Source organism: Lissotriton vulgaris, chromosome 3_1, assembly GCF_964263255.1.
Source record: "Lissotriton vulgaris chromosome 3_1, aLisVul1.2, whole genome shotgun sequence".
In the NCBI taxonomy this organism is placed as follows: Eukaryota; Metazoa; Chordata; class Amphibia; order Caudata; family Salamandridae; genus Lissotriton; species Lissotriton vulgaris.
Genome location: NC_141689.1, coordinates 560,650,553 through 561,803,985, shown reverse-complemented (window position 1 = coordinate 561,803,985; position 1,153,433 = coordinate 560,650,553). Strand labels below are relative to the sequence as shown.

The following is a 1,153,433-nucleotide window of genomic DNA, read 5'->3' as shown; positions in this document are numbered from 1 at the left end:
TCCCATGCTTACTGTTTCCCCCACGCGCCAGGACACTCTCGAGTAGCAGTGCGCGATATATAAATACTTTGTTTTTCATAACATAACACGCTGAAGCCACAGGTAATAGAAATGGTTAAAAGAGTTTTTGAAGGTTTTGTCATCCTACCGATCCTCACAATCTAGCCCGCAATTAACTAATTTCTACCGGTCTAGCATTAGCTACTTACAGGTTCCCCCTTTAAGAGCAACCAGTGAAACAACAGGGCTATGGAGGGCAAGTCAAAGGTCAATACAAGACCCTCATAGGAAGGAATTTTCCACACCCCTCCAAAGATTAATGGCCCTGCAGGTGTTCATGTGGGCAGGCACACACTGAAATCAGGTAGAGGGGCCTGGCGGGGTAACCACTTGGCTGGAGCATGGATGGCCAAACAATTCTCTGATTCCGGTTTGGTCGTATTTTTCCATTTTTATTTATAAATACGGACGGAAAAAAAATAATTTTCCTCTTGTATTTATGTGTAAAATCCGTTTAAATAGAAAACCGGGAGCCTTAATTATAATCTACCCCACCCATAAAATAGCCCTCTCCCCATAACAACTTTAAACATCAATAACATACTTGCAACAGAGCTGATGAGCTGTAACTGGGTCCTCTAAAACCCCTTCCCTTTTTCCCACCACTAATAACCTTTGAACCCATTCAACTTCCTACCTAACCTTGATCTTCCTATGTCATCAAGGCGTGAACTTGGCTACCATTCCCTTTCAGCCTGAACTGCTGCTGCCCAAAAATATATTTCTGTAAATCATGGCAACTTCTCAGCCAACCGCCATCCAGAAAAATGGAGGAGGAGTGGAGGAAGGCTAATTCCACCCCCCTTTTCTGCCCCCCCACCTCTTATCATCCTGTAAGCTCCTTAGAGAAATGTCCCCTAATGCTAAATACCCAGAACCTTTGCTAACACCAATTTTATCTGGAGTAAGTATAGCTCCAGTCCTTTAAAGAGCAGATGAACCCCCATCCCCTCTAAAAAAAAAAACAACATCTTCGAACCGGAGGACCGGGTGATCCACCCTACCTATTGGAGCAAGGGCGAATGGGTTTGGATATGTGCAAGGAAGTGATGGCGCTCTGCGTGTTCCTTTGGTTCTGGTAGTTGCTATGACAGTGCAAAGTCCGGTGCAAGCAGGTCAGGGGAACAAACCCAATGGAAAACCAGCCCCTCCAAAGGTAAGGAGATGCCACTCCTGTACCGAATAACATGAACAAAATCCTGTGCACACGAAAGATTTGAGTTGTGTCCAGGTGGAGACTTAAATTTGAGCAATGTTAATGAAAAGATACACACAATTCGTCTGGTGAAAATTGTAGAATTTAATCGTGGAATTAATGTTCAGTACACCCAAGTAGCAAGTAGTAGAAAAATTAGATGAAGCCGACACGTGTTTCGTCACAGCGTGTAGCGGCTGTGACTCATCAGGGCTCAAACGCACAGTGTGCGAAAAGGAGGGGTCAATGGCGTGCGCGGTAATCGCAAACGCCTCGAGGGTACAAGTAGAGATGGGTAGATCTCTAACTTAGAGAAATGAAACGGGTCACACGGGTCCGTGCAGGCGTTACCGTCGGCATCCGGGTTGTGGCTAATTCCACCCCCCCTTTTCTGCCCCCCCACCTCTTTTCATCCTGTAAGCTCCTTAGGGAAATGTCCCCTAATGCTAAATACCCAGAACCTTTGCTAACACCAATTTTATCTGGAGTAAGTATAGCTCCAGTCCTTTAAAGAACAGATGAACCCCCATCCCCTCTAAAAAAAACTCAACATCTTTGAACCGGAGGTCCGGGTGATCCACCCTACCTATCCCAGTGTTTCTGCAAAAATACCTGTGTCTCTTTATTTAATTTTCTCTGTGCCTTGTCTATGGCTGAGGGCTTGACAGCCCCACACCAAACTCTTCTGGGAATGAAATTGGTCCAAAGTATGTGACAGCCCACCCATAACCTGTGGATCATCCTCAGATCTTCCTTCATGGCTTTAATAAGTGCCAGGCCCTTTGGCAACACCAGGTAATTTCCCCCAAATGAAGAAGAAGCACTTCAGGACATTTCTCTCCCAATAGAAGCCTTTTCAGACAGGGGAGGAGATCCATATAACGCATCCCCCCTTTACCCACTGAAGTAATGCATTACAATGCCTTGTTAAACCCCAGGTTCTCACAGTGGCTGCTGGCCCTAGCATGATGCTCTGCCCACTTCACAAAGGAATGACACACAATCCAGATGTTTAGCCTAGCCACCTGGGGTCCGCGAACAGAGATATATACGAAGTTGGAAACCTGTACACTCACTTATTTTCATTAACTGCCCTTGACATTTCTCCTAAAACAATTTGACGGCCATCTATCCAGCTCCATGATGCTACCTTGACCCCAGTCCCATCAGCCCGCTTCTGTGGTTACCCCAATCCTAAATGAGTGCAATACCCACTGGGGTCGGCAATGTCATTGTCCACGCCGGACACATGTCAGGCCCTAAAAATTATGTCTAATCTCGAGCAGTGCAAGACAATCACTCTTAGAAGCGGCCACTACTGTGGTCTCCTGGCGGACTACCTGTTCACCACATGCATGACCGACATATTGTCGACTCGTAACAGGAGTCTCCTGTGTGCCAGCTGATCTCCCCATAGCACCACCGCCAACGCCTATCCTCTTTCCATGTCTCAGGCCAATTTTCGGCACACCAGTGACCTTGCCAGTAGACACCAAATAAGCAACCTCCTGCTGCGTCTGAAAAGATTTGGACATCCCATCCCATGTCTGTCAATGTTGCCACTGGAATTCCATTGGAGGATTGTAAGAAGGCCCTCTGCATTCTCAGGTCCTCCTTAAGCCCTTCCGACAACCTGATATGGCGATGAGGTAAGGGCAGTCCTGATATAGACAAACTTAGCTATCTACAAAAAGTTCTCCCTGCCCTCACTACCCTGCAGGTTAAGTTCAGATAACATTACAAGACCTGCATCTCCTTAACCATCATCTTTTTGCTTTCCCAGAATTAAGAATTATGTTCAGCAAGTCCTACATTTGAAGCTTTTTGTCCACTGGTGACTGGGCCTCCACAGCCTTTAAATGGATCTTAATTCCCTGAAGAGACAGGACCGTATTGGGGCGCACTGTCTTTGCCAGGACCGACGGAATACCCAAGTCATCCATGAGTTCCTGTAAGCTGACCGGCCCCAGACTTGGGAGCACCTACAAAGAAGAAACCATCGAAGTAATGTATGCTATAGTCGTGCCCTGTGTGCCAAATGAATAGTCACTGCACAAATGTGCTAAAGCACTATAATACGGCACACAAAATGGAGTAATCGATTGGGAGCGCTTTATCCACATAACATTGTCCGAATTGGTTGCCCAGCAGTTGAAAGACGGCAGGGTGTACTGGCAACAAACAGAAGGCAGACTTAATGTCACTCTTAAGCATCAGCGCCCCTTGTCCCATCTTCTTCACTAATGCCAAGACCACGTTCACAGATTAATATATGTCACTGAGACCTGTTCAGATGAAATGAAATCATTCACAGCCTGACCCTCGGGCCATGAAAGATGTCGGGTCAACCTAAACTGTCCTTGTTTCTTTTTGGGGACCACTCCAATAGGTGATACAATGAGGTATTCCATTGGCCAATCCTCAAAGAGACCTACCATCCTACCGTCTAGGATCCCCTTCTTTAGCTTCTCCCACATTAATTGGGAATTCTCCTTTGCTGACTTCAAATTGGGCGCCCAGTAGCACCTCCTCGGGGCATCATAAGCAAGTCTAAAACCGTCTCTGGAGCCTGTTAGCAGTAACCTAGGGTCTTCAGTCTTGTCATAGTGTGAGAGCCAAAATGTGAGTCTGTGCAATTTAATGGTTGTATGAGCCCTTTCCTCCAGCTCCCTGACCTGAAACCCATGCCCAGTCCGTGTTGCTGTCCTGGTGGGACCCCTTGTTGTCCACCCATGGTCCTGTGTTGCAGTTCATAGCTAGTTGTATAACAGGTCCCCCTGCCCAAAGCATGTGACTAATGGGTGTCTACCTCCGTACTTCGAGGACTCATGTAGGAACTTACAAGTTTCCCTTGTACACAGCCCTTTATTGGAGTCGCAACATGCCCTGCCTTGGCTATTCCGACATTTGCATGCGCCCCCCTCCAGGAGGGTCACCCCTGAAATGGCTTATAAACTATCAGCAAACCACTAGCCATAAAAATGGTTTTGCTGAATTTCGCCGGGTCCATGGTGTGCTGCAATAAGCCGGTGTCCAATTCCCCTCATTGTGCATCTGAGTCAACAGCCATGCAAACCCGGAATTCCTCATCATACTAGGCCCAAGCATAGCCCCCGTTATTCAACTGTGCCTTCCTTATCACGTCTATGTATTTAAAGAGTGTGACTGACCTCTCCGGGTACTTTTCACATTACCCACTTGCATAAATGAGGAATGCTGCCATCCAGTTTTCTATTGTTGCCGGCACTCTTGGCCGTTTTGGCAATTCTAGTTCTTCTTCCTTGGAACCATCCTTGGACTTCAATTCGCTAAGGAGCAGTTTTAGTATTTCAACATACTCCCCCTTTCAAATCCTCTCCTTGGTTGATTGTATGCGGTGTGTCCCCAAAGGTTTGGACATTCCTATTAATGGTAACTGCCTGAACCTCACCTCTTTACTCTCTAGTCTAAGGCCTGAGTCCATTGTTGTGTCACCTTTCAGCCCCCCCCCCCCAGATTGAGTGGATTGTGTTCCTGCCCCCGAGTTTGTTACCTTACCTGATGTACTCACCTGGTCTAAGTTCCCCTTACCCTGTTCTTTGACATCCTGCTTACCTTCCACCGGTTTCTGTGTAGCATCGTCCATGCGCACTGTGGTAGCCTCAGTGCCTGCCCGGTGTCCCGCACATATAATTATTTCTGTAAGCAGGCCTCCCCGCTGTCTTGCTGCACTCTAACCTCAACCCCAATGGACACCATCCTTAAGTGGGCCTCCCACTGTCTAGAGGCTCTCTGGCCTAGACCCACCTGGGCATCCTCCTTGTGCGGGCCTCCCCACTTCCTTGATAAACACCAGCATTAACCCCCATCGTTCCTAAATGATGTGTATGCATCCCATAATTTGGCATCTTACCTGGCGCCAAGGTCGGTGCCGGCTCATAAGCCTGCGGCTTCGCCACCATCTGTTTCCACCAGGTTTTGTCCAGCTGGGCCCTTGAGTCCTGAAACATCCTAGGTACAAGTGGATTAGAAGACCCCCCCACCACACCTTACTGCCACCAGTTCAGAACGTCTAGCTGCCCCAATTATCCTTCCTCTGTTCCTCTTCCTCCAGACTTTTTTCATCGTAATCAAGTAGTAATGGCTTAGTCAGCACCCCTAAATTTCTGCGCGCCACACTCGGATTCCGCGGCAGCTACTGTGCTTGTAAAATATACTCACATATTAACTTACTAGGGAGGCATACCTTGTTCTCACCAACTGCCCAGTGATGCAGTCGTTATTATATACGGGGTGACCCAAAGAAAGTCCTAGGACCTGGGTATTGAGCGTTACAGATATGGTGGTCCTAGACGTTAACTCCACACACAATTCTTGATATTATTTCAAGTAAACTTTGTTCAACTCTTATTCCACATGCGAAATTAATCCTGCAATGAAGAAATGGAAACAAAAAAGGAAAAACAATAGCCCAAAATAAACAAGTGTCCAACTCACACAAAAAAGGTTTTTCAATCGTTTTAAAAGTAGAGGAGAGAAGACTCTACTGTTTATTCTCAATAAAATTCCTCCTCATGGTACAATACAAAAATATGCAGTTTAGGAAAACAGGGGGTTACCAAAGGGTAAAGTGCATAGAGTGAGAAATTGGTGCTTGTGTAAGATAGAAAAGGACCAAGATGGTCAGGGGATGGTGAATTTCAAATGTTTTTTGAGTCCAAGGTTAAATAATCCTTGGCAGGATTCTGGAGGAGCCTGCCCTCAATGATTATTACGCAAAAAATGTCAATCTTTCTTGCTGTCTTACGGCGAACAGTTCATCCGTTGCTTCGTAATTTCAAAGGGGTGAGTGGGCAGGGGCACAAAAGATGCAGGCTCCAGGGAGGGGGAAGATCGTCGACATTTCGACCCAAGGATACGAAGGGCGATTGATATCCTCATGAACGGGTCTTCATGAGGACGGGAAAGTGAAGAGAGGGAGCTACGTAACATTGCATTCATGTAACCCCAGTGGTGTGGGCGGACACCTGTAACAACAAATGTAAGGGCTAAGTATTTCAAACCAACAACATGAAGGTCAGAGCTGAAAACCAGTATTCCAAAAGGCACTCACCCTTAATGGTGTGCCATGTGCGAAAAATCAAATGGGTTTTTTGGAAAGCCGTCCAAACGTGCTCTCGAGTACTGGAGAGAAAAGGAAAACACATTGCCATCAGTGCTGTGTTTCCTAGGGTACAAATGGACATAAAAAACATTGACTGGACTAAGACATTACTACACACAGTGACATTACATAAAAAGCGCTTGGAAACGCTGGTTACACTCACCCTCGCTGTCAATGGCGACGGATGGGTATTGATTGGTTTTGAACAGTATACACGCTGTGTCTGCGGGCGAGAGTGTATAGTTAGCTAACTAGATTCACAGTCCAAAACAGAGGATAAGTTTGAAGTTAAAGGATGCGTGTTTCCATAACATACCTCCTATGTCGGACTGCGCGGCCTATCAGTGGGGCTCTGTCTGCTGGCGACTGCTGAGGGATACTCAGTCGGCGCCGATTAAATAGTAGACGTGACGGCAACGTGCACGCCTCTAAGGCTCACGCTAGAGCCGGGGCTGTTGCCTAGCAACGTGTTTTGTTTGGAGTGAAGACAGACTCCAGGCGGATCAAGAATTTTAGAGAAACAGAGTAAACATAGATTAAAAAACTGTATGCAATTAGAACAATTTACAAGGTATATATTATACAGTACATCAATGTAGGATGCAAAAAGAAATATATACAAGCCGGTCATATAGCTACATACAGTTTCATATGAGTGTCGACTGATCACATGCCCCGCATCATAGACTAAAAAATGAGAATTAAAGTCAACCATTGCACAGGGTAGCCATTTGCCTTGTTGTCTCCTCATACTCATGTAAACCCCGGTTAACCGTGTCAAATATATGCATCCATTTGCATTCTCTGATGTTTAGGGTGCTGGCAAAGTTCCCACCCCTTACATTCACCTGAACTTTCTCCAAAACCCACCATCTGATGCTCTCTGGTGGGTGATCAAAAGTCAAAAAATGTTCCACCAGGGGGGCGCCCTGTACCTTACAGCGTATCCTGCTTACGTGCTGCAAAATACAAGCTTTTCCCAGTGATGCAGGGCGCATAGTCTCATAGTCTGTCATGATTGAGGGTACTCCCACTATTATCACACTTCGTACCACCGTGGTCCCTCCAGACCTTCTTGTGGTTGTGCTCTCCCAAAGTGTTCCAGCTGACCAAACAAGGCCGCATCTTCTCTTCACCTCAGGCCCATTGAGCCGCATGTGGCTTTCCCAAGACTGGCCCCCCCAGCTAATGCACTGACCTGAAAAATGGATACATGGTCTGGTGTGCTCGTAAACCACTACTGCTCTGCCTAGTGCTGTCCTCTGCCACGCCTCTGTTTCCACTACCCTCCCATATACTCTGCTCGGGGTCTCACTACCATGGCACTGGATACACTCCCCGGTCAGTGACTCCCTGACTCTTGTAACGCCCTACCCTGCCTCTCTTCCTCCCCCTTACTCCATACCAGGTTAGCCTCAATCTCAGCAGAGCGCGGTGGGCTCCCCCTGTGGCCCCTCATTGCCTCCCTTTTTCTCCTGGCCCCATGCTGCCCTGACCCCCATGGATGCCTGCTCTAGCCATGACATCCTTACTCCATTCAATACTGTTGCAGCCCAGCGCCTGAATCTTCTCCTTGTCCCCACTCTACTGTGTCAGCTTCTATTAATAGCAGGTCTTCATACACCTGCCTAAAGCCTACCTGCACCTGGCAGGCCGAAGAGCTACTGAGCAACTCCCTTATCTGGTCTTCGAATACCCCCTCTCAGTATCCCCAGCCGGGGACTCCCTTGCAGAGTCCATGTTCTACCCAGCCCCCGCCTTCTCCCACTGCTCGAAGGTGCCCACGCATCTGCAGCAGCCCGCCCAATTTTCTACCCGCGAGCCCTCACTAGGCCCTAACGGGGCATAGCGTAACAGCTCGCTCTCACCCACAGCCTTGCAGGCCAAATACTTGACCTGGGGAGCTTCATACTGCAGCCCCCTACTTGCAGGTCCCTTTACTTCTCTCCTTCCAAGTACGGGAGTGGCCCCTTCTCTCTACCTGCACAGTGTGAGCCTGTAGCCAGCATAGCGAGCTGCAGGCCAGCACCACGGTCGCAACCCCCTAGTGATCTTTGGGCTGGATGCCCACAGCATAATTGGGCCCCGTCACCCAGCATATGAAGACGGCCAGCCTCAGCAAGGAATTTTCCTGCCTGGGCCACCTTGTCGTCCTGAGCTCCTATGCATGCTATTCTGAGATTATGTGCAGCGTGCCACAGGAAAAACAAGAACTAACAAGGGGCTGGTACCTTAACCCGTTTCTTGCGTCGAACATTCAGCGCCAGTGCTGAGCGTTCTAAGAAACGGGTGGGGCCGCGTCGGCCGTTGGACGTGCGCAGCGCTACAGAGGTAGTGCTCGCAATGTCCAACTGCCGACGGCAGCACTAAAGGGGTTAAAATGGCCATATATATATATAGTTTGGGCTACAAAAGTAAGCCAAAAAAGCACAAAAACCCCCAGTGCATTGACCGAGAGGGGGGCCACCTACACCTTATTAGTTATACTGATTGTGCCCTGGGCCTGATCTCCACATACCTTGGCAGCTATGACGAGGGGCGGCAATAGCAGACACACCTCCAAGCAGGGCACCATAGAAAAATTCACGGGGCCGCCGGGGGGTGCCGGCGCGGCTGGGGGACCTCCTGCATCTGTCCCTGATAATGCTGCCCTCATGGCGGCGATAACACAGTCCCGGGACATGTTAGACGCAAAAATTGGGGCAGTTGGAGCAGATGTGGCATTACTGCGCCAAGACCTACGCAATGCAGTGGCACGCATAACGGAAGCCGAAACAAGGATTACTGGAATGGAGGATGACGTTGCAACGCTTAAGAAGAAGGTGGCCAACATGGAGGGCATCCAGAGAGGCCTTGCCCTGAGGGCAGAAGATGCTGAAGGGCGCGCCCGACAGAACAACCTACGGTTTGTGGGATTTCCGGAAGATTGTGAGAAGGGTGACATGGAGGCCTTCCTGACCACTTGGTTGGAAAGTTGGATGCCACCGGAGTCCCTATCGCGCTGCTTTATAGTCGAACGGGCACACCAGGTGCTGACCCAGAAGCCGCCAGTGGGAGAACGCCCTAGATCTGTGATAGCCAATCTCCTCAATTATCACGACCGCGACACGATCCTACGACAAGCCCGTATGAAGGACCCTCTGCTGTATGACAATCATAAGATCCTAATTTTTCCGGACTACACTAAGTTGGTGCAGAAGCAGCGCCAATCCTTCACTGAGGCCAAAGCGAGACTGCGGGGTCTGAAAATTCAATATGCCCTGCTCTACCCGGCCCGCCTGCGGGTGGTGTTTCAATCCAGGACCTTATTCTTTAACACCCCAGAGGAAGTCTTCGGCTGGACGGACGAGACAGTCTGTATTAGAGTGCACACCCCCCCCGGGTCTGGATTCAGACTCCTCCACGACTGGGCCCCCTCGGACTCCACGGCCGTCGCGCAGCAGAAGCAATTGGAGGTCCCGCTCTAAGAAGAACTCCTCCACGGAGAATGGGGCGGCGGGAGCTACTGGGGCTCCAGACTCTCAGGATCCGGTGTCCTAGTTACCGCAGCGAAAAGAGATTGCTCCATCTGGATTTGAGGGGAGATGGTTCGCTCCCCCCCTGATGTGGACAGCCTTGGCGGATCGTAGCAGAGAACTTCATTTGTACAAGTAACTTAGTGGTTTTGGGACTCGGTGGGGGGACAGCATAGGGAGGGCGGACTCGACCCCTATGTTAGGTCTAGTTTGTTAGAGGGTTTTGGGTAGCGATGGGGGTCCATTGGTGGGGTGGGCGGTCTGTCTCATGTTGGGGGCAGGAGCCACGCTACACCGCGACAGATACTTCATTGTTCATTGAGGTATGGGGTGGGGGTGGAGGGGAGTTGTGGGAAGTTGATTGCAGTTGGCGAGGGGTGGTTGGGGCCTGAGGGAGGTGGGGGGGAGGGCTGTCCTACACACGATTGTCTCGAATGATGCTTTTGTGGCGTCCACGCTTGTTGAGCCTACTACCTGCTGTACGAATTTATCTGCGCTTAGATGGGGGCTGAAAACCCTAGGCGGGCGCAATTTGGTGCCCTAATGAGAGTGATGAGCTGGAATGTGAGGGGTATGCTAGACAAGATCAAACGCGGAGCGGTGTTGAGACAAGGGAAGAAGGAGAATGTAGATGTCCTGATGCTGCAAGAAACACACCTCATGGGTAACAAAGCACTGAGCTTACAGAGATATGGCTATGATCAGGTCTACCACGCGGGCTTTGGGAGAGGTTCCAGGGGGTGGCCTTACTGATACATCGTAGACTGGCCTACACACACACTAAACACTGGATAGACCCCCTGGGCCGTTATGTCTTTGTGCAGGGGACGGTGGGCTCAGAATCAGTGGTTCTTGGGAGTGTATATGCTCCACCCCCACTGCAATGGGCCCTGATTGAAAAACTCTTCACAGTGTGGGCAAGATCCCAGAGAGCCTTGCGGTGATAGGGGGGGACTGGAACGATGTCATGCAGTGTAGACTTGATCGCCTCAGACTCAGGGGGGACCCCGCTGTAGATACCCCCACTAGATTACATGGCATGGTGAGTGGCCTGAACTGGGTAGACGCTTAGCGATATTTGCATACACATGAGAGGGAGTTCACGTACGTCTCGGCGGTCCACCGCTCGTTTTCGAGACTAGACTACATTTTTGTTCCTGCCGCGGTCATTACCAGAGTGGTCTCGGCGGCTATGCTGCCGCGGGGACTTTCGGATCACTCCCCCGTAGTTGTGGAGGTTGCCCTAGACAGGGAGAGACGCCCATTCAGGTGGCGCCTCTCCACCTGGCATTTGCAGCAGGAGGCGTATCAGCAACACCTAGAAGGTGGCTATCGCCCAGTACTGGGAAGAAAACTCAGGTACGGTCTCTGATACACGGACAGTTTGGGAGGCTATGAAACCTACGCTGCGCGGGGTAGATATAGCGTGGTGCGCGGCGGCGCGGCGCAGACGACGGGAAGAACTGGTGCGGGCCGCAGGGGAGGTGGTGCAGCTGGAAACTCAATGTGGGGTGGCGAATCGCCTAGAGGACGTAGGGCAACCTTTGCTGGCGCAGCAGACGTACGCTTCTCTCCAATTGGACGAGGCCCGCCAGATCTGGCTAGCGACCAGAAGTAGGATTTATCAATGGGGCGACAAGTCCAGCACCATGCTTCATAGACTCTGCCAAAAAGTGTTCCAGGCACAGGACCTGCCGGGCCTTAGAGACGATACCGGGGCCTCCATTTCAGCTCCAAGGGAACTGGCGAACAGGTTCGCTGGCTACTTTGCAATGCAATGCGCCCCGCGGGACTCTCTCTTGGCACTTGACATTGATAAGTTTATAACTGATCTCCCGCCCCACGCGCTTCCGGATGATGTGCGCGAGCGCCTTGAGGCCTCACTTTCGGCCGATGAATTGGGCACGGCACTGGGGGAACTCAATACGGGTAAGGCCCCCGGGCCCAACGGTTTCCCGAGTGAATTTTTTAAGCGCTATCACCTACAACTAGGGCCACACTACAAAGCCGCCCTGGAGGCGGCACGAGAAGAGGGCCTTCTGCCGGCAGACTGGAGACATGCACAAATAGTTGTATTTTGCAAACCCGGTCGGCCTCCGGACCGCCACGAGTCCTATCGGCCAATTTCTTTTCTGAACATTAAGGCCAAAATACTTGCTAAAGAGCTTGCGAATCGCCTTCTCCCCTACATATCAGATTTGGTCCATCCGGATCAAGCCGGATTTATGCCCCGCAGGGTGACGCGGCATAATATTAGACGAGCCCACGTGACTGTGGAGGCGATGAGTAAAACCGGGGATCAGGCGGCACTACTACTAGCTAATATTGACAGGGCCTTTGATTCCCTGAGTTGGACCTACTTGTTTGCCCTCCTTCCGCGCCTTAACCTAGGGCCCCACTTTATGTCCTATATCTGACTTCTATATACCGGTCTGACGGCCTCGGTGAGGGTGGCGGGGGAGGTGTCGGCAACCTTCCCGATAGGACTTGGCACTTGGCAGGGGTGCCCCCTCTCGCCTTACTTGTTCGCTCTAGCTATGGAGCCGGTGGCGGCGTGGGTCCGGATGGATGCACAGCTGAAGGGATTTGAGTGGCAGGAGGGACCGTCGGTCAGAATCGCACTATATGCGGATGATGTCCTGTTCTTTCTTACAGACGTGAACCGGTCCGGGCCGCGGGTCCTAGACATCATGAGAATCTTCGGCGAAGTCTCCGGACTCTGCCTGAAACCGCAGAAATCCACCCTATGGACTTTGGGAGACCACTTCGTAGTCGGGCCGTGGGCCTCGTCACTGCAGAGAGCGATCGGGGGCCTTAAATATTTGGGAGTGTTCCTGACGACCATGCCGACGATAGCCTGGGAGCGCAACGTGGTTCCTGTATGGGACAAAGTGCAGCAGGAAATGAAGTGCTGGTCCCGCATGCCTCTCAATATTTACGGTAGATCAGCCATTTTTAAGATGGTTGTCCTTCCCAGATTACTGTATCAACTACAAAACCACCCATTCCCAATCCCGCCGCCTTGGTTCCGACTGGTCAATTAGGCTCTCGGTCGTTTTTTGTGGGCCGGTGGCGCGGCGAGAGTAGCGCTGCGGACCTGCTTTCTGTCCACATACTGTGGGGGACTGGCGACCTCAGATCTTCTGTCGTATTACCAGGCCTCACATCTGGTGGTCCTAAATGACTGGTGGTATTGTGGCGGGGGGGACCCGGCATATGCCCTAGAACGATACCTGATGGAACCTGACTCCCTACACACGGTATTATACTCACCGCAGCTGCGGAAGAGACTGCCTAGAGCAACGCAAGGGGTGTTCCAGGTATGGCGGCAGGCACTGCGCCGCATGGGATGGTGGGGAAAGCTGACGGGGGCGACCCCGCTCTGGCATAACGGGCAACTCCCGGCCCTGATGTCCCTTCCGGGATTTAGGAGCTGGGATTTGATAGGTATTTCAACTTTGGGCCAGGTCCTCAGAGGCACCACGCTTAAAACCTTTCAAGACCTCAGTGCAGAGTATAATATGCCCCGCACCCAGTTCTTTCGCAATCTACAGTTTAGGCACGCTATGGCACCCGCGCTAGTGGGCTTGACTACGCTACCCGAATTCAGCCCGATAGAGGCAAAGGTTTTTATGGGGGACTTAGAGGATCGAAAGATATCCAAAATATACCAAACATTAGTGACACACTGTTCCTCGGATCTACAGCCCTTGAGAGATCGCTGGGAGCGGGATGTGGGAGAGCTGGAAGAGGAGGACTGGCGGTAGGCTCTTGAGTCCCCCAGGGGAGCAGCAATAGCAGTCCGTTTACGCCTAATACAATTCAAATACCTGCACCGTGCTTATTATACCAGAGAGAGATTGTGGAAGGCAGGGCTGATTGAGTCCCCGGCGAGCTTGCGATGTGGTCATGAGTTGGGCACCCTTTTGCATACAGTGTGGGAATGTAGTGACCTGGCGAGATTCTAGAAGGGTGTGTGGGACTGTTTGTCGGAGGTGCTGGGGTGGGAGCTCCCTCGCACGGCGAAATTGGGCCTGCTTCATGTGCTTGAAGGGGTGGGCGGGAATGCTTACAAGCGACACTTACTGCTGCTGGGACTAACACTGGCCAAACGTGATGTGGCTCAGGCCTGGAAGGACCCTGGGGCTCCCAAAGTAGTTGGGTGGAGGAAAGGACTGGACTTTTGCATGGGACTGGAGCGGCCGGTGTTCGAGGCCAGAGGCTGTCCCACAAAACACTATAAAATATGGAAGAGATGGGCAGACTACAGGGGATTGTGGCTGGAGCCCCCACCGCCGCCAAGGGGCGAGGAAGGGCAGATGTAGTGGGCATATTCAGACACAGTTATATCCACAGATGATTGTATACTTACCCATAACAGTGGTGGAGAGACGGAGTGTTGCAGGAAGGGGGTGGGGGGGAGGTTAGGTAGTTGGGGGGGGGTGGAGAGTAGGGGGTATTTTCAGTAAATGTATCGCACAACATGAACCGTGATTGTAGTCACAGCCCCTCCGGGGTTCGGAGCACTGTGGATGTTTATTTCTGCGATTCAATAAAACCAGTTTTGAAAAAAAAACCAGTGCAGTCGCTGGACTGCCCCACTTCCCAAAAAACTCTGGGGGACAGACCTCCCTGTTGTCGACTGGCCCCAAGTCCCCATTATGCGAGGGGAAGTCAGATATACAAGATTGAACCATTCTTCACCTTTGTTAAATATTAGGCACTCACGTTTTTAGGTTTGGCCACTGGCAGCTTAAGCTTTCTGGCAAGACCTCTTGTCAGCATAGCTTATAAAATATAACACACAACGGGCTTTGGGTCAGCTGTCTTCAATCATTGGCTTTATGGGGAAAGTCCCTGTCAGGCTTTGGTTTTGCTAGGTTGTACGTCACACATTAAGCAAATGAAACTGTAGAGTAGTTCCTATTTTCCCAATAGGCTCTGCGCATTGGAATAACATACACAGCAGTTTAGACATAGGACTGAGGTCATCTAGGTCTCTACTGACTATGTTAGACTTAATTTAGGTTTGCGCCAGCTAGCTCAGAGGTCACTAGAAACTTTCTTGAATGAATAGGGAGGGATGAACTTCCCTGATTCAGACGAGAAGGGATTCAGTTTCTGACAACCGCATAAACATGACAACTTTACTCCCTCAGAATAAGAGTGTATCTCTAGAGTCGTGTGAAAGCAATAGGCAGCTATTTCACTCAGTCAACCGTGCATACTTAGTTTCACCAGAGTGCAGAGAAATAGAGAGACGGGCGTTTTCAATAAAAGGTGTTATTTATTGAGCAGTCTTCTTTCTCATGCAAGAGAAATGAATTGCCACAATTGCAATACTTATCATAAAGTAAAGTGCGTACAGTAAAAGTAGTATTATGAAATAATACTGTAAAAGCATTGATATGGTTTCTTAGCCATATGGTACTTTAAAATGGATAAAATATATACATACATAAAAACATTGACTAACGTACTCAACTGGTGCTTCTAACTACGCCTACCCCGGTGTACCTGACCTAAGCCTAATACTGGGAAGGAGTAAGTAAGTAACAGTTTAAGCAAGGGTGGCTGGAAACACCGGAGCTGGATTTTCTCGGCTGGAGAAAAAGACAGCGTCTCTCTCAGTGCGTCAAAACGGGAGGGGCGGCTTCCGTGGGCTCTCGCATCAGCTGGGCTCTCGGGCAAGTAGATAGCCGCTCTGCTCCAAACCACTGTGTGTTTGCTTAAGGCAACTGTTGGTATATTTATACCTGAAAGGTGCCGAGTTTGACGTAAGGTTGGACATAAGACGTCACTAAGAACTAACAGTTCTTTCTGGACTTTAGGAGTTCTTGTTCAAATCAAAACAAAAGCAGGGGGGATTTCCCGGGCTGCTGGAGGCTTGGTTTGTTTAAAGAACGTGTTGTGCTTTCTAGGAGTCGATTGCAGTAGCTGTGCTGTGCTTTGGACTGCATGGGCTATTACTGAATATGGATATGATTCTTATGCTTTTATAAGGATATTATTGATTATAACCACATAAGGGCTTGAATCGGGAATATCGAATTAGGGTCCTAGATAGAAACACGACACCCACTCCACGGATTAATGTCCATCATTACTAAAAAACTAAGCAATAGTAAACATATAACGATGCATGTGTGTTTTCCAACCCACCCCAAAATACATATTTCGCATTTGAAATGGTATATGATAAATACACGAAAATGAGTGTTGGTACTGTACGTTTTTCAAGCAGTGTCATCATTCAGTTAAGTGCATATTTATATCAGCTGAATGAATTGCGAAAATTACACATGAAATGGCTCTTAATACAGAAAAGAAGGTCGAGACCATTCCATCACATATTTATACAAACTGCTGTATATGTGCTAGAGGCTAAGATAAAATATTGTCTCTAGTATCCTAAAAATAGAAGCTCTGTTCTCTAAGAATAGTTCTACTTTAAGCAGAGTATCATGTGCCAAAAAAAGGTAAATATTTTTGGAAAATGGACAAAAATAATTTCGCTTTCATGGGAAAAAAATAGTTCCAAATATTTTCGGTAGCTTTGTTTATCAAAACTGAAGGCCGAATTCAGAGTTCAGGGAACGCTGTGTGCTTGTTAAAAATTTTCATTCTCGTTGCTCAGGGGAAAACATCTTGCCAGATCGGTCTGAATGAAAGAAACCAGGGTGTATTCAGATCTCTTAGCCGGGCCAATCCGAGGACATTAGTGATACGGTCTTGGTATCGTATTGCTAGGATCGTCTCTTCCATCGTTGCTGGAGTCTTATCTGTGGATTGGCTTGCCATATCGGAGCAGAAGGAACAAAAATAAAATTCCTGCAACGAGTCCCAAGATTAAGGGTAGGCCGCCAAAGTCAGAATGGACAAAATTCGGGAAGATGCCGAGAACTGTTTCAAAGGGTGCTAACAATCCCGAAAAAAACTGTCTTAAATACATGTGCGATGCCACTGGTATCAGACATGTTTAAGATTTGGCTTAACATTTCTACGAAATGCATGGGGCAATTTGTTGATAAAAGGGAATGTATCTCTGCCGATGTCCTTGCCACTTGCAGATCATACATTTCTTTGGATGACGTTAAAGGCACAGTTGTCTGTAAAAGAATAGACTTCATTCTGCTTAAAGTATCAATTCGAATAGAAGAGATATTCAAGGAAGGTCATAACGCAGCCCCCATATCTGGATTGCTGTGTGGATACAATACTTGCATACAGCAAACGGCCCTGGAAGTTGCGGTCGTCAGATAGGCTTTTCCTGGCAGCATGCCACAACAGCTGTGGTCACTTATTAAAACGTAACTGCCGTTAGAAAGTGGTCTAAAAAATGGCTCTATCTGTTTTGCAGGCGTGCCATGCAGGTGACATGAAAGGTTATTCGAAGACCCTTCGCAGGCTCCATGCAAATTAATACCTTGACACAGAAGTGTACCGCTTAGGGATTTTTTCAAATTGTTACCACTAAGAAATACCTCCTTTTTCCCTTCACTATAACATCTGTGTGTATTAGGTAAATCCCAGGTTGATTTGATGTATTCTTTACCCAACCTTTCATACTGGCCCGCAGGTATATACTCTTGGCAGTTTTTAAACTGGAAAGTTGTTATCGGAATTGTAATCGATCCGTGTATTATCCATTCAATGACAGGTCTCTCTGACATTGTCAATGGTAATCTCTCAAGTTTTTCAATGCTTAGAATCGTATAGTCTGCTCCTTTTTGTGCCAAACTGATTTGTTTATCAGTAAGGTTAAAGATACAGAATAATGACATTGTGTTGATTAAACGTCATGGTACATAGCCTGAACGCAGATTTTGCAACGTCCAACCAAGCTGTACAATAGAACGTAATTGAGACTGACCATGTTGTAACATTAGTAAGTCTTGCTCTATTATTTCAAAAGCAGATGATACAATGCTGTCCAGTGAATATATTCTGGAGGACAGAGTCGTTAACCCATTGTCCACTACAGAAAGTGATTTTTCCAAATTGATACAATCAATTTCTCGTATTTTTTCTGCTGTTTCAATTTGCATTACTTTCCAAGCTTCGTTGTACTCAGCGTATATACCGGCCGCTAGAAAACGTTTTTGATGCTGTTTGCGTGGTCCCAGTATGAAATCACGTAAGTCAGCACCGTCTTTAAGTAAAGTCAAGTGGTGCTTAATTTCAGCAGGTGTGGATTTCTCTAGCCACTCAAGGCATAGCTTCCCTACACTGTATGTTGTAACTATCCCTGGATGTTGTCTCTGGGAGTATCTTGGGTCTGGCCTGGTCATTTTGAACCCCTGTGTTTTATTCAGGAATCTATCTTGACAGTTATTTGTGTCTGTTGGCCAGATCAACCACCTTTTCCAATCCGGATGTGTTCTGTTTTGGTGTAAAATATGGGATACGTCTATCTCCACATCTGTAGTGCTATCACTATCAGTTATGGGTTTCGGAATAGACGGTGTATTTAAGTCTTTTATCTTAGCTAGGCCAAGACAAGTAGTTTGTTGAATTGTGTCATTCAAGAATATCATTTGTTCTGGGATCATGCAGGCCCTAAATAATGCCTCTAGGCCTTGTACTTGCCAATCTTTGGAACCCCAGATCGTTTTTATTTCAATGGTGTTTTTCCAAAATTCGAAACCAAATGTAGACATTTTGTCATAAACTTTTTCAGAATAAATCAATTTAGTATTTGTCAACATTGTTTTCATTCCTGTCCTAATTAACATTTTAAAATAAAACGTTTCTGGATCACTGTTATTAAACTCTGAGAAGTACTGGAATTTCTCATAAAATATTTTCGAACTGCCTTTTGGCGGAGTTGGACAGTGTTCCCATTGGTTATAAGATAAAACATTTCTAGGCTGAGCAGTTTTATGCAAATAGTGATCACCATAATGATTATAACAGTATAACTCTTCATAATTCGATGAACCCTGTAAGTAATCATGTACTGTAAATTTGGCTGACATTACTAAATCTGACATCATATTATTAATGTTTTCAAAGTCCCAATCATCAGAGAAGGTACTTGGTGTCACAAAGTCACTTAATGAAACCTTAAACTGGTGTGGATATTTCAAGAGCTCAACCGGGCCAAAAATGTCATAATCAGTTCTGTCCCATGCAACCCCACCGGGTATTGGATTGGCTGAGATGTTTACTGATGACAGTTCTCTTTTCTCGATGTGGGAGGATTTGTGAGGCTTTAGGACCAAGTTGATGTTCTGACTTGCTGTGTCCATTGTACTATATTTTCCATCTATGAATTTTCCCAAACATAGAACCATGATGAGCCAAAGCAGGAGAGTAAGTACACCTAACACAATCCAAAATTCAATCCATGGTGAAATCAGATATGTTTCTTTTAGTTGGTGAAAAAGTTCAATTACTTTGTCTTTGAAAGTTTTTGTTGGAGGCGTTTCTTCATGCTCGCTTGGATCTTTAGAGAAGTCGTCGAAGTTGATGAAGTAGCCAGATGCAGTTCTGTCAATTGTTGGAATTATTTCCGGATTTTCATTTGCTTTTGCATTTTTCTTTGTTTCATTAGCATAGTCAGAGGCTACATCATTGTAGACTGGTGTTTCTTGACGAACTTGTGCAATTTGGGTTTCAAGAGGCACAAGTTCCATGGCATTATTGCATAGTCCTTTTTTATTCACTGCAGGTTTATCAAATATGATTAGTCGCTCAGTATGAGCCTCTTGGATTGTAGCAAATTTCGGTATTCTGATATTTCTTGGGAGTCCACTGGGCCTACTACTTATTATTGGCCACATGATTGTGGTTTTACCAGGTCGATGGATACAACTCTGTTCTCCTTTTTACCAGCAAGGGGCGGTAGTACAACTGATCTTGTACCGCTAACAGATAAGACAGGTACTGGTTTTCTGTAAGAAGGCCCAAATTCCTTCTTCAGCGTGATCTTCTCTCTGACCAGATCCCCAATCTTTGGAATCTAGACAGGTCTTGCTGGGACAGGTGGTTTTTCTTCAGTGGCTGTCGGCTGTTGTTTCAACTTTATGTTACTCAGGTTTTTTCTTGTTTCGTTTAAATCCTGTAAAATCAAAGGATTTTTCTTCTACCACTGAAGTGTGACAATCAAGATCCTGAATGTGCATTCTAGTGCCGAACAATAGTTCGTATGGAGTGAGACCTTTTAGAGAATTTCTTGGCAGATTATTAAGACTACGTTGGACACTTGTTAAATGTTTGACCCACCCAACACCCGAACCTAATACCCTCGCCGTTATAGATTGCTTTATGTCCCGGTTTTTTCTTTCCACTACCGCATTTCCCTCAGGATGGAAGGGAGAAGAGTACTACAATGCAATACCCATGCTGTTCATGGCCTCTTTGTAAGCTCGAGAGCTAAACGCAGGACCCTGATCAGAATGTAGCATGCCAATTGCGTATGTGCCGATAAAGACTCGCAAATCTTTTATAACAGTTCTGGCATCAGCCGAGCGCTGGGGTCTACATTTTAAGTGAATTCAATCTTAATAATTATGGGGACGCATTTCTCCGGCTGGATTTCTACGCTATATATAGCCTGATGCTCTCTAATAGTGGTATCTGGGCTGTTGTCTGGTCCGGTTCACAACTGCGATCTCTGTTGCAGTCCTCACAATTTCTTGCAAAATAGTAGATATCTACGCTCATTCCCGGCCACCAGTACTTTGATTGTAATTCTATCAGAGATTTTAGGATCTCTTGGTGCCTCAGACCCAATCCCCTGTGTACGTCTTAAATCAAGAAAACTCTCCGGTTCGTGTTTGGAATTACTCTGTCCCCCACTCCAGGGATTTGAGCAAAAGGAACAGAGTTTGCATCAATTATGTATGTATTTCTGAGTGGATAGTTGAGAGGTAATGCTGCATAATCACCTTTTAATGAGGCTTTTACCGCCAGCATGGTTTCCCCATCTATTTGTTTTTCTGAACGCTTTTTTGTGGCTAAGGAAGCCGGTTGAACCGCTTCCTCTGTGGCTGTGTTAGCCAATGAATTCCCTGCAACGTGAACGCCATCACGTTGATGACTCAGTGCGTGTATCACGTGAGTCTTTTGTAGTTCTTTCCTTAAAAGAACTACTTGTTCCCAAAGCGTTTTATGCTTGATTGTGGCACCTGTGTCATCTTTGTAACCGTTTTTACTCCATGTCTGCATGTCACTGTTGTATGACTTGACGCAGAAATACGAATCACACACTATTAGTGTGGGGAATTTGCGATCGGCATTTTCAAGCGCCATCTTTAAAGATCTTATTTCAGCTCGCTGAGCTGAACAGTTTCTGAGTGATTCAGTTTTGGTGATCATCGGTTTGAATTTACCAGAGCGCCAGCGACCTTTAACAATCGCGCACGCTGCATTGTAGGATTTTTTATCTACATCGTAGTGTTGTGCGAATCTGTCCATATAGATTACTCAGGTGTATTGTTCCAGAGACAGAATTTCGATTGGCAGAGGATATTCTTGTTCATATTCTAGATCATCTAGTTTTTGCAGTTTCGGGTCAAAATAGTATTTCACGTCTTCTGTAGCAAAATAATTTTCCCATTGTATCCATTTTGGATCTAATGCCACTGTATTCAGATTACGTGGACTTGTTAATGCCTCAAGGGCTGATTCTGCTGTATAAACAGATATTCTTTTGCCTTGGGCTAGGGCTCTTTATTTTGCTACAACAGTTTGAACCGCTGTCAGAATTTTTTCTGTAGAGCTGAATTTCATTTCAGCTTGAGTGTACAAATGTGATTTGTAAGCTATAGGTACTGTTTCTCCTTCATTAGAGGTCAGGTATGTAAATCCGCATCTTCCTGAGATGGCTCGGATTACAAGGTTGCCTATGTTTTCGCGAGTTTGTAATTTTGTTTTAGTATCAGGATTGGCTGTAGCTCAAGAATAAAAATATAGCCACTAACCTTTACCAAACGCCAAGCGGAGACGATGGGTGATGTAAGTCCCCTAATCCCCAGAAACACGACCTCCAAAAAAGGGCAAATAACTACCTCTGCGTGAATTCGTGCCCCCAGGGAAGAAGGGAAAAAGGATAAAATAATAAAGCAGCTGTGGTCTCGGTGTATCACTTGTAGTCCTAGCCAACCTTCAGCGAAGACCCCAAAGTTGTGCAAACTACAGTAGGATGACAAAGAATGGGTATAAGTAATGCGAAGGAAAATACCTGGATTTCTATTTCTCCTCTCACTACTCACCCATAGCTCACAAACTGTCTCTTGAATAATGTTCTCTTGCTCTATATATTTTTTAAATCAGGAACAGAATACTTTCACAGCTGAATTCAACTTTAGACATGTACTCCTCGGATAAGTCACAAACATGAACAGTCATTTATCTGCATAATAGGCTAGCAGCATTCCTTTCTTCATGAATGGTATTTCTTCATACCACACTAAACAGTTTACGGTTTTGCGGAAGCCTTTCTTAATTCACAATTTTCTTCTTTCCGGAATAGAAGTTTAGTTAACTAAACAAACAAAGTCTGCCACGGTACTAATTGCCTTGCAATTCTGTATCTATTTTTTGCCACTAAGGAAAGCGTTACAACAGAAGGCGTCTTTAGCTCAGACGCGCCTCGAATAAACACTTTCACTATTTTCTCGCATGCCCTTTAAAAACGCGTCTCTTGCGTTCAAAGCACAGCGGCTGCTTGAAACAGTTTTCAGTCGCAAGACTAATTAAAAAATGACTGCTTCTTCATGAAGCTTCCTCCGACTCGAATACCTGGCAATATAAACAAGTTCTACGAAGTCCTCCAGGAAACACAGTTCAACAAGGTGACATTCAATGGAACAGAGCTTTTCTTCCTTCTTCAAGCTGAACTCCGGCGGGGAGCACCATCCGCCATTCCAAAACCTCGAGGGAAAATTGACAAGCACTCTCCTGGTCTCTGGGCGGCCCTTAAGTGTGCACCGCCTTCATTTTTTGCCGGTGTGAAGCCTAGGGATGCTGGGACATGTAGTTGTGTGCGCTTTTTCCCCAATATTGTGTTTTTCACTGAATAACAGTGATGATGATTCTTACAGTGCCAGGAAATCGCTACATTTAGTTAATATGTCTGTTTGCAATGATCTCAAAATCTCTGTGTGTTTCTGAGTCCAATTGATTTGTTTGAAATCTGGTCTTATCAATTCATAGAGAGGTTTAATCCTCTCTGCATAATTTAGAATGTATGTTCTTCCGAAATTCAGGAAACCTAGTATTGATTGTAAATTCTTCAGAGTTTTTGGTGCTTGGAGTACAGCACATTTCTCTAAGAAATTGTCTGCCAGGCTTTTGCCTTCACTTGATAAATCATATCCTAAAAATAGGACAGTTAGATGGGCAATTTGTGAATTTTTCAAGTTGAATTTGTAACCCTCTGATGCGAACCCAAGTATTATGGTGTTCACTCTTTTTAAGTAAGTCTCCAGGTCATCATCTGTGAGATAAATGTCATCGACATAGGATAATGCCTCATCATCATATATTTGTAGTAACTCTGTTACTTTTGCTGAGAATAATCCTGGGCTATTCTTGAATCCCCGTGGGAGTCGGCAAAATTGTTTTTGCGATCCCATTATTGAGAAAGCGGTCAAATACCTGCTTTCAGGTGCAATGTTTTGACAGAAGAATCCATTTGAGATATCTAATGTTGTTTTATATTTTTTGCACACGATGTTATTCACTAGTGCTGCACTATGTGAGTTTTGTACTGCAAATGTTTTACAACAGGAGTTAAGGTGTCTGTAGTCCAAAACTAGACGATATGACTTTTAACTGGATTTTGTGGTGAGGAGAGTCCTCATCCCATCCTACATGATTTTTGTATAAAGCAGGAGCTTGGGCCACTGCCCATTTTCTTGCCAATGTGTATTTTTAATGAATCGGAATATGATTCGAGAAGGCAGGCATAATCATTTCTTCGCCATGAGGGTACTCCCTGACAAACTCTGGTGGCCAGTCTTTCTCAGCTAACAGGATGTCATAGCCTTTAGAAAGTTTTTCCCAAAAGAGACCTTTTATTTTCCTTGTTTTATCTCCCTCTATACGTAATGTTATTTCATATAGCTAACTCGTGTGTCTGCAGTTTCCACCTGAATGTATTTGAATTTGTGTCCACTGTCTCCAGAAGATTCATCAGGATCTTGCAAGCTATTGTCACTTCTGCTGCGCTGTCTAGCATTGTCTGTGCCCACGCTCCGTTTTTCAGTTGTGTCCTCAGAATTCTCGGCATGTTTAATTTTAATACTTGCTACCTTCTTTCTGGGAAATTGTAATTTTTTTACTTTGATGCGCAGGTTCCTTGTCTTTGGACTTGACGTGCTGTGGGCGTGGAAGTAGGGATGACCGTGACACCAAGTAGAGGGGTAAAGAAGGTTTTATTTTTATAGCTCTAGGGGGTTTTGACATCAACGTCTTTCTATTTCGAAGGGTCAGGCTCTCTCTGGCAAACACGCTGGGGTCCGTAGCAGTGGTCTTCTCCTTCCTTAGTTGGGGGTTGATAGGACGTTCTTACAGCTGTCTCTGGCTCCGGTGCATGCAAGAGACCAACAGAGAGGAAAGCCGTTAGTTTCCAGTCCTCAATGGGGGTTGCACCAAGGGGTCCGGGGTAGGTGAGGGCAACCCAGTGAGACGTGACTTCTCTACGTACAGTGCTCGGTGAACAAGGGGGGGGTTTGGTTGTGAGGAACTGGGAAGGAAAAAGGAGTATGGATGGGAAGGGAGAACTACAAAGGTTAGGAACAAACAGGGATTAGTCTACACTATTTACACGCTATCGCTTCGCCCCCCCACCCAGGCTGCCCAACACCGCCGTACCTGTGACAGCCACACTCATCCCTCGGGGGTGTGGCCCGGCGGTCCGCAGGGCCATTGGCCTCCTGGCTTTCCTCCGTCCTCCATCTCTCCTTCCCCTCCGGGATGTTCCTCCGGGCTGACTCTCTCCTCGTTCTCTCCGCTTTCGCCTCTGTCCTCCGTTCCGCTTGCTTCCGCCTGTCTCTCCTCCTCCGGGGTGCTCGCACACCCGGCGTACATCACTTCCTTGCTTTTGTCCAATCCGGTCACTCTGACGTCCTTCGGGGGCGTGTCCTCCTCTTCTGTGGAAAACGCCCAGTTAAAGGAGCCGCTGTCGTTGTCCTCGTCATCTGGCTCGCTCCGACCTTCCTTCCACCGTTCGGACTGCAAAGAAGGAGTCGGGGAATGATCAGCAGGGTAAGGGTTCCACCAGTCACGCGAGGCAGGTATCCCTACCTCGTTACACTCCTCCCCCCCTGGGTTCACCCGCTCGGGGAGAACGGGCATCCTAGAAAGGAAGTCTGCATTCCCGTTGTCCTTTCCCTTCCTGTGTATCACTTTGAAGGAAAAAGGTTGCAGGAAGAGAAACCAACGTAGGATTCTCGCATTCTGGGATAGGTTTCTCTGCATCCATTGCAGTGGGGCATGATCCGAAAAGAGAACGAAGGCCTTACCCTCCAAGTAGTAGCACAATTTGTCTACTGCCCAGCGGATTGCCAGGCACTCTTTTTCCACCGTGGGATACTTACTGTCATGGGTTCCTTGGCAATCGCCAGTTAATCCCCTTTAATGGCAACCCAGAACACTGTGTTAGGAATTGTTGTTGATTTTAGCAATGCTTGTTGAGTACAGAACATAACATGCTCACACCTTGTTGGTAGCAATGCTTGTTAATTTCGAAGGGTTCTCTGTTTCTGTTGTGCCACGATCCAAGAGAACCTTCTCGCTCTCACGTTCAAACTGCTGATGTTGTTACACGTGAGAGCTGAGCATACGCCCAAACCCCAGGCTATAAATAAAGCACAGCCCTTTCAGGAGACGCTTCGCTTCCTAGTTGGTTTCACGACGAGCGTTCCTGAGCCCAGCAGACTTCGTGAGCCCAGCAGACTTCGTAAGCCCTCCCTTCATCTACCTCCAGTTCAAAACCTCCTCCAGTTTTCCTCCCGTTTCCTTCTCCTTACCTGGAGTCCGTCTTGTTCCTCGCGCTGTGGACAGCATTCATCAGCAGGGACTGCAGAGTTTCCGGTGCGGTCCGTCAGGCAAGATCTTCCCTGCACTTCCGGAGGAGTTACAGGTCTTTGATACCGATGCCCTGCAAAAGCCAAGTAAGAGATATCGAGATTGAACAATGAAAGGACAAACAAGCTCTGGCAAAAGCAATCTGTGTTTTCTTATTTTCTAAAGACTAGAGACTTCATCATTAGACAACAAACATTGGTACCTGCAATTCGTTTCTTTTTATGTTATTAATATATGTTTAAAGAGAAGACCAGAGAAAGGCTGACTTGAATTACATGTGTTTTGAAGAACAGTACAATTCAGAAGAATGCTAACTACGTATTTCAAAAAGCATTGGCAAAAACAACACTGTATGGATCCAAGGTTGAATTGTGACGATATTTCAGTGTAATTGTTTGTTAAAGTCAAAGTGCATTTTAGAGTGAACTATAGAAAAGGGTTCATAGTTCCGGTGATTTAGAACCTCAAGATTGAGGAGAATCTTGTTGCTTTCTTTTCTGTTTCATTATTATTTTTCAGAATCCCATCTGAAGGAATCAACGAGTCTTTGCCAGGTAGGCAAGGTGTTAAGGTGTTATGTAAATTATTGTGTGACTAAAAAACCCCTCACTAACCTTGTTAACTAATTCAAGTTCAATATGAATGTTGTTCTGAGATTTGATTAATTGATTTTTCGAGTAAGTAATTTTAGAAATTGCCTTTCAAGGTTTGAACCCAACTCAGTCAATCCAGGCAAAGGAGTGTAGGAAAGGACTTCTTTAATTTTTGGTATGTACAAGAGAAATCCGTTCTAAGTTTATTGCTGAAGGAGATCAATGTGTATTTAAACTGATTGTTGTATCAACTCTTGAAGGTGATACCAAAGAAGTCCTGAACACTCAAAGAGAAGCAGAAGTAGACACTGACACGAAGGAAGACTCCAGTGTTTTGTTTGTCTTGTTTCTCAATCCACTTCCACTTCCCCTTTCCCTTGTGATTTAACCAGTCACGTAATTGTTTACTACCTTGCGGGTTGGTTGAGTCATAGGGGAGTTGGGAGCGTGCATCATCAAGAAGGAAACCTCAGGAACCTCGTGTGCGAACGCTGACAGAAAGCGAAGCCACACTTCCTTCTTTCCTTCTTGATAGTGCAACAAGGGTTCCTCCATACACCATGGATGTCCAACAGTTAACAGAGGTAGTTCAGAAGTTAAGTGGTGAGATGGAGGAGTTACGCATGGAAAATCAGTCCCTGAGACAGGAGTTAGACCAAACGAGGGCAGGAAATCAGACCCTTAGACGGGAACTTGAGCAAACCAGATCAGGCTTCACTACATGGCGAGATTCTACTGAATTTAAGAAACCAGTTTTAATGCCACCCAAGTTCGGGGTAGGTGCTTATTCATCACAAACCAACCAGAGCGATGTTTCTGATCAGCCAGTACAGGTTACTGTGGTGACGCCTACTCCCATTCCACTAGCTAACCCAGAAAGATTCACAGGAGATAGTAATAGATTTAACACGTTCATGAGTCAATGCCAACTGCACTTCTTATGTAAACCACAAATCTTTACAACTGATACTTCAAAGGTTGCTTTCATCATTTCCTATTTAGGAGGAGTGGCAGCTAATTGGGCTATGCCCTTGGTTGATAAAAACGACCCTTTGCTAAATAATTTAAATAACTTTAAAACAGCCATGTCAAATCTATTCGCCAAACACGTATTTCTTCAGGCATCAGATAATGAACTATTGAACCTTCGTCAAGGTTCAAAGGATTTAATCTCATATGTCACAAATTTTAACAGGGTACTAGCAGAGACCCAGTGGCCTGACGAGAAAAGAGTTTCACTTTTTTACCGAGGTCTCAAAGATGACTTAAAATATTCACTAGCGCACATTGTAAACCTACCTGAAGATTTTGCTGAATTCCAGGATTTAGTTATTAAACTTGATCATAGGTTAGGCGAAAGGAAAGGTGAGAGGTCCAAAGGCGACATTAAAAATTTGCACTTTAAAACCGATCATAAAAGTTCTGATGAGAAATCAGCTCAGGTTGAACCTATGCAAATAGGAGGTATTAAAGGGCCTTTATCTCAAGATGAGAAGGATCGAAGACGTAAAAACAATTTGTGTCTTTATTGTGGGAAATCGGGCCATTTCGCTAGAGATTGTCCAATCAAACCCGTAAAAAAAAAGGCTTCGGTGGTGGAGAAGGAATCTCCACAGGGTTCGGAAAACTAAACTCCTCGAGGAATGAAGGGATCGATTCCTCGAGTGGACTGAATCAGAAGATCTCACGATATGCACCTAGTATTTACAATCATGTACCTAGACACTTCACTATTAGAATGGTTCTGATCTTAACTAACCAACAAAGACACAGTATTCCTGTCCTGATTGATTCTGGAGCCACGGGCAATTTCTTTGACTTAGAACTAGCTAGAAAATTAAACCTGACCCAAGTATCTAAGAAAGAACCAGAACCAGTTCGCGCTGTAGATGGCTCGGCTCTCTCTTCTGGTTTGATTCGTTTTCACACAACTCCATTAGTTTTAGTCACTGACAATGGTCATACTGAATGCGTAACATTCGATCTTATTGATACACCGACATTTGGGGTGATTCTAGGAATTCCTTGGCTGGAATTACATAATCCCAGGATCGACTGGGTCAAACGAACTGTTACCCTAGATTCGTCCTTTTGCAAAGTGCATTGCTACCAGGAAACTAAGGATCCAGTAATGCCTCTGTTTTGTCCAGTCACTAAATCAAATCACTTTGATATTCCCAGGGAATATCAGGATTTTGCAGATGTATTTGATCCAGTCAAAGCTACCAAGCTTCCACCACATCGTATATACGATTGTAGAATTGACCTTATTCCAGGAGCGGCATTACCCTGTAGTCGTATTTACGCTTTGACTGAGCCTGAAGATCAGTATTTGCGTTCTTATTTGGACGAATTATTAGACTTAGGATTCATACGTCATTCCACATCTCCTGCTTCCTCTCCTCTTTTCTTCGTGGCGAAAAAGTCAGGAGATCTGAGGGCTTGCACAGACTATCGCGCGGTAAACAAGGCAACAATTAAGAACCGATATCCGTTACCCTTGATTCCGGTACTTTTAAATCAAGTCAAAGGATCCACCATCTATACCAAACTGGATCTACGTGGTGCTTATCACCTGATCCGCGTAAAAGAAGGTGATGAGTGGAAAACAGCATTTCGCACTAAATTCGGCCTATTTGAATATACAGTGATGCCTTTTGGTCTTTGCAACGCTCCGGCAGCTTTCCAATACTTCATTAATGAAGTATTGCATGACCTGTTAGACATTTGCGTCATTGTATATATCGATGACATACTGATTTACTCTAGGACTCCTGAGGAACATGTCATGCAAGTAAGATCTGTTCTCCAGAAACTTAGAGATAACTCTCTATTCGTGAAACTGGAAAAATGTGTTTTCAACTCCTCAAAGGTAGAATTTTTGGGCTATTGGTTGTCCCCAGAAGGAATTACGATGGACCCTAAAAAAGTAGAAGCAATTTTAAATTGGCCTGCTCCTACTTCTGTAAAGGAATTTCTACAGACGACTCATCTCTAAGTTTTCTGAGATTGTTGTCCCAATCACGCAACTCTTGAAAAAAGGAAAGGAGTTTCATTGGAGTGATGAGGCGGAAGCAGCTTTTACTTTATTGAAGAAAGCTTTCACTTCAGCACCCATCTTGATACACCCTGATCCTGACAGACCGTTCTTTGTTGAAGCGGATGCTTCACAAAATGCGGTGGGTGGTGTCTTAATGCAAAAAGACAGTAACACTGGTCATTTGCACCCAGTTGCCTTCTTTTCCCGAAAACTTTTGCCAGCTGAACAGAACTACACGATAGCTGAGCGAGAGCTTTTAGCAATAAAAGCTGTTTTACAAGAATGGAGACACCATCTTCTTGGGGCTAAGCACACTATTACTATTTTCTCCGATCATAAAAATTTACAGTTTTACTCGACTGTCAAGGCATTTACTCCAAGACAAATGCGTTGGCTGCAGTTCTTTAGTGAATTTAATTTTGTAATCACTTATCGGCCAGGCGAGAAACAATTATTGTCTGACACACTGTCACGCTTAGTGTGTGACAAAGATAGGAGTATTAAGCCAAAATTACAAAGCATCATTCCTACTGAAAAAGTTTGTGGAGAAATCTCCGCTGATACCTTTTTGTCTTTATTGAAGAATGAAACTGAGAAGTTAAATCCCCAACAGTGGCTGTCATTAAAACACAAGTCTATTCAAGATTGTTTTTTCTTCCATAAGAATAAAATATACATTCCAGATCAAGGATTAAAAGAACAGATCTTGAAATGGAATCATGATTTAGCAACAGCTGCTCATCCAGGGGTAAACAAAACACTTGATTTATGTCAAAGAAATTTCTGGTGGAAAAATATGAGTGAAGAGGTACGTAACTATGTTCGAGCTTGTCCGGTATGTGCGCGACAGAAATCCCTTCACACTCCACCTATGGGCCTGTTACAACCATTGGCCATCCCTCCCTTTCCTTGGCATACTATCAGCTTAGATTTTGTTACAGATTTACCCAAGTCCCACGGTTTCACTACTATCCTAGTAGTTGTGGATTTGTTATCTAAAATGAGTCATTTCATTCCCTTGACAAAATTACCGTCTGCAATGGAATTTAGTACTATTTTTCTGGCCAATGTTGTGAAACTCCACGGATTTCCACATAAGATTGTCTCTGACAGGGGTCCTCAATTCCTTTCAAAATTTTGGAAACAACTCTGTAAACAATTGGACATTGAGATAGCTTTATCATCAGCTTTCCATCCTCAAACTGATGGCCAAACTGAAAAAGTTAACCAATATTTAGAACAAAGTCTACGCTGTTTATCTAGTACTTTATTTTCAAATTGGGATGAAGCTTTGCCCCTAGCAGAGTTCACTTATAAAAACACTGAGCATTCAGCGTTGGGATGTTCACCCTTTTATTTTCTCACAGGTCAACACCCCAGAATGCTTCCAATAGTCTTTCCTGGAAAAACTCAAGACTTGCCTGCAGTCACAGAAAGAATTAAAAGTCTAATTACGTATCAAAATCAGGTTAGGAAAAGTCTAGAGAAAAACAAAAGTAAAATGAAAAAGGCAGCAGATGCACACAGGATTCCCTCTCCACAGTATAAACCAGGAGATTTGATTTGGCTTTCCACAAAAAACATTCAAATCGCAGGACCTAAAAAATTAAAACCAAGATTCATTGGTCCATTCCCAATTGACAAAATTATAAATCCTGTTTCTGTAAAAATTAACCTTCCCCAGGATTATGCTATTCATCCAGTTTTTCATGTGTCACTATTGAAACCTCATGATCCTAAAACACGACCAGATAATCCACCGCCCCCTGTAGTGGTAGGAGATCATATGGAATATGAGGTTAAAAAGATATTAGATGCCAAAAGAATAAGAGGTCGTTTATTCTACCTGATCGACTGGAAAGGATATGATTCCTCAGAAAGATCTTGGGAACCAGAAAATAATGTCCATGCACCACGACTTGTCAGATCTTTCCATGCACTCAACCCAAACAAGCCACGACCTGTGAAACGGCCTTTGGGGGGGAGAACTGTCATGGGTTCCTTGGCAATCGCCAGTTAATCCCCTGTAATGGCAACCCAGAACACTGTGTTAGGAATTGTTGTTGATTTTAGCAATGCTTGTTGAGTACAGAACATAACATGCTCACACCTTGTTGGTAGCAATGCTTGTTAATTTCGAAGGGTTCTCTGTTTCTGTTGTGCCACGATCCAAGAGAACCTTCTCGCTCTCACATTCAAACTGCTGATGTTGTTACACGTGAGAGCTGAGCATACGCCCAAACCCCAGGCTATAAATAAAGCACAGCCCTTTCAGGAGACGCTTCGCTTCCTAGTTGGTTTCGCAACGAGCGTTCCTGAGCCCAGCAGTGTTCGGAAGCCCTCCCTTCATCTACCTCCAGTTCAAAACCTCCTCCAGTTTTCCTCCCGTTTCCTTCTCCTTACCTGGAGTCCGTCTTGTTCCTCGCGCTGTGGACAGCATTCATCAGCAGGGACTGCAGAGTTTCCGGTGCGGTCCGTCAGGCAAGATCTTCCCTGCACTTCCGGAGGAGTTACAGGTCTTTGATACCGATGCCCTGCAAAAGCCAAGTAAGAGATATCGAGATTGAACAATGAAAGGACAAACAAGCTCTGGCAAAAGCAATCCGTGTTTTCTTATTTTCTAAAGACTAGAGACTTCATAATTAGACAACAAACATTGGTACCTGCAATTCGTTTCTTTTTATGTTATTAATATATGTTTAAAGAGAAGACCAGAGAAAGGCTGACTTGAATTACATGTGTTTTGAAGAACAGTACAATTCAGAAGAATGCTAACTACGTATTTCAAAAAGCATTGGCAAAAACAACACTGTATTGATCCAAGGTTGAATTGTGACGATATTTCAGTGTAATTGTTTGTTAAAGTCAAAGTGCATTTTAGAGTGAACTATAGAAAAGGGTTCATAGTTTCGGTGATTTAGAACCTCAAGATTGAGGAGAATCTTGTTGCTTTCTTTTCTGTTTCATTATTATTTTTCAGAATCCCATCTGAAGGAATCAACGAGTCTTTGCCAGGTAGGCAAGGTGTTAAGGTGTTATGTAAATTATTGTGTGACTAAAAAACCCCTCACTAACCTTGTTAACTAATTCAAGTTCAATATGAATGTTGTTCTGAGATTTGATTGATTGATTTTTCGAGTAAGTAATTTTAGAAATTGCCTTTCAAGGTTTGAACCCAACTCAGTCAATCCAGGCAAAGGAGTGTAGGAAAGGACTTCTTTAATTTTTGGTATGTACAAGAGAAATCCGTTCTAAGTTTATTGCTGAAGGAGATCAATGTGTATTTAAACTGATTGTTGTACCAACTCTTGAAGGTGATACCAAAGAAGTCCTGAACACTCAAAGAGAAGCAGAAGTAGACACTGACACAAAGGAAGACTCCAGTGTTTTGTTTGTCTTGTTTCTCAATCCACTTCCCCTTTCCCTTGTGATTTAACCAGTCACGTAAGTGTTTACTACCTTGCGGGTTGGTTGAGTCATAGGGGAGTTGGGAGCGTACATCATCAAGAAGGAAACCTCAGGAACCTCGTGTGCGAACGCTGACACTTACGTTCCCTCGGGTGGAGTTTCCTGCTCACGTAGAGTATAGGATGTTCGACACCATCCTCTCCTTCCTGGGATAATACCGCACCAATACCAGTGTCAGAGGCATCAGTAGCCAGGGAAAAAGGTTTCTCAAAGTTTGGAGGGATGAGGACCGGACTCGTAGTGATTGCTGTCTTTAGAGCCTGAAAGGCGGTATGGGCCTTTTCGGAGGGAGGCATTGGAAGGGTGTTTTTAATTTTTTTCTGGAGTAGGTCGGTAAGGGGACTGGAAAGATCAGAAAAATTCTTAACGAAGCGCCTGTAATAACCTATGAGGCCTAGAAAAGCCCTCAGTTCCCTCTTAGTCGATGGAAATGGCATCTGCGTGATGGCTCTGATTTTCTCCTCTTGCGGGGCTATCACACCCTCCCCTAGCATGAACCCCAGGTACTTTACTTTTGGGAAAGCAACTCTTGATTTCTTCGCGTTCACATGCAACCCTGCTTCCTGTAAAGCGGTTAAGACATTGGCCAAGTGTTCCATGTGTTCCTCCCATGTGGTACTGAAGATGACTATATCGTCCATATACACCGAACTGTATTGGGTATGGGGAGCTAACACAGTGTTCATTAGTCTTTGGAAAGTGGCCGGGGCTCCGTGGAGGCCAAAAGGAAGTACATTAAACTCAAAGAGCCCATCTTCTGTTGCGAAGGCGGTTTTGTGTCGGTCCCCCTCCCTCAGGGGGACCTGCCAATAACCCTTAGTTAGGTCGAGGGTAGTAATGTAACGAGCCTCCCCAATCCGTTCTATCAATTCATCCACCCGGGGTATGGGGAAAGCATCAAAGGATGAAATGGCGTTCAGGGCACGGAAGTCCATACAAAAACGGTTAGACCCGTCGGGCTTCGGAACCATGACTATGGGCGATGCCCAGTCACTCTTGGAAGGTCTTATCACCCCTAACCTGAGCATGTCCGGTATCTCCTTCCTCACATCGGCCCTTTTTGCTGCTGGAATGCGATAGGCCCTCTGTTTCACCACCTGTTCTTCCTTTGTTTTAATCTGGTGCTCCGCCAAATGGGTACACCCCGGGGTGTCCGAAAATATCGTGGCGAAAGGGTGTAGTGTTTTTATCAACTCCATTCTTTCGGTGTCAGTCAGCTCGGTATTCACTGGAAGCTCCTCCAGGGTGGAGGTGGTGCAGCGGGATGGTAACACTAGATTGGCTGAGCGCGGGGGCTGTCCTATCCACCGTTTGAGGGGATTAATGTGGAAGGTTTGCCTCCGGGTGGGAGACATTTGTAACCGGTATGTTGTTCTCCCAAATGGGTCTATAACCTTGTAGGGCCCCTTCCACTCACACTTGAACTTTTGGGAAGAAGATGGTAGGAGCACCAGGGCCCAATCCCCTTTTTCAAAAGTCCTCCACTTCTTGCCCTTATCGTAGCATTGTTTCTGGATACGTTGAGTTTTTTCCAAGTTCGAGTACGCCAAGTCCCTTAGCTTTCCCAGTCTAGATCGTAACTGTTGGGTGTATTCTAGTAGGTTTCTTTGTTCCGCTGCCTCCTCCCTCTCCCAGGTTTCCCTTGTGATCTCAAGAAGAGATCTTGGTTGCCGGCCGTATAGGAGCTCAAACGGTGAAAACCCTAAACTGCTCTGTACTTGGGCTCTTACTACATATAGGGCCAGGGGTAACATCTTGTCCCAATCCTTATTTTCAGCGCTCAACAATTTTTTTAGCGTTGTTTTTAACGTCCGGTTGTACCTCTCTAGGAGGCCGTCCGTTTGGGGATGGTATGCGGACGTTCGGATGTGGCGGAGGTCCAGCAACTTACATACCTCTACAATCATCCGAGAAACAAAGGGAGTTCCCTGATCCGTTAGGATCTCCCGTGGAAACCCCACCCGTGAAAACAGCTCCACCAGTTTTTCCGCTACATTCTTCGTAGTCGGTGCGCTGAGGGCGAAGGCCTCCGGGAACGTAGTGTTGTAATCAACCACCACTAGGGCGTATGTATGTCCTCTTGAGGTTCGTGGTAGGGGACCGATGAGATCCATCCCCACCCTATCCCATGGGTTGCCTATGATTGGTAGAGGTTGTAGGGGAACTGCAGGGGGTCGTGTCAGGTTCTTTTTTTGGCACACTTCGCATTGTCGACAATAAGTCTCTGCCTCCTTGTAAATACCAGGCCAGAAAAATAGCCGCAATATGTTTTGAGTCGTTTTCTCGGTCCCACTGTGTCCAGCGGTGAGGTGGGTGTGGGCGTAGAAAAGTATCTGCTCCCTGAAATCTTTCGGTACCACTAGTTGGGTTGGATCCCCTGCTTTCCCTTCCCTATACAGTAATTCGTTTACGATACTGAATCTGGGGTACCCCTGTGCAGGTGAGGTTTGCGCGAGGTGAGCGGCTTCCCAAGCATTCATGAGGGACGGGTCATTGGATTGAGCGAATTTAAAACCCCTATCAAACACCCAGGGTTCGACGGACAGGTATGCCCCTGCAGGGAGGTCCTTTAGTTCTCTTTTAAACAGGGACAGAAAATCAGGGTTATCCACTCCTATTATAAGCTCCTCTGGTAAGGACTCCACCACCCCCACTTTCACCAAACACGGCTCTCTACCTATTGGGTGCAAGGTTATGCGGGCTAGAGGGTAGGGTTTAACGTCACCGTGAACGCATCTAATGTGAACGGTGCCATCATGGCCTATCTGGGAGGGGTGCAACAGTCTTTCCTGTATGACAGATTGCCTACATCCGGAATCTAAGAGGGCTTTTACAGGTTTACAATTTACCCGTACCCTTACATAGAATGAAGGGCCCATTTCTGCAGTGTACATCACGGCTTTGGGGATGTAGCCAACCTCCATTGGTTCCTCGGTGGGTCTTTGGTGGGGGCACATTCTGGCTATGTGTCCCCACTCTCCGCACTCAAAGCATTGGGGCCCCTTCATGATGGGGGTCCTTCCGGTCGATAGGGTCGGGGTTTGTGAGGTTCGGGGACAGGTTTCTTTTTATCAAGTTTGGTAGGAGTCGGGTTGGGCTTGCCACTCTTGTCTGTATCCCAAGGGAAAGTCCTGGGAGCTGCCCTGTTATAATTAGAGGCCATATCAATGGCTTGTGCTGCCGTTAGTCCAGGATGTTGCCTCAACCATCTCTGAGTACCATATGGTAAGACATCCATGAACTGTTCCAAGATGATGCTGGACATGATGTCCTCTTTGCTACGTATGTCAGGTCTTGGCCATTTTTCGGCGGCCATCTTGACTCTTAGGTACATGGTTTTGGGGTTCTCACCCGTGATACCCTTCTCCTTTCGGAAACGGAGTCTATATGCCTCCGCATCCATTCCCAGGTGGTCCAGAATCACAGCTTTTATGTCTGAGTAGGAGGACGTGCCAGAATGGTTGGCCACCTGATAGGCAGCCTGGGCTTCTCCAGTAAATAAGAGAGCTAGGAAGAAGGGCCATTTGTCCTCGGGCCATCCACAAGCCCTAGCCGCCCGTTCAAAGTTCAACAGAAATGCGTCGGGATCTTCCCCTACCACATATTTCTGCAGGGCCACTCCCGAGGGGTGTGGACCGGCTAGTCTTGGGGTTGTTGCACCTGGTGACTGCACGACTTTGTGGAGATTGTCCATCTGCTGGGTCATGGAGGTTCAAAATAGTTCTCTGTCGGCATCCGCAGTGTTGATCTGCTGACTGATCGCCCATTCTAACTTTTGTTGTCCTTCTATGAGTGTCTGGGTCACTTGTTCCATGGCCATGGTCGTTTCCGAAGGGGTAGATCCCACTTCTGACACCAGTGTGGGCGTGGGAGTAGGGACGACCGTGACACCAAGTAGAGGGGTTAAAGAAGGTTTTATTTTTATAGCTCTACGGGGTTTTGACATCAACGTCTTTCTATTTCGAAGGGTCAGTCTCTCTCTGGCAAACACGCTGGGGTCCGTGGCAGTGGTCTTCTCCTTCCTTAGTTGGGGGTTGATAGGACGTTCTTACAGCTGTCTCCGGCTCCGGTGCATGCAAGAGACCAACAGAGAGGAAAGCCGTTAGTTTCCAGTCCTCAATGGGGGTTGCACCAAGGGGTCCGGGGTAGGTGAGGGCAACCCAGTGAGACGTGACTTCTCTACGTACAGTGCTCAGTGAACAAAGGGGGGGGTGTTGGTTGTGAGGAACTGGGAAGGAAAAAGGAGTATGGATGGGAAGGGAGAACTACAAAGGTTAGGAACAAACAGGGACTAGTCTACACTATTTACACGCTATCGCTTCGCCTCCCCACCCAGGCTGCCCAACGCCGCCGTACCTGTGACAGCCACACTCCTCCCTCGGGGGTGTGGTATGGTGGTCCGCAGGGTTGTTGGCCTCCTGGCTTTCCTCCGTCCCTCCGTCCCCTCCGGGATGTTCGTCCGGGCTGACTCTCTCCTCGTTCTCTCCGCTTTCGCCTCTGTCCTCCGTTCCGCTTGCTTCCGCCAGTCTCTCCTCCTCCGGTGTGCTCGCACACCCGGCGTACATCACTTCCTTGCTTTTGTCCAATCCGGTCACTCTGACGTCCTTCGGGGGCGTGTCCTCCTCTTCTGTGGAAAACGCCCAGTTAAAGGAGCCGCTGTTGTTGTCCTCGTCGTCTGGCTCGCTCCGACCTTCCTTCCACTGTTCGGACTGCAAAGAAGGAGTCGGGGAATGATCAGCAGGGTAAGGGTTCCACCAGTCACGCGAGGCAGGTATCCCTACCTCGTTACACGTGCTCTTCTCTGTGTTCTGACCGTCCTCTTCTTTCCGATTTCTGTGAGGAAGTCTGAAAAGATCGAGAGGGACGTGCATCACATCTTGATATCTATCAGGTTTTTTCAAATTATCCCTATTTCTAAGGTTGTATCTTTTTTCAGAGGGCTCCCTTTGGGGAGACTTGTCTTCTCGGCCTGGAGATCTTTCTCTCCGCTGAGGAGACCTTCCTCTGGACTGGAAATGTTTTTCCCTGGGAGTGGATTGTTTATTACCATCCCAACTCTTTTTTGGAGTATTAAGATTATTTTTAATAAATGTTTTTTCAGGATTTTCAGTTAGTTGGGGTTTTACCGGTTTCCCACCCAAACTATCTCTTCCTAGTTCTTCATAGGATTTTTCTATGATTCTGGCGAGTTCAAATGGTTGGTCTGCTATATCTGTTTCCTTCAATTTCTGGCGGATCGCCACAGATGCTGCTTCTCCTTTTATGTTGGCTAATAATATAGCCGAGACCTGCTTGAAGTCTTTCAGTAATTTCATACCCAGAGTTAAAGCAGGTTCTGGACCGTATTCATTTTGAATCTGTCTTAGTACATCTGGTATGACACCATGTGTTTTTGTGTAGATGGAAACAAAGACTGTGCCCTAAGTGTCACAGTCTTCCACATGTGGTGTGATCCCTATTGGAAGACAGATAGTCAGAATTCTGTGTTTCTCAGTGGGACTAGTATCTGGAAATACTGCCTTTATTTGAGTAATTTTTTGTTCTAACCAGAATGGAATTTGTTCCCGTTTTATGGGTACTTTACCAAGACATGATTGTATGTTCTGTGGTGTGATTTTGTTTGTGTTCCCCTGATGAGGGGTCAGCTGTGGAATATTATCTGTAGGTTAGACTGTTGAAGTCCGCATGACATATTGGACCAATTGTCTATGTATTTTAATTAAGAGTTTTAGCTGAGCTAAAAGTTCCACGTTCGACATTTTTTCAATGTCTGTATGTGGTGTGTAGCTGGCTAGAACCGGCCACGTTGGTCCTGGTCTACCTAGTGGACCGAGCCTGGTGATGTGATTTTTATGTTTTAGGGCGCCATTAAACCAGAGCAGGTGCTCTTGGTAATTTAGTGGGAGTTCAACGTCCTCGAAAGGAGTGTATTCATCCAGAGGTTCCTCTATTTTGTAATAGTGGAAGTCTTTTGTCACAGCATTTGCTGCTGGAAAATGTATCCATGAATAGAATACCTCTGTCTACCGATATTCATGTGTCTCTACCACGAATATGACTGTACCACCTGGTGATGTCAGTCCATTTTCTATAAGTTTAAGAGTTATAGTTCTCCTTATATTGACCTGAATGAGTATAGCACTCGGGTCAGATTTTTGGAGACTTGTGTCTTCCTCTAAGAGTCGAGTTGCTAAGGCTTCTCTTTCTCTCTCTTCTTCACTTTCTGTCATTTTACTGACTGAAAGTTTTTTGTTGCAGATCGAGTTTCAAGGAAACAAAGATTAGGTGCACAATATTTTGGAACACTGTATCCTTCAACGTTGACTAAACCAAAAACTAATATATAGGATTCTCATCCTACTAAGTTCCGAGGGATATTAACCTTTCACCCACTCCAGACGTCTTTTGGAGTTTTTACGGGAAAAAGGGGTTCTGTGTGAAAAAGCACAACTGAGTTACTCTAGTGTCTTGTGTTAGATTATCGCCTTAGCAAACGTTGGGCACCATGTAGTGTAGTTCCTATTTTCCCAATAGGCCCTGCGTATTGGAATAACATAAACAGCAGAGTAGACGTAGGACTGAGGTCATCTAGGTCTCTACTGACTATGTTAAACTTAATTTAGATTTGCGCCAGCTAGCTCAGAGGTCACTGGAAACTTTCTTGAATGAATAGGGAGGGATGAACTTCCCTGATTCAGACGAAAAGGAATTCAGTTTCTGACAACCGCATAAACATGACAACTTTGCTCCCTCAGATTAAGAGTGTATCTCTAGAGTCGTGTGAAAACAATAGGCAGCTATTTCACTCAGTCAACCATGCATACTTAGTTTCACCAGAATGCAGAAAAATAGAGAGACGGGCGTTTTCAATAAAAGGTGTTATTTATTGAGCAGTCTTCTTGCTCATGCAAGAGAAATGAATTGCCACAATTGCAATACTTATCGTAAAGTAAAGTGCGTACAGTAAAAGTAGTATTATGAAATAATACTGTAAAAGCATTGATATGGTTTCTTAGCCATATGATACTTTAAAATGGATAAAATATATACATACATAAATGCATTGACTAACGTACTCAACTGGTGCTTCTAAGTAAGCCTACCCCGGTGTACCTGACCTAAGCCTAATACTTGGGAAGGGATGAGTAAGTAGCAGTTTAGGTTAAGTTGGGTAAGATTATTTTGCCAAGAATCTGCATCAAGAATTCTCTTAAGGGTTTAGTCAGCTCCGTACCTTGGTAATAGAATGTGGGAGGTCTGGTATCTCTTTCCTCAGGACTCAATATCCCAGCAACCCGCAAGGGTAGGCTGGAAACACCGGAGCTGGATTTTCTCGGTTGGAGAATAAGACAGCGTCTCTCTCAGTGCATCAAACGGGAGGGGCAGCTTCCGTGGGCTCTCGCATCAGTTGGGCTCTCGGGCAAGTAGATGGACGCTCTGCTCCAAACCACTGTGTGTTTGCTTAAGGCAACTGTTGGTATTTTATACCTGGAAGGTGCCGGGTTTGACGTAAGGTTGGACATAAGACGTCACTAAGAACTAACAGTTCTTTCTGGACTTCAGGAGTTCTTGTTCAAATCAAAACAAAAGCAGGGGGGATTTCCCGGGCTGCTGGAGGCTTGGTTTGTTTAAAGAACGCGTTGTGCTTTCTAGGAGTCGATGGGAGTAGCCGTGCTGTGCTTTGGACTGCATGGGTTATCACTGAATATGGATTTGATTCCTATGCCTTTATCAGGATATTATTGATTATAACCTCACAAGGGCATAAATCGGGAATATCGAATTAGGGTCCTAGATATAAACACAACACCCACTTCACGGATTGATGTCCATCACTACTAAAAAACTAAGCAATAGTAAACATTCAACGATGCATGTGTGTTTTTCGACCCACCCCAAAATACATATTTCGCATTTGAAATGGTATAAGGTAAATACACGAACATTAGTGCTGGTACTGTACGCTTTTCAAGCAGTGTCATCATTCAGATAAATGCTTATATATATCAGCTAAATGAATTGCGAAAATTTCACATGAAATGGCTCTAAATACAGAAAAGAAGGTCGAGACCATTTCATCACATATTTATACAAAAATGCAGTATATGTGCTAGAGGCTGAGGTAAAATATTGTCTCTAGTATCCTAAAAATAGAAGCTCTGTTCTCTAAGAATAGTTCTACTTTAAGCAGAGTACCATGTGCCAAAAAAAAGTAAATATTTTGAAAAATGGGCAAAAATAATTTCGCTTTCAGGGGAAAATGAGTTCCAAATATTTTCTGTAGCTTTGTTTATCAAAAACTGAAGGCCGAATTCAGAGTTCAGGGAACGCTGTCTGCTCATTGTTTTTATTAAGAGTTATTCTCGTTGATTGGAGAGAACATTATTTCAGAGAGACCCGCAAAAAATGTGTCTACCACATCAGGTGAAAGTTCGACCAAGTTCGAAAATACTGCAACTGTACAGTTCTCTGCGTGATTGCTATCATTGATGGTTGGATCAGCAATGCTCACAAAAGGCTGTACCTGTTTGGTTCTGCTTTCCTCTCGTACTTCACCGCCACCTATTCGTAGTGGTGAAGTCTCAACGAATGCCGTCATTAGAATCGGTAGCCGCTGGGGACAACACTATGCATGAGTCGTTACAGGACCTAGCAAAGTATCGATATCCATTGGTACTGCTGATTGTAGTGTAAGACAGACGTCCAACACGCATTCTTCTCCGCATAGCAGACATCGAAGCACAGGTATGATGCCATCTTGCCAGATCAGTCTGAATGAAAGAAACCAGGTTGTACTCAGATCTCTTACCCGGGCCAATCCGAGGACCTTAGTGATACAGTCTCGGTATCGTATTGTTAGGATCGTTTCTTCCATCGTTGCTAGAGTCTTGTCTGTTGATTGGCTTGCCATTTCGGTGCAGAAGGAGCAAAAATAAAATTCCTGCCACGAGTCCCAAGATTAAGGGTAGGCCGCAAAAGACAGAATGGACAAAATTCGGGAAGAAGCCCAGAACTGTTTAAAAGGGTGCTAACAGTCCCGAAAAAATTGTCTTAAATACATGTGCGATGCCACTGGTATCAGACATGTTTAAGATTTGGCTTAGTATTTCTACGAATTGCACTGGCTATTTGTCGATAAAAGGGAATGTATCTCTGCCAATGTCCTTGCCACTTGCAGATCATACATTTCTTTTGATGACGCTAAAGGCACAGTTGTCTGTAAAAGAATAGACTTCATTCTGCTTAAAGTATCAATTCGAATAGAAGAGATATTGAACCGAGACCATAACGCAGTCCCCATATCTGGATTGCTGTGTGGATACAATACTTGCATACAGCAAACAGCCCTGGAAGTTACAGTTGTCAGATAGGCTTTTCCTGGCAGCATGCCACAACAGCTGTGGTCACTTATTAAAACGTAACTGCCGTTAGAAAGTGGTCTAAAAAATGGCTCTATGCGTTTTGCAGGCGTGCCATGCAGGTGACATGAAAGGTTATTTGAAGACCCTTCGCAGGCTCCATGCAAATTAATACCTTGACACAGAAGTGTACCGCTTAGTGATTTTTTACAATTTTTACCACTAAGAAATACCTCCTTGTTCCCTTCACTATAACATCTGTGTGTATAGGGTAAATCCCAGGTTGATTTGATGTATTCTTTACCCAACCTTTCATACTGGCCTACAGGTCTATACTCTTGACAGTATTTAAACTGGAAAGTTGTTATCGGAATTGTAATTGTTCCATGTTTTATCCATTCAATGACAGGTCTCTCTGACATTGTCAATGGTAATGTCTCAAGTTTTTCAATGCTCAGAATCGTATAGTCTGCTCCTTTTTGTGCCAAACTGATTTGTTTATCAGTAAGGTTAAAGATACTGAATAATGACGTTGTGTTGATTAAACGCCATGGTAGCCTGAACTCAGATTTTGCAACGTCCAACCAAGCTGTACAATAGAACGTAATTGAGACTGACCATGTTGTAACATTAGTAAGTCCTGCTCTATTATATCAAAAGCAGATGATACAATGCTGTCCAGTGAATATATTCTGGAGGACAGAGTCGTTAACCCATTGTCCACAACAGAAAGTGATTTTTCCAAATTTGACAATCAATTTCTCGTATTTTTGACGCTGTTTGCGTGCTCCCATTATGAAATCACGCAAGTCAGCACCGTCTTTAAGTAAAGTCAAGTGTTGCTTGATTTCAGCCAGTGTGGATTTCTCTAGCCACTCAAGGCATAGTTTCCCTACACTGTATGTTGTAACTATACCTGGATGTTGTCTCTGGGAGTATCTAGGGTCTGGTCTGGTCATTTTGAACCCCTGTGTTTTGTTCAGGAATCTATCTTGACAGTTATTCGTGTCTGTTGGCCAGATCAACCACTTTTTCCAATCAGGATGTGTTCTGTTTTGGTGTAAAATATGGGATACGTCTATCTCCACATCTGTAGTGCTGTCACTATCAGTTATGGGTTTCAGAATAGACGGTGTATTTAAGTCTTTTATCTTAGCTAGGCCAAGACAAGTAGTTTGTTGAATTGTGTCATTCAAGAATATCATTTGTTCTGGGATTATGCAGGGCCTAGATAATGCTTCTAGGCCTTGTACTTGCCAATCTTTGAAGCCCCATATCATTTTTGTTTCAATGGTATTTTTCCAAAATTCGAAACCAAATGTAGACATTTTGTCATAAAAGTTTTCAGAATAAATCAGTTTATTATTTGTCAACATTGTTTTCATTCCTGTCCTACTTAACATTTTGAAATAAAACGTTTCCGGATCACTGTTATTAAACCCTGAGAAGTATTGGAATTTCTCATAAAATGTTTTTGAACTGTCTTTTGGTGGAGTTGGACAGTGTTCCCACTGGTTATAAGATAAAACCTTTCTAGGCTGAGCAGTTTTATGCAAATAGTGATCACCATAATGGTTGTAACGGTATAACTCTTCATAATTCGATGAACCCTGTAAGTAATCATGTTCTGTAAATTTTGCTGACATTACTAAATCTGACATCATATTATTAATGTTTTCAAAGTCCCAATCATCTGAGAATGTACTTGGTGTCACAAAGTCACTTAATGAAACCTTGAACTGATGTGGATATTTCAAGAGCTCAATGGGGCCAAATATGTCATAATCAGTTCTGTCCCATGCTACCCCACCGGGTATTGGATTGGCTGAGATGTTCACAGATGACAATTCTCTTTTCTCGACATGGGAGGATGTGTGAGGCTTTAGGACCAAGTTGATGTTCTGACTTGCTGTGTCCATTGTACTATATTTTCCATCAATGAATTTTCCCAAACAGAGGACCATGATGAGCCAAAGCAGGAGAGTAAGTACACCTAACACAATCCAAAATTCAATCCATGGTGAAATCAGATATGTTTCTTTTAGTTGGTGGAAAAGTTCAATTACTTTGTCTTTGAAAGTTTTTGTTAGAGACATTTCTTCATGCTCGCTTGGATCTTCAGAGAAGTAGTCGAAATTGATGAAGTAGCCAGATGCAGTTCTGTCAATTGTTGGAATTTTTTCTAGATTTTCATTTGCTTTTGCATTTTTCTTTGTTTTTTTAGCATAGTCAGAAGCTACATCATTGTAGACTGGTGTTTCTTGACGAACTGTCGTTATTTGGGTTTCAAGAGGCACTAGTTCCATGGCATTATTGCATATTCCTTTTTTATTTACTGCAGGTTTATCAAATGTGATTAGTCTCTCAGTATGAGCCTCTTGTATTGTAGCAAATTTCGGTACTCTGCTATTTCTTGGGAGTCCACTTGGCCTACTACTTATTATTGTCCACATGATTTTGGTTTTACCAGGTCGATGGATACAATTCTGTTCTCCCTTTTACCAGCAAGGGGCGGTAGTACAACTGATCTTGTTCCGCTGATAGCTAAGACAGGTACTGCTTTTTTGTAAGAAGGCCCAAATTCCTTCTTTACCGCGATCTTTTCTCTGACCAGATCCCCAATCTTTGAAATCCAGACAGGCCTTGCTGGGACAGGTGGTTTTTCTTCAGTGGCTGTCGGCTGTTGTTTCAACGTTATGTTACTCAGGTTTTTTCTTGTTTCATTTAAATCCTGTAAAACAGCCAAACGTTCTTTGATATCAAAGGATTTTTCTTCTACCACTGAAGTGTGACTATCAAGATCCTGAATAAGCATTCTAGTTCCGAACAATAGTTCGTATGGAGTGAGAACTTTTAGAGAATTTCCTTGCAGATTATTAAGACTACGTTGGACACTTGTTAAATGTTTGACCTACCCATCACCAGAACCTAATACCCTCGCCGTTACAGATTGCTTTATGTCCCGGTTTTTTCTTTCCTCAACCGCATTTCCCTCAGGATGGAAGGGAGAAGAGTACCGCAATGCGATGCCCATGCTGTTCATGGCCTCTTTGTAAGCTCGAGAGCTAAACGCAGGACCCTGATCAGAATGTAGCATGCCAATTGCGTATGTGCCGATGTAGACTCGCAAATCTTTTATAACAGTTCTGGCGTCAGCCAAGTGCTGGGGCCACATTTGTAAGTGGATTAAGTCTTTTTTAATTATGGGACGCATATCTCCGACTGGATTTCTGCGCAATAGACAGCCTGATGCTATCTAATAGTGTTATCTGGGCTACAGGCTGGTCCGGTTCACAACTGTGATCTCTGTTGCAGTTTTCACAATTTTTTGCAAATTTGTAGATATCTATGCTCATTCCCGGCCACCAGTACTCTGATTGTAGTTCCATCAGAGATTTCAGGATCTCTTGGTGCCTCAGACACCATCCCATGTGTTCGTCTTCAATCAAGAAAACTCTCCGGTTTGTGTTTGGAATTACTCTATCCCCCACTCCAGGGATTCGAGCAAACGGAACGGAGTTTGCATCAATTATGTATGTATTACTGAGTGGATAGTTGAGAGGTAATGCTGCATAATCGCCTTTTGACGAGGCTTTTACTGCCAGCATGGTTTCCCCATCTATGTATTTTTTCTGAATGCTTTTCAGTGGCTACGGAAGCCTGTTGATCCGCATCCGCTGTGGCTGTGTTAGCCAATGAATTCCCTGCAACGTGAACGCCATCACGTCGATGACTCAGTGCGTGTATCACGTAAGCCTTTCATAGTTCCTTCTTTACAAGAACTACTTGTTCCCAAAGCGTTTTATGCTTTATTGTGGCACCTGTGTCATCTTTATAACCGTTTTCTTTCCATGTCTGCATGTCACTGTTGTATAATTTGACGCAGAAATACGAATCGCACACTATTAGTGTGGGGAATTCACGATCGGCATTTTCAAGCGCCATCTTTAAAGTTCTTATTTCAGCTCGCTGAGCTGAACATATCCTGAGTGATTCAGTTTTTGTAATCATTGGTTTGAATTTACCAGAGCGCCAGCGACCTTTAACAATTGCGCACGCTGCATCGTGGGATTTATTTTCTACATCGTAGTGTTGTGCGAATCTGTCCATATAGATTACGCAGGTATATTGTTCTAGAGGCAGAATTTCAGCTAGCAGAGGATATTCTCGTTCATATACTAGATCATCTAGTTTTTTCAGTTTTGGGTCAAAATAGTATTTCACGTCTTCTGTAGCAAAAGAATTTTCCCATTCTATCCATTTTGGATCCAAGGCCACTTTAATCAGATTACATGGACTTGATAATGCCTCAAGGGCTGATTCTGCTGAGAAAACAGCTATTCTTCTGCCTTGGGCTAGGGCTCTTTCTTTTGCTACAGCAGTTTGAACCGCAGTCAGAATTTTTTCTGTAGAGCTGAATTTCATTTCAGCTTCAGTGTACAAATGTGATTTGTAAGCCATAGGTACTGTTTCTCCCTCATTAGAGGTCAGGTATGTGAATCCGCATCTTCCTGGGATGACTCGGATTACAAGATTGCGTATGTTTTCGCGAGTTTGTAATTTTGTTTTAGTTAACATGTCTGTTTGCAATGACCTCAAAATCTCTGTGTGTTTCTGAGTCCAATTGGTTTATTTGAAATCTGGTCTTATTAATTCATAGAGAGGTTTAACCCTCTCGGCATAATTTAGAATGTATGTTCTTCAGAAATTCAGGAAACCTAGTATTGATTGTAAATTCTTCAGCGTTTTTGGTGCTTGGAGTACAGCACATTTCTCTAAGAAATTGTCTGCCAGGCTTTTGCCTTCACTTGATAATTCATATCCTACAAATAGGACAGTTAGATGGGCAATTCGTGACCCTCTGATGCGAACCCAAGTATTATGGTGTTCACCCTTTTTAAGTGAGTCTCCAGGTCATCGTCTGTGAGATAGATGTCATCGACATATGATAATGCTTCATCATCATATATTTGTAGTAACTCTGTTACCCTTGCTGAGAATAATCCTGGGCTATTCTTGAATCCCTGTGAGAGTCGGCAAAATTGTTTTTGCAATCCAATTATTGAGAAAGCTGTCAAATACCTTCTTTCAGGTGCAATGTTTTGACAGAAGAATCCATTAGAGATATCTAATGTTGTTTTATATTTTTTTCGCACACTGTTATTCATTAGTGCAGCACTATGTGAGTTTTGTACTGCAAATGTTTTACAACAGGAGTTAAGGTGTCTGTAGTCCAAAACTAGATGATATGAATTGTCTGGCTTGGAGACAGGAAACAAAGGATTGTTCATTTGAGAGGTGCATGTTTCGATCCCCCCTTGATATTCAAGTTGATCTACGATCTCCCTGACTTGCTTTTTAGCTTCTTGCTTAGCCGGATACTGCCTTTGTGCAGTGGGCTGATTTTTTAACTGGATTTTGTGGTGAACGTGAATCCTAATCCCATCCTACATGATTTTTATATAAGGCAGGAGCTTGGGCCACTGCCCATTTTCTTGCCAATGTGTATTTTTTATGAATCGGGATATGATTCGAGAAGGCAGGCATAATCATTTCTTCACCATGAGGGCACTCCCTGACAAACTCTGGTGGCCAGTCTTTCTCAGCTAACAGAATATCATAGCCTTTTGAAAGTTTTTCCCAAAAGAGACCTTTTATTTCCCTAGTTTTATCTCCCTCTATACGTAATGTTATTTCATATAGTTTATGGGGCACACTAACTTGTGTGTCTGCAGTTTCCACCTGAATGTACTCATTCATGTCCACTGTCTCCAGAAGATTCATCAGGTTCTTGCGAGCTATAGTCACTTCTGCTGCGCTGTCTAGCATTGTCTGTACCCACTCTCCGTTTTTCAGTTGTGTCCTCAGAATTCTTGGCATGTTTAATCTTAATACTTGCTACCTTCTTTCTGGGAAATTGTAATTTTTTACTTTGATGAGCAGGTTCCTTGTCTTTGGACTTGACGTGCTCTTCTCTGTGTTCTGACCGTCCTCTTCGTTCCGATTTCTGTGAGGAAGATCGAGAAAGATTGAGTGAGAAGGATCGAGAGGGACGTGTATCAACATCTTGATATCTGTCTGGTTTTCTTATTTTATCCCTATCTCTAAGGTTGTATCTTTTTTCAGAGGGCTCCCTTTGGGGAGACTTGTCTTCTCGGCCTGGAGATCTCTCTCTACGCTGAGGAGACTTTCCTCTGGACTGGAAATGTTTTTCCCTGGGAGTGGATTGTCAATTACCATCCCAACTCTTTTTTGGAGTTTTAAATTATTTTTAATAAATGTTTTTTCAGGATTTTCAGTTAGGTGGGGTTTTACCGGTTTCCCACCCAAACAATCTCTTCCTAGCTCTTCATAGGATTTTTCTATGACTCTGGCAAGTTCAAGTGGTTGTTCTGCTATATCTGTTTCCTTCCATTTCTGGAGGTTCTTTATATCATCCCTTGCCAATTGAACTAATTCTCTATATGCCTTCGTTAATTCTTTTAGTTTAACTAGAAGTTCTTCGCTTGACATTATTTCGTAGTCTGGGTGTGTTGCATAGTTGCATAGGACCGGCCCTGTTGCTTCTGGTCTACCTAGTGGACCGAGCCTGGTGATGTGATTATTATGTTTTAGGGCGCCATTAAACCAGAGCAGGTGCTCTTGGTAATTTAGTGGGATTTCAACGTCCTCGAAAGGAGTGTATTCATCCGGAGGTTCCTCTATTTTTTAATAGTGGAAGTCTTTTGTTACAGCGTGTGCTGCTGGAAAATGTATCCATGAATAGAATACCTCTGTCTGCCGATATTCATGTGCCTCTACCACGAATGTGACTGTACCACCTCGTGGTGTCAGTCCATTTTCTATAAGTTTAAGAGTTATAGTTCTTCTTATATTGACCGGAACGATTATAACACTCGGGTCATTTTCTTGGAGGGTTGTGTCTTCCTCTAAGAGTCGAGCTGCTAAGGCTTCTCTTTCTTTCTCTTTGTCACTTTCTGACATTTTACTGACTGAAAGTTTTCTGTTGCAGATCGAGTTTCAAGGAAACAAAGATTAGGTGCACAATATTTTGGAACACTGTATCCTTCAACGTTGATCAAACCAAAAACTAATACATAGGATTCTCATCCTACTAAGTTCCGGCGGATATTAACCTTTCACCCACTCCAGACGTCTATTGGAGTTTTTACGGGAAAAAGGGGTCTGTGTGAAAAAGCACGACTGAGTTACTCTAGTGTCTTGCGTTAGATTATCGCCTTACCAAACGTTGGGCGCCATGTAGTGTAGTTCCTATTTTCCCAATAGGCTCTGCGCATTGGAATAACATAAACAGCAGTGTAGACGTAGGACTGAGGTCATCTAGGTCTCTACTGACTATGTTAAACTTAATTTAGGTTTGCGCCAGCTAGCTCAGAGGTCACTGGAAAATTTCTTGAATGAATAGGGAGGGATAAGCTTCCCTGGCTCAGACAAGAAGGGATTCAGTTTCCGACAACCGCATAAACATGACAACTTTGCTCCCTCAGAATAAGAGTGTATCTCTAGAGTTGTGTGAAAACAATAGACAGCTATTTCACTCAGTCAGCAGTGCATACTTAGGTTCACCAGAATGCAGAGAAATAGAGAGACGGGCGTTTTCAATAAAAGGTGTTATTTATTGAGCAGTCTTCTTTCTCATGCAAGAGAAATGAATTGCCACAATTGCAATACTTAAAGTAAAGTAAAGTGTGTACAGTAAAAGTAGTATTAGGAAATAATACTGTAAAAGCATTGATATGGTTTCTTAGCCATATGATACTTTAAAATGGATAAAATATATACATACATAAATACATTGACTAACGTACTCAACTGGTGCTTCTAACTAAGCCTACCCCGGTGTACCTGACCTAAGCCTAATACTTGGGAAGGGATGAGTAAGTAGCAGTTTAAGTTAAATTGGTTAAGATTATTTTGCCAAGAATCTGCATCAAGAATTCTCTTAAGGGTTTAGTCAGCTCCGTACCTTGGTAATAGAATGTGGGAGGTCTGGTATCTCTTTCCTCAGGACTCGATATCCCAGCAACCCACAAGGGTAGGCTGGAAAAACCGGAGCTGGATTTTCTCGGCTGGAGAAAAAGACAGCGTCTCTCTCAGTGCATCAAACGGGAGGGGCGGCTTCCGTGGGCTCTCGGGCAAGTAGATGGCCGCTCTGCTCCAAACCACTGTGTGTTTGCTTAAGGCAACTGTTGGTATTTTATACCTGGAAGGTGCCGGGTTTGACGTAAGGTTGGACATAAGACGTCACTAAGAACTAACAGTTCTTTCTGGACTACAGGAGTTCTTGTTCAAATCAAAACAAAAGCAGGGGGGATTTCCCGGGCTGCTGGAGGCTTGGTTTGTTTAAAGAACGCGTTGTATTGTATTGTATTGTATTGTATGGCATACTTGTATAGCGCAAAACTGTCACCCGGAGGGTATCCTGGCGCTTGACTTGATCAGCCATACGCAAATTAACACTGCTTCAATCTTTATACTATCCTGGGAAAAAGGTGTGTTTTTAGTCCCTTTTTAAAGGATGAAAGATCCTCCTTGCTTCTTAAGGGCAAGGGTAAAGCATTCCACAGCTTGGTTGTGGTGAACCTAAAGGAGCGTCCACCCATCCGGGTCCTCATAATTTTAGGAATTATCACCAAGCAGGCTGATGAGGAACGGAGGGGTCTAGTGGGAATATACCAGGAAAACATTGTCTGCAGCTAGACCGGTCCCTGACCATGAAGGGCCCTAAAAACAAGACAAAGTGCTTTAAAATCAATGCGCTGGGCAATTGGCAGCCAATGGAGATCCATGAGCGCCAGGGAAGTTGAATCAAGACATCGTCTGGAGAGAGCTAATTTAGCAGCCATATTCTGCACTCGCTGCAATTTACCCACTAGAGTAGCTGGCGCACCCAGAAGTAGCGCGTTGCAGTAATCAAGCCTGCTTAAGATGATACTACGCACTACCCTTGTGGTACGCCCTGCCCCACTTTCTTGATGTCCGGACGGTAGGGGGCAAGGCTACCACCTGGTGTTTATTACCAAGGTAGGAGATCAACCAGTCCAGGGCCAGGCCGGATACCCCAATATCCTCTAGTCTCCTGATCAGAATGGCGTGGCTGACCGTGTCGAACGCGGCCAACATGTCGAGCAGCACTAGAAAGGCTGCTCGACCAGAGTCGACACGCGAACGAAGGTCATCCAAGGCGGTCACCAATGCAGACTCAGTACCATGGGCTGGCCTGAAACCAAACTGAGCCTCATCCAAGCAGGTGTTGGTCTCAAGAAAACTGGACAGATGTTTTGTCGCCAGTTTCTCCAAGATCTTAATTGGGAAAGGAAGCAGTGAGATAGGCCTATAGTTTGCTGAGCAAGTAGGGTCCAGTGTGTCCTTTTTCAGAAGCGGCGATACTACAGCCAGCTTCCAACAGTCCGGCACCCGAGCAGTACTAAAGGACTGACAGCAAATGGCATGAAGGGGGGAAGAGCTCCTCATGGAACAATTTCCAATATTTAGATGGCAATGGGTCGAAGGGGGAGCCCGAAGAGATCCCATCCACCACGGAACAGAAATCCTCGAAGGACGGAATGGGGAAGCTGTTCAGCCGGGCTTGCCTAGCGTCCGACTCCAAGATCATGGGAGTAGCTGTGCTGTGCTTTGGACTGCATGGGCTATCACTGAATATGGATCTGATTCTTATGCCTTTATCAGGATATTATTGATTATAACCTCACAAGGGCATAAATCGGGAATATCGAATTAGGGGCCTAGATATAAACACGACAGGCTCTCGGGCAAGTAGATACCCCTGTGTGTTATGCTTAAGGCAACTATTGGTATATTTATACCTGAAAGGTGCCGAGTTTGACGTAAGGTTGGACATAAGACGTCACTAAGAACTAACAGTTCTTTCTGGACTTCAGGAGTTCTTGTTCAAATCAAATGAAAAGCAGTGGGGATTTCCCGGGCTGCTGGAGGCTTGGTTTGTTTAAAGAACGCTTTGTGCTTTCTAGGAGTCGATGGGAGTAGCCGTGCTGTGCTTTGGACTGCATGGGCTATTACTGAATATAAATATGATTCTTACGCCTTTATAAGGATATTATTGAGCATAACCACATAAGGGCTTGAATCGGGAATATTGAATTAGGGTCCTAGATAGAAACACAACAAAACATTTGTTGAGAAGTTCAACAAACTAAGAGGAAAGTGGAAGACCCTATCAAGTGAAAAAGGAATTTGGTGTCACTATCTTTAACTTGGTATGGTACCCTTTCCTATTATGAAGTATACATAAACAATATCTAGACTCGTAAATATATTATGAGGGTTCTAAATCAGTGGCTCAATTAGATTATATATTATTGAACCAAGAGGTCCTTTCAGGCTAACGATGAGCCTTGATAAATTTCTACCAAATCCACAAAACAGATGTCAGGTGTTACTGAGAATATTGTGATTGACCACTGTCAGATGGGTGTTAAGAGGAAGAAAATAAAAGCAGAACCATAATAACATTAAAACTTGCATTTGGATTTTTAAAGAAATATTTATTTTTACATTGCTGCCTCCAGACAGTCCATATTTTGTAACTTGTATCAATGGAGCATTTCTGAACAGCATCAAGTGTCATGCCTTATATCTGGTAGAAATACCCTGAACATTGTATATTACAGTTGAAATAGATGATGAGACATTGATTTTAGAAATTGAGGTTAGTTTTAAGGAAATTCCCCAATTTTGATAATTTTGATACCTCACAGAATTTCATTTATATTACCTGCAAACGAACGGGTTTGTGCATGATTTTGGCATGGCATTTATAAATAGTGGTCTAAAAATAGAAAAGTAGGGTACATGCATTTCTTTATTTATTACTTTCCAGAAAAAAATAGCTGAGACATTGAATGAATGGTGAACTTGGCACAGACCTTCTGCATTGATGTAACTTACTAGACAAGTGATTAGCTGTAGTGAGCCAGCTATCCCGTGTCAATGCTAAAAATAATTAACTCCGCAGAACTGATACCTGCAGGACACGTGTATACCACACTCTCCTTTTCTAGTGAGCTGATCTGTGTGATTTATTCTGCTCTTTGCTGTAAGGCGGGGTTTTGTCCTAAAAAGTGTTACTCTAACACGTGATGCGTGGTACTTGGCAGAGCTGAGAGCAAGTTTGTCAGTTGATTTTAGGATGCTCTACTCTATGCTCACCACGCTGTACAAACACAGCAGTCATAGTTGGCAGTATGCATGGATGGGAAGGAAGAACCCTTGTGCCTAAAGTGCCAGAATGAAGCCATGGAACTTCCAATACTCGGTCTCCTCTCTTTACCTATTCTTCGGACTCAGCCGAATATCTCTAAGCCACTGAAGAGGGTATGCATAGTCTCCAGTCTACCAAGCTGAAAACAGGTTCTGTTATTGCAGGAGCAATGCAGGCTATATCAAGTTTACAGGCCCATTCATCAATCATTCAATGTATAGATCGCATGGTTACCTCAATGGGTTTTCCCAGCGCTGGCGAAGAAGAGAAGAACCAAAACTCAAAGGCTTAGAAAAGCCAGGTCTTAAACATCTTCCTGAATGTTTCAAAAGAGTTGCAGAGGCAAAGATGCATGGGTAGAGAATTACAATGGTTGGGAACAGCCTAAAGGACCTTCCGTCCTGTCTAGACAGTCTGACTTTAGGAATGAAGGTGAGATTCAGTTTACTAGATCGCTGGACCCGCTTAGGACTATAAAGGAAAATCAAAGAGCGAATACATACAAGCCTGGCTAGGTGCAAAGGTTTATAAACATAACATAAAGCTTTACATTTAATAAGTTTTGTTATTGGAAGACAGTTCTTTAACCACTTGAATGTGGATTATGTGACTTTCACAACCTGTGTACTAACCCTGAAATGTGTAGGATTTGGAGAATATATAGTCACACTGTGCACTCTACAGCTCTCCCAACACACGTTATCTCATCTTAAAGCAGAATCTCTCTCACTCGCCCACCCCCTTCCCCCATCGGCCAGGCAAAAAAATAAATCAGAATGATTGATAGCATGCACAGCAGGTTGACACCATTAAAGGGGAGCAGAGGTGTTGCCAAAACCATAGGATTTCAGAGGAAGTTGGAGAATCAGTGCAGAGTTAGGACATGTACTTATGTTTCACATGTCCAGAACGTTTTTCACTGCAGCAAGGCTAGCTCTCTCATAGACTAACACTGGGCTGCCTTATTACATTTAATAAGTGATAAACTCATTTCGCTAGAGAAATACTTCTTCCACTCATTTCAGTTTCGATTCAAAATCCTCTTTATTGCAAACATCGGATTTTAAATTACTAACCTGACAATGCTACTATTAGAAAGTGTCATTTTTCCTGCCTACACAAAATGTGTCTTTCTTCCAAGGTCCAGTATCACAACTGATAATGGCTGTCCCGTGGTGCAATGTATATTCCTTCCAGATAAAAGAGCCTTGGTTGTGGGAAGGTTGTTTCTCTCCTGGACAGGATGAGCTGCAGGTTTGTACTCAGCCCCTCTTAAGCTTCAAAGAGTAGCACAAGAGCTGTACCCACTCCCTTCATGGCTTCCTAAGATTCCTGCCATGCCACTGGCAAATGCAGCCTAAACTTGAGCCTGCCTGCACTTTGACTATACAGATTGGAGCCAAACCCAGGGAAAAGGAAAGAACTGACCAGAAGCTGTTTAGGGTTAGACAAGGCTGGCACTGGGCATAAAAGAAACACCTTCAGAAGTGCTCATCAGAACACTCCTGGACCTGTGGAGACTCAGAAGAAGGAATGCCCAGCTGTTGGAAACTTGAAGGAAGATCAGAAGTGCTGAGTCTTCACGTCAGAATGAAGTGTCCCTGGTCTCCTCGTGAACGTGAGCAGACTTCACTGAGGCCAACGCCAGACCTGAATCGACTGCAGAAGTGACCTTCCCAGACACAGACTTCAGACTTAACACCCAGAACAACAATTGCCCCAAGTTTCTCACCATCACAAAGTACTCATACCCGACCAGCTCTTCGCGCCATCAAAGACTGCACTGCGAACACGAAGTTCTGACCAATACCTGGGACTGCAGCAACTCGCCATCGACGAGCCCTCACTGGATCCAGTGTATAGCCTGGCCACAGATCGCCTCGTTGTCAAAAGCTTCTTGTGTGAAAAGTGATCTCAGTTAGAAAGTAAGCCTTTCACCACGATAAGCCTGGTCCCTTTATCCAACCCTTAATCTATCGAATTAGGCTGAACTTTGACTTTGACCCAGTCCAGAGCGACCAGGTAACCGCAAATGGCACTTTGTGCTTCTTGGTGTTATTTAATACTGAAAAGGATAAAAAAAATCATAACTCTGGTTCAATTGATTTCATTTTTGTCATGTTGGTATTATTTTAATTTTTAAATTTTACTCTAATTTATTAAATTAATTTGGGATTTTTTATGTGTTGGATTTTCACTTTAATACTGTTTGAGTGTTGTATAAATACTTCACAAATTGCATCTAAATTAAGCCTGACTACTTTTTTGCCAAGCTACCAGAGGGTTAATCACAGGTTTATTTAGTGACTTTTTCGGTTCTCCCTGACAAGGATTGTGTTCATTATTTGAGTGTAGCTCTAACCCCTCTCAACTAATAGCCCAATTTCTTACAAGGAGATTGAGTAGTTTAATCTCAATCTAAACCCGCCTTGTGACCTGTTTGTTCGGTGGGGAGTGGCTCTTTCAGCATAGGCCATGGCTCCCTTCACACTTGGTGGCAACTTGAAACCCTTGGGGTGCCGAGAGTGGTTGGGGAAGGAGAATATTATTAGGAAGCGTACATCCCAAATTTCCCCACCCAAGTTGAGCTAAGAGATCCACTAAACAGATTTGTGTTTAGATGTAAAAAAAAAAGTAAATTAACTAGGGTCCATGTCCTCCTGTCTTATGGTCACAACCCATCTCCTTCTGAGAATCCATACTTAGGTTCCCTTCAGGGGTAGATTAGGAAGTTCACCCCTAATCAGACCCCACCCACAACTGACACAGCCCTTAATCACCAGAGACGGTATTACAAACAGTGCTTTGAGGGCGCAACAGATGTGTGCGCCCATTTTCGGTGTCCCCAGGGCACTGTAGTATTAAAGAATAAGGCACAGACACTTCTGCGCCCATTTCTGTAATACAGATAGCGATGGTACACATACAGCACCAGTACTGTATTCAGGGGGGGCTACTTCATTAGCATGGGGCCAGGGCCCCATGATGAGTGAATCTCTTTGCCACTATGCCCACACCCTATTACAGGCACAGAGGCAAACAGACTCTTAGGAGGCGCACAGTGTGCCATGCCACAAGAAGGTAGCACACTGTCAGTGCCCCATCCTCGAGGGCACAACTCTGGAGCAGTGAAAGGGGGTCCCCACAATCACCCTTCAGGTGAGTACAGTCACTCACTGCATGGCACTACCCATCCATCTAGGCTACCCAGGCACCTAGCCCCCATGGGGGGGGACATATTATTGGACTGAGATGCCCATTAGACACCAGGAATTTATTTTGAATGCCTTTAAAAGTAAATGAAGTGGAGGTCAGCCTTTCTTAGCGTGGGGCGGTATCCCTATATCCGCTTTACAGCACACCTTTCAGCACTCCTGGGGGGCGGTTTACCCTCATTTATCCCTACCAGAAACACGAAAAGACATACAAGACCCGGGATATATGTTTGTATAAAAATGTGTGGAGCAGGGAATCAGCCCTTCCTGGCATTTATATATCCAACCCTGTCTACCAAACACTCAAGCCCTTCCTGCTCTCCTGGCCTGCTGTGGAGCTTGGAAAACGTAGATGTAGCTGTTTCTGGGACGCTGCAGCACCCCAAGACGCTGACATGTAGTGCCAACAGTAAAGAGAAACAGGAGGTGCACTTTTCAGACTACATCACGGTACCTGCGCTGGGGGGGAGGGGAGTGGGAGGGAGTTGCATGTGTGTATGTCTCTGTATGACTGCTTTCCCTTGGCATCTGGTGACTGCCACCCACTGAATCTAGCAACTACAGCCTACTACCCTTCCATGAAATAATGAAATACCAGCATTTGTAATGCACACAGCTACCTCCGGAGAGGTGTTCGGGTGCTGGGGGCCGTCGGGAAGATTAAGCGAGCTATTGCCCAGAGTCACATGATGCTGCTTAACCTACCGCTGGCGATTGAACAGTGAACCCGTTGTCTGGAGTCAGGCACCCTGGCCGCTCCGCCACACCTCTTCCAATACGCTGATGCTCCTTGTGGGCATTCCATTCCTAAGCATAGTACTACTCTAAGCACATTATGACTATCCGTGGCTTCTAATAGGAATCTAGATGTAAGGTGTGCCTCTCTCTGACCTGTGCCCACCATCCGAATTCCAGCTGCCTTGGAGGAAGAATTCACTGGTGTTATCTCTCAATCTGGCCTACTAGTCAACATCTGGGCACCTTGACCTCTACCCACCATTTAAATGTCAGCCAAATACAGGAGAAACAAACTCAGGGGAGTAGCCCTTGATCTGCCCCTTTGGTGAACTAGAAAAAGCCCAGTACTCCAGGTTTTGTTTTTACATCAAGTGAATAAACAGAAACCGAGTAAGGGGTCGAGTGTCCAGGAAGAAGACATGCCTTTGTCGTGCCTCTTCCCACCATCTACATTGATCAGATCCCCTGGGGGAGCAGTATATCTGTGGGCACCAAAGTGCATGACAGCTTGGTGTAAAAGACAATGTGAAAGAAGATATCAAATGAGGATGATAAGCATAAGAATCACTGCAGCAGAATTTGGTAACGTCATACCAATGATGATAATAACTTCACTTTTTATGTAGTTCATCATGACACCCTTAATCTGTGTCCCAACAACTGGTGTCAGTAATACCCAGTTTAATGGACTCCTTTTCCAGACCTCTGTGCCACGTGCTGTAAAAAAAAACAGCGTTATCTTTAGAAAAAATAGGCTCGTCTATGTCTGTATCGGAGTTTGGTGCATATGTGCAGTAGATTAGCATGTACGAAACAATAAATACAGGCCATTACTATTCAGTATGAATAAAGTCGCATGCAAGTATTGCACTTGCTAGTCCGCAGCTGAAAGTCAACCTATACCTTGTAATTTATTGCAATACATTCACATAAATTCAATGAGGATTCCAAAAGTTATGTGCAACTTGAAAACACGTAGAAAAAAATGTTCTCAACTAGAGTGCCTACTTCTGTAATCCCTAACTCGAATGCAAGCTATACGGCAGAGCCACAAGTGCCTCAACGTCTCGTCAGGAGTAGTAAGTGATTTACAGGGTTTCCCTGGGTTTCTACCTATGGAAAGTGCCTTAGGTTGGTAGGTGTAACGGTCTAGTCGTTCCTACCAAGTATGGGTGGTGACCCGGAAACACCCCCACACATTGTTGCAACCTTTGGCCAGGTGTGGCCAAAGGGTATAAATAAATTGGCCGGGGTCGCTCGTAACTTCTGGCTCGGACCTGCCATGCTGAGTGTCTGTCTAGTCATTATTTAGTGCAGGCGTGAGACGATGTGCATGGTGCCTGGTGTCCTATATGCAGGAGGCCCCCCTTACACTGGCAACAAGGGTGGTATCTCAGCCAAAACACACCCACCGTAAAGCGACAACACCTACCGCACGAACAGTTCCAGCAGTAACAACGTGTGCAGTCCTGCGGAGCCCAGCGGCTGAGTGAGCGGCGAGACGACGTCAGAGATGAGGTGAGCTGACAGTGTGTACAAGCGGCCCGCTCACCGCTCCATACCGCTCAGCCCCAACAGTACGGGCCTTGATAGCCATTGTTATAAACGATTGTCTTTATTATTAATTGCTGGTTGTTTTCTTGTACTATTATTCCTTTTAGAAACCTTGTATGTCACTTCTGTTCTTATTGTTTTTGTATAATTGTTGTACCTCCTTGGTTCTCACACTACACGTTGGGTCACTTTGCACTTAATTTTGTAACACTACAAATATTTATTGATTGTTGAAAAATAATGAAAAAATGAAACAAAGAAACATAAATTCAATGATGATATGAAATCTTCTGTGTAGAATCGTTTTCTCTGTCGGACACCCTCCTTTAACCCTTTAATTGTTTAATTGTTACTAATTAACACAGATTGTATTGACTATCAGTCATACATTTATTGTGCCACTGGAACCATTGTTTTTCGATATATAGTACTGACCCTGGTTCCTCAGTGGGTAGGGTTCCCTTGTTTTCTTTGTAACAAGTGGAAGGATGGCATGTCGAACACAGGGGCACCAGCAGATCAACAGATGGTGGCACCACCTACACAACAATATCCTATACACTCTCAAATTGCTGCACTTCCGCCGTTCAGCAAACTCCCTTCAGCAAACTCATTGACCCAGCTACCGCGTCACCAAGATGGAAGGTGTGGGTCAGCCGCCTCGACAATTATTTCATGGCAACGAGAGAAACCGACGGAGGCGTCAAGAGATCGTTGCTCCTACACTTCGCTGGTGATGAAATATACAAGCTGTTTGAACATCTTCCAAACACTGGCGCACCCTCTGACTACGATGCTGCTGTCAGAGCTTTAAACGCACACTTCAATCCCCAGCTTAACCCTCACTACGAGCGGTTCAAACTCAGACAAGCTAGGCAAAGAGAAGGCGAGTCAATGGACGCTTATCATGCACGCCTCAGAGAATTAGCAAGCACTTGCACTGAAGACGATCAAACCAAGGAGGTGACAGCGCAACTTATTCAAGGCTGCCGCAACGGAAGTGGACGGAAGTGGAAGACAAATCTTTCAAGCAAGTACAGTCCGCATTGTTAGCTAGCACGACCATGGCGTACTTCGACACCACCCGCTCAACAGAGCTATTAGTGGATGTGAGCCCAGTGGGCCTGGGAGCCCTACTCACTCAAGAGACGGAACCAGGCACCTGGGTCCCATTGGCCTTTGCAAGTAAGGCCCTGACAGCAACAGAAAGCCCGTTACTCACAGATAGAACGAGAAGCGCTGGCCATCAATGGGCAGCAATTATTTTCCCTTATATGTGAGTGGACAACCCTTCAAAGTCGTAACAGATCACCAGCCACTTCTCCCACTCTTCAAAGGGACAGCGCCTCATCCACCCCCAAGGATTGAGAGATGGGCCATCCAATTACAGTACCAGATGGATCTGGTGTATCGACCAGGTGCCTAGAATCCTGCCGACTTCCTGTCACGCCACCCCCCATCCTCTGTAGCGACAGACGACGATCAGGCAACGCAGACAGAAGAGTTCGTCAATATGGTCTCACAGTGGTCATGCCCGCAAGCACTTTCGATAGACGAGATAAAGTCTCACATGGATACAGACACGATCATTAAGCGAGTGTCTGACGCTCTAAAGAATGGTTCATGGGAAGGATTCCTCAAGAACATCCAAGGGTGGAGTGAGCTGGACAGAACCTGCCTGGGAACATTTTGGAAAGTTCGAGACGAGCTAAGTTCCACGGAAAATGGAGTCATCCTAAAGGGGTGACGCATCGTCATAACGCAAGGCCTACAAGAAAGAGCAACAATCCTAGCGCATGAAGGCCATCAAGGTATCGGACGGATGAACTCAAGGATGAGGGAAAAGGTGTGGTTCCCGGGTCTCCAAGACGGCGTGGATGACGTTGTGCGCAACTGCAGAGCTTGCCAAATCACAGGCAATTCTGAACCTCCTGCACCAGTGATCACTGAAGACCCCGCTCCGTCCCCATGGTCATGGGTAAATCTGGACTTTGGGAGTTTCCCCGATGGGAGAGTCACAGCCGTCTTAATTGACAGCTACACCAAGTATCCAATAGTTAAAATCCTGTCATCGAAAGCTTTCACCAATCTGCAACCAGTTCTGGGAAAGGCATTTGCGTTATTGGGCCTGCCCCAGGTCATCAAAACCGATAACGGACCTCCTTTTCAAGGCAGCGAGTTCAAAGACTTCCTGACCCGGTTAGGAATCAAGCACCGCCGAATCACACCTCAGTGGCCGCAAGCCAACGGCGAGGTCGAGCGATTCATGCGCACCACCAACAAGATATTGTGCATAGCGATGGCTGAACACACTGACCCAGAGATCGCTCTGCAACGGTTCCTTAGAGAGTACCGAGGTACGCCTCACTGTACGACTCAACGATCTCCATTGTCGCTCATGCTGACCGGACCTCAGCGAGACATGTTGCCCATGGCCGACAACTGGAGACAAGAACCTTATGACCCAGGAGGCGCCCAAGCGCGAAGACAGCAAACAAATGACAAAGCAAGTTATCGCCGGAGAGCGCAAGCCAGAATTGTGACGCCTGGGTGCTCAGTGCTGCTACAAAACAGGTGGAGCGGAGGAAAGTTCCGTACTCCCTAGGAGCCAGGGCTGTGGACTGTGAAGTCAACCAACGGCACGGCCGTTACTGTGGAACGAGACAGAGAAGTAATTACGCAGAACATTTCATGGTTCAAGCAAGTTCCTTTGCCGGGTGAGACCCCACCAACCACGGATCAGTCCGAGACTGTTGAACTTCACCATGACCTCAGTGAGGAAAGTCCAGATGAAGCTATGTCTCAAAGCCCAGAGAAGCAGCCATCACCAAAGAATCCACGACAAGAGCAGGGAGACCGCCATCGTCCATACAACCTCAAGACTGGCTGATTTTGTATGCTAAAGTATGTTTTATTATTATTGGTTGAAGAACCAACTTGGGATGGGATGTAACGCTCTAGTCGTCCTTCCCAAGTATGGGTGGTGCCCCGGAAACACCCCCACACATTGTTGCAACCTTTGGCCATGCGTGGCCAAAGGGTATAAATAAATGGGCTGAGGTCGCTCGTGACTTCCGACTCTGACCTGCCATGCTGAGTGTCTGTCTAGTCATTATTTAGTGCAGCCGTGAGCCGATGTGCATGGTGCCTGGTGTCCTATATGCAGGAGGCCCCCCTTACAGTAGGGTTGCATGGGTGCCGGACAACTTCTGTCCCAAATACTGCATCCAACCTTCGCAAGAATTGAGAGAAAATTGAGGGTTTTTTTATCTACATTTTCAGGTTTGTAAGGACTTCTGGGTCAGAAACAATATGAGCATCCATGCCAATCACACACCTCGAAATTCCCTTGGGGCTTTAGGTTTTAGAAATACCAATGTTAATAGAGACCTGCCAATCGTGAGGCCAAATACTGCACCCAACCCGATGGAACTTTTAAGGAAATTTTGTTTATTGACCATATTTTGCCATTTGCAGGAACTTCTGAGTACAAAAGACAAGTTGCATCAAAACAAGACATACAACCATGGATTCCCCTGGATATCTACTTTGAAGATAATATACATTCTTATGATAAGGTTCCATAGGGCGCCCAAATACTGCAGTAGCGCCCATGAGAACTCTGAGGAAATTGTGTCTGTTAATCATGTTTTCATGATCATAGGGATTTCTTTGTAAGACGGACAACTGGCATTAACCCAAGCCACATGTTACCTGGATTACCCAGGGTTTCAAATGATCAGAAATGCCTGGGGTTTGAAGGTTAACAACTGGGAGCCTGGGAGCTAGCTGCCCCTGGGCCCAAACAACGCAGCCACCCCCATGTGCAGTTTGCTCTACATGGCTGCAATTTTGGCCACGCAGTTCCTGTCCCTTACAACAGACTTACCCGCACACATGAGATGCCATTTCTATCTGTAGAAATTTGGCAACAATGAAAGCTAGGAATTTTGCTAATGGTGATATATTCCAGTATCCTCCACTGCATAAATGTGAGATATGACTATTTTCCCCAATAACTGATTTTTGCAGGGCATTATGGGTAAGGAGAACTTGTGCAATGCAAGTATGTCACAAGTACTTAGGTTCTTCAGCGTTCTCTCCTCTAGGTGCTAAACAAACCTTGTGATAAAAGCTGTGGAGATTACACTTTTCCCATCTGAATGAAAAACCACCCGTTCATATTTCACATGGATACCTTTTTGTCTGTTCACCTGCTCTGTGGTATGGTCAATCACATATGGACGTTTTATAGAGTAATGTGCCATATTGTGGATGGGGGGGCACAAAGGAACCAGACTCTAGACTATGGTGCACAGGTTCGGTAAAATCCACAGTTATAGACAATGAATGATCTCTTGTAGTTGATGAGTCTCACCTCCATTAGGGTACCAGCTATGAAGTGGCATCCAATTATATGCTCCTCCATGGGAGCTCATATTCAGGTCTTGGCAAAAGCCAGAGAGAGGCATGCCTTGAAACAGGAATCCCAGCTCCCCGTCCATTTCCATTTTTTTTCCATCAGATCGCAAGGTGGTATATTAGGTCTTCCAAATGAGGCAGATTGGGGAGAGGAAAACAGGTGTCCTCAGAGGACCTGAAATGAAGATGAGAGTCACTAAATGCCAGTGAAAGGTATTGAAGGTGTCAAGAAACAGTGCTTCTTTTTCTAGGTCTACACTTCCTTATAAATAACCCACAGTTTCCTGGGGAAATTTCAGGTCCCTCGAGAGGGGCAGATCAAGGGCTAACACCACCAAGGTGCTTCTGCAGGACTTTAAAAATGCAGATGGTGAGTGGAGGCCATTGAGAGACCCATCTTTTGCCAGGAAGCCTGGTTCCCAATGCCACTTACCTTTTTTTTCATTCAATAAACAATGAACTAAGGTAAAATCTCAAATGCATGACCAGGAGAAATTATTGTTAAATCCATAAGGTCACAGTTTGGGTTTTTTCTTGGCCCATACAACAGGTCCACCCGTATATGTGGGGTAGCATTTTATCAGCAGGGGCACAGGATGGCACAACTTTGCATTGGACGCACATTTCAGAGTTTTTCATCATATAGCTTTGTGGCAAAACATTTTTTTAACCCATAGTTTGACACTCTAAGTAAGATAAACTGGTAAGAGCCACACAAGTCACACCACCCTGAAAAGACCTGGGTGTCTACATTTCAAAAGTGTTAGGAGTTTGCATAGTTCCCTGTGTGCTAGCCACCCACTGCACAAATACAGAGGCCATCCGCCATCTCCAACATATCTGAATCCATTGATGTAGTTGTGGGTTTGGGGGGCTTACTGAAAAGTCCTCTGCAACACAAGAAGTAAGGTGAAATATTGCAACGACTAATAATGCTTTGTTTTTACTTCGAAGGTTGCAGCTCAGGTAACAAGGTGGTAATCTGTATGCAGGATAACATGGGACTGGCTGTTAAGAAATTTATATGTAAGATAAATTAGGTTGAAGTCAATGGCAACCAATGCACGGCTCTGAAAGCAGAGGACATACAATCCTACCCTCTTAGGCCAGTGATAGCTCTCTATGTTGCGTTTTGAACTCTTTACAACTGATTTTGAGGGATACAAGAACGCAGAGTATTAGAATAGAGAGTACTCTGTGGCCACACCCCCACCCAAATCTAGCAGTGATATATCTCTGACAAGCTGAGCTATTTGACATCTGTCTGATGATACACCACAATGTCAGAAAAAAACACATGTAAAACCACCAATTAATAACACAATTGAGACAGTTCTTCTCACCACATGACCCAAAACCTGCTTATGTCATCCCATTTACATTCATTTTATTTATTTATTTATTTATTTAAAGAGTTTTATATAGCGCTGGCTAGACCCGAAGGTATCAGAGCGCTTTACATGAGAATCAACAATGTAACAGAAAAAGTTCAACAATTACATAATACATCAAAAAATAGGCAATACAATTAGGAGAGGAGAGAAAGGAGAGAGAAAAGTAGTGGAGGGGGCAGGGGAGGTGAGAAAGGGAGGATAAGGGAAGCGACAACAAGGAGAGACGAAAGGAAGTCTGCCTAAAGCCCGACTGGGTATGTGACGACCAAGGAGGGAATCCACGGCCCATCTCCCCTATAGCTAAACCAGGTAGCTCCATCGGGCATCAGACAAAATAGTTCAGTTTCAATACATTGAGAGAGGAGAGAAGGAGAGACATAAATAGAGGGAGGATGCGGGAGGAGATGACAGGAGAGACGAGAGGAAGTGCAACAATGTGGTTCAACAATATAACAGAAAAAGATCTACAATTACACATTACATCGAACAATCAGCAATACATTAGGAGAGGAGAGAAAGGAGAGAGAAAAGTAGTGGGGCAGCAGGGGAGGTGAGAAAGTGAGGATAAGGGAAGAACAACAGTAAAGATGAAAGGAAGTCTGTCTAAAGACCGACTGGGTAGGTGACGACCAAGGAGGGAATCCACGGCCCATCTCCCCTATAGCTAAACCAGGAAGCACCATCGGGCATCAGACAAAATAGTCCGGTCTCAAGTGGCGAGGAAAGAGGATCACAGAAAAACAGGGTGGGGACTAAGGGCAAGGGCAGGTGAGGGCAGAGGACAGAAGCTGGAAAGAGTAGGAGCGGAGAGGGATGAGGGTTGGGGAAGGGAGAGGTGATGACCTCAACTTCTAATGAGAAGGTATCAGACGCATTACATGAACACCAGTTACATTACAAAAGGAAAAATTAATTTAAATGTTTCATAATGCAACATGCAGCTTCTTACCCTCTTCAACCATTGCCAACTGGCCACTTACCAACTAACTGCTGGGCAAATCATGTTGGACCTCAGCTGTAGTGGTCTCTAAGCCGCAACAGTGGTGGACTCATTGCTGACACCTGCACTCTCTTCCCTGCTCTGCGGGAGTCGGACTCCCTGTGCAGGTGTCCCTCACAATGGTAGCAGGCTAAGTGCTCTGTTCCAGGCTCTTCAGTTGGGGAGGGGGGGCACAGGCAGTCTAGTGCTGCTGCTGCAGTCACTATGGGATGAGACCGTGCCTGCACGCCTGGACAGCCAGTCTGTGCCTTCTGAAAAGAGCAGCTGTGGCACAGTGATACTGGTGTGGAGGGCAACAGGTGAGTTGAAAGGTATCTTGGGCCACACCCGGCTGGCACTGATGTCTTACTGGTGGCCGGGGCTCAGCTGCTCAGGTGGTGGTTGGCTAGTAGGACCTTCCAATACATCTTGACTGGCCCACAGTGGTCAAAGTGGGCAGGATCAGAGGGGCATGACATGCCCATACTATTTGGATTTATGAAAAAATGTTCCCCTACTTTGTGTAAAAAGACAAACATCCTGGGACGGATAATTCCGATACTTTAAATGCTTCAGCTGAAGTGGCATTGACAAATTGCTTTTTCTGCGTACTTACTGCCATTTGTAGCCAGCGCTTTCTTTATTTGCACACTGTGTAGTATATTTTTGCTGCTAATATCACAGTTTTTTAAATTTCAACTTAATTGGAGCAGGTGTGGCTTTGCTTGAAACACTCCAGTCTCCATTTTGATTAACTGATGGGTGTATAGAGTGACTACGACATGCAGGTATGTGTGTATATCATTTATTGAAGCAAGCAAGACAGCGTCCTTTCTCGGCCAGTCCTCCTCCAACTGTTGCCCTCGCTTTCCACTCCCCTTCTATTCTAGAATCAATCAATCAATCATTTGTAGAGTGCACTACTCACCCGTGAGGGTCTCAAGGCACTAGGAGAGGGAGGAGGCAGCTACTGGTTGAACTGTCAGGTCTTTAGGATTCTCCTGAAGATCAGCAGGTCCTGGGTCCACCGCAGGTGGGCGCGGAGGGTGTTCCATGTCTTTGTGGCGAGGTAGGAGAATGATCTGCCGCCGGTGGTTGTTCGACAGATGCGTGGGACAGTGGCGAGGGCGAGGTCGGTGGAGCAGAGTTGGCGGTTCGGGTGTAGAAGGACAGTCTTTAGTTGAGGTATGCTGGTCAGGTGTTGTGGAGTAATTTGTGAGCGTGGTTGAGGGGTTTAAAGGTGATCCTCTTGTTGACTGGAAGCCAGTGTAGATCTCTTAGGTGGGTGGTGATGTGGCTGTGGCGAGGGAGTCCAAACATGAGGTGTGTGGAGGTATTTTGTATGCATTGGAGTCTCTTCTGGAGTGTAGTCATGGTTCCTGCGTAGAGGCCATTGACATAGTCCAGTCTGCTGCTGACGAGTGCTTTGGTGACCATTCTACTGGTTTCGGCTGGGATCCATCTGTAGATCTTGCGGAGCATTCGGAGGGTGTTGAAGCAGGAGGAAGAAACACTGTTGACTTACTGGGTCATAGCGAGCATTGGGTCCAGGATGAACCCCAGATTGTGTGCGTGGTTTGTGGGTGTCGCGGCAGCAAACTGGCGTGGTCGGCCACCAGGATTCGTCCCATGCGGAGGGGGTGGAGCAGAGGATGAGGACCTCCGTTTTGTCTGAGTTCAGCTTCAGCCGGCTGGTCCCAATCCAATCTGCGACGGCCTTCATTCCCTCGTGGAGGTTGGATTTGGCGGTGGCCAGATCTTTGGTGAGGGAGAGGATCAGCTGTGTGTCGCCAGCGAACGAGACGATGTTGAGGTGGTATGTTCGTATGATGTATGCAAGTGGTGCCATGTAGATGTTGAAAAGGGTAGGGCTGAGGGATGATCCTTGGGGTACGCCGCAGGTGATCGTGGTGGCTTCGGATCGGAACGGAGGGAGGCGGACTCTTTGGTTTCTGCCGGTGAGGAAGGAGGTGAACCAGTCGAGGGTTTGCCTCGAATTTCTGTGTCGTAGAGGCGTGTGCGCAGGGTGAGGTGGCAGACAGTGTCGAAGGCGGCCGAGTGGTCTAGGAAGATGAGGGCAGCAGTTTCGCCCTTGTCCAGTGTCATGTTCTAATCTAGGACCCCGATCAATACTGTGACCTTATGCCCCTATTCGGCTATAATCCACTTATACCCCTATAATGGCATAAACGATCAAGAGCGATATTTCAGAAACTCGTCTCTGGCCTAACACGATCAGAGCCACATTTCAGAATCTCTTCCTCTGCAGCTCATTAGAGCAAATGACACAGCAGAAGCCACTATCTAAGATTCCTAGATTACACTCCCAGTTCTTCAACAAGATAAAACTCAGCAACCTGGGAAAACCCCGCTTGCTATGTTTTGATTAGTAATAGAACTCTAATGAGCACTGAGAGACAATCACTTCCTAGTGACATCTTTATTGACGTCTTATGTCCAAAAACTTACGTCAAACCAGGCACCTTTCAGGTATAAATATTACCAACGTTGCCTTAAGCAAACGCTGCCTCAACGACATCGATGATAGCAATGGTGTGGTGAACATAGGAGCAGAACAGCTGTCCCTTACAGAGCCCAGCAGATGCAAGCTGCCCACGGACGCTGCCCCTCCTCCTCCTCAACGCACTGAGAGAGACGCTGTCTTTTCTCCTGCCGAGAAAATCCAGCTCCGGCGTTTCCAGCCTACTCTTGCGAGTAACTGGGATATTGAGTCCTGGAAGGAGATACAAGACCTCCAACATTCTATTTCAGAGGTATGGTGTTGACTAAACCCTTAGAGAGAATTCTTGAAGCAAACCTTGGCAAAACCAACTTAACTAAAACTACTACTTACTTACTCTGTCCCAAGTATTAGGCTTAGGTCAGGTACACTGGGGTAGGCGTAGTTAGAAGCACCAGTTGAGTACGTTAGCTGAATGTATATATGAATGTATATATTTTATTCATTTTAACCATTGTATAGCTAAGAAACCATATCAATGCTTTTACAGTATTATTTCGCAATCCTCATTTTACTGTACGCACTTTTTATAATAACAAGTCTTGCAATTGTGGCAATTCATTTCTCTTGCACGAGAAGAAAGACTGTTCAATAAATAATACTTTTTATTGAAAATGCCAGTCTCTCTATTCTCTGCATCTTGGTGAAAGTAATCTGCACAACTGACTGAGTAAAATAACTGTCTATTGTTTCACACGACTCTAGAGATTGACTCTTATTCTAAGGAGCAAATCTGTCATGTTTATGCGGTTGTTGGAAAACTGAATCCCTTCTTGTCTGTACCAGGGAAGCTGATCACTTCCTATTCAGTCAAAAAAGTTTCCAGTGACCTCTGAGCTAGTTGGTAACAAACCCAATTAAGTTTAGCATAGTCAGTAAAGACCTGGAAGACCGCACTTCTACGTCCATACTATTGTTTATGTTATTCCAATGCGCAGGGCCTATTGGGAAAATAGGAACTACACTACATGGCGCCCAACGTTTGGTAAGGCGATAAAACTAACGCAAGACGTTAGAGTAACTCAGTCGTGCATTTTTCACACAGACCCCTTTCTACCGTAAATACTCCAATAGACGTCTGGAGTGGGTGAAAGGTTAAAATCCGCCCGAACTTAGTAGGAAGAGATTCCTATGTAACGCTCTGGTTTATTCAACGTTGAAGGATACAGTGTTCCAAAATATTGTGCACCTAATCTTTGTCTCCTTGGAGACCTGCTCTGCAAAAACCTGCATTTCATAGAATGTCAGACTTAGAGAACGGAACCACTGGGGGCGCAGTAAATGCGACTCAGCAGGGTCCCGACGAAACTAATGAACCGGGTGCGATAATCATCCCGGTCAACATAAGAAAATCTATAACGTCAAAACTTATAGAAAATGGACTGACCACACAAGGTGGCACAGTCGTCTTCGTGATAGAGGCACACGAATATCGGCAGACAGAGGTATTCTATTCTTGGACAAAATTTCCAGCAGCAAACGCTGCAACACACGAGTTCCACTATTATAAAATAGGGGATCCACCGGAAGAGTACGCTCCTTTCGAGGAGATTGAAATCCCATTAAAATACCAAGAGCACCTGCTCTGGTTTAAAGGCGCCCTAAAACATAATGATCATATTACCAGGCTCGGTCCACTAGGTAGACCAGGAGCAACGTGGCCAGTTCTAGCCAGCTACACACCACATCCAGACATTGATAAAATGTCAAGTGAAGAACTCTTAGTTAAAATAAGAGAATTAACAAAGGCATATAGAGAGTTAGTTCAATTGGCAACAGAGGATAAAACGATCCGCCAGAAGTTGAAGGAAACAGATATAACAGATCAACCAATTGAGCTTGCCAGAATTATAGAAAAATGTTATGAAGAACTAGGTAGAGACAGCTTGGGTGGAAAACCAGTAAAGCCCCAACTGCTCGAAAATCCTGAAAAATTATTTATTAAAAATAATTCAAATACTCCTAAAAAGAGCTGGGATGGAAATAAACAATCCACTCCCAAAGAAAAAGTTTTCCAGTCCAGAGGAAGGTCTCCTCGACGGAGGGAAAGAACTCCAGCTCGAGAACACCAGTCTCCCCAGAGGGAGCCCTCTGAGAAAAGATATAACCTTAGAAATAGGGATAATTTGAAGAAGCCTGATAGATATCAAAGTATTGATACACGTCTCTCTCGATCTTTTTCGCAGAAATCGGAAAGAAGAGGACGGTCAGACCCAGGAGAGCACACCAAGTCCAAAGACAAGGAACCTGCTCAAAGTAAAAAATCTCAATTTCCAAGAAAGAAGGTAGCCAGTATTAGAGTAATCGAACATGCCGAGAATACTGAGGACACAGTTGAAAAACGGGGAGTGGGCACAGACAATGCTAGACAGTGCAGCAGAAATCACCATAGCTCGCAAGATCCTGATGAGTCATCTGGAGACAGTGGACAAGAATGAATACATTCAAGTAGAAACTGCCGACACCAGACTTAGCGAGCCCCATAAGATATACGAAATAACACTGCGTATAGAGGGTGATAAGACTAGGAAAATAAAGGGTTTATTTTGGGATAAACTCTCAAAAGGCTATGACATTCTGTTAGCTGAAAAAGATTGGCCCCCGGAGTTTGTCAGGGAGTGCCCTCGTGGTGAAGAAATGATTATGCCTGCCTTCTCAAATCACCTTCCGATTCACACTAAATATACTTATGCAAGGAAATGGGCAGTAGCCCAGGCACCAGCATTATATAAAAATCATGTAGGATGGGATGAGGACTCTCCTCCTCACAAAATCCAATTAAAAAGTCAACCGACTGCCCAAAGGCAGTATCCCATTAATCAAGAAGCTAAAAAACAAGTCAGGGAGATTTTAGATCAACTTGAATACCAGGGGGTGATTGAAACATGCACCTCTCAAATGAACAATACTTTGTTTCCTGTCTCCAAGCCAGACAATTCATATAGTCTAGTTTTGGATTACAGACACCTTAATGCATGTTGCAAAACATTTGCAGTACAGAATTCGCATAGTGCTGCACTAATGAATAACATAGTTAGGAAAAAATATAAAACGACATTAGACATATCAAATGGTTTCTTTTGTCAAAACATTGCACCAGAAAGCAGATACTTGACCGCTTTCTCAGTAATGGGGTCTCAGAAAAAGTTCTGTAGCTCCCATAGGGATTCAAGAACAGCCCAGGACTATTTTCAGCCAGAGTAACAGAGTTACTACAAATGTATGATGATGAGGCATTATCTTACGTAGATGATATCTATCTCACAGATGACGACTTGGAGACTCACTTGAAAAGAGTGAACACCATTATACTTGGGTTCGCAGCAGAGGGTTACAAATTCAACTGTAAAAAGTCCCGAATTGCCCATCTGACAGTATTATTTTTAGGATATGAATTATCAAGTGAAGGAAAAAGTCTAGCGGACAACTTATTAGAGAAGTGCGCTGTGCTCCAAGCACCAAAAACGCTGAAGAACTTACAATCGATTCTAGGTTTTCTGAATTTCGGAAGAACTTACATTCTAAATTATGCGGAGAGGGTTAAACCTCTCTATGAACTAATTAAACCTGATTTTAAACCAATCACTTGGACTCAAAAACACACAGAAATTTTGAGATCACTGCAAACAGACATGTTAGCAAAAACAAAATTAGATACACGTGACAACACACAAAATCTTGTAATCCGAGTCATCCCAGGAAGATGCGGATTCACGTACCTGACCTCTAATGAGGGAGAAAAGGTACCAATAGCTTACAAATCTCACTTGTACACACAAGCAGAAAAAACATTCAGTCCTACAGAAAATACTGTGAAAGCAGTAGAAACTGCATTAGCGAATGAACGAGAACTAGCACATGGCAAAAGGATTAATGTCCTCACAGCGGAATCCGCCTTCGAGGCGCTATTCAGCCCAGTAAGCCTGCCTACAGTGTCACTGGATCCGAAATGAATACAGTGTGTAAATTCTCTTGGAGCGGAAGATGTGAAATACTATTTCGCTCCGCAATTCGAAAAACTGAATGATTTGACTTATGAAGAAGAATATCCTCTGCCAATCGAACTTCTGCCTCTCCCACAGTACACCTGTATAATCTATACAGACAGATTTGTACAGCATTTCAACATAGAGAACAAATCTTACGATGCAGCCTGCGCGATTGTTAAAGGTCGCTGGCTGTGCGGTAAATTCAGACCGAAAATAACAAAAACTGAATCAGTTAGAAACTGTTCGGCTCAAAGAGCTGAAATCAGATGTTTAAAGATGGCGCTTGAAAATGCAGAACGTGAATTCCCGACACTAATCGTGTGCGATTCGCATTTTTGCGTCAACTCTTACAATAATAAGTTGCAGAGCTGGATTCAAAATGATTACAAAGATGACACAGGTGCCACAATAAAGCATAAAATGCTTTGGAAACAGGTAGCTCTTTTACAGAAAGAACTACAAAAGACTCACGTGATACACACTCTGAGTCATCAACGTGATGGCGTTCACGTTGCAGGGAATTCATTGGCTAATACAGCCACAGCGGAAGCAACTAAACCGGCTTCCGTAGCCACAAAAAAGCGTTCAGAAAAATACATAGACGGGGAAACCATGCTGGAAGTAAAAACGTCCTTAAAAGGCGACTGTGCAGCACTAACGTGAACTATCCACTCAATTATGTATACGTAATTGATGCAAACTCCGTTCCTTTTGCTCGAATCCCTGGAGTGGGGGATAGGGTAATTCCAAACATGAACCGGAGAAAATTATTAATAGCAGACGCACACATGGGTGAAGGTCCAAGGCACAAAAAGATCAAGGAATCTCTGAATGAATTACAATCAGTATATTGGTGGCCGGGGATGAGCGTGCAACATCAAATATATGTGAAGAACTGTCCCAATTGTGACAGGGATCGCAGTAGTGAACTGGTCCAGTCTGTTGCCCGGCTACCAATTAGAAACAGTGTAATGCTGTCTACATGCCATCCAGTGTCCTATTAATCATTTAAGACTAAAACTCTCTTGAAAAATGTGGCCCCAGCGCTCGGCTGACGCCAGAACGGTTATAAAAGATCTGCGAGTCTTTATCGGCACATACGCAATTGCCATGTTCCATTCTGACCAGGGTCCTGCTTTTAGCTCTCGAGCTTATAAGGAGGCCATGGCCAGCATGGGCGTTGGCTTGCGGTATTCTTGTCCGTCACACCCCGAAGGGAACAGTGTGGTAGAAAGAAAAAACCGGGACATAAAGCAATCTATAACAGCGAAGGTATTAGGTTCGGGTGATGGGTGGGTCAAACATTTAGTAAGTGTCCGGATCAGTCTTAACAATTTGCCAAGAAATTCTCTAAAAGGTTTCAGCCCATATGAACTATTGTTCGGAACTAGAATGTACATTCAGGACTTAGATAGTCAGGTATCAGTGGTAAAAGATAAGAATACAGACTTTGACATCAAAGACCGTTTGGCTGTCTTACAGGACTTGAATGAAACAAGAAAATCCTTAAGCAACATAAAGTTAAAGCAACAGCCAGCTACCACTGACGAGGCACCACCAGCCCCAGCAAGGCCTGTCTGGATTCCAACGATTGGGGATCTAGTCAGAGAAAAAATAGCGGTGAAGAAGGAATTTGGGCCTTCTTACAGAAAAGCAGTACCTGTCTTAGCAATCAACGGAACAAGATCAGTAGTACTACAGCCCCTTGCTGGTAAAAAGGAGAACAGAGTTGTATCAATCGACCTGGTAAAACCACAAGCATGTGGCCTATAATTAACAGTAGGCCCAGTGGATTCCCGAGAAACAACAGAATACCCAAACTTGCAACAATCCAAGAGGTTCAAACTGAAAGACTAATCACATTCGATAAGCCTGCAGTGCACAGAGAGGGACTATGCAATAATGCCATGGAACTCGTGCCACTTGGAACACAGATTGAAACAGTTCGTCAAGAAACACCAGTAAGCATTGGCGAATTTTGCGAATTCGCGATCCGCGGATTTGCGAATTCGCGATCCGCAAAATTCGCGAATTTGTGCGAATTTGCAGATTTTTGTTTTTTTTTAGTGTTCGCTGGGTTTTTTTGCGTCTTCGCCAGCCGCTTGCATATCGAAGTTACCCATGTAGTCGTTTATGGGAGAGGGAGATAGATAGATAGATAGATAGATAGATAGATAGATAGATAGATAGATAGATAGATAGATAGATAGATAGATAGATAGATAGATAGATAGAGAAAGAGAGGGAAAGAGAGAGGGAGAGAGAGAATCAGAGAAAGAAAGAGAGGCCGGATCTCTGAAGGGCCAGATTCCTGAGTTGCCCCTACAGAACATACAGCTTTTTATTTTTAGCAAAATGCATATGAAAATTGTGCTGTAAAGGTCTCTTTTAGTTTAACCCCTCCTGACAACTCAAAATAGGTGTATTTGCCATCCTCTCCCTTCTTCCTGTTTTTTATATCTGTAAGTGCTTCCTGATGAGGTTTAATTCCTTGGACAGGTGCCTCGTTGCCTACTTGTAACTATTCTCTGACCCTGCTTCAAGGGTCAGAGCAGGGTCAGAGAATAGTTGCAAGTAGGCAACGAGGCTCCAGGAAGAAATTAGCAGCAGGTGTCCAAGTTGAAGTTAATTTGTTTGCAACCCTTTTGTAAAAGGTTACAAAGAAATTAGGTTCAACTTTTGCACCTGCTGCTGTAACCCTTGTTCGGCTGAAAATTCGTCCCCGTTGATTTGCGGATTTTACTGCGATTTCGCGATATTCGCGGATCGCAAAATCGCGGAAAATCCGCAAATTCGCCTGCGAAACGGATTTTACGGCCACCCTTAAACACCAGTCTACAATGACGTGGCATCAGAATGTGCTACCGAAAGACAAATTGAAAGAACAATTCCAACAATTGACAGAACTGCCTCTGGCTACTTCATTAATTTCGACACCTTTTCTGGAGATCAAAACGACCCTGAAGTGATGCCAGAAACAAAAACTTTAAAAGAAAAAGCAACAGAACTCTTTCATCAACTCAAGGAAATTTACCTTATCTCTCCATGGTTAGAGTTCTGGTTTGGACTAGGTGTATTTTTCCTCCTGCTTTGGCTCATCATGGTACTTTGTTTTGGAAAATTCATTGAAGGAAAATACAGTTCAATGGACACAGCAAGTCAGAACATCAACTTAGTCCTCAAACCACACAAATCATCCCACGTGAAGAAAAGAGAACTGTCAACAGTAAATGTCACAGCCATTCCAATACCCGGGGGGGTAGTATGGGACAAAACTGACTATGAAATCTATGGTCCGGTCAAAATTCTGAAATATCCTCACCAGTTCAAGGTTTCCTTAAGTGACTTTGTAAAACCGAGCACGTTTTCTGATGATTGGGATTTTGAAAGTATTAATAATATGATGTCTGATTTAGTGTTGTCAGCAAGATTTACAGATCATGATTATTTGCAAGGTTCTTCTAGTTATGAACAGATGTATTGTTTCTCACATTATGGGGACCATTACTTACATAAATCTGCACAACCTAGAAATGTTTTTAAATATAACCAATGGGAACATTGTGCTACTCCACCTAAAAGCAGTTCGAAAACATTCTATGAGAAATTTCAGTACTTCTCAGGGTTTAACACCAGTGATGCAGAAACGTTTTATTGTAAGCTGTTAGATAAAACAGGGTTGAAAACAATGCTGACAAATACTAAATTGATATATTCAGAAGCATTTTATGAAAAAATTATGACATTTGGTTTTGATTATTGGAAAAATAACTTTGAAACAAAAACCATCTGGGGTACGAAAGATTGGCAGGTACAAGGCCTAGAAGCTTTATTTCGAGCCTGCATGATCCCAGAACAAATAATGTTCTTAAATGACACAATTCACCAAACAACCTGTCTTGGCCTAGCTAAGATTAAAGACCTTAATAAACCGTCTATTCCAAAGCCAATACCTGATAATGCAACAACAGATATTGAAATAGACATATCAAAAATTTTACATCTAAACAGAACACATCCTGATTGGAAAAAGTGGTTAATCTGGCCTATTGACACGAATAACTGTCAAGATAGATTCCTGAATAAAACACAGGGGTTAACAATGACCAGACAAGACCCTAGATACTCCCAGAGACAACATCCAGGGATAGTAACAACATACAGTGTAGGGAAACTGTGCCTTAAATGGCTAGAATCATCCACACTGGCTGAAATTAAGCAACACTTATCTTTACTTAAAGATGGTGCTGATTTGTGCGATTTCATTCTGGGACCTCGCAAACAGCGTCAAAAACGTTTCATAGCGACCAGTATATATGCGGCTTACAACGAGGCTTGGAAAGTCACACAAATTGAAACAGCTGAAAAAATACGAGAAATTGATCGTATTAATTTGGAAAAATCACTTTCTGTTGTGGATAATGGGTTAATGACTCTGTCCTCCAGAATATATTCACTGGACAGTATTGTATCATCTGCCATAGATATAATAGATAAAGACTCGCTAATGTTACAGCATGGCCAGTCGCAATTGCGTTCTATTGTACAGTTAGGCTGGACGCTGCAAAATCTTCGTTCAGGCTATGTGCCTTGGCGTTTAATCAACACAACGTCATTGTTTTCCATCTTTAACCTTACTGATAAACAAATCAGCTTGGCACAGAAAGGAGCAGACTATACAATCCTGAGCATCGAAAAACTTGAGAGATTACCTTTGACAATGTCAGAAAGTCCTGTCATTTAATGGATAATACACGGGATTATCACAATTCCGATAACAACTTTCCGATTTAAAAATTGCCTTTAATACATACCTACTGGCCAGTATGAACGATTGGGTAAAGGATACATTAAGTCAGCATGGAAATTACCATACACACACACATGCTATAGTGACAGCAACAAAAATGTATTTCTTAGTGGTGAAAACTGCAAACATTCACTAAGTGGTATACTTTTGTGCCAGGGTATTAATTTACACGGAGCCTGTGAAGGAAATTCTAACAACCTTTCATGCCACCAACATGTCACACCTGCAACGCAGATAGATCCTTTCTTTAAACAGCTCTCGAATGGGAGTTACATTCTAATAACGGATCACAGCTGTTGTGGCCTTTTGCCAGGGAAAGCATATCTCGTAAGCGTAACTTCCATGGTCAAATGCTGTATGCAAGCATTTTTTCCAAACGGCCCTGGAGACACTGAGACTCCCATGTACGCTCGTTTGAATTTCTCTTCTATAGGAATTGATACTTTAAGCAGAATGAAGTCTGTGCTTTTGCAGACAACAGTGCCCATCACGTCATCAAAAGAGACGTATGATCTCCTAGTTGCAAGGACAACATCAGAGATTCATGACCTTTTATCAACAAATTGCCCCGTGCATTTCACAGAAATGCTTAGCCAAATTCTTAACATGTCGAGTGCCATAGGCATCCCAGGCGTATTTAAGACCATTTTTACAGGACTGTTAACACCATTCAAAGCAATTCTGGGAATCATTCCCAATTTTGTCCATTCAGTCTTTGGCGGCATACCCCTGATTTTGGGACTTGTAGCAGGCATTTTATTTTTGACCCTCCTGCTCCGATATGGCAAGCCAAAACTCAGACATGACTCCGGCAGGGATGGAAGAAACGATCCTAGCAATACGCTACCGGGACCGAATAACTAGAGTCCTTGGATTGGCAAGGCTGAGAGATCTGAACATGACCTGGTTTCTTTCATTCAGACCTATATGGCAGACCTGCATCTTACCTGTGCTTCGATGTATGCTATGCGGAGATGAGTGCGTGTTGGACACCTGTCTTGCACTTCCATCAGCAGTACCAATGGATATCAATACTTTGCTAAGTCCTGTAACGGCTCACGCATTGTGTTGTCCCCAGTGGCTACCAATCCTGATGACGGCATTCGTTGAGACTCCTGTGCTACGACTAGGTGGTGACAGTGGAGCAAGAAATAAAAGCAACATCACCCAGGTAGGACCTTCTGTGAGCATTGCTGATCCAGACTTTGATGATAGCAATCATTCTCACCCCTGCCAAGTTACAGTGTTATCGAACTTGGTCGAACTGTCACCTGATTTTGTAGATCAATTCTTTGAGAGCCTGTCTGATATGATGTTCTCCCCTGAACAGAAACAATAATTTTTGAAAAGCATTCCGACACACAGCGTTCCCATGAACTCTGAATTCGGCCTTCAGTTTTGATCAACAAAAACAGCTGAAAAGCGTTGGAACTCTATTCCCCCGTTCAACAAGACGTTTTTTTTTATTTGAACACTTTTAAAAAAAATATTTACCTTTTTCTGGCACGAAATTCTTTGCTTAACATAGACCTATTCATAAAGAACAGAAGCTTCTATTTTTAGGTAAATCTAGAGACATAATAACTTTACATCAGCCTCTAGCACATTTTACAGCAATGCATTTATATGTGATGAAATTATCTCGCACTTCTTTTCTGTATAAAGAGAGATTTCATGTGTAATTTTTTCGCAAAATCGTTCACTGATTACATATGCTATAATTTTGAATGATTTCTATGCTTAAAGACGTACAGTACATCCATGTATTTCAAATACGCCATTTCAAATGCGAATATGTATTTTGGGGTGGGTAATGTTACACATGCATCTTATTGCTATAGTTTTTAGTAATTTGATGGACATAAATTCGTGGAGTGGGTGTCATGTTCTAATCTAGGACCCCGATCAATACTGTGACCTTATGCCCCTATTCGGCTATAATCCACTTATACCCCTATAATGGCATAAACGATCAAGAGCGATATTTCAGAAACTCGTCTCTGGCCTAACACGATCAGAGCCACATTTCAGAATCTCTTCCTCTGCAGCTCATTTGAGCAAATGACACAGCAGAAGCCACTATCTAAGATTCCTAGATTACACTCCGAGTTCTTCAACAAGATAAAACTCAGCAACCTGGGAAAGCCCCGCTTGCTATGTTTTGATTAGTAATAGAACTCTAATGAGCACTGAGAGACGATCACTTCCTAGTGACATCTTTATTGACGTCTTATGTCCAAAAACTTACGTCAAACCAGGCACCTTTCAGGTATAAATATTACCAACGTTGCCTTAAGGAAACGCTGCCTCAACGACATCGATGATAGCGATGGTGTGGTGAACATAGGAGCAGAACAGCTGTCCCTTACAGAGCCCAGCAGATGCAAGCTACCCACGGACGCTGCCCCTCCTCCTCCTCGACGCGCTGAGAGAGACGCTGTCTTTTCTCCTGCCGAGAAAATCCAGCTCCGGCGTTTCCAGCCTACTCTTGCGAGTAACTGGGATATCGAGTCCTGGAAGGAGATACAAGACCTCCAACATTCTATTTCAGAGGTATGGTGTTGACTAAACCCTTAGAGAGAATTCTTGAAGCAAACCTTGGCAAAACCAACTTATCTAAAACTACTACTTACTTACTCCCTCCTCAGTATTTGGCTTAGGTCAGGTACACGGGGGTAGGCGTAGTTAGAAGCACCAGTTGAGTACGTTAGCTGAATGTATATATGAATGTATATATGTTATTCATTTTGACCATTGTATGGCTAAGAAACCATATTGATGCTTTTACAGTATTATTTCGCAATCCTCATTTTACTGTACGCACTTTTTATAATAACAAGTCTTGCAATTGTGGCAATTCATTTCTCTTGCACGAGAAGAAAGACTGTTCAATAAATAATACTTTTTATTGAAAACACCTGTCTCTCTATTCTCTGCATCTTGGTGAAAGTAATCTGCACAACTGACTGAGTAAAATAACTGTCTATTGTTTCACACGACTCTAGAGATTGACTCTTATTCTAAGGAGCAAAGTTGTCATGTTTATGCGGTTGTTGGAAAACTGAATCCCTTCTTGTCTGTACCAGGGAAGCTGATCACTTCCTATTCAGTCAAGAAAGTTTCCAGTGACCTCTGAGCTAGTTGGTAACAAACCCAATTAAGTTTAGCATAGTCAGTAGAGACCTGGAAGACCGCACTTCTACGTCCATACTATTGTTTATGTTATTCCAATGCGCTGGGCCTATTGGGAAAATAGGAACTACACTACACCAGTATGGCCCTGATGTTGTCAGTGGCGGCGATGAGGGTGGTTTCGGTGCTGTGGTTGCCACGGAAGCCAGATTGTGAGGAGTCCAGGACATTGTTCTCCTTCAGGAAGTGGGTAAGTTGTCTGTTGGCGGTCTTCTCAATGGCTTTTGCAGGGAAATGAGTCAGAAGTTCTTAACGTTCTTTGGGTCCGCCTTGGGTTTCTTGAGGAGGGTGTTGATCCGGGCATGTTTCCAGCTCTCTGGGAAGTTGGCAGTTTGGAAGGAGCTATTGATGATCTTTCCGAGTTGGGGTGCGATGATGGAGCTTGCCTTGTTGAAGATGTGGTGGGGGCAGGGGTCGGAAGGTGAGCCGGAGTGGACGGTGTTCATGATTTTGATGGTGTCTTAGTCTTTGACGTTGTTCCAGGAGAGCAGAAGGTCGGTGTGTTTGGTGGGTGTTGAGTCGGGGGTGTCGGCGTCTGTCATCGGCGACTGGGTGTCGAAGCTGTTGTGGATGTCTGCGAGCTTGCAGTGGAAGAAGGGAGACAGGGAGTCGCAGAGTTCTTGTGACGGCGGTATGTAGTTGGAGCTGGAGCTGGGGGTGGCGAGTTCTTTCACAATGTTGAAAAGCTCTTTGCTGTTGTGTGCGTTGTTGTAGATGCGTTCCTTGAAGGAGGTTCTTTTGGCGGACGCATGAGCTGGTGGTGTTTGCGCCTGGCGTTGATGAGGGCTGGTGGTTGTCTGGTGGCTGGTCATTGCGCTATTGTTTCTCAATTCTTCTGGAGGTGTGCTTGGAGTTCTGGAGGTCGGCGTTGAACCAGAAGTTGCGGGCTGCTGAGTTGGTCTTGGAGGGCTTGGGTGGAGGGTCACAAGCAAGTGTGGTGATGAGCTGGTCTTCAATGACTTTTTTCCAGTTCCAGGAGAAGTGAATGCAGTTCGGTTGGTCCAGTGGTGTTCGGTGGTGTGGCTGAAGGTGACGTAGTCGCTGGCGGAGAAGATGGGGTTGAACGTGTGTCCAGCGGAGTGGGTGGGTGTCGTGACGGGTTGTTTGAGCCCGAGGTTGGCGAGGTTGGCGATCAGTGTTGTGGAGTTGTTGTCGTTGGCGTTCTCGAGGTGGAAATTCAGGTCTCCGAGGAGGATGTAGTCTGTGGAGTCGAGGGCGTGTGTGCTGATGAGGTCGGTGATGGATTCGCTGCACTGTGGTCGGGGTCCCGGGGGTCTGTAGATGAGGGTTCCTCTGAGGGTGGTGTTGTGATTGATGTGGACCTGGAAGTGTAGGTGTTCGGCTGTGCTGAGGGAGTCTTCGTTGTTGATTGAGATTCTGATGGTGTACCTGTGGACGATGACTATTACTCCTACTTTTTTCTTGCTGTTCTGTTCCCTGCGTGTGATCTTGTAGCTGTCTGGGATGGCTATGGCTATGTCCAGTGCCGAGGAGATGTTCCTCCAGATCTCCGTCAGGAAGGCGATGTCCGGGGCGGAGGAGTCGAGCAGGTCCCAGAGTTCGACGGCATGCTTGTGGATTGAGCGGGTGTTAAGTAGAATGCAGCTGAAATGTTTGTGGCCTGCAGGGTTAGGATGGGCAGGACGTGCTGATGTGCGATGGCTGGTGTAGCTGCAGTTTCGGTAGGTGAAGGGTCCGTGGGTGAGCTTCGGGGTGGCCTGGAAGCAGGTGGAATTCCGGCCGACGTTGAGTGCGTGGAGGTTTTTTGCATTGTAGCAGCGTTGGGTCATGTAGAGGTCGCGGGGGCTGGGGGGTCTGTCCCTGGGCGCGGTACAGGCATGGACTGGCGCAGACGGGTTTGCCTTAGGCACGCCAGCGGTGCGACCGCGCAGCAGTCGGCATTTGTAGGGGAGGGGGAAGGGACAAGCAGCTGGGAGGCGGGAGTGGGGCGGAAGGGAGGGGTTAGTGGTTAGTGACGGGAGCAGGCACAATTCTATTGAAAACTAACGGAGACAGTACCAGACAAAAGTACAGTAAGCAATCACTCAGGAAGTGGAGTCAGGGTAGGCTTGAAGCCTGCAACGGAGGTTGGTTGGAGACAAGGCGACGCAGAGCACCGCTGAGCTGCCGGGGACAGCGAGGTCCTGAAGCCAAGGTCTGAGGACTCACGCACGCTTCCCCAGTGTCGGCATTTGTAGGGGAGGGGGGAGGGACGAGCAGCTAGGAGGCGGGAGCGGGCGGAAGGGGAGGGGTTAGTGGTTAGCGGCGGGAACGGAGGGAAAACGGAGGGAAGCAAGAATACACAGCGAGGGGGGACAGAAAAAACTAGAGTTATACAGTACCAGGCACAATTCAATTGAAAACTAACGGAGACAGTACCAGACAAAAGTACAGTAAGCAATCACTCAGGAAGTGGAGTCAGGGCAAGCTCCAACGCTGAAACGGAGGCTGGTTGGAGACAAGGCAATGCAGAGCACCGCTGAGCTGCCGGGAAGAGTGAGGTCCTGGGACCAAGGTCTGAGGACTCCCATGTGCTCCCCCGCAGCAGTCGGCATTTTTAGGGGAAGGGGGAGGGACGAGCAGCTGGGAGGCGGGAGTAAGGCGGAAGGGGAGGGGTTAGTGGATAACGGTGGGAACGGAGGGAAAACAGAGGGAAGCAAGACTACACAGCGAGGGGGGACAGAAAAAACTAAAGTTATACAGTGGCAGTCACAATTCTATTGAAAACTAACGGAGACAGTCCAGACAAAAGTATAGTAAGCAACCACTCAGGAAGTGGAGTCAGGGTAGGCTCGAACCCGACAACGGAGGCTGGTTGGACACAAGGCGATGTAGAGCACCGCTGAGCTCCCGGGGAGAGTGAGGTCCTGGGATCAAGGTCTGACGACTCACCCTCAACACATAGTCACCTGTCTCCAGGATACATTGACCATGTACCAAGACACACAAATATAGTCTAAATAACACAATAAATAGGAATAAAATTAATAATAAAATACTTACTACCAACACATATGTCTAGTATGAAATATAACAAATAAGCAGTATAACTGGCCAACAATAGTCTTAACAAACATGCCTATGATTATTACAACACCGTAAATCCACATGCTTTGCCATAAATATAAGCATGTAGTGACAAGTATAATCTGTCAGGGATGATTGCAACCTGTGAAACAGGATAGTTACAACCCCCATTCCTTCTCATCATATAAATTACATTGCAAAATCAGCATATTGTGTGGTAACATCACTGTTCTACAAGCCAGTGTTGCAGTGGACGTAGATCTACTACTTCTATCCACCACATCAATAAGTGTAGAATGTGTGTTGGTTGCTGTAGGATTTGCTAATGAGGCATGAGTTTCTCTCTGTTCTTCCGCCACACCCATGTCCTCCCACAACCACCCCATAGATTTGGATTTATTTTATAGTTTTTTACCTTTCTATTTGAAAATTCAAAATTTTGTTACACTTTTTAATTTTGCTAAAGAGACATTTTATTTTTATTTTCCAACAAGCCAGATTTAGCAGACACTTCTTTAACTCTCATTGGTTCTGAAAATGTGCTACCTCCTTTCCTTGTCTTTTGACCCAACTTCCCTCTCTCCCAATCACCTTTCATTAACTTCACATCCCTCACACCATGTTTTTTGTTGCAATATGTCTTGTAAAAATCTTGTATTTTTGTTAGGTTGCTTTTCACAATTGAGAGAGACCATTTACAACAATTGTTTAACTTCATCCAAGCTTTGTTATCTTTGGTAAAAGGATCTTGTTGTATATAATTACTTCTCACTAGATGGCTATTCTTTCTTAATATACCTTTCTTTATGTTTCCACTCTTTCACCCTTCCAGAATACCTCCATGTATTCTTGACTCTATGTTTGAGACTCAGTTGGTAGTTTGGTCAGAAGGCGTTGTGTCTGCTTTATCGCACGGGGCGCTGACATCTACTTCAACTTCAGCCGCAGTTAAAAAGCAACACTTCGCCAAACGAATCCATGATATTCTGTGATCTTTATTCAGAGATCGAGCAACTTTCAAGGGCACAAAACAAAGAAATAAAAGGAAACGTTGAAAAGCCCAAAAAGAAAAGACGAAAAAACCTTGCTGATGTCATTCAACTCAACCGTGAGTCGAACGCTGTGTGAGTCTAACGCCATTGAGCGTCTCTTTATTCAAGCACATTTCCTGGGTTACCTCAACGGGTCATCAAGTAACACTACCACGTTGCTAGCTGCGGCGTCATATCAAGGTTGCCAGGACACTGTGTAATCAATGGGCACTATTACGTTCTCTAATGCGAAGTCAGTAAGCGGCCAAAGAATCTAAACGCTCCATTTCATGCCTTGTTTCTTCCTACGCAGCGCACCGTGTCACGATGCAAGTGGCCATCTTAAGTGTAAAGTGTACACTTCACTGCATTGCCACTCAACCACAATGATCCGTTTTGGCAAGTTTCCTGATATTTTTGCAATGTTGGGCATGAGAGTTTAACACTTCTTCAATCAACACATTGCAGCCTGTCACACAACTTATCTGCGGTGAGGCGCACACCTGTTTATTGATTTCGGTGATACGCGCACCTTTAGCCTGCTGCAGTTGCCATTCATTGTTGTGCAGTGCTTATCTCAGATGATACGCACATCTTAACTCGCTTAACTCGTATTATTACTTAACAACTGTTGATCTACACTCTATATGCATTAATATTTTGGTGTTTTCACTATATATATATATATATATATATATATATATATATATATATATATATATATATATATATATATATATATATACATATATATATATATATATATATATATATATATATATATATATATATATTTACTGTCATTTGGGTTATCAAATATACAACCTTTCATTCTAGATTCTTTGCATTATCTACAGCCATGTCTCAACAGATAAGTCACTCTTCCACCACCATTTTTAAATGAACCTGGTACTCCTTCCATACCATGGGAGGATTGGATCATTATATTTGATCATTATCTAGATGCTTTGGATGGTCAGGAATTCTCAGGAAAACGGAAAAAAGCATTGCTTCTCAGCACGCTAGGAAAGGAAGGTTAGCGCATATTTTCAGATTTCTTCCTCAGGCACTACAGGCTAATGGGCAGTCCATGCCTGATGAATACAAGGAAGCTATATGTAGACTAGAAGTAGGATTTTCCAAAGAGGAAAACTGAGCCGATATAAATTTTACACTCATCGCCAGAGGAGTGATGAATCAATTGATAACTTTGTTGCTCGACTAAGAGAATTATCTGTGAAGTGTAAGTTTGGGACCAAGAATGATAAACTTATTGGAGATCAGTTAATAGTTCAATGTAGTAATAAAAAGATTCAGGAAAGGTTATGGGCCGCGAGAAGTCCTACATTGAAAGTAGCCATTGATCTGGCCAAAACAATTGTAGAATCGGAGAGTTGTATGAAGGAAATACTGAAAAAAACAGCACTAAGCAAGAAGTGTCTGAAGTTTCAGAGAAAAATTCAGGTAATGAAAGCGATTTAGGCAATGCTGAATCAGTTTCCTTAGTAAGGAATAAAAATAGACCAAGCAACAAAAAAAATTAATTTACAAAGTTTACAGCAAATTTTTGTTCACGATGTGGCAGCAATGGACACAAGTCTGAATCTAGGTTCTGCTTTGCATCAAACAAAGAATGCTTAAAATGTGTCCGGCTTGGTCATTTCTCCAAAATATGCAAATCAAAGAGTCTTCCGAAAGTAGCAGTCATCCAAGATTCCGCAGGAGAAATCATAAAAGAGAGAGAAAGATTATTAGCAGTTGGTGACATTGCTGTTGTTACTGATGATGAAAGACCAAAAGCTCTTTTTAGGTCTTGCATGGCGTTGCAGGGCAGAGACCTGCTCCACCTCCGCAAGAGATTTAGTAAGAGAGGACTTTCAGAAGAGGGCTTTAAGCCCCGCCCCTCATTTCCATTGGGTAGTGTCAGAGTTTATGGTAAACGCTAGCTTCCCATTGGAAAGGAGGGTTTTTCGTTGCCTCCCTTTCGCTTTTCGCCGGACTAGCTCGCCTGATTCACGGCTGTCGTGAAGACTTTTCTTATCTGCTTGTTTATGTAACAAGTAGTAAAGACAAGTCTTCACAACGGCTCTCCCTCTTGCTGCCTGCATGCGCCAGTCTGGCTCTGTGATTGGGCATGTATTATCAATCACGCTGCCTTCACGCTGCATTCTCTCCATAGAGACGCCACTGTCCCTCGCTTTTACTTTAACCTTACCACTCTTCTTTCAGCTCAGCTGTTCCAGTCGCCCTTACCCTCTGTTACCGTTTAAAAGAGAGCAGACCCATCCAAGTCAGGGTCAAAGCCATGGAATGCAGAGAGGAATTGGGGGGGGGGGGGCGTAGGAGATGCGTACAGCTTACAGTATTTGTTAATGGACTGACGGTTCACTTCACGACTATTCCCCGAAACCACCCAAATATCACCCGGTAACAGAGATTCTTGGTTTACATAGCATAAGAAGTTATAAGGCTCTAGCATAATGGCCCTCCCCTCCTAAAAAATGAGGATATCGGTGTGCTCAAAGGCGGGCGCAGACATTTCCCCTCCCGCTGCCCGTCGAAGAGGCGGAGGGGTTGCTTTTCTCAGCTCACATATGTATTCCATAAGAGCGGTTGGACAGGCAAAGGGCCGAACTTAAGAGGAATGCGGGCCAACCAGGGGGGTATTCCTTTCATCCTGACAGAACCCCATTATGTTCTACTATGAAGGACAGTCAAATGAGGCGCACAGGACACTAATAATGGCTTACATTTATATGGCGATTCATACCGCACTTCTGCCATTTCTAAGTGCTGTTAATCGCAGGTGTTACTGTTACACACCTCAACAATACTAAATTTACCCACATCGGGAGGATGAAAGACCTTGCAGGGATTCAAACTGGTGACCTGCACAGCACTGCATTTGCAGCAGCAAACAACACCTTAATGAGCCTTCCAGCCAGCTGTGCAGAAGGCTAGTGAAGCAGAGCTGATTAATCAGCCATTTTTAGGTTTGCAGGTCGGGTGTTCTGGGCCGGCTGGTAGGTTGCGGTGTAATGTAACTATTACTCATGTACATGTAAAGCGCTCCAATACCTTCAGGTCGAGTTTGTGCTATTTAAAGCTGCAAAAAATATATATAATAATCCTGCCCGTGTTTCACATAAGAGTTCAGAGCTACAGTATGTCCTCGTGTCCGGACCCAAACCTCAAGGGATGTCTGAAAAACATGGGTCCGATTCTGCTTGGTGGTCACACCGGGGCTTGTGGGAGGTGTGGTTTGGACACCTACTAGCTTATGCTCCCAGGGGTGTGCAAGGACAGGGCACTCAAACTCAGCAACACCACGCCAAGCCCTCAGCCTCCTTCTGTCAGAGTATCTGCAGAGGTTTCCAAAACTGGCAGAAAGGGAGACCCCGCCATAGGTAGGAACATGGAAGTGTAGAGTAATCACATCCGATGAGATAGCCTAGTTGTTTTTTTTTTGCATCTGCTGCGGCGATCAGCTTCCAGCCCAAATGTCACGTGTCAGTAAATGCACTAAGCAGGAACACTGTTGGGGCTGGTTAAGTGACAGCTGTCACTCAAAGTACTGTAGAAATACTTGTCACCTTCTCGTAAACGATGAGGGACCTGTCAGAGGAGACCTAAGCACTGTCTCTTTAAAATGTGCATTTACGTCCCTGTGGCCTATGTCTTGTTTAAATCCCACACCTGTTAATGTCTCTTTCAGACCGCATTTGTTTCCTGTGTGTCTCTTTCCGGGGTGGGGCCTATATTTAGTGTGGATGTGTCTCTTTCAGCCTTCAGTTATCTGTGATGACTCTAGTGTCTTGCCCTGTCTATTCTTTTGGGGTGTGTGGTTCATAGTGTCTGTTTCTCTCTCACATGTTGTGCTATCTATTGCTGTTTGTAATTGCCATTGTCAGTCTCTTGTTCTCACCCATGCACCGTCTCCAGTGGGATATTTTGTGGGCCTCCTTGTGTGTCTCTTGCAGTACGCAATCACTGGCTATCTCTTCTTCTCTCACTTGCATGGTCTCTTGGTGTCTGTGTGTTTATTTTATGTATATGTCCTCTCTCACAATTTGAGCAGTCGCTTGCACTTTGTGATTGTACTTGTCTATCTCTCTTTTACTCTTGCACGTCTCTTTGGAACATGCAATAGTTAATTTTTTTGAATTAATATTTTTCTATAGATTTCTCTCAGGCCTTCAGTGTCCTTTCCAGCTTGTTTAATGTTCTAGCTACAATTGGCACCAACCGTATCACCTAGAAACAAGTAGTGATGTTCAGACCTTGGAGTACACTTAACTCAAAAAAATGGACTGTCATATTAGATGACTTCTGCCCTATGTTTGAATATCTAAAGTCAAAGGTAGTAGATTTGTGCATTTCCACTTCCCTCAATACCAGCACTTCCCTAGGAGGACAAATACCTAAACAAGCATTCGCTATGCAATAGGTCTCGCATTTACGTGAGTTTCAGCTATTGACATTGCAAATAACAATGCCTTTTTTTTGTTTTTGTTTTTAAAACATAAATAAAAGGCATTGTCATTTACAATGCCAATAGCTTAAACTCTTGTAAATGTGAGACCTATTGCATTGAAAATGCTTGTTATTATTGATGGTCATGAAGTGTCTCTCATGGTAGATACAGGTTCCAGATACACTATTATTCCAAAATCCTTGCTGGAAAATCAACGGGGAATCAAATTCCTATGTAAAAGCGACATATCTCCAACATGGTATCAAGGGGACACTATTGATATTTTAGGCTATTTTGAATCTGATATTTTCTTTAAAAACAGATTTAATGGTAAAATGTATGTCTCTGTTGATGGACCTCCTATACTGGAATGGCTTCATCAATTTGATCTCCATATCTTTATCAACCCAAGGGCACCCTCTCAAGTCATGGTGGTGGATGATCATTCCTTAGACGATATACTACAAGGAGCTAGTGCTGTATTCAAAGACGAGCTAGGTGAATTGAAAGGTTAATCTCATTTGATTCAATTGAAAAAAATAGTGAACCCATTCAACATAAGTTAATAAGAATTCCTTTATGAGTTAGAGATGAAGTCAAATCCTTGTTGAATGAAATGCTGCAAAGTGATGTAATTGAGCCTGTTGAGGCATCCTCATGGGTGTCTCCAAAGAAATCGGACGAAAAATTGAGGTTCTCTGTGGACTTAAGGTCACTAAATAAATGTATTGTTACTGACACCATTCCCCTACCAAATATTGGAGAATTGGTATCTACCTTGCAGGGAGTTAAGTTCTTCTCGAAATTAGACCTTAAGAGCGCGTACCATCAGATAAGGCTTCATGATGATTCTAAGCGTCTTACCGCGTTCATAACTACGGAGGGTACATTTTCAGTTCACGCGACTTCCTTTTGGTCTAATTTCAGCAGCCAGCGTGTTTCAATGCATGGTTATGGAGATTTTCAAAGGAATTCAGAAAGCAGTGTTCTTCCAAGATGATATTCTTGTGTTTGGAGACTCTATTGCTGATCACAATCTTATACTCAAGGATGTTTCGCACAGAATTTTGGAAGCCGGCCTTACTCTTCGTAAGGAGAAATGTTCCTTTCTTGTGCAACAGATAAAGTATCTTGGTTATGAAATATCAGCTCTAGGAGTTAAATCCAAGAAGAATCTTTTGGAAGAATTCATTCGGCTCCATGTCCTTCTGATAAGGACCAGCTCAGATCTTTCATGGTGTTGTCAGAATACTACTCTAAATTTGTGAAGAACTTCTCTAACAAGACATTGCCATTGAGTCTCTTGCTTAAAAAAGGTGTAAAATTTGTGTGGGGCAATGATCAAAATACTTGTCTTAGTCTCATCAAAAAAGAAATATGTGAAGCCAATATTTTAGCTCCGTTTCACAAGCTGATTGTCTGTCTAGACTGTCTATCAAGTGGGAGGATCTTAATGATATCTTTTAATGTTGAGAATGAAGAGGGGGCTGGTCCTTCGGTTCAAGATGTTCTTACCGTCAGTGAAGGCACTTTTACGCATGACGAATGGTGCAAAGCAATGGCCAATGACCATGTTCATAAAGAGGTTATCCTTCTTATTAAATTGGGTTCCAGATGAGAGAGTTGTGTACATATTTATGCCCGTCCTTTTCTCAAAGTACTGGATGAGTTATCAACTTGCGGAGATAATATTCCTATGAAGGTGACAAATTCATTCGCCCTTCTAACTTAAGATCAAAATTACTTAATATTGCCCATGAAGGACATTTGGGACAAACTTTGGCCCAGCGTAGGCTTAAAGCCAATTTTTGGTGGCTGGGCATGGATTTTTAAGTGTCTTCATGGATTGAGAAATGTTCATCATATAAAGAGGGTGAGAAAAGACTTAAAGTTGCGTTGTTTTATCTATGGGTCAGCTAGCAAGTCCTAGTGGTCCATGGCACAGCATTTGTCTGGATTTTATTGGACCAATGGAGGAGTTACCTTTGTGTCAACGTTTTGCCATTGTATACATTGATGTTTTCTCCAAATGGCTTACAGTTAGTTTTGTCAAGGATATTACCACTGAGAGCACCATTAATTTTTTGAAAACACTCTTTCAAAAAGAGGGCTATCCTAATATTCTTATCACAGATAATGGTACACAGCTTGTTTCCCACAACATGTGTTCTTTCTTATCTCGTTGTGGTGTCACAAATCATCGCACATCTTTGTATAACCCACAGGTAATGGTTTATGTGAAAGGTCTAACAGACCGGTCAAAGGTATAATTCATATGGCTTGCTCCAGTGGAGCTTTTGCTCATGATATGGTTCAAGATATGGTCTGGGCCTATTGCATTACAATACATGGTTCTAATTAAAAGTCACCTTTTGAACTTAAGCGTGGCAGATTTCCTGGTACAAAGCTAACTCCTTTCTGGACTAAAGAATGGGTTTCTAAAGGTGGGTATTTTGAATCCACACCTATCATGTGTTCCAAAAGTACATCTGCTTCTCACATTTCCAAAGGTGACCTTGTCAAAGTAAAACCTGGAAGAATTTCCAAAGGTTTATCTATGTTTAAAGGTCCTTTCAGTGTCAAAGAAGTGTTTCCTCATTATGTTGTTTCGACCAATGGTGAAAAATGGAATCTTCATCGAGTTGCTCTGTATCAAAAACATTCTCCTGTTTTTAATGATATAGTTGGTCAAGACAATCATGTCTCTTCAGGTAACAGTGGTTACATGTTGCCTACAATGGAAGACGCTTTTTTGTTTTCTATTCCTGTTAATAGAAGGAGTGATGGTGGAGGTGATGCTTGTGACTCAAGTAATATTTCTAACAACTCTCTTAACCTTCAAGATACTTCTTTGTCTGTGAACACCAGAATCACAAGGTGTCGTGGACAACCGGCTTCCCTGAATGATTATTGTTGTTAACTGTATAAACAGTAATGTGTTTTTTTGTTGCATTAATTTTTCTTTTTCCTATAAAGGAGGAAGGTGTGTTGTATATTATTACTTCTCACAACATGGCTATTCTTCCTTATTATGCCTTTCTTTATGTTTCCTCTCTTTCACCCTTCCAGAATACCTGCGTGTATTCTTGATTCTATGTTTGTGTTCTATGTGAGTCAGTTGGTAGTTTGGTAGGCAGGCGTTGTGTCTGCTTTAGCTGTGCTCTGCAATAAACCTAATCAACTCACCTTATGAAGTGTCCGATGCTTTTTTCAACAGATCCCAACCACTGAGAATCTTGAAGGCACTGTAGCCAGTTTCTGTGGGTGTAATTCTGTACGCCAGGATTGTGCTGTTTAATTCCTTCACCCAATCCAAACCTGTATTGACGGCCGCCTGAATACTACCCATCACCACAATATTAAAAGGTTCCACAACGCCATTTCCTGCAGGATGATATAAAGGAGTCTTTTTCTCCACAATTCCATTCCTGCCTAAAAATTTAACAAACTTTTCAAACATGAACTGAGGATGAATGTCTGTGGGATGCAATTGATCACCCAGCACTTTCAAAACTTTTTCCTCCACATAGACTTTTGAATTATGGTGCACGGGGACCCCGAATCATCTACAATTTGTACACAAATTCCTCCTATGGATACATCACACAGAGGTTTTTTCCTGATGTTTCCACTCACATCCAACACCACATCTTCTATGTTAAGAACTCCATCTCCGCCAGATGACTCATCCTTCTCTTCTATTCCTTCTTCATTGTCCATCACACATCTAACTGTGTTTCTTTCTCTGTTAGTGTTTCTCCTTCTGCTCACTTAAGCAAAATGTCCCATTATCCCACAAAATACACATTTGGACTTAGAAGCAGGACAATTCCTATCTCTGTCCATGTGACCCTTATTACAACATCTGAAACATGCAAGATATTTGTCCTCCGCATCATCTTTCACCCCTAGTGCTCTTTTCTATCCTGCATTTTTTGCACTACATTTCTCTTTTTTTTTCTTCAACGTTTGGATTCAAAATTTTGCATACCGACTCGTTCTCACCACCATTTTTCTCCACACTTCCATTCCTGCTTACAGATTTCACAACCTTTTCAGACATGAACTGAGGATCTTTGTCGCTTTGAATGGTCTTAGGCATACCTTTTCTCAAAAAAAAATTTTTGTAAAAAAGAGACAACCTCATTAGCCTCGATAGTCTCTGACATTCCATTTTCTGGCCAATTAGAATAATTATCCACAATGACCATAACGTAGTTGGAGACCCCCAATCACCTAAGATAGGTCCCAAAATGTCCACACTGAGATCTTCCTAAGGTCCTTCTATTCCCTTTCGATCCCCCAGGGATGGTCAAAGTAAGGTCTGGGTTTTATCTGAATTTGTGCATATTTGACAATGCTTCACACATTTTTCAGTGTCCACATCTACTCCCAGCCACGAATAGAATGATTGGACTCTTCATATAAGTTTAATTACGCCTAGGTGTCCCTCATGGTTTATCTTTAATAGCCTAGATCCGAGACTGACTATCAATCGATCTCCTCTTAAAACATAGCCTGTGTCACTACTGGATAATTCCTTGCTGATCTCCCATAATTTCCAGCATTCGTCATTCAAAAAACTTTTGTTTTACTCATCCTTCTATGATTTGTTTTAGACTTTTATCTTGCTCATTCTTGGTCTTCCATTCCTCCTCTAGGATAGCTGCATTGCTCTCCTCTAAAATGGCTACACTGTAGTCATCCCACTCTTCACTCTTCAGTCCTGTACAGGGTAAAGGGGAACGGGCATGATAATGTGCTACTAGGTTATTTTGCCTGATTGGTACTCCACATCATATAAGTAGTCCAGTAACCTTAATGTCATTCTGGTTATACGAGGTGTAGCTTTAATGAAGCCCATGTATGTAAAAATGTTTATCAATGGTTTGTGATCCATACGAAGCACAAATCACGACCCCACACATACTGCCTAAATTTCTCCATTGCCCAGACTGCAGCCAACATTTCCTTCTCTATTAATGAGAATCTCTCCTCCGAATGAGACAAAGACTTGGATGCATACGCTACTGTGCGTCCATCACCCGAACCCGAATCTTGGGTTAAAACTGCCCCAGTCCTTTACCATTGGCATCTGCGGTAACTATGCTGCTTTACCCCACTTAAATCCTTGCAAAGGAACAGCTAAAACAATATCTGATTTCATTTTATTAAATTGTGCCTGTAATTCTTAATACCAACTAAATCGTAATCTGTGAATCTTCATGGCAAAGTTCTGTACAAATTTTGCATTCAATTCTGCCAGTCCTAGAAATGACCTGATGTCATCTTAAGATGTAGATGATGGAGCATTCTTAACCGCCTCAATTATGTCCTTCTTCAGAGCTATGCCCTACCCACCTCGTGGCCCAGGTATGTCACTGAATCCAATGCAAACTTGCATTTCCTTAACTCTGCCGTAAGATCTTGTTCTAACAATTTCTTTAATACTATCTTCAATCTAATATCGTGTTCACATCTGTAATGGCCTATCACCAGTATATCATCCTGGAAGTATGTCACTCCCTCAACCCCTCTAAATAGCTTATACGTAAGGCATTGAAACACTGCAGCCGTTGATGCAAGGTCAAACGGTATGCGTAAAAATCAGTAACACCCAAAGGGAGTGACAAACGCAGTCTTCATGCTGGAAGGATGTAACTGGATCTGGTGAAACGCTGAGGTTAAGTCAATAGTTAAAAAAACACTTTACTCCTTTTGTTTTAGACAACAGTTCATCTATTCCTTTTAATGGAAATTTGTCTGTTATTATATTTTTATTTAACTCTCGTAGAGGCGTAAACGGCCATCTGGTTTACGAGCTACCACTAAGGGTGCCATTATACCCTTGTTTTCAAGTAGATCCAATTCCTTCATCACACTTTCTCTTACATTCAATGGTATTGTACGAACCCTATGAATTACTGGTATTGTACCTTCTTTCAGTACTACTTTGTGAACAAACCCGCCGAGTCTTCCTATTTCCCCAGAAAACACCTTTGGAAATTGATTTTTGATAGCTTCCACTATATGTTCCTTTTGTTCTTCCAACAGCATCACATGTTCACCACTGTTAGGGTCTAAGGTGATTCCCAAGTTCCCTTGATCAACCCATCCTAGTACTGATGGGCCTTTCTCCACCATATACAGCTTAGCTTAAGTGGTCCTACCTTTGAATTCAAATTTAAGCCCTCTAAAACCCACTATAGGATTTTTTTCATCTGTAAAGGTAACAGGATGAATGTCGGGGTGATGTAATTGGTCAGAGTCCCACGCCCCCAGTATATCAGGTATGCTTTCACAATCAAGCGGATTCCAATCTAGGTAATAATTTAGCCTTGCTCTTGGGGTGCGGTTACTAAGCTGTCTCTCTTAATGATTTATAGAAAGCGGACTCTGTCTACTGAAACGTCACTGTACAGCAATCGTCCCAGGCCAGTGATCTGATATCGCACTTCCTTTTCTTGCTCAGCCTCTTTTTTGATATATCATTTGTGATTCTGTTTCTATGAGGCATGGGTTTATTGGAGTAATTGTTTTATGAATTGTTATATTTAGTTTACTTCAATTAATTATTAGCATATTTTTTATTGAGGTCATAATGACCAGTGTTTCATCGTTTGTATAGTTTCCTCACTTCTCATTCACTACCTTCCCTTCCCTGTCGGGATTGGAAGCAGCACAAGAACACACATGCGCCACTAACCTTAATCCGATGGCCAGCAGAGATGATGGATGATAGTCCTCCCGACTCCCCTCTCGGCACAATACCCAACAATGGACCTATCACCCCTGCCTGAGTATGTACGGAAGGGCGTCGTGAGGAGGAATGGTAATGGGGTGTATGATGCTCCCTTTAAACTCTGGTCAAGGTTTACCCACGAAGTCACCGGTATTGGTATACTGCAAGGGGAGGAGAAGACAGAGAGCAGAAGATAAGTACCACAAGCTATGATTGTCTGATCTCCCTTCCCCTCTGCCACTAGACTCACCGACTTCTCCACACTTGGTGTAGTGGATGAATAAAGATGGCGTAAGTAATACGGTTATGGGAATCTTGCCAAAAGTATGGAGAAGTTATCTCCACTTCTCTGTCTTCGTAAACCTCTGTTTGCTAACAGCAGGATCAGTTGTACTTTTCGTACGAGGTGTTATAAAGACACATCTTGTCGTACCCACAATGCTTCTTGTGGAAAAGGATAGATTTCTGGGACTGAGCTGTTCTGTCCATATAGTACTGCTAGTAGGAAGACCATGTAACCCCAAAGGAAACAAAAGAAAACGTGGGAGTAGTCAAACAACTGGACAACAGCAAGACGCGGCTTGTCTTTCACTAACCCACAGAAGCTCTGACCCCGGAGGCTCTTCGTCGGCGATGCGGGAAACACTCTGACCTCGCAGGCTCTTCGTCGGCGATGCGGGAAACACTCTGACCTCGCAGGCTCTTCGTCGGCGATGCGGGAAACACTCTGACCTCGCAGGCTCTTCGTGGGCGATGCGTAAGGGAACGACGAAAAACAGCTGTAACACACTATCCGTCTCGATGGAGAACCAGGAAACGAATTGACAAGCACTGTACCGGCCTCTGGGAGGAGTCTAAATAGAGTCCACCCATTGTCCCGTTCTCCAGCGCCGCATGGCCTTCTGGGACATGTAGTTTCTCCTTAAAGGACGCTTATCACGGAGTCTCTTTCTCCCCGCTGCCCCGGCATTGGTGATCGCTACATTCCCATTCCCTCAGGGGCATTTATTGTGTTGAATTGTTGATGTATTTTATGAATTTTGTTCTACTGTACACGTTGTGATTAAAAACAATGCTGTGATACTCTTCTTTTGAAATCATTGAAGCTAATATCTATCGATAGTACTTGGGACCACTTTGTTTATATCACTTACTCACCCAGGTCCCAGTGACTTATTGGGTAAACCTGTGTTTTTATAGCACAGTAATTGATCACCCAGCACTTTCACAAATTTTTCCTCCAAATGTACTTTTGAATAATGGTGTACAGGGACACTGAGTCATCTACAATTCGTACACAAATTCCTCCTATAGATACATCACACATAGGTTTTTTCCTGGTTTTCCCACTCACATCCAACACCACATCCTCTATGTTAAGAACTCCATCTTCACCTCATGACTCATTCTCCTCCTCTATTCCTTCTTCATTGTCCATCACACATCTAACTGTGTGTCTTTCTCTGTTAGTGTTTCTACTTCTGCTCACGTAAGCAAAATGTCCCATTATCCCACAATATACACATTTGGACTTAGAAGCAGGACAATTTCTATCTCTGGCCATGTGACCCTTAATACAACATCTGAAACATGCAAGACATTTCTCCTCCACATCACGTTTCACCTATATTGCTCTTCACCATCCTGGATTTTTTGCACTACATTTCTCTTTTTTTTTCCTTCAACGTTTGGATTCAAAATTTTGCATACCTACTCGTTCTCACCACCATTCTTCACTGCTGCTTTCGCACATCTCTTAGACAATTCAGCTTTTGAACTAAAACCACAATCTATTTTAAGGATGAATTGCCACACAGCCACAGTTTCTCCTGAATGCCCTCATTGATATAAAGTATAACTACTTGATCTCTAATAAGATTGTCATGAAAGACGCCGAATTTACAAGTTATTAACAGTTTCTTAAGTGCCCTACTGATTCTGTTTTTGTCTGCTTCCTCTGAAACAAAGTGTACCTAATGATGGCTACGCACACCACAGGATGATAATAATTTGCATCCAGATCCTCTACTGCATCCTTGAACACATCTGCACTGTCAGCCGGTCTGAACTTCTTTTCCATCCAACTTTACACCCTCAATCCTTCAGGTCCAAGACTATATAACAGAATGTTTCTTTCTGGATGATGGAAATTCTTCGTCATTCTCCTCTTCTAGGGCTGAGATATAGTTAATAAAATACTCTTTTCAGTTTGGCCATTTCTATAAAGGTTCACTATGATGTGGAAGAAATGGTACAGGTGGAGTAAGACCACTGTTTTGGGCACACATGTTTAAAATACTACAGAACTTGAAAATTGTAAATACCCTGCACAATGGTGTTCACTAGAATAGCTATCCCTATCCTTAATTAAATGTTTCCAATAATCAGTGTGTATGATGAACCTAGGATACACTTCTATTCCTCTTGCAAAGACTCTTAAATTAGTTCCATGGTGTGCGAATTACCAAGACACGCACAATATGTCCTTTTCTCAGTGTTCAAATTATTGAAGACACACACAGTTATGAACTTAAAAGTACTAATAGTGTGCGACTCATTGATGGCACGCACCGTTAATTACAACCATTTGCAATGACTATTTGATTAATCTAATGGTGTGCAGAACACCATGACACACACAATATGCCATATTTCCAGTGTGCAAATCACTGCAGACACGCACTGTCATGTAAATGAAACAATTGTAGTGTGTGAATTACTGATGGTGCGCACATTTGACTATTCCCATACAAAGTCTGAAAATACTGTGGATGTACACTATAAACTACAAGTGCTCTGTACAGGTCGACACCGGACAAACGGTGACTCTGATTCTGCTGGACCTTAGCGCTGCTTTCGATACTGTGGCCCACCCCATACTCCTTCAGCGCCTTAGGGAAAGTGGTCTGACTAACCAGGCTCTGAAATGGCTAACCTCTATCCTACAGGAACTTTCAAGAATTCCAAGGGCCGTACTACTCCAGGAATATCAGGTTCGGTCAGGGGGTCCCCCAGGGCTCTATACTTAGCCCTACACTTTTTAATCTGAATATGGCCCCTCTGTCTAAAATCATTGAAAAACTCAGCATTAACATTGTGTCATATGCGGATGACACGCAGCTTGTAGTATCTCTGTCCCAATCTCAGGAAAAAGCTGCCGCAAACTTCTCCACTTGTCTACAAGAGCTTGCAGTCTGGATGGCGAACAACTGCTTAAAGCTGAATGGCGGTAAGACCGAGGTCCTAATTGTGGGTAAGGCTCCCTCGATATGGTCACCAAGATGGTGGCCACAGACTCTGGGTACCACCCCCGCCCCAAAGGAGCAGGTAAAGAACCTGGGATATGGCTTGACTCTAATCTCTCTTTTGACCACCACACAAGGACTGTGGCAGGAAAGTGCTTTGGCATAATGAAAGACCTTCGGAAGACTTTAGATGTGCTCCCGGTAGCTGCCAGGAAAAAAAACCCAGTCCACGCACTTGTCACCTCTAGCTTGGACTACGGGAATGCACTCTATATAGGCGCCAGTAATAAAAGCGTTCAAAGATTACAATTCATTAAAAACGCAGCTGCCCGTCTAGTCTTGATGCTTCCAAGGAGAGCCTCGTCCAAAAATGCCTGAACTGCTCTACACTGGCTTCCAGTAAAGGAAATAATTTTATTCAAGGCCCTTTGCATTCAACGGATCCTGATGAGGAAAGGCCCGAATTACCTTCACAGCCTACTGTCCCCCTACACTCCTACCAGGGGCCTTGCGTTCTTGGGGCTCAGGCTGGTCCAAGTCCCAGTAATTGAAAGAACGAGAATGGGGGGTGGATCCTTTCGCTACCTGGCCGCCAAACAGTGGAACGCACTCTCCCTGGATTTTAGGATCGAACAATCGGAAAACATTTTTCGGAAAAAACTGAAGACGTGGCTCTTTCAGCAGCTTGTTTTCAAGTAGATCCAATTCCTTCATCACACTTTCTCTTACATTCAATGGTATTGTACGAACCCTATGAATTACTGGTATTGTACCTTCTTTCAGTACTACTTTGTGAACAAACCCGCCGAGTCTTCCTATTTCCCCAGAAAACACCTTTGGAAATTGATTTTTGATAGCTTCCACTATATGTTCCTTTTGTTCTTCCAACAGCATCACATGTTCACCACTGTTAGGGTCTAAGGTGATTCCCAAGTTCCCTTGATCAACCCATCCTAGTACTGATGGGCCTTTCTCCACCATATACAGCTTAGCTTAAGTGGTCCTACCTTTGAATTCAAATTTAAGCCCTCTAAAACCCACTATAGGATTTTTTTCATCTGTAAAGGTAACAGGATGAATGTCGGGGTGATGTAATTGGTCAGAGTCCCACGCCCCCAGTATATCAGGTATGCTTTCACAATCAAGCGGATTCCAATCTAGGTAATAATTTAGCCTTGCTCTTGGGGTGCGGTTACTAAGCTGTCTCTCTTAATGATTTATAGAAAGCGGACTCTGTCTACTGAAACGTCACTGTACAGCAATCGTCCCAGGCCAGTGATCTGATATCGCACTTCCTTTTCTTGCTCAGCCTCTTTTTTGATATATCATTTGTGATTCTGTTTCTATGAGGCATGGGTTTATTGGAGTAATTGTTTTATGAATTGTTATATTTAGTTTACTTCAATTAATTATTAGCATATTTTTTATTGAGGTCATAATGACCAGTGTTTCATCGTTTGTATAGTTTCCTCACTTCTCATTCACTACCTTCCCTTCCCTGTCGGGATTGGAAGCAGCACAAGAACACACATGCGCCACTAACCTTAATCCGATGGCCAGCAGAGATGATGGATGATAGTCCTCCCGACTCCCCTCTCGGCACAATACCCAACAATGGACCTATCACCCCTGCCTGAGTATGTACGGAAGGGCGTCGTGAGGAGGAATGGTAATGGGGTGTATGATGCTCCCTTTAAACTCTGGTCAAGGTTTACCCACGAAGTCACCGGTATTGGTATACTGCAAGGGGAGGAGAAGACAGAGAGCAGAAGATAAGTACCACAAGCTATGATTGTCTGATCTCCCTTCCCCTCTGCCACTAGACTCACCGACTTCTCCACACTTGGTGTAGTGGATGAATAAAGATGGCGTAAGTAATACGGTTATGGGAATCTTGCCAAAAGTATGGAGAAGTTATCTCCACTTCTCTGTCTTCGTAAACCTCTGTTTGCTAACAGCAGGATCAGTTGTACTTTTCGTACGAGGTGTTATAAAGACACATCTTGTCGTACCCACAATGCTTCTTGTGGAAAAGGATAGATTTCTGGGACTGAGCTGTTCTGTCCATATAGTACTGCTAGTAGGAAGACCATGTAACCCCAAAGGAAACAAAAGAAAACGTGGGAGTAGTCAAACAACTGGACAACAGCAAGACGCGGCTTGTCTTTCACTAACCCACAGAAGCTCTGACCCCGGAGGCTCTTCGTCGGCGATGCGGGAAACACTCTGACCTCGCAGGCTCTTCGTCGGCGATGCGGGAAACACTCTGACCTCGCAGGCTCTTCGTCGGCGATGCGGGAAACACTCTGACCTCGCAGGCTCTTCGTGGGCGATGCGTAAGGGAACGACGAAAAACAGCTGTAACACACTATCCGTCTCGATGGAGAACCAGGAAACGAATTGACAAGCACTGTACCGGCCTCTGGGAGGAGTCTAAATAGAGTCCACCCATTGTCCCGTTCTCCAGCGCCGCATGGCCTTCTGGGACATGTAGTTTCTCCTTAAAGGACGCTTATCACGGAGTCTCTTTCTCCCCGCTGCCCCGGCATTGGTGATCGCTACATTCCCATTCCCTCAGGGGCATTTATTGTGTTGAATTGTTGATGTATTTTATGAATTTTGTTCTACTGTACACGTTGTGATTAAAAACAATGCTGTGATACTCTTCTTTTGAAATCATTGAAGCTAATATCTATCGATAGTACTTGGGACCACTTTGTTTATATCACTTACTCACCCAGGTCCCAGTGACTTATTGGGTAAACCTGTGTTTTTATAGCACAGTAATTGATCACCCAGCACTTTCACAAATTTTTCCTCCAAATGTACTTTTGAATAATGGTGTACAGGGACACTGAGTCATCTACAATTCGTACACAAATTCCTCCTATAGATACATCACACATAGGTTTTTTCCTGGTTTTCCCACTCACATCCAACACCACATCCTCTATGTTAAGAACTCCATCTTCACCTCATGACTCATTCTCCTCCTCTATTCCTTCTTCATTGTCCATCACACATCTAACTGTGTGTCTTTCTCTGTTAGTGTTTCTACTTCTGCTCACGTAAGCAAAATGTCCCATTATCCCACAATATACACATTTGGACTTAGAAGCAGGACAATTTCTATCTCTGGCCATGTGACCCTTAATACAACATCTGAAACATGCAAGACATTTCTCCTCCACATCACGTTTCACCTATATTGCTCTTCACCATCCTGGATTTTTTGCACTACATTTCTCTTTTTTTTTCCTTCAACGTTTGGATTCAAAATTTTGCATACCTACTCGTTCTCACCACCATTCTTCACTGCTGCTTTCGCACATCTCTTAGACAATTCAGCTTTTGAACTAAAACCACAATCTATTTTAAGGATGAATTGCCACACAGCCACAGTTTCTCCTGAATGCCCTCATTGATATAAAGTATAACTACTTGATCTCTAATAAGATTGTCATGAAAGACGCCGAATTTACAAGTTATTAACAGTTTCTTAAGTGCCCTACTGATTCTGTTTTTGTCTGCTTCCTCTGAAACAAAGTGTACCTATTGATGGCTACGCACACCACAGGATGATAATAATTTGCATCCAGATCCTCTACTGCATCCTTGAACACATCTGCACTGTCAGCCGGTCTGAACTTCTTTTCCATCCAACTTTACACCCTCAATCCTTCAGGTCCAAGACTATATAACAGAATGTTTCTTTCTGGATGATGGAAATTCTTCGTCATTCTCCTCTTCTAGGGCTGAGATATAGTTAATAAAATACTCTTTTCAGTTTGGCCATTTCTATAAAGGTTCACTATGATGTGGAAGAAATGGTACAGGTGGAGTAAGACCACTGTTTTGGGCACACATGTTTAAAATACTACAGAACTTGAAAATTGTAAATACCCTGCACAATGGTGTTCACTAGAATAGCTATCCCTATCCTTAATTAAATGTTTCCAATAATCAGTGTGTATGATGAACCTAGGATACACTTCTATTCCTCTTGCAAAGACTCTTAAATTAGTTCCATGGTGTGCGAATTACCAAGACACGCACAATATGTCCTTTTCTCAGTGTTCAAATTATTGAAGACACACACAGTTATGAACTTAAAAGTACTAATAGTGTGCGACTCATTGATGGCACGCACCGTTAATTACAACCATTTGCAATGACTATTTGATTAATCTAATGGTGTGCAGAACACCATGACACACACAATATGCCATATTTCCAGTGTGCAAATCACTGCAGACACGCACTGTCATGTAAATGAAACAATTGTAGTGTGTGAATTACTGATGGTGCGCACATTTGACTATTCCCATACAAAGTCTGAAAATACTGTGGATGTACACTATAAACTACAAGTGCTCTGTACAGGTCGACACCGGACAAACGGTGACTCTGATTCTGCTGGACCTTAGCGCTGCTTTCGATACTGTGGCCCACCCCATACTCCTTCAGCGCCTTAGGGAAAGTGGTCTGACTAACCAGGCTCTGAAATGGCTAACCTCTATCCTACAGGAACTTTCAAGAATTCCAAGGGCCGTACTACTCCAGGAATATCAGGTTCGGTCAGGGGGTCCCCCAGGGCTCTATACTTAGCCCTACACTTTTTAATCTGAATATGGCCCCTCTGTCTAAAATCATTGAAAAACTCAGCATTAACATTGTGTCATATGCGGATGACACGCAGCTTGTAGTATCTCTGTCCCAATCTCAGGAAAAAGCTGCCGCAAACTTCTCCACTTGTCTACAAGAGCTTGCAGTCTGGATGGCGAACAACTGCTTAAAGCTGAATGGCGGTAAGACCGAGGTCCTAATTGTGGGTAAGGCTCCCTCGATATGGTCACCAAGATGGTGGCCACAGACTCTGGGTACCACCCCCGCCCCAAAGGAGCAGGTAAAGAACCTGGGATATGGCTTGACTCTAATCTCTCTTTTGACCACCACACAAGGACTGTGGCAGGAAAGTGCTTTGGCATAATGAAAGACCTTCGGAAGACTTTAGATGTGCTCCCGGTAGCTGCCAGGAAAAAAAACCCAGTCCACGCACTTGTCACCTCTAGCTTGGACTACGGGAATGCACTCTATATAGGCGCCAGTAATAAAAGCGTTCAAAGATTACAATTCATTAAAAACGCAGCTGCCCGTCTAGTCTTGATGCTTCCAAGGAGAGCCTCGTCCAAAAATGCCTGAACTGCTCTACACTGGCTTCCAGTAAAGGAAATAATTTTATTCAAGGCCCTTTGCATTCAACGGATCCTGATGAGGAAAGGCCCGAATTACCTTCACAGCCTACTGTCCCCCTACACTCCTACCAGGGGCCTTGCGTTCTTGGGGCTCAGGCTGGTCCAAGTCCCAGTAATTGAAAGAACGAGAATGGGGGGTTGATCCTTTCGCTACCTGGCCGCCAAACAGTGGAACGCACTCTCCCTGGATTTTAGGATCGAACAATCGGAAAACATTTTTCGGAAAAAACTGAAGACGTGGCTCTTTCAGCCATAGAACTCTTATGTTTTCAGCCTGCTTTCTTTTATTTCGTATCATGTAGCATCTGCTGGCCGCAGCTCGAGGACACACTGGCGAGTGTAACTAGGCGCTTTACAAACTCCTTATCATTTATTATTATTATTATTACTTATAGTCGGTATCTTCGTATCCCCCGGAGAATGCCTTCACCTCTACTTCCAAGATGATCAACACGTACATCCTGACGGACGTAGTACAATGTCACTGCTTAACAGCCTGGAGACATGGCGTGTCCATTAAGGCTTCACATACGTTGCTAGGAAACAAACTGTTATGACATGCAGAAATCTTGTTGGTGCACACAGGCACAGCTATGCACGAGACATTGCAGCGTAGCTTGCCCTCACTGCTCGCGATAATCTGTGGTTCCTCCAAATTTCCCAATTAGAGCCGCACAATACCAGATCCCTACTTCGATCTTCTCTTCTTCAACTCATGTCACGTACAGGACACCAGAATCAACGTACAATGATTCCTTCCAGAAAGTACCCCTTTGCCTGCTCCAACTCATTTAAATGACATCGAGGCCGATGTAGAATCGTACACGCAACTCCTCTGCATCACTTGTCACCAATTTGTAGAGAGTGACTACGACACGCAGGTATTTCTGTATATCATTTATTGGAGCAAGCAAGACAGCGTCCTTTCTTGTGAAGCCTTCCTCCAACTGCTGCCCTCACTCCCCACTCACATTCCATTCTAGAACATATGGTCACCTGTCTACAGGAAGTTTGAAAAAGGTCTATAGCTAAGTAAAAAAGCAGCGAACTAAATAAATAACCAAAGAGCCAATGAAAAAGCCCACATTGAAAGGACTAATCACCAAATTGATAGAAAGATTCTTATATTTTTATTAGTCAAAGTACTTATTTTGTAATTATTTAGTTAAATTTCATAAGGTTAGATTTTTTTTGAATAATAAATTATTTATACAATAGCATCATAAAAATTCATAAAAAACATGACAGACATGGACAATGCATTAGCCAAGAACGACGATAGAGGCAATGCAGTAGATAGGAACACTAACCGCGTTTCAGCTTGACAGCCTTCATCAGGTGACTGTCTATTGCAAGGCAAGGGACAAAGTTAAGAAAAAGGATTAACCAACCAATCGTCGACGGTAGGTGCTCTAAGAATTTGATAAAATAGGAGAAGCGATGATAAATTAATAAGTTGTAGCAATTCCTGGGATATGAAAAGGATCAAACAGATACTCTCTCACAGGTATAAAGACGGCCGAAGAATGGGAAAGGAGCACAGTAAGATACAACGAGAAACCAATCAGATGAAGGATGGCAGTAATCTGAACGTCATGACTAGGCACTGATCAATGGCAGAGAAGGAATATTGATTCACTCATGGTGGCGATATCTGTACATGGCGGCAGATTGAAGAATAAAATCTTCCAACTCCAGCGAGAGTAGCCAAATAGGGCGTCCGAATGAGGTGAAAGGTGCGGCCAGTACTGCCATTGATCAACTGTGTGCTTAGGGGCAGAGTCAGTGAGAGCTTCAACCCTGTAAATGTGGACTGCAGCAGGGTCACTTAGTGGGCTTAAGCAGCGGATGAGCCCAAGGCAAGCCTGACTGAACCTGCCCGCAGCCAGCCGGGACCAGAGGCCAGACACCCTGCACCTTTTCAGGTAATTCAGTACACCTCAGACCAGCTTAAGGCACTTAGACCCCCTCTCCCAGGTAACTGTCAGTCTCTCGATGCAGGAGCGAGTCTACTCATTTGTAATTCGTGCAATCTCTTTATTCAAGTGGATATAACAAATGCTAACCTAACAACCAATAATGGTACAACACTTACACACCCTACTTGCAGGAATGCATTTTTTTTTTCAGTATAAACTGTCGTTCTTTTCCTAAGCACCAGCAACACCTGTTCACCTTTGTGTGCGAATACAATCCTGCAACCCTGTTCTTAACAGAGAGCTGCCTACACCATGGCTCACTTCATGATTTGATTGCCGCCCAACTACTTCCCCCCAAATACTCTATTGCCAGGCAGTACAGATCAGATAGGATGGATGAAGAATGGATGGAGGGCGTGCAGTTGTGTTCAAAATGATATAAAAATGTAAAATAAATGATCTCCTTCTTCCTGCTTGTGAGGATTTGCTTTTTTACACTACTCTTACCCCCACAATTTAATTTGTCTGTCGCTCTGATTTACCGACCTCCAAACTATGCTGTAAAATGGTGCACCACCGTCCAAGACCTACTGGTTTCTCACATTCTGAAATCTGCTAATTTCACACTGCTCAGGGATTTGAACATCCATTTTAAAGACCACGGGGCATATTACCAACAACTAGCGATGATTATCGCTATGTTGGTTTAGCGGCAATAATAATATCGCCGAGCTCTGCCGATTATTATCGCTTAGGAGCCTTGCTATTATCAAGGTTTAATCTCCTAAGCGATAAAAATTGGCCGAAATGCATGAATATCGCTGTAAAGTCAGCGATATTCATGCATTACCGAGCAAATGCTCTTAGCCATGTTATCCACCTACCATTGTATAACATGGCTAAGAACAGCTCTGGGCAGGCGTTAGCTTTTGGAGATAATCGCGCTTAGCGCGATTATTTCCAAAAGTTGGTAATAGGAGATAGAGATGTTAGCGACTGTTTCCAGTCGCTAACATCTTGGCACGCCCACTTTGCATGTCATTAGCGATAATTATCGCTGACATGCAAAGTGGGCACCTAAATACCCGCTATCTCCTACTAGCTGTCGCTAACTGGTGTTAGCGACAGCTAGGTAATAGGGCGATACAATTGTCGCCGCTTTAGCGGGAAAAATTCCTGCTAAAGCGGCGATAATGCCCTTGGTAATATGCCCCCAGAAGTGCAGCTTTGGTGCTACTTTTGTTGAGGAATACCGAATTTTGAGCCTGGCCCTGCTTAACTCGGTTCCTACTTATGAGGCTGGCCACCTTCTAGATCCAATCTTCTCAAATGTGAATTATCCGACAACAGAGTCTCCTATACCTTTGATCTGGCCAGATCACTTACCTGTTCCCTCTGCTAATCGGATCCCGGCTAACCCTTTGAGAGAGATGAACAAAACTGTCACTAAGTTCAGGGTCTGGTCTAAATTGGATGTCCTGGCATTAAATTCAGAGCTCCTGCATACCAAACCTGCTTTAAAGATGAATACTGATTATGATCCGTAATTTAATGACAACTGATTTGCTAAATCTTTGGATATCATTTCTCACCTTCCTCACTTCATTCAGCTAGAGCTCTCCTGCCAGCTCCCTGGTTCCATGAATCACTCCAACTAGAAAAAATTTTTGTAAACAAATAGAAAGCCTGTGGAGAAAGTCCTACGTTGAAGATGCCAAAAAGAATGATAAATTAGCTATTAAAAACTTCCATAGACTGTGTAGACCAGCTCATGTCTCTTTCTATTCCGATAAAATCATGAATGCCCACAACTGTCTCAAGACGCTCTTTAAGGTGGTCAAATAACTCTCTGACCCCTGTAATGTGTCTCCAGCTCACTCGCTCTCTCAGACTCGGTGCAACGAGCTTGCCCAGTTCTTCATTAAAAAGGTGACAGACATCCATCTTCATCTTTTAAAAAATGTTAAAGGCTATCCTCTACTTAGGGACACAGTCACTGCTAACCACCCATCAAATCACTCACAAGAGCTTAATGACAGTTTGAGGAGATCTGGTCCTGTTATTTCATCCCGTCCTCCCCTGGACTTTCCCACTTTCTCCACTAACCTACTATCAATCCATGAAGGCAGGCTCTCTATTTGACCCTTACCACCCTCCAAACTATGCCCGTTGGATTCCACCCTACTACAGGTGATGTTGAATTTTTTTAACAACTGTCTATGTAAGGACCATGCTCCACAGAGCTAGAAGCATGCTATAGTTCATCCGCTCTTAAAAAAAACTAACCTTGACTAGTCAACTTGGTCGAACTTTTGACCAATCTCTCTGCTAGCCAGGCTCTCCAAAATTTTGGAGAAGCATGTAAATGCACTGCTTACATCTTACATAGATGCAAAGAGTTTTTTTCATCCTTCACAGTCGGGTTTTAGGGGCAAACATAACACTGAATCCACCCTCGTTGGAGTCACCGAACATCTCAGACGACTCCTGGATGAGGGTGGTACAGTTGCTCTTATTCTGTTAGACCATAGTGCAGCCTTGGTACTGTGTCTGTCTCCATCTTGTTCGTACATCTGTCATCTCTGGGTCTAGAAGGAAAAGCCTTAGCCTGGCTAACATCTTTTCTTAAGGACCGAACATTTCAAGTATTTTCAGCCAACGCTAGATCCGAAATGCTGGCCATAATTTCTTGTGTCCCCCAGGATTCTGTGCTAAGCCCTGTGCTATTTAATATCTAAATCCGCCCTTTGGCAGACGTAGTGGAGAGGTACTGTTGGACCCTTTTTTCTTACGCAGATGACACCCAAATTATCATTTCCTTGTCATCTGTGAGGGATCATGGACCTTCTGATCCTAACCTGGGCTGGAGTCAAGGGGCCACTTAGATGAGTGCTAACTCTTTCAAGCTTAATAGCGATATGACAGAGGCCATGGTCCTGGGTAAGCACTCTCAACTCTAGAGCCCCCTACTGACCGGTCTCTTTAGGACCTCTCCCATTCTGTTTCCCAAGGTTAGGAACCTAGTTTTTTTTCTTGATGAAAACTCTCAATGAGACCTCGGGTGTCTAAGGACACATCCACTTGTTTAGTTGTGCTGCAATGGGTGAGGAGGATCATCTGAATTATTCCCCAATCTGTCCAATGGACTGTAATTCAGACACTGATTATATCTTGATTGAATTATGGCAACATTCCATATTTGGAAATAGAGCAGGCATCTATAAGGTGTCTCCAGATGGTCCAGAATTCGGTGTCCAGATTGGTGTTTCGGCTTCCTAAGCATGCGTCAGTCTAATATCTCTTCCTTGAGCTGCATTTGCTGACATTCTCTAAACAGATTCAATGTAAGCAATGTAAGGGCCATTCCTGGGCACTGTAAGTGCAGTGATGCCATTTAAGAGGATATGGTGCTGGGAGGTTGTCATTACAAACTCCACAGCACCATAATGGCTACACTGAAGACTGACAAGTTTGGTACCAAACTTCTCAGCACATTAAACCCGCACTGATGCCAGTGTGGGATTTAATGTAAGATGCACGAGAGGGCATCTTAGAGATGCCTTCCAAAACCCGAATCTACAATCCAAATCTGGGCCGAGTGGCTGCAGAGGCTGCCACACCGCAGAAATGTTGCTGGACCCCTGGGTGGAGAGCCCCCCGCTCTCCTGGGCCTGCAACAATGCACATCCTGGGCGAGGTGCTATGTCTCCTCCCCCAGGATGGACAGGAGGAAGCTTCAAAGGTATACTGCCTCTGAGAGCTTCTCCAGACCATTTGCTGTACCCAGCAACTGGCCCCCCACCCGTTATACCCCCACTCTGGAAGGTATACTGGCGGGAAAAACTACGTCAGGAAGGAGGGTGTGCCAACCTATGCCAACTCCACCCCTCAGGTGGAGGAGGCGAGGGGAAGCACGGCCCCGGCTCCGGTCATCTTGTCGATGAGGAGCCCTGCCCAATCCCAGCTAGGCTTCTACCCCCCCTCCCACAGGAGAGGAGCAGGCTAGGGGGTGTCCTCACCCCAGGACAGGGACCCATTGGTCCCTGCCCTTGCCCTACCTGTAACGCCCCTAAATTTAGTAATTAGGGGCTCCCTGAACCTTTCTTTCTCTGATCCCGATATCACAAAGAAAGAAGATCAAGAAGAAGAAGATCCGCCGCGCAGATGCTAACAACAGGACAGCAACAACTGACTTGGCCCCATCCCTACCGGCCTGTTGATCCTGGAACCTACTCCTGCCTAATCCCGGCAACCTCCGCAGACAGCAACCTTGGGACACCCAGAGGACCTGCCTGCCTTGACCCTCTCGAAGATTGGGACTCCCATCAGCAAAGGCTCTGCTGCAACAACCCACCTGGTGCCCACCAGGAAGCTCCGGACCAGCCCACTCTGCACCAGCCGAGCCCGGGCCGGGCCAACCCAAACCACAACCACGAGGACGTCCCCCTGGCGACTGGGACCCGAAGTCCAGTGCCCAAAGACACTCCTCGACGAACCAGCCGACGCCTGCAGACTCAGAACCATAGGCCCCCTCCACCTGCGACCAGCTGAGGGTAAGTTTTTCTGACACCCAAAGACACCCCTGCACCTGGCGCCCTACAGCCCCCTGTGCCTCCCTTTTCGGGTACCTACCTGTGCTCCAAGATCCCAACTTACCTCTCGACGTGCTGGTCGCCCCTGGAGAGTCTTCGTCCCCGAGCCTGCAGCCTTTGTTCCCTTTCCAAGATCCTCGTTGGATAACATTGTGCGCCCGATGGCTCAAAAGCACCCTGTACCCAGCCGCCCGAGTGCCGCTGGCTGTGACATATTTGTCCTATCCTACTTCCCCCCTTGCTCTGAGCAAGTGACCAGGAGCCCAGCTCCCAGAGCCGCGTGGCCTGCTAGCCAGCAGCCACCAACCGAAGGCTCTCTTTCCCTCATTGGATATCATTGGGCCTACCTACCTCTGCACCCGGCCGCCCCTGTACCGCTAGGACGGATCTAACTGTACTTACCTGACCCTGGGGACCCCTGAGTCTATGCCCAGAACCTCACCCTCAACTACCAACTACTAACCTGGAAACCGGTAATTCACTTACCTGCCATTGGATGACATTGACTCATTTTGACTCGAAAATTTTTAAAGTGTGAGGTTTTGAAAACTGAAAATATTCCTATAAAATCAGCCGAATTCTGAAGTACTCACCTGGGTTCAGGGGAGAAGCCAGTACTGTACCTTTCAGCCCAGTACTGAACCGCAAAAGTAATCCCGAGCGGGGTTACAAGTAATCTGTATTTTCTCTATAGGAACCCATTGTCTGCTTTTCTATGAAATTTCTAGTGTCTACTTTTGAAAACTGCAAATATTCATTAAAAATCATACGAAATACTGAAACGCAATTACCTACCTGTTTTGAGTTAAGACCCCAGCGCTGGCCCTAGGAGACCAGTGCTGGGTTACAAAAGTAACGCGATCGTACTTTACCTGCAACCTGAATTTCCTCCCTTTGAATAACATTGTGAGATTTACATTGAAAAGTTTCTAAGTGTGAACTTTTAAAACAGCTTTATATTCATGAAAATTCACTACAGTAATTAAAACGTTTTTGCTAATCTGGTTTCAGTTTAGACTCTAGGACTGAATCTAAGACCTAGTCCTGGAACTCCCAAAGTAATCGATAAACTATGTAATCAACTGTACTTATATGTAGAAACCCCATTGAGCTCAATGCTAAAGTGTGTTTCAGGACTGTGTTGCTTACTATCAATAATGTAATCATTGTGTGCACAACCTTTATTGCCCCTTGGCAAAGTATTTACATGAGAGTACTCATAACCAGAAAAGTTTATTTTTATAACTGTTGGTTCTAAAAATAAAACAACTATATCTGTGGATATAAAAACAATTGGCCTGGAGTTCAGTCCTTGAGTGTGTGAAACCTTTTGCTGACTGAGTGTGTACAACAAATGCTTTACACTGTCCTCTGGTACTGCCTTACTGCTCGACCAAGCTACCACTTTGGAGAGTAAGGTCAGTTCTGACTTTAACCTCTGTTATACCTCTGGGGTTGGTGGACTCTATACACACTGTACTTCATTCTAGTCCAGTATATATAGAGCCACTTTCTCACACTTCCCAAATCCCTCAGGGACTGTACTTCTCTGCTTACATTCCGCAAAGGCTTGAAGACATGGCTATACTAAGATGAGAATCTTTTTTTTTTTTAATGCTTATTGCCGGGAAACACTTTTTGGGTAGGTGTGCACTTTGTAAGACTATACAATTTATAAAAATAGATAAAATTCATTGAGTCTCCTGTGGTGTGAAACTGAGCTAGGTACAGACAGCTAAACAAGCCTTGCCAGGGCTCCTGCCTGAAAGAAATGCAAATATGCACAACGAATTAATCTGAACATGTAAACGGTAATATTGAAATGCAAAGCATGGTTGGGAGCCAGTACTAGCTTTAATTGGTCAAATCACTTCAAGCTTTGGGGTGACAAAGATTTATTCTTTTTGAGTGGTAGTGCAAAGAGGTAATAATAGAGCTGTGAAGTGCATGCTTTTAATTGTAATTGTATTTCAATATTGCTTCCTACCCCAGACGAGCTGTCGAAGTGACAGTTATGTAAAAAATTGCATTATGTACAGCCTGGGTATTACAAAAATCTACATTTTGGAAGCACCATTTTATCGTAAACCTTTTTGCATATTTTGTAGCTGTCTATCCTATACTGTGTGCCATGGAAGTTAAAAATAATGACTTACATATTCCCAGTGCTTTCTGCCACAGACTGTGACCTAGTAGTAGTACTAAAAATACACAAGTCACTATTCTTCTCTGCACCAGCCAAGATTTAATTCTGTGGCTGGCTGGTTAGACACAGATCCCTGCAGTGCATTGACTAATGAAGGTTTCATAAAGTACTATATATAGTGCACTGCATTTTCCACTAAGTAACATCTTGTTTTATTTTTCATTTCAGCTGTGTGTTATTTTATATGTAGCTACTTGACGGCGAAAGACCAAAAACCTGACATCCTCATGCCATACATCCGACACCCATGAACAATCTTCATACATGACACTCTATAAGAGTGTGTTAGTGTGTGCGCGTCCGCAAGTGTGGGTGCGCGACTGCACGTGAGTGCGCGTGCACACATTCTCTCTGCTCTGCCCACGCGTGCCTCACTGCAGATCTGCCAATACATCTGGTCCACAGTGTTCTCTTCAATGGTGGAAGTGAAGGGATCAACATTTAAAAACGCCAGCGAGCGGGGGTGCCTGTTCGATGCTGAAATGCCAGCTCATGCCATCATTAATTTCTCAGTCCCTGCTCACCGTTGTGAACCGCACACATACCTTCCCACAGTTCCTTGGGAGATTAAAACAGCAAAAGAGCTCAGCATGATCTTTTAAAACGCCTGCAGATTCAAGGCAGGGTAAACGAGGGTAGGGCCTGAGGATGTGGGCAGTGCTGGCTGTGATGTGAAAAATTATTCGATGCTGCCTTTATATGACCAGCAAGGGGTTTTGTTTATATGAAATTTCAGCACTGGTTAGGACTTGTTTAGGGGCAATCAAAGTACCAAAACCTGAAATCAATCAGCGGCTGTTCAGTTAAATTTAAAAAAGAAAACGTTCTTGAAACAAGAAACACAAGATGTTACCACACTAACATCATAGATACAGTAAATGAGTAATAAAACATGAAACCAGGATTTTTTGTTTGTCTGAAAAATTATTATTTTAAATTCAAGGCAAAAAATATTTCTGTACAGAAAATGAACATTAACATAGGGCAGGGTACATACATAGATATATTTCGGATATTTAAGGTATCGGTTGCTTTTCCTATAACATATCCAAAAGTAAAGTCCAGACTGCTGGGACACAGTATTGGATTGATTTCCACTATCAATCAGGAGAAAATCAAAGGTCGATATGAAACAAACTATGCAGAATTGGACTAAGCAAGTCGACGTTTCGGTCTTATCTCGATCATTCACAAGACCATCATCAGGACGAAGTGATAATGTATACAGTTGATGACCCTCTGTAAGGAAAATAACATAACATTATGGTGTGTTCAGTTATATTTAGGTACCTGGTTAACTAGCTATAAAACTTAGAGTTACATGTTTATTGGACAATTTTATTCACATTATAAAAACAGTCGGTGTGGCGACTGGGACAATATAAGCAAATATAAGAAGACAGTAACCAATCCCAGGAATCCAGATAGTTATTATGATGGTTCCTGCGTGCTAATCAATTTATGTTAGCTTACACTCCCTTTTAGAATCAGATTCACGTCAATTTGAAGTTTGTGACGGCATCCGCATCATCATTTATGGCGGGCAATGAGCTGACTCAATATTGGATAGCAAGCACTATTGGGAGAAGAAAAGTAATTCTAAGCTTTTATCTTTTATTAAAGTATGGAGCATACATGTTGGCGTTTTTTTAAAAATAGGTCAGCCTAGTTTGCAGGGATTTACCTTATGAAGAAAACAGTGCTGCAGTGAACAGGTTCTGGCAATTAGTCCAATTTGTATCACTGTTCCAAGGCGCTCACATTTGTCTAGATAAAAACAATGCATCCTTGTTTTAATGGACTATTTCTTAATCGTCAATTCTTGATACAAAGCACGTTTATTTAGACTAACAACTTTTAATCATCTGCCTACATTACTATATTCATAATAATGCGGGGTGATCAGTATTCATAGTGGTGTGGGCTGATCAATTTAGAGCAATATCAAAGTTTAACACTGGTGCAAAACGATTTAGACACCCAGTGTTTAGCATCAGTGGTGCTGACAGTACAGTTTAAACACCAATGCCCACATGCATCAAACTCCCGTTTTGCATACCAAATTTGCGATTTTCACCGAATCGCAAATAAGGAATCGCAAAACGGGATGCATTATTGAAAGTGCAAAATATTTGCGATTCGGTAAAAATCACAATTTTTACCGAATCGCAAATATTATGCGAATTCCAATTTGCGATTTCGCAATTACCATTGATTCCTATGGGCCAAAAGGCCCATAGGAATCAATGGTAATTGCGAAATCGCAAATTGGAATTCGCAAAATGTTGATGCATTCCATGGGTGCAGGGGGGGTCCAAAGGACCCCCCCTGCACCCCTGAAATGTATTTTAAAATGGATGTTTCACACACACATGTCCTAAGGACATGTGTGTCTGTAACATGACAGTGTTTAAAATGCTAATTTGAGCATTTTAAACATTTTTCGCAAATTACCACGAGGTTCAACCTCGTGGTAATTTGCACTTGCAATCTTCAAGATCGCAATTTTTTAAAGAATGATATATTGCATTTAAGGAATCGCAAAATTGTGATTCCTTAAATGCAATCACATTTTAGAAAATCGCAAAATTCGCGATTTTCAACAAAAACCAATGATGCATCTCAAAAAGCATTTTTGGAATCGTAAACGGCCGATTTTAAGGAATCGCACCGTTTGCGACTCCAAAAATGCTTGATGCATGTGGGCACAAATCTTTTGGCATCAATGATGCTGGTTACTTTTCGTTTTGAGCATAGTTTTTTGTGGTTGCATTACGTGCAGTGCGTGAAACGAGTGTTTGGGGTAGAGATTTAAAACCCAACACAAGTGCAACCACAAAATACTATGCTCAAAACGAAAAGTAACCAGCATCATTGATGCCAAAAGATTTGGTGTTTAAACTGTACTGTCAGCACCACTGATGCTAAACACTGGGTGTCTAAATCGTTTTGCACCAGTGTTAAACTTTGATATTGCTCTAAATTGATCAGCCCACACCACTATGAATACTGATCACCCCGCATTATTATGAATATAGTAATGTAGGCAGATGATTAAAAGCTGTTAGTCTAAATAAACGTGCTTTGTATCAAGAATTGACGATTAAGAAATAGTCTATTAAAACAAGGATGCATTGTTTTTATCTAGACAAACGTGAGCGCCTTGGAACAGTGATACAAATTGGACTAATTGCCAGAACCTGTTCACTGCAGCACTGTTTTCTTCATAAGGTAAATCCCTGCAAACTAGGCTGACCTATTTTTAAAAAAACGCCAACATGTATGATCCATACTTTAATAAAAGATAAAAGCTTAGAATGTCTTTTCTTCTCCCAATAGTGCTTGCTATCCAATATTGAGTCAGCTCATTGCCCGCCATAAATGATGATGCGGATGCCGTCACAAACTTCAAATTGACGTGAATCTGATTCTAAAAGTGAGTGTAAGCTAACATAAATTGATTAGCACTCAGGAACCATCATAATAACTATCTGGATTCCTGGGATTGGTTACTGTCTTCTTATATTTGCTTATATTGTCCCAGTCGCCACACCGACTGTTTTTATAATGTGAATAAAATTGTCCAATAAACATGTAACTCTAAGTTTTATAGCTAGTTAACCAGGTACCTAAATATAACTGAACACACCATAATGTTATGTTATTTTCCTTACAGAGGGTCATCAACTGTATATATTATCACTTCGTCCTGATGATGGTCTTGTGAATGATCGAGATAAGACCGAAACGTCGACTTGCTTAGTCCAATTCTGCATAGTTTGTTTCATATCGACCTTTGATTTTCTCCTGATTGATAGTGGAAATCAATCCAATACTGTGTCCCAGCAGTCTGGACTTTACTTTTGGATATGTTATAGGAAAAGCAACCGATACCTTAAATATCCGAAATATATCTATGTATGGACCCTGCCCTATGTTAATGTTCATTTTCTGTACAGAAATATTTTTTGCCTTGAATTTAAAATAATAATTTTTCAGACAAACAAAAAATCCTGGTTTCATGTTTTATTACTCATTTACTGTATCTATGATGTTAGTGTGGTAACATCTTGTGTTTCTTGTTTCAAGAACGTTTTCTTTTTTAAATTTAACTGAACAGCCGCTGATTGATTTCAGGTTTTGGTACTTTGATTGCCCCTAAACAAGTCCTAACCAGTGCTGAAATTTCATATAAACAAAACCCCTTGCTGGCCATTCTATATTACAATAAACTCTGCCCGAGCCCGCAAGGGTATATTGGGTTACTCACCTTCTTATACACAGCCTTTATATGACGTCAAAGGAGCCATTGCTTCAAAACAAAGTCATACACCTGCAGGCTGCTGATTCGAAAGCGAAGCTAAAATAATCAGAAAGATAAGTGGCATGTTTCTAAATTGTCCTAACGAATACGCTGCTTCAGCTAGTTTTGTAAAATTAGCACAATTGCATTTTGTGAGAGTTTATAATTCATGACAAATAAAAAGATTTGTTTAAAATGAAGTTAATTTACCAAGTGCTGTAAAGTGACTTTTAAATTGAGTTGTACTATTTAATTTAAATGATTAAAATTAGAACTTATTGCCTTGGGATCATGGACGCCAATTCACCAATATGCCAGGGATACCTGAAGTGACATCACATGCCTTTTGACTCTAGTGACTTCGCAGGAAGTGACATCACTTGACCTTCAACTATGGCGATTTCACCAAAGGTAATCAATCATTGACTTTGGTGTAGTTAATAAAAGTGACATCACAGAAATTGATAAAAATAAAACCTACGTTATGTGGTATTTTTATTTATTTTTTATTTATTTTTTTTCCTCATATTGCGAATATGTAGATAGGAAGGTGTTTGGGAGTTTGACGGTCTTTTTGCGACAGTTGTACCTTCACTGCCCCAAAGTGTCTATGGATGGTTCAAGGGGGGTTTCCCCGAAATGTTACTTATGACCAGTCAGTTTGCTCCTGTTTACCTTTATCATACACAATAATTCCGTTGTTTCTGGAAGTAACTAGCCTGAAAGGCTACTCGGCAGATTTCAGATCCTGCCTGGAATTATTGTCCCGCTTTAATCATTGGAAAATTATCAAAAAAGAAAAAAGAAAAGGAGAAGTTCTAGGTTATCATCTAGAGGTGACAATATGTGGTATTGAAAAACAACAAAAATATATCAAAGTAGATAAAATTGTGCTTTAGTTTTCAGCTACATCCACTAGGCTGTTGTGATGATGTTGCGCTAGCTCTTTCACTAAAATCCAATAGCACAGAGTAGGAGAACAGCCATCATAGACCAGGAGAACAACCATCATTGACCAGGAAAACAACCATCATTGACCAGGAGAACAACCACTATTGACCAGGAGAACAGCTATCATAGACCAAGAAAACAGCCATCTTAGACCAAGAAAACAGCCATCAAAGACCAAGTATAGGCATCTTTCTCTTAACAGCTTTAAATGCTCAGACACAGGTTCATATCCTGGTCCCCGCCTTCATATGTTGACCATAATGTACCTATGAAAACCATAACAAGCCTTGACATAGCCTTAAAGACCAAAATACAGCTTCAAATGCCCCGACAGATTCTCCACTTGTCTTAGCAAAACCAGTAGATGCCAATCAGAAACCAATATGCCTGTGCTGACTCATAGATTAATAACATAACCTTAATCAAAGGCTGACCCTGATTGATACAAATGTTTAAGCTCTCCTTATAGGAGCTAATCTGCACACAGAATGCATCTTCTGAACCCAAAGGGCAAATATACCCACCACAAAATGCAGTCACTCTGTTCACACACAATTTTCAATCTGTTTTTCTCCAGTGAAACCTGGCTGCGAGCACAGGAAATCTCAGTGCCTATGCTGGGATAAGCTTTTTAGCTTAAATACTTATTTGTGCAGAATGTACCTACCTTTGACACACTCATGATACACATGAATCATGTTAGCCTTATATACAGTTGATCTTTCAAATTGAAACGTCTCTTGAATTTTTTTTTAATTGGTGGTATCTGAAAGATCCCATTTTTTTCAGTTTAAACCTGTGACACCACCATGTGTGCATGTAGAGATGTCTTGCTGTAATGCAGCTAGTGCTTTAGCACTTTTCTTCATTAAGTCACATCCCACCTAAGTGCATGTTCTGGCTACATCTCTTTTGTGTGTTAGCATAGGACCCACTCACCTGTGTGCACATGGGCACATCTCTCCTTTGCACATCTTGCCGTTTTACCTGTATGTAAACATTCATATCACCTGCATTCAGATAGCATCCATCTGTGAGCAGTCAGGAGCCTCTCATTTCTGTGCACCCGTATCACTTTCAGCGGTGTTCAACAAAACCACCCTAGCAACTCAGACTTAAACTGGGCATCTTGAGATTTCCGAGGTAACCCTGTATGCCTGCAGTTCCCTTTCACATCTGTGCACATAACCACCTCTCATATGTGGGCTCTAACCATTCTTATAGAGGGGGGGAGCGAAGGGCGAAAAGTCCCAACACAGGCCACTATTTTACTATCTACCCGGGAATCAAAAGACATTGGAGTGAAAGCCTTACTCACTTATCACTTATCATGACATGTACCGAGATGAATGTCAAAGGCTCCATTGTGACATGAGGAATTACAAAAAACTTGAGAGAGACCCCACAAACAGGATGTCAGAAGACTTACAGTACATGGTAAATGAGGCAAAGGAAAATAACTGGATAACTACTCAAGAAGCTGACTTCCTCATTGAACAACACCAGAGAACAACTCCTGAGAGTACTATACTTCTACATACTTCCAAAGATCCATAAGGGGAGAATCTCTCCCCCAGGCAGACCAACTGTTTCAGGTATTGGTTCATTATTAAAATCTCTGTTAAAATTCACAAAACAATTTCTAAGACCCCTGATGAGTAAGATGCCTTCTTACATCAAAGACACCACAGATATCTTGCAGAGGATACAAGACCTACCATGTGACCAAGGGACTGATTTATTCATTACGCTTGACATAGAGGCGTTATACACAAATATACCTCAAGAAGCCTCCCTCGAGGTTTTGAATGCCCTGTTAAGCGAGGCAGAGTGGAATTTCATCACACCTAAGGATTTGGTCCTAGACTGTGCACACATGGCACTTACACAGAATTACTTTCAATTCGAGGAGACATTTTATTTACAGGCACATGGGACACCTACGGGCAGTACCTTTGCCCCACTATGACCATGATTTTGAACAGAAAAAACATCTATAGTAACTCCAACCCATTTTTCACCAACATTAAATTGTGGAAGCGATTCATTGATGACATATCGGTTATATGGAAAGGCGGCGAACATATGGCCATGGAATTTGCTGACTGACTCAACATAAGGCACAGTTTCCTCAAATTTACCATCACAACGAGCATGGAGTCCATCACATTCCTTGACCCTAATGACTTGGTCAGACAATAACCATCTAAAAACAGAGCTCTATTATAAAATTCACTGATGTGAATAACCGGCTTTGATACAACAGCTTCCATCCTAAAGCCCTAAGGTATAACTTACTAGTTGGTCAGTTTGTAAGACTATGCAGAAACTGCACAGAAAGAACTACATATGAGGCACATGCAGTACGACCATCCAATAAACTCCAAACCAAACTCTATCATCAACCTTTAATAAAAAAATTAAGAAAGTGATCGAGGAATAACCAGAGAGAAACACTACTGCATGACCTCACCAAACCAAAAACGATCATCTAGTGTGTGTAACCACCTAGGGCATCCACTCTTATCAATTGAAGAAATTGATTCTAAAACATGGAGGACCTTGACATCAGGCTCCTTGGATTTCCCTCCACCAATGTTCGCCTTCAAAAGAGGAAGATCACTGAGGGAACTCCTGGTACACACGAGGCCAAAGAAAAAAGGCACTTCATTCCAGACCATATCCACAATGTGGAATCTCCCCAGTGTAAGGGGTCATTACCCATGTGGACAATGCAACATCTGTTTTAGCGCCATGAAACCGCCAGGTGAACGTGAGCTTTATAACTGTTATAAACTCAAACTCAAACACAAACTCAAACTCAAACTGTTCCCACACTGAAGTCACAAAGAAACTTGATCTAGGTCAATGAGTTCTATGGATCTTAACTACACACACAAACTGTAACAGCTCTAATGTGTTTTACATTCTAATTTGCAAATGTGACTTGAAATACGTGGACATGACTGCATGGTAAGTAAAAACTTGCATCAACGAACACAGCAGTACATTCTGGTGCAGAAAACCATCACAAAACTGATGCACCATTTTGAGCCCTGGCATGTCCTGGAGAAATTATCTCCATCTGCCAATGAACATGCCCTACTGAGATATGAGCAAAGATGGGTCTACCGGTTGGGCAGCGCAACCGGGGTCTTGAATGAGGACATTCCTTGGACTCAATTGTCATCTAGGTAAAAGTTCCACCCAGAAAATAAGCCACAGCATCCAGGATTTTGAAGGTAGCGAATTATTTCTTTGATGATGTTGCGAAATAACATTCCAGATATAACCGCAGTTTAATTACAACAGGCAAACTAATATTACACTTTAAAGTGGGCATAGTACCATAATAAAGGGAGTATACTCTGCCTTGAACACTCAACAGTGTAATGTAATAAATTGCTATCACAGAAAACTCCACGATTACTCCTTAAAACATCCCCATTATAACTAATGGAACACACACCACTGAGTAACACTCCCAGAAAACAAAAGTGAACACCATAATCTATCTTTTGCTTATGGGAAAACACTGTTGAAAAAATAAAAGTGAACACCAAAAAAAACTCTTTTTTATGTTTATGCAAGGACAACATGTGTGTTTTCACATATATATGAATTTCCAGGGGATCAAAAACACACACATAAGCTCAGGAACTGCAACACCCAGCATTCCAAAGTACTGGGACCGGCTCATCACCGCACATCACTGCTGAGGGTCTCAGCTCTCCCGTAACATTGAAAACAGCGCGCTCAGATCAGCCGAGAGTTCAGCAGCGATCTGAGCAGCACAAAACCTGTAGGTACACAAGCGGTTTCAGTTCCTTGACACAGTGAGTACTGCCACGCCTGCATGCCTGAAACTCTTCACACATATGTGTAGACGCTTTTTCCCTCATCTTCACTAAAATAGGGGCGGGCCTGAAGCAAAGCGGGTGTACACTTAAAAACTGTGCATAATTGTTTTTACTTCCATAACCAAGTACCAAACGGGCTTGGTTTGGCATTGCAAGACAGGCTATACAACACAATTACAGATTTTAAAGACCTATGAAAAATCAAAGACATTATGCCGTCAACGGGACTCTACTGTGAATGGAAGATCCGGATTTTACAAATAACAAGCCATTGGAAGGGAGGGGTGAGGAGGGGGGGGTTAAAGCAGACCAATGAAACTTGAATGTGGAACAGGCCACTTTATTTGGAACAGGTGCGCATCACAATTTAATAATCCTCGGCAAAAGCCTTCCAAAACGAAACCTCACTAAATAAATAAATAACCTTAAACCCCGCCCCCAACCCTCGCCTAAACTTTCATGACCCCTCCCCCACCCATACAATACAACATTTCAAAACATTACAACAACATTAGAAAACATTACATCATCATTATAAAACATTACATCATCATATCAACCCTATAACTTATAAATACCAGGCCCTCCGATAACCAACTCACATGCCTGCCCCTTCACCTCTGTCAAACCCCCCAAAACGTGTAATCAGAAAACTAATGACCAACTTATCCTTTCCTTGCCGATAACCCAACCTAACCATTAATAAACAACAATCTGCCACAAACTGCCCTGAAACAACTAGACCCCGCACGGCACCTGCTCCAAGCGACAAATTACAACTGAAAAACCCCTTGCACCACTGCTCCAAACAACCGCCGAATAAAAACCAGAAACCAAATAAAGAGAAAAAGAGGGGAAATGAAAGGAAAACAATAATATAACTGAAGGAAAAATCAGTAACTAAGCTAATGATAAAAATGTTGGGAGGGAGGGAGGGACAAAAATTCCTAGCTAACCTCCCAGCCACCAGGTCACCAAACCTAAAATGGTGGCTGGGAGGCAGGGACAAGGGACTACATAAGTTGGGCTACAAACTCCTACTAGGAAAAATACCTTCCAGAAAGTTCTGCATAACAAACCTCCCCCCCCCACAGCCCTCCCAAATCGCCCAGGGGGGCCTCCCTTTGATCGGCAGCCCCCCAAGCCCCCCTTGGGTGGGAGGGGTGAGGTGGGGGTTAAAGCAGACCAATGAAACTTGAATGTGGAAAAGACCGCTTTATTTGGAACAGGTGCGCATCACAATTTAATAAACCTTGGCAAAAGCTTTCCAAAACTAAACCTCGCTAAATAAATAAACAACCTTAAACCCCTCCCCTAAACTTTCATGACCCCTCCCCCTCCCATACAATACAACATTTCAAAACATTACAACAACATTATGAAACATTACATCATCATGGAACACACACCACTGAGTAACACTCCCAGAAAACAAAAGTGAACACCATAATCTATCTTTTGCTTATGGGAAAACACTGTTGAAAAAATAAAAGTGAACACCAAAAAAACTCTTTTTTATGTTTATGCAAGGACAACATGTGTGTTTTCACATATATATGAATTTCCAGGGGATCAAAAACACACACATAAGCTCAGGAACTGCAACACCCAGCATTCCAAAGTACTGGGAGCGGCTCATCACCGCACATCACTGCTGAGGGTCTCAGCTCTCCCGTAACATTGAAAACAGCGCGCTCAGATCAGCCGAGAGTTCAGCAGCGATCTGAGCAGCACAAAACCTGTAGGTACACAAGCGGTTTCAGTTCCTTGACACAGTGAGTACTGCCACGCCTGCATGCCTGAAACTCTTCACACATATGTGTAGACGCTTTTTCCCTCATCTTCACTAAAATAGGGGCGGGCCTGAAGCAAAGCGGGTGTACACTTAAAAACTGTGCATAATTGTTTTTACTTTACATTACATCATCATATCAACCCCATAACTTATAAATACCAGGCCCTCCGATAACCAACTCACATGCCTGCCCCTTCACCTCTGTCAAACCCCCCAAAACGTGTAATCAGAAAACCAAGGACCAACTTATCCTTTCCTTGCCGATAATCCAACCTGACCATTAATAAACAAAAATCTGCCACAAACTGCCCTGAAACAACTAGACCCCGCCACCCAGGAAGGTGGGGGGGGGGGGCGCAACACTACCCCCCCCTTTCTGCCCCCCCAGTGGGAAAAAAGGTAGCGCCCGACAATCATTCACCGCTGCACATTCAAAGATCTAGCTAAAGCCTCTCTCAATTCCAACAAATACAGGTCCATTCCTACTCTAGATAAATGGACTCCGTCATCCCTGAAAAATTCCACGGACTCAAAACGTACCTCTCTATGAGACACCCTTCCAAAACCCAATGGACGCAAAAATCTGGAAACTTCAGCGTTCATCTTCTTCCTCGCCCTGTCAATCGCTCTAGGATTCACCACTCCTCTACAAATCCTACGCGGGACCAATTCTGTCCATAAAACATGACAACCAGACCATCGTTCTTTAATGACAGCTAAATCTCTCTTAATCGCCCGCAACAATACCACTCCTTTAGTTGCGCAAAGATCGTTCTCTCCCAAGTGAATAACTAATATATCCGGGCAGCAAATCCCAACCACTCCTTTATTGAGACATGGAACAAGTTCCCTCCAAAGCATACCCCCTTTTCCTTTCCAAACAATGTTAAACATTTTATCATTGAAATCTAACATTTCTCCAAAATAGCTTTGAGCCGCCTGAACCCGGGCCCATTTGATGAACGAATGCCCCACAATCCAAACTGTCACCACTCGAAACCGGGGCCCAGCTACCGAACCTGTAAAGGAAAAAACAGTGAATACTCAAGGCAAAGAAGACGACGCATGCGCCTCCCCCGCGTTGCCCCGCACATATCGTTTAAAGCACTGAGAAGACCAGCGTCCCAACCGCATGATGTCCCTCTGAGACCACCCTCTATTGTATGCTTCTGCCGCAGCGCCAATCCTAAAAGAATGCGTTCCATAGTGATCCCCCTCCAAGCCAATCTTCTGTAAAGCTTTACACAAAACAATGCACAATTAATAAACTGTAACAGGCGCCTTATTAATGTGCTGAAAAACAAGATCACAATCCAGACCCCAGAAAGCGTGCGCCAACGGAGAGCCAAACTCAATGGACAAGTAATTTGTTGGGAACTAGCCTCCAACCACACTCCTTTCCCCACCTTCTTCTGATCAGTCTTAGAGCTAGCAAGCCACACATGCACACCCTCTTCCGAGCAAAAAACATCCCTCCAGTAAACCCCTCCCTTAGATTTAGAAACCAGCAACTCCGAAACTCGGAAGGCCCCAAAAAAACATGAAAGCCATCAACATGGCAAACAAACAAGCCTCAAAGTCATCTCTGCAAACAGAAGGCAAAATCTCTAACAGCCGAGCCAGCGTCTGCCAGGATAAAGGGGCACGAAGCATTTTTGCACCTCCACGCTCCCTGGCCCAACCTTCAAGCATTCTCTTACCAATCTCACCAGCCGAAGGAGAATAACCCCAAAAACGCTTACCCATGAAGGAAATTCCTGCCAACTTCCCTGCAATAGTCACCCTAGACAAACCCTTATCCATAAGATCCAAGATGAACTGAATCACATCTTCGGAACGACGCCAAGTCTCCTCTCGCCTGCATGCCCCTGATTCCAAGAACTCTTTCCATGCAAGAGAATATGCAGCACGCGTGGACACAGACAAAGAACCTACCACCAGCTGTAATACCCGACGTTGCCTACGTGCCACAGATGTATTGGCATTGGGGTCGGTGATCTGTCCGCCTCCCTGGCCAGTCCACGGAATCTCCCCCACTGTGAACGAGACAAAGCATCCGCTATGTCATTGTCCACACCGGGTATGTGCAAGGCTCGAAAAGTAATGTCATGTTTCAAACCGCCAAGTACAACAAGCACTGGCGTTGCCAATAGGTCTCGCAGTAGGAAAGTTGGAGCTATTGGTTTTGTACATGACAAAGCCCTTTATGTTTTTAAAATGAAAACAAAAAAAAAGGCATTGTTATTTGCAATTGTAATAGCTCCAACTTTCCTACTGCGAGACCTATTGGCAACGCCAGTGCTTGTTTAAAGGGGGCCTCAAAATGGGGCTCTATCTGGCTCTGTTTTGTGCCTGCTGTCACTGCAGTCCGGTTTTTTCCAGACTGCTGTGACAGCAGGCACATCGATGTGCGTGTGCTCACACTGCTCTCTTCTCACTAGTGAAGAAGTTATGGCATGACGTCATGCCAGGTGAGCATTCTAGGGGAAGAGAAATCCTTTTAAAGAGACTAATTTTCTCTCTGGATTTCTCTTCTCTTTTTAAAACTCGGGAGCAGCAACACTGCCCTGGTGTCACTAAGGCTCTAAGTGGAAACTTTTTCAATATTATATACAAGCCATAGTTGTTGCTGTTTATCTTATGTAACTAACAACAAATGACAAAGCCAATAGTCCTGAATTGTTGTAGGTATGATGTTACTTGTTGTATCATATATATGGATGCAATGACAAACAGCAAAATACACGTTGGGCGGCACACTATGCTAAGCACAGATTTTTTACCTTAAGTGTTTTAAGCCACGCCCTTAATTCTATTGGCCACGCCTTTTTGACAGACCCACCAGTTTTGTCATCCCACTTAAAGCCCTGGGGGATGGAGAGCAGAGTGTGGGGTGGAGGAGCCAGGGAAATACACAACATAGAAAGTGAAAGTGAAAGCAGTGAAGCTGATAAAGCTGCTTGTATTTTTCATCAGAGGGCATATTTATTTTACAGCATATAATAGTGTAGGGACTCTGCGCTTCATTTTAATGGGTTATTACCAACATAGAAAAGACAGTACATTAAATACTTCTGAGGTTGTTACCCGCTTGCGACCGAAGTCAGCTTCACTTTCATATCATATTCCCAATCCATGTCTGCAGGGGTTGGGGACCCCCTCGCTCTACCTAGGGACTCCTCTGTTGTACCAGAATGAAACTGCAGGAGATACTCGGGGGGCGGGGGAGGAAAGTCTGCACTGTGCCTGGCTCAGCCCGCAGCATACAAATATATAGCTGGTAAATTGGGGTGCACCACTGACGTAAAGCGCTTGCTTTACTTGTCTGTTTCTAAGGCGTTTCTAAAACCTTCAGTGTCAGAGCGAATCCAACAGGCAGAAAACAGATCGACGTTAGAGACGTCCAAACACAACAAACATGCAGGCCTGCATGTTACAATGCACCCTATCAATGAATGTTTGGTTCATTTTCAGATAGTATACTGGAGGTGAGCAAGAACCTTCCCGAAATTGCATGTTAGTTTAGCGACGTCCTAAACGGGTGATATTATCAATTTACTGCCAATAAGGACAACGTAATTTTGATGTAAATAATAGGACAAACAGCTGCACTAAAAACATTGAGGTAGGTGACGTGTCTTTTTTTTTTGTTTGGCACGGCGCGGCCACCATACATGAAAATACAGTTCTACATGCCTCTCTGCAACCATTATAACAAGGTCAAACAAAACGAATGCAGCATACAACGGAGGAGGGCGTGACCAAAGCAGGTAACCCTGGGGGCAATGACAGCCACTCAGATGAAAGAAGCGTGGACCGCTTCTAATCAGCAACGCCGATTGTTTGAGGAGAGCGCCGCCGTTTTGCTTTAAAAAAAAAATCTTATTTACATAAGGTATTTTAGCAGTCAAGTTCTCCAACGATAGTCGGTTTGATTTAAACAAGATCCCCTGCATCACCTCCCGTGCAAAAAACATTGTGCAAAAGTACGCTAACAAGCAGATTTATAAATTGCGGTACCTACCAACCTGAAATATGCACGAGTTATGTCTGCGAGGTTTATCTCGGTTACCAAATAAACACTATCTGAAACAAGGGGAAATGCAGAGCGGCCGGGAAACTGAAAGTACGGCCGGCCTGCGGCCGGCCATGAATGATTAGGGGAGGAGAAGCCCTTTGGGAAACTGAAAGTACGGCCAGCCTACGGCCGGCCATGAATAATTTGGGGAGGAGAAGCCCTTTGATGTGCTGTGCGGCCGTGAATGCGCGTGCTTGTTTGGTCACGTGATTCACGTGAACTTAAGCAAAACCGCACGAACGAAACCCTTGGTTTCACGAGCGTTTTGAGGAAATGAATTCTCGCTACGCTCAATGCGCTTGCGCGCATTGATAGGTCGCGAGACCTAAAAACTCTCAGTAATTTCAATATCTGCTCATCCCTGGCTGACTGTCGATTAACAATCTCCACCACAGCATTGTTATCAACTTGAAACAGAACTTTTTTATGTGCCAGCTCCTCCCCCCAAAGTGTCAATGCCACTAGTAACGGAAAAAGCTCAGGAAATGTGATGCTCCTTCCGCCATTCAACCATTCTTCTGGCCATTTCTCTGCACACCATCTCCCATTCTAATACAAACCAAAGCCCTCGCTGCCCGCAGCATCCGAGAACATTTGCACATCCCGTTGAAAATCCACATCTCTGACCAGTGGCACACCATTGAATGAAGTGAGGAAAAATGACCACATTCGCAAATCCTCCTTGACACCTGCTGATAAGCGTACACGATGATGAGGCAAATGCTGACCAGCCAGAGCCCTGCCCAATCTTCGACAAAAAGTCCTCCCTGCTCTCACCACTCTGCATGCAAAATTGAGATGTCCCAATAACACTTGAATCTCCTTCACCTTCACTTTCTGTTTTGATAACATAGTGCCCAACAATTCCAGCATCTTTACTTTTTTGTCAGCTGGCAAACGAGCCCGCATTGCCACTGAATCAATTTCAATGCCCAGAAATGAAAGGACTGTAACAGGACCAATCGTTTTCTCTGGAGCTAAAGGCACACCCAGCTCTTCCATGAGCCCATGGAAAGTGTCCAGAGCTGTGTGGCACTCCACGGAGCCCGGGGAACCAACAAAAAAGAAATCATCTAAGTAGTGCGTCACAAGTGTATGACCTGAAAGGTGCGTAAAATGCCACTGCAAGAAAGTAGTGAAGCATTCAAAAAGAGCACATGACATGGAGCAACCCATCGGTAATGCTTTGTCCACGTACCATTTTTTCTCAAAATGGATGCCCAGAAGACACCAGTCATCTGGATGAACTGGAAGCAACCGAAATGCAGACTTAATATCACACTTAGCCATCCCTGCAGTTGCGCCCGCGATCACTACAAGTGACATGGCCACGTCAACTGAGGAATATGAAACCGAAGCAGCCTCCTCATCAATGAAATCATTCCCGGAGGATCCCTCCGGCCATGAAAAATGCTGAATAAGCCTGAACTGCCCTTGCTCTTTCTTAGGCACTACGCCAATAGGCGAAATTATCAAGTTGTGGATCGGCCAGTCATCAAAAAGGCCTGCCATCCGACCTTCACGCACTTCTTTGCTCAGCTTTTCCCGCACTACTGCTCTATGCTCATAGGCTGATTTCAAATTGTCCGCCCAACGCCTCTGCCTTGGCCCCAGATAACCTAGATGAAAACCAAATTGAAAACCTTCCAATAGCTTCCGCTTAACTCCAGCATCCTCATAGTCCTGCAAAGCCCATTGTAATTGCTGCAGCTTAACTGGCGTATGAGCCCTTTGGCCCAGAACCCTGCGCACCTCTACCTCCCCAACCCCCTTGCAACTGCTGTGATTGTCCTGAAGCACCTGCACCTGTCTGGTTCCCCTGTTGATTACCTGGAGGTTTGGGCCCCCAACATTTAACATGTCGCCTACCGCAGCCAGAGCATTCATGTCTAAATTTGCAGTATTCCCTAGTGCACAACCCCTTATTGAAGTCCCAGCAAGTACCATTTCCTGATTGTGTAGCTGAACTGCTCCCCACCCCACCCCGGGTGGGCATAGCCTGAAAGGGCCGATAAATTAAAGGTAAACCACTGGCTGTAAATATGGTTTTACCCCCTGCAGCTGCCCCCAACGTTTGCTGCCACAAATCCGTATCTAACTCCCCTCACTTAGCCTCTGGATACCATGCCATCCTGGCCCTAAATTCCTCATCATATTGGGCCCATGCATACCCACCTCCCGTAAGCTGTGCTTTTCTAATCACATCCATATATTTGAATATCAAAACGCTGCACTCTGGAAATTTCTCGCAGTAAACGCTGGCGTATATTAGAAAAGCCGCCGTCCAATTCTATATAGTCAATGGAACTTTAGGGCGTTTCGCTAATTCATACTCCTCCTCCTTAGAACCTTCTTTAGACCTGACCTCACGGTGGAGAAGCTTCAATATCTCCACATACTCACCCTTCCAAATGCGCTCCTTTGTTGCCAACATTAAATGAGCTCCCAAAGGTTTAGTGACTCCCATGTAGGGAAGTGTTTTAATTTTCAACTCTTTACTGTCAAGTGGCTCTTTAACCCCCCCCCCCCGCAGCCTCAGTGTTTGTACTGCTTTCCACCTTACCTCCCGCCGACCCAAGAATGTCATCCATGCCCACGCCTGTGTCTTTTACGTACTTTCCTTTCAGCAACCTCCCTTCAACAACCCTCCCAAATTTCACTGCCGTCCCCACAGATACCATTTTAGGCTTGGCCTGTGTAACTGCCTTCTCACCTAGCTCCAAAGACGTTGCCCTCGCAGACTCCACCCATGGCGCTGAAAAGTCCAATATATTTCCTTCCTCGAGGAACCCTGACTGTTGGGCCGCGCTCTTGTCTCTCCCTTGACGGCCGTGCCACTGACGGAACCTGAAAAACACTATGTGACAAATGAGAGGGCTCCCCCCTCACCATCTCGTAATTCAACCTCCTCAGGACTCTCCTGGTAATAATCCAGCAACACCGGCTCCATCTCTAGCAGCCCCATAGTCTGAAAAGCAACACCTCGGGTCTTACCCAACCCGTCATCAGCAACATTACACTTAAACTGATTAGAACGTCCTTCTGGAGGGGGAGCAGACTGTACCCACCTGTACCTCCCCATGCGCTGACTCTGTAGCTCCATAGCCGACGGTAAGGTAAACCACCTAGACCTGCTATTCGTTGGGGCCAGCGAGGTCGTGCCAGACCTCCGTGCGCTGACCGCGACGGGCTCCCTCGGTGGTACGGTTTGTGCCACGCTAGGCTCTATCCTCACTTCACCTGGGCTGAACCACGCCCTACCGAGTTCGGACCGCCGCGCCGAACCACATCCTGAAAAGAAAAAGTTTGGACTGGTGTGCTGGGATCCCTAATAAAAGCATCCGTCCCAGTACCTGGCCGTTGAGAAACTACTGAACCAACTGACCTCCCTTGCCACCTATCCAAAGACAACACCCTGCCTGCACTCCCCAAAGGCACCCCCCCTCATAGGTGAATCACCCACCACATCGTCCTCATCACTCCAATCCAATCTTGTTGCTGCCAACTCCGAGGGAGAACCCCTACCCAAAACCCTCTCTGCCACACCCTGCTCGTCACCCTCCCTCTGTACCTCACCCTTATCCATACCGCTCCCAAAACGCTCCCAACCAGACGGCCGCACCTCAAAAGGTCGGCCACGCACACCTTCTGACCAATGAGGAACAAAACTAGAAGACCCCTTCACTGCAAAACTACTTACCTGCCCCAAACCCCCACCATACTGTGAGATTGTACAAGGAACATAATTTTTCACACCACCCTCTGGTACATTTGGCCAAGCCTCAGACATATTCACAACTGACCCCCCAGCCCCTGACCGTCCCACACCCAGATCAGAAAAACAGGATTTGGCGGCACTCGCCTCACCCATTTGAGCCCACTCCCCCTCTCCCCTCGAGCTTCCTAAAACAGATAAAACCTCCTCATGTTCTGACGGTGGTCCAGAAAACAATAAAGGACTACCCAAAAATTCACCACCTCCATAAGTACCCTCAACCACTTCCCTATCCAAACCAGCCTGTGCTAATTGCCCAACAGCAGTTTCAGCCTCATACAAACGACCAGATTCTAACATTCTTTCAGATGACACACCCCCATCCTGGCGTTCCCAATTCACAGGCCCAGGCGCCTCACGAGCAAAAGACGAAACCTCCCCCCCCGCTTCCCAACCTCCCCTCCCCTCTCCCAATGCGATAGAGCCTCTGCGCAACACACGCGGTGAAGCGCTGGCTCCCAGCCCCTCCCGCCGCTCAGGCGCCGTACATGAAGCGGAGCACTTCTTCGACCTTTTCTTGCCCCCGCGACCCACAGCAGCCAAAGAGGAAGCCTCAAAAACGCCAGCATGCTCAAGCAGCCTGCAGATGCGCTCCCGGTTGACCTCAAAACACCCGCAGCCTCCGACAGCAACACAGGAGGGTCGCGCAAGGAAACTACAGCTTCACTTCCTTTCGCACTCGTTTTACCAGACGGGGCCGGTTTCCTCATGCGGGAGCGGCCCCGATCACTTACCCCCTGCGCTCAACGCTTCTTAGGAGACGAGCATGCCACCACAGCTGCAGCAACACCAGCGGAGGACTGTCGCGAGGGACGCGCCGGCCCCCCACCGACCACCAGATCCATCCTCTGACAGCAAACGAAGAGCCTCAAGCACCCGATAATCCTCCATGTCCACAAGAAATAACTAAAGTAAGAATTACCTAAATCTTATTAATAACACTAAATTGTCTCACTAATTGCACCACAGAAATATCCACAAAAATTCCTAGCTAACCTCCCAGCCACCAGGTCACCAAACCTAAAATGGTGGCTGGGAGGCGGGGACAAGGGACTATATAAGTTGGGCTACAAACTCCTACTAGGAAGTAGCCCAAAATGCCTTCCAGAAAGTTCTGCATAACAAACCTCCCCCCCCCACAGCCCTCCCAAATCGCTCGGGGGGGCCTCCCTTCGGTCGACAGACCCCCCCTCACAAGCCCCCCTTGACACTCGCACCCAGATGCTGACCTGCTTCAGGAGACGTTGCACAACCACGGCCATATCTGACGCACTCCAAAACAAGTGTGCAACTGCACTGTAACAGTAAATTATATTGTGCAAATACCAGAGTCCCAGCGACCTTCAGCAGAGTGTCCCAAGGCCTGGAATTACGAAATAAAAACAGAGCTAATAAAAGCAGGCACAAGGGCGGCATGCGGGTAACTTAAAAAATGAGCAAGTGCTGAAAAACAAGTGTGGCACACTTCAGTTAGCCTGTTTTGCCGTATCCCCCGATAATTTCACGTGTTTAATTAATAAAGAACTGGCAGTGACTCGTTAATTGTGTTTAAGTCGTATCTTACTTCCGCAAAGCTATCCGAATCAAACAATGGCGGATGCTGGTTCTGATGTGAAGGGAGAAAGACTGGTGCTGCCTTTGTTCAGTGCAGCCTGCATGAAGTTCTTTTATGCGAGCGGACACTGCTGCAATTATCCTGCGAGCCTGAACAAATGTCAAGAGATCATACATGCCTACATTTTGAAAGAGGAAAGTGAGAGATTTAAAAGAAAGAATCAGGAGAATGTATTTCTTCCTTTTTGCGGCCTGCATCGGGTCTATTGGTATGTATGGCACTTGAAAGTGTGCTGCTGCAAGAACGGATGTCAGAACTACAAATATAAATATTTTCTATACCTGTCAGGATTACAGAGAAATTGCTCTGGCAGGCAGAGAAAGCATGACAAAACTGTTGTAGCAGGTTACTGGTAGTGCATAATCCGAGTCACACAAAACCAGTCCCTGTCAGCTGATTCCCACCAAGGAATCAGGTTTCTGCATGTAGGAATCGGGAGGCGGGAGACTAGCCTTGAAATCGGTAGCCTCCCACCTGAATCGGGAGGGTTGGCATGTATGAGAGATAAAGAGATGAGAAAGGCAGAAGGCAGATGGCAGCTGCGCACGTGCACACGATCGTGCACGCAAGCTTCAGGCCAGTAAAAGCTTGTTGGTAGCACTTTGAAAAACCCCTTACTAAAAGTCGAGCAGCAGCGCATGCACTGCTCTAGGCTCGACCTAAAATATAGCTGAGGTAGGTCTTGCGGTGGACGCCATTTCGCATACTTGTAAGTATCTATCAAAGAGACCGGAGCATTTCCCTGTTTCTTTGGTAAGACAAGCCTATTTTAAAACTTATACTCTCTTCGCTAATAGGCGTACTATCTGCTTTTGTCTCATGAGGCTTGAACTAATACCCTTATTGGGTGAGTTGGAGTTATACTCAGCTCACCATGTACAGCAATTGTATTTCAGTCACAATGTTATGAATGTTCGGCAGTGTCAATTTCAAGTTATTTTTTTTGTATTTGTCACCTAAGGCATGCTTTTGACAGTTGCTTCGCATGCCTTGTCAAATAACTGTTTATTTGTGATTTACTGGTTATCTGGGTCAGAGTATTTAAACTTACTGAAACCAGACACTGTGTAGTTTAGGGTAGTTTCTAGGTCCTGAAGAATCGCCACCTGATCATTCCAGACATAACTAGGCAAGAAACATGTTGCCCATTTAATCCAGCAGGCTATCTAGGATCATTATATCCCAGGGTAGCTCACGCATTTTTAATTTGACTAGTGAGCTAATTCATTAAATTGACTTGTCCTGATAATCACCACACCTATGGAAAATTACCCGTGCACCGTTCTACACTACACTTTTTTAGCCAACACACCCTTACTTCACCATACGGCTAATTAAAAGATCTCCGGCAAAGAGCCCCCTTGTGGGTGCTCTCGGGCCGTGCCGCTCCGGTCCTAGCAATTCAACTGCAGAAACCTCAGGGTTGAGGGTGTCTATTGTTCAGGAGGTGATTGAGGAGCATTAAAGAGGTAATGCGCACCAGGCAGTTGTGAGTGCATGAAAAAAACCTTGGATTTAGGTTGTGCTAGGTGTATGAAGATAATGGATACCAAAGGGAATAGTAGCAGTGTTTGCTAGATGAGTATTTTACAGCAGATTTTGTAATTAATTCAAGATATGAACAGACAGGGTGGATAATTTTTATTTATTGCAAATAACTGTGCAACAGTGAACAAACTGTAGTATAGTGTACTGCAGGTAACAATGACTCCCCATATCACCCAAAAATAAAATAAGTATACATTCTGTAGTGGCATGAATGTGGGGTATTTTATTGCTGGTACTTACAATGGAGTATTCACAGCACAGATGTGCACAGGTTCATTTCTTGTGTGTATATTCGCTTTCTTGGTATCAGAACTGTTCCTATTGTTGAGGCTGATCTCTTCTTTCCAAGGAAGTAACTAAAGGATGGCAACTGTCTTATAAATGAACCCAACAGGGATAAACAGGAAGATTGCCTTTAGACTGGCATCCAGGTAAGAATGCTCTGAATGAGCAGATATAAGGAAATGGAGGGGGAATCAGGGCAGCACTACTTGTTTAGCATTATGAGCTAGTAGCGGGGTCTGGCCTTAAAGTGGCGGCCCACACTGGGCAATGCCTTACTTTACTCAGCTAGGCATGGAGGGCCTAGCCAGTGGATGCTGTAAGAATCACTGCCAGTAGGGGATCCTCTCCTTCACCCCTGTCCTCACTGCCTTCGGTTTGGCTGAGCCGCTGGAGATGTGATGAGAAAGGCATCCTATTGCTTGAGTAAGCAAGGTTTTTTAGAACTGGACTGTTGATTTGTTTTCAGTGCCTGTAAGGTATGATATCTCTAGCACAAAACTAAATGTACCCCTTCATTTACAAATATATTATTAATGTAATGTGATTTAAATTGAGCCTGAGAAGTTTAGATTGAGCATGTATACAAATAAATTGCTTAATCTCACCTAGGTAATTTTCCTTTTCACATGACCAGATAAGGCACAGGATAAGGCACAGTGATATTAGAATGTCAAACAATATATGTATGTGCCAAAGTAGTGATAGTTAGGGCGCTAATGTTATAGACTGCACATGGTAACAAAACAAGGGTCTAATTTAGTTTAATTAACAAATGTTCAGAGCAACTTCAAAAAATTTACTGTTTGTTGCAGAAGTTAGTGGCTTGATCTGGCATGACAATCTTTTCACTAGTGCTAGGTTGAAAAAGTAAGAAGACTGACATGTACCAAGTGTGCATTTCAGCTCTGCACTGTATTCAGTGCATTTGGATGCTACTTTTTGACAAGAGACATGTATAAGGGTAGACAGCCAATTCATGACATTGTTATCCAATACAATAGCTCCACATGCACTAGCTTTCTAGTCACATTTCAGGGCTGCAACTTTTATATGTATATCTGTTAACGCGATGGACTAGGGGAGACAATGGGGCTTACACACAAACTGCATTTTGAAGTACGTGCAGTAGTACTACAGTGGTACTTCTAAAGTGCTATAAAATGTGGATATATGATTTTACAACTCCTACTTTAAAAACAAATTCCTAAACCACGAATCCTAAACCACAAGCATTTCCAAACCACTACATTCTTAACAACGACTTCCTAAACAACGAAAAATATTCAATTGGCTCATTTCCTGAATATACCATTCTGCTCTAAAATAAAACGCATGTTTCAAACACGGAACAAAAACATGTAATTAAATTAAACATGTATTTTATATTAAGGCTGTTTCCCGGTGTAATGATGTGTGCATTCTAGTAGTTGGGCGTGGGCGGAGCTAGGGGGTTAGAGGAAGAGGAGGAGCGAGGACAGCAAGGGGTTAGTTAGAGTAGGGACTGGGATGAAGCAACAAGCAGAGAATAAAGCTCCTTGATAAAAATATATAGTGTCTGTCATCATTCCTATCAAAAAGAGAGTGACGGAGTGCACACCGATTTATCACATTTTATCACATTTTTAGTTGTCAATTTTTTGTTTGTCCGCGTGCTTGGCCCAGAATCGTGGTCTGCCCTAAACCACGTGCTTGTGAGAACATTAGGAACAATGGGGCAAACTCTCGCCCCATTACCGGACGCACAGCGATCATAGAAGCATTCCAATAATGCAACGTTGTAAACCAAGTTCATTCCAACCATAGTTCAAAGTTTATTCAAGTTGTTCGCAATTTCCAAGGTTTATCCAAAGTCAAGAGCGAGGCATTTTGCTAGCATCACTGAAACCTCAAACGCTACAGACATGCCGAGGCCTTAATCGGTAGCTAGGAGTGTATGCCAGTAATCTTCATAAATTCTTCACGATAACCCAATGCATTTCGGGCCTAATCTTGGCCCTTCGTCAGGGGTATTTCTGCAATTAAAAAACAAAGTTTCAATACAAAAAAGATGTATCTAAGTACATATTTAAACATATTGATGAGCAATTATGTCATAACCTTTTCAACGTTTTCCCGCTAACCGTGACTATAAGCTGCCACTGAATTCTTAGTTGATGTCTAGGTCTCCCTCCCTTATAATTCACATGTATAGTTAAATTTATGCGTCCCTTTATGGTGATCTTAAAAATGGCGAATGTGATGTACTACCTCCATTTAATTTCTACACTGGTAATAACTGTTCTTAATGAAAATACTGTTCTTCAAATTCATCTACAAACGGAATCTCTTCTATCAAATTCCTTACCCTTTCAAACGTCCTTCTCCTTCACTTCCAGGTGGTTCACTAACTGTGTTTTACCCGCCATTCGTTATTTAAACACCTTCGTGCAAACTCCGCCCAGCGATGGCTTTCATTAACTCTGTGTTACCCACTGGTCTCTATTTCCGATATCTTAACCCTCAACTGACAAAGTAACCATCCCCATTACTGCGTGTGTTTAGCTATTAGCACTAATTCCGTGTAAACGGTAATAATCCTGTGGTGTATTCAGACTTTGTGGTCTTCCTCGTGTTATTGCACTACATCTCCCACCGACCATTGCGCATGCTATACTAAAATGTCTGGGTCGTCACTGAACATCAAACTAGATTTCTCCGCCCACCCTGTTGATCTAAACAACGTTGATTATAAGGTATCATATGTAGCGTATTTCACATAGTAAAACTCGGTTATTTGCAATGTAACATAATCATTATTCTGAACGTTTATAAGTACAAGAGCATGGCTTCAGAAAACATCAAAATGTATTATACAATAGTCTTAAAGCGTAGTACGAGAATCCTTTAGTGAAAATATGTTCTTCCAATAGTCTCGCAAGTGACTTCCTCGTGTTAATCCGTTGGTGACTTTATCAAAGTGGGTGCTACTCGTCGGAAGGCAGACATACGGTTATCCAAAAGAGAGTGACGGAGTGCACACCGATTTATCACATTTTATCACATTTTTAGTTGTCAATTTTTTGTTTGTCCGCGTGCTTGGCCCAGAATCGTGGTCTGCCCTAAACCACGTGCTTGTGAGAACATTAGGAACAATGGGGCAAACTCTCGCCCCATTACCGGACGCACAGCGATCATAGAAGCATTCCAATAATGCAACGTTGTAAACCAAGTTCATTCCAACCATAGTTCAAAGTTTATTCAAGTTGTTCGCAATTTCCAAGGTTTATCCAAAGTCAAGAGCGAGGCATTTTGCTAGCATCACTGAAACCTCAAACGCTACAGACATGCCGAGGCCTTAATCGGTAGCTAGGAGTGTATGCCAGTAATCTTCATAAATTCTTCACGATAACCAAATGCATTTCGGGCCTAATCTTGGCCCTTCGTCAGGGGTATTTCTATAATTAAAAAACAAAGTTTCAATACAAAAAAGATGTATCTAAGTACATATTTAAACATATTGATGAGCAATTATGTCATAACCTTTTCAACGTTTTCCCGCTAACCGTGACTATAAGCTGCCACTGAATTCTTAGTTGATGTCTAGGTCTCCCTCCCTTATAATTCACATGTATAGTTCAATTTATGCGTCCCTTTATGGTGATCTTAAAAATGGCGAATGTGATGTACTACCTCCATTTAACCAGTGTAGAAATTAAATGGAGGTAGTACATCACATTCGCCATTTTTAAGATCACCATAAAGGGACGCATAAATTGAACTATACATGTGAATTATAAGGGAGGGAGACCTAGACATCAACTAAGAATTCAGTGGCAGCTTATAGTCACGGTTAGCGGGAAAACGTTGAAAAGGTTATGACATAATTGCTCATCAATATGTTTAAATATGTACTTAGATACATCTTTTTTGTATTGAAACTTTGTTTTTTAATTGTAGAAATACCCCTGACGAAGGGCCAAGATTAGGCCCGAAATGCATTGGGTTATCGTGAAGAATTTATGAAGATTACTGGCATACACTCCTAGCTACCGATTAAGGCCTCGGCATGTCTGTAGCGTTTGAGGTTTCAGTGATGCTAGCAAAATGCCTCGCTCTTGACTTTGGATAAACCTTGGAAATTGCGAACAACTTGAATAAACTTTGAACTATGGTTGGAATGAACTTGGTTTACAACGTTGCATTATTGGAATGCTTCTATGATCGCTGTGCGTCCGGTAATGGGGCGAGAGTTTGCCCCATTGTTCCTAATGTTCTCACAAGCATGTGGTTTAGGGCAGACCACGATTCTGGGCCAAGCACGCGGACAAACAAAAAATTGACAACTAAAAATGTGATAAAATGTGATAAATCGGTGTGCACTCCGTCACTCTCTTTTGGATTACTGTATGTCTGCCTTCCGACGAGTAGCACCCACTTTGATAAAGTCACCAACGGATTAACACGAGGAAGTCACTTGCGAGACTATTGGAAGAACATATTTTCACTAAAGGATTCTCGTACTACGTTTTAAGACTATTGTATAATACATTTTTGATGTTTTCTGAAGCCATGCTCTTGTACTTATAAACGTTCAGAATAATGATTATGTTACATTGCAAATAACCGAGTTTTACTATGTGAAATACGCTACATATGATACCTTATAATCAACGTTGTTTAGATCAACAGGGTGGGCGGAGAAATCTAGTTTGATGTTCAGTGACGACCCAGACATTTTAGTATAGCATGCGCAATGGTCGGTGGGAGATGTAGTGCAATAACACGAGGAAGACCACAAAGTCTGAATACACCACAGGATTATTACCGTTTACACGGAATTAGTGCTAATAGCTAAACACACGCAGTAATGGGGATGGTTACTTTGTCAGTTGAGGGTTAAGATATCGGAAATAGAGACCAGTGGGTAACACAGAGTTAATGAAAGCCATCGCTGGGCGGAGTTTGCACGAAGGTGTTTAAATAACGAATGGCGGGTAAAACACAGTTAGTGAACCACCTGGAAGTGAAGGAGAAGGACGTTTGAAAGGGTAAGGAATTTGATAGAAGAGATTCCGTTTGTAGATGAATTTGAAGAACAGTATTTTCATTAAGAACAGTTATTACCAGTGTAGAAATTAAATGGAGGTAGTACATCACATTCGCCATTTTTAAGATCACCATAAAGGGACGCATAAATTGAACTATACATGTGAATTATAAGGGAGGGAGACCTAGACATCAACTTAGAATTCAGTGGCAGCTTATAGTCACGGTTAGCGGGAAAACGTTGAAAAGGTTATGACATAATTGCTCATCAATATGTTTAAATATGTACTTAGATACATCTTTTTTGTATTGAAACTTTGTTTTTTAATTGTAGAAATACCCCTGACGAAGGGCCAAGATTAGGCCCGAAATGCATTGGGTTATCGTGAAGAATTTATGAAGATTACTGGCATACACTCCTAGCTACCGATTAAGGCCTCGGCATGTCTGTAGCGTTTGAGGTTTCAGTGATGCTAGCAAAATGCCTCGCTCTTGACTTTGGATAAACCTTGGAAATTGCGAACAACTTGAATAAACTTTGAACTATGGTTGGAATGAACTTGGTTTACAACGTTGCATTATTGGAATGCTTCTATGATCGCTGTGTGTCCGGTAATGGGGCGAGAGTTTGCCCCATTGTTACTATCATTCCTATCAACACACTACAGCTGGCGACGAGGGTGGGATGGTGCAGTCTGCCACCCATAAAACCCCAAGAAGAAGCGTTCCGTCCCGTGCAGCACAAAAGGATAAAACGCTGCTGTGACACGTGTGTCTGCATTGAGGCTGCCGCCTAGACCAAGAGGCCAGCGGTATTTGCCCCTGCTCCGTGATCGGCTGGTCGCGTAGAGTCCCGAGGGAGAAGAGTCATCGAGCGCTGAAAGCGTTTGAAGTGAAACGCTGGTGCACGCAAAAACAATTGCTCACCCCCGATGCGTGTAAAATGGCACGCGCTCAGTGAGAGGAAATCGGGAGCCTACCCCGATCCTGCCTGCTGCTCCAGTGACCAAGGAGCGTATGAGCCAAGGCTAAAGCCTCGTGGAAGTGCCCCGAAGAAGAGCGCCGGTACGCGCCAAAAGTGAAAGCTCACCCCGATGCATGAGGAATGGCATGCGAACAAAAGCTCACCCCCGATGTGTGAGGAATAGCACGCGAACAAAGAAACGAAATCGGTAGCCTACCCCGATCTTACCCGGACGCTCCTGGGACCAAAGAGCGTGTGAGGTGTTGATGAAACACTGCTGCCTGCAAACGACTGGCTTCTGGTGAGTGCCGAGTGAATCCCTGTGAGTCTGCAGTTTTGACTGAGGCTGAAATCTCGAGAGGAATGAGATTTCCAGGCGAGCGGCCATCTTTGGGTCAGGCAGCCTTGAGAGACATCCCCTGTGTGACCCATGAGCGGCCATCTTGGAGTCAGGCAGAGTTAAATTCAACAAGCATTGATTGAGCCAAGAGGATTAATGCAACAAGCACTGGCTAATACAAGTGGAGTCACTGTTCAGCAAACTACCCCCTGACTGAGCGCACATCTAAGAAGATAACATACAAAGAGGTGTCAGAAAGTCGAAAGCTTGTATGCATGCAGCTTAAATTTTATGAAATCAGCAGAGCCCTGAACACGATGGGGGTAGTCTATATTGTAAACTACAGAGGAAATCGGGTGGAGGGTAAGTGGAGACACAGCACGTGGGGCAGTGGGTTTACAGAGGAGAGATTAAAGGTGAGGCTTACAGGCATGCTCAGAGAAATGGGGGGAGTGTCAGAGCTCTGGATAATAAAATAGGCGGACTGGGGTCTCTTCAGACAATCGAGTACTAGTTTAAAGGGTCTGCTCGTATCTCTAAGTCACTCTCGAAGGTTCACCATGTGAGTCGTGGTATTAATCATTAAACACGTTGTTTTGCTCTACTTTGGTGCAGAACCATTTTCATAATTGAAAACACTGACGTGTATCGTGTCCTATTTAGCTGAACTGGGTCCTCTACTTGACATTCTTTTAGACCATGTTTAAAAAGGCAGAACATAGTAGGCCACAAGGAACTTGTACTTATTCATTTTGTAAATTACACAGTTAGCCAAAACAGCAATTTTATTATCATTTAAATCCTCCGTCACCACAGTTTTTAGATTCTACACAACACATGGAACCTTTAATTTTTGTGAGGTAGGTACAGTGTAAACCATTCTTATTTGGGCAACCCTTACTGAACACAAACTCTCCCTCCTTGTCGCAAGGCCACCGTCACCGCAGCTGCTGCTCTTGCTGTAATAGTGCCATCTATTGGCCAGTTAGGAGGTCGTTTTATTCGTGGTTTAGGGAAGTCGTTGTTCGTGTCAAGTCTTAGTTAATGATGTCGTTGTTCATAGAATTTTCGTTGTTCGGGTCAGTTGTTGTAAAGGCTTCGTTATTAAGGCTGTTTCCCATAAAATGTTATTCACAAACTTATGAGCATAAAACTCCATCTCCATCTCTACTATTCTTTTTATGGGGCGATCAGCCCTCACTTTACTACTGAGGTTGCATATGTGGGTAGGACCATGTGGAGTGGCTGGAAAAAGGGCATACCTACTACTAAATGGGAGGAGATTAAGGAAGAATAGGGAGGGGTTTAGGAGTCACATGCACCCACTCACAAAAGAGTGAAAGAGATATTCACAAACTGCCCTTCTAAAGTTATTATGACCAAAAAAGGACCTAAAACAGAATTAAATTATTCCTGCTCAGAGCTGGGAGAACTTCAGCATCATGCATGGCCACCTGCTGGTACTACAACACCTTTCCACAGAAAATAAGGGCGGCAGACACTTACAATAGTAATCTAACAAAACATATTTATTATTTAATTATAAAATAACAACATGATTTTATAAACTAATGTAACATTACTTTTTATTACGAATATAGTGAAATAACTTTTAGTTCATTCTATTCCTTACTCAGAATAATTATTACTGCATTATAGAAACTTTTTTTACTTAAGAAGAAAATTAATTGTTTTGTTCAAACTTTAGAAAAAAATACTTTCTTTAATATATTTAAATTAATAGAAGTTAGAAATAAAAATTAATGTAATAAAGCTGTAGATTTTTTTATTTAGTTTTGTATTTAAAATAGATATATAAAATATACATCAATATTTAACATATAAATATGTTTTCTGTTTTCTTTAGTTAAATAAACGTTTTACTTTTCCACACTTTACCATTGTGAGACTCCACGAATTAGGGTGGAAAACTCCTTGTGGTAAAGTATAGGTAACATTTAAAAAGTTTACCAAACTTTAAAATAAATTAGTAAAAATATTTGTTTTTGAAAAACAAAGAAACTAATGACCCCCACAGCTAGGGAGCTTTTCCTAAGGGAGTGGGGGTCATATTGGATGTGTTCCTTTTGCTCACCACCAGGTGTTTTCTGGCAGTGACGGACTGGAAAAAAGGCATTACACTGTACCTCTTAAATAGCTCAGATGGTGTAATGCCCTTCCTCTGACAGCCCCTTCTCCGTCAGACTAATTATTCCATCAACAGAGCCAACAGTGGCTCTGTCAACAGAATACAAAGGTCCAACTATCTCTAAATGACAGCAAATGTCCATGCTGCTCTATGGCGCCATAGAGCAGCATGGATATTTGCTGCCGACTCGAAGGAGGGGGACGTTTTGGTGGAAGAACGTCATGACTCAATCATACAGATATTGGAGACTTTCGGATGATATAGCCCTCCAGATCCACCATAATAGTACTTAGGAATAATATTCTACATTGTGAATTGATGAATTGATTGAGGACAATATCTGAGTGTTACATATACTCGCATATGTACTCCGAACACAATTGAAACCAGCTATTGTGATATTGTTAAGGAGAGATTGGATTCAGTGTGAAGATTTTTGACTCGTGCTTTTGTTTATACTGAGGTTAACCTGGAAAAAGACAAGGAAGTTTTATATTCCAGGATACAAGATTTAGTTCGAGCCCTGAGGAAGTCTAAGTGTTGTATAAATACACGACGAAACACGTGTTGGCTGATGTACCATCTATACACTGGACTGTTGTACTGAATGTACAGAAACATTGGATTGGAATACATTTTGAAGACACAAGTGACTACAACTACTGATGAATGGACTTGAATTCATTGGATACAGTGTGGCTTGCCAGTCATTTATAATTTGTGAAACTACAATACTGTTGAGACTTACATTGATATTACTATTTGTGTGCTCAGGGGGAGTTGACACCCTTGCGGAAGCCGATGGGTCAGATAGGAGGGACTCCAGACGGGAGCTGAGTCGAAGCTGGTGAGCCGGAGGAAGAAACACCATCCCCAACGGGGTATTGAAGTGAGCGCCAATGAACTGGAGTTTCTGAGATGGGATGAGGTGGGACTTGCTGAGATTCACTAGGTACCCATGAGACTTCAGACAATTCCGTGCCAATGTCACATCCTCCTGGGACTTAAAGAATGATGAGGAAGAAATTAACCAGCCATCAAGGTGAGGAAACAAAAGCACCCCCGAGCATGCAACAGACCCACCAGGGCAGCTAGGACCTAGTAAACACCCGAGGGGCAGAGGCCAAACCAAAGGGAAGGACATTAAATTGGAAGTGTTGTCCCAGGGCAAAGAACCGTAAATACCTCTGGAAGAAAGGATGCACAGGAATAGGGGAGCATCCAAAAGGTCCAAAGATGTCAGAAGGGCCCCAGGGGAAACAAGGGGCAGAATCTTCTGAAAACTTACCATTTTGAGTCTCTGGTAAGGCACATAGGAGTTCACGGTCTTGAGATCCAGAAGAGGGCGGAAACCCCCTGACACCTTCTGCACCAGGAACATCAGAGAGTAGCAACCCTGTCCCAACTCGGCCCCAGGAACAGGAACTATGCCACCCTTCTGGAGACGATCCAAGATCCCCTGTTTTAACCCCAGCAACTTCAGAGGATTCCGAGAAGTTGGGGTGGAGACAAAAGGATCTGGAGGCTGAGTAGAAAAGTAAATAGAATAACCTTCGACCACTATGCGAAGAACCCAGGAATTGGTGACGTTGCGAGCCCAAGCGGAAGGAAACTGTCCAATTCAGCTGCCCACCCTGAGATAGTCAGGACTTTGGAGAGGCATCAGTAAGGGCAGCACCTGTGGGCTGTTGCCAGGACTTTACAGAGAAGGAGGAGGCCACGGCCACGATCCCTCCCACGAAAGGGCTGGGAGGGACCCTTCCCAGCCGAAGGGGGAATCACAAATGCAAGCCTATAACCAAACCCCGAGCTCTCAGATCAAGTCGCAGAGGCATCAGGAACTTACAATCCTCCAACGATTTCTTCAGTAGATCCTCAAGTTGAGACCCAAACAACTTAGCAACATCAAAAGGCAAGCGTGACAGGAGGGACTTCTGGGATGCCTCTGCCTTCCAAGACCTCATCCAGTTGTTACGACGAGCAGAAACAATGGAACCAGAAATGGCTGCACAAGCTGACAGATTCAAATGCAATGTCCAACAATAAAGTGAAACCTGCAATTCCATAAAGGACAGATAATAATTAACGCCCTCCCCTTGCTGGAGGTCCTCAGACAAGGTCTGAAAATCATGCAGAAGAGATTGAACCACATATGAGGCGCAAGCACCCGCCCTGATGGAAACGTTAGCAGCGGAGTAAGCCCTTTTAGCAGCACTCCGAGATGATGGAACCACTGGAGGCCAGACCCACCATCAGAGAGTCCATTTTCACATGGGGAAACTCCGTCAGGAAGTTCTGAAGAGGGTACTCGATATCAGACCATTCCCTGGACAGAAGCCGCCGGATGGACTTATGGATGGGAAGAGCATCGGGCTCCTTCCGGCGGAACTGGAAGAAAACATCCTCCTCCTCATCCAGAGGAACAATAGTCTGAAATGCCAAATTATCCTTCAAGTGAGTCATGACCTCCTTCAATGTGGCGGCTTTAACATAGTGTCCCTGCTGGTCCTCATCCGAACCATCAGAGTCCGGGTCAGGCTGAGAAGAAACCCTGGGGATCATAGGCATTAGCCCATCCCGAGCCGCAAAAGCAGAATCCACCGTCTTATTAATTATTGTCTGAAGGACATCAAAATCCATGCCCACAGGCTGCTGGGCAGAAGCAGGTTCAGACTCTGACCCAGAAGACTGGTGTTTACGCTTCTCAGATCATTTACCCTTCATGTCTGCAAAACACAACTGCTGACAAGACCTCATCCAGTTGTTACGACGAGCAGAAACAATGGAACCAGAAATGGCTGCACAAGCTGACAGATTCAAATGCAATGTCCGACAATAAAGTGAAACCTGCAATTCCATAAGGGACAGATAATAATTAACGCCCTCCCCTTGCTGAAGGTCCTCAGACAAAATCTGAAAATCATGCAGAAGAGACTGAACCACATATGAGGCGTAAGCACCCGCCCTGATGGAAACGTTAGCAGGGGAGTAAGCCCTTTTAGCAGCACTCCGAGATGATGGAACCACGGGAGGCCAGACCCACCATCAGAGAGTCCATTTTCACATGGGGGAAACTCCGTCAGGAAGTTCTGAAGAGGGTACTTTTTAACAAGGAACCAAGGGAACCCAGCTTTCTCGACATCAGACCATTCCCTGGACAGAAGCCCCCGGATGGCCTTATGGATGGGAAGAGCATCGGGCTCCCTCCGGCGGAACTGGAAGAAAACATCCTCCTCCTCATCCAGAGGAACAATAGTCTGAAATGCCAAATTGTCCTTCAAGTGAGTCATGACCTCCTTCAATTCGGCACCTTTAACATAGTGTCCCTGCTGGTCCTCATCCGAACCATCAGAGTCCGGGTCAGGCTGAGAAGAAACCCTGGGGATCATAGGCACCGGCCCATCCCGAGCCGCAAAAGCAGAATCCACCGTCTTATTAATTATTGCCTGAAGGACATCAAAATCCATGCCCACAGGCTGCTGGGCAGAAGCAGGTTCAGACTCTGACCCAGAAGACTGGTGTTTACGCTTCTCAGAGCATTTACCCTTCATGTCTGCAAAACACAACTGCTGACAAGACCTCATCCAGTTGTTACGACGAGCAGAAACAATGGAACCAGAAATGGCTGCACAAGCTGACAGATTCAAATGCAATGTCCGACAATAAAGTGAAACCTGCAATTCCATAAGGGACAGATAATAATTAACATCCTCCCCTTGCTGGAGGTCCTCAGACAAGGTCTGATAATCATGCATAAGAGATTAAACCACATATTAGGCGTAAGCACCCGCTCTGATGGAAACGTTAGCAGCGGAGTAAGCCCTTTTAGCAGCACTCCGAGATGATGGAACCACTGAAGGCCAGACCCACCATCAGAGAGTCCATTTTCACATGAGGGGGAAACTCCATCAGGAAGTTTGAAGAGGGTACTTTTTAACAAGGAACCAAGGGAACCCAGTTTTCTCGACATCAGACCATTCCCTGAACAGAAGCCCCCGGATGGCCTTATGGATGGAAAGAGCGTCGGGCTCCTTCCGGCGGAACTGGGAGAAAACATCCTCCTCCTCATCCAAAGGAACAATAGTCTGAAATGCCAAATTGTCCTTCAAGTGAGTCATGACCTCCTTCAATTCGGCGCCTTTAACATAGTGTCCCTGCTGGTCCTCATCCGAACCATCATAGTCCGGGTCAAGCTGAGAAGAAACCCTGGGGATCATAGGCACTTCATAAGGGGACGAGACCCACCGTTGCTAAGCAACCGGCACTGCCACCCATGACGCGGTACGCTGAAGACGATCATCCCATGACCATAAACATCCCTGCGCATCGCACCACATGGAGACAGGACAGCGCGCATCAAAGATATGTTAAAAAAGTCAATGAGGTCGTTGCACGTCATAAATTTCTCAGCAGAGGTCAATTAGTCAATTAATCTATCAAGTTTTTTGTCAATGACTTGAGAATTTTGGCATCCAAATGAAATTATTCCACGTTTCATGATCAAATGGTACGTGACCAACTTGTACACAAAGTTGCTGATGTCAAGCTTCAAGAAAAGCTATTAGCTGCTGAAGACTTAACGTTGAACAAAGCTATAGACAAAGCTCATCATTTTGAGGATATGAAACTTAAATTAAAAGAAATTGCTTAACGGAAGGTCTCCGAGGTTAATTTAATCAAAAAGTCTAATCCTGATGAGGGCACTTCCAGCAAATCCATGTCTAAAACTAATTTCAACCAAGAAAGAAAATACTATGTTTGTTTTAAATGTGGCATTCCTGGTCATTTGGCCAATGACAAAAGGTGTGCTGAATGCAGATACTGTAAATTAAAAGAACATTACACTAGGATGTGTAGAAACAAGAAAAAATTCAAGAAGAGAAATATTGACTATAAGAACCAAAATACTGAGCAAGTGAAAGAGGTTAATTGTGACATCGAGGATGATGAATTTGTATTAGCTGTTCATGAAATTAACAGTAATGTGAAAGATGCTCCTTTTTGTACTGTTATTATTGGTGATAAGAATGTAAGAGTTATGGCTGACTCTGGTTCTAGACATACTCTCATTGGTGACGAATGGTTAAAGGAATTTCCCAATATATGTTTATCTCCTCCAGATATCAAGCTGGTTGGTTACGGAAGAAAACCCATCGATGTATTAGGATTCTTCACAACTGATATTAGCTTTAAAGGGAAGTCCATTTCTTCCAAAGTATATGTTGTAAGAGAGGTTTTAAACCTTTTAGGATGGCCCCAACAAAGAGATCATATGATCTCCCTGGATCCCAACCACCCTGACCAGGTACTTAGGTACTCAGATTTAAATCTTCATATGGAAATCGATCCTGCATCCAAGTGGGACAAAAACGGTTTCCCAGTGTATTCTCTTCTTCTAGTTTAGGTCTTCTTAAAAATGTTGTTCACAAAATAATTTTGAAACATAATGCTGTACCCAAAGGTCACATGGTTAGGAATGTTCCATTACATTTAAGAGAAGTTGTGTAGAAAGATTATGTAATCTTGATATTATTGAGGAGATTGAAACCTCATAGTAGTTGTCTCCAGTTGTTGTCGCACACAAACCTAATGGCCCAGTCAGATTGTGTGTGGACTTAAGAGAGCTTAACAACAGTGTATGGGTAGACATCCCTTGCCCAATCTTGGTGAGATGTTTACGAAACTCAAGGATGCTTCCATATTTTCGACTCTTGATTTGTCTAACGCATATCATCAAATAGTACTTCATGAGGATAGCAAACATCTCACCTCATTTATAACATCTGAGGGGGCTTTCAGGTACAAGAGAATGCCTTTTGGTTTAATATCTGCATCATCTGTTTTCCAAAGATTAATGCATAAATTGTTTAAGGACATCAAAAATGTAATATATTTTCAAGACGATATTCTGGTTTTTGCATGCAATTCACAGGAACATACCGATATTCTCCATAAAGTCTTGTGTATATTACAGGACAATGGTCTGACTTTAACTAAGGATAAATGTAAGTTCGGTGTAACATCTGTTGATTACTTGGATCATTCCATCAACAAACACGGTATTTCTCCCAAGCAGAATCTTATCAGAGCCATTGAACAAACACCAGAAACTCAGAATAAGGACCAACTTATACCTTTTTTAGTTCTTGCAGAATATTATACTAAATGAATTCCTTTGTTTTCTGACAAAACCTTGCATATGAGAACTTTAATGAAAAAGAACCAGTCATTTTTGTGGGATGACAATTGTGCTAGGGATTGCCGCCGCAGCGAAGGGGTTAATCTGGAAGCTCTTGCTTTTTCTATGAAGAGCCTTTGGGAACAAAGAGACGGCATACTAAACTCTTTTCACCTGCCGGGACTTTGAACTCTGGTTGCTGTTTGTGTGCTCTAGTCCATGCGCAGCACCTTGCGGTACCCGCTTCGCAGGTCCCGCTTCGTTGTGTGCGCCACTCCTGGACTGTGGACCAAAGGAGGGTTGGCCCCATGGAGATTGCTGTGGGCGCGTGGTTTGGAGCAGGGCTGCGAGCGGCGGGACCGGGACTCCATCTCCCAGGAGTCTTCGCTAGCCCGAACCCGTGTCACCTGGGCCGCTCTCCCTGCTTGCCCCGCCCCACCAACGACCTTAAAAACCTTTGCCCCCAGAACGTACTTGGGACGCCATACTAAACTCTTTTCACCTGCCGGGACTTTGAACTCTGGTTGCTGTTTGTGTGCTCTAGTCCCTGCGCAGCACCTCGCGGTACCCGCTTCGTGGGTCCCGCTTCGTTGTGTGCGCCACTCCTGGACTGTGGACCAAAGGAGGGTTGGCCCCTTGGAGATTGCTGTGGGCGCGTGGTTTGGAGCAGGGCTGCGAGCGGCGGGACCGGGACTCCATCTCCCAGGAGTCCTCGCTAGCCCGAACCCGTGTCACCAGGGCCGCTCTCCCTGCTTGCCCCGCCCCACTAACTAACCAACTCCCCTATATCAACCAATCATCGTCCCCGCTGCGCAGGAGCGGGCGGGAGCAGCCTGGGACAAGGGCGGGCCGTCTGTGGCCTTCAGGGGCTGCAGGAGGCTGGGCTGGGCCCACTTTCTGACATCCAGCGTCAAACTATCGGACTAGACTGTGTAAAGGTATAGTGACCTGTTATCTTGAGGACCTTTACACACAGATATTATTACAAGTATCTATATGTTCCGCGTGTGCTCCAGTTGCGGTATAGAGTAAGCATGAGCGAATTTTGCGGATCTCGCGTTCGCGAATTTTGCGGATTTGCGGATTCGCAATCCGCAAAATCCGCGAATTCCCGCGAATTTGCGGAATTTTTTTTTTTTTGTGTTCGCCCGTGTTTCTGCCAGTTCGCGAGGGTTTTGTACACTTTCGCAAATTGCGAACTTACCTGTCGGGTCGCAAGTTTCGCGAACTTGTTGTTTCTACGTGTCCAGCCTGTTTGGGACACTCTTCTTCATCACTGCCACTCTCTGTCACCACTGCCACTCTCTGACTACTCATGCCACCCTCTGGCCCACCCATGCCACCCTCTGTTTCATCACCACACCCTCTGGTTGTCCAGTGTACATTATTTTCGGCAAAGCAAAGCACACCTTCCCTGCCTCAAGTGACCTGAATTAATTTGGGGCTGATTCATGTGTCACAGAATATTTTTTTAGCTGGCACCTGCTTCCTTAGTGCGCCCTGATTAGTGATCTTTTGCACTTGCTAAGTGCTTTCATTGTTGCAAAATTAGTTACAACACCTGCCCTGCCCCAACTGACAATAATGAATTAGGGGCTGATTAATGGATTTTAACTTCCAGCCTGGCTCCTGCTTGTCTCCCTTAGCTGTAATTCAGGACCTTTGTGGCATATGTGTAACTATTCTGAGGTTCAGAGCAGGGTCACATAATAGTTTCAACTGGCAACTGAACTCTGGAGGGGCCCCTCAGGAAGCACTCCAGGAAATGGCTACTAATGATGAGCCTGAACTTTTGAACCTGGTAAGTAGTTACTTTCAGTTTTGCTAAGATCGTATTTCTGCAATTTTGCACTTATTCGCGGGGCGCGAACTCACGCGAACAGTGCGAGCAGTGCGAGCAAAATCCGCTGCTCGCGGATTTGCGGATTTTGCGGGAAATTCGCAAATCTCGCGGATTGCGGATTTCCCGAAAATCCGCAAAATCCGCGAGCGGAACGGATTTTCCGCCCACGCCTAGTATAGAGCTACCTTGCCCTATCCTCGTGAACTAAGAACGTCGAAATATGTCTTCACACCAATCTACTCCCTCACTGAATCCCCTTCCGCCTACGATAGGGGTTGCAATTTTGGGTCCTCTAGACAAGTACTTTTCTAGGGCTACTCGTGAGATCGACAGAGAGATTGCCTTAGCTGAGCGACGTGCTGAGCGCAGGCAATCTATTGAACTTCTCAAACTCCCCTTAGAGAAGCGGGCATCCCTAGGCTCCCTGGTGTCGGTTCCCTCTTCCCCACCCTTAACCGACCCTGACTTGATTGTTTGTACACCTTTGGAAAAGCCCTACGAAAGATCCCTGTCGCCCAGTCCTGTCAGGGGGGTGAGTACGTTAGATCCAGTTCCCCCGACCGGAAATGAGCTCTTGGTTCTAGACTCTACAAACATTTCTCCCGTCATGCTTACCCAAAATACCACTTCTACTAACAAGGAACTTACTGCTATACCAGTCGTGTTATCCCTAGAAGTCTCTAAAAAAAACCACACTAAAAGGAAAAGGATTACTAGTCCCCGCAAAGGCTGTCATCCTAAACCCCTCAAGAAAATTAGGAAACTTGGGTTAAGAGTGGGAGCTTCTCAAAAGTCCAAAAGGGCGGGTTCAGGTTGTGTTCAGGCTGACACGGGGGGTGTCTCCTGGAGAGTCACTAGTTAAACCATGCGACACTCCGACGACGGCTCCTGCCGTGATCATATTCCCAGATATACCATTAATCGCCCAGATAGAGAAATTGATGAAATCTCTACTGACCCCTATTGTGGAACGAGTCAAAAAGCTAGCGGATCGTCTGGACAGCTTTGAACAAGCAACATTAGATAACTTTTTCTCAACCAAATCCTTAATCAAATTACACTCTAGGACTGGGGCTAGCGATTTAGGGGGGATCAAGTGGCTAGGGCGACCTCTACCATTCCTCAAGATCCATCCAATGTAAGTGGAATGGTAAGTGGGGTGCCTGTGCCAGAGTGCCTTCCTCCTTCTGTTGCTACTGCTAAAGGGGGGCCTCGTAACCCAGGACAAATCCACAAGAACATATCCCGTCTATCAGACCAACCAAGGGCTAACAAAACACAACATGTAGGCGCTGAGGCAACTGGTACAAATGATACTGCTAAGCCGAGGAACTCTAGAACTAGTAATTGTCATGAGTTAGCCCAATCTAGAATGACCAGCCCTATTCCTCCCCTCACTATCCAGCCTGATACATTTCCTACCAAAGTGGCCCGTAGAATACCTCCAATGAATCTGCCCCCAGACTGCCATCCCTTTGTTGCCATCCTTACCAACGTACCACCTTTGTTGGTTGGGCAGCAAGAATCCTACCAGACGCTAAAAAATAAAACCATGCACTGGTTAAGGATTAATAGACCACTGCCCAGGGAACTAGATGGGCTGATTCTGGGTGTCAGAAGGGTAGGATGGGTAGGTTGTGGTCATAAGCGTTTTGAGGGGGACTGTGTGGTGGTTAACTTGAAGGACCCCAGGGTAGCTCAGCTAATTTCTAACCAAAATCTAGGTACTAGTAGTGCAGGCATTGATTTGACATTTTTCTACCCGAGATCAGTTGGCAATCATCTTGGTACCATCCCGGATGACAGAGGTTGGCAAAGTTCTCCCCGGATATGACCCTTTCTCTGTACCCTTTCAGCAACCTCCATGGCTGGGGACATACGAAAGGATCCCAGGATATTGAAACGATACCTCTTGTGGGGTAGCTCCTCCGCCCCCGGGCCTGAGTCCTCGGTTGGATCCCTGTGTTTTGGAGACCACTAACACTAGTTGGATATCTTTCCCTATTGAGTGTGGTCCCCTGACACAGGGTGACAATCCTGGCTGTGGGTCTAAGCAGGGAAACAGTGGCCCTTGTTCGCTCCCCCAGGGGGAGCGGGCTTCTATCCTTGAACCCCAAGTAGAGCCACCTCTGGTTGTTCCTGTCATAAAGATTCTCAGCTGGAACGTTGCAGGGATTACAAGGAAGCTGGCAGTTCCGGATTGGAACACCCTTGTGGAGGGTTACTCCATTTGTATCTTCCAAGAAACCTGGAGTAGGGAGCCTTGCCACAAGGTAGGATACTCATCCTTTTTCCTGCCAGCAGTACTATCCCCTTCCGGGAAAGGCCGCGCTTCTGGAGGTCTTCTCATATGGGTCCCCATCTCACTCGGCTGTCAGGTCATCCAGCGTGTGACTGATTCACTCGATCTTTTGAGCATATCCCTCAAAGGACCCTAGACATTTTCAATATCTATGTTAGGGGCACAAAGGGAGGTCTACTCTCGCCTATAGTCTCAGAGTTAGAATCCCTGTTAAAGAGGGGCTCCGATAGTTCTCATGTTTTAGTCGCAGGAGATTTTAACTGCACGTTTGAGCCTCTTGGACTGGAGGACTCTTTGGGGACTGTTGACGATGACAACAGGAGAGGTATACCAGCTCTGACCTTACCTCCGATTAGAAGGTGGTCTCAAGAGGCGGTCCAAATTTACTCCTTAAACTTGGAATTCGATCTTAGGGCAGTGAATGGTAGGACGTCCCTGGATCCGTCTGGAGCGCATACCTATAACAGGGTCGACCATACGTCTAGAATAGACTACATCCTCCTCGACGTAAAATCCTGGGGCCACTTGCTGGATATGGAGGTACTCCCCACAGTAGAGAGTGACCACAACCCGCTCTCCCTTGCTCTTCGTCCTTTTTGGATGGAGTACTCGGGGTACATACGTCCCCTTCAAAGCTTGCCCACCAGGAGCTTCATCCCTCCAATTGCGGTAGGCGTTTAAAATGGAGTAATATTATTATGGACGAAGAGAAAGTCCTATCCATTTCAACAGTTCTGGCTACAGGCCAGTCTAAGTTAGTTGTACCTACGTTACATCCTGAGGAGGTATCATCGGTTTTTTTGTGCCACCACCAAGGCCCTGAGCGAACTTTTTTATCTTCCAAACAAGGCCTCTCGCGCTGATAAGCGTAAATATAGGCCGAACCCTTATGGTTGGTTTACGAAAAAGTGTAGGGAGATGAAAAGCTCCTTGATTTACGCTGTGAAGAGCAAGTCCTTGGACGATATACGATTGGCAAGGAAAAACTATTCGCAGACTGTGCTTGCAGCAAAGAGAGAATGGGAGGACAGCTTCTGGGCGGATCTGAGGAAAGCAAGTTTGGAAAGGGATGCTAGAGGTTTCTGGAACCTTATAAGATCTAGGGACAGGCCAGACAGCACATTGATGACGTGCAACATCCCTGCCCAGAGCTGGTTCAATCACTTCTCATCCCTCTATGTTGCAATCGAGCCACTTATCAATACTGCTCCTTTATTGGGAGTTTGCCTAACGGGATTAGAGTACGTTCCCTTTACTGCTAAAGAGGTGATGGATGTAATTAAAACCCTGGTGCCGCTGAAAGCAGCAGGGCCTGACAGGATTCCGGGAGATCAATTACGGACAAGCCCAATGGAGTGGGGGAATCTTGTATCATCACTGTTAAATGCCATTAGTGAGGGTGCGCCCGTTCCCGAATCCTGGAAGGGGGCAGAGGTTGTCCCAATATTCAAGAAGGGGTGTCGGGACAACCCTGCCAACTATAGGCCAATAAGTCTTATTGACTCCTCCCAAAAAGTGACAGGGAAGGTGATCCTGAGAAGGATGCTCCAGTGGATGGACGACAATAGCATCTTGTCGGACCTCCAAGCTGGGTTCCGCTCTGGCATGGGACCATCGAGCAGGCCTTTAGATTGACTCTTCTCCACTGGAAGGTGGTGGTGCTGGGAGGGGGCAGTCTATATTTGGCTTTTATAGACCAAAAGACTGCCTTCGACCTGGTTCCAAGGGAGAAGTTATGGAAGGTCTTGCTAGACCTAGGGCTGCCCCCGTACATTCTTTCCCTACTGGTAAAACTACACGATGGCAATTTTGCACAGGTGCGTTGGGGTATGAAGGGTGAAAAAACTGAAAGGATCCCCGTGGGAAGGGGCGTCCGTCAGGGATATGTCCTGGCGCCCACCCTGTTTTCGCTTTATGTAAACGGTCTGGTTGATCATCTGCTTAGAAATCCCTCGGACGCTCCTTCCTTGGCGGGTAAACGGATCCCTACACTGCTTTTTGCAGATGACACTCTGCTTATCTCAAAGTCCCCCATGGGTCTCCAGAGCCTTTTAAATAGTTTTCAGGAGTTTTGTCTGTTGAGAGGACTGGTAATTGACACCGACAAAACTAAGTTCCTGGTCATGAACCCCCCCAAGAAACTTGGCAGACTCCCGACTTTGAATTCCGAGCCATTGGAGAGAGTTTCTGAATTTGACTACCTGGGTATCCGCCTCAATGATTCCCTTTCCTGGAATTCACACATCCATAAAATGCTACTGGGCCACAAAAGGGTAGGAGGCACCTTACTTAAGAAACAACGCTCCTCATCCAGCAAAACCCTTGCCCCAGTTGTGGAAATATATAAAGCGAGAGGGGTCAGCGCCGCTCTATACGGGGCGGAGCTGTGGGGCACCTGCAACCTGGATCCACTAGCCAAATCAGAGAACAAATTCTTGAAAGATCTGATGGCTCTTCCATGGAGCACACCAACAGTGCTACTGGATTTAGGTTGCAGACCTATCAGGGACCAAGCACAACTTTGTCCCCTGCTCCTTTGGGCACGGTTATGGCGGGTGCCAGAATTAGTTTCTTATGCGGAAGCACTATCTGAGGTTATGGCCATGGCAGGGTGGTCCAGGATTAAATGGCTGAGGGATGTCAAAAGACTTTTAATGGAGATAGGGTTACCTGATGCATGGTCTTCGAAAACTGCCCCACCAAAGGCTACTATCAAAAAGTTGTATTGGAACTGGGTCTCTGCAAAACTACATCTTGACTCACGCCTCTGCAACGCAACTGTAGCTTTTGTGAGGATCAAGGATGTGGTGGCATATGAACCCTATTTAGACATTATCTCCATTCCGTTTGACCGCACCCTGTATTTCAAGTTTTATGTGGGGATTCTACCCGTAGGTGAGGTAGTCGCCCGCTGGAAGCGGCCTCATCAACATCAACTTTCACCTTTTGTGCATCTTGTTCCTCTCGAATAGAGTCTGTAGCCCACATCTTCTTTGAATGCCCGGACTATCATGCCCCGAGGACTCGTTGGCTAAAACCACTTTGCAGACTCTTAGGTTTCCGCCAGTGTATAGTGGCAATGCGTATTTTAATGACTGACACATCCCCTGTGATTGTATGTGCTGTGTCAAAAAATTTTAAATGGGCTTGGTTGATTCGTAATAGAAGGCTTTCCTTGTCAATTTAATCTTTGTTTTAACCTTCTTTAATCAACTTTTTGCATGCTTTTATCCATTGTGTGTAAATAGATTGTATATGATATTTATTGTAAACTGTATTTCTGTAAAGCTTTTATGGTATTTCTTACAGAAATAAAGCCTATCAATCAATCAACAAAGAGATCGAGTTACTGGAGTTGTTGGCTCTGCTGTGGAGATTTTAGTAAGGATTGTGTGTACAAAAGTATTTGTGGCCGTCAGTGGTAGGGATTTAGTGGGATGGATGAATTTAGCTAAGTTGGGGATCCATTTAAAATCTGGAAACAAAAATCCTGTTCTTGGTGAAATGCCCATTTGCTCCACTGTTTCTGATATAATTTATAAATCTTTCAATGTTTGTAGAGAAAATGTTGTGTGCAACTTGTTACTTGGTGTTCGCAGGGTAAGAACAGTATCTCTCACCCATGCTCCTTTGTTGCTCTGCATTTTCTCGGCCTGTTTGAATTGCAACCTTTCTGCAACAAATTTCTGTTGCTATTGATCAATTACCACTCAAACTGGATTTAAAATTCCTTTGTCTAATCTATTTCCACTCAGTCAGTCCGTCTTTCTTTTTCTTCAGGATGTTTTTAGTATAGAAAGAACTCCTAAAAAAATATTGACAGACCATACCACTCATCTTGTTTCTGATGTGATGACGAAGTTTCTCTCCAAACATAAAATTAAACATCTTCAGTTTGGCCTGTATGATCATTCCTTTAATGGCTTGGTAGAGAGAGTGAACAGTTTTCTCAAGGATGGGATTCAGTTTGCTCTTTCTGCTGGTGTTGATATAAAAGTATTTTTGAGCGACAGGGTAACAGCCTATCACTATACCCCCGATCTAAGCCTGAATTCACTCCTTTTGAGCTGTTAAGAAGGAAGAAATGTTGATCTGGTGGATTCCAAGGTCCGTCATTTAGAATCTGAATCTTCATTACAGGGTGTGCAGTTAAAGCAGAGTGAACAACAGCTGTATTTTGGAGGCTCAAGATGTTTTGTTGAAGGAAATTTTGCCGATGGAAACTGGGTCTCCATTAAGAAGCCTTTGCGTGTTAGGAAAGAGGCGTCTGTGCTCAGAATTGAACGTGTTGGCAGAAATGCTATTTTGTTACATGGTAATGGTTGATGGAATAAGAACAGGCTGGTTCCGATACCTGATGCGCAGATACAATTTAACAATAGACCACAACCTGTGTTTGAGGAAAAATGTAATCCTTGTGAGTCACACGTTCACAAAGTCTATGACATGGCTAGGCCGTGTTTTCCCAACTATGTTATTCCCTCTGATTTCCCCAGGGCACACGATTCTGAAGGCCCACAAGGTGTACTACTTGAAGGCTCTCAGGTTGCTACTCAGGATTTTGTTGTTAAATTTGATGATGTAACAAAGCAATGTTATTCTAACAGTGATATCTTCTCAAATGTTTTCGGGTCACAGGAACCTCAATGCACTCCGGAGGTACTATGTTTTTTTAACAATGCTTGTTTCTCTGATGTAGGATGGTATAGGATACTGAAAAGAGTAATGCAAGTTTTTGATGGAGGGATTGGCAATTATAACACGGATTTTTAGCACAATATTCCCAAAGTACAGGTTAATGAATGCTTTCAGGGAAAACAACAGGATGTTGTAGAAAAGGTTTTTGATTCGGACATTGAAAATTATTCCAGTGCTCCCAGTGTACAAGTTATGGAATATTCTCTAGGAGTGCAGAAGGTTGTTGCTGAAAGTATTATTGATTCAAATTTCTCTGCAAGTTCATCCAGTGTTCCCAGGGTACAGGATCGTACTCAAGTTGTGTAGCAGGTTATTGTTTCTCGTTCTAACTTTTATTTCAGGAACCTGCTTCTTGAAAACAAAATGTATACAAGTTATCTGTTCAATTTAGACATTTTTTTATTTGATTTTGTTTTGCCTTTATGGGGGGGGAAGATGATATAGTATCTGGGTAGGTTTTAGGTCTCTGTGTCTCCTTGAGGAATCATTAGTATGTGTATGGTTCATTGTAGGTTCTGGTTCTTTTAGAACTTTCCTTATGGTTGCTAGGTCAGGGGTAGTTTTCCTGGTCCGTTGCCTGAGCAGCTGGTCCTAAGTCGTGGGTCCCACCATTTAGATTTAAGCCAATAACTTCACTTAAATCTTTACGGATGTGTCTGCCTTGGTAATTTCAGCTACACCCAGTGCTTTAAATGGGCCGGCCCCTTGCTCACTTTGCCACTGGATTCAAGCAAGCCTGGCTGAAGACGGCTGGAATGCCAGAAACCGGTCCTAGGAAGCTTGTTTCGGGTCCAGGGAAGGCATGGCTTGGCAGTTCGGGATGGACTGTTCCCATGAAGCACAGGGTCAGACTGATTTGCATGTGGCCATGTCTGAACTGAGGTGGCAGAGTGGGCTAAAGAACGATGATGGATTAAACCCAGATCTGTTGACTTGGTGTGAGTGTTTGATTGGTTCAGATGCTCCGTCCATCACCACCCCCTTTTGAACCTATACTCATGGGGCAGCAGCCCAACTTAGGGGGTCATTAGCCGAGGAAGAGGGACCGTCCGCATGGGCAGCGGCCGTCCCTCCTGGCGGTCACATCCTGGATCTTTAACCTTGCGGCGGGTGCTGCTTGAAGCAGCACCCGCCGCAAAGTTAAAAAAGCATGTTTTACATTTACATGCACAAAGCGGCAGGCACCGTGCGGTGCCTGCCGCTAGGTATCCCCCATGTGCACCACCCACCTCCCCCCCCATCACCCTTGGGGCCCGTTAAAGACCGTATGCCTTATCGTGGCGGCATTGCCGCCGCGGAAAGGCATATCCCAATGCAAATCCTAATATGGCTGGCGGTGTCTGATAGACACAGCCACCATATTAGAGCTTTTCCGCCGCGGTCGGAAGGCGACTGCGGCGGAAAAGCGGCGGACAGTCTTCCCGTCCGCCGATGACCCCCCAGCCATCCTAATCGGGCGGGGGGTCTTTTGAATCACCGCAGCGGTGAATCCACATCCTCCGGGCCGGCGGTGGCTTCTGCCGGCCCAGAGGATACGGATTCACCGCAATCCTAATGACCCCCTTAATTTGGAATCTAAAAAAAGAAGCACAACACACAGCTAACGAGTCTGTCCGCTTTTGTGAAGCACTCAAGTGCTAATCTCCCCTTAACATCTCCTAATGGAGCAATGCCCATCCTTCTGTTGTGCTGCTGCAGCCTCCTGGACACACGAGATTCTTTCCTGCACGCTGGGCTATTGTGCTCTGTTGGCCATCCCAACACCTTCGAAAAGTGGAGGAAGCTGTTTTTTTTTGTTTACATTTCTTCATGTGCCCCCTGCAGTCCAGCTCATTTCTCCATGTGCCCCCTGCAGTCCAGCTCCCTTCAACCCATTTGCAAGGCGTAAAAGACTTGGTGCAGGACAGATGGAAGGCCCAATTTGCATCTCCCCCCTTTCCCTACTGACACACTGCAGCCGTAGCTTGTCAGAGCTTTACTTATAAAAAGGAGAAATAATATACATGCCTTTCCTTTAAAATGTAATTGAACAAGAAAGTTTGTGATATTGTTTTATGTATGTTTGATTTCTATAGCACGTTCCCTCCCAGTGCTTGTGAGACCCAAGGCGCTATTACACTGGAAACAATTTAAGAAGGGGTTTACACTCAATTAAAAGTAAAATATTTATGACATTAGAAAATAATTGTTAGTGAACTTTTTTCTTTGTGCCTTTGAAACAATTTCTAACATAAAGCGCCAATGAAACGAAATCTTAAATGAAGAGTTGCATATGGTCATGAGGTTTTAGCCATGATATTAATTAATGGCTCCTTAGCACAATCCGTAGCCCCGCCCCCATGGCTCCACCCCCATAGCCCTGCCTGCCCCTATCTCAATTTGGTGAGTACCTGCACTTATTTTTTTTCCATTTAAAGCACTGGCTACACCCGATACTACACCTTGTCTTCCACAATAACACATAAACACATGGCAAACGTGTGTTGACAAGCAAACTGAAAACGTAGCCCCTCTGGTTCGATGCTGTCCAATGTCGCTTACAGATCCTACCGCTCTGCCTCTCCCTATTTCCTCAGTGCCTCGATGCTTCAAGGAAACACTCCCAATACTCAGAAGAAAAAAAAATCTGGACACACGGGTATCTAGGACAGATGAACCAATGTACGGATGGTCCTAAGGTGAAACGACATCCCTTTCGTTTGGGACGCATGTTTTATAGTTTCTCGGTGAACAATTTCTACATATTACCGCGGTACAGCAATTTTGAAGCCATTTGCTAAAAGCAGTTAACATTCATAAGGATAGCGACAACGTGTGTGATGACTCCGCCAACACCTAACATGACCGCCATTCGATAGAGTATTGAAAAAAATGAATTATAAATTAAAAAAAAGCTGCCCCTGCGCCGCGAGGAATTGTGGGTCATATTTCCAGACAGGCAAGGCTGCCCGGAGGTTGGGGTCCTTGCTAGCCTTCCTTTCGCGCGGTGAATTGTGGGCCTCTTCCTTTCCGCTCCGGAACCTGAAGCTGACACGATGGGTGAGTCCGGGCTCTCGGTGGTTTTCTAATTGTTCAAACGTATGCGGACAAGTATTGTATGGTGTTTCTCAGAGGAGTGGACATTGGGTTTTTCTGGGGGCATGGACGCCGGCGGGGGCACGTGCTAATGGCCCTCACCAAGGGTGTTCAGCTCTGAGCCGTCATGAGGCTGTGGTGTGACTGGTGGTGGTGTATCTCACAACGGAGGTCGCCCGTAAGCCCACTCTGTATCGCGAGGATGGGGAGAGGGGTTGTACAGATGTTCAATTAAACAAGATGGTTTCATTTACAGTTTCGTAAGCTTTTTTTTCTACCAAAGAGCGTGTGCATTTCATTCATTGCCGACTTTGGAATTGGGTTCGAGTCTTGGCGTCGGAGCAACATCCTCTGATCTCCATGTGCCTAAAAAATAAATGTGTCCTTGTAACTGGTGCTTATGTAAAATGCCCCAATGCCTTGCTGTCGAGATCGCTCTAAAAAAACTGCAAAAATGTGTCCTAACTATTCAGTCCTTCGCGCAGATTACTGTAAAAGACGACGGACTTATTTTGCTGTTTAACTTCCTACATGTGTATATTTTTTTTATCGATGAACGGCAGTACGTAAACGTTCTCATTTAATGTTCCATTTCTCAAGCGTTAAAATCTTAAAGGTTTACATCCTGCTATTCAAGGGTGCCATCTGCCTTGTTGGAAGCACGGAGAAAAGAACCCACCTACATTCGCGCTGAAGTGTAAAACACTTCAGACTAAAGGTGCACAGAGATCCGGATAATTCACGTCCCTGGACGGGAACCTAAAATCACTTTTTTTTTGTTTACGGGTTAATTTTATCGCTTTGATGACCATAACCCTCTCAAATTAAGCATCTTTGAAAAGCATACCTCTTACTACAGCTACACTTGAGGTGTATAGGAATCCTGTTCTTTGAGGATTGTCTACTTGTGCACTTAACCATTTCTTAGCATTTCAATTGTTGTACAAATAGTCCATATAGGGGCGACTTAGCTTGTGCTTAGGGGTCACAACAGATAACAGCAGTAAGTGGTTAACATTAAAGTGTATTTCGATCTTTACATTCCGCGTTTTCTAAAAGTCTGAGTGCAGACATATTTCCCGTGTGCAAAGTTCACTCTGTATTTAACCCCATAGATTTGCTTTTGATTCCACGATAAGAAGTGCCCATTTATCCAACATGGCATTCATAATGCTAATGTCTCCCTTGCGAGCAGAAATCAATAACACTGGGCGCAAGAAAAGAATACACGCCGTACTAATATTTTATTCAACAAATTAGGCAGCACACGTGTAAAATAATGCACACAGCTGGTTTATCGTATATTTTCTGACAGCATCAAAACAAAATCTCTGGTAGATTCAATGCAGTCATGATTTGCTATGTTGTATATGCACCAAGAAATGATGGCTCACGTTTTTCATTTATAGCTAGATACTTATTTTTCCTGCCCCTACTTCCTTGATATCTGAACTTATAATCGTGGTTATCTTTTGTTTTGCCTAACCATTTATTAGTTTGTAATAAACAAATTCTTTTTTCAACTTCTATCCCTCTCGTTTCCCATTTTAGCCTTCCTAAAGTTAGTTTGATTCTTTCTGGATCACTTTGCTGTCTGGTGGTGATTCCACTTTAATTGCAGGCTTGCTACCACTGTCCCCTACTTTCTTTGTAGATTTGTGAGACCTATCCTCCACGCTTTGTACGTCTCTACTTTAACCATGTTTAGTGTTTTTAGCCCTCCTTCCTCTGTACTGTCACTGGCTCCATCATTCTGACCAACTACTGCAGCCCATGTGTAGGAAATTTTAATTTGGCACCCTGACTACCTTCCTTGATCCACGTGTATCTCCTTCAGAGACATGCTATAACTTCACGAAGCATATTTATTCTCACTGAACACCCCCAACATGCTCTTGAATCACCCTGTCTAGCTAAACGTAATCTTTTAGAGGTAGCAGGCAGATCTATATTTCTTAGCCATTTGTAATATTGATGATGTGCCATTTAATTATAGCTACTGTTTATAGTTGACATGCATGTCAAGAAAAAAAACGTAATATTGGAAAAAAGGGAACCTTCTAATAATACAACCATGCTCTTGATTTCTATTGCATGAAATGGTAACAGGAGTGTTGAGCTCTGAACATACGTTTTATGCGTTATTAATGTACAGGATTGAGGGACTATTATACAGAATGTCAGGTGTGGAATTCATATAGCCCGGCTCCCAGGACATATTGTTTAGGGTCAAAGACAATACAAATTCATGTTTTTGTCCTTGGGACAAGTAGGCTCAGTCTCTGTAGCACACACCCTTTGGCTGCCAGTTTACAGTACTACATTATGGATCAGAGATGAGCATTGCAGTTAAGGTAATTAGTGTCCATATGTTAACGCTGTTAGAACTTGTTTTTATGGTTCAGTAGTACAAAGCCTTAGCGCTGTAAGGGGTTTTGTAAGCTTGTACTAATTTTGTATTTCATTACTGACAGATGGTCCCCTGTAAAAATGTGTACTTGCATTTGCAAATGAATTTTAGGCAACATGCAATGCTCTCTAATGAAATGCAAATATCTGAAGAAGCTGAAAGTAAGATTGATGTTCCTTTGGTTTCAAAATATAATGTGAACAAGAAAATGCAACTAGGAAAACAAAATATTTGCTAAACTATTGTAGGTAATATTTCTTTAAAGCATCGTTTAGTAAAATGTGTTGATGCATGCTAGTATTTCCCTAAAATAATATTCATAATGGAAAATCGGTACAACAGTTTTCAACAGATAATGGTAAACATGAAAATAAACTAGCATTGGCATAGTCAAGGGGTGTATAATTAACCCCTTAGCCGCGGCTGCGATTTCGCAGCAGTTCAGCGAAATGGGCGGTGCCGCGTTGGACGTTGGCGGCGCCAGCGAGGTAGTGCTCGCAATGGCCGACAGCAGCAGGGAAAGAGTTAATAATTCCAGATTTGTATAGCTCGATTTACCAATCCAGGCGCTGGGGAGATTAAGTGAGCTATTGCCCTGAGTCACACAATGCTGAGCTGCTGCTTGCCAATGGAACAGCGATCCCTGCGCTCCATAGTCAGCCGCTCTGGCTGCTGCGGCACATCTCTTCCTGATATTTGTGGTCAGCTTTTTTGTTGGATATGTTTTTTTAAATTTTGTGACCTGCCAGGTTCTCACCATTAAAACCAGTATTAAAAATCAATAGTATTTTTTTGATATCAACACACATCGTCACAGTAGTCCCTGGCACTGGCCAAACTATTTTGTTTGCTTATCTGCTTGTGAAAGAGCAGAAGCCAGTCCATGGATAGAGGAAGAATTTTAATTAAAAAAACAAATAGTCTTCGTTAACTCTAAACCTAATTAGGAGCCCAATTCTTAGTCGCACCCATGGTGTGTATATATATGTCCGTGCGTTAGTGCAGATTCATGGCTTTCATAAATCCGCAAGAATTTGCAGAAGTAGGCAGGAAATTGTACTGCTAGGAAGTGTTTGTGAGAAGTTTTTGTGAGCTAATTTGCAGGTGTAGATTTGCTCATTCAAAATCTGAGCCTTTCCAAGTTCATTTTTTCCTCCTCCCAATGACCCCCGCCCTGTAAAGTTTTGCTTCATAATTTGTTGCTGCACTATTTGGCACCAAAGGGACAAGTGTTTTTTTTTTTACAGGACAAGTAGGTTTATGAAGCCACCTCACCTATGTACCATCTGAGTTTCATCCAATTTCACACTATTAAGAATGTTCTTATTATCTTTATTTTAGGGAAGTGCCGTGGACTTCGTACAGCTAGGAAGCTTCGCATTCACCGTCGTGAACAGAAATGGCATGACAAGCAATACAAGAAGGCTCATCTGGGTACTGCTCTGAAGGCCAACCCATTTGGAGGAGCATCTCACGCCAAGGGAATTGTCTTAGAAAAAGTGTGAGTATATCAGAGGTACATTGGCCCGTCAATACTGGCAGTCTGTTTTGCTGTTGCCTTTTCCAAAGCATAATTTGCCAGTTTGGTCTCCTTGTTTCCTAATGTTAAATTTCAGCTGCCCTTGGATTGTTAAATTAAGGTTTAAGCTCCAACACTTTTTTTTTATAGTCGATAAAAAAAGAATACTTCCCTAATGTCATTTGAATAAACTGATATGATTCTGAGCAGCAAGTAATTCCTCCTTTGTCCCAAAACTGTAACTTGATGCACTTATTATTATTATTATTATTACTGAATTTTATATAGCGCCTGGTTACCCTTGGGCATCCCCGCGCTTACCAGAACGATACACTACCACATTAGTGCAGAAACTAGACAGAAAATAAAAGTTTTCAAAAGCTTGTGGAACCGCAGAAGACTCGCTTCGGAGCGTAAGTGTAGAGGGAGGGAATTCCACAGGGTGGCCACATTTATAGAGAACCTTCTGCCACCGGTTCTTGCCTTCCTCACCCTCCCAACCTGCAACAGGTGTTGATGGTCAGAACGGAGAGAGCGGGAGGCCTTGTAGGGCTGAACCATATCCCTCAGGATGGGTGGGCCAGCCCCCTGCAGGATTTTGTGGGCGATACAGAGCGACTTAAATTTCACCCTGTCCCTGACAGGGAGCCAATGCAGCGCCTTCAGCGCAGGGCGAGCGGACTGACGCCTGGAAAGGCCCGTCAGGAGCCTGGCGGCCGCGTTCTGCACTTGCTGCAGTTTATTCAGGGTGGATTCTGGAGCACCCAGAAACAACGCGTTGCTGAAGTCCAACCGCGAGATAAGCCCCTGAACAAGTAACCTCCTGGACTCCACTGGGAGAAGAGGTAGAATCTTCCGAGCTGATCGGAGCAGGCCAAAACACACGCCTGCTGTCTTTTTAGCGTGTGTTTTAAAAGAAAGGTCCTGCTCGAGCCACACCCCCAGGCTCTTCATCTCCTGTTTGGGGGTAGGTACCGGTCCCAGGCAGTCGGGCCAGCTGCTAGGAGAAAGAGATGGAGAGGAATTCCCCAGCAGCATCAGTTCCGTTTTGGAGCCGTTAAGCTTGAGAGCTGAGCTGCACATCCACGTGTAGATCTTATCCAGACACGAGTGCAGCCGGTCGGGTTGGTAAACCGACTGGGAAAGGCCTACCACCAGCTGAGTATCATCAGCTATGCTGATGATCTTGATACCCAGAGGCAGTACCACACTCTCCAGAGGGGCCATATAAACGTTAAATAGGGTAGGGCTGTCCCCTCTGGTGTACTTTTCTCATCTGTATTATTCTTTAGTAATTTGTTCATGGTCTGTTAGATTGAAAAAGCCAAGGTTCTGCGCTCAAACATGACCAACTATAGTATAGTTCTCAATTAGTTGTATGAGTAATGTGTACAATAAAGCAAGTATTAGCAATCATACCATTTTGTGTTTATTCCTGCGGAATGAGTGCAGTGCAGAAATATCATTAAAGCATGCCAGCTTGTGATTGTAAAGACTGCATGCTATTGAGGCTGAAGCAAGGGAATAAACATTTTACCTCGGCCCCTAACCACATTAACTTTTGAGTTCTTTGAACTGTAGCTGCATATGTATGAACTATCATACTTTATATAGAGTGAGATGTAATCCAAAAGACAAAACGTCTTAAATGTAACCTGTTCGGTTAAACGCTTCACAGATATGGACACTTGCTTCCCACTGGATTGTGTATTGATTATCGTGTCAGGATCTGTTGCCCTGATTTTTCCCGCCTCAAAAACTCTGGTTAATATTTGAGGTGACATTTCCGCAAAAATGTCCTTAATTTGTGGTTTAATAACCTATTTAGACCTATAAAACGAAAGGCAAATAAGTTTGGCAGTAATAATAATAAGGAAGCTTATAAAGCGTCTAATTACGCCCACCTGCGTGGCCCCGCGCTGTAGTGAGAGATCCTAGAGCCCCATGCCCAGACTAGGAACGTCCAGGCCTATCCATGAAGGAACAAGTATGTTTTAAGCTCTCTTCTAACCCTGGTCTCAGAGGGTTCCAACCGAAGCTCAAGAGGGAGTTTATTCCAGCTCCTGGCCGCCAAGAACCAGAAGGATCTGCCACCCATCCTGGCCCTCTTGACTTTAGGGACAACCAGAAGGCCAGTCCCAGAAGATCTAAGGGACCGTACGGGCCTGTAGACATTAATGAGATTCTGCAGGTACCTAGGACCAATACCTTGGGTGATGCGGTGGCAAGTTCAAAGGGCCTTAAACACAATTCTCTTCCTGACGGGGAGCCAGTGAAGAGCATCCAAGGCCCTTTTGGAAACAGCCCTTCTCGGTTGCCTAATAAATGTAGTTTATAATCTTCTCCTGATGAGAATCCAAGATGATATGGAGAAGATTGAATCTGCTTTGGCAAACAAACTGTCTAACCCTGATGTAGTTTTGGATATGGCCCTAAATTTGAATAAAAAAATCTTTCGGTCTTAAAACCTGAGAGCCCAGCTCTATAAAACATTATTTAATTTATACTATACGCCAGCAAAATTATTTTCTTGGGGGGGTCAGGGAGAACGACTTTTGCTGTTGTCCCAGATGTAATGAGGGACAAGCTGATTTTTTTACATGTTCTCCCATTGTAGCGCATTAGCCCCAATAAGGGATGAAAGAGAAACATTTATGGAGGGGCTGATAGGTCATAAGATCGATCTATCCCCAACTCTGATGTTACTGGGCATAGATGAGAAGTTAAGGCTCGAGAAAGATGAGGAAGCCCTAGTTTTTATCTCAGTAGCGGTATTGCGGATCCTAATCTCTTCAGGCTGGAAAGATGCCTCCGCCCCTTCATTCCAAATGTGGCTTAACATATTACTGGGTATACATAATATAGAGGCATGCCTTTATGAACAAAAGGGGGGAAAATGTGAGAGCTGGGAAGCCGCATCTGGGCCCCACTTACAGAATGGAGGAAGCAAAGATTGTAACTTTTTTTAATTTTTGATATAGCCTCTCATGGTCAAAATGTTATCACTAGTAGAGCCTCGTCTTTATTAACATTGTTTTATCCTGTGATTAATATTCTAATTGTGCTGAACCCACAACTGTATATCTTTTTTAAATTTTGGACATAGGTTGACATAGTGTTATGAATAATGAATTGTATATATCTTTTTTACTCTTTTGTAATGCACCAGAAATACTTAATAAAAAATATTTTAAAGACAAGAGCCACTGCATTTTGCATCACCTGAAGCCGGTTAAGACTTTTGATCGTGGCACCAGATACAGTATATTACCATAATCTAAACGTGAGGTAACAAGTGCATGCACTAGCGTCTTTCTGGCTTCTGTCGGAAGGAGGTTGATAGTTTTGCGTAGACCTTTCAGGACACCAAAGCAAGTCCCCACCACACGTCTGATATGAGGTTCAAATGTGAGATCAGAATCCACCCATACGCCCAGGTTCTTAGCCTGGGAGCACGGCATAGGGGCTGGACCTAAGCAGGACGGCCACCATGCCGATTACAACACAGACGGGGCCCCCACCACGAGCACCTCTGTCTTGCTACTGTTCAACTTCAGGCAGGAGGCAAGCTCCTGCAAGCACGCTCAAGTTGAATTCTGTCAGACCCGGTGCCCGCGATAGCAAGATAACCAGCTGCGTGTCATCGGCATATGACACAATCCTGATTCCAAAACCCTCCACTGTACTCGCCACTGGAGATACATGTGGGTTAAATAGGGTGGGGGTCAGGGCAGAGCCCTGAGGCACACCCTGATCCAGTTTCATAGCTTTGGAGTAGTAGTAGTAGTAAGCTCAGTCCAGTCAGAAATGATTGTATCCATATTAGTGCCGCGCCTGAGACACCGCCCTTGTTCAGACACTGCAGCATGGTGTAGTGTGCCACAGTGTCAAAGGTGGCGCTCGGGTCCAGAAGGGTGAGAGCCATTGTTTGCCCCTAATCTGCTGCCTGCCTAATGGCCTCTGGCCATTAGTAGAGCTGACTCCTTAGAGTGAAGTGACCGAAATCCAAATTGCGTGGGGTGGAGAAGATAGGCTTCTTCCACATGAGATTTACAGCCTTCTCTGCCACTTTCGCCAGATACGATAACAGCAAGATAGGGCGGAGAATATCCAATTTCTCAGCGCTAATATTAGGTTTCTTCTGAAGTGGAAGAACTACAGCCTTTTTCCGGTTATCGGGCACGGTGTGCATACTAAATGATACATCTAGAAGATGCCTGATATAAGGCTCAAGAATGGCAATACTCTCCCCAGGCAATTTTGGTGAGGCAGGTTCCCTGGGTGAGCCAGACTTTATAGAACTGCAAATTTTGCAGAGCGACTCAGGGGGGAGGGGTGATAAAACTATCCAGCCTCTGATTTTCCCCAACTCCTCAGATTGGTTCCACAAACTCTGCACCCGGTTTTTTTGGCTCCCGGAAAGGAAGAGTATATTTTCATCACTTTCTCTGAGAAGAAAACCGTGATACGGTCGCAAGATTCCACTGAGCCTTCTGTGGGAATAGCAGATGCTGTTAGTGAGAATCTCCTTGTAGATCCTAAATAATTCCGTAGTGGAGTTTCCTGCTGCTCCATTTCTCTCTGCATAGTAAGTGGCCTTGGCCCGTCTGATCAACCCATGGTAATTTCTCCGCTTTTTTGATATTCCAACTTGGCCTGACTAAGAGAGCCTTTCCTCCATTGTCTCTCCAGACGTTTACTTATTCTGACGTAGCAGGGCTACACTGTCTAGGACTTCTCTTATGCGTCTTTCTAGATTAAAGCAGGCTGTTTCGGCGTCTGTACCAACCTCCCCCCCCCCCCCCCCGTGACCCTCTTCGGACCAGAGCTTCATTAAACTTCGTCTGTGAGAAGCCTGCCCATTTGCGACACGGGTGGTTTAGCACAGGCTGCTCGGGGGCTCTAGGTTCTGGGATCTTTACCACAAAGGGAACAAAAGTGGTTGGACCAGGGGATAGGGATGGGAGTGGTCACTTACACTCCCTCCCTATTAGCGTATACTGGATCCAATAGATGGCCATGCTGATTGGTAGGGGCATTGTAATTCCGACCTAATTGCAGTGACTGTAGTTCCTGACACAAGTCTACAGCCCCCCTATTGAGGGAATTCTCCAGATGAATATTAAGGTCCCCCAACAATAGGAATTTGTCATTCCGTAGAGCTGAGTCTGTGATTCCTTCCAACAGGCTAGAGTGGACCAGGAGGTCTATAGACCAGGAGTCCTTTAACCGTAAGGTGCAAGCTGACCCCAATTATAAATGAGCCTGCCTCACTGTCAGCTATGGTCGTAGGTTCCAGTGAGCAGCTTAATGGATGTTTAAAAACTGGTTATCCCACTGCCTCTACCAGACGTCCTGACTATCATGTACCCAGGGAGGAGAGCCTCGATAATTTCTGGCTCGGAATCAGAGTTCAGCCATGTCTCCGTGAGTAATAAAAGGTCAAGTTTTCTATCTGCGAGTAAGTCAAATATGTCCAATTTATGTTTACACATAGATCTACAATTCAGCAGACTGCAAGACCGCCCTGTCGCCCCTTGCTTTATCTTGCCTACAGTGCTGTAGCTAAACAGGCAGAGATCACATCCAACATCCCAATAGACCTTCATACTGTGGCTACAAGAGCTAGGTATCCTGGGGCAGAGATCGTTAAGTTGTCCAAAACTCCACTGAACTCGAGCATTAATTTATGGCCCCAGTCCCCCAACGTGCGCAGACTGGCTTATCTTTGGTGCGCCTGCTGCGCGTGGCAGCTCACGTACCCTTTATCCTGTTCTGCAACCACTAGAGCGCTGACCGCAACCTGAAGTGCCTGAGCTCTCCTTTCCACGCCCTCCGCGCAACTGCGCTATTCGCTGCGTCTGACCCGGGCGGGAAGGAGCGACAGACGAGCAAAGGCCCCGAAGCGTCCTGTCGGCCCCACCCTCCCACTGGCAAGCTTCTGTTCCCCGTAAAGACCTAGCACCTGACCCGCTATCCCTAATTAGTGTGAATAGGATTTCTTCTCTGGTTGTGTGCACACCGTTAATGCTCCTCACTAATACAAAGCGGGCCAACACTAGGAAACTGGCCATCTCCCAGTTCAGCCTTGATATGGCTACAATACGACCTCGAGCAACCTCCTGCAACACTAATACGGTGCGTCCAATAGGAAGTAATTTTTCTGACTTTATTAATGCACAGCGGATATGAGCTTTGTATAAATCTTGCTTGTAACCTATAAAACGAGGTTTGTTTTTCGGTCTTTTATTCAAGTTGCTTCCATGCCGTTTTGAAAACTGTTTTCTCGAGTGGATGGTGAGAGAATTTCTGCATCTTTCCTCTTGTCCGCCTTACAAATAGTTTCTGTTCTTGGGCTCGTGTTGACCAGTTTTCATACAAAGGTCGCATTGAATAAATGATTGGAGTAGTGTTGATCTTTACTGCTGGTTGTGGGGGTGGATACTGTACAGTTAGGTGGCCATGGTCAGCAGTTGTAAAATAGAGTATATGGCTAAAATAACTAGCCTGTAGTGTAACTATGGCTCCGATTAGGATCGTTGGAAGACGATTGCTCAGAAAAATACCAGTTTGACAAACCACAAGACATAAACCCTCCATTAACGCTAAATACTCTTTCTATACTGTTACTGCGTTAAGTGCCCCCCCTTACGTTTGTTATACAAAACAAATGGGTGATATAGGGATGCAGAAATTGATGGCATGAGGGGGATGTTCTCCACATGATAGCAGATCGAAAGATATGTACATTATTTTACATCCATTATTAGCAGGCAGTGAAATATCTGCTGCTGTATCATCTCATGTTAATAAGTTGAAATCACTGGAGTACAATCTACCAGTTTTTTTTCTCAAAGCGTCTACCAGTTGAACTTCATTCTGAGACTGATCATTTAAATTAGTTGATGTGGAAATCACATTAGACATCTCTTAACTTTTCAGAGATAATGAAAGGTTTGTCCAGAATTGTTTGGGCAGGTATGTGGAATTGAGTCTGTGGAACCGAATGCCAGGGTTTCTTTTTTACGTCGAGACTAAAGAGCGCAAGCTGACTGGTGATCTGTTGTATGTACTTTGTGGTGTCTGCCCCATCCCACCAGTTTGAATTGGTTTAGGTCTTTAATTCCAAAATTATAACCTGCTAATGATAGGAGCATTTTCCACTTTTTTTCGAGAAGTTAAATCCCATGGAGTATTGCCACGGGAACGAGCAGTGAGGCATGTTCTCTTTTGTTTAATTTGTTAGGCTTGTCTCCCTGTTTGCCCGACCCCACCACCCCTTTGAGTTCTATGGTTTTTGATTCCCCAGCGCATGCACACCATTCGTGGGACGCTTTTTAAAAATAAAATCGTTAGGGTTGTCTCCTTGTGCCTTATTTATTTGTACCCTCGAGTCAAGGGCGTGTTACAAACAAAAGCAGGTAGACTAACTATCCTCTATAGATGACTTTGCAAATAAATAATACGCAAAGGTTGCCCTTTGTGTTCATCATTGTAGTGTTGTTTTCACATGCAGTCTCTCGCATTTCCTAACCCGCTCGCAGCCTTATTACGAGTTGACCAATAAAATGTCTCACCAACAAAGTGACGAACTAGCGCGCTTATTTCTTATTCGCCACCCTGACTCAGTCGCCTACTCACTTGCCACCTACTGACACAGCCACTCGATTCGGGAGCAGAGTAACTTCCTAATGACCACCACGCTTGTCCTCTCTAGACAGACTTGACCTCAGGCCCAGTGAGCGCGTGACTGGGTTGCTGGAAGTGCACGGCCACCCATCGCATACGTGCTTTCACTACACCGATGGCGGGAATAAGGACCTTGTGAAAGAGATCTGGTTTTCTCCTGGTGTCATTTGCATTCATTGATTTCCTAGAGCTTTCATGTGACGTGGTTAGCATTCATAGCAACAAGTATTTCATTTTTACAAATTTTGTTATTTACCTGCGGGGGCTCTAGTTCCTGACCGCTCAGCAGGTCCATGCTGAAGGGCCAGCATTGTTGCTCCTTCTGTCGTACTTGCTGCAAACACAAACATTTTCTGCAATAGTAATATGCGTCCCCTGTTGCCCGTTATGCCTTCTATAGTCTCTGTACTTAGTATGGACTTGATGGAGCGCAAATTGTAAACAAACTGCGCCGTGTGCACAAAGGTGAGCACGCAAACGTGTAAACTAAGTCGCCCAATTAGGGTCACCCAGGTCATCACGACCACTTCTCCGCCTTCCCAATAAATGAAGTCGGTCAGACAGAGAATACAAACTAGTTAGTATTATTACTAATACGCTGCAATGGAGCCCAGTCTGACCAGTCTTATGAGATGACTGCCGAGGGACTGGCCCCCGTCCACGCGGTAACACAAAATATACATTTCCAACACCTCTAGAGTCCCGCCCAAACTAGAATTTTCCAGCTCAGGCCATGGTGAACAAAGAAAGCAAACCAGGATGAGTGTAATAAAATGGATGAAGCAGAAGATTTAGGTAAGAGGATTTATTCTTCATAAAGATGACTCCACCCGTCATGGACGTCTGGTCTCCGTGAAGCCGGTGGTTACAATGGCAAACGGAAAGACTCAGCCGTCCATGCGCGAGGGAAGTAATTCAAAATACAACAGGAGTATACACGGCCGTGGCTCGTGTATACATGTACTTAAAAGTAAACACACTAGGCTCGGGCTTTGGCTCGTGAGGTGGACAGGGATCGAACCCACGAGCCAAACCCACGAGAAGACGGCAACGCGAGCGGAGTCCGCCATTACACCACCTTCCCCCTTACAACAGCCAAAAACAATGGAAAGAGGAAACATGTGCAGAAAAATGGATCTAAATACAGGAAATATAAATGCTTAAAATTTAATGAACTCGTTATATCTCTCAGGGACCCTGATGTGTCTGCCGAAAGAAGAAACTTTTGTGTGAGTAGGGACATCCTGAGTAACAACAACGTTTGGAGGATCCCGAGAAGTCTCCCCTGAAGACTGCTCTGAAGACTGAGGGGCTTGTTGGAAGGAATGGCTAGGAACGCCAGAAACAGGAGGGGTACTCATCCAAAAACTCCAATCCAAATTACCGGAGTTGCCATCATGTTTCTTTCCTTTGATAATCTCTGCTTGGTGATCAGAGACTTTCACAAGCTGGCGTTTGTTCCACCAACCCTTTTTCCCCAAAAAGGCTGCCCCCTTACTCACTTTAATTACCTGGATGGGTGCAAAATATTTTGAGCGTCCTTTGACCACCCTACCTGGATTCTTGATTAAAACCCAATCACCAACTAGCAGGTCCACCAATTTACCATCTGAGGTACCATCAAACTGTAATTTCATTTGGCTCTGTTTTTCCAGAACAGATTTTCTAACAGAATCCAAATCAATGGATTTACCAGCGGAGTCCTGATGCAGCCAGGAAGGAAATAGGACTGAACGATTCTCTCTACCTCTCAGTAAGGAAAACGGGGAGACTCCAGTCACGCAATGAGGGGAAGTATTATAGTGCCATACTTTTTGTTTTAAAAATTCAACCACATTGTAACCACAAGAGATCGCTGTCTGAACACCTTCTTTGACCACTTTATTCCCCCTCTCGACAAGACCATTCGAAGCTGGTGAATAAAGGGATACTTTGAGTTGTTTGATGTCTAATTGTTTCAAAAACTTGGACATTTTATCCGAAACGAAATGAGTTCCGTTGTCTGTGACAACGAACTTGGGAGAACCTTCCAAATCAAACACCTTCTTGAGAAAGGTTATTGTGGAATCTGTATCAGGGGTCTTAACGAAATCAAAGTACATCCACTTTGAAAAATAGTCCACCAAAAGAATAATGTACTTATTCTCTTGCTGGAGAATGGAATAAGGTCCCGAAAAGTCTACCCCGACTTTTTCCCAGGGAGAGCTAGGAAAATCCGTGGGGTGTAGGGGAACTTTCAGTGTGCGCCAATGTTTATCGGATAATAAACACTCCGGGCACGAGTCAATCAAATTTTTAACTTGGACATCAATTGAGGGCCACCAATAGTGTTGCTTAATGCGCATAGAGGTTTTAGTTGACCCCAGATGTCCTTGATGAGCCTTATTAATAATAGACTCCCTCAGTTTAAAAGGAGGGACAAATTTCTCACCTCTTCGTACTACATTGTTCTCAACGGATAGTTCCTCAGAAATTTGAGCAAAACTGCGTAGATCGCCATTCAGACTTCTTGGTTCAGGCCAACACCGTGTAGTAAATTCTATCACCTTTAACAACACATTATCTGAAGCAGTGGCTTCCTTCCAATCGCCTTCAGAAATCACGTCACTAATCTCATCTACAGCATCCACAAAGGTAACACATTCGACGTCCTCTACAAGAAAATCCTCCTCATCGTCCTTCTCCATAGCCATTCTAGATAGGCAATCAGCCCGAAAATTCTTGCCACCAACTATATGCTTAACAGAAAAATTGAACTCTTGTAATTTAGAGACTAACCTCATCAGACGAGCTGACATAGACGCTGAGCTGGGTTTGTCAAAAATGTAAATTAGTGGCTTGTGATCAGTGACCAATTCAAATTTCCTCCCCCAAATGTACATTTTAAACTTGTGGACCGCCCAAGCGCAAGCTAAGGCTTCCCTTTCAATAGTGCTGTACCTCTGTTCGAACTCTTTAAGTGCTCTAGACGCAAACGCCACAGTTTGTTCCTGACCATTCACCTTTTGTGTAAGGATTGCCCCTAGACCAGAGATACTCGCATCTACCGTGATAACTGAAATGGCATCTTCTCTGAAGGCATGTATGGCTTTAGCAGAAACAATCATCTTCTTGATCTCACAAAAAACCTTGTCCAACTCTTGCGTCCAAATGAAACTAGACCCTTTCCTCAAAAGTTTTCTCAAAGGTTCCACTATTTGGGAATACGACTGGACAAACCTTGCATAATATTCTGCAAGTCCTAGGAAGGATCGCAAAGCATCCTTATCAGGAGGAGGCTTTGCGTCTTCTATGGCTCTAACGACTGAAAATTTGGGAGTGATACCTTGGTCCGATACTGTATGCCCTAGATAATCAATCTTGTTAACAGCAAACTTACATTTGTCTGCGCGAACAGTCATGTTTCTTGACATTAAAATTGAAAGTACATTCCTAAGAATAACATCGTGTTCGTTTAATGATTTGGCAAAAATCAGGATGTCATCAAGGTATGCCTGCACACCCGCTATGCCTTGAAACATCACATCCATCAGTTTCTGGAAAACACTTCCAGCAGACGCTAACCCAAAGGGGAGGCGAAGGAATTTAAAAGCTCCGAAAGGAGTAATAAAAGAGGTAAGTTCTTGAGATTCCTTCGCTAAAGACACCTGATGGTACGCTGACCTCAGATCGATCAAGGAGAACCATTTAGCGTCGCCTATGTTAGCCAGAAGCTCATGGATTCTTGGTAGTGGGTGGCAGTCCACAATAATGTTCTTATTTAATGAGCGTAAGTCCGCACATAATCTAATTTCCCCAGTCTTTTTGCGTGCGACTACAACTGGTGCGACCCATTGTGAAGAATTGATGGGGGAAATGATACCTTGTTTACACAAACCATCCAACATTATTTTTAATTCAGATCTGACACTCAGTGGGACAGCTCTAACTTTATGACTAACTGGTTGTGCCCCGGGTAACAGTCTGATCTTATGCTCAAATCCCTTGACACTCCCTACCGTTTCTATGAACACTGGTTTAAATTCTGCCAAAATTTCCTGAATCTTTGTGTTATGATCATCAATTACAGCAACAGGTGAATTAGTTTTAAAAGTAGGTAACTTTCCAACTTTAATGGGGTTCTCATCACCTGGAACTAAATAAAGACCCATCAAAGCTAAGTCTTTCCAGCCCACGATGTCTTTGCCTTTTTCTGCTACATAAATTTTAGTGACGGTTTCCCTCCCCAAGCATTGGACTAATCCTTCAAAATATCCTAGCATGTTAATATTCTTTTCCCCAAATGCTAGTGGATTAACATCAGATCCAATCAATTCGACTGTTTTGTCCCATTTATCGTAAAAAGTTGAATCTCTAAGGATAGTGTATGGGGAGCCTGAATCCGCCATGACTTGAAGGTGTACATTATCAATAATAGCTGCACATAGTGGACCCTTAATAGAATCAATGTCACCATTAGCATCAAGAGTTACAATAATGTTTTTAAAAGATTCAGTACATGTATCAAAGTCCACCATATTAACATTGGAGGGTTTCTTCGCGAATCTGCAAACCCCCTGAAAATGTCCAATTTTTTTACAAATAGAACACCGCTTTTTGAGAGCAGGGCAATTTGGGGCGTTCCCAATGTGATCCTTTGAACCGCACCTATAACAAAAGTAAGTTTTTTTCCTTTGGTTAAATTTATTAGGTTGAACTCTGCCTTTATTAGCAATGGCGCAGAGTGTTTCACCTTCATCAGAGTCATAGCAGTCTATAGCGTTAATGCCTTGTTTAGGTTGTTCCATAACAACTTTGCTGGTTAATGTTGACCGTTCAATGCTAAGAGCCAGGTCTATGACTTCACTTAAAGAAGGATTCTTGCATCCCAAAATTCTTTGTTTAATCTTTCTTGATGCACAATTAAAAACAAACTGGTCTCTAATAAATTTATCAGGAGAAGGTTCGAAATTGCAAGAAATTGCTAAAACTCTGAGTGCAGCGATGTACTCTTCCACCTTCTCATCATCCTTTTGTTTCCTGGCATAGAAGTTGTGTCTCTCTAACATAATGTTAGGTTCATCACAAAATTGTTTTTTTAACCTTGCAATAGCTTCAATGTAAACGTTCCAAAGATTATCCCCACTTTCATCTAGGGAAATGGGTGGTGCAATAGGAACGATACTTTTAAATATTCGTTGACCAGCTTGCCCTAGACAACCAAAAAGAATAGCGAACTTTCTTTTATCAGAATAATCAGCAGCGTCTATAGCCACTAAATGGTTCTCAAATAACCCAAACCACTCAGACCAAATTATGTCTGGAGTGCCAGGTTTGTCTAAGAACGGTGGGGGTTGAGTAATCTGGTGCCACTGATTGTTAGCCATGTTGGTTGCTTATGATAAAGTGAAAAGGTTAACAACTCTGACAGAAATATAGGTATACTAAAGCTTAGCAAAGAAGATTAAAACCTTAAACACGAACGTTTTGTTGTAAATATGCAACTTTAAACATGAATGCTTTGCTGTAGTTATGCGATTTCTGAGATGAAAAAGCGTGCGTATCGCTGTGGTACGCGGTGCACAACTGTGTGATTAAATGCTGAAAGCATATGTGTCGTTGTTGTAAGACACAATAGTTAAATGAGTAATAAACAACGTGCGTATCGTTGAAGACGACACGCAATGAAAATATTTAATTCCATCAATAACGTGCGTGTCGTTGGGTGAGATACGTGAAGATTAACTGTTTGAGTAATTAAATGTTAAAATCGTTGAATGTCGAAAGCGTGCGTGTCGCTGTAGTGACACGCAATGTTTTCGATGACAACGAGCGTATCGTTAGGGTTGCGCTCAATAAATAACAACTTTCAGCCAACACAGTACCTTGTCGTGTCTTCAGTTTTCTCGCCGATACCTCAATAAAGTTGTTGTTTTAGGAACATCCAATGAGGCTCGTGATTGTAATCCAATAGGAGTCGCTTATAGACGAAATTAGGAAAGGCGACTCCGTTGATTGGTAGTTTCATTCGACCAATGACATCACACGAAAATTGACGAAGTGCTGAATCCGAAAGAAAAGGTCAGCGTGGGTGGGGTGGAGTCTCCCGATCGTCGCCAAAATATGTAATAAAATGGATGAAGCAGAAGATTTAGGTAAGAGGATTTATTCTTCATAAAGATGACTCCACCCGTCATGGACGTCTGGTCTCCGTGAAGCCGGTGGTTACAATGGCAAACGGAAAGACTCAGCCGTCCATGCGCGAGGGAAGTAATTCAAAATACAACAGGAGTATACACGGCCGTGGCTCGTGTATACATGTACTTAAAAGTAAACACACTAGGCTCGGGCTTTGGCTCGTGAGGTGGACAGGGATCGAACCCACGAGCCAAACCCACGAGAAGACGGCAACGCGAGCGGAGTCCGCCATTACAATGAGCCACGGCTCAGGGCTTGGTACATGCTACCTCGACCCCAAGGCCGGTGTTTACCATACCAAGATGTGGGAATGGGTCTATCTAACAGCATAGTGTTGGGTGCTGTTTTGTACACGAGCTGTCACGAGCGTGGTGATTGTCTGTCACAGTTCGTGACGGTCTCGTGTTATTGTAGAATGTTATCTTTTAAAATGGTGGAGGTTTGTGTTTGTAATGCGGTTATGTGATTTAGTCATTCCCTGACTGGAGCTCGACCTGTACACTTGCTCTCAATAAAGCTCGTCACTCCTCAATCTGTTTCCTGCTGTTCCCTTGCATCTTCCTACACATAGGTATGCGACAATAGATGGTACATGCATTAGTGCAGCGAAGCTTCAACCTTAGTACAAGCTGGAGGCAGTGGGGGCCTTTCTGCTGAGGAAAGCATTGAGACGGAAGCTCGGTCTTAGCTACAGAACAAGATGGCGCCAATAAAGATGGCACGATGAATGCTAACTTAACACGGAATAGTTTAAGCATTTCGATTCTGTGCATCACGGAAATAACATTTCAAATCTAACACGTGAAGGGGTCATCGTCCTCTATATTGTTAGTCTGCTGGGGTGTGCTGTGCAGAAATTTCATTCAGTGTGCACCAACCTGTCCTAAATACCACTTACCAAAATATCGTCCAATTGAGTAGCATTTCTATTATTTAACTCCAGTGTGGCAATATTTTTGTAAAGATTTCTACATTTAAACGTGAATAATTCCTCTTGCTTCAAGTAGCCTGTGGCTGGGAGAGGCTGGCTCTTTGCTCCGGAACTGGGATGAGACCGGGCCCAACTCACCTCCACTCACGCACCCCCTCCCCGATTCTAAATGCATTATAATGTACTGCAGCCAAGGCTACATATTTTTTCAACTCGCGCCACACACTCCCGGCGCTTTCCAGGCTCTTGCAGCGCCCGTTATATGTGCGCCACGCTTAAGCAACTTGTGTTCTATTTTTTAGTAACAGCTGGAAAAGATCATTGCAGGTTTGCCCAAATTTTTTTTTGCGCCAGTCTCCTACATCGCTAAGGGCGGCCCTGGCAGTATTTTCAGGTTGGACAATAGGTTTTGTATGTGGCACTTCATGCTTCTGTTTGTAAGTGCTGGCCAGCAGAGGTGTAAGCACTGTAGCCGGTGGATGAGCATTACTGCGAGGTGAAGAATCTTGATCGGGATAGATACGTGAGAACTGAAAGAGCTGGGAAGCCTGAAGCAGCTATGAGCTGTGAGTCTTGCAAAAGCAGAGACACGATGGGGTTAGCAACAGCACAGAGGAATGAGAAGCCAGCTGTGAAATGGAGGGTTGACTGCGACACAGAGGTTATTTTAACGTTAGCGTGCATGGAATAAAGGAGTGGCGCCATTTGTAGAGAACGTGTACACATAGGCTTGTTTTTACTATTTTGTTTTTTCACTGATTTGGCTTAACAGACTGTCAGCTACGCAAAAAGACTATAAAAGTCCTCCCTTCATTGCTCCTCCTATGCTGTTGCTGTCCCCACCCTGTTCAAGTAGGAAAACCTTGAATACGTAGCCTGAGCCCACAGCATGCTAAACGCAGGACAGTGGCAGTGTAGCGGGGCAGCAACTTCCGGAGCCACACAAATTTCGGGTAACCGTGTACGTGCATCTTTGTCACTAATTCCCGACCTTCCGTGCAAGTCCTGTAGTGGCAGACTAGCGGTGTTTTCCTAATTCCCTAACTGAATTATTCCTAATATTAAGACTGTTATGGCTTCAGTTTGCTTTTGTTGCACACTTATACTGTCTCAGCTTGCTGATGTGGTTTTCCGTGTATTTTAAGGTGCATATTTCATCAGCAGCTAAAAGCAGCTAAAGACCTATTGCTGAATTAAACATGTTTATCCTATTGCAACTTGAATATCTAAAATAAGCCCAGAAATATTGCTAAATTTAGGAGTAATGTTATCCCTAGCTATACAGGAGGAGGGGGGAGGGGGCGGTGGCTGTAGACAGAACTGCAGACTTTGAAACTGGGGAACGAGGTTAGAGTCCCGTCCGTGTACTTCTTCGGTGGGCAAATCTGTCCCTATGTAATAGCAACCACATCATTTAAAGTGCTCTAATACCTTTACTCTGGCATAATCTTTATTACAAAGCGCACTCCAGAGGTTACAGATTTTTTCTTTTTTACTTCCTGTATTTTGCGTGCTGTCAGTCTTTTTTCAAAAAATATTTTCACACGTCCAACCTGCGCTCAAGTCATTGCCCATAAACCTATATCACCTGCGTTTCTTTTTCGAAGGCACGTTATGTTCCTTAAGCGTCCACTGTTTCAGTCTCCATTCCTGCATTTCATTGGTAAATCCGGTTTGCTTTGCAACCTCTGTTAACCCAGTTAGTACACTAGCACTTAGGTTAATACTTTTCTTGTTTTCCAGATACATCCACAAAACAAAATTGGCATTCCACATAGTTGCACTCTATAACACACAATCCCACTCCACATAATTCCAGTATTCTCAATACCACATAATTACAATCCACATATTTCTACTGCGCACCGTGCCACATAATTTCACTATACAAATCCACACCACATACATCCACTCCAGTCAAAACACATGGGCAAAAGACATTGTCAGTTACAACTCCAATACCTCGAACTCACAAATGCAAGACCAATTTGCATTGCAAATGCTTGTTTGGGGTGTTTTGGGTCAATTTGTGGTGTATGTGTGTTTTCATTAACTTTAGTTTTCTATTTCAGTGGTGTAGAAGCTAAGCAGCCTAACTCTGCCATCAGGAAGTGTGTCCGAGTACAGCTGATCAAGAACGGCAAGAAAATCACAGCTTTCGTTCCCAACGATGGTTGCTTGAACTTTATTGAGGTATAAATCACCATTGTAATATGCAAACTTATTATCCTTGTGAACTGTATTGAGATGTCTGCTTAGCTATATTGTGGGGGGCGGGGTAGAGGTTGGGGCTGTATGACCAATATTTCACTACCGTCCTGTTTTTCTTCAGTCTCTTGAAAGATGATTGAAAAATATTGTCATCTTGAATTGTAGAGGATTGAGCGCCAGGGCTGCCTTTCATATATCAGTTGCACTTCAGTGTATTTTGTGAGCTTTTTGGGGTGGGAGGGTGGGGGCTATAGTAGTTCATTTTTGGAGCTCCCAACTGGAGTTGTCACAGTTGGGTTTCATCCGGGTAGGTTTCATAGCTCATTAGTCTGATACCATTCTTTAGCGTGGCAGGTAATGAATGGATAAGGGCAAACGAGACCCAATGGTTGGGTGCTGCTGCTCGGTGCAACTAAAACCATTATCATTTCTCAGTGCCAACATGTACACCCTCCTTGAACTGGACATCTATCTTTCCTTCACCTGCACCCTCTTCAGAAAGCGGTTTCATTTTCAACTTGCACTAATTGACAGAATTGAAGTGCAAGAAGAAAGGTCCACAGCACGAGTGCTTGTAAATTGATAGCTCGACTACTGTGACCATTGTATCGGACTCTTCAAAAATTGTAACTGTTGAAACATTCTTGTTACCAAAAGTGATATAGAAGTTAATCTCTTGGCAGGCCTTAGATGAAGATTGCCCATGCTTTTAGAAAGCTGGATTAGATTTCAAATCACTCGCCTTATCCATAAAAATCTGTAGTTCCTCTGGGATAAACTCCTAAGAAAATCCAGCGTTGCATTTCCAACACAGTATGCATTTTTTACCCCCCAGGGAGTGTTGGCAATTCAAAGCTTTCCAATAAACAATCTTCGATATTTGAGCATGTGCATCGATGTGCTAAAGTTGCTATCTGATAGTATTCTGGTCCAAAGATAGTACCTTAATTTCCCTGTGCTAGTCACAAGATTGCTTCATATCAATTTATACCAAATATTCCTCGGGTATTCAGTATAGTTTAATCTATAATTTGTTAGGAACTTTTATGAACGCTTTTTAATGGTAAGCCCCAACTCTCCTAGTCTGAATTTAGTCTGCTGCTATATACACATGCTTTCCATTGACTAAGTGTTCCCTCCTTGTTAGTTTTAAAGACCTGTGATTTATCCTCTTATTTCCAGATGTTGGCTTGATTACTTAAGTCGAATTTTATTTATTTATTCAAAGTTTTATGTAGCGCGAACAAGATCTTAACAGATATCAGAGCGCTTCACAGTAGGGTGAGTAGACATAGTAATTGGGTACAGTATAGTGCACGGTAGCATAATAGGATAACAATCATGTGCAATAAGATACAGGTAAACATTCAACTAGACAGTAAAATAAGGCGGTGTAGAGTCTTTGATCTAACTAAAATAGAGATCATGAGGTAGCAGAGAACACTCAAGTAGACAAAAATATAAGACGGTACTGAGTCTGAGCTAGCTACAATACAGGTCTAGCGATAATAATAAACATTCAAATAGACATTAGGATAGGGTGGTGCAGAGAGACTCTGATCCAGCTGCCATAGAGATCAGTAGATACCAGTAAACCCTCAAAAGACAATACTATGGTACGGTACATGAACAGAAAGTTAATGGATCGCTAATTACCACTTGTTTTATTGGAGATACTTGTTTAACACATTCTTAACCTGGCTATTGCTAGGTGTTAGTGTCCATGTAAGCTGATTTTCTCTACCCAATTTAAATTTATATCCGTACTGGTAGATGACATTTTTTAATGTGAATATAGGTCACTAGGCATTTGATTGAAGGTATCTTAGACATGGTATGATCCATGTACTTAACAAATCAGAAGTCTGTGGCTTGAGAATTAAATGCAGTGGTACTAAACCTTTTAATGTCTTGTACCTCCAACAGACTCATTACTGGACTTAAGTGGACCCCCCCTGAGTCCCTATTATGTAACTCGCAAACCAATATAAAAATCGAAAGTTTAATTTTAATGAGGGAGCTTTTCTAAACTCAATTGAGGACACATCTATACTATAATGTTTGATGTACTTGCACTGCTCACGACCCAATCTTGAGGATACCAACTTAATCTTTAGCCTCCAATTTTAAATTCCTCAATTTTACATTTTCTGTTAAAATATTTAATATTCTAAGCACTCAGTTCCACCATTCTCCCCCACTGTCCAAACTGGCACTGCAGTACAAAGAAACTGCTGTAAAAATGTAAAGTCCTTGGCCGCCCAATCTTTCACTGTACTTACTGTATACTGTTTCAGTTAACTTCAATTTAAATAGCTCTGAATGACGTTAAGGTATTTGGACTAAAATCTGGAGAGACTGGTCTTCCAACCTAGATAATATTTACTAGTGTAAGTAGTAGACCAGAATGTCCTAGAGGAGTCTGGTTGTTGGCAAGATAAAACTACTTAAACTTTAACTCTTGCCGCTACTGATACCAGTTCTATTTGATTAGTACAACTCGGACTTTAGAAGCATTGCCTTACGCTTTGCTGTTAATGCACGGTGGAGGGAGTGGTTTTCACATTGCATCTTTTCTAACTTGAAACTTTTGTTTTGGATCCTTTGTGGAACGTATGAACGTCTTAATGCTGGTTAGTTGTTTGGTGCTGTCTTGTGCGGAAATTAAGAATCCACATGTAAAACAAGTTTAATTAATATTTTTGTATCTTTCTAGGAAAACGATGAAGTTCTTGTGGCTGGATTTGGTCGTGCTGGTCATGCTGTTGGTGATATCCCTGGAGTCCGTTTCAAGGTTGTTAAAGTAGCCAACGTTTCCCTGTTAGCCCTGTACAAAGGCAAAAAGGAGAGGCCAAGATCTTAAATTTGTTGGATTGTGACCAGTAGCACAATAAATATTTTCAATAACACTGCGGTCTGTTTAATTTAATTTGTATCGTGATGTGCCCTTTATTTCTTGTTCAACATATTTAAATGGTCTGTTTAGAAATACATCATAATTTGATAAAATATTTAATTAAATTCGCTGGTGACTGTATGTAATATAAACTTCTACAATTGGTTCAGCAAGAGATTGGCGAAATGCTTAAACACTAGGCTTGGGCTGAAAGTGTAGACCGTATACAGTTTGTTTTTATCAGAGGACAAAGTTATAGTTGGGTGTATATGAAGGCATAACCTCTTGACAAATTTGTGACTGCAGATGAGTGTGTTCCTGATCTGACTGGGAATACTCTGAGCCCACCCTAAAGTTAGGATATTTATCAAATGTAATTGTGTAATGAGATTTGAGCATTAGGCCTCATGATCGCTGCATGGAGTGAATGTATAGATAGGAAGCATAAGAGCGCTGAAAAAGGCGATAGAACCGTACAGCATTTTTAAATGGCTGAAAACACATTGGCATAGATTTGATTAAATGAGTCATTGGGTCTCATTGTATGCCTGATATATTTTTTTAATCCTACCAAATGCAACCAATAAAGGAAATTCCTTGGATTTTCTTCAAGGTATTTTTGTTTATCTGCATCTCTGAAATTAATCCAGCATTAATATAGGAACTCAGCGATGGTTGAGTCCATCGATGTGGTATTTACCTAGAAGTGTGGGGAACGATCAATGATGAAGCATGCCACAAAGTTGTAGTCGAGGTGCTGTCCCATGAAAAAAATTGGATTCCTGTAGGTTCCCTAGAATGTCTTTTTCAAATAACCATGGCATCTTTAGTGACACTAGGTGGTTATGCTTGGTTTGTTCTCTGGTGTGATTATATGCATCAGGCAGTCCTCTGATTAATGTAGGCTTACTGCTGTGAGGTCTACTGCAAAGCACTTGCGGTCATCGGAGGCTTCCCTGGTGACAAGCTTTAAGTAATGGGTTGATGCTTATTTGCATTTGCACTTGGACGTCTATACTAAAATGTGGCTCCCTGAAGGAATAACGTTCGGATTATTTTCTGTTTATAGCTGTTTTACTGCTTCAAATGTTGCTACCGCTCTTTGCCATATTGAGATAACTGATCGATACTGCAGATAGTTGGCTTCCTTAATTGTTTGCGATGTTAAAATTGCCAATTAAGTTTGTTATAACTAGTAGGTCCCTTGCAATACAATCACATATGAAAACTACTTGCTGTACTGCGTTTGCTATCGCCTTGCTCCTTTCAGAGCATATGTTCAGCAGTAGCTCATGTCTTTAACTGTATCCTTGATTGCTGTAGACGAGCGTTTCTGCCTTAAATTCTCTGATAAATGCTCTATAGCATCACAGGCCCTTGGTGGCATTCAACGTTGTTACAGGATTTATAAAGCGCATGGCTGCCCCAGCGACGGGGCGTACCAGTGCTGGATTCGCAGAGATGAATACTGAAAGACGAGACCAGTTACATGGAGAGATCAAGGGAAGAGCCAGGCCTTGACTGCCTTCCTGAAAACCCTATGGTCTTGTATGTTCCTGACTGTGCTCGGGAGGGCGTTTCAACGAGATGCAGCCAGAGCTCGAAAAGAGCAAACGCCTGCCCAGACTCTTCTGACACGGGGGTGCACACCCAAAATTTGTGTGAGAGCATGTTCAGGTAAATAGGACGTGAGAAGATTGGTTAGAGTGGAAGGGGCCTGGCCATAAAAAAAAATTCTGTGAGCGGTGCACAGAGATTTGATCTTAATTCTTTTTACCACCGGGAGCCAGTGTAATTGTTATATGTATTTGGCCGTAGAGCAGGACAGCGGAAGGGCAAAGATGGAACGGGCAGCAGCTTTTTGAACCCTCTATAGTTTAGTGATGCCTGCCTTATTGGCACCCAGATACAGCGAGTTGCAGTATTTTAGTCTGGAGAGGATAGTGGACTGGATGGTGAGTTGGAGAGTATGGAGGTTAAAGAACCTGAGCAACGGCCTCCGGCTGCGTAAAAAGCCGAAACAGCTGCCCACCACTAGTTTAGTCTGTGCTGTCCAGCCACACACCCAGATTTTTTAGGTCGAGCCTGTCAATGCGCTTGCACATTTAGCTTGTGAGATATTGGGGCTTAACCAGAGCTTAACCATTTGATGCTGTGCTCGTGAAAAAAGCGCGTGCACAATGCACATCAAAGCCACAAGCTTCCCCCAGCGTGCGCTCTGCCTCAGGCATTTCTCCTCCCCTAATTGATTCACTGCCCAAGGCCGGGCGGACGTACTTTCACGGCCGCCGGGCCGTGTTTAGCGTTTCCACTTCTTTCTTTCCATCTTTTCTCGCACCCTCTTTCTTCCTCTCAACTTCTCTTGCCTTCACCCTTTTCACTCCATGTCTTCGTTCTCCCTTCTCTTCCTTTCTCTACCCTTTTTCTCACTCTGTTCCTGCTTACACCGTGCCTCTTCTGTTGTCCGCGCTTTAAGTACTTGTTTTTCCAGGAGATGTACGGGTAATAATCTGAGGTGTTGCTTAAGTATTTTAACAGAAGAATGATCTGCGCCTGCGTGGATTTAAAGCTTAAATGCACATAGTGCCTGGTGAAGCTGAAGTCTGTTAATTTATGTTGAAATGTGACCCTTTTCCTGTGTTTTTTCAGAACTGTGCTGATTACGTTTAAAAATGGACTAGTGGTTTGATTGCTATCTAGGTGCGTTTTATTTAATAACCTCCAAACGTTAATTTACATTTCTTATTAGACGAGTAGCCCATTTCAATGCTGTCTTGGGTAGAATAATGATGCTTCGTCGTCGTGACACGTAGGTCGCGCTTCTCATTCTGCCTGGGCTTTGTATGTCCCTGTGCTGCTCCACACCTGTACGCTATGCCTCTTTATATTTTCGAGGTTTCCCTGCTCTTCTCGTTAACAGCTGGTTTTGAATTGCACAGAGTTTTAGGCAGAAACCGAAAAATCCCAAGCCCAGTCGACAACCGTGCATTACTGTCTTCTCATGGTTAGAACTGTTCTCTTTCTTTCTTCCGCTTGACTAACTTTTCTTTGATTGCTTGGCTAAAGCAATTGCTTCGGTTTAAAGATGTGCTGTTCACGGCTGGCTCCCAGCATCTTAGCATGATGTAAACCATTCTCAGCATTTGACACATTCATAGTTTGTGCGGTCTAGCATTTGACATGGATTTTGTGTGAAGTGTTTCCTTTTAATTGTGAAGATTGGCTGGTACAAGAAATGCTTTACTCGATTGGCGGACAAACTGAAGCTGTCAGCTGGAGTGGTGATTATCCCGGCTCCGGTGACATCACTCCACAAAAACCGGACCGACTATGGAATCTCTTCAGGAACCTAAACTCCAGTCAGTGGCTTTAATAAAAGTGTTTGATGGAAAACTGAGCCTCCACACAGCAATGCCAAGAGCTTTGTGCCCCTTGCCCCCACTGGAGCCTCAGCATCACCCCTCAAAGTAATCCCTTCCGCTCCCCCGCCACGTCTTATTAGTAGGCAGCCCAACCCCTCTCCATATGGTCGCTAGAGCTGCAGGCAGCCCACCCCCTCCCTCTCCAGCGCCTGCCTCCTCTCTGCCCACGATTCGCGTGGCATGCCTTTTCTATTCATTTATGCCTCGCATCATCAGACTTGTTTCTCTGTTGTTCCAGTGTTCTTTCTCGTTTTCCCGACTCTGCCCTTCCCACAGTTTGTGGCCCCAGGCGACGTGCTAAATGCAGACCTGCTGGCTCTAAAGAGGTTAACTAGTCCGTCTGGAAGAAAGTGTTCCATTGCGCCATCATTAAATCCTGATTAAAAATGCGATTTCTCTAGAGACCTTTCCCACCAAACATTTATCTAACCTCGCTAAGGCTCACGGCTGACACACTTTTTATGAATATGGCAGTTCGAGCCATTGTGAAATATTTAACGTGTGAAATATTCTGTCACAGGTTCTCCCGAAGTCCCAGTTCTCAGCAAAAATGCAATGTATCAATGTGTAAAACTTTATTACAACAGTACAATAAAATTATGACACTTTTAATGTTCTTTTTTTTTTTTAAATTACAATACGCTACACATAATCTCACAATTATTTTTTTAAGGTAGTGCCATTAAACATTACAAAATTATCATGTAATTATTCTTTATAAAATTTAAAAGCCATTAGGATTTGTCATATCAATACATGTACGTCAGTGAAAAAATAAACATGTAGCTTTAATAATGCTATAGGTGTCACATTTGCAAATTCTATAAATATTTGCATTTACAATAACAAAATTAATACATTTGCTATTAAACAAGTTAAATTATAACATTTACAAGACCAATAGCTCCAACTTTTCTAATGCGAGACCTATTGCATTTCCAATGCTTGTTTCTACTGTATCCTTGGGAACAGGAGGGATTCCCAAGACCCTGGGCCACCATTGGTCGTTCCAGAGGAGAGTATCCCTGCCCACCAGGAGGATCTCTGATTTTCTTACGTTAAGCTGCAAACAATTGGTGGTTGTCTATTTTGAGATGGCGACCATGTCATCGCGTAACTTGGTGACATGTTGATCAGAGGTGCTGGACACAGGTTTCTTTGTTTTCTCACCAGTCACGAAGGTGTTGTACTTTGCCTGCTTTGGTAAGACATTCAAGAGTTCGGCTTTCCTTTGTGTTTTTTTTTTTAGTTTTGCTACCAAATTAACAAGGAGGTATGCCTGGCATCTTCAACAAATCCAACAATAGTGGCTATATGATTGGTTTTTGAAGCCTGTGAAATGTGTTTTCCCGCCCGGATATACGAGGTTTTACTGTAGATATACAGACTGGTGTAAAGTTGATGGCCTATCTTTCCCAGTACCTGTTCTGGATGGGGGTTTTAATTTTGGTCTGTCTGTTGCTATACTGGGTGCACCTACGCAGGAGGGATGCAGATTATTGAGAACCTGTGTTTATCATGTATTTCAAAGGAGAGAAAAAATTGTGACATTTGTGCGCAATACAGCTCGTTGCCAATCCCTGTACCGGTTGTTAAGTCTCAGAACACCCGTTAAGACTCGATATAGCCAAAGCTGCAAAGGAGAGGCCTTAGGGCAACCAGTATAGCTAAAGCAGAAGAACAGTAAAGCTAAACATTCAGAATACTGCGGGTTGAATGTACTAAATACAAAAGGGGGAAACTGGCCAATATTGTCATGTAGTGGAAGCTTATTCCAGCCGTTCTCCTTGAGCCACTTCATTGCCTTCAATGGAGCTCCAGCATTCCAATGTTCTAATAGTGCTTACTTCGCTACTCAATCGGGATCAAGATGTAATGCATAACACGGAACCCTCTGAACGAGAATTTAATGGATGATTTCCTGCCAAGGACATAATGGTATTACAGCTGCTTTGTCATTTTTCACGATAGGTTACGTCTCAAACACTGCCGACTGATGTTGACTTTCTTAATTGCCTTTGTAACCTAATACAATAACAAGAGTGCACGTATGGGAAATACACCATTGCTGATTGGTACTATAAAATTACATTAAGATGCCCTTAAACTGATTTGTAACGTTTGTGTGGTACATGGCATGTTAAACATGTGCAGCGCTATTTTCCCTCCCGTGCGATGTCAGCTCTAATCTTACCCAGGACCCTCTCGCCCCCTAACTTGTTTCATTCTTTGCACATGTTTTGGAACAGTCATCGGTTTTATAACTGTAGGAGATTAGGTAGGTATAATGATACAAATTAGGACTGGGCTAGCAATTTACACATATGTAAAGCCAATTTGGGCATTTGTTTGGATTTTTATAATTTGTTTATTTTGTATAAATATCCATAAAACCACAAATGTGGCAGACGTTATTTTGCAAAAAATACCTCTAAACATTTCTGAACATAAATACATTTTAAGATCATTATTTCTTTAAAATGCAAGTTTCAATGACCTATGAATTCTCCAAAGTGCCAAATAACGAAGGTAATATAGATGGAAGTGTTTGATTTACACATTCTCAATATATTCTCGTGATTGCCCTCACTGTATTTTAACAATTTGTGACCTCAAATATTCGATTGGGTATATCCTGTATGGGACAGAACCATAAGCACGTTTGTGTGTCATTGAGGTCATGACAATTAAAACTGATGGAGCGACTGCTCCCATGACGCCTTAGTCAAGGCTAAAGGGAGAATGTCTAAAAAAGTTAAAGGTGCTTTTGTCATTGGATGCTTAATATTAACCATATAATATTCAAACCTACGCATACTCTTGAATGTCTGGAAATACTAATCTGTTTTGGCTCCAACAGGTCGATTTTACAAATAACATTTCTAGTCGGGTGTAATCTAAATTCTGACCCAGTCCATAAACTGTCATAGGGTTTCGATATCTTTCAGTCTCGGACCAGATGCAGAGGGGCATTCACGGCGGTGCTAATTGGAAACATTAACAGTTTTTAAAGATGCAGTTTTCATGAATGGTCAGCAAAGAGGTATTTAATAACTCCAATTGTGCCCCATACAAGGCAGTATTTCGTCTTAGCACTTCCCAGGCCAGTGACTCGGAACATTCATCCAATATTTGCGAAATGCAGAAGGGCACCCTGCTCTGGGTAGAACCATACTACTGCAAATTTGATTTGTCCACTTTACATCACATTTTAGTATTTACCCCAGATAGTTAATCTCATCTAGGATCGCATCATCCAACTTTGTACATGATTTATAGAGTTTTATATAGAGCTGACATCAACCGAGGATGTGAGCGCAGTACACACATTTCATTGTCGAAGGGAGTGTTGGATAACAATAGGTTACAAAATCGTCTATTCTTGGGTGGTCTGTCCACTGTTTAAGAGGAAGATTTCCGTCTTGTTTTGGTTCAGATTCAGGTGGTTGTGTTAACCAGTTTTGGATTTTAATGAGCGTAATAGTAACCTACTTGCAGGATTTAAATGCTCAGCGTTTGGTTTTAGTGGTTTTCACCAAGTCTCCTGATGCTGCTAAAATCGGAGATCTTATTCAGCAGCACTTACAGGCCTGCTGGATAATAAGTGCATTTCCTTCCAGAAGGGTTGCCATTTTAACACCATATATTGGAGAATCATCTAGAGGATTCCCTACTTGGATAATATGCTAAGAGAACAGGCTTGGTGCCAGAGAAAAGCCTCTTGCCGCCCTTGTGCTTATTGGGGGTGGTCCCTTTGACCTCTTCTTTTGGTTCCCCCATCTAACTGAAAATAATTCCCATCGTGCAGGGTCATCAAAACCCTTAACAGTACTTGCATGACGATGGTGCTAACTAGTGTGTTTCGGAGTGGGGTGCAGGTGGGGTTGAAATTACGAGTTTGTCAGAGAATCTGGATGGTCTTGGCTCCCAGCCAAGACGATGGAATACGAGCGTTTATAATATTTACTAACGGTCAGATTATTTGCCCCCAAAACCACTGTTCAGATTTGGAATGGTTTAGTTTTTCATACCCTTGTGCTCTCGTCCCTTGCATCCATTTCTAATGTAACCTAGTTTATATTCATGTGATGCAGAGAACAGACAATGCTGCTTTCCAAAATATACACACCCTGTTAACAGGGATATGGCTTTTTGGAAGGGGCCTTGCCTCCCTTTGCAGTTAGGGGCCGCAGCGCACATGTTATTGGCCCTGGTTGTTTCTGCAAGATCTGACCATAAACTTAGTTACCAGGCCTGTTTCCTTTCTTTTGTGAGCTTATAAAATGTCCTATATTGCCCATAGCTTGCACAGATGTCCGGATCCACATCTTGCTTTGGATATCCAGGTTTGCTTTGGATATCCAGGTTATCAGATTCCCCTTTGCTATGATGATTATTTAAACAACTGTACAAAGGGAGTGACCTATTGCTTCCCATGGACATGTTTAGACATTAGTGGAGAAATCTGCTCTGCTAATGGAGTGTGACCTAATGTGTATTAATAATTTACTGTTGAAGCAGTCCCAGATGGAAAAAGTGAGCCTATATGCTATTTGGAGTACAGTCACGATATCTGTGTAAAACCAGTTTGGTCCTTTTTGTTTTACTATCAAATTGGGCTGCTTCCAAACTTTTTTTCTTGCTACATATTAAAACAAGCATTGGCAAACCCATTAGGTCCAGCCTTTGCAAGAGCTATTGGCTTTGGCAATGTGTCTTAGCCATGTTGTATCCCAGTGTGGCTGCTATGCTGCATAATTAGATATTAGTGGGGTAGAGTGGAGGCTGGATAAATTAGAGGGCCGTGGGGTAAAATAAGGAGTGAATTTGGGTAGAGTGGAGTGCAGTAGATTGTGCTGGACTGGGTTACATTGGGGTTGTTTGGTATAGACTGGATTGAAGCGAAGTAGATTGGAGTGGAGTGTGGTAGATTTAGGTAGTGGAGTGTGGTGGAGTGTGATCTATTGGGGTGGATTGGTGTAGATTGGAGTGAACTGGGGTTAGAGTTGAGTGGGGTAGATTTGGATAGAGTGGGGTAGGTTGGAGCAGAGTAGATTGAAGTGGAGCTGTGCCTATTGGGCTACATCTCTTGAGCCTTAGTTCATATGAATATAGGGTGCCTGAAATAATTTTTGGTTGACTATGTAAGAGAATGAGGACTTGGGCACAGGTTTTAAGGAGAATAGTAGTAGTTGCTGCACAAAACTGAAGCGCTTTAAACGGATACATACAGTGTATGCCCAGAGAAGAAGTATAATACATACAAGACTGAGGACACCGGTTTTAATGATAAACTGATTACCTGTAGCGCTGCCACTAATCGGGGCAGTTTAAAAAGCCACTATTCCATGCCATTCATTTGGTGCTACTAAAGGAAGCACCGAACTATAAAACAAAAGCACTAGTATCCGAATCTGTGCTACTAGTACATGACTGAAGCTTTTGTTCTAACTGACATAATCTTTTGGAGCATTTGTGAATGTTTGGGAACAGAGGGTGTTGCGATTTAATCATCCGAGTCTGCAGCTAGAACACGGGTACTCTTAGTACAGGCTGCCAGCGGCCCGGCATGCCTTCCACAGCGGCCCGCGGACCTTTCAGACATCACCTGTGTTTTAAAAAACAAAACATTTAATAGTGTCTTAAAACACTGCTGGTTGCAGCAGCGTGACTCAGACTCTGCTGCTCTGTGGGGGCTGGGCGACCAGTAATAGTCAGAGTGGAGCTCTAGAGGTGAAACAAAACAAAGCCTCATTACCATGCACATGGTCTTTTAAAGACCTGTGAAATGCTCAGGGGTGTGGCAGTGTGTACGCATTGGGGAAGCCATCTGAACCCGGGCACACACAGGCAGGGTGAGATGGCAGAGCGAGGTAGAGGGAGTGGGACAGAGGAAGGGAAATGGAGGGAGACTGAGGGAGGGAAGGTGATCCAGCGCCCTTACAGAAAATCTGTCTCACCACCACCACCCAACACCATGATACTCACCATTAATCATAAACTTTCGCAAGGCCCATAAGTAATCGAGACAAATATTGGGCAACTGAATCATGTGACCTAATTAACCGGAACTATCCACAATCTATTTACACATTATGTACAACTGCAGTTTGTCATCATAATCATGAAAATATAACGGAAACCTCTAATTAAGCCACTTGGTAAATGTATCAACTGATGGTAACTAGACTAAGAATAAACAAGACCAGCTTGTCATTTAAAATCTAATTTATTAATTTTATTATCAAACAAAGAGCATTTTTAGAATTTAGAAATCTTATTTGCAAATGAAAACCTCATTTATTCAATGTAAAGGCATATTAGACTGACATTTGAAAACTGATCAGCTTTGCAAAGAATTTAAGCAGTAAAGGTCTCATCCCCTAATTTCTATTTCCCTGACTAAACTCATTTAACCTAAAAGAAAAAGTCAATAAATCGGCTATCCTTACGTGTGTGTCAAAAGTCTGACAGCACTTCACGCCCTTCAGGAATCTGGAACGAGCCAGGTGACCTCCTCTCAGGAGGTCAGGTTTTATACCCTTTCTCTATCTAAAACTTATTAATTCTGCATTCCTTCAACAAAATCCATGCTTCTAATTGGCTGTTTCACGTCAGTCCACTGTTAGGTCATTCATTTCTGACCAAGTCCGGGGCACATCATAAGCCCTTATTGTTCTTATATTTACCATCCTTCTAGCTTCCTAAAAAGAGCAACATTCGTCCGAATGCAAAGTTCACTTCCTACTCTTGGCAGGCTTTCCAGGCTTTTTGTCCTTGGTCCTTACAACAAGAACACATTAGTCTTGACCATAACGCTTCTGATTTATTTTGTGTTTAATCAGCAAAAGAGAATTCGAATTCCTCTTCCTGCACGTGAGTGAAGGCTTCACTCTGGTCAAGTTTCATATTTTCTTTCAGCACTGCCAGCCATTTTCTTTTGGGCCTGTTAAAGAACTAATATCCAAACAAACACAAAACTTTAATTTGAGTAATGAAAATTATTCTGTTACCCACCCCCTTTGCTAAAGTTAACCCATTAGTTTGTTAACTAGCTTTAAGCACAAATAAGCAGCATTTTTATTTACCATCTTCTTTTTAGGCCAACAGGATTCTCCACGAGCCTTTGCCACATATAAGACACGACATAGACAAGCACATTTAAAATAGGCACATGCCATTAATTAAACAGCCTCAATTAATGTTGACAAAATCAATAGACAAGGTTAGTTCATTATTTTTCAACATACTTGCAAATGCAACATAGAGCATATGAATTAGTCCCGAGTGTCATGAATGTATTTTAATCTAGATTGATTAGTACATTTTCGTGCATAAACTCATTAATACGAAGTTTAACTTCGCAAGTCAAAATATAATTAATTTCTGAACCTCGCTTCATCAACCCTCATCTGGTGATTTCAAAATCACCAAACAATACCCAAAATTTTACAAAAATTTTAACTTTTGAAGACATGTTTTGAACACCCTCTTAGTTTTTCTAAACTCCTGACTCAGCAGTTTGTCTACAACTCTCATATTGTGCATTCTGAAACTCTTCCAATTCGATCTCCTTCTCCCGTTCCTTTCTGAGTTTATAAATCCTTCTCTTTTCCCTTGCATATTTCTTTCTCTTGTGTATCATGCAACTAATTTTTAACAAAAGTATCATTATGACTATGATTATTACAGGATAAAGTATTTTGCCAATGATTGAACTGCTAATCTCTCGAAACCAGTTTCCAATTGCGGCAAATCTTTTGCTCAAACGTTCTGAAAAATTGTCATCTTTTAGGGGTTCTATTTCTGAATGAAATTCAGTGATGTTTTTAATAAGCATTTCTATATTCTGGCTCTTAACTGGAATATAAGTACAGCAATGCTGGACATGTAAAATCCCACTAACTCCTTTTGCTAGCAGAATGTCTAATGCAAGACGGTTCTGCATTACCATACTTCTCATGGCAACAATTTCTGTGTTCACTAATTGGAAACCACTTGCGGTGTCCGTGGACAATCTATCTACAATTGTAGAAACTTTTCTGATTTTGATTGCATTCAGGGATATTCCTACCATAGGAATTATTGCATCAAATATGTCACCCATGATTTCTGAAAAACTTTCCCTCCTGTACCTGTTCAGATGTTTGCCAATTTCGAATGAACCTTCTGCATTTCTGTCCACATGATACATTATTGGAAAAACCAAGATAGCACATCCCATACCAATGGTCTGGGAGGCTAAAGTAAGCTTTGTTCCCACAGACAAAATAAATTCCAGGAAAAATTGGGTCTTTGCCACCTTTAAATCCCCATCCCCCTATGATACGATAAGTATCCTCACATTGACTTGCACCCACAAAGAAATTATCATACAAAGTATTCTCTCCTAATACAGAATTTTCCACTAACAGGTTCATCTATGTGAATAGCAGCGTACCCATTTCCACCATTGAGCTTTTCATCCTCAATTTGCCAAAACTTTGATTTAGTTTTTCAGCATCTAAATTCTCTTGTAAATCGCCCTTCTCAACCAAATTTAGAAATTATTTTTCTTCAGCTCTCATTTTGCATGTTAAATCGTTTTTAAAAGCGTACTCATAGGTAAGTTCATTAATCATTAAAAAGAATTCCCTCATCTGTTTAGCAGGTCTTACTTTGTTCAAGCTATTTACAACTTTCAAATTTTCAAAAATCATAATCTGAGTAATAGTACTCCAGACGACCTGTTTGCTAGAACAAACTAGCTATAACACTGCATGTAATGCCATAAGTAAGGGGAAGCATGTTATAAGTAACCCCCTCTGAAACAGAAGCAGGAAGCTTCACACAGACATCAGTCCTTCACATCCATAACTTTTACATATTCTGACAAGTCTTGAAAAAGAATTACTAGAAAAATCACCAACAGATCTATCTTGGTGGATCTCTGGTTTGTGCTCAATAACTCTATTAGTTTTGCCTGCTACATCATGAACAGCTTGTTTAGTCTCCGCTTTACTAAGCACTTTTTATTAACATGCGAATTGTATAAGGAACTACGGAAATTCTACCTAAAGCCAATGTTAAAAAGATTTGGAGTAAGAACAATTATGGACGCTATGAAACTGCTTTTTAATTTACACCATCCGGACATTTGCTTTTTTACTGCTACATTTTTGCTTAAAGCTATTAGCGCCAGGAAAAGCATGTGTTTTTAAATATTTTAAATATTTATTCCACCCCCCTCTGGATAATATATGTATTGTGTTTTCTTTAAATGAAATGTTGATTGTTTAAATGAAATGTCTGTATTTGTAACTGTATGTGCTTTTATGGACATGTTTTTAAATGTTCCGAATAAAGCTTTATGAATTGAATACTAGTCATGTTAGCTTTGTAATTTTCTTTGTCAATTCCAAAAGGAAAGATGACTGCCAAAATCAACCAAACCAAAATTATTAGGATCGCACAAATAGAAGACATTTTACAGCATCTTCTAAAAATAGTACACCTTGAATTGTCAGTATTAGGCATCTTTTTTTTTTTTAAAAACGAGTTTTTTACTGAAATCAAAAACAAAAATTCTAAAACAAAAATTTAAAGTACTTACTTTTTTTTATACACACCTCCCCTTTAATTTTTTTTTTAACTTGGTAACCCTCCAACAGCTTTTCTTCGACCTTGCGTCTTAAATCAATGTGTTTTTCCAGCTAACACAATTTCTTCGACCTTATGTCACCTAACCCAATTTCTTCAACCTTATGCCAAAAATAAACCTCAACCTGAAAAGAAAACAACTTCAATCATTGTCACTGGTTTCTTCTAAATCCTCCTGGCTACTGCTACTAATTTCTACTACTGGTGGAATTATTATATATGTCCATTCAGGGGATTTGTACTTTTGGTTGGGCTTCAACACTCTTTTTGCTCTACTGCTAATCACTTCTATTTTCTTTACTATCTGATTTTTGTTATCAGTCACCCTTTTGACTTGATATCTCATTAATTTGCTCTTTTGACTTGTTCACCAATTTAAATTTAAAATTTTCTTTTGGCCAATTATCTCCTTTTCTTATGAATTTCTTCATTGGCTGTGTTTCGTTACATTCAGCTCTCCAAGCTCTTTTTTTCTGAATTTTCTTATTTCAGAATCTTCATCACTTTAATCTGAATCAGTCTCCGAGACTTCGAATTTATATCTAGGATCTTCTTTACTCGGCAGTTTCACTCCGTTAGGAACATCATCCTTATAGCTGGTACTCGGTAATTCGTCTTCTTCTTCTACTGGAATTACTTCCAACTTCCCAGTTTCAGAATTCTTGTTCCTGCTTTCAGAGCTTTTAATCTGCTTTTCAATACTCTCCTGATCTTGATTTTCTTCTGACTCAGATTCTTTTTCTGCTTCTTTTTCTAGCAAATCTTAATCATTTTCTGAATCTAGAATCACAATCTCTAGATCTTTTTCATTCAATACCTGATTCACATCTGAATCTTCCAGATGTCGACCCTCTTGTCGATTTTCAGAATCTGGATTCTCTTCAGGTTCTTCAGGTTCTTCAGAGTCTGAATCAGTTGTTGTGTCACTATCCTCATCAGGATTATCAGGAGGTGGTACACGAATGGTGTGACTCGCATGAACCCACCTTTTCAAACCTTTGCATTTAACTGCATTTGTTGTGACTAATATCACCTGTCTTGCTTTTTGCCACCTGGGTACTAAACAGTTTCTTCTCCGATGTACTTTTGTTCTTACCCAGTCTCCTGGTAACCGATCATGAGCTTGCTCTTTTTCTTTTGAAATCACATTAGTTCCCACCTGATGGAATACAGAAGTCACCACATCAGACAAGTTCTTGCACTATTCCATAATTGCACTTTCATAAATACGTAATAGCTTATTAACTGGAACAAATGCTTGCCTCATGACTCTGCCCATAAGGATCTCATGAGGGCTTAGACCTGTCTTTTTATCTGGTGTACTTCTCAAAGACATTAGAACAAGTGGAAGTGCATCTGTTCACTTCATTACTGTAGCCAGACACATCTTGGCAATTCTATTTTTTATTGTCCCATTAATTTGTTCAGCAACACCTGACGCTTCCGGTCTGTATGCAGTGTAGATTTTGTTTTATATTCAGGGCTTCACAAATCATTTGTAGCAATCTGTTTTCAAAATGTGTGCCACGATCAATTTCAACTGTAACTGGAAATCCATACCTAGGTATGATTTTTCTCAAAAGCAATTTTGCCACAGTAACTGAGTCATTGTGATGTGTTGGGAACGCTTCCACCCATCTTGAAAACAGACAGACAATCACTAGGACATATCTTAATCTGTTGTGGGGTGGCATGTCAATGAAATCAATTTGCAATCTGGTAAAAGGACCACCCTCCCGTCCTATGGTTCCCATGCTCACGACTGTTTTTCTGTTTGGATTAATTTGCTGGCAGATCAAACATCTCTGGCAAAGTGATTCTGCAATAATCCTAAATTTTGGATTAAACCATGTTTGCCTAAACAACCTGATCATAGTCTCTTCCTAAATGTCCTGGACCATGGTACATCCGTGCCATGTCCGCAATCATGCAATTTGGCATTACTGGTCTGTCATCTTTATAAACCCAAACCTCATCTTCTTCCCGCTGTCTGCAACCTGCTTTTAACCATGTGTCTTTTTCTTCATCTGCCTCATCTTGTAGATCTTTTACTCCTTGCCATGTCTCAACTACAGATGTTAGCATAAGTGAGTTCAAAACATGTTTATTGTCTTTTTCCCGATTAATTGAAAAATTGTTTTTCACACATTATCTTGCAATTTCATCAGCAAAGGAATTACCTTTAGTAATAAAGTCCTTGCCCTTTTTATGTACTGCACATTTTACAACCGCAATTTTCTCTGGTAACTAAATGCCATCAATCAATCTCTTGATCAATTTTGCATTCCTGATCGGTGTTCCCACAGAAGTCAAATAACCTCTTTGAGACCAAAGCTGGCCATAGTCATGGGTCATGGACTACGCCATATCCATACTGACTATCAGTCACTATGGTAATCTTTTTTCCTTTTGCTCTTTCACATGCACGAATTAAAGCAATTAATTCTGCCACTTGAGCTGAACGAATTCCTTCAAGAGAGGAACCCTCAACTACTCCTGCAACTGTACAGACAGAATATGCTGCTCTCAGAATGCCCTCATCTGTTGAGGCTTTCACCCGTGATTGAGCAATTAGAAATATTTAAAGAAGCGCTTGGAGCGCGAGCTGAGTAAGTTCGTTCCCCATCCATTTAGAAAGCTTGGTTGGAACCGTGAGCCAAATGGTTGTTTTACTTTTACTTATAGTGGTCTCTTTCCCCAGATGCTGAAGTCGTGAGGTTTACCGACATAGCAATATTACCATTATTTGGATTGCCGAGTGAGCAGAGAGTGTTTACACATATAAAAAGAGCCCATGAAAAAGTTGTAAAGGGCTTTCGACTCTAATATCCGGTAAATACCACTCCATTTTGATAACGCTAACTGAGTTAGAGAGTCTTTTGTAAAATATATGTGACCAGTAACAGAGAGTATCTATAAGAAATCAGCGAGATCAAGATACCAGGCTCTGACTTGTTCAATGAATTTAATTGTACTAACAAATGGCAGGTTACAAGGGTCAGTCTGCTCACAGAAGGAATATTTTATAAACTATGTTTGATTGAATGTCCACATGTAAATATGTAGATAGGTATTTTGGTTATTAATTTTTGGACCTTAAAAATGATGTCTGTTTCCCTTCTTTTTAATTGTTGTTTGTATAGATGGATTGTGAATAGCCCTAGTCCTGAAGAGGCCAGAATTGATTGGCTGAAACGCGTCGACCATAAAGAGACAGCAGATACATATAAATAATTTTGATTAATTTGAATAGTGTGTTGAGGGATCTTTAAGACATTAGGTTTAATTAGTTCCACCTAATTGTTTTCCTCATATGAGTCTGCGTGATCTCAATAGGAATGTCTGTTTAAGGGTTTGGTGAGACATCCTAACTCGAAACGAAGGGCTTCTATTCTGTTGTATATATGTAAAAACTATTTGTATATACAAACGTGTTTGGAAATCAGAAATGAGAGATATATAAATTTTCTTACTTGATAAAAATAAAAATCATTTGGTAATAACCGCTAACGTGTCTGTGGGTCATGATGAGATAGGAGGCTATATAAAAGAGATAAATATACTTAGTGTGGTCACAGTGATATAAACACTACTATAGGGAGTACTTCATTTTTATTCCTTATTATTTCAAATTATAATACATACCGTATAACCAAGGTACCAATTTCTTATTTGACTCATCTGTTGTTAGGCAGGAGCCATCAACAAAGTAAACAAAGTCTGATTCTGGCAAGGGTACATCTTTTATGTCTTGCCTGGGTTTAGTGCAGTAATCTAAAACATCCAAGCACTCGTGGTCAACATCAGTCTCGTTTTTGATTTCAGTAACAGTACCATCAGGCAACAATGTGGTAGGATTTAAATTCACACATCTTTCTATTGAGACATTATCTGATCCCAGAATAGTTTTCTCATATTTGGTCAACCTGTTACTTGTCAAATGTTGTGTTTTGCTTCAGGTAAGAAGAATTTCAACCGAATGAGGTACATACTTTTACAGGAAACCCCATTATGATTCCTTCAATCTGCTGAAGGCTTACACTTGTTGCAGCCACTGCTTTTAAGCAGCCTGGTAATGCTTTTGCAACAGGATCAAGAACAGCTGAGAAAGCTATTGGCTTTCTCAGTTTTCCATGTCTCCGAATCAGAACTGATAATGCACAACCTTCTCTTTCACTGCAGTACAGCTCAAATTCTTTGTCATAGTCTGGCATCCCCAATGCTGGAGCTTCACACAAACTTTTTTAGCTGCTCAAAAGCTTCTAACTCAGTTTTTGTTAGGGTAATCAGGTCTTTTATGTCTGCTTTTGTCAGTCTCTGCAGTGGTTTTGCAATTACTGAAAATCCACTAATCCATTGACGACAATAGCCTACCATTCCTAGAAACATTCTGACTTGTCTCTGTGCTGTTGGAGGTTGTATTGCTCGAATCATTTTTATTCTCTCAACTGTCACTTGTCTAATTCCTTTTGCAATCCTGTGACCAAGATATTTTACTTCTTGTTTGCAAAACTGTAATTTTGCTGGTGACACTTTGTCCCTCATCTGCCAAACGGTTCAAAAGCATAATGGTGTCTGTTACACAATTTTCTCGTGTTTTCGCAGCCACCAGAAGATCGTCAATATACTGCACCAATGTTGATCTATCAGGTAAATCTAGATCTTCCAAAGATTTCTTTAACAACTGATTAAAAATAGATGGACTCTCAGTATACCCTTGAGGGATACGACACCATGCTAGAGTGCGATCTTGGAACCCTAACGCAAAAATGTGTTGGCTCTCTGGATGCAGTGGAACTGTAAAGAGAGAATTACATAGGTCTATGACCGTGTACCATTCTGCATCATGCGGAATCTGATATAGAATTACCGCTGGGTTTGGTACAACTGGGCAACATGGAACAACTATTTGATTAACCTTTCTCAGGTCCTGAACTATTCTGTAAGTTCCATTTGGCTTTTTGATCCCGATAATCGGTGAATTACATGGGCTGCTCTCAATTTCTATTCAAACACCTTGTTTTATAATTTTCTCAATCACAGGAATGACACCCTCAATAGTTTCAGCTTTCATTTCATACTCCGGAATGAAATCTACTCCTTGTTTTACAGTAATCTTTACTGGGTCCACATGTTTCATTAAACCCATTTCATCTCCAGTTAAATCCCAGATATTTGCATTAACTATCTCTTTCAGTTCTTCAGGTAAATTATTTTTATCAAAAGCAGGAAATAGTTTATTTTCTTATTCAACCATTAGCATTGTAAGCTTGTACAGACCATCTTCTTTCAAAGTTTGGAGCTCAATACCATCTGGTGAGCAATATATGTTGCAATTCATTTTACATAAAATGTCCCTCCCTAATAGGTTTACAGGACTGCTGTTACAGACTACAAATCTGTGTTTATCTTTAAATTTTACAATTTCGACTTTAACTGGATCAGTTAAATCTGTTTTAATCTGTTGATTTGCTATGCCAACTACTTGGATTGTATCACCAGAGAGAGGAAGGTTTTCTATTTCCACTGATCTAACAGTAGAACGGGTAGCACCTGTATCCACTAGAAAAGTGATTTCTACATCATTCACTTTACCATTTACAAATGGACCAGCCTGATCTACCTCAAGAGTGGCTCCAAGCACACACTCTTCCTCCTCTCTCAGGCACCGTCATGAGTAATCCTCTGAATCACTTCCTTCATTTTCTTTTAACCAAAATTGTTGAGAAACATTTGACACATTCACTCTTGGCGATCTGTTTACCTGTTCACCTCCGCAGAATCCTGTTTCAGGACTGTATCTTTGCCCATTCACACAGTTTGGAAGTGGCGGTTGTGGAATTTTGCTCTGCTGATTCACTAACTGTTGCTGCTGACTTATTTCATTTAGCTGTAGCTGTTGCTGCTGATTTATCTCACCCTGCATCTGTGGATTTAATGATGTATTTTTTAAATTTGTGGGCGGATTCTTACATTCACGCTTCCAGTGTCCAATTTCGCCGCAATTAAAACATGGGAGCTTCTGCTTGAGCTCTTCAATATTCACATACAATTTTGGTTTATTGAAATTTCCTTTAAATTTGCCATGATTCTGGTGAACATTTTTATTTTCTAAGGTCGCTATTTGCTGTTCAGCTACCTTCATCTGTGCCCACATTGCTTTTTCCTTCAGCTTCTTTGCTTAGCATCTATCTCGTCACTGCAGTATTTTGCTTTTCTCAGAATGTCGTCAACTGTGAGTGATTGCCAGCCGACAATTCCATTTCTAATCATTTCACCAATTTAAGGTCTCAAGCCATAAACAACCCTGTATATGAAGTGGCTCATGTCTTTCTCACTTAATTTTTCGTAGCCACTGTATTGTTTAAATACCAGCAGTAATCTTTCATAAAATGAATGTACTGACTCTTTTGGTTCTTGATTTGTTCTGTCAATTTTAACCCAATCTACTTCTTTTGGGGCAATTTTGTTTTTCAACCACACAATCACTTTATCATATAAATCCATGACATCTGCTGAAGGAGCACCTGTTATTTTATCTCGAGCTGGTTCTTCTTTGGGCCAACTTACAGAAATTTTACATTCTGTCCAAAGATCTGATGGGACCACAATGTCAAAGAATCCATCAAGATCAATCCACAGAACTTTTGAAACTTTAATGAATGTGTCTACCTGGCGATACCATTCTACTGGCTTTTCTCTCAGCCTAGGAAAATCATTTGTAAACAGTAGAATGTCCTGTCTTGTCCAAGGGACATGGACGTACCCTCCACCAGCTATTTCTCTCATAGGAAACTCATTTGCAACTTCCCCTCTTTCTCTTCTTCTCTTTGTCTATTTCACTCTCCATTTACTTAATTCACCTAATCTTTTCAGAAACACAATTAATTCTTTTACATGAGTTATCCTACCTGTGGTGTTCAAATTTTCAATCTTTTTCAGAAAAATCCACTCTGTAATGTTTTTGCAAATGTTTTCTGTCTACTCAAATCTATTTCTAATTCAGCAGCCATTTCCTCTAATTGATCATACTTGTTTTTTGTTTTCCATTGTATGCTTTTGCAAATAAACAATAATTCATCATCCTGATATAATTTTAAATTATCAGTTCCAATTGTGCCAATAATTAATTCTTCTAAATCTTTTTCAATTTTGCAACATCAAGTAGTTTAAATTCAGGGGTCTGTTGAGTCTGTGTTAAATCTATTTTATTCATGCTCATTCATTCATTCATACAACAAGAACACATTCGTCTTGACCATAACGCTTCTGATTTATTCTTTGTTTACTCAGCAAAAGAGAATTCCTCTTCCTGCACGTGAGTGAAGCCTTCACTCTGGTCAAGTTTCATATTTTCTTTCAGCACTGCCAGCCATTTTCTTTTGGGCCCGTTCGAGAAATAATATTCAAACAAACACAAAACTTTAATTAATTCGAGTAATGAAAAATATTCTGTTACCCACCCCCTTTGCTAAAGTTAACCCATTAGTTTATGTGAACTAGCTTTAAGCACAAATAAGAAGCATTTTTATTTACCATCTTCTTTTTAGGCCAACAGGATTCTCCACGAGCCTTTGCCACATATAAGACAAGACAGACAAAAGCACATTTAAAACAGGCACATGCCACTAATTAAACAGCCACAATTAATGTTGACAAAATCAATAGACAAGGTTAGTTCATTATTTTTCAACGTACTTGCAAATGCAACATAGAGCATATGAATTAGTCCCGTGTTTCATGAATGTATTTTAATCTAGATTGATTAGAACATTTTCGTGCATAAACTCATTAATACGATTATTTATTATGGAAGTTTAACTTCGCGAGTCAAAATATAATTCATTTCTTAACCTCGCTTCATCAAAGGAAATAGAGGGAGGGAAGGAAATGTAGGGAAATGGAGGGAGACAGCGAGGGAAAGGGAGGGAAAAATGGGGAGGGAAATGGAGGGAGACAGAAGGAGGAAGACAGAAGGACGAGGGAGACAGGGTGCCAGACGGGGAGGAGGGAGACAGGGAAACAGAGGGAGGAGGGAGACGGAGGGAGAAGGGAGTCAGAGGGGAGAGGGAGGGAGACAGAGGGGGGAGGGAGGGAGACAGACAGAGGGAGGAGGGAGACAGACAGAGGGAGGAAGACCGAGGGAGAGAGAGGGAAGGAGTCAGAGGGAAGGAGACAGAGAGGGAGGGAGAGAGAGAGAGAGATGTGTGTGTATGCCAGGTTTGGTGGCTGTGGACGAAGGCGCCCGCTGCAGGGACCTGTGTTCAACTTCTAGCCAGCCCCCTCCCCCACTGACCCCGCCCCCACCGGTGTGGCACTCGGACACAAACCCCACTGTAAATTGGCCCCTGAGAGAAAGTTTGTGAGTACCCATGAGCTAGAACAATACGTTTATGTATTGTTTCAAAATAGGTATTCAAATCACTGGTCAAAATTGTATGCTCAGTGCATGAGCTGTGTTATATCTGGCTGCTGGACAACAAATTGTTGACTATCACCATATACGTCCCTATTGTGTGAGATAGGCAAGAGGGGCACACGTGTTCCGTTTAACTGCTCTAGCCTGTCCTTTTCAAGGTAATGTTTAGATACTACCTTTGTATCTACCCAGTTAATGGCCTACCTAGAGCAATTGATATAAAGTTATAGAGCAGGGGGTCTCCAACATTTCCAATAATAAGAACTAGTTATGTTTAATGCAAATCATCCCAAGCTACTAATAGCAGTGCTATACACATTAGAAAAGATTATATTAGTGGCCACCCTATGTAAGATTACCAGCAATGATCACCTTGGTACATGATTATCCGCAGGAGTGTAAAAAAAGCCTTTTTAAATTTTGAATGCCTCTACAAAGGTAATACATACCAACCACAATGCTCCTAGTACCACGGTGATAATACCAAGGAGTTAGACCTGGCATCCTTGGGGTGGTTTTTCCCATAAAAGTCTTGATATTTACCTTCATGTTTTGTGGTATCTTTTGGTTGGCCTTTATTTATATATTACATTTATACAGCGCAACAGCTACTCGAAGGTTTCCCGGTGCTAGGGGATGCAGAAAAACTAAAGGAAACTAGACCAATGAAGAGAGAGACTATTGATCAAAAAGCCATGTTTTTACGTCTTTGCGGAATTTTAAATAGTGTTGTTCAATGCGTAGGTGGTAGGTAAGAGAGTTCCAGAGTGAGGGAGCCAAACAGGAGTAGGAATGTCCACCAATTCTGACTCGTCTGATCCTGGGGGGTTCCGAAATTGTGCTGGTTAGAAGAGCGAAGTAGGCGAGGGGGGCAATATTGATGTTCCAAGGCCTTTAGGTACTGAGGTGCTTTACCAGAATTAATCTTATGCATAAAGCATAATGCTTTAAATTTGGCACAATTGTTGATCCGAAGCCAGTGAAGATCACGTAATGAGGCTGAAATGGAAGTTCTGTTAGGGAGTTTGCAGAGCAGTAGGGCAGCTGAGTTTTGTACAACCTGTAGCCTGTGTAATACTTCTTTGCTTGCGCCCAGATATAACACATTTCCATAATCCAATCTTGATGTTATGAGAGCATGGATTACAGTTTTTAGGGTAGGCAGCGGAAGCATCCACAGGATTTTACTCAGCCATTTTAAAATGACAAAGCAGGTGGAAGCTACTTTGACCGCTTGTTGCCTCATTTTCAGTTGGTCATCGACAATGAAGCCCAAGGTTGCGAGCCGATTGCACAGGAAACAGGAGGGATCCCATCTGGGATGGTCAATGTTGAGGCCCCCAGAGGGATTTGTTGTTACCGAAAAGGAGGAGTTTGGTTTTCCCACCATTTAGTTTTAATTTATTGGCGTGCATCCAATCGGCAATGTTTGTTAGCCCAGAACGGAGCATAGAGCTGTCGTGCTTAGTTTTGGCCGAAAGTGAAAAAATAATCTGGGTATCATCGGCATAAGAGTATACCATGAGCCCAGCTGGCTCCGCTATTCTGGCCAAAGGACTTACATAAATATTAAAGAGCAGAGGACTCAGTATGGAGCCCTGAGGGACTCCATACTGAGAAACACGGACTTTGGAACTGGAAGTAGGGGAGAAAACTTGGAAGGTCCTATTCGATAGGAAGCTGGATAGCCACTTGAGTGCAAGGCCAGTAATACCACAAGATTTAAGGGTGGTTAGGAGGATGGTAAGGAAAACATTGTAGAACGCGGCACTTAAATCAAGAAGAATAAGTGCCACGGTTTCTCAGTTATCTTCCTGTAGGAAAATATTTCCGTAACACCCAACAGTGTTGATTCCGTGGGAAAGCCTACCCTAAAACCGGACTGGGAGGTATGAAGGACATTGTGCGTCTCCACAAAGTTGGTAAGCTGGATGTTAATATGATTCTCCAGGATTTTCGAGAAAGTAGGGAGAAGAGAGATAGGACGGAAGTTGGATGGTTCCACAGGGTCAGAGTTTGCTTTTTTCAGCAGGGCCACAATCATGGCATGTTTCCAGGCTGCCGGGACTTTGGCTTCAGATAAAGAAGTGTTCAGTAACTCCATAATTAAATTAAGTGTGGACTGATTCAGAGTTTGAAAAACTGAGGTGGGAAATGGATCATTTGGGGACCCCGATTTGATGCCACTCAAGATGTTGCGAAATATAGTGGCATCAAATGGAGTCCATTTGTTTAGACCAATACTATTATCAGTTAATGTGGTTTCCTGAGGAGATGTTTATTTGGAAAGCCATCGGCTGAAGGAATTGTTAAAGTGACAGCCTGCTTATCAAAATCAGCATAAATAGTAGCAATTTTGTTGACAAAGAATTCCGCAAGATCATACTGCTTGGATTCAAGGCAGGGAGTTTAGGCTGACAGGCGACTCCGGAGAGTTCTTTGACAACTTTAAAAAGTACTTTGGGGCAATTTTGAACTTCAAGGATAGTTAAATTGACGTGCTCTGCCCGAGCGTTGTTACAGAGTAGATGGTAATTACTAAGGGCTGATTTGTACAATGATTTGATTTTAGGGTCATCATATTTGTGCCATTGTCTTTCTAGATTTTTACATTTATTTTTTTCTTGTTTGTGAGCTTCAGAGAACCACGGAGCCAGGAGGGTAGTGGTTATTGTATTTCTTCGTAGACGGGTGTTGGCAGGAGTCTATAGATGAACTAAGCCAGTGATGGATGGCCGCTTCTTCATCCAGAGTAGTAATAGAAGCTACTGGTCTGGTGTTTTCAAGGCAAAGATTCAATGTATTAACGTCCAAGTTTTTCCACTTTCTGACGTTTCTGGACCCGGGTGGAAATAACGAATTTTTCAGAGGTTGCTCATATTTAATTTGGAATTCGACCAAGAAATGATCGGACCAGAGAATGGGGACGGCAGGTTTACATAACACGGTGGCAAGGTTAGAGAAAATCGGATCAAGCAGATTGCCTGCTTTATGAGTAGAACCAGAGTTATGGAGGGTGTATTAAGCGCCGCTAAATCCGCAATGAGATTGACAATAGTGGGTTGAGAGGTATCGTTAAGGTGTATATTAAGGTCACCCATGATCAGAAAGTTGGGAGCCTGAAGTAAGAGCTGGGCAATGCGATCAGGAAATGAGGCAGCCCAGGTACTGACTGGTCCTGGGGGGGCGATAAATAAGAGTTCCAGAAATGGTAAAATTAGGTGAAAGCAGCAATTTGAAAAAAATAGCTTCACATTCAGGGAGATCAAGATCATCCCATTTACATTTATAGTTTTTTTTTTTAATTGCTATCCCTCTTCCTTCTTTGCCAACACGATTTCTCCCCATAAAGGTGTAGTTTGGAGGGAGCAGTTGCAATATTTGGGCCGGAACTATCACTTAGCCATGTCTCGGTAAGAAAGACAGCATTTGGCTGAGAGCCAGAGAGTAGGTCATGGATGTCTCTTTTATGCTTTTGAAGTGACCTCCAATTGAGGCTAAAGAAGGTAAATTCTAAGAGATTTACCACATTGTTATTCAAATGGGAGGTCTGTACTAGATCTACAATGCCTTTTTTTTACGTTGGATATGGAGGGTGATAGTGGGAAGCCACATCCATGACAGTGTAGAGGGCTCAGATCACAATTTATGGGAGCCTCGTAAGTACAGTGACTGTACCGGAGGGACAGAAGGGCCTCACAAGTGTATTTGAGGGGACCGTGCTGAGATTGAACAGGGGTTATGGCCCCAGGCCCCATCCAGCCTCTGATGGGCGCAGACGGGCTTGCCTCTGGCGCGCCATCGGTGAACCCGCTGCGCGTGCGTGTTGAGGAAGTCATTAAATACTCTATGGCCAGTATAGCCCGCAGCACTAGCCCGCCGACCTGCACTCCCCCAAGATGGCGCCCGCGAAAAATGCGCTCGTGAAGAGAGAGATCCCACGTCCCCAGTCAGCCCTCAATCGGCCACATAGAGAACGCAAGACCTGCAGGGGAAGCAAGTGCAGCAGGTGAGATGGCAACACACGATAGTTTAAAAATGTGCAAAAAAAATTACAATTTACGTTTTAAAATGCGTCGCTATGATTCCCGGCTTTCCGCCTCAAGAATCACTCTAGCAATAAGCGCTGGCGATCTGGGCTCACTAAATACTCTATGGCCAGTATAGCCCGCAGCACTAGCCAGCCGACCTGCACTCCCCCCAAGATGCCGACCGCGAAAAATGCGGTCATGAAGAAAGAGATCCCACGTCCCCAGTCAGCCCTCAGTCGGCCACATGGAGAACGCGAGACCTGCAGGGGAAGCAAGTTTAGCAGGTGAGATGGCAACACACAATAGTTCAAAAATGTGCAAAGAAATTACAATTTACGTTTTAAAATGCGTCCCTATGATTCCCGGCTTTTCGTCTCAAGAATCACTCTAGCAATCTTGGGACTCTGAACACTTAACCACTGCTAAAGTGCATATGCTTCTTCCCTACATGTGTGTAATTGTTATATACTTGTGTAGTGTAGTTCCTATTTTCCCTATAGGCCCTGCGCATTGAAATAACAAACAGCAGTGTAGACGTAGGACTGCGGTCTTCTAGGTCTCTTCTGACTATGTTGGACTTAATTTAGGTTTGCGCCAGCTAGCTCAGAGGTCACTGGAAACTTTCTTGACTGAATAGGAAGTGATCAGCTTCCCTGGTTCAGACAAGAAGGGATTCAGCTTCCGACAACCGCATAAACATGACAACTTTGCTCCTCAGAATAAGAGTCAATCTCTAGAGTCGTGTGAAACAATAGACAGCTATTTCACTCAGTCAGTTGTGCAGATTTACTTTCACCAGAGTGCAGAGAATGGAGAGACGGGCGTTTTCAATAAAAGATATTATTTATTGAGCAGTCTTCCTTCTCATGCAAGAGAAATGAATTGCCACAATTGCAAGACTTGTTATTATGAAAAGCGCGTACAGTAAAAGGAGTATTACGAAATAATACTGTAAAAGCATTGATATGGTTTATTAGCCATAAGATGGTTAAAATGAATAAAATATATACATTCATATATACATTGGCTAACGACCTCAACTGGTGCTTCTAACTACGCCTACCCTGGTGTACCTGACCTAAGCCTAATACATGGGAGGGAGTAAGTAAGTAGCAGTTTAAGTTAAGTTGGTTTTGCCAAGAGTTTGATTCAAGAATTCTCTCTAAGGGTTTAGTCAGCACCGTACCTCTGGAATAGAATGTAGGAGGTCTGGTATCTCCTTCTTAGGACCCGATATCCCAGTCACCCGCAAGGGTAGGCTGGAAACGCCAGAGCTGAATTTTCTCGGCAGGAGAAAAGAGTGTCTTTCTCAGCGCGTCAAGGAGGAGGAGCAGCGTCCGTGGGCTTCTCGCATCTGCTGGGCTCTCTGCAAGGGGACAGCTGTTCTGCTCCAGTATTCACCACCACCGTGTGTTTGCTTAAGGCAACGTTGGTATATTTATAACTGAAAGGTGCCAAGTTTGACGTACGTTTTTGGACATAAGACGTCAATAAAGATGTCACTAAGAACTGGTCGTTCTTACAGTGCTCGCAGGAGTTCTATTACTAATCAAAACAAAGCAAGCGGGGCTTTCCCAGGTTGCTGGGGGTTTGGTATGTCGAAAGAACTCGGTGTGCTATCTAGGAATCTAAGGAAGTGGCTTCTGCTGTGTCATGGGCTGCAGAGGCGAGTTGCAGAAATTTCGCTCTGATTATTATGCCATTATAGGGATATGTATTGATTATAGCCGTATAGGGGCATGAGGTCACAATATTGATCAGGGTCCTAGATAAAACACATCACTTGGTTGACCTATTTAGTTTACTTGTAAGTCCCTTGTAAAATGGTATACCATATACCCAGGGCCTGTAATCTAAATGCTACTAGTGGGCTGCAACACTGATTGTGCCACCCACAGAAGTAGCCTGTCAAACCTGTTGCAGGCCTGCCACTGCAGTACCTGTGTGGGCAGTTAACCCACAAGGTAGGCCTCAAGTAGCCCTACGAACAGGGTGCTATGTAAGTAAAAGATAGGACATGTAGTGTTGTGGTTTGCATGTCCTGACAGTGACAAATGGCATATTTGGTTTTGTCACTACTGTGAGGCCTACCTCTCTCATAGGTTAGCAGTGGGAATTCCCTTATACCTTTTTAAGTGGTAATTCTTGGTCAGAGAGGAGTAGCTGTTTCACGTTTATATCTTTTGATCGGTAATGATAAATCATCCTTACAGGTGAAGTTGGATTTGACCGCACTGTTTATAAATTACACTTTTCAAACATGGACATTTCTCTGCACCTACTGCTCTATATACTTGAAGCTTGTCTCCAATACAGATCTGATCTAGGTGACAGCTACATTTGTGCTTTCCCTTTAGGCAGCCACAATACAGGACACTGAACTGCTTTCTGATGGGTCTTCCTGGGATGGAGGGGCTCACGCTCCACTTGAAATAGGTAGTGTTCTGCCCACTAGCAAAGTGATTATACCCCCTTACCCTGAGATAACCTGGCAGACAGGACTGGGTTGAAAGGGATCCTTGTGTACTTCAGAGGGCTCTGTTGAAGTCACTCCCTATCAGTGGCGGCTCGCCCCACTGCTTTCTCGCAGTGCGAGAAGGCAGAAACAAATGGTAGTTATTACCGTAATAACTACCATTTGTTTCTGCCTTCTTGCACGGCGAGAAGGCAGAAGTTTCTTGTTGAGAGAGTGGGCGGTGTTACTCGAGGACAGGGGGGAGCGGCTTGCCCACTATTGTTAGTACTGTCTGTTTGGGTGGCCTGAGAGGCTGCCGAAACAGACAGTATTAAGAACAGTGGGCAAGCCGCTCCCCCCTGCCCTCGAGTAACACCTCCCACTCTCCGTGTTCTCTGTATGCTGCAGCATACAGAGCAAAATGACATGGTTGGGGCAGCCGGCTGCACCAATCAAAGACGCAGCTGTGGAGGGGAGAGAGGCTGCCTGCAGCCTTCCTGTTGGCGAGCAGCACCCTGGGAATTCGAAAGGCAAACGGCGGGACGGAGTCGGGAGTCTCGGAACCAATTTAAAGGCGGGAAGGTAAGTTAAGTTTTACAATTACTTTTTACTTTTGTCCTGTGATTTTAACCCCTTCGATGCTGATGATGAGCTCAGCTCGTCATCACCCACGGGTGGCGTGTGCTGATGACGAGCTGAGCTCGTCATGTATCGCGGTAATTTTAAAATTGCCGCATAGCGCAAAAATCGCCGCAGCAGCGATGCGGTTAAGACAAGGCTAGGTCTGTAAACCCAGCGGAACTCATTTATTTGTTATTGCAGCTACTGTTCTGACTGATTTTGGGGTGTTTTACAAGGTGTGACAAATAAATACAAGTGCGCAGCTAGTTTCTTTTGCGTCCAATCGTGACCGTATGGTTACGTGAACACATGACGAACTGTTACAGAAAAATAATTCTCATTTTAACGGACTTTTAGACACGTTGATAGTGTCTGTTTGTTTACATTGGTATAGTTTGCCAGTGGTGGTTTCTTCGCTTTGTTCCTATTGGACTCCATCGCTACAATTCCCAAAAGGCACATGTGACGACGGCTGGATCCAGCAGAAACCATTTTGAAGTTGTTAACTGGCATTTCTGTCAGAGGTATGGCTGCACCGCATACTAACTCTAGTCGGTTGATGTCAGAGAGAACCCTCTAGAGACTTGCGTTTCACGTCATTCTGGCATGTCAGCGCCTTGAAGTGCTAATTTGCATGCCAGCGATATAGCGCCAAGAAGGGGGTGGAGGTGTGTGTGTGTGGGGGTGGGGGGGTACAGAACGCTACCACACCTACTTCAGGTCACCGTAGTTTGAGTAACAGCAGTCATCAAACAGTTTGTGCTCGTACTGGGGTACGCCCTACTGCTTTCAAATGTCACAAGCCGCCACTGCTCCCTATATCAAAGGCACTTTTGGATACAAGTACTGGGGCACTGACGCTCAGCATATCTGACTTTTTGGACTTGCAACCAGACACTGCCGGCTCTACATTTGCTCATTGCCAGAACGACTGCTGTGCTTTCAGGAGGCACTGCCACTCTTCTAACTGATCTGCTGTGTTGGCCTGCTGCTTGTTGAGCTGCAGGAGGGACTGTCACTTTAATACCTGACTTGTGCTGCCCTGATACCTATGTGCTGGCCAAAATCGTGCTCCAAGGGCTTCCCCCTGTTCTTGATGTCTCCAGGCTATCAATTACTTTGTTTCAGAAAAACGTAGCTCTTCGCTCTACAAAGGTCCAGCGTTTGCTTTTGACCTGCACTTACCAACCAGACCGAACCCTTCACTTTACAAAGGCACAGCTTTTGACCTGCAATTTCAAGAGTACACCAATCCGTGCCGATCAAGAGCGCCCTTCAGAGCGGACCCCAGCATTGCTATTGTGACCAGAGATTACCCCATGACGTTGCATCAGAATAGCCTGGCTTTGTCAGTAGAGCCCCTGCTGCATGCCAACATTCATCACATCCCAGAAGAGAGGGCCCTGCTGTGAGCAAGATCGCTGCATTTGGTCCTCCTGTGTTTATAATAGTCATAAATCTCACAATACTGCATGATTCAACAATTAGTTTTAAATGTGGTATGGAAATTACAGGTTTTGAAAATACTCACATTTTCATCTTGAACACTCACTTTTGAATTTTGATATATATTAATTCAACCAAGCACAAGCTTCTAGTTTAGTAGGCTAGGCTGCACACAGGAGAGCTACTCACAGGTAGTTGGAGAACCTCTTGTTGGAGAAGCCTGGTATAGTCTCCCTCAAAATTTATGTTTCTGGACCATTAGAATTAATGAGACATTCTTCAAATCTACTTCTCCCTTCCCGGAATGCTATTGCCTGATGGTTTTAGAAGAACAGGATATCTCTGAAAAGGAGTTTTCTTTATAATGGTATCCTGGTCTACCAGAAGGCATCTTTCTTCCCACATGGCCCTACAATGCTTCTGATAATCCTTGGTCATCCATGTGATGTCTGAACATGACAGGGAAAGCCCTTTAATTGAGGCAATATCTCTTGGCCCTAAAAACAACATATGTTTTTCGGAAGGTGTGAAATATTACCCCTTTTTAAACTGTCAAGGGGGCTTCTAGCAAATATGTTAGTAGTACCAATTGTTTTCTTCTGCTCTTTGGCTTATTAATACACAGTCAGTTTAATCTTCAGTTTCTTTATTCTGTAAGGATGTGGTACATCTTGTTCTATAGCCTAGTATGAGTAATGTAATAGTGCAACAAGTGACATTCGATACGGTCTCACACGCAATCTTGATTGACTGTTTACTCAGTTCAGGGATAGGAGGAGTAGTGTTGGACTGGTTTAAAAACTTCCTTAGCCAAAGACGGCAAATCACGGTATTGGGCGAATTCATCTCCGAAGAAAAATCCATCAGCACAGGGGTACCTCAGGGCTCTAGCCTGAGCCCTGTACTTTTCAATCTTTATATGGTACCCCTGATTGAGCTTATCTCTTCTTATCCGATCAGCACAATATCCTATGCTGATGGCACACAGCTTATCCTGGTACTCGACAGGGAGCTGCCCGGAGCTGAGGAAAACCTTAAAAAATGCCTGACTGCCACATTTGAGTGGATGAAGACCAACCACCTAAAATGCAACTCTGGGAAAACGGAAATCTTACCGTTTGGCCCCCATAATCTGTTTTCCTCTAAGCAGTGGTGGCCTGAAGATGCTGAAGCTCCCCCAAACACCATCTCTTCTACCCGTAACTTAGGTATTAAGTTTGATGACTCATTGTCATTTAAGCAACAAGCAACAGGTGTGGCCAGCACATGCTTCTACATCATCAGAATGCTCAGGAAATTCTTTGACCTCCTCTCACTGTCGACAAGGAAAACGGTAGCGGTGGCACTCGTAACATCAAGACTGGACTACTGTAACAGCCTGTATGCGGGAGCAAATAAAGCTGTGCTCCACAGGCTGCAGATGGTCCAGCATGCCACCGCTCGCCTGGTTCTTGGTTGGCCCAGGAAATCATCCGCTTCAGCTGCACTTAACGCCCTTCACTGGCTTCCAATCCATAAACGCATCTTATTTAAAATTTTGGTTATCACTTTTAGAGCTTATCACTCACAAGGACCTAGGTATCTCTCTAAAAACTTCAAACCCATCTCCCCATTCGGAGTCTAAGATCCTCCAACCAGAATCTTTTAGTTGTCCCAAAATTCAGACTTGCCACCAAAGGTGGAAAATCCCTTGCTGTTCTGGGTTCTAGAGCATGGAATAAACTGCCACCTCCGCTACGGCAAATTTCATCAGAATCCCTTTTTAGGAAAGCCCTGAAGACCTGGGTTTTCACGCTTACCGATGCTGTCTGTAGAGCCTTAGTGTAAAGGATGTAATCTCTTGGGAATTGCTTCAGCTAACCACCTTTTCCATTCTGGGTTGGTATCCAGCACCAAGATGCTCCTTGGAGTGATAGAATGCACTATAGAAAAACTTTTTTACATTACATTACATGGTGCTTTTAAACGTTCATGTTCCTTTTTATAGCAAACATGTAAAAGAGCCAAATATAGGTAAAAAATAATGCGGGCATACACCATAAAGTTGAGTGCTTCTGCTGTTGTGGGTATCCGCTACTATACTATCACCCTGCCGCAGCGTATCATTGTTTAGAAATTTGGACAGTAGGCGCAGCTAGGTCCAAAATCCAGACACTTTTTGAAGAGGACCACCAAGGTCAGTGGGCACGCTGTATCGGTTGCAAACCATCTCAACTCACTGGCATTCACCCCCTCCCAGTCAATAATAGTAGGGTGGGTTGCAAGCTGCACCAGCAGTGGCCTTCTCTTCAGTGAGTTTGGATTACTCCAATCTGCCACGGACCTCCGTGAACCTTCATGCTAGGAAGATTCAACCCTTTTTTTTGTCCCCGACTTCCATTAGGGTGTGGCGAGAGAAAAGTTAGCAGTTGCCGCTCCTCCTATGGCGGAGGAGCATCACCCCACTGCTTTGAACAGTGCAAAGGAAATATAAAATGATCATAACAAAAAGCGAGGCTGCTCTGCTCAAGCGGAGCAGGACACGAGAGGAGTGGTTTTCCCACTCCTAAGTGCTCAATGACTGTTTGGTCGGCCCTCTAGAACCGCTTAAACCAGTCATGTGCACTTTCCCCTTTTCTCCATGCAGGCTCCATTACAGCCTGCATTGAGAACAAGCCCAGGTTCCCATTCCCTGGTTTAGCGTCCCACCAGGATGCTCAAAACCAATCACAACGCTGCATTGCAGATTAGTGAGTGGTCAGGGGTGCCTGGCTTCCTGTCCCACGACGAGAGCTGGAACAAGGAGGAGAGACTCGTGTCATGAAGGCCAAAATTGATGAGGGAACCAGCATGACCTCATCCTTGGCCAGTAAATGTGCCTCTTGGAGTAGGCAGATGTCACTTCTGCTACGTTCCAGGAAAGACAGAACACCAGCCCTCTTGATTTGGTTATTTAGGCCTCTAACATTGAGGTTGGTGATCTTAACCTCCATAGTATTGGCTCATAGTGCAAGCAATGGTGGTTCTCCAGGCTAGGGCGCCAGTGAAGGGATTATAACTAGGGCTTCAGAGCTGGGACTCCAGAGCCCGGCTGTCTTCATATGCAGCCATTCTGGAGACCGAGCAAGATCTGTACAACCAGATAGATGCTGTGACAGTTGATGTGAACCTACTTCGGGAGGACCAAAAGAAGCTTACTAGGAGGGTAGCTCAGACGGAGTGTGCCCTCAGGGTGCTATAACAACAAGTGAAGGATCTTGAAGGCCAAGTCCACTCTCTGATGGCCAAGGTGCCGGATTTGGAGGTTAGAGCAGAAGATTCTGAAGGATGCTCCTGCCACAACAACCTATGGGCTATGGGATTCTCTGAGGGAGTGGAAGGCTGAGACCCAGTCACCTTCTTTGAGTAGTGGCTTGCACAGGTCTTGTCCCCCAATACCAAGTGGAACAAGCTCATAGGGGCCAGATGTGGCTGCCCCCTCCAGGATCATCGAGCTGTAGTGCTGCGCCTGCTGAACTTTAAAGACAACAAAACTATCCTGAGGGTGGTCCATGGCGCTGGTCCATTGCAATATGAAAACACCTGTCGCTTCCTTTTCCCATCCTATACCTTATTGGTGCAGCACCAGGGAGCATCCTTTCTGGGGGTTAAGAAGCATCTGAGGGTGGCGGGTCTCGCATACTCACTATTATACCCAGAGAAGCTCAAAGTGATAGCTAACCAGACCAGCTATTTTTTCACAGAGACCGCGGTTGCATGGTACTAGGTGGAGCAGCGCTGGAACGAATTCTCTGCCATGGGCACACCAAATCCGCAACCTGGACTAGAGAGGTAACAACGATCGGGGCATTGGTGGTATGGGGGACAGGTGAGATTATGTGAGGAATGGGCCCACTCCCCCGCACAAGTGTGAGACCAGTAACAGTGAACATTATCTGATGTGTCACTTCTGGCAATGGAGTGCTGCTCCCCCCCCAGCTCACTGATGGCTCCAACTCTGGTTCCGTCGCCTCACGAGTAGTACTGCCCCAACTGATTTGTCGAACGTTACCCTGCAAACAGCAGTTCTTTTCATTTGAAAAAGTACCCTACGTGATTTGATTGTGGCATGTGGAGAGGTGTGGCTCACTGGTTAGAGGCGGCAGACCCGAGTGCAGAGAACGGCCCGGGACCAGGGTTCGATTCCCGACGCGGCAGGGTCTTGGACCAGGATCAGCGGACTGATAATTCTCGCATCGGTGCCTACTCCGACCAGGGAGCACACTCGGCAACTCTGGGCATTAGCTTGCCTCATCTCCACAACGGCCCCACACAAACGCCGGGGATGCCTGGTTTCACCTTGGAGACCCCCAGGAGGGACTATCTCACAGGGAAAGCCAGGACGGGTTCCCCAGCGGTCTATAGCGCTACGAGGCCTCCGGGTAGCAGTGCGCTTTACAAGACACAACAATTTACAATTTACAATCACTGCGGACACAGGACTGATTAATTCCTCCTAGCCAGACCCTTAATCCTGACACATTTATTAACATGTTGTATTACCTTTACAAATTATTGTGTAAGTATTAGGTCAGACAGACCTGGAGGGACAACCAACTCTGAGTAGGGAACCAAAAAGTACTAAACAATAGGTGTTTGGCTACTGGCTCCATTTGCCAGTCGACTTCCCCCACCCCTGCAACTGCCCCCTTCCTCCTTCACTTTCTCGTAGTTAGTTGGTGATTACCTCGGGAGGGGAGTGGGGGAATCAGTTCTTATTGTTTATGCAGGACACACACCCTACCATTTCCAAGCACAGGGCTGACTTCAGGCACCACTTCTCATTACACCATGACGAATCTCCATATACTTTCCCGGAAGGTCCGGGGAATGGGGTCAGTGCACAAGCGGCATCTGATACACCAATATTTATGCAGACCCCGAGGGGCACTATGCATTTGTGAAGGGTCACCTTAATGGGTGTCCGCTACTGCTTAGTAGCATATATGCAGCAAACGTAGTGCAACATGCCTTTTTAGCCCATCTAACTGTTCTGTTAGCTAAATGAGAAGTGGTTGTCACCTGTCAGAGCTGAACTTCAGTGTCACAGTCTGACATACAGAAGCACATACCCTATTACTTTAAATCACATTTTACTGGAATATTGCCTCAATGTTTATTCAAGTCCCATATTTAGAGAAGCCACGGCACGCCTTTGGGTGTTGGGTGCGGTTGGGACATGGGTTAAGGGATTTGAGTTTGCAGTTTATGTTGATTGTGGTCCATGATTATCAGTGGGTAATTTGATGGGGCTGGGGTCATTACAGCCGACTTTTGATTCTATTGTTCCCCTCAGTGGTTTACTGCTGTGCATTACAGAATTGCATTTAATGTTTCAATGACCAAGGGAGAAGGGAGCTAATGATAAACTCAGATTAGATACACTGTAGAGGTATACAAATCTGATGTACCTGCATCCTGTAGCTTGTTTTATTACAAAATGCAATAAACTTTGGTAAAAGAAAAAAATTGCAACGTATCCTCTGGCTTATCCGAGGGTATTTTAACAGCGTGTTGGACTCTGACCTGGATGGCTCCCACCCCGCTACCGAATTCCCCTGTGATGACATTTGTGATGGGATTTCCACAACGGATCGCACATTGGTCCCTCTTATATTCCTGGCAAACGCTGCACCCGTGCAAGACTGATTATTTATATTATTCTCCTCCCCATGATCTACATGTCCAACTGGATGGGATTCTTTGTCATCCAGCTATTCATGCACAAGTAGCGGCTGGAGAGTACTTATGTCAGAACTTCACAGACCACAATCCACTGTTAGTACACATAAATTGGGGTGCTTCCGTCTGCCTGTCCTCACCTGGTGAATGCAGTCTGCAACATTGGAGGCCAGCGCATTTCGAGACAGGACACACAAAATGTTGACCTGCTATATTGAGGAAAACTGGGGCACAGTGACATGAATGGGAGACACTGGAGGTGGTCTTGAGGGGCATTGCATCAATACAGTAGTGGGGTACGGATGGACCTGCTCAAGGATCTAGTCACATTAGAGGTGTGCCTAGGCGCCCTGGAGGCGGAGTCATGGAGGACTCCAGTTGAACGATGCGACCTCGCAGATGCCAGGGAGCGCATTCACAGTTGATGGCACAGTTGCAAAGATTTGACTTCAGAGCATACTAGGCCAGGATGCAGGCTGAGGGAGACGAGGTCGGCAACCTGTTGGTCTGGTTCCTGCGCAGTACGAACCTGCCGGTACCAATTACTGTGATCAGACAATCCCTGATTAGTATGGTCACTGACCAATTGGGCATATAAGACACATTCATGTCCAACTACAAGAGTTATATGACCTGTTGCTAGGGAGCTACATATGCACACTTTCTTTGAGGCTCTTGAGCTGCCCTCCTAGATCGAGCAGGCCCAGGAGGAGCTACAGCAACCCATAATGGAACATGAAATAAGAGTAGGTATACAAGGCCTTGCTACCTCTCTTGGATGGTCTCCCAGCCGAGCTTTATAAAGGTTATGAGGGCATCCTGGCGACCAGATTTTTGGAGTTATATCGGTTGGCCTTGCAGGAGGGGAGACTACCGCAGATGCTCCGTGAGTCCCTTATAATCTCATTACTGAAACCTGACAAAGATCCGCTTGAGGTGACAACATATCTCCCCCTACTAATGTTAGTCACGGATTATAAAATTCTCAGTAAAATCAAAGCTAGCCGCCTATTGGAACATATGCCACACCTATTACACACTGCAGAATTGCTTTATTCCCAATCGCTCGACCACCCTCAACATACGTAGACTTCACAGAATACTGGACTGACCCTATTCCACTGGGCCTTTGCCATTTGTTTGGTAATAGAACTTTAATGGGCATTTTGTACAGTGGACTGGGCTAAATTGTTTTCAGCACTTTTGCAGTTTGGGCTTCCGGCGCAATTGCTTTATCTCATCTGCCTATTTTATAATCCCCCACTTCCACAGTTAAGAGAGGTCAACTCATCTCGCCCCCCCCCCTCTTTGAGATCAGCTGTGAAACACACCAGGGGTGTCCGCTGTCACCCCTCCTCTGGAGGAGTGGGGTATTCTACTGGGAGATGAGCAGCATTGCAGTCTTCCTGTACGCAGACGATGTCCTCATTTACTTACAGGACAAGGGCTTTGAGCTGATACTGGAGGAGTTCAGGAGAGCCTCGGGCCTCGAAGTGAATTTGGACAAGACCTGCCTGTTCCCTGTAAGCCCATCTTGCCTCCAGCAGTGCCTCATGGTGGGATAGCATCAAGTGCAATGGAAGCCATCCACATTCCGTTATCTTGGGTTCAGAATGTACCACAACATGCGAGACTTAATAGATGATAATCTAACTATGGTGATTGTCTCTCTGCGGCCACAGATTGCCTTCTGGGGCACGTTGCCACTTACGGCACAGAGACGTGTCTCTCTTGCTAAGATGGTGATGCTTCCTTGACATCTTTACTGTTTCATAAACTGCCAGCCCATACACCACGCTCCACATTCCGTACCATGCATGGCATGCTGGGGTCCTTTATTTGGAATAAGGGACGCAGATGAGTTGCCTTACGAAACTTCAACTCCCAGTTGATAAGGGGGGACTGAAGCTCCCAATTTTGAATATTACTATCTGGCGGCTCAGTTGCAGTGGCCGTCATGCAGGCTGGTTGAACTTGGTTGTCCTGCACAGGATCTAGCTGCACAAGGGATTCATGAGCTACTACTACCATCCGATAAACTCGCACCACATTCTAATAAGCTGCTGACCATTGCCTCTAACTGAACCCAGCTCTTATAGCTTACGCGCCGGAGATCAGTGTTAGATCCCTTCGACCATTCAGGGAACTACTTGGGAGGGAGGGGGTGGAGCTTTCGGAGATGGGGGGTGGACACTCTGGGTTCCGGGATGGTGACTCATGCCATTTGAACAACTCTGGAAAGATTGTGGCCTGCCCCTGGGTAATTTCATAGCAGACTGAAAGCTGATGGAAGAACTACAATGACTTTGGCATATAACAGACACAGAGCTGAACACCCTTCCACTATTACATGGACTTCACATATTGGGTGATGGTAGACATCTTATTACGTGGTTCACTCATGCAATGGCTTCTGCCCTGCAGGACTTGATGCATTCCACCAGACAGAACTGGGAACAGGATATCGGCGGCAAACTCATGCAGAAACAGTGTGGGGGCGGAGGGGGGCTGCTCATATATCCACACAGAGTTTCCCGCAATGCAAAATTCTAATACATTGAATACATTTTACAATAAGCGTACCTTACGCCAGAGCGAATACAGGAGATATATGGGATTGAGTCCACATGCCCTAGATGTGGTGTGTATTCTGCCAATATGGTGCATATGTTTTGGAACCTCCCGGAGGCACAGTTACTGTGGGGGGTGGTTGCAGATGCCTTGCTGGCAGGCATGGGAAGGGGGACCTACAGACTCTAGAAGCGGGCCAGTTGGGGCTGTATGGGCGCAGGAGGAACGGAGGTGCAACTAATCGGTTTATTGACTTATCCCTGATTATAACCAAGAGAATAATAGCCATGAACTGGAAGGCTGCTTGCCTTCCCAGCATGCCCTATTGGTATGCGGCAATGCTGACGTGGGGCATGGCTGAATTGGTGGCACTCCACAGAGAGGTCAGAAGATTGCGCAGGGTTCGCATGGCATTGGAAGGATGCCCTTACACATGACCAGCAGGTCCTCTCCGAGGGGCCCGAAGCGTAGGGATCCGGGTGAGAGTTTGATGCTTGCTAAGAACCGCACATATACCCCAAGCTGTCCCCCCCATCCACTTTCCCTTCCTCATTCCTCCTTCTCCTCATGTCCTCCTCTTCTCTTCTCTCTTCTCCCACCCCTCCCCATTGTTACTACGGCCCTGAGCCTATGATCTCTTTTGTACTGTAGCGTGCCCTCGCCTGCCTTGATGCTTGAGTGATGTTCCCCTGTATGCTGTCTGCACCCAGAGTGGCGCTATGGGTGCTTCCCAGCCTGTGCCACCGACATCAGCTCTTTTGGATGCATTGCTCTGGATGGAAAACCGTTAGGGTCCTGCTAATTACTTGTGTTGCATTTGTTGCACATAGGACAATAAACCAATATCTCCAGTAACAAATGTGTAGTAATGTAATAATGTGTAGAATGTTTTATATGTCATCTTCAGAACTTTGCTGTTGCTTAATGTAGTAGAATGTTTATATTGACTGTTAGTCTTGGGCTGCTGACCCTGGTGGGGCCTCTGTCTACTGGCTCCACGACCATGTAGTTACAAATAAACCAATTTAAACCTGTTCCAGTTTCTGGCTCAATTACTACAAAAACTGTCATTGATATATATGCTACTCTGAACCATTGGGAAACTGTGATCTCTGTCTGTACACAACGTCATAGTGAAATGCCAGTATTTTGTACAAATGGCTCTTAAACTCAATAAAATTGGTTTTAAAAAATGGCATAGGCCAATTTCCATACCAACATCAGCTTATTGGCCTCAGCTCACACTCCACGTCCCAGCTTGAGAATGGCATGTTTTGCAGTCATTATTATGAAAGAGATTGTTTTCCTTTTAGTACTTTGTGGTATTATAATTCCTACTCGAGTAAAATTAGTTCTTGTATCTAGCAAGCTCAGACCCTATACCAGAGGTCTTCAAACTTTTTGATGCCGAGACCCCCTTGTAAAACCTTTTTAGGGGTAAGGACCCCCTTCCGACAAATGTTTCTAGAAACTGGTACTCCTCATCATCATCTTTTGACAACCATAAATGCGCCTGTTAGACCTCATCACATCCATCCATCATTCATCCACCCACACTTTCACACATACATCCATGCTTTCATCCTTCCATCATTCATCCACCCTTTCATCTTTCCATCCATACATCCATCCTTTACCCATCCACCCTTCCACCCTTCCATCCATCCATCCATCCATCCACCCATCATTCATCCATGCAACCTTTTATCCATCCATACATCCATCCACCCTTTCGTCCTCCCATCCATACATCCATCCACCCTTTCATCCATACATCCATCCACCCACCCTTTCATCCACCCATCCTTCCACCCATCATTCATCCCCCCACCTTTCCACACATCCATCCATGCATCATTCATCCATGGAACCTTTTATCCATCCATACATCCATCCATCCATCCTTCCTTCAACCGTCCACCCTTTCATCCTTCCATCCATCCACCCTTTCATCCATTCATCTTTCATCAGTCCACCCTTTCATCCTTACATCCATACATCTATCCTTCATCCATCTATCCTTCACCCATCCACCCTTTCATCCTTACATCCATAATTCTATCCTTCATCCGTCCACCCTTTCATCCTTACATCCATACATCTATCCTTCATCCATCTATCCTTCACCCATCCACCCTTTCATCCTTCCCTCCATACATCCATCCTTCATCCATCCACCCTTTCATCCATCCATTCACCCATCATTCATCTACCCATCTTTTCACACATCCATCCATCCATCCATGCAACCTTTTATCCATCCATACATCCTGCCTCCATCTACCCTTTCATCCTTTCATCCATCCATCCATCCTTTCATCCATCCATCCATCCTTTCATCCATCCATCCATTCATCATTCATCCACCCACCTTTTCACATATCCATCCAGCCATCATCCTTACATCCATCCATCCACTCATGATTCATCCACCCACCTTTTCTGTGCCTCTCTCATGGAGGGAGTTGGGGGGGGTCAGTATCTCTCTGTCTTCTTCCTTCTGGGGGACGTGTCACGGGACCCACAGCTCCAGGCGCGCAATATCCATTGACCTCAAAGGGCTACACTACAGCCTGCTGCCCCAGCCCCCCTCCGCCCCTCCCCCCACTTCCCCTCCGCCCCAGTTCGAAATGGCTTCAGGGACACACACTCACAGCCACACCCGAGTACTTGACAGGTCTTTAAAAGACCTTTTACTTGTTAATGAGGCTTTGATGTTTTTCACACCTCGGTGTGAATTAGGCCTCCACCATGAGCACCCTCGATCAGCCTAAGCCAGGAACTGCACTCTGACAGAATCTGTGACCCCCTTACAAGGACTCCACGACCCCCCTGGGGGTCGCGCCCCACAGATTGAAGACCTCTGCCCTATACAAATGTATGTACACCCTGCAACACTTAATTCCAGTGAGTCTTCAATCGGGGGTAGACCTACGGACTTGGTAATGTACCTTGCTCTCCAGCAAACATCTGTGCGAGTAATATCAAATATTTGTACCAGAGCTGGTGAGTAATACCAATACTGCTGAATAATATTTGAAGAGTTTTTCCTCTTACTTGTGCTTGTTTGGCAAAATGGTTATGTCTTCGTACCATAAATTCCTCTCCCGCAGTCTTTGAAATGGGTGCAGCACGTGGGCAGTTGGCTTTGGTAGAATCTGTTACATAAGTGAGATTGCATGTAGATAGGGTTTTCAACCAAAGTTTCAAATGGTCTCAGTGGTGTTCTCACTCCCCATCTCTAAACTGTAAATGCATGACTAAGTGCTTTGCAAATGGGAATCAGAACCTCTCACTCTCTTGAAAACGTAGACATTTCTTTAAGCGCTTGGCAGATTAATTAATAATAGTAGTATTTTTTTGCCTTTACTTCATGAATCGCTTTCAGTGCATTTCTTGTTAGGGTCCTATGGATTGTTTTAGAAACGTAGAAACGTGCTGCGTTGATCAACACGCCCTACAATTTAGGCTTGTTTTAAAGACCCAAACTGCCTAAAAACATGCCTGTTCCACTACCTGTGCTACTCCTAGTGAGTATTATATTATTGGAAATTGCAATAACCTTGAAAATATTTCCCCCAGCTTTACTACCCTACCAAAAGCATGGGTGATAAGGAGCACTGCTCACCATTCTCTGCAGATGGTGCCTATGTAGGAGATGATGGACGGAGCGCTGAAACTTTTCAGACACTCAACCCCAGTCACAGATCTGGGTTTAATCCATCATGTTCTTTAGCTCATTTTGCCACCCCAGTTCAGACACAGCTATATGCAAATCAGTCTTTACCCTGCGCCTCATGGGAACAGTCCAGACCGAAATGCCAAGCCATGTCTTCCCTGGACTGGAAACAAGCATCCTGGGACTGGTTTCAGGCTAACAGCCGTAATCAGCCAGAATAGCTTGAATCCAGTGGCAAATTGAGCAAGGGAGCCATTGTCTGGGCATACTCTGCCAACTTAGGGCAAACAAAGCAAACACAAGGAGATGATGGACGGAGTGCTGAAACTTTTCAGACACTCACCCCCAGTCACAGATGTGGGTTGAACCCATCATCAATTTTTAGCTCACTTCGCCACCTCAGTTCAGACACAGCTATATGCAAATCAGTCTTGACCCTATGCCTCATGGGAACAGTCCAGACCGAACTGCAAAGCCATGTGTTTCCTGGACTGGAAACAAGCAGTGGGACCGGTGTCAGGTTAACAGCCCTCATCAGCCAGGATAGCTTGAATCCAGTGGCAAAGTGAGCAAGGGACCCACGTCTGGGCATATCCTGCCAATTTAGGATGAACAAAGCAAACACACTTTTTGTTAGGGTCCCGTGGATTGTTTTAGAAACGTGCTGCGTTGATCAACAAGCCCTCCAGTGTAGACTTGTTTTAAAGACCCAAACGACCTGAAAATATGCCTTTTTCCGTACCTGTGCTAGTCCTAGTGAGTATTGCATCATTGGAAAATGCAATAACCTTGAAAATATTTCCCCCCAGCTTTACTACCCTACGCAAAAGCATGGGTGATTGTACCTATGTGCCCAAGTTTGACACCCACACGCCTGGGTTTCGTTTTTTGCCATGATCCCCAGCACAGGCCTTTTTTGCATCCCTCCCGTTGCCTGATATCCAGCACAAATGTCTAATCAACATGGTTGAAAGTTTGTTTGCGAACTGAATGACCTTTTCCTTGGCGCCTGGCTTAATCGTGTCTTTAATATGCATCATCTCTTATGTATGGTTACCCGAAACCCAGCCTTTAATACATCTTGACAGGTAGTAGTTCAAGTAACTACCTGTCTAGTCCCGCTCCCAATATATTAGTGAGTAGCTTAATAGCTAAATTAAAGAGGGGGGGTAGGCTTGTAGGACGGGCCAAGCTTGTAAATTAAAGAAATGTAGGCCTCGGTCGTGGTCGAGGCAAGAGCCACCGTAAAGAAAATATAAATCATTAACTTTGTAAGGGTTTCCATTATAAAGTGCAAAGGTTTTATAGAAAGGGGTATGTGGATTTGTACACCAAAATAGTCCCTTAGTTAACGGCGCAATTAAGGTGGGTTCCTCCTTTCCGACACTATTGGTAATAGATGAGGAGGAGCTGGAAGCACCTGTATCCAAAGAGGAGGGCTGCATGGCGATATAAATTTAAAAGTTATCAAAGGCCCCAGAAGTGTATGCCTGCTTAGTTGGCTCTTACTTGTTTCCTTTCTTATCCCGATTCTTTGCAATAGTGAAAACTAAACCAAACCCCAAAAATAATAGAAAAACAGTTCCCTCCGAAACTTAAGCCCGACCAGTCTACTCTTCCTGTCAATATCCATCACCACCCTAACACAACTCATTTCCAAGAGTAAGCTGTTATATATTCCAGCACTGTTATCTTCCCCAACACCTGTGTAAAATACTGATGAGAGAGATTGATTCAGATATGTGCAACAGAAGGTAAAGCAAAGTAAGTAACCATCTTCAAATACTTAGGATTACTGATTAGTTGTATTATTGTGTGTATATTTCGCTTAACTGTACCAGTACCTTGATTCACACCTGCAGAAGTTAAAGCACATCTTTAAGGCATACGTGCGTTCTGAATACATGCCTGATAAGACAAGTGCTTTCAATCAATCAATCAATTAATCAATCAAGATTTATAGAGCCCTGCAAATCATCCATGAGGGTCTACGCGGAATTCCACGGAGTTGCCTACAAACTCAGTGGAATTTCATTCCGCTCCGCATGCAGGCAGCAGACCTGAAGGGTTCCTGACCCCCAGACTGCCACCTGCTTGGCTTACCTGGATCTGGCGTTCTCCGCCGTGCCCGAGCTGTCCTCCTACTCCTGTCTCCTCGTCGGTGCAAAATCCCTATGCTGTATGTCTCGGGAGGACAGCCTGGATGAGGAGGATAGCCAGGGCACGGCGGAGAAGGTCAAATCCACGACCAGGTAAGCCACTGCGGCCTTCATTTGGGGTGGGTGGCAGGGACAAACTCCACCACGCTGCGGAATCAGAGTTTTTGCCGAACTCTGCATTCCAGCAGAGAGCAGTTGGCAAAACTCCGTTGGCAGAGCGGAGTTCGCCACCCACCCTTAGTTGCTAGTTGCTTTGCAGTGCCCTGTTCATTCGAACAGCCAGGTCTTGAGTCCTTTCCTGAATTCCTGGAGTGATGAGCCAGTCATAAAGTGCAGGGGAAGTTAATTCCAGGCTTTGGCCGCCATGTAAGAGAAGAAGCGTCCTCCGCTGTTGCCTTGGTGGATGCAGAGGTGTCTGCGAGGAAGAGAGCGGTAAATCCCAAGTGTTTGGTTGGTTGGTGGAAGGTCATTTGTTTGATGATGTATGCTGGTCCTCTGCTGTGCAGGGCTTTGTATGCATGGGTCACCATCTTTGACTGGTATTTCTTCTGGATCGGAAGTCAGTGTAGCTTCTTGAGGTGCAGTGTGATGTGGCTCTATCTGTCGAGGATGTGTCTTGCTGCTGAGTTTTGTATTGTCTTTAGTCTCTTCATGAGGCATGCGGTGATTCCTACATAGAGTGTGTACCCGTAGTCCAGCCTGCTGTTGACAAGGGCATAGGTGACTGTCCTTCTGGTGTTGGCTGGGAGCCACCTGAAGATCTTGCAGAGCATATACGTAGTGTGTGGAAGCAGGCGGGTCAGACTGCGTTTACCTATTTTTTTCTTAGATAGCTTGCCTTCCATGATGATGCTGAGGTTGCAGGCATGGTGAGTCGGGGTGGGGGATGGGCGAGTTCATAAAGCCAAATTGCATGCCCCTTAATTGGGTTGTTAATTTTTAACAAACAATTTCCAAAAACAAAACAATATCTTTTCTGTACTCCAGATATCTTTAATATTTCATTCCATTAGGTATAAACCTGTATTCATGGTTCATGATTCTTCAAAAGAAAGCGAATAAATCCATTTCTATCCCCAGGGCATTATCCAATGCATTTCGGCTATTGAATAGCCTTCATCAGGGACTGGGTTCTGCAAATCAAACAGGTGTATCGTACATGAGGATAGGTGGAAAATATTCAAGAATCAACAATAAATATACTAACTCATTCGTGTCTGTCATTCCTTTAATGTCTGTGATATATCAGTGTAAACACCATTCAATCTCTCTAAAAGAGTGCAGCATGCGTCCCTCTTGAAAAACTAAAATAAATAAGTGAAGTGTGGTCCTGTCATGTAATATATAGTATATTAATTGTAAGTATAATTATAGCATATTAAAATCAAAAATCTTCAATATAATTATATAATAATACAAATTTAAAAAACATTGAGTCATATTACCTCAAAAACGTTGAAACATAAAACATACAATTTAAATATTTAAAATGTAGCTAAACTAAAACCAATAAAATACAAAACTAAAACAAATAGTAACTAAAATAATACTACAAAAGTAATCCTACAAACTTAATAAAAATGACACTTTAAAAAAAATTACTTTTTAAAAAACATATACATTTCGAATAAAAACACAAATAAAATCCAGTAATAGAAGAAAATGAAAAAATACATAAAATAGTTAACATTTCAATTTTCACTTACAAAAGTTTAGAAAAGTGTTGCAATTTGAAGTAATGCAAGCTTCAATTTACACTCCATTACAATTCCCACCCTGATCTAAACAATTGCAAGGAAAGTATTGGACTTTGTGGAGGCCAGATTTACTGTTCTCTTCTATATGTACACCACTCAGTATTAATAGTAATATCCATATTCTCAAGATTCTCAGGAGCATAACACAATGGCTTGAACAGATTATACAGTGAATGCAAAAGGAAGACTTGTTCCTTGTATAAAAATATTTCCAAAGGTAAAATTGCTGCAGAAGTTGAAACCGAACTTAGGCACAGTTTGTCCCCCCTTCAATGCACTCATGAGTAAGCATCTTTGATCAGGTAAACATAAGGAAGATTCTGGAACTTCTAAAAATGATTGTTCATGATTTTCAAATCTTGTTGACCATCTTGGTTCTAAAAGGTATAAATACACGAGCCAAGCCACCATACCTTGCTAGACAATTTGGATTTTGATGAGAAGGGACTTACATGTCAACTGGGAGCATCGTGGGGCTTTTACGCTATGGAGCAGCTCAGCCATTCATTACATGCAAAGAAAGAAAAACGTGCTTGTAACAAGATAGTAGACTAAAATCTTCAGAATAGTTCAATGAGTCAAGACAATTGAGCCCATGCAAGTTAACTGGTGACGTGTAATCGGTAAATGATATCATCAACAATGAAGAGACAGTTTAAAGTAACTTTGTGTGCAAGATGCTAACAAAGTGAAGAAGCAAACCTTTTTTCTTTTTATAAAGAGACTTATTACAAAATTAATCTAATTAACTTACTAAAATAAAAAATGAACAGTTAATCAAATAAAGTATTTATCAATTATATAATTTATGTAATTAATAATCTAATTAACCAATTAGTTTAATTATTAGACATACATTTTTTTTATAAAATATCCACTTCCAATCCTACTCCTCTATAAAGCCAACAAACCACCTACAATTAAAAAAAATTAAAACAAAATCTAATGTATTTCTTTTAAAATATTACCAAAGCAAAAACACATTTTTCTATACTGAAAAATTACAAATAATTCACAATAATTGAACACAAACTAATAAAACATTACAATATAATTAAAAACAATATTATTCTTGGGATTAAACTACATTTTAGACAATATTCCTGTTCAATTAAATTTTTGCAACAATATTATGGTAGTACATCTTACACAGATATCACTCGGGACGATTTGATGTTCGGTCGCACTCGTATACTTCGCAATGGGAGCATTCATATCGAACGGAATGCATGCTCGCATTGTGAAATTCAGGGGTGCAGTTCATCCCTGCACTCTGTGGCAGGCACCCCAAGGTGCCTGCCAGAGGGCGCAGGTATCAACCTGCACCCTGTGGCACCGCGGTGCACCACATATTAAAAGGCCAAGCCCATGTTTACAAACCCTTTGGTCCTGACAAATGTTATGTACCTTGTGGGACACCTAAGCAGAAACATGTTGACCACATCTAGCACGGTGAAGGGACAATAAAGTCCCAGATCACCGCTCACTTTTTTTCATACCATGCATTTGCTCCTTGAATAAAATTAGTTTGTTGACAAATGTAATGGATTTTAGATCACCTCTCACTAATTCACGGGCCACCACTTTCTTTTAGAAGTGCATCCCTGTCTCCAGCTGTATGCCCGCCCTCTATCAAACAAAGTTTTTAGAGGGCGAGGACGGCCTATGATGAAGCATGATACCAGGCGGTGTGTGAGGCCAGTCCGTCACTTTTTGTGAGATGCCCTCACTGGTTTTGCATCTCTCGAGACCCTGTAGGAACCCATAGGAATCCCAACTAGGGACAGCCCCATTTGTGTATACATGTCGTATTGGAGGCTGGATAGTCCCTAGGCCCCGCGCCTCTAGTTCCCATCCCCAGCAAGGTCTGGGCTAGTATGTGTGACATCAATAGGGAGGCACCATAGGTGCCCCCAGAACGCCTCTCAGCGGTCTCGCACATATGGGGGCTCTACTGGGGGCCCCCAAAGACAGTTTGCGACTGCCTTTTTGTGCCGGAAAGACCGGCACGCAAAGCAGTGGGAAACTGCCATCGTACTCCCTCGGATGGAAATAGACAGCCGGGGAGTACTGAAGGGTTTCCGGATGGAGGACGGGCTCTACGAGCCCTTTATAAGCCATCCAGAAATCAGACTCGGATTGCTTTCCGACAGAGCCCATCGGAATGATTTGGTTGGAAAGGAATCCGAACAGTATGTTCCAATGCAAGCTGAAGGGCTCCGACCATCTGTTGGAGCCTTTCTGTCTGACATCGGAATCGGCCCCTCAGTAGTGCACAACCTGTCATCAGCTAGCCCATGTGGCAGTAATATTCCCTGCTCCAGGGTATACCAAAAGGCTACAAATTCTTTCAGTAGAGTAGGAATAATAGCTCCTGGGTATAGCCCATGGTCACATAGGGCCTAATTATGAGTTTGGTGGTCTGATGGACCGCCGAACCCATGGTGGCAGTGCGGCTATTGCCCCACCAGCGGTCCGACCGCCATATTCTGAATTGGGCAGTCGGACCACCATGGAACTGCTGCTACTGCCAGGGATCTGTGATCCCTGGCGGTCTTGCAGTAATCTGAAGCATGTAATATGCAGCTGCAGCTTCCGTTTTCATGATGGTGAGCCCGCCATGAAAAGTGTAGTGCTGAGGAAACTAAGGGGACCCTTCAGGGCCCTTTGTTAAATAAGGGCCAGGGGAAGCATGCAGGGGGACACATGTTGTACCCCCCCTGTCTGCATGCACCCCAAGTTCCTGCATGGCATGGACTTCACTGTCCATGCCACGCAAGAATGTACTTTGGTTGTCCCAAGACGATTTCTTACTAAGTCTCACATATGAGCCTTAGCACAGCAACAATGTGGGACCACCGAAGCAGGACCACTGGGCTTGGATTCCAGTCGGAATCCTGGTTGCAGTCTCAGTAAGGGTTTGGCAGTGTGGCAGAGGGGTGCTGGCTTGGCAGCTCGCTGCCACCCCCCCCCCCCCAAATTTGTAATCAGGCCCACAGTCATCATCAGAGTGGGGATTGCTGCTTTCAGATAAACAGCCACATGCTTTCTCAGCACTAGGCCAATTTGCCCTTAGGCAACCACCCAAACCACACTTGCATCCATACTCAAAATACACTTCCAAAGCACTCTTTATGGCCACTACCTCCTTTTTCACTTCATAACTACTCCACAGCCTATCACCCTCCCCACTCAATCTTCCCATACCTACCAATCTCTTTCATCCTCTATTTTCTTCCTCTTTTACCTCTGTCCACCTTCCCTACTCCCCGTAGGCCTTGGTACCTTTCACGGAATTTATAAGCTGTTCTAACTACATCCAATTTTTTAACACTCTTCTACTCTATTTCAATCTATTGCTTCAGCTACCTCCCTTCTCTCGTTCCTCGCTTCACACTCACATCCTGGCACAAATGTTATCTCCAGCACACCTACCTCCTTCCCTAATCATTTTTCCAAATCATACCCCACCACCTGCATTAACTCTACTCAAATATCCTATCCCTATGCTTCACCCAAACACAATTTTCACAGGTGGTAACCTCGAACTAGAAACCACCCCTAATTTTCCTCATTTGCACCCCTCAACTCCTACCAACCACCAATGAATTCTCAGACACATCCACCCACACTGTCACCATCCAACAAACAAAATCACATCACCACACCGATCCTCAACTTTGAACACCACACATGGTGCTCATTATCTCAGACAGAAGAAATAACTGTCAGCCGGAGAAGCCACTTAAGATGAACACTCCAGAAAGAAACACCTTCTCTATCCTCCTCCTCTGAATTAACGATCAGAGAAGTTGATAATCGTAAGAAAGCCAGCAGGCCTGCAGGCTGTGCTTCTGGTTCGGAAAATCCTAAATCAATATCACCAGCTATGCCCGCAATGAACATAATAATAAATGTATCCACAGGAATTAAGAAAAAGAATAAATACACTGTCTAAATAACAGGAAGAACACAAAGCTAAAGGAACCTAATAATGACAGTCCAATCTCTAATACACCATTATTTTGTGAAATATTTGAAAGAGCAGCATTTATCCAGATCTCCTACTTCGTAGAAGACAATCTACTATTGTCAGACTACCAAACAGGACTCCTCCCTGGATGAGGCACACATTAAGCTATAATTGCTAATCAAGATAATTGAAAATATACAGTTGACAAAAACAGTGTAGTTGCGCTACTTCATCTGGACCTATCAGCAGCTTTTGAAACTGTTCATCTTTAAACTTGACACCTAAGACTAAAATTAACTGGTATCAATGATAATTCTTGATTGGATATCCTTCTTTCCCCAAGAGACATCTAACATAATATCTGTTCCCACTTTTATCACCATACGCTACATACGTGTATTGTAACATGTGGTTTGTGGACCCCTGGGGGTCCACAACTCCGAGTAGGGGGATCCACAACTGTTTAAAAAAATAAACAATATTAGCAGGTTAATAAAGCATATGTAAATAAGAAAATTCAACATAGAATTTTTTTTATTGTGAAATCTGATACCCTTAAAAGCCTGCCTTAATGCTGCCGCCAGATTTCTTACAAGCTCAAAAAAATTCGACCATATTTCTCCACACCTGAAAGCTTTGAACTGGCTTCCCCTCAAGGACAGAATACAACTCAAACTGGCCTGCATCACACACAAGGCTTCATACTCAAAGTCCCTTGCTTACCTCGCACAGAAACTTGTGGTATCCGGCGGAATCAGAAACTCCCGGTCGGCCAGAGACCTCTTACTCTAACCTGCACGGTTCTGAAAAAAAAAACACTTTCAATCGGGCTTTCTCTGGAGCCGCTCCAAGAATATGGAACTCTCTCCGGCCCGCCAAAACTTTCCTGATGGGTAAATTCCTCTCCTAAATGTTGCCTCCTACCAACACAGAGACCCTGACCAACCTCCTACTAGCGCCTCCTTTCGGAGTATCGAGCTACCTCACCAAGAAACCTGGGGCCTTATTTTGAGGAACTTAATTGTAATCTGTACACAAGTGTCCTCTATCCATTATGTATCCAGCACCCCAGAACCCTCTTACCATATGTATACGTTGGGATTCCATGCCTATTGTTCCTGTAAAGCACTCTGATACCCTAACGGGTCAAGTTCGCTCTCTATATAACACTAAACATAAATAAATAAAAATAAGTGAATGGATTTGAGATTGGAAGCTAAAAATTAAGTTAGTATCCTTTGCTGGATTTGCAAGAGCAGCCCAAATAAAGCAAACAGAATATATTATAGATGAAGAGTGGCCTCAATTGAAGCACCAACAAAGAGAGATCACACGTTGGGAGCTAAGAAGACAACGTGATATGCTGAAGTCTAGCATATTTCTCCATATTTTAGAATTAAAAAACACATTTAGAAAAGTTTCACTCTTCCCGTTATAATTACAAAATTTCTATATTTGTTTGTGAATTGAATTAACTATTTCTTTATTTGTGAATTTGTTTGATGTATATTCGTTTCTGTATTTTTGTGTGTTTTTTTGACGTTCAAATCATGGATATTACTTAGGCTGGACTCCTTGGCTTCCAACAATGCCAGAGTGGGAGTCCCATGGATTCCACTAATGATACAGTGGGGGGGGGGGGGGGGGGGGCTCAGTTCCAGTAATGAATCAGTGGGGGTTCACAGAAATCAAAAGGTTGAGAATTGCTCCCCTATATCATCAAACTTGGAGTACCTCAAGGACCAGTCATCTCTCGCCTCGTGTTCAACGCATTCATAAAACCATTGTTAGAGTGAATCAAAAGTTTCAATCTTAGCTGCTACAACTATGCTGATAACACTCAGGTAATACTTAACTTGGAGAACCCTAACGACATAGGAAATTCAAAACTCAACAATAGTAGGAAATCTGAAAACCAGTGAATGACAAACCATCTTAAACTAAATTCTTCCAAAAAGGAAATACGTGTTGAGACTGGAAAAAGTATGACCCATTAACATTCCGAATGGAAGAATTAAGGCCGCTGTGAAAAATAGCATAAGAAATATGAAATCTAGTACTCATCAAAGACTTTGCACTCTCCATGAAACTCAATCAGGAGAGGAATTGGTGTAACAACCAGAGCTGAACCTTTTCTGGGAATTCAAGGTGGGGAAAGATGTGTTGAGATATGCCATGGTGTGAAATGTCGACTTGGTTAGTTTGTCCACCCTTTTTTTTATACAGAGAAAACTTGACCCAAAGGAATTGGAGTGCTTTATAGGGGCACCAGTTACACTACACAGACACACTTTTTTTTTTAGGCATGGGGACATTAAGTGATTTGCCCAGAAACACTGGATGTTGAGCAGATGCCAAGACTCTAACCTGGTTCCGCAGTTCCAAAGCCAAAAGTTTAATTTTTCTGGTGCTAACTCATCCATTTAAGAATACTTTGTATGCTGCCTTTTCAATCCAGAATATTTTGAGCTAGTGCCTTTTTTAAAAATACATTTTGTTTTTCATCCTGAATATATTCACAATGCCATCATAGAGTTCACACATATCAAGTTACAGTGTTTCTTTCACTCAAGTCCTGAACCATGGAAAAAATCTCCAACATCAGCTCATGCTCATCCGCCTGCCGATGTTGGACCTATCTCACCTATCGCGGAAAGGATAAAAAATAATACAATTCACCATCAGACTCTTCTGAATAGTGGGTCAGATTCTCAAACTGCATTTTGGAGTACAAGAAGTATTACTACAGAAGTACTACAAAATCCTATTCTCTAACCTACATCCTTAGACATCCACCTATCCTATATTTTCTATGCAGAGATCTCTGCCACACATGGCAGAGATCTCCACACATGTAGGCATACTTTTTGTAGTAAATGTGGGATAGACCAAGTAGGAAATTGGGAATACTTACTACCAAATGGTAGTGTTTTAGAGAGTAGTAAGGAACGGTTGAGGGAGAGGTAAAGAGCAGTTTAGGGAGGAACATGCTAATAAAAATACCTGCTCACACCAGAGTGATCCCATTGCTATTCATAAACTACACTTCAAAAATTCATACAACCCAAAAGCTCACAGTGGTGGGTGTTCTTCAGCCCTGCTATCGAGTACTTCTAGCACCACAGATGGCCACCCACAGGCACTGCAACTCACTCCTATTGAAGACAATTGAAGCAGGGACTTCATGTGTAACATCCTTAGAAAATAATTATAAATACATTTAATTATTTTGTTGTTTGAATTAAAAATATTTAAAAACATTTTTGTTCTAAGATTAAATGTCAAATTGTTTTATAACTTTAAAAAATATTAATTAACTTACTTGTTAAAACTTGTAAACTTTTAATAAAAATTTAAAATTATTTTAGTTAGGGTGGGGTTTTAATTCTGATTTCAAATTTTACTTATAAATGACTATATAATGTGTTGTAGCATTTTATTTCATTAGATCTAGGTTAATAATAATTATTTTAAATTATTTTACATGAATATATTTTTAATAGTTTCTTAGAATTAAAAAAACATTATTTTTCCCTATACTCTACCATTGGGAGATATCCGTCACGCTGAAGGAGATCTCTGCCTATGTGTGAAAAGTTACTATTAGTAACTTTACACTTATAAATTCTGTCTTAGATGTCTCTACTACCTTCTTTCGTAGTGTAGATATCTACTTCTACACTCAGAAATGGTGAATAGTAAAAAGAGAAAGTTTACATCTAAGTGAAAGAGAAAATCTGCAAGTGTAAATTTACCTTTGTGAATCAGGCCCAATGTGTTCCATATGTGGACTAGGCTGAAACGTCAGAGATCACCAAACAAATATAGGGCTCTCAGTCTGGATGCAGTCTCTGTAATCTTTCTTCATATAGTGTAATGTTGGAAGCCAGCATTATGATATATATAGATGCTGCTTTATGAAATGCTGCAATAGTCTTTCAACGGTCATTGTTTCAGAGATCATACACATTCACATCTGCAGAAGGGGCATTGTTTTCTGCTTTCTGTGCCTCACAATGACCATTTTAGCTATTACTAGTAATTCAAAACCCAGATGCGCCTTGTTAAAATTAGTCTTATTAATTCTGGACCAAGATCAGCCTCAAACTATAAATTAGAGGCAGGAATAGACTTACTTGGCCAACATACAAATGGTACATAAAAGTGGGCAATCCAGGGAATCTGCACACCTAGTCAGGCTTCTACCTCCTCAAAAGAGGCAACAATGGCATCGAGTGTGATTGGCCGAAGTGTTCGGCTGACTACTAATTGTTTAAGGCCAAGGACAGTACAGCTCTCAAGCAAATCCAAGCTTCTACTGAAGTGTTACCCACCATCTTTATGTTCACTTCACCTAGCAAGATGAATTTCTATTTTACATTTTCTTATTTACATATGCTTTATTAATCTGCTAATATTGTTAATTTTTTTAAACTGTTGAGGATCCCACGAGTAGAAGTCGTGGAACCCCCTAATTTTCCATTGCACTTTTGTAGATGGAAGAACAAAGAAGCCCACACTGCACCTGGTCAGGACACTGATGGGCACAGGCAATCCTGCCAAAGGCTTTCCCGTTCCACATAGATGTGCAGCTCACTGGGTTTAGCATGCTCTGCATTTGTGTGGGGGCGGCACCGTCTAGCAACATTATGCTGCTAGAGAAGAAAGATTTCAGGGCAAAGAAAGTAGTTAAATAACAAGTCAATGCAACAAAAGCAAAAGTAAGCTAAGCAAACCAAACATCCACAGAACACAACAAGAACACAGCCAACTAAAAAGTTGCATACTTAAATGCTGTAGTGCAATGTGCTGAATTTTTTTCTCATACATATTCCCATATTGGCCTTACTTTTCAGGTATGGCATTAGCCAAGACCTTTTTATTTTACTAAGATGATATGTATAATTTACCTACGTAAGGGGCTTTCTGCCAGTTGTCTTCATTCATTGGTCTGTTGTTGTCTCATTCACATTTTGCTTCCACCCAGTGGGTCAGCCTACTTAAGCTACTGGCTAACTTCAGTTTCAGTGGCTGAATTTTGCTCTTTCACAAGAAGCACATCCCCACACAAGGTAGTTCCCTTCAGTGCCAGCGTTTTTGTTTTTACTAAATATTAACTCAGTGTTGCCTTGTGTTTAGAGCCTGGTGTGATAGCTGGACGATTTTGACGTAACCGAGGCACATCCCAGTCTTATGAGTTCTTGGCGCATGCCTGTGTTGTTGTAAATTTATTTTGGAGTGGCCTTGTTTATCTAACTACTGCTATTTCCCAGAAATACATGTGTGTCCATTTGAAGCTGTTCTATATTAAGTTATGCTTTTGTCTTTATTTCTTTCTTGCCTTCCTTTTTTCGTTAATGCCTCCGTTCTCAAAGGCAAGAGGCTAGCAGCTAATGCCAGATGGATTTTATTTTTTACATCTGTGTTAGTGTAGTGAACTGTTTTTTTTTAAGTTGTCCCCCCACTTTTACCCCCTTTTTAGCTACCGGATACAGGTTTTTGACTCTGACAGTGCGCTGAGGCCTGCTCAGTGCCAGTGTTCCTTCCTTAAAACAAAGTGATGTAGGATTGCTTCACAATTGCCTATGGACTATAGCCCCCTGTAAGTCCATAGTAAATGATACCCCCCCCCCCAGTAACTAGGCCATGGGTACTAAAGAGAGTATCTCTGGGCTGCAGCATATCTTATGCCACCCTACTGGACCCACACACAAACACCACACAGACTGCCATTGTGGACTGCAGGACATGGTGCAAAGCATGTGGGAAAACTTAGCCAGGCACTCTCCTGTGTGTTATGTCAAAGACACTGCATGTGCTATATATGAGCCACCCCTACAGCAGCCCTAGGGCAGGGTGCATTATAGCACAATATTTCTCTTTACAAAATCGGTCCCAATGATGATCGAAGTGCAAGGACATATCTGTTCTTGCACATAGCACATGTGAGGACATATCTGTATGGGCAGATACGCTCCTGTAATGTCTAGTTCCTTTGTTAGATATTATAAGTGAGACAGAGTATCGTTCGTCGTGGCGTAGTCTCACGAGACTACGCCACGACGAACGATACTCTGCTAGAGGTTCTGCCGAACCAGGAAACTCTAATTTTGGATGCGGATTAATTACACCGACTCAACCTCTTCAAGAATTAATTTCTACACAGCAGACAGGCAAACCTTGAACTGAGGGTCCTATACGAACCACGTGGTCAACAACGATCAAGTGGAGACCAAGGAAGGGGTCACATTTTATAAAAGATTGTAAGTCCTGAGGATGGCCTTGAGGATTGGTCAACAATAAGGCCGAAACGTCGACACATGAGTCCACATCTTTTGTTATTTTGATCAAGTCGTCACAGCGCTACCTTTGTATCCATTGATCAATATCGGCTGTGATTTAACTATAAAGAGTGGACTACAACGCTAGTGGATTTCAAGAGCAACTAATCTATTTCTTGTCCACTTGTATTTTTGCTGATTAATTTTCACAGATTTTAATGTAATTGTACCCTATGAATTTATATTTTGATATAAATTGATATTCTACAAATTCCACTTCCCGTGTAGCTTATTCTATTTTGAGTTATTACCACTTACTTAATTCTTTAATGTCATCATGAATCACTACTGTTTTTGAAATTTATAAGTTCTTAATTAGACACAAACAGGCACAAATTTAATGAAGGTGGTACAAAGAATCTTTTTCAGACCAACCTCCTGTTTCAGAATATAACTAAATAACAATTCCCTTGTAAGCAATTTTGTCTACAACATATTTCAGCCCAAGCTCGCAAGGGTTTATTGGGTCACCCACCCTCTCTCTAACTCTGGCTCCGATGCAGCAGTGGAGCCGGTGATTGCCGGCTCAATGAGCCCGGAGTGCTGGAGCCATAGACCCGGGACAGCGTGTGATTTGGAGTGCTCCTAGGACCATCGCGCCGACCTCTCCGCCCCGGAGGTTGGTGTGACTGTGTGGCGGCCCTGGTCTCGGAGATGCAATCTCGCCGGCCCGCTGATCCTGGTGCGGGCCTGTTGGGCGCTGAGAGGACGGGGGCCACAGTGGAGGCGGGCCTTGTGTTGCCGGCGGGTTCTGCTCGTGGAAGACTCCCCCGCCTTGGAGGACTTGGAGCTGCGTGCCCGGATTTCGCTGGTGCCCCGGGCCCCTGCTGTGAGTGTGGAGTGTGGGCCGGGACGCGTGGCTTCCTCCTGCGCTGGGGTAGCGTGCCAGAGGTGGCCTGCCTTGCGATAGGGGGCCCGGTGAAATGAAAGGGGGCCCCCCAACTGCCATGTGTCCTGGACCGGTGGCGCTGACGGTCGTGGATCTCAGTGGAGGCCTGGTGGACTACTGGATCCTTTGAGACGCCCGTGAACCCTGCAGCAGCGATGAGGGGCCCGCAGGGGATAGAGGGGAGATCTCCTGAGCGGCGCGGGATCTGCCCTGGACCCGCGGCGCCGATCTGGCGCCCCACAGATGCTGAGAGTGGTAAGGGAGAGACATGGTGACCGGAGTGCCCCCATGGCGGGGAGGATATACTAGCAGAGGGCCAGGTGAGCAGGCTGCATCGCCTGGATGTGTGAGGAGTGAGGCCCGGCAGCGGAGGGAGTGTGGATCCTGGCCAAGGGGGCCTGTGGACAGATAACGGCTGGAGCTAAGCTTTGGGGAGCCTCAGTTGTAACGTGTGCCCTGGTGGAGGAGGTGCCTGGGATCTGGCCGGACTGGTGGATACCCAGAGATTGGCGACCATGACGAGGGGCAAAGGTGGTGGTGGCTCTGCGACCCATGGGCCCAGAGACACATTTACTGAGCCTAGTGGAGGGGCCGGAGCAACTGGGGGGCAGCAGGAACCCGGACCAGACAATGCGGCATTGCTGGCGGCGATTATGCAGTCCCGGGACATGTTGCATGTTGAGATTGGCGCGCTGTGTGCTGATGTCACGCTCCTGCGGCAAGATTTCCGGAACGCTGTGTCTCGCATAATGAGGCGGAGACTAGGATTTTGGGGGTGGAAGACGATGTCGCAGCCCTGAAGCTTCAGGTGACAAAGCTGGAAGGTATCCAAAAGGGTCTGGCACTGCGGGCTGAAGATGCGGAGGGATGGGCGATACGCAATAACTTGCGCTTTGTTGGCCTTCCGGAGGGTTGCGAGAAGGTTGATATGGAGAAGTTTCTGATTAATGGCTGGAAAGCTGGCTCCCCCCTGAAGCCCTGTCCCGCTGCTTTGTGATAGAGCGGGCCCATCGGGCCCTGATCCAGAAACCACCCGTAGGGGCCCGGCCGTGGCCAGTGATTGCGAAACTCCTGAACTATCATGATCGCAACATCATTCTGAAGCAACCAGGGCCAAAGAACCATTGCTGTTTGAAAACAGTCGCATTATGGTTTTCCCGGATTACACACACCTCGTGCAGCAGCAACGTCAGTCCTTCCAGGTGGCCAATGCCCGTATTCGAGACCTCAAGCTTCCATAAGCCCTCCTGTTTCCTGCCCGGTAGAGGGTTGTGTTTCAGGGGTGCACACACCAGTAGTCCAACCTGGCGCAGAGATCCAACACCAGACAACATGACCACCCTCAAGCTCGCCACTCGAAAACACCACCAACTGATCCACACCACCAAGAAAACCGCATTCAAGGAATGACTGGACAACAACGCACACAACAGCAAGGAACTCTTCAACATCGTAAAAGAGCTCTCCAACCCCAACCCCGGAAACAACGACATCACCCCATCACAAGACCTCTGCAACTCCCTCGCCTCCTACTTCCACAACAAGATCGCAGACATACACAACAGCTTCAGCACACAGCCAACGCACCCCACGACCGCACCTGCACCCCCCACCACCACCCTCCGCGCCAGGACCCCGATCAACACCGAAGAAACCCGACGCACGATGAACTCCATCCACTCCGGATCTCCAACCGACCCCTGCCCTCACCACGTCTTCAACAAGGCCGACGCTGTCATCGCACCCCACCTGCAGGACATCATCAACACCTCCTTCGACACCGCTACCTTCCTGGAGAGCTGGAAGCACGCCGAACTCAGCGCTCTACTGAAGAAACCATCAGCGGACCCCACCGAACTCAAAAACTACCGCCCCATCTCGCTCCTCCCGTTTCCGGCCAAAGTCATCGAGAAGACCGTCAACAAGCAGCTGGTCGCCTTCCTCGAGACGAACGGATCCCTCGACCTCTCGCAGTCTAGCTTCCGGGCCAACCACAGCACCGAGACCGCCCTCATCGCAGCCACCGATGACATCTGAGCCCTGCTCGACAACGGGGAAACTGCGGCCCTCATCCTCCTGGACCTCTCCGCGGAATTCGACACTGTCTGCCACCGCACCCTAGTGCAGCGCCTCAGCAACGTCGGAATCCAAGAGAAGGCACTAGAATGGATCAGCTCCTTCCTCGCCGGAAGGACACAGAGAGTCCGCCTCCCCCCCTTCAGATCAGAAGCCACCGAACTCATCTGCGGCGTTCCTCAAGGCTCCTCGATCAGCCCCACCCTCTTCAATGTCTACTTGAGCCCCCTTGCGGCCATCGCACGCCAACACAACCTCAACATCATCTCTTACGCCGACGACACCCAGCTGATCCTCTCCCTCACCAACGACCCCGCCACCGCCAGAGCCAACCTACACGAAGGGATGACAGACGTAGCCGAGTGGATGATGAACAGCCGCCTGAAACTGAACTCAGACAAGACGGAAGTCCTGATCCTGGGCTCATCGCCCTCCGCCTGGGACGACTCCAGGTGGCCCCCCGCCCTGGGCAGCGCACCCAAACCAACAGACCACGCACGCAACCTGGGCTTCATCCTGGACTCCTCCCTCTCCATGACCAGACAAGTCAACGCTGTCTCCTCGTCGTGCTTCAACATCCTGCGCATGCTACGTAAGATCTTCCGGTGGATCCCCACCGAGACCAGGAAAACGGTCACCCAGGCCCTTGTCACCAGCCGACTGGACTACGGCAACTCCCTCTACGCCGGAACCACTGCCAAACTCCAGAAGAGACTCCAGCGCATCCAGAACGCCTCAGCAAGACTCATCCTCGACATCCCCCGACACAGCCACATCTCCGGACACCTTAGAGACCTGCACTGGCTCCCGGTCAAAAAGAGTATCTCGTTCCGACTCCTCACCCACGCACACAAAGCCCTACACAACCAAGGCCCAAGATACCTCAACAACCGCCTCAAGTTCTACACTCCCACACGCCAGCTTCGATCGACCAACCACGCCCTCGCCGCCGTCCCCAACATCCGAAGAGCCACCACAGGAGGAAGGTCCTTCTCCTACCTGGCCGCCAAGACGTGGAACTCCCTCCCGACCCACCTCCGCCTGACTCAAGACCACCTCGCTTTCAGGAAGCAGCTCAAGACCTGGCTGTTCGAGCAGTAGTGGACCCCCTCCCCAAGCGCCTTGAGACCCTCCGGGTGAGTAGCGCGCTATATAAATGCATTGATTGATTGATTGATTGACCACACACCCCCCAGGGACGGGACTCGGATTCTTCAGCAAGTGAGGCCCAGTCGAAGTCCTCCAGGGGGTCTCGCCGGGAAGGAAACTGGTGATCTCGATCCCGACAGCGTTCGGCCTCCGGTGGGGCCTTGGACCCGGGACACCCGGCCCATGGACGATGAGCAGCGGACCTTTGGCCGGTGCTTTGTGTGTGGTACTTAATACTTATTGGCTTCTTCTAGGGGACTTATTGCCATGTTTTGTGTTCCTTTTGCGTGAGGGAAGGGAGATAAGGGCCGGTTTTTCTAACCTTACAGTTGGTTGGGTGTTGGGTGGGGGCAGGTTCGGATGCCATGGGTTGTTGGGCGGGGATTTATTGGTGGGAAGACCCTGGGGCCCACGTTCGGATTCAAGGGATCACCTTGCCGCGACAGGTACTTCAACTGTTTTGAGGTATAAGGGGAAGGGGATGGGGGGTCAGTTGCCTGGGGCGGGGTTTGTTTTGGTTGGGGTTGGGGTTGGGTCGCACAGCCATGTGGGGTCCCATACATTCAGCCTATACATGTCCCTGTGCTCTAGTATCCTCGCGTCGATCAGGGCAGCTCCCGGATGACGCATTGCGTTGATAAAGCATTGGGGTCTCACAGTACCCTTCGCATACTTAGTTAGAATATCCGCGGGGTCTTGGACAAAATTAAGAAGGGAGCGGTGCTCCGGCAAGCGAATCGTACAGGGGCTGACATACTTCTCCTACAGGAAATGCATTTATTGGGCACTAAAGTCCTGTGTTTGCAGCGCTTCGGGTTCCAGCAGGTTTTCCATGCAGGTTTTGTAAGAGGGTCCGGGGGGTGGCCATCCTTATACACCGTAGAATCCCCTTCACTCACACGAAGCTATGGGTGGACACACAGGGACGATATCTGTTCGCTAGGGGGACGGTGGGGGTGGATCCTCTGGTCTTGGGTTGTGTCTACACCCCGCCGCCATTGCAGAGGTCACTAATCGAGAAGCTATACACAATCTGGGCAGATATCCCGGATGTGCCTGCAGCGGTTGGGGGCGATTGGAACGATGTTCTGGATGCTACTAAAGATAGGTTTATGCCGGGGGGGGGGTTCACGTGTGGGTACCTCCACGAACTTGCGAAACATGGTGGTGGGGTTGGATTGGGTAGGCACGTGGCGACATCTCCATGGGGAACAACGAGAGTACACATTTCTTTCTGCTGTCCACAAGTCCTTCTCCAGGATCGATTATATTTTTGTACCTCGAATTGCAGTTGGCCGAGTTGAGTCGGCAGCGATTATCCCGCGGGGCCTCTCAAATCATTCGCCGGTGTACGTGGAGCTTCGGCTGGGCATGGGGAGGCGCCTGTCGGTGTGGCACCTTCAACAAGAAGACTATAGACGGCGTATGCGTGAGGCGATTTCCGATTATTTGGCCGGAAATGTTGGCTCGGTCTCTAGTGCAGGGAGGCTATGGGAAGCATTGAAGCCTACATTGCATAGGATGGATATTGCCTGGTGCGCGGCGGCGCGGAAGCGGCGATGGGCGGCATTGGTGCGCGCAGAGGTAGAGGTGGGGGAATTGGAGCGTCGGGGACGGTCGACCGGGGGGACAGGTGAAGTGGGTCAACTCCTACTGGCGCAACAGTCCTTCGCGGCTCTCCTCTTAGATGAGGCAAGGCAGGTGTGGTTAGCCACACACAGCAGAATTTGCCAGTGGGATGATAAGTCCAGCAAAATGCTCCACAGGCTCTGTCAGGAGACTTTCCATGCGCAGAAGTTGCCCGGGATTCTGGATGGGACAGAGAATCCGCTGACGGACCCCCGGGAATTAGCAGAGAGCTTTGCCGTGTACTATGTGGATTTATACGCCCAGCAGGGAGTGCCTGCCTGAGTATATGGTCGACAAGTTCATAGCTGATTTGCCCCCGAGAACAGTGTCAGATGAGGTGCGGGATAAGTTGGAGCTTCCCCTAACTGACGAGGAGCTGGGTACGGCCCTAGGCGAGCTGAACCCCGGGAAAGCTCCCGGCCCAAATGATTTCCCCAGTGAATTCTTCAAGAAATACAATACGCAGTTAGACCCCCACTACAGGGCGGCGCTGGAGGAGGCCAGGGACCGAGTGACGCTCCCCCCAGATTGGAAACATGCTGAGATGGTGGTATTTCACAAGCCGGGTCGGCCCCCGGAGCAGCACGCCTCCTACCGTCCGATTTCGCTCCTCAACGTGGAGGCCAAGGTCTTGGCCAAGGCATTGGCCAATCGGCTTCTCCCCTACATTTCGGGGCTGGTCCACCTGGACCAGGCCGGCTTCATGCCTCAGAGGCCAACCAGACACAATATCAGACGGGCGCATGTGGCAATGGAAGCTATCAGGGGCACCGGACAGCAGGCTGTGCTTCTCCTTGCGGACATGGATAGAGCGTTCGACTCGTTAAGCTGGGTGTATCTGTTCTCGCTGCTACCGCGGCTTCATTCAGGACCTCGCTTCCTGTCCTACCTGCGTTTACTCTATACTGATTTAACGGCGTTGGTTCGAGTCGCGGGAGCGATATCGTCTAAATTTCAGATTCGGTGTGGGACCTGGCAGGGGTGCCCCCTGTCGCATTATTTGTTTGCCTTGGCTATGGAGCCCCTGGCGGCGTGGGTGCGCATTGATGAACAGCTGAGTGGGTTTGATTGGATGCGGGGCCCGTCCGACAGAATTGCACTATATGCAGATGACATCCTCTTCTTTCTAACAGACCTTCCTAGGTCGGGGCTGCACCTTCTGCAGATTTTGCAGATCTTTGGGGAGACATCGGGGCTCTATATGAACCCACACAAGTCCACATTATGGGTACTGGGGGAGAGGACATGCGCGGTGGGTGATTGGGCCGCCCCGCTCCAGGTGGCGGTAGGAGGCCTTACATATTTGGGGGTCTTCCTGTCGGATGTATCAGCCGTATCTTGGGAGTGGAATCTGGTGCCGGTTTGGGACCGGGTGCAGGCCGACCTTAAGACCTGGTCGCGTATGCCGCTTACCATCTATGGCAGGTCGGCGATTTTTAAAATGGTGGCGCTCCATCGCCTGCTCTATCAACTGCAACATCACCCGTATCCGATATCTCCGGGCTGGTTCCGCCAGGTGAACTCTGTGTTGGGGCAGTTCCTATGGGGGGGGGAGGAGCGGTGCGCGTGGCGCTGCGCACGTGTTTCCTTTCCACTTACTGTGGGGGTCTGGCGTCCTCCGATATCCTCTCCTGCTATCAAGCCTCCCAGATCTTAGTACTAAATGAGTGGTTGTACGGGGATAGGAGCGACCCGGCTTATGCCATGGAGCGTCATTTGATGGGTTCACATATGCTACACACTATCCTTTACTCAGCATCGTTACGGAGTGTGCTGCCGGCGGCCACTCGAGTGGTGTTCCACGTCGGGCGGCAGGTTCTGCGCCGGATGGGGTGATGGAATACCCTAACGGCAGAGACCCCCCTGTGGCATAATGGGTGGCTTCCTGCCCCAGCAGCACTGCAGGGCTTTAGGGGATGGGGATAGCATTGGTATCTCGACTCTAGGGGACGTGATGCAGGGGGTGACGCTTAAGTCCTTTCAATACCTTCGGGAGGAGTTTGAGATGCCCCGCTCCCAGTTCTTTAGGTACCTCCAGTGTCGCCACGCCTTGTCCCCGAGCCTGCAGGGTTTGGAAACCCTCCCGGATTTCAGCCGCTGGAGGCGAAAGTGTTTAAGGGGGATCTGGAAACGAAGAAAATATCCAGCATTTACCAGATACTGGTTACACACAGTGCACCTACACTACAGAGGTTCAGGGAGCATTGGGATGAAGATGTGGGCGAGCTGGAAGAGGAAGATTGGAGGGAGGTGCTGGCCTCTCCCAGGGGTGCCGCCATAGCTAGGTGTCTTCGCCTTGTTCAATTCAAATACTTACATAGGGTCTACTTCACCAGGGTTCGTCTCTGGCGGGCGGGATTGATTGCCTCACCAGACTGTCTCCGCTGCCACAGGGAGGACGGGACGTTCCTACACATGGTCTGGAGCTGCGGAGTCCTGGGTCGTTTCTGGAGTAGGGTCCTGGCCTGCTTATCGGAGGTATTGGGGTGGGAGCTCCCCCATACACCACAGTTTGCCTTACTACATGTCATGGATGGGATTGGGGGCAACCGGTACAAACGACACCTGATGCTGCCTGGCCTCACGACAGCCAAGAGAGATATAGCTAAGGGGTGGAAGGAACACCGAGCCCCGTCAGTGGACGTTTGGAAGAGAGGACTAGATTTTTACATGGGGCTGGAGCAACCGATCTTTGTGGCCAGGGGGTTCCCGCAGAAGCATTATAAAATTTGGAAGCGTTGGGCTGATTATAGGGGTGTGTGGTTGGAACCCCCTGTGGAGCAGGATGATCTTCCTCAGGAAGGGTGAAAGGGAGAGTGCATGGGTGAGGTGGGGCAGGGTGCTGGGGGGACGGGTGGGCTGGCATATGTTTCTTCTTCGTGTTATATATTGCTCCAACCTCTGAGAGGTCATTTACAAGGAGACAAACAAAGAAGAGGTCTGTACTGACTATGACCCTCTGCCAACTAAGGGAGCCAGCGGTCTCTAAGGGTACTAAAGCCACAAGCCTAACAGTAACCTCACCCGGGTCAGCCCTTGCACTTCTAGTCTCTCATGCTAAATAATAGCCTGGGGATATAAACCTGTCATGAACAAGGGTATGACTGGCACAAGTATCCCTCAGGACACTTTTTAACTACTAGAGGCTGGTTTTTGACCCTGACAATACACTGAGGTCTGCTAACCAGACCTCAGTTCCAGTACTCCTTCCTTAAAAATATGTGATATCGGATTGTTTTCCAACTGGCTAAGGACTTTAGCCCCCTATAAATCCCTAGTAAATGGTACCACTGGTAATCAATCAATCAATCAATCCATTTGTAAAGCGCACTACTTACCCGTGAGGGTCTCAAGGCGCTGGGGGAGGGGGTGCTGCTACTGCTCAAAGAGCCAGGTCTTGAGTAGTCTTCTGAAGGTGAGCAGGTCCTGGGTCTGCCGTAGGAGGATGGGGAGGGTGTTCCAGGTATTGGCGGCTAGGTGGGAGAACGATCTGCCACCGGAGGTCGCTCTTCGGATGCGGGGGATGGTGGCCAGGGCGAGGTCAGCGGAGCAGAGCTGGCGGTTCGGGATGTTTGAAGGTGAGTCATGTGTTGAGGTATGCTGGTCCGGTGTTGTGGAGTTCCTTGTGTGCATGGGTAAGGAGCTTGAAGGTGATCCTTTTGTTGATGGGAAGTCAGTGCAGGTCTCTCAGGTGGGGTGTGATGTGGCTGCGGCAAGGGATGTCGACGATCGGGCGAGCGGAAGCGTTCTGGATGCTTTGTAGTCGTTTCAGGAGTTTGGCTGGGGCTCCAGTGTAGAGGGCGTTTCCGTAGTCCAACCTGTTGCTGACGAGGGCTTGTGTGACCGTTCTTCTAGTACCTAGGGCATGGGAGCTAAAGAGGGTTCCTAAGGGCTGCATCATATATTATGCCACCTTAAGGGACCCACACACAAATTCCAAAAAGACTGCCAATGCAGGCTACGTGACATGGTGTACACCATGTTTGAAAACACGACATGGCACACTATTGTGTGCCATTCTAAAGACACTGCATGAGACATATGTAGGTCACCGTAAGTCACCCCTATAGCAGGCCGTGGAGCCCTAGGGTAGGGTGTATTATAGCACATTTGAGTACATATCTGCATGAACAGAAATGCTCCTGTAATGTCTAGTTTCATTGCTTGATATTACAAGTGAGCAGGGAAGCCATCTTAAGATATGTTCAAGGCACTGGTCAAAACGAGTTTCCCAGCTACATAATAGCTTCACTGAAACCTATGGTGTTTGGTATCAAACACCTCATAATAATAAACCCACATTGATTCCAGTGATTGATTTATTAATACATGCACCCAGAGGGTACCTTAGAGGTACCCCCTGAACCATACTAGTCCTCTAGTGTGCTGGCTGACTGGTCCTCTCCAGCCAGCCACTATAGGCAAGTTTCTGACCCCCTAGGAGGTGAGAGCCCCACTCTTAGAGATCAAAAACAATGCCTGTTTACACCTCCTCCAGTAGGATGGCTATCAAATAATCATTTCAAGGCAGGGAGCTTCAAAGAGCCCACTGCCTTTAATAAGCAAGTCTGGCTTCTCCTAAACCTGGAAGATACCTCCCTGAGGCCCAGTTGGCACCAGGACAGGTGGGAAATTAGCTATGCAGGAGATGTGTTTCACTGCCAGGCTGGACACACATGTAGGGTGGGCAGCCTTAAGTGAACACAAAAATTAGGATCCCACCATCTTGTGTGAATTAAGAACTCTGGGACAGGGTTATGCCCACTCCCATAGGAAGTGGTCATCTAGGGGGTGTAGCAAACCCAGTGGTAAGTAGCACATTGTCTACTACTCTTCACTCCCCTTAACACCCCTAAATTGAGTATTTAGGTGGCACCCTGACACCAGAATATCAGATTCGACTACTGGGAACCGAGGAAGAAAGTAGAAGGACCAATGAGAACAAGAACTCAAGACGTGCTTATTTTAACATCAGAGGTCACCACTGCTCTCCCGGCTATCTTGAAATTGGCCCATGCCTTTGGACAAGTGTCGGGATATGAGATTAATGCAGCCAAGACTGAAATGCTTGTATGGAATGATGAGGACTCCGTAACAGAACTTCAAGCAGGCATTTCAATGCGATACCTAGGTTTGACGATAGTGAAGGACATTAATAAACTTGTCCAAGTCAACTTATCTACAGTTGTCCAAGATTGTGGTAAGCTTCTCCAATCATGGTCGCATTTGCCCCTTTCATTACTAGGTAGAGCCAATCTCATTAAAATGTCTATCCTTCCTAAAATTTCTTTTTTTATTTAATACCATTCCTTTATACTTTGATCAAACTACTTTAGACAAGTTCCAATCTAATATCTCATCCTTTATCTGGAATAACCATCTTCCACGGATCGCTTGGAAAAAACTTAGACGGCGACGTGATAAAGGTGGCCTGGCGGCTCCAGACCTAAAGATCTATGCTTGGGCCTTTCAACTATCCCATTCACGAATGCTGTTGAAGGGTCCCTTAGTCTCGGGGGTGGGTCCTATGTATGCAGCTATGCTGGATGGGGAAAGAATGAATCGTTCGGGTTTTCTTTTTAAATTTGGTAATCCTAAGATTTAAAAAAAAATTAAACTGAAGACTCTACAAGGTCTTGCCAGAACTTGGTCTGAAGTCATGAAATCCATAAAATTAAATTACTTTTGCGAAAAAACTACGCTGTGGGTGTTGCCTGAAAATCCTGCCTGGCTTGAAGACAGTCTAGCTATCCCTTTGAGAGAGGCAGGCCTGGAATTTTGGGGAGACCTCTTTTATCAGGGGGATTTACTCTCGTGGGAACTTCTGCAAGCTAAGGTTGGCCCCAATCTTTCACGATTTAAATACTTACAGATTCTTAGTTGGACTGTAGCCTATAAATCCTCTCCTGCTAACAGGAATAAATTCAAACTTGGAGGGCATAGCCCATTTGTCTCTGATTTAGTAATCTTGGGTCCAGTTAAAAAAGAAGTGTCCAAGTGGTATAATCTTATTCTGGAGGAGTCGGATGGGGACTTTGTTCTGCCGGAGTCGTTATGGGGCTCTGTTTTGATGGACCAGAATCTACAAGATCTTTGGATGACTTCTTTTGAACTTTTGTGGAACATTGTTGAGCCGGCCAGGCTCCGCAGAAATCATATCTTTACCCTGCATAGGGCATACTATTCCCCTCTTAGGTTATCCAAATTTGCAGGAGGAGAGTCAGTGTCTTGTGCTAAATGTGGGTTGATTGCTGCATCAGATACACATATGTTTTTTGAATGCCCACTGTTAGCCACATTTTGGGAGGATATCAGTAATTCCCTCACAGAGTCATTGGGAAGACTTGTCATCATAGATCTGCCCCTTGTAGTATTTGGTGTTCTAGAAGGCGTACAAAATCCAGCCAAGTGTCTAGTCTTTTACGCAATCCTGCTTGCAAGAAGGGAGATCTGCAGGAAATGGAAAGACTCTTCACCTCCTACTTTTAGAGATAGGCAAACTTCAGTCTTGCAGACGTCATGTACGGATCTGGCTAGATCTGGTAATCATAGTAAAAGGGCGTTCTGGTATCTACTTTCTTAGCTTCATTAATTCATCCGGGGGTTTTTTTTTTTTTCCCCCCGGGTCCAATGATTGATCTCCTACGGTGCTTCTAAATCTTGCACCTGTGGAACAGCCGTTATCCGGTTCATGCCCGGCCCCATTTGGCTGCTAAACTACCCCAAAGTTTGCCGCAGATTGGAAAATCACGGACTCTGTGCCTTCCTGGAATACAGTTGACAGCTGAGGGATAGAAGGCCCCCACAAGATTCGTGTCCCTTCCAGTTTTCCAGATAAACAGACAGCTGCTCTCTGTAAATTCCTTTTGGTACTTTGTCTATATGGTGGTTAAGAGGACAAAAAAAAAAGAACTCAAGACCTGCACCAAAGATTGGTGCAAAACACTGCCAGGCTGCTTGCACTTTGACCATCGCTGGGACTGAATTTGCTAAGAGCTGGACATCCTCCCAGAACCCTAGGAGGACTGCCCAGCACCTCAACAACCAGGAAAGATCTCCCTTGGAGCACTGCTCGGGACCCTGACAAGGACGGGGGCTGGGGGCCCCAGAGAGAGAGCAGGAGGCAGCACAGACCACTGCTCGAGACCCTGACAAGGACGGGGCTGGGGGCCCCAGAGAGAGAGAGGAGGCAGCACAGAGCACTGCTCGGGACCCAGACAAGAACAGGGGGGCTGGGGGCCCAATAGAGAGAGGAGGCAGCACAGAGCACTGCTCGGGACCCTGACAAGGGCGGGACTGGGGGCCCCAGAGAAAGAGGAGGCAGCACCGAGCACTGCTCGGGACCCTGACAAGGACGGGGGCCCCAGAGAGAGAGCAGGAGGCAGCACCGAGCACTGCTCGGACCCTGACAAAGACTTGGGCTGGGGGCCCCAGAGAGAGAGGAGGCAGCACCGAGCACTGCTCAGGACCATGACAAGGACCGGGACTGGGGGCCCCAGAGAGAGAGGAGGCAGCACAGACCACTGCTCGGGACCCTGACAAGGACGGGGGCTGGGGGCCCCAGAGAGAGAGCAGGAGGCAGCACTGAGCACTGCTCGAGATCCTGACAAAGACGGGGCTGGGGGCCCCAGAGAGAGAGGAGGCAGCACAGAGGACTGCTCAGGACCCTGACAAGGACGGGGTGGGCCTGGGGGCCCCAGAGAGAGAGGAAGCAGCACAGAGCACTGCTCGGGACCCTGACAAGGACGGGGGTGTGGCGGGGGTGGGGGGGATAGCCCCAGAGAGAGAGCAGGAGGCAGCACAGAGCACTGCTCGGGACCCTGACAAGGGTGGGAGTGGTGGTCCCCAGAAAGAGAGTAGGCAGCACAGAGCACTGGTCGGGACCCTGACAAGGACAGGGGTGGGGGCCCCAGCAAGAGAGCAGAGGCAGCACAGAGCACTGCTCGGGATCCTGACAAGGTTGGGAGTGGGGGCCCCCAGAGAGAGCATTCTCCAGGCAAAGGCAAAGCTCATATGAGAAGGGATGAGGCAGCAAAATGGTGCTCTCAGGGAAGCACTCTTGTTAGAAGCACCATGTGGGCGTCCGCAGGGGGGGCAAGGGGGGGCCGAGAAGGGTGCAAGGCATAGGGGAGAAGGGTGCAAGGTAGTGAGGAGAAGGGTGCAAGGCAGAGAGGAGATGGGTGCAAGGCATAGAGGAGATGGGTGCAAGGCAGAGGGCAGAAGGGAGCAAGGCAGAGAGGAGAAGGGTGAAAGGCAGAGGGGAGAAGGGTGCAAGGCAGAGAGGAGAAGGGTGCAAGGCAGAGAGGAGAAGGGTGCAAGGCAGAGGGGAGAAGAGTGCAAGGCAGAGAGGAGAAGGGTGCAAGGTAGACAGAAGGGTGCAAGGTAGAAAGGAGAAGGGTGCAAGGCGGAAAGGAGATGGGTGCATGGCAGAGGGTAGAAGGGTGCAAGGTAGAGAGGAGAAGGGTTCAAGGCGGAGAGGAGATGGGTGCAAGGCGGAGGGGAGAAGGGTGCAAGGTAGAGACGAGAAGGGTGAAAGGCAGAGGGGAGAGGGGTGCAAGGCAGAGGGGAGAGGGGTGCAAGGCAGAGGGGAGAAGGTGCAAGGCAGAGGGGAGAAGGGTGCAAGGTAGAGAGGAGAAGGGTGCAAGGTAATAATAATAATAATACTGACATTTCTAAAAGCGCGAACAGCTACCTCACACGGAGGTGTCCCGGCGCTATGTGAGCAGCTGGATGTAAATGGAGTGGTTTAGATTTTTTGATTAAAGAGCCAAGTCTTTAAGTGCTTCCTAAAGCAGATCGCTGAAGTGGCAGAACAAATAGACAGGGGCAAAGCATTCCACAATTTTACCGTCCCAGCGGAGCCTTCAAGGCTCGGGGAGCATGCAGCAGATTCAATGTATTTGAGCGAAGAGACCTCGTCTGCTGGTATCGGGGAAGTCTCAGTTTAAGATAGTTAGGGTAGTTACCCTGAAGTGCCCTGAAAGCCAGGGTCAAAGCCTTAAATTTGATCCTATTGGCCACTGGCAGCCAGTGCAGATCGCGCAGATGCAGAGAGACATGATGTCTAAACGGGATATGTTTAATAAGCCTCGCCGCCGCATTCTGCACGGTCTGTAATTGCTGGGTCAAATACTTTGGGAAACCAAGATAGAGGCTGTTGGCGTAGTCCAGCCTCGATGTAACAGTCGCATGGACTACAACTTTACGGCAGTCTTCTGGCAGCAAGTCAAGAAATTTACGAAGGTTTCTAGGTTTATTTAGGCACCCAGCTGACACCTGCTGGATGTGAGCAGAAAAGGATAAACTGTCATCCCATCTCACCCCCAGATTTTTCGCACTATTGCTGGGGAGAGGTCCATTTCAGACTGCCACCGCAGATCTGGCGGGGGTCGCAGGCCTTTCCCAAAGAAAACCACCTCGGTCTTGCCTGCATTCAATTTTAGCTTGTTGGTGTTCATCCATATTGCAATATCGCAAAGGCAGCCCTTAAAGTTACTAAAAGCTTCCACCGATAATTCTGAATAAGGAAATAACCAGCTGTGTGTCGTCTGCGTAAGAAATTACTTTGACACCCCAATTTGCAATCAGAGTGAACAGAGGAGCTAAATAAACGTTAAAAAGTACGGGACTAAGCACTGATCCCTGGGGAACATCGCACCAGAGCTGTTTTGGTTTAGAAGAAAAAGGACCTAAAGCAACTTTCTGGGAGCGGTCGCTTAAGTCAGAGTGTAGCCAGGCCAGTGCCTTGTCTTTCAAGCAAACACCCTCCAGTCTCTGCATGAGGTAGAGGGGAGAAGGGTGCAAGGTAGAGGGGAGAAGGGTGCAAGGTGGAGGGGAGAAGGGTGCAAGGTGGAGGGGAGAAGGGTGCAAGGCGGAGGGGAGAAGGGTGCAAGGCGGAGGGGAGAAGGGGGCAAGGCGGAGGGGAGAAGGGGGCAAGACGGAGAGGAGAAGGGTGCAAGGCAGAGGGGAGAAGGGTGCAAGGCAAAGGGGAGAAGGGTGCAAGGGCGAGGGGAGAAGGGTGCAGGGCAGAGGGGAGATGGGTGCAAGGCAGAGGGGAGAAGGATGCAAGGTAGAGAGGAGAAGGGTGCAAGGCAGAGAGGAGAAGGGTGCAAGGCAGAGGGGAGAATGGTGCAAGGCGGAGGGGGATAAGGGTGCAAGGTGGAGGGGGAGAAGGGTGCAAGGGGGAAGGGGAGAATGGTGCAAGGCAGAGGGGAGAATGGTGCAAGGCAGAGGGGAGAAGGGTGCAAGGCAGAGGGGAGAAGGTTGCAAGGCAGAGGGGAGAGGGGTGCAAGACATAGGGGAGAAGGGTGCAAGGCAGAGGGGAGAAGGGTGCAAGGCAAAAGGGAGAATGGTGCAAGGTAGAAAAGGGTGGAAGGCAGAGGGGGAGAAGGGTGCAAGGGGGAGGGGGGAAATGGTGCAAGGGAGTGGGCAAGAAGGGTGCAAGCCAGAGGGTAGAAGAGTGCAAGGGGGATGGTGATGAAGTAAAAAATGTGCCCCGCCTGGAAACATTTCTGCGGACGCCCATGGCAACGCACACTACTTTGTGAGAAAGAGTGGAGTGAGAGAGAGAGGGGAGTGAGAGAGAGAGTGGAGTGAGAGAGAGAGTGGAGTGAGAGAGAGAGTGGAGTGAGAGAGAGTGGAGTGAGAGAGAGAGTGGAGCAAGAGAGTGAGTGGAGCAAGAGAGTGAGCGGATCAAGAGAGAGAGCGGAGCAAGAGAGAGAGCGGAGCAAGAGAGAGAGCGGAGCAAGAGAGAGAGTGGAGCAAGAGAGTGAGTGGAGCAAGAGAGAGAGTGGAGCAAGAGAGAGCGGAGCAAGAGAGAGTGGAGCAAGAGAGAGAGTGGAGCAAGAGAGAGAGTAGAGAGCGAGAGAGTGGAGAGAGAGAGTGGAAAGAGAGTGGAGAGAGACAGTGGAGAGAGAGAGAGAGAGGAGCAAGAGAGAGAGTGGAGAGAGAGTGGAAAGAGAGTGGAGAGAGCAGTGGAGAGAGAGAGAGAGCGAGAGAGAGAGTAGAGAGAGAGTAGAGAGGGAGAGTGGAGAGAGAGACAGTGGAGAGAGACAGTGAAGAGAGAGACAGTGGAGAGAGAGTGGAGAGAGAGTAGAGAGAGACAGTGGAGAGAGAGGAGAGAGAGTGAAGATAGAGTGAAGGGAGAGTGGTGAGAGAGAAGAGAGAGTAGAGAGAGTAGAGAGAGAGTAGAGAAAAAGAGTAGAGAGAGAGAGTGTAGAGAGAGAGTGGAGAGAGTGGAGAGAGAGAGAGAGTGGAGAGTGGAGAGTGGAGAGAGAGTGGAGAGAGAGAGTGGAGAGAGAGAGAGTGAGAGTGGAGGGAGAGAGAGAGTGGAGAGAGAGAGTGGAGAGAGATAGTGGAGAGAGATAGTGGAGAGAGAGAGATTGGAGAGAGAGAGAGTGGAGAGAGAGAGGAGAGAGAGAGACAGCAAAGAGAGAGAGGGAGAGTGGAGATAGAGAGAGTAGAGAGAGAGAGTGGAGCGAGAGAGGGAGAGGGGAGAGAGAGCGTGGAGAGAGAGAGAGAAAGTGGAGGGAGAGAGAGAGTGGAGAGAGAGAGAGAGTTGAGAGAGAGTTGATAGAGCGTGGAGAGAGAGTGGAGAGAGAGTGGAGAGAGAGTAGAGAGAGTGGAGAGAGAGTAGAGAGAGGGAAGGGAGCGTAGAGAGAGCGAAGGGAGTGAGTGAGAGGCAGTGGAGAGACAGCGGAGAGAGAGTGGAGAAGGGAGAGTAGAGAGAGAAGGGAGTGAGTGAGAGGCAGTGGAGAGACAGCGGAGAGAGAGTGGAGAGAGACTGGAGAGAGAGTAGAGAGAGTGAGCGAGTGGAGAGTGAGAGAGTGGAAAGAGAGACAGTGGAGGGAAAGACAGTGGCGAGAGAGAGACAGTGGAGATAGAGTGGACAGAGTTGAGAGAGAGAATGGAGAGAGAGAGCTAGAGTGGAGAGAGAGTAGAGACTGACTGACTCAGAGTCTGAATACTGACTGACGGAGAGACTGACTGGCTGAGAAACTGACAGAGAGAGCGAGAGAGACTGACTGACTGAGAGAGACCGACTGACTGACTGACTGAGAGAGAGACCGAATGACAGACAGAATGACAGAGAGAGAGAGAGAGAGAGAGAGACTGACAGACTGACAGACTGACTGACTGACGGAGAGAGACTGAATGGCAGAAAGAGAGAGACTGACAGAGAGAGAGACTGACTCATTGAGAGAGAGAGAGACGGTGATGGAATTGGAGTCACAGTGTGTATGAAGCTATGCAATGCCTCTTAAGATTGCTATTGTTTACTAATAAAAATGTATTATCAAAATGTGCTCTTTGTAGTTACATCTGCTTTTGAAATACTTCATTGTCGCTTTGTCTAATGTTTTAAAACGGACACGAGAAGGAGCAGTGGATGCACTTTTGTGAAAACTGAATGATGAGTGGGCCCGATGTTGTATATCATGACAGGAGTCTGCATCAGGAAAACCACCTAAAATTGGGCAAACTTCCCTGGCGCACTGATGGCAGGGACCCTGTAATGAATGGACCACCACCTATGATAGCCTCCCGGCAGACTAATCCCAACCTTTAACTCCACCATCCAGTTTTACTTATAACGGCTGGATTGGTGACAGTGGCGTAACAATCGCCCCGCAACCCCTGCAGTATGGCGGGTCGCTGGCCTGAGAGCTCTAGACTGGCACGAAGGATGGAAGGGGGTCTCCTCCATGTAGTTTGCAGGTGGGCCCCCTCAAGTTTCGTTATGCCACTGAGAATAATGTCTTTGTTTTATTAGTCAGGCAAGGAGAGAAAATGTTACATTGTACTGTCTGAATTGATAAAGGAAGGCTGTTGTCCTTCGCACAGGAGAAGGCTTGGGAACGAAGAACAAATGTGGTGAGAAGAAGAACACTGCTGTCCCATGGAAATTTACCTTTAGGAAGGTACCCAGAGCGGATGGCATAACCAGTAAAGGATCTTGGGAAAGCGCCCACTTCTCCTTCTGCCTTTGGATAAAGAGCTCCTTAGAACAAGCTCTGTCTCAATAGCTTTATGCTATACAACCCATCAATGGTTGAGGGACTTCTTAGGAAGACTCCAAATGCTGAACCTTTTATTTCTTTTCCTTAAAGATGCTCAAGTAGAGATGTAATTTTAGCGTTAGTGTAGGGATAGAATAATGCTTTATATTCATCAACCCTCAATGCAGGGAAACTGTGACTCGTGCTTTCTGATCCTCTGTATCCTGCTTCTTGAGCTAATTGTTTTGTTTATGCTGCACCATTCAAACTGGATGCGCAGGTTTGGCTTTATGCTGTTCCACTGTATTTCTACACTCTCATCTTGAAGTGTCTTTATGTCCAGTTATTTTTGGCTTTGTAATAAATTAACTAACCTAACATGGTTGTCTATGGTTACTATGCGTCATGTTGAATTGATTGGCAATAATAATGACTTTCTTCCCACTACGCTCACCTGCTGCAATAAAGAACCATCAGCTTGTGATTCTAGAAAAGGTCCAGAAAATATGGGTCAGGCCCTTACATATCCTTCAACTGTGCCGTTTATAATATAGTCTTTTGATAGATACCATTTTAAGGTCTGGATCCTCTACAAGCTTTTCATTTTACAGTGATATCACTGTCCGCTTTGTCCTTTCCACCTATTTAACGTAACTTTTAAACCTGCAAGAATATTCTTTTCTTTTTCACTGGTAACTTTGGGGCAGATTTACAAGCCCCTTTCGACACTTTTACGCCACCGTTGCGTCACTTTTGTGATGCAGCGGCAGCGTAAACCATGAGCCATGTTGCGACTTATTTACAACGTGACGCATCTCGGCAGATGCGTCACGTTGTAAAGCCCTGCACCACATGAAACCTGGGTCAGGTTTCATGTGGACGTTCTGTCGCAGGGTGGGCGTTCCCTCGCAGGAAAGCCACGTAAAGCTGATGCAGTGAAATCTACAAGATTTCACTGAGTCAGTTTTACGACGCTGCTGCGTCAAATCCTTACACCTGCTTGAAGCAGGCGTAAGGAGTGAGGCACCATGTTGAGTATGGGCGGCCCCTGTGCATTGCAGGAGTTGCGTCACGCTTGCGACGCGACTCCAGCAATGCGCCGCCTGTGCGCCTCAAGATGCGTCAGCCATCTGCCCCTCCTTGCACCATGGTGTACCGCATTGTAAATGCAACGCATCTGTGGTGGCGCAAGGGGGGGGGTTACGTGACACATCTGTTCTGGCGCATCCCTGCTGATTTGCAGAGATGCGCCAGAAGACGTAAATATGCCCTATAATTTCCAAAAATGTCTGAGTTGTCAGGTTCATCAGTTCTCTTATTGTACTCCCTGTTTCCACTTGTGTGGCTCTCTCCTGGTAAAGACTGTTTTTAGATAGGCTACACCTAATGGCTTTCTGAGGGGTGGACAGTGGAGCTTTGAATGGATCACTTACCATGGGCTGCACTTAAAGAGAGGCCCACTTTGTATTAAACTCAGATGTGCAAGCTGGAGCCAGAGGTGGGCAGGATGTAGGTTGGATGGACAACACCAAGGGCCTGATTCACAGAACTAACTTAAGACAAAATCCTAAACGTACTACTTTTGGTATTCACAGAATGCAATTACTACTTTTGGTATTCACAGAATGCACTTACTACTTTTGGTATTCACAGAATGGATTTACGATTACTAACTTTATGTCCGCACTCAGGCCGGAGCTTCCGAGCTTCCGGGCCAGAGGCGGAGCTTCCAGCCCGAAGGTGGAGATTTCAGCCATGGCTAAATCTCTGCCACCGTCTGGAAGCTCCGCCTCCGGCCTGGAATCTCCGCCCCTGGGCAGGAAACTCCTCCTCCGGGCCAGAATCTCCGGGCCGAGTGCGGACGTAAAGTTAGTAGTCGTAAATCCATTCTGTGAATACCAAAATTAGTAAGTGCATTCTGTGAATACCAAAAGTAGTAAGTGCATTCTGTGAATACCAAAAGTAGTAAGTTTAGGATTTTGTCTTAAGTTAAATCTTTGAATTGGGCCCCAAGTGTCCTCTTTCTTCCTACTCCCTCTTGTTTTTACCCACCAACTGTATGTATATGGCAGTGAAAATATTGTGATCCCTCACATGAGTTTATCCCCTGTTACTTCCCTCCTCAATCTAGCTAATAACTAGAATATTTCTTTTCCTTTGGTCTGTATGGGCATTTTACATTTTCGTATATCTTTACCAGGCTTTGTGGCATTGAATTGCTTTCACTTTCCGTGCAAGTTTCATCCAGGTATTTGACCACTGTTAAAGCTGGTGTATTAAATCCACCGATTTCACCTGCTTACTGCATTTGCAGAGTAGCATTTCTTAAATCGTCTGAAATCAAGTTTTTAGACCAGTGATTTGATTGATTCTAGTGGTATAGATCATCAATGAGCTCTTAAGAGCTTGGTTTTAGTTAAGGTAGGCTAAAAAACAAGTAGTGATTGATGCATGAGTGGTTTGATGAATGGGTAATAGGTCCAGAGGAGCAAAAAACAACAGGTTACTTACCTTCGGTGATGCTATTTCTAGCATCACCATCATCTAGTGGATACTCTTTTATTATGCAGATTCCTCACTCCTTGAATCTCCTTCAGTACCAAATAATATCCAGAAAAGCTTAAATAGCTCTCTTGCACAAATAAGTAGCATCACTGCTCCAACTCTAATCTGGTGTCTGCTGCAGATGCAACATCACAAACCAACTAAGATCTTACCCGACAAGATGTTATTAGTTGTTCTTCCCTTTTCCAGAGATGAGCCTGATGAAATAGGTAGGAATGCAGTGCATAAAACGACCTTGGGACCTTATTAATCTTGTAATAGTGTTCCTCAGAATGGGGAGACGTGGGGTCAGCGGGTAATCTGCGTGTAGCTATAGTATCCTCCAAATTTTTTTTTTTATTATTTTACCAAAGATAAGTAGCAAGTTCTTCTGAAGGATATTTCTATCTGCAGATGTCTCATCTTTAGGTTCAGTATCCAAGTGGTATTTTCAAGGAGGTAGATTTGAGATGATTAAGCTATAAATTCTTGCAGCACAGACCTGGCAAATTGGTCATCACTTCGGACAGCAGAGTCATGGTAGAAAGCTCTAGTGAAAGTGTGGACATGAGCCCACATTGCAGACTGACCAATGTCTATTTCTTGAACACCCCTGGACAGTGCAGAAGAGATGGTCTTCTCTCCAATGGAATGGACACTGATACCCTCAGTGGCTCTTTTTGGGAAGGGCATTGAAGATACTGATGCACAGAACAATCCAGTGGGAATTACTGTGCCCTTCCTGGAGCTACTGCAGCCAATGAAGGACTGTGTCATTCGGGTTATCTTGTAGAATCCTATCAATCTAAAAACTGAAAGCCCTGCAAGGATCCAAACATTGCAACCTCTCTTCTTCCTTGGCAGTGTGTAGCAGAGAATTTAACAATGGCGTGGCAATGGATTGGCCATCATGGAAAACGGAGATCCCTATTGGAAGAAAACTTTATACGGAGCACTAGATTGTCATGAAAGAATTATGTGAAGAGTGGATGCACCAATAAAGCTTGAAGCTCGTTAATCTGTTGAGCAGAAGGATGGGTAAACGTTGTTTACAATGCGGTGTTTACACCGCACGACCTTTACCACGCTGCCATTACAACACATGTCGTTACTACGACTTGCGCTGGATGGCGCTGTTGGTTAAGGAATATTGTAATTTTATATTCCAACACCTTCCTTACTGTTATGTGAACTGGTGTTGGAATATAAAATTATAATATTCCTCAATCCGCGCCCTCCAACGCAAGTCGTTGTAACGACTTGCGTTGTAATAACCGCGTTGTAAAGTACCGCGATCTAAAAGATCGCGTTGTACTGACATACATCCGAAGGATGGCAGTCAGAAATACATACTTAAGACAGTTTGAAGGGACATCAGTGCATGGGCTTGGATGCTGAACTAGTCAGAGAAGTGAGCCCCAATTTAACGTCCCTCTGAGGAAAAACATACTACGAAGAAGGGATGAGGTCAACCCTTTCATAAATGCATTACATGACTGAACCAGAACATTAAGAAAAGCTAGCAGGGCGAATAAATAAACTTTCACTGTGCCTAGAGCAAAGCCTTGCCAGGCCAAAGACAGTGCAAAGTGCAAAACAACTGATAATAAATAAAAATGCCTCAGACAGACCTAGGTTACCCTTTAGTAATGGTCTTAGTGGGTATGGATTCAAATTATCTTGAAGGGGGGTAAGGTTATGGTTCTATGACTCTCAAGTCATCACTAAGAATGACTAACCCACAGGACCAGAGTCTGAATTTCACCTGGGCATATAGCCACAACACTGCTATTTACCTGGACCTGGTCATTGAAGCCAAGGATGACGGTCTCAGTACACGTGTCCATCAAAAATTGACTGACAGGAATTCTCTCCTTTTGTACAATTCATACCATCTCAGAGCCCTCCGGGATAACCTCCCGGTGGGTCAGTTCCTTCGGTATAGAAGGAACTGCTCTTCTACTGAGGTCTTTGTGGAACAATCTCATCAATTGACAACAAAGCTTGAACACCTTAATTACCCACGGAGGGTTGTAAGAAAAGAGTGTTAAATACTCCACGGAGTGTCCTTTTGGAAAATCATACTAAAGAAAAACAGGACTGTGTACCAGTGGTGATGACTTTTGACCCTTTTGCCACCAAAATCAGGCAATCAATACGAAAACACTGGTCACTTCTATCAAATAAGGACTTCTTGATGCCCCCGCCAAGGTTTGCTTTTAAGAGATCGAGTAATCTCAAGGACAGGCTTGTCCACACTCGCGAACCTATGGGGTCCAATAAAGATCCAAACACTGTCCCCAACCGGCATTATCCGTGTGTGTGTTCACTCACTAAGAAATGCAACAGTGTGATCTTGGCATCAGGTAAGTAGTGGTTTTTGAACCACTTCAGTAATTGTAACACAACTAATGTGGTGTATCGATTACTGTGTGACTGCGGCCTCCAATACATTGGGTTAACATCGCAAAAAATAAAGGTCAGAGTACAAGATCATCTCAGTACTATCAGGGCAGGCAAATTGACAACCAAATTGGTACAACATTGCTTTAAAGAGAAGCACAGTTTCACATGGACTGTACTTGAAAAGGTGAAAGGATATCCCAACAACATAGAAGGTGTGCTACTATCAAAAGAATCCCGTTGGATTTTTAGAGAAAAGAGTGACACACAGGGACCTGATGAGATGATAGAATGGAATACAGTTAAGTAAGGCACTATATCCATTTCCAATTAAGATGAATGAATTTCATCTGTGCTCTTCTGTATCCTCCAAAAAATCAAAAAATCCTGTGTTAGGAGTATGATTGGATTAGAGGTATTATGGCATATTTGGTGGCACGAAGTTGCTTCCAGTGTCCGTGTCAGGCTATGATGCTTTGTGACCACATTGGGGTATCATCCAATTGGGTCTTTCCTTACAGGTGTTTAGCAATATATTGAATACCTGTTATAGGGGCGGCGGGGTTCACTTGTAAACCATAAACTAATGCATATGAACTTGATTCCCTATCATTTTGATGTCACAGATGCCCGCATGTGAGCAGTAGTAATTCACTGTCTTTGCGGCGTTTTTCTGGTCTTATCTGATCTCTCTTATAAAGACCTATGTTTTCAATTTCAATTTAAAAGTAAAAATTTCCATTGTTATATTGCTCCCTGCTTTGAAGTTTTTTTTTTTATCTCAATGTAAACAACTTTATTAGATCATACACCAGTCCGACATCGGCGTTTCTCATAAATAGATATGGCGGCCGAAGCCGGTCACACAGTCACATGACTGACCCAGGTCACGTGACTGTAATAGAGACGGAATCAGCCGGGAAGTCTCTTTAAATAATGAGGAACTGCGAAGCCGCGCTGTTCCTGGGATGAGACACAGCGCTCTGCAAACCCCCGTATGGTGAGGAGTGGGGGAGCGGGGTATTGAGGTGTGCGCATTCGCACTATCGGCATTGTAGATTTTAAAATTGGGCAGTCCCTGGCCCGTGTATGGTTGGAGAAGTACGCTAATGATATGGCATATCAAAGGGATTTCATAATGGCGGGTGATTACTATTTCACCGTAAGATTTTCAACCCATGCTTGGTGAGAATAGTGACACAGAGGAATGAGTGGAACATGTGTACTTGCAATCAAAAATGTGTCTTTTTCAAACAGTTGTTGTGACTATTGAAAGTATATTGGTTATAGCGGTTTTAAAGATTTGTGCCAGTCCAGACCTGTGTTAGAAAACAAACAGACCGCTTTGATAGTTGCGAAGCAGCTAACGGCATGTGTGTATTTGCCCCCTGTACGAGTGAAGCTGCAAATAACAACGGACTATGAAAAACATTACAATTGGGGTGGGGTCGCACACTGCTCACGCACCAGCGGGATCGCCCCTAAGGACTGTGGTAAATGTAGTTTGTGTTCCGCGATGCATCTTCTTTCGATTCTCTGCTATCTTCGCTATCTTCGCCATCCCTGTACACGTGTTTCGGGGTATTTACCCCTCATCAGCAGGGATTAGGCCATCTTCTGGGGTTGCCGGTGGCTGCCAAATATTACCAGGTTTAGTACCACTCCAGGCGCGCAGGTGCGGGGTCCCAGGCTCGTCAGCCCGCTACTCGAGGGAGCATTTAACATTACAATTGGGGTGGGGTCACACACTGCTCACACACCAGCGGGATCGCCCCTAAGGACTGTGGTAAATGTAGTTTGTGTTCCGCGATGCATCTTCTTTCGATTCTGTGCTATCTTCGCCATCCCTGTACACGTGTTTCGGGGTATTTACCCCTCATCAGCAGGGATTAAGCCATCTTCTGGTGTGTGAGTAGTGTGCGACCCCACCCCAAATTGTAATGTTAAAGCTCACTCGAGCAGCTGGCTGACGAGCCTGGGACCCCGTACCTGCGCGCCTGAGTGGTACTAAACCTGGCAATATTTGGCAGCCACCGGCAACCCCAGAAGATGGCCTAATCCCTGCTGATGAGGGGTAAATAAATGTTAAATGTCGTATACTTGTAAAGCGCACAGCTGCACCAGCAAAGGGGCGTCCCGGCGCTGTATACCGCTGGGGAACCCTTCCTGGCTTTCCCTGTGAGATGGTCCCTCCTGGGCATCTCCAAGGTGAAGACAAGCATCCCCGGCGCTGATGGGGCCGTTAGTAGAGATTAAGCAAGCTATTGCCCAGAGTTGCTGAGTGGGACCCATGGTTGGAGTAGGCTCCGAGGCGAGAATTATCGAGTCCGCTGACCATGGCCCAAGACCCTGCCGCGTCGGGAATCGAACCTTGGTCCCGGGCCGACTTCTGCTTACCGGTCTGTCGCCTCTAACCAGTGAGCCACACCACTCTATATACCCTACTCTATATAAATACCCCGAAACACGTGTACAGGGATGGCGAAGAGAGCGAAGATAGCAGAGAATCGAAAGAAGATGCATCGCGGAACACGAACTACATTTACCACAGTCCTTAGGGGCGATCCCGCTGGTGTGTGAGTAGTGTGCGACCCCACCCCAAATTATGACTATGAAAAACAGACTGGCAAAGGTAGTTTTGGGAAGGAAGTTGACATCACCCATTGCTTAAATTTATGTGTCAACTCGTTTTTTTACAGACTGATGACAAAATTGCCAGGAAGTGCGTTACATTATTAGAAACAGGCTTGCATTAAGAGCCTTTTTACCCCTCCCGCTGGTATGAGAAGACGTGGCTGGATGAGGGTAAGAAATTTTGGGTGAATACTCTTCACATATTGAACATGTCCGGAGAGGTGTCTCTAAGGGGTGTTTTTAATTATGGTGTGTTTTTCAATTTGAAAGTCCCAGAGTTAAGGTGTCCAACATTGGTGCAGTGACTAAATGGTGAGCCCTGACGAATCTGCCAGAAGTTGTGAAGGCAGTGAAACATGTTGGCTGTAGGTATTGGTATGCAAAATTAAGCTACCAGCCTTTTTAGTTCATCAGAACACACCTCATTTAAGAATAAAAGTGCATGACAGGTGTGTCAGTTGATTTTAATCACGTTGTGTGTCACTTAAGGGAGTGAATGTTATTGCTCCTGGTTGCACTTTATACTTTATACTTTACACTCCTAGTTGGGTTATTTTTGGACACTCCTTGCTTTCTCCTATTTTCCTGAATTGAAGGACTACCAATGATGAGAAAGGGGGCATCATTTGGTAACATCTGCTATTTGCCCCGAGGGTGGTGCGCCCGTGAGGTGTCATTCTTTTCTTCACACTTTTTTTCACAGATATCAAGTGTGGGTGGATGTACTGTCGCAGTGAAGCAGAGCAGTGCTATGTGCGACTGTCTTTTTGAATTCCACCAGGAAATTCCTTATTTTTACAATTTGGACGAAACACATATAACACGCCCAGCTCTACATAGAAGGGGTGTGGTACTGGATTGTGACACCGCACCTTTCCAGTGCATGTAAAGAAAAAGAGTGATATTAATGTTATTAAACGTCCTGGGTACAGGGCTCTTCTTATTGATATCACCAAGAATGACACCTGTCCATCAGCTGCCATACATAGCTTTAGTGGCAATAAGGTGTGCAGCCATGATATCCCCCACCATAACAGGATATAGATTCAAGGAGCCTAGATTGACCCGTTCAACCTCCAGACCTGAAGGTGTTGCCTCTGGACGCTCACATGAAGGACCTTTCTCTCATAGGGAGAGGAGCGCCACTTTGAATTGATGTGGGAGGGGAGGACATACAAAAAGGCATTTTAGCAGGTCCGAGTACTGCACCCTTCCCAGCCAATTCAGTATAATCGAGATAACCTGCACTTAGTCCCAATGAACGAAGACTGGCATAAACCGGCAGTGAGCTCTATATTCTAGTTCCTAGCTGATAGTCCGAAGGGAGATCGAGGTAAAGAAGAACGAATGGTGCACGTCCAGGGGGCTCCGACTGCATTCATGTGATTCTTCTCCGCTCATAAGGTGATTGATTCATGCAGCTCTCCAGGTATATCAGGAAGTGGCGGAATGTTGGATCGTAAAGTATGGCGCTTCTTTCAATAAAACATTTCAGCCTTTCACTGTACATGGTCCAACAGCATTCAAATGAGGCACAGACGCACACCAACATTTTGTAGTATATTATGTGGTACTCCTGTAATAGTCATTTATGTATTCTGAGAGGCCTTTGTGAATTAGACTCAAAACATCTAAAATAGGAATATTCAGGGGAAATTAATATACATGTAGAACAAATAGAAAAGACAGTGTTCACTCTTTGCACGTTTACTAATAGGGAGTTGGATGTTTCAGGACCGGTTCACAAAGTCCCAGAGTGTAAAAGAGTACTCCTGTAGTATACTTCCTGTACTCATAAATGCTTTTGTGACTCAGCCCGACACTCTACCCATGGCCACGTCTATTACATAGATAAGTTCCTGAAATAAGATCCTTACTCTGGATATTCACTTTTTTATTTGGCTTCTTAATCTACTCAGAGTGTTAAATAGTCAATCAGAGATTATGCTATTCTTAGAAAAGACATTTCCAGGAGTTTTAATCAGGTTTCGCATCTGCATCTTTTCATGACTCATTATTCAGCGGCCGTGGCTTTAGTGATAATTCTTAATCTCCAGATGTCCTCATAAACTGGAAACTTGGTAAAGAATAAAGGGGCTTATTTACAATCCTAGTGCGCCGCCGGTGCGTCACTTTTTTTTAATACGGCGGCGCAATGTGCTTGCCCATATTTACAAGACCACGTAAAGCCACCCTGCTTGACTTTTCAAGGCCATGTGAATATGGGCCTCTTTCACGCATTACTCTGCGTGAAAGGGCCATTCCGTGGGTGTTGCTGTGGATGTTCCCATGCAACATCCATGGAACTGGACGCATTCCCATATTTACAAGGTTTTGTGAAGCTGGTAATGCGTCGGATTCCTAGGTGTCCCTTCCTGCACAAAACGAATCATCCCGCAGGCACAGGCACACTTACAAAATGACGGATGGATGCCTGTGCTGACACATGGCAGCCAATTGTGTGCCAGCGCAGGGGAAAGCACGGGGATACGTCGTATTGTTGTTAATACGATGCATCCCTGTGCTTTGAAAATGACGCAGCAAGGCACAGCTAAATGGTTTGCGGTGCCATGCTGCTTTATTTTCTTGTAGACGAGGTCCAAAGTGCTTTGCGTAAGTAGGGACTAGGGGCAGATGTTATTTCTTGAATAACCTTTTTACAGTGAGTGGCACTTAATGGGAAACTCGTCCTGCTAGACCTCCTGAAGTTGGCATTTTACAATGTATGTATGTGAATGGCTTGAGGATGTTTGTAATACATGCGTTTATGGTCCTGGCCAAAGGGAAATATTTTAAAACGTGCTTATGAAAGGTCTCCCAGAAAGGAAGAAGTGCTAATCACAAGAGGAGCTGTAACATGTTTGAATAGCTGCTTACACCAAAGCAGGATAAATTGAAAGTGAAAACAGTTAAAGACCAATAGATATACAACTTCATATTGGACTGTGACTTACACGAACATTAATTACATTACTTCATAATGCCAACCATCAGTTTCCAAGCAAAGCTTTTATACATATTCTGAAAAGATCTTTATGTACAATTATTTCCTTATTCAACAGTTTTTAAGATATATATAAATGCAGACACAAAATGCACAAGACAAACACCGAATACATATTAACAATATAGTTCCTTTCTGGTCTCTCACTGTTCTATTCTGTGTCAAAATGTGTGTATGGTCCAGGTCAATAGGAAATATCAGAAAAAGTCGAAGATCCAGAGTTTCGTGTCAAGCTCCTACCTTTATACAACTAAAAGGGGCTGGATTACTTTTCAGATCCCTCCTATGGGTGGGACCAGGAAGGGGGGAGGTTACACCCCCTTTCCTTTGTCCAGTGCCCCAGCAACCGGTTTGAACTCGGGTATGCATGGAGCACCTAGTGTGCCCCAGGCAGTGTCTCAATCTATTCAGCCCTCCCTGTCCCAATACACAAAGTCCTGTCTGGGGTGGTGCTCGCACCTCTCCAGGCAGGAAACCTATTGTCCAAACCTCCGTCACTGGAAGGACACCCAGCAGCAGGAGGTCAGACTTGTGTCGGTGGCAGCAGCGTCCATTTTGTGACGCTGGGGCTCTGGTTAACTTTAACCGGGATAGTCAACAATAACATGTCTTCTCTCTCTAAAAGGGTGGAATGCTACCCCCGTCGCCAGAATTGGCAAGGGGGTAGTATTCCAAAGCATATGACATCTTACACGACATGTTTGGATAAAGCCAAACCAAAGTTAGCATCTAACCGCGAGGATTATAATGCACTTAAGAGTATATGGTATTGCGATATCATAGAACAGCTATAAGGACATGGTTCCGAAGCTGCAGACAGGCTCAGCTCATGCTAGAGCACCATCTCACACATAACCAAGCACTCTGCCTCCAGGATTGTTAAGGCCTGCCATAGGAGTGACTTATAGGTTACTGTGTGTCTATATATAAGTAGGTATAGGAATACTATACCTAAGCAAGGGGTGATTACACGACCATGCCCCAGCTGAGTGTTCAGCCAGTTGTGTCGATTTGAGTGGCCAGCCAGGGGTGGCATAATACATGCTGCAGCCCTGGTAGGCCTTGGTTACACCTATGCCCCGACTACCTAGGGTACACTTCTACAGGGGCTGACAAGGTGAACCAATTCCCAATTGTGTATGTACCTAGAGTACATGGTGTGAATTTAGAGAGAGTGCAGCTGGGCTGTGGGTCTGATTAGCAGGCCCACAGCCACATCTAAGTCAAAAACCAGTAAAGCAAAAGCAAAAAGTGGGGGTGACCATAGGAAGCAGACCCTACTCTCCTACAGCGGGGGCGGGCATTCTGACTGGAGGACCGCTCTCCCCTGTACAAAGCATACATAAATAAAGTATAACAGCATTTCACCCCTATAGTCTCTACCATTCATTCCGAGGGGCATTACTTCGATATCCCACAGTTTCTAGAGACACTGACTTCAATATCTCCATCTACTGTTACATTTACTGTATGTCATCATTTGCAAGAGGATCAATCATTTCTCACTCGAAATGCAGTCTATGACAGAAGCTACGATTCCCTTTAAAAAAAAAAAATTCTACAGGGGTGTTTTCAAACAAATATACTTTATGCCTGATTTGGATAATTTCCTGCATTTCAACAAATGTCCTAAGCAAATGTTTTCTCTATTAAGAATGTTTCCTTCTGTGGGGGGCGTGGCTAACCAGCCTAAGATGGCAGACAAGTAATCATATCGCTACAATCCGGCCTTTTCAATTATCCTGTGCCATCACTGATTAGAGGGCTCATCTGACATCCAAAATGCACCACTTGTCTTGCGTTGCCCCAGGCTGCCCTGCTGTGTGCCTGCGGATGGTTTGGAAGCGAAGCGCGAAGACTCAAGAGAGTCATTTCAACTGGGCCTGGGCCTAGGCCATGGCCAAGCCGCTCTACACGAAAGGGTGGACACCCACGAAACCAGCGGCCCGCAAACCAAGAGGTGAGCTACAGACTCCGGGACCCTGGAGGAAGCCTCCCCACTGACCACGTAATACCACCTGCTGAGCTGACCCTCCAGCCCCGGCGGATCGAACTTCCTACCTGCACAGTGTCTGGCGTGGAAAGAATCGGCGGGCAGCACTGCAGGTGAAACCGCGTCTGCAGCCTGATGAACAGGACCGCATTCACTGGCCCGCCTCTCCCCGTGGCAATTGAGCGCACCTGTTTCTGCATCACCCAGGACTGGCGAGGACACGGACTGTCCCCAGTTAGAACCCGACCACGCCCGGCTCCATCCCTGAATACTCAGCCCTGCCTAGGGGAGATGAGACTGTACACCATAGGCAATATAGAAACTTAGCCTGATAACCCCTGAAGCTCCGTACAGTAAGGACTGGCCCCGGGAATTAAATCATAAAATAGACATAATCTTGGAGAGCTGGGTAGTCCAGATGGAAAGAGGGCTCATTACACAATCTCCACACCCTGCAACGGACTGCTGCTGTCCTACCCGCTTTTTTGGCAATCTCACTACAACCTTCGGGACTCCACCCATCCCCAGATAGCATGTGGGGTGCACTGTCTACTGTGGACCCGGGTGTGCCAGGAGGGAACACCTGCGAAAATGTGCAACGAGTCCAAGGGTGGGCTCTGTCACCGTTGCCCTAAGTATTAGGCCAAGAAGGGCTGCCATGGGATTGAGGACAACCACCCCCAGGGATGAACCAAGGGACACATTACAGGCAATAAACAACAAGGCTGACCAACGGGGTCCCCAACGCTGACTGGGTGGGGTGGACAAGTGCAGGCTGGCTCACACATCCAGCATCCACACCGGACTAGTGCTAACCCCTGAAAGACCCTGGAAGGCTGGATTTCACACCCCACTCAGCGAGGGAATCCCCCACACTGTATGCCCTATGTGGGGAAAGAATGGATACTGAGCACCTGGGGGTCTAGCCGACTCATTTAGGGCATGGTACCAGCATCAGACTGGTAACACGGGCACTCGGGCAATGCCCGAGGGGCCGGGTCTCAGTTCCAGCTGTGGGCTAATTTTTTTAGTAGCCTGGGGGCCGATTTGGGCGGTTTCTGCGTTGTTTGGATGCCGCCAGCGGCCCAGTGGATCCCTGAGTGGCCTTTCTGGAGGCAGATGGGTGTCCATTACCTCCTTTTTATCTACAGGCAGAAGTGTCACTCCCATCTTCTTGCTGGGCCGGCCCATTAATTTATGTATATTGAGCAGGAGCAGGGGGCCTGAGCAGAAGTGGCCTCACTTGTTTTCAGGTGTGTTTCACCAGTGTAAACTAATCCATGCATTTTTTTACCCCCCCCCCTTTTTAGGTCTCGCCTATTAATCCCGCAAGGGATAATAGGCGAGAGTATAGAGGCCAAACCAAGGTCTGAAACAATCGCGGATTTCGACAGTTCATGTGGTGCACTCGTGCGGAAAGCACGTCCACATCAAAGCCATCAGCCTCCCTCCCACAGGCATCTGAAGCTTCCCCCAGTGTGCGCTCAGCCTCAGGCATTTCTCCTCCCCCCTAATTATTCACCTCTGCTGTTGCGTCCTACTCCCGGTCACACTTGCACCTCTTCCAGCCCTATCTGCATTCACCCTGCTACCATCTCAAACGCTCTGTATCTCTCACTCCAACCAACCCCTATACACCCCTCATATCATTCCACTTTACCACACAAATTCACCCCCCTTTCTTCCTCTGAACGGAGTACAACGTCATCCCTATTTTACCCCCAAACATTCCTCAAGCAACACATACCTGCTGTAATCGATTCACGCCTCCACTCGCTCTTAGATTTTCCCAAAAAGTTACCTCCACCCCTGCAACCGATCGATTTTAAACCATTCGTACTTGAGACTCACCCCCATTGGGGCTGCTTGATTGCCACGCCAGTAATCCTCTACCACCTGAACGCTATCGTTCTTTGACCAAAGTGTATCTAAACTACAGCTCCCATAATGCAACACGGATATTCAACTGAACAAAATGCTACTCTTACATTTTGTACTTTATCAACACTTTAACACGTATTAGTGCAACATGTTTAAAGGGATTCAACAGTAAATGCCTTCATGCTCATTTACATTTACATGCAGCGAGTCGCGTTGCCTCCCATGTTGCATCTGTGCGGCAAAACACAGCTCTCCAACTTAAATGTCCTTCATTATCATGCTGCTTTTTCTTCTGCTTTATTTATCATAGAATATTTCATGCCCTCTCCTGCTTATATGATTAGCTTAAAACATAAGCCTCCCAGTGTTGAGGAGAGGATGTGGTCCGACGGCTAGAGCTGCCGCCTTTGGTGCTGGAGACCAAGGTTCGAACCTTGAGGTCCCGCCACAGCAATGCCGAGAGAGCTTCACACTTCAAAGGTTCCCTCCCACCCTTCCTTTGATGTCGGCCGCGCGTGGCCTCTGCCTGTCGCCTCTCCGTCCTTCACAGCCCCTCTCTGTTGTGAATCTTAGCTTAGTAGAGAGGTCTCTGGGTCCTAGCGTGCTCTCGATTTTCTCCTCCAAGATGTCTCCTTTTCAGTTTCTACGTTTGCATCTCTCTCGCACGCCGCTATGTCAAGTTTTCAATGCATCTTACTCCCTTTGCTTGTCTTACTCATTTCGTTTTTCCAGAACTTTCATTGTATTGTATTGTATTGAACTTGTCGTCAGCCCCTCCCCACCTTTGTGCCTAGTCTCCTAATTCTCATCTGTCCCCACACCCCTGTCTGTCCGCTACGTATTTGAAATTGTGTAAACAGGCATTTGCCTCCACCAGTGCATCCCTAGAGTCCCCCCCCCTATCAGTCATTTGCATCAAACCATTCCTCCGTGGCAGCAAAGGCCGCACTAGACCTTTCCCTACTTGCAGTTGAGGAGGCCCAACTAGACTTTCCCCCCCGGGCTGTCGCTTCTGTCCATCACTGTCTTCCAACCAGCGTCACTGGTCCCTGCAATATCTTTTGAAGGTTGACGAGCCTCACTGGACTCTCCCGAGTCCACATCCTCCGTTCTGTCTTAAGTTGAAAGGCCTGATTGCCTGCCGGGAAGTGCTAAACTCCCAGACGAAACTTCTTTGTCCGTTGGCACGCATATCCACCTCCCACTAGCTCCCTCCAAGACACCCCAGTGTCCGAATTACTGGTAGCCACTGCCCTGCACTGCCGTGGTGCACTCCCCGTTCTCTTCCTGTTGAATACCTTCGTAGGCTTCTTCTCTCGACTCATACCTGCAGTGACCTCTCCCTTTAGCCCCATACTTCTACCTGCCGCATTCTCCTTCTGATCTTCCCTCCATTGGCCCTGCTGAAATGCCTCACATGCCCTTTCACGTGATGGGACCCTTAAGCCCCACCCCTGAATCTCTAATGCATCGTTTGCCGCGGCCCTGCTGACCTGCAAAGCTGCTGGGCACCCCGCCTCCTCCGCGCCTGTCTCGTGCACCACAGGAGCACTCATCGCATGCTTCCCATGCCGCACGCATCCCTCCTGACTTGAATGTACCGCTGCTGCCATGACAGCCTGCAGATGCTGGCGATCACCCATGGCACCAGGTAAGGAAACTGATCCGGCTACTTAATGGGCCTCATGTCCCAGTGCCACTTCTTTCTTGCTCCGCAACGTTTTGGGGTGCCGCAGCGAACATGCAAATAACACAACTGTCATTCCCTCTAGTGCCCTCCAAAGTGGCCGACTTCTTACTGCAACCACGCCAGCCTGAGGTTAGGGCTCACTCACCACCACAACAGCACCACTCAGCACCACCACAGCATCACTCAGCACCACCACAGCATCACTCAGCACCACCACAGCATCACTCAGCGCAACCCCAGCATCACTCATCACCACCACAGCATCACTCATCACCACCACAGCATCACTCAGCACCACAACAGCATCACTCATCACCACCACAGCATCACTCAGCACCACCACAGCATCACTCAGCACCACAACAGCATCACTCAGCACCACAACAGCATCACTCAGCACCACCACAGCATCACTCAGCACCACCACAGCATCACCCAGCACCACCACAGCATCACTCAGTGCAATCCCAGCATCACTCATCACCACCACAGCATCACTCAGCACCACCAAAGCACCACCACAGCATCACTCAGCATCACCACAGCATCGTTCAGCTCCACCACAGCACCACTCAGCATCACCCCAGCATCACTCAGCACCACCACAGCACCACTCAGCACCACCACAGCACCACTCAGCACCACCACAGCACCACTCAGCACCACCACATTATCACTCAGCATCACCACAGCACCACTCAGCATCACCGCAGCACCACTCAGCATCACCGCAGCACCACTCAGCACCACCGCAGCACCACTCAGCACCACTGCAGCACCACTCAGCACCACTGCAGCACCACTCAGCGCCACCACAGCACCACTCAGCGCCACCACAGCATCACTCAGCGCCACCCCAGCATCACTCAGCGCCACCCCAGCATCACTCAGCACCACTACAGCATTACTCAGCACCACTCAGCACCACCACAGCATCACTCATCACCACCACAACACCACTCAGCATCACATCATCACTCAGCACCACCACATTATCACTCAGCACCACGACAGCACGACTCAGCACCACATAGCATCACTCAGCACCACCACGGCACCACTCAGCACCACCACAGTACCACCCAGCACTACCACAGCACCACAGCACCACTCTGCACCACCACAGCATCACTCAGCACCACTACATTATCACTCAGCACCACCACAGCACCACTACAGCATCACTCATCACCACCACAGCATCACTCAGCACCACCACAGCATCACTCAGCGCAATCCCAGCATCACTCAGCACCACCACAGCACCACCACAGCATCACTCAGCACCACCACAGCATCATTCAGCACCACCACAGCATCACTCAGCATCACCACAGCATTGTTCAGCTCCACCACAGCACCACTTAGCATCACCACAGCATCACTCAGCAGCACCACTCAGCACCACCACAGCACCACTCAGCACCACCACAGCACCACTCAGCACCACCACATTATCACTCAGCACCACCACAACATCACTCTGGAACACCACACCATCACTCTGGAACACCACACCTTCACTATGCGCTACCACAGCACTATTATGCACCACCACAGCATCACTCAGGGCCTCCACAGCATCATTCAGGGCCTCCACAGCATCACTCAGGGCCTCCACAGCATCACTCAGGGCCTCCACAGCATAACTCAGGGCATCCACATCAGCACTCAGGGCATCCACATCAGCACTCAGAGCCTCCACAGCATCACTCACAGCCTCCACAACATCACTGACGTCCTCCACAGCATCATTCACGGCCTCCACAGCATCACTCACAGCCTCCACAGCATCACTCCCGGCCTCCACAGCATCACTCACGGCCTCCACAGCATCACTCAGGGCCACCACAGCATCACTCAGGGGCAACACAACATCACTATGCGCTACCACAGTATCACTGAACGCAACAGCATCACTCGTCGCCAACACAACATCACTCCGCGCCATCACAGCATCGATCTGTGCAACTATTCAACAACAACTGGTTCAAATATGTTCTCTCAATGTTTCAAGCTTCATTACAAATGTCACAATTTTTTTTAATATTTCACTTCTGTTCTTGCATTTTTGTCACAATAAAATACACTGAACATAATCTTCACAAACGTTATTTACAAAAGTTTAAGCTATTGCCATTATAAACTACTATCACCTTTAAGTATTAATTATTTAAAAAAATTAAAAGCCATTGTTATTTGTAATAACAATACATCTAAGTCACGTAAATACAAAACATGCTGCATTACAAATGCTATAGGTGTCACATTTGCAAAAGTTATAACTATTGGCATTGTAAATGACAAAGCTATTAATTTAACTATTTTCAAAACCAACACATAAATAAAAAAATTGTCATTTACAAGACCAGTAGCTCAAACTTTCCTAATGCGAGACCTATTGCATTGCAAATGCTTGTTTTAAATTACATCTTGACGAAGCAGTGTTTTGCAGAAAAGAAATATGCAAATGTGGGCCACGTTTTCTTGGACAACCTGCCAACGGGGAGTTATAATAGACAGCCATTAGGCCCAAGCAAAAAGACTTGAACAGTCTCATCCACCCCTCTGTGGAATTAGCTCTTTGGCACCGGAACACCAGATGGCCATGGAGAAGCCCACGGTCAAATGATCTAGTGCTCATCCACGCACAACTGAGCCAACAATAATTACGCCCCAGGAGGATGAAGGATCCGATAGTATGGCACCCCCAATGCAAGTATAGTTTGACAAAATATTAGCGACTATAGCAGACACTAAGTACACACTCCAAAAGGACATTAGCACAGTCTCTGAAGGACTGGGATTGCTGAGAGCAAAATACCATAAACTTGCATACAAGCTGTAAAAAGTGGCATCAAGGATTAAAGAAATACGCCCTGCCAATTGAACTTGGCCCGACAGGTAATAGTACTGTTTGAAAAGCTGCATTAGAATATCGAGCCGAAGACGAGAAGGCCGCAATTAGTGGAACAACGTTCATATAGTATGCCTCTTGGAGGGCACAAAAGGGAATGACATGGTGTACTATCTCAAGCACTGGAGGCGGACGGTGGTAGCCCCAAATCAACTGATGCCCTTTTTACCCACAAACATGCACAGAGTGCCCGCTCGACCACCCCACTCGGTGGTGGCCAGGCAGCTTCACTTTAGGGACAGAGATGCCCTGCTACAGGGGGCTCAAACTAACAGGCCATGAGGTTCCGTGATTCTGAACCCGTTCAATAAAGGTCGTCGTACCGTGGCGATTTTGGTATCAGCGAACCACAAATGACGAGTGCGGTATGTATGAGTGTTTTCATCATGTTCGATTGATGGATACACTGCGTATTCAGGGATTTCGTTCAAACCTTCGGGTTCTATTTTGTGTACGGCAGCCATTTTGTGGTTGCCCTCACATAGGCTGAATACTACGGCCGAACGAGTCTTTGGGACACGTACACCTTCAGCTGACTTCTGTGTGACCTGAGCGAACTGACTCCATTGCCCGAAGCTAACCTTGTTGAGCCAGTTCCTTGTTCAGCAGCTGGTCAAGATAGAGATCAAAGAGCAGGACATTGCTGAGTTTATGGTACACGCACACACCCTTCTATCTTGCTTCTCATCTGTTTCTGTTCCTTCTTTTATGGCCTATTAAGGGTTTGGGTTGAGGTCCTTTTATTATGGGTTCGTCCGGCCTGTCCGAGCAAGAATGTTGGGTTTTCCCTTGTAATTGATGATGGGCTGGACAACTGAAAAGTGGGCTTATCGTTGTTCGATACCTTATGAAATGTCACTTTGTGATTGGACAGTTTGTAAGTAATTGATGCTAGTCAGGAATGTGATTTTTGGCATAAAAGACGATGTCTCGCAATACTAAAGTTGTACAGTCTCTGACGAACCACCAGTGTCGTGCTTCGTAGACTTCTGTTCCTGGTTGCAGCCAATAAATTTGATCTTTGACGTCACCAAGAAGTATCCCGTGTCTCTGTATTCTAAGACAGGTGGACCCGAAGACATTGGGCGTGCCCCTGGCGCCGCTGGGTTCTAAAACCCGGTTCTTCAGTTGGCGCCCAACGTCAGGCGACTTCAGTGGTACCGGTCCAAGCCTGAAGATCGTGAGGAGCTTCGTGTGAAAATTCTGGAGGAAGGCCTGCCACGTCATCGACCCCTGTATGTCGTCGTGGTCCAAAAGTCTTTGCTGCGACGTTCCCCGCTTTCCGGCGGCTATGAAGGACTGCTGCCCTGACTGTCGCCCTGTCTAGGAGCCCTTTGCTGATTTGTAAAGCGAGATGATAGACGGGTCTTCTGGCGACGTCATCGATACCTCAGTTAAGTATGAGTGGAGCGTATCCCAGTCCTTCGTTTTTGGGTATCCCCTTGGGATCTTTGATTTGGAACTTGCAAGCTCCAAAGCCGAGGGACTTGTGTATTCCCGAGGCTATCGTATTCGATATTCAATTGAAGTTTGAAGCTAGACTAGTGAGCGAATATGCCTGGTCTTAGCAGACTTGGAAAGATATTTTGTTGTGGTTGTAATAGGGATTCCCGATTAGAGGATTCGTGTCCGGTGCTTCCGATTGGAACTCCAACCTATGAGCTCTATTTAAAACATGGCGTGGGCCCCATCACGTATAATGAAGTATGGGTTCGCTACACTAGAAAGGATGGTGTCTTAAAATGGCCCCAATATGGTAGCTATGACAAGGAGATTTTAGATAATCTAGAAGTTAAACTCTTCAAGAAGAAAGCCCGGCCGGCAATGTTTGACTCTTTCCGCCTTTGGCGAAAGGAAGCCAAACAGAAAGAAATTAAATTAGCGAAGAGAAATAAAAGAGAGAAAGGTATGTCAATAATGCAAGCTGCTATACAGTTTAAAGATAACGAAGAAGAACAAGCAAGTGAGCAGTTGCACAGGCAACGTAAAATGGCGATTGATAAATGTTATCCAGCTTTGCCACCTCATCAGCAAGGTGCAACGAAGGACCTTGAGAAAGATCCTTTGATGTCACATTTGTTGAATTCGCCACCCCCTTATGTGCAGAGTGCTAAAGCGCCTCCGCAACCTTTAGTTGCGCAACCTCCAGTTGCTTTACCTCCTGTTGTTCTACAACCGCCATCTCCTCTTCAGTTGGCTCCTTTTTCTCTGGCGCAGCCTTCTCAAGGGCCGCCGACTTTGCTACCTGCTCCGTCTCCAATTCCTATGACTTTGTCTCCTGTTCTTGCTACTTCTTCTGCTATTGCTCCTACATTGGTTTCCTCTCAGTCTGCTTTGTCTCCTGTCCTTTTGTCAACTTCTCCTTCTGTTCGACAGAGGATGACCGATACTGTTACTGGTCTTTTGTCTCTTTCTTTGGGTCATTGAGTATGACCCCTGTTTCAGCGCGTAAACAGTTGTGTAGCCAAATGCCTGGTCCCGATGAGCGGGAAGTATTGGATAATTTAGCGCATAAATGGGTTACTAATTTCTTAAGATATACTTTCGAGTCTGTTATGGATGTTTTCCGTCAATGGGAAGCACCGAAGCAAAGGTATGTTTTCGATAAAATGTGTACTTTCCTTTGTGAGAAATGGTAAGATGGTGATTTGGGACAGACTCCTGAGTGGTTCCGTGTACAGTCTGAGTTTGCGAAGGGAACTATAGTGGGTTTTGAAGTTAAGAGAGCAGTTGCGACATTGTTGTCATTTAGGAGCGAGTCTCCTTCTCAGTCTTTGTTTGAGCCTGATCCTTCTGTTAGGAGAAAAGTGCGACAATATCCAATGAGAGAGGTTCCTCCGGTGTGGAAAGATGCAGTTCAGGGCGATGCCGTTGCGGGTATTGCAGCTGTACCGGCTCATTTTCAGCATGTTTGGGTACATGTTCTGTGGAAGCGAGCTGAAGTTTTGGCCCTTAAGCAGACTTTGCCTGATCCTCGTAAAAATCCTGCAGGGTACTATAAGGAATTATCACAGACTGCAGACTCATGTGTTATGAATCTAGCCAATATAGACATGTTGTTTGGAAATGTAGTTCCACAGCCTTTATGGGGATTGATTCGTCATACGGATCATGCGCAAGAGTTAGGCGATACATTGAATAATATTGGTGCCGCAGATGGCCGACAAGTTGGTGGTGCCAACCTGAGCCTTTAGTTGCAGAACTTTCGGGTAGGATTATTAATTGCATGAAAACGTTGATGCCTGCTATGCGAGTAAACTGGGACAAATTGTCTGCATGTAAGCAGAAGAAAGACGAAAGTGTGTCTGATTTCTTCACTAGGTTTGAAGAGACGTTTATTGACCATAGTGGTCAGGACATGAGTACGGAAGGTGGTCAACGGTTGTTTGTTGATAAGTTTGTGCATAACTTGCTTCCAGATTTGTGTACTAAGTTGAAGGATTCTGAGAGTTCTTGGGCTGTTTCTTCATCAGCGCAGATATTGGCTACTGCACAGTACTATGAGAATAGAGATAAGGATGAGAAAGATAGAGCCGACAAGAAGACTAAAGAGTTAAGACGAAGGTTCTTTTGCAGCAAGCGTATCCGCCTCGTAATAATCAGCGCGATTATCAGCAACCTCAGCAGTTTCAGAGAAACTCGCAAAGGTTCGAGTTTTCTCAACAGCGTTTTCCTGTAGGCCCTAATCAGTGTGCGTATTGGAAAGAAGAGGGTCATTTTAAAAATAGTTGTCCAGTTCTGTTGAAGCGCACGAATGGTGCTTCTGGTGTGAGAGGTCGAGGTGTTCAGCAAACTCCTGGAGGTAGAGGACGACGAGGGTTCCCCCAGAACGCGCATTCTTTGCCTCCACAGAATTCAATGAATAGTTTTGATCAGCAGAATGGTGCGTCTAGTAGGACGACTCAGTACTATGCTGACGACTACTATGTCGAAAATGAGAATATGGGCGGTAATGATTGCTAGGACAGCCATAGACAAAGAGAGGGAGTTGTTTCAGTTCCAGTAGATCAGAGTGAACCTTATGTTGAAGTGATTACATCAGGTGTGTCAGAGCCTTTTCTGTTGGATACTGGTGCTGCAAAGAGTTCTATCATGTACTCTAAACTCCCTGGCGCACCTTTGTCTGGCTTGATGAATGTTTCGGTAGGTTTTTCTTGCGCCCCAGTTAGTAATCCGATTTCTAGTCCTTTGTCTCTTTCTGTTGGGCCTTGTGAATTTGAAGCTCCCCATATTCTGACGACGGGTTGTGGTGAGAACTTGTTGGGATTAGACTTGTTGGAAAGATTGTATGCGACACTACATTGTTCTCCTTCAGGAGTACAGCTTACATTGGTTAAGAGAGTGATCTCTCCGATGTATTTATCTAAAGATAGACTTCCAGCAGAATTGTCTTCTCTCCCTGATACTCTTTGGGCTACTGGTCCTAATGATGTGGGTCTTTTGGAGATCCCACCATATGTTGTGACGCTGAAAGCGAATGCTAAATTGCCACGTATTCCCCAATATCGGATTTCTAGTTATGGTGAAAGAGCGCTTCTAGCGATCATCTATGATCTGATTAAGAAAGGTGTGATTGAAGAAACAAGAGGTAATGTGTGCAATAGTCCGGTTTTGCCTGTTCTGAAACGTACTGATTCTTCTCAACCGCCTGTGTATAGGTTTGTGATCGATCTTCGCGAGGTGAATAAGATTGTAGTTCCGCAATTTCCTGTTGTTCCAGATATTACTGCTTTACTGACTCTGATTCCGGCTTCTTCTACCTGGTTTTCGGTGATTGACTTGAAGAATGCTTTCTTCAGCATCCCGATTGCCGAGGAGAGTAGAGATATTTTTGGCTTCTCTTTAGGAGGCCGAAGTTTCCGGTTCAAGCGCGCTCCTCAAGGCTATTGTGAGAGTCCATCCATCTATAGTCAAGCTTTGAAAACACAGCTTGATACGATTGTTTTACCTGATGGTGCTGCTCTTATTCAGTATGTCGACCATTTGTTAGTTGCTGCTGATACTAAAGAGATTTGTAAAGAGGCTACTTTGTCATGCCGTTGTCATGCGCCATTTGTCTGACTTCCATCATAAGGTGTCTCTTTCGAAGTTGCAGTATTGTCGACAAGAAGTGACCTACTTAGGTCATCTCTGATCGAAGGAGGGAAGAAGATTGACCCCAGAAAGAATTCAAGCAATTGCGAAAATGAGTGTGCCAACGACACAGAGAGAAGTGCGTGCTTTCTTGGGTATTACATCGTATTGTAGACAGTGGATTCCGAATTTTTCGCTTCTTGCGAAACCTTTGATAGCACTTACTGTTAAGGATACTCCGAATCCTATTCCCTGGACTGACGAATGTCAAAAGAGTTTCTCAGAATTGCGTAATGCGTTGTATTTGGCTCCTGTGTTGGGTACTCACGACTACAGTAAGCCTTTTACACTCTATGACCACGAGAGAGAGGGATGTGCATTGTCAGTTTTGACACAGCAGTTTGGTGATAAGCAACGTCCATGTGCGTATTTCTCGTCGACTTTGGATCCGGTAGCTAGAGCGTTGCCGAGTTGTTTGAGAGCAGTAGCGGCTGTCTCTATTCGACAGTCTGCTGGTTTGGTGATGGATAATACGTTGATTGTAATGGTTCCACATGCAGTGGATACCTTGTTAAACAGGACAAAGACACAGCACTTAACTAGTGCTCGATTGTCAGGTTACGAGTTGACACTCTTAGCGAGTCATGTGCACATAAAGAGATGCAATACGTTTTATCCAGCTACGTTGTTGCCGATTTCAGTAGAGACAGATGTTTCTGAACAGCATGATTGCTTTCTTAGGACAGGGGAGGAAACAAAAGGTAGAATTGACCTTAGGGACAGTCCTCTTGCAAAGTGTGATGGTACCTTATGGGTTGATGGTTCGTGCTTCAAGCTTCCGAATGTTGATACGACTGCGGCATATGCTGTTACGACTTTGCATACGATTGTTGAAGCTCCACGTATCCCACATAATTCAGCGCAAGCAGCAGAGTTGATTGCATTGACAAGAGCGTGTGTGTTGTCAAAAAGGAAACGAGTGACTGTGTACACTGACAGCCAGTATGCGTTTGGTGTGGCTCATAGTTTTGGACGTTTGTGGAAAGAGCGTGGGTTCCTGACTTCGCATGGAACTAAGATTCAGCATGGTCAGTTGGTGAATGAACTTCTTGAATCACTTACTTTGCCGTTGCAAGTTGCGATCGTGAAATGCAGTGCACATAAGAAAGTTACTGATGATGTTGGCCGTGGTAATGCGTTTGCGGATGAAGTTGCGAAAGAAACGGCGAGAGATATAATAAGTCGAATGTATGTTGCGGGTTCGGCGAGATGGGTTCCGGATAGAAGTATGTGTGAAGATACGATAGAGAGTGTGAAGTCAATTCAAGCTGAAGGTGCAGAGAAAGAGTTGAATGAATGGAGAGAAAGTAAGGGTAAGTTGGATTCGAATGGTTGTTGGGTTGAGTTGTCAGTGCATCAGCGATGGTTGTTACCCGATGCGTACGTGCTTGCAGTGGTTACGATGGCGCATGGAATGGCTCACATTAGTGCGAAAGGGATTGGTAAGTTGTTGGCTCCAGTATGGCAAAATGCTGGAATTACTAAGTGTGCAGAAAACTTGGTCAAGAATTGTATGGTTTGTCTGATGTACAATCCTGGTAAGGGAACTCCAACTCCAGCTGGTCATTTTTCACCTCTGACGTATCCGTTTGAGGCTTTGCAATTAGATTTCATCCATATGGAGAGGTGCAACAACTTGAAATATGTACTCGTGGTTGTTTGTGCCTTTTCGAGATGGGTAGAAGCATATACCCTGAAAGATAACACTGCTTTGTCCACAGCTAAAGCCCTTATTAAGGAATTTTTTCCTAGGTTTGGTTTGCCGAGAATGGTTTGGAGTGACAATGGGAGTGAATTTGTGGGTCAAGGGATGAAGAGAGTGTGTGATGGTTTAGGAATCCGACAGAAATTTCACGCTGCAAATCACCCCCAATCTGCTGGTCTGGTAGAATGCTATAATGGCACCCTTAAGTTAAAACTGACCAAGATTCAGGCGAGCTCTGGTCTACAATGGCCCGATGCTTTGCCGTTAGCACTTTTGTCAACAAGGATGACTGTACATTCACGAGTGGGACTTAGTCCATATGAAATAGTTTTTGGTCGCCCGGCAAACATATGAGGAGTGCCGAGGCCGACCAAATTCAGCTAAATTGAGCATCCTGTATTGCTTGACTATCTGTATGAATTGACGGCTAAATTGCGTGTTTTACACCAACAGGTTCATGATACATTGCCTCAGGCTTCTGAAGATTCAGGACACGTCATCGATCGTGGTTCCTGGGTTCTGGTCAAGAATTTTCTGCGGACCAAGAACGATCAGCCCCGCTGGACCGGACCCTACTTGGTGCTATTATCTACGCGATCTGCAGTGCGAGTGCGCAGTAAAAAGAACTGGATCCACGGCGTACATTGTAAGAGAGCTCCTTTGCCTCTGCCGTACGACCAGTGGGTCCAGAAAGGTATTCCAGACTCTGAAAGTGAAACCGTGCCTCGTTTTCTGCCATTTAGTGATGCACGTTTAGTTGGGACAAACTCTGAGCGTGAAAGCGACGATCTTCTGCAAGAAGCTGTGCCACCGTCAGTTCGACTGGATACAACTGAACCTGAACTTTTGTTCCATGATCAGACATTGCCTGGCAAAGGCCGTTATAATTTGCGACCAAGAGTCGTGGGACTAATAAAGTGAAAATCTTTTTTTTGCTATTTTTGAATCTATGCTCTCTCCTCCGAGAAACTGTTTTGAACGATTTCTGTTTTTCGAACCGCCATCCGGGTTCAGCTGTAGGGTCGCGGTATGAAGACTTAGAGCGTACTGCTGTGTAGACACAAGGTCGACGGTTCTGGTTTGTTCTAGGGCGTTCCCTGGGACATTCAGAGGTACACTGAGCGCATCGAACCAACCGCCGCGAACAGCACGGTTAGAGGATGGAGTTTTTCGAGATGGAGAGGCCTGTTGAAAGAATGAGCTTTAAGAGCAAAATGTGCAAAATAAGGAGCAGAAAGTGTTTTTTAATATTATGTCTTTTTATGCTACTTAGTTTAATGATGTTTCTGATGGGATATATTATATTCTCTTTTCAAGTGGCGTTTGCACCCACTACACAACCTATGCCTCCTCCTACTGTTTCCTCGCATTCTTTTCACCCTCTGCCCGAACATGAGTCCATTAGGAGATTGGAATTCGTCAATAATTCCTTTGTTCAGCTTCTGCACCAACACCAGCTAGTAGTGAACACGACTAATTGTTGGGTGTGTGGTCTTATGCCTCATACTACTGATAAAGGTATTCCTTACCTGGTCCTGCCATTCAGCTACAATGGTTCTGTGTGGGCATACAGAACGATGTTAATCTATGCTCGTGAAGTTTACCCCCTACGCTCTTTTTCAGGACAATCCACAGAATAGTGCTTTAGTCAAGGGTATAGTAGACATGATTAGAGGAGTTAGCTCTTATGAGACTATCCGAGATATGAGACACTAGCGTATATTGGATGGAACGTTACTGGATATGGAGTTAGTCTGAGTGAGAACAAGCGAGCGAAAAGATCCTCTCCGATTTGGATTGTACCCCATCAGGGTCATTACTGTCTGCAAGGTAATGGAAAGAATCCGAGAGCTCAGTTAGGGAAGAGTGTTTGCACTGAGACGTATGTTTTTGCGTCCCAGACTTCCCCATCGTTTTTAGCAGCTAAGGGTACCTATTTTGTCTGCCACGATAGAGCGTACACATGGTTGCCCTCTGATTTCTCGGGCACATGTGTCGTCTCGTTCCTGTTGCCTCCTACGTATACAGCTGCAGCAGATTACCACAAGACGAGAGTTGTTAGAGGTGTCTTCAGTAAGGAAGATACTGCAGGACAAGAATTAGGAGATTTCTTGAAGGGTTTTTTGCCGTTTTGGGGACCTATGGCTAACAGCAGGAACATTCGACAACTGACGAGAGTGGTTGAGTCCACCATATTTGAGACTGCTGGTGCCCTTAGTAACTTGACTGCTGAGCTCCAGTCAGATCGCCTTAGGACTCTTCAGAACAGAGTTGCGTTAGATGTCATACTTGCAGATAGAGGAGGGGTATGTAAATTGATTCAATCGAGCTGCTGCGTTTTCATTCCAGACAACGCTCCGACAGTCTACCAAGCCATTTCCAGGCTACATAAGATCTCCGAGTCTGTACATGTGGACAAAGGAGATTGGTCGTTAATGGGATGGTTTTGGGGATTGTTATCCACTTGGGGATGGAAGATTCTGATGATCATTGGGATGGTTTTAGCTATCCTTTTCCTGTTCTGTCTTTGTGTACAGTGTGCTCCTGCTATATGTGGCCTGTGTGCTACTTCATGTGCGAGGAGACCTGTCCAGAGAGAGTTGCTAAGTACTAGGATGATGCTACAGCAACATCTTGATGATCCGATGAATATAGACCTGGATTCAGACTGATGTGAGTTTGGGTTTGTTGCCTATGTAAGGGCAAAAGGAGGGTCTGAGGTTCCGTGATTCTGAACCCGTTCAATAAAGGTCGTCGTACCGTGACGATTTTGCTATCAGCGAACTGCAAATGACGAGTGCGGTATGTACGAGTGTTTTTATCATGTTCGATTGATGGATACACTGCGTATTCAGGGATTTCGTTCGAACCTTCGGGTTCCATTTTGTGTACGGCAGCCATTTTGTGGTTCCCCTCAAATAGGCCGATGACTACCGCCGAACGAGTCTTTGGGACACGTACACCTTTAGCTGACTTCTTTGTGACCTGAGCGAACTGACTCCATTGCCCGAAGCTAACCTTGTTGAGCCAGTTCCTTGTTCTGCAGCTGGTCAAGATAGAGATCAAAGAGCAGGACATTGCTGAGTTTATGGTACACACACACACCCTTCTATCTTGCTTCTCATCTGTTTCTGTTCCTTCTTTTATGGCCTATTTATGGTTTGGGTTGAGGTCCTTTTTATTATGGGTTCGTCCGGCCTGTCCGAGCAAGAATGTTGGGTTTTCCCTTGTAATTGATGATGGGCTGGACAACTGAAAAGTGGGCTTATCGTTGTGCGATACCTTCTGAAATGTCACTTTGTGATTGGACAGTTTGTAAGTAATTGATGCTAGTCAGGAATGTGATTTTCGACATAAAAGACGATGTCTCGCAATACTAAAGTTGTACAGTCTCTGACGAACCACCCGTGCCGTGCTTCGTAGACTTCTGTTCCTGGTTGCAGCCAATAAATTTGATCTTTGACGTCACCGAGAAGTATCCCGTGTTTCTGTATTCTAGACAGGGGAACCCGAAGACATTGGGCGTGCCCCTGGCGCCGCTGGGTTCTAAAACCCGGTTCTTCAGCCATACCTTATTGGCTGAGGGTAAGTGTTGTGTTTCCAGACTATTTAGCCGCAATACAAAATAAGAGAGCCTCCTTCGTAGAAGTCAAAAGAGCACTGAGAGAAGAAGGCCTGCAATATTCTTTGATGTTTCCAGCCAAGCTGAAGATTATACTGGATACTAATATCAACAAAAGGAGGGAGAGAGAGAAAGTATTCCTTTGAAATGGATTCGTTCTCCCTAAGTTATACACATTTAACAAGAGGAATCCATTGGGAAGTGGGAAAGAGGTGTCCCTACTGTGGTTGGGAACACACTTGTTGTTTTTGGGTACCCCTCACACACCAACAGGCCCCTTGGTGTTATGCTTCATCATCGGGGTCGTTGAATCCCTCTACGGGATGCGGCGTGCTGCGACCGACGGTTGCGTGGGAGCACTGATTTGACTATGTGTGGTGTTAGTGAGGGAGAGTGTAAGTGAGTGTTGTGGTGGGGTTTAAATAGTGAGTGAGATTAAAAAGTGCCTGGCTCGTGGGGTAGCAAGAAAACTTTAATTGGCCCCCGGGCTGGTACTATTAAAAAGGGTGGAAGTATTGGCGTTACCTATGTGAGCCACCTCCTATGTGTGTGTCAACATGTTTCGATGTAAAAACATCTTCTTCAGGACTGGGGTACACAAATCCCCACCTTACTCACGTTTTTCTATTTCTGCTTTTTTTATTTCTAAAAAAGTGAAATTTACGAGTGCAGGTATATCAATGTACCTACAGAACAACCGCTATTTAGCTGACCTGGGAGGAAAAGGACCAAAAATTTTTTTCAGGTGGTCCATCCCTTCAGACCCCATAGGTATGCTTACCCGTGGATATAGTCACAAAAAAGTGCGGTTAAAATATAGTCTAGACACGTTTGTGTCATTCTACACATGATGAACGTGCCTATGGTGAAAAATCATTTAATTTAAAATAAACACATACTAGACAGACACACATGTAACATAAAACACACACTCTAATGATCATGGTATAACCGGGTTGGAGTCAGCCCATGTGGTACTTGTTAAGTCTTAAAATTATTGTGAATAATAAGAAGATTAAGCGAAGCTCACAGTGGGCATAACATACTGTTTTGTTTAGTGTTTGTTACTCCATGAGTCCGTGACAATGTAGGGGTTACTCGTGCTTCCTTGCTGCCTGTGAGGAAAAAATGCGCATACTGGTATTTATCATGCTACTTACATTTTGGTAGAGGGGGTAAATTCTTTCATTTTGCACTTGTATTACTCACGAGTCTATCAGGAGAGTCCCTCTTCGCTGCCCCTTACGCCGGCTCCGTTGGTTGTGCCGGTGTGTCTGAGAAAGGGGCCCTATATATACTATCCTTGTCACGCCCTTAATTGAGTTATTGGTAGAGTTTCTAACCGGGATCACCATATTTGGTTCGCCGGTATCTCACCCTTAATTAGGTTATTCGTAAGGTTTGTAACCGGGGTGTGAGAAGTTGGCCTGATATGTGGTGTTTCCAATTCTGGAACCACCTTGTATCAGTCCAAACAATCCCTTATGGTGTCTGGTTGTAAGTCAACCTTATTAGACAAGCTATCCTAGGGGTAGCATGGACTAAGCAGCCTTAAAGGCTTAACTTAAGAGGTCGTGTTAAGCGAGCTGTTTTACCACATACAATCCTGTAATACCAAATGAAAGGACACCACACAAGTATATATTATAAAAATATATGTGTTTATTTCTAAATTAATCCCCAGTACTCTTTATGAGCAAAGGGGCACAAGCGTTAAATCAAAAGCACAGTATAACATATAAAGTTGCACAATTATGGATGAGGGCGGGTGGCCACTCAAACCATATACTAAAAAAATGGTATAAGAGATACCAATCGAACAGTGGTTAGGCCTAGGGCCTAGAGAATCGCTGGGAGCAGTCAGGACTAGCAATGCTGAAGTCGGGAGAAGCCCGCAGAATTCGGGTGCAGCACGTAAAGTGCGGCTTGCACCAATGCAATGTCAATGGTGCGTAAAAGTTACACAAAGTTAGTTTAAAGATACTTCCGCTGAACCTAGAGGAGGAAAACTTAAGACACAGACCCTAGAGGTGTGTACCAACGTGGGCACACCGGCGTTGCAATGTTACCTCACCCACAGGAAGTGGGTGCACAGGGTCGAAGTGGCGTCGGGTTTTGACACGCAGGTTCTTGGTGCTTGGAGCTGAAGATGCTGCAGGCGATGGGAAGCAGAAGTGTCCGGTGTGATCCAAGGGTGGATCGAAGTCGAGATGAATCTGAAAGCAGAGAGAACAGAGTCTGGGTCACTCAGCAGTGACCAGGGTGGAACCAGGACGGAACCAGGCAATGTCGGGCGCAATCAGATTGTTGTCCAGAGGCTTCTCTCCGCTGTCACGTGGGCTCTGGGGCATCTGCGACGTCCAGGAGCAGGTCACGATCTGCCCCACGCAGGCTCTCGCCGTCAGCACCGTCGGCTTCAAGATTGCAGCAAACAGCACTTGGCAAAAGCAATCCACACGGAACCGGGAGATTGCTTCTCACTCAGACCAGGAGGGTCAGAGTGGGGGCTCCTTTTCACAGGAGCTGGTGCAGATCTGGAGCAACCAGAAAAGCAAGTCAGTTTTAGGTTTTCGTCGGCACAGGGGCCACAAGCCAGCTGGCAAGTGACCGGGCCAACGCGTCGAGCCAACACAAGCAGAAGGGCCCCACGCAGCACTCGTCGAGTGTGGAGGGGGTAGCTTTGGTGCAAGTGTAGCTCAGGGTTGGGGCTTCTCAAACCCCGGTGTACAGCTTCGAGGGTCACTCGTGGGCTGCACGGTCAGCGTCTCATGGCCTTTTCAAGATGGCGTGCCCCCCGCTTCCGGTCGCCTCCATGGGTCTCAGCTCTGCAGGGACTGTGGATCGGGCTAGAGGAAGGCAGGCAAGCTTGATCTCGTCGATCTCTGTCGCTCGTGTTCCGGCGGGAACTGCAACAAAGCAAGGGTCGAGGTGCTGGATGGTACCTGTTTGCACAGGGTGGTCACTCCTTGACCACAAGGGAGATTCTTCAGTCTTCTACGTTGAGTAGGATGTCGAAGGGTCCAGAGTTTCATTTCTTATTTTTCTTCAGGATAATCTGAGTTGCATTGGCACTGCTCCCACTCTTATTCGAATCTGGTGAGCTGGACATCCTGCTAGGTCCCCTCCTATGGGTGGGACCCAGGAAGGGGGTGGATACACCCCTTTCCTTTGATCCAGGCCGCGCTGGGACTGGGGCTGGTGTGCCCCAGAACCGGTTTGGCTGGATTATGCAAGGGGCAGCCTTGTGCTCCTCAGGCAGTGTCTGGTTTCTTTGAAACCTCCCTGCTACAATCCACTATCTCCTGTCTGGGGTGGTTTGACACCGCCCTGCGACAGTAAACCCTTTGTCCAGGCCACCATTTGCTGAGTTTCTGTCAGCAGCAGGAGGCCAGACCCGTGTCTGTGGCAGAGGCGTCCATTTTGTGGATCTGAGGTTTTTTTAAAATCAACTGCGTTTCAGTAAAGCAACATGTCTTCTCCCTCTAGAAGGGTGGAATGCTACCCCCGTCGCCAGAACTGGCGAGGGGGTAGTATTCCAATTCGTATGACACCTTACACAACATGTTTTGATAAAGCCAAACTAAAGTTGCTATATAACCGCGAGGATTATAAGGTACTTAATAGTATATGGTATGGCATTATCCCGGATCAGCTTAGGGAGTTGTTCCCGACAGCTGCAGACAGGCACAGCTCATGCCAGAGCTCCATCTCACATAAAACCACGCACTCTGCCTCCAGGATTGATAAGGCCTTCCATAGGAGTGACTCACAGGTTTATATGTGTCCAGATATAGGTTTAGATATAGGTATACTATATCTAAGCAAGGGGTGATTACACCCACTTGCCCCAGCTGAGTGATCAGCCAGTTGTGTCAATTTAAGAACCCGCCAGGGGTGGCAAAAGCTATGCTTCAGCCCCTGGTAGGCCTTGGTGGCACCTATGCCCTGAGCACCTATAGTGCATGGTACAGGGGCTGACAAGGAGTCCATTTTCCAATTGTGGTATGTACCTATAGCACATGTATTACAAATTTAGAGAGAGAACAGCAGGCTGGGGGTCTGATTAGCAGGCCCACAGCCTCAGTAAGTCGAAAACCAGTGAAGCAAAAAGCAAAAATTGGGGTGACCATAGGATAGCAGACCCTACTCTCCTACACAACCCCCCCCCCCCCAAACGCAGGGACATTAAACTTAACCTTGACCAGATAAGTCTTCATGTTCTAAGTGGAAGTACCTGGAGAGACCATCTGCATTACCATCGTCAGTCCCTGGGCAGCGCTCCACTGTAAAATCCATCCCCTGTAGGGAAATGGACCACCTGAGCAGTTTGGGATTTTCACCTTTCATCTGATTTAGCCACAAGAGGGGCTTATGGTCTGTCTGAATTAGGAAGTGAGTACCAAACAAGTATGGCCTCAACTTCTTCAGGGCCCAAACCACAGCAAAGGCCTCCCTCTCAATAGCTGACCAACGTTTCTCCCTGGGGTTCAGCCTTCTGCTAATAAAAGCAACGGGCTGGTCTTGACCATCTTGATTAAGTTGTGAAAGCACAGCTCCCACCCCCAACTCAGAAGCATCTGTCTGTACAATGAACTGTTTGGAGTAGTCAGGACTCTTCAGGATAGGTGCAGAGCACATGGCCTTCTTCAGGTCATCAAATGCCTTTTGACAGCTAAGTGTCCACTGAACCTTTTTGGGCATCTTCTTGGATGTCAAGTCATTCAATGGTGTCACAATGGACCCATAGTTCTTTACAAATTTTCTGTAATACCCAGTCAGGCCCAAGAAGGCTCTGACTTGTGTCTGGGTAGTTGGAGGAGCCCAGTCCCGTATGGTCTGGATCTTGCTCTCCAATGGTTGAACCTGACCCCCACCTACTAGGTGGCCCAGGTACACAACCTTGCTCTGCCCTATCGGGCACTTGGTAGCCTTGATAGTCAGGCCTGCCTTTTGCAGGGCCTCCAGAACCTTCTTCAGGTGGATCAGGTGATCCTCCCAGGTGGAGCTAAAGACAGCAATATCATCTAGATATGCTGCGCAAAAGTCATCCAACCCAGCAAGGACTTGATTCACCAACCTTTGGAAGGTGGCAGGTGCATTCTTCAAACCAAAGGGCATTACCACAAACTTATAATGTCCACTAGGGGTAGAGAATGATGCTGTTTTGGCCTTTGACTCTTCAGCTAGTCTGATTTGCCAGTAGCCAGCTGTCAAATCAAATGTGCTCAGAAACTTGGCAGAAGCCAATTTATCAATGAGCTCATCTGCTCTTGGAATGGGATGTGCATCTGTCCTAGTGACAGCATTGAGACCTCTGTAGTCCACACAAAACCTCATTTCTCTCTTTCCATCTTTGGTATGAGGTTTTGGCACAAGGACCACTGGGCTAGCCTATGGGCTCTCTGATGGCTCAATCACTCCAAGCTCCAACATCTTTTGCACCTCAGCCTTTATACAATCCCTGACATGGTCAGGTTGCCTGTAGATCTTATTCTTCACAGGCAGACTGTCACCAGTGTCCACCTCATGGGTGCACCAGTTAGTCTGGCTGGGTGTGAGTGAAAACATATGCCTGTGGGCCTGCAACACCTGTCTGCAGTCCACCTGTTGCTGCTCAGTGAGGCTGCCTGCCAAGGCTACTCCATCAACTGAACCATCATCAGGGTTCTGGGAAAGCAGGTCTGGGAGAGGGTCACTCTCTTCCTCCTGATCCCCATCTGTGGCCATGAGGAGACTCATGTCCTCCTTGTCAACAAATGCTTTCAAACGGTTCACATGGAGCACCCTGTGGGGGCTCCTAGGGGTGCCAAAGTCAACCACATAGGTGACTTCTCCCTTTTTCTCAATGATAGGGTAGGGTCCAGTCCATTTGTCCTGGAGTGCTGCTGGGCCCACTGGGTCTAACACCCACACCTTCTGCCCTGGCTGGTACTCAACCAGAACAGCCTTTTGGTCATGCCAAGCTTTCTGTAATTCTTGGCTGGCCTCCAGGTTTTTGGATGCTCTCTCCATGTATTCAGCCATCCTGGAGCGGAGACCAAGTACATAATCCACAATATCTAGCTTAGGCTTTTTGAGAGGTAACTCCCATCCTTCCTTCACCAAACACAGTGGACCCCTCACAGGGTGGCCAAACAAAAGTTCAAAAGGCTTGTAGCCAACCCCCTTCTGTGGGACCTCTCTGTAAGCAAAGAGCAAGCAGGGTAAAAGGATGTCCCATTTCCGCCTAAGCTTCTCTGATAGACCTTTTATCATTCCCTTTAGGGTTTTGTTGAACCTTTCAACAAGCCCATTGCACTGTGGATGGTAGGGTGTGGTAAACTTATAGTTTACTCCACACTCTTTCCACATTGCTTTTAAGTATCCAGACATAAAGTTGGTACCTCTGTCTGAAAGAACCTCCTTTGGAAAGCGCACTCTTGAGAAAACTGCAATGAGGGCTTTTGCCACCACAGGTGCTGTGGTGGTCCTCAGGGGAATTGCCTCTGGGTACCTGGTGGCATGATCCACTACCACCAGTATAAATCTGTGCCCAGATGCTGTTTGAGGATCCATGGGACCCACAATATCTATTCCAACTCTTTCAAAGGGTACCCCCACCACAGGTAGTGGTATCAGGGGGGCCTTTGTTGTGCCACCTGACTTACCACTGGCTTGGCAAGTGACACAGGAGCGACAAAACTCCTTGACATTTTCTGACATGTGAGGCCAGTGAAAGTGTGGAACAAGCCTGTCCCAAGTCTTATTCTGGCCTAAGTGTCCTGCAAGGGGAATATCATGGGCCAAGGTGAGAAGGAAACCCCTAAACTTCAAAGGTATAACCAACCTCCTGGTGGCACCAGGCTTGGGGTCTCTAGCCTCTGAATAAAGGAGTCCATCATCCCAATAAACTTTATGGGCACCTTGAGCATTCCCTGCAGCCTCAGCAGCAGCTTGCTGTCTGAGGGGTTCAAGTGAAGGGCAATCTAATTGGGCCTGCCCCAGGTCTGCCCTTGAGGGTCCCCCTGTCCCCAGAAACTCAACCTGGTCAGGTTCAAGCTCCTCAGAGACAGTCTCCTCTTGGACTGCAGAATCAGTTTCCTGTGAAACCTGATCCTCAACCTGGGGCAAGTGGGAAGGCACAGCCTTAACCCTCTTGCTCCTTCTCTTGGGTTGTGGTTGGTCTAATGTTTCAAGATCCACCACTGGTTCAGGAAGGCACTTCTTAGCCTGAGACCTTGTCACTGCAAGGACAAGAGCTGGAATCCCTAGCATTTCTGCATGAGTCCTGTACTCCACTTCTGACCAAACTGAGCTTTCAAGATCATTGCCTAACAGACAGTCTACTGGGAGGTCTGCACTCACAACAACTTTTTTTAGGCCATCTACCCCTCCCCAGGAGAAGCTCACAACAGCCACACTATGTGAAGTAGTGGAGTTGCTTGCATTGGTCACTAGGTAACTTTCACCTAGTACAATCTGACCAGGGTCCACAAAGTCTGGTGTCACCATAGTGACACTGGTACACGTGTCCCTGTAGGCCTGAGCCAGTTTCTCATTGATTAAGGGAGTCTGCCTATATTTGCCCAGGTTACTGGGGCTTACTGCAGTGGTCAAAGATAAGTCCACATCATATAGGAGAACTGCCTGTGTGGGGATTCCGACTAGGCCAGATTCCACCTCAGTACCCAAGGTTAACCCTACTATCCCCTTAGGTTGTGCACTACCACTGCTGACTGTACTAGGGGGTGCAGTTGCTTTAGCAGCCGCAGTGGCAGGAACTGGATTTTTCTTAGTGCATTCACTGCCCCAGTGTGAAACTGATTTGCAGGTATTACACCAAGGTTTCTTTGGGCCATCATTCTTCTTTTTCTTTTTGTCATTTTGGGAACCACCCTCCTTATTACTAGTTTGGGGGCCTGAAGACTTCTGGTCCTTTTCTTTATCTTTCTGATTCCCACCCTTCTGGTCTGTTTTCTTCTGGTCACCATGGTTCTGGGGTTTCTGCTTAATCCTTGTTCTGACCCATTTGTCCGCCTTCTTTCCCAATTCTTGGGGAGAGGTCAGATCAGAGTCAATAAGGTATTGATGCAACAGCTGGTTCTGACAGTTATTAAGGATCTGCTCTCTCATTATAAGATTGTACAATCCTGTATAGTCTGAGACTTTACTTCCCTGCAGCCAACCCTCCAAAGCCTTAGTGGCACAATCAACAAAATCAGTCCAGTCCTGAGTCTGTGCTTTTTGGGTGTCTCTGAACAACAACCTGTATTGCTCAGTGGTTAGGCCAAACTCTTCAATAATAGCACTCTTCAGGACAGAGTAGTTTTTGGCATCCTCAGGTCTAACTGTGAGGAGCCTATCCCTCCCTTTCTCAGAAAAGGAGTACCATAAAATTGCTGCCCACTGATCCTCAGGAACCTGCTGTACCATGCAGGCTCTCTCAAGAGCAGTCATCCATTTGTGGATGTCATCCCCTTCCTTGTAGGGGGCACAATTATTGTCAGGTTTCTATTATCATAGCTCCTGTCTTTGTCTTTAGGAATTTTGCTGCCACCAGTGGCATCTAAGCCACACAATTTTCTTTCTCTTGCTAAAGCAAGTTTAGCTTGAGCCAAGGCTATCTCTTCCCTCTCTATTTGGAGTTGGACAGCCATCATCCTGGCCCTATACTCTTTCCTCTGGGGGGAAGTCATTCCCCTTTGAGATTCTCTTGAGACACTAGAAACATGAGAGTCCCCTGATGGAGATCTCACCCTCCTGTTGCCTGGGAGAATTAAGTTATGGGATCTGGGGAGGTGCTGGCCCTCTCCACTCCCATGTAGGTCTAGATTGGCAAGGTTAAGCCTGCCAATCTGTACCTGGGTCACCCTTTGATCCTGATCTTCAGGCTCCTCTATCTCTGAGCCTTCTTCTTCCTCTTCCTCCTCCTCCTTCTTCTTCTGGAAGATTCTCATTCTCAGGAGAGTTCACCCCCTCACCTGAATCTAAGGGAGCCTGACTCACCTTATCTAAGTCATCCTTTTCCAGGATAGCTATCAGGGAAGGAATGGTAGGGCCTCTGCCCTTCTTTAGCCCCCTTGCTGTGCACAAGGCACCCAAGTCTTTGTGGCTAAGGTTGTCATATCTGGAAGTTGCCTTGGTAGGGTCAGACATGACTGCTAGTGAGGTGTAAGTGGTGCACTTACCTACACTAAGTGTTTTCCTACTGTACCGTGCTAGTGAGTTGTAATCAGGGTGTGCTAATCCCTTTAATCTACAAATACTAAGTTCAGTAGAACTTAATATGCTAAGCTTTTGATTTATATGTACCTAAGGTACTTGATGTGATCTTTCAATTTGATATAAAGATTGCAATGGTAAAACAAACAGCAAGCTAAAATCCGCACCGCTGCGCACCAATGTGAGAAGTTGGCCTGATATGTGGTGTTTCCAATTCTGGAACCACCTTGTATCAGTCCAAACAATCCCTTATGGTGTCTGGTTGTAAATCAACCTTATTGGACAAGCTATCCTAGGGGTAGCATGGACTAAGCAGCCTTAAAGGCTTAACTTAAGAGGTCGTGTTAAGCGAGCTGTTTTACCACATACAATCCTGTAATACTAAATGAAAGGACACCACACAAGTATATATTATAAAAATATATGTGTTTATTTCTAAATTAATCCCCAGTACTCTTTATGAGCAAAGGGGCACAAGCGTTAAATCAAAAGCACAGTATAACATAAAGTTGCACAATTATGGATGAGGGCGGGTGGCCACTCAAACCATATACTAAAAAAATGGTATAAGAGATACCAATCGAACAGTGGTTAGGCCTAGGGCCTAGAGAATCGCTGGGAGCAGTCAGGACTAGCAATGCTGAAGTCGAGAGAAGCCCGCAGAATTCGGGTGCAGCACGTAAAGTGCGGCTTGCACCAATGCAATGTCAATGGTGTGTAAAAGTTGCACAAAGTTAGTTTAAAGATACTTCCGCTGAACCTAGAGGAACAAAACTTAAGACACAGACCCTAGAGGTGTGTACCAACGTGGGCACACCGGCTTTGCAATGTTACCTCACCCACAGGAAGTGGGTGCACAGGGTCGAAGTGGCGTCGGGTTTTGACACGCAGGTTCTTGGTGCTTGGAGCTGAAGATGCTGCAGGCGATGGGAAGCAAAAGTGTCCGGTGTGATCCAAGGGTGGATCGAAGTCGAGATGAATCTGAAAGCAGAGGGGACAGAGTCTGGGTCACTCAGCAGTGACCAGGGTGGAACCAGGACGGAACCAGGCAATGTCGGGCGCAATCAGATGGTTGTCCAGAGGCTTCTCTCCGCTGTCACGTGGGCTCTGGGGCATCTGCGACGTCCAGGAGCAGGTCACGATCTGTCCCACGCAGGCTCTCGCCGTCAGCACCATCGGCTTCAAGATTGCAGCAAACAGCACTTGGCAAAAGCAATCCACGCGGTACCGGGAGATTGCTTCTCACTCAGACCAGGAGGGTCAGAGTGGGGGCTCCTTTTCACAGGAGCTGGTACAGATCTGGAGCAACCAGAAAAGCAAGTCGGTTTTGGGTTTTCGTCGGCACAGGGGCCACAAGCCAGCTGGCAAGTGACCGAGCCAACGCGTCGAGCCAACACAAGCAGAAGGGCCCCACGCAGCACTCGTCGAGTGTGGAGGGGGTAGCTTTGGTGCAAGTGTAGCTCAGGGTTGGGGCTTCTCAAACCCTGGTGTACAGCTTCGAGGGTTACTCGTGGGCTGCACGGTCAGCGTCTCGTGGCCTTTTCAAGATGGCGTGCCCCACCCTTCCAGTCGCCTCCGCGGGTCTCAGCTCTGCAGGGACTGTGGATCGGGCTGGGGGAAGGCAGTAGGCATGAGCGGATTTTGCGGATTGGCAATCCGCGAATTTGCGGATTTGCGAACTCGCAATCCGCAAAATCCGCGAATTCCCGCGAATTTGCGGATTTTTTTTTTTTTTTGTGTTCGCCCGTGTTTCTGCCAGTTCGCGAGGGTTTTTACAATTTCGCAATTTGCGAACTTACCTGTCGGGTCGCAAGTTTTGCGAACTTGTTGTTTCTACGTGTCCAACCTGTTTGGGACACTCTTCTTCATCACTGCCACTCTCTGTCACCACTGCCACTCTCTGACTACTCATGCCACCCTCTGGCCCACCCATGCCACCCTCTGTTTCATCACCACACCCTCTGGTTGTCCAGTGTACATTATTTTCGGCAAAGCAAAGCACACCTTCCCTGCCTCAAGTGACCTGAATTAATTTGGGGCTGATTAATGTGTCACAGAATATTTTTTTAGCTGGCACCTGCTTCCTTAGTGCGCCCTGATTAGTGATCTTTTGCACTTGCTAAGTGCTTTCATTGTTGCAAAATTAGTTACAACACCTGCCCTGCCCCAACTGACAATAATGAATTAGGGGCTGATTAATGGATTTTAACTTCCAGCCTGGCTCCTGCTTGTCTCCCTTAGCTGTAATTCATGACCTTTGTGGCATATGTGTAACTATTCTGAGGTTCAGAGCAGGGTCACATAATAGTTTCAACTGGCAACTGAACTCTGGAGGGGCCCCTCAGGAAGCACTACAGGAAATGGCTACTAATGATGTGCCTGAACTTTTGAACCTGGTAAGTAGTTACTTTCAGTTTTGCTTAGATCATATTTCTGCAATTTCGCACTTATTCGCGGGGCGCGAACTCACGCGAACAGTGCGAGCAGTGCGAGCAAAATCCGCTGCTCGCGGATTTGCGGATTTTGCAGGAAATTCGCAAATCTCGCGGATTGCGGATTTCCCGAAAATCCGCAAAATCCGCGAGCGGAACGGATTTTCCGCCCATGCCTAGAAGGCAGGCAAGCTTGATCTTGTTGATCTCTGTTGCTCGAGTTCCGGCGGGAACTGCAACAATGCAAGGGTCGAGGTGCTGGATGGTACCTGTTTGCACAGGGTGGTCACTCCTTGACCACAAGGGAGATTCTTCAGACTTCTACGTTGAGTAGGATGTCGAAGGGTCCAGAGTTTTGTTTCTTATGTTTCTTCAGGATAATCTGAGTTGCATTGGCACTGCTCCCACTCTTATTCGAATCTGGTGGGCTGGACATCCTGCTAGGTCCCCTCCTATGGGTGGGACCCAGGAAGGGGTTGGATACACCCCTTTCCTTTGATCCAGGCCGCGCTGGGACTGGGGCTGGTGTGCCCCAGAACCGGTTTGGCCGGATTATGCAAGGGGCAGCCTTGTGCTCCCCAGGCAGTGTCTGGTTTCTTTGAAACCTCCCTGCTACAATCCACTATCTCCTGTCTGGGGTGGTTTGACACCGCCCTGCGACAGGAAACCCTTTGTCCAGGCCACCATTTGCTGAGTTTCGGTCAGCAGCAGGAGGCCAGACCCGTGTCTGTGGCAGAGGCATCCATTTTGTGGATCTGAGGCTCTTTTAAAATCAACCGCGTTTCTGTAAAGCAACATGTCTTCTCCCTCTAGAAGGGTGTAATGCTACCCCCGTCGCCAGAACTGGCGAGGGGGTAGTATTCCAATTCGTATGACACCTTACACGACATGTTTTGATAAAGCCAAACCAAAGTTGCTATATAACCGTGAGGATGATAAGGTACTTAATAGTATATGGTATGGCATTATCCCGGATCAGCTTAGGGAGTTGTTCCCGACAGCTGCAGACAGGCTCAGCTCATGCCAGAGCTCCATCTCACATAAAACCACGCACTCTGCCTCCAGGATTGATAAGGGCTTCCATAGGAGTGACTCACAGGTTTATATGTGTCCATATATAGGTTTAGATATAGGTATACTATATCTAAGCAAGGGGTGATTACACCCACTTGCCCCAGCTGAGTGATCAGCCAGTTGTGTCAATTTAAGAACCCGCCAGGGGTGGCAAAAGCTATGCTTCAGCCCCTGGTAGGCCTTGGTGGCACCTATGCCCTGAGCACCTATAGTGCATGGTACAGGGGCTGACAAGGAGTCCATTTTCCAATTGTGGTATGTACCTATAGCACATGTATTACAAATTTAGAGAGAGAACAGCAGGCTGGGGGTCTGATTAGCAGGCCCACAGCCTCAGTAAGTCGAAAACCAGTGAAGCAAAAAGCAAAAATTGGGGTGACCATAGGATAGCAGACCCTACTCTCCTACACGGGGATACCCATATTTGGATCACCGGAAATTGGGTTGGCTTTTAGCTTCTTGATCGAACCGTGCTAGGCTATCAGGACCTCCTGTCCTCGTGTCTATAGCGCATGCCCGGAAAGAGGTTTCTACTCGTTTCTAGACTTATCCTCAAGGACTCTGGTTTGCGCCTGCAGTGAGCGAGTGTTTGTTTTTATTTTGGCAATCGTTAATTATATTTACACATGTTTAGATGACGCAAGGATTTTGCGAACAATTCTAAGGTTCAGATATTAGTGTAAATAGTCAGTTTGGAGGGGGATGAGAGAGGGGTAAGGATAATCAATATATCCCATGGAGTTTTGTTCATCTTTTCGTTTAACCCATATGCCCTACGGGTTGTTCAGAATTTGGCACATTTTAAGTGTTTACATGGAAAATGTTCATATGGGATATTCATTCGGACATTAAAACTAGGCAGAGTTACTTTTGTGTAGAGTGGGAGAAAGACTCTTAATTCAGGATCTATTTTTCTTTTGGGGTTTTAGTTGGCCCCAGGGGATGGCATCATTCAAACCAGATATGTGGGTACCTAAGCGGAAAACCCAACATTGCTCTTTTTCAAAGAGTCCTTGTTCTGTGGGTAATTGCTCAAATACAGTCCAGTAGATGTCATTGACACAGTGTTCCATCTCAAGGAAATGTGCCGCCATTTTCGTTGTACTCTTTTTGCAGCGGATATTGCTCTTCTGCTCACTGAGTCGTGTCTTCACTGCTCTGGTGGTCATGCCAATATATTCCAAATGGCAGGGGCACACAATCATGTAAATGACATTCTTGCTGTTGCAGTTTGTCATTTTTCGTTGGTCCCACTTCGTGCCATTGGCGAAGGTCAATTGCTTACTCTTTTTGGTTAGGTGGCAGCTAGCACAGTTTCCACAAAGAAAATGTCCCTATATTCCTTGTATTGAGGGTTGATGTTGGGGAGTAGGTTAGGGCGTGTGTGCACTAGGATGTCCCTGAGGTTTTTCCCACGTCTATGGGAAAACATTGGTTTCTCAATCTCCACAGTCCCACATGTCAAAATGCGCCAATGTTTGTTCACTATTTTGGCACCTCATTTGACTGAGGGCTATATGTAGTGACGCAAATTGGTCTTGTTTGTTTAGAGACTGGTTCAATGTTGTCCTCCAGGAGGGCGTCTCTATTGTTGTTCCTGGCCCTTTTCATGGCGGCATTGATTATTCCGTCTGGGTAATGTCTAGCTTGTAGCTTGGTTTTGAGATCTTGGGCCTGTGATTTATAGTTATCTACTTGGGCACAGTTTCTCCTGAGTCGCAGAAATTGGCCATATGGAAGGTTCATCCTGAGGTGAAGTGGATGAAAGCTGTTGTATCTGAGTAGACAGTTCCTTGCTGTCGGTTTGAAATGTGTGGTGGTTTCTAATTTTCCATCTTGGTGGTAAATATTAAGACCTCTAACAAAAGAGAGGGACCCAAAAAAACCAAAGGAGTAGGGTACCAAAAGACAGATCTGTCAACAAAGTTTTCCCCTTTGGGTGAACTTAAGAGTAAACCACAGTTTTATACTAAACATACAAAAACATAGTAAGGAGCAGTAAATGATTAACATGAATCAGTCATACAGAAAACCTTGTACATTTTATTTGGGTAGATTAAAAACAATTTAGGAAACAGTACATTGTATACAATCAAGATTAAAAACTCATTACATAAAAAATGGGACAGTACATAAGAAAAATAATTCCAATTAAAAGGGGAGAAGAGACCACAAGTGTTTCAATGATTTGATTAGATTACTCCAGGTTGTAAATTCCACAATTTGTAGGAATTTATTACTCTTGTTACTTAGTGCTTCTCCACCAAAATAGAGCATCGACGCGTTTCGGTTTATGGCACATACATTTCCAAAGCCAAAAAACCTTCCTCAGGAAATAAAATAATAATATCCCACTTAACCACAATGTCTGCAAATAAAAATATAAATACACAAAGTAAGATATACAAAATTATGACTGTATGATTGCAGCATACCAACATGTAATGCAGTACTACTCCTTTAACAGACAAATTATTATAAACAATACAAACATCTGTGGATCTACGTCACATATACTTAATTATTCAGATTTTAAATATGCCTTCAAAGTATTCCCAAGTGCATATGTGAGCAGTATATCATGTATTGAGGAGGACAGATGTACCATGAACTGATGAACAAATGTGACATAATGTTATAATATTTGTGAAGACTAATGTATTACTAAAAGGCTTTTTCTATAATAGAGCCAATATGGCTACACTATTGTATGTGATCTCTTGAATTAGTTGCTTTCCAAGTATTACCATATGATTAATAACCAGTAACGATCTAAACACTATATACAGCCGAAGATGCGGGCATGTGTTCGGCCAGAAAATAAAAGGTATAGGAGTAGAGGTTATTTTCTTTTATATGTCTAATTTAGAGTCTCTGGCTTGTAAAGATATATGATAAATGGAGTTTAAATTTGTGTCAATGGAATCTCAATGCATTATTATATCCATGAACATATTTGTCATTCAATGTTATATTTACAGCATGAATATGTAATTGCACATGTATAGGGGGTTATGGATAATGATATATTTGCATTTTCCTTTATACTGTAATAGAATCAATGCATTATTATATCCATGTACATATTTGTCATTTAATGTTACATCTACAGCATGAATATGAAATTGCACATGTATAGATGGTTATGTATAATTATATACCTGCATTCTCGTTTATGCATGAATATTATGAATATCTGTTGAAAATTAGACAACTGTTCGGAATATCCGTAATCACTATACAGGGACGCAGCGATGTCTTAAAATACTGTTTAAAACACTCACTGAGCACTTTTGTTTACGAGGTGCTTTGTCTGCCATAAACACTGTGAGGGGCGTTTTTTGTAAAAATCGCCGTGATAAACAAATCGGACATTGGTTAGTCCGTCATCGATTACCCCTGTAGCTGACTGACCCGGAAGCTATGTGCTTAACCGGATATCTTTCACTTTGACGCGCAAGGTTTTTCACAATATAAGCCGTAGTCCTATATGCGTCCCTTAATAGTGGAGGTCACACCACGCAGTACCCCACGTTGCTATTATAGACCGTTTGACCAGCAGGTATGTGTCATTTGAGGGAGAGCGTAATAATACATATTTGTTTTGGGAGAGGCTAAAATTACCTTCGTGGTAACTAACCCTGAGTCTCTTTTGGCATCCCATAGACTGCGGGCGGTCTGACTAGGAAGGAGGTCATCCCTGTAATACGAGACGTGACTGTGCCGTCTCATAATTATTGTTGCAGTATATTTTTATACGCACACTACTATCTCAAAGGTAATTTACTATTGGAAATCCGGCTATTACCTTAGCTTTTGGCTGAAATGTACAATGTCGTAATCTAGTACAGGAACCACTATCAGCTGTGTGCTATTTCTGTCAGACAAAGCAGTTGCATTTTTTGAACATACTATAAGGTATTCAGCATCTATGATTCAGCCCTACATATAAATTGCTCCATATTATTAATTTGCTAACGTTCAATCTCTTAATATGCCTTTTTATAAAGTCCATAAATCGAGAGAGCCTTGAGATAGTGTGTTAGAAAGGGTTCTACTTGTTAGACCCATTAATACCTGTGCACCCAAACTAGACGCTCGCTCGTAACTACGAAATTGGGAGATATGCCAGTATTGTACGCTAGAACATGACTCGATATCTGTTTTTTAAAAAATGGTAGATAGAGACTCTTTATGTGCATTCATATTATGCGCACATAGTCTAATTATTCGTCAACCATTATAGATATATCCAGGAGGTGGCGGAGTATTAGAAGCGGTTGAATATATAGCAACATTCGCTTGAAAACCATCAAGGTAATTGACCAAAATTTATGTACATTTGTGTACACCTACATTGGTGGATTCTTGGCACCTAGTGTTACCTACTGTTTTTGGACTCAATGAACAATGGTCTTGTTAGGCGGAGGTATCTGAATGGAATCACCGTTTCATTTATTAATAATGTATATAGTTTCGGTGACCACTGCTCACATATGCACTTGGGAATACTTTAAAGGCATATTTAAAATCTGAATAATTAAGTATATGTGACGTAGATCCACAGATGTTTGTATTGTTTATAATAATTTGTCTGTTAAAGGAGTAGTACTGCATTACATGTTGTTATGCTGCAATCATACAGTCATAATTTTGTATATCTTACTTTGTGTATTTATATTTTTATTTGCAGACATTGTGGTTAAGTGGGATATTATTATTTTATTTCCTGAGGAAGGTTTTTTGGCTTTGGAAATGTATGTGCCATAAACCGAAACGCGTCGATGCTCTATTTTGGTGGAGAAGCACTAAGTAACAAGAGATAAGAAACTCCTAAAAATTGTGGAATTTACAACTTGGAGTAATCTAATCAAATCATTGAAACACTGGTGGTCCTCTTCTCCCCTTTTAATTGGAATTTTTTTCCTTATGTACTGTCCCATTTTTTATGTAATGAGTTTTTAATCTTGATTGTATACAATGTACTGTTCCCTAAATTGTTTTTAATCTACCCAAATAAAATGTACAAGGTTTTCTGTATGACTGATTCATGTTAATCATTTACTGCTCCTTACTATGTTTTTGTATGTTTTTGTATGTTTAGTATAAAACTGTGGTTTACTCTTAAGTTCACCCAAAGGGGAAAACTTTGTTGACAGTTCGGTAAATATTAAGATCCAGAAAAACTAGTATTTCATTTGAAACTGAATGCGTGAATTTGAGGAAGCGGTCTTGAGTATTTAGCCACTCCATGAAGTGGATGACCGTCTCGTGGTCCCCCTACCAGATCACAAAGATATTGTCAATGTATCTTTTCCACGTTAGTATGTGTTGTCTGTAGGGGTTGTCAGGGCTGAGAATTTTATTAGATTCCAAATGGTGTACATATAGTCCAGCTAAGCACGGCGCGAATGTGCTCCCCATGCTAGTGCCATGGCTCTGTAAATAAATGGTCTTATCAAATTCAAAAAAATGTTTTGTCAAGGCTAAAGCAATACATTCCATCACTACCTCTCTTGGAGTTTGGTATCGCCAGTTCGTGCTATACAATACTTCTTCAATTATTGCCAGAGTTTCATAGTGAGTGAGGCTTGTATATAAGCTCTCGACGCCCAAACTGAGCAGGAGTTGGTTCTCAGGATCAAAGGTGAGACCTTTTAGCATTTGTAGAACTGATTTTGTGTCCTTCAGATACGTATCCGTTGCTTGGATAAGGGGGCGCAGGAAAGCATCAGAGAATTTAGAGAGGGGTTCTAGGATGGAACCTATCCCAGAGACGATGGGTCTCCCTGGTGGATTGTCCAGATTTCTTGTGGATTTTCGGGATGCAGTAGAAATATGGTATTCGTGGTTTTTTTTGTATCAAGAACACAGACTCTTTTTTAGAGAGCCAGTTATGTGCCAGACCTTCCTCCACCATCCCTCCTATGGTTATCCTCAGGGATTCGGTCGGGTCGTCGGGCAATACCGTGTAATTTCGTCTATCTGACAATAGTCTTAGACATTCCTGGATGTATGCTGTTGTAGTTTATATAACCGTAGCTCCGCCTTTGTCGGCGGGTTTAATGGTGATATCATGGTTGCTGGTCAATTCTAGAATGGCCGTTTGTTCCACCTTGCTTGTGTTGTGGAAAACTGTGCGCTCCGACGATTTTAATTTGTCGAGATCTGTCATAACTGCGTTCTCGAAGGACAGAACCTCTATGAGTAGTAGGGCATCTTGTGGTGTGAAGGTCGACTTAGGTCTCAATCCCGTGTCCGTCGCTGGGACACTCTCTTTGTCCTTGAAAAAAACTTGTAACTTAATCTTTCTCAGGAATTCCTGCATTTCTGTGTGGAGTTTGAATGAGTCCAACTTATTAGTTGGGACGAAACTCAGGCCTTTGTTTAGTACATCCTTCTGGGTAGGTGTAAGTTCCCATGGTGTGATGTTTACCACTAGGTCCCCCTGCGGCTGGTTGATGGGTTGCTCTGCAGGGCTCCCGTCATGCTTCTCGTGTTCACTCTGGGGTCTCCCTGGTTGGGATCTTGCCACATCACAGTGTTGCCTTTTCTGTTCCGTCCCCTGTTTGTTCCTTGGCGGGTGCCTAAAAAAGGCTGGTTGTTGTAAAAGCTCGGGTCGAACTCAGAGCTCCATGGTTGATACATGGGTCCTGTTGGTCCTTGTCCAAAGTTGAAAGGTGTGAACGGTGTTGGACCTGCGAAGTGTGGAAAGTATGGTTGCGGTTGGTACCCTCGCCATCCTCTTTATCTCGGATATGATTGTCCTTGGCGTCTCTGGTAGCCCCTCTGTCGTTGGTTGCTGCAGGTACTGGAATCAGAGGAACCGCTGTCAGAACCATCACTTTCATTGTCATTGTTCACATTCCCTGAGGTGTAATCATCCTTAGTACAAGGATATGCTGTCTCAGGAGTGAAGCAGTCCTTATCCTTGCCCAATTTTTTTAATTTGCTTTGTTTCAGTGTGGCTTCAAAATCAGCCAATATCTGAACCTTAGAATTGTTCGCAAAATCCTTGCGTCATCTAAACATGTGTAAATATAATTAACGATTGCCAAAATAAAAGCAAACACTCGGCTCACTGCAGGCGCGAACCCGAGTCCTTGAGGATAAGTCTAGAAACGAGTAGAAACCTCTTTCCGGGCATGCGCTATAGACACGAGGTCTCGATAGCCTAGCACGCATGCGCAACTGCGGGTAACTACCTATCGCGCAAGCACGGTTCGATAGAGAAGCTATAAGCAAACCCAATTACCGGCGATCTAAATATGGGTATCCCCTGTTACAAACCTTACGAATAACCTAATTAAGGGTGAGATACCGGCGAACCAAATATGGTGATCCCAGTTAGAAACTCTACCAATAATTCAATTAAGGGCGTGACAAGGATAGTATATATAGGGCCCCTTTCTCAGACACACCGGCACAACCAACGGAGCCGGCTTAAGGGGCAGCGAAGAGGCACTCTTCTGATAGACTCGTGAGTAGTACAAGTGCAAAATGAAAGAACTTACCACCTCTACCAAAATGTAAGTAGCATGATAAATAGCAGTATGGGCATTTTTTCCTCACAGGCAGCAAGGAAGCACGAGTTACCCCTACGTTATCACGGACTCATGGAGCAACAAACTCTAAACAAAACAGTATGTTATGCCCACTGTGAGCTTCGCTTAATCTTCTTATTATTCACAATAATTTTAAGACTTAACAAGTACCACATGGGCTGACTACAACCCGGTTATACCATGATCATTAGAGTGTGTGTTTTATGTTATATGTGTGTCTGTCTAGTTTGTGTTTATTTTAAACTAGCAGCCCGCCCCGGCGTTGTCCGGGGGCAGAAGGGGGCTGCATTTTGAGCATGTTTTGTCCCTCCCGGTCGGGCCCCCCGCCCCACCCACCCCGACATTGCCTATACCGCTGCCTGCCCGCCTGCCTCCCGCCTCCCGCCTCGGCCTTACCTCAGCCGCGCTCCGGACTTAGCCCCCACTCCCGGGCCCCCGCCCGCCTCGACATTGCCCGGACCGCCTCCCGCCTCGCCTTACCTGAGGCGCCACTCCTCACTGCACGTCACTCCTCACCGCACGTCACCGCTCCTCCCCGCCTGTCGTCATCATGCAGGTGTAGGTCGCGGTCAGCGCTACGTCGCGGCCAGCGCTTGTTTTAGGGGAATACTTTGTTTTTAAACTTTAATTTTTTAATTTACGTTTATTTTTATTTTTTTGCACCCTATGTCCATCTACACACCCTGAGGATTACAACAATGTATTGGGTGTGTGGATTGGCGCTGTGGTTCCCGAGTTTACCTTGCCAAAAGGTGCCTGTTCTCTCTTTATAATAGTAGTATAGATTAAATGATTTTTCACCATAGGCACGTTCATCATGTGTAGAATGACACAAACGTGTCTAGACTATTTTTTAACCACACTTTTTTGTGACTATATCCACGGGTAAGCATACCTATGGTGTCTCAAGGGATGGACCACCTGAAAAAATGTTTTTGTCCTTTTCCTTCCAGGTCAGCTAAATAGCGGTTGTTCTGTAGGTACATTGATATACCTGCACTCGTAAATTTCACTTTTTTAGAAATAAAAAAAGCTGAAATAGAAAAAGGTGAGTAAGGTGGGGATTTGTGTACCCCAGTCCTGAAGAAGATGTTTTACATCGAAACATGTGACACACACATAGGAGGTGGCGCACATAGGTAACGCCAATACCTCCACCCTTTTTAATAGTACCAGCCCGGGGGCCAATTAAAGTTTTGTTGCTACCCCACGAGCCAGGCACTTTGTAATGTCACTCACTATTTAAACCCCACCACAACACTCACTTACACTCTCCCTCACTAACACCACACATAGTCAAATCAGTGCTCCCACGCAACCATCGGTCGCAGCACGCCGCATCCCGTAGAGGGATGCGAGGACCCCTATGATGAAGCATGACACCAAGGGGCCTATTGGTGTGTGAGGGGTACCCAAAAACAACAAGTGTGTTCCCAACCACAGTAGGGACACCTCTTTCCCACTTCCCAATGGATTTCTCTTGTTAAATGATTATACTGGATAGCCAGGCCCACTTTTGTGATGACCTTCAAGTAGCCTGGGAGTGGCTCGACACGTACCGGGCACCATTGACTCCAGCGGACCGCAGCGGGAGGCAAGAGAGAATAAACGCAGACCCAGGAATAGACCTTGAAGGGCCAGGAGAAGAGGCATTGCGCAGAAACCAACAGAGCAAGAGAGAGCAGCGGTTCTTCAAGCCGCGGCAGAAATCACAGCACAGACTGAATCAGAATCAGAGACCAGCTCCTCACCATAGAGACAATCAGCAGACTCAGAAGGATCCGTTTTGAATAGGGGAGATCTCTCTGTGGTGACCCCCCAGTCTGTTGAAGAGTAAGTCTAAGGGATCATGGACTATTGTTATAATGTTTTTTGGCATTTGTCCCGTTGCCGGGAGACAACTGGGGGGATATAAGAGTCATCTGCAAACAGCGCCTGCCAAATAAGAAAGGGCTGCACATATTTCAGGACACTGCATACAAGAGATGAGGTAACTGCTTAAACCTAAGTCTCCTGATCAGTTAAAATCCAGACTTACTGTCCACTTTGATGGCGGCCTTGACTTACCCCTGGTAAGTGCATCACACTGGGGCTAGAGCAGACACCCGAACATTGGACTACATTTGCGAGCACCCTACCACTTGACCCCTCCTATGAGGCTTGAGGTGCCTAGCCAATGACTCTGTTTACTAGTTAACGTAGGTTTGAACGGCTGGCCATTGCAGAGCTGTCCTGGGGATTGGAAGTTCATTGTTGGGACACCTATTGCTTTTTGTCCCAGGAAGGACTCTGCTGGGTTGACTGGGAGGTGAGGGCCTAAAACTATCTTAAGGGTGATTCGATCACCTTACTGACAATTCTAATTAAATGGCTGCTATGACTCCAGGAATTGTTTGTATGACCAGGAATATTCATGGGATGGGATCTGCAGCTAAACGACATAATATTCATAGTTACCTTCGACACAGAGGTGTACAAATAGCCATGCCTGAGGAGACCCATCTCAGGGGGGGTTGAGGTGGAATGTCTATGCCGTAGATGGCATGCCAATTAAATGCCAATTCCTACTCTGCCTAAGCATAGGGGAATTTGGATCAGAGCTGGGACCCCTTTGAACTTATACAATCATCAGTTGATGTGGAGGGGGGTATGTACTGGTGAAGGGCAGGTTACTGGGAAAGGTAGCAACATTGGGGAGCATTTACATGCCTAACCAAGACCAGTTGACCTTTCTGCACTTACTAACATCACCCCTGGGGGCAACCAGCAGGCAGTGACGATTTTTTCATGGGTGGGGACTTTAACTATGTTACAGATGAGCTACTAGACCGCTCTACACCCCCTCCACACAGTGCACCAATCCATAGGAAAGCAACAGGCTTTAGGGATTGGTTGCAACGCTGGGAATTGGTGGACGTGTGGCACGCTCAACATGGTTCAGAACGAGACTACTCATGCTACTCCCACATTTATGCCCTCCATACTAGACTGGACAGATTCCTGTGCTCAGAGAGACTGAATCAATATGCTACCTTTATGGAATATCTGAGGCACACTCTCTTCGACCATGGTCCTCTAATTCTATGGGTTCCGACTGATAGATGATAGGCCAATGATTCCCACATGGGGACTCCAACCGGCGGCACTGGAAGACACTTGCTATAGGTAATCACTACACACAGCCATTACTGACACCTTTGATAACAATCGGGGCCCACTGTCGTCTAACCTTACAGAATGGGAGGCCTTAAAGTTCGTTGTTCGTGGCCACTGCATGGGGCAATATGTAGGTATACGGCTTGGTCCTATGGCGGTAATTCTCAATTTGTGAGCTTACACAGTCTGTACCTCTCTTGATTATGTTTTTGTTTGCTCCTCTGGTACCCTCATAGGTCATGTTCGCGCTATATAAAACTTTATAAATAAATAAATAAATAGATAAAGAACTTAATGAAGAAGTACACACACTAGATGCCACACTTCATACACTGGACAATAACTTAGGAACTGACCTGGTTAACCATCGAGAGCTACTCAACATAAAGGAACACTGCAACACCATTTTAGAACGACTCAGAAACCATGATTATAAAAATGACGGCTAGAGGACAAATCACAGCAGGCAATCTATTGGTGCACAAACTGCAAGCGCTGCTTGAGGTGTGACGCATGACTTTCTGCATCTTTGTAGCTCTCTACACCTACTCCTCTTGTGAGAAGGCTTGAATTACTGATTACTTCCTGTCCAGTACCTAGTTTGTGAAGGTGACTTGCCTGCTGCTATATATATATTGCAATGTGAGTGCAGCTTGTACTGCTGCTTGCTCCCAGTGCTGTGCCTGTTTTGAGACGGACATGGATGTCATTTGGAGGTCACTCTAGGCTTTCTTTGGTTTCTGACCCCGTCTAGGTTGTTTGTGGCCAATGTGCATCCTAGAGGCACCATTGGCTTGCTCTTAGAGAGGAATATTTAAAGAAATCTGCTTTCATGGCTGAGAGGACTATCAATCACAGCCATGGAAGCAGCCGAGTACAATGGGCCAGACAAACCCTGCCCTGTGGAGTACTTTTGGATGTGTGCAGCAGAACCCCATACTGCAATGCCGCAGCTCTGAGGCCATGTAACCAGCTCTAAGTGTACCGGAGCGTGATGCATAGAACAGGCCTGCTGGCTCCTTTCAGGTCTTTTAAATAACGGGGAATATAATGCACTGGAAAAAGAGTCCCTTACTGGTTACAGAAACATCTTCGAAGGAAAAACAGTTTTGGTATTTCTTACAGGTGATCTCCCGTGATCTAACTGGTTACTGGGAGGTGCTTTGTGATTACACATTGATGTTGCTAGATTGCTTAATGTCATTACGGGTCTCCCTTTTCAGTCATGAATTTTTATAACAATAGAACGCATTCTGTGAGATGGAGTCCCTTTAAACACTGTATTACAAAATTTATAAATTACAATGCTTTGTAAAAGTGAAGGATAGACCTGAATAGGGTGTCCCCGATGACATGGCCTATTTGGTAACCTTACCAGACATTAATACATGTCTATGGGGCTGATGAAGAGGAGATTGCACATCAGATAGATATTATGAACATAGGCAAACTTTGCAATTACAAAAACATTTTTCATAATTTATTAAACACTCCACCAAGGAACTTAACTACTAAGTCAGCTATGCCATGTTTGACAATTCCAGACAGTCCTGACCTTTGAGCTAGTAGCACATTGCATTGTTGGAGAGGTTTCTCGCCTCCCTCATATGTATGAGGTTAAAACTCCAAGCACTCAATGTGCTTAGCTGAAGAGCTAGAAGTAGCTAAGGGTGTCACACTTGCTATGTACAAATCTCACAAAGTTGCACATTTTCACTGCCTCTCCCTAGACTGCCCACAAGCACAGCCTGGCTATTAGAACAGCATGATTCAGATGGTGCTGAGTCAAGGGCTGCCTCCCTGGGTTTAGGACTGTGCTACTATGCTTCGGAAGTAGGACGAGAAAATGGAAAGACAGTGAGGCAAGGGAGAGGACAAAAGAGTTGAAGCAAATAAAGCTCTCAGGGGATAAACTGATTGAGACAGAGACGGAAGGGTAGACCAAAAAATGTGATAGACAAACAAAGGATTCAAGGAGATTTTTATATAAGTATTAAGGAGAACAGAGGAAGCGGAAGAGAAAAAAGTCAAGCGGCTGCAAAAAGAGCCAGAGGGTGTATGAGAGAGCTATAAATAGCGGAATATATAAAAAGAAACAGAAAGGACAAAGCAGGACAAGAGAGCAAGATTGAGATAAAGAACAAGCAAGTGAAAAAGATAGAAAAAGAACACAAGAATGAGACAAGAGAGAGGGGGGGGGGTAAGAAAGACATGTAGCTTAAGACGTAAAGAGCTAATGAATAATAGCATACGTCTGAAACTGCCCTCCAGGCAATATTGAAGTCCTCCTAGAACACACAATCTTTGCTTGCCTTCTTCCCATCTTTGAGTGCTCTTCAACTTTATGACGCGCACGAACAGATGGCCCATTACCCCCGGGCTTTCATCTTCTCTTTTCCTTGAAAAAATGGTACAGGGATATTTTTGTTATATCCCAGTTAACTTTGAATGGGTAATATAAACAATTAACACTGGTGACATAATGTTTACATTGCGCTTACTGGTAAAAAGATGCAGTTTTCTAAGCATAGTTATTGAGGTGCCAACTCAATGCTTGCATTGTTACTGTAGTTGCATGATTTGTTAAAACACCTTGCAAACACTGCAGATAAAAATGTTACAATAGTTACATTTGATTTAAAAAAAAAAACTAGGTTCCTGTAGATAAAAGCACCCGACAACCCAATTTATAAAAATCTCTTGTAAGTGCACTGTCCAAGAATCCTTTAATGGTGTTCCCTTAAAGAAAAACTGTAGTCCTAGTTTGAGATAGCGTTTGAAACCCGGATTAGCTAACCTATAGGCTGCTCCCCTTCTGCTGACCATTCATTTTTTTTTTTTTAAAACTGTCCATGTGCCCGACTGCTCGCAAAAGGAGTTTGTCCAAAAGCTATTAAGATAAGCAAGGGGTCCGAGTCTCAGGCCGAGGAAGCGTTGAGCAGTTCCCCTCCGCTAGTTTTTGTGCAGCGCGATCCATGAACCTAACCAGTGCACAGTTTAGGATGGTGGGCTAAAGAACGGTGATGGATTAATCCCAGATCTGTTGACTGGGTGCGAGTGTTTGATTGGTTCAGATGCTCCGTCCATCACCACCCCCCTTTTGTAACACTTTGCTCGCCATAAGTTGGCAGGTATGCTCAGACGTGAGCCCCTTGCTCACTTTGCCACTTGATTCAAGCAAGCCGGCTGAAGACGGCTGAAATGCCAGAAACTGGTCCTCGGAAGCTTGTTTCCGGTCCAGGGAAGGCATGGCTTGGCAGTTCGGGCTGGACTGTTCCCATGAGGCACAGGGTCAAACTGATTTGCATATGGCCATGTCTGAACTGGGGTGGCAGAGTGGGCTAAAGAACGGTGCTGGATTAAACCCAGATCTGTTGACTGGATGTGAGTGTTTGATTGGTTCAGATGCTCCATCCGTCACCACCCCCCTTTTGTACCACTTTGCTCGCTTAAGTTGGCAGGGTATGCTCAGACGTGAGTCCCTTGCTCACTTTGCCACTGGATTCAAGCAAGCCGGGCTGAAGACAGCTGAAATGCCAGAAACCAGTCCTCGGAAGCTTGTTTCCGGTCCAGGGAAGGCATGGCTTGGAAGTTCGGGCTGGACTGTTCCCATGAGGCACAGGGTCAGACTGATTTGCATATGACCATGTCTGAACTGGGGTGGCAGAGTGGGCTAAAGAACGGTGATGGATTAAACCCAGATCTGTTGACTGGGTGTGAGTGTTTGATTGGTTCAGATGCTCCGTCCATCACCACCCCCCTTTTGTACCACTTTGCTCACCATAAGTTGGCAGGGTATGCTCAGGCGTGAGTCCCTTGCTCACTTTGCCACTGGATTCAAGCAAGCTGGGCTGAAGACGGCTGAAATGCCAGAAACCGGTCCTCGGAAGCTTGTTTCCAGTCCAGGGAAGGCATGGCTTGGCAGTTCGGGCTGGACTGTTCCCATGAGGCACAGGGTCAGACTGATTTGCATATGGCCATGTCTGAACTGGGGTGGCAGAGTGGGCTAAAGAACGGTGAGGGTTTAAACCCAGATCTGTTGACTGGGTGTGAGTGTTTGATTGGTTCAGATGCTCCGTCCGTCATCATCCCCCTTTTGTACCACTTTTTAGGATGCCAGAATAGAATGGAGATAGCTGAGAAGCCCAGAAAGCAGGATCCTCCTTAAAGAGGGCTGAAGGGATGCCTCCTGGTCCTGGGGCACCATCTTTTCATCCATTTTCAATCTGCTTTAGAATTTGGACCTCCGAGGCTTTGCTGCCCTCTGTACCAGTAACCTGATTGTCACTTTCAGTTTGCTTTTTTATTACTCGCGCTTTATGGAAGTGCTCTAGAGGTGGATTAGCCTCAATCCAAGGTTGAGCCTCTGAAGCTTTTCTGCCCTCTGTACCAGTAGCCTGGTTGTAGATGCAGTCTTGGGGGTCATTGAAATGACTGTACAGGAAAAGGTACCACTCAGATTCCAATATATTAGACGAGGCAACCTTGGGGACTCTGCCCCTGAACTATTTATAGTGCGCCAAAACCTCGCAGAATTGCTTGACCTTATGTCATGGTATAGTCTGGCCAGAAGGAATTCTAATAAGCCCTTGGTTGTTCCCGTTTGGCAGCCTTCAAGTAGCTTCGGGCATCTCTTAATTTGTTTTTTATTAGTGGGTCCATTGGCTTCCTTTTAAGTTCCCGCCATAGCCGGTTCATGCTGCGTTTGGCGGATCGTATCACAGGGTCCCAGGGGGTCGGCTGTTGGGACCCAGTCACTTCTGTGTGCTTTGTCGGTTTTGCATGCCTGGCTATCATGTTTCTTGAGAAACTTATCCAGTTTGCGATTGGGTCCCTCTTTTTCCTGCTGGTATTCACAATCATGTGCTTTGCTTCTGTCGCTAGGAGCTGAAGATGATTAACTGAACACTTAATGCATTTTAAGTTAATAGTGGAGCTTTCAAAGGCTTGTGCCACTGCCTGATCGTGTTACATCAGCCAAATGCTGAGGGAAATTTCTTGAGGGCTGTGATCACTTTCTAATCTATTGCTAAACCCAAAGCCAGAGACAAGGTTCAAGAGGGAAAGGCTGACAAAAGAGTAGTCGATCAGAGATGCACCAGTTTTAGATAGAAATGAGATACCAGGTGGCATATGAAGAACAAAATGCCTGTTGAGGACTCTAAGGCCAAGATGTTCCAAATTGCATTGGAGGTTGCGGCCCTTTGGGTCCTCCTTGCTCCATCCAGGGCGATCCTGCGGTGGTATGGCCCAGTCGCTTTCCTGCAACCTAATTACCTCGTTCTTTTGTAGGTCAGATATCAGCCATGTTGAAATCTCCAGATAATATGATGTCTGCATTCGGGAATCCAGATCTCATCTTTAATACTGTCGCAGGGACAAGCTAGACGCCGAGGTAGGACGGCTATACACGTTCAATAAAATTACGGTCCTAAGCTGACCTTTGAAAGTTCTGAGTAAAATGCCCACTAACTGAAGAACCTGAGAGCAGCATGCTAGATCCCATGAAGTAATTGCACTGTTAGCTGATATATAGATAGCTATATCCTTCCGGGGGATTTCAATTTGATTGCTGGAAGGTGATGAATTGTAAACCCTTGAGATGCTGTGGCTCCGCATGCCATGTCTCTTGTGATAGGATAATCTAGAAGGACCGTAAGAAGGAGACCGTGGGCTCAACCCCCGTTTTTTTTACTAGCCATTTATGTTCCAAGAACATATCTTTAGTGGGTTGCCTTCATCAAATCAAATCAAATCATGGGATATTTGTTAAGCACACATATCACTCGAAAGTCTCATGGCGCTGGTGGATGACTCAGAGATGAAATAGATTTGGTGCAGTTAGATGTTAAACAGACATGTTTTGAACTTAAACTGTTATGATCATTTATGGTGCATAGATGTAGGGGTAATTTGTTCCAGAACGCCGGAGCCAGGAATGAAAAAGATCTCCCTCCACTTGTAGCAGTGCGAATTCTGGGAGATGAGAGGAGTGCTTGGTTACTGGATCTCAAAGTTCTGCCTGGTTGATACCAGCCTAATGTTTTGGCCCAAAATCCAGGACCTTTTATGTACATATTCTTATGCGTTAAGCAGAGAATCTTGAAGCGTATGTGTTTTCTTACAGGCAGCCAGTGTAGGAGTTTTCAAGCTGGGTGCCGATGGAGATCTTGGTGGAAGATTTAGTACCAGCCTCGCAGCGGTGTTCTGCAGAACCTGCATCTTAGAAAAAAGATTTTAGTGGATGCTAGCAGGGTTTTCCCATAGTAAATACAACTGATAATTAGTCCCTGGACTAGGGATTTTCTCGCCTCCGTCGGAATCCACTTGAAAATTTTACGTAAGTTGCGCATAATATCAAAGCAGGAACCAACGGTCTTGTTAATGTGGTCTTTCATTGACAATTTATTGTCCATTTGAAAGCCCAGATTTCGCACTGACTGTGTTGGAGAAGGACAAGGGCCAAGGCTAGAAGGCCACCAAATGGGTGACCAGTGCTCATGAGACTTGCCATAGAGCATTTTCTGTTTTTCCTCCATTCAGCTGCAGGTGGTTAGTACATATCCACTTATCGATGTGAGACATACAATCTTTCAAACGGGACTTAGTTTCCAAAGGGTCTGGTCAAGAGTGACCAGAATCTGAGTGTCCTCAGCATAAGACACAAGATCAAACCCGTAGGATCTAACCACTTGGGCCAAAGGGGGCACATAGAGATTGAAAAGTGTCTGGCCCAAAATCGAGCCCTGAAGTTCTCCCATCCTAACTGATCTACTACAAGAGATGGTTTTTCCCACCTGCACAATCGTAGTGCAATCGGTTAGATAGTTCATGAGCTTTTTGGCCGTTATATCGTCATCGTAGCAGACTGATTGAGTTTAGTGACCCTGCCAACCATGACCATGTACTGGCCTGTTACGGTCCTCTATTTTGTATGTGCTGACCCTCGCTTGCTTTTTTTGAGCTAGAGGTGGGGTTTGGCCAGGGCACTCCTCAGGACCGAATAGACCGGTTTTGGTCCTGCGCAATGGCGCTACGCGGCCCAGATGTTAAGAAGAACGCGTGGGTAGCCTGGTTCCTTTCCAGGGGTTATAGAAATGCCCCACTCTTTAAAGGTTTCCATATGTCTCTAGATTTTTGTTTGATGCCTCTGCAGAGCGCCAGGTGACCTTGGTGAGTTTGTTTATTTGTCCCTGGCCTGGTGCAATAAATTCTATAGAGATAATAGCTTATGATAAAACTTCGTTTGACAGGCCTATGGCTTCTATCAGTTTCATAATGTTCCCACAATTTAGTATGTCACAGCTGCCTTTGGACTTGTACTCTGGATAAAATAGAGTGAAAGTTGTAATTGCTTGAGATGACCTAGTAGTCTGAAGGCCTTCATATTTGATTGCAGGGTGGATGATCTCTGGATCACAGTAAGTAATGTTTATTTGGCTTAGTTCCCTGAAGAGAGATCCCTGCCCAAGGGGTGCCTCAGGATGCCCAGCAAGAATCTCTGTCCCCAGCATGCAGTGCATAGAGTAGTTTCCTGCGGAGGTTCCGGGGGCTGCATCCTTGGTTGCTTTTTGAACTGATGGAGGAACAGACCTGTTCGGTACTCTAGGGCTCTTTTGAGCTGCACAGCGGCCGATTTGCGCCTCGCTATCTTGATCATGATTGGGTGAATAGATGCCACCCAAGTGTTCTATTTGCCAGCTGCTGGCTTGAGCCTGATTGGGTGATTCGATGATGCCCAAATATTCTGTATGCTAAGTGCACTTTGAGCCCTCTACACAAGGCAAGGATGTGGGGTCCGAGAGTTGCCGTTGGTAGTTGTCAGATGGCCCTGTTTTTCCCATTTTCCGCCAGGCTCAAGGTCTTCCCTGGCGGCAGCCTTCTCCTCTTTAAGTGGTAGAGAACCAGTCTATTGCTTTTTAACGTTGCCAGATGAAGTCATGGTTTCTCCGCTTCTTTAACTACCTCTTCGGTTCTTTTTGACCCTATGTTCGGTTGAAGCTGCTCGTGCGTGAGAGTTAAACAGTGGGTAAAGACTCGAGTTGTGCGTAATACGGCGGATCTTGTTTCGGCCCTTTCGCTTTCTTTGCCTTTTTCCCATGCTTGCATTGTTGACCTTTAGTTTTTCTATACTCTTTTTGTGACAGCGTGGTTATGTTTAGGCTAAATAAGTGTATAACCTTTAGATGGGCAATAAGAACAGGCACACTGATATATATGTATATATGTATGTATGTATATATATATATATAGATATGCCAGAAAGGGTTTCCTGCACGATGAAGCCACAGGAAACACAGAAGACTCGCACACCAGGGTCCGTGTTTAGAAAATGTTTATTGGCGACGCTTTTCGACCAGGCGGTCTTTTTGGTTAGCCAGCCACATAAACAAACAGTCACCATTTTAAAGTGCACGAAAGGGGTAGTAGAAAGTGAGAAAGGACCATAACCCATTCTGAACTACAATAGTTACAAAAACTACAATTGAAATGAAAAACAGACCCAGTGGTGTCGTCGAGATGTGCAGTCTCATTCTGAAAATTACATTGCAGAAATTGTGCTTTCGTTTTAACACTTAAATATACAAATTCATTACATATTCACATTGAATTAGTGGTATCAGTTCAAATATAATCATCTGGCCCATAATTTTAAGCACTGAGAAAATGATTATTAATTGATAATTACAGTTGTGCACCACATCGGGTCATAAATGTAAAACAAAATTCAAACATAAAGGCCAAGTGGCCATGTCTTGTCTCTCGGCATTTGCAACGTATCAGTACATACAATATGGAGAAATTTGGAAAAGGGGAAAAGGAGATTAGGGTTAGACAACAAACACTCTCTACCGTGCTGGCCCTGTGGCCAAGTTCGAAGTTGCTGAACCAAAGTAACTATACTTCTCTCCATGTGTATGACAGCATTGCCAAGAGAATATCCAACTTTGTAAGTCCTATGGGAAAGGGGGCTAGTTCCTGGGTGCTGGGGGGGTTAAAAAGCCGATCCAAAGGGTGGGCGAAACTAGAAAAAGGTGCTAAAATCAATCTTTTAGACCTGTGAGTAGTGCATAGAGTGAGCCCTATCCTATCCGTGGAGAACCTAACAGGACCTACAACAGAAGGATACATCCGGGTGTGATTGTGCATTTACAGAAGTGGGATGGGGAGGTGTGCCAGGGGGGGAGTGGGGGAATTCGTAACCTAAGTGATACGGTGAAGGGTTGTCCTCAAAGGGGAGTCAGCCCATGTGTCTGATTGGGCAGATTTATGGCGAGGCCATCTAATCTAAGCTTTAGTGTGAAGGCTCCTAATCCCACATTGCGACAGAGAGGGCCCTCTCTGAGGGAGGGTGGGAGTCGGATTGATGCGGACACAACAGCAAGGAACAGCAGGGGGGGTCGGAGAAGATGAGATTCAGGTGCGAGGGTTCAGGCAAGTACAATTACGGCCTCACATAAGGGTCTTAGCCAATGTGCACGTGTAATTCCTCATCCTCATCAAGGCCAAAGGGGCTTCTTGAATCCAGACCAATGATGTACTGGGATTCCATGACACGTAGTTGTTTTAGTCTGTTGCCCCCTCTTGGGTTCGTTGGAATTCTGTCAATGCCAAAGAAGGAAAATTGATTAACATCGCTGTCATGAAAGCGTAACCAGTGGCGCGCAGTCGCATAGCTCATGTCAACATTCTTTATTGCCCTAATGTGCTCCAACACACGTTTTTTTTTGGGGGGAAGATGGTACTCCCAACATAGAACTTCGCACAAGGGCAAACAATCACATAAACACAATAATCAGTATTGCAATTCATAAATTTGCTAATCCCTGTGCTTTTACCCGTGGGAAGAGGATATGACTTGACATTCTTGCTACTGGCACAGGCCTTGCATTTGCCACATTTGTAAAAGCCTTTCTGCTCAGAGAGCCAATTTTTCTTTTTCTTAGGTGTCTCAAAGTAGCTTCTTACTAGCATATCCTTAAGAGAACGTGCCTTTCTGTATGTCACCTGTGGTTGTCTGTTGATCATTTTACCAATGACCGGATCGCTCTTTACGATATGCCAGTGTTTCCTCAGTATCTCACGTATCCTGCCTGCCTCTGTGCTGTATGTTGTTATCATCCTGACATCGTTGGAGCCTAGGTTCTCTTCAGTTCTATTTTTCTTCTGGGTCAAAAGGGTCCCCCTATTCCTAGCTCTCGCTTTCTCTGTCGCCACCAGGAGTACCCGGTCCGAATAGCCCCTGGCTTTGAATCTCTGTGTCATATTGGTCTGCTCTTTCAAGAAAGCAGCTTCTGAGCTGCAGTTACGCTTAGCCCTTAAGTACTCTCCATATGGGATGCTGTCCTTAAGGTTGTTGGGATGGTGGCTTCTAGCGTGAAGGATGCTATTGCCTGAGGTCGGTTTTCTGTATAGGCTGGTTTCGAAAGCTCCCTGCACAACTTTTACCATGACATCCAGGAAGTCCATTTCTGTTCGGTCAACCTTGTTGGTGAATTTTAGATTAATCTTAATCCTGTTTATACTAGCAAGGAATTTATTCAATTCAATTTTGGGACCATCCCAGATCAGGAAAATGTCGTCGATGTATCTGGTGTAAAAGGCAATGTGACTTGTGAGGTTGGTGTTGTCCTCAGACCAAAGAACCTGTTCCTCCCACCAACCCATCAGCATGCAGGCAAAGCTAGGAGCAAAGCAACTTCCCATCGCAGTTCCCACCTCTTGTTTATACCACGTATTGTCAAACATAAAGAAATTGGTCGTTAAGCAAAATTCCAACATTTCAAGAAGCATTTCAGTTTGTTGCAGGAAGAAAACAGACCTATCCCTCAGGAAATGTCTACATGCTTTTAAACCATCACTGTGTTTGATACACGTGTAGAGTGAAACCACATCTACTGTCACCAACCAGAAACTCTCCTCCCATCTGATCCCCTCCACTTTGGATATAAAATCCGTCAGATACGATGGGCCTACCCAGGGGATTCCTCTCGTCCTTGTGGACCTTTGGGAGCATGTAGAAACAGGGTGAGACTGGCTGTTTCACACACAAGAACCTAAACTCTGACTCTGCTAGTAAGTCCCTTTCTCTCCAAGCCTTGAGTTTGTCATGATACATGGTAATGCTAGCTGTGTACTCCTCTCTATTTGATCTCCTGTAATCGCCTGACAGCTCTAGCTGTCTCTTAGCCTCCTGTTTGTACAAACTCACATCCCACAAGACAACATTTCCACCTTTGTCTGATGGCTTAATTATACAGCAGGGGTCGGCATTGAGCGTGCCGAGGGCATTTCGCTGGTCAATAGAGAGATTATGCGCATGTCTATTTTTACTGGTCTCCCAAAGAGAGAGGAGATCTCTTGTGACCACATCATGAAAGGATTCTAGGTTATTAAAGGGGTTTGTATTATTAAAGGGGTTTGTAAAGCGCCTGGTGACGCCTCCCGGCGTGTCCCCGCGCTGTGGAGAGAGAGTTTTAGGAGGGCGGAGATAGAAAACAGGCAGCTAGAGAGTGAAAAGATAGGTTTTCAACAATTTTCTGAAGGAAGCCTCATTTTTATCTAGTCTGATGTTAATGGGTAGGGTATTCCACCTCTTAGCTGCAAGAGTGCGGAAGAACCTACCTCCCATTCTAGCTTTTTTTGGGAGCGATGGTTTAAGCAGACCCATTCCCTTGGATCTAAGGGATCTGTTAGGCTCATACGGTAAAGCTAGATCAGACATGTAGGAGGGGGCTTTTTGATGGATAATCCTGTGGCACCAGAGGAGAGCTTTGAATAGTATCCTCTTACCGATAGGCAACCAGTGGAGGGTAGCCAGGGAAGGTCTCGAAGGAGCTCTTCGGGGGAGTCTTAGCAGTAGGCGTGCGGCTGAGTTTTGCAAAACTTGTAATTTCCTGATGTTTTTTTCAGAGGTGCCCAGCAGCAGCACATTGCCATAGTCTATTCGGGATGTGATAAGTGCCTGAGTCATGGTGCGCCTGGAGTTCAATGGAAGCAAGTCCAGGGTGCGATTAAGAGTTTTCATGACTCCAAAGCACTTACCTACTGTTTTTTTTGACATGGCTGTCATAGGAGAGTTTGTTGTCTATCCAGACACCCAAGTTCTTAGCTTCCTGACTGGGAGTTGGTAAGGGTCCCAGACAGGTAGGCCACCAGTCTTTAGTCCATTTTGTGTCTTTTCCTCCTATTATGAGTACCTCAGTTTTTGTGCCATTTAATTTGAGGCAGTGTTCGGTCATCCAAGCTGCAAGCTTGCTCATGCAGGATTTGAAATTGTCGGCCTCGGAGGAGGGAGCTTGGGATAGGGAGATCAGAAGTTGAGTATCGTCGGCGTAATAGACAAGCTCTACGCCGAACGATTGGACCACCTCTGCCAACGGCGCCATGTACAGGTTGAACAGGGTGGGACTCAGGGCAGAGCCCTGAGGTACCCCCTGTTCTAATGTCATGCTGTCCGAGAGGAAAGTCCCTCTCTGGACCTGAAAACTCATGTTGGTAAGGAAGGCCTTCAGCCATCCCAGAGCCTCTTTAGTGACCCCCGCTCTGTTTAGACACTGTAGCAAGATGGAGTGTGCTACAGTGTCAAACGCGGCGCTGAGGTCCAGCATGATGAGAGCCATGGTCTTGCCCTCGTCGGCTCCTTCCCGCAGAGTTTCAGTTGCTCTCAGGAGTGCTGTCTCTGTGGAGAAGCTCGATCTGAAGCCCGACTGCGATGTGTGAAAGGCATTTTGGGCTTCAAGATGGGCCATAAGTTGGACATTGGCTACTTTCTCTGCTAGTTTTGCTAGATAGGGTAGCAGGGAGATTGGGCGTAGGTTCTCCAATATGTCCTGACTCATATTGTTTTTTTTTTATGGGGAGCACTATAGCTTTCTTCCATTCTGCAGGTAAACAGGCAGTGGAGAAAGATATTTGGAGCATATGTCTGAAGTGGGGCTCTAAGACCGAAAGGCTGGCTGCTAGAATTTTAGGTGGGGCGGGGTCTCGTGGAGAACCGGATTTGATGCTTTTACACGTTGTCATTAGGATTTCAGCAGGAGGAACGGAAAAAACACATAGGCAGGATTGTGCACGTATATGGTCTTCACTCTCTGCAAAGTCAGTACCAGGTTTTATGTTGCTAGAGAAATTAGCATATATGTTCGTGATTTTGCCAGAGAAATACTTAGCAATTTTATTACAGGTTTCCACTGAGTCATTATGGGAAGTAGAATTGGAGTCGATTATTGAGATTTCCTTGAAAATCTGGAAGAGCTCCTTCGAGGAGTTTTCAGCTTCCAAGATCCGGTTATTATAGTGAGATGCTTTGGACACGCGTATCTTTTTGTTATATTCTTTTTGCGCAGCTTTATACCGAGCTTTGATTTCAGGGCAGAAATTGTGACGCCATTCTCTTTCGAGCTTTTTACAGGCAGTTTTGGCAAGCTGGAGCTCCTGACTAAACCACGGGGCAGTTTTTTTAGTCCTCGTGGCGTTAGTTACAGTGCGGTTAGGGGCAGTAATGTCCAGAGCTTTCATAATGCAATCTTGTAGATGTTCATATGCTGTCTCACAGTCGGATCCTCTAGGAGGCCCCGCGTCTTGGAGGATTTTTGTGAAAGAGTCTATAGAGAAATTTTTCCATTTCCTGCGTTTATATCGCTGTGAGCTTTGTTTGTGATGCTCAGTTCCATCAAGTTGGAGTTGTATAGGGATAATGAAATGATCAGACCAGGGTACTGGCTGGGGAGATAGGGTCTGAACTCCCTTCCAGTTCCCAAATACAGGGTCCAGTAAATGTCCTTGTTGGTGTGACGGATCGTTATTTTTTAACTCTAGTTGTAGGGAGAGTAACTCGGATTTGATGTCTACCGCCTCTTTATCGTGGGGGTCATCAAAATGGACATTTAAGTCACCTAGTACTAATATACGTGATTTCCTAAGTGCTAAATGGGTTAAGGCTTCCATGAGAGTAGGAGTAAAATCATAGAGCCTTCCAGGGGGGCGGTACACGAGGATACCTGAGAGAGAGTGATTCGGTCCAGTGGTGATGGTAAAAGAGCCAGCTTCACTATGGTCAACCGAGATAGGAGAGAGGGTGCATTCTAGAGGAGCTTTGGTAGCAATGGCAATACCCCCGCCTCTGCCATCCTTCCTATCCAATCTGGAGAGGGAGTAGCCGGGAGGAAGGGCCTGAATGATATCGGGGTCTGAGTATTCATCCAGCCATGTTTCCGTGAGAAACAGGATATTAATATTGTCATCTTCGAGTAGGTGAAAGATTTCAGTGCGGTGTTTTCGAAGGGATCTATAGTTAAGCAGGGCTGCTTTTATTGTGTTTATCGCACTGTTAGTTATTACATTCTTATCTGGGGCAAATGTGCATACAGTACAGTTCTTTAACGCTAGAGCGTTCATGGAATGTTTGCAGCATGAGGGAGTATTGGGCTGAATATCTAACAGTTCTTCTCTGCCATACCTTATGATGGAGGATGTAGGAGAGCCAAGGTTTAAGGCCCCGCGCCCCGTCCGGCAGCGGACGGGCGCAGACGGGCTTGACTTTGGCTCGACTTCGGCGCGCTTCCGGCGCGCCCGCTGCATGCGTCTGCTGCGCGGTTGCTGACCAAAGCACATTTATAGCGTAGGGAGGGGTCGCTAGAGCGCTGACCTGTGATCCCTGAGCCCGGAAGTGCAAGGCTCCTCCTCACCCTCCGCATCAAACGGCCATGATTGGACGCGGCGGACCAGGGCGGGAGTGGGCGGAATACAAACAGCCTGAAGGTGTGGTGCAGTGATACAAGTGCAATCAGGTAAACATACACTGAACGTTTTTAAAATAGCCTTAATCGCTAATTAAAACAAACCGCTATAAGAACAGCGCGAGCAGTGTAGCTGACAGCAGTTAAGCGCTAAGTGGATAGAGCCCGCCTCTGCCACCGGCAACACTCTTCTCCACAGCGCAAGATAACACAGCTGACCTTTAAGTAGACTTCCACTCACAGCGTCGCTAGAGCGCTGACCTGTGATCCCTGAGCCCGGAAGTGCAAGGCTCCTCCTCACCCTCCGCATCAAACGCCCATGATTGGACGCGGCGGACCGGGGCGGGAGTGGGCGGAATACAAACAGCCTGAATGTGTGGTGCAGTGATACAAGTGCAATCAGGTAAACATACACTGAACGTTTTTAAAATAGCCTTAATCGCTAATTAAAACAAACCGCTATAAGAACAGCGCGAGCAGTGTAGCTGACAGCAGTTAAGCGCTAAGTGGATAGAGCCCGCCTCTGCCACCGGCAACACTCTTCTCCACAGCGCAAGATAACACAGCTGACCTTTAAGTAGACTTCCACTCTCAGCGTCGCTAGAGCGCTGACCTGTGATCCCTGAGCCCGGAAGTGCAAGGCTCCTCCTCACCCTCCGCATCAAACAACCATGATTGGACGCGGCGGACCGGGGCGGGAGTGGGCGGAATACAAACAGCCTGAAGGTGTGGTGCAGTGATACAAGTGCAATCAGGTAAACATACACTGAACGTTTTTAAAATAGCCTTAATCGCTAATTAAAACAAACCGCTATAAGAACAGCGCGAGCAGTGTAGCTGACAGCAGTTAAGCGCTAAGTGGATAGAGCCCGCCTCTGCCACCGGCAACACTCTTCTCCACAGCGCGAGATAACACAGCTGACCTTTAAGTAGACTTCCACTCACAGCGTCGCTAGAGCGCTGACCTGTGATCCCTGAGCCCGGAAGTGCAAGGCTCCTCCTCACCCTCCGCATCAAACGCCCATGATTGGACGCGGCGGACCGGGGCGGGAGTGGGCGGAATACAAACAGCCTGAAGGTGTGGTGCAGTGATACAAGTGCAATCAGGTAAACATACACTGAACGTTTTTAAAATAGCCTTAATCGCTAATTAAAACAAACCGCTATAAGAACAGCGCGAGCAGTGTAGCTGACAGCAGTTAAGCGCTAAGTGGATAGAGCGGTGTGATTGGATTAAAGGTGGATTTGGGTCTATGGTTTGGCGCATTCCGTCCTCCTAAACACAAGCCGTTCTTGTCTAGTATTTCAGAGTCACTCAAACCACTCACATCTTCACCACACAATTCCAGTGCGCTTGCCAGACTCAACATCCTGTATCTGCAAAGCTTTTGACACCTGTGTGCTACCATCAGTATCATGGCTCCCTTGCTCTAAAGCACGTTTTTTCTTTAATGTAAACATTTTCATTAGCTTCAGTTTACGGACAAAAAGAAATGTATCAATTCTAGTTTGGCTGTAGTCGAAATTGGCCATCGGGCAAAAGCTCAGGCCCAACTCCAATACCGATCTCTCAGCCATAGTCAAGATGTGGGAGGAAATGTTAATGATAGTCAAATTGGGCTCACCCATCATTGTTGCTTGGTCTGTCGTGTTGTTCTCCCATGCGACATTGCTGTTCCTCTTGTGCTTCTTTCCTCCGCGCCTTGTGACCTTCCTCTTGTGTTTCTGCCTCTTCCTCTTCCGTATGTCCTTTCTGGTGGTCTTGCCCTGAGTGTCATTGCCGATTGTAAAAAATCATACTCCTCCAAAGGTTTAAAAGAAAGCAGACTCCTCCCGCTTGTGTCCAATACCTCATCCATATCTGAATAGTTTTCTGATCCGGATTCCGATACTGTGACGTTGCGCTGTTGTGCACCTGCTCCAAGCTGCTTGAACTGTTTTATTGCTCCATCGTGTATATATATATATATATTTGTGACGCTTAAGCACCGAAAATAAAGAAAAGCACTGAATTGAGGTCCGTGTCCGTATCTTTCTTGACTACTGGGATTGTAGTTTTGTGTCTGCTGATACGGAAACTGCGATATATATATATATTTCCAATAATTTCCAAGTTTTAAACGCACGCTCAGAAGCAGAATGGTACACAGTGTAGCTTTATTGCTGTTACGCGTTTCGGAAGCTTTTGCTCCCTTGCTCACACAACAATCCATCAGCTCTCCACCATTTACATACACAGTTCGTGCTAGCCATAGAAACAGGAATGCACATTTCATTTTGGCTGACATCTTGGAGTGTACTTGTATTACATTTTTGTTTTACCCCTGATGTCTCACTTTACAAAAACAACTTAGATCATTGTTGCAGTTAAGTACATTCACTTTACTTTCTTTTCGTGTTCCTGTCGCCACAGTGGCTATTTGTGCTAGTACTATTTCATTACCCTTCTTCTTTCGCCTAGTGGCTTAGTCAGGGTCCAATGTCTCTGGGGAGAGCATATTTAAAAACATATAGTGAGAAAAACGTGAACTTAAGTGAATAAATCTTTACATTACTAAGTGACGAGGTCTTCTACTCTATTCTCTCGTGAAATCCTCTGGGTGACAGGTTCAATTGCTCGTGAAGTGCACGTGCTCCCTAATCTGAGCATCTTGATTCTACCTGTTAGAGTAAAACAAACAATTAATTACAATTGTGCTGCGGTTTTGATTAAAAACATATATACACTTTCAAGCTTTGGTTTTCATAGGACAGAACCTCTTAAACATGATAAACATATATTAGTTCAAATATCATACATTTCAATTGATACAGTGTTCTTACTCCCTGGTCAGGTATTTAGGAATCGTACAGGTGAACTGCTAGCTCTTCATGGTCATTATGTCCATTCGGCTGTCGTGTTTCTAATTCCAGGATCAATTTGGATTCCTTCTTTCTCAACTGTATCTCTCTGCTACCCCCTCTTTGGTTTTGCCTCACCTGTTCTATTGCAAAATAAGTTAGCAAATTGCAATTTGATCTATGATGTTGGGCAAAATGTCTCGCAACGGGGTATTGGGGATCCCTGTTAGTAATTTCCCTTAAGTGTTGCATCACTCTGTTTTTGGCAATGACTGTCGTGCTGCCTACATATCTTTTCTTGCACGGACATTCAAGTACGTATATCACATGTGTTGAGCTACACGTCAGAAACTGACTTATCTTCCTATTGGTCTTGCCATGAGGAATATCAAAGTCTTTTCTCATTGGGCTATATTTGCAGGCTCTAAAGTGCCCGCATGGGAAAAAGCCTACAAGGTTATGTTGGTTCCTATCCTTGTAGTCTGTGATATCTCCCTTCGTGATTACATCCCTCAGGCTGCGACTTTTTCTATATGTGATTGCTGGTCTGGTGCTCAATTCAGGGCCAATGATGGGATCACTTTTCAAGATATTACAATTTTTTGCAATTATTTTCTTTACCTTTTGAGACCCCCTATTGTAGGTTAGGATTACTCTGGTGGTCTCATTCTCTTTGCCTTCGTTCTCTCTTGATGTCAAAGTGTTCTCTCTTGTTATATTTTCCATTTTGGATAAGGCCCTATCTAGGACCCACTTGGGGTAACCCCTTTCCTTGAATCTCTGTATCATATTTTCACTTTCTTGTTTGTACTCTTCTGTGTTAGAACAATTTCTCCTTGCTCTTAGCAGTTCCCCGTAGGGGATGCTCCATTTCAGAGTGTCTGGGTGGCTACTAAGGGCACGGAGTACACTGTTGCCTGCGGTTTCCTTTCTGAACAATTTTGTTGCCAAGCAATCACCTTCCGCCCTTACTTCAACATCTAGATATTCCACCTTGTATCTGTTTCTCTTGAAGGGAGCACGTGCACTTCACGAGCAATTGAACCTGTCACCCAGAGGATTTCACGAGAGAATAGAGTAGAAGACCTCGTCACTTAGTAATGTAAAGATTTATTCACTTAAGTTCACGTTTTTCTCACTATATGTTTTTAAATAAGCTCTCCCCAGAGACATTGGACCCTGACTAAGCCACTAGGCGAAAGAAGAAGGGTAATGAAATAGTACTAGCACAAATAGCCACTGTGGCGAAAGGAACACGAAAAAGAAAGTAAAGTGAATGTACTTAACTGCAACAATGATCTAAGTTGTTTTTGTAAAGTGAGACATCAGGGGTAAAACAAAAATGTAATACAAGTAGACTCCAAGATGTCAGCCAAAATGAAATGTGCAGTCCTGTGTCTATGGCTAGCACGAACTGTGTATGTAAATGGTGGAGAGCTGATGGATTGTTGTGTGAGCAAGGGAGCAAAAGCGTGCTGCCCTTGGGGAACCTATATACGACTGGCCCCGTGGTGGAGACGTGGCCTGGACACTGGGGGGAGCCTTAGCTCCCGGGATAGGCATATCTGGCAACTGAATGTCGAGGCCGCAGGCTTGGTGGTGGTGCCTGAAGCAGTGAGGGCCCGCGTCTGAGGTGGGGCAGCTGATATGCATGGCCTGTTTTGAGGAGCACCAGTAGCGCAAGGGGAAGCGCTGTGGGACGCCTGATCTGGAGTTAGCCCTGCAGCGCTCGCCTGTGCTCCCTAAGGCCTTGAACACATGGAGCCCTCGCGCTGGCTGTTGCGGGGGAGGTGGAGTGAGCAGGCCTCTTGCAACCTTGGGCAGACACCCCGAACCCACGCAGCGGTCCCGGTTGGTGGGTGAAGGGCCCAGAACTTGGCAGTGGTGACAGTCCTTACCGCCTCTCTTGGTGGCCAGTCAGGGGGGCATCAGGAGTCATAGGGAATCAGCAACATTGCCTGTGAAGGGGCTCGACGACAGCCGTAGGACCACTGGGCGCCCCTCTGCGAGCTGCGTGCCATGGCTAACCAGCAAGCCAAAAAGGAACTCCAGTGTGGGAAAAAGACTGGAGGACTCGGCACTGACTCTCATTGGCCGCACACTGGGGATGCCACGACTGACTCAATCACAGGGCATGCTGCTGAACCTGTCACAAAGGAATTCATGGAACAGCTCTTTGGCGAGTTGCGGGATGACTTCGCTGGGCTTTGACAAGAACTGGCCTCTGACATTAAGCAGTGACCTCGGCGAGGTGGGAGATAGAGTGGACACTCTGGAGCGCAATGGAGACAGGCAAGAAGAAGAGCTCGCTGAACAGGCCCAGGAACTTATTGACCTCCGGGAGCGACACGAGGAGCTATATCTTAAGGCGGAAGAATTGGAGAACCGTTTGATGGGCTCCAACATTCCCATCAAGGGCGTACCACTCCAAGCGGACAGCGGCAAACTAGAAGATAGGGTTCTCCGCCTCTTTAAACACATGGCTCCGGAACTGAGGGACCAAGAGGTCACGCTGGATCGCACGCACTGCGCCAGGCGCCCTGCCTTGTGCCCCGGCCAGCCACAGGACATCCTGACCTGACTACACTCCTATCGGCAGAAGGAGATTAATATGGCTGCCACACATGAACATCCAACAGTGGAGTTCGAGGGCCTTCCAGGTGGGGGTGTACCAAGACCTCTCGCCCATCACCCTTCAGAGGCATAAGGAGTTGCAGCCAGTCACGACATTCCTCCGCGAACAGGGGATACACTATAGATGGGGGCATCCGTTTTGCCTTTCCTTCGTCTAGAATAAAGAAACCCACGGGGTGCATAACTTGCAGGAAGCGAAGGCTGTCCTTGGGAACACCCTGACTGTGGCCGAAGAATCAGACGCGACGGAGAGAGACCCAGCTTCGGGAAGGCTGTGGAGATCGGGCAGGAGTTCGGGCCCCTGGGAAGGGGGCCCAGAAGAAGCCTTCCGAAGAGGAACGCCGAGCGGAACCTACTGCGACAGATGTTGGACCGGGAGGGTTCTGCTGCCCCAGCTGGTGATTGACCCGCTCAGTTCCCGTCTTGAGATCAAGTGATGGGAAGAATGGTCCGAGCCTGGCATCCTGAGATACCGGTTGGGGGGGGGGGGACCCACCCTCGGAGTGAAGATGACCGACCGTCGGACTCTTGGACCCCTGCACGTTGGTGCGACTTCTTATGGTTGGAAGATGACATTGAAGTCTCCTTATGTTCTCTATCCCTTTTCTTTTTCCTTTCTCCCTCTTTCCTCTTTTCTCTACTTTCTACCCACGAGCGAGCTGCAATCCTCCTGCAGAATGAGCGAACTGATGCCATCTGGCGGGCAGGTAGGGTGACTCATCGCCTTTGGTGGCGGGAGGAAATGGGGTGAACGGAGTGACATAGGGTGGGATGGTGCGCTTGCTGTGCATGCCAGGGGAACGCTGCATGCGTGCTCTATTTGCTCTTCCTCCTCTGGGGTGCGCTGGCTGCTTGCGTCGATGCCCTGAGCCTGCCTTCCCTAATGCACAATGGGTCCGCCCAGTTAGACTAGGGAGACACCACGATGAGCCACTGTTGGTTGGGGGACTGTCGAGGTTGAGGCTCCATGGCTGGGTGAGTGGGATGGGATGCAGGTGCCCCGCTGCCGCTATTTTCCTCTGCGATAAATTAGGTCAATGTGCGCTTGAACTCCTTCTCACTCCAGGACACGTCTTAAAGTAGTTATCATGAGCTTCAATGTGCGGGGCCTTACCTCTCCCGCAAAGCGGCGTGCGCTTCTTGCCTTGTTGAATTAGGCTAAGTGCGATATTTGTCTCCTACAGGAGACCCACCTCATGCTGGCGGACTGGAAGCGGCTAAGAATCGCATTGGTTTGACAGACAACATTTTTCATCAGGCCAGGAAAGAAGGCCGGAGTAGTGATTCTTTTGGCTTTGCTTTTCAGGGGAAAGTAGTGGGCCTTCATGCAGAGGTCGCGGGCCGCCTCCTAGCCTTAAGAGTGCTACTGGGAGAGAGGGTACATACTATTGATTCGGTATATAGCCACAACGAACACCAAGAGGCTTTCTTACGAGACACTATAAGCTTGATTCTGGAGTCTCCGGATGAGGATCTCATCATTGGGGGAGATTTCAACATGGTTCCTGCTGCGGAGCAGGATAGGCTGACGCTATGGGTGGGACACGCTAGCTCGATCTCCGACATGATGCTTCAGAGACTGAAGGAGGCGAGCCTCACAGACGCCTGGCATCACCACGTTCGGACGGCATGGGAATACACCTTTTTCTCCGCAGCCCACCAAACGTACGCCCGCATTGTCCTCTTTTGGACTTCACCTAGGGTCACGGTGTCCATTGACGATGTATCCATCGGGGTGGCGGTGCTCTCTGATCCTTCACCGGTCGCCTTGACGTTGCTTCTTCCAGGCGCACCACAAGGCAGGGTATGTGGCTCTTAAACCGTAAACTACTCACCTACGACGCTAATATCGCTGAGCTACGAGGTACTATCAAAACCTAACTGGAAGTCAATGACGTGGGTTCGGTGAAAGTCGACATGCTTTGGGACACCTTGAAGGCCGTCATCCGCGCCCGCTGTATGGCTATTGCAGCGGGCCTGCACGAAGACCGCAGGGCCAGGAGGGGGAATTGGAGGACCAAATCCGAGAGCTGGAGGGGGTGCATCGCCAGACAGGGGCTGTCCAAACCCGGTGCCTTCCCACACAGGCGAGGAAGCAACTGCAAGCCTTAGACTTCGACAGTGCTGAATACGCCTTGCTCTGTACCAAACAACGCTATTACAAAGGAAGGAACAAGGCGGGGAAGTTCTTGGCGCATGCTCTGCGGGCCGGAGCGGCATTGTGTCGGGTTGCGGAACTGGCAACCGAACGGGGTGAGCTCCTGCGTGAGGATGGAGACAAAGCGTCCGAGTTTGAGGCCTTCTATAAGGCTCTCTGCTCGGCCGATACTCTGTACCCAATAGTGGCCAGGGAGTATGCGCAAGAGGCTCCGGTGACCCCGCTTGTGGAATCGGTTGTGGCCAGTTTGGAAGCGGACATCAGTCCTGATGAAGTGTTGCAGGCTATCTAGGGACTTTCGGTGGGCAAGGCCCCGGGAGAAGATGGCTTCTCAGTCGACTTTTGCTTTGGACCTCTCCCCTCTTTTGGCGCGGTTGTTCAACACCTTTAGCGCCTCTGGGAAACTCACCCCCTTGATGTACATGGTGGAGGTAGTGGTCATTCCCAAGCCGGGAAAGGACCCACATAAGTGTGCCTCACAACGCCAGATTTCTCTGCTCAAAGTGGACCTGAAGATCTTCACCAGTATTTTGGCCTCCAGACTCGCACCACACATGCAAGGCCTGGTGGACCCTGACCAATCGGGCTTCATCCCGGACCACAATTGTGGCGACGTGACTCGTCAACTCTGCCACTTACTGGACAAGACGCAACAAACCAAGCTTCCGGCAATAGATCTCTCGGTGGATGCCGAAAAGGCATTTGACCGGGTCCACTGGACTTATTTTCAACAGGTCATCTGTCGATTCGGACTTGGGGACAGATTACAGAGATTGGTAAATTGTGTATACCACAGTCCACAAGCCTGCATCTGGTCAATGGGGCGGTCTCTCGTCCCTTCCAAATCGGATGCCGCACGCAGCAGGGGTGCCCTCTTCCCCCCCCCCCCCTTTTCGCGCTCTATATGGAGCCATTCGCCAAAAGGGTCCGCCAACTCCCTACGGTCACTGGGATCAGGATGAGGACAGGGAATATAAGATCTCTCTTTACAGGGATGATGTGCTCCTAGTTTTAACACACCCGTTGCTCTCTCTTCCCCCTCTGCTGGCAGAGGTGGAGGCTTCAGTACGGCATCAAGTTTTAAAGTCAACTCACAAAAGACTCAGGCTTTGAGCCTCACGCTACCAGCGGTAGATCGACACTTACTATCGCTTCACTTCCCTTTTTCTTGGGCTGCTACCCATATCACATACCTAGGGCTCAGGGTTTTTTCAACCACCACGAAGACGGTTCAGGTGAACTACACGGAGGCACTAAACAAAGTGCCCCTTGAACGGAGCAGTTGGAAGAAGCACACAATCTCCTGGCTGGGCGCGATTGAGGCCGTCAAAATGATGATTTTGCCCCGTCTGCTTTACATCATGCAGACGATCCCCTTATGCCCGCCACCCGCGACGTTGGCTCAAATGCAGCAACTCATCAACAACTTCATTTGGGGGGGGGGGGGGGAACACCACGCATGGCCCATTATTCCAAGTATTTGAGGCAGGAAGAAGGCGTCCTCGGGGTCCTACATCTCAGGTGCTACTACGAAGCTGTGCAATTACGATGGATTATCGAATGGTATCCATTAGAGTCAGAGAAACATTGATGTTTCATGGACAGGAGGTTGCTGGGATCCACATTTGGAAAGTTCCCTGGCTACCCAGACGTCATCGGCCGGTGGCATATATCTTTCCCCAGATCCTTCGAGCAACTATGGGGGTGTGGGACAGGATCCAGGAGAGGTGTCAACTGTCCTCGGCTGTCTCACCCTTGACCCCCTTTATAGGAAACCCAGATTTCCCCCGGCCCTCGTGCGGAACAACTACTAGAAATGGCAAGACGAAAACTGTAAGCGTAATGGCGACCTCTTTGATGAGCAGGGAATCCTGGATATCCTCAGGTTAGTGGCTCACTATGGGATCCCCAAGGATGTGCATTGGCAGTAGTTGGTGCTACACCACTGGGTCACACAGCCCCAGATCTGTTTGCATGCAGGTAGGCTCCTCACAAAATTTGAGATTTGGCTCATTACTCGCACTTCCAACAAATGCCTTCTTTTAGACATTTATGGCTTTCTCAACAAGGCAGGAACCCAGGCCAAATCCCCGGCGCAGCGTAGATGGGAGGCGGAACTGAGTCAGGAGTTCTCCCCAAGGAGTGGTTGGACATTATTTACAGGGCTCGGGCGTCCTCGTGCAGCACCTCAGGGATGGAAACATTTCTGAAAATTGCACACTATTGGTATTACACCCCAGTGAGGGTTGCTAAATGGAAGCCCCGAAGCAGCGACATCTGCTAAACCAATTGCGGACAAGAGGGTACACTATAGCATTGCCCTAAGAAACAGACATTTTGGGAGGCAGTTCTGCCCATAGTCGATCACATATATCAGACAGAACTCCCCAGATTTCCTAGTTATATCCTGCTGGGGCTACCCAATCCTCTTACATACCCTCTCCGGTCCTGTAGGGCGATCACTTTAGCACTGGGGGCAGCTAAGCAGGTTCTCCTGGAAAAGTGGGGCACAACCGCCATCCCATCCAAGTTAGACTGGCTACACAAACTGTGGGAGGTGGTGGGAATGGAACGGATTAAGGTGGGGGATCAACCACACACTGCCTAAATTCGATAAGACCTGGGGGTCCACAGTGGCTTACTTATCCTCAGAGTTCGTAGAGCTCACCTGCCCTCGCTATCTACTAGTCTTGCGATTCCCCACAACTCCCTAACGGACCCACCGCCTCCTCCGAAGGACACTCAGCCCTGGACCCCCACCGAGTCACATCATATGCTGTGGGTGGATACCTCCTTCTGTTTCTCTCAGCCTTTCCTTTGTCCTCTCTCATCCTCTCTTTGCTTCCCCCCCCCCTTTTTTCTTTAATAAAGGTTGCTTTTGAATAAGATTGCAACAAACTCAATAAAAACACCTTAAACCATAAAACCACATTTATGCTGCTCCATAAGTTTTCACAGGAATTGAAAGGAGTGAATGTTTGAGGCTGTAAATGAGTCTGCCTTTATGTCACCTTGTGTTACAGAGTGGGTTTTGGACAGCATACATTCATATTGAAGGTAGCCAGGCTGACAGTTGACTTTATTTGGTGGTAATATGATGTCAACAGATCAGCTATCTGAGCCGAATGATCACACCATTTCTCAATGTAATGAAATCGATGTAAATCAAATATCTTCAGAACTTTTATTTTCATGGGTATGGATGCAGTTTGTAATGGTATATTCCATTTCCATCAGGTCCCATCAGTTTAACCTCTTATGATGCCTCTGCTTGTGTCTAATATGACCTAAATCCAGCTTTGTCAACTTATGTAGTTTCTTTCTCACCTTTCGTGTTCTAGGGCTTCACCATTTGCTTACCACTTGTTAAAAGATCAAGTGGTTTACGATTACTGCCACCTTACACATTTATTTACCCCGTACAGTGCTTCACTGCCTTCTGGCTGGGTTTGCGAATCAAAATACCACATACGCTTCCATCCTTAGTACACAAACCAAGAGCTCTCTGAGGCTACCTTTATGGCCTTCAGGCTTTCCTTCAGGCTTTAAAAGAACCCTAAATGAATACATGAATCTGCATAAAATAGGAAGGAGTATCAAGATATATGCCTTGGAAACAATGTAATGTAATGTAATGTAATGTAATTGGTGTTTATATAGCGCGGGTTACACTCCAGGAAGCATCTTAGCGCTTCAGAGTGTAAGAGGAGCATGGTGGCTTATTTGTTCTTGTGGTGAAACCCTTGGTTAAAATGCTAGATCATATTTTTGCATTTTGTATTGGTTAAGGTGTAAATCCAGGTCTTAAGGGTTTTTCTAAAAATTGTTTCTGTGGAGATTTGCCGGAAAGGGGGTGGTAGTGAGTTCCATGCTCAGGACCCCAAGACAGCCAGGGCTTTACCTCCTCTGGTTTTAAGTCTGAACTTGGAATTGTCAGGAGATTGTCACCTTGGTACCTCCGACACCTGGAGGGAACGTAGCGTTGGAACATGCTTTCGATGTATTTGGGTCCTGTTTTGTTTACTGCCCTAAAAGTGATTAGCAAGATTTTAAAGAGCACCCTTTTATGTTTAGGCAGCCAGTGCAGGGTGTTCATGGAGATTGTGGCTGAGGTTCTTCTTTTCCAACCCAGCACTAGTCTGGCCGCTGCATGCTGCACCATTTGTAGTTTATGCCAGACTATCCTGTTAGTTCCTGCGTATATACTGTTGCAGTAGTCTATGCGAGATGTAATAAGGGCTACTGCCACCGTCTTTCTTGCGTCGAAAGGGATTAGATCGAAAAATGCTACTAGGAACAACAAATTGTGGTTTTAGGCAGCTACTGGTAATCTTGCGCCGATAAAAAGTAAAATTAGAATATGGAGGAAGGATTACAGTTTAACCTAGAAAGAAAATTACAAACAATGCAATGTCAAATACAACGCTCTTATTATAGCCACCAAATCAAAATTCTTTAGAAGAAAAAATAGAACAGTCAAACAACTTCTCTAAGGAGCTCTTTCGCACGATCACTAATTTAACTACTATTCCTAATCCCAATTTCACTGTAATCAGTAGTAATTATTTTAATGCCCCGGCACTTTTTTTTCAGAAGAACGTTCATGAGAGAACTTTCTGAGCTATCTGAGGAAAGAATTAGACAGTTGATCTTGACTACTAATTCAGGTTCCCACTTTTGAGCCCTGTCCCCCTTCCATAATTCAAATGGTCTTGGGTATAGTGACAAAACAACTTGCTACTATTTTTAACATCATGTTTCAATCAGGTATTTTTCCTGAAGATTGGAAGAAAGTCTTCGTTTTGCCACTTTAAAAAAATCTAATCTTGGTCCCCTAGACACTAACAATTATCGCCCCAATGCTGGGTTGCCATTTCCAGCCAAACTTGTGGATAAAACCACGAATGAACAGTTGACATCTTTCATTCAACAAAACAATCTATTAGACTGCTTTCAATTTGGATTCTATAGTGGACATGGCATAGAGACAGCCCTTATAGTTGCTACTAAGGAGATTCGTGCAACTCTGGATAGTGGCGGAAGAGCGGCCCTGGTCTTACTTGACCTCTACGTTTCATTTGATATGGTCGACCACATTCACGTGGTCGACGGATTAAACGCTTTAGAAGTTAAGGACAAAGCGATTGCATTACCTAAATCCTCCTCACCTCTAGAGTTCATTTAGTTCAGCTCGACGGACACACCTCTGAATCATATGTTTTACCATCCAGGGTTCCTCAGGGCTTCTCATTGAGCCCTTCGCTGATCAACATCTATGTTACTAGGCTGGCAGCACTCATCAGATCCTTTGGGTTCTCATTGGTTTCATATGCCGATGACACCCAGCTAATAGTATCCCTTTCCAATTCTTATCAAGGTATTGACTAATCCTTTCACAACTGTATGTCTGAAGTTAACGACTGGTTGGGAAAATATTGTCTCAAATTAAACTCGGCCAAGACAGAGGTGATGTTATTTGGCCATAACACCTCCTTATAGACCCCATCATGCAGGCCCAAAGATATGGGGACTCTTCCCGTCCCCAAGAATAAAGTCAGGAACCTAGGAGTCCTTTTGGACAATAAATTAACATACAAAAACCAGGTCAATGGAGTTATCTCTTCTTTTTTCATTCTAAAAACCTTGAAGAAAATTATAAATTTGATCCCTCATGACCTTCTTAACTCCTTGCGGGACTTAGCTGATCGTTACCCCTTCTGAGGTTTGTGCCATTCGTTTTCCCACTTTGACAGCAATTCGTGGCCAGCTAGTTAGTGTGTACTTTGCCTTTTATTAGGTTTGTTCGTAATTGTGTGCTGCTCCAAACCCACTCGACCGCAAGTTAACATTCTGGCTACAGTATTATCGCATTACCCCACACTTGTTAAACCAGGTTTCCCCACTTTGATTCACAACACCTTTAACGCGCCCTTTGCTCTTTAGTAGTTAAGCCTGCTCAGCTATTCTCGCGGACTCGTTTGTGCTTTCACGACCAAACTATAGAACTCTGGCAGGTGTATTATCTTATTTCTTCCGCACTCGAGATCCCTTTTTTGCATGGCACTCATTATAGACTGTGTGAGTCTATCTATTTGTTATCTATTAGTAATTTGTTTACTTTTTAACGTTTGGGCTCACCTTTATTTTTTTTTATTTGAGCTCACTATTGTTTTTCATTATTGCTTGGTCACCTCGTCTAAGGTATTTGATCAGCAAGGTTTGCGCACCATTTTGTTTTGCACTCTTTTCCCACTATCCTATCACCTTGCGTGGTTGTATAATCCATTTCATACTATGTTGGTTTGATTACCTTGTAGGATGCATTCCCTTGACGATGGGTCAGTCCCGAAAAGCATTGGGTTGATTGATTTACGTGATGATTGATCTACATAGTGTGATGGCTTATCACTGTATGTTATTTGAAGAATTTACTTCAATAAATGAAGATATAAATATGTCAAGGCTTGGTGATTGATTACTTGGCCAGAACAAGTTGAAGCATTACCCATAAATACAGGTGGATTTGGATATATACGCCTAAAATAATTCAGAGGAGTGCACAGTGGGGTTGTTTCTCCTCTTTGGAAAAACACATTTCTTTTCAATTTGTGTTGCGTCCTTGGTCAGTGGGCGATACCCAAGTGCACCCAACTAACAGTGAGTGTGAAAGTTTGTTCATTTTTCATTATACGTTATAGTACACTTACAGGAGTGCGATTGTCTACTTATTGGTAAAGTCGACACTTCCTATGATATCACGTGACAGGGTCAACGGGCATGCAATGTCACTTTCGCTACTCCTAGCATTTTGGTGAATCGATGTCTATGCTTATTGTGACATTTCAATGCCTTCTGTGTGGCACTTTGTGGGACACTATCAAGGGTTGAACAAAGTAGTCATGTCCGTATAGTGAGAAACATTTCAGGTATTGCCACCTTGTGCGATTGTATGTTTAAGAAATGAAGCATTTATTCATGCTCAGTTAACTAGGCCTCTTTTTCATGCATTATGTTGTCAATCTTAGTTTAGAACTAGAAGAATCTGTAGTGGACGGAGATGATATGCGCGACACAATGGATACAAATTTGGTGGCCACTTTAGGAGCTTGCCACGCCAACCTCTGACCCATCTCACAGGTTAAGCATTTTTTATAAACATCTATTTTAAGAGAAAGATCTCCTCCGCCTTCCTCGGACAAAATTAATTTCAAATACATATTTTTTCTAATGTTTTGTAAAGAATCAGTTGTGATTCGCACTCCAGATACTGTGAGTCATACCCATATGTCTTCTTTGTTGTACTGCAGAATCCCCAGTTTACATATGGAAGACGCAGTAGTGAGAGTAAAAGCAAAGTGCGCGACTTGGTTGAATCTCCCGGGTGCCCGTGGTCCTGGTATGATCCGTTACCAGGACCACGGGCACCCGGGTTCACGCTTATATACTAAGCATCCGAAGTTTAACTTCCTTAAAGCTCCCGAAATTCCTGTCCGATTCTACTCAGTCTGCAGTGATCATCCTAAATATCTTGCTATCACTTATATCGGTCAAGGGCCCCACCGGGTCGGAAGTATCACCGGCAGAGCGACCTCCAATATGTATACAGTAGCATCTGAGCCCTGAAGATTCGCGCAAGCGATGAAACACGTGTCGGCTGGCTGCTGTTTTACTGTCATGGGAATAAAGAACTGAAGATTTCAGTCCACACAAGATTTTGTCGTCCCTTTGCCACCTTACCTTTTATGACTTTTTGTTTATCCTACGATATAATTACAGAGTGAACTCTCAATTGTGTGTGCATAGAGTATTTGTTACAATAAAGTCTAAGTGTATTTGTTTTTCTGTGTGCTAGGGATTGCATGCGTATGTATGTATGGAATGTATTTGTGTGTGTGACTGAAACTGTGTGTGTACGTATGCATGTCTGCTTGTGTGTCAAGTAAATGTTTGTCCCGGGGAATGGCAAGGCCCAACGCACAGTGCTGGATTTAGTAGTTGGGCCTTACCACTTTCATAGTGAACCAGCCGCCCCTGCCTCTGAGGCCGTCCTCGGCACAAGGCCTCGCCCCTGTTAAGGCTCCGTCCCCTCCTCACATGGTGAAATATGTTTTTAGTTGACAGGTCTGCGCCTGTCATTTGTAAACAGAGCAAGCTGCTCGCGGTCTATTTTATTGAACTTGTTCAGTTGACTGTGACAGCCATTTGCACGATAGTTTCCAGTGGGAACAAGGTGATTTTATCAGAACGCGTTGGTCTATCATTATATGCAGGACCCTTGGCAAGTCTGTGTGTGCCGGCCAGCAGAAATTATTCTTTCTGAAGAGTAAAGGCATTTTGTTTCAAAGTGAAACAGTTTCTAGAGCACACACAGGTCGACCCAGGACACCGGAAGCACTGATGTTGGCAGCAGTCCATTGTAGTCGAGGATCTAGTCACAGCAGAGATGATCAACCACTGTGATCACTTCATGTACCTAAAGAAGAAAATATAACCACAAAATTGATATGAAGAAAGCAAAAAAAAATCAAAATACAATCATAGTACATCAAGGAAAAACTTGTTATATAGAATACAGTACTACCCTCTTTATCCATGTAGCGAAATGGATTGCTAAGTTGTGGTCAGAAGTGATAGAGTCGTTAAGGGAGTTATGGCTGAGCTCGCACAAGTGCAAAAACAACAATTGATGGTCAGAATGTTGCACAATGGCAAAACATTCACCCCAAGTCACAGATCTAGGTTTAATCCATCTTTATTTTGCTCACCACACCACCCCAGTACAGACATGACCATGTGCAAATCAGTCTTGACCCTGTGCCCCATGGGAACAGTCCAGCCCGAACTGCCAAGCCATGTCTTCCCTGGACCGGAATCAAGCATCCTAGGACCGGTTTCTGGCTGTCAGCCGTCATCAGCCAGGATAGCTTGATTCCAGTGGCATGGAGAGCATGGGACTCACGTCTGAGCATTCTGTCCATCAACTGTTGTTTTTGCATTTGTCACCCCGAGTGGGGATGGGTATGCTCAGACGTGAGTCCCGTGCTCTCCATGCCACTGGAATCAAGCTACCGGTCCTTGGATGCTTGTTTCCAGTCCAGAGAGGACCTGGCTTGGCAGTTCGGGCTGGACTGTTCCCATGGGGCACAGGGTCAAGACTGATTTGCATACGGCTGGATTCAAACTGGAATGGCATGGTGAGCAAAAAACTAAGGATTTAGGCCCAGATCTCTGTATTGGGGTGAATGTATGACATTGTTCTGCATTCTGTCCATCACCTGTTGTTTTTGCATGAGCTCTCACAAGGCCAAAACTATTACACTTCTATCTGGTAACCTTGTTTCTTTAAGACATGGCAGGCTCCCCATTGGCAGCTTGGTACAGGCAGTACGACTTTCCTCAGAGAAAAATGTATGTGGTACGTGTGCAACTACATCATATTAAACAACAGAGTACAGTAAAATTATGTTTACTAGTATTAAGCTCAGCCTAAGGTAAATAGTCTAGGCTACATTTCAATTCATCAACATTTTGCTCACCGTGCCATGACAGACTGGGGCCCACCATATGCAAATAAGTCTTGACGGACAGTGCAGCTCATAGTGGTAGGCCATATCCCCTCTGGACGTAAGTAAGCACATTTGTGTTCCAGCTTTGCCAGCCATAAACTGCTTTTTTTAGGGTGCACCTACACTGATATGCATAAAGATGACCCTGTTTACACTGGCATAGTGAGCAAAAATGCAATGAACTGCAATAAGGCCGAGGGTAATTACCAGGGGCTGATGCTAATGCAAGCATTCTAACCCATCACTTTTCGTTCTTAGCAAGAAAGATAAAAGTGTTAGACTAATTTAATATCCCTAGGCCATTTATCTGCAAAATATTGATAAAACAAGAGTTCATCTATACCAATGCTTTGCCACGCCTACTGCTAATCTCATATTAAAACTCAGTTTGTGTTTTCGTATTCATGAAAGTCATTAATAAATCTACAGTTTTATATAAAATGATGTATTCATACCACTTTAAGTCTCCCCGGAACATGTTTCATGGTCGGATATAGCCAGGGCGTAGTTCACAGGTAGGTTTATCCCCACAACAGGTCCTACTATACTCAGCCACGAGGTGATGTAGTTTACATATCTAAAAAAAGGTAGACAGTGCGAAGTGTTACAAACTGAGCGGGATGTTTCGATTAGCAAACACTGGGCTCAGCCAGTTTGGTGTCACATTACTACCTTCCCTACTTAAGAAAAACTAAATGTTATTTGCATAGCATACGATGTTCTTAAATCCACGTTTACAGTTCTGTTGTTTGAGCTCAAATGCTCTAAAAAATAAATCTACGATGTTTACAACCATTGATAGATTTGTCCACCAATGGGCAAACAATTCTATTGAAATATTCCGATCACTGCAGTTCTCGCCACCCCTGCACTAAAAACCACCTTCAATGCTATCAGCTGCCCAAGCACATCCCCAAGAAATTTCAGCACATCTTCCCATCCTTAGCGAACCGTGGTGGCCAGTGAGGCTGGAACAATTTTTAGAGCAGGGGTGCTGCCATCAATGTTACGTCACTCAAGTCACAGGGCCTGTGAAACATCAAAGCGCTATATGAAGGACAAGAGTAGCAAATGCGCCATGTCCAGTCAGCAGGAGTAGGAAGAGTTGTAGTATCTGTCCAGTGGTGCATGTTGAAGCACACAGTCCCACATATCTGAGTAAAACATCGGGTTGTAGGGTACTGCCATCAACAGTCAGCATATTTTCAACTGAAATGACCTTTTAATCTGCATCAGGCATGCAGTGTTACTGTCAAACCTACATGCCGCACAAACTACACTTGCAAAAACTTGATTTCTGCGCATATTTATCACATACCCATAGTGCCTTGGTTTCTTTTGATCCTTTAAAAAATATTTGTTTGCATCACACAGCAGAGTTAGGAAAAACACAACATATGCCTCATGTTCTCTTTACTTGTTGCTGATATATTTCGAAATATTCGCAAACGTTCATTGTGAGAAGTTGGCCTGGTATATAATGCTCACTAATTCTTAGTGATCACTTTGTACCATGCCAAGCAACCCTTATGATGATGGTTGTAATTCAACCTTGTAGACCAGTTATCCTAGTGGTAACGTGGACAAAGCAGTCTTAGGCTAAACTCTGAAAGGCATGTGAAGCCAGCTGTTATACCATACACAACCCCCTTGAATACCAAATGAAAGGGACACCACACAGATATATATTGAAAATATATATTGATTTATTAACTATAAAATCCCCTGGACTCTTTATGAGCACAGAAGCACAAGCGTTAAATCACAAGACAGTTTAAAATACACAAAAGTTGCACAATATGGATGAGCCCTAGGGGCCACCTAAACCATATACTAAGAAAGTGGTATAAGAGATACCAAAAGGAAAGGGAACAGGCCTAGGGCCTTGGGAATCGCTGGAGCTATTCGAGACTAGCAGTGACTAAGTCGGGAAAGGCCCGCGGGACTCGGGTGCAGTGTTCAAAGTGCACGCACTTTCCAATGTAAAGTCTATGGTGCGTAAAAAGTACAAAGTTAAAGAATTAGGAACCTTCCGAGTGACCTATGGAGCTGAAACTTAAGACACAGGCCCTTGAGATGTGTACCAGTGTAGGAACACCGGCGGAGCTGAGTTACCTCACCCACAGGAAGCGGGTGCACAGGGTCGAAGTAGTGTCGGGTTTCGTCACGCTGGTCGATGGTGCTTAGAGCTGAAGATGCTGCAGGCGGCTCGATGTGAAGAGTTCCGGTGGATCCAAGGGTGGATCTGAAGTTGTGAAGACCTGAAAACAGAGGGGACAATGTTCAAAGTCACTAGCCAGTGACTACCGTGGAACCAGATTGGAACCAGGCGATGTCGGGTGCAAACAGGCGTTGTCGTGTAGCTTCTCTCTGCAGCCACGTGGACACCGGGGGTCGAGGACGTCCAGGAGTCGGTCACGAGCTGTCCCACGCAGACTTCTCGCTGTTGGCGGTGTCGGCGACCTGATCGAAGCAAACAGGCCTTGGCTAATGCAAGCCACGCAGGAATCGAAAGATGCTTAACACTCGGACCAGCAAGGTCAGAGCGAGTGCTCCTTTTCACAGGAGCTTGGGTAGGTCTGGAGCAACCAGATCTGCTGTGTAGTTCGTCGGTTTCGTCGCCAAGATGGCCGCTGACCATGTGGCTAGTGGCCGGGATGGCGCGTCGAGTGGCACAATGCAAAAGGGCCCCACGCAGATCGTGGAGATGCTGGGGGGCTGATCTTCGGGGCAAGGGCTGCTCGATGGTGGGGGTTCTCAGTCCCCAAAGCACAACGTCGAGGATACCTCAGAAGCTGCGCAGTCAGCTTTTCGTGTGTCTTCCAAGAGGTCCGGTCCCACGTCACTCGGTGCCTCCACGGGTCCCTTCTTTGCAAGGACTGTGGATCGGGCTCTGAGAGGTCTGGGAGTCTGGTTCTTGTCAGGCTCTGGGCTCGGGCTCCGGCGGGAGGCGGCGGCAAAGCAGACGTCGAGTTGCTGGTTGGTGCCTGTGTTCACAGGGTGGCCACTCCTAGGCCACAAGGGAGATTCTCTTCAGTCTTCTGAGCAGCAGAATGTCGAAGTCCAGTCTTCTTCTGTATTTCAAGTTGATTCAGGATGATCTGCTGTGCAATGGCACTGCTCCCACTCTTATTCCCAATCTGAGGGGTGGATCACCTACTAGGTCCCTCCTCTGGGAGGAACCAGGAAGGGGGGCGGTTACACCCCCTTTCCTTTGTCCAGTTCCGCACCAAGCCTGGGTCTGGAAAGTCCCAGGACCGGTTTGGACTGGCCTATGCACGGGGACACCTTGTGTGCCCCGGGCATGTCTGATTCTATTCAGCCCTGTCCTACCCAATACACAAAACCCTGTCTGGGGTGGTGCTCGCACCTCCCAAGGCAGGAAACCCTTTGTCCAGGCCACCATCTGCCGAGTTTCGGTCAGCAGCAGGAGGCCAGACTCGTGTCTGTGGTGGCAGCATCCATTTTGTGATGCTGAGGCTCTGGTTAACTTTAACCGGGGTTAAGGCTACACACATGTCGTGTCCCTCTAGAAGGGTGGAATGCTATCCCCGTCGACAGAACTGTCGAGGGGATAGTATTCCAATTCGTATGACACCTTACTCGACATGTTTTGATAAAGCCAAACCAAAGATAGCATTTAACCGTGAGGATTATAATGCACTTAAGAGTATATGGTATGGCAATATCCCGGAACAGCTTAGGGAGTGGTTCCCGACAGCTGCAGACAGGCTCAGCTCATGCTAGAGCACCATCTCACATATTTCCAAGCACTCTGCCTCCAGGATTGATGAGGCCTTCCATAGGAGTGGCTGATAGGAACATATGTGTCCAGTTTAGGGTTAGGCACAGACATACTGTACCTAAGTAAGAGGTGATTACACCAACTTACCCCAGATGAGTGATCAGCCAGTTGTGTCAAATATGGACGCCAGGCCAGGGGTGGCACAATACATGCTGCAGCCCCTGGTAGGCCTTGGATACACCTATGCCCTGGGTACCTATGGTACACTGTTACAGGGGCCTATAAGGTGAACCAGTTCCAATTCGTAATGCACCTAAAGTGCATTGGCAGTAATTTAGAGAGAGAACAGCAGGCTGTGGGTCTGATTAGCAGGCCCGCAGCCACATTAAGTCATAAACCAGTGAAGCAAAAAGCAAACATTTGGGGTGACCATAGGATAGCAGACCCTACTCTCCTACATAACCCCCCCCCCCCAAACGCAGGGACATTAGACTAAACTTGACCAGTTGTGTCTTCATGTTCTAAGTGGAAGTACCTGGAGAGACCATCTGCGTTGCCATGGTCAGTCCCTGGGCAGTGCTCCACTGTAAAGTCCATCCCCTGTAGGGAAATGGACCACCTGAGTAGTTTGGGGTTTTCACCCTTCATCTGATTAAGCCATAAGAGGGGCTTATGGTCGGTCTGAATCTTGAAGTGAGTGCCAAACAAGTATGGTCTCAACTTCTTCAGGGCCCACACCACAGCAAAGGCCTCCCTCTCTATAGCTGACCAACGTTTCTCTCTGGGGGTCAGCCTTCTGCTAATGAAAGCAATGGGCTGGTCCTGGCCATCTACATTAAGCTGTGAAAGCACTGCTCCCACTCCCAACTCAGAAGCATCTGTTTGGACAATGCACTCTCTTGAGTAGTCAGGACTCTTCAGGATAGGTGCAGAGCACATGGCCTTCTTCAAGTCATCAAATGCCTTTTGACAGACTTCTGTCCACTGAACCTTTTGGGGCATCTTCTTAGATGTCAGATCATTAAGAGGAGTCACAATGGACCCATAGTTCTTAACAAACTTCCTGTAGTACCCAGTCAGGCCCAAGAAAGCTCTGACCTGTGTCTGGGTAGTTGGAGGGGACCAGTCCTTTATGGTCTGGATCTTACTCTCCAGTGGTTGAACTTGGCCTCCACCTACAAGGTGGCCCAGGTATACAACCTTGCTCTGCCCTATCTGGCACTTTGTTGCCTTGATAGTGAGGCCTGCCTTTTGCAGAGCCTCAAGCACTTCCTTCAGGTGGACCAGGTGATCCTCCCAGGTGGAGCTAAAGACAGCAATATCATCCAGATAAGCTGCGCAAAAGTCATCCAACCCAGTAAGGACTTGATTCACCAACCTTTGGAAGGTGGCAGGTGCATTTTTCAAACCAAAGGGCATCACCACAAATTGATAATGCCCACTAGGGGTAGAAAATGCTGTCTTGGCTTTAGACTCCTCAGCTAACCTGATTTGCCAGTAGCCAGCTGTCAAGTCAAATGTGCTCAAATATTTGGCAGAAGCCAACTTGTCAATGAGCTCATCTGCCCTTGGAATAGGGTGTGCATCTGTCCTGGTGACAGCATTGAGTCCTCTGTAGTCCACACAGAACCTCATCTCTCTCTTGCCATCTTTGGTGTGAGGTTTGGGGACCAGAACCACTGGGCTAGCCCAGGGGCTCTCTGAAGGCTCAATAACACCTAATTCCAGCATCTTTTGCACCTCAGTCTTTATACAGTCCCTGACGTGGTCAGGTTGCCTGTAAATCTTGCTCTTTACAGGAAGACTGTCACCAGTGTCCACCACATGTGTACACCAGTTAGTCTGACTGGGTGTCAATGAGAACATATGCCTGTATGCCTGTAGAACTTGTCTGCAGTCATGTTGCTGATGTTCAGTGAGGCTGCCACCTAAGGCCACACCATCAACTGAGCCATCCTCAGGGTTCTGAGTGAGCAGGTCTGGGAGAGGGTCACTCTCTTCCTCCTGTCCCTCATCTGTAGCCATGAGCAAGCCCATGTCTTCCCTGTTGACATATGCCTTCAATCTGTTAACATGGAGCACCCTGTGGGGGCTCCTGGGAGTTCCTAGGTCCACCAAGTAGGTAACCTCTCCCTTCTTCTCCAGAATTGTATGGGGTCCAGACCACTTGTCTTGGAGTGCTGCTGGGGCCACTGGCTCCAACACCCATACCTTCTGTCCAGGCTGAAACTCAACAAGGACAGCCTTTTGGTCATGCCAAGCTTTCTGTAATTCTTGGCTATCCTCAAGGTTTTTGGATGCCTTTTCCATGTACTCTGCCATCCTGGAGCGGAGACCAAGTACATAGTCCACTATGTCTTGCTTAGGCTTTTTGAGAGGTAACTCCCATCCTTCCTTCACCAGACACAGGGGTCCTCTTACAGGGTGCCCAAACAACAATTCAAAGGGGCTGAAGCCAACCCCCTTTTGAGGGACCTCTCTGTAAGCAAACAAAAGGCAGGGCAGTAGGATGTCCCATCTTCGCCTGAGCTTTTCAGGTAATCCTTTAATCATGCCCTTTAGGGTCTTGTTAAATCTCTCAACAAGCCCATTACATTGTGGATGATAAGGAGTGGTGAACTTGTAGTTGACACCACATTCCTTCCACATAGCTGTCAAATATCCTGACATGAAGTTGGCACCTCTATCAGATCCTCCTTAGGAAACCCCACTCTGGAGAAAACTCCAAGTAAGGCCCTGGCCACAACAGGAGCTGTTGTGGTCCTAAGTGGAATTGCCTCTGGGTACCTGGTGGCATGATCCACTACCACCAGTATGAATCTGTGCCCAGATGCTGTAGGGGGATCCATTGGACCTACAATATCAATCCCCACTCTTTCAAAGGGAACCCCCACCAGAGGTAGTGGTACTAGGGGGCCTTTGTTGTTCCACCTGCTTTACCACTGGCTTGGCAGGTTTCACAGAAGCGACAAAACTCCTTGGTGTATTCAGACATGTGAGGCCAGTGAAAATGAGGGACAAGCCTGTCCCAGGTCTTATTCTGGCCTAAGTGTCCTGCTAGAGGAATATCATGGGCTAAGGTGAGAAGGAAACCCCTAAATTGCAGAGGTATAACCAACCTCCTGGTTGCACCAGGCTTGGGGTCTCTACCCTCTGTATAAAGGAGTCCTTCATCCCAATAAACTTTATGGGCACCTTGAGCATTCCCAGCAGCCTCAGCAGCAGCCTGCTGTCTGAGGGGTTCAAGAGAAGGACAGGTTAACTGAGCCTGCCCCAAGTCTGCCCTAGAAGGTCCCCCTGTCCCCAGAAACTCAACTTGGTCAGGTTCGAGTTCTTCAGAGACAGTTCCTTCAGGGGTCTCAAGACCAGCTTCCTGTGAAGATTGATCCTCACTTGCAGGCAGTTGGGAAGGCACCGCCTTAACCCTCCTGTTCTTCTTCTTGGAAGGTGCTTGGTCCATTGTTCCAGGATCCAAGACCTGAGGTTCAGAGAGGCACTTTTTGGCCTGTGACCTGGTCACAGCAAGGACATGTGATGATATCCCTAACATCTCTGCATGAGTCCTGTACTCAACTTCTGAACATAGAGAGTTCTCCAGGTCATTGCCCAACAAACATTCTACTGGGAGATCAGCACTAACCACAACTCTTTTTAGGCCAGTTACCCCTCCCCAGGAAAAGTTAACAAGTGCCACACTATGTGTAGTAGTGACATTGCTGGCATTGGTCACCAGGTAATTATCACCTGGCATGTATTGCCCAGGGTCCACAAAGTTAGGCGTCACCATAGTGACACTGGCACATGTGTCCCTGTAAGCTTGAGCCACTTTGTTGTTAATCAAAGGCGTCTGTCTGTATTTGCCCAGGTTACTGGGGCTTATGTCAGGGGTCAAATCTGTGTCCCCTTCACAAATCAGAACAGCCTGAGTAAGGGTTCTGACTAGGTCAGAATCTCCTTCAGTTCCCAAGGTGATACCCACTACCCCCTTGGTTTGAGGACCAGCACTGCTAGCTGTACTAGTGGGTGCAGTTGCCTTAGGGGCTGCAGTGCTGAGGGCTCCACCCTTTTTACACTCACTTGTCCAGTGAGAGGTGTTCTTACAAGTTTTACACCAGGGTTTCTTCTGACCTTTCTTCTTCTTCTTGGGAGTTTGGGACCCACCCTCTGTATCATTTTGGGGCCCTGTTGAAGACTTCTGGTCTTTAGCTTTCTGCTCCCCACCCTTCTGGTCTGTTTTCCTCTGGTCACCACCCTGGTTCTGGTTCTGGTTCTTTTGCTTAACTCTGGTTCTTACCCATTTATCTGCCCTCTTTCCCAATTCTTGGGGAGAGGTCAAATCTGAGTCAACCAAATGTTGATGCAACTGCTGGTTCTGACAATTATTTAAAATATGTTCTCTCATCAGCAAATTATACAATCCTTCATAGTCTGTAACCTTGCTTCCCAGCAACCATCCCTCCAGAGCCTTAGTGGCACACTCAACAAATTCAGACCAGTCCTGAGTCTGTGTCTTCTGGGTATGTCTGAACATTAACCTGTACTGTTCAGTGGTTAAGCCTAACCCATCAATCAGAGCACTCTTCAGGACCAGGTAGTTTCTAGAATCCCCATCACTAAATGTGAGGAGTCTGTCTCGGCCTCTACCTTCAAAGGAGAGCCACAAGATTGCTGCCCACTGCTCTTGAGGGATCTGCTGTACTCTGCAGGCTCTCTCCATTGCAGTAATCCATTTATGGATGTCATCCCCAGCTTTATAGGGGGGCACAATCTTACTCAGGTTTCTATTATCAAAAGACCTGTCTTTATCCTTGTGGATATTGCTGCCACCAGTGGGTTCTATTACCCCACTCTCTCTAGGCTGTCTTGCTCTAGCAAGTCTCTCTTGGACCAGGGCAACCTCTAGTTCTCGCTTCTGGATCCTAAGCTCAGCCTCTCTCATTTTGGCCTCATGTTCCCTTCTCTGAGGGCTAGTCATCTCCCTTCTGGAGTGACCATGAGAGCCTCTAGAAGCATGGGAGTTGTCAGAGTCACCTGAGTGAGTCCTTCTCCTCCTAGGCTTCTGGTTAAGTCCACCTGGGGGTCTGGATGGGTTGTTACCTGATTCATTCCCAAGTAAGCTTAAGTTAGCCTGGTTCAGTCTACTGACCAGTACCTGACTATTTCTGTCATCATCTGACTCACTGCTTCCCCCCTCCTCCTCTTCTTCTTCTTCCTCTTCCTCTTCCTCCTCATCTACCTGAGGAGCTCCAGTGATGGGGCTTCCTCATCTACCAGGATGGTAGGACCAGGGGTGTCTACAGTGTCATCCTCTGAAGGATGGCCTCCTTCAGCATTCCCTGTGGGGTTTGCCTTAGAGGGCTTTAGAGTCTCAGACTGGTCTAAGAGCTCTCTTAGGTGGTCTGTAGTAGGGGAAGGCCCTGTCTTCAGACCCCTTAGTACACAAAGCTGTCTTAATTCCTTAAAGGAGAAAATAGCAAATTTGGATGGTGCCCTTGGAGGGTCACTCTCAACAGGGGTGTTCCCAGTGGATCCCTCTGCTCCAGACATTGCTCTAGTGTGGGTGGATGTGTTGCAATCTACCTACACTGGTGTTTACCTACTAAACCTATCTAGTAGTTGTAGCTAGGGTGTGCTACTCCCTTTGCTCTACAACAACTAAGTTCAGTAGAACTTATGTATACTAGTCTTGTTTTATATGTACCTAGCAGGTACCTGTATGATCTTTCAAATGATAATCTCAAAGATTGTAATGGTAAAACAACAGCAAGCTCAGATCCCACCGCTGCCACCAATGTGAGAAGTTGGCCTGGTATATAATGCTCACTAATTCTTAGTGATCACTTTGTACCATGCCAAGCAACCCTTATGATGATGGTTGTAATTCAACCTTGTAGACCAGTTATCCTAGTGGTAACGTGGACAAAGCAGTCTTAGGCTAAACTCTGAAAGGCATGTGAAGCCAGCTGTTATACCATACACAACCCCCTTGAATACCAAATGAAAGGGACACCACACAGATATATATTGAAAATATATATTGATTTATTAACTATAAAATCCCCTGGACTCTTTATGAGCACAGAAGCACAAGCGTTAAATCACAAGACAGTTTAAAATACACAAAAGTTGCACAATATGGATGAGCCCTAGGGGCCACCTAAACCATATACTAAGAAAGTGGTATAAGAGATACCAAAAGGAAAGGGAACAGGCCTAGGGCCTTGGGAATCGCTGGAGCTATTCGAGACTAGCAGTGACTAAGTCGGGAAAGGCCCGCGGGACTCGGGTGCAGTGTTCAAAGTGCACGCACTTTCCAATGTAAAGTCTATGGTGCGTAAAAAGTACAAAGTTAAAGAATTAGGAACCTTCCGAGTGACCTATGGAGCTGAAACTTAAGACACAGGCCCTTGAGATGTGTACCAGTGTAGGAGCACCGGCGGAGCTGAGTTACCTCACCCACAGGAAGCGGGTGCACAGGGTCGAAGTAGTGTCGGGTTTCGTCACGCTGGTCGATGGTGCTTGGAGCTGAAGATGCTGCAGGCGGCTCGATGTGAAGAGTTCCGGTGGATCCAAGGGTGGATCTGAAGTTGTGAAGACCTGAAAACAGAGGGGACAATGTTCAAAGTCACTAGCCAGTGACTACCGTGGAACCAGATTGGAACCAGGCGATGTCGGGTGCAAACATGCGTTGTCGTGTAGCTTCTCTCTGCAGCCACGTGGACACCGGGGGTCGAGGACGTCCAGGAGTCGGTCACGAGCTGTCCCACGCAGACTTCTCGCTGTTGGCGGTGTCGGCGACCTGATCGGAGCAAACAGGCCTTGGCTAATGCAAGCCACGCAGGAATCGAAAGATGCTTAACACTCGGACCAGCAAGGTCAGAGCGAGTGCTCCTTTTCACAGGAGCTTGGGTAGGTCTGGAGCAACCAGATCTGCTGTGTAGTTTGTCGGTTTCGTCGCCAAGATGGCCGCTGACCAAGTGGCTAGTGGCCGGGATGGCGCGTCGAGTGGCACAATGCAAAAGGGCCCCACGCAGATCGTGGAGAAGCTGGGGGGCTGATCTTCGGGGCAAGTGCTGCTCGATGGTGGGGGTTCTCAGTCCTCAAAGCACAACGTCGAGGATACCTCAGAAGCTGCGCAGTCAGCTTTTCGTGTGTCTTCCAAGAGGTCCGGTCCCACGTCACTCGGTGCCTCCACGGGTCCCTTCTTTGCAAGGACTGTGGATCGGGCTCTGAGAGGTCTGGGAGTCTGGTTCTTGTCGGGCTCTGGGCTCGGGCTCTGGCGGGAGGCGGCGGCAAAGCAGACGTCGAGTTGCTGGTTGGTGCCTGTGTTCACAGGGTGGCCACTCCTAGGCCACAAGGGAGATTCTCTTCAGTCTTCTGAGCAGCAGAATGTCGAAGTCCAGTCTTCTTCTGTATTTCAAGTTGATTCAGGATGATCTGCTGTGCAATGGCACTGCTCCCACTCTTATTCCCAATCTGAGGGGTGGATCACCTACTAGGTCCCTCCTCTGGGAGGAACCAGGAAGGGGGGCGGTTACACCCCCTTTCCTTTGTCCAGTTCCGCGCCAAGCCTGGGTCTGGAAAGTCCCAGGACCGGTTTGGACTGGCCTATGCACGGGGACACCTTGTGTGCCCCGGGCATGTCTGATTCTATTCAGCCCTGTCCTACCCAATACACAAAACCCTGTCTGGGGTGGTGCTCGCACCTCCCAAGGCAGAAAACCCTTTGTCCAGGCCACCATCTGCCGAGTTTCGGTCAGCAGCAGGAGGCCAGACTCGTGTCTGTGGTGGCAGCATCCATTTTGTGATGCTGAGGCTCTGGTTAACTTTAACCGGGGTTAAGGCTACACACATGTCGTGTCCCTCTAGAAGGGTGGAATGCTATCCCCGTCGACAGAACTGTCGAGGGGATAGTATTCCAATTCGTATGACACCTTACTCGACATGTTTTGATAAAGCCAAACCAAAGATAGCATTTAACCGCGAGGATTATAATGCACTTAAGAGTATATGGTATGGCAATATCCCGGAACAGCTTAGGGAGTGGTTCCCGACAGCTGCAGACAGGCTCAGCTCATGCTAGAGCACCATCTCACATATTTCCAAGCACTCTGCCTCCAGGATTGATGAGGCCTTCCATAGGAGTGGCTGATAGGAACATATGTGTCCAGTTTAGGGTTAGGCACAGACATACTGTACCTAAGTAAGAGGTGATTACACCAACTTACCCCAGATGAGTGATCAGCCAGTTGTGTCAAATATGGACGCCAGGCCAGGGGTGGCACAATACATGCTGCAGCCCCTGGTAGGCCTTGGATACACCTATGCCCTGGGTACCTATGGTACACTGTTACAGGGGCCTATAAGGTGAACCAGTTCCAATTCGTAATGCACCTAAAGTGCATTGGCAGTAATTTAGAGAGAGAACAGCAGGCTGTGGGTCTGATTAGCAGGCCCGCAGCCACATTAAGTCATAAACCAGTGAAGCAAAAAGCAAACATTTGGGGTGACCATAGGATAGCAGACCCTACTCTCCTACATTCATTTACAAATCTTTCAAGTTTTTGTATGTTAGAAACATATTTGTTATACTGTATTTTATTGATTTCAAGCAAATTAAAAAGAACATTCAGTGCGAGTTCACAGTGCCATTCACGACATTTACATATCAAAGTCAGTGACAGACAAACATTATTCAGTATTCTCAAGCGGGAACATCTACCATCCCAACAACAATCAAAGCAGTTTGTGTATGGAACCAAGATTACAAGTCGGTCATTATACAAGGAAGCAACATTACTCGCTTGGTCGTCAGAAAATGGTCATGAGTATTAACCCTGTACACAACCAGCCCCCTGGTTCAGAACTACTCTAAGAGCTTGAATCACTGTCATCCTGCAAAATACCTATCAATTGAGCCCACACATTATTACATCAGCTGCCCCTTCCCATGTACGCGACATTCTCATGTGGTGGTCTTCTGCCACTCTCCATTCCAATAGGTCTCAGAACCAAAGATCCAGCAGCGGGACCCTCTTCCCATCCACCCAATAGCCACCCGTCGCTTTGCCAATAATAGGGCCAACTGGGCAAGTCTGTAAGGGATTTTACACCCCTTGGGTGGGGACGGTACTACTAACAAGCAGGCTAGCAGCTATGCGCGGTACTACTTGTCCTGAATAATCCTGTACCTTCACGCATTTCCCTGCTAGGTGTATGAGAGTGGAACCGATCTCGCCACAGCGCGCACTTAGCTCCTTTAGTGGGATGCATGTTAGAAAACATTTGACATAATATAGCCATCTCTTTTCACATTCTCTGTACTACATGATGATGATTATTTAGTTGCTAAAATCCACTCATTTTGCAGTAAGCAAAGGGGAAATAAACACCAATCTCCATTTTAAATAACAGAATAGGCAGCAATTTGTCACAAGACAATGCCTCACGTTTGACCTCTGTCTCTGAATGCACAACAAATGCGCAATAAAAGAAAAACTGAATGGCCTCTTTATCAATGAAACAATCATTTATAAAGCACAGTGATTCACCGGTGAGGGTCTCAAGGCGCTGGAGTTCATAGATGCTGCGTGGTGATCTGTTCATTGAAGCAGCCAGGTCTTGAAACCTTTCCTCAATTGATTTAAAAAAATATATATTTTTATAGTTTTTTTGCATTTAAACATTAACAAAATTCGACTGAAGTCGCATGGTACCACACAATGCCATAATAGAGAAGAGCATCAATCCTATGATGCCATCTAAATGTCTTCCTCTATAGCCAGAAACACTTAAAGCGCATTTTATGCATTTTTCCCCCTTCTCTTTTTCACAAAGTCTGACTTTGCCGTCCCCAACATTCAAAGTAAGAGTTCCCCTCTATATCCTTTGCACTCCCTTGTGGATTATATTTCACAAGGAACATTTCTGGTCTATATCCACTGTTACATCCAGCCCATAATATTTCCTCCACTTGCCCCATACATTGTGAAGAAGAGAGATTGGACGGTAGTTGCTAGGTACCTTAGGATCAGCAGAGGTTTTTTTTATAGACTTGGCTTAACTTGGACTGCTTTGCATCGAATGGGGACCATTGTTTGTGCTAATGACGTGTTGAATCAATCCGTGAGTTTGCCTGTGAGCAAAGGAGCAATAGTTCAAAAGAAGCGGGGTGAAAGCGGGTTTACAGGGGGAACCCGATTTAATCATAGCCAGAGCAGTTGAGACTTCATCTGAAGTAAACGCAGTGAACTCCAGTAAAAGAGGAAAGGTGGAATCAAGGTTAGTGACTGGAATATTATCAGGATTTTTGATATAGTGGTGTGAAAAGGACCTATGAATTGATTTAATCTTTTCATCAAACAAAGTTGACAGCGTGTCAACCCATTGTTGCAAAGATGTATTTATTACCAGGCTGGTCGGAAAGAGGAGTAGTAAACTCCTTTAATATTTTGTAAAGCTCCTTGTTGGAATTGGCAGCTTTGTTAATCCTATTAATAAGATATAACTTTTTGGCAATTCTGATGTCATCTAAGTAGCCTCCATGGATCTGTTTATATTTGTGATGATCTTCACTGGTCTTAGTTTTTCTCCATTTATGCTCGGCATTCCTACTAGACAGTTTTCAGCTTTCACTGCTTCTGTGTACCAGGGTGATAACCCAGGCATGATCTTGACCCTTGACAGAGGTGCCACGGTGTGGGTTAGGGACGGGGGGTTAAAATGAGCCAAAAAGGTTGCTGAAGTGACTTCACATCAAGGCCTTCTTCAAGTGGTTTCTCTACTGGGATAGTTTTTGGTGGTGCCTATTGGTAAGGAGAATTTTAGCAGGTTATGGTCAGACCAGAGCAGAGGGAGGGGGAACTCAACTCTAACATTGGTTGAGTTGGTAAACAAAAGATCAAACATATGGCCAGCCAGGTGACAGGGTCCCACCACCATCTGGACTAGTCCCAATGTGTTCAGATTTGTCACCAGTTGACTTGTGTTGGGGTCTGATGGCAATTAAAATCTCCAATGAGGAGAAAATTATCAGAAGCTAATACCTGTGGGGCAATTATCTCAAGTAGATGGTGTATAAAATTAGTTTTTTGGCATGGAGGTCGTATTTAATAATTTGAGCTCTTGGCTTGAGTAGTAAAGTTTTACCATATCTGCACTGGGAAAGGTTGGATTACCTGTCATTTCAGAGAAAACGAGAAGGGGTCCTGGCGGCAGGTGGCAGTCTGGCGTGGACGGGCGCAGACGGGCTTGCCTTTGGCAACTTGTTGCAGCAAGATTTGTATAATCTAAGCAATCAACCCACCTTAGAAAACGAAAAAACTTTGGATAGGCCCTATGCAATATTTTGTATTTGATAAAGCGGAGATTGGATTTGATTGCAACCTCCCTGGGATGCATCAGGGCTGCCACCTAGTCTACATTCGTCCTTTTCCTGTGCGACTCTCAATTTTCTGAGTCTGTCTGGAGCATTGTTGTTTAGAGTCTTATACCTGGCCGATACTGCCTTTGTAATGAGCTGTTCTTGGAGTAATCTTCCCTCTAGTGTTCTTTCCTCAATTGTTGGAGCGAAGAGGCAGTCCTAAGGTGCAGGCAAAGATTGTTCCAAGCTTTGGCCGCCAGGTGTGCGAAAGAGAGCCCTCTGCTGTTGCCCTGGCAGATCCGAGGTGTGTCTGCAAGAAAGAGGGGGGCAGATCGTAGGTCTGGTTGGTTGGTGGAAGGTCATGTGTTTGTTGAGGTGTTCTGGTCATTCGTTGTGCAGCACTTTGTATGCGTGAGTCAACATCTTGAACTGGCATCTGTTCTGGATCGGGAGCCACTGTAGCCTCTTGAGGTGAGTTGTGATGTGGGTCCTTCTGGGGAGCTGACGAAGATAAGTCTTGCCACTGAGTTTTGTATATTCTGTAGCCTCTTCAGAAGGCGTGCGGTGATTGATATGTAGTGTGTTCTCATAGTCCAGTCTGCTGGTGTTGAGGGTCTGCATGATGTTCCTTCTGGTGTTGACTGGGAGCCACAAGAAGATCTTGCGGAGCATGCATAGGGTGTGGAAGTAGGCAGATGAGACTGTGTTTAGCCATTTCTTTATAGCTGGCTTGCTGTCCAAGACGATGTGGAGGTTGCGGGCGTGGTCTGACCGGGTGGGGGATGGGCCAAGTTCAACAGGTGTTGAACAGTCTCCTTTTTAACTCCTGCAAGGTTATTTGGTCGGTGCTGCAGTACCCCCGCACCCCTGATTCCAACACCCCTGTTGTTGGCTCTCTCGCAACACTCACACATAGCTGGAAACATGTTGCTTTATCCACAGGGTAATCAACTCCAGGAAAGTAGGCTAACTTGTTGAACTATTATCCATCTTCATCCTCCGCTAGACAGCTCACAGGCCCAACCTGCAACAGTCTACTCTTGCTATTTATTCCGTATACAACTGTTTTCTCACTCATTGTTATGTTCACTCCTTTTTTACCCTGTGTTCCGGCTCGAATACTGTTAATATATCTCATACCATGTCTCTTGGGATCAGGTATAAAATTCATACAATTTTCTTCCTTCCTGCACAGTCTCCTCTGCCTCTCCTTTTCATTTTAATATATATTTGTATTGATTTTTCATAAATATAAGATTTCCAGCTGAAAAAAACAGTTACACATCCATTTTAGTTTCTCCTAAACCCCATTAGCATACATAGCATAATGGATATCAATGTTAAGTATTGGTATATTACAGACCACGTTAATAAGGGATTACCATATTCCAAATACCACATTCCAATCCAACAGAGACAGTTACGTTGAGTCAGAGCAGTCACAAAGACTTTAAAGACCTCAGACATTTCTGGTGACTCTTTCGGTAGAATTTCAAGTACTGGTTGCCACATATTGTCAAAGTATTTTGTGTGTCTTTGGTGAAATTAGTCAAGAGTTTGATCCGAGTTATGTGGCAGAACCATGCCTAGACGTCGGTCCCTTGCTCACTTTGCCACTGGATTCAAGCTAGCCTGGCTGATGAGGGCTGTTAGCCCGAAACCGGTCCCAGGATGCTTGTTTCCAGTCCAGGGAAGACATGGCTTGGCAGTTCTAGCTGGACTGTCCCATGACGCACAGGGTCAAGTCTGATTTGCATATAGCTGTGTCTGCACTGGGGTGGCAAAGTGAGCTAAAGAACGATGATGGATTCAACACAGATCTGTGACTAGGGGTGAGTGTCTGAAAAGTTTCAGCGCTCCGTCCATCATCTCCTTGTGTTTGCAGAGGCATTCTGCCCACCACCTTCTGATGAGAGAGGTGGGGTTTTCCATCTAGTGAACACAACTGGCATTGCTGCCAGTAAGCAAAATTTGTGACATAGGTATTCCATATTGTTTCATGATAATCTCCATAAATGGCCCCTCAAATCCAACAGAGCCATCTCAGATTATTACGGAACCAAATAAGCCAGCACATTTTTTAATTTTGCCAATACCTCTTCCAGAAGTAGTGTCATTTGGGGCATGCCCTGCAGATGTGTAGTTAATCCCCATCCATACTGTTCAGGATCTGAAGTTGTTTAATCAAGCCTATAAGTTTGTCAATGCTTATTCCCACTCCAACTTCAGTTGTATCAAATCGCATATACATTGCTTATCTTCACCTACAGCTATACATTTACCTCAAACTACTGCTGGGAAGGCATCCCATAAGATAGCTCCCCCATCATTAATTACAAAGCATTTCTGGAGCTATTATTTTAATTAGGCTGTGCAAATCAGATCTCTTATGGGATTTGTATCAAACTTTTATCAGCCCCTAGATTTATGGTCTGATTTAGATTTCGGCAGACGAGTTACTCTGTCACAAAATATAAATCCTATAATATCCTCTGAGATTTATATTTCAGCGGATGGGACATCCTCACTGTTGTGATGGAGTAACCATCCACCAAAATCTAAATCCGGCTCTTAGTTATTGCCAGTAATATTTATTAGTTCAAAATCTACAGTTGTGTGTCACACGAAAGAAGGACTTCTCTAGTACAAAAAGAATTTCAGAGTTGGAACTTTGTACATGTGAAAAAGTAGACCCTAGAAGAACCTTCACCCCCACATATGTTTTACATGCAAACACTTAAATAACTATCTATTGGGTTTTTGCCTTTAGTGCTAACACTAGGGTAAATAACCTAACCAAAAAATGGCTCCTTCTACACTGTCTGTAACTGATCTAAAATTATGAATAGAAATGTCTCCTGATTGGCATTAGATGCATAAGGTGTCAATAATATCACCATCACTCCACCAAGATGCCCTTTAATAAGAATGTATATCCCTTTTTAGGTTTCGCTTGCACAGTGCTTGTGAAATCTCTTGTATTTAACATATCTTAAATGGGGGCTCTCATCAGTTCCCATTGCGAAATTACTATGTTCATTCGCTTTTGTGTGGAACTTTTTTTTGTTAGCTTTCCCTGGCTGCACGCCTTTACGATACTTCTACTAAAGCTGTTCCCACTGTTTAAGTGACATTCACTGTCAAGATAAGATCTCTTCCCACGGAAAAGGCAGACAGCTTCTAACAGAATGCTGGAAATTGTTTGCTTTTTATTATTTAGTTGTGTAAAGCAGATGCTTTCCTATTCATGCCTCAGTATCTTTCTCTGCACCTCGTAGGCATTATCAGATTGATTTTTTCAACTTAATCTATTTGGTCATTATGATCAAATTCTAAATGTTGAAATAAACATTGCACATTAAAAATATAATTAATATGCAAGATCTATGCTGTTTTACTACTGAACAGGCAGCCACAAGTGCAGTTACCTTGCGGATAACAGGGTCATGATTTGAATGGTGCAGCAGGTGCAGTAGCACCAGGCCCACCAAATGTAAGAACTCATCTAAACACATAATATTGCATATATGACTACTAAACAGGAAGTCACAATTTCAGTTACCTTGCAGTTAAATGAGACTTATGGTGCAGTAGATGAAATAGCTCCGGGGCCAAAATCTCTATGGACCCCCACTTAACCCACATTATTGCTAAAATTGAAAACTAAACAGGCAGTCACAAGGGCAGTTACCTTGCAGACAACAAGGTGATCATCTAAATGGTGCATCAGGTGCAGTGGCACTGGGCACAAAAGTTGTAATAACTCCTCTAAACACCTAATATTGCTATATTTTACTGCTATACAGGCAGTCACAGTTGCAGTTACCCTGCAATTGATTTAAATGGTGAAGCAGGTGCAGTGACACTGGGGCCAATTGTTGTCATAACTCAACTAAACACCAAATATTGCTATATTTTACTACTAAACAGGCAGTCACAAGTGCAGTTATCTTGCAGGCATGATAAAGGATGCATCCTTTTTTTTATATCTGATTCACACCCAATATGCCCACTACCAGGGTATTGAGGACCCTGCAGTCCAGATAGGAGGCAGTTCCTTTTATCGGTTCTACACCGTGAATTACAGGTCTTTAATGATTCCAGTGAAGCTGCAACATACTCCTCGGGGGACTGAAGAGTTCACATGCTGGAATAATCATATCTTTGGGTTTCTTCACCGATCTTGTAATGACAGTCAATAGTGGAGCGATCTTTAATTAAAGAAAGTAAATTCTGTGTCAGTACATTTACGTCAGCTGAACCGGCTTCCTGTGAAGAAGTATACTGTCTTTAAGTTGTTTTTTTTAAATCTTGGGTGTGGCCGCGATTCTGCGCCTGTGCAGCGTTTTTCAAAGTGGGCGGGTTCATGACGGCCCCCAGTCGTCATCAGCACACGAGCCCTGTGATGCATGACAGCTGGGGGCCGTCATCAGCATCGAAGGGGTTAATGTTGAAAATCTTCCAGGATTCTGCTCCAAATTCCTTATCCTGTAAATTTAAAATACACATCCCTGCAAGAAACCTTGATCCCCCATACAAACCACTTTGTTCTCTTCAGAAACATAAACTGGGGTGGCACAGCGTTTAGAACTCAAGGAGCTAATCTGTGGAACCTGATTCCCTCAGGAATAAGATACTAGACCCAGCTCCTAAAGAGGTTCTTTATCCAGTATTGCGGCTTAGTCTATTCTTCTCCAAAGAAAGCAAAAAAAGAAGCAACAAGAGTTTCCTTCGGAGTGATAGTTGTGCTATATAAGCTCCCATAAATTAATAAACAAAATAAATAAATGCAACAACCAGTGTTCTAAGTTTAAATGAAAAACTTACCTTTGTTCCTTCCGTGAAGTGGACAATATCGGAGTCATGAATTCATTAGTACGGCAGGGATGAAGAACAAAGAAAGGCTGCCCAAGAAGAGGATGCTCCTGTAATAATAATCATAAACTGTATTATGTTAGCTGAAGGTAACCTTATTTCATAAAATTGCGACACAGCCTTATATTGAACCATATCTGCTGAATAATGCAGACATATAGACATAAATGGCAATGCTTATGGAAGGCATATTATAGGATTTGATGTTTTGTGCAGCGTTCCAACTTTTACATGTACGTTTTGTTAGAAGGATTTATAAAAGTACAACTTGTCGAATAGAAGAAACTGCAGCTTTTTGTGAAAGGCATGAAGACTGGCTCCTTGCTGCAGTACCAAGGGTAGATCTTTATACAGTTTTTTGCTCCTAGCACAACAAAGGAGGCCCCTCCCACAAGTGCCTTACTGAATTTAAGAATTGGCAGTAATTCAAGGGCATGGAATGAACATTTCGACTTACAACATCAATGTATTGAATGTTTTTATATAGCACAGAAAACACTCGTTGCACTTTCAGTATATTGAATAAAGAGCCTTTGAAGTGGATTGGAGTTTTCACAAGGGCAGCAGTCTCTGGACTGGAAACACAACATGGGTGCTATATGGCAGCATTTGTAATATGGTCACCATTCTAGCATTTTTAAACGTTAAACGGCCAATACATAATGCACTGGAGTAATTCAGTCTGAATCCAGTGACTGCACTAGCTTGGGAGCACTTTCTTATTTCTAACTCAATGGTAATACTTTGCATAACAATGAACAATTACAATTAACATTTTTGTCGGGCTGTTGTGTTGGATGTGAAGGGCAGGGCTTCATACAAACTTCAGGAGCCGTTCAAGTAGGAAGCAGGGTTTTATTCCATGTTAGGCCCTTGGGTTAGCCCTCTTGGGTTCTATTCTGCCTCCAACAGTCCCTATCTCCTAGCTTCCACTCCACACCACATACCAGCATTCGAAGGCATCATTCACTCTCAGCATTCCAGACACCAGACATACAGGGAATGGGGACATACAGAAACTACAGTCCTCCCTTTGTTACAAATATAAAAAAGGAACAGCTATTCCCTTGCACATACAGTACAGGGACAATCATGCAATCTTTAACAAGTCTATGTTATACTCACCTACACATACACACAAAGACAACAAACAGCAGTCACAGAAACGTTGAGACAAGTGAAGACATAAGGCGTCCCTCAATTCATGCCATATAAATAAACAAGACAACAACTAAGTTGTGACTACCACTACACAACTCGCACAAACGTGCAAGTCTTGCAACCTCCTCGGACAGGAGACCTTACCACCATAAGCCTGCACACTCCTAATACCACCATATAGCATGCATACACAGAGGATAGTTTACCCATATATCACTTCAACTCAAAATGTAATTTCCAGACTCCAACACAAAACCTATCATCACAATTACACTTATACATAATGTCTTCAGGCATCCACATCACATTAATAAACTACATAGCACAAAAAAACTCTCACACCTTCTCCATCTTCCAAACGCAACATACACAGCCCCCCAACACTCACACACAATGGAATGGAGAACAGCACTCCATCACGCCCAACACCCAGTCACACTAGCTGTCCAGACCAATATGACCAAGTTATCTTGCAGGCATGATAAAGGATGCATCCTTTTTTTTATATCTGATTCACACCCAATATGCCCACTACCAGGGTATTGAGGACCCTGCAGTCCAGATAGGAGGCAGTTCCTTTTATCGGTTCTACACCGTGAATTACAGGTCTTTAATGATTCCAGTGAAGCTGCAACATACTCCTCGGGGGACTGAAGAGTTCACATGCTGGAATAATCATATCTTTGGGTTTCTTCACCGATCTTGTAATGACAGTCAATAGTGGAGCGATCTTTAATTAAAGAAAGTAAATTCTGTGTCAGTACATTTACGTCAGCTGAACCGGCTTCCTGTGAAGAAGTATACTGTCTTTAAGTTGTTTTTTTTAAATCTTGGGTGTGGCCGCGATTCTGCGCCTGTGCAGCGTTTTTCAAAGTGGGCGGGTTCATGACGGCCCCCAGTCGTCATCAGCACACGAGCCCTGTGATGCATGTAATATGGTCACCATTCTAGCATTTTTAAACGTTAAACGGCCAATACTCCTCCCTTTGTTACAAATATAAAAAAGGAACAGCTATTCCCTTGCACATACAGTACAGGGACAATCATGCAATCTTTAACAAGTCTATGTTATACTCACCTACACATACACACAAAGACAACAAACAGCAGTCACAGAAACGTTGAGACAAGTGAAGACATAAGGCGTCCCTCAATTCATGCCATATAAATAAACAAGACAACAACTAAGTTGTGACTACCACTACACAACTCGCACAAACGTGCAAGTCTTGCAACCTCCTCGGACAGGAGACCTTACCACCATAAGCCTCCACACTCCTAATACCACCATATAGCATGCATACACAGAGGATAGTTTACCCATATATCACTTCAACTCAAAATGTAATTTCCAGACTCCAACACAAAACCTATCATCACAATTACACTTATACATAATGTCTTCAGGCATCCACATCACATTAATAAACTACATAGCACAAAAAAACTCTCACACCTTCTCCATCTTCCAAACGCAACATACACAGCCCCCCAACACTCACACACAATGGAATATGACCAAGACCCAGGCTGAAGAAAGTACTTAATCTGCACCCAGAACAATGCTCTCTAGAAACTGCACTAGAAAACGTCAGGATGTCCTCTGATCAACATGATGACAGCCTCCAATAAATGCATACTAACAAAATGATTGCCCCAACACAGCAGTCCAGTAATACAACCATTTACTCTGGACCGCGTCGGCAGTAAAAAAAAAAAAAAAAGAAGTACGCATCTACACTAGAGCTACATCAAACACTACAATTCAAATACAACAGTGACCAACTCCACTGCATGCTAACTGAATACAACACACCACAAAGCAAACACAAACATACTACACCTCCTGTACAGCACACCAGACAACCCTTCTCATTTGTACAGAAAGCTGACTGGCACCAGCTCACACTCAGGCAAAACTAGTGACTATCATCACAGGGTACTACACGTCCCCACATTTTCAATCCATGGTGTACTTTCCCTTGCAACCGCTCACAACATGGTACTTCCCTTCTCCTACGTTACCGCCATGGGGTACTTGCCCTTGCAACTTCTTATAGTACGGTACAACTCTTTCCTTACATAGCATACTGCAGTGTACTCTCCCATGCAACTTCTCACGTCAGGGTACTACACGTCACCAACTTTGCGCACTACGGAGTATTCTCTTAAACACCCTCAAGCGACAGGGTATTACTCTTCCTCAACTTCGCATATCATGGAGTACCCCCCCATAAATCTCTAGAAACAAGGTATTGCTCTTTACACATGTTGCACCAACACACACGTTCACTTCACTTGTATCTCTTGCCATGCACAACAAGCACATATCTACACAACACGCATATGGGTATTCCACTCTCTTAGCCAAACTGCTAATTAGATTCCATATGGAATTGAGAAAAAATGCCCCGACTGGACTCTACAAACAACCTACAGGTGGGTAATTTAAACTTTCCACCTTGTCTTGAAATACAAGCATTCAGCACACCAGCACCATTAGTTCCCAAACAACAGAAGTCAACTTACATGGAAACGTGCTACTCTGCCACATGAATTCCCAATAAAATGTAAATGGCTAGACTTGCCACCTTTCCAAGAGGACAATACCGGCTATTTCATGTTGTTTTAATGTCTGCAAAGGTCCGGACATGACACTAAAGAGGACTTTAAACGAAATCATATGTACTCATTTGTAACATGACTTTTCTGCCTTTGCTTACTTCAATTATTAGTCTGGAATCGTTGACACAGCACTTGAAGACATTTAAAGGTGCTTTCTATGTATATCTGCTCTTCAAAATATGTACAGATAAGAGCTAAAAATTTCAGTTTGAATGATTTTGCTTATTTTTGTACCAGGTGGGACATTAAAATACTGGTAGTGCCGGTAGTAAACCATTGGCAAACCACCATATGGCACATGTCAATAAGCAAAAAATTGCCAACCAAACTGTTCCCCAACCTAATGAACCTTGCAGCTAGTGAGAAATAGGACACATTTCTTAACAGAAGTACATAGAATGCAAACGTCATGACCGCCAAATAACACTGCAGATTAATTAACTGAATGTCATATCTTAATATCGTAATAAAAAGCCAGCCTGCCGAGGTTTCAACTTCCCATGACTTCAGGACACAGTATAGCCTTGAGCAACACAGTCTCATTTATATTTGGGAGCTAGTCCTAGTGTTTTTTCTGTGTTAACCAGAAGACCTTTGGTAGTCTTTCTTCAACACCTCCAGACATGCGTCGCTCAAACATCAGCTTGCTACCCTCCTTTATGATGTTAAAGTCTACATAGTAAGCTCCTCCTCTCCGACACCAAGGTCTAGAATCCAAGACATTGATCACGCTCTCTCCCTAGACAGTTGCTCTACTATGCAGCTAAACACCACACCCTCTTCTTCCCTCTACCGACTCACACCAGAGAGGAAAGTTCCCCTTTCCCTTGTGCTGCGCATTCTGCCAAGACTGTTGTCCAGCGCCTTACCCACAGTGCTAGTAGAAGCTTTGTCATCTCCTCTGGTCACTTTGCACTGTGTATCATCAAATATGCTGAATGCACACTGGCACTCCATAGGCATGGCATAGCCTGTGTCACAGTCAACCTAACTGAGAATTCATACTGCACACTCACCTACGCCTCTCTTTGTGTCACTGTTGAACATATTACTGCCTGCCTGAAGCTCCAGGAGTCATTTCAGAGTTATGCTTACTGAAAAGGAGATTTCCTTCCTCTTCCCTCTGTCTCCACAGCGCTTTCCTTATAATATTGTCTCTGTAGCACTGTCCTAAAGCTTAAAACTATTCACTGGGACACATCCCCTCAGTTTATACCTCTCCTTAGCTGTCTCATTGTCTTCGCCAGAATCTTGCCCAGGCTCCTAACTGGGCTTCTCCTGCCCAGCACAAGTGCTGACACCACATGGTGGTGGCCGCACACTAGTCCTCCATGGCCACAGGGCCGTCTTCCTTCGAACAAAAGCCCTCCTCCTCGGTCAGAAATGGCTCCCAACTACCACCAGAGTATTGCTGTATTTTTAGGCAGGTCCTCTAAGAACCTGTTGTCAAAATGTTGAAGTAAGAGTGCAGGGTTTTCATGCAAGAGTCTGCAGCCAGTCAGGGAGGAGGAACGTTCTTTGCTCGATGTTAGATTCTTAGGTTACAGTCACAACATTTAGGTCCTGTTAAACTTCCACTTTCCCTTCGACTGTCCCCATCTCCTAGCTTCCACTCCACCCACACACACCATCATTCACTCAGCACCAGCTCAGACTTACAGAGAACGGGTACACACAGCACGACGCCATATTAGCCTGACATTCCATCAAGAGATTCGGATCTAGTGCTATTGTCAATATTATTACCATTTTTAACTGTACTTTTGGAAGGGCCAAAATAATGCAACAGTACACCATTAGCTGATAGGATTGCACAATGAGTCAACCGGGAAATCTGCAGGCCACGAGTTCGAATCTCAGTAAGGCCAGCTAAGCCTACAGTGGACTGTAAATAAAGTATAATTAGAGTGTAAAATAAGACTTGTATAAAAAACCAATTTATTTATAAAGGTTTTATAGAGGAGGCAGGTGGATAAGAACCTGTTTGGACCCACAACCGTATATTTAGTTGTATCTTCCCAGAGGGACAGATAGATCATTCGTGTTCACCCAATATTATAAGACATTAAAATCTCACGACTGAGTATATTAATCCTTTTCCTGATAGCAAAACAGCTTACAGCGGAGTCTCCAGTCGTAACTGTGATAATAAACTCCCCTGGAGTTCAATTTATTTTACATGCATTCATAAAACAAATCAGGTAAGGTAGTGTTAGTGGACTAAGAAGAGTCTAAGTTAAAAAGAGGCGATATTTAGAATAGAAGTTAAAAACATACCAAAGAGAGTGGTACAATGAGAGTTTTGTTGGTACTCTGACTTGCATTGCAATGTAACTTGTTTACTCAGTTAATAATCTGACCTATTCCTCTAACCAGTTGAGTTAGACGTCATTGTTTCCTGTGTCTTTAGACCTATGGTGTACTTCTATGCATTTTGCTCTTCTTTAAGTCTCCACTCAGCGGGGCTGCTGCTAGTACGGGATGGAAGGATGAACAATGGAGGCCAATGAATAAACCTGGTTTAGAACCCCAGTAAATAGCACAAAGCCACAGAAGACTTAGGCCTTCTGGCACTGCTCCCTGTTACAGTAGCACATGACACTCGGGTTCATGTCATACAGAAGTAATAGATAATTACTGATCAACTCTACAGTACTCCTTGTACTGTAGAGTTGTTCACAAACATGAGTATTTGGAAACAACAGCTTAGTTGGTGTTTAATATAATAAAGAGTACGTATGTTTTTTTTTTAATGGTGCTGTCGTATTATTTGGAAAATGTTGTTTATGCCCTCGAAACATGTATTGCAGCTTCGGATATTTTAAGATCCAAAGATCAGTGAAACATCATCATCTGCGTTTTTCGTTTTTTTTAACTCCTAAACGCAATTCAATTAAAGGCCGATTTTTAAAGGAATGCTGCCATCTTCTGTTGTACTGAAGAACTGTTGTACGTTTGTAAAGAATGCAATTGTAAATGTACGAAGCCATTTTGCTGTTGCAAAATCAAACTATTTGCCACTGCAAAATAGCTAGCTGTTAGTTACTGAACTCATTTTGCTATTCGGTAACAACATTAACAAATCCCAAAATGGGCTTATAAATGCATACCAAATCGTTATTTGGAAGAGGCGTGTTTAGGCGTTCCTTACAAATAGCGATTCGTTGAGGGATGCATTCAAGTTTTGTAATGGTAATCCAGTCGCAAAACATTCAAAAGTTTCTGGCTCCTAAATTGGGTTGGTAACAGGGGAAGGAGTCCCACTTCTCCTTTGTGAATGTAAAAATAAAAGTTTTTTTTTTTTGTAACCATGTACCTGCTCGATAGACATCATTTAATCATATGTCAATAAGAACCCTATGAGTAAGTGGCCCTTGATAAATGTAAAAATAGGCCATAAGCTTCTGTAGTATGGTATATAATTCCATGCTCTTTTCATTATAGAAGTCAATGATTCAAAAAGACCTCATAGTGAAAGAACCTATCCGCAACTACACAAGGAGATACAGCTGTCCTGGAAATCAATAGAAGGACCTTAATCCCTATACTTCAAGTAAGGGTAGCTAACACACAAGAAGTAAACTTGAATAGACCTATCCACAACTAGAATAAACTCTCTGTAGGAACAGTATATTAATCATATGTATTCTCTTTTTTAGAAAGAAGTAAAATTATCTTGTGGTTTTAAACTCGTCCGTCCTGAGGAAGGTGCCATAATTATAACCTACGCACCGAAACGCGTCGACAGTGGGACTCTTAAATGTATATGTTGTATATGTATTTCGTATTTATTTTGTGAGCAATAAAATGCATGATCTTTTTTTAATGGGGAGTGACTCTGAGGTAGATACCGTAACTCAGAATTGTTAGATAGTATCGAAGATTGTACCAGAGCACCCAAATTATAACATTAATTGTCTGCAATTTTAAAATAATGGCTTTTAACATAAATGTTTCTGCATAATAAACTTTTGAGAGTAAAAAAATGATTTTCTAGTGTGGAGTACGATTATCTATTGAAATATTTCTGTCAATACCACAATTATAAAACTGGTAATGATTTGTATGTGTAGGCCTTTTGGTCACCAAAGGAAAGATTAATACACAGAAAGGATTCCCTTTTGATAAATACTTGATACCCAGTCCTTTCTGGTCTTTGGGAAACTCTCTATTTTTTGGAGATTAACCAATAGTGAGCCTGCATGCATGTTGCAACATCCCAGGTGCCTGAATCATATCAGTAATCATGCACTCATCCACATTACAGGTGCTGCGGATACTGATACGTCCGACAGTGACATTCTCCACATCGCAGAGACACCTGAAGAGACAGAGGGGGAGAGGCAGCCTGCACCTGCACCGAGACCCAGGACCACCCCTGCAGCTACAGGCGGAGCACAACATCACGTCTCAGCACATATGGCAGTGGAGCAGACCCCACTCCCACCCAGGAGGCAGACGCGAATCACAGCAAGTGTGCGGGCCCACGCCAGCAGCAGGTCAAGGCAGCAGCGCTCCGTGCCCACCACAGCAGCCATGGAGCAACACGCACACATCGTGGGCCTGGACATTGAGGCTCAGATGCTGCGTGTGTACCGCAAACAGGCACAGCACATGGCAGCAATGCAGCTGTAGCTATACAAAACAGCACGCAACATCAGTCTCCTCGCAGAGAGTGTGCAGGAACTGGCCACGGCGGTGAAGGAGAGCAACCAGCTGATGGTAGCGCAGCAGGACGTCACCCGCAGACGCCACAGGCAGCTGCTCACACGGCTGTCAGCCTACACCCGTTCCAATCACCTGATCTGGAACGCCACATCCCAACTCTCGCGAAGAACATTGGCCATGCAAATCCAGATGGTCCAATGCTGTGCTGACGTAGCAAGGGCCCTGGAGCAGGTCACCAACGCTGTGGAGCACCAACAGGCGGCAGACCATAGCAATGCAAGGGGGGGGTGATGCCACCGAAGGGGCATTTAGCCTCAGCAGCCTGTCTGTGCCGGTGCAAACAGACAGGGGGTGCAGTGCCCGGCCCAATACTGCATCCAGACAGAACCAGCCTAACGTGGAGGTTGAGAGGCGACAGGGTGCGTGCGGCAGGAGGAGCTAGTTGCATTACATTTCAGGCTGTGCCGTGGTGAGGCAACCATGCACGCCAGCTCAGGTTACATGACCTTGGATGTTTAAAAGCTGTACCCTTATTTGTTTCCGATGGAATCACATTGAGACCTTGTGAAATAAACAAAAGCTTTATTTTGACAACAAATCTTCCTCATGTCAATCATTGATGTGGCTTGCATGAGTGCAGTGTTGTGTGAGGGGTATGGATGCACTAGAAATAGTTCTGTGTCATGTACGCGCAGCGCCTGTGACCTTCAGCAGGATTCTACCCGTGTGCATGATGCACATGTGCAGGTGGCAGGTCGCCCCCCTCCGACTCACTACCAGACACCTCAACAGGTATCCTCCGTTTGGTGGCAATATTGTGCAGCATGGCGCACACGGCCATGATGCGGCAGCAGATCTCGGGCCGGTATTTGAGGGCCCCGCCAGTCTTTTGGAGGATGCGGAATCTGCTCTTTAAAATGCCAAATGTTCGCTCAATCACATTTCTGGTGTGTATATGCGCACCATTGTACCTCCGTTCCTGTGGTGTTGCTGGGTTGAGGAATGGGGTGAGGAGGTATTCACGGAGGGCGTAGGCGCTGTCACCTGAAGGTAGGAGCAGAGGGTCAGTGCCGGTTATGCGCGGCAACATGGTCTTAACATACTGTATGTGGGCATGTGTACTTACCTAGGAGACATCCCTCACCAAATTCACCCCTGACCAAGCGGGTGTGTATGCCGCTGTGCCGGAAGATACATGAATCATGTGTGCTCCCTGGTTATTGTGCCACAATATCTGTAATGATGGTCTTCCCATTGCAGACCACCTGATTGTTGAGGGAGTGATATGACTTGCGGTTCAGGTACATGTATTTGGTCTCTGCGGGAGGACAGATGTGTATGTGGGTGCAGTCGATGCAGCCAATTACATGGGGGAAATGGGCGGTTTGATAGAAGCCCTGTTTAGTTTGCATTAAGTCCTGTTGGGAAGGTGATGTGGAGATGGATTCGACTCAGCATGGCGTCCAGGAAACTCTGTAGGCATCATGAAAGTGTACCATGGGATACACCCCCTGCAACTGCGACTATACCCTGGAAGCTGCCGGAGGCCAGGAGGTGCAGGCAGCACAGGACCTGGACATGGGGGGGCACGGCATTGGTCCTCCGTGTTGGGTGCTGCATCAGGGGCTCAAGGTCTCTGATGAGCTTCAGGATCATTGCCCCATTGAGCCTGTATTTGGAGTAGATCTCATCTTCAGTCTGTCCCAGTAGTGTAATCCGCAGCCGGAAGATGCGTTCATGGATCCTACGTCTGTTCTGGGCTGCAGCCTGGAGCCTCAGACGCATGCCACGATGTATAGATCTGCCATTGTGACTTTCCTCATGCTCCTAATGAGTGTCCTTAAGTGTGTTTGATTTAGCCAACACCGGTTTGTTTTTTCCCCAAAATGTTTTTTTGCCACTTTGATTTCATGGTTACCACCTGGTTTAGCTTCTCCTTAAATTGCGACTCGTATTTTGCGAATTATGGTGTTTTTGCTATTTGCGATTGCTGATGCATGTGGATAGCAATTTGTTTGCTAATTCGCTATTTGACTATGTGGAGAATCGCTTTTAAGGAATCACAGTGGGGGTTTCTACGGGTTTAGCGATTCTTTGTTTTGCGAATTCGCAAATTGTTGCTTTTCCACTTGATGCATTGCGGAAGTGGAATTTGCGATCGCTGTTTCGCAGCGATTGCGATCGCAGATTCGCTTGATGCATCTATGCCTATATGTTTTGAAGAGGAAGAGATTAGAGAGCAGTCGGCGAAGTAATGGACCAGACTGATATTGTTGAAACATGACTCCATTTTGGCAAAAAAATGATCTAATTTGGGACCTTTTTAAATTGAAAAGTCAATTTCAGAGAATGGGGAAGGCGATGAGGATTCAACAGTTAGATGCAGTATTCACCAGTATGAATTTTACCTAAGATAAATAATTTATTCTTCTGATGGATATTTATAACTGCAGATTCATCACCTTTGGACAAGATACCAAAGCAGTATCTTCCCTGGTGGTGGGTCTGCGGTAATCTATAACTTTGGCTGCTCGTCTAATAATCATAGCAAACTAAGCAGACTCCTCGGGGAGGGGTGACGGCAGGGGCTGGGGTGAGTGGCGGAGGGGCGTTATCAGTGGAGGGAGCTGCCCTGTGTCATGGAAAGTGTTCTTGTAGATAAATATAAAAACTGCCATCATTTTATTTTGGGTAGAATTCATCCTCACCATCACCATGGTCACCAAAAGTTGGTTGGATCTGGTCAGATCTGAACAGCTGTAGGAGAAGGGGGGTGGGTCTCCTAGACAATTATACTGTCTTATTGCAGAGTTTATGGGGCCTGGGCGCGTAGGAACTAAGTTCTAGCACAGCTTTGGTCGAGATGGCTTTGGTTCAAATTCGGACAGAACAATGGGATTGATGTCCTCCTCATGCATCTGTGCCAGTATCAACGGTGCAGGATGGCTTGACTTTGTGCATTACTGGTATTTAATTGAGCTTTGTGATTATTTAACTCTGCCCCCGTTTCACTTTCCATTCTCCATTTTGTTTGTTGTGCATTCCCCTGGCCCGCCTACCCTCCCCGCTACCGCCCCCCAGCTGCCCCTCCCACCCACGAATAGAGAGCTCACCTCCTCGTCGAAGTTGTGACCGCCTGGATCTCATCCAAAGCGGTCGCTCCCCCCACGCTCCCTGGCCTCAGACTTGGTCGTGATCCTCGTGTGAAGCTCCTCAGCTGAACCGCACTGGTGTGCTGAGTCCGGTATCGTAGCTTTTAAACCTAGCGCTTTGACCATATTATAGCGCCGAGCCTCGCCTTCTGCTCTGCATTTTAGCGCGACTTTGTATGATTGTAGCTGCTGCCGATTGCATATTTTGTATAGCGTGCTGGCTTGACTTTGTGCATTACTGGTATTTAATTGAGCTTTGTGATTATTGAACTCTGCCCCCGTTTCACTTTCCATTCTCCATTTTGTTTGTTGTGCATTCCCCTGGCCCGCCTACCCTCCCCGCTAACGCCTCCCAGCTGCCCCTCCCACGCTCCGCCCCCTCCACTATCCATTTATGACAGATGCCTCAACGCGCAGCGGCCACGCGCTGCGGCCACGCCGAAGGTGCGCCAAAGGTAAGCCCGTCTACGCCCGTCCGCGCCTGGACCGCTCCCAGCGCCGGACCCCCTGGTCCCCGCAATGCCCAGCCCACCCGCATTACATACGACTCATCCACCCTCCTAGCACTTAACCCGGGCATACTCCCTAACTGTGCCCAAGCTTCATCGGGACACACCCATGGACCCTTCACATGCCACTCCTGCAAGTTTGACTGCACCAAGACCCACACCAATTCCTCAAACACCAAACAGAGATCCGACACTAACCACCTAAAATGCATCCTGCTCAACACCCGCTCGGTCCACAGACACGCCATCGACCTTTGGAATCTACTAGACACCATCTCTCCAGACGTCGCCTTCCTAACAGAAACATGGATGAACGCCTCTTCAGCTCCAGACATCACAATAGCCATCCCGGACGGCTACAAGATCATCCGAAAAGACCGCACCAACCAAACAGGAGGAGGCATCGCCATCGTCCATAAGAACACCATCCGCATCACGACCAGCTCCGACGATCACCTCGCAGCCGCCGAACACCTTCACTTCCAGATCCACACCAACCCCAAGACCACACTCAGAGGCACACTCCTCTACAGGCCACCAGGACCCCGTGCACAATTCAGTGAAGACATCACTGACTTCATCACCCCACATGCCCTCCCCTCCGAGGACTACATTCTACTGGGGACCTCAATTTTCACCTGGGAAAGAACAACGACAGCAACACCACCACCCTTCTGGACAATCTCGCCAACCTCGGACTCAAACAACTAGTAAACACCCCCACCCACCACGCAGGACACACACTCGACTCTATCTTCACCTCCAGCAAACACATCTCCTTCAGTCACACCACAGCTCTCCATTGGACGGACCACAGCTGCGTTCACTTTGTCTACAAAAAGACCACTACCCACAATCACCCTCAACCTACTCTGCGAAGAAACTGGAACAAAACCACCATCGACCAGATCTCCACATCGCTTCTTCAAAACCCCCCTGCCTATTCATCGAACCCTAACCAAGCAGCCATTAACCTCACACAATGGCTTACCAACAGCGCCGACAACCTAGCACCCTTGAAAAAACGTCAAATCAAACTAGGCAGCAAAAACGCCCCCTGGTTCAACGATGATCTTAAGAAATCCAAGAAACTCTGTCGCTCCCTTGAGAAGGCCTGGAAAAAAGACCCAAACACTAGCACCAAGGACGCCTTCAAAAACGCCACCCGTATACACCACCAACTGATCCGGACAGCCAAGAAAGCCGCATTCAAAGACAGACTAAACAACAACGCCCACAACAGCAAGGAATTATTCAACATCGTCAAAGAGTGTACCAACCCCACTGCCAACTCCAACGACATCACTCCCTCTCAAACCCTTTGCGACTCCTTAGCTTTGTTCTTCCACGACAAAATCGCAAACATCCACAACAGCTTCGACAACCAACCCGGAGACCAACCCACCCAACCTTCTGCCGAACCTTCACCCCCCTTGAACATCCTTTATGACTGGAACCCAATCTCCACTGAGGACACCATCCGCCTGATGAACTCCATCCACTCAGGATCCCCCACAGACCCATGTCCTCACCACATCTTCAACAAAGCAGACTCCTTCATAGCACCACACCTCCGAGACATCATCAACTCCTCCTTCAACTCCGCCACCTTCCCGGAAAGCTGGAAACACGCCGAACTCAGCGCCCTCCTGAAAAAACCCACAGCTGACCCCACCGAACTCAAAAACTACCGCCCCATCTCGCTCCTACCATTCCCGGCCAAAGTCATCGAGAAAGCCGTCAACAACCAGCTCGCCGCCTTCCTCGAAACCAACAAATCCCTCGACTCCTCACAGTCCGGCTTCCGAGCCAAACACAGCACTGAGACCGCCCTTATTGCAGCAACAGATGACATTCGAACACTACTGGACAACGGAGACACAGTCGCCCTCATCCTCCTCGACCTCTCTGCAGCCTTCGACACAGTCTGCCACAGCACCCTTATACAACGCCTCAACAACATCGGAATCCAAGGAATAGCACTGGACTGGATCACCTAGTTCCTTGCCGGAAGAACTCAGAGAGTCCGCCTCACACCGTTCAAGTCAGAAGCCACCGAAGTCATTTGCGGCGTGCCACAAGGATCCTCTCTTAGCCCCACCCTCTTCAACGTATACATGAGCCCCCTCGCGACTATCGCACGCCAACACAACCTCAACATCATCTCCTACGCCGATGACACTCAACTGATCCTCTCACTCACCAAAGACCCTAACACCGCCAAAACCAACCTACATGAAGGAATGAAAGAAGTAGCAGAGTGGATGAAGCACAGCCGTCTTAAACTGAATTCAGACAAAACAGAAGTCCTCATCTTAGGTACTTCCCCTTCTGCCTGGGACGACTCTTGGTGGCCAGCGGCCCTAGGAAAAGCACCCATCCCAACGGACCACGCACGGAACCTGGGCGTCTTCCTGGACTCCTCACTCTCGATGACCAGACAAGATAACGCCGTTTCATCATCTTGCGTCAACATTCTTCGCATGCTCAAAAAAACATTTTGCTGGATCCCCACCGAAACTAGAAAAACGGTCACCCACGCACTGGTTACAAGTCGCCTGGACTACGGAAACACCCTGTACGCCGGTACCCCCGCAAAACTTCAGAAAAAACTCCATCACATCCAAAACGCTTCAGCCAGACTCATACTAGACATCCCGCGTAAAGACCACATTTCTGGTCACCTGAAAGACCTCCACTGGCTCCCTGTCAATAAGAGGATAACATTCCGCCTCCTCACCCACGCACACAAAGCACTTTACGAACTTGGACCTGATTGCCTCAACACGCGACTTTCCTTCTACACCCCCTCCCACCCTCTACCAAGCCCTTGCTGCTGTTCCACGCATCAATAAAACCACCATGGGAGGAAGATCCTTCTCCTACCTGGCGGCTAAAACCTGGAACTCCCTTCCCATTCACCTCCGCCTCACTCAAAACCACCTAGCCTTCAGAAAGCAACTTAAAACCTGGATATTCGACAAGTAATTCCCCACCCTTCCTCAAGCGCCTTGAGACCCTCTGGGTATGTAGCGCGCTATATAAATTATTTGACTTGACTTGACTTGACTAACTCAACTGGAGGCACCAGCGTATCCAATGGGCCCTAAGGCCCGCCAGTGGGAGCCAGCAGGGTGGCAAAATTGCGGAGCATGCCCTCCCTAAATGCAATAATCTGTTGTGGCGTTGCAGACACACCTGGAATTTCAAGATGGGGATTAGAAGCAAGAAGGTGGAGAACCTTGACGTCTGCGCAGCTTTTCTGAAGGAGAGTGGTGAGGATGATATGAGGCCCGCTCTCACTTCTTGTATTTCCTTGTAGCCTTTGACTTACCTGAAGATTTGGGCCGTGATGATGACTTTTCACAGGAACAGTCCAGAGAAAGGGAACAAGTCCATGTTCTTGACTGTGAGGTCTTGAGATGAACAGCCTGAAGGAGCGTTCCGGTTTCGCCTTTTGTTGCATCAGGGCACATATCTTGCACGACTTGGAGTTGTGGCCTGAACCCAAATATCAGAGAAACAGCTTGTGGGGATCTGTTACAGACATTTGTTTGCAACAGTCCCTACAAGACTTACAAATACCATAGGACATAATGAACTTGTAATAAGCGGATAGAATATGCATTATGTTTGTGACTGAGTAACCCATCAGCCAGACTCTAAATCAGGTGCAATGTATTTTTTAATAGTGGCATTTCAAAGAAAGATTCTGACCACCTGCGATGGTCACTTTTGGAAGGAGGATGTGTGGGTGGCTTCTGTAAACTGCTTTATGGATAATGTATACTAGTTTCCAAATGCTCCTCAAGGTACCAAGATTAGGACTGCAGAGAAATGATTACTTTGCTGTGTAATTAGCTAGCATAGCTCCTTCATGTAATGCCGCTTTGAGAGGCGCTTGGTGTAGTTACGTAATTCCATTAGTTAAATTAGTTAGTCCAGCGCAAGACTTGATTCACTTGCTTAAAATGATTTTCTAATAAGAAAGTACTAATTGTCCCATAAGAGCCTGACATAATAGCATACCCCTTTACCCAAAGAGTTAATGTATGCTTGCATACTAGTCAACTTTTCAGGACATAAATAGGGGTGATATTTGCACGGTGCTAAAAATACCGTTAGCAGTCTCCAGGATAAAGGGTACTTGGGTAGTTTTTCTCCAGGTGAAAATTTAGGAACAGAGTCTCGTTTAAAAGCAATAAAGACCATAACATTGGTCGGAACTGGATGTAGCAAAGCCATTAAGCAATGGGGTCGAGAGATCTGCATCAGTGATTTATTCATAAACAGTAATTAATGGAAGTCCGAAGAGAGATCGCCATAACTTTTCTTCATCCTTTACCCCTGTGGTATCTTCTACAATAAAAGGTACCTGGTGCTAACAAGGACATAGCCTTAGCAGCCTTATGGTAGGGTAATAAAATACAGTCATGTGTAGGTGCAGTGAGCTACTCTCAAACCTGGGACCCATCACTGCAATTGCTGCACTAATGATTGCTAAACCCTAGAAAAGAGGGAGAAGTGGGGAAATAGTACAATGGCTAATTTGCAGACTATGGATTGCTGTCTCAATGTGACTGAAATGTGTGATCTTGGACAAATTACTCACTGTTTCTGTGTCAGATACCTTACCTACCACCTGTGGATCCCCTAGGTGTTTTGCAATGTCTGGGGAATTTACTGTTGAAGTGGTTGTAAATCATTGGCTCTGCTAGAGCTGTCCATTTTGTTAATTTTAGGTTGTGCAAGTTATTAGTGTCATTTCTATCACAATCCCCGAACTTTCACTTTTCTAGCAAACCGTGGGATTGGATTAATTGTTTACTCCCATGTATTCTTCTGTCACTGGCTGTTTGAGGGCTGTTTAGGTGCAGAGGCCTCTTCTTTAGCCTTGTTAGCTCAGCTGTGCTTGTAAACCAGTAATGCAGTGCAGTCTCTCTTGCATGGAGGATTAGGAGGGCAGCCAACCGCCAAGAGGTTTTCCCATCGGGCAGATTGGGAGGGCGGTGCAGTCCTAGAACTGCCATTTTGTATTGGGCTATATGTGTAGCCCAGTATGGCCCATCACTATATAGGGAGTTAAATCGGGCTCCCTACCACCATCTTAGGTTCAGGTGACCTGGTGGCTGGTCACAGGGAGATATCTGAGGCAATATTCTTGTCTTGGGTGTTTTTCACTCTAAGTGAGAGCTTTATGAACATATAGGAATCGCCTTACTGTTCTTGGAGCAATGTTGTTTGATGCGCAAGTTGCAGAAGCGATGCAGCTTCTTCAGGAGGCTTGACCTCGTGGTTAGAGGGGAGACCGGAGTGTCGGTGGCCCGCCCAGCAGGGCAGGCATCGTCGGTGTGACTGCGACGGTGGTAGCATGCTCACTGCTGCAAAAGTGGCAGGCAGCGGTGTGTGAGGCAGCAGGGGTAAGTGGGAGGAGCCGCTCTGTGTCCAGGAGAGCAGTCACTAGGAGTACAGCTAAGAAGGGAGCAGGCCCGTCTGGCGTGGGCTGAGCCTCGGCTCTAGTAGGCCCGCCCACATCTAAGGTGTTTGGTGGGTGGGGTGCAGCAGCGGCAAGAGGTTGTGGTCTGCGCATCAGTGTTGTGGCGGCTAGGGCCGCAGAGACACCCGGCGCCAAGGAGGGAAGCACAGCTGCCCTTCCGAGCACACCGCATGTATATGGGGCCAGTAGGAACAGGAATGGGCAGAAGCATGTGGCGTCAGCTGAGTCGCCCACTCGCCCTGACGTGGGAGAGAGTCAGCAAAAGAAAAAGCAAGTGGTGTCAGCTGAGCAGTCCGCATTGGGAATGTAATCGCCAGGACAGAGGCAGTGGGAGGAAGGGTTGGGGAGGGGCCATGAGGGCAGTTTCAGGGCTGAATTAGAACCTGTTTGTAAACATCAGGCGGTGAGGTTTGTGCCTCCTGATGAGACACCACATATGGCAGATGAGTGTCCAGAGTACAAAAGAGGTACAGATGAGCCCTAGTCCAGAGAGCAGAATGGGGGGGCCTTGACATATTTGGCCACTGGGAGGAGGAAGTGAGGAGAGGAAGTATGGATTGGGTGGCACAGCTGGATGCCTATTTGGGAAAAAGTGGGTCCCTGCAGTAGGACCACTCGGGGTTCCAGTCACGCAGAGCTGCAGTAGAGCTATGGAGGTAGGGGTACCGGACCCTATAGAGGTGAGAGGGGATACCTTAGTGTCAGGGATGGGCCCTGCATCCGCTTCAGTGGCAGCCATGCTAGAAAGGAGCAGGGACTAGGATGAAAGGGACGAGAGGCTCATGAATGGCGAGGATTTTTATTGGTGCGGCCATGAGACAATCTGGGGGTTGGGGGGACGGACATCCTTCTGCAGGAGAGAGTTACCATGATTGTTTGGAGGGCATGGAGGAACAATTGAAATGTGGGGGCAGTACATGATGGATGCTGATGTTGGCACCGACGAACAAGACAGTGCCCATGGTAAGAAAGTGGAGCGAGTAAGACGGAGGTTGGTACTGTCACAAGGGCAGGTGGTGGGGGAGGGGGGGGGGTGGTGGTAAACGGCAGAAGAGACAGGAGAAAAGAAAGATGGTCCAGAAAGCAAAGAAATCAAGATAAAGAGATTGCCCTACATGGGCATTACTAAGCCATTGGAGGCTCATCTCATGTTAGCCATGAAGGAGCATATTTGGAATGGGGAATATGTGGAGATGCTTAAACTTCTTCATAGAGAGGAGCACTCCAAGGAGGGTTCGAAAGAGGAAGAATATGAGTTGGCGAAGTGGCCAAAGGTACCTGTCACAATAGAGAATATGGACCACAGCATTTTTAATTTATGCCAGAGTCTATTGCGAAAAATATCAGGAGCGCTGGGTGGCCATGTTTAAGTCAAACAACAAAAAAAGAGAGAGGTCTAAACTGGTCAAGCCCACGGCTACCAGAAACGTGGAGCAAAAAGATAAGCGAGATATTATTGATCACAGTCACTCTAGTTGAGTGGGATCACAGTCACTCTATTTGAGTAGGAAAGCCCTCACACACCGACCTAGTCAGTGTCATGCTTCATCATCGGGCCCCACCGAAGAGACCGAGTGTCTCTTCGGTGTGCTGCGACGCCAGAAAGACTGCGGAGCTGGTTGTGTGGGGAGGATGTGTTGTGAAGATTCTCAAATTAAAAGTGACTAACAGGGTATCAAAAAAACTTTAATAAGTGATCCCTAAGACACGTGTAAGTGGTATATGTGTCTGAATTTAATAGCCAAGGTTATTAGGATCTAGTTTAAATTCAGCTAAATACCACAAATTTGTTAAAATCAGTCAACATGTTTCTAATAGTCCACCCTGACCTGAAAAAAGTGCTTAAAAATGGGAGAGCAATTTGCTCAATCCAAAAAACCCCAAAATTAGGGGTGTATCAGCACTTTAAAAATGGGCGCTACTTGCACCATGGGTCTCGTCGGGGTCCGGTCTAGAGGGTCGCAACAGGTTTAAAAGCGGGCTGTGAACGCTGAGGGCGATGTGCCAATCGCGCTCCAACCCCCCTCCCGAGACCCATGGTGCAAGTAGCGCCCATTTTTAAAGTGCTGATACACCCCTAATTTTGGGGTTTTTTGGATTGAGCAAATTGCTCTCCCATTTTTAAGCACTTTTTTCACTTTTCCTTTTCACTTTCACGCCCCCAGGTCAGGGTGGACTATTAGAGTGTCCATACCGCCGGGGTTATAGTCCTGAAGAATGCCATGGTGAATATATACCACATTGAAGGCAGAAACATGTTGACTGATTTTAACAAATTTGTGGTATTTAGCTGAATTTAAACTAGATCCTAATAACCTTGGCTATTAAATTCAGACACATATACCACTTACACGTGTCTTAGGGATCACTTATTAAAGTTTTTTTGATACCCTGTTAGTCACTTTTAATTTGAGAATCTTCACAACACATCCTCCCCACACAACCAGCTCCGCAGTCTTTCTGGCGTCGCAGCACACCGAAGAGACACTCGGTCTCTTCGGTGGGGCCCGATGATGAAGCATGACACTGACTAGGTCGGTGTGTGAGGGCTTTCCTACTCAAATAGAGTGACTGTGATCCCACTCAACTAGAGTGACTGTGATCAATAATATCTCGCTTATCTTTTTGCTCCACGTTTCTGGTAGCCGTGGGCTTGACCAGTTTAGACCTCTCTCTTTTTTTGTTGTTTGACATTTAACCGGGGACTAAGAGAGTGTCTTTGAAATCTCCCTACCTCTCTCTTTGTTGATACACAATGGCCATGTTTAAGTACATGGCCGCACTCCAGAAGGCCCAAATCATGGGGGGAGGATACGCTTAAGTCCAGTACGATGAGGAATTCAGGGCCCGCTTGGCCTGGGATCATAAGGCTAAATGGGGGGAAATGGATTCCGATCTCTGGCTGCATGGGGCTCGTGAAGCTGAGCAAGACGATTTTTACACAAAGCGGACTTCCAATATTATATTACCCCTTTCAGGTCCGTCCCCAGGTGGGGGTTGCAGCAAAGACACAACCAGGGGAAGGGGGCAGCTTCTGGGATTCTAACAAAGAAATGTGTATGCAGGAATACTGTAAATACTTCCATATGTGCGGGCCGACATCCACTTATCAACTGTTTTGGAGCAGGTAGTGGCTACTGATGGCAGGATGGTGGCAACAAAATGAGGGCGGTTAAGGGGTGCTTCAGCAGCAGTAATTCTCGGGTTCCCGAGGTGGGAGGGAAGCTCCGGGATCAGGGGCAAAAGGCTTGTACTTTGACAGGTTAGAGTATTAGCTGGGGTTTTACGGGCATACGGAAGAGGCAAAGATGTTAAGGAAGGGGTTCTATTGGGGCTTTCGTTTGGGGTAGGAGGGTCGTTGGGTGCAATGGTGGGTAGATAATTTGAGCTCAGCAAAAGAGCATAGACAAGCGGTACAGGAAAATTGGAGAAAAAGGACTCAGAGGGCAGGATGGTGGAACCCTTTCATTATTGGCTGATGGAGGGCCTGATCATTTCACCAATTGGAGTGGTGCACAAAAAAGAGAAAGGCCAGTTTTGTTTGATCCAGCATTTGTCCTGACCAGAAGGAGGGTCAGTGAATGATTTAATTGCAGAGGAAGTGACAGCGGTGTCATACTCCTTGGTCGATGTAGCATGTCACTGGTGGTGACGGCGGGCCTGGGGGAATTGATGGCAAAGTAGATGTGAAGTCAGCTTTTTGGCTGCTTCCAGTGCACCCTGATGATTTTCAGATCTTGCGCATGCAATTTGAAGGCAAGTCGTATGTGGACAAAGCCTTAACAATGGGATACTCCATATCATGCGCCCTAATTGAATACTTCAGTTTGTTTTTGCATTGCCTGTTTACATGGCGTACGGGCCATCAGCTGGTAACCCACTACTTAGATGATTTCTTTTTCATGGGGGTACCCGGTTCGGCAGACTGCCAGGCTCTCCTGATAAGTTTCCAAGTACTCATGGATGACGTAGGGATGCTTTTGGCACTGGAGAAAACAGTGAGTCCGCAAACAGAGTGATTGTTCCTGTGCATTGAAACTGATTATAAAAGAATGGAGGCCCGGTTGCCGCAATAGAAAAAAAAAGGAAGATGCTATTGTTGTTGACTGGCATGCTAGCAATGGAGATGGTGAAGGTGAGGGAGGTTCAGGTACTGTTGGGTAACCTAAACTTTGCATGCAGGGTGGTAAGTGCAGGGGGACATTCTGCAGGAGGTTGTGGCGTAAACTCTCTCGCTTTTCCCTACCTCATCACCATGGCAGCAGGGGTCAATGAGGCCCTTTGAATGCAGTGCTTTTTCTTGCACTCATTCAATGGCATTCCTTTGGCAAGGCACGATGACTTGGACTGGGATGTCAAGATTTTCTCAGTTGCCGCTAGGGGCTAGGTTTCATACGGATTTGCCATTCAGATACAAAATTTGAGGCCAGAGAGTTCTTTCTGGAAGACTGGGTACACCTGTCCTGAATGCCGAACAAATCAAAACATTCACCCCAGTCAAGATATCTGTGCTGACACTATGCTGACATGAGCCCTGTCCCACTGCTGACCTGTTAGCAAGGAGAGGGAGATGCAGTAAATTATGCTGAGTCGGCAGAGTCAATTGCCCGTGCTCACTCCTCGGTAAGTACTACACTTCTAAAGTCATTTAGCTGTGATCAGCCCCTTTCCGAAAACCCACAATGAAAGCCAGGCCATCTGCGGAAAATGACACATTTTTGGGCTTGTAACCCTGAATGCGCATGACACTCACATATGACAAAGTATGTGCTTGCAGGTTCCTTTTATTGTCCAAGAAGAAGCCTAGTGATTGGCATCTTCCACATTGATAATGTGGCAGTTCGACGCCTGCCATGCATTGAGCAGGCTTGGACAAGGATGAAGTTGTTTAGGGGAGAGATGGTAACAAAGCAAGTTCAGTGCGAGTTGGTGTGATGACATCCAGAACTCAAAATTAGCTAGAACTTGACCTGCGATTTCAATATCTTTGAAGGAGGAACTTTTCAAACAGAGACAGGACTGGTCAGTCTAAAAGTTTGAGTGTTTTAGAGAGGAGGTAACAGTTACACATAAACACTGACCAGAGAAGGATAAAGAACAGAACCTTGAGGAACACCTTGTCGGACCTTTGATGGGTTGGAGGTAGGAAGTTTTAAGCATTGACTGCACTTTTTGATATATGATGAGAACCATCTATGGGCTGTTACCCATAGCCCCATTCTATCCATAAGAATTGTGAGTTGATTTATTGTGTTGAAGGGTGCCAACAAGTTCAGGAGGTTGAGGAGACATTAGTCACCTTACTCTAAGATGCATAGAGCACCTTCAACTCTTACTTAGGTACTGCGGCATGATCTGAAGCCAGACTGAAGATGGTTAAGAAGGTACATTTATGATATGGAAAATAGCAGCTGAGCCACAACACAGCCCATTAAAGACTTTTGAAACGTGTGTTGGAACTGGAGAGTAAAGAGTTTAAGTCTTCTGTGTCTTAGCCTGACTTTTTGTACAATGCGAGACCAGACCACTCATCTATTTGAAAAATGAGTCTGAGCTCAAGAAATGGAAAATTAGAGGATTGGTTTTGGCAATATTGATGAACAATTCTGATTGGGACATTTCTGATTGGTGAACAATGCCCGAGTGTCCTTGGGTTGCTGGACGGTGTTACCACATTCAAAGGTAGGGGGGTAGGGAGCATTTAAGTATTTTATTGCTTTCACCTTAAACTCAAAGAAGGCAGAGTACTCACAATTTTCTCTGGAGTGCTAAATGTTTCTCCCTAAAAGAGACAGTGATGTTTTCTCAGTGTGTCAAAAGATTTTCCTAGAGCTATGTTTTGTTTAATGGAGTCTCCCTTCTGATAAAAGTAGACTTGGCATTGAAAATTTGATATTTGTGTTGCTGTCTCTCATTCTTCAGTTTTGATGCAAGATTTCTGAATCACAAGTGCTCTGTAGTGTGGAGAATTTTCCTTTCAAGCCCTCGCCGCAGTCCCGCGCATCCGAAAATCCACCATGGGCGGCAGATCCTTCTCCTTCCTTGCTGCCAAGACCTGGAACTCACTCCCCAGTCACCTCCGCCTTACTCAAAACCACATCTCCTTCAGAAAAAAACTTAAAACCTGGCTATTCGACAAATAATGAACCCCTTCCCCAAGCGCCTTGAGACCCTCTGGGTGAGTAGTGCGCTATATAAATGCTCGAACTTGAACTTTCTTCATTCTGGTCTTTTGAATACCACAGTGCTAAATTTTTATACTTTTTTCTTTACTTACTTTTTCTCGGGGCGGCTGTGTCCGTGATTCCTGTCAAAGGAGGAGCGGTTCCTGTCAGGGAAAGGAGGCAAGGCAGGGGACCAGGTAAAGAAACACACAAAAAATGAACTTACCTGCAGCTGCCACCCTTAAGCATTGCGTCGCGCTCTTCTACTCCTCTCCTCTCCACCGCAAGCAGGCACAGGCTCCCAGACAGCGGCAAATCCTGAAGCTGCTCTCATGAATGAGAGCAGCGGGGATTGGCTTGAGCGCCGATGATTAGCGATCCAGGACAGACTGGGAGCCTGTGCCTACTCTCCCCAACCCCAGCAATGCAGCTGGGATTGGAGAGAGCTTCACTGTGCATGTGGGTTTGGCTGGCCTCAGACAGCAAACCCACTGCCCAGTGAAGGCAGTGCACTACCACTCCCCCACAGCGCCTGTCATCACACTGGCCCCGCCCCCAAGACTCAGCACAAGAAAAATAAAACAATAATAAAACGGGTTTTAAACTCATTTTATTATTGTTTTACTTTTCATGTTTTTGAGGGTGCTGGTGGGGGCAGGGGAGCAGGGATGTGACGCTCATCCGCCATAGCGCAGCAGCTGCCACATGTCAAAGATTTCTGACTGTTATTTTGCGATCCTATTAATTTCCTGGTTTGGTTGCATAGATTTGAGAATATGAGGATATGGATATGAGGCTATATTATCAGCTAGATTGAAGGGAAAAATGTTACTAAGATTTCTGTTTCACATTATCTTATATTTGCATGATCTCCACACACCTATGGACGCTATGGTGACGATGTTCGTTCGCTTCGAACAACTGTCAGGTCTCGCTATCAACCCACTGAAATCAACTGTATTCTTCTTTAAAGAACAGGCGCCCTTGCTGGACTTTCAGTTTGGCCCAATGCAATTCAAGGTTGCACCTCACACGTTTAAATATCTGGGCATTCACATATATCGGACACATGCAGACATGTTGGCGGGGAACCTGAATAGAGCCCTTAGAGCCCTACGATCCAGCATTGCTTTTTGGACCACTCTGCAATTTTCAGTAGCGGGTAGGGCGCCAATCGCAAAAATGGACTACTCTATTATTTTACAAATTTGCCACTTATGCTCCCGACCACCACATTTAAATTAATGAATACATTACTAATTGAACTCATTTGGGGATCGGGTAGACAGAGAATAAGTCTCAAAAAGGCTAAAGTGCAGCACGTCCGGAGGGGGCTTGGGAGTACCTGACCTCAGAGTATATTTTTAAGCTTGTCAACTGCAGTGGCTGTCCTTCTGGACAGCGGGCGTAATTTACAGGAAATAGGGATGACAAAACAGGACATAGGACAAGGGGCTCTGCCACCCTCTTACTGCCCAATAGCAATCCCACAGGATCTTCCCCCTCTATTGCGAACGGCATTACAGTGCTGGAGGGCAGCACTGCAGTATACCAGCGCCCCCCCTACATATGCCGGGAATATACCCCTGCTTGGTATACCTCTGCAGAGTGGACGCCTAACGACACAAAGACTCACACTGTGGTTAGATGCAGGGATCACTACGGTGGCAGACCTCTTTGGCGATGGGATGTTACTGGACCATGATAATTTTGTGAGAGAGACAGGAGCGCTCACCCACTTATATTTACTACACGCAGCACTATTGCGATATGTTAGGGTGCATTGGGCCCCACAAAGACAAGAACACCCCCCCCCCCCCCCACATGATTTAGTAAAAACACTGTATTACCTGGGAAGGGGCCGGCACCTCATCAAGTGGCTGTACGTGGTGCTACGTCCCCACACACAGTTTGACCTGACGCCGCTGCGTACTGCCTGGGAGGGAGACATAGGCAGGGCCCTTGAGGGTAAGGAGTGGGAGAGAGTGGTGGAACACCCCCAAAAAGTATTGAGGAATGCAAGGTTCAAGTTTATCCAAACCATGCTCCTACATAGGGCTTATCTTACCCCATGCAAACTAGACAAAATGTTCCTACAAACACCACACCACTGCCCCAGATGTAGAGCAGAAGGAGCTGACCTCGTGCACACGATATGGTCATGCCCACGTATTGGAGGGTATTGGGACTCGATTAGACGCCATACAGCGGAGATCACACAAAGGGAGATAAATGCTACCATAGAGGACTGCATCCTGGGAGTAAGGAAAAGAACGGGCAAATTCAAAGTACAATATAAGTTTGTAAATCTGGCACTACAGTTGGCAGTGAGGGCCATCACCATGCGGCGGAAATCAAAAACGCCACCCACCACCTATACTTGGCACAGTGAATTGATACGATGGGGGGGAGCAGAGAGTGCTGCATTGAGGCGGGAGGAGGCGAGAGGACTGCGGAAACCCCCCACAGAGCTGGAATGGGACATCATGTTGGAAGCATGTAGGTCCTGGGACATAGCCTTTGATAATAATGTTGGCAGCACGCAATGAGGTGAATAAAACTGGGATTCAAAGTGGATCGTCCTAGGCGACTAGTAGGGTGCAATGTAGCCGGTATAGTTGGGTCGACGACCAGGATTTGAAGTTAGTACGCATTTCGGACTAGAGGGTGGGAGGAGGGAATACGTAAAGTTGTGGGATTGTTCAGTATTTGTTTCTGTAAGACAATGATGCGATCATACGCTGGAATGTACACCAGATACAGATAGTTGCAATGGTACTGATTTGATGACAATCAGAGACGACAGTCGTTGAGCTATGTACGGACTGAAATCTAATTTATGTAGAGAAATTTCACCTGTATCATGGAGTGTAAGCGACTACGGACCGGCACAGAAATATTTATGCCATAGTGTAAGATGCCTGTAGTAAATATTATGCAATACTGCATTCCTGTATGTACCATGAAAAATTATAAAATCAATAAAACTCTGTTTAAAAAAAAAAAGATTTCTGATTCACATTTCACGTCTCTTTGGTGGACCTAAGCTCCTGGCTTTAAATGCTAGGATAAGGAAGTGATCCGATCGATCAGCAGGCAATTAGGAGGTCTAGGAGTGAACCTTTACTGTGTTTTGTGTGTGTGGGTAGAGCTTGTAGTACATAGTTGTGAGTAGTTGTAATAAAATCGCAGAAAGCATGATCTATTTGCTCACCCCAGTATAGTTAGAAGCCTCTGAGGCAGCTCCTGTTCTCCAAGTAGATCTCGTGGTCAGTTATGATTTCGGTAATCTGATCTACAAAACATTCTGGTGTCACCCACTAGGAGGTTGATAACAAGTAATTAAGTGGTGATTGAGGCAGACGTAAGTTCTATTAACCCCTTCGCTGCTGATGACGAGCTCAGCTCGTCATCAGCCACGGTGGTCGCGTGCGGATGACGAGCTGAGCTCGTCAGGTAAAGCTGCTTTTCAAAATTTGCCGCACACAGCGGGAAAAGCTGCCGCAGCAATGCGGTTAAAAGGCATCTGAATAGTGTACTTTCCTTCCTCACAAGTCGGGTTAGTAAAAGAAGGCAATTACCAAATACCAGATGCCAAAGCATTTCCAATCCACTAACAGCACAGAGCCGCAGGTCAGTAATGAATAGGAAAGCAAGAAGACCTTGAAAGAATACGGTACAACCACAGTACAACCACACCACGGTTTATAACTAGACTACACCCATCCAATAGAATGACGAGAAAACAACTCCCCACAATAAAAACCCCTCAATAGAGAGATGGTGCAGGCCAACATGATCAAAATCTCAAGAAACTTGTCTGGATAAGAAGATGACTGATCCTCTAGTACTATTTAAGAGCAGAAATTTCAGGTCTACATGCCTACACGGCCACCTAGTTAGGGCAGTACCATCAAAGTCATATATTGCCAAAGCCAGTAGGTCTGGTGCTGGTTGATATTTGGCTTTGCCAATATTTGTGAACATTTTTTGCAAACCTGTAAAAGGCTACCACTCACATCAAGGTAAGCGCATGGCGGAAGTAGGCCACAGTGGGAAAGTGTCCCATGTTGTATACTGTGCTTGGTGGACCAAAAACGAGACTGGGACACTGACAGATCAATGGATGAAGAAAGCTGTCTGAAAGCCCCTACGGGTAATCATAATATATAGATATCCTTATTAAAATCCAAAGCAATGGATAATACCAGTCCTAATAAAGGAGAGGCTCAGCAAGACAAAGTGGATAATGCCAACAAAAGCAAGCTCCCTAATTCCACAAAACGTGCACAATAAAAGTCAGAGTCGAAGTGGGAGAAACCCACAAAACAAGAATCACACTGGCAAACTAACCCACCATGAAACAACACTATCACATAACCAAAGGCAAAAGCGCAGTTGGAATACCAGAACAAACAGGTAGCATCCCACCAGGGCACACAAGCAAGCATTGCTGACAAAAACATTTGGTGGCATTCAAAGAATGGGCCGAAAGCAACAGAGAAAGCAAATAGGGCCCCAAACACCCAACCCCTTCAAGATCAGGTTAATCAACGCTGATTCTGACATTAAACAGATCATCAACATTTACAACCTCATTGAGACCAACAATAACCTGGTTTGAAGACATCTTCCATGTGGATGTCCCAATCAGAATATAGAAATATGAAAAAAAGGGGGAAACAAAGTGGTGAGTGTATCGGTTGTTGATATGTTAAGTACTGGGATCAATGCTGAATTAACCTGAATATGTTCTGAAATCCTTCCTTGAGGCTCTTGATAAAGCAATGGGTTTACAAATTTCAGTAAAGAACATCATATTGTTAAGATGATTTTGTCTGTGGGTGAACAGATTAAGGTAGATGTGGTCATTAGACTCCACAAAGTACCAGTACTGAAATTACATATAAACTGATATACATCCCTGAATGTGATCAAAACTTTCAGGTATGAAAGATTACACAAGGCTACAGTGTGGCAACGAACCAAGCCACTAACCTAGACAAAGGTAGCATCCATGACACACACAAAGGATAAGATAGACACATGAGGGAGTGCAAAAGTGACTATTTATAGGTTTTATATAGCGCTAGCGAGACCCGAAGGTATCAGAGAGCGTTACATCAAAATGAGCATAAAAAATAAGAAAATAGGTTTACATAAAATACGAGACATATAGGTTAGGTACGAGCATAAATAGAAACAAAGAGAATCGTTAGGCAAATGAGGGCGGTTACAGTAGCGTACAATTAGAGCAGCAAAAGTTAACATAGTAAATTACATATTAGACAGCTGAAACAATCAGACAGCCGACTGTCACGCAGGGTCTAGTCTTAGGGAGAGTGAGATATTGGAACACAATTCATATATTGTGTGTGTTAAAGTACTTGTTGAGGAGAAGGAGTTTCATGTCCCTTTTGAAGCAGTAGAAGGAGGGGTTGGATTGGAGATCTCTGGCAAGTGAGTTCCATACCCTAGGTGCATTTCCAGAAAAAGAGCGAGTCAAGGTAGATTTTCTTTTTAGTTTTGGAGGTATGAGAAGAAGTTAGTTTGACCTTCTCAGAGTTCTCATTCTGTCTGCTTTCCAAATTTTGCCGCCAAACAATGTCCTCTGAAAGCAGCCTGGTTCACCACAGAGCTGCAAGAAGCCAGCTGCTCCTGCAGACGCCTAGAGAAATCTTGGCGAAACCTGGAATCTCGGAACAACCACAAGAGCGCCCTGAAGGAATACCACTAGCGCATAAGAGACACCAAACGGATCTTCATAGGAGACAAAGTCCAGACCAATGTGACGAACGCCAAGGAACTGTTTAACGTCCTACAGCACTTCGCCAAACCCATCTGCGAAGCCACAGACGTCACTCCCTCCCAGGAACTCTGCGCCAAGCTCAGCTCCTACTTCCATCTGAAGATCAAGGCCCTGTACGACAACTTTAACAAACCTACGGCCAACACTATCCCCCCACCCACCACCGCAGACAAGCCTACAATCATGTCCTGGGATCCCTCTACCATCAAACTCATCACCGTGACCGTGAAGAAAACCACTCAGGAGCCCCAACGGATCCCTGCTCTCCGCACATATTCCACAGAGATGCCTCCGTCATCGCACCCGAACTAGGACGCACTGTCAACGCCTACCTTAGCTCAGGCAGCTGCACAGACAACTAGAAACGGGCGGAGGTTAAACCTCTCCTCAAGAAACCAACAGCCGGCCCTACGGACCGGAAAAAACTACTGACCCATCTCTCTCCTCACCTTTGAGGCCAAAGTCACCGAGAAACTCGTAAACACCCAGCTGACAGCCTTCATAGAACTGAAGTCCATCCTGGACGCCTCCCAGTCTGGATTCTGCGGCAACCACAGCACTGAGACAGCCCTCCTCGCTGCCACCGACGACATCCGCATGCTATTGGATCAGGGACACACCGCAGCCCTCATCCTTCTAGACCTCTCCGCAGCCTTCGACACCGTCTCACATCACACCCTTGCGGCCAGACTTCACGATGCTGTAATACAAGGAGAAGCCCTCGACTGGATCCACTCCTTCCTCTCAGGCAGAACCCAGAGGATCTGACATCCCCCTTCCTCTCCAAACCCACGGAAATCAGCTGAGGAGTACCACAGGGATCATCATTCAGCCCCACGATCTTCAACATCTACATGGCCCCCCTCGCAGCCATCGTCAGACAGCATAGGCTCAGCATCGTATCCTATGCAGAAGACACTCAGCTCAACAAGAATCTCAAAGACACCAGATTCTGCTTCCAGGAAGGAATGAAGAATGTGGCAGCCTGGATGAAGGACAGCTGCCTGAAGCTAAACTCAGAGAAACCCGAGGTCCTCGTCCTCGGACCCCACACCTCCGCCTGAGACAACACCTGGTGGCCCTCCGCCCTCGGGAGCCCCCCACCCCTACAGACCACGCTCGAAACCTCGGCATCATCCTGGACTCCTCCCTCTCCATGAACCGCCAGATCACTGCCGTCGCCTCCACCAGCTTCCACTGCCTTTGCATCCTTTGTAAGACCTTCAAATGGATCCTCCCGACTGCATAAGGACCGTCACCTACGCACTCATAACCAGCAGACTGGACTACGGAAACGCCCTCTATGCCGGAATCAACAAAACCCTTCTACACAAGCTCCAAACCATCCAGAACGCTGCAGCCAGACTCGTCATCGAGACACCGCGCTACAAGCACAAGACCCGACACCTACAAGGCCTCCACTGGCTCCCCGTCAAAAAGAGGATCACCTTCAAACTCCTCGCCTACAAATCCCTCAACAACGTCGGACCCAAATACCTCAACGAGAGATTATCCTTCCATGTACCCAAGAGGAACCTCCGCTCCGTCGACCTCACCCTGGCAGATGTCCCTGGCATTCGCAGAAACAAGACCAGCGGAAGAGGTTTCTCCTACATTACAGCGAAAACCTGGAAGGAGCTCCCTGTGAACATCAGACAATCACTGACCCTGCACACATTCAGGAGAGACCTCAAGACCTGGTTCTTCGACTGACCTGGGGCAGCCGCCCCCACAGCCACACAGCGCCTTGAGACCTACACAGGTGAGTAGCGCGCTATATAAACCCCTGTTTAATCAATAGTATGGGGTTTGTGTGTGAAGGGCTTTGTGGGTGATGCAAGCAGTCTTGTAAATACAACTTCCTTCGATGGGAAGCCAGCTGAGGGTCTTGAGGGCCGGTGTGATGTGTTCAAACTGCTTAACAACGGTTATGAGTCAGACTACCATGTTTAGAAATGATCTGATCTTAGGGGGGGGGCAAGGTGAATTTTCAGCGTCCCTGTGAGGATGGTGCTCCAATAGTCCAGTTTAAAGAGGACTAGCGATTTTGCTACTGTCTTAAAATTATCGGGGGAATGAATGGTTTAATTTTCTTGAGGTGTTTTAATGTTTGAAGTGCTCCTTTGGCTGGGTTTTTGATGTGATCTTTCATTTACATGTTTTAGTCCAGGGTGATGCCTAGGGATTTTACAGAGTTGGAAAGAGTGAGGAAGCAATTTAGGGCATCCAGGTTCTTGAGCCAGTCTGGATTGGTTGAAAGTTATATTTAGGGGAGAACAGAATTAGTTCAGTCTTGTTGGGGTTCAACTTTAGGTGGTGGGAATTAAACCAGGTTTGTATCTTGAATGGTGTGTTGTTGAGAATTAGAATGTCACTGGGTTATTTGATTTTGTAGTAGAGTTGAGTATCTGCATATAGGTGATATTTAACCCCTGCTTGCTTCAGGATGATAGTAAAGGGTTCCATGAAGACACTGAAAAGAAGAGAACTGAAGCTTTGGGTACACCAAGAGTAACTGGTATGGGTTTGGAGAGAAAGGAATTGATTTTAATTTGTAGCGATCAGTGTTGAAGGTAAGATGTGAACTATTTTAGGACTGTGCCATTGATACCAGAGTGGATTCTCAGTGTCTCAAGTAATGCTGGGTGATTTACGGTATCAAAAGCTGCTGATAAGTCAAGTAGGATAAGAAGGCATGCGTCACCTTTTTCTAAGAATCTGTGGATGTCATCTGAGACATTGAGCGAGGCAGTTTCTGTGCTACAGCTATGCCTAAATCCTAATTGGAAGGTCATGGAGGTTGAGTTCATATGCTGGATAAGTTGTTGTAGGATGCATTTCTCCAAAGCTTTAGCTATGAACAGAAGGCTGGAGATAGGTCTGAGGTTGTTGAGATCAGTAGGGTCGGTCCCTGGTTTTTTGAGTATGGGTGTGATTTGTCCTAGTTAGAGGGAGTCAGGCACACAGCCAGAGGCTGTTGATGATTTTGTCCAGAATGAAGAAATGATGTGGTTGAGATTTTGGACTATTGTGGATGGGAGGGGATCCATAGAGTGGAAAGTGGGCTTTATATGCACAATTATATAGAAGACTTCATTTTCAGTCATGAGTATGAAGTCAGACCAATTTCCCATGTTTTTCAGTTGAGTGAGATCATGGGTGACATTTGTTTTATTTGAGGCCAGCTGGGCAATAGTTAGCTCTGGAGGTGGGGCTACTATGGAGGGAAGTGTGCTAGTGGGGAAGGTTAGGGGAGATGGCAGAGTTGAGGCTTGGATGAAGGATTGCTCAATTTTTGCGACTTTGTCAGTGAAGCAGCTTGCAATTTCTTCATTTCGTTCTTTGGAGGCTGTTACATAGTGTGGGAATGTTTGGGTGGTCTGACATTTAACAATGTTGAAGAGCTCCCTGGGTCTATTCTTAGCACAGTTAAGCTGGTTGCGAAAGAAAGAGGCTTTTGATTTGAAATTGCTTCAGCCCATTTTAGCCCTCACTTGCGGTTTGCCTATGAGCTACCATAAGAAATTAGCTGGTGCCAACTGCATGATTAAATAGTGGAAATGCTCTATACTGTACACAAAATGGGAGCAATTGCTATTCTGCAAGAAATTCTACATTATTTTGCATTGAGCACAAAAATCAGTGCATGCACCTGGTGAAACAACATACAATGTGTGTACAATAACCATTACAAAAAGTGTGAAACCTAAAGCTGCTCTAGAGGCATTCCAAATTTATATCAGTAAAACTCTTCATATAATCACTCCTGTCAAAATTAAATACCAAACCAAGGAGGCAAAGCAACCAACAGATAGAATAATCTAGTACCGGCCACTTGAAAAGAATGGACCTAATCTGGAATACCTGTGGTGGTAAACGACCTGAACCAAATTCTTCTAAGTCGTATGGACAAGTGACAGTATAATAAGCTTTGTTCCCTGTTTATTTTGCTCGGCAACCCTAGTATTGCTCAATGTGTTCGCTGCAACATTATTTTGCACATCGCCTTTCTCTGCTTTACTTTTTCTATTTACCACTCAGGCATTAATTATGCAGTTTTGTGTCACCCGTCTGGCCTTCCATCTGAGTCCAGAGAGTTTCTCTTATCCTTGTTGTCATCCTGAGCCTACCTGCTTCCTTTTTGACTCATGTGCAGGTCTACAGCTACGTAGCAGCCTACTTTTCACAGTATCTAGGACTCTTCTACGTGCCTTCAAGTCAATATATTTTTGTCAGGTAAAACCAGGATTTTGCTGAGTTTGGTGCTAACTTGCCCCACTGCAGAGTCAAAATCCTATGCTCCCCAAACAACCCTCGAAGGATAGAAAAAGTCACATACTGGTAATGGACTAAGAATGTCACAAAAGAAAAACAGAAGAGAACACGACTGGACTCCTTCAATTTAATCAGGTGAATAGACAGGGAATCTGGCTGGCAGTGAAGGGAGGAGTTCAATTCGAGACAGGCTTGGTTCAGAGCTAAATATTTAAGCACATTACCAAAAGAGCAACTCACAATTCAGAAAAGCATATCATACCATTTGTATTTTTGTTTCAAAGACGCATGACCAGGAGTCTTTTATGAGAGCCGTGGCCTATCTTATTAAGGGCATGGATCATGTGGACCGCAAATCCTGTACCATCATAATGTCTTACTCAGAAAACGATTACTGAAATTAGTAAACAACAAGGCAGCTATTTATCAGAAGCAGTAAAATAGTTCACAAGGTACACGTGATTTTCTGTGGGGTAATGCAAATCACTTACATTTATTGTAAGCAAAAAAACATCATTAGACATTAATTCAGAACTTCCCAAAATCCCACAAGATATGAGGCTTCCCAGAACATCATTCATCAGCTCCCTCCCCTTTGCTATCCAAATCTTTACCTATGGCTTTGCTTCAGGAGTTTCAACTGGCGGACCACTGAGTTACACTCACAACTGTACCTATACACTGCTGCTGTTAATACACAATACATTGTGACTCTTGTGCTCTTGATCAGCATTAGGTAATTGTTCCCACATGCCTCCTTCCACATCACAATGTGAAATCCTACACCAATATGATGTAAACTTCACCAAACGCAGCGCATAGTATCATAAAGTAATTGTTGACTTTCAGAGTGTTGGTTGAGTTCCATGCCTATAAGAATGCTAACCCAGTAGGACATTTTCATTAAAAATACATCAAAAATACATTGAGTAAATAAATGTTCTGGAGGGTTATAGGAAAGACCAGGGAGACATTTCAGTGCCTTCAACCAAACTAAGCTCTAAATAAATGGCAATGCAATACACTAGATTATCGGGAGCTCAGGTGTGGATAAAGAGGTTTCATCAGAGAAGAAACACTGCAACATCTGCTTTTGCTGCCACATAAAAGACTCTGTTGTTGCCCACTCTCATATCCAGCCTCCGGTTCCACACAAAGGTCAAAAAGGAAGTGCAGAACACTTGCCATCTTCTGTTAGTAGTGATCTACTGAATATGAAAAAACATGCAGTCTGAGACACTGGAAGTTGAAAAGGTACCACACCACAAACCAGCTACGTCCACCCCTGTTTTGCAGGTTTTTTCTTCATATAGCGCACATTTGACCAGAAGGTATTGGGTCGCTTTACATTAAGCACCTGTTACATTACACACGGTCACATTCAATTTTTAGGCACAGGGATATTAAGTGGTTTGCTCAGAATCAAAGAATATTTAGCCAACGCCAAGACTCGAACCCCAGTTTCAAAGGTGGCAGCTCTGGTCATAACACCACATCCTTACCAGTTACGGCATCTCCCTATGGGGCCAATGTAGGACATTTAATGACACAGTTCTCAGAATGGGAGGAGGGAACTAGGGCCGTCTGCCTCCAGGAGTGGCAAACAAAGAAAGGAAAATTCAGCGGCCAGAAGCCCTATGGCTCTCCAGTTACTGATTTCACACACCAAGACCTTGCTTTCTTTTTGCTGTTACTCTTCCACTGCAGACTCAGGAGGTGCTGGGGGCTGTGGGAAGTGTATGGTGGGCCAGGTAACCCCCTACCTGTTAATCACTTAGGGAATGATGTTGTTTCTCCAATCTACTGCGTCTGCGTTTTCCTGCTGTAGAAATTGAGGGGGTTGAATATAGGGACAAAAAGATCTATTTCAATCACCTTTTTTAATTTCTGCCAGTACCCAGACTTGGTAGGACCCAAACCCAATTAAAGCCCTGCGCACTTCTACCCCTGCATACATGACTGCAGTAAATAAACCCTGCTTGCAGGCGTTTGCAAGTTCTAGGTTTAAAAATCCGCCAATCCTGATTCAATGAATCACTCAGTATGTGTTATTTGTAGATGCAATACTTTTTGTGCATTAGTTTGAAAGTTACATGACCAAAAGAATTTGCTAGTTGGGGTGCATATATGGCAGTCAGTACTCACAATATTGAATATCTGAACAGGAACATTGTAAATCAGGTGAAAGTAGTGTTCCTATGTCAGGACTGTAAGCGAGGATTATGCCTTCTTTCTTCACTTTTATTTTACAGCAGCCATCATATTTAAAACAAATAAACTACGTTTTCCCATGAAACCTTGGGGGAATGTAGTACAAGAAAACATCCAATTAGGAAACAGTCTGAACGTCCAATCAGGGGCCTCAACAGCCCAACATAGTCCTTCTCCACTGGCCCTTCGTCCTCTTCCTTCGCTGCTGCGCCGCCGAGGTAAGTACCTCTCCTTGTTTGAATGGTGCTCTTTACATACGTTTGTTAGCATATTTGAATGCAATATTGTTTTCTGACTTGTTTTACTTTGCTAGCGCACGTCGTTATGCAGCGCTGCCACGTCTTGAGGCGAATTGTCCTGGACGACGTTCTTTGAACTTTATCAACTTTGTTTCTTTGATTAGTTTAATTAATTGGTTTTTAATTTTCGCGCGGCGCCGCAGTGTCTGCTGCCACTGTTGTTCCCCTTAGTGAGCAGCTTTGGGCTGCAAGGGCGATCTCCGCTCTTACGCGTCCCGTCCTGGTGCAAGCCTCCGACCGCCCACCGCTAGAGGGACGATGATTTTTATGATGCGTTGGATGCCTCGATTTATCGGGCAGTAAAGGAGGACATTGAAGGACTGGGTTCTTTAAGACCCAGCGGTGCCAGGGGACAACACCTGAAACCTTCGTGGGTTACCTGTTCCGGCGTACGAATGACAGAGACACGGGACACTTCCTTCGGCGTCAAAGATTCAAGGTTTATTTACTGCAGGGAACACAGAAGTCACGACAAGTACAACACGTGCAACTTGGGGAGACTGCTTCAAATTGGTTCTGTGGATCGCTCCTTTTATACAGAATTTACCCATAGGACAACATGATACACAAAGGTTTACAACCCGGTTCCCACAATTATCCCCCAGAGGGGTCGCTTTGGTCACTTTGATACACACAAGGTCCGGAACATAAGTGCGGAAACATTTGGCGGTTCCCAACTGTAAAAACCCATCTTCCCAACATTAGTGCATTCCAATCGGCAGTAAAACAGATCGAAATAGGAACAAAAACAGGTGCAGAGGAAGATGGAGACAGTGGGGAGATCGGAAAGGGTGTAAAAGGGGAGGTATCGGGAAACACGAGATACGGGCATCAAAGGGACGTGCCTAATGAGATGCACGGCTAAGACAATAAACCGGCACGGCGAGATGAGCCTCGAGCGGGGCCATCTGCCTTACAGTATCATCCCCCTCATCATAAAGACACTTACAAAGAACATGTGTCTTCGGCAAATATCGTGGGAGTCCCAGGGTCACGAAGCGGACAGCGTCCGTTCGCTGGCTACTTGAGGGCAAGAGACAAAATGGATGCCGTATCTAAGATGGAACCCGTGGGTACAGATGAAAAACCCACATAACAAACGAACGGTTTAAGTTAGCACAGCGAAACTGCGCACACTTACTAAACTCGTCATTTGCGGTTCATAGATACCAGACTCGACCATATTCGTGCGAGTCGAAAAACACCACTTACAATTGTCACGGAACCTCAGACGCTCCTTTTGCCCTCATGTAGGCAAGCACTAGTCGGAATCATACTCGATATTCATTAGACCATCGAGATGTTGTTGTAGCATAGCTCTGTCCAACCGAGTCCCCTTGGTAACAGGTGGCTGTCTCATACACGTTGTAGCACAGAGGCCACATAAGGCAGGACCGCACTGCACACAAAGGCAACACGTGAACAGGAACGCCACAACGACTCCGATGATCATCAGAATCTTCCAACCCCAGGTCGACATCAGGCCCCAAAACCATCCAAGTAGCGTCCAATCCCCTACATCCACGTGTATGGATTCGGAGATCTTATGCAACTTAGAGATGGCTTGATAGACAGTCGGAGCGTTATCAGGAATGAAAATACAGCAGCTCGAATGGATCACCTTACATACCCCACCTCGATCTGCTAAGATCACGTCTAAAACCATACGGTTTTGTAACGTCATAAGTCTATCCGCCTGAAGTTCAGTGGTGATATTACCAAGGGCACTGGCAGTAATATTAGCTGTCGATTCTACCACTCGAGTCAACTGTCTTAGGTTCCTACTATTAACCATAGGTCCCCAAAACGGGAGGAAACCCTTGAAAAAGTCTCCTGCCTCTTGACCGGCAGTATCCTCTTCGCTAATTACGCCTCTCACAACTCTAGTTTTGTGATAATCTGCATCTACAGTAAACGTCGGAGGCAACAAGTTTGCGATAAAACATGAGCCCATGAAGTCAGAGGGCAACCATGCATACGCACGATCATGACAGATAAAGTATGTACCCTTGGCAGCCAAAAACACAGGGGACGAGACCATCGGCAGAATGTAATTTTCAGTGCAAGCACTCTCTCCAAGTCGGGCTTTCGATCTACGGCCACGACCTATTAGACAAAAATTACCAATGTGGGGTACGACCCATATCGGAGGCGAGCTTTTAAGCTGTTTTTCACTAGTGAACACACTATATTCGCCTCTGCTTAGGACCCTATAGGCTTGTACCTCTTCTTCAGGAATAAGCGAGGGATCATAGATATCGCTATCTAAGTCTTCAATTGCTATAGACAAAGGTTTTTGGTACGAGGTAGGACCAGAGTAGGGGGAACGTGGTTCTCGAATGGGGTGGAAACCCAGTGCGCTTCGAAACATTGTTTGAAATGCTCGAGCAGACCCTTGGGAACTATACGGTAACACCAGATATGGAATTCCCTTATCCGTAGTGTGTGGCATCAACCCACACACCCAACAATTAGTAGTGTTAACCACTAACTGATGCTGATGAAGGAGCTGAATAAAGGAATTGTTACGGAATTCTGCACGTCTAGCCTGCTCATGTTCAGGTAAGATGTGAAAAGAATGAGGAGAAGCAGTGGAGGTGAGTTTAGGGTCAGGGGTAGGAGTAGGTATAGCAGAAGGTAAGAAGTAAAAGTAAAATATCGTGTAATACACCCCACCCGCCAATAATGCAGAAACAGTCACAAACAATACGAATATTTGGAACATAAAACATTTGGTACGACTGAGTCGCTGCAGCTTGAATCTTTGTGCTTGAGCTCCTTCCAAGTCCGTCAGCTTCGAAAATGCCATTCCCTACGACCGTCCGCAACGTTTCTTGACGCACTTCGTTCTGTGTAGCAGTAGTCAATCCCTAGGAGTTCCCAGGAACCGACGGTCTTTAACCTAGTGTCAAGACCTACTAACCAGAAGGAAGTACGCGCGCGGCCCACGGTCTTTATTTCACAAATATATATATATGCGAAAACAACGTTTCTCAGCTGTGGAAACAAAAAGTATAAGGAACGAAACTCAATGAATATATACAAAAATAATCACAATGATATGAGTGTTCAAACTGATCGTGGAAAACGGGATAATGCACTTGTCAAGGGACAGAACGGGATCTTTTATTAGTCTTTAGTGCTGGATCGCAAAAAGTATCGGGTTTTCCCAGGACGTGTCTGTTCGTCAAACAAAGGATCCGTCGAAGGGACAGCGCCCTGTTGATCAGCTGAATGTTCTGGTCTTGAGTCTTCTGATGACAAATGTTCAACAATGTCTTTTTGCTGCACTGAGGATTCTCCGACAGGTTGTGCGTCACTCAAAGGTACAAACGCCGGCAATCCTTCAGTTTCAGTTGATGCAATGCCTCTCCTCACCCACGAGTCTGCCGGTAACGGAATAGGGACCTTCTTAGTGTGGGTGGCGTGCACCCAATTCTTCCGTCCCTCAAGACGAACTGCAGTTCTCGTGGCAAGGAGGACCTGGTAGGGTCCAGTGAACCTGGGATCCAAATTGTTCTTGCGCGAAAAGTTTCGCGTTACCACCTAATCTCCGGGCTGGAGCTGGTGGCCTGGACCCTCCGTCTGCGTCGGCAATGCTTCGTGAACCTGTTGGTGAATTAACCTCAGTTTAGCAGTCAAGTCATGAAGATAATCAATCAACATTGGATACTCAAGATCACAAAAAGCACCCGGTCTAGGGACCCCCCAAACATTAGCAGGACGACCGAACACTATTTCATAGGGACTGAGCCCTACTCGGGAGTGTACAGTTGCCCTTGTTGACAGTAATGCTAAGGGTAAAGCGTCAGGCCATGAGAGACCAGTCGTAGCCTGAATCTTTGCTAGTTTTAGTTTAAGGGTGCCACTGTACCCTTCAACCAAACCAGCTGACTGGGGATGATTGGCACTATGGAATTTCTGATTAATTCCAAGGCCCTTACACACACTCTTCATCACACTCCCCACAAACTCACTTCCGTTATCTGACCACACAATTCTAGGCATTCCATACCGAGGAAAGTATTCCTTCAGTAGGATTTTCGCAGTGGACAAAGCAGTATTGTCCTTGAGAGGATAGGCCTCGATCCATCGGGAGAATGCGCAAACCACAACTAAAACGTATTTCAGGTTATTGCATCGCTCCATATGGATGAAGTCCAATTGGATCACCTCAAAGGGACATGAAGGGGGAGCAAAACTACCAGGGGGAGTTGGGGTTCCCTTACCAGGATTGTACAATATACATACCATACAATTCTTGACCAATCGTTCAGCACATTTCGTAATACCATCATTCTTCCACACAGGAGACAGCAATTTACAAATACCTTTCGCGCTAATATGTGCTAACCCATGCGCCATAGTCACAACAGCCAGCACATACGCATCAGGCAACATCCATCTTTTCTGATCCGATAAGTCAATCCAACAACCATTCGCATCCAACTTTCCCGTACTTTCTTTCCACTTCGTCTTTTCAGTATCGGTGGCCTCATTCTGAATTGCTTTCACACTCTCGATAGTGTCCTCACACATACTCAATTCTGTAGGCCACCTAACCGAACTCGTCACATACATTCGAGTGCTAAGGTTTCGCGCAGTCTCCTTAGCAGTCTCATCCGCAAAAGCATTACCACGACCAACATCATCCGTCACCTTACGATGCGCACTACAATTAACAATCGCCACTTGCTTAGGCAACGTAAGTGCATCTAAAAGATCATTCACAAGCTGGCCATGCTGAATCTTCGTACCATGCGATGTTAGAAAACCTCTCTCTCTCCACAACCGTCCAAAACTATGTGCGACGCCAAAGGCATATTGGCTGTCGGTAAACACATTCACACGTTTCCCTTTCGCTAACACACACGCTCTAGTGAGAGCGATCAGCTCTGCAGCTTGGGCAGAATTCTGATTTAATCTCGCAGTCTCAACAACAGTATTCAATGTTACAACAGCATAAGCAGTAGTCACATCGCCATTCGGCAACTTAAAACATGAACCATCCACATACAGTGTTCCATCTGGGTCTTCCAATGGGGTGTTTTTAAGGTCCACTCGACCTTTTGTTTCCTCCTCTGTCCTCAAATAACAGTCGTGTTCTGTTATTTCATCTGACTCTGAGCTAATTGGTAACAAAGTTGCCGGGTTCAGAACATTACAACGTTTTATTTGAATGTGGCTTGCCAACAGCGTCAACTCGTACCCAGACAACCTCGCACTCGTCAAGTGCTGAGTTTTCGTACGATTCAAAAGAGTATCGACTGCATGCGGAACCATCACCGTAAGCATATTATCCATGACCAATCCTGCTGATTGTCGGATGGAGACCGCAGCTGCCGCCGTTGCTCGTAAACAACTCGGCAATGCTCTAGCTACCGGGTCCAAGGTCGAGGAAAAATATGCACATGGACGTTGCTTACCACCAAAAGGTTGCGTTAAGACACTCAACGCACACCTTCCCTCTCGTGAACATATAATGTAAACGGCTTGCTATAGTCAGGAGTACCTAACACAGGAGCCGAACACAATGAGTCACGCAATTCAGAAAAACTTTTCTGACATTCTTCCGTCCATGGTAAAGGAGTTGAAACATCCTTGCACGTAAGAGCCACTAATGGTTTCGCTAGCAATGAAAAATTTGGAATCCATTGCCTGCAGTACGACGTGATACCTAGAAAGGCACGCACATCTCTTTGGGTTGTTGGCACAGCCATTCGCGCAATTGCTGCAATTCTCTCTGGGGTCAACCGTCTTCCCTCCTTTGACAATAAGTGGCCTAGATAGGTTACTTCTTGACAACAATATTGGAGTTTAGAAGGTGACACCTTGTGATTTAATTCGCAGAGATGTTGCAGCAGCGACACCGTAGCAATTTTGCAAATGTCCTGAGTATCCGCAGCCACCAATAGGTCATCGACGTATTGGATTAAGGCCGCACCAGCCGGCAACTTAAATGCATCCAGTTGACCCTTCAAGGCTTGACTGTAAATCGATGGACTTTCACAGTAGCCCTGAGGAGCGCGTTTAAACCGGAAGCTGCGACCACCAAGAGAGAAACCAAAAAGGTCTCTGCTCTCCTCTGCAATCGGGATGCTGAAGAACGCATTCTTCAAATCAATCACCGAAAACCATGATGCAGAAGCTGGAATCAGAGTCAGTAGTGCCGTGATATCAGGCACAACGGGGAACTGAGGAATCACAATTTTATTTACCTCCCGTAAATCGATAACAAAACGATAAACAGGTGGTTTCGAAGGATCAGTACGTTTTAGAATGGGCAGTACAGGGCTGTTGCACACGTTTCCCCGTGTTTCCTCAATAACGTCTTTCTCGATCAAATCATAGATGATCGCTAACAATGCTCGTTCACCATCAAGAGAGATACGATACTGGGGAATACGTGGCAATCGCACATTTGATTTCAACTGGACAACATAAGGGGAGATGTCAAGCAGGCCCACATCATTGGGACCTGTTGCCCACAAAGATGCAGGAAGAGAACTCAATTCCGGTGGAAGCTTATCGAGAGACAAGTACATAGGAGAGACAACCCTCTCTCCCAACGTAAGCTTTACACCCGCAGGAGAACAATACAAAGTTGCATACAAACGTTTAAGCAAATCCAGACCCAAAAGATTTTCACCACAACCCGTGGTCAAAATCAACGGAGCTTCCAGCTCACGAGGCCCAATTGTAAGGGGCAAAGGGCGCGAAACTGGATTGCTAACGGGGGCGCCAGAAAATCCAACGGAAACATTTGTTAAGCCAGACAAAGGTGCGCCAGGGAGTTTCGAATGCTTTATGGAACTTTTCGCTGCACCAGTGTCCAACAGAAAAGGCCCAACGACGCCCGATGTAGCAACTGCGACGTAAGGCCCTCTCTGATCAACCGGAACTGATACTACTCCCTCTCCTTGTCTTCGGCTGTCCTAGTAATTACTGTTGTCAGTTCCCTGATCGACGTAATAATCGTCTACATTGTATTGCGCAGATCGTCCTTGCGATGATCCACGTTGATCAAAACAATTATCGGAATTTGATGAGTTATCTGAACGATCGTTCTGAGCACCACGACCTCTACCACGTGCTGCCTGCTGTGAACCACCACGACCTCCTCTAGATGGATTACCACTATTACGTTCGTTTAGAACAGGACAATTGAATTTGATATGTCCCTCCTGTCTACAATAAGCACATTGATTGTACCCTAACGAGGATCTTTGGGAAGAGGAGTCATTGCGAGATTGTGATCGGTTCGATTGCGGCTGCGATCTATTTTGTTGCGAAGCATTCTGATTCGAACGTGGAGGATACGCTTGTTGAAGCAACACTTTAGTTTTAAGCTCTTTCGTCTTCTTATCAGCACGATCGTTTTCTTCTTTCTCTCTATTCTCATAATATTGTGCCGTGGCCAATATCTGAGCTGAAGTAGAAACGGCCCACGCACTTTCTGAATTCTTCAATTTATTGCTCAAATCGGGCAATAAGTTCGAAACAAATTTATCCACGAACAACCTTTGACCACCCTCAGTGCTCATATCCTGACCACTATGATCAATGAATGCCTCCTCAAACCTCGTAAAGAAGTCGGAGACACTCTCGTCCTTTTTCTGTTTACAAGCTGACAATTTGTCCCAATTGACCCTCATAGCTGGCATAAGAGTTTTCATTAACGTTATTATTCTTTGAGGAAGATCAGCAACCAGCTGGTCGGGTTTAGCACCACCAGTCTGTCGGGCATCCGCCACTACTATGGCAGCCCAAGCACCACCTAATTCATTCGGATGGTTTTCCTGACGAATCTTAGCCCATACCGGTTGCGGTACAACATTACCAAACAGCATGTCAATATCGGCAAGATTCATTACCGTAGCGTCTACGAGCTGCGATAATTCTTTATAATACCCTGCAGGATTTTTGCGAGGGTCAGGCAAGGATTGCTTCACCTGCAACACTTCTGAGCGTTTCCATGGGAGATGTATCCATACTCTCTGGAAGAATGGCAAAATCGGGGGGTTTGCCCCAGGGTTACCAGGCATCCATACTGGTGGAACTTCCCGCATAGGAAACTGACCAGACTCATCTGGCTGTCTTTCAATATCCTCAACAAACAAGGCTTGAGGTATTGGAGTGGGACGAAAAGATAGCAACCGTTCAACAGCACGTCGGACATTGGTATCCACTATCAGTCCAGTCGAGAACTGAAGCTGTAGATCAGACAAAGCGGTCAGCACCTCGTCAGGTGCGTCGGCCGATATCTGATCACGAAGGACCTTACACATTTCCTCGAACACGAATCTTTGGGTTGGTATATTAAATTGACAGAACGTGTCGAGTACAATACGCGGTGGATTTCTAAGTGGATGCGTCATCCAACCCATCGCCATATTGTATAGTGAAGCGCGTTCCCTGTTACCAGGAAGCTGACTACGTCTCTGAGGACCATCAGAACCAGCGGACCCAAGAACAGGTCCGAGCGAATGAAAGAAACTAGCCGCAAGAGGAGAATTACGACTACGAGTAGAGGGAGAAGTATAGGACACAGGACTAACAAGTGAAGGAGTAGAAACAGAAGCAACAGCAGGAGTTAACAGAGCAGGAGCAGTAGCGGGAGCAGGAGTATGTGGAAGCGGAGGAGCAGTAGGGACAGCAACAGGCAAAGGAGCAGGAACAGTCGGAAGAACGGGTGCAGGTTGAGGAACAGGCAAAGGAAGAATAGGTGCAGGAACAGGTACAGGGGGAATCACAGGAGCTGCGACACCCTGCACATACGGAGGTGGCGATTTCATAAGATAGGACATTAAAGGATCCTCAACTGCTTCTTCCTTCCTTTCCGACTCCGTAGGCAAAGTAGGATAACATTTATCTATGGTCATACGCTGCAATCTATCAAACACTTCCTTTTCCTTGACCTCCTTATCATGCTGAAACTGCTCTGCTTTCTTTACGATAGTAGCAACATTATCTCTCTGGTTTCGTTTAGTCTGTCTGATTTCTTTCTGTCGGGCTTCTTTACGCCACAACCGAAAGGCATCAAACATGGCCGGCCTTGACTTTTTCTCGAACAATTTAGCCTCTAGGTTATCTAGAATCGGGGTCTCAAAGCTACCATGAGGTGGCCAACTAAGGACACCATCCTTCTTTGTGTAGCGAATCCAATAATCATTAAAGGTAATAGGGCCTAGCCCATGTTTACTGTACAGTTCATAAGTCGGAGTTCCAACCGGAGGTATCGGACACGAGTCCTCCAGTCGGGAATCCGCACCACAAGGTCTGAAACAACTAAACAAAGTACTACGACCAGGCATCTTGCACACTAGCCGAGTTTCACAAACTTCAAGGGTTACGGGATTTACCAAGTCCCAGCAAAGAGCAAAAACCCTCGGTTTTTGGCGGCTGCAGTCGTCAAATAACACAACAAAGCACGCTAGCAAAGTGTCACCGACAAAAACACTCACACAGCGTCAACAACAAAAACACTCGCTAAAGTGTCAACAACTAAGGACTCTGGGAGCGACCCACAAATACTTAACTCAAAGATCGATGGCGTCACCAGGAAGGCCCGTCAATCGTCTCGCTATACCAAGGTCTACGCCAGGCGCCAAAACAGGTCTACAGTCAGGGCAGCAGTCCGTCTCAGCCGTCAGGAGGCGGGAATCTTCGCGGGAAAAGTCTTCGGGCCACTTATTTCGACAACAGGATCGATGAAGCGGAGTGCACCTTCCCTCGGAGATTTCACACGAAGTTCCTCACGATCGTCGGGCTTGGACCGGTACCACTGATGCAGCCCCACGTTGGGCGCCAACTGAAGGACTGGGTTCTTTAAGACCCAGCGGTGCCAGGGGACAACACCTGAAACCTTCGTGGGTTACCTGTTCCGGCGTACGAATGACAGAGACACGGGACACTTCCTTCGGCGTCAAAGATTCAAGGTTTATTTACTGCAGGGAACACAGAAGTCACGACAAGTACAACACGTGCAACTTGGGGAGACTGCTTCAAATTGGTTCTGTGGATCGCTCCTTTTATACAGAATTTACCCATAGGACAACATGATACACAAAGGTTTACAACCCGGTTCCCACAATTATCCCCCAGAGGGGTCGCTTTGGTCACTTTGATACACACAAGGTCCGGAACATAAGTGCGGAAACATTTGGCGGTTCCCAACTGTAAAAACCCATCTTCCCAACATTAGTGCATTCCAATCGGCAGTAAAACAGATCGAAATAGGAACAAAAACAGGTGCAGAGGAAGATGGAGACAGTGGGGAGATCGGAAAGGGTGTAAAAGGGGAGGTATCGGGAAACACGAGATACGGGCATCAAAGGGACGTGCCTAATGAGATGCACGGCTAAGACAATAAACCGGCACGGCGAGATGAGCCTCGAGCGGGGCCATCTGCCTTACAGTATCATCCCCCTCATCATAAAGACACTTACAAAGAACATGTGTCTTCGGCAAATATCGTGGGAGTCCCAGGGTCACGAAGCGGACAGCGTCCGTTCGCTGGCTACTTGAGGGCAAGAGACAAAATGGATGCCGTATCTAAGATGGAACCCGTGGGTACAGATGAAAAACCCACATAACAAACGAACGGTTTAAGTTAGCACAGCGAAACTGCGCACACTTACTAAACTCGTCATTTGCGGTTCATAGATACCAGACTCGACCATATTCGTGCGAGTCGAAAAACACCACTTACAATTGTCACGGAACCTCAACATAACCCCTTTGGAGGAGAGACTCTCCAGTCAAATTGCCCAGGCATTTGCGAACCTAATCCCATCCACCACGACCCCCTCTAGGATAACTCAGGAACTCGCCCTCTTCACTAGCGCACACAGCGCCACCCCCGACCAAGCATAATCGTGATAGCAAGTGGACCAAAACGCCTTTGACAGGCTCCAACAAGGTTTCTTGGCCAGTCAGCCTTCTTTAACGGTAGGGGATGGGAGTTTACCTCCTAAAGTTTCTTCCCCCCTCCCAACGGTTCACGGGATCCAGACAACAAACCTGGACCATCCAGACCGTGGCTCCCCTTTCGCCCCTTCCACACCTCCCAGGGCACCTCAGACATGCTAGATCCTGATGACATAGTTCATTCCCGGTCTTCTGAATGGGCCCCGGCCGACAAGGTTGCATGTTACGTGATGGGACGTATTTGCAGACCACTAGAGAAAGAAGCCCATAACTACCTCTGGGCTGAGTGCCCTTGTCTCTCTTTGGAGGGGAAGGTGGCTCTCACCACCGAAATTGACCACCTTTCTACAAACGTTTATGAAAAACCCTAAGAAGGGAATTGATCAGTCTTGGCGTGCATGCCAGGACAAGCTCCTGGATGCCCGGGACCCCCACACCAATATCATTGACATGGCTGAGGAAGCAAAACTAACAGGCTCCCTCATCTCCCCAGAGACCCTTTCAGGGTGGCTCAAAGAGCTATTATTTTTTGGGGCAATGCAAATTGCGCCCTGTCCATAGAGCGTCGCCGCTCCCTCCTTATAAAGGTGGATCCTAAGATGGGGGACCTAGTAGATTCTGAAGCACAGATTACTGCACAGCGAGGGCTCTTTGGTAAGCCGTTCGTCAAGGAACTAGGGAAATTCGTGAATACCTTCACCTCCCTAGATAAAGCCCAGACATCCATCAGAAAGGTGTTCCCTCTGGTTTTCCACGGGGCCAGTCGAGGTAGGGTCCACACGACTGGCTGCGCTTCCAACCAGTGACCTCAAAAAGGGCAGGGCTCCAGGCAAGGCCAGTAACAGGACCAATCCAGGTTCTGAAACGTCTACCTCACGAGGGGGCGACGAGGCAAAGGCAGAGGATACCAAGAAGCGGCAACTTCCTCAAGCACCCGGTGACCGGTCTCCCCCTTCATTCCACTTAAAGGTAAGGGGGGCGGCTGGTGAATTTTTTCCAGGTTTGGACTTCCATCACGGGGATATGTGGGTCCTTCAAACTATTTGGGGATTCCACAGAGTTTTACAGGGAACCCTCCCAATGAGGCTGCCCTCGCCCTATTCAATTCTCACAATAGAATGCCGCTCTGGTGGAACAAGAAGTTGCATCCCTCCTCTCCAAGGGCGCTATTTCCCTCTCCTTACCCCACCCCCAAGGGTTCATCAGCAATATTTATCTGATCGGCAAGACCAAAGGGGGCCAAAGACCGATTATAAACCTCAGCGAGTTCAACGAGTGGGTGGTTGGCCTACCACCACTTCAAAATGGAGGGGATTAATCTCCTCAGGCATGTCCTGAGACCTTTAGATTGGATAGTTTGATTGGACCTCAAGAACGCCTACCTGGTCGTTTTGATTTTCCCGCCTCACCGCAGGGTCTTTCAGTTCATCTGGAAACATCAGACGCTCGAGTTTGCGTTCCTTCCCTCTACTCTAGCGTCAGACCCATGGTGTTTCACCAAGGTTCTCAAGTCAGTGGTGGAATACCTCAGGTCTTGGGGTATACGAATGATGGTTTACATAGATGATTGCTCCTAACGGACCTATGCCCTCGTCAACTGCTTTCTCACCTCATCTACTTCGCTCCAGAAAGGTAGCGAATATTAGACACGAGTTAAGACGTACTCTGTCTAAACGGCAGGTGTCTCTCAGACAACTAGCACGAGTAGTGGAACTTCGCTCTGCATCGATCCAGGCCATCTTCCCGGGCCTCTCCACTACCAGGCTCATAAAGCGTCTAAAGGCGGCTCACCTATGCAGAGGTTACCCATACTATCAAAAGGTGTCGCTTTCCGAGGAGGCTCAAGAGAAAATCCAATGGTGGTTAGTCCATATGGGGGCCTGGAATGGCCGAGCAATCTTCGGGTCGGAACCAGACTTGGTTATTGAATCAAACGCCAGCAAAACAGGCTGAGGGGCCAAGTGCGGCGCTATTTCTACAGGAGGTTTGTGGTTTCAAGACGAACGGCTGTTACATATCAACTGCTTAGAACTTCTAGCAGGCTAGTTCGCGGTCCATTGTTGGACAAAAGATTCTATCCAATCACGTGTCCTTCTAAAGATGGACAACATTTCGGCGGTCCGTTATATCAATCACTTAGGGCACACTCGGTCCAAAGCCCTCTCGGACTTGGCGGCAAGGTTTTGGCAGTATTGCCTGGACCATCAGATGTCGGTCACAGCGAGTACTTGCCGGGCCGGGAGAACCAAGCGGCGGACTTCCAGTCCCACAACTTCAGGGATTCCAACCTTTGGAAGCTTGACCCAGAGGTGTTCTCAACTTTGAAAGACCATTGGGATCCTTTCTCAGTGGACCAGTTTGCCTAGAGACTGGACCACCAGCTTCCCTGCTTCTTCAGCTAGAGGCCGGACCCACTGGCAGTGGCCACAGATGCCTTTCTCCAGAACTGGAGTCAAGAGAAGGGGTATGATTTTCCTCCCTTTGCAATGATCACAAGGGTGACAGTGCAGGTCAGGAGACAACGGGTAGAAGTGATTCTGATTACCCCCTTTTGGAGATCACAAGTCTGGTTTCCGGTTCTTCTGGAACATTCTTGGGATTCTCCAATCCTACTCCCCCAGTTTCCGACTCTCCTCACGAATCCCGACCAAGTTCCCCATCCACTGATTCAGAATTTGTTTTGGCTCATGGCGTGGCGGATTACCGGAGATGATGGGAGGTCATGGGCCTTTCGTAAAAGGCTGAAATCTTCATGTTAAAGGCTTGGGCAGACAGTACTGTCGAAAGGTATAAATCCGAATGGGGCAGATGGTCCCATTGGTACATGCGAAGGGACCTTAATCCCCTGGATGCAGATGTAGTGCACATCCTCAATTTTCTAGCTCACTTAGCTCATAGGGGTTTGGCTTATAGATCAATTAACACCTTCCGGTCAGCCATTTCAGCAAGGCATATCCCGATCAAGTAGGCGACAGTGGGGGAATACCCACTGGTATGCAGACTGTTATCAGGTATGAGGCTTTCCCTTCCTACGGAGCCCAGCTACTCTGCTCTTTGGGACGTTAACCAGGTCCACAATCTGTTCCATTCCTGGCAAACGAATCGTTTTCTTTTTAGAAAAGAGTTGTCTGCCATGCTGGCTATGTTGCTTTGCCTCATCTCTTGCCGCCATGTCTCTGACATGAGGGAGTTAGATATCAGAGGCAGGATGTTTTCCCCAACCGGAGTAACTTTCACTCTCCACAGAAGAACAAAGTGACACATAACAGTTCCCAGACTCTCCCAAACTGTGTGTTGTCCGATGCTTAAAAGCGTATGAGGAAATGACTGAAGAGATACATCGTCCCGGGGAGCAACATCTTCTTATTGCCTTACAAAAACCCTTTAAAGCGGTTTCTTACCCCACCATAGTTAGGTGGATTAGGTGGGTAATGCAGGAAACTGGTATCGACCTTTGGATTTTTGGAGCAACCTCGGCTCAAGGTGCTATAGCTTCTAAAGCATTTGGCTTAGGTGCCCGTTTGGAGGATAGCCTCAACGCGGCCGATTGGTCTTCGGACTCGACCTTTAAAAGGTTCTACTTCAAGCTGGTGCTTAACATGGCTCACTCGTGGTGAGCAAGCTTTAATCTAGCATATTCTGCGGCTCCAGTCATGACATAGAATGAAAAATGTCCTAGCTATCGTAACAGAAAGTTTATATTCTATTAAGGACTCGGATGCGAGGATTAGCTCACTCTAGAGATTCCTTCAAGGAGAGCGCCCTCCCGTATTTGAGTAATTAATTCAATTGAGTTTACAATGGTCTATTTGAAAGCTTTTGTCTTGATTGCACAGAATTTGCTTTCGCTGTAGTTTTCTCCCACAAGCTTTAGTGGTTAAAGGCCTAGGTGGTGACAATGTTCCTAGTCTTTGCAGGGTCTGATGCAAATAAACAGGATTCATGAGGATGATCCAGCAGCTGACTACGCGTGACGAAAGAGGACGAAGGGCCAGTGAAGAAGGCCTATGTTGGGCTGTGAGGCCCCTGATTGGACGTTCAGACTGTTTCCTAATTGGATGCTTTCTTGTACTACATTTTCCCAAGGTTTCATGGGAAAACTTAGTTTATTTGTTTTAAATATGATGGCTGCTGTATAATAAAAGTGAAGAAAAAAGGCATAATCCTCGCCTTCGAGTCCTTAATAGAATTGAAACTTTCTGTTACGGTAGCTAGGCAATTTTTCATTCTTGCTAAAATGTTTCAGTGCTTCTTGAACGTACATCTATATCTTAATGAATGCTTTACTAAACCAGCAAGCACAGTGAAAATAAAAGCTTGAATCAGGTAGATGTGCTGGAATAAAAATAAACTTTACCAACAGTAGCGGCAGGTGTAGGTAAAAGCGGTGAGGCGGGGCGAAGGGGACTCAACAGACAACAAAAGAAAATGATTTATTTATTTAATTTTTCCTTGTCGTCGTCTGTCGAGTCCCCCCCGCCCCTGACCCACTTACATGCTGCCCTACCGCTCTTACCTGCACAGGCTGTTCCTGTTTACCAATGTCTATAAAAAGGTTGCAATGGCAGCATTTATTATACATTACCTCTTCAACATTATTCAGGTACCAATACTTGATAAATGATGTGTCCCACCTTTCAGTCAGGAACCACATAGACCAGCATGAAAACAAATGTAATACATTTTGATCCCCTCCCTCCGCCTTCCTCTATATCAGAGGTCTTCCATCTGTGGGGCGCGACGCATAGGGGGCCATGGAGACCTGGGAAGGGGGCTGCGCATTCTCCAGCTTCATGTATGCCTGGATTCCAAAAACATTTGTTTTCGTTTTGGAAAAAGACAGCCCTCCTCGGACGGCTAATTTAGCTTGTTAAAGTGCTTCAACTGAGTCTCCTGTGTTGTGAAAAGCTTTCGTACCAGGGTACCTGGTAGCCTGAAAGAAATGCAAATGTGCCCTATTAACCTGCAAGTACAAAGGGAGCTTGGGACCTCGTGAATCACTCCAACCTTTGTGATGACAAAGTTTTTTTTGTGGTAGTGCAAATAGTTCACAACATGGCTGTGAAGTGCTTGCTTTTAATCCTAACTGTATTTACACAGCTGTTGGTACCCCTAAGGATGTGTTGAAGGTACAGTTATGTAAAAAACAAATGTGTTACACACACCCTTGTATTACTACAATCTACGTTTTGGAAGCACCATTTTATCATAAAGCTATTTACACATTTTGTATCAGTCTATCTTATGCTGTGTGTAATGCAATGCCAGTATAAACTAATGACATACATATTACAAATGCTTTCAGTCACAGGCTGTGACCTCATAGCACTAAAAATACACAAGTCTGGGCATGGCTAGCAGCCGAGCATGGCGGCAGCCTAAAAGAAGAGCTCCGTAGATCGGACGGCCCCTCCTAATATCCGACCACTTATCCGTGCAGGAAAGATGCTCTACCGGAGGGTTCCGAAGCCTAGGACCGGGCGGGACCCAGGGCAGCAACTTTGGAGACTGTCCGACATTGGAGACGGAACTTATGTCGAGACGACCCTGAGGCCTGGACGACCATAACAAGCCGGGATCTATCCTGAATTATTGGCCGAGAAGGGACGAGGGCAGCTCGGTTCGACCCCACCGGAAACGCACGACCACGGTCCAAAAAGTTGGTCACGAGCTCGACAACAGCGAGACTTGCTCAAACAGTCTTGATTAGACACTGCCACATATAAGAAGACAAACTACAGGCGATCAGGAAAAAAAAAGAATTCTTCCAGACGGCAGACAGGTGAAACCGAAACCAAAGAAGAACAAACGGTCGGTCCGCCATCTTAACACGTAGTACTCAATGCATCGGCCGCCTTTGAACACCATCGCCACAACACCAAGATCGACCTTCTGAAAGTGGGACCTCTGGCCTTATAGTACCGGCTCCCGACTCGCTTGGAGACTTGCAGGATTCCACACTGCGTGAACCTGTGCGTATCGGGAAGTACTGGCCTACTATCCACGCAAAGAGAAAGGTGACGACCAGTTACACGCCAGACCCCACGGAACCCCGGACGACTGGGAGATACACCCTGCAAGACTTTTAGGGTGCGAAGGGGTAAGGATGGCTGGAAAAAACACGAGAGGAGGCACTACGCAGACCCGAATTGATAGATTCGCCAGTGGTGGGGCGTCATCCTCCCCGTCGGCCCCAGCCGGCAAGATGGCGGAAGGGGCGAACACGCAGAAAACAACACTGGACGACATCATGGGAGCACTAACTCAAGTACAGGCCACGGTGGGCTCAATATCCACTGAAATCACATTGATCCGCGCCGACTTTCAAAAAATGTCCGAAAAAGTGAAATCGGTGGAGGTGGTCACGAAGTCCCTAGTGGAAGACATCTCCGAGCGTCAAACGGCGATGCAACAATTGGCGGTAGAGAACAAAACACTGCGTGAAAAGCTGGACGATCAGGAAGGTCGCTCGAGAAGGAACAACATAAGAATTCTTGGTGTACCAGAATCCGAAGGAAATAGAGCAACCGACCTATATGTGGAGGACCTGATTAAAAAAGAGCTCCAACCAAAGGGACTATCTGCCTTTTTCTCTGTGGAAAGAGAGCATCGAGTACCGGGGGGTAAACCTAAGCAAGGCGGGACACCAAGACCCATCTTGGCCCGTCTCTTCAACTTCCGGGACAGGGACGCCATTTTGCAGGCGGCTAGAGTGTCCCCTCCGGTGAAGATCCTCAATTCCACACTGGCCTTTTTCCCGGATTATACGGCAGAAGTTGCGCGCCGTAGGAGGACATTTCTGGAGGTCAAGAAGGAACTAAGAGCGAGAGAGATCCCTTACTCCATGCTTTTTCCGGCAAGGCTGAGAGTGGTATCGGACAATAAGACTTGGTTATTTGACACTCCTGAACTTACGAGAGACTGGCTCGATGGATGGAGACCGGCAACACAGCCCCGCAGATCCAACAGATCGAAAAAGGACAAACACACGGGAATTCCGGAGGGCTCGCAAACGTCTCACAGGACGGAGGAAGAAATCTCACAAGACGGAGATGTGATGGAGGAGGGTGCCAGCAAGGAACACTAATCTCCAAGAGGACAATCAGAAACTTGACCTTGTACTTTGCGTTCTGCCTGAAGGTCGGCTATAGGACACTGGGCTGAGGGCTTCCGAGGAGTGTATGGGGGCCGCCGGCTCCGGAGAATCTTCACCCCCGCGAGCAAGTATTTGGTGTGGGGAATGGGACAGGCACTCTGCTAAATTGGGGGGGTGGGCGGTTTTGTGTCCGTATAGCAGGGGGGCAGGGAGGGGGGTTGTTCAGGGTATCGGGGGGTTTCTGTTTTTTTGTTTTGTTTGACTCAAGGAAATAATGTGCAGCACGACAAACTGAATACTCAGATGGGTATATACCGAACACTATGGCAAGCAGATGTTGAAATGTACAAGCTAGACCTGATAGATATGCAATGGCACACAACTGTGGCTCACTGGTTAGAGCAGGCAGACCCTGAAGCAGAGGTCAGACCAGACCAGATCAGACCAGGGTTCAATTCCCGACACGGCAGGGTCTTGAGCTCAAAATGTCCACGGACTCGATAATTCTCGCTTCGGTGCCTGACCTAATCATGGGTTCACACTCTGCAACTCTGGGCATTAAGCTTGCTTAATCTCCACAACGGCCCCCCGCGGCGGGATGCCTGGCTTTCACCTTGGGGATGCCCTGTAGGGGCTATCTCACATGGAAAAGCCAGGACGGGTTCCCAAGGCAAGCGCTTAGAGACCCCTGGGTGATAAGCGCTATATAAATCCAATATACAATACAATACAATACAACTCACAATCAGCTACTCTAAATGATAGCACATGCATGGGTCCGGTAACTCCATTACAATTGATGTCCTGGAATGTGAGGGGCCTAGGAGACAAGATAAAGAGGGGGCTGGTCCTGCAGGGTATTAAGAGACTAAATCCGGATCTAATTCTTCTTCAGGAGACACATCTAGTGGGGACGGCGAGCAAAGCACTGGACAGACGTGGATATAGTATGATAGTGCACTCGGACTTTACCTCCGGGTCTCGTGGAATGGGTATTCTAATGAAAAAGGCGTCCCGCTTTATACTGCATTCCACGAGAGCCGATGAGTATGGCCGTTTTACAGTGGCGATTGGGCAATGGGAAGGCAAACCACTCAACGTTGTCTCTGTATATATTCCACCAGCACTGCACGCGACCACTCTACCCGAGCTGGGGAGATTACTGTTAGATCTTTCGGAATGCGACCTAGTAGTGGGAGGAGATTTCAACGCAATGGCACATCACACAGGATAGGTTCCCGACCCGAACGCACACACCTGGTCCGTCCCGTTTTCAAGACTTTATCGAGGCGCAAGGGCTGCTGGATGTCTGGCGGCACCTCAATCCCGAGGGCCGACAATACACTTACTACTCTGCAACTCATAATAGTCTGTCCCGCATAGATTACTTTCTCACACTAGGGGACGGTCACCTTACAATTAGTGATGTGCAGATTAGACCCAGGGGTATCTCTGACCATTCCCCCCTAACACTAAACATCTCATGTTCGGGAAGAGTTCGCAAAAGGTTATATCCAATTTATCCGGGTTATATTAAGGTACCATATGTCCGAAAGGAATTAAAAAAGGCGACCCGGCATTACTTTGCGGAGAATACTGGTTCGGTGTCGTCCCCCACTACCCTATGGGAAGCATACAAAACAGTTTTGAGAGGTCATGCCATTACAACAATAACAGGGCATAAGCGCACGCAACAACGGGAGTTGAGGGATCTGGAACTGAACCTTGAAGCAGCAAACACGGCACACATGGAGCACCAGACAGAGGACACACTACACACACTTAATCTATGCCAACAAGCACATACTGATCATATACGACAACAAACGATGGAGAATATAACAGCGACGGCGACTAGAGTATACGATATAGGAGACAAGGCCAGTAAACTATTGGCGTGGCTAGATAAAAGAAAAGAGGGTAGCAGGGCCATACTGCAATTGACAGACCCGAGTGGGAAGCTGCACTCACACCCATCAGAAATAATAAATATCCTCGCGGACCATTTTCAGGGAGTATATACTCTGGAAAGGGAAGTCACGGCGAGTGCTGCGACGCTGGCCCTTCAAACGGTGCACACCCCGACTTTACCCCAAGATGCGGTGGATGAACTGGAGGCGGACCTGACGGTACAAGAGATTCAGGCAGCAATCAATACACTACACACAGGGAAAGTGGTAGGCCCCAACGGTATCCCGATTGAATGGTACCAAACGATGACGGACACACTAAGCGAGCCGTTGCTGGCTATGCTCAAGGACAGCTTGGAGCGGGGGGTCCTGCCCTTGGATCAACGGATGGCCACTGTTGTTGCCATCCCGAAACCGGGTAGGCCTCCCGCCGAGTGTACATCATACCGGCCAATCTCGCTACTCAATGCGGAAGCCAAGATATTGGCGAAAACATTGGCTACCAGATTGATGCCTCACCTATCACTCCTGATCCATCCAGACCAATCCGGCTTTATGCCCCATAGGAGCACGGCACTGAACCTCCGACGAGTACATGGCGCACTGGCGCGGGCCCCCTTATTGACGGATCCAGCAGTCATTCTCTCGTTAGACGCCAGGATGGCGTTCGACTTAGTGGAGTGGCCATACCTTTTCGCAGTCCTGGCACACATGGGCTTCGGCCCTACATTTATTGCATGGATAAAACTCTTATTCACAGAACCTGTCGCGCATGTGACAGCCAATGGACACATTTCACGAGAAATACCGTTGGCTAGAGGAACGAGACAGGGCTGCCTGCTCTCCCCCTTGCTGTTTGCGTTAGTTCTGGAGCCACTAACAACTGTCATTAGAGATACTCCATTACTGAAAGGGGTGAGTTGGGGGGAGCACTGGGAGGATAGAGTCTCCCTTTACGCTGATGACATGTTGATATACCTGTCCGACCCAGCAGCTGGTATCCCTATATTGCTTGACTTATGCAATACACATGGTATCCACTCTGGTTACACCATAAATTGGTCGAAATCGATTATTTATGAACTGAAGGGTCCTCTGCCACATCTACCCAGCGAATGCCAATTGACTATTGCAGACTCCTCGTTTAAATACTTAGGAATTTACGTCACCCGAGACGCCTCGATCCATTTTACTCAGAACCTGATACCTCCACTCACTCGCTTAAAGGTAGATGCGAGATACTGGACAAATTTACCATTGACACTTCTGGGTAGAGTGGCTTTATTTAAAATGAAAGCCCTTCCACGTTTTTTGTACGTATTGGAAAATACACTGACCCTAGTCCCAGCCTCGTATTTTAAAAAGGTGACAGCAGTCCATTCAGGTTTGTTATGGGGAGAACGCCCGGCTCGGGTGGCACACATAAAACTCAACCGCGGATGGTATGACGGTGGGATAGCACTGCCAAATATACATCTGTATTACTGGGCGTCCCAACTCAAGGTGATAAACCAGTGGTTCCACGCACCACAAGAAGACCCAGCTTATTTGGCGGACAGAACGCAGCTAGGCACACACAGTCTACTGGCGCCATTATATAACAAAAGTCTAATGGCAAAACTGATAGACCCGACGAAGCATACGATAATACTTTGGCACAAGGCGCAGACTAGACTGAAATGGGTGGACGTAATAACTAAACTTACACCTCTGTGGGATACTAAATCACTGGGGTGTCTGAGATATAGTAAGGGATTCACCCAATGGGACAATATAGGAATTTCTACAGTGGGAGACTTATGGACGAGTACTGGTATAATCCCATTCTCACTCTTACAACAGCAATATGACTTAGGACCTACTGAGACCTATAGGTACATACAGATAAGACATGCATTAATGACAGCCATAAAGCCAGGGACAAAGGTCCCCGAATCATCACAGTTGGAGGACCGCCTGCTCACTGATTATATACAAACGGGGGCTACATCACTCACTTATCAAAAGCTGCTAAACAATCTACTTGATCCATTAACTAAATTACGGGATAAATGGGAGGAGGAGTTGGGGGAAATGGATGAAACGGACTGGAATGCCGCATTGGCATCCCCGAGAGAGGCAGGAGTGTCGGCCCGCTTCCGATTGGTACAATTACTGCAAAATACTGCACAGAGTGTATTACACCAGAACTACTCTATACAAAATACACAGGACTGATCACCCAAACTGCTTGAGAGGCTGTAGAGAGGAAGGAACACTTCTGCACACACTTTGGGGATGCCCGATCATTAGCGAATACTGGAAGCGAATCATGAGGACCATTTCACAAACACTGGAAGTATCACTCACACCGGACCCGAGGGTCTGTCTATTGAATATATGGGGGAAGACAGATCTAACACGACAGGGGCAACAGTGGGTAGTGATAGGAGCGATGGCAGCCAAGCGCGACATAGCGCAGAAATGGGGGGCGGCGGACGCACCGACGTCAGCACAATGGTGCAAACACATGGATAGATTGATGGTAACCGAGCGAGCGGTTTATAAGACAAGAGCCAACCCTCGCAAATGTAACAGGATATGGTTACCCTGGAATAAGTATAGGGGTGACCTATGTGAACCTTTACCGGAAGAAGGAGATGACAGCTCTGATGAAGAGGATGAGTTGGAAAACTGATACATACCCGTTGACGGGATACTGGGAGGGATACGGGTGTGGAAGAAGGAGATATTTTGAGAAACTCACAAGCAAAGATACGGAATAGTACATCGGTAAAACCCACTGATATGATTGATTGACCGTATATAGATGTCCTGATATATTGTTTATTGCTCCTAATGAGTCTATGGTTATGTTCAGAAAAAAAAGTTAACAAAAGTAAGACTATTAATTTCGTTATTCATTGAAGGAATGTCTCAAGCACAACGTTCTTAACTGCTGCCGGACCGGAAGGTTGTCGGCTAAATAGCTGTGCATCGAAATGAATATGGCGTTGAAAATGTCATCTACACACGCAAATGTTGTAATGTGCAATTGACAACTGCTAATAAAGTCTTACAAAAAAAAATAAAAAATACACAAGTCACTAGTCTCCACTGCACCAACCAAGATTACATTTTGCGGCTCCCTGGTTACTCACAGACCTTTGCAGTGCATTAACTAATAGAGGTTTTATAATGTACTACAGAGATTTTCCCACTATGTAACAACTTTTTAAATTTATTTTTCATTTATGCTGCCCATTATTCTGTATGTAGGTACCTGATGGTGAAAGACCTAAAAAGCGCACAAAATGTTTTCAAATGTATTTATGAGAGGCTTGCGCCTCCAGAGCTTCACTTTTTTTGATGCTCCAGTGGCGCAAATGTTTCAACCATACCTATGAGGCAGCGCAAAGTCACCCTGCATGGCTTTGCATGGCCTCCTAGATATGTAGTAAAACAAAGCATCATAAGTCACTGCGTTGCCTTACTCTGCGTCAAGGAGGTGTTCCATAGGCGTTGCTTGGGGGTTCCCACGCAACACCCATGGATTTTGATGCTGCCCCGTGAGAGCAGCAGCACATTTTGATGCTGCCCATATTTACAAAATCACGTAAACTTGGTGCAGCGCTAAACATGTACGCCTCCCCAGCGGAGGTGTAAAGAGGAGAAATGTTTTAATTTCTCCTTGTTTTTCCTCTTTCAATGTGTGCTACATTCTGCAGCTCACATAGAAAGAGGAAAACACCTCTTAGGATTGTTTTACTGAAGGAAGGTGCCCCTTCCTGCACAAAAACAATCCTTTCTATGTTGGTGCTAAGCAGCAGTTAGTGTGCCAATGCAAGGGAAAAGGGCTGGAATGCACTGTATTTCATAAATATGGTGCATTCCTGCCCTTTGCACATCGATGTAGGGCAAACCTGGGTAGAAAGAGGGATCATTGTATCTCTACCCCCTCTACTAATTTTGACGCTAGCAAAAATGGTATAAAGGCATCTGAGAGAATCAGGGAAAATGGTTTCCACAAAAGATGTCCCATTCATCAAACTGGAGAGAAATTAGGGCATTGTACTGTAATCTTCTACACTGTTCTCATCTTCTGCAGAATCAAGTACTTCTCGTAAGACAGACAAAATAGCTGCCAAATCTTACCTCAACAAGCCATCAGGGACGGGTTCACATCCACCAGAGGCCTTGATATATGAGATAATCAGTTGAGCAGAAATTCTTCTGATCTTTCTCTTTCTGTCGGCACTTACATTTGGGGAATGAATAATGTAATAGCAGACAGATTAAGAAGCTTCCCATATATTTGAGGGAACATGTCAAAGGTTTGTAACTGCACATGTAGATCTTTTGCCATTTAAAAAAAACTCTTCTGCCAAACCTTTTGTTCCCTATTCTACATGAAAGGCCTTCGGAAACGAGTTAACATGTCCACGGCCTCCTCTTCTCCTTTATCCATTTTCTTCTTTCCTGTTAATAGCCAAGCATCTGGCTCATCTTCGGAGAATGGATCTTGTTTTGTGGCACCTCTGTCACGGAGGATGAACTGGTTCCCTTTACTTAGGAGGATGTCCGGGATGCAGGAAAGAATTTATCCAGCGGATCAATTGCCGCTTCATTACCACCTTCTTCCTCTAGTAACATATCAGAGGATATATCTGGTGATCTGGCAGTTAAGAGGAGGAGTTGCTAAAGGTCTCTCTTACCCAGCAGTGATGTCAGTATAACAATCTCAGTGCTTATCTATTAGATGCTCTTACAATGACCAGTAGGAATCCTTTTCAGCTGGCGTGCAGAGTAATCAATCTAAAAATCTCTGAATCCATCTACCTGTGAATCCAAGTAGGTATTACAATTCCTTCAAGCTGGGGTTGGTTTTGATAAGACATTGCCAGTATCCACCTTGAAAGTACAATGGTAAGAAACAAAAGCAATTACATCTCCTTGAGGGAATATTGCCTAAATAAAATCCTTGGCCAATAGACTTCTAAAAGGTTTCTATTGGCTCAGGGCTTTCGGTAAACTCCATGATTTCATCCTAGGCCATTTCATTAGTTCATAGAGCCTCAGAGTCACCTCCTTTCAACGCTTTTTCAGATGTAGACCTTCAACATCTGACACTTAAGAATTTATTTTTAGTGCCCATAAGATTAGCACGCAGATTGGGATAACTGGGTTCTTTATCCATTAGACCTCTTTTTTGAGGACTTTACTGGACTTTCAAATTAGGACAAAGATGTTCTCCTAAAGTAATGTCTGCTTTTAATAAGGAACAAGGGATAACACAGTCCGAGCGGCCAGCTTTTAAGCTGGGGAACCATGCTCGGGGCTGGTAGGAGGCTCAAATATCCTGTGATTCTGGGCAAATCACTTAATTTCCTTGTGCCTAAAAATGAATGTGTCCGTCTGTAATGTAACTGGTGCTCATGTAACACGCTCCGATAACTACGGGTCGAGTTTGCACTATATAAAATTACAAAAAAACAAAAATCCTACTATTTTTCCCATTTTTTCTACTCCTGAAGAGGAAGCTTTATAAACACTGGACGTTATGAGAGTGGTTAAGATTTACCTACCATGTCCTCAGGATGACCCACAATGTGAGAAAGTTTTTGTCAAATTATGGTGTCATCCGAAGTAATTTTAAAGTTTCTGCCTCAACTTTAAGCAGATAGATTTAAGACTTTGATTTCCATGGCATATATGTTTAAAAATGTTGTTTACCGGATACAATATAGGGCTGGTCTACTTGGGGTGACACTGTAAAGCAGATATGTGAGCTATGCCATCTACATTTGTCTCATATTACAGCATGGATGTAAGTGACTTTAACTAACTGAAGTTTGGATCTAGAGTAATACTCTGAATACACTTCTTGTATCAACCAAAACTTACGACCCTCCCTCCCCTTCCACTTACAACCTCGATTCATGTAAGCTTTAAGACATGGGTACTCACAAACTTTCTCTCGGGGGCCAAATTTACAGTGTGGTTTGTGTCCGAGGGCTGCACTGGTGGCGGCGGGGTCAGTGGGGGAGGGGGCGGGGCTAGAGGGGAAAAAAACTGACCATGAGGTTGATCACAGGTCCCTGCAGCGGATGCCTTCGTCCACTGAGCCACCAGACCCGGCATACACACATTTCTCTCTCTCTCTCTAATTCTTTCTCTGTCACTCTCTCTCTCTCTGTCTCCCTCCCTCCCTCTCACTCTCCCTCCATCTCTCTCTCCCTCTCTGTCTCACTCACTCTGACTGTCTCACTCTCTCTCTGTCTCCCTCTCTCTCTCTGTTTCCCTCTCCCTGTTTCCCTCTACCTTCCTCTATTTCTCTCTCCCTCTCTATACTTCCCTCTTCCTCCTTCCCTCTCTTTCCCTCACCCTCCTTCCCTCTCCCTCCCTCCCTCTCCTTCCCTCTCTGTCTCCCTCTCTCTCCTTCCCCCTCCCTCACTACGAGGTCTCCCTCACTTTGATGTCTCCCTCACTCTGATGTCTCCCTCACTCTGAGGTCTCCCTCACTCACTCTGAGGTCTCCCTAACTCGCTCTGTCTCCCTCCCTCGCTCTTTCTTTACCTCGCTCTCCCTCTGTCTGCCTGTCTCCCTCCCTCGCTCTCCCTCTGTCTGCCTCTGTCTCCCTCGGTCTCCCTCTCTCTCCCTCTGTCTGCCTCTGTCTCCCTCCCTCGCTCTCCCTCTGTCTGCCTGTCTCCCTCCCTCGCTCTCCCTCTGTCTGCCTGACTCCCTCCCTCGCTCTCTCTCTGTCTGCCTCTGTCTCCCTCGCTCTCCCTATGTCTCCCTCGCTATGCCTCCCTCGCTCTCCCTCTGTCTCCCTCGCTCTCCCTCGCTCTCCTTCACTCTGCCTCCCTCGCTCTCCCTCTGTCTCCCTCGCTCTCCCTCTGTCTGCCTCTGTCTCCCTCCCTCGCTCTCCCTCTGTCTGCCTGTCTCCCTCCCTCGCTCTCCCTCTGTCTGCCTGTCTCCCTCCCTTGCTCTCCCTTTAGCTGCCTCTGTCTCCCTCGCTCTCCCTATGTCGCCCTCGCTATGCCTCCCTCGCTCTCCCTCTGTCTCCCTCGCTCTCCCTCTGTCTCCCTCGCTCTCTCTCACTCTGCCTCCCTCGCTCTCCCTCTGTCTCCCTCGCTCTCCCTCACTCCGCCTCCCTCGCTCTCCCTCTGTCTGCCTGTCTCCCTCCCTCGCTCTCCCTCTGTCTGCCTGTCTCCCTCCCTCGCTCTCCCTCTGTCTGCATGTCTCCCTCCCTCACTCTCCCTCGCTCTCCCTGTCTGCCTCAGTCTCCCTCGCGCTCGTCCCTCGCACTCCCTCTGTCAGCCTCTGTCTCCCTCCCTCGCTCCCCCTCTGTTTGTCTCCCTCCCTCGCTCTCCCTCTGTCTGTCTGCCTCTGTCTCCTTCCTCCCTCCCTCTCCCTCTTCATCTCACCATGCCTGTGTGTGCCCGGGCTGACACAGCTTCTGGGCACACACACACTCAGCCAGCCAGCCGCACCCGAGCACTTCACACCTCTTTAAGAGACCATTTGCATGCTAATGAGGCTTTGTTCAGCTCTTAAGCCCCTGCAGCCCCACTCTGACGGAAACCACCCGGCCCTCACAGAGAGTCTCTGCATCGCGCTGCCGCAGGGGTGTTTGCTGAGATTCTTTAAAAAAAAAAAAAAAAACACGGGTACGATGTCTGCACGGTCCGCGGGCCGCCAGGGAAGGCTTACCGGGCCGCCCCTGGTCCTGCGGGCCGTACTATGAGTACCCGTGCTTTAAGATGACAGGAAGTGTGTGTGGGGGTATTTCCCTCATTTAAAGGACAGGTAAGAGAAGGAGCAATATGGGGCAGGCAAAGAGTAGGGGGACAAAATGGAGTCTGTTTTCATGCTGGGTCCCATGGTGACTGGATGGGAGGTGGGACAATTCATTTAGTACTGATACAAGAAAATGCATTTCAAGTACTGGAGCTCACCAGTAAGAAATCGAGTCATTTTTTAAAATAATTTGTAGCAACATCTTTCTATTTATTGTATTGAGATAATCAAATCTACAAAAGTAAAAAAAAAAACTACAATAAAAGAGATGATTTTAAAGAACAGCGAAAATAAACAGGCTGCTGGACAATGGGATAAGGCAGAGATAGAAATGATGTATGTGAGCAGTAAAGCTTCTTTTATAACAGAAATGATCTGTTATTATGCATCCGTTGTGATTAAACTACTGTACGTTCACTAGAAAAGGGGTTTTATGCAGTGTGATGGTGGTTTTAATTAAACCACTGATGCCGCAGAAACATCATTACTTAAACAAAACTAATTTCAGGACGGGCAACTATGCTGGAGGATGGGGTTTGCTTCAGTGATCAGACATTACAAAGTTGAATTAGCTTGTATATCTAGTAAACCATAAATCAGATTAAAAAACAAAGGCAAAGTTGCATATTTCATGTACAGATTGCTTTTTTTGCGACGGACAGCATGGTGTCTGCTCACAAATGCTTTGTTAGATTAAGTAAAAAGTGAACAAAAAGAAATAAAAAGCAAAAAATAAATGAACATTTGATAGAGTTCAGCGTGCCTCGTTATCATCCCTGACCCTGCAAAGGTACAATGTTGACATATTTTACAACCGGCGAGCCAAATTCATCAAAATATCGTGGTGCGCACGCATAATGGGGTCTGAAGCAAAGTCGCAGATCTGCATAGATTCACGAAATAGATTTGTGCGCACACACGTGTTTTGTGCTGCCATCTCACTGCTCTATACACTGGAGCACAAGAGAGAAACTTGCGTCACGTTGATTCACAAGGAGTCGAAGGGGTGCAGTCTAGTATTTCGTTCCCACAACTCCTTTCACTTTGGGCACCTTACAGTGCAGGGGCTCACAAGCAAATAATGATTAATGCTTCAAATGGTTTGATACGTTGGAGCAGAGGTCCGCCAATTTGTATAATGTTATACCCTACTTAGTTGTATTTGCATGTACTCCAGCCCTGATGCCTCTAGCTGCTCAGCCAGAGTGTGAGTTGGACATGGAATGTTGGTGTGCCTGTGATGCGGAAAATACCTGGGTGTCTGAGTGGATGAGTGTTGGCAGTTAGAGATGGGTTGAGCAGCTAGGTAGGTACCACACCAGTGCTGGCTGGATTCAAGACTGATGTAACTTGGACTGAAGGTTGAATAAAGAAGACTTGAATATACATCCAGGCGTCTACCTTCCTAGAACACAACACATAGGCCACGAGATAAACGTTAACTATACAAGAGCGCGATGTATGGTGCCTCCCTTGTGAAGTTGGGGCCTTTTTTCCCCGAATATCTGTTTAAAATATGCAAGCCCAAATGGCCACTCACTCGTGCACCGTCAGTTGAGAATCACCAAAAAGGCCCTCGGGTGAATAACAAGAGGATGTGGAGAGTTGCTGTGGGGTACTGCTTTTATTTGAACAAGTGTCTGTTTTCATTAGTTAGAAGATCTGAAGTTTTCTGTCACAGAAAATTGATAAAATGTGTTTCTTTGTCTAAACATTAATATTTGCACTGGATATAAAACGTAATGTGAAGCCAACAAGCCACTCCATCCTAGGTTCAACTGGATCTCTCGTTTTCAGAAACTTTCAGGGTTCATAGGGTTTCCTACAGGCTCCCGGCTCAAATACTGCAGCTGAACCCCATGCAAAGTGAAAGGAAATCGGGTTAATTTACTTATGGCTTGAAGTTTGCACAGCATTTTGGGTAAGAAAACAAGCTGCATACAAGCAAATCACACCACCCCGACACCCAGATTTTTAGAAATGCCTGGGGTTGGTTGAACTCTGGGAGCCTGCTCCAGTGCTGCAGATAGATATCCAGCCCGTATGAGGGACCACACTGGCATCAGGTAGCTGCAGTTTTGGCCCTTTCCTGTTCCGCACAATAGGCCTTACTAAACATGTTAAATATTGTTTACAACACAGAAGTGGTACAACGGTGTACAGTAGGGCGTTTGCCTTTGGCAGTGAAACCCATGTTTACCATTACATAAATATTCATTTTAAGCAATATTTGACATTTTCAGTGCAGTATGTATAAGGGGGGCTCGTACAGAACATCCAACTCAGATCTCCTGGGCTTGTGCTAGGTCTTTCTTTTCTAAAACATGTAGGCTTAGTAGACTTTTCTGTGTGCTGTGCAAACTAGGCAATGCACTGGAGATATGCCTCTTTTCAAATCTCAGTGACATCGAAAATGCAAAATTCTTAACACACAGATTCAGCTTTTGAGTCTTCAATTCTACTGTGCTATGGACATGGACACATGTTGTCTTATTTTGAAAAGATGTATGGGATAGTTGGGTGGGGCACAACAGAGTCAGACAGTAGACCACAAGTCTTGTAAATTCCCTATTTATGGCAAATACAGGATCTTTTGTAATTTGGAGGCCACAACTCTCTAGGGTGCAGGTTGAGGGTGGCACACCTATTGTGAATTCCACCCTTTGGTGGTGGGGAGGCACAGCCAGGTAGTACGCTTACATCCCAAGAGGATTTATATGTAATATAGTCCCTTTGAAGAACATCTTATGTATAAGAATGATGGCAACTAACAATAGCTGTACACATGGAGAACCTCCCCCAAGAAAATTGCCTACCACACACTCTTCTCGGGTTCTTACTTCCAAAAAGCAACTACCGCTCCAAATTTGGATAAATATTAGAACCTTTCTTATAAAATGTTATACTTGGCCACTAAGTATGTACTGAATGCAAATGAGCATTCTTCTTTTTCAAAGAGATAGAAATGCGGCTAATATTTTTTTTTACTTTAGTTACTGAAAGGGTAGAGGTGAGTATTACGGGTTTAACAACTATGGGTCAGATGTAAGAATCTGTGAATGATCTCCAGTATTATCTTGATGAATATAAAGAAAGGTTCCTTGACACTATACTTGATAAGCAGTAAATCAGTAGTTTTAGGGTAGCACACTTTCTTTAAAATGTATATGTTTTTTTCTCGTTAATTTTCAGTTACATCTTTGCTGCATTGTATAGCACCAATGGGATTAGAAAGTATTCTGTAATTATGAATACAGGCCTCCCCCATCGAAACCATGATAGCATATGTATTCGTGAATATATAATTTTGAGTAAGAGAGAAGAAAAATAAAGAGAACATCAAGTTGGTTAATAAATCATATGTTATTTGCAAGTGTGTTTTTTCATCAGGTCATGGATTAATAGTGTGTATTGATCAAATTGTTTTGAACCCTCTTTTAGCACTAGAATTCACAAATTGTTCAACACGTATAATTGGATATAAAAAAATTGTAAATAGAAAATGCTTTTTATTAAGTTGTTTTTAATTGTACATATGTTTGTAAATATTATTGTAAATATAATCCTTATCCCTCCACTGCCAAATGGCTTCTGCAATTTCACAAAATGGAGCACGGGCCACAGTTCAGTGCACATAATCTTCTTTTTTGATTCCAAACTTTGCCGGCCATTATGCGTTTCGGCACCAAGGTGCCTTGATCATATCATGTATACTTATTTGTAGCCCTGAAGAAGTCCTTAGGGACAAAACGCGTTGGCTACGGTTGTGCGTTTTAAGAAGATTATGAATAAAGAAAATGTATACAAGACCTGCGGAATGAATCTGAAATCTTGTTATACTAGACCTGTTTTGATATTGAGTGGAGTGCTGGATCATTTTGTTCTTGTTAAAAATTGTGGGATTTTACCTAGGAGGCTTAAGGGTATTGAGCCTCAGGTCCCTGGCACCGTGAGAAAAGACTAATTATAACCCGATTGTATGATAGGTGCAGTCATTATTGCCCCAAACCCTGTTTCTTTTTGTGTTCAGAGCTTATAACATTTACTTAGAGCGCTCACTCTACTAATAAAGGCTTTCAATGAATGAATCATAAATATAAGTTTGAACAGCAGTAACATATGGGCAACAAATAATACCTTAACTGCAGACAGTGCCCTTCCCTGATCTATAATGTGGATCTGCAAATGGGCAGCCAAAAGGATTGTGCTGCAGGGGTTTGGGCCTACTAGTAGCAAGGACACAATTCACATGAAAACTTGTTGCCCTTGACCCCAAACAATATGTCCTGGGGTCGGGCTTTAGGAATTCCACATCCCTGAATCATTTTATGTTATCAAGTGTTTTGATGTTTGGCAGCTGAGAGATTAAAGGCTAAATTCTCATTTCAGGTGGTAAAAGTATTGAGTCACTGTTGAGTGTACTGTTTGAAATTGGTAATAAAGTAATAAGAGGACCAGAAATGTTTATGAAGTGATTCGGAAGTACACCTAATGTCTTTCAACCATTCAACCCAAAACAGTGGAGTGGTGAAATGTGTAATTGACAATTCCAAGGCCTAGTTGACTTCAAAACAGACATGTACAGAACTTGGATGGCTGTTTGGATTCAGTCCTCATGTGAACAGCGCAGAGTCAATTATTTCAATTACAACTCATATTCAGCATAGTAATTTTCATACTTTAGAATGTTTGGGTCAACACAGTTTGATTTGTGAAAGTCATAACATCAATTAAATTGGTTGAGAAGAACAGGACAACATTCAAAAAACAACACAAACCATTTTCAGAAGAGAGCATTTAATAGGGATTGATCCTACATGACACTTTACCATATGTGGAAATATGTTAGACAAGAGAGAGTGAACAATATGACATAGCAATATTCTTTGACACAAGAGAAACAGGGCATCATGGTAGTTGTAGTCATTTCAAAGACAACTTCTCAAACCTTGCAAAATGGTTAATGGAACATACCGGTGGAAAATATGCAGTTCAAATGGGGCAGGCACTTAGAATATAACACATATATGGGTAATGGGTCATTTGGTGTTCTAACACTTACTGGCACCATACAATCATGTGACATGTAATGGAGATTGACACCTGTAATCTTAGATGCAACACATTACATTCACACAAACAATTCAAAGTATCTGCTACTAATACTTTGAGGTGTCTATGGTACAATATGTGCAGAACACATTGGCAACAGCTGAATTGAGAACAAACAGGACATTGAGGTTTAGCGAGACTTTGTAATGTGCAACTTACCAGACTCCACTCCATCAGGTATTCCTGTCAAGCCTTCAGGATGTAGGATCTGCAAGACTGTCTCTAAGGGAGCCTGGGAGAACCATCACCAGACCTATGGGCCTCTAGGTGACTCTTGGAGGCCGGGGAATGCAGCCTTCCCCACAGGTTGTTTCACCTATCCCGAATTTCCTCCTGTGTGCGCAGGTGGTTTGCTACAGCTTTCACTCTGTCGACTATTCTGGCCCACATTTGCCTTTTCTGACATAGGGGTGAATTTTGGACTTGGACAAAAATCTCACTTGAAGTTAATATCTTTTTGGGAAATTATGGATTGCTGCAAAGATTTTCTTCTTTCTTTGATATATGTCAAGAGAGTGCTTTTCTTTCTTTTCTAGAACTAAATATTGAACATAATACATTATCTACTGAATATTTTACATATGAAAGGCTTTGTGATACTATATTAAATGCTCTCCCCATGCTTTACTAGTGGCTAAGATACCAACCTCCATTCTGTTCATGTTTGAAATTGTAAATAATTAGGGTAGTATCCTCAATACCATTGAAAGTTACAATCATAATAATCTCTGCCTTTTTTTCTTCTAGGTCTCTACTTTGTTTGTCTGAAAAGATTTGGATGCATAATTAAAACTTTTACAAAAAATGTTTTTCTCAATTTCCCAATAGGTCCAACAGCCATACCACGTGGCCAGGAATCTGCCACTGAAGAAACCTTCACTCCAGCTTAGGATCAAGCCTTCACTGAGGACAACACCCCATGTAATCTAGATGACGATCAGGATCCTGGTTCATCTGGTCAGACAGGGCAGACGGCTCCAGTGAGCCTGACTGGGCCCACACTGACACCTCCCACACCAGCTGTAACATCCTAGGCAACCAAAGCCTCCACTTGCTATGTTACTACCATTGTAACACCGATCCTGTGCCCCCCAGGCCTGGCTACTGTTGAGACTACAGCACCACAAGCTCCAGCTCAGCTAGGAACGAGTGGGTTGGGGCATACTGGGACAAGGGCACAGGGTCCTGGGGGTAGGGGTCCTGGGAAAGATTCTGTGGGCCATCATAGTGTGGCCACTGGGGTCACTCTCACCCAGACCAACATCAACCAAGTTTTGGGAGCCTATCATCAGTCCCCAGACATGATGGGCTAGCTACTCACCGAGCTCCGGGAGATGAAGCAGTTGTAGAGGGAGCGCAACTATCAGATAGAGGCTCACAACTCCCATATGGGGACATCTACACCCATATATGCAGGTCTTTCCCAGCACCATCTACCCCCTTCTATGGTCCTACAACATATGGCCCATCTGCATCTGCTAGAGATTTATAAGTATTTTAGTGGATGTTGTCACCAGGAAATACCAGAATTATGTATCATACCAGAAATAAAATATTCACTGGTGTGAACAGTTTAGAATCAGTAATGTTTAGTGTATATCCAGAAAAAATACAGTAAATATCTAAAATCTTTAAACTATGCGATAAAGTAATCAATAGTTCTTCAATAAATAACAAGACATCCTTAATATATGCTGTTTGTTTTCAATTACATCTGATACAGTGATGCCCTTATGTATCTCTTATATAAAAATAAATCATTAGAAAGGTATACCAAATTGATTTAAAAATGATTTGCAGATTAATTTATCAAAAGATTCTTTTAGCATCCAAAGACAAATCAACCAAGGGGGAAGCAGTAATGATCACAAATGAATAAGACATGACAAATGTTTCTTGTGTTGTATGAGGAGAATCGTCTTTTCATACATATCGGTTTGGTTGTGATGAATCAAGGAGGGCAGACATTTGGAAAGTCTGTTAGCTAAAACTTTCCAAATATTTTACAGACTTGACTTTAAAGAGATATAGGTCAATAGTTGATCTTGAAAGAGGAGCTTTATCTGGTTTGGGAATGATGACAATCAGTGCATCTTTAGAAAATTCTTCCACTGAAACGTTTTTCTTAACTTCTTAATATAAGGGTAATAAATGTGGCATCAATTGATAAACAAATAGTTTATAAAACTTTGAATGAAGACCATCATCACCAGAAGGTGTACTAGAGCTTTTTTGGTGTTATGAATCTCTTTCAGGGGATGTTCTAAAATAATCTCTGTCATGTGACGAGATTGCAGGTATTTCAAAGGATAGCAACATTTCATCTACGAGTACAATTTAGACTTGTGTAGGTTTTTCATATAGTTTTGTGTAAAAAGCTAACAATTAATTATCTATGTCTTTCAAAATTGTCAATAGATTACCTTGTGATTTTTTTAAAGTGCAAGTAATGTTTACCTGACGTGTTAACACACTATCTGTCTTTTTCATTTAACAGTTATAATCCTGCTCTTCTACTAAGCATTCTATAAAACTAATAACATCATTTTTGTAGTTGGAGTTTATATTTCTTATCACTGGAAAACATTAATAATCTTTCATGTTTAGCTATTTGTTTGACAAACCCAGAGAATGTAATCTCAAAATTCCTATAGCATGTGAATTAATAGATAAGGAAATACGGCAAACAAGTGTTTTAAAGGTATCCCAATTAATTTTCTCAAAGGTGTCTGCAGACATATTGTCAATAAAATAGTTATGGATATGTTTTAGTAATGTGATACTATTATCCTCATTTAGAATAACTTCAGTATTCATTCTCTATTTGGAAGCATGAATTGTAAGGTCTTCCAAAGGGATATAAATACAAATAAAGGCGTACTTTAAATGATCAATGTTTTACATTTTTGAGTTAGAAATTATGTGACGAATTTTGGGAGGATAAAATGTAATCAATACTTTGGATATGGAGCATGAGAATTTGAATAAAAACTAAATACTTTATTTGAAAGAAAATGGAATCAATGAATGTCTACTAGTTTGGTGCTTAAAAAAAAGGCTTAAATAGTATGATAGAGGGTTTGAATTTGACAGTCGATAATCTAACAACCAGGGGTCACTTATCAATTTAAACAAAAACAACTATTAGGGGTGCATTGCTAAAATAAAATATTTCCTTAGTATATTTCTCCAAAAGACAAGGTCATCATTTGTTGGTGCATATGTATATATATTAACAATAGAAGAACATGTTGTCCAATTCTAACATTAACATATAAACACCTACTGTCTGCATCACTATGCTACTTCACAAACTGAACATTCAGTTAATTTGCAAAAAACAATGCAACACCATTTTTTCGTCTCATGTCACTGAAAGAAACAATATATCCTATCTAATTTTTATTCATTGTAGATTGCAATTTGTCATCTATATGTATTTCTCAAAGAAAACCTATATTAGTCTTATAGTGATGCAATTAAATAACAACTGTTTTTCTTTTTTAAGATTCTAAGAAGCCATTTTTATAGTTAGATAAGCACCAATTTCTCCTCGATCATAAAACAAAAATAGAATTTGTTTGGAGTATATAAGGATCCCATAAAACATATGGAACCCACATAACGAATGTACCCATGAAATATGGAGTATTTCATCAAGAAAGGACTATAACAGTAATAATATATATAGGAATTCGCAAATTTATTTACATCCCTGGAATGCGAGCGTAAGTCAGCAGCTTCTACATGGGAGGCCTCTCAACCAAATAGTCCACCAATGTCCAACGATTCATTACCCAAAAACGAAGCTCATTGGTCCACTTTTGAGCTATATGACCAAAACGACATCCTGAAAACCTTATCAGCCATTAAGCCTAACAATCACTTCAATGACCCACTCCCTGCAAAATGTATGCCGTACATAGACAAGGAGATCATCCCCAGCTGGACATCGATAGTAAATGCATCTCTGTCTCAAGGATCCTTCCCAGACTGTCTAAAAATGGGACAAGTCAGATCCTTCCCAGACTGTCTAAAAATAGGACAAGTCATTCCCATCATTAAAAAAAACGACAGAGAATCCCACTGAACCTAGCAACTTTCGGCCAGTGTCCTTCATTCCCCTAATAGCTAAAGTGATTGGAAAATGTGTTCAGCAACAACTAAGTCAGCACATATCTAAATTCCAACTACTAGACGATTGCCAATCAGGATTTAGACCAAACCATAGTACGGAAACGGCAATTCAGCACATAGTAGATGTTGCATTACTCGCTCTAGACCAAAACAAAGCATGTCTGTTAATCTTGCTTAATTTTATCATCCACGTTCGACACAGTTAACCATGAAATGTTGCTAGAACATCTGAAAAACAGGATGAGTTTGTCCAGGAATGTTCTTGAATGGTTCAAGTCCTACTTGAGGAACAGATCACAAAGATTTCTGGTGAATAATAACTTGTCAACATCATTCACCATCCAGATAGGGGTTCCACAAGGATCAACCCTCTCCCTGTCACTATTCAACTTGTATGTGGAACCGCTAACGGACATACTCTTCCGTGTCAACATCCTTTTCCACATGTACGCCAATGACACTCAGATTTACATTACACTGAATTCCTCCTAATTTGCCCCACCAAAACCCGCCCATTATAAAAGAATGGAGCAATTTGATTACCGCACTCAATTGTACCCTGATCATTGTAGATTCAACCAAATCTTTAGGAATAACGCTAGACCAAAGCCTAAACATGCAGTCACACATTAAAACACTCGCTAAAAGTGCTAGATTTCACCTGAGCTACATTAAGAAATTGAAACCTTTCATCGAAATGGCGGACCTCAAAATGGCAGTTCAAGCATTAGTAATCTCGAGCATCGAATACAGATGCACAACACTTTCTGGGCTCTCCAAATTTCAACAACACCGCTAAAAGCCTGCCTCAACGCAGCAACCAGACTCATGACAGGGCCAAAAAAATTCGACCACATCTCTTCTCACCTGAAAGCACTGAACTGGCTACCTTATGAAGACAGAATTCAGCTCAAACTGGCGCGCATTACACACAAAGCTCTACACTTCAGGTCACCAAAATACCTAGCGCAAAAAATTGGTGATCTCTGGGGGAAACAGACAATCAAGGAGCACCAGGGACCTAGTGCTGAAACCACAGATTTTCTGCAAAAAAAACTTACAACAGAGCGTTCTCAGGTGCGGCACCAAGAATATGGAACTCTCTACCTCCAGAAATCAGAAGGCTAAGCAACCACGCAAAATTCAAGAAAGAAACCAAGATCTTCTTAAGGAGTAAATTTCTACCGTAAACATTACAGAGCACCCACACATGGCTCGCTCAAATACTCTTGCTCAAGGATACAAGACTTGCTTCCCTTGAGATCATGGTCCCTCTAGCCTTACAATCTGCAAACATACTAAAGCAGTTATCAAAAAGAAATAAATGTGTCAACTTTGAACTGGACTTGAATATATTAACCCCTTCCACGCTGATGACGAGCTGGGCTCGTCATGGCGTAGCCTCCTCGCACGCTGATGACGAGCCCAGCTCGTCACGTAACATGCGATTTAAAAAATCTCAGCGTGCGAGCGGAATTCCGCTAGCGCGCATGAGGTTAAATACTACACAGGACTCTGTACTGGAAAAGTTACCATGCCTGAACTGTGAAGCGCTCCGATACCCTACGGGGTCAAGTTCGCGCTATACAAAACACTGAATAAATAAATAGTACAGAGAAAGGTATGTATAAAGTATTCTCTAAGAAGAGTACATATAAGTATAGTGAGATTATTAGTCATTAGAATCTTGAGAGTCCATAAACGATGGCACATCTAAGTAGGCAACCAACAAGTGAAGAAAATGACTTTGGTCAAAGAAGACACAATCATCATCAAGTTTCTACTGTCTCTTTAGCAAAGTCTTGATAGACATGAATCTACCTGCCCTCTACCATTAACAAGGGAATCGGTTTGATTGCTTTGCATATTAAAACCAGATAATGGTGGCATAACATTTTAAATATATCTTGCCTGGGTTAGGGAAGATTAGATTTACGCTAGGATGGTACATGATCGGTCTTTATCTATTTTTTTATTATTCTATGAATCCAACAGCGCAGGCAGAAGGTTCTGCAAGTATAACTTACAACTTTGACCTTCCATATTTTCTGACAGACTTAAAAATACAAACGTTATACTGACCATTTCTATTTTTGATGTCACTTAGCATTTTCTTCTTAGAAATGATTGAATTTAATATAGGAGTAAACTAGTCCAATCTTTTTTATTGTCAATTATTTTACTCTAATTGTCAGACACTTTCATAAACAAACCAGCCAGCCCCTTATGTATATTTGTAACGTAATTGCAGATGCTATACATATTAACATGTATTGACTAAGTTGCCCAGGATTTTTCGAAGCCACATTTCCTGTGATTCTATAGACTGTGACTTGAATGGAGGTGATGAGGAGGTTTGTTTATGTTTTTTTGCTTGAAAGGCTTCGGGATCAGCCATAGAAACAGCTATTTTCGCTGTGAAATACACTGCAATTAAAACAGTAATCACATAAATCTCTCCCATGGCCATAATGATGATTAGGAAGACACATCCTGAATGGCATGCTATGTAACATGCTTTAATGTCATTTTTGTTGTTTCCAAGAGAAACAATTAAGTGGAATTATGTTGGCAAGGATAATATTGCATCAGTTAACAGAATTGCACAGAAAAACAGTTTTCTTTAAAATATAGCCCAAATACTAGCAGCAGCTAAAATGAGCAGCAGAGTGGTACTTCAAGCAAGCTTGCTCTCTTTATGTGACGCATGGTAATTAATGATGTGTGTCTGCACCAGTTAGCCCCATGCAAATACCTCAGAGCAGCAGGTGTTGAGAACAGCTCCCACTCCTCCACAACAGTCCATCAACAAAGGAAACAAGCAGTTCATAAACCTCCCAACCCGGACCAGTGCTAATCCATATTGTCAACAAAGAGGTATGAAGGAGCTCAAAGGGCAGTGGCCGTCTTAGAGTGCTCGAACCGCAGAGTCCCAGTAACCACTTCTGATATCCTTTAAGTTCCTAAAACGATGTTATGCATGTTCTAAACAACTGCCCGTCCCTCAGTGACAGCCACGAGGCATATCATTTACCAACTATTTCCAGAAGGATACTGTAATGGGACTTCTTATGCATGCGGGTCTCCTACTAACCTTTCCAAAGTTCTAACATCTGTACAGATTACAGCTAACGGCTTAGAGCCCCAATACCATTTCTCACCGCAATGCTACAAACTTACCTTAAATTGTAACATTTATAGTATCTTATCCACAAGCTGTATCATATACTCCGCTATCTCCTCTCTCCTAACCAACCCATCAATGGAACTCACTCTACAGATTGTACAATTGCACAGAACTCACTTCCATACCTACTAAAAGCTTTCCTTTGTAACATAGTCAATGACCTCTCTAGCCGCTATATATCCTTTAATCTCATATTACCCAATGATCTGCAGGAAATCGCATTCGTTCTCCAATCCACTTCTCGTGCCAGCCCATAAAACCTCTGCCAATGTTGACAAGACACTACATCAGCAATGTTACCTCTGCACACAGTACATCCCTAGCCATGAAAGGAAAATGCTACTTACCAGTATGCATCTGCTCTTGGCATGTAGAGCTATAGATTCATATACTTGTGCATAGATCACCAACTGGTGTTGGGCTCGGATGTTTGCACTTTGTTGTTGTTTTGGAAGAAGTCTTTGTAGTCACAAGATAGGTGACTCCTCCTTAGGGTGACAGTGCACAATGGCATCGACTCCATCTTCAGATTGTTTTTCGCCATAAAGGGTGAAGATGGAGTTAGTAAGAAATAGAAAAGAGATGTCCATGTGTAATGTATCCAAGTAAGATAGTACTGCAACAGATAGGCATATCCGGGGAGGCAGGTGGGTATATATGAATCTACCGCTCTACATGCCAGGAACAGATGCATACTGGTAAGTAGCATTTTCCATTCGAGGCATGTGCGCCGTAGATCATATACTTGTGCGCAGGCTATACAACAGGTGTCTCCTCAGCGGTGGATACCTGTATCTGTTGGAGTGGTTTGAAAAAAATGTTCTCAATACAGCCTGGCCCACACACTAGCTTGTTGTTTTGCTTGCACATCTACACAATAGTGTTTTGTAAAAGTGTGCAGTGTAGACCAAGTTGCTGCTTTGCAGATGTCATCTAAGGGAATGTTCCCTAAAAATACCATAGAAGTTTGCATGTGGAATGAGCTCTAGGGAGAATGGTTAATGTGCGTTTGGCTTTAAGATAGCATATTTGGATGCATTTAACAATCCACCTTGCAATCTCTGCTTTTGAAATCGGAATGACCTTATGAGGTGGGGAGAAAGCCACAAAGAGTTGTTTAGTATTTCTAAAAGATTTTGTTCTTTCAATATTTATTTATTTATAAAGTTTTATATAGTAGAGTATTGCCCTTTTAACGTCTAGCATGTGAAGAACCCATTCTACCACTGAGTATGGTAGAGGGAAAAAAAGTGGGAGTTCAGCAGACTGGTTTAGGTAGAAATTTAGGGTTATTTCTAAGAACTACTTTGTTATGTTTTTGCAAAAATGGTTCTTGTATGGTTAATGCCTGGAGTTCACTAACTCTTTTAAGAGATGTGATAGTGACTAGGAAGACTACTTTACAAGTAAGGAACTGTAATTCGTATTTGTGTAGCGGTTCAAATGGGGGACCCATGAGTCTGGTAAGGACACTTAGATTCCACACCGGAGAAGGTGGAACTCCTGGTGGAATTATTCTCTTAAGTCCCTCCATAAATTCTTTGATAGTGGGCACCCAACACAAAGACAAGTGTTGTCTGTTTTGGAGATAAGTTGCTATTGCAGTGAGATGTAGTGTTATAGATGTAGATGCTAGGTTACATTGTTGTAGATGCAAGAGATAACAGATAATGTTATAAATAGAAACATCTAGTTGATTAATTTTGTTATTTGTGCAGTATATCACAAATCGTTTCCACTTTCCATGGTTGTTGGGCCCATGTTGGAGCAACCAGGATCATTGTGTGGGAATGCTGTTTGAGTTTCTGAACCACTAACAGAATGAGTGGGAGAGGCGGAAAAGCGTAATCAAATTTGCCTGACCAGTTCATCCATAGCGCATTGCCTTTGGACAATGGGTGTAGATACCTGGGTGTATAGCTTGGGCATTTTGAGTTTTGGTGTGTGGCTAACAGATCTATATCTGGGTGGCCCCACATGTGAAAGAATAGAAGAAGAACTTGATGATGAAGTTACCATTCGTGGATCTGCTGTGTTTGATGACTGAGCAGATCTGCAATTTGATTGTGTAGTCCTGGAAGGTGTTCAGCAAGGAGATATATGTTTTGCGGAATGGCCAATCTCCATATGCTTTGAGCTAGGTGTGAAAGCTGTTTCTGTATGTAATATATTGTTGTCATGTTATCCGTACGGAGCAGGACAGCTTTGCCTACCAGATGGAGTTGAAAGGATTTTAACGCTAGAAAAATTGCCAACAATTCCAGGTAATTTATGTGGATTTTTTTTTTGCTAAGGGGTCCACATGCCCTGAATGGTATGGTTCTGAAGATGAGCTCCCCAGCCGGAGAACGATGCGTCTGTTAGCACTATCTGTGGAACCGGGTGGAGGAACGGCCGCCCTTTGGAAAGGTTTTGTGTGTTCCACCACTGCAGAGAGTGATGTGTGCGGCCGTCCACCAACACCAGATCTGTTAGCTGACCCTGAGCCTGGTTCAACTGACTTGCCAAACACTCCTGTAAGAGACGCATTTGGAGTCTTGCATAAGGGAAGATGAGAATGCAAGAGCTCATCATCCCGATTAGCAGCATGAACACTCGAGCTGGTAATGAGTGTTGAGGCTGAAATGTTGCTAGTAGATCTTGCATAGTGCTTATCCTGAGAGGGTTGGGGTATGCTAAAGCTTATGAAGTGTTTATAGTAGCTCCTAGATATTGTTGTGTGCTGGATGGTTGGAGGTGGGATTTGGTGAGATTCACTGTGAATCCCAAGTCGTGAGCAGCTGGATTGTTTTGTGTCTGTGTTGCACACAGCTGCTGCGTGACTTGGCTTTTATGAGCCAGTCATACAGATAAGGGAACACGTGAATGTGTTGTCTTTGTAAGTGAGTTGTCACTACTGCGAGGCACTTGGTGAAGACTCTGGGTGCTGTAGTCACTCCGAACGGGAGGACTGGTAGTGTTGACAGTCCACCAGGAACCTGAGATATTTCCTGTGAGCCGGGTAAATGGGAATATGAAAGTAGGCGTCCTTTAGATCTAGAGGGGAGAGAAAGTCGCCTTGTTGAAGCAGTGGGAGCACCTGTTGGAGAGTGACCATGTGGAAATGGTCTGCCTGAATGTAGAGGTTGAGTCAGTCACAATATTGACTAAAGCAGAACCAGGGCAATGTAGAAATGTCTAATTATCAGCCCATAACAGTATCGAAATTTGAATATACAAATAAAGGTCTATGACCAAGATAGTAAAAGAATTGATATTCATTTATTTGATAAATTTTCCTTCACTTTTTTTCAATTTTATCATTTTATATAGATATTTGCATGATTTGTAATATTGTTTTCATTAAAGACATTTAGAGAGAACAGTACAACCAAAACTTAGACAGAAGGATGGAGGCAAGGCGGTAGAATAGACTACGCGCGTTTCGGCGTTATCGCCTTCATCAAAGCACTGTAAACTAAACAGAAATAAACAAACATTATGATTCGTTATTTTATAAACCTGTTGTATAGGGCAATTATATTTACAACTATAGAAGACCTGGAGCTGCTCAGCTATATACTCTTACCTAATATGTCTCTCCCCTATATATATAGCGAGTCTATTTCCAAATATAGGGGTCCCTTTCTTCCATAACAATGAATGTAGAGGTTTAACAGTCTGAGGTCCAGTATTGGCCTGAGGGATCCATCCTTTTTTTGGATTAGAACCAGGGATGTGGAATCCTATAGCCCGACGCCCAGGACATATTGTTTGGGGTCAAGGGCAACAAGTTTTAATGTGCATTTTGTCCTTGGGACAAGCAGGCCCAACCCCCTGCTGCACAGACCCTTTGGCTGCCAGTTTGCAGTACCACATTAAGGATCAGGGAAGGGCACTGCCGACAGTTAAGTTAATATGTGTGTGCATATGTTAATGCTGTTCAAACTTGTATTTATGGTTCATTAATTGAGAGCCTTTATTATTAGGCTGAGCGCTCTCAGTAAATGTAAGTTCGGACTGCCCTACTGACAGTGGTTCCAGTATAAAAATGTGGACACACGGTTTAAAAGTTTAGCAATATGAGGCCATGCATAATGCTTCCAGAATGCTCTCTGATTAGATGCAAATATTTGCAGAAGCTTGAAAGCAAGATTAATGATTATTTGCTTTCAATATAAAATGCCCCTAAAAATGAAAGTAGGAAAACATTTTTTTTGCTAAACTACTGTAAAATTTCAGGTTCCATTTCTTTGCCGCATCATTTAGTAAAATGTGTTGATGCATGCTAGTATTTCCCCAAAATATTCATATTAGAAAATCAGTGTAACCAGTTTCAATAAAATTTTGAGAAACAAAAATAAACCAGCATTGGTAAAGCCAGTAGGTCTGAAATGGTGGTCAGCTTTTTTGGCAATGCGTGACTTGTTGTGGCATGGGTTTTTGTAAAACCTTATTGATGTGAGAGCTGCCGGACCCTCACCATTATAACAAACAATGGCAAAAGCAAAAATTGTTTTTGGTCTCAAAAAAGCACACACTGCCACATTAGTTATTGGCACTGAACAGAACTACTTGGTGTGCCGATAAGCTCCTTATGAAAGAGCCGAATGCTGTCACTCACTTGAAGCCAGCCGATACAGAGAGAGAGTTTTAATAAACACTAAAGGTCATGGTTAACACCAGACCTAATTAGGGGCCCAATTATTAAAGAAAGTTTCAAAAATGCACCCTTGGTTTATGTCCTTGCATTAAGGGCAGATATATGGCTTTCGTGAATTCACAAGAATTTACAGCAGTAGGGCAAGAAATAGTACTCCTAGAAAATGTTTGTGAACTGCATTTTAGAATGAGCAAATATGCATATGTAGATTTGCTCATGCAAAAACCTGAGTGTTTGCAAGTTTATTTTCCCTCCAATCATTTTTTTCCCAACTCTGGAAGAAGGTTTATGTCTGCCATTGTCAGGAGTAAATTTCCAACATTTCTCAGTATTGGAAAAGATTAAAGAAGAGATGTTGAAAACCCTTAAATCATGAAAGGTAGTAGGTTTGCACAGACTCAAAAGGACATTCCACCCTGGAACTATTGTTTACCACTTCCTTTAGTCCCAGTATGTAGATCTGCGGAAATGTAGCAACATAAAGGGATTACTAGTATTCAAACACTACTATGGTATGAGCCCTGGCATAATCAGAGAAGCTATACAAGAGCTCTTTTATAATGAGATTGCTGCCATAATTTGTCGCCGCACAACATGGCACCAAAGGGACAAGTGGATTTTGCTACAGGACAAGTAGATTTATGAAGCAACCTGCCCCATGGACAAGTAGATATTTTAATAAATTTCACACCCCTGTAGAACGTAGAGGGAGTAAACCCCTCGACCTTGATGAGGTAAGCGGACTGGTTCTATTGCATGTTTTTGTAATAGAGAGAGAACCTCTTGTTTGAGAAGAGTCAAATGTTGCGAGGACCTTGGACGTTGTCTGGGAGGGATATTGGGGGGGGGGTGGAGATGAGTTCCGAGCAATAAACATACTGGATACTTTGGCTTACCCACTTGTCTGTTGTGATAGAATTCCAGACAGGTAGGAACTGTGAGAGACGTCCCCCAACAGGAGTGGGATGATCCGGGGGAAGTGAAGGGAAGTCACTGCTTAGTGGTAGGGGAGTTGCGGGTATTGTTACTGCAACCTCTTCCTTTACCGTTGTTGCCTCTGTACCCTCCACAAAAGTATCCTCTGGAGAAATTAGCTTGATAGAGGCTTTTCTAGTAAGAAGAGGGATGTTCTGAGCCAATAGTTTTGTAGCCAGCCCTGTAAAAAGAGCGACAAAATGAACTTCTAGGGGAAGGTAACTGCAAGGCCCCATGGACTTGGCAGTGTCTGCATCCTTTTTAATCTTCTCTAAAGATGTATCGACTGTGGGTCCAAAAAGTTGCTCTTGGTCAAAAGGCTGATTAAGAATAGCGGATTGCACCTCCTGCCTGAATCCGGAGATTTGGAGCCAAGCAAAACGCTGGTATAGCACGAGAAGCTGTATCAGCCGAATCGAGCGCACATTTGATAGATGTATTTGTTATTCATTTTCCCTCCTGTATAAGGTCATTAGTTTTGTCTTTATATTGATCAGGAAGATGTTGCATAAGCTTTTCAAGCTCATCATAGCATGCTCTGTCATATCTGGTCAACGAAGCTTGGGCAATGGTAATCAACCAATGATTTGCAGCCTGTAACACGATACGTTTTCCAGATGCGTTTATGAGTTGGAATTCCTTATCAGGAGGAGGGGTGTTGCCTGTGCTTTGTGAATTTGCCCTCTTGCGTGCATTATACACCACAAGAGAATCTAAAGGGACCTGACCTTTAATGTACACTGGGTCATTGGGAGCTGCCTTATATTTTTTGTCCACCCTGGTGTTGAGAATCCCTGCTCTGATGGGGTCCTTAAAAACTTCTGCTGCATGTTTTAGCATGCCTTTTAACATTGGCAGGGTGTGTGTGGACTTTTGTGTGGGTGTAAATGTTTCCAATAAAAAGTCTTCCTCTAAGGGATCAGAGTGTAATTGTACCCCGTGGTATTGAGCAGCTCCATTAATTAGTTGCGCAAACCCAATATTGTCATCTGATGGTGATGGCCTAGAGGAATAGAGGTCGGGCTCATTGTGTGGGTCGGGATCTGTGTTGTAATCATCCCATGGATCTGTATTGTGTGGGATGGTATGTGTGTCATCATCCCTATCTGGATCTCCGTCCCCACCCTCATCAGTATAATCATCTTCATCATCATCCTGTGGTTGAGGTGAAAATGTATGTTATGGGGAGTGTGCTGGAGAAATTTGCAGATTTGGATCAGCTGGAAAAAGAGAGAGAGGTGGTGAAGTATTAGTGCCTATCTCCTTCCGTTTCATGGGTATTCAAAGTCTTCTGAAGTGTACAGTTTTCTCTTCTTAGGAGGCTTTGCAAAAACTTTACCAGTTTCTGGGTCACTGTAGAGAGTTTTTTGCTTTGGATCCGAAAAATCCGGTACAGACTGTTGTGTGGGTACAATGTCCTTTTTCGTTGCCGAAGACTTAGGGTCAGAATGTTCTTTAGACCGCGTCTCTGAAACTTTCTGTGGGGTCTTGGACTCCTTAGCTTTTGGTATAGGAGTTTGTGGCTCCGAGACCTTTTTCAGCTCTGAGACCTTTTTCGGCTCCGAAGATTTTTTCGGCTCCCAATGCTTATACTTGGTTTGTTTCAATGCCGAGGGTTTCTCCGTCGAGGCTGTTTTCGGTGCAGACGAAGGGAGTGGCACATCTTTGGATTTCAGCTTCGGTGTTGAAGGTGATTTTTCGGAACTGGAATGAGGCTGGCTCTAGGCCGAGCCAGAAGGCTTTTCTTTTGGTTTCATAGCCAGGCCCGAGGGCGGGGAGTCTGAAATGTGTTGCCGGTGTCAACCTGAGCCCAAGGGTGAAGGTGTTACCAGAGCCTTAGGTTTGGTTTTGGTTGGGAGAGGGGTTTCGATACTCACGGACTGCTGAGCCGGGGTGACTGTCTCGTCTTCGACATCAGAGGCGGAGATGTCTCCTTCATCAGCTTTTTGCTTCGGATGGAGATTGGGATCTGCTCCGAAGATGTCCGGAATCGAGCTGCTTCTGCGAGACATTTCGTGACATCGAGGCCGATGGTCAAGGATGGTTTTCTTCGACCTGAAAGATGCACAGGCCTCGCAGTTCTTGTCTTCGTGCTCCGGGGAGAGGCAGAGATTACAGACCTCGTGTAAGTCTGTGTGTGGGAACTTAGCACCACACACGAGGCATTTTCTGAAAGGAGTACTTTCCATTGACTGCTGGCATGGTCTGAGTGGATAGGCCTAACGGCCTGTGTCGAAGATCTAGGTCCAGGAGTTTATTTTTGAAGATGCACGTCCAAAGGGGAACACGATTGAGACAATACCGTTGAGTGGAAAGGGATTGCACGTCGAATGGGGGTTCAAAAACTACAACGACCCAGAACGCAGCAAATCACATACGAACCCGATGACGGAAAAAAACAATATGAAGATGGAGTCGATGCCGATGTGCACTCTCACCCTAAGGAGGAGTAAGCTATCTCATGAACACAAAGACTTGTTCCAAGACAAAAACAAAGTCCAAACATCCGAGCCCAACACCAGATGGCGATCTATGCACAAGTATATGATCTACAGCTCATATGCCTCAAACATAATGTTACACCATATGCAAACTCCCAAAAATTATTTCATCCACTTCAAAACATGCTTGATCCTGTCCGGAATCGAGCTGCTTCTGCGAGACATTTCGTGACATCGAGGCCGATGGTCAAGGATGGTTTTCTTCGACCTGAAAGATGCACAGGCCTCGCAGTTCTTGTCTTCGTGCTCCGGGGAGAGGCAGAGATTACAAACCTTGTGTAAGTCTGTGTGTGGGAACTTAGCACCACACCCGAAGCATTTTCTGAAAGGAGTACTTTCCATTGACTGCTGGCATGGTCTGAGTGGATAGGCCTAACGGCCTGTGTCGAAGATCTAGGTGTCTATTTACAAATCATGCACTAGTACCTACTGTGAAATTCAACTTCTTATAGGCCACTTCACCGCCCCCACAAAACCAATGTCACAACTGTAGGTAAGAATTAACAAAAACACAATGCTGTAGTATCTTGCTCCTCCACATACTTCCATCCATTTCAATATAGCCGAAAGCACACTCACTCCTGCTGCTTCTTAAAACATTATTGGCTCTCCTCCAAACCACATTCACAGCACATTAACCTGTACGCTTTGGAGAGGCAGCTGTGCTCCTGACAAGGTAATTCTCATCTGAAAAAACCTGCAGGAAACAATAAGATGGCCTAAATGTTGCAAGCAGAAACGAGATAGCAAACAGCCGTCACACCTACATGTCACCTTTTCCTTTGTCAGTGCTTCCCCAAAAAATGTCATCATTTTCAAAACTCTATCTGTACAGCCTCAGCTTCAGCCCCACCAATTCTATCTCAAAAAATGTGATTTGCTGTATTGGGCTTTTTTGTCTTTTCTGACACTAATGGCACCCCATCTCTGAACAATCCAACCAGAAACTATTAACACCTTTCACTGCCCCACACATTAGGACAAAAAGGAAATTGCTCAAATAGTGCATCATCTTCTCAAAGCCTGTCTCTAAGGTAAGGGCATGCGGCACAAAAGTGCTAAAATGTTGAAAGAACAGGATGGATATGAGGCATCCTAGTGTCAGTGCCTAATCACAGAGATCCCTCATTCACACTGCATGGCCAGAAGCGAGGCATCTGCTAGGAGAAGGCACAATGCTAACTTAACATTGAATTTTGCCTGTTCTGCCAACTTCACACTATAGCCTCACCACAGTTGCCTGTAGCACTTCACAATCCTTCTAAAATATGTAATAATTTGCTGATTGATCTTCACACCATGATAAATGGTAAATCAACCAGAATTTACTCCAGGACTTCATCAGACCTATCACCAGAGGCAAATTATGAAAATGCTTATAGTACAGATCTCAAATGGCCTTACCACTCCTGATGCACCTCTGTACAACTGAGTTGAGCCGGGCCTGAGTCAGTCACATGTGAGGCACACTTCTCACAACTCAGTACCTCTGAAGAAAAGTTAATCACCTGCTAGGCACACATCTAAAGGGGTGGTAGGGCTTAGGTTAATATCAATCACAGGCAAAGTGCACCTCTGAAAGACTAGCAGGCCTGAGGTTGTGTCAGCCACAAGTTGAGCACACCTCTGAAAAGCCAGAAAGTTTGAGAAAAAGTCAGCCATATATCAGGTGTGACTCTAACAGCTCGGAATGTTTGGACAAAGCCAATCAAACATGCCAACGAGTACTTTAAAAGCTGACAAGACTGAAGAGCCAGTGACATTCCAGGGGCACCTTTGAGAAGCAGGTAGGGTTAGGAAAGAGTTTGACCCACATCAGCTGCAATACAGAAAGACCAGCATGGCAGAGCCAGTAATTGACACATTATTTGTAGCAGTTAGGGCTGGAGCTCTCAAAAGTGTACCTACCATTGGCCCAAGGAGGGCTAGCAGTACCTAACTTTGAGCATTATTATTTAGCGTCTCAGACTCAGTGGGGGGCACGCTGGATGGCGGGGTTGCACCTTTCCCACACAGCTATGGATGGTGCTCCCTGTTGACTAGAAGCAATTCTTCATCTGTTTCACTCCTGCTCTAAAACGTTCCGGCCCGTCCTCTACTACTACAGGTAGCCTATTGTTGCTTCTGCCACTGCTTGTTCCTCACCAAACATATTATGCCTTAACCTCTCCCCTCTCTCCCCCCCAAACCCATTGTTTGGTATGCCCTGGGGCGGCAGGATGACAACGTAATCTGAGCTCTCTACATGGCATGCTGCAGGTTAGCATACACTGGGGGATCTGTATCGTGACTGAGCATTGTACCATGAGGTAATGACAAGGGAGGAGGGGTTGCTCCAGAGACATTTCATTTGTCACGCCTCTTGGATGGATACCCTGCAACGCCAATGGGGAGAGGTCAGGCAGGAACCACCAACTCACCTCACACTTCAATATTTACACATTATGGGAGAAGGGCGGCACCTCACTCGGTGGCTGGCGGACACACTGCAGCTACACACTGCAACACCACTGACCTCACTGCAAAACTGCTGGGAGAAGGACCTGTCCTGATTTTTGCGGGACCCACATAGTCCTTCGGAACGCTAAATTCCGGGAGATAAAATTCTTCATTACACATACTTCAGCGAAAATCAATTGTTATTTCCACAGGCTGGATGCGGCATGCCCCCGCTGCAGTCACCCTGACGCGGACATTTTACATATGTTGTGGTCATACTTATCACTACAGCAGTACTGGGCAGGGGTAACTCACCACTTAGTGACCTGCACTGACTGACGGATTGCATGCATGTGGGAGGTCTGTATACTAGGTATTATTCCGAGGACGAGAGGCAGAGGGCCACTACATGTTTTTTGGACATCGGTTTTATAGTAGCCAAATGCCTCATTAGGAGGTCTTGGAAGGCTAGTGAGCCACCGTCTATAAAAGCTTGGACACACTCCATCCTCACCTGGACCAGAGAGGAGGGGACCTCTCTCAGACGGGAGGACACACTAGGGTTATGCTAATACCCCACCTCATCTAAATGGTACATAATCTTGACCACCTTCCAAACTGCATTATACCCTGAGACGGATGTTGAAGTTGATGCTACAGCTTAGCTTATACCCGTACAGCCATGACCACATACACTATGAAGACATTACCAAAAATGCTTCATTGTATATATATAACATGACGTGTACTACTTGATACTGATTTTGAATTGAGAAGATAGTAACTTGCCCAAATATATATTAGGAGCTGTATTGAGAGACGGCGAACCCTACCTGTTTACCCCTTGTCCCCACACCTGTTACCCCACTTACCTACCTGTGATGTTCCTTTTTGGTTTTTTCGAGCTCATTGGTTGCTCCCAGTTCAATGGTTTAAATATGTTTGAGACCACTGTCATGGGATGTTATGGAAAACGTGACCGCATGGTCCCTACTTACCTAGGGAGACACCTCTAACCCTTGAGCTGTGTTGTGCACGGCACTACTCTCTGGACCTGTAGATGTGCATGTACTGGACTGGGTATGACGGATTCTTCTAAGTGCCTTAGGTATACAGCAAAATGTAGACACACCAATGTTTTTACTGTGCTAACATTTGATTTATAACCATATTATTAAAAATTGAATAAACAGATCAAACAAAGGAAAGCGGGACATGGGTATCAGTATCACAGAGGGCCACTTCCTAGTTAAATACCCCGTATGCCCACTTGTGACATAGTCTCCAATCTTTATGCGTCCGTGGGCAGGCTGACCCCCTCAGATTCCGGGGTCAATGTTTACAGTTTTAATCCTCTGCTGGAGCACCTGCCCCATCCCTCTGGTCTGCAAGCGCCCTAGTACTGACCTCAGTCTCCTTCTCAGATTACAGTGACCCCACCTTCTCCTGCAAATCTTGCTTCTTTCCCAGGATACGTATTTGGACAGTAGTGCACTCACTTAATACTTGAACACATAAGGGGAAATACAGCTTTACATTCACGTTCTGCAAAAAAGCATGCAAACGTAGAAAAAGTCATATCCCCAGATGCATCAAGCACCCACTCTGCAGATTCTAAATAGCGAAAAATACCGAATCGCTAACTAGAATTCCCAGAATGGGATGCATCATCAAAATCGCTAATCAAGTGCGAATCGCAATCGCCCGCAATCGCCGTATGCGAATTTCCCAAAATCGTTATTAAATCGCAGAATCGGCTGTTTCCCAACCCCAAATTGCGATTTCGCAAATACCGAAATCGCAAATAGCGATCTCGCAGATTGCAAGATCGCAAAAATGGGAAGTTGCATTTTGAGCAGAATGATGACATCACAACCAGGAAGTAGGCAGCTCCATGACTCATTTGGAACACAGAGCTGGATAGAGGAGGAGGAACAGCACTGAGCTCCAGGAGACACACCCTGCAGTCCCAAGATAGGACACACATTGAAACCACAATGTCCCAGGATGCAACAGGATCCAGTGAAATTGGCAGGAAGAGGAAAATCAAGTTCTCCGAACAAGAGCTGGATAACTTGATTGAGGGAGTCAGCAGGGACCATGACAAGCTTTTGGAAAGCTTTCCAGGAAGGTGCCCGAGGCTGACAAAAGGCGCATCTGGCTGCGCATCAGGGCGAAGGTCAACGCCGTAGAAGTGACACATCGGTCAATCGATGACCTCAAGAAGAGGTGGTATGACCTCAGAGGCCATGCCAAAGAACGCATTGCGGAGAGGCTGGGGGGAGACTGGCTACGGGAGAAGGAGACTCCACAGTTCCCGCTAACACCACTGGAGGACTTGGTTGAGGACACCATCAACCATGCAGCCTGCATGGGGGTCACTCAGCTGGACACCTCCCGAGCCACACACCAATCACAAGGTAAGAGCGATGCAACTGCCGTCCCCTCACAAAGCCCATGCCCCCATAGCTAGCCATTTGGTAAACCCAGTAATGCAGTCCCTGCCCATCAGAAACGCCCAATTGCATTGTGGGACCTGTAGTGTGACAATGTGCCCTGATAGCCACACACAGCCAGAACAGTCAAGTGAAACATACCCCTAAAGCCATTCAGTGAATGCAAGCCTGCATGCATGTTGCTGCATCCCAGGTGCCAGAATCATATCATTAATCATGTACTCATTCACATCACAGGTGCTGCAGATGATGAGACCTCAGATAGCGAGGCACTCCATATCGTGGAGACTCCAGATGAGACGGAGGGAGAGAGCCATACAGCCCCAGCACCTGGACCGTCACCTGCACCTGCACCAGTACCAGCACCTTCCCAAACGCACAGGGCCACCCCTGCAGCCACAGGAGGAGTTCAACTACCCCAGGCGTCACGCATGGCAGTGGATCAGACCCCACCACCACCCAGGAGGCAGACACGCCGCACAGCCACTGTGCGGTCCCAGGCAAGCGGCCGGTTGAGGCAGCAGCGCACCCTGGCCACACGACCAGACAGGGAGCAACAGGCCCAAAATCTAGGGCTAGGTATTGAAGCCGGATGCTAGCTGTGCACCGCAAGCAGGCACAGCACATGGCAGCCATGCAGCTGCAGCTGTACAAAACTGCACGCAATATAAACCAGCTGACAGAAAGTGTGCAGGAGATAACGGCTGCAGTGAAAGAAAGCAACCAACTGATGGTGGCGCAGCAGGACATCACCCGCCGACGCCACCGCCAGCTGCTGACCCGGCTATCTGCCTATTCCCGGTCGAACCACCTGATTGGGAACGCAACATCACAACTGTTGCGCAGGTCACTGGCCATGCAGCTACAGATGGTACAGTACTGCCAAGATGTAGCAAGGGCCTTGGAGGAGGTTACCACCGCCGTTGAGAATCAACAGGTGTGCGGCCATGGTCATGCAAGCGGGGGGTGGGGTGATGATGCCAGTGATGGCACATCGAGCCTGAGCAGCCTGTCTGTGCAGGTGCTACCAGAAAGGCGCCGCAGTTCCAGGCCCAATGCTGCATCACGGCCGGACACTGCCAACGTGGAGTCGGAGAGGCATCATGGTGCGTCCGGCAGGAGGCGCCAGTGACTGACTGAACATTACCGGCAGTGCCATGGTGATGTACCCACGCACGCCTGCTCTGGGTACAACAGCCTGTATGATGCAATACAGTTGTAATATTTGTTTGAAATTTAAGCACATCTAGAGCTTGTTGAACATAAAAATAAGATTTTATTTTGAACACAAAACTTCCTCATGTCATTAATTAATGTGGCATGCATGAGTGCAGTGTTGTGTGAGGAGTATGGGTGCACTAGAAGTAATTCAGTGTGATGTTGTTACGGCGCCTGGGTCCTTCAGCAGGATTCTCCCCGCGTGCATGATGCACATGTGCAGGTGGCAGGTCGACCCCCCCCGACTCACTACCAGACACCTCCACAGGTATCCTCCGCTTGGTGGCAATATTTGAGGGCCCCGCTAGACTTGTGGAGGATGGGGAATCGACTCTTTAACATACCAAATGTCCGCTCAATGACATTTCTTGTGTGTATGTGCGCAGCATTGTAACGCCGTTCCTGTGGTGTAGCAGGGTTGAGGTATGGGGTGAGGAGGTATTCACGAAGGCCTTAGGCGCTGTCACCTGAAGGACAGGAGCATAGGATCAGTGCTTGTTATGCGCAGCTACATGATCTTGACATACTGTATGTGGGCATGTGTACTTACCTAGGAGATGTCCTTCGCCAAAGTCACCCCTGGCCAAGTGTGTGTATGCCGCTGTGCCGGAAGATGAACAAATCATGCGTGCTCCCCGGGTATTGTGCCACAATGTCTGTGATGATGGTTTTCGCATTGCAGACCATCTGGATGTTGAGGGAGTGGTGTGACTTGCGGTTCCGGTACATGTATTCGGTCTCAGCGGGTGGACAGATGTGAATGTGGGTGCAGCCAATTACTTGGGGGAAATAGGCGGTGTGATAGAAGTCCAGTTTAGTTTGCATTAAGTCCTGTTGGGTTAATGGGAAGGTTATGTAGTGATGGATCTGGCTCAGCATGGCGTCCAGGAAACTCCCTAGGCAGCGTGACAGGGTACTCTGTGATATACCCCCTGCATATGCAACTATCCCCTGGAAGCTTCCGGAGGGCAGGAGGTGCAGTCAGCACAGGACCTGGCAATGGGTGGGCACGGCATTGGTCCTCCGTGTTGGGTGCTGCATCAGGGGGTCAAGGTCTCTGATGAGCTTAGTTATCATTGCCCCATTGAGCCTGTATTTTGAGTAGATCTCCTCTTCAGTCTGTCCCAGGAGTGTAATCTGCAGCCGGAAGATGCGCTCCTGGATCCTGTGTCGGTTCTGGGCTGCAGCCTGGAGCCTCAGCCGCCTTGCCACAATGTAGTGACCTGGCATTGTGACTTTCCTCCTTAAGTGTGTTTGCTTTACCCAACACCTGTTTCTTGATTGCAAATTATTTTTTTCTCACAATTGGACTTCATGGTTACCACCTGGTTTAGCTTCTCCTTAAATTGCGACTTTTTTTTGCGATTTTGGTGTTTTTCGCTATTTGCGATTTATGATGACCTAAATTTGCGATTTATTTGCGAATTCGCAATATATTTGCGAATTCGCATTTGAATTCGCAGAAATGGGGATAATCGCTGTTAAGGAATCGCAATGGGGGTTCCACATGGGTTTTGCGATTTTTTGTTTTGCGAATTCGCTATTTGATGCTTTTGTTGTTGATGAATTGCGGAAGCGGAAATTGCAATCGTAATCGGTTTCGCAGCTATTGCGATCGCAATTTCGCATGATGAATCTATGCCATAGTGCATTAAATGCTGCACCTCTTAGCATCGAACATAGCCCCCGCCCGCACCCCCCGTCCCCCCCACCCCCTCCTCGGCATCTCTAACCCCCTCAGTCTGTCAAATACCTGCCCTTCGGTTTTCCCTGCTTATGTCGCAATGTGGCAAACCCTGGCCTTCACCTGATCGGATGATCAGACGTTATAGAGGATTCCTAGCTTTCTTTTCAACGAGTGGCGTTGTCAAGTTGTGTGACGAAGGTGCTAGCAAACCAGTAACCACTAGGAGCTAGCTTTTCCTTCTGCGGGAGATAGACTTAAAACAAAAGAAAAATGTGAAGAAAAGTATTATCTCCATGTTGTGAAACCCACTTGTTTTAGTGCGTCATCATCTGTGGCTTCACGACGACAGCTGAGGGTACAGACTGGTGAAAAAGAGGAAATGGATACACAAATTTCTCAGCCATGAAGGACAAGTATTCAATTTCTTTTCTGGGAAAAGTACGCCAGATCGCCGGGGCTCTTTTTCCGAAGGAAACCGCTTGCTGTTGTTTTTCACAGGTAAACTAATCTCTCGGAGATGGATTTCAATCTCCCTGAAATGTTTCCTGAAGTTCTTGTAGGGGCGAGACAAAAGCAATGAGCGAGAATATTTGACGTGCTACTCGTGTAGTGTAATGTGTTTGTCTCGCATCCTTGTAGGTATTCGCTGTGACATGCTGTGCTTGGCACCCCAATTACTGTCAACATCAACGGGCTTAAAAACATAGTCGCATTCCGGAGAGGCATGTCATCAGTAATTCAGTTTTAAATAAAACATAAAATCTAACAATGCAAGTTAAATTATCATAGTTCCGAAGAATACATCGAACGAATCCAGACTTCATGCCTGCAAATTCATAACTGGGACAGCAAACTTTGAAGAAAAAAACAGTAAATGACAGCTCTATTCTGGTGGGCAGAAATGTTGCTAAACATTTCTGTTAGAAACACTTTTCTGGCGTTATCACACAATTCTTGAGTGAACGAATGGTACATTTATCATTTCTGGGTGGATTCATGAGCTCTTTGTGTATCCAAATTATTATTGTGTAGAATTCTGGCTAAAATAACACATGCTTTTTTATCACTGCTTATAGCAGCCATTATAGCCGCCCTATGCAGGAAATAATACAGGTAGCATACCGAGTTAACTAATGCCTTCTGCCCTTCTTCTCCAACTGCTGGCCAAGATGCTTCAGAACTAACAGTTCACGAGATCACCAGGGATTCACATGCTTCGGTTGATTAAAAACTTTTATCTACAGAATGCTATAAATTAATTTATCATTAAAGTGAGCTAAAATCTAAATTGGATTATCAATTACTTTTATCAAAATATCCAGCACAGAATATGCTTAATTGGTTTCCAACTTAAAGTTCCTAACAGATTTGTAGAACATTCACACATGTTATACTAGAGAAGTGTGGCTCACTGGTTAGAGCGGCAGACCCTGATGCAGAGATCTGACCCGGGACCAGGGTTCAATTCCCGTCGCGGCAGGGTCTTGGGCTCAATGTCCGCGAACCCGATAATTCTCGCCACGGTGCCTACTCTAATCATGGGTCCCACTCTGCAACTCTGGGCAATAGCTTGCTTAATCTCCACACCGCCCCTAATCGCGAAGGATGCCTCGCTTCACCTTGGGGTGTCCAGGAGTGGGCGCCTCATAGGAACAGGCCACGATGGGTTCCTCAGCGGTACAGCGCGGGGACACACTGGCTAGTGTAACCAGGCGCTTTATAAGCTCAGTTACTTTACTTTACTACCTTACATGATTAGACGTCATGTGATCAGTGGAGTGGTCATTTTAGAAAAATGCATTGTAGCATGGTTCAAACAAGTTAACAAAGTATTTGCTCGAGTAAAGAGTAGAAGATTAAAATTGAGTATATGATCTAGCAGATGCTCATCCATACGTGTGGTCTATCTGCCTTTCGGATAACCTAGTGTTATGAATAAAGCTGAGAAATCCTTTGGTTAATGAATAATCCTTGTTGGACTTGGCCCTCTATGCAGGGTCACCCCAAACTTTTTGCCTTCAAGTCTACTGTTTTCTGAACCCGTTTTTGCTGGTATTTATTATTAGACTTTGCATCTTTGGCATGGTTTCCCCTGACTTTTCGCCTCTACCTCCTGTATTTTTGATGCTGTGCTGGATTTCGTTTTGGCTGGCCATCAGATGCTTTGGGCACTTTGCCACTGCTGATCAGTGTCACAGTGCATGTGCTCCCTGTGTAAATTGTTACTACAGTTGGTTCTCCACGATTGGCATATTTGATTTACGGTTAAGTCCTTAGTAAATTGCGCTGAGTGTGCCAGGGCCTGTAAATCAAATGCTATTAGTGTGCCTGCAGCACTGATTGTGCCACTCACATGAGTAGCCCTGAAAAGGTATCTCAGACCTGCCAATGCAGAAGCTGCATGCAGTTTTAAACTTCCATGTTGACCTGGCAAGTGCACCCACTTCCAAAGCCCTTACCTTCCCTTTCCTTACATGTAAGGCACCCCCATGGTAAGCCCAAGGTACCCCCCTGGACAGGGTGCAGAGTCTGTAAAAGGTAGGAAATGTACTGGTGTGTGTGTGTGTGTGTGTAACATGTCCTGATAGTGAAATACTACTAATTTCCTTTTTTCACTATTGAAAGGCTATCTGCCCCACAGGATAGAATGGAAGAAACTTTGCAACATCTTACTAGTATAATTTTCAATTGGTACAAGATGCAGATATAAAGTTTAGGCTCTCTAAACTCAGAATTCGGGTCTCTTGGCAATTCCTATGGGTCATCATGCGGCGGATTGGCTTTGGCCCTAGGATATTGCAGGCACTGCGTGCATTATGTCAGAACCCTACAGCCAGAATGTCAATTAATGGACACTTGACAGAACAGATAGGGATATCACGAGGGACGAGACAAGGGTGCCCTTGTTCCCCGCTGCTCTTCGCCCTGTATATCACGATCCCTTGATCAAAAAATTGAACTCAATTCTGAAATAATGGCAGTGAGTAGGTTTGTCACCAAAGCAAAGATCATGGCCTATGCCAATGACCTTGCCATAATAACCCCGGAACCCGAGACAGCCAGCAAGGCTTTGGAGCAAGAGGCCCGAGAATTTGGGAAGAAATATGGATATGCCCTTAATAAAGCAAAAAGGCAGATTGTCTTAAATGGGAAAATAAACTGGGCTGACGATAGAGTAACTCAGAAGGCCAAACAAATACCTAGGGCTTAATATAGTTGCAGACTTGGATTCATTAGTAAAAGAAAATCTGACCTCGTTAGCAGATGATATGAAGAAGTCACTCAAATAAATTAACAACTTACATTTGACAATAGTAGGGAGGTGCAGTGTTTTAAAGATGACCTTTTTCCCCAAATTACTTTTTTTTTTAGGACAATCCCGTTAGAGTTTAAAAACTATATGCTGCATATATTTGAACAAGTTTTCTTCCAATTCATTTGGGCCTACTAACAGCTGAGAAGGGCTTTTATATTACTGTCACTACCTAGAGATAGAGGAGGGTGGGCTCTTCCTAATATAAAACTGTGTTATTGGGCTGCCGTTTTGCAATATAGCTCTGAGTTAATGCACAATCATCCCGCTGAGAACCCCTCAGGATTGCCATCTCCCTATATATCACTATTAGGTGAAAGTGTAAGGAGTTGTCTCTGGTGTCAGCTAGAATTCGGTTACTACAAGCGGGTCAGATTCAAGACTTAGACTAACGCTTATAGGGTCCTTTCTAATGTACGCAAGCTGCTTGGACTTGGTAAATTAAATCACTATACCCCCATCAGAAACAATAATAACCTACCACTTATTTTTGAAAAAACAGAACTTCAACAGTGGTATCAACTGGTATTTCTAAAATGGGAGATGTTATTACCTTTGACGGCATCTGGTCCTTTGTTGCCCAGAATATAGCAGGTTTTAAAAGCACCAATCAGGTATTTCAGTACCACACTATTACAGGTTATTTAACAAACAAGACCGGTGGACCAGTAGGGTCTGCAAAGATCGACCTTATAGATAAATTACTTGGGCTAAGCCTACCACGGATTGAAAGTATTTATTCCATGTTAAATAAACGAATGCCCAATGATAGAAGTAAAATAGACAAACAGAGGCAGCTGAATCTGAATGTCCCCCCTAACACCTTCTGTCATGCCCTAAGTCTTGCACAACCCCATCTGCTGTCATCTAAATTGCAAGCACAATTTTATGAAGCATGTTACTTTTTATACATAACTCCTAGCAGAATCGCTAAATGGGAAACTAGCAGAGAAACAACGTGCCCGAGATGCGCAGAGCACAGCGCAGACTCGATACATATGTTTGCCACGTGTTCAAAGCTAGGACCTTTATTGGATAAAGTGTAGCGGTTTTTGTGTGGAGTTTTACTACTAGGCATCCAACTCACACCAACCACTATTATGCTAGAGCTGTATGACACAATTGATACGAAAAAGGGGGGAGCTTTACTGTTCGTGGCAATGACTGTTCTCAGGATGTGTATTGCCTCGTATTGGAAAGATTTGAACACTCCTTCGTTTGCCCAATGGCAGGCTCGATTGTTGGCTACTTACAAACTGGAGATGGCTATATATGCCAAAAAAGGCAGTCTTGCAAAAAAAAAAAGGGCTAGAGATATGGGACCCCCTAACTATACAGTGAATGTACAGGAATTATAGTAATGTCTGATGTCCTTATGTCTTCCTTTCTTTGCCTTTCTTTCCACAGCTCTCCCTGCCTCTCTGCCACCCGCTCACTCCTCGCCCCTCTAGCCTCCCCTCCCTCCCTTGCCCTCTCTTACATTCTCAGTTCTGCTTCCGTTCTTCTCCTGCTATTTCAGGTGTTTTTTATACAGGATTTATTGTAAATCGAGCTTCCATTATTCTGTCGACTCTCACTGCTTGTAATACTCACTGATAATGTCGAAGAACCCGGGGAGGGCGTAGGGGGTAGGGGGATTTTGTCAAGAAACGAATGAATTGACTTTGTTATCTATTGTAAGGTTTAAATAAAAAACTTTTTTTAAAATGAACTCCGAATCCAATAACATATCTTTTAGTAAAGATGGTTTTAAATTGTGTGTTTGAAAATGCCACGTTTAGAAAGTGGGCATTTTCTTGTTTAACCATTCTATGTGCCTCTGCCTATGTGTGTATTGACTGACTGGGTTTGGAGTGACAGGGGCTGGGGATGTGTATTCGCTGTAGACAGCCACTGGGTGGGGGGGGGGGGGGGGTTAGGTGTGCCTGGCCCTTCCTGGATGACTCAAAACTGAGCTGAATGGGGCTTGGCTGCACTTAAAGAGTAGTGGGAGAAGATTTCCTTGCACCTAAATAGGACCGTTTTCCCTTGCACAATGAGGTCTCCTCCCCCTGTTGTTATACTTCACCAGTGTGTACAAAACCGGTTTGGATTGGGCTCAGAGACCCTTTCACAAAGAGAACAAAGACAAAATGGGGTTTAAGTAAAACCTTATACCACTTCTGGAACCAAGAGGAACCTTTGCTGAGGAGAAGAGCTGCGGAGCTGTGAGGAGGAGTATTGCCACTTTGCTGTGTGGAGTTGGCCTGCAGTTGCTGTTTCTACCAAGGAAAAGACAAAGACTGGACCTTTGCAGTGAACCTGCTTGAAGAAGAATCTCCAATGGCCTGTGTGTGCTGGCCTCCTGTTCTGAAGTCTCGGGGACATAAAGACTTCACCACCAGCTCCCCTGAACTCTATTGCTGAGAGTTCTGACCTGCCAGGAGGTGCCTATTCCAGTTTTGGGCCTCTGGAGGTTGTTCTGCTGTTGGGAGCTGAAGAAACCTAAGAGAAGTACGAAAATCTGTCTCTGACGCCGCCAGTGACGCCGCTGTGATGCCGCGAACGGTACTGACGCCTAGGGCACCACTAGTAAAGTGTATTACACACCGCCCGGCCTGCACCGCAGTTTCGAAGCCTGCAGTTATTGGCATTTCCTGAAGCCAGCGCAAGAACCTACTCCGTCATTACCAGCGCCTGCATCCTGTTTTCGCAGCGCCGATAACCGCTGAGGGGGACACAAAGAAACTCACCCACATTGCACCGTCACCAGAACGACCCCTCACCACCGACGCAAGTGTCTTCCCCTGTCCTGGACTCAACATGGTGCCTCCTCACGGACACAGTACCTCACATCCTGGTGGCAGCCAGGGATTCGGCCACAACCTCGGTACCAACGCCTCACCTCCACGACGTCATGCATCATCATAGACTTCGTTTCCAAAGGTGTGGCTAAGGCGCCGATGTAGGTGGAAGCGGGACTCCGGAGCTCCTCCGTGCCCGCCTCGCACCACCGCATATCCTGAACCCCGGCTCGCACCCAGACCCCTCAAAAGCACATCGGAGGGCAACGGGGGCACGCAGCGTGAGTTTAGAGGACTGGGGGCCCCTGTGTGCACCCCCGCTGGACTTAATGATTCGAGCGCGGCTCCCGGAGAGGAGAGCGCCCAAAATGGCGGCCGCCGTCCTGCCCTGAAGTGCCTGGCGGCTGACCCCAGGAGGCGAGGAAGGTCCCCCTGACGCGGTGACGACTGACCGCTGGCCGGCGGAGAACCCCCGGAGACCGGACAAAGGTGAGGGGACCTGGCTGGCACACTCGCGGGTGACGCTGTAGGACGGGAGTCGGCGGCCATGCCTGACCCTAAAATGGCGGAGACCGAGTGACCGCGTTGGCGGCCGGCGACAGAGCCCCTGGTGCTGCGTGGACCGCTGGACCAGCGCACAACACACGACCCGACCTCCTGGTGGTGGCGTTGGGGGGTGCGCGAGGACACTGGCCGTCGGGGAGAGCGGGGTTTGAGGGACTGACTGCCCTTCCCCCCCCCCCCTGCCACGAGGCGCCTACCTGGGCTGGGTGGCTGTCTGCGGAGCTGTGGGGGCCGAGAGGAGGCCTGGACCTACGAGGGGCACCTGTCCTGATATCCCGGTGACGGCCTTGCCAGGGAGCCTGTGCCACTGTGGATTGGCAGCACGCGCACAAGGGGGACGAAGAGGGGAACAGGAGACGAGGCGCTGACTCCCCACCCCCATGAGTCCCTGAAGCTCCGGGCGGGAAGAGGTGCCTGCCTGACCGGGGGCGTCCGAGCACAGCGGACCAGGTTCTCATCGGTGACTACCCTGCCTTAGCCTTCTAGGTGCCCGGACCAGGGGCACTGGTGCCACACGACGCCGGCGGAGACTGGCCCTTGAACTGGACCCCACGAGACGCAGGCCCAGTGGTCGGAAGGCACGGCGGACCGGAGGCGGACCAAGGACGGAGAGAGGGGGAACATCGGTGGCCACCGCAGGGGCGCTTGACGATCACTGACCGCCAGGATGGTGCGGGGCAACAGCAGGAAGAAAGGCTTCGAGGCCCTGAGGCAGGATGACCCGGGACACCTCGCCGAGGACGACCCGCCGAGGGAAGGGGCCGGGAGCTCGACCCACCCGCGGGATCCCTCTCTGGGGGACATAATGCAGGCGATTGTGGCGTCGCGGGAGGCACTTGAGAAGCGCATGGACACCATAGGGTCGGACCTAAGCCTGTTGAAGGACGACCACAGGAAACTGAAGGAGCGGGTGACGACCTCAGAGGTGGCCCTGAAAACCTTGCCAGGGGACGTGGCGGAGCTCAAAACGTCATTGGCGGTAATGGCCCAGAAGGTGCGGGTCCTGGAGCTCCGAGCAGAGGACAGTGAAGGACGCTCTCGGCGCAATAACCTCCGCCTGGTGGGGGTCCCTGAGAACGCAGAGGGGCGGGATGCGGTCACCTACCTGGAGGGCTGGCTACGATCCGAGGTGGCCCCGGAGGGACTCTCGCCGTTCTTTGCCATTGAGCGCGCACACAGGGTCCCTGCGCGTCCCCCCAAACCGGGGGTGCCTCCGCGCCCGATTGTGCTGCGGCTGCTGCACTTCAGAGACAGAGACCATATACTGCGGAGGGTGAGGGAAATCCCGGACCTGAGAATAGACAACAGCAGGGTCATGGTCTTTCCGGACTTCACCAGAGAGGTGCAGAAGCAGCGTGCCTCCTTCCTGGCGCTCAAACGAAAATTGAGATCACTGCACCTGCCCTACGCTATGCTGTTCCCGGCGCGGCTGCGGGTGGTCGATGGGGATCGCACTCACTTTTTCCTGACGCCGCAGGAAGCTTGGAGTTGGTTGGACGCGAGAGGGGAACCGGGCGCAGGCCCCACGCCGCAGACCCCCCCCAGGAGACACTCCGCGGAAGGGACACCGACGCGACGATCTGGCTCCCCAACGGGCTGGCAGCAGGAGCGAGCCAAGGCGGTGCAAGCGGTGGCGGCCATCAGCCAGGGGGACGCCAGCCCCTCCAGCAGCGCATCTGAGCAGTCGAAGGACAGCACTCTCAGCCCTGGCTCCAGCAGTGGGCACGAACATTCTGAGACGGACCTGCCGGTGGTGACCCCCCAGACTGCGGAAGGTATCCTTGGCTGAGACGGATCGTGAGACCTTGGCCGCACAAGTAAGATAATGGGACATGCAGGTGGGGGGGGGGGGACCGCTTCTGGACGCTCTGCAGTGGGATGCGGATGCCCCCCCGGGACTTCGCACTGGCACCGTGGGGGACGGGGTGAGTCGGGGGGCCTCTCCTGATTGTTGTTAGGGGTAGTGGGGCGGGGGCGGGGGGCTTCGGACCTGTCTGGAGCCGGCATCGCTGCCACTCCAGCCCTACTATGTAGTGATACGCTCTTTGATTCTTGAGTTTGGATGGGGTTTCCACGTTGGTTGTCTGTCCGGGGGTGTGGGAGTTGGGGTAGTTTGATTGTGCAGGTTGGGGGGGGGACGGGGGGGGGACCTAGGCGTGCTGGGGGGGTTGCCGGGAGAGTGAGTGGAGTGGATGGGGCTTGGCAGACTTCGCCATGGGATCCGACTTAGGCTATAGATGTCTCACATGGAACGTAAGGGGGATGCACTCGATGCACAGGCGTCATAAGATCCACTCATATCTGGTCAGGCGGGGCATACACATTGCCTTCCTTCAGGAAACCCATCTGCTGGACAAAGAAGGGAGGGCACTGCAGCGGCGCTGGAGGGGGCAGGTCTTTCACACCGGCTACTCCGCTTATGCTAGGGGGGTGGCCATCTGGGTGCGGGCGGGGATTCCCTACCAATGCACACAACAGGTGATTGACCCAGAGGGGAGATACATAATGGTGCGCGGCAAGCTGGACGGGAGGGACCTTAACCTGGGTTGCATATACGCCCCAAATGTGGACCAACCTGCATTCCTCGCACAACTGTCCAATAAACTAGCTCAGTTCCTGGTGGAACCCTTGCTCCTGGGCGGCGATTTTAACAGCGTGGCAGACGTTAACCTGGATAGATCCCACCCTCCCCTTCCGAATGCACCAGCTGGTAAACTTGCACTCGCGCGCTCGGCCTGGCAGCGCCGGTGGGGACTGGTTGACTCCTGGAGGGCTAACCATCCGTCTGACAGGGACTACTCCTTCTTCTCCGCTCTCCACGAACTACATGTCCGCATTGACGCCTTCCTATGCTCGCAAGATGTGTACGCGGAGGTGTGCCACAGTGAGTATCTCACGCGCTCGATCTCGGACCACAACCCGCTCCTCATGCGGCTACGCTGGTCGCAGCTCCGCCCGAGGATCCCGGCCTGGAAGCTCCGCCCTGAGGCACTGGACGATCAGCTCTTCCGTGCCACGATTGCCTCGGGCATTGAGGCATATTTCCAGGAGAACGCGGGTACGGCGGGGTCAGCCGCGACGGAATGAGACGCCTTCAAATCGGTACTTCGGGGCCAGTGCATTGCAACGGCTTCGGGAGTGCGGAGAACGCTACTGGAAGACATCGAGAAAGAGGACGAGACCCTGCGGAGACTAGAGAGGGCGAGACCGGAGCGGCCGGACACTCACGAGGCCCTGCTAGGGGCACGAGAGGCGGTGGCGGCGACAGTGGAGCGTCTCCGATGCTTTGACTACAAGGCCTACCTCACGCGAGCGCACTCGGAACGCGACAAATCGGGGGCTCTCCTGGCCTGGCTGGCCAACCCGTCCCGTCGAAGCTCGGTCATTCTTGAGCTCCGAGACCAGGCGGGGGCGGCGAGGTTCGATCAACAGGGAATTAACGCATTGTTTTATGACTACTACACAGAGCTCTACCGCAGCAGGGTCCTCCCGTCGGCGGAGGAGTTTAGGGCCTTTCTGGAGGGTCTTGACCTACCGGTGCTGGAGGAGGAGATCGCAAAGCGACTTGGGGACAAGATTGAGGAGAGGGAGGTACGGGTTGCCATCAAAAGCATGGCAAGAAATAAGACGCCGGGCACCGATGGATTCCCGACGGAATTCTACCTCACCTACACGGATCTCCTAGCGCCCCGGCTGACGTGGGTTTACAACGAGTCGAGGCGGCTAGGCTGCCTCCCGGCGTCCACGAGAGAGGCGCTGATAGTCCCCCTACTGAAGCCGGGTAAGCAGCCATGGGACAGGTCAGCGTATCGCCCACTGTCCATGCTCAACCTGGACTATAAGATTCTGAGCAAGATCTTGGCGACGCGTTTGCTCCCCCACATGCCCATGCTGGTACATGCGGACCAATCGGGCTTCATCCCGGCCCGCAATACAGCGCTTAACGTGCGGCGACTCCTGCACATACTAGAGGCCGACACTTACGACGGGGATGAGGCAGTGGTGTTTGCTGTCGACATGGAGAAGGCCTTTGACAGCCTGGAATGGCCGTACCTCTTCCATGTGTTGCGAGCGATGGGCCTGGGCGAAGGCTTCGTAGATTGGACGAGGCTGCTCTATACGAACGCGACGGCAAGGGTCAGGACGGGGAGGATCATCTCTGAGATGTGCGGAGTGGGCAGGGGCACCCGTCAGGGTTGCCCTCTTTCCCCCCTGCTGTTTGCCTTGGCCGTCGAGCCGCTGGCGGCTCGGGCCCGGCTGGGGCAGGCGTATCGGGGCCTGGACGTCTATGGTCAAGACCACCACATCGCACTATACGCAGATGATCTGCTGATGTTCCTGGCGGATTCGACGGACTCCCTGCGAGGAGCTAAGGCCCTCCTGCAATCGCTGGGTAGAATCTCGGGCCTCCGAGTGAACTGGGAGAAGTCCCACCTATTCCCGGCCCGCCCACGGAGGACATGCCCGCAAACTACAGAGGGAGTGACCTGGGAAGAGAGGAGCCTGCGATACCTTGGCACCTCGATCTTCCATGACAGAGCCGATATCCTTGAGGGTAATATCGGTACGGCGATACGGCACACTAGAGAGAATTTCGACTTTTGGGGCACGCTCCCACTGTCACTCATGGGCAGGGTGGCGTTGCTCAAGATGGTAACCCTCCCGCGGCTGCTTTACTTCTTCGGGACCCTCCCGATCTGGATCCCGGCGAGCTACTTTCGGCGGCTGCGATCGATGGTCATCGGCTTCCTGTGGGGGACGGGAAGGCGCAGGGTGGCCCATGCCACGCTTCTCCGCCCTAGGGCGGAAGGAGGTCTAGCGCTGCCGGACTACGAGCTCTACTACTTAGCGGCGCAGCTGCAATGGCTGACACAATGGGTGGCTCGGGCCAGGAGGGGGGAGGATGGAGCAGGAGAACCGGCGGGTCCGGTCCAGGTGTTGTCCCGGATTGTCCTGGGACTTCCGATGGGGGATTTCCACCTCACCCTGGAGTTTGCGACGGCCCGGAAATGCTGGAACAGATATCGCCGGAGATGCGGTGTTACGGTTCCTTACGCACCAGAGATCCCGCTTAGACTCTGCGGGGCGCTTCCGCATGGAGGCTCGTGGCGCGGGCTGAGCGGCTGGGACCAGCTGGGGCTGTCATCCATAGGTGACCTGTACGAAAATGGAGTGATGTTGCCCTTTGACCTCCTGCAGGACCGCTTCGAACTGGCGGGTGGGGACTTCCTTCTTCATGCGGCTTTAACGGCGGCGATCCGCAAACACTGGGGGGCGGGCATTTCGGAGCCACCATTGTCCCTGGGATGTCAGTACGTCGTGATGATGGCAGGGACGGTCAAAGCGGTCACATGCCTGACTCGACGCATGGTCTCGGAATCCACCGCTCCGCTGCTGACCCTGAAGACGAAATGGGAGGCCGATCTGGCGACTGAGATCCCCGAAGAGGCCTGGAATGGTATACTGGAGGGGGCCCGGAACGGCACGCGCAACGCAAGGTTCCAGCTGGTGCACTTTTACGTCCTACATAGGGCGTATCTGACCCCTGATAAATTACATAAGTACTTCCCGGCGCACCCGGCGTCCTGCCCGCGCTGCCCGGCGGATCCCGCAGATTTCCGACACATGTTCTGGTCCTGTCCCGAGCTGGGGCCCTTCTGGGGGGAGGTGGTGGAGGTCCTGAGGGAGGTGACGGAGAGGGACCTGCAACTCACCATGGCACATTGCATACTACATTGGTTCCCACACACATCAAAGAACAAAGTCACTAGCAAGTTCCTGGACTTGGGGCTTCTCCTGGCGAAGCGGGCCATTACGTCCCAGTGGAAGGCGTCCCGGGGCCCCGTAGTAGAGCGCTGGAAGGCTGAACTGCTTAAATGGGCTAAATGTGAGGGTGAGCTTCGCCTGCGAGCTGCGCTCAGGATAGACAATGACTTGGCACTGGAGAGAGCCAGGGCGTGGGAGGGGCTGGTCCTAGATCTCACGCTCCTGGACGAGGAGGAGGGGGAATCCCCGGTACATAGCCCGGCTCCAGAGGGACGCCCGCCTGACGGGGGGGCGGCATAGACCCGCTCGGCTATTGCACTGCCCTTGCGTTCCATCGAGATGTTTTACGGATGATTGCAGACGAATCCTGGTACCATGCTTCGGGTCTGATCTTGGTGACAAGGTTGAGAGTTCAATTAGGTGATACTCTGGCACGCCTGGGGGGGTGGGAGGGCTGGGTAGGGGGCAGGGAGAGTTGGGGGGGGAATCCTGGGTGGGGATGGCGGGGTAGGAAAAGTTGAGGGGGTTTAGGGGAAGGGGAGGGGGGTATGTTCACGGGAGTTGCACAGAAACTCTTGGCTTCAACTGTACTTGGGACAGGGGAGAGGGAGTGTTAGGTCCGAAAAGCAGCGTTGCTGTTTCCCATCCACCTGTTGGCTGTAGCCACGCACAGAATGATCCAGCGCAGTTTCCTGTGTACCTGCGACTTTGCCGCTCGACCTCCGGGGTGCGAGCTGAATGGCTGTGTGATACTGGGGAGTGGGAGCGGAGCTCACACTGAGCATCAAGGGGAATGGCATAAATTGTACTGTATACTTATCTATCATTGCTGCAATAAAAAGATATTTACAAAAAAATAGACTTCGTTTCCAAAGTACAGTTTGATTGGGGGTCCGTGTGACTCCGTGCCCGACGCTGTGCTCCTGGCAGTCGGCGCTGTATTTTGGATGTATTGGTGTCATCGCAATAGCCCCCAGGTGGAGCTATATCTACAAGCTTCATTTTTGCAATAACTGTTATAACGTCATATCTTATTACCTGTATGTTTGATTTTTGTCCTTTTGGTCTTGTTGAGTTTAGATAAAGAACTGGTGTGGTGTCAATTTGCGGTGGTATCACTGTATTACTGTGTATTTTGAGTACAAATACTTTATACATTGCCTTTGGGATAAGCCTGTCTGCTCGTGCCTAGCTACCCAGGGGGTGAGCAGGGGTTATCTAAAGTGTGTATCCCCCTTACCCTGACTGGACACAAGAGTCCCTATTTGGAGAAAGGTACCTACTTCTGCCAACTAGAGACCCCCATTTCTAACACTTATGACTCTGTGCACTTCACTACAGCTAACCAAAGCTAAAGTGCTTGTGCTCGCCCCCGAAACATGAAACAATTGGCTTGCACCTGATTATTATATTTAATTTACTTATAAGTCCCTCATATATGTACAACTGGCATGCAAAGCCTGTAAATTAAATGCAACTAGTGGGCAGCAGCACTCATTGTGTCATGTACTAAAAGCAGCCTGTTAAAACATGTCTCAGGCCTGCCATTGCAATATACTTTCTTAGGTCTTCTAGGAGATTCCACCTATCTGAGACTTGTTAAATGCTCCCCCTTCAGGAATGCATACAAGGCCCAGACAGTGACCAATAGGACCTGGGTATAGCTGGGAGAGGGCCATCCTGCTAGAATGGCAGGGGTGGAGCTGTACCCTATCTCACATTTCAAAGGGCTGCCTCCAGCACACTCACAACTGAGATTGACACCAGTCTATTGTCAACCTAGACCACCTGGAGCGAGGCAGGGGAAGGAAGGAAGTTTCCGGAACTGGATGTGAGGAGGGACTATAGATGTTCCCACTTTAAAGGGTGACAACAGGTATACATATTGGACCCTCAGATAAACTCTTCAGTATACCCCTGGATCTCTGGACATTATAGAAGAAGGACTGCCTTGTTTCCCAGAGTACTGCCCTGCTGCTTGAAGCCTGCCTTGTCCACATAGGACTGCCCTGTTGCTTAAGGCCTGACCTGCTCTCTGAGAAAGGTGACTAGACCAGCTACCTTCACCCCTACCTACATCCTGGGTGACACAGTGAACCACTTCCCTTGCCGAATGTGGAGGAAACTTCTGCCCAGTTGTTCTGTGATTTTGCAGGCTGTTTCAAAGCAGAGTATGGAAGTTTTCTTCATCTATTTTCTATTAAGTCAGATTTGCAACAATTTGACAGGACTTGACGACCTGATCCTTACTCAATGACCTACAGCATTTCATAAGCAAAATTAGGTTCCTCATTAGGGATACTTGAGAATGGTCAGGTGCTCAGCTTCTCAACAATATGAGACGGTTTAAGGAGATACAAACTTTAAATCGAGTCTGTATTTATATTTATTGGAATAAAGTAAGTATGCATTTGTCTGGAAGGCCTGGGAATAAGAGGTCAAAGGGATGACCCAAATAAAGATAACAAATAGGCAGGAAAGGGAGCGAGTCCAGGATACCACAAAGTCCAATTTGAGGGCCACCCAAGAAAAGAGTGGGTGGCTGAGGAAAGACAGAGCATATGTCTATCTAGTCAGTATAGAAATGAATGCTACTGTCTGCTAGAAACGGGTTCAGCTGCTCTGGGCACTCTGCGAATTCCACTGGGTTGTGAAAGGAGAGTTTGCAAATACAATAAACATGCGCCAGAGGTACAAATCTACACTTTCTACGCTCTTTTCAAGGGCATGAAGTTTCATTACCTGGGAGTACTTTTAGTTCTCAATCTAGGACAGTAACGGTCAGTAGTTAACAGGCGATCTAAACCCATTTTCCTAATGTGATTGAGGGTAAAGTAGGTTAAAGTGGGGATCATAAGCTCTACTTTCATAACAATTACCAATTAGAGGCCTTCGATGCACTTCATGTATCAACAGCCTGGTAAGAGCACGTGCAGGTATTCAAAGAATAGGGAAAGTGAACTAACACAGACAGGGGCAACTACTTTTCTGGAGATGGTACATTCACATGGATAGAATTGAACTAAAATTGAAATTGGAAAAAATCTAAAACAAAAGCCTCCCCCAATAAATAGAAGACATTGCTAAATTGACATGAGGAAGCCCTAAAACGCCAGCAAGAATCTCAAATAAGGCGTTGAAAAGATTCTTAGGAAATCAGTAACACGGAAAATGATCAGAACCTGCAACCACGTGACCTGCATCCTCCTTACCTTTCCATCCAGGTTAGTGAGGAGGAGACTCATGGAGCTAATAGTGATGATCTCTTTGATATGTTACTCCTAACACCCCCATGAAATTGGAGATGGTGCACCGACAACCCAGATAGATGTGCAGGTAAGTGCAGCAAGAAGTGGCACAAGCATGATGAAACAAAGAGAAGCGGATGCTAAAACTCCTCATTTACAGATTCTTGCTAGAGTGCAGCTAGCACCTCAGTATCATAAAACGAGCCATAAAAGCAGGCTGGCACCTAGCTTTATTGTCACTCTGCCTCATAGCTTTGAACCTGGCCCTTTTTGCAGGGGCACCCCCAAACTTTTTGCCTTCCTCCACCTATTTTCTGACCTTTCTGTTGGCATAAGAACTCTGGGCACCTTACCACTGCTAATCAGTGCTAAAGTGCATGTGCTCTCTCCTCTAAACAAGGTGTGAGTTGTTTACACATGTTTGACATATTTGATTTAATTGCAAGTCCCTCGTAAAGTGGTATCCCATATTCCTATGGCCTGTAAATTAAATGCTACTAGTGCAGCACTGCTTGTGCCACCCACAGAAGTATCCTTTCAAACCTGGCTCAGGCCCGTCATGCAGGGCCTGTGTGAGCAGTTTGCTGCCACCTTAACGTGGCATTCAAAACTACATGCCAAGCCTTAAACTCCTGTTTCATTACACATTGGTCACCCCTAAGGTAGGCCCTGGGTAACCCTATGTGTAGGGTGCTGTGCAAGTAAAAAGTAAGACATTTTCCTTTATGAGTGACATATCCTGGTAATTGCAAACATCCTATTTCGTTTCTCACTGCAGTGAGGCCTACTCCTCTCATAGGCTAGCATCAGGAATTCCCTTATATATTTTGAAGTGGTAATTCTTGATCTGAAAGGAGTGGCATTGCCATGTTTGGTATGTTTAGAAGAGTGTTGATAAATCAGGCTTACTGGTGTAGCTGGATTTTACATTACTATTTTAGAAATGCCACTTTTAGAAAGTCAGCATTTCTCTGTGCTGATGACTTTTAGTGCTTTGCAGCCTGCCTCAAATACACGCCTGGGCTAGGGTGACAGCCACACTTGGGTAATACGTTCCAGAGAGACAAAACACAGGAAGAGCTGGGTGACAGGGATACATCTGCATACTGACAGCCTTCTTGGGCTGGGAGAGGTCATTCACACTTTACATTTGTATAGGTTGTATTCTGCCCTCACATAAAGGGCTGATTTACCACTTACTGATCGTCTGGATCCAGGGCTGGGTTCAAAGGGATTGCCGGACACTTCAAAGGATTCCTTTCAAGTCATCCCTTCATCATAGATATTTTTGAGTATAAGTCCACAGGCTCTGATCCCGTGTTTTTAGACACTGCATGTAACTTTTAGCCAGACACTGCTAGCTCTACAAACTAACTGCACCTTGCCAGAGGACTGCTGTGCTTCCAGGAGGAACCGCCCTTGGGACTGCTTGCTTTGCTGTGTTGGCCTACTTACTGCTGGGCTGCAGGAAGGACTGCCTGTTGTCATCTTCCCTTATGTGATGGCCTGCTGCCTGCCCACTTGCTCTGCATGCCCCAGTGCTCTCCAGGAACTGGTTGGCGTCCTCACTCCGTATTCTTGTGGGATTTAGGAGGATTAAACCACCTACAAATTGAGTCCAGCCATCATAATATTTTCAATCAGCGCGTGTCGAGCGCTTTTTGCAGAGAAGCGCCTGTTAAGCATGTCATCCTGTCTACATACTGGACGCCCTAAAGCTGTGAGTCCTGCACCGGAAGGGAAAGGCCTACCCTGGGATCAACATGCTTATGGGACCACTTGCGCTACACAGGCAGGGCAGATGAGCCATCTTTATTTCTGCTACAATGCCTGGCAAACCCGTGCTAACGCAACTCCAGAGGTTGCGTCACCGCCTACAGGGAAAAAAACAGAGGGCTCACCAGCAGCTCCCACCGCCAAGGGTGCTTTTGCACGGCCCGGGGCTCTGCTGAGTAACGGATGAACCGCTCTGATTGGTGAAGGTACTGGGCCTCAGAGTGGAGTCCCACGGGGTCCTCTTTGAGTGCTGGACCCAGCACAGCGGCTTCTAGCTGCTAGCACCTTCAGCAGCTGTGCCATGCGTACGCGGGCAGCTACCCTTTTGAATACAGCATGTGGGGGACCCAGTGAGGTGTCCCTGCTATTGTTTACAGTGTGTGTCCCTCCCCCCCTCTCTTGGGCTGTATCTGGTGGGCACAGTTCTGCTGCAGTCTGCTGGGGTGAAACCTTCGAAGGCAGCCCCAGCTTTGCTGACTTAGGGATACATTGGTAGAAAGGAGAAATTACCGTAATACGGGGGGGGCGCTAGAGGGCGCACTGCGAGATGGCTGACTTCTAAGTCGGCTCCGCCGGACGGGCACGTCTCCTCGGAACCCCTGGCCCTAAACCTGTCCCGATTCCAGCGAAAAACGGCGGAATGGACGGCTGATAGACTCGCCTTCACTCTGTGGCGATCTCGGCCGGGAAACGGACCGCACGCCGAAGAAAACCGGCATGAACTCTCATGGAGCGGACCGGCTGCCCAAAATGGCGGCGCGCGACTGCAGTGACCGCGGATGAAACCACACGATGCCGCCCTTAGACGACCACTGGACAAACCCCCCCTCAACGCGCTAGCTGTGGAGCGCTAATGTCGGCGGCTTGCAGGTACGGTGTGCCTGTACAACCTGCAGGAATAGCGGCGGACTGTATGCGTTCCACGGCGGCCAAAATGGCGGCGGCGGTGACACGCACGCTCGGCGACCCTGCGCCGGACGCTGCCAGCTCCCTATCGTGACACATCAGCGTGCCACCGGCGTGGAGACCTCACTTTGTGCGGCTACTACGGCGCCTTGGGAGGAGTATCGACCGGAGGTGAGCTGGAAGGAGCGTGCACGTCGGAAGCTGCTCGCTGTTGCTGACCGCTGCCCTGACGGCGCGAACTAGACCCGCCATCACCAGCGAGTCCGCCCCACACGGCCTGGGAGATACAGGGACACGGCCAGCGCTCTGCACCGTATGCACTGGCACATGACACTCCTGCACAGCGCGCTGAGCTGACCTGCACCTCCGTAGAGCCCGCCACATGGCCCAATGAGCAGGGCCTCGACGAGGAGGACGTCTGGAACACGGCTGCGACGCGCACGGACAGCGACTGCAACAGCATTACCTGCGAGCCCGCAAGTCACTAGCCCAGTTGGCCCCCCGAGCGCGATGGGCAAGCCGGACAAGCAGCAGTCAAAGCTGCCCTTTGAAGCAAGGAAGCAAGCGACGAAAACAGGCGCTGCTCAGGACGCTGATGGAGACCAGGTACTGGAAGAGAGCGCCGGCATGGAGGCGGTACTGAGGGCTATCCAGCAGAGTCTACATGACATGAATGGCAAGATGGACAGTGTCGTGGCGCGGGTGGACTCCCTATCTAACAAGCTGGAAAACCACGAGGGGAGGCTGGTGGAGGCGGAGCGCAGGATCTCCTCGGTGGAGGATCACTCCAGAGACATCGCAAAAACACACAGCGCCCTTGAGAGGACCCTGGAAAACCTGAAGGCGAAGGTGGAGGACCAGGAAGCGAGGTCCCGCCGCAACAACGTGCGCATCTCGGGCCTGCCGGAATCCACCAACACGGGCAAGATGGAGACATACGTGGAAAGTATGCTGAAGGACATCTTCGGGGCTGACAGCTTCTCTGAAGTCTTCTTGATTGAGCGCGCTCATCGCTCTCTGGCCCCCGTTCCGAAACCAGGGGCTCCGCCTCGTATAATCATCGCCCGGGTACTCAACTACAGGGACAGAGACACTATACTCCGGCTGGCGAGGGAAAAGGGCGCCATTACCCATCAGGGCAACTCACTGGAGTTCTACCCAGACCACACCATGGCGGTGCAACAAGCCAGGAAGGAATTTGCTACAGTCAAGAAGAAGCTTCGTGAGCTAGACATTGGGTACGCGATGCTGTACCCTGCAAAACTCAAAATCCTGACGGATGGTAAGCCGGTGGTCCTCACGACGGTGCAAGCCGCACAGGAGTACGTCAAGACCCTCACCAAACGTCGGAAAAATCAGGAGAATGCGAGCAGAATGAGCGACAACGACTGAAAGCGAGATGGCTCAACGTGTGCCTCTTTGGACTGCTTCAGCACTGTGGGCGACGCACGACGGACACTACAAGCTGGGTGAAGCTTCGCGTGGCGCGCCACGAGACTGAGACACCCACTGCTGGCGGACCCTGGATGGGAGTCGTACATGGCGGTAACGCAGTGAGTACTATGGGGAACTGTTCATGCAGAACCAGCACAGGAGCATTGGGCCTCCATTAACTATTGACAGAAACCTAACGAGGTACGCTACCTGGCTTTCACTGTGCAGCCCTGAGACACTAACATTGAGGGTGCTCGATACTACCAACGAGTGGTCTTGTACTTTGGGGGGGGGGGGTTGGAAGAATGTTGTTGGTCACTAAGTGCCTGCGGGGGATCGGGGATGGGGTGGGGGGACTAGGATGTTAATATTGATGATGTAATAGCACGCTATTCGCGCCCGTCCACATCCACTATGTGGATGGAGATGTGTGCTTCGGGCGGCACCCCCAGGAGGGTGTTCCCCACAAAAAGTTTACTCACTGTTCTGAAGTTCGGGGGGGAATGGCTTTGGCGAAGTTTGGGTGCTAAAGTGGGTGGTGGGGGGATAGGGAAGCTGTTTGAAGTTACTGTACTTGCACTGTGTCTGAGAAGCATTGCGACCTCTGTTGTTGCCTTCATAGCGAATGTTAGGATTGTGCTGTTTCATAGGTGGCCACACAGATCACGCGGCGCACATTTCCACCTGACCGCACGCTAATGGCGCGCTTTGACACACTCAACCTCATCACGTGGAATGTCAGGGGGCTGGGGAACCCGAAAAAGAAACGGCAAATGTTTGCGTACTTTGACAGGCTCAGGGTCGATGTGGCCTTCCTACAAGAAACTCACTTGGCACCCACTTCTGCGCACGGGCTGGGAAACAAATGGGCAGAATCCACAACTGGCTCATACTACTCATCATACTCCCGTGGCGTTAGTATACTGGTAAAAAAAGGCACTCACTTCAAAATCACAGACACGCACACTGACCCAGGGGGTCGATATGTAATAGTAGTAGGCGAGACGAGGCATCATAGACTGGCTCTTGTGAATGTGTATGGTCCGAACGTGGACGATGCAGACTTCTTTGAAAGGCTATGGCATATTGTAGCTGATGTACGAGCGGACAATGTTCTCTGGGGAGGGGACTTCAACGTCACACTCAGGGACGGGCTTGACAGGGCAGCACACACGCTTGAGCACCATACCAAGGCGAGGGAAATGCTGCTTGACGCAATGTCTGATCTGCACGTCGGTGACCTGTGGAGGTTACTGCATCCGGGGAAACAGGTAGCCACACACATCAATGCAGCAAATAGGAGCTGGTCCAGACTAGACTTTTGGCTAGCCACACAGGACGTCCTTGCCTGGGTGGAGCAGATTACACATCTCCCTAGAACACTGTCAGATCACAGTCCCGTGCTCCTACGGTTACGGATCCCACACTATGTCCCACCGCCCTACACATGGCGCTTCAACGCACAGGCCTTGCGCGACCCGCTTTATGTAGATACACTCCAAACAGCGATCACTGACTACTTCGAACTAAATGCCCCTACCACAGAGGACCCGTGCCTTCTATGGGAAGCATTCAAATCGACAATATGGGGCGTGTGCATTAACACGTCTGCTGGTATACTAAAAGATATTCACCACCAACTTATCAGGAGGGAGGAGATGCTCCGAGATCTGGAACAGCGCTACACAAACACTGGGGACACGGCGCTACTAAGCGACATACAATCCATACTGTTGGAGTACAACACGTTTGCTGATGACGAACTCAAATACATATTTAAGAGAACAACGGCCAGGAGATATGGGGAAGGGGGTAGGCCGGGCAGGGCACTAGCAGAAAAGATTTGCTCGGGAAGGGCACCACCACATATAGCATCTATACGCACCAAACAAGGCACACGCGCGCACGACATACCGACCATTATGGGCGAATTCAGGGAAACCTACGGGGCTCTATACGAGGCCAGACCACAGGTGCCACGGGAGGAGATACTGGAGTACATGGCTGACGTAGAGATTGCCTGGCTGGCAGACGGGCACAGGGAATACCTAGCTAGGCCCCTCACGACACAAGAAATCATTGACACCATCAAAAGGCTCCCTAATGGCAAGGCACCGGGCCCGGATGGCTTCGTCATAGAATTCTATAAAACATACGCTAGCTCGTTAGCACCACATCTGGTGAATCTGTACGAGGCCGCTCATGAAGTCCAGACTCTGCCACCGTCTATGAGAGAGGCGTTGATCATCGCCATTCTGAAACCTGGTAAGGATGAAGAACAGTGCGACTCCTACCGTCCTCTCTCATTGATAAACGTTGACACCAAGATCCTAGCCAGCATACTGGCGGACCGACTAAAGCCATTAATGCCGATGTTAATAAGACCAGACCAGGCGGGGTTCATCCCAGACCGGTCGACCGCACACAACACTCGCACCCTCTTTGCTTTGGCGCACTACTTGGCCCCGGATATCAAGGCGGTTGCTGTCTTGCTGGACGCGGCTAAGGCATTCGATACGATTGACAGGCCGTTCCTGCACGCAGTTCTGCTCCGGATGGGATTCCCCCCCTTATTCATTGGCTGGATCACGATGCTGTACTCGGGCCTGACGGCCCGCATACGGGTAAACAAACATCTCTCATCCCCGATTGACATCCGACGTGGCACCAGACAAGGGTGCCCCCTATCGCCTATGCTTTTTGCCCTTATATTGGAACCCTTGGCGTGTAAAATAAGACAGCACCACCACTACTCAGCCATTCAATTACCCACGCGGCCCATACACATTGCCCTGTATGCGGACGACATGGTCTTATATGTGAAAAACCCGGAGTCAAACCTCAACCCCCTAATGCGGGAATACATTAAATTCGGCCAATATGCAGGGCTCCACATTAACTGGAACAAATCCCTCATACTCCCACTGACGGATAGCACCCAACCCACGCCTCTGGACTATCCCCTGGAATGGCAGGAGGAGCCGACGAAATACCTAGGCATCTGGTTCCACAGAGATCCAGAGCTAGTCATCTGCACCAACTACGGGAGGGCTGTCTCTGCTTTGGAGGACAAGGTCAAGAGATGGATAAGACTACCGCTCTCACTGGCGGACAGGCTTGCCATTGTGAAGATGGTGCTCCTGCCCAAATTCTTATATCTTTTTAATAATATCCCTATTAAGCCCCCGGCGGAGGTGTTCCGTAACATTAAATCTCTCATGCTCTCCTTAATCTGGGCGGGTAAGCAGGCTAGACTGGACCTGCAGACTCTAACGCTCCCATACACTAGAGGGGGATTCAAGGTGCCAGACATCTATCTATACTATCAGTGTGCTCAGGCGCAATACGCGCATTACTGGTTTCACGAGATTCCTTTCCTCACGCATGTGGCTGTTGAGCATGGAGATGCTGACCCCATCCCACTAACGAGTATATTGACACACAAACGTCCCAGATTACACGCCCACGACATTAACCCAGTGAACACCACGGTGGAAGCATGGAGGACACTCAGTAGGATGGCGCGTTGCACACCACTCTATGCACCGACACTCCCGTTGGCTCACCACCCGGCGCTGTCTGTCACGCAAGAACAGGTAGGGATGGACCTCCTTAAACGGGCTGGCATAGACACCCTTGGGGATTTGTACAGGGAAGGGCACTTTGTGCAGCTGAACCAACTCACATATATCCAGAATCCAACTCTGTTGTTTAGCTTCAACTATTATAGGCTTCAGAGGGCGGTGAAGGAACACTTTGTGTCTTTCCCTGCAGAACCGCAAGCACTAGCGCCACTGACACTCATGATCAACACCCCCTCAGCTGCACACCTGGTATCCCGACTGTACCGCTGCGCACAAACTAGCAATGGTGGTAACACTGCAAGAGCCAGGGAGAAATGGCAGGCGGTACTGGGGGAGGATCTCACGGAAGAGGACTGGGAGGCCTCCTGCATGCTCACGGGGATGCTAACACCTAACGGGAACCTTAGGCTGATCCATTACAAATATTTGCACCAGATGTACCACACCCCTGCACGACTGCACAGATATGGGCTGAGAGACAACTCTAATTGCACTAGGTGTGGGCGGGAACACGCGGACTTCATACACTTGGCGTGGCACTGTGATGCTGTAACACAATACTGGGACCAGGTGATACGGACACTCAACGCTATGTTGGGAGCCCAATTGCCGTGTACTGCTAAAGTTTGTCTCCTGGGATTGGTGCCGCACTTGCGAGCGAGACGGCGTAAACTTTGTGTGATTGCGCTATTAATGGCGAAGAGACGAATATCTCTACACTGGAACAGTAGGCGAAAGCCTAAAGTGAGAACTTGGCTGGAAGATCTGACCTATTGTAGAGACACCTTAGTCACGTATGAGGAAGAGTTGCCTATGGGATCCCGCCCTAGAGACTTTTGGGAGCCCTTTCAACAATATATGGTGTCAATGGCATCTGATGATAATGAGGGCTGAGCGCTCCATTGATTAAAGACTTGTTGCCACTATGAGCTACACTTGATAGGCAAATGAGGGGGGGAGAATGCTGTGACACAGTGCTTTAAGGTTTACAGGGGGTTATTGCTTTGTTGTTTGTATTGTCCCCACTAGGTTATGGGGGCTTTTGTAAAAAATACCACAAAATGTAAGACTGATCAGGCAAATTTACCATGCGGATGCACTGTTGAAACCACCGCCTACGCTATTACCGAACACGCGCCGCCGGACCTATGGTTGTCGGCTGATGGGCTGTGTATGGGTGAACTGTTCATTTATTCTTGCGTACTTTGCAAAGCCGGCCTTTTAAGGTTGTAGGCGAGATTGACTGTAATTTTTTTTCTATGACAATGCACAATAAATGTCTTACCCAAAAAAAACAAAAAAAAAGAAATTACCGTAATACAATTAGTAGGCGTACAGATGCTCGTGTGCCCTACATGGGAGGCCTGATGACCATATGAAGTACACAAGAGTGCAGGTACGCTGCCCACTATGCTTATGGTGAAATGTTGTGATCCATGTACTTATGGCAATATTTGATCATTCATGTGCTTCTCCCTCACCTAAAATGGCATTACATGCACTGATGTTATGTATGTGGTTTTGATACTTGCATTTTCCAGGATAACGAGTACTATCTCAGTAGTAGTATAGTATGCACAGTAGTTATGAATCATGTTATTTTGGTTGTGTTGTTGTATAATCATTTAAGCCTGTTCCTGACAACTGCAATGTTTTTACAAACAAGTTACTTACCTTCAGTATCTCAACTTAAACATTGAATGTTAATTCAAACATTGCTTCAAACATCTAAATTAATAGTATATTGGCTCAATATCAACAATACGATAACAGGTCTTGACGTTTAATTTCATGAGTTCAAATTATATGTGTGATCATCTGATGACCTATGGCCATAAGGTGAAAGCTAATATGACCACATGTGTAACCAACGTACATGTTCAAAATGTTATCGTAGTCATGTTATGTAAAACTGGCTGTACATCATTACAACTGACTGCTTACAAACACATGCTACTAGATATCATGACGGAATTCTAAAGAGTGATCAAGAAGAAATGTTCGCTCGTGTTGTAAACTGCTTCTTAAAATCGTGGCGGTCCGATTTTAACCAGCTATACATACTCAAATCAAAAACTGCATAAAATGTATCCCACAAACCTCATTAATTTCAAAAACGCACTTACAAACATCCAAACGCGAAGACGCGTAGATTAGAATTCCGAAGAAACCAGCTTCTAGGAACAAAATCACGTGACAATCTATCACCTATGGGGGCGATCCCTAAAAACAAGAACGTAATGCGGAACAACCTATCTGCTGTTCGTTTTTACTCCACGTGATACATGAAAGGACACAAACCTCTCTATAATATTTTACAATCATGCCTGTTACTAAGATTGTAATACTGTGATTTATCAAAAGGTTTACACCCAAGCTAGGCAGTATTCGGTGAATAATTAGAACGATGTTGGAAACACGTGAACAGATAGCGGCGGCCATGTTAGTAAAGTGCTGACGGCTGCACATATGCACAAAATTTGGTCGCGACCATATTAATATTGTAACGACTGACTCTGAAAGAGCTGACACGATCATTACAGAAGCCCCTCAGTGATAATAAAGCATTGTTCACTTTATAAATAAATAAATAAAGGTGTAAGCTCTCACAATATGCCTTATCTGGAAACACAAGACAATGTGGTTATATTATAATTTGGACATGACATTCAATTGCTAAAACTTCACCTTGTTCATCACGAATGGTCACATGGTGTAGAATAAAAATTTACAAATTTAACAAGTTGCAGAGAAACAATAAAGCATTGTCCAAAATTCAAAATATTAACAGAAAGCAAGTAAGTTCGATCCTATCATTCATTCCATGTGGGTGCATTGAGTCCAATTTTCTTATCCAATAATACTCGGTTCTCAAGCATTGCTTGTGTGGATATACATCACCACTTAGTTCTATGCTTTCCAAAATAGTAAATCTAACTTGAGCTATGGTGTGACCTGCCTCTATCCAGTGCAAGGCCACTGTAGATTTTAGATTCTTCAGACGTATGTTGCTTTTGTGTTCTGTCAATCTTACTTTCACCTTTCTCTCTGTTTGACCAACATACATTTTCCACAAGGACATTTAATCGCGTGTATAACGTTCTTAGTATCACATGTACTTGACAGTAATAAAGGTATTTTAGTACCCATCCTAGGGTGTGTAAATACGTTACCTACAATGACGTTATTACAATATGAGCAGTTCTCACATCTTTGCATCCCCTTGTACAACTGCTGTATGCTCTTTTTACATTGGCTCAATAGCAATTCTATAAGATTTTTGGATCTGCTGAAGGCAAAGGTAATTTTCCCCGAAAACAACAGTTTTAAGTCTGGTTCTTGGGTGTTTTTCATGATTTTGGTGATTTTATTAGCTTGTGTAGAATATTTCAATACACACACCGTGAGATTCTTATCAGATTTAATTTTACTTTCCAGTACAGATTCTCTGCTTAGATTAGCCACTTTTGTTTTGGATTAATCTAGAATGTTTCTTGGGAAGCCTCTTTTCAAGTATTTCAGGATCTGTCTATCGATTATGGTGGATACTTCCTCTGGATCTGAAGTGATACGTTTTAATCGGATAAATTGAGACAAAGGAAGATGTCTTTTTAAAGAGTTTTGGTGAAAGCTGTTGAAATGTAAACAACTGTTACGATCTGTGCTTTTTGTATAAACATTGGTTTTAATGACATTGTTCTCCATGGTGATAAGAACATCCAGAAATCCTAACTGTCGTTTATCTATCTGATAATTGAATTTTATGCGTTCGTGACATGAGTTCAGCTGGGTAATATTGTCGAGTAACATTTGTTTCTCGCCTCTCCATAGTATAAATATATCATCAATATGTTGTTTAAAAAGAATCAGTCCTTGTTGCCAGTTTGGATTTTCTAGAATGTAATCAGATTCGAATTTATCCATGAAAATATTTGCGTAGGTCGGCGCCCCCGCAAATCCCATTGATGTACCGTTACATTGTACACATCTTCCATTGAAGTAACCATGATAAAGTGCAAAGTGTAAAAGTTGTAACAAAAACACTTTATTAGAGTCTTCCATATCGTTTTTCAGAAGGCACCATTCCATGGCTTCCAACCCTTCATTGTGTGGGATTGAGGTATACAACGCAGTGACATCAACTGAACATAACCAGATCTCTTCGTTTATGTCAATGTTCACCATTTTTAACAGGTTTAAAAATGCAGTGGTGTCCTTTATATAAGTTTTTGCACTAAAGGCTATAAAAAACAATCTAGATATTGTCCTAAGGGTTCTGATATAAAACCACAGGCTGACACGATAGGTCTGAATAGGGGTGTAACAGCATTTTATGCATCTTTGGGAGCATGTAAAATTGTGGTCTACGTGGATACTTCATGTATAGAAATTTTTAGGTTTTTTCACTGATTCATTCCATTTGCAACGCATGATCCAGAATTGTTTTCAACGTTATTTGGAATGCATTTGTGGGATCTAGTGCTAATTTCCTGTAAGTATTTTCATCTTGCAAGTGACTCAAAACGCTCTTTTCATAAAACTCAGTGTTCATAACCACAAGGGCTCCAACCTTTCAGTCTTTTGAAAAGTGAGATCCGGATTGTTTGTCAAGCTTATTAATGTACTCCATTCTTTCATGGAGAAGTTACCACGAAATTAATGATGTTCGTGGGATACATTTTATGCAGTTTTTGATTCGAGTACGTATAGCTGGTTAAAATCACATCACCACGGTTTTAAGAAGATGTTTGCTACACGAGCGAACGTTTCTTCTTGATCACTCATTCTCTTTAGAATTCAGTCATGATATCTAGTAGCATTTATTTGTAAGCAGTCAGTTGTAATGACGTACAGCCAATTTTACATAACATGACTACGATAAAATTTTGAACATGTACGTTTGTTACACATGTGGTCATATTGGCTTTCACCTCATGGCCATAGGCCATCAGATGGTCACACATATAATTTGAGCTAATGAAATTAAACGTCAAGACCTGTTACCATATTGTTGCTATTGAGCCAATTTACTATTAATTTAGATGCTTGAAGCAATGTTTTAATTAACATTCAATGTTTAAGTTAAGATTTGCTCATTAGGTCTTTCTCTGTATCTTTCCCTTTAGACCCCTGATAAAGGGTCATAGTATGACCCGAAATTCATTAGGCACAGCATAAACTGTTGTTGGATTAAACTATCAACCATGAAATTCATGATTCAATGATTGCGAATTGAAATATGAAAGTGATTGATCAATAAATTCTTGAAATAATTAACACAGGAGTATTTGGAGGAATCTTTAATTAATCAAGTATAAACGAGTGAAGAAACGTTTTTGTTATTTTGGAAAACTGCACACATCCTAAGGAACAGATTTGTCTGCCCTATGTAGCTTGAATTTATAGGAGCATTGGTAGACACAGTGCTAGGATGATGTAGCACAAAAAGAATTGAGAAGAAGTATATTGAAAAAACTGATTAACTGAGTGCACTGAAGAACTTAAAAATCAGTAATGAGCTTTTGCCATGGACACATGTCGAACATACGGTCCCAGTATATGGTCCCTTCAGAGCACTTAAGTGTCCTATCTTCGCATGGTGTCAAAGTCCTGTTGGTTACGGCTTCTTCTTTGTACCTCTTCTCAGATTCAAAGTCAGAACTGAGGTTCTGGTGCCAGGGAGTCCCTTAAATTCTGGTTTAAGGGGCATTAAGGGAGTGAGGACCATGGGTCAATGGGATATGGGTCCCTGCGACTAACCTGACCCTGAGGTGACAACGTCCTGTGGGTGTACGTCACCTTTCTACCCAGAGTCCTCAATTTCAGGGTCTGCCAACATGGAAGAACCCTTTCTTGGCTGTACAGACCTCATAGTCCACCCTAAAGGTGAGGTTAACCTTTTAAGGGTTACGGCTCCTGGCTACCTAACTTTCCCACCTGTTAGGCTGGACAGGGCAATAAGGGCTTTGTCCTCTATTGGGGACAAGTTAATGACATATCAAGGGCAGTGAAGCCTTTAAAGCTCACCGTCTGGATCACTCTTTCATTAGCCATCCTGGGGTGGAGGAGGTTGAACTCCGTCCTGCCCAGGTCCTTTGTCCTTTGTGAAGGTGCTAGAATGATGAGCAGGAGGGCAGATTCTTGTCTTAGCAGCAACTGGCTCTGGGAGCCCGCCAAGGCACTGGGTCACGGAATCCTAGGGGGGCACCCATTCAGGTGGCAGCCCTGTGTATGGCAGCTCCCCCTCGACACAAGAATCGTATTGGGGTGAAAAAGCACGCTGTTTGACACCAAACATCACACAATTTGGTTGTTCCATAATGGAGCTGGTTACCTCGAGTTTTCTCGGTAGCCAGCTCATATCACTCTAGAAACCGCCTTGCTTTACAGGATTACTGTAGGGATATACAAGTATAAACATATATATCCACACCTTAAATATAAGGCACTCTACCTCCTGGGCCTCACACAAGCTTCAGCGTGACTTACTTACATTAAGGCAGTGGTGCGGTTCTGCATCACATGGTGATTGTCGAGTCACTCTCGAGCAGACAGGCTGCTCATGCAGGTCTGCAATAGCAGACCTTCAGACACACTTTTACTTGGGTCAACCAGGGTGGCACAATATAGTGCTGCAGCCCTGGAGACTCCTTACTGCCCTTGCCATCACTGCTACCATATACTAGGGTCTTAAAAGGGGGCAAAGTGCCTTTCCAATTGAGTGTACTAATACACATGACTTTTTACGGGAAAGAGCACAAGCACAGGGGCCTGATTAGCAGGTCTCAGTGTGCTATCAGCATAAAAAACCAGCATCTAGCAGTTCTAATCTGGGCATAAAGAGGGGGGCATCTGCAAAGCAGCCACATTTCTAACACTGTCTCAACAACCTTTGTTCTAGAGTCAAAATCTAAAACACAAGCCTGAGTGCATGTAAGGATGCATCAGCGGAAGTCACTACCCTGGCTCGTGTGGTGTAGTGTGACCCCTTCCAAGTGCTGCTCATCACCAGCACAGTGGTAAAGTGCAGATGACTGCATTGCCAGACATACACGTCATGCTGCACACGACAAACAGAACCTCTAGAGGAGCGGCCTGCTGAGCAGGGAAGTTTCATCTTTGCTGCACAATTAAGCAGCAAGATCGCTAAACTACAGCCAGTTCACTGTCTACATCTACACCTTCTATGCTAGTAAGTTATACACTGTCCACTTCATTCCTCTGTGGGTATATCCTGCAGTATGCTTGCTGGGCAGTTTAATCATGTGGCTGTGCGCTGAAGTAAGGGTGGTTGGTGAGCCAGAAGAGCACAATTACGGATAGATGATGGGTCTATCGGTAACTAACACATTTCGGTAAAATGTTAAACTAGTAGAAGTAGGATTTATATTTGTCCTCATGCTAGCTCTGTTTCCATGTACCCACTGATTCCAATAGGGCATACCCATGAATCTGATTACGTTTAGCCTTGATGAACAGTTCACTGACATTTGCATGATCACTGCATTGCAGAGCGTGAAAGAAATGTACCCTGTGTCACTCTTGAACTGTCCATTTCTGAAGGAACGGAACAAAAATATCATAGCCAAATTACTCTCGGACCACATTATTTTGTCCTAACTATCATTTGCAAAAATATCACTGCATTGGAATTAATAAAAATAAATCTCTTGGAGTGCCGATGGGGAGTGAATCTGAGAGCCCAGAACGTATCATCCTAGACAGTGGCACGGAAGTCCCACCACGAACAATTCAGCTAAGAGCCAGAACAACATATCCCACCTGGAAGGCAGTGCTGTTGAGACCCGGCTGCACTTTCAGATGGCGACTAAGCCGGAGGGAGAAAGGCACCAGCTGAGGACATCTAAAGGGGTGAGGCAGGTACAGTCTAATAAGTTGGACAGGTACACGATACCCAAGGGATCCCCTACAGACTCAAGACTTGCTCAGTTGCCTGGGGTTGACTCCTTGTGCTCTTCACCTGAATTGACGCTGCATGACATCAGGCAGCGATAGATGGGGTCAAGTCGTCACTGGGACAGAAAATGGAGTCTCTTGAGAATAAACTGGACACGGTTACCATTGAGGTCAATCTCATCTGTGCGGACCTCACTAAAGTTAATGAGAAGGTCAAATCGCTGGGCATCAAGACCGTCAGCCTGACCGATGATGTGGCGCTGCTCCAGCAGGAAATGCGGGAGCTCAAAACCTCTTGCGATCTGACTGAGCGCAAACTGGACGAATACGAAGGACGCGCTCTCTGCAATAACGTATGTATCTTGGGGGTGCCTGAGAGATCTGAAGGCCCTGCACCAGACCTGTTTGTCGAAGACCTTATTCTTGCGCACCTCAAGCCCAAAGGACTGAGTAACTTCTTCACCATCGAGCGGGCCCACAGGCTCCCGGGAGGGCACCCCAGGCCTGGTGAACCCCCACTTCCGATGATCGCCAGGATGTTGAATTTCCGAGATAGGGACGCCATCCTGCAGGCGGCATGCCTGGGCCCCCCGCTGCGGTACGAGAACTCTACCCTCACTTTCTTCCCTGACTTCACGCAGATGGTCCAGAAACAGCGCCGGAATTACCTTGCAGTTAAGAAAAAACTTAGAGACAAAGGAGTGAAATATGCTATGATGTTACCGGCGCGCTTGAGGGTGTAGGTCGAGGGAAAGCCTGGTTTTTCGATAATCCGGAGGTGGCGTCGGACTGGATTCATGCTCGTCTCCTTGGTGGCACGGGTGAATGTGAGAGGGGCAGTGAGAACGTATCGCAGGAACAGGAATGAGGGCGGGAGCGCAGCACTTGGGACTGATGTACTGTGTCAGACCTTCTACCTCAGAACTGTAGCCTATGGATACGAAATACATGTACCCGTTGGCCCAACCTGCGGAATGTCAGCTGGTCGGCTCATTCGTTTGTTCCTTAAATCCTATGAACAGAGTACTTTGTCGAGATGGTTGAGAATTGCACATGCAGAGTTCACAACAGGGGCGGAGAGGATCCATCGCTGGAGCAGGAATGTGAGCAGTGGCGCAGCACAAGGGACCTATGTACATAGTTAGGTATTGGGGGCTTGACCCTCGGATCAAGGGCCCATCCGGCTACGGTGAAAGGCACGATTGACTGGGCAAAGTTGGCTTCAGAGTGATCATTTGATCGGGGTTGGGGGGGGGGGGAGACGGAGCACTGGCCCTCCTTCCTTTTTCTACCTTTAGTTAACCAGTAGTTTGGTGTGTGGGGCAACAGGCACTCTGCCAGTTGGGGATGGGCAAATGCCATGAGCAAGGGTGCAGGGAGGGGGGGTGGTGGGTGGAGTTGGCTGCGATCATTGTTTTTGGGGTCGCATTGTTTGTGAGATTGTTTGTAGGTTTTTTTTATAACATCCGGAGACAATGGTGTGTTAGCGACACTTCCATACCAGTTTAATGTCGAACTGTAGGCAGGGATCAGGGATAAGTGTGCTTAGCTGCAATGTGAACGTGCTTGGTGACGGAATAAAGAGGGAGATGGTTAACCAGTTTATTAGAAGATACTCACCAGACATTGTGCTCTTGCAGGAGACGCATCTCATTGGAAATAGGTGCATGGCCCTACATTAAGGGGGTTACAAGCTGGAAGCACATGCAGGGTTTACTACAGGGTCGAGGGCGGTCGGCATAATGGTAAACAAATCATTTCCCCTGACCATTCAGGCCACGTGGTCTGACCAGAGAGGCAGGTATATTGGTATATCGGGCCAGTGGGAAGGGAAGACAGCCACCTTTGTCTCCGTTTATGTCCCGCCTGGCTTACAGTCAGATACGTTTCACGATCTAGGGTCTATTTTCTTGACCTTGCCCTTGGGACTCCTGGTGTTGGGGGGCGACTTTAACGCGGTAGTAGATGGTGAATCAGACCGACATCCCGCCCAGATGCAGAGACCGGCGCAGTGGTGGCTCCCCGACTATTTGGACACAACAGAGCTAATGGACGGCTGGCGGGCGCGTAACCCAGGCAGCGTGCAGTATACACATGTATCCTGCGCACACAATAGCCTGTCCAGGATAGACTACGTACTGGTCCCAGCCGCGTAGGCGATTGCCCTCTGGGAGGTGCGACATCTGGGTAGGGGCATTTCGGATCACTCTCCAGTTTGGCTCTGAATGGATTTTGATCAGATCAACGCAGGCAGGATAGCCTCTATTAATCCATGGCACTTGATGGACCCCACTACGAAGAAAAATATAGTTAAAGCCACGGACAGGTACTTTCAAGAAAATCAGGGCACAGTAGATTCGGCGCAGACCCTGTGGGAGGCGTATAAAGATGTCATTCAGGTGGAGGCGGTATCTCAGATTGCAGGTCAAAAGAAGGAACTACAGGCTGACTTGGCAAAAGCAGAAGAGGAAGTGATAAAACTAGAAAGGGAGGTATCTCAAGCGGTAAACCCTGAGGGTCTACACCGTCTGAAACTACGGCAAGATGAGCTTGGTGGCCTCGCCAAAGATAGTGCTAGGGCACATAACGGAGAGGTTCAGAGCAGAATCTATGACCATGGTGACAAGGCGGGAAAGCTGATCGCATGGCTCGAAGGAGGGAGTGGGCGTCAGGGCTGGTGCCAGAGTTACAGGGGGATAACTCCAGTACTATTGTAGACCCGCAGGCCATCGCCAACGAGTTTGCAGACTATTATCATGGAGTGTATAGTTTGATGGGTGTATATACTGAAGAGGACAACAGGGAGATGATCAGGGATATTCAACTGCCCATGCTATCAGGTGATAATTTGGAATATCTGGAATCCCCGCTCACGGATGACAAGGTGGCACAAGTCATCAGAGGAGTGCATTCTGGGAAGGCCTCGGGACCGAACGGCATTCCCATGGAGCTTTACAAATTAAGATCCAATAGAATCGCTCCATATCTTCGCACTATGTTTGAAGAAAGCAAGGACAAGGAGCAGCTTCCATACGACCAGCGGGTGGCCAATATAGCGGTCATCCTCAAGGAGGGCAAGCCTAAGACTTGCTGCTCATCCTATAGGCTCATCTCGTTGCTGAACGTGGAGCCCAATGTCTTGGCAAAGTTGCTGGCAACGATGCTGGACAAAGTCATTACTACTTTGATACACCCAGATCAGTCGGGCTTTATGCCACATCGAAATACGGCCCTCAAACTACGTTGGATGCACTGGGTTCTTGGCAGGACCCCGACGATCCAGGAGCCGGCGGTGTTAGTGTCACTGGACGCCACTATAGCATTCGACAGAGTTGAGTGGCCCTATCTTTTTGCCGTATTGTACAAAATGGGTTTTGGCCCGGAATTCACGAGTTGGATACGCCTTCTGTATTCTGCTCCGTTGGCCCGGGTGGTAGTGAACAACCGCAGATCCCCTGACTTTCATTTGGGCAGGGGCACCATACAGGGGTGTCCCCTGTCCCCCCTCCTCCTCACCCTGGCCTTGGAGCCGTTGGCGGCTTGGGTCAGATGGGACCGCTCGATACGTGGAATGCGATGGACAATGGAGTGGGAGGACAAAAACTCTTTGTACGCAGACGATGTTCTGCTTTATCTTACAAACCCGAGGGGATCCCTAATTTGTTTTTGGGATGTATTGGCGATTTTTGAGAGGTACTCAGGATTCGCGATCAACTGGTCCAAATCGGTGCTCTATGTCCGTAGGGGAGACCCACCAGCCATTCCGGACACTTGTCCAATGCAAGTTGCCCCAGAGGGATTCAGGTACCTCAGTATTTATATCACATTAGACCCGAAGCTCCGCTACACCAACAACCTGAACCCCCCTCTGAAGCGATTTAGAGGTGATGTGGCGCGTTGGAAGGCTCTCCTGCTCGCCCTGCTGGGTAGAGCGGTGCTTTTCAAAATGATGGCTCTGCCCCGATTTTTGTACGTGCTCCAGAATACGATGGATCTGGTTCCCGCGTCCTATTTAAGTGAAATAGAGGCCCTCCAGAGGCAGCTACTCTGGGACCGTAAAACCCGTATAGCATTCTCCAAACTTACCCTTCCCTGGTATGACGGGGGAGAAGGATTGCAGGACCTGAAGAAATATTACTGGGCCTCCCAATTGACGGGGGGTGAATCACGGGATATATGGACCCCAGATGACCCTGGGTATGCAATGGACCATTGGCAACTTCCGGGGGGTGACTATACGAGGGCGCTGTAAGCCGGGCCCACAGGTTCCCACTCACAGGACCCACGGCACATGCCGTCCAGGTGTGGCACGCGGCCAACAGACACCTCAAATGGGAAGGGAAACTCACACTCGCTACCCTGCTTTGGAATTCAGAGGATTTGGAAAGTGTATGGAAGTCCAAGGGGTTTGACAAGTGGGACCTTATTGGGATCACACACATAAAAGACGTTTGGGGGGAGGGAACAATACACACATATGATTTCCTCAAACTGCAGTATTAATTGAATGACTGTGAGTACTTCCGCTATCTCCAGATCAGACATGCGTTGCTCACCCACATTCCCAAGGGCACGACACTCCCTGATGCTTCCCCCCTCGAGGATAGAGTCTTGGATGGGCATCTTCCCTAGAAAACCATCTCTCTGATATATAAGAAACTCATAAATAATATGGAAGACCCGTTAGTTATAATAAGAAGAGATTGGAATGAAGATGGTTTGGAGCTATATGATGAGGACTGGCAGGAGGCGATTTCCTTCCCACAGGTGGTGGCAATCCAGATGAGGCTTAGACTGGTGCAATTTAAGATACTGCACAGGTCATATATCACTGGGCTCTGTCTGGTCCATATGGACTGCGTGGAGAGCGGAGAAGGCAAGAGGGGATGTGGGGAATTGGGGGTCCACTGTGGAGTCTAGGAGGCAGTAGATGATGCTCCCCATCTGGATGCGAGAGGACAAGGGCTTGAATAGCAGTTCATAAGTCACTTTCTGGAAGGAATGGCGTTACTCTCCTATTAAGAAAGAACATGTAGCAGGCCACCTTGATTTTTGTCGGCTAGATCCAAAAAACGCTTTTTTATGTGGTCAGGAACACGGATGATGTTAATTTTCAGCAGCTCTCATTACACATGGATGTGAAGGCCAAGAAAGAACGGGGCATTCACAAGCCAGAAAGCTATGCTGCCAGAAGCAAACACTTTTTAGCCAATAGTCAAGCTTCCTGGAGTCTCAGTTTGTAATGACCGGAGAATTAGGGTTCAGTTTAGTGGAAGAGGCTGGGCTCAAGAAGGGTTTTCCAGGGCAAGAGGGACTGAGGTGAGTGTTGGGGCTCCTCGGGCTGAGTCAGAGAGATGGGCATGGTCTTGTCTGTTGGTGGCCCTGTGCTCTGGAGATCCGGTGCCCAAGGCGAAGCTGAGGTCATGGAGAGGCTGCATCCTGCTGCAGGGGAGGGCAAACTTCAGTGTACCTACACTGGATTGCCTATGGCAAGATCTTTCCTCTCCGGTGGACTTGCTGCGGGCCTTGGGTCATCAAACAGCTATGTTCCTGCTGCACGGGCTGCCAGACCAAGAGCTGACATAATTGAGGCGGCTGGTGGACCCTAGAAAGACGGCCTCACTGTAGGGAGGTTCACAGGGGACTATATTCTTACCCTGGTGGCTTCTGGACACATTGCTTTTGGGAGGTCCTGACTGCCTACTGAAGGCACACTCATCATGGTTTAGGACATGCAGACCCATAAATCACAGGCCAAAATGGTTTGATATGCCAAGACCCCTTCTGAGGGAGCCCAGACAACAGTGGCTACAATACTCCAGGGCTCAACCAACACCACAGTCTCTGGAGAAACAATACTGAAGGCTACACTGGACTCGAAGTCCTCCCTGAAGCACAAAATGGAGACAACCAAAATTAACGTTTCCCTCAGAGCGAGGACAAAGATGGCGGTGGGGCCCTGAGGAGACATATCCCTATGGGAGGAAGCTGAAACAACTGATACTGATGTTGGACCCAACGTTAGGCTCTCAAACTCTAGATATACACAGTGCTGGTGGAAACCAGGTGGTCTTCTAAATTCTAAATGTCACAGCAACTGCTTTGAGCACACTATGATCTTTGGTGGAAGAGGAGCCACTGGATATGCCAGACCACATAACTCCATTAAGCTTACTTTAGTGTGCGCGGACGCCACTGATACAAAATGGAGTCCTTGTTTCTATTTGCATTCAAGGAAAGTAAGGGGCGAGTTGGGGGAACGGAAAAGCGTTTTGTTTTGTACTCAACACCTAATAGACATGGCCTGTACTAGGTGAAGTATGACAAGCTTTCACTTGACTGACTAAGGGAGACGACTTGGCAGGGTAGAGCGCAGCTGGATTCTATTAGCCTCCCTGTCCCTCCCCTCCTTCCACTGAGCAATGGACAATATAGTTCATTTGACATCACAGGGGTTTAAATCAAACTGATATACACTGAGAAATGGAGATCATGGACAAGCGCACAGATCAAACAAACACTGGAGACTGATGTTGTTGAATTTTAATGGTTTAAACAACAAGATTAAGAGGTGGTGGTGATGCAATATGTTAAGAATAGGCACCAGTTATCTGGTTCCTTCACGAGGCACACCTTCAGGGCACTAATGGTAATTCTTGGATGGCCAAAGATATATGAGGGTGTTCCATTTTGGGAGCTGTCTGGACAGACATCATAGGTAGATACAAAATGGTTTTAGGAGCGATGGAAGGAAAGACATGATCGCAGCTCAATGTTTTTATCTCGCCGGGTATGGTTGAGAGCATTTTGACCAAAGTTATTAAGCTGCTTATAGACTTTACAGAAAGTCTAAATTTGATGGGAGGCAACTGTAATGAACTTTACCTTGGATGTCATGTCTTCTGCTACTGATCCTAAGGCAGAAGACCCTTGAGAAATGGGCTTTGGCAACGGGTATGGTGGATACTTGGCCTAGATGGAGTGGAGAGACACTATAGTTTACTTACTACTTGGCACAATACCATTCTGCAGCAAGAATAGATTACTTTTTTATCTCGGTCATTGAAGCTTAATAGATAATGGGAGTTTGGGATACTCCCTAGGGGTCTATCGGACCATTCCCCAGTAGAACTGACCCTCTGATCCAGGGAAAGCGAATGTCTTACCCCCGGGGGAAGGAGAGGGACCGGTGCCAGGTAATTTCAGACTAGGAGCAGGAGATCAGCACACTGGAATCACGAATGTCAGGTGCACACCCCCGAAGAGCTAAATCAAAGCTTTGGTCAGGCTCAGCTCGAGCTTCACCAAAGCCTGCTTGTTACATCACAGAAGGCTTGGGTCCTTTACCAAAATAATATATACAAAAGAGGATCCTACGCTGGAAAGTTGATATACTGGTTGACACCCCGAGACGCAGCAATTAGTTGGGAGCTGGCAATATGCGAACAGCTGATATCCAAGACAACTACTGGGCCTCCCAGCTGGTCCTTCTGAACGACTGAATTTCTGGAGCTAGAGACGGACTGGTGACAAGGTTGGAACAGAAACTTCTCAAATCTTATGGTCATTTGTCAATCCTAAATGGATCCCTACTGCTACACACTCTCCCACGTCATGAAGTTGCCATTTTAATGTTGGAGGGAAGCCCTGAAACAAATTGATTGATGGGGAAGCTGATATCAGAGACCCCGCTGCGGGACAGGACTCTGCTACAACAGGAGTTGCGACTGGTGGGCTTTCAGACATGGCATCAAAATGGTATTTCCAGCCTGGGTGACTTATGGGCGATCAGGTGATGGTGGAATTCGATATCCAAATGATTGCAGTTCTTCCGGTACATCCAGATTTGCCACGCTTTGGAACCACAGAGAGATTCACTATGAAAAAGTTGGTGATTTCAGTCAGACTTCAATTAATCCAATTTAAGTACCTACAACAAATCTATTTCCATCCCTCCAAACCTCCTGTGTGTGGAGGACGCTCAGCCCCTCCACTTTAGGTGCACTCATGAACGTGCATCCCTGATTTATGTTATCTGGGAATGCCGTAAGATAGTACATTACAGGAAGGTGGTGCGTAGGGTCATAGGCGAGATCCTGAGCTTCACTGTTCATCTAGATCTAAAGGTAGTAATCTTGGAAATTATGGATGGATAGCGAAATTCCACGGCACAGCACACGTTGATGGGGATGGGATTCCTAGCAGATAAATGGGATATTACCCATAAATAGAAAAAAGCAGAGCCCCAACCATGACGGAACGGATCTTGGGTATAGGCCACTGCACCATTGCGGAAGAGACGGTGTACAAGCAATGGGATGCTCCACCAAACAAACCTGAATCTGGGGACATTGGAACCAGTGCCAAGGTGGGACCGCAGCAGTGCTCTTCCCTTCTGATCCCTTGGATGTTACACATGTTTAGAGAGTGCATGTCCTTTATACTCCTTGCTGAACCCCTCACAGCACATTTACTGTACTTCTTGTTATACAGCGCACCCTTGTCTCTCTCTTGTTGTTTTTTCATTTGTTAGTATTTGCTTAGCATAAAAACAATAAAAACATTTTTAAGTGTTTTTCTGGTCAGCAAACACGAGCTCCAATATGGCAGTAGAGGTTCAAAGTGTGAAGAGGATGGTTGCATGACTTCAGTGAAAATGTTAGACTTTCACTCAGTAATGGGCAAGGATAATCCCAAGACCTCTGCAGTTTTTCATACCACTGAAGTGAACAGAGACTTCCTCTAAAGGAGGCCCAGAGCAATACCGGATATCCCCTTTTGGAAATCACCAGCATTTTGTAAATCATGGTAAAGGGCAGCATCAATATTGTAAGGGGGAAGAGGTTGGTAGCTTCAAAAGTCATCATCCTCTGTGTGGTCATAGTTTTTGTCAGACACAGCACTGGCATTTAATCAGAAAAGGTCCTCCATCAGGGAATAGCTTTGGTTCTTGGCCTGCTGATCTCCCAGGGGTTCATTATTGAAACAGGCACAAACCTTCCTATCCCACTATCCACGTGTCTGCCAACTTTAAAGTTGGAAGCAATACTGACATAGGATCCAACAGCGCCCAATTAACAGCACAGATCTGGCACTCTCCTCAGCATCTTGGAAGACATTGGCTTCCTAAGGAGTAGTACCAAGGTTGGAGCCTGTGGGAATGCAAAGCAGGGTGGTGCCAGGCCACCAGAATAAGCAAGCCTGTAGAGAGGGGCTCACCTTTTGGAGCACATAGGGTAGAGGGGACCCTCCTGAAAATGTCCTGCATAGCTTAATGAAAGGCCTTGATCTGTACAGGGATGACAGATGGAATTAGGAATTCAAGATTCATCTTCTAAAATATTAGAACCAGCTCTGATGGAGAGGATGATACTGATGTCAGAAATGGCAATAAGTCTTCAAAAAGTCCGTATTGAGAACATTTCCTTGAGGAATAAGACAACCGCTCTTCTGATGGTATTGTTTGTGTTTTCCATGAGGAGACAACTTGAGAAAGTGTTCCTTTTCAGTAGACTTGCCTAACGGGGATCGAGACCAGATTGGGGTGTCGTTGCGGGGCTGTGGTCAAAACTGATTAACCTCCCATTCTCTGATGACTGTAAGATCCCTTAAGGTGTAGGAGTTACAAGTCAATGGATTGTTGTTGAATCCAAGAAGATGCATGTTAATCTGACAAAAAGACATCTTTATATAGCATCTACAGAAGGGTTTACCTCTTGAGAACACTTGATCTAATCACTGTCAAAAGCTGTGGAATTTCATTTCAGGAACTCCAAGAGAGCTTGATAAGGCATGTAAAAACAAGAACTGATACCAGGGAGCCAGTCAGCGCCTTATGTCTTTTGATGTCGTCTGGAGAGATGGGTAACACAGAATGGCACCACCTGGCAATTCTAGAGTACTATTGTTGGAGGAAAAGTTTCATGATCCAGGCTGGCACCTGAAGGATATTCATAATATGAAGAATCCGTGGGAAGAAGTATCCATCAGAATATCCTTTCCATCTTTTCATCCACTTGGGAGACCCCTTCACCCAAAGAACCATATCAGCTCAAACTGGGACGCATTACAAGTGTGGTGACACTTAGTGAGAAATAGCCAAAGATTTGGTCAGGATTTAGTTATCCTAGATAGGTGGTCACTGCTATCTGGTAGGCTGCATCACCAGCCCTCAGACCACAGAGGAAATTGAAAATCAGAAGGGAGTTTTCGGAGACTGCTTGGTTCTTTGCAATTCTGTTTCTGGACAATGGGATTGGCTTCTCAATATAGGAGATTCAGAGGGTGGCAAAGGTCTTTGAGGTGGTGGCTCACACCACCGCTGATGCTCTTGAACGTATTAACATTGAACTGACAGTCACCTTACAGAACAGGATGGCCATAGACTCTGTGCGGTGTCTGTACTGCTGTGTGATCCAAATGTTTCCTCAATATACCTAGTCATTTATAGGCCATTCATCAGCAAACTGAGAACATTCTTAGCCAAGCCAAGAAACTGCATACTATCAATAAAACCCTGAATTGTGTGGTTTGTGATCAAGACTGCTACGCTAATATGTAAGTTAGAGAATGAAATTACTGACACTTGCTGTTATGATTCTTGCTATTCACTTATCTCTTTATTTGCCACATCAGGAATCAAGGGCCCAACAAAGGTTTCTGCTCAGTTTGGGTCCTCAGCTGCTCTTTCTCTATCCCTTTCATACTATTCTAAGGAAGAAGGAATGAACGTATGCATTAAACCAAAAGAAAGGGAGCAAGAAGGACAAAAAATAATGAGCATGATGAACATATAATACTTAAAAAAATAATTAGGGGAGATTTGTTAAAGTGCAATCATGCTAACTTTTTGGTGTATAATTTGTTTTAGCATCTTTGTTAACCTATTAATTGCCAGCTGTCACCCCACAGATAGACAGGGTGTAAGTTTCAAAACACTGGTGTGGTTGTAAGATCCTTTGTCCCGTGTAGATATTTGAGAAGGCCACTTGCTCCAAATTTCTTAGTTACCTATCACAAAACACTTGCACCTGCTCATTAAAATATAGAAATTTACCCCACATGATATGGAAACAGTATTCTACATTAGTGGATTTAGAATAATTAATATCTCTCAATTGAGACAAAACTTTACTTAGTCTAGTGTTCCCACGAATGTAGGTTTAGCAGTAATACTAAGCTCATGTACTAAATACAAATGGTATTATCGTAAAAACTTCTCTAATTGAGTTTTAAGTTAGGTCTAAATGTGTGTGGTAATTCCTCTTAGGAAGCTCCTGTCCCTGGTGAATGTTGAGCAGACTTCGCCCTAACTGTTTTGAGATCACTAGTGTTTTTTAATATTTACAATTTGTAAAGTCATTCCAAAGTAAAGTACTGCAGTTTTCTCCCACAGTCCAGGAAAGAAAACAGTAAACAGTAAAGGAGGATTACTCTGCGCTCTAAAGGGACCAGGAGAACAAGCCTGAGTGAGGCTGGAGCGAGTTTCTCTAGTAAAAAACTGCGAAATCTTGAAGGTGCAGATTACTTCAAGCAGCACTGGAAACAGAATGCCCACATTGGGAGGAGTCGTAGAGGACATTATGGGCCACATATCTACCACGGAACAGGATATAAGCACCCTGAACACTTGGGTACAAGTAATTGAGGGCACCATACAAAAGCAGGGTAACAGAGTGAACAGATACCGGAGATGATCCAATGGCAACAAAGGTCAATATGCTGGGTTTGCCTGTCCCCAAGCAAACCCGATAATTTGAAAACTAAAGTGCATACTTTTCTATCTAGTGAAGTTTTGGACAATGTCCTATTATCTGAAGAGCCCATGTGGTACGTTTCCTGCCTGCCCACCACTTTTGGGGAGAAGAAAAGAGGTTTGACCACAATTCTGGTACAGCTGGTTAACTGAAGGTAGTGAGCATTGGTGACAAAGTCAGCAGGCTAATGTTGACGCACATCGTACCTGATCTGAGCCTGGCAGACCTATAAAGGAGGCAAGGACTGTAGGCCATCGAAAGTGAAGTTATCATGAATGCATACATGCTAATCCTCCCAAATCAGGCAGGAGACGACCGATTTCAAGGTTGGTCTCACGCGCCTCCGGATTCGGCCTTTAGTAAAACAGCCAAAAATAAAATGTTGATGCCTGTCACGCAGGCTTCAATCTCCCCTCCAAGAATTACCTCTGACATCAGAAGTTAACACTGTGTCCTTAATTCTTGGAGGGGGAGATCAGAACATGAGACAGGCTTCAGCATGATATCTTTTGGCAGTTTTACATAGCGCAAGCAAAAACAGAGTTTAAAACCCTGCCTTTGTCTGGACTATGTTATTAGACTGACAATAATGAAATACTGATTGTCTGTCGCCATACATACCCGATTCAGGCAGACTGCTTCTCCGTCAATATAAGTCAGTGGGTAAAATACACTTGTCTGCTCTAAACTTTTGCCCCGTATGTGAATGAGATGTGTAACTTTCTGTGGTTCCCAATGAAAATCAGAGTGCGCTTGGCTGTACACCAACCTTGTAGATACACATTAATATCTCTGTTTACTATCCTACTTCGTAGATACACATGAATATCTTACTTCAAAGGGTACTCCCAATCCGAGGACTAAATAAAAGGCTACTGACTTGTTGCTTCTTGGGTGATGTCTGTGGAGGGTTCGAGTCCTGCAACTGTTTTATGTTTTTCTCTGGAAATAGGCAGGGAAGTGCAGTGTTTTGAGACAATTTCCATGGCGTGTAAATTGTGAAAGGTTTTCTCCACAAAAAGGGTTGGATGCTTTGTAAGATTTTCAAATCAGCCCCTTTCTCTGCCAGGCCCCACAAGGTAGTATTGCACCATCTATTGTATGTACTGCGTTATTCAATTATCTGCCTTGCGTGATGAACAGTGACTAAGAAAACGATTACAAAATAAAATCACCTACAATTACAATGTTCTTAGACAGGGCTTGGAGGTCTTCGCGATAGCCCTGAAATTCTGGTTGAAACAATTTATTACATTGCGAGAAATGATAATTTAAATCCATTATGCAGTAGAAATCCGCCTCAGAACTGCATTTTCCCATTAACTGCTCAAAGGCGATGAAAGCGCAAGCCAGATTGAATTATAAACATCACAAACAAATTAGTAGGTGTACATTATAGACATGTTTCACCCCCAAATACCATGGAGCTTAGTATGCATGTCAATAAATGACTGGGTTTGATCATGTCATAGGATTAGCTTATCGTGAGTAAGTAATAAAAACGTTTTACCTCTCTGCCCACAGCATTACAAACTCACCAGGACAAGACACACAAGGAAACACTGTGAAGAATGTACAATATTCTGTATGAAAATCTTTTTATTAGAAGCTCCACAACTGAAGCCTTATACAACTGCCAAGAGGCAGTATAAGTAGATGGTGCTATTTAATTTTACAATCCTCTTTAAACACACACTCGCGTTTTTTCTGATAGAATTGGCGGTAAGCCTATTAAGGAGCTGGTCCAGATCTATCGGGCTAAATGCGTTTCAACAGCTACCTATGGTGCGGGCTTATGGGGTATTGAGAAAGACCACTCCCTGCAGGGTTGTGAAAACCAATTTATTTGTTATGTATTGGGAGTGGCCAAAAGTACCTCCACGTACATGTCACATATCGAGGTAGGAGTTAAATATCTCAGTGACATCATTAAGATGTCCCCAATCTTGCTCTGGCATAAAGTGTGGGTTACACATGAAGCTAGGTTTAATAGAGATCTCATTGAAGACTGTTTGGCCTTAGATGGGGTAGCCAATGTTAGATGGTTATCGTATGTGAGATCTACGTTTACTGATCTGGGTCACCCAGAGTACTTTGATAACCCTAGAATCCTGGATGGCATCTCAAGATCAGTCTTAAAAAAAATGATAACCACCCATCTAGAAACTGTTAGAGGGACCCATGAAAAATCAAGGCACACAGTTTTAAATTATCAGGAAATTACACCTAATGAGGGTCTGCAAACTTACCTGGTTGTGGTACATAGCCCATATCTTCGAATGCTTTTGTCCCGTTTGCGCCTGGGGATTTTTTTTCGCATGGTTACCCTACCTAACATCAATGACTAGTCTTCTAACAAATTAATCTGCCCCTGTGATAACATCTCGGTGCAATCTAACATACAAATAATGTTTTTTTGCAAACTATACACAAACCCCAGACAACAATTTCTGAAGCCGTTTCTAAAACGATGGGGGCTACATAAATGCAGACCAGCTTACCTAAAAATGTTACAGTTAGAAGGTGACCATGTTATTTATGCCGTCTCATGTTTCTTAAAATCGGTAATAAGGTACAGAAAATCTTTGTGTTAAAACTTTTTCACCTCTTGGCACATCGCTGTCTGTTAATATTGAATTTCTTGTAAACATGGTGTTTTATTCTGTTTTCCAAACGATCCTTTTCCAAATGTTAAAGTAAGCGCCTATTGTATCAATCATGCACATGATACTTTTAATCGTTGTATATATAAATCTTTTCGTAGTGCTTTTATGATTTTATCTGAAAAATCGAATAAAGCTTACTTTACTTACTTACTTACACACTCACTACAGTGTGTAGGTGGTAGCTAGATTAGTTCTGAATACAAGGCATTGCAAACATACACTAATTATGCTATTGGAAACTAATATAATATAATATATATTCTTTAAATAAAAAATCCTCCACCCTGCACTTGAAGTAGTGCTCGAGCGGCAAAACCAGTAACCCTGATCAGGATCATGTGCAATTTATGAACAAACAGAAATGTCACCTCTGAGATATACAAATCTCCAACTAAGACCTACAAAATATCACTAATAGGTATGCGTTCTCTGAGATGTTCCAAATATCCTGTTTGCAGCCAATCACAGGCTGAAAGTGTCTGATTCCCAATGTAGTGTGCCCTTCGCTGCCTGACCAGAGCTGAGAGCCTAGAGAAGAGGAAACACAAAACTCTTCACCTGTGGTGGCTGGCAGGAGACAGGGGTGGCGGAGGAAGAAGGGGGGGAACGGGGAGGGGAGACACTTACCTTTGGCTGCCGGGCCAGCCATCTCTCCTTCCGGTCCCTTCATCCGCTTTCTCCTTTGCTTCCATAGCGGAAGGAAGCAGGAAGCACACAGGCTCCCTCCCCTAAGCCAATCACAACACTGAAATGCAGCATTGTAATTGGTCTGAAAACCCTGGTTCGGCGCTCAAACAGGGACTGTGAGGCTTTGCATGTTCCTCACCAGGCTGTGTAAAGCAAGCCTGGTGGGGAAGATGCAAAGTGCGCAGGACTGTTTGGCCGGCCCCAACCCGCCCTAACCCAGCCCATAGTAAAAAGATTTTCCGCTGCACTGCTCTTAAAGCAGTGGGGCGTTGATTCTCCGCCTTAGCGGAGGAGCCGCCACTGCTCTTCACTAGCAATGGAATGACACCATGCCAAACAAAGCACAGGTCAGATGCTGCTGATGTTAAACAATAATAGAATGTGACAGAGCAGGAGCTTTAGGCCTTGTGTATGATCTGCTTGCACTGCTGGTAGCAACACTCCACTGTGCTCTAGCTTGTTAAGACATCAACCATGAATTTCCAACGATAGGCACATGTCTTGTGCTCTATACCTAGAGCTGACGTGATTAACCAAATTCCACAAGCATAAGATCCGCTTACAGCTTAATCCCCACCACAAGATCCAACCAATACAGCATGAGCCACACCACAGTAATGGATTACTGAAGCGAAAACACGTTATCTGTACTTTAACCAGAATCCAGTTTTCTCCTTTGAGGATAAAAAGATCTGCATCAGATGGACAGCCTAAAGTGTGGCTCAATGGTTAGAGCGGCAGACCCTGATGCAGAGGTCTAGCCCGGGACCAGGGTTCAATTCCCCGCCTTGGCGGGTCTTAGGCTCAAAAACTCCACAGACCTGATAATTCTCACCTCGGTGCCTATTCCAATCATGGAGTCCCACTCTGCAACTCTGGGCAATAGCTTGCTTAATCTCCACAACGACCCCCACAACGCTAAGGATGCCTGGCCTCCACCTTGGGGGTGCCCAGGAGTGGACGCCTCACAGGGAAAGCCAGGATGGGTTCCACAGCGGTATTCGTACAAGCGCCTTGAGACCCTTGCGGGTGAGTAGTGCGCTATACAAGTATCAATTTACATTTCAATTTACATTTTAAAACATCACTGGTTTAACAATATTAAATACATTGTTCAAAAAGTGGGAAGTTCTCTTTTCTTCCAAGACTGTTATCATCCTTCCAGCCCACAGCATTTGCCACAATATAATTCTTTATCTGTCACGCAAACGTATTCTAGTTCCGGATGGAGTAACCCTAACAAGTTCACCCCTAGGTGCACTGTTATTGAGAAACCCAACATATTAAGGAATATGAATCAGGATTTCCTTCCAGAATGCCTCAATTACTGGACATTCCTACCATTTGTGCAAATAGTTACATTTTTCCTCTGAGCATCTACAACATCTGTTTAAGGCCAGAATATATATCTAGTACAGCCTTTCAGGAGCCATGTACCAATGGTATAGTACCTTACAAACTGATCCATTATACACTGCTTCCCTTGCAACAGTGTTTCCGACCCACGATTTCCTGGTTTAGGATCCGGACCCATCTTTTTTTGATAACCCTAATTATTCCTAAATGCACTGTCACACAAACTTTTGCATGTATGGGAGACCATTTCCTAGGACCCAAGATCTGCTCTAGTATATTTTTTCACATGGGTCAGCTCTCTGATCGCTCCCTCTTTATTCTAGGGGTGCAATACTCAATGTCTAAGTTGTAGATACTGTAGTCTACAGTTTCCTTCACTCAAAAGTTTTTCTTACAGTCTTCCTACGTTTTTACTTCTCCCAGTCTGAATATATCAGATAGGGTTTTGCATTTTCTCTCCCGCCTTTGTTTAAAAGCTTCTTCCTGGAGCTTTGGAGTAAACTGTGTGTTAAAATTGATTTGAGTATTTGGTGTGGGGGATGATGTGAGTCTGCCCCTCGTGACACTATATCCCATACCTCCAGGACAACAGCTATGTACGTATTATGGGCCCTCTGTAGTTTTGCTAGTAGCTCTATAACATGTGATGCTTTCGTGGTGCTTTGAGTACTTTTTTGTTGATCCTAGGCTTTCTCCCCAAACATATGAATGCCATATAGTCCTTCCGAAGGGCTTTCAATCCACTCTCTGCTATTTCCACAGGGGGCAATTGAAAAAAGTACAGAAGATGAGGCTCTATGTGTTTTTAAACAAAATAAATGGGACATAATATTCTTTACCATGTGCTCTACATGGACATGCAGTGTTAAACTCGTGTACAGATGGGACCTCAGTTTGCCACCTTAGCATCAGGTGCAATATTTGGACGAAACAGCAATGCAACAAAAAGATGTTTTTTATTATAAAGAAGTCTTGACTCTGGGGTGATTGGATGAGAACGAAATAAATAGTTTCCTTATGGGTTTCTTGTATAATAACCGTAATCTCAGTGGTGGCGTGTGCCTCTGAAATAATGTTCTCAGTTCTTCCTTGAAAGCAGAGTAGTCATACAAAACAATGTGTCCTCAGGTTATGCAACTGGTGCTATGTAAAGCCTCTGATACCCGATTCAGGTCAAGTTTGCGCTATATAAAACTCTGTAAAATAAAAACGAGAATGGGTTGTTTTGCTCTATTAGAGGAATAGACCAACTTGCTGCTGTTCCACCAAACCGGAAAGTACAAATGCCACTTTAGCTTCTTCTGTCGGAAAACAATACGCCTTACACATAAAATGAAGTTTGCATTGGCTAATAAAGGTAGGAAATTTGGTTGCATCTCCCATGAATTTCTCAGGAGGGGCCAACAGAATGGAGGGGGTGGGAACATGGTTTATTGGGGTACTTGAACTGGAAGAAGGCGTCTGAGGTGAGAACTGAGCTCCTACACCATTCGCCAAATTCCCTACACTGGAAACTGGTCTTACATTATGTTGCAGAGAATCCACCCATAATGCAAGAGCTGGGCCTCTTTCAAGCTGATCATGTGTGCTAAGTCTGTGAGTGACACCTGACTTTCGTTCATGTCACTCGGGCGGAGAAAAAAAAAAACGTGGGCTTCGCGTTCTGTCAAAACCTCTTACCTATGTCTCCGTAGGAACGACATGCACGATGAGATCCCAACTCCTCCCATTCACCCACCGTGCCCAACTACATCAAACAATAAATGGTAAATCTGTGAAGAGGGGAATGGGAAAAATCAGAGATAGAATAGCATCCCACAATGACTCCTACTCAAGAACACAGCCAGGCAGTCAGGAGGAACTCCTACATCGGAAAATAAAATAGAAAAGTAGGTGAAAAGATATGAGCAATCGCTTATAGCAATAATATTGATGTGAGAGGTAACTATTTGGACTAATCCCCTCTTCTTCTAGGTGACAAAACCATTTGAGTGGCTTAGAGGCTCCTATCGAAGAAAAGAAAACTAACAATAACATAATACTCAACACCATGTGTAAGTAAAACAATGAAGAAGTGTACATAACACCCACCTTTGGTAAGTAAAATGTGCCTCAATGTAAAATGGGAACTGAGGAAATCTGCTCATTTTGGGCCCCTTAAAATTGTCTTGTACTACCTTTACATCAGGGAGGAAATAATAATTCTATGTCATTTGTCTCTCTTATAGGAATTTTCAAAATAAATAGAGGAGAAGGCAGATCCACATAGACGGAAGTCTCTTTTCAGATAAGTATTTACATTACTGTCAGTGGGAAGGAGCAATAATTCACATTACCATACTTGGTAAAGTGCTGTGTTTCTTGTCATTACAGGAATGAGTACTGGGAACCGCCAAAAGAAGCCCTGGAGCGAGGCCACAGGAAACCTAGCACTGGAGCGAGGCCACAGGCAGAATGCACCAGAGCGAGTCCTCGGGAGAAGGAGCCCAGGAGAGAGACAGCGGGAGAGGGAGCACCGGAGCAAATCTGCAGGAGGAGGAGCCCAGGAGAGAGATGCGGGAGACGGAGCACCGGAGCAAGTCTGCGGGAGACGGAGCACCGGAGCGAGTCTGCGGCAGACGGAGCACCGGAGCGAGTCTGCGGGAGAAGGAGCACCGGAGCGAGTCTGCGGGAGAAGGAGCACCGGAGTGAGTCTGCGGGAGAAGGAGCCCAGGAGAGAGACGCGGGAGACTTAGCACCAGAGCAAGTCTGCGGGAGAAGGAGCCCAGGAGAGAGACGCGGGAGACGGAGCACCAGAGCGAGTCTGTGGGAGAAGGAGCCCAGGAGAGAGACGCGGGAGACGGAGCACCGGAGCGAGTCTGCGGGAGAAGGAGCACCAGAGCAAGTCTGCGGGAGAAGGAGCCCAGGAGAGAGACGCAGGAGATGGAGCACCGGAGCGAGTCTGCGGGAGACGGAGCACCAGAGTGAGTCTGCGGGAGAAGGAGCCCAGGAGAGAGACGCGGGAGATGGAGCACCGGAGCGAGTCTGCGGGAGAAGGAGCCCAGGAGAGAGACGCGGGAGACGGAGCACCAGAGCGAGTCTGTGGGAGAAGGAGCCCAGGAGAGAGACGCGGGAGACGGAGCACCGGAGCGAGTCTGCTGGAGAAGGAGCACCAGAGCAAGTCTGCGGGAGAAGGAGCCCAGGAGAGAGACGCAGGAGACGGAGCACCGGAGCGAGTCTGCGGAAGATGGAGCACCAGAGCGAGTCTGCGGGAGAAAGAGCACCCGATTGAGTCTGCTGGAGAAGGAGCCCAGGAGAGAGACGCGGGAGACGGAGCACCGGAGTAAATCTGCGGGAGACGGAGCACCAGAGTGAGTCTGCGGGAGAAGGAGCACCATAGTGAGTCTGCGGGAGAAGGAGCCCAGGAGAGAGACGAGGGAGACGGAGCACCGGAGCAAGTCTGCGGGAGACGGAGCACCGGAGCAAGTCTGCGGGAGACAGACAGACAGACAGACAGGGGACAGGGGAGACGGAGCACCTGAGCTAGTCTGCGGAAGAAGGAGTACCAGAGTGAGTCTGTGGGAGAAGGAGCCCAGGAGAGAGACACGGGAGATGGAGCACCGGAGCGAGTCTGCGCGAGACGGAGCACCAGAGTGAGTCTGCGGGAGAAGGAGCACCAGAGTGAGTCTGCGGGAGAAGGAGCACCATAGTGAGTCTACGGGAGAAGGAGCCCAGGAGAGTGACAGCAGGAGACGGAGCACCGGAGCGAGTCTGCGGGAGAAGGAGCACCATAGTGAGTCTACGGGAGAAGGAGCCCAGAAGAGAGATGTGGGAGATGGAGCACGGGAGCGAGTCTACGGGAGAAGGAGCACCATAGTGAGTCTGCCAGAGAAGGAGCACCATAGTGAGTCTGCAGGAGAAGGAGCCTAGGAGAGAGACGCGGGAGACGGAGCACCGGAGCGAATCTGCGGGAGACGGAGCACCGGAGCGAGTATGCGGGAGAAGGAGCACCATAGTGAGTCTGCAGGAGAAGGAGCCCAGGAGAGAGACGTGGCAGACGGAGCACAGGAGCGGGAGAAGGAGAACCATAGTTAGTCTTCAGGAGAAGGGGCACCATAGTGAGTCTGCGGGAGAAGGAGCCCAGGAGAGAAACAGCAGGAGACGGAGCCCAGGAGAGAGACAGCAGGAGACGGAGCCCAGGAGAGAGACAGCAGGAGACGGAGCCCAGGAGAGAGACGTGGGAGACGGAGCACCAGAGCGAATCTGCGGGAGAAGGAGCACCATAGTGAGTCTGCAGGAGAAGGAGCCCAGGAGAGAGACATGGGAAACGGAGCACCGGATCAAATCCAAAGAGACTGGAGAGACGTTGCGACGCCCACGAGAGACCAGAAATGCCAATGTGAGTAACCCAAAAGGCAAACCAATTCCGGAACACCAGAATGCGAAGCGTTCTATTATGGGAGTGTAGGAGTTTTTTACTTCGATTCCCGAGCCTGCTTGTTTAGCCGTAGCGGGCTCCGCAGGCATGACACGCTCGGGCCCAGCCAATGAATTGCAATGCGTCACTTAGCCATTAGCAACTCCAGGTGTGCAAATTTGGAGTTTACGGCTTCTAGCTTTGAATATGAGCCCCAGTAAACAGTGCATTACTATACTTCCTGCACCATGGTGCACACTCTCCTCCATTCTCCATCTGACAGAGGTCTCTCTGGGTCTATTTCAAAGGCTTGCCTAGCATGTACTGGAATTTTAACTTTATCTACCTTCAAGGCTTTATAAAGTTTCAAAACCACCCTGCAACCACTTCCCAGTGTTAACAGAGCCTATAGTGTGACTGAGGCAACAGGAATTCCTAGAAAACCCACTCATATCTCCATGGCTGTTCTTGACAGTCATGAATATTGGAGGAACTGACCCGGGCTCATGCTAAATGCCTCATGCACTGCTGCAAAAGTGAAGGTTTTACCTGGGACCTGGAGTATTTGGTATCCCCTCCTCTCTCCACTGACCCATACTCGTCAGTGCTATTTTGTCTAAAAGGTTGTAGCCACTAGATTCCTAAGTTTCTTTAGAAGGGTGGGTGACTCAAACCTTTTTCACAGTTGTTTCCCAGTCATATTGCCTATGTGTTGGGAGTTATCTTCCAAGCTGCTGTCCCTCAGCAGCATCTGAGGCATAGTATCTATCTCCGACATGTCATCCACCAGCTTCTTCTCCCAGTTGTGGGCTTTGTCACACAATTTTGCAGCAGTTGCAAGTATGCGACCAAGTAGCATTGGTCTACATCCAGCAGATCAAGGCCACCTTCTACTCCACTTCCCTCCCCTCCCCATCCTAGGGATGTCAGTAGGTGGTCTAAATCCTTAAAGGTATCTATACGGAGGGAGGACAATGTATTCTGTGGAACATACATACAGGCAGTGGGGAAAAAATACTGTTGGTGCCACAGCGATTCTACCAGCCACCAACAGGGAAGGTAATCTAGAGTCACACTCCTTTATCTAGGCTTTTCAGTACTCCACCCATATTATAGTTGTATTGTCTTTCCTCAGAGTATGTCATTTGCACACTCAGATAACAGAAGTCATCGGTTTTCCAATTCAAGCTCTTGTTAGGCAAATGAGCTTTCTCTATTGTTGACAACCGACCCAATGGGAACAGTGCTGTATTGTTTCTATTTATATGTAACCCTGGTATTTTGGCGAAGAGGTCCAATTCTCGTAGGATGTGGATAAGTCATCTGCAGATTTGGACTCGACGTATGCTGTAACCCCAGTATATATATCCCCTACTCCAGCAGTGCTCCACGCAGCCTAATTGCAAGGGTTCCATTGCTAAGGCAAAGAGCAAAGGAACTAGGAGGCAGCCTCCACAATTTCCCATTTAGTGAATATCACTCCCCCAACTTAATTCTTGCCAACAGGGCAGTGCACATTAGTTTCTAATGTCTGCCTGGAATGTTCTATGGCAGCTAAGATCTGAAGCTTCACAGGCTCCTACATTAACACACAGACAAATCCGGGTTCCTCTGACATCTTTCCACCGCAACTCCCCCCAGTGTAATTCTTGATCCTTGTCTGCTGCATTGACTTCGGTGCCCTGTCTCACTCTTTTGTGGTTCACTGCGGCAAATGTCTGATACAAGCGGCTCTAGAAGAACATCGTCACTCCCGCAGATTCCAGTGGTACCGCAGACACTTAGCAGTAGCAACCATCCACGTATTTTGTCTAGTCATGATGAAACCCCCAGGCTTATGACTGCTGATAGTAGCACCCTGTAATTCATTTGCTGTGGCGTCCGTCAGTATAGGTGCACGCCAATTTCCGAGCGGTCTAGGCTTGATGCCCCTGTAAAACATTCCTTAGCCTCCTGGCTGTCATGCTTACATCAGTGCCTGTCCAGGTCCCCCACTCCTGTTGGTTCTCAGTGTTCAGGCCACCCTCTGCTGTATGGTGGTAAGTTACATTGAGAGGGCCACTTGTCATCAGTCATGAGAGGAAAGTTCCCACGTTAAAGCACCCAGGACAGACAGAAGCTTCCATCCACCAACGAGGGTGGGGAAGTTGGGACTGCTTCCTCAGCCATCCTAGTGTCCCCTCTTGAGGGTGAGGTCAACACTAACATTGCTCAGGGGATATCACTTCTAGGGGAAAGAGAGGGTCTGGCCAGTCACCCCCTGTCCCTGCTGGCCTTCCTCGTTGCCAGGCCTGCTGTCACCATTGTGCAGCCCAGATCCAGGCACACATGCCTTCTGCTCTGATTTCCTCAAGACGTCGCCCCAGTAGCAGACCTACAGATCATGAGCGCTGATCCGCCAACATTTATCTGCAGTTCGCATCATCTAGGATGCAGACGCATCCCGGGATGTTGGCCTTAGCCTGCTTCCTCCTCAGGCATTAAGGTCTGCCTGTCTCCCCAGAACTGCTTGTCCCCTGGCTGCGACCACACTCTGCAGCCACGGGTCAGCCTCCTAACACTGCACCAATTGCTCCAGCACAGGCCACAGTCAGCCGCCATCTTAGGTGCAGGCGGACCTAGGGAGCGGCGAGGCCCGGCCTTTCCTCTCAGCAGGCCACTGGCTCCATTAATGGAAGCCATGGCATTCCTCCGGTATTTCTCTGTAGCTAGCCAGGTCTACTTCTGGGGAATTGGCCTCTGGGGAGCAGGATTCCTCCGTAAAATAGTTGGGGTTTTGGGAGCCTAGTATCAACATTTCTATTATCACTTCACAGGAAAATGCCGTCTGGGAGGCACTTTGCATTCGCAGCTGCACCAGAAGAGGCCCATTGGGGTGCGCGGGGACTGAGACGTGGCATTTTCAACATTCCTTCTCCAAAACAAGGCCTTATTAAAAGATATAACTTAGTCAGACATTGAGCTTATTGAATGTGATTATTGTGTCATACTGCATTGAGTACCAAGGAATGACTGTTATGCAAATGTAATGAATTAGTCTTCATTGAAACACCAATGGTAAACAACGGTATCCACCATGGATACTGTCCAGAAACCACCTATTGCCCTACGTCCCAACGAAAAGGTCTCACAATCTACTTCTGCCTTTTGCGCATTATAATATATTGGGATACCTAAGAAATAGGCTCAATACAGGTAGAGAGTGCGATACAAACACACTGACAGGACCTCTAACAAGGCGGGAAATTCAGTATGAGATAGCAGACACCACCACAACATGTGGTCCAGAGGAGCACATTTCAGCCATGAAGCTATGAGATCTGGCACCTAATCCCAGCTTTACTACGTTACCTTAAAGGGCTGTAAATAAGAACTTCTTTTCCCTGGGAAGGGTAGTCCCTTGGTTTTGCCATCAGAATCACTGCCACTCCAGTCGTGGTATAATGGACCAGTGGGAAAAGGTGGAACAAGGGGACTTGTTGTTTTTTTTTAATCCTGTCTTCTCAATTTGCAAATTGTGCTCTTTTTTTCCAAACACTTTTCAGACTAATTATCCGGCTCTTATGTTTGCTATACATGGGAGTCGTTAGAATTAGACTAAAAGCTCATGTTAACTGTGTGGGTACAAACAAGATTTGAATGGATATAACCTCCATCTGAGCAAGACAGCTACTGTGCTGCAGATTTTCCCTTCCATTCATGCTGTAAACTCATGCACGTGGTGCCTTGGTGCAGACAGACATCTCCTACTACCTCTTATTGGGCTGAAAGAAAAGAAAGCGATACCCTGAAAGGCAGCTTCCTGTGTCCCACCTGGTAGGTAGCTCTTATGCTCTGGACCAGTTTTTGTCTTACTGGTCCTTAAAGTGGCAAAATCTGGGATATTTGGCGTCCGGCACCAGCTTATAGCAACAGGAGAATCATCCTAAGGCAGTTCAAACCCTGAGAAAAGCTAACAGCTGGTCACCCTAACTTGAAGTAATTCTACTGCAAGCGCCACCCACGGAGCCCACTGGGAAAAAACAACTGATTATTGTATGGTTAGGTCTCTCACATTGGGGGCAAGCCATACCAACCATGCCGCCCATTCAGCTGCACTGGAAACAGCCTTCCAACAACACCAAAACAAAGAACAGAGGCAACAGGAGATTTGGAACAGTGACACTTTATCTGTATAACAACCTCACTGTAATCTGAACATCTCGATAGCTTACACTCCTCGGGTAAAAATGAAAAACACATCCTCCACCTGACCACCTCCTACAGAGCCAGCCTTACCTGGGCCAGGCCTTCTCCCACCTCTCCAGGTCCAATACTCTAGGTTACTGCATCTCCTATCCTTCCACTCCGGCCATGTGGGACATTGCTGTATCTTTGGAACCATGAATCTGCTAGCATCGCGCACCTGAGACCAATCAAATGCTATCGATAGAGACTCCTGAGGCGGAAGCCGGGAGGGCGAAAGACATTCTTTTAAAATACTCTGTGATACTATGTACCTTTTAAATATTGCTTGACTCTTGCTTCTCCTGAACAGCGCGCCTCGCGCTGCAACGCTTGTTTACATCTAGGTCGCCATTCCTGACGGCGAGGCGAGCCACGAGACACGCCCACCTCGGTTGGCCACGCCCCCTCACCAGACCTATAAATAGTGCGCGCAGATCTCTAAGCGCGACACTGATAGAGACTCCTGAGGCGGAAGCCGGGAGGGCGAAAGACATTCTTTTAAAATACTCTGTGATACTATGTACCTTTTAAATATTGCTTGACTCTTGCTTCTCCTGAACAGCGCGCCTCGCGCTGCAACGCTTGTTTACATCTAGGTCGCCATTCCTGACGGCGAGGCGAGCCACGAGACACGCCCACCTCGGTTGGCCACACCCCCTCCAACGCCCCGACCAACCAACATAAATTATGTGCCTTGGCAGGAAGCGCAGCGGACGAGCGCAGCGGGCGCGACGATTGCGCGCCGAAGGCGCGCTTAAGGCAAGCTCGTCTGCGCTCATCCGCGACCGTCCGGGGCAAGGGGCATGTCACTCTGCTCGCTCTACCACCTACTCACCTGCCCAACTGCGCTGCCTTCGGGGCCCATGGCCGTTATCTGCCTCCATCTGCTCCCACATCTCGTCTCTTGGCTTAGCTCCTCCTGCCCCTCTGACAATACCTTGGCCACAACCTGTGCCCCCGACTCCCTCTAGCGGTAGCGCTTCTCCAGCTGCTTCTAGATCTCTTACGGCTTTCTATCTGAACACTAGGTCTGCAGTTGCCCACGCCCATGAACTGTCGGTCCTGCTGGATCTCCATGCCCCCGACCTTCTTTTCTTAACAGAAACTTGGTTCCGCGACGACTCCCTCCCCACCTTATTGGCTACTCTACCAGCTCCATATTACGCTATCCGTGCCGACCGGCCTAATGGTAAAGCTGGAGGCGGGGTGGCGGTCATCGCTCGAACCGACCTCCCTTTTCAGCCCCTGTCCCTTCCAGATATCGCCACTACGGAGTATTTAGCCGTCCGTACCACTTCCATCACGCCCCCTCTCACCTGTATTCTCATCTATCGTCCCCCCCAATCTCCCTTATTGTTCCTTCCGGATTTCTTGGAAGTTCTGGCTACTATTACAGTCAACAACTCCTCCATTTTACTTTTGGGTGATTTTAATTTTTGGCCTTCTGACCAAGCCGAATGCCCATCTTCTAAGGAGTTCTCAGACACCCTTTCCTCTCTTAATTTCACTTCCCATATTCACTCTCCCACCCACGTCAAAGGTCACACTCTCGACCAGATCTGGTCCTCTAACTGCCCCGTTGAATCCCTTTCAATCTTACCCTGTACCTGGTCTGACCATCACTTGATTTCCTTTTCTCTTCCCATTCACCCCCCGATCAAGCCCCCACTCCCTAAAAACACCTGGGTTCGAGCATGGGGCCGAGTAGACCCAGATAGCCTATCCTCCATACTCACTTCCTCCGCTCCCCTCCTCCAAGACCTATCTACCAGCTCCCAGGTCATGGCCATTGACCAATGGCTCTCTGCAGGCTGTGATACCATTGCTCCTCTGAAGCGGGTCTCAACCAAACGAGAGAAGGACGCCAACCAGTGGTTTAATCAAGATCTTAAAGCCACTAAACTGGCGGTGCGGCGTGCGGAGCGGGCCTGGAGGAAAAACTACTGCCCCTCCTTACGTTTAGAGTTTATAAACATCCTGACCCTATATAAGAAAAACATCCTTGAGGCAAAAACCATCTACTTTTCCTCCAAAATCCTCGCAGCCGAAAGCAAATCGAAGGAAATCTTTTCGATTGTTCACAATCTAGCGTTTTCGGATAGAACCTCTCTCAAACCCACCCCTTCTCTGGAACTCTGTCACTCCCTAAATAATTTCTTCATTCAAAAAATTGTAACCATTAAAACCAACATTCCCCCTCCTTCCCCTACCTTTGTGGACCCTCAGTGTCCTCTTTCCAAGGACTATCTCACCACCCTCCCACCTCTAACTAAGGATTCAATAACTGCCATAATTCCACTTGTTAAATCTGGGTCCCCGCTAGATCCCTGCCCAGCTCATATCCTCCGTCATATCTTCTCTAGCTGCCCAGATCCCCCCCTCCACCTTCTCAACAGTTCTTTATCCCAGGGTGTGGTACCCAACTCACTTAAATCTGCTGTAATCGTCCCTATATTGAAAAAACCTGGTGCCGATCCCTCAATCCCAGCCAATTTCCGCCCCATCTCTCTCCTACCGTTCCTGGCGAAAGTACTCGAGCGTCACGTCACCTACGCCCTGAGCTCTTTCGTGGAGAAGAACGGGGCTCTTGCCCCCCGCCAGGCCGGGTTTCGCCCCGCACACTCCACGGAGTCCGTAGTGCTTTCGGTCCTTGATAACCTCAGGGAGGGAATGGATACCAACCAACCTCAGGCCCTGGTTCTCCTCGACCTCTCAGCCGCCTTTGACACGGTGGACCACTCCATCTTACTTTCCCGTGTCAGGGCGGCGGGGATCGGGGGTACCGCGTTGGTCTGGTTATCCTCCTTCCTGAGGGACCGCACCCAGGCAGTTCGCCTGGGTGACTTCACTGCGGACTTCCGCGACGTTCAGTGCGGGGTTCCCCAAGGTTCCTCCCTTTCCCCCCTCTTATTCAATCTCTACATCTCCCCTCTTATCTTTTCACTGCAACAAATGGAGGTCACCGTATTTAATTATGCGGATGACCTCCAGCTTGTGTTCAACCTTTCCTCTTCCCCCGACTCTGTCTCCAACTTTCAAACTATCATGATTCACATCCGAGACTGGATGAACCACAACCATCTTAAACTCAACCCAGACAAGACCGAGCTGGTGTTGACGGGTGGTTCATCCAGCCCCTGGTCCCCCATCTTCTGGCCCCCTTCCCTTGGTGCCCCACCTGTTCCCTCTACCTCAGTTAAAACTCTAGGCATCAAGCTCAATTCACAACTCACCCTTCACTCCCAGGTTAGTTCTGTGGTTTCTTCCTCCTTTTTGGCTCTTCGCACTATTCGCAAGGTGTCCCGTTTTTTTTCATTTGATGCCCTAAAACTTATCACTCTTGCCATGGTCGTTTCCCGCCTGGATTATGGCAACGCCCTATATGCAGGTATCCCTGCATATAGTCTTCGGCGTTTGCAGCAGATCCAAAACCAGGCGGCGCGCCTGGTGTTCAAACTCCCAAAATCCTCCCATACCACTCCCCTCCGGAAATCTTTACATTGGCTTCCTGTCTGGGCCTGTGTCCAGTTTAAGCTTGCATCTATCACCTTCCAAGCACGACTGGGCACGGCGCCAGCTTTCATCTCCTCGGAGATCATTCCCTATGTTCCATCTAGGGAACTGAGGTCATCTTCCCAATTCCTTCTTACTGTCCCACGGTTTCGAAGAAAGAAATGGGGAGGCTCGAAGTTTGCGACCCTCGCCCCGACTTTTTGGAACTCTCTGCCTGCAGAGCTCAGAGCTTCAACCTCATACCTGTTATTTCAGAAACAACTCAAGGCATACCTTTTCGCCAAATCTTTTAATTAATACTTTAGTTTCTCATTTTTCCCCTACCCCGGGATTTCTGCTCTGACCTCTTTCAGTTTTTAGCGCCAAGAAACCGCTGGTGTACGTGCGCTGTATAAATAATTTTAAATAGAAATAGAAATAGAAATATCGATACCACTGCGGCTCCTTGACACCAAGGCCTGGACAACCGCACCCACAGCCTGGACGGCGGCTCCCGCCGTCACCTAGAAGCAGTTAGGTTATGTTGTGTGCGCTCTGCAAACACACATAGAGGAGGGGGACTTTCAATTGCAAACTGCCACAAAATCCCTCTAACAGAGAGGTGGATGGAAAGCAGGCCTGCTATGGGCAACCCATAAGATCAGGGAAAAGAAGACTGCCCCGGGCACCACGTGGATCTGAGCACGCACTGATACAGCGGCAGACCCGAAAGAATCGGCTAGGTGTGTTTTTATGCACACAACATTTTGGAAACAGTAACTTAATAAGGATAGGATAGGATAGGATAGGATATGTGTTTGTAAAGCACTCGATTGCCGTGGTGTCTTGGCGCTAATGTATGTAGGAGGAAATACGGCCTGTATACCAGGAGGACTAGGTGGAGGTGAACAGCCATGTTCTCAAATCCTTCCTAAAGAGCTGCCGATTTGCTTGAAATCTCATGGCCATTGGCATTTTGTTCCATAGTTTTGCCGCGCCGTTCAATAATGTCCTTCCACCCCATCTTGCCTAAACCAAACGTATACATTAACACACTGTCAATACCTTAATGTCAGCCTGATGTTGCTGCACATGTACGGCTTGGGCAGGCCAGGTTGTGATCCACTAATAGCTTGCATTGTTTCCACGTTTAAGCTGCTTCAGATGGGGCACCGATAGCACCGCCCTACAGTAGGGGAGCTAAAGCGACGCCATTAGGAGCCACCAGAAGATAACAATCAAGATTAGCAAACACTGCAAAGTTTGTTAAACATCTGTGTCTTGTAATTGATTTTTCCTATTTAACAGAGAACCCGTTAAAACGAGATATTGGCTGTTAATTTGTAAAGGGTTGAATAGTCTCGGGAAGCTTTCATTGCTGTAACTTAATTTGGGCACTTGGAGATTGCCGCCAATAAAAGGGCTGTTAAATCTCACTTTTAATCGGCGAGGTTTGCAAATCGCCATATAACTTATTAAGCGACGTGAGTGCTGCGCAGTTCTAACTTCTCATTGTTTACAGAAAATTACAAACTGTAAACTGAGCGGCCGTAAAAGAACCCAAAATAAAAGGCGTTAGATAGGGGTTAAAACGTCTGAAATCCATCGCCTTTGCTCTTCATAACCGTCGGAAACAGTCGAGGCATTGATGATTGCTCACGTATGCTTGAGTAGCAAAACGCATTGCAAACGGAGATTTAGCTGAACATGGCATGCACTAAAAGTATCAATGCACCATGCACGACTACCCTACCATAAAGGCCGTCCTTGTTTTTAACCTGGAGGAGTGCTGGTGGTTCAGTCAATGCCTTTGACCAGGACGCTGTGTAAAAAGAAGCTCAAATGAAGGACACGCGGTCCAGCAGGGACAGGTTGGAGCCTGGTAGGTCAGAAACCAGGTATGCAGTCATGTTAGAACACAAGGCCTGTGAGCTAACTCAGTGAGTTACCACATGCATTGCAGAGCTCTATTTGTCCCTTGAAAGTCGTATGCTCAATTCTTTACAAGTCCATTCAGGGTTTCATCCTTCTCGGGTCGATAAGTAAGCACAGCTGTTTTGAGTAACAGTAGCACTTGTTACAGTGCTTTGCAGCGTCGGTGACAAAGTGCTATAATTGTGCTAACTGTGATTACATTCTCCAGGAAGCTCTGACAGCAGGGCTGCTAGAGGCAAAGAAGGGGAAGACAAAGCACATCATGTTGGCTATAGGCACTGTGAGAGCAGAGGCATTGAATGAGTGGCTGAAGAAAGTGTTGGATGTTATCATCCCAATGAAACAGAAACCTAGATTTACCCCTAGACGTAACTCGGCCAAATGGTTTACCCCAGAACTGAGCCAGGAAAAATCTGCATGCAAGAAACTCGAAAGACAATGGAGATGCAATAAATAAGTCCAATTAAAACAACAATATAAAGCTGCCCTGGCAGCATACCATCGAAATCTTAAAGTTGCACGGTGTGTGTTCATCGCAAATCAAATCGAGCACTCCGCCAAGGCCCTCTTTGACATAGTACACAGCAGCTGCTTCTTGTGCCCCGTATCAGACGCCAGAGATCCGGGGGCATGGCTTTCTCTTATATCGCCCCCAAATACTGGAATAATCTTCCACTTTCCTAACGAGAAATTCCCTCCTACCTCGTTTTTAGGAAACATTTAAAAGCTCTCCTGTATTAAATTTGTCCTCTCACTGTCCTACCTCAGAGGTGAGTTAGAGTAAAGCGCCGAGATGCCCCCAGGTGATTCGAGCGCGATACAAAAGCGAATAACATAACATAACATAACATAACATAGCAGTGGGGCTCAGACGTGTGCTTAGATGACCTCAAATAATGTACTGTTCCACTGTAAGTTAATAGGACCACTTTCAAAACCTTTATTATTCTGAACCCGCAGAACAGGAAAGCATTGGATGCTCACTGCACTAGTCTTACTTTATCTTTTCACTCCCCTTGGTGTGTGGTGGTGTGTTATGTCCAGGTAACAAGCAACTTTTAACTAAAATACAAGACATTTCACCTGTACGTACTGTCTCTAAAAAATCCCAAGCAAAACCACAATGGTCGAAGGCAACGCACACAAGAGGGAAGGAAACCAGGGCCATGATGAGGAAAGGAGGACTCAGTGTAATGCGGATCATCAAAAGCAAATGGAGCATACTTCACCGCGTCACCTCCTCTGCCACAGTCCTTACAGTACGAGAATATACCAAGCAGGGAACGTTTTCAATTAGTGTCCACAACTGATGCCTCTCTGGAGAGGGATGTATGTCGTTACAACGCATACTTTTACTCCGCGTACCATTACAACGCGGTATTTACAACGCATACCGCTACAACGCATAGCGCTTTGGGGTGCTGGATAGTGGTAAGTATAATTTACTATTCTAACTCCAGTCCCCGTGGACCCTAGGGAAGGTGTTGGATAGTAAATTAAACTTACCTCTTATCCTAGAGCGCCCCCCAGCGCAATGCGTTGTAACGGTATGCGTTGTAATGCCCGCGTTGTAGTGGTAGTGCGGAGTAAAAGATGCGTTGTAACGGGTGAATACCCTGGAGAGTACTGCCTTCAATACACCACCCAGGAAGGAAACTTAGTAACAGATCGAAGAACCGTGCATGAAATCAAAAGCCATATAAGGCTGTCAATGGATCATTTTCACGCCATCCCCTCTTCTTTGCCACAGTTCTTACAGTATGATAATTTAATTTTCCAATCACTGGCCCCTAACAGTGGACCACAAACCATGCATAACTTTCTGGAAAGTACTGCTTTTAATACACCACTCAGGACAGAAACTAAGAGACATATCCAAGAACAGTGCATGAAATCAAAAGCCAAAGAAGGCTGTCACCACTATAGGGCTATATTCAGGGGCCATAAGCCATCCACCAGCAGGACCAAGGATAAGAACATAAAAGTGTAAGGGGCAACCCGGTATTACTGGGAACATGGGTATATCAACAGGACAGACAACAATGTCTCTCTCAGATTTGAACAGCATATAGTTAAGAATATATCGATATAGCAGAGTGATTTATACTGATTGTACTGTATTTAATTACTACTGTACCAGTAATGAATATAAGGAAATCATGGAGGTACTCCAAAACACAGCCCTGTGCAGAGTGCTTAGTGTCATAGGTGAAAGGTGTGCGTAGTAGTGAGACAAGAATCCAGGGTTGACTGTGGTGCGATTAATTAGCGAAAGCACAGACTTTTACTTGAGTTCAGCTTTGAATTGGTGCATTCATTTGCACAGTCAACCCTTAAATACATCGACTTTTGACCCCAAAGACAATGACTTAGGCGTGGTCTTCATCACAGGTTACCCTGTTGAAAGTTCATCTACAGTCAAAGTAGTATGGACGAGGACCAGTAACATCTGGTTTGTTGCAATTAATGGCCCAAAACCGTCAATATCTGAAACAATCAATCAAAACATCATCGGAAACAACATCAGAGGCAAATCAAGTGTGCCGCAACTGGACCTCCGTTGGTCGATCACTCCCTGCACCAAAAGCATGAGAAGGATCTCTTCAGACGGCGGTGGTTGAACATGTTACTCCCAACCAAAAGAGCCAGCAATTGTGCTGGTTTAATTACCAGGCAAGAGCTCAAGTGGATAGACTGTGTTGATGCAGTTGATTATAGATTCATTTCAAGTGATCACTGGAGATAGGCTGCTTAGTTCTAACTGTGTCAATACAGCCCACTTTGCTCAAACTACTCTAGGGAGGGGACTTGGGACTGTGACAAGGAAGACATGGACTCTGAGTAATGAATATTACCAGTAAGTAACCAGGCATTACCTCCTTGTCCGTCTTCATCTCACAGTCCTCACATCGGATTACATACACAAGCCCAACACTGACTTCCCTTCCTCCCTTCCGCTCTGCGGCCACCGAGATCATCTGTGGCGTACCCCAAGGCTCCTCACTCAGCCCTACCCTCTTCAATATCTACATGAGCCCCCTCGCCACCATCGCACACAAACACAACCTCAACATCATCTCCTACGCCGACGACACCCAGCTGATACTCTCCCTCACCAAGACCCGGGTACTGCTAGTATCAGCTTCCATGAAGGAATGAAAGACGTCGCGGAATGGATGAAGCTCAGCCGGCTGAAACTGAACTCAGACAAGACGGAGGTCCTCATCCTAGGACCATTCACATCCGCCTGGGATGACTCCTGGTGGCCCACAGCGCTGGGCACCGCACCGACACGGATATATGACGTTACCACGCGTACTTTTAGCACGCATACCATTACCACGGATTTTTTACAACGCAGGTCATGTTACAACGGATACCCTTACAACGCAATACACTACAACGCACATACTATTACAACGCATACCATTACAACGTAAGTATAGGTAAGTATATATATATTTTTTAAAAATATTTTGGTAATATTTAATTTAATTATTCATTATTATATTTTAATAATTATTTTTAAAATATTTAATTTAATTATTCATTATTTAATCATTAAATAATTATATTAATGAAATTATTTTTAATTGTATTTTTTTAAATATATATTAAAAATACCCCTGTACCCCAAAACCCAAACCCAGCCCTAAAACCTAAAAATACCCCTATACCCCAAAACCCAAACCCAGCCCTGAAAACTAAAAATACCCCTGTACCCCAAAACCCAAACCCAGCCCTAAAACCTAAAAATACCCCTGTACCCCAAAACCCAAACCCAGCCCTAAAACCTAAAAATACCCCTGTACCCCAAAACCCAAACCCAGCCCTAAAACCTAAAAATACCCCTGTACCCCAAAACCCAAACCCAGCCCTGAAACCTAAAAATACCCCTGTACCCCAAAACCCAAACCCAGCCCTAAAACCTAATACCCCTGTACCCCAAAACCCAAACCCAGCCCTAAAACCTAAAAATACCCCTGTACCCCAAAACCCAAACCCAGCCCTAAAACCTAAAAATACCCCTGTACCCCAAAACCCAAACCCAGCCCTGAAACCTAAAAATACCCCTGTACCCCAAAACCCAAACCCAATACCCCAAAACTTACCTTTAAACTTACCTAAACTTACGATGTAATGGTATGCGTTGTAATAGTACCTGCGTTGTAAAAAAATGCGTGGTAAAGGTATCCGTGGTAATGGATCCTGCGTGGTAATGGATCCGTGGTAACGGTACTGCGTGCTAAAAAATCTGTGGTAACAGTTACATACCCACCGACACCCACGGACCACGCACGTAACCTGGGATTCATCCTAGACTCATCCCTCACGATGACCAAGCAAGTCAACGCCATCTCATCCACATGCTTCAACACCCTGCGCATGCTCCGAAAACTCTTCCGGTGGATCCCCACCGGAACCAGAAAGGCGGTCACCCAGGCCTCGTCACCAGCCGACTGGACTACGGGAACGCCCTCCACGCTGGAACCACGGCCAAACTGCAGAAAAGACTCCAGCGCATACAGAATGCATCCGCACGACTCATCCTCGACATCCTTCGCCACAGCCACATCTCCGCCCACCTGAGAGACCTGCACTGGCCCCCGTCAACAAGAGGATCACGTTCAGGCTCCTCACCCACGCACACAAAGCTCTCCACGACATGTGTCCCGAATACCTCAACAACCGCCTCACGTTCTACCCGCCAACTTCGCTCCACCAGCCTCGCCCTCACCACCGTCCCACGGATTCGCAGAGCCACCACCGGAGGAAGATCATTCTCCTACCTGGCAGCCAAGACATGGAACTCTCTCCCCGCCCACTTACGACTGGCCCAGGACCACCTCACCTTCAGGAAACACCTCAAGACCTGGCTGTTCGAGTAGTAGCAGCAACCCCCCTCCCTAAGTGTCTTGAGACCCTCATGGGTGAGTAGCAAGCTCTATAAATGTACTGATTGATAAATTGATTGAACAAACCACACCAAGAGAATGCAAAACAGGTGAAGTTTAATGAAACCAAGGACACAAAAGCATAAAGAAATCTCACCGCAGGAGAATCAACAGAACTCAAGACAGTGGTTCCAAAATTTGAAGAAACATCCCCACCCACGTGTAAACGGTAGTGGGACATGAACGTGTGGAGCCGGGACCAAGTGTCAGCAAAACAAATTTCCTCAATGGAAGCCCCTTTAACAAATGCAGAAAAGGCAATAAAAGCCGCTGGCGACCTCCAAGGGAAAGACTCTGGGTAAGGCTAACCACCCAAGGAACAGTAATGGGAAATGCTCAACTTCATCCAGTGAGACAAGGTAGAGAGGGATGGCTTGCAACCAGCCGGGCAAAACCGTTGGAGACAAAGAAGAAACAAGGTATCAGACTTGCGGATCGCGGCAGTGCACCACAAATAAACAGAAAGAGCCCAATGAAAGTCTATAGAATGCAAACACACTTCCTAAGCAAAAATAGTTGAAGGACAAAAATTGAGCAAGACAATATATGAATCCAAATGAAAAGAAGACACCACCTTAGGAAGAAACGGCGGACTAGGCCGAAGCACCACCCTGTTCGGAAAAAAGCAAAGGAAAGGAGGGGAGGACAGCAAAGTCCCAATTTCCCTAACCCACCTCCCCGACGAGATATCTACCAGAAAGACCACCTTGGCAGAGAGAAACTTGAAGTCCACAGACTCCAACGGCTCAAATGGAGCACCCTGCAAACTGTGCAGAACCAAAGGCAAGTCCTAAAGTGGCACTGAGGAATGCACCACCAGCCGCTAAAGAGAACAATTCCACACCACCTGAACAGCAGCCCACTGACTACAGAGAGTAGAGATAGCCAAACTTAGCTGAAGAACATCTAGAAGGAATCCAAAACCGAGGTAGACTCACAGGAAGAAGACAACCCCAATCCTGACACCAGACGAAAAGATTCCGCCAGTGGGCGTCATAAGCCTTAAGGGTAGACAGCCGTCGAGACTGCGGGATGAGCTCAGTAACATCCACAGAGCAACCCTGTTCTCAGAGGGACTGTCTTTCAAGTGCCAATCTACCAGTTTCAACCTACGAAGAGAGTCCAGGAGCTTTTGTACAGGAGACAGAAGGAACAGTAACAGACGGTGAACATAAGGGAACCAAGGGTGCCTCTACCAAGCCAGAGCAATCAGCAGAAGCTCCTCCTGGTCCTGAGCCACCTTCTGAACCACCTGAGGCAGGAGACAGATGGGCAGAAAACAATAAAGGTGGCCTGGAGGCCAGGGGAACAGCCAGTGCATCCTCTGCCCAAGTGCTCGCGGAGGGAACCAGACAACAAAAGCAAGGAAGAATGGCATTCTCCTCAGTTACAAACAGATCCAGGCAAGGGCAACCATACTGACACAGAATGGATCGAAAGATCCCAGATCTAGACACATCATCACAGAGGATGTAAACCTCTGACTCAGAGCATTGTCAGGCCCATTCTCCCTCCTCAGAAGATGACCTCATGACAGAGCCAGGAGATGGGGCTTGGCCCAAAGACAAATACTGCGGGCAAGGAGAAAGACAGAAGGACACATGCCGCCCTGGTGGTTCAGGTAAGAGCAGATGACTTGGTTGTCTGTGTGTACACACACCGCAGAACTGACCGGCAGGGGATGGAAAAACCAAAAGGCTTTCAGGACAGGAGCCAGCTCCTTCCAATTCGAAGACTGAAGAGTCTCCATCTGATCCCATTGCCTCTGAGCCGCTGCATCCCAAAGAGTGGCACCCCAGCCTCTCCTACTGGCATCGGTTGTGAGAGTCAGGACAGGAAGAGGAACCATAGAAAAACGTTTTCTCAGATGAATGGGGTCCAGCCACCACTGGAGATCCCGGTGGATCTGAGGCGTCACTGAAACCACAGTATCGTACATCAGAGACAATAGGTCCAAATACCCCAGGCGATGGTGAACAAGGGGATACAGGTGTAACCTCCCCCAACGAGCCAGAGCCAAAGTAGACATCTCTCCTGACTGCGACACCAAGTCCGGGCAGATGTCAAGGGGCAAAGGAGAGAAGAGAGGTGAGAGCGGAGACGATACAACGTTCTTCAGACACCACAACCGCCCCAAAGTCCACCCGAAATGTGCACAGAAGAAAAGGACAGCCTGTAAGGCTCTACCTGGGACTTCTTCTAGTTGATCAAGAAGCCGTAGTACTGCAACAGCAAGGTCACCCTGCAAACCTCTGTCTGGGCCTTGGAAAAAGAACAAGAGACAATCATCCAGTCTTCCAGATATGGAAAAAGCTGGATAACTACAGAATCCAAAATATCCAACAAAGGAGCTAAGAGCTTGGTGCACACCCTCGGAGTTGAGGCCAACCTGAATGCCAGGACCCGGAACTGGAAGTGTGCCCAGGACCACAAACTGGAGTAACCGCTGCTGAGATGGATGCACCAGGTCACGAAAGTACGCATCCAAGAGATCAATGGAAGTCAGGAACCTCCCTTCCGTAAAAGTATCAGAATAAGCCGCAGAGACACCATCTTGAAGGAAACATGAGGGATATACTGATTCATTCCTTTGAGGTCCAGCACAGGCAGAACTCCCCGGAAGCTTTCTGGAGCAGAAAAAGCAGGGAATAATAACAGTGGAAACGCCCCCCGGAAGAACGGGAACAATAGAAGCCTTTTGGAGAAGTGTGGCTCAGTGGTTAGAGGAGGCAGACCTGGAAGCAGAGGTCAGCCCGGGACCAGGGTTCAATTCCTGGCTCGGCGGGGTCTTGAGTCCTAAAATGTCCATGGACTCGACAATTCTCGCTCCAGTGCCTACTCAATTCACGGGTTCACACTGTGCGACTCTGGGCAATAGCTTGCTTAATCTCCACAACGGCCCCTCGCGGCGGGATGCCTGGCTTTCACCTTGCGGATACCCTGCCGGGGTTATGTCACAGGGGAATACCAGGACTGGTTCCCTAAGCAAGCGCTTAGAAACCGGTTGGTGATTTGCGCTATATAAATTCCTGTACATTTACATTTACATTTACAGCAGTAACTGAAACCCCTGGAGAAGAGCAGACAACTTCGCTGGCGAACGAGGAGCATGAGTCTCGAAAAAATGATGAGGTGCAGTCTCACAAAAATGTATCCTGTAACCTCGGGAGACCACTGGAACGGTCCAGGTATCGAAAATGGAGCGAGCCCAATTGTACTAAAAGAACTGAAGATGCCCCCCCCCCCCCAGGACGGAACTTTGAACCATCATGCCTTGGGAGGGGCGGGAGAGGAGGTAGCAGCGGAGTACTGGGATTTGTCTGCATGAGGGGTGCCTTGGCCACAAGCCCTGCCTTGAAAGGGCTGGAGGTGCAGGACTTTAGCTCTAGCACAAAAAGCTCTCATGAACCCAAAACCGCTGCCTCTGGAAACAGGATGAACGGGTGTAAGTAGCTTCCTATTCACTGCAGACCTCTTAATCATGTGCTCGAAATCACTGCCAAAAACCTTAGACCTCGTAAAAGGCAGTTTTAGAAGGACCGCTTTCTGAACAGCATCGGCCTCACATGACTGCATCCAAATGTTGCGCTGGGCAGCAATCGCCACACTAGAAACTGCTGCTGAAGCACAGAAATTGTCAAAGGTGACACCCAAGAAGAAACGCACCTATTGTTCCATCAAGGCAAAAAAAAGCAGAAAAATCTGCACCTTTTCGGCCAAAGAATGGAAGCCTTTCAGGAGGGACTGAATTGCTTAAGTGGAGTAGGCATTGGAACTAATAGCAAGGTTCGAAGCTGAATAGGCCCGCTTCAGAGAACCATCTGGTCCACAGAATCCGAAGGCAAAGCATCCTCGGACACCACCCCCCTCTGAGAGGATAACCCAGCCATAATGTTACCAATCTTGACTAAGGATGGAAACTCCTACCCAAAGTTAAACAAACGGATAACGCTTCAATAAACACCTGGAAAAGGACTGCTTCCCCATGTCCTTCCATTCATCAGCCAGCTCACTGTGAATGGAAGTGTGTAAGGGCAAAGAGTCTGGCTCAGACTGCTGATACTGTTAAAAGAAGTCTTCCACTGTCGGAACATGAGTGGTAACTGCAAAGCCTAAATTCTCCTGCACATGTTGCAGAACTTCAGCCAGGTCAATGCCCAGCACAAAATGGCCCTTAACATCTTCCTCCACCCTTGAGTAAAGGATCCATCCTAGCACCTTGGCAGGAAAAGCCCAGTCACGAGCACGAAGAGGCCTCTGATAAGTCCCTAGTATATTGTACAAGTGGTACCCAGGGCAAGTGTTTTAAAGGGGCCACCAGGGCTGCAGCACTGTATTGTGCCACCCTGGGTGACCCAAGTAGAAGTGTGTCTGAAGGTCTGCCATTGCAGCCTTGCATGAGCAGCCTGTCTGCTCAAGAGTGACTCGACAATCAACATGTGCTGCAGAGCCACACCACTGCCTTAATGTAAGTAAGTCACCCTTAAGGCTGTCCTCCTAGCCCCAGGAGGTAGAGTGCATTATATTAAAGGTGTGGATATCTATGTCCATACATATATATCCCTACAGTAACTCTGCAAAGCAAGGTTTTACTGTAAGTGACCGGCGGTCCGTAGACTAACATGGGATGGCAACTGAGAAAATTCGAGGTAGCTAGCTTCATTATGGAACAACCAAATTGTGTTGTGTTTGGTGTTTAACACCGTGCTTTTTCACCCTCAACACGATTCTCGAGTCGAGGGGGAGCTGGCATGCACAGGGGTACCACCCTGAGTGCTCGCTCCCTAGGATACAGTGCCCCAGTGCCTTGGTGGGCTCTGAAAGCCGGCTGCCGCCAAGGCAAGATTCAGTCCTCTTGCTAGTCGTTCTGGCACATCCTAAGCATGGGAGACAAACGACCTGGACAGGATGGAGGTCATACCTCCGGCCTCCTAGGATGGCTAGTGAAAGAGTAATAAAGGATGTGAGCCTCAAAAGGTTCACTGCCCTTGCAAAGTAATTGACTAGTGCCCCACTGGAGGACAAATCCCTTCCCGTCCTGTCCAGCCCAACAGCTGGGAATATTAAGAGGTTAGGAGGCACAGACCCCCAAAAAGGCTAGGCACACCTTTAGGGTGGGCTAGGAGGTTTGTATAGCCAAGGAAGGGTTCTGCCACGTTGGCAGGTTCTGAAATAGAGGACTTTGGGTAGCAAGGTGACGTACACCGACTTGAGGTTGTCTACTCAGTTGCAAGTTAGCCGCAGGGACCAATAGCCCCTTGGCCGCTGGCCCTCCTGTCCTTAACGCCCCCTAAATTTGGATTCAAGGGGCAACAGAACCTCATTTCTGACTTTGAATCTGAGCAAAAGCACAAAGAATATGCGGTCACCGATAACAGGACCGTGGACTATGTTGCCATGCGAAGATAGGACACTTAAGTGCCCTGAAGAGACCATCTACTGGAACGGTGTGTTCGACATGTGTCCATACAAAAGCTTGTTGCTCCCAGCAAGAGGGACTCCAGTGGATGCCAGAAACCGAAGCAGACTCCCTTGAATTGGTAGGACAGTCCCCTGCATGGTGCAGGAAAATCGACATGCTATGTGACAAGAACTGCGACCCGCTGGGCCTGTCGAGAGTGAGCCCAAAGAGAAGTGGTGTTCTGCATCCCCGGAGGGGTAGCTAAACTTTATCCAAGTTTAAGCGGCTACTCCACTCCTGTTGACCTCCAGCCGCCGAAGTAACCATGGACTACATTAGCCGCAGCCAAGGCTTGGTGATTACCAGTCAGGTGATTTACCCCTTGAGCGACATTTCTAGCCCAACAGCAGCTCACACCAACGTCAACAACGATCCCGCTGCTGTGTTCCTGCATCCTGAAGTTGGAGTCGTCGATTGTCTGGCAAAGCATCTTTGGCTCGACCTTCCCCATGCATCTGACAACTGCCAGCTACTTCTGCAACTGGAGCCACTGCGCAAGGTAGAAGAAATTCAGCTGTTGAACCTGGGTCCTAGGACCTCAAAGGCCTCTACTCTCCGTGGTTAGGATGGAACTCCATCTCCGAGTGCGGGTTTGTCAAGTGCTACAAGTTTGACAGCTCCAGTGGATCACGTTCAGTACCAAAGAAAGCCATGTCATCTCTACACCCAGACTCCCTGGTAACGAAGTTACAACTGTAGGAACTTGGTCTAGGGACCTGCATGACCTTTTCAACAAGAGGGTTTGTTTGAACTCACCCTGCAAGTGACTAAGTGTCACCTATGTTTTCCCCCATTGACTTCAATGGGACTAGTTTGAAAGACTTACTGCATTCATTTTTAAACACTACCAAAATCCACAACTCCGGTTGCATGTATGATATAAAGTACATTTTGGTCCCTATATTTAAATAAAAATACAGTCTATTTTCATAAATTGGTGTCAAGGTTTCTTTCGAGTCGTGTCACCTACTTAATGTCAATGCTGGTAATGTGAAATGCTTAACACATGTTCCTCTGGGTGTGCCTGAGTGCTCTGTGCCACACTACCAGGACCGAGATAAGGCTGCTAAGAGTGAATCTGAGGTCCACACTTGCAGATTGTGTTATTATTACATGATATGGCCCACTAGCCATTTCACACAATACTTCCACCTTGCAACACATCCATTACTCATTTCCACTTTGAGGGTTGGTAAATGGCCCTATTTAGTTCCCACTCTGCAATCCACTGAGTACCATACCCAAGAGATCTCTCCAAATTGCTGTTAGTAATATACCATAACGCTCCAATTCCTCCTTCGTATCCAAAAGAAGACAACAGCACTCGAGGGGTACTTTCTAGCGTGCAGGTTTATTTTTCACAGGCACTCTCCACAGACGCGTTTCGGCGTGTTGCCTTCGTCAGTGTGGTAACAGTGATTTACATTTTCAGGTGGATTAAATACGACATTTTCGCTTTCTTCCTCTATACATAGAGATAGACAGAGGACAACCCCACTATAGTCGCTATGGGCGCCATCTTGGAATGTCAATATGTACAACCTAGGAATGATCACAGATTGTGCAATAGAGCCCATGAATGGGCGAATCCATACATAAAGTGGGTATAAACATTAAATCTTATGTTTCTGGTGTAAACACATAAAATAAAGCCGTGGATCGGCTAGGGTCCTCTATCTAATGTGGTCACATAATAGTCCACCAATATCTGCAGGCATTTAACATCTCATGTTACCGTATAGGTCGCAAAACAGTACCTTGCAACACATCCATTACTCATTTCCACTTTGAGGGTTGGTAAATGGCCCTATTTAGTTCCCACTCTGCAATCCACTGAGTACCATACCCAAGAGATCTCTCCAAATTGCTGTTAGTATTATACCACTGTCGTTCTTTTGGCAAGTTTCAATATTAGATCAACAACCAACATTGATCTATTTCACACGCATTACCTAAACACACTACGCCGTCATTAGCAGTAGTAGCTTCAGAGTCATACTTGCCTTCCCGTTTTGTTACAACGATGGCAGGCATTTGGGTCACATCATAGTGGTGGCATCATTGGTTTTTCAATTGAGTGAGCTTTTTGTACTCCGGCTTAGTCTCTTTGATTGATTTTTTCCAGACATTGATGGTCTTGCGCCACTGGTTGTAACAAATCAGATGTTACTGAGGTAGGAGGTTCTCCTCATCTATACCACTTTGACCATAGGCAAATCTTTCAACAGAGTAACATGATTTTTCCCTTGCAGGATGCTATCTTTTGTTTTTGTCCTGATAACGACCATGCCTAAGTCATGGTCTTTGGGGTTGAAACCTCAAAGTATTCATGAGTTGACTGTGTAAACGAATGTACCCATTTCAAACCGGATCTCAAATAATAGCCTGTGCTTTAACTAATTATTTGTTCCACAGTAAACCATGTATCCGTGGCTCCTTACTGAGCCCTCCTTTCACCTATGTCACTAAGCAATCAGCACTGCACCGTTCTTTGCAACACCTCCATGTTTTCTTTACATTCATTGCTGATACAATATTAAGTACTGTACGATCAGTATAGATTATTCAAATAGATCGTTAATTTCTTAACTATATACTGTTCAAATATGAGGGGACCATTGTTGCCTTTCTAACGGTGCTGGGATAGGAGACACCTCTTAACAGCCTGTGCTGGAAGTGCTCTGCCGCTGACACAGGAGGGATTTCTGCCCCCAAAAAAGTGTTGCAACGCATGGACTTGGAAACAGGCCACATTCTGATGCCTGGAAAAAAGTATGAATAAGTAAAAAAGAGTATTAATAATTACCATAACACGGGATCCACATGACCCGAACACAGGTAACGTAGCAAGGCACTGCCGGGGCCACTAAGGTAGGATTGCTGAGTAGTCTGAATAAGAGTGCTCTGTACGGCATGTAATTTACATGGGTGGAATCGTTTTGATGTTTGGAGGTCACAGCACGTGAATATATGCAGGAATACTCCTATTCTCATCCGCACAACATGCATACCCGATTGGATCACTTTCTCTGTACACCAGATTTATTCCCGACCATTAACCAGAGTACCTATTTGGGCAAAACCATTCCTGATCACAATCCCATAGAACTGACATTAAATTGGGGCTGAGTCCCCATGCCTATCCCACCGTGGCGACTACAGCCATTGCACTTAGAGGATCAAGTGTTCCGCACCACATTAGCCACAACCATTACCACATATTTCGAAGACAATTAAGGCACAGCCACGACCAGGTGTTTAGAGTGGGAGGCTTTTAAAGTGACAATACGGTGAGTTTCCATGGGGTCCTTGGTAGGAGCTAGAAGGGAGGTTGTTCGAGATATAAAAACATTAGAGGATACTTTGCAAGCACTGGAAGTAGCAGCTCAAGCAGACGACACAGGAGCAGTAAGACTGCAAGAAGCTAGGATAAAGTATGCTGAATTATTGGAGCGGTTAAGAACGATTGACTTGAATGCTTCTACACTAAGCACACACGCTGAAGCAAACAGGGCTAGCAGATTACTAGCGCAACTTCCACCCCCACGCTAGCGATATATAATTCCCAGCACATGTTGAGTACTTCTCAAGCCGAAATAAATGGAAAATGCTACTTGCCAGTATGCATCCGTTCTTGGCATGTAGAGCTGCAGAATTCATACTTGTTGATAGATCGCCATCTGATGTTGGGCTCGGATGTTTGCAGTTTGTTGTTGGCTTGGAAGAAGTCTTTGTGGTCACAAAATAGGTGACTCCTCCTTTGGACGATAGTGCGCATGGGCATCGACTCAATCTCAGATTGTTTTTCACCATGAAGGGAAATGATGGAATTTCTAAGAAAACAGAATAGATGTCCATGTGTAATGTATCTAAGTAAGATAACATTGGAACAGATAGAGGCACCAGGGAGGTGGGTGGGCGTATGAATTCTGCAGCTTTACATGCCAAGAACAGATGCATATTGGTAAGTAGCATTTTCCGTTCGAGGCATATGAGCTGCAGAATACATACTTGTGAATAGCCTATATAGCAGTGATCTCCCTTAGCGGTGGTGACCTGTATCTGTTGAAGTGGTTTGGAAAAGTGTTTTAAGAACAGCCTGGCCCACAGAAGCTTGTTGTTTTGCCTGCACATCTACACAATAGTGTTTGGTGAAGGTGTGTGGCTTAGACAATGTTGCTGCCTTACAGATGTAATCTAAGGGAATGTTTCCTAAGACTGCCATAGAAGCCCCTAGTTTGAGTGTTGTGTGCGCTCCAGGGGGAATTGTTAATGTGAGTTTTGCTTTGTGATAACATATTTGAATATATTTGACTATCCACCTGGCAATTTCAGCTTTGGACATAGGGTTACACTTATTAGGTGGAGAGAAAGCTACAAACAGTGGTTTTGTCTTTCTAAAAGGTTTAGTTCTGTCAATTTAATAAAGTATAGCTCTTTTGACATCAAGTGTGTGAAGAGCTCTCTCTGCTACAGAATCTGGTTATGGGAAGAAAACTGGTAGATCCACAGACTGATTAAGATGGAAAGTGGAGATTAGTTTGGGAAGGAATTTTGGATTTGTTCTGAGAACCACCTTGTTTTCTACTTTTGTTTTCATTTTTTTTTGTGGTATTTTGTATTTCATTACATCAATCATAGTATCGGTAAAAAACATTTCATCATGAATTACATTAACACATGTCTATTATCAGTCGAGAAATCACTTTAAGAAGAATAGCTTACATCACTCAATACGTGCTCTGACTGTACAGATATGGTACGATGCCCATTCCGAGTGTTACCCTGTGCCCGGCCTCTAATTTGATGTAATGTAATGTAATGTAATGTAATGTATGTGGTCTTGTAAAGCGCACTGCTGCCCTGAGGCGTCGTGGCGCTGTAGACCGCTGAGGAACCCGTCCTGGCTATCCCTGTGAGATGGTCCCTACTGGGTATCTCCAAGGTGAAACCAGGCATCCCCGGCGAATGTGGGGGGCCGTTGTAGAGATGAGGCAAGCTAATGCCCAGAGTTGCCGAGTGTGATCCCTGGTTAGAGTAGGCACTGAGGCGAGAATTATTGAGTCTGCTGACCCTGGTCCACGACCCTGCCGCGTCGGGAATTGAACCCTGGTCCCGGGCTGTTCTCTGCTTCCGGGTCTGCCGCCCCTAACCAGTGAGCCACACCACTCCACAAGGTAGTGTGTGTATCAGCCTTCGGCTTGGTATGTCAATTTTGATCAAGGACCATTGGGTATTCCTTTCATGTTCCTTTGTGGTGTGTTCTCGCTCGGCGTTGGACTTGTGTGTTCCCATTAATATACCATCGGATTCAGAACCACCGATGTAGGGAAGAAAAAAATTCCCATTAAACTCGGGGGTGAACTGGGGGAACTGTTGCGGAGCTACTAGTGTAGTAAGGTTATGTGTTTGGTTGTGGGTGCAGTCCATGTTTCAATATCAGATACATGCAGGGATCCGTGAGGATTTGAGTTTGAGTTTAAAACATTTATAGAGCGCGCGTTCACCTGGCGGTTTCATGGCGCTGTAGTGTGCAGAACCCAGAGAACAAAGAGATCAGGGGAGAAGCAGAACAAAACAATTACAGTGGATAGGCTTGGGCAAAGAGAAAAGTTTTTAACGCCTTTCGGAAATGTAAATATTGAGTGGAAGATCTGAGATGGGCATGGAGAGAGTTCCAGAAAGCGGGGGCAAGTGTGGAAAATTTCGTGCCCCCCCACTTTTTACGCCTAAAGCGGGGAACTGCCAACAGACATTGGGAGGAAGAGCGCAGCTCCCTGACAGGGGCATAGACTTTGATTTCCGAAGAAATGAAAGCAGGGGCTTCGCCAACCCGTGCCTGAAAAGTAATGCAGCCCATCATGAACTGAGCTCGTTCTCGGATAGGCAGCCAGTGCAAAGACTTAAGGAGAGGGGTGACATGGTGGGACTTAGCCAGATTGTAAACCAGGCGAGCGGCCTGGTTTTGAACCAGCTGTAATCGCCGCAAACTGTAAGCGGGCATGCCACAATATAGTGCATTGCCATAATCGAGGCGAGAAATTACCATCGCCAGGACTATGAGTTTTAAAGCAGAAAATGAAAAGAAACGGGAAACTTTACGGATAGTGCGGAGTGAAAGAAAGGAGGAGGACACCACTAGACTGACCTGGGAGTGCAAAGTGAGTTGATCATTCAACTTAATCCCAAGGGTTTTTACAGAAGAGGATGGAGAAGGGGAGGGACCCAGGGAGGGGGGGCCAAAAAAAGAAGGTCCAGGGACTGGAGCAACCACCTGTCAAAACCAGCTCAGTTTTGTCTGGGTTTAACTTCAGGTGGTTGTAATTCATCCAGTCTCGGATAAAAATCCTAACAGACTGGAACTTAAGCATGGAGTCAGGGGATGGGGACAAATTAGAAATAAGCTGAAGGTCGTCCGCATAATTGTAGACGGAGACCTCCATTTGCTGAAGGGCAAAAATAAGAGGGGCGATATACAAGTTGAATAAAAGGGGGGAAAGGGAAGAGCCCTGAGAAACCCCGCATTGTACCTTCCGGAAGTACGCCAAAAAGTCACCCAGGCACACTGCCTGGGTGCGGTCCCTCAGGAAGGAGGATAGCCAGACCAGGGCCGAACCTCCAACCCCCGCCGCCCTGACACGGGAGAGTAAGATGGAATAGTCAACCGTGTCAAAGGCGGCGGAGAGATCAAGGAGGACCAGGGCCTGGAGATGGTTAGTGTCCATACCCTCCCTTAGGTTGTCAAGGACCGATAACACCACGGACTCCGTAGAGTGTGCGGGGCGAAAGCCAGCCTGACGGGAGGCTAAAACGCCGTTCTCCTCCACAAAAGTACTGAGCGCTCTGGTCACGTGGCGCTCCAGTACCTTCCCCAGAAAAGGCAACAAAGAAATGGGGTGGTAGTTGACAAGAGCGGAGGGGTCCGCGCCAGGCTTTTTAAGGATGGGGACAATGATGGCCGATTTAAGTGGTTGAATAACAATGCCCTGAGACAGTGAGCTGTTAAGAAGATTGAGAGGGGGCTGAACACAAACCGAGTAAATGTGCTTGAGGATGTGGGCAGGACAGATGTCTAAAGGGGAACCTGATTTGACCATAGGGAGGAGGGAGAGAAAAGACTCTTCCGTCAAGAGGGGGAACGAATCCAGGCGTGCCCCGACTGACGGACACTGGGGGTCAACAAAGGAAAGAGGGGGGGAGGGATATTGGCTTTAATGTTGGAAATTTTGTCCAGAAAATAAGTATTGGGGGAGTCACATAGGTCCTGGGAAGGGGAGGGTTTTAGGGTGACTCTGTCGGAAAAGGCGAGATTGTGTACAATAGAAAAAATTTCTCTAGGCTGATTTTCGGCTGTCAGGATTTTTGAGGAGAAATAAGCAGTCTTAGCAGCCAAAATAGATTTTTTGTACTGAGAAAGGAGGATGACATACTGGGTTTTGAGGTTAGGGCAGTAATCTCGCCTCCAAGCCCGCTCAGCGTGGCGCACAGTTAATTTTATGGCCTTCAATTCCTCATTGAACCAACGGTTCGCGTCGTTCTCACGCCTGGAGGACACCCGCCTGAGGGGAGCGACCAAATCGCAGCCTGTCAGGAGCCAGGAGTTAATGGAATCAGCTTGTGCGGAGGACGACAGACCGTGTAAATTAGGACTAGATGCAGAGAGTGTGGCAGACAGAGAGGCCACATCCACCCGGTTCCAAGAGCGCGCCCAGATGTTTTTAAGAAGGGGGGGCTTGGTGACTGGACTAAGGTGAAGGGAAAACGAGATCAAGAAGTGATCGGACCATGTGCAGGGGGAAATGGACAGGGAAGCTACTGGACAATTAAGGGACCAAACCTGATCAAGGATGTGACCCTGAATGTGAGTGGGGGAGTGAACGTGGGAGTCAAAATTGAGGGAACGAAGAGTATCCGAGAATTCTTTGGAAGTCGAGCATTCTGGGGGTCTGAAGGCCAAAAGTTAAAATCTCCCAATACCAGGATAGAGGAGTTGTTGACCGCTAAAGTGGCCAGCAAATCTTGGAATTCAGAGAGAAAATGTTGAGAAGGTTGAGGGGGCCGATACATAAGCAAGCAGGTGAGTGGAACTCTGAAGGACGGTGAGTGGACAACTAAAGTCTGACAATCCAATAGAAGAGAAAGTTAGAGGCTGAAAGGAAAAGTCTGTACGGGCAATCAAAGCACCGCCGCCGCCAGACTTGCCGGAGGGTCGGTCGGCACGCAGAGCATAATATGAGGCAGGAAGGGCAGCCAAAAGGGAAAGGAGGGAGTTGTCACAGAACCAGGTCTCCGTAAGAAATAGGAGATCCAGCTTGTGGGAGTCCAATAAGACGAAAAGTTTGTGACAGTGCTTTACTGCTGATCTAGTATTAAGATAGTAGATGGATAGGGCAGCAGGCAAGGGGGAAACAGGGACATCGCAAGACGGACCAGGGGGGGGGAGAAGGAGCTGTCAATCCCAGCCTACCGATGTGCGAAATCACAGAGTCGGCCAAAGGCCACGGACCTTGAAGGTTGCGGAGCTGCACGGAAGGATATTGTACAATCTGGGCACGGTGGGGTGCCCCTAGGCCCGGCCGGCCGCAGACGGGCGCAGACGGGCTTGACTTAGGCGCAACTTCGGCGCGCCTTCGTCGTGCCCGCTGCGCACGTCCGCTGCGCTGCCGGAAGGGCATCCGCCTTAAGTAGCCTGCAGCCCGTCTGCCTCACAACCACTGGACCACTAACCGGCCCCCTCGCGCACCGGAAGTGGCTGTCTCCACCTTCACGCCCTCTGCACAACGGTGCTAGCCACCTCGTCGGACCGGGACGTGAAGGAAGGAAGACGAGAGCAGAGTGTGTGTCCACTGAGGTAAGGTCTGTCAAGTGCGGGGAGATTGCACGAGCCGCGCTTTGGGGTCGCAGGATGAGAAGCCTAGATCGCTATCTCACCGGCAGCCCAGCAAGCGCAGTTTAAAAAATAGAACAATGCAGCAGTTAAAAGATTACACAGTGCAACAGTAAAAAACATTAAACAGTGCAGCGGTAAATGGATGTCAATGCACGCTGGCGCCACACACAGCAGCAATGGGCCCTGCTACTGCCCTCTCACCACAACGCGGACGAAGCTCCAGTGCCTTAAGTAGCCCGCAGCCCGTCTGCCTCACAACCACTGGACCGCTAACCGGCCCCCTCGCGCACCGGAAGTGGCTGTCTCCACCTCCACGCCCTCCGCACAACGGTGCTAGCCACCTCGTCAGACCGGGACGTGAAGGAAGGAAGACGAGAGCAGCCCCCCGTGTGCGTCCACTGAGGTAAGGTCTGTCAAGTGCGGGGAGATTGCACGAGCCGCGCTCTGGGGTCGCAGGATGAGAAGCCTAGATCGCTATCTCACCGGCAGCCCAGCAAGCGCAGTTTAAAAAATAGAACAATGCAGCAGTTAAAAGATTACACAGTGCAACAGTAAAAAACATTAAACAGTGCAGCGGGAAATGGATGTCAACGCACGCTGGCGCCACACACAGCAGCAATGGGCCCTGCCACTGCCCTCTCACCACAACGCGGGCGAAGCTCCAGTGCCTTAAGTAGCCTGCAGCCCGTCTGCCCCACAACCACTGGACCGCTAACCGGCCCCCTCGCGCACCGGAAGTGGCTGTCTCCACCTCCACGCCCTCCGCACAATGGTGCTAGCCACCTCGTCGGCCTGGTACGTGAAGGAAGGAAGACGAGAGCAGCCCCCCGTGTGCGTCCACTGAGGTAAGGTCTGTCAAGTGCGGGGAGATTGCACGAGCCGTGCTCTGGGGTCGCAGGATGAGAAGCCTAGATCGCTATCTCACCGTCAGCCCAGCAAGCGCAGTTTAAAAAATAGAACAATGCAGCAGTTAAAAGATAACACGGTGCAACAGTAAAAAACATTAAACAGTGCAGCGGTAAATGGATGTCAATGCACGCTGGCGCCACACACAGCAGCAATGGGCCCTGCCACTGCCCTCTCACTGCTCTATGTGTCCTTCAGAGGCCTGAGATCGTCTCATTGCAATGTCTGTTCTAGGTGGCTGTGTCTGGTAGTATGTTATCTTCTATAGGTCTCTGGGGGGATAGAGGTGGAATCTGTAATTGGGTGGCTGTCTGTGAGGGCGGTTGTGTTGTTTCTTAAATAAATTGTTGCATCAGTTGTGCCCACTCTAGGGAGATTGGGTGCTTCCGCATTCCCCTCACCTCCTCGTCCTGCAGTACTTCTTCCTCTGCCGTGCCCCATTTCTTCAAGGCTCCTATCCAGACTGCCTCGGGGGTCCTCTTTTTGCTAAGAGAATGGCAAAGGAGGCGATGTGGCACTGTACCTTCTCGGTTTTTCACCTGCGGGAAATGCCGAGGGCATTGGCTTTCCAGGAAGACATGGTCAGAATGTTGGTCGTTTCACGGAGTGTTTGGTGTATTTTGTCCCAGTATTGGTGTATAGTAGGGCAGTCCCAAAACTAATGTTTAAAGTCCGCCTCGGGAGTCTGGCATCGAGGGCATGCAAAGTGTGTATCAGGATAAAAACGGTGGAGGCGTTGTGGGGTGAGGTAAGCCCTATGGAGTATATTGAACCGAATGTTCCTAAAACGTGCGTTCCTGGAAACCTTTTTGAGATATTCCAGTGCTTTTTCCCACTCTTTATCGTTGAATACCCAACCCACTTCATCTTCCCACGTCTGTCGTAGTGAGTCCAATGGGCGGAGAATCAGTTCGCGGACGGCTTTGTATAGCCAGGTCACTAAATGTCTGCCTACTCCCATGTAAAATATAGTGTGTTTTACAGAGTGTGTCGGGGGCTCCCCCGCGTTTAGGTCCCAATATTGACGGCCGCTGTTTAGTAGTTGCTGATGTGGTAGGAACTGCCCTGGGGAAAGGTCATATTGGGCAACCAATTGGGCATATGTCATTAACTGTCCATCCTCGAATAGGGACTCTATCTCCGCAATTGAGTGAATGGTCCATACTTGGAGAGCGCAGGTTGTATAATATTTGTTGTTGCCGGGGAATCCCACTAACGGGAGTAAGGGTGAGGAGGGGGGTTTTCCCTTGGACATGCGATGTATTTTCAGCATACAAGTGCGTGCTATGGTCACTTGCAGAGGGTAAGTGCGAAGGTGTTTGGAACCTGGCATCAGCAGTCTCCATATGGCTGGCAGGGGTATCCGCCCCTCTTCTGTGATTGTTTCCCCTACATAACGTTCCAGTGTCCGGTACGATAACCACTGGAGTTGCGCCGCCAGAAAGTATGCTTCGAATGACGGGGCTCCCAGCCCTCCTGAGTTGAGGGTAAGTAAAGTGTGGTTAAGGCCACTCTTTGTCTTCGTCCCCCCCCCAAATCAAAGTGGTCAGGAGCATGTCTAATTCTCGAAAAAATGAACGTGGTGGTGTCATTGGAAGGTTGGTGAAATGGTAAAGGAGTCTGGGACCATTATCATCTTTGCAAGGGCACCTCTTCCAATGGGGGCGAAAGGTAATGCCTTCCAGAAACCCACTTACCCGTGTAATCCCGCTAACACCTTGCGATGATTTCCCTCGTACAAATCTGTGGGGGAGTGAAACAGTCTCACCCCCAGGTATCTGGGTGCAGCCGTGCTCCAAGTGAGTGTGTGGGTTCCCACCGATATGTCGAGTGGGGCTAAGTGTGGGTTCAGTGGGAATATCGTGGATTTGGCCCAATTGACCGTGAGGCCAGAGGCCGTCCCAAAGTCGCTCAGCGCCGTCCAGATGGGGGTGAGGTCACCTGTAACATCCCTGACATAAATCAGGAGATCATCTGCATATAGTGATACGCAGTGCAGTGTGTCTGCTATCGGTATGCCTCAAGCTTCACCTCCCTGTCATAACCTGATGGCTGGGGGTTCTACTGCTAGGGCGAACAGGAGGAGGGACAAGGGGCACCCCAGCCTAGTCCCTCTTTCAATCGCGAAGGTTACCTATCCTAACTCGTGACGTTAGGCCCTTGTATAGAAGTTTTGTGTACTTTATTAGGACCATGTCCCACATTGAACCTGCGAAAAGCAGCAAATAAGTACGGCCACAGCAGAGTATCAAAGGCGTTTTCGAGATCAAGTATTAGACACACCGGAATAGGGAAATGTATTTTTGCCCTGTCTTGGACATTGAACAGTCTGTGTATGTTCTGCGAGTGTTGCGCCTCGGAACGAATCCACTTTGGTCGGGGTGAACCAGCGGCACCAGAATCTGGGTGTGTCAATCCGCCAGGACTTTTCCTATTATTTTACAGTCCGCATTTAGCAGCGTTAATGGTCTGTATGAGGCAGGGCTGGTGGGGTCCTTATGGGGTTTGGGAAACGTGACCAGAATGGATTCTCAGAGTGAACTTGGGAACTTTCCTCTATCTAGTACGTCCTCATACATGGCTCCTATGCTGGGGATCAGGTGAGCAGAAAATGTACTGGAATATTCAAGCGGAAACCCGTCCATTCCCGGGGCTTTGTTCCTCGCCAGCTCTCTGACAGCGGGGGTGACATCTGGGGCTTTGATCTTTGTCTCTAACTCTTTTTTGTTGGCGCGTGTTATATGGAGAATTTTCAGCGGGCGAAGGAACTGAGTGATTACTTGCGGATTTGTGTGTGTCGGGGCCCGGTAAATATTAGAATAATAGTCTTGAAAAATATGCAATATCTCTACTTGCGAACGTCGCGGGGTTCCCGTATTGTCGAGCAGCTCCGTGACCGGTTTGACGTCTACGTACTGCTTTGCTAGCCACGCTAATAGGGTGCCCATTCTGTTACCCTCTTTATGTACTCTAGCTGCATAAGCTCGGAAACTGTATTTACGTAGGTCTTTCATTGCTTCCGCATGGGAGGTCTTGGCTGCTGCTATTTGGTTGGGGGGGCACTGGCAGTATCCTTCTGTTTCCTGAGATCCGCTAATGCCATCTCTGAGTTTTCTTTTGAGTGTCTTGCGTACTCCCACTATTTGTTGTATGCAATGCCCCCTAGCCGCAACTTTAAATGCCCCCTAGCCGCAACTTTAAATGCTTCCCATTCTATTAGCCTAGATGCTGCCGTACCTGAGTTGAGGGTGAAGTGTTCCTGAATATAATCCTCATGTTCGTGACAAAATACCTGGTCTGTGAGGCAGTCGCAGGGTAGTTTCCAGGTGGGTAATGGGGGGTGTGGGAGCCTCCATCTGAGAGTCATTATGTGTGCGTCATGGTCTGAGAGTACCCTTCCCAGATAATCGGAATTCTGTACTCCCGGGAGTATTGTGGTGGAGCAGCGGAATCTATCAAGGCGTGCTCGTAAGTTGTGTAGGATGGAGTGGAAGGAGTAAATTCTAGTGTCTGGGTTCCGTTCACGCCATGGGTCTGCCAGTGTCCAGTGTTTCACCCATGTTTGATATTGGGTTGTCTGCTTATGTGCTGGTGAGTGCAACAGTGGGGGATGGGGCCTATTGAGATGATTGTCTAGAACGCAATTGTAATCACCCCCTAGGAGCCAGGGTAGTGAGGTGTACTGAGTGAGTACCCCTGTGAGGCGCTTCCAGTACTGGTCCTTGTCTACGTTTGGAGCGTGTATGCTTCCTAGAAGAATAGACTGGCCCTCCATTATCCCCTCAATCAGGGAGTATCAGCCTTCTTTATCTACGGTACGTGCCTGTTCCTTGCAGGGGATCCCTGGCCTAATCCAGAATACGGTGCCCCTGGCAAATGCTGAGTATGTGGTGGCGCAGACAGTACCCTGACACTTCCTATGCAGCCGATCCACCTCGATCGCCAATAATAGTGTCTCCCGTAGGAGAGCTATCTGTGCTTGTAGTGTATTTATATATGCATAAACGTCGTAGCGCTTGTTAGCTGTATGCATGCCCCTAACGTTTAACGTAATGATTTTTATATCTGTGTTGGGGACTTTAGTGGTCATTGCGTTCGGTGACAACAGGCAATTTGTGCTTTTTGTGTTGCCCCGCCGCCCCTTCCCGGATTCCTCCCCCACCAGTTGTCGACTGCCCACTTATGGCTTGTTGTCTCCAGAGTTTGCTCCGCTAAGGTTTTTTGGGGAACCTGAAACAAGGGAAAACTAAACTTACACAATAGGGAGTATTCCCAACTGAGGGGACATGTCATAGGACAACAGGCAATTTGTGCTTTTTGTGTTGCCCCGCCGCCCCTTCCCGGATTCCTCCCCCACCAGTTGTCGACTGCCCACTTATGGCTTGTTGTCTCCAGAGTTTGCTCCGCTAAGGTTTTTTGGGGAACCTGAAACAAGGGAAAACTAAACTTACACAATAGGGAGTATTCCCAACTGAGGGGACATGTCATAGGGGACGATATGTCCAAACTGTACTTCATGTACTGTCTTTAAATTGCTCTTCGTGGGGGGTGGTTGTGCGGTATTGCCCGTCTCTGGCATCCCGGCTGCCCGCTTTGTGATACTGAGTCAGAATTGCCAAAAGAGCTCCCTGTACCGCAGTAATCTGGGAACATTACTTGTTTGTCCTCCACTTGAAGTGGTCCTTTCTGTCTAGCCACTCTAAGAATAGTGTCTCTCTCCTGGTAGTGGAGCAATTTAAGAAGGAATGGTCGGGGCAGTGAACCCGGTAGTTGTCTTCGGGCCGGTACTCGATGTGCCCTCTCTATGGAGAAATATGGGGTCAGGTCCATCGGGGCGGTACTCGATGTGCCCTCTCTATGGAGAAATATAGGGTCAGGTCCATCCTTCGGGTGAATGTCTTGATCCACGTTTCCATATATCGGACGGGGTTGGATCCTTCCGATCCCTCCGGCAGGTTTACAATGCGGATATTACTTCTTCGAGAGCGGCCTTCCAAATCGTCCGTTTTGCTTTCTAGGGACTTTACTCTCAGTTGGAGATCTTTTATGGCATCTTGGTGTGTCTGTATTTTAGGTTCTATAGCTTGGAGTGTCGTCTCGCCCTGTTTGACTTTGTCCGCTAGTTTCCGATGGTCATCCCGGAGAAGGTTGAGGTCAGTGGCCAGTTCTCCAAATTTGTTTTCCATGGTCACCCTGGAATGTTGAATTGCCATTAGGACCTTGTTCAGTTTGTCAGACATGATGTCTGAGCGGGAGAGTTCTCCTTCTGAGTGGGTGATCGTGGGATCTGGGGAGTTCTGCCTTCGATTCGGCGCTTGCGGTGTTCCCGTGATGCGTTGGCGCCCCATATCGCTAGGAAATGTCTAGATTCAGTCCAGCCCCAGGTGGGGGGCTGTAGCGACAGGGTAATTTTAGTCTATTTTCAGACTAGTGGTGACTATAACTTACTACCATTTCAGTCCTAGTTGCATTTGCGTTCATTTGTAGGGCTTAACTATGTGCTTTGACAGGGTTTAGTGCCTTTTTCCGTTTTCTCGGGCCTACAGGCCCGAAAGCTAGAGAGAAGCCATTTTGTATCTCTGCCTCGGCTGTCCGAGGCGCTTGCAGGGTAAAGGTAATGTTTAGAATTCATCCTTTTGTTCGCTAGAGAGCAACCGGTCAAGACTGGCCCTTATCGAAGGAATGTGTTTGTCTCACTGGCTCTAGACGCAATACGCAGGTGGCCACTGCGGAGGGCGAAGGGGGCCGGGGACTGGTACAGGAATTCGGTGGGAGTCGGCCTAATGCCGGAATTTTCCATAGAGAAAGTGAGCTCTATATTATCAAGGAACGAGTAGAGTAGAGAGAGAGAGCAACGTGTGGAGAAGACAGAAGAAGTTGGTCTGAAGGCTGGTGCATAGAGATTGATACCATCAGCTAATCGAAATTCTGAAGTGAAGAAGGAGAGTGATTGAAAGTCCTGTAGTAACATCATACAGGAGTGGCAGAGACCAAGACCAGAAGAGGGTCGAGTGTTCTGGAACCATGGCAGCGTAGACGAGGCATAGCGGTGCAGACGTGTTTTCGTGAGCCATAGAGGGAGAGCAGAGTCCCAAGCGCATAGAAGAGAATGAGAGAGAGAGGGATCATCTCCGCTGCTGAGATGGAAAGACACGTCTAAGGTGAGGCGTTGTGAGCTTAGTGTAGAATACATTCAACTATTCACCTTTATTCCCCTTTTTAGGTCATAGGTATCGACTGATTTAGTTTATTTGTCTTTTGCTCATTCTGTCATGTTTGATTGTAGGATAAAGATTTAATGACCAATATCTTTGAATGTTGTTTTCATGAATGAGATTAACCTTTCCTTTTAACCAGGTGCTGATATACAGAAGGATGGGATATGCCCTTCTGCAAAGGTAACTGATGATTGGGGGAGAGTGTGAACTTCATTTGGGAAATAACTCTTAAAGGTGAACCCCTATTAGTTATCCCCATTAGTGTAGATCGTCGGGTGACGTTAAAGAGATCGTCGGGTGACGTTAAAGATATCGTCGGTTGACATTAAAGAGATCGTCGGTTGACGTTAAAGAGATCGTCGGGTGACGTTAAAGATATCGTCGGGTGACGTTAAAGAGATCGCCGGGTGACGTTAAAGATACAGTCTTACAGGACTATAAAGATAGATGTAAAATGACGTAAATATAGGATAAGATATGGAATCCATTAGGTGTTAGTGGTATGTTTGACTATACAGGCATGTAAATAGCTTCTTTTCACTTTCTCAGGTGAGTATTCTAGATGTCTTGTAAATAGTGGCCTGAGAAGAGTGTCGTTACGTGACGACTGGGTTAGCCACGGATGGTGAGCTGCCTGTTCTGAGAATCTGGTAGTTACATTTGGCGTCACGAACCGTTTTCGATTGAAGGGTGCGGGTATTCCTTCGTGATTCTGTATGAGGGTCTGTTGGTGCTCGCCGTGAAAGGTTTTGTATATATGTTTTGTTGATTGTATATTTCTTGTTTGTTGTTGTGTGTCTATTGAGATTATGTTTTTGAAGAGATCGAAATCGACCTTTCAATTGCCTTTGGAGATTCCAGGTTGGGAGTCAACTGCTTATGAAGTGCTTGCTCATGAATGGGCTAATTCTACTGGTTTGAGTGAGAACTGGAATTCATGTTTGGAAGATGCTGAGCCAGCTCAAGTGGTTGCCTGTCAGAATAAATTGCTTGCTGACAAGTTAGAAACATATCAGGCTGTGGCCGAAAGGGCTGCTGTGCGCATTGCGAAATACAAGTATCGACATAGGCGTGGTAGAGTTAACACCAGGAAAGTGCGTATGGTTGTTGCGAAGACAGGGCTCGATTGGAACCCTGACGAATGGGATGGTGATATTTGGAATTCATCTGACTCATTTTCTTCGGCTGAAGAGAATGCTGCGCGTGCGCCGTCTCGCACTAGACGTCATTGTACTTCTAAAGAACGTACTGAAATTTCTGCTCAACCGATTTATCGACGTAAATTACAGGGCAACCCTAACGCTCCCCAGGGAATTCCTCATGACAGCTTAGAGGATTATACTCAACAAGAATTGAATGACATTTTCTACAGGTTCCGGCAGAAGTCGGGTGAATCTTTACTTACTTGGATGGTCCGCCTTTTTGAATTAGGTGCTTCTGGTATCTCGTTGGATAAAGGCGATGCTGTGAAATTTTGTACTTTGAGTTCTGATCCCATGATTCAGGAATCTTTTCGTAATTACAATAGTGATGATCAGACTAATTTGTTGCAGTTAGCCGTACAAGGTTGTAATCACAAATACCCTACTGAATCTGATTGGCCTATTAATGAGAAGCCGTGGTACACTTTGAGAGATGCTTCTCAGCGATTAAAGGAGGAGGTTATGAAAACCGCAATCTTTCTAGGTACAGCGAACACGTTGATGGATGGTTTGCTCAATGCATCTGTGAGGAACAGAATCATTCGTACTTCTCCTCCTGCGTACAAACAAGTGATCATGACTTTATTAATAAATCAGACTGGTAACACTTTGGCTGAAGTGATTGAGGCTGTGCGTGAACTTGGTGAGTTGGTGAGTGGATTAAACCTGAACGACAGTCTCGACCGGAAGGTCGCACTAATGATTTCCAATTTTCTAGACGTGACATGTTTCAAGCTCTTGTGAAGGATGGTGTGAAAGCTGATGACATTCATGATATGCCAAATAATATTCTATGGGCTATGTTTCGCAGGCGTGGCCTGGACAGGAAGGAAGGAGCTAGAAAGGTCCGTAAACAAGACTTTGACGTTAACCGTTCTGATGGTAGTGGCGATGATTCGATGCCACATAGAGAGAGAGGCAGAGAGAGAGGAGGTGAGAGAGAGTGGAGCAGGACATGAGATGACTCTTCCCATTCCAGAAGGGAGAGGGATGAGAGAGATAGAGACGAGAGAAGAGATCAGTCTTCACGCAGGGATGAGAGAGAGAGAGAGAGAGAGAGAGAGATCCCAGAGGTGAGATTGAGAGACAAAAGATCACGATCCCTTGAACGGAGATCACAATATTTTTCAAATGACAAAAATCCTTTTCTTGAAGAGAAAGGGTATGAACGAGAGGTGACATTACCCAAACGATATGAGAGTCTTTATCCTGATTTGTCTTGGGCGACAGAACACAGTAAACGAGACTAGGAAGTAGGTCAAGCTCCAGTTCAAAATTGGGCTCATAGAGATTACAGGCCTTATGTAGACATTGAGATTTATTGGAGACATCGAAATATACAGAGGGCCCGAGCATTAGTGGATACTGGTGCGGAGGCCACTCTAATTTCTGGAAATCCTAAAAAGTTTAAAGGACAGGGTTACACGATTACTGGATTAGGTGGTAAAGAAACCCCCGCAGTACAAACTAAACTTGAAATGAGAATAGGTAGGAACCCCCGAAAAGAGTATCATGTATTGGTGGTACCCCTGGATGAATATATAATTGGAATTGACATTTTGAAAGGTATGACATTGCATTTAGATGACGGATGTTACAAATTTGGACACAAGCATTATATATCAACAAAACCCGTGAGAGTCGGACGCTTAAAAATGCCACCGATTAAAATTCCCCAAGCCACGAAGGTGGTTTCAATGAAACAATATCGTATTCCCGGCGGGCCCGATGAAATCAGTGCTACCATTCAAGATCTGATGGACGCAGGAGTGGTAATTCCTATTACTTCGGCCTGGAACAATCCTGTTTGGCCGGTGCGCAAAAGTGATCATTCTTGGCGCATGACTGTTGATTATCGAGAACTGAACAAACATACCCCTTCTTTGACTGTTGCAGTCCCTGATGTTATTACTTTAATTGAAAGAATTCAGAAACATTCAGGCACATGGTATTCATCCATTGACATTGCTAATGCTTTCTTTTCTATTCCAATTGCTCCAGAATGTCAAGAACAATTCAGTTTTACATGGAATGGCCGTCAAATGACGTTTAGAAGTCTTCCCCAGGGCTATGTATAAAGTCCGACAATATGTCACAGAAGAGTAGCAGAGCATTTAGATGAGGTGACAGTAGATCCAAAAATTCAGGTGTGTCATTACATTGATGATATACTAATCCAAGGCGAGACACAAGATCAGGTGTGAATACAGTTAGAACGAATTGTTGCACATTTACAAAGCAAAGGCTGGAAAATCAATCCTGATAAATTGCAGGGTCCAGCACAACATGTAAAGTTCTTAGGTATTCATTGGCATGAAGGGAATCGTGAAGTAATTCCACAAGTAAAACAGAAAATTGCAGAATTTGCAGTCCCTAAAAACAGAAAAGAAGCCCAAAGATTCATTGGTCTATTTGGCTTTTGGCGCCAACACATTCCACATTTGAGTCAGATTCTGGCCCCTTTGTACAAAGTTACACGTAAAAAGAATGCAGTTGAATGGAACAGAGCACAACAAGATGCGTTTGATTTGGCGAAAGAAGCGATTCAGCATGCTTTGGATTTGTGGCCAGTGCGTGATGGTGATGTGGATTTGAATGTATCTGTACAAGATATGTATGCAAATTGGAGTCTATGGCAAAAGCAAGGTAAAACTAGAGTGCATCTAGGTTTTTGGACTAAAAAGTTACCTGACGCTGGTGAGCGTTATACACCTTTTGAGAAACAGTTGCTTGCATGCTATTGGACTCTGGTGGATACTGAGCAATTAACACTAGGACATGACGTGATTTTGAGACCAGAAATTCCAATAATGCAGTGGGTTTTGAGTTCGCCAAAAACTCATAGAATTGGTCATGCTCAGGAGGTGAGCATCATAAAATGGAAGTGGTACATACAAGACCGGGCTCGCGTGGGCCCGAAAGGAGTTGCGATGTTGCATGAGAAAGTGGCGCAGGCGCAGATGGAAGAGAAAGACAAAGAGTTCTCAGTACCTATAGTACAGGAATCTCCTGTTAAGTGGGGTATGCCGTTCGATGATCTGTCCGTGGAGGATAGAACACACGTATGGTTTACGGATGGTTCAGCTAGGTACATAGGAGAGAAGAGACATTGGAAAGCAGTCTCGTATAATCCCACAACTCAGAAATGGTTGAGCACTACTGATGAAGGGCAAGGTAGTCAATGTGCAGAATTATATGCTGTATAACAAGTTCTAAAACAAGAATTGCCAGGAACATGTCATATTTTTACTGATTCATGGTCAACTGCGAATGGGTTAGTAGTCTGGTTACCTACATGGCAGTCCTACAATTGGATGGTTCACAACAAGACTATTTGGGGTAAGGAACTGTGGCAAGAGATTTTTGAGTTACTTCCTCAGAGCAATGTAACTGTGTTTCATGTTGATGCTCATATGCCTATTGATTCACTTGACAAGTTATTTAATAACATTGCAGATGAGAAATCTAAAATTTCTGAGGCAGTGGTGGACCGACACAATTCTGATATGGCGGGATTGGCGAAATGGGCCCACCAAAAAGCAGGACATTTTGGAGAGAAAATTACTAGCAGGTGGGCTACTGATAGAGGCATTCATATTCCTCTTGATTTGATTAAAACATCAATACTTCAATGCCCTATATGCCAACATTCCCGACAAAGAGAAGTCCCTAGAATAGTGAAAGGCCATCTACATCGAGGTAAATCCCCCGCACAAATTTGGCAGATCGATTATATCGGTCCTTTACCTATGAGTAAAAATTGCCAATATGTCTGTACTGTTGTTGATACTTATAGCGGTTTTCTAATCGCTTTTCCATGCAAGAGAGCAACCCAGCTAAATACAATGAAAACATTGGATTTGATTACATTATATTATGGTACTCCACTTCAGGTGCAGTCTGACAATGCCTCCCATTTCAAAGGACGCCTAGTACAAGATTATTGTGCAGAAAACAATATTGATTGGGTATTTCATATTTCATATTCCTTATTACCCACAGGCCGCAGGTCTGATTGAGAGGATGAATGGGCTGTTAAAAGACCAGCTATGCAAACTGTCAGATGGTACCTTAAAGAACTGGAGAGATCATTTATCAGATGCTTTAAGGATTTTGAATAACAGACCGTATTTGTATGCAAATTCTCCTTTAATGCGTTTATTTCCTCCTCACATTGATGTTCAACCGAATTCAGTTAAAAGCACAGTTTCTTATTGGGAAATTACCCCCGGAGCTTTGGCTCCACATAGAGCTACCCCTGGATCTGGAGGCTTAGACCTGCATTCTCTGAAAATGATTGTTCTGAAAATTAACAATATTGTGATAATTGAAACAGGAATTGGTGTTCAAATACCAGCTGAACATTTTGGGTTGATTGCCCCGAGATCTGGTTTAGCTTTAAAAGGCATCCAGGTGCTTGGTGGAATAATTGACAGTGATTACCAAGGAGAAATAAAAGTCATTCTGTTGAACAGTGGCGATTCTGAGACCACAATTCAGAAAAATGATCGAATCGCTCATTTGGTCATTATGCCTGTTTTCAGTGGTGTGATTCAAAAGGGCACTGCTCCAACTCTGTAAACAATTTGTGGAACCGGCGGATTTGGTTCAACTGACAATCCTGGAGCTAGATTGTGGGTGCAGTCGCCAAATAATCCCCCTGCACAGGCCGAAATTATAGCAACAGGATCTGACAACACTATCCTTGTCATGAGGCCAGGGCAGGAAAGCTGGGATGTAGTCCCGGCTGATAAATGTTATCTGCGAGAATGAGTAATGCCTATCCTTTTGTTGCAGATCATTGCCTGGATTGTTGCTGCCGGATATGTCGTTGTTGGACTCCCTTTGGATGCCTATCCTTTTGTTGCAGATCATTGCCTGGATTGTTGCTGCCGGATATGTCGTTGTTGGACTCCCTTTGGTCTGCTGCGACGAGAGTCAAGAGAGCGCGCAGGACCGGATCAATGACAGAACACATCATTCTATTGCTTCGTGGGATATCACTACTAACTTTTGGACGCATTTATCTAAAGTCATCACTAACTCTTCCATTTTTGTCTAGCATCTATGAGATCAGTTAATGATCTCCTCACAATGTGTCTTGTAGCTGTCCCAATTTCAACAGCCTCCTTATTGCATTTCTTCAATGTATCTGAAGTCTATCCCACATTTATCCATTCTGACTTTTCTGCATACGATTACTGCATTTCCTGCACTGTTCTGAGTGAACCGGAGCCCCCATTGACTTTTCAAATTTCAACATATATCATCACTGAAAGTGATGTTTGCTATTCAATGACCTGTGATCCTAAATATATAGGCAAATGTGCTCAATTACGTTTAGAACATTCTAGTCCATCTTCCTCTCATGCAAGAATTTTATGTATCACCAGGACTCCTGCTGCGTGTGTTTCAATCCACAATTCTATGAGCTGCAAACGTTTTATAGTGACTGCTAGTCATTATTATCATGTGTTATTGCCGTCTGGATGGCTCTTTTCCTGTGGCAATGTGTCCTGGTCCTATATTCCTGCAAACATTTCTGGAGGTCCATGCGCTTTAACGCGCTTAAGTCTTTTAATGTTTTCTTCTGATGAAGTTGCGTCCTCCCGCATAGTGCGTGATGCACCTCCACTTTCAAGAGACTGTGATTCTTCTTTACATTTGTTTTCTTAAAGGTTGAAAGCTTTTATTCGATATGCAAGATATCTTGAAAGCATACATACAGGTAAAATACATTTTTAAAACAGTGATATGCATGTCAACATTTAAGTACTAAGACAGATAAAATGGGAATGAACCAATAAATTAACTAAAAGTGAATTAAATTGAAACTGACAGTCTCTTGCAGCGAATCAACCATGAATGTTTTAAAAATTTAGAAACACCACAAACTATTAAAGGGGCGGTATCAGTCAAGTCAAGTCAAGTCAGTCATTTATATAGCGCGCTACATACCCAGAGGGTCTCAAGGCGCTTGAAGAAGGGTGGGGAATTACTTGTCAAATATCCACGTTTTAAGTTGCTTTCTGAATGCTAGGTGGTTCTGAGTAAGGCGAAGGTGAGTGGGAAGTGAGTTCCAGGTTTTAGCTGCCAGGTAGGAGAAGGATCTACCTCCCATGGTGGTTTTGTTGATGCGAGGTACAGTGGCAAGGGCTTGGTTAGAGGATCGTAGCTGGCGGGAGGGGGTGTAGAAGGAGAGTCGTGTGTTGAGGCATTCGGGTCCGATTTCGTAGAGTGCTTTGTGTGCGTGAGTTAGGAGCCGGAAAGTAATCCTCTTATTGACGGGGAGCCAGTGGAGGTTTTTCAGGTGGCCAGAGATGTGTTCTTTACGCGGGATGTCTAATATGAGCCTGGCTGAAGCGTTCTGGATGCGTTGGAGTTTTTTCTGGAGTTTTGCGGTGGTACCGGCGTAGAGGGTGTTTCCGTAGTCCAGTCGGCTCGTGACCAGGGCGTGGGTGACTGTTTTTCTAGTTTCGGTGGGGATCCAGCGAAATGTTTTTTTGAGCATGCGAAGGATGTTGAAGCAAGATGAAGAAACGGCGTTGACTTGTCTGTTCATCGAGAGTGAGGAATGAAGGATGACCCCCAGGTTCCGTGCGTGGTCTGTCGGGATGGGTGCTTTTCCAAGGGCCTCTGGCCACCAGGAGTCATCCCAGGCGGAGGGGGAGGTGCCTAGGATGAGGACTTCTGTTTTGTCTGAGTTCAGTTTCAGACGGCTGTGTTTCATCCATTCGGCTACTTCTTTCATTCCTTCATGCAGGTTGGTTTTGGCAGTGTTAGGGTCTCTCGTGAGTGATAGGATCAGTTGAGTGTCGTCGGCGTAGGAGATGATGTTAAGGTTGTGTTGGCGTGCGATGGCCGCGAGGGGGCTCATGTATACGTTGAAGAGGGTGGGGCTGAGTGAGGATCCTTGTGGTACGCCGCAGATGACTTCAGTGGCCTCTGACTTGAATGGTGGAAGGCGGACTCTCTGGGTTCTTCCGGTGAGGAACGAGGTGATCCATTCCAGTGCTTTTCCTTGGATTCCGGCGTTTCTGAGGCGTTGTAAAAGGGTGCTATGACAGACTGTGTCGAAGGCTGCGGAGAGGTCGAGGAGGATGAGGGCGACTGTGTCACCATTGTCCAGTAGAGTTCGAATGTCGTCTGTTGCTGCGATGAGGGCGGTTTCAGTGCTGTGTTTGGCTCGGAAGCCGGATTGTGAGGAGTCGAGGGATTTGTTGGTTTCGAGGAATGCAGCGAGCTGGTTGTTGACCGCTTTCTCGATGACTTTGGCCGGGAATGGAAGGAGTGAGATAGGGCGGTAGTTTTTGAGTTCGGTGGGGTCAGCTGTGGGTTTCTTCAAGAGGGCGCTGAGTTCGGCATGTTTCCAGCTTTCCGGGAAGGTTGCAGAGTTGAGGGAGCAGTTGATGACGTCTCGGAGGTGCGGTGCTATAATGGAGTCTGCTTTGTTAAAGATGTGGTGAGGGCATGGGTCTGTGGGGGATCCTGAGTGGATAGAGTTCATCAGACGGATGGTGTCCTCAGTGGAGATTGGCTTCCAGTCATTGAGGATGTTCAGGGGGGGTGGGGGTCCTGCAGGGGGTTGGGTGGGTTGGTCTTCGGGTCGGTTGTCGAAGCTGTTGTGGATGTCTGCAATTTTGTTGTGGAAGAATGAGGCTAGGGAGTCACAGAGGGCTTGGGAGGGGGTGATGTCGTTGGAGTTGGACGAGGGGTTGGTAAATTCCTTGACGATGTTGAATAATTCCTTGCTGTTGTGGGCGTTGTTATCTAGTCGTTCCTTAAAAGCGGCTTTCTTGGCATTCCGGATTAGTTGGTGGTGTGTGCGGGTGGCGTTTTTGAAAGCGTCCTTGGTGCTGGTGGTTGGGTCTTTTTTCCAGGCCTTATCAAGGGAGCGACAGAGTTTCTTGGATTTCTTAAGCTCATCGTTGAACCAGGAGGCCTTCTTGCTGCCTAGTTTGATTTGTCGTTTTTTCAGTGGTGCTAGGATGTCGGCGCTGTTGGATAACCATTGGGTGAGGTTGGTGGCTGCTTGGTCTGGGTTTGAGGAGTGGGCTGGGGGGTTTTGAAGAAGCGATGAGGAGATCTGGTCGATGGTGATTTTGTTCCAGTTTCTTTGCAGAGTGGGTTGGGGGTGATTGTTGGATGTGGGCTTGTTGTAGGTAAAGTGAACGCAGCTGTGGTCAGTCCAAAGGAGAGCTGTGGTGTGGCTGAAGGAGACATGTTTGCTGGAGGTGAAGATAGGGTCGAGTGTGTGACCTGCGATGTGGGTGGGGGTAGTGACAAGTTGTTTAAGTCCGAGGTTGGCGAGGTTGTCCAGAAGGGTGGTGGTGTTGCGGTCGTTGTTCTTTTCAAGGTGAAAGTTGAGGTCTCCCAAAAGGATGTAATCCTCGGAGGGGAGCGCGTGTGGAGTGATGAAGTCCGTGATGTCTTCACTAAATTGTGCGCGGGGTCCTGGTGGCCTGTAAAGGAGGGTGCCTCTTAGTGTGGTCTTGGGGTCGATGTGGATCTGGAAGTGAAGGTGTTCAGAGTTGGCGAGATTGACGTCTGAGCTGGTTGAGATGCGGATGGATTTCTTATGGACGATAGCGATGCCTCCTCCTGTGTGGCCGGTACGGTCCTTGCGAATGATCTGATAGCCTTCCGGGATGGCAATGGTGATGTCTGGGGCTGAAGAGGCATTCATCCATGTTTCTGTTAGGAAGGCAACGTCGGGAGAGATGGTGTCTAGTAGGTTCCAGAGGTCGATGGCGTGTCTGTGGACCGAGCGGTGTTGAGCAGGATGCATTTTAGGTGGTTGGTGTCAGGTCTCTGAGTGGTGTTGGTGGATGAGGAGCTGGATTTGGTGCCGTCGAACCTGCAGGAGTTGCAGGAAAAGGGTCCATGGGTGTGTCCAGGAGCGGCTTGGACGCAGTTGGGGGAACGGCCGGGGTTAAGGGCTAGGAGGGTGGTGGCATCGTAAGTAATGCGAGAGGGGTGGACATTACGAGGACCAGGGGCTCTGGCGCTGGGCGCGGTCCAGGCGCGGACGGGCGTAGACGGGCTTACCTTTGGCGCACCTTCGGCGCGGCCGTAGCGCGTGGACGCTGCGCGTGGGCGCATCTGTCATTAAAACACTTTGAGGGGGGAGGGGCGTGGGAGGGGCAGCAGGGAGGCGGGAGCGGTGCGAGGAGGAAGGGCTCAGGGAAACAACAACAAACAAAATGGAGGTGGAGAAAAGTCGAGTGAGGCTGGGGCACAGGTAAAAGTTCACAAGCGCTTTAAACATGCAGAAGACACGTAGTGCAACCAAGTGCCTACGTGTTCCCAGGCGTTTAAAAAGAGGTTTAAGCCAATGCCTCCTAGGTTTAATATAGTCCGGGCACTCAAAAAGTATGTGTGCTAACGTTTCTGGCCTAGATGGACGAAATATTTAACAACAAGGGGTGGTGATGGACAGAGTTTCTGAATTAAGCAGAATACTCTCACCCAGTCAAGAGATCAGGGCTAGATCCAACACCGTTTTTTAGCTCACTGCACCATCCCAGTTCAGAACCTGGCTATATGCAAATTAGTCTGTTCCTGTCCCAGTGCATGATGGGAACAGGGCAAACCAAACTACCAAGCCAATTCTTACACTGGGAAGGAAACAAGCTTCCGGGGACCGGTTTCTGGCATTTCAGCCGTCGTCGGCCCGGCTTGCTTGAATCCTGATGGTGCAATGAGCAAGGGACTCACATCTGAGTATACCCTTCCACGCTTAGGGTGGACAAAATATTTAACAACAAGGGGTGGTGATGGACAGAGTTTCTGAATTAAGCAGAATACTCTCACCCAGTCAAGAGATCAGGGCTAGATCCAACACCGTTTTTTAGCTCACTGCACCATCCCAGTTCAGAACCTGGCTATATGCAAATTAGTCTGTTCCTGTCCCAGTGCATGATGGGAACAGGGCAAACCAAACTACCAAGCCAATTCTTACACTGGGAAGGAAACAAGCTTCCGGGGACCGGTTTCTGGCATTTCAGCCGTCGTCGGCCCGGCTTGCTTGAATCCTGATGGTGCAATGAGCAAGGGACTCACATCTGAGTATACCCTTCCACGCAATTAGGTGATGGATCAAGCCCTGATCTTTGGACTGGGTAAGAGTGGTCTGCTTAATTCAGACACTCTGTTCATCACCACCCCCTTTTCTGAATCCTAGATGGACAAAAGGCCCAGAAGGGGGATCGATGAGCACCATTCCATTTTGATACAAAGGCCCCGATCGGAAGTGTGCCTACCCTGAGTTTAAAATACAGGGCCCTATCGGCTGGCAAGGTGATTAAGTCCAGGAAGGGTTCGAAAACAGCCACATCCTTTAATTCCAAAAATGATGCGGTCAGATTACAATGGTGTTGGTACCTGATGAGTTTTCCAGAGACCCAGTCCCAATAAAGTTTTTTGAGGACCGCCTTTGGTGGAGCAGATTTTGAAGACCAGCAGTCCCCCAGGCCCAACTCCCCCAAAAGATTTTTAGTGTCCTTCAGCCACTTGATCTTGGCCCAGGCTCCCATGTTCGTTACCTCTGCCAGGCCGTCGGCATAGGAATTTAGCTCCGGGACCCTCCATATGCGGGACCAAAGAAGCAGTGGTCGAAGGCGAGCCTGATCTTTGATACTCTTACAACCAACGTCCAGAAGCACCGGGACTGTCGGGTACTCGAGGGAAGGCCTATGAGATCTTTCAGAAATTTATTTTCAGCCTTAGATAGGGACTCCAGGTTGCAGTGGCCCCACAACTCTGCCCCATACAAAGCTGATGTTACGCCTCTGGCCTTATAGATCTCAATTGCAGGACTCACCACTTGCCTCGGTGATGCTCGAAATTCCCTAAGCAGAGCACCTCCTACCTTTTTGTGGTTACATACCATTTTATCAATATGGGCGGACCAGTTCATATTGTCCGTTATGCGAAGCCCTAGGTAGTCAAATTCGGAGACTTTCTCCAAGGGGACGGTGTTCAAAACAGGGCGGCTTCCTAATTTCCTTGGGGGGTGCAAAATCAAATATTTGGGTTTGTCCACGTTGATAACCAGACCTCTGGATGCACAAAAGTCCTGGAAGCGAGTCAATGGCTTCTGTAGGCCCTGGGGAGTTTTTGAAATAAGCAAAGTATCATCTGCGAACAGCAGAGTAGGGATCTTTACTCCCCCCAGACAGGGTGCGTCCGCTGGTTATGCTGGAGATGCTCAACCACACCATTAACGTACAACGAAAAGAGTGTAGGAGCTAGCACGCAACCCTGTCTGACTCCCCTACAGACCGGTATCCTGTCCGTTGTTTCCCCATTTTTCCCCCATCGGACCTGGGCATAATTACTGGTGTGGAGTTTAATAAGTAGGGATAGAATGTATGGGGGCAGCCCCAATCCCTGAAGCACCCTCCAAAGTTCCTCCCTAGGGACCAGGTCAAAGGCAGTCTTCAGGTCAATGAAGGCCAGGTAAAGACTGCCTTTGCCTAGTTCCACGAATTTCCAGTTTAAGAGTGCTAATCTGAAGGCCTGCTCAATGGTCCCCGTTCCTGAACGGAACCCAGCCTGGAAGTCAGATAGCACTCTATTTTCCTCCACCCAGTTGAGGATCCTTCCCAAAATTACCTTTCCTGCCACCTTTTGCGTGGAATCGATCAGGCTTATTGGCCTATAGTTCCCTGGGCTATTTCTACAACCCTTTTTATAAATGGGGACAACCACTGCCCCTCTCCATGAATCCGGTACAGGGCCACCCTTCAAGATGTTGTTTAGGAGGGCAGCAATTACTATGCCCCAGTCAGATGGATATGCACGCAGGAGGTCACCCGGAAGCCCATCCGGTCCTGCTGCTTTCCGTGGTGCCACCCACTTTATAACCTCCTCTACCTCCCTACCTGTAAACAGATCAAAAGTAACTTCCCCTAACAAGACGGGGGCGGGGGCTGGGTCATTTAAGGGGCCTTCTACAGGAGCATAAAGGGACCCAAAGTGTTTCGACCAGTTCTGGGGAGGGATGTTACATGTCCTCAGAGTGTCGTCGGGTCTATTGCGGGCACCCACCAGATTCCAAAACCCTCTTGCGTCCTTGCTTTTACTGGCGGCCAATAGATCCGTCCAGAATTTTTCATCCCAATCCTTCGCAATTTGGAGGGTCCTAGAGTAAACCTTTCTAGCCTCTCTGATCTTAATTTGAGATTTAGATTTGACTGCCTCTACCAGTCTAGTTTTTGTCACCCTGCATGTGTGGGTATACCATCCCTTAGTTCTTACCTGTCTATCTTTGGTCCCTCGTCTACTTGGTGGAGCAGTGAACAGATTATTTAGGGCCTTGGTAAGCGTACAGAAAACCCCACAAGCCATCCCCAACCCTCCCGTCGTGGTCCCCAAATTACATTGTGCTTGGGCTAACAATTGCGTTATTACTGCAACCTTCTCCTCCGAGAGGATCAGTTTTGTCCACTTTATTCTCCTCCCACACAATGCTACTTGCGACTCACCCAATTCCGCTAAGGAGGAGGGGACCAAGCTTCCCCTATCGGCTAGCCACCAAAAGTCTAAGGTGAGGGAGAGCAAGTTGTGATCACTCTCTACTGAGGGGACCACAACCATGTCCTTCACCGAGTTCCACAAGCACACATCAAGCAAGATGTAGTCAATTCTTGATGTGTGATTGGGCCTATTATAGGTATGGGCCCTCCCTTATCTGACTCAGACCTCCCATTAAGAGCCCTCAAGTTAAACTCCATACTGATGGTGTACACCTGCAGGGCCACCTCAGTCCACCTCTTTATGGGGGCTATTTCTAGAGCGGGAATTCCCCTCCTAGCGTCCTCCTCGTCCTGGTCCAGGGAGACATCCGAGCCTAAGGGCTCGAATGTACAATTAATGTCACCGGCAACCAGGGTGCAAGCCTTATATGGGGTTGATCTTAAAAGACCCTCCAGAAGGGCAATTGTAGGGGACTGTCTTCCCCCCTTGGTGCCTCGTACATAAATGTTATAGATATTTAAAATGGCACGACCCCTGGAGTCCTTCAAGGTAATATTTAGGAGGTCCGGACAACCAGTCTGATGCTCCACTATCCTACAATTCAATGAGGCAGCAACCCAGATAAGGAGGCCGCCAGAGGGGCGTCCCCTCCCTGATTCTGAGCAAACTGCTGGGATAGAGAAGGCAGAGTAACCCGCCCTATAAGTGGGATCCATGCTCCAGGTCCCCTGAAAAATGCATATGGAGTGCTCGTCCACCAATGCATTCCAGTTGGGCAATGTCAACTTCCTTGTAATTCCAGCTACGTTCCAGCTGAGAACCTTAAAGACTGGGTCCGTCACAGTTGGGACGCTACCGGACACAAGGTGGTGACAAGGGGACACCTCCTGTAAGTCCACCGGTGTTCCAGTTATGTCTAAGGTCTCAATCATTCCCGGTGCATCTAATAATGTAGAATGGATTTCAGTTGGGGGCGGTGATAAGGGCTGCACCATGGGGGGGGGCAAAAACTCTCTCAACTCCCCTACCATAGTCCCACCTCCACCCTCGAGTCAGTGTCCCCTGGAGCCCCAGATCATCTCCGGCCATCCAGCTTGGGGAAAGAAGAGGGGCGCCACAGGATGTCGCGGGGCTCCCCCAGGGCCCACACAAGTTTCCACATTAACAGGCCTAAGAGGATTGCCAGCAGGCCTAGGGTAGAAATAAGTCAAATCCACTGCTCTGACACCAGGACCATCCACCTCATGTTTTTGGCCACAGATTATCTCTGCCACTCTGCTATCCTGGAAATTAATAATAATACAGTCACCCTCCAACCGCTTTTTGCCCTGGCCCACCCAACCAACCCTTTGAACACCAAGAATTAATCCATCCATACCTATTGGGAGTGGTTTGTTTGCTTTTAACCAATGGAGACACTTGTTTTTTAGACCCTGGTGAGTCTCAGGCTGGTTTACCTTCAATGGTGGGACATTAACCAGGACTACTACATAGGGATGGCAATCAGGGGGGAGGTTAACCGGGGGAATCCGAGTGGTAACCTTTGGGGGAACTATTGCGGCAGCATTAGGTGCCAAGTTGGAACTAGGAACCTTAGCTGACGATGCTGTCCCAGCCCCCTTGGTGTTAGCATTCGGCTGAGCAGATTGACTACTCTTAACCAGCCCCACAGCAGCCGATGTTTTTACTTGAGATGGTTTATTGGACTGGTTTTTAGAGACCATTTTTTTGTGTGAGAAGTCCAAGGGGCAGGGCCTGGCTTAGGAGGGGGAGGGACCAGAGGGACTAAGGGAGAATCCCTGCCGGGAGTTACCTCGGGAAGAAGGGTTGAACTCGGAGCGGCCTGCACTTGAACAGGATTTGGAGGCAGTCCTTTTCCCGTGTTCCTACCCACTGGATCCTCACTCGCTCTAGACTGGTGTTTAATAAGAGTCTTAAGTGAGTAAAAATTATCTAGGGTGGATTGTTCGAATTTGTCTACTCTCGCCCCCAAACCCTTAAGTTGGTCAATCACCGGGACAATTAGAGTTTTAATTAGGTCCATAATTGGTTTAAGGGAATCAGATTCAAGGGTGACGGCTGTACTATCATGGGGTTTAGAAAGTGCTCTAGGCATGTCAGAGGATGTTCCCGCACCCGGAGACTCCCCTACCCTCCCATTGTGAGTTGGAGCTAAGACATTTTCTACTTTTGACCCAAATCCCATTAGCCCCTACTTTCTTGGGCGCTTATAAAGTGCGGTGTGACTACCTTTGCGGGAGCTCATGACCCTTTTCCTTTTCGCCTGTTTGGAAGTGCCTTGGGGCTGGCTGGGCAGTAACGGCTCCGTAACGGGAGCCTGATGTAACAAAGGGGAGGTCTTCCCAGTAGCGGGACACGATGGGATTTGAGAAATCGTGACCTCCCCTGTCTCAGTGCCAGCCACCACAGGCAATAGGCCGGCAAGATTCTCTAGTCTATCTATGCTTGCTCCTATAGCCGACAACCGTGGCTGAACAGTGGCATCTATGGGGTCAGCTGATGGGGCCCTTTCCGACGTTGGAGTCAAGGCCTGAGCCACAGCACCAAGGGAGGAGCGTCTGGAAGGTAAATAGACCTCGGAGAGGCGACGTTCAGTCATCACGATCTCCTTCTCGATGACTGCAGCTACTCTGGTAATAAAACGGTCCATAGTTCCTATTGTGGAACTCCCAGCTGCTCCTCCCTCAGACCTTAGCAGTTTCCCAGAGCGGGTAGACATCGTAGGGTATACTCCCTCTTCCACAGTCACACACCCTACCAGAAGCGTAGGCAAGATGTTAGGGACGTGGCCCAGCCCAGCCTCTGTCAGCCCCAGACGGTCCCGCCCTTGTCCCGGGCTTCTCCCGGCGCCGCCCGCGCGCGTCCCGCGAGGCGGAAGTTCGGGCTGGTTTTTAAATCGCCACCTGGCGCAAAGGGGGCGTGTCCACGATGGTTGCGCAGGGGCTGCTGGACCAGGTAGTCTCCCCGCACAGCGGCCGCGCCTTAGTTGTTGACAGGCAGCGGGGGAGACAGCAGGAAACACCATGCACACCAAACAGTGGGGCAGAGTGAAGCAAATACGGCAGCCCTGGACACCAGCAGGCAGGTGAAGTGCGTCCCTCCTCCGTGGGCGCCGCCAAGAAGGTTTGTTTTCTAAAACTGAATATCTCAGCTTAGCGGCTTCTATTATTGGTGTTCCTGCACTATCTGTTTACAATGCTAAAACTATAGGCAAACTTGCTTGCTGGATGGTGAAATCCCTAAATAATACTTCTGCTATTTTAACTGACTTATTATCAGACACTCAAGGCGAGCGCCGTGCTATTTTACAGAATAGAGCTGTGTTAGATTATTTGCTATTAAAACATGACCATGGCTGTTCAGATTTTGAGGGCCTATGTTGCTTCAATCTATCAGATCATTCTAAATCCATTAGATCTCATCTTAACAAGTTACATGAGCTGGCACAAGAGGTTAGGGAACATTTAGATGTAGGGTGGTTCGATTGGCTTTTCAGTTGGCTGCCAGATTTCCACTCTTTACGCCAGATATTGGGCGGCATTTTTCTAGTAATTAGTTTTTTGATTATTATTTGCTGTGGTATTCAATGCATCCCATCCTTTTTCTGGATGTCCCGCCCCCAAGTTATGGCTAGGTCTTTTAGTATTGTTTCCTATTATTCCTCAACTGACATACGTCCTGTTTGAGTTCCCCTTTTATTTTTTGACTTTCAATGCTAGTACATTTAGTCAGGAGTGGAATGTAGCGACAGAGTAATTTTAGTCTATTTTCAGACTAGTGGTGACTATAATTTACTGTTAATCAAAAAAAGGAAGTGTAGAGGAAGCAATAGAATCACCCTCCTGGAAGATTCATATAAACAAAGAGATTCTATCAAAAAAAAAGTGCAAGTGTTTATTTTTAAGGGTTTTCATATATATATTTTTGAAAGGGAGGTTGGCTCTTCATCGGACCAGTGGGATGAAGGCACTATGTGCTTTTAAAATACCCCTCACACACTAAGAGTCCCTTAGTGTCATGCTTCATCATGGGGGTCTTCCCGTCCCTCTACGGGGCGGGGCGTGCTACGACCTACGAGCTACGCGGGAGCACTTTAATTTTGTGGTGAAAGACTATGTGTTTGTGCAGTGACAGTGGAGGTGGTGAGGTGTAGGGACCTAATGATGTGATTAAAAAAGTTAAAAATTCCCTGGCTAGTGGAAAAAATAATTTTATTCGCTTCCCTGGCTGGGAATATTAAAAAGGGGTTGTGGGGTAGGGCTGTTTAGCAACTACCGGGTCGACATGTTTCACAGACAGTCCCCTACTGTCTGATCATCAGGACCAGTGGTGGTCCCTACTTGGAGGTACTCAGTTCTAAGTAGTATAGCCTAGAGTCCTACAAACTGATAACAAAAATCGGCTAACAGTTTGTGCTTCAGCGCATGAGTTGGCCCAATGTGAAGCGTGAAAATGAAAAAAGACGCAGTGGTCTCTGCAAGAGAAAGGAAAAATAACAGGATGAAGTAAATACATTCATAGCACATGGTTAGACTCGAACTTGTCATTGAATTTTTGAACATATGCATATCTAGCAAAAATTTGAAGATAGCTATTACCAAATATACTCCTGATTGCAGAGCTTTGTTTTTCGGTAAGACAAACATACATAAAGTCTCAACACACATATAACAATGACTCACAGAGAAGGACTGACACCCATTTCTACCAATGTCTCTGTTCTTTTGTTGATAGAAAATTGTGCGATCGGTTTACTCGTTTTTGAGTTGCGATTGCAAATAAATAGACGAAGGCGAGGTGAAGCTGATGTTCTCCTCGGAGCGGCACGGGGGTAGGAATAAGGCACTGTCGAGCAACGGTTACGTAAGTAAAATCAACTGCGAACTAACAGCCGAGGGTGACAGACCTTCAGAAACAAAAAGGTAAAACAAGCTCCCGTAAACAAAGACATCTAACGAGAGTATGCGGCTCTATCTATCCCCCTTTTTAGTTGACCGCATCGAAAAACCCTCGTATCTGCCGGCTCATGAGGCACGTTTTCAGAACCGGGAAAGTATGTATACCATCTATATATATCTCTGTGCCTTCCCTATCATTTGCAATCACAACTCAAAAACGAGTAAACCGATCGCACAATTTTCTATCAACAAAAGAACAGAGACATTGGTAGAAATGGGTGTCAGTCCTTCTCTGTGAGTCATTGTTATATGTGTGTTGAGACTTTATGTATGTTTGTCTTACCGAAAAACAAAGCTCTGCAATCAGGAGTATATTTGGTAATAGCTATCTTCAAATTTTTGCTAGATATGCATATGTTCAAAAATTCAATGACAAGTTCGAGTCTAACCATGTGCTATGAATGTATTTACTTCATCCTGTTATTTTTCCTTTCTCTTGCAGAGACCACTGCGTCTTTTTTCATTTTCACGCTTCACATTGGGCCAACTCATGCCCTGAAGCACAAACTGTTAGCCGATTTTTGTTATCAGTTTGTAGGACTCTAGGCTATACTACTTAGAACTGAGTACCTCCAAGTAGGGACCACCACTGGTCCTGATGATCAGACAGTAGGGGACTGTCTGTGAAACATGTCGACCCGGTAGTTGCTAAACAGCCCTACCCCACAACCCCTTTTTAATATTCCCAGCCAGGGAAGCGAATAAAATTATTTTTTCCACTAGCCAGGGAATTTTTAACTTTTTTAATCACATCATTAGGTCCCTACACCTCACCACCTCCACTGTCACTGCACAAACACATAGTCTTTCACCACAAAATTAAAGTGCTCCCGCGTAGCTCGTAGGTCGTAGCACGCCCCGCCCCGTAGAGGGACGGGAAGACCCCCATGATGAAGCATGACACTAAGGGACTCTTAGTGTGTGAGGGGTATTTTAAAAGCACATAGTGCCTTCATCCCACTGGTCCGATGAAGAGCCAACCTCCCTTTCAAAAATATATATATGAAAACCCTTAAAAATAAACACTTGCACTTTTTTTTGATAGAATCTCTTTGTTTATATGACTATAATTTACTACCATTTCAGTCCTAGTTGCATTTGCGTTCATTTGTAGGGCTTAACTATGTGCTTTGACAGGATTTAGTGCCTTTTTCCGTTTTCTCGGGCCTACAGGCCCGAAAGATAGAGAGAAGCCATTTTGTATCTCTGCCTCTGCTGTCCGAGGCGCTTGCAGGGTAAAGGTAATGTTTAGAATTCATCCTGTTGTTCGCTAGAGAGGAACCTGTCAAGACTGGCCCTTATCGAAGGAATGTGTTTGCCTCCCCGGCTCTAGACGCAATACGCAGGTGGCCACTGCGGAGGGCGAAGGGGGCCAGGGACTGGTACAGGTATTCGGTGGGAGTCGGCCTAATGCCGGAATTTTCCATAGAGAAAGTGAGCTCTATATTATCAAGGAGCGAGTAGAGTAGAGAGAGAGAGCAACGTGTGGAGAAGACCGAAGAAGTTGGTCTGAAGGCTGGTGCATAGAGAATGATACCATCAGCTAATCGAAATTCTGAAGTGAAGAAAGAGAGTGATTGAAAGTCCTGTAGTAACATCATACAGGAGTGGCAGAGACCAAGACCAGAAGAGGGTTCGAGTGTTCTGGAACCATGGCAGCGTAGACGAGGCATAGCGGTGCAGACGTGCATTCGTGAGCCATAGAGGGAGAGCAGAGTCCCAAGCGCATAGAAGAGAACGAGAGAGAGAGGGATCAGCTCCACTGCTGAGATGGAAAGACACACGTCTAAGGTGAGGCGTTCTGAGCTTAGTGTAGAATACATTTAACTATTCACCTTTATTCCCCTTTTTAGGTCATAGGTATCGACTGATTTAGTTTATTTGTCTTTTGCTCATTCTGTCATGTTTGATTGTAGAATAAAGATTTAATGACCAATATCTTTGAATGTTGTTTTCATGAATGAGATTAACCTTTCCTTTTAACCAGGTGCTGATATACAGAAGGATGGGATATGCCCTTCTGCAAAGGTAACTGATGATTGGGGGAGAGTGTCAACTTCATTTGGGAAATAACTATTAAAGGTGAACCCATATTAGTTATCCCCATTAGTGTAGATCGTTGGGTGACGTTAAAGATATCGTCGGGTGACGTTAAAGAGATCGTCGGGTGACGTTAAAGAGATCGTCGGGTGACGTTAAAGAGATCGTCGGGTGACGTTAAAGAGATCGTCGGGTGACGTTAAAGAGGTCGTCGGGTGACGTTAAAGATACAGTCTTACGGGACTATAAAGATAGATGTAAAATGAGGTAAATATAGGATAAGATATGGAATCCATTAGGTGTTAGTGGTATGTTTGACAATACATGCATGTAAATAGCTTCTTTTCACTTTCTCAGGTGAGTATTCTAGATGTCTTGTAAATAGTGGATTGAGAAGAGTGTCGTTACGTGACGACTGGGTTAGCCACGGATGGTGAGCTGCCTGTTCTGAGAATCTGGTCGTTACAGGGGCCTAGGTACACGACTTGCAGTCAGCTTCCGATGTTAACCTCGGATCTCGATGAGCGGGCAGCAGGCGTTAGCGCAGTTTCTGAGTCATATTGGGGAGTCCCGGATCGAGGAGCGCTCTGTCTGGGTGTCGCCTGTTGCTCTCTAACCCCCAAGCCCCCCCAAGCCCCCACCTCGGGTTTCAGCTCCGTGTGGGGAGGGGGGAGGGGGTGGGGGGTTGTTTTGGGCGGATGTTTTGGGCGTGTTGTTTTTGGGAATTTCAGCCTGGCCGTGACTGTCGTGGGCCTCAGGCCTGGTGCAGCCCCCGCCGATTTCTGCTAAGGTGGTAGGTGGTTGCCGAGAAGCACCTCCGTTTTAGGCCTCTTGCTGCACGCCTCCAGAGCGTGGGGTTTTCCTACTGCACTGCGGTGTAGACTAGTGGCGAGTTTGGCGCTTTGCAGTGGGGAGTGGTGATCGCTGTCAGCCGCGTTTCTCACTGCAGATTGAGACTATGGCTTTATTGTAACTGAGCACTTTCTTGCGGGCGCGAAGCTCTGGCACTGGCACTCACTTCACGAATGCCTCTGATACTTTCCCTCATCGCGGACCCTGCGACCCAGCGCCGAGCAGTGATAGTGAGATCGCTCGTTTCGGGCTGGTGGTGAGCGTTCCGGCTTCACCGTGGCTGAGCACCTTTCCACCAATGCGGAGCATCGGTGTAGGCGGCCTCTCCCTTGATGCTCCCGTGTGTGGGCCCCTCGCCGCGCACCCCGAATTCCAGCACCGAGTAGAGGGGAGGCCGCTGCACTGGAGTCGGGATGGATGGCGAATCTCCCACCGTGGGGGGTTTGGTGCTCACAGCTGGCTGGGATTTGTGGTTGGAGCTGGTGTTGGGTACCTTGGTCGCTTTGGTTGGGTGCGCCTGGGTACGCGTAAAGCTCTGATGCCAGTAGCCGCACCATTGGCACTATTGGCGTGTTTCACCTCCCTCCTCGCGCCCCGATTCCTGGAGCCGAGCAGAGGAGATGGTGTTGTGCTGGGGCGCTGGTAAGAGGCGAGTTTGGCACTTTGTTGCAGGCGGTTCGATGGTCGCGGCTAGTCGTGCCTCATGTGTGGAGCGGCCTTCAACTTTATGGCCTCCCAGGGCCGCGCTATTACGGGGTGGCGCTCTCACCTTCGGTCCCCGCAGTTGTGTGGGTGTCTAGATGGACACCCACGATCGCCCCTTCTCTCACCAGATCAGGAATACCAGGAAGAATCCCTGGACCCCGCAGTGGGTCTCAGGTTCCGTCTCGTCTCCGCCTCTCGTCCTCGCCTCAGGGCACCCAATGTTTGGTGGACACCGCCATCTTGGCCTCGCTGCGGGATCAAGAGAGGCTGCACTCACGATGGGGTGCGCCGCTCAGTCTCCCGTTTCAGGATCAGCAGGGGGTTCGGGAGGTGTTGTCCATATGGGCATTGGGGTGGGTGTGCTTAGGGAGGGTTATGGAAGAGATGAGCGCGGATTGCGCGGGCAGCCGGACGGAGTTCTAGAGAGGCAGCGTCCGCCATCTTAGCTGGCCAGGCCACGCCTCCCCCGAGAACCACCTTGTTATGGTATATTTGCAAGAATGGTTCTTGTATAGTTAAAGCCTGGATCTCACCTACTCTCCTGAGAGAGGTGATAGCGACTAGAAAGGCTACTTTCCATGTAAGGAATTGCAATACGCATTTGTGTAAAGATTCGAATGGAGGGCCCATGAGCCAAGAAAGGACAATATTTAAATTCCACACTGGAGAGGGTGGGATTGTAGGCGGAATTATTTTTTTAAGTCCTTCTATGAACGCTTTGATAGCGGCACTCTAAACAGTGACAAATGTTGTCTGTTTTGCAGGTCAGTGGCGAGGGCAGCCAGATGTAGTCTTATTGATGTATATGCTAGATAACATCTTTGTAGATGCAGTAAGTAGCAAATAATGTTTTGAATTGAAGCATCTAGTGGGTTGATATTATTGTGATTGCAGTAAATAACAAATCTTTTCCATTTGGCTGCATAGCAAGCTCTGGTGGTAGGGCTTGTTACTTCTTTAAGGATGTTCATACAATCTGGTGGGAGGTTAAGGTAACCGAACTTTAGGACTTAAGGAGCCAGATTGCCAGGTTCAGTTGAGCTGGATCTGGATGCCTTATCTCTCCATGGTTCTGTGTGAGAAGCTTTAGAAAGAGGTGTGGTTTTTGGTGTGGTACAACTGAGAGTTCCAGGAGTGTTGTGAACCACGGTTGCCGGGCCCATTTTGGAGCAACTAGGATCATTTTGAGAGACTGTTGTTTCAGCTTGCGTACTACTAATTGAATGAATGGGAGTGGCGGAAAAGCATATGCAAATCTGCCTGACCAATTCATCCATATCGCATTGCCTTTGGACAATGGGTGTGGATACCTGGCTGCGAAGGTTGGGCATTTTGCGTTTGTGTGTGTGGCAAACAGATCTATGTCTGGGTGGCCCCACATTTGAAAAAATGGATGAAGAACTTAAGGATGAAGTTCCCATTCGTTTATCTGCTATGTCTGACAACTGAGCAGATCCGCAATTTGATAGTGTACGCCTGGAAGATGTTCTGCTAGGAAGTGTATCCTTTGTTGGGTGGCCCATCTCCAAATGTTCTGCGCTAGTTGAGAAAGCTGCATAGAATGTGTCCCCCCTTGTTTTTGTATATAATACATTGCTGTCATATTGTCCGTACAGACAAGGACAGTTTTGTTGATAAGATGTGTCTGGAATGATTTTAATGCCAGAAAATTGAGAGTAATTCGAGGTGATTGATGTGGAGCAGGTTTTGTTGAGGGGTCCACCTGCCTTGAATTGTATGGTTTAAGAGATGGGCTCCCGGCCGGTGAGTGATGCATTCGCTGTTAGCACCATCTGTGGAACTGGCTCTAGGAACGGCCGCCCTCTGGAAAGGTTTTGTGTGTTCCACCACTGCAGAGAGCGATGTGTGCTGATGTCTCCCAAAACCAGATCTGAAAGTTGACCTTGAACCTGGCTCCAGTGATGTGCTAAGCATTCTTGTAAAGGAAGCATTTGAAGTCTTGCATAAGGGACTATGAAAATGCAAGAAGCCATCATCCTTCTGAGCTGCATAAATACTCGAGCTGGTAGTGAATGTTGGGGCTGAAATTTTGTGATGAGGTTTTGTATACTGGCTATCCTGACTGGACTGGGGTATGCCAGGGCTTTGGAAGTGTCTATTGTGGTTCCTAGATGCTGATGTTTGTGGAATGGATGGGGATGGGATTTAGTGAGGTTTATTGTGAGCCCCAGGTCGTGGAGCAGCTAAATTGTTTGGTGAGAGTGGTGAACACACTGGCTGTATGAGTTGGCTTTTATGAGCCAGTCGGCTAGGTATGGAAACACATGAATTTTTTGTCTTCTGAAGTGGTCGGCTACTACTGCCAGACATTTTGTGAAGACTGGGTGCTGTGGTCACTCCGAACGGGAGTATTTTGAATTGATAGTGTTGACCGTCCACTACAAACATTAAATATTTCCTGTGTGCAAGATGTATGGGAATATGAAAGTAGGCGTCTTTAAGGTCTAGAGTGGCAAGGAAGTTGCCTTGTTGGAGTGGTGAGAGGACCTGTTAAAGAGTGATCATGTGAAAATGATCTGATTGTATGTAGAGGTTGAGTGGTCTGAGGTCCAGTACTGGTCTGAGAGTACCGTCCTTTTTTGGAAAGTAAAGGGAATAAGCCCCTGTGCCTTGATGTTGGAGGGGAACTGGTTCTATTGCATACTTTTGAAGAAGTAATAGAACTTCTTGTTTGAGAAGCGTTAGATGTTCTTTGGACATTGGACGTTGTCTGGGTGGTATAGTTGGGGGAGTTGCAGTGAGTTCCAGGCAGTACCCATACTGGATAATTTGTCTTACTCACTTGTCTGTAGTGATTGAGTTCCAGATAGGTAGGAACTGTGATATTATTCCTCCGACTGGAGTGGAATGGTCTGGAGGGAAGTCATTGTTTGGTAGTAGGGGAGGTTCCGTTGTTGTTACTACGACCTCTTCCTTTGTTATTATTTCCTCTGTACCTCCCTAAAATATCCCCTGTTGGGGGATGTTTGTGTAGGAGTTTTGCAGGCGGAGGAAGTAGTGTCTGTGCCAATGTTTTTGGATCCGTCCCTATAGAAGGAGATACGAAAGGAACCTTGTGTAGGCTGAAACAGTAATGCTCCCAAAGATTTTGCAGTGTATGTATCTTTTTTTCATTTTCTATAGAGTAGCGTCCACAGCTGGGCCATACAGGTGTTCTTGATCAAATGGCTGATTTAAAATAGTTGTTTGGACTTCCTGTTTAAAGCCGGAAATGCATAATCATGCATGTCAGCTGAGTTATTCCTGGTGTTAATAGATCTAGATGAAGTGTTTGCTGCATCAAGGGCACATTTGATGGATGCATTTGTAATTAACTTGCCCTCCTGGACCAGCTCGTTGGCTTTGGTCTTGTACTGGTCAGGTAAGTGTTTGATAAGATCTTCAAGCTCGTCATAGTGAGCCCTGTCATATCTGGCAAGTAGTGCTTGCGCGTTAGCTATCCTCCAGTGATTGGCTGCGTGTGAGGCAACTCGTTTGCCTGATGCATCCAGCAGTTTTGACTCCTTATCTGGGGGTGGTGCATCCCCAGAGGTTTGGGAATTTGCACGTTTTCTTGCATTGGATAGAACTAGAGAATCTAAGGGGAGTTGTCCCTTGATGTATACTGGATCTTTAGGGGCAGGCTTATATGTTAATCAATCCGGGGATTTAGAATTCTGGTCCTGACAGGGTGTTTAAATATGTCTGGTGCATGTTTAATGACACCTTTGAGTATTGGCAATGTGTGTATTGCTTTTTGTGACTGGGCAAAAGTGTCCAGTAAGAAGTCTTCTTCCATGGGGTCGGAATGTAGTTCCATGCCATTATATTGCGCAGCTCTATTAATGAGCTGACTAAAAGCTATACTATCATCTGGGGGTGATGGCTTAGATGGGTATGGGTCTGGATCCGGAAGGTTGGAGGACCTGTGGGATCATCGTAATTGTCCCATGTGTCCTGTGGTGGGGCAATGTTGTCATCATCAGGGTCATCTAAGGGATCCTTATTGTGTCCACCCCATCCCCCAAATCATCCTCATCCTGTGGTGGTAAGGGTGAGCATGGAGAAAATCTAGGAGAGGGTTTAGGAGAGTTTATAGGAGATAAAGGTTTAGTAGGAAGGATAGGAGAAGAGTCTTATGGGTGAGGTTGCAAAGTCTCTCTTCTTTACAGGTACCTCAGGTGTGGGTGAGGTATCAGATTTCCGCTTTTTTGTTGGAAGACTGACAATATGGCCTGTTTTAGGGTCCACATGTAATGTTTTTTGTTTCGAATCAAAAGGATCTGGCCGAAACAGTTCTTCCTGCTTGTCTTTTTTCTGTGCCGATTTATTCGGTTCCGAGCGTTGCTTTGATTTGGTGTCTATAGCTGTAGGAGGAGCTTTGTGCTCCTTTGGCTTGAAAGTCGGAGCCGATTCAGAACTTTTCTTCAGATCCAAAGATTTTTGGTGCTTTTCCAGTTTTGAGGCCTTATGGTGTTTCGGTGCCGAAGGGTTCGGCGTTGAGACCTTTTTGGACTTAATGTAGATGTGTATCCCCGATTTCAATACCAAAGGTTTTTTTTGGGTACTGATATGCAGCTTGCTCGGTCCCGAGCTGCCGGAAGGCTTTTCTTTTGTTTTTGGTGCCGGGCCCATAGGCGGGGCTTCTAAAGCTTTCTTTCGGTCTCGACTAAGGCCTTGAGGCGAAGTTTTGACTGAAGCCTTCAGATTTTTGGGTGGGGCAGGGATATTTGTACTCACTTGTTGCCCTGGAGTGATGTGGTCATCGGAGTCAACGTCGTCAGCTTCAGAGACGATCTCGAGCTCTTCCGAATACTCTATCTCTGGAACGTCGGGTCTTCATCGAAAATGTTGTCTGCTACTGGTGCAGCTTGTTGCGCCATAACGTGTTGTCGAGCCCGGCGATCACAGATGGTTTTCTTGGATCGAAAAGAGGCGCAGGCTTAGCAATCCTTTTCTTTGCGCTCTGGTGATAGACAAAGGTTGCAGACCTTGTGATGGTCAGTTTGTGGAAATTTAGCTCCATACTGGGGGCATTTTTTAAATGGAGTCCTTTCCATTAGCCGTAGGCCAAATGGCACCGATAAGCCCAACAGCCCGCGTCGTCGACCGGAATCGAGGGTTTCGGAGTGTGTGCGTCAAAAAGGCACGCAAACGAAAAAATACCATTGAGTAAGATAGGTTGCACTTCGAAAGAGGTTTGGAACACTGTACCGAACCAGGAGTGCAGCAAGTCACATCCGAACCCGATGGCGGAAAAAAACAATCTGAGGATGGAGTCGATGCCCATGCGCACTATCGTCCAAGGGAGGAGTCACAATCTTGTGACCACAAAGACTTCTTCCAAGACAACAACAAACTGCAAACATCCGAGCCCAACACCAGATGGCTATCTATGCACAAGTATGTATTCTGCAGCTCATATGCCTTGAACGGGACTTTTCAGGAACATTATATAAACCTTTACACCGCTCCCCACCTAGATATAACAGATGCAACCACGCACTTTCTCTGGGAGATTGAACTCCCCTCTACAACAGATTTGAACGCTGAGGAATTGGCAGCCCGCTTACATCGGCAGAGATCCGCACTGCAATAAAGGTGTTGGCCCGTAATAAGACTCCGGGCTCAGATGGCCTACCTATTTAATTTTATTCAACTTTTGCGGCGTCATTGACCCCAACACTATTGCAACTTTAGACCACCTCACTTACAGAAAGTAGAACTGCCCTTCACTACTAGAGAGGCATTAGTTACGTCTTTATTGAAACCAGATAAGGCCCCAACTGATTTCACATCAAGTAGACCTTTATCAATACTTAACACCGAATACAAAATAATTTGTAAAGTCTTAGCGCCAAGACTACTTCCCTTACTTCCCAAATTAATACACTCAGACCAACGTGGATTCATACCCAAACGCAGCACTTCACTAAATCTTCGCCGTCTACATGCCCTGATATATGCAATGGGTGAGACAGTACCACTAGCGGGATGCTTGTCACTAGATGTATGTCAAGCGTTCGATACTTTGAGTTGGCCATATATGCTTGCCGTGTTGGCTAAGTTTGGGCTACCCCCAGAATATTGCAATTGGGTAAAATTGCTATACACCAATTCCACAGCCTGTGCGAAGACGGGTGCAACTATCTTTCCTGCATATCATATTTATTGTGGAACTCGTCAGGGATGCCCCTTATCAACCCTATTGTTTGGATTGGCGTTAGAACCCCTAGCGCAACATTTACGTTGTATTATGGCCCCCTATGGCATCTCAACGGGTGCAACAACCCACTCAGTATCACTCTACGCTGTCGATATGTTACTGTATTTTAAAGACCTGAACATGGACATGCAGCCCATAGCAACCGTGTTTTTACAGTTTGGAAACATTTCTGGTCTTTGCCTTAATGGCTCAAAGTTGGTGGCGTACTCCTTGTATGACAATTACAATAGACCCCATTTGCAGTTTGGCCAATTACAGATCAAAGAACAACCTACGAACTTCAAGTTTCTAGGGATACAAATCAACAGGACCAGTGCAGACACTATAGATGTGAATGTGGTCAGGGCTATTAATAATCGTCGGTCACAGGTGTAATTTTGGACCACCTTGCCGTTATCATTGGCAGGCCAATTGGCTGTGTCTAAAGTGGTCATGCTGCCCAGACTCCTATATCACTTTGTGAACCTTCCTGTTGTCCTCCCGACTTGGATTTGTAAAACACTGGATACCTGGTTGTCATCTTTATTATGGGGAAGGGGGAGGCATAGATTAGCCCTGGTCAAAATGCAACTTCCAAGCACTGCAGGCGGTATAGGGGGTCCTGATTTTAAGGAATATTGTATTGTGGAGCAATTGCAATGGGTGGCATGTTGGTTAGCTAACCATAAGTTGTTTGAAATTGATTATTCTCCTGAACGATTACAGCGCGGAACACTACATGCATTGCTGTGCCATGGAGGCGACAGAATGCGAGATCCCCCTTTCTCTTGCATATTGCATTACACTATTGGAAACAGGCGTTAAAATATGCAAAAGTGCCTACCCCATATGCCACTAAATATTCCTCTTTGTGGCCTAACCATCCGGTGTGGAATATTGTGAAATACTCCGTTGCGGAGCTGGACACAGGCAGGAACAGAATCAGTGGGGGACTTCTTTTTAGATGGTAATTTGATGCCCCACGCCGAGTTTGTGCATACTAAAGCAGTGCCAGACACTTTATTTCTCCTACACATGGTGATCACACAATTCATGCGGAGATACTGGGTGGCCGACCAGAAGGAACCCCCTACATTGCAATTATTGCGTGCCATCCACATAATGGGGCACAGACGCCACCTTGTTAGATGGCTGTACCGAGGACTGAGGGGGCATAAGAATACGCACTTAATATCTCTTCGGCAGAAATGGGAAGTGGTACTGGCAAGGGAATTGGATGATAGAGAAGTGAATTTAGCCCTAGAGCATTCCAGGCGGGTGTCCTAAAAAGTCAGGTTAAAACATACAACTACTAATATTACACAGGGCCTACCTCACACCGCTGGCAATTCAGAGGATGTACCCCACTGCCTCTACTGAATGCCCCAGATGTTTTCATCAACCCGCTGACTTTGCTCACGTTATGGACTTGCCCCACATTAGAGAAGTTTTGGTGGGAGGTCACATGGGTCTATCTCAACTGACTTGGCACTCTCCTTGGATTACTATAGAGGCTTGTTTGCTGGGCTTTCTCCCTCTCCCGAAGAAGGCGACTTTACTGCGCCACTTTGCGGGGTTAGCTCTGATGCTTGCTAAAAGACTAATTACACAGTGCTGGAAATCCCGCACAGCGCCGAGGGAGGAGGTCATTAGATGGGCCGTGGCTGAAGTGGAAGCACTTCGGCATGAGGAATATAGAGGATTAAGGAAGAAGCCGTTCTCCCTTGATTGGGCCCAGCTATTAGAACAGTTTAAAGCAGAAATGGGTGAGGAAATGGAAGTGCCCACAACACACTGAATGACCATACAGACAGTGCCAGATTCTCAACTGTATTAGGACTTGGACACATATGTTTATTCCCCTCTTTTCTCCCCTTTCCTCTTCCCTCCCCCTCCGTCCTTCTCCTCCCCCTTCCTATGTCCTCTCCTCCAGTATCAGAGTATTTGCCCCAAAGGGCAACCAACCTGGAAGGGGCGATTGGATAACTGCAGCAAATTTTTAAGGAACGTTTTTTTCTTGGGTGGGATGTATTGAGGGAGGGATTAAAGGGGTTTGTTTGTGGGGAGGGTAAAAATGTATTAAAAGACAAAGCCATGTATACTGTGCCACAAGAACTGGTTTGTAGGTACATATCTAACCTAGCTGAGAACAAATACGATATCATTGATTATAGGATTAATATATCTGTATGGAAATATATATGTCAATGTATACCGGTTATGTAAAAAGCTTTTAAAAGTCATACAGAAATGTATATACTGCTTGCAAACCCGTGAATTTATTAACATTTGTGTTAAAAATATAAATTAAAAAAAACTAGAGACAAATCTACTGTATTAACATTTAAGCTCACCTCTTATTGCCCAGTCACGTTTTCCCTTTTACAGAGGTGTGCTGGGTGATATCCATGGTTTCCTTAAGGGCAATCTACAACTTATTGTGATTTTTAGTGCCACCTGTTTGTCTATACCAAAAATGCTTACAGTCCTTTTTCATGCTCCCTTTAGTACTTAAATATTCTTTGCGTTGCATTACCACTATCTTCCTCCCACGTCATCCAGGGACTTGTAACCTCTCTCCCTTTAGCCACTGGGTTTAGCACACATGAGTAGATCTGGAACTCCTGGATTCCCATTTTCTCGGTTACCTCTTTTTCCTCTCATCCTCTTCCACCATGCTCCTTATGGACTGTCCTCTGCTGGTCCACTCTATCTCTGTCTCTCCTTCATCTAACATCCTGGATTCTCCTTCACTGCTTAACCCCTCTGTCTACCTTCTCTCGTGCTTCTGTGTCAAATACCTTTGTTTCTCCTATCAGACTCATACTATAGCCTTATATACCAATGACCGAGGGCTATACCATTTTTTAAATGCCCTGAAGGGGGAGGGCCTTTAACCACCGGTATAGCCCAAGGCAGGAGGACTAGAAGGCTATTAGAACATTCCACCCAATAAGGGTAGAATATTCTAAATTACAAAGGGGGAAACGTGAACACAAACATCGGATTTATGGAGCTCTGGTCTTATACCAGACATTATAAGCCTGGAGCTACTCCATTATCATCGATGGAGCTCTCATTGTTTTCAATGGATCTACCAACATTCCAATGTTCTAACATTCCTTAGAAAATGTTCCTTAAATGGAATTGTACTGTCAGCTATCTTCCAATATCACTTCCAGTTCACTCCATGAGGTAGCTTCTTTTGTTACCCTGAGTTGTGCCTTGTTGGTGAGGATACTCTACTCAATATGTTTAGCTCAGGAAGACTTCTGAATCCTCACTAGACCTGGCAAGGGAAGCATTATGTGCCCTTGCAGTTTGAGAATAATGGAAAATAGCTTATCTGAGCTAACCAGGAAACAAGACCTGAAACAGTAGGGACTCCCAAAGCCTAAAGAAAACAGTTAAAGATGTGGACATCCACAGAGTGATCTGCCCTATTTTGTGAGGCAGAACCATGCTACAGAGATTTTGAAAGGGGGTTGCCTTCACCAATGCCCATGATAAACAGCCCTATTTCATAAGACTGGAAAAGCAGAAGGCAAGACTTATATGGACAGGAACAACAATTAAAGAGAGAAGGTCAATCCATAGCAAAAAAGAAAATTAGCATGCTTGAACATTAAATCATCATGTGATTCATTATTATAATTAGTAAGGCTGGTGGTCCACTAGATTTGAGATCTAGTGGAGGTGAAAAAAACTTGTGAGAAATTGGTGACAATTTTAGACCAACCAAATATAAATGACCGACTACATCTGGAAGTGAAATCAAGTACTCCTATTTGCTATAAACTGAATATAGAACAGATAGCTAAATTGTCAATCACATGATGGTTCATTGTCAAAACATGCTGGCTCAATAGAAAATTATAATTGTTTGTCAATTAATGTAAACTGATGTAATTCTGACAATCTCAACACTTCCGTTGATGGTGAATATTGCTTCACTGCAGACAATTGACCACAGGAAGCCTGGATTAATTCCGGAAAGGGTCAAATTAAGAATGAGATACCAGAGACATAAGAATAAAAAAGCATCACTTATATCGATCGAAAAGTAACAAAATATACTTTATATGTTTACAGGCACATTACAAACAAACAAGAGAATGAAAATGTTATCAACCAGGACTCAGACTATGTATTCCTTTTTTTTTTTTTATTGAATATTTAATGTTTTTATACAAGCAAGTACATGAGACAAAGCAGTTCACTATATTACATTATACAATGAAAAAAGAAACAATAGAGCATTCGAACATTGGCGGATAAAACAGCCTATAAAACTCATTCATTGAAATTATCTGGAATCATAACTAAATATCTAAATATTTTTACTCTTTACACCACTCCATCAGAGGTGACCATATTTTCAGCCCTATTCTCTTTTTCCTCCGCCATTTAGTCCTATATATCGCCAACTCAGGATTAAATTTAGCAAGTAAACCTGCTCGCCAAGTCTCAAAGGCAGGAGGGGCAGTACTAATCCATTCTCGCATGACGCAAGACCGAATAACCACCATGCAGATACATAAAAATTGTTTTCTTTCTAACGGCATTAGTTCGGATGTAACTCCAAACAAAACTAATTCCCCCGTAATGGATACTACCGAGTGAAGAACTATAGTCAAAAAAAATTCAATGGAAGAGAACAGTCCCTTCAGTTTTACACATGAAAAAATCATATGTGTTGACTCTGCAGCGACCTCCCCACATCTGCTACACGCTGTTCCCACCGAATTCTGCCATTTCGATATCTTACTGGGAGTATAGTAGAGGTCAAAAATTGCCATGTAATGTTGTGCTCTGGAACGCCCTGTAATTAAGACTTCTTTGGCTAATTTGATTGATTCCTCTAGGTGAACTGATTCCAATTCCAATTTTACTGCCCATTTTCCTTGAGTTGACTCCAAATCATCGGGACAGGTTTTCTAACAACAATTTATAATACACGCCGATTGGCGTTTTCTTGTGTAGGCTGTCCATAATAGCTATTCTATCTAAAGGTGAGTTTAGTTTAGTAATATAGCTGTGAATTTGCAGGTACTTAAAGTAATCAGAACCAGATAGGTTAAATTGTAGGGCCATGAAAGGTAAAAGAGACCCATTGGAGATTATATCGCCCAGCCAGCAAATGCCCTTTGATCGCCATCTAGACATCACATTATCTTGCCAAATCGATGGCAAGATGTACGAAGCATCAAGAGGGGTATATAGTGTTATATTCGGTATTCCGCTTTGACCCTTGATTAGTCTCCATACCTTGTGAGCAGTTGAATCACATCTTTTTAAAATAGCTGGGTTCAATTGTTTTTGTTAGAGCTGCTCTGTACTCCTTCCCCGGAGCAAATTCATAAATGGATGGGGAATGACAAGGAGCTAATCTAGCTTTATCGTCAATCACCAATGGACCTATATACTGTATAACAGCAGCCAAATAATAATACAAGAAGTGAGGAATACCCCACCCTCCTCTTTCTTTGTATAGAATCATTTTTTTATACTCTCGTCTATAACTCCATACGAATCTGGTCGACATTCTCTCTAGCTCTTTAAAGCAGCTAGGAGGGAATTCTAAGGGTACAGCACAAAACATTTATAACAACTTTGGGAGGACCACCATTTTTAAGATATTGGCCCGACCAGTTAATGAGAAATGAAGGTGATCTATTCTTTCCAGCATTGAATTAGTTTTTTTTAAGACTGCTTCAAAATTTGTACGCGGGATATCAGACAATGGGGTGCCAATTTTGATGCCTAAATAGGTAGCCTCTGATACTGTTTTGAAATGCGTAAGAGGCAAAGGATCTTCTGCTAAATATAGTATTTGAGTTTTAGAAATGTTCAATTTGTAACGAGAAAAGGAGCCGAATTGACATGCCAAATTTTCTATAACTGGAGTTGTTTTTTGATTATTTGTTGTGATTACTACGATGTCGTCTGCATGTGCTAATGCTCTGTAATTCATCCTAGAAATTTTAACAGGTTCTATATCTTTAGCAGAATTCAGTTTATTTAAAAAAACATCAATATAAAAGGCAAATAAAAGCGGGGAACATGGGAACCCTTGTCGGGTTCCTCTGGATATCGGAAGAGGAGCGGATTCACTTCCTGCTATTTTAATGGAGGCAGTTGGCATAATATATAAAGCTTTCAAAGCCTGCAACATTCTAGGTCCAAAGCCCTTTTGGCTCACCACATCCCACAAATTCGACAATGTTACCCTGTCGAATGCCTTTTCGGCATCCAACAGGGTAATTCCTATGGGCGTCTTTGTCGCCTGAGCCCAGTCCATTACAGCAATAAGACGTCGAATATGGTCTGTGGTATCCCTATTAGGGATAAAACGATGTTGGAAGTTTGAAACTATAGGAGATATTATCTTGGAAATTCTGGTGGCCAGAATCTTCAAGCAGATCTTACTATCAGCATTGACTATGTATTCTGGTGAAGGCTGGTTTTGACAAACCAAAACGTTGTATGCAAAGTCAATAAGTGGATAAGAAGGGGCTATTAAGAAGGGGAAATATAGAATTAAAAACCACAGTGGAATAAATAAATTTTGAATACATTAAATTGCCATGTAATGTGCAAACCTCCATTCACTGTATGAATGAATGAATGAATAGGTGCCACTGCATAGGTATGACTGGTGTGGTTACGTTTTAATATCATTAAGAAAATGGCATTTTAGATGTGTAGTGTGATTCAGAAATTTAGAATAGTTAGTGGGAGTATGAAGCTGTATATTAGAGACCCAAAATACTTCCCTTAAAATAAGGGCGACCCTTTTGGTAATAACCTACCAAGGTAATAACTTAAGGAACAATGCATGAATCACTATATATACTCTCTGCTCTAGAAGATTCACTGGCTATACCCATACGCCTTGAGAGCCTAGGAAAATATACCAGATAGGCTAAAATATAGGTATAAATCTGTTGTTATTGAGCTCATACTCACAACATTAAAAGCAACATTAAAAGTTTCAGAATACAAGGTGTGGTTGGCAAAATAGCCTAGTTTGGCTAATGGCATCCTACACAAGGGTTTTTATTACATTTACTTGCATAGAACTGTAATATTGGAGTTTCTTGTATTATTGTTAATATATTGTATTGTAAGCAATTTTGTCCAAAGGAAACTATGGATTTTACACAAAGTACTTTCAGATGCGTCACAATTCACAAGGCAAAACAGCCACAGAGAAGGGACATGTAGGAAAACACAGTCATGCGTCGGTTCCTGCGTCCACAGGGAGGTGATGCGTCAGTTCTGCTGCACACAGGAAAAGTATTGCGGCAAATTCGGACTGTAGGGGGAAGCGAGGCATCGAAATCCAAGACGTTTCTCTTTTGCAGGTGATATGTTGTAAAAACTTGGTGCACAGGTGCGATGCATAGAAATCCGGAAGTGCGGGGGGGTCGATGCAGCGATAGCAAACAAACGCTGCATCAATTTATTCAGCCGCTGTCCCATGATACATTGTTCTTTTGAGCCGCACAGCAGTGCCTGCGTTGGAGTCAGTGTGGGGGTCTCAGACTTCACAGACACGGTGCACTGAACTCAGGTTGTTGTGGTTTCGTTGGCCACGGGCAGGAGCTGCATCGCTTTCTTCCTTTCTTCCGCGCTCGGTGGCGATGCGTGGAAATTTCTCCCACATGGCAGTGCTGCGTTGAGTCGATTTTTATGTCTTCTTGATGCTTTTTGCAGCAGGAAAAACCTCCAAGGGCCCATAATTGGAATTGGCACCACATGGCAGGTCTAAACTTCCAGCAGTGGAGTTCAGGGATGCTGCAGATGAAGTCTTTGTGTCACTGAGACTTCTTAACAGGAGGCAATCTCTACTTCAAGTTCTTGGAGAATCTTCTCAAGCAAGATACAGCAAAGTAAAAGTCCAGTCCTTTCCACTGCCCACAGACAGAAGCACCAACTTCAGGCCAACTCAGCAAAGCAACACACAGTTAATGGGGCCATACTCCTGACAGCTCTTCTTCTTGGCAGGGTCCTCTTGATCCAGAAGTGTTCTAAAAGTCTGGGGTGTTAGGTCCAATACTTATATCTCTTTTAGACTTTTAAGTCTTTGTAGTTTACAAGTTCCTGCCTTTCCTGGCCTTGGCTCCAGACACATTAAAGGGTGGGTGGGGGCACAGCATTATGAGAGGACAGGCACAGCCCTATTCAGGTGCCGGAGACAGTTCCTCCCACCACTCTAGCTCAGGAAGGCCCATCAGCCTGCTGATGGGCCATCAGCATAAGCAGGGCACACCTCAACTCTCTATGTGTGACTGTCTAGAGTGAAGGCACAAACAGGACCCTGTCAGTCTAAACCAGACATTGATTTCACAGGCAGGAAGACACACAAGATGGTTAAACAAGAAAATGAACACTTTCTAAAAGTGGCATTTAAAAAAAAAAAAAAAAAACTTTAAAACCACCTTAACTTTATTTGGCTAAGGCAGTCTTGGAGAAGGAACATCTATTCTTAGATGCTACATGGTGAATAAGGCTGTTCTGAAATAGAAATGCTCAGGTAAGCTCTTAATTGTCTACAGGTAAGTTCTTAATTGTCTATGGGGAGAGTTCGGAAGTGGGGTAACCTACAAGGGGATAATGGCATTGTCCCACAAATTAGTAACTCTAGATGTGATAACAAAGTCCTCACAGAAGCAGGTCGCAGGTAAGTATTACTTAGTAAATTACATATAAAATAAAGAGGCCACAAGCCACCAGAAGTCAGCCTCCAACACCATTACCTTTTTTCTTCTACTCCGCATTCCACCTTCAATCTTGTCTAAATAACCAACACGCTAGACATTTAGGGGCCGATTATGATCGCGGACGGACTTGCGTCCGTCCGCGATCATTGAGGAGGAGGGGACGTCCGCATGGGCTGCGGAGTCCCCTCCTGTGCGATTAGGATGTGACCGCCAGAGTGGCGGTCACATCCTCTATTTTTAACATTGCGGCGGGTGCGGCTTCAAGCTGTACCCGCGGCAATGTTAAAAATGCACGCATTGCATTTGCATGCAGAAAGAGGCAGGCACCGCGCGGTGCCTGCCGCTTTCTGCATACAAATGCAGGGGGGTACCATAGGTACCCCCATGTGCACCCCCCACCCCCCCCCTTCACCTAGGGGGCCCGCAACGGGCCCCCGCAGTGAAGTTACACATGCTTTTCCACGGCGGAAAAGCCGCCGCGGAAAAGCATGTTTGCAGGAACATACTAATCTGGCGGACGGTGTCTGAGAGACACCGTCACCAGATTAGTGCTTTTCCTCCGCGGTTGTAAGCCAACCGCGGAGGAAAGGCTGCGGACGGAAACCGGGACCCACCAGCCATCCTAATGTGGCGGTGGGTCTTTGGTGGGTCCGCTGCGGATTTTCCGCATCCTCCGGGCCGGCGGTGGCTTCCGCCGGCCCGGAGGATGCGGAAAATCCGCAATCATAATGAGCCCCTTAGTCTGAAACTAAAATGGCCTCTCTACATGCACAACTTCTCTTACAGCTTCCTCTAGTAGAGCAGCACCAATGTAATAAGTTTACGTCACTAAATAAAGGATCTTTTTCAAAATCCTTTTAAAGGCCAGCCCATCATGGTCTCATCAGTCCATGTAAATATACAGGGCCGGACTGGCCGTAGTGCTCATCAGGCGTTTCCCCAGTAGGTTGCAAGGGTGGGGCTGTTTTTACAGCTGTGGGGTAAATATCGGACCCCCGGAACAAAAGCAGCAATGCTTCACATTTGCCAACTCCCCCTGGGAGTTCCTCTGACAAAACTGGCAGGGCTGCTTTGGGTTCCCAGTCCGGCCATATAAATATATCAATTAAATGATTCAAAATACAACAAAAGCAAATGTCAGCAGGACACTTTAGACACAGTCACTGAGAATTCCAGAACAAAAAAGGGCACCCAGATTCCAAAGGTTCTACAGGGCCGAAGAAAAGGTACCATGATTTTTCTCACCTGTTGAGTAATAGTATCCCAAGGTCCTTGCAAAAGGCGAGGTCTGTAGCATTCATGAACTCCCATCCATATTTCATCCAGTGTTAAGGGTCTTCCATCTAATATGAAAAAACAGACAACCTATTATTTATAATACACACTGACATGAGAGTGTGCTGAGTTCAGAAGCATTCTGTGTTTCATTTAACCACCAAGATTGACTTCACTTTGAAATACAACTGTATGTGCAATTAGGTTTCACCGCCATAGATGAATCTTGCACAAACGTCTATAATGAGAGTAAATTCGTTATATGCAATTAAATAACACTTAAGCTCATTAACAGAAGAGAATTTTATATTGGGAGCAGACCAGTTTATCGCTGGTAGACATCAAATCACTATCAGATCACACCCCGATATGGTTGATGGTGGGTCTCACTGACCCACAGAGGTCATTCCCAAAACCGTGGGTAGTGAATGAGGTGGCGTTAATGGACCCAACTTTGAGGGACCGTATTAAAGACACAATAGAAAGTTACTTTGCCAAAAAAGACAATGGCGAAGAGTCTCCCTCAACCTTTCGGGTCGCGATAAGGTAGTCTTTCGTGAGGAACTCATTTTCCACACTGCATTGTTTGAGCGCTTGGCCAAACAACACAAAAGTGAGCTAGAAAACCAGATATATCAAGGAGACACAACATAAAAGGGGGAGTACAATCAGAACCTTAAGAAAACTCCACAGGTGTTGGGGGGAAATATTAATCAAAGAGTCAGCCAGGAAATTGCTCAATGTTAATCAAACCTATTACGAATGGGACGACATGGCAGACAGGCTCTTGGCCCACAAGTTGTAAATGATCGTGACACAAAAGTCAATAATGAATGAAGAGGGAAAGCTGCAAAAGGAAATGGTGGAGATTCTCGCCACCTTCCAAAAATACTATGCCATTTTGTTTCATGCCCAAGATCTAGGTGGGCGAGTATCTCCAGCATTTTACGCACTCAAAAAGGGAGGCAGACTTGCACCTTTTAGAGGAGGATAGCTTGCATGATGAGGTTCGTACAGCAATCAACAGCTTGCCACCCTAGAAGGTTATGGGCCGATGGGTTTTCTGCCACCTTCTACAAAACATATGCTTCCCTGTTGAAGGAGCCCCTCGCGTTGGTCTTCAGCTATTTCTTACCCTCCAAAATAATGACAAACACAATTCTGGCATCTCACCGTACTCTTCTCCTTAAACCTGATAAATCTTTGATGCTCTGCTCAACTTATAGGTCAACTGCACTATTGAACAGCGATGTTAAAATCTTCACATCGATACTGGTAGCCTGGATCCAAAATATTTGGCCAAGCCTTGTCACTCCCCAGCAATCAGGCTTTATGAAAAATAGGCAGGCGAATGACAGCACAAGACTGGCAGTGGTGCTCATGGAAGTGGGGGAGCACCAACACCAGCCAATGGCCCTTCTCTCCCTGGATGCTAAGAAAGCTTTCAACAGGATGGATTGGGCATACCTGTCGAGAGTGCTGGACAAAGCCCACTAGGGTCCCAAGATGAAAACCTACATCCAGGCAAACTACCGGAAGCCGACAGCTAAACTTAAAATTAATGGAGCCTTCACATCGGACATACCTCTAACACGAGGCACAAGACAGGCATGCCCCCTGCCCCTCTAATCGTTGCCTTGGTCCTGGAATCATTATTGGGCAAGATCCAGAATAATCCAGAAAAACATGGCATGAAGGTAGAGGGCAAACAGCACAAACTAGCCCTCTTCATGGATGCTATCTTATGCTTCGTGACTGAACCAGAAACAACAATACCGGCATTGTTTGCAAAATTAGACCGCTTTGCTCAAGTATCGGGCTTTAAAATGAACAACTCCAAATCCCAAGGACAAGAAGTAGCAAACTTGTGTGGCCTGTTACATGAACCCATTCAACGAGGTGGATTCACATGGGCCCAATTGGCCATAAAGTACCTGGGGGTCCATCTACCAACTCAATAGAGAGCCTTAAACGATAGCAACAACCCCTGCTGATCACGGCCCTATTCAAGTATCTGTACAGGTAGGGCAAATTAGAAATATCTTGGCTTGGCCAACTAAATAGCCTCAATAGTCTTCTATATGTCCTGCAACTCTCCCACTCACAATCCCTAAAGCAAAACAATCCCTAATCTGTAGAAAAATGCAAAATGTTGTATACAAGGGCAAATTCCCACGTGTGGTGAAATCTTCCTTCTCCTGCTCCACAGATGAAAGGGAACTGGGCTTCCCACAAATAACGACGTACAAGCTGCCGGCTCATCTGCACCCTTCTCTAGACTGGAACCATGACCCTGGGGGAAATCATGGGTACAGGCGGACCAGGTTTTTTCTCGTCTGTTCCCCTTAGGGATCTCTTATAGCTGCCTACCAAGGCCTGGGCATGCTTTTCTCCTCCCCTGCCTAGGAAGAAAAAACTCTTGGCTCATTGGCAAACCGTATGACATAAACTGTTTCCGACCTACCCATTTCTGCTAACCCCTCCCATTAATAAGAAGGACTCCCCCGGGCATGTCAGAACCTGGCTTCTCTAGATGAAATCAGGACCATCTGTCACATTTGAAAGACTTCTATAGGGGCAATGGACTCTGGACGAGAAGGGAACTCATCAAGAAATTCACATTGACTAGACATGACACATATAGACTCACACAGGTGTTACACTGGCAAGGAAGGAATCCTGTTCGTAGAGCATTGCAAAGCAGGAAATCAGAGATCGAATTCTTGTACACCAACAACATTAGAAACAAAGGTATATCATGGCTCTATCACTACATTTTAAATCTAACTCCTCCTATGAAACATGCATACATGGCGCAGTGGGAAATGGAATTGGATATGGATATTACCGTGGAGGCTTGAAAAGCTATATGGCAAAGGGCTTCTAAAATCTCAATATGTTTACGCTACAAGAAGAATGCTTACAAAATACTGACACTTGGTACCTCACTCCTGTGCATCTGCACAAGATGTTTCGTGGTCCAGAATTGTGCTGGAAGGGTACAAATTAGTTCTATTTTCTCCTACATTCTATTCTTTTTCTCTTGTCAACAAAAAAGGATTTCCCTCTCATCCTCTGGTGTTGGCACATATTTTCCCAATTTTTCCCAGCTTTCTTTATAGTCTTACCTCAGGCATCTTTGATGTATAACTCAGTACAAGTCGCTATGGCCACTTGTACTGAGTTATACATTACAGTCCTGTTTAGCTGTATGTTTCATAACCTATATCATAGGATATGGAGCTGTAAAAATGTATTTTTTTTTACATTTCTTTATTGATTTAAATTAATCAACAATAACAATTAGATACAAACCGCATCATTATTTGAGCTGAAAATTCATTGCTTGTACAGTGTAAACATCTTATCCCAACACTCCCTACTCGCTCGTCCTCCCGGAGTAAAAAAATACTTATAAAACATAACAACAGAGAAAGACCCTCTACACAAAGTATAACCACAGGGTCAAAAAGTGTGTGTCCTTGTTCCTGATAAAATTCTAAATAAAGTGGCAATAGGGGTACTTCCCTACATACATGGTGGACGTGCTCACAGATCCGGGACTTCTGGGACGAAGTTCTCCTCATGATCGGTTCCATAACAAATGTCTCCTTGCTTCATGACCCACTCCCAATTCTCCTGAGAGACTCGGGGTCGAATACAGATTCTACCCCACGATGCCCCACTGGGGAAGCTTTTCTCCCACCTTCCCATTGGCCGCACACTTGAGTTTGCCTCAGTGGTGGAAGCAGCAACAGGCACCGTCACTTAATATGTGTGGAGAAAGATATGGTCAATCAAGCCATGGAAAACTACCAGCAAAAATCCGAGATAGTTACAAAATTGGATAAAATTTGGCGCCCCTTTACTACATATTTAAAAAAAGAGCACAGAACCGGTGGGATGCACATGGCAATGTCCAGGTCTCTATGAGTTTCAGGTGTCTGTGAGAATTCCTCATCCGAAGCTGAAAGTCTGACACCTCCAGCAGGGCACTCATGCTAATTATTCCCAAGGCAATCAGAAACCCACAATACAAACGAACAGAGAAACCTCCCATGGGCCTGAGCCCAAGTCGAATGACACTATGGCCACTTGTACTGAGTTATACATCACAGCCCTGTTTAGCTGTATGTTTCATAACCTATATTCATAGGGTATTGAGCTGTCAAACTGTCTTTTTTTTACATTTCCTTATTGATTTAAATTAATCAAATATTACAATTAGATACAAACCGCATCATTATTTGAGCTGAAAATTCATTGCATGTACAGTGTAAATATCTTATCCCAACACTCCCTACTCGCTCGTCCTACCTACCCGAGTAAATACTTATAAAACATAACAGGAGAGAAAGACCCTCTACACAAAGTATAACCACAGGGTCAAAAAGTGTGTGTTCTTGTACCCGATAAAATTCTAAAATAAAGTTGTTAAAAAAAAGATCTTGCATATCTCTGCTTTTACTGATTGGATTTGTGTCGTTTTGGTGCCAAAGTATTTATTAAACTTTACTCTATTTTTCTAAATTGGTGTGGGATTTTTTTTGTGTTGTGTTTCGACTTTGTTGCTGTTTTTGTACTGCATACATAATATACTAATTGCCTCCACGTTAAGCCTGACAGTTTTTGTGCCAAGCAACCAGAAGGTTAAGCACAGATTAATTTCCTGATTTTTTGCGTTTCACCCTGACAAGGATTGTGACTGTTGCTTGAGTAGGGGTTCGTCCCCCTCAAACAACAACCTAATTTCTAAAAGCTGTTTCCTGTAGTCATACACAAAGGAGTGTTTACAGAGCTCTTGTTTGAGTCGGGTCCACCTGGTTGGGGCTAAGTAACAGAATAAGTTCCTTGCTGACGATCTGAAGAGGGATGATTTGATGAAGGGCCACTTGCAAAAATAGCAACATATGCCCGCACCAACAGATATTATACTAAATACAGCTGCATAACCCCGCTCCTTATTCAGTCAAAGATCTCCTAACAAAACATTTCAAGCATTAAACAAACAGAGGGGAACGATCCTATTACATATGCAAGGATATAGCTGAAGATTACACAGCATCTCCAATGGTAGAGGTGGTAGGAAAATCAGAATATTGCGTATCTGTTTACAGTCATAAAGGGTGCCTGCCAGGAAGCACAGGAGTTTCTAAACATAAAATCATATCCTGATCAACAGAATCGGGACAGGTCAAATTTTTCTCTCAGAAGCTGTATGTACGAATGCTGAAATGACATGAAAGTAGCAGATTTGCAGCACTCACAAGTATAAGGTTTGGGCGCAATTGTAGGAGTTTCTGCGTGGGCAGCATACAAAAGCAGGTAAACATTTACAAACTCAAATTTTTTGCGGATATATATATATATATATATATATATATATATATATATCATGCAGGCAGGTCCCCCCTAAGAAAACTAACAGAAACGTGATCCTGTAAAAGGCAAGAAAAAGTAGGTTTAGGAGAACGGTAAGATGCATATTTAATGGGCTCTAGGAGGAGTGTTCATTTGAAAATATTACATGTGCGAAGGCACATTCAAATCACATTTACACATGCCGAATTTTTAATCTGCCAGAAAATCCGCATGAATAAATATTATACCCAGGAGTACTTCACAAATCTTCGACTGTCAGATTTTCCAGAGTACTGCTGGGGCTCTTTATAAATCTCTAAAAAGGCGCACTTTTGTTACAAGTGTTGCAGTGACCATACAGGTCCAGATTTCTAGCTTTCTTGTATACATGTTGCTATCCTATTCACTCAGATTGGCAGAGCAAGGATTTCCCTTTGCTGGATTCAGAACGGGATTCCCAGGTTTGGAAACGTCAGTCACAGTCAGTTTAATATTGTTTAAAAGGAACTGCAGTAAGGCCTGGCCACCAGTCAAGGTACTTAGATCCTCTAGCACACTGGGCTCTGTGTTATATAGCAGAGCTGGGAAATTTGACCAGCTATTAGAAGTTATGACTAATCCTCAAAAGGAGGGAAGTTGGGTCCAATGCTGACGGGTACTGCGGGCTAGGATTCCTCCTAGGACATATCTGCACAGCAGGAGAGAAAATACAGAATTTTTCACCACAGCTATTGATTCGAAACAATGAAGATGGGACGCTATTAATTATTCAAACAGGGGGGGAGCTCAGCACAGCCTGACAGCAGATGCATAAACATGTGATCTATGCATGCGGCCAGTGGCGGCTGGCAAGTAGGCAGAGTAGGAGGGCGGGCAAATGCGTGTTTGGTGCTTGCGTCCATGTCTGAGACAGCTAGGTTAAAGAAATTTAAAATATGCATGTCTGTCTGGCCATCACAAGACAGCCAGCCAAAAAAAACACATGCAGACTTTAATCTGAAGTGCACAGCTCACTGCTGCCACTCAACAGCAAGGGCCCAGGACATCTGCATGAAAAAATAAATGGTAATAAATTAACTTTATGACAATTTTATTTTTCATCTCTAGGGCTTTCCTGGGGTGCTTTTTTGGCAGTGGGTGATGCTCGTCATCCCAATGGAGGAGACGCTTCTCATGCCGCAAGAAAAATCATGACCTTTCACTCCCTTCCACTTCTGGCTCGGATATGACCACCTCTCCTCAATGAGGAAACCGGAACATCCTGAAGAGACCTCAGCCTGAAAGAAACAAGGCGTCAGGTCACGGACACCGAGGGGAAGACAGCCTTCAATTAAAATGGAGCTAGAAGTGCTAGGTTTAAGATGAGGCTGGTGATACTTTGATACCAGTAAAGCACCTAAAATGAACAGTGAGGGCTGAAGGGATCCTGAGGCACCATGGGTTAAGAAATACTGTCAGGATACATAGTGTCTGGAAGGACGTCCCAGCCGCATAAAAAGGCTAGTGTGAAGCCACCTGTGGTACCTGACCTGACCTGACCTGACCACCAAAGGTGTGCTGCCACCACCGCCATCACTTTTAAGAACACCTGGGGGGCACTGCTGAGGCTAATGTGGAGCACAGCGAACTGAAAATTCTCCTGTACCACCACAAATCGCAGGTAGCACAGATTGGCTAGCAGGACACGTACATGAAATAGGCATCCTGCAGGCACAGGCACCAGGTTTGAGGGCGTTTGGAATTTCTTCTTTCAGAGGAAGGCTTTGAGACCAAGGCCTCTGTCCTTCTTGACCACCAGAAAGTAGTGGGAATAACAACCACATCCTACTTCGGGCATAGACACCCTCTAAAAAGCCCCTTTGACCAAAAAGGCGTGAACTTTCCGCCACAAAATGGAAAGATAGTACTTCATCAGTCACTGGGGGGGATGACAAAAGGTGAGGCGGGGAACATAGGAAATGAAGGGAGAGTGTGTTGATGACTGAGGATGATCAAGGAGCGCAAGATCGATGGGGGGAGGCGCATGGTTGGAATAGGACATGGTTTTGTAGAAGGTCAGACTGATGTAGTAAAGTACAATCATATCTGCCTGTTCAGGTGGCGAAGTTGTCATCAACTTGCGGAGGGCCGCCGTAGGTTGCTGGGTCGGAAGCAGGGTCAGAAGAGGAGCCGGAGCTATAATAAGCTCGGAGGACTCTGCTGGCGCTCAGGGCGAAGGCACAGGCCCTATCCCAGGTGGAGGGCTTCTCGGCTCAAGGTGGCCAAAGGTGCGCCAGAGGGAGCTCGCACTGGAGAATCCTCCACAGGGACGACCCAGAACCTGCATATGAAACAGCCATACTTCCAACACCACCAACAAGGAAAGAAACTGGTGAACACTGCATGAATACAACATAACACCTCTTGTAGTAATGTACAGCAAGCATGTTCCGTCATCTACGTCGCATTTCTTTTTCTCCAGTTCACTCATCTCCGTTTTGAAATGTATGTATGCTTATGAGAGAGAATAGGACTGAACTGGAACAATACATGCCAAGATATCGAATCCTCAGAAAACTAATTCTTCCAATAAAAAGTATCCAAGCAGCAGAAAAAACAATTCTAAATGTAAATACATAAGAACAATTTCTTCAGCTAACGTCGAGTGGAGCTCTCGGCATGCAGCGAAAGCGACTTTAAAATTTTCCACACTCGGTGATAAACTTGTGCAGCTAAAAGAGTTCATGTTACAACACCTCAGATTCCCTGACAGGTTACACAACTTGTTTTGTCCCTTGAAGCCCTTTTCTGACGACTAAGTGCTAAGAGTGAATAACAATTAGATGACAGATGTCGCACCTACAGCAGGAAACAGTGGAGATTCAGCTGCATACAGGGTTCAAGTCACGCGGCGTGGCCGTTTACCGCCCAAAACACAGTCCTGTCAGCCAGCTCTAGTGGTAGGCATGCAACAGGTAAAGTGGGCTAAGGATGCAATTTAAAAATGAGTAAATGAAGGTTGGGAAGTTGCAGGGAAAAGGAGAGTCCACCCCAACTCCCTTTAGCACATTTAATAATGAGCGAAAAATAAGTCACTCTAGCAAGACAAAGCGGCTCCGATATCAATAAATGTTGCTAAAAAATGCCCATCACCAGAAGTGAGTATAAATTGTAACACTTGTTTCATTCTATAGCATTTTCCAAATGTGCATGCTTGTGGGAGACCAAAAGGACTCCAACAGGGCAAAAGTCCTAAAAAAAAAAAAAGAAGTGGGGGGACTCACCTAGTTAATCAATACGCAAGTGGTATCACAGCGCTTGACATCACAGCGCTTGACATCACAGCACGTGACATCACAGCGCGTGACATCACAGCACGTGACATCGCAGCGCGTGACATCACAGCACGTGACATCGTAGGAAGTGGCATCATAAGAAGTGACATCAGATCTTAAGCCCTTACATATATGTTAGCAGTTGTAACTTGAATACATTTGAGCACATTTCGAGTATACTTGCAAACCCTCCTGATTTAGGCAGAAGATTCACACTTTCATACGCTACAGATAAACCAATGTTGCCTTTGGTCAGCGTAAAGCTTCCTCTAGCCATAGTGCTTTAAAAGAAAAAATAGTGATATTTCAATTATTACAACTCCTCCCCAGGGGTAGTGAGCGCTATATAAATGCTATTTATTTTGTGCAAATACTGGGAAAAACAAACACATCTGACATTCTTATGGTGCATGCATATCTCCAAAACAGAGCCTGAATAAGGTGAAAAGCTACCTCTCAAGTATGTGTGAAGTGTGAGCCTTTGTTTCCCCTCTGCTGCATTTGCTTCTAGGTGTGAAGCTCCTGACTGCTCCCAGCCAAGAGACTCGAACAAAAGGAGACCTTATGTCCCCTTAGATTCGGCCTTTGTTATGGGCTCAGCAGGAGTTAGAAATAAGAAAGCCTTGTTCCGTCCCCGCCTGCACGTTGTTACGGATGGAAAGCAGGCAACATGCAGGCGCTGCTGAAAGTGTCCCGTTGTTTGGAAATTACACCGGGACAAGTTCAGCATCTTCTTGGCAGGGTGGATGGTGTCCACCCCGTGAAAAAAGCGGATGGACGCCGTCCACCCGCGTGTAACCCTGACTCGTGCCCTGGACTCCAACGGATTCACGCGCGAGACTCATATGTAGAACTAAATGTGCTTAGTCTGTCTTCATTGACATTCTGCAACTGAACCCAAACCCAGGCAACGTGCATCCCGCACACGTGCCATAATACAAAATGGAAGACACCGTAATGCCGTAGCCATTTTGACAGATTTTCGTACTCATACAATGACGCTAAAGTGTATAGCAGAGATTGAATAAGCATGGGCAAAGCCAATAGGCCGCGCCTATGTAAGAGCTATTGGAATTGCAAATTTCTTTTAGCCATGTTGTCCAGCAGAGTGGAAGCTATGCAGCATGACTATAAGTTAGGAAAAAAGCTCTATCATATGGCCAGCGACTAAGAGAGGGTAAAATGGAAGAAGCAACACAGACTAACCGTGGGTGGGAGGGAAGAAGGAAGAAGCAAGACGGACAACGATGAACGACAAGGAAAGAACAAAGAGAAAATAGTACATAAATTACAGCACAAGCAGCGGAAAGACACTAATCAAAATGAAGTCATAAGCAATTAGTCCATGCTCCATAGGGAGGAAGAGGGAGTGAAACTGGAACATGCTGACCAATTAGGAGGCAGAAAATTAAAGTAACAATGAAGCCAACAAATAGTAAACAATGGCCTGGCTTCATGACCCTTTTTGCAAACAAAATCTATTGTAAGCAACTCCTAATAAGAGGCTCAGGTTTGCAAATTGGGACAGTTTTGAATATACACCATATTCAAGTCTTTTCCTAGATATGAAAGACTGCATGGATGTGAGCTTTACTGCAGGCAATGTTTGATTTTATGTCAGGGTAATCAACAGTAAAAACCGGCACAGCAGACCATAAACTAGGCCCACGAACAGCTAAATAAACCAGGCCACACACTGTCCAGTAATACTATCCTGCCAGGCACTGCCTGAATGCCCTATAAGCCAATCTGAACCTGGGAAACAATGGTGGTTCTACTACAGAGGCAGGATATTCTATTTTCACCTGTGCTATGCCAACTGATGCTTTGAGAGACTCACTTGTGTGGCTTGTACCACTGCCAATCCAATGATGTGATATTGTTATTCATTCCTGCCTTAGGTTGAACTCAAACCTCAGTGGAGAGGTCTGGTGCAGCGGCCAGGGCAGCTGACTTAGGAGCACAGGGTTCACGGTTCGATCCCTGGCTCCGGCGGCAGCTCAGCTCAGCACCATGTGACTCTGGGCAATAGCTCACTTAATTTCCACAACGGCCCCCAGCGCCCGGGCAGCTGACTTAGGAGCACAGGGTTCACGGTTCGATCCCTAGCTCCGGCGGCAGCTCAGCTCAGCTCAGCTCAGCACCATGTGACTCTGGGCAATAGCTCACTTAATTTTCACAACGGCCCCCAGCGCCTTGAGACCCGTATGGCTGAGTGGTTTGCGCTTTACAAATACGGATTTACAATTACATTTTTTTAATGCATTGCATTTCCACCCCCAAGTTACATTTGACTGCAAATAACGGAAGGAGGACAAGTAATTATCCACCCACCAAGACCCCTATTATTGCCAAGCGTTTTCAAGGAGTGCATTCCAATGGACAAATAAGCGGATTAAATTACTGACTGTGTGCCGCAGGCGACTACAGTCATGATGGCTGGGACTGTAGTTTCCACCCTCCCCATTTATCATCTCCCACTCATTAGTAGTCACAGCAGGAAACACCTTTACTTCTGCCCAATATCATTACAGCATCCAAAAATGCCTTTGGGCTCACGAGATTTTATCTAGTGCTGTCTCATCTTTTATATTGGCCCTACCTTACTTTTATATATGACGTGTTGTAGGGAGAGTGATAAATGATTGGAAGCAAACATGGTATGATACAGTCCTCAAAGATGGCATGAAACAGCTGCCTTGTCCCATGAGATGCCTGTAATAAGTCTTGGCTTTTTAGCCACTGACACTTTGCATTCTGAGTTGAGTTTCAATGTTATTTGCAAAGTGCAAGAGTGTCTAAATTGTCAGATGAAAAAGTGAGCTTGGAGGCTACAGAATATTCGGTATGCATTCAAATTAAAAGTATCTTCAAAAACTTATCGCACAAGTTTAAATGGTCAGGAACCCCGTCTGTCATGAGTTTGAATTTCCGAAATAGCAAACTCAGCTATTAAACTATCCGAGCATGAAAAAATTGCCACCATTCAGTTAAATATTAAAGAGCCCAATCGCCTAAAGACACTGTCTTGTGAGGTGTGGGCTAATAAAGTGTTTGAAACCCAACTACAGGAACAGCACCACACGCGAAAAAGCATTGGCAAAGCTATTGGAAGCCGAAGAAAACAAGCATTTGCAATGCAATAGGTCTCGCATTAGGAAAGTTTGAGCTATTGGTATTATAAATGACACATTTTTTGTTTATGTGTTGTTTTTGAAAATAGCTAAATTAATAGCTTAGTCATTTACAATGCTAATAGTTTTAACTTTCGCAAATGTGACACCTATAGCATTTGTAATGCAATATGTGTTGTATTTACGTGACTTAGATGTATTGATATTACAAATAACAATGGCTTTTATTTTATTTTAATAATTAATACTTAAATAAAAGCTATTGTAATTTATAATAACAACAGCTTAAACTTTTGTTATAAACTTTTGTGAAGATTATGTTCAGTGTATTTTATTGTGACGAAAATACAAGAACAGAAGTGAAACATTAACAACTTTTTGTGACATTTGTAATAAAGCTTGAAACATTGAGAGAGCATATTTGAACGATTTTTTGTTGAATGGTTGCACAGATTGATGCTGTAGTGGCGCTGAGTGATGTTGTGGTGGCGACGAGTGATGCTGTGGCGTTCAGTGATCCTGTGGTAGCGCATAGTGATGTTGTAGTGCCCCTGAGTGATGCTGTGGTGGTGCTGAGTGATGCTGTGGTGATGCGATAGATAGAGGGAGGGCGATAGATAGATAGAGGGAGGGCGATAGATAGATAGAGGAAGGGTGATAGATAGAGTGAGGGCGATATATAGATAGATAGAGTGAAGGCGATCGATAGATAGATAGAGTGATGGCGATAGAGTGAGTGCGATAGATAGACAGATAGATAGAGTGAGGGCGATAGAGTGAGGGTATTAGATAGAGTGAGGGCAATAGATAGATAGAGTGAGGGCAATAGATAGATAGAGTGAGGGCGATAGATAGATAGAGTGAGGGCGATAGATAGAGTGAGGGCGATAGATAGATAGAGTGAGGGCGATAGATAGATAGAGTGAGGGCGATAGATAGATAGAGTGAGGCCGATAGAGTGAGGGCGATAGATAGATAGAGTGAGGGCGATAGATAGATAGATAGATAGAGTGAGGGCGCTAGATAGATAGAGTGAGGGCAATAGATAGATAGAGTGAGGGAGATAGATAGATAGAGTGAGGGCGATAGATAGAGTGAGGGCGATAGATAGATAGAGTGAGGGCGATAGATAGATAGAGTGAGGCCGATAGAGTGAGGGCGATAGATAGATAGATAGATAGAGTGAGGGCGCTAGATAGATAGAGTGAGGGCAATAGATAGACAGAGTAAGGGCAATAGATAGATAGAGTGAGGTGGCCTCGTGGTGGATGTGGTGGTGGTGGTGGACGTGGTGGTGGTGGACGTGGTGGTGGTGGAGGTGGGTGTGGTGGAGGTGGGTGTGGTGGTGGACGTGGTGGTGGTGGACATGCTGGTGGTAGACCTAGTGGTGGTGGACGTAGTGGTGGTGGATGTGGTGGTGGACGTGCTGGGGGTTGTGGAGGTGGTGGTGGGTGTGGTGGTGGACATGGTGATGTGGACGCGATGGTGGTGGATGTGGTGGACGAGGTGGTAGTGGACGAGTTGGTGATGGACGTGATGGTGGTGGACGTGGTGAATGTTGTGGTGGTGGACATGGTGGTGGTGGTAGAAGTGGTGGTGGTGGTAAAGTGGTGGTGGTGGATGTAGTGGTGGATGTGGTGGTGGACGTAGTGGTGGTGGACGTAGTGGTGTTGGAGGTAGTGGTGGTGGATGTGCTGGTGGTTATGGAGGTGGTGGTGGATGAGGTGGTGGTGGACGCGGTGGTGGTGGACGTGGTGGTGGACGTGGTGGTGGTGGACATGGTGGTGGTGGACATGGTGGTGGTGGACGTGAAGGTGGACGTGGTGGTGGTGGACATGGTGGTGGACGTGGTGGTGGAAGACTTGGTGGTGGTGGATGTGGTGGTGGACTTGGTGGACGTGGTGGTGAACGTGGTGGTGGTGGTAGTGGATGTGGAGGAGGTGGAGGTAGACATGGTGGTGGTGTACGTTGTAGTGGCCTCGTGTTGGCCGTGGTGGTGGCCGTGGTGGTGGCCGTGGTGGTGGCCGTGGTGGTGGACATGGTGGTGGACATGGTGGTGGACATGGTGGTGGTGGACGTGGTGGTGGATGTTGTGGTGGAGGTTGGGGACGTGGTGGTGGTGGAGGTGGGTGTGGTGGTATTGGACATGGTGTTGGTGGACGTAGTGGTGGTGGATGTGGTGGTGGTGGATGTGGTGGACGTGGTGGTGGTGGACATGGAGTTGGTGGACGTAGTGGTGGTGGACTTGGTGGTGGTGGACTTGGTGGTGGTGGACATGGTGTTGGTGGACGTAGTGGTGGTGGATGTGGTGGTGGATGTGGTGGTGGTGGATGTGGTGGTGTTGGTGGTGGGTGTGGTGGTGGTGGACGTGGTGGTGGTGGACGTGGTTGTTGTGGACATGGAGGTGATGGACGTGGTGGTGGATGTGGTGGTGGTGGGTGTGGTGGTATGGGTGGCTGAATACGAGAGGCAGTGAGAGAAAAAAAGGAGACAGACAAGGGAGAGAGACACCAAGCGGGAAGTAGAGAGGAAGAGAGCGGCAGATAGTGAAGTTGTGGAAAGCAGGGGGTGGCGCAGAGGGCAGGCGGAGAAGACAAGATGAATGGGGGCGGATACAGTAAATGCGAGAGAGTCATGATGAGAGTAAAGTGGACAGGGTGGGGAGAGGTGGCATGGTCGTAGAAGGGAGACGGCAAAGCAGAGGAGGGATGAGAGAATAAAGGTGTATAAGAGAGGGGGCTAGTCGGAAACTAGACAAAGAGCAAGAGTGCATACACAAGAGCGTGCGTTACTTTGACGTCCTTACGTTTTCAAGATACAAAGACGTTTAAGAGGGCTCGTGCGCAGTGCCCATTAGGTGACTAGGGGACTGTAAACAATCAAGTAGACTCCTTGTAGTTACTTTATGTCCTTACTGCTATTGTTTCATTGGCTTTCATGAATTCAGACAGACCCGTTAACCTTAGCTTCAGGCAGAAAATGGTGAGAAAAAAGTGAAAATTATAAAAAGGGGAAAGTCTGGCTAAAACGAGTGGGAGTAAAAAGAGATAAAGAGGAAGAGAAACGAGAGATACGAAAGGAGGGACGGTGTGTAAAATATGGGGCAGAATGAAAGAAAGAACTGAAGACAAGAGAGAACAAAAAATATGAGAGGGACAGGAGTGAAAGTACAGCAAGAGGAGAAGAATGGAAAAGTAAGAATGAAGATAAGGAAGAGGGAAATATGGAAAGTGATAAGGGAAGAGAAGGGACAGTGGAGGGAAAAACGTGTGAGCTTAAGGGTGGAGAAAGGGGAGAACAAGAAATAGGAACACAAATAATAATAAAGAGGAAGGGCAAACATGAAGCTTGCAAGAAATATGATAGTGGAGATGAAGAATGGTTGAGAAGAAAGTGAGCAAAGTGATTTGATACAAAGGGAAGAGTGGCTGAAGTTAGTAATTGTATTTACAAAGCGCGTTCTACCACTGACGAAGCGATGTGTGAGAGGGAAACGTAAAAGAGAGTCAGAGAGGTATGCGAGGAAAAAGAAGAGTGCGACGAGGTGGGCAAGGGGAAAGAATGAAACATTGAAGGGTGGGAGAGACGGGGAGAACGGAAAGGGGTGGGTGAGTAAGAGCTATGAAAGAGAATAAAACGAGGAGTGACGAGAAAGCTGCGAAAGGAAAGTGAATGAAAAGTGCGCTACGTAGCTATGGCGGGGAAAAAGAGCAGGGAGTGGGGGATACAACGAAAAGAAAGAAGGAACATTGTGATATGTAAGAAGGGATGTAGAAGGGCCAGAGAAAGATCTGAGGAAGGAAAATTATAAACGGATAGAAGGGGAGACTGACAGAGACTAAGATACAGAGAAGAGGGAGAAGATGAGATGAGTGGAGAACAGGAAGGATGAAAGGAGAAAAAAAGGAGTGAAGAACGAAACGAGAGGTAAAGAGGAATAAAGTTTATTTTAAAACGCTGCAATCGCTGCATTACATTTGAGAGAAAGTTTATTTAAGAACTCTGCCATAGATTTCAGAAAACATTTAATTTAAAATGTTGCAATACCTGAGAAAGTTTATTTAAGAATGCTGCAATACATTTGAGCGAACATTTTTTGAAGAAAGCTGCAATGCATTTAGGAGAACATTTATTTAAAAACACTGCAGTACCTATGAAGAAAGCTGCAATGCATTTAAGAGAACGTTTATTTAACAAGCTCTCGGCATTGCTGTGGCAGGGGCGGGGGAGCGCATTCCTTTGAAGTCTGATGTGGGGGGCGGGGGAGCAGATTCATTTATAGTCTGATGCCGAGGCTCAGACAAATGGTGTGCGATGTAGCTGGCGATGTGCACGCGCCTGGCTCACATGCACTGTACCTAATCCGCTGTTTGGGTAGACTTTTGAAAGCCTTACTATAATCTCGCCAAACAAGCATTGCTAAAGCAATGCTGTAGGCGAGACCTAAAAACTGTCCAAATCCCAAATTATAGAAAGGACGTGATTTACAGTGAGCCGAAGGGGCACTGGTTTCTTTCCTGAGAAACTGTTTTTGCGTCAAGGTCAGACTTTCCAGGAAAACATCTGCTAATTCACAATCACTGCACTGCGTCCTATCTATTGTATATGTGCCACCAACTCGCCGAAATACTCTGTATTTTTTAAAATAACCTCACTCACCCGTTTTCCTCTCTGGAGCGGGCTCAGAGTCACCAAAACAGCGACCCCTTCGCTGCAACGCTAAGCACCCAACAAACTTCTCCGCCGCCATTCTCGGCGAGGGAGAGAGGCCACGCCCACTTTAGGCCACGCCCACCCGCCGCCCTCGGTACTTAAACGCTGCCTTCAGCGCAACTTTATCAGAATCTTGAAAGCTCCTGAGGCGGAAGCCGGGAGACGAACCACCCATTTTTAAAATTGTATATGTGCCACCAACTCGCCGAAATACTCTGTATTTTTTAAAATAACCTCACTCACCCGTTTTCCTCTCTGGAGCGGGCTCAGAGTCACCAAAACAGCGACCCCTTCGCTGCAACGCTAAGCACCCAACAAACTTCTCCGCCGCCATTCTCGGCGAGGGAGAGAGGCCACGCCCACTTTAGGCCACGCCCACCCGCCCTTTTTCCTGCACATTTAGGATGTGCAACTACCGGACGCGCAGCGGACGGGCGCAGCGGGCGCGCCGTCAGCGCGCCGAAGGCGCGCCAAAGGCAAGCCCGTCTGGGCCCGTCCGGGCCCAGAAGGCCCTAGGCCCCGTTACTATGCCGGGTACCCCTCAGGTTCGAGTAACGTATACAGCGGATACCTTATACGACTTACGACCTAAGAATACCCTAGCCTGCCACCACTCGTTTATTGCAGGTAAGGTATTCTCGACCTGCTCACAATGCAATCTGACCCCCACCTCGAAATCACCCACCCCTGCTTTGAAACTAGGACTTCTGAATTGCCGCTCCCTCCCCAAACATGCCACCGAAATGAACCTCCTGATTCAGAACCAGGAGCTTGACCTACTGTTCATAACGGAAACATGGCTCTCTGACAATACCGACTCGGATGTTGTCACGGCCCTTCCCACCGGGTACATCTGTCAAGCACTTAATAGACCGAGAGGGAGAGGAGGCGGGATAGCTATAATCCACAGGGAACAATTTACCTGCCGCATGACCAACGCTGGTATTGAGGATTGTGAGAGCGGCCAATTCTCCATCCAAGTCGCCCCAGCTCTTACCCTGGCAGGGCTTCTAATTTACCGCCCACCAGGGGCCCCGGGTAATTTCATCAACGCTGTTTTCGAATCCAGTTCACAACTAGCTTCTTCCACCCCCAATTTCCTCATACTAGGTGACCTGAACGTCCATTTTTTGGACCCTACGGATCGAGCAGCATCGGACATTAGATACGATTTAACATCTCTAGACATTCGTCTAGTGAATAATGAACCTACCCATGACAAAGGCCATCTATTGGACCCGATCCTCACCAACATAGCAACAATGACCACTGACCCACCGGTGATCTTACCATGGACGGACCATTTTCTGGTCCCCTTTTCTTGGGAAATCCCCACTCCCACTTATTCAATCCCAAAAACCCAAGTTACCGACCGACAATGGCGCAAACTATCACCTGAGATATGGGCCGCCTCTCTTGCAGAGTCCACCCCTGCGCTCTCATCTGATCCCAATATAGCTGACAAACAATTCAGCGATTGGATCACTTCCTCTCTGGATACGTTGCTCCCGATAACTACCACCCTGAAACAACCTAAAAGAATACATCCCGCTTTATGGTACACTCCTGAGCTTAAAACTCTGCGTCAAGAGTGTAAAAAAACCGAACGCTCCTGGAGGCGCGACAAAACAGCGACTAACAAGAACCTCTACTCTATTTCTCTTCTAACATACAAAACTGCTATTCATAAAACCAAAAGCTTGTTTTTTCAGGAGAGAATAGAGAAAGCAGGATGCTCCAGTAAGGAAGCGTACGCCATCCTTAAAGAGCTGTCTAAACCCCAAGGACAAGGACCAGGACCCATTTCCGATCCTAAAGTCGATCTGGAGAAATGCCAACAACTGGCCAATTTCTTCCACGATAAAATCAGACTAATTCTGGAATCTATCCCCCCCTCCAGTCCTGAGGAAAATATCGCTTGCCCACACACCTCCACTTGCCTGTCCACGTGGGGCCAGGTCACGGTAGACGAGGTGAGAAATACGTTCAACTCCATGAAGAGCGGCTCCCCTAGTGACCCTGCTCCTCTCCGTATCCTTAAAGAGGTAGCCCCCACTATCATCCCTTCCCTTACCCATTTGATTAATACCTCACTCCAACAAGGAGCTGTACCCTCAAGCTGGAAGAAGGCGGTGGTAAAAGCCCTGCTGAAGAAACCTACGCTTGACCCCGAGAACCTGGCTAACTACAGGCCCATCTCCCTACTGCCTGGAGTGAGCAAGGTCGCAGAAAAATTGGTCAATAGGAGACTTTCTCAGTTCCTAGAGACCAATAATAAATTAAAAAGCTCCCAGACGGGTTTTCGACCCGGACAGGGCACGGATATCGCCCTTCTGGCTGCTGTAGAGGAGGCAAGAGCACTATTGGATGGGGGAGGATCAGTGGCAGTGATCCTCCTCGACCTTAGTGCGGCGTTCGATACAGTAGACCACCAACTTCTTATCGAAAGATTGGCTAGGGTAGGAGTGGAAGGTATAGCCCTATCTTGGCTTTCATCTTTCCTGGCCCAACGGTCTTACCAGATCTGGGAAAAGAACGCCCGCTCCTCCGAAATGCCCCTCCAATGTGGTGTTCCTCAGGGCTCTTCCCTGAGCCCTACTTTATTTAATATCTATATGTCCACATTGGAGGAGGTTATCATCCCTTTCGGAGTGAGCGTCGTCAGCTACGCCGACGACACTCAACTAGTGGTGTCTCTGTCCCATCCCAAGCAACAGAAAGCTGATCTGTTCAATTGCCTTACGCAGGTCCATCACTGGATGAACAGATCAGCCCTAAAACTCAATGGGACAAAAACCGAGGTCCTTATACTTGGCCCGAAAGGAGCCTCACTTCCCCTGGACAGCTGGCCAGCCTGTTTGGGTCCGCCCCCTGACCCTAAAAAAGAGGTGAAAAGTCTGGGTGTGTGGATCGATTCCGATCTCTCTTTCGCCTCACAAGCTAAGAAGGTGGCAGGGACCTGCTTTGGCCTCTTAAAATCTCTGAGGAAAGTCCTGCCCCTTCTCCCCCCTAAATCCCAAAAACTATTAGTCCAAGGTCTCATAATATCGAGGTTGGACTATAGTAATGTGATTTACCTGGGTGCCCCCGAAGCGACCCTTACTAAACTACAGACAATTCAGAACACGGCCGCCCGGATCATCACTAACACCCCGGCTAGATCATCTGCCAAGCCCGCTCTTAAACTCCTCCACTGGCTCCCCATAAGGGAGAGAGTCAAATTTAAAGCCCTATGTCTCGTCCACAAAACGCTGCAGAACCAAGGCCCTCCTGTTCTCAGTAATTTTGTCACTCCCTATAGAAACTCTAGGTCCCTCCGCTCCAATGCAGAAAACTTTACTAACATCCCTAGATTCAGGAAAACCCGAGCAGGAGGAAGACGTTTCTCGGTACAAGCCTCCCGCCTTTGGAATTCACTTCCCCGTAACCTACGTCTTGAACCTCAATACCTGCGCTTCAGGAAACTGTTAAAAACTCATCTTTTTCCCTAACCTGTACACCCCCTCCCCCCCTTTTCTGCTTCTGTTCCCCCATTCTTCCTTCTTCCTTCTCAGTCTCTTGCTCCGCTGACTTGGTGAATTCAGGGTTCCTCAGCGCTGGGATACCTCCGGGTGACTATCGCGCTTTATAAAAATAAATAATAATAATAATAATAATAATAATATTGAGTGAGTTCGCGTCTTTCTATTTTTCACTGTAGAAAGACGTCTTTTGAGAAAAACTGGCGAGCTGCTATTGTTTGTAGTTGGTGTAAATGTGTGATTGATTTAGCAGAGATTGGAGGGCCTTACTACAGTAGCATCAAGCTATCAGACTGGAATTGCGGCTGCCAGCGGCGCATGCAGTGGGCCCCTTAAGAGGGTGGCCCCCTAGTGCCGCTTCAGGCACCTCACTGCCCCTTGTCGCAGGGACCCCTGCCTCAGGGAGTCCTGTCCCCTCCCTCCCCCTTGTGTCTGGCGCATCTACGGCATCATTTCAGGTGCTCTGGGAACATGAATTTAGACCTGCCCCACCCACTGGCCACCCTCTTTGTCCCCACTGGACACGCTTTCTGGAGGTGTTGTGTCGGGTCTGGCGTCAGCTTTCGGTGTGTTAGTGGTGAGTTGTTCCCTCAGCCCCCTCCTCTGGGGGGCCGTTGTTCCTGCGCCGGGCACCCCTCCTTTCCTACATTGTCGGAACTGTCCACCTATAATCTGCTTGTGGGCTAGGCAGGTATGGGCAGTGCCAATACACGAGACCGGGATGGGGCGCAATTGGTGAGCTGGCAGCCCGTGGTGTTAAATGCCTGGTGCCTTGCGTCTGCCGATGCATCTTTTCGTGGGGCGGGCCCCCATTTAGTTGGGACGGGTAGGGAGACCAACTGGCATGGGTGCAAATTCAGGACGGTAAGTGTTAAAATTCAGGACAGAGGGTCAAAATTCAGACAAAAATTCAGGACAGGAGGTCAAAATTCAGGACAAAAGGTACATTTTACAGACACATCAGTGGAAGTTGTCCAATAGTATAAATGTATGAAAATGGACAACCAATTAAGTACAAGTCAAAATAAGTTTTATATTAGGTTGAGACTATTGGACACTTCACGTTCTTTTCGGTATGCGTGCAGCTTGGAGCAACTGTGTGGGTCTATTTGTGGTACTTCATATGATAATAATCTATTTATATGGTTACTGCACTGGGTTGTCCAGTCTGATATTTTGTTTACAACTCATGGTCCTGAGAAGGCATGTTTGGTGAGAGAAGTGGTCAGGAAGATCTTCTTGGATAGACTTTGTTACTAGCATCTCATATCTGAATGCCATTGGGAGATGTAAAGCGGCATGCATAGGTGAACTAAAATGAGGATTGCTGTGATGAACCCACTATAGGGAATGCATTATGTGTGGTTCATCAAGTGTAACTTAAAATATGGAATCTGACTTTGCTTATGGGGACTTCGCAGAGAGTTGCACAAGCTGACGGAAGTCACAAAGGTGCTTTTCCCTGCAGCTTTCTTAGAGAATGCACTGTAAATACACTTTTACAGAGTTTATTTTTGATGCCTTGCCTATTGCTACAAACACAATATACATCTCAAGCACAGCTCATGGCACCATGAGACTCTCCCTATGATCTTACACCTAAAACAAAACATGCAAACATTTACAATTACTAGTGTAACATTCAAGTAGCAGTTGGGTGTCACTCAAAATGTCATCTATTAATTCTTGTATCCATCATTTAGTCTTTGACCATTCATTCTGTCCTTCCATCTGTGTGCCCATCCATATCCAAAGTTTTTAAACCATTTGCACACATATCCATCATCTATTATATCCTTTCATCTATCATTTCACTCATCCTTCCATCCATCATCTACCCTTTCACCCAATCCATCCTTTTACTAATCCATCCACTCTTCCACCCATCCATCCGATTACTCATCCATCCAACCATTTACCCATACACCCAAGCCATCCTTTCACTCATCCATCCACTCTTCCACCCATCCACTCATCCACCCAATCATGTACCCTTTCACCCATCAAGCCATCCTTTCACTTACTCATCCATGCACCCAGTCACTCATCCGTCCACCCGTTCACTTATCCATCCATCTTTTCTTCCAGCACTCCACCCTCCCTTTCACTCACATATGCATTTTTCACTCATCCATCTTCACATTATTCTTTTCACTCATCCATGCACCCATTCACCCATCCATTCTGTCAATCATTCATCCATGCTATCATGCATCCATCCTCCCTTTCTCTCTTCTATCCCCTTTCAATTAGCCACCCATTCAGTTGCAAACAGAAGCGGCCCATCTAGAACTTCACTCACACTGTAGTTCCTAAAGCAAGGGGTGGGGTGTGGGAGAGTTCACTATGCCCCTGCACATAGGCAATCTGAAAACTTGATAGTGATGAGTCATGCATGATGCACAGTGCCAGGACACTACGTGACTGTGACATGGTGTTGTTTTCAGGGCTTTAAGTGGGATGAATAATCTGGGGGTCTCTCCAAGGGGCGTGTCTGATGTAATTAAGTGTGTGATTTAAAACACCCCACCTTAAAATATATGGTGAGCATAATGTGCCGCCCGACTGGTATTTTGCTGTTTCTATCATTGCATCCAGTAACATTAGACCACACAAAGCCAGGACTATTGGCTTTGTCAATGGATGTTAGTTGCATAAAATAAATAAAAAAACAGCATCTATGTCTTCGTTTTATATAATAATAAAAATGCTTCAGATCTCATTCGGCAAGAGACGTAGAGTCAACCCAGACTCTTTGGACGAGGCCAGGGTCCTAGAACCTGAAATCTAGAGGCGGAACAAATAGAGTTTCAATTGAAATCGGGAAGAAATAGCAGGTTGGGAGAGTGGAGCCTGACAACCCTGAAATCGAGCCCTGGATTAGGGCTGCAGAGAGCAGCCTATGAATGTCCTCCTCTGACAGCCCCACTATGAGGATGCCCCTGGTTCGCACCCTGATGCTAGCCGCGAACGGGGCAGTGGGAGCCCCGAAGCAGATCGACCATTTCTCTATGTTTTCTCCCTCCCCGCTCTCCATGAAGCAATTCCTGGACTTCGTATCTAGCAATGTCTGTGAAAAAACCTCCTGCGCTAGGAGCTACCAGTGCACCTCACCAACAACATGAAAGAGATTAACTTGCTACCAGATCGACTGCTGGGATCCCCTTCCGTTCAGCTGGTGCAGAGCTGGTATGTTCAGAGTTTGTTGGACATCCTGGAGTTTCTTCATAAGAGTTAGAAAAACAGAGAGGGGGACCCAATAAAACCACAAGGGTAGGGTACCTGAAGACAGTGTCAAAGAAAGATCCCATTGGGTACTGTTATCACACAGCCTCACTTAACAGCCTGCCTGGTACATATATACCTCACTCACCGACATCCATACTGTGAACCAGAAACATAAATCAGTGCAAAATGAATTAAAAAGTTGCTTACAATTTATTAAAATATTATAGCAATCACATTGTACAGTTTAACAAATCAATTAAAAAGTTATTTAATACATCTGCTAAAAACAGTGGGACAAGAAAACAGCAAGAAAAAATACTTTCAGATCAAGGAACACCACGGTAGTTGGACATGTAGATAGACAATTTCTATGCACAAAGCTTTAGGCATAATAGATTCTTGCTAGATAATCAAAAAGCAGTTGTTTGCATATGTCAAGTATCCGTAGTGAATCCCATAGGCTAAAGCATTGACGTGTTTCGGTGGGTTGAATGGGAATAAATGCCTACCTTCATCAGGAAATAACAATATCTTCCCACTTCATGTTATACATTTCTCATATATTCATATGATTTTCTTTGAAAAAAACACTTTTATAGAAGGGATAACCTGCCACCACTCATGGCTTTGTATGTTTACGTAAACGAGGTATACCACCCCGTGTCAGACTCCCAGTGACGGATTCACTACATCTAAATTTCAGTGAATCATTTCGATCCATCGTAGGAGCGAGGATTACAATTTTTTAAATTGTGCAGGAAACAGGATTTGGGTTTCTGCCCTCCCAGCTTGGTGTTATTCATGCATCTCTCTTATCTGTCGACATGAGGAAGGAGTTGTGGCCTATTTTTAACTAAGAAGAAACTTCTCGCCTGCCACAGTATTAACTTCAGGAACATACAAAGCCGTGAGTGGCGGCAGGTTATCCCTTCTATGAAATGTGCAATACTTTATGGACAGCTTTTACCTGAGCCGCATCTGTATCCGCATGCTGATCAACCAGCACACTTTGATTTTTGATGCAACGACAAACCCTGCACATCCTAAACACATTGGAAGTATTGATCTGAATTGTGATGTGACTGACGTAGTGAGAGATGCCTATGAAATGGCGAAAATCTGTGTGATAAATAATATGTGGCTTTGCCTAATCTGGAAATCCAGGCAGTCAATGCTAATGATCCAAAGCACCCCATTCACATCGTATATGCCCCATCTCATCTTTATCACATGCTCTTTGAGCTCTTCAAGAATGCCATGCAAGCCACAGTGGAACACCACAGCTCCAGTCCCTAACTTCCACCCATCAAGGTGATGGTGGCTCTGGGCAGCGAAGATGTTGCTATTAAGATGAGTGACAGAGGAGGTGGTGTCCCACTACGCAAGATTGAAAGGCTCTTCAGCTATATGTCTTCTACTGCACCCATGCCACAGCTAGGTGCAGGTGGAACACCTCTGGCTGGTTTTGGATAGGGTCTTCCTATTTCTACACTCTATGCCAAGTACTTCCAGGGCGACCTGCAGCTTTGCTCCATGGAGGGCATTGGATCTGATGTAGTAATTTATCTAAAGGCACTGTTGACGGACTCAGTGGAAGGCCTTCCTGTCTACAACAAATCTGCCTGGAAGCACTATCAGTCACCTCCAGAAACAGATGACTGGTGCATCCCCAGCATGGAACCTAAACACCTCTCCGCATATCGGCTCAGCCAGCTGGCAGCATTTTTCACACCGGCCTGCCACTATGTCAAGGACTAGCTTCTACACCCTCAAAAGACTAAGTCATGAACTAATTCCCACACCTGCTGCAATATAGAGAGTGATGTATGCAAGTGGCATGGGGAACCTGACAGCGTGAGATTTTGTGCAGTGTTTATCTGTTTTTTGTGTCTAAATCCTTCACAGTGTGTCCGATTATCGCACATCACGAGTGCTGTGGCACTTTAAAGAACATGCCTCAAACCTTCATTTGAACAATATCCAGCACTTTGAACACGCCAAGTATTTTGACCTACCTTTTGACTGATGGAGAGCAATCGAGAGAATAGACAAACAAGAAGTGGGATTTCATCTCTCCAGACAGGGACAATCCGATTTTAATTTTGTTGGAAAATAATCTTTCTTCATTAAAAAAAATATATATATGCTTCAGCTCTGAAATGATGAGACTATGTAAGAACTTTAACGTCTTCTTTTTAACTTTATACATTTGTTTTGTACATTTTAACACTAACATAATGACCTGCCCTAGACGGAGGTCACCTCATCCTGGAAGAGCCTAAACTGGCCCATTGTCCTTCTGTATGTGGCAATCAGCCGCAGACAGAATGATAATGGGTGGGGTGGGGCTGCACTTATGCTTCTACGATAAGAGCGAGGCACACCAGCAGGGAGCAGAAGCCTCTCGCAGGGGAACAGCTCTGTTCCCCTGCAAGGCCCAAAATTAGGGACAAAAGGCGTCAGTTAAAAGGATTCTCACGGACAACGGACGTGAGGTCCAAATTACGGACCGTACGTGAAATTTACGGACGGTTGGTCACCCTAGGGAAGGGGGCATCTTGCATGTCCCGGGCCCGGGTTGGGTTTGCCTTTGCTCTCAAGCAGTAGGCCAAGCGAACATGCTTGTCTCGGGGGCCTTCCTGAGTGGCCCGAGGGGGCCACATGCTTACCTCTGCCCTTCAACTGGGGGTTGACGCATCAGGCAGACAATCAGGCCCTGGGGCCTACGGGCGGTGGTCAGATGGGGCTGCCTGTGTCCTCCAGCTGAGGTTCCGAGGCTTCCTGTTGTTGCTGGCGACGCACTTGTCTGGTGGGCCTGCTTGTGCGCCCAGAGGGGGTGTGTTTCTTGTGATGGGCTGTGCATGCTTGCTGCCTTGCTCTTAGTATATATTTTGGTTAGCTTGTCGCTGGGAGCAGGACAGGTATGATGCCCTAGTTCAGTGGTTCCCAAACTTTTTTGACCTGGGGCTCCCTTGACCTAATTGGCAGTTGGTCGTGGCTCCCCACCATTTTTTTACCAGTGGGGGGATGTAAGCCCGACCAAGGGAAGACCGAGGCCCGTATAAATTTGAAACCGTGTCTAATAAATCGGGTTATTGTGAAGTAAACTCTTGCAAGCTCAACTGTGTCCCTGTGAATGCCAAGCTTCGAGAGCACAAGAAGATACACACACTATCCAGGGGAGACAGTAACGATGGAGTGTTGGATTATCACACGCCATCTCCCCTTGTGCACCAGAAAGAAATACCTTTTACAAGGCACACAGTATTCCCCTATTCTCGTTCCCTGGGCTTCTAAACTTTTCCCAAAGATCTGCACGCCCACAGTCCTTTGCAAAGTTATCCTCATATTCTAGAAGACAGAAACAGGAGCAATTGCAGTGGTAATGGTTTGGGGGCAAAGGCATGCTGCAGCCAGAGAGTTTTAGCACAGCACTGTTTAATACAAATGTGAGCTCTTCTCAGATTTTAACCTCCTGCATCTCTCAAATTCTGCTTGCAGCCCCAAGGAATGATGATGTGTTGAGGAAAAAGAATGATGAGGCAATTTGAAGCTGTTTTCAATAACATAAGAAGCAACCTTTTGTTAAATGCATACCATTGTATAATGAGACCGAATGCTTTATGTAATGTTGTCATATTTAAACTGGGACTGGAGCCAGAATGGAGCAACGTAAGCCAGTGGGAGCTGTGCTCTGCTCCAAGCTGAGACACTGACACGACCAGGAGATCCCGTACAGATTTTGATCAACTTACCCAGGTGGAATTTGAAACATGATAACCAAGAGCAACCATGACGTTATGCCTCTAAAAATCTACACTCTACTTGGCAAACAGCGAATATTGTCAGTCTTGCTGCGGATTTCAATTCCCGCTAATGGCACGGATGCTGCCCAACAAACATGTGGTAAAGAAATCCCAAGCTCTCATTTTAGCTCTAATATGAAATTATCCTGTTTCTAATTCGACCCATCTTGTCAAGTTGCTGTTTGGAATTTCCAACAGTTCTTTAATTGGGTCGGCACTTCATTTTTTCGTTTGAGTACCAGAACTTCTCCTCTGCTGTGGACAGCACCAGCACTCATACAGGCTGCAGGGTAGCTGAAGTGGTGGTCTGTGCTGCAGCGCAGGTGCTGCTCAACTACTACTGATGATAGCGACAGAGTGGAGCATTTATGTGCGCCTCCCTAAGAGCTGGACGCCAGTGCAGAATTACCGACTCCATGGCGCACACATCTTATCTCTCTCTCACCATCTTGTCATTAGTGGTGCCAAAAGTTCCAAGCAACTTGCATTTCCTGCTGCCAATAAGTACAACTGCTCAAGAAAACAAACTACACATTTTCCTTTTTGACTCACAAGTTTACGTGCAAAACACATTTTCTGCTAACATGCCTTTACAACCTCTCTGGTAGCCCCCTGTCTTTTGTTCTTAATTAGAGAGGCTTGTGTCCTTCAATTCTGGGTCACAGGCTGCTCCGGTACATACCTGTTAAGCATGAGTGAGCCGTGATTCTGTCCTCTTACCTATGTAACTGGAGAAGAGGGTCCCACGAGGCACGGCAGAACACGGCAGGCAGCAGTAATGCTGAACAATCTGCTGTGTATGCCGGCGTATGCGGAGGCTAAGTCTGTAAAGGAACGTAGGTATGCACGTATGGCGGCAGTGCGCTCTTACTGGGCAAAACCATATTCCTGGATTGTGCAGGCGGCATTTCTAACTCCCCCTTAGGTCGCGCTGCGGGTACAATAACCTTCATTTGCTAATGCATTCAGGCCCTGGTAGACAGTCTTGCTCAGCACACGGCCAGACACTATTTTCCCACACCATGCGCGGCGCCCCTGGCAACTCATAACGGCGCACCGGGGCGCCGCGGCGCACAGTTTGGGAACCGCTGCCCTAGTTCCTGACACGCTCGCCGCCTATGTGCTGGTCTGGGGCAGGGAGCTGTTTCTTCCATGTCAGGGATCTGGCCCTGTAGGGTGGTATCTCAGCCAGCAGGTGAAGGGAGTTTCTCTTTCAGCTTTCGTAAGGCAGCAATTATTATTATTATTTTTTTGGGCAGGTCTCGCAATAGCAACACAATATCTGGTGTCTTTGTAACCTTTTAAGAACAGCAAATTAACACTGCCGTAGCACGTTGCTGTTACTATTCAGACCATTATGGAGGTCAGAAAGCTTATGCAATGAGCATAGTGCTGAGTTGTTAGGCCACTGTGTTGTATATTTGTGCTTCTTGCAACATGGCCATCTGTGGTCATTAGGCTTTTCTTTGTGTCCCCACTTCCCCGGCCTTCCAGAATACCTGTGAGTATTCTAGCTTGTACTTGAATCTTCCACTCTTGTCAGTAGATGGTCTGCTCAGCTGGCGAGGTGTCCGCTCAGCTGTGCTCTTAAATAAAACTACTCTTGTAACTTAATGGAAGTTTCCTGTTCCTGCTTAACCCAACTTACAACACACTGCCGATCCGGCCTCACTGTGCAGGTTGCGCTTGCGGGGCGTGACAACATCTTCCCCGCCCTCCTCTCCCCCAGCCTGCATTTGGAGGCATTGTGTTTACACTGACATAGGTCCACGGCCAGCCCTTCACCCTCCAGTCTGGTGGGTCATTAGTTGATTCAGGGCGCAGGGTCAATTGAGCAGCACGGTGGGTGTATTCCCCGTTTTTTTTTTTAGTGAGTGGACGTGGGCATGGCAGTTGAGTTTCAGACCGATCGTCTCGTTGAGGGTATATTGCCTACATTTCAGTGCTTTCGACAGGGTGAGGGGTTTGACAATGCAGGCCTGGAGGTGCCTCAAAAGCAGGGTCAGCAGAGAGCAGAAGACGAGCATGGCAACGGAGTCACCTCGTGGAAGGTGGTATCATGGTTCTACCTGGATAGGCCTGTGACTGGCCTCAGCTACAGTAACCAGTGTAGAGGGCCTAGGGTTCTTGTCCCAGTTAGGACCATATAATTTTGTTCGTTGGGTTGTATCGGGGTTTTCATGGAATACACAGTTTGAGTTCTGCTTTTGATGAAGGCAGACTGTTCAGTTATAAAGGACTAAGCTTGTTTCCTTTAGCACGACTCCCATGAGTTGCTTTACTTACTCTCCATTGATTGGTTGTTTCTTTATTATGATGCAATTGTTTCGAAGGTCTGGAATGTTATTTAAATGAAGTGTTGGAAGGTTTGTAACATTGCTGATTATTAGCGTGCTTGGTAGCGCCCGGAACCTGCATTCACGTGTGGGTGGGCCTTTAACTGTTATTTTCTTAATAAACATCTGTTGATCACCTTGTGAGTTCTATCATAACAGTAGTGTTCCAGATTTATGGGAGTGGAACAGCTGCGAGAGGGCGGCCAATCAAGTATCTGGGTCACACATTAATAGAAAGACTCAGTGCAGTTATGTCAACTTCCATGTCGGGTGCAAAGATTTTGGGGAATGCTGCTTCTTTTTCACAAAGGTTGGGGAGGTTTGAGAGCATTAGAATATGTCTGATGGCATACATTTGCACCGGAAAGGACATTGGATCGATTACCCCCTCTCATCTTCAGCACGGTAATAATTTAAAATGCGCCTCAGGTTTTAAGTGTCGTAGCCAGGGGCTATGTTCTGTGGTGCAGATGTGTTTCCGAATCAAGTATATATGAGGTAATAAGAGCGGGAGAGAAGATATTATGCTGCCCTCTTCTACTTAGAAATGACAGATGTTGACTGGAGGATTTGACATTTGTTCCAAAAAACGTGGTATGTGGTCAAAATTAGGAAAAGGGTTGGGATACCAGGACAGTCCTCTGAAAGCCAGGACTGTCCGGGGTAATCTGGGACGTCCGTTTACCAAAAGCAGAGGTGACCAGATGACATCTATATAGCTATGCATGCCAGTAACAGTGGTGGTTCAGCAACACACTTGAGAATTTACAACACAACTGGGAATTAGTTAGTGCTGTGGCGTTTCCCGGACACTCTTGACTTCCTGCAATGGGGGCGGAGGGGGGGGGATTAAGTTGCCATGGCAACCACAAAACCACGGTTTGGCTTAATATCTCCAGCGTGAGGTTATTCCAGAGGACAGGCATGAGGAAGAGCATCTGTATCTAAATTTGCTTCTGATTGACTTTAACAAAATGTTGACTCAACCCGAGTAGCAAAATGTTTGTAAATAATTTAGAAGATGGTAATAAGGCACAATAGGTACAATGTCCGTAAGGGAAGGTATTTCACGCTCATGTTTTCCCATTCGGGCATAAAAGTTTGGAGGCCACAAGGTGGCACTGCCCTATTGTTCCTTAACCTGTTTGAATCTATTAGGTAAAGTAATTTAGGCACGGTTAAATGTCACAGCCCAGGCTCTGGTAACGCGACACCATAATGCAGTGTAGCAAGCGTGCGTAGCGAGCGAGCCTGAAACAACTATGGAGGGTTCGGGGGGGGTTCTCCCCCCGAGAACATTTTGAAAAAAGAGTGGGCAAACTGTGCATTTTCAAGCAAATTTGAGAACGCAGGAAGGTTAATAAAGCAATTGTGAATCTGTTCTAACAAAGATAGTGACTGGAAAACTGTCTATCCATCGCTTGCTCTGCTGAAATCCTAGGTGCGCAAAAAGAAACCTACATTGGGTGTAAGTAAGGTTAGGTTTGTGATGAAACAATAATATATCCCTGGAAACATTGCCACATGCCCCAGTGATTGCGGCACAAAAAGAGCGGGTGCACGAACTGCCAACCATGCACAAAGTCTGCCTGCTGCCTTGCAGAATAGGAGTTATACATAAATCAGTTCAAGAGATAATCACATAAACAACCACACATTGCTCTGCTATGACACTGAAGCCTTTTTGACTGGATCAGAGACAGGCAACCTAGATGAGGTAGTAGTGCGGCACGTGAAAAACATGACATTGAAGGTGGAAGAGCCACACCAACATTGCCCATGGGAAATTCTAATTAAATTGAAGGACCACATTTCTGAAACCTCTAAAATGATTGGGAAATCAAACTGTTGCCCAAGCTGTGTTGAAAATATTGGCTGCCATATTTCAAGAATCTAGTTCTAATCTAGTCAATAGTATCACAGGACTTAAGTTTGGTCTATAAAACAATGAAGCAAACACAAGGAGATGATGGACGGAGCGCTGAAACTTTACATACACTCACCCCAGTTACAGATCTGGGTTGAATCCATCATCATTCTTCAGCTCACTTGGCCACCTCAGTTCAGACCCAACTGTATGACTATGAATCCCTAAATGATATTAATATACATTGGAAGAGTAAGGCAGTAAACACAGAGCTGGAATCTAAACCAATTTTGAAAGTCCGAAATATAAACAAAGCATTTACTTACAGCAACAAAAAAACAGCTTGCTTGAAACGTGACTTTCGAAATGTACAAACAACCAGAGTGCAACACTACCTTGATGGCTAACTGAGCAACTCTAGTTTTAGGTATATTCACAAATATCTCAATCCAGCATACAGTAAGGCTCACTTAAAGTTTAGCGCACAAGTCACTAAGCAGTCATAGGATGGTTAGCATGTAACACAGGTTATTTGAACATGGTGTTTCAAGGGTGCAGCTTTAAAAATGAAAATGCTTAATAATTTTTTTACATTCATGACCCCTTTGCTTCTGTTTTTGTTCTTGATATTTGCTCTTTGCAGTTAGATTTTCGTTCGATTTCCTCTAGAATGATTTTCCTGGACTCTTTTGCTCTCTGTGATTTTCCCTTGAAGCTTAGATAGGAGCACCAAATACAGAACCTTTCACTGGAAGCCCAAACTACCTGGAACTGGCAAGAAATTATTCTGTAAAAGCCATTCCTAGTTCTTGCCTTCAAAATACCCATGTAAAGACCCATGAATTGGTCCCTAACAGAGTGTTAGAAGGTGTTTTCTAAGATTGGAATCTTCCTCAAACAGGTGAAGGTGACAGACCTGCACGACATTTGTCTGAGGTGCATTGGGCCCAAGCATGACTCTAGTCGTGCATCAAGAGTTCTTTGCATACGGAGGCCACAAAGAAAAGGAGACCAAACGTTGTTTTGGCTCGCAGGCCTGCGAGTCACGTAAAAGTATGCATTCGACATCCATTAACGAGAGGGTAGCTAAACTCTTTATGACCCGAGCCAAGGATGAAAGAAGGGGCGCACGCAAGTCAAAGCCAAAATCTAAACTTAAAGGTTACTGGTTGCTGATGTACCAGATGCTGCTTGGTTACTTCGCAGGTTGCTGGATCATACTCTTGAAGCACATGTGCGGTGTCTTGTGATATCGTTTGGGACATCATCAGTGTGAGTAAGGCTTATGGCTGCTCCCAAGGATGGTTCCAGAACTTCTGTTGCCGTATGAGTTGTTGCCTGCACTGCCGTCTACCTTTTGTGTCACATGCCGCCGCTGTACAAGCCAAATCCATATATCCCCTTACTGCCTGCAGTTTGCAGTTTTCTGAGGGCGCAGTCTGCCAAAATGGCGACGGAAAGTGAGGCCTCTATGGTCCTTGACAAAAACCCTAGAAACAGTTCTCCAAGACTACAATGGGTTTCTTTCACAGTAGAAACCAGCAAGCGTGCAGGTAGATTAAAATAGATTCCACTTCAGGCATTGTGCCACCGCGGCCCTTTAGAAGTGGGCCTGTATATGTTCCAAAAGTCGTGCATGCCATTTTGCTCTGTCGAAGCAGTTCCAATATCCTCAGCTCCTTTGGAAGTCAAGCACAAAGGAAGAAATGTGGGCCAGGGACAGCAGTGTAGTGTGGGTCTGGGGAACTTTTATTTTCGTGCTTGGAAATATTTTCTGTCCCAGTCCCACCCTGCAATGTTGCACAAGACGTGAAACCTAATGAACAGATTCCCCTGCCCAGCAAAAAAGTTCACATTATTCACTGTGATCAAAATCGTTTTATTATTCAAGATTCTCGGAAAGAGAAAATAAACGCTTTCAGTGCGAGAATATTTTGTTGAAGTTCTTTACGGTTTGGACAATACAGGATTTCTTTTTAATGGCATACCTTATATAGGTCTGGAGCTCATGGTGGCGGGTGCACCCGGGCTTCTCCGCGCTCCGCATGCACAAACAGTGTAGCCCGGCTCCCCTCAGCATCCTCCGGGCAGTGCTTCCCGCCTTTACTCCTCTCAAAAGTGCACTGTACCGAGCGCCTTGAATGGGGAGCAGAGGTGGCTCCGTGGAGGATTGACTGCGCAATCAACGCGCGTGGCATAGAGAACGAGGCCGCACGCACACGCTTGCCGCCCTAACGCCTCTCCTTCCTCTACGTACTCCTGCGTCACTGACATGCGCAGACCCATAAAATGAAATAACTAAAAGCAAACACCAAGAGAGTATTCACCCTAATCTGCCTGCAGACTTTATCATCGCGCGACACACTCACACATGGCAAGCGACACAGTACTGTGTCGTGACACAGAGTTTGGAAAGCTCTGTCCTAGGGGGTACTAGGAGGTGTGTGAAACAAGTGCTTAGTTAACCATGCCAGAGAATAGGTAGATGTTGGGAGTAGGTCCACAGCACTCCACCAGTTTACCCCTAGTAGTGGTAGTAAATGTTCCCAATTTTATTACGAGGATGAACAACATATTAGAGCAATATTCAAACACAATGGTATGATTCATACAGAGGATATCTTGACCACAGGTATGTCAAGGTGCCCTTATTTCCTTGCTGTGATATTGTTTTTTGGGGGTGGCTGCTGGGTGGTGAGTTTTGTTACTAGGGAGGTGTTGTGTCCCTATTATGCTTAGCTTGTGGAGTGGTGAGTGCTATAGTTATGGCTTCACTGGGTGCTGTGTTCCATGTTGTGTAGAGGTTGTGGGTGGTGTAGCTGAGTGCCCCGATTTCGTTTTTGGGGTGGTGTGTGAAGTTGTGGAAGCTGTGTGCCCCATTTCAGGTTTTTTTTTAAAAAGAGGTGTTGGGAGCTAAGTGCCCTAGTTCAATCTGTAGAGGTTTTGGGAGCTAGGTGCCCCAGTTATTGGTGAGGTTTTGGGAGCTAAGGGCCCCAGTTATAGGCCATAGGGAGGTGTGTTTCCTACCCCTATTACGTGGAGGTTGTGGGAGCTGTGTGCCCAAGTTCAATTTTGAGAGGTTTTGGGAGCTAGCTGCCCCAGTCAGTCATGGATCATAGGGAGGTGGGTTTCCCTATTAAGTGGACATTGTGGGAGCTAAGGGCCAGATGCATCAAGCATCCATTTTGCGATTCCTTATTAGCGAAAAATAAGGAATCGCTAATAAGGAATAGCAAAATGGAATGCATCAAGCAATCACTATAAAAATAGCGATTCCTTAGAATTCCTTAATTGCGACTCGCAAATTGCGAGTCGCAATTAATGAATACCTCCCCATTAATTCCTATGGGCCTAGAGGCCCATAGGAATATATGGGAAGACAATCTCAATTTGGGAATCGCAATTAGCGATTCGCAAATTGAGATTGCGAGTTCAAGGGTGCAGGGGTGTCCAAAGGACACCCTGTTACACCCCTGAATGTGATCTGTGCACATATGTTGCGCACACACATGCCCTTAGGGCATGTGTGTGCGCAACATGAAACTTTGAAAAATGCACAAAAGTGCATTTTTCAAAGTTTTTGCAAATTACCATGAAGTTGTACTTCGTGGTAATTTGCGTGCCCTATTAGCGAATTCGCTATTTTTGATACTTTCATGCATTGCATTTAAGGAATCTCAATTTGAGATTCCTTTAATGCAAACAATCGCAATTTAGCGAATTCTCTATTTGCGATTTTTGCATTTGGGATGATGCATCCCAAATGCAAAAATTGCACTCGCAAAGGGCCAGATTCTGAGAATCTGGCCCTTTTGCGAGCGCATTTCGCTTGATGCATCTGGCCCTAAGTGCCCAGTACTAGCTTATAGGGTGATGTTGCCCTATTATGTGGAGGTTGTAGTAGCAGTGTGCCTCAATTAAATTTTAAGAGGTTTTGGGACCCAAGTGTCCCAGTGTTGAATGATAGGAACATGTGTTTCCTATTACATGGAGGTTTGGGAGTTTAGTACCTTTTTTTTTTCTTCCAAGTTTTGAGTAATATGCCAATGAGTGGCATCAATGTTCAACTTAATTTTCCCCAAGGGAGGGGGATGGGGCTAATCTTAATGTTGTTATATTTGAGAATGTAATGTAAATACTTTCCTTTGCAATGTAAATGTTTTAATTTCAGAATGCTTTGTGTATATTGATGTTCATGTTTCTTTCCTTAAGTTCTGTATTGTTGTTTCCCTAAGGAATATGTTATAATTGACTTGTGTATTTACTTGCTCTAGCTGTTTCTTCCCTGTTGCTCAGCTAGTATGAGTGTTAGAATGCCTGATGACCTCATGGAATTTTGGGTGCCTGGCTTGAGTGTAGAGTGTCAGTTGATGGCAGGTAGGCTAATTTCCATTTACATACCTTATTCTAATGAACTTAAGCTGGAACTAAGCTTTAATAAATCCAACCTGTTTTATACACCTGGCTCCAAGGACTTTCAATTACCCCAGTATCGTATCACCAAGTAGATGGGTACTGGGAGGCAAACCAGTGAATAGGCAGGCTAGCATACCTCAAAGGTGTATCTGTGGAATTAAGCTATGTGTATCTCTGGTCTTATGGCTGTGTAGAGCCATTCCCTTTTGGCACACTGCCTGTGTCTTGTGTTCTTCGGCCACCCCACCTCTGAGACATTTAGAGGTATGTCCATGGTAAATTTTGCGCTTATCAAGGTCCTCTTGATTAAAGCGGTTAGTTGTATTTTTTGAAGGGGAAGAGATTATTAGGTACCTAATTGCTTACAACGTAGCACATTGAGGTGGGCAGTAAAAAATTTCACGTCGCAACCTGGAGATGCTCCCTTTAATGTCAGCAACTATTCACATTGCTAGCAGTTAAGCAGCCTAGGAAGTTGGGGGTCAAACACCACAGATTAAAAATTCCTGTAGAAAGGAGGGATACAATGGCAAGTACATGAGGACACCCTTGCTTAATGTCACATATTTCTAAGCTCATCGGATAGTTTAGCCTTTACACATCAGAGTAGGATAGTCACCAATGTGGAACAGGCTATTGGGTACGTCTTGCCAGGACATTGACACCTACTTCATACGGACTGGAGCCTCTAGAAAGGTAAATGCTGTAAACACAGACTGGGGTACGTTTGGCTCAAAAAACTACCTTCACCAAGCAACAGTGTGTATTGTTGTTGCCAGGTGTCTTTCAGTGACAGGCAAGTGCATTATGGGAGCGGCATTAGGTAGCAAGGTTACTTGCAGTAAGGCAGAGGGATCCCAACGGACCCACAAAAGGTGAGCTGCGGCAAAAAATGAAAATTATAATCTTAGATTCCAACATATTCATTGGTTTAGTAATACGCAAGACTCTCTGGCTATGTGGAGTATAAATGTTCCAGCATGAATTACAAGGTGACTAGAAGGTAAGCCAAACACAGCTTTGATTCAGTGGAGGGCAATCAATTCCGGGGATAACGAAGTAAACTAGGTCTATAGCTCGTTAAGCACCAAGTAAGTGCACTCTGGAACCAAAGGCATGTGATAGGTTGCTTCAGTTCCCCGCTCTGATAGCAATAGTAGCTAGGCTAGTTGCCAATGCTGTCATCTAACAAGTGTGCTACTGTCCAAAAAGTTGGGGAAACAAGGTGTTAAAGCACAAAAAGGCTACAATGTATTAAGAACATCTGGCATGTCCATTATTCAAGAAAAGGCAGGTATCAGTTACTAGAACGCAGAGTACATCCAGATCTGGAGGGAGAAGGAGAATTTTCACTGCTGGTGCGGTGCACGGTTATCAGTTTGAACCCCCATTTTGGGAATAATAATGTATGGGGTAAGCAAGGGCTTAGTCAACCCTAAATGTAAGGCACATATTGCACGCAGTGCACAATGGATTAAATAAGACATAACCATGGTTACGAAGAGCAGTAGTCTTGCATTCCCGTTTGGGTAAGAATCCTGGCCGATGTGATACTACTACACAGGAGGAGGCCAGGCGGCAGAGATAAGGGTATGTTGTTGGCCATAAATAATAACTTGTTAACAAATACACTGTTGGCCTGGGAGGCGAACGCCAATACATTTTCCAGCGTATTCTGAAATCAGTGACTGGGCGGTGATGGGTAATGGACAACCCGGCAACACCTTACAAGTAGGCCCATATTGGCACAGTGCACCATAGGGATTTCACCCTAAAATGCAGGTAAAGTAGAGAGCAGTTGTTACAATTCCAGGCAGGCCATCAAATATGCCTATGGATGTGTTTCTAAAACTGTGGTTAAAACAGAGGACAGTAGTTCCCATATTAAGTGGAGGCCATCAAACTTGGCTACTATGGAGTACATAAGCCATGCACAAGCCCACCAAGCAGAAGGGCTTGATTCTGTTTATTCAAAAGCAAATAAGCGGCCTTGTTAAATAAGGTGTGGTCTCTTGAGTGCATACGCCGCAAGGTTCCCCAAATAGGGACGGGATACACCTGCAGACTGTTAACCTGTCAGACGTAGATGGGAATTGTCTAGCTAAAGGGACTGGTAACCTTTCAGAGGCAGAACGGAATTGTCCAGCTAGAAGGACTGGTACCCACACATTGGAGGAGGTTATGGAGCCTGCCATGGTGGGGTGCCCCGGATATGACGGTGGCCACAACCAGGGCTTTGGTGGCGTTTCAGGGCGATCCGTATGCTGATTGGTATGAGGGGTACCCTATCAGGAGTACAATAAGGGTGCATTATGCTAAAATCCCAGGAGTCTTTACAGCAGGACTCTGGTTAAAAGCAACGGTGCCCCGCTAATCCTTTGGGCGGTTGTGAGCCTGACCAACCGGGGGCTTGCCTGGTTACACTCCGCCCCTAAAAAGGCGTGAGTAAAAGGTATGGACTGGTGGTCCATGATATGTAAAGGGGATAACCCCCACATAAAAGGTAGCACCGACTGGAATAGCCACTGTGCAGTTTGGCTCATCAGGTGGGCAGGGCAGCTTAGGTTAGTCAACGCTGCCTGCCTTTGGATAGCCCTAAGTTAACCTATCAAGTTGGCATATTCCTTGTATGCAGAAAACTTTCTCCAATAAACTCTTGTGTGGACTGTGTATTTTGCGCAGCACGACTAATTACTGTTGAGCGGGCTGTTGCCGATATCGGCACTAGGCGGCTGCCTGCGGCGCACGTAGTGGGCCCCTTAAGAAGGCATCCGCTAGTGCCGCTTCAGGCACCTCACCACCCCTTGTCGCTGGGACCTCTTCCTCAGGGAGTCCCCCCACACCCCCTGTGTCTGGCGCCTCTATGGTGCTGGGGAGAGGTATTTTGACCTGACCCCACCCACTGGCCACCCTCTTTGTCCCCCGCTGGTCAAGCTATCACCCTCCCAACCGCTTACCCTGCGTGAGGGCCGTGTTAGTGAAGTGAATGTATCAATGTATTAATTTGTGTTGCAGGCAGATTACAGGGCGATACGGAGGCTGATTGGTACGAGGGGTACCCTTTCAAGAGAACAATAAGGGTGCATTATGCCAAAATCCCATGAGTCTTTACGGTAGGACCCTGGTTGAAAGCGGTGGTGCCCCGCTAGTCCTTCGGGCGGTTGTAAGCCTGAGGAACCGGGGGCTTGCCCAGTTACGCTCTGCCCCTAAAAAGGCGTGAATAGAAGGTATGGACTGGTGGTCCATGATTTGTAAAGGGGATAAGCCCCACATAAAAGGCAGCACCGATTGGATTGGCAATGGTGCAGTTTGGCTCATCAGGTGGGCAGAGCAGATTAGGTTAGTCACCTTTGTCTGCCCTTGGATCGCCCGTAAGTTAACCCACCAAGTTGGCATACTCCTTGTATGTAATAAATCTGCAGCAAACTTTCTCCAACAAAATCTTGGGTGGACTTAAGATTTTACGCAGTGTGACTAATTACTGTTGAGCAGGGGGATTGCCGATATCCGCACTATGCGTGGTGTAGTTCAAAATAGATGGTCCCTTTAATTGCTACAATTTTCGATTGCTATCCTGGAGAGAGCAAGCAATAATGGGGGCTATGAGAACAGGGGGAAGTAGCAGTAACACTGGGCAAGGAAGGACAGAGGAGGGAGAAGGGTGAATCAACTACTGGGGAATAAGGAATTATTACGATGAAGGAAGAGACAAGGAAGCAAGGAGATCGGCAAAACCACCAAAGAAAAACCAAGCAAGGCGACGGTCAGCAGGAGGGTAGAGTAAACAACACCGCATGACGGTGAGAGAGATACGGGGCAAAGAGCTACAGGGGTGCAGGAACGCATGCAAGCACTATGGATGTAGTGAGAGTGGAAGGAGGCAATACGTTGTACCTCAATCACATCTGGAGCAGTGGACAAAAACTGTTTAAGCTGAATCAATCTGTGCTTCGTCCCTGCTCCATGGCACGCATAGGAAGGGAAGTTTCGGCTGCACTGGCCAATGAAGGGGCTGCAAAGAGGAAGGATGATGAAGCAGACAAAGAGTAAACCATAGGTGGGCTCCAAGCCTTTCTTTGAATACAACAGCGTCTTGCAAACATGACACATGCGCTAGCACATGCTGTTGCAGGCTTGACCCTAAAAAGGAGGGCGGGAAAATAACAAACTCAATGCAAGAAAGATAACATTTCAGCAAGTTGTCGATAGTTCATGGAGTGTTATGGTTAGAAATAGAAAACATTCATGTTTCAAAATCCATTCTGAGGAAACACATCCTCGTGAGATGTACCACTAATCACTGTGTTTTAACTTTGCGTCCACCATAGATCCACAGAAGAAGGTCTTTGAATAAAGGTCCTGACTTCTGATTGCATGTGTGGCAAATTTATTGAAAAATGCTTATAGTAAGCAGTGGTATGCCAAGCATCATTAAGTTAAAAATTAGAAAAATAATGGGGACATCTCCTCATTTTTATCGAACTGACACAGACAATATCCCAGTTAGCATTGTTAAGATAGTGTGGAGAAAAGACATATACATCCGATGTATCGATATGTTTTTATACAGATGCAAAATTTTTTAGCTAGTAATTCAACCAGTCCCAGAATAAACAGTGCTTTGCCGAACTCATTCATAACATGCACTCTATAGGTAGCCAAAAAGCGAGTGAGAGTCTGTACAAGACCGGATGACAGCTTATGCATCGGAAAAGATGGTCGACCTTAGAGGTTTCATTTCCTTTCCAATATTGAACACTGTGGCCAACTAAAGGGATGATTTGTATTTAAGATGCACATTATGACCTTATTTGCACATAAAAATAATGATTCTAGGTTACACGCCACTGCTCACATATGCATTGTTGAGTAAATGCCACATACAACAAAGGACCTCTTGTCAACCTTAAATGTATATCATTAGCGGGGAAAAAAATTATTCGGAGCAAACTCGATCACTCAGAGAGAAACGGTGCAAAAACGACAGAAAAATCTAACCTAACAGGCTTCCCTGGGTCTGCACACATGCTGAAGGACCTTCTGAGGAGACTTCTACCTAGACAACATCTTATGTTTGATATACCTACTGGTAAAACGCCTCCTAGAACCTGCTTGCTCCTGGCCCGTTGCGTTCCTCTTGTAAAAGAGGCATGATGGCTTAAATCTGAATGAAATAGTCAGTTGAGTTGTCAGATAACTTCCCTACGTTGAAGAGGAGACCCAGGATCACCCTAGAACAGTGCTTCCCAAACGTTTTATAACCTAGACCCAATTTTTAGAATGACAAGATTTTGCGGCACACCTAGCTTTAACGGACATGAAGCAGAGACGGTTTTTAATGTAATAGTAGACATGTTTTCCAAACACTGCGAATTACTAAAACAATACAATCTTTAAAAAAAATTGCATTCCTCTCCAACAGCAATTGTCGGTAAATGTCACAACCTTGTCCACGCCATTAGATAGGTCTTCATCTGACTATGCCAGTCTATTGATCAGCCCACAAAAGTGGCAGATGGTGAACTGCAGGGAGCTGAAACTTTTCAGAGTGTGGTGCTGGCGTGTGGCATCTGTTCACTTAAATCAAGCCCGGTGGTAAATTATGGACTCCATCTATGTATTGCAGTTTTATATAGCGCAAGCACTGCCCAAGGGTACTGGAGCACTTTACAAGAGCACCACATCACATTACATAAGGTCAGATTCATTTTATTTTAATAACAGGAGAATATGTGTTTTGCCCAGAGCCAACAGTGGGACCCGAACCTCGTTCTCCAGATCCAATGTCAGCAACTCTGGCTGTTATTCCACATCCATATTTCTCAATATATGTGTAAAATTCATACACAAGTTGGAAGATTGTGTAGGATTCTCTATGGTGAGCACATTCGCAGTTGAAATGGCTTTGTGAAGTAAAACAAAACACCAGCAACAAATACTGAAGGATCACTCAGAGTCTTGCTTAGGAATACTTGCAAGGGTTTGTTTTAAAACTGGACTCGAACATCGTTTAGCACCTTTGCACCATGGTGCAAGTACATTTTTCTGAGCAGGGGTGCGAACATCAATGTTACATCACTGTAGTCAAAGGGATGGTGAATTTCCCAAGCTTTACACATTGTGTGGCAAATGTTTTTACCAGGAAAGTGGTAAGGGTGTTTATTTATGCAGCTGGTGGTGCCTTTTGGAGCATACTGTTGCAAATATATTACTAAAGGATCATGTGGTAGTTTACTGTCCGCTACAAATAGCACATTTTCCATTGAAATGGCCTCTACATTTACACAGACAAATAGTTTTACTGATTAAACTATATAGCACACAAATTATAATATGTGGAAACCTGGTTTCAGTGAATATTTATTATTTGCCCATCACCAAGTAAAAGTGTTATGATTTTGATCCTATTAAAATCTTTTTTTCCATTACACTTCAAAATTACAAAAAAAATTCTTCATTTTTGCTTTCCTAACTTCTGATAAATTGTGAAATATATGTACAGTTTTTTTTACAGGTATTTGCGTTTTGTTGAATGTACAAAAAATTACATCCTACAGCCTTTCCTTTAAACCCAGAAAAATTGTCAGCTTCTTCTCTTAAAAAACTCGTCTTATTTTGCAGTCAGAGACAGAAAACTAAACACCAATTTCTATGTTAAAAGAGTAAGCAGCAATTTGTCATAAGACATATCCCAAGATTTGACCTCGATCTTTGAAGCACAGCCAATGTGACCAGATAAATACAAAATGTAAAGGCGTCTTTATTGCTCTTTAGGATCCCCCAGAACTACGCTGGTGATCCACCAGTGGGTCTCGACACCCAGTTTTGGAAACCCTGTCTTTGAAGCTTTCTTTAGCAAACACATCGAGTTCAGGCACTTTTCCACACAACCTCAGATGCCCAGGGGATTATACCTGGTTGTTGTTTCAAAGTAATCCAGGGGATATCCGAGCTGTAAAGGCTGATCCCTGTTGACTCAAACACTTCATCACAATACATATAATGTGATACTTTTGGGATCGGCATCTACTAATTTTTCATAGATAGTCTCTGATGGTGGTAGGAAACAAAATAGCCTCATCCATTAACTTAAAGAAAGAAATTCTGATACTGCAATTTTGCCTAGAACACATCAGCGTCTGTTAGAGGGGAGATCACTGAGGCATTTGCTTCACCTAACCCCTGGTATAGCAATTATGAGGTAGCTGGGGAAGAAGGGAGGAATGAGGGGATGTAAATTATTATACCCTGAGCCCCTCAAAACATGAAATCCACCCAGTCACTCACCAAAAGACCCAACAAAGACTTCCAGGGTTTCTGTGCTGTCCAATAAACCTCCTTCTAAATATGTATACACTATTTATCAATCTAAAAAATCGCTGTGGGCACTACAAGGACGGGTAGTTATACCAAGTATCCTCGAGAGTCAGAAGCTTAAAAAATAATGTGAATCTCTGACTAAGGAGATCCCAAAAGAGGATGTTTCAGTAAACCTCTCAGTTCAGTACCTATGGCACAAATAGGAACAACTGAGGGAATGGGCTGTTAAATTGCTAGGGTGTGTTCAGATAAGCCTGCTACTAGCTGAAAGGCTTTCAACTCACAAACAACCTTGGACAAATGAAGGTTCTTATAGCAGGCTCGGAACAGCAGACAGAACATTTGGTCTAGAAGGACTCGAGGGCCCTATGCTACATGCTCATGTGGTTAACCGCAGGGACTACTACCATGCAGAAGAAGTCTACAACGGTTCGTTTTTAGGTCTCGCCTGTCGATGCGCATGCGCATCGACCAAGCGAGACTATGGGGGCTTATCCACTCTTTATCCACTGCAAGGAATCGTGGCGATTCCTTGCAGTGCCCGTGACTTTTAAGCTCAATGCGCATGCGCATTGAGCTTAAAAGCGCGTGCACGTCCGTCTTGTTTTACCCGCTCCGCCCCCTCCCCTTCCCGCCGTGTCGCATTTCTCCTCCCCCCTCCCCTCTCTTCCCTCCGTCTTGTTTGTTTATTTTACCCGCTCCGCCCCCTCCCCTTCCCGCCGTGTCGCATTTCAACATACTACGCAATTTGAAACAGCACTTTTCGCAAATGGAATAATAGTACTTGAGGCCCGTACTTGGGTGACCAGAGTTTTCTAAAAAAAATATATTCGTTGATTCCTTCTCTCGTGAGACCTCCGCCTTTCTACTGCCACCGTTTCACCGCCATTTTAGGGGAAATTTCCATTTCCATCGCTACTTATACTTATTCCACGCTGTCACTAAATCGATAGATGTGATACAAAATCGCACTGACTGCCATTGTGTTAAAAAGCCACCCATGCACTCTATAATACAGCATTCACCTTGTTCACTCTTTTCAGCCGCTGATACTTTCTCAAAGCCGAAATAGGTTTCATCCTCCGCTCGGCTGCAGTGGACATCGCACACGGAGACCTGAACCACTCTCCTGAATCGGCAAAGACAAGCTAGACGCCTCCAGAGAGTGCTATTCATGCAAGTCGCCATGTTGTTTATTTTACCCGCTCCGCCCCCTCCCCTTCCCGCCGTGTCGCATTTCAACATACTACGCAATTTGAAACAGCACTTTTCGCAAATGGAATAATAGTACTTGAGGCCCGTACTTGGGTGACCAGAGTTTTCTAAAAAAAATGTATTCGTTGATTCCTTCTCTCGTGAGACCTCCGCCTTTCTACTGCCACCGTTTCACCGCCATTTTAGGGGAAATTTCCATTTCCATCGCTACTTATACTTATTCCACGCTGTCACTAAATCGATAGATGTGATAGAAAATCGCACTGACTGCCATTGTGTTAAAAAGCCACCCATGCACTCTATAATACAGCATTCACCTTGTTCACTCTTTTCAGCCGCTGATACTTTCTCAAAGCCGAAATAGGTTTCATCCTCCGCTCGGCTGCAGTGGACATCGCACACGGAGACCTGAACCACTCTCCTGAATCGGCAAAGACAAGCTAGACGCCTCCAGAGAGTGCTATTCATGCAAGTCGCCATGTTGCACAACCCCTCACCCTCACTCACCCTCAACCCCTCACCCTCACCCTCAACCCCTCACCCTCAACCCCTCACTCACCCTCACTCTCACTCACCCTCACTCACCCTCAACCCCTCACCCTCACTCACCCTCAACCCCTCACCCTCACTCACCCTCAACCCCTCACCCTCCCTCACCCTCAACCCCTCACACTCAACCCCTCACCCTCACTCACCCTCAACCCCTCACCCTCACTCACCATCAACCACTCACCCTCACTCACCCTCAACCCCTCACCCTCACTCACCCTCACTCACCCTCACCCTCACTCACCCTCACCCTCACTCACCCTCACTCACCCTCAACCCCCCACCCTCACTCACCCTCACTCACCCTCACCCACCCTCACTCACCCTCAACCCCTCACCCTCACTCACACTCAACCCCTCACCCTCAACCCCTCACACTCACTCATCCTCACTCACCCTCAACCCCTCACCCTCACTCACCCTCACCCACCCTCACCCTCACCCACCCTCAACCCCTCACCCTCACTCACCCTCAAACCCTCACCCTCACTCACCCTCAACCCCTCACCCTCACCCTCACTCACCCTCACTCACACTCACCCTCACTCACCCTCACTCACCCTCACCCTCACCCACCCTCAACACCTCATCCTCACTCACCCTCACTCACCCTCAACCCCTCACCCTCACACTCACTCACCCTCACTCACCCTCAACCCCTCACCCTCAATCCCTCACCCTCACTCACCCTCACTCACCCTCAACCCCTCACCCTCACTCACCCTCAACCCCTCACCCTCACTCACCCTCACCCACCCTCACCCTCACTCACCCTCAACCCCTCACCATCACTCACCCTCACTCACCCTCACTCACCCTTACTCACCCTCACCCACCCTCACTCACCCTCAACCCCTCACCCTCACTCACCATCAACCACTCACCCTCACTCACCCTCAACCCCTCACCCTCACTCACCCTCACTCACCCTCACCCTCACTCACCCTCACTCACCCTCACCCTCACTCACCCTCACTCACCCTCAACCCCCCACCCTCACTCACCCTCACCCTCACTCACCCTCACTCACCCTCAACCCCTCACCCTCACTCACCCTCAACCCCTCACCCTCAACCCCTCACTCTCACTCATCCTCACTCACCCTCAACCCCTCACCCTCACTCACCCTCACCCACCCTCAACCCCTCACCCTCACTCACCCTCACTCACCCTCACTCACCCTCAACCCCTCACCCTCACCCTCACTCACCCTCACTCACCCTCACCCTCACTCACCCTCACCCTCACTCACCCTCACCCTCACTCACCCACCCTCACCCACCCTCAACACCTCATCCTCACTCACCCTCACCCTCACTCACCCTCAACCCCTCACCCTCACTCACACTCACTCACCCTCACTCACCCTCAACCCCTCACCCTCAACCCCTCACCCTCACTCACCCTCAACCCCTCACCCTCACTCACCCTCAACCCCTCACCCTCACTCACCCTCAACCCCTCACCCTCACTCACCCTCAACCCCTCACCCTCACTCACCCTCACCCACCCTCACTCACCCTCAACCCCTCACCATCACTCACCATCACTCACCCTCACTCACCCTCACTCACCCTCACTCACCCTTACTCACCCTCACCCACCCTCACTCACCCTCAACCCCTCACCCACCCTCACTCACCCTCAACCCCTCACCCTCACTCACCCTCACCCTCACTCACCCTCACTCACACTCACCCTCACTCACCCTCACTCACCCTCACCCTCACCCACCCTCAACACCTCATCCTCACTCACCCTCACTCACCCTCAACCCCTCACCCTCACTCACACTCACTCACCCTCACTCACCCTCAACCCCTCACCCTCAATCCCTCACCCTCACTCACCCTCACTCACCCTCAACCCCTCACCCTCACTCACCCTCAACCCCTCACCCTCACTCACCCTCACCCACCCTCACCCTCACTCACCCTCAACCCCTCACCATCACTCACCCTCACTCACCCTCACTCACCCTCACTCACCCTTACTCACCCTCACCCACCCTCACTCACCCTCAACCCCTCACCCTCACTCACCATCAACCCCTCACCCTCACTCACCCTCAACCCCTCACCCTCACTCACCCTCACTCACCCTCACTCACCCTCACCCTCACTCACCCTCACTCACCCTCACCCTCACTCACCCTCACTCACCCTCAACCCCCCACCCTCACTCACCCTCACCCTCACTCACCCTCACTCACCCTCAACCCCTCACCCTCACTCACCCTCAACCCCTCACCCTCAACCCCTCACTCTCACTCATCCTCACTCACCCTCAACCCCTCACCCTCACTCACCCTCACCCACCCTCAACCCCTCACCCTCACTCACCCTCACTCACCCTCAACCCCTCACCCTCACCCTCACTCACCCTCACTCACCCTCACCCTCACTCACCCTCACCCTCACTCACCCTCACCCACCCTCACCCACCCTCAACACCTCATCCTCACTCACCCTCACCCTCACTCACCCTCAACCCCTCACCCTCACTCACACTCACTCACCCTCACTCACCCTCAACCCCTCACCCTCAACCCCTCACCCTCACTCACCCTCAACCCCTCACCTTCACTCACCCTCAACCCCTCACCCTCACTCACCCTCAACCCCTCACCCTCACTCACCCTCAACCCCTCACCCTCACTCACCCTCACCCACCCTCACCCTCACTCACCCTCAACCCCTCACCATCACTCACCATCACTCACCCTCACTCACCCTCACTCACCCTCACTCACCCTTACTCACCCTCACCCACCCTCAACCCCTCACCCACCCTCACTCACCCTCAACCCCTCACCCTCACTCACCCTCAACCCCTCACTCACCCTCACCCTCACTCACCCTCACCCTCACTCACCCTTACTCAGCGCAACCACAGCATCTTAAACTAAATATATTTAATAAACTTTAAGCTATTGGCAATATAAAATAAAATCCATTTTATTTACGTATTAATTATTAATTTTTTTTTAAAGACATTGATTTTTTTTATTTCAATACATATAAGTCACATATAAGTCCCGTTAATACAAAACATGTTGCTTTACAAATGCTAGAGGTGTCACATTTACAAAAATGATAACTATTGGCTTACCCTCAACCCCTCACCCTCCCTCACCCTCAACCCCTCACACTCAACCCCTCACCCTCACTCACCCTCAACCCCTCACCCTCACTCACCATCAACCACTCACCCTCACTCACCCTCAACCCCTCACCCTCACTCACCCACCCTCTCACTCACCCTCACCCTCACTCACCCTCACTCACCCTCAACCCCCCACCCTCACTCACCCTCACTCACCCTCAACCCCTCACCCTCACTCACCCACCCTCTCACTCACCCTCACCCTCACTCACCCTCACTCACACTCAACCCCTCACCCTCAACCCCTCACACTCACTCATCCTCACTCACCCTCAACCCCTCACCCTCACTCACCCTCACCCACCCTCAACCCCTCACCCTCACTCACCCTCAAACCCTCACCCTCACTCACCCTCAACCCCTCACCCTCACCCTCACTCACCCTCACTCACACTCACCCTCACTCACCCTCACCCTCACCCACCCTCAACACCTCATCCTCACTCACCCTCACTCACCCTCAACCCCTCACCCTCACTCACACTCACTCACCCTCACTCACCCTCAACCCCTCACCCTCAATCCCTCACCCTCACTCACCCTCAACCCCTCACCCTCACTCACCCTCAACCCCTCACCCTCACTCACCCTCACCCACCCTCACCCTCACCCACCCTCACCCTCACTCACCCTCAACCCCTCACCATCACTCACCCTCACTCACCCTCACTCACCCTCACTCACCCTTACTCACCCTCACCCACCCTCACTCACCCTCAACCCCTCACCCTCACTCACCATCAACCACTCACCCTCACTCACCCTCACTCACCCACCCTCTCACTCACCCTCACCCTCACTCACCCTCACTCACACTCAACCCCTCACCCTCAACCCCTCACCCTCACTCACCCTCACTCACCCTCACTCACCCTCACTCACCCTCACCCTCACTCACCCTCACCCTCACTCACCCTCACTCACCCTCACCCTCACTCACCCTCACTCACCCTCAACACCCCACCCTCACTCACCCTCACCCTCACTCACCCTCACTCACCCTCAACCCCTCACCCTCACTCACCCTCAACCCCTCACCCTCAACCCCTCACTCTCACTCATCCTCACTCACCCTCAACCCCTCACCCTCACTCACCCTCACCCACCCTCAACCCCTCACCCTCACTCACCCTCAACCCCTCACCCTCACTCACCCTCAACCCCTCACCCTCACTCACCCTCAACCCCTCACCCTCACTCACCCTCAACCCCTCACCCTCACTCACCCTCACCCACCCTCACCCTCACTCACCCTCAACCCCTCACCATCACTCACCCTCACTCACCCTCACTCACCCTCACTCACCCTTACTCACCCTCACCCACCCTCACTCACTCACCCTCAACCCCTCACCCACCCTCACTCACCCTCAACCCCTCACCCTCACTCACCCTCAACCCCTCACTCACCCTCACCCTCACTCACCCTCACCCTCACTCACCCTTACTCAGCGCAACCACAGCATCTTAAACTAAATATATTTAATAAACTTTAAGCTATTGGCAATATAAAATAAAATCCATTTTATTTACGTATTAATTATTAATTTTTTTTAAAGACATTGATTTTTTTTATTTCAATACATATAAGTCACATATAAGTCCCGTTAATACAAAACATGTTGCTTTACAAATGCTAGAGGTGTCACATTTACAAAAATGATAACTATTGGCTTTGTAAAGAAGAAAGCTATTAATTTCGCTATTTAGAAAAAACAACACATAAATAAAAACAAAAAAAATAAATAACACCTATAGCTCAAACTTTACTACTGCGAGACCTATTGCATTTCCAATGCTTGTTTATGCAGGGTCTGAAAATAAGGAAAAAACAGCTATGGGGGAGAGGAGGCCTCAGGGTATGCTTCTAACCCACACCAAGTTAGAAGATTATCCTGTCAAAATTGACTCTCTTTCTTTCTCTTTCTCTCTCTCTCTATTTCTCTCTGTCAACAAATAAATAGCAAGTGCCACTAGTGCCAACACTCCAAAGGGAGAAAAAAGTGTAAATGCGGGCAGCTGAAGAGTGAGCTCAAAGACACAAAAAGTTCCTTAGAGCCTTAAAGAACAAGTTACTTGCCTTCAGTAACACTCTTTCTAGTTGATACTCTAGCTAACTACAGATTTAGAATATTCCCTGGGCACCAGGCAAGATCAGGAAGCTTCCTCAGCAATAATTCCGCGTGTGGCTAGGCGAATCCATGCAGCTTGCGATGGCTTCGTACCACCCCACAAATGATGGAGCAGAGCCACATATAAGCACCACCCTTGCATGCTGATGTCAGTTTCTTGCCAGACTCTTTACGTGCCCTCAGACATGGAGCATAAAACATTTGTGTATACCAGTGTGCAGATCTCTAAATTGGAACCTTTTAAATAGTAAAAAACTGGCTACTTCACAAAATGGGAAAATGGGAGGGCAGTAATGAATCTGCAGTTAGAAAGAGTTTCCACCAGAAAAAGCATTACAGAAAGCAAGTAACTTATTCTTCTGAGTCATATTTCTAACCACATATTGTTCACCTTTAGAATTGAAACAAAGCAGTACCTCCCAAACGTGAAGGAATCTGACCTAGAAGTCCTGCTGGACCAAATGGGCAAAATGTTTGTTACAAAGAAGAAGCGCACAGGTAAGGTTCTTTATTCAGTCTTCACACCATCCACAGGTTCCAGTCAGCTGGAGTCAGCTGTGGAATCTTCGCACATACTTGCCAGGGCTATACCAAGGGGGAGAAAGGGGGGGACGGACAGACCAAGTGACAACACATCTCCTTACCAAGGGAAGGGAAGGGAAAAGCAGGGAGAGGGGGTACACAACAGTTGCATTGCTAGGTTAGGAGCAATTTGACACAGAACCTGCTCCGATGACCATTTATAAAGTTTAAAATTGCAGAGACAATTATGACATAAAAATCATGCTGTAACAATACAGAAAAGGTCATCATGTGACACAGTAATCCTTAGTCCACCTGGGTGCGATTGTGGGCCTCGATGACCTCCTAAGGGCCACATCATTCATACTACACATTTGTGTCTCTGCCTGGGGGACATGTATAACTCTGTGAGGGACAATCCTGTCCATACTCCAAGTTTGTCCGTTGGCCAGCTGAACCACATTCCTACCTACATTGGTTACCCGCATAGGTTCAGAGAACCTGGTGACATCCTTCCTCCTTGGCTTGGGAAGGTCTATGCAGACCCAATCCCCTTCCATTACCCGGCTAGCTTTCACATGTTTGTCAGAGTTATACCTTGCTACATACTTATCTTGGTGATCCTTAAAACGCTGTCCAATTTCATTCACGGTTAATGTGACAATTGGTCTGCCTTTTTACTGGAGGTGAAAGCCCGGTTTTAGGAATTCTCCCTTTCAATGAGGTGAAAGGAGACACCCCTGTGACTAGGTTAGGGGTGGTGCGAAAGGCCCAGAGAGATTCCTGCAGAGTCTGTGCCGCCGATGTGCTTGATATCTCAGCACGTTGTAGACATTCTTTTATCAGGTGGTTCATGCGCTCCACCAACCCGTTAGCATGGGGACAATAAAGGGCAGTTTTCTGGTGGACTATGCCCATGTCAGTAAGGAATTCCCTCATCGTTTCTGAGGTAAACTGTACCCCATTATCGGTGATTAAAGATATCTGGGATGCCTTCCTCAAAGAAGATATCTTTCAGGAAGCTTATAAGCACCTTGGTATCAATTTGGTGGACACACCTGTAAGCCACCCACTTAGTGTGGTAATCTACCAGGACCAGTATAAATCTTTCCTTCAAACTCTTGAGGTTTAGGGGGCCAATTATGTCAAGAGCTAGTTTGGACCAAGGACAATCTGGTATCAAAACTGGGGATAGGGGTGGTTTCCTTGTCTGTTGGGTCTTGTCAGCCTTGCTACATTCGAGGCAGTCCCTCACTGTGTGTTCTGCCATGGCATCCATCCCCGGCCACCAGTGGTCCAGTCAAATTTTGTTTTTAGTTAGGCTACGCCCCAAGTGACCAACGTGTACTAAGTCTACAATTTTTTTCCTGAGTGAGATAGGTGGAACCATTTTTTCCCTTCTAAACACCATACCATCGTGAATGTTAAGTTCCAGCCTCACCCCTCAAAACCCACTCAACACAGATGCCACCTTATGTTTCTCATTGGGCCATCCTTTTAATATATGGTCTTTTAGTGCTTGCAAATACTAATCATCGTTCAAACCCTGCTCCCATTCCTCTTTGCATAGGCATGTCAACTTCAAAATCCTCTCCTCGTCTTCAGCTACTACATCACAACCGTTGGTATCATTAGGTGAGCGGGACAAGAAGTCTGCCACCACATTTTGTGAGCCTGGCATGTATTTCCACCGAGAAATTGTACCCCTCCAAACCCCAAATCCACCTTGATATACGTGGTGTGGTTTTTATCAGACCCTTTGGTTGTAAAGGCGTACATGAGGGGTTTGTGTTCGGTACTCACAGTGAAGGGAATGCCCCAGAGGAAGAAACAGAAATGTTTGATGGCTCATGTGTATGCCAACGCCTCCATCTCCACTACAGAGTAGTTTACTTCCACTCCTTTAAGGGGGCGAGAAGCAAATGCCACCACTTGTTCCTTGTTTTTCTCCATCTGGGTGAGACTAGCCCCCAATGCTTTATTACTTGCATCAGTGTTCAGAATAGTGGGTTTGGTAGGGTCAAACCTACCCAACGATGGGGCTGAGGCAATGCTATCCTTCACTGTGGTGAACGCCACTTGACAGCTTTCATTCCATGTAAAGGGAGTTCTGGTCTTCAGCAACAATCTCAGAGGTTCTACAATGCTAGCATAATTTTTCACAAACTTAGCATAATACTCTGATAATCCTAAGAATGATTTCAGATCATCTATGTTCGTTGGTGGCTTAGTTCATTGAATGGCTTCAACCAAGTCTACCTTGGGCTTTATACCGTCCTCAGAAATTGTGTGGCCCAGGTATTCGACTGACCCAACCTCTATACGACACTTCTCCTTCTTTAGTGTCAACCCTGCTGCTTCCAGTTTAGTCAATGCCTTCCTTAAAATGGAATTGTGCTCCTCCAAGTCCTTCCCATAAATGAGAATGTCATCCTGGAAGCACATGGTATTAGGGGCACCCTCCAGTACATGTTGCATGATCCTCTGGAAGGCAGCGGCTGCCGAAGCCAATCCAAAGGGCATGCGAATGTACTGGAAGGCTCCCAACGGGGTAATGAAGGAAGTTAAGTGACATGAATCAGGGTGCAATTCCACCTGGTGGTATGCAGACGAGAGGTCTAGGATGCTGAAACAACTGGCACCCTTGATTAATGTGAGGACCTCATGTATGCGTGGCAATGGGTGCCTGTTCACCCATATACTATTGTTTAGGTTTCTAAGGTCCACACACAATCTAATATCCTTGCTAGAGGATTTGGTCGTAAGAACGATTGGTGCCAAACCTTCTGAGCTGTCTATGGGTTCAATAACCCCTTGAGCTAAAAGTCTGTCCAATTCGGCTTGAAGGGGTGCCTGCATCAAATGAGGTATGGGTCTCACCCTATGAGCCACAGGCTTAGCCTTGCTTTTAAGTTTGATAGAATGCTGGTAATTCTTAAGTAAACCCAGCTTCTCTGTAAACACTTTGGGGAACTCCTCACAAACGTCCTTGCCTCCCACCGGCTGGTCCACTAGGAGTACCTGGTCAGGGCTATTGGTGTCTAGCTTGATGCCTAGTTCCCTTTAGTGCTTCCACCCCAAAAGACTAGACCCTTTCTGTGTGACATAGATTTTACCCACCGTGTTCCTTCCTTTGAACCCTATGTTCATGGTCGTCATGCCTACTAATGGTATGGGGTCCCCTGGGTGTATGTCAGCCGGTTGTATTTCTTATTGCCACATGGGAAACATTCTTGAGAAAGTGTCTGCTTCTACTAAAGTATAGGGCGAGCATGAGTCAGCAAAAACAGTAACCTCCCTTTGGTCTATTGTAATGGTACAAGACGGGAAGCCACCTGCCTAGTCCTCTTCCTGTACCTTAAATACCAACTTAACCTCTTGGGGAGGCTCATGTTCAATGGAGTGATCCGTTTTAGATTGGTGATCTTTACAGAGTCTGACTAAATGGCCCCTCCTCCCACATCTGTGGCATGTGACTGATCTTGCTTGGCATCCAATGCGATTGGCAAGGTGATTGGGGCTGCCACATCTGAAACACTTTAGTCTGGTACCTGGGGGAACGATACTGGGACCCTTACTCTTACTTTCTTTATGGGTCTCCTGCTTGTTTATGGCATTTACTTCTGTGTTTTTCTCCCCTTCTCCCTTCATGGCTATCATACAATCTGCAGTGTGTTCAATACCAACAGCGATGTCTATAGCTTGTTTCAAGTCAGGATTGGCAACCAGGAGCCTTTCTTGAATTTTTGCGTTGTACATCTCACTAGTTGGTCCCTAATTAGGGAGTCTTGTAGGGTCTCAAATTCACACGTATTGGCTAAACCTTTAAGGGCAGCAATGTTTGTTTTGACATTTTCATTCTTCCCCTGTACCCTTGAAAAGAATTTGTGCCTTTCTAACACCATGTTGATAGTTTTACCAAAATGTTTTTCCAGCCTATTTACCGCTGCTAGATATACATTTTCGTCATCATCACTGTCTTCTTCTGCCTCCGCTCATATGTTGTCGTATGTTTTACGTCCTTCAATACCTAAATTATGCAGTAAGGTATGTAACTTTCTTAATGTTGAAAACTTTCCACCCCCAATAGCGATGATGTAAGACTCTAAAAGTCCAAACCATTGCTTCAAAGGTAACTGTGGTTCTCCCACTTCATTAAGAAAAGGTGGCTGCTGCGACATATTTGTACGCGCCATTATGAAAGAACGATACAATGCTCCTAGTAAGTTTTATATAGCTGGGTATGGAGTCTGCCCCGTTCCAAGTGAAGACTAAGGAAAGTACAAATACAATGAGGCAAAAGTCCAGCTGTGCCCGTCAGCGCATGAAATTGACAGGCAAGTAGGGAAGCCTTGGCTGGAAACTATGAAAGTTCCTTGGAAGGCAGTTAACAGGAGAACCTGGGCAATAATTATTTAGCCTTGAACAGAGTAACTGTAAGCTGTGCCTAGCAGCGTTAACATTTGACAGGCAACTAACCATCTGACCCAGTACATAAAATTCAATAATATGTTGTACCTATCAGTGTAATGAATTGGCAGGCAAACCTCCGACTGCTCCAGTCACAACGCAGTATCCAAAGTTAGCTGTGCCTTTCAGCGAACGATGCGACAGGCTGCAGAAGCAAGCTCCAGCGAGGCAAAGGCCAATAAATTCCTTTCTCTTTTGAAACGCCACGGAAAGTCAGCTGTGCCTGTCAACGAAGGATACAACAGGCTGACGCAACCACATCGGCGAGGCAGGGGTTATCGTGTTCACAGTGGTTGATCTTTGCCAAGCATTTTTTTCAATCCCACTGCTTGAGGATAGTCAGTTTTTGTTTTCCTTTAGGTTTCAAAATAGATTTTTGGCATGGTCCTGAGTTCCTCAAGGGTATACAGAAAGCCCATAGATCTTAAATCAGATCTTGAAATAAAAATCTTCAGATTTTACAATTGTTGCAGAACTTCCCCCTCTCCATCCCTCAATGCATGGTTTATGGTAGTGACGGTGCTCATCCGAGCTTTTCCATGGAAAAGCCGGCCACCACGTATTACCATTGACGAATTGTATACAAAGGTGGCACGAGGGGCGCAGATGGGCGGGCATACTATTGAGCCTCCCAGCTTCTAGTGCTCAATGATTGGCTGAATGGGGGTTGGAGCAAGCCAGCGTACCAGATGGAGTTGGACATTCTAGAGTTGGACTTGGTGATGAATGTACTATATGGAAGGTCCATCGCATTCCAGGTGCCAGAGAGCGTGAGGGCTATCATTGTAGCCTGGCGCGATGCTAATAGATTAATGGCTGGAACAAAAAGCCGATACACCAGGATCCCCCATGGCGTGGCCAGTGGCTAAGTCATCCACCCAGTTAGCAGGTTTCGGGAAATGGAACAGAACAGGAATCTCCACAGTGGGGGATGTATGGAGTGGATCCTGCATGAAATCCTTTCAAGAGCTGCAGCACGACTATAGCCTGGCACGCGCTCAATTCCACAAATACTTACAACTTTGACATGTCTTAGCGAGTCACCACACAGAACTCCCAGATGTCCCAGAATTTCGCCAGATTTTGATTGGCAAACTGGGCAAAGTTGGGATATCCCAGATCTACTGTTCTCTTATCTGTAATGCCCCCAATACCCGAGACCACCTTAGACACAAGTGGAAAAACTTGGTTGGGCTGTTAAGAGACACAGAATGGCTTGCATGGTTTGCCAAGCAAGAATAACCTATTTATGTGGCAGGAGGCTATCCCAAAAAATTTCATAGGATTTGGGGTAAATGGTGGGAAAACTATGGACTGATGAACTATTAATTGAGATATGCGGTACAGAGGGCAGTCGGGGATCTAGAAATGTGTTAGAAAGTGGGAAGTACAATGTATGCTATGTTGTTTTATTGCACAATGTTGCTTTGCGTATAACATCAATAAAATGTGTTTCTTAAAAAAAGAAAAGTTTGGAAAAGGATATGTGGTCGGGGAGCTGAAAGCTGATAGATTGAATACGCTCTTAGATGAGCCCTTTGTGATACGAATTCTGATCCAAGAAGGGCTCTAAGGGAGTAATGGAGTCACAGAAGTGGTAGCAGCATGGAAAGACTGTGGGAGACGATGATGGAAAGCAAGAAATATGAGAACACTGGGAGTATGCGTGAGTGGGGAAACTTGTTATATAAACTGCTGTGTGAGTTTGTACTGCAAAAACAACAGTTGATGGACAGAATGCAGAACAATGTCATACATTCACCCCAGTACAGAGATCTGGGCCTAAATCCATCGTTTTGTTGCTCACTATGCCGTTCCAGTTTGAACCCAGCCATATGCAAATCAGTCTTACCCTGTGCCTCATGGGAACAGTCCAGCCCGAACTGCCAAGCCAGGTCCTTCCTGGACTGGAAACAAGCGTCTTAGGACCGGTTTTGGGGTGTCACTCCTCTTCAGCCAGGGTAGCTTGATTCCAGTGGCATGGAGAGCACAGGACTCACGTCTCAGCATACCTGTCCCACTCGGGGTGACAAATGCAAAAACAACAGTTGATGGACAGAATGCAGAACAATGTCATACATTCACCCCAGTATAGAGATCTGGGCCTAAATCCATCGTTTATTTTTGCTCACCATGCCATTCCAGTTTAAACCCAGCCATATGCAAATCAGTCTTGACCCTGTGCCTCATGGGAACAGTCCAGCCCTTGGCAGTTCGGGCTGGGCTGTTCCCATGAGGCAAAGGGTCAAGACTGATTTGCATATGGCAAGGTCTAAACTGGGGTGGCATGGTGAGCAAATGATGGATTTAACCCAGATCTCTTCACTGGGGGTGAATGTTTTTATTTGTTCTACATTCCATCCATCAATTGTGTGCTTTTTCTTTCTCGCCCTAAGTGCGCCAGGTATGCCCAGATGTGGGTCCTGGGCTCACTGTGCCACTGGAATCAAGCTATCCTGGCTGAAGAGGGGTGAAACCCTGAAACCTGTCGTAGGATGCTTGTTTCCGGTCCAGGGAGGACCCGGCTTGGCAGTTCGGGCTGGACTGTTCCCATGAGGCAAAGGGTCAAGACTGATTTGCATATGGCCAGATCTAAACTGGAGTGGCATGGTGAGCAAAAGAATAAAGGATTTAACCCAGATCTCCTGACTGGGGGTGAATGTTTTAATTTGTTCTACATTGCGTCCATCAATTGTCTGCCGTGTGAGTGAATACAGCAGATGTGTACAAGTAAATTAGATAATTGGAGGATTAGGGAGCAGACTTGAAAAAGGTTGAGATAGAGGCATGTAATGAACATTAAGCTTTGGAGCTGGTGATGGGGCTAGGTAGCCAACATAGTGAATGCACCATCTGGATGATTCCATGTACATGACCTCAGGCAGTGGAGGACCCTTGTGTGAGAACTGGGAGAAGTAAGCGATGGGGAATGCCAAATTGGGGTTGTTTTGAGCACTGACTGAAAGGCTCACTGTCATGGCAGTGGTCAGAGGTCTCTATCTAGCCTTAAGGGAGTATGGAAGAAGACTGTCCACAAGGCAAGATCTGAGAGGAGCCTTTGATAGAAGAGGGGCCTCAGGCAGCCTCAGCAACCAAGACTAGTGAGAGATCTGTACTGAATTAAACCCAGAATTTTGATAATTAGGCTGGATTTGATTGGCCACCTATCTCACTGGGCATTTCCCAGGTGGGTTGGAGTTCCTAGAGGCTGTTTCTTTGAAGGCTCGAGTCAGACTGTTTTACTTTCTCTAGTGTCCTGGAGTTTGATGTAGTAGGCATAGCGGAGACATAACCAGAATATGAGAGAGAAAGAAAAGAAAGAAAGAATTGAGGTAAAGAGAGAGAAAGGTAAGTCAGAGGATGGAGGGAGATCAGAGAGAGGGGAAGAAAGAGAGACGGAGAATGAATAGAAAGAAAGTGTGATGGGAGGAAGAAAGTAAGGCTGGTTTGAATACTTTTGCCCGGGCTGGTTTTCGTTCCTAGTGCCCCAGGGCCTCCTGGTCTTCTGTAAAATCAACAATGATGTCTCCTAGCTGGCCATGACATTTAGAGAGTGCTACAAGCTTAATGTATGAGGACCTTGCTTAGGGGAACAACAAAGTGCGAGAGAGATTATTGTAAATAAAGCTCTAGAAAAAATGAGGTAACCATGCACTTAATGAGGAAGCCCACCCGGAATAACCATCAAGAATTAACGTTAGATCTAGTCATGAACCCAACATTCCATGAACTAAACCAACTCCAAGAGGGTGGTGGGGGAGTAGGTAAAAATGGGCGGAGAGGCAAGTATGGTACAAACACAGGGATGGCTTCTTAATAAAACTCACACACTATATAACAGATATGCAATGTGCCTGGCAACTGCAGCACCCAGAATAGGAATCACTCCAGAGAGTGGTATGAGTTAGGCAAGCACAAGGAGATGATGGACGGAAAACACACACCCCCAGTCACAGATCTGGGTTGAATCCATCATTGTTCTGTAGCTCACTTCGCCACCTCAGTTCAGGCGCAGCTATATGCAAATCAGTCTTGACCCTGTGCCTCAAGGGAACAGTAGGAGTTAGACCATGGTATACCCAAAGAAGTGGAGTCCTTAAGAGTAAAGAAATACTGGGGTTCCACACTGTCACAGATTTAGGGTGGGCATCCACCAGTATTGTGACAGGGGCTAGATAGCTGGTTTAGAAGTCCCATGGTGCCTTGAGGCAGATACGAGATGACTTCCACAGAGGAGAGAACTACAGTGGCAGAAACACCTGATTGACTGAGTACACATACTCACTTTCAGACATGGAGGTGGATGTAGGGTGGTCAGGGCCGGGCCTAAATGGAATGGACCGGGACAGCGCCCGGGGAGGAGAGAAAATTTGGTGTTTGTTGTGGGGGGTCATTGAGGTATGATGGCAGGAGGTGTGAGTAAAATGGGAGGAGAGCAGGTGGTTGATAGGGGTTAACATGTAGGCTGAGGTACATTAAGGGCTGATTACAAAGTGCATTTCTATGTAAAGGTTTACAAGATGAGCTGCTATGTGCATGGCATTAAGTCAGGCAGCTCCATGCTGCGCCCCTTGGAATAGTAGCGCCCCGGGCCAGGGTTCAGCTCACCCATGCCCAAGGCCAACCCTGAGGCAGGCTTGATATTGGGAACATGAAATTGTACGAAAGTGCACCTTTTTGCATGGTTACCTCCCACTTTTCGCCTGACATCTGAAGCAAACTGGCTTGATGTGCCCAGGGTCCCTGCCAATCAGGTTCCCAGGGCCTGTGTTCTTTCCCAAGACTGTACCTTTGTACCCACAATTGGCACATCTCTGGCCACAGGTGGGTCACTTAAAAAGGGTACTATGCAGGAGGAGCTTCGCGGGCAGACAAGACTGGGTGGTGATACCCACTGGCGGAATCTTCGATCCTGCTGTGTCTTCTACCACTAGCTTGGACTGGACAGCTGATCTACAACCTCGGCCTGATATATCTACAGCTCGGACCTGGGTGAGGTGGCCCCTCGCCTTCATCGGACCCAACATGGCGGGCAAGGGTGACCCGGACAAGACGTCGAACAAAGGCGTTCGTGGCAAGTCCCAAGTGCAGCAGAACAGAATTGATAGATATGCTCAGCTGCGCATCTCGCCTGCACCGGGGGCCTCCGCTAAAGATCTCTCCTCCTCGGGCTCGCCCGATGGGTCCGAGCCTACCCTCAGTGACATTATGGGGGCCATCTCGGGCATACGAGCCGAATTACAGAAGCAACACGAGGTTCTGGCTCACAAGGTGGACACGTTGGCAGTGGATCTCACCCTTATCAGAGCCGACCTGGGTAAAACCAACGATCGGGTGAAATCGCTGGACTTAAAAACTTCGAGCCTCACCACCGACGTCTCGGACCTGCAGACCGAGGTCCGGACTCTACGGCTCACTTCTGACCAATTCTCCAGGAGACTGGACGACTTTGAAGGTCGTGCCAGGCGACAGAATGTCCGCATCATTGGCGTTCCGGAAGGGTCAGAAGAGGCATCGGCTGACCTGTTCGTTGAGGACCTGATACAGAACCATCTTACTCCCCCCGGGCTGAGTAAATTCTTCTCGGTGGAGCGAGCACATCGTGTACCAGGTGGCCCGCCGAAGTCGGGCGCGGCACCTAGACCCATCATTGCCAGGTTCCTCAACTTCAGGGATCGGGACGCAATTCTACAGGCGTCCAGGAGTCACGGACCGCTACATTTCCAGAACTCTGAGGTGCACTTCTATCCGGATTTTACCAGGGCGGTCCAGAGGCAACGCCAGAGCTATGCGGGTGTGAAACGGCGGCTGAGGGACATGGGTCTCAAGTATTCGATGATGTTCCCGGCCAAGCTTCGGATTGAACATGATGGCCGTGCTTTGTTTTTTGACTTTCCGGACAACGTTAGCGAATGGCTGGACACCCTACCACAGCGTGGCGATGGCCGGGAGGACAGCGAAAGGGGCGCTGCTGGTGGAGCTGATCTGTGAGACTTGGCTCTACTACGAGGACATTGGCGGTTGGTGGTCCTGCAATAAGTGACTATCGTCCTTTTTCCAGTGTAACAGTAATTGGATCTCCTGTTGCTTCATGGAGGGCGGCGGGAGGTGTCCGCGGGGAATCCTTACTCCTTTTGGGGCTTTTTGTAGACTAGTTAATGGGGCGACAGGCACACTGCTGGTTGGGGGGGCTTTTTAGTCTGATGCAGGGGTGCAGGGTGGGGGGTGTTATTGGACAAGTTCAATTGTTTCTTTGTGTGTTCTTGCTTTCTTTCTTTCGGCAATGGGTTGTGTATACCGTTTCATTATTGTTTCTGCAGAAGTTTTCTGGGGGTGGCGGGGGAGGGAGGCACGATGATGGGGGGTAGGACATTAAAAGTGTTTAGTTGGAACGTCAATGGGTTGGGTGACCGAATCAAAAGGGGGATTGTGCTTCAAATGCTTAAGCGTCACATGCCTGATGTTGTTTTTCTACAGGAAACACACCTGATTGGGAACTCATGTAAAGCACTCAATCGCAAGGGGTACAAGATGGTGGCACACTCGGGGTTCTCTTCGGGCTCTCGGGGGGCGGGCGTTCTGGTCCGGACATCCCTTCCGTTGGAGATTGACGTCACCAAGATAGATGATAGAGGGCGCTACGCAGCGGTGGCTGGGCGGTGGGAGGGGCGGGCCCTCATCCTACTTTCAGTTTACGTCCCGCCTGGCCTACAGACCAGTACTTTCCAAGACCTTGGTGGCGCCATTTTAGCCCTGCCTGATGGCTTGCTGATTGTTGGGGGTGACTTCAATTCAGTCTGCTCTGGCTCCCTGGACCGTCACCCGTCTAGAGACCTTCGTAACTCCCAACTGTGGTTGCCCTTGTTCATAGAATCAATGGGCCTTGTAGATAGCTGGAGACTCCTACACCCCACGCTTCGTCAGTTCTCCTTCCTGTCCGGTGCGCATGGCAGCTTGTCCCGCATAGACTACGTTCTAACCTTGGCAGCTCACGCTACGGCCGTTTCCGAAGCCCGCTTCCTGGCGCGAGGGGTTTCTGACCACTCGCCGCTATTGGTCTCCTTTGACTTTGGCATCGTCCTGTCGGAGCGACCGGCGACGGTCAATCCCTGGTACTTTCGTAACCCAAAGACCCGCGCTCTTCTAGCCAAGGCTATAGACCTCTACTTTTCCGAAAATGAGGGTTCGGTTGGGTCGGCTGCGACCCTGTGGGAGGCATTCAAGGCCGTTTTAAGGGGCGAGGCATTTGCTTTAATAGCAGAGGCCCGTAGGAATAGAGATGCCGACCTCCTTTGCATCGAGGAAGAGATTTTGAACCTCGACGCCCAGTTGGACTCCGAACCTGCCCCAGACCTCCTCCATGAGCTCTCTCTAAAGCAAATGGAATATCGAGATCTTGCTACAAATGCCGCCCAGACCTTGGCTAGGGAACAACAAGGCCGTATCTATGACGTGGGGGACAAGGCTGGCAAGCTGTTGGCCTGATTGGACAGGAGGGAAATGGCCAGTCGTGTGGTACCCGGGGGTAGACGGTAACCCTCTTACTGACCCCAGTGCCATTGCTGAGTCCTTCGCCGACTATTTCAGAGGTGTTTACACCTCCACATCTGACTGCTCCGAGGCTGACTCGGCAGAGCTCCTTTCGACCGTAGATCTTCCCTGTCTCTCTGAGGCGGACCGCGATGATTTAGACAGAGACATATCTGCTGACGAGATCGCCCTCGCGATCCGCTCTTTGAGATCTGGCAAGGCGCCGGGCCCCAACGGCATCCCGGCTGAGCTCTACAAGATACGGCCTGATGTGGTCTCCCCGCACCTCCGTACCATGTTTCTGGAGGCGCGTGACTCCGGCATCCTTCCCCTGGACCAAAGGCTGGCCACCATTGTGGTCATCCACAAAGAAGGTAAACCGAGGGATGTGTGTCGGTCATATCGGCCCATTTCCCTCCTGAACGCCGAGCCCAAGATACTCGCCAAATTGCTTGCTAACCGACTGGTTGGGGTCGTTGGCGACTTGGTGCACCCGGATCAGTCGGGCTTTATTCCACACCGCAACACTGCCCTCAATTTGAGAAGACTCCACGGCGCCCTAGCCAGGGCGCACACTCTTGCGGAGCCGGCAGTGCTGGCTTCTCTTGATGCCACTATGGCGTTTGACTCCCTCGAGTGGAATTACCTCTGGGCAGTGTTAGCTAAGCTCGGATTTGGTCCGGTCTTTCTTAGTTGGGTGAAACTTCTTTACGCTAGCCCAATGGCCAATGTATCAGTTAACGGTCGTCTGTCGACGTCCTTTGCCCTTCACAGAGGCACCAGGCAGGGCTGCCCCCTGTCACCTCTCCTTTTTGCACTGGCTCTCGAACCTCTTGCGGCCACGCTGCGATTCCACCCCGACCTTCATGGTATCACTTGGGCACCTGACTTTGAGGACCGTATCTCCCTGTACGCTGACGACATCCTCCTTTACCTGACTTCCCCGTTCAAGTCTCTCATTGTTGTCTGTGACGTTCTTAGACAATTTGGGAGATACTCTGGCCTGATTATCAACTGGGCCAAGTCCTCCCTTTACGTCTTGAAAGGGGACACTCCGCGCCTCCCCAGAGGCTGCAATATTCAGGTGGCCACACAGGGCTTCAAGTACCTAGGGATCTACATCTCTGGGGACCCGAAGGTTCATTACGACCAGAACTTGCTCCACCCACTACAGCGTCTTCGACGTGACGTGGAGGGCTGGCGTAAGCTATCGCTCTCCCTGCTTGGCCGAGCGGCCCTGTTTAAAATGATGTCCTTGCCCAGGTTCTTATACGCCCTACAAAACACCCAAGACCCGGTACCGGCCCGATATTTTAGGGAAATTGAGGGTCTCCAGCGGGCCCTGCTCTGGGATGGTCGCCCTCGGGTGGCGGTCACGAAGCTCACGCTCCCGTGGTATGACGGGGGCATAGCACTGCCGGATGTACGCAGGTATTACTGGGCCTCCCAGCTTGCAGCCCTCAATCACGGGTTTTATGGCCCGGTACTTAGCCCCGGCTACGCCATGGACAGGTGGCTCTTAGGTGGTGGTAATTACTACCGTGCACTGTACTCAAGATCCCTTGATCGGCGTATGTCTGGTCCTACGAGGACGGCAGTCGCTATTTGGCGTACGATCACCAAGGCGCAGGGATGGCAGGGCAGACTGACCAGATTCACTCCTTTGTACGAGTCCGACATTTTGGGCAGACTATGGCACACCAAGGGCTTTGACAAATGGGACCTCATTGGCATCTCTAGAGTTGATGACATGATTTCCAAAGGGACTATCAAGACCTTCCCCCAGTTACAGGCTGAGTACCAGCTGGGTGGCTCGGAGTTTTTCCGATATGCCCAGCTGAGACACGCTTTGCTTTCTGCCATGCCTTCCGGGGAGGCTGTTCCGGAGAGCTCACCGTTGGAGGACAGAGTGCTGGACGGCCATATGCCTGACAGCGCTATTTCATTGTCCTACAAAAAACTAATTAATGTCCGCACTGACCTTCTCCTTGGGTTGCGTGACCAGTGGGTGAGGGATGGCCTGGAAATCGACGAGGAGGACTGGCAGAGCGCAGTGTCCTCTCCTAAGGAGGTTGCCATTTCTTCTCGTCTTCGACTGATCCAATTTAAGATCCTACATAGGGTATACGTCACTGGCCCCCGCCTTGTACACATGGGTTATTCGCCCGACGGGCTTTGTCGTCGAGGCTGTGGCGCCCTCGCCACCTTCTTGCACATCCTGTGGGAATGCCCTGCCATAGCTTCCTATTGGACAAGAATTCACAGGGTCATGAGTGAAGTGTCTGGAGTAGAGATCACGGCAGAGGCTCGTAGGTGTCTCCTCAACATTTGGGAGCCGACTGACCACAACACGGCCCAGACCCAGTGGGTGACCTTAGGCAATATGGTGGCCAAGAGAGACATTGCTCAGAGGTGGGGTGCCACTACGGCGCCCCTTGTGGTACAATGGAAAGCCAACATGGATTGGTGTATGTTCCGGGAGAAGACGGTCTATGTTGCCAGGGGCAAACCTAACAAATGGAATAAGGTGTGGGGTGCCTGGAACTCCTATCGAGGGGATGTATGTCTGCCGCCTGAGCCTGTCTCCTTGGACGAACGTTTGTCACCGTGACCCATGACACCGACTACGTACGATAACTGATTGATCCTGTTCTTCCTCCCCCCCTCCTATCATCCTCCACTCTTCTGTATCTCTGAGCTGCTGTTCTCTCTCTCCTCCCGGCTTCCTGCTCCTTGCTACGTTTTCATCCCATTGCTACTTTTCGGCGCCAGTTGGCGTCCTCTTTCTTTCCTTATTGTTATAAAATAATAAAACAAACCTGTATTTTCCTGACGTAACTGTTCTGCACTACTATGATCCGATTACCATGCTGCCTTGCCTCCGGGATGTTATGCTGAATAGCTGTATGCTTTTCGAAATAAAGGTTTTCAAAAAAAAAAAAAAAAAAAGAGTACTATGGGTACCCATGGCACTGTGACCAGGGAAAGTCTCTGAGGGCTGCAGCACCCATTGTGCCACACTTAGAGGCCATGTACCTTCACACCCATACAATTGCATTGCAGGTTGCGTATTTTGCTGCAGAGAAAAGTGAAGCGTCGACATGGCACAACCCTGTGTGCCATGCCTGCAACACACTGCCTGAGGCCTAGGTAAGTCACCCCTCTAGCAGGAGCACTAACCCTCAGGTGAGGGTAGAGTGACATGAGTCCTTTACCCTTACAGTGTCTAAGTCTATTCTTAGACATTGTAAGTGTAGTAAAGCCATAAGGAGTATATGGTCTGGGAGTTGGTCATTACGAACTCCACAACTCCATGTTTGGGAGCAAACTTCTCAGTACATTAAACCCACACTGATGCCAATGTGGGATTTAATGTAAAATGTACTCGGAGGGCATCCTAGAGGCCAGCCTTGGAGTGGTTCTTGAATGGCTGACCACCATTTGACACCACCAGACAGGTTTCTGGACCGCTGGGTAAAGAGCCTCCGCTCCCTGGGCCCAGAAACAAAGCCCATTCTAGGGAGAGGTGTCATGCCTCCTTCCCCAGGATGGGTCAGTCAGTCCACAAAAGGGGGAAGCTTCATAGGCCTGTTGCATTTGGAAGCTGTCCCTGGCTTTTTCTGCCCCCAGCAACAGACTCCCACAGGTTCTGCCCCCCACCTGGCGCGGGAGAATTGGAGAGAAAACCAAGCTAGGAGGAGAGGTGTTCCCACCTTTGCCAACCTCACCCCTCATGTGGGGGAGGCGAGGTGAATCTCAGTCTGCTCCTTCTTCAAGATGAGGGGACACAACCAATTAGGGAGAGGCTCATGCCCGCCTCCCACTGGAGGGTCGCATAATAGGGGGTGTACCCACCCCAAGAAAGGGACCCGTTGGTCCCTACCCACATGCCCCTTTACCGCTTCCTAAATTTAGTGATTAGGGACAACCCTCAAACGTGCCTCCTCAGATTTGAGGAAGAAAGAAGAAGGACCGAAAAGAGCCATGCTGACCCAGGAAGAAGAGGACACCTACTGCTTTGGCTTCAGCACTGTTGGCCCGACCCACCTTTAATCTGCCTACAGCGAGAAGCCCGGCGAGTCCAGCAGCCTGCAACCCCTAGAGCCTGGAAGACCTGCCCTGTACTCATCTGACCAACTCTGTCTCCTGTGAGCACCGGATTTGCTCAAGCCAAGACTCACCCACAGAATCTGGAACCAGGCAGCTCAGTGATTCTGCAACACTCTGCACCCAACGTCCACAGCCGGGTTTGAGTGGCCCAACACCATGGGGAGGTCTCCCCAGCGATCCCGACCTGGCATCTGGTGATCCACCAGAGCTGTTAAAGAACCTGATGCCAAAAGACACCCCTGCACCCAACACCTCACAGCCTTGAATGGCCTAACGGACGGTGTCCAGGCATCCCCAAGAACCCAACTATCTTTCCGGCTGGTGGTCGCCCTCAGGAAGTCTTCCTGCCCAGGCCTGCAGAAACTTTGATCAACCAAAGGTCACCATTGGAAATCACAGGGTGCCCGAAGTCTTCTTGGCACTCTGCACCCGGCCGTCCCAGTGCTGCTGGTGATGCAGCTCCTGTGGTGATTGTTGGCCCCTGCAGTGCTGATCTTAACCCAAGGAACTTTGATCCCACACCTGTGTGGCCTGCTCTAAAGCAGTCCCTGACCAAAGGCCCCCTTAGCCCTATTGGCTAACATTGGGCACCTGCACTCAACACCAGGCCGCCACAGTGCCGCTGGTGATGCAATTTGAGTGCCTACCTAGTTCTTGGGCAACCTTGGTCCTAACCCCAAAAACTCCCACACTGTAAAACTAATAACCATTTTTCTCCCATAGGAGCCCATATTAACAGTTTTTGCTCCTAAAATGTTTAAAGTGTTGCACTGCTGTCTGTATGGAGAAAAAATTAACTATACTTTAAACCAAGAAAAGTCTTACTTACCTTGTATTGTGAGATCCCTCTGTGTGGTATGTAGGCATACCACCCCAAGTAGTCAATGAGATCTGAAAGTAATCAAAAAGTATTTTAAAAGTAATTACTGTGTAATTTAAACTGCTTTTTGTAACCATACCAACCTGTAACAATTGCAAATCCATTCCCAGTTGCATTTCTATGTAAAGGTTTACAATTGAAAGTACATTTTACCTACCTATACCGAAGTCCTGCTTGGTTCTAGAAATAAAATATACATATACTTTTTTACCCAAGTGTTCTGGATTCAGTCTCTAAGTGTGTGTAATCATTCCTTGAGTGAGTGAATACAATAAATGCTAACACACCCGCTGGATAAGTCTAACTGTTCGCCCACACTACCACAACAAGAGCTGTTAGAACTTAGCTAATTTAGCCTCTGCTATACCTTGGTACAGTATATACAGAGCCAGCTTCCTACAGAAGTCTCTTACATAGGCCCACAGAAAAAAACTTGGTGTCTCCCCAAGAATATCCGAGTCTGACCAATTTTCATTCACCATCTTCCTACCCACCCTAAAGCACCCCACACCATCGTATGCAGGGCGGAGCAGGCCTTTTATTCCACTGGGCATTTCCCAAGTGGGCTGGAGCCCATGGAGGCTGGTTTTCAAAACCCAATGTGGCTGCTAATGCCTCTGTCACATTCCACTGCTCCCTGAGGCTTGAGGAGAGAGAGAAAGAGAGGGAGGGGGGGGGAGCTGGAGAGAAAAGGTCGGAGGTGGGCAAGAAAGAAAGAGACATTGTGAACAGAGGAAGGGAGCGGGCCGTGTTTGAGAATTTTTGCCAAGGTTGCTTTGACTTCTGTAGTAAATGAAGAAGCCAAGGCGCTCCTAGCAGGTAAGAGAGCCAGCAACATAACGGACACTTCACAGCTGACCAGGGAGTAACCGACCAGTCAGGAACACTCACTTGAGAAACACCTCAGGAACGCTCATACAAGGTTCTAGAGGGGCAGGGGAACAAGGAACATAGAAAAGGGCTAATAACATATGTACAACTTTCCCAGTGTAGCCCTATTCTTATGGCTGTGAATTTGAGGTCACGTCTTAACTTCCTTTCACGCGACCCTTTTTCTTACCATCCCACTTGGACATCTCCGCCTTATCTCCAATGTTAGAACTGGCTATTTCTGGTAGGCTAAGGCTGGCGCCAAAGCCAGGCAGAAACCGCCATTCTAGTCAGGGCAAGGAAGTCACACGCCAAGATAACCCCTGCTCACCCCCTTGGTAGCTTGGCACGAGCAGTCTAGGCTAAACTCGGAGGCAATGTGTAAAGCATTTGCGTCAGCGCACAACAGTCGCGACCTCCTACTCCCCCCTACTGGCGCTACAGATGTCCAATCCCTGACTGACCACTATCTTAGCTCCGTGACCTCAATAATTAATGAGGCTGCTCCCATGCAGCTAAAAAGAGTCTCCGCTAAAATCTCCAACCCATGGTACGACGGGAGTCTCAATGAAGATAGACGAGCCATGAGATTGGCAGAGCGCACCTGGAGGACAGCTCCCTCTGCACTACACCTGAAAACCCTGAAGAAAAAGAGAAACGCCTACTTCAGGAAAATAAAGCGCTCAAAAGCAAACTTCTTCAGCCTCCAGCTCGACCAAGCAAAAAATCGCCCTAGAAAACTCTTTGAGTTAATCAGAACACAAGCCAAGGAACAACCCCAACCTCTCAGTACCTTGCACGAAGCACCCTCCTGTGAAGACTTCGCCACTTTCTTTACCCAAAAAACTGACAACATAAAGAATGATCTCCGCGCTGACGCAAGACTCCACAACACACTCAACTGCATAACACTCACCGAACCTAAAAACAATGCAACATGGTCAACCTTTGAGACCTACTCCGAAGAAGAAATAGGCAAACTGCTCAACACCTTGAAACCTTCCAATCACCTCACGGATCCCCTCCCTGCTAACGCTGTCAAAGATTTCATCCCACTGCTCCTTCCTCTCTGGACTAAAATCATCAACAGCTCGCTCCAAGAAGGAACCATCCCTGACTCCCTCAAAGTTGGACAAGTCACACCTTTGCTAAAGAAACCTACTGCCGACCCTTCCGACCTAAACAACTACCGTCCCATCACCAATATTCCCACTCTCGCCAAATTATTGGAAAAATGCGTTCAACTACAACTGACTAAACATATCGACCTGTTTGATCTCCTCAACCCGCATCAATCAGGCTTCCGGGCAGGACACAGCACTGAAACTGCTATGACTCACATAATTGACGACGCCCTTCAAATCCTAGATCAAGGTGATACCTGCCTCCTCATCCTGCTTGATCTCTCTTCGGCATTCGACACTGTCAAACATGAGAAGTTACTCGTTTTTCTGAGCACAAGAATGGGTCTTTCTGGGACTGTTCTCAAGTGGTTCACCTCCTTTTTACACAACAGGTCGCAGAAATTCAAGAGTAACAACCTGATGTCCTCTCCAATACCTGTGTCGTTAGGCGTCCCCCAAGGATCTTCCCTATCACCAACCCTGTTCAACCTAGTTATGGAACCTCTCACCACCTTGCTTCAAGCATCCAATGTACTTTTTCACATGTACGCAGATGACACCCAACTATATCTCAAATTACAATCCCCCAACGACATTTTACTACTGAACTCTACGATTAGAAGCACCCAATCCTGGCTTGCTGATAATCATCTCAAACTCAATGCTCTGAAAACAGAATTCCTGCTGATCGCACCTCCCGCGAAGATCCCCATCACGCAAACCTGGCTTAAACAGTTAACGGCATTCAATGTCCAACCCATCATAGTGGACTCAGCGAAATCTTTAGGCATAACCCTCGACTCCAACCTTAACATGCAGCAGCATATCAGCAAGGCCACTAAGGGAGCGAACTTCCAAATCAATACACTGAGGAAACTTAAACCCTTCCTACCAGCCAAAGACTTCCAAACTGCAGTACAAGCTTTAGTAATCCCGCGAATTGAATACGGCAGCACCGCCCTCTGCGGTCTCCCGTTAACCAGCACTGCACCCCTAAGAGCCTCTCTAAACGCTGCAGCCAGACTCATCACTGGATCAAAAAAACACTCGCACATCACACCTGATCTGAAAAAGCTGGACTGGCTGCCTTTTGAAGCCAGAATACATTTGAAAATCGACCTGCATGACACACAAGGCTCTACATCTGAGCTCTCCCGGATACCTCACTCAGAAGCTGTCAATCTCTGGCGGCTCTAGAAACACTAGAGGCACAGACAATCTTCTGCTAAAACCTCGAAGATTCCGGAAGGTAAAAACCTATAAACGCTCTTTCTCAGGAATGGCACCCAGGATTTGGAACTCACACCCTCCTGAAACCAGGCTCATCTCCTCCTTCACACTTTTTAAGAAAGAAGTAAAAGCTATTTTTATGGCCAAATACACTTGACCTATTAGCTTGGATTTGGAAAGACCCTACTCTGACCTGTATTACTTTGTTCGAACTCTATGACTATGTATTTCACCTTGAGCCATTTTGAGTTGGAGTAACACCGCGACTATGTATTTCACCTGAATTATTGTCGCTACTAACTATCTACGCACACATTTAACTCGCTGTTCGAACTCTATGAATATGTATCTTACCTGTATTATTGATGCTACTGACTATCTATGCACACATTTAACTGTTATACTTGTATTATTGATGTGCTGTACTACTTATGTGTAACCCCACTCTCTTGCTGGCATTCCCAGCCGTGTAAAGCGCTCTGATATCTGCAAAGATCCTGTTCGCGCTATATAAAACTTTCAAAATAAAATAAATAAAATAAATCTCCCCTACGCTCCTCTTTTGTTGTAGTATTTCTTAATGATAGTCTGGGGCTGTTTTGAGGTCAGAACAAAGCACAACATGTGGTTCTCTTGTCTGAAGTGTTCTTGTGCTTAGAAATATGAAAATGAAACTTCCACTATTGCTACTTAGAAAATCGAACTGGATTACTGCAACTCGCCTTTAATAAACAGGTGCTGTCCAAGAACTTGAGTCCACGAGATAGTTTACTAGTGATAGGCCATCAAATGTATCGTTTTCTAAATTGTGGCTAAAACATTATTCTCTTGGCTTTTGGTATCGATGCTTATAAATCACTCTGCAGTTTTATTTTATGTTACAATATTCCTCTTTAGGATATTTTATGTATCATTTCCAGCATGTTTCACTCGAAACAAGCATAATGCCAGGAAAATACTTTCCCAATCAGCCAAGAACCGAAAAAAGAAGCTCTGTGCTACCTATAACGATTCTGCAATTTGCATCCTAAAAGCGAAAAACAAATGGATTAATGAAATCTGTTCACCACTGCTCTTCATATTTTATGTCTTTGTTTTTTATTTAAATGTATCTTACCTAGGAAGCATGCCCGGAAGTAAAGAACTGGGGCCTGGTAGCTGATGGAATATAAAACGTGGTATTCAAAACGAATAGCTTCTGTTTCTGCACAGCAGTCGCTAGATACATGGGCGCAGGCCGAATGAGCTTCAAGGGCATCCTAAAAGAAAAAAGAAAAGAAAACATGTACTTAAGAGATATTTAAGAAGCCGGTTTGTCATTTCTGCGACGTGTAGTTTTAGTCACTAGCATGTATCCTATCCATGTATAGAGTGCTGCTGTCAATCACTGCTGAGTGCTGAGACCTCTGATCTTCAACCACATGGCATCTGCCTTACTACTGCCAGGACAGCTCAGTTCGAACACTACATCATCATGTGTAACAGGTATATGTCAATGTCATCATGTGTAACAGGTATATGTTAATGTCATCATGTGTAACGGGTATATGTCAGGGCTGGCCAACCGCGCTGCAGCCTGTAGTTTTTTATCCGTGCCTCTCTTCAACTCCCGCCTTAAGGAAGTAAATAAGTGGGAATAAAAACTACTACGAGTGTTTAAACTTTAAAACCTAATGTGGCAATCCAAGTCAAACAAAGTCTCCATGAGAAGAGCTGGCCAGGCTCTTTAAATGGGGTGGGCTCTCTGCTAATCAATCATGAAGAGAGGCGCTCAAAATTCAGGTTTGTGGGCGTGTCAGGATTTTAGTTGCAACAAGGCTCTAGCGTGGTATTCCAAAGGATTATAGAGAATGTGGAGTTTGAGAGATTTGGGCCTGTGTGGTGTGAGGCAAGACAAAAATATTTTTCCCCGTATGTGCACTGGTCTTTTTTCATAGCAACGGTGTAGGTGTGCTTTGTACCATGATAACTCTGTGCCCCACTACGCAGAAACTTTCTATTCCAAATTATGACATAGAAGCTGTTCCTGTCACTCTTCTGAGTACTAAACTATCAGTAAATTAGAGCACAAAAGAAAAAATGAAAAATTCAAGAAAGTATGCAGACACACGTTATGCCACCGAGTCTTGTTGCGTTACACCAAGAAGCACTCGGTATTACAGACATGGTTATATGTAATGTAGTCAACTTTTAAAATGCCTACTCATGTCATTCAACATTACCAATGAAAATGCAAAAAATGTTGACTTTAAAAAAAAGTCTTTTATTAAATGCATTCTTTAATTCGTCTAGCTGTAGCCTAATAACTCCTTAATAACTCTTAATGCTTCACAACCGAGAACCATTAAAACCCCAAACTACCCTTTAATGCTAACCGCCCCTAAACTCTAAAAACCCTTGCCACCCATTAACCTACACTTCCCTGAGCCTTTAATGTCCATAATGGCCACTTAGGCAACCAATCTCTGAACCATAACAGCCTCTTACGACCCCTTAACACTACCTTCCATCAACCCTAAAACTCCTTATAACCCCTGTATGCACCCATCAATGAACTCTAAAAAAACCCTTACTACTCCTTAACACTACCCTTTGCTGAACCCTAAATATTCCTTAACACTATCCTTACCCTTAAAAACCCGATGCCCTACATTGGTTCTCTTCCCTGAAACCTAAAAACCCTTATTGTCCCTTAATGCTACCATTCCCTGAGCAATAAAAACCTAAACTACCCTTATACTTTACCCATCCTTGAACCATAAGACACCGAACTACCATGGAGCATGGAGAGCACGGGACTCACGTCTGAGCATACCTGTCCCACTAGGGTGAATGTTTTGCCATTGTGCAACATTCCATCCATCAATTGTTGTTTTTGCATTTGTCACCCCGAGTGGGACGGGTATGCTCAGACGTGAGTCCCGTGCTCTCCATGCCACTGGAATCAAGCTATCCTGGCTGATGACGGCTGATGGCCAGAAACCGGTCCTAGGATGCTTCATTACGGTCCAGGGAAGACATGGCTTGGCAGTTCGGGCTGGACTGTTCCCATGAGGCACAGGGTCAAAACTGATTTGCATATGGCCATGTCTGAACTGGGGTGGTGTGGTGAGCAAAATAATGATGGATTAAACCCAGATCTGTGACTAGGGGTGAATGTTTTGCCATTGTGCAACATTCCGTCCATCAACTCTTGTTTTTGCATTTGTTACCCCAAGCGGGACGGGTATGCTCAGACGTGAGTCCCGTGCTCTCCATGCCACTGGAATCAAGCTATCCTGGCTGATGACGGCTAATAGCCAGAAACCGGTCCTAGGAGGCTTGATTCCAGTCCAGGGAAGACATGGCTTGGCATTTCAGGCTGGACTGTTCCCATGGGGCACAGGGTCAAGACTGATTTCCATATGGCTGGGTTCAAACTGGAATGGCTTGGTGAGCAAAAAAACAATGGATTTAGGACCAGATCTCTTTACTGGGGTGAATGTATGACATTGTTCTGCATTCTGTCCATCAACTGTTGCTTTTGCATTTGTCAACCCGAGTGGGACGGGTATGCTCAGACGTGAGTCCCATTCTCTCCATGCCACTGGAATCACGCTATCCAGGCTGATTAGGGCTGAAAGCACGAAACCGGTCCTTGGATATTTGTTTCCAGTCCAGGGAGGACCTGGCTACGCATTTCGGGCTGGACTGTTCCCATGGGGCATAGGGTCAAGACTGATTTGCATATGGCTGGGTTCAAACTGGAATGGCATGGTGAGCAAAAAAACGATGGATTTAGGCCCAGATCTCTGTACTGGGGTGAATGTATGACAGTGTTCTGCATTCTGTCCATCAACTGTTCTTTTTACAATTGTCACCCCGAGTGGGACGGGTATTTCAGGCACTGACATCCTGAGGCCTCATCAGCGAGGTGGCTGGTTCCCACAAACAAAGTGTTCAGATCATGCATGCAATCCACCAGTGTCTCCCAAGCTCTGGCCAGTTCCAGCGAGCCCCGCCCTTTTCACGCTTTTCTAAGGAGCACTGCACCCTCATAGCCAGCCCAACATTCCAGCTCCCTGCGCCATGTGTCCACCCTGGGACCCCCTGGGGGTTTCCAATTTGTCATGATTTCCCGTTTCGCTACGATCTATGCTACATCCAGCTTAGTAGGCAGTGCCTCAGTGTGCATGGGATTTCTTTGGATGTGATATCTGCCTCATATCCTGTACTCCACCCCAGCACTCAGTGAGCACCAGGCACCTCTCCATCATGTGCAGGAATTACACCCCTTCTTATCTACAGCTCGGACATGCGCCCCCCACTATATTGAAATGTCTAACAAGTTTCCTGGAGTGAGGTATGTCCTGTGCAATATATAAAAAGTGATTAACTTAAATCAGGTGTTGCAGGACACCTTAGGGATCCTCTCTAATATGGCAGCGCAATCTTTCTCCAGTAGTGGAAGTCCTAAAATCTCCACCCACCTGGTCTGAAGGGCAGCGAGCATTTTATATATGTCTCCACGTATCACTCTGTATAAGCATGTCACCACTTTATATGTGCCAGAGCCTGTGACCATGTACTGACATCCCCTATGGGTCAAGTGCTCTTCCAGGCATTCTCCCCAGTGGAGGCAAACCATTGTGGTCACTGAACCTTGGAGTGAGAAGTGTCCGTGTGGTAAATCAAAGAGCTCTCTAAATTCTTCAAACAGGAGGACTTTCCCCTCCTGGTATAGGTCTCCCACCTTGGTGGCTCCCACTTCTGCTCAGTCTGTAAGGCCTCTCCGGTCCCCCCACGAGGGAGCATCTCCACCATAGCAAGGAGCACATCAAGCAAGTATGGTTTCTGTACTTTCGTACGTTGTAAACACCTAATCCAGCTGTGCTGCAGTACTTGAAATTCAGAAGTGCCCCACCCCTGCGACCGTCGCAGGGGCAACAGCACTCCAGGCAAGACTTGAGGTTCAGGTATAGTAGCCAGCAATTCTCAATGCACTCTTTGGCTGCCTGCTATCCACTGCGTCAACCACTGCCACGGTGCAGCAAGATAATATGATTCGAAATCGGGAATGGCGAGGACCCCCTCCCTAACTGGCCTTTGTAGAGTGGTGAAATGCCACCGCCCTGATCCCCACACAAAGGCAAAGAGAATGGAATCAATTTCTTTAAATAGTGGTCTGGGGACCCATACTGATAGTGTTAAAAAGAAGTAGAGCAACCTGGGAAGTACCACCATCTTGATCAGGGCTATCCTACCTGCCACCGAGAGAGGGAGTATCTTCCAGAACTCAATACTCTTTCTAAGGGCCATAATCACCTTTCCTATTTTCCTGTCTAACATGTCCTCCAGTGAGTGGTATATGTGTACCCAAGTATGTCAGTGCCTACGTTCCCGGTATATCAAGGGGAACGTCTCTGGAGGCTCTCAATCAGCGGTCGCTGGAAATAAATGTGATTTTGGCCAGTTGACCTCAAGTCTGGACAGAGCCTTAACAATCTCCAAGCTCTCTCCAAGCCTGCTGTCTCTTCCTGTAAAAATATAAGGAGATCATCCGCATATAGGGAAATGTAATGGGTTTCTCCCGCAACCTCTATAACAAGATAGCAGTCCACCTGTTTGGCCAAGCAGGCCAGCTGTTCCATTGCTAGGGCGAATAGCAATGCGGAGAGGGGACAGCCTGCTGAGTTTGGGGTCCACATTGTAACCCTCTCAGATATAGAGGCCTGTCCGAACTCTAGCTTTTGGGTCTGTGTATAATAGTCGGGCCCAGGTTTCAGGGGCGGCCCTACTAGCGCATACCTAGTGTAGACAGGTAAGGAGACAGATTCTTTGCTCGCTTTATACAAGCCTACCAATCTCTGGGCCAATTAATTAATATATGTGGACTATAGTTCTGCCGGGGAACCGTTGGCTCCTAGTGTTTTACACATTGCGAGGGCCTTGACCTCCTCTCTTAGTTCCTTAGCCTCCTCGTGAGTTAATAGTGCAAAAGGCAAAGGTGCCAAGAATTTCCTGACTGTGTCTTCAGAGTGTGCAAAAGTGCTCGTATATAGTGTGGAGTAGTGGTCGTAGAATCAATTTATTTCAACCTGTATATATAGTCGATCCCCTTGTTCCGTGGTTATCTCTACAATTATCAAACCCCGCTTCACCCGATTAGTGAGCCATGCTAGTAATAAACGCCTTCAGCCCCGCTCTGCATGGGCCCTAGTCATGTATGTCTTTTAGTCGAGCTAGTACAATTTTTCTACCTGTTTAGCCACATCCTCCTTAGCTTCGAATAGGGGTTGTTGCAGCTCTGGGTGGCCTGACCAGCTCACCGCTAAGGCTCTGAACTCTTCTTCCAGTCTGGCGACCTCCGATAGCAAGGTGTGGCGCACCCCGATCAACTCAGATAAACACTTCTCCCTCAACACAGGTTTAAATGCGTCCCATTCAATCATGGGAGAAGAGGCGGTGTTAGTATTATACTCAAAGTTTTGCCTAATGTGGGTACCAGTGGTGCCCCGAAAGAGCGAATCCTCTAAGAGCTCAGGCTTCAATTGCCATGTCAGTATGCAGGGGTAAAGTCATTCCCATTGCAGGTGCAAAAGTATCGGGTTATGGTTCGATATGGTTCAGGCAAGGTACTCAGTGTCATGCACCAGCCAATGTAAATCTGGGGTGCACAACAAAGATGTTGTTAGCTACAATGAGCAGAGAAGGAACAATAACTGTTCCAAAAGAAACATCTGACGTGATGGAATCAACAGTGAAGAAAACATTGACTAAACATTTATTACTGACTAATGCTGTAGAAAATATTCATTGTTTCTTTGGTTATTCAATTTGCATTACCAAGGGACCCTCTAAGAACCAACCATGGAGAAAAGAAGAAGGTATCCAACAAGGTCCATAAGTCTCATTTACAAAACTGTTTCCACACACAATCATCACGATTTAGCTGAATTTGCATTTGTAAAGTGTAAATACTGATACAAAGAATGTAAAATATCCTAGCTATCTAAACAGTTCTATTGAGGACAGGCTCTTACTAGGCACTTGCTCAGACCACCGCAGCAGACCCCATGTGTTGGTATGGACTCACAGGTGCTGATAGGAGGGTACTTGTTATTTTGCCACTATACTGCTTTCCTCCAGTAGGCGGTGATCCTAGAGGAACACTGAAGGCACGGGTGATCTAAGTAATATAGCTGTACCACACCCAACAAGGCCCTTCTGGCAGTCGGATCACTGCACCGCAGTATTGCGGTTGCCCCCACATACAGACAGAAGACTGCCTGACGTTGCCATAGGAGGGCCTGCGACGCACACATCACAGAAAGCACTACTCAAATAAATATTACCACGAGCTTAAATACACCGCCAAAATAGATATCGTCACAAGTCTAAAGGCAGGCGAGGGAGTTAGAAATCATAATTTTCTGTATATATTCATAAACATTTTCAATGGTATTTCATGCGAAGGTACCATATGGAAAGCTAGTCCTGCAAAAGGCAGACGTAAGTGTGATTCTAGCATTGGAAAGTGAAGATAACACCCTATTCTAATGAGGTGTTGTGCAAAGGAGAATCTGCAGGTAAAATTAGTTTCACAGTTGAGAAAACAAGTTTGGCAGAAAAGTGCAAACTGCATTGTAAACCCTTTCTTAAACAAACACTCGCAAATGCAAGAGGTCTAGCCTCGGCAAGTTAATAGGATGATTCGTTTTTTTTTTTCTTGTAAGCCTAACCCACAAAAACAAAAAAATAATATGCCATCACCTAAAAATGGCCACCATAGGCTTGTGATAAACATTTTAAATTTGAAAACATTCACTATTGTAGCTGTTTTACTAAGTTAAAAAAAATAATAAAAACCTTTAAGGTGTGCCATGTATGGCATTATCATTACCGTTTCTAAAGAAGACAAGATTACTACATTATCAAGCATTCATATTGCAGAAAGCTACAATCTTACAATATGACAACAGCAACTAAAACAAAAATTAGGAAGGACAATAGATCTCGCCTTTATAATGCAAAAGTGCTAAACTTCTAGCTTTCCTATGTTTCTAAAGTATTGTTTAAAAAAGTAAAGAAAAAATTATTGAAAATACTAAAGCAAAAAGCAAACATATCTTACGGTATCTCCAAACTCTTTATTCAATTTAATATTTCAATCTTTTTAAATGGCATGGTTTATTTTTCATGTACTTTTCACTGAGGAAAATCTTAACAGGATTTTAATAGAATAATCAAGTGTAAAAATGTAAAGTGTAACGCTTTGCAAAGCCTAATTTACTTTCAACAGGATTCAACCATTTGGTCTTCTGCAGTAGCCCAGGGACAACCTTAAGGGCCTAAATAGGAGTCTGGTGGTCCTCCGACCGCCAGACTTGTGGTGGCGCAGCTGTGGCGGATCCAGCCACTTCCCCACCAGCTGTCTGATAGCCCGATTTTGACTCAGGCAGTCGGACCGCAGGTGGACCACGGGCACCACCAGGGAACTGCCGTTCCCTTGCATAGGAGCAGCGGTCAAAAGCTAAAATATGCTTGGCAAGACCGCCACGGTCCCGCCAAGCATATTACAAGTTTCCACCTCCATGAAAAGCTTGGCGGAGAGGAAAAAAATGGTCCCCTATGCCTCAGACATATGTGGATGCACACAGTGGGACATAACATGTGCGCCCCAGGGTCCGTGCACATAGGTTCCTGCAAGGCCAAAATAACCCTATAGCCATACCCCAGCAAAATATCACTGTTGCTATGATTTAACAGACAAGCAGGGGAGGGAGCAACGCAGTGCTGAAAAGGCAAGCATTTGATGGAGGGAAGCAACACACGAGGGAAACAGATAGAAAATACATACATTCTCTTGGAGTGCTGAATTAAAAAGTAAAAAAGTCGTTGGGAGTAAATGGGAGTAAGTGAAGGGTACAAGTAAGCCAATCAAAATGATCCGAAAGATGTTATGCACCAGGTCAGGGAAACAGAAGTGGAAGACAAATCGTCGAATAAGAATCAGGCAAATGAGAGCGACAATAATGCCAATTAATGGGCAGGCTGTAAGCTTGCACTATCAAGTAAGCAAGACCAAAACAAAATCACCATCTAACTGGGCAAGTAGATTTATTTTGCCTACACTAGGCCAAATAAGTGAGTGTTATTTAAAGTTCATATAAAAAAAATACAAAATGTGAAACAGCACACTTTGAAACAGCTCTGTTATCGAAGAGAAAAGTACTGTTTTAAAGAGGAAGTAAACAATGTGCGCATCATTTGCGAAGTCACTCAAATTGAAAGGAGCCAAAGGGCAAAGTGAGCGGAGTCACTGCCGCATGCTAAAGGACCAATGGATGAAGACTGCTGATCAAACATCGCTCTATACATACATGTAATGCATGCTTTTTTTTGGAAAACAACAGGCTAGCACGTTAACTAAATTTGTCTCAAGGTCAGAAGTAAAAATGGTCTGGGAAAGGGTTAAAAAGCAAGGGTTATACAGTTTGAAATCTAAACATGTTGTAGATAAACCAATGTAACACACTGTACTCCTATGAATTCCCCAAAATTAGTAAATCTTGAAAAGAAGTATACTTGAGTCTACTCACCTTGGCTGACCTATCTGGTTCACCTTTCTGTAGTAAATGAGCCACGACCCAAAATATTACAGTGTAAATCTCAAGTCCCATGTTAACACCACAGTCCAGGTGAAGCTTCTGACTCATCAAAATACTCAACAATGGTAATAAATAGCAGATTAGGGTATATAAATCATTCTACATTCCCAAAAAATATCAGTTTGTGTTAAAATGCAATGATTGCACATTTTTCCCCAAAACATAGTAGTCCATGTTCAGGTAAAATCAAATACATTGTCACAGATTTTGCTTCTAAATTTTAGCACATTATAAATACGTCATTGCTGCCATTTGACATCTGCAGAGCGACCATGGAGGCATCCAATTTTCCATCTTTTCATTGGATTTTTCAAATGCATCTCAATCAATTTTATTATTGTATCTATGCGTTTTATGTAGTGCAAACATTGTACAAGTGTGTTAGACTGCATTACAATGAGAAAGCATACAGCGATAACAGAATTCCAAAAGAAAAAACAATTAAACATATATTAAGAGGTAGGAATAATAAATCGGCGTGACAGACAGTGGATCATTCAGCCTTGAAAAGAGATGAGACAACGGCACAGTCTTAGTCAACGCATCAGGAAAGTGCAGGGCGAGAGGCCGTGTAAAAGTGGGTCTTTTAAACAGGACAGCTTACAGCTCTGTTTTTTTTAATGTAGACAGACCGGCAGTAGTGCGCAGAGCAGGAGGAAGAGAGTTAAAAAACCTTGTTGCACTGTCGAAGAAAGATTGGGACATCATTTTTGTTTTGTTTTGAAGGAAGTAACCTCAAGTAGCAACGTCGAGAAGCTGTGCAGGAGATGTTGATCATCGGAAAGTTCAGCTTTTCTGCCAGGTTGCAGGGGGTTGTGGTGAGCAAACCTTTGTCGGTCATACAAGCTAACTTAAACTTCTGACTTCATCGGAAAGTAATGAAGTGCTAGAAGAACAGGAGCTATGAGGTCAAACTTCTTGCAGTCAAAGACAAGCTGGGCTGCTGCATTCAGTACAGCTCTGAAAGGAGCATGGTGGCTAGGGGTAGTCCTTTGAGGAGTGGCATTGTCGTACCCGAGCCTGCAGAGAACAAGTACTAGAAGTAGGGACTGCAGATCCTGCTCAGCAATAAACTGTCTAAAACTGCAAAGTAGTTTGAGTTTGTAGCGGGCATTCCTGGTCATGGCATTGCTAAGGGACTGGAGTTTCAATCTGTTGTCGATTTCTCATTGTCAACAATGGTAGAGTGGCCATCTAAGAAGTGCAATGATCCAAGACTGCACCGGTATCTTACACTGCTTGGGTGAGATTAGTAGAAATTTTTGATTTTCATGGTTGAGTTTCAGGGATTAAAAGGACATACATTGTCTTCAATGTTTTAGAGAGGAGGGAGATGTCATTTAGGAAGAAAATCCTAAGGTAAAAGATACAGAATACCCGAGTTATTAAGGATGGCCACACAAATGTCCCAAATAGATACTAAAGACATAGGTGGGGTGAGACGATGAAGCATTGATGGATTCCTTGGTCTAGCCTAACCAAACTAGAGTTCTCCAGATTTTACCCACTTGACACCGAAGGGACAGGCAGGATGCGAAACATTCAAGTTTTATTCCATCAATGCCATTGTGTCTTTGAGAAGACTGATCAGAGGAATGTCATAAAAAGGTCTAGGAGCACTAGGGGTTTCCAGCATTGAGGAACCATAAACCATTGCCCACAACTTATCGGACAGCAGATCCAGGGCTGCAGCCCTTTCAGAAACCTGAGTAACTGTTGGCAGGAAGATCATTGAACATGGTGTGAAATCTGAAAACGCACACACAATTCTAAAATCTTTCATAGAAAGTGGAAAGAGACAGGGCAAACATTATTGAGATCATAGGCATCAGCCAAATGTTTCTTTAGAATGGGAGGGGTGAGACCTGGCCAATTTTCAGGCAATAAGGTATATGCCTTGTGAGAGAGATGAGGTGATTAATAAGGTCCAGTAGAGTAAGAGTCGAAAAGACAACTCGTTAACCGTGTCGCCAGCCTCTGCTTCAGTGAAGTGGTAAGCTACCCTCCTAGGCCTGATCCAGAAGGCCCAGTCCACCAGCTCGCAGACAACCACTGCTAAGAAAACGGCATGAATCATGAATCTCTAAAATCTGTAATTGCACAAATGCTTATGAAGTAATCTTAAACATGGAAATACATCTGAAAACATGTAGGCCCGAACATAGCAACTATTGAATAAATGCCATAAATTTATAGCAATTGAATAACAATGAATAATGTAGACAGACAATAAGGATCTCAAAATGTGCTGAGTGAAAACATTTTTGTGCAGTGTATCAAAAAAGTGACTCTAGATATATGTAAAACAACACAATTATATTCTTTTTGTAGGCCTGACAGTTATGTCCCAATTTGTAGTCTCTCGCCAATGGGCTAATTGTCATATGTCCACAGATGCCGAAAAGGGGAGCTACACTACGGGCAGCATCAATAATCGTCAATGTTTTGAACCTCTTAAGAAGCATGTGCTTTCATTACATTTAACAGAGTCGTGTCCTGTCCTGGACACGAGCGGTCGCTCCCTTCGCCTCCTCCTCTCCTGATACTTGTGGTATTGTAGCACTTGACTCTGCATTTGAAATTAATATCGTAGCGCTTGACTGTACATTCTTTATTCATATCGTAGCGCTTGACTGCACATTCTTTACTCATATCGTAGCGCTTGACTTCAGATTGGTATTTTGTATCGCTAGCGCGCACTTCTGGGCATTATCTTTGGCGGTGTATGTTGTATTATTTTTGCATATTCTCATAGCGCTTCCGCTTCCACTGCTGCATTATCCTGACTATACTTCGCCCTCTTAGCGCCCCATTGCTCCCACTGCCTGTGCCCCAATCATCGTTTGTTGTTGTTGCTGCCATTTTGTTTGTTATCCCTGGCCCTTCCTCCACCTCGCTCCCGCCTCCCAGCTGACCCTCCCACGCTCCGCCCCCCTCCACTCACCATTTAGGACAGATGTCCCAACGCGCAGCGTCCGCGCCGAAGGTGCGCCAAAGGTAAGCCCGTCTACGCCCGTCCACGCCTGGACCGCACCCAGCGCCAGACCCCCTGGTCCCCGCATCACCCACTCCTCCCACATTACATACGACGCCTCCACCCTCCTAGCACTTAACCCCGGCCGACTCTCTAACTGTGCCCAAGCCGCACCGGGACACACCCATGGACCCTTCACCTGCCACTCCTGCAAATTCAACTGCATCAAGACCCACACCAAATCCACAAACACCAAACAGAGACCCAACACCAACCACCTTAAATGCATCCTTCTCAACACCCGCTCGGTTCACAAACACGCCATCGACCTTTGGAACCTACTCGACACCATTTCCCCGGACATCGCCTTCCTAACAGAAACCTGGATGAATGCCTCATCAGCTCCAGACATCGCCATAGCCATCCCGGACGGCTACAAGATCATCCATAAGGACCGCACCATTCAGACAGGAGGAGGCATTGCCATCGTCCATAAGAACACCATCCGCGTCTCAACCAGCTTTGAAGACAACCTCGCTATCGCCGAACACCTCCACTTCCAGATCCACACCGACCCCAAGACCACACTCTGAGGCACCCTCCTCTACAGACCCCCAGGACCCCGTACACAATTCAGCGAAGACATCACTGACTTCATCACCCCACACGCCCTCCCCTCAAAAGAATACATTCTACTGGGAGACCTCAATTTCCATCTGGAAAAGAGCAACAACAGGAACACTACCACCCTCCTGGACAATCTCGACAATCTCGGACTCAAACAACTTGTTAACACCCCCACCCACTACGCAGGACACACACTCGACCCTATCTTCACCTCCAGCAAGCATATCTCCTTCACTCACACCACAACCCTCCACTGGACGGACCACAGTTGCATCCACTTCATTTACAATAAGACCACGATCCACAACCACCCTCAACCAACTCTGCGAAATTGGAACAAAATCACCATCGACCAGATCTCCACATCACTTCTTCAGAAACCCCCTGCCTATTCGACGAACCCTAACCAAGCCGCCATCAACCTCACACAATGGTTAACCCAAACCGCCGACAAACTTGCACCCTTGAAAAAACATCAAATCAAGCAAGGAAGCAAGAACGCCCCCTGGTTCAACGATGACCTTAAGAAATCCAAGAAGCTCTGTCGCTCCCTTGAGAAAACTTGGAAAAAAGACCCAAACACTTTCACCCAAGCCGCCTTCAAAAACGCCACCCGCAAACACCACCAACTAATCCGGACAGCCAAGAAATCAGCTCTCAAAGACCGACTAGACAACAACGCCCACAACAGCAAGGAACTTTTCAACATCATTAAAGAATTCACCAACCCCACCGCCAGCTCCAACGACATCACCCCCTCTCAAGTCCTCTGCGACTCCCTCGCCTCATTCTTCCATGACAAAATCGCCGACATTCATAACAGCTTTGACAACCAACCCGTAAACCAGTCCACCCCTCTCACCTCCGAACCTGTACCTCCTCCGAATAACCTTCTCGGCTGGAACCCAATCACCACAGAAGACACCATTCGCCTAATGAACTCCATCCACTCAGGATCCCCTACAGACCCATGCCCCCATCACATCTTCAACAAAGCAGACTCCATTATCGCACCCCATCTCCGAGACGTCATCAACTGCTCCCTCAACTCCGGCACATTCCCAGAAAGATGGAAACACGCCGAACTCAGCGCCCTTCTGAAGAAACCCACAGCGGACCCCACCGAACTCAAAAACTACCGCCCCATCTCGCTCCTCCCATTCCCTGCCAAAGTCATTGAGAAAGCCGTCAACAATCAGCTCGCCGCCTTCCTCGAAACCAACAAATCACTCGACTCCTCACAGTCTGGCTTCCGAGCCAAACACAGCACAGAGACCGCCCTCATCGCAGCAACAGACGACATTCGAACGCTACTGGACAATGGAGACACAGTCGCCCTCATCCTCCTCGACCTCTCCGCAGCCTTCGACACAGTCTGTCATAGCACCCTAATACAACGCCTCAGCAACATCGGAATTCAAGGAAAAGCATTGGACTGGATCATTTTGTTCCTCGCTGGAAGAACTCAGAGAGTCCGCCTCCCCCCTTTTAAGTCAGAGGCCACCGAAGTCATCTGCGGCGTTCCACAAGGATCTTCTCTCAGCCCTACCCTCTTCAACGTATACATGAGCCCACTCGCAACCATCGCACGTCAACACAACCTCAACATCATCTCCTACGCTGATGACACTCAGCTGATCCTCTCACTCACCAAAGACCCAATCACCGCCAAAACCAACCTACATGAAGGGATGAAAGAAGTAGCCGAGTGAATGAAGCACAGCCGTCTGAAACTGAACTTGGACAAAACGGAAGTCCTCATCTTAGCTGCATCCCCTTCCGCCTGGGACGACTCTTGGTGGCCAACGGCCATAGGAAAAGCTCCCAAACCGACGGACCACGCACGGAACCTGGGCATCATCCTGGACTCCTCTCTCTCGATGACCAGACAAGTCAACGCCGTCTCATCATCATGCTTCAACATCCTACGCATGCTCAAAAAAACATTTCGCTGGATCCCCACCGAAACAAGAAAAACGATCACCCACGCACTGGTTACAAGTCGTCTGGACTATGGAAACACCCTTTACGCCGGCACCACCGCAAAACTGCAGAAAAAACTCCAACGCATTCAAAACGCCTCAGCCAGACTCATACTAGACATCCCCCGCACAGACCACATTTCCGGTCACCTGAAAGACCTCCACTGGCTCCCCGTCAACAAAAGGATAACGTTCCGTCTCCTCACCCACGCACACAAAGCCCTCTACGAACTTGGACCTGACTGTCTCAACACGCGCCTCTCCTTCTACACTCCCACCCGCCAACTGCGTTCGTCCAACCAAGCCCTCGCCGCTGTTCCGCGCATCCACAAAGCCACCATGGGAGGAAGATCCTTCTCCTACTTAGCAGCCAAAACCTGGAATTCCCTTCCCATCCACCTCCGCCTTACCCAAAACCACCTAGCCTTCAGAAAACAGCTTAAAACCTGGATATTCAATAAGTAAACCCCCCCGCCCCTTTCCTCAAGCGCCTTGAGACCCTCTGGGTATGTAGTGCGCTATATAAATTTTGACTTGACTTGACTTGACTTCATCAGGACTGGGTATGGAACAACCAGGAGTCGAATGGTCCATTAGACCTTCTTTCTTTATCAAATAAAAATGTATCCCTTAAATGTACCAGGTGATAGATCCCAGTGGGTGCCAGAAATGATGGCAGGATATGCTAGTCTTGTATAAAGGTCCATCCCACCCAATGATCTCAAACAGGCCACCCAAACATTGGTATTATCAAGCCTGGACTACGGAAATGCAGTCCTCTCAGGAATAGAAAAATCACATCTTGCTCCTCTCAAAACAACGCTTAACGCGGCAGCCAGGATGGTCACCGGAATCGAGAAATTCGACCACATCTCTCCTGCACTCAGAGAACTCAAGTGGCTCCCAGTGGAAATGAGGGCTCGTTTCAGAACAGCCTGTCTCACTCATAAAGCCTTGCACACAGGCAAACCCGAATATTTGGCGGCTAAACTCAAAAAAGCTGGTCAGGCCAGAAACCTCAGAAGCTCGAACTGTCTTTTACTCATTCCGCTGAAAACTCGAAAACAAAAAACTGCGGCTCGATCCTTCGCCGGGAGCGTGCCCAAAATCTGGAACTCCATTCCCCCCCACATCAGAACTATCCCCTCCTTTGTAAAATTCAAGACTCAACTCAAAGCCTTGTTTCTTGACCGCTCCCCAGGGAACCGTTAGGAGCAGTCGGAACACGAAAACAGGTCCTATGTCAGCAAGACATCGAAGCAGAACTCTCCGCCGCCGACCGCCCTATTTTTGTTCTATGTGATTACCTGCATTGTATCTTATGTAAAGCGCTCCGATACCCCCGGGTCAGGCCATCGCTATATAAAACTTCTAAAACAAAATCCCAATTATAGTACTAGAATCTATCACCTGGTTCTTTTGAGGGATACGTTTTTGTTTCCAAAAGAAGGCCTAACAAGCAATGGCCCTTATTACTGCTTCTCACAGGATAAACCGGTTGAAGACACAGTATGTCGTCTTGTCCACCTGCTGACACAATGCTGGATCTGTTTTTTGGGACCAAGCTGCTGCCTTGTATGGTTCTGGTTTGGTGTGTTATTTGCCAAACTCCCTGACCTACAATGTCTTGGCCTTGAGTTTCCATTTGCATGTTGCCATGGTTGGATCTGGTGGGTTCCATCTACCTGGCCTACTTTTCACAGGGCTGCCACAATTCTCTGGACTCTGAGTTGACCTACACGGTCTGAAGGGATCTGTGTGCTTGTTCCTCAGTCCTTGTTTGAGTTTCCTGGTCTCATTAAGAGCTGACTGCAAACAAAGCTGAGCGATAGCAAGAAAAACCGACTCTGAGACTGTGCTGCAGAAACCCAGGTAATTCCTATAGCCCACTGATACTTCTGAAATGTCTGTGAATAACTGTATTTGAAACTAGAGGTTGGAAGTCCTCGGGCCAGGGTTCGACCAGCACTGTTGGCTGGTGCAGAGAAAGAGTCTACCTAGGTTCCTTTATCACAACCCAAAAAGGGACATGCACAATGCACAACAAATCCTGTGCAGTTTATCTCCAGACTATGTTTGCTGCAGGGTGGATAACGGTGTTATCATATGTGCTTGTAACGTGTTAAGGCTTACCGTGAGAGACAAACGGTGCATCAAATATTGTTAGGTACAAGTCTGTTCCTTAATTCATATCAACAAAATCCTCCCTTAACTCTTGTATTTTCCTGTTAGAGTGATGAAGACTCTATTATGTTTCATAAACAAATTCCAAATCAATAGCTGGGTAACACTAAGTTCACGAAGATGCCAACACGTGTTTCGAGATTGCTAAGACATCATCAGGGCTACCTCTGAGAAGTCATAAGAAAGTGCATGGTACAGACACCTTCATAGCAGAGCTGCGTTTTAGAAAAATGTAAAATAAATAAAGTTCTAAACTGCATATCCACTTACACTTTTTTATAATTCAATGTGCCCTTATTATACGTTGAGAACGCTATACCAGCTCTTAAAATGGAAGTATTTGAGCACTTGAAAGTAACAGAAAAGACAGATTCGAAAAGCAGAACAGAGGCACACTCCTGCTGAAGTGCATGATACTCAAAGTTTTGATTAAAATTTTACCGCAACGTATTTAAGGTGGTTCCATTAATTGGAGGCTAAATGGACACACAGATTTCAAGTGGTGGCTTTACTGGGTATGATTTAAGATTCTCATAACAGTTTAACTGTGAGCGAGTACATGTATATGTACATGTCTATGATTCACCTTTTTGGATTATAAAGGAAATTCTTCGACCTTTTTCAAGCAATTCAAGCAAATCACCACTTACTTCATGAAGAGATGCAAAAGTCCCAGAAGATCCGCAAAGGTGCTATAGCTTACTGCAACTACAGAAGCATTAGGGCTTCCTCACTTTCAATATTGCTATGTGTTTGCCATGGGAGATTAAAAAGCACATGCTATGAACTCTAGGCCTAGCTACCAACCTTTATTGATATCATCTATAGTTGTAGAGCTTTCAGATTTTTATTCCGATTTCAAGCATTTCTGTTAGAAAATTACCTAAAAACTAGCTACCTCCTGGTGTTTAGAGAAATTTGTCTGGAGCTGCTGATCCCATCATGACGATATACTGTATTGTTTTGTAACTGCATGTATATAGTGCTTACTACTCCTGACGAGGCGTCAAATCGCTTTTTCAGCAAGCTACTCCGGAACCCATAAAGGACTAGTGTTGAATTAGTATAGTGAAATATGAAAGTAATTAGAGTGATGGATATGTTAGCCAGTTATTTGGACTGAGAAGGATAGTGGAGGGATAGACGAAGGAAAACAGTTTGCATTTATATAGCCCTTGCTACCCCTGATGAGGTGTTGAAGTGCTTTTTCGGCAAGTAGCACGCTACTCCAGAACCCCTAAAGGATTAGTGATGAATTAGTATAGTGAAATATGAAAGTAATTTCAGTGGTGAATAAGTTAGCCAGTTTTTTGGATTGAGAAGGATCGTAGAGGGATAAAAGAGGGAAAAGGTTTGCATTGATATGGCGCTTGCTACCCCTGATGAGGTGTTTAAGCGCTTTTTCGGCAAGTAGCACGCTACTCCGGAATCCATAAAGGATTAGTGGTGAATTAGTATGGTGAAATATGAAACTAATTTGAGTGGTGGACATGTTAGTCTGTCATTTGGATTTAAATCAATAGTGGAGGGATAGAAGAGTGTAGGATTTAGAATTGTTCTTTGTTTTTGTTTTTTAGGTCGTAGGAGGAGGCTTGCGATGAGTAAAAGGGAGGTGGAGGGTGGAAGAGTCAGAGGTAAGGCTTTAGAAAGGCTTGTTTGGGAGGTCTGTATTGTAAAAGGGGTATGAGATGATGCAAGGAGAGGTAGAGTAGGGAATAGTCCAGAGAGGGTTATTTTGGGGATCAGAGTAGTGGTTTGGGGTTTGGAATAAATGAGAGTGGAGGTAGCGGATATATTGATAGAGGTATAGGGTGAGAAATAGGGTAGTGCATTGGAAAGAGTAGTAGAATGAGGTTCGAGATGAGTCAGAGAGTTTAGGTAGAGGCTATATTGAGCGTGGCACAGGGTGAGAAATAGGGTAGTGCATTGGAAAGAGTAATAGAATGAGGTTTGAGATGAGTCACAGAGCTGAGGTAGAGGATATATTGAGAGTGGTATAGGGTGAGGTATATGTACATTTTGAGGATAACCATTCTTTATCCATAATCATATTATGACATTTTTATGGAAGTTGGGGCACATGGATACAATGTAACCTAGACATGAGATTAGGAACCAGCCTCAACTCATTTATTCAGAAGATGTTAGATATACAACCAAAACGTTTTTAGCTGAAGATAAGGGACTTTCTTCTCCAGATGTGCCAAATCATTGAACTGACTAATCTCTCCTAACTTGACACATCTCTCAAGCGTCTAATATAGAACATCACAAAATTATACTATTCTTATAGATTTAGCACCTAATAATAAGATGGCTTTAAATAACAAATGGTTTGCAAAGCTAGGAGACCCTAGTTGCAGCTCATGAAATCTACAGGATATTAATACTAATCTATTTGACCCAAATATTTGAAAATGGTTAATCTGTGACTTCAGCAGTGTAATATAATATTTTGTATGAATTGCTCTCAGTTTGATATCTGTATGGCAGCCTAGAATCTCTTCTCAATGAAGAAAATACAAAAAAGGAGAATAAAAAGTGTCCAATATCCTTATGTGTTGCTTGCGTTCTGGAAATGTGTGCTTAGGATGATCAGTGAAAGTTGTAATAAGATCTTGCAGTCATCTACACACTTAATTCATTTTGTTTTATGAGAATTGGCTAAAAAGGAATAGGACCCATTTGTGTATTATGTCGTTTCTATACAGTGAAGGCTCTGATTCGGACTCGATGCATGCTTTTTGCCAAACAACAAATCAATGGCATCAACAATAGATGTGTAAGACAGAGCATGCATCAAAGTCAAACAATATTATCCTGAGGTTATTATCTTTCACTCTGTGAGCAAAGTGGCTAAATGATATACCATCTAGAATATAATTTTATTGATATTGAAATGCAAATTTACATGCCACACAATCACAAACAATCAGTCACTGTCCACTCAAATGGCAGAGAAAGCCTCCAGGTGGCAATGCAACCTACACATTCTCATCCAAGGCCATTACCAGTGCTGGGGAAGACACAGGTAAGTGGACAGGTACTGTTGTTGTGTGTCAATGGCTGATAAAGTAATGGCTGCAAGCCTGCAACTGCAGGAAGAAGGGTCGAGGGATGTACCCTCCTTTGGTTATACACAAGAGAAGTGGGCTATCAGGAATTCGATTTCTGGGGAGGGAGAGATTTGGGATATGAGGGATTTATTTGTTGGAGAAAAAATAAAAAAGACTGGGGTTGCCAGTGCTCCTTTTGGAGGGGAGAGCAGAGAGAATTAGGATTGTACGGGCTACTTTTTTGCGGAGAATAAACAGGGAGCCCCAGGGCAGGAGGTGTTACCTTTTTTATTGAAGGGATGGAGGTCGTGTGGAAGACTGAGCTACCTATGTTACTTTTTTGTAAGGAGGAGGATCAGCAACAACACCCTAGCTCAAGAGCACCTTCACAGTCTGCGCAGATACACATGCTCATTTTTGCATCCATCTGAGAATGAGAACCCTGTTACCGATTTAAAAAATGTGCGCTTTCTAGCACAGGTAGTAACTTATGGAGTTGGCGATCTACTGACAAAGGAAGAGCAGCGAAAGATGGAGTGACGCCTAAAATCACCACTCATTTCAATGCAGCATGCCTGAATCCTCAACTCAACCTCTTCTTTCTTCTCTATTAACATCAAAATTCTCCTACGGTGAGTGTTCTGATTTGCACCACAGACATTTACACTGCAAAATAACCAAATGTGTTTGCACACTCTGATTGGCTGGTGGCATATATATTCTTGTGAAACCTTTATTAAATAAGTTAGGGTGAAATGTCTAATTCTTGTTGGGAGCATCGGTCATCTCTGAAGTTAGTTTCATTTAATGAGAGGCAATGTTAAATAATATCCTAAAAACGTGATACTAATGGAGCAGAACCAGGCACGCAACGCCCATTGGGCTTAAAGGGCTACAGCTGCCCTGTTTGGAGGCGGGGTCACCGTTGCTGACTGGCAGCAGGGGAGTGGCGCTCACTGCACCTGTTTACACTTCACAGGTCATTTTGGCCAGCTGTCTTGAGACGGCCAGCAGTGTAAACTTCTCCACATAGCTACAGGCCCTAGTTGCCTCGAGGAGCGTCGAGGCAGCCTGCTCCAGCCAATCCTGGCGCTGCTTTCATGCTGCTATTCTGCAGCATGAAAGCAGCATCAGGATTTGTGTCGAGAATTCCACAGGTCAGAGCGACCGGAGGCCAGCCAGCGGAGGTAAGTGCATTTTTATTTTTCATATTAATTCATTTTCAGCCTTGTCTTCAACTTCAGAGCGGTCAGTCGTGGTGCGTTATAAACACTGTCTATAACGAGCCATGACTGACAGCCACATGTGGCTGGTGCCCTAAGTATTTGGGTGGTTTCCCTACCAAATGTTTAGGGTACCAGCCTCCACTGCGACAAGGCAGCCCTAGTTTGGGTCCAATAAAACAATGAATATATATATAAAGGCAGGCCTCATTTTTCCAAAGTAAAACATTTTAAGCCGTCATGAAATAATGTTTCAAAGAGTACCTATTCCCTGGTTACAACTAGTCCTATACTGCTCGTATAATCTAAAGCTATTTATCATTTCCTTTGCTGCATAGTACACCCTTTATTCCAGACATAACGCTTCTAGTCACAGAAACCACGTGCGTAAGCCGGCTTTTCTCAACAGCATTCTGTTATTAAGCTACAATTTACCTGAAACTTTTTGTTGTTTCTTTCGCCAGCGATTTAGACGAGAGCTTAATTGACTTCTCTTTCATTATATAGGTATTTCCATGCTTGCTGGAAGCAGTAAAGTGCTCTCGTATGGAAACATAATTTAGTTGAAAGCCAGTTTCTATTAATTGGCTCGGGAACCCTTCAGGCTTTTCCTCCGAGAACTGAACACCTCTAGGTTAGCAAAAATACAGAAGTCCAAAAATCGAGCCACACCTAAGTGACAAAGGAAAGACATGAGGTACATTCACCCCTCATTTCCACCACAACAAAGTCATGAATTTTCTGATTTAGCCCTGTAAAGTCAGAAGCTATTTATTCCTTTCGCTGCTAGGCCTTTTCCTCCTAGAATGCTAATCCTTTTTTTTGGCTATTTGGGGTAGTTCATGCTTAGGCCTCCATAACTTTTCCACATAAGGTATCCATGCCAAATTTGCATCCTTTTTTCCAACATCTAGGGAATTCCAATGGTACCCAGGGCTTGGGGATTCCCATGTAGGGGATTGAGAAAATAGCCAAAATATAGCTACATTTGCCTTTTTCGGGGATAAATAGGAAAAAAGTGTTCCACATAAAAGCATCTGTTTTTTTTTCTCCTATAAACAGCATCAACAAAAGGGTAACTGTTATATCACAATTTTCTCAGCAATAAATAAAAAAGAACAATTTTTAACCACAATTTTGGCATTTTTCAAAGAGGCAGCCCATTTTTCCAAATTTTTGTATTTTCAACCGACTTCCAGTTTGGGGTGGAGACCTGTTTGAAACTTGTGGGTGATCCGAGAAAGCTGTAGATTTCTGAAAAGGTGACAACATTCTGAGTTCAGCAAGGGGTCATGTATGTAGATCCCTCAAGATTCTGCCAAAGAAACCAACTGTTGAAAATAGAAAAATATTGAATATGAGTAGCAAAAATAGCTATTTACAACAAAGTTTTCATTTGTAACTAGTTTTTTCAATGGCCGATTTGCTAAAGCAATATACCATTATGCTTGCTTGACCGTTCTGGTTGCGTGGATATATAGGACTTGTAGGTTTCCCAAGAACTCAAGGTACCCAGAGCCAACAACTGAGTTGAACCTTACAATGGTTTTACAGTGAGAACAGGTATAGACCAATTCATATGATAAAATCTAAAGAATGAAAATGGGTATCAAGGAAACCTATTTATTTGGCGTTGGGGACACGCTTTCTCCTCTATTTATTCCAATTATGCTAGAGGGGTAGTAACCTTGATCCGGCAAGGGCTTGACTGGAAAAAGCTAGACTCACATTTGGACCCAGAAAGCCGATTTGTAATTCTTTTTGGTCTGTTGGGGGGTGTAAAGGTGACACTTGTTGCAGCTACGGGACAAACACTGACTGTCCTGATTTATTTCGTAATGTTTGGGCTAAAATCCAAATGCTGGATTGTGACCCGATAATATGGGGGGTGACTTTAATTCGGTTCTAAGCGGCGACAGTTGAGGCCCTTTGAATTGCCTCCTGAAGTTTGTAATGTGATTCTGGCAGCCAGGCGTCCCTCCACAAAGTCGGTATACGCCTGCAGGTGGAACAGATTTGTGGCATTTTCTCTTGCCCAGCAGGGCTCTGCTCTGGGCACTATCAAGGGCTACCTTTCTGCCCGTTCCGCCTTCTTGAGGCTACCTGATCAGCCTTTTTTGTTCAAGTCCCCGATTGTTAACAGATTCTTGAAGGGCATCACTCATATGTTCCCCCCTGTTCCTTTCTTGATGCCCCAGTGGGACTTGAACCTGGTTCTGACTTACCTGATGTGCGCTCCTTTTGAGCCGCTTCATAACTGTCCTCGCCGTCTTCTTACGCTTAAGACTGCTTTCCTGGTTGCCATCACCTCTGCCAGGAGAATGAGTGAGCTCCAGGCTCTTTCCTCTAAGCCTCCTTTCCTTTCTGTCCATCCAGACAAGGTTGTGTTGCGGACAAGACCCTCTTTCCTGCCCAAGGTAGTCACAGCCTTCCACATCGGGCAGTCCATTACCTTGCCCACCTTCTTTCCGCCTCCGCATCCCTCTAAAGAGGAAGAGCGGCTCCACCGTCTGGACCCAAAACGTGCGCTGTCATACTATCTGGATCGCACACGCCAGTTCCGGGTGGATGATCAACTCTTTGTTGGTTACGTGGGCGCTAAGAAGGGGCGGGCGGTGCACAAACGTACCATCTCTCGGTGGGTCGTGTTGTGCATCAAGGCATGCTATTCTTTGGCTAAGAAAGAGCCTCCTGTTGGGCTGAGGGCCCATTCCACTCGGGACACGGCAGCAACTACTGCCCTGGGCCGGGGAGTCCCTTCCTCCAGGACTTTCTGGTGTGAACATTGGTTCGCAGAACCACCACCGGGGTTGGTATTGCTGGGGTATTTATTCTAAGGTATGGAATCTAATACTAACCTGTTTCTTTTAGATGCACAAGTTACTTACCTTCGGTAACGATATATCTGTAAGAAACAGTAGTTAGTATTAGATTCCTTACCGCCCTACCCATCCTCCCCGTTCTGCGAACCGATATCTAGGGTTAAGGTCATCCCTAGTTTTTATGGCACCAGTGTTGGTTTTTATCATGGCTCTGTGTTTCTGGCACGGAAAAGCTGTGTATAAGAACTGACGTCAGCACGCGAGGGCGGCGTCTAAGTACTCTGGCGATGTCATCCCGGTCGCCAACGCCGCCGAAGACTGACGCAGAGCCGCAGACGACGCCTACCGACGCGCAAGGGTACTGCTACGCAAAAGTTTCCGGATCCAGTCTGACGCCTGGGGATATTCTAAGGTAAGGAATCTAATACTAACCTGTTTCTTTCAGATCAAACTATTGTATACAGCACCCTCAACGAGACTGTACACTGACTTGCATGATCTCGGACTCTTTATCTATATCCCGTGGGACCAGACAAGGCTGCCCCCTTTCCCCTCTCTTGTTCACTATAGTGATGGAACCGATAGTGGCAAGGATACAACAGCATCATATGGCAATGAGGTTGGGTTTTAGCACCAGGGGGCTCCTAATTTCATTGTATGCTGATGATATGACGTTGTATATCACTGATCCAGAGGTCAACCTAAATCCACTACTCAGGGAGCTCACAAAGTTCGGCGGCCTTTCTGGAAATTGGTCCAAATCTACTTTATTCCCGCTTACCGAGGCCACTAAACCATTCGACCTACACCATCTGCTGAAGTGGGCAGAAGGCCCAGTAAAATATTTGGGTATATGGCTAAGCCGGGATGAACAAGAAATATGGAATCTAAACTATGGCCGTGCTATTTCTTGGCTGGATGGGAAGATGAAGATCTGGGCAAAGCTGCGGATCTCTCTTGATGGCAGGATTGCCCTTGCCAAAATGGTGGTGCTGCCCACATTTTATACTCATTTGTTAATATCCCGATTCCTCTTACCCAAGTCTTTTTTTAAACTGTTTGATCTCTCAATATCTCCCTGGTCTGGGTGGAGAAGCAAGCACGTGTATCCTGGGAACTGCTCACACTTCTCGCTCAGGGAGGGCTGGGGGCCCTGGACATGTCGCTATATGTGTCTTCCGCACAGGCTTAATTTTTACATTATTGGTTACACCCCACCCTGTTCCAACCTCACGTATCTGTCGATACGGATATAGCAGAGCCAGTTCTGCTCTCAGTGACCATATATCAAGCATATCGGAAGCAGAGAGAAGGGATAGATACAGTTGAGACCCTCAGCTGGGCCTTGGACAGGCTGCGCATTACAGCCCACCTGGACATTTTATATGCCCACTCTATCCCTTTGCCACGAAACCCACAGTTCCAATCTCTGGCGGATGGTGGGATTTTAATATGGCGAAAGCAATGGGACTGGAGACTTTCGTAGATCTCTATACCGGGGACACCTTCTGCGCCCGGTCAGCACCTGCGGCCGAGCGCTCAAGGTATTTCTCCGAGTTATTTCTATATTATAAAATTAGAGCCACTTGCAGACAACTGCATTACACCTTTACTAATCCCCTTCTCAATTACCAGCACTTGAGCAGATGATAACTACTGCGGCTAACCCGTAGACTAATAACAAGATTATACTGTTATAACAAGATTATACTGTTCTATGCAAAATGATGCACCGCTAACTATACCCAAGGCCCAGCACAGTTGGAATATAGACCTAGAAGGACGAGTGACTGACGAGATTGGGCCTTCTGTTGCGGCCAACTCCAGCTGCTCTCTTCTAATTATAGATTGGACCTGATTCATTTTAAATACTCGCACAGGTTTTACAGAACCTCCTCCCAGCTACATCGCATGGGGGTCAGACCTACTGGGAAAGGCTGGAGGTGCGGGCTGGCTCCTGCCACTTTCTTGCACATGTCCTGGCTCTGCCCACCCATTGCTGCCTTCTGGGCTGACAATGTTAGTGCTATTCATGACATACTAGGCGTACATAACGAACCTCAACCACTTATAGGGTTACTGGGATGTGTGAAGGACACCAAGCCTGGGAATCGCAAATTACACACATTACTACTTTTGATGGCTTAACGAAGAGTGTCTATTCATTGGGGTGATAGGAAAATACCCACAATCAAGGCCTGGATCCATGCTGTCACCTACGGTCACACACATATATCGACCTATTGGGAGCTGATGTCTGCAGCATCTAGACCAAAAGATATTTAGGCCCCCTTTTTAAACTGGTTAAAAACCCTTCAGGAGGATGATGTTGTTCCCCCTAATAGTGATGTTTCTCACAATTCACAGTCATCTGAATCTTAACTAGATACACACTCCCCTTGCCTGTCGCCCTCGGGTGGTTGCTGAAATCAAACATCGGCTCACCCTACTCGGCTTATCCACTGTTGCCAGCTTGAGTGTGGTATTGCAGTGGTACTGTTTACTTGCAGACTAGCCACTTATCCTATGTGCTTATTTAGGTACTGTTAGATAATATGATGTCTCCTGTCTGTTTTTTTCTGTTGTGGTTTCTCTTTTTTTCAGTTTGAGATCGTTTTGTCCACACTTCACGATGAAGATACTTTTTAATCCCACAGTTTGTATACTATGACGCTGGATGTGTGTTATTGCAACACCTTTAATAAACAAATTATATATTTTTTTAAAAGGAAACCTATGAATTTCTTAAGTAGACACCAAATATGGAGTTTAGGTGCAGTGGTAATTTGTACATCTCTGAAAATTGTGGGAACCCATACTAGCAGGTGATTCTGAGGGCCTTTTTCAAACTGTCGTCCTTCTTACACGTTGGCTTACAATTGGAAGGCAGAAATACAATAGTTAATACCAAATGCTCTACTATTCTCTATTCCCAAGTATCTCCTGATAAAAATGGCACCTCACTTGTGTGGGTAGGCCTGTGCTGTGACAGGAATGGGCCCAAAACACAACATGGGCACATCACATTTTTTCCACAGAAAACAGACCCCTTTTTTCAAAGTGGGTAGCTGTGGATTTTGGGCCCTAGCTCAGCGGCACCTAAGCAAACCTGTATATTTTTTTTAATGAAACACCTTAAGGAATCCAGGGTGGGGTGACGTCTGTAGCTCTCACCAGGGTTTCCTACTCAGAAACCTTTGCAAACCTTAAAGTTTGGCTAAAACCACACCTTTTCCTTAGATATCTATGGGTAAAACATTCCCTTAAGTCTACCGATAAAAATGGTAGCTCACTGATGTAAGTACGGCTAGTGCCTACAACAGGAAAGCCCCCAAAATGCATCATAGACACATCACATTTTTCCACTGAAACCTGACCCTTTTTTATGCAATGTGGCTAGCAGAGGATTTTGGGCCTAGCTCAGCCAGCACCTAGGGAAACGTAGCACACCTGTGCATTTTTTAAAACAAGCCACCTGGGACAATCCAGGATGGCGTGACTTATGTGGCTTCCACCAGGTTTTCCTACCCATAAGCTCTTGAAAACTTCAAAGTTTGTCTATAAGCATACATTTTCCTCAGGAACTTTTCATCACAGAAATGTGGTTAAAATGTGTGTTTTTTAGTCAAAGTTTGATGTTTACACGGACATTTGGGTAAGAAAACCTGGTGAGAGTCATGCATGACACATTTTGTATTTATGTGTTGGTTTTGAAAATAGCTAAATTAATCGCCTTGTTATTTACAATTCCAATAGTTTTAACTTTCGCAAATGTGACACCTATAGCATTTGTAATGCAATATGTGTGGATTTTCGTGACTTAGATGTATTGAGATTACAAATAACAATGGCTTTTGATTTTTTTAAATAATTAATACTTAAATAAAAATTATTGTAATTTATAATAGCAATAGCTTAAACTTTTGAAATAACTTTTGTGAAGATTATGTTCATTGTATTTTATTGTGACGAAAATCCAAGAATAGAAATGAAATTTTAACATCGTTTTGTGACATTTCTAACGAAGCTTGAAACATTGAGAGAACATATTTGAACCAGTTGTTGTTGAATGGTTGCACAGATTGATGCTGTGGTGGCGCTGAGTGATGTTGTGGTGGCAACAAGTGATGTTGTGGCATTCAGTGATGCTGTGGTACCGCATAGTGATGTGTTTGTACCCCTGAGCGATGCTGTGTTAGTGCTGAGTGATGCCGTGGTGATGCGATAGATGGAGTGAGTGTGATAGATAAATAGAGGGAGGGCAATAGAGGGAGGTCTATAGAGTGAGGGAGGGCAATAGAGTGAGGGAGGTTGATAGAGTGAGTGCGGTAGAGTGAGGGCGGTAGAGTGGTAGAGTGAGGGCAGTAGAGTGGTAGAGTGAGGGCGGTAGAGTGAGAGTGGTAGAGTGAGGGCGGTAGAATGAGGGCAGTAGAGTGGTAGAGTGAGGGCGGTAGAGTGGTAGAGCGAGAGTGGTTGAATGAGGGCGGTAGAGTGAGGGCGATACAGTGGTAGAGTGAGGGTGGTAGAGTGAGGGCGGTAGTGGTAGAGTGAGGGCGGTAGAGTGGCAGAGTGAGGGCGGTAGAGTGAGGGTGGTAGAGTGAGGGCGGTAGAGTGTTAGAGTGAGGGCTGTAGAGTGAGGGCATGAGACCGGTAGAGTGGTAGAGTGGGGGCGGTAGAGTGGTAGAGTGAGTATGGTAGAGTGGTAGAGTGAGGGAGGTAGAGTGAGGGCGGTAGAGTGGTAGAGTGAGGGCAGTAGAGTGAGGGCATGAGGGTGGTAGAGGGAGGGCAGTAGAGTGAGGGTGGTAGAGTGAGGGCGGTAGAGTGGTAGAGTGAGGTCGGTAGAGTGAGGGTGGTAGAGTGGTAGAGTGAGGGCAGTAGAGTGAGGGCGGTAGAGTGGTAGCGTGAGGGTGGTAGAGTGAGGGCGGTAGAGTGAGGGCAGTAGAGTGGTAGAGTGAGGGCGGTAGAGTGGTAGAGTGAGGGCGGTAGAGTGGTAGAGTGAGGGCCGTAGAGTGGTAGAGTGAGGGCGTGAGGGCGGTAGAGTGAGGGCGGTAGAGTGGTAGAGTGAGGGCGGTAGAGTGAGGGCGGTAGAATGAGGGCGGTAGAGTGGTAGAGTGAGGGCGGTAGAGTGGTAGAGTGAGGGCAGTAGAGTGGTAGAGTGAGGGCAGTAGAGTGGTAGAGTGAGGATGGTAGAGTGAGGGCGTGAGTGCCGTAGAGTGAGGGTGGTAGAGTGAGGGCGGTAGAGTGGTAGAGTGAGGGCGGTAGAGTGGTAGAGTGAGGGCGTGAGAGTGAGGGCAGTAGAGTGGTAGAGTGAGTGCAGTAGAGTGAGGGCGGTAGACTGAGGGCGGTAGACTGGTAGAGTGAGGGCAGTAGAGTGGTAGAGTGAGGGCGGTAGAGTGAGAGTGGTAGAGTGAGGGCGGTAGAGTGAGGGCGGTAGAGTGGTAGAGTGAGGGCGGTAGAGTGAGAGTGGTTGAGTGAGGGCGGTAGAGTGAGGTCGATAGAGTGGTAGAGTGAGGGCAGTAGAGTGAGGGCGGTAGAGTGGTAGAGTGAGGGCGGTAGAGTGAGGGTGGTAGAGTGGAAGAGTGAGGTAGAGTGAGGGCGGTAGAGTGAGGGCGGTAGAGTGGTAGACTGAGGGCTGTTTAATGAGAGCGGCAGAGTGGTAGACTGAGAGTGGTAGAGTGAGGGTGGTAGAGTGAGGGCGGTAGAGTGAGGGCGGTAGAGTGGTAGAGTGAGGGCAGTAGAGTGGTAGAGTGAGGGCAGTAGAGTGGTAGAGTGAGGGAGGTAGAGTGAGGGCATGAGGGCGGTAGAGTGAGGGCGGTAGAGTGGTAGTGTGAGGGCGGTAGAGTGGTAGTGTGAGGGCGGTAGAGTGGTAGAGTGAGGGTGGTAGAGTGAGGGCGGTAGAGTGGTAGTGTGAGGGCGGTAGAGTGGTAGAGTGAGGGAGGTAGAGTGAGGGCATGAGGGCGGTAGAGTGAGGGCGGTAGAGTGGTAGAGTGAGGGCAGTAGAGTGGTAGAGTGAGGGCGATAGAGTGAAGGCGGTAGAGTGAGGGCACTAGAGTGAGGGTGGTAGAGTGGTAAAGTGAGGGCAGTAGAGTGGTAGAGTGAGGGCGCTAGAGTGGTAGAGTGAGGGCGGTAGAGTGCTACTGTTAAACTGTTAAATATTGTAAGAAATCATGGAGAAGAAATCTAGAGTCGAAGCTTAACCACCGCCCTTCTCACATGTCGAAGGGTGGGGGAGCGCATTCCTTTGAAATCTGAAGCGGGGGACGGGGTAGAACATTCCTTTGAAGTCTTATGCCGAGGCAGATGGTGTTTGATGTGCACGCGCCTGAATTACATGAACTGTGTCTAATCCGCAGTTTGGGGAGACTTTTCGGAAGCCTTACTAGAATCTCGCCGAACAATGCTTACGCATTGCTTCAGCAAGACCTAAAAATGTGCTTAATTTGTGCTTTCCTAATTCTAGATATATTCTGAAATATCTGCAAGGTTCCTTAACCAATATTTACATTTTGTAGTATGCTAGAAAAAAGTCCTGTCTTTTCCCATACCCAGCTAGTTTGTTACATAAACCCTCTCACTTTGAAGTCAGAGAAAGAAAAGTAAACACCAAGCTCCCTCGGAGGACACAGCCTGATATTTGACCGTCTTTGAAAGCACAGCAAATGTGGCAGGTTCAGCACAGAATGTAGAGGCCTCTTTACAGAAAGCGAACACTTGTGGAAAAATACAGTAAGTGGGCTATGCTCTACAGGATGGACTAACTCAAGTTGGACAGCCTAAAACAAATAAAGCCAGCAAATAGAAATTTAGCAAATGTGAGTTTCAAACCATAAAGCCAGTGGTAAGCAACAGGCAGAAAGCATTCAAATCATAAAGCCAATGGTAAGCAATAGGCAAAAAGTATTCCCCAGGAAGCTTTCAGAATGTACACAAGAAGTCTTTTCGCAATATCTGCCCTATCTAGTAGGCTTTGACCTAAAATGGAGCTGGACCTCAAATGTAACTCTACCTTACTTCTTATCTTAACTGTTATTCCCCAAATTGTTTAAAGACAATGAATTAGGTTTATGGGTTTTCAAGAATATGTGCTTATCACATGATATACCGATATAAACCTATGTACATTTTCATTTTATAATATCACTATGATGGACACCACCTTTTCTTTAGGAAAGTGTTTTTTTTGTAATTAGTACCGTGGGTCAAATTATAATAGAATCTATTTGTTACATTACTTCAACTGGGCAGGAGGGGGGGCCTAGTGAGGTAACAAACGGAGGAACTACTCGTGAGTTTTCGCTGGTGGGGTTTTTATTAGCAGTTACAAGAAACCCCAGTCAAATGAAAACAACCCTTGTTTCTAGAGGGGAAACACCACTCGAACATAAACAGTCTCCTTCTCGGGAGGTGCGAAAGTAAACAATGGCCGTGGTCCAATGTCCTTCTCGGTTCCGGTGTCGTGCTCTCTGGGGTCTTGTCCAGCCACACTTCTCCAAAAGTGTGGCAGGGCGGCTCGTGACAACGTTGGCCTCCTGGCGTGTCCGTTCCGCTGGGCTGCCCGTCTGCTTCGTCCTCTTGACGGCGTACCTTCTCCACATGGAAGCTGCTTGGCTCCGGCGTCTCCTCGCTTGATCTCCACCCGGCTTTCGCGGCATCGTCTCCCTGGAGGCTGTCTCTGAGCGCCGCCTCGGTCTGTGAGTGGTGGGAAGCTGGTGACGTCACGCCTGAGGTTTCCTCCTCCGGGAATGCCCAGGCAGCGTTAAAGGGACCGCACGAGTCCTGTTCACGGGGCGGAAACGGAGAAGGGTTAAAGTCCAGGTCCTGCCCTGCAACCCTGTGACAGTGACAAAAATGTAATGCTATATGTCTTATTGGACTTTGTTGCTAGATTGAAAAAAACATTACAAGTGCCTACACTGCCTCCATGTAAGGGGCACGTTGGTAGTTCGGATGTGGCCTCTCTCCAAAATTATGTCACTGAAATGTAGTAGGGTAGATAAGACCAATCCCTGTAGCCAACAATGCCTAATAGTACTGGACTATTCACTAACCCAGGTTTCCGAAGCACCATGCTGCCTGGCATAATGCGTTTCAACGCCTCTTCCGGGGTCGTAAATGCTCTATAGATTCAATTGCAAACACCAATATATACAAGCATCACATGGTCGGCTCTAATTGTCATGGATGCCACCTTCAGTCAGTCTAATTTTTGAGACAATAACATCAACGCCTGGCTTTTAGTGTCCTTCGCATCTGGTGTTTCAGTCGCTGCCTCACAATGCAGCATTCCGTGGACTGAAAAAACTGCGTTTGTGACACGATGCTTTTTCACAGTCACAGATGCATCTACTGCCACCCTATTCCCCGAGCGAAAAGACTCCTTCACAACAACTCCGCACAAACTCTCCCAACTGGCATGCAACCTGAACTCACAGACGCCGAGGGGCTTCAGGTCCTGGCTTCGCCTTACACAGACTAGCTCCCGTCCATGCTCTTCAGGTCCTTGTGTGTACCGACCCCCTCACGCGGCTCTGTTTCTTTTGGGGGAGGGGGTGGGGTTACACAGACTTACACAGACTAGCTCCCGTCCATGCTCTTCAGGGCGGAGTGCGGTCCTTGTGTGTACCGACCCCCTCACGCGGCTCTGTTTCTTTTGGGGGAGGGGGGTGGGGGGGGAGGGTGTCTCATGGTTTCCTTCCCGCAAGCTTTCCAGCTTGAATAACAAGCATCGCGGCACCTGTGCTCCACATCCGGGCCGGGGAGGAGACAGAGGGGCGGTAGGAGCGCGAGGGCTGCTCGTGCATGCGCTGTCCCTGGATCTGCGGCTCGTGCCCAGTGGCGGCGAGGCAGACTTTAAATGCCCGCCGTACTTTAGGGAATGCTGCGCGACTCATGCGGCCTAGGGAGGGGGCCGCCAAAGCGCCCAAGGAAAAAAATAAAGCAGAAGGCCAGCAGGAGCCCACCCCGCCTTCGTGAATGCCGCACGGCCAAAGCAGGATTTCAGGCAGAGCTCCTGTGATCAAGACGGAGCCCCGCTCAGTGCTGCAGTATGCCGATGAAGACACGAGACCAGCGCAAAGTCTCCACAATTGCTGGTAAGTGGGGTATATCTACATTTAAAGCATTTAAAGACTTACATGTTGAATGCTGTGTTGTTTACATGTCCACTAAGAGTCTGGTGTAAGTGCAATGTCGATGCGAAAGTGAAACTGCATGCTTTTGCCTCGTGACAGGAGATGTGCCTTTGGCTGGACCACAATCTGCTTGTGCCCCGGTCTGTACCACTTGGGAGGCAACACGATCACAATAAGTTTAGCTGGCGACAGCGCTTCGCGCTTCAACGCCAGGCGAGACCTATTAAAGGGCCTGTTTCCAGTAGAAAAATATGATGTGTCCATGTTGGGTTTTGTGGCCTTTCCTTTTGTGGGCACTAGCACTACCCACACAAGGGAGGCACAATTTTTATTGCGAGACTTGGGGGGAATGCTGGGTGCTATGACATTTTTGGCCCTTCCTGTTGCCATTCAGCAGGCCCCGCCCCATTCTGACATTCGGTTCAGGGCGGGATGATGAAAAAGAAAATAGCACTAAATTACCATTTCATTTTTCATCCTAGGGGCTTTGAGGGCCACTTAAGTGGGGCAACACTCTTCCGCTCCAATGGAGGAGCGACCCCTGATTATTCCATATCACCAACGTTATTTATTTCAGCCAATCAGACTTTATTTTAATTGAAGGATGGTCTCCCCATCTGTCGAGGAAGACACATGCACGCCTACCAGTTCCTAATCTTCCCAAACTGACAGTGTGGGTGCTTTAAATATTATAGGACTGCGCTTCAAAATTTAAAGAAATCGAAAAATGTGTCGATGCCTTCAGAGCAACTGATTCAAATCAAGTTTTGTAACAAAGAACATGATATATGAATTATAGATGGGTAACTGTGAGGTATGGGGATGTTTTTCACCAAGGGGTCCTGAGTGACATCAAATAGACAACAAGAGTTATCAATGATGTCACTCTGAACTCCAAGGCGTAAAACATTCCAGAAATGCACTTTTTAGCCATCTATAATTTTTTGTTATGCATGGCCCCAAAATCATCTTCCTATGCTTTCAACCGCTACGCAGGGGTATTGAGGGAGCCATACATAAAGCAGCCTTTCCTCTCTGTCCCAAATAAGAAAAAATATTATCCTGAAATCCCGAACCAACCCCGATCACCTTCCCAAACAATGATTCTCCCTCCTGCAGCTATGCCTTCTGTTTTCAGTCAAAGAAGAAAAGGAGACCTGAGCTGATAGGCTCTAAGACAGCTTTGTCAGCCTGGCCTGGGATGCCTTTCTGACATCACAACAGTGGGTAAACAGTTTTGTTATCAAATGTTGCTATGTCATAGCAGTAAGTTATGACATATAGAAAGTGAAATAAATGATAGAGGTTCTCTATGAGGGCAAAAAATAACAAGTCCAAACATCGTGATTCCCAAGTGCTTGGTAAACGAGGAGATTATGTTGCCTTGGGCGATACCTATATCACAGGGATTATCTTGGGATCCTCCCCTCCCCCCACAGGTAGGGAAAGGCAGTGCGGCGCTCCTGGTGCCGGTCCTTAGTCACAGCTTGGGCCCTCTTGGGTCACCACCAGTGTTCCCTCGAACGTGCGCGCCTGAGCGCGCGCGCACATCAGTGCCCCCAAGCGCGCAGTGCTGTGCGTGTGGCACGCACACACATGCCCCAGAGAGCATTGGCGCCGCCACTGCAGCGCGAAAATCAGGCATTTCAAACTAGCAAGTGCTCCCTTCCCAAGGAGGGAGCACTTGCTAAATTTCTTTTGTTTTCTCGAGTGCGACTGTGCGGCTCATTGTTTGCTTTTGTTTAAGTATTCGTGTTAATGGCAGAGCCAGTCAGGAGCTGCGATTAACATGAATACTTTAAACAAAAGCAAACAATGAGCACCACAGACGCACTCGAGAAAATGAAAGTAATGCAGCACAAACACAGCGTGTGCTTTTAGAATCACCTTGCCAGGGCCAGTTGTGGTACCCAGTCTGGCCCTGGCAAGTCTGCCACAGCCAGGCGGGCTTCCTTTTTTTTTGTCCCCGACACTAGCGCAAAATGGGAGCGAGTCCAAGGACTTCGGAGTTGCAGCAGGACCCTGTGCAAATCGGCGCTTTTTTATGGGATTAAATATTGGCAGTTCATCAATTTCCAAAGCGTTAAGGTGAAGCAACCGAGGCACTTATTAAAACTAATCCTGTAAGAGCAGTGGTGGGACAAGAAAGGCATTAAAAATAAATATCTTCGTCTATGATGCGGTGTCTGCTGCCACCATGTGGACACAAATAAGTCAGAGTTCGCTGCATCCTCCACGTCTTTAGGTCCTACCTGGAAAAATTAAATCAATCACATAGAACATGCATAACAGTGAATTTCAACTAGAAAACAGAAGCCAAAAAGTCAGTGCTAGCATGGGGCCCGAAATCACTGAAAAAATGATTGTAAACATCGATCTTGAGGGTAGGATACCGAACATAAAAAAAAACATTGGGGAGGCCCCCAAATTTTTTTCTCAGATGCCCTCAAGCGACTCAGGCGAATGCCAAGGATACCGAATGCCAATGCTGCCTATCCCCTATTCTACCTCATGCTTCTTTCTATGGCAGCCATATGCTTCCTGTCTCTTTGTTTCACCGTTACTGTGATTCTGTGAATCCCTTATTTCCCCATCCCTAAAAAGGAATGTGACTTTGTGTAAATTAACTGGTGCTCATGTAAGGTGATAGAAATACCGTTGGGCCAACATCGGACTGCATAAAACTGCAAAACAGTAACAGGGGCAGACAGCAGCATGCACGCAGCCCCAGGCATTTTGAAAAGGCAGTCTCAGGCACACACTTGGTAGCACACAGCACACTGGCAGCCTCGAGCCTGTAGCAATGCCTGAGCAGCACTCTGAACTAGCATATACTGCAACACGACTGGCACCGAGGCAGCCTATCGTGCTGCTTCTAAAAACAAATATTTAATTAATATTAACTCACTCGGTTAGCTACAGCAAGCACAGTCAGTCTCACTTACTTGTGAGGCTGAAGGTCTAAGACTAGTTGGTTGCAACAGAGACTCCCTGCTTAGTCCTGGGTTCCCGAACGACAATGGGGGCCCACGGTTTTAACATGTATACAATTCTTTGCCTTGAACAGGCTTTCTAGAATGGAGTGCTGGCACTGTTATGATAGGAAGAATAGGTGGGGAATGTGAGTTCTACGGTCAATTTTCTGGTAGTAGGAGAGAAACATTTTGTTTATTCATTTCCTCCTTGGTCTCTTTCAGTTCCATCTGGGCAAAGGGCCAATTTGTACAAACCCTAAATGATCAAAATGATTTGAGATTTTTAAAGGTGGGTCTAATATAGTATGCAAAACAACAGGTCTACGCATTAGGTTTAGGGATTTATACTTAGAGCTGTATTAAAATATTGCGGATTTTAAAAGCAAACCATGGCAGTGCATTGAAATCGATTAATAAGGAATGACACAGACCTGAATAGTTATCTACATCAAAGTATAAGGTAAGATGGTAAAAACAGAAAGCAGGACTCCCTTAGAGTTAGCTGAGGAACATAATCTTTAATCATGCATTGGATTTTGACACTAACTTGAGTATGCTTATGTCTACAGATACATCCTGTACTGTGATATATAGGACTTCGAGAGAGGGAACTACAGTATTTTTGTGTTCTTGTGAAACCATTTCTCATCTTTATTAAGTTGATAGTATGTGAGCATTATGGACACCTTATTTGATTTAGTGTGTGCCTTTCGATAGATGGTATAGAATGTGAACCTGTTGGGGGGGAGCCAGGGGTGGGTCTGGGGTTGTGTTCCTTGTTCAGAATGCGTAAATCCTTGAATAAATATGTAGATATGTGGTTTCTTCATGAATTTAGACAGAATAGCAAAATGTGGGGTTTTATTTTAAAAAAATGTTTTTGTATTAATGAAAAATCTTATATTGGTACCACCGTTAAAGTCCTGTGCTTTTCCAAAGCCAAAGTGTACTTGCTTGGGTAACCAATTTAATGTCAAGGTGTGTGTATTTAAATGCAAACCTGCCTTATGACCCATTATGTGGCGCTGCTAGTGTGGCAATGCACCATCTTTTCACTTTTTAAGAAAAAGTTTGGAGTGATTTTTGCACTAATATTTGTTGCTGCACCCACACGCGCAGTCTGGTTCTTGGTGCACATAACATTGGCTGCAGCGCACAGAGACCATACAATACCACCCACAGAGGAAAAAAATTAGAGGGAACATTGGTCACCACGGCAGCTTCCTTCACCCTCCGCTAGTCTTGAGCAGGCCATGCTCCTTCCCTAGTCACAGGCGACAGCTCCTTCCCACGGAAGCACCGTTTTTCCTCCATACACAGGCTACAGCACAACAGCAATCTTCGTAGAGGCCCAACCTGGCATAAAGAGTCACTGACTTAGCTCAGCACACATGCTAAGATCCAATTGGCACAGCAGCACACTTCACGGTGGCCCCACCTGGCATAGGGGTTTCCTGACTGAGCTCCACACACGAGCTATGGCCTTATCCGCACAGCAGCACTTTTCACAATGGCCCTCCTCAGGGGTCGGCAAATTTTCCCTGCACATGAACAATGACTTGTGCAGCAGCCACCTCCTTACACTTTGCTAAAGTAATCCAGTGGCGAGGATCCTCCACTGGACCTCACATCCTCCAGTGCTCTCCTTTCCCACACAGGACACACTGGTCCTGGCAAGCAGGCTGGGGATGGTGCTCTAGGCTCCAGAGGCAGGTGGTCTTGAAGATCCTGGGTGATATCCCCTCATCCAGTCTCGAGACTGGCAGGCCTTGGTCCCCAGTCCTGGTCAATGGCAGAAGTCTTACAGAGGTTCTCCTCCTCACACAGCCTGAATGGCTGAGCGACAGGTGACAATTTTGGGGTCTTCCAGATCCCCTCTTATGGTCCATTTCCAGACACAAAATATGAATTAGAGTCTGAGTCTTTGAAGTTTATGCTGGGAGTCAGCTTCCTTTTGAAATGCTCTTTCCTCCGCCCTGCTTCACAACACAGGCCATGGGAGTGACTAGAGATTCACACCTGGATATCAGTTACATTGTTAAGTGTATCAAAAGGTTACCCCAGGGGCTCAGCCCCTACTCTTTATGATTCTCTTATCAGCCCCATCTCTTTTCAGAGCTGTGCCCATACCCATTCTCAGTGAACTCTCTCTGAATCAGAGCTCCTTTTGAAGTGTACTGAAGAGCCTGGCTCTCCAGCATATCCCACCAAGCTTACAGAAATGCAGTAATCCACAAACCTTTCTGGGGGAGTCCTCTACCTCCTCTACTCATGTTTCTCCAGTCAGCCCTGGGTCTCCCAAAATGTAACCCAGTCTTCCATGTATTGTACCATTAACAAGTACACATACACCCAGCACATGAATATAGCATTCTCCATATATTGCACCATTCACAGGCACACATACACCCAAGCATATGCATATAATATACATACACTGCACAGCACTTAATTATACCTGTATTGTTCCACTCACAAGTACACATACACCCAACATGTGTACCACACACACACTGCGCAGCACTACACACCATTCTAATGTAGGCCAAAGGCGAGTTACGCACACAGCAGCAGAACTTTGAAACAGTGAGCCTGTAGGCCTCACTTCAGTGACAAAGGTAAAAAGAACCTGTTCACTCCTACTGATCACTACATGGTATGCTGCCACCATTGAGCTCAAGTTCCTCAGCTCCTGGTAAAGGCAGTAGCCCTTCACCACTACAAGGTTAGAGTTTTGGGCACCCACCAGGTCCAAAAAGACCGCAATCTGTGAAACAGGTCTGTCGTGGTGCACACGGATGATCTGTGTTCACCCATGAGAACAAAATTAACATTAGGGATTCAGACATCATCAAAGCCGTGGCACTCAGGGTAAGGGAGCACGTCCATCACCATGTGAGGGACTTCTGCATCCCAACAGCAACTGATATTAAAACATTTCTCCAGCAGGAGGTGGTGCTCAGTGGTGTCAAAAACTGCTGGCAGCCCTAAAAATACGGGTACACCCCGATTACCAGCATCATCCCCAGTACTTATTTTGTAAAAGAAGGAGTGCCTGGGTCCAATGTTTTGCTCAGTAACCCGTGGCCAGCACTAAAGAAGGTCAGGGTCCAGCATACAAAGGCTGCGTAGTCTTGATTCCATCTCATATCAATGTAATCTACCATTAGATACTCTATGTACCTTTATCAAACTCTTGCAGGTTCCTGCTTCTTCTGTTTATTACATTTTCTCTATCTGTCTCTTCCGTTTTCTTCCCCCTTGTGTTTTTCACTCGCTTGCTCTGGGTCAAAGTGAGATGAGGAAGAAAAAGTGTTAATTCACAAAAACGAGTACTGGTGAGTCTCACTGGCCCCCCTGGCTCAAAATAAACACTGCCTACCTCCTGTCGATTACCATCAACATGTTTATGCTGAGCCTGACTCATACTGGAGAACGTTTAAACTGCACATTTAAGGCCAGCAAAGAAACTCAGTTGAACTGCTGAGTAGTTTATCTGGATGAAGCATCAAAAATTAGTCAGTGTCCATATCAGGTAACAACCGTCTTAGTGGACTCTGGGAGTCATGACTCCACAAGAACGCCATGGCCATAAGAGAATACAACGCATACAATAAGTAATTGCCCAGCAAATGAATCTTAGACAACATACAACATCATTGTTCTCTAACTACCTCCAATACTGTACCTTCATGGCTCTTTTCATTGATCTTGCAGAGTAGGGCAGGAGGCGTTGAGAAGGTCCCTATGACCTCAACTCCATTTTTCAATAGTGGAGTAACAGCCGCCACTTCCCGGTCTGTTGTTATTATTCCTGTTTTTAGTGAACTACTGAAAACTTCCATAAGGACATCTGTCCAGGCCAGTACCACTTGTCTGAGAATCTGAGCTGTACCTGTGGTGTACTCTAAGAGATCACACTACACTTGTGTAGATACAAAGAGATCTCAGCAGCAAGTGCTCTACCCACTAAACTACCTAGGTGGGATAGTAGTGTATAGGCAAAGCAGAGGATTCAAAGGAGTACACAAAGAGTTCAAGAGGGGGCTGGCAACATTTGATTTCACCTAGGGCTGAAAATATACTTGGAATGATTGCACTGTATTGGATGTATTCAGAGCCTCATATATGTCATGAGGTGAAAAAGTGCTTTGACGAACGGGTAGCTTACTGTTCCACATGTGTGCTTGGCTGGAAGACTGTGGATTTGTGGTTCGGCTTATGGGAGAAGTGTTTCTGTGTCAACCATGATGACCAGAGGCCGCAGCATCAGAGCAGCGCTCAATAATGTTTACATGTGTAACTCCAAGGATGGGAAGTCCAGATGTCTGGTGTACAGACATTCAAACCTTTCTCGGAGTGGATGGCACTTGAATGCATGGCTTAAACTAATTGCATCGGAGGTTACTTGATTGCACCAATTACTAATGGCCTAATGGGTTACAGCCTTTCCTTGATGCACAGAAAATCAAAGATTCAGTAAAAATTCAGAAACTTTGCAAATGGCCCCAAACATTTATTTTGGTATTTAACCACTGAATATCCATGTCACATGGTGAAATCCTCATTGCCTTAAGTCTACGATACTGCATATGACTTTCTCTTTAGATCTCAACAGTAGACCTTCTAGGTCGATATCACAAAATTACTGAACACAGCTTTGTTTTGCCCCGCGTTAAGTGTGACAATTTTTCAATCAGCGTTTGTGCTGGTGGTAGGCAGTGTGTGGGAACCCAGCCATCCCTGATCCATGTGACTGTGAGAGGGCGACAACATGAGAACCAGTAGGTGAGGAAGAGAGGGGCCTGAAAGAGGCGGTAGAGTGTGAGGTAGGTCAATTTGTGTGAGGGAGAGGAAAACTAAATGTGTGAGAACGGTAAGTAGGAAGAGTTTGTGAGGGGACAGATGATTTGAGAGAAGGGAAGCTGTAGGCGCGTGTCTGTGAGAGGAACGTTTTAGAAAGAGAAGAGTGCATTAGTGTATTTGTCCCGTGAAAGAGTACACGGGACAGATATTGAAGGATTTTGGAAAGAAGCATGTGGGAAGGTGACAGTAGAATGTAGGTAAAAGGAAATTGTGACAAAGGAATGTATGTGAGAGAACGGTGAAATGGTGGTCAGGATGGAAGAGAGGCTAGATGACAACGAGAGGGTGAGATCATGGTGTCAATGGATGGAGACAAATGGGGCCTGCAAATGGAGTGTGAAATAGGAGGGTGAGAGAAAAGGGTGTATGTGAGATAAAGAAAGGGAAGTGACGGCATGAAAAAGGGGAACGTGTGAGGAACAGGTGCTTAAGAAGAGACAGGAGGATGAAGATGAATGACAGAAAGGAGTTCCAGAGAGGGAGTGTGAGAGAGGAGATGGCAGGGGCACATTTTGAGAAAAGGAATACTCGGGTAACCCTTTGGGTGCCCCCGGCAGGGGATGTTATGTTAACGGCACAAGCAAGCAGAAGATGTTGCACCATTGCTTGAAGGTGATGGGGGAAATATGTGTCTGCAGTTAGGGTAGCAAAATCCTTGCACTGGTCGTAGGTGGTGGAGAGGAAAAGAAAAACAGGAGATAGGAGTAAGGATGAGATGAGGTATGGTAAAGGGTGAGAGGGTGGGAGAGTGAAGCAAATCAGAAGAGTGTGACAGAATATACATACAGGTAGGGTGGGGTGACAACAAGGGACAGGCAGGCTTGAATGAAGACTGCAATTAAGGTGAGCAGAAGCGAAGAAGTTAAAAAGAGAAATGACGTGAAACAAGAGATTGAGAAGAAAGCTAAAGAAGTGAACACAGAACTAAGCGTAGACAGAGGGAGAAAGAGAAAGAGAGAGAAAGGGAAGACGAGAGAGAATGTGGAAGCTTGTTTTGCGTGGGCAATGCTGTAACTGATCGGCGGAAGGCAAAGCTTACAGAGTTACTTCCCAATTTGTATCTCTCCTGTGATTTAGGGAAGTTGCATAGTAGCAGTTAAAGCTGCACTTGTCCAGTAGAGAAGCAATAGGGGGTCTTTGGGGTACATGTTCTGCAAAGAAGGGATATTTCCACTACACTTGCCACCTCTGTACCTGCTCTATAATGAACAGAATGTGCTGTTGATGCTCAAATTGTATCTATTCCATTGCTATGTCTGGTGTACCTACACTGTGAGTGTAGCAGGACCTTGCGCTGCTCGTCCTGCCACCCACCGTGTACCTATTCTTTCTGTTACACAAGGTTCTACTGCTGATACCCATCCTTTACCTATGCTATGTTAGTTATAAATCTTTTAACTGTATATTTGATCTGATCTGCACATATTTTTTGCACTTTAGTGCTGGGTGAGAATTATGATTCTTGGGAGGAAGTTCTTTAATTACAGTGCGATTTTTGACTTTTTGGGTTCAAATGTCATGCTTTGTTGTCAATAGCGGCGATCTAAGTAAGTACTCTAGTCTTTTTATGGCGTTTTTTAGTAACCCTGCACATCAAAGCATATAAAATTGACTTAAGACATTTTTCGTAACTATACCAAATAAAACCTTAAAGGAGATACAATATAAATCTAACTTCCGCCTCCCCCCTCGATTGCACTACTCATCTATTCTAGACAGATCCATTTGACTATTTACAGTCGAATTACCCACCAGGATTCCACCACCACCCCGCTCCCGGGATCCCCCCAGCAAGCCCAAATTTTATAATCGTGGGTACCGATCTACAGGAACCGGGACTAGGAGCAATCCCCGATAGTCTGCCTACCGTTTCCATATTTTTAAATGTTTTAGAGGGCACCCCCTGGCAATGAAAATAGGTTTCTCGAGGCCCATACAAAAGTCCAGGCCATTCTTCCATGCGGCCACTGAAGGGGGCCTTGGAGCCTTCCAAGCCCTCGCTATGTCCCTTTTTGCCAATGTAAAACCCAACAGTAATAAATGGGGTTTATAGACATTACCACCTATCCCTTCCAGGACGTGCAACAGAGCTAGTTTTGGCGAGCGAGGAAGATCCCAGCCCAAAACCTCCGATAAGCAAGTGTAGACCCCCGACAAAACCGATCCAGGGAGAGACACCGCCAGACTGTGTGCATCAACGTACCATCTTCGCTGTTACATCTGAGACACACAGGGGAGGCAACCAAACCTGCCCTCCACAACCGCATTTGTGTATAATAGACCATATGCAGATACTTAAACTGGACCAGGCGTAGACGCACCGCAATGGTCACCCCGCGCGGAGCCGCTAGGGCCTCCACCCAATCTTCCTCTTCCTCTTGCTCTAATGCAGCTCCCAGCTTCTCCCAGTATCCCAGAATGCACAGCAGATTCCTTTTACTTTCAGTTATTTTTGAAGGCGTAACACGCCAGACCTGTAGCATTCCTTACATGAATTTCTTTCTCCACCGGGGAGGAGGGCGGGCGCTTATGACTATAACAGAGATACCCCTACTACAGAACTGGAGTTACAGGACAGAAACTACTCCTTCTGTAGTAGGGGATCTCTGTGTATAGTCATAATCTAGTGAATAGAATGGCAAGCCCATCCCCACACCAAAGCGACGGTGGAGAATAAAGAAATAATACCACTATTGTGCGAACAGATTCCGCAGCGAAGCCTGCCCAACCTGAGCGTCTGTCCTGGCATCAGTGTCCAGGCAGTAATGCTTAGCAAAGGTATGGACCGACTTCCAAGTGGCCGCCTTGCAGATTTCTGCAATTGGAACATTACGTAGCAAAGCAGTCATGGTAACTTTGCCCCTGGTGGAATGAGCCTTAGGTTTACCTCCTAAGGTCTTATTAGCCTTTTGGTAACACAATTGTATACAGGACACAATCCACCTAGAAATGGACTGTTTGGAGGTAGCAAGACAGGTCCCGACTGATCCATAATTGATAAACAATTGGTCTGACCTACGAATATCTTTGGTTTTATCCAGATAAAATTTCAACACCCTCCTAACATCCAGGGAATGTAGAGACCTTTCTGCTGGAGATGAAGGATTCTGAAAAAACGTAGGCAAAGTTATGGTCTGGTTGACATGAAAATCAGAAATAACCTTGGGAAGAAATTTAGGGTGAGTACGTATAACAACCTTAGCAGCATGAAATACAGTATAAGGTTCTTGGCAACACAACACCTGAATTTCACTCACCCTGCGGGCCGATGTGATGGCCACGAGGAATTTCGTTTAACAAGCGTAATTTCCGGGCAAGATGGCGTCCACGCTGAACGCGTGAGCAAGCCGCTCTGTCGGACCTCTCGGAGTACGCGCTGACCTGAGGTGAGAGACCAGAGCGTTTTTGCCAGAGAATGAACGGATAGTGACTGACGATTGATGCCGGTTTGCTAAACCACGAGGAAAAGCCGAGAGAGAGAAGCAGCACGCTGACCGCCTCCCGCTGGAATTCACTGCCGAGGCTCATTGGAGACACCTGGAGCACTGCGCTGAGAGAGAGTCGTGGGAGAGAAAGGGTCAGCGACGCTAGCAGCCGAAGGAGTTTCCTTCCTTTTTTGACCTGCATGACTGCCCGACGAGCTTGGAGCATACTGTGGGCGTCCCGCTGGAGGCAGCTCTTTCGAAGTTCTTGGAGCGTGATATTCTGCGCTTTGCAGAATCGGAAGGGCGCACAAGACGCTCTATTGTGGAAACAACAGGGTACGACTGCTAAGAAGATGGGGCCAAAGGGGCGAAGAGGTCGGGCCCTAGGAGCTCAGGGTGCAGCAAACGAAACACCGGCGGAAGCAGAGGTACCCACAACAAGTAAGACGGGTAAGCGTGGGACAGTAACAGTTGAATTACGAGCCAAAGAGGGGGTGACTGCTAGCTTAAAGAAGAAGAAAATACCAGAAATGTTTTCAGGTACTAAAGTTAAGGATGTTGGAAAAAGGCAGCATCGTATCGAGACTGAGACTGATATGGAAACTGTGTTAATGATTGCTGGAGGCCAGGGGGTGGCTGCAGAAGGAATACAGGAGACTGCTTTGAGTAACGCCCCTTCTCAGGACGTCGCTGCTGTGGCTGCTGTGGCTGCTATGGTACCCTCTATGGCAGACTCCAATTCTACATTGTTAATCAGGGAGGAAAATGATGGCAATTCGGCTGCTACTACATTAAATTCACCAAACATTGATGGTATAATGTCAGCTGTAGGCGCTGAAACGGACTCTGCTGATTTCTATTCTCAATCTGAGCAATCTCTGTCATCCTCAGAGGATCTAGCTGAACTATACGCTACTCGTATGAGTATGAAGGATGGAAGATCGGATGAGGGTAGTGACCACAGCAGTATGAATGCTGACCTATTGGAAAACCCAGAGCCAGGAACTGTACGTAAATTACAATTGGGCGCAAAAGACGGGGGTAATGGTGTCCAAGAGGAAATGGAAGGTAACGAGGGCGCAGCGGCGGCAACAGGTGCTTCCGACTTCGAGTGGGAGGACATATCATTGGGTCTGATTTACCAGACGATGATGCAGCATAGAGATGAGACCCGAGAGGATAGTTTGCGAGTGCAGAACTCATGTAAAAAACTACATAATTCAGTAAGACGTTTGGTGAAGTCACATTCAGAGTTCTTGGCAAGGGCAACGGAAGCAGAAGCACGGATCTCATCTTTAGAAGATGAAGTCGCACAGCATAAGAAGACTATTGACCTGCATATGGCTACTAAGGAGGACATTAATTGGAAGCTTGTGGACATAGAGAATCGCTCTCAAAGAAATAACTTAAGGTTTTTGCAGATTCCTGAAGGGAAAGAGGGGTCTGATACTCGAGGGTTTATTGTCACGCTTCTAAAAAAAGCACTTCCAGATGTTACTAAATGGGACTGGGATCGGGAGGTGGAGCGGGCCCACAGATTCCCATTCAAGGTCAACCAACGTGACAAAAAGTCAAGGGCCATATTAGTGGCCTTTAACAGCTTTCAGGCTCGGGAGGAACTATTTTTGAAGGCCCGACCAGACAAAAAATGTTGCGCTTTAGATTGTTTACACAGATCGGGTCTGACAAAAAATTCACAATCTGTTGAAGCACGCTGGCAGTTACGACAGCTAATAACAGAGTTTCAAGCTAAAGGGGTGCAGGCGTATCTGATGTTCCCAGCCAAATTAAAAGTCATACACAGGGAACGCACAAGATTTTTTATAACGGCCAGCGATGCAGAAGAATTTTTGGGGTCATTGTAATGTAGTAGTATATGCATTCTATATGTTCTTTTTAGGTATATGTTTTGGTCGTCACCGAGAGCGATGGAACTGACTATGGCAATGTGTTGATGAGGGGCCCGACAGAAGGGATGGTGGCAAGCTCGCATCACAGGACCATAAGTCCTAAAGCCCTTATAAGGGGAGGAGGGAAGGGAGGGGTGAGTGGGGAGGGATAGAGGGGGGGACTGGGAGGATCAGGGGGGCACTGGGGGGTGTTTGCGGGGAAAAAACAAGGGGAAAAAGAGTTCACAGTAATCTGTACGGGGAAAACTGGAAGGTAAAACAAAATAAAAAGTATGTGTTAGTATCCTCAATATTAGTTATGATTTTTCTGGATGAGAGGTATATAGATGGGGGACAGGCCATGGACTGGGACAATGGTAATGGCAATGGCAAATAAAGGGGTAAGAATTTGTTCAATGAATGTGTCGGGGCTGAATAACTACATGAAAAGACAAAAATTAGCTGTGGAACTGAGGCATATCCGACCTGACATACTGTGTATACAAGAAACTCATATACCGTGGTCAAAAAGAGGAATGCTAAACGAATTAGGTTTTACATTAGTTGCCGCATCTGGCCAGTCTAGCATGATAAGGGGAGTAGCTATTTTAATTAAACCAAACTTTGCAAATATTGGTCGGAAATTAGCTGATAAAAATGGACGGTGGGCCATTGTAGAGTGTAAAGCGGAAGGTAAACAGTTTACGCTCTGCACAGTTTATGGTGCTAACTTGGACGATCCTGCCGCCTTGGACGAGATAAATTTGGAATTGGCTAATTTCTCACAACCAATAGTGCTTTGTGGGGATGTTAATATAATTTTATCGAACAGTGCAATACAGGATGGCGTTGGAAATTATAAAGGACGTAAACCAAAAGTTTACAAAGCTCTTGTGAACTTAGTAACGGATCAGGATCTAGTTGATGTATGGGGACTACTTAGGCAGACTGATAATGGTTTTACATTTTATTCACATCCCCACAAGAAGCTGGTTAGGCTGGATTATTTTTTTGCTCCAGAGAGTATATTGGAAAAGGCAACAATTGTAACCTACCCTAGGATTACATCAGATCATTCTCCCATTGTTATGGAAATACAGGGGAGAGTTAGGAATATTAATTGCTCCAACTTTTCGTATGATCGTAAGCTGGGTCTTAATAAGGAATTTAAACAATATATGGAAAGTTGGATCACGTCCTTTTCTAGTTTTAATAAGGGGACTGCCAGTGTAGGCATAGTCTGGGATATGTTTAAAGCGGGATTCCGGGGTAAGTGTATTAGCTTCTCGATTTGGCAGCAAAGAATATTTAAAAAAGAGCTTGATATGTTGTATGATCAGTTAGCTCAGGCTGAGACTTTATTAACGTGGGAGGTAGTTAGTGGTAAGAAAGAGCTATGGGAGGCTGAGAATAAGGTAGCAATGGCTAGAGCTAACATTCTTGGATATTGGAGCGAAGAGATTGCAAGGAAATTTTTAACATCTAAAATGCAAAGTTATGAATTTGGGGAAAAAATAGGGAGAAGGCTAGCGGTTAGACTGCGGATGAAGGAATCAGCCAGGAATATTCATGCAATGAGGGATAGTCAGGGGGTCTCTCATTCGCAGCCTCAACAGATTCTTAATATATTTCAGAAGTTTTACTCTGAGTTATATACTCAGGAAGGTGGATCTGCTGAGGCTAACGAATGGAGTGACAGATTGGAAGTGGGCCTGAAAGTTCTAGATCCACTGATTGTCGATCAATTGGATCTACCGATAACAATGCCTGAGTTAGAACTGGCAGTAAAGAGCCTGGCAATTGGTAAGGCGGCAGGGCCAGATAGAATTCCTGCTGAAGTCTACAAACAGTTTTTTAATAACATCAAAGAAGAATTATTGGCCGTAATGCTGATGGCACAGCAGGGTAACCCTCCCAGTACTTGGTCGGAAGCAACCATCCTGGTATTCTGTAGGAAAGGCAAAGCTCCGGACTTGGTGGGCTCTTATCGGCCTATATCTTTATTAAATGCCGATAATAACATTTATTCAAAGATTTTGGCTAACCGTCTGTCCGAAGTTATAACATCCTTAGTTTCTCGGCAACAACACGGCTTTATACCAAAGAGGGGCACGGTAGAACATATAAATAAAGTTATCAAGCTATTTGACATCGCAGCTGTGAACAATAGGGAACTTGCGCTTTTTCTTTTGGACGCGGAAAAAGCGTTTGATCGGGTGCATTGGGGTTATATCTATGGAGGCTAATGGCTAAAATGGGATTTGGTTTGAAATTTATGATCTCAATTAAATCTCTTTATTCCACACCAAAGGCCAGGATATCAGCTATGGGCTTATTGTCAGAGTCTTTAAGCATTACTAGAGGGACCCGCCAAGGATGTCCATGCTCTCCGTAATTGTTTGCTTTGTACATTAATCCACTCATAGAACAAATAAATCAAAATATTCTTATCCCCCTTTTTGTGTTTCTGAATATATTTTTTCTGTATTTGCCTACGCAGATGATATCGCCGTGGCTACAGATAACCCAGGAACTGCCATCTTAGAAATTGAGAGGCTTGCAAGGGAATTTGGAAGTGTAACGGGGTATAAACTCAATGAATCAAAGACTCAGATTCTTTGTTCAGACGCGTTAAAATGGCAAGAGGAAAGAGTGGTTAAAGAAGTTATTTACTTAGGGATTATGATTAAGGCCAATATGACGGAATTGGTTGAATCCAACTGGAAAGATGTGTACGCAAAAATCAAGGGCTCTCTGGAGAGGTGGGAACGATAATAGTTTACTATTATTGGTCGCAATAATATTATAAAAATGAATGTCTTACCTAAAGTTTTATATTTGTTTAGGTCAATACCTCTGGAATTCCCCAAACATAGGATACAGGCCCTGCAATCCTTATGTGGAAAATTTATTTGGAGTCCTGGAAAGCCAAGGCGGGCTATGAAGCATATGATGTTACCTATTGAGAGGGGGGGGCTAGGGGTTCCGGATTTTTTTCTGTATTACGTAGTTTGCTTTCTTTTGAAAATGAGGATACTAATAACAGGGGGAGCAACTGAGTATATGCACAATTATCCAACAATTTTTGAATTCCTGTTAGGGCCTTGCGCAAAGCAGAGCCTGTTTATTGAAATTGATGGCACTTATTATAAACACGCTCGATTTAAGGTGTTATTGGGTGCTTATAAAGTCTGGAGATGGTTTGGAAGAACAATGACTATGGAGAAGTTTTCATATTATACACCTTTTAGAGCATCGAGGATACTGCCCATGATATTCTCGGATGGAATGTCCCTAAACTGGCAAAAGAAAGGGGTCAGACAGCTGGGCGATATCTGTTCGGAAGATGGTTCATGTAAATCCTTTGAGGAGTTAAGAGAGCAGTATTCACTCCCCAGATTTAACTTTTTAAAATTTTTGCAAATCCGGGATTTTCTTATAAAGCAGAAGTTAAGTTTAAAAATGAATCAAGCTATAGAAGGGATTGATAAGCAGGTGAAAATAGGGTCCCTGTATCAAATACTACTAGGGGGAAAAATAGATGACCTTGAGAAAGTGAGGGCAAAGTGGGTTGAAAATTTAGAAGATACAGAAATAGTGGTTGAGGACCTTCTCTTATTGTCAAAAGAGGCACTAATGTCGGCTAATCTAAAAGCCCAATTTTTTAAAACCCTGTTTGATTTATATTATACTCCTGCACGTATGGCTAAATGGGGCGAGGGATTTGATGGCAAATGCTTTCGGTGTAAAGCTGACCATGCTGATAGTACCCATATTTCTTTCTCTTGTAATATATGACTTTATAGAAGGAATTGGAAAATTAATCTCTTTAGTTCTTAACATTCCAGTAACAATAACCCCCGCTATGATGCTTTTGGGGAAAATCCCTATAGATAGCCCTTCTGAGAGGCTATATCCGCATCAACACTTAATTTTTTTCTCAATGACAGTGGCACGATTGTGTATTGCTACAGAGTGGCTTCAGGAAAAGCCGCCTCTTTATCAACAATGGAGATCTAGGATGTATAATTTATTTAAATTGGAGCGGGGGCTCTTTTCAATCAGTGGCTCAAGGAGGTAAAAGAGAATGGGTTTAAAAATCTGGGGTGCTTTCTCTGCTTATTATGAGGCTCAAGAATGCACATAAATATGAAATGTATTTTGTTTATAATGGATTTACATGGATTCCTTAGGATTATTTACTTGTCATATGTAAGGCTCGGATAACCCTTTCTTTCAATGGATTTTGATGTATTTTGATGTATTTGATGTATTTTATCATTTAGTTGTTTTCTGATGATTTATGTATTATCGCTAATACTGCCTAAACAAAGTTTTGTACCACTTTTTACTGTGAACTTAATAAAAATTAAAAAAATAAAAAATTCCACCAAAAAACCACACAAACAGCACAGCCTGCCCAGTTTCCTCCATAGAGAAACTTGCCTCTACCAGCAAAAGCCTCTGGAATGATAGAGAGGAAGGTATGGAAAGACAAGCCCCATAGCCTGCCATTATGTGGCTCAAACAGGATACTGTGCCTTTAAGAGAACTTTCCAGAACTTCTCCCAGTATCCCAGAATGCACAGCAGATCCCTTTTACTTTCAGTTATTTTTGAAGGCGTAACACGCCAGACCTGTAGCATTCCTTACATGAATATCTTTCTCCACCGGGGAGGAGGGCGGGCGCTTATGACTATAACAGAGATACCCCTACTACAGAACTGGAGTTACAGGACAGAAACTACTCCTTCTGTAGTAGGGGGTCTCTGTGTATAGTCATAATCTAGTGAATAGAATGGCAAGCCCATCCCCACACCAAAGCGACGGTGGAGAATAAAGAAATAATACCACTATTGTGCGAACAGATTCCGCAGCGAAGCCTGCCCAACCTGAGCGTCTGTCCTGGCATCAGTGTCCAGGCAGTAATGCTTAGCAAAGGTATGGACCGACTTCCAAGTGGCCACCTTGCAGATTTCTGCAATTGGAACATTACGTAGCAAAGCAGTCATGGTAGCTTTGCCCCTGGTGGAATGAGCCTTAGGTTTACCTCCTAAGGTCTTATTAGCCTTTTGGTAACACAATTGTATACAGGACACAATCCACCTAGAAATGGACTGTTTGGAGGTAGCAAGACCGGTCCTGACTGATCCATAATTGATAAACAATTGGTCTGACCTACGAATATCTTTGGTTTTATCCAGATAAAATTTCAACACCCTCCTAACATCCAGGGAATGTAGAGACCTTTCTGCTGGAGATGAAGGATTCTGAAAAAACGTAGGCAAAGTTATGGTCTGGTTGACATGAAAATCAGAAATAACCTTGGGAAGAAATTTAGGGTGAGTACGTATAACAACCTTAGCAGCATGAAATACAGTATAAGGTTCTTGGCAACACAACCCCTGAATTTCACTCACCCTGCGGGCCGATGTGATGGCCACGAGGAACACCGCCTTCCAGGACAGGTGCTGCAACGAAGCCTTATGAATAGGTTCAAAAGGCTCCTTAATCAATCTGGACAGCACCACATTTAATTCCCATAAAGGCAAAGGAAGCCGGACAGGAGGGAATACTTTCTTCAAGCCTTCCAAAAAATCTTTGATCACAGGGATCTGGAAGAAGGAAGTCTGTGAAGGGCATTTCCTGTAGGCAGTCAATGCAGCTAGATGGACCTTAATGGAATAGAAATTAAGGCCAGACTGCTCCAAATGCAGAAGATAAGGAAGGATGACATCCTCCTTACACGTCGTAGGGTCATAGTTCTTGGACTTGCACCAGATGCAGAATCACTTCCACTTGTAAGCATAGGAAGTCCTAGTGGAAGGTCGCTTAGCCTCCTTCAGTATGTCCATACAATCTTCTGGTAGATTCAAATGGCCATATTGCACTATCTCAGGAGCCATGCCGCCACACTCAAAGACGAGAGGTTAGGGTGCACCATCTGCCACCCGAACTTCTTGAGAAGGTCCGGCCTGCACGGCAGCCGAATGTGAGGAAGGAGAGACCGTTGAAGCAGGTCCGTGAACCACCACTGTCTGGGCCATTCCGGTGCGATCAGGATCATCCGCGCCCTGGACTGGGATAGCTTGATGAGCACCGCCGGAATCAGGGGAATGGGTGGAAAAGCGTACAGAAAGCTGTTCGACCAATCGATCCATAGCGCATTCCCCAGCGTCCCCTGCTGGTAATACCTGGAGGCGAAGTCTCGGCATTTGCTGTTTTCGGCGGTGGCGAACAGATCTACGTCTGGAGTCCCCCACCTTACGAAGACTTCTCCTAGTACTTCGTCGTTTATGACCCATTCATGGTTTTCCTGAATCAGTCTGCTCAGTGCGTCCGCCTGAACATTCTGCAAACCTGGCAGATGGGTAGCCGTTATTATCAGTCCTCTGGCTAGAAGCCAGCACCAGATCGTCTGCGCCTCCTGCGAGAGAGTGCGCGATCTCGAACCCCCCTGCTTGTTGAGGTAATACATCGTGGTCGTATTGTCCGTCTGTACAAGCAGAGAGTTGGTCTGAAAGGACGGAAGAAAGGCCTTCAGTGCCAAGTGGACAGCTCTGAGTTCCAGGAAATTGATGTGATAAGCGGGGACCACGTTCCTTGTATCTGTAGGTCTCCGGAGTGCGTCCCCCAGCCGTGGAGGAACGCATCCGTCACGATAGTCTGAGTGGGAACGTCCTTTTGGAAGTGAACCCCTCTGAGGAGATTATCCGCTGAACTCCACCACTTCAGAGACTGAAGCGCATGCAGAGACAGTCGTATCTTTTCGTCCCAAGATCCTTTCCTCTGATCCCACTGGTCCTCCAAGCACTCCTGCAGAGGTCTCATGTGCAGCCGTGTGTGAGGAAGATACAAGAGGCCATCGACCCCAGTAGAGAAGACACTGTCCTCACTGTTGTAGATGGAGCGGTCATAAGAGCCTGAGCCTTCCGAAGGATCGATAGTCGTCGCTCCTCCGAAGGAGACACGCTTGCTGACAGCGTATTGATGGAGGCTCCCAAGTACTGTATGCACTGGACCGTAGTCTGGACAGACTTGGACATGTTGATGTGCAACCCCAGCTTGTTCAAGAGAGCGCACGTCTTCCGGAAATGCGCTTGAGCTTACGAAAAGGAGGATGCTTTGATCAACCAGTCGTCCAGGTACGGGTAGACGAACACCTTGTTCTTCCTCAGGTGTGCTGCTACCACTGCCATGCACTTCGAGAATGTCCTGGGCGCTGTCTTCAGCCCGAATGGCAGCACTGTGTACTGATAATGATTGGCGCCGACTTGGAATCCCAGGAACTTCCTGTGCTTGTGTGCAATGGGCACATGGAAGTACGCATCCTATAGGTCTATGGCACACAGCCAATCCCCTTGCTCCAGCTGAGGATAAATCTGATGCAATGACAGCATGCGAAACTTCTCTATGCGAATCCACTTGTTTGCTTGTCGCAAATCCAGAATAGGCCTGAACTCGTTCTTGTCCTTCTTGCGAACCAGAAAGAACCGTGAGTACAGACCTCTTCCTCTTTAGGACAGAGGTACATCTTCTAGCCCCCTTTTCCTTAACAGGGTATTGGCCTCCGCCTGGAGCTCGAGCAGTTAAAACTGTGATCCGACCGGTGGAATCGCTGGAGGCGGGCTCGTGAACCGAGGACTGTATCCATTGCAAACAATATTCAGCACCCACTTGTCCTGAGTAATTTTTCTCCACTCTGCCAGAAAAAATTGAACGCTTCCCCTCACCGGAGAGGGTAACGGATGTGGGGGAAGTAGACGCTCAGGGGCTCGACACGGCCGTGCCTTTGGTCACTGCTGCCGACTGTTGGCCGCCTCTGCCTTTCTGGCGCTTCTGGAAGGGCCTTCGGAACTGCTGCTGTTGTTGTTGCTGCTGTCCTGAAGCCTGGCCATGCCCTCTGCCCTGTCCACCGAATCGTCTCTAGAACGGGCGGTACGATTTCTTGATATCCTTGGGCTTTTCCAGACCTACAGCCGTGAGCGTTTCCGCCTCCGCCTTCATGCGGGCCATTTCATCATCCGCATGTTTGCCAAATAGGGTTTCGCCAGAGAATGGTAAATTGGCAACCCTTTGTTGTGCTTCAGGCTTCAGCGACGTGAGGCGGAGCCAGGCGTGTCGTCGGTGGTTAACTCCATGGCAGTAACCATTGGCCGCAGACGTCGTGTGGATCCGACTTGGACTTCTTCCTTGCTCATCCTGGGCACTTGTCGAAGAGAGCAGGCATTTTAGAGCCCTAAAAAGCCTGAACAAATACACAGAAGTGAAGAAAAACACCAAGCACACAAACTGAAACACTTTTAAACACCAAAAGTGCTAAAAAATCCAATAAACCCTTGAAAAGGGAGAGCTCAATGCTCCAGGGTCCTGCTAGCAGGAGCCGTAAAAAAGAACTGAAAGTAAAAGGGACCTGCTGTGCATTCTGGGATACTGGGAGAAGTTCTGGAAAGTTCTCTTAAAGGCACAGTATCCTGTTTGAGCCGCATAATGGCAGCCTATGGGGCTTGTCTGTCCATACCTTCCTCTCTGTATCATTCCAGAGGCTTTTGCTGGTAGAGGCAAGTTTCTCTGTGGAGGAAACTGGGCAGGCTGTGCTGTTTGTGTGGTTTTTTGGTGGAATTTCAATTTGAAGCACTGGACAGTGAAGCCTGTGGATATAGGCTGCATTATCTGTCTTTAAATTCTCTCTTAAGTGTCTTTGCAGTTCTGCATTTTTTGACAACTTAAGAGATTATTTTTGATTGCTCCGGGGTCCACGCACATGGGCGGGACTATTCACTAGATTATGACTATACACAGAGATCCCCTACTACAGAACAGGGTGTGTCCTCATGGGAGGTTACATGAAGAGACAAGGCGATTCTCGGAAGGAACTACAAAGCTTATTGAACAATGAAAAAGTCACCGTTCACAAAGAATAGGAACCAATTAAAAAGATGAGCGGAAAGTGGGCGTAGCTTTATTCCACTATAAATTTCAAAGTCAACAAATTTGAGAAAGACCGAAAAGCTTTCAATATTGAATCTGTCTATCCATATCTAAAAGACAATTATTAGACAAGAACGGAGTCAAGAAGAGACTTAGTGGACTACCAGGGCAGATCTAAAACAAAAGGTTCTTTACTTTTTCTGACACTTCGTCCTCCGAGTCAAATGGAGATTCTGATCAAGGTTTTAGCACTTCCAAGCAAAATCCATCAAGACATGTGGCTTTTTTAGACAGAGACCAACCCAAAAACAGAGGCTGTTTCAAATACCAACCAGGGAAAATGCGCACAAGGCACCAGTTCTATCAGAATTAAGGAAATCCAGTTAATCTTTCACCCAAGACCTTGACACAAGAGCAGGAGTTGTGTCTGGAATTAAGCCCGTTCTTTGTACCCTCAAAATCAATGGATTTTACCAAGCTCAAAATAGAGGCACTTGAGTTCTTTAGGATGCTCAGATTAAAAGCCTTCTTTTTAAAGAAAGAGGCCAATAAAATGGAAGAAGCCTCCGGCCTTCGTAAAAAATCTACATTGTGTTTACCCCCATATTCCATCCCCAAAGAATTGATCACTTTTTGAGCAAGTTGTTCTTTCATCATTGCCTCAACTAGAGAAGAAAAAACAGTTCTGTAAAAAGAACATAACCAGGAAACAATTGGCAGCTATTCAAGAACTTAGAAATGATTCTTCTTTAGTCATTAAGCAAGCAGATAAAGGAAGTATTTGGCCAAGGGTAGGAAACATGTTTACAACAAAGGGTGGTATCGAGTCATCTCACAGGATCCTACTAAACAAATCCAAGAAGAGCTTCAGATAATACTTAAAAATGCTTTGGAAGAAGACTAACTGGGCCAGAAAGAATTTGAGTCTCTTAAAAACAGACTCCAAGGATTCAAACTACATAATGATCTGCAACACCCCCCCCCCCCCCTCACCCCTCCGAAACTCTCCCAAGCCGACCCATTGTTTCAACGCATAGTACAACACAAATCAGGGATTAAGTCCACAACATCATCTGCCCCTATGGTCAATTTTCGTTGTACAGTACTCAGTGTCATTCAACCACATCCCCAAGGTGAGGATTTGGAAGCTCAGTTTTAAAGTTCAATACAGTGATAAATGGTCTGAAAGAACTGTCAGAAATCAGCAAATTATAACATTCTCACTGAAACTTTTTGTCATGGTTCCAGTTCAGTTTCTTAGTGGTTGCTGACAGACTACATGTACCAGAATTCCATGTCCTTTGATTCAATGGTATTCCACTTGTTTGGTCTGTCTTTTAAAGAAACAGAGCGAGGCCACTAATGATTTGAGGATGATGGTGGAGGCACTGTTGTTTCTAGAAAACTATTCAAATACAATGGTCTTTAACCATTAATTTCACTGGAATTGAATTGATCAATACGTATTCAATATTTCCACTTAGTTAAGGGATATGTCTCACAGATCAACCCTATTACATTCAATGTGTTTCAACATTTACAAAATGAAGAACAAAAAATGCAACAGCAATAATTACAAATTCAGGGGCAATTTTAATTCATTGCATTCATAACTATCTCTATGTAAGAGAGTTTTAGGTTGCCCAAAGCGAGCGTGCATAAGATGAAGAAATGTCAGGTGCTTAGTAGAAAGGAAGAGTAAAGGAAGACATAGAAATATATTTACAATTTTATTCACAATCGATAGGTTGACACAATTCACCGTTTTGTAATGACCTGCCTGTGATGTAAATTCTACACACTATTTTCATTAAATGGAGACATTGCTTCCAAAATTATATTGCACCAGAAAATGTGTTACACAATTCAGGTAATAAAAGAAAAGAGCGTTGACGTTTCAACTCGTCTTAGGGCCTAAAGGTAAGTTGGACCGTGGCCATGCGAGTCTTCATCAGGACTAATACATTGGGCAGGTAGTGTGGGCCCTGAAATGAAGTAAATATATACGTCAAGCTGTTGCACTCAAATTGCGACCAATTATGGTGTCGCAGTAAACTAGGGCAAGGAGAAAATGCTTACCCAATAGTAATGGTGGACCAAGTGGAATTCTTCACTCTTTGTCCCAAGATTAATGAATAATACCTAAAAGCATAATAGGGTGGTCATTTGACTCACTCTCTAGTGATTCACAGATAATACTCCAAACCAAAGGATTCTGGACGTGTCATTACCTTGTCCACGGAAAGTGGATGTGAAACTATGTTCTCATGATGTAGCAGGCTTGTAGTCTCTGCATACTCAATTTCCAAGGGATTAAATGGTGGTCCTATAATCAAATAAAGGAACCAAGTACACTTTAATGTCAACATTTACAGATTGAAAATAGCGTTGGAAGAGATGATAGCTGGAAATGTGGGAATAAAAAGGTTGAACCTTTACAAGGATGAAGAGTTGTTGTTTATATGTAGGAGTATAACCAGAAATGCAAAATTGTTTAATGTGAGATTGGCAGAACTTGCTTCAGAGATTGGAGTAGATATAGGGTGATCAAAATTATTACAGAAACCATATAGAGTGGAGTTTACTAACAAGGATTTGGAGAAAATGAATGTGATTGGTAAAAGATTACAGATAAAAGAGTTAATGAACATTTTGTAGAAGTGGGGAGACGTTGACAAGTGGAGGACTAGGTGGACAAGGAAAAAGGAGGAAGCACAAGCAGAGGGAGCATCATCGGCATTCTTTCCAAAAGAATCAGAAAAAGCAGAGAGATTGTGTCCAACGAGAGAGGTTCCTGGAGGTGGATATGTTCATGTTCCATGGAACAGACAGGATATTTTGTCATTTACAAATTATTTGCCTAGATCAAGAGAGAAACCTGTTGAATGGTACAAACAGGTTGAAAGATTTGTGAAAGTTGCTATGGTTTTGTTGAAGGATCAGGATGGTTTATTTGATATTGTGGTACTTGCTGACTCATGGACAGAGTTTAAGATCACTGTTGATTGGCCAAGTGAGGAATTACTTTTCTAAAAGGGAAAATCCCTCCTAAAGAAACAGATTGGGTAAAGATAGATAGAACAACTCAAGAGCCAAATGAGTCTGTACATGCATATTATGAGCTGTTATTGCAAGTGCTTAAGCAGTATACCGGTTTTGAGAACATTGGTGATAAGGATATGGGACATTCGTGTATCGGTTTGTTTGTGGTCTGAAACCGGAGATTAGTCAGATGATTCAGCAGCACATGTTGTGCTGGCAGAGTAAAACGATCAATGAAATCTTGAAGTATGCCACGTATTGCGGAGATGATATTGAGGCAAGGCGTAGACAGCTAAAAGAGAAAATGATGTGAGCACAAGTGAAATTGGCAGAACAGCAGGAGAATAAATTGAATACCCGGACTGATAATCAGGTGAAAGAACAGAATCAGAATGATCAAGCGGCGAATGGTGGTAAAGTAAGAGGACAAATGAATAGAGAGGAAGCGAAAAAGAAGTTTCCTTGTCATGCGTGTGGAAAGCTTGGGCATTGGAAGAACGAGTGTAAGAACGTTCAGACTAATAATGGGCCAAATCAAAATTTTAATCCACAGATGCAGAATGAAGTGGTTATGAATCAGCCGCAGCAGGTAGTTACTCCACAGTATCAGGTGCTACCAGCTCCTATGCCAAACTTTGTGAACACTCAAAAATACAGTGCAAACACCGGATTTCAAGGAGAAAGTGGAAAGAAAAATTCTGTGATTACACAATACTTTTTACAGAATGATGATGACAGGATGGACTTTGCGCAATGAAGGTGCCTGAGGGGGGAGGAAGAGGAGTGCGTGCTTGGTGCATCCTTGCCAGTAGATCAGTCTGGTCCATTTATTGATGGGAAAAAGGAAGGTAGTGATATAACTTTTCTAAAAATCAAGCAAATGCAGCTTCCTCAGACACAAAAAGAGATGAGAATGTTTCTCGGAGTAGTAGAGTACTGTAGGCAGTGGATAGCTGGGTTTTCCCTGCTGGCAAAACCATTGCTTCAATAGACCCAAAAAAGAGCAAAAGATCCGATTGTCTGGAATGATGAGTCCGTGGAAGTGTTTGTGAAATTACAAAATTGTCAGTGTGAGGCCCCTGCCTTAGGCATGCCTGAGTATACGAAAGAATTCGTACTGTTCTGTTGTGAGAGAAAAGGTTGTGCACTTTCAGTTTTGACTCAAAGACATGGATTAAGCCGACGTCCAGTAGCATATTTCTCTACTACTCTGTGGCTTCAGCATTACCTGGCTGCTTAAAAGCAGTAGCTGCTACTTGTGTAAGTCTGGAACAAAGTGAATTGATTGTGATGGGACATCCAGTCAAAGTTTACGTCCCACATTCAGTTGACATTCTTTTAACAAGAACTCGAACACAGCACCTCACCCCTAGTCGGATGACTAAGTATGAAAGAGTGATTCTGGGAGCAGAAAATGTAACAGTAATAAGATGACAATAATGAATCATGCCACATTATTGCCAGACCCAAGTTGTGAAGAAGGAGTGGAGAGGTGTGGCTCGCTGGTTAGAGGCGGCAGACTTGTAAGCAGAGAACGGCCCGGGACCAGGGTTCGATTCCTGACGTGGCAGGGTCGTGGACCAGGGGTCAACGGACTCGATAATTCTCGCCTCAGTGCCTACTCTAACCAGGGAACACACTCGGTAACTCTGGGCATTAAGCTTGCCTCAACTCTACAACGGCCCCCCACAGACGCCAGGGATGCCTGGTTTTACCCTGGAGATACCCAGAAAGGGACCATCTCACAGGGAAAACCAGGACGGGTTCCCCAGCGGTCTGCAGCGCCAGGACACTCGATTAGAGTAACAGTGCGCTTTACAAATACCCCACATTTACATTTACATTTACAAGTGAAAGACGAGGTGGATCATGACTGTCTGGATGTGACTGAATTGTATACTAAGCCCTGCCCAGATATAAAGGAAACCCTTGAAGAAATCAGATCATTAACTTTTTGTAGATGGATCGTGCATGAGAACAGAGAAGGGAATACTCAGTGCAGCTTATGCTGTATGTAAAATATTGGGGGTAAATGAAGTATCCTGTTTACCGGGCGTCAAGTCTGCACAAGTAGCCGAATCGGTGGCCTTAACAAAGGCATGCAAAATTGGGAAAAATTGGAGAATAACCATATTTACGGATAGTCAATATGGTTTTGGTGCAGTGCATGACTTTGGCCAGCTCTGGATGCAGAGGGGATTTCAGTTTTTTTCAGGATCACCTATAAAAAATGTCAAAAATGTGGAAGAATTGTTTGGAAGCAATACAATTGCCAAAGGAAATAGCAATGGTCAAGTGTGCTGCTCACGAGTCAGGAATGACTACGTGGCGGCAGGTAACAGATACGCTGATCAAATTGCTCAATATTGTGCGAGAAATAACATGGAACTTAACAGAAAAATGTAAACAAATGAAATCAGCTGCCAACTTATGTTTTTCTCAGTTCTAGAAACATGGGATGAGGTTAGACAGTTGCAGAATGAGGTTGAAGCAAATGAAAAGGAAGTTTGGATAAAGTCAGGATATAAAAGAAGGACAGAAGATGATGTATGGATATACACTGATGTCAGACCAGTCATGCCAGACTGCTTACTCTCTCAAATGGCAAGAACGTATCATGGGGACACTCATGTTGGTAGGGATGCAATGATTAGACTATTCAGACAGACTTAGTACAATCCCAAGTTCAGGGCAGTCACAGATGGTCTTTGCCAAAGATGCGTTGATCTGTCAGCAGTTAAATCCAGGCAGAAAGACAGTGGTCAGTTAGGGAAAAATTGGAAAGGCAGAAGGACCATTCACAAGACTGCAGCTTGACTTCATAGAGTTGCCTCCAAGCAACAGAATGAAGTATGTCCTTGTCATAGTGTGTTTGTTTTCATGATGGGTGGAGGCATATCCCACTAGTTGAAATGACAGTCTAACAGTTGCTAAATTGCTGTTAAGAGAGTTGATTCCTCGTTTCGGTTTCCCAGTCACTTTGGAATCAGATAGAAGACCTCATTTTAATAATGAAATAATTTGATTAATCTGTGAAGCATTTAATATTAAACAGAAACTGCACTGTGCATACCATCCAGAGGCTTCTGGAATAGTTGAGCAACTAAATGGCACAATCCAGTCAAGGTTAGGGAAGGTGTGTGCATCCGCATCACGGAAGTGGCCAGATGCATAGCCTCTTGTGTTGATGGGACTCCAAAGTATTTCTGACAGAAAAACAGGATTGAGTCCACATGAGGTACTCATGGGAAGGGCAACGAGACAACCATTTATTCCTGGACATAAATTGATGAATATAACTGATGATCTGGTATTAGACTATTGCAAAGGATTGGTTGACCTAGGGCGTTCTGTCTCGCACCAGGTTGGAGAAGACGCAGTTGCCAGGCAGCCAACACAGGTGCATGATTTGAATCCTGGAGACTGGGTGGTACTGAAGAAACACACCAGAAAGTTGTGCCTAACACCCAGGTGGGATAAACCATGTCAAATCATACTGGTCACTACCACAGCAGTGAAGTGTGCAGGTTTACCCAATTGGATTCATGTGAGTCATACCAAAAGAGTTCCAGGCCCTACTGAAGAAGAACAGCTACTGAGTAAACCAGTTGAAACAGCTGAAGGTTGTAAAGTCGAAGATTCTAGAGTGATAGATTCTTAAGTGATAGACGAGGAACAACAACCGAGCACAAGTCAGGAGGGATGGATACCAGTGATTGACATACCTGAAGTTGTTATTCGGACAAGAAGAAGAACCAGATTAGAGAGACAGGAAAGTGGTGAGGATCAGATAGGAGTAGAAGAACACTCTCAGGAAGAAGTGAACAAAACTACTTGAGACCCTGAGCAGGACCAGACAGGGAAAGAGGAATATACTCAGGCAAAAGCAAACAGAACTATTCAAAGACCTGAGCAGGGACAGACAGGAAAAGAACAACACGTTGAGGCAGCAGAAGAGCAAATTGTAGTAAGACCTGAACAGGACCAGTTAAGAGAAAACGAACAAGTTTGGGAAAAAGAAGATCAATTTGAAATAAGATCCGAACAGGACCAGATAGAGGAAGAAGAACAAGTTCAGGCGGATGAAATAACAATAATAAGACCTAAACAGGAACAGGTAGAGAGGGATTCAGAACAAGCAAAGATTGTGCCTAGTCATACTGAAAATAAAAGAGCTCTAGAAAAAGACGGAGAGGGTGACAGTACAGTTCAAGTTAAAAGGGTCAGAAAGGGTGATAACTGGCCAGGTGGAGTGAAGAGACTGAGATACTATCTGAGAAAAACAAACAAAAGACCAGAGCAAGTGAATCAGGTTACTAGTCAAACTCAGTCTAAACAGTCAACTGTGAGTCACACGAAGAAGCCCAAGACTGAGAATTTTGAACAATAAATACAAGGCCCCTGAATGGACCCAATGTAATATTAGAAGAATTTGAGAATTTAGATTTAAGTAAGGAATCAAAAGAAGATGCTACACAGAGTGATGAAAGAAAATTGAGACCACCTTAAAAACGAGAACTTAAATTTCCAAGTGAAGAAAGAAAAAGGAGAAAATATCTTCTCAGATGAAAATGACGAAAAATGAAGTCACTGAGCGACCGAAACGGAGTTTAACACGAAGATGCTGTAGAGCTTGCATATGTAGTATTTTATTCACTCTACCACTGGATTTAAGATAGCCTGGCTGATGAGGGTTATGAATCCGAAACTGGTCCCAGGATGCTTGTTTCCGGTCCGGGGAAATCATGGCTTGGCTGTTCGGGCTGGACTGTTCCCATGAGGCACAGGGTCAGACTAATTTGCATATGGCCATGTCTGAACTGGTTTGGTGGAGTGAGCTAAAGAATGATGATGGATTTAACCAAGATCATTTGACTGGGGGTGAGTGTTTGATTTGCTCAAATGCTCCGTCCATCATCCCCTTTCGTATCGCTTTGTTCGCCCTGAGTTGGCAGGGTATACCCAGACGTGGGTCCCTTGCTCACTCTGCCACTGGATTCAAGATAGCCTGCTGATGAGGGTTTTGAACCAGAAACCGGTCCCAGGATGCTAGTTTCCGGTCCAGGGAAGACATGCCTTGGCAGTTCGGGCTGGACTGTTCCCATGAGGCACAGAGTCAGACTGTTTTGCATATGGCCATGTCTGAAATGGGGTGGTGGAGTGAGCTAAAGAATGATGATGGATTAAACCCAGGTCAGTTGACTGGGTGTGAGTGTTTGATTTGCTCAAACGCTCCGTCCATCAATCCCTTTGGTATAGTCGTGTAAAACTAATGCGCACCACATGAATATGCGGGTTAGTGAAGCTTGCTTATGTGTCTACTAACGTAAATAACATGAACGAAGGACTGAAACCGCTTTTAACTGGAAAACTTTACTGCGCATGCGTCAACTGCATGTACGCAGTATGACGAGCTATCGCTTGGAGGGAAATTCTTGCGCATGAGCAGAAGACACTAAAATGGAGTTTTGAAGACTCATATGCATGACATCTGCTTGTTTGAACTAAATCAAATGGTTTTTACTAAAGCTAACGCGGGGATAAGCCTAATAAATAAACTTGGGTAGAGTAGAGGTGGGTGGTATACAGTGCGACCATTTTTTTTGTGAAAGTAACATCTGTCTTTTGACTTTATCCTAGTGCGTATTTGGGCCTCTCAAGTATAACCGAAGTAAACTGAGTCACGTGACGACTGCGCATGTCCACTGAAAGTTAACCCGGAATGATGACTTGGATGTTGAAGGGGAGCTAAGGTCGCAAAGTATTCTACCCTGGGAACAGATGGTGAAAAGTTCAATGAAGTGGACTTACATTCACACTGTTAATAAAATGTTCCAAATGAAATGTGAATGGGGTTGTGAACAATAGTCAAACTGATTTAGATGACATATAAGCATGGTGTGATGTTCTTTCCCCCTTGTCTGACCAATTAGATATCGTATTTTTAGGATATTGAAACTCTACTGGGTGGTACATGAGGAACGAAAGGTATTATTGAGATATTTATTTATTATTTAAATTTATATCGCGCAACAGCTACCCGCAGTGGGTTTCCCGTCGCAAGGGATAGACTCAAGAAGAAAACAAACCTATCGGACAGCACCATGAATCGAACTAAGGCGGCATGAAGCTTTAGTTAGTTAGTTAATTGGAGAGGACACAGATGCTGTGAATCGGAGATGCTACTGGGAGAGATGCTGTGAGATGCTGATGAAGAATCGAATGCATAACCTGAAGCAGAACTTAATTGGGTTATATAAGAAGATTGGGGAAGAATCTCGAGGAAGAAGAGTGTCAAATAGGGGTGCGACGCAATCGTCGGTATTTAGAGAGGTCAACTATCCTGTCCTGAAGTCTTTGTTGCCTGATCTATCCAGGGGACCCTTACCAGCCCTTTAACCAGGGGGTTGGTCTTCACACCATTCTTGGTAATTATATTTTCACGCTATTTGCAGATGATCTTTTCTCTCTGTCCTCTCTGCTTCTACCCATTGATCATTGCATGAGTCCAAAGTATCTGTTTTGAGGATTAATTAATTGAATTTTCTCTCTAAGAATGATGGTGACTGCACTGTCTATTTGAGATGGTTCACATGCGTTTGAAATATAGATAAAGATTTAAAACTTTGCAGTCTCTGGTTATTTACATTGAAATAGAAAAGTTAGCTTACGTAATTTTCACCATCAACTAGTTCAACTAATGGTCCATCGACCAGAGGAAATAACTTTTTGAGTATTAAATAACTGATCTTGAAAACTGTGGAAAATTATAAACTTTGACTCCAGAGGTTTACTCAATTGTGTGTGTTTATAGGCCCAGGTGAGTGTACGGTAGTGGAGTATCTGTTGTTGGTACGCCGCTGGATCACTGGAAAAAGTTTGTTTTGGGGATATGTCTTCTAATGGCTGCTGTTTCAGGAAATGTATAATAAAAGCAAAGGAAGAAAGCATAATGTGTGCCTCCAGTCCTGATATAGAATCACTGTTGTTTGGAAACTCCGATAGAAATCCCGCAAACTGAGTTATGAGTTATGAAATTTAAATCGATTTCCAGTGGCCGGCAAGCTACAATTATCATGTATGAAAACATGATAGCCCGGCACACTTTATACAGAACTTGTAGTAGAGTAAAAAAAAATCAAAGGATTTTGTTCCATAGACGAGTCGATGTTAAAATTCAACTTATTCTTTATTTTTAATTCTTTAAAAACTTTTGAGAGCACTTTTGAAACTGCCAACGCGTTTCGTCCCATCCAGGGACTTCTTCAGGGCTCGTAAAGTTAATACAAAGCATTCAGCTTGGTATTCTTTGATATGTTTGCAACAAGTACATTTTAAATCTTATTTTATGCACTTCCTCATGTGCTGAACATAGGTACGTAGAGAATCTTTTTTAGAAAGGGGGAGTGTCCTGGAATAAGGTAGGTAGAGAATCTTTTTTAGAAAGGGGCAGTGTCCCAAATACAGTAATTATGGGTCCCGTAGCGGAGGTCCTCGATCGTGTCCGCCTCACATGGTTCGTCAAGGTGCTTATTTTGTTGAATGCTAGGTTCTTTGGATCAGCTTCTAAATAGGAAGTATAGGGAATTGTGCTTCCAGCCCGTGGTCTGCACCTTTTCTTGTAACTAACACTAATAGGGATTACAGTACTAGTGCGGGCGATTTATGTGCGGGCGATTTATGCTTGGATTCCCATTTTTTTGTCCTTCTGTAATTATCATGTATGATCATGTGGAGGAGAGTTGTAGCAGAATTGTTTGACGCTCTCTGGGGTCTGTACTTTCAACCGCGAGGAACTGCGGGGTAAGTATCAAGTTAAGTGGTTGCGCAGGCCTGTAGGTGGGTACATGGTCCCGGGCATATATATTCGGTTTTATGTCCTCTGGAGGGTGCCGTACAACTTGAAACCCTATGTCTGCCAATATCTACTGATCACCCCAGTGCCACCTCTCACACCACTCTGCACCTGCAGGCTTAAGCATAACATAATGTGTATTTGTAAAGCGTACGTTCACCTAGAAGGGTATCTTGGTGCTGAATAACAGATATTTATTGTTACCCAACTCACAGGTTAGCCCTGCCAAATACCACTCATCAGGCGTTAGACTAACACATTTTAATGTGGTAGTCCGCATCACCGCATTAAAATGCATTAATCATGCATTTTCACCACCTGCGCGCTGAGGGTGAAGCAGTGCCATGACCATCGGAGCTGCATTTACAGCAGCATGGCGTTCCAGTGGACCATGAGGAATGGGGCAGCCTTAACAGGGCTGCACAGTCGGCTACTGCGACAGGGCAGCTCTAGGATGACAGGAGCAGAGTCCTGGAGTTGGCCCTCGGAGCTGCGGTAAGCCGTCTGCTCTCTCATTACAGTGTCTGTGTTGATTGGCACTTCCAATGCGCTGTCGCCCTACCCCTAGCACATCCACCACCAGATGCCTACCGGAGAGTGATGGTGGTTTGGCGAATACTAAGGATAAGTCTGCAGAAGCAAGTGTGATGTGTGGTGTGGACCAGATGTTCTTCAACACGAGAGGAAGTTTCCAGAGCCTGGATACGCCCTCCTTGGCCACGTACTAGAAAAGACCCAGTCCGTGGTGAGTCTCGGGGGGTTCCCTCAACTTCCCTGTGGGCGGGCGCTTCTCCTCTGTCCCCTGCGAGGAAGGGGATACTTAGAGCATCTCACGGTGCTGGTTACACGGGACCCAGCGGCTGTTATGGTGCTGCCCCTCTCACATTCACGCATACATCCATTCGAGTCCAGTGGCTGCCCCCTGTTTTCAGCCTCCGGACCAAGTGTTTTCATGCGCCATCTCTAGGGTTTCAGAAAAGGACAATGATGCAATTTATTAATCAAGAACACAGAAAATCATATATAAAAACAACGAGAGAGAGTGAGAGAGGCACTCTTAAACCCTCGTAAATATATAGGAAACAACAAAAGAGTGACTGTGAAATAACTAGGAAAACCTAGCCAATGAAACAGCAAAGGACAAACAAAAGTTTTGTAAAAGAACCCTCACTCACCAACCTAGTTGGTGACATGCTTCATCATAGGGTTCCCACCAGAGAGGCAGAGTGCCTCTCTGGTGTGCTACGATGCCTGAGTTACAGAGGAGCAGGTTTTTTGTGGGGGTGGAAGTGAAAGTGATATTAATGTGCAATTTAAAAGGTATCCGGTTTTAACCTATCAACTAATTTATTAAAGACAAACCAGTGACCATTAAAAACGGGTAGAACGGATGCAGACTAGCTCATTAGTTTAGCCAGAGTCATCCGATTGGTAGGGATTAGTGAACAAGATTGGTCGACATGTTTCAGCTTATAATTGCAAATTCCACGGCTGTATGCGCACCCTAAGGCGCACCCTAACCTGAGGAACAATGACAGTGGTCAAACTCATGTTTCTACCAGTGTGGCCTACTGGAGAATCCTAGACCACTGGAGCCTGTAATAGAAAATCAATAGGACACATACTACTTAAACTGTCTCATAGCGACAGAGTATACAAACACGTGATTCACTACGTTGTTCTATTAATACATCCACTCCATGCATAGTAGTTCCCTGGAAGGGTCTCATTTACACGTTTTAGTACATGTTCAAAAAAGCCCATCAGGGGCATTCATAAGCAACGCTTTTGCTTCTATTTTAAGGTATAATTTTCAATGTTGCTCAGTGGTTAAAATATGACGAAAAACATAAATGTGCACTTTAAAACTGCTGTGGCATTGTGGTGTAATCATCGCTTAGGTAGAAGAGGTGCATATAAGGGACAAAAGCAGCAGTGCGGAATAAGTTAGCTTGCTTGTAAACAAAATGTGATTTGCATCATGGTCCAAGGGGGATGGGGGGGGAGCGTGCTTTTAGGATCTAAAAGATAAAGATTTGGGTAAGTAACCCGTAGGGAATTGGCGCGGTGAAACTGCCCACCCCCGGAACACTTACTTCTAAACTCGCACGCTCCCGCTGCAAACCTCACAGTGTCCTCCTTGGCCCGAATGTTGCAGTGTATCAGCAGTACCGGCTAGAACACCCCATTCGCGGTCACGTGACACTGTGGTGTTGAGTGTGACGTGCAGGGTGTGGCTGCGTCAACGTGGGTGACTAGAGCGTTGACCATCTGGTGCTAGAAATGAAAAACGTTATTTAAACATTGAAGTGGGACACGCTATAAATGGATGCTATTAATGATATGCGTGCTCCGTAAGAGTGGCACTACCTAGTGCTTGAAAAGAAAACTTTATTTGAACATTGAAGTGGGGCATGCTCTAAAAGGTTGATATTAATTATATGCGTGCTCCGTTAAAAAATGGCCAGACCACTGGTTGCTTAGTGAGGTACAAACAGAAACATTTTAAAAGGGATGCCTTGTTAAGGGGATTTACCTAAAATTGTTAGCCCTGAGTGATCACAAACGATCTGTGGGGGGAATATCTAATGTTATTGGTTTGGTATCTATTTGTAATATATCATAATTGAATATCTTTTGAGGAAGGGGGCTACCAGGATTGTGCAGAGAACCCCCCTCCAAATATTAGGGAAACGTGGAGATGTTTCTTCTAATTAGGACCTAATGTGATGCGTGCTACTGGACAGTCACTGACTATTCCCTTGCTCATAAATCAAGAACTGCACATTAGAGCCACAGAGACTGGGTGGGTGTTTGAGCAAAAGGTCTTCGTGGAGCTGATGGTTAAGTCAACAAATGCGAGTTTAGAAGTAAGTGGTGGCCAGTTTCACCGCGCCAGTTCCCTACGGGTAACTTACTTCAGCAAATCTTTATCTTTTAGACCCTAACAGCACACATCTCCCTCCCACCCCCCGGACCCATGATGCAAATCGCATTTTGTTTACAAGTAAGCCAATTTAAATTTAAAATTATACCCTAAAATACAAGCAAAAGCGCTGCTTAGTTATGAATGCCCCTGATGGGCTTTTTTCTACACTGACTAAAACGTGTAAATGAGACCCCTCCAGGGAACTACTATGCATGGAGTGGATGTATTAAAAGAACAACGTAGTGAATCACGTGTGTTTGTATACTCTGGCTCTATGAGACAGTTTAAGTAGTATGGCTTTATTGTTCACAGCACAGGATGACAATCGTGTTTGAATCAGAAAGCCTGTTATTCAGCTGACCGCTGACAAGTATTCACAACTGTATGTGTGTCCTGTTGATTTTCTATTGCAGGCTCCAGTGGTCTAGGATTCTCCAGGAGGCCACACTGATAGAACTATGAGTTTTACCACCGTCATTGTTCCTCAGGTTAGGGTGCGCCTTAGGGTGCGCATACCGCCGTGGAACTATCGTAGGTCCTGATGAATGCTTAGCAAATTGCAATTATAAGCTGAAACATGTCGACCAATCTTGTTCACTAAGCCCTACCAATCGGATGACTCTGGCTAAACTAATGAGCTAGTCTGCATCCGTTCCACCCGTTTTTAATGGTCACTGGTTTGCCTTTAATAAATTAGTTGATAGGTTAAAACCAGCTACCTTTTAAATTGCACATTAATATCACTTTCACTTCCACCCCCATAAAAAACCTGCTCCGCTGTAACTCAGGCGTCGTAACACACCAGAGAGGCACTCAGCCTCTCTGGTGGGAACCCTATGATGAAGCATGTCACCAACTAGGTTGGTGAGTGAGAGTTCTTTTACAAAACTTTTGTTTGTCCTTTGCTGTTTTATTGGCTGGGTTTTCCTAGTAATTTCACGAACACAGAAAATCCACAGGGCGTCTGCAGTGGGGTCAGATGTGAAAAACGTGTCCAAAACTGAACATGTTCATGTGGTTTACACACAGCATCATGTACAACACGGCTCCAAAGCCATATATGTGTCACGGTGACCCTGCTACAACTGCTCTCAGAGACAAGAGAACTCGTCACAAAGATCTCACAACACCCTCATGCGTACAACACGGCTCCAAAGTCATATATGTGTCACAGCGACCCTGCACCAAGTTAAATAATTACAGGAGGATACTGATGTAAGGCCTCTCAACTCATGACCTGGACACTTGTCTGTCATGGGGGCGTCTCCAAGGGTTGTGTATGGTCACAGTGTGATTCTGAGAGCAGGTGCTGAGTGCCTTTCAAAAGCACATGTGTGGGTCTCAGGACAGTGGTGCCACGCCACTTAGCAGCTCCTCTCACCGCCATCACTATGTGAAAATGTATCCCGATTCCCAGCAGCCATCTGCAAGCCAAGGAGGGTGACAGACTCCAAGAGACTACAAAGACCCATTGCAAGCAGTGTTTATATTCCCATCTGCAGCGCTGTGATTCCGATACTTGGTAAAAATGAACCCTGCTGACATAAATGTTGCTGCCAAGGTCGTAGTTCAAGTTTAGTATCATGGTTAAACAATTGTTTTACGGGACGATCAGGTTACATGGTCACTAGGCTAGTGCCATTCCGTGTCTGGTGCTTTGTGTCAGTTTCAAGATCTTTTTAGAGTTTCTCATTGCTCAAATGAGTGTAATTTCTGATGTATCTGTTTGCCAGGATTTCTTTGCTTGATTTTGCTCGCGATTAAGTGTCACTCATAGTCAATGAATTGTCATTCATGATTACTCTGAAATTGTGAAAATGTCACATATAGGAATCTGAAACCTTGGCAGCTATGAATGGTACTCATTTTAAGCCTCACCTACATCACTAATGCAGACCTCAGAGTCCACATATGTGGAGGAGGAGGCAGTCCCCTCCGTTCCATTGGTTGATTACTTATATGAGGCAGTAGATTTCTCCATATACAAGGTGGTTTCGAAGGCCATGGCCCCACCTGAGCAACGCCTTTACTGGCAAATAACTGAACAACGTGCCAAGGCCCCTCACGTTGACATTGTTATCCAGGGTTCTCCCGGGCACCTATTGCTGGTCAGGTGATGCCTGCACCAGAACCTACACATCAGAAACTTAAGTGGGAAGCAAGGGTGGACCATGATGCCATTGAACGGGTAAAGAAGGCCTTCCTAGCTCATGCTATGCCAATCAAAGCCGCCCATGCTCCTGATGGTGGAACCTCAACCCCCATGCAGATTGCCCTTGCCCCTCCACTCACAGACAATACAGATTTGGATGACTCCCATGGTTATTCCGGTAGGGAGGCGGGTCCCTCTAGACCTTAGTGTCCAACACAGGACTCCGGTCCTCCTCAGGGCCAGTCTACTTCCGGCTCTATGTCAGAAAAGCTAAACCCCGGCGATATCCTCCGTCCCAGATCTTTTCATTGGACTATGGTGAATAAGGTTACAAAGTATGTGGCAGGGTGTAGTGCAAACCATTAGAAAAGGAAAAACATAGTCACCTCTGGGCAGAACGCCCCGTCTGTCCCTGAAGGACAAAGTTTGTGGCAACCATTCACCAGAACACAGGTATGTTGAAGGGGCAATGCCAGATCCCATGATCTCCTAAAACACACCTCTCAGCAATCCCACTAAATCAGGGAGTCCTAGCAGGCGTCCCAAGAGGGAAGGGGGGATATGGGAAGTGCAAGATAAAGTTAACTGCTACTCCAGGTCTTCTGGTTCTACTGGGCATACATGAGGGATATTTCTTGTGGCCTAGCTCGTCGAGGACTGGACTCCTTTGGCTGGGTAATAGTCAATAATAAGAGATAACACATTAGAAACCACAACAACCTCTTTTGAATAACAATAGCAGTTGCATACATTAGTTCTTTACTCAATTGACCTTCCACAGAATCACCTTCCAAAGAATGGTTGCTCTTGTCACAACCTCTAAGAATTAGCGCCAAACTAATTGTTCCCAACTGTTCGTGTACAAGGAACAGTTTCTTCCACAGTTCTCATGTCTCTTGCTATTGCTTGACAACTTATCGCCACATGAAGGTGAAAGTGTCAACAAAAGAAACAAAATGCTGCAGGCTTAAGTGATCAAATAATAGAAATAACTTGATTTGTCCTTTGGATTCAATGGCACAGCTACGCGGTAGAAGAGCCCAAAGTACATACAACTTATATGTGGTTGTTTGTCTTTCTTGCAGGAAGTGTCCGGATTTTAGCCAGACGACGAGAAGAGGAGCTGCAGAGTGCAAAAGGAAGACGATGATGCAGACGAAGGTCAAGGAGGAGGAATTCAGGTAAGAGACATCACAAGGAGTATTGCTCCGAGCGGGAACAGCTAAGCCAACCGACGAGCGTGGTTATATACCCGCCGCCACCCAATTAATTTTATTATATGGTTGATTTATATAGCGTGCAGCTACCCAACAAGGTCTCCGGGTGCTGGACAAGGCAGAGGCAGAGCCAGACAAGTGCTAGGCAAACAAAGCCGAAATAGAGAATCAAGCTTGGTGGCTAAAGAGAAAAGTATGTAAGTTCTTGTGAAATGCTAGCAGAGAGTGCCAGTTCATAAGTTTGATTGGGAGAGCTTACTAGAGTTTGGGGCCCAGGTAAGAAAAAGAGCGGCCGCTCATGGGGGCAAGGCGGAACCTGGGAACTGAGATCAGTGAGAGGCTGGAAGATCTCAACTGTCGAGCAGGCACGTAAGGTGTTACCAATCTTTGAATGTAAGAGGCAGCCAAGCCCAGTTTGGCCCAATACACGGAACATAGAGACTTAAACTCGATGGGCTTGTTCACCTTAAACTACACAAGAGTGTCCATGGCTCTAAAATTATCAAAATCCACCTCACTGAAAAATCAACTCAAAGGCCACAACAATTTAGACAATATCAAAGATCTATTTTAGAGTGTGGATACCCATCAGTCACCAAACCGTGCTATCCTTAGTCATCATCTGGGTCTCCTCCTGATATTTCCATAGTGACAACGTTGATGGTAAGATTGGGACTCATTAATAATATCCCATACCACCTCCGAAACACTGGAAGACCTACAGATGTGAAAAAATTGCCTTTTATGATAGGAAAAGATCTATGTTGCAGTGCGAAAAAAAGTGGAGCGAATTAAAATTGGGTAGCTGAAAGAAAACAATAATTTATTAACATCGCTCTGTGCCCAAATCTAAAAACAGTGCAATAAAGGGACAGCTTCCAACAAATAAGTGTCATTAGTAGTTAAGGGGTCGACATGTTTCAGCAAAATGAGGAAAAAGTATCCTCTGCAAAGTGTACAACAAATCATAAGTGAATAAAAAAAAGAGTACAACCAGGTCACCTGGGATCCTTGGTGTACATCAGCTCCTCTGCATGTGGACTGATTGGCCACTATAACATAAACAAAAAAGAATTGATCAATTGAGTTGTTTTAATCTGTGAGGTGGAAATTAACAGGTGGTTAAAAAAACATCTTGTAATGGCTAATATCCATCTATTACAGTACTAGTAAATCTTAGATTCATGTGCATCATTATGCGGTAATGGATCAATACTCCCAGCTTACCTAGTCGGCAGGGGGTTGAAGCCTCACCTCACCTGGCGGCGGCACAGGGAGACGAAGCCCCGCTCTAAAAAAACAGAATAACACAGAACTACTGTAAACACATTGAATGACGTCCAGAGTAACACAGTCATCTTACTACTGAATCAGAGCAAGAGCATGATTGCTATTGGATCTGACTCACAGATTAAGAGGATGCAAATAAAGCTATCATTTGCATCCTCATTTGACATGGTGAAGTCACGACAAATTCCCTGAACAATAGCATTGGAGAATGTCATCACCCGCGATTCGCTAGGCGAGTCTGCTTCTTACATCTTGTGTAAAGCCCCCGAACATTCGCCACTACGAAACTCCCCATAACATCCAGGGATCCGTATCCATATTACAAAATGAATCATGAAATACATTTCAGGGCAGCACCCCATAGTGCCAACACGCATAGTCAGTGGTCAAAATTGTGCCTGCATATATCGTCAAATGACTAGATCAAGACAAGTGCAAGAGTATCTCGCCAGCGCCTCCCATCAAGTTAGCCTTATGCATGTGTGTGTGTCTCTCGTACATGGCTAGACTAGCCACTCGCGAAGTTGCGCACATCATAAATAAGACAATACTGCATTCAACCCTCACCTGTCAGTCGGTACTCGAGACGGTCATCTGAACCATCTGGGGAAGGTGCTGGGACTGTGTAGCCGTCATGTTCATATTTGCAGGGCACGTCACTGCCATCTGAATACCAAGCATGTGACCTTGTCATGTGATTAATAGTGCCGCTGGGTAATGTAGTCAAAAGCGTCCATAGTTGTATAGAAAACGGACCAGTTCGTACTTTTAACAGTACCCACATCAATTCTCTGTGAACGATCCACCCGCAATACGCGGCGTAGATCCAAAGTGTCTAAATAGAAACAGATTTGAATGCATTGCTTATAATGTATAACCACCATATATGAGTTACCGGGTGTCTCGCCATCTTCCAGCTTGCAAACCAATGACCATGTCATGCGACCTCTCATACCTTTAAGTGACACATTTCTTCATCATATAACCCGTCAGTAGTCACTGAGCGGGGCCACTTGCTCTTCAACACAATTCTTGTAAGTCAAAACATACTCCGTTAGTATTTGGAAGACATATCAATGGTAACGGGCATTAGAATATCAATGAAAAAAGACCAGCCCAATCACATTATCCAATGTCATCAACTAGTTTTGGAACCTATTGTCATCTGGTCAAGATTGTGACGGACCCAACAGACTATTGTAGGGCCATTTTTTTCAAAAAGAACGAGCCCAATCATAGTGCGAACTATAAATATGGTGCCCTTAACCTAACCGTGGCTGCTAGCTCTGGCTAATGTAATTCAAAACGTACTATTATCGCAAAGAAGGGTTGTCAACAAATATGTCGATATTAACGTTTTTCAACATCCCTTCGTCCCACTGGTGAGCGGAACCTGATTATTAGCAATCCATACCTCAGTCACTACAGTCCAGTTTCTATTCGGCGAGAGAGATAGGGAATTTTGAACAAGACAAAACTTTATCGACACTTCATGGTGTCTGCAGGGAAATCCAAGTCCTTATATAAGGGCATCCTGGTCCTGTCGCCATTGTATTAATGAAGGTCCGATGTGTGAAATAATATCATTACAATACCGCCAGGATTCGATAGTAACACCCAAGGGATTTCATCATTAATTTGAACACCCATTTTTGTTCCCTGATCAGCAGAAATTTTGAGACGTCTGAGATATGGTCCGGAATGAACGGTTGTTCTAGCACCGTCCATTGAAACTCAGTTGGACCATGGTTAGCTTCTAGAAAGTGACTAGTCAATCTCGTTGCTTGCTTCTTACATCTCACCGTTCTTTTGTGTTCAGAGATTTTCAGGTTCACTTTAAGAGTGGTCATGTCCACGTACCTTAACTTGCATGGGCACGTGATCATATATATGAGTCTTTCACTGTTGCAATTTGTGAATTTTTTCTGTACCCAAGGGCGACTAGTCCCTATATCCACAGCCATTTACTTTTGTGTCTGCGGTCAGGTACCACAAGGGTGGTGACCTTGTACTGCAGGGAAGTCCCGTATGGTTCCCACTGCATGAGACATCTTACTCCTAGGTCTTGTATGGACCATCTGATCCCTTAAATTAGTACTTCTTTTGAATGAAAATAAGGGGGACAGAATAGAATCTTTCCCAGTATTCAGTGTAGACCAATGTTTTCTAACAATCTTCTGAATGTCATTCGACATTGTACTGAAAGTGTTTCCAAAAGTAAGCCTGGCCAGATTTTCCTTCGGAATAGGAGGTTCCAACAGAGCTTCCCAGTTATTATTCATTGCACACTTCATAGAGCAGCATATCAGCTTTTTTGGATACTTCCTTGCACAGAGTTGTGATGAGAGCGAAGTGGCATGTTCTTTGAATCCTTCTCTGGTGGAACAATTTCTCTGTACCCTCAAAAATTGACCATATGGGAAATTATCCCTCAAAGATTTGGGGTGATGGCTATCATAGCATAACAATGAATTTCTCGCCATGGGTTTCCTATACAATTCCGATTGGAGACCTAAAGAAGTTGCTATGATTAATAAGTCCAAGAAAGGCAATTTGTTTTTGTCATACTCAACCGTGAATCGCAAAAAGTAATTCCTGTTGTTCAACCATGTCAGAAAGAGGTGTAAATATTGATGGTACCTCGCCAAATGACGAGGATATAATCTATATAGCATCTCCATAAACGCACAGGGATTGGCTGAAGTTAAAACATATTCCTGCTCAAAAACATGGACACAAAGGTTCGCTAGACTAGGAGCGAAAAACGCTTCCCATGCTTGTACCGGAGATCTGCAAGTAGACTGTATCCTCGAAATTAAAGAAATTTTCTTTCATGGCAAGATTGGCACATGCCATGATGAACTGCACCGATGTTATTGAGTCTAAATTTCTCTCCAACAATAAAGAAGTAATGGCCTCCAGAGTCTCATCCTGGGGATCTGATGTATATAGTGATTCTACATCAAAAGATACTAAGAAGTCTGTGTTCATATCAAACTCAATCTCCGGTAATGACCGGAGAACATCTTTTGTATCTTGCAAAAAAGTGGGCATTTCTTTCACCATAGGCCGCCGAAAATGGTTTGTGGACAAGGGTTCCAAAATGGAGCCTAGTCCTGAAATAATAGGACGACCGGGTAATGGAGGAGGGCTCCAATGTACTTGGGCCTGTTGGTTCCGTCTCCTTCCTCTGGACCGTCCCCAGCCAAAACCTAAAAAAGGCTGGTTGTTAAAGTTGACAGGGAATTGTGGTGGTTGGTAAGGTCCCATTTGAGGAGGAAAAGTCGGTCCTGGAAAATTTCAAGGATTTGGTGGCCACCATTGTTGAAATTGATTGTTGAAATTGATTCTGAGGACCCCCTCTCCACTTCTGTTGATAATTCCTTCCCCGCCCTCTATTGGATGGTCCACTTTTGGCAGAGGAATCTGAATCACTGGACTCCAGCCAGATTTTTCTCCTCACAAATAACCCCTCCCCAAACAAGGCTCCAAGCGCAGTCAATAGCAAAATCAATCTCACTTTGGAAGATGTTTCTCATCATAAGGCCAGAGGTTCAGCGGAAGAGGAGACTTCAATGGTCATTCCATCCAGACTTCCTCTAATAGTAAGTGTGCACCATTCTTCCCATCGAAGAGTAGTGAGCCATCTGGCAAACATTTTCCACTCATGGTTAGCAATATCAGATGCATAGGTATTACACTGATATAGTTCCAGAGAGAGTTCTACGGATCCCCACATCAGGCGGTTCTGCCTCACACCTTTATATTATCCGAGCAGGCACCTGCTCTGATAGGTGCAGAAGTGGCAGCTCTCCTGGACATGAAATCCATTTAAACAACCGAGCTCCACCCCAAGGATTTTGTCAGCAATCTGTTCCTCGTCATCAAGAGCGAAGGCGAATAACAAACCTCCAGGAAATCAATGAGTGGCTGGTGTATTGCCACTTCAAGATGGAGAGGATTCCCCTCCTCAGACATCCTACATCCCCTGGACTGGATGGTGCATCTGGATCTGAAGCACACATCTCTAACGATTCCTACTTTTCCTCCACATCTGCGGTTCCTAAAGTTCATGTGGCACCTAGAGGCCTTCTAATTCACCAAGCTCTCATTCAGGCTCTCCTCAACCCAGTGGTGTTTTTCACAAAGGTCCTCAAGCCCATGGGGGAACACCTGCAGGCATAAGGCATTTGTCTGATAGTCTACCTAGACAACATCCATCTATTCGATTAATGCCCACGGAGACTCTCCCATCACCTCCAAACGGCTGTCAACTCTTGGAGAACTTGGGGTTCATCACAAACTCAAAGAAGTTGCTCCTTTCTCCATGATAGACTCAACAACATCAACCTTGAGTCTCCCATCGCAGAAGGTGGTGAAGATCTGGTAGGAACTGCGGGAGACCCTTTCCAATCAACAAACCTAGCTGCGTCAGATCGCCCGCCTGGTGGGAATTTTGTCCTGGCGATCTTTCCGAGTCCATTCCAATATCAGGTGCTACAGAGCCTCAAAGCTCACCACCTCAACAGGGACTAGTCTTAGCTAGTACCTTTGTCGGACGAAGCAGAGGAAGAAATCAGTTGGTGGCTTTACCACATGGAAGTCTGGAATAGCAGGCCAAGCTTCACTTCCAACCCAGATCTGGTCATAGAATCCGATGTGGGCAAGCAGAGCTGGAGCACCCATTGTGGGGAGCTGTCTACTGGCGGAACATGGTCCCAACATGAATGGAGGTTACACATAACTGCTTTGAACTCCTCACTGGACCCTTGGCAGTTCAATACTAAATCAAGTACAGACTTAATCCTGCGTTCTTATGAAAATGAACGCTTCCATGGTCAACTATAGCAAACATCTTGGGGGTACGAGATCTGGCACAGACCTTCAGGAAATACTGCATGGACCATCACATCTCAGTCACATTGGAATACCTTAACAGGCAGGGGAATCAAGTAGCAGACTGGCATTCTCGACAATTCCTGGACACATTAGCTGGTCCATTGGGTATTCACAATGATTTCGGACAGATGGGGGCCCTTTCCCGTGTACCTGTTCGCCTCGCGTCGGGATCATCAAGTACTTCAGGTGGAGGCCGGATTTGTTGGCGATGAATACGTTCCTTCAGGACTAGAACAAATGGAGAGGTTACGCCTTTCCATGATTCTCGGTGATTACAAGGGCGTTGTTCCAGGTGAAATGAGAACAAGAGGATATAGTCATGGTGACTTTGCTGAGAAGATCTCAAGCCTGGCAGCAGTTCTGATAGAACTTTCTTAGGATTCTCCAGTCCCTCTCCCCCTATTTCCAAGTCTTCCCCTTGATCCAGACTAGGCCCCACATTGGTTGGTCCTGGACAGCTCCCTTCACTTGATGCAGTGGCGTATTATAGGAAGCGCTGAAAAATCCCTGGGCTTTAAGACATGCTGAAGTCCTCCTCTTTAAGGCCTGGGCAGACAGTATCATCAAGCGCTTCAAGTCGGCCTGGGTGAGATGGACGGGTTGGGGCCTGCAACGGGGGTGGATACCGTGGTCACAGACATAGTTCAGGTTTTCAATTTTCTGTCTAGCCTGGCGGCGAGCGGAATGGCTTACAGGTCGATAAATTCTTTCAGTTCATCCATAATGACAGGGCATGCCCTAGTTGTTGGTGCACCTGTGTAAGACCACCCCTTCTTGAGAAGATTGCCTCAGGGAGTAAATGTAAATGTCATGGTACTTATAGAGCACACTGTCACCAGACATCACCTTGCGGTGTCGCCTATTCGGCTTCCTGGCGCAGATGCTCATACCGCTGTGGAACCCCTCCTGGCTTTCCCTGTGAAGTGTCCACTCTTGGGCACCCCCAGGGTGAAGCCAGGCATCCTTAGCGCTGTTGGGGCCGGTGTGGAGGCTAAGCAAGCTATTGCCCAGAGTTGCAGCGTGGGGCCCGTGATTAGAATAGGCACCGAGGCGAGAATTAACAGGTCCGAGGAAATTGAGCCTGAGACCCCGCCGAGGCGGGAATCGAACCCTGGTCCCTGGCCAGAACTCTGCATCAGGGTCTGCCGCTCTAACCATTGAGCCACAGTTCGTCTCTGCCCCCATAAACCAGGTGCTCTACTCTTAGGGATGTTAATCAGTCCCTTCATTTTTTTTATCCCGGCCCACAACAGGTTTTGGTCAGAGAAGGAGATTTCTGCAAAATTAGCCATGCTTTTGTGCCTTGTGTCCTGTAGAAGGGTTTCAGATGTGCGAGCCCTCGATATTACATGTAGAGCATTCACCCCGCACGGGGTCTCCTTTTCAATCACTAGACGTACAAAATCCAATTTCAGGATAAACTCGCACCCAGCCTTTGCCAACTTCTCTAAGCTGTGTGTCATAAGCTTGAAGGCATACGAAATCACAACAGAGGAGATATGCCCTCTAGGGAAATGCCATCTACTCATTGCACTATGAAAGCCATACAAGGCAGTCTCCTCTCCCACTTTAGCCCAGTGTATGAGAAGAGTAATGCAGGAGGCCGGCATTGATCAGAAGAGTTTTTGGGCACATTCAGCTAAGGGGGCAATGGCCTCAAAAGCATTCTGCCAAGGTGCCCATCTTGAGGACATCATGACTGTAGCAGATTGGTCCTCCAACTCTAAGTATGAGAGGTTTTACTTCAAGTCAGTGGTGGATTTCGCTTAGATGGTGATGCACAAGCTTTAAACTAACGCCTCCAATTCTGACATAGAATATAATATTTCATCGCTTTTGTAAATAAAGTTTCAGTACTATGAAGGACACAGAGACGAGGGTTATATCTTCCTTTTCCTCCTGTTACCAGTATGTGAAACATTTGTTCTTAATATTAAGGTGTTTTTGCTTTAAGCCACTTCTCGAGTTTTTCACACCATGTTGATGCTGCATGCCACGTCTTGATTTCACATGATGTTCAATGAACGGTTTCTATCTTGCAAGTGTATGATATAGAATTACATAGATTTGTACATGGACGAAGTTTATATTTCCAACTTTCTTTCTCAATAAGGACAGACCGTTCTAAACAGGAATAAGGAAGCTTGCAAGGGCATGTGTTGCGTGAAGAAAGAGGGAGCATAGAAGGAGGCAGAGGATTTTGTATGGACATAAGTTACCTGATTGGATGATGCCGTGCTCATGGTCCCACGGGTTTATGGGACAGTCAGGTTTGGTTTCATATGGGGCAGTAAGGAAGTTTAAAATGGATTTAATACCACCTGAGTCTTTAGTGTGAGTGTCTGTTTGGATCTGTGTGTTTGCCTGCTTCTGTGTGAGAGAAAAGCGAGAGAATAGGGAGAGAATCGGGACACTCGGTGGTATTTTATAGGAAATCTGTGAAATGCTTTGTGTGTGCATGTCTGCTTCTTTCTCTATGTGTGTGCACACTCAAGAATGTATCAGTACTGATAAAAATGTCATCATATAAGAGTAAGGCTATAAGAATCTGCAAATATTACAAAATAAGGAAATAACATATTGTGCTTGGCCTTCATTTGGTATGACATGTTACATATTTCTGAGGGTCATGACATCATACTAGTTGTTAATTACTATATATAACTTGTGCAGAGGGAATCTGCACATTTGGGGAATTTAAAACTACTATCAAGGGCAATGCAATGGCAAAATGAATACTCGATGTAAGTGTCTCTGTATCATCTTGTCTCACTCTCAGCCCCGCCTCTAGCCCTGCCCACTAGTCACACCCATAGCTCATTTTAATGAGTACCTGCATTTATTTTTTCCCATTTAAAGCACTGATTCCCCCATCTTAAAAAAAATAGACAGCTGATTAAAAGGTCCTATCTAACATCAGGCCAGTCTCGTTACTATCGATAACAATGAAAACATTGGAAAAACTTGTACATCGGACACCATCCTCTTTTTTACAATCTCAAACAACATTGGATCCAACTCAGTCAGGGTTCAAACACATACATAGCACTGAATCTGCGCTACTAGCAATAGTGAACGAGATTAGGTGGATTCTGGATCAGTCAGAAGTGCAGCCTGCATCATTTTAGAGCAATCATCCACCCTTGACATAATCTCCCATGAGGCCCTGTTTTCTAGAATATGTGAGGTTAATGTATGAGGACTGGCCCTTGGATGTCTGCACTCTTACCTATAGGCTCGTACTCAAAGAGTAAAGATAGAAACACATATGCCAGATCTATCCAGTCAAGTTTTAAGTCTCTCAACGATCCTCATTCTGCTCGACATTTTTTTATATTTATGCCCAGCTAATTCGATCTTTTGGTTATCAGTTTATGTTGTCCATGGACGGCAGGCAGCTACTGATCCAACTAGATGAGGGTGTGAAGCAGAATACTTCCTACTCTAAAGAGTGTCTCTCTGCTACTGCCAGTTGGAGGCATAATAAAACCTTGAACATGAACTCATAAAAAGCAAGCATTATTTTTGAGCCGAACAAATTATCTTAGTCAGATATTTAGAGGCCCAAATTTAATGGATTGACGCCAGTGCCATGTATGGTGGTGAACACACTGGTGAGAAGTTAACCATAAAGAACCAGTTAATAAAACTGTGTCCATCGGATTTCTTTATCTTATTTTATAGAAGAAAGTCTCCCCCCTTCTTGCCTCAGAGTCGTACCTGAGTGGCAGGACGGTGCTACCTTGTCACTGCAAATGTGCTACCATGCTTATGCACGAAAGCAACGCGTGAGGGGGTTTAAATGATAGGCGGTGCAAAGCAGTTTATAGCGGGCTGCAACTATAACAGAAGAGTAGCAACTGCTATCCCTAAAGGTACCCATGAACGAGTAGTACATATATATTGCTAAAAGTATTGTCTCAATTACAATCTTTGGGATCGACAGCTTTGTATGGAAAAATAACAATTTGTGTCCGTGCTTGTGTCGGGCAAGGAAGCTTACAGAGCTCCAAGTACATAGCAGTCATCTTGGACATTGCAACTGTCCTCTTCTACCTGCGGCTGCAACGGTCAGTTACAAGAGGCTGCTGCCCTCTTCTTTTGCTGATGCTGTGGGGGGCCCTGTGGATTGGTCGGCGGCCCTCCCTCCTCCGCTTCATCACCCTCAATACCTCCTGGCTACTACCCTAATGCCAGTACTAAATTGGCGGCTTCCTTTTGATCGCGGGGCCACCCTGATTTCACCAGTGGCCACAGAGAGGAGTTCCTTTGCGGAAGCCGACCCCACTTAGGGGGTCAGTTCGGACGCACCACAGACTGGCCGGCTCCCACTACTCCAGTCTCTCTCCCACAGCACCAAACCAAGGACTACCTTTCCTCCATTTACGAACTCCCCTACACCAGCTATGGAGCCTTCATACCCTACAGCGCCGAGCACCGCTCTTCCCATATTTGGTGCCCAGCATGAGCTCAAAAACAGCCCGAGGCTTCAGCACGCGCCTTTGCCCACCACCCCGCCTTCTACCCCTATGGCCATCACCAGCTTGGGAATCCCTCCAGGCCCTAGATCACTGCCCCTGAGTGCAACAGCACCCTGAAGGCCTGGCTAAATGAGCACTGCAAAAACCCAGCAATGGTGAGATGATCTTGTTCTGTAAATATGTAATACTAGCGGCCCGTCCCGTCCCGACGTTGTCCCGGTATGACAAAAATGTCTGCAATAGTTACAATAGGTATGTATATTTTATTTCAAAACCTCTTGGTATACCACATTTGTTAAGGCTTTAGGGTAAGTAGGTTCTAAAGCATGTAGTTGTTCTCAAGAATAACACGCTATTTGTCGCAATTTTAGATATAGTTTGTTACCTTTGTTTTTGATCCGTGCAGACACGCTACTGCTGGGTGTTCCTTGCAGCTGAACTTGTGGCCGTTAGTGGCTCATCTGGGAACGTTTTCCCTTTTGTGCAACTGCGCACCTCACAGTCCTGTGACTCAGTCGTCCTTCCTTCCCCTTTCGCCCCAGCGATATGTGCCTCTGAATCCACGGATTACGGCGCCAACGTTTAGCGTGTGTGCCTGCTGTCAAGTCCCTTGGCCTCACAGTGTACAAATGCGGCACCGCAATGCTGTGCGTGTTCCAAATGTCTCAGTTTAATGTGATAATGCACCCCAGCGATGCTCATGTGCCTCTGCATCCGCTGATTAAGGCGCCGACGTTCAGCGTGTGTACGTCATCCGACGGCGTACTCAGACGCCACACATTTTCTACGTGAAAGAATGCTATTCTCACGCTTCAAACGTCATACAATGCTGAACGCTCACGCCCACCTCAGAGGTGATGCTACATCCAATGGACTACTTTGTCCCACAACGTGCTTTGTCCCTTCTAAACTACATTTTGCGCTGGTGTATAGCCTATGTCCATCGGCTTTGCTTCACCTTTCCAATGCTGAATGTAGTGTTCCAGTTGGCGCAGTGGTTCCGGAGCTTACCCGCCTCAAAGGTTTGGTCTCTCTCTTTATATTATTAGTATGGATATATTTGTCCAAGCATAATCACTTCAACTTTTCTTAAACTGTAATCTTGAGTGAATTCGCAACTTGTATATACATAACTCTAACCACTAGTATCTGTAGTAGACGTATGTACTAACTACCATTCTTATGTGAGTTTTGAGTTTATCTGTTTCGTATCTTTTATGTAATTCATGTACTCTGAAGTCCTTATGCAATGTAACTGGTTCTATTGTAAAGCGTTCTGACAACTTCGGGTAAAGTTTGCGCTATATAAAAACGCATAAATAAATAAACTGACCGTTCCCCTTATCAACCAGCTCAAAAGTCAGCACTGTTCATTGCCTGATAGAAAGCAGACGTGTGTTAGCTCGTAGCACATACACTGCGACAATGAAAACTCCTTTTTTAGCACCAAATTGAACAAGTCACGAATGAAGTGTCATTTTAACGCGTCTCAATTGTTAACTTCACACCATGTTTGCTGCCAACAGATGTTTAAATAAACTTGTCTCACAAAATTAAAAGTTTTACCAAATATTTATTGCACTTGAGCTTTATATTTTGTTTAGTCATTTTCAATCTTCAGAGGAGATATTCTCTTTGCATCCTCTGTGCAGGGGCGCAGCCACACTGCTTCCCATCTCTGTAGAATAAGCATTTGCAATGCAATAGGTCTCGCATTGGCGATAGTTTAAGCTATTAGCATTTTAAATGAGAATGCTTTTTATTTTTCTGTTTTTATAATTAACACATAAATGAAAGCCATTGTCATTTGCAATGCCAATAGCTCAAACTCTTGTAAGTATGAGACCTATTTCTGTGTAAAGAAACGGACGCCATTGTCCCGGCTGCTTGGAAAGTGAAAGTGTGCGTGGCACGCTGAATGTTGCAGGAAAGCATGTTGTGCCTGCAGTAGGTGAAACTAATTTGAAAACTGCAAAAACAACAAGTGATGGACCGAATGTGGATCAATGTCACACATTCCCCCAGTCAAAAGATCTGGGCCCAAATCCATCGTTTTTTTGCACTCCACACCACCCTGGGTTAGACAATGGCGATATGCAAATCAGCTCTGACCCTGTTGCCCCATAGGAACAGTCCAGTCCGAACTACAAAAGCCATGTCCTTCCCAGAACGGAATCAAGCATCCGAGGACCGGACCGGTTTCGAGGTAACACCTCTCATCAGCCCGGCTAGCTTGACTCCAAGTGGTGTGGAGTGCCTGGGACCCACATCTGGGCATCCCCAGCGCACTTAGGGCGGCAATTGCAAAAACAACAAGTGATGGACCGAATGTGGATCAATGTCACACATTCCCCCAGTCAAAAGATCTGGGCCCAAATCCATCGTTTTTTTGCACTCCACACCACCCTGGGTTAGACAATGGCGATATGCAAATCAGCTCTGACCCTGTTGCCCCATGGGAACAGTCCAGTCCGAACTACAAAAGCCATGTCCTTCCCAGAACGGAATCAAGCATCCGAGGACCGGACCGGTTTCGAGGTAACACCTCTCATCAGCCCGGCTAGCTTGACTCCAAGTGGTGTGGAGTGCCTGGGACCCACGTCTGGGCATCCCCAGCGCACTTAGGGCGGCAATTGCAAAAACAACAAGTGATGGACCGAATGTGGATCAATGTCACACATTCCCCCAGTCAAAAGATCTGGGCCCAAATCCATCGTTCGGACTGGACTGTTCCCATGGGGCACAGAGTGGTGTGGAGTGCAAAAAAATTTGGGCCCAGATCTTTGGACTGGGGTGAATGTGTGACATTGATCCACATTCGGTCCATCACCTGTTTTGTTTACTAATTTGAAAACTAGCATTAGATTGTGCTGTGCAACATGAGACAGAAGCGTTCACAAGGACCTGTGCATTAAAACCAGGCCTGTGGAAAATCAACATTAGTGTGTGCTGTGCAATGCGAGACACATGAGCTCTAAAATTCTTTACTTTACACCTCTGACACGCCTTTGCACCACCTCTCTACGCCGCTTTCATTGTCTGTCCATCTCACACTTCACCGTTTCTCTCTCTCAAATGTTTCCCTCCTTCCTCCACGGGGTCATTGATTATTCTCCACTTTACATTGCAATGTTGCAAGGAGGACTGCAAGGACTTCAGTAAGGGCTCTCACCTCTTGCTGAGCGGAGACACTCTGTACTCCCTCTTGTAACCGTGTGATCTTGGTCCGGTAGAGTCTGTGCTCACAGAGTGCTGCTCGCTGCTTCTGTGACCTTCCCGGTGCGCTGGGCAGAGACCCGGTGCTCCCTGTGGCGCTGCTCGGTGACACCGTGCGCCCGAGTGTGCTGCGTGGAGGATGTGTGTTCTTAAAGGCGCTATCGGGAGGCTGTGTCCTTTCCTGCGCTTCTGTGTGCTTCCAAGTAAGCTATGCACAGTTAAAGAGTTTCCTGGAGCACTGCCTCAGATTCTTGGCGTTCTGGGGACATGTTCTATCGGCTCCAAAGTTCACTCCTCTCCTGTGTGCTGCTCAGACTTCTACTCTGCACTGCGCTGCTCTATGGCTGTTTGACCCCTGCGTACTCTTCCAGGTGACCATCCTCCAGGGATGCTGTCCCAGCGCTCCGGTGACTTGCACTAAGGCTGTGCGCTGACCGAGGTGTGCTGCGTGGAGGATGCGCGTTCTTCAGTGCGCTATCTGGAGGCTGTGTGCTCCCCTGCGCTTCAGTGTGCTCCACCGGGTGTCCGAGCTTCCCAGTAAGCTATGCACAGTTTAAGTGTTCCCTGGAGCACTGCCTCCGATTCTTGGCGTTCTGGGAAATGTTCTATCGGCTCCAAAGTTCACTCCTCTCCTGTGTGCTGCTTAGACCTCTACTCTGCAGATCGCGCGAAACAAGATGGCCGCTGCCGAGTGAGCTCCGGAGTATTTTTTATTTTTTATTTTTTGGTGTAGGACTTTATTGACATCCGTGCAATGTACACAGCATTCGCCTACAACCCGGAGGCCGGCTGCTACTTGATCAGCATTTAGATATATCAGGACACATCTTTCCTGCGGATGACTTGTAGTTCAGCAGCAATGTAGTAACATTTATCAGCAACATAACAACCTGCACCAAAAGCTTCAGTGTACGTCTTACTTTTATGGTTTTATAAACTTAACTCAACTTGTGACTCGATAGATCAAATATGCTGTTCACATCACTGTATTCCACGTTCCTAGATTTGTATGAGTAAGTCCTGTCTGATACTTCTATACATCCTTCCGCCCATGGTCCCCACTGTCAATCTACCCTCCCGCCACTCCCCCTGCTCCTGTCCCATCCCGACTGCTACCCCTCCGCTCAGGTCTCAATCCACATCTTCCTCATCCTCTGAATCGTCCGTGTCCTCTTCTGATAATGGTTCACATATATCCCCCCCCGATAGCTATTCCACGGAAGCCATATCTTGTTCCATTTTCGAGGATTAGCCCTTTGCTTATACACTGCCCGCTCTATCACCATGAGCATATCTACATTTCTACACCATTGTGCTCGGGTTGGGACCTCTACCGCCCCCCATTTCTGTGCTATATCACGCTTGGCCACCATAAGACCTATAATAGCCCATTGTTGTCCCTGGCGCGTCAGATCATTAGGCCCCCATACATTTAGCAGGCACATACGTGGATCAGGTGTAATTGAGACCTCTAGAGTCTGTGAAATCGTACGCATTACCTGCCTCCAATATTCCGCAATTAGTGGACATTCCCAGAGTGTGTGAAATAGTGTCTCTTCCCCACCACATCCCTTGAGACAATATGGATGATCAGCCCTATGGATTTTGTGTAATGTGGTCCTCGTATAATACACCCTATGTAGTATCTTGAATTGCACAAGCCTAAATCGCGCTGAGATGCAGGCTTCCCTTGGGGAGGCCACCGCCTCATTCCACTCTGTCTCATCCATCTCTGCTATCTCACTCTCCCATTTTTCCTTCAGTTTTTGTAATGGGTCTGGCATATTATTCAATAATTTCCGATATGTGAGGGAGGTGGCGCTTGTCTGCATGTAGTCCGTCAATAGGCGATCTTCTAGCGGGGATGATGCCGGGACATCCGTACCCGCCTCAATCGCTGTCAGTAGTGCATGTCGTATTTGGATGTAGGGGTATGTCTCGTTGACTCCCAGGTCGTACTGCTGCTGCAGCTGGTCAAAGGGGATTACTCCATCTCTAGTCCACAGGTCTCCTACCGTGGAAATGCCAATATTATCCCACTGTGTGAACCCTTTACTATGCCTTAAGTTTCCCAAGTCCTTGGTGTCCCATAGAGGCGTAAGTCTAGTTATGACACCCCCCCACTTCAGTTTCGCCTGGGCTTTGTGCCATATCGCCACCGTGTGTCTAGTAGGTCCCTTGAGTTGCAGCAACAGGCCCTTGTTGTATAACAGGGCCAAAAGACTGTGTGTACCTAGCTGTGCTCTGTCTGCAAGATAGGCCGGGTCGTCCTGCGGCGCATGTAGCCATTGGTTAACAATCTTGAGGTGAGCCGCCCAATAGTATAGTTGTACATTTGGTAGGGCTATCCCACCACTATACCAGTCCCTGACCAGTTTCCCGTGTGCCACTCGGGCCGGGCGGTCCCCCCACAACAGTCCAGTTATTACCGATGTCACTCTACGAAAATATGAAGGTGGCACTAATACCGGTGTATTTTCTAACACATATAGAAAACGAGGTAGCGCCTTCATCTTAAATAGGGCCGCCCTTCTCAGCAACATCAGCGGGAGCGTTTTCCAATGTCTCACGTCTGCCTGAAGCCGCGTGAGCGGCGGCAGTAGGTTCAGGTCGTAGAAGGCTTTACTATCTCGAGTGATGGCTATCCCTAGGTATTTAAATGTGTCGGTCGCCACCGTCAATGGGCAGTCGGCTGACAGGGTCGGGGCGGGGCCTCTAAGTACATAAATGACCGATTTAGTCCAGTTGATTTTATATCCGGAGGTGCAACCATGCCGTTCACACAGCGCCAGCAACATCGGGATCCCCCTCTCCGGATCCGACATGTAGATCAGCATATCATCCACATATAAGGAGACCTTGTCTTCCCAATTTTCCACCCATCGTATCCCTCTCAGCAGCTGGGATGTTCTAAGGACTACTGCCAGTGGTTCTAGGGCTAAAGCAAACAGTAAGGGTGAGAGCGGGCATCCCTGCCTTGTCCCCCTAGCTAAGGATATATCTCGGGAGATATGTCCATTCGCCACCACATGCGCCACCGGGTCAGTATACAGCAACCGAATCCACGAGATAAACCTGGGGCCGAAGCCCATATGGTCCAAGACCGCAAAAAGGTAGTGCCATTCCACCATGTCGAATGCCATCCTGGCATCTAATGACAGGATAGCCGTTGGTTCCGTCAGAGATGGGGCCCTCGCCAGTGCTCTGTGTAATCTACGGAGGTTGTGCGCTGTACTCCTATGAGGCATGAATCCCGACTGATCCGGATGGATCAGTTGTGTAAGGTGAGGCATCAGTCTGTTAGCCAACAGTTTTGCCAGAATTTTGGCTTCTGCGTTAAGGAGGGAGATAGGACAATAGGACGTGGTCTCAACTGGCGGTTTACCTGGTTTTGGGATTGCCACAAAGGTTGCTACTCGCTGGTCAAGGGGCAGAATTCCCTTTTCTAGGCTTTCGTTATACATATCTAATAATGGTGTGCATATCTCTTCAGACATAGTTTTATACCATTCTACTGGGATCCCATTGGGGCCCATGGCTTTACCCGAGTGTAATGCATTAATGGCTAATTAAATCTCCTCCGTCGACAGATCTGCGTCAAGCTCTCCCTTCGCCTCTTGTGACAGGGTCTGTGTTGGTATCCCGTGAAGCTCCACCACCGCCTCCTCCTGTGTAATGGTCACCTCAGGGGTGTACACGTCTTGGTAGTGAGCAGCCAGGGCTTTACTTATCACTGAAGGGCGTGTATCCACCTCCTCGTTAGAGCCTTTCAACTGCAGTATATGTTTGGCACCTCCCTTTTTTGTATCTAACCAGGCCAGGAGTTTGCTGGCCTTATCCCCAATATCATAGACTCTGTGTGTCGTCGCTGTGATGTTCTCGACCGTCTTCCTACGAAGATGGTCTCCATGAAGTCGCTGACAGAGCTGTAGTGTATGTAGTGTGTTTGCGGTTGGGTCCGTCATGTGTGCCAAGTTTGCTTGCTCAAGTTCAAGTTCCAGTTTTGTCAGTTCCTCCCTCTGAGCGCGTTTATGTCCTGTTATAGACGCTATTGCCCGTCCTGTAGGCCTCCCACAGGTCCGACGGTGATGTCACGAGGTCGTTTTTTCCGCAAAATAATATCGGGTAGCCTTTTTCAGGTCTTTACGTATGGTCGGTATCTTGAGGTAACCGGGCAAGATAGGGTATATTCATCTTCTAGCTATTTCTGGACTGGATAACGTTAATGTGAGACGCGAGTGATCCAAGATGCCCTGGGTCTAATTTGCACGTCGCTCACGGTGAGGAGACCACCTCCCAAAGCAAGAAAGTAATCGATACGTGATAGACTGTCGTGAACAGTGGAATAATATGTGTACTGTCTATCGTCGGGATGGAACTGTCTCCAGAGGTCCACCAGACCCTGCGCCACTAGGAAATCACCGAATCGAGAGGGACCAGGGTTCGGCGTGCGAAGCGGAAATCTGTCCTGCGCGTTGTGTACCACTGCATTAAAATCTCCTCCTATTATAAGGTCTCCTTCTGGGAGTTCCAGTAGGAATTTCCCTAATTCGGGAAGGGCAACTGTGTGAAGTGCTGGCGGAATATATATTGATACTAGAGTCAGTGACTTCCCTTCCCATTGTCCATGTGCTGCTGCGAAGCGGCCCTGGTCATCTGTTTTAGTGGATTGTAATAGGAACCGGGATGACTTTTTTAGCAGTATGCCCGTTCCCCGTGACCCTGAAGAAAATTCTGAGTGCGCAATCATATGGTACCCACGCCTATCCAGTGCCTGGCTAGCCGTACCCACCAAGTGTGTTTCCTGTAGCAGAACCACTGTGGGACCCAGCCTCCGGATGGCCTGCATAACCAGCCCACGCTTAATCTTGTCACCCAATCCCCGCACATTCCAGGACATCAGTTGTAAAGGTGGTATTGGCCCTCGCTCAGATCCCCCTTCTACCGGACCATCCCGAGTGTCGTGCGCCATTGTCATCCTGTAGTGTTAGAACCATGTGTGCCCTGAACTTACCCTGTCTTGTCATTCGAATAGCAGTCCATGTGTTATTGTGTATGTGCCACAGTAAATCTTTTCGAGTCAAACAGTGTGAACAATTTGTTAACATTGAGAACAATCCCCCCCCCCAACTCCCTCCCTCCCTGCCCTCCAGCTACACGGACATGAAACCGCCCGCCTCCCCAACTAAGCGGAGTGCTCAACCCTTCCCCCATACAAATTATACTTGCTTGATGGGGCGAAGGACTCTCCGGAGATGGCAGCCTCTCTCACTCTCTCCAGGTGCCCCTAGCCCGGTGTCCAGTGGATGTCCATCAGGCACACCGCTGAGTTCTTAGAATGTCCATAATCACCGGCAGTTATTGTTCCTCGTTGGCTTTTTCGTCTGCGCTGTCTCTCATCTGCGAATGTTCTTCCGAGTCGTGCCTAGAATCTTGTGAGCTTCGATGCCCTCCTGTTCTTTGAGTCTTGTTTGTTCTGTTTGAGCGGCGTGGTTGGGTGGCCGGCCTCCATCCGTCCAGCCAATCTCGGGCTATTTCAGGATTATCAAAAAAACAGGTCCTGTTATCCGCCACTACACGCAGCCTGGCCGGGAATAGCATCGAGTAAGGAATCTCACGCTTTCTGAGTTCTTTTTTCACATCCAGGAATGTCTTCCTACGGCGGGCCACCTCCGCGGTATTGTCTGGGAAAAAGGCTAGTGTGGAGTTTTGAATTTTTACCGGTGGTGACACTCGCGCCGCCTGTAGGATGGCATCCCTGTCCCGAAAGTTGAACAGTCTGGCTAGAATTGGGCGCGGGGCCGCACCCGGCTTCGGCTGTCCCCCTAGGACCCGGTGCGCTCTTTCAACGGAGAAGAAAGCGGACAGGCCCTTAGGTTGGAGTTCCTTCTTTATTAGTTCCTCCACATAGAGGTCCATCGCTCTGGTGCCTTCAGACTCCGGAACCCCTAGGATCCGCACGTTATTCCTCCTAGAGCGCCCTTCCTGATCGTCCAACCTTTCACGCAGCACCTTATTCTCCGCCGACATCTTCTCCATCGCTATTTGAAGCTCTGAGACATCCTCGACCAGTGACTTCGTAACCACCTCCATGGAGCTCACCTTCTCAGACATTTTGTGGAAGTCCGCCCTTATGAGAGTAATTTCGGTGGATATCGTGCCTATTGTTGCTTGGACTTGCGTCAGGGCTTTCATGACATCATCCAGCGTTGCTTTCTTCCCGCTCATGCCATCTGCCGCTTTGCCCGCCGGCGTCTTTCCATCCGTTGGGGAAGATACGCTCTTATCACAGGCAAACTTATCAATTCTGGTCTGTGTAGTGCCACTCTTTCCGCCTTTACCCGCCATGGTGGTCAGCTCTGCGTCCGTTTACTTTCCAGGCTCTACGCACGGTGGCGTTAATCGAGTTCAAAAGGTGCGCCTGAGTGTCTTGACACTGGTCTGATATATAGTCTAACGCACTCACACCGCAACGCTGTCACTCACCACGGTATGTATACCTGGCCAGGATATGTGCCACTCAGGCGTCAGTCTCTAGTATTCCACCATGCAAACAGAGGCGCCAGTCGATGGTGATCTCCTGTCCCAAGACCCGGACGTCCGATTATATCCTGTTTGGTGACCGATGACACTCCGTATGTCTGCTGTAGGTCCGAGCTGGCAGGCCACACTGTCCGGGGCTTATTATAGGATCATCAGCGCCGTTGAGAAGGGCGTCGGCGTCTCGTGTCTCGCGCTACACCCTGGTTCTCAGTGGTCCGGCCCAGTGGGGAGCTGCGTCACCCGCATGGGCGTCAGTCCTGCCTTGTGTCTGGACCCGCCTCGTAGTGTCCACTTTGTCGGTACTGGGCCGTCCCTCATTCATTCAGGGGGTGCCGGGCTTCTGGGCACTCATGTGCTAGCCTCTGCATAAGGATCACCGCCTAATTCCAGCCCGGCATCCCGTGCCTCTGTGGTCTGCAGGTGCTCGTTAGTGGCTGCAGCCACTTCACTTGTGCCTTCCCCCGGTTCCGGTAATAACTCCGCTCCGTTCTACCTTTGTACGGCGTTCCTGCAGTAATCGGATACCATCGCTGTCTGCTGCCGGCAATTTGCGTCGTTGGGACTCGGGGCGAGTCGCACTGCCTCAAGATGGCGGTCCGCTCCTATCTGCCGTCGTCACCACCTCATGAGTCAGCCCGCAGTCCGGCTTGTCATGCCGCCCGTGTCACCACTACTTCGTCGCCGGTGCTATCTCTGGTGCCCCGCAGCGCTCCTCTTCACAGTCTTGCCGAATTTCGATTACCGCTGCTAGGCACTTCAAGGTCGGGCGCTTCCGGTATGTTGCGCCCAGGTCCGCTGCATTTCCGGTCGGGTCTATCAACAGGAGAGCCCCCGGTCTGAAGTCCCTCTGCAGGCCAATATTGCCATTGGCGATAACTTTTCCTCACGGTGTCCGTTGCAGCCCAGCGGTAGTGCTCCAGGTACCGCCCGGTCCCGGGCGTCGGGTCCCCTCAACAGAGACCTTGTCGTAGCCGGATAATTGTGCGGATGTTTGGAGAGGCTGCTCTATCCACGGAGCTCGCCTTTTAGGCAGCCGCCATGCTCAGCCGCTAGCAATGCCCCCGCTCCGGAGTATTTTTGCCCATTTTTTCTTCTAAACGCCGATTTTTGGAATCAAATGCGGCGCAAATAAGGTCGCTTTGCTGTGGCAGCCCTTACCTGTGTTTTGCTGGTTTTCATGGTTTATTTCATCGATGAAAACAGCGTTTTTAGCCCTGCAGCCTCTGCTCCAGCTCTGCCTTCAGGTACAGCCAGCATAGTCAGTCAGGAGGGCGGAGCAATCCTCTAGGAAAGGGCCTGGCTTGGGCCTAGCAACTCCCATAGCCCATTTTAGCTGCTGCACCAGCTCTTTTAAAGCCTTTTTTCACTGCTTTCTTTATATTTTGACATTCTTTTTACTTTTTATGTTTTACTGACTCTCATATTTACCAAAATGGATAATATAAATAATCTTAATTCAAAAAGAAGACAGCAAGTTTCACCTCCACCTATTAAATCAAAAGGGGTGGAGTCTCCAGAACCCTCTCTTGCCTTAATTGTAGAGGAAATTCAAGCACTACGCCTCAATACTGATTGTATTGCCTCTGAGATTAAAAATGTGCGAAAGGAAATGGTAAGTTTATCAATTAAATCTTCTGATAATGCCATTAAAATACAGGATAATAAGACAAAGCTTTATTCCTTTACCCCGCTTGTTGCAAAAATATCACCTATGAGGGGGCGTGGCTAGCAGCCGAGAGCGATGGCTGCGGCTTGAATGAGCTCTGTCCCATCAATGGCGAACAGATCCTGAATCAGCCTGTAAACCCGGCTCGATTTCTACCACAGTGCCTCACCACAGACCTGGCACCCCGTGGTGGCTGCAGAGTGATTTCTGCGGGCCCAACATCCCCCCGGGACGATACTCCGGCACCCGGGTGGCTCCGGGAACCAAGAAGAGAAAATGGCGGCGCAGGCGTGCTGAGGCCGTTCAACGTACTTGTTTGTACCTCGCGCCCCCTCCTCCCCCCCCTGGCTGGGTGCTGCTCGCGGCCCAGATCGGCTACGTGCTACTTCACGGCAGAGGTGAAAGCCGGCGCTTCACCGTGCGGGGACCTGGTCTCCTTCGCCCGGTGTCCCCGGAAGAGTGCAGGTGTCGGCCTGGGGGCAGGGCACAAATCGAGGCCCCGAATCGAGGGCCTAGCCAAGGCCGAGTGCCGACAATGAAGCAGAGGCGCAACGCGAGGGAGCCTTGGTGAGATCCTGCCCCCCTCGGGTGAAGGAGGTCGGATTGAAGAGGCCTGCAGCATAATAGCTGGTGGGCTGACTCGCTGCTCTTGCTCCCCGGGGTCGGGGTAGCGCTGCGAGACAACGACGCCTGGAGCCCAGGTTTTTGGTCCTGGTCGGGCCACACCTTGCGTGAAGAGTGCTCTCCCTGTTGTGCTAATATTGGATGCGAGGGGCCTGATTTGAACTGGACTGTAGACGGCCTTGGTGGACGTGTGGGGGGCGTGGGTGTGTATTCACTCCCCCCCCTGTATGACCTTACATAGCCGAGGCATTGCCGGTCCTATCTATTTGCCCCAGCGTCTGCAATAAGTGACCTCACCTGCTATATTGCCCCCTGCGTGGAGTGGTGGCCCAGGGAGTCTGACGGGAGACGGAGATCCGGAAGGTGATGTCTGCGTAGGGTGTTGCACTATATGGATGGCACTCTGGGAGCTTAGTCCTTACCGGTGGGCATTGTCTGGCCTCATACTGCTGCATTCGTGGACCCAGAACTGTTCTACGGACCAAGCAGAGGTTTCCCCGGCGCAGTGGTAGAGTTGGAACCTGGGCTGCATACAGATTGCGTGACTTGGTGGCGGAGGGGAAACGTTGACATTACTGTTTCTGCCCGCGCCCCCCCCCCCCCCCCTGATGTGTGTTCCACGACGACACGGAAAATGCAGACAGGGGGCCGGGATTCCAGAAATACTGCTCAGAAACAACTGTCCAAATTTGCATGGACTTAAAGTGGCGATAAAGGTGACTCACCGAACACAGATAAGGGGGGCTCGGAGGCGTTGTCGCCCTAGGAACCTGAACCGACGCTCCACGACGTTATGGCGGCCATAGGAGGAATGCGCACATCTATGGACTCCATTTCAGTGGAGGTTTCCTTGCTCAGAGCCGACTTTAAGCAGATGAAGGAGAAAGTGAAGGAGCTCAAAATAGCGACGACAACATTACGGGATGATACCTCCGAGCTGCAACGCCAAATGGCAGCAATGGAGAAAACGCAGCTTCGAATGGCACAGCAGCTGGATGACTATGAAGGGAGGGCCTGCCGAAATAATATAAGAATCCTTGGTGTTCCGGAAAAAACAGAAGGGCCGGCTGCAGACCTCTATGTGGAGGAATTAATCACAAAACACTTGAAACCCAAAGCGCTGTCATCTTACTTCTCTATAGAACGAGCCCATAGGGTGCCAGGCGGAAGGCCCAGGCCTGGAGCCCCACCGCGACCCTTGATTGCCAGAGTTTTCAACTTTCGAGATAGAGATAGCATCCTACAAGCCTCAAGAACTGTCCCTCCGCTCAAACTCGACAACTACGAGGTTTCCTTCTTTCCCGATTACAAAGCCAGGGTCCAAGCACAACAGAGAAGTTTCCAGGCAGTTAAGCAGGAATTACGCAGCAGGGACATTAAGTACGCAATGCTTTTTCCAGCAAAATTAAGAGTGGAATGGGACGGTAAGACATGGTTTTTTGATTCACCAGATGCAGCCTGGGACTGGATGGAGGGCTGGACGAAGGTCGGGGCCAGGAATGGCAATCGGCGGGACAGACCAGAACGGAGGAACAGTAATGGAACTGAAGAGACAGCAATGGAGGCCGCAACGGGGTCAAGTGGTCTGAATGAGCAGGAATAAGACAAACTCTTGAACTATTGAAGGACCTGACATTGAGGAAGCACGCAAGTACTGGAGGGGGGGTGGGTGGGGGGATGCCAATGACAGCCCGGACCTTTTTTGTGGCTGTATTGGGTTTCAAACGACTCTGGGTTTATAATGTGTTTTAATTACCGATTATTTAGATATGTTATGATGCTTTGTAAGGTTCTATCATGGAATTAAGGCTGTACCTTATTGTCGACATTCTAGATTGCCATTGGATGGAGGGCTCCATTCCCCTCTGCGTCTTTAGCATGGTTAGGATGGGTATAGGCACTCTGCCATGTTGGGGGGTGGGTAGTTCTACATCCACAGGCAGGGGAGCAGGGAGGGGGAAGGGGAGGAGGGAGGGGAGAGTTCTTAGGGGATGGAAGGACAGAGATCTTATTGGTTACGAAAATGTAAAGACCATGAAAATAGCGGAGCGAAAATATGAAGGGTTTTCGAGTTTTGTTCCAAGTCTAAGTTTTGGGCTGTATTTCACTGCTGTGATTGATGAGGTGCGTACTGAAGAGACTGGTTTGAAACGCTGTCTTAATTCTGATGGAAGAAAGGGATACAATGTGCAATGCTGTAGGTGTTACCGCCCCCCCTATTGGCCCCGGTGTCTCCTATGACTTTACTTACCTGGAATGTACATGGGCTGGGGGATAAAATTAAAAGAGGATTGGTGTTACATTATATATGCCACGCAGCACCAGCAGTAGCACTGCTCCAAGAAACACATCTGGTGGGCTCGGCATGTAAAGCTATGGACCGTTGGGGCTACACAATGATGGTGCATTCAGAGTTCTCAACGGGCTCAAGAGGTGTTGGCATACTGGTTCGAAGACGTTTCCCACTAATTGTCAACAGGTCTGGAGGGACACACAGGGGCAATTTGCTGCTATCTCCTGTCAATGGGAGGGGAGGAGATTTAACGTAGTGTCAGTATACATCCCACCGGCACTTCATTCTGTGGCGCTTCCCGCCCTTAGCGCATTTTTATTGAACTTGCCAGAGGGGGAGCTCATTATAGGAGGCGACTTTAAAGCAGTTTTAAATGATGCGCTGGACCGTCATCCATGCAGGACGCTGGGGACGGGGAAGTCCCGGCTAACTAGATTCCTGGATGCACTGCGCCTTACGGATGGGTGGAGATACAAACATCCTGGTGACCGTGGGAACACTTTCCACTCCGTGGTACACAATAGCCTCTCCCGTATTGACTATTTTTTCCCCTCCGCAGATAGCCTTCCTCATTTGACTGAAACAGAGATAAGACCACGGGGCATCTCCGATCACTCACCGGTTTCTATGACATATACCTCCCATGTCAAAGTTCGGAAACAAATTTTCCCAATCTCCCCTGGCTATTTACAGATCCCCAAAATTCTAAAGGAACTTATTGCTGTCACGAAGCACTACTTTCAAGAAAATGCAGACTCCGTACACTCACCGGGTGTTCTGTGGGAAGCCTATAAGACTGTGTTGAGAGGGCAAGCCATAGCCTCGATAACGGGTCATAGGCGGGCCGCGAGAAGTGACTTAGATGCGATTGAGGCCGAACTGGCTGTGCTACAATCGCGGCACGAAAATGACCTCACGGTAGAGACAGCACAGCAGCTGCGCCTCAAACAAAGCGAGCTTACTGAACACCAACGGGAACAAGTTAGACTGCGGCTACAACACACTATTTATGAGGTAGGGGATAAGGCGGGGAAACTTTTGGCATGGCTGGATCAGAAAGAGAGGGCCCAGAGGACGATAGCACAACTTCACACCCCGACGGACGTAGTGGTCACCACCCCAGGGGACATTGTTGACACCTTAGCTGATTATTATGAGCACGTCTACACCTCTGATTCACATTTCACGACGGAAGAGGCACAAACTTACATTAAAGACATAAAAATGCCGTCCCTATCAGAGGACGAGGCCTTACTTTTAGAATCCGACTTCACGAAAGACAAGGTCACTGCAGCGGTTCAGTCCCTACAATCGGGTAAGGCTATGGGACCCAACGGGATCCCTATTGAGCTATATAAGCGCTTAACTGAACTAACAGTTCCACACCTCTTAGCAATGTTTTTAGATAGCTTGAGTAAGGGGGAACTGCCACAGGATCAACGAATAGCCACAATCGTTGCAATATTGAAACCTGGCAAACCTCCGGACGCGTGTACGTCGAATCGTCCGATCTCCTTACTCAACGCGGAAGCCAAGATCTTAGCCAAAATGATTGCCAACCGGCTAACTCCGCATCTTGAAACTCTAATCCACCAGATCAATCCGGATTTATGCCGAATAGAAACACTGCTCTTAATTTGCGACGGGTCCACGCGGTGATGGCGCAGATACCAAGTCTCCCAGAACCTGCGGTTATTCTATCCCTGGATGCCCGAATGGCATTCGACATGGTTGAATGGCCTTATTTGTTTGCGGTCCGCCGGCATTTTGGCTTTGGACCTACATTTTGTGCATGGGTGCAATTGCTTTATACTAAACCGCTGGCACAGGTTGTGGCTAACGGTCATATTTCTAGAAACTTTCTGCTCGGTTGCAGCACACGTCAAGGGTGCCCTTTATCACCCTTGCTTTTTGCCTTGATTCTAGAACTGCTGGCAGCATGGATCCGGTGGGACCCCATGATTAGAGGACTCAGCTGGACCGAGACATTGGAGAACCGTATATCATTATATGCAGATTATATCTTTTTATATTTTACCCTGCCCAGACGCTAGATTATAGTTCTCCTTAACATTTGTGAATCTTCGGGCGGGTCTCGGGATATACTATAAACTGGTCCAAGTCTGTTTTATTTGTCCTTAGGGGCCCCCCACCGCAACTCCCAGCAGATTGTCAATTAATAATCACTGAAGAACCTTTTAAATATTTGGGGATCTGGGTGACGCCTCATCTAGAGGACTTTTTTCGCCGTAATTTGGAGCCTTCTCTTGAGCGTTTTCGTACGGATGTACAATATTGGCATACCTTGCCCTTGACCCTCCTGGGAAAAGCGGTGTTATATAAAATGAAGACATTGCCTCGGTTGCTTTATATCCTCGAGAATACCCTATTCTCTGTTTCTCCAAAATATTTCAGGTCAATAGACGCACTGGTCTCAGGTCTTCTTTGGGGAGACAAACCGGCACGCATCTCCCGACACAAATTAGTTAGGGGCTGGTATTTGCTCTCCCTGATATCCAGCTATACTATTGGGCGGCTCAGTTGAAGATCATAAACCAATGGCTGCACGTGCCCCAGACTGAGCCAGCGTTTAAAGCAGATAGGTACGACCTCGGTAACGGTGGTGTGCTAGCTGCACTCTATGATAGGAGAAGTGCCTCAGCATTGCTTGGCCCTACGGCCCATACGGTTAAACTATGGAATGAGGCCCAGGCCCGCCTTAAATGTAAAGACGTCCTTACGCAAATGACGCCACTTTGGTCGTCACAACAATTGGGTCGCATATGTAACAGTAAGGGCTTCCGGGCATGGGATTTGATTGGTATTTCCACGGTGGGAGACCTCTGGAAACGAGGTGCCATCTTAACATTCAAGCAACTCATTGAACAATATGACCTGGCACCCACAGAAAGGTTTCGATATATGCAAATTTATCATGCCTTGGGATCACTTATCAAGCCTGGTGATAAGGTTCCTGAATCTACCCCATTAGAAGATAGGCTCCTCAAGGAGCACATGCCCAAAAAGGTGACCTCATTCGTTTATCGTAAACTCGTCAACAACCTACCGGACCCAACTTTGAAACTAAAGGACAACTGGACTAAGGAGGTGGGAGAGTTTGATGAGTCAGATTGGCAAACAGCACTTTCCTCCCCCCCGGGAGGTTGCTATACCTTCCAGGTTTAGACTTGTACAATTAAAAATATTGCACCGGGTATATTACACTAGGGTCACCCTGCATGCAATTGGGAGAGCAGCACATAAATACTGTTTACGAGGGTGCGGGGAAGAAGGGACGTTCTTTCAAGCTATCTGGGACTGCCCTCAAATTGCCAACTATTGGGCTAAGGTTATGAGGACTATGTCACAGGTAGTTAAGGACTCAATAGTGCCGGACCCACGGTGTTGCCTATTAAACATTTGGGAACCCAATGATCTCACTCACTCCGCACAGGACTGGATGACGTTAGGCATAATGTATGCAAAAAGAAACATAGCCCGATTTTGGGGGTCCCCGGTGGTACCGGCAGTCAAGGATTGGTGTTCTGACCTAGATTTTGCAATGTTGGCTGAACTGACAGTGTATTTGAATCGAAAATTTCCACGGAAATGGGTTAGGCTTTGGGGTGCGTGGAATGAATACAGGGGATATTTATGTGACCCTCCGACGCTAGACAGTGAAAGTGACTCTGAGTAGGAAGGGATGGGGGGAGGGGTGGCTGGGGGGCGCGGAATGTATCTAATTGCCATAAATGTAATACTTCCTCTCATGTGTTCTTGTATCTGGATCCTATATTTACTGCTCTCTGTAGTATGCACATTGTGAGTTTTTTGTATGCCCTATGTTTGTTTCGAATAACAATAAAAATTGTTTTAAAAAAATATATCACCTATGTCAGCGCAGCTTTTGGATATGGAAAATCGCAACAGGCAATACAATTTACGCAGAGTATATTTGGAAAATTTGCTTCCTGGTCTTCTGCAAATTAAATATCAAGAAAAATTTGAGATTGACAAGGCACACAGGATACCCTCCCATCGCAATCCTCAACATACTAAACCACGACAAATGATATTCAAAGTTCTTCGTCATCATCACCTAGTTCTGATAAGAAAAGCTGCTCGAGAAATCCCTTAATTGATGGTCAATGGGAATAAAATCTTTATTCATCAGGATTTTGCTATAGAGACTGTCGCAATTCACAAAGAATTCACTGCTATTCGTCTTCAACAACGTAGTCTTGGATTCAAATATGGCCTTTTTGATCCGTCAACAATGCGTATCTAGAAAGACAAACTTTCAAAATCTTTTCACCGTCCGGATGAGCTGCGACAGTTTTTGGATCGTCATTCACAACATTCCATGGATACTCATGACTCTAATACTTGAATACATCTGGCTGCATTTGTTCTGAATTGCTCACTGTTTATTATTCTAAAGGGCTTCAACAGTACAGGTCGTGTTTATTAAGTGTGTGTGCGTTTCTTTCTTGATATTTGTGTTCTTTGTTTGTCGTTTTTTCCTTGTTTTACCCTTTCCTGTCCCTTTAATTATACTGGAGTTACTAATTTCTCTTTTTTCATTTCTCATTATATGTACTTTTTCTGACTACCCTCTTCTTTCCTTTGTTTCTCTTCTTCATCCATTCTGGCTAATATCAAAATAATTTCCTTAAATGTTAAAGGTTTGCGCCATCCAGTTAAGCGTACTAAAATTATAGATTATTTGGGCAGTTCCAAAGCGGATTTTTGTTTTCTGCAAGAAACTCATGTTGATGACAAAATCTTGAATTATATGAATAGAAAATGGGTTGGCAGTATTGTTTCTTCTCCTGCTAATGGCAAGAAAAATGGGGTAGCTATACTTTTTCTAAGAAATCTCAATGCCAAATTTTGAGTAAAATTATAGATACAGATAGGAGATATTTAATTGTTAGGGTTAAACTTCATGACGCTATTATATTTCTATTAAATGTGTACAGGCCCACAGCGGATGAACCAGGTTTTTGGAATAATCTTGCAACAGAGGTGTTAAAAATTGGAAATGTCCCTCTAATTGTTGCTGGTGATTTTAATGTTATTTGTGATCCTTTATTAGATAGACTATCTTGTACGAGATTCCATCCTCCTAAAGTTTACTTTGTTTTCAAATCCTCACAATTCCCATTCTAGAATTGATTACATCTTAGTCACAAGACAGCTTATTAATTCTATCAAGACCCCTACAATTGGTAATATTGATGATTTTCTGCTTTATCATAAAGCGTTTATTTTAAAACAAAGTGCCATATTGTTTAATCAACTTTTTACTTCATCCACCGGCATGGTTCCTCATTGGAAGATCTATTGTGAAACCCTTTCCACTTCCCACTCTGTTAACAATGTCTAACAAATCTTCACTTTTTCATGAATCTATTATCATTAAATCCACTAAAATGATTTTTAATGATTTGAACTACATTTTTCAATATCCCATGTATGGTACTGATGAATTATCTTTATGGTATAGCAATGTTATTAAATTAAATAGAAATATTAGTTTTTGGTTCTCTTGGATGAAAGCAGGAATTTTTTACCTTAAAGATGTTTATTCTAACAACACTTTTTTACCATTTGAGGATTTGTAAGCTAAGTTTGGTTTGGTTAATCCTGATATTATAAAATATGAATATTTATGTAATTCGATCTTAGATTCTTTTGAGCGCACTATTCCTTCTAATATTCAAGCTGATTTATCCATATACATCCAAACTGTATCAACAACTCGTCATGGTGTTTCTATTCTGTATAAGAAATTGGCTAATACTCTAGGCAGTAATATTAATTTGATTGCTACGTTCTGGAATAATGAGCTATCTCTTTCCTTACCTGATACTACATGGGAAAAGATTTGGCGGAGTTATATATCTGGATGGTTACCTGTTTCGCTTTTCCAAACTAACTCTTATATTCTACTTAATTGTTTATGGACTCCAGTGCGTTTATTTAAGGCTAAACTTATTCAATCTGATACTTGTTGGCATTGTAATTTACACTCTGGCTCACTTCAACATATGCTTTTTTCTTGTCCTTTAATTTCTCAATTTTGGGAAGAAGTTTGGGTTATTATTAAAAAGATTCTAAGTATTTAGGAAGATATATCATATAAAATGTTAATATGGAAAGCTATTATTTTATTGCTGGATTTAAGTGATCTTGAATGTAAACTCTTAAATTTCTTAATCTCAGCTGCGTTAAAATCCATTACATTTTGCTGGAAAGATGTTTCAAAGTTATCTGTTCATGCTTGGTGGTCATGGGTTATTTTTACAAGAAGAGGTGCTCAATTATCTATGTCTGGGGTTTGTCATAATTCTATTGCTTATCATTCATTCTGGATTCCTGTTGATATTTATCAAATTAATAGTATATTTATTGCTTGTTCTCCATTTGTTACTCTTTTATTGTTTAATTGAAATGTATTAGTAACTCAGTTTGTATTTTACTATCAATTTGTTATTTTAATGTTTCCCTCCCTTCCTCCTCCTTTTAAGTTTCTCCATGAATATATTTTTCATTATATCTATTGTGAGTAAACAAATATTGCAATTTTGATTTTGTCATAGATTGTTGTTGATTAATATTTCTTTTTTTTGTATGTCTTGCTTGTTGTTTATTATGAAATAAGTTGCAATAAAATATTTTGAACTAAAAAAAGACCTCTACTCTGCAGTGCGCTGCTCTATGGCTGTTTGACCCCTGCGTGCTCTTCCAGGTAACCATCCTCCGGGGATGCTGTACCGGCGCTCCGGTGACTTGCACTAAGGCTGTGCACTGACCGAGGTGTGCTGCGTGGAGGATGCGTGTTCTTCAGTGCGTTATCTGGAGGCTGTGTGCTCCCCTGCGCCTCAGTGTGCTCCACCGGGTGTCCGTGCTTCCCAGTAAGCTATGTACAGTTTAAGTGTTTCCTGGAGCACTGCCTCCGATTCTTGGCGTTCTGGGGACATGTTCTATCGGCTCCAAAGTCCACCCCTCTCCTGTGTGCTGCTCAGACCTCTTCTCTGCAGTGCGCTGCTCTATGGCTGTTTGACCCCTGTGTGCTCTTCCAGGTGACCATCCTCCGGGGATGCTGTCCCGGCGCTCCGGTGACTTGCACTAAGGCTGTGCCTGCCCTGATCTCACAACTGTGTTGCTATGAGGCTCTGTGCTTCCTGGTGTGTTGCACGGATGCCTGCCCTGATCTCACTAGTGCGCTACATGGAGACTCTGTGCTGGTGTGTTGTGCGGATGCCTGCCCTGATCTCACCACTGCGGTGCTATGGGGCTCTGTGCCTCCTGGTGTGTTGTGCGGATGCCTGCCCTGATCCCACCAGTGTGCTGCGTGGAGACTCTGTGCTGGTGTTTTGCGTGGATGCCTGCCCTGATCTCACCACTGCGTTGCTATGAGGTTCTGTGCCTCCTGGTGTGTTGCACTGATGCCTGCCCTGATCTCACCTGTACACTGTGAGGAGACTCTGTGCTGGTGTGTTGCACAGATGCCTACCCTGATCTCACCTGTGCGTTGCGAGGAGACCCTGTGCTGGTGTGTTGCACGGATGCCTGCCCTGATCTTACCACTGTGTTGCTATGAGGCTCTGTGCCTCCTGGTGTGTTGCACGGATGCCTGCCCTGATCTCACCAGTGCGCTCCGTGGAGACCCGGTGCTGGTGTATTGAGCGGATGCCTGCCCTGATCTCGCCACTGTGTTGCTATGAGGCTCTGTGCTTCCTGTTGTGTTGCACGGATGCCTGCCCTGATCTCACCAGTGCACTGCGTGGAGACTCTGTGCTGGTGTGTTGCACGGATGCTTGCCCTGGTCTCACCACTGAGTTGCTATGAGGCTCTGTGCCTCCTGGTGTGTTGCATGGATGCCTGCCCTGATCTCACCGGTACACTGCGAGGAGACTCTGTGCTGGTATGTTGCACGGATACCTGCCCTGATCGCACCAGTGCATTGCTATGAGGCTCTGTGCCTCCTGGAGTATTGCACTGATGCCTGCCTTGATCTGACCAGTGCGCTGCACAGAGGCTCTTTGTGTTCCTGGTGTGTTGCACAAGTGCCCGGAGGCCCCTGCCCTGATCTCACCAGTGCGCTGCGAGGGTACTATGTGCTGCCCTGATCTCACCAGGGCGCTGCTATGAGGCTCTGTGCTTCGTGCGCTCTGCTCCCCTTTGCATGTTGAAGTGGCTCTGTGCGCCCTGAAACATCGAGCAGGCACTAGGTTGCCCCCAGTATTTGGCGCCAGAGTCCTCTGTCCCCTGATGTGCTGGTCACGAGGTTGGCAGCGATCATTGAGATATAATATTCAAAGCGATGGGTCTTCGTGGGCTGAGGCAGGGATTTTCTGTCGGCTCCACGACAAACCAGCATCATATTACATGGGCAGTTTAATAATGATTCAGGAGAATGCTTTTTTCTTGCAATAAATAAACCCAATGCACACATATCAACAAACCCCGTGTAGGTGACCGGAGGTTATGAGAGCCCTTAAAATCTATCTAAACCCAACTTTCAATATCAACAAGCCGTCGCCATTGCACAAATGCAAATTAAAAGTGCTCACCCATTAATTAAAGAAGACAGGCTCAAGCCGCAAGCAAACGATCGAGTCCGGGTGGGCGGGGCCTAAAGGAGATAGGGCGGTCACCGAAAAGCCTCACTTTCAATCGGAGGCCAGCTTTTACCTTTGAGGATGATGCGCACCAATCGAGCATGGGCGGAGCTTCAACTCCACTTCCAAAATCGACTCCACAACAATAGATCTCACAGAGCGATCAGTGCATGCGCTGCGACGCTCGGCGAGACGTAAAAACGATTAGAGCAGCTACATACCAAATTGGCAGTAACAAAGAGACATGGCACTGCTCACCTCGGCAAAGGGGATAGTGTGTCGCATTCTGAGAGGAACTCGGGTTATTACTAAGGCGGAGCTGGCCTCCCCTGAAGATGGCGGCTCTGTAAAGTGCTCTGTTGTCCATAGGCCTTTCTTACTTGTCGTGGAGTCTCACCCTACATTAACACCCGAGTATGAAGGGCAGTAATTCTGCACCACTGGTGCTGGGATTGGCTAGACATTGCAAGAAATTGCACTTTTAGGTGATTTTGAAGAACGGCCACAACGTTTGTAGATGCTGGTCCTACACACAGACGGATGCCGATTAACCCCCCCCCATGCATGCAGGGCCTGAGCCTAGTCAGGGCATGAGTCCTGAGATACAGATGCACCAGCATATGATTTGTCCAGGGGCTAAGATGAAGATCCCTGCTTAAAGGTCATCAGAGACCAACACGCAGACATGGGCAGTATAACTGGTCTACAACACGTCCTGCCCCAGAGTTGGATCAGTGCAACTCATGTATGAACAACTCACCCCTACTCATCCTGTTGGGAACTGGTGAGTGAGCACCTTTAGAGTCACTGGGATGAACGACAAGAGACCAGCCCAAATGCGGGAGAGAGGGGACACATGCGGGCCGGGGGCAGGTTCTACTGACTGTTTAAGGAGGATTTTATCAGAATGCACTGTATGCAATGTTATTTGCCTTTAAAATTAATAAAAAAGAGGTTTATAAAATAAAAAAAAAATGTGAGCACCTTTACAAGGATGAGCCAGACCCCTTAGTTCCCACTGCAGTGGTGCAAACAAAAATGCCATTAACTCTGAGTCCAGCACACACAATATAACAGACTTGACTGTTGTCTATTTTAATTTATACTCTGAGCTTAGATTGGTAGGGATACATCCCTCCAACTACTATCACAGCATTTGTATGAATAGTATTGCACATGACTTCTCAAACAATAAATGGAAATCAGATAATCACACAAGGTGCATACATCTCTGGCCTTAGCAGCGTTTCAGACCTAGTTTGTGGTTTGTGGGTTTGGATTTTACCTTTACATATCACCTCTATAGAAGAAGCCACAACACATATTCCAGTGCTAGTGTGCCTGCAGGAGCTCTTATGTTGCCTTTTCAGTGCTCCCTTCCAGTGTATAAAATGCATTTGCAAATGTGACAACAGTTAACAGTTAAAAATCACTCAATCTGTATTTGTGAGGACTTCACAGTGCTATATTGCTCTTGCATAGCCACCTTGACAAAGCTGAGAACTATCATTCCATGTTCATATAATTGTCTCAGCTTTTACTGATGGCTCATGTCTTTGTCGAAACCCACCAGACAGTTGTTTTTTTCTGAGGCTCTCTACGGAAATAAACAGGTCTCTGCCACAACTGAATAAAAAATGTCAAGCCACTTTAGACATTACCTTGAAAGACAATAAGTACAAAATGGCGTTTATTGGACTCCACAATGACATAAATCAAGCGGATACAAAAAGATCTTGCTTCACAACATAAAAGACTAGATACCCCCATAAGAGGCTTGATGAAATTGACAAGTGACGTGAGATCAGACACCTTAAGCTTAAACTCACAGACCTTGAAAATCATTCCTGAAGCGATATTCTATTCCACTCATCGGTTTTGTAAAGCGCATGGCTACAGAGCATCGGTCTTCCCAGCACTATCGGTCTGGTTGGAGTGAGGGAATTAAAAGATTAAAAAGAAGACCCACTTCCACAGAGTTTGAATTGAATTAAGGTGAATCCTAAAGTTTCTCAGTCAAGATTGACCAACCTCCTGTTTCTGAATATAATCAAAAAACAATTCCCTTGTAAGCAATTTTCCTCATACCATATTTCCGCCCAAGCTCGCAAGGGTTTATTGGGTCACCCACCTTTAATATAATTTTATTACAGTACAAAGAAAGCAAGTCTACACTGTACAAATATAAATCTCTACCAGGTACAATGGCCAACCCAATTCTAAAAGCTGTGCTAGCCTACTGCAAATCTACCCCCAAAAAGCTGATCCATGATTACACCCTTCAGCCTCTCTATAGTAGAATGTGGGCTTGATCCTGAGAGAAGTTACTGTCCACTGGAATGCCTGGGCTACTACCAGCCGCGGTCCGTGGAGGGAGTTCTGGTGGGGCAGGCAGGCGGGGCGGGGGAGGTGCAGGGTGGGGGGTGATTAACACCGGAATATGGATGATTGCAGGTAAATAACCTATTAAATTAATAAAATGAATTTCGTTCCGTGCCCTGCATCGCATTTTGCGATGCAATGCACAGAACGAAATTCGTTTTATTAATTTAATTGGTGACTTACCTGCAATCATCCATATTCCGGTGTTAATCACCCCCCACCCTGCACCTCCCCCGCCACGCCTGCCTGCCCCACCGGAACTCCCTCCACGGACCGCGGCTGGCTACTACATGAATTAAACAGGTAGAGCAACTCATAAGTGAAGGGTTTCTCAAACCCTTTCCAACGCTGAATCCTGAATAACCATATTGAATATCACATTGCCTTAGAAATCGACTAGGTGCAAAACCACTGACAATCACAGAATCTCCCACACAGAAATGTCTGGTTATGTAGGGACTGCACAGGGAAGTAATATCGGGTCTGTACAAGGCTCTTACTGGTGACATATATTCTACTCCTTGTGCTTAAGCCTTGAAAACCTACTGCCAATAAATGCTGAACTATGACTTGACTGACAGAGAGTACGGGCTACTTTCTCCTCACATGACAAACACCTAAGAAGGCCCAGATCTCTGTACTGGGGACAATGTATGACATTGTTCTGCATTCTGTCCATCAATTGTTGCTTTTGCATTCCACAACCCTCTGAGACTGTACATGGCAGACTCCTTCCCCAGTCCAAATGCTTGAGATTAAGCAGCCTTAATGCAACATAATTAATACAGTGTGGAATTGCCCTGCTGTAGCAGCATAATGGACCTTGATATGGTCCATATTGACGTCTGTCAATGAGCTTGGATTCCCACCTATTGTACCACTGACAATGCTTCATGATATTGTGTGGCATTGCGGGTATGTCCAACCATAAACTGAGATCACTTGTTACATCACTGGCTACTGCTATAAGTTACATCACTGGAGGAAAACCTCAGTCCCAACTCTACATGAATGATGTAAAAGAAAGCAGACACTCTGGAAAGCCCATGGAAGGCTAACAAGTGTTTAATACCAAAATAACAAGTAAACATCAAAAATATTCAAAGTGCAAATGCAATTACAACGGACCAGAGCTTTACCATCTGATTGGCTGGAGTACACTGAAATGGGACACAGCAGTTTGTATAAAATGCATGTCAATGTGAAATACTGCAAAGGAGTTTGTAGGGACTTAAGCAAATAGAAAACGATCTCATGTGTTATTACACATATGTAAAATATGTTCTTAATGATGAGAATTGCATTATGTGATCATATTACAAACAAAGTCTTTGACCAACCCATACTATCTGGCAACATTTGGAAGACGTGTTCTTTTCTTTCTCCTCCCACTTGGAGCAGTTTCCATGACACTATGTGCCTGCTGGGGTATCCCTACTTGGACGAAGCCTGCTATGGGTATTGGTATGAGTCATGTAGTTCATTCCACCTATTCCAAAACTACAAATTTACAAACGTAGAGCTCTGTTTTGGATTGGAGGCCCTGAATGCTGTATCTTCCTGAACACAGCAATACTCCAGTACATTTATTGTCTCCCATACCTGTCTATTATTAATACCTGGTACTAGGAGCGTTTCGGGGATCATTCTTGGAGGCGCGGATGGATCAACTGTACTAAGAAAGTATGCTCTCATTCAGGGGATATTTTGGGTTTGTTTATATCCCTGCCATTTGCAGATCATATTTGCAATTTACTCTTATTTACAACCAATCACATAGGTTGACTTTTAAGAAAAAGTAGTTTCCTGTCATAATTGTCACATTTGTTTTAATGCTCGCACCCAATGCCATTTTCTACGATGATGTTTATTGTAAAACATCTGATTCATGGTCTTGATAATTACTTTTTCATTATGTCTTTATACAGTATTACATTGTAATTGTATTTATAAAGCGCTTATCACCACGGACAATCTTCTGAAGTGCATTTTGGACGGTAGCACACTGCTCTGAAACCCAATGTTAGTGGTTATTCCGGTGGTTATAAGTTATTGTTGATCAATGAGATTTGTTAGAGTTGTGCTTTCAGCACCCCCAAATCCACCACCACTACCATCAACACAACCAATACCACTACCACCCCACCCATACCACCACCACCAATACCACCACAACCAATACCACCACCACCAATACCAACACCATTACAAATACCACCACCACCCCCACCAATACCAACAATACCACTACCAATAGCACCACCACCACTGATACCAATATCACCACCACCACCAATACCAATACAACCCACAATAGAGCCACCACCACCAATACCACTACCACCAATACCTCCACCAATTCCACTACATCCATCAATACCACCCCCTCAATAGCAATACCAAAACACCACCACCACCAATACCACCACCATCAATACCATCAATACTACCACCACCATCAATACCACCACCACCATCAATACCACCACCACCATCAATACCACCACCCCAATACCAACACTACCAATCAATCAATCAAGTGTTTGTTAAGAGCACCTAGTCACCCGTGAGGGTCTCAAGGCGCTGGGGGTGGGGAGGTGCAGGTTCCAGTTCATCAAGGGTCCGTCGAAGAGCCAGGTCTTGAGGTCTCTTACGAAGATGGGAATTGATATTGTCTGTCTGAGGTGGAGCGGAAGGGCGTTCCAGGCCTTGGCCACGAGGAAGGAGCTGCCTCCCGATTTGGTTTTTCTGGTGCGTGGGACCACGGCGTAGGAGAACTGGGCTGATCGTAGGGACCTTTGGGTTGCGAGGAATTTGAGTCAGCTGTTCGTGTATGCTGGTCCGGTGTCGTGGAGGGCCATGTGTGCGGGGGTGAGCATCTTGAAGGTGACTCTTCCCTCGATGGGGAGCCAGTGGAGTGTGCGCAGGTGATGGGAGATGTGGCAGTGTTTTGGCAGGTTGAGGACCAGTCTTGCGGCGGCGTTCTGGATGTTCTGTAGCTTGCGGGTGAAGTTTTCGTTTATTCCGGCGCAGAGTGCGTAGTCGTAGTCGAGTCTGCCGGTGACCAGGGCATGAGTGATGGTCTTTCTGTGTTCAAGGGAAGGGAGGGTCTTACGTAGGAGGTGGAGGGTGTGGAAGCAGGAGGACGAGACTGAGTCCATTTTGAGCTTGGAGTCTAGGATGATTCCCAAGATGCGTGCGTGGTCCCTAGGGGTGGGCATGTTTCCGAGGGCAGGGGGCCATCAGGTCTCATCCAGGCATCGGGGTTTGGGTCCATGATGAGTACTTCCGTCCACCACCAATACCACCACCACCATCACCACCACCACCCCAATACCAATAACACCACACCACCAATACCACCACCACCACCACCACCGATACTCCATCACCAACACCAGCACCACCAATACCACCACCACAAATACCAATACGACCAACTCAGCGCCTCTCGCTCACTAGTAATAGCAGGGGCACTGTATGAGGCTGGAGCTGCAGCCAAGACCATTCCTCCCTCCATCCATGCCTGCCATATAGCACAGCCTGCCCTGCACCAGGAGGTGAAGCCAGGGCTTTACTACAACTTGAGTGTTTTTCATTAGGCCAAAGAGTTTAAGCTATTAGTATTGTAAATGACAATGCCTTTATTTATGTTTTAAAACCCAAAACATAAATAAAAGGCATTGTCATTTACAATACCAATAGTTCAAACTCGCGTGAATGCTAGACCTGTTGCATTGCAAATGCTTGTTTCTCCTTCCTTCTACATTTTTATTTTAAGGATCTGAGTTTAGAGGGGAAGAAAGGAACGGTGCGTTGAATTCTGTCGTTTTTAAAGATTTTGAGCGGAGCAAGCTTCGTAACTGCTGAGTTAATCCAGTCAGAACAATTGGCTGTAGCTATATTAAAGTTGTCAAAAAGGGATAGTTGTGATGCATCCAAGACAGCAATGAGTTCAGTTTTATTCATGTTGTTCCAGGCTCTGGATTTTGTGACCAGTGTGGATGTATTTCCTAAGGCGCTCAAAATGGGGACTTTTAGATTGAACCTGATGGCTTTGTGGTCTGACCATGTTAGAGGGAACACAGCTTTCAGCTGCAGGTCCTGGCTACTTGAGAAAATGCTGTCCAATACATGGCCAGTAAGTGCGTGGCGGTCTTTACCATTTGCTTGAACTCAAAATTGCTTAAATTGTCAATGAGTTGTTCTGTTTCTACATTGGATAGATCCTCCAAGTGAAAATTTGAATCACCCAAATGGTGAAGTTGGGAAATTGCATGTATGATTCAAGCAAATCGTTAACTAATTTTAAGAAATTAGCTTGTGGACCCAGTGAACTATAGATTAGAAGTCCATTAAAGGCATAATTATTTGTGAGTTTTCATTTCAAAATGAGGGCTTCATAGTTTAATTGTGTGACTGACTCACACAGAATCTCCAGGTGCTTGCAGTAAACTACTGCTAGACCTCCACCACGCAGTCTAATCTAAAGATAGGTAGCCCGCGGGGAACCCTGCCGCTAAGTCAGGGCCAGATGCCTCGTCCTTCCATGTGTCTGTGAGAAAAGCTATCTCAGGTGCATATGTGTCAAGGTATTGGAAACATTCATATTTGTGTTTAATTACAGAGCGAGTGTTATTCAGGACACAGTTTGATTTTTGTTGTACTATCAGGAGTGGTAAGCGAGAGGGCTACTTGCTTACAATTGGGTGTGCTGAGCTTAAGTAGAGGTGTCGGCCTACAAAATAAATGGCAATTTGCACATTGACAATGTTGCAAAGTTGTCCTGTGCTCTGGACGCCCCATTGTTTGCCGACTGGTACTGGTGGTAACTGACTCTGACTGACCCTGGCTCTGCCTAACCAGGCCCAGACCCAGGGCCATACTGAAAACACACTTAGAATACAGTGAAAACACCTACATACACTAGGGTACACTATGGGTTAGGGTACCCCTATGATAGGGCAGGGGGATTAAAACCATCTTTAAGTCGCTAGTATATAATAGGGCATGGCAGTGTAGAGGGCAGCAGCCCTTTCTGCACTTGCATGTGGGAACTACTGAGGCCTGAGGTCAGTATAAAAGCAGCCCTGTGTTGCAAGGCTGCTTTTAACACGTACATTGTGCCCAAACTCGACTTTGGTGTTTGGGGCACTTAAAATTAATAAACTACAACATTTTGGCATATTAGGTACCTCAGAGTCCCCCCAAGGTGTCCTAGTGGTGGGGGTCAGGTAGTTATATGGTGGACCCTTATAAAATAGGTTCTATATGCCTTGGGGTTAGTGAAATTGCACATTTCACTTCCCACATTATAGTAAAGTGTTTCCCAAAATCGACTTTTCCTGCTAGGACCACTGTTAGGTGAGGAATTGCAACATGTTTACATATTCAGAATCCCTAGTCTTTCTTAGGTGTTTTAGGGTGGGGGTCCTGTAGATATAGGCAGGGGGTCCTGTAGATATAGGCAGGTGCCTTATAAAAGATATTTTATAAGACCTGGTGTTGAAGATATTGCCCAGTTTATTTTTCCCATTGCAGATTCCCACCCACATAGGTTAACATGGCAAGAAGTTACTAAATAATAACTCCCAACATTTCATTCAAGGACTTACTAGAAGGGCATTGATAACCCCAACAACATGCTATTGTTGAATTTACCCAAAATGTGCTGACAAGAAGTTAGAAGACTTTCTTGTCTGCAAGGCAACATTTAGCCTTCCAGTGATCGATCTTGATTGGTCAGAGTTAAGTGGATTAGCCACGTTGCCCTGATGAGGTGATACATAGCCCCTGGGGTGAAGAGCCATTGTGGGAGGAGAGGGTCTGCTGCATAGGAATGCCAGAGCAAGGGGAGGGGTCATAAACCATGATCTTCAAAAGAGGGAGTGGACAGGTAGAAGAAGCCAGTTTCATTTACACCCCTACTCTTTGAACCCAGCCAGATGGCAGGCTTAAGGAAAGAATGTGCAGATGCCAGGGGGATGGAGAGTACGGAGATGAGCCATCCTGAAGGTTGGTTTAGCCAACTATTGCCTCACTGCGGAGACTTCGGCCATATTTGAACTTTGGAGAAATCATGCTTTGTGAGACACCATTGTGCCACACTTTGGAGGAAATGGTCATGCTCTGGGGTGGTGTCCTGCACCTCATTTGACAGGAGTGCCCTGCTGTGTGACCCTGGAGAACACTGAATAAGTATCGGAGGGGGGCAGAGCCTCTCAGCCCTGCTGCTTGAAACTGAGAGAAGGAGGAAACTTGATTTGCACCATCAGGCCCTGCATTCCGACTGACTGCATCTGCTGCATTATATCAAACTACAGACCTTTGGATGTACCTTGGTGGGCTCCCTGCAAGCTACAGGTTAACACAGCTCACCTGCATCAACTGCACCAGGAGTCCCCTTCCTGGAGTGTATCCAGTGGATCTTTGAGGGTGTTGTCCAGGTGCATTGGGGTAACTTTCCCAAACTTTCAAGGACCATCTTGGAGATTCCAGGCCCTTGGATTGTGGTTTGGACACTTTGGACCCTCAAGATAAAACTTCAGGAATAAGTTCCAGAAGTTTGGGAAAGTTTGGTGAACTTTTGTGAAAAATCTCCAGAGGGTGACCGGACTCTCACAGAAAGGCAATCCGGCGAACTCTCACAGAATCTGGCCTGCTGGAGGAGGCTGCATGACGTCTGCTGAGGAATCCTTCAGAAAAGTTTTTTTAAGTGTGAATGTATAGTGTATTCGACCAGGGCTCCATCGCAGTTGGCCTCAAACTTTGACTTTGTCCCGGTCAGAGGTGACCAAATGTCCAAAAGTGGTCCTATTGGTTCCTAAGCATTAGAATGTGTTTATTTTTTAAACATTCATATCTCTGGTTCCCTACTGGTTCATTTTGGTGTAATTTTAAAGATAAAAATATTTCCAATTTTTATAAATTGCTGTTGGATGTTTATTGTGTGTTGTGTCTTAATTATTTACTGAATTGGGTGTTTTAAAAGGCTTTACATAACTGTCTCTGAAGTTAAGCCTGCCTGCTCGCAGCCAATCTTTCAAGGGTTGAGCATGAGAATAATTTTCTGAGACGTATTCTGAGCCCTAGACTGTGTTAGTGGACTTATTACCAGTGGCAGATGCGTATTTGCCAGTAGTAATAACCCACTTTCCAACAAATAACTCTCCACTCTTTTACACAAATCGAACATATTGCACAAAGTGTTTCTAACTGAGTGATTAATCAGAAGGAGCTGGTCTCTAGTATACTTCTGGGAGGAAAATTGACCAGGGATTGTGGCTCAGGGTGCAATCTGTGCACGGATGGGCTTGCCTTTGGCAGCCCGTCCGCTCATCAGCCTGATTTTTGTCAGGAGTTGGGCACATTAGCAGGCTCAGCACTATAACGCTGCTCCTCACCGCGGCCTCACAAAAATGGCCATCAGGGGAGGAAAATGAACGATCACCGATGTCTAACAAGTTAAAATGAAAAGAAAAACATGAGCTATTACAGGCTCTGCACCAAAAAATGTGCACAAAGTGCAAAATACATGGATTGCAGGAAATAGTAACAGCATTCAGCAGTATCAAACATAGTTAATGGAATACCTAAAACATTGTACAATCACACAATAAGAACATTACAAATTGCCCCAAACAAATAACAGCTACAAATATATTTTAGTAGCAAAACAGCACCATTTGGTGAGTGTTTCAGGTGCTCTGTGAGTAACAAGTACCTCAAATTAGACAGATAGTAGGTCTTTTAGGTTATTTAAGTAAGATTTGGCTGAGTGGACCATCTCTGTGATTTGTTTTACTTGTAAAGAGACTGAGCTGCTTTGGTCCTCCCTTGATCTTTGAGTGCCCATATGTATGTAGGCAGATAAGTTAACGTTTGTGCTGGCATCCGTTTTAAGGGTCGAGCCTCCGAGAGCATGATCTAGGGCATGCGTCTCTCTTGCAAGACACTCTTGTATACAGAAAAGGGCTGGGAGCCTGCCTGTTGCTTACCATTTGTTGGCTTGAGAGGCACTCTTCTTAACAGACTCGTAATTCGTCAAGGGAGGCCAAACATCATTTCTTTTACTTTTTATGGAGCAGGGACCAAGAACTGATTGATTCAACTCAGTGCCCGTCCCCTGCTCCAGACGTGATTGAGGTACTATTTTGATCTTTTTAACTTTTAGTGTCCTGTAAAAAGATAGCGTGTGGCAGGCAAAAACGTGCCCGGCAGGGGAAACAAAATTGCAAAGATATATTTTCTGTAGTTAACTTTCATTTATTTTGGCAAGTCTTCTCTCAGTTTGCACTCATGTTTTCATTTGTTTTTGGATCATAGGCACTGTTCTGAAAACATGAGTATTATGTTATTGCAAAGCGACATTGTTTCTTTCTTATGTATTTCTGAAATGATGCTTTAACACAATCGTGCAGCACACCCCAATCCACCCTACCCCAATCCACCTTACTCCAATCCGGCCCACTCCAATCCACCCTACCTAACCGCACATCAATTCACCCCACTCAATCCAATCCACCCCAGTCCAATCCAATCAAGTCCACCCAAATCAATCCCAACTACTCACCCCAATCTAATTCACTCCAATCTACCACTCTCCAATCCTCCCAAACCACCCCACTCCAATCTGCCCCACTCCAATTAGACTCACTCCAATCCAACACAATCTGCCCCACTCCAATCCAAAATAATCTGCCCACTCCAATCTTTTGCAATCCAATCTGCCCCAATCCAATCCAAAATAACCTGCCCCACTCCAATCCAAAACAATCTGCCTACTCCAATCCAAAATAATCTGCCCTACTCCAATCCCAAAAATCTGCTCCACTCCAATCCAAAACAATCTGTCCCAATCCAATCTTCCCTACTTCAATCTCAAACAATCTGCCCCACTGGAAGCCAAAACAGTTTGCACCACTACAAACCGCCAACTCCATTCCAAAACAATCTGCCCACTCCAACCTGTCCCACTCCAATCCAAAACGATCTGCCTCACTACAACCTGCCCCACTCCAATTCAAAACAATCTGCCCACTCCAATCAGCTCCACTCCAAGCTGCCCCACTCCAATCTGCCCCACCACAATCCAAAACAGTCTGCCCCACTCCAAACCAAAACAATCTGCCAACTCCAATCCACCCATTTTAATCTGCCCCACCCCAATCCAAAACAATTTGCCCCACTTCAGTCCAATCCACCTCAACCTAATTCACCTACTCATCCCAATTCACCCCACTCCAACCCACCACAATGCAACCCAATCCAGCCCAATCAAATCTACCCCACTACAATCCAATCCATTTTACCCCAATCTAATCCAATCCACCCCTCTCTCCCCAATCCATCCCGCTCCACTCCCTCCGCAATCCAACACATTCTACCTCACTCGCATCCAAAACAATCTGCCCCACATCAATCCAAGAATAGTTACAACAAGGGGTGGTGAGGGACAGAGTCTCTGAATTAAGCAGAAAGCTCTCACCCAGTCAAGAGATCAGGGCTAGATCCAACACCGTTTTTTAGCTCACTGCACCATCCCAGTTTCAGAACCTGGCTGTATGCAAATTAGTCTGTTCCTGTCCCAGTGCATGATGGGAACAGGGCAAACCAAACTACAAAAGCCAATTCTTACACTGGGAAGGAAACAAGCTCCCGGGGACCGGTTTCTGGCATTACAGCCGTCTTCGGCCCGGTTTGCTTGAATCCTGATGGTGCAATGAGCAAGGGTCTCACATCTGAGAATACCCTTCCACGCTAAGGGTGGACAAAAATAGTTACAACAAGGGGTGGTGAGGGACAGAGTCTCTGAATTAAGCAGAAAGCTCTCACCCAGTCAAGAGATCAGGGCTAGATCCAACACCGTTTTTTAGCTCACTGCACCATCCCAGTTTCAGAACCTGGCTGTATGCAAATTAGTCTGTTCCTGTCCCAGTGCATGATGGGAACAGGGCAAACCAAACTACAAAAGCCAATTCTTACACTGGGAAGGAAACAAGCTCCCGGGGACCGGTTTCTGGCATTACAGCCGTCTTCGGCCCGGTTTGCTTGAATCCTGATGGTGCAATGAGCAAGGGTCTCACATCTGAGAATACCCTTCCACGCTAAGGGTGGACAAAAATAGTTACAACAAGGGGTGGTGAGGGACAGAGTCTCTGAATTAAGCAGAAAGCTCTCACCCAGTCAAGAGATCAGGGCTAGATCCAACACCGTTTTTTAGCTCACTGCACCATCCCAGTTTCAGAACCTGGCTGTATGCAAATTAGTCTGTTCCTGTCCCAGTGCATGATGGGAACAGGGCAAACCAAACTACAAAAGCCAATTCTTACACTGGGAAGGAAACAAGCTCCCGGGGACCGGTTTCTGGCATTACAGCCGTCTTCGGCCCGGTTTGCTTGAATCCTGATGGTGCAATGAGCAAGGGTCTCACATCTGAGAATACCCTTCCACGCTTAGGGTGGACAAAAATAGTTACAACAAGGGGTGGTGAGGGACAGAGTCTCTGAATTAAGCAGAAAGCTCTCACCCAGTCAAGAGATCAGGGCTAGATCCAACACCGTTTTTTAGCTCACTGCACCATCCCAGTTTCAGAACCTGGCTGTATGCAAATTAGTCTGTTCCTGTCCCAGTGCATGATGGGAACAGGGCAAACCAAACTACAAAAGCCAATTCTTACACTGGGAAGGAAACAAGCTCCCGGGGACCGGTTTCTGGCATTACAGCCGTCTTCGGCCCGGTTTGCTTGAATCCTGATGGTGCAATGAGCAAGGGTCTCACATCTGAGAATACCCTTCCACGCTTAGGGTGGACAAAAATAGTTACAACAAGGGGTGGTGAGGGACAGAGTCTCTGAATTAAGCAGAAAGCTCTCACCCAGTCAAGAGATCAGGGCTAGATCCAACACCGTTTTTTAGCTCACTGCACCATCCCAGTTTCAGAACCTGGCTGTATGCAAATTAGTCTGTTCCTGTCCCAGTGCATGATGGGAACAGGGCAAACCAAACTACAAAAGCCAATCCAAAGCGATCTTTCCCACTCCCAAAAACATTTTGTCAAACTCCGATCCATAGCAATCTGCCCCACTACTATCTGCCCCAGTTTAATCTAAAACAATGTGCCCTTCAATCATCCACACCCAAATCCAAAACAATCTGCCCCACTCCATACCAAAGCAAACTTTCCAACTCTAATCCAAAAACAATTTGTCAAACTCCGGTCCAAAACCATCTGCCCCACTCCAATCCAAAACAATGTACCCTTCAATCCTCCCCACCCAAATCCAAAACAATCTGCCCCACTCCAATATGCCAAACTCCAGCCCAATACAATATGTCCCACTTCAATCCAAAACAATCTGCCCCACTCCAATCCAATCCACTAACCCCAATCCAATCAACCTCACCTCACCCCAATCCAATCCACCCCTCTCCAATACAACCTACTAAACACCAATCAATTCCGCCAAATCCAATCTACCCCGCTCAAATCCACCCCACCCCACTCCAATAAACAACAAATTCAGCTTTATTTGGTTAAAAATAGTACAACCATAAAAGTACTCTAACATTTTCGCAATTCATTCTGGTCGGCACATTAATACATATGAAAGAGTTTAAAAATTATTCAAACATAATAAACATATTACTATAAAAGATTTGGGCATAGGGAATAATTTAGAAATAAAGGGCCACTTTATACACTAAGTGCTAAGTGCAGAAATATGGATCAGACTGTATCCCTAAACATCACTAATCAAAATATGTCCTGTTGTCTTGGTAAAGTAAAGCCTCTAGATGTGAATTATACTTTCTTATTTTAATTGCCATTTAAATATAGACCACCACAGCGTTGCAAACTCCTTAGTTTTCTAAATTACAGATAAAATCAAAGGCAATCTTATAAGTGAACAATTTTTCCTTTAAAAATAATGGACATAAAATGCTCTTCCTAATATTTCTGTAAAAATCACAGAATAATATAAAGTGTAGGGTTGTCTGGTCCGATTTTCATCACAGGGGCACTTTGGAAGATTTAGTTTCCACTTGCCCGCGATTGCGAATGCTATTAGATAGTGGATAGTCCCCGTTCTTAACCTTGTAAGATACAACCTGTGTTTTATATTCCTAACCTGAAGTAGATGGTGCTGTGTCCCCGGTCCAAAGGGCCTATCAGAGTATGCCCTAACCAACTGCTATGAGTTTGCCTCTGCTCCTCTTAAAACATTCCCCTAAATCTATAAGCCCTCTTTTTATTTCCTTTGTACTATAATTAATCATTTGTAAAGGGTTATTAACATCAGTGTTCACGCCACATTCTTTTAAAAGATTACTAATATACATCAGCCAGGGGATTTTTTTTTCCATGCTCTAGGGTGAGGCAATCCTTGATGATTTCCTGCGTAAATGTGGTTCTCTCTTTGCTCCATATCCCATGCCAGTCAGTAAGGCCTGCTGCACTAATAAAAGCATTAATATAAGGGGCAGCAAGCTCTTAATGCACGATATATATAGAGGTAGAATTTGGAATTACTAGCAGTCTTCTTAGAAAGATATTTTCTTGAGTCTGGAGTATATCATGGTTAGACATTCCCAAAAGCGCAGCAACATAACAAGTTCCAGTAAGGTACTCAATCAATCAGTCAGGTGTTTGTTAAAGCGCAACTACTAACCCGTAAGATTCTCAAGGCTCTTGGGGTGGGGAGGCGGTCATCAAGGTGGGGGTCTGTGGAAGAGCCAGGTTTTGAGGTTTCTGCTAAGATGGGGAGCGATGTTGTCTGTAAGGTAGAGCGGAAGGGCGTTCCATGCTTTGGTAGCGAGGAAAGAGAAGGCCGGCCTCCCGATCTGGTCTTTCTGGTGCAGGGGACCACGGCGTAGGAAAGCTGGGCTGATTGTAGGGTCCTTTGGGGTGGTGCGTGGACTTTGAGTCGGCTGTTCAGGTATGCTGGTCCGGTGCCGTGGAGGGCCTTGTGTGCGTGGGTGAGTATCCTGAAGGTGATTCTCGCCTCGATGGGGAGCCAGTGGAGTGTGCGCAGGTGCTGGGAGATGTGGCAGTGTTTTGGCAGATTGAGGACTAGTCATGCGGCGGCGTTCTGGATGTTCTGTAGCTTGCGGGTTAGGTTTTTGGTTATTCCGGCGTAGATTGCGTTGCCTTAGTCGAGTCTGCTGGTGACCAGGGCGTGAGTGACGGTCTTTCGGTGTTCGAGGGGATCCATTTGAAGGTCTTACGAAGGTGGCAGAGGGTGTGGAAGCAGGAAGATGAGACGGAGTTGATCTGGTGGTTCATTTGAGCTCGGAGTCCGAGATGATTCCAGGTTGCGTGAGTGGTCCGTGAGGGTTGGTGGGTTTCCGAAGGTGGGGCGCCACCAGGTGTCGCTCCAGGCGCGGGGTTTGGGTCCATGATGAGTATTTCTGTTTTGTTGGTGTTTAGTTGTAGGCAGCTGTTTTTCATCCATTTGACGACGGCTTCCATGCCTTCTCGAAAGTGGTGTCTGGCGGTGTTGAGTTTGTTGGATAGGGAGAGAATGAGTTGGGTGTTGTCTGCGTATGACACAACGTTGAGCCCGTAGGTTCTGACGATGGGGGCAAGTGGAGCCATGTAGATGTTGAAGAGCGTCGGGCTGAGGGAGGAGCCCTGGGGAACTCCGCAGGTGGTAGGGGTAGGGGTAGGGTCTGAGAGGAAAGGGGGGAGTCTGACTCACTGCGTTCTGCCGGAGAAGAAGGAGCTGATCCAGTCGAGGGCCTTATCCTGGATTCCTGCATCGTAGAGTCTGCGTATTAGGGTGCGGTGAGAGACTGTGTTGAACCCCGCTGAGAGGTCAAAGAGGATGAGGGCTGCTGTTTTTCCTTTGTCTAGTAGGGTGCGGACGTCATCTGTTGCGCGAGGAGGGCGGTTTCCGTACTGTGTTTTTTCTGAAGCCAGATTGGGAGGAGTCTAGGATGTTGTGTTCTTCGATTAATGTGGCGAGTTGGCTGTTGATGGCTTTCTCGATGACTTTCGCTGGGAACGGGAGTAGGAAGATGGATCTGTAGTTTTTGAGGTCGGTGGGATCCGCTAAGGGTTTCCTTAGGAAAGGGTTGACCTCGGTGTTTCCAGTCGTCGGGGAACGAGGCGGTTGCTAAGGAGCGGTTGATGGTGTGGCGAAGCATGGGTGCGATGGTGTCGGTGGCTCTGTTAAAGATGTGGTGGGGGGGGGGGGTCCGTGGGGGCCCCTGAGTGGATTTACTTCATTGTCTTTAGTGTGTCTTCTGTGGTGAGGGCTGTCCAGATGTCAATCGCTGGTTTTCGGGTGGGTGGTGAGGGTTCAGTGTGTTGGTTGTCTTCGTCGAAGTTTTGATTTTGTGGTGGAAAAAGGTGCTGAGTTTGTCACAGAGGTCTTGTAGAGGGTCAAAACTTCCCTAATTGGTTTGTTCCCCAATTTTTTCGGGAATCTAAAAATTGCCTCTGTAGTCCATATAAATTTTGATTTACAATAATCAATATGGGATCGCCATTTGATGTAAATAACACTCCTATATACGAGAATGAATGTGTTTCTGCAATAAGGACCCTATTTACATGGTGTGTCCTGGTTTTTGTCCTCCCTTTTCCGTAAAACATCATGAATGTTTGTTTCAAATTGAGTACTAGATCCTTTTCCTGCATATATTCTGCAAACTTCCCCATTAGGTACTGAAGCCAGTTAGCGGTTCTGAACAAAAGAACCGCGTTGTCTGCAAAACCCAAAGTGGGGACGGCACGGTTGCCAACTCTAGGGGCATCGGCTTTAACTTTTGCAAACATTCGTACACTCTTTATATATAAAGAAAACATGAGTGGTGCAAGAACACAACCCTGCCTAATTCCCTGTTACTCTAAAACGGGTAGTACACTCTCCTCCAGTCCCATATCGAACTCTTGCATTTAGTCATTTATATATTTGTGACAAATTGACAATATTATCACTTGGGGACCTATAAGGGCCAACGTTTGCCATAATTTCCCATGGTACACTAAATCAAAAGCACTTGTAAGGTCAACAAAACACAGGGGTAAATAACCATTCTGTGCAACTGTATATTTACTAATTATTAAATAAAGATTGATGCACTGCACAACGGTCCCTATTTCCCTTCTAAATCTGTACTGTGTATCTGTAAGGATTGAGTTATCAGTTGCCCAGGTTTCCAATCTCTCCAGAAGAATTCTGCCCATCAATCTTGACGTAGTATCGAGAAGAGAAGTCGGGCGATAGCATGTAGGGTCACCCCTATCGCCCTTCTTGAAAATCGGTACTATAATGCTTTCTGTCCAATTTCTGGGCACCAGACCACCCAATGCAGCATTACACACTCTCTGTAAAATTGGGGCCCAAAAACCTGTATCAGTCTTACAAATGTCTACGGGGACCCCATCGGGTCCAGGTGCCTTACCATTTACACATCTATATAGGGCCACTGTAACCTCCTCCAGAGTAATAGGGGCCAAGTTAGGAGAGTCTATAGTTATAAAATTACTATTACCAGATAATACACAAGATTCATTGTCTGGATTAAATACATGTCCAAAGTACTTTATTCAGGCACTCAATTTGTACTGCAGAATAATCTTTAAAATAGTGTTGTTTAACTATTTTCCAGAATAAGGGGGAATCTTGTGTATTAGCCGCTTGGGCAAATGTTTCTTGTATCTCCCTTTTCCTTCTATTGAGCGTCTGTTTATATAGCATCCTTTGTGGTTTTATTAACTCGCTATCTCTTTAGGATGTTTGTTAAAGCTTGGTTGGCTTTAGTACATTGACAATCGAACCAGCTAACATATTTAAAAATTATCTTATTGTTCTTAATTTTTAGACCTCCAGAAATTGCAGAAGTAATATTACCGAACCCCAATCCAATCCACCTCAAACCAATCCAACCACCCCATTCCAGTTCACCTCACCCCAATCCATCTCTTTCCAATCCAATCCACCTCAATCCAATCTACTCCACTTCAATCCACCCCACTCCACGCCAATCCAATCCACACCACTCCAGTCCAGTCCACCCCACTCCATTCCACAAGACTCCATTCCGCCCAACTCCAGGCCAACTCACTCTAATCCACCTAATTAAATTCCACCTCACTCCAATAAAAACTACCCCAATCCAGTCCCCCATTTCAGTTCACCCTACTCCTATCTAACCCACCCCTTCTAGTCCACCCCACTCCACTGCAGTACAAGGCACCCCACTCTTCTCCAATCCACACCACACTACCCCAATCCAATCCACCCCACTCAAGCTCAGACCACCCCAATCAATCCAATCTATTCAGCCCACCACACGCTAATCCACCCCACTCCAATCCACTCCACTCCACTCCAGACAAGATGCTTATAAACATATGGGTGAAAAGTGGTAATTGTCATATTAAGAGCACCACAATATAAAAGATGTGCTTTTACCACTCTTTTAAAGAAAAAGCTGTGAAGGTAACTAAAAATAGGAGCATACTACCCCTTCTTCAACAGCTGTCTTTTGACCTAGGGTTCAGATTCTGCAGGGAACCTTTGTCAGGACACAAGGTGCAAAAAGTGTGCAATCTCTTTAATATCAAAGAAAAGCGCTGCATACGGTAAAGGACCAGTGGCATTTAGTGATATTATATCAACAATATTCTAAAGGCCTTTGCGAAAGAGCGTTATAAGCATCTGCATTGATATTGCACATCCATGACTGTGCTCTGTAGATACAGGGATACTCTACAATATTCCAAGTATTACTATTATGGAACACAGAGTAGCATAAGAGCAATATAACGTGCGAATAGCCTGTTGAACAGTTATCATCTGTAGAAAGGGGCTCTCTAGTAATAGGGCTACAGATGTTGGGCAAGCTGACATTTGAGGTGAGCAGATCTAGAGTGTCGCTGGTGTTGAGAGTGCTCTATACAGGAGCTGCTTTCCACATAAACTTGAGAACTACCCAGAGTACTCTGCTTCTTTTTTGCATAATTTACACGTCACTCTATGCCTAAAATGGTATTGTTTTGACTTGTACTGGGTGCTCCCTTGTGTCTGGACAAAAATATACCTCTCTGAAGAGCTCTCAGTAGAGCGAAACACTGTGTCAGGCGTTGCTTTTACTCATTTCAGGTTGGCTTTGTTGGTATTTTACCAATTCAAAGCTGTAATACTGTGCCTGACGTGGTAAGTGGCTTTTGTCATTTTACAGCCAGGCATGGATAGCACTGTGCTAATATTATGCTTTTTTATATAACTTTATTTAGCAGTTTAACATAGAGCAGTGAGATACATATGCATGAATTGAGTCATTTTTAAGGGATAGCGAAGAGAATCATGCATGCTTCATTTGTCCCTGTCAGGGAAACACATCTATAAATAGCGCTGGGTCTAAAGCCTTGTACGATATACAGTGGTTGAACCCCTAGATGTATACAGTAGCCCAGATTACACAGAAACAACTCATTCTGTTATCTTATATAAATATAATGCATGACATAAGATGAAATAAATGATAAAAAGGTTGCAGGAATAAAGCCTAACACATTTTGCTGAATCCATCTACCCCACCCCGGTGGGAACAATACCCCGTTCCTGTTGAGTGGGAGAGTTGTGCTGCTGCGATTCAAGGTAGGTTCGGAAAGGGCCCCATAAGTCCCTGGGTCTAGAGGTGGAAGGAATTGTGGTTGCATATATTTCACTTCTCATGGAGCAAGATGCCAGGCTGTTCATCCAACCCTTAACCGTGGGCGCGGACCTGCTGCCCTAATGAATGGCAACCTCTCTTTTGGCCAACAGTAGACAAATGGCTGCAAATTTACAAAGTTTTGGGGGGAATTGAACCACGTAGCTTAGGAGAGCGATCTCGGGCAGGGGATCTATTGGCAAGTTAATCATGTTGCTCAGAGTCTTGTGTACCTCCTCCCAGTAAGAGTGTATTCGTGGGCAGATCCATGCAAGGTGAGCGAAGTCCGCGTTTGGGGCATCGCATCTATGGCAGTTGTGTGGTTTGGAGGGATCTATTCTGTGGACTCTAGCTGGAGTAACATATGTATCAATTTGTGGCGATTATTAAGGCAGACATTCTTCATCACTGCGCAGCACGCAGCCCATTGTTATCGGGTTACCCAGATCAAACTCCCAATCTCTGCGGACCCTGTCATCATTAAGTGGGACAATGTCTGCACAAGCCTTGTAAAGCTAGGAGATAAGGAGCCCTGAGTGCTCTCAAGGACCATTGAGAGCGGGGAAAACGATGGGTGTTTAAGGGGAAAGTCGGGAAAGGTGGCACGTAACATAGAGCGAATTCGCGATAGCACAAACTTGTCCATGAACGTTACATCGGGGAATCGGAACATGTCATCTGCGTCGAAATTGTGGCTATCTGGAAACAGATCGCCAATTTTGACGATGTTGAATTTAGGGCAAGTGCGTTGTATGAGTCTCTCACCTGTGATCGGCAGCCATCGGGCATTTGGGAGTGGAAGGGATGTAGCATAAAGAAGAGACGTATTAGTGATTCGTCTGAGCTTCTCCCACACCCAGCTGGTAGTGAAGACCGCCTGAATGTCCTTCGGGTCTCTTGGAAGGCCTTTAGGCAGGATGGTAGCCAATGTCTCAGGGAGGACTAGATCAGATTCCGGACGTAAGTAAAGCGATTCTGGCATCAGGGTGATACCACGCCTGTGCGTAGCTGCACTGGGCAACAAAATAATACAGCTGTAGATCAGGGACTCCATATCCCCCTTTGTCATAGGGCAGTCGTAACCCGCCAGCGGACACGGGCCCACTTATCACCCCATACCAATCGTATCAAATGGGAACGGAGTATAAAAAAAAAACTATTTGGAAGGGGGATTTGAATGTTATGAAATAAGTATAAAAACGTAGGTAGCACGATCATCTTAATAACAGCCACCCGGCCGGTCATGGAAAGTGGCAGTTTAAGCCACTTGTCTATCTGGGCTTCCAAGGCGTGCACCGCCTGGCCGTAGTTAAGGCGGATAATCTGTTCAGTGTCGAGGTGTATGTGTATACCTAAATATTTTACCCGGTCTGTGCACCACTCTAGTGGGAACTCGAGTTCCCACTGTTCCATGCTGGTTGTGAGGGGGAAAATCACAGACTTGTGCCAGTTGATGCCGAGGCACGAGTACACTCCAAAGCAAAGTATTTCACGGATGAGGGGATCTAAGTTCGTTAGTCGCACATCATGCCCCACATATGGCAGTTAGGTCTGGTCATTTTTACAGAAAACTAAGGAATCCTGCATACAGAACTTGTTGAGAGTTGCAATGGGAGGTTAGCAATTTATCCTTCTCTTCCTAGGGTTCCTCATCAATAGTCTAAGCACTGAAAAAATAGCAAGCCCATCCCAAAAAGCGAGGACTTAGAAGCCAAAAACAGCTCCAACATTTAACCAAAAAGATTACTCAACGAAGCCTGTCCTACTTGATTATCTGTTTAGTATCTGAATCCAGGCAGTAATGCCATTAAAAGTGTGAGCAAATTTCCAGGTAGAGGGTTTACAAATTTCAGAAATTGGTACATTTCCTAACAGAGCTGCAGTAGCAGCTTTTTCCCTAGTAGAGTGTGCTCTAGTTCTGGCAGTTATTTACTTTTTAGCTAGCTGGTAAGAAAGTATAATGCAGGAAACAATTCATCTTGAAATAGATTGTTTAGAGGAGGCTAAACCTGTTCTCACTGAACCATAATTATCAAATAGGTGATGCGATTTTCTGATACTCTTGGTCCTGTCCAAGTAGAATTTTAAAACTCTCTTAACAACCAGTGACTATATTGACCTTTCAGCTAGACGAGAGGGGTTAGGAAAGAAAGTAGACAGAGAGATATTCTGATTGATGTGAAACTCTGAGACTATCTTTAGGAGAAAACAGGGATGAGTTCCCATCATTACTCTAGTGGCGTGAAACACAGTATATGATAACTTTGAACACAAAGCTTGAATTTCACTTACTCTACCAGCGGACGTGATAGCCACCACAAAAAAACTTTCTATGTGAAATGTTGAAAAGAGGCTTTATGCATTGGTTCAAATGGATGGCACAGCTATTAGGAAATTACAATGTTGAGTTCCCTTAGAGGAGAGGGATTCCTGACTGGAAGGAAACACCTTTTTTAGGCCCTTCAAGAAATTCTTTTACCACTGGGATTCTGAAAAAGGATGTTTGTGGGGAAGATTTCCTGTATGCTGTAATGGCAGCCAGGTGTACCCTAATTGGGGAGAATTGCAGCCCTGATTTAGCCAAGTTTAGCAGATCCGGGGTGACTAAATCCTCTTGGCATGAAATTGGATTGTGAATATCCTGCGGATACCACACAAAAAACCTCTTCCATTTAAATGCATATTATCTTTTAGTGGTAGGTCTCTTAGCCTCCCTGAGAACATTCATACATTATTTGGAAAGATCTAAATGTCCATATTAAAGAAATTCAAGAGCCTACATGACAAGTTCAGGGATGAGAGGTTGGGATGTAGTATCTGTCCTTTGAACTTGAACAGGAGATCCTGTTTGCAGGGACGCCTCTTGTTGGGCCTCTCTGAAAGATGTAAAAGGTCCGTTAACCACCACTGGCGAGGTCACTATGAAGCTATGAGTATCACTCTGTTTGAGAGCGGTATAACTTGAGGATCATGGTTGGAATGAGAGGAGTTGGTGGGAATGCGTAGAGAATTTTCCCTGCCCAATTTATCAAAAGGGCATTCCCCTTCGACCCTGGCTGGGCAAATCTGGACGTGTAGTCTTGGCATTTTCTGTTTTTGACATCTGCGAACAAATTTATTTGAAGATATCCCCACTCATTAAAGATTTTGTGCAAGACATCGTAATTGAGAATCAAGTTGTGATTGTCTTGGAAATTTCTACTGAGGTCGTGCCTGCATGTTTTGAGTGCCTGGCAGATGAATGGCTGTGAACATGATATTTCTGGCCTGCAGCCATTTCCAGTTGATCGGTGCCTCTTGGGTGGGAGGACGAGAGTGAGTTCTTCCCGTTTTGTTCAGGTAATGCATTGGTTGTCATTTTGTCAGTTTGGACAAGGATGCAGTTGGTTGTGAGTGCTAAAAAGAAAGACTTCAGAGCAAGATGGACTGCTTTCAGCTCCAGCATGTTGATGTGGTACATCTTTTCCTGGTCTAACCACATACAAGAAGTTTGAAGGGAACCCATGTGAACTCCCCATTCCTGTAAGGAGGCGTCTGTGATCAGTGGTTGACTGGGTGGGTCCTGATGAGATGGTACCCCCACCATAAGATTGGCCCACTAACACCACCATGGAAGAGACTGCCGACCAGGGTATGATAATGTCAGCTTGTCCTCCCATCAGTTGGAGAATTAATTCCACTGGTCTTCCAAGAATTGCTACTGGGGCTTAATGTGAAACTTCGCATTCGGTACCATGAAGATGCAAGAAGCCATTGACCCTAGTAGAGACTCTATCTGCCTTGCAGATGGAGGATAAACCTGTAGAAGATTGCGACATTTCAGAGTGACTGATGATCGCCTCTCCTCCGAAGGATAAACACTTGCGGACTGTGTATCCAGTGTGGCTCCTAGGAAGTGCAGTTTTTATACTGGGTATCTGTCGTATCATCCCAGAAGAGCAGAAGAACTAGCGACCTTCATAAAAGATGCAGATGTTCCACATATCTTTTTACCCAGTGCATCCATCCGCTTGATGTCTTTGTCCGGTGGGACCAAAATGAAAAGGAAGCAGCAGAATGAGACTTCTGTGTGGCTGCTACTCTGACTGAGTCTGGAGGAGGGCCAGCTCTAAGGAATAATGGTTCCTGATCAGAAGCCTTGTGCTTCTTCAAGATCCGAGATGGTATAGATCTTAAAGATGCTGGCATTAAAAACAGCTGCATTGCCGGCTCTATAAATCCAGGCCATAGAGGCAAAAGTGGTAGAGTAGCCATTCTGTGATATAGGGTTTCTAAAATCCCAGAAGAGGATGTCATAGTCATTGAGATGTTCAGTTTAGTGGCACCTCTGATCAAGAAGTCATTAAATGTTAGTAGGTCATACACCGGTGATACTCGCGCTGGGGTTGTGTCAGAGAAAGTAGGAGAGTATCCTCTCACTAATGACCAGGATGTTGTGGACCAATATGGTGTTCTCCGTCTGTTTCTGGAGTAAGCTATGGGAGATATAGACATTCTGGACCTTGACCTGGTCCTAGATGTTGTGCGACATCTAGAGCAGTAGCAAACAGGACTTTTAGACCTCCAAGGCGATGGTTGTGGACTACAATGTGGTGTACCCCCTGCAGCCGTAGGGGGCACAAATATCTTACTAAGAGCGTACCTTGGAGGAGGTGTTCTCTTGGGAGATGTAAGACGCCTGGAAGGAGAATATGCCTGAGAAAATTCAGAATCCGGCACTGATCTCTTCCTTGAGATCTCTAGACACCTTGGTGAAATGTTAATAGGAGACTGCCATCTGGACCTTTGTGATCGAGGTCTTGATGCCATTAAGTCCACTGATACAATTTGGACCACTGGGAATGTCAGTTGAGGCCGCTCAGCCACATTTTGGTTTGCCAATGTCGGCATTTGTTTTTCTTCAACATCTTGCAAGGTTTTTCTTTAGGTCTCGATGTCGACTATGTTTTAGACGTTGATGACTGCTTTGCGGGAGGCACAGATTGCTTCGACAGCGTTCAATGTCTCGACGTCGCGCGAGTCCTCGACGTCAAAAGATGTCATCTAGTTGCCGACATTTTGACAGCGAAGGCACCGAGGAGTGTCTCGACGTCAGCTGATGGTCCCTTCTTGACGGGATTGTGACTCTAGACGTCAAGCATCAGTTAAGAGTGATGAGCGGACCCAACATTCTACAGTGTCTTCGACGGAAAACCAACTGGTATTTATTTTGACGTCCCACCTATTGATATGGACAGGATCTCGTTTTATGGTGTAATGAGATCTTCCTCTGTGGGGCTCTTTTGGCTGAGAGGGGGAGAATTGATGTCTCCCAAAGCCCCTCGTGGATGTCCCTCTCTCCTGGAGTCCAAGAAGCCTGATCTTCTACCTGTCCTTCACGATATGCCTGGACAGCTTCTGGCAGTGAGGAAAGGAGTCAGGGTGGTGGGACTCTGGCAAGTAGACAATGCAGACTGCAGGAGGGTCAGTCTAGGCCTTCTTCTTCCCACAGGGAAGACACTTCCCAAAGAGTGAAAGCATTTTTGACAGAAAGAATAATATTTTCGGTTAGAAAACAGGTTGTCAGCACAGCACATACTGGCAACTTACAGGTAAAAATGTTTTGGAACGATTTTTCAGACAATTTTCGTCAAAAAATGAGAGCTCAGTGCTCTAGGATCATAACAGAAGCAGCCAGAAAAATGAACTGACCTACCTGTGGGGCATGTTGGGATAGAGGGGTACTGTGAGGTTCTTAAAGGCAAAGTGCCAGTTTTATGCTTACTATTTTAAATGCAGTCTATTGGTTAACAATATCTAATTTTCACTTTACTTTTAAATAAAGATTTGTTGACGGTGTCATGTGGTCAGTTTTTCATTATTAGCATGAACATGAAATGTATTGAGTTATATGGTGGTAAAAGAGAAGTAAATGTGGCCATTTTTACCCTCTCTATAGGCTGCAGTTTATAACTGCAGCCTACAAAGAAGGTAAATAAAAAATGGCCAGATAACAATTACTTTTCTTTTTAAACCTCCCAACTCAATGCAATTCATGCACTAATGATAAACTGACCATAGGAAGCCTTCCACAAATCTATCTTTATTTAAAAGCAAAAAGAAAGGGAAAATAAGACATTGTTAACCAATAGGCTGCATTTAAAAAGTAAGCATAAAACTATATTTAAGAAGTGCTCCGGGGTCCCAGCGAGTGGGTGGTACTATTCCATTGCTATGACTATTGATGAGGATCCCCTGGAAGAGAAAGAGATTTACCTGATTCAACATTAGCATGCTCAGTCTCCAAAGGCAGCAGAAAAAACACAGGGTGATATCAGAAACTGTAAAACACTCATTCACCGAAAAAGGTCTGTTGGCGCTAATGACCAATAAGGAATATTTACTGTAATCCAATTCAATGCTATAATTGTATCAACCCCGTGTGGATGAGTGGACTAATGAGGGAGGGTTTAATGCTTCAAAATGACAAGGAGCTAGCTAAAGCAAAAACACAAATAAAGATATTAAAAACAGCACAAAAAGTTATAAAAGGCAAGTTCCAAGTATGCCTTTCCGGGGCTTAGGAAGTACTTCAAGCATTTAGGACTTTTCATGGAAGAACGGGCAGGGTGGTAATAATTTATTTCAAGACATCACCACGGAAGCAGGTTGCCATGGAGACATGGCTGCTAAGGAACGTTTCCTGTTATTACTGGAGTCACATTCTGAAAATGCTGATACAAGCCTTTGAGAGTGGACTAACGTAACATTCTTTATACAATTCTATTAAATGTTTCTGTCAGCATCTTCAATTATTGTAAAATATGCCAGCAATAATAGCCAGTTTCATATTGTCTTCTTGCGAAATGCACTGCCCAATTATACATTGTGTCCCGGCCTTAAATGTGAAGTGAATAAGGACAATTAATGGCATTCAATAAAGTAACACAGCTGAGCAGATTAGACACAGTTACGGTCACACAGTAACTAGCATTTTGTATTGACAACCAACTTTAATGGAGATGTTTTTTTTTTACAAAAAAAGGGATCTGTAGTGTTGGGCCACTCTTGCCACCGCCAAGTAAGCGAATGAAAAACAATTTGTGTAGAAAAAAATAGTTCTTTCGAAAGTACTATTTGTTCTCATTTGGACAAGCCTTGTGATAAATGTATATCACTTCCTTGAAATTTGTTTAACACATGAATTTTTTCATACTGATTCTCTATCAAAACAAAGAAACTGCTAAATAAAATCTTAAATTAAATTCCCCTTAGAGGGCCGAACTGCAGCACGATCACCTAACAAATGCCCCGAAAGACTACCAGCTAACCAGAAATCAGCACAACTGTCCAGCCAACAAGTCTATTCAAAATAGCATATGCTCCAGCAGGGAAACCTCAGCGGCAACCCATCAGGCGATCAGTAGCAGGGTTACTCGACAAATGATCCACCAGCAACCCTACGCCAGTACAGCGTTCCTGCCCCCAGGCCGAATCCACAGACTCCATTCATGTTCAAGTAAAACACAGTTGTCCCCAGGAAGACTATGTGGCAGGAGATTTATAAGATCCATGAAGCTTGGCTATCTTTAGCTAAAGGCCTGACTAAGAGAATGGCTGTTAGGTCCTGAAAGGGACAAAGAACTAGAACCTAACATTTTAAACCTCATGTAATGATACACCAGTCACCACGTGCCTCCAACCTTCTTCAACCGTTGCCATAGGCATCACATCAAAACCCAGCTTCAGGCGCCATACTCAGATCTGATTTTAGCAAATTCATGTGCATTGTTGATTTCAGAAGCATCAATATCTATTGAGCATTACAATTTTCAGCAGACAGTATATCAATACACACGCATATTCTTGATGCATTCTTCATCCTGAAGTACTGCTGCTTTTGTTAAGGGGGCCGATATTGCAGAACCACTGCAAAACCGGCCCCCAGTAACAACAAGCATTAGCATAGCCAATAGGTCTCGCCTTTGGGACCTTATAAGTGTTTAGCCATGCAACAGTTAGTGCTGTTGCACCGAGGATATTGTGCTACATGACTAAATACTTATAAGGTCCCCAAAGCGAGACCAATTGGCTTTGCCAATGCTTGTTGACTCCCGTCAGCTGGTCCTGGCCTCCCCGAGGTGAACGGAGTGTGCAACCGGGCTGTGGAGTTTTGGACGGGGTCGACCCATCAATATTGTTGAATCACGTTTAAGGATATTTTCGACCATGGGTCGAGAAATATCCAAACCTAAATATATACATTAGGCACCTTCCCCAGAAAGAAACATTACGCATTTACAACAGTTGGTATCTGGAGAGTATCTGAAATATTACTGAGAAATCATAATAGCAGAGGCACCAACTACATGACTGCATTGAATTTAAACACACTTGTTGCAGCTATAACATTCCGATCACGGGAGCATCTATGACTGGTACCACGTGTCCTGCTTTACGAGAATGATAAACTGTTGACAAGTCTCTCTGAAACCGGTTTCATATTGGTTTGCTCCGCAGGAATAGTCAGTGTGAACGCAGTCATGCTGCCATAGTCCGCCATGATTAGATAACAATACTACACATGTTGCCAACATCGGGGGAAAAAGGTAGTAGTAAGCTCATCCGAACCTACTGTACATTAACCTGCTGAGCTATCCCACCAGTCTCCCAACGAATAGCTGCAAGGACGGGAATGCACATCATAAAGTGTCTGCACTTGTATGAAGAAGAGAGATGGCATACCGATAGGTGGCCCCCTCCCTTACACTCACCCCCTCTTACCCGTCCTTCTACCCCACCGGTAAGAAAAAAAACCCACGCATTTTGAAGTCAAAAATATGTTATTTACATTGTGGTCACAACACTATAGACATCTAAGGCATAGGAAAACGTAAACGGAATTCGTTCACGCCGCTTTTGACATGAAGGAGCTAGCGTCTGCAGAAGTTGCATTAATTAATTGTTTTTTCAATAATCATTCCCTGCTGGTCAACCTGCTGGTGAACCAAGACCAACTGATTTGCCCAGGGCCACTGTAATACAACTCGACTTTGTTTCAGATATTTTCTGTTCTAACTTGAAACTAAATGTACAGTATGGGATTATATAATATGGCTTTATAGCCTGCCATACCGGCGCAGCGTTAAAGGTCCAACTGGGGCCAGTAGAGTGACACGATCTGTGGTGGGGAGGGGGAGGGAACTGAAGCGAGGAGAGAGGCACGCAAGGCTTAATGAGCATTTTTTTTTTGTTATACTTTATTTATACTTTTTCAACAAAATACAAACAAAGGCACAGTTCTATATTTTCAGGTATATGCGATAGCTCAATTCCAGAATGAACATAGATCAGCGGTATATACAACAAGCCATATCAGAATAAAAATTGTCTCTTTGCAGGCCTGAAGCATGGTGAGAAAACAACATAACTCATCAGCGAACCACATTTCGGAATACATTCTCAATACAGTATGGGGGTAAAGCAGGATAGGTTTCCGTCCCTATCACCATTGCCATGATGTACTGAACTGGTACAAGTACTACATCCCTAGTCACATAATGTCAGTGTAGCCTTGACAGAAACCCACATGGCGGCTGCGCGCGTGCACGCACATGTGCACGCAAGCTTGAGACCAGAAAAAGCCTCTGGTAGCGCTTTCAAAAGCCACTCACTAAATTTCTTGCAGAGCAGCGCATGCATGCGCTGGCTCAGCGAGACCTAAAAAACGGCCCTCACTGCTGCAAAACCAGACCACAGCCTCCTAGGAAAATGCCCGATGCCCTCTGTGGCCAGTCCGGCTCTGCTTATCATATCACAACAGAGTCAAAGGCCTGCTCATAGCAAATATTTCAATACTTCAAAGTCTGTCACGACCATATGAACTCCACCATCAAACAACATGGTATATTCCAACTACAAAATCTTATCTGCTCTTCCCTCTCGATACACAGGTGGCACTTCCCAGTACCTCTCACTGGACAGACTATGCCGCACTTCCATACCATGTGGAAGAAGTCACAGTCGTCGCTCGAGCCTCTGGGCAAGGCATGTTCAGAAAGCACACCTGTTCTCCCAAGACGTCGGGGGTGAGATAAGATAAGTGGAAGTATTTCAGCAGGATGAGGTGCAGGCAGGAGGGGATGACCAAGTCTCTTGGACCCATCCTCACATCCCACCAATCACTCTCATCCAGGGGGTTTACCCATTTCTCCCACCGCTCCCTTAACCTGCAAACTAGTCTGAAGCGGTGAAGTAAACACACTTACCTGCATGTGAGATGCCTGAGCAGAGGTTAAAGCCTATAATTCAAACTCTCTATCATACACACTAAGCCACTGTTGATGCCTGTCCCCATGATTATCTGCTCATTAAAATCCAGGCTATCGCCCCCCAATGGAATATCCTGACAGCAATCACACCTCCCAGAGAATATTTCAAGTCTATTAGTGATGCAGTTGCAGTAGTGGCCTAAAGATATGGTGTGGGTGCACCATTCAAAAACAGCATGTATGTTATTAGGAATTCTCAATTAAGGTAGACGTGTATTTCCTTTGGGTGTGAACAGAATGCGTTTTAATGAAGAAAGGCACACGCCACAGGCCCTACTATGACTTTTATAGTAGGCTGTGGTCTTGAAACACTGTCACTATTTAGGTCTCCACCTTAAGTGAAATATTTTCATGGGTAGCTCCAGGCTGGTTAGAGTTTAAATGAGCGAAAACAGAAGTCCTCATTTTTCCATTAGGACTAAATTACATAGTCATGTTTCCTGCTTCACTACACAGCTATTTTTGGCTGCCTCCCACTGTCAAAACTAAGAAAAGATCTTAAAGTTGTCTTACATACTGCTGCTAGCTTCCAGTGGAGAGTAGAATTCACTCAAAAGGTTATTCATTGCCCAAGTGTGTCATTGCTCTGTTCCTACCTATTTGAAAGATATGACTCTTGTTTACATGCCTCACGTAGGGCTATATTCTGTAGGCTATTATTTTCCCTGTCCTTCTCTTCAACCTCTTTCCTGTTTAAGTCTGTCAGCTGGTTGCCCTGGGATATGACCTTAGGACGCCTTCTCAACATTCACAATGATCCTTTTAGGTTCCTTTTTATTTTCCTTTTTATTTTGGACGAAAAATGTTCAGATCTGCCTGTAATCTACAAGAAGCTCATTTTATTTCTTTACAAACGTGAACAAGATGTCGAACCGGCATGCTGCTCCGAGGGATTAAGGGTCTACCCCCGCTGCAGCCGGGGATTGAAGTGCTACCCCCCTGCTGCTGCTCCTGAGGATTGAGGTACCATTCGCCCCTAGCTCCCACAGCTGCTCCCGGGGGATGAGGTACTATTCCCCCCGCCTACTGCTCCCAGGCATTGAGGTACCATTCCTTCACACCAGCTCCCGCCGCTGCTACCGGAGAGTGAGGTGCTACCTCCCTCCGCTCCTCCCTGGGATTGAGGTACTCCTGGGGTTTGAGATACCATTCCCCCCTGCCCCCACTGCTGCTCCCAGGGCTGGAGGTACTATTCTCCACCCGCAGCTCCCAGGGTTTGAGGTGCTACCCTCCGCCTGCTACACCTGCTGCTCCCGGGAATTGATGTACTATTCCCCCGCCCACTGCTCCCGGGGATTGAGGTCCTACCCCCACCCCTGCTCTCGGGGATTGAGGTACTATCCCCCAATCCCCCCCCCCCCGCCCGCACCACTGCTCCCGGGATGGAGGTACTATCCCCACTAGCCTCCGTCCACTGCACCCAGGGATAGAGGTACATTCCCCCCGCCCCCATCACTGCTCCCAGGGATGGAGGTACTATTCCTCCACCCCCCTGCTGCTCCTGGAGATTGAGGTGCTACCCCCCTGGCTCCACCCATTGCTCCCGGAGATTGAATTACCATTCCCCCCAGCCCGCGCCACTGTTCCTTCCTGGGGATAGAGGTACTAATCCCCGAGCTACTCCTGCTGCTCCCGGGGATTGAGGTACTATTTCCCTGCCCGCTGCTCCCGGGGATTGAGGTGCTACTCCCCAGTTGCTGCTCGCTGGGATTGAGGTACTATTCCCCCGCCCACCCGCTGCTTCCGGGGATTGAGGTACTATTTCCCCCACCCGCTGTTCCCTGGGACTGAGGTACTATTCCCCCCCACCCACTTCTCCCGGGGATTGAGGTACTATTCCCCCCCCCCCCACCTGCTGGTCCCAGGGAGTGAGGTACAATTCCCCACATCCCGTGCTCCCATGGATTGAGGTACTATTCCATCCCACCCACTGCTCCTGAGGATTAAGGTGCTATCCCCCGTTTGCTACTTTCGCTGCTCCTGGGTATTGAGGTACCATTTCCCCCACCTGCTGCTCCTGGGGATGGAGATGCTAACCCCTCCCACCGCTGCTCCCTGGGATTGAGGAACTATTCCCCTCCCCCACCCGCATCTAGTGGGGCTTGAGTTGCTACTCCCCCCGCCCTCTACTCCCGCTGCCCCTGGGGATTGAGGTTCTACTTCCCCTGCCGCTGCTCCCTGGGACTGAGGTACTATTTCCCCCCACCTGCTGCTCCCGTGCATAGAGGTACTATTCCCCCCCCAACTGCTGGTTCTGGGGATTGAGGTACCATTTCTCCCTGTCCCTGCTCCTAGGGATGGTAATTAACCTTTATGCCGCATTTTTTACCCCGCGGACTTTCAGGCCGCATACTATGATACTGCAAGGTCATTGACCCCGCATACCATCATACCATATTTTTTTACAACGCATGTGCTTTTATCACGCATGCCTTTACAACGAAATACGTTGTAAAGGCATGTATGGTAAAAGCATTTGCGTTGTAAACCACGATGATGAGAGAGGTAAGGGGGTTTGGGTTAATTTTTTAGGGGTGGGGGTCGTGCTGGGGTAGTGATTGTGTAGTGTAGTGTTGTGTTAATGTAGTGTAGAGTTGTGGTGGTTGTTTAGTGTAGGGTCGTGCTGGGGGAAGTGTTATACGGGTTAGGGTAGTGTTGTAGTGTTTGTGTAGTGTAGGGTCATGCTGGGGGTAGTGTTTTAGGGTTTAGGGTAGTGTTTGTGTAGTGTAGTGTCATGCTGGGGGTAGTGTTTTAGGGTTTAGGGTAGTGTTGTAGTGTTTGTGTAGTGTAGGGCCATGCTGGGGTTAGTGTTTTAGGGTTTTGGGTAGTGTTGTAGTATAGGGTCATGATGGGGGTAGTGTTTTAGGGTTTTGGGTAGTGTTGTAGTGTAGGGTCATGCAGGGGTAGTGTTATACGGTTTAGGGTAGTGTTGTAGTGTAGGGTCATGCTGGGGTGTAGTGTTTTAGGGTTTAGGGTAGTGTTGTAGTGTTTGTGTAGTGTAGGGTCATGCTGGGGTGTAGTGTTTTAGGGTTTAGGGTAGTGTTGTAGTGTTTGTGTAGTGTAGGGTCATGCTGGGGTGTAGTGGTTTAGGGTTTTGGGTAGTGGTGTAGTGTTGTAGTGTTGGGTCATGCTGGGGTTAGTGTTTTAGGGGTTTGGGTAGTGTTGTAGTGTAGGGCCATGCTAGGGGAAGTGTTATAGGGTTTAGGGTAGTGTTGTAGTGTAGGGTCATTCTGGGGTGTAGGGTTTTAGGGTTTAGGGTACTGTTGTAGTGTTTGCGTAGTGTAGGGTCATGCTGGGTGTAGTGTTTTAGGGTTTAGGGTAGTGTTGAAGTGTTTGTGTAGTGTAGGGTCATGCTGGGGTGTAGTGGTTTAGGGTAGTATTGTAGTGTTTGTGTAGGGTCATGCTGGTTGTAGTGTATTAAGGTAGTGTTTTTAGTGTTTGTGTAGGGAAGTAAAGTGCTTTATGGTAGTGTTGGGGGTAGTGTAAATGTAGGTAATGGACTGTGTGTCAAGGGTGGGTGGTGCAGGGGTACTACATTAGAGTGTAGTGTAGGGTAGTGTAGGGTAGGGTAGGGTAGGGTAGGGTACTCTTACTTACCTTTACTACTTTTACAATGAGTATACCTTTAACATGCATGCCTTTTCGTTTTAAAGGCATGCGTGCTAAAGGCATATTTGTTATAAAAGTTTTTATTCTCTTAGTTTGCGGCCTAATAGTACTTGCAGGATTTTTTTTGCGGTATGATGGTATGCAGGATGTTTTCCTTCGGTCCAACGTCATATATTCCCTAGGGATTGAGGTACTATTCCCCCACCCACCCACTGCTCCTGAGGTTTGAGGTGCTACCCACTGCCTGCTACTTTCGCTGCTACCGGGGATTGAGGTACTATTTCCACCACCGCTGCTCCCGGGGATTGAGGTGCTACCCCCCACCACTGCTCCATGGGATTGAGGAACTATTCCCCCAACCTACAGCTCCCAGGGATTGAGGTACTACCCCCCCCCCCCACTTCTAGTGGGGATTGAGGTTCTACCCCCCTGCCCGCTACTCCTGGGGATTGAGATACTACTCCCCCTGCTCCCTGGGATTGAGGTACTAGTCCCCCCCACAAGTTGCTCTCAGGGATTGAGGTACTATTCCCCCCCACCCGCTGGTCCCGGGGAATGAGGTACTATTTCCCCCCAACCTGCTGCTCCCGGTGATTGAAGTACCATTCCCCACAGCCTCCGCCGCTGCTTGCTCCCAGGGATTGAGGTGCTATCCCCGCCCACGCCACTGCTCCCTGGGATTGAAGTGCTACTCCCCCTGACTCCAGTGGCTGCTCCCGGGGATTGAGGTACCATTCCCCCAGACCCTGCCGCTGCTCACGGGGATGGAGGTATTAACCCCACCAGCCCTCGCCTGCTGCTCCCGGGGGATTGAGGTGCTCCCCCACACCCGCTACTCCCGGGTATTGAGATACTACTTCCCCCGCCGCTGGTCCCTGGGATTGAGGTACTATTCCCCTCCACCCACTGCTCCAAGGGATTGAGGTACTATTACCCCCCACCCGCTGCTCTCGGGGATTGAGGTACTATTCCCCCCTAACCCACTGCTCCCGGGGATTGAGGTATCATCCCCCCAGCCCCTGCAGCTGCTCCCAGGGACTGAGGTACTATCCACCCACCAACCGCAGCTTCTCCCGGGGATGGATGTGTTACCCCCTAAGCCCCGTCACTGTTCCCAGGGATGTAGGTACTATTCACCCCCCCCCATGCCCCTGCCCTGGGGATTGAGGTTCTATTCTCCCGCCGCTCCTGGAAATTGAAGTGCTACCCCCCCAGCCCACTCCTCCCGGGATTGAGGTATTATTCCAGCCTCTGCCCGCTGCTCCCATGGATTGAGGTACTACCACCGCCCCCAGCCCCCGCCCACTGCTTCCGGTGATTGAGGTACTATTCCTCCCCCCCAGCTGCTGCTCCTGGGGATTGAGATACTATACCCCCTCTCTGCTGCTCCCGGCTATTGAGGTACTATTTCCACCCCTCCGTCCCACCCGCTGCTCCCCGGGATTGAGGTACTATTCCCCCCACCAGTCCCGCCCGCTGCTCCCTCCATAGCGCTTGCTGTAGTTGGAAGCGGTGCTCCTCCTCATTGCTTTCTTGCCTCTGTATTGCCTTCTCTCCCCCGAGCTTCAGCCCGCAACACGCATTGCTCTCTTGTCCGTGGAACCCTGCTGCCTTTGGATGGTACATTTCTCTGGTGAGCATCCCTGTATCTGGCCAGTATCTGTTTTCAGATATGGGGGGGGGGAGGGGGGGTGTATTCTTGTCCCTGGGGTGCCATCGCTGTGTCTGGCCTGTGTCCGCACTGCATGGGGGGAGTCTTGGCCCTAAGCTGCCATCGATGTATCCACCAGTGACTCTGCTGCTTTTCTATGGGGGAAGGGGGGGGTCTTGTCCCTGGTGTGGCATCGCTGTATCTGGCCAGTGACTCTGCTGCTTTCAGATGAGGGGAGGGGTATTGTCTCTGGTGTGGCTTCCCTGTATCCGACCAGTGTCTGTCTTTGAATGGGTGATGGGGGGTCTTGTCCCTGATGGGCATCTCTGTATCCGCCAGTGACTCTGCTGCCTTTGGATGGGGGGCCTTGTCTCTAGTGTTGCACCGCTGCATCTGGCCAGTGTCTGTATGTCTTAGGATGGAAAGGGGGGGGTCTTGTCCCTAGTGTTGCATTGCTGTATACGGCTAGTGACTCTGCAGCCTTCTGATGGGGGCTATTGTCCATAGGATGGCAATGCTGTATCCAGCCAGTGACTCTGCTGCCAACGTATGGGGGTGGGGATTGGGGAGTCTCGTGGCATACCAGTATCCGTCAGTGTCTGTCTATCTTCGGATGGGGGGGTCCTGTCCATTGTACTGTATTGCTGTATCAGCCAGTGTCTGCCTGTCTTCGGATGGGCGGGTTGTAGTATATGCTTTGTTATGCATTGTTACTATATTGTGTTAGTATGTATTGTAAGTTTCCCTTTAAGCATGTTGCATCCATTTGAATCGCATGGTTCCACGTTCTATATGACTAGTGGTATGAGTTACTGATCAGTTTCTGTAGACAGCTGATGTGTATTGACATGCCCTTTTATTTTGAATAAACTGTCTACTTGTATCAACTTAATTCCTAGTTATATGAATACCTCTTCACTACAAAACTGGTGACGAGGATGGGATTGAAGTACTCTCAGCGAGAGTAGAGAATGTAGATTTAAGCTTTCAGACTAATAAGAGAGAATTGAAGTATAAAGACCGTCTGGACCCTGTCCATTGCGGCCGCTCCTACACGCTTCCTGCTTCCAGACCCCGAGTGTGAACCTCCTTCCAGCGCTGTTGGGAACTGCTGTGTGGTATTGTTCTGCTTGTAATTGCTGTCGCTTTCTACCATAACTAGCGCCGAGTCTCGCCCTCTGATTTGCGCAGCTGTAAGCTATTCCAATTTAAATCGTGTTATTTTTGCTGAACACAAGGTGCTGCTTGGTACTGCTGCTTTGAATTGCATTTTCGCTATTTGTTTATTGTTTCTGGATCTTCTGTGCCCTCTGCCCCGTTTCACGTTCCACTCCCATTCCTCCATTCCATTTGGTGTGCACTCCCCTGGCCCGCCTACCTTCCCCGATACCGCCTCCCAGCTACCCCTCCCACACACGAATACCTAGCTGACCTCCCCCCTCCCAACGCTGTGACCGTCTGGACCCTGTCCATTGCGGCCGCTCCTACACGCTTCCTGCTTCCAGACCCCGAGTGTGAACCTCCTTCCAGAGCTGTTGGCAACTGCTGTGTGGTATTGTTCTGCTTGTAATTGCTGGCGCTTTCTACCATAACTAGCGCCGAGTCTCGCCCTCTGATTTGCGCAGCTGTAAGCTATTGCAATTTAAATCGTGTTATTTTTGCTGAACACAAGGTGCTGCTTGGTACTGCTGCTTTGAATTGCATTTTCGCTATTTGTTTATTGTTTCTGGATCTTCTGTGCCCTCTGCCCCGTTTCACGTTCCACTCCCATTCCTCCATTCCATTTGGTGTGCACTCCCCTGGCCCGCCTACCTTCCCCGATACCGCCTCCCAGCTACCCCTCCCACACACGAATACCTAGCTGACCTCCCCCCTCCCAACGCTGTGACCGTCTGGACCCTGTCCATTGCGGCCGCTCCTACACGCTTCCTGCTTCCAGACCCCGAGTGTGAACCTCCTTCCAGCGCTGTTGGGAACTGCTGTGTGGTATTGTTCTGCTTGTAATTGCTGGCGCTTTCTACCATAACTAGCGCCGAGTCTCGCCCTCTGATTTGCACAGCTGTAAGCTATTGCAATTTAAATCGTGTTATTTTTGCTGAACACAAGGTGCTGCTTGGTACTGCTGCTTTGAATTGCATTTTCGCTATTTGTTTATTGTTTCTGGATCTTCTGTGCCCTCTGCCCCGTTTCACGTTCCACTCCCATTCCTCCATTCCATTTGGTGTGCACTCCCCTGGCCCGCCTACCTTCCCCGATACCGCCTCCCAGCTACCCCTCCCATGCTCCGCCCCCTACCTACCATTTAAGGCAGATGTCCCAACGCGCAGCGTCCGCGCCGAAGGTGCGCCAAAGGTAAGCCCGTCTACGCCCGTCCGCGCCTGGACCGCGCCCAGCGCCAGACCCCCTGGCCCTCGCCCCACCCACCCCACCCACATTACATAGGACGCATCCACCCTTTTAGCCCTTAACCCAGGCCGATTCTCCACCTGCACCCAAGTCGCTCCCGGACACACCCATGGACCATTCTCATGCAACTCCTGCAAGTATGACTGCACCAAGACCAACTCCTCTTCCACTAACACCAAACAGAAATCCAACACCAACCACCTAAAATGCATCCTGCTCAACACCCGCTCAGTCCACAGACACGCCATCGACCTTTGGAATCTACTCGACACCATCTCTCCGGACGTCGCCTTCCTAACTGAAACATGGATGAATGCCTCCTCAGCCCCAGACATCACCATTGCCATCCCGGAAGGCTACAAGATCATCCGAAAGGACCGCATCAAGCAAACAGGAGGAGGCATCGCCATCGTCCATAAGAATTCCATTCGCATCTCAACCAGCTCTGACGTCAACCTCGCTAGCGCCGAACACCTTCACTTCCAGATCCACACAGACCCCAAGACCACACTCAGAGGCACCCTCCTCTACAGGCCACCTGGCCCCCGAGCACAATTCAGTGATCACATCACTGACTTTATCACCCCACACGCCCTCCCCTCCGAGGACTACATTCTACTGGGAGACCTCAATTTTCACCTGGAAAAGAGCAACAACAGCAACGCCTCCACCCTACTGGACAATCTCGCCAACCTTGGACTCAAACAACTTGTTAACACCCCCACCCACTACGCAGGTCACACACTCGACCCCATCTTCACTTCTAGCAAGCATATCTCCTTCAGTCACACCACAGTTCTCCACTGGACGGACCACAGCTGCGTTCACTTTGTCTACAAAAAGACCACAACCCACAACCATCCTCAACCTACTCTGCGTAGAAACTGGAACAAAATCACCATCGACCAGATCTCATCGCTTCTTCAAAACCCCCCTACCCACTCTTCGAGCCCCAACCAAGCAGCCACTAACCTCAATCAATGGCTAACCAACAGCGCCGACAACCTAGCACCTTTGAAAAAATGGCAACTCAAACCAGGCAGCAAAAACGCTCCCTGGTTCAACGATGATCTTAAGAAATCCAAGAAACTCTGTCGCTCCCTTGAAAAGGCCTGGAAAAAAGACCCAAACACCAGCACCAAGGACGCCTTCAAAAACGCTACCCGCACACACCACCAACTGATCCGGACTGCCAAGAAAGCCGCACTTAAAGACCGACTAGACAACAACGCTCACAACAGCAAGGAATTATTCAACATCGTCAAAGAATTTACCAACCCCTCAGCCAACTCCAACGACATCACCCCCTCCCAAACCCTTTGCGACTCCCTAGCCTCGTTCTTCCACAACAAAATCGCAGACATCCACAACAGCTTCGACAACCAACCTGGAGACCTACCCTCTCAACCTTCTGCCGTACCCTCACCCCCCTTGAACATCCTTAATGAATGGAACCCAATCTCCACTGAGGACACCATCCGCTTGATGAACTCCATTCACTCAGGATCCCCTACAGACCCATGCCCTCACCATATCTTCAACAAAGCAGACTCCATCATAGCACCACACCTCCGAGACGTCATCAACTGCTCCCTCAACTCCGCCACCTTCCCGGAAAGCTGGAAAAACGCCGAACTCAGCGCCCTTCTGAAAAAACCCACAGCTGACCCCACCGAACTCAAAAATTACCGCCCCATCTAGCTCCTCCCATTCCCGGCCAAAGTCATTGAGAAAGCTGTCAACAACCAGCTCGCCGCCTTCCTCGAAACCAACAAATCCCTCGACTCCTCACAGTCCGGCTTCCGAGCCAAACACAGCACTGAGACCGCACTCATCGCAGCAACAGACGACATTCGAACACTACTGGACAATGGAGACACAGTCGCCCTCATCCTCCTCGACCTCTCCGCAGCCTTCGACACAGTCTGCCATAGCACCCTCCTACAACGTCTCAGAAACATCGGAATCCAAGGAAAAGCACTGGAATGGATCACATCCTTCCTTACCGGAAGAACTCAGAGAGTCCGCCTTCCACCGTTCAAGTCTGAAGCCACTGAAGTCATTTGCGGCGTGCCACAAGGATCTTCACTCAGCCCCAACCCTCTTCAACGTATACATGAGCCCCCTTGCGACCATCGCACGCCAACACAACCTCAACATCATCTCCTACGCTGATGACACTCAACTGATCCTCTCACTCACCAAAGACCCGAACACCGCCAAAACCAACCTACATGAAGGAACGAAAGAAGTAGCCAAGTGGATGAAGCACAGCCGTCTGAAACTGAACTCAGACAAAACAGAAGTCCTTATCCTAGGTACCTCCCCCTCCGCCTGGGATGACTCCTGGTGGCCAGAGGCCCTTGGAAGAGCACCCATCCCGACGGACCACGCACGGAACCTGGGCGTCATCCTGGACTCCTCACTCTCGATGAACAGACAAGTCAACGCCGTGACATCATCTTGCTTCAACATTCTTCGCATGCTCAAAAAAACATTTCGCTGGCTCCCCACCGAAACTAGAAAAACGGTCACCCACGCACTGGTCACGAGCCGCCTGGACTACGGTAACACCCTATACGCCGGTACCACCGCAAAACTCCAGAAAAAACTCCAACGCATCCAGAACGCATCAGCCAGACTCATACTAGACATCCCGCGTAACGACCACATTTCGAGTCACCTGAAAAACCTCCACTGGCTCCCCGTCAATAAGAGGATAACATTCCGCCTCCTAACCCACGCACACAAAGCACTCTACAAACTTGGACCTGAATGCCTCAACACACGACTTTCCTTCTACACTCCCTCCGGTCAACTACGCTCCTCCAACCAAGCCCTTGCTGACGTACCTCGCATCAACAAAACCACCATGGGAGGAAGATCCTTCTCCTACCTGGCAGCTAAAACCTAGAACTCACTTCCCACTCACCTTCGCCTCACTCAGAACCACCCAGCATTCAGAAAGCAACTTAAAACTTGGATATTCGATAAGTAATTCCCCTCCCTTCCTCTAGCGCCTTGAGACCCTCTGGGTATGTAGCGTGCTATATAAATTATTTGACTTTGACTTTGACTATTTAAGGCTACATGGAGAGAGAAGATGAACACCAACTCCCACAGCAGCTCCAGCTCAACTGAATCACAGCACAGTTGCTAGGAGCTAGTAACACTCTAAGAACATTATAAGCAAAGCATTGACAATACAGTAAAGTATAATGAACAGGAACATAAGGTATAACACATCTTCCTTCCTTCCAAAACAAAAAGCAACACAAGAAGAAAGAATTAAGATCTATACTAGCAAGTCTAACTATTTGTCTGAAACTCCGCCTGACGATGGTTTGGTCTGAGCAGGAGGGTTCAGAGGCTAGACAAGGGGAGGCTAAGGCTTTGGTGCGGACCTTCACAATCCTGTGACCTTAACAACATTGCCAACAATCTTAATAACTTTAATGGGTTCACTGAATTTATAATCACCCTTTCTTGTATGCACAGGAGATTTTATTTTGACCATGTCCCCTACAACGAGAGGAAAAGACTTTGCTGCCTTCTTGACGTCAAATCATTCCTTTTGTTTGACCTGAGAGACAGTCATGTTTTCGATAACTGTGGACATCAATTTGGAAACATCTGATTCAGACTTTACCCACTCCCTTTCTCCCTCTTAACAACTCGAAAGGACAAACTTTGGTGGAGGAGTGAGGCGTCATCCTATAGAACCAAACCAAACTGTTAAAAGCCTTCTGAACGTCATGATTCCCCGCTCTTGCCCATCTCATGAAGTCACCAATAACTCGATTCATGCTCTCCACAAGTCTGTTTAACTGGGGATGATACAAAGATTATTTACAATGTTTGACTCCTGATTCTCACTGAAAACTTTGGAATTCAGGACTGACAAATTGTGTGCCATTGTCAGAGACAGGGATTTCTGGACACCCCTCCCTTAACCACACTTCTTTCAGAAATAAGATTATGGCCTTGGTGTTAGCCTCCTTGACCAACTTAACCTCAGGCCATTTGGATGCGTAGTCAATGAGAACCTAAACAAAGCGCAAACCTCCTTGAAGGTTGTCATAGGGTCCCATGATGTCTATTCCAAGCTTCAACCTTGGTCCCTTTGGGCACTCAATCGGCATCAGGAGAGGAACTGACACTTTGAAACTGTCATCAGCCACACCACAGACATAACAATTTGAAACAACATCCTCTATTTCAGTGTCCATCTTTGGCCGCCAATAAATGTCTCTTATACGACACTTAGTGAGAGTGCATCCAGATGGCCTTCATGAGCCCTCTGTATTATCTCATTGTGGAAAACATGGGGCGGAACAAACTTATCACCTCTTAGTAGTAAACCATGCTCCAAGAAAAGTTCATCCTGTACCTTCCAGAAAGGCTGAACTAAATTGGTAACAGTTTTCTCCCTAGGACATCCCTCAATAACATGAAAGCGCACTTCTTGAAGCACACAATCAAACTCAATAGCTCACATCCATTCATTCCCTAAACATAAATTCATACAGGGTACCTCTAACGCCGCCACTAAACAATCTTCACAATCTTCATTCGAAAAGTCATGCAGTTTAACATTCTCAAGTTCTTCAGACTTTACAAGAAATCCGGACAAAAAGACAGGTCGTACATTTTTTCCTCCAGAGATATGTTGAACATCAAACTGGTACTGGAGAAGTTTTGAAACTATACGCAAAATCCTAGGAGTGAAGCATTTGCTAACCCCACCACCGAGAATATTGACGAAGGGTTTGTGATCAGTCTGCAACAAAAAACGTCTGCCCCAAATATAAGAGCAAAACATCTCAATGCCCCACGTGCAAGCTAACAACTCTCTCTCCATGACTGAGTACTGAGGGTCAGCAGATCTCAGAATTCTAGAAGCAAAGCATATAGTGTTTTAAACACCTCTGTAAGTCTGTGTCAACATGGCACCCAGCCCAACATGGCTGGCATCTACAGTGACACAGCAGGGAAGATTAGGGTCAAATGTAGAATCACTTTTTAAAGAAGGCTTAATGGTATTTAGGGCAACCTCACAGTCACAACACCATTCAAACTTCACTCCTTTCTTGAGCAAGCTGCTGATGGGTCTCACAATCGAAGCAAAGTTTGGGACAAATCTTGAGTAATACTCGCACAGACCCAACACAGATTTAACTCCTGCCTTGTCTACCGGAGGAGGGGCATCTGTGATAGCTGTTAACAAGCCAGATTTGGGACTGACACCCTCACTAGAAATGACATGACCCAAATACTCCACTTTGGAACTCAAAAACTCATACTTCTCTTCCTTAAGCACTACACCCTTCCTCTTAAAAAGAGAGAGAACTTTGTCAAGTATGGTGTTATGAGAGACTAAATCTTTCCCGAAAACTAGCACGTCATCTTGAAAGACTAAGACATCCTCAACTCCTTTAAGGATGTTGACCATGATCCTCTGAAAAGCTGAGGCTGATGACGAAAGCCCAAATGACATGCAACAGTAATGGAACATGCCCAATGGGGAGACAAAGGCAGTCAAATGACAAGATCTAGGGTCTAATTCTACCTGGTGGTAAGCACTCGCTAAGTCTAACTTGGTGAAATAACATGCATCTTTGGTGGAAGCCAGAAGATCACTAATCCTAGGTAAAGGATGGGAATCTACCCAGATCTCCTTGTTCAAAGACCTTAAATCCACACAAACACGGAGATCCCCCCCTCTTTCTGGCCACGACTAAGTGCGACACCCACAGAGAGGACTCAGTGGTCTCAATGATTCCTCTAAAGCAAAGACTTTTCGTCTCTTTTTCTAAATCATCCCTAACACTAAACAGAACACCCCTAAGCTTGTGTTTGACTGGAATGGCTCCATCTTTTATGACAATCTCATGTTCATAACCTTTTATTTTCCCTAAAGAGTTACCAAAAACTTCGGGAAACTTATCCTTCCAAACATGACTCTCTTCATCCCCAACAACTAGCACCTGTTCTTGGGCACCCGGCTTAAGCATCATGCCAAAAAGTCCCTGGTAAAACCACCCCAAAATGTTGAGCCCTTTGACAGCAACATATATTTTCCCTTTGATCCTTCCGTCTTTAAATGTCAACTCATCCTCAACGAAACCCAAAAGATCAATCTTACGTCCTTCGTAGGACACAGGTGACCTATCAGGAGGGTAGAGAGTTTGAGATCCCTGCCAAACGTCTTCACAAAGTTTTTGTGTTATCATTGTTATCTTAGCTCCTGAGTCAATGAACAGCTTATTGGTATGGGAGCCTACACCAATGTCAATAACAGGATCACTGTATGAGGATGAATCACCCTCAACAACTCCTTGAGAATTTACACAAAAATTGTTTCCATCACACGTGACTACAGATATAACTTCAGAGCCAGTATCACTGTCTGACTCAATGGAGCAAACAGTAGGTTTTTTGAAGTTCTTTTCCTTGAGACACACTTTCGCAAAATGCCCCATCTTTTTACAAATGTTACACATTACGTCCATAGCAGGACATCTGGACCCCTTTTGATGGAACAGATTTCCCCACCTCAAACACGTTACTATTTCCCCTAATCAAAATTAGAGTTTTGAGGTTTAGGCTTAGAAGAAACATTTAATGAACTAATAAAGGGCTTGATACGTTGCTTGGAAGAATTATTGACATTGACGACATTAACAACATCATTACGTTTCTCATCAAGTTCTTTGAGAGAAACAATTAAAATTTCAATGCTTTTGGCGATTTTTATAGTCTCTTTCGAACAAGGAGCTGCCATAGTCAAAAGTTTCTGTCTGATATTTTTGTCTTTACAATGGCAGACAAACTGATCTCTGATCAATTGATCGGTGAAATTCTCAAACTTACAATCTGCAGCAAGTTTGCGTAAAGTTGAAAAGTAGGAATCTACGTCTTCAAATTCATTTTTTTTTTAAATTGATGTCTCACAACCATGAGGCTAGGTTGTTTGTCGAATCTGTGTTTGAGCTTTAACACTGTTTGCTGATATTCATTTATACTTGAGACTCCTCTTGTGTTAAAGGTGGTAAATGTTTGAAGATGGACCTTCCTTCAAACCCTAATGAATGGAGTAGTAGACATTTCTTCCGATCTACAACGAAACGAGAAGCCCCAATGGCACCTAAGTATGTTTCAAAAGCGTCATGCCAGATTTCCCAATGAACAGGAGGATCTCCCGGAGAATCCAAGAATGCAGGAGGAGGATTGACTGATTGCAAGGTGCACATTTGTAAATGAATTAAACAAATATTTATAAATACTTGACCAGCGTGAAGAAAAAAGGAAAACAAATAATATAGAACACAACTGTTAATATAACTGTGGTAAATATAACATGAAAGATGGAATCATTGAGTAATAAGATAGTGGTAGAATACACAACAACAAAAAATGGTGTGTGTATCACTGTGGTATCTGTAAATGTCACACAGTCATGGAGGTGTGCGAGCCACCAAAAATATGTAGAGGCAGTACACACAATGCAAAACTGGTGTGTGTGTCACCGCTTTGAATGTAAAAATTTAAGCTGGAGAAAAATGAAGTAACAACTTGTGTCCAATTTGACATACAAGGTGTGTGTATCACTGTGTGGTACACGGTTTTCCAAAAGTATAGTCAAACGAAATTGACCCAATCCAAGATGGCAGCCGCAGTGTGAAGTAGCGTGAAAATGATACAATATGTATCTAATTTGATTTACGAGGTGTGTGCATCAATGTGATACGCTGTTTGCTGAATGTAAAGTCAATTGAAGATGACCTGAACCAAGATGGCGGCCGCTACGTGAAGTAACGTGAAGACGGCACGTAGAGAACGGGTGTCGTCAAAGGGAAATAGTCACAAGCAGAAGCGAACGCTCGGCGCAAAATGCCAGAGCAGGATGTTGCCACGTGAGAGTTGCTAGGCAGTGTTTAAGGCTTGTGAATAAACGTGAGCGAAAGACAAACTGAAACATGCAGCTTGCGCACGATGCAGGCCGAAAAGTGGGCAAGTTAGATAAAAATGTAAATTTATTTGAAAGGTTTTATATGAAGGAAGTCAACTCAAAGTTGTGACGATGAGTCAATCTCCATGAGGGTATTCACAGTGTAAAGTCAATCTCTATGAACGTGTTCACAATAGATGTAAAACTCAAGTAAATTGCCTCGATGCGCGTGAAAGAGCGTTGGAAAGGCAGGCGGAAAGCAAAACTAAACATCCTACCGTTTTTGATGGAATAAAAGTACACAACAGCCCTCACAGTGTAGATGTAGGTTCTTTCGTTGACTTGCTTGAAAATGAACAGGCAACTTGCTTGTGAGTTGATTGAAGGATTGTAGAAAGATTCTTGATCTTTAATGGCATCACAGGCGAGGGTAGTACCATGTAGCCTTAGCTCGTCGCCAGTGTTTTGTAGTAATCACGCTGGCCAGAGTTAAAGTATAAAGATTTATTTAATGCTACATGGAGGAGAGAGAAGATGAACACCAACTCCCACAGCAGCTCCAGCTCAACTGAATCACAGCACAGTTGCTAGGAGCTAGTAACATTCTAAGAACAATATAAGCAAAGCATTGACAATACAGTAAAATATAATGAACTGGAACATAAGGTATAACACAGTGCCATAGAGGTAATTACCTCAGCTCGAAGGAAATACCTCCATGACCTATAGGAGGTGCTGCTACAGGGTAGTTGTTCACAGCCCTATCATTTATTTTACCCCAAAACGTGTAATTGCCTCCATTGCTGAGTCGGCACTGAGGCGCCGCAGGGCCAGGAAGGACACTGTGGGGCACTGGAGGAGTCCTTCCTCGGCCAGACAATTACTAAGAGAGTGATCATCCTGAGAGGCATGAATACGACTGATTTTCCCACCAAAGGGTACGGAGGTCTGGAAGGAAAACCCAACAGGCCACTTGGGATTTGTTTGTCATCCCTTGGCAGGCAGCAGAGAATACCACCTCGGCCCGCCCCATTTTCTTCCAGCACCATAGCGGTGGCCGCCGGCGAGGGCGACAGAGGCATTGACCCCAATGATGAGAGGCAGTAAAGAAGCAGGGGTGGTACATCAAACTAAGTTGTACAAATTTATCTTAACCAAAGAGCCTGCACCCAAACTACTGTCGGAGGACCAGCAATCGTCCAGGGTGCAACCCGGGGAGGCTGTGGAGACCCTTACTCTAACAGACATTATAGTGGTGATACAGGGGGTTCGCATCTCCCTGGAAGGGAAAATAGACGTCATGCCGGCAGACGTTTCCCTGATAAGCGCAAATCTCCGTAATATGGATGAAAGAGTCAAAGAAACCGAGGACTCCATTGTCACCCCACAGGCGGAGACAAAGGCGCTGAAAAGCCGAGTGACGGCATTGACTGCAACTACGAGCGCACTAGAGGCCCGCCTAGAGTACTACAAACACCTTCTAGAAGGAACAATGTCCAAACAGTAGGGGTTCTGGAAAGTACAGAAGGGCCAGCAGTTGAACTGTTTGTTGAGGAACTCATACTCAAACAACTTCAGCCCCGTAGCCTCTCAAACTATTTCTCTGTTGAGCAGGCCCACAGAATCTCCAGCACTCCACCAAAACCAGGAACCCTTTGCCTGATCATAGCATGCATCTTTAACTACCGGGACAGGGGTGTTATCTTGCAGACCGCTGGTAGTTCCCCACCAGTCAAGTGTGACAACCACACCATCACCTTCTTCCTGGATTTTGCGCCCACGTTCCAACTACAGCGTTGTTCCTCTCTGGAGGTCTAGAGAGCACTTAGAGAGAGGGAAGTGAAGTACTCAATCGAGGTATTATAAGCCTGCTACTCACTCATGGGGGTCTCAAGTACTCCATGAGGTTTCCAGCAAACTGCATATGGTGGCTGAGGGAAAGAAATTCTACTTCGTAAGACCGGAGGAGGCCTGGGACTGGTTAGAAGGCTGGAGGAGTGTCAGGGGATTGGTACCCCATGGACAGAATGGAAGGCGGCGTTCCGATGCTTACCCTCTGCACCAGACACAAGATTTGCAGGTCTAAAAGCATGGGTCATCCCAACGCCCCCCTGTGTTTACTGTCGAGTTAGCTCTGGTCCTCTGTGTCTCCCTGAGGGGTCAGCTGAACGCTGCTACTGAGAAACTTCAGGCACTGATCTCATCAGCGGTAAAATTACTGTCTGGGATTATGAGGAGAGTGGCCGTGCTAAGGCATGACCTGAATTACAGTCCCCCTAAGTTTGTCACATGTTTTGGGGCGATAGGTACTCTGCACAGTTGGGCGGGGGCAGTTTTAAGTCAGTCATGTAGGGAGGGGGGGTTATGCTGGGGCTTTAGTTATGATGCATTTTTTGTTATGTTTTTTCATCTTGACTTTGGTGACATCCTTTTTTTTCTGAAGCCTACACCTGATGCTTTTCTATCTGTGCCATTGTTGTTTTCTGTAGTGGTCACAGCTAGATTCATCCAGGGCATGGTCTTCCCCTGGGGAGCTGGGTTGGACTCTTTGGGTTTTCTTTTTTGAGGTGACTGACCTCTAATGCTGTCAGCGCCCTGTGGGCAGTCAAGCCACATGGCAAAGAGGCTGATGTCTCCTGCCTTCAATTCCTTTTTAGGTCTTGCACCTGCGACACAGGGCGAAGCCCTGTCGCAGCTCGAGACCTATAGTCGGCGGCTCTGCTTACAAGGAGACAAGAGATGGGCACGCGCAGAATACCTGAATCGGATCAGGTCGCGCGCGCGTTCTCCTTCTCCTGTCTCCCTTGAAAGCCTCAGGCGGTTACTTTCACTTTCCCACGCCTCTCTGCCGTCGGCTCAATGCTCCCAAAGCGAGCTCCAAGCGCGGCGCACTTTCCATGTACAGCATGCTCCAGCCTACGTCCAGCATGCACCCCACTTACCGGCACTTTGCGCTGCTCCTAGTTTTTTGTAGCTTTGGCGGCCCCGTCCCACAGCCTCACAAGGCGCGCAGAACTCCTCAAGCACAGCGGGCGAAGACTGCAGGCGCCGCCACTGGTACGAGCCGCAGGGAACGCCAACGTGCACGCTCACGGCGTCAAACTCCTGCCCTCCCGCGTCTCTTCCAAGGCTGTTCTGCACTCCAGGCCGACTGGTCAATTATACAAACGGTATATATGTCCTAGCATTTAGAAGAGCCTCCGTCATTGTAGATGTAGGAAACAGGACACGGGAAAATGAAGTCATTCACACATTGGGTGACCAGAATTTTAAAGCCAAAACCGGGACATTTCACGAAAGTAGAACTAGTGTTTTACTTCAAGCGAGCGCACAGAATGACAGCGCTCCTCAGCAGAGAATTACAGAACAGGCAGCTAAAACATGCATAAAACACAATTTTTAAACCCAGAAGCTTGCCTGTTAATTTGATTGCTTTCTTGAAACAACTGCTAACTATCCCCGCTTTGTAAAACATAAAAAGCACCTCTCACAGTTTTCAGCCGCCCCTCTCTAAAAACCGGGACAGGTGCTACATTTCCTGAAATTTGCCCGGACAACAGGTGAAAAACAGGGACCATCCGGGCAAATCCGGGACGCCTGGTCACCCTATTTACACAGGACCACACACGTTTGTAAAGGGGGAATGTGAGTGCTGAATGGAATGCCCGGGAGGGACCCAAAGAGGAGAAGGAAACAAGAGACAATTTTTTGTGACCCCCCATCACTGGGCTCAAATGAATCACCTTACAACTAAGTATGACGTTCGTTGCTTCCACTCAAATTGCTTTCATAGTCCTACAGATTATTAATTAACCTTATTTCTGGGCAGTTCCCTGCTCGGAGCACCAGAATCACGATTTATTACTGGGAACCAGGATCACACAATGCAGGCAGCCTGACGGGTGTCGCCGCAGCCTCTGTGTGCATGTGCGGGGGTGGAAGGCAGGTGGGGGTCCGGGTGCTAGAATGATTTTGCATGTAAATGATGTGTGAGTCGCCAGGAAGTCGCTACCCGCACATACATGACGGACATCTGGTGGCTAGCCAGGCCCCCGACTCTCCTGCGGAAAGTGGGGTTTTCCTGATAGTGTATCCAGGACGCACGTGCGGGGTCCGAATTTTCACCCCACAGAGACGACCCTAAACCAGGGCTTTAAAAGGGCCTCACCGGTACTGAGTAAATAGGCATGAGTCATTGTTCTCTCATTGAGTACCGGGACTTCTCGTTGTGCCAAGGGAGTACCGGTACTCCTAGTGGCATGCTGCCATGCTAGGGGCAGGCTCTGGGGTTTATTTAATGCATTTATATATAGCGCTGACTATACCCGAAGGTGTCAGAGCGCTGTAAAATAGAACCAGTTACATTACATGAGAAAGATGTTACACAATAGAACATTACAAAAATAAACAGGAGACTAGAGGTAGGGTAAAACCGTAGAAAGCAAGAACACAATATCAAACACAGCAAGCAAGGGTGAGGAATGTAGAGGAAAATATTACACATTTACAATGACGAAAGAATTTCCTAGAGGGGTCTGAGAATGAAGGTATTAGTTCTGAAAGTGTCTTTCGAAGAGAAGAGTTTTGAGGTCAGCTTTTTGGGTGTGGGCGCGCAACAGTTGGTTGCCCGTGTATTCCAGAGGCAGGTTGTTCCTGCAGCCTTACACTCTATCTGACAGCTACAGGAGTAAAGCACTTAAAATTATATAAGAAGCACAAGGTCTACATGACCGCATAATTATTTTTTTTTTAAACATTTTTTATTAAAGTTGTCAATTCAAGATATTACATCCATACATGCATGACAGAAAACAGATCATGAATCTTCCACACAGTAAGGCACATATAACATCGGTCGTGCCAGACCCAACCACAGCGTTTTGACCCAAGGATAGCATCATCAATCCCCTTCATCTTTCTTCAACCTACTAGGGGGATGGTACAATTAATCATTCTCTTCCGAATCACTATCTTCCAGGCCTGGAGGGTAGCAGATGCCTCCTCGATAAACATTCCATTTACCACAGACTCTTTCCCACTTCTTGGGGCATCTCCTATACACAAAGACAGATCTCTCCGCTACCATTGTCATGTCCATGTCTGCACCCCACCGGGTTAAGGTCGGTGCAATTCCTGAGCCCCATTTCTGCGCAATGTTCCGTTTAGCTACTACCACTCCCATAGTGACCCACCTCAGCATCGTCACATTTAAATCTGTTGGTTCCCAGATGTTTAGCAGACAATACTTTAGTTCTGGCAATACCATGACCTCTGTTACTTGGGAAAGTGTCCTCATCACTGCCACCCAGTATCTCCCTATCACTGGGCATGCCCATATGGTGTGAAAGAACGTCCCTGGCTCCCCACACCCTCTCAAGCACTGTGGAGTGTCTGATCTCCCTATCTTATGTAATAGCACCCTTGTGTAGTATGTGCGATGCAGTATTTTAAGTTGTACCAGACGCAGCCTGGCTGGAATCGCAGCCCCTCGTGGGGAGGCGAGTGCGTCACGCCAATCTGCCTCATCAATGTCTCCAACGTCTTTCTCCCATGCCGCCTTTACTGTTCTCGTGGGGCAGGCCTATTGTTAATAATCTTCTTATACGTCAGTGATATCGCCTTTTTCTGCAGGTGATCTGTCAGGTGCCTATCTTCTAACGGCGATGACTCCTCAGGGGTCTCACCAGCTGGAAGAACTGATGTTAACGCATGCCTAATCTGTAGGTAGCGGAAGAGCTCCGTAAAGGGTACCACTGTGCCTTTCTTCCACAAATCTCCAACTGACGAAATCCCTATATTATCCCAGTTCCTAAAGCCTTTAGAGTTGCCAAGCCTACCTAACTTCCGTGGTACCCACAACGGTGTCGCCAGTGTAATCACCCCTTCCCAGCCCAATGCTCGTTGTGCCGTGAACCAGATATTAATCATGTGTTGCGTTGGTTCACTGGCCAAGGGCTGGCGTCTTTTGTTATAAAGCGCATCCATGATGCCATCTTTTTCCAAAATGAGCCTGTCTAGTCTAAACGCTGGCTCATCTTGGGGGACATGCAGCCATTGGTTGATCGGAGTAAGCTGTGCGGCCCAGTAATAGGTCCTAATGTCAGGTAAGGCTATACCACCATCATACCATCCTCTACATAGTTTCTTCAGGGCAATGCGTGGTGTCTTCCCCTCCCACAGCAACGTGGAGATTTCCGCCTCTATCGCTCTGAGGTAATGAGATTGAACCAAGAATGGGGTGTTATGTAGTGCGTAAAGAAATCTCGGCATTGCCACCATCTTAAATAATACCGCTCGGCCTAGAAGTGTAAGGGGCAGCGTGCACCAGTGCTGTACATCTTTTTGAAATCTCCGTAACGGCTGTAGCAAGTTCTGGTCTATGAAGTTTTTTCGGTCCGAGGTGATGTAAATCCTTAAGTATTTAAAACCATCTGTAGCTATCTGTAGCGCACATCTCTCAGGCAGTCGAGGAATCGGCCCCTGGAATACATAGAGCAGCGACTTATCCCAATTTATCGTGTAGCCAGATGCTGTCCCATACCTAGCACATATGTCTAATAGCCGAGCAATAGATCGCCCTAGGGATGTGAAGTAGAGCAAGATGTCATCTGCATAAAGGGAGATTTTATCTTCCCATCCCATAGCCCATCGTATGCCCTGTATCTCTGTATCCTGCCTCACCCATGTCGCCAGTGGTTCCACAAACATAGCAAACAGCAGGGGAGACAGCGGGCATCCCTGTCGTGTCCCTCTGCCCAGGCCAAATTCTCTAGAGAGACAGCAATTCAATACCACCCTTGCCAACGGTTGCTCATATAATAACCCCACCCACCTACAGAACTTAGGTCCAAAGCCCATATGCTGAAGGACTGCAAAAAGGAAGGGCCACTCTACCAAATCAAACGCAATACGTGCATCTAGTGAAAGGATGACTGCATCTTTGTCTAGTGTCTCTCTTCGTTCCAACACGACGAACAGCCGCCGCAGGTTAAGCGCCATGTTACGGTGGGGCATGAAGCCCGATTGGTCCCGGTGTATGATATCTGCCAAATATGGCTGAAGTCTAGCCGCTAGTGCCTTCGCTAATATCTTTGCTTCCGCATTTAGTAGTGAAATTGGCCTATATGATGCACACTTTTGCGCTGGCTTACCCGGTTTATGAATTGCCACAATTGTGGCCGTTCGTTGGTCCCTCGGGAGAGCCCCATTTACTAAGCTATCCTCATACATATCTAATAGGCGCTGCGCCAGCTGCGCGCCCCCCATTTTATAGAACTCAATGGGGATGCCATTTGGCCCCAGTGCCTTTCCCGTATGCAGTGCTCGTATTACTTATGCTATCTCTTCCTGAGTTATATCTTCCTCTAGCGCCAGGATAGCATACTTCCCTAACTTGGGAGTCCGTATATCCTGTATGAAAGCCTGATTCTCTTCCACTGTCACTGTAGCCACTGGTGTGTACACTGACTCGTAATGGCGGGCTAGCTCATCTGCAATCTGCTGCGGGGCCTGCACTAGTGTGCCCTCCTGCGTACGTATTTGTGCAATCCAGCTAGCCGCCCGCTCCTTCCTACCTAGCCAGGCCAGCAGCTTTCCCGCCTTATCCCCTTGCCCATAAATAGTATGTTTTTTTTTAAGTCTGTCGGTACCCTCTTCTCGTGTATAAGTACTATATTCCGGCTGTGCAAGTTTTAAAGCGTGTGTCGTGTCTTCTATTATTTCTGCTGCATGCGCCCTCTCGGCTCTTTCTAATGCCTCCTCAAGGTCTCCCATGTGTGTCTGCTGCTCTCTCTTTTTCCCCGTTATCACTGATATGGCCTGTCCCCGCAGGACCGTCTTATATGTCTCCCACAGTATCGATGGTGAAGAGACCGAGTGTTCATTCTCCTCAAAATAGTGTGTCGTTGTCTGTAGTAACGATTTTTGTATCTTTTTGTCCTGTAAGTAGCCCGGTCTGATGGGATACAGCCGTCGGTGTTGCATGACGGGCGATGTGTATGTGATACTAACCGGGGAGTGGTCTGATATACCTCTTGGGAGGTGTTGGATGTCTGTCATGCCCAGCACCCCAGTCGCCAAGGCAAAAAAATAATCAATTCTCGAGAGAGACTGTTATGTGCCCCCGAGTGAAACGTGAATTGCTGATCTACCAGGTGTCTAGTTCTCCCCATATCCACCAGGCCCAATGCTTCTACAAAGTTTCTCAATCTTTGTGACTCGTGCCCTGCCACTCGTACCGGTGTTCTATCTAGGTTCGGGTCCATGACAGCATTAAAATCCCCGCCAATAATCAGCTCCCCCTCAGAAAGGTCTAGAAGAAATTTCCCTAGATCCGCAAATGTACCTTGGTGCAACATTGTTGGAACATATACTGAGACCATATTGTATGTCCTACCATCCCACTGACTCAATACAGCCGCAAACCTACCCTGATCGTCCGTATACGTCTTGGACACTACTATGGGTGAGCGTTTGTTAATCAGTACACCAACCCCACTAGATCCCGAGGAGAATTCAGCATATGCCGCCATATGGAACTCCCATCTATTTAGTGCCTTTACCGCTATGCCTTGCAAGTGTGTCTCTTGAAGCATCGCTATTGCCGGGTTCTTCCTCCTAATGTATTGTAGCACTAGGCCCCGTTTTATTTTGTCCCCCAGCCCGTTCACATTCCAAGAGAGCACAGTTAGTTGTGGCGCCTGCTTTTTTGCCTCCTGGGTCCCTGTGTTCATAGTATTAGTGTGCTGGTGTGTGCCTGCCATGTGAGAGTACAAACAAAGTATATCTATGGATCCTTGTATTCAGATCTGATCCGCCATGCATCAATTTCTGCCTAACAACCAAATTGGCCCTGAACTTTGGGGACACGTCCCAGTTAACTTCTCTCCCCTTGAACTCCCCCCTCATCCCAACCCTCCTCCCTGCCTCCCTGCCGAGAGGATTCAAAACTACCCGCCTCCCCAACAGAGCAGAGTGCTTCATTCCCAAACTAGTAAACTTCTGTAACTTGGGGGTAAGAAACCCGTCTCCCCCTCCCACCCAACCTGTACAATACCTATCTGAAGTCTGAAACCGAAACTCTTCTGAGTCCAAGGCTAAGTGTTCCAGTCTCGCCGTGACCCCCCATGCAACAACAAGGCAACGATTTTCTACACATGCTGCAGCGTGGGCCCGGCGACCCAGCTACCTAGTTCTCAGTTTCAGGTTACACTGTGCGTGGAGCTGCGTTCATCCTGATTCCGGTTGTTCCTTAACCAGTTTCTAGAGTCAACTCGGGCCTTCGCCGTTACTCCTCGCTATCACCTACTCCTTGTCTCTCGTTGAGGTCCTGCGGCCCTTCCTCCCGCTCTCCGTCTTCATCTTGCCGGAAGGGCCTGTGCCGCCGTTCCCTCTGCTCCCGATGTTTGTTTACTGGTCTACAGCCCTCCAGTCAGTCCGCAGCTTCTCCAGGCGAATCAAAAAACCAGGCCTTTCCATCCGATTCTACCCTCAGTTTTGCCGGGAAGAGCATTGCATATTTTAGTTCCCTTTTTCGGAGTTCCTTCTTTACCTCCGTAAAACTGCGTCGTTGAGCTGCGACTGCCGCCGTATAGTCCGGGTAGAGCGATACCGTGCTGTTCTCTATCTGGATAGGGGGGCCCACACGGGCCGCCTGAAGGATCGCATCCCTATCCCGAAAGTTGAACATTCTTGCCAAAATTGGTCTCGGGGGTGCCCGCTGTTTGGGCCTCCCACCCGGGACTCTGTGCGCCCTCTCGACCGAAAAGAATTTAGATAGACCGCGAGGGCACAACTTAGTTTGAATCAATTCCTCCACATAGAGATCCAGTTCGTGTCCACGAATGCTCTCCGGCACACCTACTAGGCGCATGTTGTTGCGCCGAGAGCGCCCCTCCTGATCATCCAACTTCGCAGATAGCTGTAGGTTTAGTTTTTCCAAGTGCGCCATTTGCTTTTGTTGCGTGGCCATGTCTGCTGTTAGCGTTTTTGTTGTGGCCTCCACCTCCGTTACTCTACTGCTCATTTTTGAGAGGTCAGCCCTGAGTAGAGACACCTCAGTTGAGATGGAGCCAATTGATGTTTGCATTTGCAGCAATGTTGCCATTACATCCTGTAGTGTGACTTCTTTTTGTTCCCCATTCTCCTTGTCACTTTTGTCACCCTTGGGGGGGGATCCCGCTGGTGGCTCTCCCTGATGGTTTTTTGCCTGCGTGTATTTGTCTATCCGGTTATTTTGAACCTGTCTTGCCCCCCTGGAGCTCATTTTTCCCCCCTCCAGACAGTCTGCGCCACCCGAACTGCCAAGACTCGTTGCTTCTCGAAATGAAACTGGCACAATATCACTGCCAATGGTCCGCCACCAGTTCTCGTCCACGCCTTTTCTGTTCGTCTGGCCACTTTCCTGACACTCGGGGGGCACTCTCACACCAACTGCGCTCCACTGTTCTGGGCGTCCCACCACGTTTCTTCACCCTCCGTCTTGACACCAGACGCCGACACCAAATTTTCAAGTTTCACCAATGTGGGAGGGGGGGGGAGGGGTGTCTCCCAGCGCCCCGCCACTTACAGTCTCTGTCGGGTGGAGGGAACTCTCGCGACCTTGGGCTCATTAGCCCCGGTGCCTGGGGCAAGAGCCAGCCGCCGCACTATCTTCGGGCCTCCGTACGTGCACCGACGTGCGGCCCTATGCGCCACTGTGTGTCCCGGCCTCAGGTCTGGGTATCAGGCCTCAGCTCCGCCCCTCTTCGTTCCCGGTCCTGGAAGCGCCGCGCTTAGCACCGGATCGAGATCTCCGCGGCGGAGTCCGCACTGCCGGTATGCTACCGACACGGCTGCTTCAGCACTCAGGATCAGTACCGGATTTATGGGTCAGGCTTTCGGGGTGTCAGGAGCTTCCCTAGGCTGCGGCCATTTTGCTCAGTCGCCAAGCCACGCCCCACTTTTCTTTTAGTTTTTTTATGGCCCAGCGTCGCTGAACATCCTGTGGTTCTAGCAAATCACTAAAATCTCCCCATGCCCTAAAAACAAAAAAAATATGCTTTAAAGTAAAACATCTGCTTCTCATGTAAAACGTTTTAATGGCCTGGGCCAAGTTCACGATTAATACACCATATAAAATGAAATACGAATTACACCCTGCACCCAGCAGCAGAACTAGGCCAAAGGGCTCGAGGGCACTTTACACTTGAAGAAAATGTACATGCCTGCCTTAAGGACATGCCCCAATCAATGGTGCGCGTATCTCACTTCTCTTTTTCTATCCTAAGCACTGCTCGAAAGCGAAGTGCATCGGGAGGAAAGCGCACGGCGAACCCCCTGCATTAAACCAAGGCTAAGCATCCGATACATCAGGAATGTCCACCCTGTTTCTTGGAAGCCGGAGTGGAGTGCCGTGACGAGGATACCGCGCTTACCGAGTTGTCCTCCCGGTCTCCAAGGGAGGGCGAGGGGCTCATTATAAGACACAGGCAGCCATGGGGTCTGCCCAGAGTGTGGAACTCCCAAGGGCGGGAAGGTGTCATTCTACGCATGTGGCGTGAGGTGTTGTTGTCGGGCTGTGTTATGCTATTCCCTAAGATTGCTTGTTTAATTTGGTCAAATATCATCACTGATCTTCAGTGTCGCCTCTCCAAAATCCTCACTTTTCTAACCTTGTCACTATCACCTCTCCTCCCCCATCAATTTTCCTGCACTGTTACTGCACGATAACCACCATTGCTCCTTTCACCACTCATACATATTTGCAATTACCACACAAATGCTACTCCTGCCCTATTCACCACTCATACACATTCAATCCTCCTACTTTCTACCTCTTTTCCTGTTGCCTCTCTTAATACATCACTACTCCTCTCCTATCACTGCTCATAACTAGTCAACACTCCGACCACGTCACCACTCCTACACTAAAACAGCTCCTACTATATAACACTCTTATACGTTCACAGCTACTGCTGTTCACTGGTTTACTTAACAAGTAAACAGTAACTTTGTCCATAGGTAAATACAGTATATTCACAACTAATAAATAACGTATTACCTCTTGCTCCGAGCACAACTGTACAATTACCTTTTAAAAAAAAAATTCTGCAACGCATTACCATTTACAATGCCAATAACTCAAACTTTAATGCTGCGAGACCTATTGCATTGTAAATGCTTGTTTGGAATGTCAACAGCCTGGGGGACAAAATTAAATGATTGTAGTGCTAGAATATCTTAAGAGACATTCCCCTGATAAAGTCCTCCTCCAGGAAACACACTTACAAGGGAATACCTGCTACGCATTAGACAGAGGGGGTTATAAGATGGTTGCTCATGTGGGAAACACAAGGAGGTTAGGAGGTGTGGGCATCCTCATGTATAAAGCGCTCTAGCTTACCATACAGAAGACATGGCCTGATCCCCTCTGAAGACTTGTAGCAGTTACAGGACAATGGGAGAGCACCACAATTAACATTGCTTACCTTTACATTCCCCATGACTACATGATAATGCCTTCTCAGATATTGGCATGCTTTTGCACACACTCCTTGAGGATGGGTTTCTCTTGGGAGGAGATTTTAACGCCGTTAATGATGAGGAGGCGGAGTGCTGGCCTTCTCATCAGTCGGCATCGCAATGTAGGCCTTTAGTGAAATTCATGGGGAACACAGCATGACAATACACATTCTACTCGGGCCCATGAGAGTATTTCGCGCATTGACTACATACTAACTTTGGCCCTTCAACTCCTCTGTTTTAAAGACATCTCACAACTGGCCAGGGGTATCTCTGATCACTCCCCAGTCTGTGCACCCTATAGACTGACAGATGGTGGCAGAAGTTGTCGGCTGGTGCTAAACCCATGGTACCTTAAAGTTCTGTGTATCCGCGAAAGTCTATGTGAAACTACAGCAACTTACTTTGAGGAAAATGAGGGCTCCGTGACTTTGGCCCCGACGCTGTGGGAGGCTTACAGAATGGTGATAAGAGGTCAGGGTATAGTCTTGATTGCAGGATATAAGAAGAGGAAAAGAGAGTGAGATAACAAGGATGGGCTCCCAGCTTGTCGCAGGGGACCGAAGAATTGCTTCAGTGCTAATCAACATCGCCTATACAAAGTGGGAGATCAGGCCGGGAAGCACCGTGCTTGGTTGGACAGGAGGGAGGTGAAGTCCCGATGGGTTCTGGAAATCTTCAATGATGCCAGGGATCATGTGCGAGATAGACGGAGTGGCCTCTGTGTTTACAGACTACTATACCCGCATCTCTGTCTCAGCTGACACGGCCACTCTTGAGGAATCTCGAGAGCTCCTAGCGGATATACAAATACCAGGCCTGTTGCAATCAGATAGGGAAATGATGCACAGAGATCTGACGGAAGAGGTGGTGGCAGACGCCATCGGCGCTCTCAATTCCGGTAAAGCAGTGGGGCCCAACGGACTCCCAATAGAGTTATACAAACTTGCATCCCCAAAATTGGCACCCCACCTCCTGTGCATGTTCCTGGAAAGCCAAGAGCCAGTGTGCTGCCGAGAGATTAAAGAACGGCTACTATAGGAGTGATCTACAAGGACGGCAAGCCATCTGAGGAATGTGCCCCACACAGTCCCATTTCTTTATTGAACGCAGAAGTTATAATACTTATAAACTTTTGGGCACACGTTTGATTCAAGTAATTAGCCCGCTGGTCCATCCAGATCCGTCCGGCTTTATGCCAGGATGGAGCACAGCGCTTAATCTGCGTCGATTGCATGGTGTCTTGGGCCGTGCGGATTGGATCCAGGCGAATGCATCATACTGTCCCTTAATGCTCGTATGGCTTTCAACATAATAGAGTGTTCCTTTATTTATGAAGTGTTGGAAATGTTGGCCCTTGTTTCCTGACCTGGATTTGTCCATTGTGTTCTGATCCAGTTGCCCAGGTGGAGGTGAATGGGTGCACGTCTGCTCTGTTTTCACTGCGACGGAGCACGAGGCAGGGCTCCCTTGAAAGAATCATGCAAGTGTTCACAATATACGGGAGGCACTTGGGCTATATTATCAATTGCCACAAATCACTAATATATGTACTTAGCGGTGATATTGCGGTGTTTTCGACTACTTGTGAGGCCCAAGTAGTTACGGGTGGTCTTAGATACTTGGGGATTTTTATAACACGTGATCCTGGGGTTTTCAACACCATTAACACTTAAGTCGTCCGTGTATAGGCTAAGAGTGGATGTACTTCAATGGAGAGCCCTACCTATGTTTCTTTTGGGCAGGGAGGCCCTCTTCAAGATGATGGCCCTGTCCTGATTCTTGTACGTGCTCCACAACACGCCATATCAGGTTCCTGCGACCTATTTCCAGCCCATCAATAGTCAGTTGCGCAACCTTCTCTGGGATGGCGTCCCCCATGTATTGCCCTGCAAAAACCTACTCGGAGTTGGTTTCAGGGTGGCATAGTCCTGCCTGCCATAAAAAAACACTATCGACCTTCACAGCTAACGGCTGTAAACCACTGGGTCTATTTCCCAGAAGGGGAACCCGCATATAGGATGGTCAGGGATAACATGATGCCAGGTGGCCATTTTAGGTCCATTTATGGGGTCCTGGGGCTGTGCTTACACTTAGCCCTACTACTAATACAGTGGCCTTTTGTGGGATACAGCGAAGTTAGGCAACCTGGCCATACAGATGGTCTGGCAAATAGGATTTGGTAGGTCTGTCAAGGGTGGGGGACCTGTGGAAGCAGAGAAACGTGCTTTCATGGGGTAAGTAGAACGAGTATTGGGGAGGCACCTGTGAACCCCTAGATGGGACTGATGATGATGTCTTGTCAAAATTATGCTGTTGCTTTTACCACCGACCTGTGGAACACAGCTGTAATGGTCCAATGTTACAACGTTGCTGTCCTTCACAGTCTTTGTCCATGGGTGCTGCTGTGTTTCTTTACTGAGCCTAATGTCATTGCAGTTTACTTCGTTTATCTGTTCAATAAAAATAAAAAAATAAGGGAACAAACTACGGTTAAAACAACTGCAACTGGTGGAAATGATCTTCCCTGAACCAGGAATAAGCTGTTCCTAACAAAGGTGGGTCTGATGCGGAGAATACATGGTACTATTATTTTCTTGGTGAGCAAGATCTCCATAAAGATGACTTGAGGATAACATATCCAGTGGGTTGTTGAAAACTTCAAGCAGAACCCAATTTTCACCAAGCTATTTACTCTGTATTATCCATTGCATTCCACATACACTATGAAATAAAACATCAGTTGTGTTGCTAAATCCCAAATTGTGGATTCCTCTTTATCTGAGCTATCTTGCTGTTCACTGCCGCATCAAAATCAGTGATGCAACTGCAACATAAAAAAAAACTATTCAGTATTCATCAGTAGTACACAGAACTTGGCACATTTGATGTTCAGCCTTAATGCAAGAACCATTCCTTTGGATTTCTTCCTTCTCCTGGTTTCTTCTTACAGACTGTGAAATGGAAAGATGTGACTATGTTGTGCAGTAATCTCTCCATCGGCATTGACTCTTTTATAATCTCTTCCTTTGCCTCCAGTAGATGTCGATTTATATGTATGAGGAGATTAAAAATGTAATGGGGGTATGCCTGAATTGATCTCATTCGCTAGTAATTACTTAGGCAAGTGCTGCAGAGTATTGTTGTGTTCACCTCTCCAATGCAGACAGAACCCAATGCTTGTATTAATCCCAGGCATTGCTCGCTGTGCCAGAGGACTCCCACTGCATCCCACCGATGAACCCTAGCGGTTCGGCCGGACTGTGCTATTCTGAGCAGGCCCAGCCCTGGCTTCCATGTGGTTGGTCCCTGTGTGTAGTGGAACAGTGAGCCATTGCAGCCCAGAGACTCACCAGTTTTTTTGTTTTACTCTTTGCATTTCAGTTGCTACCACTCCTTCCTGCTCGCCAGAGTTTGATGTAGGGCCTGCTTTGTTAATTCACAAGTATAAAGATGCAAAACGATGATGTCTTTCTTTATCTGCATGTTACACTAACCCTTATACACAGTGAAAACCTCCGACGTTGAGGAATGCATTGCATTGCAACGCATTCCTAACACAGACCACTAACGCCAATATGGGAATGTTGATTACAAACTTTTGAGGCAGGAAAAACACAACTATACATAATAAGCGAACAAAAACAACAAACAATGGGGGCAATTATTGTTATTAAAAAAGATTAGGAGACATAGCCAGCAACTGAAGGAGTAAATGGACTCCAAAAGCTCTGTGAAACACACCCGACACTAAAAAGGTCTTTCTTTCCTCTGACCTTGGTAGACAATGAGAGAGGACACGCAGTTTAGCTTATACACTGGGAGGTTTAAGACATGTGGTATGAGACTCACCTGCGTGACTGTTAATACTCTTAACATGTCAGTTCATAAGCTCCAAACACCTAATTTCCGATTACCATAGTAAAGGAGGATCTAAGAGCAAACAACATTTATTTGGGTACATGTCTTCTGGTTTATAACCGCTTGAGGCTCCCCATTTATATATGCATGTGTTTATTGTATTTATAGAGTGCACCCGAAAAGGGGCAGTGGGGTGCATTATATATAACAATTCAGTTAAAATAGAACCTCTTTATCAATGCTCCTTCCAACTACATTCTGGGGGAATGCACTGAAGTAAACTTATCACAGGCACCAGCACTGTAGTACACTACCTTCAGGGGGTCTTTTGGTAGACCGATCCAAGAATATTCTAAAATTAATGAAGGCTCGATGATGAGCAGTGGAGGCATTTAATGTGGGAGCCGAAGAACCTGTAGAGTGAAACGGCAGTAGTAAAGCAAGCATTTCTGAGAGAGAGTCAAAACAGAACAAACATGATGCGAGCACACTAGAAATAAAGTGTGTTTTTGGACAAACCAGTTAACTAAAGGCTGGACCTAAACACGCAACAATCAGAGGAAGATTGCGGTGCCATGACTTCCGTTCATACACCTGAAGAAGGGCATAAAGCACTGGAACTAGAACCGATTGCTTTGAAAGGGGAGAACTGCCCCATGTATGACACCCAGGTGGAAATCAATGCCATTGTTACTACGTGCACTTGAACTTTTATGGCCCTGGAAGCTGGAATAAAGTTATATGAATGATTTTTGAAGGAGGATTGTCTCCCCAAATTAATACTTAACCAGAAATAATGACTTGCAATGCTGATCACTGCAATGGATATGGGCAAAGTGATCCAGATGATGGGCAAAGGTAAGACTCCTGGCTCAGATGGGTTTCCAGTAGAATTGTGTGATGCGCAACTTTGTGAAAACTGAAGAAAACCTTTTAGCATCCTTTATCTACATTAAATTTAGATAATGTGATATTAGGGAACTAATAAGATGATGGTGGCTTTGGCGGAGTAAGCCCACCCAGAACAGAGCTTACATGTGTCAATGTGCAACACCTCTTCACACCTCAAACATATGTTTCATCTAAAGGCAATATGCCGTTGGACCATCCACTCTCCTCTGTGGCCTGCTCATTATGGAGAAGGTTTTTAACCCATTGACTTCAGGGTACCTATACTAAGTACTTCTGACCATACATTTTGGTACAGAGCTTCTAAGGTGGATATTTCTTGTGTGCATGGACCCAGAAAAGAGAATCCGTTCTGGCAGAGCAACCGCGCCACAATGGCAAGCCAAGTAAAGCACTAAAGAGGGCTGTCTGGTGTCATCCTTGCTTTTCACTTGGGCCACTGGCCTACTTGAGGTTAAGTCTGGCAGGTGGGTAGCACATCTTTTCACATTATGTAGATGATGTCCGACTTTACATTAGGAACCCTGCAACAAACCTCTCCCCATTATGGAAATGGTATAGAACAGTGGCTTCCTACCTAGGCTCTGAGTAAACTGGGACACGTCTTGAATCAAGTCCTGTCTGTTCCCTTTGTGGGTGTCCGATGCTGGGAAGTCTGAGGCAATATCATCAGACTCAGTGCTATATGCTCCCACTGCATACAAATACTTTCAAGCCCGATTGCATCACAACAACACATATATAATTACTGGAGACATACGCCAATAAAAGCCCGGTGCAGGCCCATGACTTTTTAGAGGGGATTTTACCTTCCACTGGTAGGCCAGGTGCCCTTAGGCAAGGTAGAGAAGTTACCCCATCTACTACATCAATTTCTGAATGGGCTGGTGGTCACCACTCATACGTTTTTTCATAGATTTAAACAGAGTGGTGTGCAACATGGTCTAGAATGGCAGAAGGAGTCTATCTGCTCTTAATTTTTACTGCCTTTGTCTCGAGGTGGGTTGGGTCTGCTTAGCTTAGAGTAGCATTGTCTGCAGAGCCTCAATATTCAGCAACTTGGATTGTAGAAAAGTGCACTTATTTTAGAATGGGATCAATGATTAATTTCACTAAAGGAAAATCTAGTACTGTGCAGGTTCCAAATGCCAGGTTATTTCTCTAAGTTATCTGAGGTGACATGTTACTGTGCGACCATCATACGTGGGCTTGTTGAAACTTAGTTGAGTTACATTTAACTATATAGCCTACAGTCTGTCTTATTATTAGTGCAAATATGTATAGGTCTACCTATCTGAAAAGCCTGGGTATAGGACATCAAACAGAAGGACAGGCTACAGGACAGATAGGAAAGGGGGGTTAGTCTGGGTCTCCATTAATTTGTGTACTAAGAGCTACTTATGTTCAATGAAACGCACTGAGAACTACTAATATTATTAGGATAGTATTTTTTTTATATGTATATTGATTCAACCAAGCAAAAGCTTTCTAATTCAATAAGCTGGGCTGCACACAGGTGAGGTACTCAGAGGTAGCTGGAGAGCTACAGTAGCTCATGAGCTACTAGTTGAACCACTGCCAGGGTTTTACAAAGTACAGTAAGAGTGAAATTCAAAGAAAGAGCAAGAGGCACAGGAGCAACATTGTATATGTCTGTGCTCCCCACAATGGACCATATTGGGTGAATGCTGCTGACCCAGAAAGCTGGTTCAGCTGGCTTGGAAGCTATGCAACGCCACTCAGCAGTGACCAGAGATTTTTCAAATGCATGGGAGACCAGTTGAACATACTGGGTTAGTAGGTGTAGATAAGTACCTTCTGACCACATTCTGAAGGCATGAACTATCATTTCATGACAGACAACCTAATCCCTTTTTCTTGGAGTAGTACTGTCCATCCTCCTTTCCATAATATGATCTGCTGTTAGCTGGTAGGCAACCCAATCCATTTACTTTGCTGTGATTGATGGAAATGAAGATTAAAATGGGATCCAGACGCTCAAAAATCATAATCATGATGTAGATAAAGAGTTTAAAAAGCAGAGTCTTACATATTACAAAAAACACCAAAATGGTCTTTTTTACAAATATTTTACAAGCGAAATCATCTTAGAAAGAACTCTTTAGGACAGTAGCTAAAGTGGCCACCCCTTGCAACCCAACAATTCAAAGCAGTCCAGAACTTTGCGAGGAACTCGCCACCTTCTTTTTACAAAAGGTGGAAGCTATTTTTTCCACTTTTAGCCTCCCCCAGAGAGAAGACACAGATGAATCAGCCATGTTTGCAAGCACTACAACCGATTCACGACCAACTTCAGACATCTTTTCACCTCTGGAGAAGTCGGACACGATAAATGTCCTTGCCTCCATTACATCGGGATCTCCTATGATTCCTGCCCAGTCTCAGTGATTAAACTTGTCCCTGAGGTCATAGGTACAGTTCTGACCCCCATATTTAATGCTATGTTTGAATCTGGGCAGTTCCCTAAGAGATGGAAAACAGCGTCCATTCTCCCGGTGCTAAAGAAGCCAAATCTAGATCCTAAGGACCGAAATAATTACAGACTAATTTCTCGTCTACCCCTACCAGCAAAATTGGTAGAAAGAACTATGAACACCCAACTCAGCACATTCCTTCAAGCTAATAACATACTAGAACCCACTCAATATGGATTTTGGGCAGGTCACAGCACTGAGTCGGCCCTGTTAAAAGCTACAGAACCACTAAGAGAAGCCTTGGACCAAGGAGGCCAGGCTGCACTAATTATGCTAGACCTCTCTGCGGCCTTCGACGCGGTCCATGATGATGTTCGGATGGACTGTCTATCTACATGTGGGGTGCAAGGGAATGCTTGGAACCTGTTGAATTTCTTCCTAACAGATAGAATTCAAACAGTGGGCTTAGATAAAGCCCGCTCAAAACCTTTCTCCCTTCCATGTGGAGTACCACAGGGCTCCTCCCTTAGTCCAACCCTTTGTAATGTATAAGTCGCAACTTTAGCGGCAGTGATCCGATCCTTTGGATTTCAGCTGACATCATATGCTAATGACACGCAAATAGTGGTGTCACTACGCCCTGGACAGTACGCAGATAAAAGGAAAAGGTTTCATGATTGCATGAAAGCGATCAAGTCATGGATGATGACCAACTGTTTGAAGTTAAATTCCAGGAAAACAGAGGTCCTCATCTTTGGCAACAGTGCCAACTTTTGGACTTCAGACTGGTGGCCGGATAACTAGGCACTCTCCCGGAGCCAGCCAGGAAAACAAAAATTGTGGGTGTCATAGTTAACAATTAACTTTCCTATGGGGACCAGGTAAACGCGGTGGCCTCTGCCAATTTCCATCTTCTCAGAATGATAAAGAAAAGGAAATCATTTCTACCAGCGGACAGTCAAAGGATAGTGATATCATCTCTAATCCTATTGCGTGTAGACTATTGTAATAGTCTTTACCTTAATATTCAAAGGAAACACCTAAACAAGTTTCAACTAGTACAAAATGCAGCAACCAGACTGCTGACTGGGACACCAACATTTGTTTCTGTTAAAAAAGAAATAAAATGAGACACTGTGCATATAATTTGTTATGTATAAGCTCAATAAATACATTTAAAAAAAAGAAATAAAAAGGCTACATTGGCTCCCAGTGAAACAATGGGTTCATTTCAAATCCCTGTGTACGGTTTTCAAAGCCCTTCACGGAACAGGCCCAAGATTACAAAATATCCCAAAAATGTTAATGAAGAGATCTAGACCATTTTCAATTGTTAAATACCCAATTAGGCTGATATTAACCAGCCAGATACTGAAGGTAACAGACTACGTGCAACGGCCCTTCCAATGGTACATCCCCAAAGAGCTCTTCGGTCCGCTGAAGCTAAAGGCGTGGTTATACCTCTAGCTAAAAAAGCTAGCTGGGGTGGTAGAAGCTTTGTCACTTGCGCTACTCGGCCATGGAACAAGCTTCCTTTTCACCTCAGGAACACCACAGAACTGATGACATTTAGGAAGGGGCTGAAAACTTGGCTGTTTGCCACATAGGCTAATACATACTCTGTCATTTAGCTAGATATTAGCCAGCGCCAGGACACCTTTGGGTAGCCGTGCGCTCAATAAATGCAATTAATATATCATAACAACATAACATAACTGTTCCGGAGAAGGGGGACTCCTGTCCACTTTCTATATTACCAGTATGGTTAAAAGATAAGCAGGTATTTAAAGGATTGGGAAATGGGAGCTGGAGGGGGAAAGGTGCCATACCTTTTCAGTAGGCATGGTAGGGATCGTCTGCTTCAAATGTAAATTAGAAAACTCAAATATCAAAATGTTACCCAAATAATGGATGCAGTCATAAACAGGCATTAGGACATGATGAAAAACTGGAAGGAATCCTACTTTAAGGGCTTTATTAATGTCCAGGAAAAACTAAATTACCTGAGCCAACCCCCAAATGCCCAACTTCCCCATACCTTTTCATACGAGTACCTAAGGAGATCTGTGAAGATAGTAGTTAGGATCTCCAAGACTTACCAACCTGAAGAAACAGAGATGATGTGCTTGTAGGCGCGCAAACAGGAGCACAGCCAGGTAGGATGGCTCATGTTGGCACCCCTGCTGCAGCAGATGCAGGTATAGCTGGCTACAGCAGAACAAGCAAGGTAGCAGAATCGCTTGGACAACAGAAGCAGAGTGTATAACACTCCATTTGCCGCTTCCTAAAGGAGTGCGGTCCTTAACTCTTGGTCGTGAAACTGGAGATCAGAATGGACAAGAACCATGGATTACTGCCACTCGTGACAGTCTCAGGCCACAGCTGAAAGGGCTAAAGTCGAGTATGGAGATAGAGGGCTCTTAGAAGAAACTTTTACGAGTACAAGCAAGGAGGAGAACAATGAGAATCCCTAAGATGAAGATCCAACTCTGTTAAGCCTAGGCCAGTATGCGGGTACAGAGCAGTGGAAGGAAGGTCACTCTTAGTTCCATTATCAATCTCGGACTTCCTAAATATAACCAAACAATTTCCCAAGATTACAAAATATCCCAAAAATGTTAATGAAGACATCTAGACCATTTTCAATTGTTAAAATCCCAATTAGGCTGATATTAACCAGCCAGATACTGAGGGTAATAATGTCCACAGGGGTTAAGGACCAACTGACATCAAAAGCCAATTGGCTGCAACTGCCTCCTATAAATGGCAGTGCTTTACATGCAGTTAGGGGCATGCTCAATGCAATAACAGAGATTTAAAAACAATTATGAAAATAATCAAATGTAAAAAATAAAGGAGAATCACCCTGTTGACTACCTAGACCAACTAAAAGACATATCTGACTGACACTCCGGAATTCATAGACTTCTATAAAGGCTAAGGGACTACTCATTAAAATACTGGAACAGTTGCATAACATTTGTGTAGGTTGCCAATTAGTTGCAGTATCAAATCTTTGTTTGGTGTTCATGAGAGAAACAAATAACTACCAGAAACTAAATCAATATTTCCCAAGATTCAATCATAGCTGCGGGCAGCGGGAAAGAGAATCAGGGGATGGAAAGATGGTACTGAGGGGTTCAAGGGAGAGTCAGTTCACTTCACCAGAGAAATCTTCCTGTTTCAGCTGTCGACAATTAGGTCACTGGAAAAGGGACTGCCTAACCCGCCCACAAGTGTCACATGAACACACAGTTAGCCCAGTTTACAATTTCCTCTACCTTGTCGTTTCCCACATGGATGCTGTACCTACTAGGACAGCCCAAGAGAGCACACTGCTCAATGCACACCTTAATCAAAGTAGATCAAAAGGCTAAGCAGCACAACAAAATAAATATTAATGGTAGGCTCATTCCCTGCCTTATTGATCCTGGCACAAGATGATCAACTTTGACGGTTTTAGACTTTACTTCACTTTACTTCCTCTCTTTCTCTCTCTCGCAAAACAATTGATGGAGTTGGCATTTCTACCCAAAGGGTACTCCACAATGTTGCATGTCATGGTATTCAGGGGTGTGGAATTTAATAAAATATCTACTTGTCCATAGGGCAGGTTGCTTCATAAATCCACTTGTCCCTTTTGTGCCATGTAATGTGGTGACAAATTACGGCAGCAATCTCTTTATATAAGAGCTCTGATATAGCATCTCTAATTATGCCAGGGTTCGTACCATAGTAGGGTTTGAATACTAGCAATTCCCTTATGTTGCTACATTTCTTCAGGTCTACATACTGGGGCTGAAGGTAGTGGTAAGCAATAGTTCAAGGGTTGGAATTCCCTTTTGAGTCAGTGCAAACCTGCTAGCTTGCATGTTTTAAGGGTTTTCACCAACTCTTTTCTAATCTTTGGCCATACTGAAAAAGGTTGGAAATTTACTCCTGACAGTGGCAGACGTAAAACCTCTTACAGGGTTGAAAGAAAAGTGGGTGGAGGAAAAGTGAACTTGAAACATTCGGATTTTCACATGAGCAAATCTACACATGCACATTTGCTCATGCTAAAATGCAGTTCACAAATATTTTCTAGGAATACTATTTATTGGCCTACTTCTGTTAATTCTTGTGAATTCATGGAAACTGTATATATGCACTTAATAAAATGATATATACCATGGATGCACTTTTGGGACTTTCTTTAATAATTGGGCCTCTAATTAGGCCTGGCGTTAAGCATGTCCTTTTGTGTTTTCAATAAAATTCTCTCTCTCTCTCTTTCTCAATCTCTGTCTCTCTCTCTCGGTCTATCAGCTGGCTTCACTGTGAGTGACAGTATTCTGCTCTTTTAAAAGGAACATATTGGCACACAAAACAGTTTTGTTCAGTGCCCGGAACTGCTGTGGCAAAGTGTGCTTTTTGAGACCAAAATAAATTTTTGCTTTTGCCAATGCTTGTTAGAATGGTGAGGGCCCAGCAGCTCCCACACCAATAAGGTTTTACAAAAAATATGCCTAAACAAGTCACGCATCGACAAAACCAATTTCAGACCTACTGGATTTGCCAATGCTTGTTTATTTTTGTTTTCCATAATCTTATTTCAACTGGTTACACTGATTTTCCATTATGAATATTTTTTGGGAAATACAAGCATACATCAACATGTTACTAAGTGATGCTGCAAAGATATGGTACCTAAAATCTTACAGTAGTTTAGCTAAATGTTTTTTTCCTACTTGCATTTTTTGGTGAACTTTTTATTTTGAAAGCAAAGAATCATCACTCTTGCTTTCAAGCTTCTGCAAATATTTGCATATAATCCGAGAACTCAGTGGTAAGGAATGGGAGGATGTGTACTACAGGGCGCGACACACAGCAAGCAACATGGACCTGACTGAAACACTAACCAAAATAGTCACATATAGGTACTACACTCCAGAACACATTCACCGAGTCGATCCCAAACAAAGCCCGGACTGCTGGAGAGGGCGTGAGAAAACCGGAACGTTGGTCCACCTCCTGTGCGAAGGTGAACATATACAACAATACTGGTGTCAGATCGTAGACGAAGTCGATAAACACCTTGACACTGAGCTACCATGATTTCCAGCATACACTCTACTTGGAGTACCAAATTCCCTCACATACCCCCTCAAGTCCATCTTAGGTCAACAGACAGCGATAGCCCTGGGAACAGCTGTTGAAAACATTCTGATCCACTGGAGCTGTTCAAAACATTCTGATCCAATGGAGAACTTCTCGAATTCCCACACACATGGGTTGGCTCCAGCGCTTATGGCATGTACTGGGGATGGAGAAGATAATCCTCACACTGGCAGGAAAAGGTTCATCTTTTGGATACCTTTGGCAACCATTCTTAACCCTACTAGCCTCAGAGTTCCGGGAAGTTACATGTCCCAGGTACCTACGCCTAACCACATCCGACACTACCACTCATCAGGACACGGAGCAACAGTGATACACTATAAGCCCAAACAAGATTTCTAACTTGCAGTGAACGGGGGGATGGAGGTGGAGGGAGGGGGGATGTGATTCTATTTCTTCTGTTCTTTTTCATTCCTTGTTTGATTTTTTTGGTAAGGCAAGCTCTGCGTAACCCACGACTTGACACTTCTTTCAAAGCACATTGCCTTGTTTGTTGAAATCAATAAAAAGATTTAAACCTAAAAGTTGTGCCTCTTTCCCCTTTGCTAGCAAGCTCTAGCTGTTCAACTGTATATAGGCCAGTCTTTAGTGCCCTGGCAGCCCTACACCTTTACCTACCTAGGAATACATATTTATCGTTCCAAATAGGATTTCCTCGACTAAAGCGTTGTTTAACATTTTCATGTCCCCTCTGGCGGCCTTGGTGGAGGCTTATGGGGCCCATATCGTCTCATACGCAGACGACACGCAACTTCTCTTCACATGCGGAAAAGATCAGGCATTTGATGGAGAGAGCATCCGGGGGTGCTTGGGAATGGTCTTCGACTGGTTCCAGCGGAATAGCCTGAAGGCCAACTCCAGCAAGTCGGAGGTCTTATTCTTCGGCTGCGCCACTGACCCTGAGTGGCAGGAATGGTGGCCGGTGGATATGTGCCCTCCTGCACAGTCATCGGTGGTTGCCAAAAATCTGGGAGTCAAGCTGGACAATAAGCTTATGTTGAGAGCGCATGTTCTTGGCCTGGCTGGCACCTGTTTCGGCATCCTGAAGATGCTTCGAAAGTTTTTACCTCTGCTTTCTGCTGAACATAGGCGGATCACTGTGCAGGCTCTTATTGGATCCAGGTTGGATTATGCAAATGCCCTCTTTCTAGGTCTCCCGGATTATTTGGTCCAGCGCTTGCAGGTAGCGCAGAACTCTGCTGCTCGTGCCATTTTTGGCTTTCACAGGCGAACACGAGTTTCTAGGCTGCTGCAGAAGCTGCACTGGCTGCCCATCCGGAAGCGGATCATGTTTAAATCTTTGACACTGATGCATAAAGCACTTTTTGGCTCAGGCGCCAGGTATTTGCAACGGAGGCTGTCCTTTTACCGTCCAGCCCGCTCACTGCGGTCAGAATCTCTTTTTATGGCCGTGGTTCCGCGTGTGAGACTGGGGGTCGCTCCTTTAGCTTCAAGCCCCTCAGCTTTGGAATTCGCTTCCGATGGTTTTATGTAGCACCTCCAATTTGCTTCAGTTCAGGAAGAGCCTAAAGACTTGGCTCTTTAACCTCTAGGCCTTTACTTTTGTCTGTTCTCTGTCTGTTGTGTTATCTACACTGAGCTGCATGTGGAAAGCGCCGGGACACTCTTTTAGAGTAGCCGTGCGCTATATAAACACATTATAACATAACATAACATAACATGCAGTCACAGCCCTCCTCGGGCAGATATCCTTCTGGAGTTCTTTAGCCTTGTCGCTAGCAGATAGGAGTGCACTGTCAAAAATTATTAGACTCCCCCACTTACTTAATTTTTTTGCTAACCTCCCCCTTTACCTACCAGCCAAGCGTTTCTGCTACCTAAACTCCATGCTTGATGAGTTAATTTGAAATAGAACAAGCACCGGGTAGCGTAAGCAAAGCACCAGCGCCTTTCTGAGCAAGGTGGACGTGGCTCCCCCAACTTTGAGTATTACTATCTTGCCCCACAGCTACAGTGGGTAACTCGCTGGCTACCCAATAACCAGTTAGACAACACTGCCTCAATGAACAGGGCATGGTGCCTGATGGAAGTGCTCTGCTGTTTTTGCCTGGTGGATCCTTCTTCGCCCCCCTCCTTCAGGCACACACGAGTAGCTCACCAATGTTACAGAAGAGCTCTGCTTATGCCATCCCTATGCCCCAACTGGGCCGCTGCAAAACTTGCAAAACCTTGGAACCCTTGAGACTCTTGTCCCTATTCGACAGTGACACATGTTGGGGTCAAGGCCCTGGGAGAGCCTTTTAAGGATGACATATTGCTTCTTTTTGGTCCACTGGTGGAAAATTATGGGCTGCCCCAGGGACTTCATGGCAAACAATGAACTAATGAATGTGCTGCTTCGGTACTGGCAGATTACTGCAAACAAACCACCAAAGCATGAAGTGCTTCAGATGCTCTATTCCCTGGGCTATGGCGTCATTTTACTAGATGGAGATTAAGAGTTATTTCCCCTGGAATGAGGAAGAACACAGGAATACCCGTGCTCAATTCTACATGTTTATCCCCTTTCAGGGTAAATGACAATACTAAGTCCACACATTTACTATCTGGCTGGGGCAAATATTAAATTCTATTATATCCTATTCTGCAAGACTTATAAAGCACATGGCTACCCAGAGACTTCACAGCGCAAGAACCAACACAACATTAGCCAATCTACAATGGTAAGGGGAGGGGGCTCACTCATAAACAACCAAGTTTACAGGGTCTTTCTCAAAGGAAGTTCTTGGTCCAGTTGCAGCAATCCAATAAGTAAAGAGTTCCAAAGTTTGGGAATCAGGTAGGCAACCAATGGCCTCCCCATCTTGATCTAAATATCTTTGGAACTGTCACTGTGAGCCGGGGACGCTCTCAGTAGCCTACCAGAGATGTAGGGTTAGGCTAAAGGTTGTAACAGCACTAAGCCTTTACTGTAGAGTGTAGAATGCATAGTGCCTTGAACTGGACCTGCTCCTCTACTGGAAGCCAATGGAGATCAACCAGTGTCTTTTTGGCAGACTGATGCCTCGGGATGTTCAGCAAGAGACGGGCAGCAGTAATTCAAACAACCTGCAACCTTTTTAGCACATGCTGGGGGTAGTCAAAATACAGAGTAGCAATAGCCAAGGAATGAGATTATCAGGGCCTGAATAATCACCATTCTGGATGGGAAAGGGAGAAGGTCTAAAACCTTCCACAGCATTCTAAGAACAGCATAGCAGCTTCCAGCAAGCTTTTTAGCTTGACAATCCATTGTGATGTTGTTGTCAAGCCAGAGATCAGGCTCTTTAGCAGGCTTTTTGGGTTGAGGAGGCTCCCACGACATTAAGGCCAGAGTGTTGGTGCCTCGTTTCTGACATTGCTGTCCAGCAGCATGTCTTGTCCTAATTGAGCTTCAGGCGACAGTTTGTCATCCAACTGGCCAATTCCTGAAGACTGAGGGCCAGTTGGAGATGATCTGAACTCAGTTCTGGGATGACTGACATAACTAATTGAGTGTCATCAGCATTGGAGACTAATGACAACCCAAAGGGTTGCACAATTTCCGCTGAGGGGTACATATAGAAGTTAAAAAGGGTAGGGCTTCAGTCTGAACCAAGGGGCACCCCACAACTCACCAGAAGGCTGTACAAGTAGAAGGACTGGTCTAACACTTGGAAGGTTCTATCCTCAAGGAACACTGTGAGCCATTTCAGTCCCCTACTTTCAATGCCTGCCTCTGAGATACTCTGACTGAGTAGTGCGTGATCAAAAGTGTCAAAATCTAAAAGAATGGCTGTGGAACCTCCTTGGTCCAGGAGCTATCCTAGTTCCTCCACCACAGCTAATAATGCTATTTAAGTGCTGTGTTGGGGTCTTAACCCTAATTTGAGTGGGGTGGAGGACTTAAATGTTAACTGTGCTTTTTTCTTGGCCCTTGGCCACTTGTAATGAGGGCCATAGTAGAAGTCTTGATATTGTCTCGAAACATATATTGCAATGGGAAACGTAACATAAACTGATGCAATATATTATGGGGATGGACATTGTAGGAGGTGGCCAGGTGCAGAGCCCTCACCATATCTATAGTATTCTGTGGGAGTATTTTGACAGCACAGAGAGTGCTGAATGTGTTCTTTAGACTCATGACACTCTTATTAGTCAAAAAATGATAGGCAGGAATCAGATCCAATATCAGCACCTTACACCAGATTGTCAGATTCTTGTCTGATGAGTGGAAAGTAGTAGACATTGACAGGGGGCTCCTGTATGTTGCCTTTGTGGATTTGCGAGCAGCATTCTATCTAGTCACCAAGGCAAAACTTTGGGTGGCTTTGCACAAGATCGGAGTCCCACGTGGACTACTGTCGCTGATCTAAGCATTATATATGGAAAACTTTGCAAAGGTTAGGTGGGGCCCTGAAGCGAAATTGACGGAAAATATTCCAATTAAGAGGGGTGCTAGACAAGGGTATATTTTAGCCCCCACACCATCGCTCATGTATATAAATTACTGCATCCTCTATCTTTTAAACTGTGAAAACGATTTCCCAAAGGTGAAGGATTATAAAATACAGTGTCTCCTTTTTGCAGACAACACTTTACTATCAAGGTCCCCTTGTGGTCTATCTATTGTCTTGGATACATTTCATAATTTTTGCCTAGACCACGGCCTGGAAACAAAAACAAAACCAAGTACATGGTGTTTGGTAATAGGAGGGAAAAAACCAAGAGTAAGGTACCCATGGGCGATTGGGAGTGGGGAGAGGAGGCTCTAGATAGGGCCCATGAATTTTATTATTGGGGCGCAAGACTGGAAGACTCCCATATATGTATAGCGCAGGTCCAGAAAAGTGTCATAATCTTAAAGCTAAGAACCGGGTCCATTTCAAGATTTGCCAATAGATCACCCACTTTCCCTATCTCCCCTCCCCCGGAGTTATACAAGATTCAAGCCTGTGGTGGGGCCATGTATGGGGCAGATGTATGGGGCACTGTAATCTGAACACCCTTGAAAAAGCTAAAATACCTTTATTAAGACTCTGTAGAGACTTACAGCCAGTGCACCTATCCTGCCTATTACATTCGACCTAAATCTAAGATCGATTTCTGACATTGTTGTGTTCAGACCTATCCAATATTGACTAAGGCTCTGGACAAACGAGGTTCTAGGTCCCTATAGGGACTGTATCAGAATTATACTAGATGGCCACCATGCTAGGACGATCCCCTGGCTTATACACATCAAAAATAGGCTATTTAAGTTGTGATCTGAAGGTTTCTGGCAACAGCCTTTTGCACTTCTCAAAGTTGCTTGAGAGAAGCTGAAACTTCCTATTGGAATTATGTATTAGGTGTAAAGCTCTCCGCGGATTCTCCTGGAACCCTGGTAGAATCCTTCCTGATGTTCAAATGTGCACCTGAATATAAGTAATACCTGAACATTGTTCCCAACCCTGCCACACGAGCAGTTTATGTTAATTTCAGATTGGGCTACCTCTGGCTTCTTTTACCCATTCCTGATCAAAAAAGAGAAACATAACAAACGTGTACCCCATTGGTTGCCTAGTCCGAGAGAATATCGAACATGTGCTATTTTTTTGTAAGGCATCTGCCAAACAACATACATGGTGGATTATTCCCCTCTGCAAACTTATTGGGTTTGGGGATCGACACACAGCTCTTACAATATGTAAAACCAGCACCAGAGACTGTGTGGTGTATTCAATTGCTAGATACCTATCCGCAATATGGCACATTAGGTCAAATGTTCTCTAAAAATAGCAATTTTATGTATACCTTATTATCTAGGTGTCGATTTGCCTTGCCTATAAATCATATTAGCTTTTGGGATGTTTTAACTGAATCTCTTTTATTATTTTATAATATTATGGATCTTAAAAAAAATGCATGATGAGTATTGTATTGCTGTACCGAAATTCCCTTCACAACTAAGTTTAACCTTGAAATAGTGCTGCACAATGGAATTGTACGTTTTAATGTATTGTTTTAAAAAATACGAATATTCTACCTTTTACTTTTTTTTTAACCAAAATAAAGGAAATACTGACATTAAGCATAATGTTTGTAAGGCCATATTCTTCTATCCAATGACATACTATTCGACTCTTTTATATGCCTTTTTATTCAAATTTTCTACAGAAAAAAAGGCAAACAATAATAGCTATGAGCAGAATCGTTCTCTCCATAAAACTCACTATACCATAGGCCTAAAAAAATGCAACATTGTGTGTAATAGCGATAGTGACTTGGTGGCATTGGAAATGACTGAACACCATAAAGCCTGACATTTAGGGATTGGAGACGTAATAAAGTGTAAATACCACAAAGTCACAATGATATCTCAATGTATCACTGTTCAATAACATTATTATAACCTTTATTGCACCTTGGTTATAAAACAGCATACCAATGAAATGCTTGGAAAGGATATAATGCAATACGTTTTCTGGATCTTCCAGAACACAGCCCGATGATATTCTTTCAAGACTCCTTGACACTAAGGACTTTGTCAATGTGCCAACCTGACACAGAAAGTCAATTGAACTGCAACCACCCAAACCCCTAAAGTGAGATGTGTTTTAGGTCACAATCAATCCTATGAGATATCACAAATTATTAAAGGGAAAACAAAGCCTCTTTCATTAACAAAAGGCGCAGGAAAGGATGGTAGGAAAAGCACAAAATTGACCCAGCACCCGAGAAACACGAATTATATTATGTGATGGCAATGTAGCATCATATTTCTAAAAACAAAGCAGGATTGAACAGATAGGTTCCCAATGAAAAAAGCCAAAAGATGGTGTTTTGATTGTAGAAACACTGTCCTTTTATTCCAATTTTTTATTTATTCTGAGCAGACCCAACAGAATTGCTCGCCAACGCGTTTCATCCCTTTCTTGGGACTTCTTCTGGGCTCGAATAGGTTACTTTAATCGTTGTTGTTTAATGTGTAGGCTTATAAATAAATTGTATTGATCAGCAAAGCACATATAGCGTATCTTAAGTCAATGTAGTACCCGTACGAACAGATATTGTGAACAAGGCATCATGTATCCCGTCATTAAGTATTAAGGATTTGGGAATGGGTGTATCCCTTCACCTATGTGCGGGTGACCGGTTCTGAAGAAATTTTGCAAAGGCCCTTTGCAAAATTTCTTCAGAACTGGACGGGATACATGATGCCTTGTTAACACTATCTGTTCATACGGGATGTAGAAGGTGAATTGTCTGTTGAGGTCTGCCGGTCCGGTGTTGTGCCTTGTATGCATGGGTGATCTTCTTGTTGACAGGAAGCCAGGACAGGTCTCTCAGGTGGGGTGTGATGTGGCTGTGGCGAGGGATGTCGAGGATCAGGCGTGCAGAGGCATTCTGTATGCGTTGTAGTCATTTCAGGAGTTTGGCCGAGGCTCCTGCGTAGAGGGCGTTTCCGTAGTCCAGCCTGCTGCTGACGAGGGCCTGGGTGACCGTTCTTCTGGTTTCGTTGGGGATCTACCTGTAGATCTTGCGGAGCATGCGAAGGGTGTTGAAGCAGGAGGACAAGATGGCGTTTACTTGCTTGGTCATGGAGAGTGTGGAGTATGAAACCCAGGTTGCGTGCGTGGTTGGTGGGTGTCGGTGCTGCTCCCAGTACAGTCGGCCACTAGGAGGCATCCCAGGCCAAGGGGGTGGAGCCGAGGATAAGGACTTCCGTCTTGTCCGAGTTCAGCTTCAGACAGCTGTTCTTCATCCACTCAGCGACGGCTTTCATTCCTTTGTGGAGGTTAGATTTGCCGGTGAGGGGGTCCTTGGTGAGGGAGAGCATCAGCTGGGTGTCGTCGGCATAGGATATGATGTTGAGGTTGAGCAGTCGGGCGACTTGAGTGAGCGGTGCTATGTAGACGTTGAACAATGTCGGGATGATCCTTGGGGTACGCCGCAGAAGATCTCGGTGGCTTCGGAACGGAAAGGTGGGGGGGGGAGGCGGACACTCTGGGTTCTGCTGGTGAGGAAGGAGGGGGTCCATTCCAGAGCCTTGTCTTGGATCCCTGCGTTGTGGAGGCGTGTGCGCAGGGTGTGGTGGCAGACAGTGTCGAAGGCGGCTGATAGATCTAGAAGGATGAGGGCCGCGGTTTCGCTTTGCTGTACACAGACAGGTCAACTGTCCCCCAGCAACTGTCTCCATATATACAATACAAGTTTTTACTGAGAGTGTATTACAGTCCTGCTAGCATGCATAGGATTGGCCTACGTCCAGATGATAGATGTAATAGATGTGGGGGGCAGGTATGGATTTTCTTCACTTGGCATGGTCATTCGGTGCAATATATTCCTATTGGTTTGATTTACAGGCTGCTCTAATCAGTATGATATGGGAGAATATCCAGCTCTCCTCTATGGTGGCCCTACTGGGGTATGTAAGGGATGTACCACCCTCGTTCAGGAGATACGTGGCACTAGCAGTGTTATTGGCTAAGGGGCAGGTGGATTGCATGTGGGGAAGAGGCTGAGCGACAAAATTCAGAAAATAGCTAAATGACTTAGTATATTGCAATGAACAATTGATTCTTTAGGCAGAATTGCTGTCACCCACGTCCAGGCACAAGATATTTGGCAACTATTGCATACTTGCCTTTCCATCCGGGGTCCCCTCCCTCCCATTGAATTAAATGGAACTTTTGGTTGACAACTGGGTGTTAAGGGATGCTGAGTGCGCCCAGAGCTCACCGGCGTTGACACTGGACTGATGGTCAATTTGGATATCACATGAATCTGCTACCAAGTGAAATATAAAATATGTTTATTGGGGGCTTCCTGGTAAACACTGCTGGATACTAACTGCAGAGTTCTTACATTAGACTACATACCAAAGCAGGTGGGGGATCTGGGGAGTGGGCTCAGATCAAGACGTCCTGCAAGGTCGAGCAAGAGAAGTGACCACCTCGCTGAACCTGGCTATCAGGGAAGCAGTGGCGGCTGGTGAACTTTGAAAGAGGTGAGGCGTACATATGTACCTGGAATCGGAGCACACAAGCAAAGCTGCCATTCTAAATGGGGGTTCGGGTGGGGATTCTATCCTTCAAGAACATTTTGAAATAAAAGGCAAAATTGGGCATTTTAGTGCAAAAGTTTTACGTAAATTCGTTAAAAATCCAAAGGTGCTGAATGGAATATCCCAGTGCTCTTTGTGGGGTGCCAGGCAAGTGCTACTCCCTTCCAGGAAGTTGGAGCTCAACTTCCCCAAGACAAATGTGAAAAAGTTGATGCAAAATAGTAGGTCGTTCCTCACAATGGCCCTTAAAAACTAGGTAGAGAGCTCTATATATAATACAGGGAGTAAAAAATGTCTATGCCATATCATAAGACCCCTCATTTACTAAAATACAAATGTTTCCATCTTGCTTCTTAACAATACGAATCAGAGGCATATGTATGAATGAATTGCTGATTGGAAGGGCTTAGCCAGAATAGCTGGAGCTAGCACTCCTAGAAACACACCTTGACGTCAACAGCAAAACAAATGCAGGTAAAATCTACTGCAGGCAAGTTGAGACATTCCCAGTACAGCAATAAAACAAAATACAATTACAAAAAAGTAATTATCGGAGCTCAAAAGGCTGAGCCTTTCTTGATATTTAACCATGCCAACATTAAAGGCTGAAACACAGGTTTGTTTATTGCACCCATATGGTTATCATAGCACCAAGCAGGATTAGAAAGTGGGAAGACTGGTTGATTCCTCTCCTGGTTGAAACCAATGGGTTTGTTTGGGTGCTGGATTGAGATAAGAAGTGAACGTGATGATGCACAGAATTTATCTCCACTGAAACTTAGAGGCTGAAGCTTGATTCAACTTGAGGTCCTGTTGAACCTCAAGCCCATGACAAGTCAAGCTTTCAAGTTGATTCTGTCTGCCACTCTTTTCTGCCGAAGATGTCGCATTATGGCCAGAGCTGTCGAATTTAGAACTGGGGAAGTAAGTTTGAGTCTCTACGTCAACTCATCCTCCTGTGATTAAGGGCTTGCATAGCCCATGCCTCAAAACAAGGTGGTGGAAGGGCACTACACGCCCTTAAGTGAAATTTGCTATGCCATGTAGAGCCACTCAAGGTGGCAATGTGTGGCATAGTAAATCTGGAGTAATGCAAGGCAGCTTAAGTTGTGGTATTGCGTTATTCTGCCCTCGGAAGGGGTTTCATGGGTAGGACATGTGTGTTCCCACGCAGCCACCCATGGTTTTTGGCGCTTTCCCAGATTTACTAACAATAGTAAACCTGGGAATTCATCAAAATGCTATGCCTCCTCAGGGGAGACGTAACGAAGAGAAATATGTTTACTTCTCATAATCTTTTCCCCTATTTACATGTGCTGCATTCTGCAGAACACATAGAGAGGAAAAACCTCAGAGGATTCTTTTTGTGCAGGGAGGAGTCCCTTCATGCACAAAAACAATCCTACCTGCAACACAGGCACCCCTGCACCACGGTGCAAATGTGTCTGCATTGGTACTTGGCAGCCAGTAGTGTACAAAGGCAGAGAGAGAGCATGAATGCACCATATTTTACTAGATATGGCGCATTCTGGACCTCTCTATTTGACGCAGCGCAACATGTAGTCTTGCTGTGCTACACTAGATCAAATGTCAGTAAATCTGCCGCTGAATCTCCATGTATCTTAAAAAAAATTCATGTGACCTTGTGTGATGTAAGTAGTGCTCACTACAGTGCTACAATACCCTCGAGTCGAGTTTGTTCTACATAAAAAGTACACAAAATGCACGAGGAGGTCAAAACAAAGTGTTAACATAAAAAAGAAAGACAAATAGAGACACATTTAGTGGCTGATTTCTACTCAGTGAAACCAGAAAACCTGGATAAATCACGGCTGCTTTGTTTAAATTAAGTGATTTTAGGCACATATTTTATTTCACCCAAACTCCTTTTTCTTCATTTTCGGGTATAAAAACAGTTTAAAATATGTGAGCTCAGAATATCAGTTATACAAAAACCTATTGTGCTTGATTTAATAGACTATAATGTGGTCTAAAATTATCTGGGGCACTTCAGGGTTTACATGACTACTGTTTTCCCTCTTAGTTTACTAATGGTTCATGTTTAAAAGCTTTTAATAAGTATTTCTCAGTACATTGCTATAATGTGATGTACTAATTATGAGAATGCTTCCACATGTTAAAAGAAATACACTTTTTTGAATTTTGAGGATTCTATCATAATTGCGTGATGTCTGTTGTATGATTTACATAAACATTTTCAGGACTCGTTTAAAAATGTGTATGAATAAAAATGCACTCACATTTGTTTTTCTTCTATTAAAAGACACTACAGACATGTAAATCAACTCACAGACATACTCCCAGATACACAGCACGTCTACAAGTAGACATACATACATAGAAACACACACTCAGAAACCCACAAATGTAGTATTAGAACTTACCTCATCTGATGAGCCACGAACTGCAACTCCTTCTTGGCTGGCAGGCCTGAATTTCGTGCTGTTTCCACACACTATGAAGGGGTGAGAGGCAAAATCTCTCTACTCTGGCCCCCCAATCAAACAGCACTAACACATTAGGAGGAGTAGCGAGCAGTGTTGAAAAGGTGGCACATGCTCTATGAGAAAATACTGCCCTCACACACAAAGTTGTGACATGTTTCACCATTGGGCTTGCTTACAATACACCCCTGCTCAGACCAACACCTGGGGTGGTGTATAGGGAGGGGAACACAATACACACATGACAAAGAAATGATATCTCAATACGCTTTGGGATCATTGAAAGAAAGTGCAGTAAAGGTATAAAACTAGCTTGGTGGTGTCTCTGTGAACAATGTATTCCTAAACCCACCATCTAGTTTTAAAAAGGTGAAGGATGGTCGTGATAGGAGACATTTTAAGAGTCCCTTCACCCCTCCCTACTGCCAAAGTGTCGACATGTTTAAGCTGTGTTAAAAAGTGCCCACAGTGTTGGGTCACACCAGCATTCTTCAGGACCAATCGGATCCCAAGTGTTATATTTACCCTATGTACCAAGCAGGCAGTGTTAGGAATCAGTGATTTCCAAGCGGCGGGTATCCCTACGTAACGTATAATTGGTTATCTGTAGGGGACTTAAAATTTCTCCTATCACCACCATCCCGGACGTTTGGTCCAATAAACAGAGACGCTGAAAGGCATCCATTCTTTTGTATTCTATAGCTGGAGGAGTTGTCAGGAAATAATTGGGATTGACGTAACTAGATGGGGCCTGTACAGTCAGACTCTCCAGTGTAGTGTACTTGGTTAGGAAGTCTGGATCACTGGACACAGGCCTATGTTGCCTATGTTGCCTATGTTGCCAAGGCAGACATGAGGGCAAGAACATAGCTTGGACAAGGTAGCCATCAAGGTATCATTGAGGGCATCATTATGGGAGCAAGGGCTACGAAGATATTGGCCCTAGTTGGAGATTTCTGTCAAAACCTTTGTTTTTGTCCCAATTGAGGGTAGCTGCTGATGTAACATTTCGGTACAAAAGTGGGTAGTGATGGACGGAGCATCCGAACCAATCAAACACTCACACCCAGTCAACAGATCTGGGTTTAATCCATCACCGTTTTTTAGCCCACTCTGCCACCCCAGCCCAGACACGGCCACATGCAAATCAGTCTGACCCTGTGCCCCATGGGAACAGTCCAGCCCGAACTGCCATGCCTTCCCTGGACCGGAAACAAGCTTCATTTCAGCTGCCCTCTGGACTTCAACTGAAAATGAGGCACTTCTTTCTGATGGTGGCCCATGTAACTCAAGGTTCGTTTCAGGGGAAGTATCTAACCCACTTGCCTTCTTGTAAATCCAAGTAAAATCCATAAATTAATACAGTGAGGGGGAGTAAACCATCATCTTCCTCCTCCACATTATTCCATATGTATCTCTTGTACACAGTCAGAGCCAATAGTTGCACAGTCAGAGCTGACAGCTGCGTTGCAGCATTGGCACCTGCTAGGCTGCATAGTCAACAGTTCTGTTTTCATGATCTCATAGCAAGACATTGGTCGGGCTAGAACTGATCTAGGTTCAGGGTATGACATAAACATTGGCCCTGGAGCATACATCCGCACCAGTAGACTCAATACTGACACTGATGCAGCGGGAACTAGTGCAGGTTTTGGAATTGTTGTGGAAGTCTGTACTGGAGTTGGTCCAAGGGTTAGATGTCTGGGGGAAGGGATTAGTGGCGCTAATCTGACTGGTGGCCCCTGCGACTCCGTGGGGCCCAAAGGCACACCAGAGGGTGCTGGAATCAACCCAAAGATTTGCAGCATAGACTCTGTGAAGGCCGCTATTTGCTGCAGGGTTCCTAAACCGGGGACTTCGAAGGAGTGCAATGTTTATATTCATGCCCTCATGTCTTCTTTTGTAGAGAACACCTCTTAACCATAACTGCTTGCATTGGAAGCTTGGAAGCTTGGAGCCCACTTTTTTACTCATAGGTATCTCTGTTGTGTTAGGCATCTCAAAAGGAACTGATGTCAGTGTACAGGTGCCATGCTTATGTATGTCTCCGTTCTGTCAGATCAGCCTATGCGAAGCTATATGACACCACTTGCCTGTGCTTGGGAATACTACTGTTTCAAATCCACCTGATCCAGTGTGAGTACTGGAGCTATTCTAAGGTGAGGAATCTATGGTTAGAAATAGCCATCTGAACAATGAATCAAAATGAACCTTGACAAAGATGGGAAATAAATTCAGGGTGATGATAACAGTAGAACGAAAAAGAAGGTAGTAAAAAAAGGGTGGGACAAAGGGGTGACATACAGCCAAGAAGCATGATTTTAAATGTTAACAGCAGCAGTTGTTAATCTGTGGTCCGTGGACCTTTGGGTCTGTAATTGCTTAGAAAATTAAATATTAGCAGATGAAAAAAGGGCACATACATAAAAAAAGCAAAATTGAAAATGTTGAGACCGCTGTAAATGTGAATTTCTTTTACATTGGAAGCTAAAAATTAAGATGGTATCTTTATGTTGATTAGTAGAAAACATGCAGGTATAGCAAACGAAATCTAGTACGAATTAACTGCGGGCTCAGTTAAAGCACTGGTATGTGCCAACGAAAAGAGAATACAAAAGGAACCAAAAAAAAACCAAAGTGAAATGCTAGAGTTTAGCATATCTCTTCATCTTTTAGACAAAAATGTTTTTTTTAAACGCTCCATCCGTCTCAATTTTTGATTTTAATCATATTTTCTTTGTTTGTGAATGAAATCAAATAGACACTGCATGGTGGATGGTCCACGCTTCCAGTAGTGATTCAGTGGAGGTCCACAGAATCAAAAGGTGCTGACCAGCTGATTTACAGCCTAATCAATTGTAGACAAGATGACTCCGTTGTTACTAAATCGTCGATGGGACCGATTCCCAAAGGTAAACTTATACTTTTGTGTAATTGTAGTACGTTTAGGTATTGACAAAGGTAAACTTAGACCAAAAGTCTAACTTTGCTTGCGGTAACATATATTTGTGAATTCCTTTGGTATTCACCTTGGATTACCTTTCTGAATACCAAATAGTGGTAAATTTAGACTTTTAGGGCCAGATGTAGGTCGCCCAATACCGGTCGGTAACGGACGAAATTACCGAATTTCGGCCGTTACCGACCGGTATTTGGCATTTGGAATCTAGGTAGCATGATTGTAGGATTCGGTATTTTACCGAATCGGTAACTTAAGGAATCGGTAAATTACCGAATTCTTAACATACCGATTCGGTAAATTACCGAATTCGTAATGTAGGGAGCACTCAAGTTAGTGCTTTTTTGAGTTAAGGATTCGTTATTTACCACCAACTACAAGTTGGTGGTAAATATCGAAAACCTCAGAAGAAGCAAATGTTTTGCTTTTACAACAGTGCGATGTGGCAGACATACATGCCCTTAGGGCATGTATGTGTGCCACATGTGCACACATGCATGATTCAGGAGTGCAACTGGGTGTCAATGTGACACCCTGCCATCCTCAAATATGTGCCCCTTATTACCAATCGGTATTTACCGAATCAGTAATAGTGAATGGCTTCCCATTAATTCCTATGGGCATGGGAATTACCGAATCGGTAAATACCGATTCTTAATTACCGAATCCTACCGATTCGGTAAAATTTACTGAATAATTATCTACATCCCATTTACCTATTCTTAAATACTGAATCAGTAAAATTTGGTATTTAAGAATAGGTAAATAGAGATTATCTACATATGGCCCTTAGTCTAAGTTTACCTTTGTGAATATCGTAAAGTCATAAACTTACACAAAAATGTGTGTTTACCTCAGTGAATCGGGCCCTATGCTTGCTTCATCAGTTTGATAGTCAATAGTGCAAATGTTACACCACCCTAAGTTTTACCCAAGTTTAGCTAGTGGTATGCATTTTTTTAATTTAACCAAATAAAAATGCTTTTTTAACGATGAATATTTACAAAGAATGTCCTAGGAGGCCTTTTGGAAAACTAAGACAAAAAAAATAGTTTTTTTTTCTTTTTTTTTTTACAGCCTCTACACCTACTCTAACCAACAAGGTTAGAAACTTCAGAGACCATAACTAAATCTGTTCTTTTTTTATGTGTTTTATGTACGTTAATGGGCTTGGTATTTAAAATATTGTTTATAAAGGCCATTCGGATGTAAGTAATATCCATTTATGACTGAAAATATTAATCATGGATTTCATCCAAAAAAATGGTCATCAGCATTACTACTGATTTGAATGTGTTAAGAGAGTAACCAGGACAACGGAGTTGCCTTGAATGACGGACCATAATGCAGGTACCGATGTGCCAACATCAGTAATACAAAGAATATCACCCACTTCTGCTGCCAATCTAATTAAAGAGAAACCAAATGCTAAGCCCCTAAATTGGTCTTTTAACCGCAGGACTTTTAATAAAGCTTTGAGAGAAATAAGTAATGGCATTCGTTTTAATGTTGGACATGGGGTTACGATAAAGTGCCATGACACTTTTAATGTAGGATTTACCCAGTCAAGCATTTTGTAACATTACCTTTAGAAAAGGACACAACATCTCACCAAACACTTTCTGCCGTCCAAAGTAATGTCAGCTTCAACCTTAAGCGTAGTAACATTATCTAGGATATGACGAATAACTCCGTGTTACCACTAGACACACTTTCTGTCATCAAGCTTGTCTCAGATGGACAGCCCAGTGAAGGTAGCATAGGGATCAATTTGTTAAAAAGGTATGTTGGCATAAATCGATTATGTACTAAGAAGTTTGCAGGCTGGAGTCCGTCTTCCCTTCCTCGGGAATATGGGCAATGAAAGCTTCCAAACACTCTGAAGTGAGGAGGCAACAACGCTTTAAATGAGTAGCCAAATCAGACTACTGTTTTTTCTGGAAGATAAAATGGGAAAGCCATCCAGGCCAAGAGATTGGCCTATCAGGAGGAAGTAAACACGGTGGAAATGAAATCAGACGACGTAGCTATTCATGCTTAATAATCATGAAATCCAGTTTTCTCAGGTTAATATTATCCTTTAAGTGAGGACGACAGGCAATGTGTATTTATTAATATATAAAGTACCTGCAAGATTCAAAAGCGGTACGAGAGACAGAAGCACAACTTACAGAGCTTTCTGTCCTTGTAGTATTGAAAAACTATAGAGCTGGTATGGATTAACCCGTCCTATGGAATGGAGCACAATCTTTTATTGGCCAGAAGCACAAAGAACAGAGCATCAGTCCCTGAGAAAGGCCTTACATAACATAGACATTCAAATATAAAGTTTGAATTCCGCTAGGGTCGAGCCAGCCCTCCATCAGTCAATCCATTTAGCATCATTAAATCACTTAATAGTAACACCTGTAATGTTTACATGGCTACAAAATGGTGACACGGTGGGGAAAAGCGCTAAATCAAAACAGCATATTAGTAATATTATTATTAAAAAGCAGGCGCAACTGAAGACAACATTGAAGACAAAGCAAGAGAGTAGTTTGAAACAGGGCTGCATGGATGGATGTCCGGAATAACTTCTTTAAAACAAAGATAAAGACAGAAGATGCTGAAATTAAGTAATTACAGAACATGACAGAAGTGGAGTGGTCCAACATTTACTAGAATTAACAAGCCTTAGAAGGAGGGAAGGTTCATATTACAAACATAAAAAAGGATCTCTACTCAGATTCGTCAAATATTAAAAGAACATAAGAACATCAAAAATGCAAATATGTTCTAACACGAATAAATTAGTTTTTGTGCATATCATTACAGTCAGACAGTATAAAATGTTAGCTGAATAGACACATTTTTCAGGTCACAGAAGCAACTTTTCAAGCTCCATTATCAAGAGACTCATAATTGGTTGATGTAGTTGCTTTAAAATATTGCAAAAATTGGAAAAAGTTAATAGGCAGATTCTTTAGGGAAATAAGAAACAGGAATGGAAAATACATCAAAGTCAAGTGAAAAACAAGATGAGAGTTGTCTAACAGATCAGAGATTCCTATGAGTAAGAGAGTGGGTAGATGCTCCGAGCTACTAACATGCAGCTACGGTTCAGAGGTGGTAACTACAAAATGAGTCACGTAACAAATCTGAAGTTCTACTGTTACAACTAAACATTATCAACACAATCACGTCCGTGAAAACTACACCTTCACTAAAGTTTAAACTTGGAACAACAACTGAAACGCCTTGAAAAGCATTGGCGGAAGATGTAAATGGTGACTGGAGAACACATCCTGTCCAAGCTATGTATGTATTGCGTAAAAGGTATCACATAGGCTCAAGATTTACAAAGGGAAGGCTTTTAGCAGGTCGGAAAGCTGAATGGGCACATATGTCTCATGTGTAAAGATATGTGCATGGCCCTTAGTTAAAAAGAATGTCAAACCAGCTACTGAACATTCCATCATGCTAGGCACTAAATAGCGAGCATACCCGGATGGTGAGTTGTCAGGGGAACTGCAGATTTTTAAGTCTATGTAGTATATGATGTGACCAGATCAAAATTGTGTTGCCTTACAAGGAAAGTGTTATGAATAAATACATTCTGTGAAATTTGCATGGAGACGTAGTTAATATCCAAATTATTTATTGGTAAATAATATTAGTTCAAACTCGGTTCCTCATAGTCCTAAGAAACGAGAACTCACTACTTTGATGCAGGCTGATTTGTATATTCAACTTTGACAAATATTGTAGTTCCTTATCTCTTCCTCCAATGGCCTTACCCGTCTCTCTCTGTAGGTGCCAAAATAGATTGTACCATCTCAGACTATGGCCGCGTGAGAGTGCAAAAGCGAACAAACCAGAGGACCTTGTTCATGAAGCATTAGACTCCCAAAACTCAGTATTACACAGAAGTAACAAAAGAAATGAAGACATCTTTATCGGCTCTCTATCAACACAACACAAAAAATGGAAGTTGTCCATAGTCGTATATCCGGTCAAAGAACCAGGTTTTATCAAGTAGAAACTTTCCTGGGGGAAGTACTACAATAACAGACTTTTAGCTCTGTAGACCAGTTTGAAGATCACAGACCCTTCTAGTTAAAAAAAGAGTCACGGTAATCCAATGAGAATGTACATATCACTTACATTTTACAGACTTTTTCTAGCTTGTATTGTTGTACTACGCCCAAAAAAACATATTCTGATGTTTAACTAAAAATGCCACCATTCTTCTGGTGGAACCAACCTTGATGCTGATGGAGTGCATACTCATTTTTGTACGTGAAAACAGTGACCTCTTCCCATTATAAAATACGCACCCTCTATATATCAACAACCAAGTTAGAAACTCAAAGCGACAAAAATCTTAAAATAGTTCTGTTTCGTCTTGGCAGAACATTTCCACTTTCTTTTTTTTTTTTTTTTAAATATTTTTATTGAATAAGTTTTTCCCACTTTTACATACAGGGCACGGCAATATATTACATATAACAAAGACATATCAAACATTTAGAGATAAAGGGTAAAAAAGTGCAATTATTTAAAGTCCAGACAGAGTTGCAAAATATCCCACCAACTAAGCAAGGCATCAAAGAACATAAACATAAATTAAACAGTCCAATACACATTAAACATATATATTGTTCAGGCCTTTCAATCCATACTCTCTTCTTTCCAACGAGTAATAGGATCCCAAATCTGTTTACCAATTTTCCTTCCCTTTTTCCCCTTCCTTGCATAAATCTCAATCTCCAAATTATATATCGTTAATAATTTAGCTAACCATTGATGGAATGACGGTGGCAAAGGGTCCAGCCATACAGATGCAATGCAAAGTCTCATGACTGACATAGCTAAAAATAAAAAAGATTCCCCTCCACCCTGCTGTTGTCCCTCCTCCTCCTTTACACCCAAAAGAATTATTGAGGGGGTTAGGGGAATATCTGTTCCTAATACTCGATTTAAGAAACCCTCGATGTCTTTTGTGAGCAACTGCAGGTGAGGACATGTTGCAAATACATGTATTAAGTCTGCCTCTGAATTTCCACATCTAAAACAAGTGGTTCCTGCTGTGCCACCCCATTGAGCTATCTTTGCAGGCGTGTGGTAAAGATGATATATAGTTTTATAGTGTTGTGCCTGAAGAGGCGCTGAGCACAGCAGTGTATACCCCATTTCTAAAGACATATAGAAACTTTCCTCACTAACATCCAGACTACATTTCCATTTATTTGCCCATTTTTCAATATCATCCTCCTTTGAAATCAATAATTCAGCATAGAATCTCTTTATGGTACAATCCTCCCCTGCTTGAATCACTTCCATAATTGAATTTCTGCTAAATCCTAACGGGCCACCTTTTTTGTTATATAGAAAACTCCTTATTTGTAAATACTTAAAAAATTGTCTTTTGTCTAATGCGTACTTGGCTTGCAGTTCTGAGAACTGATAGACCCCTTGCTGTCCCAGAATGTCTCCTATCCTTCTGACTCCTTTACTTTCCCATTCTGCAAGTATAGGACCAGCAACAACTTCCGCCGGTAGATTTGGGTTTCCTTTCAGTCTGGTGTATGAGTTATACCGCCCCAACCCAAATCTTTTAGTAAAGGCTTTCCAAACAGTATGAGCCGCCAGGAGCGTTTTAAACCGTGTCCTTTTGAAGTAGCTAGGTTCAGTATATTTTAAGAATACATTCTCCGCTTCTGGCCCCAATAGCAAGCCATAAATTGCCAATGATCCCAACTCGTTCCATCCTTCAAATTCTGCCCCCCCCGCCAAGCCAACCATATTTTGCAGAGCTGCTGCCCAATAATAAAACTTTAAATCTGGCAGTGCCCACCCACCCCTCTCCCGTGGAAGTGTCATAAACCTGAGTGCTCTCCTGGTTTTCCCCTTTGCCCATATAAATCTATTAATCAAATCTTCTATCTTCTTAAACAGCTTGGCCTCAAATAATAAAGGTATTGCTCTAAACAAATAAAGAAACTTAGGTAAGACCAGCATCTTTACTACGTTCGTTCGTCCCACAATTGATAGCTGTAAGTTATCTAATCTATCCAGGTCCTTCCGCACTTTATTAATTAAGGGTGTTATATTCTTTTCCACTAAACAATCTAAATCAGCCGATATAGTCACTCCCAGATATGTTCCTGCTTGAGTAACTCGGCTGTCTGCACAGGTAGTATAGTGATTTTTAATTATCTGAGTCTTGGTGGTGTTAAGTTTATAGCCCGAGATTTCTCCAAACCTCGAAGCTTCAATTTCCACTTGGACAATAGCCTCCGTTGGAGTTGGTGTAATTACTGCAACGTCATCGGCGTACGCTAGTATTTTACAGTGACCAATTTGTGTAGGTAGTGATTTTATTAGATCGCAAGTCTCTATTCTCCGAATTAGTGGGTCCATATACATTGCAAATAGCAATGGGGAGCAGGGGCAACCTTGCCTCGTACCTCTCCTTATCCGAAATTGTGTTGTAGTCCCCGCATTCACTCGTACAGAGGCCACAGGGTCTACATATAATGCCTGGATTGCTTTAATAAACCTTTTTTTAACCCCTGATCTTTCCAAGGTATGCCACAGATAGTCCCAGGAGACCCGGTCGAATGCTTTTTCCGCATCTAGTAACATGATCGCCATCGGGTCCCCTGAGACTGCTGCAGCATCGAATAAAGTTATTACCTTGCGCGTATGATGGGTGGTGCCCCTTCCAGGTATAAAGCCATGCTGGTTCTTACTCACCACCCTATCTATTATCTTAGCATATCTTGTTGCTAATACTTTAGAGAAGACTTTAGTGTCTGTATTCATCAACGTGATGGGCCTATAGGACCCAGGTTCTTCCGAAGGCTTCCCTTTTTTAAAAATTATCACTATTTCAGCCCCCCCCCATGACCCAGGTATTGATTTACCTATTTGCGCCTGTTGCATTGTCCTGATTATATCGGCTTCTAAGATATCCCAGAATATTTTGTAAAACTCTATTGGAATCTGATCCGGGCCTGCAGCTTTTCCAGAGGGGAGGTTCGAGATAGCGTTTTTTATTTCTTCCCCCTGAAAAGCCTCTTCCAAGCTATCTGCCTCCTCATCCGTGAATCTGACCGCCGGGATTTCCTGTAAATAATCTCTAAATTTACTGACATCTCCCCTTATCGGTTCCTCATATAATTTCTCATAAAAGTTTCTGAAGACTTCCCTTATTTCCTCTGATTCTGTATGAATCCTACCAGAGGTATCCCTGATCTCCCTCACGGTACCTAACGCTTCTTGCTGCCTTGTTCGAACAGCCAAGGTTCTACCCACTGTTTCACTGAATTCGTGGCATTTTTCTCTTTTTGTTGTGTATAGTTTTGCAGCCTTTCTGGCGATGTCTCCCTCAGCGTCCCCTTTCGCTTTTAGGAGTTCCAACATTACATTATCTAATGGGGTTCCGCTCATAATACACTCCTCTAGTTTCTCTTCAGCCTTGAGTACTGCCTTTGCAAGTTCCATATTTCTCATCTGCTCCTGTTTTCGCTTATAAGAATTAAAGCTCAGGGTCTCCCCCCGGACCCCCGCTTTAAAGGCGTCCCATACTACCCCTACAGTAGAACTATCTCTATTATTCTCAAAAAATTCTTTAATCCATACTTTCATGTGATCCACATATTTATCTTCCTGCAATAACCCTCTTTCAAAAGTCCACAGTCTTTGCTGTCTAGTGTTTGCTGGCTTCGTTATTGTAAGGATTAGGGGATTATGATCGCTTAAAATCCGTGGGAGTCTTTCTATCCTTGATTCCGATAAGAGTGTATTTGAAACAAAAAAATAATCCAATCTTACACAGATTTTATGTGGGGCAGAATAATATGTAAAAACCTTATTTCCTACCCTTCTTTTCCCCCAAACATCAGATAGAGCGTTATTTACAACTAATCCCTGTAGGGCATGACATACGCGTCTCTTTCTACCAGAATATTTACCAAATGAACCTAAGCCTAGACCGTCAGCACCATTGATATTCAGATCCCCTGCCATAATAATTCTGGGAGCCCAGGTAGCTAATTCCACATCTAAAAATTGGAAGATCTCCGGGTCATCCTCGGTTGACCCATATACAGTTATCAGCGTAGTCCACTCCCCATCTATCATACACTCAACCATTGCCCATCTCCCCCATTGATCTTGTGCCTTTTTTCTCAGAAGCAAATTTTTATTCCTGGATAGTATAGCTACTCCCCTTTTTTTAACGCTTTGCTGTGAGCTTGCTAGTACCTGAAAGCCCAATTGTTTCAAATAAAATTCTTGCGAAATCATAACATGTGTTTCCTGTAACAGAATAAAATCCACGTTCATTTGCCTTAGTAACACTGAAGCCTTTAACCTTTTCTGAGCATCATTTAACCCGCACACATTCCATGTTACATATCTAGTCCCCATAAGTAGTTCATTATTTTGCTGCCATATATACTCATATACTTACACAATTTATTTCTTTTTTCAATATTTCCCGTTTTCTCACATCTGTGCCCCTCACCAAATAGACCTTTCCTTCCTTTCAGCCCCAAATCTCTTATCTTGTCTCCTCTTTCCCCCACCTCTACCTCTACTTCTGTGAATGATTCTGTCTTTTGCTGCCGTACCGTGCCCTGTACCCCCCCCCCCCCCCCCTGACCCCTGCCCTCCCTCCCACCCCTACTGGCAAATAGTTCAACAGTTCCACTTTCAATAGATTTTTTAAAAGAATCATGTGACAGGCATAGATATAAAGAATATAATACAAACAAAAAAAAGATGCTGTGTGTCTGGATGGCCAGCTATCATTGCCTTGATGCCCCCAGAGTGTAGCTCAATGGCAATACACCCACATCGCAAGGGATACCTGGTAACCTATAAGGCATGGAAGGAGTGGGATAAAAAAAATGGTAGCCAGGAAGAGTGAAGTCAGAGGGCAGCAAAGTGCAGGGTAGATTAAGCATAGAAACCAAGTAGGTATAAACACATTTATATAAAAGAGCCAACATGACTAGTAGAACAAGCGTGTTAGATCTGGTTATGGGTAATGCCTTAAATGAAATACAGTTATTGAGCACAATATACATCAAAGCGTGAGGCTGTGAGCTGGGGAGAGAAGCATGAGATTCTAAGTTTAGAAGAGAGAGATTGAAACGGCGTTCAGATCAATGCCAGTCTTATAACATTGAGATTATGAATTTGGATTAGGATAATGTGGATGAAGTGAACTCAGTCATTTGTACTTAACAGGTAATCCCACGTTTTCAGTACTTTTTAGGTTTTCGCCTGGCCGTAGCACTATGCAGCAGTGCTCGCGCAGGCGAAATCTTTTGATCTATAGTATGGGGCTTTGTCCCGCCACTCTCTTCCATTGCTAGCTCCATAAATGAAGGCTAGCCATTGGAAGAGATGGTTGTCAATCACTCTTTCCCCCGTCACGACGCGATTCGTGGGCGTTTCTGGGTCTTTTTTTAAGTCCCGCCCTCTCCTCTTCCCATTGGCTGGAATTTTACTTTCCAGCCAATGGGAAGGGGAGAGCACAAAAAACACGCTCCCGAATCCCAAAATGACCTTGCGTTTCTCCGAGGCATTCCTGCTTCGCCTCGGAGAAACGTGGTGGTGGGAGACGACAGCAGCGTAACATGTACGGCCCAAGAGAGGCTGTCATTGCCCGGTACGTGGCTAACTGACCGCAATACCACCAACCGAACCAGACGCGCTCAAATCTGAACAGTACTCGCCAATTAAAGGAGGACGGCTCGGACTAAACCACTGTCGGAGTCCACAGTCAACAAGCATGTAGGAATTGTTTGTGGCGTGCTCGGATTGGTTAAATATTGGGGAGAATGCACGGGCGGTCCGTGTAAGTGGCAGACAAGTGGTTTCCCTAGTATCTGCCTTCATGCTTGATCCAGAGATTGAATGCGATAGTTTTTGCCTCAGCAGGGCACGGACAGGTTGCGTTGGAGTGAGGGCGGCCAGGGGCTGGTAGTAGGGTTGGTTGCCGCCTGGCGGCTGGGTTTGGGATCTGAGTGGTACCGTGATCCCGAGACGCTGGTAAGGGACAGTTCAGTCTTCGCTGCGGAGGAGCCCGAGTTCGGGCCTCGGCGTGTTTGTTCAGTATGAGTGAGGCAAACATGGCGGTATTAGCACGAGGATCCCTTGTATTTGCGGGCGGGACAAAAATTACGGAACATGTTGCATTATTAAAATGACGGTATTACGTGCTCAGATCATCGTGGGTTAAATCCAGCATGAGTTTATGTAACGCAAATTTTTCCCGTTTTGCCTTGTAATGAGCATATTGACACTCGGTGTCCACAGGCCTGTTTTCCTGGAAGGCGTCTTTTTAGTCTGGCACATTTCTCTCATCATACATTTGTGCCCCTGGGCCAAGACCTCCTTTTTTGGAGTACATGGGTGGTCTTGAGCTGGCACTTACCTCTCTGTTCTTACACGCGTGACCCGGAGCCAGAACCTGTCCCTTCTTGAGCAACTATTTTGTTACAATGGGTAGTTTGGGGTGGCGTCACCAGCATCAAAATGGCATCATTGTCAGAGTCCTAGGGGGACGACGAGGAGACGATGGACACAGCACGGGGAAATGTGGTTTGGGGTATAAGATCCTAGAGGTACCCTCCAGGGGACGTACAACACATGGCCCTGTATCCCTGGGGCCCCTGGCCCTCTGCTGTATTGCTCCCTCATGCGAGAAAGTTCTGTGGCCAGGGGTGTCGCTGTGTACTGGGTGCGGGCAGAATTGCTGGCAGGGAACATTTTCCGTCCCTTTCTTTCATAAGTGGATTCCTTTAACTTCATCTTCAGGATGCGTGCAGTAACCTTTGTCCGTGGTACTGTCTCTCCATGGTGTCCCACAGTACTGGCGCTCTCAGGTGCGTAGCTGAGTGACTCACCTTTAGCATTTCATTTACTCATGCGTTCAGAGCAGTAGTAAGAGTGTCATTTATTAGTACCATTAGGCTGGCTCTGTGTGTGTGTGTGTGTGTGTGGTTCTGTCTGTCTGTGTGTGTGTGGTTCTGTCTGTCTGTGTGTGTGTGGTTCTGTCTGTCTGTGTGTGTGTGTGGTTCTGTCTGTCTGTGTGTGTGGTTCTGTCTGTCTGTGTGTGTGTGGTTCTGTCTGTGTGTGTGTGGTTCTGTCTGTGTGTGTGTGTGGTTCTGTGTGTGTGTGAGTGGTTGTGTGTGTGTGTGTGGTTCTGTGTGTGTATGTGTGGTTCAGTGTGTGGTTCGGTCTGTGTGTGTGGCTCTGTGTGTGTGTGTGGGTGCATGTGGCTCTGTGTGTTGCTCTGTGTGTGTGTGTGGGTGCAAATGCAATAGGTCTCGCATTTGCGAGAGATTAAGCTATTGGAATTGTAAATGACAATGCCATTTATTTATCTGTTTTCAAAACCAACACATAAATAAAAATGTTGTCATTTACAATGCCAATAGCTCTAACTTTTGCAAAGGCGAGACTGTTGCATTGTAAATGCTTGTTAAATCATATGATAAAAACTCTCAATTAAATAATGAACTTTCTAATGTAACCCTATTGAAAATTACTGTGTGAATAGTAAGAGTAACCAAACAAGTTCAGAGGTATTCTTCACTTGGAACTCCCTTAGCTTTAATAACATATGACGGTATTCTCTTATCAACCACTGGCTACCAAATTTAAAAAGTAGTCAGTCTATAATCAATTCCGACACCCCAGCAGTGATGAGCCTATTGGGTTGCACTGCTGTAGAGAAAAAGGGTTCTCTCGGACTAAGGGCCTAATTATGAGTTTGGCAGCCCGATGGAACTCCAAACCCATGGTGGCGGTGCGGCGACTGCCGCAGCAGCAGTCCAACCACCCTATTATGAGTTTGGAGGTCGGACTGCCATTGGACTGCCGCAACCACTGGGGATCCATGATCCCGTGGCGGACTGGGCAGCAATATGCTGGCAGTGCCGCTGTGGAACCACAAAGCATATTACGAGTTTCCAGACCACCATACTTTTCATGGCGGCAAGGCAGCCATGAAAATTGTGGCTGTCAGGAAACTAAGGAGGCCCTACAGAGCCACCTGTAGCCCCTGTGCCTGAGGGTGCATGCTGGCGGTACATGTTGTGCCCCCCTGTGCGCATGCACCCCCTGTTGCGGCACGACATGGACTACATAGTCCATGCCGTGCAGGAACGGGCTTTGGCACTCCCAAGGTGCTACCTTGCTAAGGCTCACATATGAGCCTTAGCGCGGCACTGCTAAAGGGCCGCTCACCAGATTAGGCGAAAACTCCTAATCTGGCGGGCAGTCAAGTATGGCAGTGTGGGAGCGAGGCAGAGGGGTGGCAGCTATCTCCCGCGCCGCCAAACTCGTAATAAGGCCCTAAGTCCCTAAGCAAGTGCATTCAAAGTAAGTCTATGGCAGGGGCTAGGAGGAGAATACATTGAGATTGATGAAAACAGGTAGACACACATTCTACTCCCTGGAACATTTGGGCAGTATTGCTTTGGAAATAGGCATGAGGAAAATCACAAAAGCACAAGAGAATTGTAAACTTCCCTTATCCACCAAAGATGTTGTACATCTTAGTGGAAACACTGTATTTTCATAGCAGAGTGGCAAGGGTGGTCTTAAAGTCACAGAGTTCAACAGACTTGTCAAAAACAGTCTAAACTCCGCTCACTAGGAAGACAATCTGGGAGGAATTCTGATTCAGTGTAAGAGTATAAGAAGGAAGAAAGAGACCACAAAAGGACATATACAGAGAGAGAGAATACAGTGAGGAAGTGGGAACAGAGAGAGAGAAAGAACAGAGATGGCTATAAAGCACAGCCTAAAGGTTCCATTCAAGGTTGCCTGGTTTCACTGGAGTGTCCAGCAACTTGGTGGGCCTCTATTTCTTTTTCAGAAGACGTCAGATGACCACCTGAAAAACTGAATGTCATGGGTAAGTTCTCCACCCTGGCAAAATGACACACGGCATGCATTTCTCTCACATACCAAGTGGAGGGGCACCACGAGCAGAAAGCTATGGTCTGGTACCTCCCCTCCCCGAGCATTTTTCAGTGACTTTTGCCTGCTTTCTACCTACCACCTTTGTGTTTCTGTGTGGCACCCAAAGGGCAATGAGTATGTACAGTTGTGCATCAGAATTCCATTTGCAGCTCACTGATTAAGCCCAGTAAGGCTAAAACTGGTCTAAGATTGTTTATGTTCCTATCAAGATGGGGGCTAGGGGGTAATGACCTGCATGGCAGTTCAGTCAGAACTGTTCCTTTTGGAAAAGGACACAGACTGGTTTGCTTATTGGTGGCCCAGCTGGGGTGACACAGTAGGCAGCAAAGAAATGGGTTACTGGGATATTTTAAACCATTACACTTTAAACCTTAGTATTTTATATTGGGGACACAGACCTGTGATCACCTGCTCTGAATCTTTTTTTCATTGTAAGGTGGTAAAAATAAAACATTTCCTAATCAAATGTATGAATGGGAGATTCTCCTGGAGGGTTAAAGACCAAATAAGACTATGTTATATTCTAAGCATGGACACTATGGGCCTTATTATGAGTTTGGCTGTCCATGAACCACAGTAACGGTGGCGGCGGTCCGACCACGGCGAGCTAGGCAGTCCGTTCGCTGAATTACAAGACGTGCGGATTGCTTTCCAAAGACTGCGGCTGAACCACTGGCACCACCAGTACACAGCGGACCGCCGTGGTCACATTCGGAGAAAGGCTGATGCCAAATGGCAGCACTGAGGAGCTACACCGCCATCCATCTTACCAGTTGGCTTTACGTTGAGCCAACCGCCAACTTCGGCGGTAACAAAGAAATTGGTGTGCATACTCACCCCTCTCCTGTTCTTCCAGGCAGAGTAAAATGTGGATCCCTTTCTCTAGGCCCCCCTTGACAGCAGCATCTTCACCCTGAAGACTACAACCCTGTTTACAGTGATCTGCAGGTGAGTTCTTTTTGTACCATATACCCATATGGACCGGACTCCAGCAAAGGGTAGGTGGTTTTTTTCCACATGTATCATGTATATGTGTACATTTGACCCATGTACAGTCGAAATGTACCTACATGCATCGATAGACAAGGAAAACCATTGCATGACCACCGCTGGCCCGGCGGTCAACTCGAAGGTTGGCGGTGTGAGCTACTGGCGGCCACAGTTTCAGGAGGTCGGACCGCCAAAACTCATAATCAGGCCTTATGTTTGCAAGCATCCTAATGTTTACCAATTAAGTACAAACGTCCAGCAAAAAAAGGATCAGCTTGATCTCATAGTACACAATAAATATCTGTCATCTTTTTGCTTCAATGTAATACAGTAAAAATGTCTCAGTGCTAAATAAACAAGTAGATCTGCACTCCCAAGTTCTAGCCTTTGCTCATACTATTATGTCAGAAAAATCAATCTGGGCCTTTCCAAAATATTCTAAACTTATCTTGTACACTTGCCTACAGACCACATAAAAGCAGTGTTTTCGCTGTCGCCAGCGAGACCTATAGTCGTCGACTGTGCTTTCAAGGGCTTGCAAGGGAGATGGGCGCGCGCAGGCTGCAGGTCGGACTAGATATGTGAACGTGTGCGTTCACCAGGTACAGTTATGCGCTGTGCCCATCTCCTGCCTGTTTGTACAAATATCATTAGCCCTGTTAAATATGTCAGTTCACATTTTCTTTCTGCCCGATGGGAATAATTTTATTTTTGCTTATCCGTTTCATACCTGTTCGCTTCTGCTTGATTTGCTCATATGCCATTTAATTAATTATGATTTGGTTTGCCCATATCAGTAATCTCGTTGAAATGCGTGCTTAGCCTTGTTTGGGAGTTGTTTGATGGCCTTGATTTAATGCTGTATGACAATCAACATTCTGAACAGGTGCACCACCTAGGCTGGGATATTACAGCGCCTGCATTCAACACCTTTTCGAAGGAGTGACCTGTGTGATTGTCATGAACATATTTCTTCGCCTGTGGCTGTGTTCCTCAAGTCAGTGATGACCTTCTAGGTGAAATAATCACTTCTCGATATGTGGTAAATCGAAGAACCAACATAAACTTTACCATTTTGAAAATTTCCCAAAACAGTGCTAAAATTGGGGAGTAGAAATACTCGACTGACCCACATAAATTGGGGCTCAAGGCGTGGAAGAGGAGTGGTTCTACCAGGGGCATAGCTTTAAAATCACAATCTGATTGTCAATTTATATATTTATTAACAAAAAATCTGCTGCCAATAAATTGGGAACAAGGACATATGTGACAGTAAATGTGTTCTAATTAAATTGGCCACAAAGAGGCTACATTAAAAACAAGCATTTGCAATGCAATAGGTCGTGCAGTTGTAAGAGTTTGAGCTATTGGCATTGTAAATGGCAAAGCCTTTTATTTACATGTTGGTGTTTAAAACATAAATGAAAGGCATTGTCATTTACAATGCCAATAGCTTAAACTCTCGCAAATGCGAGACCTACTGCATTGCAAATGCTTGTTCAATTCGGGTTCTTACTCAAAGTTATTTACACAACAACACTAATCAATTTAAATCAATGTGAATGATAGATACACAGATTGTAACTGTCCACATGAGGCGGCGTATACTTTGGAATTCCAGAAATTTCAATCTGCCAGTTATCAATCTGTCTACACTGCACTGTCTGAATTTATGTAATCAAGAACATAGTTCTGAGTCACAATCCTTATTCTTGAACATATACGCGTCTGATACATGCAAGGGCCAATTAATCCCGACTACTAAAGTTTTAATACTACATACATCACAATATTATGAACACAATCAATCACAGAATGTGCTTATATTATTTATAGTATATAGAATAGTAAATTTTGTGAGACAGTCAACCATATAAATAGTGATGTAAAATGCATTCATGTAAAACGTTATTGGGTGGCTGTTAGAACTGACATCCTTGACGTGGCATTCCCCTAAATGTTTTGTTGACTTTAAACCTTCTGTTTGCTGAATTTGCTTTTGGTGGATTTAGGAATCTGCACATCTTACCACTGCTAACTATTGCTAAAGTGCTAGTGTCCCTAAAACATGATAAAATTAGCTTACACCTAATAGGCACATTTAATTTACCTGAAAGTCACTAGTACATTTTACTACATGTTCCCAGGGCCTACAAATTAAATGCTACTAGTGGGCCTGTGGCATTCATTGAGCCACAAAAGCTTCCTTTTTAATAAATATAAGTCACCTCTAAGGTAGGCCCCGAAGGCTCATAAGGCAGGGTACTTATATTTAAAAAGTAGGACATGTAGGTTTAAGTTTTACATGTCCTAGTAGTGAAAAACTCCAAAAGTTGTTTTTCACAACTGAAAGGCCTATCACTCCATTTGACTAACATAGGGCTACCTTAGTACATTTAATAAGTGATAACTTTTGATTGGGAGCAGATAGAGATATGCTTTTAGACTAAAATGAATTGTAATCTAAAATCCACTGTAATGATAAAGTCAGATATTAAGCTACAATGCAATTTAGAACATAAAACTTTTAGAAAGTTGGTGTTTTCTTGTCCTAACCATTTGTGCCTTCTGTCAGTATCCTGGATCACGTGACTGCGAATGGCTGTGCTGTTGGGGTTCGTCTATTCCTACCAAAAAGTACAAAGGGGTCTGGGTGTAGGCAGGATGGACCATCCTGCGTGGATGATTCAATCAATCAATCAATCATCGCATTTATATAGCGCACTACTTACCCAGTGGGTCTCAAGGCGCTGGGGGAGGGGGATCTGCTACTGCTCGAACAACCAGGTCTTGAGTTGCTTCCTGAAGGCGAGGTGGTCCTGGGTCAGGCGGAGGTGGGTGGGGAGGGAGTTCCAGGTCTTGGCGGCGAGGTAGGAGAAGGACCGTCCTCCTGTGGTGGCTCTACGGATGCGGGGGACGGCGGCGAGGGCGTGGCTGGTCGATCGAAGCTGGCGTTTGGGAGCGTAGAAGTTGAGGCGGCTGTTGATTGCGAGCAGAGCTGTTTCCTGCCGCACTTACATTTCAAAGGGCTTGCCTCGAACACACACAATGGAACCGGACATTGATCTTTTCTCACCCCAGACTTTTTGGAGCCTTGACAGGGCAAGGGAAGTAATTGGGGTGGGGAGTAGTATAGGCAATTCCCCCCCACTTCAAAGGCTGGCAACAGGTATAAACATTGGACCTCCAGAACCACGCTTCAGTATACACTTAGACCTGTGGGCATTACAGAAGAAGGGTTGACTTGCTCCCAGAGGACTGGCCTGCTGCTCAAGGCCTGCCTTACTCCCAGAGGTATGCTCTGCTGCTACCAGAGGACTGCTCTCCTGCTACCAGAGGACTGCCCATCTGCTTGAAAACCGCCTTGTTCCCTAGAGAACTACCTTGCTGTTTGAGGCCTTCCACATTCTCTGAGGAGGAAGACTGGATCTCATCCTTCATCCCGCTCCTTGCCGCCTCCTCCATTGCAAACTGAACTCTTCTCGCCTGACTTTGGGATGATAACTTTTTCAGCTGGACTAACTTGCTCACTGTATCCAGCCCATGCTCCATCACAGTGGGCTTGAACTTTATGACCGCGAGAAGCGCTTTGGGGTTTTCGGTGCTATATTTACTCTGAACTTCTGAAACTGCATACCACCGATTGTACTGATTGGATTTTTGTTGTTCTGGTATCATATTACTCATTAAAATGTACTCTACTCTTCTAAATTGTGGTGGGATTTTTCTTGTGTTGTTTTTCCATGTTATCACTGTTTGTAAACTGCATAAATACTTTACACATTGCCTCTAAGTTAAACCTGACTACTTTGTGACAAGCTACCAGAGGGTTAAGCAGAAGTTAATTCAGTGAATGTTGTGGTTCACAATTACTAGAACCGTGTTAGCTGGCTGTGTGCGGCTTCCACCCCCCTCAACCAGTAGCCCGATTTCTTACAGTTACCCATACTTCAAAGACTACTGAACATATTAGATTTTCATGAGCAGTGTACCATCTGGGTATAAAACTTCAAAGTGAAAAACTGAAATGAGAAAATATCAAAAAGAGAGGTCCAGAAATGAAGCTGTCTTTTGGTTGATTGCTATTCATGAGTTTCAAAAAAGAGAGGTAATAAAGAGGCAACGTAAACAAAAATAAAGACTCACTTCGTTGAGGAGGGGCATCTCATCACCCTCATCAATATCCCTGCACTGAGCAGACTGTAGAATCTTTGGTCTTGTTTGGAAATGTATTTTACTCATGTACCCTTCATCAGATCCCTAGAGAGAGATAGACAAAACATGTATTTACTGTCCCACACTGTATCTAAATTAATATAAGATCAACAAAATGTCTTAAATCATCTGAAAATAGTGCTGGTATTCTTCCAAAGATTTTAGGATAATGTAGTGGAGTATAGAACGTTAGGAACTGATCTCAAGCCTAGGCTCAACAACCACTGCGTACTTCATCGATAATACACATATATACAAAACTGTCATTTAAAAATGCATAACCCCACAATCAAAACTAAAAGTATACGTAGCACACCTTAAGATTTTTGCTTTCAATAGATCAATGAAAATTATATATGATAGAGCTAAATGCCATCAAACCAATGATTTCAGGTTTCACAGAAATAAGCAAAATGCTAATGATGTAGTACAACTGAAAACATACGAAGTTCAAGACAAAATTGACCCATTTACAACAACTGTAGTTTCCAAATACCATTCACAATTTCTGTAGATCAACAGGTGATATTCTACCAATTACGCCAACATAGATACTTTTGAGGCAGCAAGCACATTTTATATCTCGCTATCAAATGCAAAGATTAGCTGACAGACGTATTATATCACTCATTTTGTAATTAATTAAGAACCTGCAGTCCTGCTAGCAAACATCCCACTTAGGAGGCATTTACAGATCAGGCATAATGCACCCATATACATTTTCAACATTATTAGACACACAGAGAAACAAAAAAACACCATGTCAACAGTAATACAAGAATGGTAACTTGAGGGTTATAATATAAAATAACATTTGGAGATTTTCCTTCAAACTGATGCGGTCATCTTGCACATGAAGTCTCTACAGCGAAAAAGATGTCCTTTACTTTTTCGCTGTAGAGACTTTATAAAACGAGAAGTAAAGACACATTTGAGTACAGAGAGATTACTTGTTCAAAACACAAACAAGTGGAGAGAGCATGTATATAGGCCAACATGTTAATTAAAGAAATGTAGAAATGGTAGTTCTCTTTCCCCTCTACCAAATTTAGAGAACAACTTTCTCCGCAGGTAATTCAATAAACTCTGAAGTAAAGAAACACAATTGAGAGTAGAGAGAAGATTCTTGTCCAAACGGAAGCAGATCATGTCTATATGTGTGCTAATTGTCATAAGCAACATATGATATGGTTGAAAATTGCTAACTTTCTCATCAATGTCCGGAGATGCAGACGCTATCTTTTTTTTAAAAACTATTTTTATTGAACATTTGCTCAGCTTACAGAAACAGTTCCACACTAGAGATTTTCGACAGCAAGAACAAAAAATTCAATATACCACATTTTAAATGTTCGTTTGTTTCAAGTAAGTAATCGATGCCTCTTTCCACAGTACTTTTATCTTTTTACATTGTTCAGAAATCCAAAGAAGTCTCCACATGAACATCTCCTTAGTCCTTCCCAGAGTATATATTCAGTAACCCCTGTATGCCTCCCACTGAACCTAAACCCGTTCCCATTTCCGTGGGCATCCCCAACTCTGATACCCCACCTTTTCGACCGCACAACACCAGTCAAGATAAGTTTTCCAATCTCTCACTCTCAGGGCACGGTTCGCACCCTAGGCCCTGACTATATTTTTTTCACCACAATGGCTGCCAACATCAGCCATATTTTATGATACTTTAGCCAAGCCTCCCCGCAATTACGCTAAGTACATGGCAGCATGACTCCATTGGACTGCTCAGGCCTGTTACTCCGGCCATAACCTGTGTTACTTCCCGACAGTGAATTTTGGGATAGGCCCAAAGAATGTGAAACAATGACCCCACTGTTCCACAGCCCCTGGCACACTGGTCTGAGTTGCAACGTTCTAGCCTATTCATGAGTACTCTAGAGGAGTAGAATCTGTGAAGGATATGTAGAAGTATAGGGAAACAGCCATTACAACGCAGCTGTTTCCCCGCTTGCCATCACATCGCAAGCGTTACAACGCAAGCGTTACAACGCATGCGATGTAACAACACATAGCGATTACTACACATTTTTTTACATTGCATGTGCTTTTGCAATGCTTGCGAAGTAAAAATAAAATGGTGTACCACCTCATTGTGAGGAAAAAGAGGCTCTTTCGTTTCCTCACAATGGCGTGCACCGCCCCTCAGAGCCGACATTAAGCAGGAACCAGGAGGAGAGTGGAACCCCGAGGAGAGGGAGGTAAGGGGGATTGGGCCTTGGGTGGGTGTTACTTTTTTAGTGTAAAAGGGGGTCCGGCTGTGTGTGTAGTGCTTTAGGGTTTAGGGTAGGGTTGGGGGTTAAGCAGGGTAGTGTTTTAGTGCAGGAAGAGGACTGGGGGTCGGGGGTCGTGCTGGGGGTAGTGTGTTAGGGGTTAGGGTAGTGTGGGGGGTCGAGCAGGGTAGTGTTTAAGTGTAGGGAGAGGACTGGGGTCAGGGGAGGGTCGTGCTGGGGGTAGTGTTTTAAGGGTTAGGGTAGTGTCGAGTGGTCGTGCAGGGTAGTGTTTTAGTGTAGGCAGAGGACTGGGGGTCAGGGGAGGGTCATTCTGGGGGTAGTGTTTTCCAGTTTAGGGTAGTGTCAGGTGGGTCATGCAGGGTACAGCTTTAGGGTAGGGAGAGGACTGGGGTCGGGGGAGTGTTGTGCTGTGGTAGTGGTTTAGGGTAGTGTTGGGGGGTTGTGCCGGGTAGTGTTTTAGGGTAGGGAGAAGAATGGGAGTTAGGGGGAGGGTCGTGCAGGGGTACTAAATTAGGGTTTACGGTAGGGGAGGATAGTGTAACTTACCTTTTATACTTTTACCATGAGTATACCTTTACCACGCATGCCTTTGCGCTGTAATGGCATGCGTGGTAAAGGCATATTCATGGTAAATGTATGCAAGGTAATGGTAGGTTGTTGCAATTGACAACACGTAGTAATACCCGCGTTGCAACGGCACGCATGGTATTAGTATGCGGTGTAATGAGTCATATTCGTTGTATAACGCGGAAACGTGTCCGGATAGGTACTTCTCTAGGACTCTGAATCGCCTCCACCCAATCGTCGTCCTCCAGCATTCCCACGTCAGTTTCCCATGCCTCCCTCAAAGCCCCCAGGGGTCTGGTGAGTTCTTCATGATCTTCTGTAGTGTGGTTTATGGGCCACTTTCTGCATGCATGTTAAGTTAGCATGGCTTATTAGGAGTTTAAACGCCATTTTTCCTTTTGCTGCTTTTTTGCACACGACACTGCTTAGCTGTTTTTGCAGAGTTAGCTTAAACGAAGGTCTACACATGAGAAAAGGTTTGTTTTTTGACATCTCTAGACTCACATCATGTCCCCAGTCTGTACAGTGAGTGCTGAGCCGCTAAGGTTATCATAACGTGTGAGCCTGTTTATCAGCATGTCCGTGTAAGACATTCTAGACACAACAATTTGGCAGCTGCAAGCCTAGTAGGATTCTGGCGCCTTTATCATAGTACACTTGCCAGAATAGAACACACTTGGAAGATTCCAGGCATGCAGACAGACTAACCGATCCTGATGTAATTTAAGCAGACAGGTAAATGGGGTCCCCCTAAGAAAGCTCAAGAGACCTTCTATAGTTTTATAATACATAGTTCCTAGATAGGGAGGGTGCTTCAAATAGGCACTTTTATCACCTGTTTGCACTATCATTATAATATGATTCCTCCTTTTGTATCTTATGGAATTGTAACCATGCCGACCGTATTATTCTTAATCATATGTATGCTTATGTTGATTAAAATACTGCACTTGAGATCACGTCGTTAAAATAAACATTTTAACCTTAAGGGTCTCTATTTTACTCCTGTTGTGTACTGGTAAGAACGTATAACAAAAGAGTGTTCTCACTTCCCACCATTCCTGAGATGGTCCTAAGTCGCATGTTCTAGGTTGTCTAATCATTGGTTTCTTTGCTATAGGACGAAGAGCTAATGTGACACTGATTGCTAGTCTGGTAGGGGATTTTGGGTACTAAGGTGAGTTTTGGCACACCCTAATTCACTGAGGTCCAAAGTCTCTATGCACAGTTCTGTGTCTGAGCAGAATCCCTGTAACATGGCGCCCAACGTGTGTGGTCTTATTGTGAGACACTTGAGTAGTGCTTATATCAGTCTATGATCCCCTCACTATCGTTTACGGTTGACGGTAGTAACGGATAAAATACCTACCTATATTTACATAGGTTAATTCAAGCTTGATCCTCCTAAAAGGTTTCCTCTTTGAATTACTACCCAGTTGTGTGTTATAGTATTGTATTGTACATCTCTATTACTGTTCCGATATGGCTCTGGTTGATATCCCAGCTCACAGTAGTGTAGCTGTGCGTAATCATTTGCGGGAATACCTTGTTTCTCTGGAGGGACAGACAAAGGTTTATTTAGTCTCTGCTGACGTGGCATACCCGTTTGAGTTGTATTACTCATGGGTCACATTTCCTGCTGTGGATGCTGTTTCTGGTGTTTTTCACTCGTATACCCCCGCTGATGCTCCTGCAGTGTACGCTCCATATCGGACAGTAGAAATTCCGATTTCTGTTTGGTAGCATGCCGTTTGGTTTAATGTCGCCCTCCCACACTTTTTTACAGCAGTCAGAAAAGGACCGTTGTCCATTCTAGGTGCTACTTGGCCTGTGTTGGCTGCTTACCCCCCGCATCCTCGACCCCATATACCTCTTCGGTAGCAGTTATTAGGGGTCTGGTTCATTACATTACTCGCAACCTCCCAAGTGGAGCGCCAGGTGGTGCAGCGCATCCAGTTGGTGGTGGCGGACTCAAACTTAGTCCCGTCATGGTTAATGAGGTCATGGGCAAGCGTCCCCAGGATAAGGAAGAAATGCCTTTTTGGCTTGCCGAGAAATTTGACCAACTGGAAGCACTGTTCCCAAATACCAGTCTTGTTGAGAAACACAGGATTCTCACCCTGAGTTTGCAGAAAGACTTAGTTCCTGGCGTAACTGGTTGCACAACTTGTGGGGTGATTTTTCGGCATTCTATACTAGGTGCTTTAGCACCCAGTCAATGACCACTGTGATCAAGCGTGTTCAGGATGAGCACGCACCAGAGGCAGCAGTGGAGTTGGGAATGCGGCTCGTGGGAGCGTTTGATATGGTGCGCAATCTCGTCCTTGCAAATGTCAAGGTAGATGCGGTAAGTTTCCAAGTCTCTAATGCTCTACGCGAGGTACCCGACGCCGACAAACCCCGTCAGTGGCTGAAGATTATTACGGAGGCTTATAAGACCGTGTGCCGTAATTGTAGGAGAGTAGGGTCTGCTTCCTATGGTCACCCCCACTTTTTGCTTTGCTTTACTGGTTTTCGACTTCGATATGGCTGTGGGCCTGCTAATCAGACCCACAGCACAGATGCACTCTCTCTAAATTTACACCATGTACCCTAGGTACATCCAAAATTGGGAATTGGTTCACCTTGTCAGCCCCTCTAGAAGTGTATCCTTGGTACTCAGGGCATAGGTGTAACCAAGGCCTACCAGGGGCTGCAGCATGTATTATGCCACCCCTGGCTGGCCACTCAAACAGACACAACTGGCTGATCACTCAGCTGGGGCAAGGTCGTGTAAATACCCCTTGCTTAGGTATAGTATTCCTATACCTACAAACATATAGAGACATAGTAACCTGTGAGTCACTTCTATGGCAGGCCTTAACAATCCTGGAGGCAGAGTGCTTGGTTATGTGTGAGATGGTGCTCTAGCATGAGCTGAGCCTGTCTGCATCTTTCGGAACCATGTCCTTATAGCTGTTCTATGATATTGCCATACCATATACTCTTAAGTGCATTATAATCCTCGCGGTTGAATGCTAACTTTGGTTTGGCTTTATCCAAACATGTCGTGTAAGGTGGCATATGCTTTGGAATACTACCCCCTTGCCAATTCTGGCGACGGGGTAGCATTCCACAGTTATAGAGGGAGAAGACATGTTGTTGCTGACTACCCTGGTAAAAGTTAACCAGAGCCCCAGCGTCACAAAATGGACGCTGCTGCCAAAGACACAAGTCTGACCTCCTGCTGCTGGGAGTCCTTCCAGTCACGGAGGTTTGGACAATAGGTTTCCTGCCTGGAGAGGTGCGAGCACCACTCCAGACAGGACTTTGTGTATTGGGACAGGGAGGGCTGAATAGATTGAGACACTGCCTGGGGCACACTAGGTGCTCCTTGCATACCCCAGTTCAAACCGGTTGCTGGGGCACTCCAGCCCCAGCTCTGGCGCGAAACTGGACAAAGTAGAGGGGGTGTAACCACCCCCCTTTCTGGTCCCACCCATAGGAGGGACCTAGAAAGTAATCCATCCCTTTTAGTTGTATAAAGGTAGGAGCTGAGTCCTGAGACTTTAGATTAATCCTGAATCGAAACTTGACACGAAACTCTGGACCTTCGACGTTCTGCTGAAGCTGAAGACTGAAGAATCTCCCTTGTGGCCAAGGAGTGACCGCCCTGGGCAACCAGGCACCATCCAGCAAATCAACTGCTTGCTTTGTCGACGTTCCTGCCGGAACCCGAGCACAGAGCCTGACAAGACCCAGACTTCCAGACCTCTCTGACCTTCTCTTCACGACTGCAACATAGCTGAGATCCGTGGAGGCGACGAGACACGTGGGACCGGACATCTTGGAAAGCCTGCAACTTGCTAACTGTGCAGCTCCTGAGAAATCCTCGAGGCTGTGCACTGCGGATTGAGAAGACCCGAATCCGAGCTCCACCTGCACCGAAGATCAGCCCTCCACACTCCACGAGTTCTGCGTGGGGCCCATTCTGCTTGTGTTCTGCTCGGCGCGTTGTCCGGTTGCTGGCCCGTAGGCTAGTAGCCTCTGTGACGACAATCCTTTTGAATCACCTTGCTGGTCTGGTTGCTCCAGACTGGCCCTTGCCTTCCTGCAAAGGTGAGGCACCTCAGACCTTGCTGGTCTGCACCAGAAGCCTTCTTTGAATCCTGCGTGGGTTGCCTTTGCCAAGGCGTGTTGACTCCAATCCGGAAGTCGACCCCTCCATCTGCGAAAACCTTCGTGGGTCAGCTCGCCTCCAGCACCTGGTATTCCTCGGCGCCTCCTGGTCTGCGTGGCTGAATAGACAAGCTTCAAGACAGCACCTGATTGCTCCTCGACGTCGTCTGGTTCCGTCCTGGTTCCATCCAGTCACTGGCTAGTGACCCAGACTCTGTCCCCTCTGCTTTCAGGTCCTCTTCATCCTCGATCCACCCTTGGATCCACCCGGACATCTTCCTCCTGGTCGCCTGCAGCATCTTTCTCCAGGTCTCCATAGGATTCAACGACGAAACCCCGACACATCTTCACACCTATGCACCTGCCGTCCGTGGGTGAGGTAACGCGAGTACTTCGGTGCTCCCAAGGGTATTGACTATTCAAGTGTCTAGGTTTTTAGTTGTTTCCTCCTAGCTCAACCGGAAGTGTCCTAAATCCTTCTTTATCTAACTTCTAAGTTCCCATTGACTTTGCATTGACTCACGCGTGTGTGTAAAGACACTGCACGCTCCGCCTGTGGGCCTCCTACTTCTACACTTAGGTGCAGATAGTGTAGCCCCAGCGATTCTCTAGGCCCTAGGCCTTTTCTTTTCTCGTGACGTGGTACTTATACCACTTTCTTAATATATGGTTTGCTTCGCCCCTAGGGCTTAACTGTAAATTGTGCAACTTAACGTATTCTGACTAAGTATCTTGTGATGTGCTTTGGCCTCTGATCTCATAAAGAGTTCAGAGGAGTGTATTAGTAAATAAATACATATATATTTTATATATATCCTGTGTGGTGTCCTTTCATTTGATATTCAAGGGGTTACATATGGTAAAACAGCTGGCTTTACACGCCCTCAAGAGTCTTTTAGCCTGACTGTTCTGTCCACGCTACCACTAGGATAGCTGGTCTATAAGGTTGACTTACAACCATCACCATAAGGGTTGTTTGGACTGGTGCAAGGTGATCACTAGAATAGTGATCATCATATACCAGGCCAACTTCTCACAGTAATAGTTTAGGTGTTAAGCCTTTCGCGAAAAGAGAAAAGCAACAGCAAACTCAGCAAGGGTCGTCTGATAAGGATGACCGCCTGAAGGTTCAGAAACAAAATTGGTGTAAGAACAAAAAACAGGGGAAGCAACAGTAGCAGCATCAGGGTTCCCGTCCCGCTTCACCTACACCTGCCCCTGTTGAGCGTAAATATGATTTGCGCGACCGCAGTACTATTAAGTCGCCTGATAGGTTTCAGGTTCCTGAACAACGTTCTCCTCGCTCTTTGCAGGAAACATCAGTAACAGCCACCAGTGGAGGAGGCGGCGGCAGAGGACAAGGTGCCCAACAGAGCAGTGAGCAGCCTCGTAAGGCTGACGGAAAAGGCAAGCAGGACAAGTCACCGCATCAAAGATCCCAGTTTCAAAAGAAGAAAGTTGCTGCTGTAACAGCGAGATATGCCACAGATGAGAACGCAGCTTCCGAATCTGACATGGGCTCTGACCCTGCTGGACAGCGCGGCGGAGATTACCATCATTCGAGAGGCGCTGCGTCCACTACTGAAGGTGACAGCGACTGACACCTTCGTTGTAGTTGAAACAGCAGACACTAGAGTGGCTCCCCCTGAAAGACTTCATGAAATAGTCCTTGTAATTGAAGGTGACAGTTTTTTTTCAGAAAATCTAACGACTACTTATGACATTTTGTTGGAGGAGGTCAACTGGCCCCCACCTTTTGTCTTGGCCACTCCACAAGGGGAGGAGGTGATCCTCCCCGCTTTCGCGCACACTGTGCTGTAGGAGCAGGCACTGCAATTTGCAGAAGATTGGGCTAAGGCGCTTACGCCGACGTTGTACCGTACTCACTGTGGATGGAACACATTTTCCCCTTGACATGAGATCCCTTTGCGGTTCATGCAACAGGCACAACCCCAATACTCCATACGGCGTGAGGCGAAAGTCTCTGTGGCCGAAATCCTTGAACAATTGGAATATCAAGGTGTAATTGAAATGTCTGTGTCTCCGATGAATAACCCACTTTTTACTGTGACCAAGCCAGATGGCTTGTACCGTTTGGTGTTGGATTACCGCCACTTAAACTCACATTATCGTGCGTGTGCGGTGCAGAATACTCACAGCTTTGCTCTTGTGGATAGTCTTGTGCGTAAAAGGTTCAAAACTGTCAGGATCTGCTCCACGGAATCCAGTCGTAGTATAAGATGGTCCACCTCCCAACGTCACAAACACTCTGATTGTAAAACACAGAGTATTTGAGCCATTAGGTGAGGGAAAAAAGGAAAGGAAAGGAAGGGGTCAGGAGGGAAGGGAATACCTGAAACAACAAAAGATAAGATCATAAACAAAAATAAGCAACAACAGACTACTCTCATATGATCTCGCTAGAAAAGCAATATACCAGCATAAACTAAAGGAACAGACTGCCTGTCGGTAACCTTCTTCTCACACCCCTCTCGTGACCATGGGAGGCCTATTGAAAAGCAGACAATGGTCAATGATGCATTCATTCCAACAACAGATATAAGTAGGCATGTATCTGTGACCACCACCCCCTGCACATACCACTGAATCGGAGTGTGGGCGAGGAAAGATAGGAGTCTGATTAACCAATCATTAAAGGATCCAAAAACATAAACAGTGTTAATATCCCTTCTTTGGTAAATGAGCGTGTGCCACCAGAGCCCTGGCAGAGAATCCAGATACGGAAGTGTGTAGGATGCAAAAGCCACAAAACTCATCTCTTATTACCACAGTCATAAGAGCACCTGCACTCTTGCAAATGTTCAGATACAGAGAACAAGAGAATACGGCAACGTGTAGTTAAAGTCACTACCACGCTCCGCTTCCTTTCCTTTATGTGCACCTCCACTCATATAGTATCACGGTAGCGCGTAGTTGAGACCACCACAGCGCTCCGCGGATACAGCCAACACTAGCTCAGGCGATAGTCAATAACAGAAATCCAACAGCAATGTGTAAAGTCAATAGTGAGAAGCACTGGCTATTTCTAAAGCTATAGCACAAAAGATTACGCAACACGGCAACACGTAGCCGACTGCTACCGTGCTCCACTTTCAGGACAAACGAAATAATAAACGAAGATGAACCCACCGGCAACGCGGTGAGATGCGGCGCGCACCTGGGGTCTCTAAGTTCAGAATCCTTCGGTAGCGTGGCGGAAGTCTACGCGCTCCGAACTCGCTACAGGTCAAAGAACGTACCTCGAACCATGGAGCACACGGAACTCCGCTCCCAAGGCACCAGCTCAGAAAACGGCGTGCAGGGGTCCTCCTCCCTCACGCCGGGAGAACAACGGGAAACAAACCAAGAATAACACACGTCCAACTGCGCGTTTGACTGTCTGAAGTACTTCCTTCCACCAGGGGGGGTCATGGGATTTGTAGTTCGTGGCCTCGTAGGTGCAACCCAGATGAATCCTGACAATAACCACGCTTGACATTTCCAATGGCTTCTTTGCCCATAACTTGTCCCCCCTTAGTAGTGAGTGGTTGAGTTTTACCTGTGGTGGCAAAAAATCGCCAATTTCTTCGTTTGGCCATGGACTACAAGAATAGTCCAGGCGTTTTTGCTGCCCGCATAGTCTCTCTGCTTGAGAGGCTCAACGCAGATGCCTGTTCGTATGTGGATGACATTTATCTCACAGATGACAAATTATGACGGCATCTGTGCCGTGTTGACCTCATAAATTGCCGTTTTGCGGACTTTGGCTATAAATTCAACTTTGCGAAATCACATATTGCAGAGTACACAGTGTTGTTCCTGGGCTACGAGCTCAACAATGCAGGTAGAGGCTTGGCTCCTCACTTCTTGGAGAAATGTGCAATTTTGCACGTTCCTACAATGCTGAAAAAGCTACAATCTTTACTGGGCTTTTTGAATTTCAGTCGTACATACATTCCAGAATATGCCCAGCGTTTCAAGTCTTTCTATGCATTGATACAACCTACTTTTTCCAAATCGTGCTGGCTGCCAGAACATTCAGCCATCTTGCAATCTTTGCAGGCTGACCTACTTGAATCTAAGTTCTTGTCGACTCGTAATAACCACACCAACCTGGTTATAATAATCGTACCAGGGGCGGTGGGTTTCATGTACCTCACTTTTAATGAGGGAGTCACAGTTCCTATCGCTTACAAGTCACACCTGTACACCTCAGCCGAGTTGCGGTTTTCCACTGTGGAAAAAGTTTTTACAGCAGTGCAAATGGCGACTCTTAAGGAACGTGCACTATCGCAGGGAAAACACATTGTGGTTGTTACGTTTCCTGCCTTGGAGGCAGTGACGAAGGTCAGTGTACCGAATTCCAAGGCTTTGCACCCTCGGTGGATACAATGGGCTACATCCTTGACATCCCCGGATGTAACGTTCATTTTCGATTCCACTTTGCAGACTCAGGAGTTTTTTGCAGTATGAGTTTGTTCATCCTGCTCCTCTGACTATGCGCCCACTGGAGGATTTCGTTGTATCATTTACACTGATGGAAGTGCCCAAGCGGCTACGGGTTCTAGACACGCTTATGCCGCAGCCTGTGCAATTGTGGTTGGCACGATGGTGGATGGTGAATTCAAGTCCGATGACGTGCATACACAGACGTTAGGGGACTGTACCGCCCAGTTGGCAGAACTACGTGCTCTGATGCTTGCATTGGAGTACGCGGACCCCAGTGTGGCTACTCTTATTGAGTGATTCTTACTACTGTGTACAGTCTTTCAATGACAATCTACCCTTCTGGACTCAAAATGATTATCGTGACTCCAAAGGTCACACAATAAAACATAAAATGATCTGGGTTCGAGTGGCGGAGCTAAAAGAACGACTGCCTCTCGTTTTTGTAATTCATACTCTGAGTCCTCAGTGCGTTGGGGTTCACGCTGTTGGCAACTGTCTCGCGGACGAGACTGCGAAGACAGCAGTAGCAACATTTGCAGTGGCAGCGGTTACACGTTCCAAAAGTAAGATTGATGAGGACATCTTGGCAGCTATTGCCGCAACTGAGAAGGGAGGTAATTATCCTAAGAGTTTCCCTTCGAAGTACTCTTATCACTGAAGTCCCGATAAAGTTTCTTATGTGAGAATTAACGACGTTGGTGACAGACTGATTCTCAACGCGGACCGCATACAGGCTTTGATTACAGCAGCCCACGCAGGGATGGCTTCGGCACATGCCGGCTTGTCAGCTTCTGTATCTCTCCTCCAGCAATGGTATTGGTGGCAGGGTTTGTACAAACAGACGCGTGATTTTGTCCTTTAATGTGGCATTTGTCAGCAAATTAAACCGCCCCAAACTCAGTTGTACATATCTAATAAACCACTTGTGTGTCTTTATTTGGATCACTGCGGTCCTTTCTCCTCTGATACTGCGTATAAGTACATCTTAGTAGCAGTTGACTCTTGCACGCGCTTTGTCTGGGTGTGGCCTCAAAGGAGCGCTGATGCCAGAACTGTCATAAGAGATTTGCGTGTCTTTGTGGGAATTTTTGCATGTGGCACCTTCCATTCGGACCAGCGTCCAGCGTTCCTCTCTAAGGCGTACAAGGATGCCATGGGTTCATTGGGGTCCAAGTTAAATTTTCGTCTCCATACTGGCCTGAGGGACCTGCCCTTGCACTTCGGTGCTTTGATCCACAGAATCTTAAATTCGTCGTCGACTACTGGCTTGGCGCATTTTTTTAAAGTATTATGTAAAACTCTGGCCTTGTTACCTCGTTTCAGACTATATTCGGTGTGATCCCTGCTTTTTTCATTCAATTTTTTCGAGTGTCTTTGGAGGTTTTCCCATGCTATATATATGATTAAACTGTCCAATATATAAGATGCACAGGTTTTGACATATGTGTCCTTCTTGGCAAATGTTTCTGCTTTTCAGATTTTTATTGCCCTGTGTGGAACCTTCATTATTCTTAGATTTTGGATTGCAAATGTAAACCAGGCCCTGTGTATTCTACGCTTGGCTGACAAACTTCTGGAACCTTGTATCCCAAAGATTAGAAGGTGGAAGAGGAAATGCACACAATTTTCGTCGCCCACTCAATGCTCATTTGATGCTATAACATTTATTTACGAAAATAAGGTTGAACAGAACATATGCATTATAGCAGTAGCCAGTGCAGATATATTGCCAACTTAAATCTCCTTATGTTTGAGACCATTGGAGGATAAAATGCCGAGCTAGCCTAGCTAGATTTTCAACCTTTGATTTGCAGTTACACAGAAATTTCTTAAGAAGATGCATTGCATACTATATTACTGACCGAATAGATATCAGAATAATCGTTGTAGAGTTCTGGACTGCAACCCAGTGTATGCAACAAAATATTGACTGACAGTGTTTAAAAGTCAGGCATATCATTTTTTTTGCTGCACTATGTACATCATGCTCTTTGTGTTGCCTGCACTGAAACCATTATCAACATATGTTTATACTGGAGACCTGTCCATTGTGGTGTCCATTTTCTCAGCATGTGAGGCGGCTGACATTCTTTATTCGTTTGTGCATATTAGCACAATATGGATCCCTAGGCATCAGAGTTACAAAGAAAGGCATTGGCAGACGACATTTTGGCTTTTTAGCACTTATTTTGTATTTGTTTTGTATTTGCTTTCAAATACACAACAAGGATCCCAGTAACCGTGTTGGGGGAGCTACCACCCCTCACCTATGTAAAACAAGCATTATTTAACAGCCAGTATATATTAGGAGCATAGGCAACTTCCACTTGCTTTAGGGGTCAGAGCACATGCACTGGGGCACTGGGGCCTGGTTAGCAGAGTCCCAGTGCACAGAGTTAAACACAAACAAGCATTGGCATAGCCAATAGGTCTCGCCTTTGGGACCTTATAAGTATTTAGTTATCCAGCACAATATCATTGGTGCAACAACATAATTGAGTGTTGCATGGCTAAACACTTATAAGGTCCCACAGGCGAGACCTATTGGCTATGCCAATGTTTGTTTTACTATGGGATTTATTTTGAATTCAAATCTAATTACCAATTAGTACCAACGGTTTTTGCTAATTAGCAATCTGTGAGAGTCTATATATGGACAGTCTTTTCCGTTAGAAATAGAGATGATGCTCCTTATACTGATGCCAGGCTATTGCCGGATTTTGGTGAGTTTGGCACGTACATGACCATGGGTTTTCGACTCTTGTTGTGAATACTTGGTATTTGCAACCTTTTCTTAGATTGGTTAAGGAACCGCTAAAGGGGATATTTCTATCGGTGTATTTACAAGTTGTTACTTTATCGATGTGCCTTTGCTAATGGCTTAGCTTTAACTGATGTTTCTAGCGACCTACAATCCCTTTACGTGTAATTTGCCTCTTTTTAATCGTGAAAGGGTGGCCTATTTACAGGACAAGAAAAAGGAGGGGTTTGGCCCTGTGGGGAAGAGGGTAGGTAGGGCCTATTAATGCCAAAAAGAAGGGGATTTACCTATGCCTCTGTGTGCATGATTACAACACTTAATGTTCATCAGAGAGAAAACCACACCAGTTAGTTAACTCAGACATGTGATTTATGTCAATTACTTTTGAAATTTATATGTTATCGGTTATTTACGACAAGAAAGAATACATCATCAACTTCACATTGAACACAACATAATTTTTGCAAGGAAAAAGCAAGAAAAACAAACATGTAAACAACTACTGTGTGAATTAAAGTGAACATATCATCATGATGTGCATATACATTGTACTCAGTGATAAGCAATTATCTCAAGAACAGTAAAAAGCAAACTTTCATCCAGTCAAATCAAGAATGACAATTGGGGGGGTAAGTCTTATTCATTACCAACCCGACTTCCTGTAACAATATTTGCTATGACAATTCAATTTGTATGGGTACAGGAAATGGAAAACCAAAAGTCAATTTGGACATGCCATCAATTTGGGCAAACAAAAATGACTTAATGCCGACGCGTTTCGAATCCCAATGTAATGATCATCGGATTCTCATCAGGGCGTGGAATTTATCCGCAGATACTGTTTAGAGAGAGAGAAAGGGAATTTGATTTAGAGAGGTGAAAACCTCACAAGAAGGGCTTTTTCCAATTGATGCATCTGGCGATGCAGCATACCTTATACGACCAATGAATTGTGGTCCTTTTAGTCTTTTATGAAAAGGTCATCATGTACCGTGGATGTCAACCTGCAATGGAGCGACATTGGCATGGTAAGTAATTGTGTTCTGATTGTGGGCTGGCGCTACTACATGAATTCAGTTTTGTGGCCGAGAAATTTACCTCTGTATCTGATGCATCCGCTCAGAAATCGAGGCAGGAATGGGTGCAATTTCGATTCCTATGTTCTGTCCCTTTAAAAACAATCTACAAACAAAGAGGATTGTGTGGTTTTAGCGAAAAACGGGTAATGATGTTGGAACCCAAAAGAATGTTAAATAATATGGATCGCTTACTTTTATCCATAAATTTAGCGAAGAAATGTTTCTTCGAGGCGTCCTGTGAAGGAAAAACAGGCGGAAAGCTGATGAATGACATGTCTGTGTTGTTGCCAAACAAGAAAATCAAGACCGGCTTGCCGCCGCGGGGCGTCTTACCGTGAATTTTGACCCTCGGGACGTTGTATTAAACGTGTGCTTTAAGGGAAGGGCAGAAGTCTTGTTCCAGAATGAATCCTGAAAAGGAGGAGAGACCAAGCAGGTTAATAGCCGGTTGGGCCCGAGTGTAAGCGCGTGTGTGTGCGCAAACACAGAAGCAGGTCTCACCGTTGGTAATCCAATAAACGCGGTGTCTTTTCCAAAAATGAAGTGAAAACAGCAGCTCGCCGCCGCGAGTGAAATTGACTAAGTTGTGTCAACCGGTCACATGGGACCAGGCGCCAATCAGCGTTTGGGACCATATCGCTAAGGATTATGGGATTTGTAGTTTGTGGGGACAATCGGTTAGAAAAAGGGGAAACGAAGCCAATTATATTCTGTTGACTTCACTAAGCACATTTAACCCATTATTCACACTGTTAAATTTCATGATGAGATACGCCTCCTTGCGTAGTAATGCAGCCTCAATGTCATGTGAATACTGTTTGGGATCCACCCATGTGAGAACAGTCCATTTGAAATCATTTTCACCATGGTTGTGACTCACAAAGTGATCTACCATGGGTGCAGAACTAACTTTTTTCTTAATTCTGGATCGATGTTGTGTGATACGTGAATTCACTGATTGACTGGTTTTGCCTATGTACACTCTGTCGCAGGGACATACCACGGCATAGATGACATTTTTCGTCCTGCAATTTGTGAACATATCATGCTTCCATGTGACCCCGTCATGGTCAAATATGTTGCCTTCCAAGGTAGTAGAACACGATACACAATTGCCACACTTGTGGTGCCCGCTTATAGGTTTAAGGTTCCACTGCGAAATCAGATCGCTTTTTGGTTTTGGAATGTAGCTATCTGCTCAAATCAATTGTTGTCCAATGCTTTTATTTTTGCGCATGGCGAAAATGGGTTTCTTTAGAGGATGTGCCAAGTCTTCCAATAGATGCCAATTTTTCAAGATGATGCGTTTAAACTGATTTGTGTGTGATCCATAAGTTGTGACGCACACCAGTTCATTTGATTCATTTTTTTCTTTTTTCAGAAGGAGATTCTCCCTAGGGGTGAATCTGGCACGTTTTTTCGAATGTTTTAGAAGTTTTTTTGGGTAACCCCTTTTGGCCATTTCAACGCAAAAATTTGTAGCATGTTGTTCAAAGTCAGCGATTTCTGTGCAGTTCCTTCTTATTCTTAACATTTGCCCGAAAGGAAGATTTTCCTTCAGGCACTGTGGATGCGAGCTTTTGAAATGAAGGATGGTATTCCTATCTGTGACTTTTTTATGTAAGGTTGTTGTTAGGATGTCATCGCGGACGCCTACTGTGATGTCCAAAAAAGTCATTTTACTTTTGCTGGATTCTATAGAGAAACTGATATCTCTATGCCTTGAGTTTAGCCAATTGTAGAACTGGTCTAGTTCCGTCTGGCTCCCCTGCCACAGGAGCCAGACGTCGTCAATGTATCTAAGCCATTGGCTTATATGGCCTGCAAATGGATTGTTTTCATATATGAATCTCTGTTCATATTGTGCCATATAGAGTACCGCCATCTCAGGTGCGTATGGACAGCCCATAGCGATGCCTTTTATTTGGATAAAGAACGCATTTTCAAATTTGAAATAGTTACTGCGTAACGTGATTTCAGCTAGTGAAAGGATAAAAGAGGTAGGAACCCGGTGTGGTCTTTCTCGTTGTTCAAGGTATATTTCCAAGACCTGCAATGCCTCATCCTGAGGGATTTGGGTATAAAGTGAGGTGACGTCTAGGGTCACCATCAGCTGGGTAGCCTCATTGAATGATTGTCCCTCTATCCTGTTGATGAAATCAGTTGTGTCCCTGAGATATGACTTGACCTGCGGTAGAAAAGGTTTTAAGAAAAAATCTATATATTTTGAGACCGGTTCAAGTGCAGAATCGCACCCCGACACAATTGGTCGGCCTGGTGGTGTTTTCTCATTCTTGTGAATTTTTGGTAAAAAATAAAGGACTGGCGTCCTTGGTGCTTTTTTATTCAAAAATTCAAATTCCTTAGGGCCTAAGAATCCCTCCTCAAGTCCTGTCTTAGTAATGCTTGCGATTTTATTTTGTATGGCATTTACAGGGTCCTCCTTGACTGGTCTGTACCAGTCTCGATTGTTGACATGCGTTGTTCCTTCCTCTAGATACATAGTGCGGGGCCATATGACAACTGCCCCTCCCTTGTCCGCTTGTTTAATTAAAATGGACTTGTTCGAAGGCCATGACTTGTTTTCAAAAGAACGGACTTTACCCAACTAAAATTAGAGGCATTAGATTTTTGTCGTAAGATTAGGTTGAAGGTATTCTTCGCGGATGCCGAAGTGATGTCCAATCCGGAAACCACAGGGCTTAGAGTTAAGTCCAGGTTTACTCCGACCCAAAATATTCCTAAACAAGTCATGGCCTTCGAACAAGCCGTCCTCTCCTCCCTCTCTAAACTCGAAAAACAAAAAAGTTTTGTACACAAAAACATGACTAAAGGGTTAACATCTGCCATTCAGGATCTCAAATCGGATACGTCCATTTTAATTAAACAAGCGGACAAGGGAGGGGCAGTTGTCATATGGCCCCGCACTATGTATCTAGAGGAAGGAACAACGCATGTCAACAATCGAGACTGGTACAGACCAGTCAAGGAGGACCCTGTAAATGCCATACAAAATAAAATCGCAAGCATTACTAAGACAGGACTTGAGGAGGGATTCTTAGGCCCTAAGGAATTTGAATTTTTGAATAAAAAAGCACCAAGGACGCCAGTCCTTTATTTTTTACCAAAAATTCACAAGAATGAGAAAACACCACCAGGCCGACCAATTGTGTCGGGGTGCGATTCTGCACTTGAACCGGTCTCAAAATATATAGATTTTTTCTTAAAACCTTTTCTACCGCAGGTCAAGTCATATCTCAGGGACACAACTGATTTCATCAACAGGATAGAGGGACAATCATTCAATGAGGCTACCCAGCTGATGGTGACCCTAGACGTCACCTCACTTTATACCCAAATCCCTCAGGATGAGGCATTGCAGGTCTTGGAAATATACCTTGAACAACGAGAAAGACCACACCGGGTTCCTACCTCTTTTATCCTTTCACTAGCTGAAATCACGTTACGCAGTAACTATTTCAAATTTGAAAATGCGTTCTTTATCCAAATAAAAGGCATCGCTATGGGCTGTCCATACGCACCTGAGATGGCGGTACTCTATATGGCACAATATGAACAGAGATTCATATATGAAAACAATCCATTTGCAGGCCATATAAGCCAATGGCTTAGATACATTGACGACGTCTGGCTCCTGTGGCAGGGGAGCCAGACGGAACTAGACCAGTTCTACAATTGGCTAAACTCAAGGCATAGAGATATCAGTTTCTCTATAGAATCCAGCAAAAGTAAAATGACTTTTTTGGACATCACAGTAGGCGTCCGCGATGACATCCTAACAACAACCTTACATAAAAAAGTCACAGATAGGAATACCATCCTTCATTTCAAAAGCTCGCATCCACAGTGCCTGAAGGAAAATCTTCCTTTCGGGCAAATGTTAAGAATAAGAAGGAACTGCACAGAAATCGCTGACTTTGAACAACATGCTACAAATTTTTGCGTTGAAATGGCCAAAAGGGGTTACCCAAAAAAACTTCTAAAACATTCGAAAAAACGTGCCAGATTCACCCCTAGGGAGAATCTCCTTCTGAAAAAAAAAAAAATGAATCAAATGAACTGGTGTGCGTCACAACTTATGGATCACACACAAATCAGTTTAAACGCATCATCTTGAAAAATTGGCATCTATTGGAAGACTTGGCACATCCTCTAAAGAAACCCATTTTCGCCATGCGCAAAAATAAAAGCATTGGACAACAATTGATTTGAGCAGATAGCTACATTCCAAAACCAAAAAGCGATCTGATTTCGCAGTGGAACCTTAAACCTATAAGCGGGCACCACAAGTGTGGCAATTGTGTATCGTGTTCTACTACCTTGGAAGGCAACATATTTGACCATGACGGGGTCACATGGAAGCATGATATGTTCACAAATTGCAGGACGAAAAATGTCATCTATGCCGTGGTATGTCCCTGCGACAGAGTGTACATAGGCAAAACCAGTCAATCAGTGAATTCACGTATCACACAACATCGATCCAGAATTAAGAAAAAAGTTAGTTCTGCACCCATGGTAGATCACTTTGTGAGTCACAACCATGGTGAAAATGATTTCAAATGGACTGTTCTCACATGGGTGGATCCCAAACAGTATTCACATGACATTGAGGCTGCATTACTACGCAAGGAGGCGTATCTCATCATGAAATTTAACAGTGTGAATAATGGGTTAAATGTGCTTAGTGAAGTCAACAGAATATAATTGGCTTCGTTTCCCCTTTTTCTAACCGATTGTCCCCACAAACTACAAATCCCATAATCCTTAGCGATATGGTCCCAAACGCTGATTGGCGCCTGGTCCCATGTGACCGGTTGACACAACTTAGTCAATTTCACTCGCGGCGGCGAGCTGCTGTTTTCACTTCATTTTTGGAAAAGACACCGCGTTTATTGGATTACCAACGGTGAGACCTGCTTCTGTGTTTGCGCACACACACGCGCTTACACTCGGGCCCAACCGGCTATTAACCTGCTTGGTCTCTCCTCCTTTTCAGGATTCATTCTGGAACAAGACTTCTGCCCTTCCCTTAAAGCACACGTTTAATACAACGTCCCGAGGGTCAAAATTCACGGTAAGACGCCCCGCGGCGGCAAGCCGGTCTTGATTTTCTTGTTTGGCAACAACACAGACATGTCATTCATCAGCTTTCCGCCTGTTTTTCCTTCACAGGACGCCTCGAAGAAACATTTATTCGCTAAATTTATGGATAAAAGTAAGCGATCCATATTATTTAACATTCTTTTGGGTTCCAACATCATTACCCGTTTTTCGCTAAAACCACACAATCCTCTTTGTTTGTAGATTGTTTTTAAAGGGACAGAACATAGGAATCGAAATTGCACCCATTCCTGCCTCGATTTCTGAGCGGATGCATCAGATACAGAGGTAAATTTCTCGGCCACAAAACTGAATTCATGTAGTAGCGCCAGCCCACAATCAGAACACAATTACTTACCATGCCAATGTCGCTCCATTGCAGGTTGACATCCACGGTACATGATGACCTTTTCATAAAAGACTAAAAGGACCACAATTCATTGGTCGTATAAGGTATGCTGCATCGCCAGATGCATCAATTGGAAAAAGCCCTTCTTGTGAGGTTTTCACCTCTCTAAATCAAATTCCCTTTCTCTCTCTCTAAACAGTATCTGCGGATAAATTCCACGCCCTGATGAGAATCCGATGATCATTACATTGGGATTCGAAATGCGTCGGCATTAAGTCATTTTTGTTTGCCCAAATTGATGGCATGTCCAAATTGACTTTTGGTTTTCCATTTCCTGTACCCATACAAATTGAATTGTCATAGCAAATATTGTTACAGGAAGTCGGGTTGGTAATGAATAAGACTTACCCCCCCAATTGTCATTCTTGATTTGACTGGATGAAAGTTTGCTTTTTACTGTTCTTGAGATAATTGCTTATCACTGAGTACAATGTATATGCACATCATGATGATATGTTCACTTTAATTCACACAGTAGTTGTTTACATGTTTGTTTTTCTTGCTTTTTCCTTGCAAAAATTATGTTGTGTTCAATGTGAAGTTGATGATGTATTCTTTCTTGTCGTAAATAACCGATAACATATACATTTCAAAAGTAATTGACATAAATCACATGTCTGAGTTAACTAACTGGTGTGGTTTTCTCTCTGATGAACATTAAGTGTTGTAATCATGCACACAGAGGCATAGGTAAATCCCCTTCTTTTTGGCTATTTACAGGACAGCATTGTCAATGTTGTCTGTTTAGCAAGTAGCTAGTTTCATGTTTCCCTTTTTTATGTGTTCCAGTGATCTGCATATACATTACGTGCAATGTTCCGCTTAATCTCAAAAGGGAGTGCCTTTTGGCATGATTGGAATTTATTAGTCTCAGTTAGGTGATATGCCAGTTGGGCCTGTGGCTGTGCTTGAATATCGTAGTTGGACTGTTCTATTTTGTTTTTTATTTATTTATGTAGCTATTGGAAACTATCATTAGATATCATATTGTGCCATGAAGAATTTCTGGGAAGTTCGTATCAAGATTGCGGTTTAACTTTTCTCAGACGAATTACATTGTCAAATGTAGCTTCAAAGTTCTAAATACCAGACCTTACTGAGTGAAACTGTATGTCGGATATATTGTGTATATAGGCCCTAGGATACTATCTATGTGTATTAGCTTAATTGTGTAAAAATACTATAGCCATAATAATATATAATTACTACTAAGATGTATGTAAAATGATATGGTAACTTCTCCCATTTATCTTTATCTGCTATGTGTTGATGTTGTACTTTATGTTGTCCTAATGGACATATTGTATTTACAACACTATTTTGTGATTGAGAATTTATTATGTTTGGTTCTTTTTTTCCCACTGAGAAAACCATTTTCTTCATTATTAGTATCATCATTACTTATTTTCCATATTGTTATCAATGTATTTATTTACATGTACTATTATGTTACTATCATATAAGCTGTGGTGCCAACTTTAGTATTTTTCTCTTAGAAAGAGGTGTGTCCATAAGCATAATAAGCCATTTTTAGGTCTCGCGCCTAGCGTTGCAGTGCGCAGCAGTGCCCGCGCAGCACAAGACATTCAGTAAGGTAAACATGGGGTCTCAGAAGCTGACCTACGAATGGCACACGCACGAGCGTGTGCTTTTCCTTTTGTGGCACACTATTGGGCTTTGCGTGCGTGTTTTTTACCAAGAGAGCACGCAATAGGCGAAAGCAGGTGTATTAAGCGCACCGGCCGTCATGTGGTTTCAATTATCGTGCCCAGACATGGGCGCGATAATTGAAACCACATGGCTCGCAGTGGCGCGCGCGCACCACTCGGGGGCTTTTTTTGGGGGGGGATCCATTTCTCAGAGAAGCAACTAAATGAAAGAAGCCATGTTTTGTTCTGAGCCACTTTCACACCTCCCAGGATAGCGATATTTATAGAACAAAGTCTACCTATTTTTATGTGGTTGTCAGACTGCATTAAGCTTCACAGCAGACAACATTCGTAGCATATACATTGTCACCCATGGAGGTTCCTTTGGTCAGCGCCTGGCTTCCTTCCAGAATCACCTGAAGCAGATACCCAGACTGTGTCCAATTCTTCGGAAGGCAGTTCTGCTCTTTAAGTAAAGTCAACAGCAAGGGCTTTTCAAAATCTGCTGGAAGACAACAGCATCCGCAAAAGGCACCACATTTCAGTGTTTCAAGACCTGTTCTAAGTGAATGGGAGTAACCTTGATGACAGCAATGGGACTAGTGCTGATGACAATTAAAATAGCGCTGATCATACCAATGGGACTAGTGCTCCTGACAACAATGAGAGTAGCGCTGATGATACCAATGGGACTAGTGCTGATGCCAACAATGAGAATAGCACTGATGATACTAATGGGACTAGTGCTGATGCCAACAATGAGAATAGCACTGATGATACCAATGGGACTAGTGCCCATGAAAGCAATGAGAATAGCGCTGATGATACCAATGGGACAATTGCTCATGACAGCAATGAGAATAGCACTGATAACCATGGGACTAGTGCCCATGACAACAATGAGAATAGCACTGATGATAACAATGGGACTAGTGCCGATGCCAACAATGAGAATAGCGCTCATGATAACAATGGGACTAGTGCCGATGCGAACAATGAGAATAGCAATGATTATACCAATGGGACTAGTGCCCATGCCAACAATGAGAATAGCACTGATAACAATGGGACTAGTGCCCATGCCAACAATGAGAATAGCAGTGATGATACCATTGGGACTAGTGCTCATGACAACAATGAGAATAGCATTGATGATAACAATGGGACTAGTGCCCATGACAACAATGAGAATAGCACTGATAACCATAGGACTAGTGCCCATGACAACAATGAGAATAGCATTGATGATAACAATGGGACTAGTGCCCATGACAACAATGAGAATAGCACTGATAACCATAGGACTAGTGCCCATGACAACAATGAGAATAGCGCTGATGATACCAATAGGACTAGTGCCGATGCCAACAATGAGATTAGCACTGATGATACCAATGGGACTAGTGCCCATGCCAACAATGAGAATAGCGCTGATGATATCAATGGGACTAGTGTCGATGCCAACAATGAGAATAGCACTGATGATACCAATGGGACTAGTGCCGATGCCAACAATGAGAATAGCGCTGATGATACCAATAGTACTAATGCTGATGCCAACAATGAGAATAGAGCTGATGATACCAATGGGACTAGTGCCCAAGACAACAATGAGAATAGCGCTGATGATAACAATGGGACTAGTGCCAATGCAAACAATGAGAATAGCGCGGATGATAACAATGGGACTAGTGTCGATGCCAACAAAGAGAATAAACTGATGATAACAATGGGACTATTGCTCATGACAGCATTGAGAATAGCACTGATAACCATGATGGGACTAGTGCCCATGACAACAATGAGAATAGCCCTGATGATAACAACAGGACTAGTGCTCATGACAACAATGAGAATAGCACTGATGATAACAATGACTATAGCTCTGATGATAGCAGTGGGTCTAGTGCTAACGAGAATAGTGAGAATAGCGCTGATGGCAACAATGAGACTAGTGCTGATGACAACACTAATGACAACAACGAAAATAGCGCTGATGATAACAATGAGACTAGTGCCGATGACAACGAGACTAGTGTCGATGACAACAATAAGAATAGCGCTGATGATAACAGGACTAGTGCAGATGGCAAAACTGCATGATTAAGAGACAGTTACTCAGGGTCCGCACTGCTCATTCATACGAGTCACTGTCCTAGACTCACATGCCTCTCATCAGTGTGCACAATGGTCTTTAACCATATTCCTCCAACAGATTATGGTACATTATTACAGGTTAATATGTTCCTTGTGAGGCCTCCTGACTCCTGCTACTGGGATTTAAGTTCTGCCACTATGTTGATTATAATTTCAGTTCTGGAGCATTGTGCTTTTGGTAACACAAAGCCATCTCGTGCTTTACCTTTACTTGTTTGTTTTTGTGAGTAACGCCAGTATGTGCTGTAGAAAGGGCTTTTCGGTAACAACAAGCATTTGCAATGCAATAGGTCTCGCATTTACGCGAGTTTGACCTATTTGCATTGTAAATGACAATGGCTTTTATTTAAGTTTCAAAAACCAAAACATAAATAAAAGGCAATGTCATTTACAATAAAAATAGCTCAAACTCTTGCAAATGCGAGACGTTTGCATTGCAAATGCTTGTTTGGATTAGCAGTGTACAAACTTATGCAGCCCTGAAGAAGCGAAACTATTTTGTGAAACACGTTTTGGCTGTCTAATTCACTACATGTTGATGAAGAATTGTAAATCAATATATGATGTTCTTCAAAAACAACCATTATAGTACTAACTGAAGTTGAACTATATCTAATGTCCATGAAAAGAACGCACAAAATAAAGAATGTGCATTGATACTCAAGATTCAGACTGTGTTTTTTCTCAGTGCATGACCTAATATAAAGATATGTGTTACTCCCAGTCTCCTTCACATCATTATGCCCAACACTAGCGGGTCCTGGTGGACCCAGGCAGAAAAAGCTTCAAGCACCAGCGCAAAAAGCATAACTGCAGGGGCCACCCCTGTCACGTGCCCTTGTGAAGTGTAAAAGAGCGGGAGACCGTATCATTTACACGCACCCTCACCATGGAATCATTATAGAGGAGTTTTATCCATGCACAGAAGCGCAGGCCAAAGCTTAACCTCTCCAGAAGCGAAAACAAATAAGGCCATTCAATGCTGTTGAATACCATTGATGTATTCAGCGATAGCTGCACAGCCCCTTCCTTCTATCTATTTCTATTGATGTACATCTCCCCAAATAGACATCTACGATTCAATCTGGTAATTCTATGGGGCATAAAACCGGATTGGCTGGGTGGACCACGGATGATATCACTGTACAAAGCCTGGTCGTGAGGGCCTTCACAAGTTCTTTGGCTTCTAAGTTCAGAAGCGAGATGGGCCGGAATGAGCTGCAGTCCCTAGGGGGCTTACCTTTCTTGGGAAGGACTACTTTTGTAACCAGTTGTTGGTCCTCAGGTCGGCAGACCTCTTTCTTAACTGCCTGAAACATGTTAAGCATGTGTTGCGTCACCTTGTCTGCCACACCCTTGTATAACTCTGCCGGGGGGCTTTTAGGCACCGCCGCCTTGCTAGATTGTATATCGCGGATAGCCCCTTCCATTTCTTCAACTGTTACGTCCTGTACCAACTTATTTCTATCGTCAATCGATAAAGTGGGGGGAGGATATATATATATATATATAATTTTCCTGGCTGTCAAGGCAATAATGCTTTATGTACTAGGCCTTGACAGTCAGGTCCGACTAGAAGGGTATACAGTACTGATGCCCACATGCAGCCTGACAACTAACCAGGACAGGCACTCTGTGTGTTAACATAGTGGTAGACGCCTTGGACTAATGCTCCTGCCCTGACGTTCCAGGTACCCCATACTCCTGGCCCAATCCAGAGCCAGTAGGATGACTGACAGAAAGGCATTCAGGAGTCCTGTGCTCTACTGTAGGTGAAATGTATCTACGAGAGAGAGCCTTTTTGAGAACCAACTACTATGGATACTTGCTAAATTATTACTTATAGACTACATATTTCTCTTGTGTGCTCCAACATATTGCCTTGAGTTAAATGGTTTACCATGCTCCTGTTTAACATCTTTGGAAGCATGGCGTTTTGTCTTTTAAGAGCACCAACTTTTGCCTAAAAAAAAGTGAAAGATTGTGCTACTACTATTCTTCGGCTATACAGTTCGCACAACTTTTGTGGGCAAATGTACCATAGGCCTCTCACAGCTACTATTGTAATAATATATAGGTGGCCAGTAGGACAGGAAGCCTCAGAGAACTTTCTCGTTCAGACCTAGGACTGAAACTGAAACATCCGGATCATAGCCCGAACATCCTGGACTTGTTCTTCTGGAGGGAAGACCTGAAAGTGCACCATATCCAGGATGTCTCTGATAAAGAGGAGCATCTGCGAAGGCGCAGGATAACTTCAGCATGTTAATAGTGAACTCTAACGATGTAAAGAGGTTAGTCATCATCTGGAGCTGGTTCGCGACCGATGAACTTACCTTCAACAGCCAGTCGCCGAAGTAGGGGAAGACTGGTACCCCGACCTCTGAAGGTATGCGTCAACCACCGCGATCACCTTGTGAATGTCCCAGGGATGCTGGTGAGGTCGAAAGGAGTATTGCAAACTGAAAATGTATGTGGCCCACCTTCAAATGCAAGTAACGCATATGGTCCTGCAGGGTGGTGATATGGAAATAGATGTCCTGCCAGTCTAAAGCCACCATCCAGTCTCCTGGAATCAGGGCAGACTGAACCTGGGCCAGTGTGACCACTTTGAATTTGACTCTGTGTGGCAGATCCCCTACCCTGACAACACTGGGGTACCTTTTGGGGTGCTGGGTCCTGATGCTATCTGAAGACAAAGCCCTTGGCAATGCTTCACAAGGGCCGAAATTGTTGAGAATACTGCCTTGCGGTGTGGAAAGACCAAAGGAGAGCACAGTAGCTCTACTCTCTTTCAAGCGCCCAATTGCAGAGTACACCTTCTTTACAAAGAGCCAAGACCCATCAAAAGGAATATTGAGGAGTGACACCTGACTGTCATCCAAGAAGACCGTGGCTCTCAATCACCATTGGCGCTGGAACACTATACTAGTGCCGACTGCTCTGCCTAAGCAGTCTGTCGAGTATAAGCAGTACCGGTTGATGCAAGTGGCTGCGCTCTTATCATCTCAAATGGTCTTTACCAAATTGGTGCAAACTTCCTCTGGGACTGCTGATAAGATCTCAACAACGGAGCTCCTTTACCTGGGAGTATTGTCCCAGCAAAACAACTGGTGTTGACTGACTTGAGGGCGCGGGTAGCTGAAGAAATCATCATCTTTCCAAATGCCTCAATTCTTTTTGAGTCTCTGTCCGGGGAGTGAGGTGTGGAGAGGGAAAAGAATTGGCTCTCAAGATTAGGGTGCCGCGTTAGGAAGGCAGGGTCACCTGAAGCAGGTATGGGTTACGTGCCACCTGTGTTTATAGGCGGATAAGAGAAGGGTTTGCTACAAGTGCCCATGAGGGCGTTGGTTGGGGACTCGCTGAATAGCAATAGGGCTTCACATGAAGACTGTCCTGGTTGCAACACTTCTGTGAGGACTTTCGTTTTTGCCTCAATTGAAGGCAATTGAAGATCGAACACCATCTAATGACCATGGCAAAGGAAGCAGAATCTTCTGTGGAAGGATTGGGGAGACCTTTTCCCATGACAGGAGATGTGTCCAGCCCATTAAACTCTTGCATGTCAATATGGAAACTGTCTTCATGTCAAAACTGTCATCATTTTATTGTGGGGAGAATTTGTACCCACCATCACCATCATTGCCAAAAGCTGCTTGGCCTGTGGTCTGATCTGAGCATTGGAAGGTGGCTCCCAGGCAAAGGCACCCTCTTATGAGTGTCAGAAAGTATGGGTGGAGGGGGCGTGGCTAGCAGCCGACAGGAATGGCCGCAGCCCGAGTGAGCTCCCTTCTCCCATCACGGACATTCTCTTATCCTGTGCCCTCCACGACAATCTTCCACCTCCAGCTGTGTGGTCCCGTTCCTGCCCCCCCTCACCCCCCCCAGTGCTCCGCGATCCCCGTTTGCTGCCCATGAAGGTCGCGCCCGCTCTGATTGAAAACCCGGGCGGAATGTGCATGGCGGCCCCTCGGTGAACGCAACTGTATCGGCGATCCGGGCAAGGCGGTGGAGGCCGATTCGGAGACATGAAGGAACTACACTGAGGCAGAACTTTGGTGGAGAGGTCCCCTGACGCATCCGGCCACATTGCGGAGGCGTCTGTAGGGGTCGCGGCGAGTCGCGTCCAGTGCGAGACCCTGGTGCCCTTGAACACTACGCGACTCCTTGGCTTCTGGCCCTACCTGCAGTTAGGGGTGGCCAAAGCCTCGAAGGCCCCAGCGGGGAAGCAGAACAGCTCGAACAAGGCGAGGACCGGCAGGCAAGTGGCGTGCTGGAGACTGTTGTGATCGGCCCAGTCCGGTTGTGTACCTGCGACATGGTGATAGCGACCCCCCTCGGAGGACTCGCTGAAGGTGCCGATCCGTCTGCGGCTCGTCGGGAGCAGGGCGGTGTGGGCCCAGACGTGCCCACTGGAACATGGGGGAGCAGTGAAGCCTGCTGCCCACAGCGTAGAGATCCTGGTCTGCCTAATCCCGTCCCAGAGGTACAGTGGGGAAGGAACTAGAGTCAGCCACATTGAAAAAAAGGAGAGCTTGCCGGCCCGCTCCCTGCGCCCACGGAGATACTGCTGCTTGAGCCCCTGACGTCTGCAATCTGCATCACGGGCCCTACAGTTTGGTGTCTGGGGCGTGCCCTCGGCTGGGGAGGTCCCTGAAGCGGCTCTAGCACAACAAAGTATGGCCCATGGGCAGAGAGGCCCCTTACAACTGTGGGAGACGCGCACGCCACTCCCTGGAAAGTAGACTCCGTGACAGCAGTGGATCAGCGCTCCAAGTCTGGACATACCGATAGGGCTGGGAAGAGGGGTCGAGATCCAGGACTCACGTCCATCCACCCGGTCGTGTTGCTGGGCGATGCGGTGGCTGCGACACCCCTTAAAGCAGGTGGCTTAAGGCAAGAGTGCATTGAAGAGACGGCATTGGGAAGAATATACACGGTACTGCCCCCGTGACTGACTTCACCTCGGGCAGGAATTGACTACACTCCAACATGGCGACGGGAGGATAAGGCCTCGGGGGCAACCCTTAAAAACAGCTTGCGAAATTCGCATGGTCCAAGTCTGGAGAAAAGGGTGACTCCCCGAAATCAGATAGGGGTGGTGACGCGACGACACTCAAGACCAACAACCCACCCTACACAACGTCATGGCATGGCGGCCATCAATGGGGTGTGTACATCAGTCGATTCAGTTAACATCGAGGTCTCACTTATCAGAGCTGGCTTCCGCAAGATGGATGAAAAGGTCAAGGAACTCAAAATAGTCCAAGGGCCCTGCAGACAGACACATTGGAATTGCAATCCCAAATGCTTGAGATGCAGAGGAAGCAGGAGAGGATGTCACAGCAACTTGACAACTACGAAGGCAGGGCCCGCCATAATAACATTCGTCTTTTGGGGATACCAGAAAAAACAGAAGGGCCAGCTGCGGACCTATATGTCGAAGATCTTATCACCAAACACCTCAAACCCAAGACCCTATCCAGCTATTTTTCTATCGAAAGAGCCCATAGAGTACCGGGAGGTAGGCCGAAACCGGGAGCACCCCCAAGGCTCATTATTGCGCGAGTCTTTAATTACAGAGACAGAGACATCATCCTACAGACGGTACGCTCCAATCCCCCCCTGAAGATCGACAACTATGAAGTGGCCTTCTTTCCTGACTTCACTGCCAGGGTTCAGGCTCAACGGCGCAGCTACCAAGCTGTAAAAAAGGAATTGAGAGACAGAGAGGTCAAGTATGCAATGCTTTTTCCCGCTCGATTGTGAGTCGAATCTGACAACAAATCCTGTTTTTTTGACTCCCCAGAGGCGGTCTGGAAGTGGATGGAAGGCTGGAGCACGGTGGGAGGTAGGAGGAGAGACCGACTGGACAGATCAGGCCAGCGTCGAGAAGTCAGAGTGGAGGATGATCGCGAATGTCCAGTCGGCTGGAGGAGCAGGACTGATGGACATGGACGATAAGTCTGACAAGCCCATGAGTGGTGAAAAGTGCAAGTAGTGGGACCTGGGGGGAGAGGGGAGTTACAGCCAGTGTTCCGATATTGACAGACAGACTGTTTCTAAAGTTAAGGCATACTATGTTTGATTTTCAATTTTATAACCAGGAGGGACTCTATTGAATCAAGGTGGAAGGGCAAAGGTTCCAGAATGTATGGGTGTCGGGTGCATAGGAACAGAACTCGAGCACAGCTTCGGCTGAAGTCGTGATGGATTCTGTTTGGAGTTGGACAGAACTATGGGCTCAATTTTCTCCTCCAGAACCGGTGGTGTCAGTGCCAATGTCAACACAGAAGGAACTGGGTATGTCAGGCAAAAAGGGGAGTAGTCTTTTTACAAAGCTTTTGTAAAAACTATCAGAATGGTTAGAAAAAGTATAAAAATCATTTCGTTTAATGTGAACGGCCTGAACAATAAAAAAAAAAATGCGGGCAATAGAGAAATGGGTCTTAACTGAAAATCCTGCTGTTATTCTTATTCAAGAAACACACATCCCTCTCTTAAAAGCTGACAATTTTTCCATGTTTAAAGGGTGGGCCTCGTATCGGGGGTTCTCCTTTTTTTCAGAGTCACAGAGGGGAGTAGCACTTTTTATTAATAAGAATTTGGAGATAGAGATTTTGCAATCAAAGGCTGAGAACCGGGGTCGATGGTGCTGGGCAACATGTAAATTTAAGAATAGGCCCTCCCCTATCACATTTGTAAGCTTTTATGCCCCAGTCAATGATAATTCAGAAATTTATGAGGAAATGTTTCAGTCTCTTTTGTTGGTCGGAGGTGATATTGTGATTGGGGGGGACTTTAATACACTTATGGACCTCAAACTAGATTCCAGCACGGGTGGTAAAAAACAACCAAAACCTAAAACATTTAAGACAATTACGAATAATGTAAGAACTTTAGATCTTGTGGATCCGTGGCGAGTTATTAATCCCCATAAAAGAGAATATACTTGCTGGTCGGGAAGACATAGGTCATTTTCTCGTATCGATTTTTTTCTAGTCTCCTCAAACTTTAAGAATAGCTATCAAAGATTTCTACACAATGGCTTTTCCGATCATGCTCTGTTAACATTAGAACTGACGTTTGAGGAAAGCACTAGTGTGGTAAAACGCTGGGTGTTCAATAAAGCATACCTAGCCGATGCAACTTGGGTGACCCTATTGAAAAATGAAATAAAGAACTTTATTGATCGAAATTTGGGAACTGCTCCTATTCATATGGTATGGGACTCACTTAAGGCATTTATCCGGGGGATTGCTATTGGAAGGGATGCGCGGAAATCAGCGGCGTTCAGGGACACAAAGAATCTATTACAGAAGAATATTCAGGATTTGGTAGAACAAATGTATCAGAATCCACCTACTCGGTTGATTAATCAATTAAACGCTGCAAAACGTGAACTGAGCTTACATTTTTTTGAGAGAAGTGAGGAAATTTTCTGCAGGCAAGCCCAAAAAACATACAAACACAGTAATTTTACAGGCAAATTCTTGGCATGGCAGGTTAAAGAACAAGCGGCAGCTAATCTAATTCACTCTCTTAAATCTCCAATAAATGATTCTGATACCTCAGACGCAGCAGAGATAGGTCAGATTATGCTGTCTCATTATGAGAAAATCTACACTTCACATCATATCACGGATCAAAACAGATTAAACAATTTCTTAAATAAGTATAATCTTCCTACTCTATTTAGGACGGAGCAAGCAGCAATGGCATCTTCGTTTTCGGAAGATGAACTAGAAGCTGTAGTTAAATCTCTACCACAGGGTAAGGCTTGTGGACCAGACGGTTTCCCTGGGGAATTCTTTGTAATATTTTTCTCCTCCCTATCTAATCTTTTACTTTTATTATCCACTTCTATGCTGGAAGGTGGTTCAATTCCATCATCATTCTATGATGGGACTGTGGTTAGCTTTTTGAAAAAAGGAAAGGAAGCAAATGATTCTAACTCATATAGACCCATAACTTTGCTTAATTCGGACTATAAAATCATCACTAAATTATTTCAATACGCTTCAACAATATTTCTCCGCAACTGATTCATTCAGATCAAAATGGTTTTATTGCAGGTCGTCAACTCATCACTAACACTCACTATTTGGTTGAGGCCTTAGATTACTTTTAAAAACGTAAGGTGCCGACTTTAGTTTTTCTTTTAGATGCAGAAAAGGCTTTTGATTTGGTGGTTTGGGATACACTTTTTTTTATTCTACAATTTTTTGGAATCCCCTCACAAATTATTACCTTAGTTAAAAATTTGTATCAAGGTGCAAAAGCCCATGTGCTCATTAATAAATCCATGGTGGGCTCAATTTCAGTGCAAAGAGGGACAAGACAGGGATGCCCACTTTCCCCGGTTCTCTTTGCCTTCTTTATAGAACCATTGGCACTGGCAATCCGGAATTCTACAGATATTCTACCACCTATATTATCTATGGATAAAATCAAGTTATATGCAGATGATATTATGCTTCTCCTTAAACCGGAGATGCATTCGCAAACACGGGCTCTTTCTGTTTTTGCAGAATTTGAAGCATTAGGAGGGTATCGAATCAATAGGAGGAAAACCGAGATCTTGATTTGTAGTGGTATTACTCCCGAATTACACCCAGATTTTCAAAACTGCATTAACAATAGACCCAAAGGATATTTGGGGGTCTATTTTATGCCATCCGTGAGTGATTTGTATTTTCTGAATTTTGAACCCTTAATTAAAAAAGTTTGGGATCTGTTCTCACGCTGGAATACCTTACCCCTGTCTATTTTAGGCCGGGTGGCATTAATTAAGATGTCGGTCCTCCCCCTATTTAACTTTTTGTTTTCCACCATCCCATGCTCATTACCGGGATCCTTCTTTTCAAGAATGGAATCTATGTTTTCAGCTTTTGTCTGGGCTAAAAAGACACCTCGAATTGCCATAAATACTCTATATGCAGAAAAACAACAAGAAGGTCTCGGTCTCCCAAACCTTAGAGACTATTACTATGCGTACTTTATACAGTATCTCTCAAGATTCAAACATTTAATGTTAAGTCAAGGACTGTTTATACATTTTTTTTATGAAACAATATGTAAAGAAGTTAAAATCTCTTCTCCATTATCCATACCCAAATCCCCCAAACTAGCCAGATACAAGGTATTAAATTGGTTTTTTTTAAAACGAGACGCCATGTTGAAGAGATACTCACTTTCTCTCTTCAGTTTAAAGACTCCATTTAGTGATGCTATCACTGGTTTTGGTATAAAAATGGGGCCAAAAAGTATACAAAAATGGGTTAGACTGGGGTTTACATCACTACTAAATTTTGTGAAAAATGATGCTTGGTTAACTCCTAACGAGATGTTTTCTCTAATAGGGGGAAATTTTCTTCTTAGGGGTTCATATAATCTTTTATATAAAGTTTTTGTTTAAAATGACCCAGATCGGATTAGTCGAGCCTCAGATCTATCTAATGATATCTTTTGGTCTTCACTATGTATGAAACCAGGAAAATGGAGAAGAAGACTAACACAGAGTAGAGAGGAGGATCTGAGCACTAAAGCAACAAAAAAATGGCAGAAATTTGAAAGTCTCAACTTAACAGCCAATATGTGGAAAATTTTAAATAAGTTTAATTTCTCGGTATTGCGAGGTGCCAATTGGAGGCACATGTTTTTTAGTAAATGGCTGCTATATTATACCCCCGCTGCACTTGCTAGAATGTTTAGCAATACATCTTCTACTTGTTTTAGGTGTTCTAGTGCAGATTTGGCTAATTGGTCTCACATAGTAGCCTTATGCCCCAGAATTGTGGCCTTCTGGGAGGGCATCTTTTCTTTGCTTTCACTTCATTTGCACTGCATGATTGTTAATTATGAAAGACTGATTATATTTGGTATTGATCCAGAGCTTAATCTGGCTGAGCCGCTGGCAAAACTGATATACATTATAATAGCGGTTGCTAGATCATTGATTCTCAAGTATTGGAAATCAGATGTTTTACCATATTTGAATGAATGGTATGAGAAAATGAAGAGAGTAAGGAAATGTGAATTTATATATGCACAAAGGATTGGGGGATTGCGTAAATTTGCAAAAATATGGGGGACGTTTTTTGATTAAATATCTGTGTTTATTTTTGGAGGGGTGGAAAAGAGAAAGGAGAAGGGGAGAAGAGCGAGATGATGCAATATTTCATTATTTGTTCTTCAGCATATCATTGTGTATTTGCTCTGATTTCTTTTTTTTGTTGAATAATTGAATTGTCAAGATCTGAATAAAAACATTAAGGAACTGGCAGAGATCACAGTGCCAGGTGTGGGTGGAGTCAGCTCTGGAATTTCAGCTGAACCTGAAGTGGATTCAGGAAGCACAGATGGATCCGAGTCTGGAACCGACCGTAGGTCTCTATGGATCCATGGGACACAAAAGCGCACTAAAGGGAGCCAGTAGGGTGCCAAAGATGTGGAGCATGGCTTCTTTAAACTACTCAATACGTTCTGGCGTCGCCCACAGACCTATAAATTTGGGTGCTTAGAATCAACTGCCGAACCAGCTCCTCAGTAGGGAATCAGGAGCAGGACCATGGGGCACGTTGAAGTTGTTGCGACTTCCTAGACAGAAGGTTCTGAGGGTGGGACAAGGCTTTAAACTTCTTGTGTTCCTTTTTTTACTTACCCGAAGGTTGGACCATGACAACTACCTGTCACGAGACCAACCCTGAGAGTGGGAACGGGTCCATGTTCTTGACCTCGAACAGGAACATCCTTTTTATGGCTTTCTTTGGTGTTCAAATAAATACATAGAGCTTGGCTTCCCGGATTACTTCCAGGTGCATCAGGCAGACTCCCACGACTTACCCGACCCTAACACCAGAGGCACACTGTATGGGGATCTGTCAAAAACATTTTTTGCAACAGTCTCTACATGGCTTAAACCATGTAGTTTTAGGAAAGGACATACTCTATGGCACACTGGTAAAACGTTTAGGAGAAAAAGCTCATCAATTGACGATAAAAAGTAGGAGCTATCTCTGGATCCCCGTCTGAAGGCGCCTAAAGAAAGAACTGACAACAGTGACACCTTTATGAGGCTCCAGTCGTCACTTCTGGGGCGAAGTGGAGTCGGTGCAGAGCCGCACAGTGCAATCTACTGATACACAGGGGCTAATCTGAAAAAATTTTAGATCCAGTCTGGAACCTTGGGTTGTTCTAAAGGTAAGGAGTCTGTGGTTAGAAGTGTCCATCATTTTTTTTTATTGCCACAAACTCATAGTTTGAATTTTGTGTGCAGTATGGATCTATAAATATACTAGATGTTCTCATGCCTGTGATGTCATTACATAATACTGACCTGGTTGGACTGAACTGGGTGGGAGTGAGGCAGATCTCTTCTATGTTTATTGAGTGAAAAAGATGTTGTCGCTATTGACGGCTGGGAAGCTTTCGTAAATTGATTAACCCATGAGTCATACGGCAACACATAATACAACCTCGCATTCCATTAGAGACAAATAAGTTAAAATCTCAAAGAAACTTCGCCCTACGCCTGGCCAGGAAAAGCCCAGGAAACGCAACCATATTTAACAACTATAAGCGAGCCCAAAAAGCTTTCAAGTCATCAACACACAGGGACAAACAAACAGCGTCCGATCAGTTTTGGCTGAAGTTAGTTCATACAAGTAAGAACTCCAACACAAAGTCATTTTGGTCGCTAGTGAACAGGGTCCCACTAGGTGGAACCGGGCACAGCAGCGCAAACATAAGTGAAGAAGAATGGACTGAGTTTTTAACAAATCTTATTAGCGACCACACAAGCAGAGACGGTTATTCTAGCCCCCTTCCACCATCCAAATTAGAGTCACCACCTTCTGAAGCCATACGTATAGGTAAGCCTGGGCATAACAGCTTAGTTAATCACATTCGGGAAGTAACAATAAATGATAGAAAGGATAAGTTTGAAGATCCCACAATAGAGATTTTGACGCCACCAGAAGTGTTGAGAAATAATATTGCTCACACAATTAGTAGAGCTAGGTCAGAAGGAGCTCCTGGTCCTAATGGCCTTCCCCAGGCCCTGTTTGAATCAGATGTAGACTTGTGGTCAGAATATTTGGCTCCCCTATTTTCATACTGCAGGCTTAACCACAACATCCCGGAGTCCTGAAAAGGAGCCATCATCCACCCTATTTATAGAAGTGGCAAGAGAAATGACACGAAAAACTACAGAATTATAGCACTCCTCAACGTTGAAGAATCTAATTACTATGCTAGTATCTTATTGGAAGAGCTGTTGGCCTGGGCTGAAATAACAAAGCGCCTCCCCTTTAATCAGACCGGTTTTGTGGCTAACTCAGGAACAACAAGCAACCTACTCGCATTATCCATTTTGATGGAAAAAGCGGCAGCCCGACATAACCAACTTCACTGCTGCTTCGTCGACTTCAAAATGGTCTTTGACCAGGTGCCACAGAGCAGTCTATGGCAAAAATTAGAGAGCTGGTGTATACCTCCGGCCCTCCTAAAAGGCATAATCAAACTCCATTCAAACACCTGGATTAGAATAAAGCTGGGAGAAGGCTCCCACGTTTCAAGGAAGATTCAGACCACAAGGGGAGTCAAACAAGGTTTCATGCAGGCTACACTCCTTTTTAACCTTTTCATTTCGGACCTATCTCCCATACTCGACAACATTAACTCCCACCCCTCACACATAGACGTAACCCGTACCAGCAATCTGTTATATGCTGATGACCTCGTGTTACTAAATTACACAAAGGTCGGAATACAGAGGTTACTCGATCAGATGCTCCCCTGCACAACAAATAACTCCCTTGAACTGAATTTGTCAAAAACAAAAACAATCACCTTTGGGAAGCAGAAGCAGCAGAGGGGTGGGTGGTTTTTAACAATAAAAATATCGCAAGAGTTTCCTATTACAAATACTTGGGAATTTTCCTGGATATCAGAACTCCTTTTTAAAGCAGGAAGAGGGAGTAGGGGCTAAAGTCCCTGTCACTTGAGGTTGCATAAGCAAAACTCTCGAAACAGCTACTCGGCCCAAGCCTAACTCCACTGCTAATGGTGATGAAGGCAAAGATTACTAACTACCTATCATATGGGCATGAAATAATGTTGGGCGCAATCAGTATTATACTAAATAAATTAACCACTAAAATCTTCAAACGAGCATGGCGCCTGCCAAGATCCTCATCGCCAGCCCAAGTTAGACTTGAACTCCACTTATTAGATCATCACGGAGTTGGGGACGGCGTGTTTATAAAGCTCTGCAACAGATTGCGCAACTCCCGAGAAGGTAGCTGGAGGCTAGACTTTGGAATGAAATATCGACCAGCCAATCCAGCCAAAAATATTGGCGCTATCTGGAGCACTCCCTGCAGTTACTCGGTGTCAAGGAATACTGGGGAACAAATCCATCCCAGCAGGCGGTAAAGTCTGTTATCAAGAGAAGTGTCCAGCTGTGGTCTTTTCATTCTAACAGGGCAAAACTGTATAGAAGGAAACACGCCTGGGTGGTTATTTCCGACTTCAAACCGGGGGTCGAATCACCTTATTTATCAGGCACGTTCGCACTTTTTTGGAAGCTAAAGTTTATGGCACTGAGGATGGGAGAATGGCCTTTTTTAAAGCATTTACCTGAATGACGGCGCCCTAGTGTTAGTACCGAATGTAGGGAGTGCGGCTACCACTCTGAAGCAATGGAGCATATAGCCTGGGCATGTCCCGCATTGCTTAACGACAGAAGGACCTTACTGCGGGACAAATGGATCAAACTCGGAGCTCGTATATGCAGACAGGCTATTATAGCTGCCATGAACTCAGGAAACACGAAGCTGAACATTCGGTTCACCAAATTTATTACCACAGCGGCCAAAACACTTGGGAAAAAACAGGGCTGCAAACCTCTAGTTGCACCGTCATGCCGCCCCTATGATAAATTTATGAACTTTTGATCATACAGTGTTGTTTATTTGAACATAATTTCTTGCCCCATATTAATTGCGCAAAGCTCCCTAAATGACTTTTTGAAGATATATGTCTCGCTGTCCCTTTCCCGATTATGAAAATAACACTACTACTCTTTTGACATCTAAGGCCTTGAACACCATCGGCAATTAATCAATCTTTGGACATTAACAAAACTTCCTGACACCTCTGCGGCTTCCCACTGTGTGCCCAGCAGAGGCTGATGAATTGGGAGGGGATATTACTCTCTCGGAGATCCAAGCGGCCATAAAATCCATGGTTCGGAATAAAACACAGGGTGCAAACGGGCTATTCCACTTATGTGGATGTACTTACTCCCAGGCTAGTTGACCTTTACAAATCCACCAACACTACGGGTTTACCTCCTTCATCAACTAGGGTGACTCTGATTGTGCCACTAAATCAATTCAAATTCACTTTATTCAGTTTCTTTTCAAGACTTAAAAACCATAAAAGCGTAGCATACAAATACAGAATGTAAACATTTCAAATCTTTAGTTTAAAAAAAAGAACCATCCATTGTATTATAAGAAAGTCACGTGTTTCCAAAGCACCGGTCTAGTCATTTCATCTGAACAAATTCATAATTTACAGAAATGCTTTATACAAAATAGTCTTTTTTTTAAATAGTATTACATTTTTCCGTGATTTGATAATAGTTTTGAAAAATAATGCTATATTTTTTGCATAACAATCCTTCTCCAATAATTGGAGTGCAAAGTAAGCCGGGCGACATTGCTTCAGACCCCACATTTTCAAAATTGGGATGATCCATCTTTGTGCCACTATTAAAATCGGGAAAGTCAGCATGTGACAAGAAGGCCTATGTACCATTTTGTTACGTTAAACTAGATTATAAAATACTGAGTATAATCCTGGCTATGTGGCTGCGGCCCCACTAGTCTACTCTGTTCCACGTTGATCAGGAAGGATTTATCCTCGGACCGAAATACGGCACTCAATGTTCGCAGACTCCTTGCACTGTTGGAGGCAGACTCCTAATATAAAGAGTGAGCGGTGATAATTGCGGTGGGCATCGAAAAAGCGTTTGATAGTCTAGAGGGGAGCTTCCTCTATAGTGCGATGACTAGATTCGGACTAGGGCATGGTTTTGTTACCTGGACTAAATTACTGTATTCGGCTCCCTCGGCCAGAGGGAAGTTGGGGCGTATCATATCGGAGAGTTATACAGTGGGACTTAACACTAGACAGGGCTGGCCCCTGTCACCACTCCTTTTCGCCCAGGCGATGGAGCCCTTGGCTTGTCATCCCAGTGCTGGGAACGCTTATGAGGATATTAGGATCGGAACTCAGACCCATCATTTTGCCTTATATGTAGAAGATCTATTAATTTTCCTCAGCGATGCAGGGGTGGCCTTTAGAGGTGCCCGAGATTTGTTGGAACGATTTGTCTCTCTCTCTGGGCTCTGTGTTAATTGCCAACATTTTTTAATTTTCTCCACATCTATATCCAGAGATCCGACAGGAGACTTGGGTATGCTCCAGTGGGTATGCAGATGCTTACCCTATCTGGCAGTACATCTTTACCACTATCCAATTGACTTTCTATTAGGGACTGTAAAGCAGGCCATTCGGGTGTTCTACTCTAGTATTGAATTTTTGAAAACACTTACCCTATCCGTGGCGGGCCGGGAAGCTTTACTGAAGATAATAGCCCTCCTCCGCCTGCTGTGTTTATTTGTGGTGTTGCCGATCTGGGTCCCTCTGGCATTATTCCGGCATATTGACGCGCTTATCACAAGCTTCCTTTGGGGCACGGGCAGGAGGCAGGTAGCATTGTACACAATGCAGCAATAGAGAAGAGAGATGTCTGGGCATCCCTGATGTCGAAGCATACTACTTGGCAGCGTAACTACAATGGTTGTGGAGTTTGGGTCCTGTTATGACCTACCGCAGGGCCAATTTCCCCTCCACGGCGCTGTGATGGCAGCCATTTGCAAACACTGGCGAGGGGGCGCGTTGGAACCCCCACATTCTGAAACTTGTCAATATTTAGTTACCTCATCGGTGATCTTTCAAGGCAGTCACTTATTTTTATAGAGCGATTCAGGGAGTTGTGATCCGGCCACTAGACACCCTTAGACAACTATGGGAGGGAGATCTGGGGATTGCCATTCCGGAAAATGACTGGTGAGCAATTCTACAACACATGCTTAAGGTTTCCAGGAACACCAGGTTCACACCTATTCATTTCCATGTACTTCGTAGGGCATATCTTACGCCTGGTAGGATTATTAGACACTTTGCTGTGGGGAGTACAAAGTGCCCAAGGTGTGGAGAGGTGGGGGCCGAGTTTCTTCACATGTTCTGAACATGTTAGAGCAATACTGGGAGGAAATTACTACAAACTTGGCGACAGTGACAGAGAGAGAAGTCCAGTGCATGCCTGGCCAGTGCCTTTTGCATTAGTATCCACACACAGCTAAAAATAAAGCAACAAGTGGGCTGCAGGACCTGACCTTCATTTTAGCAAAAAGGGAGATTACACGTAACGGAAAGCTATGAGGGACTCTCGAGTGTAGGTTTTGAAACGAGAACTAGAACTATGGGTGAGTGAGGTATGGTTGTGCAGTACTGCTGAGGGAAGCTCAGCGGGGACGGGGATCCCTGGACATGGCCCGTGCTTGGGAGTCACTGGTGGGTGCCCTGCAGGATCCTGATCCCCCTTCACCTGGTAGAGTGTTGGGAACCCTTTAATTGTTCATTGAGGAGATTACATCCTGCTTAGTGGTGACTTCTGTTGTATTACAGAGACTGAGACCCTACACAAAGCTCCAGGATACACATGGCTTAGGTTAAAATTCTACCCGAGTTAGTACTGGAAGTCGACACCCCCCATTGGGAGCAGAATATGGCAAAGTAAGCCCATGTTCAGAGTTGGGACCGAGGCAGGGAGCTGCTTGTTGCGTGTGGTGAGCAGCAGTTAGGAACAGATCTGGTCCGGAGACTGAGCAAGTAATTGTACTTCACATTGACATTACAAGAGATATTACTCTTGTTACTGCATTTCACTGTCTACCAGTTTACTGTAATCTGTATGAATATTGCTAGATATTACCAAGTCTACTGTGGAATGCGTATGCTTTAAAAAAAAACATAAAATCGGTTTACAAAAAAATCACTTGGGGCAGGAGCTTTGTACTCCATTCTGAGTTTGGAATTGAATATTTGAGGCATTGGTACGGAGAACCCTCTTAACCATTGCTGAAGGAACAACTGGGCCTCCTGTACAGCCTGAGTGAAATATTGATTAAATGAGACTGGCGAGTTTTCATACTGTGGGTCTGGGGAGGCTCAATTGAGTTTCAGAACAAGACCTCTGTCTCTGTAGTTGAGGTGCGGCGCTATTATAGGTCTGCAACTTTGGTCCGGTTTAGGAGCTGGGGCAAGAGAACAGGGCGCTCTCTCAACTATGAAAGCATTAGAGAATTGGTGCTGGCCAAATAGTGATGTCAAGAGTTCCTCCATGATTAACTCAATATTCCCAGCCATGGCCCATTCAGGTATACCCAGAATGCAGATATTGTTCCCTCCAGATCCTCATTCAGTGCTCGGAGAGCTTTCAGTTCATGTGGCAGCATTATTATGGTCCCGTCCGTTTGGTGCTGCGAGTGTTCTACATCTGAGATCTGGGTCTTGGCTCTGGTTAGCCAGGAATCATGCCAATCGAACCGCTCTCAGAATTTGTCAAGTTGTGTAGCAAGAGATCTATTTTACCGTCAATTGTATGCAGGCTTGCCCTCACCTCCTGCAGGACATGTGAAAACAGGTTGCCAGGGCACTCTAGTGGGGCTGAGACATCTTTGTTAATTGTCTTGGTGGTAGATTGTTTGTCAAAGGGTAGCTTTGTTTGTCTACTATCCCCTTTGCCCATTTTATCTTTGTGTAGTGCGAGGTCCTGCTGGCCAGGCCCCGTGCAACAGAGGGTGCAGACAATGCAGTTGCTCACAACCTATCAGGCCTAGAAGCATACAACACCAGGGTAGCCTAGAAGACACACCGCAATGTATCCAGGTTGAGGTAGAAGGGCTGAAGAGGGCTGAAGGGCTGAATACGTGGGGGAGGGAGAACTGTACCAGAGAAGACGTGCCGACAAGTGACCACGAGTGGGAAGGAGAAAAGAGTTAGAGTAGGCAGCTAAGTAGATCCAGGGTCCAGATGTGCAGGAAGGGCCACTTTGCCCATCAAGGCACATATCCAGCTGGGCACCCAACGACAAAGCTGGCCCTTCAACGCCACGGCTCAGCCTGAGCCTCATGGCGGCAGAAGGAGAGAAGCTGCACAAGGTCCTCGTCTGCCATTGACTTTGCTCACACACCGCAAGGTGCAGCCACAGGGCCTGGAGGCGCCATCTGTATGACATGTAGGAGCACTGGGTGAGAAGCACCTGGCTACTCAACAGAAATTAAAGGAACCAGCAGGCTCCGGTAGAGATTCCCTTCCAGCTAGCAGCCCCTGTAGCCACAGTCGGTTGTCGTGTGAGGCCACCAAGGACAGTCCCCTCACCCTTGGGACCGCAGGGCAAGACACCGCTTCAGGCCCGCAAGTGCTGGCTGGGAGACGTGCGGGCCACACAGAGACAGGGACATGCCCAGCCATATGACTGCGTTATAGGCCCAGACAGGCCTTAGTTTCACACACCCCACCAGCCAGCAGCCCCCACAGCCCACAGAGGTGAGCACCAGAGCACACGCCAACCTACCGCATCATGCGGGCGCTGCAACGCATCAAGGGGGTCTACCAGGTCAAGCAGCTCCATTCTCAGCTGTCTCCAAGCGGCCCCGCCACCGACCGCAGATAGGACACCACTCAAGCCAGCACAACCCAGGTGCCCAAGCTCTCTCCTGGGGCAATGCACAGCTGCTTCAGTATCTCACAGCTTTAAGGGTGCAGGGAGGTGAAGTGGCAGGAAGTATTATGGCATGGGAACAACTGTTTTAAAATTCAGCCTGCTGGAGCCCATGAGGTATGCAATAATCTTGGTTGCTGGCTCTCTGGCTCCCCTGTCGCACATGATAGTTAGTGAGTAGAGAGGTGTGCAGTTCCTATTGAAAAGAGAAAGGAAGAGAACGTATAGGTCCGAAGTGTCTGGTGGATCAAGTTTGGGGATCTGATCCATCAGGAGCAAGAGCCCTCACATACCCAGAGGGGTGTCATACTTCATCATAAGGCAGCTCCTCGTTGGGCCGGCACTGCAATGCCCAACGGACCCCGCAGAGGGGTTCTTTGCAGGAGTTCTTTTAAGCTGCCAACGGGATGTGTGAGGTGTGTTCTGTGAGAGTGCTGTAAGTGAGGACAATGGTGTTAGGTGGGTCTAAAAATAACTCGAGGAAACTAAAGGACAGTAATTTTAATGTATGGATCCCTCAGTTATGTTAAAAACAGGTTTAGGCCTTTTAACGACATATACCGGGGGCCTGACCACGTCGGACGTGCTCTCGTACTATCAAGCGGCGCATCTCCTTGTGCTGAACGACTGGTGGTATGGTGACAGGGGGGACCCGGCTTACTCTGTTGAACGACACTTAATGGGCTCGATATCCTTGCATACGCTGCTGTATGCGGCACCTCTCCGGAGAACCCTTCCCTCAGCCACGCAGGTGGTCTTTCATGTGTTGAGGCAGGCGTTGCGGCGGATGGGCTGGTGGAATGTCCTTACGCAGGAAACCCCCCTCTGGCGCAATGGTCGGGTCCCTCAGCTGGATGCCTTGACGGGCTTCAAGGGATGGGATGCCATAGGCAATTCGACCCTGGGCGACGTTTTGTCCGGCGATACCCTCAAATCCTTTACGAACCTGCAGGAGGACTTCGAGATGCCCCGCACTCAGTTCTTCAAATACCTCCAGTTTCGCCATGCCTTGGCACCCTCTTTGGCGGGCCTGGAACAGATGCCTGAATTCAGTCCCTTAGAAGCGAAAAAATTCATGGGAGAGCTGCCCGATAAGAAGTTGTCGCGTATCTACCAGACACTGGTGCGCCATTGCTCCTCGGATTTGAGCGGCCTTAAGGCCCACTGGGAGAAGGACGTTGGGGACTTAGACGAAGAGGACTGGGTTGAGGCCCTCGAAAGTCCCAGGGGGGCGTCAATCTCTACGTGCCTGCGACTTTTTCAGTTCCGATATTTACACCGCACGTACTACACCCGACAGCGCTTGTGGAGGGCGGGGTTGGTAGCGTCCCCCGAATGCCTTCGCTGTGGTCTGGAAGTAGGCCCACTGCTACACACAGTCTGGGAATGTACATCGCTGCGGAGGTTTTGGGATGGGGTTCACCGTTGCTTAGATGAAGTCCTGTCCTGGGAGATACAGAGAGACCCTAAACTAGCACTACTGCATGTCATGGCTGGGGTTGGGGGAAACAGGTATAAACGCCACCTAATGCTGCTAGGATTTACACTGGCGAAACGAGATATCACGAAAGCATGGAAAGCCCCACGGCCCCGTCGCTTACAGTCTGGAAGAACGGAATGGACTTCTGCATGGGTATAGAACAACCTGTATTTGTAGCAAGGGGTTGTCCCAGGAAGCATTTCAAAATTTGGAAACAGTGGGCAGACTATCGAGGTCTGGACTTGGACCCACCGCCTGAGGAGGCCACCCTCCCGACAATATGAGGAGCTGGACTATGAACAGTGGCAGTTGGTATGTTATGTACATGGCGTAGTAATTTGTCTATATTCTATGCTTCAAGTGGGCGAGCTGGCACGCCGGGAGGGGGGGGGGGGGGTTGTACGTTTCCTATATCCTGTGTTTGACTTTCCTTATGGGGGGTTTTTCATTTGTTCTTCCTTTTTGATGGCAGTTGCCTCTAGATGACAGAGCTATGCATAATATGTGAGTTCAGACAATAAAATCAGCTTAAAAAAAACAAAAAAACAGGTGTAGGCCAAAAAGTGGATGTAATGATCCAAATCGGCTCTAAATACAGGTGAAGGTCAACATGTTTCTTGCCGTTTATGTGTCATAGTGCTAATCGTGGCAATTTGTCAGGGCCGTGAAAGGGGAAAACTGAACCCATCAAGGGTGCGGCGGTCAGAAGTATCTATGTTTCCTAAGGCCGTCCCTTACCCCAGGTTATTAACAGTATATAATATACCTAGAAAGGCTCGGTGTATGTACCGACTGCTGAAAAGGTGGGCTATGGCTCCACAGGCAGTAGCAGAGTTGCGCTCTAAAAGCGTTGTTCTGGAGATATCAGCCACCGCCTAAAATATTCAACATAGAAGGTTATCACTTCTTATCTTCCTTTTTTTCTGAAAGATGGAATTTACAAGTTAGCTAAAATTCAGTTGCTGTATCTGTGAAGGATCATTAGAGAATGGAAATTTGCATTCTCCAGCCTGTTAGCATACGTCTCAGAAAAATATGGCAATTGAGCACACATTAGATAAGCTGCATTATTTAGGCCAGCAAGTCTGTTTTCTAGGCCCTGTACTTTCGCCACATACTCCAATAAGTTTAAACCACATAGAGTACCAATGTTAGCAAAGAACCAGCCCATACTGTACATAGCGTTATGAAACGCATATAGAAGCGGAAGAACAAAGGACTGCAGATGGAATCCTCACTCCTCGCCGGTGTCACTCGAGTGCACAAGGCGGCTGGCCTGAGTTGTTGCTGCCTCTGGGCAGAGGGAGTAAGCTCCCCCATTTGGCATGCCGGCTATCCTTCTTTGGCACGTCGAAGAGCGAGCAGTATTGCTGAGGCCCCCCATATCAAGGGTGTAGGCTCCATGCTTAGGTGACACCGATTTCCTTTGGCGCACTGCATGGTGAGCAGCACAGCACACGTCCCTCTCGGTACACTGCAGTTAGTTGGAACTACACACAGTATTCTTGTGTTGTAAATTCTCTTCCAGTGTCCAGGAACCAGTTCTAGGAGGTACCGTTCCAAATGGGAGTTTGTCAGAAGTGCAGACACAGCATTTGTGCAAGGAGATGGCTCTCAATAGGGATTGCGACAATACTGGCTCTAAGCAGAAGTATCCAAAACAGGAGCCCGATAATGTATGAAGAATCTGGCCATTGATGTCATTAGCTTTCCTGAAATAGCAATCAGAAATAAAAACAAAAGAAAAGTCTCTGTCTAGAAGCGACCCCTTCTTTAACAAAATAATCTGCTTACTCATACCTCTTTACTATAATCCACCAAATAGAAGTGTTCTAGAAAATCAGTAATCATTTGCTAATCAATCATCACAGAATTCCTGAGGGCAGTCCTATGTCCACCCTACCTCTCTTCAGTCTCGGCCTCTGGCTTCAGGAATGCAGTCAAAACATATCCATTGAGTAGGGAAGCTGTATACACACTCCATCTCATTCCATGCAAAATGAGGGACAGTTCAAAATGAACGCACTGCTCCCTGCACACATCCTCACAATGCTCACAGTTATATTGTCATGATTGACCCACACATAAACTAAGTACACACATAGTTGACAAGCACATGGAATGTCAGAACCAGCACCCGAGTGTCACTGTGAAGGAGGATTTTTATATGAGCGTGACTAATATGTTACACTCCTTCCCAGAGCAGAAAAAGCATTTGCAATGCAACAGGTCTCGCATTAGGGAAAGTTTAAGCTATTGACGGTGCAAATAATAATGCAATACAACTAGCTCAAACTTTCAGTTATTTCAGACCTATTGCACTGCATTTTTTTTTTTTCTGAAAGCACTATACCGGCCTATGGAGTGCTGTATGTTTATAAAGAATTTGCACCTAGGCAGTGCAAAAACCAGTAAAAGGACGAGGAACCTTAGACATTGTGTGGTAGGAGGCCAATAGAGAGTGCCTAAAAAGATGGCCCTGTGAACGATCAGCTCCAGAGGTCAGAGCACCAAATCCTTTATTAATCCTTAATTAGCAGCCCCTTAACAAGCCTGCTCGAGCTGCCGTGAGCCTCAGGAGCCAGGCTCAGTAAATTTAACAGCTGCATCCTATATATATCGGGAAACAGCGGTGGAGGAAGAGACTAACAGCTGAGTGGGCCAGTCGGAATCTGAGATTGTGTCTGCACCCAGGGACTGGCACTTGCTGAGGGGTGCGCGCGCTTCCCTGGTGGAGCTCCAGACTCCCGGCTGGAGCGCTCTCCGAACTGTGCGCAGTGCAGCTGCATCCGGCCGAATCAGCTGGGCGCCAGGGACGTGTGTAGCTGAACGGTCGCGCGCATACACCTACACCTAGGCCGCACCGGCCTGCTGCTCACGCACGAGCCCACGAACAATTCATGGACTGTAGTTTCTCTTTCCATGAATGCCCCCCACTGTAGCCTGCCTTTGATAAAACGCTGTCGTGGGGCGGGGAGCCGTGCACCATCAGGGGCCCACCACGATTGACAGCATTTCTTCAGGAAACACACCTAACTAGGTCCTGTGCGGGTAGCTTTGCAGGCAGCTGGATTACACATAGATGCTTTTCGTAGTACTCTCCAGAGGAGTAGGCATTCTGATCAAAAGAGGCACCTGAATCATGCAACAGATGACCAAGGCAGATATATCAGAGTGCAGGGCTTGCTGAACGGCCTACCCGTAACATTACTGAACACGTCCAGGCTGAATGAAGACGACCCAGAGCTCTTAACATTCATTGTTTGCAACCTCATCATGATCACACCCTACAAAATACACTGGGGAGTGGGGAGACCTTAACATAACTTTACAAACACATCTAGACTATAAGGGCAATGCACTGGATAGGTAGAGCCCCAACACGACACACTAAAGAATGCCCTCTCCTACTTTCAGGTTCTAGACTTATACCGTGTCCATAATCAGACTACTACGGACTACTCCTTCTATTTTGAAGTTCATGGCTCCCACTCCAGGGCTGGATTCCAGGGACATAGTGGGATACCTTTACTCAGTCTAATACCTACTCAGGACACTTTCTGACTACTCCCCGACTCAACTATCACTTATGGTTCCCGTACCCTCTCGCCCCGCAAGCTGTGGAGATTGCAGCTAACAGAACTACCGTACCCAGTGTTCATCTCAGAAATTCGTACCAACTGATTTTCATACTTTGAGCTCAACAAAAACTTGGTCACAACTGTAGCATCCCTGTGGGAGGAATTCAAAGCTTTAATTCGTGGAGAGTGCATCTCAAAAGCACATGGCATACTCAAATCTATACATAATTCCCATAATAAAATAGAGAATGACATACAACAAATTGAACAAAGTGATGATGGTAATCTCACTTTCTTTAAATTAGCCGTGCTTAACCTAAAGGGAGTGGAATTTCGCAAGGAAACCGAAAGAGTGGTGAAATTCCTCAAAAATACACTGCAAACCTCCGGTATGGAGAGGATGATGACCTGAGAAAACACTGGCTAGCATCATCCATCCTCAATGGCCACATCTGATATTATTAAGGTGGACTGGCCTGATAGGACACCGCAATACATTACACCACATATACTTACTTTATTCGCCCGCCACTATATCAAGCTCTATACCTCACAGTCCACCAGTTCCAATTAGTTCATTGTTGATTACCTAAATAAGGCTACTTTGCTGGACCTACACCAGCGCAAACCGTTATGTCAGCATATCACCCTACCAGAAATCAGAGGGGTAGTCCGATCCTTGAGAAATGGTTCTGCCCCATTGTGGAGACAGCCTTCTCATAGAGTTCTGTAAAACATTTACGGATTAATTAGCACCGGTGGTGCTCGAGGTCTATAATGAGTTGTTTTAGCATGCCTCCCTATCACTGTCACTATGGGAGCCTATAACTGTTATGCTCCTCAAACCTGGCAAGCCACCACATCTATGTGACTCATACTGACCCCTCTCCCTCATAAATGTTGACATCAAAATACTAGCTAATGATCTTGAAAACCATCTTCTCCCACTACTAACCAACATGATACAAGTGGAACAATCAAGGTCACCATGGGTAGATCCAACTCTGACAATCTGTGCACCCTAATCTCGGTTATAGATCTTATCACAAGCTACCACGTTCCTTGACGCCGTTACAGCATTCGACTCCACTGAATGGAAATACATGTTAACCATGATCAAATGCATGGGAGTAGGGAAAGGTTTCTTAAAATAGGTCACATTGCTCTACACCCAACCAGTGGCAAGGGTCAGGGTTAACTCCCTGCTCTCGGCTCCATTTCCCATCAGCAGAGGAACTAGATCGGGGTGCCGCCTCTCTCCTATAATTTCCACCCTAGTGATGGAACTAATAGCCTGCATCCTAATTTATACTAATGCCCCTCACACCAACTACACAACAGCCGATGATCCAATACCCACTTACATGACAGACAGATCCGCTGAGATAACTTAGTATTCAATACCATACAAATATCTCTGTGCTCACTGGGGAAAACTAGAAGATGTACATATCTGGCATAGTTGACACAGTGGACTGCCGGATCAAATTGCTGTTGTCGGTAGCAGCCAGGGTAGCTCTCATGAAAACCTATGTCAAAATATACCAATTCCACTAACCAGAGCTTTTTTTCACCACCTAAAAACTATTAGGCTGTAAGTGGTCTGGGCTAGTAAACAACCCAAGATTCAACTACCATAAAAGATGTTCGGATTTTCAGTCCCTACTTCGGAATCGACAATATGGTAGTCCAAGCACAGTGCGCACACCACTGGGTACATGACCACGGCACCGGGTTGATTCACCCCACTCCAATGAGTCATGCTATAATATTGAAACTTCTGCGTCCTCAAGACGAAACACACACAGTCAAATGTAAGTGTTGGCCCGGACTAGGCATGTAGATTATACGTGGGCCAGAACATGGTACTCTCCAGATATCCCGCTACACAACAACCCCGTACTGGCCAACGATGGAAAAGGGAGTCCAACTCTATTTAACATCTTCATGGCCCCTCTGGCGGCATTGGCGGAGTCTTTCGGGGCCCAGATCGTTTCTTATGCGGATGACACCCAGCTCCTCTTCACCTGTGAGAGGGGTGCGGACTTCGATGGAGGTAGGATCCAGGGTTGCCTTGAGGCTGTGTTTCAATGGTTCCATCACAACAGCCTCAAGTGCAACTCGGATAAATCCGAGGTCCTCTTTTTTGGGTGCAGTTCGGATCCGGACTGGAAAGTGTGGTGGCCTGAGAACATGTTTCCACCAGCAAGTTCGTCCCAGGTGGCTAAAAACCTTGGGATTAAGATCGATAATGGCCTCACACTACGTTCACAGGTAATCGGTCTCACTGGTACCTGCTTTGGCCTACTCCGGATGCTACGTAAGTTCCTTCCCCTGTTATCGGAGGAACATAGGAAGATCACGGTGCAGGCGATTATAGGCTCGAGAATTGACTATTCCAACGTCCTTTATCTCGGCTTGCCAGAATATCTGCTCCAACGGCTACAGGTTGTCCAGAATTCGGCAGCACGGGCCATTTTTGGACTATCTCGCCGTGCCAGAGCCTCGGGTCTTCTGGAGGCTCTGCACTGGCTCCCTGTCCGGAAGCGGATAATTTTTAAAACTCTTACTCTGGCACACAAAGCCTTGCACGCCTCCGGAGCAAAATACCTGCAGAAGAGGCTGGCCTTTTATTTGCCTGCCAGGTCGCTCAGGTCTGAAGCCCTGTTTCTTGCGACGGTTCCTCGTGTGAAGAGAGCCCGCATCGGAGGCCGCTCTTTTAAACTACTAGCGCCTCAGTTATGGAATAAACTGCCTGTGTCCCTGCGCAGCATTCCTAATTTGTTGACCTTTCGGAAAGGGCTTAAAACCTGGCTCTTTTCCTCTTAGTTCCGGTCCCTATTAGGTTTCTTTTATCTCTGTTTCTTATTTTATTTTCCCTGTTGTGTTATGAGATTAGTGTGCAATCCAAAGCGTCGGGACACTCTTCCGAGTAGCCGCACGCTATACAAAACCCCTGCATAACATAACATAACAGCTCCAGGAACACTCATGATACACAATGTACAACCTGTTCACAAACCACAGCTTCCTAACACACACGGATTATCTCCTTGGCACTACAGGCAATCCACAGCATATCCTTACATATCATTGCCCCAGGAGCACCATGAAGGAACTATATCTTTCATTCTCCACGAGCCACAAGTGTGCCAGTTGTTAACATTGCTTTTCACAAACTTCGCGCCCACCAAAATTATCACACCGATGTACAACACAGTCATATCCTTGCCTCCTTAAATCCCCTGGCCTACTATATCCCGTTGAAAACATGTACATGGGCATGACCTGACAGATGTACAATAGACATGCACCTCTCAACAAACCCAAAATATATCTTTTAATGGCCAATTTAGGTTCATACATTTTACATTTCTAGATAGAGCGTATTATACTTTTTTTTTTTAAAGAAAGAAATTGGTTGGTAAGCAGATGGGCTGGGTTTGGCAGGAAATGTGCTGTTCATCTCTCCTCCTTTTTCAAAGTACCCCAGGTACTTCCAGGATGTGAGAGACCTAGTGCTACGGGCAACAGCATGCATGGAGTCATGCCCTGAAGGTGGGCAGGGCAACCTAAATGAGAAAGACAGTGTTGTACTGGCATTCTGTGCCCTCCATAGGACAGCATTCACTCAGCGCCCAGTTTATCTGTCACACAAAATGCATGCAATGTGCCACACAGACAGAAGATGATGTCAGGTAAAGGGGCGGTGTATCAATCCTGGTTGTGGTGGACTGCAGGAATTTTACAGAGAAAGCGCACCCACAAAGAAACAGGTCAAAAAAGGCCTCTTCTCCAAACTGCAGTCACCTGTCACAATTCTTCCTGTGTGGTGTGTTTATGTTCACATGTGTTCATGTTGGTCTTACTCTTTTCCCTCTTGAATTTCGTTAGCCTGCTCTTGTTCTAGAACCTAGCTACATGATTCTAGGAATTGCATTTTATTCGGGCAGCTGATGGAGGGCAATGTAGGAGTAACAACTATGTTACTAGCTGGCTAGGGCTGCATTAAAGGATCTACCCTTTACGTCATACACCTTCGAGTCATCATGCAAGGTTACGTTATGTGACCTTCCACTCTGCCAGCTTGAGGGTGTAATCACTCCGGCCTGACTGTGTTATACGTGTTTGGAAACCATGCATGGAGGCCAGATGTGCATTATACTTACACTACTACCTTAATTTGATGCCAAGCACTGTCGCCCATACAAGTGTCATTACCATTAATTGAGGAGCGCCTATCGGAAACAAGCATTGAAGCTGAAACATCTACTGTTCTTTAACATGGAAGGAAAGTAAGAACCAAACTGCGTGACACGCCAGGTATGGGATCATGTGGAGAGAAATATTGCCTTTCAGTGGGAAATGGTATAGTCCAAAGCTCTGTTTTTAATATAAAATCAGGGTCTTCCGTTGTCATATCACTGAAAATACAAGATTTGAAAAAAATATTATTGTTTACGGGTGCTCGTGGAATTTCTATGGACTGGAATCTAGAAAATGTTAAAGTTATCCTGGTATTTTACTGACCTCTGCTGGTAGTTGTCTATCAAGAAAGTTAAATAAAGGCAGTTGCAAGAATTAAAAAAAAAAAAAAAAATACCCTCAGCAGAAAGCAATTCTGGTATTTTACTGACCTCTACTGGTTGTTTTCTATCAAGACAGTTAAATGGAGGCAGTTGAACCGCAAAAAAAAGTCCCTAAGCGGAAGCAGACAAGTCCTAGGGTTGATCTCCAGAGCCCACAAAGTACATAGACATATAAATATATACTAAAGTACATACTAGAGGTCTCGAATGCTTAACCTAAAAAGGGGGCGAGCTGCATCTGTGAAAACTCTAATTACTGCTGTATGGCTGTTGCATGTAGTTACATTTAGTCTCCTTATGTGCAAACTGTCAACGGATGCATTAACGCTCCTTGTCCTAGTACTTGGCACTTTTCTGGACCGCAATTGAACAATGTGTCAGGAATCTTATTCTTATTCACTGAGTTGCAATAAATCACAAGGAATACCTATGTGCTTTTTACCGCACTAATATCAATATGTGTGCGATGAACACTTCGAATTTCATCCCACCACATGCATTCTTACCCAAAATAAGTGAGCCACAAATGAAGTGGGAAGAATGGAAGAGTATTTTAAGAACATACGGCCATATTCATCAACATGAATTGCGCTCGCAAATGGCCAGATTCTGAGAATCTGGCCGTTTGCGAGTGCGATTTTTGCATTTGGGATTCATCATCCCAAATGCAAAAATCGCTATTACCGAAATCGCATATTTGCGAGGAATTGGATTTAAGGAATCTCTAATAGAGATTCCTTAAATCCAATTCATCAACCAATTGGAAATTGCGAATTCGCAATATTTGGTCGTAATTTACCACCAAGTCTGACTTGGTGGTAAATTGCGAAAAAAGAGTAAAAAGCACTTTAGTGCATTTTTTTCTTTTGCATGTTACACACACACATGTCCTCTGGACATGTGTGTGCGCAACACCTGTTCAAATGTGCATTTGAGGGGTGCTACAGGGTGTCCTTTGGACACCCCTGGCACCCTTCAAATCGCAATCTTATTTGCGATTAGCAAATTGCTAATCGCAAATAAGGAATACTCCCCATTCATTCCTATGGGCCTTTTGGCCCATAGGAATGAATGGGGAGTTTTTTCCTTATTTGCGATTAGCAATTTGCTAATCGCAAATAAGGAATCAGTAGGAATCGCAATAAATTTTGCTAATCCTACATGAATCCAGTTTTGCGAGTCCTTAATAGCGAATCGCTATAATTCGCTATTAGGGCCTCGCAAAACGGGAGATTGATGAATCAGGCTGTATATCTCAACCTTTTAAGATAAGGAACTGCCACCAAGAAAATGCTATTATATTGCTGGGATCCTGGAGGGGTAAAGGTTTAAAACCACAATGAGAAGAAACAAACACAAGCTAGACAAGTGGATGTGTTGTATCATGCTCTTGAGAATATTGATACCTCCTTTTATTCCACTGTATGTGTGCGTACTGATCATCACAGATTTTTCCACAGGAAGCAGGGTAATAGGGAGAATATAGATGATTATGCTTCGATGCTTAAAGAATTGGCAGTGACATGCAGAGTTTGGGCTCTGCATGACAAACTCATGCATATGAAGAATCCTAATATCCAAAACAGATTGAGGGTGAATGGAGAGTCTGAATAATAGGAAACAACCATCAATCCATCAATTTAAAAAAACATTGAAGAAGGCGAGTGTGGCCTAGGATAAGCAAATAATTGGTGTAACGCTTGGAAGGTAACCATCGAAATCATCGGAGTCTGTGCCACACTGTTTGTTCTGTTTTTTCAGTCCTAATGTAAAATCTCTGAACTTGATTTGTTTGTCTCATTTAACATGGAAATCATGCAATAATTTATGAATTGTTTCAGAGCAAGATTAAGGGGCTCTTGTTAAAATATATCAGCCATCTTTGTATAATTTTTTGTGTTTTTGAATTTTGAGTTTTTAATATTGTAGATGTGGAGTGTGTATGTGGACATGAATGAAGACAGTATGGATTAGTATTTTTATGTAAAGGGCATTTACTTGTAATACTAAATTATGTTTTATATTTTTTGAAAAAAATCTTTGGGTCTTTCAGTATATTTTTGCGAATGTTGTTGTCAAATAAGTAGTTAGTTGCCTTAAGTCTTTGCACTTATGCTTGGAAGTGTGGGATTATGGGGCACTTCTATTGAGTTTGCCATAACTCAATACTGGAGATAGAGTATCAAATTTGGAGGACAGGATTGTCTCTACAGAAGCAGAGGTCGAGGTCGCTGTGGCGAAAGTCAATGCTCAAAGCTCTCAGGTTGTTGACATCCAATGGAAGCTCGAGGCGATGGAGAACAGGCTCCGTAGAAACAACCTAAGAGTCCTGGGAATTCCGGAGGGATCAGAAGGGTTGGACATAAGGTTATTCATGTTAAAACTCCTCGAGCAGGCCTTCCCAGAGCTAAAGGATTGGGACTGGTCAAGAGAACTACAGAGAGCTCATCGCACCCCCTTCAGAGTCAAAAGGGGCATGAAAGCAGAGGATAAACCCAGGGCAATTTTGATATTACTGGGAAACTTTAATTTACGACAAGCGATATCCGAGCTGGCAAAACCAAACACCAAACGTGATGGCGAGGGGTTCTCTTTCTTTGTGAGACCTGATTTCTGCCATACGACGGTAGAAAGACGTTGGCGCTTAAGGAACCTGATCAAACCCTTTCAGGACAAAAAGATGCAAGCATTCTTAATAAACCCTGCGCAACTAAAAATCATTAATGAAGGGAGAACAGTGTTTTTTTCCTCTGAGATCAAGGCAAAGGAGTATTTAGACTCTGTCGGAAACTAACAGAAGACTTTGACTGTGATTGAAATATACTCTATACTCTATATCTTATTGATCTTAAGACGATGGGCCGACTTGCTGGTTAGCTGTGTGCTGCGTGCTGGGAATTTGGTTGTCACTGATAGTCACTTTTGTGTTATGTTAATTAGCACTTATTTTGAGCTCAATTGTTTTGTCACGATTGTTGGTATTTCATAGCAGACTTTCATCGTAAGCACCGCATTCCATCACACGCTCAGTTAGTTCTGAGCGCCTCACAGAATAGGGAGGTTGGGGGGTGGAGGGCATGGGGTGGGGACAGGGACGGAGGAGGGGGGGATGAAGGGCGGGAGGTTGCTAGGAGGGAGGAGGGTGGAGGGGAATGGTGTGTGGGGGGGGCGAAAATCATGAAAAAAAGGAAACATTGCAATACGGAAATAAATCTAAGAGAGCAAATAAGGTTAAAAGAAACTTCCAGTATGTTTTTCATTGTGGGTAATTGTGTCCAAATAGATGACGAGCATTAGAATCTGTACACTGAATGTGGCTGGTCTAAATGACTGGAAGAAAAGACAGCGACTAGAATACTTGGTGAAATATCATAGAATAGACATCTTATGCCTCCAGGAAACCCACCTTCCGTGGGCTAAGAGGAGCCTACTATTTTTAAGGGGTTTTGAATTAGTCGCTTGTTCAACCCAATCGTCAATGGTTAGAGGAGTTGCCATACTAGCAAAAACCACCTTGGGCAAGGCCAAAAAAGTGAGAACTGACAGCAATGGGAGATGGGCAATTGTTGAAATGGAGTTAGGTTTCTCAATTGTAATCTATGGGTCAAATGACGATGATCCTGAAATTTTTGACTATTTGGAAACAGAGCTGGCCGGCTGGCCTACTCCCTTGGTGGTTACAGGAGATCTCAATATTTCCATAGACTGGGGTAATAGTACATCATACAAAGGACGAAAACCCCGAGTTTTTAGATCTCTCAAGGCTCTCATTAGATCACACGGGTTGTTAGATGTATGGCAAACAAAAGAACCCCAGAATCCAGGATATACATATTTTTCAAATCCGGCGCAGAAATATTCAAAATTAGACTATATCCTGATATCCAATACAGAAATAGAGAAGGTTGAGATCATCAAACTCCCAAGAGTGCTCTCGGACCACAACCCCCTATTGCTTATATATAACTTGGGAAGAGGGGAGAGAACTAAAACCTCTTGGTCTTTTGAAAGGCGATTGCTAGCAGATGATAAGTTTGTTGATCATATGAATAAGTGGGCGGAAGAATACTTTGCAGCAAACAGGTACAGTGCATCACGAAATGGGGTCTGGGAGGCTTTTAAAGCTGCGCTGAGAGGCGAGACGATTAGCTGCTCCTCAAGAATCAGGAAGGAGGATAGGATGGAGGTAGAGAAACTTATGGGTAAACTTTCCACTGCAGAAGCACAACATATCACAGTTATCGCCACTGGAGGAGATGGTGATGAAAGCCATAATGTTTTGCTGACCATCAAAGCTAATATACAGAGGAAAGTAACACAAAGGGCAGTAAGGGACTTTCAAACTTCTAGAGTAAAGAGGTATGAAACGGGAGAGCAAGCGGGTAGAGCCCTCGCACTTCGGCTAAGACAAGAAAAGTCAAAAAACCACATTGCACGTATTGATGAAAATGGTAACACATTCACAGAAACTAAGGATGTTTTAAAAGTATTTCATCATTTTTATAAAGAACTATATGATGCGGGAAATAGTGGGAACAAGCAAGGCCAAAGTTACCCAGATAACGGTCCGTGTTTGAATGAGGTAACTAGAACGGACCTTGACAAAGATATATCCTATGCTGAAGTGTTGTCTGCCCTGAGAGAATTAGCCCCAGGCAAAGCCGCTGGCCCCGATGGGATACCTCTGGAAATGTACAAAGCCTTAGAGCGTGAGATTATACCAATGTTAGTTGATTTGTTTAATGGTATCCTGTACCCTGGAGTTGTGCCCGACTCATGGAGGGAAACGAACATTGTAATCTTTCACAAGAAAGGCAAGCCAGCTGAGAAGCCAGGCTCATATCGGCCGATATCCCTGATCAATGCCGACACTAAGCTCTACTCAAAGATCTGGGCTAAGCGACTGGGCAGGATTATTGGCGACCTTGTCTCCCCGTGGCAGCACGGGTTTGTCCCTGGCCGGGGGACAACCGACCATACTTGTAGAGCTATAGGTCTGTTTGATGCCCAGACTGCCACGGGGGGGGGGGAGATTGCCATGATCCTGCTGGATGCAGAGAAGGCTTTTGATCGGGTGGATTGGGGCTTTCTTTGGGGGATATTGGCAGGTAGAGGATTTGGGGAGAAAGTCATCAGGGCACTCAGAGCCATGTATATGGACCCGATCGCGAGAGTAGTTGCTATGGGGGAAAAATCAAATATATTCTCTATAAAGAGAGGGACACGTCAGGGCTGTCCCTGCTCCCCTATCCTGTTCTCTTTATATATTGATCCCTTCATCCAGAAAATATTAGAAAACCCAAATATTCCCCGGTGATATTTAATGGATATACAAACAAATTATTAGCATATGCCGATGACTTCGCCGTAATTACAACAGACCCCCAACAGACTTTACCCATTTTGGTAGAAATGGCAAAGACCTTTGGACTGAGTTCTGGGTACCTCCTAAATGAATCCAAGACTCAAATAATCTGTTCAAAAAATATTGTAAAGTCTGACACCCGTTTTGTGGATTCTGCAGTTTATCTAGGGGTAAAAATCAATGCATCGGTGGAGAAAATAGTAGAAGAAAATTAGCTTCCATTAATTAAAAATATAGAGACAGAACTGAGAAGAATTGATGTTTTACATCTCTCTTTGGTTGGTAGGGTAAACGCTATAAAGATGGTAATGTTTCCAAAAGTCCTGTACCTATTTAGGGCGATACCACTTTTGGTAGAGGATAAAATATTGAACAAATTGGAATCAGCCTTTATAAAATTCATATGGCATTATGGCAAGATCAGACGCTCTACCAATCTCATGTCATTACCAAGGGAAAGGGGCGGTATGACACTTCCAAATCTTAGACTATACCACTGGTCGTGCCTTTTAATACAAATGTCTATATTACTCCAGACTAATACCAACTCTGTTGAGGGGAACCTCAATCTTGGGACTCAAGGCCCTCCCCCACTTTATGAATTGTTGTTAGGAAAAAACGCCACAGGACTTTTGCTCCGCGAAGTAGAGCGTAGGTTTTATAAAAAGGCGCGTTTTAAGACCTTATTAGGGGCTTGGTCTTTGTGGAAATCCATCCTGAAACATTTTAACGTCCCTAAAGTAAATTCATATCACCTACTGGCCAATTCTTGTCTTTTTCCACAATTGAGGTCAGATAGAAGTCTCCAGGAATGGAAGCGAATGGGGATTAAGAGTATTGAAGATGTAATGGAGGGAGATAAGATAAGAGGGTTTGAAGACCTGCAAAAGGTGTTTAACATCCCACGTACCCATTGGCTTCTATATGAACAAATAGCCCGCACTTTGCGAGGCCTTAGACCTAAATTAAAGCCCAAAATAGATATTACGGTATTGGAGGTATTGGATAGAGGCTGCAGAAAGATTAAAACAATATATAATGTACTAATAGATAAGATTCAAGATGACATCGAGAAAACAGAGAGCGGTTGGGCCATGAAATTGAACAACCCCGATGTCGATCTTGATCTCTCTATAGAACTGAATAAAAAGCTCTTTCGGACCTCAAATTTACGGGCTCAGCACTTTAAGACATTATTTAAGCTGTATCATACCCCGTCAAAATTATTTGAGTGGGGTGTTAGACAGGAAGATTGCTGCCCTAGATGTGGCTCACACCAAGCGGATATAATTCACATGTTTGTCTCTTGTGTGAGATTAGGCCCTCTTAAAGAGGAGATTTCCAAATTCTGGGAGGGGCTGCTAGGTCATAAGATCGATCTATCCCCGGCATTGGTATTAATAGGCACGGATTCAAAATTGGGTCTTGAAAAAGATGAGGAAGCCCTTGTCTTTCTGTCAGTAGCGGTTATGCGAATATTGATCACGGCAAATTGGAAGGATGAAAACGCGCCCTCCTTTCAGATGTGGTTATCAAGACTTCTTTGCATTCATAATATTGAGTCCTGTCTGTATGAGTTTAAAGGAGTTAAAAAACGGGAGATGGGAAGACGTATATGGGCGCCCATACTGAATTGGAGGGAAGACAGAACTGTTACATGAATAGAACTTGACTAAATTTTTTAACTTTGTATCTGTTTGTAATTGCCTTAACTGCATTTGTATTCTAGCCACTTACTATAATTTTTATTATGAATTGAACTTTTATCTATTTGGAATAACCTATCTATTTATGCCGTCTCATGTACATATCTGATTTTAATGCTCTATCTGTGTTTACTTAAATGATTAAGATGTATATTGCAATGAACCTTCAATAAAAATTAAAAAAAAGACAGTGGTCCAGGTGGCCCTGTCCTGTAAATAATCCCCTGTAAATTCTGCCCGTGCCTGTTGGCACATTGTAAAGTGTGTGTTTTTATGTAATGTGTTTTACTATAATACAAAGGCTATTTTTTACATAACCTTGTGTGGAGTTTCCTTTGTGGTGGGCCTTGGGTGTTGTTGCTGGGTGCGCGCGCAAACGCTTTACACATCGCCTCCGAGATTAGCCTTGCTGCTCGCGTCACGTTACCTAGAGGGTGAGCAGGGGTTGTCTTGGTGTAGAACTCCCTTGCCCTGACTTGGGAATGGTGGTCTCTGACTGACTTTGGCGCGAGTCTTGGCCAGCCAGGGATCCCGTTTCTAACAGTAGGTTTCCCCCGATGTCCGGTTGATTGGAAATTCCGATGCGCCGAGAATCCTCGACACACCGAAGCAACCAATCACAACATCGCAAAAACAACCAATATTGAGTGACATCTTAATCTTCTCATGGGTGTTTTAATGGTGTCCAGAACTGGATAAGGAAAGGTCAGGAATTGTGTGGAGTGTGATAACTCAGATAAAACTTAGGTTGCATTCAGTTCTCCGTGATGACTCATTAGTAGTCCAAACATGACATAAAAAAGGATTAGGAACTGGGACCAATTCACAAAGGCAAAGGTGAGTTACAGTATATTATTGTAATGTTAGACCATGTTTCGAAGTGGCCACAGGTACTATTTTAAGGTATTCGGCTGAGAAGTTTGGCCAAAATTATTTGTACATGTTAATGGCTCCAAGGTTATATCTGAATGATTTAAACACTTTCTGAGCAGGAATGGAATTAAGCACAGGACAGCCGCTATTTTTTACCCTGAGAGAAACAGAAGTGATTAAAGGCATAGTTGAGTTGACAACGAAAAACAAGCTGTATCGGAAAGACAGGTTATGTTGATGTTGCAAGAATACAAGAGTAAGCCAAGTGAGGGTAATGGACATAGTCGGTTTGTGTTGCCATTTGCTTTGATGGTGGATACCGGAATCAAGACTAGTAGAATGGTTGTTCGGGGGAAGTAAAAAAAATAACTAAATGAATCACCCATGCAAAATCCGCTTACAAAACAAGATAGGATATTAAGCGTGGTGTAAGGAAAGTAGAGCTAGAAACAGGAAACTGGTCAGTAAAGAAAGGTGTTTGCGGGAAGAAGCTTTGATTAATTGGATGAGAAGGTGGTTGAACCGTTTTAAGGGAGCAGAAGTGTGGTGGTTAACAAACTTTGGTTTACTTACTATCTAGGGTGATTTTAAGACCTAAAAACTTTACTTTAAAGATTTTAATTGTGAGTGAGATGAGAAAATAGGGTTTACTACATTGTCTAGTCAATTGAAGTATATTTTGTATATAATTATGTAGTTAATGGTACTATAATCATCATTCCTAGAATGATAAACAATATGAACAAGTTAACCATATTAATTGCTCCTAATATTTGGTCACTCCTACTTGCATCCAAAACTATACTTAAGAGACTATACTGAGTAGGAGTACCCTTCTGCCAGATCAGTTGTAATATTCTAACCCCGATACCTGGGTCTTAGGGGTCAGGAAGCCGGTTGCAGTGCATAGGTTATCTTCCTCAGCAGGATGAAGGTTGGAGTCAGCAGGGCTACATCTCAATCACAGTTTGCAGACGTTCGCTGATAATCCCAGTGTGACAGGGGGAAGCAGGACGAACCCTTATATCAAGATACACCCCAAGGACATATGAACAATAACCTCTCCCCTTTTTCTATGCAGCAACCGGAGAACTGGAAACTGACAGACTCAGACATTGCCTTACCCGAACTGGAAAGTAAAGAAAAACACTGCTTCTTTAACTGGGCTGAGCTCGAGCACAGACACGCCCACAGATGTGATGTGATCGGTGGAGTAAATACCGGTAACAACATCATACCCGAGTGTTCATCACCCAGTGGAAGTGAAGGCGTGAGGAGAGGCGAGGGAGGAAGCGAAGGCGGAGGAATAGAGGACAGCATGGGAAAGGAGACGAGCGGAGAAGACCTGAGAGCAGAGGCGATTCATCAATCAGAGAAGCCAGGAGGCCACCGACAAGGCGCAGCGCCCAGCCACGCTTCAAGGAAAGTGTGGCTCTCCCAGGTACATTCCCGTATCGTAGGCTGGGTGGGTAAAAAGGGTTATAAACCACCCTGAACCCTCACTCGACCGTCCCCTGCACTTCCTTGTCCCTCGTACCATCGGCACTACGTATAGCACTTAATTTGGGCTAAAACCTTGTGCACGTGTGTGAAACCTCACTCCCTTTCCCGAAACACTTTAAATAAGAGCGCACCCGACTGAAGCAAGTCTACCTTTTTTTTCTTTTCCTTTTTCGTATTTACTGTGGCGGCAACGGCAGCCGAGCCGGTGACTAAATCACCTAGAAGCTCCCGGGTGAGGAGAAGAATCAGACTGGAGCATTGGAAAGAGCGGCTCTCTCCAACCGGGAAAGACTCTGAGCCCCCTCTCCCCTATTATGGCAGTGTGTTTCGCGGACGACGTTTGCTTAAGCCAATAAAACTGGCATTACCTTCACCTCCTGTGTACGCGAGTCATTACGTCCCGCAACACCCAGCATGGAAATGCTCCTCTCAAAGAGCTGTGGCACAAAAGCTGTTTGTATAATAAAGTACTGTGCTTTTTTGAGGTTATCTACTCATACTTTTTGAAAGTTTTTATCTCTCTGGATGGGTGATAGTTATTTTAGGTATTCAGGTTAAGCCTAATGTTTTTTGCTATAAAGGATTTCAGAAAAGCCTAAATTTGTATATTCTTTCCATAGTTGTAGCTGACTGTATGGGAAATCAAGGAAGCTGAAACAACTGTATAAATCTCCTCCGCGTACATGCCGTTTTAGATCTGATGATCTGTGAAAATTCAATGAAGAATAATCTTAATATTATACAGGATAAAATTCCTTTTGCCATTCCTAAACCTGCCACATAAGGGAATATTCGGAGTATTGGCTATACTAATAAAAGATTTGCACATCCTTTGTCTCCAGGCATATAGTCCACAACAATGTCCTTAGACATTCTGCTCATTTAAGTCAAACTACTTCATCCATATGTCAAAGAGACTAACTTGTCAGTGACATGCAGGACAAAACAAATACAATTGCTTCATCGTAAAAGGAAATACTATTGTTAAGAAAACGTTCTGAAGATTTGGAAAACAAGAACAGGTACAATAACCCAAACAGAAGGCAAAGATCCAGTTCCATTTTGGAATTACTTTTTGCCTCAAATCTTAGGCCTCCCAGTATCCACAGTTTTGAATATTCAGAGGACACATGGAGTTAGTCAGGGGCATAATTTAAGTTCTTCTTCATCCAAATCAATAGTTGTTATTTTAATCTTCGAGTTTACAGATCTTCTCAAAGTTCTTAATGCAGCAAAGGAAAAAAACAACTACTGGGTCTTGCAAGAAGCTGTTCTTTACGCAAAACATACCTAGAGCCACAGCAATTTCAAGTTTAAAATACTTTATTTAGACAGTCAAGTCCATCAAAGTGACAGAAACATAAAGAATAACATGAGAATAAGAAACATGCATTAAGAAAACAACAGGTGATGCCGTAAATGACGCAATCAATTCATAGATGGTTAAGACATATGTGGTGAATCACATAGTGTTGTAAATGGGTAGCTAACAAGATAAACATTTAGTGGTAAAATGATGACAGCATGCTAAAAGCAGACAGACTAAGTCATACCTGTTGTGCACAGTACAAGTTCCAAATCCTGTACCCGAAGACCTGGCGTTGATCCTTGTGAGGCTGCTATTTGTTTAAGCATCTAGGTGTAAACTAAACGGCGTTTAATGTGTTCCAGTCCTGTTAATGCACTTAATTAAAAACACTGATCGGGCCAAGCAATTAAACTAAAGTGCTTATTCTTAAAGTGCCATGTGCTATTACTGACCCAATAATTGTGGGCAGAGGGCTGAAAATGTTCTTTGCTACATCAGGATAGTGGGACCCAAGAGAGATGGGGAATCAACATTCGGTGCAGAACAGACAAAAGTGGGTAACAAATCAAAATACGTACAGTAGGTTTAAAGCTGCTATTACAAGACATAGTACTATTTAATTGCTATCACTACAATTTAGAGACCAAAGTTGATCAACAGTCAGGACTTTGTACTTGGAACGCTAAGACATGAAAGTACCATGTGCTAAAAAGTGCTAGATAATCACAGTAGCTGTACTATAAAAATGCTGGTACATACATCAAGCGCCAGTCAGTGGAAAACTAGATGAGTAGGATAGGCAAAGTTCAGTACAGGGTCAGCAAGCATTGGTAAAAAGACGAAGCTTATAACCACATCGTATTTACAGAGCTCACATAGCTTCCTGCCCATACTGTTTTCTCGTTGGCAAACAGATTTGAGGCTTACACACTTTGAGCACATTAGGACAGAATTCATGCTACAGGAGCACTCCAGGCTCATAGCCCTATGACCCTGAGGTGATTGGGTGTGGGACTGAATTCCTTAATAGTTTATCTGCTTTGTCCAAATCCTTTGTCAAGCTGGCGATTACTTTGGCTTCCTGTATTTTTCTTATCCCTTGTTTAATTAGGAAACGACGCAGAAACCTTCAGCGGTCATTGGTTAGCACGGGACAGATCAAAGCAGGTGTAGTAGAGACTCCTGGAACAAGCTGCAGAGAAAGCAGTTATTACTGAGCCACAGCAAGTAAAAGGAAATACATTTTTGACCTTCGCCTAAGGCTTAGATCTTTGAGAGGGCGTTTGCCTTGATTGTCCATGTCTATTCAAAGGAACATACAAAAACAGAACTGTGACTTATCATTCTGCACTTCTCACAAAGTTTATAAAGGATCATAGTAGGAAAGTCATGGACATATCTGGCCCATCATCTCACTAAATATAGTTATTGTTGATTTATATGGAGCGGTTTCATCTTCTATTGCATTTTTTTAAATGTCTCCACTTTTTCTTGTGGCAGGTTTACCCATTCATTGTTTTATTCACATTTTTCTTTTTATAACAGTGTACCTTGTTGTTTTTCAGGGGTGTCATCTTCATTATGGTCTGTCACAAATCTAAAACCTTAAAAAGGAATATTTTTCACTCAACTTGTATATGGCATGTACTGCTTATTTCTTCTCTATTCTCTATCATTTGTATCTGTTTCTATGGTCCCCTATTAATGTTTATCTTCCTTTTTGTCCTATATCTCTCTTTTCCTTACTTTCCCTTTTTTTCTAGGAGGTTTCCTAATGTGTTCCTTTTGGTTTCAACACTTCGTATGGTGATTATCGAATTCCATATAGAATATTCCTGTTTCACACTTATCATAATGCAAGGTCCTCATATGGATTATAAAGGTTTTAAATTGTTCTCTCAAAATCCAAGCTTGCCAAATATAAAGATGATTCAGTTTTATTGCAAGAAACTCATCTTATGGAACCGGAAGCTTATGGAACCGGAAGCGTTTAAACTTAAACTTAAAAGGAGTTGGGAGGGTACTGTTTTTGTCTCTGTAGTTCTAAAAAAATGGTATGGTATCTTAGGTAATAAGAATTTAGATATTAATATTAATTAACAACAATCCACATGCCTTTACTATCAATTTGTTGAGAAGAGTATTTTTTATACAAGGGCCCACACAAAATGATTATATTTTTGGGCCTAAAATTGCAAAACAGTGTATTAAATATGAGGATACATACTTTATTTTAGGGCGTGACTACTGTCAAATTATTGATTTTTTACCATGATCCGCAATCAGTAGTCCAGTTTGTCCCTCATTAAATGCATATGCAATACTGTTCCACTATTTTTGCGACCAGAGTGGTATTTTGAGAGCAAGCATATGGACTAATACGTCGGTTCGCAGAATATGAAATCATAGTAGGTCACAATTCGGCCTACCTCATGAAGATTACAGAGACTTGTCACAAACTGCAAGCCATTAAGATTCGCTACCATCACAGGCATGGTGGTCTGTTGTGGTAAGCAGGCCACCATGTCTAAATAAAGCAATCATTTCAAATGAAGTCTGTTTTCTGTAGTGGGAAATCGGATGCATTAAAAAGAAATTTAGCTGGTAAAATATTAATGTTTTGGTAGTTGCTAAGATATTCATGTTTTGCGACTGAAAACCGGAGCCAAATCATTATTATTTTACCAACTACTGAAAGAAACCTTTTCCCCTTGGTGAATCTTGACAAGGACCACTGCTCAGTCTTGAGGTCATTAAATATATTGGTTGTCTCTACCCTAGCTCTAGTAGCTCTGTCTGACAACAGTCTTATAAGGCCAGATGTACATACATTGGATTCGCTAAAAGGGGTTGCAATTTGCACGCAGACCTTTAGCCAATCCAAACAGTATTCAGGGAATAAACCTATGTGCTACTAGTCGGGTTCACAAAATACTGGATCGCAGTGGCTTGCAATTCCACTTACCTCATGAATGTTAATGAGGTAGATTGCAAATTGCAGACGAAAATGATTCACAGTCATCTAAGAGGTGGTGGCCTACTGGGATTAGCAGATCGCTATGTCTGTTACTGATTTTAAATAAAGCAATCTTCTTTTAAATGCAGCCCGTTTTCTGGATGCATTTGCAAACAAGCATTTACAATGCAATGGTTTCGCCTTTGGAAAAGTTAGAGCTATTGGCATTGCTCATGACATTTCTTTTTTTTTTTTACTTATAAATAAATGGCATTGTTATTTACATTGCCAACAGCTCTGAGAGAGAAACATTGAACATAGGGGGGTGGAAATTTTGTGGGGATCACACTGGGGACAGAAGAAAAGAGCTGATAAACCTATGCACTCTCACGGAGTACAATCCGAGACAAAAAAAGTCATCGAATAAGAAGCAAATAAATGAGATTGACAATAAACACAACCACTGGTAAGCAATGGACAGGTTGTAGGCACACAGTAGGCCTTTTGCAATCAGACAAGTTAAACTACGTGGGCTGGACCACAAAAAGTAATGTGTTCACGCTGCCTCAAAATGTCAGGAAGTTAAGAAACAAGCATGGCCAGTACAAATAAGTATGACCTTAATGGGCTGAACTATCAAAGACACACTCATCACTCTGAACTCACACTAGCACTGTTCATCCCCTGCACTTGTAATTGTGGTTTGGCTGTATGTATGTAGTAGTGTATGGATGGATGGAGTTTATGGGATGGATGGATAGTATGGATGTCTGGATGTAGTGTTACATGTTTGGACTGTATTGTATGGATGGAGTGGCTAAAGGATGTATGTTTTGGGATGTATTGTTGGATGTAGTGGGATGGACGGATGGATGTATGGTGTGGTGTTATAAATGAATGTAGTGTGGTGATGGATATATGGGATGGCTGGCAGAATGGAGTGGATGTTTTGTATGGATGGAATGGAGGGAGGCTATGGATGGATGGAGTGGTGGATGTAAATAGGGATTTAGTGGGATGGATTGTGATGGATGGAGTGTGATGGTTGGATGCAGTGGGGGGGATGTATGGATGGAGTGGTGGGATGGATTGATGGAGTGGGATGGATGTATGTCTGTTGTGGGGGTATGAATGAATGTAGTGGACTTTAAAGCTGCGGATCCAGGTTCGAGTCTGGTTAGAGGCTCAACATCAGTGTGATTCTGGGCAAACCACTTAATCTACCCGTGCCTAAAAAACACATGAATGTGTCCCTCCATAATGCAACTGGCGCTCATGTAAAGCGCTCTGATATCTTGGGGTCGAGTTCAAGCAGTATAAAAACTGCAACAACAAAAAAAGATAATAAGTGGCTGAGGTGGGATTCGAACCCATGCAGCTAGAGTAAAAGGCTCATACAGGTCACTGGCGTGCAAAAATACAAGGGCTGAATATACGGTGCTCAACTACTAGGAGTGGCCCGGCTATGCCTCAAGAGGGTGTGGCTTAACGGCCAGATCGGCCGACTTTGAAGCTGCGGATCCAGGTTAGAGTCTGGTTAGAGGCTCAACATCAGTGTGATTCTGGGCAAACCACTTAATCTATCTGTGCCTAAAAAACACATGAATGTGTCTTTCCATAATGCAACTGGCGCTCATGTAAAGCGCTCCGACATCTTGTGGTCGAGTTCAAGCAGTATAAAAACTGCAACAACGAAAAAGATAAGTGGCTGAGGTGGGATTCGAACCCATGCAGCTAGAGTAAAAAGGTCACTGGCGTGCAAAAATACAAGGGCTGAATATACGGTGCTCAACTACTAGGAGTGGCCCGGCTATGCCTCAAGAGGGTGTGGCTTAGCGGCCAGATCGGCCGACTTTGAAGCTGCGGATCAGGTTCGAGTCTGGCTAGAGGCTCAACATCAGTGTGATTCTGGGCAAACCACTTATTCTACCCGTGCCTAAAAAACACATGAATGTGTCCCTCCATAATGCAACTGGCATCATGTAAAGCGCTCCGATATCTTGGGGTCGAGTTCAAGCAGTATAACAAGTCAGGTCCCGGGCCGGCCAGCCAATCACAGCGCAGCCCGGGGAATGACGTCACGGGGGTGTCCCGGGCCGGCAGCCAATCACAGCGCGGCCCAGGACAAAGGGGCGGGACTTAAAAAAAGACCGAGAAACGCCCCCGAATCGCGTTTTCACGGGGAAAGCGCGATTGACAGCCAATCTCTTCCAATGGCTAGCCTCCATTTATGGAGCTAGCCAATGGAAGAAGGGGCGGTTTCAAGTCCCCACTATTGAGATAACATTAGATTTCGCCCTGGGCGGAGCAACTGCTATGCAGTTGCTACGGCCAGGGCGAAACCTAAAAATGAGAAACATTTGTAAAACCACAGACCACTGCCTATTCCTAAAAAATGTTTTTTTAGACCATTCTCATAGATCATTTTGCATTTGTCAATGGGCCAATTTTGCAAACCAAACCCTTTGCAACTGCAAAAAGCCTTAGCACAACTAGCCCAAAGTGTTTTCCTCTTCATTCACTTGTTTTGCTGCAGAATTCTTTAATTTGCATAGTGACCCTAATATTTCTATTAATTTACTTTGAGAAACATTTAAACGGCTGCCTGTGGATTTACTACATTTTGTGTCTCAGTAAAAAAGAATTTAGACAAGGATCATAAAACATTGCACACCAACATTAAGTTTACTCTTCTAAATCGGACACTGTTTCACATTAGTTAATTAAGGTAAAACTACACCTTATTACGGGGGTCAGAACAAATCTGGAAAATTCCCTTAACGTTAGAAAAGAATGTACCAAGGTAGAAGCTTTGGAAAAAATTCAGGGAATTTAGTATTTCAAAGATGTTGATATTTTAAAGAAATTTAAAATCTTCGATAGGAACTTAAATATAGCAGAAGATTTCATGCACGAGGCAGACATTCATCCCTTTTTACAATCTATCAATAAACTTAATAATAGTAATTTAGGCATTTGAGTTTTAAAGATCATTCTCTTTAGGATATTATGAAAGCAGTTGGGCTGTTAAAGAACAGCAGGATCCCTGATCCTGATGGTTTCCATTTCTCTAACATCTTATTAACAAAAATGTTGCAATTGTGTACATTGTCTATTCTACTAACTTAACTAAAGGCATTCTTCAACAGGCTACAATTCACCTATACACAAAGATGGTAAAGACCATACTTTGTTTAAAACTTGCAGGTGATTTTGTTAATGTCAATTATAAACTCTAAGCACATTTTTAGGTCTCAGATTGAATCCTTTGTTGCCAAAATGAATTGGTTGTGGGCAATTGGATTTTGTAAAAGGGAGATTTGCATCCGACAATACAACATTATTCTTTAATGTTTTAAGCAAAGCTTCTACTCTTAAATACCTCAAAGCTGTGATCACGTTTATTGCGGAAAAATTATTTGATAGACTCGACTGGAGATTTATTTGTGAGTCTTTACATTGGCATGATTTTGATCGCCAATTCTCCTACAGCTTCTGTAATGATAAGAACTCTAATTATTTTACTTCCAAAGAGGTGTTCAACATGGTTGTGCTTTATTCCCATTACTGTTTATTTTAGCACTAGAACCTTTTCTATCCAAGATTAGAAGTAATTCTGCAATTTCACATTTTTGTTTTTGTGATAATCATTCAAAAACTATCAGCATATGTTAATAATATCCTTCTTTTTATCTCCGATCTGGACAGATCCTTACCTGCCTTATCTGGTGAAACTGTTGCATTTTCACTAGTATCAGCCTATAACATTAACTCTGATAAAACAGAAACACTTCCATTAAACAAGTTTTGTACCAAGCAATTATTTGACCCTTCTGGATTTATTAAGGGATTCTTGCAAAATTAATTATTTGGGAATTTGGTTTACTGATTCCATTAATGACCTAGATGATATTAATATTACATATGTTTTTCTTAAATGTGAATCTTTAATTTCTAACTGCAATAAATAATTTGCAGCATGGTATGTCATTTAGAATCCATTAAGATGATGATTTCCTCTTTAATACTTTATACTATCTCTGTGATTTCTGTGAATACTGCATTGTCATATATTTGGAGAATTGAATTCTCTCGTTTAATAAAATTCCAAGAAGAAAGCGAGAAATTCTTCAACTAAGCATAAAAGAGTTATCTTGAGTGATGAGTACTTTTTCTGACTTTCAGCAGTACCCCAGAATCCTTTGTACTTAGACACGCATCTTTGGTTGAGGAAGTTCCCACCACATTTCTCACCATTATGGCTAGATATAGAGAAAATATGTATTTGCTGTTTTTCTTTTAAAGTCTTCATCTGTTTTCTTCACACCTTACAATCCTTCACTCCCAATTTTTTAAACACACCTGCAAGTTGCTGGAATCATATTTATCTCTGAGTAATATCTAGTACAGTATTTGTTTAAAAAAAAACATTATGGTATAGTAAACTTATTAAACTTAGAGCCCTATTATGATAGCAGGTGGTAGGCCGGCCGCCCGCTATCACGGCAGTCAGGAGACTGCCCGAGATGCAGGCGGCGGTCCGACCGCCCAATGTGACCGAAAAGTGCTAATTTTCACGGCAGCTTGTGCTGTAGCCCAGGAATAAGGAATCCCAGCACATGCCGCCGTGTACAAGAGCACTTTGTGCACATCAAGGTACCGTGTGCCATGCATCATGTGGTGCATGACACACGGTGCCTGGATGTGTGTAGGGGCATTACAAGTGCCCCTCCACCCCAGGGCCCACGAGGGGCGGGGTCACTTTTTGGGGCCCCCAAAGTCCCTTTCTGACATCCTTTTCATGGCGGTCAGACCGTCATGAAACAGCTGTTGGAAAGAGACATCGTAATTCTGACGGATGTGCCTGCCTCTGCGCTGCCTCCATTTGGGATCACGACTCCGACTGCAGCCATGTCCGGATCACTGATCCTGGCGGAGGCGGCAGTCCGTCTCCCAACAGACAAGGTTCGGACTGCCAGCACTGTCATTTGGCTGTCGGACCGAAGGGCTGTCTGTCAGTGGGACTGCCACTGACGGCCTGTGGGTGGTGGTCCCACAGACATCATAATGAGGCCCAAAATAACACAACAGTTTTTGGAGTATTTGGAGAGAAAAGTGTATAACATGGATTTGTGGTTTATTTGATGGTGATGCCGATATTTCTTTATCTCAATTTCAGTCAAAATGTAATTGTGCCAATTCTTTTCAGTCTAGATTCACGTACATCATAAACATTGTTTTAGATGCTTTTGTGAGACTGAATGATGATGGTGATCTTGTTTCTAAAAGTTAATCTCCACTTCAGTTATTATCGAAACCAAAAGCCTCAGTTATTGATAAATCTATTTCTTCATGGATCCTTAGCTGTCTAAATGTAAAACATAGATTTTGTTCCTATTTGGTCTATTGACTTTTTGAATAAGAATTGGTTTAAATTGTGCAAGACCTCATGAGATGCTAACACAACCCAGACATATTTTTTGTTTAGAACAGATTTATGTACTCCTTACTTAATATCTATAATTTCTAATAACACAGACATCAAATGCTGGACTTGCAATTGTACCAATGGGGATTTAATTGCACATGCTATTTTGGTGTAAACACTTTAGCTTTCGGGAATAAAGTATGGAAGCAAATCAATGTAATCTTTTTACCTTCCTTCCCCTTTAGTATAACCGTTTTTTAAATAAAGTAATTGGCTGAAAATTGGAAAATCCTTTTGCCAATAATAGACTGTTAGATGTTTCCTTGCTATTGCTTTTCAACAAATAACCACTATTTGGAAATGTTCTTCAAATATTTATTTTTGAGGCTTGGTAGTTATAATCGCAGACTACATAGAACATATGTTGGTTTCAGTGGTTTTACTCTTAAACAGGGATGCATTATGGTTGCCGGGTCACACTTTTATTTTTATAATACCAGTAAGAGCATTACAGATAAGCGTAAAATAATATTGGAAAACTTTAAACCTCCTTGAATTAATTCTCTGTTGTGCTTATGTTTTACCAATTTATTATTATTCCCTTATGTCCCCTCCCACTGTTTTCTCATCCTTTTCATAGTTTTTACAAAAAAGAAAAATGAAAAAGTCTTTATTGTAATAATTATTTTAGACTAATATATTTTGATATGGCCTTATAGCCTGCCTTAGCGTGCTATACCGGGCATTAAAGGCCCGCTCCAGCGTTTAGGCGAGGGTCTTTAACACAGTAGCGGGCCTTTAATGACCGGTATAACCCAGCTACTGAGGGCTGTAAGGCTATTAGAACAATAGAGGGTAGAGTGTTCTAACAAATAAAGCAAAGGCCTCAGTAAACCTGTGGGGATTTAAATCCCCTCCGGCTCCATTAGGCATTTGTTCACAGCAACACCTGTGAACGACAAACATTGGAATGTTGGAGCTTCGGGCTATTAACAGCCATTAGAAGCCCAAAGCACTCCAATGTCTTCAATGGAGCTCCCAACATTCCAATGTTCTAAAATCATTTGGCTAGTATTTTAAGTTCAAGGATTAAAGATTACATTTAATTTCTGTGTTAGTTACTTTTTCTGAAATAGTTTGTTTTCTGTTTACCTAATTAATAAAGCCTTTACTATAAAAAAAGGCTAAGAACATTCAATCAATCAAAACAGATTTGTAGAACGCGCTACTCACCAGTGAGGGTATCCAGGCTCTTCAGCCTACGTTCCCCGTGGTGAACACGAGACAGTGTTTTCATAGTCTTATATGCAGTTGTAGCAGCCAACCTCAGTTAGAGATATGGATATACTTTGGGAAGAGAGCAAGAGAGTCACTGAAAGCTTGAGCCAGATGCCAGGCTCTGGCTCAGCTCGCGGTCATCTTGGACCCTCAAGCCCAAAACGAACTGAGCCTCCATGTGGCTTCTGCCGTCCACCAGCATTGTTACCTCGTGCACCAAGTATTAAAGATAAAGCAGTAGCTTTTGATATAAAACAGGAACGAGAAAGCTACACCCATCAATTGCCTGAACTGCACAATGTGAAACAATAAACCATGTGATCAATCCCAGCTTCCCTGCTTCACCAAACTGTGTGACCCTAGGCAAATATTAATTTCACTAACTCTCCTTTCTATTCATTATCACATATGCAAGCAACTTCAAATGAATTGGTTTAGGATGTGCTTAGTTTAAACACCGCTTGAGTTTGACTTTGATGTTGCATCATTTATAATAAAAATCTAGGCCACTTATAGAGTACATAGGACAGCTGACTTACCTCTTAGTTAGCTAATGACATTGCCATCAGTGCGGAGCAAGAATGTTTCCAAGTTCATGTTTAAAAATTAACACTTTTGCTGAATACATCTAAATGTAATTACATAATCTGGTGTACTTCTGCATATTAATATAATACACCTTTTTTAAATTTTGAAGAGACTTTATCATGTTTTATATGATGTTATTTGCACTTTTTACAAGTCAAATATTTTTATGGCTCGGCTAGTTCACCAGCTCTTCCATCCAAGGCAGACCCTTGGCTCAGCTCTCTATATTAATTTGTTGGGTCACCCACCTCTACCGTATGTCCAGAATTCAGTACTCTGCTGTCGAACAACAGCGAACTAATGGAGTACTTTTAGTGGGCTCATAGAATGTCATGCACCCAAGGGAGGAAACTCAAATCAAGTTGAGACAATGGCCTACCAGCTCCAAAGTGACAAATCTGTCAAAGCCACATGAAGACTTTTTTCATTAGAACATTTTAAAATGAGCAGGATAGAAAGTTGAGCGAGTGGATTTGTAGAGCACAAACTGACTTCTGAAAGTCCTTGTCCACACTTGTCTCTGCGGCTTGGGTCACTGTCCTTGTGCACGCCGAAATGCCACAGGATAACCTGCGGGCATTTACCAAAATGAAAGCAACATACATATAGGTGACAAAGATGCTTGCAGCCTAGTTCAAAGGATTAACTAGATTCAGGTAAGACACCAAGCATATTACCAAATAGGAATACATTTCAGTCTTCACCTCCAGAGTTTTCCACTCCCAGCCATCTCCGATTCGTTCAGCAAGTTCAATAAACTCTGCACAGCTCTGCTTGAATTTGAGCTCATCCAGGAAGAAGCCATCATCTGTCCCAGCGCTCGGAGACATCTGCAAAACAAAAGCATGAACGGTTGCTGCTTGCTGGTTAACAAAACAATTTAAGTCATACATGATTTAAAAACAAGTTACTTACCTGTATACAGTGGATCTCCAGCATTGACGTATTTTATAGATTCACATGCTTGATTCTTTCCTGTCGTCATGGTGGGAGTCCCATGGTAACAGTAAAAATAGCAGTGCTAATGCATTAGCTTTAATCTCCAATGAAAAACAATAGCATTTAGTAACCTATTTACATTGTTTTAAAACATCCAAATTGCAGCCAATCACCACAGAGACTCTGGAATATTCAACCCCTGCAGAGCCACCATACCTCAGATTTCGAAAACAAATGTAAATAAAAACAAAATCGAGCTATGCAATGGCGAGCTTGAACGGAGAGGATGGAGGGTCGTATGTTAATCTACAAAATATATCAATACCGGACCACCACAGTGACCAGGTAAGTAACTTGTTTTTTCACTCCAGTATTGTATCTTTCATAGATTCACATGCTTGAATCAGGCTAGTTAGCAGTATCCGAAGACTAATGGCGGTGGGAAGGCGAACCATCCCACCATGACACTTAACCAAAATGCACCACGCCAAGGATAGGACCTTAAAAAAGTGTACAAAATGAGAAGATACATAGAAATATGCTTTACCAAATCTAATCAGTTACACAACATTAAAGCTTAGACAGACCCCCCAGGATATAGCGGCATGAATTAGCAAATTTAGCGGCACAAAAATGGAAATTTAGCGGCACAAATATGGAAATTTAGCGGCAATTTTGCGGCATTTTATGTGGCCATTTTTCCTACAACAAACGCATATATCTTAGTTTTTTTAGTTATTTAACAACATGAAGCTATGTATATTTTGTTTCTTTACAATGTAGACAATTTGTTTCCCTCGAGCGTGTGCTTCACAATTATGGGCTGCTGCAGTTTCACTTGATGAAGTATAACGCTGCTCCTCGTTATGGGCCACATACAGGATTTACACATGACAGCTGACTTGCCTCTTAGTTCACTAATGGTTCAGATTCCAAAAATTAATCCAATTGAGCATAATCACAACGTGGCATGATGCCACCGTAGTTCTTTATTTCATGTAATTTTCAACTGCCTTCTGCGTGCCCATCCAGGCTTCAACATCGACATGTGTACATGAACAATTCATGCTGAAAGCTCTCATGATGTTTCACTCAATGCAGTTTGAACCATTTTTACCTCTTCGTCAGTGGTAACTAAAATTGTAATAACAAAGACATCAATTCACAAATACGTTAACTGTACCATTTACCAATTCACCCTCTGCTTGACTCTCAATCAACCCCACTCAACTACATTCGTTTAGTTCCTACTAAATTAAACCCACTGATGTTCCCCACGCCTACTGCAAAGAAACTTCACCTGGACGCCGCTCCTCCCCGCGCTCCTCACGTCGGGCACGCACGTCGCGGCCGTCGCTTCTTCCAAGGGACTACTTTTTTTTCGGTACATTTTTTAAATAAGGTATATTTATTACATTTATATAGCCTATGTCCATCTGCACACCCTGACGATTACAACGATGTATCGGGTGTGTGGATTGGTGCTGTGGTTCCCGAGTTTACCCGCCTCAAAGGTTCAAAGTTCTTCCTTTATAATAGGAGTATAGATTGAAAGCACACATCACGATCCTTGAATATTAGACGTAAATACATTTAGAATTTGGACCTATGTGGCTGTGTACTGTTAGTGACCTGGCCAAAGAGAGCATGAAAGAGCGGAAATTGGATGATAAATTCAAAGCCGCTCTGAACAGGGGCCTCCAAAATACGTTTGGCCCAGGGTAGAGGTGCAAATATGGGGGGGGGGTGTTTAATAAAAATTTCGCGGGGGGGGTTAATTCTTCCAGCAATAGGCAGAGTGGAGATGCAGGGACTCTAAGAAGGTGTGCAAAACAAAGCATTGATAACAAGTAAATGGTGTCTTAAAGATCCATGAAGTATTCGGGTGCGGCTGCAATAGATGGACGCCAGACCACCTAGCCTACAACAGCTCATAAACTGTGTGCGTGTGCCCAGGAAGATGTTTCATACCGGGCGGGGGGGGGGGGGGGGGGGGGGGGGGGGGAGGCGGGGGGTGAAGCCCTTTGAGCCCAATGGGCATTGCGTGCCTGGCCCAGGACCACTGAAATCCTTAAGATGGCCCGGCCTTTCTTGCTCTTACGTAGTACATTTACGCGTCTGTCCCTGCGTGTCCCCTGCTGACTGCCTGTATCCCTCCATCCATGCATCCACGCGCCTCTCCTAAGAACCTGTTCCCATGCCTCTTCCAGTTGCTTCCCTCTTCCCACCTTTCTCCTAAGTGTTCCTTCTACCCGTTTACATCTTCTTCCCCTGCTTTTTGTTAATCTTACCGTTGCTTATGCCCACCTATTGTTTCCTTACTCCTCACTGTCTTACACCTACATCTGACGCGTGCATTTATCCTACCACATAATCCTCTTGACCACATACTACTACCAGATCTTCCCTCGCTCTACTTCTTCAATTTGCCTACACCTGCTCTACTTTCCTACGGCCCTCCTCCCCAGTGGCGGCTCCTCCACTAAGTCGCCCACTGAAAAAAAAGGAAAAATAAAATGATAATAACTATTGTTATTATCATTTTATTGTTCCTATATACGTCAGTGGCACTAGGGAAGGACGGGGCTGGTGGACTAGGGACAGGAGTGGTTTTTACTCCTGAAGTCTGCAGTACTGCTTGGCCGGCCCTCTCGGGTCTCCCTAAGCCGTACTGCGCACTTTGCCTGTCCCCCACCAGGCTGTTTTACACATCTTGGTGAGGAACATGCAAACCCTCCCAGTCCCCGTATGAGCGGCCATCCATGGCGCTCAGACCAATCACAAAGCTGCATTGCAGCACTATGATTGGCTATGGGGAGGCCAGGAGGGCGGGTGCTTCCTACTGCTCACCGGGAGAGTAGGAAGATGTTGGAGGTAAGGGAGAGGTGGCGGCCATTTCAGGTAAGTGTTTTTATTTCGTTTTGTTTTTCTTTTTTGTCCCCCGCCTCATCACCCGGGTCCGGTATCAGACGCTACTGCTCCTCCCTTGCACCCCTAATGTGCCCATCAGTCTTAAAATGGCATCCTCTGCAACCCCGTCCCCTCCTGCGCCAGTTTTTCCACGCTACTCTAGGCCTGCACCTACCCCTCCCACCTTCTTCCTGTCCCACCTCTATTCTGCCCACCCTGAGGCGTGGTTATGCCGTTGCCACCTCCTTACTGCCCCTATTCTATTCTGCACACTCCTGCAGCACTACCCTCGCCCCATGTCACCTTCCTTCTAACCCATCTCTATTCTGCCCACTCCCGCAGCATGGGCATGGCCCTTTCACCTTCCTCCTACCCCTGCTCTGTTTTGCCCACTCCTGCAGCATGGGCATGGCATTGCCCCCTTCCTACTCCCTGACCTCCTTCCTTTGTACTTTATGCTTGCCTTTTCTGCTACCTTCCTTCGGCCTATGCCCCTTTTTTCCCGCCACCTTCCCCAGCTCCATTGTTTGCAGTGACGTAAGGTAAAATTATGGGGGCGGGGGCTGCAACAGGTGCTCTATTCAACCTAATCACATGTTTCCTCACTACCCACCAGCTCCACCTAAGTTTATCCCGCTTCTTTTGTATCGCCATGTAAGTGTCAGCTGTAGGAAGAGGCAGCTCCCTTCCTCCTCTCCTCTGTCGTGCACCGCCTCGCCCCAGTTCGCCTGCATTATGCATATCCAATCCCATTTTAGATAAGTCAGTCCATGAGCGCGCTCTGGTGCTCGGCCCCAGGAGGCCCTGTGCCAGGTGGTTGCGCAAGTTTGGATGGCTCCTGCCCTTCCGTGACCCCGAAGGGGATCTCCATACAGCTCGATATTCTTGCACCTGTCCAAGTGTTTAACCCGCTGTTGTTAGTAAGCGGCATAGGTCCAGCCTCGCCTCTGCTGTCGGGTGTGGTCTATGCTCCCCTCTTTTAGCAGTGGCCCTAAAAGTTTCAGCTCTCGGTCAGTTTCTTTCAAACGCCAGGATTGCAGAAGGGCCTTGAGTGCGTGCGGTGAAAGAACTTCTTTCTGTTATTGACGCCTTCACCCTGGAATATTCCTCTATTGTAGTCGTGCAGTTACACTATTGAGCTACCAAGTAATCGGATCTATATATTACTTGTACGGTGACATAGTAAGCGTAAGGAAGGGTATAGCCGCTCCGGAATTCCCAGAGCCGGCATCAGTGACAGATACAGTGAAGGGCCTGCTCTAAAGTGCAAGAGGGGACATCGCACAGAATGATCCTCTCCTTCGGACTTGCACCTGCTGCCAAACTAAACCTTGCACATCTAATGCACAGCGCACGGGATGAGAGACCCTTTGACCTGACCCCTGACCCTTTCTATTGGCTCCGTGGTGATGAGAGCCACGGAGCCAATAGAAAGTGCCGGATTTCGCGGGCAGTTTTGTAAAAATCGCGGCATTTTTACAAAACTGCCGATTTCGCGATTTTTTTGTAAATCGCGAAATCGCGATATCCTGGAGGGTCTGCTTAGACAACGTTGAGCTTATTAGTTGCATACCTTATGTGCAGAGACATTGCAGGGTAGCTTGACCAACATCTGCTTTTTTTCAGCCATTGCGACAATAATGCTTTGTGAAGGTGTAGGGGTTACCCATGTCGCTGCTCTGCAGATGCCAGGCAGAGATACACCTGTGAACAGGGTTAGAGAGGCTGCAATCTTTCGAACTAAGTGAGCCTTCACCTTTGCAGGCAGTGGATGGTGGATGTCCAGCCTGTTTATGACAGAAGAGTATGGCTGAGGAGGCGAGCGAGCAATACTAGCCATCTTTAAGGCGTCACCTTTTCTAGGAGCAGGGAAAAAAAATTTGCAACTGAGTTGATTTGCGGAAAGATTTTGTTGTTTGCAAGTAGAAATCCAAACAACGCTTAGAGCCATATGTATGATGGCCAAAATAGTGCATCGCAAATTGCGAGTCTTTTGTGACTCCCAGGTATGGTGTACTGCTGGATTTGGAATAGTAAATTATACTATTCCTAAGTCCAGCGCACCCCCTACAGCAAGTCCAGGCCTCGACAAATCCACTTGCCTGCTCGCATCTGCTTGCCCTGCGCCTTAACGGAAGGGATCCCGCCTGCCCTTGGCGGGCTCGGGGGCTCTGCGTCCTGGGCGCTCGGAGACCCCAGCTGGGCCTCAGGCAAGGGGCTGCGAATATGAGTCCCAGACAGATCTCCGACCTGGGCCCATAGAGGCCTGCCCGGGCCCGATGGACCCCCGTCCTGGGCCCATGGCGGAGCAGGGGGATGGAGCTCGGTCCCCTGGGACCCCGGCCGGAGGTCCTGCGCCAGCACAAGCAAGGGAGGCCTCCCCGGGCCCACGTACCGGGTACCATGCCACTCTGCAGGCACGAGGACGGAGCCCAGGATGGGGAGGAGGGTCCTCGACCCCAGGGCCATCAAGGGCCCCAGCCGGAGCTCCTGAACCCAGCCAAGGGGCCACTGCCAATGCCATAAGGAGGGCTCCGAACGGGATCCGGAGCGTGCGAGTCTGATGATGGCAAATGAGCCATCGGACTTCCAGGGCAGTCCAGCCATCTGGTCTCCCCATTGGAAAGCATTGCGTGCGACCAGATGGCCGAGGGGAACTGTGCGACCAGATGGCCTGGCTCGAAAGGACAGACATCTGGTTGTTCTGTGCCCTAACGAAGAGAGCCCAGGGAGGCGGGGAATCATCTCCCCAGGGCCCGGTGGGGCCCCTGGAACCCATCGGAGCTCTCGGGCCAGAGCGCTCAGGGGAGGATTCCCCAGCCCCGTGGGACCCCGTCCTGGGCACCTTACCACACGCCAGACCCGAAGACAGAGCCCGGGGTGGGAAGGCCACCCACCCCAGTGCCCTCAGAGGCCCCGGACGGAGCTCCTGAACCCAGCCAAGCGGGGGGAGGCTACCCGGGCACGACGGAACCCCGTCTTGGGCCTTTTGCAGAGCAGCAGGTAGGGTGACAGAGCCCAGGGCGGGAGCGTCCTCCCCGGGGCTTGGCACCCAGCCAGAGCTCCCAGGCCCAGAGGCGCATGGGGAAGCATCCTGGGCCTGCGGGACCCGGTCCCTGGCAACCTGCCACGTGGCAGGACCGAGGACAGAGCTCATGGTGAGGAGGTCATCCTCCTCAGGGCTCAAGTCGGAGCTCCTGAACCCAGTCAAGCAGGGGGAGGGTACCCGGGCAAGACCAAACCCCATCTCGGGCCTTTGGCTGAGCAGCAGGCCGGGAGACGGAGCCCAGGGTGGGAGTATCCTCCCCGGACCCGGTGGGCGCCTGGACCCAGCTAGGGCTCCCAGGCCCAGAGGCGCAGAGGAAGCATCCCCCAGGCCCGCGGGACTGAGGACAGAGCCCGGGGTGGGGAGGCCGCCCTCCCCAGGTCTCCTGGAGGACCTCAGCCAAGCCAAGCAGGTGGGAGGCTCCCGGTGCACGACGGAACCCCGTCACGGGCCCTTGGCAGAGCGGCGCGCCAGGGGACGGGGCCCAGGGCTGGAGCACCTAATCTGAGGCCCGGTGAGGCCCCTGGACCAATCTGGGGCTCCTGGGTCCAGAGGCGCAGGAGGTGCATACCCGGGCCCCCGTTCCGGGTACCCTGCCACGCGACAGGCCTGAGGATGGACCCCCAGCTTGGTACCCTGTCCCTAGTAATCCGGAGGAAGGCTACAGTCCTTTCTGGGAACCCATGTGCACCGCAAGACTGAGGGGACCCTAGGCACGGCCGCGCCCGACCTCCTGGAGCCCTGGCTGGGATCCGGGAGGCAAATGAGCCTTCATCGGGACTTCCAGACCGGCCCAGCCATCTGGTCGCCCAGGGGCCCTTGAACCCAGCCGACCAGAGCCCGGCAGGGCCCCTAGACCCAGCTGGGGCACAGAGGCGCAGGGGAAGCCTACCCCGGCCCGCGGGACCTCATCCCGGACACCCTGCCCCGCGGCAGGACCGAGGATGGAGTCAGGGGGCTCCTCTGAACCCAGCCGAGCTGATGGAGAGCGGCAGGCCAAGGGACAGGGCCCAGTGCCGGAGCACTCAACCCGGGGTGCCTGGACCCAGGTGGGGCTCCCGGGCCCTGAGGCACAGGGGGAAGCCTCCACGGGTGTTAGAACTCACGGTGGAGGCTAGGCGCGAACCCTGCCTAGAGACGCGTTTTAATCGCTAAATACTACATTTCCCATGTTTCTAGGTGCTGCGCGCGCGACGCCCGTGTGATGACGTCACACGCGCAGAGATCATTACCGGCGAGGACATGGAAGGCGCCGCCGTTGATTCTGGTTCCGTGGCTGATTGCTGGGTAACGTGAGTTCCAGTGTATCCTTTGTGTTGTGAGCACTTGCCGGCTGGTGAGTACATCGGAAGCGTTCTGCTTCGGTCTTGGGGGTGGCGTCGGCTGGCGCTTCCCATTGCTGTGGAGTTCTCGGCTGAGGCTCCAACGTTCATGTAGCTAGTGAGAGGACTGCTCACTGGTATCTTGTACTGTGTTCGCGATTGTGGTGTTTAGGGTAAACACTGCTGTTGGGTCCTGCGATACCTTGCTTTGTGGTATCCCGTTTCCGGACATCCGGGGCTTTTGTTCAGTCCTCCCTCCTTCATTCTTCTGCCAGATTCAGAGGGGGATTATCGGATTAATATAAAACAGGACTTCTTGTAATTCTATAAGGTTCCAATGTTCTGTGGGTTCAACAGACACACTGAAGACTTTGTTAGGGTTGCTTGGCTGCTGTGCCTCAATCACCTCATGTTCCAGGACCTTTATGTACTCCTTGAGTAAAGCAGTGTATGTGTTGTCAGGTGAAGTAACCGGGCAAAGCAAACTTCATGAGTTAAGACAATAACTATTGTCTCCTTTTCTTGATTTCGACAACAGGGGCTTATGTGCTTCGCCTGGCAGGCTACCTTCCATACTGACCCCTGTTGAAGCCACCTTTTACTTTTATGTTGGTATGTAGTTATTTGACAATGTGTAATGTACTAGGAACTGTGCTAGAAAAGTACTGATCATAGAATTCTTGTGTTACAGAATTAACATTCCGTTCAAACTCTTTGGATTGCCAGGCAAAGCCTTCACCTTATTTCTTACCAGGTATAACTCCTTCAGGTCATACGAGGGTGGGGTTACCGGTTTCTACCACGTGCATTGCAATTATAGTCTGTGCTTGTCTCATGGTGCCTTGTTCTCGTTTCAGCTTCCCTTCCCCGCTGTTCCCTCCCTTACCTTCCTGATTATCCCTCGCTCGATCATTCCTGTGTGTCTGTTCTCAGTCAGACCCAGGGGCTGTCGAGAGGTGGACCCCATAGAGCATCGTGAGATCCTGAGGACCATTGGACCTGACAACGGGGCTGCGGGACCCCATCCCAGGCACCCTGCCACGCAGTAGGACCGAGGACGGAGCACAGGGTGGGGAGGACGCCTTCCCCAGGGCCCCTGAATCCAGCCGAGCAGGGGGAGGTTCCACGGGCACAATAGAACCCTGTCCCGGGCCTTTTGTGGAGTGGCAGGCCAGGGATAGGGCCCAGGGCCGGAGCACCCAACCCAGGGCCTGGCGGGCCCATGGACCAAGCCGGGGTTCTGGGGCCCAGAGGAGCAGGGGATGCCTCCCCTGGCCCACGGGAACCCCATGTGGGCACCCTGCCACGCGGCAGGACCGAGGACGGAGCACTGTCCCGGGCCTTTGGCAGAGCCGCAGGCCATAGGACGGGGCCCAGGGCTGGAGCACCTGCCGGAGTTCCCGGGCCCAGAGGCACAGGGGAAGCCTCCCCGGGTCCACGTTGTCAGGTCCAACGGTCCTCAGGATCTCACGATGCTCTATAGGGTCCACCTCTCGACAGCCCCTGGGTCTGAATGGGAACAGACGCACAGGAATGATCGAGCGAGGGATTAACAGGAAGGTAAGGGTGGGAACTGCGGGGAAGGGAAGCTGAAACGAGAACAAGGCACCATGAGACAAGCACAGACATAAGATGCGATGCAATGTGCAAACTATAACCTGTTACCCCTCCCTTGTGTGAACTGACTGAAATATACCTGGTAGGAATAAGGGGGAGGCTTTGCCTGGCAATCATGAAAGGTTGGATAAGATGATAAGCCTAGAACACAAGAACCTATGGTCAGTGTCTTAACTCAGCAAGATCCACAATACATTGCATTTTGCACATTACTACCTACCAACAAAAAGGTAAGTTAAGGCTTCAACAGGGGTCAGTATGGAAGTTAGCCTGCCAGGCGAAGCTCATATGCCCCTGTTGTCAGAAAGAAGAACAGAGGAAACAACAGTTATTGTCTTCATTCCCTATTTTGCATTGCCTGGTTAATTCACCGGACAATACACTCTGCTGTACACAAGAAGAAATACCACAGTCCTGGTTCCTGAAGTGGTAGAGATACACAAACAAAGCTAAACCAATAAAGTCATACGTTTGGCTGGTGAACCACAGAATATGCTCCTTTGGAATACAAAGTTTCAATGCAGGTAAGTCCGTTTGTACCCCCTAAGCACAAGGCAGATGCATGGGGGACGTAAGAAAAGATCAACAGCTCTGTTAGTCTGAATTCAGAATGAACCCAGAGCACGGAATGGCAGTTCACAGAAAACAGTGTTCCAATAATATCCTTGAACCTTCTCACACTGTTCAAACTGCCTGGAAACCGACGTCTCACTAGCCAGTGAAACGCAAGAGCCTCAGCTGAGAACTCCACTGAACAGGGAGGCGCCAGCCGACGCCACCCCTAGACAGAAGCGGTAGGCTTCTATAGTACTCACCAGCCGGTAAAGTACACTTGCAAAGGATACGCTGGAACTCCACGGAAATGGGAAGCGCCAGCCGACGCCACCCCTAAACAGAAGCGGAAGGCTTCTATTGTACTCACCAGCCGGTAGAGTACACCCGTAAAGGATACGCTGGAAAACTCACGATCTCTCCCAGACCAGGATCGGAACCAGAATCAACGGCGGCGTCTGCTGTTTCCACTCCGGTAATGTTCCCTGCGCGTGTGACGTCATCACACGGGCGTCGCGCGCGTAGGACCTGGAATCATGGGAAATGTAGTTTATTGGAAAAAGATCGCGTCTCAAGGCAGGGTTCGCGCCTAACCTCCGCTGTGAGATCTGACAGTACATCCCTCTCCCGAAGAACACTGACAGAGACAAGGTTTGGTCGGAAAGCGTTGATGGAACATCCTCACAAATCTGGGTGCATGGACATTGGAGGCAGGCTCCCAGGAGTTTTCTTCATTACCATACCCCTTCCACGCTACTAGATACCACAATCTGGTGCGGTATATCTTAGAGTCCAAAATTCCTCTCACCTCATAGTCTTCGTCGTTATCCACAGCAATCTCAGCCTGTACCAGTTTTCTGTGCAGTCTCGCAGGTTTCACCAAAGACACATGAAAGGCAGGATGAATGCGTAAGGAGGATGGTAGAGCCAGTTTAACCACCACAGGATTGATGAGCTTAATGATCTTGTACGGGCCTATATATTTGGGATTGAACACACTATAACGCTTAAAGCGTATGTTTTTGGTGGACAACCAAACGTAATCACCCACTGCGTATACGGGCCCCGCTCGTCTGTGCTTATCCTCATAGGCCTTGTACCTCGCTTTGGACTGCTTTAACTGGCTCTTGACATGCTGCCATGTCGTATGAATACTCTGTAGCCTGTCTTGTACCCCTGGGACATGGGTGTTTGGTGCAGGATGATGAAATGGCAAGAAGTTAGGATGGAAACCATAGGTGCAGTAAAACGGCGCGGTCCTGGTGGAGCTATGCACCGCGCTGTTATATGCTATTTCAGCTAGCCATAATCGATCCACCCAGTCTTCCTTGGTGACCTCAACATAGCATCTCAGATACTGCTTCAGGGTTTGATTAACCCTTTCGGTCTGCCCATCGGTTTGGGGATGGAAACTGGTGGAGGTACTAGATGCAATTCCTAAGGCTGTACACCAGGTCTTCCAAAATCGTGCTGTGAACTGGCTGCCTCTATCTGATATTATCACTCGGGGTAACCCATGTAGCCGTACTATGTTAATAAGAATAAGTCTGGCTAACCCGCTAGCTGAAGGAACCTGTTTACAAGCGATGAAATGAGCCATCTTAGTTAAATAGTCAACCACCACCAAAATTGCAGTACACCCCTGGTCTTTAGGCATGCCCACTACAAAATCCATGGAAATGTTTTCCCAAGGTAACTCGGGAGTGGGAAGGGGTTGTAGCAAACCAGCCTGTCTAGAATGTTGCGCCTTCATTTGACTGCAGATAGGACATTCAGCCACCCACTCAGCCACGTCCTTCCGAATATTAGGCCACCAAAACTGTCTTAAAATCCGCTCCAAGGTTTTACCGAAACCATTATGGCCAGCGCACGGCGTACTATGGCACCACTGGAACACCTGTTTTCTTAAGGATTGGATGGGCAACAGCAGCTGTCTCTGTCTCATTGGAAGACCCTGAACCATCTTCCACTCGTTGTGTTCCCTCAACCATTTCTTCCATGCGTCATTCTGAATGTTTCTATGTACGCTTCTGAGGAACATTTGGGTACAGGTGACTCCGATCACCTTTTTTGGGTCGATTATGGACTCTTCCTTGGCGTTGCTTTGCTCTGTTTTGGTGAACTGTCTTGATAAAGCGTCCGCCTTTCTGTTATCTTTTCCTGGTCTGAATGTGACGATGAAGTCGAAGTCTGCAAAATGCATCATCCAACGCATCTGTCTAGGGGTTAAATGACGGGCAGCAGTCATGTATTGCAAGTTACGATGGTCGGTAAACACAGTTACTACATGTCTTGCTCCCATTAAATGATGTCTCCATTCCAGGAAGGCAGTTCTTATTGCCAACAGTTCCTTTTCAGCAATCACATAATTCTGCTCCGCTGAATTCAGGGTACGAGAGAGGTAAGCAACAGGATGTAACTGGCCAGTTTCAGAGTGACGTTGGGACAATACTGCTCCTACCGCCGTATCAGAAGCATCTGCTTCAACGATAAAAGGTTTGCCAGGATCTGCGTGCACCAGCACTGGAGCCGAAACAAAAGCTTTCTTGAGGTCATCGAACCCTTTCTGGGCCTCCTCCGTCCATTCGAATGGCACCTTCTTTCTTAATAACCTTGTCATTGGGGAGGCCAGTGCTGAGAAATTCTCAATGAACCTGCGATAGAAATTCGCGAATCCGATAAAACATTGAATGTCCCTTACGGACTTGGGTATAGGCCAGTTCTTTACTGCTAGGATCTTTCTTTCAGACATTTCCTGCCCATGTGGAGTGAGCACCACCCCTAGAAACTCCACTGATGTAGAATGAAATTCGCACTTGCTGAGTTTGCAGTAAAGTTGGTGTTCCAATAGTGTTTTCAATACTGTCTTTACATGTTCCACATGTTGTTCTGTGCTGTCGGAGTAAATCAGGATGTCGTCTATGTAAACCACAACGAAATGGTCTAAATATCTTTTGAGTACATCGTCTAGGAAAAATTGGAAGGCGGCTGGCGCATTACAGAGCCCGAAGGGCATCACCAGATATTCGTAAAGGCCAAAGCGGGTCTTGATGGCCGTCTTCCACTCATCCCCTGAACGCATCCGAACCAGGTGATAGGCCCCCTTGAGATCCAGTCTCGTGAAAATCACCGCATTTTTAACTTGTTCTAATAGTACATTGATGAGCGGCAGAGGGTATTTATTTTTGACTGTAATGGCATTCAGAGCCCTATAGTCCGCACAAGCGCGAAGTTCTCCATTAGCCTTCGGGATGAAGAACAACGGGGAGGCTGCTGGAGATTTAGATTCTCGGATAAAACCGATCTTCAGGAGCTTATCTAAGTACTCACGGAGATGCAGGGTTTCCGGCTCAGTAAGTGCATACACACGCCCTGCTGGGATCTTTGCGCCCGGAATCAGTTCTATTTGGCAGTCGTACGCCCGATGTGGTGGCAATGATTCCGCCTTCCTTTCGCTGAATACCTCCGCCAATTCGCGATACTCGAATGGTAATTCTACATTTTGTTCAGCCGCGGTAGCGATGTGATGAATACCAGCTAAACCATAAGCAGGTCCTGATTTCACAGAGAAACAGTTTTGATGACAATATTCTGACGCGAAATGTATGGTTTGGTTTTCCCAGTCTATGGTGGGGTTGTGTTTACGCAACCATGGAAGACCCAGAATCATTCCATACTGAGGTGCATGAATGATGTTAAAGCATACTTCTTCCTGATGCTCAGCACCCATTGTCATGCTAAGCTCTCGGGTTTGCAATCGAATAGGACCTGAATCCAACTTTCTGCCATCCACTGCATATACCGCTTCAGGTATCTCTTTGTCTACAAGGGCTAAGCCTAACCCTATGGCCTTGGCATGATCCATGAAGCACCCGGTGGCTCCCGAATCCAACATGGCCTTTATGTTTAGTGTCTTCTCTTGTACTTCCAGCCTCACATCCACAAAAAATTGCAGACCCTCCTGTCTCTCCGTTCCGTCCAATGAAGGGATGATGAATGTACTTGAAGGTCTCCCTTCCTTCACCTTCAAGCATTCTCGTTTCCCGACTCCTTTTCAGCTGCCACCACCGACACCTTTTTGTAAGTGGTTCTTGTTTTATTTCTGTTAGGGCATTCTCTAATGAAGTGTCCCTTTCTACCACAATACAAGCATAAGCCTTTCTTTCTTCTGTATTCTCTTTCTTCCGTAGTTAACGGTGACCTCACTGCTCCTATTTCCATGGGTTCAGGTGTAGACTGACTTGCCCCGTCTGACCCCCTGGGACTTTCATATCTTGGAGTTAACCGATCCTTTCTACGATTGTCGCCCTTACGGTCACTCAGACGATGATCTAATCTCAGGACTAGGCTGATCATGTCTTCACATGTAGTAGGCTGAGGATCTATTTGTGCAAGTACGTCCTTCATTTCGTCAGTGAGGCCATTATAAAATATTGCATGTCTTTTTTCTTCCGGCCAATCCGTTTCAGCGATAAGCCTTCGGAAATCGTTGAGATAGGTTATCAGATCTCTATTACCTTGTTTTAGACCTAACAACTCCCTATCTGCTGTTAGTGTGGCTGACCTGCGATTGAAAGTTTTTTCAAACTCTGCCTTAAAAGCCTCCCAGTCCCTTAACAAAGGATCATCCTTTTTTACCAGTGGCACTGCCCATTGCGCAGCATCCCCTGCTAAATATGAGAGTAGATAAGCTACTCTAGCGTGATTGGTGTTGAACACTTTGGGTTTGCAGGAAAAGTGCAATAACACCTGTGTAAGAAACACCTGCACCTTGCTGCTGTCCCCATGGAAACGTTCTGGAGGGGCTAGGGGGATCGGAGTGGGAACTTCCACTACTACAGAGGAGGCCTGCTGAGTACCTGCACTAAATGGGTTACGACTCAACCTATCTACTTGAGCCTGCAAAGCAGCAGTCTCAGCCCTTGATGCCTGTAACTCTGTTTGGACCAGCGCTAAGGCTGCCATGATATCCTCGTTTGTGGACATGGTATCGTGCAATCGGGAGGACAATATGTCTTGGGCCGTTGATTCTGTCAGGTCCAACGGTCCTCAGGATCTCACGATGCTCTATAGGGTCCACCTCTCGACAGCCCCTGGGTCTGAATGGGAACAGACGTCTCACTAGCCAGTGAAACGCAAGAGCCTCAGCTGAGAACTCCACTGAACAGGGAGGCGCCAGCCGACGCCACCCCTAGACAGAAGCGGTAGGCTTCTATAGTACTCACCAGCCGGTAAAGTACACTTGCAAAGGATACGCTGGAACTCCACGGAAATGGGAAGCGCCAGCCGACGCCACCCCTAAACAGAAGCGGAAGGCTTCTATTGTACTCACCAGCCGGTAGAGTACACCCGTAAAGGATACGCTGGAAAACTCACGATCTCTCCCAGACCAGGATCGGAACCAGAATCAACGGCGGCGTCTGCTGTTTCCACTCCGGTAATGTTCCCTGCGCGTGTGACGTCATCACACGGGCGTCGCGCGCGTAGGACCTGGAATCATGGGAAATGTAGTTTATTGGAAAAAGATCGCGTCTCAAGGCAGGGTTCGCGCCTAACCTCCGCTGTGAGATCTGACACACGTCCCGGGTACTGCCGTGCAGCAGGACCGAGGACCAAGTTCGGCGTGAAGAACCGCTGAACCCAGCCGAGCAAGGGGAGGCTCACTGGGCACAACGGAAACCCGTCCAGGGCTGTTGGATAGAGCTGCAGGCCGGGGGACAGGGCCCAGGACTGGAGCACCCGGGGCCCAGCGGTGCACCTGGGCCAATCCGGGGCTCCCGGGCCCAGAGGCACCTTCCCCAGGCCCGCTGGACCTTGTCCCGGGCACCCTGCCAGGTGGCAGGACCAGGGACGGATCCCGGGCGCCGGGGCTGTCCTGGCCCGTCCGACCGCTGGCTGAGGACCGCTAGGCCAGGAGAGGTTTCAGTGTACCCTGTACCTAGTAATCCGGAGGCAGGCTACCCCCTTTTCTGGTAACCCGTGTGCACTGCGAGACAGAGGCGACCCTAGGCACGGATGCGCCTGACCTCCTGGAGCCCTGGCTGGGATCAGGGAGATAAATGAGCCCCCATCAGGACTTCCAGGGCAGCCCAGCCATCTGGTCGTCCCTTTGGAAAGCATTGTCTGAGACCAGATGGCCGAGGAGATAGGTGCAACCAGATGGCCGGGACCAAAAGGATGCCCATCTGCCCGCCCCAGGCCTTCCCAGGAGGGCTCTCACATGCCCTTTGGAGGGCTCGAAGACCACGGCTGTGCCTCAGGCACGGGAAGGCCTGCAGGAGTTCTCGGGCCCGTACGAGGACTGCCTGGGGACCGATGGAGCCCGTCCGGAGCACTTTGCCATGACGCAGGCGGTGGGGAGGTTTTGTCTGGGCCCAGCCCATCTGGTCCTCTGGTGAGAACTGCCAGCCCGGGAGGGGTGTCCCGGCATACCCTGCCCCTAGTAATCTGGAAGAAGGCTACCCCTCTTTCTAGGATCCTAGGTGCGGACACGCCAGACCTCCTGGAACCCTGGCTGGGATCGGGGAGGCAAATGAGCCCCCATCAGTATTTCTAGGGCAGCCCAGCCATCTGTTCGCCCCATTGGAAAGCATTGCGTGCGACCAGAAGGCCGAGGGGACAGGTGCGACCATATGACCGAAAGGACGCCCATCTGCCCACCCCGAGCCTTTGTGGGTGGGCTCCCGCCTGCCCTTTGGAGGGCTCAGAGATGCTGGCTGTCCCTCAGGCACAGGGAGGCCTACAGGATCTCCCAGCCCCGGATGCTCGGGGGAGGACTGCCCGGGGACCGATGGAGCCCGTCCCGGGCACTTTGCCACACCGCAGGTTGGCGGAGGAAGCCCCGGCCAGTGGGAAGGTGTTGTCCGGGCCCAGCCCATCTGGTCTCTGGCTGAGAACCGCCAGCCCGGGGGGGTGTCCCGGCATACTCTGCCCCTAGTAATCCGGAGGAAAGCGACCCACTCTTTCTGGTAACCCGCATGCACCGAGTGACGGAGGGGACCCAGGGGGTGAAGGCACCCGTCCTCCTGGAGCCCTGGCTGGATCAGGGAGGCGGAGGTCCCCTCATCAGGACTTCCAGGCTGGCCCGGCCATCTGGTTGCCCCATTGGAAAGCTTTGCGGGCAACCAGATGGCCGAGGGAAAAAGGCGCGACCAGATGGCCGGGACGCCAATTTGCCCACCCCAAGCCTACGCCCTGAGAGCATCCCCGGGCCCTGATGGACTCTCTGTCTCCAACACCCGGACCTGGCTAGTAGAACAGGGGCTCCAGTACCCCATGGCCCGCCGGATGGAGCTCAAGGCCCGGGCCCGGTCCCAGCCTCCAAACCCCTAGGCCAGGCCGGGGAGTACTCCCAGGGCCTCGATGAAACCCCCTGTTCCCAGCGCCCAGACCCTCGAAATGGTTTACAGGGCTGGGGGCTCCCGCACCCCATGGCCTGCCGGACAGAGCTCAAGCTCAGGGCCTGGTCCCTGCTTCCGAACCCTAGGCCAGGCCAGGGAGAGCCTCCCAGGGCCCCGATGGACCCAGGTCCCCAGCACCCGGACCCTCAGCTGGCTTGCAGGACGGGGGGCTCCAGCACTCCATGGCGTGCCGGATGGAGCTCAAGCCCCGGGCCCAGTCCCTGCTTCGAACATCCAACCAGACCGGGGGGAGCCTCCCCGGGCCCGATGGACCAAAGTCCCCAGCACCCGGACCCTCGGCTGGCTTGCAGGATGGGAGGCTTCCCCGGTGGACCTCAGTTCTTGGTCCCCAGTGCCCGGACTCTCGGCTGGCTTGCAGGACGGGAGGCTCCCCCAGTGGACCTCCAATCTTGGTCCCCAGCGCCCGGACCCTCGGCTGGCTTGCAGGACGGGGGACTCCCGCGCCCCACCGATGGAGCTCAAGTCCCAGACCCGTCCCAGCTTCCAAACCCTAACCAGGCCTGGGAGAGCCTTCCTGGGCCCTGATGAACCTCCGTCCCCAGCGCACGGACCCTCGGCTGGCTTGTAGAATGGGAGGCCCCAGCACCCTGGGGCCCGCCGGACGGAGCTCAAGCCTCGGGCCCGGTCCCAACTTTTAAACCCTAGCCAGGGCGCGGAGAGCCTCTCCAAGCTCCAGTGGACCCCATTCCCCAGCGCCCGGACCCTCGGCTGGAAACAAGGAGGGTTTAGCTCAGGCCACGTCCTCTACCCGCCGGCCTGCCCGGGGAACCCATTTTTCTCGACTATTAAGCCCCCAGAACTCTGGGGAAGGACAAAAGTTTGTGTTAGTCTGGTCAGCCGGCAGGCCGGCCATCTAGCACCTAGCCCGCAGGGCCATCTGGTCACTCGGCCCGCCGGGCCATCTGGTTGCCGTTTTGAAAGCGCAGGAGAGGTGGGAGGAAGCGACACCATCCGTCCACCGCCGTGCGGCGAGGCGGCCCGAGGGCCCGGTTCAAGGCTTCCCCTCTGGAAGTCGGACTGCACGGTGGGGAGAAAATAAGCGTTACCAGGCGCTCGGCCCGGTAGTCCCCCCCCACCCACCTGCGGACGAGGAAAGGGGCTCCTGGAGCAACAGGAGCAGGCTGCCCCGCAGCCGCCGGTCCCTCCAAGAGTAACCGGGAAGGACCGCGTAAGTCTTCAAACCCCTCGGCTCGGCCCCACAGAACTGGGTCGAACTGGGTACCTGGCAATGAGGGAGGGTTGCCCCACCTGCACATCAGCCGTCCGTCGCCGGCCGGCCAGAGCCGTGTCGGTGGGCTGGCAATTAGCCCACCCCACCCTCGTCCGGGTCAGAGGCACTGGAACGGAAGAGCCAGGCAGCTCCCCATCTCCTATGCATCCCACCGAGAGGAGCTGGGGTCCCCTTGCAAGCCCTCGCCCCTTCTCTACCAGGCCTCCTCAGCGGCAGGGCCTTTTGAGGAGGGGGGGGTGGGGGGGGGGGGGGGGTTGTACCAGCCCGGGGAGACACTTCCATTTGGATTCACCCCTACTTCGGGGGGGATCGTGCCGCGTGTGCTTGGGTTCCGTCTCGGGAGGGCCTACCGCTGTGCCCCTCCTAGGAAAGGGACAGGGGACGGGGGCCGCCCCCGTCCCTCATGCATCAGTCAGGCCCTCCCCATGGGAAGAGGCCAGCCGAAGACCCGGTCTTCACCCCAACACCCCAAGCAGCCACTCCGCCGGCCAGGGCATGGCCGGGCCCTGTGCCTAAGGTGTGTGCTTGCAGGTAGCTGAGGGCTTCAGGCTGACACCGTCGGTCGCTCAGGCCCTCCGCAGTTAATGATCCTTCCACAGGTTCACCTACGGAAACCTTGTTACGACTTTTACTTCCTCTAGATATTCAAGCTTGATCGTCATCTCAACACTCCGCCAGGGACTTTGCCGAGCCCGGCAGGGCTGATCCGAGGACCTCACCAGTCCATCCAATTGGTAGTTGCGACGGGCGGTGTGTACAAAGGGCAGGGACTTAATCGTTCATGGAAAATTATTGCAATCCACAATCCCGATCTTAAATGGGGGTCAGTGGGTTACCCGCACCTGTCGGTGAAGGGTAGACACACGCTGATCCGTTCAGTGTAATGCACGTGCAGCCCCGGACATCTAAGGGCATCACAGACCTGTTATTCCTCGAGCTCGTGTGGCTGAACACCACTCGTCCCTCTAAGAAGTTGGACGCCAACCGCTGGGGGTCGAGTAACTAGTGAGCATGGAGGAGTCTCGTTCGTTATCGGAATTAACCAGACAAATAGCTCCACCAACTAAAAACGGCCATGCACCACCACCCACAGAATCGAGAAAGAGCTATCAATCTGTCAATCCTTTCAATGTCCGGGTCGAGTGAGGTTTCCAGTGTTGATTCAAATTAAGCCACAGGCTCAACTCCTGGTGGTGCCCTTCCGTCAATTCCTTTAAGTTTCAGCTTTGCAACCATACTCTACCATGTAACCAAAGACTTGGTTTTCCCGGGAGCTGCTCAGCGGGTCATGGGAATAACACCGCCGGATCGCTAGTAGGCATCGTTTATGGTCGGAACTACAACGGTATCTGATAGTCTTCGAACGTCCGACTTTCGTTCTTGATTAATGAAAACATTCTTGGCAAATGCTTTCCCTTTGGTTCGTCTTGCGCTGGTCCAAGAATTTCACCTCTAGGGGTACAATACGAATACCCCCCGCCGTCCCTCGTAATCATGGCCCAAGTTCCGAAAACCAAAAAAATAGAACCAAAGTCCTATTCCATTATTCCTACCTGAAGTATTCAGGCGACCGGCCTGCTTTGAACACACTAAGTGTTTCAAAGTAAACGCTTCGGACCCCCAGGACACTCAGTCAAGAGCATCAAGGGAGCACAGAGAGGCAGGCTGTAGCTCGCCTCGCAGAGGACCGACAGCTCGATCCCAAGATCCAACGACGAGCTTTTTAACTGCAGCAACTTTGATATACGCTATTGGAGCTGGAATTACCGCGGCTGCTGGCACCAGACTTGCCCTCCAATGGATCCTCGTTAAAAGATTTAAAGTGTACTGATTCCAATAACAGGGCCTCTAAAGAGTTCTCTATTGTTATTTTTCGTCACTACCCGAGTCGGGTGTGGGTCATTTGCGCGCTTGGCTGCCTTCCTTGGATGTGGTAGCCATTTCTCAGGCTCCCTCTCCGGAATCGAACACTGATACCCCGTTACCCATGATCACCATGGTAGGCACAGAAAGTACCATTGAAAGTTGATAGGGCAGACATCCGAATGTATAGTCGCCGTCATAGGGATGTGCGATCAGCCTGAGGTTATCTAGAGTCACCAAAGCGGCCGGGCAAGCCTGGATTGGTCTTGGTCTGATAAATGGACGCAACCCGGGAGGTCAGCGCTCGCCGGCATGTATTACTCAAAAATTACCACAGTTATCCAAGTAACACATGGAGCGATCAAAGGAATCATAACTGATTTACTGAGCCATTCGCAGTTTCACTGTACCGGCCATGTGTACTTACACGTGCATGGCTTAATCTTTCAGACAAGCAGATGCTACTGGCAGGATCAACCAGGTAGCCGCACCTGCTGACGGGGGGGGTACTGGGGGCGCGTGCTCATCTCCCCTGACTGGCAACCTTCACGTACCCCTCCCTCTTGGGGGCCTGCTAGGGAAAGGAGCCCGCCCTCCTGGGCAGGAGGGCTCGCTGAAGGGGTAGAGAGGTGCGGTCGCATGGGCACCGGCGTACCCAGCCATCTCCCTTGAAAGGGAGAGGTGGGCCGAGGTGCAGACTGAGCAAGACGCAGGAGTGCAGAGGCAAGAAGTTTCGGAGGAAAGGCCCATCAGGAAGGGGCTGAGAGGCAGGCGCAGACCCGGGCCCCTGTGGGCCCCGGCAGGCGGGCCCTGGTGCTTCTTTCCCCTGTCTCAGAATCACCGCACTTCACGGAGGTCTGACTGAGTAGGCTCGGCGAAAAAGGACCATCGGGAAGAGGAAGAGAAGGCAGGTGCGTACCCAGGGCCCTGGGGGCCCCGGCGGGCAGCCCCAGGTTCTGCCTTCCCTGTTTCAGACTCAGCGGACTCCACTTACGGAGGCTCGTAAAGGAACGCGTGAAGGTCAGAACTTGTCACCGAGCCCTAATTCTGTGCCTAAATGGATTATTTTCGCAGATAAACATCCGCTTTGTAAAATCTAATGAACAAGCTGGCCAGAAGCTGCAAGTAAAGGACAGATTTTTAGTTGGTATTATCAGGGTCCTGATTAACCTTATGATGCCTTTAAATTAAACGCGTAGGGCACTATTTGATAACTAATACATTAATTACTCCACCGGCAAAACGGATAAATCTAGTGTTAGGACAACGTGTTAAAACTGTTATATAGCTCACCAGAAATAATTTTTGCACACTTAGAACTAGCTTTTCTTTTTATCTTATCCACTGTTTTTCTGGACCATGATTTTATGATTGATAGTGTCTTGTTGATTATTCGCGTGGTGAGTGAAATTCACGTACTTAAAAAAACGCACAATTATGGAAAATGCAAATCTGTATTTTAACACAAAATTTTAGCGCAAGCAACAGCTGCCTATGTTCTCGGTGTTCACGTTATTACAACACACTTGCTTTAAAATTTTACTGTGAGTAGCGCATAATTACGATTTATGGCATCATGGCACCATTTCAGGAATTTGGGGTAACAACCATATCATTAAATTCCTGAAATTCCATTGGTGTAATTTAAATGTAGTTTTTTCCAAGTGTTATTTAAATCTTTATTTGTGTAAAAATTCAAGCAGATTCATACATCTGATATTATTACAGTGCGTGCATATCTCTTATACAGTATTTGCTAGATTATTTGCTAAGTAATACGACTACACATCAACCAATACCATGGCCACATATTGAACTATTGGCCAAATACATTTGTCCAGGAGGGTATCAAGGGGAGGAAATAAATACCGTGGGGTATTTTAATTTGTCAAAAAAGTTCAAAACAAAAGAGCGCCAAAGGAAAGTATATGTATCGGACAGCGGACCACCCATTCTAGGGTCGATGCATCAGTATGGTCTAAGTATTATTGTGAACACAAGAGCATTGGAACAGGTTACATGGTGATGGAAGAAAACAATGTGGAAGGAATATTAAGTGAAGTCAAGGAGGTTTTTCGAGAGAAGTTAGGGGTCCTAGAGGGGTATGCCCACAAGATTTGTGTAAAAGCAGGTGCAGTACCTGTAAAAAACAAAGTTCGGAAGGTTCCAATTGTGGGGAGGGAGGAAGTATGTTTTATGTTAAGTGACATGGTGAAGGAGGGTTTAACTGAATCTGTGAAGGCTTTCAGTTGGATTTTACCTGATGTGACAGCTAAGAAATCCGACAGACGCTTGATGTTTGTTGTGGACTAATACAGTGAGAACTAGAACATATTTTTGGGTAATTTCCTTCTCCGGAACATCAAAAATTGCTTCTTTGCTTAATGGCGGTAAATACTTTACAAAGTTGGATTTGAAAAGTGCTTACCATCAAATTAAGTTGCATGAGTCCTCCAGGGCTGTGACAGCTTTTATCACGATGGATGGAGCATTCAGTTTCACTAGAATGCTGTTTGGATTATCTTCGGCAGCAAGTGCTTTTCAAAGAATTATATGACATGTATTTGAAGGTTTTACTAATGTCACATTCTTCCAGGATGACATTTTGATATATGGAGCAACTGTGAAGAAGCACAGTCAAATTTTGAGGAAGGTCTTAAGAAAGGTGATGGATGTGGGTCTTACCATGTGTGTCTTTCTCTGTGAGTATTTGGGTCATACTATTTCCGGGAAAGGAGTGAAACCAAAGAGGGACTTGCTACAGCAATAAAATTAGCTCCACAGCCCAACCACAAAGAAATTTAAGGTCACTCATGAGGCTCATAGAATACTATGCAAAATGTGTGGATAACTTTGCAACAAAGACTGAGGATTTACCAGTCGGTGCGTGACCTGGATTGGTGTCAAAGGTTTGAGGAAACTATTTACAAAAGCAGGGGATGCACTAAAAAATGGCGAAAAATATGGGGGCCCTGGCGGAAGTACAGGGAAACGAGGGGAGGGTTGGGGGCGTGATGTCGACAGTTGTTTGCCCCGCCAGTGTCTTTGGAGATCATATACTGTATTATAAACTGCAATTCCACCATATGCATTATTATAACTGTCCTGCATTGTATGATGTGATGAATGTTAATAAAATGATTTCCCCCCCAAAAAAATACTGAGGATTTGAAGGTTTTATTGAGAAAGGGGTGTCCTTTCAAGTGGGGTGATGTACCAAAACTGTGTTTTTAAAAGATCAAACAGTATGTATGTGATGCTAGTGTTTTAGTACCTTTTGATACTTCTTTGAAATCTGTTCTGACTGTTGATGCTACCACATCAGGGGTGGGTGCCTTTAGCCTTTGCATCGCACTCTCTGACGGAAAATGAGAAGTACTCGGTCATTGAGCACGAGAAGTTGGCAGCAGCCAGGACGGAGGAATATTTCAGGACATATCTGTGAGGTGTCAATTCCATACTGAGGATGTATCATAAACCATTGATAAAAGTCTTAATTACTGGTGGGGCCAGAAAAGAGTCAGCCAGATTGGCAAGAATGACGGCTCGCTTACAAGAATTCAAGTATTCTTGAACACATTACTAGGTGGCACAATGCTCAAGCTGATGCCCTGTCACATTTATCAGTGGACTGGAAGCTGGCTAATGGCAAGGCCGTTTGCAATATGGAAGGGAGGTTTTGGTGGCGTTGCTGGAAGAAGTTTCATGCTATGGAGTTGATGTTTTCTCTAAGGAAGAATGGGTGCTGGAAATGGGTAGAGATGAAGCTTTGCAGAATGTTTGCAAGATGGTGGTGACTGGAGGTAGGAGGGAGAGCACTGTTGCAATTTCGGTGAGCCCTTTTGTCAAGTTACTGGATGAATAATGAGGGGGGACAGATTTATACCACCTGAGAATTTTAAAAGTAAAATTATCCAGTTGGCTCATGAGGGACAACTGGGACAGACCATGACTTGGAGAAGTATGAAGCTTAATTTGTGGTGGCCAGGTGTTGACGTACAAACCTCGCAATGAGTAGAAAGGTATCTGGTATGTAGAGAGAGTGAAAAACGACGTAAGGTTGGAGTGCAGTCCGAAATGGGTAATATTCAGGATCCTAGAGAGGTGGGGCACACTGTTTGTCTGGATTTTATTGGACGTCTTGGGGGCGTGAGTCAGGATTTGAGGTTTGCCTGGGTGCTAGTGGATGCTTATTCAAAATGGTAGATCATATTCATGAAAGATATTTCTACAAGAAGTGTGGTTCTGAAAATTCTGGGCCCTGCTATAATATGGTACAGAGGCCCAACACTCATGTCACAAAATATCATCGTACCCTGACGAATTAAGGTGTCGGCAGACCGGTAATGATTAGGACATTATCCCTATGCATTTGCGTCGTGATTAAGTGATGCTATCACCCTTAAATTATGGTTTCCGTCTCGAACCCTCGGGTTCCATTTTGTGAACGGCATCCATCTTGTGGCTTGCCCTCATATAGTCAATTGATTAAGGCTGAGTTGATCTGAAAGGACACGTCCACTTTAGCGGACTTCCCCATGACCTGGTCGAGCTGACTCCACTGCCTCCAGCCAAACCTGTTCGGGCAGTTCCTCGCCCAGTGGCCGAATAAGATAGCATCAAGGCACAACATGCCATAAACCATTCACTACATACAAACCATGTTATCCACACACATACACCTGTCCATGTTTCTTGTTTATGGCCGGTACTTACAATGAGGAGGTGCCCGATTTTATTGGGGTTTCATCGATATCTGATGGTAATTCTGGGCCGAGCTGGGTCATCTATCACAAACTGGACATCGAAAATGTGGGTTTGCCATCATGACTTTGCTTTTTTAGTGTTTTGGAAATATGTATATGACCGTATTGTAAACTAAAGAATTCTTGCCTGCAGCTGTTATTTTTGTATAAAAGGAGAAGGCTGGTTCTGTAAAAACGAACAGTCTCCTGAGAATCTACAACCCGTGCTGTTGTACTTCTAGGACGCTTGTTACTTGGTTGCAGCCAATAAAACTCGATCTTTGACTTCACCTAGAAGACTCTGTGTTTCTGTGGTCCGGAACAGGAAGAACTCAAGAGGTCTTCGGGTGTTTTCCCCTGGCACCACCGGGTTCCTAAAAACCCGGCACCTCAGTTGGCGCCCAACTCGGGGCGGTATCAAGCGGTGACGGTCCAAGCCAGATGTTCGTGAGGAGCTTTGTGTGAAAATTCCAGAGGACGGCCAGCCACTTCAGCGACCCCTGTATGTCGACGTGGTTCCGAAGGTCTTTGCTGCGAGGTTCCCCGTGTCCCGACGGCTACGAAGGACTGCTGCCCTGACTATCGCCCTGTTTTGGACCCAGTGATCCTTGGTAGAGCGAAACGATAGACGAGTCTTCTAGTGACGTCATCGATCATCAATACTTCAGTTAAGTATAAGTGGAGCGTCTCCCAGTCCTTAGTTTGGTTCTTAGTTTTGGTATCCTTGAGATACACCTTGTTTGGAACTTGCAAGCGCCAAAACCAAGGGATTCGTGTATTCACGAAAATATCGTATTCGATAATCCTTTGAAGTTTGAAGCTACACTAGTGAGCAAAGATGCCTGGTTTTAGCAGACTTGGAAACTTGTTTTGTCTTGGTTGTAGTTTGGACTCCCGATTAGAGGATTTGCGTCCGGTTCCTCCGATTGGATCTCCAACATATGAGCTCTATATAAAGCATGGAGTAGGTCCTATCACATATAATGAAATGTGGATAAAGTACACCAGGAAAGATGGTGTTTTAAAATGGCCCCAATATGGTAGTTTAGACACAGAAATCTTAGATAATCTCGAGGTCAAACTGTTCAAGAAGAAAGCCCGGCCGGCGATGTTTGACTCTTTTCGCCTATGGCGCAAAGAAGCCAAACAGAAAGAAATGAAATTAGCAAAGAAAAATAAAAGAGTTATGCCAATGGTACAAGCTGCCGTTGCATACAGGGACAATGAGGAAGAGCAGGAGAGTGAACAAATGCTCAGAAGCAAGAAGTTAGCAGTAGATAAATGCTACCCAATGTTGCCACATGAAGGACAAGGTTCAAAAGGGACATCAGAGAAGGATCCATTAATGTCCCATTTACCGAGTTCACCACCCCCTTATGCACTAAATGCTACTGCACTCCCGAAGCGCTTTGTTATACCACGCCCCGGTACACGAACTCCAGTTCTTACACAAGCACCAGCTCCTCTTCAGCTGGTTCCTACTTCTCCGGCGCAGCCCTCTCAAGGGCCGCCGCCTTTGCTACATACTCCGTCTACTTTTTCTGCGGCTTTGCCTACAGCTCCAACTGTTTATCATTATACTCCTTCTGCCACTGCCTCGACTTCCTCTGCCACTGCCTCGACTTCCTCTTTACATCAGCCTGTCTTTTCTGGCACATCTGCCTCCCCGCAAGCTTCTCCTTCTGTTCGACAGAGTGGCAAGTACTGTCACTGGTCTGTTCTCACCTTTCTTTGGGTCGCCTAAGACGACCCCTAACACAGGACGTAGACAGTTGCGTAGTCAACTGCCTGATTATCAGGAAAGAGAAGTGCTGAATGAGTTAGCACGAAAATGGGTTACTGATACTGTTAGGTATGATATTCAGTCTGTTATGTAAGTCTTCCGTCAATGGGATGCACCCACTCAGAGATATGTATTCGAAGAGATGTGTGTATATCTTTGCGACGATTTGGAGACGAATGATCCAAAACGCAAAATGAAGGAATTGTTCCGTATGCGCTTCAAGTTTTATGAAGGCATGATTGTAGGTGCCGATGTTGAACGAGCAATAGATTTGTTGTTATCTTATAGGAGTAAGGGAAACGTCTCTAGATCACTGTATGAGGATGACATGTCAGGTAAGAAAAAGGCGTGACAGTACCCCATGAGAGAAGTTCCTCCAGTTTGGAGGGAAGGTGATGCGAATGTGAATCCAGCAATTCTGCCGCATTTCCATCGTGTATGGGTACATGTCCCCTGGAAAAGATCTGAAGTTTTAGCACTCAAGCAGACATTGCCTGATCCTCGCAAAAACCCTGCAGGTTGTTATAAGGAGCTATCACAGACTGCCAGCTCATGTATAATGAATTTAGCGGATGTAGACATGTTGTTTGGGAATGTTGTCCCACAGCCCTTATGGAGTAAGATTCGTCATGCAGATCATGATCCAGAATTAGGTGACACGTGGGCTAATATTACTGCTGCTGATGCTAGACAAGTTGGTGGCGCTAAGCCAGAGCCTTTAGTAGCTGAACTTCCTGGTAGAATTATCACATATATGAAAACTTTAATGCCTGAATTACGTGTGAATTGGGACAAGTTGTCTGCGTGCAAGCAGAAGAAAGATGAGAATGTGTCTGACTTTTTCACGAGGTTTGAAGAGACTTTCTCGATCATAGTGGTCAGGATATGGCTACCGAAGACAAATTTGTGCATAATCTGCTTCCTGAACTGTGTAATAAATTGAAAGATTCAGAGAGTGCTTGGGCTAGATTTTAGCCACAGCCCAGCACTACGAAAATAGGCGCAAAGACGAGCTAGATAAGGCAGATAAAAAGACTAAAGATTTTAAAACTAAAGTCCTTCTCCAGCAAGCCTATCCGCCTCGCACTAATAGTCAGCCTGATTATCAGCAACCACAGCAGTATTCGAGAAACTCACAACTAAATGAGTCTACTCAACAGCGTTTACCGTATGGTCCCAATCAGTGTGCGTATTGCAAGGAAGAGGGTCATTTCAAGAATAGTTGTCCAGCTTTATTGCGACGTTTAAATGGTGTTTCTGGTGCAAGAGGTAGAGGTGTTCAACAGGCTCCGAGGGGTAGGGGCCGTGGAAATTTCCCCCAGAATACTACTTGTTTTCCGCCTCAGAATTCCATGAACAGCTTCGACCAACAAAATAATGCGTCTTCTAGGACAGCTCAGTACTATGCTGATGATTACCATGCAGAAAACGAGAATGAGGGTAATAATTGCTAGGACAGCCATGGACAAAGAGAGGGAGTTGTTTCAGTTCAGGGGTGGGGGAATCATATCGCCCGACGCCCGAACCATGTTGTTTTTATAGAAGGGCAAGAAGATTTATTGTCTATTATGTCCGACGGACAAGTAGACATTAAATCACGTTAGAACAACAGGCTGTGGGCCCTCTGGGGCTCACAGCCAATCCGAAGCTTGCAGAGAGTCTTTGGAGGCATCTGATTGGATAGCGGCCCATGACTGGGCTCTAGCCAGTGATTGGCTGTGGGGGTTAAACGTCACTCAGCTTATGCAAGCAGAAGTCCGTGGCCGTAGCGGGGCTCGCTTTCAGGTAAATTAAGCAGTTTTGCCCGCTTCAGCTTTGCTAGTGTTTGAAAGCGTGATGTTGGATGCTCCCATTAAACTATTCTGTACTTGATTGCATAAAATTGTGACGGAGGTGCGATTTTTTTTATTAGCAACTATCGGTATAATTACGGTAGTTCAAAAGCCTAGACCTGGCCCGCCATGGCGCCTCAGAAGAGGACGTCAAAAAAGCGTATTGCAAGCAGGCGCGCTGCGCCACTACCGTGACAAAAAGCGGGAGCCAGGCTCTGAGGACAGCTTAATGGTGATTGCAGAGGCTTCAGACGTGGTTAGTGACCCCAAAAAACGAGAGTTCTTCGACAAGTGAAGGTAATTATGAAGGGCGTCCGTGGCGGGCTCGGTGGATCCGTCACGGCCCGGGGCCGTCTGGGCTGGCGCTTATCGTTGCAGAGGCTGGCGGGCGGGCGGGCGGCCTATCGTTGAGTGAAATGAAATCGGTGCAGGGATATTGTGCGAGCGGGGAGCCAGAAAACAGGCCGAGGAGCAGCTGCTTGGAAGGACTCTTCACAGTCGGTGGCAAAATACTTAAGAGCACATTCAGAGGGTTCGCTCTGGTAAACTGCGTCGACGACTGCAGTGATTTGCAACTGTAAATAAAAAGTTGGAGCCAACTAATATTGCCGTTGCCTGGACCTGTGGCTACCTGGCCTCACCCCAGACTTTGAAGTCAATAATGTACACTCTGGTGCCGAAGTAACTGTTCGAGTATGTTTTCTATTGAACAAAACCAAATCAGGTCTGCTGAAAACATAAGTAGTTTGTGTACATTTCTTGCCACTTACATTCTCTTGATTGTGACTTACCTTAGTTACAAGTTCCAAATTACTGCAGCGAGGTGCGTAAAAACGTGAACGATCAACTACCGTTTATAGTGATTAAAAAAACAAATAGCATGAGAAGATACAGTAATTTTATACAGAACCCCGATGTAATTCGACAAGCCACTGTGACGTAACATGCATATTTGTAAAGTGCACATTCTCCCAGGTTTTGCTGTCTTGTCACTGTGAAAGCAGTGGCGCAGACCTCAGTTGTGCAAGGTGCAGTGACACCTGGGGCTTATTAAATCCTGATAGTTACCCAGCTCAATAATAACCATTTCAGCAACGTAGGATAAGACTGAGTGGACAACAATGGTGTAAACATTAGGCAATGTGGTCAATTGGAGACTTCTGCAGTAGGTACAGTAGTATTCCGAACCACCAAACCTGGCTACATATTGCAAAATTAATTGGGTGAGGTCTTGGTTGTATCGTGACCTTTAGAACTGTGGAACCTTCGTTCAAATTGTGGCTTTCCCATTTGACTAAATTGTGTGATATGTAACAAATAACTTCATTTCCCATGATGTGATTTCTTATCTGATAGGCGGTAAGAGTTCCTCTAAACAAGGTAGAACCAGAATGGGATTCTGCCTCAGACAGGAAGAGGTATATGAAAAGTAGTCATGTTGTTGGATGCTGACTACACTGCCCTTGGGACTACTCCGGGTGAAGGCCGGTATGTCTTAATACTTTCAAGCAATAAACCTGCCACTCTGCTCATTTACAACCAAAGGGTGCTGTGATTCAAAACAGCATACCCAATTTGGCAAAGCAGTGCTTCAAAAAGCCCTCCTCTTTAGAGAACATGTTCGTGTTCTGTATTAAGTAATAAAGGCAAACATAACCCCTGGGGCTCCTAAGAGTTACCTTGCATCTTCTTAAACTCCACAGTACACTATGTGGATATTATAAATTACGCACCATTCCAGAAAACTGTCCAAGCTGTCCAACCTTCCTTGGAATTTCCTCTTGTGTAATTATGTTTAATGTCATTCAGTTACACTTTCCACTGCGATCCTCATAATGTTTGCAGAGTTCTTCAGAGGCCGCAATTCTTTTGATGCGTGCTACTGTGCACGAAGCGCAACAAACACAAGTAAGTTAATGACCCATTTGCCAGCTTTGGGATGGGGGTCGGTGGATTCAGTAACGGGTTTTCTGCAGGCTCAGCGAGGACGTAATCACGTCAGCAAAAATCAAGTTAGTGTGTGTGAAACTTGGGGTTGCATTTTGCAAGCTGTTGTTTTTTCACCGATATACAGCAGGGTAACATGACTTCACTGTGCACCAAGATAAAATACTGGTAAAATGTTTAAAAAATGTAAACCCGTATTTGTATAGTGCACTTGAACATCTGCATTAGTGCATTAATGTTTGTTAAAGTCAATAAGCCAGACAGCAGAGACGCAACTAGACTGAGGCCCAATTGGAGGGAGGGGGGGGGGCCCTAATCTTCCAACTATAGGCAGAGAGTGGCGATGCAGGGGATCTAAGGAGGGGTGAAAACACAATAAAAAGCTTAGTTAACAAATGTATGGTCTTTGAAAGACGTCACCTGTGAAGTACTCGGTTGCAGCTGCGTGTGTGTGTGCCGGGAAGCTGTCTCAGCCCAGGCTGACACACACGGGGGTGGGGGTGGGAGTGGGGGGGAGGGGGCAGGGGGTTAGTACGGTGTGAAGCCCTTTGATCCCAATCAGCGTTGCGCTGCGCGCCTGCCATACAGGGATACCATTTCTCCTGCCTGGATCATGCAGCTGTGTGAGGGGTGTTCTCAATGAGGTGGGACACCACCCTATTTGTGAAGTGTCAAAGTCGCTATCAAAAGTTACTGGAAGGGGAGAGGTTTTAACTTTCCCATCCTTTGCATGGACTTTTGAGGGGGCTGGAATGCTTTCATTTTTTAAATCCTTTCATCTCTGGTAATGTCCATTTTCAGGTGTAAGGGCCTTTGCTTCTGTGGAACTTCTGAGAATCGTGGACAGTGTCTCTGTAAATCTCACCGGCTCTTGTAAGTAATGTTCTTAATACACTAAGTGATTAATTAATTTTTTTAAAGCATTGCTAGGGTGTTTAAAAGGGTTATTTTTTCGAGCAGATCGCTCTGAATAGAATAGAACTGCTGCGCCTGCTGTGACGGACTGTGTGTACTGAGAGACCTTCATGGCTGCAGGAAGCGCAGGCTCCCATCAACCTCATCGCTGCTATTGGAGTAGTGCCACTCAGCGCACCTTTCCATTGGTGGGCAGAGCAGATGCAAACTCCCTTTCACACCAGACGTGTGACAGAGATGCCAGATTGGGCAATTTCCCTTTACAAATGGGTGATATTTTTCCCATTTGAGCGAGAAAATACTCAATTGACCAGTGCCTTCTATTTTTCAAGCTTAATCTGGCACATTGTGCGCATCTTTTTAAGCTGTGGCGGCGCCTCAGCGTCAGCACTACAATTTATCATTCTTGAGCTGCCATGCTTGCTAAAAAATTGTAAAAGGACACTGGCATTACTGGATAATGGGTAAGGAGGTACCCGAGAGGGAGGCGCAAAGGTGGCATTGCATTTGCGGGACTCACTACGATGATTTTCTTGAGGGAGGGTCCTGTCAGTCTGGAACAGAGGCACGACGCATAAATTGCACCATTCTCATTGTTTGTTCAGACCCAAAACGCCATGGCATGAATTCAGACCCAGATCTGAATATGGGTGAAAAATACATTTATTTCGAAAAGTGATCGTTGTTTTCCATAAAACACAGTAGCCGCCTCAATGTACTAATAATATCAAACTCTGCTATTTGTGTCATGTTGCAGAATGATATGTGATTGAGTCATCACTTTTAGGACTGGCTTTAGCCAAGACCTTTTGATTTTACTAAAATATGTATAATATTACTTAATGGTGCTTTCCGCCACCTCTATTCACCCATTGGTCTGTTGTTGGGTCATTCCCATTTTGCTTCAACCCACTACCTCATACAGCATGGGGTAGTGGGTCAGCATCATTACTTAATCCTCTGATTAAAGTCACTTTGAGTAGCTGCAGTGCATTTTTCTCTTTCACAAGGTGCACATCCACACTCAAGGAGTTTCCTTGAGTACCAGAGTTACCAGATGTGATTGTAGGACACATTTGAAGTGAGCCCATGGCATATTTCAGATTTATCAGTTCCTATCTCCTTCCAACGCTGTTGTAAATTCTGTTTGAAGTGGACTGCTGCTCTCTCATGGCATCTCCCGACTCTCTTTCACCAGTGGTTATTTGATCAACTTTGCCCAGGGAAAAAAACTAAATTTTATGGTGTTTAATTTGCTGTAGTTTTATTGAAACATAGGTGGGGTGTGTAACTTGGTTTTTAGTATTCAATATTTCTTTATACTAAGTACCCTCTTTCCTTCCATTTTCTTTCTTGCCTTTGTCTTCCTTCTTTTTTCCATCTTTCTTTTCTGCCTTTCCTGTTTATCTTCCCTTTTTCCTTTCCTTTCTTTACCTTCCTTCATTCTTTATTTTTCTTTCCTTTCTTTTTGCCTTATTTTCTTTTACCTTTCATTTTTTTCCTTTCTGTTCATTCTTTCCTTTATTTTTATCCATCAATCATCTTTCTCGAGCAGTCAGTTACACATGATTTCTAATGTTTCTCATTAACTTTTTTATTGGTAACATGGATGGTAGCTTTGAATTACCTTATGTAAGCTTGTACTTTTCCAAAGCTCAAATCCTTGTTCTTAGTGTACATCTTTTCTTGGCTTTTAGGTCTAGAGTGCCAACCAGTGTAGCACCAGCTGTGAGTTCACAACTTGGCATGAAACAGAATCACTACGAAGCGTAGAGGCAGCATAGAGGTTCATTGCAGCAGGCAGCCGCAACCCTTGATTCTCGAAGAGTTTGGAAAAGTGTAGGAGGAAACCTGTATCTTTCAAGATTTAGTGTAATTTCCTGTCTGTGAAAAGTCAGAAGCTATAAATAGCTCAACATTTCTGGACAGTGAGTTTAAAACTGAATTAAGTATAGTATCATACTTGATTACTTTGTCCAGTTGACAGGCAAATATGTCCCAACAAAGTCTATTCAGCTTTGGATTCAAAAAACATAAAGACAGTGATAAAGATAGCCCAGGAGAAGGAAACCAAAAAACAACAACTGAGGTTGGGCCATGCACCCCTGCACAGAATCCTAACATAACTAAAAACAAAAAGTATGACGCTGAAAAAAGAAAACGAGTTTTTCAGTCACACTGGGTGGAATCCTGGCCATGGCTAGCCCTGAAGGAAAGTCCTGAGGGGGAAGGACCAAAAATGTACTGCACTATTTGCCAAAAATATCCTACTATAGCAGTCAGCTATTCAGGTTCCGGTAGGAATGCATTCTTAAGTGGATGTGACCAGTTGCGCATTGAACCAATCAGAGCTCATGAAACAAGTAAGGCACATATGACATGTGTTTCATGGCACCGCCAGGAAATGAAAGAAACCACTTTGCAATGTGAGACTGCTACAGCGAGTACCTCAAATGTCAGTGTCCATACAGAGCAGCCCCTCATCATGCAAGCACTGCAAAAACTAAAGGAAACAGAAAGAAAGAAACTGACCATCTTGTTTAACAATGCTTACCTAATTGCAAAACAAGGTAAGCCACTCTCAGACATGGACACCCTATGTAGGGCTATGAAGAAAGCAGGTGTGGATATAGGAGAAAATTATGCAAACCGCGAAAAAGCCTCAGAGTTCATTAGATGTGAGGCGGATATACTTCGACAGGACATCAAAAAAATTGTTTCAAATTCTCGCTTCATCTGCATTATTGCTGACGGAAGCACAGATAGTGGCATCACTGAACAGGAAACTGTGCTGGTCAGAGTAGTCCATGGTGGAAAACCCTACACTCTATTTGCAGATCTTGTTCCACTTGAACATGCACATGCTCTAGGAGTTCTGGACGGTATAGTTAAAGGAATCAAAAGGTTATCTTTGGATTTAGTAGATATGAGGTCTACAGAACATCCGGGTCCATCACTAATCGCTGTCAATTTCGATGGTGCTGCAGTTATGATGGGATCTAAGGGAGGGGTTGCAGCACTCCTAAAGAAAGACATTCCTTTTCTTCTGCCGTTCCACTGTGTAGCTCACAAGCTTCAGCTTGGGATTCTAGATGCTGTAAAATCCCATCCCTCTATTTGTCAGTTTGAGCAAACTTTAAAATGGATTTTCAAATTCTATTGGTATAGTCCTAAGAGACGAAGAGATGCCAAAGAAATTTCAAGAATAATTGATGAAAACTTTGCTCATTTCACTGATATTAAACAGGTTAGATGGGTATCCAGCAAAACCAGGGCTTTGGCAGCCATGCAACAAAACCTGCAGACAGTGGTTCTACACTTGGGACAGGTCGCAGCTGGTAGTGATGATTCTGCTGCTAAGGCAAAAAAGTACCTCTCAGTTGTTACTAGTTTTACATTTATAAAAAACCTTTACAGTCTGAGAGATGTTCTGAAGCCAGTGTCTCAGCTTTCAGAATTCTTTCAGTCTAATGAACTGCTTTTATTGCATGTTCCACCTGCTGTAGAGAGGTGTGCGTTGACCCTAGTAGGCCTAAAGAGTGAGCTTGGTGAATATATGCAGCAGTTTAAAAAACTGTACCACCCGGAAGAAAAGAAGTTTGGACACATTTCTACTGATGGCTGGGAAATAAAGTTATCAGGACACTGCCCACCAGCAGCAACAATCCAAAGTGACAGTGAGCTCATTGACAGTATGGTTAAGTACATTGATAAGAGGTTTGAAAATTTTAATTGCATGCCGGTTCAAGGTTTTCAGGCATTCGATTATACACTGTGGCCAGAAAGTAGAGAGGAGCTTTATACATATGGGCTCTCTGATATTGAGGCAATTGTGCAACATTTTGAGGTACTTTTCACAACAGACGAGAGGTTGGCAATTGTAGAGGAGTTTTGTGGACTTAAAACCCATATGAAAAGCTTTCAGACCAAAGGTATTCCTGTATTGCCTGCATATTCCACCCTGCTAGCAACAAAACCTTACTCGTTGACTAATATATTAAAGCTTGTGGAGATGATGTTCACATTCAGTGTATCTACAGCAGAAGCTGAACGTGTGTTTTCTGCCATGAATATCATTAAGAACCCACTAAGAACACGGTTAAATCAAGATGTTCTCCAAGACCTAATGCTTCTTAAGGTAGAAGGACCCAACTTTGAGGATTATGACCCCAGCAGAGCTATTGATCTCTGGCTTACAACAGGAGGCACAAAGCATGTGTGCGGACATAAAAGGCCACATCTATCATAACTGTTGAAGTATTGCTAATATGGGTTTTAGAGCATCCTGCCATGCATAATCGTTTATTGTTGTATTTCTATTCAATTTCTATATGTTTGGATAAAAGGGATAATCACGCTTGTCAAGTTTTCCTTTAGCATTATTATTGCACAGCATTTCATGGTTTACTGAATAAAGGAAAAATATATTAATGTTTCTCTGTCAGCCGGGGCCCTTATGTTTGATGTGGGACGGGAGTAGGTGGGACAAGTGGATTTTGCAGGACATGTAGATCTCAGTGGTATTTTGTCCCTTGGACAACTAGATTATTTGGAAAATTCCACACCCCTGCAGTTCCAGTAGATCAGAATGGAACTTATGTTGAGGTGATTACATCAGGAGTGTCAGAACCTTTTCTGCTGGATACTGGTGCTACAAAAAGTTCTATTATGCACTCAAAACTTCCTGGCGCACCTTTGTCTGGCGAAATGAATGTTTCAGTAGGTTTTTCTGGTGCCCCGGTTAGAAACCCGATTTCTAGTCCTATGCCCCTTTCTCTTGGCCCATATGAATTAGAAGCACCCCTCATTCTTACAACAGGTTGCGGCGAAAATTTGTTAGGTTTGGATTTATTAAAGAGATTATATGTGACTTTGTACTGTTCTCCTTCGGGAATACAACTTACCCTAGGTAAGAAAGTGATTTCCCCAATGTATTTGTCAAAGGAGAATATTCCAACTGAATTGTCATCTCTTCCGGATATACTTTGGGCTACTGGTTCTAACAATGTAGGCCTTTTGGAGATAGTGCCATATGTCATAACATTGCGAGCCAATGTTAGGTTGCCACGTATTCCCCAATACAAGCTCTCTAGCGAATGTGAAAAGGCTTTGTTAGCAATCACTTACGATCTGATTGAGAAAGATGTCATCGAAGAGACAACAGGCAACATTTGTAACAGCCCTATTTTGCCTGTTTTAAAGCGTACTGATCCGTCACAGCCACCTGTGTACAGATTTGTGATTGATCTTAGAGAAGTGAACAAGATTGTTGTGCACAGTTTCCAGTTGTTCCCGATATTACTGCCCTGTTGACTATGGTCCCAGCTTCAGCCACTTGGTTCTCGGTGATTGACTTGAAGAATGCTTTCTTCAGCATCCCGATTACTGAGGAGAGCAGAGATATTTTTGGTTTCAATTTAGGAGGACGAAGCTTCCGCTTCAAACGCGCTCCTCAGAGCTACTGTGAAAGCCAATCTATATTCAGTCAGGCTCTGAAATCACAACTTGACACGATTGTTCTACCTGATGGTGCGACTCTCATTCAGTATGTAGACGATTTGCTGGTCGCTGCAGATACTGAAAAGATTTGCAAGGAAGCCACATTGTCGTTGTTGCGTCATTTATGTGACATGAAGCACAAAGTCTCTCTTTCGAAATTGCAATTTTGTCGACAAGAAGTGACCTACTTAGGTCACATCTTATCGAAGGAGGGAAGGAGACTGACCCCAGAGAGAATACAGGCAATTGCAAGATTGAGTGTCCCAAGGACACAGAGAGAAGTGCGTGCTTTCTTGGGCATTACATCATATTGCAGACAATGGATACCGAACTTCTCATTGTTGGCCAAACCTTTGCTGGCACTAATCTGTAAAGATACACCCAATCCTGTGCCTTGGTCTGAAGATTGTTCGGCTCCTGTGTTGGGCAACCCCGACTACAGTAAGCCTTTCACATTATACGTCCATGAGAAGGAAGGTTGTGCATTATCAGTCCTGACACAATCCTTTGGGGACAAACAGCGTCCATGCGCGTACTTTTCCGCGACTCTAGACCCTGTAGCTAAGGCATTACCAAGTTGCTTGAGGGCCACTGCTGCAGCAGCTGTCTGTATTCGACAGTCTGCTGGATTAGTAATGAATAATACACTGATCGGTAGGGTCCCACATGCAGTAGACATTTTGCTAAACAGAACGAGGACACAGCACTTAACTAATGCTCGACTGTCAAGTTATGAGCTGACACTGCTAGCGAGTCACATACACATAAAGAGGTGCGATACACTCAACCCAGCCACGTTATTGCCCATTACAACAGAGACAGATGAGGTCGAAAAACATGATTGCTGTTTTAGGACAGAAGAAGAGACAAAAGGGAGAGTAGACTTACAGGACACTCCCCTTCCTGAATGTAACGATGCTTTATGGGTTGATGGTTAATGCTTCAAGTTGCCAAATGGTGATACGACTGCAGCATATGCTGTGACAACATTGCACACGATTGTAGAGACTGCACGGATCCCACACAATTCTGCGCAAGCAGCAGAGTTAATTGCACTTACAAGAGCGTGTGTGTTGGCAAAAGGAAAACGAGTGAATGTGTATACAGACAGCCAGTACGCCTTTGGCGTGGCTCACAGTTTTGGACGATTGTGGCGTGAACGTGGGTTTCTGACGTCGCATGGGGCGAAAATACAACATGGTCAGCTAGTTAACAAGCTTCTCGAGTCACTGACCTTGCCACTACAAGTTGCGATTGTGAAATGCAGTGCACACAGAAAGATTCAAGATGATGTTGGTCGTGGGAATGCATTTGCAGATGAAGTTGCGAAAGAGACTGCAAGGAACACAATGAGTCGGATGTATGTTGTAGGTCCTACGAGATGGATCGCTGTTGTGGGTATGAGTGAAGACACTATTGAAAGTGTGAAGTCTATACAGTCCGAGGCCACTGAGAAAGAGGTGAATGAATGGAGAGAAAGTAAGGGTAGATTAGATGCGAATGGTTGTTGGGTCGAATTGTCAGAGCATCAAAGATGGCTGTTACCCGGCGCGTATGTACTTGCAGTGGTGATAATGGCTCATGGGATGGCTCACATCAGTGCGAAAGGAATCTGTAAGTTGTTGGCCCCAGTATGGCAGAATAGTGGCATCCCAAAATGTGCAGAGAACTTGGTCAAGAACTGTATGGTGTGTTTGAAGTACAATCCCGGTAGGGGAACTCCAACTCCAGCTGGTCATTTTGCGCCTCCAACGTATCCGTTCGAGGTTTTGCAGCTCGATTTCATCCACATGGAAAGGTGTAACAATCAGAAGTACGTGCTTGTTGTTGTTTGCGCCTTCTCCAGGTGGGTGGAAGCATATCCCCTTAAGGATAATACTGCCTTGTCCACAGCCAAAGCCCTTGTCAAAGAATTCTTCCCTAGATTCGGTATGCCTAGAATTGTCTGGAGTGATAATGGAAGTGAATTCGTGGGACGAGTGATGAAGAGAGTGAGGGAGTGTCTAGGCATACACCAGAAGTTCCACGCTGCAAATCACCCCCAATCAGCTGGATTAGTAGAATGCTATAACGGCACATTAAAATTAAAACTAGCCAAGATCCAAGCCAGCACAGGTCTTAAATGGCCTGACGCCCTGCCTTTGGCACTCCTATCCACCAGAATGACTGTCCATTCTAGACTGGGACTTAGCCCGCACGAAATCGTGTTCGGTCGCCCAGCTAATATATGGGGAGTACCAAGGCCCAAGAAACTCAGCGAGATAGAACACCCTGTACTGCTTGACTATTTGCACGAATTGACAACTAAATTGCGTGTTTTACACCAACAGGTTCACAGTTCCTCTCCGCCAGCGTCTGATGATCCAGGCCACACCATTGAACCTGGCACCTGGGTACTGGTGCAGAATTTTCAGCGCACGAAGAACGAACAGCCCAGGTGGACTGGCCCATACCTCGTCCTTCTTTCCACAAGATCAGCCGTTCGGGTGGATGGGAAGAAGAACTGGATCCAAGGGATCCATTGTAAACGGATCCCTCTGCCCCTTCCATATGACCGGCGGGTCCAGGAGGGAATTGCTGACTCTGAAACAGAGTCCGTGCCACGCTTTGGACCCTTCAGTGATGCACGATTGAAAGGAACTGATACAGAAAAGGAGTGATCGTATTCTGCAAGGATTTGTGCCACCGTCAATGCAGTTGGACACTACAGAACCTGAAATATTGTTTGAAGACAACACCGTACCTGGGAAACAACGATATAATCTGAGGCCAAGAAAAACGAACTAATAAAAGTAAACTAATGAGATTTTCTTTTCCCCAAGAACTATTTTTGATTATACAGCTCTCTCGCCCAGGGAACTTGCTCATTTTTTGATTTTCGAACCGCCATCCGGTTCTGCTGCTAGGGTCGCGGTTGCCAGCCTAGGGAGTGCAGCTGGAGACGTTTAGGTCGACGGTTCTGGTTGGTCCAAGGGAATTACCCTGGACCGAACAGAAGCACTCCTTAGCAGAATCAATCTCCCACTGCGGGCAGCAACTAGAGGATGGAGTTTTCAAGGGTAGAGAGACCTGCTAGATCTATGAACTTTTTTTTTTTTTAAATATGTTTATTGCGGCGAAGATAGCAAAAAAGGCACAAATTATACAGTCATCAAACCAGTTGACATGTAAGGAACAGGTAGGCCAGGTCCAAAGTGAGTACACAGCCAAGTACGGCCCACATCCCGGAGGCAGGGCGGCGTCAGAGCGAACCTATAAGCGAGTAGAGGGATTTGCACTTGTGCTTTAAATATCAAATAAACAGTATCAATGTCTACGCCAATTTTCTTATGTTGCAGTTCCAAACTATACAACGGTATAACAGTAACGAAGAACCCCATGAGTGGCATTTCTAGCGCTGATCCGATCACAGAAGGAGATGAATGCAAGGGCCAATTAGAACGCGGTCATCACAGTACAGTGTGGTCAAATGGGAATTACAGCTAAAGACAAACGTATCCAACAAGGAATATCGGCATGGCACAGGGGACTACTACACTACCTCCCGACACCCCGCCCCAGACCCCCCTCCCTCATCACTAGACTCCGAGGAAGCGGAGGAAAACAACTCAGCGCTGGCGGCGTCCGAATCATCCCCCTACATCCCCTCGATACACATGACTCTCCAGGCGAGTAAGTCATCCTGGAGCTTCCCGTCCCTGCGAGTGCGCTGCATATGTGTCTCCTCTGCCAAGGCCCATTCCTTGGCGTCTCGTAACCAATGAGGGATTTCAGGTGCCCTCCGGCCCATCCAGGTAATGGCCACCCGTCTCCTCGCCAGAACCAATAGAAGTTGCAGCAATTTGTAAGACAGACCCTTCCTCCTGGGTTTGGGCGCCAGTAAACAGTGAAGCGGGTCTAGTTGCAACCTAAGATGTGTGATCCGGGTAATGTGAACCACCACTCTATGCCAAAAATCATGAACCAAGGGGCATTCCCAAGCCAGGTGAAGGAATCCCGCCCTCTCTGTACCACATCTAGGGCAATTATGGCTTCTATCTGAGGAAATACGGTGGAGGGAGACAGGTGTCATATAAGTGCGATGAACAAAGTTAAAATGAATAAGTTTGAAACGCGCATTGCAGGATACTTTACGAGTCAATAGTCCAATCCGCTTCCTCTGGGCCGGATCCAATTCGATCCCCAGGTCTGCTTCCCAAGCCACCCAAGCTGGCGCCAACGGGGGAGTCGAGTCTCTGCGCATGGCAGAGTAAAGGAGGGAAATCAGGCGCCTACCTCTACCACAGGATAAGATGATAGATCTACGAACTTTGAAAGGAAAATATGCACTGTAATGGCAAGAAATCAATTTTTAGTAATATGCATTTTAATGTTGTGTAGCATAGTGATGTTTTAGGTGGGCTATGCTCTGTTCATTTTTCGAGTTCCATTCATACACAACACTCAGCCCTCACCTCCCCCTACTATTTCCCCGCATTCTTTCCACCCTCTACCTGAACACGAGTCTGCCAGAAGATTAGAATTTGTAAATAATTCATTCGTCCAACTCCTACACCAGCACCAATCTGTAGTGAACACCACCAACTGTTGGGTATGTGGACTTATGCCACACACCACAGATAAGGGTATTCCGTATTTTGTCCTGCCCTTTGGCTACATTGGTTCTCTGTGGGCATTTCGAGCAATGTTCCTGTTTGCCCTCGAACAATATGTTCCGGGGTAAAACTCAAGCAACAAGGCACTAGTGGCGGGAATTAGAAATATGAGTAGGGATGTCGACACATACAGAACGATTCCCAGAGATGAGTTGACGCCTTATAGTCGATGGAATGTAACTCAGTGTGGGATTTCCTTAGCTGAGAGTCAGAAATCAAAGAAATCCTCCCCCATCTGGATAGTGCCCCATCAAGGTCACCTGTGTCTGCAGGGAAATGGCAAAAACCCTAGAGCTCAGTTGGGGAAGAGTGTCTGCACTGAAACTTACGTTTTCTCGTCTCAGACCTCCCCTTCATTCTTAGCGGCTAAGGGTACCTACTTCGTCTGCCACGACAGAGCGTATACGTGGTTGCCCCCTGACTTCTCGGGCACGTGTTTTATCTCGTTTCTGCTGCCACCCACCTACACGGCCGAGGCAGATTACCACCGGACAAGGACAGTTAGGGGTGTCGTGAGTAAAGACGACACTGCGGAGCAGGAGTTTGGAGACTTCGCGAAGGGTTTTCTGCCGTTTTGGGGGCCTATGGTGAACAGCAGGAACATTCGCCAATTGACGAGGGTAGTTGAATCCGCCGTGACTGAAACGGCCGGTGCCCTTAGTAACTTGACTGCTGAGCTCCAATCGGACCGACTTATGACCCTTCAAAATAGGGTTGCCCTAGATGTCATACTTGCAGACCGTGGTGGGGTATGTAGAGTGATCCAATCCAGTTGCTGCATTTTCATCCCTGATAATGCTTTGACCGTGTACCAGGCCATCTCCAAACTGCACAAGATCTCTGATTCCATTCACGTGGATAAAGGAGACTGGTCCTTGCTAGGGTGGTTCTGGGAACTGATATCTACCTGGGGATGGAAAATATTCATTGGAATGATCTTAGCCATTCTGTTCCTGTTCTGCCTATGTGTACAGTGCGCTCCTGCAATATGTGGCCTCTGTGCTACATCATGTGTAAGGAAGCCTGTGTCAAGAGACGAATTGAGCAACAGGATGATGCTACAGCAGCATCTCCATGACTTCATGAATACAGATTTGGACTCGGATTAGCATGAGTTATTGCCTATATAAGGGCAAAAGGAGGGTCTGTGGTTCTGAAAATTCTGGGCCCTGCTATAATATGGTACCGAGGCCCAACACTCGTGTCACAAAATATCATCGTACCCTGACGAATTTGGTGTCGGCAGACCGGTAATGATTAGGACATTATCCCTATGCATTTGCGTCGTGATTAAGTGATGCTATCACCCTTAAATCATGGTTTCTGTCTCGAACCCTCGGGTTCCATTTTGTGAACGGCATCCATCTTGTGGCTTGCCCTCATATAGTCAATTGATTAAGGCTGAGTTTGATCTGAAAGGACACGTCCACTTTAGCTGACTTCCCCATGACCTGGCCGAGCTGACTCCACTGCCTCCAGCCAAACCTGTTCGGGCAGTTCCTCGCCCAGTGGCCGAATAAGATAGCATCAAGGCACAACATGCCATAAACCATTCACTACATACAAACCATGTTATCCACACACATACACCTGTCCATGTTTCTTGTTTATGGCCGGTTTTTACGATGAGGAGGTGCCCGATTTTATTGGGGTTTCATCGATATTTGATGGTAATTCTGGGCCGAGCTGGGTCATCTATCACAAACTGGGCATCGAAAATGTGGGTTTGCCATCATGACTTTGCTTTTTTAGTGTTTTGGAAATATGTATATGACCGTATTGTAAACTAAAGAATTCTTGCCTGTAGCTGTTATTTTTGTAAAAAAGGAGAAGGCTGGTTCTGTAAAAACGAACAGTCTCCTGAGAATCTACAACCCGTGCTGTTGTACTTCTAGGACGCTTGTTACTTGGTTGCAGCCAATAAAACTCGATCTTTGACTTCACCTAGAAGACTCTGTGTTTCTGTGGTCCGGAACAGGAAGAACTCAAGAGGTCTTCGGGTGTTTTCCCCTGGCACCACCGGGTTCCTAAAAACCCGGCACCTCAGAAGTACTATTGCCAATTTACGTGAGATTTTCAGGAAGGAAGATTTCCCTCATAATTTGTTAACACCAAATCCCCCATCTAGACCAAGCGGAGCGGTACCTCTTATTAGTGTCATCTGCTTCAGGATTTTGCGAGTAATGAGGCAGCATCCTCCGAAAGGCCTGGTACCTTCCAACGTTGCCTGTAATCCGCCAGGCCATCAGTTGAAGGCCTCCCGAGAGTAGGAGGTGATGGGGATTCTCATGTGGATCTGTGAGGAGATCCCAAAACTGGGGTAGACGGATTGAAAAATCCCAAGAAAGTACCATCAGAACTGGAAACCAAGCTTGTGACCTCCATATCGGGGTGATAATTACCAGATCCGCTAGTTGTCTTCTCATCTTGGATGACACCCTCATAATCATCGCAAGGGGTGGAAAGGCGTAATAATAATAATCCACATTTGTAAAGCGCGAACAATCACTCGTAAGGGTCTCTAGGCGCTGGGGGCCGTCGGGAAGATTAAGTAAGCTATTGTCCAAAGTCACATGGTGTTGGGCTAATCTGCCAGCGGCGCTGGGGATCGAACAGTGATCCCCAGATTCCAACGGCAGTCGCCCTGGCCGCGGCGCCACACCTCTCCTGTAGCCCCGCTCCATACTCCAGTCGTGCAAGAACGCATCCGTCGCTAAGGCCTCCGGATTCGGGCGCCAGCTGTAATACCTCTGCAATTGGGTGTCCAACTGAGAGGCAAGGAGGTATATCAAGAAGGGGCCCCAGAGGGATTGGAGTTTGTGAAATACTCCTGGATGTATACGCCATAGACTGGTGTCCTTCAAATGTTGGGAGCACCAATCCGAAACCTGATTGGATGTCCCGGGAAGGTGCTCTGCCGAAAGGGAAATCTGATTGGATAGGTAGTACATCCAGAGGTCCAGTGCTAGATCTCTGCCGAAAGGGAAATCTGATTGGATAGGTAGTACATCCAGAGGTCCTGTGCGAGATTTGATAATGCCCTGGATCTTGTCCCCCCTAAATGGTAGATGTAACGTATTGCTGCTATGTTGTCCATTTTGAGAAGGACACAACATTGAACCGTGTATTTGGTCCAGTATTTTACTGCAAAGGAGTCGGCCATCAGCTCTAAGCAGTTGATATGAAGGTCTTGCTCTGCGGAGGACCATTTTCCTCTGGTAGAAATATTCCCGCAGAAGACCTGAACCGCTTGCGTCGGACTTGATCACTAGGTCTGGTTGCGACCCGAATATCGCCCGGCCGTTCCACGCCTCCATGTGTGAGATCCACCATTGTAGTTCTGTTTTAGCCTCTTCTAAGAGGGGGATGAACTGGGAGTAAGTAAGGCCCCTGCGAAGATGTGAGGCTTTGAGCCGCTGAAGGGCCCTGTATTGCAGATAAACGTCTGACCTCCTGCAGCTAGGAGCCCCAAAACCCAAACACACCCTGAACCCCCAAATTAACCCTTGCACCCCAAAACCCAAACACACCCTGAACCCCAATATTAACCCTTGGACCCCAAAACCCAAACACACCCTAAACCCTAAAATTAACCCTGGCACCCCAAAACCCAAACACACCTTGAACTCCCAAATTAACCCTTGCACCCCAAAACCCAAACACACCCTGAACCCCAATATTAACCCTTGCACCCCAAAGCCCAAACTCACCCTAAACCCTAAAATTAACCCTGGCACCCCAAAACCCAAACACACCGTGAACCCCCAAATTAACCCTTGCACCCCAAACACACTCTAAACCCTCAAATTAACCCAGGCGCCCCAAAATCCAAACACACCCTGAACCCCCAAATTAACCCTTGCACCCCAAAACCCAAACACACCCTGAACCCCCAAATGAACCCTTGCACCCCAAACACACCCTAAACTTAACCCTGGCACCCCAAAACCCAAACACACCCTGAACCCCCAAATTAACCCTTGCACCCCAAACACATCTGAACCCCCAAATTAACCCTTGCACCCCAAACACACCCTGAACCCCCAAATTAACCCTTGCACCCCAAACACACCCTAAAATTAACCCTGGCACCCCAAAACCCAAACACACCCTGAACCCCAAAATTAACCCTTGCAACCCAAAACCCAAACACATCCTGAACCCCAATATTAACTCTTGCACCCCAAAACCCAAACTCACCCTAAACCCTAAAATTAACCCTGGCACCCCAAAACCCAAACACACCCTGAACCCCCAAATTAACCCTTGCACCCCAAAACCCAAACACACCCTAAACCCTAAAATTAACCCTGGCACCCCAAAACCCAAACACACTCTAAACCCTAAAATTAACCCTGGCACCCCAAAACCCAAAAACACCCTGAACCCCCAAATTAACCCTGGCACCCCAAAACCCAAAAACACCCTGAACCCCCAAATTAACCCTTGCACCCGAAAACCCAAACACACCCTGAACCCCCATATTAACCCTTGCACCCTAAACCCAAACACACCCTAAAAACTAAAATTAACCCTGGCACCACAAAACCCAAACACACCCTAAACCCTAAAACTAACCCTGGCACCCCAAAACCCAAACACACCCTGAACCCCCAAACTAACCCTTGCACCCCAAAACCCAAACACACCCTGAACTCCCCAAATTAACCCTTGCACACCAAACACAAACACACCCTAAACCCTAATATTAACCCTTGTACCCTAAAACCCAAACACACCCTAAACCCTAAAATTAACCCTCGCACCCCAAACCCAAAATGCTCTAAACCCTTAAATTACACCTGGCCCCTGTAGTATCATGTAGAGATGAGAGTAGACGAGATGAATTGTAATTCCAATTTAATTAAAGGAAAGAAGCAAGAACGAAGGAAACATGCAGCTCAAGTGGAGCTGACTGCAGTACCAATTGAATCATAACATATACATATACAAGGTTCTACATGTGCATTCTATAATTACATGTACAGTGTTCCTACACCATATTCCATAAAGGAATATGACATTACTACAGCCCCCCAAAACACAAACCCACCCTCAACCCTAAAATGACCATGTACGCCCTAAAATCCAAAAGCCCTACAAACCTCCAAACTGTTTATGAATGAGGAATGCCGGGAGGCGCTGCTCTGATTGCAAATGATACTTTCTGTACCCCCAGGCTGCACTTCCTTCATAGAGTATTTCCATAAACACATAGTTTAGTGGAATCCGATTGTTAGACTCATTAAACAACTGCGGACAGACCTGCTCATGGCCCGAGGAATAGGTCTTGCAAAGGAAAACAAGCGTTGTCGTCATGGTGACTGCCGAATTCACTCCATCACAATACTAAAATACATTTTTAAAAAGCACGGCTGCCTCGAACACAATGCCAAAATCACCTACTGTAAACCATCAGTCTGCCGGCTGGCTGGGACTCGAACCGCAGGTCCTCACCTTTACATAAACCTGAAGCCGGAGGATTCCTCTTGCCAAAGCTACGCACATCCGGGAGCGCCGGAAGTGACGTCATTGTTCTGCGGCAAGTACGAAGACCGCAGTGAGTGCTATGGAAGGGACAGATGGATTGGCATCGATTCCAGCGTATACTCATTTAAGTGCTGCAGCTGCTACCAGGGGGTAGATGTTAGTCCATCGGGGCAAGCTCCACGCTATATCTGCACGCGCCCATACTGGGTCATAGCCCCCATTCATAGCGCTGCCTTTCTTAAAAAAGAGCAGCATCGATCCTCCGCTCTCGGTCCCAGCTGCTCAATTTCCGGCCCAGACCAGCTTCCTCATTTTTCGGAAAGCACGAGTTTTCATTAAGGGGCCAAATTCAGACGCAGCTCCCTGCATGTGTGTGCTTCGTACTTGTTATAATGAATGCCTGCGTTGTAATGTATGTGCATTATGTGTGTTTGATGTTTGTCTGTATCCGCCTGCCTGCTTGTTTAATATGCACCTTTTGTGTTTGAGCATGTGTATTTTTGTGTATGTGTGACGTAGTGCGTGCCTGTGTAAGTTGTGGAAAATTGCAAAAAGCCTTAAAAAATTGGGTTTTACAGCAAGTTCTTCGCCGTAACAAATAAGTTACTGCCCGTGTATTGTAGGTCCCATGTTGGTTCCAAGTGCACCTGCGTGTATTCAAGATTCTCGACCAAATGGAATAGTTTTCGATCTACTGAAAAGGTGTCAATCAATGAAGGCTAAACACATTTATTTATGTGAATACTGTATATTGTTGAGCATTACTTGTGTCCTTGCAACTTGTAGTGAGCTTTCATTACTAAATGAATGTGTGCTCTATTGTTGAATCCTGGTCACGTTCCCCAAGCTGTGTAGTGTGCAGAGCAGCACATCTTCTAAAACACTGGCAGTTTTCATGAATGCGTTTCAAAGCATAAGGATAAATGCTTCAAATAACTTAGCCGTTGTAATGCTGGTTCCTTATTTTGTTTGCTATTTATGTAATTGAAAGGGCTGGTTGGTTGCCTGTGGCGATTGAGGTTTACGCCCTATTTAGGAAACGTAGTCCGACGCATTCCAACATCTTGCAATATCTACTTTCGCAAAACTGGCTATCATTCTGGTTTCGTTCCATGTGCATGCAGTGTTTTTAACTCGTTTGTATTGAGACAGGGCCAATTACGTATTCCCTGTTTGCGCTAATTTACCTTGAAAGAGTAGCTCCTCCAGTCCAATTTTTGCGATTGTTTCTCTGATCTCTAATCGTATTTTACCTGATTCCAAAGACAGGAACGAAAGTCTCGGACGACAAATTATAAACCGGAATTAGATAATCTACTGCAACTGGTTCTTTTGTAAAGCGCTCTGACACCTTCGGGTAATGTTCGCGCTATAGAAAATTGCATTCAATAAATAAATAAAAATAAACCTGAGAGCTGGTGACAGGAAGGAGGAAATGATTAATTATTAATGAAAAAACAGGGAATTTCTTTCCCATTGACCAACATTGGAATGGAGGCAATTTTAGGTTAGAGATAGCTTAAATCGCGCCATTTTGGCTTTAAAAGTCGATTTCTCCCACCTGAATCTGGTCTGTTAATATGTATGGAATTGTCTTTCTGAGGGAAAGGGGCATGCGAGAATGCTTACCATCACCCCATGGCCAAAAAGAGTTAGGGATTTGGACTTGCAAATTTGCATAACTATGACATCACAGAAAATTACATGAACTAAATCAGATCGCGTCGAGTCTTTTGGACATTACCACGAATGGGAATGGCTAGGATAAACAGACTGAAATCTTCTGTCGTGCTTTATAGAAACATGACAGTTGTGAAGGCAATAGTAAATAAAGCTCAATCGCTCACTGGATAGCTTGAGAGCTCCTTTAATCAACCAAGATTCCAATACATACACACGAATATGACAGAAGCCTGCCGGCCCAATTCAGTCTATCAATTTACTTCACATTCTTTAGACCGCAACCAATTCTGGTCTTCAAAAGTAACTTTTTTGAGTTCCATTCATTCCCTTTGTGTGAGGGCATCCATTCTGACCAGTTCCAATATTCTTCCTAATCTCAGGCCCGTCATGTTCTCCAGCTATGTAACTTTTCAATCAGGTACCTGAGGTATATCATAATTTGTGCACTTAAGGACCAATGAGGAGGACAAAAAAAGACGTAATGCCTGAATGGTGAAGGGAGCAAATGATTAGGCCTGGTGGAGAAGGGAGTATAGTACAAAGGAGAATAATATCAAGGGCAAGAAGAAAATGTGATCACATTACCCCCATCCTCTTGGAACTGCGCCCTTTGCCAGCCAGCACCAACTTCAGAACCAGTTGAGTTATTACATCATCACAACAGCACCCATGCCCATCTTACAAACAAGTTCATCATCTCTGGTGGTTCTCATAACAGCCACAGTCAGAACACTATCAGACTGGAGATTGGGCAGTGTGAAAAAGATAAAGGAATGCAGAAAGTCTTTCTCATGTATGCTCCCAGGATCTGGAATAACGTTCCTCTATCTGTCTGGACTGCCTCAACACTAATCCAGTTCAGGAAAGAGTTGAAGATACACCTCTCGCACATTATCACATTGCATTAACAGTACAGGACTGCTCATAGAATCCAGCTACATTTCTTATCAATCATTGACCCTGTAAAGCGCTTGTTGTGTCTTGATCTCATGTATTGTTGTTCTATAGAATTGTTTTCTTTCAAGATTCTGTCTCTCTGCTCTTGCTCTGCAACATTCTGTGGTGGATGTTGAGGGGCTGTTGCTGTGGGAGAAGACCTGTGTAGGTTGCGTCCTACCTGGCTCATTTACAAATTTTGGATCGTGTTTTTATTGAGGAGGGTCTCCCTGTTCAAGTTATCAGTGATAATGGGGTACAATTTGTATCCAAATTGGCTAAGTCGTACTTTGAAAGAATTGGTGTTAAACATAGAACCACTTCCTTATATCACCCTAGTGGTAATGGCATGTGTGAGAGATTTAATAAGGTTCTCAAAAGTGCAATTCAAATTGCTGGAGTTAAAGGAGGTAATTGGGAACTTCAAGTATTTAAAGCAGTTTGGATGTATAGAACTAAGGTTTATGAAGCCTTGAAAATATCTCCTTTTGATATCATGAGAGGACGTACAGCTAGGACTAAGTGTAATCCTGATTGGTTGCATAAAAATGCGTGTCATGACATTTGTAAGAATTCAGTTAAGAACAATGTTCTTGAGAAACACAGTATAAATGTACTTTCGATAACAAGTTTGGAGGAGGTTTGGCTGATGTTAAAGCTGGAATGTGGGTCAAAGTTAAAAAAAACCAACTTTATCCCATACCAAATATTGGTTCCTCCACAAAACCTTCTGGACTCCAGCGCGTCTCTATGCTCATAACATCATCCAAGAAGCCTTCTGCTGGAATTGTAAACGGGCGGAGGGCGACCTAGCACACATTTTTTTGCATTGCGATTGTGTAACCCCTTACTGGGACAAGATATTTGACTTTTTTTTATCGGTAACATTTTCCCCATCTCCCTGTCCAGAGAACTTCCGTACCTAGCCTTCGGTTTCACCCTAGAGCCCTCCCTCCACGCCGACGACAGGGCGCTACTTGATCTCATGCTCACTGCAGCTGTTAAAATTATCCTTAGTAATTGGAAGGACTCTAGCAAAGCTACCTTTGCTTGCTGGCTCAACTGGATAATTAGCCTCAGGGGAGCGGATAACATAGCTCTCCAACAATCACCTTGGCGTCCCCCTATGAGAAGGATGTGGTCTATCCTTGACAGTTATTTCACCACCCATAAACCACCTTAGGTATCCTCCTCCCCCCCCCAATGCATTTGACCTGTTCTGACGCCACCACAATTCAACAGTCTGGAGCTACCCTGTTACATCGGTTCACTCTGAAATCCTGAGTCCCATCTTCATATCTTTGGTGCTATAATTTACTTAAAATTGTCCGGATACACTGTCTAATGAAGTATGTATTATTTTGTAACCTATTGTACATTGCTTTTTACCCCTTTCGCTTTATTGTACTGTACTGTTCTTCTGTAATAATGTATGTCTTTAAGTCTGTACTATTTGTATTTTATTTGATACTGAAACACCCAATAAAAATCTATTTGAATTAAAAAAAGGTTAAAAAACCTTGGAAGGTTCGTAAAGGGGAGTCTCAATTTTCTCAACCACTTAAGATTAAAAAAGTTTTACGCCATGCAGTTCTTTTAAGTGATGGGAATGTATGGAACATTAGAAGAATTGCTATTTACAAAGGTAAAAATACTGTTCCTCATCTTCCAGTAGGAAGGATATTAGCAAAATTGATGATTCTGTTGAGGAGGGACAAGGTGATGTGATTACATCAAGTACCTCCGAAACTTCTGTTAATACACCTGAAATTTCTCCTGATTTATCTGAAAATTTTACTTCTGAAAATGTGGGTGATAATGAAACTTCTATTTCACCTGAGGCATTTAACAATACAGATAATTCTGTTGTTGATTCTGCAACTCCTGTTTTACAATCTGCATTGAAGAAACGTGTTTTATCTAAACCTAAATGGTTGGCAGATTTTGTTTGTTGTTTTATTTATATTTTCTTTGGACCTATTTGTATTTTTACTTTTCTTTTTGAAAGGGGGAAGATGTGTTGTGCTTTGATCTCATGTACCTTGCTCCTGTGTTCCTGTAATAAACCTATTATTACTTAAATTACCAGTGTCTTGACTTTACAGCGTTCCACTGCCTTTTGACACGGTTTGTACTTTAAGGATACCACAGATGTACACAAAGAGAGACGGGAAGGTGCCAGAAAAAAGAGCAGAAATAAAGAATGGGGTACAGCGAATTGGGAGAGAGAAGATTGCACCCAATAAGAAACCAAACGAAAGGTGAAGGAGCTAGGAAGAATGGAGGGGTGGAGGAAGATAGAATGAATAACAAGGGGGGATAAGAGTGATAAGTACACGGAGGGAGCAGAAGAAAGGAGGGGCTAAGGGAATTCCTGTGATATGATTAGAGTAAGGAGGAGAGAGATCAAGAGAAAAAAGAAAATATGAGAGTATGGAAAAGGAGATGGGAAATGGAAGGCATGGTTACAATGTGTTGCACAGAAAGGACCAGGGAGGGGACAAAGAGAGGAGAAAGAATAGTTATTGGTGAATGGCTCATTCTGGGAAGAGGTAAGGTGGAATGAAAGCAGACAGTAGGCCAGGGAGTATTGGGAGAGAGTGGAGGATAAGGGAGCATCATGATCTATAGAGAAAGTGTGAAGGCGAGAGGTAGGTAAAGCAGGAGAAATACCATCAGGGAAAAGTAGAGGTCGTGAGTGGGGAAAAGAAGTGAAACAGGGAGAAACAAAGCTCTTGTGGCAGATTTAATACAGCAAATATTGCTTCACCGCAGGACAAAGTGAAGGGAAATATATATTTTGCCACAGACTGAATTAAAGAGATGGTAGAGGGGTTCACTACTATAACGCAACTGGCATACACACTACAGACTTAATTTGTCCAATCTGGTATCTCACCACGTCACTAAAGTATTTGTAAACATGCATACAATTATTTTCAGTTGCAGGACTGGGTATTCCTCCACTTCTACATTGACAGTTGTTGATTTTGCACACTGGTCACCCAAGTACTTTCCCACCCCTTGTGAGACAATGTCCCTATAGAGAGGCCTACTGTGCCATAAATATTTCAAGTGTGACGATATCACCTGCTGCTGAGGCAGCCCTTTCACTTTACCCTGATGGAAAACGCTGCTGTCTACTGCAATTTCATATTTTCCATTTCCGTTTGAAGTTAGCATATTGGGATCTGTGCAGTACAGAAAATTGCCAACAAGTACATTTGCTCTTATTCACACTTTCACTGATCTTGCGTTCTGCAATGACCGTAAGGTCAATTAACCATAGCTGCTCTGGTCTTATTTTTCATATTCTTTTTTTTATTGTGGCAACACAGGAATTGGAATGCATACCGTGGCCTCATAAAGAGATAGTGGGATTGCAGGCAAAATATGTAGAGGTAGTGGTGGGGAAAAAGCAGCAGCCTACTGCCTAAATTAGTATGGTTGGCAAGTGTGAACTGTAAGCTGCCAATAGGTTCTATAATGATGATGGTGTTGAGGTAGCATGTCAAACATAGGACATTGGGCACAGCAGTGATAGAAAGATGCATTGTAACACATCAGGGGCCAAACAGCAGCCTAGATATGCAAAACTACTATTGTAGATACCGTACATTATTTATTTAGTTTTGACCCTGTACTGCACTCTAGTGCCTTGTAGCTTGGGAAGTGCTATACAAATACCCCATACATATGTAGAGTGGTTAGAAGCCTATCTGTCTTAGGGTATCACGCAGAGCAGGAACGGAGGAGCCTCCAATATGGCAGAGCCTGTTCTCTGTATCACTTCAACCTATTTTCATGACAGCCAGATCTGAAAGAGGTTTGTGGAAGCCTCAAAGCAGTATCAAGTGCCAATGATACCAGACTTTAGGGAGCCGGGTGTAAACTAATAGACTCACTTGATTTTTTTAGCGAACAGTTGTAAGAAATTCGGTTATTTTTTGAGGGGGGTATGTACCTACCTCAAGTAATAATTACAGTTCTTGTCAGTGTGAACCCTTAAAGTCACTAAATTAACCCAAGCTCAGTCTCCTGGTAGCTATAGCATAGACAGGTTTAATTTAGAAGCCATGTGTAAGGTATGTATGCAGTACTAAACAGTAATAAAGTTTAAATGTAAAACAATAAAAATGCTAAAACGAATTAGGAAATGAGTGAAATTTAATTAACAAAATGAAACAAATCCATTAAGGAGAACAGGAGATATGATTTTAAAAAGTTTTACGTAAAAATAGCGCCAGGAAGCACAAATTGCTAGTGACAATCGATGGTTGCATAGCGAGGACCTAGGTGAAATTTGATGCTGACCATGATGGAATATGGGCCATTTACACCAACCAGGTTCATCCTGGTTGAGGATTTTACCTTCTGACTTTAGTCCTTCATTTCCCAATCCACCACAGGAGTGCACTTCTAAAGCACAGCTCCCCAGTACCACCAGAGAGGCATTAAGAGACTCAGAGAGTGGCAGGCAAAGTTCAGTCCAGGTGCCAGTAATAATCAGTTGGGCAGTTGCAAGAAAGGCCTCTTGTAGCTTGCTCTATACCTTAAAAAAAAAGCCTTTATTAAAGACCAATAACAAATACAATTCTCAGCATACTGCCTACAACCGCAATCGGGCCAGCAATGCAATGATTTAAGTGTGCAAGTAGCGTTTTTAAAGGGGGGTAGGGGAGTACACAGCAAGCCGCCAACAACCCTTCCGGGGCGGCTGCGTTAGATGGAGCATTCATCTGTAAAGGCAGAAATATCTCTGTATGCATATAGTATCAAACATTAACAGTCAACAAGGTCATGGGTAATGAAAAGATCCGCTGATGCACTGTACTCAAGAGAGGTATGACCATGGTGATGGAGTGTTCCAGCTTAATGAGTAGTAGGTAGTGACTCGTGTTGTCCCTTGCACTCCAATATGCGGTATGTGTGGGTCCTATTGATAAACTCCAATGGGGGGCGCTGATCGCCCTTCATGATGCTTCCACGTCAGAGTCAGTGGAATGTTCCAGTAAATAGGTTTGTAGGGGACCCCATATGTCTTTTAGACGTGATGCGGGGGTTGAAGATCTGCATATGTATGAAGTTGTTCTTGACAGTAAATAAGGTCCCGGAGCCAATCTTTAAATTTCGGTGCTCTCCCTCTACCCCACTTACAGACGATTCTTCATTTAGCAAGTAGCAGCGCCAGGGAGGTGTATTTGCACATTTTGCCAGCGAGGGGTTCAGTGTAGCCTAACAGGACAGTGAGGGGATCTGTTGGAATATGTAGGCCTGTCAAGAGGTCTAGCTCTGCGAGCACCGCAACCCAATAGCGCTGTATAGGTGGGCAATCCCAGGCCAGGTGTCTAAAGTCAGCCCCTTCTCTTCTGCAGCGGTCACAATGATCGTTTTCACGAATCTTCAATCTGTACATTCGCGCTGGTGTATAATATAAGCGATGGACATATTTGTAATGTATGATTCTAAACCTACTGCTAGTGGAGAATTCTCCTGTCTGTTTACAGCAGTATGTCCACTGTTCCTCAGTAATGGGGTGACCAAGTTCTTCCTCCTGTCTGCTATGAGCCGATGGTAAATCATAATACCTGTTGGTTTGTACAGTGCGATATGAGCGAATAGTAACGGGGTGACGGGACATCCCTGTCTTGTGCTCCTCGCCAATGGGAAGGAGGAAGAACGTAGGACATTGACCATCACAGTGGCGCGGAGTCCTGTGTATAAAAGATTAATCCAGGCCAGAAATGGGGAGGGGGGGCTGGTGGCACCCCAGGCGCGCCAAGACGAAAGATCAAAATCAAATATCAAATGCCTTGGTGGCATCGAGGAATATTGCAGCTGCATCCTCATCAGGGTCTATGTCATGTAGCATTGCGATCAGGGTTCGCAAATTGTGGGCCGTGCTCCTACTTGGGAGAAATCCCGATTGGTCCGGAAGGACAAAGACCGGCATAAGGGGGCTAATACGATTAGCGATTAGTTTGGCAAGGATTTTAGCATCCACATTGATCTGAGACAGGGGCCTATATGAGTCTAGATGCGTATGCGGCTTGCCAGGTTTGGGTAAGGATATAATGAGCCCCTTGTGCATTGTCTGGGGCAAGATGCCGGTATCACAGGCCTCTTCGGACACGTGTCTCAGCACTGGAATGATCAAGTGCTGGTACAATTTATAAAACTCGGCTGGTGGCCATCTGGCCCCGGAGCCTTGCCAGTTTGTAATTGCATAATAGCGGATATGATTTCTTCGTCCTCGTGGTGTGCTAACAGGGACTCTCTTTGCCAACCAGGCTATGGCGGTGTCTTCGAAAAATGACTCAAAGTCCACCGGGGTCTGGCGGTGGGTAGTATACAATTGTTTATAAAATCGTTTAAACGCGGCGAGTATATCCGATGAGTTCCTGTGTATAAAGCCATCCTCATCTTCAATTTCTAGAACAGTGTTGGAGAAGCATGGACGTTGGATGGAGGAGGCCAATGCCTGCCCCGGTCTCTCTCCCTCCCCATACCTTCGGGCTACATGATATATTCCCCTAAATTTGCATTCACGTTCAATGTGGGAGAGGGTGTGGTTTGGTTATCTGACTCTGTTCGCTTTATGTCCAATTCAAATTTGTGGAGCGTGTTGCGGATATCTTTTAACACTCCTCCAATCTTTGCCAAGCAGATGCCGCGTATGGTGACTGTAAACGCTTCCCAAATTGTACAGTATTGAGGGACAGAGCTATTGTTGTGGAGAAGGAAATCTGTTATCTCTTGTTCAATTTCATCCTTAAAGACGGGGTCAAGTAGGGACTGTGGATTGAGGAGCCATGATAGGTGCGGGGGTTCCTCCTGTGTTGGTGTGAAGGTTAGTAGTGCAGGGGAGTGGTCCGAATATGTGCGGGGCAGGTAAGATGCATGTGATGTCCAAGTCGCTAGTCCCCTACTGACCAGCCAATAATCTATGCGCGACCAGGAAGCATGGGCAGTAGAGTAGCAGGAACCCAGAAGCGTCAATGGGTGGTGAGTCCTCCAGGGGTCTGCATGGTCTCATTCCTCAACCATGTCCCTAAGGACTGCTTGCGCAGCTGTGTACTGGTGTGTCTGCGGGTGTGACCTGTCCAAGCTAGGGTTAATCGTAACATTAAAGTTGCCTCCAAGCTATGCATACCGGGATCACCCCCGCGCTTTCAATTGGCGATTACCCCCTCATGCGCTACTAGATGAGGCCTTTAAGGAAGAAATCCGCTCTGACATCACTAAATACTTTACTCTTAATGCTGGCTCAGTAAATACTGAGGCTTCACTTTGGGAGACCTTTAAAGTGGTTATTAGAGGTCAGTGCATCGCCAGCAGGCCTGGTCTTGAAGGCTATCAGAGGTACCATTGCTACCCTGGAAGGGTAGATAAAAGAACTTTAGAAACAGTTCTACTCTACAGACGACCCGAGGTCCGCTGTGCTCCTAAAGGAAAAGCTTTTGGAATTTACTGAGGAATCGCAGCGGAAGGTCAAATTCCTGGGCAAATATGCAGAGGCGAGAAGACACGGCGAAGGTGACAGACCGGGCCGCACGCTGGCTAGTATGATCCGCCCATCTAGGTCCACTATGTTTGTGCATGAGCTTCACACTTTTAGCAGAGAGACGCTGTTAGAGGTCCATCAGAGATTCTTAGTGAATTTTCCACATTTTATTCTACCCTGAACACTGCCACCCAAAAATCTAGCCTAGAGGGTCTGCAAGACTTTTTAGACTCCATTGCGCTGGTGTGGTTCAACAATACCCATAGAGAATACATGGATATCCCCATTACGGTGGAAGATGTAGCCCAGGTTATTAAGTCTACCACTTGATAAGGCACCTGGGCCAGATGGCCTGACTACTGCATTCTTTAAGACCTATGTGGAAGAGCTGGCCCCCAGACTGCTGACAGTGTATGAGGAAGCGCTGGAGGCGGGAGCTCTGCCTAAGTCAATGAGGGAAGCCATAATTATAACTCTATTGAAACCCAGGAAGGAGGAAACCGAAGTAGACTCCTATCGGCCATTATCCTTGATAAACGTAGACGTAAAAATGTACGCTAAACTATTGGCAAATAGGTTACAGCCGCTACTTCCCATCATTGCACTCCCTTACCAATCGGTGTTCATCCCTGGAAGGTCGACATCTCATAACTTGCGCACACTGTTCTCGGCGCTACATTACCTTCACCCAGATGTGCATGCCGCCGCAATTTTTGTAGACGCAGCATAAACCGTATAAGTCTATTGTATACTATGCCGATGGCGCGGATCAGGGTAAACTGATTGTTATCTGACCCATTCCATAACACGTGGCACCAGAGAGGGGTGTCATCTTTCACCCCTGCTCTTTGGCATTGCTATGGAGCCTCTAGCAACACCATACATCACGGGGTATCTGCTTCAGTACTGGGAGCCTCCTGATCTCACTTTATGCTGATGATGTGACCTTATACATTCTCAACCCAGAAGAAAATTTAGATCCGGTTCTTAGGGAATTTATTAGATTTGGAGGGCTTGCTGGCGTCTCCATTAATTAGACGAAACAGTGATTTTCACACTGACTGAACAGTGGGAAATAATAACGTCTGAATTCCCCTTGAGATGGGAGGCCAAGGCAGTAAAATATTTGGGAGGGAGGCTAAGCCGGGACATGCAGGAGATAGCAACTTGAATTTCGGTAGGGTGTTCACTTGGCTAGAAGGAAAGGTCGAACTTTGGTCTAAACTGCCTCTTTCCATTTCTGGGAAGATAGCGCTGGCCAAAATTGTCATATTGCTGAAATTCCTATACCTTTTTGTCAATGTGCCCATTCCCCTTACGCAACACTTTTTCTCAACCTTGAGATCGCAACTCCTGTCCCTAGTTTGGGCTAGAGGTGAAGCAAGAGTTTAATGGGTCCTATTGACTCTCCCGTTGCGACAGGGCGGTTTGGGTGCTCCAGATATGCAACTATATCCTCTATGCGCCCAGGCTCAGTTCCTGTATTTCTGGGTTCACCCAACGCCGTAACAACCTCATGTAGCAGTGGAGATTGATGAGGTGGCCCCAGTGCTGCTTAGGGTAGCCCTTTCTCAAGCGGCACACCTCCCCAGTGGGGATGTGGATACGGCGGTTACTCTGCGATGGGCGTGGAATGCGCTTCGGAGGAGGGCCAATATTCCTCTGCTGTATGCTCCATCCATACCGTTGGTGCAAAAGCTCTTGCTTCCCTGTATTAAAGACGGGGTGAATAAGACCTTGGTAAGTGACATGAACCTGTACACATTTGCAGACCTATACCCAAATTTCGAGTATAGGCCCCCCCGCTGGGACTGAGGATCGGGCTGTACCTTTTGCAGAACTATTTTTGTATCACAAGCTGCGTGTGGCGTGTCATGCGCTTTGGGAAGGATTTCCTGAGGCTACCCCATTACTGCCAGCTTTAAGAACATTCTGAAATCACCCTCCCCCTGCAAACTAGTTACACACCTGTATACCCATATGCAAGCTATAACTCCGGTGGTTAAGTCCAAGTCCCTCTAACATTGGAACAAGGAACTTGACACTCAATTGACAGACGAACACTGGGAATTCTGCTGTAGACAGCTAACTGAGCTTTCTCCAAACTTTAGACTTCGCCTGATCCATTAAAATTTTTTACATAGATATTATAGTACACCTGTCAGTTTATATCGCATGAAACTTAAGGAGGATGAGAGCTGCTGGCGCTGCGGATACAACCCTGCCTCCTTTTTACATATTGCTTGGGAATACCCACACATGACTACATTTTGGCTGGAGATTTTTACTGCAGTTAACCAAATTGTAGGCAGTGCAGATGTTCCTTCCCCGGCATTGGGACTCTTGGGATATGTGAAACTCGCCACCAAAACAGCGCAAATTACATGCATTCCTCTTACTGTTTGCCTGAAGACAGGTTGCTATTCGATGGGGGAGAAAGAGAGTACCTTGTATAAAGGATTGGCTGACCTGTGTCACGTATGGTCACACGCAGCTTAGCGTTTTCTGGAACTTAATGCCCTCGACTTCGAGGCCACATGACATTTGGGAACCATTCTTAACTTGGGCACGCAGTAGGTCTGGTTCCCCTGAACCCAGCCCATCTGTAGATGATTAATGATGTATGGCCTCCAGGTACTGTTGTGGACTGCCTTGATATTAATTACTCTCTGACGTGTATTTTTCCCGATATAATGTGCTTGTCTGGTCTCTGCTATTTGTGCGCCCTCGATGATTCATGTGCATTTCAGGTCTGCAATGGTTAAAATTGAAGATAGTTGTCTTCTATGGTAATGCTGTTTCATTAATGCAATGTCATGCTGGCTGGTTTTGTTGGAACTCGCAGTTCCTATTGTTTGTATTTGAAAAACTTAAATAAAACACAAAAACTTTTCTTTAAAAAAAAAAGCCACCTCCCCAAAGTAAGTGTGTGGAGTCCACACCTTGTATGTTTTCCAACAGCACCCGAAAGAACTCTGCGTCGTCCGAGTTCGGACCATAGCAGGACACCAATGTAATAGAGTGTGTAGAAAGCCTCCCCCACATTATGTTGTATCTTCCCTGCTGGTCAATATAGGTACCAATGGGGGTGTACGGGAGCGTACTTTTCACCAATATAGAGGTGCCCCGGGCATATGAGGAGTAGCAAGAGAATCCTCTGTGGCTAGCCCAGCGGGTGGCGAGAGGGGGGTGAGCTAGGAGACAGATGTGTTTCCTGCAGTATAGTGTAGTGAACATTGTGGCGATCAAGATATGCAAGGATAGGTATACAACGTTTACAACGCGAGCGTTACAACGAAGTACCATTACCACGCGGTTATAACAACGAAAGTTGTTACAACGAATTGCGCTGGGTGGCGCTCAAGGATAATAAATCATTTAATTTACTATCCCAACACCTTCCCTACTATCCACGGGGACTGGTGTTGGAATAGTAAATTATATTTTTTAAATTTGCGCCCCCCCAACGCAAGTCGTTGTAACGACTTGCGTTGTTACAACCGCGTTATAATGGTACGCGTGGTAATGGTACGCGTGGTAGTGACATACATCCGCAAGGATATGACGTTGTTTACGGGGGTCACCTAGGCCTCGCACATTGCATGTTAAGAAGTTGTATTGGAGTGTTCTAGGGCAGGAGTTTGTCATACATGTAGAAGAAGAAGTTGGTATGGTCCATAGTGTGTATGATGATATGGAAACACCACTTCAGGTGGAGTCGTGACAGTGTCGCAATAGTAAATAACTAGAAAACAATTCCCTGATCCCTCCCCCCTTCCCACAGATGCATTCCCAACTTGCTGTGCCTAGTACTTCCCTCCTCCCTAACTTTCCCGCCATTCCCAGTCCCCCAACGGGGGACAGTGGGTTAACATTACAGTCAGTTTACTTAAATGCAGGTATTTGGGTTCACCTGATGGGCGGCGGCCAGAGGGCAACCAGGTACTCCTCGCAGTAGCGAGGGTGTTCTGGCATAGTGTCTTAGGTCCATTCAGTCATTGTATTTGTTGCTTTTCGCAGGTCTGGAGTTGTCTGATCAATATAGAAGGTCAAAGTGAAGGAGACAATGTGAGAGCACGGGACAGCTCTCAGGGTGATTATGGTTGTCGCTGGGTTGAGGAGTCCATGTATGAACCCCATATATCGCTTCTCTTTGTGGGCGGACTCTGCTGCCTGTTACCACATGAGGTGTGATTACTGTCTTCTATAGGGTAACAGCCCATGCCGCCCCAGCTAGGAGCTTGATAGTCTGTCAGATAGGTGCTTCTTGCTGATGCCAAGGTCCAGTAGCACATGACGGTGAGGTCCATTATTCAATGTCCGATGCTCCTCTGTTGTCTTCCTCTCTTGCAGGGGATTGTCGACCCTCAGGTGGTTTGGGCAGAGCCCTTATGAAGTCCTGGGCGTGTTGTGGGTTGGTGTTGTTTCCCCTGGGAGGTCACTTTCAGGTGGGCTGGGAACAACATGGTGTAGCGAATGTTAAGTTGTCTGTTCTTGTACCTACATGGTGAAATTCGGATAGATGGAGACCTCCGTTCCCTCTAAGGCATCCCTTCTCTCTGGATAGTCGGAGGACTGTGTCTCTATCACGGTAGTTTAACATTTTAGCTATTATGGGACGCGGGGGAGCCCCAGGGGGCGGTGGTGACTCACCAGCGAGTGGTGCGCCCTTTCGACCACGAAGACCATTGAGAATGCCTCCCTACCAAACAGTGCCACGAGCAAGTGTTCAAAATATGTCTCCATTCTGCCAGTAGCCGTGGATTCTGGTATTCCCAAGAGGCGAAGGTTGTTCCTCCTTGAGCGCAATTCCAGCTCCTCATTTTTGGCGGCTATCACCTTCAAAACCCTGTCCATTTCGAGTGTGCAAGTGTTTGTAGCGTTGGACGAGTCCTCCAAGTCCGATATGTGCCTCTCTGCCTCGGTCAGGCGGTCATCGTGCTTTTCTACCCTGTGAGTCAATCTGTCCATCTGGCCGACATGGAGTCCATTTTCGATTTAATGGAAGTCACGCTCGATTGCACTACTAGTAGCAGCTCCTTTAAATCTGCCGTGGATGTGGTGGGAGTTTCAGCGTGGTCGTCGTCTTGCTCCGTCTGGGAGCGGGGAGTCTTCCGGGTGTCTAATGTAAGTTTTGGCTGCTTGCCGTCCGGTTTCCCATCGTGGTCTGGCGGCAGGATCGGCGATTCAGCGAAGTCTTGAGGGGTTCCGTTTCTACCCGGGTGGCACAACACTCCATCCGAGGTCGAGAGCGCTATTGCGACACTCAAGGGGAGAGCGGATAGCCTCCAATGGCACGGTATCCCGGGCACCTGCACCTGGACCCTCGACTTTTATCTGACCGGTCACCTGTCCTAAGGATGCCTCTTGCTCGGGTAGTGGCAGATTAGCAGCACCGCAGGATACAGTCTGTGGGCGATGGACTCCCCACCACGCCCGAGCAAAGCGCGATGTATATGCTCAACCGTGCAGGCAGGGCGAAGGTTCCTCGCCTAAGGGCCGAGGCTCAAGAGGCTATGCAGTTGTAGTGTATTGCGTCCTGCCAGGGAGTCCCCTTCTCTCCCACAGTGCTGGGGTATCTCAGCCGTGTCAGAGGTGTCGCGCTAAGAGGCCGGCACAGAGCCGGGTCCAGATCAGCACATGCAGTTGAGCAAGGGTCTTAGTGTTGTTTGAGAAGAGGGCTGCAGGCCATACTCCGCGCCCCGTTTTGAAAGGGTATAGGACTCAGTTGAAGGCCTGTAGTGTACTCTATGGATGGGGCCGCGGTTCATGCCCAGCCCGGGCCCGGTAGCGCGGGGCAACGTAGGCTCACAGACCCCCTCTGTGTTGTAGTGGCGATATGCGGGGAGGTCGGCGTGCAGTGGTATCAGGGCTGGGGCCCCCTCTGCGCCAGTATCGTGGGCCAGGCGTCCAATCCCGGCACACGTCTCCTTTCAGTGCACCCCCAGTTGTAGCAGCGGGCAAGGGTCTTCCCAGTCCCCAGCTAGGAGCAGCGGCAGCGAGGATCAGCAGACAGCAGGGTCCGGGTGCCGCAGACGGGCCTCCGCAGGAGAGCACATGCCCAACACCCCACGATCAGCAGTGAAGTCACCTTGCCAGCGCTCTTACCCCAGGTCCGCAGGCGGTTTCTCCCTCCGTGCACAGCTCGCGCCGCTTCTCTACGCAACCTCCGCATCCGCAGCTTTGCACAGCGCCCCACAGGAGCGTAGCGCAGCAGGCCGGAGGCACACAGGCTCAGTCTCCGTGCAATGGAGGGGGCCACCACCCCGCAGCGCCTCTCCAGTGTCCTTTTTCTCCAACAGGCGCCTGCAGCAGGCGACCGGTCCATGCCGTCTGCACCTGCTCCTTCACATACGCCTCAGCCGATCTATCCCTTCGCCATTTTGAGAGACAGTTGCAGGGCCTGCTACTGCAGAGTTAACAGCTCCAGGTATGCAGATTTTCTGTTTTGGGGGCTTTAGGCGATCGTTGTCTGCCTCTGCTGCTTATGTGGCCGTGTTCGGAGTGTCTAGGTGCCAGGATGGCGAGGATTACAGCGGGATTCCTGCCCGAACTGCAAGAGCCTCACGCAAGTGCAGCCATCTTCCTTGGTGCCCTCTAGCGCCCACTGTAGCTTGCTGTATACCTGTAGCTTGAACAGGAGTCGCCTTATGACCCTTGGAGCCCTCTTCTTTGTCCTGGGTACAAGAGGGAGAGCAGGGCCAGTCTTCTGGGCTCTTCTCATGTCTCACACTGCAGGATCAGTCCTCTTCTAATCTTCCAAAGGTCTAGAAGTGTTCTGAAGTGGGTGCCTGGCGGTGCCACATATATGCATTGGATGTGCTAGTTGATGGGACTGACCCATGGGGACACCCTAAACAATGGGGTAAAGGTTCTTTGGGCTAGCTCCCCACAGGCTTGTTTGCTGGGATTGACACTGCCAGTGAAGGGGGCAGTGGGCAGCTGGTGAAGGCGGCTTTACTAATGGCCAAAAGGCGGGTGGCAATGACCTAGAAGAGTACAATGGTATCAACGACTGCAAGATGGCTTCAAGACCTCGCAAGTTGCCGTTACAGATGAATCCTCTATGCAGAGGAACTCCCCTCCACTTCTCGGCCCACTAATATATGGGAACCCCTATTGCAGTACCTGCGGAATGTACAGCCAGATGAGCCCCCTGACACTTTTGTACGTTAACCTTATGTATATAATAGCAAACATAAGGTACTACTGAACATTGCAGATCTACTCACAAGACTCTTATATGCTGTATATGCCATTTCACACGGTTGTTGTATTCTTTGTCCATGAATTCTGATGATATTATTTTATGATGCTCATGCTCACTGAAAATCTCAATAAAAAACAACATTTCACTGCAGCTCTAAACCAGTTATATATATATAAACAAAATCTTTCACCAAAAGAATACAAAGCCATGTCCGAACTAATAGATGATCCAACAATAATAATCAAGTCATCTGACAAAAGTGGTAACCTCGTTGTACAGGACGTGTCAGCCTACATTCTAGAAGCCAATAGGCAACTCGACAACCAAGAACACTATGAACAACTAAAGAAAAATCCAATGGAAGAATGGACCAGTGAATATCATTCTTTGTTGTTAGGTTGGAAAGAAAGGGGCCTAATTGATTTTGATGAATATTGTTACTTAAAAACAGATAGTCCAACTGTTGCCACAATATACTTTTTACCAAAAGTTCATAAATCCCTCATACAACCTCCAGGAAGACCAATTGCAAGTTCCATAGGATCGTTATTGGAATCAACATTAAGATTCATAGATATATTTTTAATGAACTATGTGACAGCACTACCATCTTTCCTGAGGAATACAATGGATTTCCTAAAAAAGATCTCTGAGAGTGAATGGAAACCAACTTATTTAATGGCAACCAATGACGTTGCCTCTCTTTACACCTCAATACGTCATGAGGATGGTGTGAAAACTGTCAAAAATGTCCTAGGAGCACGCTCAGTGAGCCTTTTGGAACACTCAGCAATGCTATTGGATATGCTTCACTACTGCTTAACACACAATGTTTTCCTGTTTTTGGGGAAGATGTATCTCCAAAAGCAGGGGACCGCAATGGGAACATCATTTGCGCCCACTTATGCGAACCTCCTAATGGGGGCCTGGGAAAGTGAGGTAGTGAAAATGAAAATGGATCCAGAATAAAACTTTGGTGTCGATTTATAGATGACTTGTTCATCATATGGGAAGGAGACAACAACTCACTCCAATTATTCATTGAATCCCTGGAGGTAAATGAATATAATCTGTATTTCACTTCAACTATCCGCTCCACAAATCTCATCTTCTTAGATGTAGAGATATTTGTAAAGAACAACAAATTGTGCTCCAAAATCCATAGGAAACCGACATCATGCAATAGCATCCTCCACGCGAATAGTGGACATCCTGTGAAATTGAAATGGAGTATTCCATATGGCCAAATGCTGCGAGCAAAAAGAAACTGCTCAGAACAAATGGATCTAGAAGATGAAATGAACAAAATGAGCCATCGGTTTTTGGAGAAGGGGTATCCAGAAGAAGTGATATCTTCTGCAAAATCAAGGATGGCCATGAAAAAGAGAGTGGATTTGCTTGTACCCAAAAACAAAAGATCTGAAAACATCATGGATAATGAAAATGATCAAAGGAATGAAGTGACAAGATTAATCATTTATTTTGACAACCAAAGTAGTGAAATGAAAAGGGCATTACAAAAACATTGGAAAATCTTGCTCCTGGATGAAACTTTGAAAAGTAATTTAACAACTTATCCAAGCATTGCTTACCGGAACACTTCATCTCTAGGAGACATCTTAACACAAAGCCATCTTGAGTTAAGAGAACCAGACAAACGAACTTGGTTAACAGCTCCTGGATTCTGGAAGTGCTATAAGTGTAAGGCCTGCGATCATGGCGTGAACATCAAGGAATACAAACTTCAAAATGGCGAAATAGAGAAAATGAAGGATCAGATTATGTGTGAATCAAAATGTGTGGTTTATAGGTTACAATGCCCCTGTGATAAATTTTATATCGGGAGCACGATTAATAAATTGAAATTAAGAATATTAGAACACTTAAGGACAATCAAGAACAAAGACCCTAGATACCCGATGGCCACACATTTTGCCAAATACCATCAGAGCAACCCAGCCTTACTGAAATATTCAGGAATCAAATTAAGTAAAATCTCAGAAAGGGGTGGAGATCGAACATTACAACTTCGAAAACTTGAATCCTGAATGATACTAGGCATGGGAACAGAGGTCCCATATGGACATAACTTAGATGCCGAACTGTTTGTACACCTGTAAATATAAGAGGGGAAAATGGTAGAGAAAATGAGATACTTGTTTCACAAATCAGAGAAGTGTAAAAATTATGTAAATAATATGTGAAAAATATGTAAATAGATGTGATGAGATTAGGAACTGGACAACAAAGTATAACATATTAGCCAGAATTCAAAGCCAAAGTATTGTAGCGTCCCAGGTTTTTGATAAAGTTTATCATTAATCGTTGTTAGAATGAACTCGAGAAAATAAGGAAATGGATAACAGCGGAATAACATAGAATGAATGGGTGATAAGGATATGAATTAATTGATGTAATAACTTGTACTTTACAGAAATCTTAAGTATTTATTCCTCTCACCCAATCAATACAGCCTCATAAATCTGGTACTAATGTATATGTACATAATTATGGAACACTAAACAGACTGTGTACAGTAATCACTAAAATGTAAATAGTGTACATATATACCAACGTGAAAATAACTTGGCTAAAAAACAATGTTAAAAAACAATTTTGCTCAACTTGCAGAATTAGCAGAGTACTTTACTGAATATAATCGAGAATCATTGGATTCATGAACTGTTAGAATATCGAGAATGCAACAAAAGAATGGGATGCATAAAATTGTATAAATGTTAATATGTATATACTATAATTTGACTTTGAATGATTTTGAACAGCCATGTAATGAGTGATGTAATATGTGATGTCATCAGCAGTGCATTGAGTTCGCCCGAGTTATAGTTAGCTGAACTAACTATAACGGGGGAATTTCAATGGTTTTGTACAAGTGAAATGTCCAACTAACTATAACGCCCCTGAAACCTATGTTTTTTTCAGTGAATTTCAAAGGTTTTTTAAATGCTCATTTCTAACTATAACGTACCTGAAAACGTGCCACAGGGCGTGTTTGCACACGTCAACTCAGGCCCGGTCCCTCCCTACCCCACTGTGTAAACACGCCCTGTGGCCGTTTTAAGTTGGGAGATTAAGTCCCCTTGAATCCTGAGAGTCCAGAGGGTCAAACTAGCCCACTAGGTACCTCTAGTAAGCGCCGTTGCAGAGAGGTGTAAAAAGGGGCACGGCCTGGACCACATCTCTGCAACGCAGAGGCGCATACTGGAAGCACCTGGTGGGCTAGCTGGCCCTCAGGATTGAAGGGGAATTATTTCCCCAACTTAAAACACACCACAGGGCATGTTTGCACACTTCACCTCAGGCACCGTCCCCTCCTTTCACCACTGTTTAAACGCGCCCTGTGGCTGTTCCAAGTTGGGAAATTAAGTCCCCTTGAATCCTGAGGGTTCCTAGGGTCAAACTAACCCACTAGGTACCTCCAGTAAGCGCTACAGAGCTGCGTTGCAGAGAGGTGTAAAAAGGGGCGTGGCCACTAAACACCTCTCTGCAACGCTGCTCCCTGGCGCATACTGGAGGTACCTGGTGGGCTAGTTGGCCCTCAGTTCCCGGGGCTGGGGGGCCCCTTTGGGCCCCCCATTACAATACAAAGATTGCCCCCGGGATTTGGCCCACGCGGGGGCTAAATATTAACAAAGCGTGGGAGTCCGCACTTCGGGTTTTTTCGCAGCCGGATCCGCGGATCCTCCGCGCTTCCCACGATTTTAAAATAAATCTTTATTTTTTTTTGGAGCCCTGGGAGTCCTTGTGGGACCCCTTAAGCAGGCCTAGGGCAGGGTGTTTCTACCCTGCCCCCTTTTCTTGTTTTTCGCGTTTGTTTTTCTGTTTTCTGACAACACTTCTGGTTTGGAGTGTTGACAGCCAATTACAATACAGCTCGTGGTCGGGAGGGTCCGCGGATCCACTGCGGCCATAGATATCACTATTTTTTTTAATTTGATTTTCTCATCAATTACTAAACAGATTTACATCATTTAACAAAGAGAGTTCTTTCTGAACCAAGGGCTACCTTTCTGCCAAATTTGGTGTAATTCTGTTCATCAGTTCGGGCTTTATCCGCGGCAAAAGTTTCCTATGGAAATTGCATGGGGAAAACACGTTTTGGGACTCTCCCTTTTATCTCGGCCCCCGCTTGCCGAATCTCCCCGAAACTTTCAAGATCGGAGTGGACCAGAGCGGCCACAAGTTTTAAAAATTTCGTGGACATTCGTCAATCGGTGCCAAAGTTATTGGGAATAGAATGTGGCAATTTCCCTATGGTAACCAGGTCCTAATTATAACTACCTACTGGCAACCGCCAGTAGGTAATATATATACCAGTAGGTAATATATATATATATATATATATATATATATATATATATATATATATTACCTACTGGCAGTCGCCAGTAGGTAGTTATAGTTAGGACCTAGTTTCCATAGGAAATCCGCAACATTCTATTTGGAATAACTTTGGCGCCGGTCAATGAATCTTTGCAAAATTCTCCAAGAAGATGGTTTGCTCTGCTCCGCTCCTGTCCTGAAAGTCTGGGGGTCATTCATCAAGTCGGGGCCGAGAAAAAAGGGGGGGGGTCCCAAAACATGTTTTCCCCGTGCAATTTTCCATAGGGACCCTTAAGACGGGCTACAGCCCGAACTGCTGAAGAGAATTACACCAAATTTGGCAGAAGGGTAGAGTTTGGTTCACAGATGACGCTTTTTGTTAAATGGTGTAAATCCGTGCAGTAGTTCCTGAGAAAATCGAAAGTAAAATCATAGATATATCTATAGACGAAGTACCGTCTGAGGATTATACGCGTACCATTACGAGCACGAGCTGCATGCTAATTGGCTGTCAACTGTTTCTCAACACTCCAAACCAGGAAGTGTTGGCAGCCATCTTGTGTCTCTGTAGAAGCGAGGCACAAGAAAATTGAAAAAGAAATGTGCAAAAGACGCAAAGGGGGTAGGGTAGAAACACTGTGACCCCCTAGGCCAGCTCAGGGGTTCCATAAGGACTCCAAAGGCCCCAATTATGTTTTTTTTAAATACAAATCGCAGGATTATGAGTCGTGCATCCAGCGCGTGCACAACAGGGCACTGAGGTGGGTGCACAAATTTTACTATTTCCATTAAAAAATAGCCTATATCAGAAGTTTCTAATAGAAACACTGTGACCCCCTAGGCCTGCTAAGGGGTTCCATAAGGACTCCCAAGGCCCAAAAAAAAATGTATTTTTTTTTTAAAATCGCTGGATTATGAGTCGTGCATCCAGGGCGTGCATAACAGGGGTCCGCACTGAGCTGGGTGCGCAAGTTTTACTTTTCCGTTAAAAAAAGCCTCTATCGGAAGTTTCTAATATTATTGGGGATCGTATCCCCCGGGTCTTATGAAAAATGTTGGGGACCGTGAGGGGAGCCACTATGCCCCCACGGTCTGGCCAGCTTCCCGCGTTCTTCGGGAGCCGGTATTGCTTGTACACATGGAGAGATACTAACTTGCATATGGAAATGCAATCTTGTTTGGATTTTGAAAGTGAAACAGATGTCACTGCTCTGTCTTTCAAAATGCAAACTAAGTTTGCTTGCTGAGAAAATCAAAAGTAAAACTATTGATATATCTATGGACGAAGTAACGTCCGAGGATTATACGTGTACGCTTACGAGCACGAGCTGCATGCTAATTGGCTGTCAACTGTGTTTCAACACTCCAAACCAGGTAGTGTTGGCAGCCATCTTGTGTGTCGGTAGAATTGAGCAGAAAAAAACTGAAAAAGAAGTGCGTAAAAGATGCAAAGGGGGCAGGGTAGAAACACTCTAACCCCCTAGGCGTGCTCAGGGGGTCCCACAAGGACCCCAAAGTAAAAAATAATAATAATAAAAAAACCCGCGGGATTATGAGTTGTGCATCCAGGGCGTGCACAACAGGGGTCCGCACTTAGCTGGGTTGCCAACTTTTACTTTTTCCGTTAAAAAAATTTGCCCCTATCAGAAGTTTCTAATATTATTGGGGATCGTATCCTCCGGGTCTTATAAAAAATGTTGGGGACCGTGAGGGGAACCACTATGCCCCCACGGTCTGGCCGGCTTCCCGCGTTCTTCGGGAGCCGGTATTGCTTGTACACATGGAGAGATGCTAACTTGCATGTGGAAATGTCATCTTGTTTGGATTTTGAAAGTGAGAATAGATGTCGCTGCTCTGTCTTTCAAAATGTAAACTAAGTTTGCTTTCTGAGAAAATCAAAAGTAAAATCATAGATATATCTATGGACAAAGTACCGTCCGAGCATTATACACGTACGATTACGAGCAGGATCTTCATGTGAATTGGCTGTCAACTGTTTGTCAACACTCCAAACCAGGAAGTTTTGGCAGCCATCTTGTGTGTCGGTAGAATCGAGGCAGAAAAAAACTGAAAAAGAAGTGCGAAAAAGACGCAAAGGGGGCAGGGTAGAAACACTCTGACCCCTTAGGCGTGTCCCGGGGGCCCCACAAGGACCCAAAATAAAGAGTTTAAAAAAAACCAAAAAAAGTTCTGTCTATCAAAATGCAAATTAAGTTTGCTATGTTAGGGCGGGAGCTGCAAGACTTCCGCCTTCTCATAGCAAACAGCAGTGTCCCAGGGGAAGGCACTCTGGGACACTGCAGGAACAGGCTCTTGGCGTGGCAGTCTCCAGGGTTCTCGAGGGCACCAGGGGGAGGGCCAAGCAGCCTGCGTCCCACAATACACAAATCTCCGGGGGAAAGGTTGTTCCCGGGGTTTGAGGGACGTCATTGAGGCCCACACACTTTTTTTTAAAAAATAACATTTTATTGAAGTAAAGCAGAGCAAAGTCAACAATTCAATAGCACAATGACATACAGGGATCAATACTATAGACACATTATGCAATAAACACATATCAGCGGGCACAGCGGTGTAAGGGTCCTGCCCTGTCCATGGCCATGTCAGCTGTGGGGGAACTACAAATCTCCCCTCTGTAAGCATTCCAGCGTCCCCATTTCTTGTCCCATTTTTTGGTGCAGCCTCTGAGTTTATAGACGGCCTTTTCTGCAATCATACATCTGTCTATTTCTGCCACCCATCCAACTATCAGTGGTTGTGTGGGAGCGCCTCAGTGCATCGCTATTGAACGTTTTATCAGTAGGCATCCCAGTGCCACCCACTGAAGTTCTATTTCTGTGAAATCCGTGGCTCCCCAAACATTAAGGATCCCCCCCCGAGGTGATAATAGGATGGGTTTCCCCAGCGCATCCGTCATTTTCCGGGTCTCCCCCTTCCACAGTAGTTGAATCACAAAACAGTTCCATAAAATGTGGTAGAAGTTGCCTGTCTAGTCGCAGCCCCGCAAGCACAAATCATCAGGACGTCGGCCTATCCTGGCCAGGAGGGGACCAGACATATAATCCCTGTGTAGGACTTTCAGCTGTATCAGCCAGAAGCGATGGCTTATCGCCGTTTCTCTGGGGGCCCACACAGTTCTAATTTTGTAGGGGGAGTCTTGGACGGGAAAGTGGCGCAAGTGGGTTTTAAATCTGGTACACAGTGTTTTGTTTTAGTTTGCTTTCCTTTCTGTCTTGTAGAGGATCCAGGGTAAATATAACAGTTTTTGTACAGCCAGTACCTTTCAACCCTACCTCCAAACGGTTTTCTGCCTGTTACCATAGTACTTCAAATTATAAATATTATTCTTATTGGGGACCGCTACCCTCCCCCCAAAAAAAGACGCATAAACTTTTTAAAAATTAACTTTTATTAAGACAATAAATAACTGGAAACGTAACTTAAAGATAACAATACAATAAAGAACTAGAAACATAACTTTAAGAAAACAATATAATAAACAAAATGTGATGTGGATTCCAATAGATGTACGCAAGGTAATCTGCAAAACAAAAAAGAAAATTAGTGATTAAAATTAGATGTGACTAAATGAGGTCAAACATTAAAAGTCAAGGTAACACTAGGATTTTACGAGTACAGTGTGCCTGGTACACTTCACTTGTGTCAAAGGCCCGCGTTGAAGCGGTGGCTTTATGAAAGTGCCTACTGTGTTAGTGACGCAAAAGTGGCGCAACAGGATTGTAAATAAGTTCTTTTATTTCTAATGCATTTAATCTGAGGCATTGTATATCTAGGACGCTCTGCTTACCTTGTGTAAACACTGTGACCAGCAGAATTCACAACTTCAACTTAGCTTTGGTTCTACACTTCAGAGTAGACAGCAGCATCCATAACTTTAAAAGAGGAAGAGAAATAATGTGAGAGAGAGTGAGAAAGAGAAAGAGAAAAAACTACATTAAAACGTGGGAGAGAGAAAGTTATAGATGGAGTAGTAAATAGGCGAGTAAATTCTCATAGCTCACCTTTTGCCTCCGTTGTGTGTCCAAGCACGTGCTGCTTCAGAGTGCACCCTCCAGTTTAGTTATCTGAAAGATAGTATAAAAAGTTAGTAATAGTATAGTCCATACAACTGAACGTTTTTTTTCATTCTTTTTTTGTACACTCAGGATACTTTATTACAACAAGTTCCACTGTAAGGAGGTGTCTGTCCACTGTTTTTCTTCCAATGTAGTATATCCTATGCACTCCCACTGCATAGCGGTGAGTTCTCAATATTGCGTACCTAGACTGATGCACCCCATTGAGTGGCAGAGTCTGGAGGTGAGTGTTTGTCTTGAGAAGTCAGAAGCAGATTTACAAGCTCCTTGCACCACTTTTCCCATGTTAAAAGTGACACAAAAGTGGCGCAAGAAGCTTCTAGATCTGTTCCACAGACTGTTATAACCTATCTATTCTCACTGCTCGGAGGTAATTGTATATTTCTGCGCAGTCAAGCTGCTGCACACTACCCACTCTCTCCTTTCACAGATAACTTGTTGTTGTTTCAGAAAGAAGTTTCTTTGCTCACCTAGTGCCATTGGCGTGATTCAAGGAGAGTGCACTATGTGTCGAAGCAGACTTCACTGTGGCCAACCGAGTTCACCACTTGAACTCAGCTAAGGTTGTACACGGCAAAGTGGACAGCAGCGTCCATGACTTTATGGTTTAAATGTCTTTATTGATTTTAACACAGGTATATCCATATACATTTGACTGGTGGCAGGCAACAGCTATGCATTACAAATAGACGGAGCCAATTCAGGGCATGAGCCCAGCATGCAAAACAGAATTAGTCCATTGCACGTATATGGAGTGAAAGGATAAAAGCGAGAAAAGGAGAGAAAAGAAAAAAACCAACAACAACTCCCTTCTCTAGGAATCCCCCCCTCCCCAGTCCAGTGCTCCTTGTCTTCTACAAACCCCACCTCTCTCCTCAAAGCCTCGTTAAGCCCCTAATGACCCACCTAGCAATCCGTCTTCCGTGGTTCCGTAAGACGTAGCAACCTAAGGTATCGTGGACATGTTACTTCACGAAATTCGGTAGCTAGAAGCGATAGAAATGGCTGCCATAAATCACCATAGATTGCTCCCTCTCCCGCCATGGTAAGGGTCAACTTCTCCATCCTAAGGACTTGCCACAGTCTGTGAAGCCATCCCACAAAGGAGGGTATGTTGGAAGTGCGCCAATGTGTAAGTATGTTTTGCACCGCTGAGCCCAGTGCAATAGCTATTGCCTGCCTCTACGGGATTTTAGCATGTAAGTCAAGGGGTTAGGGAGACCTAGCAGCACATAAGCCGGGAACCGCGGGATCTCCGTCTCAAAATGCTTATCCACTTCTGCCAACACCTGAATCCAGTAGGATTGAATATGTGCACATTCCCGTAACAAATGCACCAGGGTGCTTACCTGCCCACAGCCGTGCCAGCAGGTTTTCTCTCTGTTGCGGTCCATTGCATGCTACCTCTCCGGAGTGTAGTACCAATATGTCACCACTTTCGTGAGTGTCTCTGTCAACCTCATATGATAGGCAGAGTGCCGAGCCCTATAGTATATCCCCTCCCACTCTTTGTGGCTGAGTGTCCTACCTAATTCTCTTTCCCACCTCTCCTTGCCGGGACTATATGTGTGTGTCTGTGTGGCCTGTAGCATCCTGTAGAGATTGGAAACAAGCCTAGCCTCAGACGTGCGGGTGATGAGCCATCTTTCGTACGATAATAGGTGCCTATCTGCGCTCGCGCGTATTTGAGGTTGGAGTGCCCAATGTCGCACCTGCAGATACCGCAACCGTTCAGTCTCAGGGAGGCCAAATTCCTGCCTGAATTGGGAGAAGGGAACGACTCCCTCAACTCCGTACATATGGTACAAGAACCGGAACCAGCAGGCCTCTAATGTGCAAAGGCCATCTTGACAGTGCCCGGTGTGAAGTCAGGGTTATCGACTAGTGGCGTGAGGGGAGATGGAAAGGTGGTGAGGTCGTGTTTGATATTGATGGCATCCCACACTTCGAGAGTAACCCGCGTTATATGCAAGGCATACAGATTAGGGGGCCTGTGTGGCCTGCGCAGGAAAGAGGTTTCCTGCCGCGGTCTCACCGCAACTGCCTAGTCTTGAAACAGCCAGTGTTTCTCCGATTCCCACCGACTCCACTCTAACCAAATATCGTAGTTGCGCCGCCTGAAAGTATAACTGTAGATCGGGAACTCCCAGGCCTCCCATATTTGGGGGGAGCATCACCAGGGCTCTCCGCATTTGTGGCTTCCTACCATTCCAGATGAATTGGGCTAAATCGGACTGTCTGTCGGATCCATCCCTCCGGCGGACGGAGAGGGAGGGTGCAGAAGAGATATAGGATCTGGGGCAAAACATTCATTTTGACCGCCGCGATTCTACCCAACCAAGAAAGAGGATAGTGTTTCCACCGACCCATCTCTGGGCGGATTGTCCTGCGAAGGATAGCATAATTGGTGGAAACCATAGTAGGGAGGGATGAGGCCAGCCGAATTTTCAAATATGAGATTGTGTCTGTCGCCCACTGAATGAGGAACGCACCCTGTAAATATTCCCGGGTGGAACGTGACAGTGAGAGATCGAGGGCCATCGACTTGTCTGTGTTCACTTTAAATCCGGCAGCCCGGGCAAAGGCATCCAGTTCTGCCAAGCACTCCGGTAGGGCTCTCATCGGGTTAGTCAGCGAAATCAGGACATCGTCGGCATACAAGCTAATCTTGTGAACATAGCCACCAAACTGAATCCCTTCAACCGCTAAATTCTGCAGTATCCTCTGAGCCAGAGGCTCCATATATAGGGCGAAGAGAAGGGGCGACAACGGGCACCCCTGTCTTGTGCCCCTCTCTATTGTGAAAGCAGAGGACATGTGCCCGTTCACCCTAACTGCGGCCGTAGGAAATTTGTAACAGTTAAATATGAAGGTGCGAAACTTCTCCCGTATCCCCACCTTTTCCAGCACCCACTCCAGATAGAGCCAGTGGACGCGGTTGAATGCTTTCTCTGCGTCTATGGCCAACATCATATATTCACCGGGCACTCTGTGAGGTGTAGAATTCTTTTAGTATTATCCGACATCTGGCGTCCGAGGATAAAAACTGCCTGGTCTGGGTCGATAAATCGGGCATATGAGGGCCCAAGCGGGCGTCAAGGATTCCAGTAGGAGGAGTGAAATTGGGCATTACGACCCACACTTAGTTCTATCCTTCCCCGGTTTAGGTATCACTGCTATTGAGGCTCCTAACAGGTCACTCGGTATCGCACCCTGATCAGCAAAGGATCAGCAAAGGAGTTAAACAATCGGGTGAGGATTGGGACAAGGACGGCGCAAAACGTTTTGTAAAAAATAGCAGGAAAGCCGTCTGGGCCAGGGGCTTTTGCCAATTTAAGGCAAGATATAGCGGCTGTGACTTCCTCCGTTTGAATATTCCTGTCTAGGTGTTCGGCCTGCACCGTTGTCCGCGATGGCAGGGAGACAGAGTCTTAAAAGGCGACCCCCTCAGAGCTGGCCACCGGGTCCCCAGTGTGAAGATTAGCGTAAAAGTCGCGAAATGTTTCCGCTATAGCGGCATCCTCCAATACCATAGTCCCATCTGGCCGGGCAATTTCCTTGACCCCCTGTTGTTCACAGGCCTCTCGTAGCCTATTGGCCAACATGCGTCCACACCTGTCCCCGCAGTATAATAGGCGTGTTGCAACCTTAGTGCTGCAAACTCTGCCCTGTCTTGATCAAGCGCCGACAATTGGTGGCGCGTAGACTTAAGTTGTCGCCACACCCTTGGAGCACCCGTCCTCTGGTGCATCTGCTCTAACTCACGGACTTGTCGTGTGAGTTTGTCCCTCTTATGCTGGCGCTCCCTATTATCAGCGGTTGAGAGGGCAATAAAATCCCCCCTTACCACAGCCTTCAGCGCTACACATTGGGTTGCAAGGGATATATCCGTGTTCGCATTGTGGGCAAGGTAGTCAGTGATGGCGTTGTGTATGTGCTTTACTACATCAGCTCTGTGTAAGAGGGTGTCCCTGAGGCACCAGACCCTGGAAGGCCGCAACGTGGGCGGGAGGGAGAGCGTGGCGACCACCGGAGCGCGATTCAATAGTGAGGCCACCCCTATGTTCGTGAGCGCGCGTATCGGGCGGAAACCAGCAGGTGGTCAAGTCTTGCGTCAGTCTTGTGTGTGTGAGAATAGTAAGAGTATTCCCTGTCTAGGGGTGGAAACTATGCCAGAGGTCATGAAGTCCCAGGTCATGCAGTCGTTCCAGCCCCCCGCGGATAGTGCACCCACCTGGTGAGTGCGTTGACTAGAACTGTCCATAAGTTTACCAAATACCAAATTTAACTCACCCCCCCAAAATGATGTTCTGATCCGGCGTGGCTGGGGATCAGTAAGTGCGGAATGTAGGAACTTCTTCTGTCCTTCGTTCGGGGCGTACAGGGACCTAATAGTAAACTGCAGGCCACCTAAGGCGAAGCGGTAGATCAGGAGTCTCCCCTGAATCTCAGCGCCTTTATGTAAGACTTCCCCTTTAAATCATTGCGCCACCAGGATCACCACCCCAGCCGTTTTAGTGGTGAATGAGGAGAAGTATTGCGTGGGAAACCTGCGGGACCGCAGCCTATGACAGTCGCGCATTAATAGATGGATCTCCTGATGTAGACAGATATCGGCCTGAGTGTTTTCCTAACAGGACAGTACCGCTCTGCGCTTCACTGGGTTATTAAGACCCCTCACATTGAGGGTCAAGATCTTAAGGGTGGTATTGGGCATGACTAATTACTGGCAGGATCAGGCTTGAAAACAGGGAGCTACGCAAGGCGCCCCCAACTCTCTCTCAATCGCTGGACAATAAGAGGCCGCGCGGGCCGGCAGAGCTATGCGTGCACTAAGGGCAAGTGGAACGTGGAGCACTGGACATCCTCCCCCAAACCCCCCGCAACTCCCAAACTACCAAACATTCTAATTAAGTAAAAAAAGACAAAGACATGGAGTCCGTCAACCATGGTTGATCAGAAAAAAATTAACGGGGTAGAACCCCAATAGGAGCGAATCCTCCCTCCCGCCATCGGCCTAGGCCGTAGGAAATCAGGCAACCGGTTAGGCATAGTGTCCAAAGTCAGCCGGGTGCACTGCCAGGGAGATCCGCCGAAACGGCCTCTAAAGCTGCCCACCTGCCCTCTATGACCTCTGCAGCTCGGGGTTTCCTAAGACGACGCCTGCGGCCCTGCATACACCATCGAGGACTGGAATCCTCAGCTTCCTCCTTGGAGTCCTCATCTCGACCTTCTGGCTCGGAAGTTCTACACCCAGCAGCCTGCAGGCCTCAGACAGGGAACGCAACTGGTACAGCTTATTGTCCATGCGAAATACAAGGCGGAATGGGTGGCCCCAACTGTAGTTGATGTTGCGTTGCTGTAGGTGCGTAGTGATAGGCTTGAAGGTTCTTCTTCGCTGTAGAGTGAGGGCAGACAGGTCCTGATAGAGCACAGGAGCGTCCTCTTGAAACTTTATGGGGTGTAATTGTCGAGCCTTTTGGAGGATAGCTTCTTTAGTGCGAAAGTCTTGGACACAAACAAATATATCGGGCAGCGGAGCCGATGAGACCCTCGGTGGACCCACTCTGTGCGCTCAGTCTAGTCTTAGCTCCGTCTCCAGCAGGCGCCCCAATATGTGGTTGAAAAGATCCCTGGAATAGGCGAATAAATCCTTCGAGCTCTCGTCTATCATCACCCTCCTAATACGTATATTGTGGCGACGGGACCTGTTTTCCAAGTCCTCCACGTGCGCTTGGAGGTCTACCTGTTGGTCATGGATCCTGAGAAGCTCTTGTTGCAGAGCAGCTATCTCCGTGTCTCTCCCATCACTCTTCCCTTCCAGATCCGTGACTCTCTCGCCAATGCCATCAATATCTCGCCTTACTTCCCGGATCTCTGAAGTGAACTCCTGTTTGAGGGTATGGATGTCATCCCTCAAAGCGGTGAACATGGACTCAAGGAACACCTATGTGATGGGTTCAGTTCCATCGTCCTTCCCTGGCGGGGGACCCGAGGATCCCACCGTCACCTTAGAGGCCATTTGATCCGTCTGTGCCTTGACAAATAAGTCCTTGATAGTCTTATCTTTCCGGTTTCTGGAGGAGGACATCACACACTCCTATCAAGGCTCAGGAGCACCGCACAGAGATCCCCCTGTTCACTGTGACCAACTCCTCGTCAACAAGCAATGTCTCTCAGCGTCTCTTCCAGCCCACAGAGTATTCAGACGTTGGGTGCTTTTGGGTAGGTTTCCGCGGGACGTTGGTGTCTCTACTCCCCGATTCGCTCAGGCACTACTTGCTGTGGCTGAGTCCAGGCCCTCGAGCGCGCGGCTTACTGACCTTCCTAACGCGTGTAGGCTGCGGCGCTCTCACCTACTTCCGCCCATCACCCCTTTGCCTGTGGCAAGGGCCTCTCTTGGCGCTCAGCAGGGGAGGTTGTTGCAGGAGCTGAGTCTGGGTGCTGGCGAGATTCTGGACTCAGTCGGGCGCGACGCGCCTCTCCCTTTGCTGCACCGCCGTCTCACTGTCCAGGGTCAGCGGGACCTCCTCCCCGGACAACACCGTCTCCACGATCACAGATGCCAAGAGTCGCCACAGGCACCAGGGACAGCGGTAGCAGCTCCATGGGGCACCCCCGAGCAGCGCTTCAACCCTGTCAGTCTATCTCCCGGTGCTGGGCTGTGTATAAAGATGGTCCCACTCACCCTCAGCGGCCTCAGCTGTGTCCCGCAGGTCAGCCAGGGACATTCACCAGCTCCCCCGCTGCTCCAGTCACTGCTCCACTCACCGGCGTCTTCAGGAGGCTCCTCCGCCGTCCCCCGCCGGCGATGGGCAGTCCGAGCGTTAGGCCTGAGCGTGGGCCCACCGCAAGCTGGTGCATTGAGTCTCCCCCCACCTCTGCACCGCAGCCAGTCCGCTCGAGTCTCTTGTGGGCCCCCGCTTAACTGTAGATGCTGCACAACTGGGCGCCCTCTCACCAGCCACGCTGCCGGGCCCCGTTCTGCTGTCTGCACAGGTCCAGTTGCGACGGTCCGGTCACAAATGGTGGGCGCATTTCTTCTTCCCTGCGGGGTCGCCGAGCCTCCTCCCCGCAGGAGCCTCAAAACTCAAGGACCCGACTGCCCCAGCTGGCCTCGCTCCGGGACCCGCACACCCAGCACACTCTCGGCCACAGGATGCAATGCAGCCCTCCCGCGTCTGGAGCATAGTCCCGTGGCCCGGCCCCAATCCAAAATGGCGGCCGCTTCGGGACCCCGCAAAGCTTACTCCTTAGGCTGCCTCAGGGGGAAGGACACCGGCCCGCTCCGCCGCACTATCGAAGCGTGTTCTGCCCTCCGGTAGAGAGCCCCCAGGGCACGCCGGCCCGACCAGGGCACCAGGTGGCGCAACCAGCCACACGCCACTCCCCTGCTTGCTCTGCGTCACGCTGAGCCTCCTCCAGCCGCGAAGGCTACTCGCTCGTCCCTCGAGCAGAACGGCACTTCGGGGGCCGTTAACCGCCTCTGCTCTATCTCCGCTGAGCCCTGGGCAGATGCCCACAAGAATGCCGGCTGACTGAAGCTGAAACGGCTCGGAAAGCCGAGGAGGCGCTAGGGGGCGCACGGCGACATGGCTGCCTGAGAAGCAGCTCCGCCGGGCGATCACAAACTGTGGTGATTTTCGCCGCCCCCGCCCGTGCAACCGGCCCCTCGGCAGCCTGATATGATGTGTGATCTGTTCGTGCACAGGTCGGGATGAGAACCGGCCACCGGCAGACAACGGCAACCCGATAATTTGCGCTTAAAAGTAGCGAGGAACCCGGGCGCCTGACAAGATGGCCGCCGTGTTGGGACATCCACGCAACGGGCGAACGGAGGACAGGCGCCCCACTACTGTCAAGGAGCAGGGACACATGGCGGAGGTAGGACTCTGAGGGATATCCCCCCCGCTACCCCTACGTGTTGAATTGTGGCGCTGCAAAGCACCGGATAGCCATACTCCAGCGCTGGAGACATTGCCTGACAAAATGGCGGCGGCGACCCGAAAAACGCGGGCTTAATCGAAGGCTCCCCATCTCCTGTGGAAGTGGCTGGATACTGGCGGTGGCCTGTTACAACGGAGGGGAGGTCAGCTAGCAGGAGGGTCCACAGCGTTATGCACAGTGCGGACCGCTAACGAAGAGGTGGAGGTACCCGCGCTCCTCTAGGGTGGGTGGTACTGGCTGCTGGAGGTGAGCGCTGTGAGGAACGAACGGTCTGCAGTGGCCGGTGCTGCCAAGTCACCTGCGGGGGCTAGCCCATGGCTGAGAGACCTGTGGCCACCGCTGCCGGACCCCATCTGCCCATGTGAACGGATCGCTGCATGCCCTGGCGCCAGGGTTGGAGCCTGCTGTAAATAGCGTATCCTCTCAGACGACCACGTGCGGGGCGGCCTCTCTAGGTGGATCGCTCACGGACCCCGAACCTACACGCCGGCACGGGCCACACGGAGAGACAGCGCCTGGCATATGTTAACCCTGCGGAAATATCGCACCAACGTGAAAGGCTGCCTACTCTAACACTGAGTGGGGGGGAGAGTGTTGGCCATAGAACGACACCATACCGGCTGAGGGCCGCGGAGGGCCTGTGATATCCTCTACGAGATTGGAAAGCCTAAGATTCACCAAGTGCAGGGGGTCTAGTAGGAGACATTCGCCCTAAGGGCGGGATTCAACACGGCGTCAGCGACCAGACAGACGAGGGCTTCGGGGTCCACGTACAGAAAGCCAACCTCCCCATCTGCGAACATGGGCAAGCCGGACAAGCACCAACAGAAGCTGCCTTTTGAGACGAAGAAAACGCAGAAATCCACTGACTGGGTACCGGAAGAGGAGGCAGGTCAGGCGCCCAATAACAACATCGAGAAGATCCTGCTAGCGATACAGTCAAACCTGCAGGATATTAATGGCAAGTTAGATAACTTAACTTGTAGAATGGACACCATGGCAGCGCGACAGGAAAAGCATGGGGAAAGACTGGACGAGGCCGAAACTAGGATATCTGCGGTCGAAGATGAGGCGCGGGCCTCCACCTCAAAGTGCGCAGATATGGAAAAGCTACTGGAGGTTATAAAGGCGAAGGAGGAGGATTTAGAAGCGCGCTCGAGGCGCAACAACGTACGGATCACGGGCCTGCCGGAGTCCACAAACACAGGCCGCATGGAAACCTACGTGGAAACATTGTGCAGGGATCTGTTCGGAGCTGAGGCCCTGTCGCCCCTCTTTATCGTGGAACGTGCTCATAGATCGCTGGCCCCGAAGCCACCACCCGGTGCCACGCCGAGACCGATTGTTGCGCGTATCCTCAACTATCGCGACAGGGACACTATCCTTCGGCTAGCAAGAGAGAAAGGGAAGATCCAGCATCAAGGGAATTCCTTGGAATTCTATCCAGACCACACAGTTGCGGTCCAACAGGCCCGGAAAGAATATACTACAGTGAAATCTAAATTGCGTGAGTTGAACATTGTCTACTCCATGATGTATCCAGCGCGCCTCAGAGTGATGTGGAAGGAGAAAGCGACAATACTACCAACTCCGAAAGCAGCACAAGAATTTCTCAAAAGGGTTCAACGGGAGATCAGAGACAATTCGCAACATGAACAACGACAAGACTCGGACTAACAATGAAGGGTTCTTTCGTGTTATGCCACTGGTGAGTGTCCAATTCAGTTACTAAATCATGCGTTTTAGCATGGCCTTTCATTTCCACACTTGCTAACCTGCTGAGAACTTGTTTTCCGGCTCGCCCGGTGGTGGGTCTGACTCAAAATATGCAAAATGCCTGAGTATAGAGACCCAGTTGGGGCTAAAAGGACTCTGTTTGGAGATGCGACTCACTACTAACTTTGCACTGGGAGTACATTACAACTCATGCACATCCCATGGGGCGGTATGGGCATACACAATGGAGTGACGCTATCACCAGGTGGCAACTTCCCAATGCAGGCAAGTGCGCGACTGGCGAGACACTGCCCCTTTGTATGGTGTACTATGCTCGATATAGTCGAACTATGGGTGGCCTCCATCGCTGATTATGGGTGAGGTCCAATGCACTTTGTGTGGTTAGCAGGGAGAATATGGAGGGAGGAATAATGTGCCTTGCTGACGAACTGTTTGTATTGCAATTGGGACACACTATGCCAGTCATGTTACTTAGCCGGTGGCTTGGTTGTTGGTTGTTCGGGGGGTGGGGGGGGGAAGGGGGCGGCGGGTATGCACCAGAACTGCGATTCATACAGCTGTTTTAGCATCGCCCACACCTGTACACCGGGTGGAGAGTTGTGCCCCTGGCGGACCTCTGCGAGGGTATTACCCAATACGAATTTGGTTCTGGCACTATGTTACTGTTTATGGGAGTTCTAAGTTGGTGCACTGGACGGGACTGGCTTCGGCAGGTTGGGGTTGCTGGAGTGGGTGGGTTCTGGGGGGGCGGGATGTGTGTTTGTACTGTTAGGCCAACAGAATATGTAATGTCTTTTTGTACTGGTTCCGAGTTGGTCCCCGCTACTACTGGATCGGTTGGAACACATATTGGGGAACTGCTCATATTCAATCTGCAAATGCTTTGTATTGAACGCTCAGGCATTCTGTCATTGAAAACTAATGGGGACTAGGGAGGTGGGCGGACGCAGTTTAAACGTACTAACCTGGAACATCAGAGGGTTCTCGCAGCCGCGTAAAATACGACAGATTTTTGCGAGCCTGACGAGGTGGAATGTTGATATAGCCTTCCTCCAGGAATCTCACCTGGCCCCACACTCACAAGCACAACTGGGGGCAAGATGGGCGGAGGAGGTGTTCAGGGCCTCGTACTCTTCTTACTCTAGGGGGGTGATCATTTTGGTGAAACGAGGGGTGGGTTTTGTAAGTCACACAGTAACACAGGACCCCGAAGGCAGGTTCTTAATGGTTTCAGGGACATTGAGGGGACAGAAAGTTACATTGCTGAATGTGTACGGTCCTAACACTGATGCCCCGGATTTCTTCAGGGGGGTATGGGGACACTTGCAGGAACACAATAGCGCGCATATATTGTGTGGTGGGGATTGGAACGTGACACTCCGTGACGGTTTAGACCGTTCAGCTAATTCGGTGGAACAGCACAAGCAATCACGCACAATGGTGGGACACATGATGAAGGATCTGGGTATGGAGGATCTTTGGAGATTGAGACACACTGATGCACCTGGGGCCACGCACGTTAATGCTTCCCACAATAGCTGGTCCAGGTTGGATTACTGGCTAGGCTCCTCTGATCTGGCACTATGGGTGAGACAAATACAGGTGCTTCCTCGCACGCTGTCCGATCACAATCCTGTCCTACTACAGCTAGACGTTCCACTATACACACCCCCCCCTTCCAATGGCGCTTTAATGCGCGTGCTCTTACTGATGCCATTTATGCGGACACGCTTCAGAAGGCGATTAAAGATTACTTTGACCTTAATGCCCCATCGATTGACGATCCTGGCATCCTCTGGGAAGCTTTCAAAGCCACGATAAGAGGGGTCTGTATAAGCACCACAGTGGGGGTTCTGAAGGATATTAGAACTCAGATACGCAGATGCGAACAACAAATGAGAGACCTGGAATCCCTATATGAATCCACTCAGGACACCTCGCACTTGGCCAAGCTTCGCGAAATACACACAGAACACGAGACCTTTCTAGACTCTGAACTGAAATATTTAAACCGCACACATGTGGCTAGAGCTTTTGGGGAAGGAGGGCGGCCAGGGGCTGTACTGGCTAGGAAAATATGCACAGGTAGAGGCCAGACTACGATACTTAGGGTTAAGAGTGGTGAGGGCACTGCACAAACCCATGCTAATGACATACTGAAATGTTTTGTACATTCATTTGGATCCCTATACAAAGCACAACCCACGGCTCCGGCAGAGGACACTTACACATACCTGCAAGATGTAGCGATAGGGTGGCTGTCAGATGCACACAGGGAGTACTTAGCAAGGCCTATCACGGCAGATGAGGTTAAGGAAACAATAGGCTCACTTCCGAATGGCAAGGCACCTGGCCCGGATGGGTTTACCCCGGAATTTTATAAACAATATGCGGACATGTTAGCGCCACACTTAGTAGATATGTATGGCACCGCCTTTGAGAAAGGCATACTCCCTCCCACGCTACGCGAAGCCATGATTATTGCTCTCCTGAAACCATCTAAGGATCCGGAGGAGTGTGACTCGTACCGACCGTTATCTTTAATCAACGTAGACTCGAAAATTCTGGCTAAGCTTATAGCCAAGCGGCTATCACCACTGATGACTAGTCTGGTACTACCGGATCAGTCCGGCTTTGTACCCACAAGATCGACAGCACATAACACCCGGACTCTATTTGCGTTATCGCACTATCTACAATCTTCAGTTAAAGCCGTAGCGGTCATGCTAGACGCAGCGAAGGCGTTTGACTCTATTGAATGGAGGTATATGATAACAGTCCTCAATAGAATGGGGTTCCCCAAACGCTTTGTGCAATGGGTCACCCTGCTTTACACGAAACCGAATGCTAGGGTCAAGATTAATGGGTATATTTCGGACCAATTTGCGATCGAGCGAGGGACGCGGCAAGGCTGCCCACTCTCGCCACTATTATTTGCATTAGCGCTAGAACCGTTGGCGTGCCTGATACGTCAAAACTACAGAGAATCGGCACTGAACTTCATAGCCAGGCCACTTCACATCTCCTTATATGCAGATGACATGCTGCTATACGTCCGGGACCCGGAGACTCATTTGAACGCCATACTCGGGGAATACATAAGGTTCGGGGGACATTCGGGACTAGCCATAAATTGGTCCAAATCATCTATAATACCCCTCACGGACACCACGTCTGCGTTTGCGGTGGACTTTCCGCTGGGTTGGCAACAAGATCCTATACGATACCTAGGGGTCATGTACCACAGAGATCCGGATGAGGTGCTCAGGGCAAACTACGGAGTGGTACTGACAAAACTGGAGGAAAGTGTGCAACGATGGATACATCTGCCCCTTTCATTGGCGGACAGGATAGCGATTGTTAAAATGAACATACTGCCCAAGCTATTATACCTGTTTAACAACATACCAATCACTCCACCGCAGACTATCTTCCGACACATTAACTCCTTGGTGCGGACCCTGATATGGGCAGGTAAACAGGCACGTGTGGATCTGCGAACTCTGCAACTCCCACTTGCAAGAGGCGGTTTCGGGGTACCTGACTTTCTCCTGTATTACTTGTGCGCGCAAGCACAATATGCAGCTTATTGGTATCACGCAGTTCCTTACCTCGCCCACGCCGCTATAGAGGAAAGCGACGCGCACCCTATTCCACTCACGGCAATCATCTCGCACACCCGCCCCCCGCTCCACGCTAGGGATATCAACACGGTAGATACTACGGTCAAAGCCTGGCATAAATTGGGGCAACTAGCTCACAAGACGCCACTGTATGCGCCAGCCATGATGCTACACCACCACCAGGAGCTCTCGGTGACTGGGGAGAGCGTCGGAATGTCACTACTGGCCAAAGCCGGTATCGATAGGATGGGGGACGTGTTTCGAGATGGGGAGTTCGTGGGCCTAGACAACCTAGATTATGTTAATAACCAGACAACCATGTTTCGGTTCACATATTACAGACTCAATAGAGCCCTGAGGGAGCACTACCCCACGTTCCCTTCAGAACCGCAATGCCTTGCCCCACTGCAACTATTAATCACAACTAATGATTTATCACACCTGGTGTCCAGGCTGTACTCGGCCGCACAACTGGACCTGGACGGGCAAGCGTTGAAAGCGAGAGGGCGGTGGGATGCACTACTAGAAGCGCCATTATCTGATGAAGAGTGGGCTAACACATGCGCTTTGACACAAATACTCACACCGAATGGTAATCTGAGGCTGATTCACTTTAAATTCCTCCATCAAGTATATTACACACCAGAGAAATTGTTTAAATTTGGGCTGCAAGAGGAGGACAGATGTAAAAGATGCAACATGGAGGGTGCGGGCTTTGCACATTTAGCGTGGGACTGCGCAGAGGTGGCAGGGTACTGGGGGCAGGTAACTACTACTTTATCTGTCATGCTGGAGGAGGAGGTACACTGCACACCCAAGCTCTGTTTACTAGGGATAGTACCGCAGTTAAGAGCCTTGAAGAAGAAGTTCTGTGCAATAGCGCTCTTACTGGCTAAGAGACAAGTGGCACAATGCTGGCATAGTCGGAAAGTGCCGAAGTTAAAAACATGGCTGCATGACATGTCCACATGCCGTGACAAGTTACAAACTTTCGAAGAACTGCTACCAGCTAAGTCTAGACCCAAAAACATGTGGGTCTATCTAGAGGATTATCTGACGTCATTGCAGGATAATGAGGAACTTCCACACATAGACTGAATGGGTTGCATGATTGCATGAGTGCTGATGGGACAGGTGTGAGATGGCGGCGGGGGGAGAGGGACCCTAGGTAAATTGTAGCGACTGCTGGATGGTACATTAAGATTACATGATACGGCCGAATTGGGGTATGTTGTTCTAATGTTCTTGTTATAAAAAGTGGAAAAAAGTGAGACTCAGTTAGCATGCCAGCTATTAACCATACGTGCAACAATCTGCAATATTCTGAAACCTGTGTAACATTGGATCACAATGATGGTTAATGGAATAAACGTAGCGGGCCGGCCTCCGGGTTGTAGGCTCATGCTGTGTCAAATGCTTGATTTTCAATAAAGGTCTTGCGAAAAAAAAAAAAAAAACGGCTCGGAAAGCCAGTGCTAACCCAGGCCGTCTGCGGAAGCTCAGAGCAGCACGTCTGCTCAGGCCGCCATCCCAGCCACGCCCCGCGTCCATGACTTTAAAAGATATAAGACCCCTCGGGTTAGCTGGTGGATTCTGACCTTGCCTTATGCCAGGGGGGGATTCGGGGTCCCATATTTATATCTTTACTACCTAATAGCGCAATGCTGCTACGCCCACGGCTGATTTCACCCTGATGCTCGCATTCCATATCTGAAGCCAGAAGCTGATCTGGTGCTCCCACATCCCCTTTCTACTATCTTGCCTACTGGATTCCCTCGGGACCCCCACGACATTCAAACGGTATCGACCACTTGCTGGGCATGGAATAGACTGTGCAGATTGTTGGGCCTTGAATGCCTATACTCACCATCACTGCCTCTACCGAACCCCTCTTTGTTCCCAATAACTGGCGAGGTATTGATTCAGCGGACCATTGCCAAATTCCACATTGGCGCGGTAGGAGACCTATTTCCCGAGGGACATGCCTTTTCTATTTTGGAAGACTAGCGATTCTCTGACCACTCGTTTATGGACACATTTGTACTGACACACATTTTATCTATGCTTTGGGCCACTTTTCCCTCTTTCCCGGTAGCACCTGAACCGACCCTCCCACTGACACTGCTTATTCAACAACCTACTAGTGCACATTTGGTTTCCAAACTATATGAGCAATGTAATGGGATCCTTCCTTCCTCGGACTCCAAGGTGCACTCTGCATGGGAGGCTGATCTTGGTAAGCCCATTACTGATGACCAATGGGAACAGTGCTCTAGGGCTACAAAAGAGGTTTCCTTAAACAGCAGGCACAAACTCCTTCATTTTAAATTCCTCCGCAGAATTTACCATACACCGACAAGTTCACATAGGATTGACCCAATAGGTCCACCATTGTCAGAAATGTGGGGCTCCTTATGTTGACTTAGCCCATCTCTTGTGGACATGCTCTAAAATACATCAATATTGGTCCCTGATACATACCACTCTAAGCGACATACTTTCCATGCAATTAATCCCTACCCCTGAAATCGCACTACTGGGCTACGTGTCCAATTTCCCCCGGACGGTGCGGAGGCTCGCAGCTTTGGGCTTCCTTTTGGCCAAAAGGTAAGTGGCTCTATTATGGGGTAGCACGAAATCCCCAACCTTGAAGGCTTGGCTTGAGAGTCTGGCCTTTTGCAATCCTAACTGTGACGAGTACTGCACTCTGATTCCGAGCTCGTCTCGACCGTTGGACATGTGGGGTCCATATAGGGAATACATTGCTAAGACTCGGGCTGATCAACATTCGCAAATTGCAAATGGTATTGTCCCTACAGGGATTGGCTAGATCTGTAACTCCTGGTACACATGTCTGTAGTATTGATCTTTCTTGGTCATATGCCTTTGATGTCGCTATGTTGCATAAGATGTCTCTGAGTCTGTGGGTTACACTGACGTGTAGTATTGCACACCAATGCTGTATTTACAAGTGTTTTGTCATTAATACATGTTGCGATTCATGACACTTCTGTGTCAACACATTAATGTTTATAATTGAACTGACGTGTTTGCTTTGTTTATGCTGACACTGATGCACTTTGAAATGCCATGATTTTACTATTCCTGTATGCAAAAACTGGGAAAATAAAGCTGAAAAAAAAACAAACATTAATAGAGAAAGAGAAACGATGTGAGAGACAGTGAGAAAGAGATGAAAAAACGACATTAAAACGTGGGAGAGAGAAAGTTATAGGTGGATCCTTTAATAGTGGAGAAAATCTTCGTAGCTCACCTTTTGCCTCCGTTGTTTGTCCAAACATGTGCTGGTTTATTGTCCACCCTTCCGTTTAGTGATCTGAAAGATAGTATATAGTGTTAGTACATACAACTGCACACATATAATTTTGCTTAATTTTTTTTTTACACTCAGGTAAATATATTTTATCAAGTTCCACTATAAGGAGGTGTCTGTTGCTGTTTTTCTTCCAAAGTAGTATATCCCACGCACTCCCACTGCATAGCGGCAAGTTCTCAATATTGCATACCCAGACTGTTGCACCCCATTGACTCGCAGAGTCTGGAGGTGAGTGTTTTTCTTGAGAAGTCAGAGGCAGATTTACAAGCTCCTTGCTCCACTTTTCCCATGTTAAAAGTGACAGAAAAGTGTCACATGAAGCTTGTAGATCTGTTCCTCAGACTGTTGTAACCTATCTATACTCACTGCCCGGAAGTAATTGTATTTTTCTATGCAGTGAAGCTGCTGCACACCAGGCTGGCAACTAGAGCCAAATTTCGGTGGGGGCTGCAAAATATTTGGGGGGGGGCAATTTTTCCAATCATAGAGAGAGTGGCTGTAAGAAGGGGTAAACATACAACAAAAGCCTCATTTACAAGTAAATAGTCTTTTAAAGACCTGTTAAGTACGCGGCTGCAATTAGATGCTCGCCAATCTGCGAAGCTGTCTCCGCACGTGTTGACACACACGGGGGGCTGAAGCCCTGTGAGCCCAATGGGTGTTGCGCGCCTGCTGTACACTACCCCCTTTCTCCTTTCACAGATAACTTGTTGTTGTTTCGGAAACAAGCTTGTTTGCTCACCTTGTGCTATTGGCTTGATTCAAAGAGGGTGCACAACGTGTTGAAGCAGTCTTTTCAGACGTTGTTACAATGGCCACCCATCATCGCAGAATACACAAACGTAGAGCTTTGTAGTTTTTTTGGGGGGGGGTGACGCCAATTTGTGAAACACAACCTGTAAGATAAAAAGGAAGTTAACATTGTGTGTAATTTTTTAATCAAAGGAGAGAGGAAGTGAGATATTGACTGAAAAGAATACTCGCAGATCAACTTTTTGTCACCAGTGTGTTTTTTACTACGTGTCGGGACATAATGCACCCTGAAGCTCTATATCTAAAAGATAGTCAAAGAAAGATGTTATGATTGGTAATTGTTACTATCTTAATGTGAAATGAATAACATCGCCCTTTCGCAAATGTTCCTTTTCACATTTAAAATAACTGTTTGTATAGTTTATATTCCGGAAGTTTGAGCGATTATAAAAACGTTCCTGCTATTGAAAAAAAATATATATACATGTAATTTGATACACTATATAGGACTGCGTTCGTCTAAATCGCTGCGTCGCTTTTTTGTTTTCAGTCTGCTACAGCCCTTCGACTCCTTCCGATGCACACCCAGGCCTCACTGCTCACCTTTTCGTGGACAGGATACCTTCTACATCATGTAGTCCCGATCTGCTACCAAGAAATCTGACATATGGTGCCGAGTCTTGATATCAGTATGGCTAACGACATACTCGTGCTCCCATGATCATCATCGCAGGTTCTTCACCCGCTCAGTGTTTCGGTGCTTTGTTCGGTAGTTCGGGCCTACATGAGGCGTCCGAACCACTAGGATGGACCATCACAACTGATGGGAGCAACTCTAAAATGGCGTACAGCACGTGCGCCCTGTCTTTTTTATATGTAGGGTCACATGTGTTGTGATGCATGTGCTGGATGGGTGTGGTGTAGGTGTATACCAGCCATGAGGGAGTGTGTGTGCCGTTTTGACAACTAGACCTGGAACTAAGAAATCACTGCAATGGAAATCTGGGCCACGTAGTGTTGTTGTGTTTTCCTGGTAGCGTAAGAGGAGTGGGCTGACCTGACGTACACTAGTACTGCGCAAGGCTCTGAAGCATGATTCCGGAGCTATGGGCGTGGTCCCGTCATGAGCTATATGAAAAATCATGTGATCCGGGTGTCCGTTTTGTAGTGCTGAGGTCACCCGGGTCTTAAAAGTAAATGTGTCATTATATCTGTTCTACAACTTGGCCAACATGGAAGGTACAGGGTATCACTGACTGTATATTCGTTTATAGTAGCACACATAAAATATGGTAGACATGACGTATTTCTGCCACCCCAGGGGCTTCTTTTTTTATAATAATGGGGGCGTAGAGGGGCCCCCAGCCCCGGGGACCGCCACCCACCAGGGCACTACATTTTTACATTGGAGAGTACGTGACGGACCCCTGAGACCAGGGGACCACTACACCTCTGGGCTTTTAAATGTTGGGAGGGGGCCATGTGACCCCCCCTCCTGGAGGTTTGTGGTGGCCCTGGGAACCTCTATTGTGTACGCATTGGGTACGCGCACTGTACCGCGTATGCCACCTGGTTTACAAGGTGTCCCGTACGCGTATGCAGGCAACAAAGAGAAAAATATTTTTCAGATATTTATCAAGTTTATGTGTTTAGATGTTGGGTGGCTCTAAAAAGAGCCCTTGTGTTTATTGAGAGATTTTAGTAGCTACAAGTAAGTACCGATGCAGAGTCTAAAGTTCAAGAGGAAGACTCTGTTCCCTTCATCTGTAAAATGTACACCATCTTTCCTATGGATGCCATGCATATTGAAACGTAGATTGTTGTGGTAAATGGACCCCATTCTATAGTCTCGGAGAAAAGCCGAAACATATTTATTCACATGTTTCCTAGCTTTCTCAATCTGTGGACAATATAGGTTGGACCAGGTCTATTTCTGCCTTTGGCATATATTAGAATAGACAAAGGCAGTTTGGGGGAAAAGTGCCATCAATTCTCCAAAGGTGTCCTTCATAAGCATTTCCAGACCTACCCCAGTCAAAGTGCCTAGGTTAATACCACCACAGTGCACAATTATGAGGTCAGTGTGTTGGAGATGTAAAAAGGATTTAACAAATGGCATTAATTGCTGCCATTTTAACCCTCTCTGTCCAATCCATTTAATGTCTACATTTGGTAAACCTAGGTCTTTGTGAATTCCCTTTTGTTCTGCGTACCTTTGGCTCCAGAAAATATAGCTGTGTCCCACAATCCACACTGTAAGCATGTTGAAGAGAGGTCTGAATGCACTGAGATGATCTCTGAAAATGAAATGGCAGTTTGAAAACTAAGATTTTTCTAAAATGATGCAGTTTTGAAAAAAGATAAGAAATGATTGGTTGCTTGAGAACATTCTACACTGAAAATTAGGGTGCGTGTTTCTGTTTTTCAAAAGATGTTTCTTATTGGTTAGCAAAAACTGATTGAAAGTTACATTACATAAAATAAGCTGGTATGTTGAAAAGTCAAGCATACTTGCTGTTTTGATTAGTAACATTGTGTGATGAACTTTTGACCTGTGTGCTCAGTTAAGTGTTTTTATGGTAACAAGCAGAAGGCAGAATGAGGGTAGGATTCAAAGTTATGTCAGTTGGATAGGATTCAAAGTTTAACCAATATAAATGTGTGTTTGCTTTTGAATTAATGTGGGAAGAAATGTTATTTGTTATTTACATGTATATGTGAGTAGTATGAGAGGGAAATCTTGCCATTTGTTTGGTTTTCACAAGAACAGTGAAGTATAGAGATTCTGTATAAGAATATCTGCTGTGTGACTGACATTCTTCTTAATCTACAAATCAATTTGAAAGGTGAGTTGTTAACTTGTAATGGGATGTATATGGTGCATTTTGTTTTTAATAAGAGTAATGTGTTTATCATTCTAAATTGCAAGGAGTAGTTTAGTTGTGTTGAATGAAATTCTGAGTTTGTCTGCATTTCGATAACCATTGTGATAAAAGCATTTGGTAAGTGAATGTGTTTGGTAAGTCACCTTTGTACAGTAATGTGCAGTAGTAAAAAATGTAAAATATGTGCAGTTACTTTTCTAGTTGAAGGGTCATTCAGCACCCTGCATCTTCTGGCTGGGCTATGCACCCATGTGCTTTGTTGGGCATAGTGTTTCTAACTTACATGTGACGTTCAGCACCCTGCATCTTCTAGCTGAATCTGGTTTAAATGTTCTGGTTTGTTTTCTTTGGCGTAAGGTTTTTGTTAGGGGTATAGTGTTAAATTTCCTAAGTATTTTGGGCTATGCACCCATGTGCTTTGCTGGGTATAGTGTTTAATTGATGTTGTTATAGATCCGTGGTGTAGTGGCCCGGTTGGCGGCAGTTGAAGCACAGCATAGCTGCTTCTTTTACTCTTCTCAGCAGTGTCTCATTACAACGCGTGACAGCAAGTGCTTGAGAATGGTAGATGATGCTGGATACGGAAGTTTACAGATGACAGATGTAGTGTGGATGAATAATGGATGGATTGAAGTGGGAAAAGTTGGATGAATGATGGATGGATGGATGGACGGATGGATGGACGGATGGATGGATGGATGGATGTAAGGGTGGATGGGTGAAGGATAGATGTATGGATGAAAGGATGAAAGGGTGGATGGATGAAGGATGGATGTAAGGATGGAAGGATGAAAGGGTGGATGAATGAATGAAGGATGGAAGGATGGAAGGGTGTATGGATAAAGGATGATGGATGTGTGAAAGGGTGGGTGGATGAATGATGGATGAAAGGGTGGATAGATGAAGTATGTATGGATGGAAGGATGAAAGGGTGTATGGATGAAGTATCGATGTATGGATGGAAGGATGAAAGGGTGGATGGATGAAGGATGGATGGATGGATGTGTGAAAGGGTGAGTGGATGAATCATGGATGGATGAAAGGGTGGATGGATGAAGGATGTATGCATGGAAGGATGAAAGGGAGGATGGATAAAGGATATATGGATGGAAGGATGAAAGGGTGGATGGATGAAGAATGGATGGATGTGTGAAAGAATGGGTGGATGAATGATGGATGGATGGATGGATGGATTGAAGGATGAAAGGGTGGATGGATGAAGGATGAATGGAAGGATGCAAGGGTGGATGGATGAAGGATGGATGTATAGGTGAGGCATTAGATGGACGTAGGGATGATGCATTGGCTATCTTAATGCACATTCAAATATTTTCACTGTGCGGGATAAGTTCCTCTTTGTCAGTTTATATGATTTTTTTTTTTACTTTAATTATCATTTTCCAAATAATAAGCCAAGGATGCATCATGAGTTACATATTATAGCATATGAATAACATCAGAAGAGGAGAGGAGGCACACATACCACATATCAAAATGCATCATGGTGCTAAGGCACTGTAAATCGTTTAGCGTATCACTGACTGTACAATAATACTAAATAGCACCACATGAGAAAAAATAAAAAAAAGAAAGATGACATAATAAAAGAATAAAGGCCTGTACAATCATAATAACACATCAGCCGCTTTTGACACCCTGTCCCCCTCCATCTTGGCTATGAGTCTTAGTGAGATGGGGCCATACAACCTTCTTTGCCTGATTGTATTAGTGATAAATGGCCATACCCTGAGGGCCCTTTTTCTTGCTTTAAATGCCAATTTCAAGCATCCTATTTAAATACCACTAGTAAGGTAAACACCGTAACAAACGCACCAACAAAAGGGATAAAGTGCTTACTTTTAAATGTTCGCTCCATGCCCAAGCACCAACTACAAATATGGGACTTGCTACATACATCACAACCCGATCTGTTTTTTTTTAAAGAGACCTGGCTCAAACCCCACACAACACCTGCCATAGCTTTAGGGGTTCCCCAAGGGTATAAGTTTTTAAATATGGATCGTCCAGATAAAGTAGGCGGTGGAATAGCCATTGTATATAAAGAATATTTGAAAGTCACTGTTTTAGAACAAAAATGTAGTCCACAATTAGAAATAATTGTTTTTAGAGTTGTTACTATCACAAGAGCATCCTGGAAGGGAGCGTTAGTTTATCGCCCACCAAGACCTAGTTCAGGTTTTACTCTTTCTCTTCTGGAGCTTTTAGCTCCTCATTTTAGAGCCAATGAAGATTTTCTGCTCCTTGGCAATTTTAACATTCACACAGATATCCTAGAGCTTCCTGAAGCTAAGTCCTTACTTGCTGACCTGTCCACCTTAGGTCTGTAGCTGCAGAACAATGGACCTACACATAAAGGAGGCCATTTTCTAGACCTGCTTTTCTCAAACTGCACCAAATTTCAGTGCCAATCCACCGTCCAGCTAGATTGGTCAGATCATTTCTTGCTGGAATTCTGCCTATCGGAAGTGGATAAACTCCCTACAAAGAACACTCTCCCACCAGTATGGCGTCGACAGTGGCACAGGGTAATGGTGGAGGAGCTACAGAGGGTCTGGAAAAAGCCTAACCTTATGGCAACAGATGATGTGGAGGGTGCTCTAGCTAAATTAAATGATTCCATAACTGTAGCAATAGATAAACTGGCCCCCCTGAAGCTGCATAAACAATTCCCTGTAAGTAAACAAGAAAAATGGTACACTGAGGCACTGAGAGTAGAGAAGCAGGGCTGTAGGAAGATAGAGGAAAGCACGCACAGAAGAAAATAGTAAAGCACACCGTGAAGCTCAGTCCAATTATTATAAGAACATAAAGTTGGCGCGGAAGAACAGCCTCACTCAGCAACTCGCAGAGGCGGGCAATTCCTCTAAGGAATTATATAAAATATTACAAGCATTTGTAAAACCGACAGCCTGTGACAGCCCAGACGACTTCTCCCAATCCTTATGCGATGACATTTCTTTGTTCTTTGAAGTAAAATCAACTTGATTTACGAGAAAATTTTGAAGGCTCCCAGCCATCAAAGTAGTACTTGTGCTCCCATTCCTCCATCTACACAAAGAAACGTCTCCTTGACAACCTTTACACCAGTCGGTGAATCAGACCTTCCCTCCCTTATCATCCGCATAAAGTCCGGATCCCCCGACGACTTCCTACCAGCTAAAATTATGCCCCCCTGAGTATTCTTCTTTGACCACAAATCCAAGATATAATAAACCACTCCCTCAGGGAAGGACACGTGCCTGGGGAATGGAAAAAAGCGGTGGTGAACCCTATCCGGAAGAATGCCGCGCTTCCATGGACGGACCTTTCCAACCTCCGACCCATCTCCCTCCTGCCATACCTTAGCAAAGAGACCAAGAGGCATGTGAACACCCATTTTTCAAATTACATCGAGATAACGGAGGGCCTGGACCACTCTCAATCTGGATTCAGGCCCAATCACAGCACCGAGTCGGCCCTCATCTCAGTGACCGATAACATCAGGATGTCACTGGATGGAGGGGGATCAACGATTCTGATGCTGTTAGATTTATCCGCTGCCTTCGACACGGTGTCACATGAAATACTTCTCGGTCGTTTGAAGGAGGTGGGCATAGGAGGCGCTGCTCTGTCCTGGCTGGAAAGCTTTCTTTCGGGTCGTCTACAAGGAGTCAAGTTGGGCTCCCATAATTCAATCCAAAGGGAGCTCACCAAGGGAGTGCCACAGGGCTCATGTCTAAGCCCCACGCTTTTTAACGTGTACGTGGCCCCCTTGGCGGACATTGTAAGAAAATACGGGTTTACCCCGGTGTCGTATGCTGACGACACCCAACTCTTATTCCCCTTCCAGACCCTCACGCCCGCAATTCAAAAATCTTTTGCAGACGGGATGAGAGCAGTGTCAGACTGGATGGCACGAAATTGCCTCCAATGCAATGTAGCCAAGACGGAAGTCATGTTGTTCGGTGGGGCTACTCTCCTATGGACGCCAGAATGGTGGCCCTTAGAGTTGGGACCTGTCCCCAGCCCGAAACAAGTTGTCAAAAATCTTGGAGTAAGTATGGATCAAGCACTCCTGCTCAAAGAACACACCAACCAAGTTACAGGAGCATGTTTCCGCGTTATCGGGCTGCTACGGCGTGTTTTTCCATTTTTGCCCGATAACTACAGGAATACACTAGTCCAGACGTTAGTAATCAGTAGGATGGACTACTGCAATGGCCTGCTTATCACGGGCAACGAGGAACAACTAAAAAAATTGCAAGTGGTCCAAAATACTGCGGCGAGGCTGGTCTTCAATGCTCAACCCAAGAACCCCCTCTTGTCCTCTTCTACACCAGCTCCATTGTTTGCCGATAAGGCAACGCATAGAATTCAAGACGTGTTGTACAATACACAAATGTCTGTTTGGCACGGGCCCCAAATACCTGAAGGACAAGTTTGTACCATACACCCCTGGACGCACTCTACGCTCCAGCAGTCACCAATTACTTCAGGTCCCAAGGTTTAGAAGAACCAGACAAGGAGGTCGCGCCCTCTCCTATAAAGGCCCTGTCCTCTGGAATTCGCTTCCCCCCATGCTGAAGCAAATCACCAATCTAGAATCCTTCAGGAAAAATCTTAAAACCTACTTATTCACCCAGTCTTAAGAAACACTTTTGCTAACAGCATATGATCATGATTGAGTCTATCTGATAGGAGCGCAAGCGCGGAGATATCCCTTCGGGGTTCGATTCAGGCGCTATACAAGAATATAAATAAATAAATCCCAAATTCATCTTAACACACGCTACGACCAAACAATCAATATAATCCAGGGGGGGACCGCACAAAGGGCCATCAATGACTGAAAAATATAAATGCATAATTATAAGCATGCACAACATCTCAGCCCACTCCCGCCGGGACTATGTGAATCTCCAACTGAGACTGCTGTTCAGCCGTGATCTTAGCAATGTAGGAGCGGTATGGCCCCCAAATATCAATAGGGCGGGATGGCCCAGGGACCTGTGTCGAGTATTCCACGCAATTAATATTGCAAAAAGCCATGCTCCTGAGCCAGGACTTCAGACTCTGGGCCGTTTAGCACACCAGAGTAACGCAACCTCCCTTTTTGCCAACAGGAATCCTAATGCTACAAGCTTGCGAACATTGCGTGGGAAGTTGGAAACATAACCCAGCAATGCTATTTCTGGGGTGGGGATCAGGTTAAGTCCTAGCATGTTACCGAAGGCGTGGTGTAACTGAGACCAATAGTCATGTAAAAGGGGGTAGGTCCAAGATAGGTGGGAGAAGTCGTCGTAGGGGGCCTTACATTTGGGACATAGATGTGAGCGACTAGAGTCAATTTTCTGAGAGAGTGCTGGAGTGTGATAAAGTCTACAGAGGAATTTAAAGTGGATGAGTTTATGCCTGCTGTTTATAGATACTTCCCTTGTAGCTTTGCAGCACTGTGCCCATTGATCGTCCAATATGGGCTCTCCCAGATCCTCCTCCCACGCCTTGCGAATCTTGGTGTCTAGAGTGGGAAGTGAGGCGCTGCATATTCTATATAATTTAGAGACCAGGTGCGTTCCAGTGGGTGAGAGGGGGGACGTCCTCAGGAGCGAGTGGCAATGTGGGAAAGACAGCTCGCAGCATGGATCGTAGTCTGGTCAAAACAAACGAATCCATGAATGAGCGATCAGAAAATCATTGGTCTTCAGATGTAGAAAAAGCGTGCCCTTCAGGGAAAAAGTTGCCAATGGTGCAAATGTGAAATTTTGCCAGGGTCTGTTTGACCACTGCCTCCCCGGTAATCGGAAGACAATATGCATTGGGCAGTGGAAGGGCAGGAGAATACAGTTGGTCCAGGCCAAGGAGTCTGCGCACTCTATCCCAGGCCCAACAGGTAGATGAAACAGTCTGTATGTCTTGCGGGTCTCGGGGGAAACCCTTAGGAAGAACCTTGGAAAGCGATCCAGGCAGGATCAAGTCCGCCTCAGATTTTAAATATAGAATGCGGGCATCCGGGTGGAACCAGGAATATGCAAATGAGCATTGTGCAACTAAAAAATAGAAATAGAAATCAGGAACGCCAAAACCACCCCTTTCATATGAGAGGGTAAGTACCCGCCAGGACAGCTGCGGATTTTTGTCACCCCAAACTAACCGCAACAACATTGAGCGCAATTGGGAAAAGAAAATCTTAGTGTGATGAATCTGGATGTTATTAAAAAGATATAAAAAACGAGGAAATAAAATCATTTTGATTATGGCAATCCTCCCAGCCATAGACAGAGGGAGGCGGATCCACCTTTCAATCTGGCCCTCTAAAAAAATCCATTGCGCTGCCATAATTTAGTCTAATGATGGCTACAGTATCCAGATGGACATGTCCCCTCAGATACTTGACTGAGTCGCAGCTCCATTCAAGAGGAAACTGGCAATTCTAGTCCGTGGTACTCGGGGTAAGTGGAAAAATGAGTGATTTGTGCCAATTGATGCGGAGACCAGAAAATTTGCTGAAGCGGGTTATCTCCAAAATAAGAGGTTCCAGATTGATGTGGGGCATTCTGACATACAAAATTGTGTCATCCGCATATATCGAAACCAAAAGAGGACCAGTGCGGAACTGGAGTCCCCGGTGTAGATGTTTTTCCTGAAAGTGGGGGACAAAGGGGTCCATCGCCAAGATAAAAAGCAGCGGAGATAGGGGGCACCCCTGACATGTGCCACGTGACAAGGGAAACTGTTCAGTTATGGTGCCTTTAAGACGCAGTCTGGCCGTGGGTGCGGTGTACAATAATGTGACCGTGGAAACAAAGCACTCCGGCATACACATGCTTCTCATGATGGACAGAATGAAGGGCCATTCTAAGGAATCAAACGCCTTCTCAGCGTCCAGAAGGAGTGCGGCAGCCGGTGTGGATGGGTCAATACGATGCAAACCAGAGAACAGGGTCCTCAAATTCAAAGAAGTGGAGCGGTGTGGGACAAATCCAGACTGTGCTGGGGATATGATAGACTCCATTAGCAAAGAGCGCCGAATGGCGATGACCTTAGCCAAAATCTTGTAGTCGAGATTTAATAAAGAAAGGGGTCTATATGAGCTGCACAAAGTGGCGTCTCTGCCTGGCTTGGGGAAGAGAATTATGACTGCCTCTCTGAGCGTGGGCGGCAAGCATCCCGACTCAAGTGCCTCCGCATACACTTCCACCAATCGAGGAACCAATTCCTCTTTGTAGGCTTTGTAAAAGTTGGCAGAAAAGCTGTCTAGGCCTGGAGCCAAGGAACCCCTCAACGCCTCAATAGCTTCAATTATACTATCCTGAGTGATGGGCGTTGCCAAAAACTCCTGCATGTGTTTTTCAAGGTACACCATAGCGATCTCGTTGAGGTATGCACCCTGGTCTCCCCGGTCCCCAGTTAGAGTGGACGTGTAGAGGCACTTGTAATAGGATAAAAAGGTATTGCAGATCTCTGGTGTGGAACGGAGCATCTCTCCCTGCTGGCCTATGATTTCTGTGATATAAGACGAATGATAAGGGGGGCGGAGTAGCTGTGCCAATAGTTTGCCGGGTCTGTCACCTTCCCCATACTGTCGTGCTGTGTACTGTTTGGTCAGAAACCGCAGCTCCCTGTCTGCCTCCTCCTGAAACTCCATCAGTAACGACAAGCGTCTGGCCTCAGTGTCCCTAGATGGATTCTGTAATAACTCATCGTCTAGTGCAGAGATGTCTTTTTCAATGCGAGACAGTGTGGATCGGATATCTCTTAAAGCACCCACATGTTTGGCGATGCAGACACCGCGAATAGTTGCTTTGAACCCCTCCCAAAGAACCGCCCAAGACTCCACAGACCCAGTGTTCAAGTCGAAATAGTCCACAATGGCCTGTCGAATTTCCTCAGTGAAGACCAGGTCAGTCAATGCTCTTCCGGGAAATCGCCACTGCCTCTCATACCCACCCAACCTGGGGATCTTCAATTTAAGGATTATTGGAGAGTGGTCTGATAGCATACATGAGAGAGTGAGAAGGTTCTCGACCCAACCAGCGACCCCAGGGGCAAAGAGCCAATAGTCAATTCTGGTCCAGGTGTTGTGGAATCCAGAGTGGTGTGTATAATGAGGAAGCTGTGGATGCAGTTGTGCCTCTATGTCAATTAGGGAGAAGTGTGTGCACAGCTCAAGCAAAATTGAACGTGATCTAGTTTTGGCGTCGGGGGAGGAGGAAGTACTGTCCCTTGTCAGATTCATCAATAAGTTAAAGTCTCCTCCAATAATCAATAGCCCAGGGTCAAGCGTGAGGAGCTTCACTTGTAAATCTTGAAAAAAGGAAGGAGTGTCGGCATTGGGGCCATAGATCCCCACCAGAATGACCTTATAACCCAAGAGTGAGCCCGTGACAATCAGGTAACGACCCTCCTCGTCCACGATGCGGGAGGATAAAGCACATAGCACTCGCTTGTGTATGATAATGGCTACCCCTCTTGAATATCTGCTACAGTGAGCAAAGAACCTATGGGTACCCCAACTCTTGGCAAGTAAAGATGAGTTATAGGGGGCCAAATGTGTTTCCTGCAGAAAAACAACATCAATCCCGTGTCTAGTGATATAATTGAAAACCTGTCTACGTTTCCTGGTATTATTCAGCCCCCTAACATTCCAGGACATCAATGAAAGCCCGGAAGGACCGAGCTGAAGGCCTAACTTGGCCATCTGGAGAACCATAACATAAATGGTCTGGACTGTGTGCCACTCCATCTCAACTCAGATGCATGATAAATGATGTAACAATCACAAATAAAAAAACAAAGTAAACCCCACCCCCCGCCCACCACCCAGCCTCATATCAACCCCATAGAGGCCACCCCATTGCAATCGTACAATCAAACGCAACAATATACTTGTCACTGACCTAATAGGAAGGGGATAAACAATGTCAAAGAAACCCCCAAAAAACAAGGATACAAAAGCATCCGCCATGGGGGGCAGCAACACTACGCCGGTCAGACATACCCGTATATTAGAATATGAATAAACCTTAAATGTACATAATCATGCAATGGCAAGAAAAAGGGAAAAGTATATGCAATAATGGATCTTCAGCCAGTCCCAGGATACGTGAAAAGTTCTACGCTGTTTTGCGAATCGCTATGGACCGGTGAAAGCGAGCCAGCGGCGGAAGCCGCACTTGATCCCTGCTTCTTGTAGTGTTGGCAAAACTCCTGAGCCTCCGTGGGCGTTTCAAAAATGCGGAATCGACCGGCAACCTCCACCTTTAGCCGTGCTGGGTATAGCATACTGTACTTGAGGCCCAAGTTCCGGAGCGCAGCCTTGACACCATTATGCCTCCTGGACCATAAAAGTAAAGTTCGGAAAAAAAGACAAGGTGCTGCCCTGCCACTGGATCACACCCTTCTCATGCGCAGCTCGAAGGGTAGCGTCACGGTCCCGAAAATTCATGAGTCTGGCGATGATAGGGCGAGGAGGCAGACCAGGACGAGGCCTAGGACCCAAGGATCTATGGGCTCGCTCCACTACAAACCCCTGCGTGAACACCTCTCTGCCAAACAGGTAGACGAGCAGCTTTTCAACGAAGAGATCCATCCGTCCAGTCGACATAGTCTCCGCCACGCCGAGGATGCAGATATTGTTGCGACGGCTACGCGCCTCAAGGTCCTCATTCTTGATGACTACTTCCTTGAGGATCTTTTCGACACGCTCCAGCCGTTTCAATGATTTCGATGAGTTATCCTCAATGTCCGAGACCCTAGACTCCACCACATCCAGCCGTCGCTCGTGGGCCTGGACTTTAGATCCCATGTCAGCCAATTTTTGTTCGAGACTGTCGAACCGGCCGTCCAACGACTTGAAGCCCACCATCATCAGATTCATCATGGCAGTGACCAAGGAGGTCGCGTCGTCGTGATCCGCAGACTCCAGAGCGCCCGAGGAGGAACCTGGTGGAGCATCAGTGGTGAGGAGGGACGCTTTGTCAAAGCTGAGTTTGCGCTGGTTTGGGTCCCTTTTCCCCATGGTGGGAGTCTAGGGGAGCCGAGCGGCGTGTAGGAAGCAACGTGGCCGAGGGCGAGGGCCCCGGAAAACCAGGAAGGATCTAATACCAGTGCAGGAAAGCCCGCTATTACAGTCAATTAAGTGGTCAAGGCAGCAATTGTCGAGTAGTAGGCGACACAATGACGTGGAGGCATCAGTAGACAGGCGTTCGAAATCAGCCCTCCCGCCCGAGGCACATTTGTAGCTGTTCAGGGATCGCCTATAGCACATAGCCCCGCTGTGACATCAAGTGGTGGCAATGAGAGGTCATGGCTGCAGCTGTAATAATAGTGCCGAGATGCCAAAATGGCTCCGCAATAAGGGCCAACAGCTACGTCATCCAGCAGTTTCAGGAGACTACTTAAGGGCTTCCCAGGGCTAGGTTGACCCTATATAATGGCCGTTGATGGGTCAAATCGCCAAATCAAGCCAGTTGCAACGGCCAGGAAAGCACCATCAGTCTAATCAGCCCGTTCGCCACCGGAGGGCATATGTAGGTTGGGGCATCGCGGCAGGAAAAAAGGACAGCGAGACACCAGGGTGGGGCCGCCACAATGCAGGGGGGGCACCGGTGCCCGCCGCCGCCCCCAACCACCCCCACGGCCCACAGAGCGCCCAGCCCAGACCCTTGGACCCAACGGGCAGGGCCGCCACTCAAGGCCCCGGGACCGCGCCGCAGGCCCAAGGGCTGCACCGCCCAGCCGAGAGAGGAACGGGGAGAGAGGCGGGGTAAACCAAGCGGCGCGAGCGGCCGCAGAGAGCGGCAGCAGAGAGCGGCAGGGCACGACAGGCACGGGACTCACCGTCCGGCCAGGCGCAGTCAGGGATTCCTCTGGCGCGGGTGAGAGGCCCTCGATCCCCTCCGCTGTTTCTGCTTTTCTCGCTATCCTCGGTAACCGCGAAGGTGTCAATACACGCCAAATCGGGGCTGCTGCAGGATGGGAGACTCTTGCGGGTTTAAATGTGGGTAATCACATGATTAAATGCTTATACGGGAGCCCGGCCGGCGGAGCTTCATGCAGAGGCAGCCATCTTGGTTGCCTCCATGGCCACGCCCCCAGTTTAAAAGAAAAATTAAGTATTCATATAATCATATATACTGGGATCTTTTAGCTTTTCTGTGCCTATAATCAATACACTGTTTTTGAGTTTTGAGTACAGATTTAGGGGGACGAACGTAGGAGGTGTGCTTGTACTGGGGGTAGTGTGTGTTATTTCGGGAGGAAAAATACGATGTTAAAGTATGCGGGGTGTTTGTGTGCCTACTGGTTGTGTTTTGTATGCATTTTAATGGTGGTGCGAAGTAATGGGTTGTATTGTGTCAGCATGCTTTGTGTATGTGTGTGCGATGTAAAGACGGCGATGTGAATGTTTGCGATGAAAACGTGTGTGGTGTAGCATTATAAATCCACAGTTTCTAGAGTAGTAAATGTGTTTTGGTAAAATGCAAGGTCTAATATTTTTTTGTCTAGAATCACACTGTGCGTTTGTGTGTATTTATGAATTATTCTGAGAGAAGCAATTTTGTATGTTTTGTGTTTGCAGCCACGTAACTGCTTAAAAATCTTTTTTTTTTTTCTAGTTTTGATAGGATTAGAAACCAGTTATTGCTTTTGTATTTGAAAATGATTCATGTATGTACAGTAAAATGCTGTATTTATATTGGAATGTGTGCAGTCATATTAGCCCTTCAAGAGTAATTAATAGTGTTGCTTGTCTAGAATGAGACTTTTGTATACATACACTGCTGCAGACAGTCTAGGGCAGATTTACAAGCCCCTTGGCCTCTTTGTGGTTGTATTGTGTCACTTTTTTGATGTAATGTTGGTGCAAATAGTTCAGCAAACTGCTTATGTATTTGCGAAATGAGTTAGGATTGTACAGTAAAATGCAGTAGTTCGATATATCGTAGGCCTTAGGGCATGATCTGCTTCAAATCCCTATGCACTATGTATGCAGTCTTGTATCCACCTGCACACTGTGTTTCACATCTTCAATTCTCCACTCTGTATCCTTACACTTTCACCAAGCACTCTGTCACAGCTGCTGCACTATTGTAGTGACCCATTCAGCAGCTTGTGCTTATCCATTCACTGTGTTAAAACTGAAGCACTTATAAATTCAGTCAGGCACTCTCCTTGCAGAACTGTAATCATTCAGTCAGTATCCAAGTACTCGTGTAACAAAGTAGTTCTTAGGGCATGGACTGCTTCAAATCGCTATGCACTATGCATGCAGTGTTGCATCTACCTGCACACTTGTGTTTCACATCTTCAATTCCCCAATCTGTATCTCTACACTTCCACAAAACACTCTGTCACTGCTGTTGCACTATTGTAGTGATCTATGCAGCAGTATGTGCTTATCCATTCACTGCGTTAAAAATCAAGCACTTATAAATTCAGTCAGGTGCTCTTCTTGCAGAACTGTAATCATTCAGTCAGTACCCAAGTACTCATGCAGCAAAATAAATCTTAGGGGATGGACTGGTTCAAATCCCTATGCACTATGCATGCAGTCTTCTATCCATTTGCAAATTTGTCTTTTATAACTTCAATTCCCCAGTCTGTATCTTTACACTTCCACAAAACGCTCTGTCACTGCTGTTGCACTGTTGTAGTGACCCATTCAGCAGTATGTGCGTATCTATTCACTGCGTTAAAAGTCAAGCACTTATAAATGTAGTCATGCACTCTCCTTGCAACACTGTAATCATTCAGTCAGTATCCAATTACTCATGCAGCTAAGTAGGCCTTAGGACATGAAGTGCTTTAAATCCCTAAACACTATGCATGCAGTTTTGTATCGATCTGCACACTTGTGTTTTACACCGTCAATTCCCCAGTCTCTATCCTTAAACTTCCAGTAAAACGTTCTGTCATTGCTCTTGCACTGTTGTAGTGACCCATTTAGTGGAATGTACTGATTATTCTGTGCACTAGAACTCAAACACTTATAGATAATAATAATAATAATAATAAAAATATTTATAAAGCGCCTGGCTGCACAAACAGTGTATCCCCGCGCTGACTGCAGACTAAACTAACAGAGGGAGAGGACGGAAAAGGAGTAGGGCAGTATTATTGGGGGAAGAGATGGGTTTTTAATCTGGCTCTAAAAAGGGTTTCTGAGGGTTCCATACGCAAATGGACGGGGAGGGCATTCCAGTGTTTTACTCCAAGGTATCGGAAGGAGCGACCCCCCATTTTGGCTCTGTGAATACGAGGGAGTTTGAATTGTGTCATTCCTGAGGATCTAAGATCTCTGATCGGACAATGGATGGTGAGAAGGTTTCTTAGATAGATAGGTCCCTTGTTATGGGCAATCTTATGGGCATAGCAAAGGCTTTTAAATCTAATTCTTTCCCTAACAGGGAGCCAGTGAAGTTTGGCCAGCACCGCTTTGGAAGATGTTCTTTTAGGAAGACCCAGTACCATGCGGGCGGCTGCATTTTGAATGCATTGTAACTGATGTAACTGCTTTTGGTTCACTCCTAATAGGAGAACGTTTCCGTAGTCCAAATGGTGTGTTATGAGCGCGTGTACAATCATTTTTCTGGCTTCCGTCGGGATGAGATCTATGATTTTTCTCAGGATTTTTAGCGTGCCAATGCACTTACCTATTGTTTTGTTAACTTGAGATTTTCCTGAAAGATCCGAGTCAATCATAATCCCTAGATTTTTAACCTTCTCTACGGGGCGGGGAAAGTCACCCGGAGCTGCCGGCCACCATGCCTGGGACCATATTGAGGTTTTGTTCCCGACCACCAACACCTCCGTTTTGTCTCCATTTAAATGGAGGCAGTTGTTGTCCATCCATGTGGCGACAGCAGCCATGCAGCCAGAGAAATTGATGGCAGATTTCTCACTGTCTGGGCTAAGCTTGAACATAAGCTGGGTGTCGTCAGCATAGCTAACAATGCCCACCCCAAAGTTCTCTACGACGCGAGCCAGGGGCTCCATATAGATGTTGAATAAGGTAGGGCTCAAGCTAGAGCCCTGTGGAACCCCATAGCTCACGTCACGAGAGGATGATTTGAAGGGTGGGCAATGTATCCGGAACGATCTTTTAGTGAGGAAAGACTTGAACCAAGCCAGTGCATGTTCCTTCACTCCTATATCCGAAAGTCGGGACAGCAGCGTGGCATGTAGCACAGTATCAAAAGCTGCGCTTAAGTCTAACATGACCAACGCTGCTGTCTCTCCCTCGTCCACCATCTTGCGAATGCATTCCGTGGAATATAAAACAGCTGATTCCGTGGAATAGCCAGGTCTAAAACCTGATTGTGTCGGGTGGAGTAAATTTTCTGATTCTAAAAAAGCCATAAGTTGTTTGACTATTTTTTCTATAATCTTGGCACATTGTGGCAGGAGGGAGATGGGCCTGAGATTTTGGAATTGGATAACAGGGATATTCGTTTTTTTTTTAAAGGAATAACTTGTGCTGTTTTCCAAGCCTCAGGAACATAGCATTCTTTAAAGGAAAGGCTTATCATGTATCTTAATTGGTCAATGAGACACTTTTCCATGATGTCTTTGCTTTTTGCCAGAGGACACACATCATTGGGGGAACCTGAGTGAATACTATTGATGATGATAGCCAGGTCTTTATTGTCAGGTGTGGTAAATTTGGTAAGGATTGACTTTTGAGTGGGGGGGGTTTCTGGTCCTTGTCTCTTTTCCTGATGTAAAAGATTTGGGAAAGGTAGCGTGAATTTTCTCAACCTTTTCGACGAAGAAGTCAGCTATTTCTTCGCATATGTCATTAGAGTAGGTATCCTGTGTATCTAGACATGATGTATCTGTGAGTTCCTTATAGATGCGGAATAATTCTTTTGTAGGATTGGTGGCCTCTTCAATTCTAGTTTGAAAAAAAGCGTTTTTTTCCTCTCTTATCAATTTCTGATAAGATTTTAGTTCCAATTTATAAATTTCCTTAAGTTCAGGAGAGTAGCATTTTCTCCACTTGCGTTCTGTCGCTTTGCAGTGTGATTTAGCGATTTTAAGTTTTTCCGTGTACCAAGGTTCTGACTTAGTTCTCCTAACTGGGGGCTTCGAGGTCCACGGGGCAATTTCATCTAATGCCTTGCTCAACCATAATTCATAGTTGTTCCAAGTATCTCGCAGGGAGTGTCCTGTGGGCAGGGGGTGTTTTTTTAATTCGCTGATCAAGCGTTCAGGGGTGTAGTCTTTCCAGTTTCGGCGCTTTGAAAACAGAGGTTTATTAGGAGCATTCTTAGTGATGTTAATGGGGATGTTAAAAGTGATTATGTAATGGTCTGACCAGATTATAGGGACCGGGGGGGATATTTCTATTCCTTCCCAGGTGGCAAACACAGGGTCGAGAAGGTGGCCATGTAGATGCGTGGGGTTGGTTGATAGCAATGTTATTCCCAACGCATGCAATGCTGTCTTGAGTATTTTAGCCTCTTTAGCATTATCACTCAGGTCACCTAAAATCATAAAATTGTTATGCTTTATAGCTAACTGAGTAGCAATTTCTATTAGTTGGCTGCAAAAAGGGGTTGCATTGCCAGGAGGGCGATATATAAGAAGACCAGTAACGGTCATCATCGGGGTCAGTTTTATGGAGAAAGTCCCGCATTCACTATTGATGATGGCTTTGTTAGTGAGAGTACATTCCAATTCCTTTTTGCAAATCAATGCGAGTCCTCCACCGCGTTGTTTAGGCCTATCAATTCTAAGCAAACTGTAGTTAGGAGGTATTGTCTCTAAAATGTCGGGGGATGAAGATTCCTCTAACCATGTTTCAGTAAGAAACAATACATCGAAATCTTGTTTGTGCAGTAGATCTCGTATTTCCGTTTTGTGTTTAATCATGGATCTACAGTTAAGCAGCATCATTTTTAATTTGGGCTCGGGGGTGTCACAAGTAGATTCACTCAAACACTCTCCTTACAGTACTGCAATTATTCATTCAGTACACAAGTACTCTTGTAGCGAAGTAGGCCTCAGGAAAAGGACTACTTCAAACCCGTAGGCTTTATGCATGCACTCTTCTATCCATGTGCACATTTGTCTTTCATACCTTCAATTCCCCAGTTAGTTACCATGATGTTGCAACAAATACTCTGTGTCTCACCTTGTATTGTTCTAGTGATGCATTGAGTACCATGTACTAATCCATTCACAGTTCCAAAATCCAACCATTTATTAATTCATTCAGGTACTCTTCTTGCAGATGTAGTTCTTGAAACTCATATGCAGTATGTATGCACTTCTGTTATCAGCTACACATTTGTTTTTTATACTTAGTCTTTGAAGATTGTATTTGTTTAGTAATAGAAAAGTATATTTTATAGATTTATTTTTATAACATATATTTTTTATAACAGATTCTATTTATCAACACTAAGAGAAATTCATCATGCCTAGAAAAAGTGAAAAGAGGAAAAAACGTAATAAAGCTTATTATTTCAAGAGAAGTCATCCACAAGATTTACCTGAACAACAGTCTGTGGTGAAAAAGAAAAAAACTCCTGCTAAGAGAACTAAGGTTTTTGTAAAGAAGCTATCAAACACTAGTTATAGTGTGGAGAATGTGAAAAATAAAAAGAATGTATCTGCAACAAAAAAGAAAAATAAGAGAAAAAAACGTAAATGATGGGACATCATGTTCTAAAGAAACAATGTATAGTAAAAGGAGGAAGAATCAATTTCAGGAAATTAGAAAAAGAATGTTTTACAATAGAGTTGTCTTAAACTTATTAAAGGATGTGAAGAAATGTAAAAGAAAATCAGCATTTTACAAGAAAAAGAAACATATTGAAAGTATTGTTGAGAAGACTTTTGAATTAAAGAAAACATGTTTTATTTTAGTAATCAAAAGAATACGATCACTAGATAAACCAATCCATTTAATGAAGGCCAAAAGTAAGTGGAGAAGACGAATTAACAGAATTAATTTTTCTGATGTTTTTTTGGGTGAATGGAAACACAGCTCAAGTTCTGAGCCTTTTTTTAACCCGTTTAGAGCGTCGAACGTTCAGCGCCCAGTGCTGAACGTTCGAATAATGGGTGGGGCCGCATCGGCCAACGGACGTGCGCGGCACTACCAAGGTAGTGCATGTGACGACCGTTGCCCGACGGCAGTACTTAAGGGGTTAATGAAGAGAGTTATCTTCAGAGTAATGATTTGTTGCATGCAGTTGACGCCAGTGGTCGAGCTTATGAGGTTAGAAATGTTGTCCTATTGACAAAGAGAAAATTGTTCCCAGAAATGCAGAAGAGGTGTTAGCTGATGAAGTTAGGGAGACGTCCTAAAGCTCCAGTGCACACTTGGAATTGTAGTAGTATTTGTAGTGTACGGCAGGAATCTATTGATTTTTTACGCAATTTCTTACGTGAGTATACTAAGAAAAGTGTTAAACAAAAGATTAAGATGTTAAAAGGACTAGACCCTTGCAGAGTGAGAGAAAATACTAGTTTGCAAGGTCATACTCTGGCTTGTCTTTCTGAAAAAGTATGTGGAAGTGTTTTTCACCATTTCAGGATGTTAGCAGTACATCATACTCAAATGAGGAAATTAGTCAGAACATTGTATTTTGCAAAAAGTCCAGCAGTAATGTAAAAAAAGTTAAACAGTGCTCTTTTGCGTGGATCTGTATCAGATGTAATGAACGTTTGTGAAGAAATTGAGGTTAGTTACTTTGGTCCTGAGCAAGACAGTGCAGAAACTGATACATTAATAGAAGGAAATGTGGAAGAGAATGTACAACATTCTAGTACAGAAAATTTTGAGCAAGAAATTACGAAGTTTAAGGTGATTTCAGGTGAAAGGCCAAATTATTCTTGTATTTTTTGTCGACAAACTCATTATAAAAATCAGACTAGGACTGTTGATCGGTATTTAAAAAGTGAAAAAGAAAAATAATAATGAGTGGAAGGAATTTGCAACTTATTTGTTGGTAGAGAATTGTTTTGATTTGGGTTCTGAGCAACGTATTTGTAAATATTGTTATAACAAATTAGACGAGAACAAAATGCCTGCTAGAGCTGTGCATAATAATTTTGAGTTGGTAAAAATTCCTTCTGAAATGATGGATTTAAATACCTTTCAGTCTATTCTTATTTAATGTGTGCATCCCTTTCAGGCTTTTGTTCGTATGGAGCCTAAGACAGGCAAATTGCCTTCTTCAGATTTACAGAGATGATTAAAGGGAAGAGTTGTATATTTGCCTCTAGATTTAAAGACAAATATTGAAACAATTGGTGTAGAAAATGTAGAAGATAAACCTCTAGTTATTCTAGTTAATGGCGTTCCTACTAAGAGTAAGAAAATCTGGCAAGAATAAGTGGATGTTAGGAAAGTGAAAAAGGCAACATTGTATCTGCTGAAAAATAATCAGTACTATAAAAATGTGTATGTGGGAGAAACAGATGTAACTTTAGAAGAAGATACTGATTCGTCAACTCGACAAATTGAAAAAGTGGATATGTCCAGAACTGAAGAAATCTATGAACATTATAGTGTTCATCCACTTCATTCCAAAGAAGTGATGGGGAATACTATTGAGTTATTCCAAATGAAGAAAGCAGAGGGAAGTCCCATGAGTGTATGGGAAGAAAGCTTGGAAGCTCGTTGTTTCCCTCAGTTGTTTCTAACAGGAAAAGGAGGATGATAGGATGAACGACCTGTGCAGATTCCTGCATCTGAATACCGGACATCAAGATTGTATGCAGAAGATCCAAGATTTCGACAATGTATTCCGTTTTTGTTTGAGAGTGACTCGTCTGGACTTTCTTATGCAGTCAACCGTATATTGAAAACAGGTGTACATCTGCAAAATGTTTCGGCAAAGGAATTTATGGATAAAGTACACCAGAAAGATAATGTTTTGGAATCTCAGCTGATTAATCTCATGCCATGTCAGCATGGTACTAATGAGCACTGGTACCATCGTCATGCAGAACTGTAATGTATGCTAAGGAACTTAGGAACTCCTACATGGTTCCTTACTCTCAGCTGTGCTGAATATGCTTGGGATGATTTACTTGAATTTCTTTGAGAGGCAAATCCAAATATAGTAAATATTGAATACAAGACACCTGGAGAATTGTGCTCTTTGGATCCAGTTAATGTATGCCGATATTTTAATCATAGATTTGAAGCTATGATGTCTTTTATCACCAATAAAAAAAATCCTTCTCTTGGAGAGGTTGTGGATTTCTTTAAGAGAAAGGAGTATCAAGCAAGAGGTGCTCCTCACACAGACAACAAGTCTTACAATTCCAAAGCCATCGTTGTGAGAAATACTGTCGTCGAAAGTACAAGTCAAAGGAAAAGTTTTATACCAAATGTCGTTTTGGTTTTCCACGTCCTGTAATTTCCAAAGGAAGAGTAAACAGTTTTATGTCAGCTATGAGACATACCATCACAAGAAAGTCTCCAAAGAATACCTATAATTTGAGAAGAAGTGAAGAGTCAAAATATATAAATGACTACAACCCAGTTATTCTGTCCATGTGGAATGCTAACATGGATATTCAATATGTTGCGGACAATACCATTGCTGTTGCTCGATATGTAACATCCTACATAACAAAATCAGAAAAGACGGAATTGAAGGAAATGTGGGAAGAGATTTCCCACGAGAAGAGTCTAAGTAAGAAATTATACAGGTACAGTTTGAAGATGCTATCTCATCGAGAAATTGAAGCGTATGAATGCTCAGATCGCTTATCATCTGCAAGTCTATACTCCAAATCTAGAAGAATCATTTGGGTGAGTCTAGGTCTTGCTGCAACACAAAATCGAGTACTTAAACATGTACAAGAAATTGAATATTTAGCTGAAAAGGAGCCAGAAAGTACAGATATTGTGAAAACAAATATGTAGGATACATATTATCCAAATAGAAGTCATTATCTTGAGAACATTTGTCTCTATGAAGTGCTGCAAAACTATACTTTTAAACGGAATATTACAGAAAACATCAGCAATGGAATATATGCTGTGATTGGTTCTGAAGGTTGTTTGGTGAAACAATGAAAAGGACATTTGATTAATCATCGAAAACTGAGTTGCGATAACCCTGACAAAAGGGCATATTACTATTTAGCTCTTTTGCAACTCTTCAAGCTGCGGCGTTCAGAATTGGAATTACTTGGAGATTTTCAGAGCTACGAAGATTCGTGCAACGCTACTAAAGATACTATAGAATGTCCTGTTTTTGCTAATTATGTGAAAATGTTGAACGACGAAATTGAGAAAGAAGCTACAAATGCAGCTGAGATTGCTAGAGACAGTTCTCAAGACAGCCAAGCTTCTGCTCCGTTGAGTCAGGATCCACTAGGAGAACCCATTGTTCAAAATGAAGCAGCAATTGCCATGGATGAGGTAGAAACAGCAATGTATCAAGCTCAAGAAGATGTAACAAACTTAGGAAACTTGGAAGAACAACTAAATGTTGAGCAAAAACAAATATATGAGCAAGTCAGAGAACAGATTGACCATGGATTACTTCATGAAAAGAAAGAGTGCTCATGCACGTCATTTCAACCTATCCGAAGTAATTACAACTTTTCTACAGAAAAGAACAGTCTCATTTGTCTTGTGTTGTCACTGCTCCAACTGGGTTGGCAGCTCACAATATTAAAGGAATTACTTTACATCGTTTACTAATGCTACCAGTAGAGCATGAAAACAAATTGGAATACCACAAGCTATCTGGAGAAGCTTGTTGTGAAGTTTCAAGAGTCATAAAGAAAATTAAACTTATTATTATTGATGAGGTAGGATTAGTATCAAACTTAATGCTTGCCTTTCTGCATTTAAGAAGGCAGCAAATTCTTAAAACAGAGTACGACGTGTTATTTGGGGGAAAGACGTCCTAGTTTTTGGAGATCTACTACAACTTACTCCTGTAAAAGGACAACCAGTATTTAAAACACTTGCACGTGAAGATACGAGAAAGTCTTTGGGTAGCATTGGAAAAGTTAACATTTGGTCATATTTTGAATATAAGAAACTTATTACAAAAATGCGACAGGCAAGTGATGCTGATTAAGGAAACTAATCTTCAAGATATAAGAATTGGAAAAGTGACTGAACATGGCAAACAAGCTTTACAGAGACGCTTACTTTCAAATTTATCCAAATGAAAATATTGTTCCTGAGAAAATATATATGAGAATTGTAGAAAACAAATCTGTAATCTGCTTAATGCCAACACTGCGTGAATGTTCTATATTTAATGAAGAAATTTTAAAGTTGGAAAATGAAGAATTTATAAAATTGGACGCTACTGATAAAATAGAGCATGAGGGGATCTCTATTATTTTGACAGAAAAGTTGAAGACAAAATTGGATTCTTTAGAGAAATCGATATCTAAAACTGCTGGTTTAGAAAAATCTATATGCATGTATAAACTGTCGGGTAATTTTACGACGTAATTTGAATGTGGAAAAAGGTTTAGTAAATGGAGCAATGGGTAAAATTGTTGATTTCGTTAATTATCCAAATAGAGATGGTATTGCATTTTTGAAAATCAAATTTGATCAAATTGAAGAAATACAACAATTCAGTCGTTGTTCAGTTCGGTTTTTGCTTGTAAAAGATTTATATGTTCGCAGAAAACAGTTGCCTGTTTCTTTAGCGTATGCAGTGACCATTCATAAATCTCAAGGTTTAAGTGGAGATAGTGCTTTGGTGAATTTTGGAAGTACCGTGTTTAAAGAGGGTATGGCATATGTTGCTTTGTCTCGGGTCAGAACTTTATCTTGATTGTACTTGATTGATTTTGATGAGAGAACGATTAGGGCAGATGCAAATTGTGGGAAAGAGTATAATAGGTTAAGAAGAGAATATGCTCCCAATTTAGGTCAATATCCAGTATATGAAAAGCGTGTGGTAGGTCGAAAAAGAAGATATGAGAATATCTGTAGTGAAGTTATAGAGAAAGAAAAAAACAAGATAAAGTTGTGATTGCAAGCAAAAAGAAAAAGGACACTGTTGAAGAGATTGTTGGTTATGAATTTGAAAATAGTTCTGGTGTCAACTGCTGTGCTAATGTAGTTATTAATGTTGTTTTTTTTTTAAAGTTTGCAACAGCAAATTGTTGAAAATCAGGAAAAAAAGATTTTGTTCGTTGTATTCTGTTTATGAGAAATGTAGTAGTGATAAAAATGAAATACAAAGTGTTTCTGATATTCAAAATCTATTCTGTTCTGGTTGTACTCAATTTACACAGAATATTCAGCAAGATTTCAGGAATTTTTAATGTATATGCTTGTTGTATTGGAAAATGAAGGTATAGATATTGGAAGTCTTTTTGGCCTTTCTTATAAATGGGAGCATTATTGTTAAAATTGTTTGTTTACTTGTAGCACCAACATAGACACTGAAAGATTAATCTATTTGACTTTACCAGACTGTGAATCAGTTTCTTTTAACAAACTAGTTAGAGGAGCAGCTCAAAACATGGAGTGTAGCCAATGTAAGTCAGAAATGTCATCAAGATTATTTATACAAAGGTATGGACAGTATATAATTTTAATGATGCAACATTGTACAGCTGATGGAAGAAAATTAGAAACTTTAATTAAAAGTTTTGTAGCTACTCAAGTATCAATATCAGGAAGAACTTTTGTAGCTGTAGCAATTATTTTTCATGATGGTCCTTCTACAACATCTGGACATTACACTGCTCATTTAAAATGTGAGAAAGGTTGGCTACATTGCAATGATAGTCAATTGGTTTTTAAACAACGTATGCCTAAAGAATTACCAAATTGTTATGTAATATTCCTAAAGCCAAAGTTTTAGGAACAAAATTTGGCCTTTCAGGATTACTATTGGACAACTTCAAAACAAAGGATTTGACACATACTATTTGGCCTTGAGGAAAAGTATCTAAAACAAAGGACTTTTTGTTGTATATTTTGTCAGCATATATTTCTAAAGAACATTATTTACAGTGTATGGAAATTAATGGAAATTATGGAAATTAATATTAATGTTTTATTGTTTTATCATTGTTTGAGTTGTTTCATATTTACGTAAGAAATTGCTCTTAGAAAAAAACATTTAACATATGTTTTATTTCTATTTTTTAGATTGTTATTGAGAATGTTGAATGTTTTTTTAAGATAATCTTATTGATTGTCTTTTTTTTGCCCGCTGTCATGGGATGAGTACAATTGAAATCACTGTTTCTAGTGAAATTCAATATATTCTGAAAACAGCAAAAAAGACAAATGAAATGTTTTACAAATTATTTTGTGTTGTAAAATATATATTGTAACTATATTTGATCTTGTCTTCCACAGATGCTAATTTTATAATATATAGTTTTTTTATAATTTATTATTTTTAAGGTGAGTATAAGTAACTATACAAAAAAGGCAATGTGATGTCCTTGTACATAGCTGAAGAAACAAGAGTTGGACAGAGTACATATCTGTGCAAAGATGGTTTGTATCTTTTAAAGATATATCATAAAGTTAATATGCATACTGAGTGTCCCTGGGGACCCACTATCTTAGAAAAGATATTCAAAAAGTGCCGGAGAGTTTTATTACAGAGATGTATAAAATGGGACATGGCTTGAGAACAGCTCTCTGCAACGCACCTGTATAGTATTGAATAGAAAGATATGCTTGGCTGGTAGAGATCAGGGACTTTCAGGATTAAAAGAGATCAAATTGGTCAACATAAAATACGTCAAAGAGTGTGTTTTCAAATCCTTTTCATATATAGGACACAATAAGTTACTGTGTGTAGCTTTTCTTCTCTATGTAAATATGTCCTCATCATACATAATACTTTGTGTTGAAGGGGCGATCTATAGCTGTGGCTGTGAGTATTTTCGACTTATATAAGCAATGACTAGTTTCTAATTATGTTTAAAGGTGAGTACTGGATAGGTCTTTAAGGATTGGTGTGTTGTTTTTTATTATGTACTAATAAAACTGAGAAAGTTAAGTATTTATGTTTTTGTGCAAGGACCTAGAACATAACGGATTTGTTATGGATAAAGAGGAGAATATTACCAAACACACGTTGAAAATGAGCAACAGTTTAATTGAAGTACAAAATCTACCTATAACAGGCAGCGAGACTGAATCAGAGGACATCAATACTGCAGATGTCACTTGTGATTTTGAAAATGAAAGCAATGATGCTGATTTTTGGAAGCACTGAATGACGTAGAGTTACTAGAAGCTATACAATCTGAAAAGGCAAACCAGCAGTATGATCTGGAAGAAGTACCAGATGAATTCCTTTTAAAATCTGTGTTAAAATATGAGATGTCTGAAGATTAATTGTATTGTTTAATAATAATAAAGCATTCACCACTATGTACTAATCCATTAACTGTACTAAAACTCATGCACTTATAGATTTACTCAGACACTCTCTTTACAGTATTGTATTGATTCAGTCAGTAGCCAGTACTTATGCAGCGAAGTAGGCCTTAGGACATAGAGTGGTTCAAACCCATATACAGTATGTATGCAGTCTTGTATCTACCTGCACACTTGTCTTTTATACCTTCAATTCCGCATTCTGTATCCTTACACTTCTACCAAGCACTCTGTCACTGCTGTTCCACTATTGTAGTGACACATTCAACAGTTTGTTCTAATCAATTCACTACACTAAAACTGAAGCACTTATAAATTCAGTCAGACACTCTCCTTGCAGAACTGTCATCATTTAGTCAGTACCCAAGTACTCATGCGGAAAAGTAGGCCTTAGGACTTGAACTGCTTCAAACCCCTATGCAGTATGCTTGCAGTCTTGTATCTACCTGCTCACTTGCCTTTCACATCTTCAATTCCGCAGTCTGTATCCTTACACTTTCATCAAGCACTCTGTCACTGCTATTGCACTGTTGTAGTGACCTATTCAGCGGTATGTACTAATCCATTCACTGCATTAGAACACTAACACTTACAAATTCACCCAGGCAGTTTTACCAGCAGTGCAGAGGGAAGGATATACTTGTAACATATTTATGTACATATGTTACATTCATGTGCTTTGGAAGTACTACAGTATAATGTAAGTAAACACCTTATAGAGTTATGCTGTAGCACTTCTTTATAGTTCAGCACTTTCACATTCACCATACACTACTTATGTATTCTTTCATTCATTTATACACAACAGATTCATTCAAAAAAACGTTTACACACTATCATATTAATGTAGCTCTTTTTTTGAGCAGTGAAGTTAGTTCTTAAAAGAACTTTCTTTTTGTCTTTTTTGTGGTTTTGTATTCTGTTTGTATTTTTTTGAACAGTTTTTAATTTTTTTTGTTTTTTTTCAAAGGAAAAAAAGGAACTGCGCAAAAAACCAATAAACAAAAAAAAAATAACGGCGGGAGCAACTGTGCTGCTGTTTGTGCCTGCAAATCAAATCAATAGACGGTTCTCCATAACATAATATGGCTTTGCAAAATTTGCATGAAACAATGAGGGCTGCAAAATCGGGACGGATGTCCGGATGCGGACTAGATGGTGCTGTGGAAGTGCTGGCTACAGCTGGTGGAGGGTCTTCCCGCAGCCTGTCACATGCAGCTCTTGCATAATTGCGGGGATGAAGATTCTTCACATGTCGTACCATGCTAAGCGGTTCCAAATGAATATTTTTATATTCTGATTACCTCTAGAAAGCATGGTCCCACACACCTTGCAGGTGACCTTGGCTGCATCCAGATCAGAGCTTCCTTCCTTTTTGGCTGTGCATCCTCCGCAAGAAATTCTTCTTCTGAAGAGTGTTGAGATATATCTTCATCTTGGCATACAGCCATATTAAAGATGTCTTCAAAAACACCGAAGCTTCAGAAAAGAGATGGTTCTTCAGTGAAAGTCAAAGAAAGATGATTAAAATGGGTGGGGTCCATCAACAGTTAGAATAGGAAGTATTATGAACCAATCAAATCTCTTGTTTTGAGGTCACCTAGGGTGTGCTTATTATGCGAGTACTTACGACGTACCCTGCGATTTGCGTAATTGCTTTTAAAAGTAATATACGCTTATTAAAAGTAAATAAATACTATTTTCATAATTATCTCACATAATGTCTTGCCTTAATATTTACATTAAATACATAGATATATCTTTTTAAACATTAAGAAACTTTCACGCAGTAAGCGTACGGTGCGCCGTACAAACGTACATGACGTGGCGCGGAAGCGCCGATGCAACGCGAAACGTCAAAACGTATTCGTAACATATGAGTGTGTACGCATACAGTACGATTATAGATACAAAGGATAGTGCGAGGATGGTACGCGTACGGGACGTTTACCACAGAAAATACAAAAATTATATATATAGATTATTTTGAATATATTGAAAAAAATTAGAAAAAAAGTATTTTTGAATGTTGTTTTTTTAATATTTTACATTGAAAATATGTTATGTAATTTAAAAAATAAAATAGCTAAAAATAATTATTGTAAAAAATGTTGTAAATCAGTATAAAAAAAAATAAATATAACAATTAATACATTTAAAAAATGGCATTTACAAAACCTATGAAATTCACTGAAAAAACCATAGGTTTCAGCCACGTTATAGTTCGGAATTAGCATTTAAAAAACCTTAGAAATTCACTGAAAAAACAATAGGTTTCACACATGTTATAGTTAGCTGGACATTTCACTCATACAAAACCATTGAAATTCCCCCGTTATAGTTAGTTCATCTAACTATAACTCGCGCGCCCGCAATGCACTGTTGATGACGTTACATATTTCATCACTCATGACATCGTCAGTGACCTCACTCATGACATTACTCATGACATCTCAAAAGACATCACTGATGACATCATCCTTGTGAAAGAGTGGCAGACCTCCTCTCACCCTAATATAACCTTTGATACACACATTCAAAAATAGAAACAAAAATTTTCAAAATAATGGAGATATCAATACCAGTTACAACAACCTATTCAGTAATTCCAACATCTACATACACATCCTTTCATTCACCAACAGTTCTATATAGTCACTCATATATGTACTCACTCATCATAAGTACTCATACACCTATACATCCTGTTACACACTGATACTCATCCATAGAGTTACTCACAAACATACTCACACATGCAAATAAACTATCAAGCATCCATTTACTCGCATATACAGCTATACACACACCACTACACTTACTTCTACAGAAACGTACACATATTTACTCTCTTAAACAATCACTTATAGAAACACATACTTATTTATTCAGGAACTCTTCCAATCTCTCACCCCCACATATACTCACTTATATACATCAATACCCACATATACTAGTTTAAAACATATGTAGTTACTCATAAAGATACTATTGAGACAGTCATTCCCTCACTAACACACCCATACACAGACTCATCCACCCAGACAGTCCTGCACACAATCTGTCTTCAAAACACATACAAACAGTGAGTCAGTCATTCATGCATCTGTGCGCTAAGTAAACCCCCCCACCAAACCATACAGACATTCATTCTGATACTCAAAATAACAACTAATAACCCATATAGATACTCATGTAGCTACTCACCAACCCATGCAGCCGCAGCCACTTATACACAAAGTGAGACACTGATACAGATATTTACATATTTAAACATTACTCGCTAATACATGTATTCACTAAGATACACTTAATAAGTCAGTTATACAATCAATTTTACAAAAAAACCATCCATTTAGACACTTATTTACCCATTTATTCTTCCATCAACCTTTAGATATACATATATAAAAAAGATTTATTTTTCAGAAAGACACACATTCACTGGATGTCATAAGTGATGTAATTTGAGATGTCATCAGTGATGCCACTTACCATGTCATGAGTGATGTATTATGTGATGTCATAAGCAGTGCATTGCGGGCGCGTGAGTTATAGTTACCCGAACTAACTATAACGGGGGAATTTCAATGGTTTTGTATGAGTGAAATGTCCAGCTAACTATAACATGTGTTCAGGCTTACTTCAGAAACAAAAGGCAAGAGATAACATTAGAATAAAAAGTGTCATTTTTCATCCCTTCTTTTCGCTCTAACCTTTGAGCCACTTGTCCAGCAGATTTGAACAATCCTTCAAATCAAGGGCATCAAACTTGGCATACAGGACAGAAAACTCACTGTTTGCTGATGACATCTTGTTATTGGTGACAGACCCACTAATCTCATTACCTCATGTCATGTATGAATTTAGACACATACTGCAGAGTTTTTAAAATCAATATCACCACCAAGGGATAGTACACAAGTACTGCAGCTGACCCCAATACAATTGGCAACTTCTCATATTGAATATTTTGCATTAGCCCTGGCCCCCACCCTCGCTAAAATCGAAGAAATAAATCCTCAGATGGCGATGGAAAGTGTGATGGCCAAGCTTAATAACTAGAAGCACAAACAATGTTCCTCTTAAGCAGTATAGCAGATAAGATGTACTTACTCCCTAAAATATGATATACTTTCTAAACGCTGGTCCTCCACATTCCAAAAGACTATATTGATGCCCTTCAGTCAATCTGTTACTTTTAAATCTGCAGGTTAAGGCAGAGAGAATAGGCAGATGTGAATGTTTGCTCCAGCCCCCATATGGAGGCTGGGGATGCTTGACTTATCTTGCTACTATGAGGTAGCACATTTGTACATATGTGGTTCTTGATATACTGGACCAGGTGAGAGACCGAGAAGCGTTGGTGTATGATAGACACTTTACAAACCTCCAGTGACAAGGGCCACCCTAGAGGTATGGGACAAGTTAGTGGTCACCACTTTTTCATCCCCCTTCACACCATGTTGTGAAAATATCGATTTTACCCTGAGACTTGAAAGAGACACATACAGTCACTGGCTGGAAGGAGGGTGCAAGACACTTGGGGGTATTTATGAGGAGGGCAAAATCAAATAGTTTGAGCATCCTAACACTGAATTGCAAACCCTATTTACGATTCGGTAATAGGTTACTGAACCTCAAATTAGGGTTTGATACATCAGAAAATGCTTTTGTCTGGTTGCAAACGTCCCGATTCTGTGATTTAGCCGTTTTCAAGCACAACATTTCTTACATCTGGCCTTAAGTCTAATGGGACATGACTCTATAGTACTTGCTTAAAAAGTCGGGAAGTTGGCTCCCTTGATTAGCAGCTTCCCCCCCCTCTAGTGCTTTTTGATAGCTTTTCCAATTTAAAAAGCCACCATAGCTTTTCACTCCACTTGTGTTCTGTGGGGGCAAGCGATTGCCCTAGAAGGATAGAATTGTTTGCTGAGCTGCTAGTAGGAAGTGGGAGGTAAGGTGGCCTTTCCACATCCTACAGAGGTTAGACACTGCTGGGCTCCCCAACAGCACCATCTCTGGGCACTTGGCAAGTTCTATTTCTGTAATTTGTTCTGTTGTTGTCAAAACAACGTTGGTTTTATTTGAGGGCAGGAACAAAGAATATTTGTCAGGGTACCACCCTCTCCACATCCCCGCCATTAGAATTGCCCCCTCCTTTCATGCCGTGTAACCTTGCTCGGTCTAGTGCCACCTGTATAAAAGTTTGAGTATTTTTTCTCTGCGTCTGCCCAAACACCCACCCTCATTACACGTGTGGGAGGCAAAGTTGTGCATGTCAGAAGGCATTTCTCAAAGACATGTGGGCATCGGTCACCCCTTGCTTAACTTTGGTGTTCAGAAACCAATGTTACAATTGTAAATAGCAGAAATGTTCCGTTTCCAGGAGGGCAACTTCGGTTTTCAGATGCTCAAACTATTTGATTTTGCCCTCCTCATAAATGACCCCAAGTGTCTTGCACCCTCCTTCTAGCCAGGGTCTGTCACCAATAACAAGATGCCATCAGCAAACAGTGAGTTTTCTGTTCTGTATGCCAAGTTTGATGCCCTTGATTTGAATGATTGTTCAAATCTGCTGGTCAAGTGGCTCAAAGGTTAGAGCGAAAAGAAGGGATGAAAAATGACACTTTTTATTCTAATGTTATCTCTTGCCTTTCGTTTCTGAATGAAGCCTGACGATCAGGGTTGGTGAATTCCCCCATCAACATATGCCACCTCAGAGTTGATGGGGCATCGACATTGAGTAGGTAGAACAATCAGTAGGAACCACAATTGCTGGGCTCCTTACCTGGTTTGAGTATAAGGCATATTGTAGACTCAGTCGTAAAAGAGGACACCTGCTCCTCCTGTATTATTTCCTGATACACTTCCTGGAGTAGTGGAAGGAGAGAGGGGGCAAAACATTTGTAAAAGGCTTGAGGCTTTTGCTGGGTGAAGTTTAGGAACAGCCATAAGTATCTCCTTTTTAGGTCTCGTCTGTCAATGCGCATGTGCATTGAGCTTGCGAGACTATGGGGGGCTTAACCAACTTGCGATTCCATGGCGATTCCTTGCAGAGGCCGTGAAATTCAAGCTCAATGCGCAAGCGCATTGACATTAAAAGCGCGTGCACATGAAAGCGACAAGGCTCCCTCCCACGGCTATCCCCAGCGTGCGCTTTCCCTCAGGCATTTCTCTTCCCCTAATTTATTCACTGCCACGGCTTTCACTTTGACGGGCGCCTGCCTGTCTCTCCCCTCCTGGCCGCCTCTCCCCTTTCTCTCCAGCACGCTCATCTTGCCCAAAAAAAGATGCAAACGACTTCAAACTCAAATCGCTTTGATGGGTGCCGGGCCGTCTCTCCCCTCCTGGCCGCCTCTCCCCTTTCTCTCCAGCACGCTCATACAGCCCAAAAAAAAAACCATGCAAACAACTTCAAACTCAAATCACCCAGCCTCTCTCCCATTCAGCAGCATACATTGGATACATTCAGACTCTAGGCTTGAGGTTTGCATCATAAGCTAACAACTTCGAGTCAGAGTAGGGATGGCTAGCTTTTATTATAAAATACTTGTGTAGAAATAAAATTAAACACATAGACTCACTCACATTCAAGCATGCCTAGTCTTTCACCCCCTCCCTCTACAGCGTGCTAGGGACCCCCTCCTTCTACAGCGTGCTAGGGGATCACTGTGGCCACAGCCTCACCTTACACTTATAACACGATTAACACACACAAATATAAAATTGAGCTGCATACTAAACGCAAACAGTCTGCAGCATGCGCGCATCACTGTCCAATTCATTTCACATAAACACACTCACCACAGGCTTTCTTCAAAACATATTTGTGTACAAAGTAAATGAAACTCACAGACTCACTCCCATTCAGCATGCCTACTCTTCCCCCCTCCCTCTCCAGCATCCTATGGATATTTTAGGGATTTTATCTAGAGTCTTGCAAATAAAAAATAATTACTATGTCGGCGTCATTAAAATAACGTTTGTATGACATTTCGGATGCTTTGCAACAACAACGGCATACAGTATGTCTTTTAGGTCATAAGGGAGCGTGATTTAGACGAACAAAACAACCACCAAGCCTCTCTCCCATCCAGTTGACTAAGTCTTTGGAAAACGAAACTACAGGATGCTAGAGTGCTTTAAGCACCGTCGTCAACATTGTAATCAGTTGCGAAGCGGCATTTGGGATATGCTAATATGAACAGCAGGATACGAGGTGGTTGTTAGGCCTACAAAAAAAACAGAAAAGGCGGACTACACCACACATCCCCCTCCCACTAAATAACATGCCCTGGAAATGTTACGCTTTTTTTTACAAAGCTAGAAAAATAAGATTGCTTTCTATCGTTACATTTTGCACACAGACTTGAACCTTACAAGTTACTACTTACGTTTTGTTAGGGTACATCCAGTCTCTCTCCTATTCAGCACCATACATTCTTTACATTCAGACTATAGGCTCTATGCTGCCATCATACCACTTCGCCACACCGCAATCAAAAATTAGGTCACAACTTCAAGTCACAGGAGGGATGGCTAGCTTTAATTAAAAACATACTTGTCTACAAATACTATTAAACACACAGACTTACTCCTATTCATCATGCCTACCATTTCGACACACCTCTATGTACATGTCGGACTTTATACACAAATCACCCAGACTCTCTCCCATTCAGCAGCATATATCAGCTCATACCATTTCGCCACACCTGTATCTACATTTACGATTTTAAACACAATCACCCAGCCTCTCTCCCATTCAGCAGCATACATCTGCTCATACCATTACGCCACACCTCCATCTACATTTCTGTCTTTAAACAGAAATCAACCAGCCTCTCTCCCATTCATCAGCATACATTGGATACATTCAGACTCTAGCCTCAAACATATAGCCTAAACAAAGAAAAGAAGACGTGAAAAGTACTTTAAAACCAAATCATACAGCCTCTCTCCCATTCAGCAGCATGCATCAACTCATACCATTTCGCCACACCTCTATCAACATGTCGTACTTTAAACACAAATCACCCAGCCTCTCTCACATTCAGCAGCATACATTCTTTACACTTGGACTCTAGGCTCTATGCTGGCATCATTTCACTTCGCCACACCGCAAGCAAAAATTAGGTCACAACTTCAAGTCGCAGGAGGGATGGCTAGCTTTCATTAAGAACATACTTGGCGACAAATACAATTAAACACACGGACTCACTCCTATTCATTATGCCTACCATTTCCCCACACCTCTAAACACAAATCACCCAGCCTCTCTACCATTCAGCATCATATATCAGCTCATACCATTTAGCCACACCTCTACCTACATGTCATACTTTAAACACAAATCACCCACAAAAATTAGATTCACAACATGCCTTTCAAACATACAGCCTACACAAAAAGAATAAGACGTGCAAACAACTTACAACACAAATCACCCAGCCTCTATCACATTCAGCACCATACATCAGCTCATACCATTTCGCCACACCTCTATCAAAATGTCTGACTTTAAACACAAATCACCCACACAAATTAAATTCACAACATGCCTTTCAAACATACAGCCTAAACAAAAAAAAAATCCAAAGTACTTTAAACCTCAATCACCCAGCCTCTATCCCATTCAGCAGCATACATCAACTCATACAATTTCGCCACACCTCTATCTACATGTCGGACTCTCAACACAAATCACCAAGCCTCTCTCCCATTCACCAGCATACATCAGTTCATAACATTTCGGCACACCTCTATATACATTTCAGACTTTAAACACAATTCACCCAGACTCTCTCCCATTCTGCAGCATACATCAGCTCATACCATTTCGCCACAACTCTATCTACATTTCGGTCTTTAAACACAAATCACCCAGACTCTCTCCCATTCACCAGCATACATTGGATACATTCAAACTCGAGGCTCGATGCTTGCATCACAAGGTAACAACTTCGAGTCACAGTACGGATGTATATCTTTCAATACCTAATACTTGTGTACAAATAAAATTAAACACACAGACTCACTCCCATTCATCATGCCTACTCTTTTGCCCCCTCACTCTACAGCGTGCTAGGGACCCCCTCCCTCTACAGCGTGCTAGTGAACCACTCTGGCCACAGCCTCTTTTTACACTTATAACACGATTAACACACACAAATATAACATTCAGCTGCATACTAAACGCAAACACTCTCCAGCATGCGCGCATTACTCACCAATTCATTTCACATAAACACACTCACCACAGGCTTTGGGTAACTTCGTACGCACACTTAGATCATACCATTTAGCCACACCTCTAGCTACATTTCGGTCACTAACTATATTCACAACATGCCTTCAAAACATACAGCCTACACAAATAAAAAACAAAGTGCAAACTAATTTAAACCAAAATAAAACAGCCAGCCTCTCTCCCAGCATACATTTGATACTTTCTGACTTTAGGCTCTATCACCACACAGCTCCACCCAGGCACCCACCACACAGATCCACAGATGCACCCACCACACAGCTCCACAAATGCACCCAACACACAGCTCCACACATGCACCCACCACACAGCTCCACACATGCACCCACCACACAGCTCAACATGCTCTTTGTGCACATTTAACCATTTGGCACACACAACAGCTGAGGTCAGTACATGCTTAAAAAAAACACACACAAACAGACGTTAATGCCATGCTTCCAACACGTACACACACAGCAGCATTACGTATACACATGCTTAATAACAACACACATCATTAGATCAATCTTACAACTAACAGACATAACACATGCTGTTTCTGCACATTTAACCACCCGGCACAGACTACTGCAGCTGTTAGTACATGCGTCAACAACGCACATACACATTAAGGGCCGCATCCTCCGCACTGTTCGTTTTTTTAATAATAAATAAAAGGTCACAAGTTTTAGGTGGAATCTAAAAACAGTTCTAAAATAACGTGCAACATTGGTTATTTATTAAAATTTAGGATGCCATTTTGGGGGGTTACTTGGCCCACACATTTCAAGAAAAAAAAATATATAACAAGTGGCATTTCGATTGTTTAGGGAGTTGAGAGCGAAGTCTTTGGTGCGATTAAGGGAGTTGGCCAGGGAAGTCTACTGTTGCGCCACTGTCAAAACTCCATCTGCATACACATTCAAACATTCACACTTCCAAGTCACACACATTATCTTTGGGGACTTCTCCTTGGGGCAAGGGAAGGAGAATCACCTTTGATCCTTTTTTTAAAAAAACACCTTGCAGGTTTTTTTTCTACGTTTCACCCTATTTAAGCAGGGGCACGGATCACTTTAAGTCATACTCTGTTTTTGGTGCGGGAAGACAACTCTGACTTACAGAACGACGCTGTACTTGCTGCTAATGACCAACAGCCCCGGAAAGACTCCACCATACAATCTTAAAAAGTAAGTGCATGTATGTTTTATTTCTATACCCCCAAGGTACATCATTGTGAAAGAATTCTAAATGTAATATAATGTTACCTATATCAACATTGCACCTGTTTCGAATTAGTGTGTAAAATGTTCTTTTGGAATATGAAGTGTTCTCTCCTAATACATTGCAAAGCACAACGTCATTTCTCAAGCAGGTAATATCTTTGTTTGAAGCACCCGATACATAATGATTTTTTTTTCATCGGTATATTTTGTAGGTTAATTCGACATTGGCTTGAAAGGGAAAAAGAAACGGCGCACAAGAATATATCATGTAAGTACATCCGACTGTTCAACTTAGAATTAATCAACATGTGTGCTTTGAGGGGTCTAAAACACATTTGTCTCTTGATACACAACGTCTACTTACTCATCCACTACTTTATGCTAAGTCACACACAGCTTACAACAGTTAGCATATCACAAAACATTTAGCATGCTATTTCACGATCAATTTCCAAATGCTCCACAGCCTCAATTGCTGCTACGTCATAACACACACACACACACAGGGAAACACAACTCACATAGCAGACTTTACAGCTGATCATTACACATTCTGACTCTGCTAAACAGTTTCTCATTTCGCAACGGATCGTCCCTTCCAACACACACTCTGTTCATACCACTTCGCCACACACCATCGAACATTTTTTGCACTAATTTGAGGCACAAGCTGACTTTGACACACACACCCTCTCGTACGTCTCCTTGCATTACCTTTGTACGCACACACATCGAACACCACATACTAAATTACACGCACGACTTATTGATTGCAAGCACGACTGCAGCTTACTTTACACGATCAGCCTGCTCCACAGTGCCCACAGCTTCAGCTTACACTTACAACACAAATCGCACACACAATCTCACATTCATATGCATAGTAACCGACATCCCTCGACCGCATGCGTCCCTCATTCTCCAATTAGTTTTACATAAACACACTTCACACACACTTAGGGTACATTTAAACGCAATCTATTCTCATACCACTTCGCCACACCTCGAGGAACATTTCGGTCACAACTTCTACTTGCAAAATGACTTGCAAACATACAGGCTACACATTCAATATTACACACAGAACACATTCATTCTCAGCTTCACTGCAACCCAGTAACTAATCCAAGGCACAAGCTGACCTTGACACACACCCTCTCGTACGTCTCCTGGGATTACCTTTTTACGCACACACATCTAAGACCACATACTAAATTACACGCACACCGTATTCATTGCAAGCACAACTGCAGCTTAGTTTACACGAACAACATGCTCCACAGTGCACACAGATTCAGGTTACACTTACAACACACATCTCACACACAATCTCCCATTCATATGCATAGTAACCGACATCCCTCTTCAGCAGGCGTCCCTCACTCTACAATTCGTTTGATATTAACAAACTCAACACACACTTTGGCCAGATTCGAAGGCAGTCTAATCTCATACCACTTCGCCACACCCCGAGGAACATTTCGGTCACAACTTCTGCTTGCAAAATGACTTGCAAACATACAGGCTACACATTCAATATTACACGCAGAACACATTCATTCTCAGCTTCACTGCAACCCAGTTAACAGGATTAGCTGGCTCCAGAGTGAACACAGCTTCAGCTTTCACTTACTACACTAAACGCACACACACTCTTCCATTCAGCAAAATACTAACAGCCACCCCTCTCTAGCTCGCGCGCCTCACTCTCCAATTCATTTCGCTAAAACACAAAGCCTACAGACTTTACATTCCTTCAAAAGCACAACCATACATACTTGGTGTACCTTAGAACGCAATCACATCTCATACCACTTCGCCACACCTCAAGGAACATTTCGGTCACAAGTTACAGTCGCTAAATTACTTGCAAACATACAGGATACACATTTAATATTACACGTTGGACGCATTCATTCACAGCTTCACTGCAGCCCAGGCAACAGGATTAACCGGCTCCACAGTGCCCACACCTTCAGCTTACACTTACTACAGTGATCAAACACACACACACACACACTCTTCCATTCAGCAAAATACTAAATACACCTCTCCAGCACGCGCACCTCACTCGCCAATTCATTTAACATAAACACAATCACCACAGGCTTTGGATAACTTCGGACGCAGACTCAGCTCATAACACTTCGCCACACCTCTATCTACATTTCAGGCCCAAACTTTAAACACTGAATGCCTTTCAAAGATACACCCTAAACAAACTAAATAACACGTTTGAACGACTTTAAACACAAAACAGCCAGCCTCTATCACATTCAGCAGCATACTAACTTCTCCCTCTCCAGCACGCGCGACTCGCTCTACAATTCATTCAACAGAAACACACAGCTGCATAGTAACCGACATCCCTCTACAGCATGCGCGACTCACTCTCCAATTCCTTTTACTAAAACACACTCACCAGAAACTTGGGCTACCTTAGAACGCAATCTCAGCTCATAACACTTCGCCACACCTCTAGGAACATTTCGGTCAAATATTCGAGTAGGGCAATAAATTGCAAACATACAGGCTACACATTCAATATTACTAGCGGAACGCATTCATTCACAGCAACGCTGCAGCACAGTAAACAGCATTAGCCTGCCCCACAGTGCCCACAGCTTAAGGTTACAATTACTACACAAATCTCACACACACACTCTTCTATTCACAAAAATAATAACAGCCACCCCTCTCCAGCACGCGAGCCTCACTCTCAAATTTAGTTCACAAAAAACACACAGCACACAACCTTTAAAATCCTTCTAAAGCACAAGCATCTCATGCCACTTCTGTACACAACTATAGACATTGTGCTCACAAATTAGAGTCACAAAATTACTATGCAACACAAACACTAAACATTGTACTTTAAACGCAGAAGACATTCTTTGCAAACTTCGATGCAGCTCACAAACACAATTAGCATCATCCACAGTGCACACAGTCTCACCTTACACTTCAAACACAAATCACACACACACTCTCCCACTCAACCATCCATCCATTCATCCTACCACTCCATACAGCCATTCACACACTCCATCCATACATAACCCCACTCCATTCATCTCTCAAACACTCCACCCATCCATTTTTCCTCCCACTCCATCCTTACATCACCACAACTATAGCCATCAATACATCGCTCAAACTATCCATCCATCCATTAATCCCACAACTCATCCATCCATCCATCCCATGTCTCTGTATCGCCATACCTATATCTATCTTTCACACTCAATCTATCACCCGCACTAAACCTTCCATCACCACAGCATCACTCACAGCCAAAACAACATTAATTTAGTATACTACAGCCGCCACAACAACCTCCATTAACACCACTGCATCCATCCATCCATTCATACATCCATACATACATACATCCAACAATAACACTCTGTCCAAACACCCTAATACATCTATTCATCACAATACATACATCCATTACACTGCAGCCATTCATTCATCCAACAATCAATCCATCCATCCATCCATTCAGCCTCCCACTCCATACAACCATTCACACACGCCATACTTACATCACCCCACTCCATCCATCTGTCACCCTACTCCACCCACCCACCCATCCTCCCACTTCTTCCTTCCATCAACACAACTCTATTTGTCTCACACCATAATTCACTATATACCCTCTCAATCAAAAACACTCTATGCCACTCTCTTACTCTTTAACACTGTCTCAAAAACAAATATCACCACCACTGCATTCATCCATCCCTCAGCCCACTACATCCATCACCCACAATACATCCATACATAAAGTCCACTCCAAACATCCATCCATCTTTTATTGCCTCCACTCCATCTATCCATACATCACATTCCATCCATCCATACCACTGCATCCATCCATTCATCCATCCATACATACATACATACATACATCCAATAATAAGACTCGGACCATAAACCATAATACATCTCTTCATCAAAATACATCCATTCATTACACTGCAGCCATTCATTCATCCAACCATCAATCCATACATCCATTCATCCTCCCACTCCATACAACCATTCACACACTCCATCCATACATCACACCACTCCATCCATCTGTCACACCACTCCACACATCCATCCTACAAGTCCATCCTTCCATCACCCCCACTCTATCCATCAATCCATCCCTCCATCTAACCATACTTTAATCCCCAAACGCATCCATCCATCCATTCCAGGTCTCTCTATCGCCCTACCTATATCTATCTTTCACACTCCCTCTATCACCCTCACTATCCATTGCATCACCACAGCATCACTCAGACCCAACACAACATTATTCTAGTTTACAACAGCCGCCACAACAAGCTTCTTTGACACAACTGCATCAATCTGTTAAACTATTTAATAACAACTCATTCAAATGTTCAATCAATATTTAAAAAATGGAAATAATGCTACACAATCCATCCATCCATTCATCCATCCATACATACATCCAATAACACTATATCCATACACCCTGACACCGCTATTCATCACAATACATCCATCCGTACCACTGCATCCATCCATTCATCCATCCATACATACATCCAACTAAAACACTCTGTCCATAAACAGTAATACATCTATTCATCACAATACATCCATCCTTTACACTGCATCCATTCATTCATTCATCTAACCATCCGTCCATCGATTCATCCTCCCACTCCATACAACCATTCACACACTCCATCCATACATCACAACATTCCATCTATCTGTCACCCCACTCCACCCATCCATCCTCCCAATCCATCCTTCCATCACCTCCACTCTATCCATCTATTCATCATCCTCCATCTATCTATACATTAATCCCCCAACACATCCATCCATCCCTCCCATGTCTCTCTATTGCCCTACCTATATCTATCTTTCACACTCCCTCGATCACCCTCACTATCCATTGCATCACCACAGCATCACTCACACACAACATTACTATAGTATACATCCATCCATACATACATACATCCAATTCATCCATCCCTACATACATACATCCAACTAAAACACTCTGTCCATAAACCGTAATACATCTATTCATCACAATACATCCATCCTTTATACTGCATCCATTCATTCATCTAACCATCCGTCCATCCATTCATCCTCCCACTCCATACAACCATTCACACACTCCATCCATACATCACAACATTCCATCTATCTGTCACCCCACTCCACCCATCCATCCTCCCAATCCATCCTTCCATCACCTCCACTCTATCCATCTATTCATCATCCTCCATCTATCTATACATTAATCCCCCAACACATCCATCCATCCATCCCATGTCTCTCTATTGCCCTACCTATATCTATCTTTCGCACTCTCTCGATCACCCTCACTATCCATTGCATCACCACAGCATCACTCACACACAACACAACATTACTATAGTATACTACAACAGCCACAACATCCTTCGTTAACACAACAGCATCAATCTGTGTAACAATTTAAAAACAACCCATTCAAAGGTTCTCTCTATGTTTCTGATTTATTTTAAGTAGCTTACGGGAATATTTTGCAAACATATATTATAACCAACATTTATTTCTTCTCCTTTCAGATTCTTGAAACGGGCACGAAAAAACCACAAGTTAAGGTAAATAAAACATTGGCAGTTAGGGGAAACATTGTAATAAGTTAATACCTTACAGTCCCCAAAAACATTAGGTAGTCGAAAAACAAAATAAATTTAAATTTGTTGCCAACATACTTGGATTATAACATATAATATGCAGAGATGCTTGAAAGCAAGTTACCATCAAGGGAATACAAGATTTAATAGCAAATCACAAGGTAAGCAATGCTTACCAAATAGTACTTTTGCTGTATTGCACAATTTATGCAAACCAGTAACTACATGGAATTCAAATGATCTGCATTATATAATGGACCGTGGGGACGCTTTATATCTAGAAATGCATTCTATTAACAAAGAAACACTTATGCATCCAGATGACTTACCAAGATATATAGACCACAATCAACAGATATATTCCCTTACGCTACGGAACCCTTACTACGGTGATGTCCTTAAACGTTTTGATAAAGCCTACCCAGATATTAGCACAGCATTAAATGTTACTCTTAATAAGCACTGTGGTGTTATACTTTGTATGAATGTATATGTCATTTCAATTTTCAAACATATGCAATCATACTTTGTATTTGATTCACATAGCAGGGACACTGAAGGCATGCCTCATTCAAATGGAACATGTGTTACAATTGAATTTTATGCTTTTAAAGGGCTCATTCAATATGTTGTCAAACTAGCATATCAGTTTACACATCAGACTGAGCAATGTTTACAATTTGAATTAACACCAATAGATATTAAAATAATTAAGAAGAAATCATTTACAAAAGCACTTACAGTGCACACAAAAAATAGTCACTTACCGCAAGAAATCTTTTTTTGGGTAGTTACTACTGAATGTACTCCAAATAATACTTTAACATCAACTACAATGTCTTCAGATGATTTACAGAATGTAAGTAAGGGAGAGAATAGCAATACTATTCATAATTCTTAATTAGCAGGAAATAGTAATTCTATACAGGAAACAAATAAAAAATCTCAGAAAAAGAAAAGAAATTTGAGTACAAGTCCACAAAAAGTTGTAAAAGGGAAAAGCTCAAATGCTACACAAGAAGACATTAGCAACAGTAAACAAATTTGTCTTGAACAAAACATACCAAGATTAACGCAGGCCCAAAGCCGGAAAACTGGTAAGCAAATCCATACAATCATTCGCAAATTCCACCGTGAAATATTGCATGGCCCAGAGTACGTTTGTACTCTTTGCAATCAGTTGTGGCATAAACCAACGGTGAAAAATACACACAGTGTTAGCCAATCAGAAATGTTCAGAAAGTGTAACATTAGTAACAAGAAAACAAATTTAATTTGTATGACTTGCTATTATTACATCAAAAAAAATACCACCATGTTCAATTCTAAATGGCATGGGGTTCCCAAATGTACCAACTGAATTAGAATTATATGATTTAGAAGAACGATTAGTTTCACCTAGGATACCATTCCTACAAATTCGTACTTTGCCACGCGGTTTTCAAAAGTCATTATCAGGTGCAGTAGTTAATGTACCTGCAGATGTTATGACAACTGTTACCATTTTACCAAGGCAAATTAATGACGCCATGACAATCCCAGTTAAATTAAAAAGGAAATTAGCGTATAAATCACACACACATTATGAAAATATTAGACCAAATATAGTGAAAAAGGCAGCTACATGGCTAGCAAAAAATAGTACAATGTTTAATGAATATGGTGTTACTATTAACCCAGACTGGGAGTATATACCTCCAGAAATAGAATCTCAGAATGAGACTTCGGAGACAAATAATTCATCTGATAGTTCAGACAACATAGAAGCTGGAAATTTGGATACTATGTTAACAAATGAAACTATTACTACTAATTCTGTGAATGTGTTAAGTTTAGCTCCAGCTGAACATAACACACCAAGAGGTTTATATGAGGATAAAGATTCAGAGTTTATGGCATTCCCTACTATTTTTTGTTGTGAACGAAGGCCAAACAATAAGGAAAGACACATACCGGTACATTATAGTACTATTTGCCAAGCAGAGTTAAGGCGTTATGATAGAAGAGTAGCAAAATCTATTAGTAATGTCTTTTTTAAACTGAAGAAATTACATATTAAGCAGATCCATGGTAAAATCAACATTTCTATAAGGAACAATTTTACAGATGGGAAGAAAATAACTGCAAAAGACATAAAATATAATATTGAGAATGTTTTACAGTTTAATGAAGGTTACAAAGTATTAAAAACTATACGCAGTTCACCTCCATATTGGGAAGGTTGCAAAAAAGATATTTTTGCAATGATAAGGCAACTTGGCATACCCACTTTTTTTTTTACTTTATCTGCTGCACAAACAAAATGGCACCATTTAATAAATATACTATTGAGGGTTAGAAACTTAAAGGAATGCACAGAGGAAGAATTCATAAACATGTCTTGGGAAACAAAAAGTAAATTAATACAACAAGATCCAATAACATGTGCAAGACAGTTTGACTATCAAGTTAGGAAATTGTTTAATTGTGTTTTGATGAATGGCACTAATCCTATTGGGGAAATAGTAGACTACTTTTACAGAGTCGAATTCCAACAAAGAGGTTCTCCACATATACATGCATTACTCTGGGTAAACAAAGCACAACTATATGGTGTTTCACCAGTGGAGGAAGTAAATAGCTTCATTGACCAATATATCACTTGTAATAAGTCTGATGACCCTCTTTTACAACCTTTAATAAATCTACAAAGGCATGGTCACAGACAAATAAGCAATGGGAAGATAATATAAAAATAATACATGAAGCTATGAATACTACTACTTTTAATACACTTTCTTTTGAGGTATTTTTAGACTTAATTAAAATGGATGATAAAGAATATATTACTTCTATACAAACTACCTTACAAAAAACTACTATATTTTTTAAACGAACACCAGGCGAATGCTTCATCAATAACTACAATAGTACTATTTTACAAGCTTGGCGAGCAAACATAGACTTGTAGTTTATACTTGACCCTTATGCTTGTGCGGTCTACATTATCTCATATATCAGTAAATCGCAAAGAGGAATTAGCAAACTTCTTGCGCAAGCTGCTAAAGAGATTACAAACAATAGTAATATCAAAGATCAATTTAAACACATAGGAAACAAATTCCTCAACTGCACAGAAATTAGTGCTCAAGAAGCAGCATATCTAATTCTTCAAATACCATTAAGGAAAAGTTCACGAACATTTGTATTTATTATTACTAGCCGTCCAGAAAAAAGAACTTATTTAATGCGTGATATAGAAACTATTAATAAGTTGCCAGAAAATTCAACTGACATTCAATGTGAAAATATTATTGTTAAGTACTGCAAACGGCCTCAATCATTAGAGATGTGCATGTTAGCAGATTATGCAGCTAATTTTAACTATGTGAAGAAAAAAAAATATGCCAGAGAAATCAATGATTGCGAAGATTTACTTGCAGAACGAAACTTTTACAGCTCAGATGAGTAAGAATTAGAAATAGAATGTACTGACGGAAAAGGAGAAAAACAGAACCAGAATAATGATTATGCTTTAAATAAGCGCTCACGAGGAAAAATAATACGTTTTTGCCGATTTAACCAAAATAATTAACCAGAAGAGTATTATAGAGAAATATTAATGTTGCACTATCCATGGAGGGAAGAACATAAAATACAAAAAAACAAGGAAACTTACTATGATAGGTATATGGAAGTTAAAAAATGTGTTGACGCACAACTTAAAATCTATAACAATCAGCATGGGGAGGGTACAAACATTATTCATGAACAGTGTCATGAACATGTGATATCACCTCCTCTATCGCCAACAGTAAATATACACACAGAAGGACAAAATCATGAAAAACAAAATGTATATGATTTGGCATTAGATTTAGGAATTAGAACTACCACCGAAGAACAAAGCTCAACTAACGTTATTTTACCAGATGATAAATACCAACAACTTATGCAAAACTTAACGGAAGAACAACTAAAATTTGTTCACCATCACTTGCATTGGTTTAAAACTAAACGCACTCCATGCTATACTTTTTGCACCGGAGGGGCTGGTGTTGGGAAAAGTTTTGTAATATCTGCACTATATCAGACATTACTACGGTACTATAACACAAAGGCAGGTGAAAATCCAGATAATGTTTATATCTTACTTACTGCTCCAACAGGAAAAGCTGCCCATAATATTAATGGCAAAACACTGCATAGCACTTTTAAAATACCAGTGTCGCAAAGTTTGACTTATAAACAACTGAGTCATGAACATACTCTACAGCTCTACAAATGGAAATGATGCATGTTCGAGTTGTTATTATAGATAAAATATCAATGGTCGGACACAATATGTTAAATGTTATACATAACAGGCTCCAAGAAATAAAATCATCTAATGAACCATTCGGAGGAATTTCTATTTTAGCCATAAGTGACTTTTACCAATTAAAACCTGTGTTTGACAGATACATTTTTCAGGATTCTACACAGTTGTATGGTCCTTTAAGTACAAACTTATGGAAAGAACATTTCAAAATATTTGAATTAACAAAAATTATGCGCCAAAAAGAGGATCTTCAATTTGCTGAACTACTAAACTGGTTAAGAGAGGGCAAGCATACTAAGGAAGATATTTTACAAATTAAGCAAAGGGAAATACAACCTGATGAGAGTCTCTTAGAAACAATACCATATATCATGTCAACTAATATAGAAGTTAATGAAATTAACAGCAAAGTTTTGGAAAAACATAGCAATCATTATCCAGTCTACATAACAGTAGCAAGCGATACTGTAAGTTCGGATTTGGCAGAAAATGTTAAGAAAACTATACTTAAGCAACTGCCCAAAGATCCACAAAAAACAATGGGGCTTTCACATACATTACACATAGCTTTACAACTACGTTATGATTTAAGTTGCAATGTGGATGTAAATGATGGATTAACAAATGGCGCAACAGATGTGGTACAATTAGTTGAATTGATTAACAATACACCTATTATTATTTGATTGTTATTTGACAATCAAAGTATAGGACAAACAACCAGACAACAATATAAACACTTGTATAATTCACAAATTCAAAACACATGGACACCAATACATGCTATAGCTAGACATTTTCAATACACAAAGAAATTTATCACCATTATACGGAAGCAATTTCCTTTACGCCAAGCATCAGCACGGACTATACCTCACACACAAGGTGCAACTATTGAATCACTTTATATACACTTTAATAACAGCAAGATTCATCATTTGCATTATGTTGCTATTAGCAGGGCCAAATCAATAGAAAATGTATATGTCCACAATTTTGATGAAGGAAAAATTATAGTACATCCACAAGTTAATGAGGAAATGCACAGACTAAGGACACAGATGCCACTTGAAATACATTTCCCACAGTTACATACATACACTGCAAATTTCAATATCATTGCACACAATATAAGATCACTACAGAAACATTTTACATCAATGATAGCTGATAGCAATATATTACAAGCGGACATTATTTGCTTAACTGAGATCAACACTACAAGGAAGGCAACAATTACAGATTTTACGATACAACAATATCACATTATATTTGATAAATTTCATACATACAACACAAACCATGGGATGATAATGTACTACAAAAAAGATTTATTTATATTGCCTATTTATGAGACACACGAAGGGATAGACATTTTACAGTACATATTATTAATACAGATTACCTTATTATTATCCTATACAAACCACCACATAAACATATTACTTCTCTTTTGGATTTTATTGGAAATATTACGAATTTTTACCCCACACACAAATTGATCATTATGGGGGATTTCAATGTGGATGTATCTCAACAAAATTCATACACTAACCAATTACTTGGATTCTTTGAAGCAAAATTACAATGTAAACAACTCATAAACAGTTACACAACTAACTACCAATCCATTTTAGATCATATATATATACTAATGAGAAACTACACAAGTATGGTACATTAGAATGCTATTACAGTGATCATAAAGCAATATGGGTTTGTATTTAACATGTTGTAACATATTTTATATTTCAGATGATGTCTATGGAAGAAATCATTAACATTAATACCGATGACAACAAACCTTATCAGAAACCCATACGAGTTAATGTAATCAACTGCTCTGGAAAAACTACATACAAAAATGCAAAACAAGAACAAAAAATTCTATTTCATTTGGCTCTAGCTGATAAAACTGGAACTATCAAATGTACTTGTTATCAAGAAGAATTATACGAGCAAACTAAAAGTAACTGTGGACTACTGATACGCAACTTCATCATCAAAAACAAAACAATTCTAATTGCAAAGCAAAGTAACAAAATTTCCCGCTATGAAAATAGATGAGGGACTTATCCAACAAGCGAAGAACATTTTGCAACCGCCTGCACCATCTGCTTCTCCCATTAAGGAAATCAAACGTGCAAGTTTAAAAACTCTTATGACCGTTTCAGAGACAATATCTGCCGTAAGTATAAAGGCAGACATATAGTAATGTCACTAAAAGAACATGTCTAGTTAGTTTACAAAAACATTACACCTTTGATAACTAAGCTCTGAAGCTAAGAACACATAGCATTAAACACTCTGTCACACTATGTAGAACGTCCTATGTTTATAAACCTTAATCTGGCAGTGTATCACAGTCAACTAAAAATACAAGCATCGTCTAAAGATCCATTTAAAAAAATAAACTCTGCAATATTTGAGTAAGGAGGTTCAGTTGGGTGTTATAATCTAAACACCTTATATTGGCATTCATACATCGCTCAATTACTATGTCTTCTGTACTTAGAAAATTAAAACAATGTTTTTTTTAGGAAGAGGAAGTAAAGACTGTCTTTATCAATGGACAAGATACTGCACTGAAATCTATTACTTTAAAAGATGCTACAGATGATATCAAAGTGACACTGGAGAGAAGCTACACTATTCCACATAAATATTGGAGATTATGCGACGCTAACTCCTGTGACCGTCCATGAATTTAATGCACAGAAAATATTGAATACAACAAGGCACAGCAAAATTGAAGTAAGCACAAAAAAAAGAAAAAAAATGACAACACTCTCTCACACTCAAAACACATCTTTAAATCATAACAACTCTTTATCTACCTATATACAACTGTCTACCTCTCTCACACTCTGGATCTCTCTCACTCTCTAGCTCTCACACACTCTGTATCTCTCACACACTCTGTAGCTCTCACACACTCTGTAGCTCTCGCACTCTCTGTAGCTCTCACACTCTCTGTAGCTCTCACACACTCTGTAGCTCTCACACACTCTGTAGCTCTCACACACTCTGTAGCTCTCACACACTCTGTAGCTCTCACACACACTGCATCTCTCACACACTCTGCATCTCTCACACACTCTGCATCTCTCACACACTCTGCATCTCTCACACACTCTGCATCTCTCACACACTCTGTATCTCTCACACACTCTTATCTCTCACACACTCTGTATCTCTCACACACTCTGTATCTCCCACACACTCGGTATCTCTCACACACTCGGTATCTCTCACACACTCGGTATCTCTCACACACTCTGTATCGCTCACACAATCTGTATCTCTCACACACTCTGTATCTTGCACGCACTCTGTATCTTGCATGCCCTCTGTATCTTGCACGCACTCTGTATCTCGCACGCAGTCTGTATCTTGCACGCACTCTGTATCTCGCAAGCACTCTGTATCTCGCACGCACTCTGTATCTCCCACGCACTCTGCATCTCCCACACATTCTGTATCTCGCACGCACTCTGTATCTCGCACGCACTCTGTATCTATCACGCACTCTGTATCTATCACGCACTCTGTATCTATCACGCACTCTGTATCTCGCATGCACTCTGTATCTATCACACACTCTGTATCTATCACGCACTCTGTATCTATCACGCACTCTGTATCTATCATGCACTCTGTATCTATCACGCACTCTGTATCTATCACGCACTCTGTATCTATCACGCACTCTGTATCTATCACGCACTCTGTATCTATCACGCACTCTGTATCTATCACGCACTCGGTATCTATCACACACTCTGTATCTATCACACACTCTGTATCTATCACACACTCTGTATCTATCACACACTCTGTATCTATCACACACTCTGTATCTTTCACACACTCTGTATCTTTCACACACTCTGTATCTTTCACACACTCTGTATCTTTCACACACTCTATCTTTCACACACTGTATCTTTCACACACTCTGTATCTATCACACACTCTGTATCTTTCACACACTCTGTATCTTTCACACACTCTGTATCTATCACACACTCTGTATCTCTCTCACACACACTCTCTCTCACACACACACTCTCTCTTTCACACTGTACTTACTAAAAAATTTAAAAAACACTATTAAAATAACTAATATTTGCATTTGTATTTTCTCAACAGGTAACAGCACCACCAGAGGAAACAATTTACATTGAAATTTATGGAGTAGAAAGCACCAAAGGAGAAACAAGTATAATAACAATAAGAGTGACAAACACGGACATTTAGCAATCAATGCCCATAGAAAATAACATAGTAATTCAATGGTTTATGTTGGATGAAGAGGTGGACAACATTGGAGATGCGCTTCTACATTATTTGCCTCAAACTTGTGAAGTGTTTTTTTGTAATGGGAAAATAATTAAAATTGTAAAAGAGAAAGCGGAGGAAGACATATGTTCAGACTAAAACTTTACTGTTGACAAGCTATTACATTTTGTACAAAGTTAAACATTTTTTTTGTGTGTTTCTAAAATAATAAAGGTGTGAAAATAAAATTATAAACTTGTATGGTCTGTTTTTTTCGGGGGAGGCTAAATACAACTACAACAACACTCAAGTAATACAACATAGTCACACACACCTACAGCCATCATAGAATGCTTCTGGCAGCCACACACAACAACTGCTCAATTATGCTACAGTGGTGCACAGTGATGCTGTTGTGGTGATAAGTGATGCTGTAGTGGTGTTAAGTAATGCTGTTGTGGTGCAAAGTGTTCCTGTTACACTGTTAAGTGATGCTGAGGGGATGAAGAGTGATAATATGGTGTGAATGAGTGATGCTGGTGTGTTGATAAGTGTTGCTAGGGTGGTGGGGAGTCATCCTGCATGTGTTGCAAAGTCATGCTGGTGTTGCTCTGACTGATGCTGCTGTTGCACTAAGTGTTGTGGTGGTGCTAAGTGCACCACCACAGTAACACTGTGCACCAAAACAGCATCACTCAGCATCAACATAGCACCACTCACAAACACAACAGCACCACTAACCACAGCAACACTCATCAGCACCACATTATCACTCCGCAAAACCACATTAACACAATGCACCAACACAACACCACTCAGCACTTTAACATTATCACTCAGCAACACTACAACATCGCTCATCACCCCCACAACAACACGCAGCACCACCCCAACATCACTCTACAGCACCACATCATCACTCGGCAACACCACATTAACACTATACAGCACCACACCAACACTCAGCCACACCACATTACTCAGCAACACCACATAATCATTTAGCACCACCACAACACCACGCAGCACCACCCCAACGTCAATTTGCTTCATCACAGCACCACAACAGCATCAAGCAGCACCACAACAAAAATAAATGCAACACAAGCATGTTGACTTATGCTACTGTGATGCTAGGTAATGCTGTTGTGGTGTTAAGTGATGCTGTTATGGTGCAAAGTCTTCCTGTTATAGTGGTGGGTGATGCTGTGGTGATGCAGACTGATACTATGGTGTTTCTAAGTGATGCTGGTGTGTTGCTAAGTGTTGCTAGGGGGGTGTGGAGTGATGCTGCATGTGTTGCATAGTGATTCTGGTCTTGCTATGAGTGATGACGCTGTTGCGATGAGTGTTTTGGTGGTGCTAAGTGCACCACCACAGTAACACCGTGCAACAGAACACCATCACTCAGCATCAACATAGCACCACTCACCAACACAACAGCACCACTAACCACCACCACAACACCACTCATCAGCACAACATTATCACTCAGCAACACCACATTAACACAATGCACCAACACAACACCAGTCAGCACATTCACATTATCACTCTGCAACACTACAACATCGCTCAGCAGCACCACAACAACACACAGCACCACCCCAACATCACTCTCCAGCACCATTAACACTATACAGCACCACACCAACACTACGAAAAACAACATTACTCAGCACCATCACAACACCACTCAGCATCACCACATAAACATTCAGCAACACCACAATGATCCTATTGTTTAATAAGTGATGCTGGTGTGTTGGTAAGTGTTGCTAGGGTGGTGGTAAGTGATGCTGCATGTGTTGTATAGTGATGCTGGTGTTCCTATGACTAATGCTGCGATTGCTCATAGTGTTTTGGGGGTGCTAAGTGCAACACCACAGAAACACCATGCACCAAAACAGCATCAATCTGCAGCAACATAGCAAGACTCACCACTATCACAGTTTTTTTCTCCTTTTGAAGTTTAAACGTGGATTAGTGATGCAATAAGAAACATTTCCCTTAGGGGACACACAATGTTTCCTTCCACTGTGGCCCTCACACACCTAATAAATGTTCGCAATTGCCTGTCGATGCATATATAAAATACACATAAGCAGCATACTTTCATATTGTAAAAAGCGGGACAGATAACAGCAGCAAGCATCACATTTACATAAGTAATAAGTACATAAGCTAAACAAAAAAAACACTATACACAAAGGTTGCAAATTATTAATAAACATTGTTACAAATAAACAACAACATCTATAAAATAGATAATTCTTTCGCATAATTAAGTATAGAGTATTAAAGTTTAGACTTACCTGTCAAACGACGCAGGAACAAGACCGGGAGAACAACGCGGCTTTCACACACAACTGGTCACGAACATCTAGGAAAGTCCAAATACAAAAAAAAATCCAACCACGTATCCCTTATGCCCATAAATAGGAAGCAACAAACTTATGCCCACTGTTGCATACATCAAAGATAGTTGGCATACACTTTATCATCTAACACATAGAAAGCAGGACACCAATAAACACTTTTTAACAATAAAATAGACTGCATACACTACTAACAAGTCACACATACTCTGGGAATGGACTGCTAAGTCTGCCGTCCATGACACCATACCACCAGACAGCTACACTTTTTAACTCTGCTGTAACAACACCAAAAAACAATGCAGTCCCCTGTTGTCACCCCTTACAACGCCGAAAATACAAGGTTTAAGTCTCCTGTTCACAAAGATACTCCATTTCAGGCACAAGCAACATTGCTGCATAACAATAAGGCATAGGGAAACCTTCTCCTAACCTACAGTAATCACTTAAGGGACGCAAGCACACAATCATACACACTCCTTTAAATACATACAGGATACATAGGCAACAACCCTCCGAACACCTTTAAATACACCAGCAACAGGGAGTAGCATGCGCCTGCACAGCCATTTAACTCAGGTATAAATTGCAAGCCCTGCTGTGCCAAAATTAAAAACAAATAACCCGAAATTTTAACAATAATTGTGGCAGTGTCCATACTCCGCTTGCTGGCTACTGGATGAGCTGGTAAAATTATAGTGTAATTGGAAGAGCGTTGCTGAAATAATAGCGCTTTTTAAACATCTCTGTTTTAAAATTCCTTGTGCACGATTTTAGCGTGTGTGCTGCACGTAATTGTTTAATACTGTTTTAAAACTTATCCGGAGTGCTGGTCTCGATTCCTGTGCCTGCCCGCCTCGGTCCGACTCGGTAATTCATTACCGTTGTGCGGAGGGCGGACAGGTGAGGGCCAGGCACTTCCGGGAGCGGTCAGCGCTCTAGTGCTCAACTGGGGGCTATTTAGGCGGAGCCTCAGGTCAGCGCAGCTGCGGGGGAAGACAGTGGCAGTGTCCATACTCCGCTTGCTGGCTACTGGATGAGCTGGTAAAATTATAGTGTAATTGGAAGAGCGTTGCTGAAATAATAGCGCTTTTTAAACATCTCTGTTTTAAAATTCCTTGTGCACGATTTTAGCGTGTGTGCTGCACGTAATTGTTTAATACTGTTTTAAAACTTATCCGGAGTGCTGGTCTCGATTCCTGTGCCTGCCCGCCTCGGTCCGACTCGGTAATTCATTACCGTTGTGCGGAGGGCGGACAGGTGAGGGCCAGGCACTTCCGGGAGCGGTCAGCGCTCTAGTGCTCAACTGGGGGCTATTTAGCCATCGCCTCACAGGAAGCGCGCAGCGAATGCGCGCAGCCTCATTGCAGCCGAAGACCAGCCAAAGAGCTGCCCGTCTGCGCCCGTCCGCGACAGGAGGAGGCGACGGGGCGGTACCTCTTACTTCATGCCGCCTCTCGGCGCTTCCAAACATATCAGGTATGATTCTAGATTCCTGACATCACTGAGGCAACTTTCCGCTCCGTGTTATGCAGAGGATAATAGACCCTGTTTCGATGGCCCGTTCTCGTGTAACAAATGTCATTATACCTCAATGCATTATACTAACCCTCACGACCCTTGTAAATCATTTAATGATCTACAATGCATCCTTATGAATGTTCGTTCGATGCCTAAACACCAAACTGAGATCTGGGACCTATTACACTCCTTGTCCCCAGATCTATGTTTCATTACTGAAACTTGGTTAAAACCCCATACGGTATCTGCCATCACTTTGGGAGTACCTATGGGGTACAAACTTCACCACTCTGATCGCCCCGAAAAAACTGGCGGTGGCATCGCTATAATTTATAAAGAGTTTATTAAATTAGACATTTTAGATAAACAATGTTGCAGAGATATGGAAACAATGGTTTTCAGAATCACCTTCCCCAACAGAAAGACTAGCAAAGGTGCACTTGTTTACCGACCACCTCTTCCATGCCCCAGTTTCTCCACATCTCTTTTAGAGATGCTTGGCCCGTATATGCGGGCCAATGAAGATTTCCTTCTCCTTGGAGATTTTAATATCCACACTGACCAATGTGAATCCACAGGGACTAAAAGTTTGTCGACTGATATGACAACCATCGGTCTTACACAAAAGAATCAGGATCCCACCCATGAAGGTGGACATTGCATTGACCTGATATATACCAACTTCGACAATATACGGTGTCATAAACCTATTCAAGTCTACTGGTCAGATCATTTTTTATTACAATTTACTATTTTTAAAGTTAATAAAGGTCCCCCAAAAAACTCCCTCCCCTCCACTACACGTAGACAGTGGCACAAACTCTCACTGGATGCTCTAGAAAAAGCATGGGAAAAACCCGAGATTAGAGACACCGACAAACTAGAACAAAAGTTAATTATGCTTCAGCAAACTCTGACGGCAGCCATTGATAAAATTGCCCCCTTGAAAACATTTAGACAGTTCCCTGTGGCTAAACAGGAAAAATGGTATACCGAGGCTCTAAGGAAAGAGAAGCAAGAATGTAGAAGGATAGAGAAGAGATGGAGGAAATCACACTCTGAGGATAATAAAAAGGCACATCGTGCAGCCCAAGCTAATTACTATAAACATATCAAGGCTGCCCGTAAAAATAACATTGCCCAACAGCTCATGGAAGCCGATAATTCTCCCAGAGAACTGTACAGGATTCTTGAAACCTTTGTAAAACCCACGGCATGTATATATCCAGATGACTTCTCACAAAGTCTATGTGAAGAAGTGTCATCTTACTTTGAAAACAAAATAGAATCCATTTATGGAAAAATCTTAACATCCCAACCAAACGGTGACTCCCTAAATGTCTCCTCCCCCAATGAAAATACCAACCTTACTTTAACTACATTCCCTCCTATTAACACTGAAGAGCTTGATACAATAATGACCCAAGTTAAATCTGGATCTCCGGATGACCTTATTCCTGTTAAAACCTTAACCCCCCTTCGTACCCTGTTAGCCCCCTACATTCAAGATATTATCAACCAGTCTCTTAAAGAGGGAAAAGTACCAACTGAATGGAAAAGAGCAGTGGTGAACCCTATCCGCAAGAATGCGGCTCTCCCATGGACGGAGCTTTCCAACCTCCGTCCTATCTCCCTTCTACCTTATTACAGCAAGATGGCTGAGAAACATGTCAACGCACACCTGTCCAATTACATCGAGGCAGCGGGCGGCCTAGACCACTCGCAATCTGGTTTTAGGCCCAACCATAGCACCGAATCAGCCCTTCTGTCAGTGACAGATAACATCAGAATTTCACTTGACAGAGGGAGCTCAGTGATTTTGGTGCTATTGGATTTGTCCGCTGCCTTCGACACGGTGTCGCACAAAATTCTTCTCGGCCGTCTGAAGGGAGTTGGAGTAGAGGGGACCGCTCTTGCGTGGCTGGAAAGCTTTCTTGAAGACAGACAACAAGGTGTCAAATTAGGCACCCATAAATCTGTCTGCAGGAAGCTTACCAAGGGGGTGCCACAGGGCTCATGTTTGAGCCCCACGCTATTCAACGTATATGTGGCCCCCCTGGCAGAGATTATCAGATCTCATGGGTTCTCACCTATCTCTTATGCTGACGATACTCAGCTGCTTTTCCCTTTTCAAACCATTACACCTGCAGTCATGCAATCTTTCCAAGACGGCATGAGAGCGGTGGCAGGTTGGATGGCCCAGAACTTCCTCCAATGCAACGTGACCAAAACGGAGGTCATGTTGTTTGGAGGGGCCACCCTGCTCTGGTCCCCGGAATGGTGGCCACCTGAGCTTGGACCTGTCCCAGCGCCCAAACAAACTATCAAAAATCTGGGGGTACGCCTAGACCAAACTCTGATTATGAAAGATCACGTCAGCCAGGTCACGGGAACGTGTTTCCGTACAATTGGTCTTCTACGGCGGATCTTCCCTTTCCTACCAAACACCCATAGGAAAACGCTGGTTCAGGCACTAGTCCTTGGACGGGTGGACTATTGCAATGGTCTACTCATTTCCGCCAACCAGGAACAACTGGGCAGACTGCAGGTGGTACAGAACACCGCGGCAAGACTTATCCTGAATGCCCCTCCCCGTACCCCCTCCCGTCCCCTCCTTTCCCTCCTTCACTGGCTCCCAGTACAACAGCGGATAAATTTTAAACTCTGCTGTATCATGCACAAATGCATCTATGGGTTTGGTCCCAAATATTTGAAAGATATCTTCTTTCCCTACTCTCCCGGACGCACTCTACGCTCCAGCAATACTATGCTGCTATATGTACCTAAAGTAAAAAGAGCGAGACAGGGTGGCCGAGCCCCCTCCCTTAAAGGTCCATTGCTGTGGAATTCCCTCCCCCCCCAGCTAAGACAAACTATCAACCTCCTCAACTTCAGGAAGAAATTAAAAACCTACTTATTCACACTAGATTGATTCAGCCTCCCTCTGCCTCCCCTTACCTATAGTTTGTTTAACTCACTCAGAAGCCACGCGCGGAGATACCCCTTCGGGGCTGATTCACGCGCGTTATAAGACTATAAATAAATAAATAAATAAACAACATAAGCGTAACAATAGCCTTAATACATTTCATAAATAATACATAACAGGTCATTTAAAAAAACACATTCTAAGTGACACTACAACAGTCACATTACATAAATACATTAATAACAATCACATACAAATAAGTTCAAACATTGCAAATCAACAAATCTCATATTTCCATAAATACAGAAGTAAATAATAAGTACATACGCTAAACAGAAAAAAAAATCGCTATACGCAAAATTTGCAAATTATTATAAAACAGTTTTACTAATAAACAAAAAGTTCGAAACAATGGCTAACACATTCGCAAAATAATCTATATAGTTTTAAAGTTTAGACTTGCCTGTCAAACGACGCAGGAACAATACCGGAAGAACAACGCGCCTTTCCCACGCGACGGTTCACGAACATCTACGAAAGTCACAGTTTACGGACGTCCAACGGAACGCTACGTCACAAAACGTAGCGCTGCGATTGGCTAGAAATTACGTCATACCTCAACTAATAACAAAATGTCAACAAAAACTAGAACGCTAAACAAATAACGTAACAAACGTAAAGGGCAATCATCGTGTCCGCCATTTAAAAAAAACAAACTTTATACAAAACGTTAAAACACTATACATTAACACACAGTGCAAATACGTACATATACAACATACACAACCACGTTCAAATACAAAAAATACATGCAACACACTCACACTCACATGTATATTACTACTCCATCTGTTCTAATTTTCAACACACTATGTCAATTATTTCAAAAACAACTGTGCTCTTTCCAAGGTATAATTGTCCCAAACACCTGCTAGATACACTTATTATCTATCCTCATCTTCCTGTTTTTGGTCACCCGTGTTTCACATTCTCTGTCTTACTTTCCTATCCCTATCTCTCTTTCACTTTCCTTTCCGGTTCTCATGCTACATATGCTGCCTTGTCCCTGTGCTTTGCTGTCCTAATGCCTGTATGTCTCTGTGACCATGGTTTTCTGTCCCCATCTTCCATCTTTCTTTCTCCTCTACACTTGTCTCCATGTTGCTGTGTCTCCTATAACGCGTGTCCTTCTATAGGTATAATAACTTCCCTGTTTACGTGCCTATGTATCCTTGCAGCTGCCTTCATGCCCCCTTGTCCTAGCATTCCCCTCAATACGGTGTTTTTTCTAAAAATTTAAGCATGTCCTACACATTGCTCTACGTTTACAGCCTCCATTATCCAGGGTTCCTATGACCCATGTCTCAAAAGTCTCACCCTCACACTCACACCGTCCAACTCCACACTCAAACTCCACCCTACCAGTACAATACCACCCTACAACTCCACCCTCCAACTACAACTCCACCCTCCAAATACTAATCCACCCTCCGACTCCACACTTAAATACCGTTAGGCAACATTTAGTACAATAACTAAACATCGGATTACACACTTGGAGGTAGTCAAAGATAAAGAATGCTTTTTGTCCATTCTTTCATTTTAACTTGTCTTACTATAGCGCATACAACAACTAATGTTTTACTAAAGGCAGTTTTTCAACAGCAACAAAAGACAGTGGTATAACACACACTCAATAACATTCACATCCTCACACCCTCACAACACTAACCCTCACTAAGCCTCAAACTCTAACCCTCACTCAACAACAACTAGCATCACACACTCTCACACACCATTACCCTCACCCCCTCGTCCTCACACACCCTCACACCCTCACCCTCACAACACTCACTCATACTCACAACGTCACACTCATTCACACAACATCACACAACCTCACACCCCCTAACGCTCACATCCACTCACACTCACACTGTCCAACTCAAACCTACAACTCAACCCTACAACTACAATACCACCATACAACTCCAGCCTCCAACTACAACTCCACCCTCCAACTACTAAGCCACACTCCAAATCCGCACATAAATAGCGTTAGGTAACATTTATTTCAGTAAATACAAATCTAATTACACACTTCTAGGTATTCTAAAATAAAAACTTAATACATCGCGAGGACATTGCAGCAATTATTACATAAATATGAAGAAAGAATTTTTATCTAAAAAATTATAAATGCAAAGAAAATATAAAAATATATAAATACACAGCGCGTCATTAAACAATTTCAAAAGGAACAAAGCCATCGGAAGGACAATAATTCACAACATAAAACAGTTACTAAAGTAAGCACAAACAAAAACATTACACAATGGCGAGAATCCACAACAATAATAAAGTGCGTAATCACAAAAACACAATACTTCAATGACTAATTGAAAATCTTCAACAACTACAATAAAGTATTTCGCTCCCACTAAGAAGAAAAAATTTAACTATTAATAAAAGTGGCTTCTTACGTATACTTTGCCATTAATCTGACGCATCAAAACATGTAGGTTTCGAACTCTACAGCAAATATACCTTGTACGTACCATTACAATCAATACTAATATTTTAAAGTAGTCAACAATCACAAAGTCTACGAATAACAAGAAAAAATTAACATGAATAAGATTTAAAGAACACAAACACACAAGGAAGAATACAAAAATATACCGTCTAAATAACACATTGTCGATAGAAATAATATGTAAACATGTCGGAATAGTACTTCCTAATACATTTTCTTTATAACATACATTACATAAAAAAAACATTACTTACAGAAATTTCAAACATTCCATAAAAGTACAATAGGTACATACACAAGGCGAGTACGATCGCAAACAAAAAAAAGTAAAAGAAACATTAGAAAACATTACTACACTTACTACATATATAAAGAGTAAAGAAACACTACTTAAACAACAAACATAAATGTACATTCTCAACTTACCTGTCAAACGACGCAGCGACAACGCAAGAACCACGACACGCCTTCCACAAACGCCAGTCCGTGAAGATCTGGAAGTTCCCCAATTAACGTGACGCAATTGCAACGCTACGTAGGACAAACTTGCAATTTGATTGCACGGAAGACACGTCAATCAAAATGCAAAGTCAATAAGGGGGAAAAACTAGAACGCTAACCTAAAAATCTTAGGTAGCGTTATGGCACCAGGTTGCGTCCGCCATTTTTACGCACAAACTCTAAAAAAACAACACAAAAAAGGGAGTCATTCAACAATGAGCCCAGGATCCTTACTCAAAACGCACACACATACAAACTCACACAGCCACACACACAAAAGGTCACAACAACACACACACTTACAACACTCTTGCAGTCAACCCCACTCTATTACCCTCACACCATCACTCACCCACAACGCATCACACACCATCACTACTACACACACTAAATTACCCTCACACCCTCAAAAAATCACCCTCACACACACTCACTTACACACAACCATTAACCCTCACACAACATCACTCACCATCACCCCATCAGCCTAACACCCTTCACACTCTCACACCATCACCCTCACACAACACTCACCCTCACACACCATAAATCACTCACGCACCGTCAAAGACTCACACACCTCACCCACACATCCTCACAACACCTCAGCCTTACACAATCAACCATTCTCACTCACCCTCACACATCCTCACTCACCCTCACACACTAAAAAATCTCAAGCACACTTCCTAAACAACAAAAACAATCATTTCCTCAAATCCTCACTCAAACACTCACACTCACCTACCCTCACACCAACAAACACACACACACACCCTCACTCACATTCACACCCTCACACCTTCACATCCTCAACACCACATACACACACACCCTCCCTCACCATATACACTCTCCCTCACCCTCACACATCCTCACTCACCCTCATACACTAAAAAAGCTCTACAACACTCACCCTCACACATCCTAAACAAAACAAAGACTCATTTCCTCAACTCACCCCCAACAACTACATCCTTCAACTCCAACCTCAAACACAACACCCTAATGCCACAGAACCACTCCATGCCACAAAACCTCTAAATGACACAGCAACACTAAATAACACTGCACCACTCAATGCCACAGCATTACTCAATGCTACAACATCACTCAATGCCACTGCATCACTTCATACAACGGCATCACTCTATGCAACAGCAACACTCAATGCCACAAAAAAAACAACGGCACAGCATCACTCAGCACCACTCAACGCCACAGCAATAGTCAACGCAACAACAAAAAAAACAACAGCACCACTCAATACCACATCAACATTCAGCGTCACAGCGTCACTCATCGCCACACCATCACACAGCCCCACAGCATCACTCAGCGCAACATCACTCAGCGTCACAGTGTCACTACGCGCCACAGCATCACTCAGCGCCACTGCATCACTCAACGGCACAGCATCAGTCAGCGCCACAGCTTCAATCAGCGCCACAGCATCACTCAGCACCACAGCATCACTCAGCGCCAAAACATCATCATTAGTTCAAATATGTTTTCACAATATTTCAAAATTTATTCCAAATGTCAAACTAAATCTTAAAATTCCACTTCTGTTCTTCAATTTTCGTCACAATAAAATACACAAAACATAATCTTCACTAAATATATTCATTAAAGTTTAAGCTATTAGCAATATAAAATAACATGCATTTTATTTACGTATTAATTATTTTAAAAAAACACTGTTTTATTTATATCAATACATATAAGTCACGTAAATACAAAACATGTTGCATTACAAATGCTAAAGGTGTCACATTTACAAAAGTAAAAACTATTAGCTTAGTAAAAAAGAAATATATTAATTTAAATATTTTTTAAAAAAACATAAATAAAAAAAATTCTATTTATAACACCAATAGCTCTAACTTTCCTATTGCGAGACCTATTGCATTTCCAATGCTTGTTGGCTTGTGGTTTCTTGAGGCTCTCCCTGTCGTCACAGCATTGTGTAGGCAAGTGCATGCCAGACAGATAGGTTGCTCTTGCTTGGTGGTCTGTGTGTGTTTTGTGTATAGTTTAAAATAGACCTTGTGGAAGCACTTCGCCTTAATAATGTCCTGTGTGTGCAGTTGTCTGTCAGGGGACCTAACCTCTATTATCGTAGTTTCGGCCTGGCGTGTTCTCAAGAGCAAAGAATTTGGGCGAAATTTTACAACACAAACCCCAAGAGACCACAGAATACTCTGGAACTAAACCGTGCCTTAACCGTGGCAATTGTAACAGTATAATCCGAGGAAACACCATTAACCATCCAAGGCAAGGCAACCCCATTAAACTTAAGGTAAATGCCACATGTGACACCAGCAATTTGATCTATGGAATAAGATGCCCTTGCGGAAAGATGTATGTCGGCAAAACAGAACGTCGCATTAAAGTGCGACTAACAGAACACAAATCTAATATACGACTGAAGAACATGAAGTCAGCTTTGTCATCGCACTTTGTAGAAGAACAACACAACATTTCGCAAATAAAGTTCGTTGTACTTGAAACTGTTCAGAAAATTGAGGGGAGAGACAATACCAAACACCTCCTAAGGAGAGAGAACTACTGGATCCAAAAACTTTCCACACAAAAGCCGTCTGGCTTGAATGAAAGAATTGAATTGTCATGTTACCTGTAAAAGATTGCTCCGATGACCGAATCTTGTGTATACTGTGTTAGTTCATTTTAACATCAGACACTTTTTACCAACATCATATCCACGTCACAATAGTCATCCTCAGTATTTTGAAGTAGCTCCAACATAGAACTAGGAATATTCTTAGTACAATATCTCAGGGTCCAATCACAGGCCCTTATCCCATCATTTTTTAGCATTTTTTCTTGTATATTCACCCGTCTATTTTCTCAACCCCCCGCCCATTTTCAACCATATACATTTCCACCTTTACACACATATGTTCCCAACACGTCACACATTGGTGACCTCACAGCCCGTACTTAACATTATTTCTCTGTGAGAAAACATGATTCCCATAGTCTATCGACCATGTCTATGGTCACATGACTGGTCACATGACCGGCATTCTTTCAAAACAGTAAAGCGCGGCCGGAAATTGTCTGTGCCGCTGTTTCCGGAGAAAGTCAACTGACCCGAACACGCCAAACCAACACTTCAGGTTAGTCTATTATAGCCGATAGATTTAACATCCCGAGCGCTGTACGGAAACGCTCTTTAAGCACTGCTGACTGTGCTCTCACTGTCTCTTTACAGATGTAAATAATCCCCGATGAAAGGCTTGTAAGTGACACATCGTTTTTATTTTTCCACATCACATTTGCACGGACATGCACAGGGAACCCCTTGGCATTAATAATCGTTCTTATCACACTTTGTTTTTCACCGTTTAAAGTACCACATAGCGCAAATACTGCAGAATAACGCTGTTTATAATGATTATGATAAACATTATTGTAATTGTGACTATATTATATTTGCAGTGTCGATTCCCTGATGAAGGGCATGAATGAAATGCCCGAAATGCATTGGATATGTTAAAATGACATCGCCTGAAGTGTATATGGTTAAAACTCGTGCACAAATGAAACAAAACTGAAAATCATGTTTTAAATTCAAAGGAATAAAAAAAGACATTTACGCACCAGAACTAACGGAGTGGAAGTCTTTTTCCAAAGGGAAAGACAACAATATGTGTGCCTTAAAAGGGATGAGACTAGAGATCCTCTAGCTTCACTTCTAATCATTTTCCAGACGCCGCTGGACCCTCGACGTCACCTTTAGGAGCACCATAAAACAAAACTAAACTTTCTTATCAAACAATCTTACAAACATCAGCTGTGCATCTATCCAAATTGCATTGTATTTTCAAGGAAAGTGTCCCCAGGACAGATAGCACGCATGAACTAAATATACGAGGAACAATACAATGAGCAATTACGACGACATATCAAAAAGCACTGAGGCCAGAGCCTCGACCTTTGCGTTTGAAGCCAAAGATGTGGACCAAATCTATTCTCTTATCAGGGAGGAACTTGCACAGGAAACCACAAGCCGATCAAAAGAGCAAAATATAAGACAATTATTGTATCTCTCTAAAAGGAAAACCAACCAACAACTTCACGCTAGCACCCTCATAAAATATCATCGCAACCAACGCATACCACGAGGCTTAAGAATTGCACTAAAACCATCCCTTTGCAAACATTCAAAAAAATTTCAGGAACGCTGGTACGAAATTTTAAATAAGTGTTCACTAGACTTGATCCTACTTATCATTCAAGAACTATCAATAATCCTAGAATACCTCAGTACAGAAATCGAAGAAGTGTCAACAGAACTATCTAAAATGATGACTGAAGATGAACTAAACACAACCTTGGACGACATAAAAAGTCAAATAGAACGACATTCAAGAGAGATCAACGAACGGAAAATTCGTAAGTTTAAGAGGGACACCCTCGATTATAGACTTGGAGAAGTTTATACATGGGCAGACATGTACGCCCAAAGAAGAAGGAACCGTCCATACAATTCCAACACCGACACTTCGTCAACTGACAGCGACACTAGTCAGAAACCGCGCAAGTCACAACCGACCCGAACAACACAAGATAAAACCTCAGCCGAACAACCCACTACCAGCGCAAGCAACAGTAGAAACCAATCCTTTTTTAGAACAGGGCCAAGCCCAAAAAGGACCCAGGAGAGGGAAAAGAAAAGGAAAAGGAGAGAGACCCACCAAACACACGGAGCACGACAGGAACAACCAAGGACAAGGAGAAAGAGAAGAGAACCAAAAAGACCCAGAACAACTAGTAATCAACATAAGTGATCAACATTTCAGTTCTTACGAACTAGGATTACTCCAAAAGGGAACATCTTTCGTACCCACCACCACCACGGACAACCTAGAATTGGAAGTGAGCTTCTTTAAGCTAACGCGCAAATTAAGACTAAGACACTTTTTCGACAATATACTGCCTGAACGACCTCAACAAGAAAAAGATCAACTGTTAGGATTACGACCACAAAGCACTTTTCCAAGCTCCTACAAGCCATAAGACACTGGACCTGTTTGAAAGCATAGTCAAACAAGATCTTAATAAGATCAAACACACCAAACCCAAAAGGAAAAACGTAACTCAAAAAGATCTCGACACTTTACAGAAACTGGCATCCAAAGAAAACATAATATTTACCAAAGCCGACAAAGGAGGTGCAATTGTAATTATGAACAGCAGTATGTATGAGACAAAAGTGATGGAACACATCACAGATTCTAATACCTATAGCAAACTGGACAATAACCCTACATCGGAATATTCTAAAATACTACGGACAATCATTGACAGAGCTCATCAACAGGGCACAATCACAGACAGGACAAGAAACTTCCTCATATCTTCCAACCCCAAAAGCCCCACCTTACGCATGGTACCGAAGATACACAAAAACACCATGGATCCACCAATGAGACCAATAGTATCCACACGTGGGAGTTTACATGAACCAATTGGTCAGTTAATTGACAAATACTTACAACCAACAGTACAAGCTATGCAAACCTATGTCTAGGATACTTCACAATTTCTACTAAAATTACAACAAATCCCATGGAATTCAGAAGAAAAAGTGATACTGTGCACAGCTGACGTACGCAGCCTCTACACGAGCATACCCCACAACATGGGAATAGAAGCATGGAAGCAGCACTTATGAACACAGATCTCGACCAAGATTTTCAGACTTTTCTAATGGAACTCATGTACTTTACACTGTACCATAGTTATTTCAGAGTCAAAGAATCATGGTATCAACAGCTCACTGGAATGGCCAGGGGCAATTCGGCAGCACCCGTGTATGCGAATATTTTTATGCAGTGGTATGAAAATAAACACATTTTTTCCAAAAAAGAATGGACGGATAATCTCAAAATGATTATTAGATACATTGATGATCTTTTCATCATTTGGACAAACACAGAGGAGAAATTGCAAAATTAACTGATTGAATTCAACAAATTAGACCAACGAATTCAACTAACTTGGGATATATCAGACTCCATGGTCAACTTTCTGGATGTCAGAGTCGCTATAACACCACAAGGATTCACAACGGACCTATACGTCAAACCCACAGACAGAAATAATATGTTACTACATTCGAGTTTTCATGAACCCAATTTGATTAGAAACCTACCATTTTCACAAATGGCAAGAGTGAAAAGAATCACTTCTGAGGAACACACCCTCAATACAAGACTCAATGAAATAACCAACAAATTCATCAACAGAGGGTACCCTCAATCACTGGTTGAAGAATCCAAGGGAAGGATCAACAAAATCAACAGAACAAAACTTTTAACTCCAAAAGAGAAACCTGAACAAACACGCACCGTAGTTGTTTCAAAATTTTCAACAGCCAGCAAGAGGTACAAAAAAGTCATTTTGAAACATTGGCCAATATTAAACATAGAACCAGACTTCAAGCAGATTTTCAACCAACCACCTATTTTTGCATTCAACAGAGCAAAGAATTTGGGCGAAATTTTACAACACAAACCCCAAGAGACCACAGAATACTCTGGAACTAAACCGTGCCTTAACTGTGGCAATTGTAACAGTATAATCCGAGGAAACACCATTAACCATCCAAGGCAAGGCAACCCCATTAAACTTAAGGTAAATGCCACATGTGACACCAGCAATTTGATCTATGGAATAAGATGCCCTTGCGGAAAGATGTATGTCGGCAAAACAGAACGTCGCAATAAAGTGCGACTAACAGAACACAAATCTAATATACGACTGAAGAACATGAAGTCAGCTTTGTCATCGCACTTTGTAGAAGAACAACACAACATTTCGCAAATAAAGTTTGTTGTACTTGAAACTGTTCAGAAAATTGAGGGGAGAGACAATACCAAACACCTCCTAAGGAGAGAGAACTACTGGATCCAAAAACTTTCCACACAAAAGCCGTCTGGCTTGAATGAAAGAATTGAATTGTCACGTTACCTGTAAAAGATTGCTCCGATGACCGAATCTTGTGTATACTGTGTTAGTTCATTTTAACATCAGACACTTTTTACCAACATCAACTTCATATCCACGTCACAATAGTCATCCTCAGTATTTTGAAGTAGCTCCAACATAGAACTAGGAATATTCTTAGTACAATATCTCAGGGTCCAATCACGGGCCCTTATCCTCATCATTTTTTAGCATCTTTTCTTGTATATTCACCCGTCTATTTTCTCAACCCCCCGCCCATTTTCAACCATATACATTTCCACCTTTACACACATATGTTCCCAACACGTCACACATTGGTGACCTCACAGCCCGTACTTAACATTATTTCTCTGTGAGAAAACATGATTCCCATAGTCTATCGACCATGTCTATGGTCACATGACTGGTCACATGACCGGCATTCTTTCAAAACAGTAAAGCGCGGCCGGAAATTGTCTGTGCCGCTGTTTCCGGAGAAAGTCAACTGACCCGAACACGCCAAACCAACACTTCAGGTTAGTCTATTATAGCCGATAGATTTAACATCCCGAGCGCTGTACAGAAACGCTCTTTAAGCACTGCTGACTGTGCTCTGACTGTCTCTTTACAGATGTAAATAATCCCCGACGAAAGGCTTGTACGTGACACATCGTTTTTATTTTTCCACATCACATTTGCACGGACATGCACAGGGAACCCCTTGGCATTAATAATCGTTCTTATCACACTTTGTTTTTCACCGTTTAACACCTTGGCTGCTAGGCGTTTTCCCGCTGGGTGCGGAGGATTCTTGATACCCATTGTTCATGACAAGGTCAACTCGTCATAAGCACAGGGCAGGTAAAACCCATGACGAGTTGACCTTGTCATGAGCACTGAAGGGGTTAAAGTACCACATAGCGCAAATACTGCAGAATAACGCTGTTTATAATGATTATGACAAACATTATTGTAATTGTGACTATATTATATTTGCAGTTGATTCCCTGATGAAGGGCATGAATGAAATGCCCGAAATGCATTGGATATGTTAAAATGACATCGCGTGAAGTGTATATGGTTAAAACTCATGCACAAATGAAACGAAACTGAAAATCATGTGTTAAATTCAAAGGAATAAAAAAAGACATTTACGCACCAGAACTAACGGAGTGGAAGTCTTTTTCCAAAGGGAAAGACAACAATATGTGTGCCTTAAAAGGGATGAGACTAGAGATCCTCTAGCTTCACTTCTAATCATTTTCCAGACGCCACTGGACCCTTGACGTCACCTTTAGGAGCACCATAAAACAAAACTAAACTTTCTTATCAAACAATCTTACAAACATCAGCTGTGCATCTATCCAAATTGCATTGTGTTCTCAAGAGGTTCACCAGCAGTTTCCAATCTTTGTTACTTAATTCATGATATCTTTTGTCCAATTTGGCTACCAGGTATGCAGCTCTGTCTGTTTCGCGTGTCATGAAAATCTTCACCCATATTTTTGGGGAGCTGGTGCTCTTGTAAACTTGCACGAGATCCTTAAGGTGTGCCACGAGCTGCGTAAGTAGAGCTTCCCACATTCGCTTGAGACAGGCACTTCCACAGTAAAGCTTACCCAGAGGACTGGTTTTAAAGTATCCCACTGGTTCACCGCTGAAGGATCTCCTCTGTCGTTCTGGGTTATCACGTGTTACGTAATTCTATTGTTTGGATTGTAAACAGTCACTGGGTCTTTTAATAGGACATTATGGAGACATCATGTACGTCCAGTTCTTGATGATCTGCAGTATGAACGGGTCAAGGTGCAGGTGACAGAGCTGTGACCTGAGTCGATCGCTCCTTGTGTGGCATCGGTTAGATTTGGCAATATTTGTTTATCTAGGAAGATGTAATCCAGGCTGATTTAAATTTTATGGCCCTGGAGTAATGAGAGAAACCTTGCCCTAGTGGGGGCCTAATTCTCTTTACATCAACTAACCCCAGCTCTCCAATAGCGCCTTGCCTGAAAGGGTGAGTGTCGCAATACTTCCTCGCCTACAATAATCTGTATCTACCTCGCTATCTGATACTAAATTACAGTAATCTCTTAAGATTATGGGGTTGGGGACCAAGCCGTGAAGGTATGGAGCGAGAGAGAGAGAGAGCGAGAGAGTGTGCATGTGTGTCAGTAATAGACCACTGTTGTCAGACTCACCACTCTGCAGATTTAGTGCCACGTTCTCATAAGGAATATTATTGATCTGATTATTACCTAGAGGCCTCGCCTCTTGACCTTAGTTCAACCTACAGCGTGCCACCCTTCATCGGTTTGTTTTGGACTGCAGGTGCTGGTTTAGGCCTGATTCATATCTAATGTGCGACGCCTCCCAGCGCCTCACGCATTCATTTTTCAGTGTTGTCCCTGGTATTAGGGACGGGCTGAACAGGTGTAATTTTCTCCAGGCTCCAGTGCCCGCTGCGGAGGGCGCTGCACGCTCACAGGATGGGATCTCTCAGGTAGGTCCGGGCCTGCCCCTCACTTGTCACTCGGCAGGGCCCCCTTCATGTTCCTCTTAATGTTTAAGGATCGCTTGGTTGTGGCAATTGTCTGGGGCTCCTTATGCTTCTTTTTAGCACTGGTACATTGATATCCAGGTTAAGCTTCCACAGTAAGCAGTGGGCCTGCCCTACCTCTCTAACTTTAGAGATCACATCATGTAAAAAGCCAGGATAAGTGACTTGGTGTGACTTAAAGTGCCTGTAACAGCTATTGTTAAAAATATCATTCAGTCATCTCATTATCCAAGGGTATTCACACGTAGCATGACATATCCACCCACAAAGAGGAAAGTAAATACAAGAATGTAAGCCATGGATGGCTCCTAGTGTTTTAGGTGGGGGCATATATAGCAACAGGGATTATCCAGGCCTCATGGGAGTATATGTGGGGTCTTGCTGGGATGAAAGGTGACACAGGGCATGGGTGAAACCTTTTGAATCTGTTGGTGTGTGGTAGATATCAGTTATAAGGTGCCCATTCTCATGGATGATGATAACATCTAGAAGGGGGAGAGCTTCTTGCTCAACAGTATGTGTGAATTTAAATAGGCATTCTAATTGTTCCATATTACATTTTAGCCTGTTCCCACCTATTTTAGCTGGCAGGAATATACTGTTAACCTTGTAAATGACTATTATACTGCTTCCAAAAATTAAATTAAAGATAGAGCAGTATAAGAGACCCCTCTATGAATTTTAAGGTGACCGCCACATTCCCACGTTTTAGGGTAGAATAGTTACAACAGTAGTCCAGTCTGGCAGGAAGTGTGAAGTAGGATTAAGGGAATGGTAAAGGGGAAGGATCCTGGATTAGATTGTCTACCTGTAGAATTTTACGCTATGTATTCTGCAAACCTTGTCCCTAAACTCGTAGCCCTATCTATTGACTTCCAAAGGCAGGCTGTTATACCGCCCTCACTGCGAGGCCACTATTGTGTCCCTGCCTAAGAACAATAAGGACCCACTTATTCTTTATTCATATCGCCACCTCTCAATGCTCAATACTGATAACAAGACACTCAGCAAAGTTCTGGCAATCCATCTACTCCCCCATATGTGCTCCCTGGTTTACCACGACTAAACAGGTTTTAGCACCATACCCAACATTCGTCAATTGTTCCTGAGGTTGGACCAGTGGGAGCGACTACCGTTGGATGCATTAGTCATTTCTGTGGGTATCGGAAAAGCATTTTTTTTTTATATGCTACCTTGTTTGGGTTGCCCTTCGTCAAACAGACAAAGCTGCTATACACTAGCCCAGTGGCTAGGGTTCGCACTGGCTCGGTAGTATCAGAGGCGTGTGGAATGGAGTGTGACACCGGACAGGGATGCCCTTTATCCCCACTGATATTTGCCCTAGCCATTGAGCCATTTGCTTGTTGGTCCGGCTGGGGCTTCATTAGCGGGGTTTGCAATTTTCTTCTGATTGTCTCTATCTTTCCTTGTACCCGGATGATATGCTCCTATACATGAGGGCGGAGGACGATGATCTCAGGGAAGCTGTTGCTGCTTTGATGGACTTCGGCCACTATTCCGGTTTGGAAGTAAATTGGGGCAATTCTTGTGTCTACTTCCTCCGGTGGGACAACAGGAGGTGCAGATCTAGCCCGACTGCCCCAACGCTGCAGTGGGAATCAAGCACTATTCGGTATTTGGGAGTGGCCATCTACCACTCACGGTTTTGCTGTACAAAGGAAATTTCTGTCATGCGATGGCCACCTTACGATATGCAGTATCCCCTTCGACCACACTACCGATTTCAGTAAGTGGCAGGGCAGCTATATCGAAAATGTTGGTGCTGCCTTATCTGTTTCATTTGTTTGCAGCCCTCCCAGTGGAGATACCGCAAAAGTTATTTTGGGAACTGGATGGTATCCGTGTGACACTGTATTGGGCACTTCGTGGCGATGTGTGGCGCGACGTAAGTTACGTTTGCCATCACAGAAGGGGACGGGCTACATCCGATATTGAGTTTTGTTATCTTGCGGCACAACTACAGTGGGTAGTTTGCTGAAGGTCTTACCTGTGGGACCGCTTGGGCAGCCGTGAGGGGGGGCTTGCCCTCCAAAGACCTATTGACTAACATCTTGATGAGGCCTGTGCCTGCTTCCATGGTGTAAAATATGAATATTTTTAATAGAATGGCCCGTCCTCATTTGGGCTAGGGTACTCCAGAGATCGCGCACTACATCGCCATACACATGCAAGCTCCTGTTATTGGCTGTCTGGCGCTGCAAGTGGCTAGGGGGAAGGTCGGGCTTCACAGGTTGATGGCGGTGGGATCACTATACTATACTTTTTGATTCACTAACCTCTTGTGCATGAAATACACGCATAATGAGACCGCAGAGTGGTGGAACCACCCGATCATGAATGCATGCGTCACAAGGGCGGTCACACTGCTCTGCAGGGCTCTACTAAAAGGGGCTCAGTCAGACCTGATGTATCTTCCTCTGTGTTTGGAAGATGACCTGGGGACTCCTCTGTCTGACTCGGCTTGGCAGTGGGTGCTAGGGTGTCAAGGAATGCTTGCTTCTAGCTCATCCAGTTCTACTACTTACACAGGGCCTACCTTATCCTTCGCTGAGTATTCACCTTGTTCCCCATTGCAGAGTCAGGTTGCCCTAGATGCTCTACGAAGAATATAGGATTTTTCCACATGGTGTGATCCTGCCCGACTCTTCTCCCATACTTGATCACTGTCCTCCAGGTGGTTTGCATGGCTACCAATCGGGAAATGTGTCTTCTGGTTCTGCACAAGTGTGGTACTGCTCGGAAGGGGATAGATAGATTTACAGTCTTGGCGTTGATTCTCGCTCGCAGGCAACTAACCATGAGCTGGAAATTTACTCGCAGTCTAGATGTATAAAGTTGGAGTTAAAATTGGTAAAATGGCCAGTGTGCTGGAGGGAGGCGATTCGAAGGGAGGAGGCCAGAGGAGTACAAAAAGTATTGATTCTGCCCGTATGGAATGCTGTGTTATTTGCTTACCCCAGATTGGACCCTGGTGAGCGCATTCTAGCGATTGGGGCCCTATCAGGGGCTCCTTCACCAACTCCTGAAATGCAGGGAACAATCTTGCATTCGAAGAAACCAACTTGAATGGTGGTCTTGAGTGTAAGAGTGTGGCTGGCCCCGGGCTTTGGCTGGGTATGGGTGCAAAGATGGGTAAGCGCAATCCGGGATTGTTCGGATAGTATACGGACCCTCTACCCTACAACTATGGATGGATTGTATCTGCTTGGGCCTCCTCGTTTTACCCCTTTTGTAGGTCTCGCCTATGCTGCGCGCATGCGCTTCATAGGAGAAGACCTCATGCAATTGATCAGCTTTTTTCCACAAAAGCGTGCACGCGTTGCATTGCTTTCTATTGCAACTCGTGCACTTTTGGCGATCTCCTGGCGGGAGCCAGCGCCACCATATGTTGCGCTCGCTCCCACGAGGGAAACGCTAGGGAGCCAGCAGGACGCCCAGGGCCTGGTGTCAGGTTTCCTTTAGGGGGGGAACCTCGAATGCAGACCTGGAGTCCGCTCCACTACTCACTGTTTGCGCCCGAATCTGCCGCCGGGTCCGACTACTAAAGACCACCAAAAGCAATGGGGAGGCCATAGCTCTTCGTCGGGCAGCGGCCGTGGCCTGCCTCCACCCGTGTTCCAGTCCTTGTCAGCCCCCTAGCACGGCTGAGGTCCCCATAGTTCCCCGGCAGCAATCTGATCACCAACCTGGGACCAAACACGCCCCTCCTGGGTTCTGCAGCTACAGCGAGCCGACACAGCACCCGTCCGCTTAGGCTTTGTTCACTTTGCGGCTCAGTGGGTGGGGCCACCACTCCCTCTCCCTTCTACAATCGGGCAGGGGGGCTGACCAGTCCAAACACCAAGCCCCTGCAAATTCAGCAATTTGGGCCTGCCGATTCACTGGGTCAGCCATCCATCGTGTTTCATTGGCTGTAGACTCAGTTGCCTGAAAAGAGATTTATGATTGGTTGAGGGAACACTTACAAGCTGTTTATTGTTGTGGGAGTATGCCTGAGAGTGTAGTGCCTTTGGCAGTGGTTTTCTCCACCGAGGGCAGTCTAGAGGTGGTGTTGATATTTGAGGGAAGCGCGAGCCGTCCATCCAATCGGAACAAACCACCAGTGACTAGTGATTAGTGCTTGTTTTGTATAGGGCGCGGCGCTGTATGCTGCTTGCGCAGCTCACACTCGCTCGCTGCTTCTATTGGTCCCTGGAGGTCTGCCACTGCGCCTCCTTTGGCCAGCTCTCAGTCTTGTCTTTCCCTCGTATCTCTAGGTGTCCTCTTCCTGTGCTCTCCGTCCCCGTGCAGTCAGTGTGTTGCATGTTTCTCACCTTCCCCCGTACTCTCTCACACTTGCTCTATCTCTCGCCCTTCACTCCTGTCAGTTCTGTCACAGTTGCTCTCTCCCTTACCAACCACTGCCTTCAGTTCACCCTCACTGACTTCTCCATCCCAGCTCCCCCTCTTCTTGCACTCAGTCCTTGCCCCCGTGCTTCGCTCCGTCCCTCGCGCTCTCTCACACTTGCCGCCCGCCACCCTCCGCCGCCTTCAGTGAGCCCTCAGGTCATCGGGCCCTTCGTCCCACTCACCGGTAGGTGGTGTTGTTGTGGTCCCACTTGAGGACGCCGTCAAAGGTCTGAAAGTTGCCCACTTCGGGCACCCCGCAGTGGGGGGGTCTTCATGGCCTCCAGGGTGCTCTGGTCCAGCTCGCTCATCTCGTTCAGCCCCAGTGTCTTCTGCATCTGGAGCAGAGCCTTGCTGAGTGACACGTGGGTGCTGCTGCGCGACCTCTGGACGATGTACCCGAAGCCCTGCAGGTAACTCTGGGGGAAGATGGCGGCCGGTCAGTGACAGGCAGTGACGTAGCAGTGTGCCATGGGCCCTACAGCTAGGTAGGAAGTGGGCCCCTGTCTGATCTTTGAATTATGAAATATAGCGATGGTCAGGGTTGAGTTTGCCCTTCATGCATCTGGACCCCAGTGTCAGTGCACCTGCTGCACCCCTTGCAATAGGGCCTTGCAGAGGAAATAAAGCTCTAGTGGACAGGGGTGCATAAAAAGATATAAGCCTGGATAGCTACAGTAAGCCCTACGGTATGGGGAAGACAGAAAGCCATGGGGTCTTGGCGAGCACAGACATCTATAGTGTCTGGCTAAATATAGAACAAGATAGAGCTAAAATAAACGCAGAAAGCTGTGGGAATGTATATAAGCAGGAAACCTTATGATCTGGGGAGTAAGGCAAGCTATAGGTGTTGGATGGGTACAGAAAGCTATATTGGGTGGGTGAGTGCAGATAGCTATGGGACAGCATAACGACAGAAACTATAGGGTCTGGGTAGTATGGGGTTGAATAGGGGATTGGTGAATTCGCAAAGTTATAGTGTGTGCCAGTACAGAAAGAGGCAGGGGCTGAATAACTATAGAAAGCTATAGGGTCTGGGGAGTAAAAACATCTATTCTATAGTGATCAGGTGAGCAAATACAGGTTTGCAGGACCTGTGAGCAGAGAGCGGATGAGTGCAGAAAGAAGAGAGACATCTATCTGTGCATGGCAGCCCTGTGGTACCCGGTCTTAAAGGCACACGACAGCAGTAGTAATACACTGTGGCAGTCCCCGTACATGGCACTCAGCACCTAACAGTGCCCTGTGAAGCCCCTTACCTTCACACTCCGCATCAGCTGTGCCCCCTGAAGCCCTCTCTTCAAGGCACACAAAATACAAAAGAGTTCTGTGGTGCCTTCTCTGCATGATAAACATCCCCTGCCATGCCCTCTCTTCGTTTCCCGTCTTCGTGCCACACAGCATCCACCAGTGCCCAATGGTGCCCGCTCCTCGTTTGACACCTGCCACGTGATTTTCCACATCAGGTGCTGTGAACCTCTCACTGCACTATATACAGCGCCCCTTGAGTACCCTTTGACCCCCCTCGACATGGCACATAGTATATGGTAGTGCCTGGCACAGGAGACTAATGTACCACATAATTCGCCTAATTCGCCCTAAGGCTGGACTGGCACATGCACCTACACCAGTGTTTCTCCAGTATTTCTGACTATGTCCCCTGTGCCACTCTGTGCACGGCTTGCCAACTAAGCCCCGGATGCACCGCTCTCACCTCTGCCAGCTCGTCGGCGCTGAGGCCGCTGACCAGATCTCCAGGGAAGGTGACCCGGACCTGCGGCTAGCACTGCAGGTGGGTGGCACGGCAGCTGAGGGCGAGAAGCCAAGGCGCCAGCAGGGCCAGCTGTGGCATCATGGTGGCGGGAGGGTGGTGGGCAGGCGTTGGGTCTGCGCTCTGTGCTGACTCGTGCTGTGGCCTGCTTGCTTCTTTCTCTTCCCTTCCTCATACAGTCTCTCAGTACCAACTCCAGGTCTGCCCCGCACCTTTATGCCCTCCTGACAGGCTGACACCAAGGTGCTGACTCACCCCCAACCCCCCTCTTACCTCCAGCCCCGCGGCCTCCTGTCCCCCACCCCCAAGACAGCTCAACCCTTTTCCGCACTGACGAAACACACCACTTCTAACTCCTGCTTTATTATTGTCTATTTGAGTTTGCACGATTTCAACACTTTTTGTCCAAAGCCCGTCACCACAGCTCCATGACTCCTCGCTTGGGGCACAGGAAATGCGAGACCTAATGGCTATGCCAATGCTTGTTTGGTTTGCCTTTGATATTATTGATCTGTTAGGCGTAGTACCATTGGTCTATCTCACCATCATGTATATTATAGTTATATTTCTCCTGTCTACCAACCCTTCTACACTGTAATTTGTTTTTATTTAAGTAAAATGAAAATAAAAATATTCATAAAAACACTGAGGCTTAGTCTGACCAGCACCTATACAGGTCTGCTGAGACTTTCACGATAGCCACAGCAACGCCCCTAATTATGGCAGTCCAGCGAATAAAGTGGGCCAGCCTTAACATGCGCCTTCTTGTTAGTATACTTATGGCTTTCTCCTCTCCATTTTGGAAATCCCTATTAATGATTCCATCTCTGGATCAAGATTGGAAGGGTCCAAGAATGAATTGTATCTATCAGTAGCAATTAATACCATGCGTAGATGTAGAAATAGGGATAGAAACATGATAGAAACATGAGTACATTTAGCAGTTAAACTTATTATAAGATGGGTGCTATCATCCATGCACCTGGGAGCCATTTTTCTTGAATCACTGCATGTGAAACTGATCATCAGAGCACTTATTTTACTATTTAAGGACTATCTTGAGCTGCCTCTCCACCACATTCATTAGATGCGTCAAGGGAGTTAGTTTGGGAAGTCCCTGCTCTGCATTGGTACAATAAGTAACCCCCTGACCCCTGTGTCTTTACAGTGTATGACCTTTGATCCCAGTAACATCCTGCGTTTGCTCTCATGAGGCCTGGATAATCTCCGTTGCCATGTATGACCCCCACCTAAAACACTAGGAGCCTTATGGCTTACATTCATGTATTACACTCTTTGTGTGTGGATATGTGACACACTTGGATAATGAGATGACTGCATGAAATTGTGAACACTTGCAGGTACTTTAAATCACACCAGGTCATACTGGCTTAAGATGATGGTATCTTTAAGGATAGAGATATCACTGTTTTAGAGTGTGTAGTGCAGAACACTGGTTTCATTGTTTAAACCCCCAGCAGGCCTCAAAAAATCATAAAAAGTTTACTAGACGTGCTGGTCTAGTGACTTAAATAATCTACTCAACCTATATGTAATGCTTTTGACCCATAAACTGGTTTCAAATGATGTGATCATGGGCAAATAATTTAATTCATTGAGCCACCATGTTCTTCATTGTCACATATGACAGCACCTTTAAATGTGCAAGTTCATTATGTCGGCTGTACCAAAAACTCTTTTGCTTGATTTAATAAACTAAACTTTTATTCCATATATAATAAAAAATCTAGCCACATATAGGATACACATGACCCCTGACTTGCCTCTTAGTTCATTAACTTCATTAACAGCATTTTCATCAGGGCGGGCAGGAATGTTTCTCAAATCATGTTTAAAAACCATCACTTTTAATAAATACATAACCAAAGCATGAAGTGGTAGCACACCACCATTTGCAATCAGCAGATTTTACATTGAAATGGGCACAACCATTCCCACTGACTTGCAGATTTATTGATATACTTATGTTTTCCACCAGTCGAGGGTCGCTGAATCCTAAGCCCCTTAGTTATGGTGTAAGATATATTATAAGTATATTTTTTTCTGTATTTCTATAAGTGGTTATATATTTGAAAATTTCTGTAGCACTTTAGATGAACAGATGTATGCTAACATTAGCACACTTGTGTTAGGAACAATTATGGTTGGTTTGATAACTGATATTTAAAATACAGTGTTTTCCTAAGGAGATCACTGCAATGTGTAGTATGTAAGCTCCGTAAATAAATTTTTTGGGATACATGCAAGCTAGGATGTGAACATTACAGTATTGACAAATAGATATTTTTAAGTTGAGTCCTTTTTGCGTAATTAATCAACAGAGATGTAGGGTTGACAATTGACAAGGTTTTATCAATTAGGTATATGCAATGAATTATTTCATGAATGGATATATTGGGGCTTTCACATATATCAAATGCATTTGAACAGGATACAAAACTGTTATTTGTGTAATTCAAATGTTAATGGATGGGTTGAATTTTACTTTCTAGTGGGGAATACAGAATCATGTATAGAAAGTCATGATGTGTATATTGACGTAGTTAATTTATTTAGCTAGAACTGTGAGGAAATATAATTGTGTATAAATTCTTTATTACATTTAAACTCTTACATGAACTTGTATGTTTATTACAGCGTTGAAAAAGAGGTGATGCCTCAAAACATGTGTTGGCTTTGTGGCAGTATTCTGATTCTTGATTCCAGATTGATTTTAATCTGAAAAAGAATAAAGGAAATAGAAACACAGAAACGAGGATGTATATCATTATTAAGAACATTTTTTGTTGTGATTTATGAGCATACTCTAATTAAGAGTAAACCTAATTTGGACTGCAACGGTGAGGGTTTAGTCCTGGAGGAGTGGTCCGGGCAATTTTTCTCCTGACCTTTAAATATAAAATGTAGAAAGTGATATCTGTAGTGTGGGACTGATCTCAACACGATGAGCTGTGTTCTGGGTTGAAAGCTGTATGTGGAAGAGGTTTGGCCAATAAGTGTTGCCTGTGGTGAAGAAAAGGTCTGTATTTGACAAACTCTTTTCATGCAGAAATATGTAAATATGTATGTAGAAAAACCCCTGACCAAAGCTCAGCATGAAGAGGGCATCCCTCAGCACACAAATCACCTATTAATAGGCAGAACCTCTTCTACATAGAGCTCTTGTGCTGAACAAAGCTGTACATGAAGAGGCATGTCCCCCTGTATACAAATCATCTATTAGTAGGCTGAGCCTCTACATAGAGCTCTTGCCCCGAACAAAGCTCAGTATTAAGAGGCCAGTCTCCCACCATTTGCACGTCACCCAGTAGTAGGCTAAGTCTTTTCTACATAGAGCTGTTGCCCTGAACAAAGCTCAGCTTTAAGAGGCCAGTTCCCCACCAGTCACCTCACCAATTAGTAGGCCGAGCCTCTTCTACATAAAGCTTCCACCCTGGTCACAGCTCCGTATGAAAATTCTAATGCATAACCACACACCCCATTAACTAGTAGGCTGAGCCTCTTCTACTTCCAGCTGGCACCCTGAACAAAGCACTGTGAAGAGGCCAGTCTCCCAGATCACCTATTAGTAGGCCGAGCCTTGTCAACTTACAGCTGTCGCTCTGAGCAAAGTACGGCATGACAAAGCCAGTCCCCTAGCACACAAATCACGTATTAGTAGGCCGGGTCTCTTCTACATAGACCTCTCGCCCTGAACACAAAGATCAGCATGAAGAGGCCAGTCCCCCAGCACCAAATTACCTATTGGTAAGCAGAGCCTCTTCTTCATAGAGCTCTTGTCATGAACAAAGCTCAGCCTGAAGAGGCCAGTATTCAGCAGACAAATCACCTATTTGTAGACCGAGCCTCTTCTAAATAGAGCTCTCACCCTGAACAAAAGTGAGAATGAAGAGGCCAGTCCTCCACCTCATACAGATCACCTATTAGTAGGACTCTCCCCTTCAATGTACAAATTTTGCCCTCAACAAAGTTCAGAGTGAAAAGGCCTGTCCACAAACACTCAAATCACCTATTAGTAGATCGACCCTCTTCCACATAGAGCTCTCGCCCTGAATAAAGCTCAGCGTGAAGAGACCAGTCCCCCACCACACACATTACCTATTAGTAGGCTGAGCCTCTTCTACATACAGATTTCACCCTTAACAAAGCTCAGCATGAAGAGGCCGATCCTCCAGCACACACATCAGCTATTACTTTGATGAGCCTCATACAGCTTTCATCCTGACCAAAGGTCACCTTGAGGAAGCCAGTCCCACATGAGACACACCAATGTTTAGTAGACCAAACTTCTTCTACATACCCCTTTCACTCTTAACAAAGCCAAGTAATAAGTGATGTCTTTGATGGGGGACTGATCTCTTCATGAAGAGCTATGCTCAGGGTGAAAGTGTATATATAAGAGGCTTGCCCAACTAATAGGTGATGTCTGTGGTGGGGGACTGGCCTCTCTACGAAGAGCTCTGTTCTGAGTAAAAGCTGTAAGTAGTAGGGACTGTGCCAAATATGGGAATACATTTATGAAGGCACTGGTTTGTCCTTCAATAGCGCTGCACAAGATGGGAGCTGTTCCAGTATGATGCTTAGATCATTCCACACACAGGATTCCTCTGTGTAGAGAACTTCATGGAGAGCCTGGTCTCTCAACACACATTAGCACAACTATATGGCGAAACAACTACTAGGCACAGTGTTCACCCTGCACAGAGTTGTAGAAAGATAAACCAGTCTCTTGGTAAATTCCCAATATGTGGCCAAGTCCAAATGATGTACAGCAATTACACTGCACCTATCTTTTCATGAAGAGGCGAAAGTCCAAAGGCATCTCCTATGAGTTAGCCAAGCTTTTTCTATAGAAGGTTTTTCTTTGGACTGAGGTCTTCACAGAGAGAACAGTTCCTTTTCACAGCAAGGTCCAATTATATGGACAATAAGCTACTACAGAGTTGCTCTGAAAGATACCAATGTGTGTCCAAATTAACCTAGATTATTGTGCCAAGGGCAAAGTGCTAATTGCTTACACTCAGTAAAAAAACCTCTTAATAGAGAAACCACTGCTTTACCACACACAACTACGATTAGTTGGGCAAGCTTATACTACACAAAGCTTTATCCCTGCAGTGAACTGTTTACAGATAATCCAGTTGTTTCACAAGTAAGCCATATTAGATGTGTAACTTTGTAATGTATATATCTGTAAACCTATGGAGAGTTCTATACATAGATGGAAGTCTCTCTCTTCACCAAGTCTCAGTATGTGGGTTTGACCACAATACACCATGAGTTATTCCTCTGTACAGCTTTTCACAGACATGCAAGTCCCTTAACATATCTAAGCACCATTATGTTGCCATACTATTACTACACACATTGGTCACTCTGTGCTTACTCATGAAAGACGAGCCAGTTGCTTGGTAGAAGTTAACTTCATTATGGGGCCAAGTCCCTACTATGTACACCTTATACCCTTCACCTGTCTCTTCCCGGACAGGCCAGTCCCTAACCAAAGTCATCCCCCATTAGTTGTGGAAGCTACAACAAAGTACAGCTTTTATTTTGCTGTTAAAATAACAAATCAATATTATTATATAGTGAAATTATTATGATGTTTGACATTAATAAAGGTAAGAATACTTTTGAAAAACATTTCTTTTGTATAGTGTCATCCTTATTCTGTAGGTGTTCAGCGTCTTTGAAAATTCCTACTAAACAGCAAAAGAGGAAGCATAATATGCAAACATATTATTACAGAGCAAGTAAAACAGTATCCTTAATGTGTGGCACAACAGTTGAAAAGAAAAAAAAAGAATATTGGTATGAGTGCACAAACATATTTTAGAAAATGAATTAAAAGAACCAGAGTAAGAGTTGTGGTGAAGGTGTAAGTGAGAATGATAGAGCTCACAGATTGAACATAGGCCAATGTGAAACATCAAAACTACTGAACGTTTGAAAAAGAAATATGACGGGAATAAGAAATTCAAGGAACCTCAACAGATGTTCTATCTCCGAAGAGTGGTACTGAATATTATGAGATCAATGCAGCAAGTGACGAGAACAACAGCTAGAATTCAACAGATCGAGTTTTTAGATAGCATTGTACAGATGGCCTTTTCTGTAAGAAGGAATCATTTTATTCTGATCCTCAACAAATTAGAAATGTAGACAGGTTAGCATCATCTCTTAAAAATAAGTGGAGTCAAAAGCAGCAAATCCTTAAGTCCAGCTTTTGCAGCATGTTTGAGCGGGAGTGGAAACACACTTCCAGTACTAAGGCTTATTTTAATGAAGAAAGATACTTTCAAACCAATAGGTTATTATTTGCTGTTGATACAGATGGTGGTTCCTATGAGATGAAACAAGGTTATTCCATACCAAAGTAAAACTGAGTAGCAATACCGATGAAGTAATAAGGGATGACATTTTACAGCGGCATCCTCCTTCTCCAGTGTATGAGTGGCAGTGCAGCAGTAACTGTAACATAAGGCAAGAGTGAATCATCAAGCTTAGGTTATTCCTAAGAAAGCTCTACAGTGCAACTTTAAAACAGAAAGTCAGAATTCTGCAAACTCTGGATCCCTGTAAAGTAAAAAAACGATCTTATCTACAAGGACATTTGTTGGCTTAGAAGGTTGTATTGCATGAAAAGTTCAGCTCAGCATTTAGAAGCTTTGAATAAAGGTATTTTGCAAGGCACTCTGTTTTAAGTTACAAATATTTCAGAAAATATTCAATTAATGTACTTTAGACTTGAAAGGGACCGTGAAGTAAATGATACAGTAGTAGAAACATGCTGCAGCACTCAAGCAGCCTGCAAATGACATACAATAAAAGTAAGCGCAGACGTTACAGTCCACTTGATGCGCAGTCGTAGGTGCACCCACCAGACTGGAAGGGAGGGATGGGGTTGTTAGTGCTGTTCTTTTGGTATGTCAAGCAAGGCTGTTCTTTTCAGACATTGATATAATTTACTAATGTCAATGGCAATAATTATATACATCGATATTCAATGATGTTATACACAGTACAGAATCCGTAACGCTAATGTATAAATAGAGTACTTTTGTGATGTGCCGCGCTTTCTGACAATTGAAATGCTATATATACATTGATTTGTGATCCTCTATGCTTGAAAACCCAATAAAATATGTTTAAAAAAATTATACAATAGTAGAACCTACCACTACCAGTGACATAGAGATAACAGGTATCGTGTTAGCCAACTTAAGCAAAGAATAAAAGAATTTAGTGAAACATCTGCGGAAATTCCTGACAGGATATATGTTCTTGTTGTCGTACTCACTACAAAGAAATTGATTTCTGTGCAGAAACTGAAGAGGAAGACCTTATTCAGTGGTTTAAACTTGCCTCGAATTTATTGTAGAGGACCGCTTTGATTTATGTATCAATCAAGTACTGTGTACGTATTATATAAGCAAACATGATGTACAAAATATGCCTGCTAGAGACATTCACAGTAACTTTCCATTCCCTCCTAAACTACATCAGATAAATGTGTATGGGAGTATTCTGATCCAGCAGTAAATCCTTTTCAATCAATAGTGAGGTTGCAGACAAAACTGCAAGTGAATTAGTGAAAAGAAAAGTTAGGAAAAGTTGCGTACCTTCCACTAGATTTTAAAAATATTATTAAAACTCTTGGTATTGATAGAGAAGGAGAGGAACCACTAGTGAGTCCAGTAAATGGTGTGCCAATAAAGAATAAAAAGATTTAAGAGTAATTGGTTTGCAAATACAAGAAGATGGTGGACGGAGCACTGAAACATTTTAGACACTCACCCCCAGGCACAGATCTGGGTTGAATCCATCATCGCTCTTTAGCTCATTTCGCTACATCTGAGCATACCCTGCCAACATAGGGTGATCAAAGCAAACACAAGGAGATGATGGACGGAGCGCTGAAACTTTTCAGATACTCACCCCCAGTCACAGATCTGGGTTGAATCCATCATCGTTCTTTAGCTCAGTTTGCCACCCCAGTTCAGACTCCGCTATATGCAAATCAGTCTTGACCCTGTACCTCATGGGATCAGGACAACCCGAACTGCCAAGCCAGGTCTTCCCTGATCCGGAAACAAGCATCCTGTGACCGGTTTTGGGGTAACACTCCTCATCAGCCAGGCTAGCATGAATCCAGGAGCAATGTGAGGAAGAGACCCATGTTTGGGCATACCCTGCCAACTAAGAGCAAACAAAGCAAAACTGGAATGGCATGGGGAGCAAATTAATGATGGATTTGGGCCCAGATCTATGTACTGGGGTGAATGTATGACATTGTTCTGCATTCTGTCCATCAATTGTTCTTTTTGCATTTGTCACCCGGAGTGGGACAAGTATGCCCCGTGCTCTCCATGCCACTGGAGTCAAGCTATCCTGGCTGATGAGGGGTGAAACCCCAATACCGGTCCTAGGATGCTTGTTTCCAGTTCAAGGAGGAACTGGCCTGGCAGTTCGGGCTGGACTATTCCCATTGGGCGCAAGGTCTAGACTGATTTGAATATAGCTGGGTTCAAACTGGAACGGCGTGGATAGCAAAAAAACAATGGATTTAGTCCCAGATCTCTGTACTGGGGTGAATATATGGCATTGTTCTGCATTCTGTCCATCAATTGTTCTTTTTCCAGGAGTAATTGGTTAGTACACAGAAAATAAAGAAAGACAAATTCTCAAAAAAGAAAACATGTTCTACAAAGATGTAGATCAGCATGTAACTTCACTGGGCACACTCACTTCAAAGTCTACTGATAGTTTAAAAGAGTAGGTTCTGCAAAGCAGGAGTTATATGAATCCTACAGAATTCACCCTCTACACTATAGGAATGTAATGGGTGTTGCATAAGAATTATGTCAAATGAAACAGGCAAAACGCAAATTCATTGGTGTGTAACAAAAGAGTTTAGAAGCTCACTGCTTTCCACATCTTTTTCCAACAGGAGAACAAGGTCATTATGATCGGCCAGTGCAGATTCTTGCTTTGGAGTACAAATCAACTAGACTGTACTCTGAATATCTGAAACTCAGACAAAACACTCTTCATCTTTTTCACCTTCTGTTTGAAAGTGAACTATCTGTTTTGTCAAATGCTGTTGCACATATTTTGAGAACAGGAGCACAATTTCAAAATATGATTGTTAGAAACTTTGTGGAGAAAGTACATGGGAAAGATGAGAATCTTGAGTACAATCTCATGGCATGCCAACATGGACAAAATGAGTGCTGGTTCCGTCTCCCTGGTGAGCTCATTTGCATGTTGTGCAACTTGGGTGCACTTAGCTGGTTCGTAACTCTTAGCTGTGCTGAGTATGCCAGGGAATGATTTGCATAACTTCCTCAGAGAAGCAAACTCCAACAGTAGTGACATCAACTTTAAAACACAAGGTGAATTAGGTTGCATAGGTCCAGTGAATGTTAGCTGGTACTTTAACCATAGATTTCAAGCTATACTCAACTTTATCTGGAACAAAAGAAATCTTCCTCTTGGTGAGGTTGTTGGCTGCTTTTGGATGAAAGAATACCAAACTATGGGTGCTCCACATATTCACATGTTACTTGGGGTAAAAGGTTCACCAAAATGTGTCCAGGATACTGATAAGTCTGAACTGTCATTTATTAAGCTATATATATATATCATGCGAGATTCCCAATGAGTCTGAGGACAGAATCCTTAGGTAGCAAGTGTTGCAATTTCAGCCCCACAGATATGGTAAATACTGATGTCATAGATATAGAGCCAAAGGAAAATAGTACACAAAGTGTCCCTCTGGTTTTTCTAAGCCTGTTATCTCTAAAGAGAGAATAAACAGTTTCATGTCTGCAGTCTACCATACAGTCAGTGGCAAATCTAAAGAAAATACATACAGCATTTAGAGAAGCAACACATTCAAAGTTATCAATGTCTACAATCCTGTCATTTTGTCTTTGTGGGATGCATACATGGACATTTAGTTTGTAGCTGACAATTCCATTGATGTTGCTTGATACATTACTTCTTACAATAGAATATCGGAAAATGCAGAAATGAAAGGGGTAGGGGGAGAGATTTCAGCAGAGAAGTATTAAAAATTGAAGTTGCATAGCTTCAGTTTAAAGATGCTTTCCCACGGGGTAATATGTTCTTATATGGTATGTGACCGATTGAGTTTGGCTGGGAATTCCACATCCATTGTTTCGATTAGTAAAGGCCTTGTGTCTACCTGTAACAGTGTATTGAAATATTTTGATGTGATTGAATATCTGGAACACTCTGATCCTTATGGCACAGACCCTGTCAAAACAAATATGCTAGACACTTACTACTCAAATCCAAGTGTTCATTTAGAAAATCCCTGTCTGTATGAAGTAGTTTGGTGCTGCACATACAGGAACAATGTGGGAAAAAAACATTGAAACTGGCAAGATTGCAGTCTTTGGGTGTAATAGTTGTTTAATGAGACACAACAAACCGAGTCCCTTAAACCACTGGAAACTCAGTTGTCATAGTGCAGATAAGAGAGAGTTTTGAGAGAGAGAAAAACTCTGTTTGTTTAAACCATAGTCTTTAAACACAATAGGAACCCAGAATAAAGTTGACATTATTAATTCTTTGACAAATAAGTTATCAATAAAATCACTTAGCAAATAATGGCATCCACATACAATCAAAATTCATTATACACATTTTATAGTTCCACCTAAAACTTTTATAGTTGCACCTAAAACTTTTATATTAATGGAAAAAGGCTACAATAAGTTAAAATCAATGCCCCTCCTTCAGTTTCTCCCTTACGAAACCATTTATGGCTTTCATATATTTTCCCAAAGCAATTGCAATATCAAGGAATGGCATTTTCGTAAGTAGGCGAGCCACTTAGGCACGAGATCTTAGCTCATATTTTTAAAAATATGGGGCATAAAAACTGTTTAGGTACGGCTAAAACCGAGATACATTTCTTATTCCTAGCCCACATTTACAGATTCCATTTGTCTGTATCATTGCTACTTTTATTTTTTCTTCCATTAACCAAGGATTAACACCAACTCAGACCCTTAGGATTTCATGCCTTAGCCCTTGATTAGGCAGGATATCCAGGTACCAAAACCACGCTTCGTTTACCCATGAATTCCTTAGGCACTGAACTGATTTTTTCACACTCCGGTATTCTAGGTCCTTCGTTCTTGCATATTTCTGCCTTTGGTACCTAAGAATGCTCTTAGTGAAAACGACTTCCAAGGACTGCTGTGATAGTCTCACCTTGAGGCGCAACCCTATTGTCTGGAGATTCCTTCTTACATCCTTTGCCCATTTTAGGCTACTAAATTGAATCTCCTCTCTGCACCATTTTGAGACCTCCTGCACCCCACCGTTGGCGTTTCCAAAACCATAACAATGACATTTGGATCTGAACGCTCCATGTTATTAAGCCTAACTCCATTCTAATGGCCTGAATCATTGTGTACCTCGGTAGTGACAATGACATTTTTAAGATCTTCCCTTCTTCTCGGTCCCACCTGCATTTACCACTCAGGTAAAGAACTTCTGTCCCATACAGTACTTGTGGGGGGATCGTTGCTTCATATGCCTTTAACAGGGGTCTATGCGACATGTCTCCATATTCTTTATTCAATTTTTTCAGCCCACAGATTGATGGAAAAAGCTTTTGCTTTTTGGGCCTCCAAGTGGGTATACCACTTTAGCGTACTATCAAACCAGAGACCCAAATATCTATATTCCTTAACTATTTCCAGCTTCTCTTGCCCTAAAAACCAGCTAAATTTCTTATTTCTTCTCCCAAAACATATTTACAGTTAAAAACTTTGTATCACAATAGTTCTTAAAAACATTTAATTTCCTTTTGAGTGCTAGCTCCATTTGATCAAGAAGCACAAGGTCATCCGCATATAGAAGGGAAGAGACTTTATTTCCACTCATTCTGGGACTTGCACTTCTTTTTACTTCTAATACTGCAGGAAGATCAGCTAGGAAGATTGCGAATAACAAGGGGGCCAAAATGCACCCCTGTCTAAGGCCATTCCCTACAGTTATTTTTCGAGTCAGTGACCCTTGAATGTCTTTAATTACCGGGCCCAATTTCCTCTATGTAGCTCTTTTAAAATCATTAGTATACCTTCCGGAATTCCATACTTTATCAGGTCTTTCCATAAACAATTATGATCCACTGAATCAAAGGTTGCCCGAAAGTCGACAAAGCAGCAATACAGCTTCTCTTTTTGGTCTATCGACTTCCGGGCTAATGCCCATAGGGCAAAACAGTAGTCTATTGTTGAATATCCTTCTTTAAAGCCCTCCTGTTCGACCGGTACAATTGAACCCTGCTCTACCCAATCTTTTAACTTACCTAACACTATTTTAGCAAAGATCTTTTTCTCGATGTCTAAAAAATGAATCTATAATTCTTTGGGGCATGAACATCTCCTTTCTTGTGTATCGGCCTAATTATGGCTCCCTTCCAATTTTTTGGGATTGTTCCGGTGTCTAAGATTACTAAGAACATAAGCAAGAAGAATTCTGCCCACCAGGACAACTTTTATTTTATTATCAGGGCTGGTAAGTTATCCGGTCCTGCTGCTCGTTAACTTCAAGATCTTTATAGTGTTAGTGACGTTTACTAATGAGAAGTCTGGTTTTAGGTATTCTACTAGACCACTCCAGTCCCGTAGTTCCTCCTCTTCAATTGCTCTTCCCGGGCTATACAGTTCCAGCAGATATTCCTCACATGCATCCTCTTCCACCACACAATTCATTGAGGCACCGAAGGTTCTGCTGCTGATTGTATCAGCTTCCAGAACTGACGTATGTTCTTTGATTCGATTACTTCCAACAATTTTCCCCAGCAGCTTTCCTTATGGGCCCTTATTGTGCTGCAGATTAGCATGGTGTATTCCCCCTTTAGCTTAACAAGGTTGTCCGCCCTAGTCTGATCATATTTTATGCGTAGACTGCGCGGTTCTCTCCTTAATTCCCTTTTCTTTTTTAGGCAATTTATGGTAAACCACTTTCCTTGACTAGCCGGTGTGTTTTGTTTATTGTTAACATTCCTAGCATCATTTCTGAGTTCTACACAAAGGGTTTGTAACACTGTTCTTTCATTTTGCTCTTCTGCAACTTCTCAAATCTTGGGGTCATAAAGAAGAACTGCTAGGTCAATATAACTCTTAGGAGGGTAATTTCAATGCAGTTAAACACCAAATAGAATTCCTACGCATTTAAAAATGTTGCATGATGAGATTCAGCAAGCAGAAACTATAGCAGCCAAGTTTGCAAAAGATAGTTCACAAGGCAGACCGAGTTCAGGACCTCATGGTCAAGAGCCTCTTGACCAGCCTGTTTTGAGAATGATACATATATTGCTATGAATGAGGTGAAAAATGCTATAAATCAGGTGAAGAATTAGTCTATTGACTTAGACAATTTAGCAGCTCAGCTAAACAAAAAGTACAGCTACAGATTTACCAGGAAATACCTGCATCAGTAGATCATGGAATTCTGTTTGATAACTCTGAATGTACACACATCACATTCAAGTCTACACATCTCTATGTTAGTGGACAAGCAGGCACTGGGAAAAGGTTCCTTTTAAAAAAAAAATACTTACTGCATATGTCCTTAAAAAGACAGATTGTAGCCTTTTTTGTGTTGTGTCAGCGCCCATTAGACTAGCTGCACACAATATAAAAGGTATTACTTTGCACTAACTTCTATTTTTACCAGGGGAACATGACAACATACTGGAGTACCATAAGTTATCTGGTGATGCTGACAACAAAACTAATGGTTGGTTGGGATATAAAAAGCTTTCGTGAGGTGATACCTTAAAAGATATAGCTGCTACTAGCCTTATTCTTTGTTTGTTTATAGATAACACTTCTCCCAGTACCATTCACCAGACGAATGTGGATGCCTGCTGCAGTGTTGTGGTTGAATAGACGAGCCACAGTATCTTTTGACTCCACAGGCTCTCTCCAGCCCAACTCTCTTCCTCTTGGGATTTGCAACTGTAGCATTGTCTCCTTTCTGTACACCGAGGGCAAGTCTAGAGGTGATTTGGGAACTAGCTTCACCGCCCAATTGGAATCACAAGGGATCCAGGTAGATTGCTTATAAATAAGACTCTCTGTTTTCCGTTTTTACTGAGTTTTACAGATAAATACAGATAGAAAAACATTTATTTTCCTGTCTGTATTTATTTTTAAATGTGGATAAAAACGGAAATTGCGTTGTTTTTGAGTGATTCTAGATACTGTCAATCATGACTGCCAGGCCAATAGCTGTTCAGATTGACAGGCAAGGGGATTAAAAAAATAAAGAATATTAGTAAAGAGCCTTAAACAGCAGTGAATTTACACAACTTGATAATAAAATTTGCATCTTTTCTTATAAGTGTATATTTTATCATCTGAGTGTGTATATATCATTGAAACCTGTCATGCGTTCAGGTACGAGTGTACATTAACTGGTTAAATAAATGCAGAACTATACACATTTCAGCTTTATTTTTTCACAAAACCTATAAAACATGGATAAATACAGGTAAAATTAGCAAAAATAAATATGGATAAATACAGATGTAAAAGACAAAAATATAAATACCATTAAACCGGGAGCCCTACTTATAACACAACCACATACATACCCATTCATACATCCATACAAGCACTCACACATCCTCTCACTCACCCATACATCCATTCACACAGGCACTTACTCTCCAATACAGCCACGCACACACCAACTCACTTAACCAGTCACTCATTCATCCATACAGCCACTTATACAGCCAGTCACTCACTCATACGGCCATTCAGACACCCATTCACTCACCCATACAGATAGAGCTCACAGATTAAACATAGGCCAATGTGAAACATCAAAACTACTGAACGTTTGAAAAAGAAATATGACAGGAATAAGAAATTCAAGGAACCTCAACAGATGTTCTATCTCCGAAGAGTGGTACTGAATATTATGAGATCAATGCAGCAAGTGACGAGAACAACAGCTAGAATTCAACAGATCGAGTTTTTAGATAGCATTGTACAGATGGCCTTTTCTGTAAGAAGGAAGAATTTTATTCTGATCCTCAACAAATTAGAAATGTAGACAGGTTAGCATCATCTCTTAAAAATAAGTGGAGTCAAAAGCAGCAAATCCTTAAGTCCAGCTTTTGCAGCATGTTTGAGCGGGAGTAGACAAACATACTTCCAGTACTAAGGCTTATTTTAATGAAGAAAGATACTTTCAAACCAATAGGTTATTATTTGCTGTTGATACAGATGGTGGTTCCTATGAGATGAAACAAGGTTATTCCATACCAAAGTAAAAATGAGTAGCAATACCGATGAAGTAATAAGGGATGACATTTTACAGCGACATCCTCCTTCTCCAGTGTATGAGTGGCAGTGCAGCAGTAACTGTAACATAAGGCAAGAGTGAATCATCAAGCTTAGGTTATTCCTAAGAAAGCTCTACAGTGCAACTTTAAAACAGAAAGTCAGAATTTTGCAAACTCTGGATCCCTTTAAAGTAAAAAAACGATCTTATCTACAAGGACATTCGTTGGCTTAGAAGGTTGTATTGCATGAAAAGTTCAGCTCAGCATTTAGAAGCTTTGAATAAAGGTATTTTGCAAGGCACTCTGTTTTAAGTTACAAATATTTCAGAAAATATTCAATTAATGTACTTTAGACTTGAAAGTGACCGTGAAGTAAATGATACAGTAGTAGAAACATGCTGCAGCACTCAAGCAGCCTGCAAATGACATACAATAAAAGTAAGCGCAGACGTTACAGTCCACTTGATGCGCAGTCGTAGGTGCACCCACCAGACTGGAAGGGAGGGATGGGGTTGTTAGTGCTGTTCTTTTGGTATGTCAAGCAAGGCTGTTCTTTTCAGACATTGATATAATTTACTAATGTCAATGGCAATAATTATATACATCGATATTCAATGATGTTATACACAGTACAGAATCCGTAACGCTAATGTATAAATAGAGTACTTTTGTGATGTGCCGCGCTTTCTGACAATTGAAATGCTATATATACATTGATATGTGATCCTCTATGCTTGAAAACCCAATAAAATATGTTTAAAAAAATTATACAATAGTAGAACCTACCACTACCAGTGACATAGAGATTACAGGTATCGTGTTAGCCAACTTAAGCAAAGAATAAAAGAATTTAGTGAAACATCTGCGGAAATTCCTGACAGGATATATGTTCTTGTTGTCGTACTCACTACAAAGAAATTGATTTCTGTGCAGAAACTGAAGAGGAAGACCTTATTCAGTGGTTTAAACTTGCCTCGATTTTATTGTAGAGGACCGCTTTGATTTATGTATCAATCAAGAACTGTGTACGTATTATATAAGCAAACATGATGTACAAAAAATGCCTGCTAGAGGCATTCACAGTAACTTTCCATTCCCTCCTAAACTACATCAGATAAATGTGTATGGGAGTATTCTGATCCAGCAGTAAATCCTTTTCAATCAATAGTGAGGTTGCAGACAAAACTGCAAGTGAATTAGTGAAAAGAAAAGTTAGGAAAAGTTGCGTACCTTCCACTAGATTTTAAAAATAATATTAAAACTCTTGGTATTGATAGAGAAGGAGAGGAACCACTAGTGAGTCCATTAAATGGTGTGCCAATAAAGAATAAAAAGATTTAAGAGTAATTGGTTAGCAAATACAAGAAGATGGTGAACGGAGCACTGAAACATTTCAGACACTCACCCCCAGGCACAGATCTGGGTTGAATCCATCATCGCTCTTTAGCTCATTTCTCTACATCTGAGCATACCCTGCCAACATAGGGTGATCAAAGCAAACACAAGGAGATAATGGACGGAGCGCTGAAACTTTTCAGATACTCACGCCCAGTCACAGATCTGGGTTGAATCCATCATCGTTCTTTAGCTCAGTTTGCCACCCCAGTTCAGACTCAGCTATATGCAAATCAGTCTTGACCCTGTACCTCATGGGATCAGGACAACCCGAACTGCCAAGCCAGGTCTTCCCTGATCCGCAAACAAGCATCCTGTGACCGGTTTCGGGGTAACACTCATCAGCCAGGCTAGCATGAATCCAGTAGCAATGTGAGGAAGAGACCCATGTTTGGGCATACCCTGCCAACTAAGAGCAAACAAAGCAAAACTGGAATGGCATGGGGAGCAAATTAATGATGGATTTGGGCCCAGATCTATGTACTGGGGTGAATGTATGACATTGTTCTGCATTCCTTCCATCAATTGTTCTTTTTGCATTTGTCACCCGGAGTGGGACGGGTATGCCCCGTGCTCTCCATGCCACTGGAGTTAAGCTATCCTGGCTGATGAAGGGTGAAACCCCAATACCGGTCCTAGGATGCTTGTTTCCAGTTCAAGGAGGAACTGGCCTGGCAGTTTGGGCTGGACTATTCCCATTGGGCGCAAGGTCTAGACTGATTTGAATATAGCTGGGTTCAAACTGGAACGGCGTGGATAGCAAAAAAACAATGGATTTAGTCCCAGATCTCTGTACTGGGGTGAATATATGGCATTGTTCTGCATTCTGTCCATCAATTGTTCTTTTTCCAGGAGTAATTGGTTAGTACACAGAAAATAAAGAAAGACAAATTCTCAAAAAAGAAAACATGTTCTACAAAGATGTAGATCAGCATGTAACTTCACTGGGCACACTCACTTCAAAGTCTACTGATAGTTTAAAAGAGTAGGTTCTGCAAAGCAGGAGATATATGAATCCTACAGAATTCACCCTCTACACTATAGGAATGTAATGGGTGATGCATAAGAATTATGTCAAATGAAACAGGCAAAACGCAAATTCATTGGTGTGTAACAAAAGAGTTTAGAAGCTCACTGCTTTCCACATCTTTTTCCAACAGGAGAACAAGGTCATTATGATCGGCCAGTGCAGATTCTTGCTTTGGAGTACAAATCAACTAGACTGTACTCTGAAGATCTGAAACTCAGACAAAACACTCTTCATCTTTTTCACCTTCTGTTTGAAAGTGAACTATCTGTTTTGTCAAATGCTGTTGCACATATTTTGAGAACAAGAGCACAATTTCAAAATATGATTGTTAGAAACTTTGTGGAGAAAGTACATGGGAAAGATGAGAATCTTGAGTACAATCTCATGGCATGCCAACATGGACAAAATGAGTGCTGGTTCTGTCTCCCTGGTGAGCTCATTTGCATGTTGTGCAACTTGGGTGCACTTAGCTGGTTCGTAACTCTTAGCTGTGCTGAGTATGCTAGGGAATGATTTGCATAACTTCCTCAGAGAAGCAAACTCCAACAGTAGTGGCATCAACTTTAAAACACAAGGTGAATTAGGTTGCATAGGTCCAGTGAATGTTAGCTGGTACTTTAACCATAGATTTCAAGCTATACTCAACTTTATCTGGAACAAAAGAAATCTTCCTCTTGGTGAGGTTGTTGGCTGCTTTTGGATGAAAGAATACCAAACTATGGGTGCTCCACATATTCACATGTTACTTGGGGTAAAAGGTTCACCAAAATGTGTCCAGGATACTGATAAGTCTGAACTGTCATTTATTAAGCTATATATATATATCATGCGAGATTCCCAATGAGTCTGAGGACAGAATCCTTAGGTAGCAAGTGTTGCAATTTCAGCCCCACAAATATGGTAAATACTGATGTCATAGATATAGAGCCAAAGGAAAATAGTACACAAAGTGTCCCTCTGGTTTTTCTAAGCCTGTTATCTCTAAAGAGAGAATAAACAGTTTCATGTCTGCAGTCTACCATACAGTCAGTGGCAAATCTAAAGAAAATACATACAGCATTTAGAGAAGCAACACATTCAAAGTTATCAATGTCTACAATCCTGTCATTTTGTCTTTGTGGGATGCATACATGGACATTTAGTTTGTAGCTGACAATTCCATTGATGTTGCTTGATACATTACTTCTTACAATAGAATATCGGAAAATGCAGAAATGAAAGGGGTAGGGGGAGAGATTTCAGCAGAGAAGTATTAAAAATTGAAGTTGCATAGCTTCAGTTTAAAGATGCTTTCCCACGGGGTAATATGTTCTTATATGGTATGTGACCGATTGAGTTTGGCTGGGAATTCCACATCCATTGTTTCGATTAGTTAAGGCCTTGTGTCTACCTGTAACAGTGTATTGAAATATTTTGATGTGATTTAATATCTGGAACACTCTGATCCTTATGGCACAGACCCTGTCAAAACAAATATGCTAGACACTTACTACTCAAATCCAAGTGTTCATTTAGAAAATCTCTGTCTGTATGAAGTAGTTTGGTGCTGCACATACAGGAACAATGTGGGGAAAAAACATTGAAACTGGCAAGATTGCAGTCTTTGGGTGTAATAGTTGTTTAATGAGACACAACAAACCGAGTCCCTTAAACCACTGGAAACTCAGTTGTCATAGTGCAGATAAGAGAGAGTTTTGAGAGAGAGAAAAACTCTGTTTGTTTAAACCATAGTCTTTAAACACAATAGGAACCCAGAATAAAGTTGACATTAATTCTTTGACAAATAAGTTATCAATAAAATCACTTAGCAAATAATGGCATCCACATACAATCAAAATTCATTATATACATTTTATAGTTGCACCTAAAACTTTTATAGTTGCACCTAAAACTTTTATATTAATGGGAAAAGGCTAAAATAAGTTAAAATCTATGTCCCTCCTTCAGTTTCTCCCTTACGAAACCTATTATGGCTTTCATATATTTTCCCAAAGCAATTGCAATATCAAGGAATGGCATTTCCGTAAGTAGGCGAGTCACTTAGGCACGAGATCTTAGCTCATATTTTTAAAAATATGGGGCATAAAAACTGTTTAGGTACGGCTAAAACCGAGATACATTTCTTATTCCTAGCCCACATTTACAGATTCCATTTGTCTGTATCATTGCTACTTTTATTTTTTCTTCCATTAACCAAGGATTAACACCAACTCAGACCCTTAGGATTTCATGCCTTAGCCCTTGATTAGGCAGGATATCCAGGTACCAAAACCACGCTTCGTTTACCCATGAATTCCTTAGGCACTGAACTGATTTTTTCACACTCAGGTATTCTAGGTCCTTCGTTCTTGCATATTTCTGCCTTTGGTACCTAAGAATGCTCTTAGTGAAAACTACTTCCAAGGACTGCTGTGATAGTCTCACCTTGAGGCGCAACCCTATTGTCTGGAGATTCCTTCTTACATCCTTTGCCCATTTTAGGCTACTAAATTGAATCTCCTCTCTGCACCATTTTGAGACCTCCTGCACCCCACCGTTGGCGTTTCCAAAACCATAACAATGACATTTGGATCTGAACGCTCCATGTTATTAAGCCTAACTCCATTCTAATGGCCTGAATCATTGTGTACCTCGGTAGTGACAATGACATTTTTAAGATCTTCCCTTCTTCTCGGTCCCACCTGCATTTACCACTCAGGTAAAGAACTTCTGTCCCATACAGTACTTGTGGGGGGATCGTTGCTTCATATGCCTTTAACAGGGGTCTATGTGACATGTCTCCATATTCTTTATTCAATTTTTTCAGCCCACAGATTGATGAAAAAGCTTTTGCTTTTTGGGCCTCCAAGTGGGTATACCACTTTAGCGTACTATCAAACCAGAGACCCAAATATCTATATTCCTTAATTATTTCCAGTTTCTCTTCCCCTAAAAACCAGCTAAATTTCTTATTTCTTCTCCCAAAACATATTTACAGTTAAAAACTTTGTATCACAATAGTTCTTAAAAACATTTAATTTCCTTTTGAGTGCTAGCTCCATTTGATCAAGAAGCACAAGGTCATCCGCATATAGAAGGGAAGAGACTTTATTGCCACTCATTCTGGGACTTGCACTTCTTTTTACTTCTAATACTGCAGGAAGATCAGCTAGGAAGATTGCGAATAACAAGGGGGCCAAAATGCACCCCTGTCTAAGGCCATTCCCTACAGTTATTTTTCGAGTCAGTGACCCTTGAATGTCTTTAATTACCGGGCCCAATTTCCTCTATGTAGCTCTTTTAAAATCATTAGTATACCTTCCGGAATTCCATACTTTATCAGGTCTTTCCATAAACAATTACGATCCACTGAATCAAAGGTTGCCCGAAAGTCGACAAAGCAGCAATACAGCTTCTCTTTTTGGTCTATCGACTTCCTGGCCAATGCCCATAGGGCAAAACAGTTGTCTATTGTGGAATATCCTTCTTTAAAGCCCTCCTGTTCGACCGGTACAATTGAACCCTGCTCTACCCAATCTTTTAACTTACCTAACACTACTTTAGCAAAGATCTTTTTCTCGATGTCTAATAAATTAATCTATAATTCTTTGGGGCATGAACATCTCCTTTCTTGTGTATCGGCCTAATTATGGCTCTCTTCCAATTTTTTGGGATCGTTCCGGTGTCTAAGATTACTAAGAACATAGCAAGAAGAATTCTGCCCACCAGGACAACTTTTATTTTATTATCAGGGCTGGTAAGTTATCCGGTCCTGCTGCTCGTTAAATTCAAGATCTTTATAGTGTTAGTGACGTTTACTACTGAGAAGTCTGGTTTTAGGTCTTCTACTAGACCACTCCAGTCCCGTAGTTCTGATGGAGCTGGGACTCGCGTGTAAGCGCCCTGCTCTCATACAAAACCCTTGCCTAAACCGTCTAATCACATTAACACTATTGTTCGTCATTTATTACGTGTTTTCCCAAACACGCGGGTGTCCCCAGGATGCTTGCTTGTATGTCTTTTCTCATACTAACGAAGCTTGCACTGAAAACGGCTGCTTCGCTGAAATTCAGTCTGTGCATGCGTCGGTCATACCCATGTGATGTGACGCACTCGCATTCTGGAGGGAATTTGTGCTCATGCGCACTGTTGCAAACATGGCCGCTTGTCTCTCACCACGCTCTCCGCTTGCTACTGCTGCTTCAGCCTATCTGTCTTTTCGCACTAAACAGTAATGCTATAGTCATTATAAAATAAGGGATGTTTAGAATTTCATCATGGTATACAGTGTGATCATTTTTATGTGTGATATTAATTTGTTCTCGCTTACTTTTCATGTACCGCGTCTTTGTGGGCTGGGGCATACATGAGCGACGCCATGCTGAGGCTCCTCTGAACCCTGTCATATGACCTGGGAAAATCCTCACTGCGCAGAAGCTAAAACTAGCCAGCTGGCTCCTGAAGCTTGATGCGCCTGGGAACCCATCCCGAAGATGCAGTATTGCACCTTGAACTGTCATACACTGTTGCTATATGCTGTACACTTGTATTGTATTCTGTATTCCTATGCCTGGGAACGTGAACCCGAGGGGCGGGTGTGCAAAATTGAATAGTAATGATGAGAAAGCCGAATTCTAGGAGGTGGTAATGACCGCACCACCTCTCCTGACCAATCATAATGTGGGAAACTGTCACTTGCAACATTAGTGGGTGGTCTGAAGGACCCCAAAACAGTATAACTGCCCTAGTTTAGCTTAGGAAAATTGTCCGACTTGTCCGAGTAGCAGACCTGTCACTGACCCTACGAACTCTATAGGTGCTCAATCTGAAGTGCTGCGGAGCACTCTGTCCATACTTTCCACAAACTCCTAAGGGGTGGAAATAATCCTAAGTGCTGGCGAAGCACTTTGCTGGGGAATTCGAAAAACCCAATCGGGGTTACTGGCGGATTACTTGCAGAGAGGGGTAACGCTGGCGTTGCTTCTGAAGCTGTGGGTGTTGGTCGTACCTTGGTGAGCCCAGTCCTGATCCCAAATCCTGAGGGGTATCCTGTCCTTACTGTCCGTGAGCTGTACCTGCTCGCATTCTGGCATTCCTTCCTGAGGGTCCTTGTCCCCGTCCTTCCAACTGACCCGTGGCCAGGGTTAGTCTTCTCTCAGACCTAGGTAAATATTAACCTGTGGGTTTGCGTCTCTCTCTCTCGTTTTCTCTCTCTCTATTTTCTTAATAAAGCACTCTTGCTTGTGATATTGCTCTATCTCCTTGAGAACAAATTATATGCAATTGTTTTTTAGAATTGTTCCACTTCTCTCCCCTCCCTTAGAGAATTACCCAACTGTTATATTGTATTAGTATGTTCCAATTTTTCCCTTTCCTTTAGCATGATTGCGGTGAACTTAGTAAGAATGGTTTAAAACACTTAGGTTAAGTACATGTTCTAGGTCCCAACCCCATTCTATGTTCTAGTATAAAGTTGCAGTGATTAGTTTTGTTCTAAAAATTCCTACCTTTTAGTCTTCCCATATACTCAAATGGTCTTAGCATTAATCTATAGCTATTTTATGGTGTTGATTTTGATGTTAGACGCATTATTCTGCCTATCACTTATTGCCTTGTCATATTCTCTTTGAAATTTTTATAAAGCTTTAAACATCCTCAGGTGTCTGTGGTCATTTTACAGAAATTGTGGAGAAGTATAGTACTGATTATAAAGAGTATCTGATCTCAGGCCTGTCTACTATTTCCCTGTTAGCTCCAGATCCGTCATAAGAATTGTGCCTGTGGTAAGTCAGGTACATGGTAAGCAGAGGTGAAACCAAACCTTAATTACTCATAACAGTGTGCAGGAGGAGAAACCAAGTAATCCTCACCCGGTTCACCCAAATTATTAGTGTGGTATTTGAAAATTTGCACGCCAGGGCCCAGTGCGTGTAAAGAATTGGTAACCTCGGTGACCCGGGAAAACTGCGCGCTCTATCAGTAATTTTCTGGTAGCCAGAAGATGGTTTGGACTAGTTAGATTAGGTAGACAGGATAGGTCATAAACAAACCGTGAAAATAAAAAGTGCTGCTGATTTTCTATTGTATTGGTTCAAATATTTTGAAATGTTTTAAGGATTTATATATGATTTTTTTTTTTTGCATTGTTGCTATAAATGTTATATTAACCATTGTTTGTGAATGTTCAGTGTAGTCCGAATCCCCGGGGAAGTATTTAGCTAACGGTGAGCAGAATCCGGTTAGCTGTTGAAGTCACTAGGTTTGAGGTATTAGTGCAGGGTTGAGGATAACTGGAAGCACTAATTAGGACCTTTGTTTTCTGGAGTGAATGATAGCTACGAGTCCTTTATAAAACTTTCATTGCGATATCACCTAGTAAGGGTCGCATACGGAAGGAGTAGTAGGGTCTCCGAGGCTTGTCTGGTAAGTAAGATAGTTCGCTGGTGAAATCCTGGCTCAGTACATATCCCCGACTAAGGTGGATGAGTCAGAAGAATAACGGGTTCTATGTTACTAGTGTGAAGGGACAGGCAAAGAAGTCTATCCAGAGTGAATGAAAAGTAGACAGAAGTGGTTTACTAGTAGTGAAAGAAAATTCTTTTATCTCTTTAGAACACTCAGACATAGTGGCAAACGTTGTGTGTTGTTGACTAAGACTTGCACTTGCACTTTAGAGAGAGTAAAAAGTTTCCGTTACCTTGTGAAGGAGGGAGTCAGTCGGAGAGCTGCTCTGACGTCACTCCGTGCCGCGCTGGTATTGGTCAAGACAGCGGGTGTGTAGTGGAGCTGAATTTGTAAAGGAGGGGTGAGGGCCGAAGCGTGAGACTCTGTCTTGCGAAAAGACCGCGCACCCATTGGTTAAGGGTGTTTGTATTCTCTGATCTGATTGGGTAGTGCGAAATATAAGTCGCGCTAGCATTGGAAGCAAAAAGGTAAACAAAATTAATCAAGCCGAGTTAGAAGCGAGTCTGGAGAGTTGCATGTGGTATCCAGATTTCATACCGAATCCAAAGTACCTAGGATTTCATAAGGAGCAGCTTATACGAGGTAGACCGCACATGATGTATGGAGTAAAGAGGAAACTGTCATTCTCTGATAAAATAAGGAATTTTTTCAAAACTGACAAACCCATTAGAACGAGGGAAGGCGTGCTCATTCCCCCGCCAAATACCCCTGCCTCCTTCATGCTGCTTGATAAAGGGTACCACACTTGTGTCTGGTTAGAAAATTGGGCAAAGTATACTGTAGATGACGGAGTCCTAGCATTTCCTGTTGAAGGCACATTTAATGGTCGGATTCTGTTTAACCTAAGGACCCGCATGAATGAATTACACCCTAGACCTAGGTTGACACAGTACGAAGCCCTGGAAGAATGGGAGATTGAGGCTGCAGAGCGAGATAAACCCCGGATGGATAAGGGAGTGAGCAAATGGTATCCGAGGGTTCAAGCGCAGACCAAAGAGCAGAAAATGAAACAGTGGAGGCAATCTATGTTGACTGAAGGGCTATTTCCTATGATGGGGGTATTGGAAGAGAGAAAAGGAAAATGTAAAGAAAAGACCCATCACCTAATGCCCGTAGGGGACTCAGAAGATGAGCACCTAGAAGATTTGTTAATGAAAAATCCACCTCCCTATGTTGCAGAGTCAGAGCCTGTGCATTCTCCAAATCCCTTTGCAAAATATCCCCGATGTGGGAGGGATAGTGATACAGATGGAACAGGTACAGACAGTAAAGCCAGTGAGGGGGATGGGTTTTGCAGACCTAGATCCACGGTTCCCAATTATCAGCCGTTCGGAGAAGGTCCACCCCGATTGGTCACTCCAACTGCCCCAAGTATTTATCCTCCCTTGGTACCTCAGGTATTGCATGACAATTCTGTAGAAAAGGTGTTGCGGGAAAAAGAGAAAGAAGCCCTGGCTAGACAGCGAGAGGATTTAGTTCGAACCATTGCCCAGATACATCCCCATCCTGATTCCCTGACTATTTATTTATTTATTTATTTATTTGTGGTATTTGTAAAGCGCAGCATTCATCCCAGGGGATATCAAGGCGCTAAATGAGAAAGGGCTGCTGAGGTTGAGCAGGGGGGTTATTATTTGGGGAAGAGATGTGTTTTGAGTTTTTGCCGGAATGAAAGAAGGTTCACAGTGTGTCTCAGATCCATCGGTAGATCATTCCATCGTTTGGCCGCCAAATGCGAGAAGGCTCGTCCTCCAGTTCTTGTTTTGTAGATACGCTTGGGTTTTGCTAGGGCTGAGTTAATGGATCTTAAGTTCCTATTTGGAATGTAAAATTCGATTTTCCCTTGCAGGATTGTAGGGCCTGTTTTATGGAGGGCTTTGTGCGCATGACAAAGTAGTTTGAATGTGGCGCGCTGGCGCATCGGCAGCCAGTGGAGTTGTTTTAGACATGCCGATGCAGAGTCTCGTTTGCCTTTGTTGCATACCAGCTTGGCAGCCTGGTTTTGCAGGACCTGGAGGCGGGAGAACAACTGCTCGTTCATTCCTTCGAATAGAGCATTGCCATAATCCAGGCGGCTGACTAGGAGGGCCTGGGTGATCGTACGACGACAGTCAAGTGGGATCCATGTGAAGATCTTAGCGAGGAGTTTCAGGATTGCAAACCCCTTACCCCATAATGTGCGCACGTGGTCCTTCATGGATAGTGCGTCATCCATCATGATACCCAGATTCCTGGCGTGTTGTTTCGGGGCGGGGGCTGTTCCCAGAGCCGGTGGCCACCAAGAATCATTCCACGATAGTTTAGCTCCTCCGAACAATAAAATTTCGGATTTTCCGGCATTGAGCTTGAGGCAGTGGTTACGCATCCAGTCCGCCATTTCGGAGAGGCAGCTGTGGAGTTTATTTTTAGTTGTTTCTAATTTTTCCGATCTTTCATCCAAGGTCACCATCAGCTGCGTGTCGTCGGCGTATGAGCAAATGCCGATGCCCCACTTTCTTCCGATGTCGGCCAGAGATGATACGTAGGCATTAAAGAGGGTGGGGCTTAGGGAAGCCCCTTGTGGGACTCCACAGCCGATGGGGCGGGGTTCTGAATAGAATTGGCCCATATGCACTGCTTGAGTGCGGTTGCACAGGAAGGATTCAATCCATTGCAACGCTGTGCCTTGTATACCTTTGCACCGGAGAATGTTCAGTAGGCGTTTGTGCGACACTGTGTCGAACGCTGCCGACAGGTCCAACAGTATCAGAGCCACCGAACCCCCTTGGTCAGTGATGCATCTGACACTGTCCGACACTGCCAGCAGCGTAGCCTCGGTGCTGTTGTTGGATCTGAATCCGGTTTGGGTAGGGTCCAGAAGCGAATTGTCCTCGAGATATTTGGATAACTGTGAGTTAACCATTTTCTCCAATGCTTTGGAGAGGTAGGGGAGTTGTGAAATTGGCCTATAGTTCTCTGGGTTGAAAATATCGGCTCCAGCTTTTTTCAGGAGGGGGGTTACAGATGCGTGTTTCCAGCAATCTGGAAAAGACGCAGAGGTGAGAGATTGATTAAAAAGTTTGGTAATGATTGGGCATAGAGTCGGTGCAATTTCAGAGAATACAAAATGTGGGCAGGGGTCTGCAGGGGAGCCGGATTTTATTGCTCTAAGGACTGTTAGTACTTCCTCTTCGGAGAGTGGTTGGAAGTTGGATAGGCGAGGGGAATTGCCCAAGTCTGTGCGATCGTTGTCATTGTCGGATGTAGATGGGCGTACGTCAGAGTTATCATGGGGGGGGATGGTGTGGAAGGGGGTGAAGGTTGAATAAATTTTATTGATTTTTTCAGAGAAGAAGGAGCTAATCCGTTCGCATGCTTCTGTCGAAGGGGTGAGGTTTTGCGAGGTGCAGGATGGGTTGCTGAGCTCCTTCACAATTTTAAACAACTCTTTTGCCGAGTTGTGGTTTTCGTTGATTCGTTGCACGAAGAATGCCTTTTTTGCCTCTCGAATGGCAAGGATGTATTGTTTCCTTTTGGCAGTGTAGTTGGCTCTGGTTGTGGGGTTTTTCGCTTGTCTCCATTGGTGTTCTGTTTTTTGGCATTCCCTTTTAAGACTCTTGAGGGAGGGGGTGTACCATTTTTCGTTAATGGTTGTTTTTTTCCTAACTTCTCGCAGGGGTGCAACTTTGTCCAATGTTTGGCGGATGCTGGTTTCTAGCCGGATGGCATTGTTACCGATAGGTTCGTTATCTGGTAGGGAGACATCTGTCTCGTGAAAATGATTTTGGAAATTGGAGTCTTTGATTAGTTTCCAGGCTCTGTTGGAGGTGAGGGGGGAGTGTTTGATTTTCACGGGTTTGCCAGGAAGTTCAAGTAGGAATGAGAGCATGAAATGGTCACCATGACAGGGGGAGAGTTTCCTTGAGAGTGGTCAGCTCGATGTTCGTAAAAAGGAGATCCAGGGTGTGCCCTGCTATATGCGTAGGGCTATCGACCAGTTGTTTCAGTTGGAGGATTTCCATGTCGTATTTAAGCTGAGCGACTCCAGGGGCATTGGGGTTTTCGTAATGGACATTAAAGTCTCCAATGATCATGTAGTTTTTGTGTTTTAGGCACAAAGGGAGCACTTGGTTCAGTAGTTTCGCACTGAGGTTAATTTGTTGTCCAGGAGGATTATAGACGACTGCGCCCGCTAGCATGACATGATTCTCAGCGAGAATTCTAAATGGTAGTAGCTCATGTTCAGGCTCCGCATTAGTTGTATCCGTTAGGCAAGTTAGGTGGTCCCTAAAAATTACGGCGACTCCGCCTCCTTTTTTCTTGTTTTGTCTGTTTTGTGTTATTATTTTGTAATTGGGGGGGAGAGCGTTAGCTAAATCCGGGGCACTGGCATCTGATAGCCACTATTCCAGTAACTATTGGTCCAGCTATTCCACTGTATAGAAATGACCTGATTAGTCCCCATCCTCCTGTTATCACCCCAATACTGCCTACTCCTAGCATCCCGACCCCGAGGAAAGAAGTAATCATAGATGAGGATCAGGAGAGTGAGTGTGAATCTGTGGTTCTGATGGATTTGCCCATTAGAGAGCCTAGGACTAGTACCTCGGGGGCAAGAAGCCAGACAAGACCAAAGGAGGTGTTGATTGAAGGTGCATCTGGGGTTAGGAGTGCCACCGTAGTTTCCCCAGAAGAATTGGACAGATGGACAAAGGAGCTGGAGAAGGAGACCACTCCCCAACCTAAAGCATTGGAAATATATAAATTAAGAATAGAAATAGAAGAAATGATGGCTGGAAATGTAGGAGTTGAGCGCTTAAGTTCATATAATGAAGAAGAATTACTGTTTATCAGTAAAAATCTTACCCGGAGTGCTAGGTTGCTCCATGAAAGGATAATGGATACAGCCACAGAAATGGGAATTGATGTTAGTCGCTCCAAAATTCTTCAGAAACCCTACAGAGTAGATTTTTCAGACAAAGATTTAGAAAGCTTAAATGTGATGGGAAAACAGATCCAAGTAAAAGAATTATTGAAGCTTTTGCAGAAATGGGGCGAGGTGGGAAAATGGAGAACCCGGTGGGCAAAGAAAAAGGAAGACAGCAGGGCTAAGTCACAGGCTTCAGAATTCGTGTTAAAGGAAGTAACACCAACAGAAAAATTGTGCCCCATGAGAGAGGTCCCGGGAGGGAAGTATGTCCATGTCCCTTGGTCTCGACAGGATATTGTGTCATTTACAAATGACTTCCCGAAATTGCGGGAAAAGCCTGTTGATTGGTACAGGCAGGTAGAACGCTTCATAAAAGTTCAGAAGTGTCTGCTGAAAGACCTGGATGGGTTTTTCGACATTGTGGTCCCTGTAGATTTGTGGACCGACTGTAAAATTGAAATTGATTGGCCCAGTGAGGAATTCCCCAGAGATGAGAAAACAGGAGCTCCCGCACCTGAAGTAATGAGGAAGTATGAGCAAGTCATACAATACCTCAAGAAAAAGGTGCCCGCAAAGGAGACAGATTGGACCAGAATAGATAGAACCACCCAAGAACGTGATGAAACTGTGCATTCATTTTATGAAAGGTTACTGCAAGTATTCAAGACTTACAGTGGAATCGACAATGTAGACATGAAGGACATGACCCATTTCAGTTACAGATTTGTGCTAGGATTAAGGCCTGAAATTTCACAATGGATTCGAGATAATAAAATCAGTTGGCAGGGAAAGCCCATAGATGATGTCCTGAAATATGCAAAATACTGTGAAGATGAAATCGAAAATAAAAAGAAAGCCCTCAAGGAGAAAGTAATGTGGGCACAGGTGAAATTAGCCGAACAGCAGGAAAAACAGTTAAGTAAATTGACTTCTAGTAATAATGCTCAGAATGCCACTGCTGGGGGAGGAGGAAAGCCCCGAGCTAAAATGAGTCGGGAAGAAGCCATGAAAAAGTTTCCGTGCCATGGGTGCGGCCAGATAGGGCATTGGCGAGACGAGTGTCCACACCTGCAGGCCGGTAATGCCCCTGTAAATGGTTTAAATCCACAGGTGCCGAAAGAGGGGACAAGAAAAAACCAGCAACAGGTAAAATTACCTCCAGTACCTCGCGCTCCTAGACAGAATTTTAAGAGTCAGGGTCAGCAGAATGAGAGGGCGGAAGTATGGGAAGTCGAGAGTGAAAGAAACGCAATCATTCCACGGTACTTGTTAAATGATACCTTCCTCTGTGAAGATCAAGATTGACGGGGCCTGAGAGGGGAGGATGAGGAGTGCGTGCTTGGCGCCTCCTTACCGGTAGACCAGACTGGACCATACATTGAAGGAAAGGTTGAGGGAAAAGATGTCACCTTTCTGTTGGACACTGGTGCTACCAGATCTACTGTAAGAACCGTGGATGTTCCTAACCTACCCCTCTCGGGAGAAGCGATCCAAGTAGTGGGCGTCTCAAATCAAATAATAAGTACTCCAGTAACTGAACCAATGGAAGTTTCTATAGGAAATTTCAAAGAAATGCACAGATTTGTGGTCTGTGATTCCAGTCCTGTGAACCTGCTAGGACGTGATTTGTTGTGCAAGATGCATTGTACCATCTATTGCACACCAAAAGGCGTCGAAATTCAGACACCCGATGAAGATGGTTTGTACAAGCTGATGTTAGTCAGACAAGATTCTGATATCAAACCTTTAACAGTTGAGGATTTACCTGAAGAGCTCCAGTTAAGAGTAGTTCCAGAGGTGTGGGATTAAAACAAATGCTGTATACCCCAAAACCAGACAGTACAAAATGAGTGCAGAAGTAAAAGCTGGAGTAGCGACTGAAATTACCCGGCTACTCGAAGCAGAAATAATAGAGGAAGTGATGAGCAGTCCCTGTAATTCACCAATCATTGGGATCAAAAAGCCTAGTGGAAAGTACCGGGTGGTGCAAGATTTACGCAAGGTAAACCAAATTGTTGTGCCTTGCTGCCCTGTTGTGCCCAACCCTGCCGTGATACTATATCAGATTCCCTGGAATGCAGAATGGTTCACTGTCATCGACCTGTGCCATGCATTCTTTTCCATCCCATTGCATCCAGAAAGCAAGTTCCTTTTCAGTTTTGAATTTGACAGTCATATCTATGTCTGGAATCGTGTCCCCCAGGGGTACACCGAAAGTCCATCGATTTTCAACCAGATATTAAAAAAGTGCCTTGAATCCCTAGTGCTGCCAAGAGAGTCTGTTTTGGTGCAGTACATAGATGACCTGTTGGTGGCGTCCAAAACCCAAACTGACTGTGTCACTGACACAATTGCCTTGCTGAATCACCTAGGAAAGGGAGGACATAAAGTGTCACCTGACAAGTTACAATTTTGTAAAAACTCAGTGAAGTATCTGGGGCACCAGATCGAAAAAGGAATCAGGAAAGTTACTACAGAAAGAATCAAAATAATTAAAGCAATGGAACTGCCCAGAACTCAGAAAGAGGTGAGAATGTTCTTGGGAGTCGTGGGTTACTGCAGACAATGGATTGTAGGATTCGCAGCTCTAGCCAGACCCCTGATAAAAATGACAAAGAAAGGCGTAGAAGACCCCGTCAGTTGGGACAGTGAGAGCATGAACGCTTGGGTAACTTTGAGAAACTGTCTATGTTCCGCTCCTGCATTGGGTATGCCTGACTACACCAAGCCCTTTGAGCTATTCTGTGACACAAGAGAGAATTGTGCTCTTTCAGTCCTGACCCAGGAGCACGGACTAATTAAAAGACCAGTGGCCTATTTTTCGGCCACCCTAGATCCGGTGGCTGCTGGATTACCTGGATGCTTGAAAGCAGTTGCTGCTACTTGCGTCAGCCTGGAACAGAGTGAGAACATTGTCATGGGACATCACGTCACCGTATATGTTCCTCATTCTGTTGTTATCCTACTGACTAGAACTAAGACCCAGTACCTCACACCTAGTCGGCTGACTAAGTATGAGAGAATTTTGATTGGTGCCGAAAATGTCACTATTTCCCGGTGCAATGTCCTAAACCCTGCGACATTGTTACCTATCCCTCTGGATGTAGAAATTGAAGAGGAAGGGGAACATAATTGCATCGATCTAACTGAGTTCAGTACCAAGCCCCGTCCGGACATCCGTGAAATAGCGTTACTTAATGGGGATAAAACAATGTTCGTGGATGGCTCGTGTTTAAGACATGAGAGTGGGAGCTTGAGTGCTGCCTATGCTGTGGTTACATTGACCGAAACCATAGAAGCATCTTACCTGAGCGAGGTGAAATCTGCACAAGTGGCAGAGCTCATCGCGTTAACCAGAGCATGTAAGAGGGGTAAGAACAAAAGAATAACTGTTTACACAGACAGCCAGTACTGTTTCGGGGTTGTTCATGACTTCGGCCAATTGTGGCTGCAAAGAGAATTCATGACGTCCTCAGGCACCCCTATCAGAAATGGAAAGGTGGTGCATAACTTACTGGAAGCTATCCAATTGCCCAAAGAATTGGCTGTGGTCAAGTGTGCGGCTCACAAATCTGGAAATGATGATGTGACTGCCGGTAATAGGTACGCTGACCAAATTGCACAGTTTTGTGCCCGATACCATATGTCACTCCAAATTGCGTTGTGGGATGGAACCAGCTGCCAACTTATGTTGTTTGAGAATGTGTCAACGTGGGAGGAATTAAAGGATTTGCAACAGGCAACAGATAGACAAGAGAAAGGAAGGTGGGCAGCAGAGGGATGCAAACTGAGAGACGATGGTGTGGTGGTAAACTCGACTGAGGTGCCTGTATTGCCTGACAGCCTGATAGACCCCATGGTCAGAATGATACATGAGCCAACACATATGGGAAGGGACGCCATGTGTCGGGTGTTTGACAAGGTGTTCTGTAATTCAAGGTTCAGGAACCAGGCGGAAAAGCTTTGCCAGAGGTGCCTAGTGTGTCAGCAGTTCAATGCAGGAAAGAGGACGGTGGTAGAACAGAGTAATATCGGAAAGGCAATAGGTCCCTTTGTCAGAATGCAGGCAGACTTCATAACAATGCCTAGATGTAAAGGGTATAGATATATCCTAGTCATAGTTTGCCTATTCTCCAGGTGGGTGGAAGCATATCCAGCGAAGAAAAATGATGCTCTCACCACAGCCAAGTTATTGCTCAGGGAGTTGATACCTAGGTATGGAATTCCAGAGACAATCGAAACGGACCAAGGTGGGCATTTTGCCAACGATGTCCTAGAAGAACTCTGTAAAGCATTCAAAATGAAGCAAAGACTGCACTGTGCCTACCATCCAGAGGCTTCTGGGGTAGTAGAGCAAATAAATGGCACCCTGAAATCCAGACTGGCCAAAATGTGTGATTCCACAAAGATGAACTGGATAGAGGCTTTACCCCTTGTGCTAATGAGTTTGAGAAGTATCCCGAACAGAAAAACTGGCCTAAGTCCCCATGAAGTGTTGATGGGAAGAGTGATGCGACAGGCATGGGTACCCGGACACAAACTGCTAAGCATTTCTGATGATGTGGTATTAGAATACTGCAAGCAGCTGGGTGACCAAGTGCGTTCTCTCTCTCAGCAGATTGGAGAGACTGAAGACGAGTGGCCAAAGACTCCGGCACATAAACTGCAACCAGGAGATTGGGTGGCGTTAAAGAAACACACCCGGAGCAGTTGCCTGAAACCAAGGTGGGGAAAGCCGCGACAAGTGATCCTCGTCACTACCACTGCTGTAAAGTGTGCTGGTGTACCGAAGTGGATCCACGCCAGCCACACAAAGCGGGTAACTGGAGAAAACGCGACTGGAGCTGAAGGCAGCGCAGCTGAAGAAGCTTCCGAGGAAGAGAGTCCGGAGCTAGCTGACATCGAACTGCCGAGCACAAGTCGAGACGTTGAATGGTACCCCGCCGACGACCAGGTTCATGACCCAATACGAACCAGGAAATATTCCTACTTAGACAGTGAGTGGGATAGTCCAGGTGAGTTAGAAATAGAAGAAGAAGGTCAGGTCAACGAAAATCACAACACACCTGATCAGGACGTAGGCCAAGTAGGGTCAGATCAAGACATCGAAACTCCTCCTGGAACTCCAGAAGTTGGAGAGGAACAGTTAGAAATTAGAGCTGACGTTCATGCAGAAGAAAGCGAAGAGTTCGAAGAGCATGAACAGGAACAGATAGAATTAGATCAAAGTGCTCAGACAACAGAAACAACAGTAACCAGAAATAAAAAGCAAGTACGATTTGAATCTGAGCAGGGACAGACTAGGGACCAGGCCGAAGAGATAGACGAAAGACCTGGAACAAGTCAGACAGGCAGGGAAACAGAGGTGCCACATCAAAAAGTAAAAAGAGTGCACAAAGAAGGCCAAGTTTCCTCAACGACTGGGAGGCACGGAGGCAGAAGTGCACCCCGATACGTCAAGAGACTGAGGCTCAGACTAAAGACAGTCGAAGAAAAACTGAAAGACAGAAAAAGGGCTGAAAGTGAAAGAAAGGCAGCCCAAGGCAAATCGCTGAGAAAAAGCGACAGACTAAAGAAACAGAACCGACTGTATCGGAGCCCTGAATGGACTTACTTTGTGTTGGAGGAAATAGACGAACCACGAAACAGTGGCAACAGTGACGAAGAGTCCATCGCTGATCGGAGTTCTGACGAAGACCCTCCTTGAGAGAGCCCCGAAGTGAGCCTTTGGTGCAAAGAAACGAAGAGGGGTAGAAAAAGCCACCTGTAAGCTAAAAAAAAAAAAAAAAAAAAAAAAAATGTCTGATCCGAGTGTCTCTGGAAGATCCAGGTGTGGGTGTCTTAAGACCTGTTGTAAAATATGCTTGTGTAGTGTAGCAATGTTAATAGTAATGTGGATAGGACTAACAGTTTTTCTACCTTTTATGATAAGTAAAAATCCCAACTTGTCCCCTACTGAACCCGAAGCAGTAGACGTAGGGGTTGTACAGACTGCAGAAACACCACGAAGCCTAGAAAGACGCGACAACCGAGTAGGACTGGCACACACACGACCTAATTTAGAAGCATCAGATGAGGATGGACTACACTTTCACAAAATGAGAAACAAGACGCATCTAAATGTTATTGCTAACTTGTTAGTGCATTATGTAGAAGCTATGGAAATAGAGGACTGTTATGTCTGCATGAAGCTACCAACTTCAGTGGCTGAAGGCGTGACATATCACCATCTACCTTTAACCTATGGAATTTCCTGTAGCATATTAGCTAGCTTGTTTTATAGGAGCACTTTGCAGTATTATTATTCAAATGCTGACGTAGTATTTTCTGAGCTTCCTATTAGAGGACACCTGAACCGTGTACATATTAAAAGTGACGTGACCCGTTATATGGGAGAATATTTTCTGACTATAGGCAACATAGATTTAGACGAAGCAAGACAAGCTAATCTGACCTGTTCTCTGCAAGAGCAGGAAAAGATGTTCATAAAGATGGCAGACAGAAGGAGAGAAAAGTTTCAGAAGAAGGCAAATGACGAAAAGGATAGAGTCCCTAGGTGGGCTGAGCACTTGGATAACACCTCGCAAGGCGAAGCTAGTCCTGCCTTGTTGCTGGATTTTGAACGAAAGGGGAAACTTTGTATCCATAGGGAAAAGACAGAGTACTATAACAATGTATTCATCGGTTCCAGCGAGTGTGAACATAATTACAAGGTAATTGGAGGTTGGGGTTTCAAAAATGGGTCAGAACCTGTGTTTCCCGGAATATATTATATATGTGGGAACAAGGCTTATTTCAAATTGCCGGATCACTGGTATGGAAGCTGCTACTTTGGCATTGTTTTCCCGAAAATATACCATGTGAATAATGCAGCTGGAAGCGATGAAGAGACTAATGGCTTAGTGCGTAGTAAACGTGAAAGTGTAGGTGAAATTATAGGTGATATTTTTAGTGCACTGATACCTGGAATGGGGGTAGTTCTGAACACCCATAGAATCTGCAAATTGTCTACAGTAGTGGACCGGTTATCAACGGACACTGCTGCTGGATTCCTGATGGTCAATACCGAAATGGTTGCGATCAGATCAATGGTTTTGCAAAACCGTCTTGCCCTTGACACCCTATTAGCAAAAGAGGGCGGAGTCTGTAGAATGCTGAAAGCGCAACATTGTTGCACTTACATTCCTGATAAAAGTATCGAACTAAAACAATATGTGAAAAACATAACTAATTTGGAAAAAGAACTCAAACCATTGGAGGTTGACAGTGCCTGGACGAGGCTGACTGGAGGTCTCTCCTCTATAGGTAGTTGGTTTACTAACCTAGGTAGAAATATTTTGTGGAAAATACTGATGCCAATAGTTGTAATAGGTGTAGTTGTATTGATCATTTTTATCTGTTGCAAATGCCAGAGATGCAAAAAGAAATATACTGTGAATCAGAGGGGGGTGAAAAGAAATATTGATGACCTAGAATTAGAAGAATTAAAGAGTGCAATTTACAAAAAGGCGAAAAATCACCACTCTCATAGGGAAGCTGAAAGAAAACTCAACAATAAATTTGTTGAAATTCAAATGAGTGATGTGGATGAATGAGAAAAGTTGGCATCTGTTTCCTTCTATGTGGTGATGATAGTAAATATCATCAAAGAGGGGATTGATGGAGCTGGGACTCGCGTGTAAGCGCCCTGCTCTCATACAAAACCCTTGCCTAAACCGTCTAATCACATTAACACTATTGTTCGTCATTTATTACGTGTTTTCCCAAACACGCGGGTGTCCCCAGGATGCTTGCTTGTATGTCTTTTCTCATACTAACGAAGCTTGCACTGAAAACGGCTGCTTCGCTGAAATTCAGTCTGCGCATGCGTCGGTCATACCCATGTGATGTGACGCACTCGCATTCTGGAGGGAATTTGTGCTCATGCGCACTGTTGCAAACATGGCCGCTTGTCTCTCACCACGCTCTCCGCTTGCTACTGCTGCTTCAGCCTATCTGTCTTTTCGCACTAAACAGTAATGCTATAGTCATTATAAAATAAGGGATGTTTAGAATTTCATCATGGTATACAGTGTGATCATTTTTATGTGTGATATTAATTTGTTCTCGCTTACTTTTCATGTACCGCGTCTTTGTGGGCTGGGGCATACATGAGCGACGCCATGCTGAGGCTCCTCTGAACCCTGTCATATGACCTGGGAAAATCCTCACTGCGCAGAAGCTAAAACTAGCCAGCTGGCTCCTGAAGCTTGATGCGCCTGGGAACCCATCCCGAAGATGCAGTATTGCACCTTGAACTGTCATACACTGTTGCTATATGCTGTACACTTGTATTGTATTCTGTATTCCTATGCCTGGGAACGTGAACCCGAGGGGCGGGTGTGCAAAATTGAATAGTAATGATGAGAAAGCCGAATTCTAGGAGGTGGTAATGACCGCACCACCTCTCCTGACCAATCATAATGTGGGAAACTGTCACTTGCAACATTAGTGGGTGGTCTGAAGGACCCCAAAACAGTATAACTGCCCTAGTTTAGCTTAGGAAAATTGTCCGACTTGTCCGAGTAGCAGACCTGTCACTGACCCTACGAACTCTATAGGTGCTCAATCTGAAGTGCTGCGGAGCACTCTGTCCATACTTTCCACAAACTCCTAAGGGGTGGAAATAATCCTAAGTGCTGGCGAAGCACTTTGCTGGGGAATTCGAAAAACCCAATCGGGGTTACTGGCGGATTACTTGCAGAGAGGGGTAACGCTGGCGTTGCTTCTGAAGCTGTGGGTGTTGGTCGTACCTTGGTGAGCCCAGTCCTGATCCCAAATCCTGAGGGGTATCCTGTCCTTACTGTCCGTGAGCTGTACCTGCTCGCATTCTGGCATTCCTTCCTGAGGGTCCTTGTCCCCGTCCTTCCAACTGACCCGTGGCCAGGGTTAGTCTTCTCTCAGACCTAGGTAAATATTAACCTGTGGGTTTGCGTCTCTCTCTCTCGTTTTCTCTCTCTCTATTTTCTTAATAAAGCACTCTTGCTTGTGATATTGCTCTATCTCCTTGAGAACAAATTATATGCAATTGTTTTTTAGAATTGTTCCACTTCTCTCCCCTCCCTTAGAGAATTACCCAACTGTTATATTGTATTAGTATGTTCCAATTTTTCCCTTTCCTTTAGCATGATTGCGGTGAACTTAGTAAGAATAGTTTAAAACACTTAGGTTAAGTACATGTTCTAGGTCCCAACCCCATTCTATGTTCTAGTATAAAGTTGCAGTGATTAGTTTTGTTCTAAAAATTCCTACCTTTTAGTCTTCCCATATACTCAAATGGTCTTAGCATTAATCTATAGCTATTTTATGGTGTTGATTTTGATGTTAGACGCATTATTCTGCCTATCACTTATTGCCTTGTCATATTCTCTTTGAAATTTTTATAAAGCTTTAAACATCCTCAGGTGTCTGTGGTCATTTTACAGAAATTGTGGAGAAGTATAGTACTGATTATAAAGAGTATCTGATCTCAGGCCTGTCTACTATTTCCCTGTTAGCTCCAGATCCGTCATAAGAATTGTGCCTGTGGTAAGTCAGGTACATGGTAAGCAGAGGTGAAACCAAACCTTAATTACTCATAACAGCGTGCAGGAGGAGAAACAAAGTAATCCTCACCCGGTTCACCCAAATTATTAGTGTGGTATTTGAAAATTTGCACGCCAGGGCCCAGTGCGTGTAAAGAATTGGTAACCTCGGTGACCCGGGAAAACTGCGCGCTCTATCAGTTCCTCCTCTTCAATTGCTCTTCCCGGGCTATACAGTTCCAGCAGATATTCCTCACATGCATCCTCTTCCACCACACAATTCATTGAGGCACCGAAGGTTCTGCTGCTGATTGTATCAGCTTCCAGAACTGACGTATGTTCTTTGATTCGATTACTTCCAACAATTTTCCCCAGCAGCTTTCCTTATGGGCCCTTTTTGTGCTGCAGATTAGCATGGTGTATTCCCCCTTTAGCTTAACAAGGTTGTCCGCCCTAGTCTGATCATATTTTATGCGTAGACTGCGCGGTTCTCTCCTTAATTCCCTTTTCTTTTTTAGGCAATTTATGGTAAACCACTTTCCTTGACTAGCCGGTGCGTTTTGTTTATTGTTACCATTCCTAGCATCATTTCTGAGTTCTACACGAAGGGTTTGTAACACTGTTCTTTTATTTTGCTCTTCTGCAACTTCTCAAATCTTGGGGTCATAAAGAAGAACTGCTAGGTCAATATAACTCTTAGGAGGGTAATTTCAATGCAGTTAAACACCAAATAGAATTCCTACGCATTTAAAAATGTTGCATGATGAGATTCAGCAAGCAGAAACTATAGCAGCCAAGTTTGCAAAAGATAGTTCACAAGGCAGACCGAGTTCAGGACCTCATGGTCAAGAGCCTCTTGACCAGCCTGTTTTGAGAATGATACATATATTGCTATGAATGAGGTGGAAATGCTATAAATCAGGTGAAGAATTAGTCTATTGACTTAGACAATTTAGCAGCTCAGCTAAACAAAAAGTACAGCTACAGATTTACCAGGAAATAACTGCATCAGTAGATCATGGAATTCTGTTTGATAACTCTGAATGTACACACATCACATTCAAGTCTACACATCTCTATGTTAGTGGACAAGCAGGCACTGGTAAAAGTTTCCTTTTAAAAAAAAATACTTACTGCATATGTCCTTAAAAAGACAGATTGTAGCCTTTTTTGTGTTGTGTCAGCGCCCATTAGACTAGCTGCACACAATATAAAAGGTATTACTTTGCACTAATTTCTATTTTTACCAGGGGAACATGACAACATACTGGAGTACCATAAGTTATCTGGTGATGCTGACAACAAAACTAATGGTTGGTTGGGATATAAAAAGCTTTCGTGAGGTGATACCTTAAAAGATATAGCTGCTACTAGCCTTATTATTTGTTTGTTTATAGATAACACTTCTCCCAGTACCAATCACCAGACGAATGTGGATGCCTGCTGCAGTGTTGTGGTTGAATAGACGAGCCACAGTATCTTTTGACTCCACAGGCTCTCTCCAGCCCAACTCTCTTCCTCTTGGGATTTGCAACTGTAGCAGTGTCTCCTTTCTGTACACCGAGGGCAAGTCTAGAGGTGATTTGGGAACTAGCTTCACCGCCCCATTGGAATCACAAGGGATCCAGGTAGATTGCTTATAAATAAGACTCTCTGTTTTCCGTTTTTACTGAGTTTTACAGATAAATACAGATAGAAAAACATTTATTTTCCTGTCTGTATTTATTTTTAAATGTGGATAAAAACGGAAATTGCGTTGTTTTTGAGTTATGTTATGTTATGGTAATTGAAACTTCTTAAGCACACTAACACCAGAGGTTTCTTGAGGCCCATAGGGATAAATGGGAAATACCAATTCGGTATTTACCGAATCTTACAGATTCTGTAAAAAATGCTGAATGAATACCTACATCCCATTTACCGATTCTAAAATACCGAATCGTTAAAATTCTGTATTTTAGAATCGGTAATTCTGGATTACCTACATCTGGCCCAAAATCTTTTAGAAAACACACACTCGCTGGATGATGTAATCGGTGATGTCATTTGAGATGTCATCAATGATGATGTAATATGTGAGGTCATAAGCAGTACATTTGCTTTTTACTTTTACAATTTTAATATTTGTTGCTTAGGTGTGTAAAAACAAAAATAAAAGAATAAAATGCAGGCTAGCAAGGCTAGGAGTATTGGCTTTGCTAATGCTTGTTTAAACAGTGGCAGCCTATCTCATACTATTTTTTATAAATTTTCTAAACTAATGACTTACATATTCACAGTGCTTTCTGTCACAGGCTGGGACTTAATAACACTATAAATGCATGTCACTATTTCACAGTGCACCAAGCAAGATTAAACCAGTGACCTTCCAGATATGCACAAGACGCAAACAGCTTTCATACCAGAACAATGCATTTCCCAGAGAATATGTTACGTTGTTTTTATTTTTCATTTAAGGTGTTTGCGTTATATTTTTAATGCAGTGGTATACAGCTGAAATCCAGTTTCAGATAAATTTGCGCTTTTTAGCTACATGACTGACACCGGCCATACACTCATCGCGCAAGAAATCACTGTCCACACTTCTTTAAGGAGCAAGAAAGGCCACTTTATTTTAAGACAGGTGCATCATAAATTTCTTGACCACATTCATTATTTATTTATTTCATAAATTCAACTCTACAGTAAGCCTAAACAACCTACCTACCAGAAACCCGAAACTAACTCTTGACTACTACCCCTAGGATTACCCAACGATCTACCCTTCAGGATGGCCAACCCGCTCCAGGCTGCCCACCCCACTAGCAAAAACCGCCTCCTAAAGAACAAAGACACCTGTCCTAACAATGGCAAAGCCCTAAAACCCAAGCAGCGCCTAGAGCACCGAAAAATAAAAAACCCAAACTAAAGGAATAAAGGGAGGGTGGGTGGGGCAAAACAAAACCTCCCTTCCCTTGCCTCCCGCTACGCAGTTCCCAACCGCCAGCCTGACTTCCCCTTATCTAGTCCCCTAATCAACCCCACCTGCTTCCCTGATTCTCGTGCGAACGCACCCAGGGAGAGACCAGCTCGCGCCTGGCTCTCCCTGGGTCCCCCCTTGCCCCAGCCCCCATGGGTTCAGGCTCGCCGTTCTCATGCTTTTTTATACACTTTATGGAGGTACGCAGTCTTTAGCAGTTTTTTTGGCTTTAAAATAGTATTGTTTTTGTATGAGAACAGTCAAGCGTGTTGTTTCTATTTAAGGCAAAATATGCCAGGAAAAGTACGTGTTTATCTCATCTCGGTAAAAAGCAATTTTGAGTATTGCGCAAGGTGCTGATAGCACTGAAAGGTCAGTCTATAGCAGTTTTTTGGCTTTAAAATAGTATTGTTTTTGTATGAGAACAGTCAAGCGTGTTGTTTCTATTTAAGGCAAAATATGCCCGGAAAAGTACGTGTTTATTTAATCTCGGTAAACAGTAATTTTGAGTATTGCGCAAGGTACTGATAGCACTGAAAGGTAGACTGGAGTCTGGGGAATATTTGGTTTTCTTCTGCATTGTTCTTGTAACAGAGAAAGGCTCAGACAGTGCTCTCACTTTGGCTTGGCAGGGCACAGCTCTCAGACTGAAGAGGGAGGAAGAAACGTTAACTTCAACAGCTGTTTCTTGACCCCAGCTGTCAGTCTTCCCAAGAATACATTTCGGCGAGTCCTATTTGAAGCGAAGAGGGAACTCCTTGATTCGGTGCAAGACCGACCGCTGGCCGCTTGTAATAAGGAATCAACTGCGCTTAGGGATCGGTTCATTCTCGACTCCTACCCACCCTCTGCCTGTGCAGGGTGGCAAGGAGTGGGTTTACCATTGCTCAGCTGGGTTCCTTTCATTTCGGCGCCCCCCACGGATTCCTCCGCAATGGTAGGAGCTGCAGCTAGACAGTAATTCACAGGCGAGGGCAGCTTGAAACCGCTGAGCTGAATAGCATTTGCTGTTCCATCTCCCGGCCTCGCCTCCCTCAGCAGCTCCGAATTCTTTTTTGATTGTTCAGGAAGTTGCGGTCTCCAGTCTGCTACATAAGTTTGTCAACACGAAACTAACTTCTGTGTGTGTGTCCTCTGTCTTATGTTAACAGGGCACAATTTCCTGCAATACGGCGTTACACACCTTTAGTCTGTGCTGACCAGAAATAAATCCACGGACAGAGAGCTTGGCATCGCAAGGCAGCGGTGCAGGGGCAACTCTGCGGAATAATAACCAAGGGTAGTTAGTCATTCCCACCCCACCTCACAGTACCTATATCATTTTAAGACCACACTGTGCTTGTTGGTGAGTAAATTAACGTCTTACCTGTCAGAGTTTAGGTGCTACATCTCCGAGAGAGACAACTTTGTGGCAGTGTTGCCTAAAACTCCCACTAAAAAAAAAGCATTGACAAAATCAAGCCTGATTTAAGCGCAAAATCTGATAGGTGCAGCGCTGAAGCTGGCCAGCTCCTCGAGTATTCAGTACCTTTTGAAAGGACAAAAAATGCTAAACCCGGCACTCTTAAATAATGTAGGTACACTCGATAAATACATTTACATTAGCAAGAAAAGCACCCTTTGACAATGAGAAGTGACTTTCCAAGTAAAGATTTTCGTGAATCAAATAGAATTAAATGATTAGATCAAAATTTATTACATCAAAAAACACAAGAAAAAATATTTTAGACAGTCTTAGTATTTGCCACAAGTTATACAATTCCTTATGGTATAGGTGAGGTGTCGATTCTTTGTCTTGGTGGCACAAAAACAGCCAACGCGTGTTTCGTCACTACCGTGACTTCCACAAGGCTTGCTTATGTAGTCGATGAACCCAGCAAAAAAACTTCAGTCGTCGTTCTACAGTCACATAGCAGTGTGGATCCCTTGTCAGTGCTCAGGGTTAAAGGTGTATGAACCCGAAGAGCAGTGATCCAATTGTCAGCTCCTAATACTCGTAAATTGTCGAACCCAGAATAAATATTACAATCAGAAAGGCTATGTGGAGCGATCCAAATTTGATAGCCAGGCCAGCTAGATTCAAGTAAAGGCCTATAGAGTGGTCTTTTTGAAATAGTTTGTATAACAGAGTATACTGCAGATAAATATGATGCTGCAGATTGATCGTAAATGCCACAGTGGAGGTTCTCAGAAACTATACTTCAAAGTTGAGTTCCTGTTATATACCTGATTTTAAAGTCTTCCCGTAAAGTCAATCCGGAAGCATGGGGAAAACATCTTAGATGGGTACCATGATAAGACCCAAATAATTGTCCGGTCGTCGTAACGGCACTCTCAGAACGCCCGTTTCCTCTATCCTCTATCTATTGAAAGGAATAGGCATCTAAGTGCATGGCTTGAACGAAGGTACTTGGGAGTGAGTGGGGTGCTCCCAGTCCCAGCAGTCACAATGCAATAAATATAACATAGGATCATGTTGTTACCCCAGGGACGTGGCCAGCCGGGCTGGCATTAGGTTGGTACAATGATATTTCATAGGTTATACTACACTAGAACACAATTATTGGCAGCGGGCAAGATGGACACTGAAAGATGCTTCAAATGTTGCAGACAATGTGGCACACTGCTTCACACTCTGGGACATCATCGAGATCTTAGGATTCATGCGAAATGTCCCCATCCACAGTACCACTTGAAACAATGTAATTGCACAAATCTGAATATTCGCCTTCTTCATTTTTATTTACATCCCACAAATCAAATATGGGAGAAGGTGCGGAACATTTCGCTATTCTTTTAAGGTTCCAAACTTTTTCGTCTGCCAAACGCACAGCATTGTTTAATACCTCTACAACTTTCATTGTTGCATAAAACCGGCTTTCTTCTTTGGAGATTTTACCAGGTTCTTTAACCCTTACCCACTGGCCAACAAAAATCTCAGATTCCTTCATCCCATGTTTAGTGTCCTAACATTCCTTACTCTTAGCTTGCAACTAATCCACTCTCTCTTGTACCTATTCTTCCGACCAGTGCACTATACTAGACCTGAACAATAAATCAGATGTATATTTGGTCCTAGAATTTCTCCCAGGCCTCACATATGGACACTCTGTATGCCGAAAACATTTTCTGCACCTGAATCTCCCAAACATTTTGGCAGCCAACTGACTGGTGTTTTTGATAACCCTATTGAAGCTCTCAACCATGCCATTGCTGTTCAGTATAATGAAGTAGTCCTATGCCTGATGCCCAATCTACTGAAACACTCATTAGCCTTATTGAAAGTAAGTTGTACACCGTTGTAACTTAATAAGGTAGTGGGAATACATAAGATCAGAAACACCTGATCCAAAAATTGTAAAACTATCTCTATGTTTACTCTATCCTCCAATTTGACAACTGGCCATCTCAAAAACATATCCATAAGCAGCAGTATGTACTTCTGTTCTTTTCCAATCTGACCTTTTATGTCAATAGCATCACTCTCCCAAGGTGGCTTAAGGGTAAGTAGAGATTTTTCAGCCATTTTGCACACATCATAATTATGCACAAATCTTTCACTGTCTCCATTCATGCCAGGCCACCAAAATGAAGCTTTACCAGTTTGTTTGGAACTGACAATGCGAAAATGTCCATCATGATATAAGGCAATTATTGATTTCCGCAAACTCTTTGGTGGATCAACTCTCACCTCTCCAAACATTCTTAC

General features: G+C 45.3%; 2 protein-coding genes and 2 pseudogenes across 4 annotated transcripts; 2 read left to right on the top strand and 2 right to left on the bottom strand.

The window, feature by feature from the left end:
* The first annotated feature begins 161,095 nt into the window (after window positions 1-161,095).
* On the top strand, window positions 161,096-185,613 carry RPS23 (ribosomal protein S23). Its single transcript, XM_086960853.1, has 4 exons — window positions 161,096-161,727; window positions 165,515-165,674; window positions 182,562-182,682; window positions 185,417-185,613. Exons 1-4 carry the CDS (start codon window positions 161,724-161,726, stop codon window positions 185,561-185,563), a joined length of 432 nt encoding a protein of 143 aa, XP_086816979.1. The 5' UTR covers window positions 161,096-161,723; the 3' UTR covers window positions 185,564-185,613.
* A 158,419-nt stretch (window positions 185,614-344,032) lies between these two features.
* Window positions 344,033-987,436, bottom strand: ATG10 (autophagy related 10). 3 transcript variants are annotated; one of them, XM_086960849.1, is made up of 8 exons: window positions 987,298-987,436; window positions 940,241-940,393; window positions 865,375-865,488; window positions 656,495-656,636; window positions 584,535-584,632; window positions 365,379-365,476; window positions 345,900-346,021; window positions 344,033-344,351 (listed from the first exon to the last, which is right to left on the bottom strand). In XM_086960849.1, exons 1-7 carry the CDS (start codon window positions 987,346-987,348, stop codon window positions 345,904-345,906), a joined length of 774 nt encoding a protein of 257 aa, XP_086816975.1. In that variant the 5' UTR covers window positions 987,349-987,436; the 3' UTR covers window positions 344,033-344,351; window positions 345,900-345,903. The 3 variants fall into 3 exon arrangements, with proteins under 3 accessions (XP_086816975.1, XP_086816976.1, XP_086816978.1); XM_086960850.1 differs by having other exon boundaries at window positions 987,247-987,344; XM_086960852.1 differs by lacking the exon at window positions 987,298-987,436 and adding an exon at window positions 987,243-987,295.
* Window positions 607,538-609,593, top strand: LOC147726798 (pyruvate dehydrogenase (acetyl-transferring) kinase isozyme 2, mitochondrial pseudogene; annotated as a pseudogene).
* Window positions 959,184-960,948, bottom strand: LOC147726797 (18S ribosomal RNA; annotated as a pseudogene).
* Window positions 987,437-1,153,433: the final 165,997 nt, after the last annotated feature.

Coding starts and splice junctions, on each gene's coding strand:
- RPS23 (XM_086960853.1), top strand. Junction 165,675..182,561: donor GGAATTGTCTTAGAAAAAGT/GTGAGTATATCA, acceptor TTTCTATTTCAG/TGGTGTAGAAGCTAAGCAGC. Junction 182,683..185,416: donor GTTGCTTGAACTTTATTGAG/GTATAAATCACC, acceptor GTATCTTTCTAG/GAAAACGATGAAGTTCTTGT.
- ATG10 (XM_086960849.1), bottom strand. CDS start 987,348: ATGTGCGTAGCTTTGGCAAGAGGAATCCTCCGGCTTCAGGTTTATGTA. Junction 865,489..940,240: donor CTGAAATGTATTCCTATTTG/GTAATATGCTTG, acceptor ATCTCTCTCTAG/GGATCTGATGAAGGGTACAT. Junction 584,633..656,494: donor CTTCCGGGCATGCTTCCTAG/GTAAGATACATT, acceptor TTTTCATATTAG/ATGGAAGACCCTTAACACTG.